Source organism: Gopherus flavomarginatus, chromosome 2, assembly GCF_025201925.1.
Source record: "Gopherus flavomarginatus isolate rGopFla2 chromosome 2, rGopFla2.mat.asm, whole genome shotgun sequence".
Taxonomy (NCBI): Eukaryota; Metazoa; Chordata; order Testudines; family Testudinidae; genus Gopherus; species Gopherus flavomarginatus.
This window is the reverse complement of record NC_066618.1, coordinates 77,090,283-78,243,715: the sequence shown is the minus strand read 5'-3', so window position 1 is coordinate 78,243,715 and position 1,153,433 is coordinate 77,090,283. Positions and strand designations below refer to the sequence as shown.

The 1,153,433-nt window shown below is 42.5% G+C and overlaps 9 protein-coding genes and 1 long non-coding RNA gene across 16 annotated transcripts; 4 read left to right on the top strand and 6 right to left on the bottom strand.

Annotated features, from left to right (window-relative positions):
- The first annotated feature begins 10,946 nt into the window (after positions 1 to 10,946).
- DYNC1LI1 (dynein cytoplasmic 1 light intermediate chain 1) lies at positions 10,947 to 60,307 on the top strand. Of its 3 annotated transcripts, XM_050938465.1 has the most exons (14): positions 11,131 to 11,151; positions 11,376 to 11,449; positions 21,702 to 22,782; positions 25,713 to 25,829; positions 32,761 to 32,991; positions 40,736 to 40,905; positions 43,406 to 43,499; positions 45,751 to 45,886; positions 46,369 to 46,480; positions 54,464 to 54,523; positions 54,632 to 54,676; positions 55,595 to 55,715; positions 56,256 to 56,414; positions 59,844 to 60,307. In XM_050938465.1, exons 4-14 carry the CDS (start codon positions 25,787 to 25,789, stop codon positions 59,954 to 59,956), a joined length of 1,284 nt encoding a protein of 427 aa, XP_050794422.1. In that variant the 5' UTR covers positions 11,131 to 11,151; positions 11,376 to 11,449; positions 21,702 to 22,782; positions 25,713 to 25,786; the 3' UTR covers positions 59,957 to 60,307. The 3 variants fall into 3 exon arrangements, with proteins under 3 accessions (XP_050794421.1, XP_050794422.1, XP_050794423.1); XM_050938464.1 differs by lacking the exon at positions 21,702 to 22,782 and having other exon boundaries at positions 10,947 to 11,151; XM_050938466.1 differs by lacking the exons at positions 11,131 to 11,151; positions 11,376 to 11,449; positions 21,702 to 22,782; positions 25,713 to 25,829 and adding an exon at positions 30,098 to 30,358.
- Positions 60,308 to 65,684: 5,377 nt separating this feature from the next.
- On the bottom strand, positions 65,685 to 70,158 carry LOC127044108 (uncharacterized). The gene is made up of 2 exons (XR_007772411.1): positions 70,064 to 70,158; positions 65,685 to 65,981 (listed from the first exon to the last, which is right to left on the bottom strand). It is a non-coding gene; the product is annotated as an uncharacterized LOC127044108 (long non-coding RNA).
- A 111-nt stretch (positions 70,159 to 70,269) lies between these two features.
- On the top strand, positions 70,270 to 95,294 carry CMTM6 (CKLF like MARVEL transmembrane domain containing 6). The gene is made up of 4 exons (XM_050938555.1): positions 70,270 to 70,522; positions 89,246 to 89,422; positions 91,639 to 91,737; positions 93,893 to 95,294. The coding sequence occupies exons 1-4, from the start codon at positions 70,406 to 70,408 to the stop codon at positions 94,037 to 94,039; spliced, it is 540 nt and encodes a 179-aa protein (XP_050794512.1). The 5' UTR covers positions 70,270 to 70,405; the 3' UTR covers positions 94,040 to 95,294.
- Positions 95,295 to 106,331: 11,037 nt separating this feature from the next.
- CMTM7 (CKLF like MARVEL transmembrane domain containing 7) lies at positions 106,332 to 139,910 on the bottom strand. Its single transcript, XM_050938557.1, has 5 exons — positions 139,668 to 139,910; positions 115,403 to 115,576; positions 110,367 to 110,465; positions 109,002 to 109,083; positions 106,332 to 108,673 (listed from the first exon to the last, which is right to left on the bottom strand). The coding sequence occupies exons 1-5, from the start codon at positions 139,815 to 139,817 to the stop codon at positions 108,660 to 108,662; spliced, it is 519 nt and encodes a 172-aa protein (XP_050794514.1). The 5' UTR covers positions 139,818 to 139,910; the 3' UTR covers positions 106,332 to 108,659.
- Positions 139,911 to 145,038: 5,128 nt separating this feature from the next.
- On the bottom strand, positions 145,039 to 191,842 carry CMTM8 (CKLF like MARVEL transmembrane domain containing 8). The gene is made up of 4 exons (XM_050938556.1): positions 191,615 to 191,842; positions 157,683 to 157,856; positions 148,871 to 148,987; positions 145,039 to 145,526 (listed from the first exon to the last, which is right to left on the bottom strand). Exons 1-4 carry the CDS (start codon positions 191,774 to 191,776, stop codon positions 145,443 to 145,445), a joined length of 537 nt encoding a protein of 178 aa, XP_050794513.1. The 5' UTR covers positions 191,777 to 191,842; the 3' UTR covers positions 145,039 to 145,442.
- A 17,352-nt stretch (positions 191,843 to 209,194) lies between these two features.
- On the bottom strand, positions 209,195 to 1,053,884 carry GPD1L (glycerol-3-phosphate dehydrogenase 1 like). 4 transcript variants are annotated; one of them, XM_050938498.1, is made up of 9 exons: positions 253,219 to 253,376; positions 249,245 to 249,358; positions 246,347 to 246,524; positions 244,291 to 244,431; positions 240,118 to 240,256; positions 238,857 to 238,969; positions 229,257 to 229,490; positions 228,532 to 228,638; positions 209,195 to 210,527 (listed from the first exon to the last, which is right to left on the bottom strand). In XM_050938498.1, exons 2-9 carry the CDS (start codon positions 249,283 to 249,285, stop codon positions 210,401 to 210,403), a joined length of 1,080 nt encoding a protein of 359 aa, XP_050794455.1. In that variant the 5' UTR covers positions 249,286 to 249,358; positions 253,219 to 253,376; the 3' UTR covers positions 209,195 to 210,400. The 4 variants fall into 4 exon arrangements, with proteins under 4 accessions (XP_050794455.1, XP_050794457.1, XP_050794454.1 ...); XM_050938500.1 differs by lacking the exons at positions 249,245 to 249,358; positions 253,219 to 253,376 and adding an exon at positions 1,053,811 to 1,053,884; XM_050938497.1 differs by lacking the exon at positions 249,245 to 249,358 and having other exon boundaries at positions 253,219 to 253,379.
- Positions 295,419 to 467,544, top strand: OSBPL10 (oxysterol binding protein like 10). The gene is made up of 12 exons (XM_050938385.1): positions 295,419 to 295,750; positions 343,584 to 343,759; positions 345,092 to 345,171; positions 357,963 to 358,154; positions 395,112 to 395,322; positions 406,695 to 406,846; positions 431,151 to 431,297; positions 439,664 to 440,147; positions 453,150 to 453,336; positions 455,514 to 455,696; positions 459,742 to 459,895; positions 464,663 to 467,544. The coding sequence occupies exons 1-12, from the start codon at positions 295,419 to 295,421 to the stop codon at positions 464,705 to 464,707; spliced, it is 2,343 nt and encodes a 780-aa protein (XP_050794342.1). The 3' UTR covers positions 464,708 to 467,544.
- STT3B (STT3 oligosaccharyltransferase complex catalytic subunit B) lies at positions 473,006 to 558,826 on the bottom strand. Its single transcript, XM_050938366.1, has 16 exons — positions 558,432 to 558,826; positions 526,590 to 526,698; positions 524,333 to 524,620; positions 521,334 to 521,399; positions 517,242 to 517,341; positions 494,367 to 494,465; positions 493,045 to 493,191; positions 490,428 to 490,476; positions 489,512 to 489,666; positions 488,025 to 488,236; positions 484,886 to 485,073; positions 484,151 to 484,322; positions 480,616 to 480,789; positions 479,176 to 479,289; positions 477,066 to 477,278; positions 473,006 to 474,658 (listed from the first exon to the last, which is right to left on the bottom strand). The coding sequence occupies exons 1-16, from the start codon at positions 558,713 to 558,715 to the stop codon at positions 474,578 to 474,580; spliced, it is 2,451 nt and encodes an 816-aa protein (XP_050794323.1). The 5' UTR covers positions 558,716 to 558,826; the 3' UTR covers positions 473,006 to 474,577.
- On the top strand, positions 820,635 to 953,620 carry GADL1 (glutamate decarboxylase like 1). The gene is made up of 15 exons (XM_050938467.1): positions 820,635 to 820,897; positions 849,020 to 849,192; positions 850,082 to 850,208; positions 852,701 to 852,791; positions 854,411 to 854,517; positions 857,021 to 857,136; positions 863,485 to 863,564; positions 863,676 to 863,730; positions 867,761 to 867,877; positions 870,056 to 870,120; positions 870,371 to 870,452; positions 874,865 to 875,064; positions 886,257 to 886,308; positions 889,545 to 889,634; positions 950,585 to 953,620. Exons 1-15 carry the CDS (start codon positions 820,861 to 820,863, stop codon positions 950,756 to 950,758), a joined length of 1,566 nt encoding a protein of 521 aa, XP_050794424.1. The 5' UTR covers positions 820,635 to 820,860; the 3' UTR covers positions 950,759 to 953,620.
- On the bottom strand, positions 962,205 to 1,038,854 carry TGFBR2 (transforming growth factor beta receptor 2). 2 transcript variants are annotated; one of them, XM_050938413.1, is made up of 8 exons: positions 1,038,554 to 1,038,854; positions 1,030,477 to 1,030,596; positions 1,002,783 to 1,002,954; positions 1,000,651 to 1,000,841; positions 986,742 to 987,532; positions 982,306 to 982,447; positions 967,432 to 967,559; positions 962,205 to 964,755 (listed from the first exon to the last, which is right to left on the bottom strand). In XM_050938413.1, exons 1-8 carry the CDS (start codon positions 1,038,648 to 1,038,650, stop codon positions 964,576 to 964,578), a joined length of 1,821 nt encoding a protein of 606 aa, XP_050794370.1. In that variant the 5' UTR covers positions 1,038,651 to 1,038,854; the 3' UTR covers positions 962,205 to 964,575. The 2 variants fall into 2 exon arrangements, with proteins under 2 accessions (XP_050794370.1, XP_050794372.1); XM_050938415.1 differs by lacking the exon at positions 1,030,477 to 1,030,596 and having other exon boundaries at positions 1,038,554 to 1,038,847.
- Positions 1,053,885 to 1,153,433: the final 99,549 nt, after the last annotated feature.

Genomic DNA, 1,153,433 nt, shown 5'->3' with positions numbered 1-1,153,433 from the left:
AGCAAAAGAAGCAGTTGTGACCATGGCCCTCAGAGAAAGCAGAGAGACAGAGTTCCTTGCAGCATAGAACTGACTGAAAGGGCAGACCTGGAAATAGCAAGGAAACTGACTGCTGTTGTTTGTTTCTTCTACGTTCAGGGAGACAACACTTTGTGAACATTCTTTGTGACTAAACAGGATTACATCAAAGAACATATCAGACTTGTATCATCCATTTCTCTTCCTAATGCAAACAATCTAGCAAGCAAGGCCCTGAATGTTGGCTAATTGCTCGGGCAAAAGGGGCAACAGTATTTATCTTGTATGCACCCGGTCCTGCAAGATGTGGGAAACCACTGTGATTAGTACCCTTGACTCCCCCTGAAATCAGTGGGGGTTAAGAACACTCAGAACCTTGCTGCATCAGGCCCTATATGGGATATTATGTTTTCCATGTACAAAAAGCAACTATACACTTTTGGTCTGAGGCCTCAATTCTGCAAAGCACTTAAGCACGTTTAATTTTAAGCACATGCTTAAATCCTATTGACTTCAACTGTACTTCAGCATATGCTTAAAGCTGACCATATGTTTAAGTGCTGTGCTGAATCAGGGTTTGACTGACTACTATTTTAGATTGAAGGAAACAACGAAACATAAAAGACAAAAGTAAAATCTCCATGAGAACAAACAGCCTGTGTTTCCTTTGTAACATGATGCATTACTCTACCTCACGAAACTATAGCTATCCTTGCAGACTCTTGGAAATTTAAAAGTGCAGTAGTGTGTATAGAAAACAAAATAAGAGCAGTCACGTAGCTGCATGCTCCACAGCTTATATCACCCATCATCACGCAATATTATTGGAGAAATAAAATGATTTGTACTTGGCTCAGTGGAAGATAGAGATATCATAGACAGAGCTGGTCAAATAATTCATTGTGAATCAATGAATAATATTTGTTATTAATTTATTCCATTTCACCACCCCAGATGTATTTGTTATTCTTAAGTATTCTGCAAATAGTTTATGTTAACCAATTTCAACATACAGCAGGGGTTGGCAACCTTTGGCACACGGCTTGCCAGGGTAAGCATCCTAGCGGACCTGGCCAGTTTGTTTACCTGCCTTGTTGGCAGGTTCAGCCGACTGCAGCTCCCACTGGCTGCAGTTCGCCGTCCCAGACCAATGGGTGTGGCAGGAAGCGCCACGGGTCAAGGGATGTGCTGGCTGCGGCTTCCTGCCACCCCCATTGGTCTGGGACTGTGAACCGTGGCCAGTGAGAGCTGCGGTTGGCTGAACCTGCCAACGCGGCAGGTAAACAAACTGGCCCAGCCCGCCAGGGTGCTTATCCTGGCTAGCCGCGTGCCAGAGGTTGCCGACCCCGACCTACAGGTTGCTTGTATTTGCTAATTGTGGCGTGTGATTGGTCACCTACGTAACATTGTCTTTTTTCTGCTTCTGGATTGGATGACTGAAGCTTTTTAAAATAATCAGTAATGCACTTCCAGTATGAATTTTCAGATGACTAATCATTCATGCTAAAATCTATGGCACTTTCAAGAATTACAAATGTTTTCATGAAAGCTCTCTGAATATTCATAACGCCAAATTTGTCTTTTCATTTGCAAAAATGTTTATCTTTGTATTATTTGATGAGCTCCAGTCAAAGATATCAATGCATTTTCTTGGAAAGGCTGCGTATTCTGCTTCTTCATTACTGCTATTTTAGAGGCACTTTCTAAACAATAAAATACTAGTATTACTGAGTACTGTGACCTTTATGTTTTTATTTGCAATAGCAAGGACTGTATTGCTAAAAAGACTGTTTTGCCTTAAAGGAAAAATCTCTCAAAGAGAAATGGATCTTTTAAATTGAATTGAACTGTAACAAACCACTTCTATAGGCTTATGAGAAAAACGGCCTAGGAAACTCACAGACAATTATATAGTATTTGGCCATTAGCAGTGCATGTATACAGAGAATCTGATCCATTATTTTTTTGATTTCATACAATGGTAATTCAGAGAAAGTTCTTAAATAAATAGTGGCTGTGAGTGATTGGCCCTAAGTTTCCTCATATATTAAAAATGTGCAAAGAGGTACAAAGTAATGAAAGAACATAAGAACAGCCATACTGGGTCAGACCAAAGGTCCATCTAGCCTAGTATTCTGTTTTCCGACAGTGGCCAATGCCAGGTGCCCCAGAGGGAATGAACAGAACAGGTAATCATGAAGTGATCCATCCCCAGTCACCCATTCCCAGCTTCTGGGAAACAGAGGCTAGGGACACCATCCCTTCCCATCCTGGCTAATAGCCATTGATGGACCTATCCTCCATGAACTTATCTAGTTCTTTTTTGAATCCTTTTATAGTCTTGGCCTTCACAACATCCTCTGGCAAGGAGTTCCACAGGTTGACTGTGCTTGTGTGAAAAAATACTTCTTTTTGTTTGTTTTAAAGCTACTGCCTATTAATTTAATTTGGTGACCCCTGGTTCTTGTGTTACAAGGAGTAAATAACACTTCGTTATTTACTTTCTCCACAACAGTTGATTTTATAGACCTCTATCATATCCCCTTAGTTGTCTCTTTTGCAAGCTGAAAAGTCTGAGTCTTATTAATCTCTTCTCATATGGCAGCTGTTCCATATCCCTAACCATTTTTGTTGCCCTTTTCTGAACCTTTTCGAATTCCAATATATCTTTTTGAGATAGGGATGACCACATCTGCACGCAGTATTCAAGATGTGGGTGTACCGTGGTTTTATATAGAGGCAGTATGATATTTTCTGTCTTATTATCTATCCCTTTCTTAATGATTCCCAACATTCTGTTTGCTTTCTTGACTGCCGCTGCACATTGAGTGGATGTTTTCAGAGAACTATCCACAATCACTCCAAGGTTGCTTTCTTGAGTGGTAACAGGTAATTTAGACCCCATCATTTTATATGTATAGTTGGGACTATGTTTTCCAATATGCATTACTTTGCATTTATCAACATTGAATTTTATTTGCCATTTTCTTGCCCAGTTACCCAGTTTTGTGAGATGCTTTTATAGCCCTTCACAGTCTGCTTGGGACTGAATAATCTTGAGTAGTTTTGCATCATCTGCCAATGTTGTCACCTCAGTGTTCACCCCCTTTTCCAGAGCATTTATGAATATGTTGAATAGGACTGGTCCCAATACAGACCCCCAGGGGAGTCCACTATTTACTTCTCTCCATTCTGAAAACTGACCATTATTCCTACACTTTGTTTCCTACCTTTTAACCAGTTACCAATCCATGAGGGGACCTTCCCTCTTATTCCATAACAGATTACTTTGCTTAAGAGCCTTTGGCAAGGGACCTAAATACCCTATATCCACTGGATCCCCCTTGTTCTCATGCTTGTTGACCCCCTCAAAGAATTCTAATAAATTGGTGAGGCATGAGTTCCCTTTACAAAAACCATGTTGATTCTTCCCCAACAATTTATGTTCATCTATGTGTCTGACAATTTTTTCTTTACTGTAAAAATTTTCAATGATTGTTCTTTACTATAGTTTCAACCAGTTTGCCCAGTACTGAAGTCAGGCTTACTGGCCTGTAACTACCGGGATCACCTCTGGAGCCCTCTTTAAAAATTGGCATCACATTAGCTATCCTCCAGTCATTTGGTACAGAAGTTGATTTAAATGATAGGTTACAAACTACAAAACAAATTAGAAATAGTCTAGTATCTACAAGAAAACTCAATATCCCATTTCTGAGACTCTCCAACTAGTTATACACAGTATCAATCTTTCTCTGTTCCCATCGACCCCCTCTTTTGCAATGGCAGCATAAATTGTTCAGAACTATACAACTGGCTCCCTGTCAGTTTCTGCACTTTGTGATACCTCCAGCAAGGCTTGCAGACTGCAGAGGGGAATGTAGACCTTGTCTACAGTAGGAAATAGCACCATTTCAGTAAGCATCTTAGCAAAACTGTATTGACCACGGTTTGTCCTTGTCTACACTTATAACTAAACCCTGGTTAGCACTGGTTCAGCTAAAGCAATTGCTAACAACTAATGGCTGAAATGGTGCTGCTTCTTATTATAGACAAGGGCCCTGATTCTCTACTGTCTTGCACCTTCTTTAGTAATCTACATCTGTGCAGAGTGGATATAAAACTTTATCAGATCAGAATGATAGAGATTTATGGCTCATCTACACAAAAGTTGCATTGGTTTAACTAAATCTGTTAGACCAGTGCAGTAGTAGTGAAACTGGATCAGCTTTTTATGTAGACAAGATCTCATACTCACTTTGCACAGGGTAAATGACTACACGAGGAGTGAGGCAGCCCAGAATCAGTCCCACTGCCTTTAAACTGATTGGGGCAGCATTACGTTTAGTCCCCTTTTGCAATTTTCTTATGAGAACAAGCTGTATGCAAGGGCTGTTCCCATGCGCCATTCCTTTAATCACCAATTATGCCCCCTTTGCCACACACAAGATTTTTTTTATAGAGGTAAAAATGTGTAGAGGGGGGAAATCCCATGTAGTTGCTTTTCCCTTTCATGTAGCTGCCCCACCCCCACCACAGTTTTTTCCAGTTTTGCTTCTCCTCCACACTACACAGCTGTAGGAAGCATAGGCAACATTGTGAGTAGCAACCTATGTATAACAGAATCTTGCTTCTTCACAAAGATACTCTATCAAAGTAAAAGAGTAAATGTGGGCTTGATTTATCACTGTTTTGCTCCAGGCCAGATCTCACCCATTTCTTAAGACTGTACAAGGACCAAGCATTTCCTTTTTCACTTTCTCCTTTGCAGCTCCCGAGGAAGACGGAAAATGGGAGGATGTGTCTGTGTGGAAGGGTGAAGCAGTTATGACAAACAGCCGTCATCAAGGCTGTCAAGCTGTGACAATATGAACAAGTGAGCTTTCAGAAAATTATGAGAGGCATTGTGAATGTCTCTCTGAAGAGACATCCTCCATTACAAGATCCTCCATTACAAATGGGTGAAACAGTAAAAACTACCTTAAAAATAAATCCAGAATGAGTGAAAGGGGAAGGAGCAGCGGAGAGGAAGCAGATGACTGTCTCTTTCACATGGAATTGGATTTGGCAGCTCAGCTATCACTAGATATTCTTTTTTTCCAGAAAGGAATATTGATCTATGTGAAAACAGGAGAGTGGAGAAACAGCAGTATCTCTCTACAGTTCTTTCCTACGGGGATTCTATTTTCATTATATCATCATGTTCTTCCCCAGCACAAAGTGATGTATTTCCATTTCAGTCAGTCTTTTATGTGTTCTGTGATTTTCTGCAGTATCTATTTATTTAAAATTGTGCTTACTGTGGTAGCCTCATTGGATATAGATATTGGTTTCATGGAGGTCCTAGGGGACGGTATTTACATAGATTTATTGCAATACATGTCATTACCACACAATCAATCTAATGCAGGACACCTAGTATAAAATAGCAGGTAACACTGAGCAGCCACAATTTTATTTCCACCATCTAAATGAATTATCTGTAAAAATGTATCTCTGGCATTTTAAAAGATTCTCCACTTTGTAGGAGGGGTAGGAAGCCACACTCCTGACTGAAATAGAAAATACCTCATTCAGAGAAGGAATCTTCCCTTCCTCCTTCAAACACGCAATAGTCCAACCAACACTGGAGAAACTCGCCTTAGATACTTCAGTCCTAGCCAACTACCACCCAGTGTTAAACCTCCTATTACTAAGCAAGCTGATAGAGAAGATAGCAAAAGGTGAAATTCAAGCTCATTTAACTGAAGCTAACATTCTAGACTGGGCTTAGTCTGTGTTCAGGACAGGACACAGAATCGCAACCTTATGGCACTGATGGATGATCTCTTTCATGGGTGGTGGGTGAACCCCACTTTGGAGAGGCTAGCTTGCTGGCCCCTCTCTTCTGCCCGAGGCCCCACCTCTGCCCACCAGAGCCACCCCCCTGTGGCTGGAGGAGCCTTAAGCCCCCCCGCTAAGGCTGGAGCAATCCTGCCCCTCCCACCCCAGCTGATCCCCCCCAGCGTTGGATTGACCCCCAATGCCAGGCTGAGCTAGTGAGCCTCTGTCATAAACAGATAGTTACGGGTTAATGTCCCTTTTACCTGTAAGGGTTAACAAACAGTGAACCTGGAACACCTGACAAAAGGACCAATCAGGAAACAAGAGACTTGCAAATCTCGGTAGAGGGAAGCCTTTGTTTTGGGCTGTTTTGCGGGTTTTTGTTCTCTCTTGGGATTAAGAGAAGCCAGACATGTAACCAATTCCTCCCATCTACTGAAACAGCCTATTCTGTTCAACTTAGTAAGTACCAGTTAGAAAGGCGGTTTAGTCTTTTGGATTGTTTTCTTTATTTGCAAATGTGTATTTGCTGGAAGGATTGTATCTCTGTTGCTGAAACTTGTATTTGTGCTCGGGGGAGGATTCTCTCTAGTGTTATAAGCGGAAAGACCCTGTAACATTTGCCATCTTGATTTTACAGAGATAACTTTTACTTTTTTTCTTTCTTTTATTAAAAGCTTTTCTTTTTGAGAACCTGATTGATTTTTTGGCTATCTTGTGTAAGACCCAAGGGGAGGGAGTCTGCACTCACCAGGGAATTGGTGGGAGGAAGGAGAGAAGGGGGGAGGAAAAGTCTGATTTCTCTCTGTGTTAAGATTACTGTCTCTCTCTCAGGGAGAGTCTGGGAGGGGGAGAGAAGGGGGGGAAGGTGAATTTCCTTTCTTTTTTAAGATTCAAGGAGTTGAATCACAGGGATCTCCCAGTGTTACCCAGGGAGGGGAGAATCTGGAAGGAAGAAAGGAGGGGGGAATGGTTTATTTCCCTTTGTTGTGAGACCCAAGGGGTTTTGGGTCTTGGGGTCCCCAGGGAAGGGTTTGGGGGCCAGAAAGTGCCCCAAAACACTATATTTTTGGGTGGTGGCAGCTCTATCATTTCTAAGCGAGTAATTAAGCTTAGGGGGATTCATGCTGGTACCCCATCTTTTGGACGCTAAGGTTCAGAGTGGGGGTTCATACCATGACATGGTGTGCAGCGTATGGGAAAAATAGAATCCATAAGCCTTGAATCTTAAAACAGAGACGAAATTCACCTTCCCCCCCTTCTCTCCCCCTCCCAGACTCTCCCTGAGAGAGAGATAGTAATCTTAACACAGAGAGAAATCAGACTTTTCCTCCCCCCTTCTCTCCTTCCTCCCACCAATTCCCTGGTGAGTGCAGACTCCCTCCCCTTGGGTCTTACACAAGATAGCCAAAAAATCAATCAGGTTCTCAAAAAGAAAAGCTTTTAATAAAAGAAAGAAAAAAGTAAAAGTTGTCTCTGTAAAATCAAGATGGCAAATGTTACAGGGTCTTTCCGCTTATAGACACTAGAGAGAATCCTCCTCTCAGCACAAATACAAGTTTCAGCAACAGAGATACAATCCTTCCAGCAAATACACATTTGCAAATAAAGAAAACAATCCAAAAGACTAAACCGCCTTTCTAACTGGTACTTACTAAGTTGAACAGAATAGGCTGTTTCAGAAGATGGGAGGAATTGGTTACATGTCTTGCTTCTCTTAATCCCAAGAGAGAACAAAAACCCCGCAAAACAGCCCAAAAAAAAAAGGCTTCCCTCCACCGAGATTTGCAAGTCTCTTGTCTCCTGATTGGTCCTCTTGTCAGGTGTTCCAGGTTCACTGTTTGTTAACCCTTTACAGGTAAAAGGGACATTAACCCTTAACTATCTGTTTATGACATCCTCCCAGTGCTGGCCTGAGCCGCTGACCCAATTCCCACCCACCCCCCCAGCCAGTCCGACCCCCCCTGGGCCGACCTGAGAGCCGCCCTGGGCCACTGGCAGGCCCAAGCTCCAGGCCACCAGCTAGAGCTGAGACCCCACCGGCTTCAGGGCACAGCGGGGAAGGATGGGGTCTCCTGGTGGAACATGGGTGGGGCCATGGCCTGGGTCAGGGGAGGCTTAGCCTTTGATACCCGCCACTCATGATCTTTTCCTGTCAATGGTGGGCAGAGGAAAGTATTCGGAAGAACTTGCAGCTATGGTACAGTCTCTGTTCATTGAATATACATACCCACAATTGGTCAATTCAGTCTGTAGTCTAGGAGTACTCTTGGATTCCTCACAGATACTAAGTAGCCTAAAGGCTACTTCCACCTTTTCATGTTCTCTGTATGTATAAGTATCTTCTTTCTGTATGTTCCATTCTATGCATCCAAAGAAGTGGGCTGTAGCCCACGAAAGCTTATGCTCAAATAAATTTGTTAGTCTCTAAGGTGCCACAAGTATTCCTTTAAGCAAATAAAAGCAAAAATACATCTAACAGTCTAAAACATACTCTAGCAAGGTACAGACTTTGTTTAAGATGTTTTTCTCACCTGTATTTAGTTATCTGAGACCACAACATGCCCCTCTCCCCTTGGTTAAATGATCCTTCTTGGCTTGCAAGACCTCTGGTTTCTTGTGTCTGTCTACGATGGATGCCAAAGATGGCTTCTGTCTTTGCTTATATCTTCCAAAGTTGTACCTATCCTATAGAACTGGAAGGGACCCTGAAAGGTCATCAAGTCCAGTCCAGCCCCCTGCCTTTACTAGTGAGACCAAGTACTGATTTTGCCCCAGATCCCTAAGGGGCCCCCTCAAGGATTAAACTCACAGTCCTGGGTTTAGCAGGCCAATGCTCAAACCACTGAGCTATCCCTTTGTTTCAAGAGGCAGCATGCTTCTTGTGGGTTTCCCATCCCCTTATACGTAACTAGTTCTTCCATTGTTTTGATTCTGAAATGATTGTTTTGCTGTTTAATTTGATGTTACAGAGGAGACCTCTCCTATCTGGGAGGCAACCTGTTTGGCCACAGACTTTAAAACATAATATCATTAAATATCCATATTTCCTCATATAGTCTTAATACGTACATTTCACAATTATTAATCACTGTGTGTCATTAGCTTTCAGAGAAGACCTCACTTTATATACTTTTATAATACAGTAATATTGTATACCACCAGTTGATTCAATTGCTTATTGCTTGAGGTTCAACCCCTTGGTCTTTACAGACCAGCACACCTTTGAAATGGATTCTTCTGAGGGTTACCTCTCAAAGTTAAGTTTATTCAAACTGCGAGAAAGGTAACATGGAGTCTGGTAGTAAAGGAAGCACTATGCTCTTTCCTCCCCCACTTGTGTTTTCTGAAACGTAAAATGTTGTTTCCTGACATCTCCTCCAGCTGATGTCTTGATGATCCTATTTGCTGCTTATATGTAACCTGCAGTAAACACAAATTCCTTTGTTTAGGATACTCTGTTTAACAGCTCCTTCTGACATACCTGGTTTTCATACGCTTCAGTCATAATTCAAGTATATGTTCAGAATTCTTAATGCTTACCGCGTACATACATAACCAAACAGTATTAATGATCAGTGAGTTATTAGTTTTCAAATGATACCTCACAAGGCATATTTTGTACAAAGATCAGTACAGTTGTGTGTAGGGTGTGAATACAGGAAGTGCTTAGTGTCACATAAAGACGCCACTGACAAAAAGAGACACTTCACTGCACACACTTTTCCCTCTGAGGAGACAATGAGAGAACAAACAACATGTGACAGATGTGTAGTCATGATGCCTAATTCACTGCTGGAAGGCACTCAGATACCACAGTTATTAGTGTAGTATAAAAACCTATATAGAAAAATGCCATCAAAGCTGCAGACAGAGATAAACATAAGGTTGTAATCTATTTATTAAACGAAATGCAAATCATATTAAAATATTGTTGCTCCTTGCAATCCAACCAGTTAACCAATATTCAGAACTGGTGGGTTGTTTCTGTTACCAGGAGAAATTGATGATAGAATAAGGTATTTATTTGATGAAATCCTGTTCATTTACAAAGGATGTACACAAAGTCCTTTATATCTTGTAGACAGTAGGAATCAAAAAATGGGAGAGCTTCTTAGCTCACCGTTCCGAGCCTCTTTCCAGCCAGTGCACTGCCCCAAAAGCTCTCTCCTAGCACTTTTTCCTAAGGTCGCACTGCAAGTGCTTTTCTTGCTGTTTCCTTGGCTGCTTCTTTCTGCCTATTCCCCGACTGCTGCTTCTCTCTGGGCAACGCTACACTACCTACTTTGGTGTAACTATGTCGCCTAGGGGTGTGAAAATCCACATCCCCGAGCGACAGTTATACCAGGTTGGCATGTATGAATATATACATTATGGTGGGGGTGAGGTGTATTGAACATTAACACATTATCCATGCATTTTAAAAATTGTATGTTCTATGTCTTTCCCAGACTTTGTCATCTTAGAAGTAAGTGTGTTTTCTTCAGGACAGGCAGTGTGTTACATTTGGAGAATGTGTAGCACATTGTACATAGTAAATAATGACAATCATTCTGAATCAACAGGATGGGACAAGAGACTATGATTTAAAGAGGGGGGGATTTTTTTCTAGATCTTGCCTTCTTCGTTAGCCTCTCCCATGACTATCTGCTTAATAAGAAGTGTGGCCTGAGAACAGCTCACTCTGGGGAATTGTGGTGACAGAAAGGAAATTGCCTCCCCTTCCCCCCAGCGAGAGTGGGTAACATCCCTATGTGTGGTTAGGGTGCCCATATGTCTCCATTTTATAGGGATAATCCTGATAGTTGGGGCTTTGTCTTACATATGCGCCTATTACCTCCTGGCTCATTCCTGATTTTTCACACTTGCGATCTGGTCAGCCTACGTGCCGTGTGTGGGATGCTGGCTGAGCCACCCACCTTTCTGGGGCCCGCAAAAAAATCCTCCCCATCCCGTGGATAATCCAGGAGGCACGTGGGGGCGCTACTGCGGGTTCTACGCCGGGCGGGACTAGGCGCCGGGCCGCCCACTGCGCCCTCAACACGGGTACCGGCCCCGCCCCCTTTTGGCCCCGCCCCTTCTGAGCTCCCAACATCCGGGTACCTGCCAGCCGGCCGCGCCGCCGCCCGCTCTCTGTTCTCTCTCATTGAGGCGGACTGGAGGGAGCGCAGGGAAGATGGCGGCGGGGCAAGCCGGCTCCTTCGGTTCCTCTTCCTCCTCGCCGGGGCTCGGCGCGGGGGGCGGCCCGGCCGCCGGCAACAACGCGGAGCTGCGGGCGGGGGGCGAGGAGGACGATGGGCAGAACCTCTGGTAACCGCCGGGCCCCCGCCCCGCGAGAGCCTCCGCCCGGGGGGGGGGGGGGAGACACGGCTCCCTTCGCGGGGCCCCCTGTGAGGCCAAGTGACGCGGGGGGGGGCTGCTCTTGGCGGCGGCGCCCTCGTCCCCCCATCCCCCTGTGCGCGCCCCCGCCCATCCCCGTGTGTGTGTTGGGGTCTGGCGTGGCCCCTTCCTGACCGGGCTCTGTCTCCTCTCAGGTCCTGTATCCTCAGCGAGGTGTCCACACGCTCCAGGTCTAAACTGCCTTCGGGGAAAAACGTCCTGCTGCTAGGTAAGTCGGGGAGGGGTCTGGCGCCGGGCGGCGCCCCAGTAGTGCGGAGGTGGGGCAGAGTGTACAGGTTGCCAGGGGCTGGATTAGTGCCCCACGGAGGAGCTGCCGCTGCTGTTTGTTGGGCGGGGCGAGTCGTGCCCCACGTCTCGTAGCGCCTCCCCCCGTTGGGAGCTGGGGTTGCCCCCCTGAGGGGGCGGCTTTGGAGGAGGGTGGCGCTTGCCATCTGTCTTCTCTCTGGCGAGGGCGGGTCCACCGTGTCCCTGGGAGGCTCCCTCAGCATCTCCGTCGTTCCAGGCTGTAAGCATGGCTGGAGATCATGGCCGGCCCCTGTCCATAACACACAAAATCTGCGTCCAGAGCCCCTGCAACTTCCGCGCTGCAGCTTTTTGTTAGCTGGGTGGTCGGGGTAGAGGCTGTTTAGGAGTCCTGGCTGGGTCCTGGCCACCATGTACAGGGCTTGTCAGCAGATGTATCATCATGATGTTGTGCAGCAGCAGTGGCATCTCTCCCAGTGAAAGTGTCCAAACCCTGACCTGCTTCTGGCTGTACTTGGCACTTACTGTGGCCTGAGGGCAATCGCAGTTATTTGCGGGGGGAAGAGGGGGAGAACTAGAAGCTGTAAAAGTAAATAACATGCAATCATGAAAAATACAGAAAACTTATGTGTGGGAAGGGACAGATTGCACTTCTTGACAGAAAAGCTAGTAAACAGAGCCAAGAACAGACAACTTAAGCCTTAGGGGATGCATTGATGAATTTCTTGACTATCTTCCCTTACAACATACTAAGACAAATCAGTTTGCAGAGCTGTGTTAGGAAACCATGTCTCAAGATCCTGGAAGAGGCAGCTCTTGTGGTCTCCAGTGAATCTTTGTGTGGAGAGTTTGTCATGCTTATCTATTGGTTAATGCCCCTTGAGAGAATGATTGAGATTAGTTTATTAAAAAAAAATCAGTGTCCTTTTTCTCCTTCCCAGTGTAAATTTAATTTGGGGACTTAAGATGGCCAATATGGATGAAAGTGCCATGTAAGGTTGAGGTTATGTTCTAGTGGAACTGGTGTAGGTCTCATTAATTTTTAAACTTCTTTATTTATTTTATATTGTGAAGTGGGATTGGTACTCCTTTTAACTGCCTCCTGTTCCTAGCTAGATTGTGTTTTTGTCTCACATTTTCATGTATGAGATAACTGAAATGAGTAGTTATCAGCATTGTTTTTATGGTAAGCATCTTTTGAAAGTTTAAGTGGGTTGACTTATTCGGGCTGGACTGGGGAAATTTCTTTCCAGGTGTGGTCCTGGCTGTCAGTATTACTCTTCCCCCCTTTCCTTTATTCTCTTCCTCTTCTAGCCTCAGAGCAGTGGTTCTCAAACTTTTTTTTTTTTTGCGGACCACTTGAAAATTGTTGAGGGTCTCGGCGGACCACTTAATGATCTTTCCAAATGTTTGTACTGTTAGCTAACTATTGTAAAGCACTTTGGATAAAAGTGCCATATAAAAAAAACTAACTTTTTTTGTTCTACAAATGAAAGCACACAACTCATTTTAATATCAGTAGTCTTACCTTTCTAATGTGATGGATATGCCCTCTCTCCCCTGCCGTGTCAGCCCCCAAGCTGGGGCTGGGAAGGAATGGGATCTCCTTGACCTTTGAAGATGAAACTATTACCTCAGTACTAGAATTGATTGTGGGAGTCAGTGCAGAGCACACATGTGAACTGACCAGCCTGTCACAGTTAGGAGACAGGCTTCAGTATGTGTAAGGTGGGGCTTCCCATGGCGCTCTCTACCAAATATAATTGAACATGTTGCTGTAATCTAGTCTAGATGTTACACAGACATGGATCACAGTAAATTGAAGGAGTGAAATGTAATCTTCCTAAACAAAGTTAGAAAAATGCATTTTGGACTGCTGCTTCTGTTTGTGTCTAGGTGTAGGCCTGAGTGAAATAAGACTGAAAGTATACACTGCTTTCACAGTCCGGAAGGCAGATGCTCTTAACAGAGGTGCAATTGTAGTTTCTGATAATTAATCAAAATGCTTTGCCTTACTTGCATCACCAGGATTAAGTTTTACCAGCTACTTTTCATATAAGCTCTTATTTCTTTCAGACAAGTGTCACGCACCTGCCCAACATCCCCTCTTTATGTAAGGGGGAATGCATGATTTCCCTCCTCTTTTAAACAGACTTCCAGGATAGCAAAGATGTTCTAAAATCAGTCTCGTGAATAGGTTTTGTTCTTCCAACCATCCAATTATCATTTTAGTCCCATCAGCTATTTTTACTGATGCTTTCATATGGTCAGACTATCTAATTAGGAACAGTAATTCAGCAAAAAATAAAAACTGCAAGAGGATAGTTGCTTCTGATTCTGCCTTTTGTGGTTTGGTTCTTCAGGCTGCTGTTAATCTTTACGTCTGTTCCACTGCACTTTCCCTCTCATCTAGGGTTTTTACTGCTTGTTAAGTCACAGAGATACACTTTAAACTGCTGAAGATGCTATCTGTATGAATAAGACCATTTCTTACCTGTGAACTTGTATAGAGAACAGGAGATCTGAGTTCTGTTTCTGACTTACAGATGCATGTGACTTCTCTGTTCTTATTTCTCTGTCTATAAAATGAGGGTTCCTGTCAGAATCTTTGATATTTAGTACATCTTTGTAAAGCACTTATGACTTCTGTTGAGCCTTGAATCCCAGGATCTCAAAGTATCACAGTTACTTCAGTCCAGAGGACCTCTTCCTATGCTAAAGTTAGATACTGCTTCTTTTTATTATCAAAGTATGGTCATATATTTATGAAATTCTTAATCAGTTTCAGTTCAAAGTTGTAGTCTGTTTCATTTTTGTCTTGGGACCCAAAATACCAGCACAGTGCCCTCTATATGAGACTGTCATTATAAACTCTGCCCTCTTGGACTGTTTTGAAGTCGTTTTAGGAAAGGGCATAAGTGTGAGAGAGTTTTTTTTTTTTTTTTTAATACAGAACTTGAATCAAATGCATCACTGTTTACTTTTGTAACTCCTACAGATATCTGCATGCTGTGCATCAGTTCTGACGTTATAGTCGAAAAAAGGCTGCTGCAGGCAATTAGAAAGTTTTGGGCAGCTGATAATTAACCGTTTCTCACCTTCCACAAAGAGCTGGCAGCTTGTGTTTCACACTCAGCACTCCTGGATCCTACTGAGCACCAACATTCATTTTTGTGCTCCAACTGATTGATTGGTATGTCACAGAATTCTTTGTAAACATATGTAGGGTCTGCTACCTAATGGAAAGTGGGAAAACAGCTTGCCATGCTTAGAGATTTTTTGAGAAAAGGCTCATCATTAGACTGGTCATCGTGCCCAATCATCTAATCTTGTTTAAGATTGCAGTTGGTCTCTCCTCCCTCCTCATCCTTCTCCAAAACAAAACCCCCTGCTTTCTTGATGTGAAAGTGCTGATACGGGATCCACTTCTACTTCTTTGATTTGCTCTACCTGTTTAAAGCAGGATGATATAGGTTGATCAGAGGCAATTTTATAGGAGCTCTGTCACGCTAGGAGAGATACTTACATATGTTGCAACGCTACCTCGTTGTAACTGTGAACTTCATATAGATTCTCTTTATTCTGAATTTTCTCCTGTCTGAGGTTCATTTGATTTAGTGAGATGTGTAATTTTTGGTTGAGCATTCTAAATCAAATACTGAGAAGAGATTATTGACAGAGGGTGTCTTCAAAAGGCTGTAATACCTACCTGGTCACAATCTGATAAGGGTTGGTTGGTTTGGGTATTTATACCATTGGTTACACTGTCAGTGTTCTGGTCACTTACTAGTGCAAGTTACCTTAAAGCATTTGATATTCACTTGACTTCCCAAGCATATTATATTTACCACTTAATCTCCACCAAAGTACAAAAGTATACAAGTACTCAAATTTAAGTGGTCACACATTTAAAGAATATAGTATAAATGTACATTTTTTGGTTTGTAGATAAAGCGTTCTGTTTTCTTTAAGAAGATGAACAGACACAGCTAAACAAGATGAGTTAACTGGGAGTTGACTTCATATGAGGCCCTGTAGCAAATATAATTGTTACACAAGTTATTTCTTGCTAATGATTCACCCTCCAAATAATGCAATTTGAAAAATGGGTGGATGTTTACTAAAAGTCTCCATGGATAAGGTGGAAGCATTTGCAAGTGAAAAAATGAAAAATATTTTAAAACTTTGATAGACACAATTATTGATGTAGATAATCTTCTTTTAAGAAGAAGATTACTCCCCCCAAAACTGTTCTTGTGCTCTGCCAGTTACCATTGACTTTTCTATGTCTACTCTAATTCGAGACAAAATTATTGAAGTGCTCCAGTAAAAATAAAACACCAGTTCATGCTGAAGCTTAACATTATAGAGGTGACATTAAGGTTTCAGGAATAGGGTATGGCTTTTGTACAGTGCTTGCTTATCCCCTTTATGGTATAAAATAAGATGTTGTCTGTCGAAAGGACATTCTGAAATCTTGTCTGTGCAAGAGAAAAATGACTGAACTTTAGCAACTTCCATCAAAAGTATCGCTTTACTGGTGGTAGAGATGTATAAATGCTAGTATTGTAGGCTGCTCAAGGGTTCAGAGAATGTTTTCATGACATAGTAAATATCTAAACTACAGGTCATTCTGTTGCTAGTACAGTTGGAGCTGCAGTGGTAAAGAAAAATGTTTATGAATTTTCCTAATGTAGACAACATCTAATAGCCTTCACTACTAGTATGACATTAAAGCAGACAAAAAATAGCATACAGAAACAGTAGCTGATTGTCCCTAAAACTAGTAAAACTAAATGACTTCTTCAAAATAATTATCATGAAGCCTCCTGTGCCACCACCTTTTCTGACAGACAAGTGAAGCTACCTTCTCACAGAAGGCAACATGACAAAATGAATCATTCAAATCTTGGCAAAATTATAGCAACTTCAGCAGCATATTTGCTTGCATGGCAGCTTGTAATAGAAAGTCTTGCCTTTTGTTCATGAGTGACAAATTTAGGAAGCCCAGCTGAAAATTTGCAACAAAGAATGTAGCCATGGGTACTCATTCCCAAATAGTGAGGGAAGCTTCAATTCTTTCTGTGGCAGACAAAAATTTTAATTGGAACTAGCTGCTATACAACAAAATAGAGATCCTCACCGGGGGGTGGGATCAGACTTCTTGAAGTTGTGAAATCTGATTTATCTGCATTTTTGGAGAAATGGCTCTGCTTTTTGCTAAATTTAGAAGCAGTGGAATATCAGCTATATTTTGGCTTTTGCACTAGCAAAACTGAAAGATGTAACTTCACTTTAGTTGTAATTTAGTTGTAATTCCCTGTTCTTACTTGTCTAAAATTTCTCAATTTTTCCTTTTGGTCTTAGTTTTTCATCTTGAAATGTTAATTAGATAAGCAGGACTTTAATAAAATGGAAAAATTCTTAAATCTCTTTTGGCACAAAACTAAACCCAAAACCAAACTTCAGAATTATAAACTTCACATGACTAGACTCACTGGGGAATGTAATTTGGAGTAAATTTGAATTCTTTGTAGCTAAGGCCTTATCTACACTGCAGAGATAAGTTGACCTAAGTTACTCAACTCCAGCTACATAGCTTTGGTCAACTTACTGCAGTGTCTACACCGCACTGCGTCAATGGGAGATGCTCTCCCATCAACTTACTGTACACTTCTCATTCTGGTAGAGTACTGGAGTCAACAGGAGAGTGATCTGAAGTCGATTTAGTGGGTCTAGTGAAGACCTGCTAAATCGATCCCTGGTGCATTGATTGCAGCAGCCTCAATCCCTAGTAAGTTTAGACGTGTCCTAAGATAAGTGACTAAAATGCACTGTCTCACTATTCTGTGGTGGTATAAATGTAGCCATGAAATCCTGTGTAAAAGAACATTTATCAATCCCTGGTAAATGAGAACTTTTCATTATGAAGCATAATGGCAAAATGGCTATCCTTTAAAAAAAAAAAAATCTTCAGATGCAGTCAATGCACAAAAGTTTGTGAATGTTAGCTATATGTGGGAAGCCTGAAGAGTCTGTTATTACATTAAGACAGTTTGGGGCAAAGGAAGTCTGGTCCGGGGTGCACGTTCTCTATTTATTTTTAGGACTCATTTTTCATTTTAACGTATAGACCAGTTAATGGTTATTTGTAAAGTCTCTCAGAATTCGTTTTGTGTTCTCGAGTAAGTGCTTGTAATTTTGAGGAGGACGTACGTATAGAAGATGGTGTAAAAAAGTGGCTAATGCCTGCTTTATGTGCAAAAGTCAATATAACGTTAACTATGGAACTTCAAGTGGCACTTCAATAATACTGATTCTTATAATATCCCTGAGATGGGGAAACTAATTTATTGAGAATAATCACTGGCAGTATTTAAACCAATTGTATTTGTAGGATCATGCTGCAAGGCTCATTGGACCTCCAGGCTTCTTTGGAATGCATAGCTAATGTGAGGAAACGAAGAGAACATCGCCTTTTGGAGCATTATTCTAATTGATTTTCATTGTAGATGTGCCCAAACACTTAAATCTTGGGCATAGTGTTAGGAAACACTAAAATAATTTTATATTTTGGCTGGAAGTGGATAGGAAGGAAGGTGTCACAACAGTAACCTGTTTTAAAGCTGTGTTCTAGGTCTTTCAGGGGACCAAGTTTCCCCTGGCTTTATAAAATAAGTATAAAAGAAACACATGTGACCCCATTAAATTGTCTTACTTGAATAGTGTTCCATGCTATCATACTGATATCCACAGTGCTTTGTTTGAAATAGTGTTCTTTTGTTTTTGTGAGTAGACAACATGTTGCCTGTTAAACATAAACCTCATTCTAGTAGGGGGTAGGCAAACTACGGCCCACAGTCCACATCTGGCCTGACAGCCAACTTTAATCTGGCTCTCGAGCTCCGGCTGGGGAGCAGGTGTGACATTCCTATCTGGTATTATCTGGATCTACTAGGTCCTCCAATCCTTGACTCTGGGAGCCAGCCTTACCCTACTCTGCTGTGAGAACCCCCACTCCTGAGCTGTTCACACAAGCTTCTGGCATGTAAGCTGCTCCTTAGATTCTGCAACTGAATGACACTAGCCAATATCTCCAGTCCCAGACACAACTCTAGGAACCTCCGTCTTGCAGCGTTCAGTGGGCATAACTGGATGCTGCTGCAAGCTTATTTGAGTTTGTCAGTTTAACAAAGAAATTGATATGTATCAGGCTTGTTATCCCAAGGGGAGCCTCTAACATACTGCAAACCAAGCACTGCTTCAGGTAGAATAAAAAACCAAATGTATTAACTATAAAGATAGAGTTTAAGTGATTATAAGTCAAAGCATAACAAGTCAGATTTTGTCTAATTAAATAAAAGCAGAACACATTCTAAGCTGAATTTAACACTTTCAGTGCTCTTACAAACATGGATGCTTCTCACTGCTGGCTGGTTGCCCTTCAGCTAGGCTCTCCCCTTTGATCAGCGCTTCAGTTGCTTGGTGTGGTGCCTGTAGATGTTGGTGGAGGAAAGATCGAGAGAGCATGGCAAATGTCTCTCCCTTTTATCATGTCCTTTCTTCCCTCTTGGCTTTGCACCACGCATTCCCTTCAGTGTCAGGTGAGCATTACCTCATCACAGTTTCAAACTGACCAAAGGCAGGGGGGTGACTCCCTGCAGAGTCTAACAGATTCTTTGTTGCTGCCTAGGCCAGCGTCCTTTGGTCTTGTGAGGCTGGGCTGGGTTTGTCCAGTACCTGCCCTGCTGAGGTGTTAACTGCCTCTCTGTTCTTGGAGAGTTTTTTCCTGGGCTAATTTTAAGCCATGATGAGGCTGAAAATGTATCCTAACTACATACATGAAATTATAACCTGTAACAGTTACTATAACATCAATATAATAATCATGCTCAGTGCATCATGAGCCATCTGAAGACACCCAACGTGACAAATTTTGCATTGGATGCCGCGCAATCATTTTACAAGGATGAACATGGGGATGCTGGGTGTTCCTCCGAGGTACAGAGGGTCACAGCGGGCTCTGGGGCTTGCCTCACTCCTGCACTCCAGCTGGGCAGCGGGGTTGGTAGCTGCTCAGTGCAACTTCCGGGAGCAGCGGCATGTCCCCGCTCCGGCTTCTACGTTTAGGGGTAACCAGCGGGCTCCATGCACTGCCCAGGCTCCATCCTCGCAGCTCCCATTGGCTGAGAAGTGTGGACAGTGGGAGGTACAGGAGCGGCACCTGCGGATGGGGCAGTGCAGAGAGCCACCTGGCCACACCTCCACATAGGAGCCAGAGAAGGGACATGATGCTGTTTCTAGTAGCTGCCTGAGATAAGCGCTGCCCAGAGCCTGTACCCTTGACCCCCTCCCGTGCCCCTGCCCCAGCCGTGATCCCCCTTCTGCCCTCCAGACCCCTCGGTCACAGCCTGGAGTGCCCTCCTGAACCCCAAATCCCTCATCCCCAGTCACACCCCAGAGCCTGCACCTCCAGCCAGAGCCCTCACACACACTCCCCATACCCCACTCCCCATACCCCAGCCCAGAGCCCCCTCCTGCACCGTGAATTCCTCATTTCTGGCCCCACTCCAGAGCCTGCACCCCCAGCCAGAGCCGTCACCCCCTTCTGGATCCCAGCTCCAATTTCATGAGCATTCATAGCCCGCCATACAATTTCCATTCCCAGATGTGTTTCTCAGGCCAAAAAGTTTGCCCACCCGTGTACTAGCAGGATGTGAAACACCAACCATAGCTCCAAAAGCTGTCTTTGCTGTTTCAGGGCATGTAAGTGACTGACTTGTGTGTGAAATACGTAATCATTTTCTAGATACTAACTTTTATGTAAAATCTTTCCAAATTTCAGTTAAATGTACGGGTAACCAAAATATGCTACACCTTCTAGTGCAGTGGTGGCCAACCTGTAACTCCGGAGCCACATGCAGCTCTTCTGAAGTTAATATGCGGCTCCTTGTATAGGCACCAACTCTGGGGCTGGAGCTACAGGTGCCAACTTTCCAGTGTGCCGGGGGGGGGCCCTCACTACTCAACCCCTGGCTCTGCCCCAGGCCCTGTCCCCACTCCATCCCTTCCCGCCCACTTCCCTGAGCCTGCCATGTCATTGCTCTTCCCCCCCCTCCCCCCGAGCCTCCTGCATGCCACGAAACTGCTGATTGGGAGGCGCTGGAAGCAGGGGGCGGAGGCAGTGTGGAGCTTATGCGGGAAGCTGCTGACATATTACTGTGGGTCTTTGGCAGTGTATACTGGTAAATTCTGGCTCCTCCTCAGGCTCAGGTTGGCCACCCCTGTTCTAGTGCATAGTATATTAAACATTACATAGCTTAGAATGTATAAAAGAAAATCCACAGGTAGTGAGATAGGGCAGTGACAATGTAAACATATTAATTGACAAGATAATAAAATTTACACATTAATAAAAGGGCTAATGTTCACAGGCTGAAAGTAGTGAGGTTCAGTTTGTATTAAAAGGGAAAAATAGATAAGAGGATATCTCAGTGTGAGTACAAATCAGATTCTGAAGACATTCGATAAAGCAGGAATCAGTCAAATAAAAATATTTTCTCATCCTAATAAGGGGAAAGTAAGATTTTTCTGTTGTATATTCTGAGAGGAGGAGTTTGAGACCTTCCAAGCGTATCCAGCACATCTGTGTCATCTACTTCAGAACTTGGAAACTTCACTCATGGTGAATACAGTAGCTACCTCTTTTCATCCACAGAAACTTTCCTTACGTTTTTTTCTGTTGAACCAAACATGAAAATCATGGCTGGATTAGTTCATTTTGATGAAAGCACAAACTGTTGGACTTCAGGATTGAGGGAGGGAATAAGTTTCTCCTTTTATTACCTGTGAAACCACGCCTATGGCTAGTATTTCCTCACACTTTCCATTATAATCCCCTGTTTTCATTTGCTTATAACTTTGCCAAACTTTAACCACTCTGGATTAATTTTTCCATATCTGTTCTCTTTCTGGTTGATAATGAGGCAAGGGTAGGTAGTGCTTCCAATGTTAATTTTTCTGATTGTTTTTAAACAGCTCTTGCACCTCTGGTTTTGAACATGACTTGAAATTTGGCAGAGGAACAGTCCTGGGATCGGAGAAATGCCTTTTGTGCTCTCCATGAAAAAATGGATGGATTTATCAGAATTATTATCCTTTCAAAATCTTGTGCACATGCATCAGACTTAATTTTTCTACTCTTCCTTTATTTTCAGACCACTTCAGCTGTACTGTGTGCATGCCCCCAGACCTTATGAGCTGCCTGCCTGCTGGCTTGCTCTTTCCCATCAAAGTATCCTTTAGCCTGCAGGAAGATACTCTCTGGGCTGGGAATCCAGAAAATCATAAATGTTATGCTGCAATCTAGTTTCATGATCACATACATTGTTTTCTGGGATTACTGATTCATTCAGTACACAAGATAATGAATATGCTCCCTCAATCGCTGAATACTATCTCCATTATTTGCTAGTACACCTCTACCTCGATATAACGCTGTCCTTGGGAGCCAAAAAATCTTACCGTGTTATAGGTGAAACCGTGTTATATTGAACATGCTTTGATCCACCACAGTGCGCAACCCTCTCTCCCCCCGGAGCACTGCTTTACCAAGCTATATCCAATTTTGTGTTATATCGGGTGTCATATCGAGGTAGCGGTGTACTGCATCAGACGTACATTCCAGAATTAAGCTTTTGCCCCCAGGACAGACTTCAGGAAGTTTGTCCTGCAATGATAGTCAAATAGTTTAAGCAAGTCCCAACTGAACCCTGTCATGCTATACTAAATACACCAATCTAGTAAATTCAGCTCACAATTGTTACCACAGAGGCAACGCTGTAGCACAGTGGTTTTCAACTTCTTCCATACTACAGCCACCTCCCATTTCCCAGTATGGGAGATGTGGGTTGATTGCAACCTTGAGGTGGAGAACTCATTCCAAGTAACTCTCCTTTGTGGGGAGATTGAACAAGTACCAGGTCCAGTGCTGTAACAAGGGCGAGGCGAGTGAGGCACTTGCCTCGGGCGCCTAAAGCTGAGGGATGCAGAAAGGCCCCAGAGTGTCCCTGCCAGAATGAAAGCTGCTGCTGCCTTGGCAACAGGATGCCAGCAGGCAGCTTCCGGCTGAGGCAGTTTCTGCACATCAGGAGGGGGAGAGGAGGGGCACACATGTGCTTCTCAGCCCTCCCCTCCCCCAGCACCCACCTGGAGGAGATGCCTAGGGGGCTTCCAGTGAGAGTCAGGATCATCTGCATCCAGTGGATCTCACTCACCTGAGCAGCTTCTGGGGCTTTGGTGAGTGTTCTGACCCTGTGATCTGCCCCCCCCCCCCTCACCACCACTTCTGCAGACTGGGCAAGGGGCAGCCCATCCCCCACCCCCAGTGAGGCTACAGTGAGGGGCAGCAGGGGAGGAAGAAAGCCACATGTAACTGCAGTCCCCTCCCTCCCCCAGAGTCCACCCCCCCTCCATCCCCCAAACTCTGTCCCAGAGCCTGCCTCCAGCCCTCCGCACTCCCTCCCAGAGCCTGCACCCCTCCACCCATCCTGCACTCCCACCCTGTGCCCCAGCCCAGAGCCTGCACCCAGCACCTAAACTCCCTTCCAGAGCCTACACCCCACCCTGTGCCCCAGTCTGGAGCCTGCACCCAGCCCTCTGCACTCCCTTCCAGAGTCTGCACCCGCATCCTGTGCCCCAGCCCAGAGCCTGCACCCAAACTTCCTCCCAGAGCCTGCACCCCACCTTGTTCCCCAGCCCGGAGCCTGCACCAAGCACCCAAACTCTATTCCAGAGCCTACATCCTAGAGCCCAACCTCTCAACTGTCCTACACCCCAATCCCCTGCCCCAATCTAGGGCCTGCATCCCAGACCTCCTTCCCCAACCCAAACTCCCTCGCAGAGCCTTAGGCAGATGTGGGGCAGAGTTTGGGGGTGTTGTGGGGGAGCTCTGAGCATTCTGGACACCACCAACATTTCTACAAACCTGCTGTCCCTGATACTTGGAGTGGGAGTGAGGCAGCGAATCGGTGGATCCATTTTCAGTATTTTAATTTTTGGTACTGCATTGATTAACTGCTGTGTGCATTAATATAGTGACCCCCTGGGTCTTTGAATGAAGTTTTATACTTGAGGGTGGAGGGGTGAGGAGGTGAGTGGCAAGTCAGTGGCTGGAGGGGGGCAAATCTCCCAGGTTCAAGATCTGTCTCTGTTGGTCCTTTTTGCTGCTTTTCTCTGGGCTGCAAAGAGGGTTTTCCCAAAGGAAGGTGCTTGCTTGTAACCCCCTAGGCTGTTAGTATGTCTGCTCTTCTCTAGTCAGGCCACTTGACAAGTTTGATTATCCTTGGTCTGGCTCCCAGCCCCTCTCCAAGGGTTGCAGCTGTCTGGAGGTGCCTGCCTTCCACACCTTCCTCATTCACACCTCATTCATTCAACAGGGCAATTGATTACAAAGTGAGGGCAGATCTTATTCTACTTCTAGCAAAAAGGCATTTTTCTTTTACCTTAATTGTGCTACCTTATACAAAAATGCATAATGCAGAGATTTATCGACAACTGCATTGATTGACTGCTGTGTGCAGTAATATAGTGGGGGGGGGAGAGCAGCGAGTTGGGGGCGAGCAGGTGGGCAAGTGGCGGATGGGCAAAGAGGAGAGCAGTGAGCCAGCAAGGGTTCTAGGGGTGGGCATGGGGGTTTCTGGCAATGGAGAGAGAAGGTGAAAGGAGGCAAGTGGTGGGTGGGGGACTGACTAGGCGCAGCAAGGCAGCAGGGGGCTAGGGGTTGAAGAGGGGTGTGATGGTGGGGCCAAGCAGGGATGGGGCGGGTCCTGTTTTACTGCTGTGATCTGGTCACCCTATGGGTGCCGTTTCTGCCCCTCCCCTTTTTGGCCCACAGCTGTTTTGGGGGGTGCTGCTGGGGAAGGAGGGTTTGTTTCCGCAGGGCGGGTGGCACTGGGTATGTGTTTTGGGGGGGTGGGGGCAATTTTATATTCTTGCCTTGGGCTCAAAAATAGCTAGTTACGGCTCTGACCAGGTCCTAGCATGCCTTTGCTGCAGCAAAATGACAACTTCCGTGGCAAAAATGCCAAATTCTCTGTCATGTTGGAAAAAATGCCATGGTCTCTTGGCTACAAAATTGAAGAGTTCACAGGGCCTTTGCTGAAATGGATGGGATAGTTAGCACTTCTTTACAGCTGTTTCAGACTGCATGTGTATTTAGATAAAAGCAGCAAAGAGTCCTGTGGCACCTTATAGACTAACAGACTATTGAAGAATGAGCTTTCATGGGTGAGTACCCACTGCTACATGCATCCAGTGAAGTGGGTATTCACCCATAAAAGCTCATGCTCGAATACTTCTGTTAGTCTGTAAGGTGCCACAGGACTCTTTGCTGCTTTTACAGATCCAGACTAACACAGCTACCCCGCTGATACTTGTATTTAGATAGGCATCACTTAGTTTGTTTTTGATGTGATATCTGCAGCCATAAGGGCTAGAAATCCTTTTTTGAAGAGAAGGAAACTGTGACACCCCTCTTCACACACATTACCTTTTAATCTGCCCTTGTAATTATTGCTTACCACCCTGATGGAGGGCTGACTTGAAGTCTGTGGTAGTGGCAACCAGGGAACTACTTTTGGGACAGTTAATTTGCTGCAGAAAAACGTTCATTTCTTCCTTTCCCAGTCCTCATCTGAAGACATTTCATTTAACTGCTTTTAAAAAGATTGTACAAAACATTAAGATTTAGACTACTGCACTTTTTAGTTGACTTTATAGTATTTGTAAGATATTTGAATAATATACTTATTGTCTGTTATCGTGTTCATATTGGAAAAATAATACTGTGCATTCTCATGGATTGAATTGAAACCTAGGCTTTTGTGGACTTAAACCATATTGAATGTCAAAATTTAATTTAAATAATTAGTGATTGTGCAATACTCTGAAAATGTTAATTAAGCTAGGAAATAAGAGGAACGTTAAAAATACTACAGTAGAAAAACTACAGTGGTGGTAAATATATTAATAGACATGATTCATATTTATGTTGAGGCTGATGCATATGTTTGGAATAAATCGAACACCCATGTTTTCAGGTTGCACGAGCGTCTAGCTGAGTGGCTGCCATTGTTACCTGATATTTCACTTTGCCCCAAAAGAAGTTGTCAGTAGGTAACATTATTTACTCAAAGATTTGATCTGTATTAACTTTTGTGTTTTTCTAGGGGAAGATGGTGCAGGAAAAACTAGCTTAATAGGCAAACTTCAAGGAATAGAAGAGTACAAGAAAGGAAGAGGAATGGAATACTTGTACTTAAATGTGCATGATGAAGATAGAGATGGTAAGTATCAGTTGTCTCTCCTCAGCAGTGAGAAGATTTTTAATTCTAAACTGTATGGCTTACAGGCTAATAATGGGATATGGAGTTTTTAATTTCCTAGGTCACTTGCTCAAATTTAGCCCAGGTGTTTAGTAACACTTACCTTAAGGTGGCAGGTTGGTTTATGCAAAATGTGTGTCCAATTCCCAATAAATGGATAGCTGCATAACAGAAATCATCATGATAGGTACCCTCTGTTTAGACTGTCAAGGATAGAATGGTGTTGTGTCTTTAGAATACTTATTATTTGTATTACTATAGCCCCTAGGAGCCCTGGTCAAAGACCAGGACCCCATTAAGCTAGGTGCTATACAAATAGACAACAAAAAGATGGTCTTTGCTCCAAAGAGCTTTCAGTATATGACGAGACAACAGACCAACAGGAAAGTATGAGGAAACAATGAGATAGTATTGGCCAGCATGGTATGGAGAAGTCTCAGCACATCAGTAGCCTAGTTGTCCAGTATTTTATAGACATCATAGCAGAAGATAGTTTTAAGGAGATATTTGATGTGGGAAACTGAGGTGGATTTGTGGATGTTTATGTGGAACCCCTCCCAAGCATGAGGGGCAACCTGGAACAAAACAGGAAGGTACTTGTTCGGAATTTTCAAAAAAGTGGGTGATGTAGGTTGGCATCATGGGGATAGGAGGCAGGAAGTGACATTTCAGTAGTGAATGAGTGTAGGATGAGGATAGGATGTGAAGAGCCAAGAAAGTGACCACAGGTAGCTTGTGTTTAATGCATTAGTAGGGGAGCAAGTGGAGGGTTGGAAAGGAGTAACATGGTCAAAACGATGGCCTAGAAAGATTATTTTTGCAGCAGCAGTCTGCATGGATGAGTGGAGAAAGATTGCATTTGTCAGTTTCAGAGAGAAGGATATTGCAGTAATTGAGGTGTGAGATGAGAGCTTGGATGGATAGAAAAGGCCATATCCCCCAGATATTATGCAGAAAGAAATTGCAAAACGTAGGGGTAGCCTGGAAATGAGGATAGAGCGAGGTCTGAATCGAAGATTACACCCAGGTTACAGTCCTGAGTAACAGGCTGGTGATGTCTGCAGTGATTGAGAAAAGAGGTGTGTGTGTGTGGTGGGGGGATGAATAATAGTCTGTTTTAGCCATATAGAGTTCGAGCTCATAGCTGGACATCCTTGAGGAGCTGTAAGAAAGGCTGAGATTTTAGTTTGGACAGAAGGAGACGGGTCTGAAGTAGAGAAGTAGATCTGAGAATCATCAGCGTAGAAAGAATAGTTAAATTTGTGTTTGTGGATGCGATTACCCAGGGATAAGGTGTAGAGGAAGAAGATACAGGGACCCAAGATCAGAGCCCTGTGGAATCTCCCTAGAAATTTGAAGGAAGGTTGAGAAGGGTCCTCACAGGACATACTGAAGGAGTGATTAGAGTGATGGGAAGAAAACCAGAAGAGGCAGTCATGGAAGCCAGAGGACAAGATTTCAGAACCTGCATGGTTGGTAGCATCAAAGGTGGATTAGGGGTCAAGGAGGATAAGAATGGAGTCCTGCCTCTGAGCTTTGAGGAAGAGGTTTTTGTAGGTTTTGATGAGGACTGTTTCAATGCAAGAAGCAGGATTGGAGTGGGTCTAGGATGGAATTGGAGGAGAAAAACTACCGATAGCAATTGTAGACCGTGTATTCAATGAATTTAGAGATGAAATGAAGATAGGGCAGTAATTGGAGAGACAAATGGGGTTGGTCAATGGTGGCTTCTTAAAGATGGGAGAGACTTACACATGCTTGTATTGTGAGGGGAAAGAGCCAGGGGAGATCAAGAGGTTAAGGTGGGGATGTGAGTTGTTGTGAGGGGGTGGGATGGGGTCACTGGGGGAAGTGGATGGTTTAGAGGAGAGCAGACAAAAACTTGTGTGTGATGGAGGAAGAGCATTGTAGGAGGGGAAGGGTAAGACAAGCCGAGGGGAGGGGAAGGGAAGGTCACACATTTTGTTAATTTTCTCTTGGAAGAAATTGACGAGATCCTGTGCAGAGAGAGAATTAGAGGAGGGAGAGGTTTTGAGGAATAAATCAAAGGTGGCAGAAAGGCAGCAGCGATTGTGGGCATGGATTCAATTAAGTTAAAGTAGATCTGTTTTAGCTAGAAAGATGGTAGGAAGGAAGAGAAATTCGTAGTGGATAAAGTCAGACTGGTCCTGGGACATCCTCCAGAGATGTTCTGCGTAGCAGGAGCAGAGGAAGCAAATGTTGTGGGTGATCCAGAGGGGTTGGGAGAGCAGACCTTGCAATAGGAGAGGGGGGGCAAAAGTTAGGGGTCAAAGCATGGAGAGAATACACAACCATATTAATGGGGGAAAAACCGGAAGAGGGGACTGGGAGCAGATGGAAAAGTCATCAACACTGATGGAATGGAGGTCACAGGCAGTGATAGGTTGAGGGAGTGGGGCGGCTGATGCACAGTGCTGAAAGAAGGTAGGAGATCAGATCGGAGAGGGGGAATTTGGTAACAAATAATAGAAAGCAGTCCTTGGTGAAGACAAAGTCCAGTGAAATGTCATTTTTGATGAGTGGGAGCATTGAACCAGGGCTACAGTTTGAAAGAAGAGGTAAGATCAAGGAAATGTGCAGTTAAAGGGTTGGGTTAGGTCATCATCATGGAAGCTGAAGTCAGGTAGAATAAACAGATTTATTAACTACAAAGATAAAATGTAAGTGATAAGTCAAAGCATAACAAGTCAGATTTGGTCAAATTAAAAAAAGTAAAACTCATTCTAAGCTGATCTTAACACTTTCAGTGCCCTTACAGACATAGATGCTTCTCACCACAGACTGGCTGGTTACCCTTCAGCCAGGCTCTCCCCTTTGATAAGTGCTTCAGTTGCTTGGTGTGGTGTCTGTAAATGTAAGTGGAAGAGAGAGAGAGCGTGGAAAATGTCTTTTCCTTTTATCATGTCCTTTCTTCCCTCTTGGGTTTGTGCGCCCCCCCCCCCTTCAGAATCAGGTGAGCATTATTTCATCGCAGTTCCAAACTGACCAAAGGAAGGGGGATGACTCTCTCCAGAGCAGTGGTCCCCAACTTTTTTGGTGGAGCATCCGCCGAAATGCTGCAAAAATTAGCTGGATGCTCCACCACCAGCCAGGATGCAGGCGCATTTAGATACCCCTGTGGGCGCCATGGCGTCTGCGGGCACCAAGTTGGGGACCCATGCTTCAGAGTCTAACAGATTCTTTTGTTGCTGCCTAGGCCAGTGTCCTTTGTTCCTGTGAGGTTGGGCTGGGTTTGTCCAAATGCCTGCCCTGCTGAGGTGTGAACTGCCTCTCTGTTCTTGGAGAGTTTTTTGCCTGGGCTTGCTTTAAGCCGTGGGATACATTTTCAGCCTCATAACTATATACACAAAATTATAACCTATAACTTTACTGTAAAAATTGCGAGAACATTGCTATAATAACAATGCTCAGTGCATCATGAGCCTTCCGAAGACACCCAATATGACAAATTTTGCCTTGGATACCACACAATCATTTTACAAGGATTAACATGGGGGTGCTGGGTGTTCCGCTAAGGTACAGAGTGTCATAGTCATAGATTACTGCGATCTTTCTAGATATCTTAAGATAAAAGATGGAGGAGGAGGATGGGTGTAAGGTTGAGAGTGGTGGTATGAAAGGCATCGTGGGGAATGAAGTGGGTGGGGATGAAGACAGGGCCAGGATTTGTGTAAATGTCACCAGAGGTCACAAGGTTGCAGATGTGGAGTTTAGATTTGTGCTAGTGAGAGGAGTGGGGAGCTCAGGGTAGAGAGGAGGAAAGTAGAGAAGTGGTGGGGAACTGTAAAAGGATAAGGATAACCACAAAAGTGAGGTTGAGTCACTGGGGAGGAGAGGAGGAAGATGGATGAGGCACAGTGGATAGGTGATGTGAAGTTTGCGCTTCTGACTATGCTGTATTTACCTGTTATGTGAATAAACAATACTCCATATTCAATGTTGTCAAATCAACACTCTTAATGAGCACTAAAAACAAGATTTTAGAGAAAAACTGCCCTCATTTTACTGAACCTGAGAACTGTAAATATTCCAACACTTTTAAGTGGCTCACTGGGGGGGGAAATGTGTATTTAAAAATGAATGTTTAATATAAACTTAAGAACGTAAGTATTTTTGAGAGGGGATATTTTGTATTTCTTGCAGGTGCAGGGGACTAGCTGTAAAGTATCCCTGTCGATTTCTCTTTTTTCTCCCTGCAAAAAAATCAGGTTTCTGTTTCCTGTAATTCCATCTTTTTGCAAGGCCTGATACTGTTTCTGCCCTTTTGGGCACATAATGCCATGGCACACCCTGTCCCTAGTACTTACGGGTATCATAGAGAAGGCTATGTCTACACTACAGCCGGTATCAACATCCTAAGATCAATCCACTGGCAGTCGATTTTAGCAGGTCTAGTCAAGACTCACCAAATCAACAGCAGATTGCTCTCCAGTTGACCCCTGTACTCTACCTTTTACGAGAAGAGTAAGGTAAGTTGATGGGAGAGTTTCTCCTGTCAACACCCTGCGGTAACTCAACCTAAGGTACATTGACTCCAGCTATGATATTCACGTAGCTGGAGTTGCATAGCGTAGGTCGACTTACCGTGGTAGTGTAGACATAGCCGAATAGAGAGAGGCAGAGACATTAGAGGGAGCCATATTGGATTGTGGCTACTCAAAGCGGGGATGTAGAAGTGATCCTTCAGCCCTGATCTAGCTCAATTCTTAAGGGACAGCTGATAGTTTTGGGCACTGAAGGCCTAAATATTCTATTACTATAATACTTGCTTTACACTAATACTGTGAAGACTAACATTAAGTACTTGAAGATGTAAAAACTTACACAAGTGCCAAGTATTATGTTGAGGTAATGTGTTTTCACCTTCAGGAACTTGCTCTAGGGAAGTTGAGATACATTTAAATAGATTCATAGACTCTAGGACTGAAAGGGACCTCGAGAGGTCATCGAGTCCAGTCCCCTGCCCTCATGGCAGGACCAAATACTGTCTAGACCATCCCTGATAGACATTTATCTAACCTACTCTTAAATATCTCCAGAGATGGAGATTCCACAACCTCCCTAGGCAATTTATTCCAGTGTTTAACCACCCTGACAGTTAGGAACTTTTTCCTAATGTCCAACCTAAACCTCCCTTGCTGCAGTTTAAGCCCATTGCTTCTTATTCTATCCATAGAGGCTAAAGTGAACAAATTTTCTCCCTCCTCCTGATGACACCCTTTTAGATACCTGAAAACTGCTATCATGTCCCCTCTCAGTCTTCTCTTTTCCAAACTAAACAAACCCAATTCTTTCAGCCTCTCTTCATAGGTCATGTTCTCAAGACCTTTAATCATTCTTGTTGCTCTTTTCTGGACCTTCTCCAATTTCTCCACATCTTTCTTGAAATGCATTGCCTAGAACTAGACACAATACTCCAGTTGAGGCCTAACCAGTGCAGAGTAGAGCGGAAGAATGACTTCTCATGTCTTGCTCACAACACACCTGTTAATGCATCCCAGAATCTTCTTTTGCAACAGCATCACACTGACTCATATTTAGCTTGTGGTCCACTATAACCCCTAGATCCCTGTCCTCCAAAGCAGTTGCAGTCCCTCCCAGTTTGGTATCATCTGCAAATTTAATAAGTGTACTTTCTATGCCAACATCTAAGTCGTTGATGAAGATATTGAACAGAGCCGATCCCAAAACAGACCCCTGCGGAACCCCACTTGTTATACCTTTCCAGCAGGATTGGGAACCATTAATAACTACTCTCTGAGTATGGTTATCCAGCCAGTTATGCACCCACTTTATAGTAGCCCTATCTAAATTGTATTTGCCTAGTTTATCGATAAGAATATCGTGAGACCCCGTATCAAATGCCTCGCTAAAGTCTAGGTATATCACATCCACTGCTTCTCCCTTATCCACAAGACTCATTATCCTGTCAAAGAAAGCTATCAGATTGGTTTGACATAAGTTGTTCTTTACAATATTTTCTTTACTGTATCTCTTTTAAAGAAACCAGTTTGGCTGATAAATTTCAGATATAAGGTACAGTAACTCCTCACTTAACGTCCTCCTGCTTAACGTTGTTTCAAAGTTACGTCACTGCTCCAATAGGGAACGTGCTCATTTAAAGTTGTGCAGTGCTCCCTTATAACGTTGTAAGATTCTGTGGAAGAGCAGTGACTTTACAAGGGAGCATTGCACAAGTTCCTCTTCTCTGCCTCCTTCTCCTCGCTCCCAGCGCTTCCCCCGTCGCCAAACAGGTGTTTGGCAGTGCATAGGACTTTCTGGTAGGGAGGGGGAGGAGTGGGGAAGCACTGTGTCTTTCTCCAGAGAGGAGGTGGAGTAGAGGGTGGGAAGAGGCCTGGAGTGGAGCAGGGGCAGGAAGAGGCGGGCTTGGAAGAGGCAGGCCTGTTGCATCCCCTGGCAAAGTTGGCGCCTGTTCTTCTGGAGAGAAGCTGCCGCTGTGTCCTTGCCTGCAGCGGGCTGTGCCTGTGTGGGGTAAGCCAGGGGCACCTCCCAACCACAGTACAGTATATAATGCCTTTTGTCTGCCCCCCCAAAATTTCCTTAGAACCTAACCCCCGCATTTACATTAAATCTTATGGGAAAATTGGATTTGTTTAACATCGTTTCACTTAAAGTTGCATTTTTCAGGAACATAAGTACAACGTTAAGTGAGGAGTTACTATATGCAAAGATGTTGCATGTTCCTTGGGTTTTACATACTGTGTCATGGAGGCCAGGAGCTGAGAAATCTGATATTAGTAGAACTGTCAAAACAATTCTAATATACTAACCATGATCCTATAGACTACATTTTAAAAGGATAATTTACAAGACACAAACTAAAATCTGTATTTTCTACCTTTTATTACAGATCAAACTAGATGTAATGTGTGGATTTTGGATGGTGATCTGTATCATAAAGGTCTCCTTAAATTTGCAATGGAAGCTAACTCTCTAAAGGACACTCTGGTTATGCTGGTCATAGACATGTCTAGGCCTTGGACTGCATTGGATTCCTTACAAAAGTGGGCAAGTGTTGTAAGAGAGCATATTGACAAATTAAAAATTCCTCCTGAAGAAATGAAAGAAATGGAACAAAAGTGTGAGTATTTTAAAAAATAGAAACTGCTGAAATTAATGCTTTTTTGATCTATTTAACTTCTGATGCAGACTGTTTTTTATTCTTTGGAAATTCAGTAAAGTAACTATTTTGAGTTAGGTTATCTAAACTGTTCTATTAAAGTACCTCCAATGCACAAGTAATATTTCTCTGTTTAGAAACAACTTTTATGCTAATTCAAAGTTTAACTTCTAAAAGCCTTGCTCTTCAAAGTTTGTGTCTTGCAGTTCTGTTCAACTGCACAGCTAGGTAGATATAAGGCGTTTGGCTTAAAAGGCAGCACATAGGCACTGTTTCCACCTTCATCGCTTGGGTAATACTAATTGTGTTTGTTCAAAGACCTTGTCTATGCTGGAGAATTTTGAACCAATGTGCCTCTGTTTAGGCTTTTGTGACATAATAAAAATGTCTGAGCCCTGTCTACATTAACTTTTACACTACTGATAGCACTAATGCTAGTGAGCATCAGCTGCTAAGTCCAGTGTTGCAACACCAGGTGGAGCAGTACCTAAGTGACATGCTTACAGTGGTACAGGAAGTCTGTGGCAGAGCAGAGATTTGAACCCAAATCTCCGAATCCTAGGCTAGGGCCCTAACGGCCAGATCATACTTTTTAGGTAGAACTGTGCTTTGCTAAAGTGTACGGTACTGCAATAGTTGACACAGTTCTGGAATTGAAACCTTAAGTTAAATGTTAAGACAGTCTGCTTGTTTATATAGTTGGTTAAATATCTGTTGGGGCTTTGTATAAGGATGGATTATCATTGTGAGTCACGTTCAATCATTCCTTCAAGGATTTTCTTAAAGGACTTGCTTAGGGGCTGTTTTTTATAGGGGAGCCCAAAACCTGCTCCAGGACCTGGTTTTATTCGTTGGGTTGGAAGCATTATGGAGGCAATGTCTCTGCCTCAAGTAAAATAATGCTGGAGTCTTTGCCTCTAGTTGCCTAATAGTGTCCCTTACTTGGTGAATGTCACTGAAAGGCTATAAAGTGTTCCATGTGAAAAATAAGTTTTTCCTGCTTTCTTTAGTGCTTGTTTATTTATTGAGCACATCTGGTTCTTGTGTTTGCTGTCATAATATATACAGGAAGTCCTCACTTAACGTTGTAGTTATGTTCCTGAAAAATGCAACTTTAAGCGAAACGATATTAAGCTAATTCAATTTCCCCATAAGAATTAATGTAAATGAGGGGGTTAGGTTTCAGGGAAATGTTTTTCACCAGACAAAAGACTATAAGTTTTAAACAAACAATTTAATACTGGTACACAGTGATGATGATTGTGAAGTTTGGTTGAGGTGGAGGAGTCAGAGGGTGGGATATTTCCCAGGGAATGCCTTACTGCTAAATGAACTAGCAGTTGACTGAGCCCTGAAAGGTTAACTCTCAGAACACAGTACAAGGCAGCAGGCAAGGAGGGAGGGCAAACAGAGACACACACCCTGTGTGAGAGAGAGAAAATGCACATTTCCCCTTGTAAGTAGCTGACCCCAGACTTAAGTACACTGCCTTGTTAATTAAATCAGCTTGCTGAGACCTGAGATGACAGCTACTGCCTAGAAGCTCCCTTCCTCCGTTGTGTCCCCCCCCGCTCTATGGAAGATGGGGTGAGCAGGGGACACCCCCTGACATTAGCCCCCCTATTTCCCTCTCCCCCTGTACAGCAAGCAGGAGTCTCTGGGAGCAGTTCCAAGGCAGAGGGCAGGAGCAGCACATGACATTGGGGGGAGGGACAGCTGCTGCACAGGGAACTTAAGGGAGTGGGGGCTGATAGGGAGCTGCTGGTCCACCATGGTTCCAGCCACCCACTAGCTAGCTGCAACGGGCTACTCTTCCTGCAAGCAGTGGGCAAAAAGGCGGCTTCCAAACAACATTAGAAGGCAGCATTTTGCAACTTTAAACGAGCATGTTCCCTAATTGATCAGCAACATTAACCAGGATGACTTTAAGTGAGGAGTTCCTGTACATACATGGCTAACTCTAGCCGCATAGCAAAAAGTGAACTAATAAGCCCTGGCCATAGACTAACCTAAGCATATCCTATAGAAGCCCTACCCTCCATCCATGCAAAAGTTGTAAAGGGTTGAGAGAGGGCTCTTGTGGCCCTCCTAAGGTTCTGCTAGAGCAGGGGTTCTCAGACTGACTCAGAAAAGCCATATTCAAATTACTCTCCTCACTGGTGCTGCATTCATGCATGTGTATCGCTGGGACTTCTAGGGGCCATCCCATTGTGCTGCAGTAAGCTGAACTGCGCTGATTCTTTCCCTGAGAGACCTTGCCTGTAACTTCAGGGGACACAGAGGGAATTGTGGGCAGGCATTTGAGGACTATCAGCACTTGAGTGATTAGGTTGAATCCTCATTGCAAAGTCGGTGGGTTATGAGCTCAAGTGAAAACCTCACTTGGATTTTAGCCTATCTTCCCAGATGAGCCATCTAACCTAGGTTGAAAGAACCACCATATTTGAGTGAGAGGATTTTATATAGACAGGAGGATGGTTTGAGGCAAGACTTGAGTAGGAGTCTGACTTTGCATGAAGATACACCCTAAGAACTTCACAGCAGAGCAGCTTTCTTTCAGGCTCTCAGAGGTCACAAGAGTAGGAGAAAAGCTAGCTCATTTTGGAGATGAGGCTTGGGAGGCCAAGGAGCCCTTGAAATGCTTTCACACAGAAAAAAGTTGCATGCTGGGCTCAAAGTACAATGGTGTAAAGTTTCAGCAAGTTGCTGTTTATAAAATATATATATTGTGCTTGCATGGCAAGTAAGGAATTGAGTAAACTTTTACTATGTAGCCTTCATTATGTCCCTTTGATCATATTTATTATTGTAGTCTTTAATTACCTGGTCATACATAATTTCTCAAGAGTCATTTGTTATGTGCATGTACTCTATTATATACCTTACAGTCCATGAAATTCATTTACATGAAAAACACGCTGTAATCAATACTTATGATATACAATAAATGAATCATAAAAATCTAGAGCTGGAAAGGACTTCAGTAAACCATCTAGCCAAGCCACCCCCATACTGATATAGGCCATCCCTGACTGGTGTTTGTCTAATATTTTCTTAAAAACCTTTTATGACATGGATTCCACAACATCCCTTGGAAGCCTATTCCAATATTTAACTATCCCTATAGTTGTTTTCCTAATATCTAACCTAAATCTCCCTTGTTGCAGATTAAGCCAATTGTTACTTGTCCTATCTTCTGTTCTCCATGTCCAATGTTGATCGCTATCCTCTTCATAACCGCTCTGAACATATTTGAAGACTATCATCAGGTTCTTCCTTCAGTCTTCTTTTCTCAAGACTATTTTTTTAACCTTTTTCTCATAAATCAGATTTTCTAAACCCTTTATCACTTTTGTTGCCCTCCTCTGGACTCTCCAGTTTGTCCACCTCTTTCCTAAAGAGTCGTGCATGAAGTTGCACACACTACTCCAGATGAGGCTTCACCAGTGCCAAGTAGAGTGGTACAGTTACCTCCTATGCCTTTCTTGTGTGGGAGGGATAGCTCAGTGGTTTGAGCATTGGCCTGCTAAACCCAGGGTTGTGAGTTCAATCCTTGAGGTGGCCACTTAAGGATCTGGGGCAAAAATCACTACTTGGTCCTGCTAGTGAAAGCAGGGGGCTGGACTTGATGACCTTTCAAGGTCCCTTCCAGTTCTAAGAGATTGATATATCTCCTAGAAACTGTTACCGAAATGTCAGGTCTGCCTAGCTGAGAGCCAGTGACAGCCAGACAGGGATAAAGAAAGGTTGCTTTATTCTGCAGAAGAAAGGAGAGCCTTGTACCTTGGTACAAAAAACTGTCTCATACAAATTTCACAAACTTTTTATACACATTCAGACAAAGACCCTTGCCGTATTAACACTTGATTGGTGGTTGCCAGATCCCCTACTTCTGCAACCTGCTCAGCAAAAATGGGCTAAGAACCAGCTTCAACTGCCTCAAAACTGATAAGGGGAGACAGTTCAAAAGTTCAGGCTACTGTGTATATAAGGCTTCTGCTTCCCCCTACTGGCTGCTTGTAAGCTGTTAAGGGGGGCTACCAGTAACATTCACATCCAATTGTTATTAAGACTCTCCTGTTAATATATTGCAGAATGATACTAAACTTTTTTTGCAACTGAATCACATTATTTTTTGACTCTTATTCAGTTTCCCCAGATCCATTTGAGTGGTACTACTGCCTAGCCAGTTATCCCCCATTTTGTATTTGTGCATTTGATATTTTTTTCCTAAGTGAAACGCTTTGCATTTGTCTTTACTGAATTTCATCTTGTTGATTTAGGACCAATTCTCCAATTTGTCAGTCATTTTGAATTCTAACCCTGTCCTCCAAAGTGCTTTCAACCCCTCCCAGCTTGGTGTCATCTCCAGACTTTAATGGAGTAGAGAGTAGGTTTATAATCAAGTTATTAAGGGACCCCACTAGATACATCCCCCCCAGTTTGACAGCAAACAATTGATAACTACTTTGAGTATGGTCTTTCAATCGGTAGTGCTCCCACCTTGCAGTAATTTCATCTAGACAACATTTCCCTAGGTTGCCTATGAAAGTTCATGTTGGGATTATGTCAAAAGCCTTACTAAAATCAAGATATGACATCTACTGCTTACCCTTATCCAGTAACCCTGTCAAAGAAGGAAATTACGGTGCTTTGGCATGTTTGGCTCTTAATAAATCCATGCAGACTGTTCATTATAACCTTATTCTCTAGCTGCTTACAAACTGATTGTTTAATAATGTATTCCAGTATCTTTCCAAGTATTGTGAAGCTAAGCTGACTGGTCTAAAACTTGTGGAATCTTTTGTTCTCCTTTTTAATGTACTATATTTGCCCTTCCTCAGTCTTCTGGGACCTTACCTATCTTACATGAGTTCTCAATGATAATAGCTAATGGTTCTGAGGCCGCGTCCAGACTACCCGCCGTATCGGCGGGTTAAAATCGATTGCTCGGGGATCGATATATTGTGTCTAATCTAGACGCGATATATCGATCCCCGAGCGCGCTTATATCGATTCCGGAACTCCAGCAACCCCAACGGAGTTCCGGAATCGACACGGAGAGCCGCGAACATCGATCCCGCGCTGTGTGGACGGGTGAGTAATCCGATCTTAGATATTCGACTTCAGCTACGTTATTCACGTAGCTGAAGTTGCGTATCTAAGACCAATTTCCCCCCCTAGTGTGAACCAGCCCTCAGATTGCTTTAGCCAGTTAATTCCTTAAGTACCCAAGAGTGAATTTCATCAGGGCCTACTGAGTTGAATACATCTAACTTATCTAAATATTCTTTAACATCTTACTGTATTCTGGCTTATGTTCCTTCGTACTTGTTAATGTAGTGTTAAGCATCTAGTCACAGTTAACCTTTTTAGTGAAGACTGAAACCAAATAGGCATTTAACACCTCAGCCTTCTTGATATTATCCATAATTAGCTCTCCTTCTCTGCTAAATATTGGACCTACACTTTCCGTCATCTTTAGCTTGGTCCTAATATGGTACCTTATCTTGCCTTTTATGTCCCTTGATAGGTGTAACTCATTTTGTGCCTTTGCCTTTCTGATTTTGTCCCTATGTGCTTCTGCTATTCTATTTTATTCATCCTTTTATAATTTGTTAATGTTCCTATTTTTTATAGGATTCCCTTTTGATTTTCAGGTTATTAGAGCTCCTGGTGGAATCAAATTGATCTTTTATTATTCTTCCTATTTTTCCTTCTCATTGGGACAGTTTGCTGTTGTGCTTTTAATATTATCTCATTGAGAAACTGCCAGCTCTCCTGAACTCCTTTTTTTTCCTCTCAGTATTCTTCCTATGGGATCCTACCTACCAATTCTCTGAGTTTGTTAAAGTTCACTTTTTTGAAGTCTATATTCCTTATTCTGCTGCTCTGACAGTTTTCTTAGAATCATGAAATCATCATTTCATGATCACTTTCACCTATGTTCCCTTCCAACTTCAGATTAACAGCCAGTGCTTCCCTGTTACTCAGAATCAAGTGTAAAATGGGTTCCCCCAGCTACTTCCTCCACCTTCTGAAATAAGAAGTTGACTCCAATGTATTTCAATAACTCATAGGAGATTTTGTTTTGCCATATTACTGTACCAACAGATATCTGGGTAGGTAAAGTCCCCTGTTACTAACCAGGTCTTGTGTTTTGGGTATGTGCTACTTGTTCTAGAAATGCCTCATCCATGTCTTCCTCCTGATGTCTATACCCCTACCATGATGTTGCCCCTAGTTTCCCCTTTTATCTTCATCCAGAGAATTTTAATGTAATTGACTACTATTATGTTGTTCAAAGAATATGAATAACATAAGATCATAGTTGTGAATTATAATTTCCTGCTGTACCAGCAAATTTTCATGAAATTAATCTCATAATTAACCATCTTGCTGTCTGAAATGCAGCTAAAGCAGGCTGTGTGACTGTTTGAAAAGAAAACGTGTTTACACAATTAGTATAATACATATATGCATATATGTACAGAAATGAAAAAAGTTTGTCTAGGGTTGTAGAAGATATGGTGTATTTGAGGAATAAAATGTGGTTATGTAATTAGACTATTGCATGTGTGCAGAAGGGTAGAATTAAGGTTACAACCTTATGGTGTGATCACTTCCTAACTTTGGAATGCTTAGTCATGCTGCCTTAAGCTTTTCTTAATGTTTTAAGTGAAATTTATATTGCTAAAATTCAATCTCTACATACAATTCTTATCTTTTTATCTATCACTATTCTGCCTGTTCCCTAGTCATTGTTCTCTGTACCATAGTGAACTTTACAAAAAGGAGTTTCAATAGTAGTTTAGTAGAAGTTCTGTGTACTTTAATCCATGCAGTTTGTAATTCACACAAATAATATGGTCTGGTTTAGGCTTTCAGATATAATAGAAAAATTCTGTAGTGACACTCCTTCCTACTATAGTGTTAAAATATTCAGGGTATAATGTTAAACACTATAGTGGCCAAAATAAAATGAAATTACTTTGTGGTCTATCGGGTGAGGGGTTGTTCACTTTACCAATTGACAACAGATAGTTATTCTATAGTTAGTGGAAATTAGTGACGTATTACTGTCTTACTGTGGTATATTCCCTTCTATTTTTGTTGCTTGTTACTGTGTATTTGTAAAAATTTGGATGACTATTCCTGATTTTAGTTTCACTGGCACAACACAACAGCTAGGCAGATTGTCTACAGCGAATACTGCTGCTTCTGCTAATCATAATTCTCACTGTTGCTATCCACCTTCATCTGCTTATATCCACTCTGTCTCATGTTATACTTTAAATAGTGTATGCCTCAAAGAGCAGAACTTACCTTTTTCATTGGATGTGTAGTGCCTTTTGCAGTGGGAAACTGAGACCTCTAAACACTTCCACAGTAGAATCTAAACAATAGTTGGATTTATAGTGTCCTGCATATTGACAGTGCTCTTATAATTCTTTAGTAAACTTAATGTCTTGCTGTACATTTCTTTCCAGTCATGGATGTATCAGATACTAGATTTACTAGTATTCTTCTGCACTGTACAGGCCAAACATTACTGGTAGCGTTTCATGTGCTTTTTTGAGCGTTTTAAACATGAACAAACACTTACTGTGTAGTGTACAGTAAGTGGATTTTGTCAGTGGGAATAGTTATTGTTGAAATAATAAGTGGCTGCCATTAAAGATTAATGGTTTTTCTTCCATTTCAGTGGTAAGAGATTTCCAGGAATATATAGAACCAGGAGAGGATTTTCCAGCTTCTCCACAGAGAAGAAATACATCAATACAGGAAGACAAAGATGACAGTGTGATTTTGCCGTTGGGTGCAGATACGCTAACATGTAACTTAGGCATTCCAGTAGTAGTAGTTTGCACAAAGGTTTGTTTCAAATTTTAGAATTGTTTTTGCATATTTTACTTTAGAAGTGTGCTTCTGGTTATGGATGGCTGGCAATATTTGACTCTTCTAAACTGAAGAAAGCACTCTAGATTACAAATACCTTGTTTTTTCCCTGATAATTTTTAAAAGCTACTTTTTGTGGAGCCTAGGCATTTTTCTCCCTTGAAATGAATTAAAACGTTTCTGAATGTCAGTGCTAGTAAACAAATACTAGACATGAGGTGCTATTGTTTGTATTTTTACTTCAGCTATGTTCAAAACATAATGGCACTTCTGGGAGGAGAGTCAATTTTACTATCTAGAAAGTTGAAATAAGGGTAAAATCATGTAAATGTTCGGAGGCTACTTAGCATAGGATTGCAAATCAAGTGTCCTAAAGTAAGGAAATACCAAATTTTAAGTTTTCCCTGAAGTTTTAGGGATTGATTTATTTTTATGTCCTCAGGTTAGATGTGGAAGATGTAACTAAAAGCAGCTGACAGTACTTGATCACAGGCAGGTCATCAATTTATAAATAAAAAAAATACGTTACCATCTTTATCATCCTAATTCTAGTGAATCTTTTGAAGATTGATTTAATCAAGCAAAATGAGCATAGTGTTCAAAGACATTGGTATCAAGAGCAGAACCAAACATTGCAAATAAAAAACAAACAAAAAAAACAAATTCTGAGCTATATCAAAATCATTATCCCCTGAGACTGATTCATGCTCGTGGTGCAGCTGTTAGTCAAGCAGTTTTTCACCTTTTGTGTGTGTGTGTGTGTGCGTGCGTGCACGCGCAGACCAGAAGTTTAATTTTTATTTAATTAGTAATTGGCTCACTTCTGCTAACAGAAGCAGCTCTGTGATATATCTAGGCTTTCCAAAATAAATCTGACATGGCTACAGAAAATGCCGGCGCCACCAGCACATCTACAGCCTGATCTGGGTTTCTTTAAAACAAATTACACAAATACAATTCCATCTTTTGGGTAGGATTTTCCTATCTTGCTGAATTTTTTAAAATTGACTTGGCATATGAAAATGAAGCCATGTACATATTTTAACGTACTCTGACCTCCCTCTTATAAATGGAGAGTATTGCAAACAAATTGAGTTGAGTTCTTTGGTTAGCAGTTTAGGTGTTTCTGCATTATATTTCCCAGTTTTTAGCATTCTTCTGATAATCTCTTCTCCTTAACTTTTTCATAAGTAGTTGGGTCACCCACCTTCTTAACAAGGTGGATTTGGGTATGGTTCTCTTGGGATCTGTTTCCTTTTGGCCCTTCAATGGTCATCGACGTAAGCAAGCTGTATTTTCAGTGTGTCCTCTCTCAGGGAATGAGGGAATAAGCTTGTTGTCATACTATTACTGTCACTTCACCACTTGGCCAGTGCTTTCACCTTTTTAGTCAAAACCCTGTTTTTCTTGTGGTGTGGTTTTTTTGTTACAGAGCTAGATAGGATTTTTGTATGTCTAGGTGTTTCGATGGCTCTGATACCACAATAGCTAAACCCACTGCAGAGAGTACCATGTTTTGATTTCAGCATAGGTGCAGTCCTCCGCTGTGTGATTCTTAGAGCCCTGCAAATCCGGGGCTATCTGCTTTATATCCATGGACCGTTTCTGTAAATAGCGCAGATGTGGATACAAATTTTGTATCTGCGCAGGGCTCTGATGGTAAGAGCTGGGCAGGCAGCTGTGAGGAACCATGTCGTGGACCCTCCACCTGCCCTGGGAGTCTGAGGAGGCAGGGACACAAGCCGGGGGCTGATTGGGCCCCCTGCCTAGGGTCGGTGGGGGGACCCAGGCTCCCCATAGCTGCCAGCGCAGCTTTCCCCAACCCAGCTTCGGCCAGGGTGGGCGGATCTCATAGTCACAGCCCGGCCATGGTAAGAGCTGGGCGGGCAGCTGTGGGGAGCCACGGCGGACACGACAGCTGCCCTGGGTGGGGATCCCAAGCAGCTCCGCAAGTCATCCCCCACCCCAGCCAGGCCAGTATGGAGCCCAGCTGGGGAGCCACAGTGAACCTTCCACCTGCCTGTGGAGAGGGGGAGGGTGAAGCCTGAGAGCAGCCCCTGGCTTTGTCCCTGCCTGGCCGAGGGCAGGTGGAGAGTCTGCGACTCTGTGCAGCCTCCCCACAACTGCTCTTGTGGCTCTCCCCAGCCCAGCTCCAACCAGGAGGAGGGAATGGCTCTTGGAGCTGTAGCCTGGCCATAGTGTAGAGCCCTGCAAATCCGCAGATGCGGATACACGTTTTTGTATCTATAGGGCTCTAGTGAGTCTTTCACTGCATCTGAAAAACTTGCAGTTCTTACCATTCCGTAGCCAGTTGTAACTCCCTACCTTTAGTGCTGGTTATAATGCTGCCTGTGTCAGCTGTAGGTTCAAAAATGTGTTCCTTAGTTGGTTAAATGTCTTGATAATTTTTTTTCTTTTCCCATCTGCTAATTGGAGGATGCAATATTGCTTGTCTGTCTGTTTTTTAACTTGACAGTGTGATGCCATTAGTGTCCTGGAAAAAGAACATGACTACAGAGATGAACACTTTGACTTCATTCAGTCACATATCCGACGGTTTTGTTTACAGTGTATCCTTTCAAGGTTGAAATGTGTAATAATGGCATATCTGTAATTCTTATAAAATGTGACAAACTTGTATGGCTTGAACACAACTATTCTAGGAACTAGCCTGAGTTCACTACTGAGTGACTAGCTTAACTGAACTGAGGTCCCTAGGTAAGATTCTAGGCCATGTCAGGTTTAATCTTCTTTATACTGTCAAGTGTTGTGGATTTTTTCTTTATCTTTTTTTTTTTTTTAAATGGGGGTATCGGGAAGAGAAGTCCAGTGTACCCTCTTGTCCATGGTTTCCTAGATTTTCCTTCACCATCCCTTTCATAATAAAATGCTGAATAGTTGTCCTAAAACTGAGTTTAAGATGTTCCCTGAAATAGCCTACCAACAGCAAGATAATTTTTCACTTCAATTTACATTTGAGTATACTTCAAGTACACTTGATTATAAGGCATGTAATCATTTTGGCCTGACTATTGGACCAGTCTTTTGCAATACTGAATAGTTCTCCAAGACTTTTTGAATATTAAAGATGTAGAAAAAATGCGTAACTTTACCTGGAAGTATGAGCTGGCTTTGCCTACTTTAGAGGCATGTGGATATAGAGTTCATGCTCAAGCTGACTGTCAGCGTTTTTCTTAAGTTCCCAAAATTGTTCCAGCACAAATGGGAACATTACAGTAGAACCTCAGAGTTACAAACTGACCAGTCAACCACACACCTCCTTTGGAATAAGAAGTATGCTATCAGGCAGCGGCAGAGACTCCCTCCCCGCAAAAGAAACGTAAATACAGTACTGTGTTAAACATAAACTAAAAAAATAAAGGGAAAGCAGTATTTTTCTTATTCATAGTAAAAGTTTCAAAGCTGTATGAAGTCAATGTTCAGTTGTAAACTTTTGGAAGAGCAACCATAATGTTTTTTTTCGGAGTTACGAACAACCTCCATTCCCGAGGTGTTCGTAACTCTGAGGTTCAACTGTACTATACACCATTTTATCCTTAGTCATCTAATCTTGCAAAGAGCAGGTCTAGAGGACATTTAAAATTCCAGCAGCTTGTCCACACTATTTTACCAGCTTTGGAGCTTCAGTGAAGGGCAATGTTAAGAAAGGTAATGTAGACAAGACCATAGAGAAGTTATCATTTGTGGATAAACAATAGTTCAAGAACTTGAGGCCCCAGTCAGGATTGGCACAATGCCTGTCCCAAACCGTTTATAATTTAAGACCCCCATTCTCCAGTTGGGATCTATGCCAGCAGAGCAAATTGCTGAATTGACACCCAATACAATGCAAATGGATATAACCAAAAAGATGAAGGAGGATATTAAGTGATAGTATACTGTTACATAAATTAGCTCCTATGTGTACAGCTTGAGGTTTTTTAAATATAGAATATAAATCTATCTAATAGGTATTAGAAATCCCACTGGATATCTTCCTAATCATTATGAAAAAGAAAAGTTACAAGTTGAACTACACATACTGAAAAGTACCCTTTACCTTTTTTGGGGATGTTCAGCTTCTAATATCCAAGTTTCAATTGTTTTAAGTTTGCCAGACCCTCTTAAGAGTCCCACAAACTTCCAATATTTCATGATGCTGTAGAGCACTTAGAAAAAACAAAGCACTGTAAGTGTTAAACATTTTTCTTAATATTTGTTACATAATTTAAAGACTGATATATAACTATTTAGAGAAATGTCATAATTAAAAACTTAAAAGACTCTGAAAGAGCAATACCATCTTAAGGTCGTATTGGTGTTGGCAGGTAGTTTTAGGCACATCAACTAACTATCCACATCTGTGTTGGCATTATACTCACCTCTTGTAGGGAAACGTATAACTTCATTTTATATGGTACAACTCTGCTCCTTTGCTTTAAAAAGAAATTATAGGAGGCTTTAAGAGGTCTTTGGCAATAAATGCAGTACTTTTGAGATGACCAACTTTGATAGTTCACCATTAATGTTGTGCTAGCATTATGGGCTTTTCTTTGGGGAGTGGGAAGAGCCTGTTGCTATAAAAGCTTACATCATACAACTGACTCACTGAGTAGAGGTATTTATTTTGCCTGGCTTTTTCAGTCACTAAATGAGTTTATACAATTAAGGTTAGTTTCAAATAGAAATTTTCTTTGAATAGTTCCAGCAGTTATAAAGTTCACTTTTGGAAACAATGAGCTGTGTTCTAAAAAGATTAGTTGTAAACTTAATTGTTTGCGCTAATAAAACTCCTGATTTTCTTTTAACAAATGTGTTCAGATGGTGCAGCACTTATTTACACTTCAGTAAAGGAAAACAAAAATATCGATTTAGTGTATAGATATATTGTCCAGAAATTATATGGATTTCCTTTCAATGTGTCTGCTGCTGTTGTGGAAAAAGATGCAGTATTTATGTAAGTTTATCTTCATTATTAAATATTCATGCATGTATACATTTGTATTTACTCAGTATAGTGTGTATAAGAAGTAGTGGTTCTATAAAGCTATTTCCGTTTTGTTTCAACATTAACATTCACTAAATTTCTGTGTTTGTGTTACAAATTCACCATAAGAACAGGTTTGGGTTTTTCTGGATTGCTAGCTAATGGGTGAGCAGTCACTGTTGTTTTGAGAGAGGAATTGTCAAGCCAATTTTTAAAGTGGTATGTTCCACCAGGAGAAAATCACTTCTCCAATATGTTACACTGAGCAAAATAAAAATACTTCATACAGCTGACGCTGCTAACCACTGGCTGCTGTAGAGGAAGGGAGTTATTAAAACTGTTTTGGCTTTCAACAATGGTAATCTTTATCCACAGGTTGATATTTGGTGTTAGGGAACAACCAAGTGAGTATTTAAATTTGAAGATCAATGTCTGTATTTGTTTACCTTAAGTCCTGCAGGATGGGATAATGACAAGAAGATAGGAATATTGCATGAAAACTTTCAGACACTAAAAGCAGATGACAGTTTTGAAGATATCATAACAAAACCACCTGTCAGAAAGGTAATTTGATTTCAGTAGGTTTCAAAGGAAACCTATTTTGTTAACCTGTAGGAATATAACACACATTGCAACCCTGCCATACTTAAGAGCATTTCTCCCTTCCCTTGGTTGGCTACCCCATGCCTATTAACCACAAGACTTTTGTTTATTTTCTGGTTACCTTCCTTATGTGAGTTTTCCAGTTTGCTTTTTGCTTCCTCTTGAAAGACACCAGAAACTAGCTCTCATTACTTACTGTTTGTGTTATAGTTAGTTGCTGTCCAACATGGAAAGAAAGAAAGAAATGAGTGTTGCTGTATGTAGCACACTACTCCCCTCAATATCTGGCTTATTTTGCTCAATCTGAGCAGCAGGGGTGAAAGTAATTTACAGGACTTGCTGGTGCTACTGGAGTCCTGAGGGGGCGTGGCCTCATCTGGAAGAGGTGTGGCCTCAACCAGAAGAGGCGGTGCCTCTCAAGATTTAAAGGCCCTGGGGCACCGGCTGTGGCTGGGAGCCCCAGGACCTTTAAATCAACCTGGGGCTCTCAGCTGCAGAGGTGTCTGGGAGCCCCCGGGGCTCCGGCTGCAATGGAGCTCTGGGCCCTTTAAATCCCCACCGCAGCTCTGGCAGGGTGCTGGTTCCAACAGTAGCTTTGGAAGAGGCATAAACATCTAACTCAAACTGTTCATGATGGGTTGTATTCTTATGCCTCTGCCTTCATGGAGGTGACTTGAACTGGATCTGTAGACAACCCTCTGGGTAATGGATGTGGTGAAAATGAAGGAAGAGCCTTCCAGGTAGGATATGTGTCCTAGGTTCAGACATAGTTAAGCTAAACTGAGCCTTGTGTATGCAGATTTCTTAATTCTAGCTCTCTAAAGAGAGAATACAGGCTTGCTGTTTGCTCTCCTCAATCACTGGTGTTTCTTCTCTATTACTTAAAGGGTTTATTTATTTCCTCCAACAAAGAAATGCATTTGTAGATATTTTTTTCCACTCCTCTTCTCCCTGTTGCCATTATTCTCTATAGAACTTTCTTCAGAAGAAAGGAAAACTTGATGAAAATTCAAAAACACAATCTAAAGGCCCGCCCCCCCCCGCACATTTCATTCTTACAAGAAAGCCTCTTAAAATGTCTGGGATTACCTGATAAAATAGCTATCAAAAACCTTTCTGTTCTCTTCACCTATAGAAAAAGATACAGGGGGCAAAATCATTTAGCCATTGAGGCGTCTGGAACCAAACTAAATCAGGCTGCAATGCCCTAGGTGTCAGTTACTGACTTCATAATCTCAAATTATAAACTCAGTAATGAGTCAGTAATAGCTGGTGTCTTCCCTTCTTCCCCAAAAGCATAATCTATAACAGCAGTCTGCTCCAAATGCTAACGCATCCTTGGCTTATTGATTTAAGACCCACGTTATAGAAACACTGAAGATGTAAATAGAAAGCTTCTTGATTTAGTTGCTTCTCAGTTAGTGAGACAAAGTGGGTGAGGTAATATCTTTTATTGGACCAACTCCTGTTGGTGAGAGAGACAAGCTTTTGATTTTATTCAGACCTCTTTATTCCTTACTCTGAAGGAATGTCTACATTGCAATTAAAAACCCCTGGCTGGCCCATGCCAGCTGACTCTGGCTATCAGGGCTCGGGCTATGGGGCTATTTAATTACAGGGCAGACCTGTAGGATACTGCAAGATAGGAGGATCCCAGAGATTGGACTACAACCTGAGCAGGAAAGTCTGCACTGCAGGTAAACAGCCCCGCAGCCTGAGCCTGGACCAGCTGCAGGTGTCTAGTTGCAGTGTAGACATACCAAGAGTGTCACAACTAAATACAAGACGGAATAGATTGTTCTTCTTTCAGAGCTTGTTCATATCAATTCTAATCAAGTGTGCGCACATGCGGTAGCCAGAAGATTATTCCTTTACCAGTATCAGTCAGGTCAGTCCGGGTGCCCCCTGGAGTGGTGCCATCATGGCGCTAAATATAGGGCTCTACCGACTCACCACCTCCTCAGTTCCTTCTTACTGCCAGAGACGATTAGCTGGAATTTCCACTTGCTCTTGTCATGACAAGCACATTTGGCAGTCTGTATATAGTTTTCATTAGTTCTCATTAGTTCTGTAGTTAGTGTTAAGTAGTTAATAGGTACTTTACTTAAGTTTCCTTTTTAGGGGTTTGCCTTCCAGCACTATCCCGGCACTAGGACATGCTGCTGTCTCCTGGCTTCAAAGCCTGTGAGGTCTGCAGCAAGTGTATGCCCAGAAGCGATCCTTACGCTTTGTGTTTGAAGTGTTTCGGGGAGAGCCATCAAAAGGATCGCTGTAGGATCTGCAGGGGATTTTGCCACAGGACACTGAAAGATAGAGATCAGTGCCTGAGGATCCTACTAACAGAAGCAGCACTCCGGCCCCAGTCCAAGCCTGGGCTGGCGTACCAAGTACCTCCCCACCAGTAGGCAGTGCCCCAGGCCACACTACTTTGGCCTCACTGCCAGAGACAGTCGCGTTGACTCCTGCCCCCATGGAAGGGCGGTTGAGTCTGGACACTTCTCGCTTGCTAAGGCCGAGCTGACAACTTCACCTCCCGTTGACCCCGTAGGCGTTTGAGACAGCACTGGACCTGCTCCAGCTCACGGCACTGTTTTCCCTGCCTAGACAGGAGAGGTTGCCAACACCCGTTGCTCACCCAGGACCGTCAAGGGGAAAGCCCATAATGATGTCCCAGTGATCTCCATCCCTGGTGCACCGCTCCCTGGTACCAAACAGGGTCAGCAGCCTCGTCGATCCCCAAGCCCTCAGCGCAGACCCTGGGTGCCTCAAAGTACTGCTCCTCTGTGGTCCACAAGTAGATGGTCCAGGTCATCACGAGACCGGCACCCTTACCCAGCACTGTGGCCCACGCAGTGGCAGCCCCCAGCACAGTGGCCCTTTTGGACTCACTGGGCCTTTCACCAAGGCCAAGGGTCACGTTCCAGGGTGGCATCGGTGGCCTCATCCACTTTTATACTGCCTCCAGCATGGTTGGCATCAGCAGGATCAGGGGTAGCTCCATTGCTCACTCACACCACCATCCCAATTCCTTCTTCTGCCTATGTGGTGCAACACTCCAGGCTCAGACTCTGGCCTCTCCAATCATGGTTAACCTCGGTGTATTGGCCAGCTTGGGACAGTTTGGACAGGGTCATGACTCTGCCTTTCCCGGTCTTCGACTCTCTCCATTGGTGGCTCAACCCGCACGTAGTGTGTGCAAGGGTCCTCTTCACCAGTCTTCAGCTGTCCCTCTTGCTAGTGATGGATGCATCAGCCCTTGGTCTGGGGAGGACATCTGAGAGACCTCAGGACACAAGACCTCTAGTCTCAGGCGGAACTTGCTCTCCGCATCAATGTCAGCTGAGAGCAGTGCATCTGGCATGCCAGACTTTGAGCCCACTTGACAGAGAGATGTGTATCATCATGACTGACAACACCACGATCAACAAATGGGGGTGCATGCTCCTCTCCCCTGTGTCAGGAAGCCCTTGCACGGTGGGACTTTTGTTTTAGCTCATTTGATACACCTGCAAGCATCGTACCTCCCAGGAGTACAGAAAAAGTTGGTGGACCATATCAGCAGACAGGTCTTTTCATGGCTACAAGTGGTCCCTCTGACTGGCCATCGCGAACTCCATCTTCCAATGGTGGGGCTTTCCCCAGATGGACCTGTTCACCAGATGACGCAACAAGAAGTGCCAACAGTTTTGCTCCTTCCTGAATCACAGACTGGGCGGCATCACAGACACTTTCCTCCTCCCATGGAGAGGCCATCTTCTCTAAACGTTCCCGACCATCCCTCTCTTGAGCACCTTGTGAATGATACGGAGGGAAGAGACTTCAGTGATATGGATAGCTCCAGCCCGGCCCCACCAACACTGGCACACACCTCTCCTGGAAATGTCCATGGAAGCCCCAGTTACCTTGCCGTGCCTCCCGGACTTAATAACTCAGGATCACAGCCATCTCCAGCACCTGAACCTTGAGTCGTTGCACCTCACGGCGTGGAAGCACCATGGCTGAACCCCATGGAGCTCTCCTGCTTGGACCTGGTTAAACAAGTCCTCCTTGACAGTAGGAAACCCTCCACCACAGCTACCTACTTTGCAAACGGGAAGAGGTTCTCATTCTGGTCAGCGCAGCATCACTCATCCCCAACACTTGTCTCTGTACCACTCATACTGGACTACCTTCTCCATCTCAAGCTGCAGGGACTGGCCATCTTGTCAGTAGGAGTTCACTTGGTTCCCATCTTTGCCTTCCATTTAGCTTCAGAGGGCCAGTCAGTGTTTGCTAACCCTATGGTCAGCTCCTGAAAGGTCTCGACAGGCTATATCTGCATGTCCAGCAACCAACCTCGACTTGGAACCTAAATCTGGTCCTTTCCAAATTGACAGCGATTCAGAGGGTGGACCCATCAATGTGTTCCCCGCTCTACTTGTCATACAAGGTGGTGTTTCTGGTAGTGATAACCTCAGCCAGGAAGTATCTGAGCCCAAGGCCCTAACATCAGAGCTGCCTTGCACCGTATTCTGTAAGGACAAGGTTCAGCTCAGGCCGCATCCAACTCTTCTGCTGAAGGTTGTCTCACAGGTTCACATCAACTAGGACATCTTCCTTCCAGTGTTCTATCCTAAGCCGTACTCAAGAGGCAGAGAGCAGAGGCTTTGCTCCTAAGATATCTGCAGAGCGCTAGCCTTTTACATTGAAAGAACGAAACAGTTTAGGAAGTCCATTCAACTTATTTGTGGCCATGGCAAACAGGATGAAGGGTCTTCCATTCTCCTCCTAGCAAATTTCCTTATGGATCACTTCATGCATCTGTGAATACTATAACCTGGCAGAAGTGCCTGCCCTTTTGCTCACAGCACACTCCACTAGGGCACAGGCTTCTTCAGCAGCGTTCCTGGCACAAATCTCGACCCAGGAAATATGTAGAGCGGCGACGTGGTCCTCCATAAGTTCTTTCACTGCACGTTATGCAATTACCCAGCAGGCTAGAGATGATGCGGCCTTCGGTAGAGCAGTGCTCCAGTCAGTGGACAACTCCGACCTCGCCTCCTGAATTTAGGCTTGGGAGTCACGTGATTCGAATTGACATGAACAGGCACTCAAAGAAAAGGTTATTCACCTTCTCATAACTGTTCTTCGAGATGTGGTGTTCACGTCCATTCCAATACCAACCCACCTACCCCTCTGTCGGAGTAGCCAGCAAGAAGGACCTGAGAGGGTAGCAGGTTGGTAGGGCCCAATACTGAGCACCATGATGGTGCCACTCCAGGGGGTGCCCAGATCAACCCAATGGATACTGCTAAGGAGAAAATCTTCTGGCTGCCATGCGCATGGACACACATCTGATTTAGAATGGACTTGAACAACAGTTACAAGAAGGTGAGTAACTTTTTTTTTTTTTTTTTTTAGCATAAGTAGTTAACACATTTCTAGGGATCATTCAAAGTAAAATAGCCTGTTAACACCCCTCCATTACATTTCCATTATAGATCTTCACTGGAGTTTGATGCTTTGCTTTGCCAAACTATAGCAGTTAAACCATTAGGGTTGCTGCTATACTCAAAGAAACATAAATCTCTTATGCTTAGATTCAGATTCAGACTTTAAGACCAGAAGGGACCATTGTGATCATGTCTGACCTCCTGCACACTGCAGGCCGCAGAACCTCAACCGCCCACTCCTATAATAGACTCCTAACATCTGGCTGAGTTGCTGGAGTCCTCAAATCACGGTTTAAAGACTTAAAGTTTCAGAGAATCCACCCTTTACTCTACTTTAAACCAGCAAGTGACCCGTGCACCATGCTGCAGAGGAAGGCAAACCCTCCCCACCTCCCAGGCCTCTGTCAATCTTACTTGGGGGAAATTCCTTCAGTTAGACCCTAAGCTGATTGGCGACCCCCACCATGCAGACACCTGGGAAAGAATTCACTGTAGTAATCCAGAACCCTCCCCATCCAGTGTCCCATCTCCAGCGGAAAAAATATATAAACGGGTACATCTTTAGTTTCCAAATGGGACTAAACATTATAGGTCAACATTTTCATTATAATATGCCCCCAAAATAGTTTACTAACTCAGAATTTTTTTTCAAAAGCAGGCAAATTGAATGGACCACATACAATGTAATAAAATGCAACATTAAAACATTTAATTTAGGTAGGCGCCGCTTGTGCATTTTTGCCATTGTGCCAGTGTTTACGAAACAGTGTTAAGAAATCACAGCCTCAAATAATTTCAAATACGTATGTGGTATGCCTGCACCCACTATTTAAGAGGTTGGAAAAATTCGTGAAGTTTATTAACCTTTTCCCTCACTTCTTTTTAAATTTCTTTTTGTTCAGTTTTTATGAGCTGTAGCTATAAATGCAGCTGGAAGCCCAGCTACTACATTTAATGGGAAAGCTGAGGCAACTTGACTTCTTTCAGACTTAGCTTCTAATTTCTAATAGGAAAATCCAACTAGGAATGTTAAATCAATTTTAATTTCATATTTTATCAAATTTAAAATTGGAAAGGCTTCAGAGACTACTGGATACATCTTTGACTGCGAGCTTCCATTCAGACATCAGATGGAAGCATTGTATTTAAGTGTCTTCCTCTATCACTGCAGCCACAACACTTTAAAGACGCCTACACTTACATCTAACTTCTGCTCTTTTGGAAAGCTAAATTGCATTGATTTGAGTTAAATTCAGGATGTACTAACTCTCAGCAAACCTGAGTATTTAAAATGCCTTTATAAATTTCTTATGAATTAAAAAAAATCTTAACTCTTCCCTATTTCCTATTTTCTGTAGTAGAAACACATGGTTGTAAACAGTATTTAACACCAAAGTAGGCAAATAAAACCAGGAATTAAACAAGAAGATAAATCTATATTGGATGTGCAACATATATAGCAACTTTCTGTGCTTAGTACATTTTATAAATACTTCTATCTTAATTGTTCAAGGAGATGCCATAAGCAAAAGACAAATAAGCAGAGAGGGAAACTGAAGACCTGTACTTCTACTTCTCACTTAATGAAGCTGATATTTTAGGATTATGCTGCAACTTCCCACTTCATGAGCTACTTACAAATACTTAATGAGAAAAGTGACACTCTAATCTGCACAATCCTGGAGAAGCCAAGATATGTAGTAGTAGTATAATATACCAGGGGCTTAAAAAATAATTCACCTGTTTCTACATGTATATAGACTTCAGGCCTGATTCCCAGTAAAAATTTTATTTCCTTTGACACCTTTTGCCTGCCGGAGTATTTGTAGTGAGGAAGGGTGATTTTGTGATTGAGGCATAGAACTGGGACTCAGGATTTCTGGGTTCAGTTTCCAGCTCTACTATCAATGTCATGTGATCTTGAGAAGGTCACATCTGTTTTGTTTTCCCTCTGTAAAACAGATATTTTCCTAGATCACAAGGTGGTTGTGAGGATAAATTTTTTGTTTGAGGCTCTCGGAAGGTAAAGTGCGGTGGCATATCAGTACCTAGATAGTCCCCAGACGTACTCTGAGCTTCTTCAGGCTAAATTAAATTTTCAAGATCTTTGAACAGTCTGAGAACTACATCGCTTGATGATCATGCCCTGTAAACTGAACACTTTTGTACTAAGTATGTAACAATGCCTTCCATAGAGCATGTCTAAACTGTGTTGTAATTAAAATGTTAACAAAATAGAACACTTAATGTCTCTTGCTTTAAAAATAAATGCTGAGGTAAAAACATTTAGCTGGCAGCATATGAAGATAGTTACCTTATGATCACTCACATTGTGTTAACAATTAGAAAATGTGTAAAGCACCAGCACAGCTTTAGGTTGAAGACCATGTTGTCTTGAGTCATTTCGTGCCTTTTTTGTGCCTCTTCATATTAATCTATAAATAGAAAAAGATGACCTCTAGTTTTTAAATGACATCAGTCACAACCGTATTAAAATGTTTTTATATTGCAGTTTGTGCATGAAAAAGAAATAGTAGCAGAAGACGATCAAGTGTTTCTTATGAAGCAGCAGGTAGTTACTTTGCATTTAGTTTCATTTAAACGTGGTGTTCAATTAAATTTATTTTTGAGCTTGTTACAGTAAATGCAAACAGTAATGTCTAAATATTTTATTTTCCAGTCTCTATTAGCGAAACAGCCACCTACTGCAGCTGGAAGGCCAGTGGTTAGTAACAAAGATTTTAAATACTAAAACTGAAAATCACGCATTCCTCAGTTTTGATTAATACAATAGCATGTTTGGGTGAGAAGACTGCTGACTTTTAAGAGCATTTCTGATCTACAAGCTTTTTCTTATGCGTTTCTACAGTTTTCTTATTGCTGTAAAAATACTTAAGCCCAGAATGAAATTGAACTCCAAAATGTGCACACTTGTGTATACATGTGTATAGCTACATTTTAGATGGATTTCTGGAACTAGTATATAAAATGCTCAGCAGTGTAACTCCTTGTTACTTGTTTAAGTTCTAATTTAGAAAAAATTACAAGACAGCTCTTGTAACCTTTTTTCAGGTGACAAGCAACTACTCAGTAATATGACCTATTAAGTTGCTTTTGTGAGGCAATGAAAGTAATAAGTTTTCCACGCAGTTTACTTTTGATAAAAAATTCTTCTTTCCACCATATTTGCCAGAACTTGCCTTCATACTACGGAGAGCTTAGTGTAGCTTCTCCATGAACTAGGGAATGCAGTTTCCCAAACAACTAGAGCTTTAGTACTCTCTTGTCAGGGTGAAGTACCCACCCTCTGTAGTGCCTCCAGTTGTTGGACTGCGGTTCTTAGTTGCAGTACTGTTTTTTTCCGTTAACTTTCAAGTGCTTTGCTAATGCATTATACATACACATTTTTACAGAAGTCAGTATCTCACGGCATTTCATGACTTCTTATTTAAAACGGATTAATTTTTTGCAACAAGTATTCCATTAAATTACATGATCAGTATTAAATGTATCTTTTAAAAAAAAAAAGTGGAAAACATAGCAAAATGTAATTAAATAGTTCTGCTTGTCTAGATTAATAGATTATTTCTGGAAATTGAGTACACAAAATAGTTTGAATATTCAATCTTCTACTTTTATGTAGGATGCTTCGCCAAGAGTTCCCGGAGGCTCCCCTAGGACACCAAACAGATCAGTAACATCCAACGTGGCCAGTGTCACACCTATCCCTACTGGCTCAAAAAAAATTGATCCTAATATGAAAGGTATATTTCTTGTGCAGGGAAAATGTAGGAATAAGTGAGCTATTCTTACTTGAAATACTTGTGTATTTGTTTATACTGACCTAATATATGTAAGAGACAAAGGTGGATGAGGTAATACTGGGGAGGCATTTTAGTATCCATGGCTGTTTACATGGTTTGGACAAAGTGTTATTGAATATAAAGTTATGAGTGAGGATAAAAAAGAGCTTGTCAATGTGTTTGGAATGGATTTCTGGACTTTGTCCATTGTCTTATAGATATTTGAGACAGACTGCTTGCAGCCTATCTCATCTCGTATTTAGCTTGAATGCTTTGGTTTCCTTCTCCAAACCTGAAGAAGAGCTCAGTGAAGCTTGAAACCTTGTACCTTCCACCAACAGAAGTTGGTTCAATAAAAAATATTACCTCACCCACCTTTGTCTTTCTCATATCCTGGGATAAACCCAGTACTACAACACTGCAAACAACTGTATAGTCAGCATTTATTTGGAAAATGTTGTTTTTTCGTATATAAAATACCTTTCTACTTTTTTAATGTAGCTGGAGCCACAAGCGAAGGCGTCCTAGCTAACTTCTTCAACAGTTTGCTGAGTAAAAAAACTGGTTCCCCAGGCGGTCCTGGCGTTGGCGGTGGCAGCCCTGGAGGAGGGGGCAGTGGAGGTGGTGGCAGCAATTTACCACCATCAGCAAAAAAGTCAGGTATGATTAATCATGAAACATCACTGGAAATTTCATTTGTGCAAGGAATATCTTTAATCTAGCATGCAATATTTGTTAAAATGCAGTTAGAAATGTGACAAGATAAGTAATACAACTTAAATGTGTACAGCATTATCCATGGCTCAATGACGTAAAATCTGAGAGGCTGACAATGGTAAGCCAAGATGAGATCATAGTAGATCTTAATGTGGGAGGATGTTATGGGTGTATTGTGAGCCTCTAAGCTTTTTTGGGGGGAAATCGTATTGTATTAATATCTAACTGAAATTTATTAATAATATCCTGTTCCTTACCTGTTAGCCCTTAGTATTGTGCAGCTCTGAGGTTTTTGATCTTCCATCTGCTGTTTTCCAATATTTGTGTGCTAGAATCAGAGCATTTGTGGGGAGAACAAATACAGACCCAGAGACTCTCTTGCATTCCTGCAGGGGAATAATGAGGATAAGTAATATGAATGCCCATCTATTAAGTCCTCTCTTTTGTTCCTCATCACCTGGATTTCTTCCCCCTATTAGGGAAGGTGAAGAGAGCAAAAAGGCCCTTCTGGGTAATAGCTGCATGAGCCTGTGGTGTTAGAAAATAAAGGAAGCATGCTAGCTATATTCATCCCCACTTAGCATGCCTGTAACACACCTAGCATGCACACACAAGTGCTCCCAGTGGTCTTAAACAGGCTCTTACTACTGCATTTTTATTCTTTTCACCCACCTGTTGTCCTTTAAGATTCTAAGCTTTTTGGAGCATGGGCTCTTTTGATGTTTATACAGCACTTAATACAATGGAGGTCCACCTGCTTGGAACTTCAAGGTACCACTGTAATAGTCCTACTCTTCCTGTTCTCAGAATGCTAGGATTTTCAAGAACTCTGGGCTTCATGTACTTTGCCTGGCCACCATGTGAACCTGCCTCGATGATCCATTAAGGCCTGCATCACAACTGAAAATACTCTTTCCTGGGCTGATTCCAGAGACTACAAGAGGGGAAGATTCAGAATGGGCACAGAGATTTCATCAATAGCTTCTGCATGGTTTGGAATCCTAGTTGTTTAAATCCCTCAGTGATCACTGAACATTGGCTGCCTAGATCACACAACTCTCACTATGAAGCATTGTTGTGCAAATCTACATGATGACATGGTCTTCCTGACTCCAATCTGGGGCCATAATGATCAGGAATTATCTGGAGTAGCCAGTTTCCCTAGGGATGTTTTTTCTTCCACTGAGTGATACTTTTGTCCTTGTTAAAGTGAGCACATCGCAGAGTTACAGAAATTTTTCCTCAGTCTTAAGTTACAGAGCGACAGAGACATGCTGATCCTATCTTTAATTATCACACTTGTAATAGTACAGACCCCAAAGTGTTCCTTTTACTGATACACATCTTAAAGAACTACACAGAGCCAGAATCTTCAGGGGTAGAAGGTAAATGATGGTTGCAGCATAAATTGTCAGCTGTTGGTCTTATACTCTGGCCCTCAGCAGATATGTCAGAACACCCTCCATCTAATCACTGCAGCTGCCTCATGACTACTTTAGAAAAGTTGCAGCAGAAACCTTTATTGCTGAATACAGAATGAGAGCCTAGCTAAACCTGTCACTATGGACTGCAAACTCCATTACCCAGCACTAGATGTGTGGGCTACAAGGAGGATTACCACACTGCCTTCAGTTCTACTGTATGCATATACAATTGTGCCATCTTATCCATATGCATTACAATACAACTTTGTGATACCCACTTTGGGAGAGTGGATGGGAATTCAGAGAGTCTTCAACCCAATCAAGAACAACTGGTGAATAGAAGCACAAAGGATCTCCAGCCTGTATTTGAAGAGGGGAGCAGTATCCATGTGGAGGGTGTGTGATGAAGTTGGACTGTTCTTAATGTTTCCTGAGAATACTATGTGGGTGCCTCAGTTTGTGGCCGACACTCTGTCTCCTGGCAACTAATCGCCTAGGCTCTTCCCCCCTGAAAGGGGTTGCTAAAGGTGTGAGAGAACAAAGAAGTCAGGTGATCTCCTGGCCCAGGAAAGAAACTCAGCAGAGAAGGAGATGGTGGAAGGGGTTTCAGTTTTGAAGCTGACTGGGGATGAGAAGTGAGTGCAGACCTGGGTGTCTGGCTCGCTGCCCCTCAGGATGGACCCGACAGAGGGGTCCTGTTCTCTGTACCCGCAAGCTGTTTTAGACCGTGTTCCTGTCATCTAATAAACCTCTTTTTTTACTGGCTGGCTAAGAGTCACGTCTGACTGTGAAGTGGGGGTACGTGCATGACCTTCTGGCTTCTCCAGGACCCTGCCTAGGCGGACTCGCTGTGGGAAGCACACGGAAGGGCAGAGGATGCTGAATGCTCCAAGGTCAGAACCAGGAAGGTGAAGCCGTGTGAGCTTCTTGCCCTGTAAATAGTCTGCTCCAAGGGAGAGGATGCTCCCCAAAGTCCTGACTGGCTTTGTTTTTGGAGCAGTTCCAAAGCATCGCCGGGAACTCTGTGACAGGGTGTATTCCGATTCATATGCAAAGACTAGTCATAGGCGTCTTCTGGGGAGGAAATTTCACAGATCTTTAATAGCTGAAAAGATCTGGTCTGCTTTTTAAGCTCAGTCGGCTAAGACCTATTCAGGATCTATGATCCTTGAAATAAGAATTTTCATGTAAACATAGATAAAATAATCCTATTTCCCCCATGCCTGTGTCGAGGGAGGTAAGGCAATTAGGAATGTGAAGAGAGTTTGTTTTTTCTGTTGGTAATTTGTACAGTCAGTCACTTTATTTGATCTCTTGAGTACATTTCATAATGAATCATCAGTATCAGTCAAGTTGATTATTTTCTAATGCCAAAGTTGATTTCAGCTTTGCAAAGTGTTTAAAGGATACTTAGAATAAGTGAATAGGTTTATAGAAAGACCTAGGCCAATTCTGGCCATGTAACTGTTTTGAAATATAAATCAGTGTATTGTTGTGTGCTTAATACATATTAATATGTGGTGTGAATAATACATACTGATAATGTGAGCCCAATGTTTATTGGTCAATACCTCCTAGAAATTTTAGGAGATGAGACGTTTATCATTTATGTTAGGATTTCATAGGATTTGCTTTCCACATACAGTGCAAGACTTTGAGAGAACTGTTGTAAAAATGGCTTGTTAACCAAACAGTAGGGTAACCTACACATCTAAAATTGCTACAAACTAAATATGTTCTCCATTTTACTATATCTTTACTATATCTCTAGTGTATGTGCAGTTTGTAAATGTGACGTGCATGAAACAACTTCTTTAGTATTGTATTAAAGCAGGAAAACTTAACTTTTTTTTTTAATGGATGTTATTACAAAATAACATAGTTGTGGGAAAACAAGCCCTTTCATTTTTAAGCATGACCAAGTGTTGTGTGCTTTTTTTTTGTACAGGCCAGAAGCCAGTATTGACTGATGTTCAGGCAGAATTGGATAGAATTTCACGAAAACCTGAAATGGTCTCTCCCACAACACCTACATCCCCCACAGAAGGTGAAGCTTCTTGAAGACACCAAATAAAGCAATTTATTCAGTTTTCTGGGATAATTTAAACTTGCCTCTGCCTCTTCCTTCAGTGACTGGAACTAGACAGCTGAAACACTTTTTCAGAGAAGGACAAACAGTTGATGTCTTGATTTCATGTGTTGCCCAGCTTTACAAAAGGGAGCTAATACAGATGGAAAACTATACCACACCATATAGGAGTACTGTTCACGGTGCAACTTAAAGAATTAACTAATTCCCGGATTTTGTTGAAAAGTTGGTGTAATTGTGTAAAATGGCACATATGTCCACTTAATCATATAATGTTAAAGGCTGCTTAAAGAGTTGGAAAATGATATGTAGCATGGGCACTTAATGTACTCTCTGTATCGTTTATTTTCAAATGATCTCCCAACCTATTATAGTTGAATTTAATACAGGTTAACCTTTGAGGGATAGAACTACTAGTTTTGCTGGAAGAGAGGATAATCATTTGTTATAATTTTGTGCCCCAACAATAAACTAACCTGATTAAAATTCAACACTTCATGTGGAATATGACAGCAAACCTGTCTGATCTCCACTTGAGATTTTATACTGCATCAAAAACTTGGGCAAACTTTCATTCCAGCATATAAGACTTTAAAATATTGGCCAATTTGATAACTTCAGACACTGAATAAACTATTTGTGTAAAGAAAAAAGCAGAGGTTAACTTAATAAAAAATGTACAGATTATCAGTATCCAGATTTTTTCTGTATATATGGCTCAGCCTTAACATCCCCCTTTTTGTTTCCCAAATTAGTTATGGTTTTAAATCAGACATTAAAACTGTGATCAGTTAATAAAGTATTATCTGCATTCAGATATAAATACATTCATTGCATTCTCTTGTATTAAAATGTATATTAGCTAATCAAAATATTTAGTGTTTCACTCTTGAAGACTAGGTACTTTAAACGTTCCTCCCTCTTATCTTTCACCCTTCTGTGAATAATAGTATGGCCCAGGTTTAAGCTTCCCTAAAACGTGGTAGTTCTGGAAGAAACAGATATGGGTCTGCTAATCATACAATACAGCATTGTACTAATGTTCCTACGTGCAAAACTTTGATCATCAGATTTCGGGGATTTAGTCTTTAGTTTAAAAGCCCACTAGATATACGAAGCATCCTACTGATGATTTTTTAGTGCACTTTGTGGAATCATGTCAAAAGTTAGCATTTTATTGGTTATTTCAGCTTTCGGTACACAGTATTTGAGAAACACGTGAGATCATAAACATAATGTGAGAAGTCTCCCACCGAAGCTCATGGTATACTGAAATTAGAACAACTTTCAAAGCTTATCCTGAGTATTTTTATGAACACTTCTTAAATAGGTGTACAATTTTTTGACTACAACAGTGGGTATAATATACACAATTTCCCTAATTTACTAATTGGAAATCTGCTAAGTGTTAGGAGAAAACATTAATATCCATAATTTTTATTCTGGGTATGGTACTATACTTGATATTGCTGTTTAAATTCCTACTTTTGATACAGATTTTTTTCTGATTCCCCGAAAAATTAATGTTCTTGAGACTAACATACTCGAATATTTTGCTTTTGTTAGCTTTGATTTTATTGCTTGCTCTTCAGGGAACTTTTTTAAAATATTGGCTGCTTATCAATGCTAAAAATCTGAGACTAGCTGTCTTATCTAAACAAATCTATTGAATTATTTTAAACATGGGATCTCATTAGATTTATTCCTGATCAGATTATTCAAAAGTACAACAATGTTAAAATGTTGCCCTTGCAACCAATAATAATGGTCCAATTCTCCTGACCAAATATGTGAACTGCTGAGGAATAACTGTATAGAATATATACATGAAGAAGGAAATGGTTTCTAATCACAGATGCATTGCATGCATCGCTGTTCCTTGAACAATTCACTACTGTGCTTACACATGTACAGTAATTTAACATAGTAATTTAAAATGTGCATGACAGCTCTTATCCTGCTGATGAGCTCACTAGTGTTTCCTATCTAAATTCTAGTGGTACACCATACTAGCATTAAAAGGCAGAAATTTAAGATTTTAGCATGTTTAAATTGCAAAACTATTTTTGTTCTGTTTTAGTTTCTGCAAAGAAGACACTTTCGGTTTCTAAACTCTTCAGTTCTGTTCATTTGAGCGTATCTGATATCAAAGTAAAGGCCCTTTGTGAAGTTGGACAAATGTCTCAAAAGAGTTCAATAAACATCCATTAACAGTTTATTTTTTGGGCTTTATTTTAGAAAAAAATTAGTCTCAATACTAAAGTACATAAAAACATAACCTCATTTCTGCATATTTGAAGCTTTTGAAATATATGCATTGAAGGATTCCTTAGCTTCTCTTTATCAAGGATAAATCTGCTACAAAGGAAAAAGCAGTAGAAGAATGCTGTGTGCTCTGCCCTCATGTTTTAGAGAAAATAAAGACCGTGTTCTGTGGAAAAATGCATCAAAAATCTATTGCAAATAAGTAGATTAAACACTTGGTTTTTTTTTAAAGTGGCAGTTGCCAAATCACTATGAACTGTATCTGTTGTATGATACCATCTGTTTAAACATCCAATAAAATCATGACAAAACTGTAACTAAAAACAATAAAGCCGCTATAACAAAAAAAAGGAGACTGGAGGCTATTATCCTCTAACTGGGATTAAACACTCACTTGCCTCTCAGAATAATCTATTTTATCATTCTATTAATGGGAGTAGACTGTCTCCTTGAGTCTAATTTCCTCTTACTGTTTCAGCTGTCAGAAAGGTCCATGTTGAGCTTAGCCAAACCATTTTTTCTGGAATAATTTTAATATGAATTTGCAAACCTGACACCACAAAAGTACTATCAGTTAATAATAATGGTACACAAACAACAAACCCATCAGCTCTGTAGGCAGGGATCAAAACATAGTGGGGGAGGAGAATGGAGAAAACTATGGAGGAGGGAACTATTGTATAATTTATTAGAAATCATAAAAATACAGTAACTGCAATAAATTGTAGACCTGTAATAAAAGAAAATAATTTCCAATTTATGTATAATAAATGGGGAAACTGATCTAATATAGGAGAAAGTCAACTAAACGTGAGCATGAATGAATAAAGCCATTAATTATTTATATAATGCTACAACACAGTCCCAACCCTGAAACGTCTCCAGTCCAGCAGACAAGAATATGTACTAGATAAGAAAATATATGGAGAGAGTATAGGTTGAGGACTAGACCCTCTGAAGGATTCATAGGAAAAAATGGATCTTTAGTGGAAGGGAGAAAATTAGAAAGTTTTAAATAGCACTTTTAAAAAATGTACTTTTCCATTGTTCTAAGCACAGTACAAGCATTTACAAACATATACCACAAACTCTTATCAAATTCCTCCCTAGGAATATTACTGCAGCAACAGCCAAATGGACTAGCTAGTTCATTGACTTTTCCAAGTCTTGTAGGATGCATTGGGACAATGTTTTTCTGAAAGTCTCTCAAGCTGCTTGTAAATTCTGGGAATCCACTAAAGGGTCCCTTTATTTCCAAGCAACACTTATCCAAACAGATATCCTGGATCTTCCTAAGGAGGGCTTTGGACCAAGGTATGGTTTAGAGACACCCCCTACTTTTGTTTGTGACCTCTGAGCCCCAGGCAAGTATCCATATTAATTCTTACTTCACTGTTCTTTCGAGTACATCCCTATGGGTGCTCTCCCAAAATATGTGCCAATGCATGCTAAAGCAGACTGAGAAGTAATATCCGTGGGCCTGTGCCTGCACAGAGTAATGCCTTATACTCTGAATAAGGGGATAAAGGAAGGCACAAGTTTGCTACCGCTTATTCCTTCTCAACCCTGGATGGCTCGAGACAGCATCTGCTGTTATCTATATTCAGCTTCTTCTTTTCACCTCATGAAAGCCATTATCTATTTTGTTGTTTATTTTGCTGAGGCTTGGTAGCTCCTATTCCTGGACCTTTATTAGTGCTGGGGCACAAGTTGTTATGCCTAAAACCTCGGGATTTAATCTCTGCTAGACTTGCCACAAGTCTTTTCCCCACAGTGAGGGGCACTCTAGTTGCCTGCACTGTTTGAGAGACTCTCATCCCCTCAAGGTGAAAAGTCTGTCAGAGGGTCAAAGGCAGGTCCAAAAAAGACAGGGAGACTAGACTAAAACTCCTATTTAATTAAATGTGCTCGTGTTCCAGAGGGGTCTGCTTCCTCCCCTCTCACCCATGGATGTTGGCCTCAATGTTGCAGGCCCCTCTGGTCACTGTTTCAGCTTTGTCTGTGGCCACTGAGACAGATGTCAAAGAAAAAGTACATCTCCCAAACCTGAGAAATGAAGAAAAGGGATAGGTCAATCCATAAGACTCACTCAAGAGAATTAGTGTTCCAACTGAGTCTAGTACAGGTGTTGGTACCATGTAAGAAACCGCATATGAACAAGCCCTCTGCCACCAAAGCTATCTATCTGAGCAGAACCATCTGATCCCTCACTGCACTGTGGTACACACAGGCTACCATGTGCCTCAGTACTGGTCTCTTAACTCATCTCTGAAGTGAGACAAGACCCTGCAGCTCCTCAATACTGCAGCAGTCTCTATCCCACCATTCAACAGTTCCACTTCCAGTACCAACCCAAGCCTCAACCTTAGGCTATCAAAACCCTCTGCTGCCTGCTGGATTTCTGTCTTCAGAGGATCTTATTTCTGATTAGCCTGAGTCTCCACTGTTACAGAGATCTATCAGAGCCCCCTCACCAGTACCATCCAGACAGTTACAAGTTAAAACTTAGATATCTAAGTCTTCAACCTTTAGTACTGATGATGATACCTGAGTGCCCCACTTGCTCCTCCCCCCCAGCTTAGCTCAGGAGATGATTTATCAGACTCAAAGATTTTTGTACACAAATCCATCCTGGTACTGTACCATCAAACTCCCATAAGTCCCTCTAATGAAGAGGAATCTAAGGGACCTACCAAACATTGTAGGCCAAGATAGTATGACCTTTCCCCTATTCTCCTCAGTGGGGTTACTGGGACCCTGGGGGCCATTTCTGTGATCTGTTCTACAGGATAAGAGAGGACTACCAGCACCAACTGGTACTGTACCATTCATGGATACTAACTAACCATCTCCCATTACTGCACACTTCTTCGGTACCAGATGATACAAGAGAGAAACAAGGACTTCAGCCCAAGGAGATCTTACATCCTTCAGTCTGGTCCTCTTCATCCCTGGATAAGGGGGTAACACCACCAATGCCCTCCTGTGCCGATGATTTCAAGACCTTCAAGCACATCATGAAGCGGTTGGTAAGCTCTCTCCATTAGAAGAAATCCAAGAGTCACAGCTCTCTTAGGTGGATATTTTGAATATCAATCCACAAGGGAAGATTGCTCTGTTAATGAGGCATTGCTAGCTCTTGCACGTACCCTGTGGCAAACACCAGCTTCAGTTCTACCCACCTGTAAAAAGTCAGGCAAGAAGTACTACGTCCCACTAAAAAGAATGTAAGACTTCTTTTCCCACCCCAGCCCTAATTCCCTAGTGGTGAAGGTTGCCAACAAAAGAAGTCATCAGGCTCAATCTAGACTTCCAATGAACAAGGAATCCAAGTGGCTGGATTTACTGGGCAGAACAAGCTACTTGTCAGCTGGTCTTCAATTTTGTATTGCCAACTATAAGGCCTTGATGGCAAAATACAACTTTACCACATACTCAAAATTTACACATTTTATTTACTACCTCCCACAAGTCCAAAGAGAGCAATGTCAGTCCATCTTGGATGGGCAGTTAATCTCAAAAAGCTCCCTCCAAGCTGCCCTAGATGCCATCAACACATGGCCTCCAGATACATGGCCGCAGTTGTGATCATGAGCGTGTCCTGGCTCAAGTCCTCTGGTGTGCCAATAGAGGTGCTTGATGGATCCAAGCTCTTCAGTGAGTGTATGGACTCCTCTCTCCACACGCTCAAGGATTTCAGGGCAACATTGCAGTCACCGGGGATTTACATGCCTGCAACAAAAAGGTAGTTTAGTAGAACCCAAACTGCTCAAAGTTCCAGGCCAGTCCAGTACCATCATCACTTCTTTTCTAAGTTCCATGAATTATTCAAGAGAAGAGCCAAACAGGAAAAAAAAGGGGATCAACCACCCCTACTTCTACTCACTCAGCGCCTCCTTCTAAGGGCTTGTCTTCACTACTGCACTAAATTGGTGCCGCTGCCATCAATGCTCTTGCGTCCGTTTTCGGTTCCTCCCTAGAACATCTGGTTCGGTGATGGCCTTCACACTTATCTTTTAACACACATTTCTCATTCACACACAAAACACATTAAGTTATAATGCAAAAGAAAAACAATCATTGCATTCTTTTACTTATTTTAAAATGCTAAGCCTACAACAAAGTGGTGATCCTAAAAGGTCTGTTACTGCCTTGAAATCAGCCCAGACACAGATTCTGGCTGATGCATCTCTACCAATGGCACATTAGACCATTCCTTTCTGCTATTCAAAAAGGGTGGCTGGCAGGATATGGTCAAATCATACATTAATACATTTAATACAGGCTACATTATTATCTTATTATTCTTTATCCTTCATTTTAAGTTATACAAAATACAAACATAAAATCCTGCTACTACACATCCAACTATAAGAGAAGAGATTGAAACGGAACTTTTCTATTTCATTGTCCAACATACCAAGAAGAGTGAGAGACAGACTTGTTCAAATTACCAGAAAAGATTTTCTATCAAAAAGCAAGGAAGAAAAAATGTTCATCGCCCTGCGGGGGAAAAAGGAAAAATAAAACAGTGAGTCATTCTATATAGAAACCTGCCACCAAATTTTAAATATACAAAGGAACAAATAAACGATCCAGCATACTGTGAATCCATCTCCTGAACAGGTGCTTGATGTAATAATTATATACCCAATTTACTGGGGAGCAGGGAATCATGTTTGTCATAGCTTACACTGGGAGAATATGGGTCTTTGTTTTTTTCTAGTGCCTGGTCATCAAATGAGCTTAATGAATCTGCCACAGGTGCTAGCTGCAGGAGTTAGGCACTCATCCTGCAGCTACTTAGGTTCAGAAGTAACTATATATATGAGTTAGAAGCCAGTTTATTGGACTGGGACTCAGGAGACTTGGATTCTAGTCCTGGCTCTGCTGGACTGCTTGGTGACCTTGGGTAAGTCACTTTACCTCTCTCTGTCTGTTTCCCTATTTGTAAACGAGGGGTAATGAGACCTCTCTCTTTTGTAATGTGCTTTGAGATCTATTGATGAAAAGCACAATGTAAGAGATGGGCACTATTGTTTAACGTTTGCCAGTCCCATTGACTTCTAGGTAGAACTATGTTTGCATGTAAACGTAAGTGCATAAGCGTTTATTGGAGCAGGCCCTTCATTCAAAGGGTAGCAACATGTGCTTTAAAATTCCACAGTCAGCCCAAGTGGGGTGGTTTATCCTCATATGCCCTTATATAACCAATATGGAGACAGTCTCCAGCTTGCTTTCTCTCTCCATATGTTGTGTTTCCTCATTTGTCCTCCCCTCTGCTTGTATGGCTTTAGTGTGTTTTGCTCCTTGGAGCAAGGGTCATTCCTTCTTTTCTGCTTGGATAGCACCTAATACTTATTTGTATTGTAGTGCTTAGGAGTCCCAATAATGGATCAGGACCCCACTTGGCTAGGGGCTGTACAAACACAGAACAAAAAGATGGTCCCTGCCCCAAAGAACTCACAATCTAAGTATAAGGCAAGAGACAACAGATGGATACATACAGAGAAGTACAAGGGAACATTGAGACAACACTGATCAGTGCAATGGGCAGTGGTCACAGTACACCAGCAGCCTAACCATTGTCAAGTTTTTTGTAGGCATCACAGTGAAGGAGAGGTATTTAGGCGAAACTGGAAGAACAATGAAGTGGCTTGGCAAATGTTTGCAAGATGCACCTCACAAACGTGAGAGGCAGCATAGGAAAAAGCATGAAGGTGCTTGTCTGAAAATTTAACAAGTGGACAAGCTGATATGATGGGCCAAGTGAAGGTGGGAGTTGACTTTTGTTTACTGAATGAGAGGTGAGCTTTGAAAGTGAAAACATGTAGCTTACATATTTCATATGACAGATGAGGGAGCCAGTGGAGGGATGCAAAGAGGGGAAACATGGTCAAAGTGATGAGCTAGGAAAATGATTTTTGCAGCAGCATACAAATGTATGTGAAAGGGATAAGACTGCATTTGTCAAAGCCAGAGAAAAAGATGTTGTAACTGAGATGTGAGATGATGAGAACCTGGATGAGAGTATCTGGTGTGAGTGGATAGGAAAGGCCGCATCCTAGAGATGTTATAGAGCAGGGATTTCAAATTCAATTTACCTTAGGGCCAGTGCCAGTCCTCAAATCCTCCCAGTGGGCCAATAATGTCACTGAAGATGGTGTTCAGAAAAGAAAATATTTATATTGTATTTTTTATTTAAAATTTCTTAGAAATAATAAAACTGTCATACAACTTTATACAATTCTTCATCTGCCAGAGAGTTTTTAGTATTTGCCAGACACCTGGCAACACTTCAGTTCTGTCAGTTTGCTGATGTTTGGCCTCTGACTGCTGCAATCCTGAACGTTTCAACTATTCAAAGTGTGCATCAGATAGTTGTGTTTGGTATTTTGACTTGTTTGTATTCATTGTGGAAACAAGTGATGCTGCCTCCCTGGCTGACTTTGCCCGGCAACTAATAATGCTGCCTCCATGGCTGACTCTGCCTGGTGACTAGTGATGATATCTCTGTCCTCCCCCGGCCAATGGGAGCTGTGAGGGGCAGTGCCTGCAGCAGACATTGCCTGCAGAGTGTCTGCCTGCATCTCTCCTCTGCCAGCTGCAATGGGGAGGTTCTTGTGCTGCAGATGGCTTGCGAGCTGGGACTTTGAGACCCCTGTTATAGAGAAAGACTCTGCAGAATTTTGCTATAGTCTGGTTGTGAGAACCTAGAGAGAGGTCTGAGTCCAAGATGATACCCAGATTATTGACTTAAGTGACTGCCAAGATACTACTGTTGCCCACAGTGATCAAGCTCGCGTTGGGGTGTGGATTAAAGAGTTCTGTTTTAGCTTTGTAGAGCTTGAGCTGAGGGTTAGATGTCAAGAGGAAGGTATCAAACAGCCTGGCTGAGATTTGTTTGGATGGTGCCATCTTGGAGTAGAGATCTGATTCACCCACCTAGAGAGGGTAGTTGAATTTGTGTTTGTGGATGAGATTATCCACAGGTAACCCAGTGGAAATTGGTCCAATAAAATATATCCCTTCACCCACCTTCTCTCTCTAATAGCCTGGACTTCCAAGAGCTAAGCAGATCAAAGCAAGCATATCTATCACACTGAGAACTTTAAACTTCAAGACTTCTTAAAAGAAATGGAAAGGGAGGTGGATATTTTTTGCTGTTTTTAAAATTAAATAGGCAGCTAGTGTTGTTTTTTAAATTATTATGAAGAACAAGTTGTTTGCCTGGACTGCTCAAGACCTCAATGCTTGTGTAGGCGGAACTCTTTGAGTTGCCTTCTTAAATACCTTCCTGCTGTTTCACATCTGATACTCCTTGATGAAGCATAGGAGCCTCGTCTTACAACAGGCTTATTCAAAATGATACAAGCTACTAAAGTGAGATCTTGGAGGATTGTTGCTGTTTTCATAATGTGATAAAAATATGGTAGTGATAAATAATAATTAATAGTAAATAGTGTATAATAAGCATGTCATAAAAACAAATTTTATATGTCCAAGATCACTGCTTTTATAATTTATACTCAGATAAAGGACAAAATCCCTGGAAATATTCATTTTTAGGAGGGGGTTCATGAGACTTGACATTTTAGTGAAAGGGGTTTCACAGGTTGTTAAAGTTTGGGAACCAGTGTTTTAGATGGATCATTTGAGGTTGGTTTTCAGGAGATGTTTTACCTGCCTGGTCTCTCGCTCCCTCTGGAGAGGGAACAAGGAGACCCACAAACAACCACTCCAGACTTGAAAGTATCTTCTTTCCTTATCGGCCCTTCCCGTCAGATGCCAACTAGGTTATTTGAGCTTCTTACCCCTTCCAGGTGAAGCGATTTACCACAGCTTCCCAGGAGGGATTTTATGTTGCCCGTTTCTGTATGTTCACGACAACTCACGCTGTAAAACTCGTACCGGGGGAAATGCCCCTCAGCACAGGTCACGACAGGCGGGCACAGCGGGCGGGGCGGAGACTTCAGCGCTGGGCGGGGCAGGGGCCTGCCGGGCTCCGCCTCTGGTTTCCCCGCAGCGGGGAGGGGAATTCCGGGAGGCGGCGGGACGCAGGCGCTGCCTGATTCGCGCGTTTTCCGCGGCAGCGGAGCGACGTTCCTGCGCCCCGGTGGCGCCGCAGCCCGGCCTGTGGGGTTCGCCCGCCCGCCATGGACAACGGCAAAGTGTACGGCCCGACCACCGAGCCGCAGAGCAAGGCCCCCGCCTGCCGGTGCACCGTCACCCGGCTCAGCCGCCAGCGCCTGCTGCTCAAAGGGGCGCAAGTGGTGAGTGAGCCGGGACCTCGGCCTCGCGGCTCTGCCCGGGGCGGGGGGGCGCCTGGCAGAGAGGAGCGGTCCCGGCTCCTGGCGGCGAGAAACTCGGGGTGTCGCAGCCCTGCCGGGGTGGTCCTGGGCGGCTGGAGCCTCTCGCCCCGGGCTGAGCGGGGGCCCCGCTCCCAGCGCGCAGCCCGGGGGGTGCGAGGGGTGGCCCTGCTCCGGGCCCGGGCGTGGCCCTGTTTACTGCTCCCGCCAGCCAGGGCCGGTGTGCGGCAGAGCGCAGCGCTGCGACTTGTCCGCCCTGCCTGGCTCCCGGCGCGGGGGGTGCTGGGCGCTGTTTGTTCTCCAGCGAAGCCAGACAGCAGCTCCGCGGGAATGTCGGGGGAAAGCGCAGGGGGCCGGTCGGGTCCTTCGCAGCCCGGCATTGCTGGGGTTCCTCTCTACGCTTGCTGCTGCCCCGGCGTTTACCTGGGGCCCTGCCCTGTGCTATGGCGTGGCTGGGTCTGGAGTAGAGGGGGGTGTGCTGCGGGCAGTGGGGTTGACACTTCTGTTGACTTGAGTGTACAGCGCAGGATCACACAGCAAAGAAGGGGTTAACAAACGTTAATTAAGGAACCCAAGATGGGGGCGGTAATCTCCTTTTATTAGGCCAGCTTCTGCTGGTGAGAGAGCAGCTGTCGATCTTACCCTGGGCTCTTCCTCCGGTCTCCGAAGTGAAAAGAGGAGCGCTGTGCAAGCTTGAAACCTGGTCTCTCACCAGCGGAAATCGGTCCAATAACATATATCCCCCCACTCACCTTCTCTCTCTAACATCCTGAGACCAAGAGGCTACACCAACACTGCATACAACCTTAATTAATGTTTCTTAACCTATTGTCTTGCACTATGTCACTTCCCCCACCCCATTTACAGTCTTCCTTCCTTCTTTCCACACTACTGCCCTGCTCTTTGTTATTCCTGCCTTGACACCATTCTCCATGTATGCTAGGACCTGAATGTTCAACTAGGATTAGTAGATTTTAAAAAAAATCATTTGTTTCAAGTCCACTGAAAAGAAGAGTTTGTTTTGATTGTGGCTTTTATTTGGCTGTTGATACAAATCTGCTTCATGTTTGAGGCATAGAAATCCTGGCTATTTTGTTAAGTTTATAATTCTCTGTGATAAATTAAGCTGTCTAAATAAAAAGAGGACAAAATTGAGTACAACACAAAATGAATATTTCCAGCTGTCCCTTCTTTGTGTTGCATGTGTTTTATTTGGCAATGAATATTGTTGCTATAAGTATGAAGTTGTAAATGTAGTTGTTATTGTCTACATTTAATGTTTTTTTTCTTTTTCATTAGTGAGTTTTCTGTTTTCTGTCTGCTGTCTTTTTTACTGCCTCTTTTGATTTCAATTTTGTAGGCTATATTTATCATTGCACAAAATATAAGTGGTATACAAAAATGACCAATAACATGTTAAGACAAAACCTTACTCTAATAAAAATAAATCTTAAAAATAATTTCCTAGACTCCTAAACAAAATAGAACTTAGTTCAGATACTTCTTTTAGGTGTAGACAAAGAGCCACCATTTACTTCAGTCAGAGAAAATTTAGCTTGATGTAAAAAGTCTTAACTGAATTTAAAGAGTGAAAAAATTAGTCTAAATCAAATGGTAAATATTTAACTCCTGGTAATATTAAATAGTACATTTTCAACTTTTAAATGCTAGTATATTGGTGATCTGGCATTGTAATATTATTTCTGCAGACTCAAACTATTATTACTATGGAGACATCTTCACAGTACGGCACATCTATTTGGACAGTACAGTCACAGACACTGACTGTTTAGAAGTTTGTGCTAGATTTAGCAAATGATTTCAATTGGTTTTGTAGGTTCAAATAATAAGCAGGATCCAGAGCTTGCAGTCCACTTGTGGCACTGCTATTTCTGGTCTTAGCATTTTAACTTAAAATTAAACCGGTCTGAACTCATGTGAAGGCCTTAACATTCTGTACCAGAGGCTACGTTCCATTAATGTAGGTGGTAGAAAATCTTGGTTGAACCTCATTATACTGTGGTGAGCTATAGGAATGTTACATAGTGGTTCACTCTAAGTCAAAAGAATCCTAAATCTTCAAAGGAAGGGATCCTATTCTGCTAGCTTTTTATGTATATTTTGTGTAATCTTTTGATCCTTATTCATAAATGTGGGAGGTTATAAATAATCTCTCTCAAATTTCTGGTTAATATATATAGAAAAATGGAAATAGCACAGCATGGTTTGGATTGAGAGAAGACAGTGAAACCTAAATGGGAAAGGGACTCAACTAGTTTTCCTGAAAGCGGAGTGGGTTTTAGTTTTAGTTCTGAAATGTCATAATCACAACAGCATCAGGTGATTTCTGCCCATTAATCAGGCACTGCCAAAAAGAGCATCATAACATTTTAAAACATGACAGTCATTTTAAAAAAGAATATCCCTAGGAACTTCAGAAAGTTATGGTTTAAATTTATTTTTAAACAATTCTCAGAGCCCTAAATTGCTTTATATAAATATTTTTGAAGGTACATTTCTTTGATTTGTTTTATTTTTTTAGTTATAAAACATTTATTGTTAGATAAAATAAGCCTGTTGAGTATTACTGCCATGCAAACACCTTTGCTCATATAAATAATCCCAGTAATTTATATAGACTACTCATGTGCCTTCATAAAGACAATTACAGGTGCATCCCTCTTGGGCAACAGCTTTTCTGGTTGGGGGAAGAGAGAAACTACCAGAGCTGTTCATAAACAAAGACAAGAAAAGGCTGCTGGACCCATGTGGGCACAAACTCGATATGTTCTTAAAGCTTTGGCAGTTTATGGCCTTATCCTGTCACTGTAGGGACACCAGAAGGGTAGGTAACCAAAGCCAGATTTCTGCTAAGCTCATCAGAGAGTTTTTTTTTTTTTTTTTTTTTTTTAATCTTTAGAGCCCTGCAAATCTGTGGATATCCACAGATGCGGATATCTGCAGACCATGTTTGTGGATCAGATGCGGATACAATTTTTTTTTATCTGCGCAGGGCTCTACCTTGCTTCCTTCTCTCCCAAAATGCACAAATCTTTGAGTTCTTGGTCCAGGCACAAATTAAAAAATCTTGTACATTGCTGTGGGTGAAATTCAGGTAGCTTTCTGACTGACATGCCCTTGTTAAAGGAAAGTGTATAAATGCTGCATTTTACTTAAAAATTATTTGTGAAATAGTTTTATTGATTTTGGAAATCCAGGTAAATGTTAGTGTAATCTCTGCAATCTGTTGTTGTAATGTGGTCTAATGGATAATGTAATGGGAGTTGGGAGAAGTGAGTTCTAATCCTGGCTTTACCATTGACCTACTGTGTGGCATTGGGCAGGTCATATTACCTCTCTGTCTCTTATTCCCCTCCCACTCTTTTGTCTATGTTGTCTGTTCAGCTCTTTGGGGTAGCAACTGTCTCTTACTATATTGTTTATAGTAAATAGCATGCTGGGTTGCTAGAGACTGCTGTTGTACAGATCATATGCAAAACAGTGATTAAAACTTCAGTACTGCGATCTTAAAATTGCAAACTAACTACCGCTTGTCTAAGGTGCTTTTTAAATAGGATGTTACATACAGCAAATCATCTGATTCCATTATATGTATGGTACAAAATTCTCTAAAATACTATAAAGCCAACTGCAGAGAACTACTTTCCAGTTTTTAAGATCATGGCATGATATTCAGGATAGAGGGAACACTTTACTTATGACTTACAGTTGTTAGAGACAAATAATGATAGCATATTGCTGACTGCTGCTGCTGCAGCCTCTTTTTGAAACCACTTGTGTATCACATAAAAATGTACCTGGCAAAGAGATATTAAGAACTTTGAGTTTTACATGGAGTTCTTTTAATTTTGGTTAATACAAAAGGAATTTAGTTTCAATCCAAAACTGGTTCAAATTCTGTAGAAAGTTGGAAAGGAGAAGGCACATTGTGCCAAGACCTAGGGTTCTAAATTAATATCTAAAGCAGTAATACTTGTCATTTAAGTGCCGGATTTAAAAAGAAAAAGTATTGCATGCAGAAACCTCTGTGTATAATGCTAGACTGAAAAGAAAAGTTCTAATTTAAGCTTAAAGATCTGCTCTTGCTTCTGAACTATTCATTCACTGCACCAACCCTGCTTTTAAAGACTTGTGAAATCAGCAGAATCCTTTGAATATCAACCCTTGTATGCAATTTTAAACCAGAAGGTTTCAGTGGGGAAATGCCACAAATGAGGCTCTAGACAACAGTGGTTAAACAGTTACAATTTCATAGGCAAGTATTTCACTTTGTTTATCTTTCCTTCGTTTTCACAACTTTATTTTGTATGTTCACACCTATCTAAGATTAAGGCTATGCCAGAAACTTGATAGAATTATACATAACTACTAAGAGTGTATGTAATGTTAGCATCAATAAGTGAGTATCATTCAAGCAATAAAGGAAGGTGTTAATATCAGGTGGATGGTTCTGGACACACAACATAGGGATAATGGTTTAAAAGTGAACTGCAATACTTTTTTGACTACAATACCCTCTGCTATGCAGTGCACAGGATAGCAAACTGGCATTGTAGAGGAGGGACAGAACTTGGGTACATTCTCCCTAGTGGTCTTCAGACAGTGTAGAACAGAGGTTCTCAAAGTTATTTGATCACACCCCCCTTCTTTTTATCTGTAGCAGTTTACACCTCTCCTCCTGCCACACAAATATATATACACTGATTTTTTTTTTAAATCAACATGCAGCTCTCACTAAGTATTTAAAACAGTAAGGCATTGATTCAGACAGCCATTTAAGTGTATAGGCAATACATATCATGACACCCTTACTTATGTGCTGCTGCTGGCGGCGGCATTGCCTTCGTAGCTGGGCAGTGGGAGTGTGGTGGCTGCTTGCTGGGTGCCCAGCTCTGAAGGCAGCACTGCTGCCAGCAGCTTCTCAAGCCTCTCCCACCCCCCCCCCCATTTGAGAACCTCTGGTATAGAAGACTCTGCACAGTCAAAGCTCTGCAATTCTGGAAAGGAAGAGAAGCTAGGGAGCAGCCATTCTCTACATGTGGTTTACCCATGGGTCTAAGAGATTTCAGAATGCTAATTCAAACAAAAAATTACTGCTGGTTGAAAATCCTGAGGATGATTTTCTGTGCTTGTCTGGGAGGGACCCTATGGCAGCACTTTTTTTCTAAGGGCTTGTCTACATCAGAAAGTTGCAGCGCTGGTGAGGGAGTTACAGCGCTGCAACTTAGGAGGTGTACACATCTGCAGGGCACCACCAGCGCTGCAACTCCCTGTTTGCAGCGCTGGCCGTACTCCCGTTTTGTCTCGGGTGTAGAGGATCCAGCGCTGGTGATCCAGCGCTGGTAATCAAGTATAGACACTTACCAGCGCTTTTCTTGACCTCCGTGGAATAAGCAGGTATCCCAGCATACCTGAGGAAGCCTCTGGTAATCAAGCTGGTCTCCTTCCCCGTCTTGCTCTCGCGTTCCCCGAACCCCGAGCAAGCAGGTCTTCCCTGCGGTTTGCAGGGTGGTTCCGGGAACGCGAGAGCAAACCGCGGCGAAGCTGGTCTCCTTCCCCGTCTTGCTCTCTCGTTCCCCGAACCCCGAGCAAGCAGGTCTCCCTCCCTGAGGTTTGCTGGGTGGTTCCGGGAACGCGAGAGCAAACCGCGGTGAAGCTGGTCTCCTTTCCCGGTTTGCTCTCGCGTTCCCCGAACCCCGAGCAAGCAGGTCTTCCCTGCGGTTTGCAGGGTGGTTCGGGGAACGCGAGAGCAAACCGCAGCGAAGCTGGTCTCCTTCCTCGGTTTGCTCTCTCGTTCCCCGAACCCCGAGCAAGCAGGTCTTCCCTGCGGTTTGCAGGGTGGTTCCGGGAACGCGAGAGCAAACCGCGGCGAAGCTGGTCTCCTTCCCCGTCTTGCTCTCGCGTTCCCCGAACCCCGAGCAAGCAGGTCTCCCTCCCTGAGGTTTGCTGGGTGGTTCCGGGAACGCGAGAGCAAACCGCGGTGAAGCTGGTCTCCTTTCCCGGTTTGCTCTCTCGTTCCCCGAACCCCGAGCAAGCAGGTCTTCCCTGCGGTTTGCAGGGTGGTTCGGGGAACGCGAGAGCAAACCGCAGCGAAGCTGGTCTCCTTCCTCGGTTTGCTCTCTCGTTCCCCGAACCCCGAGCAAGCAGGTCTTCCCTGCGGTTTGCAGGGTGGTTCGGGGAACGCGAGAGCAAACCGCAGCGAAGCTGGTCTCCTTCCTCGGTTTGCTCTCTCGTTCCCCGAACCCCGAGCAAGCAGGTCTTCCCTGCGGTTTGCAGGGTGGTTCGGGGAACGTGAGAGCAAACCGGGAAAGGAGACCAGCTTCGCCGCGGTTTGCTCTCGCGTTCCCCGAACCACCCTGCAAACCGCAGGGAAGGAGACCTGCTTGTTCGGGGAACGCGAGAGCAAACCGCAGCGAAGCTGGTCTCCTTTCCCGGTTTGCTCTCGCGTTCCCCGAACCCCCCTCGAAGCCGCCCAACAGCGCTGCAGTGTGGCCACATCTAACACCACTTGCAGCGCTGGTTGCTGTAAGTGTGGCCACTCTGCAGCGCTGGCCCTATACAGCTGTACTAATACAGCTGTAACAACCAGCGCTGCAAAATTTTAGATGTAGACATGGCCTAAGGAGCTGTGCTCTCATGAAGAGTGGATAACTAGGGAAGTATAGTGCAGAGACATTTATCCTCCAGAGGTACTTCCACCCCAGTTAGCCTCTAAAGAGCTGTGTGGACCTCTGCAGGTTTTAAGGGCAGGGGACCCTCGACAATGATTCTGAGGAAACCGAAACGTGGAATCTAATGTTCCCTATTGAGGAAAATCCATGTGTTTATATAGTATCTAGAGCCCTGGACTCTGACTGGGATTTTTAGGCTCTACCACACTACAAATAATAATGTAGGACAGATGGTGGTCCTCTGTTAGTGTGAGAAATAATTAGCTTTAACAGAATACTATGAATATACAGAATGAAAAATATACAATTAAAAAAACTACACCGCTACTTCAATATAACGCCACCTGATATAACACGAATTCAGATATAACGCAGTAAAGCAGTGCTCTGGGGGGTGGAGCTGCGCACGCCAGTGGATCAAAGCAAGTTCAATATAACACGGTTTTACCTATAACACAGTAAGATTTTTGGCTCCCAAGGACAGCATTATGTCAAGGTAGAGGTGTATTTAAAGTCAGTTCTTCCCTCCTCATTTTGCTAGTCAACTCCTGTGTTTTTGTTTTTCTCCTTGCAACAGTTTAAGGAGCATAAAGAGCATAGTGAGTAGTTAACTGCACGTTCTACAGTGCTTTAGGTGCATGTTGGATTAATTGTTGCAGATGAGTACAGTTAACAGAAATGCAGAAGAAAATACCAGTTAAGAGCAGAGCAATTAAGCATCTTCATAATTCCAGATAAAGAACTCAGTTGTGGGGGGGAAAGGTCAGTACATTTTCTTTTAAATAAATTCCATCTAAAGCTTTTATTAAGAAATTGAGATTGAAGAAGTAGTTACAAAAAAAAAAACACAGCTGCCAATTTATGTAATAGGAAAAGCATGGTTGATATATGTTGTCAAATTCCTGCATGTAGGAAAAACCTCTTTACCTGAAGGAAGTCATTTACGTGGTGATAGCTTTTCTTTTCACTGATTTTAAATTTAACTATGACATGTTCATTAACATGCAAGCAGCTGAATGATTTTGAGGGACAAAAGGATGGCTGTTAGTAAACATTCATGAGCCATTTGGTTTTGGATCAAACTGAGGAGCATCTACCATTGGTCCAGAAATAGCGTCCTAGTTATTTGGGTTTCTGAGCTCTGTTCAAAGTGGGTTTCTAGCACTTAAGTTGCTTCTTTTCTGCTCTACTTTTTCAGTGGGTGGCAGAGGTGATTTATACTGAAACTCTTCACTGCTGATAAAGAGCAGAAGTTATGAATGGAAATGAAAACATGTGACTCACATTTTCAATATTATTGTGATAAACATTATAATAAGGAAACGGAAAATACCCGTAATGGCTATCTTTGCTTTTTAAATTAAAAAGCAAGGACAAAAAAGGACCTCCCCATACATCCTCAAAAAATGGATTTGAAATATTCTGGAGAAATCTATAGCAATCATTATTTTATGCAGACATTGATTTCTAAGCAATCTGCCTTATAGCAACTACAGGAGAAAAAGGAAGTGTGCTGAGAAATGGCCTTATTGTTTTTGTTTCTTAGCTGTAGTTCTTTTCACTCTAAGATTCATCCTATTTAATACTGTTAAGAATTCAATATAGAATATTAGTCTGAAATGTTGCCCTTTATAGTTCACATATGCTGAGCTGCTAATATTCATATTAAAGAAAAACTCAGGCTGTACATTATTTTCCTTGACTAGGACCCACTATGTAGCATGTGCAGCAGCTTGGTGCAAGCTATTAACTAGAAAATAATCAATCAAAAGTAGCTGTTTTGAATTCCAACTCTTTAAATGGACACTGGCAACTAATTGCCCAATATGTGTTTTTAATTACAATATTTTTCAGCCTTTTAGTGAGTCCAAATACATATTATCGTGCTATTATATGAAAATCAGAAAGTGAAACCCAGTGATTATTTAAAGATGTAAAGGGGGAGATGGAGATATTATCAAAACCTTTGGATAAACTGGGGAAGATGGCTCGCTCTAAACTTAAGAAGTTTTACTGGTGTAACTGTTTTAGTGGGCTGTGTGTGATATTTTACCAATCTAGTTATGCCAGTAAAAGCATTGGTGTGGATGTGGTTATACCAATATAACTTATTTCACTTTCCTGAACTAGAATAAGGCCATATCTGCATGACAGACTTGTACTGGCATAGCTGTTCAGTCAGGTGTGTGAAAAGGTGTAGTCCCTGACTGACATAGCTCTGTCTGCAGAAGTCTGTAGTGTAGCCACCACCTGTACTGGGAGAAAAAAAAAAAAAACTTTACTGTTTGTACAGATGGGGATAGTTGTACTATACCAGGACAAGTATAACTTTTGTTGGTGTAGCTGCATTCACGCTAGGAGTGCTTTGCCAGTATAGAAATATTGGTATATTATATTGGTAAAGCAATCCTAGCATTGACATAGCCTAAACTATATAAATCTAAGCACTTTCATATGGTTTAACTGCTTGTACGCTGGGGGTGGGGTTTGTCTGTTTAACTGTCCCAGCATAGGAGAATACTGGTTTTCCCAATGTTTTCTGTGTCTGAGGGCTTGTCTACACTCAAAAGGTCGACACCCAAAAGTCGTCAAAACAAAAATCAACAAAGGGTGTTTACACTTGCTCCCTCTGTCGACAGATCATGTCCACATTGGGGACACCATCAAAGTTTGAGCAATGCACTGTGGGTATGTATCCCACAGTGCAGTGTTGTGGGATGGAAGAGCTGATCGCTGCACGAGTTCTCCCACAGCCCCCTTAGCTGCTCATGATGCTGCTCTTGGCAGCTCTGTGAGCTCTCCATGCTGAGGAATGGCAGTCTGTCCCCCTCCCCCTGCAGCGTGCCTGTTGTGGTGTTCCTAGTGCTGGGCAGAACAGGAGCATTCCAATGATTTACTCTTTGTTTGTTCCTGTGATAGTGCACGACTCACCGCTGCAGCACCTCCTGCTGGTTGTCTCAGGGAATTAGCATTTCCAGCCTCCAGCACGCCCTCTGCAGGCCAGTGTCCTGCTGCCACTGGCCCCCAGTTCCCCTTGTCTTTGGGGTGCTGCCCCCTGGCAATACCCCCCCCCCCAGTCTCAGGGTCTCCTCACCCAGGGGAATCCCCAACCCTCTCTCCCCACCTTACCTCAGTCATGGGCTACTGCCTTGTCACCATCTAGCCCCCACTCACTGGGGCAGACTGTAGTGTAAAAGCCACCCATCATAGGCAAGAGAGGTTTGGACCTGCTGCCTCTGCCTACCCATGGGCTGCCCTCTGCAACTCCAGTACCTAATTGACCTTCCACTAGGCCACAGCCTGGGGGGTTTCCAGCCTGAAGCTCTTCAGCTCCCTTGGCCTTCTCCCCAGCCCTGCTCCACACCAGGTACCTTCTCTCAGCTCCCTGCAGCCAGGTCCCTCCCTCTCAAAGCTAGAGATAGTGTCTCTGGCTTCTGGCCCCAGCCCTCTTGTAAGGGCCATCTGGGCCCTCATTAAGCCAGCTGTGGCCTGATTGGGGTGTGGCCTCCAGCTGAGGCTGCTTTCCCCAATCAGCCCTGCTTTTCCTTCCCTGCCACAGCCCTCTCCCTGGGCTGTTTTAAGCCTTTTAAGGCAGGAGCTGGTGACTACTCTGCTACAGTTCCCCCAAAGGGAGCAGCACACAGCTACTTCCAGAAGCTTTGAAAGGGAAGGGACTTATTCCTCCAGGACAGCAGAGATCAAAACACTGAGCAGAGCAATCAGGGCAGGCATTGTGGATTATTGGTAGAAGCCATTTCTGTGAACAAAACAAACAGCAGCGTCTACACTGGCTCTTTGTTGACAATAAAGGGAGGGGAAAAGACAAAAGTCTGTAGTAGGGATAGAAGATTTTGTCGCCAAAGCTGGGCGTTTTTTGTGACAAAAGTCTCATTGTAGTGTGTATGCTCTTGCTGTTTTGTCACCAAAAGGCAGTTTTTGGCGACAAAACTTGGCAGTGTAGAGAAGACCTGAGTCTAGTGAGACTGATACTTGAACTTAGAAGTGAAATTGACCCATCTAGTTCTATTATGCAGGTGTAGCAACAGTGTAATTAATGACTTATAAAAAGCTACAAGGAGTCCTGTGGCACCTGTGATGCATTAGGGACTGTCTGTGTGGGGAATGGGAGACCAGGGGAGGACTTTAGGGGATGGACGATGCCAGGGCCTGTAACCTGAGCTAGGTAAGGGAGGGGAAAGGTCAACACCTTTGCCCGGGAAGGGGACGGCAAGAGGGAAGCAGTTTGAGTTTGGGCTTGGGGCTGTGTGGGCGGAATTCAGGGTATCCTAGCTAGGATCCAAGCACCCTGAAAGCCCAGAAGGACTCGGTGGAGCGGTCCTGACTGTGCCTGCAAGCTCTGCTGTAACCTGTGTTCCTGTTGTCCAATAAACCTTCTGTTTTACTGGCTGGCTGAGAGTCACTGTGGGTCCCAGGAAGAGGGGTGCAGGGCCAGACTCCTCCACACTCCGTGACAGCACCTTATAGACTAACAGACGTACTGGAGCATAAGCTTTCCCATTCACCCACGAAAGCTTATGCTCCAATATGTCTGTTAGTCGATAAGGTGCCACAGGACGCTGATTTTTCTACCTGCTAGTTCTGCAATGCCAAGCCAGAGTCTTCAAGTCAAGTTATGTTTTCTGCCTCTGGTGTTGTCAGCTAAAAAATGTGCTGCTAACACCCGAAACAGAATAACATCTTGTTTGTTCTCCCCCAGCTCTGTTAGGTCCACAGGATTGGCAGGAATTAAAACTTATTTGTGCCTCTTAAATTAGCATCCTATCAGACAGTGAAGGTGCTCTTTCTTTGAGTTGTTTTTCTTACTTTTCTTACTAACTGCACTCTCAGATCTAAAATATGCAGCCTTCCATCTTCCCCTTCCCACAAAAGTGATTTGTAGTCGGAAGTAATTAGAACTGGGTTTAATACAGTAGGGACTGCACTCTCAGCAAGTTTGCAGATGACACTAAACTGGGAGGAGTGGTAGATACCCTGGAGGGTAGGGATAGGATACAGAGGGACCTAGATAAATTAGAGGATTGGGCCAAAAGAAACCTGATGAGGTTCAACAAGGACAAGTGCAGAGTCCTGCACTTAGGATGGAAGAATTCCATTCTCTGTTACAGACTAGGAACTGAATGGCTAGGCAGCAGTTCTGCAGAAAAGGACTTGGGGTTACAGTGGACGAGAAGCTGGATATGAGTCAACAGTGTGCCCTTGTTGCCAAGAAGGTTAACGGCATTTTGGGCTGTATAAGTAGGGGCATTTCTAGCAGATCGAGGGATGTGATCATTCCCTTCTGTTCGACATTGGTGAGGCATCATCTGGAGTACTGTGTCCAGCTTTGGGCCCCACACTACAAGAAGGATGTGGAAAAATTGGAAAGAGTCCAGCGAAGGGCAACAAAAATGATTAGGGGGCTGGAGCACATGACTTCTGAGGAGAGTCTGAGGGAACTGGGCTTGTTTAGTCTGCAGAAGAGGAGAAGGAGGGGAGATTTGATAGCTGCTTTCCACTGCCTGAAAGGGGGTTCCAAAGAGGACAGATCTAGACTGTTCTTAGTGGTGGCAGATGACAGAACAAGGAGTAATGGTCTCAAGTTGCAGTGGGAGAGGTTTAGGTTGGATACTAGGAAAAACTTTTTCACTAGGAGGGTGGTGAAGCACTGGAATGGGTTACCTAGGGAGGTGGTGGAATCTCCTTCCTTAGAGGTTTTTAAGGTCAGGTTTGACAAAGCCCTGGCTGGGATGATTTAGTTGGGAATTGATCCTGCTTTGAGCAGGGGGTTGGAGTAGATGACCTCCTGAGGTCCCTTCCAACTCTTATATTCTATGACTCCTTGTCACTTTTCACAGATCCAGACTAACACGGCTACCCCTCTGATAAGGATTTCTAAGATATGTAACGAATCTATCTAAAGTGGCAGGACATAGAGATGGAAAACTATAGCAGTGTCGCACAAACTTTTGTAGGTTAATTTTGCTTTATAAATTAAAGATATTAAAACTAATAATGTTTTGTCTAGAGACGAGCATGCTGTCTGCATAAAGTCAAATCCCGGATTCTGGCCATAAAGTTCGTAGAGATAGGTGGTGCTGCAAAGGTGATGGCATTAGCTCTCTGTGGTATGGTCTATACGAAATGTATGACTGGGAGAAATATTTCCATGGGTTTTGTTTTGGTTTTGCTTTGAAATTTCAGTGGAAATCCCCCAAAAACCCCAAACATGCTTCTGCAAACCAATTAAGAGTCCTAATTTCCTACTGTTGCATTCTGCCTTTGGTAGCACCACTAGATATAGTTAAGACAGGTCTCTTATTTTTACCTCCATGTTGCCTTAACCTGTTCAGAGTAGACTGGCACGTTGGTTAGATGATGTGCTGGTAAAAGTGCCGAAGACCTGTGTCATAAACAGATAGTTAAGAGTTGCCTCTTTTACCTGTAAAGGGTTAAGAAGTTCACCTAGCCTAGCTGACACCTGACCAGAGGAACCAATGGGATGTTTCAAAAGGAAGGAGGGAAGTTCCCTTTGTCTAGGTCAGTTTCAGTTTCCGCCAGAGTGGAAAAGATCAAGGAACCAGCCTCTTATCAGAGTAGTAAGTTTTAGAAAAGAATAAATAGAAAATAAACATAAACCTAGTTATTCTTTTCTAAAACTTACTACTCTGATAAGAGGCTGGTTCCTTGATCTTTTCCACTCTGGCCAAAACTGAAACTGAACTAGACAAAGGGAACTTCCCTTCTTCCTTTTGAAATATCCTGTCCCCCCATTGGTTCCTCTGGTCAGGTGTCAGCCAGGCTAGGTGAACTTCTTAACCTTTTACAGGTAAAAGAGGCATTAACCCTTAACTATCGGTTTATGACACGCCCCCCAAATCTTAGACAGTATTGGACTGCACTGGCTGTGATTTTTTTCCTAGAACTTTAGAATAAACAGATTAATAAAACACATGCACCTTTACATATGCTACTAATTATGTAAAAACTACAAGATTTTTCACATTTCAAGGACAATTTTAACCAGTTAACTCTGGGAAACTTTAACGGGAGAGTGCATCAGCTACTTTGTTAGAAGCTCCTGAAATGTGTTGAATTTCAAAATCAAAATCTTGGAGAGCTAAACTCCACCGAAGTTTTTTGTTATTTCCCTTGGCGGTATGAAGCCATTTTAGCGCAGCATGGTCGGTTTGTAGCTGGAAACGCCGTCCCTAAATGTATGGGCATAGCTTTTCCAGGATGTACACAATGGTGTAGCACTTTCTTTCGCTGCTTGCCCAGTGACTTTCCCTGTCTGACAGTTTCTTGCTGAGAAACACGACAGGATGGACTTTTTTGTCCAGTCCTTCCTGCATTAAAACTGCTTCCACACCATGCTTGGATGCATCTGTGGTTACTAGAAATGGTTTGTCAAAGTCTGGGGCCCTTAACGCAGGGTCAGACATGAGTGTCGCCTTAAGCTGGTTAAAGGCCTTCTGACACTCATCAGTCCACTGAACTGCATTTGGCTGTGGTTTTTTTTTGGTCAGGTCTGTCAGTGGGGCAGTGATTTGGCTGTAGTGTGGTACAAATCGCCTTTAATATCCGGCTAAGCCTAAGAAGGATTGGACCTGTTCTTTGACTTTGGGACAGGCCACTTTTGGATAGCATCCACTTTGGCCTTTAGGGGGTTTATAGTTCCTTGACCCACCTGGTGTCCAAGGTAAATCACTCTGTTTTGGCCTATTTGACACTTTTTAGCATTAACAGTCAGTCCTGCCTGCCTGATGCGGTCAAAGACTTTTTCCAGCTGCTCCAGGTGTTCTGCCCATGAATCAGAAAAAATGGCCACATCATTGAGGTAGGCAACTGCAGATTCTCCCAATCCCGCTAGGAGACCATCCACAAGTCTTTGGAAGGTGACGGGTGCATTTCGCAGCCCAAAAGGGAGCACATTAAATTCATACATCCCTACATGGGTGATGAAGGCTGACCTTTCCTTGGCAGGTTTATCTAGTGGTACTTGCCAGTACACCTTGGTTAAGTGTAAGGTAGAGATGAATTGGGCATGTCCCAACTTCTCCAATAGCTCATCGATGCGTGGCATTGGATAGTTGTCGGGACGAGTTACAGTAGTCCACGCAAAAGTGTATATTCCTATCTGGTCTGGGAACTAGAACCACTGGAGATGCCCATGCACTGTTAGAGGGGTGGATTATACCCATCTGTAGCATGTCCTAGATCTCCCGTTTTATAGCAGTTTGGGCACGAGGTGACACCCGGTAGGATGGGGTTATAATTGGGTGAACATTACGTGTGTCAATGGAGTGGTATGCCCGTTCAGTCCGTCTTGGGGTGGCTGAGAACTTTGGTGTGAAGCTAGTGCACAGCTCCTTGATCTGCTGTCGCTGCAGACGTCCAAGGGTCGTGGAGAGGTTTACCTCTTCCACACCACCGTCATTTTTCCCTTCATAGTAGATAACTTTAGGCCACTCTGCATCATCTGCTCCCTGGGCCATAAACTGGGAAACCTTTAATTCTCTGGAATAAAAGGGCTTAAGAGAATTAACATGGGAATTGGAAATTCTTTTGTGTACTAAGTTTTTGCCCAGGGGAACATCCTCTGTGTTTTGAATCTGTCTGTGAGAGTAGCTGGTATGCTAATCTCTCCCAGAGGTTTTTTTTCTTTTACCTTTCATTTCTTTAATTAAAAGTCTTATTTTTAAGAACTTGATTGATTTTTCCTTGTGTTAAGATCCAAGGGGATTGGATTGGTGTTCACCAGGAAATTGATGAAGAAGTCTCTCAAGACTACCCAGGGAAGGGAGTTAGTACTTGGAAGTGGTGACAGCAAAACCAGATCTAAGCTGGTAATTCAGCTTATGGGTTCACGTGCAGGTCCTCATATCTGTACTCTAAAGTCCAGAGTGGGGGTGAAACCTATGACAACCTGTCTACACTGCAACTTTTGCTGCTGCTGCAACAGTAATGAATTGCAAATCATGCATTTGCCAGTGTAGATACAGCCTGTGAGGGGGATGGGTGTAGAGATGAGCAAAGTCTTGTTAAGGGTGATACCTGCAGGTTAAGATCAACATTAATAGAGTCCTGAAGTTAAGCCCCCTACCCAGGAAGGATTGCTGTGGTACAAGTATTATTTGTAAAAAAGTGCATAGTTGGCATGGAAACAAAGCCTTTGTAGAGTTACCCTTAATTCTCCCTTCCTGGAATGTCCTACTTCATTGAATCTTTACTGCTGGGGTTTGTCCCCTAGGTCAGTAATGTAGTATGGGGAAACCTAGCCATTGGGAAGTGGCCAAAATGAGAGAACTGAAAACAAAATGTTATGCAAGCACACTTGAGAGGATAGCAGTACAAATGTGTTCTCCTTTCTTCAAGCTAGAGAAACATTTCTTTAAGGTGAATTGTCCCATGGACAATCTAGTTGTCATAACTTTTTTTTTTTCAGTAGCTCAAATGACTTCTCTTTTTAAAAAAATAACTTATGTCCTTCCCTCAAAAATAAAATGGTTTGAGGTGAGTGTAGAACAGGGTTCGGCAACCTACGCCAATGGTGGCATGCGAGCCAATTTTTAATGGCACGCCGAGGTCCGAGGGAACCCACGCCGAGGGAACCCCAGGCCGGCAATGGACTGAGCGGAGCCGGCGGCTGAGACCCCGGCTCGCAGGAGCCGGCGGCCAGAACCCCAGACTGGCAGTGGGCTGAGCCCTGGCCCTGCTCAGCCTGCTGCCATCCCAGGGTCCCCTCCTGATCCCGCTCAGCCTGCTGCTGGCCTGGATGGACAGAACCCCGAGCCGGCAGCGGGCTGAGCGGGGCCAGCGGCTGGAACCCCGGCTGGCACGAGCCGGCAGACGGAACTTCAGACTGGCAGCGGGCTGAGCTGCTCAGCCCACTGCCGCTCTGGGGTCCCAGCTGCCAGCCCCCCTCAGCCTACCGCTGCTCTGAGGTTTTGGCTGCTGGCCCCTTGCCAGCAGGGGTCCTGGCCGCCGGGACCCTGGCTGGCAAGGGGCAGGCAGCTGGAACCTAGAAGTGAAAGTAAGGTGGTGCATGCACACTCGGAGCCGGCAGATGCTGGGGCACTCCACTGAGACTGGAGGCACGGTGCGTGGCACGCTCCCATCTTTGGTCCTGCTGACTGCAGGAACTCTCTGGCAGGCTGGCGCTGGTGTCCCCATGCACTGGGCTAAGCAGCAGGCAGTCAGGCAAGTAAAAGAGGCCAGCAGCAGGTGCGGTGGAGGTGTCCACATCCCAGCCTGTTCTGCTGCCCCTCTATCACCACTGTGGCTGGATACCAGGGCACTACAGGCACAGCTGCAGCCCCTCGGGGGGGAAGGGAAAGGGAGCGGCAGGCCAGGGGGTCTTCTACTGATAACCCCCATTTGCCTGCAGATGCAGTGTCCCCACACAGCTGGCCTACAGCTCCCTTGGCAGTAACAGGAACAGCGTGGGGCAGGGACCCATCCAGGTAACTTGGCTGCAACCAGGACTGTCCCATGCCAGACCCAAGCCCCAGCTCCCCCAGGACTTCCTCCCTACACCCCCCCCAACCCCCTGCCTGAGTCCATCATGCCACCCAACCCTGACTCCTACAGCCCCCATGCTCCCAGCCCTGATTCCTGCCTCATCCACATCACTACCCCCTGCCCTAAGCCCCTCGCACCCCACCCCCCTGCCCTGAATGCTCCCCCCCCACAAACCCACATATCCCCAGCCCCTGAGCTCCTCCCCCCGAGGGCGGTTGCAATATGACGGTACCTGTAAGAAATTTAAATTACTTCCACCCCTGCTGGAACCCCAGACCAGCAGTGGACTGAGCGGAGCCAGCAATGGGCTGAGCGGCTCATCCCGCTGCTGGTCTGGGGTTCCGGCCGCCGGCCCTGCTCAGCCCACTGCCAGCCTGGGGTATTGGCAAGCCAACCCAGGGCTCTGCTCCTGGCCTTGACCCAGCACTCTTCAGTCACCCGCTGCTGTAGCCCACGTTGGGAAAACTCAGGAAGGAAAAGTGAGAAAAAGGATCACACTAAACTAATAAGATCTGCATTTTAATTTTATTTTAAATGAAGCTTCTTAAATATTTTAAAAACCTTATTTACTTTTAATACAACAATAGTTTAGTTATATAATATAGATTTATAGAGAGAGACACCTTCTAAAACCCATTAAAATATATTACTGGCATGCAAAACCTTAAATTACAGTGAACTTGGCACACCACTTCTGAAAGGTTGCCTACCCCTGGTGTAGAACTTCTGGGTAGATTGACCATTTGGTGTGTCTGATCTTAGTCTCAGCAAAAAAAAATGTGCTGTTTGCTTTGGAAAAGAGCAACATCCCCATACTGCACTGGGGTGGGGAAGGTGTGCTTAATTAGCTGTGTACTTTCTCTGAAGTATGGTGGGGGCACAAATGGTTCATCAGCATCAAAAGTAGAATTTCGAGAAGCAGCTGAGTTGGATGAGCTGCTTCTGCCATTTATTAAAAGGAAGTTGGGGCACTAGTTTTCACTTTCAGCTCTGGGCTGCACGTGCCAGCCAATGTGCCTGAGACTACATTCAGGTCTTGCAGCATTCCCAATAGGCAGAAAGAAATACAATTTTGCTTGTCCTGAGTGAGCATCCAACAACCAAAAACCTGTCTTCCTGGTCTGCTCCCTTCACTCTCATGCATGAAACCATGAATTGGTAATGTATACTGTATAGCCAACAAGTGTGTGTCTGGTGTAATGTGTTCTGTTTAGCTTGATCTACTGTATTAGTTAATTTGAACAGCAAGCTTGCATTTTTCTCTACATATCAAGTGTTTAATTTGTGGAATTTTTGTATTTGTGTCATGGTTTTTCAGGTCAGAAACCACAAATACAAAATTATTTTGGCTTTGACATTTAAACTTTTTTTTATCAGAGATAATTATTTTCACTGCTTTAATATCAGCTGACTGCCTGAAACAAACATTGGCAAATTGATTAGATAATTTGAATAATCTTTTATTTTTCCACAGCTGCTTTCCTTTTTGGCCTTCATCCTTGAAGAAATTGTGGAGAGTTGTAGCCTGTGCGGTGGGCTTTATTTCTTTGAATTCATAAGCTTCAGTGCCACCTTTCTGAGTCTCCTGATACTGATTGTGTTTTGCACCTCTGCTTATGAGCGGGTTGAGAAGGATAGATTAAAGACATTGGTAAGGAACTGCTTTATTTTTAATTATTTTTGCTTCTAAATTTTAAGATTTTTTTTTTGTTAAAGCAATTTAAGTTACATAACTGTTCTGTCCAGACAATATGTACTATTTGGTAACAAGACTACACAATGTTAACTGAGTTATCTTCTTTATATTAGCAACTATTTACACATTTTCACATCGGCTACAGTGAGATACAGAGTTTCAGCTCTGGGCTGTGGAACTGGAAAGATGACAGCTTGTTTTCCAGGAAAGCTGACTGCTGGTTCTAAACCTGGGATAGATGACCCAGGGTTCAGACCAAAGCAGGTGTTTCTCCGCTGTGTGGCTCTTAACTAGCTCATAACATAGAGCGTGAAGAAAGGGGTTAACACTGCTTGAAAAGTCATTTGACAAAATGAGTCCTATGCCAGTGAATCTCCTCCCTGCATATTAAGGTGGGTGAGGGAAGGCACAGTGGATTTTAGTATTTTCCAATTTTATCTATCTGGACATACAGTAGGGATTTTCTTATGTGATATAATAGGTTTAGTTAAGGATCAATAAGCATGTTTTATTTAACAAAAGTTCTCTTGAGCATGTGTGCGCATTTCTTTTGTTACAGCTAGGTTTAATAGATTTTTAAGTCTGCAAGGAACTAGTATGAACTAATCTGACCTCCTGTATAACAAGGCCACATAATTTCACCCTGTTATTCCCATGTTTGCATTTCTGGCTCTGCAGGAGATTGCCATGTCTGTTTCAAGATCATTTTTGTAAAGTGAGTTGGGATTCCTTTGGTATGAAAAGCTATAGATAAAATCAAATTCTATTTCTAAAAGGGCTTTCCTGTGTTTTCTTGTCTCTGATAAAGTAAGCAAAAAGAGTTTTTATAGGACTCCTAAACAAGAAGTGCAGGTTTTTTCTCTGGTATTGCATTAAGAAGTAAAAATGAGTAGAGGGGAAGAACAAGTCACAACTCACAAAATGTAAGACCAGGAGAAATATTTCCATGTGTTTTTGTTTTTTAAATTTCAGTGGAAACTTTTTTTTCCCCAAAAAACAAACCACCTGCAAACCCAAACATGGCAACACTGAGAACCTGTAATGAAAAGTAAATTAGCTTATTAAAACTGGGAATTCTTATAATCTGTTGTGCTAGTGGCATGGGTAAGATGTTTTTTTAATGAGATTTTTAAAAGTGACTATGTCCTTTTCAATTGAGTCGTCTTCACCACACATGAACATGCATACTCATCTGAAACTCATTCTACCCCCCTTTCTAGGATTTTCCTTTAATCTTAACTTAAAACAACAAATCTAAACTGTCACATTAGTGTTCCTCTGAACTCCCTGTTTCTAGGGTTTTGCTTTGAAATACCTCCTCTCTTGTCCTTTAGACTCTCATTTTATTGAGCTGGAGCTATTGAGGCCCATTTGGTTTTGCCTTGGGGTGGATCAGTAGCATAGATCTGCATTTCCAGGCAGAGTCCTAGGACTTGGCATTCTGTCTCACAAACTAATATTAAATGATATTATAGCCTCTATGGAGTGCAATTTGTTGCCAGCACCTAATACTGGGATCCCTGTCTTTCACATGGTTCAGCCTTTAGAATATTTCATTTAATTATTTGGAACTTGCCTGTTTCCCTAATCTAATGTACAGAAATGTTTTCTTACCCCATGTCATCCTCCACCTCTTTCAGAGGCCAGTTATGTTCAGAATGCTTTTGAATTTCAGAAAATACAATCTTGGCAAGAACACTATTTTGTGTTGTGAGCATCCACCTAACTTAAGAATTGTCATATAGCAAACAATATGTAGATTCTTTGACTGAAGGCATAAAGGTAGGAGAGTATCAGTACCAAGAGATCTGAATGAATGCACTTATTTGTAAGGCTACCTTTTCCCCAAGGCCTCTAAGAACTTAATGAAACTACAGTAGCTGAAGAGACTTCTTGAATGTGCTGAGAGAATTTAGATGGATGTGAGTGAGGTAGGAAGGGGGAAGGCATAGAAAGAATAGTATGTCATGCAGAGTCCTTTCACATTGCTGCAGTTGACCGTTGTGCTGTATATAATTAGAAATATACATGTTTTCTAGATTTATAATAGTGCCAGGTTTCACATATGATTTCACTGTCTGATTAACTTGGGCATTTTTCATATACTGGTTCCTTTACCAAGTAGTGCCTCCACTAGTTTGTAATTTTCTCTCTTTTTGTTATGATTGCAGGATTTCTGGGTCACTACAGTAGTGGGAGGTCTCTTTTTTGTAGCTTCCATTGTGTTTGCTGCAACCAATGACAAGTCATCTGTTGAAACTGTTGCAATTGTAAGTATGTGAAAACACCCCGGACTCCGTACCATGTTAAACCTTCAGTCCTCTGCTCAAGGTTTAGAGCATGGCTAGGCAACCTATGGCACGTGTGTCTGAGGCGGCACGCGAGCTGATTTTCAGTGGCACTCACACTGCCCAGGTCCTGGCCACCAGTCCGGGGGGCTCTGCATTTTATTTTAATTTTAAATTAAGTTTCTTAAACATTTAAAAACCTTATTTACTTTACATACAACAATAGTTTAGTTATATATTATAGACTTATAGAAAGAGACCTTCTTAAAATGTTGAAATGTATTACTGGCACACAAAACCTTAAATTAGTGTGAATAAATGAAGACTCGGCACACCACTTCTGAAAGGTTGCCGACCCCTGGTTTAGAGAAATGGAAGCTCTGGCCAGGTTGTGGGCAGAAAACAGAAGGCAATGCATTTGTTGAGGTAAGGATGCAGGAAGAGGGGCTACCTCAGGGCTCCTAAGACCTGGTACATCAACCTCTGCTACAACAGAGTGTGGGAGAGCCACATGATGGGCACATTCTCCAACCTTCATAAGGTTTGCTGGAAACTCGGTGCACCCTAGGAGCTCCATAATATTGTGGATGCTGGGAAAAGCTCTTAGTCCCTTCAGTTAGCTTTGTAACCATGACTCTGTTTTCTGGCCCCTCCGTGGGTCACTATCCTCATTTCACCCTTCCTTCTGACCTTGGCCCCCCAAGGTTCTACACCTTCTCTCTCAGACTCACCAGAGTTTGTTCTTGTTTTCTCCACAACAAAGAGACATCCGTGACTGGCCCATGCCAGTTGACTCAGGCCCAGGGGGCTTGGGCTGCAGCACTATTTCACTGCTGTGTAGATGTCTGGACTCGGGCTGGAACCCAGGCTTTAGGACTCTGTGAACTGAGGCCAGAGGTGGAGAAGGAATGAGGCTGGGCTGGAGGCAGAGCACAGGTTGGAGCGGAGATGAGGCTGAGATCAGAGCTGGTCTGAGGGCAGAATGGGATGGGTGGTGCAGCCTCCCTGCCCCCTCATGGGGGCTGGCCCGGGCCCTGCCACATGCCCCCCGCCGAATGTTCCTCCGCACCTCCGTACGGGGACACACACCCTAGTTTGGGGACCACTGTCCTAGGGACTCTAGAACATTCTCACAAAGGCTGAGTGGGGAGTGGTAACAGCCATACAGCTGTGGAGTCAGTTATAGCAGGGAGGATACTTGCAGAGTTCAAGTGTGCAGAATATTCAGAGCATCTAGAAAGCTGTATGGTACCAGAAATAGTTCGACGAGCAGCAGGGCATGTAGCTCATAAGGAACACTGGAGGCTCTGCAGTTCTGGGATTCATATGGAGAAGTCATAGTGTCTCGCTTCTCCAGCACACTTTTTAAAGAGTCTTCATATTATTTTTGTGCTAAATTATAAAGCATCAAAATCAAAGAACATTCTTCTTGAATAAAGATTCATTAGAAAAGTAAAGAACTCTGATTCTATAATCGGAATGATCTTAGAATTTACAGGAAGAATACGTTTATCTTTTGTAATATTCATTTGTGTGTCAAATACTAACACAGACACTTTCATGGCTCCTCCTTCCTCCCCCTCAGAACAAGGAGATGGAAGAATTCTTTCACTCTTAGATCTAATTGTTTATATTCTATTGTGTTGGCTCAAATCAACGGTATAAAACTTAACTCTCTCAAACTTCACTGAATCCCGTTAATGCTCAGGCACCAGTTTGACTCATTTTTAGTTGGCCTTGACTATATCTCTACTATGCTACTGCCTCACCCAACACTTAAGAAAAAAAATTAGCATTAATCTCTGCTTCTAAGCTAGTATGTAAAAAGTTTTTACTCTGAATTCCTTGCAGTCCAACAGTAAGGTCCTGTACCATGCACACCTGATCCAAGAAGTAAAAACTATAAAGTACAAAACATGTCACTGTTATGATTTCTGATCTTTCTGTTAAGAACTGAACCACTGACTTCAAAAGACTGGAGACTGAATGTATATACAAATACTACAGTAAAGCTGGGAAGGGGAGGGGTCGCATGAAGAAGATTGCTTGTTCTCTTGCTTCAGATTCTCAGTCAAAGTTGGAATATTATTAATGTTTATGTACACATTTTAAATAACTGTTTCTTTCACATTCACAGGTGTTTGGCTTTTTGGCAAGTATAGGATTTCTAGCCGATGGTATTCAAATGTTTATGGAGAAACGTAAAGCAAAGGAAAATAAATCGGAGAACACTGGCAACACACAGAACACACCAGAAAATCAGCCGCTGAATAACCAAAGCTAAACTTAAAAAAAGTCCTTTAATTTCTGTGAGTTAAATTAATCAAGATGAAATACTTTCATTTCCCTACTTATTTCACTGCATTGAGGGTAACTTTTGTCTTCTCTCTCTTTTGCATCTAGCCAGCTTTGTACAAGTCTGACCCAATCATAAGCTTTTATGGACTCTTACGTTTTTTAACAATAGTATGTTGAGCATCAGGGTTTGTACAATTCTCCATCTAACTTGTCCTGACTAATAATTGTTAGAGGGACATTCTAAAAGGAAGAAATTGCCTCCAAATAGATTTTTTTTTTAATTTAAACATAAAATAGACATCAGTAACTGAAAGCACTGAGACTTCTGAGAAGAATGACTGTAATACAGGCGAACTCATCAGGCATAAATTCTGTTTTTAAAATATTTAAATTTTATATAAATACAGCAGGCTAGAATTAGAATTCTGTTGCATTAATTCACACCTATCTATGTTGGTGATATCCAGCTTCTTGCCTCTGATACTAAGAATGACTTAGTACAGGGGTTCTCAAACTGAGGGTCAGGACCCCTCAGGGGTTCGCAAGGTTATTATATAGGGGTCCCAAGCTGTCAGCCTCCAGCTCAAGCCTTGCTTTGCCTCCAGCATTTATAATGGTGTTAAATATATAAAAACATGTTTTAATGTATAAGGGGGGTTGCACTCAGAGGCTTGCATGTGAAAGGTGTCACCGATACAAAAGTCGGAGAACCCCTGACTTAGTACAATAAAATCCCTTTCTTGTTTTATTGATTAAACTGTGAATGTAAAAGGGAAACTAAATTTTGCAATCTCATAGAGGTTTCTATCCCCAAATGAGTTGTTGTTTACTTTGATTTTATCTTGTATGTCTTACTCCATATTTCTAGATTCGGTTTTGTGTCTCTGAAAGTCACTGCTCTTTTTTAAAGGCAGTCGGTAAAACAGATACAGCTAGCTTGTGTGTATTTGATAGTCAAGTGGTGTATCACAGAGTGACTTTTGCACTCCATATATGTGGAAGTTTAAAGCTGTAAGCTATGCATTCTTTAAAAATATCGTTAAACCCATTAAAGAGAGAAGAAATTTGAAAATTAGCCTGAAGAGGAAAGGTTAAGAGGCCAATATTTTCAGCCTAGAGGAAAGAAAACTGAGAGGAGACTAACTATCTACAAACAGTTAAAGGGATATATTTAAAAAAAAAAAAAAGGGAGCAGGGACCAATTAATCCTTTCAGTTCACAAGGGCAGCACAAAACGTAATTAGCTTAAGTTTTGCCAGGGAAAGTTTAACTTAAAAATAAAATAATGAAACTTTGGCACCGTCCCAGTGCACCTCACACGTACTGTTAATGACATACAGTTTGTCCATGTGGAATTGAAGATGAATGGTCATGGAAGTTGATTATTGTTTGTCCTTGGTCCTGTATGCAGCTCAGTTGGTGAACAGATAAATAAGTAAGCAAGCAGTTGTATAAACTTCTAGACTTAGGATAGCAGCCCTTAGGATGAAAAAGGAAGCTATTAGTGAGCAGTGGGTTAGGCACAAGCAGTGCAAGGATGCAGAAGACCGGACAGGTTGAGTCACCTATGCAGGGCAGTGGTGAAAAGGCATTCTTCAGATGTTTGAAGGGTGGGGTTTTTTGCAGGTTGTTTGGTTTTGTTTTTTTTTCTGTGGGAGGAGAAAATGAGATTCTTACACCTGCAAGGGAGGGCTATGTAAGCAGGATAAATTATAGTAAACTTCCAAGAGAGCATGAGGCGCCCCAGAGTATATATTTAACAAAAAAAACCCAACCCAAAACACTAGTATCTTAGAGGCCTCATTATGTAAAAGTAATTTGTTGTCTGACTTTCCATGACACGTGCCATGTCTTGCATGATTTGAGACTATTCACATCACTTTCCCAAAATGTATTATGTCAAACCTACAGCCCTTTAAATCTTTGAGGCGGCACTGTGACTAACCCCTCCAGGAACAGGTTATCTTCTACCCTCGCCCTATTTTGAGGACAGAGTAGTAAGGGATTTAAAGTATTGTAAGTGAAATCAGAGACTTTTTCTAAGGCTGCTACTTTCTGATGATCAGACATAATATGGTTGTAATGGTCTCCCTTTATTAAATGTGTCAGCTCCCAAAGGGTTGAAGACTATTTGTGAAGGAAATCTGACACCAACACTACATTTTGCTGAAGGAATGCGGTTAGGTGGTGTAGAGCAGCAAGCTTAGCCTGAAGCTTACATTCAGAATAAATGTTCACTTTCCTTAGTGAAATTTCCTCATTTCTGAATGAAATGTGCTTTCTTAAGAAGGACATATTTATTTTCTCTGTACATCTGTACTTAAGGACCTACTGTCTCCTCACATGTATAGAACAGTTGTTGCCATCACTGGTAGTTACGTGCATGATAAGAGAGATATCTTTAAGTTACCTTTACAAGCAATACCCCTGAAAATATAAAACTTCCCAGTATTGGGGATCTCTGTCGTACTGTGGAAGTCCTTCATTTAGAACCACTACAATGAATATCATCAATCTTTGGCTCCATCCTGTTTTGTTAATTTCTCTGTGCATGGTTTTTACTAGAGTTTTACTTTTTGCATCAAAAGTGGCTATAAATACTGATTTTAAAAATAGACCTTACTATAAGTAGAAAGTAGCATTTAATCCTTGCTATGTCGGGACTGTTCCCTGCAGTGTGGGTTCCTAGTGTGTTGTCCAGTTTTAGTTCTAAATGTCCCAAGCAATGGGGCTTCCACCACTCTCCATAACAGATGGGTGACCTCATATAGACTTGAGTGTCACCTTATTTCTTTCTAAAATAAGAGGCTGAAAATGCCTTTTTCCAATAGAAAGGAATGAAAAACATTTATATCAATTATGTCATGAAAAGGGAACGGATAATGTTTAGGAACTAGTTAGCTCTATTTTCTAATATGCCATAGGCGTTCTCTGGGAGATGCAAGGCCCACTACTCTCAAAAGCACACCCAATTCTTGTCAGACTCGCAGTCTCTCTCATGTGGCAGTAGAGTGCTACCACTAGACCAGCCTGGAATTGGGTTCAAGTGAGTTTATGCACATTGTAGTGGATATACAGAACTGGAATTGCTAACTTAAAATGGTGTGTGCATGTGTGGTGTTGGCATAAGTTTTATGAGCATGATGTTGGTCTAAAACTCTTCATTTTTGTTTTTAAAGACTTTGGGATTACAACTCTTGTTTTAAGAAAGAACAGGAATACTTGTGGCACCTTAGGCCACGTCCAGACTAGGTATTAAAATCGATTTTAGATACGCAACTTCAGCTACGGGAATAACGTAGCTGAAGTCGAATTTCTAAAATCGAGGTACTCACCAGTCTGGACGGCGCGGCATCGATGTCCGCGGCTCTCCGTGTCGATTCCGGAACTCCGTTCGGATTGATGGAGTTCCGGAATCGATGTAAGCGCGCTCGGGGATCGATACACCGCGTCCAGACTAGACGCGATATATCGATCCCCGAGCAATCGATTTTAACCCGCCGATGCCGCGGGTTAGTCTGGACGTGGGCTTAGAGACTAACAAATTTATTTGAGCATAAGCTTTCGTGGCTACAGCCCACTTCATCGGATGCATGTAGTGGAAAATACAGTAGGAAGATAGATATATACACAGAGAACGTGAAACAATAGGTGTTACCATACACGCTATAAGGAGAGTGATCAGTTAAGGTGAGCTATTGTTCTCTGTGTATATATCTATCTTCCTACTGTATCTTCAACTACATGCATCCAATGAAGTGGGTCTGTAGCCCATGAAAGCTTATGCCCAAATAAATTTTAGTCTCTGAAGTGCCACAAGTACTCCTGTTCTTTTTGCAGATACAGACTAACATGGCTGCTACTCTGAAACTCTTGAGTTTCTTTAAGTGAACCTATGAAGACTGAGCATATACTTTTTCATAGATACTGGGAAGCAATTTTTACAAACTACTGTAGAAGCCATACAAATAGAAAAGAGCTGGATGTAAGTCCTTCAGAACCCAGCCACACTTGTACGTTGGCTGGAGTGAGAGACTTTATTGCTGTAAAAATGGTTTTGAATTTTTTTCACACTCTAAAAAAATATCCTGTTTGATGTTTTTTTTGTCAGTCTCAACTCTTTGTACCCCCCCCCCTTTTTTTTAAATTAGGCTTGGTCACAAAAGTGGAGAGGGGCAGTTTTAACCAGGATTAAATGTTCCTGCAAAAATTCTTGCTTAATCAGTAATAAAATCTGTGAAAGAGAGTAATTACTATAGGAAGCCTACCTGTGCATTATGTCCTATCGCCAAGAGAGGATCATCAGTAGTTGTCTATGGGATTATGGGCCTGCTGCCATCACTGTTGAGAGACTTAAACCTATTGCAATGGATCCTTCTCAGATACCAGAAGCACCTGAAAATTCCGTGGTGACAAAGCTTCCCAATTCCACCCTCCACACCTGGAAAGAAGTGAACTATTTTGCACTATTCCCAGAGTTCTGCAAAAGATGTTTTGACATAACAGCACTTGCCATCATGTTGATTTTTAGTTCCATTCAAAGCACAGAAACCAACTTGTACAAGAGAAATACCAAACTTCCAGTAAAGGGAAACAGTTTGTGAGGTTCTTTAAAAAGTATGTATAACTGATTACCACAGCAAATTAGCTGGATAGTGTTCTATTTAAGATATAAAATTTATGTATAAAACCACCTTTGAATATGTTCATTTGCTGTACATGTGTAATGTATATCTAGATAATTTTTAACTGGCAAATTTAATTTGTATTTTCATTGCTTTGAGATTTAAGGAGGGTTTTTTTATGTTTACTGGGTTAGGAAAATATAATGATTGTATAATTATGTACAGTTCTTTGGCCCGTACCACAAATGCCTTGAAATTCCAGTTGAAGTATTTCAAAATAGTTAAAGAATTTTCTATTCTAAACCTATGGCCTTTTGAATGTGCTATGCTTTTTTACTGGATTTCTAAAATATTTTAATAATTTTAAATAAAATATTAGTAAGTAACTTGCTTACAGTCTTTCTCATCTACTAATTGGCATTCATATCCACTTCTGCTAGAGGAAAATGAAGGAAATTACTTCCTCCTTTGTTTCTAGTTAGGGCCATTTGCCGTTTGATGGAGAGGGCTTCCGTTGTCCTTGGACTGGGGAGAAGTGTTCATCTTACAGTCTTACGAAGTTGGATATTTTCAATGGAAGTTCCCACAAATTATCGTCTGAAATATGCTCAATATTTGTGACATTGAAAAATATTGTGCTAAAATGGCTTGTATTAAGAAGGCTCAGAAACAAAAAGGTAGTTGTAGGGATGCATTTATTCTAAGTTAGAGAAGAATGATCAAACTACTCAGGTAAGATTGAAATTAGATGTCTGTTTTGAAAATGATTCTCTAAGTGCTAAAAAATTCTAAGTCAAACATGCAGGGTTTTGGTGAAATAGCTTTTAATGTTTTTCTCCTATTTCTGTTTTCATTGTTCTGTAAGGTCCTTCCATTCAACCAAGTCTGTTATGTTGTTGCTGCCATGTAATGGTGACAGAGATACACCTTTCTCTCTAAGACTTCTTTTTTTACTTATTTTTTCGCAAACCATGTGAGCATGGTATAACTACACACCCTTTTTTTCACCATATGCATTGAAATTGGTATAAAGGGTGAAGTGTACCTCAGTTTTTGTACCATGACCAGAGGGGTGAAACCTGTCTCCGCTGAAGTCAATGGAGCCTTGTTTTTCAGATGAACATATCAGTCAGCATTCTGTTAAGGATTGCTGGGACAAAAAAAAATTCTTGTGAATTTGAAAAGGGTTTAACTTGAGAAAAGTGTGACTGGAACAATTTAGCTACAAGCACAAGAAATAAGGCACAATAATGTAACGGAAGAGTAACACAGCTGTGGATTTATAGACAAAGAATGTAACTCGAGTAGTGGGAAGGGCAGTGCAGCTTGTTCTCAAGTACAAAGTCCATTTTACTATTGACATACTGAGACACAGCAGGGCTTTGTCCCTGAGTAACTCCTGTACAGTCAGTGGAGTTATACCAGTGTAACAGCAGAATATGCCTTTAATCTGTTGACTCACTAGATAATATGTAAGTAGCACCTGTACGCTGTGATTCATCCATCTGCAGTTAATTGCAGAGGTTTCTTTAGGGTAGGAGGGAGAGCTTCCTCTTCAGAGCAAGGAGCACGACATGCCACCCACGCGCTCATGCAATGCAGCTTGTCCTTCCTCTCTAACACTGAAGAGTGGACACTAAGCAGATCAATCACATGGTTTTATTCCTAGTGAATTCAAAGGAGCAATTTCTCAATCTCTTAGATACATTGGAGACACAAATAGGCTTGTGTGTTAAGCTGTCAACATTTCTCAGAATGATATTCAGGTTAGATGTGGCCTTCTGCTTCCTGGTAAGCTGCCAATGTACCCTCCATTGTACAGGCTGGGCACAGCCATCAGGGTAAGCCCTAAGTTTCTTTGAACCCTGTGTATAGTGATACACATAGATCCTATCTATACCCTGTTTATGACCAGGTCCTTCCACCTCTGTGTAATCACAGCACATCCTGCTTTTCACTATTCCTGTCTGTACGAGATCTTCCCTACTTCTGCAATTATGCTATGCTTACTTTCTCACCCACCAGCTTGAGACAGTTGGTATGAGCTTGTCAAGGCCCCCTCTCCCCCACGCGTGCGCACACACACACACACAGAGTGTGTCAGGCCAGGAGATGAAGAGCAGCTCCTGGTGATGGTGGCTAAGAAATTCCCTGTCAGCTGAGGCCCACAGGTGTTCGAGTGAGATGAGACCATAGATGAAGAAATGATGGTGACCAAGCTTGGGCGGTAGGGAGTGTGTGTCTGTGAAAAAGAAGTTGGTGGTTCGGTCATAGAGGCCTAAAATCCTCAATATACTGTATCTATAAAATTACTTCTCCCCCTTTTGACTAAATCCATCCCTTGTAAAGTCTATGGCCTTTAATGTTTTCCATTAACTTTCAAAAATGTGCTTTGGAAGAATTCTTATGTGAGATTTCTGAAGGAGCCTATAGGAATTAGGGGCACACATCCCATTGACTTTCAATAAGACTTGTACTCCTAAATCATGTGGATGTTTGAAACTCTTCCTTCTATATCTGCCTGTCCCCTGAGCAAGCCAGGCTTTCTTAATCAGCTTATTCAGAATAGTCCCATGTATACTTTAATTCAGTCAATATACTAATAAAAATCTTCTTTCTTTCTCCTCAAAGGAGCTGGGCAGTTGTGTGTGTGTGTGTGTGTGTGTGCTCCAAGTAACCAGAATAGCTTGGGCTCTCCCATTTGAAGACGGTTAGCTTTAGGCCTTTTTTGTAGTCTGTGCAGCTGCCTCTATTTTGCTGGTAACATTTGTCAGTTAAAGCAATTACCATTTGGTGCTGAGAAAGTGAGCTAGTTTTAAGTGCCCTTTATTCCTGGATTCTTCTTCTGTTGGCACAAAGGAGCCTTCTGCTTTCTGTGTGGTTACCCACCCTCCAAATGTTAGCGGCTGCGTGTACGTTCTGTCAGGCCCTATGTGCTGTCAGCCCAGGACCCTGTTTTCATTGGTTACATTAATACACCAGCAGAGAAAGCTGCAGCAAAAGTTTGTCCACAAGAGGGCAAAAGAAATCCATCAATGAGAATTGCTTGGTATTAACTTTCAAAGTCCTTCCCTGCCGCCTTCTAGTTTTACATTAGTTTTGGTTTAACCTCACAATCCTTCTCTTGGTGAGTGTTGCTAAATATGCATACTTGATATTTTACTAGTGTGAACTGATGTCTACCCTGTAACTCTAGGCCTTTTGAAAACAAAAGGATCAGATCAATGATTTTCCAGGGAGGGTTTTCAGGCTGGGGGACTTTTTATCTTCTGCCAGGTGGAAAATTTTTTTTTTAAATGGGATCAACTTGGGGATAGGGCCTCCGATGTCTGTAACTATTACTGCACCTTCTGTGGTTTCATTCCTCACGCTTTAGTAAAAACACAGAGGTTAGCAGAGTCACTATCTGACTTTCGTTTTGGTATAGTGATACAGCTTTTGCCATTTTCACCTTGTGACGCAGAAAAATTGCCATGACCATACAGCAGCCCTAATTACAGGGACGATGAGGTCATATGAACTAGTAATTAGTTGACTGTAGGAGGGAAACAGGACTTGTGCTGCAACAGAAAAAAAATGCCTTTTTATTTTTTTTTAAATTATTAAAATCAAAGTCCCAGTGTGAGGGCTGGAGGGGGGAGAGAACTTTCCTCTTTGGCAGGTAAGGCCTAGTGCTCTAGCACTCCTTTAGCTTGCTTTCCATCAATCACCCTCACAGCTAGACTAATGCATAGAAAATAAATAGCAAAGCAGAGCCAATTCTGTTGGGTATTTATTACCACATGGGAAAGGGCAATGACTTTTCTGTGTTGTATCAAATATGTGTGCATTGCTGCAGGTGGGGTATGCTTAGTAACTGCCATGAAGCCCCTTACTCAAACTTATCTCAAGTAGAGTACCTGGTTCATAATGTGTTCTGCAGATGGCTCAACAGTATAGACAGCTGAGTCTGGCACTCAGCTTTTTCACCAAGTATTTAATAACTGACTAGTCAGCAGCCAGAATTGCTTGTCTTTAGCATATATGCATGTACACTCAGGCTTTCTTGGACTGTTTATACAAGCATAGTCAGGACATGAAATTCACCATGGTGTACAGTTCAATCAGTGCCCATTGTGCAGACAGGACCCATGTGTGTTTTACCCCAATGTTTTCTAGCCCCATTCAGAATAGGGGGTTGGTTGCTAAAAACACCTGCCTCCTGTCTGCACTCCAGCCTCTATTGTTGCTTCCACCTGTGGTAGAACAAGAGTGGGAAGATGGCCCCAAATTCTCAAATGTGGACACCTGCATGTTTGTTTCTGAGCTGCAGTTTACCACCTGCTCTCTTATTTGCTTCAGGCTGGTAACCAAACCAATGATGTTACATCAGTGTAGCGCACCAGAGCTGTGTGTCTGCACTGCCCAGTCTGTTTGGCTGTAGGTATGCTTTGTGAGGGTGGTGGGCAGTAGAGAGCCCATGGAGATGTTCAATCAGGCCCACAGTTCCTGAAGCAGTGGCTTATGGGAGACTTTTAGCAAGGAAATGTGGGAGCAGGGATTTGACTTCCTGGCCCACTTACCTGGGTTTCAGGTCATATCCTCCACATGGAAGCCAGAAGTGTATTGTGTCCATTTTTATTTATAGTAATACAGCAGCAGGTGGAATTATATACACAGACCAGAAGGCAATGAGTGATTGATACTCAGTTTGAGATAAGCCCCTCCACCCTCCCCGCATGCTATATTAAACCTCATTGTCATTACACTTTATGACAATACCAAATTTTAATAAAGCTCGGACTACTGGGATAAAGTGGATGCAGAGATTTGGCTGCAGGGCCTGTAAGATTCATGTGGCTGAGCAAAGGACATAATAAAAATGATAAACTTGGCTAATTTAGGTCAATTTATATTCCAGGCAGTAGGATTCTTATTCAGTAAAGTGTGTTTATGAGTCAACAAAATGATGTTCCTAGCTTAATAGGGTTTAGATCTAACTGTAAAGCACTCAGGTCTGACAAACTACTGAGCAGCACCACCCCTATAGCTTTAATTGCCACAATTTCAGCACTATGTGCTTGGTTTGGTCATGGTTCATGAAGAAGAACGCCAAGCATGAGTAGAGGACCGGAGCTGGTCTAAACTTACATTGCCACAGCTATGTCTCAGTGTGAAAAATCCACATGCCTCAGAGCACGTAGCTATGTCAGCCCAACCCCTGCTGTAGACAGCCCTAGTTGGATAGAAATCCTCTGTCAACCTACCTACCACCTCTTGGGGAGGTGGATTAACATGCGGTACTGCAGTAAGTGCCTGCACAGCAGGTGCACAGCTGCCAGCCTGTAGCATTTTAAGTGTAGACAGAGCCTTAGAATGTCTCTTAATGATAGCCACAGCCTTTAGATAGGCATACACTATCCAGCTTCTGTTCCTGTGTGCTAAGCTCTTCTGGATCATTGATATACAGCTAACAGCAGTTGGTGATGGGTCCTCAAGGCTCAAAGAGGCCCCTCTCCATGAAAGGCCTACAGCCTTGTTAGCTTTAACGGTGCCAGGCTGTGAGACCCGAGTGAAGTGATGTGCGTAAGATAAACTGTACTAAACACACACAGGTAATCTGGTCCTTCAGTGGTTCAGCTGTTGCAGCCAAAGAAACAATTACTGACACAATAACAGTAGGAAATATGAACCAGCCCAGGACAAAGGTTTCGTACCAAAAAAAAAAAAAAAAAGTGTGATGTATTGCACATCCTAAAGAAGAGCAGGTGTACAGGACAACCAGACCCTTTTTGAACTTCATTGCTGGGGTGAATGGCCCACCTGGTTCTTGTGCTTTGGGCAGCCAGTTCCTGACCGTCCTCTTGGCCAACTTACAGGTCACTGGTAAGGTTTTTATTACATTGTTCCTATACAAAGGAATCCCTCACTGCTTTTCTTCAAGCACAGCTGTAACTCTGCAAGAGTGTTTTTTTAAACAAATCATCAGACTAAACATTGATAGAATAGACCAGGTTAACCACATAACAGTTCTGTACACTCAGAGCACTTTGAGTCCTTTTTGACACACTGACGGCTTTTAGCTACACAACCTGTTCACAGATAAGTGTTTTCTCATCACGAGACAAACTGCAAAACCAATCTCAGGCCTTCTGTCCCTCCTCAAAACCAGCCCTCTGCTCATTCCTGTCCCCCTGCAGGCTTCCTCTTGCACTTAGGCCTTGTTTGTCACTGTCTTCCAGAGTCAGGGACACAGATACTCTTTTTCCACCTCTAAACAATAATATAGGGACCCACTTACAGCCACCAGCCTAGCATGTGGGGGCACTCACTCCTCTCTGATCTCTCCCTCTGCTGCTGGCAGGTTGATGTAGCATCAGGCTCCAGCTCTGCTGCTCCTCCCTTGGGCTCCAGGCAGGCGGTAGATGTGCAGCAGGGGCAATTGTGAACTGCCAAGAAGAGGCGGCACTGGCCTGAGCATCATGCCTTACCAGTGGTTGGTGTCTGCTTTGATCTTGTGTGGAGCACTTTCCTTCACTTCCTCCTCCTCACCCTGGCTCCTGCACTCCATCGGCCACTATTGAGCTTAAGGGCACTGGGAACCAACACAGGCTCTGAGGTGGGACCTATGCAAAGTACCCTGAGGGTGAGACCTCCACTTGATGAGAGTTCCTGATAGTTCTAAGTCAAAATATAGCCCAGTGCCCTGATATGCCTAAGACGGACAACAGGAGACAGGCACCAAAAGAGTGTGCTAAGCTTTAACCAGAACATCAACAGCAGTGTGTACAAGCCATGCAGACTGATTGTCATCTCAAACGGTGGTATATACATCTTAGAGCAGGATGCCCCCACTTTACCCAGCTGAGTGTTGCAGTATCACCTTGATAGAGCATACAGCCTGAAGCTCCTTAAGTATAAATAGACCAGGCTGCATCTTTCCTCCTGTATGGGCTATGGAGCCTACAGGTCCAAGCAGTAAATACTTCATCTTAAGGTACATGATTCAGCTGCAAATTGATGCCACCTTCCTCAGGCTCAGGTTACAGTTCGTAACATTTTCCTTTGGCTTTAGCAGAATGTATACTCAGAAGGAAAGAGGATGTGAAATATGAAAATAATGGACGAGAGAGGCTCAAAAGAAGCACTTCTCCAGCTCTGTCTTGTTGCTCCTTCAGCTATGCAACAACTTGATGAGTGGCAATATTTGTTAGCATCTTCATTACCGTAGTTATGACGGGTGACAGTTAAATGAGACTCCCTGCATGTGCTCAAGTTGGAATTCTGTAGTGAGCAATGTGTTTCTGCACCCCACTGAAAATCCTTCACTCACAGTATCTGCATCAGCTACCATTGTTTGGTATCACCTCTGGAATTCTCCTAGCCTTCTTTGTCAGAGGCAGCATGCTAACTACACTCGCATAGTGATTTGCTCTTCGAGGGTGCATGTTTGACACATTAATCTGCTGCTCCTCCTCTCAGCCCTTTTTTGAAGAATGTTTCTCAACTGCTTTTACAGAACACATGCAACCGCTATTTGAAAGGTGGGCAATGAAAAACTGAACAATTTTAAAGCAATTAAAAGGAGAATTAAGCTGTCACAAACTGCATAGGCATCCTCTAACTACATAGGCTCATTCTCAAGCCATAATCTTCTACAAGACAAATGTATCATTCATTTTTAAACACTTGTATTCAATATTATACAGCAAATTCACAGCATTTTGTTCTGCATACAGATGCAAGCCAAAGGGGGAGTTTCCATTAGTTCTCCAGAAAACACATTTCAATCCATCACAGAATGATATCCAGCAATGCTATGGCCTTTAGGGTGCATTGAACTCCTAGTTGGGGATTTTTTCAACTTGTGGCAGGGGGAGGTGTCACCAATGGAAATGCAGCACAGGGATCAGTGACATGATTGCAGTATGGAAAGCTGTCTGAATAGACTGAGAGCTGTGGGAACCTGCTTTGTTCTGAGAGATCTCAGCTTCTTGTTAGAACTCTTGGCTAATCGCTGCTTGCCTTCAGGCTATTCCGCTTGGCTACTATGGTCAGTGAGGATGTGGAAGCTGCATATGTAGGACAGCGTGTAGCTGGCTTTGCTGTGTCAGAAGTCCATTTCCATGTGGCTGGGTGAGAGAGAGGGCCTGGGGAATGTCACAGTAACTGAGTGAGCATTCCCTTGACAGGAGGGGAAGAGACGTAGTATATCACTACTATTACATACTCATCTTCTGGGCCTGGAAGAAATCTGTCCTTAAACCTCTGAGGCCCTAATCCAAATCATGTTCAGTAACCAGCCACCAAAAGTAAAATTACTCAGAGGGGCTTAGTCAGGGAGCGAGTATCATCACACAGAGCATCAGCCCTGGTGTTGGCATTTTCAGCAGAGCAGGCACAGAGAATGAATTCCTCTCAGACCTGCCCAGTCATGGCTGAGGTGGACTGGCAGGGCACAGCAAGGAAACATGTGCCCTTCCTACCTGGGGGTTGTAGATAAATAGGGGATTATGTTCTCCTGAGCGGCAGCACTATTCCTGAGCATTAAATTCACACAATTTAAAAAAGACATCCTATCTGCAATGAACAGAACAAATACCAGACCCAGCTGTAAGGCACAAAGACAGGCCAGAGTGGGATGTTGTTAAAAATCTGTAACATTTAAGGCACATTTACCCCTGGCTGTTTCATGAGCCAGATTTACACTAGAATAATTTTCTAATACAAATATCAAAATTAGGTCAGTCACAATTTCATTTACAAACTCGGGAACAGGAGAGTTCTGCCACACTTCCCCTTTTCTTGAAAAGGGCTCTGGGAGTTTCTGGCTCTGCGGCGATAGATTAGGAAAAGGGCAGGGTAGGGGAGCTCTGAATTTGCTCATCTTCAGAACTGCAGAGGGGGATAGAAAAAGATAATTAGGTTGCATTAGCTGACACCGTTTCCCTCTTCCTGCTCTGAAACTGCACTTTAGGAGGAATCCAGGAACGGCCACGCTAGACACAGTGTCCCTGAAAGAACAGCTCTAACAGAGCAAAGGTAAGGGGCATCCATACAGATTGTAGGTTAAGTAGGAGGAGCCAGATGGTTCTACTCTAGGGGAAATGCACACAGGCACGCGCACGCACACTCCCTCACGAGAGAATAATTTCTGGGAAACTCAGAGTTTCCCTCTCCATGGGTTATTTCTGTGGAACAGAGAGAATGAAAATATGCAAATACATATATATGAGGAGGAAAGCAACAGACTTAGTGCACCACTAAGCATATGTTCTTCCATACCTATTGTACAGTACAGAGAAAAGAGTTTTCAGGGGGGTTATAAATGACCGTATATTAAAAATGTAGGAACAGAATTAATTATTTTGGCATCTAGAAAACTCAGTTTACATTTGCGATTAGAAGGGAGCATTCACAGTGAGTTGTCCAAGACATAGTTCCTGAAAAAGTATTTTCTGATGCTGGCCAAACAGCTGTAAAAATATCAATGACAATGAAAGAGAAAGTAAAAGAGAGCTTAAGGCAAGTTTCCCAGGCACAGACTGGTGTGCAAGAGTTGCTTTGTTAAAGGAATTATCCTTGAAGATTAATAATCAAAGGTGAATTTGCAGAATTTCCCTTCTGCAAATGCATGGAGGAAATCAGAATTAATCTTTCCATCTTTAAAATTATACAAATCCTAATTAAACAACTCTCCAAAGGAGGTTTGAATATTCTCACTGCACATAACTGGGAGCCACAGACCAGCTCATGAGACAGAAAGAGCACTTCTCTAAAGCTCAGAAAAAACAATTTCTCCATCAAACAGTTTTGACACCAAATTCTTTGATTCCAACGTTGGTTGTTTCTCTCTTTGCATAAGATGTTCAAGTAAATCTTCAAATCTACTGTATATAATCCAATCACACAAATGTCAACTCTCTCCTCATGGCACATGGTGGACCCTCTTCTTTGATATCCCTTTTAGAAAGGCACAAACATCTTGCAGTGGCCAAACAGTCATACAGCTGCATCTTTAAAAAGGAAGTCAGAGTCAGTTTGGTTTGCCACAGGCAAATTAATTTATTTGATTAAAAAACATGCAGGAAGCCACTATGAACTCTTTTTGGGGGTACAAGGAAATGGAGTATTCACTGATTATTACATGTAGGTTATGTTGTTGTTATTGTTAGCTGTTAATAAGTTACTGTGTCGACTGACCATGCTAAAGTACTGTGTTGTCAATATATTGGGCTACATGATACAGAACATTAATAAATCCTTCCATACAAACTCTGCCATGGAAAATGTAAATATTCCATCTGTGACATATTCTGCCTAGTATTAATATTTGATACTTACCTGTTGACTGAGTAATACATGAGATCTTGTAGGATAACCATATGCTCAAAGCGCAAAGGAATGTAGCTAAGAAACCAAACGTCTGTTAAAAGAAACGGTATATGTAAAAAGAACGTGTCTTCAGTTAACAACACTGTAGAGAGTCTCATGCATTCAAATTCCATAATTATTTATTCATTGATGGAGAAATTCCCCCCCCCCATACCGCTCACTGTGCCTTCGTGAAGCATATGAATCACTTAAGCCCGCAAATTAGAGTTTACAAAGGCTTTAAATGGTATATAGATCTCATGCAGGATCTCTGTATACAAGTGAATTTAACCCTGTGCACCCAAAAGTGTGCTGAATGCTTATACCTCCTAAGTACTTAAAAACAGAAACAAACAACAATCTCGCTCTTTTTTCCTTTGCTGCCTGGAGCTTGATTCATTTTTAAGATTTCTATAATGTGTGAAAATGTAAATCATTTACTCAAGGGAAAGCTGAGTCAAAGAGATGAGCTGTACGTTTAGGCCCAGAGCTTCAAAAATATTTAGGAACCTAAATATCTCTGAGGATCTGGGCCTTGGCGAAGTGAGTTTCACAGTCTAATTCCCATATATCGGAGCCTCCCCCAATCAGTCCCTTTGGAAGTACATGACTGGGGATGCAGAGGTGACTTCAGAGGTAGCTAGGGCCAGTCCCATGGTGGGCTTTAGTTCTCACGACACAGACCTTGAACTGGACTTTGTTAAGTGGGGAGCAAATGCAAAGAGCAGAGCACTGAGATGATGTGCTCATGATAAGTTTTGTTGCTCAACTGACAAACTGCCATGTTTTGTAGTGAAGTAAAGTTACTTAATCCTTCACCAAAACCAACTGGCTCTTTGCATTTTGCAGCAGCTAGAGCCTTGTGTTTTACCTCTTTAACATGTCTCATCTCCCCCAATGTAGGGAACTGGAATCCAACAGTAATCAATTTTCTTTTATCAGAGGGGTGGCTGTATTAGTCTGGATGTGTAAAAGCAGCAAAGAGTCCTGTGGCACCTTACAGACTAACAGACATATTGGAGCATGAGCTTTCGTGGGTGAATACCTACTTCGTCATGCATCCGACGAAGTGGGTGTTCACTCACGAAAGCTCATGCTCCAATACGTCTGTTAGTCTATAAGGTGCCACAGGACTCTTTGCTGCTTTTACAATTTTCTTTTGTGTAGTTATGGTATGTTCATTGAAACAAGCCAAAAGACAGTACACCCACCAAGACCAAACAAGACAGGATTGTAAAGAAAATAAAGCTTCAAGCAATGAATTCCTAATGCATAGTAAACAAAGTAACAAAGTATCAGGACTAGCAAACACTGTGATCTAACAAACAGCCTTACCACTCCAGCTACGAGTCCTGCTGAATTATAGCTCTTCGACGTTGCCACAATACAGGCAATGAGAAGCAGGAGCGTACCAATTAAATAATGGAGAAGTTCCTGAAAATACAAACATAGCACAGTTTAGAAGGGAAACTTATCAGAAAAGCATTTAAACAAACCAACAAGCAGGTAGACAAAAGGCAGGCTGGCTGTGGTGGCATGTTTCAGAGCAGCTCAGCAGGGGGAAGGAAACAGAATTAGATTTCAGGATGTGGTTGGTCAGATGTGTAGAGGTAAACAGAAGAACATGCTTCCCCCCAACCCCATAAGGTCTTTCTTTAACAGAGCTAAATTTTGTTTGATCTATAAGCAAACACAACTGAATGTAGGACAGGACCCATAAAACCAGACACCCACCTTCCAAACAAACAAGTTTCCACATATCTAATGTCAAGTTTCCAAAGAATCTCTCCAGCAGAGTGTACATTGTATGTAGAAGAGCAGCTAAATGCTGGAGCTAGTTGAAACACTTTTTATTACAGCCACCTAGCCCCCACTCATTTTTGTCAGAAGTGAAGCATTTTGCAGGAAAATTTCAATGGCATTTTAGATGAGAAAAAGTTGTAAAACAAGTCATTTCACCTTTCTCACTATGAATAATGTCAGAATATTTAATTTTGAGAAGGTACAATGATTTGTTTTAACTCTACTGTTTCAATTAATTTCACTTGGGCTTTTATATTATATTAAAATATTACTTTTATTATAATATATACACAATATATTTTAACATATATATCCATATGGTTTATATTATAATGTTTTATCATTATCTAAACAATTAGATAGTATCAAAACAAAATGTTGTGATAATTTTGAACCTATATTTATCAGAATTTTTTTTTGCTGGAAATTTCAGCTTTTAATGCCAATTCAGAACAAAAACATTTAAAAATGTTAGAATTTCCCATAGGATGGAAATTTCAGTTTCTCTTTACGCTTTTCTCAAGCCCTGAACATATGTGAAATCTCATTCACTTCACAAACACAGAAAAACAATCCTCCCAGCTCTGCTCTCTATATCAGTACTGCAAACTGTCATGCTGCTATTTGTGCCTTTTCCTCCTTCTTCCATTATACCGTAGCTTCTTTGAACTCCTGATCACTATTTATGAGTTCTGTGGAGCAGAAGTGGATTCTTTCTGGAGATTGGAACATGTGCAACTGTATTTTGGAGGAAAATTATTCTTCTTTAGGAGTCTCTCTCTTCCTGGCTGAAGGAACTAAATCATGTTCAGGAAATGGCAGCGAACAAAATCTAATATGCTTCCCTCAACACACAATTTTTTAAACAAAAAGCTAAGATATGAAAATGCATGCAGTCTTTTAATCAGGTGATCTATGTGCAACAGAACATGATATTTTGAGAGGACACTAGTTATAATGAGAGATAAGCCCAAGTGACAATATTTGGATCAGGATTTTAAGCACTTCCCATGTATGAAGGGTTTCAATCCAGCAGTTTGGTTTGGTTCATTGTAAAAACCATGGGCCACTTGCAAGATTTGGAGGTCGGTCTAGATTTTAAATCCCCATGAAGTTTGAGGGCTATACAGATCCAGAATTTAGGTTCAGGTCCTTCTGTAATCACAATACTGAGAGACAGAGAAATTAAACATGAACTTTGGCCTACACTTTCAAAATTCTCTAGAAACTTTTACCAGTCAGTTCTGGGTACTCAACTGGTGACTGACTCAGCTGGTTTTCAGATAAGGGGTTCTCAGCACTTGCAAGGGAATCAGTCTCCTTTAAGGTGTTTCAAATTGGTCACCCACAAATTGGGTCACCCAAAGTCACTAGTCACTTTTGAACATTTAGGTTGAACTGGTCTCTCATACAATCCACACCTGTAATATTTATCTTTAGACAAAAACAGAGGAGGCCTGAATAGTTGGGAGGTGCATTTTTTTTGGGGGGGGGGGGATTGGGGAAGGATTGCAATTCTAAATATATTCTTTAATAAAAAGAGGGGGAAGATGTAAAATTAATGCTGATCTACAATAAGAAAGGAGTATGTGCACATTCCTTAATCTGACATCAGTCTAGCGAATTATGTATAGAGTCTGCATCAAAAACAGTCTAACTACTTCTTTAATTTCAACATTTCCTGGCAGGATTTTCTCCCTTTTAATTCATTCTGAGACAGATTAATATGTCATTAGGCATAATCAAGGCATGTTGTAACAGAGTGGCAAGATCTAGGATCTCGCACAAGGATACGGGACTCATCTGTTGATTGACCTGCTAGTGAGAGTTAGAGCCCTGTGTAAAGCTGCTAAGTAAGTTCCGCTGACTCACTGCAGTTTGTACAGTGTGTTAATTCCACCAGGATAAAAGAGGTGGACATGACCCTCTGCTATGGAAAACCAAGAGATGAGACAGGAACATCCTACAGGAAATCCTAGGAATGGCCAGACGGTGGGGTGGGGTGGGGTGGGGTGGGGTGGAAAGTTGAGGGCTATATTTGACTTGGTACGGCATGGTAGAGTATTTGGAACAGGGTGGAGTACACGAATTCTAATTCAATGATGAGGTAGTGTAACTAGTTCCTAGTCATGCAGTTGTAACTTAACCTCCCCAATTCCCCATTACTCTCTATCTTCTCCAGTTGCTAACACCTGTGCAAAGTGGATGGAAAATGCTACCATTCTGATCTAATGGTATTTTGTACCAATTTTTCACAATCAGATCAGCAGTGAAGAATCAGGCCTGTAACTGTCCAGTGTAATGAACATGAGAGGAAAGATGCAAGTGCCACATCTACAAAGACTAATAAAAGTTATATCAAAGTAGAAACAGGCTAAATACTTTGAAAGAAACTTGAAGTCTTGCCTAGATTTTCTCCAGAAATTAACATTATAAGAATGCAAGATCCCTCTGTAATACTCAATATACAGACTAAAAGGGCCAAATTCTCATGTGAGGTAGCAGTAGATATACATTTGATTTGGCATTTCAGTGGATACCTAACAATCTCCGAGGAGCGCTTGCCTATATTTAACAATAGATCTAAGAATTTCTAATAGGATTGTTTTCACATAAGTGTTGTGTTATATGTAGTCACCAAATAATCACAACTGTGGTATTTAGCTTTGTGTTTCGTTTGCATTTATCTTCAATTTGTGGAGTGTGAAAACCAAAGCGATGTATAACATCGAATGCGGACTCCACTATATAATGGGTGAAATCCTGGCTCCACTCAAGTCAGTGGAAAAATTGCCACTGATTTCAATTTCACAAGCTATTCACTGTCAGCCAGTATATGTAATACAAGCTTACAGCTTTTTCCTGTTTGCGGTAACCAAGTACAAAATATCAGGTTATACTCAGAGAGTTCAACATGAGCCCCAGCTGCAAAATTCAGATCTGAATTTTGCCTATCTTGTAATATGCAGGCAATGGATCCAAGATTTGACCAGTTATTAAGGTTGTGGCCATCTGGAAAATTCAGATTTCAAACATCTTGTAAACATGAGGATCTGCAAACCTGGGGTTTTGGATGTGGCTCATGATTGCTACAGACTGGTGATCCATTCATTTGTTATGCTACATTTCATAAACACAGCAATTCCTGATAAAACAACAACAAATAATAATGAATCTGCACCAACAACCAACAGCACATTACTTTGGGGGAGGAGGAGTGCGTAACATAACACATCAATAGTATGGAGGATTTTGAAGAAAGGAGAATGATTAGAGGGAAATAAAGCAAAGAGGAAAATAGCTAGTGAAAGGGAATGATGGCATAAGAAATAATCCCACGGAATAACTGTCTTTCTGATGTGAAGCTTTCCTCTTCCCATAGCTGCAGGCATGGTCGGTAGAGCTGGTCAGACACTGTCACTACTCACAATCTGATGGAATTTTTCATAGAAATTTCAAGTTTTGATGAAAAACGTCGAAAGACATTTTCCTGAAAATTACACCCCAGTTGTCAGACAGCTCTGCAGAGGAGGAGTTCCTACCACTTTTCAGAGTAAGGTGAAAAAAAACAGAAAAGTTTGTAACTGGCATGCAATCCATGTGGCAGAATGGTCCGATCTGGGTTCAGCTCTGATACTAATGTGTGTGAGATCTGGGGCAAGTCACGTAACCAGTCTGGACCTCAGCTTATCTTTCTCTATAACAGAGATAATGAGGCTCACCACCTTTGCAGAGGTCTGTGGATGAAGACTGGTATAGAAGTGTATTATGATGATGACGACGATTATGGTGCACTTGTCCCCTTACCCTATCTTCTGTGAGTGTCATCAATCCCTCCAGTGCTTGAGATCAACAGCAGAAAAAGCAGTGCAGCTCAGCAGTTGGAAGCACAAGTAACAGGATAGTAACTATGCAAGTTGCTGAGATAAATCTTGCCAAGGAACAAGGAAGAATTGGAGATCAGCTCCAAAAACACCACATAGTTTAGAAGACGTTTTAAAACCAGAAACAAATGCACAGTAAATACCAAAGAAACACAAACCCCCCTACATCCAGAGACTTTTTTTCAGTATGCCTTAAAATGGGCAATCTGTAGCTTGTCAATTACTCTGCCCTCCAGGAAGTAAAGCTTCCTTATCCCATGAGATGGGCTCCACAGCATCTGTATACAGGACAACAATTATGCATGTGTTTAACTTTCACTCATCCTTAACTTTAAAATGTTTCTTGACTCAGTGCCCATCTGCTAAATGCTAACTTAAGAAGAGCACAGGACATGAAGATCTCTAATTTTCTTTCATCTGCATCAAAGTAACTCTGTTGCCTTCAAATAAGTTAGTTCCAATGTATACTGGTGTAAGAGGGAGTAGAATCAGGCTCAAGGAATGTAGGAGAGTGCCAGCATGCTCCAGTTCAGTAGGCAGGATGAAAGATGAAGTGATTGGTCAAAGGATTCATGAAGGACAGGAAGAGAGGGAAACAGAGAAAACCACAAGTAACCAGACAGAGTAACTAAAGAGGTTAGTGTGTGAGAGGTGCGGGGTAGCAATCCCACCAATGTTACTTACCGCAAGTGGCCAACTAATACAGGTGAGCATTCGGTACGCTCTGAAAAGGTAGACAAAATAAAAGACAAGAATCATAATCAAGTCACACATGGTGACAATTTCAAAGTAGATGGATGCACTGTAATTTGTCCACGCTGAATTCTTTACACAGATGAATCCAATCAACAGTGATATCTGAAAGACAGAATAAGAATAATACATTTTATTTAGCAACTCCTGGATGCTCAGAGTGCTATACAGACTATGAAGAAAAATTCAAATACATACATCATTTAAAAATCAAGCAGGTAAAATGCACTGTAGATGGGCCCAGTACAGACAGAAGGAGGAAGTGATGAGCACAGAACCAACAGTGAGGATAATAAAAACCCTTTGAAATAAATATCTTGAGATAATTTTTAAAAGCGTAGAGACAAATGTCAGAAGCGAGCAAGTTCCACACCGCAACACCCCACCATTAGTAACAGTGCTGCCACTAGCCAGGGGATCCCTAACAGGTGGAGAGGTCTCAGAGTGTCGTGAATAACCAGAAAGAGATCCCAAATACAGACAGGCTGTAACATTTTCAAAATGCTCTCAGTGACTGGGGTGCCTAAATCCCATTAGCTTTCACAGGGTTTTAGGCACGTAAGTGCTTTTGAAAACATTACTCAGGGCCTAAACTGTTAAAGGTTATAAAAACCGAGGCCCTGAGCCTGCAAGTACTCATATGCGTATTCTTATTCATGTGATTGCATTCATTGGGACTTTTCACGTACATAGTCTGAGGAGATGCCTCCAATACAGCCAAACTAAAATCAATTTATCTCTTTACCACTAGCCAAAGGAAAGAATGTAGGATGCACGTAATATGAAAAAGAATATAAAAAAGTAGAGGAATTTTATAGTTTGTCCCATCACCTGTGAACTACATATAACTGTCACATTTTGATATGAATGTCAAGTAGCTTGTACTCACTGTGGTTTAATGTCCTGTGCAGACTTACAAATGACTTGACTTAAAAAAAAAAGAAAGAAAGAAGAAAGAAAGAAAAAGAAACAGCTACGGTTATTTGCCTACTTATTCCTATGGCCATGGCTACGCTGGCACTTTACAGCACTGCAACTTTCGCGCTCGGGGTGTGAAAAAACACCCCCCTGAGCGCTGCAAGATACAGCGCTGTAAAGCCTCAGTGTAATCAGTGCTGCAGCAAGTTACACCCGTAAGGGATGTGGTTTACGTGCAGCGCTGGGAGAGCTCTCTCCCAGCGCTGGCGCTCCGACTACACTCAATTTCAAGTGTAGCCATACCCTAAGGCTGCTTCTAGCCAGAATAGATAAAAATCTAGGAGTTAAAAATAAATTTAAAATACTGATTTTTTAATTTAATTAAATACAGGTTTATTTTTAAAAATACACCTATTTATAGTCACATGTCAAGGCCTAATAAAATAACATTAAGCAGTATATGTTTGCTGCCAAGTTTTAAAAGAAAATCATGCCAGTAGGCTTGTGGAAGTCACTGGCTAAGCACCTGGAACCAGAGTTTGTTGAAATGCTAAACCAGCTTTTGACAGCAGTAGCCTCTTCTGCAGATGCAGATAGAATATTTTCTTATTTCAGTTTATTCAACTAGTTCAGTTCAGTGATTAGTCCATTCAAAGTTAAGAAACCAACTGGGAATTGAAGAAGCTGGAGAGCCTGTTTTCCTCTTTCAATCTATGAATAAAAACTAGATGTGAGAAGATGAGATCCACCAGTTCTAAAATCTTGAAGGACATAGTGACCAGAAACAACCACTTCAATTCACTAACTAGAGATAATATTGCCTTTGTTTAATAAATCAGTTAGTTTTAAATGCAAAAAATTTTTTGATAAGAAGAAAAAAGTTGATCAAAAATGTTATGTTTCCAACACATTTAAGGCAGATTTATGTAATAATAAAAAAAATTAAATATTTTTTTGTGCATTTCAATTGAATTTGAATTTCCATCCAAACAGAATTTGATATAAATTGCAAGTAAAAAATTAGTCACCTAGTAAATAAGAAATGCACCATTCACCACTTTCTAACACAGTAAAAATGTAAAAATGAAGAAGCTGAATAAATGTAAGTTAAGCTCAATCGCTGCTTATACATATCGCAGGTTAGCAAAAAGATGCACCAAATTTAGTGTAAAGGCAATATTTAGTTGCAAATCAACATGTTTTAATAGTTTTTAACCAATGACAATCAACCTTTCTTCAGGAAAATAACTAAAGTACAAATGGAAAACTCAATCAAAATTAATTATTTAAGTCAAGACTTTCTACTGGCTAATTTAAATCACAATTGAAATCGGTGATTTCAATTGCTCTGATTTAAATCAGCCCACCTGCTCCTAGCTGAAAACCACCTAGAAAAACATTGTTTTCCAAAGATCAGAAGTGAGTTTAATAAGATTAATATACAAAAATGCACTACTGTTTAAATAAAAACTATAATAATAGAGGAGTATCAAAACATCTAATATAGATTCACTCACCTAAAGAATTTTTTGTTTTATAATTAAAATTCTCAAGAAAAAAGACATACACCTTGAAGTGGCAATATTAAAAATTTGATTTTTTTTTTAAATGGCAGTTTTTCATTCTGTTTTCTAAGAACATTTATTCACCTGACAAATCACAATCTTGATAGATAAAATATTCTTAAAAATCCCCAAAGCTCAAAACAGGCTGAATTTATTAAATATTTATACTTAATGTACAAAATTTTGCCCTCACTTGTACCCCCGGAATCCCACTGAGCTGCACAGGAGAGCACAATTTAGACCAATCTGTCAAAACAATTCTAACCACGACATATGTCAGCATATTCTTATTATACTTATTGTTACTGTTAATTTTTTTAAGGCCCTTTCACTTTTTCAGTTCCTCTTAAGTCAGTTAAGTGCAGTAAAATACTGATTCCGCAAAATGTTCAAGAGTTTTCTATTTAACACAACATATTACTCTTTACACTGTTGCACTGTAATCCTTCAAATTTCCATTGAATTGATCCTTTATCAGAATAATTTTAAAAAGCTCAAGAAAAAACTGTAGTTCATGTTCTCATCCACAGAAGACATCTGTATTTTGGAGGGAAGAGAGGGCTAAGACCTCAACTTCTCATCAACAGCAACCAAAATCTACATAAGTTAGAATCTGAAACTAAATTATACCCTTAGCCATCTCTACAGAGTGAGGACATGCTCACATAAAAGGCTAATATGTATGTATAATGCTGCTCTCTACTGAACAGAATGTCAGTTCATCCTGTCGTCTACCTCAGTGGTTCTCAACCAGGGGTATGCATACCGTGGGGGTATTCAGAGGTCTTCCAGGAGGTACGTCAAGTCATCTTATTTGCTTAGTTTTACAACAGGCTCTAGAGCCCTGCTCTCTGACCCCCCCCCTACCCCCAGCTCAATAAGATTCTGGCCACTGATGTCTAGAATAGTCTGTGAAAAAGTTATTGCATTACATACACACAGATATATGTCATCACATTGAGTGTAAGGTCTTTGAGATAGCCAAGTGGACCCGACATCTGGAAGAACTGGAGAATAAAACTGAGAAACTGGGGGCATAAGAGAGAGGGGAAAGGACATGGAACTAATACCTGTAGTGTGAAGATATTAGCAGAGAACATCTGAAATCAACGATGATGCTCTCTACTAAGATTTCCAAGCAGCCAATGCAACACGAGTACAAGGCTGACTGAAATTCCATTAGAAAAAAAGGGCTTAAACACAAACACTGATTTGCATGAGGAATCGAGTTACATAGTAAGACTTAGAAGACTGACACTTAATGAGAAATTATGGTGGCAGTAAGGCAGGGGAAGCTGTGAATCTGAATCTTGCAGTTAAACCATGATAAGGACAAAATGTCTGTTACCAGCCAAAGCTGAAAAAGAAATCCTTTATTCAAGTGTCAAACAGTACTTCATCCCCAGTCTCTGCCTTACTGTACAAATCAAGAAAGAAAAGCTAACCGGGATCAACCCCAGATTGTCATATCTTTTACTTGGATTTTAAGCTCATTGGGCAGGAACTGTGTTTTTTGTGCATACACAGTGCCTAGCACAAGAGGGCTGGGGTCTTTAGATGCTACCATAATACAAATAATGAGAGGCCCTGGAAGAAATTACTGATTTAGCAGTCCTCTACCCTCATGGAGTAGGGGGTCCAATACAACAATTTTGTCTCCAAAATTGAGACATGACTGTTGAACAAGCAGAAAGAGAAGAATGAGCACTCCGAAGACTAGGACAGCAAAATCCATCTCTGATGTGACTCCACACAGCCCACCTATTCCATAGGTGTAAGGCAGTAGAGATTCAGGCTTAGAACCATCTGCTACAGTTCTTCAGAGTGAGTGGACATGGGATTTGAAGACAATCAACTCTCTTTTCCCAATGTCCTCCCAGATTAGAACAGAATATAAGAAACAATTCACGGAAATTCTTTCATTCTGGAGGTGCCCCACAGTGTCTCTGATAGCTGGGAGGCAGTTGCTGCAGGGCTGGACATATTTCAAGGATTGATTTTTTTTTTTGGATGAATATCAGTTTAATGCCAAAAGAGATTTAAACTGGATTTCTAACAGATTTCCTAATGGGAGATTTGTAAATCATAAGCGCACTATTTCCCTGCCTACTCTACAGGAAGTATAAGGGAAGGGATCAGCCACCTACTAAAGCTGTAACTGTATTTGACACAATATGTTAGTGGCTCCAAAACAGTGGGTCTTGACTCTCAAATGGTGTCACATCAGCGGATAGGGTTGCGGAAATCCCAAGTGTGCAGAAGACACCATTTTGCTCTGCAAGGCAAGACCTCGCCGCATGTATGGTGTGTGCACGTTCACACTGTGCAGCGGACACCATTTTGAGCAAAGTGGCATCCTTCAATGCTTTCCTTCAATGCTGCTCCACACCACCCTCAAGAAAGGTCTGTGCCTAACAGGAACCACTGAACCCAATGTTAGATTTCGTATTAGCAGTTTGCCTAACTCTGGCATGAATCTATTACATATGCAGGACAAAATTTGTCTTTGATTTTTATGCTAGAAACTGAACATCTGTAGATAGTCTTGAATTTCATTAGGAGATCTGGGCTGCCATAGAGCAAATCCCAAAGAACAGTAACTTCCCCTGTAGTATTGGACTGTAAAATTCCTCATTTGGAAAAAAAAATAGCTTTCGTTCAGCTAACAGTCCCATTAAGTATTCTCTTATTGCCTGCTGAAGGACTACAATTCTTTTGACCACAGCGAGAAACAATTTTATAACCCAAGAATAAATCTGTGTAAATGCTTACAATGATCTTTCTTCAATGTTCTGCTGTATTTGATGTAATAAATAAAGCTATGGCTCAAGTAATAAAAAGCACTGACATTTTACTCTGTTAGAACATCTGGAGGGAATTCAGCTTTCTGCTGACACAGCCACTTGCAGCAATACAAACCTTGCATGGCCTGGGGTCACTAATACTGACAGAGTTCTGCTCTAAAGGTAGGTCCCACATCTAGTTTTTCCTGAACTTTAGAAACTGGGTTTCATGAATTAACCATAATGGGTTAGTTATGGGGTTAAGAGTTCCATTTCTGTCACCATCTCACTTTATGTCAGAAAAACTACTTGACCCCCTAATATCTTGCAGATTTAGCCTATTAGGCTGAAATATACCTTTGCTGTCATGCCCCATGCAGTTTAAAGCACTTGTTGGGTGCTGTATTTAGTTGTGAAATTATCAGTCTACTTTCTATTTCATTATTTTTTAAAATGTAACTTGACTACTTCTTTCCCTTCCTGGCTTCACTCCACTTTTTCCTGCTTTTCTTTCCCAGAACAGATAATGGTGCTTCTTTTCCTGTGCTGTCTGTTTCCTCTTCCTCCCACTCATTAAATTCCTCGCTCTTTCTTTCCCAGCCTGGTGTTCTGTACTCCTTCCCTTACATCAGCTGTCTCTCATTTTATCCCTCTCCAAATCTTTCTAGATATATACATATGCACCCCCCGCACACTCTCTTTTTAAAAATGTATCTCCCCATTCTCCAATCCACCAGTTTAAACATAGGGCTTAGCTAGCTGCTAAAGTTTCTAACCGAGGACTAAACATACTAGCCAAAGAATTATTTAAAAAGGTGGGGGGGGGGAGCTGACACTACCTACAGGAAATCTCCAAGTGAGAAACCAACCTCCCCCGAACCAGGACATTACCATCAACAGGCTTTGTGCCTCATGCCGAGATGAAACCTTCTTAATAGTGCTTGTGCATTTCCAAACATTATACCCTAATGGTATGTCTACAATGCAGCTGTGAGCGTGTCTCCCAGGCCGGGTAGACAGATTTGCACTTGTGCTCTAAAAATAGCAATGTGGACATTGTGACATGGGTGACAGCTTGGGCTAGCTGCCCAAGTCCAAACCTTCTGACTAGCATAAGCCACCACCTGTACTACAATATCTATGCTGCTATTTTTAGCATGTTAGGTCAAGCAAAGCTAGTGGGTAAGACTTTGTCTACCTGGGTTGGGAGGCATGGTCCCAGTTACAGTGTAGACAGACCTTACACAGCAAAGGTGACACTAGTACATTTTAAATTTCATTCTTTCCATCAGTGTGTAAGTATTTGTTTGGATGGCTTCCCAAACCAGAAAAGTGTGCAGGGTCTCAAGACCAAGGATACAAATGTTGGTTGTGAGAGACTGGCTCAGTTATTCTGAACAAGAAAGCTGATTTCTGCATGATCAGTATTTCCTTTTACTACACTGTAAAACTGGAAACTTGAGATGTAACAGCTGAGCTTCCATTAGAAAGAAAGATAAAGAGCCCAACCAATGTAAAACTTCAGGAATTAAGCATGGAATCAGTTGCCTTAGAGTTTATGATTCTATGAAGCAGTAAGTCTTTATTTGCATATTAATCTCTCAACCATTTCATATAGGCAGTTTTCCTTGTTTCCTGCCTGCATTTCTAAAATAAGGAATTTATTGAAGATAAAGGAGTTAGAAAAAAAATTAATGGATCTTATTCATATCCTTTAAAATTCAGACAGCAGTAATATCAATTAAAACATCACGTAACTGGAGTACACAGTTTTGTTATTTCCCCATGAGTTTCAAAACACTAAGCTGAATTGTATTTAATTTTAAACTATTGTATAAACGTCAAACAAAGAAAAATCTACCATCACTTCTGTAATCTATGACATGGTCAGAGTTTGTGCATCTGGAGAGAAACTTCACAGGAAGCCAGGGTTAACAGAGGGGGGGAGAAGAGGCAAGTGAACCCTCTGGGGGATTTCTAGTTATTTTACAGGATTCTGGTAAAATACAAAACAGAATATAAACAAGATAGCGCCTTCTCTGTTCTGGCTCCAATCAGCAACCTGTTTTCTCCTCAAACGTAGTCTAGTCTCTAAGGTCTGTTCTACACTACAGACATATATTGATAAAACTACGTTGCTCAGGGGTGTGAAAAATCCACATCCCTGAGCACAGTTATACCAAACTAACTCCCCAGGTAGACAGTGTTATGTCAGTGGGAGGGCTTCCTCTGCTGATATATCGACCATGTGTCAGGGAGGTGGATTTAGCTGATGGTAGAGTCAGGAGCGGTGCCAGGGTTTTTGGCGCCCTAGGCAGGGGTCCTTCCGCGCTCCCAGTAGGCGGCAATTCTGCGGCGGAGGGGTCCTTCTGAACTCCCGGTCTTCGGGGCACTTCAGCGGCGGGTCCCGAAGCGAGTGAAGGACCGCTGCCGAATTGCCGCTGAAGACCCGGAGCGCAGAAGAACCTCCCCCACCCCCCGCCGAATTGCCGCCGAGAGTGGCAAAATGCCACCCCCACAAATCCTAGCGCCTAAATGGAAGTGCTGACCCCGGGTAGAGTTCTCTCCCATTGGTTTAGAGCATCTTCATTAAAGCGCTACAGCTGTGCCAATGCAGCATTTTACATGTAGAATGGCCCTCAGATTATCTGCCTAAATAGGTACAGCAGAGTCTAATTAATGAGGCCATGTCTACACTAAAAATTTAAGTTGACAGAAGTTACACCGATGATCATAAAATTACATTGCTTGTGCATATTCACACAATGCTCCTTGTATCGGTGGAGCACATCCACAGTTGGTGCTTTAGCACTGAGAGAGCAGTGCACTGTGGGTAGCTATCCCACTGAGCAACTCTCCACCTTCTGCAGCTAGGAGTTCTGGGAATGGATCGTGGTGTATCCTGGGTGCGAGCTCATGATGTAGTTTTCTCCATCCCATCATTCCATGGGCTTCCGACTATGCTGTTTCACGCCATTCTTCAACAGACCCTGTAAACTGTGTGCCTGCCATCTCTGTCTGAAAGCATGGATCCTGTTTAGTGCTCTCCAATCTTGCGATAAGCGTTATGAACACAACGCGGCTGATCCTGCAGTATTTCATGAGTTGCGAATATGAACAGGAAAGTGCAGTGCCTGCCCTGCTGTGTGCCATGGAAAGAAACAATTCCAGATTGCTTTTGGCATTCATGGAGCAGCTGCAGATGGTGAACCACTGAGCTTGAGAAACAAGCACATCATTATGCAGTGTGGGATGAAGAACAGTAGATTCAAAACTTTTCAGATGCTCAAAGCCACCTTCCTGGAGCTGTGTGCGGAGCTCACCCCTGCCCTCGGGCACAAAGATGCCAAAATGAGAGCTGCCCTCATGGTGGAGAAGTGATTAGAGATTGTTGTGTGGAAGCTGGCAACTCCAGACTGCTACCAGTCAGTCACGAATCAGTTTGGAGTTGAGAAGTCCACCAAGGGAGTTGCAGTCATGCAAGCATACAGAGCCATTACTCTCATCCTGGTATGAAGGACTGTGACTTTAGGCAATGTGTGGGGATAGCTTTGCAGCAAAGGGATAAATGGCATGCATATACTAATTTTGGCCCCAGACCATCTTGTGACGGAGTACAATGGAAACCACTACTTCTCCATAGTAATGGAGGCACTGGAGGATAACCGGGGTCATTTTGCATTTGGCAGATTAACGGGTTGCTGGCACTGCCTTTTTGGCAGGGTAGACCTCAATGAGGATAATATTCCCATGGGTCATAGCAGCCTGCTGTGCTCTGCATAACATTTGTGAAGCCAAGGGAGGAAAGTGTCCATGGGGTGGAGTGTTGAGGCAGATCACCTGGTGGCTGATTTTGAGCAGCCAGATACCAGGGCTACTAGCGGGGCTCAACGGGGTGCTATGCAAATCAGGGAGGCTCTAAAGCAGCATTTTGACAATGACTCCCAGTAATACATGTTTCTGTAATGCATTCAGCCAGACATTGTTTACTTGCCGCTTTGAATGACCCTTGTAATGGTTGGTGCCTGATCATTAATTGTAGTCTGAAAATGTGCCGATTGCCATTGTGTATGAATTCCAGCAACAACCACCGTTTGTAGGACACAAAGATTCATTTTATTTGAAAGAGTATACTTTTATTATACAGCAATACATAGATTTCCATTTCTTACAAGGGACAGGACACTGGGGAGGTTCTCAAAGCTGTATGTAAGTCCAGCTTTCATTCTGAAACCTGTCCCTAGGGGTGGAGTGTAAGGGATACTGCGACAGGCCGGGAACTTACAAAGAATGTGTGTGAGGAGTTTGAGGAAGGCATGGATTGCAGTTCTGTTTGGGGTGCAGAGGGAGTCGAGCGAGCATGCATGTGTTCTGACTACAACACAATCAGGGACCTTATCACCTCAGTTTGGTCCTCCATCAGCTTTATCATCTGCTCCTGCCCCTCCATCATAAACTTCTGCCTGTTTCCTCTCCTGGCTACCCATTTTTAAATTTTCGTTTGTCATCTCTCTCCATGCCCTGTGATCATGATCTGCAGCATCAGATGATTGCAGCACTTCTTTAAACATGTCCTCCTTGCTCCTCCTGGTTCAACTCCTTATCTGTTAGCGGCACTCCACCAGTGTGTAAGAGGTGTCCTTCAAAGGCACATCTACAGAAGCACAAGAAACAACAAACAGAAGCAGTACTGCGAGTGCACTCACAGCCTTGAATCGTAACAGCAAAATACACTTCTTTCTCACTGTCCCTTGGCAAGCACACAGCTTGGCAAGTGCCCTAAACATAGTGAGTTCACTCCAAGGTGGGGCAAAGGGTCTGGGTAGTTAAAGGGAATCACAACTAGCGCCATGGGGCCCTATTATAAATTCAAGCACCATTTTCCACAGGCAGAGGTGATCAAAGCCGATCTCTCACTTTTGAGGGTAACTGAGGATGCAAGGGTGCATTTCCCGTATGCATGCGGCTTCAGAAGTTCCTGCAGCAGAAATTGCTGATTAGTGCAGTAAAACTACCTACAGTGAGGGAAGAAACAAAGCAGCTCTGCCAAGGAATGGTCAGCAGAGGACTGCAGAATACCTCCAGGAAAGTTTCCTAGAGATCTCTATGGAGGAGTTCTGTGAAATCCCAGTCTGCATTAACCAACTTTTCCTAATGTAGCTGCATTAGGGAATGGGAAGCAAACACAAACCGTGCTAGGCTTATTAATTCTATCCCTTACCCCACTTCTAACATATAACAAAAAAAAGGAAAGCTCTACCTCATGGCACTGTGCAGTATCAAATCTAAAGTACTTACCAGAGCTCCCCTCTCCTGTGTCAGGCATCCAAGAGCCGGACTGTTGTGATTAGCTAGACCCCTCCAGAGTCAAAAAAGTCCTGACTTGCCACGCTACTGGATAATCCTCTCACCTGTCCCACATCCTCCTCCAACTCTACTTCCTCATCTACCACTTCATCCTCAGGGTTGACTACACTGGCCACTGCCTCCAGCCTCACCGAAGTATCCACAGGGCTCTTGAAGGTGGAGGTGGGGTTGTTGCCGAGGATGGTTTTGGTGCTGCACCAGAGTGACGGTTGGCCTTCCTTGCCTCTCATATGACTGCCTCAGCTCCTTGAGCTCAGCATGGCACTGCTGCATGTCCCTTTTATACCCCTTCTCCAAAGTGCCATGAGCATTCTGCCTATAAATATCAAAGTTCCTACACCTGGAGCGGAGCTGCGACTGCACAGCCTCCTCTCCCCCTAGACCCAGCAGATCCAACAACTCCAGTGTACGCCTGCTGGAAGCACATTTGGGAGTCAGCATGTTCAGCTGGGAAGATGTGATGTGAGCTGTTCACGATGAGCAAACAGGAAGTGGAATTTCAAAAATTCCCAGGCCATTAAAGGGGATGGGGCAAATACCTGGCTGCAGGCAGTGGAGTTCAATGGGCATTGTGGGATACCTCCTGGAGGCCACTTAGTGCTACATAAGCAAGCGCAATGTCTACACCAACACTGCGTTGCTCTAACTTTGTTGCAAAAAGCTCTATGCCTCTCGTCCAGGTGATTTTATTATGTTGGTGCAGCAGGAGAGTTAAATTGGCAGGAGGAGCACTGCAGTGTGTATATCTCCACTGTTTTGTTGACGAAAGCTGATTTTTGTCGACAAAACTGTGTACTGTACACAAGACCTAGGAGTGCCTCCCTGACCAACTCTGAAACCCCTCGCAGGGATTTAATTAAAAACCCCACCCGTTTGGTTTGGCGGAACATCCCCATCTAAGGGTATTAGTGAAGCAGAGTGCACCATGACTACAAGGGGGCTCTGCAACATGTGTAAGCCATGTCACATGAACCATGATCTACTCTTAGGGGCTGTCTACGTTAGAAAATCTTATTACATATGAATGTGAATGGAAGCACTAGAGCAGTGGTGATGCGGTAGAACAGGAGTTCTCAGACTTTTGTACTGGTGACCCTTTTCACATAGCAAGCCTCTGAGTGCAACCCCCATTATATATTAAAAACACTTTTTTATATATTGAACACCATTATAAATGATGGAGGCAAAGCAGGGTTTGGAGTGCAGGCCGACAGCTCGTGGCCGACAGCTCGTGGCCCCCCCATGTAATAACCTTCTGACCCCCTAAGGGGTCCCAATCCCCAGTTTGAGAACCCCTGTGGTGGAGTATGGCAACAACCACAGCAAGTCATGGTGAGTATTCTATCATCTAGATCTGGTAAGGCCCCATCAGAGGTGTAAGACTGGGAACAAGGTTTAATCACAACTAGATAATGGTGAATAGGATTTGCTTTGATTTACACTGTTCAAAGCCATGGTCAGCATCACATTTAACTAGAATGCTTAGTCATATTCTGATCATTTTTTTTTTTTAAACACAGATAAGCTCTCAGTGGACACAGTCTCATCTCAAGGGTGGTGTGTTCACTTTCTCATTTGACCATCATGGAGCTTAGTGTCTTCAGAATTTTTTCTTTCACACCTAATGTTACTTTACACTAAATTCCTTTTGGATCACGATTAGACCTGAGGGTTATTTTCAAAAGGGCAGCAGCCATGGAACACAGTCAAGGATGTGTCTGACAGGATGGGTTTTATTTTATAGCAAGGATACACACTGATAAAGAGCACAATTGCTGACATCTGATTTCCTAGTCTTTATCTGAAGTGATGAATCTATGGCAGTGACCGATAAATGAAGGGATACCAAAGAGAGGAGAGTGAATGCACTGCTTTGGGCCTGGTTACACAAGAGTTAAACACTACCAAGAACCATGCCCATTCTGCCACATCCAGTATTCACAGCAACTTTGCACAGCTTACTTCTATTTTAAAATGGTGATTGTAAAGCTAACTTCCGGTAATTTAAAGGTGTTCAGGAAACCACTACCAATATATCCCACTGCCCCTTCAATCATGCAAAACAAATGGCCCAGGCGATGTATTGACTTTCAAGGCTTGGTTTCCTTTCTTTCTTTTTCTTTTTTTTTTATAAATGCACTCTTTAGACTTTGTCTGATCATTTCTAATATGGTTTCCTGTACACTAGCATGCAATAAGGCTGTCAATTAGCAGCAATACTGCAGGTGTTATTGGGCGGATCAGCTGCACAAAGCCAGCTGGCTCTAATTCTACTCTATTTGGGGTATGTAGAGATTACGCATCACACACATTTGTAACAGAGATTAAGAAATGCAACTTTAATTTATTTAAATTTTAACCCTAAAGGTAATTCCAATAATTTAATAGCAGCCTACAAAATGTATTGGAGTCAATACCTCAGCCTTTGCAATAGCATAATTACTAGTCTCCTTTTACAAAAAGTAGATCAGATTTAAGGAAAAAAATTAGAAACAGTAAGTGTACAAGACCTCCAGTTTACACAAGGAACAGAGTGGATCAAAATTTTCTTTGTCCTGCCATCAAACACTTGATGGTGTGCGACTTGGCTAAGAAATTTAAATGCAAGGGTCCACATGGGGATTCTTGTACAGCAGATACACATGAAAACACTGATGACTAGGGCAGAGATGAAAAAACCAAGACTTTGGGGAACTGTTTGCTTTTAGTTACTGAATTTGTTATTCCTTCCTTAAGCCGTCCTACATTCTCTGGATCCCCATCCCTGGCAGACAATGAAGAGTATAAAGGTGCTAAGTAATGCCTCAACATTAATCCTGGCTGTTGTAATTCAGCAGATGCAATCCAGGTTCCGATCAGCAGGTCTGCTGCTAACGTACAAGCTGGACCACCGAGAACATAACGTTAGCTGGCTTTAAAAAGGGCCAAGGTTTTGAACATGGCGAAGGATTTGGCTTTCCCTGTCCAGCGCAGTGGGGTATGAGTGGCCTCGCCCAACCCCAAACAGAACTGAAATCAGTTAGCTGCTTCAATGTGTATATTTAGTCTTGATCTGAAAATGTAACTGTATTGTTGACAAACCCATTCTCTCTCTCTGTTATTGTCAGGGCTAATGGTTTGTCATGCAGTCATGGGGCAAGGTCACCTGCACTTGTTGGGAGTTTTCTTACGTTTACTCTATAACTTGTGACTTTTGGCTCCTCCAGCATCCAACTCAGACTCTTTAGATATAGTTTATAATTTCAAACCTCCAATGGCTATTAGTTCTACAGGTAACATTTTCCATGTTTCCTGATATTGGCTAGATCAAAAATTTTCTTTTATTCAGAAGTTAATTTAAGTATAAGCATAATGATACATGTAGGTACATGGTCCTTCTGGCAAAACCTGTAAACTTATTATTGACTTGGAGAAGAACTATAGGTGGATATGACAGCAGCATACGCAAAGTTAGAACCATAGTATATACCAAGGATCAAAAGACAGGTTTAATATCTCAACATTTTGGCACACCTCCAATTCCCTCCACCCCTCTGTAGGGTAAAGAGAACAGAACTACCTGCTGTGTAGCAAAGTCACTTATATTTTGTTGGAAATAATTACAAGATTTATTTCAATCACTTCCAAGAATAGAAAAAACATGTACATCTCAAGGCCAAGATTTAAAATGTAGCTTGAGTAGTTCTAAGCAAGTCATTCAACACAGCAATGTTTAGTTCTGTATGATTGAGTGATTAGGATTTCCTTTTACTACATGGATGGAAAAGCAATATTTCCTGCGGAGCTTCTTTTGAAGGCAAAGGTTTGTCTGACTACAGCTTAAGATTTGGAAGCCTAGCCAAAACAATACAGGGAGCATCAGAAGTGCATGCAAAGCTCATGAGAATATTTTGTAATTAGTTACTCATTTTAGCAGTTCCGCTCGTGTGAGTACATACAATACTACAGCTAATTATTTCAGAAGAGACAAAAAAAGAAATCACGCTGGGAACAGAGACAATAAGGGACTTGAACAATGCTACAGTTAGCAGCAAAGGCAGCAGTAGAATCCAGATCTCCTAACCGCCCAAATCTGTGCCTTAACCAGAAGGTGCTCCCTTTCTCTCTCTTCATTTAGGTGCTTTTCTATCTGTTCTTGTCAGCTTTCCTTCTTTGATTTCCCTATGTAACCAGAAACAACAACAAAATCATAAACCATATTGATGGAAAGAAGAAAAATAACTGAACAGGAGAACCCAAAAGGAATTCTGCAGTCCTCTCTCTTCTGAACTAGTTTGTCTTAAAAAAACAAAAAAAAAAGGGGGGGGGGGGACTCAGATATCATGCTCCTCACCGCAGTACAGATAACTAAACAAGAAGAGTTTTCTGACATCTCTTTTTATTATGACATGAGTAAATACTCTTTCTCACACACACACACACACACACACACACACACACACACACACACACACACACACACACACACACACCCTCTTCTATGCAGATCAGCCTGCTAGCTTCAGCATCTCCTACCCCCTTTAAAAGCAAGCAGCTTTGCATAGAAAGCTGTGTGTGTAATATAGGCAACCTGCAAATAAATGGTAATTGGGTTCAGATATGGAAGACTTTCACACTTTATTGACAAAAATATAGATGCAGTCTCTGTCCAGAAGAGCTTACAATTTAACTTGTTTAATTTTCAACCACTTAAGTTATTTTTATGATTAACAGCTCTTGAAGAAGGATGGAAATTTCAAATGAGGATTTTCATGATATCTAGCACTCAGAAGCAAAAGGCCTGATCCTGTGTGGTGCTTGATAATGAATGAGGCAGGGGACGGCAGAAAGAGAAAGGATAGCCTCATGGTTAATGCAGTTGGACGCTGCCTGGGGAACTGGATTCTATTCCCGTGTGATGCTGGGCAAGTTGCTTATGCCAAACTTTTCACAGGTGGTCACTAACTGTGAGTGCCTCATTTTCTGATTGTTTGACTCCAGGGGCGGCCTTAGGCATGGGCAAACTGGGCGAAAGCCCAGGGCATCGTTATAAACAGGGCACCTCCAGAGCAGGGGTGCCCTTCCCCCTGCTGCTTTGCAGGCATCTGCAGCCCCACGGCTCTGGCCCACTGCCTTGGAGCCCTCCCGGCCAGATGCTCTTGGGAGCTTCCTGTTTGCTGTAAGGAAGGAGGGAGGGGAGAGCAGGGGCCCTGATGTCAGGGTATCCCCTGCCCCCGCACCTATGTACCCCATCTCTGCAGAGCAAGTGGGGCATCTGGGGCCAGGGCTCACCAAGAGAGGAACAGAGCTGCTGGCAGAGGCTGCTGCTGTGACTGAAGGAGCTTTCAGTCAGACTGGTGAGTACCTGTCTCTGAAAGTGGCAGCGCACAGTCTCTCTCACACTCTCCCAGCTTGCACACTCCCCCAGATCACACACACACGTACCCCAACATATACCTATATTGTTGTTGTTACTTCCTGCAATGCACATATATTCTCTGTAATTTTATTCTTTCAAAGTGCTGTTATTTTAGTTTTTTGACTGGTCTATGCATTTCATAATTTTATTTCTCTCTTATGTCTACATTTAATTCTTTGAGTAGTGAATTCTAAAATGCCTAACCTGTCCTGGCTGGAGTAATCATCATTATTACTTTTATTATCATATTGTGCTTTGTCATTCATTATTTAAAGTAGTACAATCAAATAACAGTATCCTCCTAGAATGTAACTTTAGCTTGTACTGACCTGAGCAGTGCCGGTTTAAAAAAACATCAGCTAAATGCACAACTTTATACACTGGGCAGATGAAGGTTGTTTATTTTCAAATGTATTTTTAGCTGTATCTGTAAAACAACTTCAAATTGGCATGAAAATAAATGCAGTTCCATCTATGATACCAATAGCAATTATGGAGTCAAATATTAGTGAGCCACATACATGACTGTGATCGGTAAACATACATGCCAAAATAATTAGAAAAATAAATGCCCTTTCTTAATAAAAGAGAAAAAACCTTAATCACATATGTTAAAATTATGTTTTTAGTGAAAGACAATTGACTAAAATAGAGTAGATAATAGCAGTAATACAGAGTGTGTCTGTTAGAGAAAGTAAGCAGATTTTATTAATTTTTATTTATCGCTACTAAAGATAGCGTACAAAGTATCAGATGTGTGTTTCTGATATCTGTGTTAAAGCTCCAGAACTGATACCTCAAGGCTTGGGATTGGGAATATCTTGCTGTATTACCTCCTGATTGTTCTAAAAGGTACATATAAACTTTAAACGTGGCTTTAACTGGAGTTTGTATATATTTTTTCTTTTCTTATATAACAATTAGATACAGTGCTCCTGTCAGCTAATTCCTAAATTATTATCTGCAAAAACCCTAGCGTTTTCAGGTATCTAAGTAGTCCCTGGAATCACAGCTAAAGTTTCCTTCCAGCCCCCTAAAATCTGAACTGGTGCCCTGGGTGAGACATGAGTGGCCAGAAGGCTGCAAGAGGGCTGTGAGCTCTGGCAAGATGCAGTCCCAGTGTGACAGTGCAAAGCCTGCCTTGAGCCACATGCCAAGCACCAGTGCAGCAGCACAGAAAGGTGGCAATACACCGTATACCATGCCACACTTACTTCTGTGTTGCCACTGCTGGCAGTGGTGTTGCCTTCAGAGCTTGGAGCCTGGCTAGCACCCGCCAGCATCAGGCTGCCCTGCCAGTGCTTAATTTGCGACAGGGCTGAGCTCTAGCCTCTGGCATCTCTTTCAATACAAATTAAACATTGGGGGAGGCAGCAGGGCAAAAAGGTGATGGGGATGGGGAATCCCAGGGAGCCCATGGGGGCCAGGAGTGATGGGAGGGCGCCAAAATACAAATTTGCCCAGGGTGCCATTTTCCCTAAAGCTGGTCCTGCTTAAGACCCTGGGATCTGATTTGCAGAAGTGCTGAATAGTGTGCAATTAATAAGGCCGGGGGGGGGGGGGGGGAGATGCACTGATTGAGGAGAAAACAAAATATTTAATAGTTGCTCATTAAGTAAACACCATCCATCCTGTGCACTGAAGGAGACTGAATCAACATTGTACAAACCTCCATAACTCTGGCATTTCCTAACTTTTGAGAGCTTCACTTTGCAAACTTAATGTTGTCTTAATATAGCTTTTGTGTATGTGTGTAAATTATACACACACACGCCCCCTAAAATTTTCAGAACACTTTATAGTAAAGTTATAAACCAAGCTAAGATTATTTTTATTAGAATCAGAGGGTGCTTTGTTCACAGTTCAAATATCAAGCACATAATTGCTTTTGTCAAGACAAAACTTGGAAACTACATATCTACACAACAGGAAAGCTATGTCTTTTGTTATTGCATTAGTGCTTTTCCAAGGAGTTAAAAAGGAAGCTGTCAGATCATTTTTTTATTGGTTCTATTACTTTTTACCTCAGGATTGTTTGTAAAAAAACCTCTTCCAGAACCTTGAAAAGATAATTGTGTTCGCTATTGATTTTGTTCTTTTCCATCTAGTAAGGATTGATTTTTTTTCCTGGTTCAGATTGAGCTGAAAATATCATCACTGTTTTTAGCTTAAGCACAACTTCAGTTTACAATCTCTTATCATTCTACAACAGGTTTTGTCTGCTCAGGAACAATGTCTCTGTCATGGGAATAATAGCCTGGATTCTGGGTTGGGGCCAAGCTCAGTTTGACTTTGCCCAGAAGGGAGTGCTGTCTGCCACCTTCACACTTCTCAGACTCTATAGGCCGTTTGGGAACAGAGCTGGCCCTGGTGTAAACCAGAGTGGCCTCAAGGGCTACACTAATTTATACTATGTTACTATGGCCTGTGTACACAATAGCTCTGGCCGTGCCTTCTTCCTCTCTTGGTGCACCACACTCTAGCATACCCCTACACCATGGAGCTTTGTGATGGCAGTGCAATCAGAGCCATTCCACTGGCCCTACACAACTGAGGAATCCCCTTAAACTGGTTTTATACTAGCTTTGCTGCCCACCGAGCTGGCATACATGGGCTTTATAATCTGCTTTTTTTATGATTAACTTTTGGATATAAATTTCTACTAAAGCGACACCATCAGTATGGAATCTGGTCACTTTTAAAAGACTAGAGTCCCCTTCTCAACACTTGAGGTTTTACAATCACATGCTCATATTAAAAAATAAAGGGTTTCTCTCTTTCCTGTTGATATGTAAAAGACCGGTCACAAAAAAATGACACAGGAAACTGACTTGTTTACCACATAAGAGAAACTGTGAAACTGACTATAAAGAAAATGCTGTCAAGTGCACAAAGTAAACAAACTGAAAAATAGAGAAATATTTTCCCCCTTACTCTCTTTTGGTTCTATCAGTTTTAGATCATGATCCTGAAAGCTCAGACACATGGGCAGATCTCAGGGACTTGATGCAGGCACAAGGGCCACCCATGAGTATAAACTTACAGGATCAGGGCCTAAAATGTTACATGTAATACTCATAAGCTAAAACATTTACAAGTAGAAGTATATTTCTGTAGAATGTCCCTTTAAACAACAAAAATCTAGGACCCTACTGTACGTTTGTTCCCTCTTTGGAGTTGTAATTCTTTTGCAAGATTAGAGAAATTATATAGTGGAAAAGTATCACAATTTCCAATAATCTTATAGACGGGAAACACACTTTTGTTACTTACTATTTCAGTCCAGGTTAACAATCACAGACGACCATGAGTGCTTTGATACCCATAGCAGAATAATCCTTTATCTTCAAATTGACTGAAGCCAGTAGTCACAACAATGTAATAATATTCAGATTGCCAATCAGGCTTTCAAACCTCTATTAAACCTGATCTTGTTGGTTTGTTTTAATACCTTTAACAGAAAGCAACAGCTGAAAAAGCATGTGTGGCAGAGAGATGCCATAAAGGGATCCCTCTTCTCTTTCCTGTGTGTGATGACTTTCAGCACATTCAGGTGATGTACTAGAATTATTTCTAATTATTTTATATCTATTAAAGAGACACTATCATCTTTAAAAAAAAATACTTCTCTCTGAATTTTTCCTTGCTAGCATTACAAGGACCATCTAAGGTTACTGTATATTAAAAATGAAAGTAAACATTTCTCTCTCCTTTACATTTTGTTTACTTTTTGGCCAGAGAAGAGTGCCTGGGGAAGCAGGGACATGGCCAGGGCGGCGTTTTCATTGCATAAATGCTAGCATTCAGATGCTGCTAGTAAGCATGGTGCTCCCAGAAGGCATTATACCCATCTTTGGCCTCCGCGGGCATAACACTTCTATCACTGATCAGACTGCTACTCTACTAGCATTGTAATTTATCCCTGTATAATTAATTAAGGAATGTATATCACTCCACTGTATATAGTGCTTTACAAACTCAGGTCCCAATCCTGCAAAAACTTACTATGGCGTGAATTAATTGGCATCATGAATAATTTCATGGACACAATGGCATAGGTGCCAACTTTCTCCAGCGCTGGTGGGTGCCCACGCTGCCCCACCCTTTTCCCCACCCTGACTCCATCCTTTCCCTGCCCCCATTCCAACCCCACTCCCAAAGTCCCCACCCTAACTCCGCTCCCTCCCTGCCCCTATTGGATCCCTTCCCCAAATCCCTGCCCCGGCCCCACCTCTTCCCCCAGTGCACCATGTTCCTCCTCCTCCCCTCTCCCTGCCCCATGAATCAGCTGCTTCACGGTGCAAGCACTGGGAGGGAGAGAAGCAGGACGCAGCAGCACGCTCGCAAAGGAGGTGGAGGTAAGCTGGAGCAGGGGGGGCAAGGCGCTGCCGGTGGGTGCTGAGCACTCACCAATCATTTTCCATGGGTGTTCCAGCCCTAGAGCACCCACGGAGTCAGCGCCTATGCACAATGGAACTATTTTATGAGGCGAGATAATATGATTGAAAAAAAAGTTTTGCAGAGAGAATATTTCATTGGCTGCAGTTGCTTGTTCAGAACCAGATTGTTCTGGTTATTTCTAACCCTAGTACAGGGGTCGGCAACCTTCAGCACATGGCCCATCAGAGTAATCTGCTGGCGGGCCGCAAGATATTTTGTTAACATTGATTGTCCACAGGTGCAGCACCCCACAGCTCCTAGTGGCCGTGGTTCACCATTCCTGGCCAACGGGAGCTGCGGGAAGCAGCACAGGGACATGCTGGCTGCTGCTTCTCGCAGCTCCCATTGGCCGGGAACAGAGAACCGCGGCCACTGGGAGCTGCAGGGGGCCATGCCTGAGGACGGTCAATGTAAAGAAACTGTCTCGTGGCCCGCCAGCAGATTACCCTGATGTGCTGAGTGCTGAAGGTTGCCGACCCCTGCCCTAGTAAGTAATCTTTCAACAGAACGGATTCAAGTTTATTAAGCATCGTGACATCACTTCAGAAAGAGACTCAACTGTCCAAAGCTCAATAGATTCCTGAGGTCACCTTTACCGCTCACACTAACAGTGAAGCTGACAAGCAAATCGTCTGAAGGAAATGGAAACAGCTCATCCTCACGATTTGCTCGGAAGCCAACTGATCTTTCTTTAACTTGGTAGTTTCACAGTTACCTCAAGAGTGATAAATGACACCACTTTCAACCCAAGAAGGTTTGCTGCGTCTTTGTTAAAATCACTGCAGCAAACTGCCTGCTTTAATTCTGATAGTCTCAGCCACTGTACACCATGATAACACTCAGAGAATGTCGTCATGCCCTGTGGATAACCCCCACTATCAGAGTTTGAGAAAAACAAGCCAAAGAAAAAGAGATTGCACTAGAGAATAGATCTTATATAGTGACCTCATCGCACTCATAGACTTTAAGGTCAGAAGGGACCAATGTGATCATCTAGTCTGACCTTCTGCACAAAGCAGGCCACAGAACCCTACCCATCCACTTCTATAACAAACCCCTAACCTATGTCCGAGTTACTGAAGTCCTCAAATTGTGGTTTGAAGACCTCAAGCCGCAGAGAATCCACCAGCAAGTGACCCATGCCCCACGCTGCAGGGGAAGGCGAAAAATCTCCAGGGCCTCAGCCAATCTGCCCTGGAGGAAAATTCCTTCCCGACCCCAAATATGGCGATCAGCTAAACTCTGAGCACGTGGACAAGACTCACCAGCCAGCAGGAACGAATTCTCTGCAGTAACTCAGATCCCATCCCATCCAACATCCCATCACCGCCCACATGGCATCCTTATCTGCTGCTAATCAATGATCAATTGCCAGAATTAAGCTATCCCATCACACCATCCCCTTCCATAAACCTATCAAGCTTATTCTTAAAGCCAGATATGTCTTTTGCCCCCATTACTCCCCTTGGAAGGCTGTTCCAGAACTTCACTCCTCTAATGGTTAGAAACCTCATCTCACTGTGGGAGAGGACTTTGGAGTTTAGTGACCAAGCTATGATACTCATTGAATACATATATGTCCCAATAATGTTCAGTTACCTGTCTCAATACAGAATAATAGAAAATAGGAACTAGGACTGAAGGGACTTCAAGAGGTCATCTAGTCCATCCCCCTGCACTGAAGCATAATTAGACCATCCCTGACAGGAGTTTGTTTAACTTGAGTTACAGGTTGCAATTTTCAAAGGCAACTGATAGATTAAGCTACATAACTCCCACTGAAATTAATGGGAGTTTGAGGTTAAATGCTCAAATTACTTCTGAAAATCAGACTCACTGGTTTGATTTCATTCTGTCGTGACATGGGACATTCCAGTTCTTAGCTTTTACTTTGAATTTAGCACTGTGTTTTTCAGCAAGCCACTTCATCTCCTAAAAACTTATTCTAGCCAAGACATTAGGTGGAACATAAAACACTGTTCATAACTGTTGCTATGCTAGGTACATAATCTGAATATGATTTTGTATCATATGCTTTAGAAAAATCAAAAAGACTGTTTTAACTGACAGTTAATTTGAGTTTCACAAGAACAAGACATCTTTTTGTTCTTTATAAAACCAAGAATAAAAATTCACACAATATCCTGTAGTTAAATAGTAACCCGGGCGAATCAGTGACAAAATAAACAAACACAAATTTATTTCCTAATATGTAAAAGAATAACTAAAAAATAATCCCTCATTATCTCAGCTAAATTTACGGCTGAATGCCTAGGAACAAGAATTCTGTAAAAGGGTGGCCACTGCGGGGTCCTGGTCCATGACTGGGTTTCTAGGTGCCACAAAAATGCAAGTTAATAACAGTAACAGTGAGTGCCTCGAATGGTTTTCTCCATGTCCAAGAGGCTGAGGATCTATGGAATGAGGCATAGGATTCCAGTACTGGAGTCTGAAAATGACCCCATCCTGTAGTGCTTGGATTCCAGACCCAAACAGGACTATCTGCAGGGTGTGTGAACCCCACAGCAGTACGTAATTTGAGAGGCTTTGGATTTTTAAATGCAACAGAACATTTCTACTGACCACCCAAAGGAGGCAATTAGGGGGTGAGAGAGGGAGAGGCCAGTTATGTGGCCAAGAGATGCTTCTCCTGCTACAAAGAATCATAGAAGTGTAGGACTGGAAGAGATGTTGATAGGTCATCTAGTCCAGTCTCCTGCACTCAAGGCAGGACTAGGTCAAGGCAGGATTACTGGGTGTTTGTTTAACCTGTTCTTAAAAACCTCCAATGATGGAGATTCCACAACCTGCCTAGGCAATTTTCCCAGTGCTTAACCACCCTTACAGGAATAGGAAGATTTTCCTGATGCCCAACATAACCTCCCCTACTGCAATTTACGCCCATTTCTTTTTGTCCTATCTTCAGAGATTAAGAACAATTTTTCACCCTCCTCTTTGCAGCAACCTTTTATGTACTTGAAAACTGTTATGTTACCCCTGGGTCTTCTCTTTTCCAGACTAAACCCAGGAATTTCAATCTTTCCTCATAGGTCATGTTTTCTAGACCTTTAAACATTTTTGTTACTTTCCTCTGCACCTTCTCCAGTTTGTCTACATCTTTTCTGAAAGGCAGCCCCCAAAAGTGGACACAATGTGCCGGCTGAGACATTATCAGCACGGAATAGAGCAGAAGAATTACTGACAACACTCCTGCTGGTACATACAGGAACTATGTTATTATTATTATTTTTGTAACGGTGTTACATTGTTGATTCATATTTAGTTTGTGATCCACTGTAACCCAGATCCCTTTCCACAGTATTCCTGCCTAGGCAGTCACTTCTCATTTTGCATGTTGGCACTTGTAGGGTAGCTAGGGATGTGACTTATCGCGTTTATACTCTCCAGTCCACAGCACAAGCTAGTCCTCGGGCTCAGGAAGAAACTTCCCCCAGCGGCTGCTGGTTCCGGGTTTCTGGCCCTCGCCTCTGAGGCTGTGGCCAGGGGGAGGCCAGGGGACGAGAAACCAGGCGGGCGCGAGGGGCCCCAGCTGAGCCCAGCTGCAGACGCCGGGGCTCGGCACGGAGACAGCAGGAGCCGCCCCAGCTCGCAGAGGGGGAGGGAGGAACATGGCGCCTCCCTCGGGATGCTCCGCGGGGACAGAGCCCGCTGGCTGGGTACCTCCCGGGGGCTGCTGCTCCCCGGCCCGGCTCCCCGCTCCTTACCATCTGGGCGACCTTCAGCATGGCCGAGCAGGAGCGGGCGTAGCCGCCGTCCAGCAGCCCTGGCTCCGGCCCCGGGGGCGGCGGGCAGGAGGAGCTGCCGGGGCCCCCGCTGCTGGCGCCCGTCCGGATCACCCGGGCCCCGTGAGACATCGCGCCCCGCTCCGCGCTCGAGCGGCGGCGGCTCCTTTCCCCTCGCGGCTGGCCAGTCCCGCAGGGGGCGGGGCGGATGGGCGGCCCGGCCCTGGGCAGGAGGCAGAGCCGGCGGCGCGGGGGCTTTGGGCGAAGGGGCGGGCGCAGGCAACAGCCCCGCAGACAGAGCCCGAGCGGGGCAGGGCGCGCAAGGCTAAAGGCGGGAGACGTGGTTGTGGGCTGGGGTTTTCCAGGGACAAGAGACGGACAGAGACAGACGCGTGGACGGGACATTTGCTTGGCCCCAGCCCTCAGAAGTGGGGGAGGGAAAGGGAGACCCTGTGGCGTCCCCAGCGCGACACATCTGCCCGCAGACTGCTCATGTGACAATTACCACAGGAACCCCCCACCCCGGCCCTTGGCCACGCAACCCGGCCTCGAGTCTCTTGGGAAAGGCACATGGGTGCGTGCCAGGACTGAGATACAGCGGCCTGAGCCCCAGGTGGATGTGTGGGGGATAGACAATAAGATACAGTAAAAGAGGATCCCTTGTTGTCTCTGCTATTTGTAATCCTCATCCTACCAGTACTTCTTGCAGCCACTCAAAGCATTTTGCAACTGGCATCGGCACTGAGAGGGGTTGTATCATTCCCATTTTCCTGATTGGGAAACTAAGGCCTGCTCTCCACCACAAAGTTAGGTCAACCTTAGCTGTCTGGCATCAACCTAGTTGTGCATTTGTCTATGCTTACATTTGTCTCCCAGGCCCCTTTAGGGCAATGCAGTACCACTACCTCCTGGAGCACTGTTGAGCCATGGGTGATGTATTATGGCAGTGGTTCCCAAACTCGTTCCGCCACTTGTGCAGAGAAAGCCCCTGAGGGGCCAGGACGGTTTGTGTACCTGCCGTGTCCACAGGTTTGGCTGATTGTGGCTCCTCATGGCCGCGGTTCACTGCTCCAGGCCAATGGCAGCTGCTGGAAGCGGCACGGGCTGAGGGATGTACTGGATTTTCCAACGCCAAAATGATTTCTCACTGACCGGTAGCAATTCAGTGTTGCAAGTTTCCACAGCAATCCCCACTCACTTCTTCACTGCCAGTGCAGCCCTCTGATGTCCCAGTGCTGGAGAGCTGGGGCAAGCTCATTACACAGATCCAGGAATGTGACCTTGCACATCCAGTTCTGCAGCCACCGCTTATCATCCCAAACCTGCATTATGATGTGACCCCACCAGTCTGTGCTTGTTTCTCAGGTGCAGAAGTGGCGGTCCACCCGCTGCAGTTGCTCCTTGAACACCACCACTAACCTTGAATTGGTTTTTGCTATGTCCCACAGACATCTGTCCTGCATGAAATCAGCATGTTCCCTACTGATTTGGTTCTTGCAGCTCTGCAAATACTGGAGGAGAGCATGTCCTGTGCTTGCAACACTCCTGACAATAATGTCAGAGATGGTGGACAGCATGGAGAGCAGCACAGGGTTTTGGGTTTTTTTGTTTTTTTAAAAGGTGCAACAATTATGGGATATGGATGACATTATATGATGGAGAAAGTTGGCTGCTGGGAAGTTGACCCCTTGCTCCCAGTCACCCCTGCATGACTCCTTTTCTGTCCAAGCATACATAGGCAAAACTTGGTGGCAAGTTTTGGATGGATCACCAAGTGCACATGGCACACTGTGGTATATGTTGAAATAATATTCTTGCAGTGAGGGTGCTCTCAATATTTTACTTGAAACTTAGTTTCAGGTAATACTGTAGCTTCTCATGGAAGACTAATGCTAACAAAAAAGCACACTTTCTGGTTCATGTATTGTTATTCACAAAACAAATGAGTTTGGAAAATGGAAGCACTGGTGTTAAATGATCACAGAAACCAATAAAATGTAATGCTCAAATCATTGTAACACCCACAGAGCTGGAATGAATTCATGCAGGAAGTCTAGCAAAGCTCAAAAGAGGAAACTATACATTTCCTCATGTTTAAAAATACATGCTTGTTTTTCTTTTTTGAACACAATATGTTATTTGGTTTGGAAAGACAGACATACCCGAGAAAAGGGAACAGCCAGTCTCTCTGCATGGCATATGCCAGGGGTGGCCAACCTGTGGCTCCTTGTATAGACACCAACTCCAGGGATGGAGCTACAGGCGCCAACTTTCCAATGTGCCAGGGGGTGCTCACTGCTCAACCGCTGGCTCTGCCACAGGCCCTGCCCCCACTCCACCCCTTCCCACCCACTCCCCTGCCTCAGCCTGCAGTGCCCTCACTCTTCCCCCTCAGACTCCTGCATGCCACAAAACAGCTGATGGGGGGGCACTAATCAGTGGGGCTGCTGGTGGGTAGGAGGTGCTGGTGGGTAGGAGGTGTGTGGAGCTGATGGAGGGCTGCTGACTTCTTATTGGGGCTCTTTGGCAACGTACATTGGTAAATTCGGGCTCCTCAGGGTCAGGTTGGCCACGCCTGGCATATGCTGTTAGTACTCACATGAATAATTACTACAACTATAGCACTGGCCCTTTGTTTCTCATTGTGCAAGAGATCTATCACTCAAGAGATTTGGCTAGTTGGAGAGGAGAGATTTGAATGGTTGTAGGAAGAAAGAACGTCACAACATTAATGAGGCTTCAACATGGATCACGGCTTAAAGTCAAGAGTTTACAGAGGAGGAAAATATCCCCTCTACTCTTTGCTGACCAGTAAGACGATTTCTTCCTTCTCCATCTCTCTCCAGAATACAAATTCAGCACTCTTGAGTGTATGTTTCTCTCCTCCTTCTCGGAAGAAGGTTCCAGTAGTGTCTTTTCTTCTCTTTCTGTTAGGGAATCAGGAGATTTCTATACCACTGGCTCAGTTTTCATAGTTCTCCCCCATTTTCCATGAGTGGCTGGGGTGTACACGTGACTGGTGCACCCCTATGTTGAGCTCAGTCCATGTAGAACAGTATCACCACCACAGTAAGGCTGGTTGAGTAATGTACGTAGTCATATTTTGCATGCACAGGAATAGAGGAAACAGCTTACAGTGAAGATTGGTACAAATTCCCCACTCTAGAACATACGTAGAGGAACCTCACTGTACTGAGTTTTAGGTTTAACATTTGGTTATTTTCTTTATTTGATTTACTTGCATCATGTCACATGCTTTACATATGATAATAAGGGGTAAAAATGGGGGAGAACTAAGCTTTTTGTAAAATGAGTCCTGGTGACTATAAATTGACAGCAGCATCCCACAATATACAAGCACTTAACTTGAGTAGAAGTCTAGATATTTTACAGTGAGAATGTTACACATTAATAGTTTTATATTGCAGATTTTAAAAACATTCTAAGTGGAGAAAAATATTAATAAAATATTGAAGTAGATAAAAAATTAAGTATTTTACTAACAAGCTAATTACATAATGGTTGGGGGAGTGTTAATACACTTTATTTCTATCTTTAGAAGTGCACAGATGTACCTAAAGCCACAGCTCTTCTGTTTTAGCACTTCTATAACAGAATCCAAACTAATTTTCTCATCCATATTTAATTAGGGAGGGAAAAGAGCATATATACATCTGGGCTGAGATTTTATAAATCCAATTATACCTGAGAGTGAATTTCTATTAGATTTCTATAGCCATCTGTGGGAAATCACTGATAAGGTTTCTGATTTTAGCTACATTTGAAGGCATATTTATGAGTTTTATCATTTGGACCATTTTAATGTTTGATATTTATTCGACCACCAGAAGACCCTATAAAATTTTAATGACAAAAATCTTTGATTTGTGTAGATAGGCCAGCAACTATGCATTTGTCTTCATTGCCACCACAGGGGGCAGTCCAGTATTTTATCTTTACTGCACAGACATGTAATAAATGCAAGTATTTAAATAACTTGGCTTCCCTTATGTTGAAGGATTTTGCCACTCAACAGATACATGTGAGAAGGCATAGTAGTTAGCTTATTTAAAGGGGAGAAATATGTACTTCAAGCAGGTTCTATTCCTTTAACCCTCAGATTTCCCTAATACAAGTTATAATGAGTTAAGATATGATTTTTTCACAGATTCCATGACTTTCATGGACCTCCATGACTGTTGGCTGGAGCTGCTGCCCAAGGTAAGGTTGAAGCTTCGCCTATTAGACCTCCTCCCTCATATTTTTAGTAAAAGTCATGGACAGGTTGCAGGCTTCTGTGAATTTCTGTTTATTGCCCATGTCCTGTCCTTGATTTTTTACTAACAATACCAATGACAAAAATCAACCTTAATATTGAGCCAACTAGATTTTCAATGGCTGGAAGGGTCAAAGATTTCTGAAGTGCAGGAGAAGGGATTTATCTGTAACAATAGTATTAGATGCACAGGATTGGGGAAACCTAGATCTTTAAGGAGGCATGAATCAGGATAGAGGGTGTGTCTATATTATAGAGACTGCACCTGCATAGCTATGCTGGCAGAGGTTTTTCCGTCAGTGTAGGAACACCATCTCCTTGAACAAAAACGTTAGTTACATTGACAAAAAGCACTCCCTGGGGCTATGGTAGCAGAGCTTTGTCAGTTATGAGTCACTCGCTTGCAGTTCTATTTCACCATACAAAAGATATGTAAAAAATATGTAAAAAAGTAAAAAAGGGTAATTTACAAATTAACAACTTGGAGATGCTGGTGGTAGGCGGAGGAAGGTTGGAGAGAATTCTTCATGCATACCACCTCCACTCTGGCCATTATCCTAAAGAGAACACATTTATATTATTTACTAGCATTTAGGTGACCCTGTGGCAGGTGGGATAGATTTATGTTCTATTCAGTGCCCATTGGCAAAAATGAGGCAACATCTTCAGTAGGTGTTCGATGATATACTCAATATGTTCAACTTAAGCCAAGTGAAAAAACCAAGACACCTGAGCTCAGTTCTTGGCTCCACATCTCGCGATCCTTAGGCCTGTTGGGTATAAGAACACTATCAAAGGTAACGTGCTCAGCTTCTGGAGGCAACAGTCCCTCTGGCTAATTTTGGAGCTCAGTTAATAGGCTCTGTTGCAGCCCTCCTCGTTGGAGAGCAGAAAGGTGATTGTAGACGGAATGGAATACACAAATTGGGAATACCAGGGTTTTGCATAGTATCTGAATGAAAAACAATTGTGTCTCTCCTCCCCCCGGCAAAAAAGTTGAATACATGCAAAATCAGGACATTTATTTTAAAGCATTCTTGTGCTTAGTTTTTCATGCACAAAAAAAGTGAGACAATATCAAAATTTCATTTTTTATTTTGTGGCATGTATTCAGAAAGTACAGCCATGACATTTAAAAATAGTTAAATTTGAAAAAATTGGCACATCATCTGGGTAGGTTTTATTAGCAGCTTAATTACTATAGCTATATAATTTCTAGGAAAATATCATGTTAATTTTAAAAGATGAAAGACAGCATGAAATTCTGCTAGTTGTACTACTTTATCATACAATACAGAGAAAATCTGTTATACTATTGCCTTTAGTAATGACTATTATAAATAAGTATCCATTTTAATTACAGCTTAAATAATTTTTCATCAATTCTAATGAAAAATAGTATACAAAACCCTAACCTTTCGGTCACATAGTCCAATCCTCCTGAGATCTTATATCCACAATTTTTTTTTTAAACAAAATATTTACTGTGAGGTCCGTGATCTCCAAGATATAAAACTAAAATAGGCATTTCCTGCATAGCAGAAGGTAACCACAAAGGCGAAGAACTATAGAGAGAAGGAAAAGAAAAAAACAAACATTAGAAAAAAATAGTATCTTTTTAGCGCATTTTATGAACAGGATTCGATAGAAGAGAAATAGTTACATTAATAAGAATGGTGCTCATTTAGGATCTGATCCTGCCAACTTAACTCACAAAGAGAAGCAATTTATTTTATTGTTCCAATAGGACCATATTGATGGAGGAAGGCACTACTCAAAGTGAATATGGTGACAGAGTCAGACTATTACTGCAAATACAGTACTTAACTTTTGCAAACTTTTACTGTTCTTTTCCCAATTTCTTATACTGTACACTTCTTCCCCCTCCTCCTTTAAACTTTTTATGTATTACTCGAATAGCTGCACATCAGCTATTCTATATATTTTAATACCACGCAGTGCCAATGGTAAGGCTTCTGTTATCACTGAAAGTTATTTAAAATAGACAGCTTATGTTAAGTAATGATGAAAATTTAGGACCAAACAGGGTTAACAGGTACGATGTATCTGGTTCTATATGTTGTCATGGGCCTGATTCCGTCACCCTCACTACTGGCGCAAAGTACCACTGAATATGTATAAGGGAAGAAGAATTAGGGCTCAGATTAGACACCTTTATAATGATGCTAAAGAGTACATAACATCTGTTGGTGAGCTTTGTTTAATCAGAAGCACCAAACAAATTGTAAGATTGGTGTAAAATATGGTTAATACATAACACTGTGAGAATGTGGTTGCATTCTTAGTTTTGGGAAGTTTTGAGTCTTTCCTGAACTGCTCAGAAACAAAAACCTGAATGCTTTCTTTTAGTTAAGAGAGCATGTTGGGTGGAGATGATTTTATTATTACTGAATTCTTAAAAATCTCGTTTTAGGAATAAGCAGGGGATGGAGGAGCGTTTAACAAGCTCTCAGAGGTTTAACAGTTAAACAGCACTATGTGCAAGTAGCACTAAAAGCGATCAGAAGAGGTCCCAGGACATCTCAGATGATCTGACTGATCTGTGGGAGCATTAATGCATTCTGCTTAAAAACCCGAATCAGCACAGAAACTTGTATAGCACCAAACAAGTCCTGCGAAAAGCAACACCCACTGAGTGACAGCCCTTTAGTTATGAGGTACCAAGAGGGAAATAAAACAACAAACACCAGAGAGGTGAGAGAGAAGAGGTTTTCCACATAGGTGGCAGGTGATGTTTCCCCGTTGTGGAGCCTAGCCCCTGCCTAGTCTCTTCTGACTGCAGCCCTGCCTCTTCTGGCTGAAACCCCGCCCCCACTCGTTGCTCTCAGCCCTCCCATGGCCCTCGTGGAGGGAAGGGGGAGGGGCAAGGAGGCCTGAAACCTTGGTGAGGGCCATAGGTGAGGGCTGAGAGCTCAGCCCCAGCCAGAGCTCTGAGCCCGGAGCCCCTCCCCCATTCTGCCACTTCCACACATGGCCCCACTCCATTTCACTCCTTCCCCAAGGGCCTCGCCCCATTCCACCCCACTCCACTAAGGCCCTGCTCACTCCTTTCGAACCCTTGCCCCCCTCTACTGTGGCCCACAGACCAGAAAAGCTCTGTGCCCCAGGGCCCTGTTACGGGGAGATTTTCCAGGGGCCCCAAATTGGCAGGGGGCCCCTGGCTGAAGCCCACATGTGGTAATCTGGCACAGTCCTCCCTCCCTGGTGGTGCAATGTTAGGGGGGAGGGATAGCTCAGTGGTTTGAGCATTGGCCTGCTAAACCCAGCATTGAGAGTTCAATCCTCGAGGGGGCCACTTAGGGATCTGGGGCAAAATCAGTACTTGGTCCTGCTAGTGAAAGCAGGGGGCTGGACTCTGACCTTTCAGGGTCCCTTCCAGCTCTGTGAGATAGGGCAGTGGTTCCCAAACTTTAACAACCTATGAACCTCTTTCACTAAAATGAAAAGTCTTATGAACCGCCTCCTAAAAATGAATATTTCCAGGGATTTTCTTTTTTACCGGAATATAAATCATAAAAAGCAGTGATCTTGGACATATAAAATTTGTTTTTATGACATGCTTATTATTAATTACCATTTATTATTACAGTATTTTTATCACATTATGAAAACAGCAACACTCTTCCAAGATCTCACTTTCATAGCTTGTATCACTTTGAATAAGCCTGTTACAAGACAAGGCTCTTATGCTTCATCAAGGAGTATCAGATGTGAAACAGCATGAAGATATTTAAGAAGCCAACTCAAAGAGTTCCTCCTACACAAGCATTCAGGTCTTAAGCAGTCCAGGCAAACAACACATGTTACAACAAAGCTTACATTTGTTCTTCATAATAGTTTTTAAAACAATACTAGCTGTCTATTTAATTTTAAAAAACAGCAAAAAATATCCACCTCCCTTTCCATTTCTGATAAGGAGTCTTGAAGTTTAAATCTCCTCAGTGTGATAGATATGCTTGCTTTGATCTGCTTAACTCCTGGAAGGCCAGGGGCTCTGGGCTGCTGGCCCCATGCTGCCCGGGGTTCCTAGAGACAGCTCTGTCCACCATTAGGGAATTTCTCTCCCCTCCCCCAAGAACCTCCTGTAACATTTTGTGAATCCCTGTTTGGAAACAACTTAGATAGGGGAAGCTTAGCCTCCCCCATCCTCCCTTATGCGCTGCCCATGGTCCTCCAGTTGCAAGAGCATAGTAGAGCTGGTGTCAAAATCTCTATTTTGATCACTGCATTTAAAACATACACCAAGCCCCCCCCCCACACACACACACAAGACAGGAATTGTGACTGTCCGATAGCAGAGCAGGTTAGAGAGCCACCTGAAGCTGCACTAATAACCTACAAAGTAGTTGTAATTTGGAGTTGCTCCATATAAAAGAATCAGATTAGCGGCATCATAGCAGCCAAGTCTCACCAAATCATTGGTAGTCTTTTCACTGATTTCAGTGGGCTCAGGATCAGCCCCAAGGAGAACTTCCAAATCCACTGACTGTTTTGGATTTGCAAACACTGTCTTCCTATCTATGGCCAACAATTTCAGAAATGACCAGTGATTTTGGGCACCTGCCTTAAATCACCTTGAAGAGATCCGATTTTCAGAATGTGCTGACCACCTTCTCTCTGAAAATCAGGCCACCTGAAGGCATCTTTAAGTTGGGTACCCAAAAAATAGACACTCAAAATCACTAATGTAACTTAACTAATGGTCTAAATTTTCATATTCTCTTCCTCTGAATTATGGTGCATGATGCACCATCACCATTCTGTAGATTTACAATACCTAAAACAGGATATTCCCATTTCAGCTGACACTTTTGAAAATTCCATTCTCCATGTAATGTTGTCATACATAGAATATATTAGTTTTTAATTTTTTTTTTAAATAACTCACTGAAGAAGCTGCCCAGCTGTTGTAATTGTGGCTGTTCTGCTCATTGGTAACTGAAGATGCATCTACAATGGCAGCAATGAGGTACAAAATAAAGGCACTTCCATTAAAGCATAGACCCTAGGCCAGGACAGGAAGAAAAAAAAAAAAAAAGGATTAAAACACATTTGATATTGAGTACATTCTTTTACTTGCATGCTCTAGAACTACAGGGAAAAATTCTCCTCTCAGTTAGATCCAAAAAACCCTACTGAATTCAGGGGGGATGCACTGATGCAATTGTGAGGAGAAGTTGGCCTCTTGTGTGTGAACATCCTCACACCATGTAGCTGAAATACAATTCCCAATTATCCTTACTACTGCTGTAATTAAAATAACCCAACAATATTATAACTATAATGGCAAGTGCTAGTCATGAAACAACGTTTGAATGTAATCTTAATTGTTTCACCTTGTAACTCTGCATATTAGTAAGAACACAGCCAAATTTTATGTACTTTAATACAAACTATTGAGCCAAAATCTGCTTTCCTTTACATCATAATAAATCCAGAGTAACACCATTAAAGACAGTGCAGTCCGTAGATTTCCAACAGTGAAAATGAAGGCAGAATTAGGCTTTATTATATCAATATTTTAGGCAACAGAAATACAAATACCAATACACCAAAAAAAACAAAAAAGCCACTTGATTTAAGTTTCTAAACATGAAGAAAGTTCTGCATATGAATTAACCACAGTCAGAATGCTTGCACAGTTTTATGCTCCTCCATTTTTGGGGAGGTCAGGTAGGGAAGGGAATCACTCTTCCAAGATGAAGTTTCCCATCATGCACTCTGGCCCCCTTTCCTGTGACAGAAGCAGGGGCGGCCTGTCCATACAGGCAAACTAGGTGGTCGCCTAGGGTGCAAAGTTAAATGGGTTGCCAAATTTGAGGGGAAAAAAACAAATTAAATAAAATGAAAAAGATGAAAAATACAAATAAAGTAATAAAGATGTCACTATTTCAATTCCCATGCACGTATGGAGGAAATATGAATTATAATTAATTTCTCCACATTTTGAGAATTAATATGCCAAATCTTTTATTTACTGCAAAAATAAACAAGATTTTAACAAATTTTTTTTTCAGTTTGCGACGGAGGGTCAAGATCACAGAATATGAAGATGACCCACTCCGCAATTCTGATAAGCAATAACTCAGCCACAATTAAACACATCTGCCAGTGGCAAGATCTGCAGTGCTAGCAACACCTAACTTGAATACACATCAAGGTCACATAGCCAGAAATTCATGTGGAGCAGAGAGATCACAAGCGGACACATGTCAAATGGTCATTTTAACATACGTTGCAGGTAGATGGTTAAGAATCGAGTGAATACTGTGGAAAATTGTGGTTTTTGGTGCCAAAGAATAAAGAACATCTTTCAGCATTATAAATCCAAAACCTGAGTATCTTTAAGGGTTATTAAACCTTAGCATTATTATCAGGCTGTATAATTATGAACTTTTCTTTGTTATAACTGGTTCACATGTAATAAATAAGGTCCATAAAACAAAAGTAACAGCACTAATGGTTAATAGACTACGAAAGTGATGATGTCACACTCCAAGCAGGTAACCGTGAGGAAGGGAATTACTTTCCAAACAACCGGTGTCTGTTATGACATCAAAAAAGGTTATTTTGCTTCCGTGTAAATGCTGTAACTGTTTTAATAGGTGAGTGTGTTACTAATCATTGAACCTTTAAGCAGTAAAAAAGATGTGTTGGGATGGCTGCAATGTGGTTTAAATCGCCAACAATGTGGTGGGTGTGTCAGCCATCCTTAACACTATAAAGTTGGGAGCACAGTACATAATATTCAAATACCTCATGGCAGAAAGAGGAAAAAGAAAACCCTCAGGAGCTGAGTATTGTAAATGAAAGGCCAAGAAGGAAAAGGCCCAAGCAAAACAGTAGAGATCCTTCCTGAAACATCTTCTCTTTAATCCAAATAAAGACAGAAGCAGTTCGCAGCATCCAGATGAAGGAATTTTACTTGGAGAGGAGGTTAGCTCACATCCACATGGAAGCAGTTTGGAAACTCAAGATGATGGAAACTTACTTCTAGATGAAGGCAGCTCACAGCATCAGACTGATATGGAAGTGGAGAAAATTTATTCATCTTCAGAGAGAGATACAGAAATTGAAGTAAATGAAGAAAGGATAAGGAAGCTACAAATAGGTTACAGTACGGGGACCCAGCTTCATGGCCCAGACGTGATGACAGTGTGTGGCAAATTATTGTGGAACATGGACCAAAACAAGTTCATGAATTTCCCTTCCCTAAGGATGGAAATAAAAGAAAATTCTCTGCTCAGCGTTACAAGAGGAAACTCATTAATGGGGAAGAAATTCATCGAAACTGGTTACAATATTCAGCATCAAATGACTCTGTTTTGCTTTTGCTGCAAGTTGTTTAGAAATCAAGGAATTGGTACATCACTTACTGAAAATGGTTCGAAGGACTGGGAAAACGTATCTTCAATTCTCTCTTCACATGAAAGTAGTATAGAACGTTTGGAATGTTTTCAAAATTGGAAAGAACTTGAACTACGATTGAAAAAACGAAAAACTATCGAAGAAAATTTACGTGTGATCAAAGAAAAAGAAGAATATTAGCAACAAATATTAGAGTGTCTGATTGCTTTAGTGAGAGTTCTTGGTGGGCAAAATTTACATTCCGTAGCCATGGCAGAAATGAAAAAAAATTATACACTCCAGGTAATGGAAACTTTTTAAAATTTGTTGAATACCTAGCTTTGTTTGATCCAGTCATGAAGGAGCATCTACGTAAAATAACTGATCATGAAACATAGGTTCATTACTTAGGAGAAAAATATGCGGAATGAACTGATTCAAAGCCTAGCAAATGCCATTAAAAAGAAAAATTGTAGAAGCTGCCCATTCTGAAAAATACTTTTCAATAATACTGGTCTGTACACCAGATGTGAGTCATGTTGAACAAATGAGGATGATCATTCATTTTGTGGATATGGAAAAGTCTGCAGATGAAGATAATGTTGAAGTGCTCATAAAGGAACATTTTTTGGGTTTCATACCACCGAAGGAGACGACTGGAGAATTCATTGACGACTGAAACTATTCTACAGGAGCTTGAAACAATGTCATTATCTGTTGAAAACTTACGTGGCCAAGGCTATGATAATGGGAGTAATATGAAGGGTAAAAGACAATGGTGTGCAAAGGAGAATGATGGAAATAAATCCTAGGGCCTTTTTTGTTCCTTGCAGTACACATTCTCTGAATTTGGTCGTCAATGATGCTGCTAGAAGGCAAGTTTCTTTGACCTGGTGCAATGCATTTATGTGGTTTTTTTAGGCTCAACACACCATTGGGAGATTCTGTCTCACCATGTGAATTCTCTAACTATAAAACCACTTAGTCAGACAAGATGGGAGAGTCGCATTGATACTTTGAAGCCTCTTCGCTATGAACTTGGAAACATTTTTGATGCCCTAACTGAAATTTCTGATACTATCTTACTGGATTATCTGGCAATATGGCATTTTCAGATGCAGAAGCTCTTGCAAATGGCCTTTCCAAGTTCAAATTTGTGACTTCACTCATGTTGCGATATAATATCCTTTTCGAGATTAACCTCACCAGTAAGCAGCTTCAGGAAAAGAACTTGAACATACATTCTGCTATTCAAAAACTGCAGCAAACTAAAAATATTCTGGAGGAATTCAGAAGTTATGAAGGGCTCGAAAGAACACTGGTAGATTCTCTCAAGCATGCTGAAGAAATAGACTTTCCGACAGAATTTGAACCAGAGCCAGTTCGTATTCGGCAAAAGAAACAGCAGTTTTCGTATGAAGGACAAGACATCCATTCAGAACCCAAAACAAAGGTTCAAAGTGACTTTCTACTTTGCAGTCTTTGATACTGCTAGTCACTTGGTTGATGAAAGATTTCAACAGATCCAGCAGCTAGAGTCAGTATTTGGCTTTCTATATGATATCCACAGCTTGCAAAAGAAAACAGCAAAACAGATAAGAGAATTTTGTATAAAACTAGAGTTAGCATTGACTCAAAAATTCAAAAGACACTGATGCTACAGATTTGTGTAGCGAGCTTCAAGCTTTTTTAAGACAAGTTAGAAAACATTCCACTCCTGAAGGAGTACTGAAGTTTGTTTGTGAAAATAAACTCTGACAGTTTTCCAAACATTTTTATAGCTCTACATGTTCTTTTAACTTTGCCAGTTTCCATAGCTAGTAAGGAACATAGTGACTCAAAGTTAAAATTGATAAAAACATATCTGTGTTCAACAATGGTGCAAGAGAGACTTGTTGGACTTGCCACAATGTTAACAGAGCATGAAATAGCGGGAAAACTGGATCTAAAAGAACTAGTGACTAGTCACGTTTTAAAAGCAACAGAGTTTTTTATTCAGAGTGTTTTGTAATACAGGTTAAAGTTCATTGAAGAGTTTTCTTATTTCTTTCTATATTGGATGTGGTGGTAATGGCAGTTAAAGCAGGATAGTGTAATAGATGATTTTGGATTTGTAATAAAAATAATTAACATTTTTCATGCATTTTTATTTGAAATTGGACTGAAATATCATCTAGCTGTCATGTGCAACTCTATTCTGAAAATTTCGTGTCTCTATTTTATCTGATCTCAGAAACACTGGTTGGATGGATGGATAAACTGAATAATTACACCTCTGTTTAAAAACACTTAAAAAACATTCAAAAGAAAAAAGGGGCAAAATGTTTCCCCGTTTATCAAAAACCTCAGCCTAGATCTGCCCTTGGGTCTTGGGGGTGGTGGCGCCGATTGCATGGTTTGCCTAGGGTGCCAGTTGCTGGCAGCTAGTCTAGGGCTGCCCCTGGACAGAAGGGAGATCCCTTTTGGGCTGCACTCCTCCTCACACTTCTAGACTGGCTAGCTAGGTTTTAGAAAGGTAGCAGCCTAGACACTTCCTCACCCTAAAAACAAAGTGTGCTAGTTTGCTCTACCCACAGAGCCCACAGTAACTTCCGATTCACAGAGCAAGAGACTAAGCAGGGGAAGTTACTTCAGATTGACAGAGAAAAGAAAAAAAAAAGTGGGGGTGTTTTTAAATTTGTCATCATTTAAGTACTCAATATTTCAAGATCACTACTAGAGGAAGTTAAACCCTGTAAGAAAACACTACTTATACAAGGCTAATGAACATGTCCTTTTACAATCTGTATATTGTCCTTCTAATTAATTGATTGAGGGTACATTGGATTGGAATTATTATGATGTACTCTATGTAAATTCACAACAGCAGGAGTTCCAAATGTCTCTTCAGAACCAATCCTGAGTGCACCCAACTCCCATCGACTTTTAGGCAGTACATTTGCATTTTAAGATGTTATTGTGAACATCTTGCCCCCTAAACCACAGTCAAAGATGTACCCAAATACATCTGGTGTGGCTCCAATGGCTGAGTGTTTGTGTGAGCACAATATTACATGGGCGCCCCTGCACACTGTTTGCAGCTCCCTGTATGTTGTCACAGGGGCTGGGGAGAGGGCACAGGCTACTGAATTCACCAGTCAGTCACTGACCCTGGCAGAATTCACAAAAGCTACTGCAGCTTCAGAATTGCAGTACAAGTCACAGCTGCAGAATGTCTGCTGCCATTCCATGCGGTGATGGGGAAGCAGCACTTATTCACACACTTAAGCAGAGAGCCCAGCCTTGCCACTCAGGTGGAGCCCTGTGGCCCAGGATTTAGGATTAAATGAATTAATTTTATCCTGTCTAATTACAAATGTGTAAAACATATAATCATCTTTGTTTTAGTGCTTGTATTATTCAGATGCTTTCAATTTGCACTAATATAGTATCAAGGCACCAATTTAATGACTGGATCCCATGAGTCATCAGGCTCAGGTGGAATTTCATGAAGTGGCCCTTTATTTCCAAGTCTTCAAAGCTGGTTTGTTAGTTTTTTGTTTTTTCCTCCAAAGAGACCCAATTATCCTAGAAAACTGCAAATCCCTTTAGTATCTTGTCATGTATAAAAGGAAGGAAGATCGTCATTTTTGTAAAGTGTTGCTTTGGGAGATAACATTGTGGGGAAGAATGGAGCTGAATGCAAGTTTAGTTTACTGTACCTCTGTTGCCAATATATTATCCAAAACAAAGGGTTCAAGTTACCACCTGCTTCTTAAATCCAAATTTAGCACAGTTTAAAGTCCTCCATTCGTTATTCTTGGTGAAGAACACACACATACAAGGCAGACAATTTTGGAGCAGGTGTCTTTAGGTTAATTTGCAGTAAAGTAACTGCATCTTACATGGTTAGGTGATGTACTTACCCTACAATGAATTAATTTATGAAATAGGAATCCATATTAAAGTTTGGACACTGAATACAATAAATGTGTCTTTAGGCTAACAATCCCCTCAGGAGACAATTTCTGGAGTATAGAGAAAAACAAAAACCCACCTAATTTGAGATATGCTGGCATCTTGCCCTCCAAAGGGAGGCATTAACAATTTATACTGGAAGCAGACCCAGGACTGTATTTCTCCTGACCAACCACAAGTGGCATGGGTCTAATTCAGGAGTAGGCAACCTACGGCATGTGTGCTAAAGGCAGTATGTAAGCTGATTTTCAGTGGCACTCACACTGCCCAGGAACTAGTCACCAGTCCAGGGGGCTCTGCATTTTAAGTTTAATTTTAAATGAAGCTTCTTAAACATTTTAAAAGCCTTATTTACTTTACTTACAACAAGAGCTTAGTTATCTATTATAGACTTATAGAAAGAGACCTTCTAACAACGTTAAAATGTATTACTGGCACGCCAAACCTTAATTAGAGTGAATAAATGAATACTCGGCACACCACTTCTGAAAGGTTGCTGACCCCTAATCTAATTAAATCATAGGTCATATCACAAAGCTCTTCTAGTACCACTGTGCAAAACAAGGGGGACTCCAAGCATTTGCACTTGTCCCCTGCCCCTACTTCTTCCCTCTAAAGTTCTTCTGTCACGGAGGTAGGCTGCCATTCTGGTCTACACCTAAACAATCTTATCTGTAAAGCAGGTTGAAAACGTCTCACAGCAAGGAACACTTGGCTCTATAAACAAGTGCAGACATCTAGGTGGTAGACAACTTGACATATCTGAGATCAGTTCTGCTGATCTGCAAGTTACTACCGTGCCCGATTCTGTTGCTAATAGATAAAACTAATGGAGGCAGTTACCAAAACGATCCAAATTGATGGCAGCTGTCTTACCTTTGACTACATTCATGCCAAATGTAATTTAAAAAATAAAATCTCTAAACACATCAACATACTAAAATGTTGGATTATTTTACAGCAGTACTGTAACAGTGTTATAACTGCAAAGGCAAGTGCTGCTCATGAAACTTGAAAATATAAAAGCTATTTGTACATAATCCTAGTTCTACAGACCAGTATTGCTACAGCAAGCTACTTCTCATGGCAACACACAGGCAAGTCATGGCAAAAAGTAATACTCTGACTCTTTAAGATTTTAATAGCCATGGCAAACAATATTTTAATTAATAGCAAGTTTGTCATGTGAAAGTAAAATATCCTTTATATTACAATAAAATGGTTTTAAACTGTTTAATGATCTTTAAGTATAAAAATAATATATTCGACACATACTACAATAAATTATAATACTTCATGAAGGAGTCATGGTGAGTAGCAGCTGGTTGGGGTAACAAAGGCTTCTAGGTTTTTTTTTGTTTTCTTTAAAGTAAGTATCTTTGTTATGGAAGTCTTGACTGTAACAAATATACCGCCATTTCTACTAGGGATTGCTCAAACTAGGATCTGGATTTCAGTTACCCAGGAATTACAGAAGTGTTCAGATTTTTTTTTAATTTCTACCTGCCCAAGATTTACTGTGAACAGGATAAACTACTAATAGAAAGGATTTAATGAGAGAAGGTTGGACTGGCATGCAATTTAAAATAGTTCACACAAACACTGCAGCACTATGTCCCCCTCTAGTGGCTAGAACATATATGCGTTTATGAGTCTGCTGCTGCCTCTGAGTCCATCACTTGGTCCTTTATCTCAAAAAGTGCAGGCTGAGGCTTTCAGATCCAGAGGTTCTAGGTACAAGCCCTATAGATGATTCAACAAGGGTCCTTTACGGCTTACCTACAGAGCCAGGTCCATTAGCTCAGAGGCTAGAGTCAAAACTCCATATGGGGTCTAGCCACTACAAGGGGACAAAGAGCCACATTGTATTATAGCATGTGTAACAGGTACACATTTCCATTCTTGGAAAATAAGACATTAGATAGACCAATGACCAAAAGGAAATGGAGTTAAAGGAACCATGATGGTTAGGCAAATAAAGCCTGACAGCGTACTACACAATATGGATATTCCTGCTGGTTAGTCCATGTAGTAAGAGTAGCAATAACTTCACAGTGAATTTGCTCCCCTGGTCTTTTGAGTGAGAAAGTGGGTGTTGCAGTCTAGGAATGGGAAGAAGTGAAAATGAAGACAGAAGGATCTCCAGGGTACACCCTACCTAGTCTGGGTGTGAGGAAAGGGGTTTTGCAGTAGACCAAGCTTTAGATGAATGATGTGACAACAGCCAGTGTCAGGAACATGGACAGATGTTAATTATAAATAAAAAAGGAAGTGTGAAAGCACATTATAGTTCCTTAACTACAATTATGGAGTACATCAATGTCTTCTTCTCTCTTGTACAAACTAAACAATAAAAAAAACCAAACACAGCAACAACAAAGATTGTGCATACTTACCACCGTGGTCCATGGCACCTGGGGAATCCTAGTGTAGGTCATTGTCATGTAGATGATCAAAAAGAAGACCGTGAGAACCCAGTAAAATACAGCTACAAACATCACCCAGCCGAAGGCAGGATACAGGAAATACTCTGTTCCAGCGATCAGTGTCCATACCAGCAGCCCTAGCACCTGTAAAGATTGTGGAGGGAAAAAAAATCATATAGATTTAGAACACACACACACACACACACACACACACTTTTAGAAATGTAGTTTTCAAGCAACATCCCTAAGGACCTTTGAGTCAACACCGTACAGTGGAAAAGGCATTGCCCGTTTCTTGTATGCTACAATAAAAAGTTCTAACTAAGAGATGTATTGGACTGGATGTTGTGTAGTAGAAATATGGGCACAAACATCCTTTAAAGAAGGCATGAATTAATGTGATTTTGTAGCTATTGAAGAGATGGTTCATTTCTTTCCAAATTGCTCCTTTTAATAAAATTGGAGGATGGGGAGGGGAGAGAGTGGAGGAGGCAGGGAAATGGAACGTAATTGAAGTCACTCCTGGCAATAATTAAAATAATGGAAAGAAGTAAAATTCTCAAAGTATTTTATGGAACTGAAGAGACTAAAACCTGAGTAGGCTGATGTGTGATATTTGCCAGAATAGGGAAAAGAAGATAGACTGACATTCTTGCACAGAAATAATGGGAGACAGTATTACAGTGAATGTTAGTAACTGTGATTGAATACTAGCTTATTAGCTATACGACACCAATGTGCGTTTTGTTATCGTAGCAATATCAGTGAAGTGACATTTCTTATATTGAGATTTTTTCCATTTATACATTTTTGCGAGTTGCCCATAAATTATAAAACCTCAATTACAGAGAAGAATATAATTTTAAGTTCTTCACAATGGTAAATAATTAACTTTAGCAGGGCCAGAATCTGGACCTACATTTCTTATATTTTAAAAGAAAAAGAATTTTGATTCCTTCCCTGTTCCACACCACTCAGACTCCCCGGCAAGTCACCTAATAGGGAGAAATGGAACAAGATGATGTTTCTCCTGCCTATTGCATATTTATACAATTGGGAAAAATGCAGAAGAATCAGATAGTTTCCCCACAATTTCACTTCCATCAGGTTTGTTCCTGCTCTAATGCAATTAAGTGGCCATGCTCCCACTGACTTCAATGGTGCAGAATTGAGTCCATAAAATCACTTGGATCGTGTGATGTGGTCTGGATGAAAGCTGGAGGCATGTAGGTAAGTATAGCAGTCAGTAGGTTTCCGGTATAGGGTGGTGTTTATGTGACCATCGCTTATTAGCACTGTAGTGTCCAGGAAGTGGATCTCTTGTGTGAACTGGTCCAGGCTGAGGTTGATGGTGGGATGGAAATTGTTGAAATCATGGTGAAATTCCTCAAGGGCTTCTTTTCCATGGGTCCAGATGATGATGTCATCAACGTAGAGCAAGTAGAGTAGGGGCGTTAGGTGACTAGAGCTGAGGAAGCATTGTTCTAAGTCAGCCATAAAAATGTTGGCATACTGTGAGGCCATGCAGGTATCCATGGTAGTGCTACTGACTTGAAGGTATATATTGTCCCCAAATGTGAAATAGTTGTGGGTGAGGACAAAGTCACAAAATTCAGCCACCAGGTTTGTTGTAACATTATTGGGGATGCTGTTTCTGACAGCTTGTAGTCCATCTTTGTGTGGAATGTTGGTGTAGACGGCGTCTACATCCATAGTGGTTTTTAAATAAGTACTGTACTTAGTCCTGGAATATCTCTCCAAGAAAGATATAACAACCTGTGATTAGCATCTCCTACCACTGGAGGTCAGCATTGCCCAACAAACATTTCAAGCAGCATTAACAGACTAGTTCTAGATCTGTATCTATAGGGTGACCAGATAGCAACTGTGAAAAAACGGGGTGTGTGCGTGCGTGCAACAGGCCTCATAAGAAAAAGTCCCAAAGAACAGGACTGTCCTTATAAAAATGGGACATCTGGACACCATATGTCGTTATCCTTTTATAAATGTTACCAGCTGAATATCAAGGTTTCAGATAGTTCTTTATACTTCTAGTTCTGGCAACATTCTACAAGCTGCAGCAACTCAGTTATCTAATGCCTTAAGTTGCACAAACTACAGTTGATTATATTAATACCAACAATCAAATGCTAATACAGCAACCACTTTAAAAATCTGTTTAGCCAATTAAATTTCATTATCAGCTTCTCTTTCTTGGGGTACAAAATGTATTTTTGTGTCTAGTCATCACTATTCAAAATTTATTACCTAGAAAAGTTATATCAATAAATAATTGTGATATAGGTTTAACAAGTAATTGTCTGAACCCCATTTTAACATGGACCTAATTATTGGCAACATACCAAGAACAAAAACAGGAAGAGCCCAAAAAAACCTGATAAGAATACAGCATTATCTACTTGCCAAAAGTGTGTTAGTTTCTGACAGCTTTTAAAATAGGCACTAGGCACCTAAGAACAATCATGGATCACACCTTAAGTCTCATTTTAAAGCACTTGCATCCCATTTTTAGGCATCACTGATCTGCAAAATGCCCCCATAGCTGCTGCGTAACCCTGTAGATGCCTATGCTTCTGCCTCTGGGCATGCGCACTGCTGCTCGGGCCAACACCCCCAGGGAGAGCCACCCATCATCACATGGGGGGCCTCGGCCAACCAGCTTCTATCTCTGAGAGGGATGAAGCTTAGCACATTCCTCTCCAATTGGCATCTTTATTGCTTAGCTGCTTAGGCAGCTCCCGAACAAACGTGCTGATTTTACAGATCTTGTTCTAAGGTGCCTATCTCTTTCAATTCACTGTACAGCAGTCTAGGCACCTAACTCAGGCTTTGTGGATCACAGTGTTCTTGCGATTTTCTAGGCACCACAATGCTCAGCAAATGTCAAAGTCCCTTTGCAGATTTGGGCCTTACTGTTTTTTGCATATTTTTGTTTCTTACAAAAAAATTTCCTAAGGCCTAATTCAACATACATAGGATGACCAATAATGGGACCCCCATTTTCTACATAAAATCGTTTGTGCTATGGTTAAAAAAAATACACACAAACAGTAAATTATTTAAAAAACTTCTTTCAGGTTATCAAGGATGTTAATCTTATACAATCACAAAATTCACCTAGCAAAACATATTAGCTAGTTTGTATTCTTTTTTGGCTGATCACTGTTTTTCCAGCAGTATTTTTAATAGATATTACTCACTTCTCTCAGGAACGCATGCATTTTAATTCTTGTTTGGCATGCATTTCAAAGAATGGATTTTGAATTTGTATTATTATTCATTTGCTAGTCCCCATCAGTGGTAAAGCAATTTGTTTAAGTAGTAATTAAGATGCAGAACAGATATTATTCCAGGAAACTTGTAAGATATACACTCTAAAAGGTTATTTGCTCATATTAATCAGAATGACAATAATTTAGTATTGGAGTATATTTGACATTTTCAGTTGGATCAGGAGACAGTTACTGTATATTATAGGAGCTGACAGACTGAAATAGTATTTCAGAGGTCTAGATTAGAACTAAAAGGTCAGACTATTTCATGGTCACTGACTCACACTGGGAACCATAACTCTGTTTTGTTAAGTTATACAGTAAATGGGGTTACTGCAGATGTAGATTGGTACTGTAAATTGGTTGAGTTCATAGTGGCAGTCAGCATTTAGCAAAACATCTAAGAAGTCAAAACAACATAGATATCTAGGATAGAGAGACTAGAATGAGCCCTTTCATTGTTCCCATCTTCATATTGAGCTCAGCATGCTAAGTAGTTAAGAGTTTCCGCAATGATGAGAGCCCGTCTCATAATATTCTGTTTGTCCCTGACATTGGGGCACTTGTTCTTTCAGTGGATTGGTTAGAAACTGGCTGCACTCATGCATCTGCTAAAGCACAGAATGCTTTGCTTTTGTAGTTCCTCCTGCAGACTAGATAACAAATCTCAGCCAAGGAGAGCTGGACTATCCTCAAACGCTTTCTCGTGTGTCAGAGTACAGAATTTCACCAACAACAGATAGACCATAAAGAAGAGGATAGCAACCAAGGCACGTAGGGGGCCTTTTCACATTGCTTAACTCAGTGTGTATGTAATAATATAGGACTGAACTACTTCAGATGTACCGTGAGACAGCGGGCTGAAAGCTCCATACTTGAGAACACAGCAGATTATGACCAGATACTCTGGAGTGTAATATTAGCTAAAATATTTGCTTTAAATTTAGAAAATCAATAATACAGAATAACAGGCTTATTTATAACAACTCTGGGATCCTGGAGCAAAAAATAATTCTGAAAAAAGTTAGCATGAAAAGAAGAAACCAATGCATGTGTGAGCTAGTGAGAGAGGCTACGGGCTGTAAAGGGTAAGTGCTTTGTGAGTTTGGTCTTGTTTTGCCAGTTCTAATAAGGTGTAGGGATTTTGCTCTGCAGTATGTCATATGGGCAGGTAATTTTTCCTCAATGTGCATTAAGGTCTAGGATTTTACCTATGATCTCAAATGTTGTGACAGTTTAGCTGTTCCCTGGTTAAACATACAAAATATATTAATACTGTATGTTTAAGTAGCAAGCAGACACCATAAGGAGGAAAGGACTTTGTAACAAGGCCAACATTTTCAAACTTGGGTCCCTAAAATTAGGCACCTACATACGTATCCCTAAATGAGTATCCTGATTTTCTGTATCTTCAGTGCCTGCTGAAGCCACCACCTCACTAAGGCCTGGTCTACACTATGCATTTATACCAAATTTAGCAGCATTAAACCGAATTAACCCTGCACCCGTCCACACAACAAAGACCTTTATTTCGATATAAAGGGCTCTTAATACTGATCCCTGTACTCCTCCCTGAGAAGGGGAGTAGCACTGAAATCGGCATTGCCATGTTGGATTAGGGTTAGTGTGGCCACAATTTGACGGTATTGGTCTCCGGGCGCTATTCCACAGTGCACCATTGTGACCGCTCTGGACAGCAGTCTGAACTCAGATGCACTGGCCAGGTAGACAGGAAAAGCCACGTGAACCTTTGAATTTCATTTCCTGTTTGCCCAGCGTGGAGCACTGATCAGCATGAACTGTACAGGAGATACTGGGTCTGATCACTTTATGGGGAGACAAATCTGTTGTAGCAGAGCTCAGTTCCAGAAGACGAAATGATAAAGCATTTGAAAAATTCTCCAGACAGAGGCCACAGCAGGGATTCAACACAGTGCTGCGTGACAAGCATAACGGAAAGCCAAAGAATCAAATGGACGCTCATGGAGGGAGGGAGGGAGGGGGGACTGAGGACTCCAGCTATCCACAGTCCCCGCGGTCTCCGAAAAGCATTTGCATTCTTGGCTGAGCTCCCAGTGCCTGAAGGGTCAAAAACATTGTCCCAGGTGGTTCAGGGTATCTCCCGTCAATTTACCCCCTCACCCCCATGAAAGAAAAAAAAAAAAAAAAAAAAGGGAAAAAAAATCATTTCTCGCCTTTTTTCAATGTCACCGTATGTCTACTGCATGCTGCTGGTAGCCGCGGTGGTGCAGCGCTGAACAGCAGCCTCCCCTCCCCTTCCTTTCCTGATGGCAGACAGTACAAAAGGCTTGGAAACCGTCATCATCACGTGAGTGCTCCTGGCTGGCCTCGGTGAGGTGGGCCTGGGCAAAAATGGGAATGACTCCCTGTCATTCCCTTCTTTAAGCTTCTCCTGGAGAGGCAGATGGTACAAAAGGCTTGGTAACCATCCTCATCCTAGCAGCTGGAGGCTGAGCTCCTCCCCGCCCGCCCTTCATGTCTAATGAAGATTTTGGACTATCATAGCAGCGGGAGGCTGCCTCCCCCTCATTTAATCTCACTAAAAAGTCAGTGTTTCTTATTCCTGCGTTCTTTATTACTTCATCACACAAATGGGGGGACACTGCCACGGTAGTCCAGCAGGGGTGTGGGAGGAGAGAAGCAACAGGTGGGGTTGTTGCAGGGGCACCCCCTAGAATGGCATGCAGCCTATTATTTCTGCAGGATATCTGGGGCTCTGACTCAGAGCAGCTGTGCTCTCTGGTTCTCTAGTAGACTTGCCCCATATTCTAGGAAGGACTGACTATTTTTAGACAAAACAAAGAATGGGAGTCATTCCCATTTTTGTCCATGCGCCCCCAGCCGACCTCAATGAGGCCAGCCAGGAGCACCCATGACAGCAGACGGTGCAAAAGGACTGGTAACCGTCTCTGCTACCTTGCAAAGGCAAATGAATGCTGCTGTGTAGCACTGCAATACCATGTCTGTCAGCAGCATCCAGTATACATACGGTGACAATGACAAAAGGATAAACAGGCAGTGTGATTGCCATGCTATGGCGTCTACCAGGGCAATCCAGGGAAAGAGGGCGTGAAATGATTGTCTGCCGTTGCTTTCATGGAGGAAGGATTGAGTGACGACATTTACCCAGAATCACCCGCGACACTGTTTTTGCCCCATCATGCATTGGGATCTCAACCCAGAATTCCAATGGGCAGGGCAGACTGCAGGAATTATGGGATAGCTACCCACAGTGCAAAACTCCGCAAGTCGACGATAGCCTTGGTACATGGACACACACCGCCGAATTAATGTGCTTAGTGTGGCCGCGTGCACTCGACTTTAGACAATCTGCTTAAAAAACGGTTTCTGTAAAATCGGAATAATCCCATAGTGTAGACATACCCTAAATCAGACAACATTAGGCACCTAAGTATGAAGATTTTGACCCACTTTTTAAATGAAAAGTTTTGTAGCACTGTTGGTATAACAAGCAGCTAGTCATATGTCATGGGTGCCATCAAGGATGAAACTATGTATGAGTCAGAACTTGGATGGCTAAATCTGGCTGTTTACAGCTATACTGGAAATATGAGACTGAATCTGTGCATGTGAGAGCGCGAGTGAGCGCACACGCACAATCACAACAGCAAACTTACTAAAAAGCAAGAAGTGGATTATGTGAATGTACCATCCTTGAACTGCCCTATGACACCCATGTTACAAATGCTGTAATGCTCCACTTTAAAACTGGTATCTTCCATGGTTTGTAGTGTTGTAGCTGTGTTGGTCCCAAGATATGAGAAAGACAAGGTAGGAGAGGAAATATCATTTATTGGACGAAACTTCTGTTGGTGAGCCCCGAAGATGACCTCTGTGAAGATTGAAAGCTTCTCCTTTCCATCAACAGAAGTTGGTCCAGTAAAAGATCTCTTACCCACCTTGTCTCTCTCACTAAAACGGATGTCATTTCCCTTTTGCATTCACTTGTTGGCTCAGCAATATAATTTAAAATCGCTGTTCAGACACCCTAAAAAAACAACCCACACACACACAACACAACCCCCTCTCCCAAAAAAACCCCACTCATCATAGCAGAAACAATGGGGGGAAAGTCCAGGTTTCACCCAGTTTCATAAAATGAAAAAAGAGTGGCACAGTTCCTGAAACTTATCACACTTTTCCATCCCAGAAGTGCATCCAAGGGATCCTTTAAGGGCTCCCATATGCAGGTGCATTGTGGGATACATACAGGGTCAGCACTAGTACGGACAGAGGGCACAATGGGAAGAACCTGATGTGCAACCAGCAGGTCTGTTCATTTGGTGGAGGAATGATTTCCTGCAGCTGCTAACATGCAAGAAACCTAGACATGGCCTGAATCTAGCAGGGAGGAAATGAGGCACCATATCTCTTTCCTGAGACCAAATCTGCCAGCTGAGACACAGCAGGGGCAGCTGAAGCTAATCTGCCTCTCCCACTCGCCTTTCTTCTTCCCCAGGCCCTGCACCCCTGGGGAAAGAAAGTCCTGGTAGCTCCTCCTCTTCCATTGGGGAACTGTCACTCACTCATCTTGGTTGCCCTGTGGCACCCTCAGTCCATATTTCTGGCCTTTGGGGAGGGGAGAACTAGAGAGTCTGAAGTCCACTGGGCCACTACATAGTGACAAAAGACCACCAATTCTGCATTTTCAGGGCCTTCCCTTATTTTGTGGTAAACATCCCACACAACCTGTATCCAACAGGGACTATTTGATCTGATTTAAGAGTAGATTTCCTATCAATGTTAACAGAATGGGTCAGACATTGATACACACCATCCTGTACCACAAATGCAATTTTGTAGGATGTTGCCCCTAAGCCCCATCCCCCCAAAACAAAAACACCTTTGTCCTTTATTTTTCATAAAAGATGGGACACAGAAGGGGTACCTGTGAGATTTGGGTGGTGGGGAGAGGCAGGTGTGTGCTAGATATTGTATAATGTTTTTTTCCCTCAGAAACATTATTCAAATAGCTTCTCCAAGGAGGGTTTTTGAATCCAATTCCCACCATCCTCTTGGGATTGTATGTAACATAAAAACAACTTCTTGTTTAGCCACTAGAGGGAGCACAATCACTGCTCTTTTTTTAAGGACGATTTTGGAACATGTTAGTATAGCACTGAGTGACAGTTTTTCTTCTCTGTTAAAAGAAAACACTACTTTAAAACACTAGAATTATTTTTATAAAAAAATTCAGAGCCAGGTCTTAGAATACCTGTAATATACAAGTGGCAGTTTACATGTATATATGTATGTATGACATACTGTATGTAGATCAAAAAACTAGATACAACAGAATAAGGCCACATTCCCACAATACTTAAGCGCCTAAGCCTCCTGACTCCAGGAGACAGGCTCCTGTCTGTGGATCGCTAAGCAGGAACAAGCACCTCCCACAGCCCTTAGGTGATTTCATGAGAAGATCAGGGCTTAAGATACACCCCTCTGGCTGGCATCTCCCATCGGGTAGTTTAAATGGCTCCCCACCTACAGTGCTGGCTTTTGTAGATTGCATTCTAAGGCATCCTATCTTGCCCCACTCAGTGTATAGGGAGGCTAGGTGCCTAACTTAGGCTTTGTGGATCACAGTTTTGTTCCTGTGATTTTCTAGGTGTAGGAAAGCTAGGCATTTCAGTGCTAAGCATCATAGCACTTAAGTCCCTTCGTAGAACTGGATATATCCCGTATGGGCAGTCTTTCATCCACATTTCCTCATGGGAGCATGAGATTATATATAATCTCCCTTGTGAAAATGTGGATGAAAGACTGTCCATACTGAATAAATGAACCAGAGATCAGTCTAGAGATTGATCAAGTCATTATCTTGGAGAAAAGAGCTTTCAGGAATTAAACTAAGTACAGTAAAAACCACGTGATCAAATTCCAGAGGGAAAATTTCTTAAAATCTATTTTAAGTATACATTTAATTTATACTTCTTTTGGAGCAGTGTCAGAGTTCCAGAGTAAATTATGACAGTGAGATTTTCCTAATCAGCTACAGTGATACAATTGCTCAGCCTATCCATCTTCTGTTCTAAGCCTCATACAAATCAGTCTATTGTTAAATGTGAAATTTAATACAAGTACTTCACAGTACAAAGTACTGTAAATCAGTCCCTCCTCACCAGCCAATCAGCATTCAGTATGCATCAAAATCCTGAAGCAATTATTTTTGCTAAGGGGAGTGGGGTACCTCACAGCTTTCTGCAATGGCAGTCTCTTGATTAGCTACTTAACAAGCTGGTTGTCCTCTTGGGGGAACAGCCCTGTAAATAAAATTAATAATTCTACACACAAAACAGAAAGTCACTCCCAATTATATATAGTATTTTAAGTATTCACCCGAAGAACTATAAAAAAGTCACGTGCCTTAGATTATAAGCTTTTTTGGAGACAGGGACCAGGTCTTCCTTATGAGGCTCAAACTTTGCATCAGGGCATGACATGTCCCCACTACTTCAGAAAAGTCTTGTTGCACCTCTGCATCAAGGGGGGGGGGGCACGCATCAGCCTCCCACCCCCAGCCATAGACATTAATATAAATTCACTTGAGCGTCCTTGCCAAGTCACCATCTCTCCTTCCGGAGCAGGCTCAGAAGTGGAGGAGATGGGAGCCCAGGGTTCTGGGAAATAGAGAGCTGAGTATGGCAGGGAGGGGGCCCAGGAGCTGGAGCCCCTAATCTGGCTGGTCACTGACAGCTTCAATTACCGCTTTTTACCCCTCTTCAAGGGCTGGTCCGGGGTGAGAGACTGGGTAGGACTCATTTCCCCACCACCCCTCCCACCAGAGAGACCTCCCAGACCAGACTCCCTGTCTCCCAGAACCCTGGACTGTTTGAAAGAGGGCTACATTAATGTGAACTAGCTACCTTTTAGTTCCCTCCAGCAGCATTCACACAGGGCAGTTAGCATGCACCACTTTGGTGAGCTCTGCAGATCACACTGTGAGGCGGTGTAGACAAGACCTTAGATAACATTGCAGTATTAATTATTAAATATTTAGATAGGACACTCGTGACTTTTCAAAATAAAGAATAAGGCCTGGTCTCTAGCCCAAAGAGCTCAATATCCAGCAAAATATTTTTCGAGTTGGGGCGCATAAAGAATAGATCCTCACAGATCATTTAGATTTGACAGCAGTTCATTTTCTAATATAGAAGGCTAAACTGCAGATGACTAATTACAAGTGAATTGATATTGCCATCAACACCACGCTCATCTATGACACGTTTGAATGCAAAAAGCAAGAGGGATGGGGTGGAATGTTGCTGATGAATAATGGTCAATTTCATAGGGAAAAGCACTATTCTTCCCCACTCTCCCTCTGGAAGGGCACTTGGTGGTAGAACATTTAGAATGCTGTAGCCTCCATCCCTATTAATCTCTAAACCTGACCTTATTACAAGGCGATTGTCTGGTCCATTCCCTAATGATCATGACAGATGTGAATGAAAGGAATAGTGCTTCCTCCCTTTTCCTTCCACCTTCATAGTGGGTCACTATGGTAATTACAATTCCCCTTCCCCCATCTCACATTTGTAGATTACTTAAGGAGAAGGTGATTAATCTGACTGATTTAGAGTTTAGCTTTAGTGTAGCTACATTTTCCTGACACACTTGGGTGAAACGGCATTAGTAAGGCAAATATTGTGGGCTGCAGCTCATGATAGGAATTCCAGTGAGTAACTCCTGAAAACTAAAAGTAACCTGTTATGCTTTGCTTTTTAGTGGCAGAGAAACAAATTTAAAGCAAGACAGGGATATTAGACCCAAAAATAAATAAAAATAAATAAAAATTTCAGCACAGTTACCTTGTGCTGAAATTTTCTCCTTAGTGTTTCCAAAGGTAGATTTTAAAGATTTTTACTAAGCACCATAATTTTACACACACACACACACACACACACACACACACACACACACACACACAGAGGTCGGCAACCTTTCAGAAGTAGTGTGCCAAGTCTTCATTTATTCACTCTAATTTAAGGTTTCGTGTGCCGGTAATACATTTAAATGTTTTTAGAAGGTCTCTTTCTATAAGTCTATAATATATAACTAAACTATTGTTGTATGTAAAGTAAAGTAAATAAGGTTTTCAAAATGTTTAAGAAGCTTCATTTAAAAGTTAAATTAAAATGCACAGCGCCCCAGACCGGTGGCCAGCACCCCGGAAGTGTGAGTGCCACTGAAAATCAGCTCGCGTGCTGCCTTCGGTATGCGTGCCGTAGTTTGCCTACCCCTGCTCTATAGCATATTACATACATACGCCATATGTAAATATTTTATAAGTGTTGCATTTATACATACCCTTGATGTGATTTTGATGGAAGAGCGCATGCAACACAGATTTGGTACAAACAGCTCCAGTCTCAAGAAAAATTGAGGGGGAAAAAGGGTGTCGCACATTAGAAAATTCAGGTTAAAAAAAGTAAGATGACGTAAAAAACAGCAGCAGCACCTGAATTTGTTTATTTTTAACATAAATCTCCAAAATGCATTGTCATTTTCATTTCAAAGTTGTAGCTGGTTTCTCCAAAGAACAAAAACACATTATATTTCAATTTAGTGAGCTGACTTGTCATTACTCCCATCTTCAGTAACTTCAATCTATATCACATGATTTTGTTCAGGATCAGCACTAATTCTTAAATATCTCCATGCAATACAAGTATAATGCATGTTTGAAGGTGGTACATTGGTGGGCTCTATCAGTTCCTCACTGGTAGTGAGGGAAAGAGCTCACACAGCTGCTTCTCTGCAATGGTAGCGACAGTGGACATTCAATGGCTAGCTGAAAACCCTTTACTTGCAAGCTAGGTGACGGACAACATTGATATTTAAGCCACTGCCTTTTATTAGTTTGGCCAGTGCGGGAACATCATTGGCAAAAGGTCCAGGTGTAACAAAAAAGAAGAGCCGCACAGGCAACTTGTAAAAATTCCACATTTACCTCTCATTTTGAGATTTGGATTTGGAGTGGAGTTTGGATAGAAATTTATTTTTTTCACATTTAGAAAGAGTCCCTTGCCATACAAAGTGAGTTCTCACATTGGAAACTCAAAGGTTTTTAGTCTCAGCTGGAACTGCTGAGAAAGATGACCTGAAGATTAAATAAAAGATAGGATAGGTGTAATGTACTAGCTTTGTGTGTATGACTAAGTGTATAATGTTTTTCTAGTACTAGCCCACAGAGAAGATATAGAGGTTTCTGCAGGAGCAGTATTAGAGCCTAAGGTCAAGTGGTAGAGGCTGTACTTCTGGAGATGAAGACCAGGGTTCTGGTCCAAGATCCCTGGGTGTACATCTTTGATGCACACAAATTCTGTGCATGTGGTCTGCAACACAGATCCATTACAGAGTTTTCTAGAGGTTTTCAGAAGCATGCTGGGAATGAATTCCCCTAACATTTCAAATGGAAAAATTGGATGGTTTATAAAAATTTGTTAAATTAAATTACTGGTGGCAAATTGTGTGTGCAGAGGAGGTTCTAAATTGGGGGTAGGGAAGGTTAAAATTGCAACTTACTCTCCTTTAAGGAAATGGGATAATGTGCTTTTGGCTGCATATGGCTTTTACAAAAATTGGAATATTAAAAGTATTCAATTCCTGTTTGTTGAGGGAATATGGCATATTTTATTAAATGTGTATAACTGGAAAGGATTAACAGTTCCTAGATGTGTTCTTTTTCCTTGATCTTGTCCCTCCTAATTACATCTGGCTGTTGGCAGTCATCCCCATCCCCATCCCCCTCTTCCTTGTTAAGAGCCTATGTTATAAAACATATCTTTCCTCCCCCCACCCACCCCCATATGCATATTCAGGATACTGAATTCCCATTGGGATGTAAATCACAACTGCATTCTTAATTAGGTGGTGGAAACTGGTTTAGATTATTTTAAAGATTTTTTATATATATTACAAGAAAAGCTGGCTCCTCCTGCTTCCTATTCCACTTATTCTGACGATAAATTGAGAAATAATTACAGCAATAATACTTCTTCCCCTTGCCAATCCCCTTCCTCCCCACTATATTCTTCCAACAATAGTTATTTTGGATCTCTCTCTCTTTGCCGCAGTTTTGCCATTAAGTGTTTGTATATACATTAGCACAGTTCTTTTTAAAAGAATTCCTAACAATGGTGGTTTGTGACTGAAGAGCTGAGCTTTATTTATGCAATCAGCTTTGTTTAAACAATATTTAAAAAACTTTCTTCAAGAGAACAATGCTCTATACAGCTGCTTTATTAATAAAGTCACTGATTCTTTGTTATTTTTAAATCTCCACCTTCCTGTTAGGCCATGTAAATAGAGATGCCTATATTTAGCGGAAACCAGTATTGTTTCATGGATCTCAACAGTTCTTAATATAGGAAAACCTTTACAAATATTTTATGGGAATAACTGTTCTTTTTCTACCCCTACAAAGCTGTCTATGATACAATGGAAAATTAAAAGCAAGTATCTGCTAATGAAGCCTATCATTGTATTCTACCTTTAAAATATGATTTGTTTAGAATAATTTGTTACTTTGCTTTTTAAAGTGTGATTAAATACAAAGTTCTTTCCATTTCCAGATCGTCTCTCTCTATCCTGACCCACAGTCAGACTTGCTGTCCCAAGCAAAAGGAAATCACATCACCCCCAAAGCTCAATCATAGTTCCTCTTGTAAAAATAAGCTAGCTTTATATGTAAAGGGAGAGAACAAATGTGAAAGCGAGTCTGGATATGGGCCTATTCCGGCCTATCTAGGTACTTATATATGCCCCTATAACTGAAATATCTGAGCATTTATGGATCTATTCTCATAACACTCCATGAAGACGAGATTAGAACAAGTATTAAATACTTGCCACTCAAATGTGACACCATGCTCATGATGCTTCAGGCTCAGAATTATAAATCTTTACTGTCATCACTTATACTGCAATTCATGTGCCATAAAAATACACGGCAAAAAAATTATTTGCCATCACCTTTAAAGATTGTTTTCCTTCACGAAAACGTTGAGGATTACTAAATGACAATGTAGAAAGGGTGGGGATGGGTGGCTTTGCTGTACACATTCTATATTTTACTGTTTTTCTGGAATAATTTGGATGAATACATTTTAAGGACAGGAAGGGTCATTATAATAATTAGTTCTGCCTCCTATATTACACTGTCCAAAGAAATTCATCCAGTACTTTCTGAATCAAACCCATAAATTTTGTTTAAGATATAGCATGTCTTTTAGAAAGAGATATCCCAATCTCGAATTAAAGTGTGTAAGCCCTCGTCCAGACTAACCCGCGGCATCGGCGGGTTAAAATCGATTGCTCGGGGATCGATATATCGCGTCTAGTCTGGACGCGGTGTATCGATCCCCGAGCGCGCTTACATCGATTCCGGAACTCCATCAATCCGAACGGAGTTCCGGAATCGACGCGGAGAGCCGCGGACATCGATGCCGCGCCGTCCAGACTGGTGAGTACCTCGATTTTAGAAATTCGACTTCAGCTACGTTATTCACGTAGCTGAAGTTGCGTATCTAAAATCGATTTTAATTCCTAGTCTGGACGTGGCCTAAGTGGTAGCAACCCTACCACATCCTCAGATAAATTGTTCCAATGGTTAATTAAAATTTTTAAAAAAATCTGAGATGTATTTCTTGTCTGAATTTGTCTAGCTTTATCTTCTAATCAGGCCTTTTTGCCACCATGTCTTTTTCTGATAGATTAAGACTAATTAAATAATAGATTACTTTGTACCAAGGGCAGGCCTGGTTAGAACAGCTAACAAGACATATGGACTGGAGCGGGTAATTATATTTATGCTGGGGGAGAGGCTAATGAATCTCTCACTCTGATTATTTTTAGATAGATAGATGAATGAATCTCTTATTTCTCTCCCCAAATTTTTCAAAATTTGGATGAATTTTTTTTTAAAAAATTAGAATTCAATCTTTGAAAAAAGTCACAGTAATTCAATGAGTTTCTGTAAAAACTTTTTGGAGATTGGTTTTTCAAACAAGTTTTGTTTTTTGACCAGCTTTAAATTGGCCTTCATTCTCAAAGGGAATGAAGCACAGGATTAGCCTCACAAAACATGGGTTCGATACCAAACTTCTTGCATGACCTTAAGCAAATCACCTAATCTGTCCACGCCGCAGTTTCCTCATCTGTAAAATAGGGTTAATAGTATTTTTATTTTATTTGACAGCATAACAAAACAAACAAAAAAACCCAACTATAGCGCTAGCAATTAACTCCTAAAATAAGTATCCAATTTTATCTGAAGTAGTCTGGATGAGATCATAGGACTAAAACAAATTTAAAATAATCGAGACAGAAGTTTTTTGTATATGGATTAACCAGTGACTGTTAGAAGCCTTATTTAGATGGGGCAGAGACCATCTCTCCCTTTGCGTTTATCGAGTGTTTAGCTCTTGGAGCTTCTAGGAACTATTGAATAATTTTCAAAAAGTGAATTACATCTCATTTTCCAAAGTCTCATATCTCAGAAACCTTTTCTCCCCTCATTCGCCTTAAGTTTTGATTAAAATATGAGCTTCAGAAAGACCATAAATGTGGAATTTTGAGAGAAAAAGGGCATACTTTGAGAAAGGGAAGGTAAGATAAGACTGGAATTGAGCTTTTAGTGGAAAGCTATTAAGAACTACTACCACAGTTCCATAATTTATGTTTGCAAAGGATTTTGGGATCCTCTGGGATAAAAGGGTCTATGTAAGTGCAAAATATTAATGCAGAGGAGTTAAAACTAGTTAGACAGACTTGACAGGCATATAAATAAACTCCAGGCATAGCAGCTCAGTAATACTTTTAAAGGACCTTCTTGATTCAGTGCCCCATAATTTGATTTTTATGCCAAAAGAGTTGCAAAGAAGTTGCAGAGCTAGTCTGCTTTTTGTGATAAACACAAGAGTCGTCAATCTAGCATGGGAGAACAAAGAAAAGCTCAGTGGGATACTTGACACTGATGATCCCAGGAGCAAAGTCGTAAATCAGTAATGTGTGTGTGTGTGATGCTCTGCAACAGCTTCAGTGGGCCTTGTGTTGATGAAGAACTAAACACTTAGCTTATAAAAACAACCTTCTAGCATGAAGAAACTTCAGTCAAGAGAATGTAAATCAAAATAAGGATACTGAGGGAATATCTACCCTGGAATAAGAGACCAGTGGCATGGCCTGGGCAATTGACTCAGGCTCATGGGGCTCAGGATGCAGGGCTAGAAACTTGCAGTGCAGATGTTTGGGCTCAGGCTGGAGCCAGGGCTCTGGGACCTTCCCGCCTCCTAGGGTCCCAGTGCTCAGGCACCAGCCCAAGCCTGAACATCTACACGGCAATTTTACAACCAAGCAGCCTGAGTCAGCTGACCCGGGCCAACTGTGAGTATTTAATTGCTATGCAGATGTACCCTAAAAGTCAATTTTCAATGGTGGTCTAGATATGCCTTCTTGGGCATTCAAACACAGCTAAGTGAAGATGCAAAGAGTTAATATTCCTAACCTGCTCTCCTAACATTCACTAGCTTTCAGAGTTTGGTTTTATTAACCCAGAAATTACAAAACACGAAGTTCAGCCCAGACCTTTCTTTTTGGCTTTTGCTGCTACAGGTCCTGTCTCTCTAAATCTGGGTGAGGACATTAGACACCCACCTCAATGAGTTAGTGTCCATTTTACCTTTTCCTAGCAGGATCAACACCTGCTAGCACAATGTTTGGGTTTTTTTCTTCCCCCAGGCAAACACAGATTAAACAAATTGCATTGGAAAACCATGATTAGAAAAATAAAAAATAAAAATTAAATGCAGCCATTTACCCATACTCTTCTTTCCCTCATATATCTATCTATATCTACAGATAATTGAACTGTTGCACTCTGAATTAACGTCTTTAGAAAAAGAGGCATTTATGGGAATGACACATTATAGTGGTATGTCAGTGTCATTCTCAAAAACATTACTCCTAGTATGTCATCTCCAGGAATAATGGCATACCTTGGAAATTAGTTTGTTATTCTTGTGCAGGGTGATCCTAGCGTATGTAACCCCCAAAACACTAAGCAGTACTAGCTAATGTGACTATATTCCTAGCACAGGTTGGTACTTGTTTCATTAGCAGTAAGTGACCCAACAAGCAGGTATTTGTCAGAAGATCTTTATTAAGCATGTATAGAGGCCTGTGTAACCAACTGAGTGGCCTGTGTTTATTTAGTATCATCTTGCACCAGCTTGTACTCCTTAGTCCCTGGTGTCCCACCAAACTCCTGTGTGATCTTAAGCAACGTGAGCCTCTTTTTCTAATTCTACTCATACTACATTCCCCATCCCCTACATTTTATAAACCAACACACAATAGCTAATGAACTTCTGTTTCCACAAAACGCCTGTAGGCCACAGGTTACTGTACTTAGCCTAGATGAGCCACATTTTTACAGCAGACTCAATCAGGCCTATACTTCCCAAGATAATGTAGTTTCTTCAAAGGTGACCAGACCTGGATCACACTACTTCTGCCTCCTTCACCCTTTTCCATATCGGTTCTCTCGATTCTCCTCCTACTCTGAAGGACTGTCCACAGAATTAGTCTCAGTGTCTATGCTCTCTGGTACTTGTGGCATTTCAATGATTCACATGCAGTGATTTCCTGTGCTTCTCCACTCTGTTGGTTTGTAGACACTTGCAGTTTTGTCATAAAACTTGTCCCTACTGAGCGTTCACCTCATGTGATCTGGGAGCCACTGCACTGCTTACAACTCCATTAGTTCCCTTTTTGCTGTGTCTTTCCAGAGGTTGGATCCATTCTGGAGTGCCTTCTTCCAGAGCTGGTAATTCTTTGGCTGAGCAGTTGTACTGTGTCACTTGCTTCCTCTGACAGAAAACTGCAGAATGGAAATGACCACCTATTTTCTGTATGACCCTACTGTAATCCCTCCAGTGCCCAACTCTGTTCTTGCACATGCAGCTAACAAATTGTTCCATTTCCCCACACTGATGTTGTCTGAGCACAGGGCACTTTTGTTTCACCCACTTAGACTATCTACCACAGTAAATGCAACTCAGTATGGGTACAGACCCCTGACTGCCCTGGTCCTGGCCTGCTCTTCCTTTTTCCACCTCATAGCATGCACCACTGTGGGTGCTTGAACTCCTACAGTTTTCTATCCTGTGTTGAGTCGTCTGCTGCACAGGCCGTGTCCAGAGATCTATTTGAGATTAGATCCCCTCGTGGAGCAACAGCTCAGGCAGGCAGTGGTCCCTTGTGCCACAACCCATTCAGCCCAAGTGAGGAAGTCTGCCAAATCTCCAGCATTGCACGTAGTCACCAATATCCATAATGCTTTCACACAGGGATCTGTTCCTTCCCCCTCATATTTGTCCTTTGTAGGGGTGCATAAGTTCTTCACAGTTTCATTGCACTTGGGAGAACAATGGTCACTACAGCTCCAAACAGCTGCTACTTCTGAGGCAGTTGTGCGCTTCAGTCTGGCTTATAGTTCTCTACCATGCTCCCACATGAGATAACACAAGATTAATTTCTTCCTTTACTCCTCATCTTGGTTGGCAAGATCTGTGTATAACTCAAACAACTGCTTCCTTCAGGTCCAAACCTGGGCTAGGTTCTTGTCTGCAATAATCAGGGCACCTGGGGGTGATATGTGCGATGATTCACGCTGCTACCTGCTGTGCTCTGCAGCTTCTTACGGACAAATCACTGTCATCGTGTTAAAAATAAGTGATGTGGCAGGCAAGCAGGCATTTTTAGGAAAGTTATCTTTACTGAGCATGTATAGAAACCATTGTTACATTTGTCTGGTGGTAGCTTGGCCCAACTCGAGCCTTTAGGTGGCACACCAAACTAGGTCCCTCCTGCAATCTGACTCTCTTCCTCCAGTTCCTCCATCATACACAGTGTTGACCTTGTCAGTAGCACTCTCTCTTTACTTGAAATCCAGTTGTTGATTAATCAACTTGTGATGTCCCCAGCTATCGTGAGGAGGTATACAAAGTGGATTTCTTCCTGTCTCCAAGCACAACTTCAACAAACAGTACATTCAGAGCTCCAAGAAGTCAAGTACAATGCCTAGTCCGAAGTGCTAAATGGGGATACGTTTAGCAGGACAAGATGAAAGGTAATACCTTATCAAACATCAGTTTAGTAATCAAGATCTACATCCCAAGGCAACCATGTCCCTAGTCCCAGAGGCCCAAGTGTGACCCTATTGTCCTACTAGAACAGGGGTTGGCAACCTTTCAGAAGTGGTGTGCCAAGTCTTCATTTATTCACTCTAATTTAAGGTTTCGTGTACCAGTAATACATTTTAATGTTTTTAGAAGGTCTCTTTCCAAAAGTCTATAATATATAACTAAACTATTGTTGTATGTAAAGTAAATAAGAGTTTTAAAACGTTTAAGAAGCTTCATCTAAAATTAAATTAAAACGCAGAGCCCCCTGGACAGGTGGCCAGGACCCGGGCAGTGTGAGTGCCACTGAAAATCAGCTCGCGTGCCGCCTTTGGTACGCATGCCATAGGTTGCCTACCCCTGTGCTAGAACATCCATGCATGTTAAACACCTGTCAGGGATGGGCAAACTTTTTGGCCTGAGGGCCACATCAGGATCGTGCAACTGTATGGAGGGCTGGGTAGGGAAGGCTGTGCCTTCCCAAACAGCCTGGCCCCTGCCCCCATCCACCCCATCCCACTTCCCGCCCCCGACTGCACCCCTCAGAACCCCCAACCCATCCAACCCCCTCTCCAGGTTCCTTCCAGTCCTAGGATTCTATGCTCAATCCTTTTCTCAGGCCAGACAGGAGCTGAAAAGTGCAGTCAATGGCAGTGATGCCAACGCTGAAAGATTCACTATAAAATCATGAGTATTTGATTATTTTCTTTAGGCCCAAGCTCCTGGAATCGCATGATTTCATGAAACTCAGTTTTCATTAAAAAAACAAGCACATTTCTAGCCTTCATGGCTGCAGAGAAAAGCTTGAAAGTGTGAACTCTAAAGGCTCAAAAACTACAAGGCAAATAAGAACTCAATGTGTTGGGTTTTTTTAAATCTCATTCTCTTTAAGTAAATAGGATTATTTCTTGAGGCCTGACTCATGATTTTTGAACACTTGGGGTTGCCAAAAAGCAGCCTCAAATAATGTGGTAACAATGCTGAATGTATCTCACAAACCCACAGTTCAACACAGCAAATCCCATGTCAAAATTCCGGATCTTCAAGTCCAATAAAAAGCAACATCCTTCAGTGTTACACATGACTTCAGTGGGAGCTGTAGCCAACAGAACTTTTAGGTTCTCAGCACATCTCAGGATTTGACCCAAAGATTGCTTCTTATTTTTTTTTTCTTCCTTGAAATAAAGAGTTAAAAATAGTTACAGATACAATTGGTGTTGTAAGTTTTTGTTTTTTCCTCATTTGCTTATTTCAAACTACTTAAGTCTGATTCAGGACTCACTCTTGAGTTCTGGTGTTTCCATTCAATGGATAAGAGACATTCAAGTCCAATAGATGTCTAACGAGTAGTCTTGTACATTTTCAATTAAGGAATGTTATTACAGGTAGCTTGTGTTTGCTTCATGTAATCTATTAATACCACCAAATAATAAAATGTTATCTGAAGTTAATTCACTTTAGTAACATTTCCTAAAGTGCAGTTTATACTCCTCAGGGACTTCTGCACCACTGAGCACATGCATAATTCATGTTCGGTGCAGAATTTTTTTTTCCCCTGCACAGAAAATACATTCTGAGAAGTGCTACAGTTCCCCTTTTTGCCCACCAGAGGCTGCTGTGACACCAGCAGTAATAGCCAGCAGCCAGATGTTTTCATCAGAGCACCCTGCCCACAGAACCAGGTTAGGAGGCACAGGATATTGGGGGGGCGGGGGAGGGGAGGGGGAAGGGGAAAAAGAGAGACACAGACAGAATAGGTTCAGAAGGGCTGGGAAGACTGGGTTGGGGGCTCAGAAGCTAGTGGGCTGACAGCGGTGTGCCAGTGGTTAAATGGGAGGAGGGCTGCGGGGCCACACGTGGCTGACTGAATGGGACAGACTAGGGATCAGTCAGGGTCTGCATAGGGGAGACTCCCCAGCTCCCCAACAAGCCCCCCCCCCGACACAAGAAAACCCTGTTCCATACTTTTCCCACCCACACCCAGCAACTCTCCAGGTTCACTCCCAGGATCCTTCCCTCTCCCTCAGTTCCTCTGTTACCCCAACTCCCCCAAGCATTTGCACTGCTTCTGAGGAGTGCAGGAAATAAGTTTCTGTATTATAGTTTAAATGAATTACTCAAAGTTTTGCACTGATTTGCATTGTAAGGAATCTATTTGTCCAAAAAAAAATTCCTGAATCTCTTTTTTCCTGTATTATAGACATACTTGCTGACAGGTATTTTGAAATAAATTACTAAATTAATTGAAACTAGTGTGATTATATTGTGTTACTTCGACAAATAAAATATGCAGAATTTTAAAATACTGTGTGCAAAAATTTTTGGCATAGAATTCCCCCAGTAGTAAGTTTAGCTCTGAATATAAAAATGGCATTTGTAGTATTCGACCCTCAACCTATCAATCATTCCCATGTCAAGTATGCTGTTGACAAGCTGTATTTTTCTATCCCCAAACCTTAAAAACTCAGCCTGGGATTTTGAGCTATGACATTATTTGTGTGAAGCATGTTTTTTTGGTGTGACTCGGCAATGTTTATTCCAACCATTGAAAACAGCAGTCTTTCCTCACCATGCTGATATCTTCTACCAAATACTTAGGGCAAACACATCAGAAACAACCAGAAATATCTATTGGGAAGAAACTGTCTGATTTTTTTTAATGAATCAATACAAGTGTTGATCACTGAACCCAAATTCCTCTCCAACTACTCTTTGATGTCCTTATCTCTCAAAATGCATTTATTTTATTTTGTACGTGGAGACTATGGGCAAATCCTGGCCCCACTTAAGTCAATGGGAGATTTGCTATGGATTTCCTGGGAATCAAGAGCTGATCTGTTATAATCAGATATTTGTAATGAATGCAATGTACACACAATTTATCTTAGTTATTGAAAACAAATCCAGTCTGATTTGGACGCTCTCTGTACCTTCAGTTATTTGGTAATCTTGTTTGCATGCACCATTTGAATAGTGTTATGATAAAAAAGAAAAGCAGCATGTTAAAGGAGAATTCTCTCTCATACTTATTTTTCATTTACATAACAATTTGTAAAACATTTATTTTGGAGATCTAAATTAAAGTTGACAACATCCCCCTAAATCAACAGAAAATGCAGGTTTTTAACCTTTAAAATGAAAGTTATTTATCTAGACAGATCAACTCTGAGGCTGACATTCCATTATCTAGATTGATAAGAATGTAAAAATAAATGTAACCAAGCTTAAAGAATTCTGTTTCATTTATTGCTTGTGTGGTCTACTGAATTTTAACTCAGCCTGATGGGAGACTCTCTAAGAACGCCCTTCACCTTTAAAACAGATTATCTTGCCCTGCTTATCCAAGGCAAATATTTGCCAAAAAAGTCTCTGTTACTGCATGAAAAGGCAGACCAATGTGTCTGCTTGACTAGACACACTGTACAGAAGACCTGTCTTTTGTACAATGTGTCTGGTCATGTTTTATGATTACCAAATTCTGGAAAGAAATCTCTAAAGAGATTATTAAAACATTATATAGAACATTCTAAATAAAGTCTGGATAGATTACTCTAGTGTGCAGAGACTCAATAATTCTTGCCTTTGAAACAACAATTTAAAAAAAAAGATGGAAAAATCTTTCATTCAGCATATTTAAAATTTCCTCCTGGTAAGATTACTTTACCTTCTGAAGAATAACACGGCATAAGCATAATATCTTATTAAGAGTAAGGCCCTGAATCCTGGAAACACTTATGCATGTATTTACCCTTGTCTACCTGAGTAGTCTAAATGAATTCACTGGGATTTCTCAGATGCATAAAGTTAAGCATGTGCTTAAGACAGATTGCTGCCCAGTTGTATCATACCAAATAATATATGAGAGAGATTTTCAGGAGTGGTTCATTTAAAAAAATGTATTGGATACCCTCTGTCTTTTATTAACATAGATGAATTACCAACTTCACTTAAAAAGTTGTTTTATTATTCCCGCCTCATGAACTACAGATTTTTGTCTGTTTATGTAGCATGCCTAATACTAGTTTTGCACAGTCTTTGAAAAGGTTAGATTTTATTTTATGGCAAAAAGTTAACACAAAGATGTATCTGTTTTACAAATTTACCATTTCAGATGTATACATTCACATTGTACATTAACTTCCCAAGCATTGGTCAGCAGGACTTAAATAGATAAAAATATATAAAGAGACTTTCCATTCTCTATTATCTCCTCAGGTATAAATTAAACTGGATCATTTAATCAAGGTATAACTTTAATCTCCTCCCACCCATCACCCTCTCGAGTCAAACCGTGTCAATGCAAGAATCAACCCCAAACACAAAGGTCAGTTTTACTGGAACTGGTGTGTGTTTTGTGTAACTACAACATTTATTTTTAGAAGGAGTATTTCCCACTTGGAAACTTTACAGGAATATAGAAAAAGCCACAGCATATATCAGAACAACAAAAATACTCCGTCTAGCTTGGTATCCTGTCCCTGACAATGGCAAATTCCCCTTGCATTAGAGTACGATGCAGAACACTTATTATGTGTTTACTTGTACGGCAATACACTTCAATACAAACCCATAGGGAAGAGGAGATTTTTTTTTGAAGGTCAATTGGTGGTCAGTTTATTCACTGACACAAAAGGATTGACAGCATTTGTAATTCAAAACCCAACATTTTAAAAATACCAGTCTCTTCCTTCAGCAAAAGTAGATAACCACTCTTCTACACCTGCACCTAATGAATGCATTATACACCCAGATACACAAAATGTTTGGAATTCCATCAAAGAACCTGCTAGTGATTAAAATGTCTAAGAACTTCTTTGCCTTTTTCTACAGGAGTTCTTTGATAATATAAATCCCCTGCAGCTTGATTTTAGGAGTCTGGAGATAAATAAGGCACCATTGTAACAAAACAGTTCCTGGCTGACCACACCCAGCTAGTGGCAGATTTTACAAAATGAGCCTATCCTATCTGCCAAATGCATAAGACATAGGATCATAGAAGTGTATGGCTGGAAGGGACCTCATGAAAATTGCAAAGTTTTATATTATGATGCAATTGTAGAAATTGCATCATAATATATAGGTACAAGGGGGCTGAACAAAGGTTGTACAAGAAACATTAATTCTGGCACCCTCTAGCTTTTGAATCCTTGACTTTCCAACTACAGTTATTTCTTTAAACATAGTTGCATGTATAATATATATGATCTTCATGCAAGCAATTAAATTACTTGTAGTAAGATGTATTATGTTTATATGATCTTTAAAACATTAGACCAACAACAGATCTAGATGTATTGTATTCAGTGAAATATTTGAAACAAAAAAATACTGCCATCTTTTAACAGTTGGATTCCGAGCATTCAGAGGACAGTAGTGCATTTGTTTTTACGTTCTATTTCTACAGCCCTGGTCATGGGCATTCAAGCGTGGATTCACCCTCACCTCACCTAACCCTTGCTAGAGTCTGTGCTACCATAGTCCTCAACAGTCTGAGAAAGTAACTCAGAAGTCCAAGACTGATCAAACAGTATCACAGGGTTGTACCAACTCCTTAATTCCTGGATGCAACATTTTGTCTAGTCAGATCTCCTCTACTCCTTCCCATACTTAAGTCACAGCTACTCTGCAGCATGACACAGATAGCTCCGAGCCTGCAGTTTACTGTTTGCAGCACTGCAGTCTTGGGAATGTCACTCACAGTACAGAAGAAAATAAATAGAAAGGGGATTCGTTATTGAAGTTTCTGTACAATACATACACCGCAAACCTCTGTATTCTCTGGCAGTCTAACTCCCTGACTAAACAAACATATAAACACAGTCTGTGCTGCAGAGCCTCACCAGAAGTTTCCTTACATCCTGGTCTGGACAAAGCAGTCATGGAAAGGGATGTTGACTAACAAGGTAAGTTTTGTGGGTTCAGGCATTTGGTAAGAAGCAGAGGTCCTTCATAAGGGTCCTTTTCAGTTGAGCCTGTCAAGTCATCAGCTAAAAACACAAACAGCCCCAGTTATGCCTGTTGATGCTATTCTCTCCAAATAGACATTCACTCCCAATAGTTCTACAGGATTTTTCAATATATATTTTGTATATGACTGAGATGTGTAAACAGATTGTTAATCTAGTCCCCATGTTGACATTTTGTTAGTTTTACTAATACCAAGTTAACTGGTTCTCTTAGTCCCTTTCACTTTCATAGTTTAAGTCTAATACCAATCCCTCCTAGGACCTGATTCAACACCTAGTGAAAGCAGTGACCTCATTCTCCTAGCACTGTGTAAACCAGGAGTTACTCCCCTGAAATTGCATCACTTACACCTGTGTCACTCCGTTAAGTGATAGAAGAATCAGGGCCAATGACTCCAACAGAAATTGGCTCCTACCCTTACTGAGCAGTGCTGCTCCTTAGAATATGTGATAGGTTATAAAATTTATTTGTTGTTTGACCCTAGGAAAGAGGGCTTGGTGCTCCGTCAGAGGCACAATTTCTACTGCTTTATTGGAATTAGAATAGGAATGAGTGTGGGAGAATCACATTGTAACACTTCGTACCCTATTTTTCTTATAGTTTTGGATAAAGCTAAAAGAAAAGCACACACACACCCCGCCCCCTGGTACCTGAATTTATGGCAATGTTACTCCCAGCAGAGAACAACAGGCTGAATGAGAATGCATATGCACCAGCAGAGGAAAACATGCCAAGGGACAGACAAGGAGAATGCTTGGTACCTTTTCAGTTCTGAAGGTCTCAGAATTCATATGAGGAATTTGTGTTTGTTTTGAAACTTTAATCTTTAAGAAAAATCCCTTATACCAGTAGTGAGAGCTTTTGCAAGTGCTGCTTTTAACTCAACCTTTTGCTCTCTACTTTGCATGTGAGTGATGTGTGTGGATTATGACTTCAGGAGTGTACAGAGAACTCCCATAATTGCAGGGCAGGAAGGGATGTTCACTAGCAGTGCTAGGCAGCTGCTGTTGGGGTGGAAGAGTTGTCTCATGGTTAATACACAAGGCTAGGAGTCATAGGACACAGGTTCCATTCCCAGCTTTGCCAGAGTTGTGTGTGATTTGAAGCAAGCCATTTAACCTGTCTGTGCCTCAGTTTCCTCAGGTGTGAAGTAGGGTAATGATGCTTCCCTACTTCCCAAGGTGCTGTAAGGCTAATTCATTCATGTGTGTAAAACACTCTGAGACCCTCAAACAGATGCACAAGGAATTTTTATTAACCAACTTTATTTTTTTAGTTTGGGGATGGGGGGGAAAGAAGGAAACATTTACAGTGATAAAGGGGAAAGGCAGTGATGAGAGGGAGAGGCATGGAAGAGGAAACACCAATAGGAAAGGAAGTCCAGGACTTTGTACTATTGTCTTGGCCCTATATTTAACATAACAGCAGGGGAAGGAATCTGCATCCCTTGTGTTGTAATTCTACCAATACTGTTATCCAGTCTCTTCACCAGCAGTCTACTTTCAGTGGTGGATTTTAAAAAAGCCCAACTCCTCCAGGAAAGCCTTCACATCACCCAGGAACAGAGCACCCCTCAACAGCCTCCGACGTCACCCTTCTCACACATATTGTGACACTCAGACACTGCACCATCTTGAACTAGGGCGGCAGGGGACTGGATCTACTCCACAGGAACTGCTGGGAACCTGGGAGGGCTATAAATTACTTCTTCCCTAGCAGAACACCACACTGGTATCAGCACTTCAGAAATGAACAAGAGTCCATCTGCTCTCTCTCTACCACTGAGCCTTCATTCGGCCTTCTGAGTGAGCTACAAAAGTTCCCTAATCCAGCTCTGTACTTTAATTAGAATTAAAACATTCAAAGATTACTGTAGAGATTTTACTGCTCATCTCTAGAATAAACGCCAACAAGAATTATTTCAAAACTGACATTGAAGAGGCATAGAAATTTTGATTAGACTCACTACCCATCCAATGACTGAATTTATGTTTATGAATGTTTTTAAATGCATTTTTCTCATGACAAAGTAACAGCACTGGAGACAAAGTCTACTTTAAATTTTGAGGTATTGGGAATTTCTCACATTCTTGAACTTTTGTAAAGTGTCTCCACTCATTTCAAGTTCTGTTATCTAACACATCCCTGTCAATCCCACTATTGTTTCTGTTTATGCTCCAGGCACATTCCACACATCACCTTTCAAACTTAGTTTTCTTGTATTTCACCCACATAGTCCTCTTGTTCCAAGGAAATACACTGATCTAGTCCAGGACACTACAGACCTTTCAGGAAACAGAGCTTTAAACAATTATGTGATCCCAAAGGAAGATGGAAATTATACGTATATATCTGCTGAAGCAGTGGTGGTTAGTGGGGTGATGGAATAACAGTATAACATGCAGAGAGGTCTGAAACCTGACTTCAGCGGGAGTTTTGCCTGATTAAGGAGCGCAGGACTGGGCCTAGAATTCATGCCATGCATTTTCACATTCGGTGTGTATAAAAAGAATCTCTGAAGTTGACTGTTGCAGAGGTAATTTGTTACACTCAGTAATAAGTGATTAATTTTAAGCATTTGCTTAAGTCCATCCCTATTCAGCAAGGCATTTGCTTAACTTTAAGAATGTGCTTGAGTTTCACTGACTTTAACCAAGCATATGTGCCCAGTTACTGGGGGAAGAATTGAGAGTCACACCATTCCAGAAGCCGGAGAGCGGGCTTCCTGCTACTCCTGGGAGAAAGGAGGGGGTCTTATGCTGCTGTCTCTGCCTCTCTCAATGGGCATGCCAAGTTGGGGGGGGGGTGTGGGAAAATGGGCCATTGCCTTAATCAAGCCCTGATAATTCATCTGTGTGATGTGCAAAGCATAGGGCCAATGAGGAGATGCTGCATCCATAAAATGTTTTTAAAATGGAATAAAACTTTTGTTTTACACTTGCCCAAGTAAAGGCTCTCACCGAGTCATTCTTGTCCACAGTTCTTACTATTTTATTTATTTCATCCCTCCTAGTACTAGCTAATTCACTGGAACAGTGCTAGAATTTGGTAAGACAGTGTGCCTTCTAGGATGAATTCTATTAAACTGAAGAGATGTTTCAGGGATGTGTGTTATAAAAATGCTTTCCCACAACTCTGAATCTTTTTGTTCTAGTACTATGGTAAGCCTCCAGTTTTATCAAAGCAGCAAAGAGTTCTGTGGCACCTTATAGACTAACAAACATATTGGAGCATGAGCTTTCATGGGTGAATACCCACTTTGTCAGATGGATGTCATCAAGTTTTATCAAGAGAACCAAGTACACGTGATACCTACTTAATCTGAGATTCACTATACCATCAGAATGAGAGATAATTCATTGGTTATTTTTCTAGATTATACCCCAGAGTCAGACATCTTAAATGTGGATAGGGGTAAAAAAACAAAACAAAACAAAACAAAAAAAAAAACCTAGTGACTTAGTTGAGCCATAATCATGATGTATTGCCTGGAAATGCAATCTAGGTACAAAATCCTGTATAGCTGCAGAACTGCAAGAATAATCAAATTAATGAAAAACTCAAAATAAGGATGTAGATTCATAAGCACTACATAACCCTAAAGAGTGTTTGGGTGCGATATATATGTGAAAAAGTGAGTGATCAGTCTGGTTACACTATTAAAATCTGGTAAAAAGAATGCCAACCCATTTATCCACTTGCAGCAGCACAACAATCTCCTAAATACTTTAAGCTGTATTTGTTTAAAATAAATATCCAGCATAAAGACTAAATGCACTAAGACAAATTTTAGAAAAGAATACTGTATCCAGCAACATGTTTCTCAGCAGCAACAACCTGGAGGAATCACTGTCATTATTTAAAGTAAATATTTTTAGAACTATGCTTAGCAACCAGAAAATTCTTCACTCCTGCAAAGTGTTCCATAAGAGTTGGCTTGAAAAGCTGATTTAGTACTCTGAGGGGGCACTTCTAGTCATTGTTTCACTGATCCATAAAATTCTTGAGAAGACAAACATTTCTTTCTAAGCCATCATCCTGTCTTTTGAGAGGATATTTCTGTTCTGGACAACTCTGGAAGCTGTTATTCCTGCTTCTTTGAAGATGCAACATCATACCTTTGTGGGGTTATACTAAAGGAATATCTGCCGCTGCTTCTACTAGGCCAGGGTATAGCTTCACTGCAGAGTGAGTCTGGTAATCAGCAGCTGGGTTTGAACATGAAGTATAGTTTATCTTGGGTTTGAGTAGCTGCACGAAAAAGCCACACTGAAGTGACTCTTGTCTTCACTGTATGTTGTCATCTGTGTGTGTTGCTAGACTTCTGGGGAGGGTGTGGTTATCCCATAGTTCTTTGATCTCCATAAGCCACGCTGCTCTATGATTCTTTCCCAGTGAATCATGGGAGAACCCATCTGTTTTTCTGTCCACAAACAAGAGAAGGCACTGGAGAACTATCATCACTGGAGGGATTTATCCTGTGTCCAGGTTATCTAGCTTTAGCTTATACCGCCAGCACCCCAAGGTTTAAAGCACCACTAAACTAAAAAGAGAGGGTTGTGTGTGTGTGAATGGAGGGGGGGGGGTTAGGGGCAACACCTAACAGTGTGGCCCAACTCTGCAGTGAAAACGTATTCCTAACTGGTACAATTTTGATATACGTTCAAGTACGTATCCATTCTCTTTGCTAGTTGAACCTGTGGAATTCTTCCTTTACCTCACACCATGTAAGAGATCTGTAATTTTAGAACTAGAAGTCGTTAATTGTATTCTCACTGCTACAGGTATGTGGTTGACTGATAATTTATGCAGCAACACAGTAATAAAACTGAACTTTTAGAATTCCTGATTAGGGGATCTGGATTAGTTTTAAAGTGGACTTTCAGTGAGTTTGGTACACTCCCATCCAGAAGTCTACACAAGAGCCTGTATGTGTGGACTGTTCAAGCAACTAAGTTTAACTCTAATCTCAGTCTCAAATGGAATTCATGCCATTGTACCTATGCTAGAGGCACTTCATATAGTACTTTATGAGTTCTGTATCACACTTTACTGAGGTTCCAATTAACCTATTCAGATTTCTCTTATCAGAGAAAGCATGAGTGGGCTTGTGAACCTTGCTGCAATAAGAAGTGGAAAGGCAATGGGAAGGAATGTGGCATTTCTTTTGAATACAATTACAGTGACTATAGCTTGATCCTTTTTATTTGCCTAATGTTAATACTGGAATGTTCCCAATATTTTAAAACTTGAAATTGTTTACATTTCAGGTGCCTAAGCACTCTGGATTGTTCTGACAATATCTAATAATTACAGCTCCACACAAGTATTTTCGTTAGTAACAGAAGTTACTTTCTATTACTTCCTCATACTAGGTAGTATCCTGTAACATGATTCTTCTCTGGCTGTTTCTGCCAGAAGTCCAGTAAGGATCCATACTGCACATAAGCCTGGAGTTCCATTTGACTTGTTTGCTTGGATGATAATGGATAAGATAATTATGCCACTGCTGGGTCAGACTTCTGGAAGTTTACAATAGTTATATTCTCACGCCTTGAAAGTGGTTGTGGTCAAATAAGTAACCTTTCCACAAACCATCGTCAAAGCAAAACAATCAAGCAGAAACTTACATGGTGGATTGAAATGCTTAAAAAAATGTTTAAGATCTCTAATCATTAATTAAATACATAGGCTAACGTAAAAAATTACAAATTAATTTACAGAGAGGCAGTGTGTCTAATCATTCAGCGCACAGGACCAACAATTAGGAACTCCTACATTCTAATTCCTGCTCTACTATCAATGTATTACTTGGCCTTAAGCAAGCAATCTCATTTTGACTGGCACTTGGTATAGTTATTTACATCTGTGCAAAGTAACAACAACAAAAGACTAAATCTGTTACCATTTTGGGCTGAGCTTGCAAGACTTCTACTGCACTTGATGGCATTTCTGTTTGGACATTTGGCTGTTTAGATGTAATGTGATAACTTTTGAACACCGCATCCAATCAATTCCAAAAGTTCAGGGAATGTTTGAGGCAAGTTCCTGACACCCTGAATGACTTGTCTCCCAGAAAACAGAGAAATAATGGTGGGGGAGTGAGGGAGGCACAGAGCCACGGTAGGGGAGAAGAGTGGGAACCCTGGTATTGGGGCAGGGGGAGAATAGGAGCATACGCAGAACCCTTGGTATACATTGTAATAGGGGAGAACAGGGGACCATGGTAAAGGGGAAAATGGGGATATGGGAGGGGAAAAGCAGAATGGGGCGGAGTAGAGGCATACATAACACCTGGCATCGAGCAGAACAGAGGACACACAGGGCCCCTGGCAAGGTGTGAAATGGAGGTCACTGGTAAAAGGGTGAAGGGGGTGGAATGGGAGTGCACACAGAGCCTCTGGGGGGAGGAAGGGAGAGGAGCTTGAAGTGCACACAGAACTCCTGCCATGAGGACAGAATAGAAGACCTTTGACTGGGAAATGTGGGGGCACACAGAGCCCCTGACATGAAGTGGGGGTGAAGAGAGTTCCAGAGAGTCTCTGAAATTGAGGGGGATGGAAGGGTGGCATGCAGGAGCCAGGAGGCAAATGAAGGAATATAAGGAATCCCTAGTGCATGCAATGAGCTTGATCTACAGAAGCAACAAAGCATGAAACCCCCTAATAGAACAACTCTGTATAGTTAGTTGCACCTGTGCAAAGAGCAATGAAATGATGAATCAGTCCCTTATCCATCTGTAAAATAGGGCTGATGTGTTACTTAGTTTCTTATAAGGGTGTTGTGAGAGTTAATTTATTAATATTATCAATGCAGTGTATAAACATGTAAAACAAAATATTCGAAAATCTGGTCCTGATTGGTCAAGACTGTTTTTCCCCTGCAAGAGTTGTTGACATTACAAACACTAAAACAGATAAAAGAACACATCCCCTGCTCTGTGTAGATGTTTATGTCATCAAGTTTTACATGTCTTTACAAGACTAGAATTTAACATTTAGCATTTAAAACTACTTTTACTTTGTTACCTAAATCAAATGCTCTGTTACTGATGAGACTCCAAACAGAATATTACAAGAATTGTACTCTAGAAGCACCCAAACCACTGGCCTGCAGGAGTTTTGATTGTAGTGCAAGAAGCATTGCAGCTTTTGCAGTCAATGAACTGGGGGGAAAGTTTGGTGGTGGCTAAAAGCCACATAAAAATGAGCTTCTCTGTGATGGTCCTAAAGAGTAGATTTTGGAGACCAAGCTCTCAACAGTCCTATGGTCAGTTTGTAAAATGTGTATTTTAACAAACCCTGATAGAATAGAAAAGTTATTGTTTCTGGATTACTCATTCAGACCCCACCAGCTGATCTGTGTGGATAGGCTCACATGCTGTGGGTGCTTGTGGGGGAAGGCGGGGGGGGGGCCGGGCATAATTGTCTGCACAAATGGATCCGTTTACAGGGTCTGAGACTAAAACATTAAAGTTCTTCTTTGGTGATTATTCAACTTTAATTAAAGCTGGATGGAAATTGATTTACAACCTCTGATGCTGACATCAGAATGATGTTATATTTCTGTAAGATACAGACAAGAGATTCTAATATAATTGTAATTAAAATAGTTAATTGCAACTATGGCTCAGCATTTACAAGTCTTCAGTGCATGATATTTTAAAACATTCAGCATTATACTGAGCAAAAAGGGTGTATCTGACTTTTCAGTATTAAAAACTACTTTGTTTTTTGCACTGGTCTGCAAAATGGTTCAATCTCCAATTGTCCTGAACCTGGAAGCTAGCATATTTGAATGAAGAAACAGAACAACGTTTGAAAAGTTTGTTCGACTCATCTTCGAACAGGTGGTGTAAAGGCATAGGCTCCAGCCCCCCGTCCTCAATGAATTCCACCCAGGCAGATCACTACATTGGGACAAGTCTTTCTGAAGTAAAAGGGGATATCCTCCTATAGTCTGCATGCTGGAGGGAGGTTTCTACGGGGATACCCTTCCCCGCCCTCCTCACCAGCAGAGGCTTCTTTGTGGGATGAGATTCTGACTCAGCGGTAAGGCTGAGTTAAAGTGCATGGGGTGGCCTGGAGCTCAGCGACTCCCGAGTCGCTCCACACCTGCGCTCACAGCGCAGCCCGGAGTAACCCGCTACTTCACAGAATCATCAGCTCACCTGTAACCGGCTGCTCTGGCAGCTGGGTTTCTCCTCAACAGCAGCTTGCTCGTTACAAGCCAAGTCACCGCACAGGCAGGTCCTTGTGCAAAGCCCCCCTCCCCAGGCTGCTGGAGAGAAGCCACAAAGCGTGGGAGGGAGAGTCCAAAGGTCCCCGGGAATCCTGCCCGAGAGCAGCAGTCAGCCCCAGGGGCTCCCCTGCCCCACAAGCCGAGGGGACGCGGCAGCGCGCGGGTTACTCACGATCTCGGCCAGCATGAGGACGCCGGGCGCGGTTCGCAGGAACTCCCTGTCGTAGGCGAGGGTGCTGGTGCTGGCGCCGGCCGGGGAGAAGCTGGCGATGAAGGAGCTGCTGGTGGTGGTGACCGTCTGGGCGCCAGGGCGCTGCTGAGGCGGTTGCTCCATCCTCGGCCGCCGGGACCCGGGCTGGGCAGGCTGCGGAGCGGTGCAAGTCCGGGGTGCGCAGGGCTCGGCCAGGCCTATGGGCGGCGGGCACGTGAGCGCAGAGCGAGCGCGGCTTTGTGCGGCTGCCAGCCCGGCGCGGCCCCCGGCCCCGGGGCACTGCAGCCCCCTGCCGGGCCGGGCGGCCAGAGGGGGGGGGCGCGCAGGCGGTGCCGAAGGGGCGCAGCCCCCGAGCGAGGAGAGGTGTGTCAGCCCGCTGGCCCGGGGAGGCGGTGGGATCTGGCTCCACGGACTGTTCACTTCAAGGCTTATAACCTGGGGGTGGGGGGCGGATTCCACCCCGTTGAGGACAATGGCAAACCGCCCTCTCCCCTCCCTAAGCCAGGAGCGCAGCCGGCTTTGTGCTGGGGCCACGGAAAGGCGCTTTCTGCCCCTGCTCGTGTAAACCCTCGGTTTGGGGCGGGGTTTTGCCTCAGGGAGCAGGCTGCGGGACGTGAGCGTCTCTTTCGTCCAGCGGCGACCCCTTTCGGCGCTTGGCTGGGGCTCTCCCCTGCGGGGCCTCAGGCCCGGGTCAGTGGACACCACATTTTGACACGGGAGCCCCTGATGCTGTTCCCTACCCACCCTGGTTGTCACCCGCGGGTAGCCACGTCTACCAAAGGCGCACGGGACGCTTTGGAGAGGAGAAGCACTTAATCCGTAGCTGCTGCTGCAGGGTGCTAGCAGCAAAATAGAAAGTGGGGTGTGACAGGTTGGACCTCGCCTTTCCAGGGTGCCACCTGATGTCCTGGGATCCCACTGAGCCCACCTGTCCCACCAGCCTGGGTCCCCCACACTCTGTGCTGCTGTGATAGGCTCTCAAGGCCCCTTCCAGCACCCATGTAGGGACACACCCCGCTGTAGAATCTCACACAGTCTACAACAGTAGTGGGCAGCCTGCAGCTGTGGCTGCCCACAGCTTCCAGTGGCTGCATTTGCCATTCCCGGCCAATGGCACGTGCGGGAAGTCAGGACGGCAAACTGCAGCCACTGGAAGCTGTGGGTGGCCATGCCTGCAGATGGTCAGTGTACCAACCCACCAGTGGATTACCCTGAGGGGCTGCAGGTTGCCCACCACTGGTCTACAATCAAATTTCTGTGGGAGGACTCAGCTAGGGGATTGCCAAGCACTCCAGTGCAAACACCCTCTGTAGTGTAAACTCAAATTATACTGTCTTGCGTTGTGTGGAGATCTATATAGTATGAGTTAATTAAAATCACCCTCTCCCTCAATGTGAAGAAAGATATGCACAGCTTTTTGCCTCCCCATCCCCAGTTATGAATTGCACAAAATGGGTTTTGAAATAAATATGAAACAAGTTTATTAACTACAAAAGGTAAATTTAAAGTGATTATAAGGGATAGCAAACAGAACAAAGCAGATTACTGAACAAATAAAACAAAACATGCAAACTAAGCTTAATACACTAAGGAATACTGGCTACAAATAATACGTTTCTCACCCTAAATGTTGTTTCAAGCAGGTTGCAGAGTTTCTTGAAGGTAAACTGCACTGCTTGCAGCTTAAATCTTCAGGTATTCCTTTTACAGGCTGTTCTTTCTCACCTGGACTCAGCCCCCGCCTCCCCAGCTCAGTTTCTTTGTTTCTTCAGATGTTTTCAGCAGTCTTCCTTCTTGGGTGGCGAGGCAGTGGAAAAGAGCGCTGATTACCTCACTTCCCAGCCTTAAATAGGATTTACCTATGGTGGGTATCTCTTGTTTCCTAGCCTACCCCCTTCCAGTGGAAAAATACCAGCCCTGGGACCATGTACCAGGTGACATGATCACATGACTTTGTAGTGTCAAACCAACATCCCATGAAGCTTCTTAGGAAGGTGGGAGATTAGTATCTTCAAAGTTCTATTGTCCTTAATGGTCCATCCAGGCTTGATTGCTTAATGTCTGGTGGGAGTTCCCCCAAGTACACACACAGTTTCAATTGTTATATAGTCAATATCCCTAACTTCAGATACAGAAATGGTACATGCATACAAATTGGATAATCGCTTTCAGTAAACCATAACCTTTCCAATGATATCTCACATGATCCATCTTGCATAAAACATATCATAGTTATGCAATATTCATATCATAACAATATGTTTATAAAGAATATGGGGTGCCGTATCACAGGATGGGGGAAAGGAAGTATGTGTAGAAGATTTCAAACCTTATGAAGGGTGACATTAGGATTTATCTGGGTCTTCAAAACAATCAAGGGGTGCCTGCTTGCTTCCCCATATAGAAGATTCTGACGGGTTTGCAAGGGTATATACCAGAGTCGGCAACCTTTCCGAAGTGCTGTGCCGAGTCTTCATTTTTTCACTCTGATTTAAGGTTTCGCGTGCCAGTAATACATTTTAACGTTTTTAGAAGGTCTCTTTCTATAAGTCTACAATATATAACTAAACTATGGTTATATGTAAAGTAAAATGTTTAAGAAGCTTCATTTAAAATTAAATTAAAATGCAGAGCCCCCTAGACAAGTGGCCAGGACCCAAGCAGTGTGAGTGCCACTGAAAAGCAGCTCCCGTGCCGCCTTCGGCACTTGTGCCATAGGTTGCCTACCCCTGGTATATACAAAGGTTATAAAGGTCAGACAGGGAAAGTTATTGGAGATGGAAAATGTTAGGTCATTATGAGTCTATCTTCATGACAATACAGGACTGTTCCCTGCCATCCATTGTCTAGTGGTTGTCCAGTCCAGTTTTATGTCCCAATAATAATAAAAAAAAATAAAAATAATCATAAGAAGAAATAAAAATCCTATACAAGTCACTTAAGAGCTTCCTGTGTTCAATGTCCTATTCAGAAAAAGAATCAGCAGGCATGTGTCACATAAGAACAGTCATACTAGGTCAGACCAAAGGTCCATCTAGCCCAGTATCCTGTCTTCCAACAGTGGCCAATGCCAGGTGCCCCAGAGGGAATGAACAGAACAAGTAAAATCATCAAGTGATCCATCCCCTGTCACCCATTCCCAGCTTCTGGCAAACAGAGGTTAGGGACACCATCACTGCCCATCCTGGCTAATAGCAGTTGATGGACCTATTCTCCATGAACTTATCTAGTTATTTTTTGAACCCTGTTCTAGTCTTGGCCTTCACAACGTCCTCTGGCAAAGGGTTCCACAGGCTGACTGTGCGTTGTGTGAAGAAATACTTCCTTTTGTTTGTTTTTAACCTGCTGCCTATTAATTTCATTTGGTGACCCCTAGTTCTTGTGGTTATGAGAAGGAGTAAATAACACTTCCTTATTATTCCATGTTATTTTATTTCCACTTTCAGGGATTCGCCTGTCATAGAAATATGTATAAATGGCAATTGCATTTAAAGGTTAAACACCCCCAGAAATGTCTAACCCTCACCTTGCCGCACACACCCAAATTTAAAAATTAATGTTAACTCCTTCCAAAAATGTAAAATGTTCTCTATAGAGCTGGTTGCCATTTTCCTTCTGCTGTTTACTGATGCTGTCCTACTAACTCATGAGAGCCATTGGTTTGATTGTTCAGTATCATCTTTCATTGAGGGGTTGAATTGAAAGTGGGAAAAAAGGTGATGGTACTATTCTAAGCTTTGCCCACAATGTAAGTTCTGCCCATGTGAGCAGAGCAGGTCGTGGTGCTCACAGTAGATTGGGCTGAGGTTTAAATAGCATTGTGTACTACCATCTGAGCTCCTCTGGACTCCTAGAGCTTGGCTCCCCCTCCTGCAGGCTTCACTATGCCCATGGCTTTGCTGGGTTCCTTTCTTATTGGAGGGGGGAAAAAGTGGTGGCATCTACCAAATGCCACCCTTTGTGGCAGTTAAAATGAGATGTTGCTCATAGTATATTGTGCAGATCTGTGATTCCTCCTCCTTTGTTACTGGAGCAATGAAATAGCACTGTTGACATTTATATGAACATTTGGGGCATCTGACTTAATATTTAATGGAGATGAACAGGGCAGTGCACATCTGTCACAGCTACTGTTGCAGGCTCTCTGTAGATTCATCTGTGTCTCTATTGCTTACACTCCATTCCCCCTTTTAATTTTTTTTAATGAAAGCTGAGATTTTAAAGAAAAAGTCAGCAACTTCAGACAAGTATTGAACTGCCATACTGTGTACCAGCCCTGCTTTCAGGCAGCTTCCAAATAAAAAAAAGGGCTTTAGCTGACGGGCACTGCCACTGCTCCCCAGGAGCTCTTCTTTCACAATAACATTGAAGTTATTCTAAGATCATACTCTCGTTGTTAGTAAGGAGCCACCATAACAATGCTAACTTTCTGTCCTAGAGGAATGAGTCTTTCCTTTTTAGAGCGCCCAGCCCACCAGATCTGGAAGTACAAAAACCCAACAAACAAACAACAAAAACAAACAACACTGGTGTAAGATGAACACTCATGCCTACAGCAGTCCTATAAACAAGACAAATTACAAATACAGGACCAATCATTCACATGACTTTCCCTTCTTGAGAAACTGATTGTTTTCATTTAGGATTCCATTATCATTATGTTTCAAGAACCTGATTTGGTGGACTCAGTTTTAATACCAGTAAGTTTTAGGTGCCACAGAAATGGATACTACCAAATCAGTAGTGCTGCTTTGTTGTCTATCCTTTAGTTTTCACAATTGGGGGACACAATTTTTCTCCATTTCATGCATCATAGCAACAAATCCCACTATGTTCTCAGTTTGATGTCTATCATCTAAGCATTTTCAGGGTGCTCTGCGTTTTTTACAAATAGGCAAGGATTTTTTTAAATTATATCAAAGCAATTAGCCCATCAGGGAATAAGTTTCCTAAGCATGGTATAGAATTTTAGCTGTGTGATTCCAAACAAGAACTAGATGGCTATATCCATGCCACATTTTGAAACTCTTCCTGTGGGTGTCAGCCTGCCATCCTTAACTAGCAAGCTTTCCTCCAGCAAACATATATTCTAAAAATCAGTTCCAGTAAAAGGACAAACACATCTAGGAAACAATTTTCACTGCTTATGTAGGCAGTGTGATAATTTCTTAATCCTCTGTGACTCTTCTTTTTGTTTTGCATCCCTTGCAGTGAAGAGCAAAACTGAAAAGCACTCAGAAACCATCTAAGCTGGGCTATATTTTCTTACATGGAGATAGCATCAGAAACAAAATAATTGAATGCTGCAGCTTGAACAATCACCCTTTTATTGCAGCACAGCCAGAATAAAAGAGGGGGGCCTATTTACCTTATTTTCAGAATTAACCTGTCAAGGGAAGGACGGGTGTCACTACAGAATATCAATCAACACCCCCACCTACACTTGCAAGTTTTTGTAGCTCTTCTTAAATAGAACAATGATTAGAAAAATAGTACAGCATAAATAAACCCTTCCAATATATAACTGTGTTTGCTAAATTAGAACAACCAATACAAATAGAATCAAGTTCCAAAGTTGAGGGCACTTCCTTGAGAATGTCCCGCAAGCAGGTTCCTCCCATTTAAACTAGAAGAGGACTGTTAGATCCTGTGCCTCAAATGCTGAGGTATAACATGGAGAAGCATGCCAATTTCTCTGGTACTCAGGTGGAATGTGCTTTCAGAGGCACTGGGGGGCAACAGTTCAGTTTAAATTTTCTGAATTCATTTTTTGTTATGTTGAGAAATGGTCTTTTTTCACAAAGAAATTGTTGGCAGTGTCAAAATGTTCCATTTTGTACAAAAAATTGGTGACATTTTCAATAAAAAAGAAGTTTGAATAATATTGAAATGGTCATTGACATTTTTCATTGACCAAAAAAACATGGTTTTCGTTAAACAAAAATTTTAAATAATTTTTTGGGGAGGAAAACATGATAACTTTATTATTATTATTATTATTATTATTATTTTCACAAAAGCACCCAGTGGCTTTCTCCTGAAGAAGTAGACCAGCTGCTGAAAACAGATGGGTGAGGATGGGTTTAATGAAGTTGACAGCCAGAGGACTAGCAGAGATCTAAGAAAATGGAGAGAGCTTATGTTGAAGGAGGGAGCTGTATTTATAATGGAGCATAACCAGGTCACATGTTGTAAGGAGTGTGGTGGTGCTCAGGATGAATATTCTCATTGTACATCAGTGCAATTTACTGAGGATGAGATATTTGTCTGAAGAGTTAAACCACACTCTTAAAAATATGTAATATAAATTAATTTTCATTTTTTCTTGATGTGACATTGTGGAATCTGTGAAGCATGGAGGTCCATCAGCAAACACATTGAGTAAATAATTAACAACATACTTTGCTCTTCAACCATCTGCCTGACTGTATTAAAGTTCAACCAGAATAGGACAATCTGTTACATCAGGAAAAACTGATTTCTACTAATATCAACCAGAAATACTTGATTTGTGCTTTGGTAATTATCTAGCAATTTATGCTATAAACAAGTCCAATGATTCTTTGGGGAAAAAGACACTGGTTTGTGTAGTATGAACAGAAGTTTATCATGCAAAGTCAAGATAAAAAAACCCCCAAATCATAAATTACAGATGTCATAATCAGAAAAATTGGATGTTTGCTCTAACAGAGAAGATGCTGTGGATGGGAAGTCTACATTTGCAGAACTGACTATTAATTTTGGGTGCCCAACTTGAGAGCCTTTAGAAGATGGGCCCCATTTTCAGTTGCATGGGTGCTCTCTATCTTCTGAAAATCATTTCCTTCAAAGCATTTCAGATAGGTCACCCACAAATTAAGGTGCCTAAAATCACTAGTCAATTGAAAATTTAGTCTGAGAGAGCATGGATGACAGTAAATATTAAATAGGTTTGATTGTCAGCCTTGCAAATTACTGCTCTCTTGCTGGAAAAACAAAATATAATTGAATATTATAATGCTCCTGGCTCCTCTTGCAACTAATTACTTCTAGAATGAAAGATGAGCTTCTTGCTTTACAGGGAGAATTCTTGAATGACATGGATAGAGGCCATGCAGATGCAGGGAAACATTGCAAATTATAATAAACAAACAGTCTTTTTAAAAACATACACACTCTACATAGAGCATATGCACCTCCATATAGAGAAAGAAAGCTCCTGTGGTGAACAGCAATATACTGAATTTCCTGAATCATCTAATCTTTTTTTTTAATCCTATTACTATGAAATTAAGTGAAACTTTTTGGCAACGAAAACTGTGCTAAGACAGACAAATCATTAGCCTCACAAATTATTTATTACACTATGCATGTTAGTCTTTCACCAGCTATTCTCCCTAGTTTATAAATCTAAAACCCCCATAATTCATATATGTACAATTAGTTAAATGTGTGTTCAGGTATTTTACATAGAATAAATCTGACAGGCTCTTCTGATATCTTAGGGTATGTCTACACTATGAAATTAGGTCGATTTTATAGAAGTCAATTTTTAGAAATCAATTTTATATAGTCGATTGTGTGTGTCCCCACTAAGCGCATTAAGTTGGTGGAGTGGCTAGCATTGACTCACAGAGCTGTGCACTGTGGGAAGCTATCCCACAGTTCCCACAGTCTCCGCTGCCCATTGGAATTCTAGGTTAAGCTCCCAGTGCCTGATGGGGCAAAAACATTGTTGCAGGTGGTTTTGGGTACGTCGTCACTCTCCCCTCCCTCCCTCTCTTTCTCCCTCCCTACATGAAAGCAACTGCAGACAATCATTTTTCACTTTTTTGCCTGGGTTACCCGTGCAGATGCCATAGCATAGCAGCTCACCACTGCTGTTGCGAGCATTGTAAACACCTCGCACATTATACTGCAGTTAAGAGACGGCTAACAGATGGCAGCACAAGGACGATTGTGATGAGGACAGGGACACAGACGTTCGTGAAAGCATGGGCTGTGGAAATTGGGATATCATGGTGGCATTGGGGCATGTTGATACAGTGGAATGCCAATTCTGAGCCCGGCAAACAAGCATAGACTGGTGGGACCGCATAGTGTTGCGGGTATGGGATGATTCCCAGTGGCTGCGAAACTTTTGCATTCAGAAGGCCACTTTTGTGGAACTCTGTGAGTTGCTTTCCCCTGCCCTGAAGCGCAGGAATACCAAGATGAGCGCTGCCCTGACTGTTGAGAAGAGAGTGGCAATAGCACTGTGGAAGCTTGTAACACCTGACTGCTAGTGCTACCAGTCAGTCGGGAATCAATTTTGAGTGGGTAGGTCTACTGTGGGGGTGGCTGTGATTCAAGTAGCCAATGCAATCACTGACGTTCTGGTATCAAGGGTAGTGACTCTGGGAAATGTGCAGGTCATAGCAGATGGCTTTGCTGCAATGGGTTTCCCTAACTGTGGTGGGGAGATAGACAGAACCTATATCCCTATCTTGGCACCAGACCACCTTGCCAATCAGTACGTAAACCACAAGGGGTACTTCTCAATGGTGCTGCAAGCACTGGTGGATCACAAGGGATGTTTCACCGACATCAACATGGGATGGCTGGGAAAGGTGCATGACACTTGCATCTTTAGGAACTCCGGGATGTTTTAGCAGCTTCAAGAGGGGATTTACTTCCCAGACCAGATAATTACTGTTGGGGATGTTAAAATGCCAATAGTTATCCTTGGAGACCCAGCCTACCCCTTGCTCCCATGGCTCATGAAGCCATACACAGGCAGCCTGTAAGGAGCAGTTCAAATATAGGCTGAGCAAGTGCAGAATGGTAGTAGAATGTGCCTTTGGATGTTTAAAGGCTCGCTGGTGCTGTTTGCTGACTAGGTTAGACCTCAGTGAAATCAATATTCCCATTGTTATTACTGGTTGCTTTGTGCGCCATAATATCTGTGAGAGTAAGAGGAGGACTTTTATGGTGGGGTGGGAGGTTGAGGCAAATCAACTGGCTGCCAGTTTTGAACAGGCAGACACCAGGGTGATTAGAGGAGCACAGGTAGGCGTGCTGCACATCAGAAAGGCTTTGAAAACCAGTCTCTTGACAGGCTATGGTATGACACTTGTGTGTGTTTCTCCTTGATGCAAACCCACCTGTTACGTGCCTGGATGCTCTGCAATGACGAGGCCCACACACACAGGTGAGTTAATTGGCTTTAATGAAGGTTAAGTGACACACCCGCAACGGGGACTCCACGCGTTGCTGTCACTGGCTTGGGGAGTCCAACGCCCGAACAGCTCGGTCAGGTGCGAAGTCCAGCGCGCAAGCCCTAGCCCAAAGCAATTATAGCATCATACTAATATCATGCAAAGCAGCCTCTACATATGCAATGGGGGACTTACCAACAGCAATGGCCGCCTCCCCTGGCCTCGGGCCAGGGACTTTCAGCAGTTCCCAAAACACCGGGGCTTCCCACACAGGGAAGTTCTAACCGGTTAGAAGCAGCAGCTGCTAGCAACTTATATCCGCTAATAACCTCTCCTTGAGAAAGCACAGACCCTAGCTAGACCGTAACAATATCTTCCGGGGTCCCCTACATTCCTCCCCTCGCTTTCTCAAGTGTCCGTGGATGTTCCAGAGAGTGGGTGGCGTCCACAGGGACAGGGGAAGCTGCGAGCCGATAATTCCAACTTTTAGAGGCACTCGGAGGCGCCAGGGACCAAGTGGAGTTGGCATGAATCAGACTACAATGCCGGCTACCACTTAGGTGGCTGCACATACAACACAAGCTGCACAAACCACATCCTGCATACAAGCTCAAAATCTCAATAAGGCCAATGCACAAGCCCGGGACAAGATGTGCTGCCCAACCACAGAGGGATGTGAGCCAGGACCACAGCCAAGAATTTCCGTCTTGCTGGCCAATGCCCTTCGCTAAATGGCGCAAATCTTGCAACTCCGCTTCTATATCGGCGTTAGCATTTGTAACATTAAAACAACACAAACCGGCAAAATTTTTGCATGAATGCCCATGCCACAATAACAAATAATTAACAGCTAAGCGATTTTGCAACATACTCTGATGCACTTCACCTAATTCCTGCGCCAACAAAGCTAAAACCGTGGAGGTTAAATTAATGGACTTGGCAACAGCACAGGCCAGGTGGCCAACGGCATGATAATTATGCGCAACCATGCCGGGGATGCCCACCAGGGAAAACAATAAAGCTGCCGCCCTCCCTTGGAATAGAGGGCCACTTTAGCTTTACAGGTAGAGTCCAAGGGAATGGTGCTTCGTCGGCAGCGAACATGGTCTACCTGGGGGTGTTGGACCATTAGGGGTGTTACGCGGCCAATGGTGCATGGTTCCCTGTTGCTATTGGCCGGGATATACGTATACGCTACCCGCCCATACAACAAAAACCATCCGGCGGGCAACTTACAATGACCCATAGCAAAGGTAATTTTAATTTTATTCTGGCACCTTAACTTTTTATTTGTAAGATTTACTTTAGCTCGTGTGGCATTTTTAAAATACACACAGGTATTAGCTGGGGTAACATTCGCCAGGCAAAAGGGATACATGCTGGCATCACATGCAGCTTTCGCAGTGCACAACACGTACAGGTCTTTATACGTTATGCGCTTTGAGCTTGTATACTGAGTGGTGTGTGGCTGCAGCGAAGCCGGGGTAGCACTGACACCAATAAAACAAGTTTCCATTACAGCTCCTACAGCATGCACCTTGGGGAGACAAAAAGATGTTGCATTAATGGCCGTCTGAGCCAGTACCACCCATGCATTGGTGGGAGGGCTCATCGCCGGGACCGCCATGCTTCTCACAAGGAGCTCCGTGAAAGTCGCGATAGCGAGGCCATGCGCGGGCCTTCGTCCCCCTCCGGTAGTACAACAGCCCAGCCTTTTTCCGTCGCCAGGACTACGGCTGCTCGCGGCTTTTGCTGCGGTAAGGTTCACCAAACACTTTTCAGGACATGCCATTTTGAGTCACTCGAAGCGTAGCTCATGAGGTTTGTGGGAGGTAAGGGGATACGTTTACACAGGGCCTTCCCTCGCTCCCACTGCAGTGCCCGGCACTTTCGTTGGTACAGGAAAGCAGCGCAAAAGAGTGCTCTGCGCTCAGCCAGTACAGGGGGTAAAACCTGAGACCCTCTCTTACTGGCAAGACGCAAAACAAGCAAGGGGGCTCGCAGCCTAGCTGTGCTTGGGCGGCCCAAGGGGACACGGTCTGTTCCGTTTGCAAGGTGGTGGGGTGTATGGCATAAAGAGTCACCACCCCTTGGGCTGCATCAAGGACCCCGGGGGTATGCTTCAGGTCTACCCGCAACTGTACCGGTACTTGGGGAGGAGTGGTGAGGCGTTGTAAGGGTGTCTGGCCTCCCCCCAAGTACCGGTTGTTTAAGAGCCAGACGGCCTGCTCCAGCACCCCCGACCAGCACCGCAGGGTGTGGGTGGGTGTGAGACGGCGGATCTGGTCTTTTAGCAATCCGTTAAGACGCTCTATGAGGCCGCTTGCGGTTGGTGTATAGGGGAGGTGGAAGTGCCAATCTATGGCTACGTCGGCGGCCCAGGTTCTGACTGCTTGGGCCGTAAAGTGGGTCCCCTGGTCGCTCTGTACAGTCCGGGGGGTCCCGTACCGGGAGCACAGCTGCTGCAAGGCTGTCAGCGTGACTGTGGGTGCTGCGGTGGTGTTTGGATGCACGAACAGTAGCCCAGTATAAGTATCTACTGCTGTAAAAACATATTGCCAGCGCCGCTCGGGCGGCACGGGGCCTATGTAGTCGACCTGCCAATCCTGACAGGGACCCATGGCGCGGTGGATGCAACTGGCTGGCTCCGGCAAGGCAATCGGTGCTAGCCAGGAACAGATCGGGCAGTCTGCCCGAGCCGTACGGCAGGCTGATAAGGGCAGGGCCGTGCCTTGCCGTAGGGCCGCACACTGCGTGGCACGCGCTGCCCGGTGGCCTCCCTCCATGTGGTAGCGCTCGGCCAGTTGGACGACCTCCTCCCGGGCCAAGTCATCCGCGGCCGCATTCCACCGGGCCTCGTCGGTTTGGGCTTTGGTATGGGCATCTACATGCCGCATGGCCAAGGGGGCCTGTCGGGCATAAGAAAGGAGTTGCTGCCACAAGGCGGTTCCCCATAGGGGTCGGCCCGCCAGTTCCCATCCCTTGGCCTCCCAAGCGGTCACCCAGGCTCGGAGGCCCTTGTACACAACCCAACTGTTTGTATACAGGTATGCCCGGGGTGGGGAATCTGCAATCGCAAGAGTGGCTGCCCTTAGCTCCGCCCACTGGCTGGAGCCGGCGGTGCCCCAGGCCATTGCCACTACGTCCGCGTAGGGGGCTTATGCTTATGCTACTGCCCTCCATTGCCGAGTACCGTGGGCGGTGTACGCCGCCGGTTCATCCGTGAACCAAGCATATCCTCGGTCTTCTGCAGGCAATTGGTCCACGGGGGGGGGCCTTTCCCACTGGGGAGGCGGGCACAGGCTCTTCCACCGGTTGCAATTTGTCCGTGAGAGAGGGTGCATGCTCAAAGGTAACCAGCCCCAACAATACAGCATGGGGGGTAGAGATGGAGGGTCGGCCGAGTAGCATACGCTGCTGCAAGTAACGCTTCCACTTAAAGTGGGTGGCATTCTGAGCGACCCCAGTCTGCGTCTGGGCAGGGTCCTCCCTCACCCAACGCCCTAGGGGAATGTGCGTGCGGACCACCACGGGTGTAGGACCCGTAACGCGCTCGGTGTCCTGCAACGCCCACACCACCGCCAGGATTTGCTTTTCTAATGGTGTGTAGCTGGGCTCCGCCCTCTTCAGCGCTCGAGACCAGAAGCCAATGGGTTCTTTCTGTTGGCTCCCGACTGTTTGCCAGAGTCCCCAGGAGCCCACATCTGCCACCGTGGTGACCTCCAACTCAAAGGGGACCCCCAGCTGTGGGGCGTGAAGCTGGGCATGTGTAAGCAGGGCGTCTTTGCGCACTAGTGCATGCAAAGGCCGCATTAAAAAGGCCAAATGGGGAATGAAGGCGTGCCAAAACCCCAGCAAGCCAAGAAACGCCTGTAGCTCCTTTTTGGTTTGCAGTGTGGGGCAGCTCTGTATGGTTTGGCGTACCTTCTGGGGGATTTGGCACTTCGGCCCCGCCCACAGGATGCCCAAGAAGACTACGGTTTGGGCCGGCCCTTGTATCTTCTTAGGATTCACTGCCCAGCCCCTCGCCTCCAGGCCCTCCACGGCAGCATGCAGGGCGTCCGCCACCGCATCGCGGGAGGGGCCAGAGATCATGACGTTGTCGATATAGTGATAGTGGCGGGTCTGGGGTGGCCACTGGACTTGGGCCAAATCGGCACTGACCAACTGGTGGCATATAGTTGGGGAATGCTTCCAGCCCTGCGGCAGCACACAAAAGGTGTACTGCCGCGCTTGCCAGGAGAATGCAAACTGCTCCTGGCAGCTCGGGGCGATGGCTATGGAGAAAAAGGCATTAGTCAAATCCAACACAGCATGCCACAGCTGGGCTGCGGCCGCGACGTGCTCGACCAAGGTAACCATGTCGGGCACTACGGCCGTCAGCGGGGGGGTCACCTTGTTTAATTCCCGGTAGTTTACTGTTATGTGCCACGTCCCGTCGGGCTTCCACACCGGCCAGATGGGGCTGTTATAGGGACTTAAGGTGGGCCGGATTATCTGGGCTTCCAACAATGCATTAATCGTTTGGGTTATTTTTTTTTTCCCCCGGCAGGTGATATTGCTTTTTGGAGACTATGGCTGTTGGGAGGGGCAACACTACTGGCTCCCAACACGGGGTGCCCCGCAGGATCGTCAGTGTCCGCACCTCCCGCCCCCGCGCCGCGCTTACATACCGGGGGTGACCAAATGCAAACAGGCCATATTGCATATCCACCGAGCGACCCCGTAGGACGTCGATGCCCAGAATATACTCCCCAATGGCCGCTGCTAGGACCGTGGCCTGGAATGGAGGGGCTTTCCCCAGGGTCAAGGTAACTGCGACCTCGTACGCAGGGGTCTCCGCACCCCCCAGGCCCCTCACCAGTGCGGCCTTGCCCTGAGTCTGTGCAGAATGCAAGATCGTGTCTTCGGCACCAGTATCCAGGAGGGCCAACACGTGTTGCACTCCTCCCCTCGGCCAGTGGATCCCTAAGGGTACATAGGGGCGTTGGTCCCCCGCCTCCCTCCCGTAGTGGCTGCCACCACACACGGAGCGGAGGACCCGCCACGCCCTCAGTAGGAGCGGGGCAGCTGCCACTCCGCAGGCGGAGCGGAGGGCTCTGCGGGCTTGCTTTGCTCCACACTTTTCTCCCCTTTGGGACCCATGCTTTTCTTAGCGGCGGGTAGCTGCATCCAGCGTTTATACAATTTGACCGTCGGCTGCCCGTCGATGTCTTCTCGAGGGACTTCCGCCTGTAAAAGATCTGACCACAAGACTTTTTGCGGCACTCGTATTTCTCCCTTCTCCAGCCCCTTCCCGGCCTGTCCTTTGCTCTGCTGGCCCTTTGCGGCTCGGACGGCCTTAGGCCAGGCCCCGGCAAAGGTGGTCCCCAATTGCATGAGAGTAGCTGCTAATTTTCCAACCCACCCATCTGCCGCCATGACTACTGCAAGGAGCGAGGGCTTCAGCTCGTCTCGAGCTGTGCGTATAAAGGCAGCCTTCGTCGACTTTGATACTAGCATGTCGTCGGGCCCCTCAGTGCCCCCTGTCGATACAGCCCAAGCCATCCCTAGCTGCCGCAGCGCCTGTATCCCCTCAGAGATAGTTTTCCAGGGGCTCACCAGTGCCTCCAGCTCACCCACTGAGGGGTAGGCCGCCCCTACGGCCTCAGCCAGCCACCTATATAGGGATGGTGACTCCGGTTGCCCCTCTGCAGGGGGACCGAGAGTGGACATCTCCGCTCGTACCTGTGCATCTTGTGCCATGACCCCCAACTGCCGCAGTTCATAATACAAGAGCAGCACCGTGTTTCCTGCGTTGTCCCAGACTCAAACCAGCCAGCTCAAGGGCTCAGGCCCTCAGGCAGGGCTGAGCAATAACAATAGGCCTAAGCCTCCTCAGGCCTGGGAGAGGGGAGTCTGCTACCTACGAGTTGGGTGGCAGTGGGGACGCAGGCCCTCCCACTCCACTGCGTCCCAGCCCAGGGCCCTAGCAGTGGCTGAAGACTCGCTGCTTAGTCAGTGGGGATTCTGGCTACAACACATCGACCTGGGCTCTGGCAGGGCTGCAGCCAGACTGGGGTCGGCTGCCCCTAGGCTACTTCCAGACTCTCCCTCGGGTCGTACGTGGATCCAGGTGTTGTCCTCTGAGGGGTCCAGGACCATGGGTTCTTCGGGGCAGTGGGCGGTTGGCAGGCCCAGCAGCGCCTCCGGGTAGCAAGGGCAGGGCAGGCCTGGCCAGTCCTAGTGGCTGTCTTGGGCCGTTTTGGGCGTCGTGGGCTAGGCTAGAGACGTCTGGTCTCTTTGGTGGCTGGGGCCTTAGTGAACTCTGAGGGTGAGCCTTTATACTTACGGGTCACCGCCTGACCCTCTGATGGGCAGGCTCAGAGCTCCCTATCTCCACCCACTCCGGCCTCCGGATGGGCTCTTCCCCCTCCAGGGTGGCGGGGAGCCACCTGGCTCACTAATACCAATAGAATATTTCTTTCTTGATAAAGAGTGAGAGACAAAAGCAGATGAGCTGCCCCTCCTATGATCTCATTACAGCAGCAAAAATATTGCTGTTGGATTAAGTTCATAGTCGCCTTAAGATTTTCCAGATTCAGTCAATGAAGGTTTCAGTTGTGAGACTGACCTTGACATATATATGTGATATTCAATTCCTGGGATGTTTTATTCAATTCCTGGTACTGCTCATTCAGACAATTTCAACTGATGTCCATAAGTGTTCATAGACTGAACAATTAACTACAACTGCTGACTACTGGCAATGTAGCTGTCATAAACAGATAGTTAAGGGTTAATGTCTCTTTTACCTGTAAAGGGTTAACAAACAGGGACCCAAACACCTGACCAGAGGACCAATCAGGAAAAGAGATACTTTCAAATGTAGGTGGAGGGAAGCCTTTGTTTGTGGGTTTTGGGTTTGTGTGTTGTTCTCTCTGGATCCTGGACGGGACTAGAGGTGCAACCAGGTTTCTGCCAATCTCCCTGCTACAGTCTCTTATCTATTCAGAATAGTGAGTAAGTAAAAAGGCGGTTATAGTCTTTTAACTTATTTTTCTTTATTTGCAGACGTGTACTTGCTGGAAGTAGCTTAAATTGTGTTTCTGCTGGAGAAAGCTTCTTTCTATTGTCTATAAGCTATAAAACCCCTGTATATTTACCATCTTGATTACAGAGACAATTTTTATGTTTTTCCTTCTTTATTAAAGTTTTCCTTTTTTTTTTAAAATCTAATTGATTTTTTGGTTATCTTTTGTAAGACTCCAGGGAAGGGAGTCTGCACTCACCAGGGAATTGGTGGGAGAAAGGAAAGGGAGGAAGGAAGAAAAACCTGCTCTCTGCGTTTATCTCTGTATCTCTCTCCGGGGAAGAAGGGAGGGGGAAGGTAACATTCCTCTTGGGGTGGTGATTCAAGGAGTTGAATCACAGTGGTCTCCTAGTGTACCCAGGGCAGGAAAGAGCTGGGAGGAAGAAAGGAGGGCGGAGGGAAATGGTTTATTCCCCTTTGTTGTGAGACTCAAGGAATCTGGGTCTTAGGGGTCCCCAGGGAAAGGTTTGCGGGGACCAGAGGGTATCAGGCCCTGGAATTCCTGATTTGTGGCAACGCTACAGAATCTAAGCTGGTAATTAAGCTTAGAGGACTTTAGGCTAGTACCCATATCCTGGACGCTAAGGTCCAGAGTTGGGAATTATACTATGACAGTAGCACATTATAGGTCTAAGTCAGGGGTCGGCAACCTTTCAGAAGTGGTGTGTCGAGTCTTCATTTATTCACTCTAATTTAAGGTTTCGCATGCCAGTAATACATTATCAAGTTTTTAGAAGGTCTCTTTCTATAAATCTATAATATATAACTAAACTATTGTTGTATGTAAAGTAAATAAGGGTCTTAAAATGTTTAAGAAGTTTCATTTAAATTTAACTTAAAATGCAGAGCCCCCTGGACGGTGGCCAGGACCTGGGCAGTGTGAGTGCCACTGAAAATCAGCTTGTGTGCCGCCTTTGGCACCTGTGCCATAGGTTGCCTACCCCTGATCTAAGTCCTTTGTTATTCTGGAGGAATGGGATACCATGCCAGGAGGAAGATGGGATAAATGATTTTCAAGAAGTTGAGAAAGAGGAACCAGGGCAGAAATTAAAATGATTTATTCACCCCCTTTAAATATATATATTTTAGTAGAAATGGTAGCAGCTGGACTGACTGCTGTAAAGTCATTTAAAGACAGCTAGCAGAAGCAGCCATACTGCCAGTGCTGTGATTGATATGAAGACAGCTAGTGTAGCTAACCCTTAAGGAGTTCAATCTATTATGCTACAATATTGAAAAGAAGATAAAGAGGTGATTTGATCATGATCTGCAAGAACCTACGCAGAGAAGATATCTGGTACCAAAGAGCTCTTTAATTTAGCAGTTGAAGACATAAGATCCAGTGACCAGAAATTGAAATTAGACAAATTCAGACTGGAAACCAGGCACATATTTTTACCCCTGAGGATAATTAAACATTAGAACAACTTACCAAGGGACATGGGGGATCCATAACTGAAATCTGTACATCAAGATTATATGTCTATCTTAAAAATATTATATTAATCACACAAATTATGGGAGGTGATATTGGAATTAAGGATGAAATTCCACGGACTATATAGGTTATCGCAATGTCCCTTCTTGGTTTAAAGTCTATGAATCTTGACAGAATGACAATTGGGTAAATTCAAGAGGAATTGCAAGAGTGGGGAATCTGTGGAGACAATTTTATGAGGGAGAACCATCCTCTGCATTGTGTTGCCCCTGGGCACCTTCCTTCTTGGAAGCACAAAGAAATTATAAAAAGTATGTGAGTTTTTTTCCCTGTTAGTTCTTGAAAAGGTTTTTATGTACCTGCAGCCCCTCCCATCTCTCTCTTGCAATTGAAACAAATGGCTAATATTTCTGTGAAAGCTATTATTACACACCAATTTTTCTTTAGCATAACTTTATGGCTTTTTAACAGGCCCTTTAAGTTTGTTCATCCTCCGGAAAAATAGTGTATCTTTTCTCTGGGGGACTGAGCTTTCTTTGTAAATCAGGATCCAGATACCACCTTTGCTAAATGTTAACACTGAGTAATGATATCTGTTTGCCCAGCGCTTGTCAGAATATGATCAATAACATTTACTAGGTATGAATAAAATAAAACCAAAATAAATAACACAACACATAGGCCATATAAAGCTCTGATATCTAACCTAGTGGATGAGGGACATGGAAACAGTATATTCAAAAGAGGAATGGATATCTATGACCTTGCAAATGGATCAGTACAAGAATACGTTCATAAACACAAAGAACAACATGACCTTATGATTTGTATTCATAAGACATTTTTACACTTGAAAGAATGCATTAAATAAATGGGTCAGATGCCTCCCTAGTTTAAGTATACATTTAACTCAATTTGATCAACAGTGGGGCATAAAAGTGTAATCTGATGCTTTAAAATATATAAAAAATTGATTAAGTTCTTAAATTGTTACTGCATACAGAGCTTTAACATTGCAAACAGATACATTAAAAAGCAATCTGAAAAGTTTTTGCTACCTGCTAATAAAGACTCCAGTCCTGCAAGATCAAGTGACACCTGAAGTGGTTCAAGAGGCTAAATTCTGCACCCTGATTTAAGTGTCTCATCCACTCTTGTAGGGAAAGCATGGAAACCTGAATTTGAGTCCTACAGGCAAATACAGGAAGAAATTATTTTAAAATATATAATTCATAGCTGTATATTTAAATATTTTTAGGTGTACCCAAGTATTCTGTGATTCAGTCTCCTAGCTCCATTAGGCTCCTCTGAAAATCCCAGACTTACACTGTATTGTTTGGATGTTTTAAGCCCTTAAAATGTAAAACAGAAATGGAGTCCTGATAGCAAATCATGTCAGACTGATGAGAAATACTGATTTTGGCATCAATTTAGACACTGTGGGTTGTGTTTGTTGGGAATAGGAGTTTACTCAGTACAAAGACTGTCCCAATAATAACTTGTCTGACAGACAGATACCAAAGTTAACTTTGCAACTATCAACCCAGCTGACAATATATTGAGTCACATTATAAAAAGGCTTCCACGTTAATTTAATGAGAGTGGGGAAACAGATTGGGTGCATGTGTATCTCAAGAGAAGTGAAGGCTATTGACAGGATTAGCCAGGACTTCAAAGGAGAAATGAAAATTTATATCAGCTGAGGATCTGATTCTAAGTATAAAAGGGAAAATTCCACCCTGACTATAACTCTAATTACTTATACATAGGGTGAATTTAGTCCATAGTAATTTCTGTAATGTCTGACTTAGATACATACATAAATTCTAAGGCCAGAAGGGACCATTTTCCAGCAGTGGTTACACCAGGGGCAAATACAGAGATAAAATAATCTCTCTACTCTTCCACATTCCCCTGTTTACGCATCTCAGGATTGCATTTGCTCTTTTGGCCACAGAGTCACAGTGGGAGTTCATGTTCAGCTTATTATCCACCATCAACCTCAAATCTTTTTCAGTCACTGCCTCCCAGAATAGAGTCCTCAACCCTGCAAGTATGGCTAGAGCCAGTGCAAGGAAGTTTCACGCCCTAGGCAAAACTTCCACCTTGCGCCCGCCCCCCAGCCCTGCGGCAGCTCCCTGACCCCCACCCTGAGGCACTCCCTCTGCGGCAGCTCCCCCTGCCCTGAGGTGCCCCCTCGCGGCAGCTTCCCCCCCCAGGGAGCCATGCAGCACCTCCCCACCCCAGCTCACCTCTGCTCTGCGTCCTCTCCGAGCAGGATCGGCACTAGGGGTTTTAGCGCCCTAGGCGCACGGTAATTTTGCCGCCCCGCACCCTGGTCCAGCGGCTCCGGTGGAGCTGCCGCAGTGGTGCCTGCGGGAGGTCCACTAGAGCCGCGGGAGCAGCCGACCGTCCTCAGGCACGACTGCAGCAGCTCCACCGGAGCCGCCTGCCGCCCCCTCCAGCAAAATGCCACCCACCAATAATCCTGGCGCCCTAGGCGATTGCCTAGGCCGCCTAAATGGAAGCGCCGGCCCTGTCTCCGAGCACGCTGCCCCCGCTCTAATTCTCCTCCCAGGCTTGTGGCTCCAAACAGCTGATTGGTGCTGCAAGCCTGGGAGGCGGGAGAAGTGAAGCAGCGACCACGCGCTTGGGGAGACACTGCTGTAAAAAAATAATTCGGGGCATCACTTTTTGGAGCCCCAAAATCTTGGCGCCCTAGGCAACTGCCTAGTTCACCTACATGGCAGCACCGGCCCTGAATATTGCTTACATTCTTTGTTTCCAGATGTATACATTTAGTGGTATTAAAACACATATTGTTTGCACCCAGCTTACTGACTTGCTAGATGTGATTTTAAAAAAAATCAATACAAAATATTTGTAAAGGTTATCTATTCGAGCTGGGTGAACAATTCACAAACATAGTCAATGAATAACTTATGTGATGAATTTTGCTGTACTTCTCTGAATTCAAGATTAGACAAATAATGTTTTGTTGTTCACCCACTTCAGAGGCATTCGGTCAGACAGTTGGACTCTGAGCTATCGTTTTGTGGCGAGATGCAGGTCATCCACCAAACTGCTATTCTTTCTTATTATATTATACTATTTCTATTTTGGTGAAATAGTAATCAGGAAGATCCTATTTCTCTGTTCATTATTCACATAGCATCAAGTAACAGGAGAAAAATCAAAATTAGAAAGGATAATTCAACAGTAGACAAATGCTTCTTTAATTAGGCCTTAAATTAGGTCTTGTATTCAAGTAACCTCCCAACCCAGAAGCCTGTTTTGACAGTTTCTGCCTGTGTACGCAGGAATATATTGAGAGGATTATGAAGCAATATGCTAATGGGCAGGGCGAAGCAGATAAAAAAAAGTATAATCATTGCTAATATTTACAAGAAAAAACACATGCTTTAATAAAGGATCCTCATGCATAACAACAGAAAGAATCAGGATGTTTTAAGATAAGACATTCAAATGAGATTATCAGAAGGTGAAATATATTTAAATAAATTCTCTATAGGTTAAATCCTCCAGGAAGAAGAATGCGCCAAATTTAAAGCAACAGAACCATACATGAGTGAGCCAGGAAGAGGAAGGGATATATAGAGATCCTGTGCAAGCCCTTGTGCCACGGAACTACATTCTTCAGCATTTCTCCCCACGGGAGCACAGAACGGGAGGCTGTGGGAGCGCTGTGGGAGCGCTGGATGGGCACGGGAAGTAAATCAATGTTGCAGAAGGGAAAGCTGCAGCAGATATAGGCAGAGAACAGCAGGCCAATGGGCTATAGCAACAGCAGTCCAGCTACTCAGGTTCTTCACCACCAGCTTCTGAGTTTTGGGGTGGGGGAGAATGGAGGATTCTATCCAGGCCCGGCTCCAGGGTTTTTGCCACCCCAAGCAGCAAAAAATAAATAAATAAAAAGCCATGATCGCGATCTGTGGCACTTCAGCGGTGGATCTACTGCCGTCGCTCCATTCTTCGGTGGCAATTCGGCAGCAGGTCCTTCGCTCCACGAGGGACTGAGGGACCCGCCACCGAAGAGCCAGATGTGCTGCCCCTCTCCGTTCAGTGCCCCAAGCGCCTGCTTGCTGCGCTGGTGCCTGGAGCCGGCCCTGATTCTATCCTCTAAACCCTCACTCTGAACTATCTCCTGTGTACGCCTGGCTGGCACAAGGGGATTAGGATTTCACTCTACCTCAGCAGTAAGTTTCAGTTGGATGAGAATAGCATTAAGAAAACAAAACTATGCCAGAAAAAGCCATGAACTCATTATAATAAACTAACAATTCTGAACTGAAACAGGCACAATAAACCCTCTGTGTTAGTTCATAAATAGCAAAATAAAAAAGAAATCTGAAATACTTGAAGCTCAGCTGTTTTGTGGCATCTGCCTACAGTATTTCAATACATTTTACTAAGCACCACAAACCCCACAGTTAAGACTGTAATGCTTTTTCAATTTAAAACTAATCTTTCCAAAATTTCCTCTTTAGCTTAATAAAAAAATGTGACTGGTTAGTGAAAGCAGAAATCCTGTATTTAAGAGATAAACTAGGGGCTATCATTGTACTTTCAAGCCTAAAGTGTTAAACTTGGAAATTAAGTATTTTTGCTATTAAAAGAACAGGAGTACTTGTGACACCTTAGAGACTAACGAATTTATTTGAGCATAAGCTTTCATGGGCTACAGCCCTCTTCATTGGATGCACAGAATGGAACATATAGTGAGGAGATATATATACATACAGAGAACATGAAAAGGTGGGAGTTGCCCAACCAACTTTAAGAGGCTAATTAATTAAGATGAACCATTGTCAGCAGGAGAAAAAAAACTTTTGTAGCAATAATCAAGATAGCCCATTTAAGACAGTTTGACAAGAAGCTGTGAGGATACTTAACATGGGGAAATAGATTCAATGTGTGGAATGGCTCAGCCATTCCCAGTCTCTATTTAAGCCTAAACTGATTGTATCTAGTTTGCATATCAATTTAAGTTCAGCAGTTTCTCGTTGGAGTCTGTTTTTGAAGCTTTTCTGTTGCAAAATTGCCACCTTTAAATCTGTTATTGAATGGCCAGAGAGGTTGAAGTGTTCTACTGGTTTTTGAATGTTAGGATTCCTGATGTCAGATTTGTGTCCATTTATTCTTTTGCATAGAGACTGTCCAGTTTGGCCAATGTACATAGCAGAGGGGCATTGCTGGCACATGATGGCATATATCAGTGAATCATAGAATCATAAGACTGGAAGGGACCTCGAGAGGTCATCTCTAGTCCAGTCCCCTGCACTCATAGCAGGACTAAGTATTATCTAGACTATCTCTGACAGATGTTTGTCTAACCTGCTCTTAAAAATCTTCAATTACGGAGATTCCACAACCTCCCTAGGCAATTTATTCCAGTGCTTCACCACCCTGACAGTTAGGAAGTTTGTCCTAATGTCCAGCCTAAACTGTCCTTGCTGCAATTTAAGCCCATTGCTTCTTGTCCTATCCTTAGAGATTAAGAACAATTTTTGTCCCCACTCCTTGTAACAACTTTTTATGTACTTGAAAACAGTTATGTCCCCCCTCAGTCTTCATAGGTCATAGATCATGTTTTCTAGACCTTTAATAATTTTTGTTGATTTTCTCCAGACTTTCACCAATTTGTCCATATCTTTCCTGAAATGTGGCGCCTAGAACTGGACACAATTTTCCAGTAGAGGTCTAATCAGCATGGAGTAGAATAGAAGAATTACTTCTCTTGTCTTGCTTACAACACTTCTGCTAATACAGCGTGTGTGTGTACAGAGTGCTCTCCCATCAACTTATCGTGTCTTCACCAGACTGGTAAATCGATTCCTGTGCATCGATCGCAGCAATGCCAATTTAGCCCATAGTGAGGACAAGCCCAAAGGAGCCAGAAATACATCAGGGAATCTGTCCCTTTTCTAAACATTCTTACCATCCAACCTTGACCAGTGGCAGCAACAGCAGGAGCATCAGCATGGATTAGGCACTAGTGGCCACTAGCATTCTAATCACTGGGTCAGACACACAGTGGTTTAAGTAACTATGATTGCTGGTGCTTTGTCTACACTAGGGCTGCCATTGGTGGAGTAACAACAGTGGAAAATTTTAGGCTAGCATAGACAGATGGTGTTAGGGATGAGTATTGTCCGCTAAATCACAAACACAGCATCCTAGCTTTGACTTGAGGTCCCACCAGTACTTGGACTGTGACACAAAGGAAAAAAATAAGCCAAAGAGTTCTGATCTCACTACATTTTTGTCTATAAAGTTTTCATGAATCCTCTCACATGCATGTTAACTCCACCTCCTTTGTTTGTACCTTTACCTTTGTTGGGATAGAGATTTGAAGAAAACATATCCAGGCCAGGCTGTTATTGCAAGGCAGCACATGATCACAAACCAAAAGGGGCTAGTTTCAACCACTTTTTGTCCACACATTTTAGTATATGTTCTTTTACTCACTCAGACTCTCTTACTGCTCCCCAGTAAAAGCAATATACTGAATTTTCTCTGTCACCCTAAAATAAATGAGATTAGTGCATGTGAAAAATGTCAGAAGTAAAAGTGCTATTTACTTACAGATACAATCTGGGCAAAAGCAGTTCAACCTTCTTCACACTGATTTGCCAACATGTCTCAAACCCTAACATTCAGAGATTGCCTATAGGGACGAGAAACATGTCACAGCAGGAACTCTCTGTTACTACATGGTTGTGCAGGGCCAAGTACAATGTGGCTCTGATACTGAGGGAGAAAAATGAAGATGTAGATGGAAGAAGGATGCAGATCAAAAGTGGGAATTCAAATTTCAGATGGTCTTAGATTCTGCATTGTTACCATGCCTACCAGGTGAATCAGAGACAACATAATAAGTCACATGAAGATATTGATGCGCCTACCTCTTTTTAGTTGTACAGATTTAGACACTGATAATAAACCAGTTGCTACTCTATAGAAGGCCACAGCGTGGGAAAAAGTTCAGGCTGAAGAACCCAACACAGAAAAAAACCAGCACAGCAAAGCAAAGATTAATCAATTTTATTGCTACAACAACTAAGCTTGAGGATGCCGAGAAAAACAACTGCGCAAAACAGCAGAGAATCATTATTAAAGCTGCAAAACAGAAGTGAGTCCCAGTTTTAAAATGTGGGCATCTTTGTTTCTCTTTTTGATAAGAAATCTAAATGCAAATACATTTGTTATACCGAACTATCAATTAGAATGTCCAAATATAGGGTTTGAAAATTGGGCTGGCATTCGAAGACAAGATAGATCCAAAGATGGCTCCATTTATATGCCTATAGCACAGTGGTTCCCAGACTGGGGTTCGTAAAATGTTACTGGGGGTTCTCAGGAAAAAATTCCCTAATGCTGGACAGAGCTGTCCCCAGGGACCCTGTCCAGCACAGGGCCAGCAGCCCCACGCCCTTGAACTTCCAAGAGCTAAGCAGATCAAAACAAGCATATCTATCACACTGAGGAGATTTAAACTTCAAGACTCCTTATAAGAAATGGAAAGGGAGGTGGATAACTTTTGCTGTTTTTAAAATGAAATAGGCAGTGAGTGTTGTTTTTAAAAATTATTATGAAGAACAAGTTTAAGCTTCGTTGTAATATGCGTTGTTTGCCTGAACTGCTCAAGACCTCATTGCTTGTGTAGGAGGAACTCTTTGAGTTGGCTTCTTAAATACCATCATGGTGTTTCACATCTGATACTCCTTAATGAAATATAGAAGCCTTGTCTTATAACATGCTTATTCAAACTGATTCAGGTTACAAAAGTGAGATCTTGGAAGAGTGTTGCCATTTTCATAATGTAATAAAAATACTGTCATGATAAATAAGAATTAATAATAAATACTGTGCAATAAGCATGTCATAACAAATTTTATATTTCCAAGATCACTGTTTTGATAATTTATACTCAAGTAAAGGAGAAAATCCCTGGAAATATTCATTTTTAGGAGGGGGTTCACGAGACCTGACATTTTAGTGAAAGGAGGGTCACAGGTTGTTGAAGTTTGGGAAACACTGCTATAGCACATAGTAGCCTACTCTGGACTCAGTCTGTTGAAATATTTCCAATTGTGTACTATGAGCTCTTAAAATCAAATGTAATAATAAACATTGCTTAATCTTTCTTTGTAAAATAATGTGGCTCTAACATAAGAAGTAAATTGCTCAATGAGGAAATAAACAGGTTGCACTGGGAAACAAGGTGTTAAGAAGAACTGAGCTATGATCTGAGGATTTACATATTTAGAGTCTGTACTTTAATGTTTGCCCAGTGCCTTATAAATATCTGCATGTTATTGGATGCTTCCATAGCAAACAGTGGCAGAATTATTTGTCTGAGTTAGATTTGACTTGCATTCTAGTTCCTTCCACACTTTCTAAAAATCCACTGTTTTTGCAGCTGAACCTGTGAATTGTTTATGTTTAATAGGCATCTCAGACATGTGTAAACTGTTCCATTGTCATGTAACAACTATTCTTAGAAGATACTCTGCCAGCTTTTCTCTGTGTGATGTCAGATATATTGTTAAAGCCACCAGAATACAAAGGCACCTTCAAGAAGCAATCTATCACCCAGAAAGCCTTAGGGCCATCATGATAGAGGAGGAAATCTGACCTTTTTTTTCAGTTGTTTATTTTTCTTTTGTAAAAATAGATTTAAGGAAAAGGTAAGACAGCCCAGTAATGAACTCCCTTAAAAAAAAAAAAAATAAAGAAAAAACAGAGAGAATCTTTACCTGGACTTGATATATTTTGCTTCCAAAAGAGAATGTGGGGTAGTGTAGACCTTTGGCAGTAGGGAGAGCGTGCGCGTTGAAGGCAGGGAGTTGGCATGACAATTACCTATTTCCACCTATAATAGTAGCAACACTCCCAAATAAGGTGGTGGGAAGACTGTGGGTTACTGGGAGAGAATGAAGGATGGTTCTTGAGTGGGGGTTGTGCACGGTGGCTTTGCCCCTGAAGAAATGTGAAAAACTATAAATGAACTTTTACAATATTGCTAATATTAATATTGCTAGCAGTTAAAAACAGGGGCCCTCATGCTGGCCTGTGACTACATAAAACTTGGGCACACTCACTTATGAGCACAAACTATAGAATTTCTTGTGCAAATTATTTGCATATGTATACTATCAAGGGTTTACTGACAAAGCTGTATACAGAAAAAAGACTTTATCTTAAAGATATTCATTCACAAGCAACAGTGTGCAAAACTACCCATGTAAAAACAGCACACACAAGCACCTGGTGTGTAAAAATGGAGCTAGGTTGGAGTTGCTTTAAAGAAGAGCAGTGGAGGATTCTAAACGATTCTATAGTGATCACAGGAAATGGAAATACCCAAGTTTAAAAAGACCAGCATGACTAAAACCAAGGAATTTAGTATGGGCTATAATGAAAAGGTGATGATTGTAATTTGAAACTTATATGTCTGACCACAGGCTGTTCACGTTCAGTAACAGCTAAAATACAGTGAATCAGTGTCTTGAACAATGAATTTAGAATGCACAAACACCACCCAAAAATATTAAAAATATTCCCTTCCATAACTGTTGTTGGTTGTGGATCGTATCAGGAGTTGGTTTTAAGACATGTTTTATTCAGGACAGAAGTTATACCAAACAAACTACTACATTGAAAGAGCTGTTTATAGCTAGAATACACAACTCAAACCAACAATTTATTGTTTCTAGTCATTTATGTATATAAAACACAACGTACAAACTCATATTTGTACACCACCTGTGCAGCTCAGAATGCTTTTACAAGTAATTTGAATGCCACTCCTCTGAAGGAGGTATTATCCCCGCTTTTAGAAAAGGGCACAGAGATGTTAAAGTAAGAATTTCGAACGTGCTCAGGATTGGACTAACTGTGCTCCCATTGAAATCAATAGGAGTTTTAGAATTGACTTAAATAAGAGCAGATTTAGGCCCACCAAAACAGAGAGTTTAAAGGCTTGTTCAGGGTCTGACAGCAACAGAATGAAGAACAGGAATAGAACTCGAGAGTCGAGTCACCTGATTTCTAGACTATGCAACCTTTCATTTGCTTTTTGTGGAAGTGAAGGCAGATGCTCATCCCATACATTATTCAAAATAGAAATGTTATCTTTTTGTTCTCACATTTCACGTAGTCCATCAGCTAATGGCAAACTGTATGAGAAATGAAGTAGACGGTGGTCAGAAGACAAGCCAAGAAAGGTAATTTTTCAATGTCTTCAAAAAAAAAAAAAAAAAAAAAAAAAAAAAAAAAAAGTTCCTATGTTGGGGAGAATGTTTTTTATTTTCCATTAAAGACAAACTGCAATGCCTACTGACTTGGTTCATGATTGCCAACTTGAAATAAAATCCAAGGTGGGAATTATTTATTTATGCAAAGATGGGAACGCTATGAACAAGCAACAGAACAGGAAAACTGAGGCAGCGGATTCATTTGTCACATTCGGCATCTGCATGAATTTTAGAGCTGTAATTTGGTTGGCATGTTTCAGGTCCTTGATTCAGCACCCAAATTATTTACGCTGAGACAAATAAAAAGTTCCTGAACTGATTTACAAGGGCTGATAAAACAAGAAACAACCACCCCATTAGCCAGGGAGGTTATAGGAAGATGACATTTATAGAAAAATATATTTATCGGTCTAATTCTCTGCTGTGGTTTCTGCCTTCTTATGCACCCAACCTCCTTGTAATTAGAAAGCCCACTGTACTTGGATTACACTTCCTGGACATATGGAGATTGGTTTTACCAATTAGTCTCAGGCAGCCTTTCAAAAAACAAAAAAAAAGTAGCCACATCATTCTGACCCGTTGATTACAAAGCTAGCTTAGCATTGTTTACCACAAAATGGCCAATGGCTTTGCAGCAATGGGGCCCAGTGGATAGAGCTTAGGAGAAAGATTTAGGAGTCCAGGGTTCTATTTCCAGCTCTGCCACTGGCCTCCTGGTGACCATGGGAAAATCACTTCCCCTCTGTTCCTCAGTTTCTCCCCCTCCCCCATTTCTAAAATGGGGCTAATGATTCCGATCTCCTTTGTCAAGTGCTCTGAGATCTATGGATAACAGGTGCTATAAGATTGAGCTATTATATTATTGTTTGCTGAAGAAACCTACATTCCTATTAATCCCAGTGTTTCCATTCATCATAGTGTAAATTGTCACTGTGAGGCTGGATCTTCCTGTTCAGAAAACTCACAGAGGTGGGGGCGGAACAACAATAAGTAGGAAATTCTATTAAGTGATAAGGTTTAGTTCCTGACTCATCCCATCAAGTGACATAGAATTTTCAAGGTGTGTGGGCCAATGCATCACAGAGCTGTCCAGAGATCGGGCTGGTCTACACTACGGGGGGAAATCGATCTTAGATACGCAACTTCAGCTACGTGAATAACGTAGTTGAAGTCGAATATCTAAGATCGGATTACTCACCTGTCCTCACCACGCGGGATCAATGTCCGTGGCTCAGCATGTCGATTCCGCAACTCCGTTGGGGTTAGTGGAGTTCCGGAATCGATATAAGCGCGCTCGGGGATCGATATATCGCATCTATCGATCCCCGAGCAATTGATTTTAACCCGCCGATACGGCAGGTAGTCTAGACGTAGCCATCAAGGAAAGACCCTGTGCCCACTACTCCCCTCTCATCACACGGGTTAGTACAACTTCATTAGGAGCCATGCTGCCATTGCCCCCCCTGCCTGTAAGTGAGCCATCTCCAACTGGGGAAGAAAGTTCACTAACTGTGCAGCAGTTAATGAGGACAGGATCAGCATCAATTCTAATAGATTTTTTTTTTCCCACCCTGCAAAGGATTATCACAGGATGACGTAAGTACAACTGCTGTCCTGGGCCTAACATGTTATGGTGAGAAGGCATCAGCTGAGCAGTGTTTGCATGTAGAGGCCTTAGCTGTTTTGGTGGGATGTCAATTATTTTGGCAAGCTTCCCCTTTCCCCTCCAGTAGATTCATCCATTCTGTGCTGCATGAGATGGGGGTGAACTTCTGCATCTCCTCAATCTCAAATAACAAGATGGAGAATTTATTTGCACAAGGCACTTAAGAGCTTCAAGGAAATGTTAAAGAGAAAACATGCAATCTACAGCAGACCATGTAGAACTTTGTGCAGCAGCGACCTCTAGTGGATGACACGGTAGTTATATGAACTAAAGACAATAATGCAGTTCATACCATAGAGAACATCTTGTTTTATTTGATTTGCCCGACTCGAGACTGTGCTAGCAAAACAATTTATAAATGAAAACACTGATGCTTATATGACAATTAGTAAACTACTCTAGCCCCTTGTATGGTAGTCTCAGATATCTATCCTGATTATATCTTTAGTGTCAACAAGAGAAAGAAAGCATGGTGATAAAAAATGAACACTAAAAACAAGTGATTCCAAGACAAAACATTTATTGTACTAAGCTTTCAAAGGGGTATCCATTTTCAATCCTTAAACAATACAGTAGATGTGTAATGGGCTAGTTAGGTACTATTAGAAAACTGAATGCAGTTCCCTTAGTGATTTTTGTTAATAAATTAGTCAAGAAAGATAAAAATTTAGGACCTGATGATCCTGAAAAAAATTATTACTGGGCAGAATCTCTTCAATGGGACTATGCCCAGTAGCAAGCAAAAGGGTGTTCACAGGAGTGGGCCCTTAGCCTTTAGTGCTGATATTTATATCACAGTATCATAATTAGTGGTAAATATTAATGAAAAAAATAATGCCAAGCCAAAAGTTTCAAGCAACAACAACAAAAAAGTAGAAATGGTGGAATATCTACAGAAATGAAAACAAGATAAATTCCTTAATTACAGAAGTTTTGCATTTTGGGGGAGGGAGAAAATGAGTTGATTGTAGATTTGAGAAAATGAAACCTCCCTCTGGCTCTGTCACTGACTGAGTTTACATAAAGGACATCATAGAGAACCATTTTATGGAGGAAAGAGCATGAGAATAAACAAATAACAAAAACCCCATGCTACAGTACATATAATTCACCACTTAGCTTATATAGCCCTTTATGTATCTTACAAAATTGTATTATTCTACATACTATATGTAAAAATAAAATACAAAGGCAAATCCACCAAATTTGGTGTTGTTTTAAAGTATAATTTAACATAAGCAAACCCATTGCGAGTAATGCTGTAATGGGGAGTGTATGCTTCATGTGTGCGTTAATATATCCTTTACAACTACTAAAATGTCCTTTAAATGGTCTGAGCACAAACAATTTCTCACAGACCTGTTCTATCAGATTTTAATTCTCAAAATCCCACTGCCCCATACATTTCAAACTCACTCCTAACCCTTTCCATTATTCAGCACCATGTTCAGAAAAACAAGACAAAACATTCCCAATAAAATGATCTTTTATAGCCCTGCATATTTGGAGATGTTCACATGATCTTCTAAAAATAATTTAAAACATAATGGTTGGTTTGGCATATGCAAAATACCAGCCCGTTCCGAAATATTTTTCTGTTTACATGAAGCTACATTACTGCTCTTTCTTATTTCAGAGTAAAAAATATCCAAAGCTATATAATGCACTTTAAGCAAGGGTGACTGCTGCTCCTAGGCCTATACCTTGACATCTTAAAGCTTCATAAAGGTTTCATGCTCAAAGCTCTTGGTCTGTAAACAACACAGCTGGTAACAGCAAGTAGTAATCAATCCCTAACTTGCTCAGGGATTAGGAGTGTGTATTCCAAATAGCAAGAGACTTCTCTTATTAGGTCTGTGCTGACCTCTATCAGTCTCTAGACAAACCTTATTCCCCAGGTCTCAACTATGGGTTGTCCCTTCATGTGCCTACTCATATGCCTGTTCCTTAAGGCTAGATTTATTTTTTTCTTTTAAATAAAATAAAATTATAAGCCAGAAAGATCCATCCATCCCTGCATCTTGCCTCAAAATGTTCCTAAAAGGGATATTCCAGCAGTACCCCAAGAATTGTGCAACAGAAGCACTCAAATTAACCTCCTTCATAACTTCTCAGTCTCTCCTTCCTTAAGGGGAGCAGAGAGAGGCAGCATGGACTCTGAGAAGCTTTCAGGCAGATTCGTCAGAAAACTTGATCCAATCCCCACAGAAGTCTTTCAAATTAAAGAATGGGAACTTTTTCATTTACTTCAGTAAAATTTGGATCGAGTCAATAGAGACCAGTTGATACATCAGGCACTGGTAGGCACTGAAATGAATGCAGTTAGCATGAAGGAGTACAATTCATTTGACAACAGACAACACAGACTTGAAGTACTGGGAATTCCCTCAATGTGTGGTATGCAGCTGAAGGTTAAGCTATAAGAGTGTGACAGTTTTGGACAGTGGCTACCACAAGAATGGGCCTAAAATAAAATAAATGGAATCACAGCACATGGATGAACCACAGGGCCCCTATGCTAGAGTCTGTGCTGGTAAAATCCTCCTGCTTGTCCTTCCTAATAGAATTCGAGAACAGCAAGAGAAAGAGAGAAATACAAAACTGAAAGCAGAAAGGGATTAAAAAATGGAGGGGGAGATAATGTACCCTTTTAAAATGTTATACTTAAAAGATTAAATATCCTTTAAAATTGATTTGAACTAGTCTGATATTTTGAGACTGTCTAAAAATCATATGATATTGTTAAATGCAGTTACTTAAAATGCCATTCCCCTACTCCCTCCTTGAATAACTGCTACAACTAGCTTTTCATAATATTGCCTAAAGTAACTATTGCCAAAAAGCATGCAAACATGTAAAAAGTCTTGATGCGTATTACAGGGTAAAATCAAGTTCTAGCAGACACAGCTTACGCTTTTGAGGCGATCAAGGCCCAATCCAATTCCCACTGAAGCCAACAGGATTCTTTCCATTGTTTCTAGTGTGCACTGGATTGGGTCTTTCATTCCGAAATTCCTCTCTCATTAAAGATTACTAAATGTTGTTTATGGCTTGTACTATAGAAACACAAATAGATGCATATATTTTTTTTATATATATATAGTGCAAGTTTTGCATTGTATATTTTAAAACATCTGCTTTTTAGCTACTAAAATGACAGCCACCAATCCGACACTACATTACCATTTTAAATTGTGTCAAAAAAGCTACAGAAATTCATATACACTCAAATGGTTGCCTAATGTTTACATCCACTTGAACCCAAATATGAATTTGAAAGGCGGAAGCTGCATTAGTATAATTGCACAATTCATTTTACATATGCTCTGGATGACTCTGAAGACAAGATATCATCTCTTGGACAGGTTTCCCTTCATAGCAGATTTGATATACGGCAGTGAACAGTGGAAACCTAGCAAAGAAAAGAAAAAAAGTAACAAGCAACATAAGATTATTCTATAATGTCTTGTTAGGTAGAGAAGAGAGCACCTGAGAATCTGTGTGTTTCTTTTAGAATTTACAAGGTACTCATGCTATGGTGATGAGTGTAGACTATATACAATACCTACATACATTTTTGAAATACGTCAGGCCCTCAAAAGTCTAATCATTATCAAACCATACTGGATCCTGCAACATTGCTATGCATAACTTGGCAGTTCACTTATTTCACAAATTAAAACAAATGCACTATCCTTTTCGCAATTATCTTATCACACACTCAGCTACAAACAGAAAAGATCATCAACCTTTCTGAATAATGATCAAGTGTAAAAAAAAAAATAAAAAAAAAATTAGGCTATCACAATTTTTAAGAGATCCCATCAAATAAAAATCAGACCAAAATTTTCAAAATGTAAGTCTAAAGTTAAGTATGGGTTTTAGGATGCTTAAAATAAATAGGAGCCTGACTTTTTATTTAATTTAATTTATTTTTAAGTTGGCCATGTTTTCAAAAATAAAACTTCCATGTGTGTTTTACTGACGTTAAAGACTATTAAAACAAAGAATTTTTAAAAATCTAAAATGTATTTATTTTTATATTCAGTGTGGACAATGAAAATAGACCTAGTCAATTTCACTTTCTAGATCTTAAACAAAGGCTGCAGTGTTTAAGTTGCAAGCACCACAATGCAACATGTAAAATCAATCGAAAACTTTTTGTAGGAATTAAAAAAAAAGTTTTTGTCGGCCTTAGGGGATTTTTGTTTTAAAATATAAAATCTTATATTTTAGGCCTAAAATTGACATCACTGTGTGACCATTACTAGAGATTGGAACAAGACATACTGTACTTTCATGAAACAAAAGTATGCTTCACACGGGCACAGCTATTGCATTGCTGGTTATCAGGATGTTCAGAGAAGTTACTTGTTTGAAATAATGGTCCCGTCTTAAATCAACATTTTAATACCAACAACTTATTGTTCTCCACAGAGAATATTTCTGTGAGCACAATTCAGAAGCACTTTACTGAAAAAATGACAATGCTTAAGCTAATGGAGACGACAACACTACAGGCAGGAACAGCATGTATATACTACATGTGAAATGTGCATCTTGGAACATTAAAGGGGTTAGTTCTGCAACTACCTTTCAAATGAAGGTTCTATAGCCAACTTACACTGTAAATATACATGCTGATCCTGCTAAGTGTAACTCTGTTGAGTATCATTGACTTCTACATGTCTCCATATGACAAAGATCTATGCATCTGCATATAAGGTTGCAGGATTGGGGCCTAAATTCTACCCTTACTAGCCTTTCAACCCTATGTTTTAATTTTTTTTCTTTTTTTAAAAAGCACCAGAGTGTACTACACAGTTTTTAAGCAACTGTTTGAAGGTTAGATTAAAAAGCAATGCCCTTAAAAAAGGATCATTCAGCATCCAATAGGTGCAACAGTGGGAATGAGAAGGGGGTCTGTGTAGTAACAAGCTGGAAATAACTTCACTAACTGACACAATCCACAAATACTGACTATTTTACACACAAGGTGTGTCCAAGAATGCATCCAGTAAAAATGTGCATGAGTTTTAAAATTACACTTTAGGATGAGGACAAAAGCAGAGAAGTAAACAATAGCCTACTTCAGGTCATCTGGATTAAAAAAAACTGCTGTGTTCAGCTCTGTGCTTGCAAAATGGAAAAGCAGAAAAATAAAAAAAAATAAAGAGTTATCTGAAGATGTCTAAGAGAGCATTACAAATAGTAAGTATTGAAAGCAATTGTTCTAAACATCTTTCTTCCCCCAACCAGCTTAACTGTGCATACGTTGCAGAGATAGGATTTATGTGCCTTATTTTTAGAGCAAGTCCTAAACCACTGAAAAGCAGATGGTGCATGAAAAAAAATGTACTTTAAAAACTGCCCAAAATAATTTTTAGAAGGGACTGCCAAACAACAGATGAAACTGTTCATTTTTGTGATTTTGTCTCATCCAAAAAAGGAAGAGAGGAAGAAAACACATTCCAAGTCTTACTAAACACAGACTACACATGGTTTTAGGAATCAAGCACATGCAGAATCTCTTGAATAAATGACATCAGGACAACCTGCTTTGTTTTGTACCAGGAAATACTAAGTTAGATGATTCTAGTTTACCACAAGCTAGGAGTCACAAAGGAAAGAGAACCACAATATCTAAGCTAACATCTACGCTTCTGACCCTTCTAGGAGATGAAAGCAGCCACTACATACAGCTGGTCAGTTAAACTGAATTTTAGTAACAAGGCTCTCTTTCCTTGGAGATAAGCAAGAAATTTTACCAGTAAGAAAGATACTGGGTGGTCTTTCTGTTTACAGAGTTTATTAAGAAGCTCAGCTTTATATTTTAGTTTATTGTTTGTTTACAGTTCTGCAATATTGTGAGTTAACACAGACCTTAAGTAAATGCCTGTTTATATGTTTAAAGTTATATATAAAACTAACAAGAAGATACATCAGGCTTGACAAACTATTCCCTTGTTTATCAGCTTTGCTGTGAGAGTTATAATCTTATGCAGATAAGATATTTTCCTTTTGCATCAGGGAGTTCACTCTTCATTGCATTCCAATAACTTACCAGTGAGAACCAATGCATCATGTACTTAAGAGAACCTGAAACTGAGGCCCTAACATTGCACCAGAAGTACACCAACCAGTTTTGCAGGCAGGCATTGGGGTAGTTGTGAATATGGATTAAATGGTGGAATTTTGCCTCAGAAGTTTTCAGTTCCTCTGTCATCTAGCAAACACCAAAAACCAATATACCAAATGCCGTATTTTCCTTTTTGATTTGTCAAGGTGTATAAGCACTGAGCTGCCATCCTTTAGACATATCTTACAATTTTTGTATGCAGTTTCATTTAAGTGATTTGGAATAAGCACTATTAAGGTGTACAAATCAGTGGCCAAACAGCCGATGCAGAAACATAGCATGGTTGATTGACTAGGGTCAACAGGATATACATTCCAGAGACTATAATCTGGACCAAGCATTGTTAAATTGATGCAGTTTTTCCCCCATGGCCCGACCCTGCAAGGTGCTATACTATCAACTCCTAAGGAAATTGGTGGGAGGTGAGGGCACTTAGCAAGACCATGAAAGATGCTCAGCACCTCACAGGATCAGGCCCTGAGTTCAGAAGTATCCCTCCCACCCACTGTGCCAATTTCAGAAAGATACCAATTTTGTCTTTATTTTTACCCTGTTAGTAGCCACAAATCTTAATTTCTGAATTATAACCAGCAGCAATTAATAGAACAATAGTCACCAGGACAATTATTCTAGGCAAGTCATCAGGAATGGCTACAAAATTTGCCAAAAAACTAAATACTTCCCTTATGAGAAACTCAAGATTATTCTGGGAAAAAATTAAAAGTCAAAACTAGGCAAAGACAAATCAAACATGGCACTATGCTTCCTAGGCCATATCCCCTCAGACACTTGCACTCATGGCCCCAATGCTCTCATCCACATTCTGCCTCTGTGGCTTACTCTTCCACCAACTCCTGACTCCATGGAAGTCCATTCATGGGAACTCCAAAGAGGAGAGGAACCAGCTGGGCTCCTCAGGATTCTCCTTCCCACCCCCACCCCCCTGGAAAAAAACAAAAACAAACAAACAAACTGCTATGAAAACCGTAGCATTTTACCTTTTTGCTTTTATGTTCAGGAAACAGTCTCAGCATGATCAAAAAGCTAAGAGTTAAAAAATGGAGTGGAAAACAAAACAAAAGAAATGCCCCATATCCTCTTACTTACTTATCCACCATTCCTTTCTGCTTCAGGATACGATATATTTCTGCTGAAGTCTGTGGTCCCTGCAATTTCTGACCATTTAGCATTTCTTGCTCCAGTTCTTCAATGGACTTAACAGTATTTAAAAAAATAAATAATAATTAAAAAAATATGTTAATCATGACAAGGTTTTTACTAACCTAAGAAACCATTTTGAAGATTATTATGAAGAATAAGAAGGTTATTAAACCCTGATAAGGGTCTTCTCCTCTGCTGCATGACCCCACTGCTTCAGCATGGGGAGACAGCTCACAAAGTTTGCCCAGCTGACTGTGGTAGAACTAAAATCTTAAATGAACAGTCACTCAATGTGAGTGTTAAGATGTGTGAAGACTTGATGGGAGAAGCTGGCTAGTGTCATTGCAGGATCCTAACACTTCCTCCAAAAGCAGCCTACGGTTTTCATCGCAGTATTTACCTACATGCTTGTGTGTAAATTTTCTCTTTCCCCTACTCTCTACCTCCAGTTCTCCTTCTCTTTGGAACTGCCTCATTCATTCTAGCTTTGCAACACTGTCTCTATGGTAACACACTCAAGGACAAAAGGAGAAACAAGACTATGTTAACGGAATACAATGTGACTAGTATAACTACAGTATTATATTAACAAGTCACCACTGAACCTAGCGCTCCTATGACATAGATTTCTAGCCATCACACAGAGAGAAAGATAGGCCTTGGTACAATACCTTCCCCGTTTTAACAAATGCTTCAGCTACCCTTCGATTGCGGCCACCATAACACGTTGTGATCAGATCAGCGACTCCACAACTCTCCAGGAAAGTGGCAATAGACACCTGTCCCTTGCAAAAGATTTTTGCAAATGCAATCATCTCCATCAGGCCAAGTCGAATAACAGCAGCTTTGGTATTATCACCACAGCGAAGGCCATCACAAAACCCGGCTCCCACTGCCACGATGTTCTAATGAAAGCAGAAAAACAGTGGGAAGCAAATCAGTTTTGGCTTAGAGAACCTCTGAAGTCACAAAGGAAGAGAGCGCAAGTGTTCTGGTAAGAATTACATATAAAAATACCTGCTGGCTTGTGTGAGATAGATGGCTGGTTTAGATACAAAAGCTAACACAAATATAAGATTAAAGTTGAGAATACTGTAAGGGAAGTCAAAAAACCAAGGAGCCAAATTCAGCCAAGCTAGTGCAGGGAGATTTTGAACACATCCTTTTGCACCAGTCAAAATGAGGGTCTATAACCTACACAGCTGGAGCAATCATTCTGCTCTAGCATGCGTGTGTGTGTGTGTGTGTGTGTGATCACCCCAGGCAGGGGAGATGGTGTTTGTGCTCCTGGACTCCGCTGATATTTCACTGGCAGCTGCTAATATTTTTCTCCATTAGGAGATTCCAAGCTGCTTTTTGGCTAATTCTACAAGCTTTTTGAACACCGCTGAGTCCTTTCACCTGCCTAGAAGGGGAAGCTGTAACCACATTGCATTGCCCAATCTGTCCCTCTCTGTCATCTTTTACATCCCTCCTCCCTGATACTAGCACAGGCTGCTGTTCTGGCCAAACATGTGAGATGAATACATTTCCAAGGTGTACTGATTACATCTGACACTACTGTCTTCCTTGGAGACACTATAGCAGAGCTTAATGCAGAAGGAACCAGTACCGCTTTATGGTGTTTCTCCATGATATTCATGCTGCAGTTTTTGAATAGTATGATCCAGATATAGCATGAAACTTTCCTTTAGGTGCCAACCATTTGTCTGCCAGATACTCACTATTTTTTAGACTGTATGTCAATAAATGGTGAAAGTGAGCCTCCAATTTCTGCTATTGTGGCTTTGTTTACTCTCTATACTTCAAAGCTGCTCAGCCCAGGCAACCCACAATTTGACCCAGAGTGCTTAAACTGTTTGCTTTTGTCTTTCATTGTTTGTTTGTCAGAGGGAATAGAAGAGCTAGTAGTAGTGCTTTAAGCAGGCCTTGACCAGGGAAAACAGTGTGCATGTTTTAAATCTGAAAGCATCAGCTTGCTGGACCTTTTCTACAATGTTGCCATTGCACATTCTGACACCTAGCCAGCAAGTAATGAAGAAGTGATTGACACATAGTGCCGGTACACCTGGGATATCATAGCCTCATACAGCTACTTTATGAATTCACATGCCGCATTATGTATTTCCACTTATCTCGGACCTCTCCTTCATGAAAGGAGATATATATGTTGAGAGAGAATTGTCATATTATAGGTAGCACAGGTAGCAATGCCTATAGTTAAGTTTGCCTAACATGTTTGATTATTCTCTGTTTCCAGTTATAACTTCAAACTAATCATCTGGGCTGAAATTTTCAATGTCAAGTGTCTGCCCTAGGCTCAATTTTTGGGGAAGCATCAGAGAAATGCTTCCGCCTTTTCTCAGAATAAGGTTAGGGAAAAAACACATTGTTTTGCACATATTTAAAAAAAAACCACAGCTGTTTTGTTCAGAAACTGATGCTTTGAAACAGGGGCCTGAAAAATTGGCAGGGAGTTTGTCTTGATGCCAGGGCTGTGCCTTGTGCTGTCCCTATGAAAATTCACTTAAACTTGGCAAAGTTATAAGCTTCTGAAAAATCTCAGTTCACATGTGCTCAGTATAGACTTGAAAGAGTTCAGCCACTAAATTCATTGAAGAGTCCCTCAGAACTGAACATTCTCCCCCCCCTCCCCCCAGATCTTGTGCCAACTGGACTGTACATGCACTACCTCCACCAGCTGACTAAGAATGCTCCACTCCAAGCCTGCAAGGCTAAGCAGGACTTCCCCTGCAACTGGTCCCCCTGGCTGCCAGGGATTACTGTGGTGCTGGGTACAGGAGCTGGGAGCAAGGAAAACTCTCTCTCCTGAGCTCTCACTTATCCTGCTGCTGGCACCCAGGCAGCATGCAGGCAAAAGGAAAAACAGCCTCTCTTGAATACAGATGGCGGAGGAGTAAGAAAGGTCAGGGGCAAGACCTTAGGCAGAAATATGAAGCTTGGTTTCTTTTACAGTCCTCAGTGAAGAATGGACGTGTACGAAGAAAGCTTGTTAATGACTAAGTTAGGAAGTTTAAAAGCATGCATGAAAATATTTGGGTTTTTTTTTGTGATATTCTATGTCTTTTGGGCAAAGGTGCTACTGGGGCCAACTTCTAGCTCAAGAGCTCTCAAATTTTTCTTAGTGTACTGAAACATGGTCCACAGAGTGTCTCGTAGACACCTCCTTTCCTATTGCAGAACACCCATATGGCAATTCCAGCAAGCAATATTGGGAAGCACTATGCAATTTCAGTTTTCTTTTAATATAGTTTAGTTGCTGGATATATGAAGGAGAAGCTCTCACCAAGAGCAGCCAGGTGCTCCACAAATCACAATTGGAGAACCTCTGTTCTAGCTTAAAAGGTTGGAGACCATTAGAAGATCAGTTTAATGAAGATCTGTGCAAGACAAGAGAGAGTCTTATTTTGAAGACTAATAATAAAATAAATAATAAATAATAATAATAATACCACCACCATCTTGTACATGGTGCTTTTCATCAGTAGATCTCAAAGCACTTTACAAAAGGAGGTAAGTATCATCATCATTTTACAAATGGGGGAAACTGAGATATGCAAAGGTGAACTGACTTTCTCAAGCCCATCCACTAGACCGAGTGGCAGTGCCAGGAACAGAGTCCAGGTCCTCTGAGTCCCAGTGCAATGCTCTGTCTACTGGTCCACACTGTCACTCCTTAATTTGTAACAGCAATGTTAACATACACTCTAGTGGTCCCTACTCTGACAGTTAAGATGCTCCTTTGCCTTTTGCTGCTATCAAACTCTTTTTCCCGTTGACAAGGTTCCATTAAATTATTTGACAGGTGCAAGCTCCAGTACCATCTGCTGCCTATAAGATTTAATATACATGACATTAATATGCAGCAGCACAGATATCCTGAGCTCTATTATCACTAAAGCCCCTATATTTTCAGTTACATGCATATCCATTGCATCTGCAGGAACTCATATTTATGCACAACAGAAATGTGCCTATCTGCAAGCTCAAATACTCAATTTACCTATGCAAATACCTGTTTGTGCATACAGCTGGGGAGTTTTGGAGGCAAAGTTACAGCAATTCCATTTTGCAGGTTCATGGTTTAAAAATGTTGCCTTAACGATGAGTTGAAAATACGAGCAACTCAATGCCCCAACCTAGCCTAATAAAATGAAATAAATACATTAAATAAAACTACTGAAAAGCTTTTTTTTTTTTAAACAAACACTAAAAAAAAGGTCACCTGTAGGCGACTCTGGTCTCACTCCATGGTGGCACCTTAGCACACAGGAGCCAACAACTCAACTTTGAACATCACTATCCAGCTATCTCAAGTAAGAAAGGAGAGCCCAGCAACTGGAGTGAATACAAAAAAGGAGGAAGTGCTTCTAAATGAATCTGCCCTGAGAGAGGTATCTTGAGTCTGGGATGAGAGGATCTAAGTAATAGACAGAGCAGATATAAGCTAGGACTGGACTTTAACAGACATCTAATCAATAAGATAATATGAAGTTGAAGCCCAAGAAGATGGTTGAGTTTTGATCCTACCCAGAGTTTAGGGACTGTAGTAGAACAGATGGGGAAGTCATCTTCTCATAAGCAACTCAGTGTGATCACACAGAGTCCTTCAGAAATGCAAATTTGATCATCATCAAAAGGCTATACATATTGCATATGCTACAGCTGCAGACTTTGACAACCATATGAGCATTTTGTAACGTGAGGGTCAGTGCCAATGAAGAATAATTTAAAACTTGCAATCCAACATTGGTTTTGACAGTAAGTTTATGGAGTCCCTCATTGTGCCGATGCATATGGTTTCAGAGGCCTTTTTTAACCACGCACTCTCCGTCCACAATTAAGTTGATAGTAAAAGGAAAAGCAGAGTGTAATCCATGTAAGATTTCATGCCTTCATCTGTGCTGCAAACCTGAGCTGGTGTCTAAGGATACTCATACTAGTATTAGAGCCTGTTTTCCCTTCTGCTTACACATACCATTTTGCAGAAAGGAGTGAGACAACAGATATATGGGTTGGGAAGGAATTTTCCTTCAGGTCAGACAGGCTTGGTTTGTTTTTGTTTTTTTGCCTTCCTCTGCAGCATGGGGCATGGGTCACTTGCAGATTTAAACTAGTGTAAATGGGGAATTCTCTGTAACTTGAATTCTTTAAACCACGACTTGAGGATTTCAGTAACTCAGTCAGAGATTAGGGGTCTATTTCAGGAGTAGGCAAGGTTCTGTGGCCTGCAATTTGCAGGAGGTCATACTAGATGACCACGATGGTTCCTTCTGGCCTTAAAGCCTATGCGTCTATTTCTCAGTGCATTTCATAGCAGGAACCATTACTGATGCAGAACAAACTGGTGGATACCTTGTTCACAAAACCAGCAAGCTATTGTTTACTGCCATTTCTAGTTCTCTCCCTGATACCACTAGATCCAGTGACGGAACTGCAACTCACATTTCAAACACTCTGAGGCCATGTCTACATCTAAAATTTTGCAGCGCTGGTTGTTACAGCTGTATTAGTACAGCTGTATAGGGCCAGCGCTGCAGAGTGGCCACACTTACAGCAACCAGCGCTGCAAGTGGTGTTAGATGTGGCCACACTGCAGCGCTGTTGGGCGGCTTCAAGGGGGGTTCGGGGAACGCGAGAGCAAACCGGGAAAGGAGACCAGCTTCGCCGCGGTTTGCTCTCGCGTTCCCCGAACCACCCTGCAAACCGCAGGGAAGGAGACCTGCTTGTTCGAGGGTTCGGGGAACGAGAGAGCAAACCGGGAAAGGAGACCAGCTTCGCCGCGGTTTGCTCTCGCGTTCCCCGAACCACCCTGCAAACCGCAGGGAAGGAGACCTGCTTGTTCGGGGAACGCGAGAGCAAACCGCGGCGAAGCTGGTCTCCTTTCCCGGTTTGCTCTCGCGTTCCCCGAACCACCCTGCAAACCGCAGGGAAGGAGACCTGCTTCCTCGGGGGTTCGAGGAACGAGAGAGCAAACCGGGAAAGGAGACCAGCTTCGCCGCGGTTTGCTCTCGCGTTCCCCGAACCACCCTGCAAACCGCAGGGAAGGAGACCTGCTTGTTCGGGGAACGCGAGAGCAAACCGCGGCGAAGCTGGTCTCCTTTCCCGGTTTGCTCTCGCGTTCCCCGAACCACCCTGCAAACCACAGGGAAGGAGACCTGCTTGTTCGGGGAACGCGAGAGCAAACCGCGGCGAAGCTGGTCTCCTTTCCCGGTTTGCTCTCGCGTTCCCCGAACCACCCTGCAAACCGCAGGGAAGGAGACCTGCTTCCTCGGGGGTTCGAGGAACGAGAGAGCAAACCGGGAAAGGAGACCAGCTTCGCCGCGGTTTGCTCTCGCGTTCCCCGAACCACCCTGCAAACCGCAGGGAAGGAGACCTGCTTGTTCGGGGAACGCGAGAGCAAACCGAGAAAGGAGACCAGCTTCGCCGCGGTTTGCTCTCGCGTTCCGGGAACCACCAAGCAAACCGCAGGGAAGGAGACCTGCTTGCTCGGGGTTCCGGGAACGCGAGAGCAAGCCGGGGAAGGAGACCAGCTTGATTACCAGAGGCTTCCTCAGGTATGCTGGGATACCTGCTTATTCCACGGAGGTCAAGAAAAGCGCTGGTAAGTGTCTATACTTGATTACCAGTGCTGGATCACCAGCGCTGGATCCTCTACACCCGAGACAAAACGGGAGTACGGCCAGCGCTGCAAACAGGGAGTTGCAGCGCTGGCGGTGCCCTGCAGATGTGTACACCTCCTAAGTTGCAGCGCTGTAACTCCCTCACCAGCGCTGCAACTTTCTGATGTAGACAAGCCCTGAGAGTTACCATTTCAGTGCTCTCAATCTTCTATACTTCCAAATATCTCCATCAGCCTATTGTCAGAGAAAATAAATACAGCAAGTGAAGTAGATATTCAGAACATGTGTCTGAACAGCAACACAGCAGATGTTCTTTCATGATCACCCAGCTGTGATAGCCATTTTTAGTCTTCATTTAAATGTACTTCAGAACAATTTCAAATGTAAAATTATCAGTCAGAAGAATGTTGTTGTTCAAAGCTCTTATTTTCTGTGTTCCTTTCAATCTTTAGGCAGTCATCCATATTGAAAACATCCCTGCTTGGAGGAGTGAGGGAGGAGGAGAAAGGAATGAAACTAGTCCAGAGGTATAGCTGTATCATAATCTTCTATTGTAAATCAGTATATTACGCAAGAAACAAAGCTGGAATATTATAAAGATCTTGTTTTCATATGTCTTTGTTTAAACTATGCTGCAGAAACCAGAATCATGTAAGCACCTCACATACTCTAAAATAAATACTATAGTTGCATTTTACTAATTCCTCCTCCAAAAGCAAGTATTGGGATGGAATATATGCCTTCTACTGTATTCAAGACTGCAGTCTGCAATGGCACTGCAGACAATTAAAATAGGCACTGTTGCAGAAGTTAAGGTCAGAATCTCTCTTTATTTACAACAGTACCCTCACAGTATAGCATGTTATCATCATGGATCACATAGTTTTCCCTCTCACTTTTCAAAGAGTGAAATTACCTAGCTCCAATTTTCACCAATTTACCATGATGTGATTCCCAATCATATTGAAGAGACAGGAAAATTCCTGAACAGATTTTAAAAGCTAGCACCCATCTGTACTCTAAAATATGATTATTTAAAAAACAGATACAACCAGGTTAATCATATCTTCAAAAACAAAATAAGAAAAAAGATTAATAAATTACCATTAATAAAATTTAAAAATCCTCTCTATTTTAAAATAGCCTTGTTTACATTTCACTATCTGTCATCCCCCCCCCCATTTTGTTTACTATAGACAAGAAAAATAGACTAGAAACTTAAAGTAAACTGGCTAGTCAATTTCACATTGAGGTTCTCAATGCACTAGCCCAAGAGAGCAATGTTTGAATTATGAACAGCTCATAGAAGTGTTTACATACCAACAGTCAGGACTAATTTGGCACAAAACTTAGGTTTAAAGAAAAAAAAGTGCTTTACATGACAGACAAAAACAAACAAACGAACAAACAAAAAAAAACACATTGTTTAAATGGTAAGACCCAAATAAAGATTTTCATGAAATTAAAAAAATTAAAATGAGGTTGTACATAATTTCAAGCAGGATTTAAATATGTCAGATTCACAGCAAAAGCTATTTGAAAACCAGGCTCCTCATCTCCTACAAATTACCAGAATGTAGTTTAAGATTCCATGATTTCCCCGCCAACAACCTCAATCTGACTAACAGAACCAGGAACCAAAGAGCCCCTTAAGTAAAATAGAGTATTTCATGTAACGTTTACTAATCGTTACAGCGTTTATGCTGACTAGCACTACATATTACTTTATTATATTTGGGAGTTTTATTTTTCTTTTTAGTTATTTTCTAAAGTATCATAAATGTAGCTTTACTAGTACATGACTGTGTTCAGTGAAATTGCTTCCCATCACAAACAGAGAACATGAACTACTGTATAACTGACCAGGGGCCCAAGCCATTAATAACATGTATATATATATATATATAACAATTTCCTGTAAATTAACCCGAGAAGAAAAAAAAATCAATAGGAATCATTTTAAGCTACACTTCACTTCCTATCGGTACAATTCAGTTGCAAAAACAAAAGAAAAAACAGCTTTGTAGTTCTTTGAAAGAACAGAAAAAAATATTTGTTTTACTGTTCAGCCATTCTGCACAAACCTTATCCAATATAAGTTTGGAGAATACATGCACAAGATTTGTATACAACAATATAGTGCTTTACATCTTCAAAGCCCTGAACCAATATTCACTATCTGAGAAAGACACATTGGTATTGAAAAAAAAAATCTCACTTCTTGTCCGAAAAATATTTATACCTACTACAGTTGCAACCATCATCTCAAATTGCTACAGCTGGAAGGAATTAGAAGACATTCTCCATTTTTAGGTTTACTCTGTGCGCATTTGACAGCACTTTGTGCTTAGTCAGTTTACTTGTTTTCCTTATTGTTTGCATGGGTCTTTCATCACATAGCAACAGGGGAGAGAAAAAGCATTTTAAAGAGTATGAAAATGGCAGCATAACGCAGACTCAAGTCCAGTTCCTGAAGTTACTTTTAACTCATTTTTTAAAACTGTTGTGACTTCATGTTTGTGGAGTCCCTTTACTACTTACTGCCCATCTCCCAGAAATGTATTTATTGCTATTCTCATTTGCAGATGGAGAACTATGGCTCAGAGGACCAAATTCACCACTGATGTTACGTAGATGAAGTTTTAGCGAAGTCAGTGGCAACCTACCAGCTTATTCCTGTGGTGAAACTGGACAAGGGAGACTAAGGCCCCATCCATGCTTCTGAAACTACCTCTAACCTGATAGGATGAAAATAGCAATTCACAGGATTTCTTAGCAAGTGCAAGGCTTTATCAGAAAAAGCCACAACTAGGTACCATAAGCAAAAACAGGGCTAAAAAGGAAATTCCCAGTCTGGGGTTCACCTAGACTTTGGTATCTGAGCACAGGACCTTGCTATTCTCTCTCTCTCCAGGAGCCCTTATACTGCTTCACTGCAGTACCTACTTTAGGGAAGAGGAATGTAAATCTGGAGTTAACACCTAGCCAGGCAGTGTCTGACTAGACTGCTCTCTGCCTCTTTTTTTTCAAAGCCATTCCAGCTGGCACAGTTGAGCCAACTGTATAGATGGGACATAACTTTGCTAAAACTCCTGGTCTGGGATAAGTTTTTCAAAAACTGTTTTAGCAGAGTTGTCTCCCACCTATAACCGTACCAGTAGAAGCGGCTTCTATAAACAAATGAGATAGGGAGCAAGGGAACTATGTGGTTTCCAGGGCAAAAAAGGTTAATTTCAGCTTCACATTCCTCTCCCCTTGCATAGGGGCTGCTGTACACACAGACCTTGCCCAGAGGCTGGAATGGATTTTGAAAGTGTTTCAGGAGTGTAGATGCAGCATAACTTGCATGAAGCCACAGAGCCAGTAAGTGGCAGAGGTAGGACCAGAACTCAGGATATCTTGATGTAGAGGTCCATGCACTAACCACATGCCTCTCTCCAGCTTTATGTCTAGTATTTGCAGAGTTGTATGTTCAATTATTTTAGTTTTAAAGCATGTCTTTTTTTTTTTTTTTTATATTTTAGAGAAACACACAGACACAACCTTTTGGGGTAAATACTTCCCTCCCTCCCACCCCCCCGCCATCTCCCTTCCTCAGTCATAAAAATTCAGCATGGCTAACTGTACCTTAAGAGCACCACAAAGCTCAACAGTATCTGCATCGTCTACTACAGTTATTCGGAAGTTTGGCGTCTGCAGGAGTTCTTTGAAAAGAAGGCCGTTCTGCAGGATTTTACTACCTGTTTGGAGGTGGGAAACAAGCAATGAATAATGTATTCATTTATTATCCTGGCTTTTTAATGCAAGGCACAATACTTCAAAGCAGGAGTTAGATGGTTGGAGGGACGGAAAGTGGGGAAAAACAAAGATAGTTCTTAACATGGAGACATTTACCAGTAGTCTAAGAGCTCAGAATAAACAGAAGAACAATCATAACTTCATCACCACCTCCTTTTTGTTTAAATTCATTTCCCTTGTTTTCTTATTATTTAAATAATTACAATTGGTTTAAAAAAATCTGTCCAAAGTTATCATCTCAGCAGCTTCAATTCTATGAAGTACTTTAAGCACATGTTCATACCTACTGGTAAAGCAAGTCACAGTTACCTTATTAACACAGCAAGCTAACGTTGCCCTACAAAAAAAAAAAGGTCTGCCAACGCTTTAAATTAAATCAAACATCTACAATAATTATATGCAAGAGATGTTAACATGACACTAAGCTCACAAAGCTAACGACACAAAAGTAAAAAAAAATTAACGGTGTAACATTAACTCCCTCAGATTGCACACAGCTTTATATATCTGAATGCACATGTTAGACTTTGTGAAATCTCTCTAGCCTTAGATGGGTGCAGAGAAATTGGTGCTAATAGTTCCAATTGCAGAATCAAGGCCAACACCCGCAGTTTGGAAGAATTAGTTAGGATGAAAACCTACAAAGGATACAGTAGTATCCTTAAAAAGTTATAAAGAGAGTTTCACAAGCTGCAACACCTGTACTAAACAACATCTAATCACTTGATATTAGACTGTGTAGCAACCTATGTAGCAAAATGTTCTGCACAGCAGTGGCATGGCTACTTTTATTAGTATTAAACAGTATAACTGTTATGTTCTGGGTTGGTAATTATTTCATTGTAAAAGAAATAAGGGTCGGCTCTGAAGACACTATCCTAATGAGATTTCATCATCTCTCCTCCCAATGTCTTACTGCTACATTTGGAAGTGCAAACATTATAGGAAGTTCAGAAATTAAATAGGAAAGACTTAGCAGCTCCTGATAATGATTGATTAAAGCTGGCAACAGTGATGTTCAAATTATTCATTGTGGAGTTTTGAGCATAGATATCAATATTTTAAACATTTTAATTACACAGAATGTTACCTATTGTCGTTTCACAGAACTTCTCTGCTGCTACCTCATTGGCAATGTTAGCTCCCATCAGCACACAGATGTCTATTCCCATTTTCTCTCGAATAATGTCAGAAATCAGTTTGAGTCCCTCTGGGCCTTCATCTATTCCCTGCAGCCAACATTAAAGTGAATTATTGAGCAGGCATTAGACATAATGGACTGCGTCACAATTATCCTTCCTAGGTGGAAGCTACAATAAAGTTTATCCAGTTAGTGACAGAAGATAGTGGACTTGCTACCACTGAGATAAGCCACACAAACACATCTGTCTATACAGCCCTGCCTCTACTGTGACCTTTTACGATACAAAATTGCACTTAAAAATTGGGAATTAACTACCAACATCTAGATGATGACAACAGGGTTTATTTTGTGCTAAATAAATGGCCCAATCCTGTAAGGTGCTGCAAGTTCATCTCCCCTGGGAACAGATCCTCAGATGATGTAAATGAATGTCCCCCCCTACTGAAGTCAACGGAGGGACATTCCACCTGTTGAGGAGCTGGCTCATTGACCTCAGTAGAAAACAACGAGGCCCAGAAACTCACAGGATTGGATTTTAATATTTTTATGTAACATTTTGTGGAGAAAACACTCAAATTGGAATATTGCAGAGAAATTGCTCTGTGCTTGACTGGTAAGCCGTTGCTATCATTAGTTAGAGTTCTAGTCATCTGGAACACTACTACAAAGTGAAAAGCCCATTTGTAGATATGGAAGAAGCTGACTAACAATACTTTTGCTCTTACATAGCATTTTTCATCTATCGATTTCAAAGTGCTTTACTGAAATATCATTATACCTGTTCTCCAGAGATAGAGAAACTGGGGCAGAGAGAGACTGAAGTGCCTCGAGTAGATCAGTGCCAGAGCGGAGAATAGAATCCAGAACTCCTGACTGCTTGTGCCTTTTTCAGAGAACTGCAGTACCTCCTTCGTCCAAAGTTGTTTCTCCCATGGAACCAAAATGTGGTGAATTAACTGTGCTTTTTCCCTCTGTAGAAGCACAAGGCTCAAAATTGTCCACCTCCTTCCCAAAAGTGTAAATATTTAGGAGGTTATAGAAACATTTACTTTGTAAAGCCTTATTTTTAAATAGTTTCTCATATCTAGCACACAGAAGACCATCACTTTGAACTACACCATGGCCTTTTTTTTTTTTTTTTTTTTTTTTTTTAAGTATAAAAAAGGTATTGCTCAAATCCATTTAACTTTATACAAGCCACAGAAGACATTCCTGGCAGGCAGAGTTCTGCATTCCTAAGGCTCAAAAAATGGTTTATTTTTAAAAACACTGCACAATTAAGAGACATTGCGAGACACACATATGAAACCAGCCAATTAAAATGTAAGTCAATTACTATACTGTTGCATTACTTTTTTCACTCTCATGCTCTCACTTAACATCTTTGTGGACCATATTGTACAGTAATGAGAATCTGAAAGCATGCTCATGTATGTGTTGTTTTTTAACAGCTTCAAAGATGTCTTGACAGTCTATTTATTAGGTCCCCGAACAGACAATTAACCAACAGCTGCCAGTCTCTTTAAAAGGCATTTGGAACAGATATCTAGATATAAATTTGTGCACTTGAATGAATAACCTGCATTGAGAAGAGATCACATGTGACAAGGTACTAAATCCAGGCCTGCCGTGGACTTCTGCTGAAGTCAAAGAGAGCTGCACCTGCTTCTACTAGGGCTGAAGTTGATCTTAAAAGAAGCAGGAACCCAGGTGAATCTGACCTGAGAACTTCCACAGTGTAGGGGTATTCCCCATGTGGTGTAGAGCCAATGTAATGGCTCCCAACATAGGCCAGGGCAATAGATCTAGATACTGCAGTGGTCACCAGAGGCAACTAGATGTAAATTAGAACAATCCAAAGGCTGGCCAGAGAAGCTTTCAAATTGCTTTTCACTCCTGTGCTCTTCTTGTACTGCAATGCTAAAAAAGCAAGTTGGATTCAATTTCCTCTTATTATTCAACATAAACATTTACTGAGTTCCAGTCATTTACCCTGTCATAATCAATTTAAGGCAACATAATTACAGATGCATCATTCAGGGCCTCATCCGGCATTCACCTTTATCATTCACCGAAGACCCAGTTTTATTTTCACATATTAGGTTGAGTTTGCAGGTCTGGCAGTTAAACATACACCTTTTATTTGTAAAGAGAGTATACTGCATACAGAAATTAGACAAAGAGAGGAGCCCACTGATGCCATTTTACATAGCCCTCTTTCAGAGCAGAACTACACTAACTACAGCATTTGTTACCTGTGGCCACGCTAAATGTACTTGCATAGCGATATAAGGAGAGAAAGTGTGTGTATACATGCACGCACATGCATGTGCTTAGAAATAAAAAAATCCTCCATTACTTACAAATGGTGAGATGATTCCATTCTCACATGCTCTTTTGTTAGCAAGATGAGATCTCTGCCCCTTTGTACAGATTTTTGTCCCATTGACAGAAAGTGGAAATTGGTAGTTTGCACACAGGTGCAACAGAATAAATTTTTTTTTTGCACCATTTCTTTCAAGAGAGCACCTACTGGACCATAGAAGCAGCTTAACAATGGGAAGTTGTCTGGTAACCAGTTCTGGCTTGTGTAAGAGATGTCATCCAACATTACATTAAATATTTAGACTAAGAATATACTAATGTTTTTAGAAAAAATGGAAAATGTTTTCCCTTGCATAAACAAACACTTTTTCCTTTGCATAATTTTACCAGTGCATTAAATATTTATTCTTTACATAAATATAGTCAATAACTATCAAGAATTTAAACTGTATTTTTAAAGGAATATAGACCCAGTTTCTGATCCAAATCTGATCTGTGGAAAAGCCACAGTAACCAGACTGATGTTTAGAGTTATTCTGGTTTCACATTGACATAAATGACATCATGGTAATCATATAGGCCAGAATAAGTTAGAGAAAAATCAATTACATTTCTCTCAAGAGTTTAAGGAAAGAGAGAGTGAAGGAACATGTCCTCAATTCTGTTGGTGTAGGCTACTTGGTGACTTCAAAATGTTCTGTCTGGGATTTTATTTTCATCTCAGATAGCCAGATGCTGACATGGAAGTTTTCATCGCTATATATTTATTGCTTTCAACACTATGCCAGAATCATGTGCCCTGTTTCTTTCATCCTTCAATGCAATTAACGTATAATCAAAAATTTATCTGTAAAGTACAACACCCGAAATAGAGCAGCATTACCTTTTAATAAAATTCAAGCTTTCGAGACTAAACCTCTTCAATAGGGCAGCACTGACAAAAACAAGATTCAATGGTTTCAGCTAAACTAAAGAGAGCTAAATTTATTTAAAAAATAAAAAATGAAAAATCTGGAGGGTGAACCTGTGCCAGGAATGAGAACAGACAGAGGAACTTGTGCCGAAAAAATAGAGCACTCCCACCCTCAACCAAATGAAGGGCAGAAACAAAGTAATATCTTCTAGAAGCTTGTCGGAATAACCAGACCTACCATAGCTTAATACTCAGAAACAAAATGTCATTTAAAATAGAAACTCCCTTGCCTCCAGCTCTATGAAAGCCCCTTTAAAATGCTGTTCCCAACAAGTTCCCATACTGGGACAGGTTTATATTTTTGGATGGCTCAGAATGTTTTGGATGTTTCTCTTGTTGCAGCAAAATCTTTGATGTGAACAAGAGCACTGTGCACTCAGTCACATGAGATTCTCTCGTCAATTTTTAAAATGATTAGAACAATGTTTGGGATGTGAATTAACAACCAGACTATTATATTTGTGCTCTGCTCTCCATCTAATGATGTGTCCAGAATCAGAAAGTAATACGCTGAAAAGCCTGGTGATGCAAAACATTTTTTTTGAAGTTAGTCTTGTAAGCAGTCTCACCTCCCTCTTTGTAAGCAGTCTCACCTCCCTCTTATGAAAATGACAGAATAAAATAAAAAACACTGCATAACAATTCACGAGTGACTAGGATTCAAATTCTATTGTACATCCAAAGAAGTCCTACTTAACAATCAAGAAAAAACAACAATTTGGCTGGGACAGGGAAAGATTTTTCATCTCAAACTCTCGGTTGAATGGTTTCAGAAGATTCCATTATATATTGACAATGTTAATATATAGCATTTATTATACCTTGATGAGCGTTATCCCAACAGCTTTCTTTGGTACCCGTCCTGTGATCTCATCACAGATCTTATGAATAAACTGATGAGGAATGACAAAGACCAACAAGTCTGCATCTTGCACAGCTTCGTTAAGATTTGGAATGGCAACCTGCACAATTATGGGAGAAAAAGGGGGTTGAAACAAAATAATCTTTAAAAAATTAATTCTATTCAAAAGTTCTCTAAAAATAATCTAGAAGAGCTTTCTGAGAATGATCATTTCTATCATGTTATATCAATAAGAGGAAAAAAAAACCCATGCACATTACATTCCTACAAATGCGAAAGCATCAAGTGCTTTCAAACCAACCCAACCCAAAACATATTTGGTCAGATTTTGAAAGGGGCATTTCCCCACCTTCTAATATTGTGGACACAATCAACTGTACCTGCAAATGACAAAATTTAGACAGCTAACTACCAAATTTGCAGGAGCAAATGATGTTCGCACCTACAAATCAGAGTTCAGACATCTAACTAATATTCACAACCTAATTGATTGAAATGCAAAATTAGAGGCCGTTTTTGAATGTCTCTTCCCTAGCTGATGGTTTGGCAAAACAGTTTACATTTCTAATACACTACTGCACCCAGAAAACTGAGGCCTGGTCTACACCTAAAAAACTTAGGTCGACCTAGCTACACTGCTCGGGGCTGTGAAAAATTCACACTCCTCAGAAACATAGTTAAGCCAACCTAAGCACACTGTAGACCTAGCTACCACCTCTCGAAGAGGTATATTTACTACAGCGATGGAAAAAACCCTTCCCTCTCGCTATAGCGAGTGCCTACTTTATAATGCCGCAGCACCACAGATGTGCCTCTGTAGTGCTTGTAATATAGACATGTCCTGTTTAAAAAACAAACAAACAAACAAAAACACACCTTCATCAGGCTCTCTTACATGTTTCCTGATATTCTATTTTTGATTCTTAAAAGGTTTTGTTTTTCTTTTTAAGAAGGTGACCAGCTTCCAAGCCACCTGCCAGACTTCACCCTTTTCCAACAAGTGATGAGGACTTTAAAGTATTTCTCATGTTTAACCACACTTGAAATAACAGAGGCACCAAAAATGAGTTCTGGGGCTGTACAGTGGCCTCCGCAATCACTATTGATGGAGGTAATGAACACGAACAACCTAGATAACACAGTTTCCCTGGTCTATGACAAAAGGGAAATAATAAATTGCCTAGGGAGATTGTGGAATCTCCATCATTGGAGATTTTAAAGAGCAGGTTAGACAAACATCTGTCAGGGATGGTCTAGATAATACTTAGTCCTGCCATGAGTGCAGGGGACTAGACTACATGACCTCTCGAGGTCTCTTCTAGTTCTATGAATCTATGATTTACTTCACATTAGGAGACTGGTGCAACATTTAGGTTTCAATGGCATCAACAGAACCATAACCTAGCTACAGGCAGTTTTTAACCCATAGGTTTTCCTATTAAATTGTCAGTTGCTGCTCTCTCCTCCTACTTCTAGCTCTTTCTGGGCCAGATTCATGATTGCCCACAACAATATGTTGTCATTTACACCAGTGCGAACTGCGTGAAAAATGCCACCATTCAGGTTTGGCAGCACATTACACTGGCATAAATGACTACAAAAGTGAACAGCCTATATATAATTCAATGCAACTTTCAGTAGTGAACTTCCAAAAGGGTCTGAAATCCCACCTTTCTTCCAAACTTGCCAGTTAGTTCCTTTCCAAAATAGAGGCCAAATCTTTATGGTTATGGGCAAAGGCATTATTTTCACATGTTTGCATATATACACAATATAATATATGGTGCCATAAAGCCACTGAAGGGGAAAATCTATTACAAGATTATGTTAGCTATCAACTGCCTTAGAGAGCTCAGCTGTTCGGAACCCTTGATTGTGCCCACATCATTAACAAAATAGTTAAGAGTTTGACCAAAAGCAAAAAAGTGAATGAGACAAACTCCTACCTCACTTTTGACTATAAGCAATTTTTATACACACACACGCGCGCACCAAGTTTAGCTTCCAAGTCTTACCACATTTTCTGGCAGCTTGTATCCAGGGAGATATTTTACATTTTCATGTTCATTATTTATTATATCTGTCAGTTTTCTCCCATTAATATTTTCCTCAAAGACCCACATTTTCACTGTGGAAGCAAACTTTTGCATATTTTTTACATTATTGCCTATTATTTTGGCAACAGCAGAGCCCCTGTAGGAAAGAAAACAGAAAAAGAAGATATTCCAAAATTATAGTAACTTTGTTCCGGGAAAAAAGTTCACTTCACACACACACACACACACACACCATCCTACCCACCCCCAAAATGCCCAGGCAATCGGTCCAATTACTATTTAAAAAATTTGAACTAATAAAATGGGGGGGGGGAGAATCAACCAATCATTCATATATTTTGCTTTTGCTTAAACAAATACAGTCAGAAAAGAGCTCAGCAGACTGAAACATTTACTCATACCCCTCCAATTGCTTCTTCTGCTCATCAGACATCCAGGGGGAGTTCAGTAACTTCATATGCACAAATTCAAAAGGATAATATTTTTCAATGCAGTGGTAAGAAGCTACATACAACTCTAAATAACTGAAAAATTTAATTTAAAAAAGAAATGATGAGTCCGCAAGTTTTGTAAAATCCTCTTGCCACTGGTGAGAAGATTTCCTTTGGCAGGGGATACTAACCCATCAATTTCTGCAGAACATCAACTACAGCTTGACAGTCTTTCAAATGTGATCTGATGCAGTGCTATCTTCCAGAGTTTGTAGACAAACATTTTCATTGCTGCTCAAATCCTTTCCCCTCCCAAACACCAGCAGAATAAAATTAACAAGATTCTAGGGTCAAATTTACTCAGCTCTCCAGACAACAGTGAAACTGCCCAAGAATAACATTATGCAGGGAAAGTTACAAGCAATAGCAGTGAGGTATAAGAACTATTTATGAGGGAGGAGAAGAGTAGATTCTCCCACTCCCAATGGCCTTGGGTTCATGGTTAGTGTGTGCATGTGTGGGGTTTTTATGTTACTGATTACTATCATCATTAATTTCCTCCATTCTCCCATTTGCCCTCACTTGCCCCATAGCCTAAGGGGAGGACATCAGAAATAACTTCACAGGTGTGGGAGCAGGAAAAAAGGTGTATGCTTTAAACGACTGCATATTAAGAGGCAAGATACTGTTTTAACTTTATAAATTTAGCCATATATAAGCCCCTAGCATGATTCCCTAACAGTCAAAGCTTATTACAGAGTATTTGTAGTGAATTAGATTCATTCTATAAGAGCTTTTAATGCTGCAGTAGGGATTTGGCTATTACAGTACTTGTGATAACTTAGTAAGCATAAGAAATATTTCTAACATGCCATGCAAAGGTTTTGACTACATATAACAATTCTTGTTGAATTAAATCATAAAAGTGTTATTTCTCTAAAAGACTGCAAGAAAGTGTTTTTAATAGAGTATTTCCTTTTACAGCAGTATTTCATGTTCCATAAAATTTCCTGAGCCAAGAAGGTGACAATGTTACCAAAACTAACATCTTGATTATAAATGCTGCAATACCTGCCTGCTACATCCTGGAAAGCATAAGGCAAGCTATTGTCCTGAACTAATTTACTTTGCTTATGGAGTAAGAAAAGGGAATGAAAATTAGCTTTTATATTTGCACTGTAAAACAAAAAAAATAGTATTTTTAATTCACCTAATACAAGTACTGTAGTGCAATATCTTTATCATGAAAGTTTAACTTACAAATGTAGAATTATGTACAAAAAAACTGCACTCAAAAATGAAACAATGTAAAACTTTAGAGCCTACACATCCACTCAGTCTTACATTTTGTTCAGGCAAACGCTCAAACAAATTTGTTTACATTTGTAGGAGATAATACTGTCTGCTTCGTATTTACAATGTCACCTGAAAGTAAGAACAGGTATTCTCATGGCACTGTTTTAGCAGATATCAAGATATTTACGTGCCAGATGCACTAAAGATTCATATGTCCCTTCATGCTTCAACCACTATTCCGCAGGACGTGTGTGCATGCCGATGATGGGTTCTGCTTGATAACAATCCAAAGCGGTGTGGACCAATGCATGTTCATTTTCATTATCTGTCAGATGCCACCAGCAGAAGGTTGATTTTCTTTTTTGGTGGTCTGGATTCTGAAGTTTCCACATCCGAGTGTTGCTCTTTTAACTCTTCTGAAAGCACACTCCACATCTCATACCTCTCAGATTTTGGAAGGCACTTCAGATTCTTAAACCTTGGGTCAAGTGCTGTAGCTATCTTTAGAAATCTCACATCGATACCTTTTTTGTGTTTTGTTAAATCTGCAGTGAAAGTGTTCTTAAATTGAATAACATGTGCTGAGTCATCATCCAAGACTACTACAACATGAAATATATGGCAGAATGCAGATAAAACAGAGCAGGAGACATGCAATTCTCCCCCAAGGCATTCAGTCGCAAATTTAGTTAGCACTTTTTTTCAATGAGCATCATCAGCATGGAAGCATGTCCTCTGGAATGGTGGCCGAAGCATGAAGGGGTATACAAATGTTTAGCATATCTGGCACGTAAATACCTTGCAATGCCAGCTACAAAAGTGACATGCAAACGCCTGTTCTCACTTTCAGATGACGTTGTAAATAATAAGCAGGCAGCATTATCCCCCATAAATGTAAACAAACTTGTTTTTCTGAGCAACTAGCTGAACAAGTACTAATATAAAGGGAGCACTGTACACTTTGTATTGTATTGTAACTGAAATCAATATATTTTAAAATGTAGAAAATCATCCAAATATATTTAATAAATTTATATTGGTATTCTATTGTTTAACAGTGCAATTAAAAGTGTGATTAATCACATTTTTTAGTCATAATTAATTTTTTTTAGTTAATTGCATAAGTTACCTGTGATTAATCGACAGCCCTACTTTGCATACGTGCAGCATGTACTGCTCATACCACAAATTCCATTATTGTTTAACAGTTAGATGGTCTGGACTTTCTCTTTTCCTTCTTTGACTGTAATAAGAATAAGATGGTCATTGATTTTCTGTGTTCAGGAAGATCTAAAATGTGTCTTCTCTGCTTCCTATTTCATTGTAATGTTACAAGAACTAAACTAGAAGTAAGTTGGGCAAAGTCACAAGAATGACACCAGGAATCTAAATGCCATAAATAGAGTGAGATAGTAACTCCTCACCCCTGTTTTAACCAACACACAAATCAGCACACTCAGACTTCCTACAACCGATAAAATGGAATCTGAAATCCATTCTTCACCTTGGGTTGACTTAGAGTGCATTCATGACATTACCAAGCAAAAGAATTGGTATGTTCACTGATTTGTTTCTAGTAAAATACTTCCGGCATCATGGGTCAATATTTTGTGCCTACAGTAGTTCAATCGCACAGGAAAACCCAGTACATTCTTCTCAATCACAATAGGAACACCTTCCAAGTGAAAGCTAACAGCACTCAGATCATTAAATAAGGTAACTCAATTTCAAAGGGCAAAGTTCTGGCCAGGAATAAAGACCTGTTTAATGCAGGGCTCTGAGATTCTTTTCAGTGGGAGGGTCCCAGGGTTCAGGCTGCAGCTCAAGCCAGAACATCTATATTGCAGTTAAACAGCCCCAAGTCAGTTGGCACAGGCCACCTATGGGTTTTTAACTGCAGTGCTGTGTAGACATACCCAAAGAGGGCAATTGGGAACGAAGGTAACTCACCAGGTGACACAGTGTTAACTTTGTTTGAGTGATAGTGTAGTAGAAGAAAAGTGTGGAAACTGTCAGAAAGAAGTAGGTGAGGTAGGATACAGATGGTTCAGTTTGTTAATCATTACGGAGTCCATCTAAAGATCCCTATGTTACAGGTAATTTGACACGTGGCAGAAATCCATGAGAGGTGCCGCAGGATGAGATTTTTTGGGGCGCTTCTTTCTCCTATGCAAAGTTACTAAAATTCTTGAATGTTGTATTTTGTGTCATCATGCATGTCAAGTTTGCACAATCAAATTAATTAAGCTACATTCCTGCAAATAGTCTTGAGTTCAACAGAGTACTCACATACATAAACAAACTGCTTCTTGTAGCACTAGTATTCCTTTAATCTAGACATTTTAAAAATGTATATACAAACAAGATCCAAGGTGTGAAAGATCCTGACTAAGACGCTGATTCAGCAAGCATTTATACATGTATTTCCATTGTTCATTGCTCATAAACATTTGCAAAATCAGAGTAATAGGCCCCAGTTCATGACAGCACTTAAGCATATACTTAATTTTAAGCATGTGATTAAGTGCTGCACTGAACTGAGATGCTTTCCTGAACCAGGGCCTTAGTCAAGATCTCTCACTTCTTGATTCTTTGGAAGGGGAAGGGGAGGGGGCGCAAAGAAGAATAGTCTGGATTATAGAAATACTTGTGATTTAATAAGGGGCTAGAAAATAGTTGCTTATCAAAATATTTCCTAGATTAAAATCTTTTTCATTCATTTTTCTTTCTTCCACCCCTTCCTAGACAATTTACTTTCCCTTTAAGAGATGTGTGGCAAACTGTTATCTCAATAAATTTGGCCCAACAGATAATGACAGTTCCTACCACCGAAAGCACACACTCTTCTTCTCACAATTTAGCAGATATGATTATTTTGCCCTCCAAATATCTGTCAGCATACACACAGGCAATTCTTGTATACTGAGCTGATCCAACTAGTAATCACAACAAATAAATAATTAAAGCTACACCCACACAGTTGTAACTAGTATATAATCTCAATGAAGCTTCCCACACTTTGATACAAGCTAGTTTCAGTATACACCATGTGTAACCACAGTTAACTTAATTAGCTAACATTCCTATTTGCTTCATGTATGAGACTGAAAAATTGAAAGGAAATAAATAAGCAAAAGTTATGCAGCATTTTATAGAACCAAGTTCATTTTACAAGTTAGTATAAGGCAAGCATCAGTCTACGATCCGAGTTGGTTAACCATCACTCCCTCAAAAAACAAAAACAAAACTCCATGTGACCATGCACTGTGCAACTTCCAGAACTTCGCAAAACAATAGCAACATTAAAAGGCAGTTACATAAAGTGAACAGCAGCAGCATTTTAACAGTGGGATTATTAAGGTTACTTTGACCAGGGACTCCAATGTTCTGATTTTGTTTCACAAATTGTAGTGTCCTGTCCCTTTCTATCTAGCTGAATGTTACTATTTATGGAGAAACACTGGAGTTCTCTAAAGTTAGACATAATTTAAAAACAAAATGTTTAACTGATGCTATTCATAAGTCATCCCTGGCAGCATCCTGTTTTTAAAATTCATTAAAGTGACAAACTGTGAAGATACATTTATATAATTAATAAATAATAACACTGTACTTCACATTTTTCAACTGAGGTTCTATGTTCTTTACACAGATGGGAAGTAAAATGGGAAAAGACAAAGTGGGAAATTGAGGCACAGAAAGGTCAAGGGCATGGTACGGCTCCTATTAAAATTAATGGCAAAACTCTCATTACCTTTAATGGAAACAAAATTGGGACATTAGTCGCTTGTCCAAAGTGACAAGCAAGTGGCAGATTTGGCAATAAAGCCACATTTTATTAAGCCTTTTATGCTCCACAACATGTAGGAAATTGAAGTCCATCTAACCTCAACTCCCTTTCTTGATATTAAGAGATTACTGATACAGTACATTGCCCAGTGTCCTGTAATTCATCTTAAAGATTGTTTGCCAATGCATCTATTTGTATGAACGACACCATATAAAATAAATTTATATTTCATCATTTTGGGGGCTGAGTTCTTCCAAGTTAAAATCTTTCAGGCAACACAAGCACCTGAAAATGTGCAGAATCTTTAATGTCTTTGCCAGCTGATATGAGAGCTGACAGAAGTGGGCACACAACAGATGCCAGGTTAAAAATATCCTGTTATAACTTCTGTATAGAAAAGTTTAACCTACACAGGGGGACAAAGCAGTATGCCTGATTCTCTAATTTGTTACACCCTGGACTGTCAGTGGAGCATCTGATGCAGAACTAGAGCAATGGAGAAGGGGAAACAGCCCCAGTGTAGCCAAAGTTTGCTCTTCCTGTATGGTTAGAACAACACTGCCACATTCGTCCTTTTGAAAGTCAACAGAAGTAAAACGCATTCTAATTAAACTTAAACACACATATCCTAAAACAAACAGACTCTACAAAAACAAACATCGCATCACGGATTTTCCACAAATTGACAACGTGACTTGAAAAACTTCCCAGAAGCAATACACGAAGTAGGTTTAACTGAAACTAGAGATGAGCAGAAGAACTTTGGCCAGATTTTGCAAAAATGAACCCCTATGGGTGGTTCTGATCCCCTAAAGTTCTGTCAGGGCTGGAAGGGGACAGAGCTGTGGACAAACGGTTGTGGTGTCTCTCTCACCAAACTACCTAGTGTTTATTATTTCTACAGCACAGCAAGCGCCTTACAGACAAGTAAGGGACAAGCGGTCTGATTCTCCCCTGGCCTGCACCTTGCTGCAGACACGTGCACCCACTTTCAGAACGGTACCACTCCAAACCCACTCTAGTCCGGCACCAATGCTTCACTGCGTGCAAGCCAGGGGAGAATCAGGCCCGGTGGCCTTGCCACAGGGTTTCCTGAGGCGGGGAAACCCTCCATCCCCCCAGCGGGGAGGCTGTACACCCAGCCCCAGCGGGCAGGAATGCTTCCCCCGCCCCTGGCAGAGCGCAGAGCGGCTCCGGCCGACGCCCTCTCCACGCGTTGGCCCGGGTTTCTCTGCCCCTACAAGCGGCACCGCTGGGGAAGTGGCGAGAGGCGGCGGCTCCTCCCGCGCTGCTCTGCGGGTTGCCGCACTCACCAGTTCCCCGAGCCCACGATGCAGACCCTGAGCGGCGCCGAGACCAGAGCCATGGCGGGCGCTGCACCACCAGCCCCTCGGCACCGGGTCTAGGCTAGGGAAGCGGCGGCGAGCGCCTCCTGGCCGCGCACCGGAGAGAAAGTCCGGCGCACGCCGCCCGCCCTTAGGCGCCCACAATGCTGCCGCTGCCGCTCCCGCGGCTTGCTGGGAGCTGTAGTCCGTGCCCCGGCGCGGGTGCAAAACTGACTCCCCCCTCCCGGACTAGCGTCTGCACTGGCTTCCTAAAACGCGCTCTGCTTGCAAGCCGGGCGGGGCGGGGAAGATCTGGGATGGTCTCATGTGCATCCTTTTCCACAGCAGGGGGCATGTTCATTCTTGGAGCTTGTGTGTCAAGAGGCTCCTCGCTCAGCTTCCCCCGCAAACACCAGGCAAGCAATCAAGGTCTCAGGCCATCTGTTGGCCAAGGAGAGCTGGATGGGGGGCTCCCTTTTTCAACCAGGGTGAAAAGTTGTCCTGGTGGAGAGAAGCTGCCCCAAGGTCAAGGCTCCTTTCGTTGTTATGTTAAAACAGGCGTTTTGCCGTCTTTTCAAAGTATGAATATAGTTGGCTACTAAGATAAAGAGACTACTAAGGGGGATGTGATAGAGGTGTGTAAAATCACGAATGGTGTGGACAAAGTGAATACAGAAGTGTTATTTACCTTTTCCCAGAATACAAAAACCAGGGGTCACCCAATTAAATTAGTTGGTAGCAGGTTTAATACAAATAAGAGGAAGTAGTTTTTCACAAAGTGCACAAATAACTGGGTTCAAAAACGCTTTAGATAAATTCATGGAGGATAGGTCCATCGATGGCTATTAGCCAAGATGGTCAGGAATGTAACCCCATGCTTTCAACCCCAGGGATGCAAACCTCTGACTGCCAGAAGCTGGGAGGGAAAGACAAGGGTGCATCACTCCAGCTGCCCAGTTCTGAACACTCCACCTACAGCTCTGACACTGGCCACTGTCAGAGACAGGATACTGGGCTGAATTGACCATTGGTCTTGTTGGTGTCACTAAGCATAACCCTACGTAACTCGGGAGGGTGGAAGGCCACAAGAGTATGTAGCCTTCCTGGTTTTAGGCCTCAGCAGACAAGAGTCCCTCCATGTTTGAACTTTAATCGACCTAAAAGGCCAGGTGTAACAGCCGTTATCAGTTGCAACAGTTCTAACTGGTCTAAAGCAGAAATAATGAGGCCTGTGCACCTTTAGCAGAAGGACAAGATAACTTGCAGAAGGAAAACTTACTAACGAGCTGCCGCGGCCAAGATTACTTAATGCACCTGCGCTTACGTAATTGCTACAGGGGGAGGAAGGAGGAGGAGGGAGGGGAAACGGGGGATTGCTAGTCAGTGAGAAAAGTTCTCATGGATATAAAGGAACAGACTGCTTGTTTTAGGTGTGCTTGATCTGAGTCAATCTCCCTGCACCGCTTTGAGATCTCAAATAAACTTGGTTTGCTTCTCCACCCTGGTGTGTTTATTGGCGCGGCACACCAGGCGACGGACCCCCCCGCTGTTGCTTGGCCTCAGGCAGTTATCTGCCGGCAACAGTCTGACCCAGTTTAGCAGTTCTCATGTTCTTAATTTACATTCATATAATGTCTTTCATCTCAAAGAATCCCCAGATTCATTACAACATATGGTGCAAGGGCCATCCCATACAGATCCAGATGCAGTGCTGGGGCCTATAAATACAATGCAGCCATCTCTAGGGCAAGGGTTGGCAAATGTTTATCAAAAAACATTCAACACAACAGTGGAGAAAAAACATAGATTGGCCAAGGCCACCTGAGGAGGCCCCTGCTCTTACAGAAAGTGCTATAGGATCTTTTATGTTCAAGCACAGCAGATAATGTTTAAATCTCATCTGAAAGAAACATAGAATACTTGGTACCTACTTAACTTCTGTGGTTCAGAAAGCAGAAGGACTGGGATTTGAACCTGTAATTCCAGGAGGTGCAGGCTTTTCAAGCACAAGAGTAATATATAGTTTCATAAGCTGTGCTTAATGTAAATTGGAGAGAGGGAGAGAGTTGTATACAAACAGTTGTAAACAAAGCAACCATTAAGTAGTCTTCTGTCTGAAGGATATGAAACCAAATATTTGCTATGTTTAAGTAGTTCAGTGCTCTAGTTTTGTTTTGTTTTCTGAAGTTGTTCATCCACATTTTTCCCCTGGGTTCTTCCACTTCACTCATGCTGATGAAAAAGACCAAATGGAATAAATGTCACAGTATTGGGAAGGACAGAGACAATTTCCATGAAAGCTGATAAAGAGCCTTAAGACCATTCATTAAGTTCCAAGTTAGCTCCTGTGCACAATCATTGGTTACCTAGCTCAATCTGTTTTAGCTGTTCTAGATATTTCTAAGATGTTTTGAAATCTCAGTGCTTATGAGAAGCTGTCTCTTTATCACTTCAAAAGTTTTTTCCTCTTACTTAATTGGCGTCTTAGAGTTGGTAAGACAACTCTCACCTTTTCATGCTCTCTCTGTGTGTATATATATATATATGTTCCATTCTATGCATCCGAAGAAGTAGGCTGTAGCCCAAGAAAGCTTATGCTCAAATAAATTTGTTAGTCTCTAAGGTGCCACAAGTACTCCTGTTCTTTTTGCGGATACAGACTAACACAGCTGCTACTCTGAAACCTGTCTCTTTATCAAATCCCCTAGTCAAGGATCCAGGGAGAGAAACCAGATCTAAGATTTGAATGCACAGAACCCTGCACCAACCAAAAAAATGTGACAACACAAAAAACATAGGAGGATTAACTATAACAGAGGACTGTTTCATTTAGACATTTATGTCTGTATTGGCAAAGCACCTCATAATTTAAGACAGCAATAAGTAACTATTTGGCAAACTGAGGTTAAGTAAAGTCACATTTTTCATTGAAAACAATACTACACATAACATTATCATAAAACACTATCATGAGTACAGCATAAATTTTTCCTCATAATATAGTCCATTTGTATTCTCTTTCCAAAGTTTGTGTGTTCAGTGCAAGATCTTAATCTCTTTTTATGTTTAAATGCCTAATTATGTCACTGGAAGCTATTAAAGTGTTGAAACATCCAAAAATATAGTTTAAATTCTCTAAATGATTTTTTAAACATTCCTCCTAAACACAGGTCATTGTGCGACAGTGCAATCTGCCAGAGTTGTGTGACTTCTTTAAGAAGATAATCTCTATAGCTCAGTTATGTGTGCAGATTAGGTAGAAGAGAAGAGGGTTATAGGATGGCCTCTTGGGGATGAAGATGATTATTTAACATTTTTATAAGCCACCACAGACTTGTTCTAGACATCTTGTGGACAGATATGAAGAGAAGGTCCCTGTCTGAAGAGTTTGCACATTAAACAGAAAGAGAGAGGAAGGGATGAGTTGACTGAACACAGGAGTAAGCATCTGTCTGGTGAGTTCCACAATTTTTGTCTGATTTTTGTTCTTAATAGTTCCACTCCTGCAAGAAGTCAGGAAGGCCTAAAGCTCCTAAAGAGCAGGGGCACAGAAAGGCTAGCAAGGGCCAAGAGCCGCAAACAGTTTTGAGGCCGTGTCTACACTAGAGAGCTTACAGGAGCACAACTGTACCAATGCAGCTGTGCCACTGAAAGATATCCTGTGTAGCTGCTCTATGCTGAGGGGAGAGAGTGCTCATATTGACATAATTAAACCACCCCCAAAGAGTGGCAGTATCTGTGTTGGTGGGAGAGCACCTTCTGCTGACATTTGTCCACATTGGTGCTTCTGTCAGTGTAACTTATATCGCTCAGAGGTGTGTTTTTGTCACACTCCTGAGCGACATAAATTATACCAACAAAAGTGCTAGTGTAGACATAGTCTGACACTTCCTCCCAGCTAAGGCTCATCATCTCCCTCCCACAACCACTCATTGCCTCCACCTCTTTTACATAACCTACTGTCCCACCTATGGATGCTCCACGTTCCTACATTCTTTCATTCTATAATCCCTTCACTCATTTATGTATTCAAATACTTTCTCTATATTCACTTCATCCCCACTTTTGTTCCAATCTCCCTCTCTTCCTCTGGATGGCTATCCATTCTGTGTTTTAAGGGATTACTAGTATTTGGTGCCTAATGTTCCATAACTCATGCCCATTAAAGAGTTATTGAGAAGAATTTTATTGTCATTCACTGGGATACAAATCATAATTCTGTACCATGAATGAACATTGTGAGGTGGTGTCCTTTAAAAAATAAGCTCCTCCTCTTGCGCATCCTCTCAGCAGCACCATACAGGTATAGGACAAGACAAGCAGGTGTCTAGCAATGCCTACCCTGTCCTGAACCTGGAATCCTTTCCTGTGATTGTGGCAACTTGGCCTCCCATTGATCCAAGTTTCAAGGTTTCCTGTGCCTCCTCCTAGCCCAGATCTGTCCAATTCTAGCTAGAGAGGGCTTTTAAAGAGGAAATGTTAGAAGTGTAATTGAGCTTAAAGAAGAGTAGGCACTATTTACTTAGACCATGTCTACACTATGGAGACTATACCAAAATAGCTAGAGCTCCAGAGCTATGCTGGTGTAATCCCATACTGTAGACACAGCCTACACCAATGGAAAAAAATATTCTGTTTGTGTGAGAATACCGCCTCCCCGAGCAATGGTATCTTGGTTGACAGAAACATTCTTCCTTGTTGTGTCTACTCTAGCATAGCTACATCAGTGAAGGGTGGAATTGTCATGCTCTTGAGCAATGTAGCTATGTTGACTGAAATTTTGAGTCTAGATGGTCTAATCAGGGATCAGCAACCTTTAGCATGTGGCCCATCAGGGAAATCTGCTGGCGGGCTGGGCTGGTTTGTTTACCTGCAGCGTCCACAGGTTCAGCCGAATGCAGCTCCCACTGGCTGCAGTTCGCCATTCCAGTCCAATGGGGGCTGTTGGAAGCAATGGCCGGCACATCCCTTGGCCCACACTGCTTCCAAGCCCCCATTGGCCTGGAATGGCGAACCGCGGCCAGTGGGAGCTGCGATTGGCCAAACCTGCGGATGCTGCAGGTAAACAAACCTGCCTGGCTCACCAGCAGATTTCCCTGATGGGCCGCATGCCAAAGGTTGCCGATCCCTGGTCTAGATAATACTTAGTCCTGCAATGAGTGCAGGGGAGTGGACTAGACAACCTCTCAAGGTCCCTTACAGTCCTATGATTCTACGAAGTCTAGAGCAGGCCTTAGTATCTGTAGCCATACTCCTGCAGAACGAAGACTACATGCGATTCTGGCTAAAGGTATTAATCAAACTGGACTTGGATCCTGAGATAACCTTTCCTCTAGGATGCTGACTACATGAAGTTTCCTACTGAAGATATTAATGAAACTAGACTTGGATCTTTCCTGAGATAAACTGTAATATACTAGCTAGTGTGTATGTGTATCACTGCTCTTAGCTGGATAGAATGAATGCCAATCCCAAGTATGTGTCATTAGCCCAAATATTATTACAGCTAGAGAGATTCTCCTTTAACTCAAGTGATAGTACTCTGTGATTCTGGCATAGAAGAAACCTAAGTTTTATCTTCATTTATTAATATGAAATTGTGAGTTGCCACAAAATATATTACCTTAGGCACCTTGTCACGCAAATATCCTGGGACAACACTGTATAAATTAAATTGAATCAGGTACATCAATGCATGTATTTGGAATGCAAAGTACAAGGATCAGAGACTATCTACTGCTTTATTTTAAGAAAAATAAATTAATTTAATCATGTATGTGCTGATGTAAAGTTAATATAGCATGTCCAAGAAGAATAAGAAATAGTGGGAGAAAGGTTCTCTGCTTTAAAATGGAAATATATAGTTGGAGTATGTTGCCTTTTCATCTCAGCTAAGCTGCAGCTAGGAAAGGTTTTCTGAAACACAGTTTTAAGCATTGAAGTCACATGTGTATAAATTAGGGTTGTCAATTAATCGCAGTTAATCTCACGTGATTAACTAAACAAAATTAATCGTGATTAAAAAAATTAATCACGATTAACTGCACTATTAAACAATAGAATACCAATTGAAATTCATTAAATAGTTTTGGATGCTTTTCTACATTTTCAAGTATATCAATTTCAATTACAACACAATACAAAATGTACAGCGCTCACTTTATATTATTTTTAATTACAAATATTTGCACTGTAAAAATGATAAACTAAATAAATAGTATTTTTCAATTCACCTCATACAAGCACCGTAGTGCAATCTCTTTATCATGAAAGTGCAACTTACAAATGTAGGGATTTTTTTGTTATATAACTCCACTCAAAAACAACACAACATAGGCACCGAGTTTCTAATCTGCCAGAGGTTGCTCCACCCAGTTCTGCCCAGACTCCTCCCCCACTCCACCCTTTCCCCCAATGCCCCAGCCTGCTTCCTCCCACCCTCACCCTGCCCCTGCCCCTTTCCACCCCGCCTCTTCCCTGCCTAGTTCTGCTTCCTCCCCATCACCCTCAGCACTTCCTGATGCCGCGAAACAGCTGATCCTCAGCTGGCGGTAGGTGCTGGGAGGGATGGGGAGATGCTGACTGGCAGGGCCTGCCGGTGGACAGGAGGCACTGGGGGGAGGGAGAGGCTGGTGGTAGGTGCTAAGCATCCACCATTTTTTTCCCATGGGTGCTCCAGCACCTACAGAGTTGGCTCCTATGCAAAGCAATGTAAAACTTTAGTGCCTACAAGTCCACACAGTCCTACTTCTTGTTCAGCCAATTCCTAAGAGAAACAAATTTGTCTACATTTACGGGAGATAATGCTGTCTATTTCTTAATTACAATGTCAACTGAAAGTGAGAACAGGTGTTCACTTGGCAGTGCTGTAGCTGGTGTCACAAGATATTTACATGCCAGACACGCTGAAGATTCATATGCCTCTTCACGCTTCAGCCATGGTTCCAGAGGACATGCTTCCATACTAATGACGCTAGTTAAAAAAGTAATGTGTTAATTAAATTTGTGACTGAACTCCTTGGGGGAGAATTGTATGTCTCTTGCTCTGTTTTACCTGCATTCTGCCATATATTTCATGTTATGGCAGTCTTGGATGATGACCCAGCACATGTTGTTGTTCATTTTAAGAACACTTTCACTCCAAATTTGACAAAATGCAAAGAAGATACCAATGTGAAATTTCTAAAGATAGCTACAGCACTTGATCCAAGATTTAAAAATCTGAAGTGCCTTCCAAAATCTAAGAGGCATAAGGTGTGGAGCATGCTTTCAGAAGTCTTAAAGAACAACACTCTGATGCGGAAACTACAGAACTCAAACCACCAAAAAGGAAAACCAACCTTCTGCTGGTGGTATCTGACTCAAATTCTAAAAATGAACATGAGTACTTGTGGCACCTTAAAGACTAACAAATTTAGTTGAGCATAAGCTTTCATGGGCTACGACCCACTTAATCGGATGCATAGAATGGAACATATAGTAAGGAGATATATATACACATACAGAGAACATGAAAAGGTGGGAGTTGCCCTACTGACTCTAAGAGGCTAAGAGAACACCCACCGGACAGTAGACAATCAGCCTCAATGGGCCATTAGGAAGAACAATAAGACTTGGCAGATACTAATCTCCTGAGAAGTTCCTGGGCTGCTGCTTTTTGACACTACAACAGGGGTAGGCAACCTATGGCACGCGTGCCGAAGGCGGCACACGAGCTGATTTTCAGTGGCACTCATACTGCCTGAGCCCGGCCACCGCTCCAGGGGGGCTCTGCATTTTTATTCAATTTTAAATGAAGCTTCTTAAACATTTTACTTTACATATAACCATAGTTTAGTTATATATTATAGACTTATAGAAAGAGACATTCTAAAAACATTAAAATGTATTACTGGCACGCCAAACCTTAAATCAGAGTGAATAAATGAAGACTTGGCACACCATTTCTGAAAGGTTGCCAACCCCTGCACTACAGGGTCAAGTGATTGTGTTACCTGGTACTGGACCCCCATCTTGGGTTTTCAGTGTTTTTCCATTAACAGGAGAGGGAGTTCAGACAGGGAACAAAAGATTCCCACCTTATGTAAATTCTGTTTAAGGCTGGGAAATAAGTCACTCAAGCTCTTCTCCAATGCCTCTCCATCCAAGAAGGAAGATTGCTAAAAACACCTGAAGGGAAAGGTAGGGGCTGAGACAAGGGTCCAGTGTGTAAAGAGAAATAACTAGAACTCTAAGCTACAGAAACTCTGCAACCTGCCTAAAACAACATTTCTAAGCTTAGTTTGCGTGTTTTGTTTTATTTGCGCAGTAATCTGCTTTGTTCTGTTTGCTATCCCTTATAATCACTTAAAATTTACCTTTTGTAGTTAATAAACATATTTCTTGTTTGTTTCAAAACCCAGTTTGTACAATTAATATCTGAGGGAGCAAAAAGCTGTGCCTCTCTCTGTCCACATTGAGAGAGAGGGCAAATTTTTATGAGCTTGCGCTCTGCAGATCTTTCCATATTATTTTGGGTTTATACCCCAAAGTAGGTTCACACATGAGTGCTGGCCATTTTCCTAGCTAAGCACTCCCACATAGAGCTGATTTCAGAGAGATTGTGAAATTCAAAAGCATGCAAGCTCCAGCTCTTTGTGCATTGAGAACTGGTAATCTTACTAAACTCTATACAGTATTTATGATCTAACACTGTGTCTGCAGCTGAGTGTGGCCTTACCTGCATGTGTGCGCTGGAGAAGGCTTGACAGCCTAGCCCAGCAAAACAGGGTGAGGAAACACAGGCTGGTGGAAAGGGTGGTCTCAGTGAGACCCCAGCACAACAGACAGTACCACAGGAGGTGGGGTGGAATTAACCCTTTTCACACACACAGCCCACACACAAGGTAGGTGTGTACAAAAGTGCAAATGATTAAAAATTATAAGACTGCTTGGAACTTCAAGAGAAAACATTTCCAGAGCATCTTAAAACAAAGGCAAACAACTTCTTTTATTCAGTGGGACTATGTTAAAAAATCAGATAAGATAAAAGAAATTTTTATCTACAGTACATTAAACAATATGATTTTATATATTGTAAATGACAAACAAAATTAATATTGCCAATACAATTTCAAGGTTACTAAATGTTAATGTAAAATTTGAAAAAAAAAACCACCAAAAAAACAAAACCCTACAGCGCCAACACCTTCTAAATAAACTACATAGCATATAGATTCAGATAGGATGTCTGTTTTTATAAATGCAACACAAACTGATGATGGAAGGTATTGATTTGGAGTTCTGGTCCAGATAAGCACTCAAATGCTTGATAATTATCTGAAGTACTATCAAGATCTTGTGAGATCTTTTCTACAAAGTCCAGTTTCATCTCTCCCCAAACTGGAGGCTCTTGCTCCACACTGCATACTGTATTTAATCTTGGGGATAAGATGAAGGGATAGCAAGGCCCAGGCCTTTTCAGGCTTGTCTCTTTTTGTGGGGTAGGTTGGACAGGTGGCCTGTTCCCTCCATCTGATCTTCTGTAGTGGGACCTGGTCCAACTTCTTACTAGCAATAGACCATTCTGGTTTTACCTCTTAACAATTTAAGAGGCATTCCAAGGCTATGCTCCTGAAAACATTGAGAGATTGTGAAATTCAAAAGTATGCAAGCTCCAGCTCTTTGTGCATTGAGAACTGGTAATCTTACTAAACTCTATACAGTATTTATGATCTAACACTAATATCAGTATTCAGAATTTTTGTTATCAACATTCCAATAAAGAATAGAATGCCCTGGAAGAGGCTTTGTATCTGCCGTGACTAGTTTTTGGTTTAGGAGGAAAGGACTTGGTTTATCTTTACTGTAGATTATCAAAGTTCATCAAGGTTCCAACTCTCCGCTCTATTCTCAACAAGCGCCAGGGAAGAGTGATAGGCTAAGAGGTGCTGAGACAGCTTTCGAAGATGGCAGGCTGCCAACTTTAGTGCCTGTCTGGTAGGATTTATGTATTTAAAAACAAAACTCTCCAGGTTCCTTAGCGTTATTTGTTTGCGAATATAGAGAGAATCTGTTCACAGGCAGTGTGACCTGGGTGGCAAGAACAAAGCCATGCTTCTTGGTTAAATTTGCTCTAGTACTTGAGATACAGCATAGCTCTAGCTGGAAGGTATAACAATGAGAAATAACTGCAGGATCAGGTCCTAAGTGCCGTTCTCAGCAAAGGCAGATAATGTAAAATATGTGAAACGTGACTTTCATTTGAAATAAACAGCAGACTTTGGTGGTAAGGCTTCTTTTAAGATCAGAGGGAGCTGCTGTCACTTGAGTATAAGATCTGTTTGATTCTCAGCTGCTCTGGACACACAACAAATTGATAACCTATGAGATGGCGACTTTACTGATCGACAATGTCCATTTTAGATTCTGGCACCAGCTGGCAGACACAACAGGCCCAGATGAAGTCAGTGTGATTACAGCAGGGAGGTATTTGAGCCAACATTTCTAGACAATGGTGACATTAAAATCGAGCTTCCAGTAAACTCTGTAAATATCTAGCACATGAGAACTGACAAGATGAAACAAGTCTCCCACAAAGACAATTATAACACAGGACAGAAGTCTTCAGTTTGAGGACTGGACCCATACAATATTTGAATCTTGTTGATTGTATATAATTTTCTGTACTATTATAAAATTTAAGGTATCTTTTAGAGCAGGGGTGGGAAAACTTTTTGGGCCACATCTGGGTGGGGAAATTATATGCAGGGCTGGGGCACGGGGGTGGGGAGCATGAGGGAGTGCCGGGTGTGGGATGGGGTGCAGTGTGCAAGAAAGAGCTCAGGGCAAGGGATTGGGGCAGAGGAGGGGTGCATGGTGTATGAGGGGGCTCATGGAAGGGGGTTGGGGTGCAGGAGAGGTAAGGAGTGCAGGAGGGGGCTCAGGGTAGGGGCTCAGGAGGGGGGCAGACTGCGGGAGGGGACTCAGGGCAGGGGGGTGGGGTGCAGGAGGGGCACAGGGTGCAGCAGGGAGCACAGGACAGGGGGTTGGGTGGAGGGATGCAGGGTGTACGAGGGGGCTCAGGGCAGGGAACTGCAATGTACGAGGTGCAGCTAGGGGGCTTAGAGCAGGGACTTGGGGGTGGGGTGCAGGAGGGGTTTGGGCTCTGGCCTGGCGCCGCTTACCTAAAGCAGCTCCGGGGTGGCAGCACTGTGCACAGGGGCCAGGGTAAGCTCCCTACATGCCTGCCCTGTCCCCGGCCCCTCGCTGCTCCAGGAAGCACTGCAGCCCCTGGGGGATGGGGGACAGAGGGCTCTGCATGCGCTGCCCATGCCACGCCTCTAGGTACCACCCCCGAAACTCCTGTTGGCCATGGTTCCCTGTTCCCGGCCAATGGGAGCTGTGGGGGGCAGTGCTTGGAGGCAAGGGCCCGGGGGCCGCAGGGACATGGTGCTGGCCACTTCTGAGAGTGGCGCGGGGTCTGCGGCACCACAGGGGGCAATCCCGTGGGCCGGATCCAAAGCCCCGACTGGCCAGATCTGGCCCATGGGCTGTAGTTTGCCCACCCCTGTTTTAGAGGAAATAAAGTATGATGGATTCTGTTTAAGAGAGATTTTCCTATTCCCTATGCCTAGAGACCACATACTAGTTTAGTTTCTTTACCGGTACACTGTCAACCTCTGCCCAATGGCTGATATTTATGGGACGTAGACCTCTCTTGTATTAATTTGCATGGAATAAATGGGCACAAAAAGTCAAGTTAATATGACCCTGTCACTGTCCAACATTAAACGGTTTTTAACAAGGCTTGGGGTTTGATGTACAGAGACCTCAGACTGGTTAGTACCATGGCAAACATCAATGAACATTGTTTTAACCTTTTATTAAAGATACAGAAAAAGAGTTAAAGTGTATGAAATGTAAAATATTAAGTAAGGTTTTCATTTAACCATATTCCTTGTTCCCTTTCCCTTCAGCTAAAGAGGATCTTTAGAAGGAAGAGAAAAACCTTGGTTGACCATCCTTTAAATCAGTGGTTCCCAATCTTTTTTCTTTTGTGGACCCCTAAAAAATTTCAAACCGGGGTGGAAATCTTACATATTGTCTGCGGACCCCCAGGGGTCCATGGACCACAGATTGAGAACCACTATTTTAGACTGTATCAAAGATAGTAATTTGAAGGAAAGAAAAGACGTGAATTGAGGTGAACTGGAGCTGCCATTGTTGCTATTGTTGTTAAAGTCTAAACCCATTTCCTAGAAAATAAAACAAGAAAAATGCACAAAAAGGGAAAAGAAAGAACTCTAAAGATAGAAAATGCAGCTTCTGTCACTGATGTTGACTCTAATTTGAAACCTTATTGCTGGAAAAACACAGGCCCAGCCCATGATCTTATCAGCCACTCTGAGACCTGACAAACTTGTATCATCATCAGGTTGTCAAGGGCATTGCTTTTATCTGCATATCTGGTCACACGCTTACTGCCGTGTTATAAAATATGCAATCTTGGCTGACCAAATCAGACTCTTATTAGACAGACGGCAAAAAGGGAAGGATAAGAAATAGAAAAAATAAGGTGAAGAAGGAAAAGAAGACACTAAAGAGCAGGTAATGAAGTCTCACATCCCAATGGTATTCAGGATTCAGCCAGAGCTGGTGGAAGTGGCAAAGTCATCTGGGTCTCTCTCTCTGCCATGGGCTCATGAGAACATTTCTCACGATCACAACAAAGAAGGCACAATGGTCTCCTGGTGTATCCTGGTGTCCCAGGAGATGGTGGAGGCAGCAGCCATGATGGTGGTGCTCAACTCTTCCCCATCTTTCAGTCAGCCAGTGTCAAGGTAGCCTCTGCTAATTTTCACCCCACAAAGTCTCTTTCTGCAGACCCCAAAAGGAAGAGATGAGTGGAGTAGCCCATCTCCTCATTATTATATCTATCAGTTAGGCCTAATTTTCAATACACTGGTTTTGGTTAATTGATTTTCAGTCCCACACTTCTTTTGTTTACCAAGCATGATCTTAGCACAGCCCTTGAATTATATCTAAGCCTTTTTGTTTGGACTAATTCAGTCTCTGTCTCTGTTTTGTACCTTTTCCCATCAGCCTCTGTTATTATTGGTTACTGTGACATTTTATAAACTTTCACTCACTTTTCACAGTTGAACTCACAATGAGGGTAAATTTGTAGGCCCAATTATTACAACACCTCTCAATGTTGTTTATAATGTCTGCTTATCCATTCTAAGGAAACTGAGCCTGATAATGTCTCTCACGACTTTATGTTCAAACATGTAAGATTGAAACTGTTTAAAGTACTTGGCTTAGAGGTACTGAAATGTATGTGGTGCAGAATATATGCTTTTCTCATTCAAAATTAATCTCAGACAAATCCAATCATAAGCATTTTGAAGAGTCTGAGCTTTTCAAATTACATTTAAATTGATACCCAACATTACTGTAATTAACCACCACAATGACCGACATTAAGTCAGCACATTCTCTTAAAACCCTTGGGATTTTATAAGATACTGGATTAACTAAAATGATATAATTTAGCATTTCCTTCAGGAGGGAAAAGCTAAAGTATATTGCTTCTTCAGGATAGGCTTCCAGGGGAAAATAAGTGTTCAGTTTTAATATAGGCTATGGAAAAAAAGTAAGAACCTCCAAATCAGAATCAGATGTAACCAGCTGTTTCTCCACCAAGTCCACAGGCAGAGTTCTGGTTATGCCTGCTTTGTTCCTCCAAATTCTTTACAAATGCAGAAAATCTTTCTAATGGTTTTCTTTGTGGAAATCAACTCTGTTTAAATATTGTGTCTGATTCACTGCTATTAGAAAGTTTGACTGATTTAGAAATGAGTCATAGGGCAAGAATCAGGAAGGTTGGGTGTGATGTTGCACTACAACCTTCAGTGGCACTTAGAGAGATTGAGGTTTCGAAGTTGGAGAAATAGTTTTTTCTCCTTTATCCTTCCTCATATTTCCTTAGCCACAAATTTATCACTGGGCTCACTTTGTGATGTTGTTCTGTTACGTGCACCCCACCTTTTCCCAGTCTGTAGAGCTCCAGGTGTAACCTGATAAATTTAGGCACCTTCACCTTTTCCCAATTTGTAGGGCGAAATTCCAGGTGAAAAGCACCTACACTTACCCAATGCATATGACTCAGCATGTAACTAACCTGGTCAATTTAAGTACCCAGACCCTTTCCCAATACGTAGGGATCCAGGTGTATACTACTTCTGCAGGTGTGCAGGACCTTTTACCACTGAAAGAGCCTTACACAGTAATATACTACATAACCTCTATTTCTTAACAATCACCAAAAACAGACTGCACACACTACACATGCAGTGCTCACCACTTCCAATAAGACAGATGAACTTTTCTTGATGGCCAGTCAGGATCAGGTCCATCTGGGGGACTCCAGTTTCTGCACAGGTGCACGGTGTCATTGGCAGAGTGTTAAGGTCTGGCAGCTCTGATCTTTGGGGCTGTGATCTGGAGTTATTTCCCAAAGAACTTCCTTTTCGACCTCAGTTTATATAGTGAAATTTGAGTTCTTTTTAGCTGTACCTTCACCAATCATTCTACTAAAATTTTACTAACAAATCCTAACATAGTGTAACAAGTATCAGAGGGGTAGCCGTGTTAGTCTAGATCTGTAAAAGCAGCAAAGAATCCTGTGGCACCTTATAGACTAATAGACGTTTTGGAGCATGAGCTTTCGTGGGTGAATACCCACTTCTTCAGATGCATGTGGTGGAAATATCCAGGGGCAGGTATATATATGCTAGCAAGCAAGCTAGAGATAACGAGGTCAGTTCAATCAGGGAGGATGAGGCCCTGTTCTAGCAGTTGAGGTGTGAAAACCAAGAGAGGAGAAACTGGTTCTGTAGTTGGCAAGCCATTCACAGTCAGTCTTTGTTCAATCCTGAGCTGATGGTGTCAAATTTGCAGATGAACTGAAGCTCAGCAGTTTCTCTTTGAAGTCTGGTCCTGAAGTTTTTTTGCTGCAGGATGGCCACCTTAAGGTCTGCTATAGTGTGGCCAGGGAGGTTGAAGTGCTCTCCTACAGGTTTTTGTATATTGCCATTCCTAATGTCTGATTTGTGTCCATTTATCCTTTTCCGTAGAGACTGTCCAGTTTGGCCGATGTACATAGCAGAGGGGCATTGCTGGCATATGATGGCGTATATTACATTGGTGGATGTGCAGGTGAATGAACCGGTGATGGTATGGCTGATCTGGTTAGGTCCTGTGATGGTGTCGCTGGTGTAGATATGTGGGCAGAGTTGGCATCGAGGTTTGTTGCATGGATTGGTTCCTGAGCTAGAGTTATTATGGTGCGGTGTGCAGTTACTGGTGAGAATATGTTTCAGGTTGGCAGGTTGTCTGTGAGCAAGGACTGACCTGCCACCCAAGGCCTGTGAAAGTGTGGGATCATTGTCCAGGATGGGTTGTAGAACCTTGATGATGCATTGGAGGGGTTTTAGCTGGGGGCTGTATGTGATGGCCAGTGGAGTCCTGTTGGTTTCTTTCTTGGGTTTGTCTTGCAGTAGGAGGCTTCTGGGTACACGTCTGGCTCTGTTGATCTGTTTCCTTATTTCCTCGTGCAGGTATTGTAATTTTGAGAATGCTTGGTGGAGATTTTGTAGGTGTTGGTCTCTGTCTGAGGGGTTAGAGCAGATGCGGTTGTACCTCAGTGCTTGGCTGTAGACAATGGATCGTGTGATGTGTCCGGGATGAAAGCTGGAGGCATGAAGGTAGGCATAGCGGTCGGTAGGTTTTCGATATAGGGTGGTGTTAATGTGACCATCACTTATTTGCACCGTGGTGTCAAGAAAGTGGACCTCCCATGTAGATTGGTCCAGGCTGAGGTTGATGGTGGGGTGGAAGCTGTTGAAATCATGGTGGAATTTTTCCAGAGTCTCCTTCCCATGGGTCCAGATGATGAAGATGTCATCAATGTAGCGTAGGTAGAGAAGGGGCGTGAGTGGACGAGAACTGAGGAAGCGTTGTTCCAGGTCGGCCATAAAGATATTGGCATATTGTGGGGCCATGCGGGTGCCCATAGCAGTGCCACTGACCTGGAGATATATATTGTCATCAAATTTGAAATAGTTGTGCCATACTCTATCAAAAAAACTGAGGAACCACCTGATCAGCATCCTATACAGCAAACAGGAAAACATCAAAAAAGAGCTCTCCAACCTGGAGACTCTCATTAATAACCAAACTTCTATACAAACGGACTTCACTAGAGTAAGACAGGAGATCTACATTACTCACTTCACCTCTCTACAAAGGAAAAAGGACTGTAAGCTGTCTAAACTCCTACCTGCCACATGGGGCCACAACCGTGGTACCCCTAACCCACCCAGCAATATTGTCAATCTATCCAACTATACACTCAGCCCAGAAGAAAAGTCTGTCCTATCTTGGGGACTCTCTTTCTGCCCTGCCACCCCCACCAACATGATACAGTTCTGTGGCGATCTGGAAGCCTACTTTCGCCGTCTCCGACTCAAAGAATACTTCCAGGACAACACTGAACAGTGCACTGATACACAGGTGCCCTCCCACCAACAGCACAAGAAGAAGAACTCCACATGGACTCCTCCTGAGGGTCGAAATGACAGTCTGGACCTATACATTGAATGCTTCCGCCGGCGTGCACAGGCAGAAATCGTGGAACAACAACATCGCTTGCCTCACAACCTAAGTCATGCAGAACGCAATGCCATCCACAGCCTCAGAAACCACCCTGACATTATCATCAAAGAGGCTGATAAAGGAGGTGCCGTTGTCATCATGAACAGGTCTGACTACCAAAAGGAGGCTGCCAGACAACTCTCCAATACCAAATTCTACAGGCCACTTCCCTCAGATCCCACTGAGGAATACACTAAGAAACTACAGCATCTACTCAGGACACTCCCTACACTAACACCAGAAGAAATCAACATACCCCACATGCATCTGAAGAAGTGAGTATTCACCCACGAAAGCTCATGCTCCAAAACGTCTGTTAGTCTATAAGGTGCCACAGGATTCTTTGCTGCTTTTATAGTGTAACAAAATTCTTTAACCAATCCTACCCCACCACCTTAATTAATTTACACCTAGCAAAATTAATTATGTAACAGACAGAAACAATTAATGAACCAGACAGAGACCATACAGGTATACAATAGGGAAGTTGGGACCATAATGACAAAACAATAAAGAAATGAGGATTTCACAACCACAATTATTGATAAGTGATTTCTTGCCAGACAGGATGCTATTAAACTAAGTTTTCTTTAGCCATCTTAAGATCTGTTTCTTTATCTGGTGATTGTGGGTGTCATTAACATGGAGTCTCCTTCTTAACAGCCTGATATTACATTGTTTTAATATAATTTAAATGGACTGTGAGAATGTGACTTCCTGCTTCTCAGCTAATGGCTGCTGCTCAGCTGCTCTTTTAATCCGGCTGCAGAGGAAGGCCTTAGGCTTTAGGCCCTACAATATGGTTGCAGATGAAGGCCTTCTCCTTACAGTTCTGTTGTTCATTAATAAAGCATTGACAACAACATATAATATACATTATATTGTAATTGCTTTTAAAGAAGTATGGCATTAACTCAATGTGTTCTAGTAATAATGTCATATGTGGTATGTGGTGAATAACATGCTATACGAAGTAAATGCAGCCTTTAGTGATATGGAACAAGAAAACTTGCCCTCTTTTATCACCACAAAAAAGTTTAATGTGTCATATAAGAGAAGTGATACCAGTTGGTGCAGGGTAGGAAAATTAACAAGGATCAAACAGGATGACGTTAAATGTGGAATGCAATACAGTGTGGAAGAAGTTTGTTTTTCTGCCTTAAATACTACAATGCAAGGTCTGGAAAGCCCCAGACTTGCATTGCTGTTTGCACCTGAGGGACACTTACATGTGATATCCAGGTGTAATGTCTTATGCAGAGTTGCCAGCCTGTGGGATCACTGGGGTGAGGGGGACACACAGAAGACAGTCTCTAAATTGCACAGAAAGGTTGAGATGCTGGGATGCCGATAAAATAAAAACTTCCTATGATATTAATAACAAGTATTGTCTGGTGGCTGAAGGGGACCACTTCTGGTGTGGACCCAGGGAATGTTCTGTTTCACACCTAAATTTCCTGTGGTAATAAGTGGAAAGATTTTTATATTTTATACCATTTTTTAATAATGTAATTAAATTACAGGCAAAGTTAAAATTACAGAAGAATGCTTTAAAGGCAGAACAAACTTATAATGAGAAATTATACATTAGTGGGCTATATTATAGGAGGTGAGCTTGGAAATCCTTGTTCATACTTTAAGCCTAGTAATAATGGTGGATCAAATTATTACAACTCCTATGGTCTTGAGAATGTGTTGCTGGGCAGTGAACTTGAAAAAGAAAGCAGAGAAAGGCAGGAATATGATGCAAATAAAACAAATACTAATGTAAACAAGAAAAAGAAAAACAGTGGTATGTAGGCCTGGCTTGACATGAGTAATTGGACCTCATTTCTTGGGAGCCAGGATTAGGAAGGTAAATGGATCGGCAGGCTAGAAACAGAATGTCTATACTAGCTAAAATAAGAGGAAACACCAGTGGACAAGATAACAATGGATAAGATAGGCCTGTAACATAAAATGAAGTAAAGAATAAGTCATGCATGGACACTGTGTACAGTATAGGGATTGGTTCCTGCAAACTGACCAAGCCAATCCCAAAATGTGTGATACAATGTATAGTAAATGCAATGTAATGTGTAAATGTATATAAAAGAAGAGATTTGCTATGTAACTTTGGATGTGTGGTATGTCCTATACCCACTCTGACTCTGATCATCTTAGCGTAGCTTTTCTGTATGCCAAATAAAGGAACCTAAGTGATGAGACTGGAGTCCGACTGAGTTCTTGGGGAAGCAAGTAGAAGACATCTTGGGGGATCCCCAACTCATGGTTGCTCCGTAACCACTTTCTCCAGTTGTGCCAATTGGATGAAAAGCAGTTGCACAACGATCTCAGATAGTAACCACAGTACAGAGGGCCTTCCCTGCCAGGTGCAGGCATGTTCTGGGGTATGTGAGAAGTAAGTATGTCAGGAGTGGCAGGGGATATGGCTGATGCAGGCCTTTATCCCAGCTGCTGCAAGGCCCATAGAAGCCTGGGGCAGCCCTCAAGGCCACCATAACCAGCTTTGGTCTGTGAGGGAAAACTGACTCCCAGCAGTCCCAGGATCAGGAAGGTTCAGGTTGTCTTGCTTAATTTCTGTGTCAGGTTCTGCACTGGCAGAGAGATGAATTCCATCCCTAAGGAGGAAAGAGTGGTAAACAAAGAGGGGTACCTGGACTGAAGAGGAATAGCTCTCTTTCTTCAGGGAAGAAACATTGAATTGCACTGTATCACTAATGGTAAATGGGGAATGAAGTGCCTTGTTAATATAGAAGAAGTAGTTTACTTACCAGGGACTTCATACACCTCTACCTCGATAGAACGTTGTCCTCGGGAGCCAAAAAATCTTACCGCATTATAGGTGAAACCGTGTTATATCGAAGTTGCTTTAATCCGCTGGAGTGCACAGCTCTGCCCTCCCCCAGAGCGCTGCTTTACCGCGTTATATCCAAATTCATGTTATATCGGGTCGCGTTATATCGGGGTAGAGGTGTATTAAGGGCTGTTTATTTCTCTCTTCCTGCCCTTGCTGAAGCAAACTCTTCTTGGCCCAGGAAGAAGAAAGTCTTAATTCTAACTCTATTGTTCCCTGAGCTAAGGTGGAGAATTGCCCTGCTCAGAGAGATATGCTGAAGGTTAATTTTTTCCTCTTTTGGAGAGTCCCAAGGCAAGGTCCCTGCACCACACTTCTAAAAATATCCATAGAAACGCAGCTGTCCTATGCGCAGCTAGCTGCACCCTCTGAAAACATTTCTGAATACTAGACAGAAAGAAATAAAACTTTTTCTTCTCATGTTTGCTACTCTGTCATGGTATAATTCCCCACTCTGAACCTTAGCGTCCAAAAGGTGGGGTACCAGCATGAATTCCTCTAAGCTTAATTACCAGCTTAGATCCTGTAGTGCTGCCACCAACCAGGACTTGGAGTGCCTGGTACACTCTGGTCCCCCCAAAACCTTCCCTGGGGACCCTAAGACCCAGATCCCCTGGATCTTAACACAAGGAAAGTAAACCCTTTCCCCCACCATTGCCTCTCCCAGGCTTTCCCTCCCTGGGTTACTCTGGAAGATCACTGTGATTCAAACTCCTTGAATCTAAAAACAGAGAGGAGTGCACCTTGCCCCTTCCTCTTTCCCCCTCCCCAAGAGGTAATACAGATTCAGGCTCCGTGAATCTAAAGCAGAGGGATTCCACCTTCCCCCTCTCCCTTCTCTCTCCCTGTCTCCCACCAATTCCCTGGTGAGTACAGACTCAATTCCCTTGAGCCTCAACAAGGGGAAAAAATCAATCAGGTCTTAAAAAAGAAAAACGTTTAATAAAAGAAAGAAAAAAAAGTAGAAGTTGTCTCTGTAATTTAGATGGTAAATGTTATGGGGTCTTTCAGCTTATAGACGCTAGAGAGAATCCTCCCCCCAGCATACATACAAATTAAAATCCTTCCAGCAAAATACACATTTGCAAATAAAGAAAACAATCAAAAAAACTAAACCGCCTTTTTACTTGTACTCACTATTTGAACAGAAAATTAGAGAGCCTGTAGGTACGTCTGGTTACTCTCAGAACCCAGAGAGAACAACAGACAAACAAACAACACAAAACAAAGACTTCCCGCCCAGGGCCACCCAGAAGATTCCGGGGGCCTGGGGCCATCGGCAGCAGGCGGCTCCAGTGGACCTCCCGTAGGCATGCCTGCGGAGGGTCCACTAGTCCCGTGGCTCCGGTGGAGTATCCATAGGCACGCCTGCGGGAGGTCCACCAGAGCCGCGGGACCAGCGGACCCTCCGCAGCCATGCCTGCGGGAGGTCCACCGGAGCCGTGGGATCGGCAAGCGGTAGGGGGCCCCCTGCTCAGCGAAATGCCTAGAGCCGGTCTTGTTCAGCAGCGGGGAGTCCTTCCGTTCTGGCACCCGCCGCCGAAGTGCCCCGAAGACCCACGGCGGTGGCTCCCCGCCGGCGAATTACCGCCTAAGCGGGACCCGCCGCCGAAGTGCAGCCCGCTCTTCAGCGGTAATTTGGTGGCGGGGGCCCCCGCTGCGGGTCTTCGGGGCACTTCGGCAGCGGGTCCCTGAACGGAAGGGAACCCCCGCTGCCGAATTACCGCCGAAGACCGGGTTGCACTTCGGTGGCAGGTCCCGCTTCGGCGGTAATGCGATGGCAGGGGGTCCTTCTGCCCCGGAGCGGAAGGACTCCCCTGCCAGCGAAGACCGGGAGCGGAAGAAGCTTCGGGGCCCGGCCCCACAAGAGTTTTCTGGGGCCCCCGAGCGAGTGAAGGACCCTGCTCCAGGGGCCCCGAAAAACTCTTGCCCCTCTTGCCCCCCCCTCTGGGCGGCCCTGTTCCCGCCACCGAGATTTGAAAGTATCTTGTTTTCTGATTGGTCCTCTGGTCAGGTGGTCCAGGTTCACTGCTTGTAACCCTTTACAGGTAAAAGAGACATTAACCCTTAAGTATCTTACTCACTAAAGTTATTGGGCCTAATTTTACACTTGGTTAGATGAGCAGCTCATAGACTCAGACTTTAAGGCCAGAAAGGGCTGTCCTGATCCTCTAGTCTGACCTCCTGCACATCACAGGCCACAGAATCTCACTCACCCATAACCTCTGCTGAGTTACTTAAGTCCTCAAATCTTGATTTAAAGACTTCAGGTTGCAGAGGATCCACCATTTACTCATTCTTACCAGCAAGGGCCCATGCCCTATGCTGCAGAAGAAGGTGGGAAAAAACAGGTCCTCTGCCAATCTAATCTGGTAGAAATTTCCTGCCAGACCTCAAATATGGCAAAGACTTAGATCCTGAGCATGTGGGCAAGACTTACTAGCCAGACCATTTCCAGCTGTTGGAGATATTTGCTAAGAACTGACGTGGATGGGCCATATGCCATTATAGGCAGTCTCATCATACAATCCCGTCCACAAACCTATCAAGCTCAGTCTTAAAGCCAGTTAGGGTTTTTTGCCCACACTGCTCCCCTTGGAATGCTGTTCCAGAACTTCATTCCTCTGATGGTTAGAAACCTTCATCTAATTTCTAAACTTGTTGATGGCCAGTTTATATCCATTTGTTCTTGTTCCAGTATTGGTGCTTAACCTCTCCTGGCCTGGTATTTATCCCTCTAATGTATTCACAGAGAGCAATCATAGCTCCCTGTAACCTTCATTTTGTTAAGCTAAACAAGCCAAGCTCCTTGAATCTTCTTTTGTCAATTCTCTCCACTCCTTTCCTCTGATCATCCTAGTAGCCCTTCTCTGCACTTGCTCCAGTTTGAATTAAACTTTCTTAAATAAGGCAGACCAGAATTGCCCACAGTATTCCTGATGAGGTCTTACCAGTGCCTTGTAAAATAATAGTAACATTTCCCTCTCTCTAAAGAAAATATCTCACCTAAGGCACCTAGGATTGAATTAGCCTTTTTCACAACTGCATCACATGGGTGGCTCATAGTCATCCTGTGATCAACCCATACAATCAGGTCTTTCTCTTTATCTCTCATTTCCAACCAATGAGTCCCCAGCTTATAGCAAAAATTTTTGCTGTTTATCCTCTAAATGCATGACCTTGCACTTTGCACTATTAAATTTCATCTCATTTCTATTGCTCCTGTTTTCAAGATCTAAATCTTCTTGTACGATATTCCAGTCCTCCATATTGACAGTACCTCACAACTTTGTTATCAACACATTTTATTAATGCACTTCCACTTTTTGTGCCAAGTTCAGTTATGAAAATATTAAATAAGATGAGTCCCAAGAATGATCCTTGAAGAACTCCACTAGTAACCCTCTCTCCAGCCTGATAGTTCCGCTTTCTGCATAACTTGTTGTAGTCTCTCTTTTAACCAGTTCCTTACCTACCATTTGATTCTCATATTAATCCCCATCTTCTTCAGTTTAACTAATAATTTCCCATTTGAACTGTATTAAATGCTATACTGAAATCCAGGGAGATTATATCTACTGCATTTCCTTTGTCTAGAAAATCAGTTCTCTTCTCAAAGAAAGAGATCGGGTTGGTCTGGCACAATCTACCTTTAGTAAACTCACATTGCATTTTATTCAATTACCATTTCCCTCTATATCTTTAATTACTCCCTCTTTCAAAATTTGTTCTAAGACCTTGCATACAATTGAGGTCAAACTAACAAGCCTGTAGTTTCCCAGATCACCTTTTTTTCCTTTCTTAAATATAGGTACTATATTTACAATTCTCCAGTCATAGTGTATGACCCCCAAGTTTACAGAATCATTAAAAAATTATTGCTATTGGGCTTTCAGTTTTACATTTTTATATTCAATATATAATTTTATATTCTTGGATGGAGACCATGCCCCATTAGGGTTTTTGAGTTTGGCTTCCACCTTATATGTGGTAATTTCTACTTCCACATCCTTGTTTACCTTAGATACCCTGCCATTGTCCCTAAGCTCCTCATTACCATTATTGAAAACTGAGGCAAAGTAATTTAAGTGTTGGGCCATACCTAGATTATCTTTATTTCCCACTCCATCCTCAGTGCTTAGCAGTCTCCCTTCCTCTTTCCTTGTTTTATTTTTATTTATATGGCTAAAGAATCTTTTGCTGTTTGTTTTATTTTCATGTGCAAGGTCCAACTCTTCTTGGCTTTTAACGGTTCTCACTTTTTCTCTACACTTTCTGACTTCCAAGAGGTAGCTTTCCTTGCTGATCCATCCCTTCCATTCCTTGTAGGCTTTCTACTTTCTCTTAATAATGTATTTGAAATGCTTATTCATTCTGTTAGGTCTGCAACCTTTCCCTACGATTTTTCCCCTTACTTGGAGCGCAGGATGCAGATGGTTTCTGCAACTTTGATTTAAAGTAATTCCAAGCCTCCTCCACCTTCAGATCCATTCTTCAGTCCAGCCAAGTTCCTTAACTAACTCACTTACTTTTTAAAAGCAGTTCCTACTGTTCACAATGCACTGAGAATATAAAATATGGCGTGTGTACATTTTGGATGGACAGGAGTGTCATTTTCCTGAAAAGCACTACATTAAGGACAAATAATCTCAAACCACATGGCATGGGTTTCCTTTTATATATAGGGAAAGCCCATTTCCCCTGTTCCCTTCCCCCAAACCTACTTCCTTGATGTCAGTTTCAGCTGGCTTGATAGTCCAATTTCCTTTTGTACTGTTATTTAAGCTTCAAATTGTCCCCAGACATTGGGCTATCTCCCTCTCTAGTTGCTAACCTCAGACTTATTTCTGGTTCACTGACTCACAAACAAATGTCTTCTGCCAAAGGCAGCATGCACTGAGTAAACCAGTTTGCTTTCCACAACATTAAGGGAGGAAATAAAGTAAGTCAAAAGACCCAGGCTCTGTTCTGGGTTTGTTTATAAATTTTATGGTAATTATCTGTCAAAATTTTGACAAGTGTGTTTTATATGCAGCATCTGAAGGCTATCTAACACTAGCCTTTGTGAGGGCAAATCCCCAATTACGAAGGGTAGCAACACTGGGAATTTGAGGCTGCTTTTCAGGGGTGGCATTTGCCTCTTCCCGGTGGGAGGAGAGGCTTGGATGGGCTAGACAGAAAATTGGGGGGGGCTGCACACTTCCTTCCCACCAGGCCCCACCCCTATCCAGAGCCCCACCATGGATAGTCCTCAGTTAAGTGCCAACCCTGCCTCCTCTGCTCCCAAGGCCCTGCCCCTGGCTAGATTGGAGGCTGGAAGATGGAGTCGGGCAGTGCAGAATGACTGCTGCTCTGGCTGGTGCCATGGTGAGGGTGGCCGTGGTGCTTTCCCATCTCCTGCTGCTGCTGCTTAGAGCCCAGGGGCTGTAGCTGTTCCTCAGCACCCTGCTGCCCTTCGACTATTTGTCCCCCGTAAGAGACACCCGGTCAGGGGGACCCAACTCTGGGGCGGCAGAGCCCATGGGGAGCAGCAACAATGGAGGGTGGGGTTCAGGAGCCTGGGCTGCAGCAGATCAGTCTAGGTCGCTGTGGGGAACCCCAAACCCTCCACCTGTTCTGAACAGCATGCCATGGCAGGTGGAGACACAGGTCGGGCTGCTCTCAGGCACCCCAGCCTCCTGCCCAGGCTTATTTCTGTGCTGCTGGCAGCACTGCCTTCAGACCTGGGTGGCCAGAGAGCGGCGGCTGCTGGCTGGAAGCCCAGCTAAAAAGGCAGTGGCACTGTGCCACCAGCAACAGCGGAGAAATATCTGCATATGGTTTTACCTTTGCACTCAGAGGAATGGCTATGGGGTGGTGGTTAATGCTATAGCCTCCCCTCCTTCACATCACCCATCCTGCTTTTGTTTTTACTGACCCGTTGTCTTGGTCATAAGCAGAACTAGATGACACACTAGCAGCCACCAGAGACCATTCTCTGCTGGTGCTCCAAGAGTGGAAGAGTTCTTAACAAAGAACAAACAACTGCCCCACCCCAACCCCCAGAAATCAATGGTCCTTAGTACCTTTGAGGATCTGGGCCTAAGAACTAGTTCCTCTACCACTGAAAACAATCAGGATTTTGCCTTTAACTTGAACAGATGCAGGATTTGGCCCTAGCTTGGCACACAGGTGAACATCAAAGGTCTGTTCTGATACATGCAGAGAGACAAGGTGCCATCTTTCCAGCTGTGAAGGAAGGGAATCTTGACCAACCTGCTTGAAAATGCTGGGCAAAGGACTTGGAGTAAGCTGACTAGTAGGGGACCGATGAATGTCTTGTCAGTTAAGTTTAGGTTCTAGAAAAGCATGTTATGATTTTGTATTCTATGTAACAATTTGTGTCCAATATTCTTACTTTCTATCACATAAATCTCTGTTCTTTGATAATAACCTTATTCTTGTATATGTATGTATATATCTCAGATTCATTGCTCCCAAAGGAATAGAACACACCAGTTGGCAAGATTCAACTCTCTGAATCACAGGTGCTGTGTGTCCAGTAGAGTGGCGATCCTGAGTTGAATCTTGCAAGCTGCAACGTACTATTCCTTTGGAAGTAGTGAATCTGAGAGTTCTGTGATGTACAGCACTCCAGTGGGATTCTCAGAGGACTCAGGAGGTGATGTGTGCCTATCACTAACCTGTACAGATAGAGTGAGGTCTGCAGAGGCCTAGAAGGTAGTGATTTTGCTGCCAGAGGCTAGTAGAGTCAGAGAGCTGATCCACAGCAGGCACAGACAAGACTCCCTCATGCTAAGGGTAGGTGGTAGCGAGGTGTCTAACATGCCAGGGTACCCCAGGAAGCATCACAGCCACACAAACAGTTTTGAAGGTTTTATTGGAAGACGATAACAAACCTATCAGAATTTCTTTGTACATCTTAAAGAATAAAATAATATACAAATCCCTAATTTCCTTTCCTCTTCATGTCATTTAAGACTGCTTCAGTCTAGGATCTGCTTACCAACATTCATATCCTTAATATTACTGAACTCATTTTCTTCAAACATAGCTTTTTTATCAAGTTACGAGGAGTATTGGTGCAGTAGGTTGAAACTTATGATTAACTGAAGCTGGCACAGCTTGATGATTAGCATAGTTGGATTTATAAAACTTCAGCTAAGGAATGCTGGCATGGGTGGTAGGTATAATAGGCCAGGATAGGCTAAGCCTCCCTTAACTCAGGCCATGGCCCTGCCCACGCTCTGCCCTGAGGCCCCGCCTTTGGTCCCCCTCTTCCCCAAAGCTGGCGGGGGCTCAGCTCAGGCTGGCGGCTGAGAGCTCAAGGCTTGGCTGGCCAGTGGCTCAGGGCAGCTTGGGCTGGCCAGGTGGTCAAGCCGGTGCTTGTGCCAGCTGGCAGCCAGGTTGGGGCGGCCAGCGCAGCTGGTGCGGGGTGGCTGGTGCTCAAGGCTGTTTGGCCAGGGCTCCTTCGGCCATGCAGGGGGCTAGACTCCCTGAAGGGGGTTTAATGCACCGTTCATGAATGCTGGCTTCAGAAGTTCTGTATTAAAAAGATGACCAAGTTTAGGAGATGCCAAGCCGAAAAGCTTCAGCTTCCCTAACTTGTAATTTGCTTGTTCTAAATCATTCAAATTTTCTTTCTTCCTTTGAAAACAAAAGGAGGAAAGCTTGAGGCAAACTTGAGAGAAATCAAGCTTTCAAAAGTGAAGACTGACTGCATGGAATTAGAACCCAGATAGACAGAATTTTAACTTTGCCCTTTTCTTCAGATAGTCTGGGCTCCACGGGATCCTCATGTCATGGGTCAGGTGAGATTAAGAGAGAGCATGCCTTACCAGGAAACTCAATGGAGGTTATAGGAAGAGGCGCTCCTTTCTTCCCAGGGGAGAGAAGGAACGAGAGAGAATCTCTTCCCTCCCAACAAACACAAGGGGAGTGGTTGGAATATGATACAGGTTTCTGTTTTTCAGGGTTTATTAATTTCATTTTTGGTGGTTATTTAAAAAAAATCAGTTCTATGTAGCATGAGTTTGTATAATTTTTGATGGTGCTCAGAACAGGTCCAAGCAGAGCCGTCCCATCCATAGGATGGACTGGGGCAATTGCCTGGGCCCTGTGCTTCAGGGTCTCCACAGCTTCAGGGGGAAGCGGGCTCCAAGGCGGCCTGGGGGCAGTAGCAAGTGACCCAGCCCCAGCCTGCCAAGCTCTGCTCTGCCCCGCCGGCTCCCGGAGTTGCTTGGGAGAGGGGGCAGAAACCAGGAAGAGGTGGGGCGGAGGCTTAGGGGAAGGGGTGGAATGAAGGTGGGGAGAGGGCAGAGCAGGGGCGGTTTGGGTCCAGGTTGCTCGCTGCTGCGCCATGCCCCCCACTAACCTCCCAGGCCACCCTGGACCCCACATCCCCCTGAAGCACAGGGGCCCCCCCAAAGCGTGGTAAGCCCAAACATTGGTGGAGACAGGCCCATGTTCTTATTGATGGAGCATGGGCACCACGGGCCCATATAACTCGCCACCTATGCTATGTAGATGTGCAAAAAATCAGAGGGGTTGGGGTTCTTTGTACATACTGTAATGAGTGATGCAGACTGTAATGAGTAATCTCCTTGTAATGTTTTCTAGTGCACTTCAACGTAGTACTGGTTCAAACTAGTGTGCATCAGCAGGGTCTACACAGATCAATTAATGTGCAACATGTGAGCGTGCTTTAGAAATCACACCTCTGTAGTCCACATTATTGCTCTTTGTAGATAAGGCCTTAGATACAAGTAACCATTCTAGTGTTTTCTGGATAAACACTGATTTTTTTATTGGGGGTGTTATTAGTGTTTATAGGTTAAAATCAAAAGCCCTAGATATGAACTTACCATGCTTTTATGGGCTTCCAGCTCTAGTTTCAGTGGCAGCGGTAAAGTCAGTAAATTTTGTGCTGAGGTGTCACATTGAACTGGAGGTGAAAGTAAGCCAGTTCGGTGTACCGGTAAGAAAGTGGCCACCAACCATACCGGCAGGGCCACTGATGGGGCGGGAGCCAAAAAGGGCAGCAGCCTTGTGGACTGGCGATTTAAAAGGGCCCGGGGCTCCCTGCAGCAGCCGGAGATCTGGGCCCTTTAAATCACTACCAGAGCCTGAGGCAGTGTGGGCCGGGCAGTGCTGAGGGGCTGACCAGGGGATTCTGGCCCCAGCCCCTCTCCTTCCTCCTGAGGCCCCACCCCTTCTGGGGAGTGACCCCCCCCCCCGCACCACTTGGCCCAAGACCCCAGCCATCCTGCATTCCAGTAAGTCCTTTAAGTTACTTTCACCCCTGCACTGAACAGAACTGGTGATCTGTAGTCTGTTTGGGATCTGCAAACTACTGGAGAAAGAATCCAGAACTTTTGCTAATTAATTAATGTGCTGAATGTTCTGTTTATTTGGAATACTCATCAATACACACAACTCATATTAGGGAGGGATTCTTTATATTTAAAAATATTGTGTAAGCACCTGCCAGCATTTGGCTGTACAGCAGTCATTCTGTGGTAAAGTCTGCACACAGAAATTTGCCAGCCTTGGCTTGGAGCAGTTACAGAGATCAGACATTTTAAGGTAAAGTTTTGGACATTTACACACATATGTAATTTTAAAATAGCTTTGCTACTGATAGCTGAAATTAAAAACTGAATGGATAAGCATGTGGCACTAGTGTACTGAATTTATTAAAGGTTTAAATTTGTTTATCTGCAGTAAGCAGGTAATACAAATGTCAGGATTTGTTTTAAGGATTTTGCATTTCATTTTAATGTTAGTGTAACAGGGCAATCTACCCCTTTAATAGCCCAGTGGTTGAGGAGTAGGGAGCAGCTGAATCTGCTCCAGAGAGAAGTCCAGGAGGCAGGTGCTGAGAAGTCACTGATGCAGTTCATCGGCACCGAGTGAGTGGTACCCTTCTTACCTGGACAATATAAAGGGGAAAAGGCAGGAGTGGGGAAGGATCAGAGCAGGAGGTTGCAGGCAGACTCTGTAGAGCCCTCCTGTGGGGGTGAGAGAGGGCCATATCTGCTAGCTACCACAGGTCAGGGGACCCCAGACCCTCTAACCTAGAGATGGGTAAACTATGGCCTGCAGGCTACAATTAGCCTGTGGGCCCCACCTACCCAGCCCCTGAGCTCCTGGCTGTGGAGGCTAGCCCCCAGCCTCTCCCTTGCTGTTCCTCCTCCCTGCTGCAGCCTCAGCTCACTGCGCTGCCAGCTCATTGCTCTGGGCGGTGGGGCTGCAAGTTCCTGGGGCAGCACAATTTCAGAGCCATGGTCTGACCCAGTGCTCTGTGTGGTGCGGTGGTGTGGCTGGCTCCAGCCGGGTGGCATGGCTGCCTGTCCTGCTGCTCTGGGTGATGCGGCTATAGTGCCGCCAGCTACCGGTGCTCCAGGCAACGTGGTAAGGGGGCAGGGAGCAGGGGGGTTGGATAGATGGCAGGTGAGTTTGGGGTGGTGGCTGGGGCCTGGGGTTGGGGAAAGGGGTTGGGATAGTCAGAGGGTGGGGAACAGAGGGGTTGAATGGGGGCTGGAGTGGGGGAGCAGTGAGGAAAGAGAGGTGGTTAGATGGGATGGCAGGGGTTCTGGGGGTGGTCAGGGGACAGGGAGAAGGTGGCTGAATGGGGCAGGAGTCCTGAGGGGGGGCAGTCAGGAAGGGGGGGTTGGATTGGGTGGGGGGGGCCTGGGGGCTGACAGGGAACAGGCGGGGTTGGATGAGGTGACTGGGGGCTGTCAGGGAACAGTGGGAGTTGGATGGGGCAGGAGTCTTGGGGGGGAGGGGGCTATCAGGAGGGAGCAGATGGGGGCAGAGCTGGGCCACACCTGGCTGTTTAGGGAGGCACAGCCTCCCCTAACCAGCCCTCCATACAATTTTGGAAACCGGATGTGGCCCTCAGGCCAAAAAGTTTCCCTGCCCCTGCTCTAACCAGATTATTGTTTACTTTTTGCACATTTTTTTGTTTGGGAAGATAAAAAAACAGTCCTGAAGATAAAAAAAACAGTCCTGAAGAAAGGCACAGAAAACTAACTTGGCCATGGCTGATTGTCTAGTCCCAGCTGGTGACTAGGACCACAGCGTAGCATTAGTTTTTGGAGGAGTGGGAAACAGCTAGTACACATTTAACATTTAAAACTGTTACTTATGCAAGAATGACTGAATATTATGATTTATTTATTAAGAGGTGCCACAGCTACAGAAACAATTTCAGACACACTCAACCTTTTATCAAGTCTCTGTGGTGAAACACCTATTTCTTGTAGATGTATCACTATCTGAAAAAGCCCAGTCCCTCCATCATGTTGTGTGAGAACTCCTATCGGCTTCATGGGGAGCTCTGTGCATAAGAGGCTTGCAGGTTCAGTTCCAAAATGATGGCATATAATTTCTGCATAAACAATTTTTATTATAAAAGTATACTTTTATATAAAAGTTGTAGTATCTTATTTTTTCCTAACATTGGAACAATCTTATCATGATGCTCATGCTTTATGCTTCATCTTTAAGACCATCATTTCTTGGTGTGTGTGGTTTTGTTTGTTTGTTTTTTTTTAATAGTGAATTCATTGTGGGCTATCTTTGAAGTCATCGTGGACTAAGTCCTGGTCTATATTAGGAAACAGGGTCTGTACCACTACCTTACTCAAGGGAGTGAAAAATTCAGACCCCTGAGCGATGCAGTTAAACTGACCTAACCCCTGGTGTAGACTGCACTAGGTTGACAGAATTCTCTTGTCGATCTAGCTACTGCCTCTTGGCGTAGGTACTTCTCTCCCCCAATGAGAGAACCCCTCCTGTTTGGCATAAGTAGGGTCTTAAGTTTAGACAAACCCTAAGATGTTATTCACTCTGAATAACGGTATCAGAATCTGGTTCTATTAGTATTCTTAGACAATAATATATATTGGCTTATTGATTAACAATTATACAAATTGGTGGTAGTAAAGCATGAGATCAAAGGCTGAGTCACCAGCTAACATGCTGTGTCATTATACTCACCATCTGTATGTAATTACAATATGAGAAAAATATTTCTGAGATGAACCTTTTTTTTTTTTGGTTCAAGTTAGGTATAACATTGCATATATGTACATATTTTATTTTATGTGCATAGCTAAAAACATTTACTTTCATTTAAAATATCATGCAATATATGTAATAAACATTGAAACCTGACAGGTTAGACAGGAATGACTCAGCTCTCCAAAATAAATATGTAAATCAACAAACAATTAGCCCATAGCAACTGCTCAAGAAAGCCAGAAGACTTTAAATAGCTGTCCAAGCCCCACTGCCAGAGCTCTGGGGTAGCGGCAGTGGGGCTCCTGTGGTGATCTAAAGGGCATGGGACTCCCAGCCGCAGCTACTGCAGTGGAGTCTCGGGCCCTTTAAATTGCTGCTGGAGCCCCTGGGGTCCTGGCCACCTCTGCTACCTGGGGATTCTGGCAGCAATTTAAAGGGCTTTGCTACTGGGAGCCCCCGACCCTTTAAATTGTCTCCTGGGGAAGCCGGTCCAGTGGTATACCAGCTTACTTTCTCCTCTGCAGCCACCTACTTAGAATGCCCTGCCTCCAGAGAGCAAATTGCAGGAAGTTAGTCAGTGGACCAGCTAATCTTAATTGGAGTGAATGTACATAGGGAAAGAGGTGATCTGTGTAATAAGCATGACCCAGAGCACATACTGTAGGACTTTAGAGGTTGAAATCAACATGTTGAATTGTGATTGGAAAGAAATGCGAACTCAGTGCAGTACATAAAATATCACTGATATACTTCGTATTTGGAATACCACTGTGTGGGAACATTGCTGCATTCTGTGCTAGCTGAAGTTTGAGCAGTTGTCAAGGGTAGCCTCAAGCAGAACACTTTTCATGGACTCATTCATACATTAAGACTAGATAAAATATTGTTATAGTCTCTAGTCAGACTCCCCTGGAAAGCACACCCCATAAAATTTCACCCAGTAATTCCTGCAGCAAGTCCAATAATTTAGGGTTGAACTAGATCATATCTTTTAGAAATATATTTACATCTTGATTTAAAGATTGCAAGTGCTGGATAATCCATGACACCCCCTGGTAAATTGTTCTGATGCTTAATTACTCTTAATGTTAAAAATGTCCACCCTATTTCCATTTGAATTTGTCTAGCTTCCAACTTCCAGCTACTGGATTTTTATGCCTTTGTCTGCTAGATGAGACCGATCTGGAGGTAACAAAGGCAAGCATAATAGTGACAAGATTGGCATCTGAGAGGAATACTTTGTCATGAGGACAGAGCAATGGGGCAGTACTATTAGTGGTAGTGATGATGGAAGTGCTAAAATCAAGCAGGTACAGCAATTTTTATCACCATTTTGTCTAGTCTATGGTAGCCCTGCCACAATTGTTAGCAACAGTGCTAAGTCTGTGGTGGGAGAATGGCCTAAAATTCTCAGGCCATGTCTACACTGTGGTGCTACACTGGCATAGCTATGACACAGTAGCTCTGCTGCTGCAACCCCTTAGCATAAACACAGACTAACAGTGACAGAAGGGAGTTTTCCCTATCGCTGTAGGAACTCCACTTCCGTGAGTGATGAGAGCTAGGTTGACGGAACCAGTCTTCCCATTTACCTGGCTGCATTTACACCAGGAGTTAGGTCAGCATAGCTACAGTTCTCAGGGTGTGGAATTTTCACACACCTGAGCACCATAGCTATGTCAACCTACATTTTACGTGCAGACCAGGCCTCGGTCTGGACAAGATCAAGACATCTCAGATAGAAGAAAGCTGTTCTGGCTATGGCTCAGCCAGGGACCTAAGAGACCCTAGATTGCAAACCACAACAGGCAGGTATGGACTTCACTAGAAGGAACAGATATTACACCCAACTTCCCTTCTAGAAGGTTCCATGGAACCAGCACCCTCACCTCAGTTTTATCTGACTGAAGCTCATCCAGGATAACTCTCATCCAACCTCTATCTGGAAGCATTACCTAGGAGGCAGAAGATTGGGAGGCAAAACCAATATCAATAGTCTAAAATCAGAGCGGAGCGTCAGGGACTGCAGGTCTGGTATAGTAAGCCACAGGGCTCTTCAGTACTAGTAAGCTCCAACCTGCCACCCGGTGATCTGCTAACTGTTGTCAGAATAGGAGCCAAACTCTGACAGAGGACTCCAGTCCTGGGAGCTGACTAGCAGAATGCTGGGGTCCTGACTGATTCATAGCTCCTATTTAAACCAACACAAGAACAGAAAGTTGTTCATGCAAGTAGATTCATCCTGCTTTGGAGTGTTTTCCCTGCAGTAACCTGACCCAACCAGCCTCCTGACATCTGACTCCTGGTTTGCCCTCTGGCCTGTCTCAGACTCTGACCATCTGATATCTGTCCTGACCTGACTACTGCTCTGACCACGTCCCAGGCCTTACATAGAGCACCAAATCTGCTGTAGTTCACATTAAACAGAAAGCATTGCTCGAAGGTCAGCTCTTCCAAGTGCTAAAATCTGTATGTTTACTTAGATTGTTTTAACATTTGCTGGGGCTTATGAAGGTGCTGGTAGCATTAGTGGTCCCAGCCTGGGGTTGTTTGAGCAAGGGTTCTGGAGGTATAGCCCCCTAAAATGATATTTTATAAAAATTAATTTATTTGCTAACTTTAGTTTGCACATACCTGAGACTCAAATTATGGCCCTGATCCGCTTGGAATTTCTCAGCTAATGCATGCACTCACTGTTCCTTTGGGAGGGGTTATACTGAAGAATTCATTCAGGTTAAGTTAGGCAAGAGGCTGGAGCCAAAGAAAATGAAATGTGCATGTGCACGCACACACATGCACAGATGAGGGCTCTGTTGAAACAAGAGGCAGGCTGTTGTCATAGTAACTGGGTGGCTCAAGTGGACATGCTGTGGCCACTGAACCTGAACTGCACCTGTGCACTATGAGTCAAGCCTTAACCATGGCAGAAATCAGAGAATGCTCAATGGGTGTGTTGTTACTATTCACATCTGTCAGGAAGTTTTTAAAATAGTTTTGGGAAGTGCACCCTCAGTAGTATAGTAGTAGTACATAAGGGCTCTATCTCCTGGGGGTGGGTGCAAGGAAGATCTCTCTCCCTGACTTTCCCAGGGGATCGGGGGGGGACCTTCCCCTCTGAACCCTCTTCCTTCCTTCCCCCCCCAGTCTGAGTGGGAGGGCTCTGATCCTCTTTGTTGGAAGCTGATAACGGGCATGCTCAGAGCATGCACTAAATGCACACTGTTGAGAATGGCCATGCTTGGTGCCTGGCACAGGCTCACAAGCACTGACACTGGGGCAGTGGGAACGGAACACCCACTGAGGTCAAATCTACATTACAAAATTAAATTGACTTAAGTTACATCGACGTACAGCCACTGCAGTGATTAAATCAGTTTTGCATGTTCACACTAGCTCCTTCTGTTGGTGGTGTGTGTCCTCACCAGGAGCACTTGCACTGATTTACCTATTAGTGTGGGGCACTGACAGCCAGAGCCTCTCACAGAGGTGGAGTTATTAAGTTGGTGCAGTGGGCAATTTACATTGTCAGGAGCAACATTGTAGAGCAGATATGTACAGCGTTAAATTGATGTAATCTGCTTTATGTTGACCTAACTCTGTAGTGTAGACCAAGCCTGAGATGAATGAAGCAGTTTACACATTTCAGAGTTATTATTTTAGTCTGTATTAATCTCCATAGTGTGTTCATTCCACTAAAAATGTATCATTGAGGTGAATGGACCACTTCACACCTCTCTGAGCCAGCTTTGTTGCAGATGGATGTAAAAAGCTTCTTCCCCATACACTGCCAATTGCACAAAATAGGCAGCAGGGGCAAGGAGCCAGGCAGGCATTCTGGGCATCCAGGGCAGGGCAGTGGGGACATCATGCTGCTGCAGCCACCCTGGCGGTGCCATTCTCTCAGCCTGCCCTCCCCAACCCCAACAGTAGTCAGAACCCTTGGGTGCTGCCAGAAGTCCCTCTGCACCCTGAACTCCTTGGCACACACCCTCAGCCCCATATTCAAGTGAAGCTTCCGCTGTCTCTGTTAGGATCAGATTTGGGATGAAGACTCTGCATCTTCACTGTCCTGCCTCTTCCTGCATCCAGCTGAAACATCTACTTCTCACAGTCCCACCACTTGCTGCCTTTCCATGCTCACCAGGAATATGGAGCTGCACTGGCAAGGAGGACAGTGGAGCTGGTGTACGTGGGGTGGGGGTGGGGAGGGAGGACAGGCAGGGGTATGTGTGGGGAGAATGCCAGAACAACAGGCATCATGGAGGAAATGTTGGTAGAAGAGTCGGCAGTGATTGGGGATACTGCCAAATTAGCAATTAACATTTACCCAAAAGAGCCACAGTAGTGTGAATTCATTGTTTCATTTACTATAGTGTTATATACTCATATTTAAACAGTATGGTGGGGAAATATTTATTAATATATATAAATAAAATTCTCACAGCAAAATGACTGACCAAGTATTATTTTATCAACTACAATGGTAAATAACATAGTAAAAGCAGCCTGATTTAATTATTAACCAATCGCACAGTGTTTTAATATGTGCTGCAAAGAGCTGCAGGAGGCACATTAAAGACCCAGTTGCAGCTCAGAAGCCTCAGTCTGAGTATCACTCTGTTAGTCGATCACAATTTATCAGGCTCAGTACAGGAGTGACTGGATGAAATTCTCTGGTCTGTGATATACAGGTCAGACTAGATGATCTAATGGTTCCTTCTGGCCTTAAAATCCATGAGTCTGCAATAGGTAAGAGAACGTGGTATTGTTTGTGCTGTGTTCTGCAGATTTGATTTTCAGTGTTTATCTGCATACACTTCTGCTGCATTCACTAGGTGCAGTTGTATTGAATGGAGTGGGGATTAGTTGGAGCAGTTTAGCAGAACTGTTACTGTGGGAGGTGATGGGGGGAAGACGGGAGCTGAAGGGGGGTTGCCAGTGGGTGCTCAGCACCCACCACTTGGTGCGTATGCTCATTTGGGCCTACCTGCTCCGGCATAGGGGAGCTGTGCCAAATCTATAAAGCTCTCAAAAACATTTCCATCTTTTGAAACCTCAACCATGCTTGACACCTGAGACATTTTGTTCCAGTTAGGAGAGGTCTGGAGTGCACTCAAACACAATGCAGAAATATTTAGCTTTCCTAACCTGGTCAAAAATAGTCTGCTGTATTTTTCTTGTAATCCTGCTGATAAATTCACTTTGAATTCAGGTTGATAAGTATGTCACCTTTATGGTATCAGCCCTAATCGCTTCCACATGATCTCACAACACAATATCATACCTTGCAAGCAATTCAAGTAACCCCTTCAAGCTCCCTTTCCCCCCTACAAATCATCATTACAAGGACTGTCTAATTTCTTGTCTGAACCTGTCATAAACAGATAGTTAAGGGTTAATGCCTCTTTTACCTGTAAAGGTTTAAGAAGCTCAGTAAACCTGGCTGACACCTGACCAGAGGACCAATAAGGGGACAAGATACTTTCAAATCTTGGTGGAGGGAAGTCTTTGTTTGTGCTCTTTGTTTTGGGGGTTGTTCGCTCTTGGGACTAAGAGGGACCAGATGTCAGTCCAGGCTCTCCAAATCTTTCTGAATCAGTCTCTCATGTTTCAAACTTGTAAGTAACAGCCAGGCAAGGCGTGTTAGTCTTATTTTTGTTTTCTCAACTTGTAAATGTTGCTTTTTGCTGAGAGGATTTTACCTCTGTTTGCTGTAACTTTGAACCTAAGGCGAGAGGGGGTTCCTCTGGGCTATATGAATCTAATTACCCTGTAAAGTATTTTCCATCCTGATTTTACAGAGATGATTTTTACCTTTCTTTCTTTAATTAAAAGCTTTCTTTTTAAGAACCTGATTGATTTTTCCTTGTTTTAAGATCCAAGGGGATTGGATCCGGACTCACTAGGAATTGGTGGGGGAAAGGAGGGGGGGATGATTAAATTCTCCTTGTGTTAAGATCCAAGGGGTTGGATCAGTGCTCACCAGGAACTTCGTGAAAAAGCCTCTCAAGGCTGCCCAGGGAGGGGAAGGTTTTGGGGGGACAGGAAGTGTTCCAGACACTGAAATTTCTGGATGGTGGCAGTGTTACCAGATCTAAGCTAGTAATTAAGCTTAGAAGTGCCTATGCAGGTCCCCACACCTGTACCCTAAAATTCACAATGGGGGAGGAATCTTGACAACCTCTCACTTAAATATAGCTAAATATCCAGGAGATGATGCAAAATATTGTACCATGGTATCTGACAGCAGGTTTGCACATCTTTGTCAATTGTGCAATCCCTTTCCAGCTGTTCTTCAAGTTCCATCCAGTAAGCGATTGCCTCCCGATGTTCCTTTGAATGTTCTGTTGGCATTCTTACTCACTAAACTAGAAAAAGTTTGTGAACCCAGCTTTATGGCTTGCAAAAGAAGATGATGAATTTGGCTGGAAAAGCAAATAAGCAAAACAGAACAAAGAGGCAAGAGGCAAACTGTTGATCCACTTGTGCTAGCTCATCTCCAGCTACTGCACTAAAAATATCAATGTGGACATTGTAGCACTGGCTTGAACTAGCTGCCCAAGTCCAGCGCTGCCCAGTCCCCTTGGTCTGAGCTCAGGTGTCTAACCTGAGCCATCACTAGCGCTGCAATGTCCACAGTGTTAGTTTGAAGGCTTGTCTACACTGGCAATTTACAGCACTGCAACTTTCTTGCTCAGGGGTGTGAAAAAACACCCCCCAGAGCTCAGCAAGTTTCAGCGCTGTAAAGTGCCAGTGTAGACAGTACACCAGCACTGGGAGTTGCACTCCCAGCACTGGTAGCTATGCCCCTTGTGGAGGTGGTTCTCTCCCAGCACTGTGCTGCGACCACACAAGGCACATTAAAGCCCTGCCCCAGCAGCGCTTTAGTGTTGCCAGTATAGACTAGCCTCAGTCTGCTAGCTTGAGCTGAGCTAGTGTGAGTCTGCCTAGCTGTGCTTGGAATCACAACTTCCAGCTGCAATGTAGACAGTCATATCTTAAACAAGGCCTGACAATATCATTTGGAGCCTGAATACAACCAACGTTGCAGGCATAACTCCCCATTAGGGAGTAAATTTACATTTACATTAGGGAGTAAATTTACACTGCTGGCATAACTCCCCATTAGAGTAAATTTACATTTACTTCAGAGGAGAATCTGCCCCGCTGTGTGTATCCCTCCCTCTCCCTCCCTGAGAATGTAGGCAATGTGCGTGAATATTTGTATTAAGCTATATACTCTGTTGTAATTGATTCACTGTATATTATTTTACTAAAATACACTCTTCATGTTTTTTAAACTTTGTATGGTCTCTGTGTTACATATTCACACACTGCACACATGATCAGAGTATACATGAATACTCATACAGTGTGTCGATTAACATACAAAGAGTACAAAGTTATATATATATGTATAGGTTAACATAGAGAATGTGTTGGCTTAAAGCAAAATGAGAACGTAGAGTAAAATAACACTAAATTTATAAGTTAACACAAATATTCACACAGTCCTTACTAATAAACAAATTAATCACAGAGAGGGGGGATTCTTCTCCCGGGTTACATTGCTCTCCACTGTTTGTGCATAAATCTATGCCCTGGGTGGGTGACTCTATACGCTCTGTGTGAGTATTAATATATACCCTGTGTTGTGATAATTTATGCATTGTGTGTGAATATTTACATTACTTTGGAGCTTCTATGTTTGTGTGTGCATGTAGTGTATTAGCTGTATACATCCTATCTGTTGTGAATTCTGTGCATGGCTGTTTCAAGCAGAGAGGAAGGCTGATGCAATGGTTGGGGCACTAGCTTGGCATACTTGGGTTCAATTCCCTGCTGTGCCACAGACTTCCTGTGTGACGTTGGGCAAGTCAGTTAGTCTCTCTGTACCACAGTTCCCTATCTGTAAAGCAGGGATAATAGTACTTACCTACCTTACAGAGGTGTTGTAAGGATAAATACATTAACAAGATTGTGAGGTGCTCAGAAACTATGTTTAATAGGTGCAAATAAGTACTTAAGCTATTTAAACACATCTGGGCCCCCTGCTTATCCCCTCAATTGGGTTGCCCTGTTTAATTATTTGTCCCGCTCCTGCTTATAACTATAATTGGATATTATTGTTTCATTTATTTTATAAAAGTACATACAACTTCTATTAATAAGGATATGTTGACTGGGAGTACCAAGAAAGCTGACTGAGGTGGAGGGATTGGTTGGCTGTGGGGAATGAGAGGACATGAAAATAAAGAAGCAGTCACTTGGTGAAAGGACTCCATAGAAGACCCAAGTTGGGGACAGAAGAAACGATAAGGAGAAGAAGGCGGCCCTGGAAGAAGACCTAGTCAGAGGCAATATGAAGTTGCCCGAAGAGGGCTGATGATTCTACTCAGTGCAAGGGGCTGTAATTGATGACCTCTCAAGTTCCTTTTCAGCCCTACATTTCTATGTTGAAGCCCTCAGTTAAAAGCAGCATGAAGTGGGTAGGAGGATGTGGACCTGCAAGAACTCCACAATATAGAACAGCGTAAGTGAACAGGAGGATGACCTCAATCGGGGCAGCTGGTGAGGCAACTAGTAGCTAGCAAGGGAAGCATAGTTGGCCCTCTCTCCTGCCCACCAACTCAAATGTAAAATATCTTTCTTCCCCACCACCACTTGCTCCCATGTGTCTCATTCAGCTGTCAGAAGATTTCCTCAGTGTCAGACAGTTTTAACCTGCACAGGGCTAGAGCCTAGGAAGTAAGCAATCTTCAGCTCCATAATTTAAGGCACAGCCCAAGCTCAGTTTACCCACTCACTCTTTACATGATGCCTGCAAGAGGAGTGAATAAGCCAGCACAGAACTCTAGCACGGTGTCTGCCTGTGGCGGCCTCCTGCAACCACAGGTTCTGCAGCCTCTCAGAACTGGCCCAGACTTTCCAGGATGATATGTACACTCTATTGTTTTTCCACACTCCTTTGTGTCTGATATGTCTAGATACTTATATGTTCCCCATTGTTGTAGCATCTGAGTGGCTCAGATTTATTAATGAATGTATCTTCACAATACTTAAAGAGACAGGGAAGTACTACCATCTCCACTTTACAATGGAAAACTGGGAGATTAAGATTGCCCAAGATCACACAGGAAATCTGTGACAAAAGCAGGCATTGTACTCAGAGCTCCTGTACCTGAAACACAAAGCCTCTCTCACTGCAGGTTTATCACTTGTTTCCATGTGCTATATACTCAGTGCTGGGTACCTTTGTTATATACTTTGTGTTGAAGTAGAGCACTACTCTCTCTGTGTTATGCATTGATAGCTGTGCACACAGTGTGTGTGTTGTGGTTAGCTTGCCTCTGCAATGTTACCAGCTCTGGTGATTTGATTGTCTCACATTGTTTGTTTTTTTCCTTCAAGTCCTCGCTGTTGAAACAAAGAGACTGCATGTATCAGAGCGGTAGCCGTGTTAGTCTGGATCTGTAAAAAGCGACAGAGTCCTGTGGCACCTTAAAGACTAACAGGAGTATTTGAGCATAAGCTTTTGTGGGTGAATACTCACTTCATCAGATGCATGTGATGGAAATTTCCAGAGCCAAAGAGACTGAATGATTATTATTTGTATTATTGTAGCACCTAGGAACCCCAGTCATGGACCGGGTCCCCAGTGTGCTAGGTGCTGTGCAAATATAGAACAAAAAGACAGAGAATCTCCGCTCTCATTTCTTTTTAAATAAAAAGTTTCTAGCCCTCATAGTTGTATAGAAAAGCTTGAAAAGATGACTTAAGTGCATCCTATAAGCTTGGAAACAAAAAGCCAAAGAACTCCTCCAACTTATAATTAAAACACCCCATGATTTTAAACCAATCTCATGATTTTGGTAGATTTACAATATTTGACTCATGATTCTTGAATGGAGATGGTAATACTGCTTATGTATATGTGTGTGTGTGTGTTGTGCATTCTTCAATATGTTACATACTGTATATGTGTTGTGGTAGGTACTCTGTGTGTTTTGAAGTATTGTGTTGTACACTCCTCCCACTGGCTGTCATGTGTGTACGGTGGGGGGTAGTGCTGCTGTGTGAAATGCTGCGTGTTGTGCGCTCCTCTCTGGATGGTAGTGTATATAGATGTGGTGTGTTACACACTATGTTGTGCTCTCCTCACTGGTAGTGGTGCTTTGTGTTACACACCATGCTGTGCATTCCTTCCTGGCTGTTACACAGTGTGTATGGTGTGTGTTGTTTGGGTGCTGCGTGTTACACACCAAGTTGTGCTCTCCCCCATGGCTGTTACGTGGTGTGTGTGTTGTGTGCTGCTGCTGTGCATTCCTCCCTGGCTCTCACTCCGCGTGCTGTGCTCTCTCTCAGGCCTGGCTCGGACTCGCCTAGGCCGGGCCAGCAGCCTCCCGAGCGAGTGCCAGCCAGGGCGGCGATTCCTGCATCTCTCCGGGCTGGGGGCGGTTCTGTGGCCGCCGCCCCAACTTGCTCTAGTAACCGGCGGAGGGGGCGGGCTCGGCGGCTCCCCTCACTGGCCCGGCCACTCCCGCTCCGCGCGTGAGTCAGGCATTTCCCGGGAACTCGCAGCAGCCGCGGCCGGGCAGGCTCCATGGAGAAGGTGGTGGCGGCGGCGGCGGCCGCGGCGCAGGGCGGCAGCAGCGGGGATGGAGGCGGCGGCAGCAACAGCAGCAGCCGGAGCAGCAGCCGCCCCACGTCTGCGGGCTCGTCCCCCTCCTCCGTGGGCCGCGGGCTGCCGGGCCGGCCAGCGGCGGGCAGGCTGGAAGGAAGCGGCGGAGGGAGCAGCAGTAGCCCGGGCTCGGCAGCTGCGAGTCCGGGAGGAAGCGGAGTGGGGCCGGCGCTCGGCAGCGGCCGCAGGAGGGAGCCGACGCTGGAGGGAGCGCTCAGCAAATACACCAACCTTCTCCAGGGCTGGCAGAGCAGGTAACTCCCGGCCCCGAGTGGGGGGCTGCCCCCGAGAGACCCCGGTCCTCGGCTCGCCCAGACCTCGGACGCGCCGGTGCCCCAGAGATGCTGCTCTTTAGAGCTGGCCGAGAGACCGCTGGGCCGTTAGGCCGGTGGAGCGGTGTGTGTGTGTGTGCAGCTCGGCCACTTGCCCTGGGGCAGATCCCTCCTTCATTCTTCTACATGGGTGAGGTGATCTCCTTAGTATTTTCATTGTCATCGATTTTATGGGAAAAGAGAAGCCGAGGGGATCATGTGCCTGGGCTGGTACATCTTCATGGTGGCAATTTTGCAAGCGAGGTCTGGTTGGTAGCCTGGTGTTTGAACATATAATGTAAAAACGTTTATGGTATGTGTGTATTTAGGGAGTTAGAGCAGTGGTTCTCAAACGTTTGTACTGCTGGCCCCTTTCACATAGCAAGCCTCTGTGTGGACCCCCTTATAATTTAAAAACATGTTTTTATATTTTTAACACCATTATAAATGCTGGAGGCAAAGTGGAGTTTGGGGTGGGGGCTGACAGCTCTCAACCTCCCATGTAATAGCCTTGTGACTCCTTGAGGTGTCCCAACCCACAGTTTGAGAACCCTGAGTTAGAGGGATGGAAGAAACAACTTTCTGTGAATAGTGCATGTGACATGTTTCCTCCCTCCTCCCAACCTTGTTCTGTAGGAATACTAGGAAATAGATCTAAACTATATACTGTAGTGTATTACTTTTAGCTTCCTTGTTCTGCAAAACTTAAAAAAAAAAAACCCAACAACTATGGAATAAAATATTCTGCCTCAGTTAAGAAGCTAGCACTGAGAAGTAAATAGAAAAATAGTATTTTCTGTGGTGATCATTTTATTGGAGGCAGGAATGAGACAGTTCATACAAAATTAAAGTTTTAATTTCATTATGTCCTGATTTGACAAGTCTAATTTATTTTTGTCATGGACACAGAGACTAAGATCCTAATCCTGCAGTTTCTTGGGTATGGACAGACTGCTACGCAGGCAAGGAACCTCACTGACTGCAATGGGAATCTGCTCGTACCCAACACAGTACAGGATCAGGGCCTAAATTGTTATTACAACTGGGATTGTGGCCCTAATAGTGCTGTACTGGGGTCTATTGTAATGGAATTGGTCAGAGAGGTTTTATTATTTATTTTTTCTTTCACTTCTGGTTATCAGACTTCATCCTCTTTCCCTTTTATTTTAAGTAGCTAGATTTTTGTACTTATGAAAGGTACTGGAGCAGCTGTGGAGAGTGAGGACCTTTACCTATAGAACAGGGTAAACTTCCACACAGGACCTTTTCTGTATCAGGCAATAAATTTCTACTGTTGCTGACATCAGGGTGCCTAGCCAGTGGTAACAGTTGTGGAAGAAATAGTGCTGTTAATGTTCAGCAGACCGTGGTGTTTTAACACTGTGTCATTTAGATATGCAACAGTGTTAAATGACAAAGTAGTAAAAATGCTAGTGTCCATGGGAGCATTATCACTGCTGGAGCTACCAAAGTTACTGTCACTTATGGAGCTGAATCAGAAGTGGAAGTGGTGGAAAACTTCCCCTCCCTGAAACTGCTACTGTAGACCTAGTTATAGCATTCCTCATCCCCAGGCTGGAAGGTGTGCACAGGATATTACCATACTACAGAGTGAGCATCATGTTGTTTCTTGTGATTTCATTAAATTTTGTGAAATCTTTGATTACATATATTTTACAGACAGGCATGTCTATAAAATGTTAATATTCAAAAAAACTGAGGGTGAATATACTTTGAGTATTGAATAAAAGGTAACCAAATATCTAAGTATCTATTTGTCCTCTATTTTGCTGGGTACATAATTGGTGTGTTAATTTTTCCATAACAGCAACCTCCCAGATTTTTTTTTTTTTTTGGAACCATTTCTCTGCAGGTGGACTATTTTTTCTTTTTCCTGTGAGAAGCTATCAATAGCCGAACAGCTACAAACAATTGAGCGATTCATTCCTCGTTTCCCTTTATGTTATCATTTCCAGTAGGAAGCCCCAGGAGGATTACCAGTGGATCATTTGGTAATATATATCTCCAACAATTTGTGATATTTGGCTGTGGATTGCATCCCAATACTCTCTGATTAGCCATGTCCACCATATATGCATAAAATCACCTCTTTCACCACAGTTTCACCAACACTTATCACCATTCAATCTATATATTTTTTTAATCTTACTAGCGTCAGATTGAAACAGTATCAGACATAAATGTTCTTTTACTGTGCTACAGACAGAGTTTACTGGTCTTCATTTCTGGATCAAACCTCATTTCTCTTGGGTAGTTTATATATCCAAGTCCTTTTCCAGCGTGTTGCGTATGGAGATTCTTTTGTTAGGAACGTTGTCTGAAAAGATTGATCTAAATTAGTTAAATATTTTTTTGTTTCCTGAATGAACAGATACCATCATTTCTATTAAAGTTAGCATTCTGTATGAAATATTTTTTCTAGAAAATTGAGAGACATAATGGCTAACTTGATAGTACTAGTACCACAGGAGAGTGGGCCAGTTAAAGTTAGATTTTTTTATCTCTAAATGAGTTAAACATTTAAAAGTCTCTGATATGTGATTCGGGTTAAGATCTGGATTATTTGCAATAGGTGCCATTGGCAAAGGTCTCTAGTTCTATCCCAAGCCCATAGAGCAGTCTTTGGTAAAAGATATGTATAAATTTCTGGAGAGAATGACTTAGAAAATTAATCCATGGTTGCTTAGCAATGTTTACGCTGCCACAACATTCTTGTTCAATAAAGACCCAGCATTTCCCATGTTAGTGTTTCCCCAATTTACTACTGCTTTCTGACTTGGTTCCCTTGTTATAACTGCCAATAAATATGCTAGTTGTAGTGTGTTTGTGTTGGGGACACAAATCCTGGAACAACTGGATTGGTTCCATCAACTCATTTGGTAGGCCACTGACCTTCCATCAGGTGGTAACAGCTCAGTTGCTACTGTCATATGTTAGATTTGGTCACGACTCTTGAAGGTTTAAAGTCTGTCTTCTTACCACTTACTCTTGAATTATTCAGTCCCCTACTTGGTGAAAATCTTCCTCTTTAAAAAGCAACAACTTTTTGATAGCATAACTCTGAAAATTAAAGGATGCCTTTCTATCTGACCCCTTTTTGTAAAAGTAATGAGTAATTTCTTAGATCTCAGTTGAGCAATGGGACGTATGTGGGTGGATCCTTGTCCAATTAAATGGTCTCTTCTTTGATCTAAGGGTCTGATGTCACAGATATGATTGCAGAATAGAGACCTCTGATGTTAAATTTTTTGCGGCATGGATTGTATCTTGATTGTGTTTGGACAGTACCTAGCACGATCAGATCCTGATTGGGTCTCTGGGCATTGTGGCAATTTAACTGTTAAATGGTAATTATAGGAGTCAATTTCCAAAAGTACAAGACATCCATTAACAAGAAACACAAAGGCATAATTTTAATTTATAATGCTTACCTTGTCTGAAAACATCAGGAGAAACTATACAATTTAAAATATGCTTGTTTAAATAATTCTGTTTTAACAGATTAAATGACATTGCAACTTGTAGCAATCATGTTTCTTTTTTCATGCTGTGTTAGTACACTTTTTCAGTCACTATACTATGTTTATATTTTATGTAACCTGTTTTTGCTCAAGAGGTTTATAATGTCAGTAGAGCATTTCTGCTGAATTACAGTTGGGTTATTCAACCAGGGACCACAAACTATACTGAATCTAAAAGAATTTGTTTGGGGTGGAGGATTTTCTAGAAATCAGAGTTTAAAATAAGTTTTGCTTTTTGTTGGTACTATATTTATCAAGTGTCTCTTTTTATAACACCCCAAACTCAGTTTATAGTTCAGTATCAAGCAACTGTTTATGTGTTTATTTGACCTCTGGGTATTTGTCATTTGGTCAGTACCATTTGTGGACTGGAGTCCTGGAGACACAGTTTACCAAAACTGTTATTCAGTTTAAAAAGTCAAATAATTTTAAAGGTGCCTAATCCAAATCCTGTGATTAGATATCAGTAGCTTTTATGTCAATTGGCCTTATCCACTAACCTATATAATCCTAGCACATTTAATGTTAAGGTTACCATATTATGCTCAAGTTGAAAAGCCTCTAGAATGCCCAACACCTATTTTTTGAATGCCAGGATTATCTTTTAAAATCTAAATGAAACAGAAATTCCTTTAGGAGTGCAGTTACTATGAATAACATTTTCACTGATATTCTCTTTACAGATATACCACAGGCATTGCTATTTTAAAAAGGTACCCAACACAACTTATTGTTTGCTCTCTTTCAGTTGGCGTACTATATCTAGATTCATTTAAATAAAAAAATCTTTACTTCCATTAGCTGAAACAATTGCAGGTCTGAAGATGAATTGGTCCTCTTTGTGAAGTTACTTCATTTGGCATCCTGTTAAGTGAATCCTGTGAGAGTATACTGACTTGTATTTAAAAAAAATGGTTCTCTTCACTGCGATCTAGTAGCCTCAGAAACAGCCTGATCTGACAATGAGAAAGACTGTTTAGTTTAAAACATGCTGAAGGAAAAGTCACTCTCAACTTTTTTTTGTAATATTGGAGCAAGTACTTAAACAATAAACAAGATAGGGATGACTAAAAACCTGTTTAGTAATATCAGTAAAATTCTTGAATTATTCAACTGGATTCATTAAATCCATCTGGGTCTACACTGGCGAGAATCCAGAGAGCAGAAGAGCCAAATTTGGCCTGAAGCATGGGCACCTTAACGTGATCACACACCTGTGAGTGTCATGAGATGCTTAGGCGTCTAATCTTTCTGCTCTGTACCTGCTATAATTATATTCTCTGGAGTTGATGCACTGTCATAAAATATTTCTGATTGGATTTACTTCTTTCAGCTGTGTGGATTGAATAGAAGAATATGTCCCTATGGCATATGACAATTCTACTGCACAACCTGTTTTCAATCAGTTAATTTGGTATTAATGAAAGTATCCCTTAATATGCTTGTGGCTTACCATCCTGATCTTAAGTAGCTCAGCAAAAAATTCTAAACAAGTTCTGAAAATCCACCTGCTTGGGTCAAGTAGTAATCTTTCTATGCTAAATGCAAATTCTAAGTGCATGTTCTCTCTCTCTCTCTCTCTCTCTCTCTCTCTCTCTCTCTCTCTCTCTCTCCTTTTTTTTAAATGAAAATGTTTCTAGGCTTTTAAATCTGGAAGGTTTTCTTTGCAAACATGAACAAATCCCTGCATGCTGTTGGCCGGGCAAAGATCCTTATGAATGTACAACTGCCACAGAAATAGATGAATTCTGAGTTCTTGGATATTATTATTTCTACTTTGTGTGGATGAGATAGGATTTATTCCATTCCTTATTCTTCTGAATTCTCTTGGACAAGACACTGCATTAAATCAGTTCTCCCTCGTATTTTATTTTGTAACTCAATAAATATTCTCTACGCCACTTTTTTCAGTGTATCCTTAGTCTTCTCTTAGAGAACCATATCCTAACTGTCCTGTAACCTTTTTTGTTTCTTCTCCTCCTCCTGGGCATCATTGTTGAGTTAGCTATGCTGATCCCGCAACAGAGGCTCAGTGTAGGCTGTATTTTATTTTTAGTTGAGCTCACACTCCCCCTGCTGGAGTGCTGCTACAGTCCTGTTCATTGCCTCTTGCTAGAAGAGCAGTTGCAGTCCGACTGCCCTTACCTCAGAAATCAAGGGAAGTGTATTCCAGAAAAGAAACTAATACCCTCAATCCCAAACAGTTCTTATGTTACTGAAGAAATTGCTACCATGTCCTTTCATTGTTCTTATGATCTGACGTGAGCAAAATTGTACTTTATTTTTGGACTGTTTTGTGAACACTTTTCTCTTAAATTAGAGTTTATAGACCTTTTTGAAGAGCTCTATTTTGAGGAGAGACTTAAAGGAAGAGGGGAGGCATAATAGATTGCATCAGAAAAGAGGCTCAGGCCATCACATAGCATGGAAGATGGCACAGAAACCAGCAGAAGTTGGCATTTAAACATAAGGGGTGAGAGAACAGAAGCAGGAGCTAGGAAGGTAAGAGCATGGAGCTTGATGTCAGAAGCAGCTTCAGTGAAGGGGTTTGAAGATGGGATAGATGTGGCTGAGCAGAAAGCAAGATAAGTGACTTTAATGGGAGCATTCAGGATGGATCAGAAGGGGTAAGTCTGGGATTCCATAAAGAAGGAGGTTGCAGTAGTTGAGATGAAAATTAAGGCCTATGAGGGTTTTGATAGTGGACCAGGCAAATTTTATAGATGTAGAGGAAAACAGGATTTAGCAACTGCATAAATTGTTGGAGAAGGAGAAATTGTGATCTAGTAGGACAGGAAGGATTAATTTAGGGGACACACTTTTTTTTAAGGATTTTTCTCTTTTCCAAATCAGCCGTACTGACCACCTGCAAAGCTCCACGAACTATGGAATGGAGGTATCTGCGGTGCTTGGGAGTAGTTGAAACTCTACTACTTGCCATCTCCCTGGACAAAGCGTAGTGGCAGAACTGGTCAGAAAACTGAGGATGGATGGAAGGTGGAGGGAGTTGTCAGATTTTGCAAACACATTCCCCTCTTCCTCCCCCCCCCCTTGAAATCTTGTTTTGCTGGAGACTTTGTGACTTGATTTTCCATGACGTAGCAGATTAGGCACTCTGACCTCTACTGAAGCCTTGAGGTGGCTATTGTGCATCCCTTTCCTGGGGGGTCTTTGGCTGGGGCAATCATGAGAAAAGTGTGCTTGAGCAGGTCAGGTTGGAAATTGAATGAGTCTGAGACAGTGGAGCTGGACATAGGTGCCATGGTCCAACTTCTCTTTTGAGTGGTGCTTTTAAGGCCTATCTTCTCAATATTAGAACCCAGAAGATAGTCACCAGCAGATGTGAACCATATGATTAGCATTGTGTATGTATAGATGTGGGAGTAAAAATGTCTGCCCAAGAGAAACAAACTGATCATGAAATAATTATTGTCATGCTTCTAAGTGTACAGAACAATTGAGAGTGGGGTAGAACCGGTATTTGTTTTGTTAGTGGGAACATATAACGCTTTTCAAGATTTTTTTTTTATATATAAAATAACCCTGATATGGTTGACCCTCTACCCATGGATAACTTTTTGCATGAATGCTCCCTGATTCAGGGGATATGTATCCTGCATTTCTGTACAGTGCTGTGTGCAATGTTGTTAATGAATAATAAAAGTAACTTACAGCTGTCCTGCAAGACATACTGTACAGAGGTAAGAGACTCTGAGATACTATCATCTGAATCCAGGTTAAACAGGCTACTGATATGGCCCAGTCTCACAGGAGCCAGAATACATACAAAAATCATCATAGATTATAGGGACTGTTGCTTGATCATAGCTGGAGCGGCCTTGGAGATTCTTGTATTAAGGGACTGCAAATGGAATAGAGGAGAGTGGGGAAGGTGAAAGATAGAAACCTCCTGCTTACATTTTAGAACCTTGATTGTAATTCATACGCTTGTAACTGAGCAAATTAATGCTTTTGCCATACAAACATGTCGAAAAGGTGAGAGGACTAAAATGCTGATGTAGTTTTTATTCACAAAATTGTCCCTGTAAATAAAGCTGTTTTTTCAAGTGCCAGTTTGTTTGTTTATCCTACTATATCATGTTGAAGGGCTGGAAATTATTAAAAGCAGTGCATTCCTACTAACGGTGAACACACTGATGGGAATTTTTGCAAGGTGGACACCTGATAGCCAGCATATGTTGTATGCTGCTGAAATTTTGTCACAAGGCAGAGTTTTAATTTCAAGTCAAATTTGGTATCTTTGACAAGATTTTACTTGGAAAATACATATAACGAAGACATTCTACTGAACACTTTTTAAAAAAAAATCATGTCCAAAAGTAAATTGTTTGATATATTCCCTGAGCTACTTTCTTTACCTTTTGCTCTCGGAAATGTATCTGGGATTTTTCCCCAATAGATACATCATTTGAGTTTAGGGTGTTTTTTAATATAGAACTTATTTTTTGAAACTTTACATCTATAATTCTATTTTTAGATTTAATGGTAAACCTGCTTTTAAAAAATTGCATATCAGATAAATGATATTTCAGGAACACTGTCCAAAGAGAAAGTACACTTATGCATATAGATTCTTGACTGAAGCCTTTATTCTTCTGATAGCTTAATGACTAATGTATAGATGTTCTATTCTTTCTGGGCCATCTTTGCTGGGAGAGTGGTTCTTCAGCCACTCTAGGAAAAATTCTGCCAGCCGGGATGATCAGAAACCTAGCTTATACCAATGAAATGTAGTTACCTGCTGCCTGCTAGGAAAATGTGTGTTCAGTTGTTCAGTACCTGTGCTCTGAAGCCTCCAACTTCAGTTTCCCTCTATGTATCTCTGAACTATAGCTCTGCCTCACACAAGCTCCTTTGAAATTGTAATAGAATGGTGGATTTGCAAAATAGATAACATTATACTTCAGGGAGAGCATCTACTACACAGTCAGCCATATGGAGTCTTCCTCAAGCAGCCAAGTGGAACCAGAGGCAGAATTTAGCAAATTAGAGGGCCAGCAAACAAATCCATCCATTTGTGTGTCATCCTTCAGTTAATGCTTAATAGAAGACTGCTTTCAGTCTCAGATTGGAGCTAAGAAAAAGGATGATTTTGTGGTTAGAGAAGAGGTGGGCAAACTACAGCCCGCAGGCCACATCTGGCCCGTGGGACCATCCTGCCCGGCCCTTGAGCTCCCAGCCCCTCCCCTGCAGCCATGCCGCTGCGGGGGCAGTGCTCTGGGCGGTGGGGCTGTGCGCTCCTGCCGAGCAGAGCGACAATGTGTCTAGTTCCGGCCTGGCAGCGCGGCTGCCGGACATGCTGCTCTGAGCGGCATGGTAAGGGGGCTGGGGGAGTTGGATAAGGGGCGGGAGGGTTCCGGGGGGGGGCAGTAAGAGGATAGGGAGCAAGGGGTGGTTGGATGGGTCGGAGGTTCTGCGGGGGATGGATGGTCAGGGAACGGGGTTGGATAGACTTGAGGTCCCGGGGGCCTGTCAGGGAGCAGGGGTGTGGCTAGGGGTTGGGTGACTGGGAACAGGGGAGTTAGATGGGGGTTGGGGCGGGGGGTCCTGGGAGGGGCAGTTAGGGGAGAAGGAGCAGGGGGGTTTGGGTGAGTCAGAGGTTCTGAGGGGGGCAGTCAGGGGGCAGGAAGTGGAAGGGGGCTGTTTGGGGAAGTACAGCCTTCCCTACCTGTCCCTCCATACAGTTTTGCAAGCCCAATGTGTCCCTCGGGCCATAAAGTTTGCCCAACCCTGGGTTACAGCATTTGTTGGGGACTCTGGAGATCCGGGTTCTGTTCCTGACTCTAGCCCAGGCATTCTGTGTCACTGTGGGCAAATAACTTATTTGTACCCTAGTTCTCCATTTGTCAAATCGGGATATCACTGTCTATGCCTTTTGTGAAAATTGATTTATGTATACAAGATGATCAGATAGTATAGTGATAGGAGCTGTAGAAAAATTAAATTTGAAACAAACAGGACCCAAACATTTCCAGTCAGTCAGTGCTTCTGGGATTTGGGAGTGCATGTCAAACCAGAGCTGCAGTTTTGTTCCTGAGGGAGCGAAGTAACACACACAACGTACAGTAGCCTTCCTTCCACCGTGATGGCATGCTGAGCTTTCAGACAGTAAAAAGAAGTGGCAAATTCCCACAGTCAACACTAACATTGAAGCCCCATAGACTCAGTTTTGCTCTGATTAGCTCCCCTTGCTGTTTGAGCAGCGATTCCTCTGGATAATACACCCTTTTTGTGGAGAGGTGTGATCAGAGGGAACACACACATGCACTATTAGTTCATTTAAAAAATAATGTGAATACTTAGCGTTCGTGTTAAGACATAGGACAAATGACAGTGACTAAATTAAATATTAAAATCCATTGCCCCATACACTGGAGAGTATACATATACAATGTGTATATATAATACTACTTTAAAAAAGGTTTTGCTATAAAGTCACTGGGGCAATTGTGTTTTCTTCATTGGATGTTTGCATCTGGGATTCAGTTTCTCCTGGGATAAATCACCTTAAAACTCTAGCCTGTCCTCTGATAATACATTTAGAGAAAGCCAATTAGCAGTCTGTATATAGAAGCTGCTGAAATTGGCCATAAGTTCTAGGCCTCAATGATAAAAAGAATATGATTAAAAATATTACAGTGAGTAATGAAAATGGAAGTATTGCATTTAACCTCACAGCTGTAGGTGGATGATATAAATGCATACCCATAACTTCCTTTTAAAACACTCTGATATTTATCTTAAGGTTTGTGGTATTTTATAGCTCTGCTGTAAGAGATTTTCGTGTTTGTTGTGACGAAGTGCTAAGAACCCACAGCTGAACCAGCACTCTGGTCACTGTAAATCCAATTAGTTCCCTGGAGAGGGCCCGAGAGAGGGAAGGAATGGCTAATTACTAGATCAGCCTGGGCTGGGGAGAGCTAAGGTGCTAATTAGCTAGTTGACTGCCAGAGTAGAAAAAGGAGCATAGGAAGGAAGCACAGGGCAGGGAAGTGGGGAGAGAATGAGCACCAGTGCAAAGTTAAAGGGAGATCTCTGCATGGAGAGATCTCTTCCCCTCTCTTATGGTTATATGACACTTTAAACAGACTTGCTACACAGGACTGTGAGAGGGTGGTGGTTGATAAAACATGAAATGCGCAATGGTCATTACAAACCAGAGGTGTCAGAGCCGTTTGTATGAGAAGATGGGAGTGAAGGGCTGTGCCCTGTTACAAATAAGGACTTGTCCAGTATCTGCCTTATGCTTGCTGAGAAACTGACAGGAGAGTTGGTGCAAATGTTCTGCAGTCTGGGTGATGGAGGACATCATTGCAATGATTAGTAGAAGGAGATGCAGAAGACACTGCAGGCCTTTCAGCAATCCCACCACCTGGAGAGACAGTCCTTGTTTGCCTGGCAGGCTGAGCAACATAAAAGCCTACATGACTTTATTTGAGAGCATGCTCTTATGCAACAACAGTTACTTCAAGGTGTGGTGAGTCCTGTGATGGAGAATGGCGGCATGGCACAGGCACTAGGCCTCTGTAAGATGGTCCCTACCCTGTGGATGACCCCTACACATTTTTGGTTATTTTTGAAAGTAGCTATCAGTGCAGCTTGGGACAAGGGAACCTGGGCCCTCTGGCTAGGGCCCTGCTTGACGGGAAGCTCAAGTGGCCTACATGGCTGTGAGTGAGCATGGGACTATGTTGTGTTTAAGGTGGCCATCCTAGACCACATCCCAGACCACTGAAAAATACGAGTGAAAGTTTCAGGCCATTAAATGGATTGGAGGGTTATGGCCCCACCACTTTGCCCAGAAACTGATGGACTGGGCGACCTGCTGGTTGAGGCTGGACCCTCAGATGGTGGATGAGCTCACAGATGCACTAACTGTAGAAGAGTTCCTGCTGAGTATCCCCAAGAACCAGGGTATGGGTTAGGGAGCATCAGCTGGTCACTCTAGATCCTGCTTTCAGACTCTCAGAAGAATTCGCTGAGGCGGACAACCCCATGAAAGAGGACTGATAGTTCAAAGAACCACATCTGGGGAGGAGAGTCAGATAAACCAATGTGGAAAAGATCATAGAAAAGAAGAGGGAAGAATTTAGGGGGACTCGGGCTGCAACTCGGGGTATTGTTGTTATTGGTGTGGGCACCAAGGAGACACAAGAAAGAGATTTATATGAAGTGTGGGTTTGCAGAGTTCTGCAGTTGGGTAGAGACTCATGGGCATAGATGGAAAAAGAAGCTACCTACTGTTTCTGTAAATATGGGGAGGAGGTATCAGAGGAGTCTAGTAGACAGTGCCTCAGCCTATACATTAGTCAAGAAGGCATAAGTGAATCCCCACTGGATGCTCCTAGGAGCAAGACTGTGGCTTGGATCCATCCATGGGGATAAGAAACTCTGCCCTATGGCTGAGGTGCCCTTCTGGGTTTGTGGGAAGCTTAGATGGAAATGGGTTGTGTCTGTGGACATGTTTTCCCATCCCATTGTATTAGGCATTGACTGGTGCTCCTTCCCATTAGGGAAACAGACTCTGGGGTGGGACGGGAGTAAAACCCTTGGGAAAGGGAAAGGAAAAGCTACACATAGAGGAATTGGAACACACTAGACAAAGAAACACAAGCCAGAAGGAAAGTAAAGACAATGGAGGCCTCTTACAGAGGGGGCGAGGGAGAAGGAAGAAGAAAATATAGAATTAGCCTTGTGGGATAAGGAGAACTCAAACTTGACAAGGGCTGGGCGGTTATGGGAAGCTATGTCACCCAAACAATGGAAGGAGGGGCCCCACAAGGCATTTGAAGGCCTGGGGTAAGCTGAGACCCTGGGTAACCAGGAGGGCGAGTGTTACCAATGGACTCTTGCACAAAACAAGGTGGGAGGGGGGTCAAGAATGGAAAGTGTATCCCACTGGATTACCCTGGGTGTGAAGACCTGTGGGCTGAGACTGGGAGTGATCCTAGGGTGACCAGACAGCAAATGTGAAAAATTGGGACAGGGGGTGGGGAGGGGGTAATAGGAGTCTAATAAGAAAAAGACCCAAAAATCCTGACTGTCCCTATAAAATTGGGACATCTGGTCACTCTAAGTGACCCGAACCCTCAAAACTGATTTTTATGAGTGGACCCTATAAGGGAACCCCGGAGGACCACCTTGGGGGCAAAGAAGGACACAAGGAGAACAGTACCTCTGGTAAAGGAGGAAGAGTCTGAGGAAGGAGAAACTTTTCCATTAGACAAGGGAGGGTTAGTGTGTGACAGAATACTGAGAACCAGCAGCTGACCCTGCACTCTGGTCACTGTAAATCCAGTTAGTTTCCCTGGAGAGGGCCTGATTGAGGGAAGGAGTGGCTAATTACTAGGTCAGCCTGGGCTGGGGGGAGCTAATGAGCTAATTAGCCCATTAACTGCAAGAGTAGAAAAGGAGCACAGGAAGGAAGTAGAAGGGGAGGAGAAGAGAAAGAAGGGGAGAGAGGCCAACAGGGACAGCATAAAAGAAGATCTGTGTACGGATAGATCTCTTCCGTCTCCTATGATTGTCTGACACTGTAAATAGAATTGCTGCATGGGACTGTGTAAGAGGGTGGTTGATAAAATGCAAAGTACGCAGCAATGGTTACAGACTGAAGGTGTCAGAACTGGAGGTGTTATATGAGAAGATAGGAGTGCAGGGCTGTGTCCTGTTGCATTTGTATAGAACTCATATTAGGAAGGCAAAACTTATTTTGCACTTCCATGATAGCTGGTTCATGTAAAAATGTTCACAATAAATGTAGCCTGAATGGTATTGCTCCTTCTCTCTCAAAGGCAGCAGTACTCATCAGTCCATGTTCTCATCAGTGTAGTAATCATGCTGTCGTCGCTTCCTCGCCTGGTTTTGCAGGTACTGCACATACTGCTGGATAATGTGTGAGGTATTTTCAATGGTCAGAACTGCAGCGGAGATCTGAGCGGACTGCATGCTTGCCACACTATGATGCCTGCACGGGTAATCCTGGAAAAAGGGCGCCAAAAGTAGAAGAGCAGAGTGGCAGCGGAAGAAGTACTGTTCGGTTCATGACAGCCGAAAAAAGGCAGGAAATGGTTGTCTTCTGTAGCTTTCACGGAGGCGGGAGCCCAGGACGGACAACATGGAGAATCTTGGTAGCGTGGCAAGAGCGGGAGAGCAGAGTTGGTGGCGGAAGCTGTGCTGCTTGGTTCACAGTGGCTTGGCAGAGCTGGCAGCAGAAGCGGTTGATAAGGAAGAGAAAGAGTAGATACTTAGAGATTACATAGAAAGATGAGAGGAAATGCGAGGTGGATTCATAGTACCAGGAGAGAAGCGGTGCACTGTACTGCACCATCTGCTGAAAGCAGTATGACGTCTGCACGCCAAAAAGGCACGAAATAATTGTCTGCCATAGCTTTCACGGAGGGAGGATCGACTGATGACTCAAGCCCAGAAACACCTGTGAGAATGTTTTTGCCCCATCATGCACTGGGAGCTTAACCTAGAATTCCAGTGGGCAGTGGGGACTGTAGGAACTGTGGGACAGCTACCCACAGTGCACCACTCTGACATTCAGTGCTAGCCTTGGTACTGTGGACGCACTCCGCCGAATTCACATGCTTTAGTAGGGACACAGAAGACTGAATATATAAAATCGCTTCTGAAACTTTGAATAGAATAATTTTGAAATAATTTTGTACTGTAGACGTACCCTTAGGGATGTGGATATTCATAAATTCTAAGCCCAGAAGGGACCAATGTGACCATCTGTAGGACTGTCTGTATAACATAGGCCTGGCCCTGAATTCATTCCTGTTTAGATTTTAACATATGCTCTAGTTCAATCTTGATTTAAAAATAATCCACCACACATTTTGGTAAATTGTTCCAATGGTTAATTAACCTCTCTGTAATGAAATAAAAAAGTATGCCTTATTTTCCATCTCACTTCAACTTCCAGCCCTTGGATCTTGTTGTACCTTTATCAGCTAGATTGAAGAGCCCTTAACTATCAAACTTCTGTTTTCCCTGTATTACTTATAAACTGTGATCAAACACCCCTTAACCTTCTCTTTAAACTAAACAGATTGAGTTCTTTGAGTCTTTAATTATAAAGACATGTTTTCCAATTCTTAGGCCATTCTCATGGCCTTTCTTTGAACCTTCTCCAGTTTATCAACACCTTTGAATTGTGTCATTATAGTGTCCACAGTATTCTGGTAGCAGTTGTACCAGTGCCAAATCATTTCTCCACTTCTACTTGATATTTCTCTGTGTATACATCCAAGGACTTTATTAGGTCTTTTGTTTCTTGTTAATATCATTACCCACCAGGTCCCCCGAGTCCTTTTCATAGTCATTGCTTCCCAGCAGGATTCAGGAAGGTCTGGCCTGGGGACGAATACCCCTTGCTAGAGCCAGAAATGATTCAGAAGGGGGCTTGAAATTCATTAGTTGCCTCACCCCTTAGAATCTAATGTGAAAAGTGGAACCTCCCAAGTAGGGTTTAGAGATCACACATTCTTAGGAATCCCAAATTCTTAGGAATCCCTTAGTTTTGTCTGACAGCTGGAGGACAATTGGTTTCTAATTTGCACGGTGCTTTTGGACAGTAAGGCACACTTTCTATCACCAAAATTTTCTGTTTGTGTTTTTGGCTAGTGCTCTAAGACTCCTGGCTATTAGGTTTAAAAGATATCAGACTTTGTGTGTCAGTTTTCAGGTGCCAGTGCAAAGAGTAGGGAGGTTGTTTGGGTATGAGATTAATTGGACCAGTGGATGTGAGAGTAGCGGAGAGAGGGAGTGAGTTGAGTGATAGGATCAGTTAGAAAAGAGAAGTGTGTTGTTCAGAAATCTTGGGGGAGGAGAAAGATAAGAGTGGAAGGGAAGAAGACTCAAGAGAAGATGCAGAGGGATCAGTTATAGGAAAGGACAGAGAGAAAGTGGAGTGAAGCCAGGGTAAGAAGGTCCAACAACAGCAAGAAAGAAGTTGGAAGCTCCATTTTATTAACTGTCTATTTAATGTTACCATTAAACATAGTGTATAAGAAACAGTACAAAACAACTGTTATTCCTTTAAATTGCAAGAAGTCTGGGGGCATAGTTTATTTTTTACCCTGTTGAGTGAGGTTAGCACTTATGCTAGTAAATAATTGATCAATTTTACAAGCTCTGGTATGTATTAGTTTACCACATTTACCTCAGTACTTTACTTCCCACACAAATGGCTGTTTGCTGAGAATGTAATGTTGTTGCTACTTTACTACAACAGATAGTTAGTTAGAAAAAAGCGGAGGACCTGGATTTTCACGCATGTTAGATTGGTGATGTTTAGAAAACTTCTTTAAAAATAGATGGATTCAGGCAGTTAGAGCAGCAATTGATTACCTCACAAATCTCTTGGAAGTGGTTGTAATTTACAAATCAAACCAACCATGATTAGGACCCTACCAAATTCAGGGTCCATTATGGTCAATTTCTTGGCCGTAGGATTTGAAAATTGATAAATTTCACATTTTCAGAGGTTTAAATCTGAAATTTCACGTGTTGTAACCATGGTGGTCCTGACTCAAAAGGGAATTGGGGGAAGGGGGTTGCAAACCTGTTGTAGGGGGTCATGGGATAGCATAGAAGTGAAGGTGGCAGCCTTCAGAGCTGGATTCTGAAGGCAGCAACTGCAGAGCTTCCTGCAGCCTCAGGAGGTTCCCGGAGATGAAGATGGGTCTGATTTCTCCCTCTGCCCCAGAGCAGCTGTGCAGGGGATGGACAAGTTCTGTCCCTTCCCAACTCAGCCAGAGCTAGGAGCCCCCTTTGCTGGGGTGCTCCTAGGAGCAAGAGGACATAGGATTTCATGGGGAAGGGCTTATTTCATGGTCTATAATGTGTTTTTCACGGCTGTGAAATTGGTAAGGCCCTAAGGTGACCAGATATCCCGATTTCATTGGGACAGTCCTGATATTTTGGGCTTTTTTTTTATATAGACACTTATTACACTCCACCCGCTGTCCCGATTTTTCACACTTGCTATCTGGTCACCCTATAAGGTCCTAACCATGATCCTTAAGGTGATGGTTGTAGTAGGCTGTACATGGAGGCTTCTCTAATTTGTTGGGCTGTTTGTTGGGCTCTTATTTTGTTTATTAAAAAGTCTGTGTTAGAAGGATGGAATATTTTATCAGGAAGACAGTATCAGGTGCTTATGAACTGCTAAGAGGAAGATAATAAATTTGACACACATGGTCCTTGGCTTCATAACATTGTCTCTTCAGCCAGGAAGACAGGACTGGAAAACCTCAAGAATAAAGTCAACATCAGCCTTTGCTTGACTGGAAAGGCTCACTACAGATAATTGGAAAGTTCACTCTGCTTTGAGGTGGTAGAGTAGGGAAGGAGAAGATCCTGTTTTTGCAAAGCTTTAATTGAGCTGGTGTGGAGAGGAAAAGAGAAAGAGGAGTCAATGTGTGCCTTTTTGCTTCTTTATAGTGTATAAAGACTCCCTGAAAAGCTTTCTTCAAATGTATTCCTGCTTTTCTCTTAAACTGAAAATTCAGATCCTGTCTAGCCTGGAAAACTCAATAATTGGAGAATCAGCTAAATGATGCCCTCACAAGATTTAAAAGAGAGAATGTTGAATAGATGAGAGGGAATTTTTTTTTGTTAATTCTTTAACTTCAGTGACTAACACTTTAGTGTGAGGAAGACTTTAAGTATTCAAACTCCCACTTCATTTAAGGTTCAGAGCTAACAACATTATGTGTTCATCAACTCCTCCAAAACCAAATAAGTCATGAATTGGCATTTCTGATATTTCTGAAGTTTGAAAAATGCAAATAAAGGAAAAAAAATGGTGGTTAGTTTCTTGGGGCAGGGACCATCTTTCCATTCTCTGTTTGTACAGTGCCTGGCACAATGGGGTACTAGTCCATGACTGTAGCCCCTAGACGCTACAGTAATACAAATAATAAGCCTCTTGGGCTACCTTTATACCTTATAAATAAGCATGTATTTTTTTAGAATATATCACTACAGTTTCTGGCTAGGATAGTTATTGCAAGTGCCTTTCAGATAATTCAAAGGGTGTAAATACAGTGATGCATCTGGCACCTTCCAGACCAAGAGCATTGCCTTCTGGAAACAAATGTCTGTACTGCTTCTCCTATCTGGGAGTTATCTGGTGGAAGCACCATGTATTTCTTGTGCTGTTACGGCAGATGGTTATCATACCTTGGTATTGCAGGGATTTTTATCTATTCCCTAACTATTTCTCTCACATTTAGGCCTGATCTATAGTAGGAAATTAGGCTGGCAGAACGACATCACTCATGGGTGTGAAAAATCCATACGTCTGAGCAACGCAGTTAAACAGACCTAAATCTTGGTGTAGACAGTGCTAGCTACTGCCTCTCTGGGAGATAGATGGCCTATGCTGATGGGAGAACCCCTCCAATCGGTGTAGGTAGTGTCTTCGCTGAAGCGTCACAGTGGCACCGCTGCAGCATTTTGAGTGTAGACAAACACTTATAGTAACGTACAAATCTAGGGGTCATATTGTCTTGCATGCACCAATTTACAATTAACTCCATTAATTTAAATGACGTGACTTATGAGTTACACTGGGTGTTTCTACTTTTGAATGACTTTTCAGTTGAAATGAAAAACTGTCTTGAAAACAGTAATTTTGCTGTACGTGTTGTTGTTGGGACTTGGAACATGCATCTTTAGTGTGGTGCCTTCAGTTAACCTCTAAATGTCTTTGTAATCTACTGTGGCACAGTGACACCACTATTTTAATTTTATGGAGTAAAATGAAGTTGCAGTTTGGTAGTTCTTGTTTTTATATCACAAGATATTTGACGTTGGTACTTTTTTTAAGTATATGAACAGATATTTTACACTTATTGTATATTCCTTCTGAGAATTGCTTAAGTGCTTTACAAACTTAAAGCAAACCTTACAACTTTCCTATTAGGTAAAGAGATGTCTTTTATACCTGTTTTACGGATAGGTAAACTGAAGCCCAGAAAGGTTAAGGGATCACTCAATAAATCTGTTGTGGAACTGTGAATAAAACCCAGATATCCCGTCGCCTACCCATTCTCTAACCATTAGGCTGTTCTTCCCTCCAGATTGATCATTTCTGGGTTTCATCCATTATATGTATTTGCTTTATACAGCAATGAGTTGGCATTCATTCTGAATCTCACAGAAGGTGAATAAAATATTTTGGCTTGCATAGCCAGAGAAAGATGATAAACCAGGAAATTATCTCTCTATAAAGGTTACTATACCATGTTGTCTTGTGGACTTTGACATTTTAATTGTAGGTTAGCAAGTAGCATTGAGAACTTACTGGCTTCTGGCAATAATTCTTGCAGAGCATTGCCAAAGCAAGGGTGAACTGTGACGGTCTGGGAAGGAAAGGAGCTGTGGTATGAACTCTGATTGTAAAACTCTGCTGACTTATGATTGCCAGATATCTGGTTTTCAACTGGAAAGTCTGGCCAAAAAGAGAACCTGGCAGTGTCTGGCTAGATGTACTGACTGGACACTAAAAATCTGGTTATCATGGGTGGGTGGTAGGGGAGTGGCAGACTGTCACCTGTCCCGAAAGCAGCAGCTCCTGTGGCAGTACACATGCATTGATTTGGGCTGCAGGTGGCCCCTTTTGAGGACCATGGTTTGCAGGACTGCAACAGAGGACAGAATGGGGGTCCATGATGAGTGGGGTATGGAGTTCCCAGTGGGTATGGAACATTCCCCAGGAGGCCGAGGGCTGCTGGGCAGGCAGTGCAGAGGGACGCAGGGATCTGCTGGGTAGGAAGGCTACGTCCTAGCTCACCAGTGGGGCTGCTGGGCTGCTCTTGTGTGGCCTCAGCCCTCTTCTGACCTGCAGTCCCAGGCAGCCTGCTGGAGCTGGGGTTTGCAAGTCCCTTGGGGCTGCTCATGCTGGAGTTGAGGGGGAAGAACAGCAATGGGAGGAAATTGTCCTTGTCACTGGTGAGGCCTCAGCAGGAGTTGTGTCCAGCACTGGACACTTTAGGGAGATGTGGACAAATTGGAGGGAGTCCAGAGGAGATCAACAAAACATGATAGAAGGTTGAGAAAACTTGACCTATGAGGAAAGATTTAAAGAACTTAACATGTTGAATTATGAGAAAAGACTAAGGGAAGAACCTGGTAAGTCTTCAAATATGTTTATAAAGAAGACTGATCGATTGTTATTCATATCCACCAAGGTGAGACTGGAAGTAATGGCCTTAATCTGCAGCAGGGAGATTTAGGTTAGATATGAGGAAAAACTTTCTAATTATAAGGATAATTCAGCTCTGGAAGAGGTTTGCAATGGATGTTGTGGAATCCCCATCACTGGAGGCTTTTAAGAACTGGATAGACAAACACCAGTTGGGGTGGCCCAAGTTTACTGGTCCTGTCTGAATTCATGGGGATGGACTTGATGACTTCTCAAGGTCCCTTACATTTCTATATTCTAGAATAGGGGCGGCCAAACTTTCTGGCCTGAGGGCTGCATCCGGTTTCCAAAATTGTATGGAGGGCTGGTTAGGGGAGGCTATGCCTCCCCAAACAGTCAGGCATGGCCCCGTCTCCTATCCAACCCCTACCCTGCTTCTAGCCCCCTAGTGCCCCTCCCCCACTCCCTGTCCCATCCAACCCTTCTTGTTCCCTGACCACCACCCCAAACGTCCCTGCCCTGTATCCACACCCCCGCTCCCTTCCCCTCTGCCATGCTGCCTGGATCACCAGTGGCTGGCAGCGCTACAGCCGTGCCGCCCAGAGCACCAGGACAGGCAGCCATGCCTCCCGGCTGGAGCCAGCCACGCCATCACACCGCACAGAGCACTGGGTCAGGCTGCAGCTCTGCAGCTGCGCTGCCCCAGGAGCTTGCAGCCCCGCCACCCAGAGCATTGCGCCGGCAGTGGGGTGAGCTGAGGCTGCGTGGGAAGGGCTGGGGGTGAGCCCCCTGGGGTAGGAGCTCAGGGGCTGGGCAGGAGGGTCCCGTGGACCAGATGTGGCCCATGGGCCATAGTTTGCCCGCCTCTGTTCTAGAATCACCCCTTTTCAAGGTCAGCTGGAAGAAGGATTAGTAGTGTTGCATAGATATGGCAAATTAACAGCATATAGTTTTGTAGGATTAAAAACATTTTAGGCTCATCTGAATTAATAACTATTTAAAACTAAAATTAAATATTCAGTAACTGAAAGGAAATAAATCTTATGTCATGAAGGATGCTTGACTGTTATATTTAAAACAGTGGACAAAAATGTCTTTAGCTATAACTGTGTTGGATTTTAGGTAGACCAGATGAATATTGGGTGACATTTATCACAACTGACAAACTGTGAAAGCATAAAATCTGAACTGATGAACCCAAAGTACCAGGTTGTGAACCCCGTTCTCACTCTGGGGAGCAGCTACTTGTGAGTAACTTCAGGGCAGTCCATGGATCTACTCATGTGAGTAAGGGGATCATAATCTGACCCAAAGTGTGTACTGAAGAGTAAACCATAACAACTTGATACACAGAATACAAAATAAAAGAACAGGTTGCATAAGACTATGAGTAATGTATTTCCATGAAGAAGAAACTAAATTGTGCAGTGGGGTGGTTCCATGGAGGAACTTAAAATATGGTTTAAAGTTACTATATTATTTTTTTTAAATGGTTTTTAGTTAATATATAGCTCGGCAGTAAACCACGGTCTGTTTTGCCATTTTCAAACTATCTCTTTGATCTGTGTTTTTTTTTATTATTACTCTTGTTGTTGTTAATACTATAAGCATAATTCCGTGACTGGGACTCTTAGATCTTTGCAGAATTGAGCACCATATCTTGCAAATAGTTATTTAACATGCCTCAAGAATAAGATGTGCCCCATATCTTGGATGTTGTATGTATTTAGATGGAATAAAGGACACACAGAGTCAAATGTGTTAACATGACACTAAAACTGTCCACCTTTAAAGAGTTTTGAACAAGGTTTGTGTACAGAGACAGCAGCCTGCTTAGTACCATGGCAAACACACCATTAAAAATCCTTTAAACCTTTTTTAAAGATACAGAAAAGAAAGAAAAACAGGTAAAGCATTTGAAATGTAAGATATTAATTCTTTCATTTTAACAACATCCCTTGTTCCCTTTCCCTTTAGCTGAAGAGAGTCTTTAAAGGAAAAAAACAAACAAAAAAATCCCAAACCCATTGTTAGACAGTCTCATAGATGGAATCAAAGATAACTGTCCTTTTTGGGGAAAAGAGGAAGTTAGTTGAGATGGGCTAGAGCTGTCATTGCTGCCGTTAAAATCCAGTTTCATTTTCTGAAAGGCAAAACAAGACACAGACACAGAAGAGGAAAGAAAAGAACAGTAAAGCTAGAAAATGTAGCTTCTGTATCTAGTGTTGACTTTTGCTTGTAGCCTCACTGCTGGAAAAACACAGGACCAATGTTACCCAGGGTTTTCAGAACCCAAAACAGTGGTAACTTTACTGTTTCTCTCCAGGAAGTGTCAGGAATAAATCAATGGGGACACAGCGCGTCCGTCTGAGATATAATTGATACAAACCAGAGTGCTTGTACCTAAAATGTCTTTTTATTAGATCTTAAGCACACATACACACATGCTGTGCCACTAGGTTCAGAGCATCCCCAAACATTTACATTTACCTAAAATTAAGAGATGAGTTAGAGTAATCAGGAGCCAGGCTTTAAGGGGCGGCCTCCTTCCATCTAGCTACTGTGGTACTTAGGTGTCAAATCCTCACCCAAAGAGAGCTTCCTCGGACTCCTCTAAGACGAAAGAATTTGCTTAATCTTTTATAGCACATGACTCCTAGTGGGTCACCATAGTAACCCTTAATGGGTCACCAATTCTCGTAGTTTCAGCAAAACTACTCATTTTCTCTTAACTAGTCATAACAATAAAACCTACATATCAAAGGTGTTAGAGGTGCTTAAAACCAAGGTTGAGTGTCCAAACATTCCTTCTATTTCCACAGTACATTCACTGCTTATCCCATCCTCCCATTCTGATAGCAGAACTGCAAACATGCAGGTGTATGGCCTTGCCTCTCAGTGTCCTAAAACTATTTCTAGCTATGTGATGTTTGGGTTTTAGCTGGCAGTGGCGGAACACACAGGGTGACTGCAGTGCTGTCATGTTCTGGGGTAACAATCAGAAATGTCAGATTCAGGGGCTACATCAGCACATGGTCTTATCAGTCCCTTTGAGACCTGACAAACTTGTGTGAACTGAACATTGGGCTTGTCAAGGTTTTTTTCTCCACTTTGAACTTTAGAGTACAAATGTGGGGAACCTGCATGGACCCTTCTAAGCTTAATTCCTAGCTTAGATATGGTAACGCTGCCACCAGCCAAAAATATAGTGTTTGGCACACTTCCTGTTCCCCCAAAACCTTCCCTGGGGGAACACAAATCCAAACCCCTTGGATCTGAACACAAGGAGAAATTAACCTTCCCCCACCAGTCCCTGGTGAGTTCAGACTCAATCCCTTGGATTTTAAAAGAAGGAGAAAATCAATCAGGTTCTTAAAAAAGAAAGCTTTTAATTAAAGAAAGAAAAAGTAAAAATTATCTGTGTAAAATCAGGATGGAAAATTCTTTACAGGGTATTCAGATTCATATAGACTAGAGGGACCTCCCCAGCCTTAGATTCAAAGTTACAGCAAACAGAGGTAAAAATCCTTCCAGCAAAAAGAAAAGCATTCATAAGTTGAAAGAAAACCAACATAAGACTAATCCACCTTGCCTGGCTATATTTACAATTTTGAAACATGAAAGACTGATTCAGAAAGATTTGGAGAGCCTGGTTGTATGTCTGGTCCCTCTTTGTCCCAAGAGCGAACAACGAACAAAACAAACAAAGACTTCCCTCCACCAAGATTTGAAAGTATCTTGTCCCCCCATTGGCCCTCTGGTCAGGTGTCAGCCAGGTTCACTGAACTTAACCCTTTACAGGTAAAAGAGACATTAACCCTTAACCATCTGTTTATGACAGGGCTGTTGATGGCATTGCCTTTAGATGTGTCTCTGGTCACAGCTTCACAGCAGTGCTGCAAACTATACACTCTTGGCTGGCTAAACAAGATTCCTATCCCTCTCTTTTTTTCCATCTCATAAGAAAGAGAAGAAATAAGGTGGGGAAGGAAAAGAACACGCACACAGAGGGGAAGAGAAAGAGTCTCACATCCCAGGTGGTGTCTGGGATTTAGCCAAAGGCGGTTGATGTGGCGATGTCATCTGGCTCCCTTCTCTGGCCTGCTATGGTCAGGGCATCTTTCAGGAGTAGGATGAAGAAGGTCCAGGGTCCCAGGAGATGGTGGGGGTGGGAACCATGATGATGAAGCTCACTCCTTTCCCTTCTCTCTTCTTCCAGTTAGCCAGCATTGTGGTAGCAAACTTTCCCCCAAAAAAGTCTCTCTTTTGAGGACCCCAGAACGGAAGCAAGGGGAGGAATAGCTTGTCCACTCATTATTTTGTCCATCAGTTAGGCTATTTCTGATGCATCAGTTTTTGGTTCACTGATTTCCGGTTCTCTGTTTTTCTTGCTTTACTAAACATGATCTTAACCCAGTCCAATAGGCTTTGTTGTTTGGACGGATTCAGTCTCTTTCTCACTTTTGTGCCTTTTCCTGTCAACATTCGTTGTTCTAGGTTATTGTGACATCTTATGAATTTATACTCAGTTTTTACATTTGAGCTTACAGTTAAGATAAATTTGAGGTCCTGCTGTAATAATTGGGCCCAGAACATTTAAAAATTCTTACAGACGAAATGCACATCATCTAAACCAGCTGTTTTAGCCAGCCAGTTCAGAACATGTCACAGAATTTAGATGAAAATCATTGTGACCGATGTTCCTTTATAAGTACTAGATATTTTATTGCTTTGTGACATAAGGGCATGCCTGTCCCTAATTGTTAATGAAAACTTTGAAGAAAAATCACAGCGTATGCAAGTACTTATAAGACAGTAACAAACATTAAGGTATGCCAGATCTGAACTGTTAAATACCAGTGCTTAATAAAATTAATTCTGCTGTCCAGTATTCATGCTTTAAGGCAAAGATGAAATCTTTTCTTTTCTTTTCTTTAAGAGAAAAAGGCAGTGTGTGTTACACAGTATGTATCTAAATGGCAAATAAGCACTTCATGCATTTTAAAATGTTTTTAGAAAATAAATGAAGGGAAACAGGACTAATAGTGTATGGATCCAAGCTTAATTTTTTATGTGGGATCTTTGATTGCTATGAAGTTTATTAATTTGCAAGACTGTGTGTTATAAAGATTTTGAGTAGACTGGGGGAGGGATAGCTCAGTGGTTTGAGCATTGGCTTGCTAACCCCAAGGTGTGAGTTGAGGGGGCCATTTAGGGATCTGTGGATTGGTCTTGCTTTGAGCAGCGGGTTGGACTGGATGAACTCCTGAGGTCCTTTCCAACCCTGATATTCTATGATTGCTTTCTCATATCTTGGTGCTTTTCTCACATATTTCCCCAGTTTCCCGGTATTCGTCATGCTGGGACTGAAGATGTGTAATGCATAATGTTCCATCATCCATCTATTTGCTACTTGTCTCACTTGAGTAGGTTTGAACAATGTGGTAGAAACACCAGTGCCTTGTCTACATCTCTGCTTGCACTGCATCAGCAGAAACATTAGTGATATGAAATGGTGTCAGATTTGTCTCCAAAAAGGCTAGTGCAGACAGTCATGGCATCAATGCATAGAGTCAGTAGTTAACACTGTATGGCTGTGATGTCTTCACTATAAAAAAAAGGCATGTCTTTACTTTGAGATAGTCAACTTGTTGGAAAATCCTACTGGCAACAAGGTGCTATAATTCTTATTCAAGTAGCTACATGGAAATAAACCTCAGGTGGGATGGATGAAGGGTATAGAGTTGATCTTTACTAACCATATTAAGGTAATAACTACTTGTGCCTTGTCTTCACTAGGACCTTATATTGAGATAGACAATTCAGTGTAACCATTTTCCCTTCCCCCTACCTTTTTTTTTTTTTCCAGTGAAGACAAAAGGTAACAAGTTAAACTACTTGGCAGGTTTAAAAGAATTCCAATTGATTCCTATTTCCTTCTCTGATTTAATCAGCCTACTGACCTATGCAGGCATAAATGTGCTAACCATTTGAACTTACAGAGATCAAAGAGAGTGACAGCTGAATTGCGACATTTTGCTGAGTCCTCTTTTGAGGAATGGAAGCAGAGGCTGGTGATATTGTGCAGTGCTGAGTTGGTGTGGGGGCAGATGGCTGAGAGATTGTAACTTGGACCTTGAGTCTTTTTTTTGTGCATTTCATAATGTGGAAACTTTACAGGGTGTTCTGGTTACTGAATTCCAGATTGTGGGAGGCAGTGGTGGTTTTTAATTCATAGGTGAGGCCAAAGCCGGTGCCAGGGGTTTTGCTGCCCCAAGGAGCGCAAAAAAAAAAAAAAGCCGCGATCTGCGGCAATTCAGCCGGAGGTCCTTCGCTCTGACTGGGAGTGAGGGACCCTCTGCCGAATTGCCGCCGAATAGCTGGACCTGCCGCCCCTCTCTGAAGTGACCACCCTAAGCACCTGCTTGCTAAGCAGGTGTCTGGAGCTGGCCCTAGGTGAGGCTTTATTAGGGAAAGAGATAAGATGCATTTTGGCAGCTCTAGATTAATGAGGATTATGTTTGTACATGCTTGACCACAAAGTTTTTTCCAAAGTCCTAAACAGAGGAAGTCCCACAGTCGTGCTGTTTTTCTTTCCTCACACATTCTTCCTCCTGAATGCTGCCTTGTTGTGTTCAATAGTCTAAAGTAACAGAAGGATTTCGACTGAGAATGCTTATTTTTATGAATTTCTTCAATTTTTGGAACACATCGAGACCATCTGATTGTTTCTTCCTTCTCTGTTCATTACTAAAAATCTTTATAATCCTAGATTATTTTTAATCAGCAACAGATGAGTATACTACCTAATAAATGTAATTTGGCCAAATAATATATGCAATATTTCTGACAATCTGTGTATGTGTGAAAAGCCTCTCTTGGCAACTAGCCTGAAAATTGCTATACAACACTTGGAAAGTGATCATGTTCGTGACTGGTGAGCAGCCAGTTTTTCTCCTTGGCAACATGGATGTCTAGACGTGGCATTTGTGAACGACTGGTAAATCTTTTAAGTCTTAACCTGACAAAGATTTATATTCTATTAGAACTTCTTTGCTTGCATTAAAAAATGTTTCATATTCATGGACAAATTTTGAATACTGACTCTTCCAAATGCCAATTGTTTCATTAGCTTAATCCAATGAATATTCCTCTGTTTGCTATACATGACTTACTAAGACATATTTTTACTCCCAGTTAACTGTCATTCATTGATGTGACTGGTCAAAGGCTGGTTTCCTTTTCTTTATTGTTCAGATCACATTTTGTTGTGTAGTCTGATTTTTTTTTATTGAATTTGTTGAGTTGCAAAACTAAAGTATTTTTAAAGAAATCTTAATTTTTTTAATCCATTTCCTTTTGGTAAACATTATTTTTTTCCCCTCCCATATTTGTAACACAGAAGTCAGGGCAGCTCCCATGCATTGCTGATATCAGAAATAAAAATTAATCTGTAAACAGTGTCCATTATTTCTGCAAAGCAGGCAAGGAACATACACCTATTGATTATTATGGCGTTCAATGAAAAAGAGCTTTCAAAAGAGAGAGAAATCCTGTCACTGAAAACTCTGAACTAAAATTTTCACTTGGAAAGACATTTTCTCTTGGCTTCCTCTTAAGATTTTATTGAAAGATGGGAGATGAGAATAGAAAGTGTGTGGTGAGAAGTTGCCATTGAATTGTTTCATTCTGTGGGAATTTGAAAATGTGAAAAAATAGAGCTTGAACTGATTCTGCTCTGAAAAATAACTACGTAAAAGTGACATGGTGTGTCCAATGTTTGTCTCAATGATTTCCCAGTCAGATATGATTAGTTTTGAGAAGATGTTTTCTCTAACTGGTAGCCGTAAAAGCTCAACCTGACTCAGTCAAGCTAGATTCTGTGTGTGACATTTTACTCCGTATTCTTTATGAAAATATGCTTGTGATAGGAATATGTAATAACTAAGATGTACTTTATGCAAGATAACTCTTGTAAGGTATAATTGGAAAGGTTATAATTTACTGAATGTGATTATCCAGTTTGTATGCATGTATCATTTCTGTACAGTTAACTCCTCACTTAAAGCCGTCCCGATTAACGTTGTTTTATTACTGGTCAATTAGAGAACATGCTCGTTTAAATCCTATTTAAGGGTAGGGAGTGAGGTAATCCAGGTTGTCGGTTCTCCCCTGCTACCCCACCCAAGATGACTGCTGGAAACACCTAAGACTGAACTGAAGGAAAGAACTGGACCCAGGCTGGAAGAGTGTCTGGCCTGTGAAGAAGATTATTAGAACCACATTTAGGGTGATAACTTGTATGTAACCAGTTTCTTTAGTGTATTAAGTTTAGTTTGTGTGCTCTCTTGTATTTTCTTATCATCTGCCTTGTTCTGTCTGCTGCCGCCTTAACTACTTAAAATACACCTCTTATAGTTAATAAATTTATTTCTGGTTTACAATATAACCCAGTTTATGTGATTTATAACTTGGGGGGGGAGGGGGCGAGAAATTGTGAATATCCTCCTCCACATTGAGAAAAGAGGTGAATTTCATATAATTTTGGGTTTATACTCCAAGGGCGGGGTGGACATCTGGATGTATGCCAAGCCCCTTAAACTGAGTCTCCTCAGAGCAGATTTCTGTCTCTCTGTGCAGCTGGGTGTGGCCTTGCCTGTGTACTTGGCTGGAAAAGGCTGGGGAGCCTAGCCTAGCAAGACGAGGTAAAAAGGGGCCCAGCCTGGCAGAATAGTCTGCCTCAGTGGTGTCCCAGTACACCAGGTGTCATCCCAGGGCATCCAGCCTGTCACACTGTGCTACCCTGCACCATCCCCAGTAATAACGTTTCTGCAGGCCAGATTGCACCTGCAAGTGATGCTTATGAAATGCCATTAATCTTCAGCAAATATATTCAGGTGTAGCTGACTATAATTTACAAAACAATTCTATAGCTATGCACGAAGAGTAGAAGCCAGAAAGCTCTTGTAGAAACAACACAATTGAGAAGGCATTGCTAAAAATTATTACAATCTTTTGTCACTAGTGTAAGCCAGTATGACTTGGAATGTACTCAGGGAGCAGGTCTGCTAAGATGGGGCACATTTTACATAGTCACTAGTTAGAACTACACATCATTCTGTTAAATTTTGGTATTGCCTTGGATTAAAGGGGACGCTTTTTAGGACAGGAATGAAAGTGAAAAATGTTGCAGGGGCATTTCTAGGTTTTAAAATTACTTTAAATATTATAATGAAAATGTAATTTTTTTTGCAAAAAGTGGGAGACTCTTCTAAGTGTGCATGAATGTGAGACACTGGACATGGGAGACAAAGAGGGAGCCCTGATAATATAGGGAACAAACGAGAGAGTAACAAGAAACGAAATCAGAGATGAATTTACATAAGACCTTGAAGGTGAAGACAGAGGGTTCATGTTTGATGTAATAAACTCCAATTGGTCAATGAAGGGATTCTGAGGATGGTGGTATTGATATGGCTGGAGCTCCGAAGGAGATGGTGATTTTAGCAATGATGTTTTGGGAGACTGGGTGGAGGAGGAAGAGGTGGAATGCTGGGAGATCCGAGTTTAAAAGGTTGCAGTGATGAAGGTCAGAAATGGGCAAGCTGCGTGTAAAGGTTATAGCAGTGGGATTAGTGAAGAATGAGGACATTTTCTGAGTGAGATTAAGAAGTGGTAAATGAACAGATTGAATACAGGGGATGGGGAATGGAGAGATGTTGTGAGAGTGGGATTTGGGAAAGCTAATGGGATTGTCAGTAGTATAAGAGAAGGCAGCTGATGTAGAGAAAACATTATGTGCAGTTTTCTCAAAGGTGACTGATTTGAGATGGCATTGGGGCATGCAGAATGTCCAAGAGACTATTAAAAATGCAGAACTCAGTGTAGGAGAGGAAGTTAGCTAGTTAGATTTTTTTTTTTGCGGGGATGCGGGGGGCAGGGGAGGAAGTTATTGTCAGAGAATGATTTCCATTAAACGTTCTCCCTGTAGCAATGAATTGCATAAAGCTTTTTTGAAAAGATGGTTCTGAATTATGGGGCTATCATTCAGTCTCTGGGGATTTCAAAACTACTGGAGCTTTGCTCTCACTGTTTTGTCCTCACTAGATTCATATTCAAGTCTTAATGGTTCCTATTAGTTCTGTCTAAAGTTTCCCCAGGCCCAGTGGATAAGGGTCCCTACTGCTGAACTTTTCTGTTTTGAGAGACTTCTGCATCCATATAAGTAGATTTTTTTTTGTCTGTTGCAAAAGTTAATTTCGAAGATTTAATTAGTCTGTAGAAACATTTCCTGTGAGTTTTTTACAGCAGTATAGAAAATGAAGACTAGGTTTATTTCCCTCCCTTTTTGGAGAAAGAAATTTCCTTCTCTAAGGCTACTACCAGGATCCATTAGAAATGCTCTCCAAACTCTTTTTGAATAGAAATGTAGTGATGCTTGATGTAGAGATCTCTAGCAGTGCTATCTAAAGATTTTACGGAATCCTCTGCAATTACTTTTTAGCATTCCAATATGTTACCAAGGCTTTCTCTCCTCAGATTGTAGTTAATCTGTTTGGCTGGTCCCATTCCACCAAGTTTGCCTGCTACTTCTCAGAATGGGATGAAAACCAGTGAGGACCTCTTGTGAAATGTTGCAGTGCAGAATGTGATCAAGCAAGATATTTAAATATGAATGAGCAAAACAGGTCTGATCTTCAAACACCCACTTAAATTTAGAAGAACGACATTTTAAATGTTTTCTCACTAAACTAATATATATTTTTTAATACTTTTGAAAATCTTTGTGTGGCATTTCCCCCTGTGAAATAGTAAAAGATTTTTTAAAAAGGGGGCAAAAAACCCAAACATAATTCTGGGATGTGTTAGCAGGAGTGTTGTAAGCAAGACACAAGAAATAATAGTTCTGCTCTACTCCATGCTGATCAGGCCTCAATTGTAGTATTGTGTCCAGTTCTGGGCACCACATTTCAGGAAATATTTGGGGAGAGTCCAGAGAAGAACAAAAATGATTAAAGGTCTAGAAAACATGACCTGTGAGGGAAGATGAAAAAAATTGGGTTTGGTTAGTCTGGAGAAGAGAAGACTGAGAGAGGACATAACAGTTTTCAAGCACGTAAAAGGTTGTTACAAGGAGGAAGGAGAAAATTGTTCTTTTTAACCTCCTGAGAATAGGACAAGAAGCAATGAGCTTAAATTGCAGCAAGGGCAGTTTAAATTGGACATTAGGAAATACATCCTAACTGTCAGGGTGGTTTAGCACTGGAATAAATTGCCTGGGGAAGTTGTGGAATCTGTGTCATTGAAGACTTTTAAGAGCAGATTAGACAAACATCTATCGGGGATGGTCTAGATAATACTTAGTCGTGCCTTGAGTGCAGGGGACTTGCCTAGACTTGAGGTCCCTTCCAATCATATGGTTCTATGATAAAACAATAATAAATAAGAAATCACTGCTGCTGTAATGTAACTCGTGGATATGCAGCCTCATAAGATTTTGTTCATTTTTTGAGCATTGCTGCTTTTATTTTGAGGAGTTTGGGTATGTCAACGGAAATTCAAACTCCTTTGTTACTCCATTTTATTCAACTAGAGAAGGTGGGAAGATCTAATGCATAAGGAATAAATATGTGCGAAAGAGGGAGTGTCTTGTATCTAGAAGAAAGGCAGGAGTTAGTAGTTAAGGGTTTCATATTACCTTTACTGCAGTTTCAATTCCTTTCTCTAGAAGGAGCTAATTTTGAATGGGCTAGTAGATCTTGGCTGGGTAGTGCTGAGATAATATAACAGCGGTTGAGAGCCAAAGAAAGAAACTGAATGAAGACTAGAGCCTTGTTTTTTGCACAACTAGCACAAAAATCTGCATGGATTTAAAAGATAAAGGGCCAATTGTAGCAGTCCTTAGTTGGTGTATATTGCATTGCCGGATTGACTTTAAGAGAGCTACATCACTTTACTTTAGGCTGAGAATTATCACCTCTCTCTCTTCTGCCCTTACCTGCAGCATGTGGTGTATAATTAAGTAGAGTGCCAGCCAGAAATATTTAACATCCATAATCAGTGGTAAGAACTGCATGAGGATTTCTCAGCGGTCTTTATAGAGGAGTTGGGGAAGGAGGAGTCCAGTTGTTGTTGTTGGGACTGTGGAGCGAAATAGTGGTATGGTCTGAAGCTCATAAATCAAATCTTGCCCATTTGCGATGCTAACAAGTAGGAGCAGCACCTCCTGAGATAACTGCCAACACTTGTAGACACAGCATAATAATCCTAAAAGGGTTCAATTAAAAAAAATACAAACAAATGGTTCATCTAAAGCAGCACTTACCACAACATTGATTTCTTTAGTAATTAGAGGTCAGAGAAAAGTCAGAGAAGAGCTTTTTCAACTGCACTTAGAGGAAGAGTTAAGGTACAGAGTAATTATCGGAGGGACATGAGTGTGGTAGAGCAATCTTGACTGCTTCCAATTTATTTCTTAAACAGACTTCTTGTAAGTGAAGGAAAATACATTGTTTATGACCTTTAATTGAAGGAATAAGGCTGCAATGAGTTGGTCTTCCTTTCTTCTAACTGCCTTAAACTCTGTCTTATTAAAGATCGTGGAATCTACAAAAGCATCATTAAGTGTGTAATGCAAGCCGAACTAACACTTAACTTTGGGGACATTTAAAATGGGACTGTGGACAGGGTGAGTTGATTAAAATAATAATTTTAAATCAGCAAGCAGGAAAGCTTAATTTAAATAATTGATTTTAATCTTTTGCATTTGTACTTTAGTTCTTTTCCAAAGAGAGGTTATCAACCAAGGAGAATAAACTATTAAAAAGGTGCTGATTTGCAGCTAAATATAACTTTGGTGCTTCTTTTTGCTAACCAGGAGGATATATTATATCCATACAAATATACTTCGTAAGTTAGGCTACATACTTATTTTTCATATTCTTAATTTTTATATTTATTATGGTAGAAAATGATGAATGATGAATTTCTTATTAGATTAATTTTTTACTTGTGACTTCTGTTGAGCTCTATTTAGAAAAATTCAAATTCAATTAAAATGCACAAAACAGCATTTAAAATATTTTTAGTTCAGTAAAACTACTTTAAATGTGCTGGATACATAAGAAAAAATAGTTTATCAAAACATGTTTTGCATTTAAAACTGTTTGTTTAAACAAAGGAAGTATTATTATGTGTAGTTGAGTAATTGAACTGATTGCTTCTGTCCTTTTAAGACTTTAGTACTAGTAGATCTTATACTCTCTCACCTAGTTTTATGCATAGATTAAAAGAGGGAAACAACTTTTTTTTTTAACACTCTCATTGGTTTCATAACTTTGAATAAACTAGTCATTCCACTGAACTAGTTGAATAAACTGAAATGAGAAAATATTCTTTGCATCTGCAGAAGAGGCTACTGGTGTGTAGAAGGTGACTAATCACCAGTACTGCTGCCTAGTGGTCGCAGGGTCATGGCAGGTTATCTCCCCTTTGCAAATATAGTCCTGTCCTTCAGTGCCCTTCAATGGGGTTTCTAGTCTTTCTCTTTAGCACAGGGATATTGGAGTTTGGGCCCTTGAACTGTCCAAGTGTTCTCCAGCTGGGTGGTCCGCTGAGATGAAGGCTGGTGCTGTTGTCATATCATCTTGGAGTGGGGAGAGGAGTCTGGGACCATCCTCTCCACTGGCCTCTGGTTCGGGGACCAATGGTGGGCAGCTATGCTCTGCACCTTAGAATGATAAGCAGCTTCCCACCAGACCACCTCATACCCAAGTCTCCTTTTTCCCATAGGGTAAATCAGAGACCCTCAAACTGGCTGACCTGCACAATCAGTCACCTGCCTCTCCTTTATAGGTTTGCTCAGGTCTGCCTTGTCAGGTCTCAGGCAAGGTGCTCCTGAGTAGCAGTCTGGTCCCTTCCACTGCCGCTGAGATGCTCTGCTTCCCCTTTTAAGTCTCCCTTCTAGTTTGTGCAGGCTTTGCAGGTGTGGTTATGGGTGGCCACCTGGGCCCAGAGCTGGTCCTTAACCCCTTCTTTTACAGTGTAGGATTTTTACACCCCATCATATGGTGTGAAAATCTGATAGAGCAACAAATTCTGGTTCCAGGTGACTTCCACCTGTTTGGTGGTTTGACTTTTTAAAAAACTTAGCAGCAAATATGTATTGCTAAATATTATTTATTTAAATTATTTTAATAGATTATAGTAAGTTTAAGTATTTAACATATATGTTATAATTTAAAATTTAAATTGATTTAGTTTACATAAAAATAATTGGACTTCATTTTTTTTAAATCTTCTACTTATTTTATCCACCCTGCAGTGAGAGCACATGAATGGGTGGAATGCCCAGTGGTGCAGAAGACATGCTGTGTGGTTTCTGAGATCCCATTATTAAAAACATCTTTACTCAGTTCAGTCTCAGATGTAAAAGGACGCTCTCAGGTCAAATTTATTCCCACATCTGTTTATAAAACAAGCTTTATAGAATTTAACAATAGAAATGCTTCTGCAATTTTTTTTGTTTAATAGACAGTTAATTTAATCACACTTCTGTCTGAAAACTGTTTATTTTGTCTGATAAGCTGATGTATGCTGAGTTTCCCGTGTTTATGTAGTTCTTCCCCACACTGTTGCTGAAAGCATGTAGTAAGGATGGAGTTAAAATATTTTGCCACTAGGTCCGTAGCATGGTTAGTCTGATGTTTTCACAGAGTGCTTGCTGCTGATGAGAGGTCAAAGAAACCAGGCTTATTATAACTATTTTATTGCTAGAAATGTTCCTCTAATTCTTAAATATCTTGCCCTCTTATTTTTATTTCATAGGTGTTGGTGTCAAAATATCTTGTTGTACTGCAGTTTTTAGACATCATATGTGGAATAAAGCTTCATTAAAAGAACATTAAGGTTGCAAAGTCAAGCACCCAAAAGATAGGAAATACCACAATGAAGGTTACCTGTGCACATTTAATTTGGCCCCCTAGTGATAGTCACTTCACGATCATATACTATTTTTTTCCACAGTCTTCCAGTTCTCAGGATGGACTCTGCCCATTGAATGGACAGCTATTCAGTGTTTCTTTTTACACTGTCGATGTTTGGTCTCATGCCATGTTTATTGTACACCAAGGCAGGATTTGGATGACTGCAGAATTATTTGTTTCTTCATTGGCTTCTCTGTGGTGCATTGCTGTAATACCTTCATAACATCCCCTGTGGTAGGAGGTGATAAACCCCTGCTTTATAGATGGGGAACTGAGACGCAGAAAAATTAAGACCAAAAGTATTTCATATCCAATAATTGTAGGTGCCCAAGTTGAGACACTGAGAATCTGATTTTTTTTCAAAGTATGTAGCATTATGTAGCACTTTATATGTTTGTTGACTTGCAGCTTTGAGTGCTCAGCACTTCTCTAAATCAAACCCCAGAGTCTCTAGTCAGGAAATCAGAAAATGAGGAACATGCAGTTAGTGACCACCTGTGAAAAGTTTGGTTTGTGAGAGTTGATTTAAGGAACTCTGTGGCAGAAGCAGGGGTAGAGTTGAGTTCTCTAGGTCACTACTTGATTGCCTTAACCACAAGACTATCCTTTCTCATTCTGAAATCCCCTGCCTCATTCACTATGCATCTTCCTTCTGCTGCAACAAATGAAACAGGAACTCTACTGACAACAGTAATTTACTACACAGTCTAATTCTTCCCCAAGCAGCTATATCCTGTGCACTGATGGAGGCTGGGGACATGGGGAAAAATAATACGAGAATAAGTAATTAAAGGGTTATCAAAATGCATACACACAAGGAGGCTGAATTAAGGTTCATCAGAATAGATGAAAACTCATAACAGGCAGCAAGGGGTGTGTACTTTTTATCTAACAGGCAAACTTTTGAGCTGCATTTAAGAACCATGGGTGTAGTGACTGGTGCTTGCAACCTCAGGCTGAAAATGCTGTTTGAAAACATTCTCTGTAATGCAAACAGTTGGAAGAAGAAATAGATAATGAACTCACCCGACCACTTACTCTGCAAAATTCCTCTTGTTCCAGTAGTTTGACTTGATTAGTTGTTTACCACAATGTACTTTAGAAAAAGTGCAGTGGCTAGCTAAGTATGGGGTCTACCTGAAATGTAGCATAGGGCATTACTGCTTGCCAGGGACAATAAATGAGAAATCAAGACTGCAAGACAATTTATTTCTGTTATGTCTCAGGTCAGATGTGTTGGTCAGTCATGGAAGCCAAATTTTTAAAGTGTCGATCAGCAGTTTGTCCTTGACAAAAGGAAATAACTAGACACATACAGCCATGGTCCTTTCATTCACACCTGTCACTGACAGTTCAGGTGATGAGAACTGGCATTATTCTCCCAATTTCTCTCTTTATGCTTTCCCAACTTGGCCAGTTATGTTTACACAATAATCCATTAAGATGTTGTGAAAAGCTTTTAATCAGACAAGACCACAATTATTTAAATAGGTGGTTTTTAGTAGAGTTACTTAACAGCCTTTACAGCTGTTGCAGTAGAGGTGACATTTGTATGGGAACTTATGTATGTGTAATTGTAAGTAGTTCTGTTTTAAAGATGAATAATTTAGAGAGAGATATGCCATACTTGGACATCTATAAACATCATTTATCTTATTGACTGAAGAGGCTTTAAAAATATATCTAGGGATGCAGGAGCTGCTTCCTTTTAATTGATTTTTCTTTAATGGGGTGGTTTTGGAATGAAGCTATTGAAAGTCGAATGCCCTAGAACACTTATCAGCCAGTGATTCTGCTTGTCCACCAAATGGACATGCGGGGAAGTGCGTGAGAGGGATAATACTTTAAGCCAGTGTACTTCACTGAGCAGAAAAGATACTTGTTTGGTCCTAGTGGAAGTATTCTTGAAGATCTCAAATACTCTCCCCCTTAATATGCTAGACTAAATGTAATTTTCAGAAAGACTTAAGTAGAAGGCTGGACCTGTTATTTCTCGGATAATACACAGCAGGGAAGAAGGGGGAATAAACAACAATCTAGTCAGGGATCCCTTATACATAACAGAGAAACCAAAAATGTGTGGGTGTGAGACCTCAGTACTGATGCAAAAATTAAGTTGTTAAACACTTGTTTGCACCTTTAGTCAATATTAAAATATAGCTATAAGAGTTTTATAGCCAGGGTGCTCGGAAATAAGCATGCTTAGTTAATTATGTTACAAAATGTTGAAGCTGATCAAAGAAATTAGAGAAGGCTTCTGCTTCTATCTATAAATCTAAAAGTAAAGTGAGCCTATGCCAGTCCGCCATCCCTTTTCTTTAAAACAAACAAACAAACACAAGCAAAACCAACAACACACCCACCCACCCACACAAAATCACAGAAATATCCTGATTGAAATTAATTGCTTTTATAAACACACTAAAGTCATCTTTCTTTAAACTTGGAGAACATTTGTGATGAGAAATGTTTTATAGAAGATACTGGTTCCTCTCAACTCATGTTTCAAATTAAAGGTGAAAACCTTTGTTTTTCAAATGCCTAAGATGGCATATGCTTCGTTTAATACGTGTACTGTATTTGCAAATGTCTAAATGCAATCCTTCCTATAATAACTGCCTAATAGAGATGTATAAATAGTAACATGTTTTAGGTACAAATATAGCAAGATCATTTAATGCTAAACTAACTACAAATGTTAGAAGCCATTTAAGTATTGAATATTTGTATTACTGGGGACTTCAGTATTTAATTTGTGCCTGGGCTTGCCAGGGCTGAACCCCAGCACCTCTAAGTTTGGCAGTTCATAGCTCTGGCACCCCTGAGCTAACAGTGCAGTGAATATAAACCCTATTCAGTTGCAAGCTAATCCCTAGATACTTTTTTTTAAGAGAGGCTTTCTTGAAAAGCTTTTTCTCTATCCCAGGGCTTCTCTTACCTAGTAAGAGGTTTTGTCCCAGAAATTGAAACCAAGAAAGGTCTCTTCCTTGGGTGTAGCTAGTAAGAAATTTGTGGCCTTTAAGCTAGCAGTTGTGGGACTTGAGTTAGGCCAATTAAATCTCCCAGGAAGTTTTCTGTGTTGGGAGATCTTGCCTTTTACTTGAGAACATGGAATATGTGAGCCTGAAGAAAAGGAATGTATGTACAGTGCAACAGTTTTTTAAGGCTTTTGAAGGCATATTCTATTTCAGTAGTGATGCCTCTGTGGTGTGGTGTGTTTTGGTTTGTATGTAGTGGTTTTGATTTTTAAGCACATGAATAAACATTTCTGTGTGGAATAGTCCAGGTGCTTTGCACAAAAAGAAAAACATGACCCCTGTCCTGAGATGCTTGCAGTCTAAGAAGGGGGCTATAGTGGAGTTTATCCAAAGTTACAATGATGAAGACAGATACTAATCTCCATTCAAAGTGTCTAGAATTTGACTTCTTAGAGATGAGGAATAGGAGCGTGTGTGTGTGTGTTTGTTTTAAAGCTGTCACCTAAACTGTGTATTTTGGAGAAATTTTGGAGAAGTGAGATTGGAGTGTGAGTCCTTGGTTCATCAGGTGGTTTGTTGTGAGGCAATTTTAGATGTGAAGTCTGTATACCAAGCCAATCAAATCTTATGGATGTTGTTGTGGAAAGTGACACTTTCATTATGCTTTTGTGAAAGACTGAATATCTTGGTAATGTCTTCAATTCATACTGTATTATTTTTGCTACAGCAAAGAATAGATTTGATCAGTTGCAGGCTTCCTTGCCACTTGAATTTGACAGCAAGATGTTCTGTATTCCAGCTATGCTGCTTGCATTTAATGGCCGAAGGGAAAGTATTGCAACCAATGTTCTCTTACTTCCCTAGGGCAACCAGCATTGCAGACTTCTGATAACACAGACTATAATGACTTTCATGATATTTTCACAGGTTTCAATAATACATATGGCCAGCAGCTGGTCTGAAAATTGCTTTTGTGAATGAAGGTATAACTAATTGTGAGTGAAGATGTATCTACCCTCATTGATTTAGTGGATTTGTCATGTTAAATATCATACTTTTTAAAAGTAAATTTCCTTATCTGTTAATGAATAAAACCACAGATTTATTAAAAGAACTGAAAAAAATCTAAATTTCACAATGCCCTTTAAGTGAACTACGAGAAGCAAATAATTTGGCAATGAAAATAGACTAGACTGTCCTTTTCACTTGTTTATAATCCACTTCTAGTCTACTGTACTTTCAGGTTTACTTGTTCTAGCTAGAGTTGTCAACTTTCTATTTGCAAAAACCCGAACACCCTTGCTCCGCCCCACCCCTCCTCCAAAGCCCTGCCCCTGCTCTCCCCCTTCTCCAAGGCTCCCCCCCCGGTCACTCACTCTCCCCACCCTCACTCACTTGCTCATTTTCACGGGGCTGGGGCAGGGGATTGAGGTGCGAGTGGGGGCGTGGGCTCCGGGTGGAGCCAGAAATGAGGAGTTTAGGGTGCAGGAGGGGGCTTCAGGCTGGGGCAGGGGGTTAGGGTGAGGGGTTGGGATGAGGGCTCTGACTGGGGATGTGGGCTCTGGACTGGGGCTGGGGAAGAGGGGTTTGGGGTGCAGGAGTGGGCTCTGGGTTGGGACCGAGGGGTTTGGAGGGTGGGAAAGGGATCAAGGCTGATCAGGGGTGCAGGCTCTGTGTGGCACTTACCTCAGGCAGCTCCCGGAAGCAGCTGCATGTCCCCCCTCCAGCTCCTATATGGAGGCGCAGTCAAGCGGCTCTGCGCGTCACCCTGTCCGCAGGTGCTGCCCCCGCAGCTCCCATTGACCATGATTTCCTGCTAATGGGAGCTCGAGAGCCAGTGCTTGGGGCGGGGGCAGTGTGCGGAGCCAGAGGGGGGACATGCTGTGGCTTTTGGGAGCCATGTGGAGCCAAGGCAGGCAGGAAGCCTGCCTGAGCTCCCCTGCATCGCTGACCAGACTTTTAACAGGCCAGTCAGAGGTGCTGACCTGAGCTGCTAGGGTCCCTTTTCACCTGGACGTTTTGGCTGAAAACTGGACACCTGGCAACCTAGTCTAGCACAAAATCAGTTTAAAAACAATTGTTTCCATTGGAATTTTAAGGAATTTTCCATGGAAGTGTTTTTGTTAAGTGAAGTGAGGCCTTACACTCAACTGTATGTCATTTGTCTGTCTATAACATAATAAGTTCTGAAGACTGCATTTAATCAATTCAGAAGTGTCAGGGAATGTTCTGGGTATCCGTGGGCAGGACTGTATTGATATTGATTAAAACAGGAAAAACCTGATTTCCACTAACATAGTGGTTATGATTATATAGGTTCTGGGTTCAGGGGTGAGCCAGTGATGTCACAGAGGCCTGTGGACAGAGAGCAGAGTCATGCTGGATACAAGGATGAGGCAGTGATCTCAGGGCTGGGGCTTAAGATTAGAGGGCTAGAGAGCTTCCTCTGTTTGCAACACCAGTTGGGCCTGATTTCAATGGAAACGAAGCCTCTCGCACCGCTGTTTCTGGTCAGTTTCCCTCTTAGGCAGCTGCCTTACCCTCTTCTCTCATTTGAGTCTCTCAATTCTGAGTGTGGGATGACTGGTTTGAGTGGGGGGCAAAGGGGCTGGTTGAATGTACAGCTTACATAAACAATGAAGTGTGTGACTCTAGATATTGTTCCTAAGTTATGTAAAACCTGTATTTTCAAAGTTTAAATTGAGGTCTTATAACAAAAAAGGGCAATGGAGAGGGTCCTCCAAGGTGTCTAGAGTGGCTGTATGGGACACAACCAGTCAGGGCCCAGCACATGGGTGGCGAGTATCAAAGGCAGGGGAAGGTTCAACTTACTCAAGTTGCCTGTGTGGCCCCGCCCACACTCTACCACCAGACTCCCTCGTTGTCCCAACGTGCTCTGCTGTGGCTTTTGGCTGGGGCCTGGGCCAGTGGCACTGGAACCGGGGGGACAAAGGGCCATAGCCCCCTCAATTTTTGAAAGTGGATGGGCCTGGCCTGTACACTTTTTTTCATTGGGACAGACCCCACCCACTTCCCCTCCTCTTCCCTCTGAGGTCCCACCACCTCAGCCCCTGGCCAGGCCAGTGTGGAGCCCAGCCAGGAAGCTCAGCAGCTTTGGGGAGCTGCGGTGGACCCTTCACCTGCCTGGGGTATATGGGGGCTGAGAGCAGCTCCCAGCTTGTGTCCCCACTCCCTGGCCACCCAGAGCAGAAGGAAGGTCTGTGCCTCCATGCTGGCTCCCCACAGCTGCCTGCCTGACTCTTCTTTGCTTTTCCCCAGACAATAGAATGAAATATTGCCATATTTCATATTGTATGGTGTTTATTTGCTTTGAATACTGTTAAGATAAATGTATGCAAGAGATAGAAGTCAAGTGTATTAGAGTGAGTGGAGAGGATCAGTTGTTAAATAAATACATTTCAGAAATTTTTCTAAGGTAAAGCAGAGGAGTTTGGAATATGGTAGGTAAATTAATAAGTTAATTGTTATGATTCAGTGATATTGATGAGATCATGAATTACTTTTATAAAAAGTCAAAACTTCTGATTAATTTACTTTTTTACTAGAAATGTCAGGAAACAAGCAGCAATAATTTTTTTTCATTAAGGAGGGCAGTGTGTTTAATGTTGTTTATAGCATCAGTAATGTGTCTGTTTTGGACCTGGCTGATATACTCAAACACTTGTTAAACAGTTATGGATGGTGACAGATTAAATGTTTGAACAGCAACATATCCTATCATATCTAACAGTAGTAATGTACACTGGCTTTACCTCTTATGCATTATGTAATGTAGTTTTAGATGACTGATCATTTTGATCATGAAAACAGATTGAATTAATTCATATAGGACCAAGATACTTCAAATATAAACAATTATTGGGATATTTGTTATATAACTTTACTTTTCTGCATAGAGTGGTGCTTAATCAGCTTTACCAGTGCCAAAGCAATAACATTTTAACTTGCTTTTAGGCAGACTCTCTTTAATGAACGTTCATAACACAATCCATTCTATATGACCGTGTTGTCAACTGGGAGACATCAGTTAATGGTGCTATTGTTAAGTTAATGTGTCCTGTATAACACTAACTGTGTGTGTGTGTTTCTATTGTAAGTGTTTAGTATTATGTAATTTTCCCTAGTATTCCCACCAGGACAGTTTCTGAAAGCTATAGTCAATTTTTCATAAGTATTGATCTTTAAAACTAAATATAGAAATCTAGAGTCATGTATCATTGTTGGATAAATGTATATTGTGTGAAAGGAATGACAATAAAATGTAAAAGGAGAAAAAGATCTCAAGATTAAATAGATGTAAACAAGTTGGCACCAGAATTCTCTTTGTATAGTTTGTAATATTCTGAATAAATGACTTCCGGAACTCAAAGGGGAGATTTCCCCTGTACGTTTTTCTTTTCTTTTATAACGATTTCCAAAAAGTATGTGATAGATGTCCATTCCCTCTCTTCTTCTCCACTGTTTTGTATATTCATTTTGTTTCTGCTTGTGGAAGGTAGAAATCTAGTCCTTCCCAAGTTCCTCCTGCACTTTGCTGATGCTTGAAGTGGGTCGTCTTAAGGCAAAACCTCCTGTTTGTAACTGGCAAGACATTGGTTTTGGAAGAATGGATTCCTTTCATCTGTGTCTTCTCTTGCCATATTCTCTTAGTGGTCGTGTTCTTCTCCCTTTATCTTTGTTTAATTCCTCTCTCCATCTCCGTTATTCATGGCTCCTCCTTCAAAACCTTTTAGGGAAGAGAATCTCTCTCTTCTCCTCCTGCTTATGCTGTGGGAGCGTTGCGTTCAATTTCATGTAGCTCCCACACCCGCAATACCTCCGATGTATGTGTTTGTCAGTGGTTCTCAAAGTTTAATACTGGTGACCCCTTTTACATAGCAAGCCTCTGAGTGTGACCCCCGCACTCCCCACCTTATAAAGTAAAAACACTTTTAAAAATATATTTAACACCATTATAAATGCTGGAGGCAAAGCAGGGTTTGGGATGGAGGCTAACAGCTCGTGACCCCCCATGTAATAACCTCGTGACCCCCTGAGGGCTCCCGATCCCCAGTTTGAGAATCCCTGGTTTAAGTTAGAGGGTAGTAGAGCACCAGTTGATGTTACCATAGGAGCTAACAGTGTGTGGGACCTTTATAAGCAGTATTTCTATGCCACGGTCAGGGTCAGAGTGCGAGACTAGACCCTTTTTGTCCCTTGGCCTATTCCTGGATCAGAGAACAACAGTACTGCCTAAATTGTATTGGCATGGTAAAGCTGGCTGTCCAATGTAAATTGTGGTGGTTGTTATGTTTCTGTAGAGAATTGCATTCTTTTCCCTTGATCCACATAGTAGAAATGAAGAAGTTAGAACACTGAAAAATAATGAAGATTGGCATAGACCATCAGCAGCAACTTTTTATTTACTTGTTAAAAAATGTTACTATTTAATTGTATAGTACCAAAAGTGTGTTAGATACTTTACAGGTAACTAAGATAAGGTCCCAGCTCTTAAAAGGTAGGCCAGATCTACACTTTTGTAACAAATTTCACGCCTTCTGTGACGTAGTTAGATTGACTTAACCCCCCACAGACGTATCTAGGTCAATAGAATTCTTCTGTTGACCTAGCTACCATCTCTCAGAGGTGGGTTTCCTACAATGATTGAAAAATCATTTCCGTCGCTGTAGTGTCTGCACTACAGGGCTACAGTGGTATTGCTGCCTCTGTAGCGCTTGTAGGGTGGACATCACCCTAATACCAAAGTAGATGCCAGACAAATGAAAACTTCTAATTGGTGTTACCTGAAGTTGTATTTGCACAGGGTATGTGTTGTCTAACATACTTTTTATCCTGGTTTACAGGAACACTTTCAAAAATTACATGTTGATTAGAAAGAAATGGAAAAGATGTTTGTTGAATTATGGATCTTTCCTGAATTAGGTATAATGGTCATTTTGTGTGGGAAAGGGGAGACAATAATAACCTTTCTCAAAGGTGGTGTAAGATGCGAAATGTACTATACGCTGACCAAAAAGATGACCTGTCTAAAACGGTGGTAAATGTGTTCGCAGCTGAACATTGAAGGGACGGAAACAATGTAAATAAGATCTCAAGCCCAGGACAGGAAAGACTTTCATGAGAACAATTTATTTAATTAGATAAATAAGTAATGTCATGAAGACAAACTGAAAGAGACTGTCAGTTGGACTGCTGGACAGATGCACTCAGGTCAAGATGATTTAGAAACCTTTTTGTACCCTGCTTATTTAACAGGTAAATTCCTAAAATTGCTATACTGGACAAAGATTAGAGAAAATACTTTCTTTAACTTTTCAGTGTTATTTAGATTGTGGATTTTACAATGTATTTTTATTACCCTTTTCGTGTCGTTTCGTATATAGTTGGTGAGTCAGCTCTCATTTCTGTAAAATTTTCACACATCAATAAGGAAGAGGGAAAAATGTTTTAAAAGTAGGAAAATAGGATGCAAAATCACAGAGATTGACAGGGAGACTTATGGACTAGTATAATAAATGCAAGTAATTTTATCTTTCCTTTTGAAATTGACTAAATGTCAGTCTGATGGTCCCCTTGTATCTCAAGATGCCTACTGCAAACTTTACCCTATGAAAGCTCTTGTCAAAACAGGATATGAGTTATACTGATTATTTTTGCTGTGTTGTGTTTTTTTTCTTACTGAAAGATAAGAATTATTCATTTATTTAAAATAACTTGAAATTTCTGGCTGTTGCTTTGGGATAAGTGTTGAGCCAATTTGAGGGAAGAGATACACACAACTCCCTACTTGACTAAATGCGGTGGAAGTTATACAGTATGGAAAGTTGCATGTTCTAAACCCCTGTATGACCTTTTTCTGTAGAGATGCAATACAAAAATGTCAAGGTTGTGGCTGGGCTTTCCAAAGGAGCCCATGTGAGTTAACATTTCCAGCTCTTACTGAATTTCAGTGAAAGTTTGGCACTTAATTTGCATGGACTTCTTTGGAAAGTCCAGCCTAAATATTAATATTTTATTATAAATAGGTGAGCTGGTAATATTAAGTTTTGTAAAACTGTACTTGGCTTGTGAAAATGGTAGACTGCTTGGTCACTACCTTACAAGCACAAATGGATTAAAATGTTAGACAAAGCCTTTGCTAATAGTATTCTGTCCCCCCCCCGCCCTTCTTTTCCTGGTGCACTGAATTGATAATTTCAGTAGGCTATTAAATAGTGTTCTTTGCTAGATTTAACATATTTATCAGTTATTTTATTTTAATATTATAGCCGTTGAGGGCCCTAGTCAGAGATGAGAATCCCATTGTGCATAGATATCAATCATACAAACAAGTAACACACAGACAATATTTGCCCCTCAGAGCTCAGAACTGTAAGTTCATGACCAAGTGTGACAGAGAGATGAAACAGCCAAATAGTGGTGGTTGTGTGGGGATTCAGCTCATCACCTCCCTAGTCATTATCACAGTAAGCAGAGGGATTTGAAGGGAGGTGAAAGTAGTGGTTCTACCAATTTTGTGATGGGCAGTTTTTCCCATAGCAAAAAGCATAGAGGCAGGTGTCAGAGGAAGTGGATGATTGAGGTTGGGGTTTTTATTGCACCATTAACCTCACTTTTTCTCTGTTAAAGTAAAAAATTTTTGGAAGAGTAGGTTTAAAGGTTTGAAGATCCTTAAAGGTGAAGACAAGATCCTTTTGTTTGATGCAAGGGAGAGTGTGGAGGCATGCCAAGTGGGGAACAAAGCGGTTAGAACGAGTCAGGAATATTGTCCTACCAGCAGCTTTGAGTGGACTTGAGCAGTCTGAGACTGCAGGAATTATGTCAGAGAGGTGAAGTTTATTAGTTGAAATGTGAGATAAAGACTTGGACAAGAACTTTGAAAGCCTAGACAGACCGGGCAGTACTGGAAATACTGTGTAGGCAGCAGTGGCAAGATTTAGAGGCAGTCTGGATGTGTGGGCCAGAGATAGGGCTGAGTCAAAGATGACACCCAGTTTTTGTTTTGAAGGCAAGTTGCAGTTTTACAGACAAGAACTGTAAATCACTAACAGCACTTTGCAACTGACATGTGAATCTGTGTATAGCAATATGAAACTTTGTTCTCTGTTCCCATATTAAATATTTGATCCAGAAGGACAACAACAAATAATGCCCTGCCAAATGCTTAATTTAGTGTCATTACCCCCACATGTTTTTATTAGGTGCTATAAGAGGCCACCTGCATCTGCGTAAGATCTTCTGTCTTATCTGCTGTGTTTAGTAGACCATTTTCCCTGAAATAGGACAGAATTTTCAACTACTTTGGCAAAGGTTATACATTATTGAAGACCTGGTTCAGTGTACATGATTTAAAGATGGATTTATATGCATCAAGTTTAGTAGAAATGCTTTGTGTTTCCAGCTCTGAGTGTTGGGCTAGAGTAACTCAGTTTGAGATGACTAAAGTAGAAGCATTTTCATTTTACATTTAAACTAAATATGAATTAGCTACTTAATCATCTCATCTGTACAAGTAGCAATAAATGTATCTCCATTTCTGTGGCAAATACTGTATTCTTAGCAATGGATTTATTATGCATTGGCCCATATAATCAGTGTGTGGATCGAAGTGGGGTCATCTAATAGGTTCAGGAGACAGAGAACTAAGTCGTGAGGATGTAGGATGCTGCAATCTCAAATTCTGAGGTGAAGTGCAATGTTCTTGATCTATAAACTACTATTGATTAAAATGTCAGTTCTTGTCATACTAACTAGGAACTTCTACTCTAAGTTTAATGGGAGGTGTTACTTTGATTTTGCACATATCTCCTAAAAATGTACTCTCCATTGGTTTGCTACAAAAGTCATTCCTCTGTTCTCTCCAAGGCTTCCCTCAAAGCCAGGTGGGGAGAGACAGGGTGAAAAACACAAACTAAAGTAAGGACTTTTTGTAAATAGATGTTTATCAAATTTAGTGGGCTATACTTTTGGAGTATTGTGTGACTTCCCCATCAATAGTTGACTGTTTCACCAATCTTCTTAACATGTAAGCTTCAAATAAAGTGCTTACCTCAGGTAGTACTGCTTTAAGCAAACTCTCTTTTCATTTGGTCACGTAAGATTTGTTTCTTGTCTTTCTGCTTTCATCCTTTGTATCTTGATGACTCTCTGAGTCAGTGACTGTTGTCCAGATGGATTTTCACTGGGACTGACAGCTGCCTACTATTAGTTATTTGCATATCTGGATGGATGGGTTTCCCCCTGCTATTGGAACTTGATTGGCAGAGTGATAGATTTGTTGACTTGAATATTCCATCCCCCCAAGCTCCCACCAACTGCAGTCCTACAGGCTGGCTTCTGTAATTCCTACTTTAATTTCTAATGGGAATTGGATGTCTATATCCCTTAGACCAGCTTTGAAAATCCCAGCCATAATGGGGCTTATGTGATATTTTCCCTTCTGATTATATTTTGTAATATCTTGTGTTCTGCTCAACCCTATGCAAATGTATTTGCATATTACCTTTTAAAAAAAGTATTGAGAGAAATGAGGGGGTCATATCTGCATATATAATTAGGCAAATAAGGCCATCCTTTTGCATACAGTGCAAGTGGACTCAGATGGCTGCAGAGGTGTCTCTGAGTATCTGGACAGATGATATAAAAGGAGTAAGTGCCTTGCCAGGCACAGAGGCTTGTCACAAACCCAGAAGTAACAGGCATAAAATGCCATACTCGCCCAGCTTTCCATTTTTGGCACATAGATATATTTGACAGGGCACCACGTTTCGGATGTTTCAGTGAAATCTGTATCAGTGGAGGGGGGTGACTTTCTTTAAAGATCACATTCAATTAGAAACACTTTTTCCCATGTCCACTCATTGAACCTTGACTCGTTTGTATTATCACCAAACTGAAATAAAGGTATTGTTTTGATACATTTATTCTCAAGTGTACAGGATACTATATAACAAAAAATGTTTTCCTCCTTGTTTAACATTTCTGTGAAATTTAAATTAAATTTAACCCATGTTTACTCTTCAGTAGCTGTGTGAAAAACTATACAACTGTGGTTTCTTTGAACAGGTACTTTGTGCTGGATTTTGAGACTGGGATTCTGCAGTATTTTGTGAATGAACAAAGTAAAAACCAGAAGCCACGAGGAGCCCTGTCTTTAGCTGGAGCTATAATCTCTCTGAGTGATGAAGTGCCGCACATGTTAGTAATATACTTTGCTAATGGAGAGATGTATAAACTGAGAGGTATAGTAATCTACTAGCTACTTCTTAAACATGCTTATATAAAACTAGCCTTTCTTCCCATTCTTGTAACTTTTTTGTCTTTACCTTCTTTCCCAATTATGACAAAAAATCAAGCAGAAGTTATATTGATGATGGCCACCTTACTGCATGCTAGACAATACAGTGGAAAAATAACTTGCAATTTAGTACATTGCCATAGGGAATTATACAATCTACTGTTATGGTGTCATAACCATGGCATAGGGATGGTGCAGTATTGTTGGTTGGCTTGATGTGTGACAATTCTCAGTCCAATATACTTGTATTTAAAAAAAATATGGTGAGGGTTAGGCTGGATTTAACAATTAAACCACAAACTAGCTAGCCATCATATTTTAGAATCTACTGTAAAGCAAACAAAACCCTAACAAAGAGGCATAAAGATTTGAACACAATATTTAAATTGCATAGACGTTTGGATGCATAGCAAAGCAACAAAGGGATTTTCTGTCAAGGAGGCTTAGTTTTTGAACAGTTACGATTAATGTACTCATAATTTCTGCAGTGCTCTGCCTACTGACTGAGATTTGCAAGATTACACACAGCAGCATGTGGCTTATTACTAAATTGTTATACTGGCAACATAGCTGACGAGAAATTTAATAAAATATTCCCTCTTCTGTTCCCTTATTGCTAAAATTAATTTGATAATTTGAATTACCATTAATCTGAGATACAAAAATACATGTACTGCTGAATTTGTGTTCTTAATGTTGATATGGCATTTAATGATTCAAAGTGGTTTACTAATAAGAATTTTTAGTAGTTGATACATCATAACTGAATTATACATTTAATACTCTTACAGAATTCATATTGGTATAAATTGCAAACACTGTTTTGCAGTAATTTTAAAGGTGGTGTGCAAAGGGAAGAAAAATTGAGTTGTGCCCTTTTATGCTGCTTTTCAATGCATCAAGGCAGCATGTTAGGGTTTTTAGAGATTTTTAGTCAGACTATAAAACTCTTACTGAATGGAACTTACTTAAAATTTTTTTGGGGAGGGAAGTTGATAAAACTTACCTAACTTCAGTGATTGATTAATATGCAAGTCTTCAGTCACACAGTATCTTCTTAGGTTGAGGCTTAAGCTTTGTCTCTCCGAAAATGTTACTGATTTAACTAAATTGGTTTAGACTGGTGCACTTTTACAAGGCCTCATGCAATAAATAGACTTTTAATTTCACTTATGTAAGGTACTTTTAAACTGTTATCAAGTGCTGAAAACATTCCCTTTTCTGTAATGTCAATTGGCTTATGCACAATTCTTGCACTTTTTTGTTTCTGTACTAGCCGCTGATGCAAAGGAAAAACAATATTGGGTGACTCAGCTCCGATCCTGTGCCAAATACCACACGGAAGGTAATTCTAAGGTAAATAATAATGGGAAAGAAATAGCATTGTTGGATATAACTGGAGTAAGTGAAGAACAGGATAACATGGAGAATTAATCCATTAATAACAGCAGTCAACTTCTATTTGTATAGCATTTTTTTACATTTCTCTCAAAGCCTTTCATAAATAACACATGCTAGTGGTGTCTATTCTGCCTTCATTTCAGGTTTAAGATAAGTAGCACGAGTAAGTATTGAGAGGGAGGTAGATTGACTAAACAGTGGAATTTAGGGATTTCCAAGAGGAATAAACATAGGAAGATATTGTGATTGCTTGATATCTTTTGGTTAACATATGGCACTTCAGAGGTCTGAAGCGTGTTACTAAACAGCTGGAATAATAAATGTTTAATAGGTTAGGAAAGTAGCTGGGAAGTTAGTCCATGCATAGATTTGGGTATGAAAATGATTATATTGTATGGTAAGGCAGCATATCAATGTGGTAGTATAAATCACGGAAAATCGTTTGGTTTCAAAGAATAATTGATGGTCTTATTTGCTCCCAACGTTAGATAAGAAAAAGTTGAGCTTGCTAACATTTTATAAATTGAAATGTAGAATTCTTGAAAGACACATACCGTGAATATTGAGGGATAATATGTAATTTTTCTTCTTTTACAAAGAGGGGACTTGGTTTGGAGGATAGATAATGATATATGGAATCTAACCTCTGCCGCTAGTTCAAATCTGGTCTGTCTATGGCTCAGTTTAATAGTTTGGTGATCTGTGGGTTTGTCTACTCTAGTTGTTCAAACCTGAGTTATTTGATTGCTAATTAACTTGAGTTATCTAATACGTTTGTACACATTAGTCTGGACACTCCACAAATGTTTGTCTACCCTCTACCTAATGTAAACCATTTCTGTTGTGGAACAAATATTCGTGAAGTGCCAAGACTTGGGTGTACCAATGGATTGGCTAACCCGAGTTAATTAGCAGTCAACTAACTTTAGTTAAAGGTTCTGTTGGAAGGATACCCTTTGTGAAGTGAGTCGGTAATCTCATTCCAGTTGTTCATAGTGGGCAGTTTCCCAGCATCTTTACTGATCCTTTCCTAGCTTTAAATATTAAGTTCTTTCAATTATATGATTTTACATTTATTTTTAGAAAAGTAGGCTTTTTTTCTTTGCCACCTCAAGTGGATAAATCCTGACCTTGTTCAAATTCTCCTCTATTTTTAAAAACCTCCCCTCTTAGTTAGTGAAAATGTAAAATTGAAACTGAGCTACATAAAATAAGTAATTTACAGGAGAAAAACAAGTGAGTTTTCTAGATTAAAATTTTGATTTAAGGTGAACTGGGTGTCCATTGCATTTTGAACAGACCACAGAGGATTGTATCTAAAATACAGATTAATATTAAAAATTCAGTAAGAAACAAAGAGAGATTGCTTGGCTCCCAGCAGTAATGCATGAATATTCGTGTCTGAAGACATAGACTTATTTATAATTCAGACAAACTAAGGAAATTGCTTATTTTTCTAGGAGAACACACAGTTTAGGGAAGGGGGCTCTCAAACTGTTCAAAGCTCATCTTAACAGAGTTATTGTCTGGTGGACCCACCTCCCTTTCCTGCTCATGATAGTGTGGACTACCCCTCCTTTGTTGCTGATCAAATAACACCCTCCTGGCATCTGCAGCAATTGCTTACGTGGGGAACTAAAGTAAAACTAGGAAAACATTTAATGTATTTTCTTTTGAGTACAGTTTAGCAGCTGGAAACATAGAGGAGAGTAGCACCATGTGGCTAGCAGGGACTCCATAGACAGCTGCTGGTTTGTGGACCACAGTTCAGGAAACATTTGTTTAGGGAATATAGAATTTAGAACATGATTCTATGGTGTATTATTCAGTTACAGTATTGTGAATAGGTTTGCTTTACAAATGTCATACAATCTATTTTAAATTGCTCTGTAAGGATCATTCAATTTTGCATGATGTGGTTCTGGTTTAAGGAAAGGAAAAGCAATAACAGATGTACATTTTCCTTTTAAACACCACACCAAAATTGTAATTCACAGTATGATGCTTGTTAATTTCAGTTCTCTGCAGCTGTGCTCTCAAGAGCAGAAAATGCATAGTCAGTAGAGGAATGGCATTACAAACTTCATATGTACAAAGTTAGTACTAATCAATATCTACAGTAAGTTTGGTTTGGGGTACAAAAGTACTAACGTAAGGGACATGAGTCCCATTGAAGTTCAATGAGACTTGTCCTCTTAACTTTGTAGTGATGCCAAGCGTTTCCCCAAACTCATCGTCAAGTGTGGTGGTGATTTAACTCGAGATAGCTGGTCTATCGGGGGGTGCAGGCTAAAGCTTGAATTAGAACAACTCAGTCAGCGCTAACACGACCACTCTGCATTATGAATGCAGGCTAGCTCCACTTAAGTACCACTAGTCCTCTGATACTTTCCCCTACCTCAGCAAGAGAGAGACTTGCTGGTGCTAAACTGGGTGTCAGTTCCCTGTCACCCCAGTTAGCCACTCAAACAATCTCAGCTCTGCCATCCTTGATTGCCTCCCGCTAGTCCCCAGCCCCTATCACTAGATACTCATAGTAATTACCAAGTCCTCTGTCTCCAGAGAGACTTGCATATCACTGGAAGGTTACAACTCAAAATCAGGTCCTTTCTAACAACATCGCACTGTAATGTATTTATAGTGAAAACAAATACAGGTTTATTAACAGAAAGAGATTCACAGATTCAAGTGAGTATTCAGAAAGGAAACATGCTTACAAATAAAACAAAAATTTAACATGCTTCTAAAAGACTTATCATAACATTGATAGGCTCCATTCCTTTGTCTGAGAGAGTTTCTCACCCTCAAAGTCCTTTTGCAGAGCTTGCTGATTTTCAATCAAATCAGGATCCAGATTTTTCATGAATCGCCTCCCTCCGTATTAAAGGGTGTTCATCAGTGAAAGGGATAACCAGAGAGGATTCTTATAGTCCAGCAAACCTTTGAAATGTATCCTTTTGAAGAGTACCCTCAGATAAGACTTTCCTCCCATGCTGCTTGTTCCTGGGTGTCAGTGCCATGCTGCCTTTACACTCCTCTTTTTAACTTGTTTTTCCTGTTTACTTGACTTGAAAGTGTGAAGTGGCTTTGCAGTGGTTAACTAACTTTAGAGACAGAGATAGTTGAATAGCAGAAGACCTCTTTGCCCATTCTGTCTTGTTAGACTTTACAGCATATCAGGAAGTATCCATAAGTCTTCTTACAGTGTTAATACATACATTTCATGATGATGACCAATGTCTCACTGGTTTTCATTTGATATCTCACATGACGTGCTTTATAGAGAAATACTGTGACAGCAATATGTTAGGTGTAGTGTGTTTCTCAGTCCTAATAAGAGTTGCTGATACAGAGTAGTGAGCCACCAGTGGGTCTCTGTTTCACAGTCCCATAAATTAAAACCGCAGAATAATACAAAAGGGCTTCCTATATATATAACCAACCCAGGGGTGAAAGTAACTTACAAGACTTATCGGTACTGCTGGAGTCCTGAGGGGGGCATGGTCTCATCTGGAAGAGGCGTGGCCTCAGCCGGAAGAGGCAGTGTCTCTCAAGATTTAAAGGCCCTGGGGCACCAGCTGTGGCTGGGAGCTCTAGGGCCCTTAAATCAACCCAGGGCTCCCAGCTGCAGAGGTGGCTGGGAGCCCCTGGGGCTCAGGGGCAAATTAAAGGGCCCGGGGCTCAGGCCACCATGGAGCTCCAGGCCCTTTAAATCCCCACTGCAGCTCCAGCCGCTGGAGCTGCGGGCGTGATTTAAAGGGCTCTGGGCTGCCCACAGCCACGGGAGCTCTGAGCCCTTTAAATCTGGCCCCAACCCGGCCGCTGGAGCCGCAGGTGGGATTCAAAGGGCTCTGGGCTGCCCGCTGTGGTGGGGAGCCCAGAGCCCTTTAAATCCCTGCTGTGGAAACCAGTGTGGTCTGGCACGGCATACTGGTTCTTGCTGGTACGCTGTACCGGACCGCACTGGCTTACTTTCACTTCTGAAACCCTTCCACAACTGGAAGGAGATTGAACATATAGCAATAAATCAGTGACCGAAAACTCTCTAAGAAATAGGTATTAAATTAGCTATCTATTTATTTTAATCATAGAATTGTAGAACTGGAAGGAACCTCAAGAAGTCATCTAGTCCAGTCCCCTGCACTCATGGCAGGATTAAGTATTATCTAGACCATCCCTGACAGATGCTCATTAAAAATCTCCAATGATAGAGATTCCACAAACTCCCTAGGCAATTTATTCTATTGCTTAACTACTGTGACAGGAAGTTTTTTCTAATGTCCAACCTTAACTCAGAGGTTAAGGAGAACAATTTTTCTCCCTTTTCCTTGTATTTGAAAACTGTTATCGTGTCTGTCCGTCCCCAAGTCTTCTCCAGACTAAACAAACCCAATTTTTCCAATTTTTCCTCAGGTCATGTTTTCTAGACTTTTAGTCATTTTTATTGCTCTTCTCGGGACTTTCTCCATATCTTTGTTTGTCCATATCTTTCCTGAAATATGGCACCCAGAACTGGGCACAATACTCCAGTTGAGACCTAATCAGTGTGGAGTAGAGTGAAATAGTTACTTACTTACAACACTCTTGTCATAACATTTCTTCCCAGATCTGGACCTTAGCATCCAAAATATGGGTGTTAGCATGAAAACCTCCAAGCGTAGTTACCAGCTTGGACCTGGTAATTGCTGCCACCAGCCAGGAATTATACAGTGCCTAGCTCACTGTGGTCTCTCCAAAACCTTCCCTGGGGGACCCCCAGACTCAGATTCCTTGAGTCTCACAACAAAGGGGAATAAACCATTTCCCTTCCCCTTCCTCCCCTCCAGGTGTTCCCTCCCTGGGTCCCTGGAGAGATATACAGAAGCAAGCTCCGTGAATCTAAACAAAGGGATTCTACCCTCCCTGTTTCAAGTCCTTGAAACACAAGCACCGAGAGAGCTAATCTCTCTTCCCCCTCACCCAGAGGGTATGCAAAGTCAGGCTTAGTAAATCTAACACAAAGAGATTTTCCCCCTGACTCCTTCCTCCCACCAATTCCCTGGTGAGCTGCAGACTCAATTCCCTGGAGTCCCCACTAAAGAAAAACTCCAACAGGTCTTAAAAAGAAAGCTTTATATAAAAAGAAAGAAAAAGGACATGAAATGGTCTCTGTATTAAGGTGACAATATACAGGGTCAATTGCTTAAAGAAAATGAATAAACAGCCTTATCCAAAAAGAATACACTCCAGCAACTACACACATGTAAATAAAAAAAAAAAACACAATATAAACCTATTGTCTTACTATCCTTGTACTTACAACTTGGAAACAGAAGATTAGAAAGCCTGGAGATTCCTGTGATCCCTCTCAGAGCCGAGAAAAAACAGACCAAGAACAAAGGACTCACACTCAAAACTTCCCTCCACCCAGATTTGAAAAAGTCTTGTTTCCTGATTGGTCCTCTGGTCAGGTGTTTGGTTCCCTGTGTTAACCCTTTACAGGTAAAAGAACATTAACCGTTAGCTGTCTGTTTATGACAACTCCTGCTAATACATCTCACAATTATGTTTGCTTTTTTTGCAACAGTGTTATAATGTTGACTCATATTTAGCTTGTGATTCACTATGACCCCCAGATGCCTTTCTGCAATACTCCTTCCTCATTTTGTATGTGTGCAACTGATTGTTCCTTCCCAAGTGGAGTACTTTGCATTTTTCCTTATTGAATTTCATCCTATTTACTACAGACCATTTTTCCTGTTTGTCCAGATCATTTTGAATTATAATCCTATCCTCCAAAGCACTTGCAGCCCCTTCCAGCTTGGTATCATCCGCAAACTTTATAAGTATACTTTCTATGCCATTAGGATGAAGATGTTGAACAGAACCGGATCCAAAAGTGATCCCTGCGGGACCCCACTCAATATGTCCTTCCAGCTTGACTGTGAACCATTGATAACTACTTTATGGGAACGGTTTTCCAGCCAGTTATGCTCCCACCTTATTGTAGCTCTATCTAGGTGTATTTTCCTAGTTTGTTTGAGAAGGTCATGTGAGAGAGTATCAAAAGCCTTACTAAAGTTAAGATACATCACATCTACTGCTTCCTCCCTTATTCACAGGCTTGTGAATGTTAGTGAGTGCCAACTTAAAATCCATATTTTCTCTCTGTGCCTTGATCTGCTGGTAAGAAAGTGTCACTCAATCATAGGCACTGTATTTCAGTCTCTAATTTGTATTGTGGCTTCATCAGAACCCTGTGTGGTAAGTAGAATAAGGCAAGGAAGAGTATTTAGATGGGGACGTGTGCAAAATGTGTGGTTTGGGTCAGAAGCGGCAGGTTTGGATAATTTTTGGTGGTGCCCAAAAGATGTCCAAGTCATGCCCCCCTCCCCCCTGGCCTAAGGCTCTGGGAGGAAGTTTGGGTACTGGGTGTGGGCTCTGGGCTGGGGCAGGGGGTCGGGGTACGGGGGAGAGCAGGGAGTTAGCGCTTACCTCGTGCAGTGCCAGCTTCCGAAAATGACCCGTACACCCCTCTTGCAATGACTTGGCACTTGGGGAAGAGACTGCGCACGGAGACTCCCTCATCCTCTCCCCAGGGCCGCAGGGACGTGCCGGCTGCTTCCCATAGTGATGTGGAGCGGGTGGGCAGGAAACTGCCTTCGGCTGTGTCTACACTTCCACTTTCAGTGCTAAAACTTCAGTCATTCAGGAGCGTGAAAAAACAAACCCCTGAGCGACAAAAATTTTAGCGCTGAAAAGTGTCGGTATAAACAGTGCTCCCGGCGATAAAGCTACCACCTCTCATTCGGGGTGATTATTTTTTATTGCTGGGAGACCTTCCCCCAGCAATAAAGCGTGACTACACTGCCCACGTCACAATGCTGCTGCAGTCTTGCTGTAACATGGGCAGTCCCGCTGTATTGCTGGTGGTGACGGTGGCTGGGGGCTCCAGGGTCTTTTTAAATCATCTGGGGGCAGCAGGAGGGGCCGGGCGGCGGCACCACAGGCCCATACAACTCGCCACTCCTGGTTTGGGTAATTTAGTACATTACACTCTTCTCTGTGAGTCGATATAGAACCAGTGGTTCTGGGAGACAGGAAATGCTATTCACGTGAGATTGACCTTGGATGTTTCACATATTTTAAGCTATGGAGGAAGCTTTTACTTATTATCTTGCCTAATTTCCAACTGAGCCAACTGTTGCTCAACTAACCCTCCCATACCAGAATTTCAAATGCAAGTGATATTTTTCATTTCTCTTAAATTATTCCATAGTGCTACTTTGCGCTGTTGAACAGCTCTGATATGCTAATCCAAAAGTAGCTGCGTTTCAGTGGTGGATTAAGTGATTCTTGTATTTTTTTTTTTATAGAACTTCGGGATCATTTGAAATGAGAAGCCCTATATCTGTATACATTTAAAATCACTATTGCTATTGAAATCTATTTCTTGCGATGGTTGTCATTTTTGGTAGTAAACTTTGCTCTTTCTTGAAAGCATCAACACTTAAACTACATCTGTATGACAAAAGTAGTTTGCAATTCTCTAGAATTCTGGATGATGCATGGAAAATGTATCAAGTAATGTTGCAGTCTGCACAAAAGAAGCATTTTCTGTAGTTAGTCCTGAAGTGACACACTTTAACTGCAACCAGTGAATGAACTCTTAAAGTAAAAGCAGTATGTACACTAGAACTTTTCTGTAACACCTACCCCTGGAAAGTTGAGGGGACAGTAAAAATATTTATACTGGAGTCTCAAAGTAAGTAAAGATGCAACTGATACTAACGATGACCTTCAGGCACATTGCAAGACTCATCTTGTTTCCCCAGACACTTGAAAATGGGAGGGAATTGTTTGAGGAGGACAAATTTGCAGTATGTTAACTTAAATGCCATACTTGGGATGTATTTTTAAGTTGGTTCAGGTATGCACAAAATTTATGCATGGTGCCTTTTTTTGAGTTTTGATTAATCCAAATATATACCATAGGCACAGACAGTTCAGATAAACACTACTTTAGTCAAGTTAAAAAAAAAAGAAAAAGCTTAGTCCATTTTTATTAATTCGTTAATCTTTATCAGTGGCAGTCTTGATCTGATATGACATTTTGACAAGTCTTCTCTCTTGTGTGGTGAAATTTATAGGTTACTAAAATTTTATCTTCAGTAATCCCCCAAAGGAATAATACAAGTAAGATGATTATAAGAGCAGAACTATATGAACGATAAATTAGATGCAGCAACTATTTCATAAAACTGAATAATAAATGCCATTTTATTTTTATACTGTTCTTGATCACACTTCACTTCAAAGTGCTTCTGCAGAGAACTAAAAAAAAAATTCAGAATTACAGCTTCTTTAATCTTGTCATGTGGGTAGGCACTTGGTTTTGGATAAATAACCACTTACTTTGAGATAACTCTTGTATGTTAGAACTTCACATAGGGCGGAATTTACTAGAAACAAATAAAGGTATGATATTTTTGTGAACTGTAGCCTATTTTAATAAAGAGAGAACGTCTGCTAAACTAATCAAAACACACCCTGTTATCGAATGTTCAGAGCTGCCCTACATACAGCTATAAATCTGAGCCTTGTTCAGGATGGGGTGGTGGAGCAGAGGAGCTGTTCTCAGATTGGATGGAAGGTGGGAGGAGGAAGAACAGGGGTTGAGGCAATGATTGAGGAGATAGTAAGATTCGACTGAGTGAGCTGCTCCTTCCCTAACCTACTTGGCATCCTATAGAGGATGTAGGCACCGCATTTTGGAGTGAGCTTGCCAGCTTGGATCCACAGGCTTGGGCTTGCGGGGCTCAGACTAGTGCATTCCCAATAGCTGCGTAGACAGTGCTTGGAAGTTGTGGCTTGGGCTGGAGTTCAGGCTCTGAAGTGTACAGAGAGAGGTGGGCTTCAGATCTTGTTCTGAAAAATATCCTATTAAACAGGGGAAGAGAGAATCCTGGTATCATTGGATACATTATGTTGGTAGTCTAATCTTAAAAGGAAAAATCTATATTGTATGTTTATCATACCGGAAGTATGTGATGTTTTGATATACTTAGGTACAGCCTATTTTGATAAGCCTTATAATAAGAGGGAAGGCTTAAGTCATCAGAGGTAAAGAATCTAGATTCTCCAGTGTTGTAAATATCTTCAGTTGTAATTGTATCTAAGCAATACCATATAACCACAGATAACTTAAAAAGAATAAGTCTTTCATTTTAGTCCAAGTCCTGTTTAACAGAAATGGGAAAACACCAGCAATTATGGTTAGTTTAATGGATGGCTGATGCTTATAACTGCAGTTAGTCATGGTAGCAAACCCTGCACTTAGCCATGTTTGCAGGATTGGTTTATGACTTCTGAAGCGTGTTTGTGTATGATGAGGATATACATTAAATCGGATCTGTGTACTCTATGTTTTGTTACACTGCATAGAGAGTAGTTGCAGTATGTACTGCACGTGTAGGGCTTATAGTATCAGGTTCTGACATACCAGATGTCTCAATCTTTTGGCTGAGTGTAGAGGTAATTGCTCTCCTAAAATATGTAATGCAGTCCTCTCCTTTCCCCTTTTATATGTGTTGGTAAAATGGATAATCTGGAGTTGACAAAATTTACTATTACCATGACTATTATACACGTCTGACTTTAATCCCAATGCTAATTATAAATTAAGCTTATCAGTTTTAGATCTAATACCTTTTAATGAAAGTGACAGTCATTATACATGACTGCAGTGCCATTAACTAGCCTTTGAGGGATAAAAACGGGAATACTTTCAGTTGCTATTTACTGGCAAATTACAATATACTGTTTCAAATCTGAGGCTATTCTGAGTATATAGGCACTACTGGTGAAAATAAGACTTCATTTTCCATTTCCATTCACTTACTACAATAATTTTCTTTGCAACTATGAAAACTCATCTACTTGTTCTTTGCAAGTCTGAATATATAGAACTTGTATGTAGAAATAGTGGGATCATACCTGTATTTTACTCAAAATATTGCATCTATGCCACTCTCATTTTTTATTAAAATGTTATTGTCAGTGTACAATACATGCCATTTTGTCTGATACGAAAATAAAATCAAAACAAAAGATGTATGCATATAACAAGAATGTAATAAAAAAGAGGAAAGAAGCTTAGTAAGCACATTACATAGATCTATGTGTGGAAATTAAATCACTAACAACATTTTTCAAACATGGACAAAAATAGCCTTGGCTGTGATGGACCACATATAGATAACACACTAAAGCATCTGTCACTGTGGTATCTACTATGATACATTATCTGTGTTCTGATACATCTGTGTGCCTGACTGAAACTGCAATACTTCAGGCTTTCTCTAGTATAAAATAACTTTGAGTGATGCAGTGAACAAACCATGGAGTAGCAACCCTATTAAAAGATCAGATATGTGAACAATTGAACTCATAGAGGGGGAAAAAACTCAGACCATTTTTAATAATAGAGGAGACTGGTAACTGCTGACAGGGAGGGGAGGGCACAATTTAAAGGCTCTGGTGTTATGCAGCGAGGTTCAAGACAGGCACTCGAGACAAAAGAGTTTTGATTTCTAGAGCTACTTCGAATGTCTCTTGACACTGTGTAACAGCAGATAGAGACTGTTCTAAAAGCAAGCTACACACAAAAAACTCTGGATTACACTGGTGTTTTATATCAATCTGAAGAACAGATATTTGCAAAAAAATCATTTGATATAATTTTTAGAGCTCTTGTGATAGTATCAGCAACCAATAATTATGTCAGGAATCAGTTCTAATTTAACCTCATAATTATTTTTCCTCCCCATTTGAATCTGCTCTCCCTTCACGGTTTACAAGGAGACATTGGCTCTCTTGGGTATGACACGTACCCGTAATCTCTTGCTAACCTTCCTGGTGGCTATGATGTCTCTTCTGGCATCTGACTCTTCTGGTATCTGTAGTATCACAGAATGATAAATATGGGGTATTATTAGCAAACCTGTAAAACAGATTTAATGCAGGAGGATAGTGGTTTGAAAGAATTTTTGGAAAGTAAATTTAAAACAGATTTCTGTGCTCAATCTCCCAGTTAGCAGGGACGGTCAAGTCACGTTTCTCGGCTTACCTGCCATTCCCTTTTCTCTTTACAGTTCACTATTAACTAGAGATGGACCCTAAACTAGGACACAGAATCCAGATCACTCAGAAACATGAGGAAGATCAGGTCTAGGTCCAGATTTTATCTTCACAGCTCATTTATTTTCATGATGGGCCAGTTCAGAATTCCAAATCCCAACACTCTTGTGAAGTGGCTTGGGTTTGGATCTGAAGTTGAGGAACTTGAATTTGGATGGAAGCTTCACAACTGACCCACTTTTGCTGTTAATATTATAAAGTTTAATAGTGTGACTTTCCAGTTCTTAATTCTTATTTAGTATAATATGTTCTGACATTAGGGCCCAGGACCGGTGCTAGGGTTTCTCACGCCCTAGGCGCATGGCCATTTCGCTGCCCCCCGCGCTGATCCCGCGGCTCCGGTGGAGCTGCAACAGTCATTCCTGCGGAGGGTCCTTTGGTCCATGGCTCTGGTGGAGCTGCCGCAGGCATGCCTGCGGGTGGTCCACTGGAGCTGCACGAGCAGCCGACCGTCCGCAGGCATGACTGCGGCAGGTCAACCGAAGCCGCGGACCAGCGGACCCTCCGCAGGCATGCCTGCGACAGGTCAACCGGAGCCGCCTGCCGCCCCCCTGGCAAAATGCCACCCCCTGAAGAATCCTGGCGCCCTAGGCGATTGCCTAGGCTGCCTAAATGGTAGCGCTGGCCCTGTTAGGGCCCCAAATCAAGCAAACTCTTAAGCATATTCTCAGTTATAAGCATGTGAGTAGTCCCACTGAAATCAATGGAACTGCTCAAGTGCTTGGACTTAAGCACGTTTAAGTACTTTGCTGGATTTGGGCCTTTAGAAAAAATGAAATAAAATATCATTATCACAGTTTCAGAGGAACTGCACTTGTGTTCCTCTGGGCTCTCTACCCACCCCACCCCAGTGTCCCTGGTCCCTGCTGCCTCCCTTGGGTTTCACCCCTAAGCATCCCTGGCTCCCACTGCCTCCTCCTCTCCCCATTGCCTCCCTCTCCTGTCCTCATCCACTCCCCAAAATTTCTCATGACGCTTTCAAAGCACACTTCTGCTTCAAATTTTAATTTAACCTGGAGTGTGGGCCTTACAATGGCTGCTGCTTTGAAAATTATGCAAAGGAAGCATCAAACTATTTCAGAAACTAATCGGGGGAAAGCATTAACTTTAACTAAATACCTTTTTGTATAATCAGCAAGCAAGCCTCATGAATTACAGGTCAGTGACTTTATAAAATCTAGTTGTATCAGCGTAATTGAAATTCTTTTGTGCTTAGGAAAGTAGATTTACCCTCTTTAAAAGGTTTGTGTGTTTAGCTACAAAGACACTTGCAGCATATTAATAAATAGCTATGTTTGGAAATCACTCGCCAGAACTAGGGAAGCCTACTTCAGAAATCTCGACAAACCAGGTAGATAGTCAGCAACTTCTGCAGTATCAGAGTTGATCCTTGCCATAATTTCATCACACATGTTATCAGTGTGTTTTGTCATCAATAAGACTTGAGTGCCTATAGTTCTCCAGGTACAGTTTTATAAGGAGAAGAGTGCAGCCTTAGAGTTTTTGGTCATACGTTATGTACTCATGTATCTGAATTCTTCATTTTAATATCCTGTTGCTTATTCTAGAACACTCCCTCCTCGCGAAACAGAAACTTGTCTTTGCTTCCTTCTGGGATGAGTAATTCTGCATCTCCTAGTAGTCAAAAACATCAGGGTCAAAGTGGACCGACCGTTGTTACAGTTACACATCACAAATCGCCTGCAGCAGCCCGGAGAGCCAAGAGTCAATATATGGGCCAACTTCATGACGTCAGAGAGGTAGGAGTTATGTGGTGTGTCCTTGTTGGCATATGAGCTCCAAATATTCTTTTATTCTTATGACTTTAAATAAATATGCTGTCTTAGAAGAATTTTTGATGGTTTAAATAGAATTAACCTCATTTTACCTTGTAGCATAGTAAAAATGAATATGCAGCTCAACTTAATGCATATTTGTATAGTTTGAAATTAAATCTTCACAAATAGAGTATCTTTTACCCTTTTGTTGTTAAAAACAGGATTTTGATCAACTCATGACTAAAATTGCTAGTAGTTATGCAAATTAAACAATACTCCAATTATATGGTTAAGAACTGAGTAGACTTTCACTGATTTGCACTGAGTAGGAGACCCATCGAGGATTACTGAATTTTGCAAATTTGGGCAAGTAAGCTAACACCTAATAAAAAGGGTACAAAATTGACTGTTTATTTTAACAAGTTATTTAATTTGATAACATAATAGATCAGTAAATGTATTCTCTATTTTGTAACATTAATGAAGTCATTGGTAAAAGACCTCAGTACAGCTGTAGTGTTTGCAAACTGGTAACATTTAGTCTGTTGCTAAGTGTTAGAAACTCCTATTTTTTTGTGTGAGACTATAGGGTTTTTGAGTTGGTGAAGTGAGATTTGGAAAGGTTTTACTATATGTCACAAAGTAATTTTATTTTAAAGAGATGGTGTCATGAGGAACAAAGGTAAACTTCATTTTCATGCTGCCATGTGCATCCCTTCTATTCACTTAAGCAAAATATCACTATTAGCCCACAGATATTTTGCTTTTTCCTTGACGTAAACCATGTCAGTTTATAATTTAGCAAGAATTACAGGAGCATTTTCACTCCCTCTGGTCAGGTGAAAACTGAAATAAGTGCTCAGAAACTTCTAATATAGCTGAACCAAAGACCAGAATCCTATCTTAAATTAAAACAAAAAAGTACCAAAAAACAAAACCCTCTGCCAAACAATTTTCAGTAACCTGTATAATGTACAGAAAGATACATTTTCATGTCTGTAGTCAACATACGTAAGATTTTCCAAAATAGTTGTGTATACTTCATTATAAAACATTACTAATTATGAGTGCTTATGAAAGGAGTCCAACTGCTTGAAAAATCTCCATGCTGTAAATTAATTGAAAGGAGCCGATTCTAATGTCTGACCATGCAAAATTTTACACATCTGTTTAATTTTCTGCCCTCTGAATAGTTCCATTGATTTCAAGTCCATTTTAAGTAATTGATGTTAAGTTTTTGCAGAATTGGGGCCATAGGCTGCAAAATCACCTGTCAAGGTGACCCAGTCTACAGTATGGAGGGAAGTGGGGTTTCCTTTTGTTTCTGGAGTATCACTTGTTTTGTTATGAAGAGTCAAAGGAGCCATCTCACATTAAGAAAAAGAGTTGAACAAAACCCTTTTTACCATGTTCACTTCCTGCTTTCCAGGATTATGTTGTTATTATAAAGAATATATATGTATGTTTCCTCTTCTGATTTATATATGCAACATTTGTTGTTCTTCATTTCATTTTTATGTTGGAGCCCCGTATGTAGAGAAGAGGATTGATTGTAATCTTGTAATACTTTCTACTATATCTTAATCTACTGGTGTTAGATATGGTGCTTTGATTTAGTACTGTATATTGTCTTGTCTTTTTTGCCTCTTGAAGAAATGACCACACCCCACCTTTAAGTGGGAGGGAAATTGGCTGGCTGGCTGAATGAAAGGAACTGTGCTTTATGTCTGTATTGCAGGAGGAAGGGAGAGGTCAAACTTCTGCAAAAGAGGACAAGGGGCCAGAGTGGCAACACTAACTCATCCCCTGGGAACTGGACAGGCGGAAGGGTTTAAAATGGGCTGCCCTGTGTGGTGAAGCCCTTTTACATGGATCTGGCTGAGGCAGCATCCACTCTCCCTCTCCTTTAGGTGGTGAAATACCAGGTTTGGTCAAGACCTGTTGTGGGCATTGCGCTAGCCTCCCCTTTTTGGGGGGAGGGGCTGGGAAGGAATTTTTCCCTCACCACCGGATTGATCTAGGTGGAGTTGGGGGTTTTCGCCTTACCACAGCAGATTCGGGGTGGGCTTTGTTGATGTGAGGCATGAAGGGAGTTAGACTATGATGTTACAACTCATTCAGTAAGTGTGGGGTGGCTGTCCCATGCAGGTACTCTCCAGGGAAGGTACAGTAACTGAATAAATGGTTTGGTAAAGGACTTAAAGGAGGTGTTTGTTAAAGGAAAGAAATGAGGAAGAGGGGAGGTGGGGCTCCTATGAATGGTGCAGCAGGGAGCCAACACTCCTTTCTTAGCCCTCTTATGACGGGGGGCAGGGGTGGCTGGTAAGGTCCCAGCAATGGGTTGGCTGTGGGATCTGGATGGAAAAAGAAGGGTGGCTGGCAGAACCCCTACCAGTAGTTACTGAGTGAGCATGGGGTTACCTGCACTATGTACGCTTATCTGCTGAGTAGTCCCAGACATCTAATAATAAAGTTGTGGTTTGATTAAAACCATGTGAATGTCTCCTTATAGCTGGACAATCTTATTTTCCTCTTGAAGGGATAGTTTAGAAGTCTAATCTTTCAAAAGTTTCCAATTTTTTTATAAATAAGATGTAGGGTTGCCAGGTGTCCAGTTTTTGACTGGAATGCCTGGTCAAAAAGGGACCCTGGTGGCTCTGGTCAGCGCTGCTGACTGAGTTGTTAATAGTCCGGTTGGCGGTGCTGCAGGGCTAAAGCAGGCTAGTCCCTACCTGTCCTGGCACCACGCTGAGCCTCAGAAGCAGCCAGCAGGTCCAGCTCCTAGCTGGGGAGGCCATGGGCCTCCGTGCTCTGCCCCTGCCCCAAGAACCAGGTCCGTGAGAGCTGGTGGGGGGGGGTGGGCCTGTGGGTGAGAGCAGCACATGGAGCCTCCTCACCCCCCTGTCTAGGAGCCAGACCTGCTGCTTGCCGCTTCTGGGGTGCAGCGTGGCGCCAGGATAGGCAGGGAATATACCTTAGCTCTGCTGTGCTGCTGACCAGGAGCCGCCTGAGCTAAGGCCATGCCCCAACCCCGAGGCCCAACCCCCTGCCCCAGCCCGGAGCCCTCTCCTACACTACAAACCCCTCATCCTCGGCCCTACCCCAGAGCCTGCACCTCCAGCTGGAGACCTCACCCCCCCTGCACTTCAACCTCCTGCCCCAGCCCAGAGCCCCTCCCCACACCCTGAACCCCTCATCCCCAGCCCCACTGCAGGGCCCACACTCCCAGCCCAGAGCCCATACCCCTTCCTGCATCCCAACCTCCTGTCTAAACCTGAAGCCCCCTCCCACACTCTGAATCTCTTGGCCCCAGCCTGGAGCCCCTTCTGCACCCCAAACCGTTCATCACCAGAGCCCGCACCCCCTCCCACACCCCAACTCTGTGCCCCAGCCTGGAGCCCTCTCCAGTGCCCCCAGTTAGAGCCCTCACCCCCTCCCACACTCCGACCCCCTGCCCCAGCCCAGTGAAAGTGAGTGATGGTGGGGGAGAGTGAGCCACTGAGGGAGGGGCCTTGGGAAAGGGGTGGGGCCGGGGCCTCAGGGGGAATGGGTGGCGCTTGGGTGTTGAGTTTTGTTCAATTAGAATGTTGGCAACACTAATAAGTTGCATGGAAAGATTTGAAAGATGTCTTTCCATATCAGTTACTTTTTAAAATATTTTTAAGAAAAAAAAAAGATTTGAAACTGTGACAGGACCTGTATTTCATTTATGGGAAGCCAAAAGATTCAAATAAATTTATTCTCTTTTGAATCTGTTCCTTCCACATGAAAGTGTTTGTTTATTTTAACAGCAGGGAAATCTAGTTTGGTGCAATCTTGTGGTAGCAATGCTTGAATTGCACATTTTTTTTTTACTAGTATTTCACATACAGTAGATCTTAAGTGTACAAAAATCTTCTGAGGGTATTCACTATGGGGAGTTGATGATCAGGTACAATGTTATTGCGCAATTATATTCTCTCTGAACGTATTCAGAATAGTGTTTCAGCTGATTCAGATAAAAAGTCATTGGGGTGACTGGTGTTGAATAAAAAAAACAAACATGAAAATTGGTGTAATTACTTGACAGAATTCTTAAATAGATAGCTTCTAAGCTGTAGAATTTGCGGGACCTTGATGGTAATGTACTTATTACTGTTTATTATTTGTAGAGTAATGCTCTGAGGTCCTAATCAAGACTTGGGCCCCTTTGTGTTAGGGGCTGTACAAACAAAGAGGAAGACGTGCCCTGAAAGTTTTACAGTGTAATAGACAGAAAAGTGGGGAAGAGGGGGCAGGAGAGAGAAGAGTAATCGTAGGACTAGAAGGGACCTTGAGAAGTCATCTAGTCCAGTCCCCTGCACTCATGAAAGGACTAAGTATTGATACGGTAGAAACTCAAGAGTTATGGATACCTCGGGAATGGAGGTTGTTTATAAGTCTGAAATGTTCGTAACTCTGAACAAAACATTATGGTTGTTCTTTCAAAAGTTTACAACTGAACATTGACTTAAAACAGCATTGAAACTTTACTATGCAGAAGAAAAATGCTGCTTTTAACCATTTTATTTAAATGAAACAAGCACAGAAACAGTTGCTTTACTTCGTCAAATCTTATTTTAAAAAAAATTTCCCTTTATTTTTACAGTAGTTTACATTTAACACCCTACTGTACTGTATTTGTCTTTTTTTGTCTCTTGCTGACTGATTGCGTACTTCCAGGTCCAAATGAGGTATGCGGTTGACTGGTCAGTTCATAACTCTGAGGCTCCACAAAGTTCCCTAGGTGATCTCTGTGTGTGATTTGAAAGTTAGAATAATTTGAATGTATTTTCTTTTGCATGTAAACAAAGGGGTAAGTTTAACTTCACACGCTATTGTAATGTGCTCTGGATGGAACTATCACTTTAGACTACTCTGGAAATAAAGCTATTACAGAATACAGTGGCCAGTCTGAGTGCAATGTCTCCTTGGGAGCACTGGTGTACAGCTACCGATGAGTTTCAGGATGGAGTTCAAGATGTTGCTTTTAACCTCTAAAAGGCCAAGTGATTTGACTCTTGGTTACTTGAGAGACTGTGCTCCTCCACATGCCATAGTGCCACTGTTGCAGTTGGAGGATGCACTCTTAGGGTACATCTACACTACCTACTGGATCAGCAGGTAGTGATTGATCTATTGGGGATTGATTTATCGTGTGTAGTGTAGACGTGATAAATCGATCCCCGATCACTCTCCCCTTGTCTGCTGAACTCCAGCAGTGCGAGAGGCGGAAGCAAAGTCGACGGGGGAGCTATGGCAGTCGATCCAGTGCCGCGAGGATGAGAAGTAAGTAATTTTTAATTTGATCTAAAATATGTCAACTTCAGCTACGCTATTTTGGTAGCTGAAGTTGTGTATCTTAGATCGATCACCCCTGGTGTAGACCAGGCCTAAGTGGATCTAATCTAATGGGAGTCCCTGTGAGAATGTTCTTTGGGAATGCTGGTTGGCTCTAGAATACATTCCCATCCCTTTTGGTCTGCCGTTGCCTGCATCTATTACCTATCTGGTCACATGCTAAGGCCCAGATTTTCCCCTTAATATTAGTAGCTTTTGGAAATTTTACCACAAAGTCTCATTTTTCAAAAATCTCTTAGGAACTTAAATTCTGAAGTCCTATTGGCTTTCAAAGTCCCCAAGTCATTTTTGAAAATGGGACTTAAGTACTTTTGAAAATGTTACTGTTGGGGGTGCAAAGGAAGGAAGGTTTTGTATTGCTAGGAGCACGCAGGGACTTAGCCTTTTTTTTTTTTTTTAACTGATGATAGAGATGATACAAGTTAATTGTTTTAAGAGATTCCAGAATGGGCACCTATTAAAGAAATAATATTTTCTTAATCAAAAGAATATATTCATTTCCATGGGTTATGATAAGATTGCATCAGTTCTGTGTTTTCTTACTTTCTTGCTCACTCCTCTGCTAGAATGTTCATGCATGTCTTCATCTGTTTTTGGGTTGACTCTTCAGAAGTAATAATTCTCTTTTTCTCTGGCCACAACAAGTTCCTGGCCTTCTGCTCACACATGCCATCCAAAAAAGCTTTTCCATGTCCATTTCTCCCTCATACTGTTCCATTAGTGCTCCCCAGGATCTGTTACTTTCCTCTGTCCATCCTTTTCCACCATCTTGTCACTGAGGATGAAGTGAGAGCCTTCTCCTCTGGAGCTCTTGCCATCCGAAAAGCTTTCCTGTGTCTCTAAGCATCAACTCTGTTTTCAAATGTTACCTTTCTTCTCCTGTTTAAGATTGTTAAACAACAGCAGCATGAGAGTTATGTTACTTAAGTTGGTAAAGCATTTTGAGATATTTTGTGTAGACTATTTCATTCAAACTAATATTGTGTTGTATTGGAACTGTATTGGTGCTCTCCTGATTCTGTTGTTTGATGGTTGAGCACTGCTGCTTTAATATCCTTTATTACCAGCTTGTGATGGAGCAACATGCTATCCATGTGGCACTCATGGAAAAACAAGAAAGAAGGTATTTATTTCTTGAAAAATTAATTTGGTTAGATTTACACAATCCATCTATTGTACAGATAATCTGTCTTCAGTGTGGCCCTGAAAGGTGCCATTTGCCACCTCTGTATTCTGGACTATGCATACAATTTGACATTGTAAAGCCTATATACTGCCCCAGAATTGCTTTCTATTTTTGCTTTGACGTCTGAATTTCTTTCTTCTCTAGTGATGCCATTCTGTTTTTCTTCTTAACAAAGAAACTGCAGTCTAGACACTTTAAAACATTCTTTTGTAGCTACGGATTTAAAGCAGCTAGTCCTATGCCTTTAAGGGTTTTAACTTTTGAAGGCTGCTTTTAAGTTAATGCACCTGGAACATTGTACAAATTAAAGAACTTCATCACTGGAGTTTGAAAAAATAAATTGTATTTGTATTGCGGCAGCACTGAGAGGGTCAGGGCCCTGTTGTGCTCTGAACTGTACAAACAAATAACAGAGCCAATCCCTGCCCCAAAGAGTTTACAATCCGAATAGATTAAATCTACATCACCACACATGCTGAAAGGCATACGTATTAGATTTTCATTGGCATACCTTCTTACCACACAATAAATCAGTTCTTTTCCCCCATCGGTTCTGGCTTTTCTTACGGTAACAATATATTCCCTCTCAAATGGATAAATCAGTTCTGTGCTGCTGCTGCCTTCATTCCTGCTGCTTTCCTGGGTGTTCAGGAGGTCCTCTGCCTCCTAGGTTGTCATGCTACACTGGGGCGCTATAATAATCTTTTTAGATTCTTACGCTGTGCCCATCATAGGGGTATCCAAATGCCTCTCTGAATTAGGAAATTAAACAAAAACTCTCTTCTTGAGTTGTCTGTGTTTTTTGGGTAAGTTGTGTCCGAGACCAATGCAGGTTTGAGTAAGGATTTGATTGAGAGAGGAAAATGAAAATGAAAATGAAAACGAAAACAGATTGTAATTCAAAACCAAGTGGCTGTTTATTAATGGGGAATGAGTTGCAACTTGGGCTGGGGAGGAGCACTTTTACCAATTAACAATACTATCAGAACAAGAATATACACACAACTTGAAACAATCTATTTACATCCAACAACAAAAAACCAAGCAGTCTGTAATCAACTGCTTACTAAAATCCAGAACAGATACACAAAACTAAGTAAACTGTGCGCACGTTAACTGAATATTGTAAAATACAACAATTAACCAAAATAGCAATCAATACAACAATTTAACTTTCATATACTATATACACATCTTGGTATCAAATAAGGGAGGGACAAAAGGAAAGAGACTAAACAAGCAGAGTATTTACAGCACACTGCAGGCGCAGCTGACCAGCAGTACAGACACCAAGGGCATGACAAATTGGTGGGAAAATAAACCAAAAAAGAAAGCAAATCGATGCAACCCTAGCCAGCTAAATCCGGAGGAGACCCTGGCTGAAAGGGTGATCGGGCCTTTCAGCTAGGCCGCGGATACTCCTGCAGATTCTGGCGTGAGACTTAGTTTTATTTGAAGGCTCTGTTACTCGTATCAGCGTCTGATTGGTCCCTAGCTCCTTCGCCTTCCAGGTTCCGAGCTGGTGCCCTTCACGTGAACAGAATCTGCACACGGCACACTAGCCCTGTGCACTCGGCATGCTGGTATTTTGCACATGGCACTAGCCTGACCGTTAGGTGACCAGGGAAAAGAGCGGGAAAATGCACATGGCACTATAATGTAGCATACTGCACTACGGTGTTGCACACGGTACCAATATGACCTTTTGACTGACAATTGGCCAAACAGATGCCATGTTTGAGCATAGGCTTTAGGGCTGTGACATGCCTCCGTGGCCGATTGGCGGTCCATCACGAGAGGGTCAGCTCACGCCTAGGAAGGGGGGCGAGCCTAGGGAAGGGACAAAAAGGAATTTAGACTGGGGGTTTGGTGTCCGACTGATCATCAGCTGACTGGAAGGCGGAGTATGTAACTTGAATAGGAAGTGCAGATACAGCTCTAGCCACCAAAGCTTTGGTACACGCAAGACTTAAACAGAAGACAATAATAACAACTGCTGCAGCAATTAACCAATATTTAAAAGATTGTGCCCATTGTCCAAGTCCCCAGCCTGATAAAGTAGTTTGCCACCAGTCCCAAGATTGGCGTTCCTCGCGGATGTGGACAGCCAGAGATGATAACTGTTGGGTAATGGCAGAGATGTTGTTCCATCCGGGATGCAGGCGAAGGCAACATTGTCCTTTGAAGTGAGAATCAAGATTCTCTAAGGCTTCACAAAAGTCCTGGTGTAATAAAGTCTGTATCTTCAGGCGATTCTGCTCGGTATATTCAACTAGCACAGTGATGGAATTATCAATCTGCTGGAATCCAAGAGCTGTAAGATTAGTGCTGTATGAGCTCGTGGCTGCCCCTCACGAGTGAGGAAGGACACCCCGTAGGCAGAATCAACACCAAGGACAACCCGGGTGCGAGGATGGGCACAAGCAAGGTGGGAGGCAGCCAAAAATATTCCCTGAACTTGAGCTAACTGGGCTGAAGCGTGATCTGGGAGAAGTTCAGCCTGGAACATGTCACACTGCTGGCAAAGAATACCAGCACGGCAGAAGGAGGGGGCTGTGCCCCCGTCGGACATGATCCAAGAGTCAACGCACTAAGCTCAGCTAGTCTGGGATTTTTCTCAACTATAGAACTTGAACATAATACCCACTGACCAAAGGCCTCCGAGTTATTGAAGGTGACTAAGGGAAAATACGGCCTGGATCCGGGGTAAGGGTGGCTCCGGGTCCATATGCTCAATAATAGTGTGGAGTTGTGTCAATTGCGCCAGCATAGCCTCAACGAGACTGAGAGCTGCCTCTGACTCCTGAATGAGCTGAATTACTCGCTCATGCGCGGGGCTCCCGCTCAGGAGTCTCGGGGGGTTAATGGTGGGTGGACAGGTGCTTTTAAAAATCCCTTGAACACTCCTACACAAATGCACCGGATCAGTCCCAGTACCAGCTTCCCCTGACTTGATGCAAGTCGGCTGATAACTGGCCTCTATGGGGGTTAGCCGAAGGCCCATATGACATGTCAGAAGAGCGCCTGCAGCACCGATAGACAAGCTAGCACTATAGGTTTGGCTTGAATAACCGACTCCAATATAACAATTCCAACCAATTGCCTCACGGTGCCCCCGATCGAGCAAAACATGATGTTGAAAATGATTAAACTCATCATCGGGGGTTTTGTCAGTGACCTTGGTTCGCCAAGGACAATTAAAGTGCACAGGTGACAGAGAACAATTTTCCTCACTCAATTCTGTTCGTGACGCCATGTCCGAGACCAATGCAGGTTCGAGTAAGGATTTGATTGAGAGAGGAAAATGAAAACAAAAACAGATTGTAATTCAAAACCAAGTGGCCGTTTATTAATGGGGAATGAGTTGCAGCTTGGGCTGGAGAGGAGCACTTTTACCAACTAACAATACTATCAGAACAAGAATATACATACAACTTGAAACAATCTATTTACATCCAACAACACAAAACCAAGCAGTCTATAATCAACTGCTTACTAAAATCCAGAACAGATACACAAAACTAAGTAAACTGTGTGCAGGTGACCAGGGAAAAGAGTGGGAAAATGCACACGGCACTATAATGTAGCACACCGCACTATGGTGTTGCACACGTACCAGTGTGACCTTTTGACCGACAATTGGCCAAACAGACGCCATGTTTGAGCATAGGCTTTAGGGCTGCCACAAGTTGATGTGCTATTTTGTGGTCTGAAGGAAGACAAGGTCAGAGATTTGTGCCTTGCAGGACAATGAAGTTTGTTCTAGCAGGAGAGAGTCCCACATTCAAGAGCTAGTCCTCTGTTCCTTCCTCCCCTTTTCTGCCTCTTAAAAGAGCACTGAGACTCAAGATCCTTGTGCCTTCTGTCTAATCCTGTGCAAAAAGCAACTGCTTGGGCTACTCTGGGCCCTGCCTCCTCATGCCTATCTTTGTACAATGTAGTGCCTCCATTCATTTTGCTTCCTCAATCCCTCCACAGAAAGAACTTGGATTATTCTGATTATACCCTCCCCACCTCCCTTCCAGAGGAGCTAGTGGCTTCTTGGCCTCACTCAGCTCACTTGGCTCTAGGTCGGGGTCAGCAACCTTTCAGCAGTGGTGTGCTGAGTCTTCATGTATAAACTCTAATTTAAGGCTTCGCATGCCGCTAATACATTTTAACGTTTTTTAGAAGGTCTATCTATAAGACGATAATATATAACCAAACTATTGTTATATGTAAAATAAACAAGGTTTTCAAAATGTTTCAGAAGCTTCATTTAAAATTAAATTAAAATGCAGATCTTACTAGTTTAGTATCAGAGGGGTAGCCGTGTTAGTCTGGATCTGTAAAAGCAGCAAAGAATCCTGTGGCACCTTATAGACTAACAGACGTTTTGGAGCATGAGCTTTCGTGGGTGAATACCCACTTCTTCATGCATCTGAAGAAGTGGGTATTCACCCACGAAAGCTCATGCTCCAAAACGTCTGTTAGTCTATAAGGTGCCACAGGATTCTTTGCTGCTTTTACTAGTTTAGTGTGATCCTTGCCTTTGGTTTTCCTTGCTGAGTTTTCCAATCTCTGGTGGCATATATTTGGATACTTTAAGCTGCACATAGGCTTCTGAGTGATCAGTTGTTAACCGGCTGGAACCCCAGATCAGCAGCGGAGTTGAGTGCAGCTAGTGGCTGGTAGGGCTGAGCAGGGCTGGAGGCCTGGACCCTGTCTGGCTGGGGTCTCAGCTCGCTGCTGGCCTGGGGGAAGGAACCCTAGGCCAGCAGCGGGCACTGAGTGGGACTGGTGGCGGGACCCCGACTGGCAAGCGGCCAGCAACGGGAGCCCCAGAGCAGCGACCGGCTGAGTGGCTCAACCCGCCCTGCATGCCATCAAAAATGGGCTCTCGTGCCATAGGTTGCTGACCCCTGCTCTAGGTGAGTGGGTTTTTCAGTCCCTATTCATAATAGTTTATAATTGCTTTGCATTATTACTGGAGAAAGGATGGATGTCCATGGACCCAAAATAGCTAACTGCATTTGTCAATGCTCTGGTATGGCTGGTAAGGCTGCTGCCTAGATTGATTTTCCAGAAGAGGAGGAGGAGAGGGATGAAGAACCAAAAATGCAGCAAGAGGTGGAATTCTTTTCTTTTCCTTTTTTTTGTTTCTCTTTATCCAAGAGCTCATTATGATTTGGATGATGAGTTTATTTAAAGGATTATAGATTTGTACAGTATGTAGTATTTCTGTTTCTTTGTAAAAGAATTGAAGTTTTACCATCAAAATAAGCAATATTTTTAATGTGTAGTAAAAGCCACTATATGAGCCACCTCAGTATATTAACTCCTCACTTAAAGTCGTCCCAGTTAACATTGTTTCGTTGCTGATTAGTTAGAGAACTTGCTCATTTAAAGTTGTTCTGTGCTCCCTTCTAACGTCATTTGGTAGTCAGTTGCTTTGTCTACTGCTTGCAGGAAGAGCAGCCCGTTGCAGCTAGCTGGTGGGGGCTTGGAACCAGGGTGGACTGGCAGCCCCCCAATCACCTCCCTGCTTCCCTAAGTTCCCCGTGCAGCAGCTGCCTGCAGTTCAGCTATCCCTCTGCCCGCTGCCATATGCTGTTCCTGCCCTCTGCCTTAGAGCTGCTCCCCAAGACTCCTACTTGCTGTGGTGGGGGGAGAGAAGGAAGAAGGTGGCTAATGTCAGGTGTCCCCCTGCTTCTGCACCCCACTTACCCCATCTTCCATAGAGCAGGGGAGACATAGCAGGGCTCAGGATGGAGGGAACTTGCAGCAGCTGCAGTCTCAGCAAGCTGATCTAATTAACAAGGCAGTGTACTTAAAGGGGACTTTTAGTAACTTACACAGGTTTTATGATTAGTATATAATATGGAATTGCATTTCTGATTTTAAACTTTTTCTCTTGGCAATTTGGTATAAAATGCTTGCATTTGCAGTATTCTCTAAACTACAAGCAGAATTGTTAGCTACAATGTAAAGTTAAAAGGCTTCTCCTGATTTCTGATATGCTTAACATCCATTGAACTACATGAAATCGGTGTACTCGCATCTCAGAGCAGTGTGTGTTTTGGTCCAGAAGCTGAAGAGCCTTATCTACATCAGTGCCACCATTAGTTTGACAGAACCAGTAATAGAACTAGTGGGAATCTTCTGTAAAATTCTCTAGCCGCCTTACAGTAATTTTTTTCTAGGATCTTATAGTAATTAACTGGGATGAAACCAAAAGAGTTTTAAAGAAATTAAATAAGACTTTTTCATGAGGGCTTTTCAGTAATTGAAACAATGAGTGGTTCTGGGTTAAAAACATGTAACAGAGCCTATAAAATTCTCTTTGTATTGCTCTTTTATTGTGTTGTATATTTTAAACTCAAAGGGCGTTTATAGTTCATCCAGTTATGTACCTTTACAGTATGTGAATGAAACTTAAAATAAATCTTATGTCTTAAAGAGCACAGATCTTCTTCAGTCTATTTGTTGGTCAGTGTTAGCCTTTGTTATTGCTTTTTTATATAGACAATTCAGTAGAACTACTTTTCAATAGTGTCATGTGCTCCTAGGGTAATATGTTAATTTGACCATTTATTTTTAATGGAGTACTTGAATGAATTATTCTTTATGAATGATTTTGTTTTTGTTCTTATGTTTTTATATTAACCTTTAATTATCAGCTAGAAAGCTTTCATGAGTATCTCTACATGTTTTTATGTTTATAGTTTAATGAAAAAAGTCCAAGTAATTTCCCCCCTTCCCTGCACTTCTAAATAAAATATCAAGTGTAAGTGAACAGGTTTAGGATAATTTTCTGTCAGAGAGTAATTTTAGGCAATTACTTCAACCGCCCTCACTTCTCCACAGGTGATGATGAATCATGTTTTTTCATAGAAGTAACCTTTGTTAGATCAAAGTAAAAAGAGAAGTATTGTAACTGGCTGAAGCTCAATGGAAGAATGTACTTACTGAAAACAGTTTTATCATATTTTTTTGCCCTCATGAGTTGCCTTCTGAACAGAGAATCTAGTTTCAAGTAGGTCTGGGAAAATAACTTTATAACTAGTCTTATTGCAGCAATTTTTGGTATGCTAGTCTAGTATTCTTTTGGTGATATTGGATTTAAACTGGCTCAGATAAAATATGACCATGAGTCTTTTTGCCCTCAAATTTGCTTTTCTCAGTTTTGCAAAATTTTGTTAGAATTCTCGTTTCAAAATTATTCTTCTCCTTTTAGACAGGACTGGAAATACTGAAATCAAAAGGAGAGGCTAATCTCCTGGTATTTCCACTGCTACTGAGCCAAGAAGTACTGCAGGCTTAGCAAAAGAGAGCAGGTTGTTGTTTGGCATGGCTTCCGGATTGAAATAGTATTGATAAGTATCCAAGTGTTTGCATGTGCATGTGTATGTATATACATAAATATAAAAATATGGAATTGCATTTCCAGACTTTGACATTGTATTGTAGTTTTCATAAGACAAAGAACATTTTTTTTCCATAATACTAGTAAACTCAGTTTAAGAAAATAGCTGTACAGTATGTGTTAGTCTGGTACATTTATAGATACAGAGTAGGTATCATTTTTTGGTACAGAGCTGTAATCTCTAGTTTTCTGTCAGGGTCAGTTTATATATTCATTTTTTGGTGTGTGGGAAGATGAAAACTAGGCTGGTGGTGAGAGATGGAAATTAGTTTGGGTTTTAGAATACTCTTTTCTCTCATCCTGTTGGATGAAAAGTAAGACAGTGTGAAGGAATATTGTGGAAAATGGGAAATAGGAGGAGAAAGGAAGGCAAAAAGGGGATCTAGGATAAAGTGAAAAACCAGCTGCATTTGTTAGTTATATTGTTATGTGACCAAGGAAAATCAGTTAAGCTTTAATACTCTTGTCACAGAGCTGGCCCTTTTGCCCAGCTGACCTGTGACAAGCTCTCTTGATGAGAATGAGCCAGACCATGTCCATGTGGGGATGGTTAACTGCCTAAGTAGCTGGAAGGCAGTTAATTAAGTAAAGAATAGGTGGGCTCCTGAGGAGAAAGGAAGCTTCAGAGGAAGGGTAGCTCCCAGGAAGTCTGAACTAAGCAGAAGCAGTGCTCCTCTAAAGCCTGGATGGAGATTGAGCTACACAGAAGCTGTGTTCCTAAAGCAGTTGGATAAGGGATTACAGAGCTCTGCTGGACAAGGTGCCTTGGAGAGATTCTGACCAAGAAGGGGAAAGACTGCAGAGATCTCCATGCAGTGGAGCAGCCTGAGACCTTACAGCAGAATCAGCAGCTGCTGGAACCCAGACTTTAGCTTTGGGCTTTTAAGTTTTATCTGGCTCTGAGGTAAGAGCATGTAAACCATTGTACATGTGCTCCTTTCTGATGGTGTTTAAAGGGAGAGATAGTGATGTAGAGTATTTGACTGGGCTATTCAAGTGACCTCATTGTTACCACATTGAGGGGGAAACTGCAGCAGGCCATAGCAGAGCCACATTCAGTCACCAGAAGCTGCTTGGGAGGCAGTTGTGCCCCTTTGACACCTATCAATTACTGTTTTTCTATGAAAAATCAATACGTGGAATGAGTGATACAAAATGTAGATGGCTCAGCTGTGTAAGTGGGATATAAACTTTATTTTAGAACTTTCTAGAATGCAAGGTTGTTCCATGAATTTAAATATGTGCAGCACGAGCTCATTGATTGAGAGACAGAAATTCTTGAATTTTAATACTACACTGACACTGTCTCAGGGGGATCTGGAGCAAATCACTTTATCTACTCCAGTACCTAATTATTTGCTTTACTGGGGTTTTGAAAAGATCACTTTTCCTGTATATTGTGCTTTACATACTCAGTTGTACAGACATAAGTAGGGCTCCGTGTCTGTCATGGAGGACGCACAAGTCATGGAGTCCATGACTTTCCATGACCTCCGTGACTTCTGCAGCGGCCAGTGTGGCTGACCTCAGGGCTGCCCAAGCAGCTGGCCCCAATGTCATAGTATAATTCCCAAATCTGAACCTTAGCGTCCAAAATATGGGTACTAGCATGAATCCCTCTAAGCTTGATTACCAGCTTAGAGCTGATAGGCTGCCACCAATCAGGACTTAGGTAGAGCACCTGATAGACTCTGGTCTCCTCAAACCCTTCCCTGGGGACCCCCAAGACCCAGATTCCTTGAGTCTCAAAGGGGAATAAACCATTTTCCTTCCCCCTCCTTTCTTTCTCCCAGCTTTTTCCCGCCCTGGGTACCCTAGGAGATAACTGTGATTCAATTCCTTGAATCACTCCTTCCCCCTCCCTTCTTCCCCGGAGAGAGATACAGAGATAAACGCCGAGAGCACTCCCTTTCCTTTCTCCCACCAATTCCCTGGTGAGTGCAGACTCCCTTCCCTGGAGTCTTACAAAAGATAACCCAAAAAAAATCAATTAGATTCTAAAAAAAGAGGAAAACTTTAATAAAGAAGGAAAAACATAAAAACTGTCTCTGTAATCAAGATGGTAAATATACAGGGTTTTTCTAGCTTATAGACAATAGAAAGAAACTTTCTCCAGCAGAAACACAATTTAAGGTACATCCAGCAAGTACACATCTGCAAATAAGAAAACAAGTTAAAAGACTATAACCGCCTTTGGTACTTACTTACTATTTTGAATAGATAAGAGACTGTAGCAGGGAGATTGGCAGAAACCTGGTTGCACCTCTAGTCCCGTCCAGGACCCAGAGAGAACAACGCACAAATCCAAACCCCACAAACAAAGGCTTCCCTCCATCCAGATTTGAAAGTATCTTGTTTCCTGATTGGTCCTCTGGTCAGGTGTTTGAGTCCCTGTTTGTTAACCCTTTACAGGTAAAAGAGACATTAACCCTTAACTATCTGTTTATGACACCCAGGGACAGCTGATCAGGTGGCCCTGGGGTCAGCTGCACTGGCCACTGCTAGAACGGTCCCAGGGGTGGCTGGAGCAGTAGGGGGTTGGGAGGACCCCCAGCAGCTGATGCCTCTTACCCTGGGGGCCCCTTCCAGAGCAGCGGCTCCCCAGCTAAAATTTAGTCAGGGTTATTAATAGTACAATTCATGGACAGATCACAGGCCGTGAATTTTTGTTTGTTGCCCATGTGGTGTCCATGACCTTTTTTTTTTTTTTTAAACTAAAAATACCCATGACTGTCGTAGTCTTAGGCATAAGGTATTATTTATTAAATTAGTGTTTCTGTTTACTGTAGCTGCATTGTTGTTCTGTTTCAGCTTCTATTCATATGCTGAACAGATGTGACTCCAGATGAGTGCTTCTGAACCTTTTCTATACTAGCAGCAAAGAATCCTGTGGCACCTTATAGACTAACAGACGTTTTGGAGCATGAGCTTTCGTGGGTGAATACCCACTTCCTTAGATGCATGTCATGCATCTGAGGAAGTGGGTATTCACCCATGAAAGCTCATGCTCCAAAACGTCTGTTAGTCTATAAGGTGCCACAGGATTCTTTGCTGCTTTTACAGATCCAGACTAACACGGCTACCCCTCTGATACTTTTCTATACTGTGATCCCATGTTACAGTAGAAACAGATTTGGGGACTTTGCTTCCATCTAGTCTTAGGAATGAAGGGATGACAACTCATGATGAAGGTCTATATATTTACGTCAAAAGAAATTTGACTAGATGAGTAAGTTGCAAGCAGCTGCAGTGAGACAAATCGTGTCTCCAAATCAGGTGGTTGTTCCTTCTCTGTGCTTTCATATCTTAAGGCCTATTTAAAAATTTCTAAGACATTCCATGTTCTTTAAAATATTATTGTTTTCAACATAGAGCAAAACAAAGTGATGGTTCTTTGCAAAATGAGTGACTTACTGTGGAATGTCAAATTTTTTTATATAAACAGATCTTTTCAGGGAAAGAGGAGGGAAGGTGAAATGGAGAATAGTGATCAAATCATCTATATGATGTGCAGCTATTGAAGTTTTCTGAAATATAATCCCTAAAAGATGATGTCCTGTCTTTTTAGAGATTGTAAATTTTATTATGCTTTTGCTTTTCATTCTGTTTAAATAACTTATTGAAGTGCCATTTTCTCCAGGCATGATTAACTTTTATGATAGACTTCACTGTTTCCTTAATGGAAGAATATACAGATTACCAATTTTCACATAGTGGCTGTTTTATAAAAGGTTTGGCTTTTTTGATTTAAATCATACTGTGCATAACTGAACTACATAAATGTGTTCCCTGTGTTTGGTGACCTATTTGCCTATTAACCTGTTAGGCAACTCAAAGTGGAGTGTGTGTGTGTCTGTGTGTGTGTGTGTTTTCTAGGTTTTATAAAATGTTTCCCTTTCTTTAATAAATTAAGGAACATCTTCACTCTGGACTTCTTCTGATCATCTGGAGGGTGAACAAAGGTAATGTTTTGCATTTATTATTAAATGCAAAATAGCTATTTTTGTGTTTTGTAAACTGGATGCTACACATTAGTCAGAAGACATGGAAGTTAAGGTTCTCATAGTTATAGATATTAAATGAATGCTGTAGTTTAATATGGACAGTGTGTGCAATAAGAACACTAACTTTACCTTGAATGATCCCTTGAAGTACAGTATGTGTTAACTACTTTTGCTGAACAGTCTGTTCAAACCTGGTATTTAACAGTGACGCTTTGGGTTAGTTTCCCAGACCTGACTAAGAGCTCTGTGTAAGGTCGAAAGTTTCTCTCTCTCACCAGCGGACGTTGGTCAAATAAAATATATTACCTCAGTTTATTAAATACAGACTCTTAAAAAAAAAAAAAAAAAAGTACAATTTCCCTTTCCTGAAGCTTAACAAAAAACAGTGTTACCTTCAATGCTCAGAAACTTTTAAATACACATATTAGAAAAAGTGTGTTTGCTTTGCTGTGTAATGTTGCATATGTGTTTTGTAATGTAAATGCAGAGATCTATTGTGGATTTCAGGAGTGAAACTTTAAGGGCATAAGTTTTAGTTAGAGAAAATTATACTCAAGATTTACAGAAGTTGTACAGGAGCCATACATATTCATGATCTATCTTAGGGATGGGCAAACTACAGCCCGCAAGCCATTTTAAGTCAGCCCGTGAGCTCCCGCTGAGGAGCGGGGTCTGGGGTTTGCCCTGCTTCAGCGCTCCAGCCAGGGCACCGGGTTGGGGGCCGCACCACGCAGTTCAGCCCCACTCCAGCGGGGTGTTGGGTTGGGGGCTGCACCATGCGGCTTGGCCCCACTCCGGTGTTCCAGCCAGGAAGCTGGATCAAGGGCTGTACCACGCGGCTTGGCCCCACACCGGCGCTCCAGCTGGAGTGTTGGGACGGGCTGAACCACGTGGCTCAGCCCTGCTCTAGTGCTCCAGCTGAGCTGCAGGGTCGAGGGCCCCACCATGCGGCTCCTGGAAGCCGCGGCATGGCTTCACTCTGGCTCCTACTGCTTCAATGGCCCCCTCCGGTGCTCCAATGGGAGCTGCAGGGGCAGCGCCTGTGGATGCGGCAGAGTGCAGAGCCACCTGGCCACGCATCCCCGTAGGAGCCAGAGGAGGGACATGCCACTGCTTCTGGGAGCTGCTTGAGATAAGCACTACTCGGAGCCTGCACCCCATAGCCTTTCCCCATGTCCCAACCACCTGCCACAGCCCTGATCCCTCTCCCGCTCTCCAACCCCCTTGATCCCAGCCCTGAGCACTCTCCTGAACCTTAAACCTCTCATCCCCAGCCCCACCCCAGAGCCCACACCCCCAGCTGGAACCTGCATGTCTTCCCGTACCCCTGCCCCAGCCCTGATCCCCCCCTCCTGCCCTCCGAACCCCTAGGTCCCAGCCCAGAGCACTGTCCTACATCCCAAACTCCTCATCCCCAACCCCACCCGAGAGCCCGCACCTCAACCCCAATTTTGTGAGCATTCATACAATTTCTATTTCCCGATGTGGCTCTGAGGCCAAAAAGTTTGCCCACCCCTGATCTAGCTACTTAATAAGACAATATATAGCAATAATTCCATAAAGAAAATCTCCCAACAAGAACATAGAAACATTCACTAGTGGAGAGGAACCTTAGATGAATGTTCAAATTCTTATTTATACCAAGGTGGTGGTATGACTAATAGATTTCTGCTGTACTTTATTTTAAGCAGCTGTTCGGTGGATTTTTAAAGTGTTCTTGTGGTAGCTTGGTGCTGCAATATGCCCTTCAAATTTGGTCTTCATCGAAAAGCAGTTATGCATGCAGTATACACTCCATTTTAAAAATGTCTAAGTTTGTAAAAGATGCAATACCCTTTCCATATGTAAATATATTTACTGTAGGTTTCATATATGGACTAGCATAAGTGCAAAGTCCCAGTGTAACTGTACCAGACTTGACATGTCTGATACCAGGCCACACCAGTGCTCAGAATTTACATTTTTGACTTTTTTTTAAATAAAAATGATACTTCTATAATTCTGTATGTTTTGTAGTTAGATCTGTTTTAATGAACTACCTAAAGTTTTGTGGTCACTTAATGTTCTGAAATGGACAGAGTGCCAGGACAATTAGAGGATCCTCAAAACAAGACTGAGGTGTCAAAGATAGAAGTGCTGGTGGAAATGAATAATTTTAAAAGCAGTAGGTCACCAGGCCCAGAATTTTGAAGGAGTTTAGGTATCAAGTATCTGAGCTGCTAACAAAAATATTCAGTCTCACAATAAAAATAGCTACTGTTCCAGAGAACTGGAGGGTAGCAAATGTGGTAGCTATACTGTATTTAAAAAAGGCTCTGGGGGTGATCCGAGGAACTATAGACCCTTAGGACTTAACATGTAAAGAACCTGGAAGATCTCTATATGATAGGGTTTAGCCAGCATGGTTTCTGCAAAAGGAAAGTATCTGCCAATCTCTTAAAATTCTTTGAATGTATCAATAAAGTAGTAGATAAAGGAGTATGGATTGGCTTAATTTATTTATACTTCCAAAACACCTTTTGAGAAGGTCCCTCACAAGATGCTGCCTAAAGAAGTAGGTTGAAGTCATGAGTGGAAGGCCAAGTGTTGCCACCTCCTGCCGGCTAGGAGAGAGAAAGCAGACTCGATTAAATGGTATGTTTTCCTCATGGCAAAAGCTTAAGAGATGGTGCCTCAAGGTTCCACACGGGCTATTTGTGATGTAAACAGGAGTGAGTAGTGAGGTAGCAAATTTGCAGGTAACATAAATTTATTTGTTAGGACCACAGAGAAGTGTGAGGAATTTAAGAGACTTGAACAAGCTAGATGAATGAATGGCATAATGACAAGTGAAGGTCAATATTGATAAATGCAAAACTACTAATGTACATTGAAGGGGAAAATATAATTATTTATACATCTCACAAGGTCCTAAATTAACTGTATCAGCTCAGAAAAGGGTTGTGTGTGTCACTGAGCTTCATTTGGCTGTCTTCAATGTGCATCTGCAGTCAAAAAAGGAAACCAGGTGTTAGGATACTTAAGGAACCAGAGAGAGAATAATATAGAAATCGATGGTGCAGCCTCTTCTGGAATACTCTGTGCATATTGGTCACCTGATATAAAAAATGATATTGCAGAATTAATGTGTCTATGTCAGAAAAGGGCAATGAGAGATTTAAGGGCATGGAAAAACACTCATGTGAAGAGAGATTGACAAGTTTGGGATTGTTTGATTCTTTGAAAGGAAATGAATAAGAAGAGGCGTGGTACAATTATGTAAAATAATGAATGGCATAGTGAAGAGAGATGGAGAACTTCCTTTCCCTCTGCCTTGTAACACAAGAATAAGGGGACAGTCAATTAAATTAAAAGTTAATTAAAATGAAATTAAAAGGCTGATGAAAAGTGTGCAATTAGACTGTGGAACTCATTGCCACAAGCAGTCATTGAGAGCAAGAATTTACCAAGATTTAAAGAGAGTTTGGACACTTAATATGGAGAACAAGGGAACCCAGCGTTGTTTTATAATTAATTATAAACATTGTTGAAAGGGATATTAAACTTCATGCTTTAGGATTTCAGCTAATTTCTAACTTTTAAAGATCAGGATGAGATTTAATATGGGTGCTAGATTATCCCGGAGCTGCCTACAGTGGGGTTCTTGCTGCTGCTTCTGAAGCATCTGTCATTGGTCACTGTCAGAGAAAAGATATGGATACTGGACTAATAGGACCTTGGGTCTGACCCGCTATGGCAGTTCCTGTATAAACATATAGAAGTGAATTTGAAGCAAGTTTTTGTTTTAAAGCTTTGTTTCATACTCAATTTGCTCTTTCACCTTTAGATCACTTATTCAAATCAAGCCGAAATTGGTATTGACTAAAAGATGTTACAATTTGGTGACTGATACTGTGAAAGCAGTTCAGTCTTAATCCAGTTCCTTGTGGACTATCAGCCAGGTTGCAAAACACAAGCACAATTGAAAATAACTGGCACCTTTTTGTGGCAGTTTCAATGGAGAGGCTGACTGAATTAGCTGAAACTGACCTGTAGCCTCACCTGTAGAGGTCATTTCTCCAGATCAAGTTAGGCATACTGTGGTTTGGGGAACCTTGCATTGTTGCTGCTAATAATTCCGTGCCTCCTCTGAGGACAGAGAGAGGATTTTAGTCTCCAGAATTGTCAGTCTAGCATTTTTCATGATTACTAAATTCATATATACAGAGACAAAAATGAACTCACTGTTAAGTACAGGGTTATGCATGTTTGTGTATATTTAAAACTGTTAAATTAGGTATCCATGCTTCTAGTAATTCTTGTTGTTCTCTGAACTTCCTTTTTAATTGTAATGTTTTTGAGGACTGAACTAAACATCTTGTTTTACAACATTTTACATGCATCATTTTGGATTATTGCACAAATGTTGACTTACCATGGAATATAGATGTACAAGGAGGGAGAGATGAAGTTGCTATAGCAACCTTATGACACATGTAACTCTCCGGGGCACTGGAACAATTTGTATAGTGGGGAGTGCTGAGAGCCATTGAACCAAACTGTAAACTCTGTACATGATGGAAACCACTTCAAGCCAGAGGTTCAGCAGCACCCCCACAAGTACTCTTAGTTCCGGCACCTATGGTAATTCTCTGTTGGCTTCAGTGGAGTTATGCTAACAGAGAATTTGGCTTCTTATCTCTGAATTTCCTGACTCTGCATTTGAAACATTGATCACACCAGTGATACATTAACATAGTTACTTGCATTATCACTTTTTTTCTAACGGTACCTTTTAAAAGCATTCAAGCAGGTATGCAGAAGAGACAATTCTAATCTTCAAACATGTATTTAAGTATGAAGTATCAATAGAATAAATCAAGATTTCTTCAATGAAACGTCACTTGGAGTACATGAGAACTAAATGAGGAGATTTTCCTAACGTTTGTTTTCCTCATAAATTAGAGATGGATAGGAATACAGTGAAACAGTTAATAAGCTTAAATATTAAAATTTATTAAGGGTGATGTTTTCAAAGGACCTTGAGAGAATTGAATTTCACTGAGAGTTTGGTGCCTAACTTATTTTAGACTTCTTCAAAACCCTCGCATGAAACTTTTCATAGGTAAATATACTACTTCAACTGGAGTGAAATACCATGAAATAGTGGAGGATGCTCATCCACCTATAAATCACTTTCCAGTCTGAATTGTACAAATAAAATCTGGATGCGGGGGACACCCTCAAAGCCCTCATACTTATTTAAAAAATACAACTGCATATAAATTTGTAACTCTGGAGCAGTGAAGTATTTTATAGAAAACTTATTCCTATGAACCTTTTATCTACAGCTTAATAACCCATTTCATGGCCATTTACTGGTGACCTTAATTTTAGCAGTGATTTCTGGAAGGCTGGATGATGCAGCAGCTGCCTTCAGAGTAAATAAGAGTTTGAGACAGCACGTTAAACACTCACTGCCACTTGTTTTTATTTATTTATTTTTTGGTCCGGATGTGTTGCCTCTGAGATGCCTGTACTGTACTATTTTGTTAGCTTGAAAATCAAATTTTAGATGCTGTTTTTAGTAAAGGATGGTAAGGATAATTCTGAATGTTTGTTGTGCTCAGAGATGCCATTGTAATTCTAGGCAGGTGACAGCTGAGCTTCAAGTATTAAATATAAATACATATTTTGGTCAACATACATGACCTTATAGAAGAAACTAAACAAAGATGACAAACTTTAGGGTGGTTATTTAGTTTGCCACATTTTACCATGCAATTTACGTGATTATAAATGTTTCTAGACAGACTCCTCCACTCTGAAATCTTCAAGTCCTTGGGTAACTTCCCAGGTACTATATATCAAAATATATGGTTCCAGCAGACATTTTGTTGCACAATAACTAGGACATACCTAATGAGTGAGAGATATTGAATTAAAGAAATTAAGATCCAGTCTCTAGAGTTTTTAACATTGTGGCTCAGACCTGCCAGTGTTATCTGGATTTTGGGACCTGAATAGCTATTAAGGACTTGTATTCAGGGCATTACAGCTTTGAACCAGATTGCTGCCTATCACTTGCATGGCTGATGTAATCATGGTTTTGTCAAGACACATGTGGTTCATACTCAGTTAATAACTGTGGTAACTAAGTGTTTCATCCTTGCTAATGGTCTATGCTGATATATGGCTATCTTACTGTTACACGTTTGGCACACATTTTAGTTTTTTTGTAGTTGAGACTAGTTCCCTAGTTGTTCCTCTGTAATTGGTTTTGCTGGTCCTCCTTCCTCCCAGGTTCCCATGTAGTAGGATGTCCTGGAATTCATTGCCCCTTGCCCCTGCATGTCCTTCAGGCAGGCTTTGCCTAGCTAAGGCATTCTGGGGTGGTTGCTCACACTTTCCCAGAATGCACTGACACTGTTGTATTTAGGTAATTTGGAAGGTATAGACATTCAAACACTGACATTTGTAGGCTTTGTGGAAAAAGTGCTATGTAGATCCAGCTCAGCTGTATGTGTAATGGCTGTGTCAGATGTGTCATAAATTGGCTATAGAAACATGGTTGTATTTGTAGGGCCGCTTCAATGCACTGAAGTTAATAGAGCTATATCAGCTTATACTAACTGAGGATCTGGTCTGTAGTGCTTGAACCAGTCCAGAAGGTGAGTTTTGAACCTTGGATTATTTTTCTTGCTCCTTATTTTTCCTTTTGACCTTACTTTAGCTAGGTCTGAGTTAAAGATGTCCTAATGAATAACAGCTGATGTGAAAATGGTGACCTACGTGCCATATTGGTAATATGGTTTTCCTTGTTCATGGGAAAGTTAAGTAAGCTGTGTTTTAGCTTTCTTTCAGCCAGTTTAATGCAGGACCGCTCTTTCCTATCTTGGATTTGTGTTCAGCCGTCTGTTGTTACAGTAATCAAATTTTTATGGCAAATGGCAGTCAGTTTGTACACTGAGTTATGTATACTTTAGACAGACCAATTCTTTGTGACCTTTGGGGACCTGCAGAGATTACTTTTAAAGAAAGTCTGGAAATCCATGTACAGAAGCAGAGCTTTGTTGTGCACTTAGCTCATTATTATCACAAAAGGTCTCAAGTATGTATTAAGCCACTTTCAGCTTTTAGAACTGCCTTTCTAGATAGAAAATGAGAGAAAATACCATCTTTTGATGTGTGTTTGAAGTCTTTTGAAGTGTTTCTTTTCAGAAATGCTAGCAGGATCTTGCTATTAAATGTATCTTTAATAACAGAGTTTGAGTAGGGTTAAAGCTGCTTGAAAATGTCAGCATTTTGTCATTTTTCCAGTTTAACTGTAGTAAGTCATAGAATGATCTCATGAAGAACAAAGTAGTCACCTGATAGAATTAGTGAGCTTTACTGAGTATCAGGTGGGAATTTATCTATTTTGAATAAAGCTAAAGCTTTTTCATAGTATCAGTTCTGCATCTAAAAGCAGAAAATGTTTACATATTTCAGATCTTTGTTGATAATATTGAGCAAAGTGCACACCAAAGCTCTCCTTTCGTACACTGGTTTCCAGACTTTCTTTTAAGTAATCTTGGCTGTGACACATAATGTTTAACATAATTTGAAAATAGTAATTTTTATTTTACATTAATGTTGGAGAACACTAGACATATATTTCACAAGGCTTTACAGAGTGAGCAAGACACAGAATTAAATAGAAGCAAATATATTTACAGAATTGCATATATATGGGTTTGTGCATATGCATTCAAATAAAAAAAACTTTAAAGAAGGCCAAATATGCTAGGATACAGAAATGCACAGTTAAGGTGCCCAAACAACCTTAACTTTGCCCTGTAGTGATTCCAGATAATAACCACATAATTATGAATAAGGCATTTTAGTTTTTCTGATGCCAGATTAAACTGGTTTTTTTAAAGGCATGTTCTCTCTTCCCGCCCTCCCTCCCTCCCTTCCCACCCCCCCACCCCCTCGCTTCATGGTCACAGCAGCGTAGAGTTAAGGTTGTTTGGAAGTGCACACTCCAAAGCATCCTTGCCTTAGTATATTAAGACAGGCTTTAGGAACCTGGGTAAATGCATCTTTGTGAATTAAGTTCAGAGGGAGAAAAACATATTGTTGATTAAATACTAAATAATATTGTTCAGTGATTTAATTGCTCAGGGTTTTTTCTTTTCTAAAGTCTGCTGATTTTACTACCATAAGCGTGTTAGATGGAGTTGGTTAATTTCCATGTAGCACCTGAAGGATAAACCAATGTAATTTGATTGGCAATTTTAACTTTGTAGCTAGCAACCTGTAGGCATGCTTTGGAATGCTTTGAAGAATTCAAATACTTTCCTTAATTGCGTAAGATCAAAATATGCTTTCCAGTTATATGTAACAGCCAGAAGCTTCAGAAAAATAGTCCTGCTGAATTATAAGAAAACTGCAGTAATCCCTCCCTGCCTCCCCCCCAAAATAAAAAAGAAAAGTGATACAAGATCCATCGATAAGCAACTTTTAACCACTAGAGCGATACTTTAAACTGCAGAATTCAAGGTAATCTGTTATATAAAAGCTGTACAAAGAATAATTTACCACAGATAATTTTGAAAAGCCCCATTTAACATCAGAATCAATACATTCTGTGGTTTAGTTTGTGATGGCATGCTTGCTGTCTGGTTAGTTGACAGCCAATCACCATCTAAAATTTTTCTTGTCTCTGAGGCTCCCTCCTCTGCCTCTGCAATTTGGTTCCTGCCTTACTCAAAGCAATACTGAGGCCATGTCCAGACTACCCGCCGTATCGGCGGGTTAAAATCGATTGCTCGGGGATCGATATATCGCGTCTAATCTAGATGCGATATATCGATCCCCGAGCGCGCTTATATCGATTCCGGAACTCCATCAACCCCAACGGAGTTCTAGAATCAACACGGAGAGCTGCGAACATCGATCCCACGCGGTGTGGACGGGTGAGTAATCCGATCTTAGATATTCGACTTCAGCTACGTTATTCACGTAGCTGAAGTTGCGTATCTAAGATCGATTTCCCCCCCCTAGTGTGGACCAGCCCATAGAAAAGTGACCTCTGGGGAACTGTGGTTTTGCTTGTCTTGCATGATCTGCCCTCACCCTGAAGGGAAAAAAATAAGTGGAATGCCCAGACTAAGGAAAAACACCAACTGTATTTCTTGCAAGTAGCGCTTTATTCATGGACCAGAAAGAAAACTCTTAATGACCCTGACTTTGAGAAGAGTTTGCCTCCACACTGGGGAGACACCAGTGCTGAGGTGATCTCTGGGGTTGTACGAAATACATGCTTGCATGAAGGGGAGAAAAGCTCATCTATAAGGAAAGCGGGTGTCTTCCAGGCAGTCACTGTGACTCTTCCCAAAGGGTTTGCCGGGCCAGAGAAGCTCCCCCTTTTAGTGAAACTTGGAGCACTCTCCACTAAAGACATGGCCATTTCCAGGGCTGAATGTGTAGGCCACTGCAGGCGTAGCCTTTGGGTGCGTCCAGACTAGCTGCCGGATCGGCGGGTAGCGATTGGTTTATCGGGGATCGATATATCGTGTCTCATCTAGATGTGATATATCTATCCCCGAGCACGGTCCCGTCGACTCTGGAACTCCACCAAGGCGAGTGGGGGTAGCAGAGTTGACAGGGGGAGCTGTGGCCATTGATCCCACACAGTGAGGACGGGAGGTAAGTTGAAATAAGATACTTCAACTTCAGCTACGCTATTCCCGTAGCTGAAGTTGCGTGTCTTACGTCGACCCCACCCCCTAGTGTAAACCAGGCCTTTGACTGCATGTCTAAACCTTTGCTTCCATGAGAAACTCAGTCTTTGGGGGAAGAAAGTAAAGGGATGGAAGCTTCCATTTCCTTGTTTCCCCTTCAACCTTCTTCTTTTAATTTAGTGTTAAATAGAGTGACCAGATATCCTGATTTTATAGGGACTGTCCCTGTTACCCTCACTTCCTGTCCCTATTTTTCATACTTGCTATCTGGTCACCCTAGTGTTAAGTCTCTTGTTCTTTGCCCTACAGTGTGCTTTCTCATAGTATATGGTTCTACAGAGTCTACTGTGTACAGGCTGAGCCAGAGAGGGAAATCACCAGCTAACTTTGCTTTCAGTAGCTCAGTTGAAACACACTGAAAATCTGCAAATTTTGAGGCCTTAATAACTGTTCTATATCTGTTTCAATTTTACTATTCATCACTTGCCTTTGTGAAATAATTAAGGTCACGAAGGCTGCTACTTTGAGGTGGTGTAATGGTGATGAATAATAACATATTGTTCCTCTGTAATGAAAAGAACTCAATAGTCAAGAAAGGACAATTGATGTGAAAGTCATTCTCTTTATAGTTTGGTCTTTCTAAAATGTTTTCAAATTATTGTTTAACCTCATTGGCTCTTTTTATCCTTTTAACATTTTTTCATCAGCATAGTAATGTTCATAGATTCTACAGTGAGTTTTCAGCCTGCTCTCAGCTTTGGGGATAGAACTCAGACCTGTCAGTCAGATATAGCTCTACTGCCTTAAATCTACTGATCTTGTTGCAGACAAGGTGAACAGACTTCCTTACTGCAGAGCTTTAGGAGGAATCAATGAGGTGGCATCCTGGTTTTCCCTGATGTTTCTTCATAAAACACTTCAAAGCTGATGTGCAGAACACTGTTTTATGGGAGGATGGTGTTGCATGCTGTAATGCCTCAGGCAATCAAGAAATGACCTTTGTATATAACTGTTTCAATTTCACTTATATGCTAAGCTATACTTTAGCCTCCTTTGCTGCATGCTGCTGATAAAACCCCACTGTAAGATCTGTGGAGGTTACTGTGCTGAATAAAAGAAAAATTTTATATGTGCTTATCTGAAAATTTCCTTTATTTAAGTATTAAGGCCCATAGATCTGAGTGACCTTGCATAGGATTAAGGGATCACTGTTCAGAAGCTAAGAAAATAACAAATTTCTCATACTTTGCAATAGAAAATATCCATAGTTTAAAGTTACAAATGCTTTACTCCTTTTCATCATTGTTGTGGGATTAATTCAGTTTGGCCGGCTTTGCAGTTGGAGTGGTGTATCTGTGAACCAGTGATTGACAAGGCTGAGTTCTGCATCTGCTAAACATGGAAGCAGGCTAAAGGCTCAGTATGTGATATGCAGGTCTTTCTATGTAAAGAAAGCTATCTGTCAGGTATGTATGTATATGTTTTTCCTTTTCCTCATAGCCAAGACCAGGTTGCTGTAAATCAGTCATAGAGTTTAAGGCCAGAAGGGACTACCAGATCACGTAGTCTGATCTTCTGTATATTACAGGCCACCAACACCACCCAGTACCCTCAGGCTAAACCCAGCACCTGAAATTAGGCCAAAAGTGATATGTTAAAACAAACAAAAAGAAAAAATAACCCTCTGGAGCGGGATCATAAACCTGAGTAAATTTATAGCCAGTGGGTCAGATTAATTTTTGATGTGGATGGTTTGATGTCAACAGAGTTCACAAGGTATGTGTTTGGCTGTGTGTTGTGTGCATACTTTTTTAAACTTTTAAAACATAGGAGCTTTTATGCTTGTTGACCAAGTTCAGGTCAAGAGCACGTAATGAAGAACTCTCTTGCCAAAGGTGGAATTAGAGTTACAGGGATTGTACTTACTTTCTCTGTATGGATAGTTTTCCCTTCGCATGCAGCATGCTTCTGAGAGTATTCTTACAACATCATGGAATCTTACAAAATAGTGTTGCTATGATCCATGCTTGTTTTCCTGAAATGTGAACAAAGTCCTCAGAGCATAACATCTGTCTGTGGTGATGTTAGACTCGCCAGTCCAGGAACCCAGAGTCCTAAAGTCATTTACAAGGCTTGGTCTCCCACACGTTCTCTCCCTCATTCTCTCTTTGATAAACATTACTTATGGCATTAAAAAACGTAAAAACAGCAGTAAAGGATTTGTGGAAGGTACTGTACCTTCCAGACCTAATCTAAAAAACACTTCACTTTAAAAAAAAAAAAACAACAAAAAAAAAACAACAGTTAAAAAAGGAGTGGTTGATTCCTATAAAGATACGACTTTTACAGAAAAAACAATTGTGTTAAGAAAGAATTGGGCAAGATTCAATGCGGTCTAGCTTGGCTCTCTCCCTAGTACCTTCTTGGGCTTTGGACAGGGACTGACGAGGCAATGAATTTAGCCTTAATTGTTATGCTTTTTTATGTTGCCATTTTAATGGTTAAAGCTTTCCTAATGTGATTGTTATTTCTATAGTTATGACCTCTCCAAATGACTATACTGTTTTATTTTCCTGACTTCTCATTTTTTTGTATTAAACATTTCAAGTCAGGTATGATTTTTTCCATCTGCACACAATAATTATAATGCAAGAGATTTCTTTTTTTAATATTGTATTCTTGATAGCGTGAAATCTTCTAAAGGAGACTGCTACAGACTGGTCCATTTGCCGATGATGTTTGCTAGTAAACTGTCACATATTAGCATTCAGTCTAGAGGCTAATACAGAGAGAGAGAGAGAATAGCATATTGGCTTTGGTATCAAGGGCACAGTCAACTTAGTGTCCAGAACGTTGCAGTAAACCTTGGCAATTCAGAATCTCTATGGTCTCCTATTGATAGAGAGAGATAGTTTTCATGTCATCTTGCAGTGTATTGTACTCTTATGCAGTAGTTTCTCTAACTACTAGTGTAAAACCATTAAATATACATGAAATTAGTTCCTCTTAAAATCTAACATGTCAGATTTGCCTTATTAAATGGTCAGATATAGGGCCAGATTGTAGCTATTGGAGACTTGAAGAGCCTCCCCACAACTTTGCATCCCCAGTGCAGGACCAGGAAGAGTTGGAGTCCTTTCACTCAAGGTATGTCTACATTGGTGGTGGAGGGGAAGAAGCGTGTTCCTAACTCAGGTTGAAATGGGGTGTGTGGGGGAGAAGATATGTCAACTCAGCTTTTAACTCAGGTTAGCAGCTCAAATTCAACTCCTGGCTCCACAGAGACGACATTAACTCAAACTGCTAACCTGAGTTAAAAGCCAAACTACTGTGTCTTCATTGCAGTTTTAACTGGAGTTAGCCCACCTGAGTTAAAACGCACGCTTCTACCCCCGCCCTTTTCTTTTTTTCAGTGTAGACATACCCATATTTTGAAGGGGCTGAGATGTGGACAGTGGTCTTGACCCTATTTTATCCCTGCCCACCACGCTGACCAACAGGGCTGGCTGGGAAGTTGAGCACTCTGCCTGCTCTGAAAGGTAGTTTGATGGGCATTGTTCCACCTACATGCCAGGGAATTCCTGGTAGCATTGTACTGTGATATGCTTCTCAGAACTCCCTGGTGTGGGACAGCTCTGCAGATATCCAAAGCAGGCATTTGACTTATGTCATAATATGGCCCACAGTGGTTGCAATCTCCAAGTGCATTGACTCAGAAAGAAAAGAATATTTTGTTTATAGCACCATGATGGACTGGATAGCACACTTGTATCCTTTTTAATTTTAATTTATAGGCTGATTTACGAGATGAGGTCTCTTTAAGGCCATGCCAAAAAAGCAGTCATGTGTTGTCAACTTAGGTGAGCTAGTTAGATTTTTTTTTTTTACACGTTTCAATTTATCTCTAACTTAGGATTGTGATAAAACAATAATAAAAAGTTTATTATTGTTAGAATACCCTTAACAAAGGGTTTTTCTTTTTTACTGAGTCTCAGAAACAAATTGCCACTTCAAATCAAAGTTGACATTCAGGGTTTGTAAGATGGCATTTCTGCAGCGGAAAGATTAATATACCTTTTAACAAACTATTGAATTACTGTGATTTTTCTTCTACTGCAGAAATGGCACTTTCAATATTTCTTGATTTTTTTAAATTAAATTTTTAACAGTTAATTATAGCTTTTATGTATAACATAGAACAGGGATGAGCAAACTTTTTGGCCCTAGGGCCACATCGGGTACAGAAATTGTATGGAGGGCTGGGTAGGGAAGGCTGGGGGAGGCTATCCCTCCCCAAACAGCGAGGCATGGCCTGGCCCCTGCCCCCCATCCAGCCCCAGAACCCACCCCCCCATCCACCCCCCCAGCTCTCCATCCTTGAATGTCCCCCAGGACGCCTGCATCCTGTCCAAACACTCCTCCTGTTCTCTGCCCCCTGACCATCCCCCCGGGACTCCCCTATCCAATCTCCCCTGCTTCCTACCCCCTGAGTGCCCCCCTACCCAACCCTCCCTGCTCTCCTCGCCCCACATTACCTGTGGAATGGGGGAAAAGGGGGCTCGGTCCTTTCCTTGTGTGTTTCTCCTGCTTGTTTAGCTGCTCTCTCTGGCAGTTGGGCAGGGCTCGCTCCCTGTCTGGGCTTGGCTGCTGGGGACAGGGGTCAAGAATGCTGGGGGTGGAGGAGGGCCCTGGCTTGCTCTACTCCTGTCCCCAGCAGAAGGGCCCAGGCCCCTTGACCACCTCCTCTGCAACACCTCCTGCTCCTCACCCTATCTCCCTGGAGCTCCCCCTGCTCCTACATAGTTCGTGTGTGCATTTGTAGTTGGGAGATGCATCTATCACCTTCTGGGTCTCATTGTCTCTTAAATTTTGCTCTAAAACTTCTTTTAGTGTCCAGTTGGCTTTTAAACCTAGCTTTTCCTTTCCCTAATAATACTCTCTTCCATTTTCCCCACCTATAACTTGTCTGCAAGGATACTTTAATTGCATCTTTAATGTAGTCAACTTTCTTTTCTTTTTCCATTGGATTCAATCTTTGTGCATTATTAGTCATCCATCTCAGGAAAATGTCATTTATTTCTAACCCAGAGTTTTTTGAGAGACTGTGCATGAAGAGTGCTACATTGAAAAAAAAAAAGTATGCAACCTATTCAGTTCATTGTAATAGGTAAGGTGATAATATAATCGTATGAAGGTAAACATTTTTTATTCTTATAAATTCATGTTGTCATAACTGTCCTACTCAGATCTGAACCTTAGAGTTCAGAACATGAGAAGCTACCATGAAACCTCCAAACTTAATTACCAGCTTGGATCTGATATCGCTGCCGCCAGCCAGAAAAATTCCAGTGTCTGGCTCACTCTGGTCTCCCCAAAACCTTCCCTGGGGAACCCCCAAGACTCAGATGCCCTGAGTTTCACCACAAAGGGAAATAACCCACTTCCCTTCTCCCTCTTCCCTCCAGGTGTTCCCTCCCTGAGTTCCTGGAGAGATATACAGATTCAAGCTTCGTGAATCTAAACAAAGGGATTCCACCCTCTTTACCTCCTCCCAGATTTCCCTGCCGTGGGTACTCTGGGAGATTCCCTGCTTCAAGTCCTTGAAACACAAGTACCAAGAGATCTAATCTCTCTCCCTCCTCACCCAGAGGGTATGCAAAGTCAGGCTTAGTAAATCTAACACAAAGAGATTTCCCCCCTCCCTTCGTTTCTTAGCCTTAACCAGTGAAAAACACTTAAACAGGTCTTAAAAAGAAAGCTTTATATAAAAAGAAAGAAAAAGACATAAAATTGGTCTCTGTATCAAGGTGACAATATACAGGGTCAATTGCTTAAAAGGAAAAATGAATAAACAGCCTTATCCAAAAAGAATACAATTTAACACATTCCAGCAACTACACACATGTAAATACAAAAAAACAATATAAACCTATTGTCTTACTATCCTTGTACTTACAACTTGGAAACAGAAGATTAGAAAGCCTGGAGATAGAAAGATCACTCTCAGAGCCGAGAGGGTCACCGAACCAAGACAAAGAACAAAGAACTTGCACCCAAAACTTCCCTCCACCCAGATTTGAAAAAGTCTTGTTTCCTGATTGGTCCTTTGGTCAGGTGTTTCAGGTCACTTTTTGTTTACCCTTTACAGGTAAAAGAACATTAACCCTTAGCTATCTGTTTATGACACATGTACATTTTTTTTAAAGCTTTTTCTGCAGCTTTGGAATCTTGAGCCTAAGCCTACAATTATCTTATTAATTAATCTGTGTTCACATGAGATTTATTTAAGGCATTAACTCCTTTTTATTGATGGCTTCGACAGTGAAGTAATACTGATTACATTCAATTATTCTTAGAAATTTCAATTGTGTAATACAGTAACTTATCTGAAAAGTGCTGAATGAAAGCATCTGAATCCTCTGAGGGTTTCGGAGTGTGTTTCTAGAAAAGTTGCATTTTAGCTTGAAAATGTACTTTTTAAAAAATCATTTATCTATGCTAGGATTATAGTTACCTTTAGGTAACCAGTTACAAACTCAGTGTTTGGTACTACTTGTATTAGGCTAATGTATTGAGGGCCCCGTCAGGATTACTATTTATCTGTGTTAGGGTAGAGCCTAGAGAACCACTGTGTTAGATGATGTATAAACACAGAGTAGAATAGCACCTGCTCTGAAAAGTTTGTAATCTGATTAATTTTAAATTAGTTACATGAAAGATATATACAGTATCTAAAGCAGTAGTCCCCAACCTTTTCTGGGTGGCGGGCGCTGGGCGACGAGCCACCGAGGACCGTGGCCAGCGGACAAGCAGCCTCCAAAATGCCCCGAGAAGCGGCAACATCAAGAGGTGTCACTGCTGAAATGCCACCGAAAATCAGCAGCATTTTGGCGGCGATGCCTCTTGATAATGCCACTTTTTGGCGGCATTTTGGTGGATGATTGTCTGCTGGCCAGTACGTGGGCACACATAGATGCCCTGGTGGGTGCCATGGCGCCCACGGGCACTGCGTTGGGGACCCCTGATCTAGAGAGCTTTGTAAATGCTAGTGCAAGTGTATATCTTATATGATGTCATGTGGTTAAATCTGATCAATAAGTTGAATTATAGAAACAGCACAAATAATGTGGTGTATTGTACTATAAATGTTATAAGCATTCACAGGTCTGTAAACTCAGCCAGATGTTAATCTGGCTGGAGTTAGGTAGGTTTTGAGTTATTTATCTCTTTGATCATATTCTGATTTTGAAGATTAGTCTATGATACTGTGTGTGTACACTTACTAAATACCATTACAAGTTTTATTAAATAGCACTTTCCTTTTAAGGGTTTTAAATGCCAGGTTTAGCAAAATATGCATTTTTTAAAAAACTGAAAAGGACAAAATAGTATACTGTATGTGGAATATTGTGCATGTTTTATTTTAAAATATGATCTAAAATTCCTTTTATGGTTTGAGAAATAGATGTTCTCTTTACCCTGAAACTTTCAACATTAGGATCTGACATAACTAACATATTACAGAACTCCCCAGGGGTATCTTCCTGTATAGCTTTAGACAGGGGAGTCCAAGACTGGGGAAATAACTAGAGATGGGAAAAAATTGTTGGAGAGGGAGTTGGAGGGTGACCAGAGTTACAGAAAATGTGGTTTTTGCTTTCAGCTTGGCAGATGAGCTCTAGTGAAAGAGGACTGCCACAAAGTCCCAGTGGGATTTAGCAGACGTTCTAGAGATGTTGTTCTTCTGATTAACTGTTTGAAGGTCAACGCTACAGGGGTTCAAATGTATCTGTGTTGGCCAACTGAAGGGAGTTCATATTTTGACTCTAGATATATTTAGTGATCATGTTAAGTTTGCATCTCTAGTTAACCTGATCGTACATCAGTGTTTTAGTGGACACTGTTTCTGTTCATTTTGTTAATATTTTTAAATACTGGTGTGACTAAATCCTGTCTTACGTTTTGTCACTCAGTGAGAGTTTGTTTGAACCATAAATAAGTATACACAACCATGGGTATGTTTAGTTTAACTTTGCCTTCTGAGATACATTACATCAAAGAAAGAGACTCAGGAACAAGTTCGAGTCAAATTTCTGCCTTGTGAAAGTAAGAAAAGACTGTGTAGGTGGCAGCATAACAAATTAACAAAAATCCTTCTGCAAACACTTGTAAGGGATGTACCAATTGATGGCACCAGCAGAATGACATGGTCTTCAAACCATCCCTCTCAGTTCAGGGATAAAAGCTCTCTCTCTGGCCATAACCTGGTGAGGTCTGTGAGCTTCACAAAAGTAAAATATCTTGAGCCAAATTCACCCCTGGCATAAGTGGGTTCGGCTTCCAGTTATTTCAGTGGCATTTACACCTGCATGAGCCAGTGCTCCATTAAGTCTTTTGTCTTTGGAAAGGCAGATGAAAGAAAAGTGACCTACTGTAGTTGTGTGCTGTACCCCCTACTACTTAGAGGCTATAAGACTCAAATGTATTAGGGATTTTAACATCCTCTTTCCTCTCTGTCATAAGGAGAGTTCCTGAAAGTTGCTTTATCCTTTTTTTCTTTAATACCAGCCAACATATGTAGTACTGCACTTTGAATTATTTTCTCACCTACTGTCTTTTATGTACGTATGCCATGCTGCCATTTTATTTTCCTCTATCCAGATGGACCATATCTAGACACAGTTGAACTGTATCTCCCTAAAATGTGTGGTTTCAGATACTATAGTGATAGGTGCCTCATAAATATATATAATAGTAATACAGTATCTGGGTCCAAATCACTTTAGGTTCACTTTTAGAAATGAAAATTACCCTCACTTTATCCATGACAGAGCATTTTATAAATAGAAGAAGACAGGAGATTCTGCTTAGGTTCATCTGGATTTTCAGATCATATCCTGGGGAGAGGAATTATAAGATTTAATTAATAAAGGAAAAGGAGATAGCACTAGATCATTGTCATGTACTGAAAAGCATAAAGCATGATTCATACCTGAAATCTAGGATGCCAACTTTTTTTTTTTACTGAACTGTTCTTTTTCCTTTTTGAGTGGCATTGTTTTTTTTAAATCAGGAATCTGAAATTTTCATTCTTTCAGTGTGCCTATGTTCTTCACACAGATATTTTTATGCATGTCTGTTTTCTATTGACTAACTGAACATTAACATTCATCTATAGTAAGACAGTTGACGTGTCAATTTGTAAGGGTGCAAATGAAGGCTTTCCTTATGACCACATGGCTTTTTTAACCCTTACAGATCATGAGCCACGTGGAGGGACAACAGAAGAATCTTGTGCAAGCCATTGAATCCCTTCCAGGTTCTGGACCTCTTTCTGCCTTGGATCAGGACTTGCTGCTTTTAAAAGCTACCTCTGCTGCCACCCTGAGCTGCCTTGGAGAATGCCTGAATTTATTACAGCAGAGTATGCATCAGGCAGGCCAACACAATAATAGGACATTGCCTTCAGGTGAGCACAAGCTGTCTTTTTCCTGGTCTATGTATTTTTTTTTTTAATTATGATTTCCAGATAGGCAGGATGGACTTTTCCTTAAAGAAATGACTTGGGATCAACACTAAATAAGCTTCCTTAGAGCGAGATACCAACATTTTCCTTCTGACCCACAAATATTGTAGAAAATATCAACATCAGGAAAAGGGAGCAAAAGAGCCATTAAGTGTTTTTTGTGCAAATAGGTTTTGGAACGAGCAAATATTTAATTTTGTTGTAAGTTCAAAAATATAGAGCAGAACCTGTATTTTCAAAGAAAAGTAATTTTATTTTTTTATTTTTTAATAAATTGAAATTTAACACAATATACTTTAATAACCAATTCTATTATTTTTCTTAAATATAAATCTCTGGGGAGGATTGAATCCTCCTATATATTGAGTCAGTGCTTGTGGTTTTCTTTTTGGAAAGAGAAAGCAGTAGTCTCTTGCTATTTACCTTTGGCATGTGGTAACATAGTTACAAAGTAGGACCCTGAGCCTGGCACCTATGTGGACCCTCATCTTAATTATCCCAATTCTAGATCTCTGTAGACTGCTTCAAAATAAAGATTTAACATGTCACAGTATAGTCAGCTGGAGGGTTCACACAGATTTCACTGTTAGACCCAATTGTAGGATCAGGACTTGTTATAAGACCACATGTAAACCAATGGTTCTTCACATATGGATGGCTTGTTAACAACTTTGCCATCTCTACGTAATTTACTTAAAAACCTTTCAAGAACCACTGTCCCTTACTCCTCGGGGGCAGGAGAGGGAAAGGAAAAAAGTCCTTTCAAATTAGCAGGGCTGGTGTTTTCTGGAAATTGTTGATATTGCTGTGTTTATTTTCTGAAATCACCTTTCATTTCGGAATCCCCGATTTTCTTCTGATTTTTCCACCTTGTGCTTCAGCTGTTTAAGCCATTTACTACCAATGCCTAAAATGGTTAAGCCTGAGGATAGTTAAAGAATTTGGCAAAGATGTGCTCCCTGTGGATGGAAGGAAGTTATTTTGTACAATTTGCAGCAAAGTTCTTGACCGTGTTAAAAAGGACCACATACTCAACCACATTAAAGGTCCATGTCATATTGCAGCAATGGAGAAAAGAAAGCAAAAGGTAGAGAACAGCGATGAGACAGCAGTAAAGGAACAGCTCACAACTACTGGTTGGCTTACACAACAAAATGAAAATAAGAAATACTGGGTGGAGGCCTGTTGCAACGCAAACATTGCATTAGAAAAAACAGACAAAATGTGAGAGTTCCTAAACGAGCACTTATGAAATGAGGTTTGTATCCTGCAAGCAAGTACACCGAGAGAAATCGATCTTCCCTGTGTATTTGAACTAAACAAGCAACAACTGGTCACTGAGTTGAAGGATCAGCATGTAACTGTAATTGTGAATGAATATATAGACAATGTAAACTGGTATGTTGCAAATTATTCTAATACAGCTGATGCAGGTTTCAGAATATTGCCCAGCTGCCGCTAAACTTGTAGAAACAGTGGAATTAGAACGTGTTAACTACTCTGCAGTTGCGCAAGCTGTTATAAAGACCCTTATATAACATGAAATTGACTTTTCAAATTATTAGTTTGTGACAGATAATGCAAAATACATGTGAAAGTCATTCAAAGACAGTTTAAGCGGCATTTTAACCAGCTGCATTCATGTGACCTGCTGAGTGTACATTATGGCTTTACTAGGTGAGTGCTGGATCTGTTTGTTTACAGAAGTGGACCATCTGTGTGCTCTCATAAAAAAGCTGATATGCAACCCCCCCCTTAGTCTGCCTTTATTGACCGTGAAATTGAAAGCCCAACATTACCTCCGCAACTGGTTGTAACAAGATGGAATACTTGGTTTAAAGCCACAGACTGTGTCTGCCATCATGTGGAGTACTCGTGGAGTATTACAAGGGGTTCATTGGTCAGGAAATCAAAGTGGAGGACGACTGCCATTTTAGAGGAGCTAAATGTTTATTGCAATGAATCATTTTGTGGCATATTTAATTTTTATCCAAGCAGAAGCAACTCCGCTTGTTTGGATACTACTTACATTTGAATCATGGTCAACATTACCAACTGAAGTGTACAACATTGCATTTGATTTGGTGGTAATACTGCAGTACGCAGGACAGAATGTACTAGAGTATAAAGTTTTTCAAAACTATGCAGAGAAACTGCAGAGGTACTTAAATACAGAGAAACAGCCAGCATATAGATTTTTTTCACAGTGTGAGAATTCTTGATCCCAAGCAAATTCGTGTACTCTCCCACAACTTCTGTGACTATGAACTGAGTGTTCTTCTGCTGAGTTCTGTACCTGAGGGTGAGTGGGGAGTTGACTTGAACATTGTAAATTAACTTCGTACTACCAATGACATTTCTCTCTCCAGTTTTTGGAAAAGCATGGACAAATGTTTGCCAAGACTTAGCCAGATTGCTTGTGGTGTTTTGGTGATCCTGTGCAACTCAGTTGGTGCTGAATGCAGTTTCTTCAAACTGGAACAAGTGCTAACCCCGCAACATTACTGTATATTATTGGAAAGGATGAAAATGTATGCCCAAATGAGTGTTGATGTGTCCTAAGTGTGTGTCACTGAATATTTTTATGCTGATATAGGTGGTATGGAAATATTTTCAATAAAACATTAGTTTACTTTAACCAAAAATGTAATTATTCCATAGTTCCCGATGTTGTTAGATCGTTGCATAAAACAATAATCCAACTTTTATTTTAAATGTATAGTCTTGCATGGCAATAATTTTGTTTTGTGTTTATAGTGATGATCTCTTAATACACTTTTTATGTTCTGAAAATGACAATTTCGGTTTAAAAAATAGTCTGTAAACACTAATGTAGGCTACTCATTTTTGTGCAGTAAGGATTACATATTGCTCATGTTCGTCAATACGTGTATTTTTTGTGTTTAATATAATGCATATCTGAAATATAAAGCTTAGAAAATCTGATATTCCTTTTTCATTGCTGGAAAACACTTGCCTGCTAATTAGCTTAACTGTCAGGTAAGACCCCACCACAAAGCTGCAGAGACAACTGGATGGGAAAGTCTGAACATTCCTTTTTCTGAAAACAGAAAAAACAGACCTGGAGAAGGATGGCAGAAGGGCTAGATGATGAGCTGAAGAGTGGAAAGATGGCATGAAAAGGCTACAGATGCTCCCCAGGTTGCACAAATCCGTCTTACGGAAATCCGAACTTACGGAAAAAGTTCCGTAAACGCCTTTTTTTGGGTAATTTTTGGAGATACATTGCCAACTTACGCAAAATTTGACTTACGTAAAGTGTTCTGGAACGGAATGCTTGCGTAAATCGGGGAGTTTCTGTATTTTTGTGGAGTTATGCAGAACATAAAACAGTTGTGTGTTCTTGGCATAAAGTTACATTTTCACATTTGCACAATATTCTATTGGGACGCTGGCTTAATTCATACTTCTAAAGAGACTCCAGGGACAGCTACGCACCTTAAATAATCTATGTAGGTGTATGAAGCACGAGAACCAAAGGACCCTTCTTATCTTCCATGTTCCACTCACCTCAGAAGAGATGCAAACTAAATGCAAGTATTTAAAAAGTAAATTGAAGGAGCATTCCTCATTAACTGAGAAGAGGTCTTTAAATTCTTGGCTTTGTTTTAGCTTTCTTCATAGGAAAGGGGTAGGAAGCAAAGACTACACAAAAATCCTTCCAAGGAGGAAAGAAATACGTCCTATTCCTATATCTCTGGACACTCTTCTTTAGATCCATGTGAAACAAGTAAACTAGCTGAGATGGGGGAGCTGGACAAATACAAATGTTGATCCTCTATCCCTACAATAAGCTCTTCCCTCTTGGCATTGATAAGGTTTCTGATTCCCATGGATGGAACCAGTATTTCCAAAGGTTTCATAGAAAGGAAAGCTAAAAATTCCCTTCAAAGTTCAGTCTGTTTGCACGAGCCTGAAGGCAGGCATAGCATCTGCTCTTACCGCTAGAGTTTGAATACACACACAGTTAAACTAGGAAAAAGAAAATCAAGAGGAACAGAGAGACTAAAAAGTTTATAAAATATTTAGTCTGCTCTCTCCTGTTAAAAAGATGAACTTTGCACCATGAGATTTTTCTTCCAGGGTCCAGTTATGCAACACAATTGCCTGAAGGAACCTGTGGCTAAAAGCCATGATTACTGGTTTCTCCTCTTGATTTAATTTTATTCAGGTCTCCTTTGATAGGATTGTCATTTCTGGGGGGAGTCATTAGAGTAAGCTGTTCAGCATTCATCAAAGCTGAATAAACTCATATCTAATGCCTCTAAGTAATCTTCTAGTCAACTCTAATTCAGAGATTTTAATTCTACAGTGTTCAGACAGTTTTTGGTTACTGCAGATGCAAGAGATTCTTTCTTCACTGAAGGGATGACCCATGGTGTCATCTCCTAATATTAGGAGATCAAAATAATGATTCCTGTAGCTCAACCACCATTATCCTGTTGGAGGATGGCTGAAACATTTATTCAGTTCTTGCATTTTCTCTGGAAACAAATGGGCACTGGAAATAATTTAAAAAGATGACTTTGAGATTCTAGAAATTTTCTTCTATTCTTACTTCATTTGCAGTATGTGGGAGAAAATACATAAATATTCAAAGCAATTAATGGATCAAGCCCCAGCTATGTGAAAGACCAAATTGTGGCCTTTGAACTACTGATACACTTGTGCCTTCTGGGATAAGATCACAAAATCTGGGACAAAGTACACAAGAGAAGATGACAAAGCATTCTCAATCAAGGGATCTGGTGTGATTGAGAACAAGCAGCTGAACTGCAAAATATTCATTTTTATTCAATTTTATGCAAAAATAGTAATTTCCATGATCAATATATGCCATATTTTCAGCACTAAGTGCCCAAAGTGGGAACAGAGGGGCTATACCATTGGGCAGCAATAACATGTCTGACTGCTAATAGTGCAGACAGTGAGGTTTTTTATTTGGGAGGTGTGGACTAGGGTTGCCAACTTTCCAATTGCAGAAAACCAAACATATCTGCCCCGCCCCCTCCCCACTCCTTCGCAGAGGCCCTGCCCCTATTCACTCCATTCTCCCACTCTGTCGCTTGCTCTTCCTCACCCTCGCTCTATTTAACTAGGCTGGACAGAGAGCTGGGGTGAAGGAGGGGGTGAGGACTCTGGGGTGGGGCCAGAAATGAGGGGTTTGGAGTGTGGGAGGGGGCTTGAGGCTGGGGTAGGGGGACAGCATGTGGGAGGCAGTAAGTACTCTGGGCTGGGTGTGTGGGCTCTGGGGTGGGGCCAAAAATGAGTGATTCAGGGTGTGGGGAGGGCTCTGGGCTGGAGCAGGGTGTTGGGGTGTGTGTCGGGGGGTGAGGACTCTGGCTGGGGGGTTTGGAGTGTGGGCTCTGGGAGGGAGTTAGGATGTGGGAGGGGGCTTGAACCCAGGGCAGGGGCTTGGTGTTCAGGGAGGGGGGTTGGGGTGTGGGCTCTGGACGGCGCTTACCTCAGGTGGCTCCCGGAAGCAATCGGCATTTCCATCCGGCTCCTGGGTGGAGGCATGGTCAGGTGACTTCGTGAGCTGCCGCTGTCCGCAGGCACCGCCCCCACAGCTCTTATTGTCTGCAGTTCCTGGCCAATGGGAGCTGCGGAGCTGGCACTTGGGAGGGGGGCAGCGCGTGGCACGCCCAGGGCAGCTCCTCCACCTAAGAGCTAGAGGGAAATGCTGGCCACTTCTGGGACTCACAGGGAGCCTGTCTTAGCCCCACAGTGCCGCCGACCGGACTTTTAATGGCCCAGTCAGTGGTGCTGACTAGGGCTGCCAGGATCCCTTTTTGACCAGGTGTTCCGGTCAAAAACCGGATATCTGGCAACTCTAGTGTGGACGTTATCTGTATCAAGTAGAGAGGAAATGTGTTGTCATTAGCCTCTAATTTTAAATATACCTGTTAAAGTAACTAAAAAAAATGTTAGAGTTCACTTTGGAATGCTCTGATTTATTATGGTTTCTAATGGGCTCTGAATATTCTTGGTCCTTAAGTGCTCTCATAAGGCTTTGCTTACTGCTGGGAAACAGGATGTGATATTACTTAGATGGCAGCTCTCACTGGGGAAAACCAGTTCCATTTACCATGTGCGGTATAGGGCTGGTGGACCGCACTGCTTCCAAGTAAGATCTGGCAGATTAAAGAAGAATGCTGCTGGGACTCTGAAGTGTGTCATGAGAGAGTTTCTAGCAGAAGTCATAGATATTTTTAAAATCCGTTATGAAAATGAGCTTTTCATAACATTCCTAGTAATTTTTTTTTTTGCTTTCTAAGCTATTATGACTAATCACTGCAGTTTGCTTTTAGGGAGTGTGCCAAAGAGATTTCATTGACTGTTTTTTCTGGGATGCTGCATGTCCAGCTGTTCTGTTTAGACAGACTCCACGCAGATGGAATACAGCCAATTGATATTTCTTGTCTGAAGAGATGATGGGAAAGATGTGCTTTTCCCTTTCGATCCTTGGCTTCTGGCATCCTGATACTGCTGGTTGGATCAGAACTTGGTTGTGTAGCAACTCTAAAAATATTGATTAAGCTGGCTGTGACGGGTTCCCCCCTCAGGGTCAGGGGCAGCTCTAGCCATTTCGCCGCCCCAAGCACGGCGGCATGCCTCAGGGGGCGCTCTGCCAGTTGCCGGTCCCGCAGCTCCGGTGGTCCCGCAGGCATGCCTGTGGATGCTCCACCAAAGCCGCGGGACCAGCGGGCCCTCTGCAGGCATGCCTGCGGGAGGTCCACTGGAGCCACCTGCCTCCCTCCTGGTGACCGGCAGAGCGTCCCCCACAGCATGCCGCCCCAAGCACGCGCTTGGCATGCTGGGGCCTGGAGCCGCCCCTGCTCAGTGTGCCACTTGGAACTTGGGGACCTCTGAGCCTACCTGACCCACCTGCCTGGGCTCTGTTTACACTGTATTGCTGAAGCAAGCCAGCCAAGCCCTCCCTCAGGCTTCAGACTGTACTGTACCTGCACACATACAGGTAGCAGCACACCCAGTTGAAGCTGTGCACACAGAGATACTAAGATCAGCTCTGCATGGGAAGGCTCAGCTAAGGAGTTGTCCAGTATTCAAGGGCACATAGCTCTGTAGAGAGTATACCCAAAATTGTACCGTCTTGCACTGTACAGTACTCTGCAGTGTAAGCTCACGAAATTTGCCCCCTCAGTGTGGAGAGGGATATACACAGCTTTCTGCCCCAAGTTATAATACCACACACTCTGGTTTTAGACAAAACAAAAGCAAGTTTATTTACTACAAAAGATAGATTTTAAGTAATTATGAGGGATAGCAAATAGTTTTATTTGCTAGGTAATCTGCTTTGATCTAACACACAATCTAAGCTTAATATACTAAAGAAATTGGTTATAAGTAGCAGTTTCTCACCCTAAATGCTGTTTTAGGCAATTGCAGAGATTCTTGAAGGCAAGCTGCACTTGCTTGCAGCTTAAAACTCCAGATATTCCTTTCATGATCCAGACACCTTCTAGCCTGGGCTCAGCCCTTCTGCCCTAGTCCAGTCTTTTTGTTCTCAGGTGTTTCCAGCAGTCCTCTTTCTTGGGCGGAAGTCAATGAAGAATCAACCTCGATGTCACTCCCTTGCCTTAAATAGTTTTTGCATATGGCAGGAATCCTGTGTCTCCCAGTGTGATTCCCACCCTCAGTCAGTGCAAAAATACTGGTATTATTCTGGAGTCCAGTACCAAGCGACTTGGTCACATGTTTCTGCTGCCATAACTCAAGCTGTTTGCAGCGTCCCCAGGTAGGCTTCCCAATGGGAGATTAGATCTTCAAAGAACCATTGTTCTCCATAATGGCTCTTCCAGCAAGCCACGTAGACTGATTGCATTCTGTCTAATGGACGTTCCCCAGGTGTAAACACAGTTGTAATAGGAATATTGTCATTGCATCTAACTTTAGATACAAAAATGATACATGCATACAAATAGGATAGTCATCATTGAAAAGGTTATGACTTACTGACTATATCTCACATGCCTTATCTTTCATAAAATACATCATAGTTATGCCATAATCACGTCATATAACAACAATCTCTATGAAGGATATGTGGGCGTAGTGCCACGCTCATAAGGGCTGTTCTTTGTGATGGTCATGGTTGCGCTTGGGACAGATGGGGAAAACACACTCGCATAGTTCCCATAGATTTTATTTCAGTAAAAGAGTTTAAGACCTTGGAAGGAAGAAGGGGAGCAGATGGTGAGTTCTGGCCTTGCTTCTTTATACTGAAGCAAAAAGATGTCATTAAAAATAAAGTAGTTTTTATGTATTAAAAATAAAATATCCATAAAATATTTGTTTGTACATTTGTACAGAAAACTAGTTCTGCAGTTCTGATCCAAACTACATAAGTGCAGTGTCATTCAGATGACACTTTTTTCTCTCATGTTCACTTGCTATAAAAAAAATCTTTTAATTAAAAAAAAAAAGTCTGTACTTTGTAAATACGGTCAATAGGATGAATTGCAATATGCAAATAAGAGATGGGAGCGTGGATAGACTAAGAGATTGATTGGCTGATTTACTTTCTCTTCCACGGTACCTCCCCTTCTCCAGTCCTATTTAGGAAAGGGTCAGACAATTCTTCTATATTCTTTATCATTTGTTGTTATCCAGTAATGAGCTGTTCATATGGCAAGGAGAGAAGGACAACACATAAATACATTATTAGTCACTGTCACCTAATAAAAATAGAGACATGCACATGTGGCACATCAGTTACACAAAATTGGTCTTGTGTGGTTAGCCAAAATATGTAATTATTTTGAGTTCATTATAACATAGTGTTTATTTTAGAACAAAATTTCAAGCCTTCCTCTAACAAACTTTGTCAAATCTTGGCCAAATTGCTCATGTTCATGGCCTTTTTGCTCTGAGAGCTATACTATTATTTTGAGAGATGGTTAAAAGAAGATACTCATTGCTACAGCCACATTAATTCTCTCAAGAGGACTTGCTAACTTTGTAGTTGAACTTTTTTCATTCAATTTTATCCTTTAACTCTGAAGGCATGCATCTCTTACAGAACTCTGTGGATGTCCCAGGCAGGTCTCCAGGGCCCTTCAGTGTTGTTCTTTTAGTCTGTGACAGCACATTTTGGAACAGTGGGATTGTCCCTTGCTTTGTCTCCACATCACTTAAAGTGTAAGCAAAAATAGGACCAGGATCACAAACTGAACTCAGATCTCCAGCTGCATCTGAATCTGTACTGAGCTGCCAAATGTTGCTTAGGATTGCTGCACAAAAAAGGCTCTGCCTACTTACTGACATTGTTGCATTTCTAAAACTTAAATTTTTTTTTCATGAGGATAGGTTACTGGTCTGTTGCTCAACCCCCAACCTGGAGAACCAATGGATTGTTTATTGTCTGGTCCCCATCCTATAAGGAGTGAAAACTCCCACCAGCGTAACTTGTAAGGTCTTTGGACTGCATAAGCCTGCCCACTCTATCAAGGTGCAGTTCCCAGGAAAGATTCAGCAATATAGCAATAGCAATAAAGAACATTACTCTTACCCCGGGCCAGTGGGAATGGTGTCTTACTGTGTGCATTTAGAATAAAACACAAGCAAGCTTTTTATATTTACATCTAAATATCTTTGAAAGTATGTTCATGCTTAATTTGCCTATTGAGACCTTGGTTAGTTTCTGGTTTTCTTCTGCAATGGATGACATCACAAACTCCTAATGTGAGCAAAGAGACTTATATAGCTTTGTGATGTCACTGAAATGTTGCTGGGGAAATATGGAAACTTCATGGGCTCACTTGGCAAGTAAGTGCAAGAGAAATTGCTTTTTAATGTTTTTTTGTATTTTAACCATTCTGTAGAATATACCTTTTGGAAATGTTTTTTTAAAAGTCTAGGTATATATTCCAATACTGATTTGGAATCTTAAACCAGATGGATGCTTCTTAACTGACAGTTTTTAATGAAACCCTCACATCCCCAAAGCAAAAGAGAATAGCCCTTAGTTTTGAATATATTATATGTACTAGGGACCATATGCATCATTGAAATAACGTTCACTGTCATACTGTAATGATTGTAAGTATGTGTAGTCAAGAGAAAAACAGAAGTAAGGACTTGCTCAGAATAAACCATTGTGTAGTTAGGTTGGGGAGTGGAGATAACCTGGTTGAGGGCTAATGAGCTTTTTTTAGTGCTGATGTGTTTTTGGGATGGAGAGGTGGGTGACAGCAATGTAATCCATCCCACAAGCTGGAGAGTACGCTGGTACAAAGGTTGTCCTCTGGGCTTTTGCAACTGTTCAGGAAACTGTTATCCCTAAAGGTTCACCGGAGCCAGAGAGTTCAAATATCCCTGGTGGCAGAAATGTGCTGATGGGGGCTTATGGTTCAAGCTCATTTTTAGTTGGCCTCTTTCTAGTGTGAACAGCACTCTAATACTGGTCTTGATAGAGGTGCTAAAGTGGTTTCCTAACCAATGTAGAAGGACCTCTAACAGTACAGAGGGGAAACAAAAAGACATGTAGTGGGCTAAAATAACAGCTTCAGACAGGTGGAGTGGGGAAAAAAGTTATGGATGCTGTCTGAACTCGGCTTTGGGTTGGGACTTGATTCAGAGGATGAGCAATCAAGCATTCCCCTTATTGTGATACTGACTCATTTCTAGTACGAGGAGAAAATCTACCTCTATCAGATTCAGGAATATTTATTTCAGGGCCATTATAAGATTTTTAATTAATATTGGCACAGACAACTATTGACATATTTTTTTATTTTTATTAGGAAAGTTGTACTAAATTGCACATTATTTTCATGTATAACGTGTGACCTTAACTGAAACGCATTTGATAAATATTTGAAATATAATTTGGACCTTTGCTACAGATTTCTGTAATGTTTGTGTAGTTGTGAGCTGCAACTTCACAGTTAGTGGGAAGAGAAGAAAACAAAATGAGCTTCATAAGTATTTGCTGAAGGTAAAAATCAAAATACCTTGAATTTCCTGTTTACTATATTTATTGTCCCATATTAATTCCAGGCTTGAATAGCTTTTGTAATTTTCTTGGTAAACGTTAGCCATCCACCTCAAAAAGGGAATTTATTGCAAATAAATTGTTGCTAAATGCAGGATATAAGCATCTTTCTGTTACCGTGGCAAAGATGTGTGTGTGTGTGCGCATGCATGCGGGTGGGGGCGAGGGAGATGACTATAACTGCAAGTAGCAAATCATATATAGAATTTAGGACATTGAGATTAAAATCCTGTCTAGAACATGAGTCTTGTGGCTTAACTCTAGTTTTCTGTTACAGAAAACATCCTGGGATGGCCTGGGCCAAAGTCACATTCCACAGAACTGAAAAACGGTGCTTTCAGCTCTTTATCATCTGCTAGTGCCAATATAACGTGGGCATTTGTACCAGCTGCAACTCAAGATGGACAAACACTACACCCAAATACTGAGGTAAATACAGTAGACCTGTGTATATTGTTTTCTTTTTCATTTAGGTTAGAAAGCCCCTACCATACTTGCAGCTTGCCCATTCTTGCCTAATCGTGTTTGATAGGTATTTTATTCATCTTAAAGTGCTCCTTTTTTACTTTTTAAAACATTTTGTATTTTAAATGGCTTTGTTAGTAAGTAAAGTTAAACAGCGAGATGTTTGGTGGAGTATGGAGAAAAATGCAGTATAAAAACCTACACAGATATATTTATGTATGTATGACACTTACAGTGTGTGTTACTGCATGTGTGGGATTACTTCAGATAAACTTATGAATCAATGCACTACATATGCTTTTGTTTAGCCTGGAGCTGTTTTGATTTCCAATGGAAGAATTATGATGAGTCCATTATAGTGGTGCCCATCTTGACCTGATTTGAGTAGTGCTGTATATGTTGTAACGCTTCATGGAATAAGGACTCCTTACTTCACACTAACACAGCACACTGCAACAATGATTTGTAGATTTGAAATCGTCTAATATTGGTCTCTCTGAATTGACAGGACATAGTATAAAAGTTGTCAAGATATTAATGATATTGTCAGTGTGTGCTATTAGGTAATGATTGCTATAAAACAGTGTACCATGATAGCAATTGGCAAATTATCTAATAGCAGCATTTTAGTACCCATACCTGCGGTAGATGGGGTGATTTGCATGGCAAACACTTTAAGGCAAGTGATATATTCACTTGTAAACTTATTTCTAGCTCTAATGTGGTTTTGGTATGTTTGTATGGATGTAAGGAGCTGCTCATCTTTGTGTGGGGAATCCAACTTAATTCCAGTTGAAAATTATACTGCAGATAAAGGGACCAGTCCTGCTAGGTGAAGTTGAGTGTACTCTGCACCTGCTAGGATTGTTCAAAGACATCTTCAGGAGTGTTTGATCTCTGTTAGAAGATACCAATTTATTGATGGAGCATTTGCTTGCCAACTGTGTCCTATGACTTGTATAAAAATGTGTTCTTGCTCTTTTAGAGTAAGATCTTTGCAAAGAACTTGACAGAGGGATTTCTTATACCCATAATGGTGTATCTCTCAAAAAAAAGGACACTTGTTACACCTGAAGCACACATTATATAACTCATTTTCTGATGCAGAATTTCAGAATGAGTTTACAGTGCTTGAATTTTTGGCATAAAGATTGAAATGCTCTTCTTCTTTCATTTTGTCTAAACTGTAAGAAGTAATGATTGTCTTAGTGGAATTATACAATTACATTCTTTAAAATGGGATTATGCACAGCCTTCAGGTTTTTTTTTTTCAAATATTAAAGGGAACCTGTTCAAAATCAAGTGACCTCAAATTTCTAAGAAATTCTGTCCACCTTTTTTTTTTCTTTAAACCACTGTCCTCATTGTATTCCTGTAAAATACGTTCCCAAAAGTAAAGGCTAAAATACTAGTAAAATCCCAACTTCTCTGCTGGACAGTCAGTTGACCACCACCATCACACCCCAAGATACTAGGGGTGCTCTTATTTGTAGCATGCATGTTGCATCATCCTTCATTTCTGCCTGTCTACTCAATTGTTTAAGAACCAGCAGTGTGATATATGTGAATGCATTAGTCATAAGAACACACTTCATAGATGTTTGTGATACATTTTCAATTTCAAAAGCAAAGCGGACAAGCTAGTAAGTCAAGGCATGGTGAAGTACGTATGTCTACAAGGTCTAACTTGGGAGTTGGCAACCTACGGCATGCATGCCAAAGGTGGCATGCAAACCGATTTTTGATGGCACGCAGGGCAGGCTGAGCCACTCGGCACACCACCGCTCTGGTGTTTCTGCTGCTGGCCCCTTGCCATCCGGGGTCCCACTCAGCACCTGCTGCTGGCCTGGGGGAAGGAACCCCAGGCTGCCATCGGGCTGAGACCCCAGCTGGCAGGAGTCGGCTGCTGAAATGCCAGAGCAGGGGCGGGTGGAGACATTCAGCCCACCCCCAAAACCCCAGAGCTGGGCGGGCTGACTTGCTCAGCCCGCCGCCGCTCTGGGGTTCCTACTGCTGGCCCCTTGCTAGCCAGGGTCCCTGCCGCAGCCCCACTCACCTTGCTTCCGGTTGGAGTTCCAGCGCAGGCCCCCTGCCGGACAGGGTCCAGGCTTCCAGCCCTGCTCAGCCCTACCAGCCGCCAGCTCCACTCACCTGAGCTGCCAATCTGGGGTTCCAGCCAGTTAACAACTGATCACTCAGAAGCCTGTATGCAGCTTAAAGTATCCAAATATGTGCCACGAGTCATTGGAAAACTCAGGAAGGAAAAGCAAGGGCAACAATCACACTAAACTAATAAGATCTGCATTTTAATTTAATTTTAAGTAAAGCTTCTGAAACATTTTGAAAACCTTTTTTACTTTACATATAACTGTAGTTTGGTTATATATTATAGACTTAGAGAGAGAACTTCTGAAAAACATTAAAATGTATTAGCAGCACGCGGAGCCTTAAATTAGAGTGTATACATGAAGAGTCGGCACACCGCTGCTGAAAGGTTGCTGACTCCTGGTCTAACTGTAGGCTTTTGGAGCCTTGGCAGTTTCTTTAAATATATTTCTCCTATCTCAGTCCAGGCACTGAGTTACATTAGCAGATGGAGACAGAAGGCTTTTCAATTTTATGGTTGTTGTTCCAGCTATAAAAGCAAGAGGCAGATTGACATTCCACTTGCTTTCTGTCTTTGGCAGATAGAAACGAAACTAAATTCTGGTTTCATTTGAACCCTGTATTTTGTTTGATATCTCCAGTTGTTGTTTGATCTTGTGGTTCTCCAAATGCAAATGGTTGTCCTGATTCACTGAAGAGTTTTGTGATTTTTTTTTTTTTACTTTTTTCCCTGTCTGTGTAGTTGAAAGAGATTGTGAGCAAAATGTACCCCAAGTAGCACACTTGCATCTTCCTGCACCAACTTAGATGCTGTGTCCCTGTGGAATTCTCTTAACAGAGAGCATATGGTGAAGTTCTTTTGAGGGACAGCTCTGATCTCTACAAGGGGCTCTATATGAGTGTCTTTGGGGGATGCACCCAAACAGTTAGCTGCCCCAGCTAGCCCTCCCCAGAAGCACTGTCTGCTTCAAGGACAGAACTGCTGAGTGCCACAGGACTCCTGGCAGAGTGGAGGTTTTGGGTATTTTGTGTGCCTGCTTCACTCCATGCTGTGGGCATACTTCACAAGCTAATATTCTGCTGGTGTTGGAACTGATTAAACTTGACAATATATTTTCCTTTAATTAAATATGCAGTGGTCTCTGACTTACCCATTAGTGAAGCAATATTTTCAGCATTCGCCTACCGTCCTGAATTTAGCATAATTTAAAATGGTATTGGCTACACCTGAATTTCCAGTTTACTGTAGAGTTTCTCTCTGCCTTTTCTTTTAGTAGGCGGATAAGAGAAGGATTGGAAGAAGATTATGTAATTCACATTTTATCCAGCAGTGAGGTCAATGGACCTAGATGAACATATGATGTAAATTCACTTTAGTTAGAAATTATGTAATTTATTTTTCAGATAAGTAAATGACAATTCTCTTAAGCGAAGTATTTTTTTTAGAAGAGGGGGAAAATGTGTTGCCACGAGTATTCTTTGCTCCTGGATAAATTGTAAATTGTTGCATTGGACTTTTGATTTGTTTTGTACCAGAGAAAACTGGTAAGAATAGCTGTCAATTAGAAATTTCTTGTTAGAAGAATGAGAGTCCTGGCCAATTTTGTCCTTCAAACCTATTTGCCGTTCCTTCTTTTCATAGCCCTTCCACCTTCAGCATGCACACAACAATTTCATCTTGATTTGGGGAAATGCTTAAGGGATAAAACTCTATTTTTAAAGAGAAAAATAATTACTCTGTGCTTTTTGATTTCTTCCTGCCCTTTTTTTATTATAGTGTCTTCCATGACTGCTGACTCAACAAAGCAAATTTTAAGCCGCTGCAGCTTGGATATGGATATCAATATATAATATGATAATACATGCTGAGCATAAATAGTCTGACCTAAGGAGTAATGAAATTATGGATTGCAGTTTATAATTTACAGACTCTTTACTGGGTTGTCATTACCACAAATCCCACCTGGCTCTGCCCAAGGGATTTTATGCCTCTGGGGTGGAACCACATAATGGCTAAGCTATCTTATTCCCCAGGGGCAGCTCTGTTTTTTGCCACCCCAAGCACAGGAGTCAGGCAGCCTTCGGCATCATTTCTGCGGGAGGTCCACCGGTCACGTGGATTCGGCAGCGGTTCTGCTGGTCCTGCTCCTTCGTATTTGTGTCGAATTGCTGAAACTGGCGGACCTCCCACAGAAACGCCGCAGAAGGCTGCCTGACTGCGGCCCTCAGAGCGACTGGCAGGCCACCCCCCGTGGTTTGCTGCCCCAGGCACGCACTTGCTGCGCTGGTGCCTGGTGCCGCCCGTTATTCCCCATATCTGTTTCCACTTGATTGACTCCATATCCATTATGCTCTTCCTCTTCCCAACATTTTGTTTTGATATATTTTAAAAATTGCCTGCGTCTTGCATGTATTAATCAGTCATAAAATCCATTGGTAAAGGGAACTATAGGAATGTTGCTGTTTTGTTCGTGGAGGCTTGGGTTCTGCAACAGGATGATAAAATGCAGCAACAGAATTAATTATTAATCTCCGGGCATCATTTTGCAAGTAGTTTTAACCATTCTGATGTCTGAGTTCTAAATATTATATATAGAGACTTTTTCCCTGTACATTTCGGCATATTTCAGCAGTTGAAACTAACAATTTCGTCTGTGGCATGAGGGTGCTACTAGTTTAAAGATGCTGTCCCTTTTTAACAATAGATCTTAATTATTTTGTTTACTTTCCACTTGAAGTGATATCCCCTCATAACCTTGAAAATAGCATCTTTCCTCCTGTCTTTTTGTCTCATCACCTGGCAGATGTTTTTCCTGCTAATTCTCTCATAAAGCAGCAGCCGAATGCATCCATGCTGGGATTATTTTCTTAGCTTTTGTCGTCTACATAATCACTGCTATATGTCTTGAATAGTGGGAGTCCAACTCTGAATATAAAGGTTAACTTTGCATTCCCTATGCTGACTGGAGCTGTCTTTGTTGTAGTGGAGCAAAAATGTTGTAGGGTCTTTTGTAAAGATCATTTATTGTATTTTGGCTACAGGAAAGATGCTTCTTTAATAATCTTGGCAATAAAGAGGGTGGGTATAGAGCTACACTAAATGCTTAGAATCTGAAGGATTTTTCATACTAAGGCATGTGTTAAAGTAAGTCATGTTTTGGCCTAAACTATTATGAATGTTTTATGTTGTGATAGTGCCTGAAGGACTCAAGCACTTCTCTTTAAATTGTTGTCTCCTTTCATTTCCATTTGGATGGTGGCCTGCAGTATGAAAGCAACTGTGTATGTGTTGTAGAGTATGATACTTAATGCTGCTTCTGATTCGTCAAGAATTCTTTGTCTAAATCCATGAATGGGTTTTGACTGCATTGCCAAATGAAGCATTGAAAAATCACAAAACAGGTCCCCAAAACTCATGGACTGGCTTAAAAATCATCAGATTTAAAACAATTATATATGTGAGGTGTCATCTGTTTTCTGATTTTTGAACCTGCAGAGACCTTACGATTCATATTTTCAGTCTTTCTCCCCAGCCAAGAAGTCTAGACTTTTTTTTTTTTTTTTTTTTTTTAAATGAACACCAAGATTCTCACACGAGCACCCAGAGCATTGGAACACTTCCTACAGTAAGGATGCCACAAGCCACTGAACAAAACTGTAACCTTGGAAGCCATGCATTTGGTTGCTATTATTACTTCCAGTCAAAGGGTGTTTCTGCACCAGCAGCACTGCTAGTTCTAATGCTGCTGTAGGCGCAGGACTCCAAGTGCTGGGGCTTCAGAAAAATGCCAAATTCATAATAAAATCACAAGAGTTGGCAGCCCTGCATCATTGGTGCGCACCAAGGTGCACAGAACAGTTCCTGTTTCTCAACCATCTCAATTAGCCCTCCATATAAAATACAATGGCAGTAGCAAAGTCCCTCTTGGACTTAATGGAATTCTGCCTGCTTCTTGTTTTTCAGTTTAGAGGAAGCTAAGCTTGGAGTAGGGTTTCCTTCTTCAGGGCAGGGGGCAGAGGAGGTTTGGTGGGTGGAGGAGGAGGCAAGCAGTTGATGCTGTGTTTGTCACTCTGGATATGATGGAAAAGTTTTATTAAGCAGGAAATTTTCCAGTGTTTCCTAAAGGCTGTCACATTCTGGATTAATCTAAACTTGTCTGGAAGCTGGGTTCCCTTAACCCAGAGTGCTTTGTCCTCCGCTCTCATGGGCTTTATTCTGGACTTTGTTTTGTCCCAGAGTAGCACAGTTGTCTTGGTGGCTCGTAGACATAGCTGTGTTCTTTAATGTATCTGGGACCTTATTCATTTGCTGCTTTGAAGATGAGGACTAAGACAATAAACTGCCAGTGGAAGTGGAGAAAATAGGGCCTAGCCTGAAGCATGGCAGTCGTGTGAGATAGATGGGGAGAGTATAGGCTTGACCACAGCCAGCCGACATATTTTTAAAATGGCCTAAGCCCTAACTACACTAATGCTTAAAAATGTGAGAGTTAAAATGTATTAGGTCGATTTTAAAAACACATTATCTATTTTTCCTAGTCTAGGCACAGCCTTAATAGAACCACAGCTGAGAACCAGATATGCAGTTGGGTGTTATCCTCAGCATATTGATGATGTTGGCATCCATAATTCATCATCTATCTGAATGGTCTCATAAAAGCAGCAAAGAGTCCTGTGGCACCTTATAGAATAACAGACGTTTTTGGAGCATGAGCTTTCGTGGGTGAATACCCACTTCGTCAGATGCATGTCTCATAGACATTGAAGAGAAGGGAGTGGTACAGAATCCTTTGGGAATCCATAGGTGTCATTTGAGGGAAGCTGATTTCTCTTTAAGCTCCTCCTTCTGAAAGAACAAAAAATTCTTTATGTACTAAGAGATCACAGTCTCTAAAGGCACAATTAGTCTAGTAATTGGAGTTACTTTAATCCCTGTCAGAATAGATACATCTCTATGTTCTGACAGTCCTTAAAAAGAGCTCTGATTCCTCTTTCAGAGCTACTGTGCTGTTAAAATAAATTTGTTTCCTCTCTGACCATACTTAAAGTTTTGGTAAAGAAATCTATGCCTTTTATGATAAATTACATGCCCACGGGGAGGGGAGAGAACTTTGTGGCTGACATTCAGCATTAAATGTACCAACTAAACAAAATCTGAATCGACCTGTAGCTTAAAATAGAACAAGTCATTTAAATTGCTACCCTTGAGGGAATCAGCTGGTTACATTATGGAATCGTAGACACCCCTGCCTAAAAAACAGAATCGAAATACAAAAGTGTTCTACTTTTTTGTCTTCTCTCGTGGTGTAAATACGTTGTACATTGCTAGAATCTGTGTATCTGCCGCTGACTATCCCTCAGATTTCCATTACTCAAGAGCCAGATATTCAGCTCTTATAAATCTGCATAGCTCCACTGAAATTAATGTAGCTATACCAATTTATGTAAGTCAAGGATCTGGCTAATGTAGATGTTATCTGTGAATATAGAAAATACATTAAAATAGAGTTAAGATTGAAAGTATGTATCAGGAACTCAAGAGTAAAATCCTTACAGGGATGTCATAACTATCATCACAAAAAGCATTACCAGACCAGGAAACTTAGAATCATCCAAACACGTTAAGGTATATGTGTCTTAACTGTGCATTTGCAAGTAACTTTAATTCTAGCCTATAATGACACCATGCAAAACAAATGTAGAATTATAATTAGTATATTATGGTATTAGCTGGTCTGGATTAAATTCAAAACCAATGGTTTCTAAAAAACATATTTGATTTTTCAATTTTGACTCATGTGGTCACAACAGACGGAGTTAAGTTTTTTAAGTGCCTTTACTACAGCATTTCCAAATTTTAATATGTTTACGTTTATTTTAAATTTACACTGGGATCCTAACTCTGAATTTCCTGAATTAGTAACGCTTGTTTTAGTGATGATTACAACAACATCCCCTGTAATGTGTTTATGCTGTGAACTACAGATATGTACCCTCCACCTTGAGTCCAATTTAAGCAAGTTTTGTCTGGGAAGTTTCCTTTTTAAATGTTCAGAAATGAACCCCAAACAAGAATGCCAGAGAATGTTACACATTGTATTTCTAATGGTTTGGAGATACGCATCATCATCTTTAAGACTTTTTTACTTTAGCTTTAAGGGCTAATTTCACCAGTGCCACATGGTTGCTTTATCCCACTCTGGAGCAATGCAAAGCAGCCAGTTTCCCTTTCCCCTTGTATCCCTCATTTAATAGTTAAAATATTGATTATCCTTTGAAAAAAGGTACTGATATGTAATATTGGCATTCATAGTGTGAACTGAGATATAGAAAATCTTTGTATACTAGGCAGACTAGAGTCCCGAATTATTTCAATGTGCAAACGTAGGTGTGCGCAGGGGGTATGCCGGATGTTGAAAACGGGACACCTGAAAATCCTAGTTTTAGACCTATGGATCCCTGTAGGGATGGGACCCACTGGCCACTGTCAAACCCATCCTAAGCATCCTTTGGATGTCACCTCAGTTGCTCCCCAGCATCTTCTGAGTGCACAGTCTCTGTGCGGTCTTTGTTTCTTCCTGCACTTCCCAACCCTCCCCCACGTTTTGTACACAGCAACATTTGTCCCTAAGAGACACCATTATCTATATTTAGGCATCTTTCCTCTTGCTGGTCTGAGGTTTAACATTAATCCCACCTCTCTGTCAAATCAGGTTTTTATTGTGGCAGTGACTGTAGGCAGTCAGTGTTTTCAGCCATAACTAGTGGCTGGCCCATGTGCATGGTATCATTCTGTATGTCATTCTCCTTTTTGATAGGGCATTGACATCTATCTTACCTGTTTAGGCTGTAACCTCTTCTGGGCAGACACTCTCTCTTTACTATGTGTTTGTACAGTGCCCAGCACAGCAGGGCTTCAGTCTCCACTGGGGCCTCTAGGTGCTAGTGTACTACAGATAATAGATTAAAAACAATATTAAAACGGTGACTCCTTATATATTTTAGCAACTAATCAAGGTGCAGGAAATAGAAATACAAAGGACACATACATTCTGTTGAACTGAAAACCTATGTTTTAAGCGATGGGCTTGCCCAGGGCTCTGGAATGCTTTTCAGTGCTTTGTACTTGACATAAATCTTTGTATTTGATACTCTGAGATCAGCTAAACAATAAATAGATGGTGCTAACAACATGTCCAGTAACGGAACGAGAACAGAAGGTTTGTGAGGAGCATGTGCTGTATTACAGAGAGAGGCGCTTTTCTCTCTGCAGCACAGATGTTGGAGGATTTCTTAATGCACTCTGCTTTTTCCACTATACATGAGTAAATCCTTTTTGCGCTGCATAGTGCATTAAATGCCCCTAGCCTGTAATATGCTGTAATGACTTGTATGGCTAAATTAATGTGTGGTCAAAGATTCTACTAGTTAATCCTTTCACTATCAGACCATCCCAAAAATGACATCTGAGATAATCAATTGGAAATTCTCAGGTAAAGTATACTTAAGGATTAAATGTACAATTACACTAAAAGTAGAATTTAATGACAGTAAACTGCTGCAGGAGCATTGATAGAAAATGATTTACACTAATCTAACTAATCTTGATTTTAGAGTTCTCTGCAGCAGTCACTGTGCTAGCAGACAAAATCCCTAGTAAACCTGTTCACGGAAATGTTTTTTTACTGAGAGAAAATTTAAGCCAAAGCCTTTGAATTTTATTTGGTGCCCCTAAATTCTGTGTGTGACATATTTTACAAGGATAATATCTTTACTTATGACAAAAAGCCATGAAGTTTCATTAAAAAAAATCTGAACCCAGTTCTGAACCAATACCCATCCCCAAATGCCATAATTGCAAGTGGAATTCAATCAGTGTAAGAAATAACAGAATATAAAGAATCCAATAATACCTGTACAGTAAGGTTTCAAAGATAAATTAAAACCCATTGAGCAAAACTTAACAAAAATACCAACACTAACTTTATTTCAATGTTGTATATTAACTTAATTGTATTATGTTTTGTGCTGTCATCCATGTTCCTCTGTATATCATAGGCAATGCTACCAATGCTGCCTATTAAGATTTCCCATCACTTCCCATTATCAGACCCTCTTTTCAGCTTTTCATAACTTTGCCAAACTTTACCGGTTTAGGCTGAAATTTTTCTTGCCAGATGTCTGCCTCACATTGTGTTCTTGTATTTTTTTTATTTTTTATTTTAATTTCAGGCCAAACAGTCCAGATGTTTCTGAGAGTGAAAGCTAGGGGAAAATATGTTGTTTTGTCCATGTTACTAAATTCAGTTGAATCTTTCTTTGAAAAACTCTAGCTGGGCAAAGAGACTGGGAGAGTTGGTGTTTGGGGAGGTGGGGAGTGATGGGAGTCTGGAGAGGTGAGACTAGGACATTTTAGGCCAGGAGACTGGGACTGGGATGAGAAGCCTGAGGATGCCATTGTGAGGAGAATGAGGGTGGGGAAGAGACCAGTGGCACCAACTGAAAGGGCAAAGGGAGGGAGTGCCAACAGCCCCGACTCCACAGAGTTTTTGCACTTACTCAAAGTTCCACAGGCCACAGAGCTCCGAGGGGCCATGACCTGATCACTTCTAAGCAGTAGTCTTGTATGAAATCAGGTAGTCCTGATGTAGTCCTGTATGAAATCAATATGGCTGTGTGGTTGTAACACTACTGAAATTTTGACGTGGACGCCCCTCTGTACAGATGAAGAGGCAGCTGGGCTGGATTTGAGTAAGGGGCATTGTGACCTGGTGCATGAGGTCACAATTCCACTCAATTTCGCTTGGCCTATGCCTCCATCCAGATGGAGTGGAGGCCAGGCCAAATGGTATTGAAGCCTGGTGCATGAAGAATCTGTTGCTATAGGGTGGAGTGCAGAGGAGTCTGCTAAGAACTCCTGGCATCACTGGCTCATGCATTTTGTGGGTAAGAGAGAGGGGAGACTCCCCAGCTGAGGAGGACCCAGCCTTCCCAATGACCAGTTGGGTGTCAGTATAATGCCACATGATGGAATTTCTTTTTTCAGCTTGCTTTAAAAAAATCCAGCTAGGAAATTACACACACAATTACATTTAAAGAACATTAATGTTGCAAAGTCAAGCATTCAGAAGTTAGGCTATGCCAGAATTAAGGTTGTCTATCCAACCATAATTAATCCCCCTTGTCTATAAGCATTATGATGCAGTCTTAAATTACATGATCACATACTATTTTTTCCACTGGCCTATGCTGGGCCTGTTCTGAAGCTGAATCAGGATTGTGTATTGAAGGAGGCTGTTGTCTGTAGGGGCTCTTCCTCGCTTGTTGCAGAGTCTGGAAAGTGAATAGTGAATGAGGCAGGGGAATTCAGGAAGAGAAAGGGTGGTCTCATGGTTAAGGCAGCTGAATACTGCCCTGGAGAACTGGATTTTATCCCTGCCTCGGCTACAGAGTTACTGCGTGATGCTGGGCAAGTCACGTAAACCAAACTTTTTATAGGTGGTCAATAACTGTGTTCTCCTTGTTTTCTGATACCAGACACTAGGGTCTGATTTGCGGAATTGTTGGCTGAGCGCTCAGAGCTGCAACTGAACGCAATGGGAGTTGGTCTTTGAATGTACGAAGTGCTGTATAATTCTAAGTACTCTGAAAAATCAGGTGTTTGGTGTCTCAACTTGAATGATTGGGTTTGCCAAATTAGCAAAGTGAAAATTACCATGTTTCACTATGTAGTGCACCACAGTGGTGTAGCTAGGACAGGAAGACTGGGTGGGTCCTGATTTTTGGGTGGGTGGCCAATGAAGGGAGGGGATAGGAGTGATGGGGGGGGCCTGCCTCCCCACACCCTCTTCAGCTGGCCCTTACAGCTCAGGCACGAGAAGATGAGGCTGTCTGGTGCACACAGGCTACGAGGTGTGCCCAGGGAGCAGAAAGAGACCCACCGGGGCTCACGCTCTGCCCACCCATCCTGACCCCAGCTTCGTGTCCAGCCAGGTGTGTCCCTCTGCTGCCAGGGCTGTGCGCTGCTGCCCCAGTCTCCTGCACCTCATTAGCCCCGCCCCCACAACCCCCCCACCTGGAATGACTCACTCCCACCGAGACTGTGCCTTGTGGGGGTGGGTCTGGGTGGGGCCAGAGCTGAGGCGGGAGACCCACTGGAGCAGCAGCACGCGGCACTGGCCAGAGAGGGACGTGGCAGGTGGACAGACCCGAGTCAGGGTTGGAAGTCCCAGCCTGTGGATTTGGGGGGCTCTGGCTCCAATTTGGGTGGTCCTAGAAGTGAAATGAGTGGACCACAACCCACCCACGCCCACCTGTGGCTATTCCCCTGTTACATTACCCCCATAGCGCCAAAATTTTGTGCAGCTCCATGTGTGACAGTTGTCTTGGATGAGTCAATGATTTTCCCTCTTTTCCTCCCTCTCCTCAGGCAGTGATAGGGGTTTAACAGGGTGGCATAAATCCACCCTGAGCACTGGGATTAAATATGAGTGGAGGTAGGAGCCTTTCCACCAACCTCACCAAGGAGCCCCTTCTCTCAGGGATCAATGGGAAACTTATTATACTTCTCCATTCTAATAAATCAAGGCTGAAAAATACTGCCAATAGCCATACAAAGGTATAAAAGACTTCCTGATCCAAAGAGCTTAATTTGGATGAGACAATAGAAATACCTTCTGCCTATTTCTGGAGGTTATCCAGATGTGAAGTTGATGGGGAAACTCTAGTGTTCTGGTTAACACTTTCCCTTGAAATAAAATGGGTTCTGCTGCTCATGCCTGTTGCTGAGAGCTGTGGTGCTTACCTAAAACACTGTCTCATCTGCATCTAGCTTACTATAAAGCACTTTGTGAAATCTTCACTATAAAAGGCACTGCATCTGTCCAAATTCTGTTGTACTCACTCTTTCTCAAGACCCTATCACACCTTTAGTATCAAAGATGGTTGTTTCAATTCAGTTCCTGTTTTTACACCTGTGGTATTACAGACAAGGACGAGCTTGCTATTCTAGGGTACTTTCTAGAACTATAACAGGCAACCCATGAACATGCCAGTGCAGGTTTCAACTTAATCTAGAAAGGGTAGAAATCTTTTCTTGGATATTTATGAAGCTCTTTATTTGTCTTGCTTGTGGGTCATGAAAACTGCGGAGGCAGTGATTTGTGACTAGCTAAAGGAAGCGCATCCTTATAAGAAATGACTGCCGTTCACTCTGGAGACTGAGCAAGTTACCGTTTTTTCTTCATTAGTATTCCTCAGGTAAAACAAACAAACAAAAATGTTAGAGCTTTGGGGATTCCACCACTGACAAGGGCTTATTCAAGTAAGACATGAATTGCTTTTATGCTGGCCTTGCTATACTGATATACTATGTTTGCTTTTATGTGGTCTGAGTAACGGAGGCCACGTCCAGACTACCCGAGTATCGGCGGGTTAAAATCGATTGCTCGGGGATCGATATATCGCGTCTAATCTAGACGCGATATATCGATCCCCGAGCGCGCTTATATCGATCCCGGAACTCCATCAACCCCAACGGAGTTCCGGAATCGACAGGGAGAGCCGCGAACATCGATCCCGCGTGGTGAGGAGGGGTGAGTAATCCGATCTTAGATATTCGACTTCAGCTACGTTATTCACGTAGCTGAAGTTGCGTATCTAAGATCGATTTCCCCCCCATAGTGTGGACCAGCCCTGATTTCCATTTCCAAGAACTCCAGCTGCTGTTTTTTATGGGCATCTACATTTAAAAATTTGACTCTCAAAGCAAATCTGTCCACATTTAGAAGGAGATTTGTTTTCTTCACTATTGGCTTTGTCATCTTAGAAAATACATTTTTACAACATATCTGTTGCGTGTTATTGTATTAATTTTCTTGTTTGTCTAGATTAGCATAAAATAAACTTTCATAATAAACAATTTGCGTTTGTCTCTACGGTCTTTCGTTCTTTCTTTTAGGACAAGCCTGTAGGGATTTTCTCTTTGATCATTTTATTGTCGCTGCTGCTGCTGCCTTTTCTCCTCCTTTTTTGATGGCAACTCTGATTAAAAAATGTTTGTATTGAGTTCTTAAGGGCATACAATACTGAGAAGCATTTTTGTATATTAGAGTTTAGATTAAGCAATATCCTAATTTTACATCTCCTGCTTTTTCAAATACAAGTGGCAAAGAAGCAGTGAAATGTACAAGATTATCCTTTTTGCACTCCACCTTTATAGAAATAACAACACCACAAAATGCAATAGTGATGGAAAGGAATTCTGGCACAAGAATGGGCAAGAGTGCGGCCTGGATAATGGCTGGTAGAAGTCTAACCCAGACAAGTCATAGATAACATTGGTAGGCTGAGGGAAGTAACCAGATTAAACCTTGCATCTGGTTAGCCTGGACTGAGGGAGTACGCCTGCTGTTTTTTAGTTCAGATTTCCAATTCGAGGGTCTTGCAAGATCGTTTGCAGCTTGTGGATGTACAGGGAAATTCTCTCAAATGTTACAGTATAATGTAGAAGTATCAAAAATAAAACGATCACCTGTGTTTGGCTGGAAATGAACTTAAGGAAATAGTCCTTTGGGTAGAGTTTCAGTCATTAGAATATCTGAAAAAAATAAACTGTTATCTTGTGACAATGTCATGGCTTGTTCATTCTCCCAAAATGAACCTAGAGTTTTAGTTTTAGTGGAAAAAGTAATGCTAGATGCTTAGAAATTTGGTAAAGAATTTTATTTAAATAGGAAAATGTTTGTATTTGGAGACAAGTCATATTTATCAGAACTGAATAAAAGCAATTAATTATAAGAAGCTAAAAACTTATATTTTCAGGGATTTCAGTAATTTGAATTCATGAATATTTTCATATGCTCAAGTTGGACCTGGTTCTTCTTATGCCTGTGTGAATCCCCCAGTGGACTTCTAATTTACTTTGGTATAAGTAAAAGGAAAATCAGATTTTCTGTCTTTAACCAAGATTCCAGCTACAGATTCCATACCTCCATTCTTTGTAAATAGTAACTTAATTTTTTTAATTGCAATTTCCCCCAGCCCAGTTAGTCTGTTGGCTGCGTAATATTAACCATTTTTTTTAAAAGGTCAAGTTTTAATTTTGACTCTCCTACAGTAAGCCTAGCATGATTAAGCTCTTGGAAACAAAATGTATAAAGAAACTCTTAAGGGAGTTTTTTTAATATTTAGTTTTGAAAAATAATATTTCTGTTGAAAAATTGCTCCCTTATTGGGTATGGCAAATGTAGTATGTAGTGATATGGACAATCAGCCTCTGGATATCACTGGAGTTTTAAATGTATCAATTGAGTCATCTACCTTACTCCACTGCCTCATTTAGGAGATCTTTTTTTGGTAAGGCAGGATATGTGGGCTGTGTAAACATTGCTCTAGACCTGTAGCCTCCATAAGCCCATGATTAAGGCTACGATTTGGGCATGGGTATTTTTAGTAAAAATCACAAACAGGTCATGGGCAATAACGAAAAAGTCATGGCCAGTGACCTGTCTGTGACTTTTACTAAAAATACCCGTGCCTAAATCTTAGATGCTGTGGGGTGGGGGGAGTGCTCCAGTGGATGCTGCTGCTGGGCAGGGTAGTCTGGTGGTCACTGCTGCTCCTGGGAGTGGGGGGTGACCCGGGACCCAGCTGCAGCAGGAGAGGGAGCTTCCCGCGGCGCTGCTGCTGCTTCTGGGGGGTGGGTAGTGGTCCGCGGCCCCACTGCTGCTCCTCCTTGGGGAGGGTGACCTGGGGCCCCACAATCACCACTGCCACCACTCCTCCTCCGGGAGGGGGACGGCCTGGGGCCCCACCACTGCCCCTGCTCCTCCTCCAGGCGGGGGGTGGCCCAGGGCCCCGCTGTGGCTCCCAGTCTGCTGCTCTGGGGCAATGCTTGGGCCCGCCAGAGCAGTGGCTGGTGCCGCTGGCCCCAGGGCTGCCCCAGCTGCTCTGGTTGCCCTGGGGTCAGCCAGACCAGCCGCTGCAGCTGCGGAAGTCACGGAGGTCCTGGAAATTCATGGAATCCATGACTTCTGTGACCTCTGTGAAAAACTTGCCACCTTACCCATGATGGTAAAAGTTCCAGAGTCCCTTTTTCAAAAGTGATTTGGGCACTTGAGAGCCAGTGTCTCATTGAAACTACGTGACCAAGTTGCTGCTGAAAGTGAGATTTAGGCTCCTAAATCATGTAGACAATGTTGAAAATTTTACCCCAGTCTGCTCTTTTCATTCTGCCTTCCAGTGGCAGATCAAAAAGTTATCAAGGAGAGGAGCCCAGCAGGGCTGCAGCGGGATGGAGGTCACTGTTGAAGTTTGGAGTAATTGGTTTGAGTTTCCTGTAGCACTGTTCTTCCTGCTCCTTCCCTTTCTTCTTTCTCTAATCTGCTATCATTAATTTTAGAAGAGTGTTATGTTCCATTTTATTTGAAATTCTGTTGAGATGAAAGAGGCTTATGTGAGAGAGACTCATTATATCCCACAAGACTCTGCTGACCACAACTTTGAATAAGGTGAAACTTGTCTGCTAAAGGGCAGAAGCACTTTCAGAGTAGGAGACGGTGGAGAAATACCAAAAAAAATTAAAATATCAGAATTTAGATGTGTTTTAGATGTAAGAGGATGAGTGCTACTAGTTCTAGAGCTTGAAGGACATGGTGACCAGAAACAATCAGTTCAATTTACTAACTACAGATAAAGTGTTCAGATAAATATATAAACTCTGTAATAAGTCAGTGATTTTTATGCAAAATCTGTTCTGATAAGCTTTTTTCTTATGCATCCAGCACACTTAAGGTCATTTTATGTAATTTTAAAAGTTTGGTTTTGTGCATTTTTAATTGATTTGAATTTCTCTCCAAATGGAGCTTGACACAAATCACAGGTTAAAACTATCGTTCTGTAAATAAGAAATGCGTCAGTCACGATTTTCAAAGATACTAAAAAAGAAATTTAGCTATCTAATTTATTAAATAAATGTGTATAGATATAGTATGTCCTTCTGGTTAACAAAAAGCAGCACCAAATTTAGTGTAAAGAGTATATTTGGTTGCAAATCAACATGTTTTAGTGGTTACCTGCCAGTGAGAATCAACCTTTCTTTAGGAAAGTAACTAAAAAGTATAAATGCAAAAGGTGATTAAAATTAATCATTTAGATTAAGGTTTTCTGTTTGCTGATTTAAATCATGTTTAAAATTAGTGATTTAAATAGTTTCTACCGTGGTAGGAGAGTTGAACTCCCTGGATGGTGTTAGTAATACTTACTGTAACTTGTGGCTGTAAGATGGATTTGAGGTGAGGGACACTGTCTTTATACTCAGATTTTTTTTATTTTGAGAAATAATTTTAGTTTGTGATTAGTCTTCCTGGATTTTTTTTTCCTTTAGCACCCACTGACAAGCTAGTTACTACATAGAACCATTTACTAAATGGATCTTTCTGAACAAGCTACACCTGAGACTCAAATGATAGGTTAGCTCATTCAGCTCACTGTCAATGAGGGTACAGTGCATTGATGGATCTTATCTCATCATGCACATGCTGCAGTTGGTAACGAATATGTTTAAATGATTGGAAGGTATAAATACAGGCAAAAGAAGCTGACAAGTCACTCACAGAGATGCATATGCAATTAGTGACAAACCCACTGAGAAGTAATGGTTCATTGTTAATCGATATGTCTAAAGGTGCTGTTAATATTACCTACTGTAGAAAAAGGAATCTAATTCTGGCACTAACAGTGGTGACTAATGTATGGGACAAATTTCTCAGCGAATGTAAATTGGCATAGCTCTGTGGACTTCCAGCCAAGAATCTGGCCTGTGAGTTTTAATCGCTGTCACATATGCAAGTGATGAACACTGCTGGCAAACCTCTATTGTGAACAGAATGAAATTCAGAATGAAAAATTAGAGATGCAAAAGACTATTTGCCTACATTGAGTTTAAGGTTTACTGGTTGAGGTTATCTATGACCAGTTGACTCATCATTAACATGGCAGTCCTTGCCTACACTGAATGCTAAATTGTGTTTTAACATTGTAATCAAACAAGATATCATTTCCCACTATAGACAAAACCTGTGAGTAATTTAGTCCATCCTTCTCCATGCATGAGTGTTCACTACAGTATATAGTCTAGTGCATTTCCCAAGCTAGTTTTAAATGTGGAAGCCTCATCCCTTGAGTCTACTTCCCTTAGGAAATTACTTAAAATCCTAATATATTTTACTATCAAGAAATCATGATCATTAACCTAAACTTTGCTTCTGTTAGTTTCATCCCATTGCTCCTGGTTATATTCCCTTGTGCCACACTAATTTTTTTTCATACTTACCATTTATACCCTTCAAATATTTGTTGTTTTTTCCTTTCCTCACTCGCTACTAGGCTAAACCTTTATATATTTAGCTCTTCAGTCTCACCTCACAAGTCAGTCCTTCAGCCTTCTCAATCATTTTATATCCTCCTTGGAATTTCCTCTAGTTTGTCTATATTTTTCTAGTAAAGAAGTACCTAGAAGAACTGAAGATAGTGGTCCAGGTATAGCAGTGACAGTTGTCTCCTTACTTTAATATGAAGCCTCAGCATATATAGCTTTAAATGTGCATTGCCCTTATTTTGTTATCATATTGTACTGCCAAAAAAAAAGTGAAGTCCTCTGTCATGATTCATCGTACAGTTACCCAATTTATTCTAAAAACATTTGCCTGTACGGTTTGGGAGTCCATGTTTGAAAACTTGGTCCTGAAACTGATTACTCCAAAAGAACTAACCGCCTAAAAATTCAGTTATGAGACTGTCATCAGAATTTGAAAAATCCAGACTTGTTGAGAGATTTTTGTAGTGGAGTAGAGGCTTAAGGAGGTTTTTCCTCTTATAGAAAATCTGCCATTGGCTATATGGATTTTATTTACTATCTATGGAAGTGTACTCTTCCTGATTTTTTTTTAAGACAGTCTACTTATTTGAAGGAATTTTTACTTACTGATTTAATCTCTTAGAAAGAGAATTGATGTTTCTTGACAGAGTTTGTTAGTTAAAACATCAATTCCTTGTCTTAACAAGTGACCTCTCTAAATGAAACAATCTGCTTTTTAATTAAATTGAGTGTTTTAAAAATGATTCTCCTTCAAAAAAGTGCATTTTCATAAATCTCCTACAATTGAACCTAAAAGATATTAATACTGAGAGAGGCCTAAAAAGTATTTGGTTACTTTGAAATTAAATAAATAAGGTTTAAACCTTAAATAGGACTGCAGAAATAACCTGTTATTTTTCACATATCATCTTCTAGAATTTTTTTGGGAAGGTAAGTTCTCTTTAATATCTCATCTCCACTATTATAAGCTTTTGTTTGCCTTTTTTGAGTTAGGTTAGACCAGGGGTTGTCAAACTTCATTGCACTGAGACCCCTTTCTGACAACAAAAATTACTACATGACCCCAGGAGCAGGGACCGAAGCCTGAGACTGCCTGGGTCCCAAGCCCGAGCACCACCAATTTGGGCAGGGGGGACAAAGCCAAAGCCAAAGGGCTTTAGCCCCAGGTGGAGGGGGGTGCTGTAACATGATCCCTGCTACCCAAGGCTGAAGACCTCGGCCCCGGTCGGTGGCGCTCGGACCTTGGCCGCAGGCCACACTAAGTCCAGTGCCAGGCTTGGCAACCTCATCAGGGGTCGCAACCCACAGTTTGAGAACTGCTGGGTTAGACATATGCATGTGTAATGGAAAGGCTGTTGTACCTCACTCTAGCAGTGGTACTGACCAAGCACTGTTCACAGTTATGTTTTCCCCTAAGTTGACAGCTGTGAAGCGGAGCAGCTCAATAACTTTAATGCGTACTTTGAAAATTATGAGGGTTGAGGTTGTCTTGTCCATTGGAGAACAAATATAGAGCATGTTAGTGCGCTCTCAATTAATTTCTTTCCTGTAAATTGATCATTCACTTACTGTACTCTAATTATTTAGATGAGCTGCAATTTTTAAGGATAATCAATAGCCATAATCTTCTGTGCTCAGCTGAATGGGTTAATTATTAGTTTTATACTCAATAGTGTGTTTGTTTTGTTGGAAGATAAAGAATAAAATCCTGGTTGGGTATTAGTTAACTTTTTATTGATGCAACATACTTTTGTTTTGTGGCTGTATGCACACTTGCCCTAGAATTTGGTTATACAGTGACAGCTTCACCAGTACTTTTTTGGAGAAATTTTGTTTGCGCATTTATTTAAAAAGTCTTCTGTATGTTCAAGGCACTTAATAGGCAATTCACCTACACTTAGGAAATAGTATTTAAAGAATATGGCTTATTGAACCGAAGAGGACTGCAGTTCACTTTCTGTAATGAAAATGGCAGCTGGCTGGCTGGCTGGGTTTTTAACTTTCATTGGCAAAGAATGAAAAGGAGTAGAAAACTAAAATAGTTCCATGGCTGCATTACTGCTCACTCTGGATAAAAGGCTAATATTGATGCACTTTATTTTTAGAGTAGTTTACAAAGTTAAGGGCTCTGCATTTTTACTGAAAACTGTAGTCTGTCTCTGCATATGTGGTGTGAGGAGGGGCAGGGGTGCTGGGGCTGGGGATGCTGCAGCACCCCCTGGCTTGAAGGGGTTTCCATCATATACAAGGTTTATAGTTTTGTTCAGTGGCTTTCGGCACTCCCACTATGAAAGTTGTTCTAACACCACTGAGAACAGGTTAATATTCTAAAAAAGGATTAGGTTTTTTAAATATTAAGCATAGTATACTAGTTTCACATGATATTGACAATTGTATTGATTATGGATTGTACAGATTATGGACCTCCCCTGTGATTTCTGCAGTGGCTGATGCGCCTGGCCCAGAGGCTGCCTGAGGAGCTGAGGCAGCCCCTGGCCCAACCGCACTGGCTGCTGCTGGGGCAGTCTTGGGCCACCGCATTCCCCTCCACCAGCAGCAGCAGGAGTTTGGGTGGGGGGCTCAGGGTTGGGGCGCGGGAAGGGGTGAGGTCTGTGGTCGGTGCTTATATGGGGGGGAGGGGCTCCCTGGAAGTGGCAACATCCCTCAGCTCCCAGGTGGAGGCATGGCTAGGCAGCTCTGTATGCTGCCTCTGCCTGCAGACACTGTCCCCCGCAGCTCCCATTGGCCACGGTTCCTGGCCAATGGGCGCTGCGGAGCCGGCACTCTTGGTGGAGGCAGCGTGCAGAACTGCCTATACTTGCCTTTGTCTAGGAGCTAAGAGAGGGGGAAGTTGTTGCTTCCGGGGAAGTGCAGAGCCAGGTAGGGAGCCTGCCAGCCCCGCCAACCCCCTCCTCCTCGCCAGTGGGGGTCCTGGGCCACGCTCTGCCACTGCCCCCCCCAAGCCCCATGGTGCTCCCAGGCTTCCCCCACAGCACTTGCAGAACCCCTGGGCTCCCCTCCCCCTTCGCCCCCGATTTAGTCAGGAGTATATAGTATAAGTCCTGGACTGATCACATCTGTGAATTTTTGTTTACTGCCCATGACCTTTCTATGATTTTTTTTTTTTTTTTTTACTAAAAATACATGTGACAAAAACGTAGCCTTAATTATGGACGGTACCTTCAAATTCACCCTTAAAAGTGTAGAATCCTGGGTTCAAAAATCTACTCATTCAACTTAACAACGATGTGCAGGAAAAGAATTCTTGTTCATTTAAAAAAATACCCTTAATGAATAGGCAAATATAATTTTACAGTGTTGTATCATTGCACTAAATTGGAACAGAAACAGTAGCCAGTTGATATTTGGTTAGTAACATTTTTGAATTTGAGTGTCGCTTGAGAGCTTAACACCTACTAGTCTGTCAAATGAAAGATAAGTATATTTCTCCTGCTAGGCTGTTGTCTGCCCATGTGTGCTTGGGGAAACTTTAAAAAAAATACAGGCAGAAAGCTGCCCCCTGGGATACCTTCAGGAAACAGCAGCAGCATCTTTCCAGTGTGACTTATTTGCAGTTAAACCCACAGATCTCAGTGTCATGTGACTAGAAATGCCGGCAGCAGATTGACATCAGCACTCTTTCAAACTCAGTTGAAATTAAAAACGGGGAGCGGGGGAGGGCAGGTTCTGTTGCGTGTTCTTAGTACTACTAATTCCAGCTCTAGCTGCTTGCCATTAACTGAGCTAGCAGCAAGAGCAGCAGTACTGATAACGGTAGCACGGTACTCTTGATGAGGTCAAGCGGGATGAAAGGCAAGTCTGCTGTAGAAACTTCTACTGTAAGTTCTGAAGACCCCTCCCCACAGTCCCTCCAGATGAAATTCAGTTATGCACATAACAGCGTAGGACTGCAGCATTCTGCATCTACTATACAATTATGGAATTAGATCATGTATAGTAAGTGTTGTCAGATTATGTGCTAACATACTGAAACTGAACTTGCCAATCATGCATTAGTTGATTAGTGGTGGTTGGGTGGGTTGGTTATCATGCTATACATTTTTCTGAGTGGAAAAAAGTGGTGGTTTTGCCCTTTCAAAAGCCTCCACAGTTGTTAAGGTTACAGTTTACCAGTTTGGAGTTAAGTGTTTTCTAGATGGAGTAGTTACAAAGAACCTTTTTAATTGCTCTGTGTTCTAGTGGTGTTTCATCAGATGAAATTAACATAGCTAATTTGAGTTCAGAGATGTTCTACTAATGGTTTATATTGGAGGACAGCTGTTGAAACATGCATTCAATTTAAAAAAAAAAAAAGAAAAGAAAAAAAAAAAAGCCTAATCCAAATCATGGAAACATCTACACATAATAGTGACTAGCCAGCAGAATATTGGTGAATAAGACGTGCTTCATGTATGTTACTATTGTAAGCCATGTGAGGGATTTTTGGCTCTAACATGATTGTAGACTGTCTTCCGAGCAAATTGTTTTAAAATCCAATTCTGTGTACAATAAAAGAAGAAGCAGAATGTCAGTTTTTTTCTCTTTTGCTTGGAATGTTTAGTCTTTGCTGTAAAAATCATCACAGCCTGTCTTTTTGGTAATTCCTTAAAATTATGTATCGATTTATATAATAGAGCAACTGTCGTTGCAGCAGTGATATTCTTTTTTACAAAATTAAATATATATAAGACACAGCTACACACCAGAGTTAGCAATAAAGAACCATTGATGCTGCCTCAAGAAATGTGAACAACTGTCTTGTAAATTTTTCAGCAATATAAACAAAAAAAGAACAACCATGTAAGAGCAAACCCAAATAATTCATGTCCTGGCCCTGAAGCTTGTTAGACTCTGGCTCTGATGAACCACCAAGGGGAGTGAATTCCATATAAAAAGAATTGAGTTTAAGTAATTACCACCCAGACATAGTTTATGAATATACTGTAATTTAAGAGGCAAGAAAATGTTATGTTTTGTTGCAGAATTTTCTATATTCCCTTCCCACCACACACACACACTCTGTACACTTTGGAGGGAGGTGGCATAATTTTTCTGTTTTTGTAAATCCTCAATTGGTATATCTGGAAAATGGGCAGATATACTATTGATCCTCTGTCTTGAACACAAACAAGCTAAATGTTGAACACCATGCCATGAATTCATAGCACTGCAACGAGCAGAAAAATTCACATTAATATACATACCTCTGATTAGACTCTAATTTACCTTCATTATAGAAAGTTCTAGACTATGATGGTCAAATTAGCATTGATAAGCATTTTATTCAAAATTTACTTGATCCATGATTTCTAGAGTTAAGCAATTGGGATGAATGAGGGGAAAAATCATGTGAAGTTAGTCCTCAATATGATGATTTCTTAAGATATTTATTTACATGAGTGGTTTAGCAAATCGAAACTCTCTTGAGGATGCTGATTCTCAACCATGCTTGTTGTTTAATAGATAAAGAAAAGAACAAGCTTCTGGAGGGGAAGGCATTTTGCTTTTGTATACCTGTATCAGAACTTTGCACAGTGTTCCCCGTTGCTGACTGGAACTACTGCAGTACAAATATTATATAATAATTTATAAATTAATACTTGCTAATGATCACCATTGTTGCTACTGAAACATCAAAGTTGTAGTACAGCCTTAAGTGGATTTTTGTAAATGGGCCCCCTGGGTGCTCTGAGCTATCCCTATTTTTAAACATGCATAAGTACATGACATAAATTGCTACTTGTTTATCCGGTTGGTGATGCTTGGTGATTGTTTTCATTTTAGCATTCAGCTCCTGAGCTGATCCTGGTTGAAGATGAGATGACAGATACCGAAGATAATGAAGAGGAGGATTTAGGAGTCATGGAAGATCAGCGTAGCATAATTCTTCATCTCATCTCACAGCTCAAACTTGGCATGGATCTAACCAGGGTAGGCACACTTCCTCTGTGGTTTTTTTTTTTTTTTTCAGTTTTGAGTTGCTCGTTCTTTTTTACTAAATCAGTTCTTCCTCCCAAACTATTTTGTTTCCGATCCCAACCTATTCTGAAAACCCTTAAGCAATAGTTTTCATAATTTGCTACTTTTCAAAAGTCTGGTCCCATCCTGGGGCAGTATGGAGGGTGATCAGCTTTCTTAGGTAGGCTTTTCATGTCAAATTACAGCAGCAGGAGCTGCAGAAAATGAAGGAGAGGAAAACCTATGTTTGTTTGTAGGCAGTGGTGGAGGAGCTTTACAGATTTATATTTGTCTTAGAAAATTAGACTTTACTGTGGGCTTCAAAACAGGACCTCAACATTCCATTTGGGACAGTGATCATTTGATCCAAACCAATCTGGAATTGTGGTATAATGTTTCCACAGGGCAGCTCACAGTTTCATTTGACCAAATCTTTTAGTCCCATTATAGTCATCAGGAGCAGAATAGAGGCCATGATAAAATTTCTGTCTTGCTCTTTAAGGCCCTCATTTTGTAAACGCTTACACATCCTTAACTATGTTCATTGGTGCTGGAACTGCGAGTGGTGGGGGTGCAGCACACGCCCTGTTTAGAAGTGGTTTCCATAAGACATAGGGTTTACAGTTTTGTTTAATGGCTGTCAGCCCACCCACTATTAAAATTGTTCCAGCACCTATGACTGTGGTGTGAGTAGACTCATTGGACTTGGTATGATTGCTCATGTGAGTAAAGTTGTTCACATGCATAAATGTTTGCAAGGCCAGGTTCTTCATTGCCTTTTCTTGCTGCTCATTCAGGACAAAATCCTGCATTCTTTGTATATTCAAAACACTCATGAAAGCAATGGGTTTATTGGCTGTGCAAGAAATGCAGGACTAGGCCCATAGTCAGTTTCATTTCACCTGCATCTAAAAAGATAAAGTGAACACTGGGAGTTAAAGGGTTTCAAGTTAAGGAACAAGGAAGATGGTATACTTTGGTATCAGATACTTTCTGATCACGTGAAAACTTCAGGCAATCTACTATAACAAAATTATGGCCCCTCAGGACAAAACTACTCTTTATGTTAGTCATATTACAAAAGATTACACATTGTGTATTCCTTTGTTCCGAAACCATTCAAATAAATTATATATATATGGTATATCATAGAATATCAGGGTTGGAAGGGACCAAGATGTCGTTTAGTCCAATCCCTACTCAAAGCAGGACCAACCCCCAAATAACACCCTCAGGGATTGAGCTCACAACCTGGGGTTTAGCAAGCCAGTGCACAAACCACTGAGCTATCCCTCTCCCCACTAAAAGGAATCTTGTTGTAGAGGTGTTACCCGAGAGATTTTCTGCAAGCCCCTTCAGAGTTGGAAAATTTGTAGATAGTTTGAAAATGAGAACTTCCTCCCGCTCATTATTTTGTATTCCACTCTGTAGTGATTTTCTTTCTTGTGGATACATAGTCTTTGAGAGGATTTTTTTTTTCTAATGGTATGGAGTACCCTTACAGAAAGCTTTTTTTGTTTGTTTGTTTGTTTGTCAAAGAAGTGAAATAAGTAACGTGAATTTATTCTAACTTGTTTCCTCCACAAATGAAAGCAGTGTGGGAAGATCGGAGAGTTGTGTCTGTATGGTAGAGTAGTTATGAAAGAGAGCTCTTCTCAGGGGCATGTAGATATACAAAAAAGCTTTGCTTTGCTTTCCTTTTGATCTTAGAAATAGATTTTTATTAATTTACATTGTATTATTTTTCTCTGAAAGAAAGGATTTGCCCAGTGTGGTCTATCCTCTCCTCATATACTTATGTATATGCCTCCTTCTCCTAAAATGATGGAAATAATAAGACAAAATAATATGAACAAGACAACTTCAAGGTTAAATAGTCCTTTAATCCATTGCAAAAATAATATCAGATACCAGTACTGCCAGTAATGTTTTCATTTCTGAATGCAACCAAAGTTTCACCACTAAATTTCTGAATTACTTCTGTTCTCATTTCTTAGAGCTGAGAGAAACACCCAGGCCTGTATACTGTTTGTATTTCTGTTTGCTTGTTGGTTTTTGCATTCTTCAGCCTCTTAGGGCTCTTCAGCTTTAGTGGTCTGGCATAAATGCTGTAACATTTCTATCCTGAATTCAGAATGTTACACTAGATCTAAAAGCATCATAGACCTCCGCCGTTAACACCTATTTTGTAAACCATTTTCTGCTTTTGGTAACCTATGTGACTTTTATCACCCCACAAAAACACTTGAGGGGGCAGTAAAACTATTGGAGTCTAATATATCAAACTATCTCTGAGATTCTTAGAGATGGTGATGGGCGATTTCTCTTTAAATTTCCAGTCCCTTCTCTGTACGGGTGTTGCCACACACAGTCCCCAAATACAAAATAGTATGAATGAGAGGAACGATAAATTGAGGCTATATCAAGTGAAACATGAATATCTTCTGTTCTGATCAATCACTTCTCATCCACTGTGGGAATCAAATACTTAGGGTTTTTTGTCCCAAAGGATAATAATTTGTTGTAGGCTGTGGGTTGTTTGTTTTTGTAACAATGTAAATATTCCTAAGTGTGCAAAAATAAATAAAAAAAGTTACAAGAATCTGTACTCTGACCTTGATCTCAGCTCACGTTGACAGGGCTATGTGAACTTTGGAGCACATGGATGAATGGCATCTGACCCTAATATTGGCAAAATGTTAATGTGTGTGTGTATATAGATATTTATGCTGAATGAAGAATAAGAAACTTGTTTAGCCATGTCAGATTCATTTTTAGTGTATATGATGCATGAATGCAAATTGTAAGAGTATCAGTCAGATCATTGTGTTACCATGGGCACATGTCACTTTTCTAACCATTTGTGAATTTTTAAAAAAGTACTGACTGGTTGGTTTTATTTATTTTTAAATTGTCTAGATTGCTGACTGATATGAGGAGGCAACCTTTAGCCAGTATAGAAACAAATCCTAGTTTATTGGGTGACAACACTTATTTCATTTTTAACCGTTCCTCTAAAAGTCAAATCCCAGGTAACTTTGATATTGGTCAGCTTTTGGGTCTGCCCGAGCTAGTTGTGACAGATGTTGATGTTAAAATCAAAAGATGTTTGACATCATGACTTCAGTTTAGTTTTAAGTGTTTTTGAATTTCCCAGTGCCTACTCCACCAGGGCTTTTTCTTTAGTTGCTTTCATGAACTAGAAATTGTTGTATGATACATATGTGGCCAAAGAGTGCTCTTCTGATCACTTAGTGGCAATTGCTCCTGAAAGACTTACCATAAAATTCCTGAGCCATATCAGAGGACTGGTTTCTTATGTTGGCATATTAGCATTGGCTACGTACAAACTGACTCAAGTTTGCTAAGAAAATAATAGCAGCACTTTAATGTTGCACAGGTGCTCACTGCTGGAATGAGAGGTGCGGCCCCATTTCCTATTGAAGGATTGTATTGCACTTGCTATCTTGACTTGACATCACTGATTGCATTGGGTTTTGCTGGAGCAGGCTCCTGCATTCAAGCAGACTTCACAGCAGTCAGAGGTGCTGCATGTGGGTCCACAGCTCTGCGTTGGTAGATCACAGTGTAGCACTGAGGCTTTAGCTGGATCAAAGTTTTTAGGCTGCACTTTAAAGTGCTCTTTAAAGTAGATTTATAGTGCAAATAAGTTTTGAAATTTGTTCATTCTTTGGCTTTTAATGAAAAATGACAGAAATTATTATTAGCCTAATACTTTTTCAGCGGCCATTTCTGTCCTGTAATTTGGATAGCTGGTCTATTAGTCACACACATTCCACCAGACAGATCAATTGGAGCAACATTTGGTACTATTTCTGAGGTGCCTAGTATCCTCCCCTCTCTTCCCAGTTATGTGCTAGCCTAAAAGTAATGGCTGACAACATATACACCAACAAAGTCATGCCATAACCCAGAAGAGAAAAAATAAATCCATTCATCATAAATGCACATGGTAGTTTATTTTCCCATGTTACAAAACTTTTTGTTTGTTTTTCAAATTACATCTGGCTTGAAACTTGACACTGGGATGCAAACGTGCCCTATTTTTACTCCCACAGTAACTTCTTTGAATAGTAGAATGCTTCTGTCCATCTTAAAACAGTGAATTCTCATCTCAGTGGGAAGTGGCTGTGCAGATATTCCCTTATTCCTTCAGTAGAACGGCAGCCCAACTTTCTTGCCTCACAGCAAGGTGCATAAAAATCAATTGTTAATTAAAAAAACTCTGATTTGTATTTAAAGCAAATGGTTTAGTATTAATTAAATACAGTTTTTTTTAAATAAATCTATTTAAAATTGAAATTATGGCAACTTATATTAAGGCCTAAATGTATTATAATCTATAAAAATCATTTAAATGAAAAAAATAATATTAAGCTGTACATGTTTGCTTAGAAGTTTTAGGAGATGTCACTGACTAAGCACCTGGAACCAGAGTATGCTGAAGTGTTAAACCAGCTTTTGACAGCAGTAACTTTTCCTGTAGGCCCAGAGAATGCTTTCTTGTCCAGCTGTACCGAAAGGAGGACAGGAGATACTTGATATGGTTTTAATCAGGCTGCAACTTTATTATTAGGTATCTGGTATTACCCAGCAGATAAAAATGTACTGTGCAGGTAACTCCATGATCATTTCAATAACTACCTGGGGGCTTATGCCAGTCCCCACCTTTTTCCATCCTGGTCCCCAGCCAACCCATATGGTTACAGGGGTTAAGGTGGGCTATAAGGGAAGGGGGGGTTGGCTCCTGCCACACCAGTCACAGGCGCCCTGAACGCTCTCCTCTCTCCCCCCCATTCTGCTCCTTTAACACAAACACCTCCTTTTTAAAGCCTTCACCAAGCCATTTATCTGGTCACTGTACCTTCCCTGGGGACTACCTGCACTGGACAGCCGCCCCACACTTACTGAATGAGTTGCGACATTATAGCCTAACTCCCTTCCCTACTCACCATAGCAAAGCCCTCCCTGAACCTGCTGTGGGGAAGGTGACCCCCCCTCCAATTAAAGGCTAATTTCTCAGAATGAGGGTCAACTCCAAAAATTGATCAGAATCTTTTGGACTATTTATATTAGTGCATGGTAGTGTGAAATACAAAAATATACAGTATATAGTTTCAGTATTCAAGAGAACATTGTACAGATATTTTTTAGAACTCTTGAAAGTTACATTGAATTTAAAATCTATGAAATCACTCAGTGAAAGCTCAAAAACTTGACTCATTTTCATCTCCAGAGATTTCATTTTTGAAACTATTTAGTTATTTGTAGTGTTAGCTGTGGAGGCTTTTTGGTTATATAGGAATTTAAATCTTTTCTTGTAAACTGTTTTGCTTTTTTTTAATTATAAATTTGAGTTAGAATTCTATGTCTCAAATTTTTTAATCAACAGTTGAAATTATAATGAAAGCATTGAGTATTTTTAATGCCTGTTTAAGTAGTTATGCTGGCATATTTATGAGGAGCAACTGGCTCTAGAGGATAAATCCAGCAGTAGAGAATATGGAAATGAACACCAGAATATTGACAAGCAAGTTCAGAGGATGAAATCTTTTCAGCTTTAAAATTTAATCACAAAATCAGCAACATTTTAAACATATTCCTTCATTTTCCCTCACTCTCCAACCCCACAGCCTCTGATCTGTGCAAATAAATGTTGTTCTTGTCAGGTGCGGCTACTTGAGCAAAAGGGAAGAATTGGACTGTGGTTTACCAAAAGGATGGCTTTGCAGTCCTCCTCTCCTCCTTGAATTCTACATAATGAATACATTGTTGAACTCTCACCAACTTTTTAGGGGTTTGTAGAACATTAAACCCATTTTTAAAGGCTATCAACCTCCTTTTGATGCACACACTTTTTGAGGCGTACAGCTAAAGATTTTGTTTAATATAATAAATTTAAGTCACTGAAGTAGGATAGCAACTGTGATGAATTGCTATTTGAATTATACCAGACAATAAATATTTGGGCTGAAAGTGAATGTTTTAAAATGTTAGTTATTTTTCATCTGTGAAACCATTTTGATATTGTGGGGAAAGATCATGACAAACTACTCTTCAAAACTGAAATCAAACTTAAAAAGGAACAAAAAATCCACCATTACTATTTGTTTTCATTATTGAATTATTTTGTATAAGTAAGCCAATACAATATAAGGTGTGGGTTATGCAGCTTCAGCAAGGCTGCATGCAGAGATCCAAACACATGCAACAGATTGCAGGATTGGGGCCTAAGTCCAGTAGGCAACACATTGCTGATAGAGTCCCCAGGAGTGTACAGACCCAGAAGAAAAATGTCCCATCAGTTCTGCATGATATATTTAAAACAGCCAAAAATGATGGAGTCCATAAAAGATGTGAGTAGAGCTCACAATATTAATACGTTAGCAGAGCCCTTTAAATCAATGCAGCTGTCTTCCTTCTTGGATATGAACAGTAACTTTGCCAGAGGTGAAAGTAAGCCTGTCTGGTCCGGTATGGCGTACTGGCAAGAGCCAGTAGGCCGTGCTGGACCGCATCGACTTCCAAGGCGGGGATTGAAAGGGCTCTGGGCTGCCCACGGCTGCAGGCAGCCCTGAGCCCTTTCAATCCTGGCTGCAACTCCAGCAGCTGGGCTGGGGCGGGGATTTAAAGGGCTCAGAGCTCCCCGCGGCTGTGGGCAGCCCAGAGCCCTTTGAATCCCGGCCACGGCTCTGGCAGCCGGGCTGGTGCCAGGATTTAAAGGGCTCCAGGCTTCCCTCAGTGGCAGGAGTTCTGGGCCCTTTAAATCCCTGCCCCAACCCTGCAAATCTCGGGGTTCCCCCTGGTGGCCAGAGCCCCAGGCCCTTTAATTTGCCCGTGAGCCCTGGGAGGCTCCCAGCCACCTGTGCAACTGGGAGCCCCTGGTTAATTTAAAGGCCCTGGGTCTCCCAGCCACAGCTGGTTCCCCAGGGCCTTTAAATCTTGAGAGGCCCTGCCTCTTCTGGATGAGGCCACGCCTCCCTCAGGACTCCGGCAGTACCGGTAAGTCCTGTAAGTTACTTTCACCCCTGAACTTTGCAACAATACTAATCTCTGCCTGCCTGAACAGCGGCCGTTCTGATTCACTTGTGAAACATTAATCTGTTGTAGAATAGCATGGCAATATGGGCTTGGGTCATTGAGAGAATCCATTCAAAGAAATATTTGTGGGTTAATTGTAGTTTTATCATTTTAATGGAGATAAATACCTGACAGCTTCCATTATCTTTACTCTCTAAAAAGGGTTAAACTGTGCATTAGTCTGATTTTATAACAGTGAAGGGAGAGGCAAGATTCCTTACATTCAAGATGGCGATGGTACCACTCTGTCCTTGCCTGATTCTTGGAGCAGGGCAGAAGAACGAACTGAAAAGAGGCGAGTGATGAAGAAAGGAGGGAATTCAAAGGAGAGTAAATTTGAAATTCATTTGCCAGAATGAGTGTAGAAAGAAGGGCATGAATGTATTTACTTAGTATTCCTGGGGATAATCAATACTCATCCTGCAGCAGCCTGGCTCCTGCCTGGGGCTCCAAACATATTCCCTGACAGTGATGATAGATAGTGGAAAAATGGCTCTCTAAGTGACAAGGACCGATCTGGCACTTCCAGTTCACTTTAAGCCATGTAGATAATATATTGTATGTCTCCCCTATTAGCTGCAACTCCTCACTAGCTTCTCTCCTGTGATCCTGTGTAGAGGAGGAAGATGTTATTCTGTGTTGCACAGACCTCTGCTGCCCTTCAGTGCATCATAATAGTTTTCAGTAAAACTATTATTAACAACACAATATTACTCTTACAACCAATGTTAATTAGATGATTTTGTGTTCTCACTAACCATTTGGAATCTTGGGTACATTTATTTATATAAGCATCCTCTGACATGTTCAGTAGTCTGGGAAGTCTGCCTTTTTTTTTTTTTGAGGGTTAATAGTAATTCAGCTCAGATTTGTGTTGTGTTAGAATTCAATTAACTTGTACCAGACTGTTTTCACATTCTCAAAGAGTGAAGGCTTCTAAGAACAGTGGTTTTATTAGCTGACCAGAAAGAAAGGGGAAATAGTGGATCCATGTCACTTGGTCTGTCATTGAAAACCATAATGAAATAGGAAGCAGCTTGTACAGCTATCAAGACTACTATTTTTTCCTCGATTCATTATTTATACTGTATTCTAAGAGAAATTGCTCTCTGGCAGAGGTGGGGGAAACAGCTATCATGAAGCGTGGCTCAGCTAAAATTGCAGCTGTCTTAACTGTTTACTATCCCTGTAGTATAATCATTGGGAATCATACCTGCCTTTGTCTGCTTTGAATACAGGTGGTGCTTCCAACATTTATTTTGGAGAAAAGATCTCTGCTGGAGATGTATGCAAATTTCATGGCCCATCCAGACCTGTTTTTGTCAATTGCAGCTGGAGCCTCTCCTGAGGAAAGAATTATTTGCTTTGTGGAGTATTATCTAACAGCCTTTCATGAAGGCCGAAAGGGAGCAGTTGCCAAGAAACCCTATAACCCAATAATTGGTGAATCATTTCATTGCTCATGGGATGTGCCTAAAGACAAAGTGAAATCATTCAGAACTAACAGTGCCTCTGTAGTTTCTACAGACCAAACCAAGGAATTTGGCCAGGGCCAATCAGAGTGCTACAAGCTGAGGTTTGTAGCTGAACAAGTATCCCATCACCCACCAGTATCATGCTTTTACTGTGAATGCAAGGAGAAGAGAATGTGTGTGAACGCCCATGTATGGACCAAAAGCAAGTTCATGGGAATGTCAATAGGTGTTTCTATGGTAGGTGAAGGTAAGAAATATGCTTTGCTTTATTTTTTTGGGAGGGTATTAGTGTCAGCACCTCATAGAAAATCATAGACGAAGGTTTGTTTTGGTTTGTTTTGTTTAACTCCAGTAAGGTTAAAAAACAACAACAAAACCTACCATCTTAATTGTGCTATTTGTTGCTTCCATTAATTTTAGAATTAAAATAATGGAACTTGTGTTTGAGAATATTGTCCAGTTTCTGTTCAGTTTTAGTGTACATATATCTTGTATAATATGTGTGCCTTTTATTTTTGAGACTTATTCAAATCTACAGTTTAGAAATTGTCACATTGTACTTGCTAAAATATGATGACAGCTTTACTTATTACAGTACCTTACAGTAACAATTGTATCATAGCTAAATAATCCTCTTTAGAGTTGGTATCTAATTCAGTGTGGGAAACTACTGTAAACAATTTTCAGAAGAATATAGAATAATTGTATATTTTCAGTTAAGCCTTTTCATCTGCTTTTACCTGGCTTCTGTTAGATGAAGAAATATATTTTAAACATGTCTTACTAGGCTATAGTACCTTTTCAATCTTTACAGCAAGTCATACAGATGAGGCCACAATCATGTTGTATTGTTGGTTTGCAATAGAACTAACATATTTGCCTGTTCAGTGATAAATCCATTGATCAAAATTATTAATACATTTAGAAAACATTATCAAATTATAAGTCATTAATGTATGCTCTGGATTGACAAGTACTGCTTGGATCATTATCACTATTAATGTGGAATCTCCGTAACTAAAGGTTTTTACGGACGGGTTAGACAAACACCTGCAAGGGATAATCTAGTCGATACTTAGTCCTGCCTTGGTGCAGGGGGCTGAACTAGATGATCTATCGAGATCCCTTCCAGTCCTAAATTTCTATGATTCTATCAATTATTTAAACAAAAAAGATGTATTGGAGCATCTTGCTGAATCCTCTTGCTACTCAGGATTATTCTGTTCTGTACAGCGCCTAGCATAATGGGGTCCTGGATCACAACTAGAGCTCCTGGGCACTACAGTACTACAGATAAATAATACCGTCTACATGTGCTCTCTAGTGTTTTGTCCCAGATAAATTTAAAATTATGGTCCTAATTAACCGCCAAGCAGAGGGATAAAGAGAACTAATAACAAATAATTTTTTTCTCATCACTGCATTAGGTAAGTATTGCTGAGATATTAAGAAATGTACTAACAAGGTAGATGCAGGTAGTGATGGACTTTGGTAAGTGATTGTCTAAAGAAATTTTTATCTGTGACTTCACAGCTCCAATAGGAGTAGCAAAGTAACGTGAAATAAAGAACAAAATCAAATAATAGAAAAGTGGTACGATAACCTCTTTCCTAATATTAATACTTTTCAGTTGTTTAGTTATTGCAAAATGGAACAGTCTTGAAACAAATGTTACTGCTTTTAAGATTCTTGGAGTCTAAATCCTGCAATAATACTTCTGTTTCACGTGTTTTTTTCCTGTTTCAGGCAGTGTGATACTACGTCAGACACATTGCTTTTTACGTTGCAATGTATAGGGTAATGGGAGTCAGGAAGGAGTCCCAGAGAAGCTACGGAGTTAGGTTTCCAATAGCTTGGTAATGGAGTGAAGTAGGGTGGGAGAGTGGGAGTTACTAGAGCCAATAGATCTTCAGTGACTTTATTTCTTCAATTTTTCCTTCTGTTATGAATTATTTTTCATAGTGGAAGGGGAGTGTTCAATGGAACTTAAGGCATGTCTGTGTATGAAGATGCTCAGGAATATTAATCTGAATTAACTAATCCACTTCACCTTCAGACATTTAGTTAAACTGCATTAAACCCCTGTGTGGAGACTCTCTCATTCAGAATTAAAATAGCCTTAAAGTGAATTAAATTAAACCGAATTAAGACCATTTTAATTCACAGGAGTTTAATGCACAGGGATTTAATATGATTTAACTGATTTAAATTCACACCTCTGAGTTAATTCTGATTAACTTTCCTGAGTGTCCCTGTGTAGGCATAGCCTTCATTTTTGTATTAAAAACTAATGAAAACACCTGTGATAAGTCATACAGTAGGTCAGAAGATTTAGCCTACTTGCTGTCAGCTCACATGGTGCTCTCAGGATTTGGGGTGGCTGGCTGGCAGGGGGAATGTTGAAGTCTCGCAGAAGTTCCAGACATACAACATTAGGAGGCCACCTGATGTGCTGAGATACTACTGAGCCCGCCTGTTATGCCAATTTGGGCACCCTTTTTACCTGTCTTGCTAAGTCAGGCTATTAAGCCGGCTCCACTGCAGAATGAAACAGACAATGAGATCAGTTCTGGGAAGGCTCAGCTTAAGGGACTTGTCCCAGAACTCAGGTGTCCACCTCCCTTGGAGTGCAGACCCAAAGATATATAATGAAATTCGTCAGTGTGGAGGAAGGTATGCACAACTTCTCCCCCCTAACCCCCCCCCAAGTTAGAAATTACAGAAACTGGGTTTAATAATAAAGAAAACAAATTTTATTAACTACAAAAGGCAGATTTTAAGTGGTAAAAGGGGTAACAAACAGAACAAAGCAGATTATTAAGCAAATGAAATCAAACATGCAAACTAATCTAGTTTCACTAAAGAAATTGGTTACAAATAGTATTTTTCACCCTAGATATTGTTGCAGGCAGGTTGCAAAGTTTCTGTGGTTCAGAGTTCGTTATGTTCCTTTTCAGACTGGACCCCTGTCTCAGTCTGGATTTCTCCTCTGCATTCCCTTCAGGTGGCTTTTCCAGTCTTTCTTCTTGAGCAGACAGGCCATGGAGAGGAGGAATCCTGGTTGCTTTCCTATCCACCCTTAAATAGGATTTACAGGAGGCAGGAATCCTTTGTTTCCCAAACTTGACCCCCTTTCCCTTCCAGTGGAAAGTTACAAGAAATCCCGGGTAGTGTTTAGTATCAGGTGACAAGACCACCTGAGTCTGTAAGATTACAGCGTCCATGAGTTCCTTTCTACAGTCCATTGTCCTTGCTGATCGGCCATGAGCCCTTTCTGAATTTTCCATTGTTTTACCTGAAGTGTTAGCAGTGGGTGTCACCCAAAGTAACATAGTTGAAATACAGATACATAGTCAATATTCCTAACTTCAGATACAGAAATGATAACAGGCATACAAATTGGATAATTACATTCAGTAAATCAGAAGCTTTCCAATGATATCTCACATGAGCCATCTTGCATAAAGTATACCTCAGTTTTGTCATATTCATATCATAAGCATATTTTCATTAAAATATGGAATGAAACATCACATGCATTAACAGATATTTTAAAAAGTTACGGAGTGTGTGTGTGTTGTCTTTGAACTTCTGCTTGACTATTAGGAGTTTTAGATTCTGCAGTATGTTATTGGAAAGATAATTTCCCCTGTATTTGCAATAATCTCTCAGACTTGACCTATGTCTGTATTTTGAATAGTTTAAAGTTAATACAGAGGTTTCTCCACAAATACTGACTATACTACATTTAGAGAAGGTTTTTTTCGGTATATGAGAAGCATGTATCTCAGACAGTGCACTAGACAGTTGAAATAATTTTGCTATACTTCAAGATTCAGACAGTTGTGCAGCAGATAGCAAACATAATCTTGCTATATTTAACAGAAAGATTGTATTTCATCCTGTAACTATGTTATGACCCGTGCGTTGAAGAACACATAAAACCAGGATGTATTTAACAGCCTTGCCTCTGAGCACGTAGTGACTATTTTTGTTGGTGACTGCCGAGAGATTTGTTGCACTGCTGTTGCCTATTTGCATAGTGTATAATGAATTCTTGGAACTAGATTATGCCAGGAATACATTGATAATATTCCCGTGGTTATAGTGAAACCTCTTCCTTGCAGCTCATCACAATAATATTGTTGTGGAGATTAAGGTGTTTCATTACTTTTTTAAAACAAGAATAAGTCTGTATGTTAAAGAAGAAGAATATAAGTTAAAGGATAAGAAGCTTCTATATGAATTTAAATAAGTATGAGGTTTAATGACATAAGATCCCTTCATACAAATGCTGTAGATCAGTATTTTGACTCTACAACATCCAGTCTGCAGATGACAAAAGCCATCCAGTGTTGTATTGCTGGTTTTTTGTCTTGTTTCTTTGTTCCATGTAAATATCAACCAGATGAGCTGAACACATGGAGTGACAGAAATCAGCATGCAAGAGGCGATGTTGCTGGAAATCCATGTGCACAGTTTCTTTCTGTGCTATCTCATCATCTCTGAATGTGGTTTACAAGTGAAATGAGGTGTCTCAGCTTTCAGCTAGGAAGTGCTTTACCTGATGAAACCATTGTACAGTGTAGCCAGTTCAGCAGTTTCCTTACCTAAAAGGTCACTCTGAATGAGAATAGAAGAGGTGTATTGCAAATAAAAATTGATGTTTCCACAATGCGAAGCTCTAGTTAATGATAACTGATGTTTTAGTGGAAAGAACAAAGAGGATGTGATGAAATAGAATGGCATTGGGATTTAAATTTGCAAGGAGAGGGGGAGCAAAAGTTACCATTTCTTACATTATAGAGTTTTATATGTTTCAAAGAGCCACCAAACAGATGTTTCAGTGGGCAGAAAATCTTAGCATATTTTAGTGAAAAGGCAATGTTTAATACTTGTCTAGCATAGAACCACTGAGGTTCCTTTCATACTGGAATCTATTGTTTTGTTGCAAAGCAGCAAAATTCATGAAAAAGCAGAATTGATAGCCCTATGCATTAGGTTTATTGGTTAATTTTACCAAGAATATAGAGTTGAAACTTTTGTTGGGGGTTGTATGTTTTTGTTTTACATTATCAGGTGGCTGCTAACTTTAAAAATATACACACCATCTTTTTTTTTAGGTGATACTTTAAAAATTAAAAGGAAGCTTTAAAACTTGTGAAGGATTTGATATGAAGGATGTTACACCTTTTTCTGAGGGAATGCAGCCAGTAGCAGTGAATGAATAATCTGTTGTGGGTTTTGCAGCTCCGTAATGCATACTTCCATGGGAGCAAATGACTCTTAATTTAGCAGAATGGCAGGGCTTTTATAGTTAAATGTTTCAGACAGCTGGAGTTAGCTTAAAAATTAATAGTAGTTTAGCAGGAGTAATAATTTTGTATTTACAATATATTTTATCCAAGGATTTCAAAGCTCTTTTCTTTTTCCATCTAGCCCAGTATCCTGTCTTCTGACAGCGGCCACAGCCAGGTCCTTCAAAGGGAAGGAACCGAACAGGGCAATTTTCAAGTGATACATTCCCTGTCATCCAGTCCCAGCTTCTGGCAGTCAGAGTCTTAGGGACACCCGGACAAGGGGTTGTGTCTTTGACCATTTTGGCTAATTGTCATTGATGGACCTATCCTCCCTTAATTTATCTAATTCTTTCTTGAACCCAGTTATACTTTTGCCCTTCACATCTCCTGGCATTGACTGTGTGTTGTGTGAAGAAGTACTTCCTTACGTTTGTTTTAAATTTGTTGTCTGTTAATTTCATCGGGTGACCCACAGTTCTTGTGTTATGTAAATGGGTAAATAACACCACCTTTTTCATTTTCTCCACACCATTCATGATTTTATAGACCTCTCTCCTTAGTTGTCTCTTTTCTAAATTGAACCAATCCCACTCTTGTTAATCTCTTCTCATATGGAAGCTGTTCCATACCCTAATCATTTTGGTAGACCTTCACTGTGCTTTTTCCATTTCTCGTATGTTTTAGATAGAGCTCCTCAATGATTGTCAAACAAAAAACGTAACACACATGATTTAAACGCTCATGAGACCATAGGAGTGAGATTCTAGTGTGCCACTATTTCATGATTTCATTGTGTGAATCATGTATGCCTTAATCAGAACAAACATTTAGTCCCCATCTAACTAGGGTGACCAGATGTACTGTTTTTAAAGGGACAGTCCTGTTTTTTGGGACTTTTTCTTATATGGGCGCCTATTACCTCCCACCCCTTGTACCGTTTTTTGACAATTGCTGTCTGGTCACCCTACGTCTAACCCATGTGCTGAATAACACAGCTGAAGTGTGAGGAGCCTGTTACATTAGGAAACTGCTCTAGGCCATCGATGACCTCAAATGATTTGTTGTTCATATTGATCCCTGAACAATCAGAGGAAAGCATTAAATTGCACATGTCTCTTCTGCAGTTAATTATTGCATTATTGACCTAGCATCTCATCTGTGTATTTCATCAATACGTGTTGTAGGAAAATCAGTTCACAAAGTACAGCATTGGTAGGGGATTGGTAGGATAGGGACTCAAGGGCTGGAAGAGACCTCAAGAGGTCATATAGGCTTGTACTGCATCACGTTGTTGGCTCATATTCAATTTGTGATCCAGTATACCCTCAAGATCCTTTTCAGCAGTACTACCATCTAGCTAGTTGTTACCCATTTTGTATTTGGGCACTGAATTTTTACTTCCTACGAAGTACTTTGCACTTGATTGAATTTCATCTTGTTGATTTCAGACCAATTCTCCAATACAGGCAAGTCTTATTATACGCAAGGGTTCTGTTCTGCGATTATCGCGTAAAGTGAAAACCTGCATATACTGAAAATTAAATCCCACCCGCAGCTCTGGCGGCAGGGCCAGAACGGCATTTAAAGGGCTCCTCCGGGCTCCTGGGGAGCCTGGAGGGGGTCCTTTAAATGCCGCCCTGGCCTGGCCGCTGGAGCTGCGGGCGGGATTTAAAGGGCTCCGCCAGGCTTCCCGCTGTGGTGGGGAGCCCGGAGGAGACCTTTAAATCCCGCCTGCAGCTTTGGCTGCTGGGCTGCGGCTGGCATTTAAAGGGCCAGGAACTCCACGGTGATTGGAGCCTCGGGCCCTTTAGTTCGCCTCAGGGGCTACCAGCCACCTCTGAGTCTGGGAACCCCCTGGGTGATTTAAAGGCCCTGGGACTCCCAGCCACAGCTGGTGCCCCAGGACCTTTACATCTTGAGGCCATGCCCCCCCCGGACTCCGGCCCTTCAGCGTAAAGCTGAAATCATGCATGTTAAATGTGCGTAAGTTGCGACAGGCCTGTATGTTAAGGTCATTTTGAATTCTAATCCTGTTCTTCAAAGGAGTTGCAACCTCTCCCAGCTTGGTGTCATCTGCAGATTTTATAAGCTTACTCTCCACTCCGTATCGTTAGTAAAAATATTAACTAGTGCTGGACCCAGGATAGACTCCTGTGTGATCCCAGTAGATATGTCCTCCTTCCAGTTTGACAGCGAACTATTGATTACTGCTGAGAATGGTTTTTCAATCAGTTGTGCATCCACTTTATAGTAATTTCATCTAGATTTCCCTTGATTTTAGTCAGCCAAAAATATGTAGTCTCCAGGCCACTTACAGTTCCTTCCTGTGCTCCTTTTCTACTCTTGCAATTAATGGGCTAATTAGCTCCTTAGTGCTCCCCAGCCCAGGTTGACCTAGTAATTAGCCACTCCTTCCCTCAGTGAGGCCCTCTCCAGGAGAACTAATTGGATTTGCAGTGATCAGAGTGCAGGTTCAGCTGCTGGGTCCCAGCGCTCTGACACAGTCCATTTTCTAGGATGTTATTTGTTCTGCATGGGGATGTCTAGATAAAGGTTAAGAGACTCTCTCTCAGGTTTTATCATATCCAGGAATCTCATAGCACTCAAGTAACAGTTCTGGAGAGAGATCCCTGTCTCAATGCCAACAAAAATTCCTGAGGTTTCCATGTGATCTCCCGTTTTAGCCTCTCATCAGCCCAGGGTTATTGGTGATGGATGATTGTGTGCGACAGCACCCAGGAAATGTGCACACATACTGATCTGGGATTATCCCAATCAGATTCTAAAATGGCTACACAGAAAGCTCTTAGTACCGTGATGGCTAACAATTTTATCATCTCCCTAAAGAAGAGCTGTCCCTAGACAATCACTCATCTGAGAATTTACATTGACACTACCACAGTTAAAATATTCCCTATGGAAAAGAGGGCAGTTGGGATGTGTTACGTTCATCCTCTGATCAGAGTTTGCATCAAACTGCTGGGTCTCCTGGCTTTCTGTATAAGGCTAACCCCAGAGACCAGCCTATGCAAGAGGAAACTTCAGCAGTTCAGACTGAAATTGTGGAACCATTCTCAGGAAGCTGTGAACCATCAGTATTGTGTATTGTTATTCCCATGTCACAGTCCTGCCAATGGAACAACTGCACTGATGAAGGCTGGAGAGCCAACCTGTAGTAGATCCTGCTTTTAGAAAAGAAATTGACCTACACCAGTTTAATGCTGTTGAGTTTGCATTTTTTCTTTTGTGATATGTGCTATGATTCCCTACTGGGATAAATGCAAAGGAGATTTAGGGTAACATTTTCAAAAGGGACTTAGTCGCTTTTGAAAATGTTACCCTTAGATTCCATGGATTTTGTGTCTCAGAACTGTTCTTATAAGTGGCTTCAGGTTTGTATTTCCCAAATTTCTTCTTTGTTTGTATTCATAATTGTAGCTGCCACTTGTTTTAAAAAAGGGAACAGAAGGCAAAGCCATGGGCTACCTTTATCAGCTGCATTCATACTTCTGAGACTAATAAATCCCTCCTCTACTTCTTCTCTGATACTCACTTATTTTGCTTTTATTCGCCAGTGTCTGACTGAAGTAGCTGCATTAAGAAGTGACTAGCATAATATGCAGAAAGCTAGTTATTCTCTGCTCACGAAATTGCTAGTCTTATACAATATTTTAAATTCTAGCTCTTCACTGAGGGTGTTTTCTAGCATGAATACCATTATGGATAGTGTCACCAATGGGTGGTACTAAAAATTGTTAGTGTAAATTCTTAAGGACTGAAATTAGTCTACAATGCAGGGGATAGACTTGAAGCAGAACTGTAAGCTAATAATCTTGAAGAAGACTGTACTTGTGCTCAGCACAGCAGACTGAAAGCCCAAATAGGGAGAGGCCCTTTGCAGAATGGATGAACTGTGAAATGCATGAGATTGTGCAAGGGAATTATAAAACAAGTATTTCTGATTGATGGTCTTCTTACTGAAATGTCGCATTTTACACTTAAATTGGGAGCTCAGACCACTTCTCCTTCTGCATTAATACAGTATGTGTTTTGAGGGATGTATGCCAAAAAGATTAGTAGGTAGGAGCAAAATTTAACCTACTTTCCTTATTTGTTTGCAACCTTATAATTTTAAAATGGTCTCTTGGGTGGTGCGAAAAGGAGCTGAAGGAAGATATCTTTCACAATGCATCAGTGAAAGTATTTTTTTATTTTAAAATGGCCACCGCAGAGTGTTCAAGTGCGTCCCTGCAATAACTAATTAGTGCCAAACTTTGGGGCAGGACTTCAGGACTGTTGTACACACTGTGATAATCTTTGCCAACTGGTGGGGTTGGGCTTAAATCTAAATGGGCAAAAAAAAGTGTTTGTAAATAAAGCCATTAGCCTGTATGAGGGGCGAAGAGAGAGAGACTAAGGCCCAGACCCTCCAAGGTTTTTAGGTGTCTGATTCCAGTGGAAGTTAGACACTTAAATACCATCGAGGACCTGGGCCTAAGTTGCCAACGTTTGGACTCTTATGGGGACAGAAAATAGCTGAGGCACTAGCACCTGTTATATGTGAGGCTCTGTCTAATAAAATACCTTTCATTGCTTTACCCTGAAACAGTTTATCCAATTAAGCAGAATCTGATGAAATGAGAAGCCAGCCTGTAGTCTTACAAGTAGTCCTCATGGCAGGACCAAATACTGTCTAGACCATCCCTGATAGCTGTTTATCTAACCTACTCTTAAGTATCTCCAGAGATGGAGATTCCACAACCTCCCTAGGCAGTTTATTCTAGTGTTTAACCACCCTGACAGGAAGTTTTTCCTAATGTCCAACCTAAACCTCCGTTGCTGCAGTTTAAGTCCAGTGCTTCTTGCTCTATCCTTAGAGGCTAAGATGAGCAAGTTTTCTCCCTCCTTCTTATGACACCCTTTTAGATACCTGAAAACTGCTATCATGTCCCCTTTCAGTCTTCTCTTTTCCAAACTAAACAAACCCAATTCTTCAAGCCTTCCTTCATAGGTCATGTTGTCTAGACCTTTAATCATTCTTATTGCTCTTCTCTGGACCCTCTCCAATTTCTCTACATCAGATACATTAAGTATGGCTTAAAAATTAAAATGATAATGTCCATAAAATGTAAGCTTTTTGTTTTGTTAAGCTAATAATATGAAAGTCCTCTTTGCTTTAATGCTGATTTATTGGTCATACATTGGTTGGCGTTTTATGCTGCAGCTTAGGCATGTAATTCTTCAGAAATAAGGCTGTCCCTAGTAGGAGGTTGTCAAAGTTTCTTTCCCCACTCTGAAATTTAGGGTACAGATGCGTGGACCTGCATGGACACTTCTAAGCCTAATTACTAGTTAGCCCTGGCATACTGCCACCACTCAGAATTCTAGTGTATGGGGCACTCTCTGTTCCCCCAAAACTTTGTCCCCTCCTTGGGTTGCCTTGAGGGACTTCACCAATTCCCTGGTGAACACAGATCCAATCCCCTTGGATCTTAAAACAAGGAGAAATTTACCATCCCCCTCCTTTCCCCCCACTAATCCCTGGTGAGTCCAGATCCAATCCCCTTGGATCTTAAAACAAGTAAAAATCAATCAGGTTCTTAAAAAGAAAACTTTTAATTAAAGAAAGAAAAGGTAAAAATTATCTCTGTAAAATCAGGATGGAAAATGCTTTACAGGGTAATCAGATTCCTGTAGACCAGAGGGGGCCCCCCAGCTTTAGGTTCAAAGTTACAGCAAACAGAGGTAAAATCCTTCCAGCAAAAAGAAACATTTACAAGTTGAGAAAACAAACATAAGACTAACATACCCTGCCTGGCTAATTACTTACAAGTTTAAAACATGAGAGACTGATTCAGAAAGTATCAGAGGGGTAGCCGTGTTAGTCTGGATCTGTAAAAGCAGCAAAGAATCCTGTGGCACCTTATAGACTAACAGACGTTTTGGAGCATGAGCTTTCGTGGGTGAATACCCACTTCCTCAGATGCATGTAGACAGATGTCTACATGCATCTGAGGAAGTGGGTATTCACCCACGAAAGCTCATGCTCCAAAACGTCTGTTAGTCTATAAGGTGCCACAGGATTCTTTGCTGATTCAGAAAGATTTGGAGAGCCTGGATTGATGTCCCGTCCCTCTGTTGCAAAGATTCCCCCCCCCCCCAGCCACCGTTTTGGCTCCTAGGAAGCTATTAAAATGAAAAATAAAGGAACATTAAAATCAAAGTGGATAGAACGAACTTTATTTTTGATGACTGACATTTCCTAAGCTGAACTGCTAAGGGTATTTGGTGAGACAAGGTTGGTGAGACAATATCTCTTATTGGACCAAGACTATTTGGTGTTGCAGAATTCATGTGCAGTGTTTGCAGCATGTATTTGTATTGTTCACTTTCCTATGTGATGTAATTTACAAATGTCTGTTTTGAAAACCCACCCACAGTTATGATGGGACAGAACCTTCGTTGTGGTAGTAGAGGCTCGGGACTTGTCTACACTGACAGTGGTGCAGCTGGAGCGCTTAGTGAAGATGCTACCTATGCTGTCGGGAGAATTTCTCCTGTCAGCGTAGATACTCCCCCCTCTCCCCCAAGAGACGGTATCTATGTTGGTGAGAGAAGCCCTCCTTGTCAATATAGCGCTCTCTACAACGGGTGCTAGGTCGGTATATCTGTGTCACTCAGGAGTGGGTAGTGTGAACCAAGCCTCAGACACAGAGATCCTCTGACTAGGCAGAGAGCAGCAGCCAGTTCCCTTAGCTAGCTGTGAAGATTTCTGTACCCTGCTGCTGCTGGCCTCTCACTGGAGCCAGATGGATTCAAAGTGCTGCTCCAGCTGCCACAGACAAGTCACACGTGCAGCAAAAAGTAGAGCAAAGTAGTGCAGCGGGGTGGGATCAGGTGGCAGTAGGTAGGATCCCAAGGAGAACAGAAGGGCACTGCATTGCACACAGGCTTCTTCTGGGGAGAGGTTGAGAGAGAATGAACCCCATGTGGCAGATGTTTGGTTACGTCAGGGGTCGGCAACCTTTCAGAAGTGGTGTGCCAAGTCTTCATTTATTCACTGTAATTTAAGGTTTTGTGTGCTAGTAATACATTTTAACGTTTTTAGAAGGTCTCTTTCTATAAGTCTATAATACATAACTAAACTATTGTTGTATGTAAAGTAAATAAGGTTTTTAAAATGTTTAAGAAGCTTCATTTAAAATTAAATAAAATGCAGAACTCCCCGGACTGGTGACCCAGGCAGTGTGAGTGCCACTGAAAATCAGCTCGTGTGCTGCCTTTGGCACACATGCTATAGGTTGCCTGCCCCTGGGTTACGTCATTTAATGTCCTTCTGGAAGGCATTCAAATACTACAGCGATGTGGGCAGTATAAGACCCCATGTAGAAAAGAATCAAATCAAAGGGGAGAGCAGAGTTGAGAGGAGTGGCGAGGGTGAATGTGTTCCGTAAGTGGGCTAGCGTGTGTTCTATTACTGGATGCGGGGCCTAGAAAGAATGCATGGGAGAAAGTCTGTTATCTTGAGAGAGCAAAGTTCTAGGTGACTTCCTTCCATGGACCACTCTTCTTAGGGCTCTTTGTCCCAAAAGATTTTTTTTTTATTTAGCAGGATAGAGGGAGCTACAAAGTGTTTCAGACTTACTGAGTTGGCTCTTATGAGATTTTTTTTCCCCTTGGTCTTACCAGTTTGTACTTATGTTTTATTGACAACCTGTATCATTTTGAAGTATCACTTGGTTAAAATGCAGAACTGAAGCCATACCTTTTTGTGTTTGAGCAGATTTCTTCTGAGGGAGGTTTACTGGTAGAGGCACTCTGACTTCATGATAAGGGTCTCCTATTACTCTGACTGTGTGAATTACAGTTTGCTGATAATAAGTGGCCGGTGGCTGCATGTTCTCATCAGTACACTAGTATCATTTCACTTTCCAACTTTTCTCTCCTAGGTGTTCTTTACTTAATGGAACATGAGGAAGAATATGTGTTCACGTTGCCTAGTGCCTATGCACGTTCTATACTTACCATTCCGTGGGTGGAGCTTGGAGGTAAAATCAGTATTAACTGTGCCAAGACTGGTTATTCTGCTACTGTCACATTCCACACCAAGCCTTTCTATGGAGGAAAAGTTCACAGGTATTGAAACTGCTGTCTATTGGGTTGCTTCCTTTTGTACTGTATGTTAGTGTACTTGAGAACTTTTTCAGTTTTCTGTATTTATTACTGTAAAACTGTTTGGGTGTGTATGTGTAATTAATATGCAAAAGCCAAATTGAATTTATATAGTGTTTTATCATGTGTTTTAAAAAAAAAACCTTCCTGCACCTGCCAGCACCTCATTACAGCTTTTCCATTTAAAAAACAATTGTTTAAAATGTGATTTGTAGGTTTGACAAAATAAATATAGATACTTTGAATCTGGGACCTTTCACATCAGTATGTAACAGTGTTAAGGTTCTGGGGTGTCAGATTTTGAGCTTTAAAATCTGGATGTATTTTTAACAGTTTTAAGTGTCTCTCTTTGGTCCACTATAGCAAACAAATTCTGAGTTAGTGCTGAAAACCCAGACTGATGTGTATTTTTAACTCAAGCCACAGCTATGCCAGGGAAAGAGAGAAAATATGCTAGAAGATCTATGGCTGGAATATCTCAGCACAGATATTCCACACACAGTCTGCACTTGCTCTTTTTGATGCAACAAAGTCAGATTTCTGTTTATAATTTAAACATATCTGTTCACAGCTGATTTTTAAAATTGCTTGGACACTCACTCATAGACTTTAAAGTCAGAAGCGACCATCATGATCATCTACTCCGATATCCTGCACATTGCAGGGCCCAGAACCTTACCCAGCCACTCCAGTAACTCAGCCAGAAGTTATGGGTCTATTACAGAAGTCCTCAAATCAAACTACGGCCCACGGGACGGATCCAGCCCACAAGCTGTTTTAAGCTGGTGCATGAACTCCCGTTGGGGAGCGGGGTCTGGGGCTTGCCCCACTCCAGCTGAGGCACAGGGTCGGGGGCCGTACCACGTGGCTCCCGGAATCTATGGCGTGGCCCCCCTCCAGGTCTCCAGCTGGGGTGCGGAGTTGGAGGCCGCTCCACATGGCTCCTGGAAGCCACGGCATTGTCCTACTCCGGCTCCTAGGTGTTCCAGTGGCCCTACTCCAATGGCCCCCTCCAGCACTCCAATGAGAGCTGCAGGGGCAGTGCCTGCAGATGGGGCAGCATGTAGAGCCACCTGTCTGTGCCTCTGCATAGGAGCCAGAGAAGGGACATGCTGCTGCTTCCAGGAGCCACTTGAGGTAAGTGCCACTTGGAGCCTGCACCCCTGAGGCTGTCCCCATGCCCCAACCTCCTGCCCCAGCCCTGATCCCCCTCCCACACTCCAAACCCCTCGATCCCAGCCAGGAGTACCCTCAAATTCTTCATCCCCAGCCCCACCACTGAGTCCACACCCCCAACCAGAGCCCTCACCCCCTCCTGCACCCCAACCTCAATTTTGTGAGCATTCATGGCCCAACATACAATTTCTATTCCCAGATGTGGCCCTCGGGCCAAAAAGTTTGCCCACCCCTGGTTTAAAGACTTCAAGTTACAGAGAATTCATCATTTGCACTAGTTTAAACCTGCAAGTAACCCATGCTGCAGAGGAAGACGAACACCCTCCCCCCCAGGATCTCTGCTAATCTAACCCAGGGGAAAATTCCTTCCCAATGCCACATATGGCGATTAGTTAGACCCTGAGCACATGGGCAAGACCCACCAGCCAGACACCCGGGAAAGAATTCTCTGTACTAACTCAGAGCCCTCCCCATCTAGTGTCCCATCACTGGCCATTGGAGATATTTGCTACTAGCAGTTACAGATCAGTTATATGCCAGTATAGACAGTCTCATCATGCCATCCCCTCCATAAACTTAATCACTGCTCCCTTTGGAAGACTGTTTGAGGACTTCCTCCTCGCCTAATTTCAAGCCCAGACTACTTGATGGCTGGTTTATATCCATTTGTTCCTGTGTCCACATTGGTGCTGAACTTAAATAATTCCTCTCCCTCCCTGGTATTTCTTCTTCTGATGTATTAATAGAGAGCAATCATATCTCCCCTCAGCTTCTTTTGGTTAGGTTAAACAAGCCAAGCTCTTTGAGTCACCTCTCATAAGGTAGTTTTTCCATTCCTCAGATCATCCTAGTAGCCCTTGTGTGCACCTGTTCCAGTTTGAATTTAGCAGATTATAGTCTTTTTAATATGCTGGCACTAAGATAAACTGTATATTTTATTGTGGCTTTTGTCATATTGGAATTAGGGTTACAGCAGAAGTGAAACACAATCCTACCAATACCATCGTGTGTAAGGCACAAGGAGAATGGAATGGCATACTGGAATTTACATACAGCAATGGAGAAACCAAAGTGATTGACACCAACAAACTGCCCGTTATCCGAAAAAAGATTAGACCAATAGCAAAACAAGGTCCTTTTGAATCAAGGTGAGGTTATGGACATCAGAGAATTCTGTTTATGAAGCTTGGACAAAAACTTAATACGGAAGCAACCTTTGTATATTCATGTGTGATTCAGTAAAGCTCTTGTTTTGGGTAGTATAAATTCTTATAGGCAGAGAGTAGGGAAAGCTGCATACACAGATTTTTCAGAGCTACTTTTGATACATAAACTGCAATATAACTGCTGTTCAGTTATTAAATGAATGATAGTGCGGATTTCATAAAGTGTAAAAATGAAAGGTAATCAATGCAGTTTCTATGTGTGCTTTATTGTGAGTAGCTGCTGAATTGTCATTTCTACCTATTCAATTTCATGTCTGTTTCTCACAGCTATATATCAGAACTATTGACTGTACACAACATAAAAATACTTTAAAAAATTGTTATGCATCCACACCCTTTACCTGACTTTTTGATGCACTATATCAGAGAACTTGTGTTAGAATTTACTGTAAATATTTGTCTATGTATTTGTCACTAGAAGACCAATATTTTATTGAATTATAATGTCGCACCTGTTAATTGCCGTTTGAGAGAGTATAAAGAGCATGAATGAATGAAGCTTCAGCTTGTAGTGAATGAATACATTCTATCTATTTTACAAATGGGTGCACTTGGTCAGATGAAATGTTCTAGCTAATAGACATGCTCCCTCTCTCATAAATGCATTTTTTTTGCTGTATCCCAACCAGAAAAAAATGAGTGGGAATGAGGAAGTCAGCAGTTCCATTGTGTATCTGTTTTATTTTTGACGCTAGCAGATGGACTGTAAATACTCAGTCCCTGTCTGAATACTCAGAATTTAATAAATTTTAAATAATCACTCACTTAAACACCACTGAAAATTACACATTACAAAAGTTGTGTTCTGACAGCTTTCGGTCCATATTGCTACATATTGCACAGCATTACTATTTGCACTCTGAATTTGACAGTGTGTCTGCCCAGCACAGAACCCAAACAGATAAAGACCAAATTTGGTTCTAAACTGAACATTATTGTAACCTGGTAGGGACTGTCCTTGACATCTTATCTTCCTAAGTTCTTTTAATACACTACTTTGAAGTTCAGAAGTAGAAGCTTTTTGAAGTAACAGATGCAAAAGGACTGTGGTGAGCTTCCTCTGCTAACTAGCACACAGGTCAAACTCTGCATGATATCTTCATTAATGACCTATAATAATAATAGGAGATATACTTATCTCCTAGAACTGGAAGAGACCTCGAAAGGTCATCGAGTCCAGCCCCCTGCCTTCACTAGCAGGACCAAGTACTGATTTTTGCCCCAGATCCCTAAGTGGCCCCCTCAAGGATTGAACTCACAAACCCTGGGTTTAGCAGGCCAATGCGCAAACCACTGAGCTATCCCTCCCCCTATGCACAGGTCTGGACACAAAGCAGTTATCAAAAATCCTCATGTTGATTTGAAGATGTAGGGCCAAGGTTTCAAGAGCTGAGCACCCAACAGCACCCAGTCAGGCACCTAAATTAAGTAGCAAGCTATTGAGTGCTGAACACATTTGAAAATCGGGCCCATAATTTAATACAATGGGATGAGAGAATTCCCACTTGCTAAATAGGGGGAAAATGCATTTTGAGCTTTAAAATATTATAAACAATAGACATGTTAACCATGACTGCAGTAAAAGTAGTTAACAATATCCTTTAAAATACAATGAAAAGAATTTAAAAAATGATAGTTCAAAGTCTGTTCAAGATGGTACAAATAGAGTGCCAGATAACACTGCTCTACAGCCAAAATGCTTCTGAAATTAATGTAGTCCAACTTTACTAATTCTGGGTCACTGAGAATGAAAATGAAGCTTAAAATTGTTGATTGGCTCTAGTTTTCAAGATATGCTATTGGGTCAGTATATATGACCCTTGACTTGGGGAATGGCGGAGGATAAGTGAGTTATAAAGGGAAGGGATCTCAATTTAAACCAGAAATGACTAAAATATATCTTTGACTGGATCTATGAATAAATCTATGACTGGGTTTGGACAGTACTTGCTTTTTAGGCAAAACAATGAATGATGCAATCTGAAGCTGGTATTGCATCATACAGGATATGAATTGCATCATGTTATTCCTAGAAGTCATGGATGATGCAATCATAACGAAGCTTACATCACTCTGCTGAACAAATTGCCCTATATCAGCTGTAGAAATCATACAGTGTCGTGCTCTCTTATTTGTCAGTGCTTGATTTTGCAAAGGGACACATTTCTGTTTAGCCAAAGTGAGCAGAGATGCCTCGTACTTGTGTGAACAGTGCAGATAACTTCTGCTATGTTTGTGGTGAAGTGACTTTTGCATCACAAAAGCGCAGTATAACCACTATGGTTAAGAGAACCTATCCCCTTTATTTTGGCTGCAAAATTGGAGATCAGGACAAGAGGTGGGCCCCACACACATGCTGCAACACTTGTGCAACAAATCTTGGCCAGTGGTTGAACAGGAAAAGGAAATCTATGCCTTTTGCAGTGCCAATGATTTGGAGAGAGCCAACAGATCATACCAGCAATTGTTACTTCTGCATGGTGCCTCCAGTTGGGAAAGGTGTGTCAAAGAAGAAAAAGTGGACTGTGCATTCTCCAAACATTCCATCAGCTATACGCCCAGTACCCCACGGAGAAGGACTGCCGGTTCCTGATGCACCGGAATCATTCTCACTTGAGTCAGACGAGGAAGAGGAAGAGGATGAAACTTCTGGTCCTGAACCATCAGTGTCACAGGACCCACATTTTCTCCCATCCTCCTCCTCTGAACCACACCTCATAACACAAGGTGAACTGAATGACCTTGTCAGGGATTTGGAACTACCCAAGAGTAAGGCAGAGCTGTTGGGCTCCAGACTACAGCAGTGGAATCTCCTGGCAGGCTATCAGGGCAAATGGAGCCCATCAATGCTTGCAGACTATTGCTGGACAGTGACAAGAGATGCTCCATTTAATGAATACAAGAGACAAGCCAAGAAGCACCGAGTAGACCCTGAATAGGACTAAACTATGTACATAATAGTTTTTTGCCTTTTGTTTCATAATAAATTCTAGTTATATAACCCTTTTGCTGATTTTTCAAGTGTTACATAAACAGGACAGGTGAAATATTATCATGTAAAGCAACCATAAACACATGAAAAGACCTAGGTTTACAATTTATGATTAAAACTCTACTATCTACACAATATACATAGACATAAAATGTAAAAACTTAAATATCTTAGCAACAATAGCCAATCAGTTGTTTTAATTGTCATATTTCAATTCAGCACATCAAAATACATAATAAATATCACATTTTATCTCTGAAGTAGACGACTTCTAAAAAATTGTAGACCAGTGTAATGAACAAAAAGAACAGGAGTACTTGTGGCACCTTAGAGACTAACAAATTTATTTGAGCATAAGCTTTCACGGGCTAAAACCCACTTCATCAGATGCCTAAAGTGGAAAATACAGTAGAAAGATATATATATATATACACAGAGAACATGAAAAAATGGCTGTTGCCATACTAACTGTAACAAGAGTAATCAATTAAGGTGAGCAATTATCAGTAGGAGGAAAAAAAACTTCTGTAGTGATAATCAGGATGGCCCATTTCCAATAGTTGACAAGGAGAGGTGAGTAACAGTAGCGGAAAAATAGCAGGTGGAAATAGGTTTTACTTTTTGTAATGACCCATCCACTCCCAGTCTTTACTCAAGCCTAATTTAATGGTGTCCAGTTTGCAAATTAATTCCAATTCTGCAGTTTCTCGTTGGAGTCTGTTTCTGAAGTTTTTTTGTTGGAGTATTACGACTTTGAGGTCTGTAATTGAGTGACCAGTGAGGTTGAAGTGTTCTCTGACTGGTTTTGGAATGTTATAATTTTTGACATCTGATGTGATGAACACACCATCATTATATGAAAAAGAACTGGCAAGTTTATCCTGCAATTGTATATTCCTCTTTACAAGGCATTTTACTGTTGCTGAGGAGTTCTCATTCTATTTTGTCTGTGTTTATCTATGATCAATCACTCAGGCATCTTTGGCAACATGTCACCAACTCCCTGAAAGAAGGCAATATTGATGCAGCAACAGAGCACAAGCACCGCCTTGAGGAAAGGCAGAGAGCAGAGGAGAGGCAACGTGTGGCTATTAATACACCCTGGAAACCAAAATATTTTACCAAGGAGGTAATGTGAATCGCACCAAAGCATTTCTTTGTTGCTTTAAGATAGGAATGTAGTGGAGTTCCACAGTACAGTGAGGAGTGTGTGTGTGCGCGCAAACAATTAAAATCAGCTTTTGATTTTAATAATTGTGACTATGACTAAATCTCTCTGATCTTTCCAAACTTTGACTCCTAAAAAACAATCATTAGACATTTATTTTAGATTTCGTAAACCTTGTTCTCTTTTTTAAGCTGTCTTTTACCTGCCTTCGGTTAAATGTATTTATGCCTGAATTTTTATAAATTTGGTCTCTATGATTAGACATCTAAATCCATATTTTTGGCCATTTAAAAAAAATAGCTTGATGCTCAGCAATGGCTCATAGACTTTAAGGTCAGAAGGGACCATCATGATTATCTTGTTTGACCTCTAGCACATTGCAGGCCACAGAACCTCACCCTCCCATTCCTATGATAGACCCTAACGGCTGGCTGAATTACTGAAGTCTTCAAAGACTTCAAGTTACCGAGAATCCACCCTTTACCCTAGTTTAAACCTGCAAATGACTCATGCCCCATGCTGCGGAGGAAGGGAAAAAATAAAACCAAAAAAAAAAAACAAACAAAAAACCCAGGCTCTCTGCCAATCTGACCCAGGGGAAAATTCCTTCCCAACCCCAAATATGGTGATCAGTGAGACCTTCCTCCAATCTGACAACATGCCATTAATAGCTAATTTTTGTTTGTGGTTGTTTAACCAATTATGTTTCCACTTAATGGCAGTTCTGTCAAGTCCATATTTCTCCAGCTTACTTATCAGAATGTCATGTGGGATTGTGTCAGAAGCCTTGCTGAAGTCCACCACATTCCCCCTATCCACCAAATCAGTTACCCTGTCAAAGAAGGAAATCAAACTGATTTGGCATGATTTCTTCTTGATAAATCCATGGTGGCTGCTAGCGATTACCCCTTTCATCCTCCAGGTATTTTCAAACTGAATGTTTTATACATTGTTCTAGTAGCTTCCCAGGTATTGAAGTCAGGTCTATAGTTCCCTATCTCCTCCTTTCCCGCCTTTTTAGAGATGGGCACTTCTCCTGTCTTCTGGGACCTCTCCTGTCACATATGAGTTTGTAAATATTATTGCCAGTGGCTCCGAGATTTCTTGAGCTAATTTCTTCAGTAACCTGGGGTGAATAGCATCTGGCCCCGCTGATTTGAATTCATTCAAGTTGATTAAAAGATCTCTGATATGTTCTTTACTTATCCCAGTCTGCATCCCTTCCCCTTTACGGAAGGGTCTGTGGTTACTAGGACCTAGATTAAAGCTCAGGTTAGCCAGATGATGTCCCGAGGTGCGCTTCCCAGTAGTTGATAACGGAGCCATCCCAGCACAGTAATCCTCTTTCCTGGAACATCAGCTCATTGTCGAAGAAGCCAAAGCCTTCTTACTAACACCACCTGAGTAGCCACACAGTCTCTACCCGGGCGTTTTCATTCAACAGGAAGAATGGATAAGAACACCACTTGTGCCCCTAACTCTTTTATCCTTCTCCCCAGAGCCATATAGTCTGTAGGGATCCACTCAAGGTCATTCTAGGTAGTATCATTGGTGCCCACATGGATAAGTAGGAAGGAGTAGCAGTGCAAGGCCTTGATGAGTCTCAGTGGCAATTCTAGCTCTAGGCAAGCAGCACACTTCTTGGGATTCCTAGTCTGGACAGCAGATGGATGACTGTCCCCCAAATAAAGAACAAAACTAGTCAGAGGACCCCCCCCCCCCACAAAAAAATGCCACCATTGCTAAACAGAGTGAAAGAGGCAGTTTTGAGACAAAAAGACATGCTTTAAAAATTGGAGGTCAAATCTACTGAGAAAAATAGACAGGAACATAAACTCTGGCAAGTCGAGTATAATTAAGCAGGTCAGAAAAGAATTTGAAGAGCAACTAATAAGTCATACAAACAAACAGCAACATTTTTTTAATGTACATCAGAAGCAGGAAGCCTCCCAAACAATCAATGGGGCCACTGGACGATTGAAGTGCTAAAGGAGCATTCAAGGAAGATAAGGTCATTGTGGAGAAGCTAAATTAATTATTTGCATCGGTTTTCACTGCAGAGGATTTAGGGTGGGGAGAGATTCCCAAACCTGAGCCATTCTTTCTAGGTGACAAATCTGAGGAACTGCCCCCAGATTGAGGTGTCAATAGAAGAGGTTTTGGAACAAATGGATTAAATTAAACAGTAATAAATCACCAAGACCAGATGGTGTTCACCCAAGAGTTCTGAAGGAACTCAAATATGAAATTGCACAATTACTAACAGTGATAGGTTATATATCACTTAAATCAGCCTCTGTACCAGATGATTGGCCGATAGTTAATTTATAAATCTGTTTTTTTAAAAAAAAGGCTCCAGAGATGATTCTGGCAATAACAGGCCAGTAAGCCTAATTTCAGTACCAGACAAATTGGTTGAAATCTGTAAAGAACAGAATGATCAGTTACGTCCATGAACATAATAAGTTGGGGAAGAGTCAGCGGGGCTTTTGTAAAATGAAATCATGCCTCACCAATCTATTAGAATTCTTTGTGGTGTCAAAGAAAGCCTTTGACAAGATCCCTCTCCAATTGCTCTTAAGTAAAGTAAGCTGTCATAGGATAAGAGGGAAGGTCCTGTCATAAATCAGTAACTGGTTAAAAGTTAGGAAACAAAGGATAGGAATAAATTGTCCATTTTCACAATAGAGAGAGAGAAATTGTGGGGTCCCCCAAGGATCTGTACTGGGACCAGTGCTGTTCAGCATCTTCATAAATGATCTAGAAAATAGGATAAACAGTGAAGTGGTAAAGTTTGCAGATGATACACAAAGCTGACTGTGAAGGATTACGAAGGGATCTCACAAAACTAGTGACTGGGCAACAAAATGAAATTTGAGATGAAATTCGGTGTTGATTAAATGCAAAGTAATGCAAATTGGAAAACATAATCCCAACTATACATACAAAATGGTGGGGTCTAGACTAGCTGTTGCCACTACAGAAAGAGATATTGGTGTCATTGGGGATAATTTTCTGAAAACATCCACTCAGTGTGCAGTGGCAGTCAAAAAAGCTGACTGTTAGGAACCATTAGGAAAGTGATAGAAAGTAAGACAGCAAATATCATCATGCCACTTATAAATCCATGGTATGCCCACATATTGAATACTGCATGCAGTTCTGGCCGCCCCATCTCAGAAAAGGTAATTTAGATTTGGAAAAAGTACAGAGAAGGGCAACAAAAATTATTAGGAAAAAGAACAGGAGTATTTGTGGCACCTTAGAGACTAACAAATATATTTGAGCATAAGTTTTTGTGGGCTACAGCCCACTTCATCGGATGCATGCACTGGAAAATACAGTAGGAAGACAGACACACACACACACACACACGAAACAATGGGTATTACCATACACACTCTAACGAGAGTGATCAATTAACACACACACACACGAAACAATGGGTATTACCATACACACTCTAACGAGAGTGATCAATTAAGGTGAGCTTTATTATTAGGGGTATGGAACAGCTTGCACATGAAGAGATTAAAAAGACTGTTCAGTTTAGCAAAAAGACAAGAGGGATATGATAGAGGTCTGTAAAACCAAGAATGGTGTGGTGAAAGTGAATAAAGCAGTGTTCTTTACACCTTCATGTAACACAAGAACCAGGGGTTGCCGAATGAAATTAATGGACAGCAGGTTTAAAATAAACATAATGAAGTACTACTTCACACAACGCACAGGCAACTTGTGGAACTCATTGCCAGGGGATGTTCTGAAGGTCAACAGTATAACTGGATTTACAAAGTGTAGATACATTAATGGAGGATAGGTCCATCAACAGCTTTAGTCATTGACAAAATTTAAAATATGCATCTAAACTGCTTCAGTGGTTTTTTAAATAGTTGGATCCATGGGCTTTAAGTGTTAGGAAACTACACACAGAAGGGTGTGGATAATGAAATCCCGATTTCTAGCATTTTACAAACCAATTATGTATTGAAATATTTACACTATAGACTAAATGGTGGTAACCCTTATATTCTCGTAGTTCCCATTTACAGCCCCCATGAACAGTGGTGGGAGTTGTTCTACAGATTGAGGGTAGGATAGGATCTAATATATTCAGGCCCTTTTATGATTTTTGTGGAAGTTTGAGCAAGATATTTTTGAACCATGTCTAGTAATACTCCTGGCACCGTTGATTAATTCTTTGTATGGAATGGAAATGAGGTAAAAATATTCTCTTCCTTTTGCAGATGCAGAATATGATAAAATGCAAAGAAAATACTTGTTTTCAAAACAACTTCATATTTAAATAGGCACTGTCCAGATTTTCAAAAATAGAAAAACTAAAAAAATTCCAGTTTTTGATAGGAGCACCATTGAGCTAGCAGTGCACAACTTGGAATATTTCTAAAACATCTTTGTCAAGAAATTTTCAAGGTTTTTCATCTTCCGCTGCTGATAGTTATAAGGACTTCTTCAACATGGGTGAAACTCAGTCTACACACGCAGTGCTGTCTATTGTACAAAGTAAAGTGTAAAAGGCTTTCACTAATACCATTTAGTTTTAGAAGTCTTACGTGTTGTTTGTAATTGTAGTAGGTACAGGATTTTCAGACAGCCATATCTTGACAATATTCCTTTAGCTTCTATTGAATCTATTTTAGTAGTGTGTTGTATATCTTTCTAAAAATTGAAAGGTTCATTTGTAAAATCTCCCTAATTTTCTTACAGGGTGATGGTTGGATATACTTCAATCCCCTCTGGAAGTCCCATTGACAAGACAGAGTGCACTGTTATCGCATAACAAACCCATCTTAGAGGCATTAAACCGATGCAGTATATAACCTTCAGGTGTCATTGAATAGTTCTGTTACAACAGGATACAAATAAGGAGCTATATACTGTGATTGAATCTGAAAACAGCTACAAGCTCAAGTTTATTCAACAGCCATTTTTTGTGTGTATATATATATATGCACACACATACTGTGTATTGATTGGTATATGTATATGTAAGCACCTTATACACGCACTAACAGTGATTAAGGTCCTGATCCTTTAAACATTATGTGCACAAAACTTCCATTGAAGTCAATGAGAGTTGTGTGTGTTGTCTGCTTGTGGGATCAGGCCCTATGTTGGCAATTAAGAATACTTTTTTTATTAGTACAGTTTGAGGTTTTGTATTTTTCACTTTGCCAAAAACGTTTTGCACTTATAAAACGTGACTTGTCATTGGCAGTCATTCAGAGTCTGAATGGTGGTTAAATGGCTCACTTCGAGTGACCTGAGCAAGATATATTTGGGATATTGGTTTAAGAGCATGTTTTCTGTCCTTGTGACTCACTTATAAGCATGCACTTTTTGCCATCTTATAAAAAGTAGCAATACCATTGCAAGAACCTTGTTTGTACTAATTCATTGTTCTTCTTTTTTTCTGTTTGTATTCCAAAGAGATGCTTAATATTTTGCGAGACCATTTGTCAGCCCCTTGACCGTGGGAAAGGGGCTCTCTGTGAAACATCACTGGCAGTGGTTATGCTAGGAAATGCCAGTGTCATTGGGTGAACTTGCTTTACAGCTCATCAGTCTTGTGTTATAGCTTTGAGCAGTCCTGTATTTTTGGTTCTCCTCTCTTTTTTAGGCCCAGCTGATTGCTTTGTGACATTTTCTCAGAAAATGCTACTTTCACACCAGGCATTATTTGCTAACTTACTACTTCATGGTGAAATAAGGGCCTTAGTAAAGTAAAAAATAATACTGGGGCAGTGATTTGTTTTGCAATGTAAAAATCTATAGCTTGATTTTACTTTGTAAGTAAACCACTGAGAGGTGAAGAAAGTGAACTTCTAAAAATATATAGTGTATTAACGCGTAGCTGCATTTCAGTTAAAGTGGGATGTATCGATTTTCAAGAGAAAGTACAGTAATGGACAAAAATGTAGTAAACTGACTTTTGCTCAGTGCTTAATTTACTTTTATGGTGACCCTTCTAAACACCACTATATTTCTAATGAACAGTAGCATGAATGCCTAACTTTCAGTAGTACTGGCTAATTTTGTGCCTTTTGTCTGCTTTCTTAATACAGCTGCTTGTAGATACTAGACAAATATATTTAGGTTGATGCATTGCTCAGCTGTTCATATGTGTCTGCATTTTATGTTAATTATTTTTAGTAGATATTAAGGTTACTTGGATAAGTCAGAAAGTTATACAGTACTCAGGTGTATATGTAATTGAATGCACCATTCATTAACATGGAATTGGCCTTCAATAGATCTTTCAACTTAATGAGTTTTAGATCTCTATTAAATAGCTTGTAGTGTCCTTCATCTCTTAAAGCCACATTGTATCTGCCTGTACATACTTTTCTCTGCACATAAAAATCTAGGTTTTTTCTTAAATGTTTTAAAACCTATTTTAAAGAAATATAGACTGTACAGGATCAGTTTTAATGTACAGAAATACTGTTTGTAAGGAAAGCTTTATTTTTAGGTATAGTGGATGCTTTTCTGTAATTATGTCAAAATGATGCCCCTGTGATAAGAGATGAACTTACAGGTAACTTCAGAAGAATTCATATACTTTGTGGTCTGCAGGAACTCATTTATATTGCTTGGGACCACTCTTGTTTTAAAGAGGTTAGTCTGGTAAGTAACTGGAAACATTAACAAGTTATTATGTAGATTGCATTATGAAGAACAGTCTAAAATGCAGAATCAAACAGATCATAATTGGAGTACGCCCTCAAAACTGTAGCTTTAATTTTCTAACACCAAAGAACTTGGCCATGCACTGATTGCAAAGAGGAATTAGAAACCTCTAACATTTGTTAGAAGTGCAGGACTGGACCTTTCCTTATTCACGGTATGACTATCAATCCTACAACGATGCTGTAGCTCTTATTTTAAGGTGAATTTTAACTAATTTTGGACTTCTAATTTATTAAGGGTTTCTTCTCTGCATGGTTATTTGTTACCGCATGGTGAGACCATTTATTTATGCTTTTGATTGTTTTTTAATGCTGTGAAGAACCCCCGGATGCCGTTACCACTATCTGCTTTCCAAAATAAATCCCATGAGGCAAGCACAGTGCTCATGTTTGAAATATCTGAATCAAAAACAGATTTCAAAAATAAATTCAGGAAGTGTCTTCACTTTATTTTTTCTGGTTAATAGAATATATATTCTATGTATTACATAATGATAGGACAAGATTTTGAATATTATGCAGTAACCAGCCTTATTCTGTAGGTTATTCCAATGTCTGTCTTGCACCTGCAAGTGAATAATTTTTGGGTAGCCGGTGTACACTTTGAAATGTAATGTGACTCAACGTATTTCAGATCTACCTTTTTATGCACACATGTAGAACCTATGCAATCTTTTCTTCCTTAAAGTAGAACTGTTCAGCCAAAAAATGTAAGTTTATTGTTAAAATTTTAAAATACTCTGGCAATCACATCTGATTAGCCTTCCTTTCACAATTTATGTGAATTAAAATTACATAAACTGACATCACTGTCAATAAATGATTCTTTCAGTTAGTGGTTTGGATGCTGTCGCTTTCCATTGAAATATTAATTAAAATGGCACCATTTGCTCAAAGGTCTGTAGATGTACAATATTTCTTTACCACATTCAGTTGCATATGGGATCTGCTTCCATTGAAATCTTGTTTTTCTGCTGAGAATGCATGATAAACAGGGAACATTCTGTTTTAAATTAATTTTAAACTGGCTTGCTAGATGTGGGGGAAGAGGTGGCAGCTAGTGGCTGGTGCAGCACCACCCAGCTGCAGGTAAGGATGGGGTGTGATGTCAAGGCACTCAGGTACCTGTAGGAAAAACACATTTGGATTTCTCAGGATCAGATAACTACACCCCATCCTCCATCAACCACCCTGGCTACGCCCATCTTCATTTCAGAATCAGCAAATGTTGAGTCGAGACAGGGCAGCCACATAAGAAAAATCTTAACGAGAGAGTCAGTGGCTGACACACCCATTTTACTAATCTGTCGTTTTGCTTATTTTTAAGGATCTTTTCAACCAGGATAATGAATTAAACAATTAAATCAATCCATAATAGCCTACATGAGTAGTTTCACAAAAATTACGTAACATATCCTGATATGAAGTCATGTGAGCGTATAGTATGTTGAGTTAGTAGCCTTTAGTGCCTTCACTCACAATACAGTTTCATTACATCTCATTTCTTCCGCTATTGATAACTCCCATGTCTTTTTCTTTGCAGACTGCATTTTAACAATCTGACATATGCTTCTGTGACATCTGACAAATCAAACTGACCATCAACGGGCTCATTATATGACAATACTTTCTCTTTCCTAGGATTCCTTCCTCCATTGGTTTTACAGATATGTATAACAAAATCATATATTCTTTTCATTCTTGCAAGATGAAAAAGAGCTAAAGCTTAAGAAACCCACACACACTAAGAAGAGAGCCAGAAATACAATACATGTACTTACAAAGAAGCACCAACAGAGCTAACCAATGGCTACAACAATTAGTCTTAATTTTGGGATGATAACATGCCTTTGATCAACTGGGAGACCCTTAGAAAGGATATTATCAAGGTGTATCTAGCTTCCTGAAGATCACTTTTATTCATTGGTTATACACCTCTACCTCGATATAACGCTGTCCTTAGGAGCCAAAAAATCTTACCGCATTAGAGGTGAAACCAGTGTTATATTGAACTTGCTTTGATCCAGCGGAGTGCTCAGCCCTGCCCACCCGGAGCACTGCTTTACTGCATTATATACAAATTTGTGTAAAATTGGGTGGCGTTATATCGAGGTAGCGGTGTATTACTAAGTGTATCTTTCTGTAAAGGGCCTTTCCATGACTGATCCCTGTTCCTCCCATGAAACTTGATGAGTTCCTATCGATAACATTCAGACAGCAGCTCTGGATAATGGGATTTTAAAAATTTGAATTCAACACTTAAAATTTGGGTCTAAACTATTTAGAGATTATTAAAAATGTGAGGGGAGAGAAGGAGAAAGAAGAGTTTACACAATCTAATATGAATTTTTTTTCAGTTTCACTGAACAGTTTAGATTTGAAATATTCTTCCACTGTTGAAAATCCACACACCACAACCTTGTCCTGAGAACCAGAAAAAGAAACTGGCTGCAAAGACGACTCAACAGCGCACATTGCACAGCCAGCTGCCCTTTTCAGCACATGGCTTCATTTCTGTGGTTTTGAAGATGGCCATGCCTTAGGCAGACAGATGAAGCTTGGTTCTGATGTAGAGTTCCCTTGGAGCTTTTGTTCTACAGATCTAGTCTTGAGCCCTGTTCTTAGACAAAGTCTGGCAAAGCTGAGACCTCATTTGGTGGCACTGACGCTATCACAGTCTCTATTCACTCAGGTCTATGTAGGATGAACAACAGGGACAAGCAGGAGTGACATAGATGAGCTGGAGAAATCTGGTGGGAAAATCTATTCAACTTATGTTCTGATGACTTTACTCCTGAGGGAATTCTGTGCCAAAAAATTCTTGAGGGGGCCATTTAGGGATGGGGGGCAAAAATCCATCTGGGGATTGATCCTGCTTTGAGCAGGGGGTTGGACTAGATGACCTCCTGAGGTCCCTTCCAACCCTGATATTCTGTGATTCTATGCTTAATGGGGGAGCCCCAGCTGCTGCTGAAGGGACAACCCATGCCAGGCTCCTGCTTCCCTTATCCCCTTTTCTTCTCCACCCTCCTCTCCTCCCCTCCCTCCCACATTTCCCCCACCACTCCGTTGCACAGACAGGAAGGCTCCCACCACACAGAAAGGGAGCACAACTGGCCCTAGAACACAGGTGGTGATTAGCTGCAGTCGGCAGAGCTGAGACATGCAGCCTTCTTCAGCAGGGCAGTGGCATGTACCCCTGTGTGCCTCCCATGCCTCACCTGTTGGAGGGGGCAATCCCTGCCCCAAAACTGCACCCATAGGAAGCACAGGAATTCTGCAGCCACACAGTCCTGCTTGACTATGTTCAGCAAGACATCCCAGTTCAATGTGCTTCTGCACCATTCCAAATCTTTGCACTCCCTGCAGTCCAGTTAGTCTCTCACGTTTCCTGGATAGATTTCTTGGCAAATGCTCTGTTGCTTTGTGGCCCACCAGCGTGTCTTTGCCTATTCTGGCATGTTGGTGCCTGTGCAGGCATTTGGTGTGCTTACTTATTCTTAGCACTTACATGCCTCAGATTTCTGGTACTTGCTAGGTATATTTGTGTTTTAGTTGTTGCCTCAGTTTTTGTGCTTCACTGCTCCTGTTGCTCTCTCTTTTCTTGGTGTACTGGTGACTGAGTTAAGACGTTTCTGTGCCTTGTAATTTTCAGATATTTTAGCATGTTGTCTCAGTGCAGGAAAAAAGTTTCATGCTTTTTAAATACTCTGTTCTTCAGACACATTTGAAATAGGAAAGCAGGCCACTTATCTTTAAATCATGGTACAGTGTGGCAGAACTTTGAACAGATAGATGCTATTAATTGCTTTTACCTTTGCATTCACTGTGTTAGGTAGGGGGCCCTAAAACTGCTTGTGGTTGTCGCATATGCACTGAAGAAAGATGGGAGAGCACCATCCCTGAGACACCCGATTCTAGGTTCCTGTAAGTTGAGCTTCAAACCAATGCTTCAAAAAGGTAAAACCTCCACGAATAAGCCTGAGTACATCAAGAAAAGCCATGTCCTGGAGTTCTATTTATGCAGCTGTGTCCTGAGAACAGAGCTCCTAATGCAGGAAACGATGGCCATTGAAGCAGCTTCAGTGCACTGAGGAAATATCAGTTCTCCAAGCCCTCATCCCAGTTCCAGCTGTTTGGGTACGAACAGGCCAAGTGGTGGTGGATAATACTTGGACTCAAATCGGCTAAAGGATTCATCTAATTCCAAATGCATGTTTGTTATGGAAGTGCATTAAGACAGCAAAAACTTACAGGGGAAGAGCCTTTCCACTTTTGGCAGATTTCCAAGAAAGCTGATTGAGCTGAAACTGGGCAAGATTTTTGTCTGTGAGCCATGCCTAAGGTATGTGAGCCAAGAACCTGTGCCCGAGGTGGTTGTTTTGGACCAGCGACTGACAGGTGGGGCGCAGCTAGCTAGTCTTGAAGGGGGCAGAGCACATTTCTTAACTCCAGATAACAGCTACCCCTTGCCCAGTCTTCCCATGATGTCTTTGCTCAAGGAGTGACCAGCTGCAATTATGATACTGTGCCCTAGAATCTTGACCTATGATGTTGGGATTTATTTAGAATCCCCCTTTGGATTTTCACCACTGGGACTGCCATCCTTGAAGGCTTGGTAATCTGTGATGCAATAGCCAGGTGGAGCTTTGAAAGGCTTGACCCTGGGAAATTTACATCTGCAACGCACATAGCAGGAGCTTAAGCTAGTGCATACTGGTCTGCCATTAGATTCAGATGCCCTGTACTGCTGATGCATGCCGCAGTGGTGAGTTCTGCTGCCTCAAGGGTATAGATTTGCCTGGTGGCAGACTTTTAGGTTTCAGGTGGACGATGGCAGCCTTTGATGTCAATGACTGACAAACAGAACACCTCTCCACACGCTGTGGTGAACCACAGAACCAGCAGCTGAAGTATGTTATTCAGCAAGTGTAAGATATCAAACTGATTTTCAAATGTTTGTTTAATCACTCCACCATTACACTAGTAGTTGGCAAGAACCTCTCTTGTGGAGGCAGATGAAGTATTTTACCCATCCTGTTCCCTAGTTGCCCCATCACATGTGCTGAGTGATGTTTTCAGAAATCCTGTAATTCTGCAGATAAACAGTTTTTACCTACCATCCCTCTGAGTTTTGGATGTGATTAATCATACATTTTGAATTAGCCCCCAGCACAATAGGTGCAATTCAAAGAAGTGAGTAGAAAGTAGTATATTTATATGCAACATGGTGGTATGGAAATGCTGGTAGCTGACATGGTTTGTTTTCAGCTATGCTACCACTTCCTTCAATGGTACACATTCCTTAATAAGTAAGCCGCCTATTCTTTTTCAATGCTAGGAAGTGAAAATCAAAAATTCTGACATCATAGTATTTTCAAGTAAGTAGAATTACAGGTAAGTAAATTTCCTCTTATCACCAGCATGGAGCTGGCTCACTTCCTGCTGGTGCTTAGCATAGATTCCTTAATGTATTTATAAATTTTTCTATAATAATCACCATAGTAGCTGAACATCTCATTAATTTTCAATCTAATTGTAGTATGAGGATAAGAAACTGAGGAAACTCTGAGACTTGCTTAAAGTCATACAGGAAATCCATCTGATTTAGGCACAGAACCAGGATGTTCAAGTTCAGTGCCTTAACAGGATTGTCTGTCTTTCTTCAGATGGCAAACTGTAAAGCTCAAGCTATATGTCTCTTATAAATATGCATGTGTGGGGAAAGATGATAGCTGCTCCCTATAGACATTTTTAATAGCAATTCACAGAGGGTTCTACAATTTTGTGAACTTTCTAGGAATAGACTTACTTAACTTGGAAAGGAACATGGTTAAATTACTAGGGATTACTGTGGCTTCACTGAAGCAGTAATAGCAGCTCTGACAATCCTCCCACAAAGGCCAACAACTTTGCACTTTGGGAAGTGGAGTTGTCTTTATGACCAAGCAAGGTTACTTAAATATTTTTGGAAGAACACAGAATTTGAGAAGAAAGGCTTTAGAGCCTTGTTAAAGCAGGGCCAAGCTTCATGTTGTTTTGTAAGTTTAATGATTGAGGCAAAAATGATGAAGTAGAGAATTTTCATATGCAGTAACAGATGTTTCATAATAGGCAACCTTTTTCTTCTTAATCCTGTGGTGAACTCAGTGCAGACGCACATACCATGATCTCAAATGTAGAATTATACCTTCACTGAAGGGATTAAATTAGTGGAAGTCTCTCTTAGATATGTTGTTTATAGCTTAATCAATTGTAATAATCTTACATTTTAATCTCCTCGAGTGGGCCAAAGGATTTATGCTAGTAGAAGAGCACCAATTTTTCACGTTCATTTTAAGAGCAAAAATGACAGGATACCTTAACACAAAACTTGAATTAACTTTATTTTCCCCTATAGTTAACAACTGGTCTGCATTGAGCTTTAAAGCAACAAAGTAAAATGAAATCTCAAAAGGGCAAAGGGTCAGAAATCCAGAATTTTTAGTTTTGTGAAAATGTTGCAGCTGTAGTATTGGTCTGTAAAAGAACCATTAAGCTCAAAAACGAGTTTATAAATCAAAAAATATTCTACACCTTGGGAAAAATCAGCAGTAACATTCTCACTGAATATTGTAAATTTACATTTTCTTCATGAAAGGTACATACTATTCTGCATTTTACACCAATACTTCTGGTGTAAATTAGATTTGCTTATATAAAAATGAGTTGCATCCTGTGGCAGGAAAATAAACAGCAAAAACCCTCTTTCACTTTATTAAAAGAACAAGAAATTTTTCAAGTGTGTATAAAGTTTCCTAGAGCTGGAAAGTGAACATGTTCAATCTCCATTTGTATTTTAGTGCATTTAATTTGACAATTGTCACTTAAAAAAAAAAAAAAAGCAAATAGCACTAAAGCAGAAGTTTCATCTACTGATTAAGCACCCTAAATAAAACTGCAGAGAAACACAATCCTTTCCAAAAAGAACCCAAAACCCTCACCAAAAAAGGTAGGTTGGGGTTTATAGATCCTCTCTCTCTCCAAATAGCCACAGAAAGGGGATTTTGTATACTTGTCAACCTTTTTTTAAAATTTAAAAAAGGTGTATTTGTTTTACCATGTAAACATTTCATAAAATTAGTTTAACTTTAGTTCTGAAACACCAGCTGTTGTAGTGCTCAGTTGTATTCATTAATGTTGCTTCAGATTTTCAGAAGGATACAAATTTAGCCCTTATATCTGTTCTACAAGATTTGTGCTGTGTAAGGCAGCAACACTGCAATTGTTTTTTAACAAAAGCCGCCTATTCAATTTAAACTTCTCCAAGTACTGTAATATGTCCAGTTATTTCTGAAAATGTAGCTTGCCTCTTATAGTCCAGACCAAAAAATGTACAGCAATAGAAAAAGTACATTTAATGAACCTATGTAAATAAATACTAGAAGGGAGAATAATCTGTGTTTTCTAATAGCTGAATTACAAAGATCTCCATAGTCTCTCAATTGTTTTTAAAAAAATCAACAGGTTGGAAAAAATCACTTTACAGATTTGGCCATTCCAGTTTACATTACATATTGCTTATTCAGCTGAAGTATATTTTATTTTTTAAAAAATTGACAAGTATGCATGTGCCAAGGACCAAATTAGAGGGTTCTTTGGTGCAATCAGTCCAAATTCTCAACAGATTTGAAGGATAATATGTACCAAGAAACAAAAATCTGCTGCTAGACTTGGACAGCAGCTCTGTCTTGCTTCACATTACAAATCTAAAACAGCTGTTCTCAATAAGCCAACATTTTTTAAATCAGACATTGCCTGAAAATTTTGTACAATAATCTGGACCAATGATGGTTCTGTACCCTCATGTTGCTGTGAAACATGACTTGAGCTAAAGGCAAAGACTGGTTATCTCAAGGACAACTGCTTCGTATTAGCAATCAGAACAGTGTATTTAAACTGTCTTCCTGTTGGGTCTCTTGCCTTTCTTTAAAATTAGTTTATTCTTAATGTAGCCCCGCTTCCTTTTGGCAGTCTAAAAAGAAAAACAGATACATTGTATTAGTTAATTATAATGCTCTAGAATTTACACGGTAATGCTATGCTTCAATCTTTAGACTTTTTTTTTTTTTAAAGTAAATTTAGAAAGTGGGCCAAAACTACTTCATATAGTCCTTTTATTTTAAAACTGTTAAACATATGGCAGACTAGCCTCAGGCTACTACTTTAATAAAACCCAACATCCTCCCCTTTCACAAAGTTATATGAAAAGCCGTTTGTTGCAGGATCCACAAGTCCATCAGCTGTGCTGATGCTAATAAGAGCAAAGATTCTAATTCAGCTTGATTAAAGACACAAAGAGCAAAAATGACATATAGAATAGGGGAGAATGTTAGTCTCAAACTTGGAAGGGAAAAGTTTCCAGAGAACTGAGTACTGGGTAACAGAGTTTTCATCTTTGCAAGGATGACCTGGTTAAGTCTATCACTCACAGAACTGTAGTTTAGTGTAAACAGAACATGATAACTTATGTCTATATTACTGATGGACTGTATTAGAGCAACTATTAACATCTGTATGCTTTCAAGGAATAAATTAACATGCACAGTATATGGGAGTTCTAGCCTTTTTATCCCGCACAATCAGTTTTGGAGCCTGAGTTGGGCCCTAAGATGACATTAAATGAGCAAAGAGGGCTATTTAATTTTCTATTTGATGTCCCAAATTTTAGGCTGAGCAGATACTTATTTTAATGAAAGGACTAAGTTGTTTTCATTGTATTTATATCTATGGGAGACCATAAACGATCGGCTTGTGTATTTAATTTGTCCCAAAGAACAGACTATGAAGTGCAGCTGCTTCAGCACATTCTATATGAAATTTGCTTGTCAGGCTCACCTGAAAGCCACTGACAATGGGAAATAGAAACTACAACCCTTTAAGAAGCTGGAAAGCAGAGATCTTGATTGTAACATTTAGAAGGCACCTTTCATTTTACCAAGGGTTATGACAAGTATACATATAAATTCACCTACTACTGATAACTATGTAACCATGCACAGACCCTCTACATAACAGCTTAAGCTAATATATATTGAATTTTCAGGGGTTCATGTGGACAGAATAATTTTGTAAGTTGGAGGCTGGCCAGGAAGATACTGCTCATATAGTTACAAAAGATCCTTTTAAGGCTTTATCTAGACACCTGGGTGCATTAGCAAACCGGCTGATTCACTGATACTGTATAAATTTATCCATTAATTATGTAGAATTTACATCTCATTTCCAAATGCTGACCATACTTTTATCCTGTCTTAGCTTGAGAGCAAATGGGTTGGAATACAGCTGCCAGAAGTATGGTTAGGGTTAACAACAACAGGGGACTTCAGAAGCTGTCATACCATAACTATGTCAATACTACAACTTGAATTTCAGGTGTTAGAGTGCAATTGGCACTTTACTGTAAAGTTTAAACTGAAAAAACGAAGGTCCAGGCCCCCTGGCAATGAAGGCCAATTCAAAATATTCATGTTTAGCATTAAATTATGACTTCAGCTCTAAAGGCAAGTTACCAATTACCAGTGAAATGGTTCAAAACAGATTCCTCTCTACCAATCTAACTGGACCATGCCATCAAAGCACCTTAGAGACACTGGTAAAATCTGTTCAAACATTTTATATCCATAAAGTATCCTTAATTGTATGTTATGCACTAGTTTAATAGTGGTACTATCATTGTTCACTTGACAAGATTTGAGACTCCTACTTGGGATAAATCACTGCATATCACAGGGCTGCTAGCAGCTGCTTTGAAAGATTTTTTTTTTTCATTTCCTATGCAACACCCTACTCCCCGCCCCCCAAACACTCCACTATAATAGACAAACAACACACCAAGACCAAAATATGAAATGAGTTTTAAAAAAAGGAACATTTTAAGTGAGATGATTTCAAAGAGTAAGAAGCCAGACACTTAAGTTCCATCAACAAAAGGTTCAGATTTAATTTATTTCATACAAAAATGTCATTTTGAAACTTCTAAGCATCACTATTTACAAACAGGTTCAGAAAGCAACTTCCACATTATTTTTTACTTGGTGAGCCAGTGACTGAAACATGACTGATGTACTTTGGAGAGTATACTTCAATTTACATGAAGCTGTTTAAGATTTGTAACAGCCAGTGAGACAGCCTATTGCCAGTTAGCAACACTGTCTAAAAAAATAAAAATCTAGCCTTGTCTCTTCACATGCTCACAGGTTAAGCAGACAGTAAATTAACAATTATTACCAGCAGGCAGGTCTGATATTGGAGACTAATATGAATGAACCGATCATAAAAAGATCTGGCTAGTGGAAATATATAACTCACCAGCTATGTGATTTATTGTTAAAAACAAAACAGTTTGTTGCCCCTTTTGAGTTACTTCACTGGGAACCCACCTTCTTTGACAAATACTTCTGTTTTGGTAAAATGTTGGTTACTCTAGGTTTATGGTCCAATGTCTCTCTGTTGTCTAGTTCTTTCACTTTGTATATTCTTACAAGCCAATGCTCTGATGTAAAGGCTTCCTCCAAATGTTTGAATTTAATGTCCTTGTTGCCGATCTCAGCATTGCGTGTGCGATCAAATCCTGGTGGTGTCCGAAAATCCAGCTATAAAATTAATGTTACACATCAGTTTGGAAAAAAATATGCAATGCATCACTGCTGACTGAGCTGTGCTCCACATGTAACCATTCCCTGGGCTAGACCTAAACTGCTTTAGTGGGGAAAAGAATCTGAAGAGAATATTTTCTGTGCAATGTCATTACTGCTCAGAAAAATCTTGAAGCCACGGCTTTTTGTTAGTCAGCAAAACTAGAGCTCAAGTAGTTCTGACAACTGGAGAGGAAACTGATCAAATGACTGATACTTGTACTATGTCTTCTGCATTATGACCCAAGTCACCAGTGTCAGTGGCGAGTCTTATTGTTCTGTCATTTCCTTATTCAGAAAGGAAACAAGGAGACCATGAATGTCCAAAGTGCAAGAGCCCGTGGTACCTTATAAACATGGATGCTTTCTCTCTGTCCTCTCTTTACAATGAAAATGCTGCATGGAAGAATATGAAACTACACATCCAAACTTCCTTGCGTTGGCTCTATAAGCCAAAGTCAGTCCTGAAGTTAAACAGGCATAAGGCCCACTGATCTCAGAGTTCTACCCACTTATATGAATAATGAATTTAGTGTCGTGTATCAGATATGGAAGGGCACTCAAAAGGGGAACAGGAAAACGAGAATAGAAAGTTTTATGGACTTAAAACAAGGCAAGCAGCAGATGGGAAAAATGGAAAAGGAAAGCATGAATGAATAACTAAGATTAATAAACTTTATTCACAGATGTAAACCTTAATTTATGCTAAATGTCATTCCAGTGAGGGAGTGATGGGAGGAGAAACAGCTATCAAACAAATGGTTCAGACACATTTGCGAGAATTAGGTGAAGCCTTTAGGTCTTAGTAAGGTGCCAATGTGACCCTTAGCGTCAAAGTCTGGGGAAGAGAACACGTAATTCATTTGTTTAAGCACGGTTCCACATAAATGAAAAACTATGGCATAAAAAGAATAACTTGAAGTGTAACTCTTCAGCAAGATTACTGCTTACAATGAATCGCTAAATTCAAAGGTATGCCTCCAAGGAAACAGATGAATATAAAGCAGCAGCAAAGGGTCCAAGATAAAGTCTACATAACAGCACTAGTACTGCTAGAGCAAATTAAAGATTACATACCATGGTAATAATTTTTTCCAAAAGCGTAACATTAGCTTTGCAATTTAAGATAGCACTAATTTCCATCTCTTCACTAGCAGAGTGAAAGCTAACATTCAATAAAAAAATCTCATCAAGATGACAACAATTTTCTTGGCTTTGTGTCAAATTCAAATTAAATAAAAAGGGGGTTCTATTTACAAATCGCATAACCTCTTCTCCAAGACATTTCCATTCTCGTGCAGTTCAAGTTCCATTTGAAGTGATTCAATTCCATACTTCATTACCTTTCTTCAATGCCCATTTGTGTAGTATTGGATTACAAATAAGAAATCTCAATTAACCAAATTAACAAATGGCAGATTTTTATACTTTCAGAGATACTAGTGATAACCTTATTCTTACGAAGTTGACGTGATCTCATCTCCCACGGAACTGTATTCTCCAGTGGTGGAAACTGATGTAGGAGTTCATTTTAGCCCAAACAAATATTTGGATCTGAAAGGCAATTCTGCAACTCTCTATGCCACATGGTCCTAGCAGACAGTTTATAGGTGTCAAACAACAGATGCTACTAAGAGGTCTTTCTACAAGCAAATGTTTTCAATACCATTTAGAATAACTGTAGAGAGCTAGCAGGATCCTGTGTACCTAGGAGTTGACAGACACATCAGGGGTTTTAATAAGGGACTGATAAATGACAGGGGGCTGGTGCTGACACTGAACAAGCAAACTACAGATGACTGACGAGCTGAAAAAAAACCTGTAATTAAGTGGAAAAGTTCCAGATACCACTAACCTGCATTTCTCCAAATCTGTAATAGGACATTTTATACATGAGGCAGTTCAGCAACGTTGGAGAACCTGCCTTGTCTACGCGGAACTCTCCCTGTGGAGTGAAGTAGTCACTTTCCTAAAAAAAAAAAAAAAACAAAAAAAAAAAAAACAAGGAAGTCTCATTCTCTCTTCCACAAGACTCACACTGATGGGATTTGATAAAGTGTGTAAACTATCTTCTGTATTTTAAATATACATATGAGGGAAGTTGTCTTTTAAACAGAAAGTGAGGCTCAACTTTAACTATAGCATAACGGCTGTGTAACTAAGACACAGAGGTTGTGCACCATCAGTTTTATTGAACAAATTTACCCCCTAGCTGACATGACCTTGGTAATCCATTTATTGTATGTAGATATACATGACTTGTTTTTGCAAGTATTTCTGTAGTAAACAGTTCTTGGAGAACACCAGTATTCTGATCTATTGACCAAATAAGGTGTATAATTTAGTTGGGATCTACCAGAATTAGTATTTTATGCTTTATGCACCTGAACTACTATTAATTATTCTGGAATAACATAACTAGGTTTGTGGCTATTGCGATATAAGCATGAACTATAGGTTGCATATACAACACACTTGAAACAACACATTTTAACATTTAGGAAATGGAATTGTTGATTGTGTAGAATAAATTAAAAAAAAAAGTCAAGCAAAGGCCTGTGGTTACTGTCCCTGGACATGTGCTTGAAATTTAACTAACTGAGCAGATTGCTCCTTTACATCTAATCACTTTACAACATTTTATTTTGTATAGTAAGACTGTTGCTTGTCTTCTCTTGCAATATTCAAGAACTGCAGAACTAGCATCTTGATTTAGAAAATGTGGATATTCCCTTACCCTACAATGTAAGTAAAATTCTTCTACTCTACTATTAGCCCATAGTTCAGTGTGGTAGAAATTCATTTCCTGGAACTGTAGTATAAAAACTAAAAAACTAGCTCCTTAACAGTAACTATTTAAATGTTCAGAACATCCCTTGGTGATTCAGTTCAAAGCCCAATGGTCACACTGTGACCCACACAGGCTATTACAGTAGATATCCTGTGCTTTCAGTAACAGTTTTCAATTCCACAGATGAAACATACTAAAAAATGTAAAGTTTTAAAATGACTGACCCTTCAAGACCATATATACTGAAAGACAGCAGACTATCACTCTCTGCCATCCAAACATGAAGGAAGAACCCTAAAAAACCATATGATTTAACACATTTTATCAAATAATACGGTAATCAAATATATAGATTTCCCCCTTGTGATAAGGTCACACCATTTTAGTTAGTGATGGGATTCGAGATAAGATATTGCCATATGGTACCAAAAAATGGATCTAACAAATACTGTATTTTGCCAGGGACACACTACTCCTAGATTTATTGTTTACATTTCCACTTACCCGGATATCTTTGGGATGCTCACCCTCTGCTATTCTCACCATCCACAAGAACTTGTTGATATCATCACCAGAGTAGCCAATCACACCTCCAAAAATAATTAAAACATAATCCACATCCAGACTCCTCATGATCTCATATGCTGCTGTCTCATTTGATGACATTGCTTTTCCCACCTACAATATTACAGGTACAAATATCTTAGTATCTGTACAATTGCTTACCAGTAAGCTAAAGGTCCAGATCCTCAGCTGATCTAAATAACTGTAGCTTTACTGAAGTCAATGGAGCTACATCACTTAACACAAACTGAGGCTCTGGTCCAAAACACATGCAAATACCCTTCACGGACCTTGTTCATCTCATTCTGTATAAAGCAAACCCATTACACCTCCATTTATTTGGAAACCGAAGAACCCAATCCCTATGAAAATTATTTTATTCTTCATGGGAAAAATTGGTGTCTGCTGGACTGAGCTTTACAGTATATAGGACAGTTATACAACTTTTTTTGCTCTTTACTGCTTCTTCAAACTACATTTGAATTGCCAACAGATAAAGGAGATGCTGTCTGGCAGGGTGGCCCAGTGCACAATGAAAAATATTTTTAAAAAGTTGTGATAACTTCAACAGAAATTCTTTAAAGCGCAACTTAATTTTCCATTTTTCACTTTCATCGAGTTCATTGTGTCTACATAACCAAAAGGCAGAGAGGGGCAGAAATGCATGTCTCTCTCTCTTTCTTTTCGCTCTCTGTTCTCCCCTATGAGATTTACAGAGTGGAGTCATTTAGGTTTAAAAAACCCAAAACAAAACAAAAAAACCACCGAGACAAGCTCTTCAAGTTCAAACACTACAGATACGTTTTAGGTCAAAAGGTAATATATGGGGAAGAAAATAAAGTTAATTAATCATAGCCAGAATCTCTCATAACAGTTGTTTTTCCACAGGTTTGTTGTTGTTTTTTTTAAACAAAAACAGACTAGAGATAGAGAAGATACACTTACAAGGTCAACACCTGCACCACTTTCATTTACTGTTGAGCTGCCTAAATTTAAAGTATAGCAATACATCACTAAGATATACATTACTATGGCAACTGTTTTATGTGCAAATTCCTTATGTTAAAATACATCAAAAATTAAGATTTAAAGAATGTTGTTAAGTCAATGACTTAAAGCTAGGAAATGCCAGACTTATGGTGACCCAGGCAACATTAAATTTGGCCTTGTAATGCATATACATTATGATACAATCTTTAATTACATGGTCATATACTATTTTTTCCACAGGACCCTTCATTCAGAGAATGGGCAGTTATCCAGTGTGTGGATCTAAGCCTTTTCTCTCTCTCCACCACCATTCAAACTCTGTACTGAATACAGAATAGTTAATATCCACATGGGTATTTCTATTATGCTCTCCCCAGAGTATCTGAGTTCTTCACAAACAGTTCTTTACAACACCCCTGTGAAATTGGATGGTAGTATCCCCATTTTACAGGCGAGAACTAAGGCACAGAGATTACAGCCGAAGATCAGCACAACACAGTATCAAAGCACACGTTAGATTAAGAACTGGCTAAATCAACAGACCTCAAAGATTTGTATCAATGGGGGATCGTATAAAGGCCGGGGGTTTATAGTCACTTTCTGCAGGGATTGGTACTAGGTCTGATGCTATTCAACATTTTCATCAAGAATCTGTAGTAAATATAAAATCACTGCTGGTAAAATTTGTAGATGACAAAGATTGGCAGAATGGTAAAGAATGATAAAGACAGGACAGTCAAATCAAGTGATTTGCTTAGTAAGATGGGCCCATTCAAACAAAACACGTTTTAATACAGTCAAATGCAAAAGTTACACATATAAGAGCAAGGAATGCAGGCCATACCTACAGAATGGGGGACTATATCTTGGAAAGCAGTGAGTTTGAAAAGGGTCTGGCTCCAGCTGTTTCACACTGGGCATCCAGAAAACAAGGAACATATAACTAGGATCAACTATGAGTATATTTATTCAGTCACTTGTCCTGCACCACACAGGAACTCTGTGGTAGGGGAAAGGATAGAATCCAAGTCTCTAGGGTGGCAGGCAACCTCTATAACCATAAGACCATCCTTCCTTTTCCGGCAATCCCCTGCCTCATTCGCTCCACACCAACTACTGCAATAAATGTCTGGTGGATTACTGCCTCAGCCTCCTTCACTACATAATTCTGATACATTCTCATATCTGTCCATACACTGTGCAGTGAATGAAGAAGGGTTCCTGTGGGGAAAAATAGCAAGTGATCATGTAATTAAAGATTGTATCATAATGCATGGCATCTGACCTGGAAAATCTGAGCCTAAACAGTTAAAGTTCGGAAAAGTTAAAAACAAATGAAAATAAGGTCTTATTTAAAGGTCTCACAGGAAATGTCAGGCAACCTTAACTATAGGCAGTGCTACCAGCTCCACCTATAATACAGGACTTAAAATTTCTACTCACCTGAGATGTAGGGAATGAATTTTTTTTTTTATTTTTATATATATATATATATATATATATATATATATATATATATATACATACACACACACACACACACACACACACACACACACACACACACACACACACAGTGCCTATCCCTTCCAATTCTGAAGAATAACATTCCAACTATTAACCAACTGTAACACATAATGCTGTCTTCCTGAGTCTGCACAGACAGTTCTAGTGCCTCTCTTGCTGCTCAGAGCTTTCCCAAGTTTCAGCCGAGTAAAAACTTTACTGAATCCTGTCAGTTTTCACAGTTATTCAGAATCTAGTAGGCAGCAGTGAAACTGATGAAGTAGGTCAATTTCACTTTAAAGCTGCTTAGCAAAACTGAGTAGCAGATGACCAGTTCTGGAGCTAACTACTGGAGAAAGTGATTCAAAAACAGTCCAAGGAGGGCTACATTAGCAGAGACCAACCTACCCATCCATGTAGCAGTCAGGAGGCTCTAGGAACTAGATGAGGAACAGAAAACTGCCAAAAGGAGTTACATTGTGGGAGGGCTTCAAGTTTAGATATCTACAAATTTACATTTCCCTATTTTGATGCACAGTCTTAATTCTCAGAATAATCTTTTATTTAAAGATAATTTAAGGGGGAAATAAATCAACTATCAAATTAGATTTCAAGATTACCTAGTTCTAGTGTCTAATAATTTTGCTCCATGACAATCTAGTTGCAGCATGTATTTTTTACCTCTGTGTAATGCAAGATTGAATCAGCACCACTGTTTTCATATTTTGATCATACTGTTTAGATTTAGATATTTTGTATGTGAATTAAAAACATTCTAACTCTTTAATTTGGAAAGCAATCTTTCACACTGGAGTTCTAACATATGCCAAACCTTTCTGTGCCCCTTCCATCCCTCATTCTATAGCAATTCTCTTAAAACCACACTATGCGTAAACAACATAACATTGTTTTTAGCGTAAAAGTCAGCCAGATATTTTGATGTTTTTAACCTCTGAGTATATAGAACTACCTTCCTTACCAGGGCTATGTGGCTGTTGTTCCAGGTATTGTTATCAACTAAAGTAGTCCGATTGGCCATTCCTGCTATCTGATAGCCATAGTCCCACCAAGACATTACTCGAGCATGTTCATCTGTATTTTGTCTTAGCCAATAGTATGCCTCTCTGAAATCATCCAGGATGTTCCGAGTGCTGAAAGAGAAGTATCAGTTTAGCTTACATTCAAACTAATGTCAGCGCCAATTTAATCACAAGATGACTACTGCTTTGTGGAGATGTTCAAAACAATCTGCATACACACACAATTCTTCTAAAGTAAGTTTGCTGATGACATGCACTCAAGAGCTCTGATTACCCTGATGACAGCTGGCTAGTCAGAAAACAAAACTTCTGAAGGGTTGACAAAACTGTATTTTGAATAGTACATTCAAGTACAGAGTTTATACTTGGATGAACTACGGGCATCTGTTACATTATCTGTAAACACAAGCTAGCTTACAAATTGTTTTTAAATTAAGTCAGTCAAGTATTTTGATGTTTTTACTTCTGACTATATAAAACTGGTTTTACCATTTTGTTGGGATGGGGGAGAATTAGAAATTGGATATTTAGGTCCCATCTGAGATTACAGAAATAGAATGGAAGAAGCTGAAAGGGAAGGCAAAATGACTCGAGATACCAATCCCAAGAGCCCAATAACTTTTTTTTTAAATTTGCCTTTACAAATTGTCTTCAAATATACAGTGCTTTCTTACCCATCATGATTGTATGAAGCCAGAACAACACTAGGACTGGAGTATGCATTGCTAGTTACCCAAGTGCAATGGACAGCAAACATCATCAACAACATCAGCATCAACATAGTAACAATACTCTTGATGTTGGGACCCAGTCCTTCTTCTGTTTTTTCCTGTTCAGATACGTGTTTCCTCACTTTACCTGCCTGAATAAACACAAATTGAACTGTTACAGCAGCTCAGATATAAAAGATGTTTTTCTGGCCATGGCAATGGACCCAATAGCTTTCTCTACACCATTGCCAACTCAAAATATCATGTAAATAAAAAGATCAATGAAGTAGTTCTCCAAATCTGAATATGTACAGGGAAATTTTTACATCCAGCACCATGTAAAATGGATTCTTCATCTAAAATCTTCCTTAATAGCATAAAATGCTCACATCAGATGAATGCTTCAGAGCCTTGTTGAGGTGACAGCTGAGTGCAGGCCAAAATAAGAGGTGAAAATAAGGCCTCTGAAGTTGAGAAGAGCTACAAAAAACAAAGCCTGCCATTGTGAAGGGTAGGTAGGAGATATTCCTCTTGCACAGTATTTTGGTTAGCTTTATAAACCTGCAGAGAGTAGCATAGGTTTCTGAATTCTGCCTCAGAAAAACAAGAACCTCTGTGGTGTGTTCCGGTTTGTTTTAGATGTGACAAAAGGAAAGAAGAGGCCTACGTATCTTTTTGAGGCAGGGTGAGGTGAGGGAAAAAAGTTGTTATATTTGCTGCAAGAAAAAAAAAAGGTTAAGGAAAGATAACCAAGTCTCCTGTGTTACAATACAAACCTAGCCAAAACCACAAATATCAAGGAGCCATGTGCAGCCATCTTCCTCATAAGCAGGAAAAAGGCAATGTAAGGTTTATGAAGATGATCTTTTCATAAAATATATAATCCTTTATTTTTCACTGTATTTGAGAGAAAATAATGGCAAAATTTGCTATTTAGAAAAAACAAAAACATTTGCATGGCAAATAAAATATTCCGACTTCAACTCAGCAAGTATGTAATTGTGTTACAGCCTGCACACCACTTCCTGGTTTATGAAACCCTCCCCAGGGAAGCCAAAACACTAAATACATTTTTCTTTAATCTTTAGGCCACTACATAATCTCCCGGGGTAAAACTGACTTTCAATAGGATTTAAACTTCTAAATTGCTTAGGCACTTTTGAAGTTTGTCCCAGTGAATAACTCCTGTAAGGAAAATGGGTCTGAGCACTAGGAGATTAGAAATGGGTGCTTAACTACAGAGTCATTCTCACTCTATTTCTCTGGTCAAAGAACTATGCATTGCCACTATGAATGACAATGAATGCCAGAGGAAGACAGTGAGAATGACTCTAGAGTCTGGTCGTAAGGCGCTCATCTAAGATGTGGGAGACCCAAGTTCAAGGCCCTTCTCCAATGGCTTCATTTATCCAGAGTGGAACAGCTTCAACAAGACAGACTGAATGATAACTCTGAGCTTGATTCAAAGACCACTGAAGTCAGTGGAAAGACGAACTGGGTCTCCAACATCCTAGGTGAATGCCTTCACCAACCGGCTGAAATTTCTACGAAGGTGGCTCTCACCACCACCACCTCTTCCTATAGCCATTTGGTGAATGGCGTCTAAGTCCTGAAATTTTTTTGGCTGAAACTATTTGGCAAATTCATGTCAAATATGTGCTGGCAAGGAAACAGATGTACATTCTTCATAGCTAAAGCTTCAAATGTAGCCCTAATTAGGGCACATTACCCAGAGCTAACAAAGGCAGGTCTGAGCATCACTAAGTCCATATAAACAACAGCAACAATCACAGCTCCTAGCTAGACACAGCTAGGACAAGCATTATGGGCTACTGCTGCTCCACCGGCACCATGATGGATCTGACAGGACTCCAAGTTTACAATTTATCCTGGTATTAGGTAGGCATATGCCATCAATAAATGGCACACTTGTAATACTAACCCACCTAATTCCGCTAAATGTTTTTCTCTACAAACAGGCAGGTTTGTAGTCTTCTAAGGTTTGAGCTGCAGCCAGTCTGCATTTAATTTCTCAAGCAGGCAGGGGGAGAGTAGTGAGACTGCAGAATTTAGTTTTGCTGTAAATGAGATTCAATCCCTGATCCAAAACCAACTGAAGTCAATTGGAGTCCTTCCATTGACTTCAATAGGCTTTCAATCAGGCCCTTAATTCAGAGTCCTTTAGTGCCCTCACATACACACTGAAATGAGTGACAAGATAGAATCTGTACAGCTAATCCTTTAGGAAAATGAACTTCCAATCCTACCTTTCTGGGAAGAAGGATCAAATACATGGATTCCCAAATGGTTACACTTGGGTGACTGCGGTGTCTTATTGGTGGGTGTCTGTTCTAAGCATTAATATTGAATTTCTTGATGCCAGTGATCCAGACCTACAACAGTAGTTTATAGACAGCTGTAAAATAACTGGGCAAAAAACAGGCTATGTTCTGATATCCAGGGCGTTCCCCAGAAATATCTAGAGTAGGAAAAAAAGGCTGGAATGCAATTTATTATATTTGTGTATTTGGAATTCAAGGTCAGTGTCTGCACACTGAGTTAAGATACACAGTTCAGGGAGATACAAGCTCCTCTGCACATCTATCCTGACCATCAGCCTTCTGCTTTTTCCACTGTTGTGGTTCTCACGACAAGGCTGATAGTTTTAAGAATGAAGTCAGTGTGTTTAAGTCCAAATCCCTCTGTACTTTATAAGGGATCAGAGTTAAAAGGAGTAAGAAGAACCCCCTATGCTGCACAGGTCTCATATTATAAAATGTGTAAAACTGAACATTTAAGGTTGGAATCCAGGAGAAGTGTTTAGGGCATCTTAATAATAATAATGCTTCACACAAGTACACGACTTCTCATCCAAGAAGAGACAATCCCGCAAGGTCTTATATCCATGTTATAGTCATGCCTTATGAGACTGCAGCAATCCTTGCTTTAAGATGAAGAAATTCAGCCTGTCAAAGTTCTGACATTGAAGCTTTGAACCTCAGACTATATTGCCCCTTGTTATGAAGGCCAATGAAAGATCTGTAATGCTTAGTATAAAAGAGCATAAGGACATATCAGCAATGACTCAATCTCTTTTGCTCACCTTGTCATACAAGTTGCCTGGGTTTCTTTTGTCATCCTCATCACTGCTGTCTTCTATTGGTGGATTTTCCCTCTTCATATCATCACCCAAATAGTGTTCAAACACATTGGAGAAAGCAATTGCTGACAGCATACAGACCACTGGAGTCAAAGTCAACATTAGACGAACCATCACACCAGCAAAGTAAACAGCACTGATTGCATACAGAGCGACTGCGGAGACAGAAGTCCATTAATGACATTTAGAAAATAACATTCAGCTATTCTCAGAAGAAATTACTAGGTCATTAAATTAGCCTCAGAAATAAAGACAATATCCCCTAAATGGGGTTGACAGCATCTTGGTATATAATGCACATTTATAGCACACATCTTGCTAAATATTGTAAAAAGCTCTTATTGAATAGTTTAGAAAGACTGTGTTAATCTACATACAGCCCTTTTATCCCCAAAAGGCTTCTTAAAAATATAACTTTGCAGCTTTTAGTGAGAATTAGAGCAGAGTTTTGATATTCATTAACAGCTTGTGGCATTTCACCAAAAAAGCACTCTAAATGAACTGGTAGAAGGAAGAAAATTGTGTAATTTCATTTGATAAAAATACAGCAGAATGGCTTTAGACTGGATATTTTACTGAAACAGAAAAATCAGGTTAAAATTTGTAAGCAATTAAATAAAAACTGATGTGAATGTATGTGATGACATATATAGTTACTCCATAAGATTTTGCAAATTTACAGGGGGTTGTCAACATTTCAATTCCAAGCACATACCTTCAACCACTTAAACATATTTTTGCTAGCAATATTATAAGGTAACCCCCTCACGATTCCCCAGCAGAACAATGTTATCATTCTAGAATACCTTTATAATAGTAATAGCGCTTTTCGCAAGAAAAAACGCCCCTGTGTACATTGGACAGGGAAATTATTATAGCAACTATTATTTAGACGTTGTTAGGACAGTTTCAACCACGTGGACTGTGTCATAAATTTTAACAATTGATTGTTTATAGAAAAGGAGATCTGCAATGGAAATTGTTCCAGACCTTCACTAGTTTAATTTGGAAATTTTGGAATTCGCTAAGGGATTATATGATTTAAGTATTAACTAAAAAATGAGGTTCTCCACCCCTGCACTCTGGCCTCTTTCATGCTAGATAAAAGGGCTGGAGCAGAATTAAGGGGCCTTGAAAGCCCTAGTTTAGGTTGGTACATTGAACCATATTAAGAAATGTAATATTTTCAGTCCTATTTCTTGGAAAATATTTTATCATTTCCAGTAAATCAAATTGCTATAAACTGTATTCAACGCTACATAGCAACAGCAAACTTTACAAAAGTGTCTTTATCCAACAACACAGTTGTTGAAGCCTTCTTCTAATACAAAATGCATACCAACTTTATTATGGGATGCAAAGCACACCAAACGAAGCAGAACTTTGATGAAGACAAGATTCTAGAAAATAATTTTTGAATATCTTCTTACCAAACACTCTTTCATCATTGATGTTTTTGATACAGAACCACAGTCCTGCTGGGAAAGTACACACGAGAATATGCAGATCAAAAAAGAAGGAAACCCATGTTGTAGGCTGATGCTCAGACACAGAGGCAATGATCGGGATGTGAATTTTCGCATACCTTGTTTAAAAAAAATTCAGTTCAAATTATTTTGAAATGATGAAGTTGCCAAAATTGTATAAATCAGAATTCTAAAGCAAATTTAAAAGTAAACACTTTAATTTAAAATGTTCAGACTTTATTCAGCAGAAATTTGAGGTACCTTTTCAATACATAATATGGTCCTATATCTTATGATATTCAAAATGGAATTATTCACAGAGACTGGACATATGCCTATGCATGCTAAATGTAAGAGTGCTAAAAACCTGTGTGTGAGATAACTGTCATAAAGATTCACGTACGTTTTGTGCAAAGTCTGCTAAGTCTGTACATATTGCACAGGTATAACTTAAAGGTGCCCTATTTTTAAAAAAAATCTGTCACCAAATGTTAATGGAACATTTTTAATGATACTGTATGTTATAGACACAAGTGTCTCAAATCTCAGTTGGGGAATATTTTTTTGGTTCAAAGAAAGAGTTCCACAGAAGTTAGAATCTTGATAGGTAGGTAGCAACTATTTTAAAACTATCTACAAACATCTAAGAGAGGCAACATTTTGAGGAACACTCTCTCAATTGTCAGTAAGGGAAAAACTCAGTAAAATGTCAATGTTTGGAACTACATTGGTCACAGTTTCAAGACAGGTTATGTAAATGCTCTCTCCAGTTTGTAGAAAATTTATATATGAGCTTTTATTGATGAGAAGGTGGGATGGAAAGTGTGAGATTTATATTTCAACAGGACAAATAATGCCCAAGTCCTCTATCTCTACTTACCCGGTGTCCCACAGTGAATAAAACCTCCCACTCCATGGAGCAATGTAACCTGAAAAAGTCAAGGAAAAAACTAATCTGCTTATATATTTAATTATAATGATTTAGCTATTTCTTCAGATATCTGCATAAGTATATATTACAATGAAAGCTTAAAACAGTTAAAAAACTGTCATGAAAACCCATATAATTTATGGAATTATTTCTGTCAAACAGACTTGCTATGATACACAGTTTATATGCATAACTAACAATGATTCTCCTCTTAAGGAACTAAGAATTCTCAGCCTTACAGGACTTACACTATATGTCATGATAACTCACACAGCTAAACAAATCATGAAAAGGTGGAGTAGTAGTTAAGGCACAAGTTTCAAAAATCAAAGAGTCTACAGCATTTGGAGAAGGGAGTCATTCAATCAAAATAAAACAAAACAAAACAGACTACCTAAATACTCCCCTTGCAAAGTACTGTTCCGAAGTCATCAACATTTCAACTAACATTTGATTTCTATAATGCCATCACTGCAGTATCTACATGCAACAGTGAATGCATACGAGTATTCGGATACCTTGATAAACCTTATGTAAAAGGGTCAGGCTTTTTGAACATGGCTCTAACACAAAAAGAAAGCAATGATACTGTAGATCTCCAAGTTGAAAGAACTTTTATTTTATTTTTCCTTCCCCTGTCACATTTCAATTTGTCATTTAATGAAAACACAGAAAAGTATTAAACTGAAGCATGAAAAATAAAATTTCACCTTTTAATTCATATGGCTTTATGCATGGAATAGAAAAAAGTTCTCTCAAGTCTGCATGTCAGCTGAATGTAACTGATTCAAAGTTTTAATCTCTTATTCTGTAACAGGTGGTGGTGAGGGAAAATTTTTGTACATGAGTTTACTTCCCCCAAACCGCACCTTCTGTTTAATCATAGAGATACATATATTTACCCTCCGTTTTCAATATTATTTGTTTTACCCTCTATAAATGCATGTAGAGGTGATTTAGTTTTACTACTACTAAATTGAAATATCTTGTAGGTTCCTACAGAGCTGCTCACATGTATCTGAAGGCAGATCACAATCCAGCAAGTTGTGGAAGCATCTGTTAACATCTATATTTGTTCTTTTTGTAACTTTTCAGCTCAACAGCAAAACAAAAAGCTTGCTGTTACAGCCTCGACCACTGAAGCCAGCAGCATTTTTTTTTTAAGAACATGTTATAAATTCATACTTCAATTTGTAAAGCAGTTAGTAATGTGTGAATTCCTGATCTGATGACATCAGGTTTCTGACTCAATCCGTATGGTGTACTGGCACATCTCTTTCTTACTGCCATATTTTCTAGAATTTTAACTTTTATTTAAAAATGTTTTTAAAGTAACTCTAGCAGTTAAGGTTGCTGAGATAGCATCCTTTACACTGCACTCATGTTTTTGAGGCTATGCCTGCATTTGTAGAAGCTGAAATAGCTCCAGAGGTGCCAACTGTACATTCATATCACTGAGTGCTAACTCAGATATTCAATTATATTTTGGCATAAGTGACCAGGCCTGGAAGACATTGTCTACCTCCCTCTCCCCATCAAGAAGATATGACCAAGGAGCCTAAAAAAGCATAGCTGGGCATCTCAGGCACCCTCAAAGGGGAGCCAAACTCAACAAGCCTAGTGGGACACACAAGCCTCACCTAGTGGAAGATAAACCCAAAGTACGTAGCAGAGTCCAGGAGTTCATATGGACCCCAAAGAGAGGGAGTTAAACCGAAAGAGCCCTGAAAGTCTGCATGACCATATTATGAAGATGTGCACAATAAATTGTGAGCAGCATCACTTGTGGGTGGATCTTATTTTGGGGCAGGGCTTGGAAGAGAACCATTACCTTTCTGTTCTGACTTCTTGACATTATCATCAAGTGTATCCCCAGTTTTCACAATTTTGAACTGTATAGTATACTCTCTCTCTTTCACTTTTTCCCCCAGAACCTAGTTTATCCTTTTCATTGTTTGAGAAAATAATGATTTACAGTAGTTTACAAAGACAAGGGACAATTTACAGTAGAAAACTACACATACGTTTCCTAGATTTTGACTTTTTTCTTATATAAATTTGAACTTCTCTCTTCAGTGCACTGTGAAGAAGAAAACACATAGGCTTCAAATAATACAGGCACTTGCTTGCCTCATTTAAACATCTTCCATATGTGTAACAGAAACGATGAGTTAGATACTTTTTCTTTTAAAAGCAAGAAAACATGTCTAACAACCCACTATATGCTTAACAGATTGCCACTGACCAACTGGAATTTCATTATACTGATATCCTCTTTAGGTTTTAGTTATCTATTGTAGGCTTAAATCTGGGTGAGGTCACAATCTGGGTGATGATCTCATCCTAGCCTACATCAGACATTTGGTAACATCACAAAAAATCCTGTCCAGAAGGCCCAGAGTTGGAACAACAGTGTTTTACAGGACAGGCCTGAAGAGTAGTAAGTAACAACTACCTAGAATCTGTTCACATACTGTTTAGTTTTACCCATGCTAATTTAAGAGCATTTTTCACCTTTTATCTACACTTTGAAGTACACACACAGTTCTCATTTGAGGTCTCTTACCTGTGTATGTCAAATAGATGACACTAAGGAATACAACACCAGCAGCTAGTGACACACCCAAGAAGAACAAGGTCTGGAATTCTTGCTTTGTTAGTCTGTCTCTCAAATACTGCAAAAAGGCATAGGCTTGCAACAGCGCAAACACACCTGGTTAAAGAAAGAGGAAAATTCTTGTTTAAATTCTCCAATAGAACAAGTAATAGCTGGTATAGCTGTGGAATCCTTTCACCAAGGCTTTGTCGACACTAGCACTTTTGTCCGTCAGGGGTATGAGAAAAAAAAAGCCCCTCCCCCTCAGTTTCACCGACAAAAGTGCTGGTGTGGACAGCGCTATATCAGCGGGAGACGCTCTCCTGTCAGCATATAGGGGCTGTACGGGAGACCTTACAATAGCGCAGCTGCAGTGGTACAGCTGTGTTGCTGTAAGGTCTGTAGGGCAGACACAGCCTATGTTGGAATTCTGAGAAATACACTGTATGACCTTTTAAGACGACTACTGCAATGCTTACCACTCTGGCCAAGAACCCATTAACACCTATGCTCATTTGATACGTGATCCACAAGACTAATCTGCAAGTTAGATCACTCATGTATCTTTAAAGAGTTAAAAATATTGCTCCTGATAAAGGGAAGGCACTCCTCTACTGAGGAGTCAGGGGACACTACTTCCCATAAGATTCCCAGTTTGTCGTCATTGGCACTTGCTCCAATGATCCATTCTGCAAAAAACGAACACAGGTCTCCTGAAATCAAAACACTAGATGGTCTGTATCTTGGCACAAATTAAAGTAAATTTTCATACAAGAGGAATTGACTGACAAATTTAAACTATGAATACTAACATGTAAAAATCTCTCACCTAAAATGTTTCATACTAAACTACTTCAGAAAAAAAAATCAAAGATTTTAAATTATTTATAAATTCAGTTCAGTAGAAGTTATATTCCACCTACCAAACATTCCAAATACACAACTGTTTTTGACACTTAAAAGTCACATTATATTCCAAAATTACAATTGATCTAGTCGTCAATACATGACTTCAGATTGAGAAAAGATCTAGTTTAATACTGGTAAAATATTTACTACCTCCATTAACATACACACAAAAAGGATAATGTAACAATTAAAAAGGCATCTCCCCTGCTACTTATTAAATTGTAACATTTTCTATCTGTACCAATCTAATTAGATAGCATGTTTCTCTTTAACAACTTGCATAATACAAAGGAGGCGAACAGCAACTTTTTTACTAAAAATTTGTGGGATTCTTTGATGCATTAAAATTTTTGGAAATATTAAAGAAATTTTAGTTTTCTTACCTGCAGCAGCCATGTGCTCACTTGTTCTAATTGGCTGAAAGCCCACAAAAGGTATCTGCATGGATAATATTAAGCCCACAATGTAGAAAGTGCTATATGCTATAGAAGAGAAAAGAGGAAGAGTATGAATTACTACATAATACTTCAAAAAACAATTTCAATTTTCCTTTTATCCCCATCTGTAATGACACATAATATAGCAGAATTACATCATTTAGGTAGTTATAGTATTGATTTATATTACACACTATTTTTATTCACATTTATCCTGAAAAGATCTTAGCAAGTTTCACAACAGGAACACAATCATTAACAACGGCTCTGGAGAAAGCAAGGACACCACTGTTACTAATTGCACTAATAGAATTTACATGGACAATAAGAACATTCAGAGTAAAATAGATAAAATTAGGAGCATTTTATTTTTAAGGGACTTCATGCCATCATGCTTCGGGACATAAACCATCCATTACCTGAAGAGAGTTGGGAGAAACTTTCCATTATGAGCAGGTTATTCCATCACTGTCCACTACAAGACGTCCTACACATTTAGTACTGGCCAACATCAGACACAGTATCAGTAGCATCTAGTACTGGCCAACATCAGACACAATATTGAACTAGCTGGATTACTGGTCAAATGTGGTATGGCAATTTCGAAGCAGGACTAGTATTATGCTCCTGCTTTTAAGAGCCTACGGGAATCTGAAAGGATTATGGATTTCACAATGCTAGTAAATGTCATTCAGTGTAGTTGCCACGAAAAAGCAAGATCATGGTACTACTTTTAGTTTGTTTACGGCAGCCTGAACTTAAAGAAAAAATAACTATATATAGCTACTATGCAGCTGTAGAATAATTAGCACAACAGGGCCTCAATCTTAGTTGGGACCTGTAGGCACTCAATTAATACAAATAAATACCATTGGTATCAGAGATTAAACAGATCAAAAGTAGCAGTGATAGAATAAACAGTGGTGGTTAAAAGCCCATTCCTCCACCTGACCCCCATAAACGCAATCCAAGTATCTCAGCTTTTAAGCAGATGTGGGTAATAAAGTTTAGATGTGGGCTAACAAAATGTGTCTCTTGGCCAACTAGACTACAGTGTAGCTGTCATAAACAGATACGGGTTAATGTCTCTTTTACCTATAAAGGGTTAACAAACAGGGAACCAAACACGTGACCAGGGGACCAATCAGGAGACAAGATACTTTCAAATCTTGGTGGAGGGAAGCCTTTGTTTGTGTTTTTTGGGTTTTGCTTTGTTCTCTCTGGGTCCTGCAAGGGACAGGACGTGCAACCAGGTTTCTTGCCAATCTCCCTGCTACAGTCTCTTATATATTCAGAATAGTGAGTAATTTAGTAAGAAAGGCGGTTATAGTCTTTTGATTGTTTCTGTATTTGCAAATGTGTAGTTTGCTGGAAATATTTTAAATTGCATCTTGCTAGGGGGGAAGCTTCTTTCTAGTTTCTATAAGCTGACAGACCCTGTAACTTTTTATCATCTAAATTGCAGAGATAAACTTTTACCTTTTTTCTTTCTTTTTATTAAAAGCTTTGCTTTAAGACCTGTCTGATTTATTTCTCCTAGTTAAGGCTCAAAGGAACTGAGTCTGTACACCAGGGAATTGGTGGGGAGAAGGGAAAGAGAGCAGGGGGGTGAAGGGAAAAGAGGAGGGGGGAAGGTATCATTCCTCTCTGTGTGGTGATTCAAAGAGTTGAATCACGGTGATCTCCTAGTGTACCCAGGGCGGGAAAGAGCTGGGAGGAAGAAAGGAGGAGGAAGGGAAATGGTTTATTCCCCTTTGTTGTGAGACTCAAGGAATTTGGGCCTTGGGATCCCCAGGAAAGGTTTTGGGGGAGACCAGAGTCTATCAGGCGCTCTACTCTAAGTCCTGATTGATGGCAGCACTACAGGATCTAAGCTGGTAATTAAGCTTAGGGGAATTCATGCTAGTACCCACATTTTGGACACTAAGGTTCAGATTTGGGAATGATACTATGACATTAGCAAATTAATGTTTATCAAAAAAATTACCGTTAATTACAAGACAAAAACTATACTAAGATACAGGTAAAATTGAGAATGCACATGTGTAATTTAGGATAAAATACATTAGAGGTACATTGTATTTATCCCCATAAACCAGCATTATAAACACAAAATACTCAAAGTGAAGATTAAATTTAAACATAAATCTAAGCCTATTAAGTTGCCTTACCTTATCAATTTTTTTAAACTTTCCATTAATTTTTTTAGTATTTTATGTTTAAGACAGTACTATACTATATTTGCTTTTTTTGGGGGGTGAGTGGGAGGGGAGGGTTGTGTCTGCTGCTGATTGCATACCACCAGTTCCATATAAGGTGTGTGGTTGACTGATCAGTTTGTAACTCTGGTGTTCGTAACTCTGAAGTCCTACTTTACAAAATGGGAAATGACTGCCTAGGAGGGAGTACTGTGGAAAGGGATATGGGGTTATAATGGATTACAAGATACACTATTGACTCATATTTAACACTGTTGAAAAAAAACACAAAACAAAACCAAAAAAACTAACACAACACCACCCAAACATACTGGGCTGGATTAGAAAGAGTTGCCAACAAGACATGAGAAGTAATTCTTCCATGCTACTCTGTGTTGATATGGCCTCAATTGGAGTATTGTGTCCAATTCTGGGTGCCACATTTCAGAAAAGATGGGGACGAACTGGAGAAAGTCCAGAGGAGAGCAACAAAAATGATTAAAGGTCTAGAAAACATGACCTATGAAGAAAGCCTGAAAAAAATGGGTTTGTTTAGTTTGGAGAAGTGAAGACTGAGAGAGGACATGATAACAGTTTTCCAGTAAATAAGAGGTTATAAGGAAGAGAGCGAAAAATTGTTCTTGTTAACCTCTGAAGATAGGACAAGAAACAATGGGCTTAAATTGCATCAAGGGTGGTTTAGGTTGGACAGTACTTCCCAACTGTCAGGGTATTTAAGCACTGGAACAAACTGCGCTGGAAGACTGTGGAATCTCCGTCACTGGAAGTTTTAGAACAGGTTAAACAAAAACCTATCAGGAATGGTCTAGTGATTACACAGTCCTGCCTGGAGTGCAGGAGACTGGACTAGATGACCTCTCACAGTCCCTTGCAGTCCTACACTTCTCTAATTCTATATGTAGCTCCATAGATAGGTAAGTACAAACTGCCTATGAATCACTCTTTCCCCTTAAATTACTCCTCCCACCCCCCATTTGAAAACATACTTCAGTATTAAGGTGTCCACAACTAAATGCAGCACTCTAAGTATAGTCTCATCAGAGTCATGGCCTCTGGTAGTGATGCCTCTAGATATGCAGCACAAAAATTGCAGAGATTAGAAGCTCACAGACAATTTGTTATGCATTTGTTTGTCATTATGTCTAGTTCTCTAGGTACGATTGTAGTATTTCTGTCTTTTATAGTACATGCAATATCTCAATTATATATTCTGATTTCTTCTCTCAATTGGCCAATTACTTAATTAATGGAAGGCAGACTTAACAGGTTAATTGCCTTTTCTTTCAAAAAGATATTTACCAAATTAACTTTACCCAGGTCCCTGCTACCTGTTACATTCTCCAAGACTTCTAAAAAGTTGTCATTTGTGGAGTTTAATTATCTAATCTATTTTCTTATGCTGCACCTGATAAGAACATAAGAACAGCCATACTGGGTCAGACCAAAGGTCCATCTAGCCCAGTATCCTGTCTTCTGACAGTGGCCAATGCCAGGGGCCCCAGAAGGAATGAACAGAACAGATAATCATCAAGTCATCATCCTCTGGTGCCCATTCCCAGCTTCTGGCAAACAGAGGCTAGGGATACCATCCCTGTCGATCCAGGCTAATAGTCATTGATGGACCTATCCCCCATGAACTTTAGATTCATAGACTTAAGGTCAGAAGGGACCATTATGTTCATCTAGTCTGACCTCCTGCACAACACAGGCCACAGAATCTCACCCACCCACTCCTGTAACAAACCCCTAACCTAAGTCTGAGTTACTGAAGTCCTTAAATTGTGGTTCAAAGACCTCAAGGTGCAGAGAATCCTCCAGCAAGTGACCCATGCCCCATGCTTCAGAGAAAGGTGAAAAACCTCCAGGGCCTCTGCCAATCTTTCCTGGAGGAAAATTCCTTCCCGACCCCAAATATGGCAATCAGAAAAACCCTGAGCATGTGGGCAAGATTCACCAGCCAGCTCTTTTTTAATAAGAGAGGCCCATGGATAGATTCTCTTTTTGAAGCATAATACTGTCCTCTGTAACTTATGATTCATGTTTCATTGTGTTCCTTAATATTTACACCAGAGCAGCTAAAGGCCCCACATTATAGATCTTCAGTCATTTCCAATTTCATAATAATGTGTCCAGGAATTTTTCTGCAGCAGATCATATTTACTGTAGATTTGTTTATTTTTCCTCTTATATCCTTACCTACAGTACTCTGTCACTATCGTCTTCATTATAAGCTTGTACCTCACTGGCTTGGTAAATCCCTGAGATATGCCATTGCTTTATCTTCTTTTTATATCTCACCTAAGACTGCACCCATAGCATCAACATTCCATTTTGAGACTTCACATCAACAAATACTCATTAAGAAAATCTTGTCATTGGTATTACTTTTAGCTCACCTTGCTTCCCCCATCCTCAAGTGTACAGACTTTTAAATTTCAGCTACCTCACGTGATTAACTCAAAAAATTAATTGCAGTTTTAACTGCACTGTTAAACAACAGAATACCAGTTGAAATGTATTAAGTACTTTTAGACGTTTTTCTACATTTTCAAATATATTGATTTCAAATTACAACACAGAATACAAAGAGTACACTACTCACTTTATATTATTTTTATTACAAATATTTGCACTGTAAAAATGATAAAAAATAGTATTTTTCAATTCAACTTATACAAGTACTGTAGTGCAATCTCTTTATCGTGAAAGTGCTACTTACAAATGTAGAATTTTTTTGTTACATAACTGCACTCAAAACAAAACATTGTAAAACTTCAGTGCCTACAAGTCCACTTCTTATTTACAATGTCATCATAAAGTGAGATCAGGCGTTTGCATGAGGCTTTTGTAGCTGGTATTACAAGGTATTTACGTGCCCAAGGGTATTTAGTCCCAGTTACTAGACTGAAGATTTGTATTGGGAGATATCAGAAATGCCGGTTAATAGAGCTTTCTGGTTGATAAAGTGCCAGATAACACAGCTTTTACTGACTTATTTTTGAATGCAGGGGTTTTTTTGTTCATAATTCTACTATTTAGATATGCTAAACATTCATATGTCCCTTCATGCTTCAGCCACCATTCCAGAGGACATACTTCCATGCTGATAACGCTCATTAAAAAAAGTGTTAATTACATTTGTGACTAAACTCCTTGGGGGAGAATTGAATGTCTCCTGCTGTTTTACCCACTTTCTGCCATATGTTTCATGTTATAGTAGTTTCGGATGATGACTTAGCACATTGTTCGTTTTAAGAACACTTTCACTGCAGATTTGACAAAATGCAAAGAAGGTACCAATGCGAGATTTCTAAAGATAACTATAGCACTCGACCCCAGGTTTAAGAATCTGAAGTGCATTCCGAAATCTGAGAGGGACTAGGTGTGGAGAATGCTTTCAGAAGTTTTAAAAGAGCAATACTCCAATGTGAAAACTTCAGAACCCGAACCACCAAAAAAGAAAAATCAGCCTTCTGCTGGTGGTACCTGACTCAGATGATAAAAATGAACATGTGTCGATCCACACTGTTTTGGATTGTTATCGAGTAGAACCAGTCATCAGCATGGACGCATGTCCTCTGGAATAGTAGTTAAAGCATGAAGGGACATGTGAATCTTTAATGCATCAAGCATGTAAATATTTTACGACACTGGTTACAAAAGTGCCATGCAAACACCGGTCTCACTCTCAGGTGACACTGTGAACAAGAAGTGGGCAGCATTGTCTCCTGCAAACAAACAAACTTTTTTGTCTGAGCGATTGGCTGAACAAGAAATAGGACTCAGTGGACTTGTAGGCTCTAAAATTTTACAGTAAAAACTTTGTTATTCGGCATGTTGGAGGAATGGGGCTTGTCAGTTAATAAAATATTCCAGTTAACGGAGAGCTATAATTATCAATGGAATACCAATTTTCAAAGAATTAAAATATAATAAAGTGAATAAAGTATAAAAACACAGTAGTACAGTATACAGGTATTCACCAATCCAGAAGTAGTACTGCACTGCAGACTGGTTGGTTTCTTGAAGCACTTAGGGTATGTGTACACTACCCAGTGGAACGGCAGGCAGCGATCGATCCAGCAGGGATCAATTTATCGTGTCTAGTCTAGATGCAATAAATTGACCCCCCCAAGCGCTTTCCTGTTGACTCCTGTACTTCACTACCACGAGAGGAGCAGGCAGTGTCGACGGGGGAGCATGGTGAAGACACCATGGTAAGTCGATCTAAGTACGTAGCTGAAGTTGCATAACTTAGAGCCATCTCCCTTCCCTCCCCAGCATAGACCAGGCCTTAGGGTTATACAAGTAAAGTTTTCTATACAGTAGGTTATATTATGACACTACATATCACTATGGGCAGTGCATGGCATACACCCAGGTCATTAAAAATACCCTTAACACTAAAACTATACTGAACATAGTTTAATCTTTGATGATTCAGAAGTCACTTCAGGATCTTGCAGCGCCTCAGGGGCATCATTATTAACATCAATTATCATTGTAGATGTAGAAGGTGTAGGAAATTGGTCTGAATCTATAATGACCCTATGACAGGGGTGGGCAAAATGTTTGGCCCAAGGGCCACATCTGGGAATAGAAATTGTATGGCGAGCCATGAATGCTCACAAAATTGGGGCTGGGGTGCAGGAGGAAGTGCTCTGGTTGGGGGTGTGGGCACCGAGGTGGGGCCAGAAATGAGGAGTTCAGGGTGCGGAAGGAGATTCTGGGCTGGGGAGTGGGGTGCGGGCTCTGGATGTGGGTGCAGGCTCTGGGGTGGGGCTGGGGAGTTTGAGGCATAGGAGCATGCTCCAGGCTGGGATTTAGGAGTGTGAAGGGCAGCAGGAGGACAGGGGTGAGAATCAGGGAAGAGGAGTGGGGAGAGGCTATGGGGTACAGGTTCCCGCCCAATGGGAGCTGCAGGGGCTGCGCTTGGGATGGGGGCAGAGTGGAGGCCCTGGGCTGCCACTATGTGTAGAAGTCAGAGGGGGGGTCATGCTGCTGCTTCTGGGAGCTAAGTGGCGCAGCCCCTGACCCTGCTCCCTGGGCTGGAGCACCAGAGCGGGCAAGCCCTAGACCCCACTCCTCAGCAGGAGTTCAAGGGCCAGATTAAAATGGCTGGTGGGCTGGATCCAGCCTGCGGGCTGTAGTTTGCCCACTCCTGCCCTAAGACAAAGCTGGAAAGCTGCTTTTTTGAATAAACCCCTGATAACAGCTTGCCTACTTGTCTTCTGCCTCTTTTGCATAAAAGTAGAGTGCAGAATGAGCAATTGCATAACCTCGTGGGTACTATATTAGTCCCAGTTACTAGACTGAAGATTTGTATTGGGAGACATCAGAAATGCCGGTTAATAGAGCTTTCTGGTTGATAAAGTGCCAGATAACACAGCTTTTACTGACTGTTACTTTTGAATGCAGGGGTTTTTTTGTTCATACTTCTACATTTGTAAGATCAACTTTCATGATAAAGAGATTGCACTACAGTACTTTATGAGGGTGAATTTAAAAATACTATTTCTTTTGATTTTCACAGTGCAAATATTTGTAATAAAAAATAAATATAAAGGGAACATTGTACACTTTGTATTCTGTGTTTTAATTTAAACCAATATATTTGAAAATGTAGAAAACATCCAAAATATTTAAATAAATGGTATTCTATTATTGTTTAATTGCAAGATTAATTATTTAATTCACGCAATTCATTTTTTTAATTGCTTGACAGCCCTACTTTAAATATATTAGTCTATATCTTTTTAGAATATCTCTACCCTTTATCATTCAACCTAGAAGTACAAAACACTTGTCCGTGAAAGCTCAGCCCCTACTCTCTTATTTCCTAGTTGAAAGCTGACTGACTAGCTCTCCCAGTTCTGAACCTCGGAAGTTGGCACCTTAAAGTTCCATAATCATTGGTCTCCACTATTGGTCACTCTAACTTTACTTGGCATCAAAGGATTCTCCAAAACAGTCAGCTGCTTCAACCCAGGCTTCAATTTTCTAGACATTCCTAAAGCAATTCTTGATTACAAACGCTATCTGTTCCAAGGTCACTTACAGTAAGCTGAAGCTTTCACGCAACTTTCAGGTTAGACTTTAGCTTTCTTATCATTTCTTCTCCTGGCAACTGGGGGGCAACACACTGTATCACTTTTTCAAATACTCTGGTCTGCATTCTTGCTACAGTTCCAATCCTGCAATGAGCTCCCCAAGGACGGATCCATAAACCCACACAAAGTTCCACTGAGTTAAATGAGGTTCCATCCACACACAGCACATAGCAGGATCAGGTCCTATATTTATTACAGGTATTTCTGCAGTTTTTAGGAGCCCTGATAAGGAATTACGCCCCTCTTGTACAATGCACTGGACAGAAAAGTAGCTAAAATAACCAGACGCAACAATCAAGATGACTTGCGTTTTTTTTCTTTTAAAAAAAAAAAAAAGGCTTCCTTTCAGCATTTCTTTTTGAGCCCTTGGTCTGGCTACTATTTTATCATCTGCTATGTCAAAGGAATATATTTTTGCTATAATATACCAATTTTCAAGGAACTGTTATAAATCATTCATAACACCATGAAAATGTTGCAACGCTGCCATCCTGTGGAATAAAAGTAACTGACATTCATCAGTGCATGTCATATTTGTCTATTAAACTATCTCAATATAAAGCATCACTTTTAAGCCTCCTATATTATTGTTATGTTTTCTACACAATTTATTCTTCCCCCACTTTATCCACCTTCCCACAAAAAGTTTGGGAAAGGCAGAAAGTGTGACCATCACAGTCAGATTCTCCCTTTCCCAGAAGTGCTTAAGAATTCTTGAAACAGAAAAAGAAAAGCTGGTGCACTGTGCGTGCTCTATTTTGATACTTCAGTTCACACTATTATTAAAATTCCTCCAAATCCCTTCATGCTCCGAGGATCCCATACCCAATTTTTAATCCCAACTGTATTCCACCTTTGAGGTTCCACAATAAAGGCAACACATATTCCTGTTTAATCCAGAAGTGACAGTAACTTGCATGAAACTCTCCCGTCTCTGAATTAAATACAGAGTTTTCCATATGGCTACCAGTTCCCTTTTGCTTGGAAGAGAAAAAAACAGCTAGGCTTCTAATTCAATGATGTTACTTGATTAGAAATCTATACCAAAGTTTGTATAACAAGAAAAAATTGTCAAAGCGCCGATGTGCATAGATTTTAAGGCCAAAAGGGACCATCTTTTGATCATCTAGTCTAACATGCTGCATAACAGAGCTCACTAAATTCACCCAGTAACTGCATAATGCCCTACTGATTTGTATATTCTTTGCAAGAACAAAGAATCATGTACTTTAGTAATGATTTTAAAAACTAAATAGGTCACCAAATTAAAAAAAAAAATCTATTCTACGGAGAATAAGCAACTTTCACAAACGAAGCTTTGGCACAATTTTAGTTGCCGTGCATTGCACTAAATCATGAGAGAATAACCTCCTGAAAGTATGATTTCTGCAACCAAATCTATGCAATTTTACACTATAATTATTCACTTTGATTAAAGAGTATTCTAGACCCACAATTATTAACAACTCAATCCTAAGGCAAAAAAAAAAACCAAAAAACTGATAGGCTGAAGTCAAAACACTGATAAGTTTAATAATCCCAGGGTTGTTTTTTAAAATATGCTGCTCTTCAAATTACAAAACGCTAGTCTAGAGGACAAGAAATAGGTAATTTTAAATCAATCTCCCCCGGATTTAAGCCTTGAATAAGTGTGCTGTCTTAGTAAATAAAATTGCAAAAAAGGTTCAGAACTTGAAAACATAAGAATTGCAGAGTGACAATCACAAGTTAATAATGGAGGCAGCATCACAGACCCTCAAAGTTGCATGAACATGTACTGTGTCTGCATCTGTCAATGTCTTCCCTTGCAAACATATGAACATACAATGCAAACTATTAAAAAGTGTAGTAAATCGGAATCCTTTGTTATCTCAATTATTTTAATAAATTGTTGCATAATCAAGAATTTCTGCTTCTAGTCTGAAAAGGTTGCTTTCTTATTCAGATATTGGTACTGCATTGCAATGATAAGCAATTTGCATGATCTTACTCAATGCATCATTCAGATTCAAATAGAAGTCACTGACCCTTATACCAAGATTAAAAAGGTATCAGTAGCTTGACCTCGTGTGTTCAGGAGCAGTCAGCATGAGTTTAGCACCCAGATTCCAAGTGGATCAGTAGATACACAGTTGACACCACTGAAGTCTTTAAACCATGATTTGAGCCAGAGGTTATGGATCTCATTACAGGAGGGGGTGGGTGAGGTTCTGTGGCCTGCAAAAGGCACATGATCAGACTAGATGATACAATGATCCCTTCTGCCCTTAAATTTTATGAGTCTAAAGTTTATGAATCACTGATACATTTGCCTACAAACCATAACACATTCCCAATCCTGGAAAAGAGTTCATGTTCTGGGGAAAAAATTGCCTGGTAAATTATTTTGAATTATAGTGCAAGGCAAATTAGATTATGCCTCACCAAAAATGGTTACTAAGCTTCTGTAACTCTTTTGTTCTTCAAGATGTGTTGTTCATGTCCATTTCAATGTAGGTGTGTGTCTGCCCAGAGCAACATCACTGGAAAGTTTTTCCCTCAGAGGTATCTGTCGAGTCGGCTCTGGTGCTCCCTGGAGCCATGCCCTCATAATGCTAGTATATAAGGCCCTGCCGCCTTCTCAGTTCCTTCTTGCCTGCTAATTCTGACAGAGGGGCAGGTGGGTGGGTGGGGGGGAGTTTGGAATCAACATGAGCAACATATCAAAACAACAGTTACGGAAGATTAGTAACCATTTTTTCTTCGAGTGCTTGCCTATGTCCATTCCAATGTAGGTGACTCCCAAGCAATTGCGCAAGTGGAGGGTTCAAAGTTCATTGGCACGCTAACGCCACTCAGCTGAAACCCACATAGTGTCTAGCTTGCTGGGTGATGGCACACTGGGATGTGAAAATGTGGACTGTCAACCATGTTGCTGCTCTACAGATGTCCTGAATTGGAACTTGTGCCACGAACGCTGACACCAATACTTGAGCTCTTTTAGAGTGAGTTGTCAGCGGAGGAGCCGGGACCTTCGCTAGGTCATAGCATGTGCGGATGCAGGCAGCAATCCACGATGAAATTCTCTGGGCTGAGACTGGACAGCCTTTCATTCTGTTTGCAATGACTACAAAAAGCTGAGTGGATTTCCAAAAGGATATAGTCTTATTTAATGTAAAAAGCTAGTGTATTCAGCGAGTGGAGCCTCTGTTCCTCCCTGTTAGCATGTGGCTTTGGTCAGAAGATGGTAGGAAGATATCCTAGTTACTATGGAATTGTTAGACCACCTTTGGCAGGAAGCCTGTGTGTGGCCGCAGCTGAACACTGTCCTTGAAGACGACCTTGTAACAGTGGTTCTGAAGTAAAAGCTTAGCTCTCTGAGACCCTTCTGGCATACGTAATTGTGACCAGGAAGGCCACTTTCCACGACAGGTAGAGAACACATTGCCAGCAGTTCAAATGGGGTCCTGTTAGCCTTGCCAACACCAAGTTGAGGTCCCAGAGAGAGTGTGGCTGGCGTACCTGGTGGTATAACCACTCCAATCCCTTAAGAAAATGACAAACTGAGTTTGAGAAGACTGACCAGTCAATTCACCTAGGGGTGAAAGGCCAAGATTGCAGCTAGATGAAACCTAAATAGATGATATTGTTAGGCCTGATGATTATAGATGATATTGCTGTTTAAAGTGGAGTAGGTAATCTAGAATGAAAAGCAGTGCATGCTGACTGAATAGGTGAAACCCCCTTTTGCACTAACCAGATCAAGACTCTCTTCCACTTTGCCAAGTAAATGGCTCTAGTGGATGGTTTCCTACTCCCTAAGAGCACCTTGGGAACAGGTTCACAGGATGCCCATTCTGCAGAGTTCAGCCATGGAGTTTCCCCACTGTGAGATGAAGAGACTTGATGTTCAGATGAAGCAGACAACCACGGTCCTAAGAGATCAGGTCCAGAAACAGAGGCAGGCTGTATTCACCGAGAGATCTAGGAGGACGGTGAACCAGTGCTGATGCAGCCAGGCCAGGGCCATCAGGATAAGATGGATCCTGTCCCTTCTGAACTTCAGCAGGACCCCAGTGTATGAGAGGGATAAGAGGGAAAGTGTACAAGAGCTGGTCCGTCCAAGGGAAGAGAAAGGCTTCTGCCAATGAGTCTGGGCTGTGGCCTAAGGAGCAGAAGTGAAGACACTTCCTGTTGTGCTCTGTCATGAACAGGTCTACCTGGGGAGTTCTCCACCTCTGGAAAACTGTGCTAAGAATGTCTGGGTGAAGAGACCACTCGTAATGGTTGGAAAAGGATCTGCTGAGATGATCCACTAACTCATTCTGTGACCCCAGAAGGCTTTGAAGTGGATCAAGTGGGTTATACAGAATTCCTACAGGAGAGGAGCTTTCTGGCATAAGGGAGAGGAGCATGCTCTGCCCTGTCTGTTTATGTAGAACATTGCTGTCATATTGTCTGTAAGGACCGACATGCAGTTGCCCTCCAAGTGGGGTGGGAACGCCTGGCAGGCTAGGTGCACTGCCTTCAGTTCCCTCTCACTGATGTGTAACAAGAGCTCCTCCAGGGACCAGAGGCCCTGAGTCCTGAGGGGCCCAAAGTGAGCCCCTATCCCATTGCCAATGCGTCTGTAACTAGAGACACTGACAGTTGGAGCCTTGAGAATGGGACTCATGCATACTGTCCATGGGTACAGTCATCAAAGACAGTGGCAATCACCGACGGGGGAAGCGAGACCACCCAGTCCAGATGGTGTCAGCCTGGTGCATATACCAACAGCAGCCAAGACTGGAGAGATCTGAGCCATAGTCTCACATGTTGCGCAACATAGGTGGCATGATGCCCTATGCCCTAGGAGCTTTAGGCAGTTTCTTGCTGTTGTGACGGGGTGATTGCTGGGGCTCTCTATGAGCATCCCTAGAGCTCTGAACCACTTTTCTATCAGAAAAGCTCTGGCCTGGGTCAAGCTGAGGACTGCCCCAAGGAATTCTATCCTTTGAACTGGGAAAAGGGCAGATTTCTGCATGTTTATGAACAGCCCCAGATCCTGGAAAGATGACTGTATTAACTCCACATTTGCCTCCACCTAGGCCTTGGATCGAACTCTGATCAGCCAGATGTCGAGGTAAGGGTAGACCTGAACCATTGTCTCCTAAGGAAGACTGTGACGATTCATGAATACTCAAAGGGCTTCTGACAGGCCAAATAGGAGCACAGTAAATTGGTAGTGCATGTTATTCACAACAAATCATAGGAACCTTCCATGTCCTCGTAAGCTCGCAATAAGAAAATAAACATCCTTCAAGTTGAGGGTGGCGTATCAGTCCCCTGGATCCAGAGATGAGATTACGGAGGCCAAGGAGACCACGTGGAACTTCAGTTTCTTCATGAATCCGTTGGGGTTTGGCAGGTCCAAGATTGGTCTGAGATCGCCATGGGCCTTTGGGATTAGGAAGTAACGAGAGTAGAACCCCCTATCCATTAATTCTAGTGGAACCTCTTCCACAGATCCTGCCCTTATGAGTGACTGCACCTCCTGTGCTAGAAGTCGCTCATGAGAAGGGTCTCTGAAGAGGGATAGGGAGGAAAGGAGGGGAACAACTGAAGTTGTATCTCACTTCTGTCATGAGTAACACCCAGCAATCTGAGGTAATCTGGGCCCACGCCTGATAGAATTGGATAACCGGGCCACTTGTATACTGTCCCCAAGTGGCCCATCAAAAAGCCTGCTTAGACTCCACTGATTGTCTTGGGGGCTGGGGGAGGAGACAATACACCAGGGCAGACAAGGACTGGGATGGAGGCCCCCTCTTATAGCCTCTACTGCTTCTCCTGTAATAGTCTTGTCTCTGCTGTGGTGGGCAGAAGAGGGCCATCGGCTGGGGCTTACAGTGCTTCCTGGTTGGAGCCGGTATATGCAACCTCAGGGATTTCAGGGCTCCTCTATAGTCTTTCAGACTATGTAGCTTTGAGTTTGTTTACTCTGAAAAGAGCAACTTACCTTCAAACTGAAGGCCCTGCACTGTCTGCTGCACCTCATAAGGCAACTCCAAGGAATGAAGCCATGAGCTTATTTTCATATCCACAGCCATAGCCATGGATCGGGCACAGTCTGTCGCATCCAAAGCTGCCTGGAGGGACGCTCTTGCACTGATTTCTGCTCTCCAACTAGGGCCGCGAACTCGCCCCAGACTCCTGTGACAAAAGCTCCTTGAATTTGGCCATTGCGCTCCAGGAACTGAAGTCGCAGGGGCTCAGGCTCTCTTGCTGATTTGCCACCAGCTGAGTATATCTTTCTGCCAAAAACATCTATTTTTTGGTGTGTTTGGCCGTGGGAGTCAGCCCTTGACCTTGATGCTCCCGCTCATCTGCCACTGAAACAACCAGAGAACCTGGTGGGGCTATGTGTGTGCGCAGGAATTTACACTCATTGGGAGGAACAAAGTACTTTTTCTCCCTCCTCTTTGGAGTAGATTGCAGGAACACAGGGGTCTGCCGTGAGGCTTTGATGGGGTCCACAATGGCATCATTCAAAAGTAGAGCCACCCACAATGGCCCTATGTCCACCAGGTGTGGAAGGATTTGGAGATCTCCTCCACCTGGATACTCAGGTGGTGGGCTACCCTCCTGAGGAGCTCCTGGTGCGCCCTATAGTCATCCTGAGAAGGCGCTATACTTGTTTCCACCACCACCACCACCTCATCAAGAGAGGAAGAAGAGAAAGCCTGTAATGTTAGGGGGCCTTGTTCCTTGCCCTCTGCAACAGATGGGTCTCATGTGTAAAGCCCTGAGCGGATACAAATTTATATCCACAGAATCGCAAGGGTCTCCTGGGAACTGCTGTGGTGAAAGGAGCAGAACATGGGGTTGCTGCTCCCATGAGCCAACGCTAAGCACCAGCAGCTCCTCCGTTGCAGCTGTACTGCCTGCAGCCCCATCCCCAGTGCTGCTGCCGTGCCTTCCACACAGCTAAGTCTCCTGTCTGGGGGGGCGTATGAGCCACTTGAACACAAGAGCACAACCAGGGACAGCTGCTGGTGAGCCTGGGGCCCGCCCCAGTGGGTGGGACTGGAGGCGGTACAAGCTGTGCTGGAGGAGCTGCCGGCGTGAAGCGCTGGATTCTGGGTGTGGTGGCCTTACGTTCTACTCCTTTCACCGCTGCAATTCCTGGGAGAGCCCTGCGGTTCCACGGATACTGATTTATAAATTTGTATCCGCGCAGGGCTCTCCTCATGTGGCCGGGTCTTGCAGTTCGGTACCAGACTCAGCACTGAGGCCTGGTCCCTGCTCCAAGGGAGGTGGCAGGGAAGCTCCTGACTCCGATACAATGGAGTAGGACCTCTTGAACTGTGAACCCTACACTGCTGAAAAGCCCAGGGATTCCAGAATGCCCAGGCTATCGGCGGAATCCTGTGGCTCATGTCAGCTGTTGGGTATCACCAATCAAAGCAGTGTCTGCTCCTGAGAGAAGCATATGACTTCGCCTCAGAGTCCGACTCTGAGAAGTCTTTTCTTGGTGACCAATGTTGCACCATCATGGCCTGCTTGCCTTTTGACAGTACCTGAGGTCTTGGTGCCTTGGTGGTCCTCACCTTTGATAACGCTACTGTCAGCTCTCGAAAGTTGGGGGCTGGCGGTACCAAGAGTGATAGCAACTACCTCGCTGCCTCAAACGCCTCCAACATGGATGATAGTGCCAGGGCTGTCAAACTCTGGTGGCTCTCTCTTGGCGGAGAGTTCAAAGATGCCAGACTCAATGGCACTCTTCCCGGGGCCAGAGTCAACAGTACTGTACACAGCACTGATGTCTCTAAGTGGCCCAGCATGAGTCACACTGTCAGTGTCTTTATGCCCTGCAGACCTCAGAGCTGGGGAACCCTCCTGGTCAGTTTTTCTCTGTTTACTTCTTGGCACCGGCAACTGAAAGCAGTGCCAAGAGTCCCGTCCCGAAGATGAGTGAAGTGAGCAAAGATGAGAGGAGCACTGGAGATGAGCGTTGGTTCCACAAGTTCCGGGCCGCATAGTACTTTCTCTCTGCCAGAGAAGCGGAACGGCACTATATCTCCCTTAGAGACATCACGACACTTCTTACTGAAGCCAAGGTACTCAGTGCCAAGTCAACGTGACCCAAAAGGGGATGAAGCGCATAAGGAGGAACTTGAGTCTGGTGTCACTGTCCTTCTTAGTTCTGGGCCTGAGCCCTTGCAAATCCTGCAATACTCCTGCACATGGCCTTCCCCCCAGCTACTTGAGGAAGCTGGGGTAAGGGTCACTAACCGACATCGTTTTATGGCACAATGCACATGGCTTGAGCCCCAGGGACAAAGGCATACCCCAGTGCTGGGGAAGGGCTAACCCTGCTAAGCAGTGTCTGCAATCAACTAACTAAAACTCTAGAAAAAGAATTATTTACAGACAGTCAACCAAGTCCACAGGGAGATACTTGCGGAAAAACGCAAAGACAAGCAGCAGTTCCAGTGACAGTTATGAGTGGTATGAAGGAACTGAGCGGGCAGCAGGGCCACATATACCAGCACTATGAGGGTGCAAAGCCACAGGGCACCAGAGCCGACCTGACAGATACCAATGAAGGAAAAAACTTTACAGTGGCAGTGCTCAAAGAATAATCTTTTTTTAATCAGTGTATGGACATCGGTGTAAAAATCCATCAAATGGGTTTTCAATATCTTATGGTGGAGCTGCCAAAAAACTGACACATGCTTTACTGGTTGGCATGTTCATTTAATTACAAATCCAGGATTTAAAATATAGAATAAAACAATCTGAATTACTATAGGTCTTTTGGTTTTTTTTTTTAAACTACCACTGCAATGCCACAAAGTTGCAGATATTGTTTCAGCCATTGCTATCTGTCTCAATCTATTAAATGAATTTTACATGCACCATGATAATGTTGAGAGTTAAAAAGTGACGTTTGCATTCCAATGAATTATTAGGCCTTACAGACACCATCTCATTTGCAATCTAAGACCATTCTTTATTCTCCCAAATTTGTTCGGGCTTTTGAAAACTGGTTCTCTTATCTATAATGGCATGTTAGAAAAATCCACTTCTCTTTCCAGCAACCTTCACAGATATGCCTGAATATTTTTGATATTTTAAAAAATGTGCTATTAACTATACCAAAATCCTCCCATATACTGAAGTCATGATTTGATATCAGATACACATGAATCATCTGTCTGTATGAAGCCTTTGACACACTGGGATCTTCAAGATATAATTTGTACATTAAAAGTGCAAGAATATAGTCAAATTTCTATCATGCTTATACCCCAAATATACACAAACTCTGTACCTCCCGATCTTCCTGTACATTAGGGTTGCTTTGTGTCTCTAGGCAAATAAAGCACTTTTAAAGGTCAGCAGACCAGACTTTCAGAGGTTTTCTCCTTTTCCCTCCCCCATAACCAATGGACACCTTTGGATGGCAAAGGATGTGCCATTGTTGCACCGATTAACCAGCAGCCCTCAGTTTGGTTTAATTTGCATCAGTAAGCAACCTAGTGCAGACAACCCTCAGTATCAGAAAGGTATAAAGACAGATTACTAATTCTCAGTCACAGCTCAGGTATTGTATCAGCATTTTCAACTGCTTAAAAACAATTACAGTTTTAAATACTGCAATTATTTGAGTTTGACTTCTCTTCCACATGTTCTTTTTCTCTAGAATACTCAAGGGTAAACACAATGACAGGTAGAGGAAGTGATATGTAACTCATGCTAAATATAGATTTTTCTTCTTATATAGGGCCAAAAAGTGGAAGGAGGAGGGAGAATCATATTGTTTTTCTATCAAGTGATGTGGCAATTACGTTACTCTTATCTTCTTATAAAAAGGATTCTTAAAGACTGGATAAAGTAAGTACACAAGGAATAAGTACACAAGGAATTGTAATATTGATTATCGTTGGTAACTATGGTTTCAGCACTTAAATGAATCTCTATCACTATTTTAAAATACTGTAATTACGTAGACCCTCTATGCTTTTTCAAATGCCTTCTTTCAGAACAGGAGTTTGAGGCTTTCATGTCGTCTTTGGGAAGACCTCAAAGGGTCTAAATTAAGATATACATGTATCAACAGGGAAAGTGAAGTATGTTTTTGGGTGGGCCTTTGGAATAAACTGCAATGAACTGAAATTAGCAGTTAGATTCTTAACTTCGGACATATCTACATTATGGTGCCATAGCTATGCTGATGCAGAACTTTCCACAGATGCTCAATGCAAGGCGTTTTCCTGTCACTGTAGTAACTTCCACTGCCCCAAGCCACAGCAGCTAGGTTGATGGAGGTGTTCTGCTGCTGACCTAGCCACATCTATACAGGGAGTTTAGACTGGCATTAACTACAGCCGGCCCCCGACCGCCATAGCTATGTCAACCCAAGCATTAAGCGTAGACCAGACCCTTGTTTCACTCAGTGAATTCTGGTTAATGCAGATACAGGCACTACTCAACTGGGTCAGTATCTTTAGTGACCTCTCACTGCATAGAGCAGGTCAGACTCCTTTTAAAACATTTATATTTGTAATTTTTTACAAAAGAGAGGGGAAAGAAGAATTATAGAAATGTTCACCTTATCTGAAGTACAAATTACAAATCTCATTTCCAGCATGAGTTGCTATGTCCTCATATTTTTACTGGAGTCCACACACTGTATAATACTTTATACATCCCTCAGGAAACTGTTTATTAAATTATTCTAGTCACAAACAAGTACATTGTTGGATCATAGCAGCATTGCCTGAGTTGAAAAGTAAAGGTATGACCAAATGAAAGCTTATAATTTTATAATGCAAACATTTCCAACTATGTATAGCAATCGACCAAAAAACCAGCATATACATGGATCAAAGAATGCATACTATACTAATGCTCTGTTTATCCTGATTAAAGTCTCATTAAAATCAAGTTGACATGAAAAGTGAGATATTACATAAAGCATGAGGAAAAAAAAATCAATATTTTCTCTTATTACTTCACTTACCAGGAATTTAAAAAGTAAAATGAAGACTAAACCACACACCAGTGACTTGATAACATTTAAAACTATGCTGCATAAAACCAACTACCCATAAAGATCAGCTCTATTTTAGAACAGATGTTCTCTCATTCTGTTAATGGCAAGAGAGGTCTTGCTTACTGCTGCAAAGCCAAAGTCATCAGACGTGAAACAGGACTGAGTAAAAATGTGCAATAAGCTTTACTAAACTTAATATAATTTTACAAAAATACATATACTCTCTTCTACAATTATCTTTAGTTTACAAATTAATTACACTCTTAATAATGGTGAAACCTGCAATACTAGACAGCTTTGAAGTAGTTAGTCAAAGAGAGGTTCACTATGCCCCAAGGTGGATAAAAATTGATTTCATCTTTTTAAAACTGACTTTGTTTTTAGAATTTCAATTAAAAAAATTTAAAAAAAAAGCTATGTAAAATTAAATTTGAAATTATGATAACCTATGTTAAAGCTTAATCTAATAAATTACTTAAATTAAATAAATATTCAAGCAGAACATATATGCTGTTCAAGTTTTAAAAAGAGAAACCACTGAGTTTGTAAAAGTCACTGGCTAAGCACCTGGAATCTATTTGTTGAAGTGCTAAACCAGCTTTTGATAGGAGTAGCTTCTTCTGCAAGTGCAGAGAGAATATTTTAATTTCAGTTTATTCAACTAGTGTTCAGTGATTAGTTCTTCATTCAAAGTTGAGAAACAAATTGGGTGCTGGAAAAATAGCATTAAAGCTGGTTTTCCTCTTCAAATCTGAGTAGAAATGTGGTGAGAGGAGAATTATCAGTTCAAAAATTGTGGCGGACATACTGACCAGAAACAATTACCGTATATACTCGTTCATAAGCCGAATATTTTTGGTAAAAAAGTGACGCATTAAAGAGTAGGCTTATACACCAAAATTTGATTAATTTTAAACTCTATGGAATCATTGAATTTAATATCTAATACATTGTCTTTTGTTTACCTGGAGCATCTGCAGGCATGGAGCCCTTCAGCTCCCTGTGGCTGTGCCTGCAGATGCTCCAAGTAAACAAAATGTCCCAACTCGCCAGCAGCTTACCCTGATGGGCCAGGAGCTAAAGTTTTCCAACTCCTGAAATATAGGGTCGGCATACAAAAGAATCATACAGTTTTTGCTATTTTTACCTATCCATTTTGGGGAGTCGCCTTATAAACGAAAAGGCCAATGAACGAGTATATATGGTAGTTCAATTCACTAACAATTACTACTAATGAATTAGATATTTTTAAATGCAAAACATGATAAATTTAATTTTCTTCCCTTATGTATCCTGCACATTTAATACAAGTTTATTTAACTAACGAAAAACAATTTTAAAATGCTGTTTTTGTGCATTTTTAATTGACTTCCAAGTTTTATCCAAATGCCGCTTGACACAAACCAGGAGTAAAAAATGAATCTAGTAAATAAAAAGTGTCATTCTCCACTTTCTAACATAATAAAAATATGTAAAAATTAATCTGAATAAATATATGTTACGCTACATACCTTCTTAAATAAATATGTATAAACAGTGTATCCTCTTGGCTAGCAAAAACTACCACCAAATTATAGCAGCTAATGAGAATCAATTAATTATCTAAATCAAGGTTTTCTGCTTGGCGATTTAAATCTACTTTGATTTAAATGAATCCATCCTGCTATATCTATGAATACAACAATGTAAAAAAATTCAAGATGCATAGAATGTGTAATGATGTATTTTTTTTAATTCTTCACTGAAAATGTATTGATTTATTGATTTCTATTCTGTTAGCACAAAGTGTGCTAGAAACTGTATGCATGAAGAATCCCTGCCCCAAGGAGCATACAATTTTACAACCTTCTGACTACATTTTAAGCTTTTGCAGAGTTTCAATATTTATTGCTCAATGACAAACCATGAAAACACTTTCATCATGACCAATGTATATATATGTGTTAGTTCTGTCAGTGATTTACGTAAACACATCATAAAAATACCAAGCAAATAAATTAAATACTCGCTAAACACTTTTTACACATGCTTTAAAGTGATGAAAAGGGTCTCCTCTGAATTCAGTGCATTCTGAAGGATTCCTTTGGATTTGACAGACTCCAAGCCAGGGGCAGAAGGGGGGAAAGAGGGCAGAGTTATATCCCCACAAAGGAAATAATGGAGGGATGGATCTGTATTTCTGCACCCCCAGTGTTTTCCATCCCCAGAGAGCGGGACCCAGCTCTAGTCCAGGATATGAGTGGTGATGGAGTTGGGGAGAAAAACAAGAGCGGGACTTGGAAGAAGGGCTAGAGGAGCCACTGAATATGGCGCATGAGATCAGGCTGGCTGCTGAGAAGCAGGTAGGATTCCCCGGCCCAGATGAATCCTGCCTTCCAGCCTCCCTAGGAGACAGGACAAAATCTGGGTGGTGGTGGGGGACATCAATGCACCAGCCATGTGGGGGTTTGGGGGGGTGGAGGGAGGAGGAAGGGGTGTATGTGGAGCACAGCAGTCAGTGGGCAAGGAAGTGCCATAGGAATGGCAGTAGGAACTACCAGGATACGCCTTCTGAGTCTGGAGTTGACTGTTTCCCACAGTCACAGTAGCTCCCCTTGCTTTCCCTCCACCCACTCCATTCACAGGGAGCTTCTACCTTCATCACCACTCTAAACTGCTCTTTAGATCTTAAATTTGCTGATAAACTAAAATTATCTCGAGTTTAATAAAAGAAAAAAATGGCTTCTATGTGAAGTTTGTATATGGGAAACAGCTTTTCCTATATTTTATAATGGGTCCGCTTCAGTTCCTTTTCCATTTTAGGTGCTCAATTTGAGCTACCCTGAGGGTCCTTGCTTTCAGAGAGTAGATGCTCAATACTTATTGAATATTAGGCCCCTTTAAAGTGTGTTAAGTTGGGCAGCTAAAAATCATTGGTCACTTTTGAAAGTCTTGGCAATACACAACATTTTATTTGAACAGACACACTTGTATGTTATGCTGCTCTGTCTCTTGTTATGTGAGACAGCATATTATAGATGAGTTTTTCATTTTTTTTACTGGATAGCTTTTATAAAGCTGCAATTAAATCATACAGAAAGATGAAACCTGTGTATTAAGGAATTTTAAAAATATTAAACAACTCAGTGAAGATTCAGTGAATTTCCCCTTCCCACATGGAATACTAAAAGGAAAAAAAACTATCTAGGAAATACACACTTTTTGTATTTTTGAGAGTTTTGAAACAACGTGAACTAAACATCCGTATCTTTTTTATTTTGTAAACAAGAAGCTAATGGTTATTCAGCACATGACTAATATAAGACTTGATATGAAATAATTAATTTCCCATTTAGTGTAAAAGATGTAGTTAAATTACTAATTTCACATTCCTGTATTTTATGCCTCTCAAATAGAACTGATTGTTCAGTAAGAAGAGAATAGAAACCACTTCTCAAATAATTGATTTTTAGAGAGTCAGAACACTTACCTATGTAGACCCTCTTGCTGTATCTCTGCATCAACAGGAGCACAAACACATGCAGTGGAATAAGGTTGATGATGAAAACATAACCACCCCATGCAGAGACCTATGGGAAATTAAACTGTAAATTAGATCATTTAAATATAACTTGAGAAAGACCTGTAAATTATCAGATTCTATTTATGTACTACTTATTAACACAGTAGTATCATTACATTCACAATTTTTTTTTCTTTATTCCAATATAGGCTTTATATGAGACTTTTTAGATGACAACTGGTGTGGGGTGGAGGGAGAACATGTGCATGATTGAAGATCATAACAGCTATAAAGGTGAAGGTTTGTGAATGCTGGTGGCAAAGCTCTCCCAATCAGCTTGTTCCTCTAAAAATTGCTGTCTAAGGAAAGATAGTTAAAAGCCCAAATATCTCCACTTAAAAAAAGAGCTCAAGATGTACCTCTTTGCCCAGTCTCTCTCAACTAATTAAATCCTGGATTCCTAGTGGAGCGGTAAAGCCACAGGCTGCAAGAGAGCACGTCCAATTAAGACTGTCTCAATGCAAAACTTGGTATTTAAAACACAGTCATCACTATGGAAAGACATCCAAAGCCATTGTGATGGGTATCAAATAAATGCTAATAATAAATACAAAATAATAATAATGGAGCTTGAGAGCAAAAATTAGAAAAGTTACTTTTTAAAAGACAATTCTGTGGGCCACATTAACAGTGAGCTAGTCATTACATAAACTTTAATTGAGATAAATATCGCCAGTCAGTTTGCAAATACATGCATAACTTTTCAGTCAATGCAATAGTTATTCCTCTTTTCAAATGAGCTACTTCTTTGATTTTTGCAATGCGGAATGAAGTTTACTACCCCAAAATTGCAATTTTTACCATTTAATTCTCAGCTAATAGTTTAAGGAACACTGATTTCATTAGAAAGATAATATTACATTGGAGGACACATTTATGTCCAGTCCTAAAGACTGATCTGGGGAAAAAAACGCATATAACGAATTTGATTAAAACCTCAGCAGCAGCTAAAGGTGTCATTAATTCTTCCACAAATGGAACAGCTATATTGCAAAGAATCACCACAAGAGATAATGCAAGTACTTTCCTTGAAAATGAAGGAACTTTATTCTTACTATTAATCTTAAACCCTGGCCAAATTTTAGCACTTAATTAGTTTACTCTGTCCCTTAAAACAAAGGAAAAATATGCAATATACCCTCTAGTTCAACTCAGGCACTGTGACATTCATGGGTAGATATAGCGAGGGATTCTGATACTTTGATGTGATATGGGGTGGCTTGCTTTGCACACAGTCCTTTTTTTCCCCCCCTAATGTGTGTCTGACACTGGGGGTACGTCTTCACTACCGGTTGTATCGGCGGGTAGCAATCGATTTCTTGGGGATCGATATATCGCATCTCATCTAGACGCGATATATCGACCCCGAACGAGCTCCTGTCAACTCCGGAACTCCACCAACGCGAACGGCGGTAGCAGAGTCAACAGGGGGAGCTGCGGACGTCGATCACGCGCCGTGAGGATGGTAGGTAACTCGATCTAAGATGTTTCGACTTCAGCTACGCTATTCACGTAGCTGAAGTTGCATATCTTAGATCGATTTCCCCCCCCCGTGTAGACCAGCCCAAAGATGCTGCTTAACAAGTAACAGTGGCAGAAACTCATGATGAATCTCAGAATCTCCCTCATGATTTCCAGCAGTAAAAATACATTACCACTTCTTTTGTTATTTGACTAAATTTTGCAAATAGTCATTTTTAAAAGGATCTCCCATCAGAATATGTGGGTGCAGTAGAAAGTCTATACTATACTAGCATAACAAACCCAGGCCCAATTTGTACATGATTGTATATCAGAACAGAAATATGTAACACACCCTTATGTGTGGTTTCACAACCACTCTACCATAATATGAAATAAATGTGTGTTAGAGGACAATGCAATGTAAAAGAAAAGGCTTACAGCCAGTATTCAGTTGTGTGTGTGTGGGGGGGGAGGGTGTTAAAAGGTGTTCAAGCTGCACCCTATACTCCTTGGGGAATTCTGTGCCACTGCACAATTTTGCAGAAATTAACGTTGTGCATGCAGAATTACCTTTCCTCCACAGAAATGGGCTGCAGTACTGCTGGCTGCCACTAAAGGCCACTGGGCCTGGCAGAGCCCAGCTCACACATAGAAGACACTGCTGGGGGGAGACAGGGAGCTAGAGGGTGCCTGGCAACTGAGGGAAGGAGAGGGAGGCACTTAGAAAACTCCATACAAGCCTGGGACCAAGCATCAGGCTGTTTCTCCCTCTGGATTCCTACGCTCTGCGAGGGGAGGGGACGGGTATCTGGCTGGGGGAGCCATGGCTGGGCTCAGGAGGTATGGGGGTGCGGCTTATCTGGGCAAGGGGGGCCCCTGTGGATGGCTTCTGGGGGGCGGAGGGGGTGCAGGTATCTGGGCCGAGGGGCCCCGTGGCTGGGCTTGGGGGGTGAGGAGGGATTGTGGGTGTCTGGCCCCTGACAGGCTTGGGGCTGGGGGGGGCAGAGAAAAGGGAACTAGGTTGTCATAGGGGTTTCTTTAACTCTCTACTCCTGGGGGAAATTTTGTGTATGTCTGTATTGTTACAGACATAGTTGCTGAGAGGTATTTTGAAATAAATCACCAAAATAATTGAAACTGGTGGGATTATGTAGGGTTATTTTGACAAAATTTGCAGAATTTTAAAATATTGTGCACAGAATTTTTAGGCACAGAATGCCCCCAGGAGTGACCCTAGATACTGTATTCACACACAAATCCCAATCACAGTCCCATTGCTCTTTTAGTATTCTTTAGTTTAAAATGTAAGCTCCTCTGGACAGAGATCATTTTGTATAAGCTTGAGCTGCTATGTACATCTCTAGCCCTACATAAATAATTTTTACAATCGACCTTTTCCCCCCTCCAGCAGGCTCCCATTCCCACCCTATTCTACCTGGAGGAATTTATCCATCATTTTCCAAGAAATCCTTCCCAAATCTTGTCCCACTCGGGTCAACCCATTCCGTAAAAAGGTCAGTCTTTTGCATAAAAGAACTCAACCAGTTTGAAGCTATCCTCATTTCTGATGCTATCCTTTTTGCTAGCAGACTTCCTTCTGATTCCCCCCACATCTTGCAGAAATTCTCATCTTCATAGATTCATAGATTTTAAGGCCAAAAAGGACCATTATGATCATCTCATCAGAGCTCTTGCATAACAGAGCTTCTGGAATTTCAGGAATTCTTGCACTGAATCAACAACTTTTAATCCAACTAAAGCATTTCTTTTAAATAGACATGAAGTCTTAATTTAAAGACTTCAAGTGACAGAAGATCACATCCCTTGGTAAGTATCAGAGGGGTAGTCGTGTTAGTCTGGATCTGTAAAAAGCAACAGAGTGTCCTGTGGCACCTTTAAGACTAACAGATGTATTGGAGCATAAGCTTTTGTGGGTGAATATCCACTTCGTCAGACGCATGGGAAAGCTGGTAAGCTGTGCTAGGCTAATGGTTAATTATTCTCACTTAAAAATGTGTACCTTATTTCCAACTTTAATTTTTTCTAGCTTCAACTTCCAGCCATTAGATCCTGTTATACGCTTTTGTTTGCTACATCAATTAACCTTCTAGTATACAGTTACCTTCTCCCAGTGTACAAATTTCCAGGTGGTGATCAAATCACTTCTTAAACTTCTCTTCAATAAACTAGATACACTTAGCCCCACCCAAGATCCATCAATTCACTCCGCATGAGATCAGATCATCTCTACTCATTTTGAGCCCCCCACACCTCCTAACACTATCACCAAAGGAATCTGTCTGTTCCATTTAAATATTCCTGGCCTATTCATACAAGGGAAAATTTATTTCCCAGAGAACACAAATCTTTACACAAGGTTCTGAACAGAAACGTACACATCTGCCCTCTTCTCTGACTTAATTAGGCCAGCAGAAGCAGCTGTATGTTAGTTTAAAAAATTCAACACCAAAACTTGTTTCCATTCAACTGGATTGAACAGAAACAGCTTAGTTAACATACAAATAAAAGGCTTACCATATAGAAGTAAGATAGACAGCAGCATATTGTCCAAAAGACTGACCCAGTTTTCACAGACTTCACCTTTAAAAAAAAAAAAAAAAAAAATCAAGTATTCAAGAATTACAAGTTACAATATTAGACAAAGCAATTAAAAATAGCATTACAAAATTCTGTCACCCAAGCCAAAAAATGTGCCTTTTTATGAAAAGTATGGGTTAAAGCAAAAAGACTCCCACAATCAGTTTGTATTTTAGGAATTTAACTGCCCACCTTCAAAATTCATGGATGTAGTTCAGAAAGACATCTTCCATAAAATAAAGCAACAGTGCAATTCGGTTCACCTGCATAAGGTCAATCAACCATAATAGCCTATATCCAACTTTTCATTCAAATTGGTGCTAGGACATGACACACTAGTTCAGTGGTTCTCATCCTATTTACCATTGTGGGCCCACATATGCAGCTCTCGGTGTGTTACGTGGGCTGCATCCACACAATATATATACTGCCTATATAGCCCTGAGGATGTCACATAGGCCTCAGGTGTGTGCTGACTGGGCTGCAAGCGGGCTGCGGGCTACAAGTTGAGAACCACTGCATTACTTCAACCTCTGAGGCAGAATAATAGTTGCAGCATCTTTGTGCTACTTGAAGATTGGTGTAAACATGGAGCATATGGCCACTCCTCTGGATGATGACCATCACAACTCTCACCACCGCTGCTCTATCAGACCTTGTATCCTATTATTAGGGTAAGTGCTGTTCTATTCTGAAAAATAACTTTGAAAACTCACTTAAGGCTAGTGGGAATATGTAGGTATCAGTGAAGGCATAAGCTGAAGACAACAGGGTTCCACAGGTGTTAAGAGTATGATCTGACTTACAGATGATGTGCTAGATGTAAAGAACCCATTTTGACTGTGAGAGTCCATGACAATTTGTTGGGCTGTCAAAATATTTCTTAATACAATACAATATTTTGAATCTATGTTAACAATCACTGATCGATTCTCTTTTAGGGGTTGGTGGGAAGGCTCTGTATCCTTTATAGTACAGTAAACCTCAGTTGTGGATTACTACTGCTTTACCAGTCCAGTAGTCTTTATTATTTACTTTGAAAAATAACTACATATTTTTCTGTGCTTCCAAATTTAAGACTGTCAACGTTGTGTAGAATTTTGTTTTGATGAATTATTACACTGCTGGTGTTGGGTAAAGCTGGATGTTTCGACAGCAGATAAGGAATACCTGGGGTTTCGGCTCATGAAATTACGAAAGATGGGTTTGTGTTTTGGTACTACACCTCCTCTTTCCCTCTCCCTTCTGAGTAAGAGTAGAGATTGACAAAGTTTGGGGGGAGATGAGTGAACTTTTTGTTCCTTACCCCAGCAATGGTTGGGAGCAAGCAGGTCCTCACTGCAACCTGCCACAATATTTACTACTTCAACAATAACAAAAGAAGTCAGCCTACTGTTTGTACTAAGATCACCAGCAATGACTTATGGCTTGTCTACATGGGGAAATTTCCCAACGTAGCTAGAGCAGAATAATTATTCCACTACAGTTATGCAGGTATAAGTTCCTGTGTGGACACTATTCCAGAATAAAAATAATTACTTTTCTTCAAAAGGAAAAGTTATTATTCTGACTGAGTTAAGTATAGCAGAATAAGCAGCAAAGAGTCCTGTGGCACCTTATAGACAAACAGACGTATTGGAGCATGAGCTTTCGTGGGTGACTACCCACTTCGTCAGATGCATGCATAGCAGAATAATTATTCTAGTAAATTTTAGCATGTAGATAAGTCCTTATTGTTGACATTTAAATTGTAATTAGACTTCAAAACTAACAGAATCAATTCACATCTCGCAGAACTACTTTTCTGGCTGTCTGCAGACTCAAAAATTGGGGATAATTTCCTTTAAATTTCTCTCTCTCTTCTGCTCTCTCACTTTTTTTTTTTTTTGTTAACAGTACTGTTTAGCAGCTTTACACGAGGGGGATGCCTGAACAAGTGATTGGACAGGAAATAGTTCTAGGGCAATAGATTCTGTGATATTCTGTATTTGAGATTGTGTGTTCTCATTTTTATACTATAACAAAATGTACACTATATTGTTGAATTAAACTGCACACCGAGTTGTAGTTTAGTTGATGGATATACAACTCTCGAAGTGTCCCTCCAACATACAATAAAACACTGCTCTCCTATTTTGTTCTGTTTATTCTGTAGTACATAAAGACTTTCATTTACAGAATAGCAATTGTGAATTGTGTGAATCACAATAACCATTGACTCTATTTTCATGCCCCAAAGCAGTGTGGCTAAATTAACTCAGTAAGTTATCCGTTGAACCACCCTACAATACAACACAATGCTATGCTTTATAAAATATAATGACTCTGTTTAGCTCTGGTTTAATTGCATGTGAGACAAGAACAATATTTGCACTGTATCAAAAGCACATGGCTATTAAAGTGGACCGTGTTTGTCTGCCTCTGCCCCTCATTGTCTAATTTGTGTTCAGTTGTATTTGCTATGCAGAACTTCTCAGATTACTTACAATAGCCCAGAAAAAACCAGAAGCTTAATCCTGCCTGCCTTTTTTTGTCATGCAATGATACAGGAATGTGTTCAAGCCATGCTAGTAAGCAGACTGTTTGAAAAATGATAACCTAACTCTATTTTCATCACTTCACACATAGCCACAGAATCAAATACAAGAAAACCACGGTTTGAGCTGAAAATGTAAACCCTTTATTGTTAGAGAATATCCCTTGAAAAGTAGCATGACGGTCTGATTGGTCAAACTGAGGAGCAACAGTGTGGCAGATGTTCATATGTTACTTTTAGGTGCCTGCCCAATCTTTCTCTAAACCTATTCTAGAAGGCAACGAGAATTATAGAAGGAAGACAAAAATTCTAAGGATCCAAAATTGGATCCTAAGGCAAAGGTCAAGAGTAAGGTCAGGAGAATAGAAAGAAAAAAAAGGGAATCTGAGCAATTACTTACCCACAAATAGTACGTGAACTGCAGTGCAAAAATGGCTATGCCTTCATTGTCAAAGGATCCTGCTACTGATCGAGATATGTAACCTGGAACTATAGCAATAAAACAGGCAGCTAAAAGCCCTGCTCCTTGGTTCCACAGTTCTCTGGTGAGCAGAAAAGTAGAAATAGATGTAAGGCCGCTAAAAACTGGTGCCAGGAATACGCATACATCTCTTATGTGGACTGTGACGTTTAGCATATTTAAAATCCAATGTATAAGGCCTGCTGTCACCATCAACCCAGGGTAGACCTAGAAGAAAATAGAAAGAAAGCCAAATTATAATATTTCAGGATTGCAGAAAGGGTTGATTGTAAATCTATTTGCATACAACAAAAGTTACTTATTTCTTGGTTGATGCCAGTCACATGCAGAGAAAAACAGAATTACTTTAACATTGCTTTCAACATATCTGATACAACAACTTAAGGCAATTTGCCACACTTTAAATTATATTAAATGATTGTTGACAACATGTGCAAGAAACCATTTCTTTCAAATAAATGATGAAGCAACACATACAGATTCAAATTGTATCTACCCTGGAAGTTGTAACAAGGAAGATGATCTTGTAGGTCAGGCACAAGACCAAGAGACGTACATTCTATTTCTAGTAAAGCTAGTCAGAAAATTTCAAGCCATCTGAAAGTGATGCAAAATTGAAACATTTCCCAGAAACTTTAGGTACCGTTTCTTTAAATTTTTGTAATTTTTCAAACAGTTCTAAATTCCTAGTTCTATCATAGGCTTCCTATATGACTTCTGCCAAATTGTTTAATCTTGCAGTGCTTCCATTTCCCACACCTGTAAAATGGGAGATATTTGCAAAATTCTGAAATGTAGGCTATGATTACGTCACTGTCTGTAAACAAACAACCCATCCACCTACCCTCAGATGGATACTATTTTATACATTTAAGTGCAAAGTATTTTAAACAGTAGGAAACTTGGCCTATGAAATATTTATAAAAAATTAAACAGAATAAAGATGACCTCCATGGAAGCGTAGTACAGATTTACATGAGTCTGTTGAATCTAATATCAACTATATCTACTATGTGATTTCAGATAATGATAAAACATTGTAAGTAATAGTTTTACTCTACAATATTAGGAGTTCATTGAAACAATGGTGCCTATACATTAGACTAGAACATTAAAAAACTTCAAATGCCTTAACTGCCTTGCGAAAACAATATAAGTAATGACAGGTTTCAGCGTATAAGTAATACATTTCTGTTGAATTAAACTTTAACATGGGTATTCCCTTAAATATCTCCAAGACTTAGTTTCAGAGGTGAAACTCTGAAGTTGAACAAAAAACACCAAATATGTTAAGAGATATTCTGAAATACGCCAGGAATTAAAGATGAAATTATATTTTTAATCCATTTTAACAAGGATTTCCAAAAGTTATATAGAGCTGATTTTGTTTAAAAATCAAATCACCATTTAATTTATTGCATAACACTCTGTAAACTCACTTAAATGGTATTTATTCTCTTATTACTGAAGAAAAGGTGATTCTATGGGTTTTCAACACATTTGCCTGTCATTAGAACTCTTTACACCTTTCTGATCTCAGCCTTCCTTAAATCAATGACATTTCATTGTACCACAATTTGATGTCATTTAATTTTTTTTCTATCCTTGCTGTTTAGCACTTTGCATCCACATTAATTTTCTCATTTATTTTTTATATTCCTTAGAAAATTTTTACATTTCCCCCATTATTTTAAATCAAAAAGAAAAGTATTTGCCTAGTGCAGACCAATATCATTTTCTATAGACTCAAACATCCACTTAAAAAAATATAATAGATCTAAACCTTGGCCATAAACATGAAAAAGCCAAGCATTATTCTTGGCTTCAATTGAAAAATACATAGTTATCTATTACATCAAAGAGGTAGGTCTCTAATGATACATGCTATAACAAGACAACAGGATTGTGAACGAGTCATAATAGTCTCCATTACTGCTACTGAAAGTTGACATATAAGCATATACTACTCAGGTTTGGCTACTGATTGACAGTAAATTGTCTGTACTAGAGATATAAAGCTGACATTGTATTAGTAGTAACTGAAATTCTTACTGTAGCTATTAGGGCAATTAAGAGCACCCTACATTCAGTTTCTCCTTTAACCCATGTAGTAATTTTACTTGTAGTTATCCTGAATTTTTTAAATTCACCAAGAAGTGATCACTCTCATACTTACAGTTCCACCTACTATTCTTCCCAGTGGATACCATGCTCTTTCATCAAACCAATTTAAAAATTCATAAAACCCATGGGATGCAAGGTGATGTGTTGATCTATAGTTAAACCTAAAAAAGCAAAGAGAAATTTAGAATACTAACTTCAATTACCCCATAGCAACAGCAGCTAATCTCACCTCTTTCCATAACCTAGGAGAAACAGTTATTATAAATCAATATCTGGGTCAAGTGTCAAGACCCATATGTGTAAAAGAAATAAATACAGCATTCAATTTTGGACCTAAATACAGTTTGGAATCAAACGGCCCAAAGTTATATTTTTCCCATTTATCCACTATAACATTGCTTGCAGATTTAAAACCGGCGTTTAAACACAACATGCAAAATGTGCCTCTCCCTACTTTTAAAAGCTTATGTTAAAATGCGTCAGACATTCTCTCATTTTCAACTTTACTCTAATCTCTGCACCATGCAAGTAATCAAATCTTTAAATGTAATGAATCAACAGATTATCCATTATAGCCAGACCACTTAGGATACTGGAAAAATTGGCTTCAGATCATGGCAGAATTTGTCAATCCTTCATTCCTAAATTAAGTATATTGCTAGCATTTACTCTACTGCCAACTTTCAAATTATAGCATCAAAATGAAGTAATATGGCAAGATAGAGAAAAGCAGTACCAACAGCACTCTGCATATAAACAGTACGCAATGTTACAGTCTGTTGGCCTGGACGTTATCCCCCATTTTAATATAAAAGAAAATTCTAAAAATAAGTTTCTTGCATATATTTTCTGTAACCAAAGACCTAATTACCTTAAAAGTATAAGAAAAAGGAGCCCTCCCTTACACAAGTGTCTACCTATTCAGTTTAATATTTCACTCCACATATACCCCCGAGTCAAGAGAGACTAGCATTTTACCCACAGTGCAAGAGCACTCAAGATCCTGCTTACCTGAAAACAATTTTAGCATCTGAAAGACATCTAAATATATGTCATCATCAGTGATTTTTAATCAACACGACAAAGGAGCACAAGAAACCGAAATTCAGTTACAGAGGTCAGCAGATTGCAGGTTCACATTTACTGAGCCAACCATCAGTCAAGTGAGGTTGTAAGCAGATTTTTTTAATATAATATTTTCAACAGACACTCCTATGGGATAAATAAGATACTGTATTGGATAAGCTCACAGATAAGATACTGTGTACTATAAGAAGAAACCAACTATGTTTATATAAGAAAATTCATAAACATCAATCTTTCTGACCTAGAAAGATTCAATCATATAAAGCGACGAGCCTTTAATTTCTAATAAGCTTCAAACTATTCCCATTTGACTAGATTGCTAAAAATATTAATTCTTCAGTTCTGAACTGTCAACATTAATATGATATGTAAAACACCATACCTGTAAAATTAGTCTCTTATCTAAGCACAGCAAAGCTTTATCATCAATTTGATTAGTGTCAGTAGTATGCCCAGCACTGCACATGATGAAAAGGAAGACGTGGACCCAACTTCAAGAAGCTCACAATCTAAACAGCTCACATAAAATGCACAGGACAACCCAGTGGCTGGTGGTGTTCTAGAGCAAGTCTTTTTTTCCCCAATGAGTTGCTGATAACATATTTACTGACATAGTTTAGTTTAGAAATCCTTTAACAAAGCCTCAATTGCATGCTAAAAAAAGACAGCTAATATTTATTGTGTCACAATTCCAAGACTGCTTAAGTGGATAAAATAGGAAAAAACCATTAACCTCCCTCCTTGTGCGGCAAACTACTATTAAATATGCACAACTGTCCTCAGTGGAAAGTGAACTTTAACATCTGTACTTCCTGTTTGGGAGTATAATCTTAAATCTTTAATGAGCACTGTCAACTGCCAATGAACACTAGTGAAGAAATTCCTTTTTATTTATAACATTAGGATGGAAGAATTTAATATTCCGCTTCTCCCTAATATACTTCTGACAGATATAAAATAAACTAACTCCAGCTTTAAAATGGACTGTGATACCTGTCATAAAATAAAAATTTACAAAAATACACATTTCAAGATTTCATAGTTGAAATGAACAGCAATATTACATTAATTTTGTACCTTGACAAGATGTACAGTAAGTGTTGGGAGTGGCCACGCAGAACATTATAAATACAGTATGTAGATCAGAAAACCAGAATATGAATACTACAGTTCTTCTAAACTGCAATATTTAGTACTCCTATACTGTAACAATGACTATTCACAGAATTTAAGAACTTTGGGGAGATACATACACTAATGGGAGTTGTGGGAAAATCAGGCCATTTAAAAGGCTACATATGGATTTAACAGGTTAACTACAGGCATCTCACTTTCTATTTTTTTTACCCAAGGCATTACTTTTCCCCCAAGAACCTCACAAATGAAAACCATCCAAGATTTGTGCATTCAAAAACTTTCTGGTTAAAGCTCGTAAGATATGCTATACATACTGTACATCAGGGGTCTCAAACTCAAATGACCACGAGGGCCACATGAGCGCTAGTTCAGTGGCCCGAGGGCCATACCACTGACACCTCTCCTCCACTGCCCCTGGCCCCGCCCCCACTCAACCCCTTCCATATGAGGCCCTGCCTCCTCCCACCCCTTCCCTGCCTCCATTCCAACCCCTTTCCTGAAGTCTGGACCCCAACTCCGCCCCCTCCTTGCCCCCAGAGGGTGCATGAGGGGTGTGGCGGAGGTTCAGGGCACAGAATTGAGGTGCTGCAAGGAGTTGAGGTGCAGGCAGTGGGCTCAGGGTGCAGAAGGGGTGTGGAATGCAGCAGGGAGCTCAGGGCAGGGGGCTGGGGTGCAGCAGGGGGTTCAGGTTCAGGCAGGGGGCTCAGGGAAGGGGATTGGGGTGCAGAAGGGGTGTGCGATGCAGCAGGGGTCTCAGGGCAGGGAGTTGGGGGGTGGGGTGCAGGAGGGCTTTGGGCTCTGGGGTGGCAGCGGCACACATCGGGGCCAGGCAGGCAGGCTGCTGGCCCTGGCCCTGCTCCTCTCCGGGACGTAGCTGGAACCATGTCCCTGCAGCCCCTGGGGGATGGAGATGCAGGGCTCTGCACACTGTTTGCCATGCCTCGAGGTACCTCCCCTGAAGCTCCCATTGGCTGCGGTTCCCCGTTCCCGGCCAATGGGATTTGTGGGGGCGAAGGGGACAGTGTCTAGGAGCCAGGGCAACACATGGATATCAGTTGCTTCAGGGAGCGGCGCGAGGCTCGAAGAGGGCAATCTCATGGGTGTAGTTTACCCACCCTCTCCTGGAGGTAGGCCGGGGGGGGGGAAGGAGGAGATGGGCCGCTTGGTGGGCGACAAGAAATAGCCCCATGGGCCGTGTGTTTGAGACCCCTGCTATACATCATGAACTAATGATGGCATTGTCAAATAGTCTAATTTTATTTCAAACAAAAAATGGTTAGTTACCTTACAGTAACTGTGGTTCTCTGAAATATTTTGCCCACACAGATCCCATGCTAAGTGTGCATGAGCCCCAGGCACAGGAGATCAGATTCTTTTGGTCAGTAATGACTGTTGAGGTTGAGCACATGAGCTGCATGTACTTGAGCCCCTCTGATGACAGCACAGAAGGCAGAATGGCTGCAACAGACACTCACTCTCTTCACCAATACAGAAGCCCCTAGGCCAGTGGTTTCCAACCCATGGGCTGCTTGCAGCTCAATCAAGCACACAGCTGAAGTCCATGTGACATCCTCAGGGCCATACAGGTAGTATATACATTGTGTGGATGCGGCCCACATAACACAGAGAGCTGCATATAGAGCCCACAGTGGTAAACAGGTTGAGAACCACAGTCCAAGGCCAAAAGACTTCATACAAGAATGTGTGTGTGTGTGGCGGTGGTGGGGCATCATGGGATCACGTCTTCTCTATGAATTAAGACAGCTCTTTAGTTATTATGTCAGTAGTGCTGTACATCATGTAAGTGGTGCTGCTTGTAAGGATTTTTTCTCTTAAGTATTTGTCTATATAGGTCCCATTCTAGGAGACAGGCAAGAAGCAGTCTCTCTGGTGAGTGCCAGCAAATGATGAATTAGTGCAAGGTGCAAATGCTGAATCAGTTCTAGAGGCTGACACTTGAGAATGATGAGCTTAAAATGTATGTATGGAAGTCCAAGTAGCAGCCTTACAGATTTCAAGTAGAAGAGATGACTTTTGAAATGGCTGAAAAGATTGCCTGAATTCTAATAAAATGTGCTTTGATATGAGATGGGTAGGGTCAACTTATTCAGTTCATAACAAAATTCAGATATAATCTGATACCCCTTTTGAGAGTCTGTTGAAAAAACCCACCCTCTGGATTTATTACAAAAGGTACAAAAGGTGTGATCTGTGGAACAGTTTTGTTCTACTGAGGTAATACAGATAGCTCTTAATATGTCCATATGTGGAGTTTAGTCTCTGCCAGGGACTAGTAAGGTCTTGGAAAGAACTAAATGAATCAAATTATTTAAATAGAAGTCTAAGCCCACTTTAGGCAGAAGTTTAGAATGAAAATGAAGAATAAACTATCCTTCTGGGAAGTGGCATAGGCGGTCCTACCATGAATGCCTGACTTTCGCTCACTCTGAACAGAAGTAATAGCCACCAACAATGCAATCTTAATAGAAAATGGTACACAGAACAGGAGCACATCCAAACTGTGAGATGTAGACTCTGGATCCGGGTGTCAAATCAGACCTTCATCCTGTGACATGATGTCCAGAATGACAAACAGCTTGAATTGTGGTTGAAAGATTTAGGTGTATCATCTCTAAGTACCAAAACTGCAGTGTCTACAATAGGGCTATTAACATAACTTGCTGCCTTGTCATGTTAAAATTTCCTAAGGACTCTGGGGATTAAAAGGCTTGGAGGGAAAATGCATAGATTTGATTCTTGTTCCACTGAATCAGAAATGAATCTGAGATGGAGCCTGGACTCATTCCTCCTGTGGAGCAAAACGTGAGATTTGTTGCTTAGACTGGTCATGAATATGTCTACAGTGGGAAAGCCCCACTTCTGAAAAATTCTCTGAAAGACAAAATCCTTGGAGGATGATTCATGAAGAGATTAGCATTTTCTGCTGATCTGATCTGCTAAACTGCTTTGGACCTCAGGTAAGTGCAGAGCTCCTTCAGTCATGTTTTAACACAATCAAGTTTTGTAGCGAAGACAAAAGAGAAAAGAAGAGAAAAACACACCAGTCTTGTTGATTTTAACTACTACTATTCAGAATCTAGTGGACAGCAGTGAAATTGGCTGCAAGGTCAATACTCTCCTGCCATTCGGGAAAGCTCTGAGCAGCAGAGACAGGCACTGATGCTATTCATGGGGGAAGAGGACTCAAAATGAAATCTGGGAGAACAGTGGAAACACACAACCAACCCACCCTTCCAGACAACCATAGTCAAATAAAGGGGTAAAATGGTAGGAGACCATCATTGCATTGGCAGCTACAAACTTTGGAGGAGTAGTGAACAGAAAAAGAATACTCCTTTTCCCTTACAGCAGCAAGGGGATAGGATTAGGCTGCAAATTTACCAGATATCTACTAGACAGAGGATGAAACAGGGTGGATAAAAATCAATGATTAAAAAAAATAATTTTTTTTTTAAATTTAAATCGGATTTTTTGATAAAATTATTTTGGAGAAAAAAATCTATCTAAAGGTAGCTTTAATTAAGATACATTATAGCTCAAAGATATCTCATTATGGAATAGAGATTATAAACTCTAATTCTATAGTATGAGACAATATATTCATGCAATGTTTAAGAAAAGTTTTGTAAATGAGTTTCAATAGTTCATGGATTAGGGACCCAATCTTATGAGGTTCCAGGGGCTTCTGTATAGATTAATCTTTCTATCTACCCAAATGGGACTCAGTGCTCAGTCTAGAAAATACCATCAGAGATGCTTTGTTTTGCAGTTCTCAAACTGTGGATTTGTGTCTCCAGAGATAACATGCTTATTAACAGCAAAAATGTTTGAAAATAAATAAACAAACAATATATAGAGGTGAGAAATAAGAGACCCCAACCCTACTGTCCCTCTGCAAATTTGTGTACACAGAGTCAATCCCTTACCTCTCTCTAAAAGTGCAAAGTTTCAAAAAGTTCAATGACTAGAAGATTGTTGGGGACGGACTAGACCTGGACAAGGAAAAGAAGCTTGGAGATAAATATGAGAAGGGAGGGACAGGCAGTAGAAAAAAAAGTGAAATGTTTGAGCAGCATATTCCAGAAGTCTTGAGGTCTTTCTGAGTGTAGCCTTCATTGATTTGAGATCTACCATACCATTTTCACTAGAAAGGAAAGCCTATAATGGCAGCAGGCCGTAAAAGAGACCCAGTTTGGGAATATTTCAATGAAGTTTCTCTACCTGCGGGTAAGACAGGCATGCATGCAAAATGTAAACAATGCAACAAAGAAATGCAAGCCCTGGTTGCCTGAATGAAACAACAGCATGAGAAGTGTTCCTTCTCAGGAAGAAGCTGCGTTGAAGATGATGAAAGGAACATGTCTGAACATGCAGGATCTTCAGGTTGGTAAACTTTTCTATTTCATACTTCTTTCTTAAGGACTGCCTGTCTTCCTTCTGGACTATTCTTGAATTCTCACTTTGAGCAAAAAATATAATTGTTACTCTACAGTACTATCATTTTGGATGCAGTTGTGATAAAAAATAAATAGCTGAAATAGGCAGATCTTCCTTTTACAATTTCACCTTTAAAGTAGTACTGAGTGTCAGTGAATGCAATGAGTAATGCTAAATGAGCAGTGTAGTAGTAATAAGTAAAATAACTGCACTGACTTATTTAGTTTCGAAGAATCCATTCTCAACATACAGGATTCTGAAGACTAGCCACCTTCAAGATCACCATCGTCTACAGTTTCAGAGTTATCTGCCAATGATAGCGTTTCAGTCACATCATGTATGTCACATAGCCACAGTATATCACCTGTAGCAAAAAGGAAAAAAAACTCCATCATCCAGAAACAACCATAGAAAAGTTTGTGATAAGAGCCAGCAGATTATAAAAAGAGGTAACTCTCCTTTCCGTTTCATTGAGAACCCACACTTCATTAACATGGTTCAGTCATTAAGACCAGGATACAGTCCACCCAACAGAGCAGAGGTTGCAGGCAAATTGCTGGATAAAGCGTATGAAAGAGAAATTGAGCAGTGTGCAAAAGGTCTAGATGGTGAAATTGTTAACCTGAGTCTTGATGGGTAGAGCAATGTCCACAATCATCCTGTGTATGTGCTTGTGTGACAACAGAAAAAGGAAATGTCTTCCTTACAGAAACAATTGATATGGAAATGCACACACATCAGAATACTTACAAGTAGCAGCAGTAAAAGCTATAACTGTGAAAAAAAAATCGAATGTCTAGTACGCAGCTTGGTCACAGACAATGCTGCAAATGTATCCAAGATGAGAAGAAATTATTTAGAAGAGAGTGAAGACAGTCCCAAGCTAATAACATGCGGATGCAGTGCTCATTTGATGCACCTCCTAGCCAAAGACTTCAGTGTTGCAGAAATAAAGGCTAATGTTGTTGAAATTGTAAAATACTTCCATAACAACCACTTTGCAGCAGTTGCTCTGAAAAAAGCAGGAGGAACCAAGATAACTCTCCCACAAAACGTACGATGGAACTCAGTAGTGGACTGTTTTGAGCACTATATCAAGAACTGGTCTAATCTGATGACAGTTTGTGAACAAAATAGTGGAAAAATAGATGGCACTGTCACAGCCAAAGTTCTCAACAGTTGGCTTAAGAGAAATGTTGAACACGTGCTCAATACCCTGAAGCCTATTTCTGTAGCCTTGAACAAAAAGCAAGGAAATAGCTGTTTTATTGCTGATGCTGTTCAAATTTGGAAGGAACTGAGTGAGATCTTAAAAAGAGAGATATGCAATGAGAGAGTTAAATTACAAGTATTAAAAAAAATGAATGGGACAAGCACTATCTCCAGCTCATTTTCTTCCAAATATTCCCAACACTCAGTACCAGGGTCAAACCTTAACTTGGAAGAGGAGGAGTTGGCTATGACATGGACATCCAGCAATCATCTCTCCATAATGCCAACTATAATAAATTTCAGAGCTAAGGGTGAATCATTCAAAAAAATATATGTTTGTTGATGATGTTTTAAAGAAAGCCACACCAAGTGAACTTAAACACTTGGATTCAGAGACCACTGAAGTGGTCATCTCACTTGTAACAGGAGTAGCTCCTTCTGCCGGTGTAGAAAGAATGTTTTCTTCCCAGTTTGGACTAATTCATTCCAAATTGAGAAATCATTTCCTCAAAAAGCAGGAAAGCTTGTTTTTCTTTTCCAGATTATGAACAAACAGGAAAACGAAGGTGAAGACGACTGAGTTAGCTGCAGAAGCCAATATTTTAAGTTTCTCAGGGTGACCTGGCTGACACAGTCGATTTAATTTTTAAAAAAAAATATTTTATTTAACTATTTTAGTTAAAAACAATTTTCACAAAAACAAACCTGATTTTAAAAAACTTGAATGTTTAACTAAATTCAAAAATTCATATGCTTGTTTTGTTAAAATATTATATGTTTGCTGTTGAAGAAAAAATCCAGAATACATAATGTTGTTGTTTTAGTTAAATAAAACAATGTAAATGTCTGTCTGGTGATGTTCTCCTCCTACTACAGCATGGCAAGAAAATCCTCCAAACATTAATGATTAACCTGTTGAACTGGAGATCGTTCACCTCTCAATGATTTCATAAATATCTGCTTCGATTACCTTTGGTAAATGAAATAACCAATCATTCATTTTCTGATATAGCTGTAAAACTAATCTGAAAAATTTTCAAAATAAAAATCACTTTAAAAATGTATAGTGTGTACTTTCTAAAAATGAAACCTACATCTAGCTCTGAGTGGTGAAGAATATGTATTAAGGTTATAACAACCAACAAGAATGCACTTTTACGTAGAAATCCATGATTAAATGGAGTTTTCCTGACAAGCGATTTAAATCAAATCCACCTTGGGATGAAAGATGAAGTTTTTGAGAAGGGCCCGGGGACAGTACCCCCTACTGTTCTCTACAGATGAAAGCAATGGAAATGTTAACTTCACACTTGCATATTACCCCAACAGTGACAGACTCATTTTAGTATACTTTACTAAATACTAAATTCCTAACAAATCTATAGGCTATATGTGCAAGTGAGTGGGTAAATTAGGGAAAAAAATCTCTCAGAGAGACAGACACACAGAGATAGACAAGGGGAAAAGAAAAAAATAGGAGAGAGAGAGAATACAATGTGAGGAGAGAGAAGGAAGAGGAGGAAGAAGAGAAGAAAAACACAAGACACCCCACAGGAAAAAACATACCATGTTCAGTTATACCAGGGGTGGCCAATCCGAGCCTGAGAAGGAGCCAGAATTTACCAATGTACATTGCCAAAGAACCACAGTAATACATCAGCAGCCCCACATCAGCCTCCCCACACCGCCCCTGCTCCCAGCGCCTCCCACCCACTGGCAGCCCCGCCGATCAGCGTCTCCCCCTCCTTCCCCATCAGATGCTTTGTGGCATGTAAAAGGCTCGGGGGGGAGGGAGAAGGGAGAGGAGTGAGGGTACTGCAGGCTCAGGAGATGGGGCGGAAAGGGATGGAGTGGGCGCAGGCCCTGTGGCAGAGCCAGGGGTTGAGCAGTGAGCTCCCCCAACACTTTGGAAAGTTGGCATCTGTAGCTCCAGCCTATACAAGGAGCCGCATATTAACTTCTGAAGAGTCACATATGGCTCTGGAGCCACAGGTTGGCTACCCCTGAATTATACAAAAGAAAAAGTAGAGTGAAGCCAAGAAGGGAAATAAGGTCTAAAATATAAGTAGTATATATGAATTAAAATGAATTAAAAATACAAGTTAAATGTACAATTTTACAACTAAATGTTCTTCAACAGTACATGACACAATGGAGCAAATAACCAATCAATTTATAAGCACCTAAAAAAAGTAAGGTGATAAGTAACAGTCAACATTGATTTACCAAGAACAAATTATGTCAACCCAATCTAATATCTTTCTTTGACAGCGTAACAAGCCTTGTGGATAAGGGGGAAGCAAGAGACGTGCTAGATCTTGACTTCAGTAAGGTTTTTGATACTGTCTCACGAGACCTTCCCATAAACAAGCTAGGCAAATATAGCCCAGATGAACCAAATATAAAGGTGGACACACAACTGGTTGGAAAAGCATACCCAGAGAGTAGTTATCAATGGTTCAGTCTAGCTGGAAGGGTATACTGAGTGGGGTCTGCAGGGACCTGTGATGGGTCTGGGTCTATTCAACCTCTTCATAAAAGATTTGGATAATGGTACAGAGGGCTCTCTTATAAAGTCTGCAGATGATACCAAATGGGAGTACTATGTCCAGTGCCAGACACCACACTTCAGGAAACACGTGGACAAAGTGGAGAAAGTCCAGGGCAGAGCAGCAAAAATGATTAAAGGTCTAGAAAACATGACCTATATGGACAAATTGGGGAAAAAACGGGTTTGTGTAGTCTGGAGGAGAGAAGACTGAGGGGGGACAGGATAACAGTCTTCAAGTACATAAAAGGTTGTTATAAAGAGGAAACTGGTAAACTATTCTCCTTAACCAATGAGGACAGGACAAGTAATGGGCTTAAACTGCAGAAAGAAAACCTTAGATTAGATATTAGGAAAAATGTCCTGACTGTCAGGGTAGTTAAGCACTGGAACAAATTATGTAGGGAGATTGTGAAATCTCCATCATTGGTGCTTTTTAAGAACAGGTTAGACAAATACCTGTCAGGGATGGTCTAGATACTTAGGCCGATCTCAGCACAGTGGACTGGACTAGATGACCAATCAAGGTCCCTTCTAGTCCTACATTTCTATGATTTTCTCCTTGAAATTGCAGAGGGTCTGACCTTGGGGAAGTGGAGCTATACAGGTGTTTTTTTACACTTGCCAGTAAGCTTCAATTGCCAGGTGAACATTTAAATTTTTTAAGCCTATGTGAAGGTGTTAGGGATACTTTACAGCCACACAGTCCTTGCTCTTGACATATTCAGTCTCCAATTTCAGACTCTGGAGGGGGATTGGAAAGGTAATCTGAACCATGATTAGCAAGTCTCATGTATATTCCATTTTACTACATTATTTCTCTCAGAAATAAGCTAGTACCCTTGAGTAGTTTAAGGTAAGCCTAATAACTTTAGCTCTCACAAGTGGTAAATTGGACAGGTTTGTTAGAACCCTTGCAAAATGCTGTCCTTGGCCAGCCAAATACAAACTCCAACTTCTGTGTGAACATGCAGATGTACACATTTAAGCCGGAATGACTAAATGAAACTGTCGTAACTTTCATCCCTCCCTCTCCCCTAATATTTGTTTCTCTTATTTGTAGTATCACATCTAAAATTAGATTTTAAGCTCTTCAAGGCAGGGACCACCCCTTTCTACTAGCATTGTAAAGTACATAGCACATTTTTGGTCACTATAAAAATGAACAAATAACAAAAATAAATAAAACTGTAGTGTAGATAGAACCTAACAATGACCACATAACTGGATTTTACAGTGATGATGTTAGGCCCTTTCTACACAACTTTTAACCACACAGTAATAGGGCTCCGGGACTACCATGTTGTACCTATGTACCCTGATGCAATTTTAGATGTAATATAGATGGGCTATAAATTTAAGTTTACTAGTTTTAAACATATTTTAAATTAAATATCAAAAAGTGCAGCAAAATATTAAAGTGAAGAAGCAGAGCAGCTGTACAACAATCATAGTAATTGGATTTTTGTAGCAACACGCATTTTGATTGGTTTATAAGATGAGAATTTTTAAATTTAGCTACCTGATTAACATTTCCATTAAAATATTAGAAAATATCAATACTCATTTTCTCTTGGCTAGCTTTCCAATTTTAGGTTTGACTTTATTCAACCCTGAAAGCTGCTCTTCCATGACATGGGGTGACACTGTAAGATGACTGGTTATCACCACTCACTGTAATAATCTGTTATATCAACGAGCTCTAGAATAACTGCAGCACTTCTGTACCAAATTAAGTACTGCTGTATTTATAAGCAGACATCTTTGGCTTTGACAATAAGTACTAAGATTTGTACTTCCTTGACAAAACCACTGTTTAAAATGAATACTTAAAAAGATATTTTGCTTACTCTCTTAGTAAAACATACATAAAAAAACAAAAACAGTTGGAGGACAGTAGTGCAACAACTTCATTTAGAGATTAGCAATGCTAGAGATAGACAGAATTGATAGTCATAGAATGTATTTGACCTTTCCATTACAACTGATTACAAACAAGGCTTGAAAAATGTACAATACTTTTTCTAGCCAGGCAACTAAATATAGCATAAACAGATACAAAAATATAGGGTGAGGGAAAGGGAGGCACATTAGCAATAACCAAATAAGAAGTCTAGTTCCCGTCATTAATAACATGAAATGGATAAGATTCCAGACAATGTCATTAAGGTTCAGAGATGTGAATAGCAGCAGTGAAACCAATCAGAATCTTGTTAATTCCACTCTCCCTCTAAAACCTTTAGCACAGCAGGGGCACTCGGGCTTTAATGCCTGCAGACTCAAGAAAATTATCTATCATTTACACAGCTCATAATTACAATCCTTGCAATTGTAAGAGCTAGATTTTTTTTTAAAGCAAATTTAGATTTTGCAGAATGGATTGTGTAAGGCCTCTCTTCAGGGCAAGCATAATATTAAGCCCTTGTCATTAAAAATGCTCAGTTCCAAATTACTCTATAAGTGTGACTGGTATTATCTACTTGTATACAAATTGTTCAACGAAACGTTAATGATGAAATTTAATTACGAAGATCCAGATATTACAGATTCTACAAAATGCAAATATAGCTATAATGTACATATGTAACATTTCATCTCAGATAAAAGCTGTTAAATGTATGCTTGTATACATAGCTTTAATGTGGTACAGATGTGTTACCACTGAAACCTTACACTCTGAATTTGAATTTGGTGTATTTAAAATAGCAACCCTATTACTACAGCAGCATTTTGCATACTGCATTCTTTACTCTTTTACAAATGATTACAAAACATGGCTTGAAAAATTTACAGTATTTCTAGCCAGGGCACTAAACATAATATAGAAGTAAAGTAGCTACAAAATACAGGGGAAAGAAAAGGGCAGCATACCAATCTCCTGGATCTAGCAAAGGGATAATAGTTTAAAGAACATGCAGAACTAACTTCTTGACATTCATTTAGGTTCTGAAGGTCCAGAATTGGCCTGAGACTTCCTATTAGGAATCATTGGGAGTATTAGGAAGCATTGAGAGTAGAACCTGCTGCCCCAATACTGAGGGGGCACTTCTAGGCTCCCAAAGAACACAGAATCTGCACTTATTTCAGAACTAATTTGTGAGATGGGTCCCTGGGAAGAGGGTGGGGACAGGAAGGGAAGACAGGAACTGGAGGATCTATCCCAATTCCATCATCTTTAGCACCCACTTGTGGGAGGTAACAGATTGCCACTTACTTAGGAAACGTGACAACTTCCTCCCATAAGGAGAGATAGAGATAGAAAGTCTAAGATCTGCTATAGTCCATATGCCATACTCGACAGGAATCAGATGGGCTGTTTAGAGGTGTGGGAACGTGTGGATGAGGAGGTAGCAGAGGTGGGAGGGGGAGGTCACCTCCTCTGCTGCTTGTACTTCCACTGGTATTGATCTAGCTGTCTAGGAAAAACAAATACCTGTCTCTGATGTGACCCTCGCTCAAGCATTTCAGGCAAGAATTTGCACCAAAGTAAAGTTTGAAGCCTAAGGACCTAGATGTGGGTTCCAGCAGCACTAGGTTCACCAAGTACCACTAACAAAACACACACTGACTGCACATTCAAAGAGGAAAAAATGACAACACACCGTGACCACCAATGGTAAGACGGAACTGAAGGGGAGTGAACAGCTCCAACTTTTATACTCTTGATTTGGAGTAACAGGGAGCTGGTGTGGTTACCCTCTGGGTCCTGCTAGGGAAAACCTTCTGAGATCAATGCACAGGATGCACACACCCCTAGTGCAATGGACATCAGCAATCACTTGAAGAACAATGGAAGTACACTTGAAATAGAGTGTTTTAAATTTTCCTCAGTTCATCCAAGAGCAGCTTTCACAGTGGAAGCTGCAGCTATGGTGACAGCAGCAGCACAACCAGGGCCAGAAGCAATGGCAGAGTAAATCCAGGAGATAGTTTCTGTATAAACTCAGTTTTCAGGGAGCTAGACTGGTGGGTCTGAAACTGTCACCCAGACAGTGTCTCATTCTGAAACAACCAAGAGGCTCAGGTCTTCGCCTGCCGGGAACAACAATGGGTTCTGTAACATTATTAATGAAGCTAATATTCTGTTTTCCTTGGTTTAGCTGAGCCCTCTTCAGATTCCTTTCCACCCTGCCCCACATTATATTTGGGCACCTTGCTCTCCCCCCACTCTGTTAGTGTTTGCTGAAGTTTATGATACAAAAGATTCCATATGACTATCAGTGACTAACTTGTATTTCTATTTATGCTTCATTTTCACAAGAACTTGAGACACCTAAACATAGAAGTGTAGCAGAGCAACTGATACTGTACTGAGATGGAAAGAGTAGAAATAAATATTTGATCAAAAATAAAGAGAAAAAGAAGGTAATTCATATTCAACTAGGCATCACATTTCCATACAACTTCCAGCTATCTGGATCTTCAGCCTTAACAGCTTTAAGAATGTGATTGCCCAGTTACTTAGGGTACATCTATACTACCCGTCGGATCACTGCCGTGAGGACGGCCAGGTAAGTCGAACTAAGATACTTCGACTTCAGCTATGTGAATAGCTGCTGCTGCTGCTGCCGCTAGTGGAGCCCAGGCCTAAGTCATACTTCTTCCTGGAATCTTATTCTCCAGAGTATGCAGTCCAAGCTTTCACCTTTTTCCTAGATGAAGTACACAAACATGATTATCTATAGAGCTTATGATTTAGGTTTTGTATATGTTATACTCTCTTTCTCATGTTTTAATTCTGCAGCTGAGATCACCTTGGGAAACAATCTTAAATTCTCTAGTTGTGTATGGTTGGTGTAAGAGGGAAGCACATTCTCAGAAGTCCTTAACTCTGGAATGATCCATACTGCTAGGCATTTTTTTCTTTACTGGGTTGGGTGATCAGATTTGAAATTGATTAGAGGGTGGGTGAGAGGGGCTTGCGCTGGGGACTAAGTCTCTTGTGTTACCACTGAGTCAACTTTGTACTTTGTATTGTACATGTGCATGAGCATTAGATAGAAACATTTTAAAAAAATAAAGATCACTACATATCTGCTTGCTGAGAGTCAAGATAGCTTAGCCTAAATTCCCTAAAAACAAAAGGCACAAAATGGATAGGATTATCCAATTACAATCATACAAGCATCTTCCAACACACATAACAAACCACTTTCAGAACTACTTCTGTATAATTTTTGGTTATAAGACGAGGATATACATATATATATATCCACATTTTTACAAATTTAAAAATATATTTATGTCTTTATAAACCATTAAAATTCAAACTAGCTTTTACTATTCAATCCACTGAAATCCTGACTTTACGTTATGAAATTAAAAATGAACAGTAAAGCACAAATGAGAGGACCCATAACCTATAATTTCACTCTTTACCTATGGGACTATAACTTTCGAAAACTGAAACCTAATAAACCTCTGAAATCAATGCATTTTTGTCTTTTTGTTTTTTTTTTTTTAAAGCGTAAGGAGAAAAGAAGCAAAGAATAAAAGATTAAGGGGAAAGCTTGTCACATTTCTAAATATTCCTTATCTTGATTCTGATTTTCTTTTTAATTACTAATGCTATTGGAAATCTGATAAAGGATTTTTTTTGTAGGTCTTCAGATTTTCATCTAAAAAATTATTACTTTGAGGAAAAGTATCAGTCTTTCTTGAGCTATAAACATTATGTTACTGCAGTCTTTCCAAGAGAGGAGTTCTGACAGTTATTAGTCACTGATTCAAAGATTAGTTTTGCCTCTAACATATAAAGTCATTCTGATTCCAGGCCCGAAGGCCACCAATCTGCTAGAAATTTTTTATTGCCAGCTGTTACTCAGAAGAGTCCTCACAGACCTACAATTTTTTAAAAAGATGGTGACACCTATTTAAAATATTTTTAATATAATCTTTTTAACAACACACACTGGGAACACTTAGGTACTACCATCAAAATGACTAAGTGCACCACTTTCAACTAAAACACATTTTGCAGTTGTAGAAAAGGATGGAAGGCATAGTCTAAGTGATAGTAACATTTGACATAAGAAATTTATTCACTTGTGAAAAAGTTTGTTGAATTCCCTCCTCAACTCCAACACTGCTGGAATAATCAATACTTTAACATTATGCCACCAGTGACCAGGAAGTAAGGCGGCAAAGAAAAGAACATATAAAATCTGACTCCACCTACCATACGGTTTCTGCTTCTGAATTATCTTTAAGAAGAAAGAGGGCAGAAAGGCAGAGCTGCAGAATGGAAGAAGGAGGAACTCAGATCAGCTCTTCACCTTGTTAGTAAATTTACCTTGTTAATCGTCTCCCCTTTTCTTCAGTCCTGAAGGACATATCAGAATAGCCAGCAGAGATGGCAACCTTATTTACTTGGTACTAAGTCATGTTAGCGGCCCTGCACTGGAGGAGGCCAATATTTAAACTTGTGGGACAAGAGTGAGTAAGGGAAATCCAGAGATTCGACAAAAAATATCCCTCTTTCAAAATAACTATCATTTTCTATTGTTCTCAATGGGACTGAGGCCACAGGCTGAAAAAAGAGGCTGTCTCCCTATTACTCCTAGGGGAATTCTGCGCCAAAACACTAAAAATTCTGTGTACAATATTTTAAAATTCTGCATATCTTATTTATCAAAAGAACACAATATAATCACATTGATTTCAATTATTTTGGTAACATTTCAAAATACCTGTCAGCAAGCATGTCTTTAACAATATAGACGAATAGAAAGATTCAGATTTTTGGGGGGTTTGTTTGGACAAATATTCCTTACTGGGCACACTAATACAGAACTGTGAGTAATGATTCATTTAAACTACAATACAGAAATGTATTTCTTGCTTTCCTCAGAAATCATGCAAAGGCTTGGGGAAGCCAGGGGTAATGGAGGAGCTGAGGGAGTGTCTGGACCCTGCAGCTGGCCGGGGGTGGGGTGGGGGAGGAGAGTGTCTGCCCCCCTCAGCTGGCCAGGGGGGGAGTGAAGGGGGCAGAGACACAGGAACTGCGTTGTCATAGGGGTTTCTTTAACTCTCTACTCCTGGGGGAAATTGGTTGTGTCTCTGTATTCTTACAGACATACTTGCTGACAGGTATTCTGAAATAAATTACCAAAATATTTGAAACTGGCATTATTATGTAGTGTTATTTTGACAAATAACATTTGCAGAATTTTAAAATTCGCTCCAGGGCCCCCGAAAAACTCTCGTGAGGGCCCCAGCGGGGCCCGGGGCAAATTGCCCTCTTGCTCCTCCCTCTTGGCGGACCTGCCTCAATCAGGGAAAAGGAAGAGGATGCTAATGGCATCAGGGGCTAGTCCAGTTCTTGCTTCTCATGCAGTTGTTCACAAGAAGGATCCTGACTTGCTTTGGTACTGGACTCAGCACCGACGCTATGGTTTTTATGGAGATGAAGTTCCTGACAGCCAGTAGCTGCAGCCAGCTGAGGTTGCTGTGGGGATGCTCTGGATTGGGGGAGGAAGCCCCTTGGGTTCCAAAAGGGTCACTGGTATGGCACTGATCCCCAACTATGCAGAGTCCAAAGTTTCATCCTATAAAATTTGTGCTGGTACTGAGGCAGAAACTGGGGGTAGGTAACATATCCCTTCCTGATGGGACTGGCTAGACTGGAACACACAGGATTCCTCAGAGTCTGAGGAAGAAGAAGTTTCTTCTTGAGACCAAGGCAGTGCCATATCAGTCAGTACCAGTGAAGAAGATTCAGACTCCGAAGGAGAGCCAGGGAAATCAACTGTGGTTTTTTCCTAGATGATACCAGCCTAATTGGCATTCTGATGGCCGTGGAGCTGTTCGGTGTGCAGGTGAAGGCACTGGAGGTAGTACCATGGGTCCCAGTGACAGCTGAGTCTCTTGAACCAATGATGACAATGAAGGTAGAATTTGGACTAGATATTAATTACTGGTGATAAGGCCCTATCCAGAAGGGATGCTACTTAACTTTGAGAACACTGAGATCGAGTTTTCTTGGCTGGTACTTACAAAAAAACCTATCCTTTATCAGATTTCTGCCAACCTTCTGCTTGTAGGAGTTACATATCACAAACACCATCCAATTTTTAAAAAACACTTAATTTCTTTATCCTGACAAAATAAAATAACTTTCATTAGATGAAATGCTAAACGCAGCCAATTCACAAGGTTTTATCTATTAAAGAATACATCTCATGAGCTATATTGCAGACCCATTTTTTAAAAATGTTTCATTAGCAAGCTTTCAACTAAAGATGGAAGATATTCCACTTGAAGACAAGTGACAAGTAATTAAAGCAAGTTAAACACAGATTCCTGTTTCTGAACTATGGTAACTGAACACTTGATGGTGTGCAGTACATAAATATTCACATACCAGTCCACCTGTAAAAAATAAAATTAAAAAAAAAAGTGTTAAAGAAATAATTTTCAAGGAACAACTAGAATATGAACTGGTAAATAATAAACCTCAGCACAATTTGGAGGAAAAAAAAAGTGTATTTATCATTAACTTCAGTACTGCCACCTCTTATTTACACTTTTGGGATGCATCCGCAGACTTCAGAAAATTATCAATGAGCAAGACTTGTCAGATGCCACATGAGTGCCCTTTTAAAACTTAATCATCCAAGGCCAATGTTATATAATAGGCCTGTGGCCACCAACTCCCTGTACCTTCCTTTGACGGTCAGATTTAATAGAGTGGAACTCTGAAGAAGAGGAGGAAATTGGTTAGGTAGTATGAATACGCTGAGACAACATCGGAACAAACTACAGTTATTGATAAGTAAATTCTGCTTGAAGGTAGCCTCTGAATATTCTCCTATTTTGGAAGTTAGCTAGAAATACAACACCTCAGAAAGGTGAGCTAAGGAGTTCTAGTTAAATAAAGACCATGAAACAGCTCTGCTTAAGCCAACATTCACTCTGGATACCAATTATCTTTTTGGCCAGTGACAAAAGCTTAACAGCTCTTTTTGCAGGAGAAACTCAACAGTATTTCCTGCAGGATCTCCTTTTTTGGAGGTGGGGTGATTCACAGCAAGAGGGCTGTCTGGAAGCCAGTACTGAAGATTTTGTGACAGTCTTGCAGATGACCCCAAAACATAGTGGTAACCAAAAATCACTGTTCTCTCTTCTTTGAGCACTGCAGTATAAGATGGGGACATCAGAAGGCCTCAGTACAAAGTTGCTTGAAGTCAGGTGCCTCCTCCTGGTGCCTGCTGCCTTGGTCTCTTGAACAGAGGCTTTCACCTCATGTGATACACTGGAGTTCAGTACCACCAACTTCAAACAGCCAAAACCTGGCAGAGCCCTCAGCTCCAATGATGGTGAGGGGAATCCAATGAAAAAGCAGACCCACTTCGTTTAATAGGGTTGGGGGAACTCTGGTGTGGGAAAACCTAACAATAAGGCCCATTACAGATTTCAGCATTACAAGTTCACTCTTCAAAGCACTCTGAGCATGGTCACATATAGGAGTTTCCTTGTTAGGCTTTAAGGCTATGCCCACACTTTTTTTTCAGTGCATGGGTGACGTGTACAGGCACCAGTGGCACATCACAGTAAAACGTAAGGCAGAAGACAATACGGCCAAGCACCCTATATAAAGTTTTGCTGAACTAATGTGTTTAAAGCTGCTGTGTAGCCCCTCTTTCTCTATAAAAGACATCCTTGAAAAAAAACAGCAGAGGGATGTGCACTGAAAAGTGCAAGCTGACACAAACAGTCTTCTGATCCCAAGAACATGGTGCAAGTGCTACTGAGCTGAGACACTCTGAGCATGGAGAACAATACTGTGCTGAAGCACAGAGGCACTGGCATGTCATGGAGGTGTTCTAAAAAGGACATCTTAATGTAGACATAGCAAAGGTGTTGGAACAGGGCTAAAGTTGTTGATATATGGCTTTCCATCAAAATTAATTGATGTTATACGTTACAGATTCCTCTGAGCAACAGATAGAGCTCAGCCTTCTTTACAAAAAAATAAAAATGAAAACTCATTTTTATTGCTTTCAGATTGGACAACCAACTCAAAACCAAAAGAACACTGCCAGCCACTGAAGAGGTTTAGCTAGACCAGAAAAGCGAGATTATCATAAAAGTTCTCAGAATAAGACGACCAAAAGTAAAATGAGACTGACCCCAACAGTCATCACAAATTAAGAAGCTACACTGCAAACATTTAATGGAATTTCTTTACTGTCAAACTTAATTTTCCACGTGGCAACTGAAAGAATAAAAACTATCACAAGGTAAAATGGATCATGAAACATATGTAGCATCTTCTCAAATATTACTTCAAACATTAAACACAGATAAATTGTGCTAGTCACTTGCGTAACATACAGTAGTCAAAATACCCTAAGAAGATTAATAAAACTTTTTGAACAGTTCATGAACTGCATTAGTTTTGATACTTGTTGTTCTACACTTTAGCAGACCAGAAGCCACCCATTAGCTTCCAATCCTGACCAGTCCCCCCCTAAAAAAACCCCCACAAAAAACAAACATAAAACTACAGATACAATTTCTTTTCACTCATTTCACTTTCTGAATGGGGAAAAAATAGCTATAATACGAAGACAGTCCAATGTTGATAAAAGAATGAAGTATTTTAAAATTCCTTAAATATATGAGAATTGTAAATATCTTTTATAAATATAATTAGACTGTCAAGATGAAACATTCTTTTAAGATATTTTTCCAAAAGTACTTAAAAATAAATTCTAGTATCCATTGAATTGTACGTTGTAACATTATATTTTAGAACAGAACTGACAAGTTCAAGCCATACAGTAAGACTAAAGAAAGAAACCTGAAAGAGTAAAGGTAACTGTAACTGTATCAAGAGAGGTATTATTGACCATTTGTCCTAAATATTTCAATTCAACACCGTTCAGGTCAGGAAACATGAAAATGTTATTTTACCAACTTGTTGGTAAAGATATATAGATGTCCCATCTACTGTGGGGCTGCCTTAGTCAGTCATATGCATTCTTGAAGAAATACCCTTCTCAGCATCTGGTTTTCCCCCACTGTCTGCCAATCACTGGGAAGGGAAGATCAGAATTTGAAAAGCCTTCATAAACCCATGCCCACACAAAAACATCCTTCTTGCAATGTAAAGCAACAGTTATTTACTATTTATTGTTTACATGCATTAAAAGTATGTACAGACTGCAAGTCAACCACTCAAAATTAAGAAATGCCAGAATTAAGGATGCCTGTACAATATAATTACATAATCGTCATATTTTTTCCACAAGACCCCTTCCCCATTTATCACACAGCTTAAATCAGGTGTTCTCAAACTGGGGGTCGGGCCCCTCAGGGGGTCATGAGACTAATACATGGGGGGCCATGAGCTGCCAGCCGCCACCCCAAACCCCACTTTGCCTCCAGCATTTATAATGGTGTTAAATACATAAAAAAGTGTTTTGATATTATAAGGGGGGGGTGTCACACTCAGAGGCTTGCTATGTGAAAGGGGTCACCAGTACAAAAGTTTGAGAACCACTGGCTTAGCTGGTGTCCAATGAATGAAACAGGGATATTGTAAATAAGGCTGCTGTTCACATAGCCCCTGCCTCATGTATTACAGAAGGTGGAAGGTATGTAGCCAACAAGGCAGAGAATAGCACTAAGAGAAAGGAGGCATGGGGTGACATTTTTTTTTAATCTTTCTTTTTTCTTAAAAAAGTGAAAATAAAATTAAATAAATACATAAACGACATGTTAGCATGTACAACAATCCCTGCCTGGGCTGTCAGCTGTGTATGAATCCAGGAGCTTCAACAGTGCAACATAAAACTATCAATTGAGCTGAAGGAATAATTCCATTAGCTGACAACAATAGAAAGCTTTATCTTACACGGACATACCACACAAGGGAACATACTGTACAGACTTGATCATACGCCGGTTTGTTTATAAGCCAACCCCTCCAAGATGGATAAATAAAAATGGAAAATTTTTATAACCTGTCCATAAGCCAACCCCAAAATTCGAGGGTCAGCAAACTTTGGCCCCCAGGCCATCAGGATAAGCGGCTGGTGGTCCGAGATGGTTTTGTTTACCTCGAGCGTCTGCAGGCACAGAGGTAAACCTAAGTAAACAAAGTGTCCTGGCGTGCCAGCTGCTTACCCTGATGGGCCGGGAGAGCAACTGGTGGGGAATTTTTGGGGGGGAGGGAGGAGGGGTGGAGAGAGGGGGTGAGAAGCTGGGAGTCAGGGAAGTAACCCCTGTGACCACCCGCCACATGACCTTACCCCTAGCCCGGGACCCCCACACTCTCCCCATCCCATCCCTTCCCAACTTATCTGGGGAGAGCCAGGGGAAGATGTCTCTGATCTGGCTGGAGCTGCTCTGGCAGGCTGGGCAGCGCAGCTGCAGCCTACTCCGGCGGGCCACACTGGGCAGCGCGGCCGCAGCATGTTCCAGTGGGCTGGGCCGGGCAGCATGGCCGCAGCATGCTCTGGAGCCAAGACAGTGCAGCCATAGCCTGCTCTGGGGGGTGGTGCCAAATGGCATGGTTGCAGCCTGCCAGCCCCGGAGCTGCAGCTGCTTTGGAGTCTGGGGAGAGAGCAGCATGGCCAGAAGTGGAGAGGCTCTGGCCCCGCCTCTTCCCTTCTGTCTCTGCTCGCTGTGCTGCCTCTCCTTCTCCCTCTGTTTGGGGGAGGGGCTCTGTCCCACCTCTCCCTCCCTATACCCATTCATAAGCCGACCCTTGTCTCTGGTGCTTCCCTTTTTTACTAAAAAAATTCAGCTTATGAACAAGTATATACGGTATATCACATGAAGAAGTAACCCCAGTTTTCAGCTAGCACAACCAAACATGTCGATTTGGCAGATTGACTGAGAAGCAGCATACTGGACAGCGATTTGGGTCTCCTATATTAAAGTCCTGGATTCTACTCACAGTTCTGCTATGACTGACCTGTAGCAAACACCCAGTTATCCTTTCTGTAAAATGGAGGACTGATACTTTCCTCCGTACCCAACTATAGTTATGTAGCCTTGCTTAATAATAAGAGCTGTGAAGTGCACAGAATTCTTAATATTAGCCAGAAGAAGAGGGGAGACTAGAATTAATGGTCCTCTGACTCCCTGACTAGCCCACCTTTCCCTGTGCCAAAGGATATTTTAACAGGGAAAAGCAACAGCAGGTGAAATAAAAAAGCCAATCTATTTTGTCCGCATCCATGTCCTGCTTCAGAAAGGTGCAGGAAGTTCAGGGCTTGTTTACACTAACGCACAGGGCCAATCTAAGATACGCAAATTCAGCTACGTGAATAGCGTAGCTGAAATCAACGTACTTAGATCTACCTACTGTAGTGTCTTCACTGCGGTAAGTCGACACCTGATGCTTTCCCGTCGACTCCACTTGCACTCCTCATTCTGGTGGAGTACCAGAGTCGACAGGAGAGCACTCAGTGGTTGATTTATCGCATCTATACTAGATGCCCGCTGGATCGATCACTGTCTGCTGATCCGGTGGGTAGAGTAGACAAGCCTTCAGTGATGCTTGGACGCATGTTCAGTGTGGCTGGAATTTAAGAAAATTCTGCAACAAGCCTTCAGCAGTTCTATATGTAAAATTGTAATTTTTACAAGATTGTAATTTGACCAGATCTGGACATATTTTCATGGGACAGCAAAAACAGCTCTCTAAGCCCAGAATTATCCATCCTCCCCAATTTCAAGCTCCTATTCCAAACCCAGTAGACACTAGAGTATCTATCTATATTAAAAATAAAACCCAACAATGACCAAAAAAACTTACCAGAAAAGTACCAAGATTGACCAAACTACTTATTTTTCTCACTAGACTTGTTCTCAGAAACATTTTTGCTTACATTTCCAAAATGAATTCTTCCTGAGTCAGACACTAATCACAGAAGATTTCAGATAATCTGGTTATAGTTTGCCAAAGTCACAAGCAATTGAAGAGAGGGTTACAATGGGAAACGTTAGGCAATCTCACTAGAGGCATCACTAGTGCTCATCCTAAAACACACTGTCAATCAACTTTCTATATTACAAATGGAATGTACTACTATGAAAATAAATCAGGTATTTTATTCAACGAGTCACACAGTTGTTAATGGATTAGCATCAACTCAGCAGCGTTTGACCAACTGCAGAGTATTTGTCTAATAGTTTTTCTAATATTTAACAATTAAATTTACTGAATTCCATTTGACCATACCTACTTACTGCATTTGGAGATGCTCTCTTCTCTTGCCTGGCTTTACTCCATAATAGATAATGGGCCATCTTTTTCAGGAGTCGTCTCCAGTATCAGTTTCCTCTCTGTCTCCTCCCTTAAATCTTTTAATCCTTTCCCTACATTGTGTTCTCTACCACCAGCCCTGTATTTTATCTCTCCTTATTTTTCCCCACTCTCATTCCATGCACTTTCTCCACAGTGCATACACCCACCATATTTCTCTTTTCTGACTTATCCAACAATCTATCTCCCTCCCCCGCCGCTTCTCATGCCAATACCCACAACCATCCATGGGACCCCACAAAGGAGTCTAGTGAAGTTTCCAAGCACTAATAACTAGCACACTAAACCTACCAGCTGCCAACAGAAAGATCAGAGGCAAGAGACATTGTCCACAGAAAATGTAGAGGTGAAAAGCCAACACAGCTTCTGGAAATGGGGAGGGTGTTTGGAATCTTACTCGGATGGTGTCATTGGACCCTGCTCAAGTGTTCCATTAGGTATCTCAAACTTAAGCCCCCATACATTCCTTGTGTTTTTCTTTACTATACCAGTGTCTCATGAACACTACAATGGAGAAAAAGATCTCTACTACTCCCTCAACCTCCTGGTTCTTGCAAGACAGTTGGCTCCAGTACTCTTTTTTGGATTGTCCTCCTCCCATGAACAGTTCCCACATTTGCTTCTGCTGCTGAGTTTTTATAAACAATAGCAGAGAGAAACTGACCCTTGGGGATGTCTACACAACAAGCACTAAAGCTACCTTCCTGTAAAGCAGATACTTGCTACAGCAACAGAAGGGTATTTTTCATCACTGTAATAAATCCACCCTTCAAGAGGTGATACAGTAGTTATATCAATGGAAAAATTCTTCTCTCAACCCAGTGGTGTCAATACTGGCACTTGGGTCTGCTTAATTACATCTCTCATGGGGTGCACATTTTTCACACCTGAGTGACATAGCTAGGTCAATCTAAGTTTTAGGGGTAGACCAAGCCTCAATCTGTTTCACATCTGCTTGACTGGTACAGTATTGAAGATAACAATCTTTTAAAAAGAAAAGACATGTAGCCCTGCAAGCAACAATCCAGTAAGTAGCTTCAATCCATAGTAAAAGGTTAAGTAAATGTAGCAAAACTAAGCAAGGCATCTCACTGGGAGCATATAACACCACTGGTCCACATTTTGCACTACTTACTTATTGGTCTCTGAGTGGAGTTTAAGGTGTTTGTTATTACCTATACAGCATGAAATAGCTTGGAACTAGCTACCTGAAAGATTGCCACTTTCTCTATGCCTTACTAAGACAGCTCGAGTCAACAGGGGTGCCTAAGATGAATCTCCATTTTAAAAAGGAGGAGGCACCTGGCAGAGCATTTTCAGAGAGGGTTCCAAGACTAGGATTTACTCCCCTTGGTCTGAAATAGTTCAGCTTTGGTGACCATCTTGGCATACTCGAAAAGAATCTGTTTGACAGTTTTTTAAGAAGGCTGAGTGTATGCTTCCCACAAAAATGAAGAAGTGTAAAAACGTTTCTGTGGGTGTGTGGCTGGCTGAATTCCTGCTGACATGATTACTTAAATAGAATCATAGACTTTAGATGATTATAATGGTCCCTTTTGACCTTAGTCTGATCTCCTGCACGACGCAGGCCACAGAATCTTACCCATTCTTGTATCAAACCCCTAACCTATGCCTGAGCTATTCAAGTCCTCAAATCATGGTTTAAAGACTTCAAGGTGCAAAGAATCCTCTAGCAAGTAACCCTCGTCCCACGCTGCAGAGGAAGAAACCTGCAGGGCCTCTGCCAATCTGCCCTGGAGGAAAATTCCTTCTTGACCCCAAATATGGTGATCAGCTAAACTCTGAGCATGTGGGCAAGACTCACCAGCCAGACACCAAGGAAAGAATTCTCTGTAGTAACTCAGATCCCACCCCATCTAATATCCCATCACAGGTCATTGGGCATATTTACCACTAATAGTCAAAGGTCAATAATTGCCAAAATTAGGCTATCCTATCATACCATCCCCTCCATAAACTTATCAAGCTTAGTCTTGAAGCCAGATATGTCTTTTTCGCCCACTGCTCCCCTTTGAAGGCTGTTCCAGAACTTCACTCCTCTGATCGTTAGAAACCTTCATATAATTTCAAGTCTAAACTTCCTGATGGCCAGTTTATATCAATTTGTTCTTGTGTCCACATTGGTAGTGAGCTTAAATCCCTCCCTGGTATTTATCCTTCTGATATATTTATAGAAGGCAACCATATCTCCCTCAGCCTTCTTTTGGTTAGGCTAAACAAGCCAAGCTCTTCGAGTCTCCTTTCATAAGACAGGTTTTCCATTCCTTGAATCATCCTAGTAGCCTTTACTCTGTACCTGTTCCAGTTTGAATTCATTCTTCTTAAACATGGGAGACCAGAACTGCACAAAGTATTCTCGATGAGGTCTCACCCAGGGCTTTGGAGCTGTGCACCAGCTCTGCTTCAGCTCCAGGCAAAAACCTGCAGCTCCACTGCTCTGCGCTCCAGCTCCAGGCTCCGCTCCAAAGCCCTGGTCTCACCAGTGCCTTGTATAACGGTACTAACATCTCCTTATCTCTATTGGAAATACCAAGCCTGATGCATCCGAAAATCTCATTAGCTTTTTTCATGGCCACATCACATTGGTAGCTCAGTCATCCTGTGATCAACCAATACTCCAAGGTCCTTCTCCTTCTCTGTTACTTCCAACTGATGCGTCCTCAGCTTATAACAAAAATTCTTGTTATTAATCCCTAGATACATGTCCTTGCACTTTTCATTATTAAATTTCACCCTATTACTATTACTCCAGTTTCCAAGGTCATCCAGATCTTCCTGTATGATAGCCCCAGTCCTTCTCTGTATTGGCAATACCTCCCAGCTTTGTGTCATCTGCAAACTTCACTAGCACACTCTTTTTGTGCCAAGGTCAGTAATAAAAAGATTAAATAAGATTGGTCCCAAAACCGATTCCCGAGGAACTACACTAGTAACCTCCCTCCAGCCTGACAGTTCGCCTTTCAGTATGACCCGTTATACTCTCTCCTTTAACCAGTTCCTTATCCACCTTTCAATTTTCATATTGATCCCCATCTTTTCCAATTTGACTAATAATTCCCCATGTGAAACTGTATCAGTCTATATCTGGGAAGTTAAAGTCTCCCATAATCACACAATTCCCATTAGTATTTACTTCATGGCCCCGTGTTGCGCCCTTCTAATATCCCAGTCTCTGGCTGTTCAAATTCAGCCTCCAGGCACTGAGCCTCAGTGGTCCAGCCCTGAGTGAAGCTTTCACCCTTCCCTTCACAAATATTATGGAGCATACAGCACACTGCTCTAAGCATAGGAACATTGTCATCAGCCAGGTCCAGCCTCCCATATAGGCAGACCAGCGGTCCCTTAAACGGCCAAAATCACACTCAACGTCATTCTGCACTTGCTCAGCCTGTTGTTGAACCGCTCCTTGCTGCTGTCAAGGTGCTCCGTGTATGGCTTCATAAGCCGCGGTGTTAAGGAGTAGATAGGGTCTCCCAGGATCACAATGGGCATTTTGATTTCCCCTATGGTGATCTTCTGGCCCAGGAAGAAAGTCCCTGCTTGCAGCTTTCTGAACAGGCCAGTGTTCCGAAAGATGCATGCGTCATGCACCTTTCCAGAACAGCCTGCAATAATATCCATGAAACACCCACAGTAATTCACAAGTGCCTGGAGAACCATAAAGAAATACCCCTTCCAATTAATGTACTCGGTGGCTAGGTGGTCTTGTGCCAGAATTGGAATATGCATGTCATCTATCACCCCTCTGCAGTTAGGGAAGCCCATTTATACAAACCATCCACGTTACACACATTGCCCAGAGTCAAGGTCTTTCAGAGCAGGATGCGATTAATGGCCCTGCACACTTCCATCAACCCAACAGTCGACTTCCCCATTCCGAACTGGTTAGCGACCAATCAGTAGCACTCTGGAGTAGCCAGCTTCCACAGTGCAATAGCCACATGCTTCTCCGCCAACAAGTTACCTCTCATTCTCGTGTTCTTGAGCCACAAGGCTGGGATGAGCTCATCACACAGTCCCATTAATGTGGCTTTCCTCATCTGAAAGTTCTGCAGCCACTGCTTGTCATCCCAGATGTGCATCACGATGCGATCCCACCACAGAGTGCTTGTTTCCCAAGCCCAAAAGCCGCGTTCCACTATGGTCAGCACCTCCACGAATGCCACAAGCAATCTTGCGTCATACCTACTATGCGTGGCGAGATCAATGTCACACTCCTCTTGCCTTTGTAGTTTAAGGAAAAAGTACACTGCTACTTGTGACGTGTTAGTGAGCAGCATATTGGTCAACAGTGCAGGATCCATTCCTGCACACTGAAGAGGCAGAGCATGCAGTACACAAACCGTTGAAAGATGGCACCAAATGCAGATGGAAGCACAGGGATTGCTGGGATGCGAAGCAATGCATCACGGGGCATTGGGACAGAACCCAGGATGCCCTGCAACCCGCCCCCTCTCCTTCCCACAACTCTTAGCGGCAGAAGAGGAAGAGATGCTCTGTGGAATAGCTGCCCAGAGTGCACCACTCCCAATACGAATATAAGTGCCGCAAGTGTGAACACACTGTTGTGGAGGCAGCTGACAGTGTGAACACACAACAGCAGTTTCCCTTCAGCACTCTCTGAGCGGCAACGTAACTGCCAGCGAATGAACTCTGCCGGTGTAGACATACCCTAGGAAGGAGGCAGGTACTGAGATTTTTATTTGGGCGTGGTTCCTGGACTCGGCTTATGGATTCTTTCTAACTGGACTTTGACTAGTAGGAATCTTATAAATTTGCAATTCTACTCCTATCTAACTGCTCAACTGGAGGAGCAGCTCTGTCTCCTCCTCCTGTCTCCTTGCACTAAGACAGCTGCAATGTAGAAGGCTCTCCTCTACTCCATCTTTCTTCCAGATCTTGCACTGTTTAGGTTTTCTTCCTCACTAAATAGCTCTGCTGCCTACTTCTACACTTCTGGTATGTAGCATCATAACACTGATAGGATTCTTGACATTTTCACTGATGCCCCAAGACTTGCAGAAAAACCACTGGGTTTTGTTAACTTTATTCTACAGATGATTGGCAAAGCTACATGCAGCAGCAGACAGACCGAAGCTGTTTGTAGTCAGGAAGATGACTGCATCTAATATACTGTTTACAAGTAGAATGTTACCTTTGCTGCCATAAGAACTAGAAATTTAATTTTTGTTTTATCCTTTTTTTTAAAAAAAAAGATATTACCACCATCACCTAACTCACCACAGCACAATTTCCATTCATTTGAGGAGAATGAACCTTGATAAATAAGAATAACAGGAAGAAATTAGGATAAAATTTAGGCCCTATACCAGGAAAAACTTCCTGACTGCGAAAACTATTGCAGTTGGAAACTATTCCAAAGTGTAAATCCCTTTACCTACATTTAGAACAGAAAAGCATAAAAAAATCCATATAGCTGACAATTCCTCAAGTATGCACCAAATGTAGTAAATCCCTTAATCTCTAATTTATATTAATTTATATTTGCATTTCAATTTCACTTATTTACATTTACACAATAAAACACTCTTGTAACGGTCCAACGCTTGAATTAAGTATCCTTTGCTTTTGCTTTTTCAGTACTGAATTTGTAGTAAAATGATTTAACAACAATGCTTAAGAACAAAGCCTTCTGTATGAGTTCATCACGTTCTTTACTGCTCTGCCCTCAAATACCATAAATTTGCAAACTAAATAAGAAATGAAAGTTGCACCCAAACTGAATATTCAAATGTGTAAATTGAAATGTACAATATATATTTTAGTAAAACATTACATTTTTTCTAGATTTTATCAACAATAAAATGTATACTCAGTATTTCAAAACACAGAGCATGTCCTTCTCTCAAAATGAACAACCATAAGAGACCTCAGACCTAAAATGTTGGCTTGTTTAAGAAAATCAAATGAATAATGCAAAAGTATCTTACTTAAGGATCTAAATACGGGGCAGCTTCCTAGAATGGTCTCACCTAACGCAAGATACAATATTTCAATGCCATACTCCAAAAAATTTCCCCACGCTCCTGCTGTATTCCTCTTAACCACAAACCTTGCTGCAAGGACTAGAACAGAAATTAGTGCAGCATTTCTTGATCTTTTGCATAACATAGTTCCATTCCCTCCAACACACAAGAACCCAGTTTACATACAAATGAAAACAATCTCTAGAAAATAATGATATTTGAGAAACAGTAAGAAATCTTAGGTTGAAAAAAAACTGGGCACCTTGAAATAAATGGCAGTAAATCAGTGTCACCCATTTTATTGTAATCCTATCAGTCACTTTTATGAAGATTTACTTCCTGAGGTGCATTCCTTACCCTCCTCCTTCACTAGCCCTGGTCAAAAAGGAATCTAATTAAAGTATACTATGAAGTGCTACCGCACATCTGGAGACAACAATGTGACAGAAGGACTTCATATGAAATTCTAGTTCCTTTTTGGCTCATCTTCATTTAAAAGAGCACATACTGATTTCAATTTCTCCAACTTAACTCTGCAGCCCACCTGCCTGCTGATGCCACAACTTTCCCGATCCCTCCCTTGCCACAAAAAATGTATTTTGTACCAACACTCCTAGCTGCAGCATGCACAATTCAAGCCAAAGGGAGCGCACAGGAAGGAGAAAGGCAAAGCAACAAAGCTGCTTCATTTTAACACCTTTCTTCCGATCACACCGATTATCCATGCTCCGCAAAGCCCACACACGTTGGCTGCGCATTGCCGCTTTTGTGCCCTGCCTTCGGGTCCCGCTCACGCTGCCTCCCAGCCCGACGCCTGCCTGCGCCTTCTTGCTCGGCCCACGGCCCCCTTCGCCTCGCGTGTCCCAACACCTGATGCCCCTTTGCTCCTAGCCCAGCCGCACCGCGTCCTCTCGCGGTTCCCGCCCCCCAGCAATGGGAGGAACAGGCGCAGCTCAACTTGGCGAAGTGGGCGAGCAGCCCCGCGGGCCGGTGCCCGGCCGGGTTGGGCCGTTCACCAGGGGCATCGCCCCGCCTCCGGAGCTCGGGACATGGGGGGGGGGGTTAGGCGGCGCGTTCATCGCCCAGCCCAGGGGCAGCGCAGGCATCAGCCCCGACCCCTGACCCCCGCCGTCCCCCTCCCTCAGGGCGGCGGCGGCGACTCACCAGGGGTCGAACTCGTGGATGATGCTCTCGAAGCGGATGACGGCGAAGAGCCGGGAGCTGAAGCCGGCCAGCCAGGCCAGGAAGAGGATGGTGAAGGAGAGCAGCGACTGCCAGCCCGCCGGCTGCGACAGGCCCCCCGACAGGCCGGCTCCACCCGCCGGGGGGCCGCCGGCAGCCGCCGCGGAGGAGCCGGTGCCCGTCCCGGGCCGGCTATTCCCCAGCGCCAAGGAGCCGGCAGAGTTGGCGGGTTTGTGCCTGTGGTCGGGGGCCGAGTGCTCCGCCATGTTGTACCCCGGGCTCCTCGCAGTCTCTCCGCCTAGCGCGCGGGCGGGGGGGGAGAGAAGGAGGGTCCGCCCGCTCCCTGAGCGCTACGGCGGGGGCTGTGGCTGCCTCACTGGCTTCCCCCGGCCGCCGCCTCGCCTCGCCGGGATCTGCCTCCAGACGCAGCGGTCAACATCCCAGTGCGGCGCGAGGCAGAGAGCGCGACCGGGACAGCGCGCGCGAGCTGGGGGCAAGGAGGAGCCCCAGGCGGGGGGAGGAGGAGCCGGCAGGGGGCGGGGTGGGACGCGAAAGAGGGAGAGCGGTTGCGCACGAGTGGGGGGGGGGGTGGCGGCGGAGCGCGAGGCAGAGAGGTGGGGGACGAGAGAGGGCTGTGCGCGATCCAAGAGGAAACCGTACGGGGAGATGACGTGGGAGACAGTGGGGCGAGGCTGGGGCATGAGACTACCGAGGCCTAAAGCCACAGGCGAATCAGAAGAGGTGCGAGGATAAATGAATGGGAGCCTCTTCCCCCCGCCCATCTGATAGAGGGCGGAGCTGGCAGAGGGGCGGGGGCACAGAGAGCAGGGAAACGGTGAAGGGGGAGGAAGAACCAATCTCCACCTTACCCTCTCTGTCAGGCCCTCCCTATCAACCTGTCACAGAGCGACAGGTACTTCCACGGGCCGGGACAGGCCCATGAGCTCAGCCAATCAGAACAGGCGTGGCAGGGGAAGAGGCGACTTTACCTACAGTGACCAATGAAAAAGGAACAGTGCGAAGTGGAAGAATGTGATTGGCGGCTGTTTCCACCAATTATATAAGGCGGGGAGGGGACGCAGTTTAACGGTCACGTGAGATAAATGAGGTAGTTGGGGGTTAGGGAATGCTGGTTTCTTGTTAGGGGGCTCGTGCAGCGCCGGTGGGATGGGGACGCAGCGGGAAGTCCCAGCTTGTCGTGCTCTGAGGCCTGCAGCAAGGCGGAGCGCGGAATGCTGGGAGTTGTAATCTCATCTTGGCTTCGCTGTGGGCCCCTTGCCGTGGCTGGCTGCGCTCGCCCTGCCTGGCCTAGGCATCCAGGGCCTGCCCTGGCCCCCTGTAGGGAGTGAGTCTGTGAGTGCTGAGGGTGAGGGTAGGGTGAGGCTCATGCAGCCTGGTGGGCACTAGTGTGGCAGGAGCCCAGCCAGGGAGTTGTTTTCCCATCTGCAGGGCCTGGTCCCAAGAGTGACCTCCCCCCCCATTATACTGTGCTCAGTAGCCTTGCCTGCCCCCCTCTGGCTGCAGATGGGGAGGGTGAGGCAAGAGAGTCTATTCAGGCCACGTTTATTTCCAGTTGGCTGTGGTGCTGACACAATTTTTATGGTGGGAATGCTGAAAGCCATTGAACCAAACTGCAAATCCTGTCTATAATGGAAATCCCTTCAAGCTAGGGGGTGTGGCAGCATAGCCAGCATTCCTAGTTCCACCACAAATGGCAGCTGGGGTATGCCTGATCTTCTCTGGCAGCATGATTGGAAAGGGAGCAACTCAAGGCCTGGTTTTGCCCCTGCCTCTGGAGCCTTGTTCTGTTGTGTATAGGCTTTCAGACTGTGCTCTTCAACCTAGTATTGGGGTGCCTTCCAGCACTGTAGTTAAGCAACCTGATCATACCTCTGTCACATATTTATCCTTTCCTGAGGAGGGGGTGGGGAGAAGAAGAGCAAGTGCATTGTCTCCAGTTGGATTTGGGGGAAAATCTGCCTCCCAAACACTGTAAAGTGTTGCTAGCTGTCATGACTTGCTAGTTTTGCAATAATTTGTGTCTTTTTTTAAAAGTCTCATTTCTTGAAGCCATATAACTGCATGATAAGTTAAGCATTCATTTTAAAAAGGTTTATAGCAGAAACAAGTTTGGAGGCAAATTTTAAAAGAAAACTTCTATTTTTAAGTGTTCAGTAACTTTGGGGGGCCTGACTTTTTGAACATGTGGATTGCCAGTACTGCTGCAAACTATATAGTGAGTCCTGCTGTTGTGATCCTAATCAAGGAAATGGAAGCAGAGGGAGATCCTCCATTCTTTATATTAAATGTAGTGTGAGAGTAGGCGCTGTCCAGGAAAATGCATGGTGCTTCTGCACTGTTGAATAATGTGTACTGCTAACTCATTATGTGCCCTTCCCGTAGGTTTAATTTTCCAAAATGGTCACTCAAGGTTTTGGTGCCTCAATTTTGGGCATTCAACTTGAGACACAAAAAGGCCTGATTTTCAGAGGCAATGAGTAGTTGCAGCTTCCCTTTCAGTTACAATTTATGCTCAGCACTTCTGAAAATAAAGCCCTAGCTGTTTCAAGTTGTATGTTCAAAATTAGTTCTTGCCTTCTGTGTCTCTGTTCCCCAGATGTTAAGAGAAGAATAATTTCCTTTGTAGGTAATTTGAGATCCTTAGCTGAAAGATGTTATATAAGTGAAAGGCAATATTGTTGTCCAGGAGGGACTTGATTCCCTTTTCCTCAATATTTGAGTTATTTTACTGTGGTGCTTCATAGCAGTAAAGAAGCTGAGTAAGTAGCATCCAAATCTTGATACAACACCTGTCCTCATCAGAACATGAGAATTTATGTAATTTATATAACAAATCAAATAATTACTACTGTGCAAGTACCACAAAAATAATAATTATACAATCAATATTGTATATCCATAGATAAAGACCACCTTCCTGCAGGCACAAGAGCCCACCCACATGGATCTTGCTACTCAGTTATTTGATATGATGCTTTACGTAGCATAACTAAGTATCAAACCTGTTTGTTAACCTCTTCATCTCGTAGGCACTGCTTGCTCCAGAATAGAGTGATTTTAAAAGCTATTTTAATATTAGTCCTAAATTGTGGAAGTTTCCACTTCAAATAGCCACAAAGTCTCTCTAAATTTAAAGCTGTGTGTAATTTTTTTTAATTATCACTTGGCCATGCTGTTGCTTCTAAAGTCTGTATAGAGTGGGGGATTTTAGGTTAAGATCCAGGAAAACTTTGAGAAAACTACAAGATAGTGCTGCCAAATGTATGAATACTTTTTTAAAAAGTAGCTTTTTAACATAATTTTACTTTGCTAGTTGTGTTCTAATAGGCCAATAACGTGTCTGAGGGAATGAAATTAAACACATTGAATGCCCCTGTTCCAATGGCAATTCAAGTGAAGGATTTTTTTTAATTGGTTCAGGAGCAAAGAGCAAGTGTGTCTAAAAGTTTGCCAGTATCAATCTTTTTCTGATGTGGACTGATTTTTATTTCTGAACCAGTCTCATTCCATTCTTCTGGAGAGATGATTTGCTATTAGCAGTTATTAGCCAATCTTTTGGCAGCAATACTTCCTGGCAGTGATGCAGTAGAGATACTGCTTTAAAGGAATGATGGTGGTGTGTATAGGACAGTGGTCACCAACCTGTCAATCCTGGATCCTCTGCCAGTCAGTCGCGATCTCCGGGCTGCTAAAAGTCCAGCGGTACAGTGGAGCTCAGACAAGCAACCTGCCTGCCGTGGCCCCATATCGCTCCCAGAAGCAGCTGGCTGCTGGCATATCTCTGCCGCTCGTGGGAGGGATGAGGCAGCTCCGCACACTGCTCCTGCCCCCAGCACCATCCCTGCACCTCCCATTGGCTGGGAACTGGGCAATGGGAGCCGCGGGGGTGGCGCTTGCGGGCACAGGCAGCGCACGGAAACCCTCAGCCCCCCACTTGGGGGCCGCAGGGATATGCCAGCAGCCTGTCGCTTCCGGGAGCCGCGTGGGGCCACGGCAAGCATGCAGCCTGTCTGAGCCCCGCAGTGCCACCGGCCAGGAGCCACCTGTGGTAGTGCCTCCTGGCCAGAGCCTGCCCCTCACACCCCAAACCACTGCCTCAGCCCGGAACCCCCTCCTGCACCCAAACTCCCTTCCAGACCCCTCTCCTGTACCCCAATCCCCTGCACCTGCCCGGAGCCCCCTCCTGTACCCAAACTCCCTCTAAGAGCTTGCACCCCTTGCTCCTGCACCCCAAACCCCTGCCCTAGGCTCAGCCAATGCACACCCACAGCTGAGAATCTTTCAAGGATTGTCACAAATCAATTTTGGATCTGTAAACCACAAATGACACTAATAAGTTAAATTCATGAAATGTTCAGTGGATTCTATGAGATTAGGTGCAGTGTGACCATATGACCCCTGCACCCAAATTCCTTCCCAGAGCTTGCACCCCTCACTCCTGCACCCTAACCCCCTGCCCTAGGCTCAGGCCGAAGCCCCTTCCCACAGCCCCTCAGCCCCAGCCCAGAGCCTGCACCCCCCCACCCCAACCTCCTGCCCCAGCCCTGTGCAAGTGAGTGAGGGCAGGGGAGAGTGAGTGATGGAGGGAGGGGGGGATGGAATGAGCATGGTGGGGCCTTGGGGAAGAGGGAGGGTAGATCCTGGGTTAATCTTAAATTCAGAAAGTGATTTTATGCATAAAAAGGTTGGAGACCACTGGTCTAGGAGGCCTTTCCTATCTCATCCCCCCCCATTTCCCTCTCCTCCTCCCCTTCCCCCAACTTCTACCCCCACTGTGGAGAGTCCAGGAAAGGATTCCATAGACCAAAATCAGCCTGGAAAAGTACATGGAGCATCAGAAACTTGGTTTACACAGTTCTTGTATTGGTTTAATTATTTTGATTAGGCATATGATTTTTTTAAAACTAAAACCATTAAATTGATACAAATCCTAATATGGATGCAATTATACTACTATAACTTATCCCTTTAAGCCTATAGGAATAAGGAATACCAGTATCCGCATGTTGATATCTGTATTAACTGCAGCCATGCTAGTGGGGTTGTACTGCTTTAACTATACCATTATAGTTAAAGCTGTACAATTTTTGCATGTAGATAAGCCCAGAGAACTTGATTCATTTGAATCCTGACACAAGGTAGAGTGTCTTCTGATCCCTGGTAATAAATTACTCTATTTCAAACCATTCAAAAGTCTGGACCTCTGAATATCTCAGAGCTCAATCAATGAATTTCAATGGTAATAAAAAGCATATTTCTATTAAAAGCTCTCAGTGTGTCTGTAGCTATATACTTGAATTGCCCTGTTCAAGTTGGAGCATGAAATAAGGATATTAGTCTTCATAGTAAAACAGATCAAACAAATAGAGATGGAAGACTCACAGGGTCATAGTAGTTAGGAAAGGAAAATACCTATCCTCTGTCAGTGCAGTATACAGTCTCAAAAAAAAAAAAGAGAGAACATAATACAGTTCTCCAGTAGAGGGTGTATCTTGATGGGAGAGACTGATTTAGTTCTGCAATTACTTAAGCACCAAAAATAGTACTTTCTGCTCCCTCCATCCCCCATAGCCTTCCAAATCCTTACCTTGGGGATTGCAGGGTTTCTTTTTTTGTTGGTTTTAAATGGAAGATCTGCACTAAGGATCGTGGACAACTGGTTCTTTCTTTGCCTGATGACCATTTATAATTTCTCATGCAGAAGAGCAATTATCTGTTCTGAGGATTCAGAGGAATACCCAACTACTCCCATTCCCTGAAGAAAAGTTCATTTTTAGTGTGTTTTTAAAATCTTCACATTTCCTTAAGGGTAGAGTTCTAGTACTCTGATGGATGGATTATTAGTTAATGAATGCTGCAATTGGGATCATGGCAGAGTTGTTAAAATTGGAGAATATCAGAAGTTGTGCTTCTGTAAACAGTCAGGAAAATGTAAAATCAGAACTCATTCTCTAGCTAATCTACAGTGCATCTTTTACACTGACCTCACTGGTGACAGAATGGCAAACAAAATTCATCTTGGAGAAAGTGGACAAGCAGGTCTATCTTGCATTTTTAATTAATTTATCACAAGAGAAAAAAAATTGAATTAGGCTATTTAGAGTAGTAGAAGGTGCTGTAGTCTAGTAAACTGTATGGTTGAAGAGCAGTTCTAGTTTGACCTGGATGAGCAGATCATTTTTAAACAGGCTCCCAAATTCCTACTTGTCCTGTAAGAGACGATTTTAGTAGTCTTAACTTTATAATCTTACACTTCAAGAAATTTTTTACAAGTGATTAGAGCAACTGATGTAACAACACTTTGTATGCAGAAAATTTTTTAGTGTGCTGAATATTATGGTGCTGGATAAATGAATTTAGCAAAAAGGGATTTGTGCCATGGTGAAGAGCTGAGTTAAGTAACTAGATACTTGTTTTTAAAAAATTTATAGCACTATTTAAACCACAAAAAATGTAAAACTTGAAAGTCCCACAGAAAATTACATGCGATAGTAGCATGCATTTAAAAAAAAAAACTCTTGTATTATGCTTTGTCTATGTACACACACACACACACACTGCATTGGTTTAACTAAAATTGATTTTCAAATATATTTCATCTCATGCCAATTTATGCAGATACACTTAAATCCAAACTAAATTGATATAAGCCATTTGTAAACTGATGACAGTGTCAAAGGAATATGCACCAATTTAACTATAATCAGTTTTTTAATTTGTTTTAGTTAAACTGGTGCACTTTTTGTCTTTAGATGAGGCGTTAATCTACCATTGTGTCTTACAGCAACATTTTGACTCAAATCTCATTGCCAGTAACTTTCTACCATAGTTTCCCTTTTCCCATCTCTGAAAATAAGTTGTCAGAGAAGAAATTTTCAAAACCCTAACCACTGCTGTCTTCTTCCCTGTTAAATGTCCCAGTTCTTTATTTCTCGCTTTCCTCTTTCTGTCTGCATTTTTCCTCTCCAAAGTTTCCTTTTCTTCATCTCTCCTTTTTATACTTTATCTCCTGGTGTGTAACTGAAAACTTAACTTTTTTTAACAACCTTGACGGGAACTACATTTTGTGTATCCTCCCTTTCCCTTTAATACTTGTCTCTCTACTTCTTTTCTTTTGCTACCATTCCATTGTTCCTCTCCTGCTGCTTCTTTTTCCCTTTGTTACTCCCAGGAGACTTCTGCCCCACTGCACAATGCATAATTTTGTAGAAATTGGGTTTTTTTGTGCAGAATTTCCTTTCCCTCACAGAAATGGTCTGCAGCGCTGCTGGCTGCCACTAGGGGCCACTGGACATGGCAGAGCCCAGCTCACACATGGAAGACACTGCCAGAGGGATTCCTGGCAGCTGCAGTTCCCAGCAGGCACTGTGGGAAGGAGGCGTCGGCGACAGTGCGCAGGTAATTCCACACAAGCCTGGGACTGAGCATCAGGCTGTTTTTTCCTCTGGATCTCTGGACTCTGAGGGATGGGGGATGAGTGTCTGCGTTGGGGACCTGCAGCTGGATTCTAGGGACAGGAGTGCAGGTACCTGGGCTGGGTGGGGGGCACAGCTGATCTCTGTGAGGTAGGGGATTCCAGTTTATTGACGGGGGTCCCAAGGCTGGGCATGGGGAGTAGGGGGGAGGAGAGGTTGTGGGTGTCCGATCCCCTGGCTGAGCTTGTGGGGGCAAGAGGGTGGAGAAACAAAAACTAGGTTGTTAGAAGGTTTTTTTAACTCTCTACTCTTGGGGGAATATTGGGGGGCAGGTATCTGTATTGTTACAATCATACTTGCTGATTGGTATTTTGAAATAAGTTACCAAAATAATTAAAATTGATGTGATTATGTAGTGTTATTTTTGGCCACACCTTCTCCTGTCTCCAGATAGCCCCGGAGTCAAGCTAACCAGAAAAAAAGGATTCAATTTCCTGAAAAAACGAGGTTTTGGAATTTTTGTTGTGATGGAGAATGAACGTGAGACCTTCTGAAACAGAGAGAGAGAGAGAATCTGTAAATGGCTAATAGCTCAGCTTGGGTGCACATCTAAGATGTAGGAGATCCCTGTTCAAGTCCCTGTTCTACCTCATGAGTGCCCTAATCACTTGGCTATTCCAGGTTGTATCTGGTTTTGACCAGAAATTCCATCTTGAACCCCAGTTTTATTGAAATTGATAAATTTCTATGAGAGGTTTTGGGTTAGATGAGTCAGCAATTTCTAACAAAAAAACATTTAGTCAAAATTCCTGACCAGTTCTATCTCTGACATGGCCCATATGCTGCTGGGTGCTTCTGTGGCATTCACCCAGGTGTGGGCCTTATATTTACCCTATAACTCCTTTGTGCTAGCTCTGCCAAGGCAAAGGTGTTCTCCCTCTCTCCTCTTTCTCCCTTAGTATTCAGTCTTCTTGCTTTTTCCAAACCTGTCTCTTCCTTGGTTTTTCTCTCTTTGCAGTGGTCCCTTTTCCTGCCAGAGTGACCACTAGGCAGGTTTAAAAAAAATGGATACCCTCCTCAACATGTATATCAGGGTTTCTCAAACAGGGGTCGCCACTTGTGTATGGAAAGCCCCGACAAGCCAGGCCGGTGTGTTTACCTGCCCCATCCGCAGGTCCAGCCGATCGCGGCTCCCACTGGCTGGGGATCACTTCTCTGGGCCAATGGGAGCTTCTGGAAGCTGCGTGGTGCGGCCCCCAACCCAGTGCCCCAGCTGGAATGCCGGAAGCCACGTGATGTGGCCCCTGGGCCGGTGCCCTGGCTGGAGCGGGGCAAGCCCCAGACCTCGCTCCCCGTAAAATGGCTCACAGGCCAGGTCCTGCTCTATTGCTTAGCGCATGAGCCAGAAGTCAAATGGCTGTTAGCTAAGGCTGTAGAGCAGAATCATTTTCTCTCTTTTTAAGTGGTCTCAGTGGCACTAGATGGGACAGAACGCCACACCCAGACAGTGTGTGGGTTACACAGACTTCTGGGATATCTGTCTTGAAGAGCTGTGGTAGCTTGTCATCAGTATTGTTAGTAAGTGCCTTAATCATAACTTGGTTATCATTGATAGAGGCTTTAGAAAAGTGTTACTGCAAAATGTTCATATTATTAATTGTTTAATGTTGTTAAGGAAGGGCTTCAATGTGACCAGCACATAAAAACATGTGTGACAGGTCAAGAGTCACCACCGCTGGCGCCTCCCGTTGGTTGCTCCAGGAATTAGCTCTGTCCACTGCAGAGCGCCTTCAGTGCATGGGGTCTTGTCTGCTGTCCGTTCTGCTCTGGGACCCATGTTGCTCTCCGCTCGGCGGCGTCCTCTTCAGGACACTACTCCAGACTCCCTCCGGAAGGTGTGGGTTAACAGCAGTCTTTGGAACTCGCACCTGCCTCAGTGGCCAACCGCAACCCACAGTCTAGCTCCTTAGCACAGGGGCAAGTTGCACTCTGTATTGGCCACCATCTTCTGTGGCCAGGTGCAGTATAAGGGGGAAAAGGTGGGGGGACCCACACCAACCCACTTTTCTGGGTCCCGGCCCAGGGACCCTCTAGCAGCAGCCTCCTTCTGCCTTCCTTCATTCCCCTCCTGTCCGCTTCCCTTCCCTGGGCCACTTCCCCTTTGGCCCTGTACACCTCCTCAGCCCTTTGTAGCAGGGCCCACAGCCTGGCAGGTAACTGAGCTGGAGCTCTCTCTTGCTCCCTCTAGCCTGCCCAGCATTGCTCTGTCCGAGGTGCTAGTTCCTTCCTCAGGAGCCACTCCTCCTTCCTTGCCAGCCAGCGAGAGATTGCCTCTCCTTTTCCTAGGCAGTCTTTATATAGGGCCTTGCCCAGCCCTGAATGGCTGCCTCTGCCCTGTCCTGATTGGCTCCCTACCGGCCTTTGTTGATTGGCTGCCAGCCTGTGCAGCCTCAAAACCCTTTTTTCATGGAGTGGGGCTATTGCCCCACCACAATATGTAAATACCACTTGCTTTAATGTTATCTACTAAATACCCCTATCAAACAGATGAATAGTAATATTTAGCATATAAATAAATTCTTATCGGTTGTATTTATATTAGGTCCTTTGAAGTCATGGTTCCTGGGCTCCCATTCATGCACCATGCTATGACATCAAAGCTGCCAAGTACTTCTCCTGGAAGATTAAGATAGCCTATGGGTGAATGGAGTAAGATTTTTTTTTTTAAATATAGGGTTCTGACACTGCTCAGTTGAAATTAATAAGCATTTTGCCACAAATTCCAATGGGAGCAGGATCAGGCCCTTGGAGCAGGAGCCAAACCATGTACCAGTGGGTTTTTTGTGATAGCTGTGGCATCATAGCAAAGCACGTGCTGGGGTACCAGAAGAACAGTGCCTAGCAACTTTTGTCTTCTTGAAAGGGGAAAAAAATTGAAGGCGTGATCCAAAGCTTGTTGAAGTCAGGGGAGTCTTTTCATTGACTTCAGTGGGCTGTTTAAGGAGTGAATGTGCTTTCTACACCTTAAGCCTAATTAATGGGTACATTCCTCACAATTTTTGAAGTAAATGGATTTTTATTATTTGCAGGTCACCTTTAAAATATGGACATATTTGATCAAAATCCAACAATTCTGAATTTATTTTGGCAGGTTGTTTAGCTCAGCAAAGTACTACCATAGTAATAAAGATATTGTCTTTAGTCCATTAACTAATTCATCTGGAAAAATTCTGAAGATCATGTAGTGTAAAATCAGCAAAGAATTCCCCATGCTTGAAAAATTACCTTTCCAAGCTTTGTGCAGCTTTTTCCTCAGAATTTGTCCTATTGTCTTCAGAATATTTCTGTTACTAGTATCTCATCATTCTTTGCATTTTCTAAGTTCCTTTCTGGTAAGTTAGTAAGTTCCTTACTAAGCAACTGCTGCACAGAACTAAGCAACTAACTACATCAGAATTGCAAAAGAATTTATGTGATTTTATTATGGAGTGAACAAGAACCACAATGCAATAGAAAGCAAGAGTTTTTGGGCACTTGGAGGATGGTATAATTTCATCCTATTGTCACAAATAAATCTGAAGCGTTATTCTTGAATTCAGCAATGACTTTAAGTTTTTAAACTGTGAATTTTCTGGACACTGCAATGGCGTCAGCTAATTTTAAGGGCTTGTAACACAAAGACTGAGTTACATCATGACAGTTACTAAGGTCTGTTTAGTGACTTCAGTCTGCCCATGGAGTGAAGGCAGTATATGGCTCTAAAATATTCTGTAATGCCTGATAGATTTATACCTCAGGGAATCCCTTATATGAAGACATTAATCCCACAATGTTTAAAGCATGTTGCTGTATTTGTCATTTTGTCCTTTTTGGGGCAGGAGGGAGGGTTCTGTCCTTGAGCGACTGAGGTACGTACCAATAAATGCCAGTTACTTTTTTGAAACTGTTTTTGAAAACTCATAGCTCACATTAGCTTACCAAACAGCCTCATTCCCAAAAGAAAATGGCCACACAATTTGGAGAGAGAGAAAAGATTACGCTTTTTCTGGCATGGCTCATAATTATAACTAAATTCAGAGACATGTTGCACAAATGAGAACATGGCCAGAGGACAGATTCTAAGACCAAAACAGTTAAGCCACTATATAAGCGCACAAGAGAGAGAGACAGACAGAGAGAGACATCAGTCATGTGATGTGACTTTGGGGTAGTTTATTTGCCACTTCAGGGAAGGAAATCAGCCAATAAGAGGTAGATGTTCACAAACCCAAAGAGTCATGTAACAAATAATCTTGTAACTCAGGCCACCCTCTCTGATGAACTTGACTGTGCATTATACACTAGAGAACTTGTCATATCTATTATTTACTCCTTTTATGGCATTTACACTCCTACATTTAATAATTTTGTATGAATGTCTTTCATTTGAGGATTTCTAAGCGCTTAACAAACACTAATTATTCCTCACAAATAGGCTGTTGCTATTCTCATTTTACACATAAGGAACCTGAATCACAAAGTTCTGCAAGGTCATTCAAAGCTCAGATGTGTGCTCTTGACATTAGACCCTACTGCCTTCCATGACACCAAGTGATATAGTGGATTGATCAGCACTCACTGGGGATATATGTATTTAGAGTGTTTGTGTATATTTAATTGCTCTTCCAGGTACAGTATATGATACGAAATTACTTTGGCATTTTTCCTTCCTTATATGTGTAATGACACGAGTTATGCCAGCCGAGTTCTAAGAATGTTTATTAGTAGTGATTGCCGCTGGAACAGAGAAGAAATCTCAGACATTTTTGTTACCTTTATGATTTAAAAAATATTCACTGTCATGGTGACTAAACTGTAAAAAAGAAATCTTTATTATCCAGAGGATATTGCCCAACATATGTCATTTAAAAGTGGATGGAATTTTGGGCCCATATTACTTGCTAATTTTATGGTGTTCAGGGTCTTTAGCTTACTTATGATGCTTACTCAATAAAGACCTGATCCTGCAAGGTACTGAGGACTTCTTGAGACTTTACTGTGAGTTGAGGGTTCTCAGAACTACCCAGGAAGTGCTCTGTATTGTGCAGAAGAGTAGAGGCATGTTTTGCCAGAACATTTGTACCATCTGTGACATCGGAGGTTTTTATAACTTTTCAGGGAATGTACTCGACAGAGCTTCAAATTGTGTTGAGAAGAACACCCAGAAAAGGTATTGAGAGTGACGGTGAGCAAAATATAGACACAAGGGCTAATTTAACTCTTCATGGACTCTTGATTGAAACACAATTACAGCTCCATATTTAACTGCAAGAGTATGAGGGAGATGTATTTCAAGGGTCTGATTTCCATTACTCCTCTATTTTAACTTCCAAGTCAACAACTAGTCTGTTGAGATGCCTGGACTGGGGCATTTGCATTGTGATAGCTTTTTGCTGACTAGCAGAAGTGTTTTACTTCACCTAATCATTTTGGCTTACACGCACTAGTCTTATTTATACAACATTTAGCATGTGCTAAGTGCTGTACAGACTGATCAGACTCTGTTCCTGCCCCAAATGCTACTGTCTTTTCCTAGATTATGCAGTTTATTAATGTCAAGAATAAATTAAGGAATTGGTAGGTTAATGGATCCCTTTTCTTTTGAGAATACTCTTACAATCTTGATGTATGAGGTTCCAAACAATTAGTCAATAGTACTAATAAAAGCATTAGCAACTTTGCCATTACTTTTAATTTGCTGAGTCTGTTCCCTTTGCATCTCCTTGGTGTGACTTCCATTTTAAGCTAAGACACACACTATGGTTTTTACTGCAGACAATGAATATGCTTTGTGTGAAAATCTTAAACCGTTTTTTAATCTAGGCTGTTAATTAATTATATTTGAATTATTATGCATACTCATCTTTTCCTGTTTGTGAGATGAGTATCTGAGACTGGTAAGGACTAATGAATGTTATTAACCTATGAATTTTTGCTCTCCTGTAATTCAGAGTGTGTCAGGGCACACCTTGGCATGTGAGAAGAAAGTATTCAAACACTGTTGTAACAGTATTCAGAGAACTTGTCAAGCTGGGGAGAATGCAGCAATGTCCCAGTTTTCTACCTCCTGCCTATCTCTTGTAGTTTAGAGAAGTGCTGCTACCCCAAACACTCACATAGAGGTTTAGTCTGGTGGAGATTGGCGGGTGGGGGGGAATGTTTCCCTGCATAGTCATGGACGAACAGCGTGTGTCTCATGCATTCACTACTGGTCCTCACACCCAGATATCATGAAAGCTGTGAATACCAGATGTGAGAGCTGTAAGGTCTTTCATTTAATTCTTTATTTTAGCTGAGGTAGAGTATGCTATAGTAGATCAGCCAGATTCTCTAGAGTATTATAAGCACTTGCTGCCAGCATAATACCACTATGTTCTGGAATATGATAGAGAGTGCTAAAAATTCTGAACCACAAGGTCAAACCTTGAATGCTTCCTAATATGCAGTGCAGAATCATATTATTTTATGATTTCAGGGAATTTTCTCTGTCTCTGTCACAGATTAGTAGAGTTTTAGGGAAATGCAGATCCTCAATAGGTTTTAAAATGTGATTTCACTATTTTAGTTTCTCTGCCACTGTATTCTCTCATTACCCTTTCATTTGTGCAGCCTACTTTGTGATACCTAATCTCTTAACAGAAAAGCAGAACTGCTCAGCTTCCTAGGAGCAGATGCCAAAACTCCCCGGAAGTTTTAGAGTTGTATCTACTAAGCTTACCTCCTCCACGGAATAGAAGTGTATGAAATCCATAACATACTTGGTCCCTTCAGGCCTGGAAAGTGAATGCCTATGCACATGGTTTTTTAATGTGGCAGTCATACATACTTGTACTGTGCCACCAAGTTCACTTTGTAACCCATTCTTTTCTCATCCCTAACCACCACCATGTATTAAAATCACCCCACTGCATTTTAATAGGTTAACCAGAGTTAGGGTCTATCTCACCAAAGTATTGCTATGCAAATTACTTTACCTATTGTTTATTTAAGAAATTGAATGTGGAGATGCTTTTTGATCTTACAAATGATGAATATTTAAATTGGCCCGAATTGTGTTCTGGCCTTTGTGTGTCTATTAGAACACAGATGTGAGGCATTTGCCTACTTTCATTGAGTTGAGTAGTCTCTATTCTCCCTGAAGATTTGAGAAGTGTTCTTGAGTTATAAATGAGACACTAATAATGGTGATTGGTTTACTGGCTATTCAAAACTAATGTACAGTGTGTATATCTCAAGAAATATGCACCACATATCTAGTTAGCCATCTATGCATGTTTGAAAAATATCCTTTCTTAGTCCTAAAACATTGTATACTTTTAGTTGACAGAATTCTCTCGCACAATGGCAAGGGAGCCACAGATGCTTGTTCTGAGCAGCTTCATTGTCCACAGACATGCAAAATCCCTTGGTTTAGCACAGGATTTTCTAACTTCCATGACATCCATAGAATTGTCCCAGGTCACAATCATGGGACTGTCCCTCTGGCAACACTATGATGCTGGTATTTTGGCTGGGGTAAGAGAGAAAACATAGTGGCATTTATACTCATGCTATGAACTGATCTTTACCCCCTGCATGATGAGGCTGGAGTGCTCCTTACCTTTGGGGCAGAGAGCTTGTTTTATTGTCTGACTTGGAAGCTAATGGAATCTGTTGGGTTTCAAAGGGCTCTGAAGAGGAATGCTTTCTTACTGACAGATCACTGGTTTGATGGGAGATTATAATGAACTTCTGTCCCTGGCCATCAACACCAAGTGGGTCCTGAATGCCCTCTATCTCAGGTGCGTCCTTGTAGATCCTCATGGTATTCTGATAACCTGCAGCAAGTGAAGCAGTAAGGAATAAAACTATAATGGAAATCTTGCTTAAATCTGATTAAGAGAGGCATAGAATGTTTGAAATCTTATACTGTGGCTGTGGAGCAATTGAAGAATAATGTCTTTGACTATATCATAGAATACATTAATTCCCATTGCTAGTGCTTAACCACCTGGTCAATCTAGGCTATTTGCATTCAGTAACAAAGTTAAGCATTTCTTGCTGTGAGGCATTTTCAAATTCTTTTGTGGAAAAGATTGCTTGGATTCAGAATGAGCTGTCACTTGAAGATAGACAAGATAAAAACATCCATCTACCATCTGCAGACTTATAGCTTAGTGGAACATTTAAGCAAAACTGAAGGGGAGGTTGAAGAAATTTGTTATCAGATACCCCTAACACTGGGATCGACTGTTGCTGCCTGCCTGCCACTACTCTTTGCTAATTGGGAGGTTCCCCAAGCCTCCATGTGTTTCTCCCCCTTCAATTGGTCAACAGCCCCAGGACACCCTTGATTTATTACAGGAGTCCTGGGAAAGCCAGGGACCACAAACAGAAAACCTAGTCTAATATGTCCTTCAATTGTACAAGTAGCGTAAAAAATTGAGCTCCTTCACCTGCGAGAACCTACAGGAGGCCCAGCAATGTCAGGCAATGATGTACAACCGTGGAGCCTGGTTATGAGAGTTCAAGTCGGGGGACCAAGTTCTTTTGCTATTGCTCAGCACAAAGACCATGGACAGCGGGTATCAAAAGCCAGGGCAGGCTAAGCCTCCCCTGACCCAGGCAGTCACCATGCCCATGTTCTGTCAGGAGGCCCCGCCCTTCCTCCCTTCTACCCTGAAGTCAGTAGGTGCTCAGCTCCAGCTGGCAACCAGGGGCTCAGGCCCACCTGCGGCACGGGCTGGAACAAGGAGGAGGTCGGGCAGTTCTGTGGGGGAGCCTAGCTGACCCGGTGCTGGAGCCAGCCAGTGGCTTGGCCTAGCACTGGCGTTGGTGGGGGGCGGGCTGGCTGGGGTGGGTGGACCAGGACTCCTCCAGCCGTGGGGTCGTATGTGTCTTCGAGCTCCTCCACCCATGGGAGGGCCTCAGGGCCTCAGCAGGTAGTGGTGAGGGGTGAGGCCTCAGGCAGAAGGTGCATGGCTGGTGGGCTAGCATCCCCGAAGTGGGGGTTCACACGACACCCATGAGAAAGACCAGGCTACTGGCCCGATTGCAGGAGCCTTTTGAGGTGTTGACATCTAACATGTCAACCTACTAAAGGCCTGGTGTGACACAGAAGCATTCCTCATCATCCACCTGACCACTGACCCTGAACTACGACTTGAGATTCTTATAACAGAGGCTGATAACGCTGTCAAGTTGCGAGAGAAGCTTGGGGCTGAACAAAAAGCCAGATGGATCTGCTGGTACAAGTATTGCCTCAGGTATTCTTCACCCTTCCCGTGGGTGTACTTAACTGACATATCATCACATTCAGACCTACCGTGGGCAGATGGTGAGGGAGAGCCCTTGACCACTCCCCAAGAAGATGTGGGACATCATCAGGACCAAACTCCAATCAATGCTGGACCTGGGCGTAGTATAGGAATCCCACAGTGAATGACGAAGCCCCATAGTCCTTGTTCCAAAGGCCAACGGCACAACGAGGTTTGCATCAACTTCCTCAGGTTAAATGCAGCCTCCATGTTTGATGCCTAAGTCTTGCCACTAGTGGATGAGCTACTGGAAAGGCTCGGAGTGGCCAGGTACTTATCCACAACTGACCATGCAAAAAGCTCCTGACAGATTCCATTTATTCCAGAATCCAGGGAAAAGATGGCAATCGCCATGCTCTTTGTACTGTACCACTTTCTGAACATGCCAGTAGGGCTGCATGGAGTGTCCACAATCTTTCAGAGGCTAATGGATTGAATGTTCCTTCCACATGCACACTATGCCACAGGTTATCTAGATGATATAGTAATATATAGCCTAGATAGGGACAGCCATCTATGTCATGTCACCGTAGTATTAAAATTGATCTCCAAAGCTGACCAGACTGCCAACCTGGCTAAGTGTAGATTCAGGATTAGTGAGGCCACATACCTGGTGTATGTGGGGGGAGGCGGGCATATTGGCCTGCTCATGGACATAGTACAGGCTTTAGCCAACTACGGTATACCCACGACCAAAAAACAAGTTAGGCAATTTTGGGGGTTGGCCGGATACTACAGGTGATTCATGCCTAACTTTGCCACCATTGCGCGCCTCCCCCTCCCCCCAACCTGACAAGAGATGAGAGACCTGGGAAAGTGCAGTGGTCAGACGAGTGCATCAAAATGTTGAAGGAGACGTTGTCATGATCTGGTGCTCTTCAGTCTAGACTTCTCAAAAGAGTTTATGCTCGAGACAGATGGATTGGACTTGGGATGGTGCTTTCCCAGAACTTTTGAGGGAGAGGAATGCCCCATCTTGTATTTAAGCTGATAGCCGTTCCTACATGAAAGAACATACTTTGTGATAGAAAAGGAGGCCATGGCCATGAAGTTGGCCATTGACGCCTTGCACTACTACCTACTGGGGAACCCTTTTTTTGTTTATCATGGACCATGGGCCCCTCCAATGACTACACACAATGAAGGACACACAATCTAGGATCATGCATTTGTACCTAGCTCTTCAGCCATACTGGTTCCAGGTGCTTTACTGGGCCAGCAGGGCCCACACCAATGATGATTTCTTTTCATGGAACACAAATGCAGAAGTGGATAAAGAGGACATATCTGCTGCAAGGAGCAAAACCCCTGTCTTGTTTGAGGGTATGTGATGGGGTTTATAAATCTCACACATATGAGGAGCCACAGAGGGCCTGGTGTTACGGCTCGCCCCTCTGTCTCTGTCAAGCATGCATGATAGGGAGGAAACTGCAGTCAGTGGCGAGAGGGGAGGGGGAGCAGATTTGCCCTAGTCACCAGACTGCAGGAGTGTCTCTTGATGCTCCAGAGTGAACTCCTATGCAGGGGACCTTCACTCCAGCCCTGAGGAGCATACAGTGGACTCCTAGAATGAGGCAGACAGACTGAGCTTGTCACAGAGACTAAGCCACAGCATTTCCCCAAACCGATTACCTTGGGACTGGATTGTTGCTAGCACTGTAGACTCTGGGGAAGGGGGTTGGGGTGCAGGAGGGGGGTTACAGGGTTCTGGCTCTGGGAAGGGGTCAGGACTGGGGCAGAGTTTTGGGGTGCAGGAGGGGGTCAGGGCTGGGCTTGGGGTGCAGGAGGGGGCTTGAGGTGCTGGCTCTGGGAGGGGGCTCAGGGTTGGGTGTTGGGTTGCGGCCTCCTGACAGGCAGTACTTACCTCCGGTGGCTACCGGACAGCACAGCATGGCTGCTGCTAAGGCAGGATCCCTGCCTACCCTGGCCCCATGCCACTCCCAGAGGGGACCAATGTGCCCCTGCAGTCCCTGGGGGGAGGGGGGGCAGGAGACATGTGGCTCTGCGCACTGCCCCTTTCTGCAAGCACTGTCCGCGCAGCTCCCATTGGCCACAACAACTCTTTCCTAGCCAATGGGAGCTGCAGGGGTGGTGTTTTCAGGCAGGAGCAGTGCATGGAGGGAGACCTCTTACCCCTGCAGCTGCAGGGCCAGGCTGGCCACTTTCGGGAGCAGTGTGGGGCCAGGGCAGGCAAGGAGCCTGTCTTAGTGGCAGCAGATCACAATCAACTGGGAGATCCTCTAGGACGGATAGGCAACCTATGGCATGCTTGCCGAAGGTGGCGCGTGAGCTGATTTTCAGTGGCACTCACACTGCCCAGGTCCTGGCCACCAGTTTAGGGGGCTCTGCATTTTAATTTAATTTTAAATGAAGCTTCTTAAACATTTTAAAAACCTTATTTACTTTACATATAACAATAGTTTAATTATATATTATAGACATAGAAAAAGACCTTCTAAAATGTTAAAATGTATTATTGGCACGTGAAACCTTAAATTAGAGTAAATAAATGAAGACTTGGCACACCACTTCTGAAAGGTTGCCGACCGCTGCTCTAGTATCAACCAGTCGATTGTGATCAACCGGTTGGTGACCACTGCTCTAATAGTTGTACTGTTTCAAATCTCCTGTTTTTCGGGAATATAAGCAAAAGAGTTGGCAGGAGCTACAGTAACGTGGAGTTTCACCCCAGATCTGTTTCACCCCAAACAGTTTGGTTTTAGGCCTGAATATAGTACAAGAACCGGACCAAGGATCAGTTTTTGGTAATAGATGAAGATAGAGCATCCATAGTGAACCTGAGTGTAGGGATGAAGTTTGTTTGAGAGTTAGGAATGTTTTATGGGACCCACTTTTCTAATATCTATTTTGGCATATTTTGCTTAACGTTTGTGTTTTTTCATTGTTATAATGCATCCAGGCTCTGATACAGCATAGCACTTAAACATGTGAGTAGTCCCACTGTGCTGAATGTTCTGGTGGGTCAGGACCATAAGGAATTGTATGGGCACAAAGAAAAATGTATCTAAATGTTGAGTATTTATATGTCTACATGAATATACAGTGATACTATCTATTCATATCATGCTTAGCGCAACTGATACTTCTTTTAAGACAATTCTACTCTTCAGTTATTCATGTATTCAAAGACAGTAAAGGGCATGTCCTGGAACAGAGACATTTCTTGTAGTTCCATTAGATAATATATCCTTGCCAAAGATACATTCTTATTTTATTTAGCATTTATATAGTGCTAAGCATTTACAAGGTCCTTTGTAGTTCTTTCAGTCTAAAGGCCAGGTTGTGCACTGCCCCCTACAGATATGTAAGCAGGGAGAGAATGCCAGGAGCTTTCTGGGCTCCCCTTGCATCCCAGTACAGGGACTGGGCACAGTGCCTGTCATTGTGCTCAGGGGCCTTTTCTCTCTGCAAAATAAGATTAATTCCCATTGCAGCCCATAGGAGTTATGTGTAGCTTACAGTGGGAAGAATCTACCCTGCGAGCACAAGGACTTCACAAGTCCAGTAGTGGTGCTTGATTACCTAAGATAGTTGAATGGGGTAAGGTTGAGGCTCTGGTTCACCCCAGTACTGCACTCATTTGTGGCTGTGGGAAGTACATGCTGCGCCCTTTCAAAAGGTGTCAAAATGGCCACAATGCATTTTCATTCCTGGAGACATTTTGCCCTCTCTTGAGCACAATGTTTCTTAGAGCTCTCACTGGGACAGTGCATCTATGCATCCCCCTCAACCTGGCTGGAAGCTTAGCAGCCACATTTTAGACCTACGTTTACATTGTATACACTTAGCTTATATGTATAACTTTGTTATTTCATATTACTTTGGGCATACAACAGGCTGTGTTGGACTGGAGTCCAAATGTAAATGTCATAAAGCATACTATTTAAAAGTATATGTATGAAACCATTTGTGAAATGGTATTTAAATCTGAATCACTGGTTTTATTTTTTTGCAATTTAAAAACTATTAGTCGACTTGTCAGATTACTCAGCCTTATCACCTAGTATAATGAAGCAAAGAGTTTTCTAAAGATGCTGCTGTCAAGGAATGCTTGTTTTATTATAAAAAAGTCATTGGTCTCCACTGTGTACTTCATGACTCATAGAATTTAGAGATGAAGAAGACCTGTTAGGTCATCTCGTCCATCTCCCTGCCAGTGCAGAATAGTTCCCTACGTATATTTTACAGTCCTTTAGCTAATCTAGTTTTAAACATCTCCTCAAGTAATGGGAATTTGACCGCTTCCCTCAGGAGACTATTGAACAGTGCAGTAAAAATGATCTTCGTGATATTTTCCCTGATATTCAGCATAAATTTACTTTTTTTTTGTAAAAAGGATATTGCCAACTTGAAACCTAGTCTATTTTTTTTAAATGAGTTAAATGTATTTGCAAATGCTGCATCTGTCCAAGTCCCTTGGCCAATTTTTGTGGTTTTATAATCACATTTCCCTATATTTAAAAAAAATGTTTTTGTTCTTCCCTGTTAAAAGCCCACACAAGGAAGTACCAGGGCTAGCCCTTTGGAGGTCCTAAGCAGGAATATTTTTGCTCCCCAATATTAAAACAGGCAAGTTCTTATAATAAAAAGTGAATAGGGGGTCCCCTTGAACTGCTTGAGGCCCTAAGCAATTGCTTAGACTGCTTATGCCTAGTGCTGGCTCAGGGAACAGGGGGAAACTGACTATCCTGAGGAAAAGAATGAAAATGACATTTGAAAAAGCACTATCAAATGCCCTGAGAATATAAATGGGAGAGAGGGAGAAGAGGAAAAAAAAATCTCCATTCTCATCTAATCTCTTTCTGTTATGGCCATTTAAAAAATTTAACTTGTAGCAACAATAGGTAAACAAAACCTGATTTTTAAATTGACATCTTTAATTTCATCCTATTAGTCCTATTCCTACATACTCTTGTACTACTGTGACACTCTGTACCTCAAAGTAGCACCCTGGAACCCTCATATTCACCACTGTCCTATGATTATGTGTTTTGTACAAAGTATGCCTTGTAAAGTATCATGTAAGAAGTCTTGATTTATTGAACGCTAATATCCTGTTGGATTGTATGTACTATCGTATGCAAAGTTATGAAGTATTGCTATATGTGCTACTTAAGTATGTTGTGAGGTTGAGAGATGTCCACAACTGGCCCTTCAGTAGGGACAAAAGAGCAGCTATGCTAAGGACCAGACATATATTAATGGCCCATCAACAAGAATCCACTCTCTGAGAATCTCCTCAGAGAGAGTATGTATGCAATGGCTGCCTGACCCCATATCACAGCAAGGATCTTTCTAGCAGCTGGAAGAGAGTATAAAAGAGAGACAATGACATCATCACTTGGCCTCTCTCTTCCCACGTCTCATCACCTGGAAGACTTTGAACTAAGGAGATTAATCCCAGGCTGGGAGGGAATCCAGTATGAGTACTGAGGAACTGAGCTGCCTGTAACGTCTCAGGGTGAGAGACTGCTTGATTTAAATCTTGCTTAGTCTGTTAAAGTTAAAATTCAGACCATTTCTATTTTCATTTCTTAGGTAACCAACTTTGATCTCTATGCCTACTACTTATAGTCACTTAAAATCTGTCTTTCTGTAGTTAATAAATCTGTTCTATATTTTACTTAAAGCAGTGTGTTTTTGGTTGAAGTGCTTGGAGAATTTCAGCTCAGGTTATAAAAGCTGGTGCATGTCCACTGTCCTTCGAAGAAGTGGCAAACTTATTAATGTGCTTGCACTGTCCAAAGGAATCTTGAGCAGTGTAAGATGATGTATTTCTAGGGTGTAAGGCTGGGAGCTGGGAGGATTTGTGGGTGCCTCTCTGTATGATTCACGAATGGCCCAGGGAGTATTCATGCAATTTTGCTGGGTGGGTGACTCCACATGTTGATGGCTGAGCAATCACAGCACCTAAACGAGTGTTGCTGCTTGTCACTGGCATAGGTTTGTGAGAGTTGAGGGGGCACAACAGTCCTGCAGTTCCAGGTTGTATCCCAGGGATCCCATCACAACTACCATAAACAGTTCTTCTCCCTCCATCGGATGGATATCATCGAAGTGCGTATAGTCACTTCTGATGTACTTAGGGTGACCAGATAGCAAATGTGAAAAATCAGGACGAGGGGTTGGGGGGTAATAGGCACCTATATAAGACAAAGCCCCCAAAATAGGGACTGTCCCTATAAAATTGGGACATCTGGCCACCCTAGATGTACTAAAGGATTTGTCATTTAGGCAAGCTGTACGTGTTATTTTAATCATTTTTAATGTGAAATGTCAAATATAAAGAAGTATACAAAAGATGCAGGACTCTAATATCCTATTTCATTCTGCTTCTGGCTTTTATTAAACGGTTGTTGTTCCTGCTCAAAGATGCAACAGCAATCATTACTAGTGACTTTAGAGTACATTTCAGCACATCTACTTGTCCATAGATTCTATTATCCATCTCTTCTCAGTGGGGAAGTTATGGGATAATGATCTGCAGTATCTTCTAAGACTACATGCAGTAGGAAAATGATTACTGCTAATCTCTGAAACAAAAAGTTTAATTAAACAAGCACCAAAACAATAGAACAGATATTATAGCAAAGTAAAGTAAAGTTATATTTCCTTCTGTCCTCATCTTTTGTTGTTGTTTTGTTTTTTAAAGCAGACATTAAATGCATTGTCCTCTTTCTTAGCCTCCACACTCTGCCTAAAGTTTCATAAGATAAAAAATAATCTACAGACCAAGATCTCAAAACTGGCTTTTAGGGAGCCTGAAAAGCTACTCTGTGCTTAAACAGTATGGTAGTGTAAGGATTTTTAGGGAGCCTATCTGGCCAGAAGACTTTGGGGAGCCTTACAGTATACCTCCCACTGGGTACCCCCTTAAGCCCATCTATCAGAGCTGGAATAAAAGAAACCACCGTATGGATATGAACTCACAACAACACTTTATTTACTAAAGGAGAAGGAAAGAAGGGGTGGGGTGTGGATTAGGGACACTGGAGATTTGGAATATAAGCATACACATGCACACACACACTCAATAAAGCAAAGATGTTTTTCTACATCCTCCAGGTACTGCTAGTGGTGAGGCTGTAGAATCTGGACCAGTGAGATCAGCGATGGACACCAACGGTGGATCACAAGTGTCGAAGACAGGTAAGTAATCCTATCTCAGACCCACCCTATCCCTTTTTGCATCGTCTATGGGTGGGGGTCAGATCTAACTAACTAGATCTAGTCCGAAAGTGCATGTCTGCTTCCCAAAAGAAAATAACTAATAAACCCTAAAATGACAACTTCATTCAGCGAGTGGCTACTGCAGGCTAGTAACCAGTGTGGAAGGTGTATCACACCACAGAGAGAGAGAGCTTTAAACTCTGAGCCCCAGAGATTCCAGGGCTCAAGAGCCCCTGGCCCTGCCCTTCATTTGTTTATATAGAAACCAGCTACTTAGCAACAACTAATTCCCACTCTTTTCATTTTCCCGCATTTTACCCAGAATAAGGGAACAAGAAACTGTCACAACATGGAGGTCACTTTGTTCTTATCCAGACCAAGATGGCCACCTAATAAACAATGCCCTAAATTCCAACTGGGTGTGTGCCTTCCCCAAGAATTTGGCAGTGCTGTAATTAACAGTGGCAGTGTGAAAGTTAAATAATTAATGATGTAGGTATCAGAGGGGTAGCCGTGTTAGTCTGAATCTGTAAAAAGCAACAAAGTGTCCTTTGGCACCTTAAAGATGTATTGGAGCATAAGCTTTCGTGGGTGAATACCCACTTCGTCAGACGCATGTAATGGAAATTTCCAGAGGCAGGTATAAATATGCAGGCAAGAATCAGTCTTGAGATAACGAGGTTAGTTCAATCAGGGAGGGAGAGGCCGTCTTCTAGCAGTTGAGATGTGAACACCAAGGGAGGAGAAACTGCTTTTGTAGTTGGCTAGAATGCATCTGATGAAGTGGGTATTCACCCACAAAAGCTTATGCTCCAGTACATCTGTTAGTCTTTAAGGTGCCACAGGACTCTTTGTTGCTCTTTAATGATGTAGGGTTTCAGCACCTGGGCATCTAACACTATTTTATTTCTTTCCACAAGAGATTCATAAATGAACAAGGACTGTCAGAGCAATGAATTTAGACAAATCAAACTTAACAGAGAGTTTTCTGGCAGACAGAGAAATCAGCCCCATGATGGCCTGAAGCCATTTAGCATAAAAAACAATCAAGCAGACCCATTTCAATTTTTTACAGCTCTCCCACCAGTCTCAGATTGTTTATCTGAGATTTATTTTCACAAATAGCCATCTTTACAGTATTATCCTAATTTAAAAACAAGAGACAATGGTTTCAAGTCAAGACTCATAGACTCTAGGACTGGAAGGGACCTCGAGAGGTCATCGAGTCCAGTCCCCTGCCCTCATGGCAGGACCAATATGACATGGTAATACGCAAATCTGTTGCCTTAATTCCAGCACTTCCATAGCATGTTATTGGTATCTTCTAGTAGTAGTAATAAAAATAATGCTTACTATTTGCATAGTACTTTATATTTTCCAAAAGCCAACCAAACAAAATCCAACAGCTTTACAAACATTAATAAGCTATGCCTGCTGAGCTGGGTAAATTTTCTCCTTGAATTTATAGATGTATAAACTTGAGACAGAATACAGTTAAGGGCCAAATTTTCACAAGCACCCTGTAATTGTAGTTTTCTCAGTTTTTGCCTGGCAAACCTTAGAAACTTTTAGGGCCTGATTTTTCAGAGACTCTGAGCATACTTGCCTAGGGCTGGCCTTACCATGAGGGTTTCTACGTAATCTGGCACCTGAGGTGGCTGCCTCAGTTCGCCTCATGGTTACCTCATGGTCAGCCCTGAACTCATCTAGATTTTTGCCTAGTTTTACAACAGGTTACATAAAAAACACTAGCATAGTCTGTACAAACTAAAATTTCATACAGACAATGACTTGTTTATACCGCTCTGTATACTGTACACTGAAATGTAAGTACAATATTTATATTCCAGTTGATTTTATAATTATATGGTAAAATAAGAAAGTCAGCAATTTTTCAGTAATCGTTTGCTGTGACACTTTTGTATTTTTAAGTCAGATTTTGTAAGCAAGTAGTTTTTAAGTGAGGTGAGACTTGGCATATGGAAGACAAATCAGACTCCTGAAAGGGGTACAGTAGTCTGGAAAGGTTGAAAGCCACTGTACTAGAGCAATGTATAAAACATTTAATTTGTGAATACCTGGAGGATGAAGGGGTAATCACTAGTAGCCGGTACAGATTTACTAAGAACAAATCATACCAAACCAGCTTGATTTCCTTCTGTGACAGGCTAACTGATTTGGTGGATAGAGGGAATGCAGTGGACATAATATACCTGGACTTCAGCAAGGCTTTTGACGCAGTCTCACATGACATTCTGATAAGTAAGCTGGAGAAATTGGACTTGATAGAACTACCATTATTGGTTAAACAACCACAAACAAAGAGTAATTATTAATGGAATGATGTCAGATTGGAGGAAGGTCTCAAGTGAGGTTCCACAGGGATCTGTTCTGGGTCTGGTGTTGTTTAATATCTTAATTAATGCCCTGAATGTAGGAATAGATAGCATACTGATTATGTTTGCAGACAACACAAAACTGGGGGGTTGCCAATACTTTGGAGGATAGAGCTAAAATTCGGAGGGATCTTGATAAATTGGAGAACTGGGACTATAGACAACAAAATGAAATTCAACAAAGACAAATTTATGATGCTACACTTAGTGAAGAAAAACCAAATGCACAAATACAGAATGGGGAGAAACTGGCTTGGCAGTAGCATTGCTGAGAAGTATCTGGGAGTCATGGTGGATCACAACCTCAGCATGAGTTAGCAATGTGATGCTGTTGCAAAAAAAGCAAATGCAATTTTAGGTTGCATGAATAGAGGCGTAGCTGGCAAGTTATGGGAGGTGATAGTACCGCTCCACTTGCCGCTGGTTAGGCCTCAGCTGGAGTACTGTGTCCAATTTTGGTCACCATTGTATAGGACGGATGTAGAGAAACTGGAAAGGATCCAGAGATGAGCAACTAAGATGATCAAAGGGATGGAATGCAAGCCCTATGAGCAAAGGCTGAAGGAACTGGGTATGTTTAGTTTGGGAAAGAGGCGATTTAAGAGGGGGTATGATAATGGTCTTTAGATACTTGAAAAGCTGCCATTAAAAAGGTGGAGAAAAGTTGTTCTCTCTTCCCACAGAGGGCAGAACAAGAAACAGTGGGTTCAAACTACAGCATAGCAGATTTATATTAAATCTCAGGAAAAACTTCTGAACTGTAAGAATAGAACAATGGAACAAACTGCCTAGGGAGGTTGTGAAAGCTTCTTCACTGCAGGTTTTAAAAAAGAGCCTGGATAGCCATCTGTCTTGGATGGCTTAGACACAACAAATCCTGCATCTCTGCAAGGCGGTTAGACTAGATGACCCTTGTGGGCCCTTCTAACCCTATGGTTCTATGATCCTTGCTCATTGTGCCTTTTCTTTGTGTTCATCATTCTTTCTGTGCACACACACTCTTCCTCATTTCCCCTCTAATTTCTCCCCTCTCACTACCTCCTACTTACTTCCAGAGTTCCTTCCCATAATTCCTCTTGTATGCTTACACCACAATGAGTGTCTCCAAAAAACTCTATAAAGTTAGTTTTTGTCTGGGAAATTTGTTTTATTTAAATTACAAAATACTTATGTGAAGATGAAGTTAAGGAGGAGAGTACATATCACTCAGTTTTACCTGCTGCTTGTTCTCCATGTTCTCCTGTGTTCAAACACACACATCGGTTTCTCCCTCTCTCCTGGTCCTACATTACCCAGCACATTCACCTGTTTTCCTTGCCCTTCTGAGTGGGTATGGAATCCCCTGCACAATCCTTTTCAGTGAATTTTCCCATCCTGACCTCTCTAATGAGTAGATCTGGTGCAGTAGATGCTTTTTAAAAAGAAATGTTTTGGAAAAATGATCAATTTTTGTTGTTGTTCTTCAGAGCTGAAAGTTTATCTGTCAGAGACTGTTTCGGAAAATCTTTCAAGAGAAACTTATGAAGATGGGCTAGCTTTCCAAGAGCTGCCACCTCCCATTGTTCTCGATAGGAGTGAAGCCTCACTGTTTTCAGAGTAAATGATGGAGAGGAACACTGTGAGGTAATTAATGAAAGCAGTGGCCATCTTTACTAAGGGCAGCTGATTGCTTCATTCCTTTTACATGTCTGCTATTTTGATGATCCTGTTTTTCTCCAAATGATGCCTGTGTATCAGATATCAGCACTCTTTAGCTATTTGGAAAATTCTAAGAGTCTGTGTCCATTACTGAAACTATTCAGGACAAAAACAAAAAACTGACCCAGGATGCTAAATTTCTTAGACTCATTTTAAAATTAATTTTAATTAATAAATAATTGACCAGTTTACTTGTAAAATCTTAAAATCATTTAGTGCTCAGAGAGTAAGTGCTCTAATTTTTGGGTAGAGCATGCCTGTATTCTTCATATATAGTAGAGTCATTGTGATGCACTCAACCTCAAAGTAGTACCTTGTAACCGCCATATTCATCATTTGTATATTGCGGTGATATTTCATACAAAGCATTCCATGTAAGATACCATATGAAAGCTCATGATCTTCTGAAACTCATTGCTTATCAAAATATGCATATCATTATTATGTATGAAGTTATGAGATTTTGTTATATGGTTGTTATTGAAATATGTTATCAGTTTGCGAGACTCCCGCTGCTAGCTCTCCAGTGACAACAAAGGTGATGACCCACTCCCAAATAAGTGTTAAACAACCATCACAAGCCATTGACCAGCAGGGGAATTGCAAAGAAAAGATTTACAATTTTGTAAGAGACAGTTGCGCAAGTGCCACAAAATGGGGATTGCTCAACTCTGAGACTCAGCAAAGAGTATAAAATAAGGGACAGTGGCATCGTGAGTCCACCTCTCTCCTCCCCCATCTATGCTGAAGGTAACAAGAATGCTGGGAAGACAAGGACTTCGAACTGAGGAGATTGGTCCCAGGCTGAGAAGGAAATTTAGCCTGAGTATGAAGAACTATCACCTACCGGCAATATCCAGTGGGGTGAGAAAAGCTGTTAGATTCAAATCTTGCTTTATCTAAAAGTTTAAGATGTAGAATGCATGTTTATTTTTTATTTTCTTAAAGTAACTACCTCTGACCTTTATGCTTCCCACTTATAATCACTTAAAATCTTCCTGTAGTTAATAGACTTGTGCTGTTCAAGAGAAGATCTTGAGCAGTGTAAGATGGTATATTTCTGGGGTGCAAGGCTGGTAGCTTGGAAGATTTGCTGCTGTTTCCCTGTGCATAGTTCATGAGTGGATTGGAGAACATTCATGCAGTTTAGCTGGATGTGCCTCTGCATGCTGGTGGCTGAGTGATAGCAATGCCTGCAGGAGTTTGCTGCTTGTCACTGGCAAAACATTGTGAGAGACAGCCCAGGCTGGAGAGTTAAGGGAGCACAGCAGTCCCACAGTTCCAGGTTGTACCCTGGGAATCCCATCACAGCCATCTGCTATAGGTATGAGCTGCCAGGATTATATGTATTACTAAATAAACGAAAAAACAGTGTAAAGTGTGTGTTGATGTGTGACATTTAGATTTCCTGATTGATAGTACTGTCAGAGTTCTGTCCCTTAATTGATTGAGTGTAAATTTTGAACATGAACCTGTCACTAAAATATTTACTTTCTGAAAAGGAAGGAGTAGCAGAGAATGTATATGAGTGTATGATGCCCATATAGGCATTATTTTCTTGCATGAGTCTCATTAATTTGGTGTGTGATATTTAACATGCTGTCTGACATGCTGATATCACTGGTCTACAATTTTTGAGAAGTCGTCTGCTTCAGAGATACAATGTGATATTTATAATGTATTTTGATGTGCTGAATTGAGATATGACAATTAAAACAACTGATTGGCTACTGTTTCTAAGATATTTAAGTTTTTACATTTTATGTCTATGTATATTGTTTAGATAGTAGAGTTTTAATCATAAATTGTAAACCTAGGTCTTTTCATGTGTTTATGGTTGCTGTACATGATAATATTTCACCTGCCCTGTTTATGTAATACTTTAAAAATCAGCAAAAGGGTTATATAAATAAAATTTATTATGAAACAAAAGGCAAAAAACTATTATGTACATAGTTTAGTCCTATTCAGTGTCTACTCGGCGCTTCTTGGCTTGTCTCTTGTATTCATTAAATGGAGCATCTCTTGTCACTGTCCAGCAATAGTCTGCAAGCATTGATGGGCTCCATTTGCCCTGATAGCCTGCCAGGAGATTCCACTGCTGTAGTCTGGAGCCCAACAGCTCTGCCTTACTCTTGAGTAGTTCCAAATCCCTGACAAGGTCAATCAATTCACCTTGTGTTATGAGGTGTGGTTCAGAGGAGGAGGATGGGAGAAAATGTGGGTCCTGTGACATTGATGGTTCAGGACCAAGAAGTTTCATCCTCTTCCTCTTCCTCATCTGACTCAAGTGAGAATGATTCTGGTGCATCAGGAACCGGCAGTCCTTCTCCGTGGGGTACTGGGCGTATAGCTGATGGAATGTTTGGAGAATGCACAGTCCACTTTTTCTTCTTTGACACACCTTTCCCAACTGGAGGCACCATGCAGAAGTAACAATTGGTGGTATGATCTGTTGGCTCTCTCCAAATCATTGGCACTGCAAAAGACATAGATTTCCTTTTCCTGTTCAATCTCTGGCCAAGATTTGTTGCACAAGTGTTGCAGCATATGTGTGGGGCCCACCTCTTGTCCTGATCTCCAGTTTTGCAGCCAAAATAAAGGTGATAGGCTTTCTTAACCATAGTGGTTATACTGTGCTTTTGTGATGCAAAAGTCACTTCACCACAAACATAGCAGAAGTTATCTGCACTGTTCACACAAGTACAAGGCATCTCTGCTCACTTTGGCTAAACAGAAATGTGTCCCTTTGCAAAATCAAACACTGACAAATAAGAGAGCACGACCCTGTATGATTTCTAGAGCTGATATAGGGCAATTTGTTCAGCAGAGTGATGTAAGCTTTGTTATGATTGCATCATCCATGACTTCTAGGAATAACATGATGCAATTCATATCATGTATGACGCAATACCAGCTTGTCACAACCTAGTCCCAGATTTGGACCTTAGCGTCCAAAATATGGGGGTTAGCATGAAAACCTCCAAGCTTAGTTACCAGCTTGGACCTGGTAAAGCTGCCACCACCCAAAAAATTAGAGTGTTTTGGGGCACTCTGGTCCCCCCAACAACCTTCCCTGGGGACCCCAAGACCCAAATTCCTTGAGTCTTATAACAAAGGGGAATAAACCATTTCCCCCCCTTCTCCCTTCCAGGTGTTCCCTCCCTAGGTTCCTGGAGAGAGACACAGAAGCAAGCTCCGTGAATCTAAACAGAGGGACTCCACCCTCCCCATTCCCAGTCCTGGAAAACAGAATTACTTCCCTCTTCACCCAGAGGGTATGCAAAGTCAGGCTAGTAAATCTAACAGACACAGATTTCCCCTTGACTTCTTCCTCCCACCAATTCCCTGGTGAGCACAGACTCAATACCCTGGAGTTCCCCACTAAAGAAAAACTCCAACAGATCTTAAAAAGAAAGCTTTATGTAAAAAGAGAGAAAAATACATAAAAATGGTCTCTCTGTATTAAGGTGACAAATACAGGGTCAATTGCTTAAAAGAAATATGAATAAACAGCCTTATTCAAAAAGAATACAATTCAAAACACTCCAGCAACTACACACATGTAAAATACAAAAAAAACATATAAATCACTATCTGATCTTTTGTACTTACAACTTGGAAACAGAAGATTAGAAAGCAGGAAACAGAAATCCTCCCATAGCCAAGAGAGAGACAGGCAGAAGACAAAGAACTCAGACACAAACTTCCCTCCACCCAGACCTGAAAAAGTCTGGTTTCCTGATTGGTCCTCTGGTCAGGTGCTTCAGATTACCTCTTTCCAGGTGTAAGAGACATTAACCCTTAGCTATCTGTTTATGACACAGCTTCAGATTGCATCATTCATTGTTTTGCCTCAAAAGCAAGTACTGTCCAAACCCAGTCATCGATTTATTCATAGATCCAGTCAAAGATGTATTTTAGTCATTTCTGGTTTAAATTGAGATCCCTTCCCTTTATAACTCACTTATCCTCTGCCATTCCCAAGTCAAGGGTCGTATATACTGACCCAATAGCATATCTTGAAAACTAGAGCCAATCAATAATTTTAAGCATCATTTTCATTCTCAGTGACCCAGAATTAGTAAAGTTGGACTACATTTATTTCAGAAGCATTTTGGCTGTAGAGCAGTGTATTCTTAGAATGTCAGTAGATGTTTCTTATTTATAAACTCACTACTAAAGTCAGAATAGTTTTGTTATCAGAGTTTTTAATCAAAACCCTAGTGGGAGCATGTCATAAACAGATGGTTAAGGGTTAATGTCTCTTTTACCTGTAAAGGGTTAAGAAGCTCAGAGAACCTGGCTGACACCACAGAGGGGGGGACAAGATACTTTCAAATCTTGGTGGAGGGAAGTCTTTGTTTGTGCTGTCTGTTTTGTTCGTTGTTCGCTCTTGGAGCTAAGAGGGACCAGATGTACACCCAGGATTTCTCCAATCTTTCTAAATCAGTCTCTCATGTTTCAAAATAGTAAGTACTAGCCAGGAAAGGCAGATTAGTCTTATGTTCGTTTTCTTAACTTGTAAATGTGTATTTTGCTGGAAGGATTTTTACCTCTGTTTGCTGTAACTTTGAATCTCAGGCTGGGGCTGGGGGGGAAGTCCCTCTAGTCTATATGAATCTGAATACCCTGTAAGCATTTACCATCCTGATTTTACAGAGATAATTTTTACCTTTTCTTTCTTTAATTAAAAGCTTTCTTTTTAAGAACCTGATTGATTTTTCCTTGTTTTGGAATCCAAGGGATTGAGTCTAAACACACCAGGGATTGGTGGGGGGAAAGGAGGAAAGGAATGGTTAATTCCTCTTTGTTTTAAGATCCAAAGGTTATGAGCTACTGGATATATTCATCCTATATGTATGCATGTATCATTTTTGTATTAGAAGTTATGAATTTTGGCTATGTACTTGTTTAATTTTAAGTAACCTCAGTGAAGCAGTTGATCAGCTTCCCGAGAAAAGACTATTCTCAGTAAATACCCAATCAAGAAACACTTAAGCTAACAATGAACTCTGAAACGCCAATCCACATCTGAGCTTTCCTGGTAATGTGGCCTGACTGGTAAGGAACTGAGTCATGCATGGACATGTGACCTGGCCATGTGACTCCAAAACTCCATCTTGGAGCTGGATTCTGCATAGCGGGAAGGAGGGGTTTAGACTCACATGGAGAAACTATATAAAGCCTTGGGAGACTCATCCATTTTGTCTTCAGTTGGCTCAATAGGTAGCCTCTCCACCCCCAAAGGATACTTGAAAGAAATTGGAACAAAGGACAGTAACTACAGAGGTGTGAGTGATTGCTGGACCCAGACTAGAAGAAGGCTAGTCTGTAAAAGAAGCTCATTGGAACATCTCTGAGGGTGAGGTTTCATCTGTAATCACTTTCTTACTGTATTAGGCTTAGACTTGTGTGTTTTATTTTATTTTACCTGGTAATTCACTTTGTTCTATCTGTTATTACTTGGAACCACTTAAATCCTACTTTTTGTATTTAATATAGTCACTTTTACTTATTAATTAACCCAAAGTATGTATAAATACCTTGGGGGAGGAGGTGCAAGGAGCTGTGCATTTCTCTCTATCAGTGTTATAGAGGGTGAACAATTTATGAGTTTGCCCTGTATAAGCTTTATGCAGGGTAGATAGGATTTATTTAGGGTTTGGATCCCATTGGGAGCTGGGCATCTGAGTGTCGGAGACAGGAACACTTCTTAAGCTGTTTTCAGTTAAGCCTACAGCTTTTAGGGGACGTAGTTCAGACCTGGGTCTAGTTTGTAGCAGGCTTGCGTGTCTGGCTCAAACCAGGCAGGGCACTGAAGTCCCAAGTTGCCAGGGAAAAGGGGCTCAGAGGTAGTCTCAGTATATTAGGTGACAGTTCCCAAGGGGTTTCTGTGATCCAACCCATCACAGTGGTATCATTAGTACCCCTAAACTGGATATATGTAACAGCTATTTATGCTAGTATAATTGTTCAGCGAGTAAAAAAATGGAAGGAACTTTACACAAACAATGCAAGTCATGCTGGACCTCCATCTAGACTGGAATGGTGATAATCCTACAATTCAAGAATTCCTAAAGGATAGCAATAGTATATTAGCTGAGTCTGTAATAATTCTTCAACTGTTTGGAGGCATAATTTAGCTCAAATGTCTGTTGCAATATAGATCCATACTTCCATCACCATCCAGAAATTGACATGGGGTCTTGTGCCTCTTGCAAGGCAAAAAGATCACTAATGACCTCAACCCTCTGAGGATCTCCCAGTACCTGGCAGAAAATAAGGCTGGTTGAAATTGTCATCCATAGCTCTGTAACTGCTAAATCAAAACTTTGGATTTAACATCTCCTGAAGTGGTCAGGATTTAATAAAATCTAAGGTATAAAACCAGTTGAACAACAATGACAGAATAAACTGTTTTCAGTCAAGAAGTGGGAAAGAAGCCTGTCACAGCTGTCTGTTTCCAATTCCTGTTTTTCAGAGTGCAGATCCAGAGCTACTGTGATCATGACTAATTGCCTAATGACTAAAAGGCTGTTTCAATTATTTTTTTTAAAAAAAGCTTCACTGCCATTAATTTGCTGTTCACCTTCTTTATACAGTAAGTTGCATTTAAAATCTTAGTCCCACAGGTGTGTTTTAGCTCCAGAAAATTCTTTATACCTCTTCACAAGGGATGGAATAATTCAGATACTGTACATTCCACCTTCTAATTTGGAAAACATCCAACCCCTAATCCCTACTGCAGCTTTTAAGATCTGTTTTTTGACTATTCATGGTTTACAAACAGGGCAGTTCTATTGCTAACATTAGTGGGCTTTTTCCCCCTGCGAATCAATTAGGCAATACTAATATAATCAGACCTCCATCTAACAACCAGGCTAGAAAGTTTTTAACCATTTCTCAAGGAATCTCTAGCGTCCTGCCTTCATACCTTCTCTGAGAAGTGACTATTATCAGGATCAAATTCACTGAGGGTACGTCTACACTACGGGATTATTCCGATTTTACATAAACCGGTTTTATAAAACAGATTGTATAAAGTCGAGTGCACGCAGCCACACTAAGCACATTAATTCGGCGGTGTGCGTCCATGGTCCGAGGCTAGCGTCGATTTCTGGAGCGTTGCACTGTGGGTAGCTATTCCGTAGCTATCCCATAGTTCCCGCAGTCTCCCTCGCCCCTTAGAATTCTGGGTTGAGAGCCCAGTGGCTGATGGGGCAAAAATCATTGTCGCGGGTGGTTCTGGGTAAATGTTGTCAGTCATTCCTTCCTCCAGGAAAGCAACGGCAGACAATCATTTCTCGCCCTTTTCCTCTGGATTGCCCTGGCAAACGCCATAGCATGGCAACCATGGAGCCCGTTCAGCCTTTTTTTTTTGTTTACAGTCACCGTATGTGTACTGGATGCCACGGACAGAGGCGACACTCCAGCACTACACAGCAGCTTTCATTTGCTTTTGCATGATAGCAGAGATGGTTGCCAGTCATTCTGTACCGTCTGCTGCCGGTGTAAATTGGCAATGAGATGATGGTTATCTGTCCTTCTGTACTGTCTGCTGCTATCATGGGTGCCCCTGGCTGAGATCGGCCGAGGGCGCAAAGGCAAAACTGGGAATGACTCCCCGAGTCAATGCCTCCTTTGTGGTTTCTAAAAATAGAGTCAATCCTGCCTAGAATATGGGGCAAGTGTGCTAGAGAACCAGTGTATCAGAGAGCACAGCTGCTCCGTGTCATATCCCGCAGAAATGATAAGCTTCATGCCATTCACGGGAGGTGCCCCTGCAACAACCCCACCCATTGCTTCCCTCCTCTCCCAACCTTCCTGGGCTACCTTGGCAATGTCCCCCCCATTTGTGTCATGAAGTTATAAAGAATGCAGGAAAAAGAAACAGTGACTTGTTAGTGAGATAAAATGAGGGGGAGGCAGCCTCCCGGTGCTATGACAGTCCAGGCAGGACATTAAGCGGTGCGGAGGAGAGGAGCCCAGCATCCCACTGCTATGATAGTCCAGGCAGTACAGAATCTTTTCTTTACACAGGAAAGGGAGGGGGCTGATGGAGCTCAGCCCCCAGTTGCTATGATGAGGATGGTTACCAGCCGTTCTGTCCCATCTACTGGGAATGACCAGGAATCATTCCTATTTTTACCCAGGTGTCCCCGGCTGACCTCACCTGAGGCAAGCCAGGAGCACTCACAAGCTGATGGTGATGACGGATATCAGTCATATTGTACTATCTGCCACTGGGAAGGGGAGAGGAGCGGATACTGCTCTTCACTGCTGCAGCATCGCGTCTACCAGCAGCATTCAGTAGACATAGGGTGACATTGAAAGAAGTCAAGAAACGATTTCATTCCCTTTTATTTCACGTGTGGGGGGGAGTAAATTGACGAGCTATTCCCTGAACCACAACAGACAATGTGTTTGAACCTACAGGCATTGGGAGCTCAGCCAAGAATGCAAATACTTTTTGGAGACTGCTGGGGACTGTGCGATAGCTGGAGTCCTCAGTACCCCCTCCCTTCCTCCATGAGCGTTCATTTGAGTCTCTGGTTTCCCGTTACGCTTGTCACGCAGCACTATGTAGCCTGTAGATTTTTTTTTCAAACGCTTTGGCATTTTGTCTTCTGTAACGGAGCTCTGATAGAACAGATTTGTTTCCCCATACAGCAAGCAGATCCAGTATCTCCCGTACAGTCCATGCTGGAGCTCTTTTTGGATTTGGGACTGCATTGCCACCCATGCTGATCAGAGCTCCACGCTGGGCAAACAGGAAATGAAAATCAAAATTTTGTGGGGCTTTTCTTGTTTACCTGGCCACTGCATCCGAGTTCAGATTGCTGTCCAGAGCGGTCACAGTGGTGCACTGTGGGATACCACCCGGAGGCCAATACCGTCGATTTGCGGCCACACTAACCCTAATCCGATATGGTAATACCGATTTTAGCGCTACTCCTCTCGGCGGGGAGGAGTACAGAAACCGATTTAAAGAGCCCTTTATATCGATATAAAGGGCCTCGTAGTGTGGACGGGTACAGCATTAAATCGGTTTAACGCTGCTAAAATCGGTTTAAATGCGTAGTGTAGACCAAGCCTGAGGGTAGCAAACTTGCACCTCCTAAAATAGCATGCTGTAATTGGGAAGGATGGGGAATTCAGATGTTTTTCTATGGGGAATGAGTTTAAATTCCAGTCTGGGCTTCACAGGAATCTGTGAACAGTGGCTGCTTGGGAGAGGTGTAGAATCAGCATATTTCCCAGCAGACCAGCTCTCTGCCTGGGTGCCATTGGACCTCATTCGAAGGGGAGTTTCTACTTCCACTAGGGAGCCTACAGCTTGAGTTGAACTGGCAAAATGAACAAAACCCTTAGAGCTCTAATTCTCCTTTTGTTTTTGAGCTCAGTTGGATGAAAGAAAAACAAAGAGCTAGCAGTCAGCAGCATGCTAAACATCAGAACCTAGGCTTTCCTACTTTCAAAGCCTTTGTATACACCTGAACAAAATACAATCTGGTGGAACTCCTTTTGTGAGTGCTGTTAGGCTGGTTAGCAGTTGCTCAAAAGGACCCTCTGGGAATATTAATAAAGGAGGGAATGGAATGACTCAAAAACAGTCTTGTTGATGCCTGCTACTGTCCTCAGATGAGTCAAAAACACCACACGATCAACTACATCGGAGTCAGCTGATCAAAATAGCAATATCACCATGGATTCCCAAACTTTATCTATCCATCAGACCATCTATCCACACCACCAATGCTATTTCTGTGGTGTACCTAGATCTTAATCCAGATCGACAAAGATCTAGCACAGGGCTCTCAAATTCAATTTACCTTAGGGCCAGTGCCGGTCCTCAAATCCTCCCAGCAGGCCAATAATGTCACTGAAGATGGTGTTCAGAAAAGAAAATATTTATATTGTATTTTTTATTTAGAATTTCTTAGAAATAATAAAACTGTTATACAACTTTATGCAATTCTTCGCCTGCCAGAGAATTTTTAGTGTTTGCCAGACACCTCATGTTTGGCCTCAGTTGAAACCTTCAGGATTGCAGCAAGGTGTGCATCAGATAGTTGTGTTGGGTATTTTGACTTGTTTATATTCATTGTGGAAAAAAGTGATGCTGCCTCCATGGCTGACTTTGCCCAGCGACTAGTGATGGTATTTCTGTTCCTCTCCCCCTGCCAATGGGAGCTTCAAGGAGGGGTTGCCTGCAACAGACATTGCCAGCAGCGTGTCTGCATACATCTCTCCTCTGCGGGCCACAGTGGGGAGGTTCTCAGGCCGCAGATGGCCCACGGCCCGGGACTTTGAGACCCCTGATCTAGCAGTTCTGAGGTTTTCTTACCATAACTTTCTCTATAACCTTAATCAGAAATGGAAGATTAGATACTAGGTGATAATTGGATGGATTGTTAAAAGCATTCATCTCAAGACCCTTAAAGGGTGGACCATCAAAACATGTCCCAAAGCCTGATAAGGTAGGTGCATCCCCACCTCAAGGACACTGCTTGATCCATGACAAAGGCAAAGTTTCTGAGTGCTAAACCTCCTGTCTGAGCCTACGCACTAGATCAAGAGTATATACAGCTTTGTGAGCTGAGCCATTAACTTTAAGAAGTGGTCCCATGGTTGAAATAAAATCCTGAAATGGTTCAGAGGATTTAAAAGCAACAGAAACCACTGGTGACAACAATAGTTTAGGACCAAAAGTGAAGAACACCTTACTCATCTGAAACTCCATTTTATCTAGATAAAATTCACCCTTTAATTACCCAAGTGTAATACAAATTGAACACTAAGGACTGGATTGTTTAGAACAGCTTATGTCATTTTACCGTGTCTTAGTATAATGGGGCCTTGCTACTTAGGAGATATTAATAGATTCTACTACAATACAGATAAATAATAATTGAGGGTAACAGTTCTTCCTCTTGTGAAAAGTACCATAAGCTTTTGAACAATCACAGATAGTTAGCATCTTGATTTTACAGCCCATTCAAAAGAGGGCACCTTCTCTGGCAAGGTATTTTCTTACCCCATTCTGGGGAATTGGTACTGTACCAACCCAAAGAAAAGTGTACTATCATTAACACTACCTCCTGCAACACCTAGGTTTTCTTAAAAGGTCTCCTATCCTACTTAACAGGCCCTCAAATCATATGAGATATGATGAGATCACAGCCTGAGGTGACATGGATGGAAAATCAGAACCACTGAACAAAGAAAATGCTGAAATTTCATCCTCTGTAGGATTTCCAGCTTCATTAGCCTGATTGAAAGCAACATTTCACTACATGTAAAACTGCAGCAAAGCTCAGCACAGATAGTGCATTTAATGTATGCTCTGTGCAATGAAGCTGAAACTATTTTCAAGTAATTTTCTTCAGTATTGGATTCAGCCATCCTATAAGTCTTAATAACATAGGATGTTTCTTTCTTTAAACAGCAACTGATGCCACTGCCAGTGCAGGCCTACGTCCTCCATCACAAAGTTGTGCCATTATTTCATGTAGCATGATGTTACCTAGCATCATGTAGCAATATTATATCACAGTATGATGCTATCGCATCCACCCCGAATATGTTTTTTTCAGTTCTATAGTTGTATGAAAGACTGTCAGTGCCTATCAGTGACTCTTAAGGGTATGCCTATTCTTGCAGCTGGAGCTGGCGGTGTGATTCCCAGCTTGAGGAGATATACTTGCACTAGCTCTGATTTGAGGTAGCATGCTAAAAATAGAGTATAGCTGCAGCAGCATGGGCTGCTGGATGGGCTAGCTACCCTGAGTATTTAGCCATCTCTTACCATTGGCATTTACTTGGATGGCTAGCTAGTTCTGCCACCACAGCTATGCTGTTTTTAGCATGGTAGCTTAATCAGAGCTAGCATGAGTGTGTCTCCTTGAGTCTTCCCTACCCCCCCACAGATCCAAGACTAGACATGCAGTATGTCTGCACTGCATTCAGAGGTGTGTCTGCAGCATGTGTAAACATATTCAAACTAGTTTTGATCTGGCTATCTCCAATAACAATAGCAGTGAAGTTGCAGCAGAATGTGAAGTGGCTGGGGCTAGCCATTCAAATACAGACTGGGGGTGGGGGGTGGTGGCCTGTATAGCCTATGCTGCCACTCATGTTGCCACAGTTTCATGGCTATTGTTGTTGGCGAAAGCTAGATCAAAGATAGTGCATGTATGCCTACAAGTGTTGCAATCATACCTCTCATTGCAGTATAGACATATCCTAACTATGCTCTAGTTAAGGACAGAATTATATTTCAGGTCAACAAATACAGAAGTATTCTGCTCAGAAAGGGGAAGATGGTGTTGTGTCTTTATATGTGGAGATAGATGTATGCAAAAGACAAAAAGTGAAAGTGGGAGATGCTGAAAAGAGCTTTGACAAAATTTTACCTGTTTTTATTTCTAACCGTAGAAGCATGATGCTGTGTTACACTCTGTTATTGACACTGAGCAGCACCTTTTCCCTCAGTTTTGGTATGTCAGTGTTTCCAATTTTCTACCCATCTTACATGGTCCCTGTGGTAGTCTGCAGCCAGGCTTAATCACATAATACACTTCACTTTTTGTCTGTTTGCTGTCATGATGTACAGTTGATATTTAAAACCTTAAACACGATGGACCTGATTCTCCACTGCCTAGCATCTTGCACTTAAACACCTGTGCAAGTGGGTGTAAAATGCCACCATTCTGACTGGGTAGCACTTTACATCCATTTTCCACTCATTTTGTGCAGGTGTAACTGATTACACAAGGTGCAAGGTAGTGGAAAATCAGGCCTGGTGGGATTAAATTCCCTATGAAAACAAACCAGTTTTGCTCATTGTTGATATGTTATATTTAACATGAAAACATGAAGGGTGACAAAAACTTTGTGTCATGGAACTTTATTTCCTGAAGTATTTTCTAACACAGGTGTTCTCAGCCTGGGAGTTGAAACCCTTAAGATCGTCATGTCAGGATATTGCAACCACTCTGCCTTTCCCACATTGCTAAATGGGAAGAGGGTCAGGGCAGTGTGGGGTCCCATTATGGAAAGCCTGAATCTCCCTAATCTGTTATATGTGGTTTCCTTTCTAAGATGCAGTGGGGCTTTCACATACATTCTGTGGCTAGGAGTAAGAGTCCTAGAAATGAATCTGCTTTTTAGCATTGTAGGTCTTCAAACAGCAAGATTATCTGAAAATTATTACTAGCTTTTCAACTGGTTTGCTGATAAAAAGGATATGGTAACCAATTAATTCAATTATACTAGAAAGTCTGGCATAAAAAATATATCAGAAGACCCGTTTGGGAGCCTATGGTCAAACCAGGCATCAGATGATACAAGTGAGCGTTGAATAATAGCTTCCTTTCTCATAAACTCTGGATACTTACGGTTTACAGAAAATCTGCTCCAAATTAGCAGCCAAACTTTTCCATGTTTACAATGATGGCTAATTTGGAAGGAGTGAAATTCTAACAGGGCGGAATCTGACCCCAGGGATCTCAGAGTGCTAACTAACAGAGAGTAGATCTTCTGGGATGACAGATGTAATCACTGTTTCCATGAGGTTTAATTGTTGAGGAGTGTGGTTGCTCACTGCTGGGGTTGATTTGGATTTGTAAATTATTAAAGCTGTAGATTTAGTGGATGAAACAGAATTTCTCAGATAATTGCTGGAGTTGAGTCAATGTGGTGTCTTGTATAAACTCCATATGGTGGATTATAGATTCTGTTAGCAAGGGACACAAAGCTAAGGTGCTCCTTAAAGTTCAGAACAGGCACTTGGCATTTTGATATAGTGAATAGCACAGCAGATAATTTTTCTTGAGTTCTTGGACCTCTTTGCAGAGAATAATGTCCCAAGGGAAGGGAACAAAGATCTGGATCCACAATAGGGGCTTAGGCATTGCGATGCTGAGTGTTGCAGAACCTAACTTTTAGGCATCTAGAAAATCACAGGAACAATACTGCGATCCACAAAACCTGAGTTAGTAGTCTAAGCCAGGGGTTCTCAAACTTTTTCTTTCTGAGGCTCCTCCAACATGCTACACCAACTCTTCACTTAACATTGTAGTTATGTTCCTGAAAAATGCGACTTTATGTGAAACGATGTTAAATGAATCCAATTTCCCTATAAGAATTAATGTAAATAAATAGGGGGCAGCTAGGTTCCAGGGAATTTTTTTTTTCACCAGACAAGACATTTTATATATATATTCAGTATAAGTTTTAAACAATTTTAAACAAACAGTTTAATATTATATACAGCAATGAATGATTGTGAGGCTTGGCTGAGGTGGTGGAGTAAGAGGGTGGAATATTTCCCAGGGAATGCCTTGCTGCTAAATGATGAACTAGCACTTGGCTGAGCCCTCAAGGGTTAATACGCTGTTGTTAATGTAGTCTCACTCTACAAGCAGCATGGACTGAGGCAGGAGGGAGGAAACAATAGATGCAGGGCAGTAGCTGCAAACACTTTCCTGCAAAAACTGAACATGATGATGAGCCCACGCTTTCCAGCTGGAGAGCACCACTCCCTCCTCCTGACAACACATGCACGGCTGCACACTTTCCAAAGTGCTGGGGGTGGGGGTGGGGGTGCGTGCATGCATGAGTGAGAGCAGGGCCGATGCAACAATTTAGGCAACCTAGTCGGTTGCCTAGGGCCCTGGGATTTGGGGGGCACCATTTCTTCGGCAGCTACTGCGGCAGCCGGATCTTCGGCCGCCCTAGTCGCTGCTGGCATTTAGGCGGAGGGAGCTGGGGCAGGGGAGCGTGGGGAGGGTCGCCTGCAGCAAGTAAGGAGGGGGTGGCACACAGGGGAACTCCCCGCCCCGCCTCACCCCTGCCCTGCCTCCTCCCTGAGCATGCCGGGGTCAGAGGTGAGCTGCTTCACTTCTCCTGCCTCGCAGCCTTGAGGTGCCAGTCAGCTTAGGCGCCACAAGCCTGGGAGGTGGGAGAAGTGAAGCAGCGATGGCATGCTCAGGGTGCTCGTGCGCGGAGCAGGGGTGAGCTGGGGTGGGGGGAGTGCCTCAAGGTGGAGCTGCCGCAAGGGGGGCGTCTCAGGGCAGAGGGCGGGAGCTGCTGCAGGGGGGGCGCCTCAAGGTGCGGGTGTGGGGGTGGGGCACAAGGTGGAAGTTTCACTTAGGGCGCGAATCATCTTTGCACCGGCCCTGAGTGAGAAGGAGACATGCATTGCCCCTGTAAGTATGCTGACCGCTCTTCAAGTACGTTGCCCTTTTAAGCAGATCAGCCAGTTGAGACAGGAAACAACAGCTTCCAGCAAGCTCACTCCTTTCTGTCCCTGAGCCCTGTCCCCTGCCTCCGCTTTGTGAAGAGGGGGTACAGAGCATGGGGCAGGGGCAGGGGGACATCTTGATATCAGCACCCCTCTGTATCCCTCCCCCAGCAAGCAGGAAGCTCCCAGGAGTGGCTCCAAGGCAGAGGGCAGGGGAGGAGCAGCATGGCAGTGGGGGGAGGGACAGCTGAACTGTGGCTGGGCAGCTGCCGAGCCACATACCTTACAGGGAATTTAAGGGAGCTGATAGGGATAAGGGGAGAGCTGCTGGCTCTCCTACTCCTAATCCCCACAAGGAGGGGCTTCTCTTCCAGAGAATCTGCAAACAGTGGACAAAGCAGGCAGCTGCCAAACGATGTTATAAAGGAGCATTGCACAACTTTAAATGAGCTTGTTCCCTAATAGATCAGCAACGTAACAATGAAATAACATTAACCGAGACAACGTTAAGTGGCGAGTTATTGTATACAAATTCCACAGCTCACCTGTGCCACAATAACTCTTTTTCTGTATATTCAATAGATTAAAAGCCAGGGCCAGTGTTAGGGGGTAGCAAACAGTCAGGGCCAGATTAACTCTCCTGTGGGCCCAGGGCTATTAAATTTTGTGGAGCCCCAGTTGTTGCAGGCACAGAAGCTGCCGGAGGCAAGCAACAGTGGTTCATTGCCCAGAGTGCTTAAGTGCCAATAAACACACCAGGGTGGAGAAGCAAACAACCAAATTTATTTGAGCTCAAATAAGGTGCAAGGGAGAAATAACAATCTCAGATCCTGCACCCCTAAAACAAGCAGTTTCTTCCTTTTATATCCCAGTTGTTTACTACAAAACTTTCTTGCTGACTAGCTGATTTCTCACTTCCCACTCCTTTCCCATCCAGCTGCAGTATCTTTTCTCATTCAATCTTTTGTCTTCCCCCTTCCTCCCCCCTCTCCGCTGCTGAGACATGTATACAGTATCTTAAAACGGCCTTCAGCGGGCTTTAGCCGAGCTTCAATGTATTACAGCAGAGAACTGGCTGTTACAACCGAAAACTAACTGCTAACACTACATTTTTGCAGCTATTAGTACATTAGGTTACACTAGGTTACACAAAGTGTTTAACATGGAGGAACATTGGTTCATTGAGGCCTACAACAGGAGGGCTTCATTGACACTTGTGGTCTACCACCTTTTCGAGTTACCTAGGGTTATGCCAGAGTGACACCAACACAGTTACAAGTCTTTTCCCTAATTTAAAACAAAATGATCACAATTATGGCATTGAGGCTATTAATGCTGTACTAAACTTGGCTTTTAATTGACATAAAGCCATTCTGCTGTTACATTTCAGTCTTAAAACATGTAGAATGTAGTTAAGTTAATTCAAAACAGCTGAAACAGATTTTATATTAGTTTATTTCTGGGAGGGAATTTGGGTGCAGGAGGGGGCTCCAAGCTGGAGCAGAGTGTTGGGGTGCAGGAAAGCGTGAGAGGTGCTGGCTCTGGGAGGAAGGTTGGGTGCAGGAGGGGATTCTGACCTGGGGAGGTGCAGGCTCCGGCCAGGAGGCGCTTACCACAGGTGGCTCCTGACCGGTGGCACAGCAGGGCTTAGGCAGGCGGCCTGCCTGCATGCTGTGCCCCATGCCGCCCCCGGAAGCGGCTGGTTGTTGGCATGTCTCTGTGTGCCCCTGGGGGGAGGGGGACAGTGTATCTCCATGTGCTGCCCACCCCTGCAAGCACCAATGGAAGCTGTAGGGATGGTGCTGGGGGCGGGGGCAGTGCGCAGAGCTACCTCCTGCCCCCCGCCAGGGACTGCAGAGGCATGCCAGCAGCTGGCCGCTTCCAGGAGCAGTGTGGGGCCATGGCATACAGGCAGCCTGCCTGAGCCCAGCTGTACTCAGGCCCCCCTTAGCCCATGGCCCTAGGCTGCGTCCCCTAAAGCCCCATGCATTAATCTGGCCCTGCAAGCAGGGCAATTGCCCAGGGCCCAACATCACAAGAGGACCCATGAAGCTAAGTTGCTCAGGCTTCAGCTTTCAGCCCCAGGCAGCGTGGCTTGGGCTTCAGCTTTCAGCCCTGGGCAGCAGGACTTGAGCTTTGGCTTTCAGCCCTGGGCCTCAGCAAGTCTAATGCTGGCCCTGCTCTCTGGTTATTTGGGCAGACCACCTGAACCCTGCTTGCAGCCCCCAGGGTGTCCCAGACCCCTGGTTAAGAACTGCTGGCCTAAGCTACTATATGATGAATGGGGAGAGATAGGCACCATAGAATGTAGTCAACAAAGCCAGCATGCTAGGTGAAGAGCTGCTTAAGCTAGCCAATGGGAGATGCCAAGAAAAGGGGTGTGTCCTAAGCCCTGCCCATCTCATATAGGTGCTTAAGTCTGGGTTGCAGGGAGGCACCCATCTCTACTAGAGATCAGTCAACTGGGGGGGGGAAGATAAGTGCTCCTCTGTCTAAGCTGAAATGGGGCCCAGTCTGGTAAGTGTGCTCAGAGGCCATCCAACTCCACACAGATCAATTAGGGGAAATGTGTGTGTAGAGGGGGGGAATGAGGAGGAGGCAGCCCTTCTGTGTAACCTTTAGCCCAGTGATTAGAGTACTCACCCAGGAAGTGGGAGATGCCCAGTCCAAGTCCCCCTCTGCCTGATGAGAAGAGATATGAACAGGGGTCTACCACCTTTCAGGTGAGTGTCCCAACCACTGGGCTCTAGAGTCAATCTCACACTTTGTTGCAATTAATATTTAATTATTCAATTATTTAAAGTGGAAAACCTTCAATAGGAGAGATTGAGGGAGACCCATATATGAATATCCCAGTAGTAAGAGCACTCACCTGAGAGATGGGAGACCCCTGTTCAGAAACTTCTCATCAGGCCCATGGGGGGACATAAACATAGGGTCTTCCCTATCTTGGATGAATGCTAAAAGAGCTAAGGTTATAAGGCTGATTGGCATGCAATAGGTGGCCTCTGAACACCCCTACTGGATTGGGCCCCACATGCGATTTAGATGTGGGAGTGTCTATTTTCTCCCCAGTTCATGGATTGCTCTGGGGCTTGGGTGGGAGATAGGCATCTGGATGCCTAGAGTGGGGCAGCATTATGTATGTCCAGAGACAAAAATCTTAAGGAACTTTTACTGCAAAAACATAGGTGCTGAGTTAGTTTAGGCCCCTCCGGGGTTAGCTAGCAGCTGATTGGGGTTTTTGTGGATCACAGGGGCACTTAAAAATGAGGCTTAGGTGCCTAAGTACCTTTGTGGATCCAGGTTAATCTGTTTAGTTCTTAACCTGTTTTATATGTAGATCCTCCTCCCATCTACCTGTGATTTAGCCAAAAGCCCCCTCAATATCTGTAGTCATGACTCTCTGATACTGAGGCTGAGAAATCATGGGTGAAAGAATTACCTTCTGCCTACCCAAATTTCCTTGATATTTCAGTTGAATTCTTTACTTCTTATCCTAGAAAAACGTAGTGTAGTGTTGCTGTTCTCTGTGAAACAGCTGCCACATTCCATACCAGGTGGGACTGCATTTCAGTGTGGTGAAGCAAATCTTATAATATTGTTATGACTCTTCATAAAGCGTTTTGAGATCCATGAATGAAAGGCACTATAGAAATGCAAAATGTAAGTATTGTTACTTAAAGCACTCCGAGATCTAAGCACTATGTAACAGCTAGATTAAAAACAAAATGAGTGCTCTTTTTAAAATTCTGCCGTATATTACACCTAGCTGTGCTCGTCAATAATGGGGGCTGATATATTAATAGAACAAGAATAGAATAAAACAAGTTAAAAACTACTTGGACAAATTAGATGTGTTGAAGTCACCAGGACCTGATGAAATGCTTCCTAGAGTACTCAAGGAGCTAACTGAGGAGATATCTGAGTCATTAGCAATTATCTTTGAGAAGTCATGGAAGATGAGAGAAATTCCAGAAGACAGGAAAAAGGCAAATATAGTGCCCATCTATAGAAAGGGAAATAAGGACAGCCCAGGAAATTACAGACCAGTGAGCTTAACTTCTGTACCCGGAAAGATAATGGAGCAAATAATCAATCAATCAATTTGCAAACATCTGGAAGATAATAAGGTGATAAGTAACCATCAGCATGGATTTGTCAAAAACAAATCGTGTCAAACCAACCTGATAGCTTTCTTTGACAGAGTAACAAGCCTTGTGGATGGGGGGGAGCAGTAGAGGTGGTATAGCTTGACTTTAGTAAAGCTTTTGATATTGTCTTGCATGACCTTCTCATAAACAAACTAGGGAAATGCAACCTAGATTGAGCTATTATAAGGTGGGTGCATAACTGGTTGGAAAACCATTCCCAGAGAGTAATCAGTGGTTCACAGTCATGCTGGAATGGCATAATAAGTGGGGTCCCCCAGGGATCAGTTCTGGTCCAGTTCTGTTCAATATCTTCATCAATGATGTAGATAATGGCACAAAGAGTACACTTATAAAGCTTGTGAACGATACCAAGATGGAAGGGGTTGCAAGTGCTTTGGAGGATAGGATTAAGATTCGAAATGACCTGGAAAACTGGAGAAATGGTCTGAAGTTAATAGGATGAAATTCAACAATGACAAATGCAAAGTACTCCATTTATGCAGGAACAAGCAGTTGCACACATACAAAATGGGAAATGACTGCCTAGGAAGGAGCACTGCGGAAAGGGATCTGGGGGTCGTAGTGGACCACAAGCTAAATATGAGTCAACAATGTAATGCTGTTGCAAAAAAAGTGAACATCATTCTGGGATATATTCAGGGCCGGCGTTAGGCCTATTCCACCAATTCCCCCGAATCGGGCCCCGCGCCTGAGAGGGCCCCTTGCCCAGTAAGAATCTCTTCCCTGGTTGGAGGTGCCTTTTTAATTTTTACTCACCTGGTGGCGCTCCGGGTCTTCAGTGGCACTTTGGCGGCAGGTCCTTCGCTTGCTTTGAGTCTTTGGTGGCACTTCGGTGGCGGGTCTTTCAGTGCCGCCAAAGACCTGGAGCGAGTGAAGGACCCGCTGCCGAAGACTCGGAGCACCGCCCAGTGAGTACAAGCCCCACGTGTTTTTTTACATGTGGTTTTTTTTTTAGTCATCCCTGCTGGGGCCCCATCAAAAATGTTCGAATTGGGCCCTGCACTTCCTAAAGCCGACCCTGGATATAGTAGCAGGAGTGTTGTAAGCAACAGGTCCAGCTCCAGCTTTTTTGCATCCCCAAGCGGCAAAGTGGGGAAAAGAGAAGACTGAGAGGGGACATAACAGTTTTCAAGTATGTAAAAGATTGTTACAAGGAAGAGGAAGAAAAATTGTTTTTCTTAACCTCTGAGGACAGGACAAGAAGCAATGGGCTTAAATTGCAGCAAGCGACATTAGGAAAAACTTCCTAACTGTCAGGGTGGTTAAGCACTGGAATAAACTGCCTAGGGAGGTGGTAGAATCTCCATCATTGGAGCTTTTGAAGAGCAGGTTAGACAAACACCTGTCAGGAATGGTCTAGATAATTAGTCCTACCATGAGTGCAGGGAACTGGACTAGAAGACCTCTCGAGGTCCCTTCCAGTTCTATGATTCTATGAACTTTCTTAGGTATTAGATTTAAATAGTGTTTTCTATCTTTTCCCCCTTCCTGGAATTGATGGTAAATTAATACATTTTCTTCTTGTAATTGATGGCATTTTCCATTATTATTGTCTAGCATCAGAACATGTCTATTACTCACCATGATGCTGATAATATTGTGGCACCTTATTCCATTGCTATCTTCAAACAGATACCCCGTTTGCTGTGCTAAGAAGAATATAGAAGCACTTTAACTTAGTGTGTCTCATAGGTTAAATGTTGACAAGAATAATTTTATTTCAAAGGCTTTTTTTTTGTTAAGCTTGCCCACATTCTGACTAAAATATTTGTATTTTAAAAAAAATCTGGTGATGATAATTGAGGGAATTCTGTATTAGTGTCTTGGCTACATAAAATTATTTCTAGAATGCAGACAAGAAACAGAAAATGAGATTGGTGATGATTTGAAAAAAGAACTTCCCTGGTCTGGAATGTTAACAGTACTGATTTCTTTGCCTCTATGTGTTGATCCTCTGTCTAAGAGGTCTCCTGAAGTGGAGATGTTACTCAAATGGGCAGTGAGCCTTTCAAGATGCCTGACCATCTCCAAAGATAACAGAGCAGGGAGCAGAGTAGGGAACAGCGCAACCATAGTACAGTGTGGGTAACTCCAACATATGCAGAGAGTTTGGACAAAAATGCACTAGAAACCTTTTGGAGCTTATGTGCAGAGAAAGCAACATATTTTATTTTTGATATTATTGTTTGAATTACCGTAGCGCCCAGAGGTCCCAATATGTTGGATGATAGTCTCTGCCTCAAAGAGCATACAGGGCCTGCTCCTGCTATCAGCTCTGCATAGGCAGACCTTTGTGCCCACGTGGAGCTCATTGAAGGGTCAGGGCCAAAATGAAAAGAGACAGCTGGAGGGGATGAGGAAGGGAGTGTGAAGGTAATAGTGATTGAAACATGGTTACTTATACTGGGTATGGAACAATTAGCTGGTTTCAAGGCAAAATAATTCTTAAAATATAAAGAAATCTGAAGTATTAATAAGAATTAATAATCTCAGTAAGTCCTACTGGCCACTCATCTCGGCATTATCAATTGACTATTTACTACAGGCATCATGGCAGAAGCGTAAAAAAAGAACCATACCAGCTTAATTGTCCTCATTCGTTTCTTAAGCATCTTGATTTCTTGGGCCTTTAATTTTTTCTGACATCCCATTTTAGCTGCTCTGTTCTGTAATGTTATGGTCCTGTACTTTTTGCTCTTGCCCTTTTGTTTGGTCTAGCAGTGCTCAGCAAAACCCTCGCCCTTGTGTTACTGTTTATGTTAGACGTCAATGTCTAAAAGCCCAGTATGTTAAAAACCACTCAGTATATTCCAAGTGAGCCCAACTCATTTATAATTTAGAAATCAATTTCCTGATATTACTATGAACATTACAGAAAAATAAGCTATATCTGTAGACTTGATGGATGTCAACATCAATGGGAAATGAATTACTCTTCATAGAATATATGGACGTTGGTAATAATTACAGAGCAAGGCAAACTTAAAACAAGTCATGATCCATCACTCATGACAAAATTATCATAGTCAGATGGCACAGCAATGTTCTGAACAGTTTGTCTTGGTTTTTTTAAAGATAGAATACAATTTTTTTTGTTCTAATTGTATGAACAGCAAAACATCCTCATAAGCGTAATGTTAAATGACCAAATTCTCACTGGATTTAATTCTGCAGTTTGTTATTTTCTGACTGTTTCTTTAAAGGTAAGTGGGGAGACATTTTTCTCCCTCTTCTTGCTCCACAGCCTGTGAAGAGCCAAATACAGTAGAAACAAGATATTTCTTGTGTGCAGATGGGACAGGCCATTGAGAGTCTGCAAAAGTGAATTTGTAGCAACCCTCATGCCACTGAACTAAGCTCTCTGGTGGTCCATCTGTGGGGGTGAGTAATGCAGGAGAGTGAGGTGGGAGTTTATGGGTTAAGTAAGAGAATAGGCAGTAGGTTCATTAACTGTACATTTCCACTGTCCTCAAACATTGTAGTAGAGGGGTATGGCTGCTACTAAAACCTATGGGCTGGGATAGCAGCTGCAGGCTAACTGTGTTGGTGTCACATGCCTTGCATATTTGGGTTTTGGGAAGGTTCTCCGACATAGTTCACCCATGCAAACTATGGGAGTTCTTCATAGGGACTGAGAACTTCACCCAGGTAAAACTACGTAGCATTCCAGAATGTGGTATAAGTAGAGATGTCCTGAAAATAGCTGATTACTGTTTTTTAAAGAAAGGTAAAGTATGCCTCAAAGCTTTAAACTCTTTATTCAGTGTCCTAGTTGGTTTTTGCAAACTGAAATCTCTTAAATTTTACCATTTAGGGAATTTATTTGGTTGCTTGCTATTAGATTTCCTTTGCTGAGATGGCTGACATTTACGTGCTTCCTGGGTATTCATGAGTAAAATAAATCTAACATCTTTAAACTATCCAGAATTGTGAGAGGTGGATCCACAGTTAGTTACAAGGAACACACATTCTGTCCTCCAAACTATATACAAGTTGTTGTACTTCAGTTATGCAGTTTTCTTTTTAGTAAGTATCTCTTTAATTGGATGAACTATTTTGGGCAGGGGAACTCATCTTGCAGAAGACACTGAGACATCAATAACTAACTTTACAAGAATGTTATCCTTGGAGCTTAAAAGCCTTTACAATGTGTCTATGATTGGTACCTGTGCAATGTGTATTTCCAGTGACCATTGTCTGACAAACTACAAAAACACTAACCCAGGAACCTATCCTCACAAGAAAACCCGTTGCTAACTGTTCACATATCTATTCAAGGGACACCATCATAGGACCTAATTACATCAGCCACACTATCAGAGGCTCGTTCACCTGAACATCTACCAATGTGATATATGCCTTCATGTGCCAGCAATGCCCTCTGTCATGTACATTGGCCAAACCAGACAGTCTCTGTGCAAAAGAACAAATGGACACAAATCAGATGTCAAGAATTATAACATTCAAAAACCAGGTTTCAGAGTGGTAGCCATGTTAGTCTGTATCAGCAAAAAGAACGAGGAGTACTTGTGGCACCTTAGAGACTAACACATTTATTTGAGCATAAGCTTTCGTGGGCTAAAACCCACTTCATCGGATGCATGCAGTGGAAAATACAGTAGGAAAATATATATACATGGAGAACATGAAAAAATGGGTGTTGCCATACCAACTATAACGAGAGTAGTCAATTAAGGTGGGCTATTAGCAGGAGGAAAAAAAAACTTTTGTAGTGATAATCAGGATGGTCCATTTCCAACAGTTGACAAGAAGGTGTGAGTAACAGTCAAGCATTCTTACAACGACAATACTCACCTGCTGAAGTGAAGAAACAGATTGACAAAGCCAGAAGAGTACTCAGAAGTCACTTACTACAGGACAGGCCCAACAAAGAAAGTAACAGAATGCCACTAGCCGTCACATTCAGCGCCCAACTAAAATCTCTCTAGCGCATGATCAAGGATATACAACCTATCCTGAAGGATGATCCCTCTTGGGAGACAGGTCAGTCCTCGCTTACAGACAGCACCCCAACCTGAAGCCAGTACTCACCAGCAACCACTCACCACACAACAAAAACACTAACCCAGGAACCTATCCTTGCAACAAAGTCAGTTGCCAACTCTGACCACATATCTCTTCAGAGGACACCATCATAGGACCTAATCACATCAGCCATGCTATCAGATGCTCGTTCACCTGCACATCTACCAATGTGATATATGCCATCATGTGCCGGCAATGCCCCACTGCCATGTACATTGGCCAAACCAGACAGTCTCTACGCAAAAGAATAAATGGACACAAATCAGACATCAAGAATGATAACATTCAGAAACCAGTCGGAAAACACTTCAACCTCCCTGATCACTCAATTACAGACCTCAAAGTCACAATACTCCAACAAAAAAACTTCAGAAACAGACTCCAACGAGAAACTGCAGAATTGGAATTAATTTGCAAACTGGACACCATTAAATTAGGCTTGAATAAAGACTGGGAGTGGACGGGTCATTACACAAAGTAAAAACTGTTTCCCCATGCTAATTTTTTCCCCTACTCTTACTCACCTCTTCTTGTCAACTGTTGGAAATAGGCCATCCTGATTATCTCTACAAACATTTTTTTCTCCTTCTGATAATAGCCCACCTTAATTGATTAGTCTCATTATAGCTGGTATGGCAACACCCATTTTTTCATGTTCTCTGTGTGTATATATATATCTTCCTACTGTATTTTCCACTGCATGCATCTGATGAAGTGGGTTTTAGCCCATGAAAGCTTATGCTCAAATACATTTGTCTCTAAGGTGCAACAAGTACTCCTCATTCTTTTTACTATCATTAATGTTCTTCGGAAAAACAGTGAGGAAAGTATTTTCCAGTAATCATTCCTGACTCAGAGTCTAAGAGTTGTTTTATGGAAATGACTGTTCTGGCTGCTTCTAGCCAATAAATTAAAGTTCCAGAAAAAGCCTGGAAAATTGAAACTGCAAGATGGAAGTTGTACTTAGTTATCTTTTCTTGTGACTTCAGGTAATCTGAGTGGATTTCAGTTCATGGGCATATAGGCAATGAGTTCTTGGAAGCTGTTACTCATCAATCAATTAACGCAGGAAATGTTTTACAATTTTAATCTCCCTGTTTCAGCTATATTGAATTAAAATGTGACACCCAAGCAGTTAAAATTTCACCCTGAAATATATACCATAATATAGTATGTGAACATCCATCAGCTTTCTGAGGTGAGCAGATGTGGCCACCTTTACTGCAGTGTAAAATAAGGAAACATATTTGTACCTTCTTTCTATAGAAAACTGAAATATGCCAGTTATGTATGTATTCATTTTTTAAAGTAGGACTTAGCACATTTGTCTGAATGAAAAGTATCTGAAATAAAGAGATGAGAGAGATTTTGTTAAAGTAGGGTAATCTTTATTTTGTAGTTAGTCATACTTTTGGATTTATAGATATTTAATCATTTTTAAATGTCAAAACAATGTTACATCAAAAAATACAGGACCTTTAGAATGAAGGTTGAAATGTCATTCTTTTCCCTCTCCAGGTTTGCCTCATTTATTAGAAAATATGTCTAAATTAATATAAAAGATTTGTTTTTAAAACTTATTAGTGAACATATTTCAATTAACATTTTAAAATCCTGATATAGTTAGGACAACGTGTAGAGATGAATTCTGTAGGACAGCATAGGGTTCATCTCTTCCAGCTAAAATACAATTTGCCCTGTTTATGCTAGAGTTTTAAAATGTTAGTTAAAATATTGTAGAACAGACCTTTCATTCTGATTTAGACAGGCCCATAGGGGTCTTTGATCATAGGGGAATTTGCATCTACTAGGAGTTTCTCTGTGTGGGAACAACATAGTAGATTATTAGCCTCAGATCTTTCTGGGGTGAAATTTGGCTTCTAATATGGTTGACATATTCTGACTGAGTTGAGAAGTACAAGACTATTTTAGGGTGCAAGAAAAGGTAATTATGTACTTAACTCTGCTAATTACATTTGTCTATACCAGTTTTGTATGTTCAGTGTAGGCTGGGAGTTTTGAAAATTTGGCCCTTATTTCTAAAGATGAGAGGAGTCAAAATTTAAGACTCCCCTTTGATAAGATTTTTTTTTAAAACCTAGATTGAGTTGTGTTTAAAAGGATACCCATATATAAAACCAAGCTGGAGAACACAGATTTATTGAAAAAGCAGCTGCAACTAAAACTGATAAGCACACAACAGCTGACTTCTCCAGTTGCTTCTAAATCAGATACAATTCTGTGGTCTTGAAACATAAATGAGGATAACTCGATAAGAAAACTTTTGAAAAAGATCAGTCAGAAATGGAAAATTTAGAAGCCTCTAGGAATTTCTTGAAGAAGTTTGAGACTCTCGTGCTGAACAAGAGGGAGGGACAGGTATAAGGTTCCAGTATAGGGCTGATCAGGGGAGGATGATAATACGGGGCTTTATTTAATTTGATTTCTACTAGAGTCTCTATCCCAAGATATTTTCCAGGTCCATGCTAAAATTGGGATTATTTAATATATTAGCGAGCTGGAAGATGAGGCATCAAAATTTGTGAATGATACAAAATATTAAGTCCTCATGTTTTATAGAAGAATATTAGCAGTTTCAGAAGGACCAAAGAAAACTATGCAAATGAGAAATGTGATGGCAGATGAAATACGGTTCAGCTAAATGCAAAATAATGCAGATTGGTTCCAGTAATTTCATCCATTCATACACATTAAGGTACATCTACACTTTGAACTGGGGGTGTAATTTTGAGCTCAAGAAGATATCTATACTAACTCTGTGCAAGAAATAGAGTGTAGTTGTGGGGGGACAAGTGGTGGGAGGGGCTAGCTGCTCAAGTATATACCTAGCATCTCAGAGGGGCTGGTAAAGGAGTGGGCTGGCTTCTTATGTGAGAAGAAAGCCATAAAAACAACCCATAACTCAAGTCGACACTGGTTGAACACTCAGCTGTTGAAGTGACATGAGAATCCAACAACTACAAGAAAGGGATTGAGCATAGTACTGAAAATATTATGAATCTATTCTATGAATTGATGGTGTCCCTTCATCTTGAATACTATGTTAATTTCTAGGCATGCTGTCTCAGTTAGGATATTGATGAAATGGACAAGTCCAGAGAATGGCAATGAAAATGATTAGAGGCTTGGAAAGACTTCCATATGTGGAGAGATTAAAAAGACTAGGGTATTTATGGAGATTCAGAGATGAATACGAGGTGAAGTGAATGGTTTAGAGGAGGTCAGAAAGGTGCTCTGATTTAATTGTTTCTCAGAACAAGGGCACATACAATTAAATCAATATCTCAGTTTAAAACCGATAACAGGAAATGCCTTTTTACAGAATGTGGCACTCGCTGTTTCAAGACATTATTGAGGCAAAGAGTTTACAGGATTAAAAAGGCTAGACATTTCTATCTAAGGTAATTATTTATGGACCCCATTACCAGAGGATCTGAATACCATTAATGTATTTATCCTCACAACACCCTTGTGACGTAGGAAATTACTATTATCTCCATTTTACAGATGGAGAACTGAGGCACAGAGAGCTAAGATTGTGTCTACAGATTTTTAGTGATCCTCCCACCCTGGGTCAACAGACTAAGGGTAGCAGGGCCCATGCTAGTGCTCTAAAAAGAGCTGTATACACAGCACCTTGAAGGTATAACCTGGGCTGGAGCTCTGGTTCTGAAGGCTAGGATGGGGAGCCATGAATCCTTGCATGAGAACTTTCTAAAGATTATTTCCATTTCTATGCCCTAATGTGACCAAAGAACATAAGTTTGCATGTGTTGATTTATGATAGAGTCTGCTTCTCTCCAATAATGCTTCTAACATAAGGATTCATTTTCTTTTCCATCCAGGAGATAGGCAAAAGTCTTTGCCAGCATGCCCTCTTAAAGGTGTCAATTTTCTTCTTGTCAGCAGCATTAAATTCCCATGATTTGTATCCATCGGTCACACTTGATAAAACGAAGCTTTCAGCAATTCAAACCTTTGTACATTTTAAGATGCCACAGTTGTCATGGCGGTGGGGTTCAATCCAGACCAGTAAGGGGTTGTGTTACGATTTTCCCTGCAAGCCTGGGTGCCTTAAATTGTTTTGCTGCTTTAGTTCCCAGCCTGAGGTGTTCACAGCCAGCCTACCAGCATGCAGGTCACACCATTAGTGTCTATGTGCTAGAGAGCCCTGGTTCAATAGCTCTGATCCCAGCAGCCAGTCTACAGCCCCACTCTGGCTTCAGCCAACCTGGGTTACTACTTGCAGGGTCACTCCAACACACCCCCAGTCCCAAATTTTCTACAAACCCTGTGCTCTCCACTGTCCAGCCTTCTACTGAACAGTTCAGCGAAATAATAAGGTTGGTTTATTCCTTTAAAGAGACAAAAACCACATGACAATTTATTAACTGGGGTAAATAAACCTTTCCGTTCAAAGACAGCACTGAGTTGATTTAGAATTAAAAAACCCATCTACAAATTTATTAACAATAGGACATAGGTTAAGTGATGCCAAGCAAAAGAAATTAAGTTCAAAATGGTTACAAGCAAATAAAAGTGAAAACATTCACCTACGCTGTGGGGAGGTTGCCAACACTTTGGAGGATAGAGCTAAAATTCACAGGGATCTTGATAAATTGGACAACTGGGCTAAAGACAACAAAATGAAATTCAACAAAGGCAAATGTAAGGTGATACAGTTAGAGAAGAAAAACCAAATGTACAAATATAGAATGTGAAATAACTGGCTTGGCAGCAGCATTGCTGAGAAGGATCTGGGAGTTGTGATGGATCACAACCTCAACATGAGTCAGCAATGTGATGCTGTTACAAAAAAAGCAAATGCAATTTTAGGTTGCATTAATAGAGGCATAGCATTCAAGTCATGTGAGGTGATAGTACCGCTCTACTCAGAGCTGGTTAGACCTCACCTGGAGTACTGTGTCCAATTTTGGTCACCAATGTATAGAAAGGATGTAGAGAAACTGGAAAGGATCCAGACAGAAATGATGATCAAAGAGATGGAATTCAAGCCACATGAATAAAGGTGAAGGAACTGGGTATGTTTGGAAAAGAGGAGACTAAGGGGGGATATGATAAGTAATAAGAGGGACAGTAGACCAGATGTGGAAGATCCGTCCAGCAGTAAGGGGCTTCTTGGCCTAAATTTCTTTCTTCTCCTGGCCTAAATTTTATAAAGCCAGAAGTTTCCTCAGTGAGTACCAGTTCAAGTTTATGCTGGTGTTACTACTGAAGATAAATGTGCCTTCTACCATGATGGTCAAGGACTCGACCTTTCTAACTGGGAAAATTTCTTACTTCAAAGAGTGGCCTCCTCACTATACAGACCCTTCACAGGAAGCCAAGTCTCGGCAGCAATAATCTCAGTCTACTCCTTCAGGCATGAAAACTAGCAATGTCATCAGGTCAACATGCATAAATAAACAACAGAAAATTGTCATCTGGCACAGTACGTGCCCCTGCATACATTCACAAGCAATGTCAACATGGGTGGACACGATATTGAATGAGTAATTGGCACTCAAAGTTTGTTCATTGAATTCCATGCTCTTCAGGAAGATTTTCTATTTAGTTTTAATTAGGGTGACCAGATGTCCTGATTTTATAGGGATACTCCCAATTTTTGGGTCTTTTTCTTATATAGGCTCCTATTACCTCTAACCCCCTGTCCCGATTTTTCACACTTGCTGTTCTGGTCACCCTAGTCTTAATGTTTAATTTTCTTTAATGAGCTAATAACTTTCTAGGCTATGAGAGTGTCTCAACTGGAGGTTTCTTAGAGGTGGAACCAGACCTCCCTAACAGTTGTGCTGGTGTTTTCCCCAGCTTCATTTTCATAATAGTACACACCACTTCTCTCCCAGGACCGATGGCTCTGGCTCCATACTGTCCTTTATGTCATCCTGTATTGTGAGTGGCTCTAATGAGGCACATAGATTGACACTGTAATCTCTCCACCAGTGTCTGCTATCATCACCTTCAATGAAGATTTTGCCATCATGACCTTTTATTATGTTCAATTGCAGGGAAAATTTTCTGGTAACAAGTCTAACCACTGTAAATATACATTTTGTATTATTGCTCTTTCTAGCTTTCAAGTTCTCACATTTTGCTCTGGTGTATTTACTCTTATCTTGTGTAATATGCCTTTGGATCTGTCTTCTAAGTTCCTTGTATTCTCTCCTACATTCCTGAGTCTCCAAGCCATTCTTTTTCACTCTTTGTAATAAAATTAAAATTTCCATGCTCAAAGCTGCCAAAGTATACATTTCAAAATATCTACTGAAACCCATTCTGTACAGAAGTCACATAGCTTTTGTTGATTCTAGACAGATCCAAACACAGTGGACTTGCCAAATGTCTTATTTTTTTAAATTTTATGTTTGAAGCTATCAGTTGATGGTGGTCAGACCCTCTAGCGAGGGTGGCACTCACTTCTCATGAGCACCCTGTCATAAACAGGTAGCTAAGGGTTAACGTCTTTCATCTGGAAAGAAGTAATCTGAAACACCTGACCAGAGGACCAATCAGGAAACAAGACTTTTTCAAATCTGGGTGGAGGGAAGTTTGTGTGTGAGTCCTTTGTTCTTGTTCTTGTGCCTATCTCCCTCTCGGCTATGCTTTTCTAATCTTCTGTTTCCAAGTTGTGAGTACAGAGATCATAAAAACAATAGGGGTTATTGTTTTTTTTTCTTTTGTATTTACATGGTGTAGTTGCTGGAGTGTTTTGAATTGTATTCTTTTTGAATAAGGCTGTTTATTCATATTCCTTTTAAGCAATTGACCCTGTATTTGTCACCTTAATACAGAGAGACCATTTTTTATGTATTTTTCTTTCTTTTTACATAAAGCTTTCTTTTTAAGACCTGTTGGAGTTTTTCTTTAGTGGGGAACTCCAGGGAATTGAGTCTGTGCTCACCAGGGAATTGGTGGGAGGAAGAAGTCAGGGGGAAATCTGTGTGTGTTAGATTTACTAGCCTGACTTTGCATTCCCTCTGGGTGAGGGGGGAGGAGAGATTAGCTCTCGGTACTTCTGATTTCCAAGGCTGGAAACGGGGAGGGTGGAATCCCTCTGTTTAGATTCACGGAGCTTGCGTCTGTGTGTCTCTCCAGGAACACCTGGAGGGGGGAAGGGAAAAGGTTTATTTCCCTTTGTTGTGAGACTCAAGGGATTTGGGTCTTGGGGTCCCCAGGGAAGGTTTTTGGGGGGACCAGAGTGCCCCAAAACACTCTAATTTTTTGGGTGGTGGCAGCTTTACCAGGTCTAAGCTGGTAACTAAGCTTGGAGGTTTTCATGCTAACCCCCATATTTTGTACGCTAAGGTCCAAATCTGGGACTAGGTTATGATATGAGTGGCAGCGTTTATGGGAAAGATAGAATCCAGAAGCCAGTAGGAATATTATATTTTTCTTTTCTCTGCTAGGGGCTTTTAAGCAGAGAGGAACGGTTTGGTTTTAAAAGGAACCAGAGATAATTTTTTTTCTGCTCTCTCTTGCAGTTTCTGGCTTGCATATTAAGCAAGCAACCATTAAGTAACTATTACGGGTCTTTTGTCACACAATAGCACTCCCATTAGGAGTCAAATACCAGCACTATACACATGCAAATAAAGTGGTTTTTCTGGTTTACTTTACATTGAAAAGATTAGCTAGAGGAAGAAAGGGAAAAAGGCACTGTTGCTAGGCAGACGCCAGGAGGCAACAGAGCCTGCAGTTCAGACAATAAACACCAGAGGGCACCCCAACACAAGAAAACAGGAACCATGACTTCCTAGGAAAAAAGGGAGGCAGAAGAACAAATCAAAGAAGCTGAACACAGGCGACAACTGGAAAAAAGACAAAAAGAGGTGGAGCTGAAAGAAAAGGAAGAAAGCATCAAACTGGCAGCCTACAAAAGAGAACAAGCAGCCAAAGAGGCAGCCCACAAAAGAAAACTAGAAGAAGAAGTGGCCCACCGACGTAAACAAGAAGAAGAAGAGGTGGCACACAGAAGGAAACAAGAAGAAGAAGATCCATCCCACAAAAGACAGACAGAACTCCAGAGGGAGGCACACCACCAAACCCTGGAATTAGAAAAGGCTAAGCAACAGGCTCCAGCCAATCCTAACAACCCTTCGCCAATTATGGTTCCACATCACAGAAAATTTCCCACGTACAAGGCAGGTGATGACACTGAGGCCTTCTTGGAAAATTTTGAAAGCGCCTGTCTTGGGTACAGCATCCCTGAAAACCAGTACATGGTAGAATTGAGGCCACAGCTCAGTGGACCTTTAGCAGAGATGGCAGCTGAAATGCCTAAGGAGAACATGAACAACTATAAACTTTTTCAAACCAAGGCCAGATACAGAATGGGGATCACCCCGGATCATGCCCGTCGGCGTTTCAGAACCCAAAAGTGGAAACCAGATGTGTCATTTCCCAAACACGCCTACTACGTTGGGAAAAATTATGAGGCCTGGATATCAGGACACAATGTTAAATCCTTGGAAGAACTGCACTTCCTCATACAAATGGAGCAGTTCCTGGATGGTGTTCCTCAGGACATAACACGGTACATACAAGATGGAAAACCCAAAAATCTCACTAAGGCGGGGAAGATTGAAGCCAAATGGATGGAAGTGGCAGAAAGCAAGAAAGCTACTGTCAAGGGGAATGAATACCCCAGGGGGCACACCGACCATAAACCCTCCAAGGACAGCCAAACACCCCACATACTACGCAAGTAAAGCCACAGATACCCTACCCTTCAACCTCACCAGTCTCCAGTAACTCACCTCGACCCAGTGACCCATCAGATGGAAGATGCTTTAAGTGTAATGAACTGGGACATATCAAGGCCAACTGTCCAAAGAACGCCATCCGAGTGCAGTTCATTACACCACCATCACCCAAAAGATCCCCAGGCCCAGATGCCTCTCAAATACCCTTGGAGCGAAGGGAAAATTTGAGAGTGGGCGGAAAGAAGGTTACTGCGTGGAGAGACACGGGGGCACAAGTGTCAGCTATCCACCAATCCTTCGTAGACCCCAAATTCATCAACCCAAAGGCCCAAGTGACAATTTACCCCTTCATGTCACAAGCTGTAGACTTGCCTACAGCTGAACTGCCTGTCCAGTACAAAGGCTGGTCAGGAATGTGGACTTTCGCAGTCTATGACAATTATCCTATCCCCATGCTACTGGGGGAAGACTTGGTCAACCAGGTGAAGCGGGCCAAGAAAGTAGGAATGGTTACACGTAGCCAAACCAGGCAAGCTTCCAGACCCATTCCTGTTCCTGAGCCGTCCACAGACGCCCCATCTGTGTTACTAGAGACCCAGACAGAGGTAGTGGACCCGGATTCCATGCCAACCACTGAAACAGCCACAGCACCTCCAGTCCCAGACCCGGAACTGGAACAGCAACCAGCACCAGCAAGTGCAACCACATCTTCAAACTCAACGCCAGAGGGCGCCAGCGAGCCAAAACTGGCAGAAGCAACAGACAGCCATACCCAAAAGGCTCAGCCAGAGCCTGAAATACCCTCAGGTGCACCAGCGGAGAGCGGTTCACCAGCAACGGAAACAACCCCATCACCTACATCGCTTCCAGAGGGACCAAGCCCAAGTCCACAGTCTGAGGAAGAACTGGTGACCCCAGCCTCAAGAGAACAGTTCCAGACTGAGCAGGAAGCAGATGACAGCCTTCAGAAAGCTTGGGCGGCGGCACAGAGCACCTCACCGTCTCTCAGCTCTTCTAATCAATCCCGGTTTGTTATAGACCAAGGACTTTTATACAAGGAAATTCTTTCTGGTGGACACCGGGAAGAATGGCAGCTGCAAAAACAGTTGGTGGTTCCAACTAAGTACCGAGGGAAGCTCTTAAGCTTAGCCCATGATCATCCCAGTGGCCATGCTGGGGTGAACAGAACCAAGGACCGGTTAGGGAAGTCCTTCCACTGGGAGGGGATGGGCAAGGACGTTGCCAAGTATGTCCGGTCTTGTGAGGTATGCCAAAGAGTGGGAAAACCCCAAGACCAGGTCAAGGCCCCTCTCCAGCCATTCCCCATAATTGAGGTCCCATTTCAGCAAGTAGCTGTGGATATTCTGGGTCCTTTCCCAAAAAAGACGCCCAGAGGAAAGCAGTATGTACTGACTTTCGTGGACTTTGCTACCCGATGGCCGGAAGCTGTAGCTCTAGGCAACACCAGGGCTAACACTGTGTGCCTGGCCATAACAGACATTTTTGCCAGGGTAGGTTGGCCCTCCGACATCCTTACAGATTCACGATCTAATTTCCTGGCAGGGACCATGGAAAAACTGTGGGAAACTCATGGGATGAACCATTTGGTTGCCACCCCGTACCACCATCAAACCAATGGCCTGGTGGAAAGGTTTAATGGAACTTTGGGGGCCATGATACGTAAATTTGTCAACGAACACTCCAATAATTGGGACCTAGTGTTGCAGCAGTTGCTGTTTGCCTACAGGGCTGTACCACATCCCAGTTTAGGGTTTTCACCGTTTGAACTTGTGTATGGTCACGAGGTTAAGGGGCCATTACAGTTGGTAAAGCAGCAATGGGAGGGGTTTACGCCTTCTCCAGGAACTAACATTCTGGACTTTGTAAGCAACCTACAAAGCACTCTCCGACACTCCTTAGCCCTTGCTAAAGAGAACCTAAAGGATGCTCAGGAAGAGCAAAAGGCCTGGTATGACAGACATGCCAGAGAACGTTCCTTCACGGTACGAGACCAGGTTATGGTCTTGAAGGCGCAACAGGTCCATAAGATGGAAGCATCATGGGAAGGGCCGTTCACGGTCCAAGAGCGCCTGGGAACTGTGAACTACCTCATAGCATTTCCCAATTCCTCACTAAAGCCCAGAGTGTACCATGTTAATTCTCTCAAGCCTTTCTATTCCAGAGACTTACAGGTTTGTCAGTTTACAGTCCAGGGAGATGATGCTGAGTGGCCTGACGGTGTCTACTACGAAGGGAAAAAAGATGGTGGCGTGGAAGAGGTGAACCTCTCAACCACCCTGGAAAGTCTGCAGCGGCAACAAATCAAGGAGCTGTGCACTAGCTTCGCCCCATTGTTCTCAGCCACCCCAGGACGGACTGAACGGACATACCACTCCATTGACACAGGTAATGCTCACCCAATTAGAACCCCACCCTACCGGGTGTCTCCTCATGCCCAAGCTGCTATAGAATGGGAAATCCAGAACATGCTACAGATGGGTATAATCCGCTCATCTACCAGTGCATGGGCATCTCCAGTGGTTCTGGTACCCAAACCACATGAGGAAATACGCTTTTGTGTGAACTACCGTAAGCTAAATGCAGTAACTCGTCCGGACAACTATCCAATGCCACGCACCGATGAGCTATTGGAGAAGCTGGGATGTGCCCAGTTCATCTCTACAATAAACTTAACCAAGGGGTACTGGCAAGTACCGCTAAATGAACCTGCCAAGGAGAGGTCAGCATTCGTCACCCATGCGGGAGTGTATGAATTTAATGTCCTTCCTTTCGGCCTTCGAAATGCACCCGCCACCTTCCAGAGGCTGGTAGATGGTCTACTAGCAGGACTGGGAGAATATGCAGTTGCCTACCTCGATGATGTGGCCATTTTTTCAGACTCCTGGCTCGAACACCTACTACACCTGGAAAAGGTCTTTGAGCGCATCAGGCAGGCCGGACTAACTGTTAAGGCCAAAAAGTGTCAAATAGGCCAAAACAGAGTGACTTACCTGGGGCACCAGGTGGGTCGAGGAACCATAAACCCCCTACAGGCCAAGGTGGATGCTATCCAAAAGTGGCCTGTCCCAAGGTCAAAGAAACAGGTCCAATCCTTCTTAGGCTTGGCCGGGTACTACAGGCGATTTGTACCACACTACAGCCAAATCGCTGCCCCACTGACCGACCTGACCAAAAAGACCCAGCCAAATGCAGTTAACTGGACTGATAAGTGTCAAAAAGCCTTTACCCAGCCTTTACCCAGCTTAATGCGACGCTCATGTCTGACCCTGTGCTCAGGGCCCCGAACTTTGACAAGCCATTCCTAGTAACCACGGATGCATCTGAGCGTGGTATAGGAGCAGTTCTCATGCAGGAAGCAACGGGTCACAACTTCCATCCTGTCGTGTTTCTCAGCAAGAAACTGTCTGAGAGGGAAAGTCACTGGTCAGTCAGTGAAAAGGAATGCTATGCCATTGTGTACACCCTGGAAAAGCTACACCCATATGTTTGGGGACGGCGGTTCCAGCTACAAACTGACCATGCTGCACTAAAGTGGCTTCATACTGCCAAGGGGAACAACAAAAAACTTCTTCGTTGGAGTTTAGCTCTCCAAGATTTTAATTTTGAAATTCAGCACATCTCAGGAGCTTCTAACAAAGTAGCGAATGCACTCTCCCGTGAGAGTTTCCCAGAAACCAGTAGTTAAAAAGTGTTCTTAAATTGTAGAAGTCTGTTAGTTATATACTTAGTGGTATATGTAATGGTGCATGTGTTGTATTAATCTGTTTAGTTTCAAGTTCTAGGAGGAAATCGCCGCCAGTGAGCTTCCCCACTGTCTGCAATTTGGGGGGCGTGTCATAAACAGATAGCTAAGGGTTAACATCTCTTTCACCTGGAAAGAAGTAATCTGAAACACCTGACCAGAGGACCAATCAGGAAACAAGACTTTTTCAAATCTGGGTGGAGGGAAGTTTGTGTGTGAGTCCTTTGTTCTTGTTCTTGTGCCTATCTCCCTCTCGGCTATGGGAAGGATTTCTCTATTTCCTGCTTTTCTAATCTTCTGTTTCCAAGTTGTGAGTACAGAGATCATAAAAACAATAGGGGTTATTGTTTTTTTTCTTTTGTATTTACATGGTGTAGTTGCTGGAGTGTTTTGAATTGTATTCTTTTTGAATAAGGCTGTTTATTCATATTCCTTTTAAGCAATTGACCCTGTATTTGTCACCTTAATACAGAGAGACCATTTTTTATGTATTTTTCTTTCTTTTTACATAAAGCTTTCTTTTTAAGACCTGTTGGAGTTTTTCTTTAGTGGGGAACTCCAGGGAATTGAGTCTGTGCTCACCAGGGAATTGGTGGGAGGAAGAAGTCAGGGGGAAATCTGTGTGTGTTAGATTTACTAGCCTGACTTTGCATTCCCTCTGGGTGAGGGGGGAGGAGAGATTAGCTCTCGGTACTTCTGATTTCCAAGGCTGGAAACGGGGAGGGTGGAATCCCTCTGTTTAGATTCACGGAGCTTGCGTCTGTGTGTCTCTCCAGGAACACCTGGAGGGGGGAAGGGAAAAGGTTTATTTCCCTTTGTTGTGAGACTCAAGGGATTTGGGTCTTGGGGTCCCCAGGGAAGGTTTTTGGGGGGACCAGAGTGCCCCAAAACACTCTAATTTTTTGGGTGGTGGCAGCTTTACCAGGTCCAAGCTGGTAACTAAGCTTGGAGGTTTTCATGCTAACCCCCAGATTTTGTACGCTAAGGTCCAAATCTGGGACTAGGTTATGATTCACCCCCTTGGCCGAATGTGTGTGCCTGCATTATCACTCTAATTGCAGTAGGTCTTCCATGACTCAGCCCTCCAGCTGAGTCTCACACTGTCTGAACGTGAAATACAACCCCCTTCCAGGGTATATAGTCCAACAGGGGCCTATTCCAGGACTCAGTTGGCCTCTTCTTGTAGCTTTCTTTGGGCTCTGTGTTTAAGCAGTCCCAGCCCTGGTATCGAGACATTCCTCCCTGGAGGCAATGTCTTTGCCCCTCTGGACTTTTCTGGTACAGCCCTCCAGCTGGGACACTAAACAGTTCAGGTCCACCTTTGGGAGAGTATTACAGTTCAATATTCAAGCCCCTTCCCCAATGGCTAATGTGGGGGACCTGGGCCCACCCACTTCTCTGGGTCCTAGTCCAGGGACCTTACGAATAGCAGCATCCCTTTAACTAATCTACATTGCTGCTACAATTCCCTAGGCCACTTTCCCTCAGCCTCAACACCTTTATGAACACTTCACCCTCACCGTAGGGCTGAAGTCTTTGACCTTCTTTGCTCCTTTGGTCCTTGCTGGCAACTGCTTTGTTCACAGCCATGAAGCTTCCTCAGCCAGCGAGGAACACCAGCCACGCTCCTCCAGCAGCAGGCAACAACTGTTCTCTGCTCTGCGCTGCAGCTCTTTTTATATGAGTCTGTTGGGCACAGATTCAACTAAATGTTTTCCTTTCTCATTGGATAAATCCAGACCATTGTTTCCCATTACTTCTTAATGAGAGCTTACGCTTCCAACTTTCCCATTCAATTCCTCAGTTACAAGGGAGATATCTTTGCTAGATGTTTTAATGAGTGTCTCCTCAAACTGTTCATAGAACTCATCAGCCCCATAATTGTCAGCTGCAGTTGTAGGACTGTAAACCTGTATGATCGACATGTTGACTGGCTTGACCTGAAGATGAATTGTAATTATTCTATCACTGATTGGGTTATACCCAAGCCCACATGTTGCCGTCTCCTTGGATAAGACAAATGTGACTCCATTTTCACTCATTTTCTCAGATAGTAGCACTTAGCATTCCTTAGTAGCACTCCATCCATATCCATCCATTGTCATGAAATGGCCCCTGACATTTCATCATAGCACAGAGATTCCGCAGCTGTCTGTCTTTTATCTTTCCAATTCTTTGGTCACAATGGTGGGCTTCCCTTCCTACGTACTCCTCAGACTCCATGTTCCTACTCTGATAATTCATTTAAGAAGGTTCAGATCACACTTTTCTTTGATGCAAACATCAGGCACTGTACTTTCTGACAGATTTCATACAGCACCATCATAATCACAACCAGTACTCTTACCAGAACCTCCTCTCGAGCATAGTTTGTTGCATCTTCTAATATGGGAGGGTCTCTGTCCACCACACCGCATGTGGATTAAAGGTTTGCCTTTTCCTTTGTTCTGCCATGAAAAATCTCATGGGAGAAATTACAGAGAGTTGTTTTCCATTGTCGTTCCTCTAGTTTGTGGCTGCCATTAGTTAATACATTGATTTAATTCTTCCATCTTTTGATGGTACCTCTTCCATTGGGGTTCCCACTAACCTTCCCAGGCACTCATCTCACTGAAACTGTTGGCATTTTCCTGAGGTTTGCTAAGTCACTTGAATGCTGCTCAGCACTTGGTTTCAGCCAGTTGCCATGTACACTGCTTTTCATCTGGTCCTTCCCCTCTGGTCTGTCTGGCTTGAGTGGCCCTACCAGGAGTTAAAGCTCCTACCAGCACAGCTCTCAAGGTCATTGGAACACACAACTCTTTCCACCATGTCAAGATGCAGTCCCCAGTTACACTAGCTAAGATAAAAATGTTTAACAGATATCTATTCTCATGCTTCTGGACATAAGCCAACCTCTAACTTCCTGAAGCACGTTGTTGCACAATTGTCTATTAGGGAGGTGAGTTTACATCTTTCCTTATAGGATAAGGTCATGGCTACCATAAGAGACAGGGTACTAGTTTGGATGGACTGTTGGTTTGATATGGTATGACTATTCTTAGGTGAGAAATAAGGCTGTAAAGAATTTATCCATGAGGAGTTGGAGGTGCCAATCAACTTAGGTTTTAAACTTTGATCCTTGTGTTCAGACTATTTTTGATGATATTGGTTTTAAAAGAATGTTTTATTGAATGTACATGGCTTGCCTTAATGGTCAGAAATGTGAATTTCTTATTTATCTTGCATTTTTCTTTTTGCTTAAACCTGGAAATTGTAGAATGTAGGGCTGTAAAACATCTTGGAAGGTATTACCTTTCTGTAATACTTCAGTGTAAAAGAATCTTACTTTATGGGGTTATATTATGATGCGGTGATGGATAATTACTTTGCAGGAAAACAATAAATATACTGCTATGCGCTTGAGTTACAGTTTCTTTCTTTGGGGTATAATATGCTTTTCTAGACTGGCATGAATGATAAACTATGCATGAACATTTGTTCTTGTTTCCTCATTTAATTTTTCTTCTGAGTATCTCTGCATAATCTTGGATCTGCATAAAGTTGTAAATATGATTCTAATACTTTGCTGAGGAACCTGTTAAAATTTCAGAGCTATTTGGACTCTCTTCTTTTCTTTCTTCTACTTCAGAGGTGAGCAAGTGTGGCCCACAATTTGTGAAGGAGAGGCATATGGGGATCCCAGAAGAAGTATTCCATACCAATTTGAACAGAAGGCTGTTTGGATCAAGATATAGCATTGCATGTCAGGATCTTTAGTTGCCTAAGAACACACATCTGTATTAAAGATGGCTGCAGTCTACTCCTTTTAAGTAGATTAGCTTGGCCCTGGGGATCTGGGCAAGTTGCTAATGTAGCTCTCAGCTGGTCAAAATCTGGGCATCTTTTTCACGGCAAAAGAGCTATTAAAAAAAGTAAATTTACATAAAATGAGATCTTCATTTCCTGGATTTTTTCAGTTTATTCTGGGTTCATAAATTTACTTTTTGGGTGTCAATTTAATTTCTCTAATGATTTGATCAGTGCAGGACTGTCACTCTTGTGTTTCATCCTCCAGTGCAAATCAGCTCGTGAAACTGCCTGGTTCTTGACATTTGTGACCCTCTGAGGATCTGCAGGCTGACTTGTGGGCTTTTTGTCCTACTAAGCATGCTCTAACCTCAGGTATTGCAGGCCCAAGAACACTTCAGACAGCAACTTTTCAGCTGTGATCAGTGAGGAAGCTTACCCCAGGAGCTGCTGCCAACGGTTCTCACGCAGCTCTAGCTCTTGTTGCTGCTGTCCCTGCTTTTTGTCATTATTTCCTTAACTCCCAGTCAGCCTCATTAATCTGAAGCTTCCTCTTCCCTTCAGCTCTTGGTATCACTTGCACTGAAATATTAATTTAGTCTTTCTAAGGCTTGCCCGAGGTACCAGCTGTTTAGCAAGTCGGCTTTCTTCTTTGTGGCTACTGCCTAAGGCTTGGGTGTTAGCTATTCCCATAGCTAGCAGTCCTGTGAACTTGTCTTGCTACCAGTTCCTGTCTCTGAATCAAAATTTCCCCATGCTATTTTCAATTATTCAGCGCATTTTCAGTTCATCAGTATTTGCTGATAATTTTTTTGTTGTGTTTTTCTATTTTATTTCTCTTCTATCGGTTCTCTGATGGCTGAACTTGATGTGTTGATAACAGCTGCTTCTTGCACTGTGATAGCGACTTAGCTGTGAGGCTCTGCTGGGCCAAGACTGGTTTATCAGGGTAGACTTTTGCCTTGATGAACCAGATCTAGTCCTTAGACACCAATGTTCCTGTTGGAACACAGGCGCTCCATTGCCTCAGCCGTTCAATGCAACCATGCACCTCCACCCTTGGTGCCTTGAATAACTCTGTGCACAAATGCCTTGGCTCACTGGCACCTTGTGAGATGTGATGTACCCACGCCTCCATTTCTTGACATACCGATGCCTCCTCCCACCTCCACATAGAAACACCCCTGCTCTAGTGGACAGACAACTCAGCTAACAAGCACCTTAAGTACTTCATGTACCAGCACCTTCATTGCCCTGGGACACCAATGCCACCTCTATCTCAGCCTCTAGGTGCCTTAGCTCAACAGTACCTTAAGTAACTTGGGTGCACAAGCACCTCACCAGTTCCCACATACTTGCATCTTTACTGCCTCAGAGTGCAGGCTTCTTGCTGACCCCAGTGATGCACAGGTAATATCACTGGCTAATACAGTGCTGCATAGGCAGCTGGACTGCTTCATCAGCCTCCACTGCCTTGAGTCCTTCACTCTCCTCCTTAGAACTGTGAGAATAACTGATTTTTTGGAACTGTAAAATTTTAGAAAAAATTGTTTTGGGTCACCCAAAATGAGTTTTATTTTTTGTTCTGGTGAACTGAATATGTCAAATATTTTTTGTTTCTGGTCAAATGAAACATTTGTTTAATTTCACTTTGGAGTTTTTCTTTATCTTTTTTAAAATAATTAAATAAAATTGAAGGAAAATTCAAAAAGAAAAGTCATTTTGAATCTAGAAGTCAAACATTTACTTTTGAAAATGTCAAAAGAAAACATTTCAACTTTTTTTTGGTGAGGGGTGGGGTGGAGCGGCAGGGTTTCTAATGAAACAATGTGTTGAATTCAGCGTGAGTTGGCTAAATGTTTCAGTTGATCTGAATCTGCATTCTTCATCAAAAAGAAGCATCCTCCCAAAATGTTCACCCTGCTCTACTCCTCTGGAATCGTCAGTGCCTCAAGAGCTATGGCACTTGAACCCTCACTAAGCTTCAGCACGTCTTCTGGCATATTGGTACCTCACATGATACAACAGGTCTATCAATGCACTGGCACCCCCAAGGGATGTCCTGGTCCTCAGCTGCCAATTCCTGCTTCTGTAAGGACAAGGATGTAGTATGTAGACTGTAAGCTGTTTGGTCTTTATTATATGTGCATACAGTGCCCAGTGTATTGGGGACCCATTCCCTGACTAGGACATCTAAGTGCTACCTACATACAAATATTAAATAATAATAATAATGATAATTGGATAATCATGTTTCCCTGAATTGATAATTAATTCCTGCTGTTTTATGATGCACTAGTGCCTTCATAGAAAAGATCAGACCTGAAATGCCTACATACATTTATAACATTTTTCAAAAGCCCATTATTTGCCAACGAAAGTCAATATTAAGACACTTTTTAAAAATAAAAACTTAATGTGGATTTGACTGACGGACTTATCCGGATGGACTTTTGCCTTGGAGAACCTGATGTCATGCTTGGACCCCAATGACCCAGGAGCTCTGCTGTCTCAGCCCTTCAGTGTAACCAGCACCTTCATTTTGGAGTTTGCTTTGTGTTTTCAGTAAATGCGTACCTTGAAAATATGTTAAACTCAGCATCTCAAGTAAAATTCATAGTAAAATCCATCAGAATATTTTCCAAAAAGTACTGGCTGCAGCACACGAGCAAAGATAAACATCTGTGCCACATTTCAGAGATTTCTTTTAAAATAGCCAATACCCTCACACCACAGTAATGACTAATCACTTGATACATTTCCTGTTTTTTACACTGAAAACAATTTAGTGTTTACGTTTCATTTCTGAAGACCTTATACTTTGTTTTATATGTGGAGGGGAAAAAAGAGAGACATTTGCCTTCAAGCTAAATCTTAATTTGTAAATGTTATCCTCAAATTAGGGTGCGTCTTGGATCCTTAACTGAAGTGATTACTTAATGGAGGTACTTGTGCGAATAAGGATTCCTCACCTGAGTAAGTGGTGCAAGATTAGGGCATTACATTGTAAAGCTGAATGGTAAACCTTGGAAATTGGGAATTTCTAATAGTAATGATGACAGATTTTTAACTACAACACTGCTACCAGCTACCACATAGCTACCACAGAAATAGATGGTAATATTAACATGTATTTATGTATGATGACTTAATATAATATATTATGGAAGAGGTGTTTGAGTCCAATTTTCAAGTTTAAAATTTTGACTTAAGATTGCATCAAGAGATCAGCCACGGCAGGATAAACTCTAAAATTTTCTAAAAAATGTATTCAGTGTGACTGATCTTCGTAAGATATACTCCTAATGAAAACACACACTCCAGAATAAGAGTATATTGTGCAGGAATTGGGAACCATGACTTTCAGTGACAAATTAGTAGCATAACTTTTTGGACAGTGAATATATTTTTTAATCTAGATTACTTATAAATTTATTAGTATCCTACTGTGAGACAACACAAGAATGGATTGTAAATCTTAGGAGCTGCTGTTCCATACAGAGTCGGATTTTTGATAGTATTCAACTACTCCCATTGAGGTGGATGTGAATTTTATTATTGGCTAGACCAATGCTGAGAGCTTTTGAAAAGCTTACTCTTTACATTATAATAAGGATTACTGAAACTCAATATATTTATTAGTGAGTATTCTAACATTCCAAAACTGTGACATTAAATTAATGGCCTTGGATTCCTTTTGTAACTTGCTCAAGATCAGACCATCCTTAAGGTAACTGAAAATGCATTGATTTCTGTGAGATTTTAGGAAGTAAAACACCTGATTAGTTCTTGTATTAGAGATCTCTTGTTTTAGTTCCCTCTCTGATAGAAAAACTGTTTCATATTTCCCTTTTTCTCATTTGACATTATTTTAGTAAAGTCATCGTGTTTTTCAAGCCCCAGAAAATGTAAATCATTTTCCATTTGCAGTGACTGACAACTTCATGGAGTATAGTATCTCCGCTTCAACATTGTAGACTGATAAAAGAGACGACTGTGAAATCATGTTGCATCTTATATTTAAATCAACTCAGAAGATGGAAAAGACTTTGTCAAAAATGATGAACAATCTTTTGGACTCTTTTTAATAAATTGGAATTATGTGTGCAAACAATGCAGAAAAGTACTGCTGCCTTGTGCAAATTCAGATTACTGAAATTACAGAGGTCTTGTTGAGGTACATGAGAAAAACTTTTTGTTGTTAAGAACAGAAGTTTGATATGGTTGTCCTTGATAATATTCAACTGAGAAGGAAAAACAAGAATTCAGAACTGTGTTAAAAATATCATATTCTGAGAGTCCTTAGTTTCTCTAAATACACTAGGAAACAGCTTCAATTTACTATACTTTTAAAAACCATCTAATCGATATTGAGTTTCTCAGATGGAAATTTCCTCCTTTTTATACAGATACATTTTTTGAAAGATAAATGTAAGCAGTACTGCCTATAGCCTTATTGGAAGATATTAAGGAAGCCTTTCCATTTGCAAACATTGGGTATGCTACTAAAGTTTATTTTGTTTTTGCAGCTTTAGGAATTATGTATTAAAATTATTTCATCCATTTCATAATGAAATTGTCAGATGGTATGAAAAATATTGTCTCTGGATTTGGTGCGATTCATACAAGCTCAAGTGCAGTGTGCAGCCCTGAGTCAGTGGGTGCTGTAGCCACAAGATGATAAATACATAATAAAATAATACACGGATCCTTTTGTACTCCATTTTCTGAATAAATCGGGTGCAGCGTGTGTGTGGGGAGGGTGTGTGAGGGGAAGTGTTGGAAGTCCTTATGTCCCACTGAAGTACTCTGGCCATTGCTCTTTTTGGTCCAGCTACTCAGGCCAAAGCTGGGCACTGGATCTGAATCCAGTAGAATTTACATATTAATACAGACTTAGAAAACCATCCCTGGCTACAAGTAAGGAACTGAGTAGTGCTCCTCTCAGAAACACTACTCAGGGGAAAACCATTCTGAAGGTTATCAAATCTGAACTCTGACAAATCAAAGTGGGATGTAAGTTTCAGATGCATGGACCCCTCAGTTTTGGATTGTTATTTTTGCAAAAATTTTAATTACAAAATCAAAACAAAAATAACTTGAAGCATCCTCAGTGGAGTCAATCTGATATTATTTATTTCGTTATAATTGCAGTGCCAGATAAATAGCGATAGAAAGAACTATGTGTCGATTGTGAGTGATGGGGCATAATGCCTTCTCATCACGGAATGTGGACTGTTCTGGGACTGTTCAGTCTCTAGTTTCTCCCATGCTTCTCATATCTTTTCTCATTATCCTGTAATGTGATTGGAGAAGTGGTGCAATTACGTGAAATTAATATTCTTCCTCTTAGTTACTTAAAAATTACTTTTAAAAATCTTGGAAATATTAGGATTGTAAATTAATGATACTTAAATGCAACTTTAACCTGAATAGCACTTCTTCAGCAATAGATCACTCCAACTCAGGCACCATGATAGGCTTAAAGGACATATTTAAATGAGCTAAGAATTCTCCAACTGCTAAATTCTGTGGGCACAAACTGGATTTTAATCAACATTAGGCATGCATCTCCCCATATTGCCTGTTTTAGAGCTAGAGATTCCCTTGTGTCCCTTTTGCATCATCTCAGGATAATGCTAGAGTACTGCATTCGTTATTCTCCCCTTTCCTCTCCGCCCCACCCCCCTCACCCTCTGCTGTCTAGAGGGGTCAGTTTCCTGTAAGACTCCATGTTGATGAGCATGTGGTAATATTTCCCTGCAGTATATGTAGCCACAGTTTTTGTGTGGGATGTGGATGGGGGATAGAATCAGATGAGTATTACATATCAAGTGAGGAATAGCGTGTATTCACTCCCACACTGCACAAATGGGTGCATGTAACAGTGTGCTTTCTTTCTCTCACTTCTTTATTAGTCACATTTCCCATCACTTTAATTTCTTTACGTTCAGGTAATTCTATTTTATGTTTCGTCTAATAATTTAATCTTTCCACGCAGCCTTATTCCCATTTGTCTGTAATAATAGCTTGCAGAAAAGTGACCAAACACTGCTCGACCTTTGCTTTTCATTTTCACCATGTTGTACATTTGATCCTGATATTTAACTAGCATATTGGCTCTGCCAGATTTTTAATTTCTTTTTGTCTGCTAGATTAAGGCATACAGTGTATTCTTTTATTATGCTTCTAGTCAAAATAAGATCTAGGAAGTATGAACATGTCTTAAAAAAACTGCCTATTTCATTTTTATGACAGAGTGAAAGGATGGACCTGTGGCTAAGCATAGGAGTTCTGCATTCTCTTCTTGGCTCTTCTGTGATCACCTGGGTGACCTTGGAGAAATTAGTTATTTTTTCTCTAGACCTCAGTTTCCCCATCTCTAAAATGAGAATGATCCTGTTTTCTACTATGACATTGCACCCAATATGCTTTATGAAAATATGTTTGGAATGTGAATATAATGTAACTGGAATATGCTTTATGCAAAAGGTCTCTTGTAAGGTATCATTACAAAGCTTATAATCTACTGAATGTGTTCATCCTATTTGTATGTATGTATCATTCTTGTATCTAAAACTAGAAATATGAAGTTAACTCTGAAGTCCTATTGTAATTATGCAAAGTGTGGGCCATTAATGGTGGTTTAGAATCTTGATGGCACCCATTGACTAGGACAATTGGCTGTAGATGGTTTATTTACCTGCAAGCCTTCTTGTGGGTGTGGGGGCCCGCCTGTGGGTAATGAAGAATGAGGTCTTACAGTGACATGTGACCATGTCACCTGATACTGGAACCCATCTTAAATCTGGTGTTTTTCCATTTAGAAGGAAGGGTAGGAACCCAGAGAGACAAAGGATTCCTGCCTTGGGTCAAAACTATAAAAGGGGGTAGAACTGAACAAAGGGGAGCAGTTATGAGAAATCCCCTAGTTACCACCTGAGTTGGAACTAACAAGAACTGTACCGGGGAAAGTATTGGACCCAGACTAGGAAGGAGTCTAGTGTGTGAAAGAAGCTTATTGGAACATCTCTGAGGGTGAGATTTACTTGTATTCTGTTTCTTAAATGTATTAGGCTTATATTTGTGTGTGTTGTTTTATTTTGCTTGGTAACTTACTTTGTTCTGTCTGTTATTACTTAAAACCACTTAAATTGTACTTTTTATTCTTAATAAAATCACTTTTGTTTATTATTGAACCCAGAGTAAGTGATTAATATCTGGGGGAGCAAACAGCTGTGCATGTCTCTTTATCAGTGTTATAGAGAGTGGACAATCTATGACTTTACCCTGTATAAGTTTTATACAGGGTAAAATGGATTTATTTGGGGCTTGGATCCCATTGGGAGCTGAGTGTGTGGGTGCTGGAGACAGGAGTACCTGCTGAGTGGTTTTCAGTTAAAGCCTGCAGCTTTGGGGATGTGATTATACCCTGGGTCTGTGTTGCAGCAGGCTTGCATGTCTGGCTCAACAAGACAGGGTTCCTGAGTCCCAAGCTGATAGGGAAAATGGGCTCAGAGGTCATTTCAGCACAACAGGTGATAGTCCCAAGGGGGTCTCTGTGACCAAACCCATCACATCTACTTTCCAGAGAAAATGTGAATCTTAACTTAGTAATATAGGTACAGCTCTCCACAGTCTGTGGATAGAAGTTCACAGAAAAGTTCAAAGTATTATTACTAGTTTATTTTAACTGTATTACAATATTAATATTTACTCTTTGTAAAGTAGATTTTACTTGGAGAAGATTTCATAATGGTCTGTGACTCTGCTGGTCTGCGAATTAGAATATTTAAGGTATTTATTTTTCTAAGAAGGAATTTTAAAATGCTTTTAGAAGGACTATTAAATGAGTGAGTTAGCAACAACATTTCAATATTTGAATCAGATGTTTCTTTTTAAACAGAAAAATTGTACCAAGGGAAAATGGCTAAATATTTTGTGATATTTTAGCTGCATGACTCCCACTTATCTGTATGGTTCCCATTGGCTTTAATTTTAGCCATTTTTTTAAGCCTTGCAAGCTGCTCTGGAAACAGAGGGGTTACTTTGTAGTTCCAGTATTACAGTATCAGAAAATGGAAAAATATTCAGACTGCTTGTCAAACAATTTTATTTAATCAGTGCATATTATCTGTGGGGTTACCAGCCCCACCTATTACTTAAATTGCTCAATAATTCCCATCATAAAACCTAGTTTTCCATTGCCTATAATTTTGCTACTTTTAAAAATCTTTCCATACCAGTTGTTTGCTTCCAGCTGAATTTTTTTTCTTTTTTTTTGAGAATTTCAACCCAAACAGTCCAGCTATTTCTGAGAACAAATCTAAGGAACAATACATTGGTTTACTCAAATTTTTGAGACTTCTTTGAAATGCTCTAGCGTTGGAGCAAGGATTTGAAAATTGTCAGAAGAGTGGCCTTTGTGTCAGGGATGTGCCTTTAACTTGATGGTAGCGCAAAGATATAGGAGACATATCTGTGTTGTGAGCACCTGACCCTCCCTCCCCAATCAGGCAGATGACGCTCTTCTCCATACTTCGTCTCCTGGTTTGATTACTGCAGCCTCCTTCCTCTGTGTCCTCTTTGACATCTATATTGTTCCCCTTCAGTCCATCCTAAACATAGCCACTAAAATTCATCATCTTCACCTACTGATCTGATCACATCACCTCTCCCCTTTAAGTTTTCCACCAGCTCATTTTCCACTGCATCAATTTAAACTCCTTGTCTTTAAAGCCCTACATAACTCTGCTCTGGACTACATCTCTGCCTTCATGCTGGAGGTGTAAATTTCATCTTAGGGAGACATACTTGCACTAGTGTGCTAAAAATAGAACATAGCTGTGGTGTGGCAAGCAGCAGAGGTGCTAGTCACCCTAAGCAATTACCCTCCAAGTTGGTAGGTACATACTTGGTGTGTTTAGCTCCACCCACTGCTTGCGCCACCAGGCCTACACTCTATTTTAGTCTCTTATTATGACATTATCCTCCTTTCTCCAGTCTGCTAATGATCCCAGTCTTCATTTGTTTTTTCTACCTCCATGGTTTTTGTCAACACTTCCCCCGTGTGTGGGACACCCTGGCTATTCCGATCACTAACCTACTACTATCTATTCATTCAGGTCCATCCCAGAGACTTCCTTCTTTCAGAATGCCCACAAGATGTGAATCAGAAAAATATTAATATGGAATTAAAATAAAAGAATTTTAGTCATTCTTTCCTCTGGGCTTCCCAGTACGTGCTGTCTATATTATGGGGCAGATTCCAACATGGTGTAAATCAGTGGAGTTATATCATTTTACACATTGGAAGATCTGACTCACAAGTCTTGTTTAGATTGCATGCTTTCGAGGCATCAAGCATGTTAGCAAGTTAGCAAATAATAATGATAAATTAAAACAAAACTGGGAAAAGTGTGGTTTCTGAGAAACCTAAAGATATGAGGTTTAAAATATGCATTTAGGCTCAAAATATCTTGAGGCAGTATTTTATTTTACTTCATTTTATCATACTACTCAGGGGTACATTTTCAGCATTGTATCGGACGTTTCAGCAGCAAAAGTTTCCATTAATATACATGGGAGTAATGCTGCCAAATCTCAACTGTCACAGCATAAATTTAGTTCTATATATTATATAGCAAGTATAATAAAAATGTTTCCCAACAACGTATGAGGTAAGTATCAGAGTCTGATGCATTCTTGCATATACTATGAGAATTCCACTATATAAACATCTTTGTAGAGAAGATGATAACACAAATGTGAAAATAATTGAAAACTGAAATACAAATGGCAAATACAAAACTGGTATAACTGGACCTTTATGCCTTTTAAAATATTATGCTGAACTGTGACAAGACTGCAGTTATTAAGAAATGGACCACAGTGGAAATACTTCTGTAAGAAGAATGGATTAGACTTACAATAAATATGAAATGAGAATCTCTAATGATGGGAATAGAATGAATTTGTAAAAGAACATTTGGACACTTCTAATATCTGAGCACAGTTAAGCATAAATCTGTGGTTAATACTAGTAGCAGTATTTTCAAATTATTACGAAAGTAGAGCACAAAAAAAAATCTAACATTGCTGATAACAGAATTTATTCCAAAGTACTCTTTGATGTATAATTAGGTAGGTACAGTTATATTTTTTCCTTTGAAGGTTCTTAAGATATGTTATCTTGCACTTCAACTGACTTCATAATGCTTATTATACTTAATGGAATTATGTAGCACAGAAAGGTTCTTACTGTGCTGAAACTGTGTTCTAAACTAAGCTCCATGCCATTCACAATTTTAAACTGACCAATTCATACAAAAAAAATGAGAGAAATGTAAAAAAAAGAAGTTAATGTTCATGAAAGATGCCATATTGAAGTATTGGAAACTGAAATCCTCTATCTAGTCTCAGAAGGAGAAGTTACAGCACAATCTTCTCCTGAAATGGGCATTAGCTATTACCTGGCAGGAGCACTGCTAGGGTTGAGAGAATAAATCAGTCTTTGAGCCCTTTATCTCTGGTGCTCACTGTGGCATAGGGTCTGTTCACTAGGAAGATGCACTCACTACAGGACAGGCCCAACAAATAAAGTAACAGAATGCCACTAGCCGTCACATTCAGCCCCCAACTAAAACCTCTCCAGCTCATCATCATCAAGGATCTACAACCTACCCTGAAGGACAATCTCTCACTCTCACAGATCTTGGGAGACAGGCCAGTCCTCGTTTACAAACAGCCCCCCAACCTGAAGCCAATACTCACCAGCAACCACACACCACACAACAAAAACACTAACCCAGGAACCTATCCTTGCAACAAAGCCAGTTGCCAACTTTGTCCACATATCTATTCAGGGGACACCAATATAGGACCTAATTGCATCAGCCACACTGTCAGAGGCTCGTTCACCTGCACATCTACCAATGTGATATATGCCTTCATGTGCCAGCAAAGCCCCACTGCCATGTACGTTGGTCAAACTGGACAGTCTCTACGCAAAAGAATAAATGGATACAAATCACACATGATGAATTATAGCATTCAAAAACCAGTTGGAGAACACTTCAACCTCCATGGTCACTCAATTACAGATCTCAAAGTCACAATACTCCAACAAAAAAACTTCAGAAACAGACTCCAACGAGAAACTGCAGAATTGGAATTAATTTGCAAACTGGACACCATTAAATTAGGCTTGAATAAAGACTGGGAATGGATGGGTCATTACACAAAGTAAAAGCTATTTCCCCGTGGTATTTTTTTTTCTCCTACTGTTACTCACACCTTTTTCTCAACTGTTGGAAATGGGCCATCCTGATTATCACTACAAAAGTTTTTTTTCTTCTGCTGATAATAATTAATTGATTACTCTCTGTCACAAACAGATAGTTAAGGGTTAATAGAACAGGAGTACTTCATGTCTCTTTTGACTGTAAAAGGTTAACAAGTTCAGTAAGCCTGGCTGTCACCTGACCAGAGGACCACTCAGGGGACAGGATACTTTCAAATCTTGAGGGAGGGAAGTTTTTGTGTGTGCTGTTAGTGTTTGGTGGTTGTTCTCTCTGGGTTCTGAAAGTGACCAGACGTGCAACCAGGTTTCTCTCCAATCTCTCTGATACAGGTTCTTATAGATTCAAAATAGTAAGTACTAGGTGATAAGGCGAGTTAGGCTTATGTTTGTTTTCTTTATTTGCAAATGTGTATTTGGCTGGAAGGAGTTCAAATTTGTATTTTGCTAAAAGGATTTTAATTTGTACTTGTATACTTAGGCTGGGAGGGTATTCCCAGTGTCTATAGCTGAAAGACCTTGTACCTATTCCATCTTAAATTTACAAAGATAATTTTTACCTTTGTTCTTTCTTTAATTAAAAGCTTTTCTTGTTTAAGAACCTGATTGTTTTTTTATTCTGGTGAAACCCCAGGGAACTGGGTCTGGATCCACCAGGGAATTGGTGGGGAGAAAGGAGGGAAGGGGGAGAGAAAGGTTAATTTTCTCTCTGTGTTAGGATTACTTTCTCTCTCAGGGAGAGTCTGGGAGGGGGAGAGAGAAAGAGGAGGGAAGGTGAATTTTCCTCTCTGTTTTAAGATTCAAGGAGTTTGAATCACAGTAATCTTCCAGGGTAACCCAGGGAGGGGAAGCCTAGGAGAGGCAATGGTGAGGGAAAGGGTTTACTTTCCTGGTGTTAAGATCCAGAGGGTCTGGGTCTTGGGGGTCCTCGGGCAAGGGTTTGGGGGGACCAGAGTGTAACCAGGCACTGGAATTCCTGGCTGGTGGCAGCGCTACAAGTACTAAGCTGGTAATTGAGCTTAGGGGAATTCATGCTGGTACCCCATCTTTTGGACGCTAAGGTTCAGAGTGGGGAATTATACCATGACACTCTCTTTATAGTTGGTATGACAAAACCCATTTTTTCATGTTCTCTGTGTATATATATCTTCCTACTGTATTTTCCACTGCATGCATCTGATGAAGTGGGTTTTAGTCCACGAAATCCCATGCTCAAATAAATATGTTAGTCTCTAAGGTGCCACAAATACTTCTCATTCTTTTTGCTGATACAGACTAACACGGCTACCACTCTGAAACCTGTCACCAAGGGAACTGACTCACTTCTCACAGGTATCGGCTGGTACCAGCTTTCCAACCCTGGTTTGATTAGAAGCAGTGACCTAGAGATGAACAGCTTACTAGTCACTTCTCTTAGGAGCTTTTTCTGATTTTTAATGTAAGTAACATGCAGTGAATCCCTTGTGTGTGCTGCTGAATGTGTATCTATCATGATCAATATGTGGAGGTGGTATCTATGTAACACATTGGAAATTCATGGGATACATTCTATTTTCCACATACCTTTAACTGACTCACCAGCCCTCTACTCACTAATCCATCTCCCCTGGGACTTATTCTAACATTCAAATTTGGTGAACTCCAGCAGCTCTCACTGACTTTAGTGGAAGCTGTTCAGTGCTCAGCACTTTTGAAAATCAGGCCATTTGTTTCAGTGTCTAAATATGGATTTAGGAGGCTAACTCTAGACATCATTTTTTTTTTAAATCCTGACCAATTTTTTCTAAGATCAGCACATTTAAGAAAATTAGAGTAAAGCAGCTCCCTGAGTATCCAGGTTCATATTCTCTAAAACCTTTTAAAGAGTAAAAAAAAAGAAAAAGAAGAGACAGTCACCATAGGCTTGGTTTGCTCTTCTGTACAGCTTGTTCAGAGTGATTAAAGATGTGAGTTTTATCTTGGTATAAATTCCTGTCATAAAGAGTTCGTGTGGCTGACAGGCAATGTTTGATGTTTTCTTATGAATGGATTTGGATCAGTTTCAGTGGCAGAAATTGTAATATTTATAATTGCCTTGGACAGTGTACTGTATGGAACTAAATGTCCTAAGACATGAAAGTAAATCAAGTCAGCCTAGGGTTCACATTCACTGCAACTTTTGCTGCTTTGATTTTGGTAGGCATTGTACTGTAAGTTCTTTTTTTTTTGTTTTCGGTTTGACATTCACCTGCTTCTTTCTCCTTTCCTCCTCTCCCTCCCCTTTATTTTCCTTCCCACTCACTGAATGAATTTTCTTGATTTTTAGAATTCAGTGAAATGGGGGGATGAAGGCAGAAATGACTGACAGCAGGAAAAAAAGTGTTTGCCAACAGCCCCCACACCACAGAACCAGAACATGAAACTATATAGAGACAAACCATTCTAGTTTCACAGTGCCAGTGAAGTGAAATGCCAAAGGCAGACAAACAGTCTAGCAACAGTTTCAATGTCTGGGATTAGTAACACAATGACTCAGCAACACTAAAAATTAGTATTATTTAATCTGTTTATTATGGTAGTGCCTCGGGGCCAGCCAAGAGCAAGGCACAATTGCAGCAGACACAGTAGAGACAGATAGTAGATGGTCCCCACCTCAAGAGCATACAATCTATATGGAGCAAAAAGACAAAGGCTGGGGGAAGGGGGTTGAATACAAAGGCAGAGAGAACATTGTGATAGTGACACTGTTCATTCCATTCCATTTTTGGGGGAAGATGGGTGGGTTTAGTTAGGAGGGAATCAGCTAAATGGAAAGAAAAAGGAAGGGGAGGGGAATAGGGCAGGGAAGATGAGGGCAAACTGGGCAGGTGTGGACTGAGGCTGCGGTGAAGATACAGGGAAGGAGGGGGACATGGAGCCGGAGGGTATCAACATTTGACATCAATCACTGATAGCACTGCTAGTGTTGTTATGTGTTAGAACCTGTGTCAGTATTTAACATCAATTATCCTCCACAACAGCCAAGAAGAGCCTCTCTCAGCACCACCAACCAGTGCCACTGAATGAAGCCACTATACCATCTACAACCTCATCGAGGTGGAGAAGGGGCCAGGAAGGTGAGTTGGTAAGACTTTAACAAAAAATTGAGATTTGGAGGGAGCTGGCTGTGGAGGAAAAGATCAGTGGGCAAGCCAGCCCACTGCAGAGGGAGGAGACAAAGAAAAGCCTCTCGGCCCCTCCTAAGAACCTGCCAGCAATTAAAAAACATTTAGGTAATATATTAAGCAGTCTCTATTTATTAGTAACACAGGTTAGAGCTTTTTTTTAACATGATTTTTAGTCTGCCAATGTCCCTTTTTAATAAAATAGTTATTTTTGAATGATCATCCTTGTATTTTACAAAGATATATGGTATTAAAATTTAAAGCAGGAACAGGTAGAATAGAAAATAAAAAGGACATGCAGGTTTTTTTGGTGCACTAGGAAGAATCACAGTTGACCTTGTTCTGTTAAAACTCCCTTCATATTTTGGCCCTGACTTTGCAAATGGCTCCATGTGAACATGTGTCCACGTGGAGGCCCATTGACCTCATCTGGGCTCCATAGAGAGAAGCTTAAAGGGGCAGAGCCTTTATCTCTGGCCTTTGCTCTGTCCACTCAATCAGCTGCTACACTGTCACTTTGGAACCAGTGGGTCAAGCCATCTGGCTTCTAGTAAGGGATGAATCTCAAAATATTTGGATTCTTATCTAAACTTCTTTGGTGCAGAAATCAGATGGGACATCTTGTGAGAACATGGGCTTCTTGAAAGATTTACAGCACTTCCCAGTCAGTAACAGTCTGCCAGACTGAGTGTTTTGGCACTTCCAAACCAAAAGGAGGAAACCCCTTTTTCAGATATCGGTGCCTCTGCAACATCTCCAACAAGTACCTCAAATATAGTTGGGGGTTAAGGTGTAGCTATAAAGACACGTAACTCCCCTCATACAGGGTTTTGTTATTCCATTAGTTTGCAGATTCATAGAGAACTGACTGACTTGCAGGGCCGGCTCCAGGGACCAGTGAAGAAAGTAGGTGTTTGGGGTGGCCAATGGAAAAGGGTGGCACATCCTGGTCTTCTGCGGCAATTTGGCAGCGAGTCCCTCAGTCTCTCTCTTCCTCTTTGAGCTTCCGCCGAAGTGCTGACAAAGAGGAAGAGAGGGGGGGATGGACCCGCTGCTGAATTGCTGCCAAAGAATGGAGCAGCAAGATTGAGGTGCTGCCGAAGTGCCGCCGATCAGCTTAATCTTTTTTTTTTCCCCCCTTGGTTTGCCGCTTGGGGCGGCAAAATTGCTGCAGCCGGCCCTGCTGACTTGAGTCACTTTTCCTTTCTGTTTGTTCTGAGTCAAACTAAACTAGTTTAACCCTACTTCAGCCTGGTGCAGCGTGTCTATACAGTAACTCCTCATTTAACGTTGCAGTTATGTTCTTGAAAAATGCTTCTTTAAGCAAAACGATGTTAAGGGAATCCAATTTCTCCATAAGAATTAATGTAAATAGGGGGGTTAGGGTCAAGGGAAATTTTTTTTGCTAGACAAAAGACATTATATACACAGTATAAGAGGGGTAGCCGTGTTAGTCTGGATCTGTAAAAGCAGCAAAGAGTCCTGTGGCACCTTATAGACTAACAGATGTATTGGAGCATGAGCTTTCGTGGGTGAATAACCACTTTGTCGGATGCATGGCATCCTAGTGTAGTGTAGTGAGAGCTTAGAATTGTTTCTTCTGATCCTTGTTTATGATCTAGCTCTGCCTGCAAGGCTGCTGGTAATAATTAAATCATAATGAATACTTGTTAGATTAAAGCCAACTCTGCCATCATACTTCAACGCTTGACTGGTATGCTCTTGTGCTATTCCACCACAGTTGAGGTTAACAACTCACTGCCATTATTAAAGTGGATCCTGAGACACATCGCTGAGTATTTAAGTAAATATCATGGTTCTCATGTTGTTTTCTTTCCTTTGGTACTTCCAAATATAAAACTCAAAGTTTTAATTTTCTTGTATTATTTTCAGTCTCGAATGCTACAGATATGCAGACATGATGTTGGTTTCTCTAGCAGGCAGCCATACCAAGGCTAGAGTTGGACAAATAGCAGCGATGAGCAGTTGTTTGTTTGATCAGAACTGAGATATACCATAAACCAGGGGTTCTCACAACAAATTGTTTGGTGTCCTCAGAGTGCGGCCACCAACTCTTGCTGGTGGCCACTCTGTCAAATTGTCCTAAAATACTTAATTAACTTTAGGAAAAACAAATAAATATGCACATATACATGTCCAGATCATTGTAATTTATTCATATAGGTTTTTGTGGTTTTTTTTGCAGACTGAATAATAAAAATAATGTATGGTTGTATTTTGGTGCTGCTGGCCCCCGCTGCCTCCCCTGACTCTTCACTCATCACCTCTGGCCTCTGCTGCCTCCTCCAGCTACTCACTTACCCGCCTCCAGGCCCCGCTACCCTATATACAGAGGGATAAACAGTTACAGGTCAAAGTGAGTGATAGCAGTTCTTGTTTGGCAGAGGGAAGGGGAGATGGCAATTTATTGTAAAACATTTTTTCTCTGAAATTGCAAAAGACCATTAGTTAATTTGATATCCTGAGGTGCATAAATAAAGTTCCATTTATTCCAAAAGCACCTCTTAGCATGTGATGAGGATTATTGTTCAGGCAGGTATAGAAAGTACTTTATGCCCAAGGGAACGCTGCAATTTTACCTGTTTTTTAATAATAATGATTCCATAGCAAAAGATAACCTTGTTAGATTGATAGTGCAACTTGTCCTGTGTGTGGACAGAGATCTGTTAACTTCAGCACAGCCCTGTCCTGGCACAGGGTTTTCCTATGTGGAATAAGCTGCAAATCAGAGCTTTTTAAGTGATCCTTGCACTTGAAGCTGTTTGCCCTGCTGGTGATTCACTGTTCGTTATAAAAAAAGAAAAACCAAGACATTAATAGCTTGATTTTTTCAGAGGTGTTGATCATCTACATTGGGAATGGCAGGTGCTCAGCACTTCTGAAAATCAGGCCTTGAATTGTTGGATCATACAAAAGTTTCACTCCTTGCTTGGGAGTTAGTGTAGATATATGTATAGGGCTCAGGACTGGGGCTCAAGAGTGCTAGAATTTATTCCCAGCTCCACCACTGGCCTGCTGGATGCTGTTGGGCAAGTCACAGCAATGCTCTGTGACTCAGTTTCCCCATCTGTGAAATGGGGATAATGATACTTACCTCTGTTCTCTGCTTTAAGAGCTATTGACAAAAAAACACTATATAAAACCTATGGGGAATTCTTTCCTCACAAAAGGCCTGATTCTGTCAGGTAATGAGTATTTCATGAAAGGCTTTGAGCCTCCTTGACTCTCAATGCCTTCACCAGGATTTCACTCTGTGCTCACTCACTGGTAGGATTAGGTCCAAATGCAGTATTCTCCACAACAGGGTGTCCCCCCGCATTATGTAAGTGTATTACATTTTCTATTTCCCTATTACGTGGGGATTGTATTTTGGGAGTCTTCAGACAGAATAACAATAGGGCATTTTGGACTAGCTCTGCACTGAGCTCTAAAGAATTAGAGTGCAGCTGAGCCAGTTACTAATGTTAAGCTGCATATGCCTTCTCATTGTTTTGGGGCTAAATTATCCTGAGTCCCGTGCATAATAGTTAATTCTGACTGCAGCAGCACTCACTAATGGGTGTGGAGCTGATGCACAGCAGGATTCCTTTCAGCTGCACTCTGCCAACAAGTGCTCATACTTTCAGCAGCTACTGTTTCTGCTGCTCAGGCCATGGGGAATTTTATAGACCAGTTTTCCCTTCACTTGCAGAAACAATCCAACATAGCTAAACTAACTTTGAGTCAAAGTGCTGACCCATCTGCAGGTGTTCAAGAGCCAAGCAAGGCAACTCATCAGTTTGCTGAGAGGACAGATATTAACATTTTACTGTCTCTAACACTCTCTCACAAACACACCGAAATCTGAGTATACACATGCAGTATAGCACTGTTATTTTAAGACTTGCTATGTGATTAACATTACCCATAATATAAGGCTACTGCTACAATAACCTTGCATTCCACTTATGCAAATCACATACGCTCTTCCACCACATGAAATACTTTAACGAGCAATGCAACTAATTACTCAGTGACAACTCAGGGACTCAGCCAACAGAGTTTCTCAGGTAACTAAGGTAATTTGCTAATTATAGTATATAGAAGATTGTTTCATTCCCTTGTATCCTAAGGTACAGAACACAGTTCATGCACAGAATTGTTTCTTTCATTACATACAAAAATTGTTAGCTTGCTTTTTTTAAAGTGAGGCAAACTGACAAAATGTAAGAAATCCAGAGTACTCCTCCATAAACACACATTGTATAGTTGGCAGCAATCTGATTAGCTATCAATGTTATAATCTGTATTGATATAGGTCAGCAGTTGTGGAGAAAATCACAAAAGCCTGCTCTCTTTTGCTTTCTTTTGTCTTCTGCTGCAGAAGATTTCATTAGTCACTTGACCCTTCTTCCAAGGATCCTTGGGAATTTAACTTAAATGATTATTTTGTATGGTTTCTTCAAAGGGGAGAGTGAGTTGCTCTAGGTGTGCCAATTATATTTGCATAATGATCCCTCTACTTGACAGTCTAAATGCCTAAAGCCATCAATTCAAGAATCATTGCTGACTGATGAAGCTGGATCCTCAGTTTTAGGGGGTTCTAATTTTATACACGAAGCAAGAGAGTTATTTCAGAAGGTTTCCAGAATGATTTCTCTAGGCAACAAATTAATGGCCAAATGTCATGGGAGTCTGCAGCAAGCAATAGAGGCAATCAGCAGGGCTGCACAGAGGTTTGTGGGGCTCCAGGGCAAAATCTGAAACTGAGGCCCATCCAACCTCTCTCTCCCTCCCAAAAAAAACCCCAAAACAAACCTACCATGGAGATAAAAGAGGCCCTGGAAACAGGCTGAGGAGGGGGCGTCGGAGAGCAAGCCTGACCCTCACTCACCCTGCAGAGGCAGCTCCTGTCCCACTGGTTTGGGCTTAGCTCTCCACTCCAGTTGTTATGGCCTAGCGCAGCGGGTTGCAGCACCAGTCAAGTTTGGCCCAGCCACCTCTCTGTCATGACAGAGTGGGGAGCATGGCCCGTTCAAATTTGAGAGAGTGACATTGTGACTCTGCGTGCCAGGTCACAACACCACTCAGTTCAATTCCATTGGTTTGGGGATCCACTCAAATGGGGGGGGGGCCTGAAGCAAACTGTTCCCCCCCTCAACCCTTCCTGGCAATCAGAGCAAACACGGAGCAATCTGAAATGAGTTAATGACATGGTAGTGGCCCTGGAGATGATATGACTCTTGACTCCTATATCCTGATTTCATGTTTACAAGAAATCGTACAATACCAAAAAAAAAATGTATACAGCAATGTATGTTTGTAAACAAACAACATAAAGTGGTAGCTTGAAACAACTCTGTTTTTAATTAGGTGCCCATAGCAGGAGATGTGTACTCCATTGCATACAACATATGTTCTGCTGCCTTAAATTTGATTACTGAGAACTTAAAATCAAACTGTTAGTTCACTGGTCAGAAACCACTACATTACCTATGTATACACCTACTATAAATTATTCCCAAGAGTGATAATTCCTGATGATGGCTTGGAGACTTTTAAATAACCTCACCCCATAGCTCAGATCATTAAGGCAAAGAGGAACCATGATATTATATTGTCTGGAGTTGGCGTGTGGAGGCATTGCTTTAGAGGATGTAGTCCATCCTCCTTTGGTTATACTCAGGTTTAACCTTAGTTTGATTTGTGATCCCTGTCAGTTTTTGCTTATGATGACTCTGAGCAAGAGGGAAAATTTGCATAGAGGCAAGTTCCTCTTGTAGCAGTGATTCTAGGACAGAGACTGTTACCAAGAAACCTCGTCCACACAAGGACATTTTAAATTTCCCTTTGTTGCTAATATTGGGTCCCCGGAAGTTTTCGTAGCAATGCCAGAGCCCTGGTGTGTTCAGGGCTTTGGCTACGGATGCTATTTCAGCACTGTGTTAATTAGACTTTCTGCCAACAGAGGTTAGATGACTGCGGAAAACTATGTCTGCAGCTGGCACCCTGTCTACACGACAGCTCCTAAGAATTCTGAGAAATTTTTTAAATATTTCCCTATTACAGACAAGGCCAAAGCTGCTAATACAGCTCTGGGGTTTGGCTTTGGTAATTTTAGCAATGACAGCTGACCAATTTTAGTGCATGCCAGCAAGAGCTACATGGATCAGTTAGCGTGTGACACACTAGTGTGAACTAAAACATTTTGTAGACAAGCCCTAAATCTTTGTGTATTGCTGTGGTGACTAATTTGTCCCAAGCGTGATAAGGGCTGAGAGGGTGTTTGCGTTTAGGCATTTGTTGTTTTGGATAGATCTGCAACTTTCCTTTCTAAGAATAAAATGTGTGTGTTTAAGAAATTCCTTGCAAAGCCTGTGTTCCTTATTGTAACTGCTCTGTGGTCGCCGAGGTGTTAAACTTCAAACCACAGGTAGATGGCAAGTATCAGAGGGGTAGCCGTGTTAGTCTGGATCTGTAAAAGCAGCAAAGAATCCTGTGGCACCTTATAGACTAACAGACGTTTTGGAGCATGAGCTTTCGTGGGTGAATACCCACTTCCTCAGATGCATGTAATGGAAATTTCCAGGGGCAGGTATATATATGCTAGCAAGCAAGCTAGAGATAACGATTGATTGAACTGACCTCGTTATCTCTAGCTTGCTAGCATATATATACCTGCCCCTGGAAATTTCCATTACATGCATCTGAGGAAGTGGGTATTCACAGGATTCTTTGCTGCTTTCACAGGTAGGTGGGACTCTCTGGGAGAATATGCAAAGGGGTTGAAGAGGTGTGGGAGGTCTTAACACTGATCTTGAGGCCTAGGGCAATTGGACTGTGGGATCCCACATCTCAAGGAAGGGTTTCAGACAGGAAGTTGTCATGTGGGAGTGCCTGCTAGAGGCCCAGAGTATGAAACAGTGTCTGGACTCTGCCCAGCTGGCTGGGAAGTACATGAGATCTAAAAGGTGGCTCTAACTACAGAATACTGAAGACCACTCACTAGGGGGCTCAGCCAGGACTGTGACTAATTATTGTTTTTCATGAAAAAGTTCCAGAAACTTTAATTGAAAAATATCTTCAGTGAAAATGTTTCATTTTTCAATGAAAAACTGAAGCCAAAAATTAAAACATTTCAGGTTTCATAAAAAGAAAACCAATTTAGTTTGTGTGTGTTCTGCCTTTCTGTACCCTTTCTTCCACTTTCCTCAACTCCCCTTTTTTATAATTGCAAAAAAGAAGAAATGGTGAGGGGAAACAAAATCTGAAAAATGCTTCAAACTAGAAATGTCAACCTACTCTGTCTTCTCCTATCTTTTTTCATGCATTCTTTCTCCTATTGCCCAGTACAGCACCTTACCCATGAAAATGAGCTTCACCATTTATAAGTCAGTTCATTCCCAGCTACCGTTTTTTTTCACTGAGCACACAGCATTGTAAGTTAGCCCTTAATGGGTGCTAGGAGCTAGTATTTGTGTAAGGGGGATCTATTCAGTGGAGATGCTGGTAAGCCTGGTATTGTGGGTTTTTAAAGACTAGGCTCTTTATATATGCTTATTCTGCATTTCCTCATCATTTCCTATTTTAAGTTTTCCGTTTCCCCTTGTTAGTTTAAATAAAGCCACTCTGAGTGGCTTGCCCACCTTCTGTGATTAGTTTGTGGTGTTGACTCCTTGCTCATATTAGTTTCAGTGGGTCACTCGTTTTCCCTATACAAATTTCCTGCTGTGGGTACCCAAATGGAAGCACTATTTCTTCTAAAATCTGATAGTGGACTTCTCTTCCTAGAGAAAACATCATTGGAATTACTAAATACTGTAGACCACAATTTCCTAACTCAAAAAGTATTGCATCCAACACTGGAGAGTTCTATATTAGACCTTATATTGACAGATAAAAAGGAATTGATCACAGAACTAAAAATTAGTTGCAGCTTTGGTATAAGTGGTCATGAGCTGGTCACATTTGATATGTGCAAACAGAATAAAGTCCAAACCAGTAAGATACAGATGATGCTTGAAAAGTCCAGTTTCACAAAACAATTATAAAGCAAATCAGTTGGGAGAAAGAATTTAAACAGAAAAATGTGCTGCTGGAATACTGTGTCTGGTTCTGGTGCCCACAGTTCAAGAAGGATGTTGCTAAATTGGAGAGGGTTCAGAGAAGAGGCGTGAAAATGATCGGAGGATTAGAAAACCTGCCTCCTAGTGATAGACTCAAGGAGCTCAGTCTATTCAGCTTAACAAAGAGAAGGTTAAGGGGTGACTTGATCACAGTCTATAAGTACCTGCCTGGGGAACAAATATTTGATGATGGACTCTTCAATCTATCAGACAAAGGTATAACATGATCCAATGGCTGTAAATTGAAGCTAGCCAAATTCAGATTGGAAATAGGACATACATTTTTAACTCTCAGGGCAATTAAGCATTGGAATAATTTACCAAGGGTCATGGTGAATTCTCCATCACTGGCAATTTTTAAATCAAGCTGGGAATTTTTTGTTTTTGTTTAAAGATGCTCTAATTCAAACTGGAATTCATTCAGTAAGGTTCTCTGGCCTGTGTTATGCAGGAGGTCAGTCTATGTGATCAAAGTGATCCCTCCTAGCCTTATAATCTGTGAAAGCTCCAGAAAACCCAGGTCACCTGCTTAAAGCCTGTGGACTGCTGCCTATAAGATGGTGCCCTTGCCCAGTGGTAGTGAGTGGAGTTCCTATGAGGGAGGCATTAAAATATGGCACTTTATTGAATACGATGCACTCTACCATATTCAGAGTCTTCTATAATGAATATGATCAAAGTAGTAATATCTTGTACTAGTGATAAGTAACTATTGGAATCAGGGTTCTGTTATATGTTGTTAACTATTTGGCTATTGTCAAGTAAACCTGATTCCTAAAGCTTTCTTTCTTTTTAGGGTTCTGACCCTAGACATCAGCCTCTTCATACTGTCTGATGTACAGCAAAAAGAATTAGTTGTAAAATACATATTGAACAAGCAACAGGAAGGAAAAAAAATATATATTTAATATTTTTAACCTAACACACCTTTGAGTTTCTCTGCATGTCTTATGTGTGCCAATCTTTTTAACTGTAGCCTTTTTGGGGCACAGCATCTTTCAGTGTGTTCTGTACGGCACTATACACATCACTCATGTAATATTTTTGGATTCTAATTCGCATCTGCAGTGTAACGTCTATCTTTAGAAGCTAATTTATATGTTGTAAAAGTGCTGCTGGTAAAAGTTGGTCCCTGAGCTCCTATAGTATTTTCAAGGTTTGTTTCTTTCTTTGCTTTTGTTTAATACTGATGACACATCCCTTAAGGATAAAGGCATTTTAATAAACCTCTTCTAGCAGCAAGGAATTTTGGCACCTGCTTCAATGTTGATAGCAAAGAGCATCTGTACCATTTGCTGTGATCGTGCAGAGAGAGAGAGTTGACTTCATTTCTACAGTAAAGTTATGACTATAATTTCCCTTGATTGCAGTCTAGGTTCATTTAATTTGTGCGCAAGGGCCCTTCAAATAAAGTGATTTCTACTGGATGAAAAATCTTGCTACAGCCGAGAGGCCAAAATGTAACTTACTGTAGTGGTTCTAATGAATACCACATATCTGCTATATCCAGGATGTGCTAAGGAATCCATTTTGGATAGTAAAAAAAAGGCGAGAACTGGATAGCAACTTGAAAATATATTTATGGAAATCTTCCCATCAGGAATAAGAGGTCTCCTAGTACTTGGAATGTGCAAACTCAAAGATTTTCCTTGTTATTTTTGAAGTCCTCCTTTGAATAAAAATTCTTTTATTAGATTATGATCACCTGCAGACGTAAATGCCCTGGTAGCCCTACTGAAGGACTGTAGTGTCTTGTTATAGATTGGGGAAAGATTAAGGCTGAAAAATAGCCCTGTAGAAGGGAAAGGTATTTGCTGGCTCTTATACAAATGCAACTTTCTCAGCAGGAGATAGGTAAAAATAAACTCAAGGAAGAAATGAAAAATTCACCAGCATCGACCCAAAAGATACAGAGCAGGAGAACAAGGACAAAGACTGTTAATTCCCCTACCTCCTTCCTTAGTTTCCAGGGGCAATTTGAACACCTGTGGATTCCCTATATACACACTCAGAGGGCACTCCTCCCATATCATAATTTTTTTCTCTCCCCCTAGCCCTTTGTTACTGCTTCTAATTAAAGCTAGACTATGTATGTATTTATCAAATAAATAAAATGACTCTGAATGCAAGGACAGGCTGTATGTAGGAAGTGGCATGCTTCTTGATGGGGAGGTAAGAGTACGTTATAACTGTATACTTAAATTGTTCTCGGAGACAGCTTGACATCTGTTATATACACTTCATGGGACCTAGAGGCACTGTGTGGACAAACACTGCTGGTCAATGACCTTGGATACAGAGAATAGCCGGCACCATGAATAAGGTTAATACCACTCCTACTGAAGGTTCCAGACCCACTGAAATGCTGTCTAATGCCACCTAGTGAAACAGAGGCTATGCCTTTTCCCCTGAGTTAGTTTACTAAACTTAATAGGGATCCAATCATTATTGCTGTGTGTTAGTTTGATAAAGAACATATGTATATTATGTGTGAAAGTTCAATGTAACGTACATGACTTGAAAAGAAAATCTATCTACAAACAGACTGGGATAGCTTTGCCCTCATGGTAAGCCAGTGCAACACCGCTGATTTCAGAAGAGTAGCACACATTTAACCAAGGGCTGAATTTGTCCCATAGGGAGGTAGGAACTGCTATACCACATCAGACCTGAGGTCTATCTAGTCCAGTATCTTGTTTCTTGATAGTGGGCAGCACTGGTTGTTTTAGAGGAAGGTACAAGAACCCTACCATAGATGGAGATGGGATAGTCTATGCCCCATATTAAATCCCTTCCTGGTTTTTAAGTATGTCTACACACTGTTTTGGAGTGATCCTCCCAGGCTGGGTTGACAGACTTTGGCTAGCAGAGCTCAAGCTAGTGCTCTAAAAATAGTTGTATAAACAGCACTTGGAAGTTGTTGCTCAGGCTCTGAAGGCTAGGTAATGGAGTGGGCTTCAGAGCCCGAGCCCTAGCCCGAGGCACAACTTCAAAGTGCTGTCAGTACAGGTATTTTTAGAGCACTAGCATGAACCCAGGTCTGTTGATGTCGGTTGGGAGCTTGCTCCAAATTGCTGTGTAGACATACCCTAACAGGTATTGGCTTAAGCCTGAAGCATGCGGTTTAATAGCACTTCCAAAATTTTGTTATTATACTAATTATAATAACTCTGATATTCTTATCATCCATAGAAGTGTCCTTTTTGAATATATATTTTGTGTATATCCTTGCACAAGATTGACTTGTAAGCCTTTTGGGAAGCCCATTATCATCAGCTTTGATATCAATAGGTCTCTTACTGTTTCCAAACTCCTTTCATCTCTGGCAAGGAAATAAGGCTTTATATCTAAACAAGCCAGACTTCTAACATCAACCCTGTCATGAAATTAGGAGAGAATGTGGGTGACTCTTGGAACTGTTATAATCCAGCATCTGGTATGTGGGGGGTAGAGTTTGCATTTATTTATTTAATGTTTTATAATAGGATGGATAAAAATCCACTTCTAGCATTTATGAAACTTTAATCAGTTGTCAAGCTTATTTTCATGTTTATCTGCATTCATAAGAATTCACCTAGAATATTAAGTTTCAAAACGCATTTCCTTTTCTCTCTCACATTTCCAAAACAGGAAAAATAGAATGACTGAAAAATTACCAACATGTACAAAATGTAGTTCTCAACAAGTGGTATGTGTATCCCTGGGGGTATGCAGAGGTCTTCCAGGGGGGTTCATCAACTAGTGTAGATATTTGCCTAGTTTTACAACAGGTAATGAAAATCATTAGTGAAGTCAGAACAAACTAAAATTTAATACAGACAATGACTTGTTTATACTGCTCTATATGCTATATCAGTGTTTCTCAACCTGGGGGTCATGATTTATTTTATAATTATAGGGTAAAAATGAGAAAGTAAGCAATTGTTCATTACTAGTGTGCTGTGACACTTGTATTTTTATATCTGATTTAGTAAGCAAGTAGTTTTTAAGTGAGGTGAAACTTAGGGGTATGCAATCAGATTCCTGACAGTGGTATAGTAGTCTGGAAAGTTTGAGAACCCACTGTGCTATATTAAATATTTTTAAAAAAGGTTTTCAGAGATGATCAACTAGAGCAACAAACCATTTTTTTCTTCTCTTAAATTGTCATGTCAAGTAATAACAAGCTGTGTGTTTTTACAAAGTTTAAATTGCTCTTGTGAGGACTGTAGGCTGGCTTCTAGGGCCAGCTGGGTTCTGTGGTTGATGTGACATCACTAATAATACTGTGTGCTGGGAGAGATGGTTGGGAGATGTCCAGGTAATCTCCATACCGGAATTCAACATTGAGAGGGAAGAAAACAAAGTAAGAGAGTATACAGCCATGGGCAGAAGAATGGACATAAGGAGGCAGAGTAGTGTAGATACCAGTCTAATAGGTGATACTGGTGGTAGAATGTCTGTGCCTAACCGGGTAAAGAATGTCAGTGAAGCCAAACGGCAAAAATTAAGATGTCTGTACACTAATGCGAGGAGCCTAGGTAACAAAATGGAGGAACTAGAGCTACTAGTGCAGGAAGTGAAACTGGATATTATAGAGATAACAGAAACATGGCAGAATAGTAGTCATAACTGGAGTACAGGTATTGAAGGCTATGTGCTGTGTAGGAAAGACAGAAATAAAGGCAAAGGTGGAGTATCACTGTATGTCAATGATGAGGTTAACTGTAAAGAAATAAGAAGTGATGGAATGGATAAGACAGAGTCTATCTGGGCAAAAATCACATTGGGAAAGAAAGCTACTAGACACTCCCCAGAGATAGTGCTTGGGGTGTGCTACAGACCGCCGGGATCTGATCTGGATGTGGAGAGAGACCTCTTTAATGTTTTTAATGAAGTAAATACTAATGGGAATTGTATGATCATGGGAGACTTTAACTTCCCAGATATATACTGGAGGACAAGTGCTAGTAACAATAATAGGGCTCAGATTTTTCTGGATGCGATAGCTGATGGATTTCTTCACCAAGTAGTTGAAGAACCAACAAGAGGGGATGCCATTTTAGATTTGGTTTTGGCGAGTAGTGAGAACCTCATGGAAGAGATGGTTGTAGGGGACAACCTTGGTTCGACGGATCATGAGCTAATTCAGTTCAAACTAGATGGAAGGATCAACAAAAATAGATCTGGGACTAGGGTTTTTGATTTCAAAAGGGCTAACTTTAAAGAATTGAGGAAATTAGTTAGGGAAGTGGATTGGACTGAAGAACTCGTGGATCTAAAGGTGGAGGAGGCCTGGAATTACTTCAAGTCAAAGCTGCAGAAACTTTCAGAAGCCTGCATCCCAAGAAAGGGGGAAAAAATCATAGGCAGGAGTTGTAGACCAAGCTGGATGAGCAAGCATCTCAAAGAGATGATTAAGAAAAAGCAGAAAGCCTACAAGATGGGCAGGATTAGCAAGGAAAACTACCTTATTGAGGTCAGAACATGTAGGGATAAAGTGAGAAAGGCCAAAAGCCATGTAGAGTTGGACCTTGCAAAGGGAATTAAAACCAATAGTAAAAGGTTCTATAGCCATATAAATAAGAAGAAAACAAAGAAAGAAGAAGTGGAACCGCTAAACACTGAGGGTGGAATGGAGGTTAAGGATAATCTAGGCATGGCCCAATATCTAAATAAATACTTTGCCTCAGTCTTTAATGAGGCTAATGAGGAGCTTAGGGATAATGGTAGGATGACAAAAGGGAATGAGGATATGGAGGTAAATATTACCACATCTGAGGTAGAAGCCAAACTCGAACAGCTTACTGGGACAAAATCGGAGGGCCCAGATAATCTTCATCCAAGAATATTAAAGGAACTGGCACATGAAATTGCAAGCCCATTAGCAAAAATTTTTAATGAATCAGTAAACTCAGGGGTTGTACCGTATGACTGGAAAATTGCTAACATAGTTCCTATTTTTAAGAAAGGGAAAAAACGTAATCCAAGTAACTATAGGCCTGTTAGTTTGGCATCTGTAGTATGTAAGGTCTTGGAAAAAATTTTGAAGGAGAAAGTAGTTAAGGACATTGAGGTCAATGGTAATTGGGACAAAATACAACATGGTTTTACAAAAGGTAGATCGTGCCAAACCAACCTGATCTCCTTCTTTGAGAAGGTAACAGATTTTCTAGATAAAGGGAATGCAGTGGATCTAATTTACCTCAATTCCAGTAAGGCATTTGACACAGTTCCACATAGGGAATTATTAGTTAAATTGGAAAAGATGGCGATCAATATGAAAATTGAAAGGTGGATAAGGAACTGGTTAAAGGGGAGACTACAATGGGTCGTACTGAAAGGTGAACTGTCAGGCTGGAAGAGGTTACTAGTGAAGTTCCTCAGGGATTAGTTTTGGGACCAATCTTATTTAACCTTTTTATTACTGACCTTGGCACAAAAAGTGGGAATGTGCTAATAAAGTTTGCAGATGAAACAAAACTGGGAGGTATTGTTAACACAGAGAAGGACCAGGATATCATACAGGAAGATCTGGATGACCTTGTAAACTGGAGTAATAGTAATAGGATGAAATTCAATAGTGAAAAGTGCAAGGTCATGCATTTAGGGATTAATAACAAGAATTCTAGTTATAAATTGGGGACACATCAGTTGGAAGTAACAGAGGAGGAGAAGGACCTCGGAGTATTGGTTGATCACAGGATGACTATGAGCCGCCAATGTGATATGGCCGTTAAAAAAGCTAATGCAGTTTTAGGATGCATCAGGTGAGATATTTCTAGCAAAGATAAGGAGGGGTTACTACCGTTGTACAAGGCACTGGTGAGACCTCATCTGGAATACTGTGTGCAGTTCTGGTCTCCCATGCTTAAGGAGGATGAATTCAAACTGGAACAGGTTCAGAGACGGGCTACTAAGATGATCCGAGGAATGGAAAACCTGTCTTATGAAAGGAGACTCAAAGAGCTTAGCTTGTTTAGCCTAACCAAAAGAAGGTTGAGGGGGGATATGATGACTCTTTATAAATATATCAGAGGGATTAATATTAGGGAGGGAGAGGAATTATTTAAGCTTAGTACCAATGTGGACACAAGAACAAATGGATATAAACTGGACACTAGGAAGTTTAGACTTGAAATTAGACGAAGGTTTCTAACCATTAGAGGAGTGAAGTTCTGGAACAGCCTTCCAAGGGGAGTAGTGGGGGCAAAAGACATATCTGGCTTTAAGACTAAGCTTGATAAGTTTATGGAGGGGATGGTATGATGGGGTAGCCTAATTCTGGCAATTAATCAAAGATCAATTGCCAAATTATCAGCAGGTAAGTATGCCCAGTGGTCTGGGATGGGACGTTAGATGGGATGGGATCTGAGTTACTACAGAGAATTCTTTTCTGGGTGCTGGCTGGTGAGTCTTGCCCACATGCTCAGGGTTTAACTGATCGCCATATTTGGAGTCAGGAAGGATATTTCCTCCAGGGCAGATTGGCAGAGGCCCTGGAGGTTTTTCGCCTTCCTCTGCAGCATGGGGCATGGGTCACTTGCTGGAGGATTCTCTGCAGCTTGGGGTCTTCAAACCACAATTTGAGGACTTCAATAACTCAGACATAGGTTAGGGGTTTGTTATAGAAGTGGATGGGTGAGATTGTATGGCCTGCATTGTGCAGGCTAGATGATCATAATGGTCCCTTCTGACCTTAAAGTCTATGAGACTATGAGTGCTGAGCAGGGCCGGCTCTAGCAATTTCGCCACCCCAAGCATGGCGGCACGCCGCGGGGAGGCACTCTGCCGCTCGCCGGTCCCGCGGCTCCAGTGGACCTCCCGCAGGCATTCCTGCGGAGGGTCCAATGGTCCCACGGCTCCGGTGGAGCTGCTGCAGGCGTGTCTGCGGGAGGTCCATCGGAGCCGCAGGACCAGCGGACTGTCGGCAGAAATGCCTGCGGCAGGTCTACCGAAGCCGCGGGACCAGCAGACCCTCCGCAGGCATGCCTGCGGCAGATCTACCGGAGCCGCCTGCCGCCCTCCCAGGAACCGGCAGAGCGCCCCCCTCGGTGTGCTGCCCCAAGCACGCGCTTGGCGCACTGTGGCCTGGAGCCGGCCCTGGTGCTGAGGCATCATTCAGAGCAAACCCAGGCCTCCACTGCAGGATTTGATGTCACAGAACACAGGACCTGATCTAAGATCCATGGAAGTTAATGGAAAGACTCACATTGACTTCACTGGCTTTGGATCAGGACCCTACTGGGACGAGAGGTTATTTACAGATTCCTATAATGTTTATCACTGGGGCAGCTAATAACAGCTTTAGTTCTTAATGTCCTGATTGCCTTTTACTAGAAATGTTTTTAACAGTAGCAATAACAGGAAAGCCAAGCCTGATGTTCACTGGTTTGCTGGAGGACTGGTTGGGGCCTGTAGCCATCCCTGCTTACCAGCATGGCTCTGCTGAGGCCTGCCTCAGTTTCCCCTTCAATTCAGTCCCCTTAAAAAGTCCTCACTGTCCAGATAGTAAAAACATTCCCCCTTCTGGGGGCCAATTTCAGTTCTGCACAAACTATTTCAAAAGAAAAACTCCAGCTGCCCCTCCTCCCCGAGGGTCTGTCTTCCCCTCAGAGTTCAAACACTCTTCTGTTCCAGTTCCAAGCTGGGCCTAGGCTTTCCTTCCTGAGGCTCTGTCTTACAGCTCTCCGAGCACCTGTTGCCTGGACTGTGGCCTTCTCCACAGGCCTTTCCTGTGGTGTCTCCTCTCTGCCAACTCGGGGCCTTGCAGGAGCTTTTGTACTCCCTGCAATGTCTGCAGACATCTGACAATACCCTCACTCTGTCACCCCCCTTATAAGGCCCAGGTACCTTCCCTTAAGCCCTATTGGGCAGGATGTAATCAGTCCAGGTGCACTGGACCCTACGTCCTCTTAGTGGGGCCAATCACTCTGTGACAGGACCTCAGAAGCTGTATATTGTTAGGACTTGTGTAAACACAAAGTTACATAGATATTTCCAGAGATCTAATTTTAAAATTGATTTAGTTAAACCAGTGCAGAAGGTTGCATGGAAACTTAAATGGAGATAAACCTGGTTTATATTGCTGTGGCTTCAGATAATTAGGAACAGATTTGAACTAAACCAATATAAGCTGTTCTCAAACAAAAATAAGTGTCGAAAGAGGCTTTGTTCCAGTTTAACTAAATTGGTTAGCTCTTGTACCTGACTTGAGGAAATAGGAGTGTTTTTACAAAGACATAATTTCTTCAATGAACCAAAATATTAATTAGGCTGAAGTTGAAGAGATGTGAACAAAACCAAAGAGTTTTAAATAACTTGCTTAAAAGTCTCATCTCATTTCAGTTACCCAAGTTCACTCTGTAAGTGGATGCAGTTTCCATTACAGTCAAAGAGAGTTGCACTTGCTTATTCTAAGGCAAAATGGACCAAAATTAACCAGGAGTAAACATAACCTATTCCGTTATTTTATATCTCTATGGAGATATAAAATAAAGTTTGTTGCTTTTCCTTGTACTCTTTCCTTTCTTTTCCCCTACTTCTTGTCCCATTGGCACATAATTGACTCATTTTCTATACCTATAGAAAGCCCAAAAGGTGCTAGTTGTACTACTTTACCATTTACAGATGTTTTCTTACACCAGACACAATGTACATCACTGCTGAATTTGGCAGCTAGGAGCAGTTTCTCCGTACAGTTATACTCTTACATTCCCTACCAACTCAGTGGGATTGTATGGATGAAACTGAATATAGAATTTGGCCCAAGGTTGCTGTATGTTAATTTTTTTATAAGGCCATTAACTCCTCCCCACTCTAAATTTCCATTAAAAGAAAAAGCAGTTAACAAAAAGTGGCAGAAAACTCCCACAAGCTTGTGCCCTGGGACAACTTGGGCTAGATTGTCTAACCTCATCATATTTGTTGACAATGCAAAGGATTGAAAAAAAAATCACAGACGGATGCTGGGAAGTGCAAGTTTTAGAGGCTCCTGGCCTGAGTATATGTATGATGGATAACCATTCAGCCATGGGAGCTGGGTCACTAACTTCCAGACTTCAAGTGTTACATTGGCAGTGTCAGGCTGTCATCCAAGGTATGCAGTCCAAGGAAAGGAAAAGTGAGCCATTCCACATCATAAAGCAAAGAATAACATCCAGTGAGTGGAAGGCTTGCTTTTGTAGCCACTGAGCACTGGCTTTAGAACACAGGAGGCCTGCCCAAAAGTAAAAGATTTTAAAGTGGCACTCAAATAGGAAACTTAGATTTAGGGTGCATGTGTCAGAGTGGGGTGGGATAGGGGAATACCACCACCTATGAGTGGTTAGTGCATTTGGTTAATTTAAGTCTCTTCTTTAGTATAGAGTTCCCCTGCTGGTAGGGGAAGACAGGCCTACTGCATGTTGATGAAAATCAGCAGTTTACAAAATAAAAGCTCATGCTGGGGTTGGCATAAGAGAATCAAGTTTAGTCAGTTGATACACAGATGAATGACCCGTCATGTGAAATCACAATCTGGAAAAGGCCTATACTCCTTGGGGCATTCTGCACCAAAAAAAAATAAAAATTCTGTACTCAATATTTTAAAATTCTACTAATTTTATTTGTCAAAATAACACTACATAATCATGCCAGTTTTGATTATTTTGGTAATTTATTTCAAAATAGCTGTTAGCAAGTATGTCTGTAATAATTAGACACACACAAAAATCCCCCCAGGAGTAGAAAGTTAAAGAAACCTCTATGACAACCCAGTTCCTGTTTCTCTGCCCCTCTCACCCTGAGCCCAGCCGGGGGGCCACCCTGGCCCTGATACCCACACCCCTTCCCCCCGCCAGCCCAGACACCTGCTCCCTTCCCCGCACTCCAGAACCCAGGGATTCAGAGGGAGAAGCAGCCTGATGCTCAGTCCCAGGCTTGCACTGCATGCTGCCCTCTCCTTCCCTCAGGGCATGCTGGGAACTACAGCTGCCAGGAACCCTCTAGCTGCCTCTTCCTCTCCCCAGGAGTGTTTTCTATATGAGAGCTGGGCTCTGCTGGGTCCAATAGACCCTAGTGGCAGCTAGCAGCATTGCAGCCCATTTCTGTGGGGGGAAAGAAAATTCTGCATGCACGTTAATTTCTGCAAAATTCTCCATTGTGCAGTGGTACAGAATTCCCCCCAGAAGTATACATTCTGTTTTGCCTGAGGGGACAGAGCCTGTCCCACTCCTACCTCCTTAGACACACCCAGAAGCCCTGTCCCTCCTCGCCACGCGTGCCACAATAGCAAACAAGAGAGGCCAAGTGTCATTCTCTCTCACACATATGACTTCCCAACTTCTCCCCCCCGGAAGTGATTTATGTTTCTACTGACCTGCCTCCGCTGACAGGGAGGAGCATGTGACTGCTCTTGCTGCTTCCCTTTGCTTCCCTAACAGAAGTCAATTTACTGCAGGGAAGCAAAGAAATCTGTGGGGGACATGAATTCTGTGTATGTGTAGTGACACGAAATTCCCCCAGGAGCAAGCCTAGCAGCACAGGAAATCTGACACTTGAGTACACTGAAGACCTGAGTAACCAAAGTCTTTGAAGGAAGAAACCTCATGATAACTCACAAATAATGAAAAATAGTGTTGAACTTTATCCATGGGCTAGCTGGCTGGGAGCCCTCTCTCCAGCCAAGATAAGATGTGCCAAATTGAAGTTGGTCACAGAAATGAGCCTACCACTGGAAAGCAGCCAGGAAGCAGATGGTTAGGCAGGAGCTGATTTGATATCTCATCTGACATTTCAGCACCATAGGGTGAAGCATCAAGAGACAACTAACCAAATAAAAAAAAATCACCAGTATGCAGAAATGAGAGAGGAAATTTACTGCTGAATTAGATGCACCAGCACCATTAGCAGATTGGAGTCATAGCTTCAATTATGTCAATAGGGATATATAGAAATGTAGTACTCATTTCCCAGAAAATACAATATTGCCTGAAAATACTTACATATTTTTTACTGTTTGGATTTGAGGTCTGTGGCGGGCTGGGGAGGTTGTAATGGAATCTTGAGAGGGTTTTGATTAATTGGTGTTTGTCCCAGTAAAAACTGTCGTCTTGGTAAATGTCTGTTGTTGAAGACACTGAATTAAATGGCTCCCCTTTTATTCAGTGTTTGTAATGATAGCTGTTATACAATATAGGAACTGACATATTGAAGGTTGAGGGGGGTATTAATGATTAATTTAAGACAAACTCAGTGGAACTACTCTACTAATGAAAGAGAGCTGGATTTGGTACTTAGTTAAGTATCTTGTCTCCACAGTTGCTGTTATCAGATGCTGCAGAAGATTACTAAACTGAAGATAGAAATTTCTTCCTGACACCAATTTTATACCCTGGGTTAGTTTTATACTGTGACATAGGTGGATTGAGAATATTTGTTATTCTTGATAGTGTAGCTATCTACTGTGTTTGATGGGATGTACAGACCCCACACAGATGAGAAAGGCACCAGAGAGGCCCTATGTGCGGGGCTAGCCTGCCCCCTCCAGCCCTGTCAACCATATGTGGTAGGAAGGAGGCCTTTAAAAAGGAGGAAACAGTAGTCTCCCCCTCAGTCATTGGGGAGAGCTTATCCGGAGCAGGAAACTGCTGGAGTGACTTCTGAAGAACATGGGGTATGTCTACACAGTAAAGAAAACTCCATGGCTGATTCGGGCTTGCAGAGCTCAGGCTGTGGGACTGTGACACTGCTGTGTAGACTGCTAGGCTCAGGCCAGAGCTTGAGCTCTGGGATCCTCCCACCTTAGAGGGTCCTAGAGTCCAAGTGTCATGGTATAATTCCCCACTCTGAACCTTAGCGTCCAAAAGATGGGGTACCAGCATGAATTCCTCTACGCTCAATTACCAGCTTAGTACTTGTAGCGCCGCCACCAACCAGGAATTCCAGTGCCTGGTTCACTCTGGTCCCCCCAAAACCTTGCCCGGGGACCCCCAAGACCCAGACCCTCTGGATCTTAACACAAGGAAAGTAAACCCTTTCCCTCACCATTGCCTTTCCTAGGCTTCCCCTCCCTGGGTTACCCTGGAAGATTACTGTGATTCAAACTCCTTGAATCTTGAAACAGAGAAGAAAATCCACCTTCCCCCCTCCTTCTCTCTCCCCTTCCCAGACTCTCCCTGAGAGAGAAAGTAATCCTAACACAGAGAGAAAATAACCTCTCTCTCCCCCTTCCCTCCTTTCTCCCCACCAATTCCCTGGTGGATCCAGACCCAGTCCCCTGGGGTCTCACCAGAATGAAAAAACAATCAAGTTCTTAAACAAGAAAAGCTTTTAATTAAAGAGGGAAAAACAGTAAAAATTATCTTTGTAAATTTAATATGGAATATGTTACAGGGTCTTTCAGCTATCGACACTGGGAATACCCTCCCAGCCTAAGTATACAAGTACAAATTAAAATCCTTTTAGCGAAATACAAATTTGATCTCCTTCCAGCCAAATACACATTTGCAAATAAAGAAAACAAACATAAGCCTAACTCGCTTTAGCTACCTAGTACTTACTATTCTGGATATATAAGAGACTGTATCAGAGAGATTGGAGAGAAACCTGGTTGCACGTTTGGTCACTCTCAGAACCCAGAGAGAACAACCACCAAATTCTAACAGCACACACAAAAACTTCCCTCCCTCAAGATTTGAAAGAATCCTGTCCCCTGATTGGTCCTCTGGTCAGGTGACAGCCAGGCTCACTGATCTTGTTAACCCTTTACAGGTAAAAGAGATATAAAGTACTTCTGTTCTATTAACTCTTACTATCTGTTTATGACACCAGGCTTCACCCGGAGGCCAGAAGTCTACCCAGAAATGAAACAGCCCCGCAGCTCAAGTTCACTGACAGAGGCCATCCGCGGGTTTTTCTTTGCTTTGTAGATATACCTTTAGAGAACAACCATCCGGATCTCCACCCTGACCCTACTACCAGGGGACGCCTGACAGAGGGAGCCCAATCAGAGGGATTCCTTGAAAACCACTCCAGAGACGCTGTACAGCTAGAGGTACTGTTGCCTTTTTTTGCCTACAGGGGCCTTGGGAGGAAATTATGCTCAGGTGTGGCGGGTCATTTAACTTTCCTTTTGATCTCCCATCAGAAGGGACTTAAAAAGGCCCTTTGCAAGAAGAAAGAAACTGGGGCCTGTGGATGAACCACCCAGTGTAAATAACTGGGCATGGTCAGGGTCCTCCACCACCTGCAAGAAAACCTAAGGGGACTCTTTTACACTGTCCTTAGATCCACATAATAACTCCTCATCTGTTCCCAGTTAGTCACCTAGGGCAGAGGTTCTCAACCCAGGGAGAGTTTGGGACTGGGATGGGGACCATGTCAAACTTTCTAGGGGGATGCAGTGAGCCTTCTAATAATTCAGTAATTTGGCTGGGCCAAATCTGAGTGAGTGGTGTTGTGACCCAGCCCACGGGGGTCACAACACTGCTCAAATTTGTCCATTTTGTTAACTAAACTTGAATCAAAACTCTTTGTGGCTATAAAATGTTCATATAGGGCTGTGTGTATGAGTTGGGATGTTCCCCGACCCCTGCACACAGACACTCCATATTGTGGCCAGGACCTGAACCAGAAGATCCAAACTACTGTGAGAAAAGCTGTCTCACAGGATACCTGGACAAACCAGAAGTAGAAGTGCTGCAAGAAAATATCTTGTCAGATGATTCCCAGGTGAATTTTGCACTTGTGCACTCTCGCCACTGTAAGGGGTGAGTGAACTCCAAGGGAAAAAAAAAAAGAAAGCTAAGGTCAGGAATAATTTAAAAAAGGTTGTGAAACTCTGATTTAGTGTGTGATTTTTTTTTCCAAACCACTGAAGTGTTTCTCCCACCTTAGTTTTAATTGAATTACATAAATTACTGAAGACAAGAGTCTGTAAAGGTTAAATTCTTGAGAGCATTGACTCCACTGGGATGTGTGGGCACCCAAGAGAAGAATTTGGGCCTTTGTGGAGGACATGTCTACAACAGTGGCCCTCCACCCTTCCAGACTACTGTACCCCTTTCAGGAGTTTGATTTGTCTTGTGTATTCCCCGTTTCACCTCATTTAAAAACGACTTGCCTACAAAATCAGACATAAAAATACAAAAGTATCACAGCACACTGTTACTGAAAAATTGCTGACTTTCTTATTTTTACCATATAATTACGGAATATAAATATTGTACTTACAGTTCAGTGTATAGTATTTAGAGCAGTATAAATAAGTCATGGTCAGTATGAACATTTGGTTTGTACTGACTTTGGTAGGGCTTTTTATGTACCTGTTGTTAAACTAGGCAACTCTCTATATGAGGGGGAGGGAGAGCTCGGTGGTTTGAGCATAGGCCTGCTAAACCCAGGATTGTGAGATCAATCCTTGAGGAGGCTATTTAGGGAACTGGAGTAAACAAACAACTGTCTGGGGATTTGTCCTGCTTTGAGCAGGGGGTTGGGCTAGATGATCTCCTGAGGTCCCTTCCAACTCTGATAATCTATGAGTTGATGTCCCCCTGGAAGACCTATGTGTACCCCCAGAGATACACATACCCTCACCTTGAGAACCCCTGGTCTACAAAGTGCTGTAGTAGGCTCTGATCCTGAGCTGACTTTTCCCAGAAATCCATTTAAATTACTTCCACCCAGCTCACTTGGATTGGATACAAAACCTATCTCATAAACAACATTTGAAACAAAAACTTTTACACCAAAATGTCCTTTCCTCCCCAAGCATCTCTGCAGGGATGTCATTTTCCCAGTTCTGCTCCACAGCTTGGAGGCAGAGTTAAAACAATTCAGGGTATGTCTTCACTGCAGAGTTAACTCAAGTTAACACCTCTCAAGTTATCTTTCCCCAAGTGACAGCAGCCACATTGCAAAATAACACTCAGGCTACATAGAATGGTTGTGTTAACAGCTGTCAAGTTGTGCTAACTCAAAGTGTAGCCTATAGCTCCTCACGGGCCAGCCAATTTGAGTTGAAGCACTATCATGCTTGAGTTAAGAGTGAGTGTGTGTGATGAGGGGAGAGAGAGAGAGAGATTCAAAGTTAGGGGCAACACTGGAGTTATAACTTGGATTAACTGCAGTGAAGACACGTCCTCAGTCTCATTTCCCTTAGCCTGGGAGAGGTTAGCCAGCAATCATCTTCTTACTAGTGTCTTCCCTATTATGAGGGAAGATGTCCTGGTTAGCTGAGAGAGGGGAGCCCTGCCCCACTTTACACTACAAGGTCCCTGGTCCCCATACAGAGAACACTAGCTCATGGTTTTTACAAACACCAGCTGTTACTCTGGGAGAACTTCCTCCATCTCAGTCTCTACCTCTGCTATTTTTTGGGTATCTGTCTGCCCCACAACTGCTGGAATGGGTTAGTCTGGGCCTCAACACTTCTTCTTCTAGCCTTAAAGGATAAGTATACCATGTTAGAGTTTCCATGGAAAATCCAAACCATGTAACTTAATCTAACTAGTGTTAGACAGCTAATATTTTTGTAGTCATTAACATTTATTAGAGAACAAATGTAGATTGTTTTGTACTTATTCTTCCTCTATACTCCAGAAAAAAATTTATTTAAACCATTCAAATGCCTTGTTTCCAAACCGCTATGTCTGTATTTTAGGTTCGGACAGAAAATAATAGAAATGTAGAGATGGAAGGGACCACGAGAGGTTGTCTAATCCAGACCCCTGTGCTGAGGCAGGAACAGAGAAACCTAGACCATCCTTGACAGGTGTTTGTCTAACTTGTTCTTAAAAACTCTCAGTGATGGCGATTCCACAACCTCCCTTGAAAGCCTATTCCAGAATTTAACTATCCTTATATTAGAAAGTTTTTCCTCATATCTAATCCAGTGGTTTTCAAACTTTGGTATGCAAACTGTCTAAGGGGTATGCAAAAAGTTGTCATTACAGTAGAATAGTGGTTTTCAACCTGTGGTCTACAAACCCCTGGGAGTCTACAGACTATGTCTAAGATTTTCAAAGGGGTCCACACCTCCATTTGAAATTTTTTAGGAGCCTGCAAATGAAAAAAGGTTGAAAACTACTGTTCTAATCTAAATCTCCCTTGCGGCAGATTAAGCCCATTACTCCTTGTCCTACCTTCTGTGAACATGGAGAACAATTGATCACTGTCCTCTTTATAACAGCCCTTAACATATTTGAAAACTTATCAGGTTCTCCCCTCAGTTTTCATTTTCCCAAGACTAAACATGCCGGGTTTTTAAACTTTTCTTTTTAGGTCAGGTTTTCTAAACCGTTTATCATTTTTGTAGCTCTCCTCTGGACTCTTTCCAGTTTGTCCATATCTGGATGCAGTTCTTCAGCTGAGGCCTCATGAGTGCTGAGTAGAGTAAGAAAATTACCTCTCGTGTCTGACATACAATGCTCATGTTAATACACCTAGAATACTAGCCTTTTTTGCAACTGCATCACATTGTTGATTCATATTTAATGTGTGATCCACTATTACCCCAGGTCCTTTTCAGTAGTACTACTGCATAGCCAGTTATTCCCCATTTTGTAATTGTGCATTTAAATTTTCCTTCCTAAGTATAGCATTTTGCACTTATCTGTACTGAATTTCATCATGTTGATTTCAGACCAGCTCTCCAATTTGTTAAGGTTGTTTTGAATTCTAATCCTGTCCTTCAAAGTGCTTGATGACATCCACACATTTGTAACCATACTGTCCTGTCCATTATATAAATAATTATTGAAAATCTTGAATAGTACTTGACCCAGGAAGACCCCTGTGGTACCCCATTAGATACATTCCCTCAGTTTGACAGCGAACCATGGATAGTTACTCTTTGAGTACAGTTGTGCACCAACCTTATAATAATTTCCTTTAGACCACATGTTCCTAGTCTTCTTATGAGACTATCATGTGGGACTGTCAAAAGCTTTACAAAAATCAAAATATATCATGTCTACAGCTTCCCCTCCCCCACAACTATTAGGCCAACAGCCCTGTCAAAAAAGGAAATTAGGTTGATTTGTCATGATTCGTTCTTGACAACTCCATTGGTTATTACTCATAACCCTATTATCTGCTAGGTATTTTCAAACTGATTGTTTAATACTTTGTTCTAGTGTCTTTCCAGGTATCAAAATTAGGTTGACTGGTCTATAATTCCCCAGGTCCTCATTGTCCCATTTTTAAAGATAGGTACTATGTTGGCTCTTCTCCAGTTTTCTGGAACCTCACCCATCCTGCATGAGTTCTCAAAGGCGATCCCTAATGATTCTGAGATTGCTTCAGCTAGTTCCTTAAGCATCCAAGGGTGAATTTCATCAGGGCCTGCTGTCTTAATTATCTAAATATGTTTAATTTTTTCTTTCCCTATTTGGGCTTGTGATCCTTTCCCCTTGTTAACATTAATCGTGTTAACTATCTGGTCCCAATTTACCTTTTTGTGAAGACTGAAACTAAATAGGAATTAAACGCCTCTGCCTTCTTGATGTTGTCCATTATTAGCTCTCCTTCCCTGCTAAGTAGAGGACCTACAATTTCCCTCATCTTTCTCTTGTTTCTAATGTATGTATAGCATCTCTTCTTATTGCTTTTTATGTCACTGGCTTAGAGTAATTCAAGGTTGTGCTTTAGTCTTTTTGATTTTGTCACTACATGCTTGTACCATTCTTTTGAACTCCTCTTTAGTAATTCATCCATGTTTCAACTTTTTGTAGGATTTCTTTTTGATTTTCAGGTCACTAAAGAACTCTGGATGGAGCCATGTTGCCTCTTATGATTCTTCTTATCTTTTGTTTGCATCAAGATAGTGTTCAGTTGTGCCTTTAATATTGTCTCCTTGAGAAATTGCCAGCTCTTCTGAAGCCCTTTCCCCCTTAGATATTTTTCCCATGGGATCTTGCCTACTTGATCTCTGAGTTTGTTAGTCTGCTTTTTTGAAGTCCATTCCCCCATCCTGCTATTCTCACTCCTTCCTTTTCCTCAGAATCATGAAATCTATCATTTCATCACCCAAATTGCCTTCAACTATTCCTCCTATTAGTCAGAATCAAATCTAAAATGGATGTCCTCTTGGTTTCTTCCTCCACCTTCTGAAATAAAAAGTTGTCCCCAGTACATTCTAAGATCTTTTTGGACATTTTGTGTTTTGCCATTTACTTTTTCCAACAGATGCATGAGGAGTAAAAGTCCCCCATTACTACCAGGTCTTGTATTTTAGATATTTCTGTTATTTGTTGTAGAAATGCCTTGTGCACCTCCTCCTCCTGAATTGGTGGTCTCTATTAGACCCCTACCAGGGGATTTCCTGTTTCTCCCCCATTTATCTTCACCCAGAGACTTTCAACTAGTCTGCCACCCACCTCCTTCTGTATCTCAGAACAAGTATATATATTATTAATGTATAACATAATACAGGATTTAACCCCAATATTTGTCTTGCCAAATTAGATCGGCTATTAGTGTGTTCCTATATATGTATAGCAATGTCTGTTCCTGTGAAAATACAGGACATGAATGGCAGTGAGTTAATAAGGGAGACTACTGCATCCTTCAGTTTGAGCCCTGCATAGATTCAAGCACATTGCTATTTTACATTCACTAACTTTAAACATATATTACCATGAATTTCATGAGCTTACTAATGTGACTGTCATCACATTTCCCATTAAGTACTTGATATTCTTTATGAACAGATCTGAATTCTGCAAAGACAGCTGACAGTTCCTAGGTATGGGAGTTTTTCTTCTTTTTTCTATTATTGTCTCACTTTAATAGAAATGCTAATGCAAAAACATGAAGGACAGCATAATCAACGTGCTGCTCTAGTGATTCTGTGGTTAAGTTTTCCTCAGAGCTTTAATTATAAAGCTTATACTTATTCCAGCAGTTTAACTTTATAAATTCTCAGACAAACACACTTGGGGATACATTCATTCCACTTGTAGGTGTAAACTGAGCCTCTGTTAGCCAGGGGACCAGACTGGAGCTGGGAGTTTACACCCCAGTATGGGAGGCTGCATATGGTGGACTAGGGGGAAATAAAAGAATAAGAATTAACTTTATCTACTTAAGGAAAATAATTACAAAACTATCATTGTCCCTTTGAGAGGTAGATAAAATTAAATAAAATGCAGTGAGAGTGTGTTGGAGAGTGCTAAGCAAATGCAAATATACCGTACTTTGATTGAAGAGAGGAATAATTGCTGAGTGTGCAAACAAAGGTAAGAAAGTGTGTAGCTGGGGAATGTGAAGAATGTTCATAGTAGTACAAGTCCCAGTCAGCATGTATGAAGTCAACATCACAGCGTGTGTGAGCTCAGGGTGGGAAAATGCCATAAGAAATGACAAAATCTTGAAAGAGCACCAGCTAGGATACTCCTTTGTCAGGCATAGTTTTCCATATTCTGGAAACAGTTCCACAGTCATTACATGCATTCTAAGGCTCCAATTCAGGAAAGCATCCCTACTCAAGAAGGGTACTGTGACAAAGTTCCTCCTCTACCTTGGTGGGTCCTGTGCTTATTGGCAGATTTGCTCACCTCAGTGATCTTCCCCACAGTCTGGGTCAACTCCTCCTGTGTCTGATCAGGAGTTGGGAGGTTTTGGGGGAACCCGGGCCCGCCCTCTACTCCAGGTTCCAGCCCAGGGCACTGTGGATTGCAGCTGTCTATAGTGCCTCCTGTAACAGCTGCATGACAGCTACAACTCCCTGGGCTACTTCCCCATGGCCTCCTCCAAACACCTTCTTTATCCTCAGCTCCTTGTGCCTCTTGCTCCCAGCTCCTCACACACGCTTCCTCTCCTCTGGCTCCCCACCCCTACCTGACTGGAGTGAGCTCCTTTTAAAATTCTGATTAGCCAGCCTTGATTGGCTGCAGGTGTACTAATCAGCCTGTCTGCCTTAATTGGTTCTAGCAGGTTCCTGATTACTCTAGTGCAGCCCCTGCCCTGGTCACTCAGGGAACAGAAACCTGCTTCTTCAGGGGCCAGTAGATCTCTCTTCTATTCCTCTGCTGTAGAGGGAAGGAGGGAGAGGGCTTTTGCTGTTCCTGCTGAACACTGGGCCCTCGCTGCTGCTGCTGCTGCTGCTGCTCCCTTGGCTGGGCCAGACACCACCACTTCCATCCTCGTCTCCCTCTTCTCTGCTACCCTCTAGTTGGCTGGCTGCTATTCCCCTCACCCCTCCCTCACCCTCAACCGCTGCTGTTGCTCCATCTACAGCCCCGGGGGAGGGGGGAGGAAGCCTGCTGGCCTGCTTCCCAGAGAAGAAGGGGAGTGAGGGGCCCTAGCTCTTGTTGCTGAGGACACCATCTGAGTGGGGTTCCTCCTGCCTGGACACCAGACCACCACCACCTGGAGCTGCTGGGACTGCTGTGGCTGTTGCTGGGGAGCTGTTGGAGCCCCGAGGAGGAGAAGAGGACCACCTACTGCTGGAAGACCACGTGAGGACTGCTGGGGAGGGGGCTTTACTGGACTGAGTCTTTTTCGAACTGTGCTCTTGTGGTGGGGGTTTGGATTGTGTCTGTTGGGACACTGGAGGTGTATCATGGAGCCTGCCCCCGGTCCATCCGTGTTCCCCTTCGCCCCCACCACCATTGTTGCCCCCTCCACCACCCCCGCTGGCTGTTTTCCTTCTGCTTCAGACTCCTGCCTCTGGGACAGAGCTACTCGCCTGGCTCACCATGCCAGCTTCTATCATTTGGGCCTGCAGCAGCAGCAGCCAAGCATTGACTTTTGCACAAGTGCCTGTGGGCGCACCACCTCCCCCCGCCCCCTGGACTGACCCCCTCCCCTTTGCCACATTTGTCCACCCCACCTGTTTCCCTCTGCGGCCCTGATAGTCCTGCCCCAGCCCTGCAGCTAGCCCCGTGGTCCCTCCATCCCATTCCCAGCTCACCCTTCCCCTCCCCCACCCTGTGATCCCCCAGCCCTGATTGGTCCCTCCCCTCGTGCGCCCACGCCCTCTCCCATGTGCTTGTGCCCTTCTCCCGTTTGAGTTTGCCCTTGTTCATTGCACCCTCTTATGCCGTTATCCTCCCTGATCCCCTAATGCAGCTAGAGGAGCCGGAATTCCCCTCTGAGTCAGTGACCTGACACCCTCCTGCCCCTAAGTCCTTCGTTGCTCCCCACGCCCCTTTAGCCTTTCCTTTCTGGCACCCTCCTCCCCTGCCTGCAGCCTAGCGGGGAGGGGTGGTCGCATCCTCTCCTTCCCCTCCCCTCGCTGTTTGTCCCCCTCCCCGCTCTCGTTAGGGCAGAGGATGCGGCAGGGGAGACCCCTCGTGATGCTCCTACTGCCCCTCCTCCACCTGCCCCCGTGTCCATTTCCCAAGCCTCTACCTCAACCGCCGCTGCCGATCCACCTACCACCACCCCTGCTGGGGCACCAGTGGCGGCGAGTACCGTGGAGACCTCCGCTGCTGCCTCGCCCCTTCCGATTCGGGGGGAGCCCCCCTAGCCGGTGGGAAGAAGGGTAAGGGCCCCGCTAAAAAGGCCAGGCCCTCCATGGCAGAGACTTCCCCCACTGCCGCAGCCCCGCTACCGGCCACGGCGTCCCTCCCTGCTGCTCCCTCCACCAGCTCCACGGGTGTCCCTCCCCTGGCCCCCAAGGTGTACGCCCAGGTGGCGGCGGCCCCCCCGCCTGCCACTGCTCCTCCGACCGCTGCTTCTGCTACCATCTATAGTGGCCGGGGCCCCTTCCCCACCTTGACTAGGAAGCACGGTGTCCGTTGCCTCCTGGTGCCTGCCTCGCCCCACGTGGAGACCTATGTGCGGGCGTTGGTGAGGGTGGTGGGGCCCATGGCCATCGTGGCAGCCTCCAAAATGTACGGGAGGGTGGTCTTCTTCCTGGCATCGGAGGCTGCCACCCAGGAGGTGGTAGAGACAGGCCTGGTGGTGGGGGGCATGTTCATCCCTCTGGAGCCGTTGGAAGACCTGGGGGTCTGCTTGATCCTGAGCTCCGTCCCTCCCTTCCTGCCCAATGCCACCCTGCTGCCCGCCCTTTCTGCCCTGGGGCGCCCCATCTCCGTAATCAGCCCTCTCCCGTTGGGCTGCAAGGACCCCGCCCTCCGTCACATCCTCTCGTTCCGCCGGCAAGTGCAGCTTCAACTGCTGCTGGCAGCATGTGGCGGAGAGGCGCTCGAGGGGTCCTTTCTGGTCCCCTACCAGGGAGCCCACTACCGGGTGCATTATTCGACGGGGGAGGCCCGGTGCTACCTCTGCCAGGCGATGGGGCACATCCGGAGGGACTGCCCCTTGGCCTGGCACAGAGGAGCATCTGGGACCCCTGAGCCCCAGCAAGGCCCTGTCACCGCCGATACCCCTGGCTGCCCGGCACCCGAAGCTGCCCCTCCTCCTTTTTGGTCCACCACTGTGGAGAAGGGTGCGGCAGAGATACCACCAGGCATGGGAGAGAGCTCACCCCAGGGGGAATCCTCCCTCAGTCCTGCTACCCCACCACTGCCTCCCCGAGTCCCTGAGCCATTGCCCTTGCCCCTCGACCCGACCCCTGTTAGCCAGCCTCCGTATGATGCCGTGGAGGGCTGGTCCTTAGATAAGTTGCCATTTCTGAGACCCTTTTCTAGTCCCACAAGTGCACTCCTTCAAGTGACAAGCCTGTGCCTCCATTTCTCTTTGAGAGGGGAATCCCCATGAAGCAGCCACTCCCTAAATCTCCAGAATATACCCTCTAGTTACCAACTGTGATATCTAACAAGCCCAATGAACTTTGCACCTGGAATAGTTTCCCTGTGGGAGTTTGTGGACAGTAATAACATGCAGTAACACAGAAGCAGCGTCTTCAAAATGAAGTATGATTTATTTGCTGAAAGGTTCACAGCACTTAGCAAAATGGATTTAAAACAAAGAGATCTATACTGTCTTACCTACACTTGGCACTCCCTTCAAACCCTAGGAAGACAACTTACCCTTAGTGCCACCATTCTGTTGTGGACTAAATTATAGGCTGCTTGCTGCAGACCCTGATTCTCTGTCAGACTTGGTATCTTCTTCTCAGCACTCACTGACACTCCCTAGGCAGCCTCTCAATGCATTCAAACATTATGCCTTTTCTAGGCCCAGAATCATGTAATGGTTTAGTATTCTCCTTTGATCTGAGGCTTAGCCTTGGAAAGAGCAAAGCATTTTAGCCTTGAGGGAGGCAGCGGGGATATTCCCCAACTTACAGCTTCCCCATTGTTTCCTCAATCTCTAACAACCCCCTTTTGATCTAAACACATTGCAAATAATCCTTCATACACAAACACTCAGAGCTACGTGTAATATTTGTAAAAAATAATACAAGAATTTTCCTGTTTGTCAATAATCTGTTCCACCTTGGATTTAGCTGTGATGCTGGGAGTACCTTTCCCAGACCTGAAGAAGAGCTCTGTTGGCTCGAAAGCTTGTCTCTCTCACCAATAGAAGTTGGACCAATAAAAGATATTATCGTACTCACGAGTATTTTACTTTAGGCACCCAAATCCATATTTGGGCACCTAACTAAAAATGGCTTGATCTTCAGAGATACTAAGCACCCATAATTCATAGTGGGCCAGATCTTCAGCTGCTGTAAATTGGCAAAAGTCAATAGAGCTTCATCTGCTTACACCAGTTGAAGATCTAACTCCATTGTTTTTAGTGAGAGTTGCAGATGCTCGGAACTTCTGAAAATCAGATCCCTTTCAGTTGGAATGCATAGCTTTAGGCACCCAAGTTTGAAGAGTTAGGCCTGATTTTAATCAGCCATTGTCTACAGAACTTATGGCAACTAGAGTGATGTGGCCTTAGAAGGGATGGCTGGGAGTGTTCTGTCTTACCAGCTGCAGGCAAAAAGTTACAATAATTGCTGCTAACAGGGACAGTAGTAGAGAAAAATGCAGCACTTGAGATAGGAAAGACAGACATTCAAAGACAAAACAAAAAGCATCCAGTGACACATATATTCAGTGGAGCTTTTTAATGATCCACTTATGGCCCAGTCCATTTAACATTGTAGTCAATGGAAACGGTCTCATTGACTTAAACAGGAGTTGATCAAGCACTGAGCTTTCAAGAATAATCATATCCAATATGTTAAAGTTCCTGGTACTTCTATCCAGAATGAGAATTGCTACCTCCGTTATGCGTAATGACTTAACAGAAGAGTTTTTCCCCCTTACCTTTAAGGCATTGGAGGGAATAGTCCTTAGAACAAAGTGGTGGGCTAGGAAACAGCTGTCACTGGTGGCTTGAGAGACCCTAGGCTGGAGAGACCAAGAGTAAAGGTCGCACTCTTTTTTTCCACCACCAACTGAATGTTGCTGATGCACATTGCTGATGCCTTCTGAACTCTCTTGGCTTCTGCAAACTAGATTTTTAACCACTGTCCCAAGGCCACTGGGCCCAGAGATCAGGCAAACCACATTTGCCAATATTTAACTTGTATAGTAACCCTGCCGAGGGCAAAAGAAATGCAATATAACCTGTACTATGTTAATGCAAGCGCTAGTATTATTGCTCTTACCACTCTTCTAGTTATTTTCACTAAGCAAGTTGGAACACAGTTTTGGTCTTAGAATCATTGGACTGGATGGGACCTTGAGAGGTCATCTAGTTCAGTCCCCTGCACTCATGGCAGGACAAAGTATTTCTAGACCATCCCTGATAGCTGTTTGTCTAACCTGCTCTTAAAAATCTCCAGTAATGAAAATTCCACAATCTCCTTAAGCAATTTATTCCAGTACTTGACTATCCTGACAGTTAGGAAGTTTTTCCTAATATCCAACCTAAACCACCCTTGGTGCAATTTAAGCCCATTGCTTCTTGTCCTAGCCTGAGAAGTTAACGAGAACAATTTTTCTACTTCCTCCTTATATCAATCTTTTATATACTTGAAGACTGTTATCAGGTGCATTCTCAGTCTTCTCTTCTCCAGACTAAACAAACCCAATTTTTTCAATCTTCCCTCATAAGTCATGTTTTCTAGACCTTTAATCATTTTTGATTTCTTCTCTAGACTTTCTCCAATTTATCCACATGTTTTCTGAAATGTGGCACCCGGAACTGGACACAATATTCCAGTTGAGGCTTAATCAGCACAGATTAGAGCTGAAGAATTACTTCTCATGGCTTGCTGACAACACTCCTGCTAATACATGTCAATCAATTATTATCACAACATACCTGAAAATATTTTTACAGTTATTGCTAGTTAATGAACTTTTTATCTTAAAATATGAATGGATTTGTTTCTTTTTTAAAGGTCACAATGTTTCAGTTTAATTTCATGCAAGAAAGCATTAGGAAGAACGTCAAAGCAAGCTCTCTTAAAATAGGAAGACGTACCAATTATTAGCCTGAGAAGAACTCAGCATATCTCAGAAGGGAAAAGTGGGGAGAGATGCACGGAAGTAGCCTTAAACCACTTTTACAATTCCTCAATCCTGAAGTTGCCCTGGTCCCACTAGAGCTGGGCATGCTATAGATGTGTTACGAGCCTGAAGACCTGAAATAGACATCATGTCTAGAGATGAAAGATGGCATGGGGGCAGTGGCATGAGACAGTGCAGAGAGGGCATTGTGGCTAGTGACAGCGGCACAGCAAGAGATGATTCAGAGGCAGTGGCAAGGTGTCTCTTCACAGAAGCCACTCAGCACTTATCCCTAAGGGCTAGGACTGGAGCTGCCCAAGTGCACTCCTGGGCTCTGAAACTTCATTAGCCACTGACAAACTAAGTGGGGTGCATCAAAGGGGAAAGTGGTAGGGGGAAGTGAGGAATATCAGGAACATTTATCAATTGGATGTTCACATTAGCAGGTGGGGAAACTGAGGCAAAGGACTACTGCCCAAGATATTGTGGGGGTGAGTGTTTTGCATACTCTCTGTATGTAAGTCAACATACAATTGATTTCTTGGTAGTGTGTTTTCCCAGATTAATGCTGTGGTTCTTTCCCCCTTCATAAAGTTTTCTTTGTTTTCTCACAAGTGCTGAGTCTGTGTAGAGGGTAAGTATTGCCCCAGGGAAGGTATTGCATTTTTTTCAAGTTTCTGGGTAGGGACTCAAGCCAGTGGTGTTTGTTAATTTTAAGAGGAAGCCCTTGATATTTGAACCCACCCCTTTTTGCTCCTGACAACACCTGGCGGAAGGGTTACAACTGCCAACTTTTCTGCATAATACAGCAAAATGGGATGTCTGGAGGGACATCCCAGAATAAGGAAAATGTTTGCAGTCTGGAACTGGGTTACCACACACAAATGGGAGAAGGCAAGAAAGCCAGCTACAGATACTCAGCAGAAACTGTAAGTCTATAAACCCTGGAAACACTCATCAGAAGTAAAATGGATTCAGTCTACTGGACTCAATACTACTTGCATATTCAAATGCATTATTAGTTAAGCATTTGTCTTATTGCTTCCACAATTAATTCAGCTAGTGTCAGTGACAGGAATGAATGAGCGCACAGCAATTTTAGAGAGAATCCTTAGTTTTCAAGTCAACAAATTGCAGTTGTTCTACTTAATCCATCAAAAAGGGGAGAGAGAAGAGTCTGGCATCCAGGTGGAAAGAAATAAAAGTCAAGAGCGTAATGTTCCAGCCGTTTTAGGAACCATTTACACTATGAAATTGACTGCATTTAAGAACAGTTGTTGAACACCTTTGGGGAACAGCTGTGTTATTGCAAAACGTAAGGGTCTAGGATATGTCTAGCCCTGTGTGGGTACACTAGGGTAGAAGGTGGGGCAGAGGAGGATTTGCCTTCCTTCTTCCTTAAAGCCACAGTCCCAGTCCTTGAGCAAAGTCTGGGAAAGTCTAATTCTAGAGTCAGCACTAGAAACCCTGAAGTACAGAAGGAAGCACCAGTCTATGAGCTGAGCAATGCAGGAGGAAAGTTCACACTACAACCTGTTTTAAATGTGTGCTCTAGCAGTTGCCACAGCTGTGTGCAACTCTCCTCCAGTACTCCGGGAGGCATTATGCCTGCCTGAGGCAAAGTGTTTTGGGGAGCTGCCATGAGTGCCAAGTACCACCTCACTTCCCTGTGGCTCAAAAGCCACAAAATATTAATATTAATGGCAATGTTTTCATAACTTTTATTTAACTTTCCAAGAAAAGTCTCTTTATTTAACAGAAAACTGCAAAAATTAGGTATAATCCCTTAGATAACTAGATCAATCTTTGCTAAATAATACTATATAATATGGATCATAAACATGAATTTATGCCAGTTTTTAGAAATACCTGCCATTGTTTAAGTAGTTGTATTCAGGGACTGGAGCGGTGGTGCTCTCTCTCTGCAGGGGCTGCCATTTTGCTGATGCTGCAGATGGGACCTCCTGCTGAGAAGTAAATTGAGAATAAGGAAATGCAGCTCATCATGGGATGATATGAGAAAGAGACCATCAAAGTCACTGTAAAGTATGTTTTATTCCTTTAAAAAAGAGCTTGCTCACATCTCTAGCTTACCTATCAAAACCTTCATGTCAAACCTGACCAGTATAAAATATTTCATTGTCTGTCAGTCTTTGTGTGATGCACCTAAACAATCTTTGTTATTCCTCATAATTCTGTATCTTTTATTTGTAATACAGCTACTGTCCCTCTTCTAGTGTCGCGTGTGGAACACAATTTATCATATTGTTGACAATTTCTGAAAATACTTGTTAAAAATAATTTGGTTAGTTTAACACTATAGGAAGGTTAAAAATATAGAATTTACCTTAATTTGAGAGTGGTTTTCATAATCAGTGCTTCTTTTGTGTTTATGGTTATTGCAGTTGCTTGCACTAATCTTGCCTTTGCACACCAAAGTTATTTACTCACTTGTGTGCGCAGAGGTCCAGTTTGTCCGGGCAGTTTTGACACTAGTGTGTGCAAAAGGGCATTCAAAAATGCACAGAATTCTGACCTTAGTTTATGAAACTTGTGGACTGAAAATCTGCTCTACGGGAAATGCATTTCATCTTTGCATCAATCTATAAGATGAGACTGCTGAAATGGCAGCTTCCAATTTGTCTTGGAACCATCTTCTCTTCAGACCGGTACTGAGTCAGGATTTCAAAAACTTTGTGAGACAGCGTCTCTGTGGACATTGAGAAATTGTTTATTTCTGGACTTGTTATCTATAGCTATTGAGACAGTATAAAATCATTAAAACCATGTGAAGATTACAATTTATCTGCAATCCAGCCATTTGTAAAAACTCACCTGACCAAAGGCATCCAATTAATAAAGATGCTTGAGGGAATCAGAATATAAACTCAAATGAAAATAATTTACTCTCTAATCTTTCCCATTAAGTTCCTTTTTTCATACAATTAAGTTAAATGACTCAAACACGATTTTAAATTCAGATATTTTTTCTTTGCAATGCCTACTTCAATCTTTTCTTCTCCCTCCCCCATCTCTCAGACATTGACATTTCTAACAACACTTTCAATAACTCCTAAAACTGTAAGCATAGATTTATGTGATGATTCAAAGGGGACTTGTGAAGAGAAAACCTCATTGCCAATGCTGCCTAGTGGTCAGGAGAGGGCATGGCAAGTTTTTTTTTTCTTTCTGGGCACTCCCCTTTTTAAAGCTATTCCTGCCTTGCAAAGATCTATGTATTCAATCATTCAGCTCTCTGGCCAGGTAACGTGTTTGAGGCCACCCCTTTTGGGATATATATAAAGAGTCCAACAACAGGGTAGCCTTCTGGGTTAGATAAGGGATCACCAGGCTTCCCCTTGGGTCGGGGTCTCATTGTCTGGACTCTTCTGACTTTAATGCCTTCCTTCAGCTAGATTCCCTGCACCAGGAATAGGTTTTCTTAGTTGGCCCCTCCTTAGGGGTTGGCAGGGGAACTCAGGGCCACTCTCTCCACCAGGTTCCAATCCAGGGCTCAGCTGTAAGCCGCTGAATCCTGCAACTATGCAGGTGGTACCATGGATCAGTTCCTACCTGTCTGATCTCTTCCCAACAGGTAAAGCTCGCAAAGAATTGAACACAAAGATGAAGTCTTTAAAGTCTTCAGAGAATCAAAAGTCCCTTCTTTGTTGGCTTGGTAAGGTCACCACAGCTGGGCTTCAGGCAGCAAGAGCTCCTGCAGTGCCCCTTCCTAGGAGTTCAGAATATAGTCAGTTCACTGGCACTATCTGGCAGCTACTGACACTGCTCCACTTTTAAGTTCCTCCTCCAGCCTGTGCAAGCTTGGCAGGGTAGAGCTGCCTGGCTGCAGGGCTACTCTTTAACCCCTTCTTTTCCAGTGTGTATTTCCATTCTGGAAAATATCCGTATGCTATTAGTGAAGTTGCTAACATATTTGGTAGACAACTGCCTACAGTTCTGATGTAGATATTTTTCTTTTTTCACTTGAGAAATCTGAACAGATCATGTATCCAGATTTCTTCCTGTTCTTGCAGCTGACTGCTTTAAACATCCCATCGGTGGCTTGTACTAGGTGAGTGCAGAAGCACTCACTTCTTTGATAAAATAGATGTTGCAGTGATTTGACGTAAATGAATTTTTCATGCAGGCTGTCTCTGTGGGAATGCGGGTGCTAAATTCACCTGAAAAGCATATGCCTGGCAAAATTGCCACGATCCAAGGAAACCATGATCGTGGCTGACAATGAATGGCACAGAATGAATAATGATACGTTGTTTAAGGTAGGCTTCAATCCAAGCATTCTGAGCTTTTAGGTTTGATCCTTGCACAACAGCTGCAGTCTATGAGATACACCCAAATTACAGCAGTAACTGGGTGGTTCCAAAGGGAATCGCACTACACGTATGTGTGGGTGTTTCAGCATTACGCAATGTAAATCAGGAAAGCGTGCTGCAAATTAGACTCACTAGCTCTACAATAACATGTGCTCCCCAGCCTCTCCCCCACTCCAGTTTATTTACAGTAGACTATACAGTATGCTGAGGTATTCATCACTAATTGGGATGCTGAGAGCAAAGGGCATTTCTCACTGTTGAAATGAAGCAAAAGGTTTCAGCATTCATCCTTATTAAAGAAGAAATAGAAGGGTACGTTGTGTAAGAAATGCAAAAGGAGACTGCAACATCCATTAGAGTTCTCTTATTTCCTTTTCTAAAACCAAGGATGTGAGAAAAAGACAGGCAGCAAGTACGAAAAGCCATTGGGTTAGATTCACCTCTGTCACTGGGGCAGAGTAGTGCAGTTTGCACCTCCTTGTGCTAGTGAGGGTTACTATGCTTCAGGGAGGTATTGCTGTCATAACATTTCTTCCCAGATCTGGACCTTGGCATCCAAAATATGGGTGTTAGCATGAAAACCTCCAAGCTTAGTTACCAGCTTGGACCTGGTAATTGCTGCCACCAGCTAGGAATTATACAGTGCCTAGCTCACTGTGGTCTCCCCAAAACCTTCCCTGGGGGACCCCCAGACTCAGATGCCTTGAGTCTTACAACAAAGGGAAATAACTCCCTCCCCTTGTTTCCTTGTTACTTCCTCCCAGGCTCCCCTCCCTGGACGACCCTAGGAGATTCCCTGCTTCCAGTCCTGGAAACACAAGTACCGAGAGATCTAATCTCTCTTCACCCTCACCCAGAGGGTATGCAAAGTCAGGCTTAGTAACTCTAACACAAAGAGATTTTCCCCCTGACTTCTTCCTCGCACCAATTTCCTGGTGAGCTGCAGACTTAATTCCCTGGAGTCCCCACTAAAGAAAAACTTCAACAGGTCTTAAAAAGAAAGCTTTATATAAAAAGAAAGAAAAAGGACATTAAAATAGTCTCTGTATTAAGGTGACAATATACAGGGTCAATTGCTTAAGAAAAAAGGTGAATAAACAGCCTTATTCCAAAAGAATACAATTTAAAACATTCCAGCAACTACACACATGTAAATACAAAAGAAAACAATATAAACCTATTGTCTTACTATCCTTGTACTTACAACTTGGAAACAGAAGATTAGAAAGCCAGGAGATAGAAAGATCACTCTCAGAGACGAGAAAAGGAACAGACCAAGAACAAAGGACTCACACCCAAAACTTCCCTCCACCCAGATTTGAAAAAGTCTTGTTTCCTGATTGGTCCTCTGGTAGGTGTTTCAGGTTACTGTTGTTACCCTTTTACAGGTAAAAGAACGTTAACCCTTAGCTATCTGTTTATGACAATTGCTGCTTGCCTTCTCCAGGGTTTTCATCATGATCTAGTTCAGGGGTCCAGGAGAGGCCTGATGACCGACACTACTGAAGAGATCCATGGAATTACTACATTACCTTGCTGCTGATTTACTCCTAACACCCTCCTAAGCCAGCACCACCCAATGCTCAGGTTGCACTATCTGATTATTGGTCCCCAGTATTGGCGCCACTTCTTCCTTTAGCATCTGTGTCAGCAGAAGCTGCTATAGACTCTGGATAAATTTGGCCTGCTAACTCCTTCTAGCCTCTTTCTCCTTGCCATTGAAAGAATACAAATGAACAACAGTGTTCAGTCAGCAATACTGATCATAATTGGCACTCGCTCACTGTACTCGTTAGGTTCTAAGTTCATGAGGGCATGTATTTTATTATGTTCATTTAGCATATGGAGTGGTCTGTACAGTTACGGGGTTATCTAAAGTAAGCATAACTTCAATGTTATACAGACAAAAGTTCACAAACCATTTAAAACATGTGATTTATAAATTGTTTTAGCCACTTGAAATGTGCAGTCATCATTCAGGAATGTGATGCTTTCAGTGTCTTATTGCTATAATGAACTGGAAATTTACACACAAGTTAAAAAAAAATGCCTTCCAGTGAATTTAGTGATCTGTTGAGAAGGGTTTGACACTGATGGAAACAAATCGCCCTCTGATTAGCACTAAGTTCAGTTGCATATTGAAAACTGTATTAAAAATTGTAAGCTATCACTTTCATGCTCAAGAGGTTTTCTGGGGCCTGCTTGTGATCTGGGTCTAGCAGGCATCAGTTTGCAGGCAGTCAGCCTAGAGTAAGGTGGGGTCGGGGGGAGGGAGAGCTGGGCTTTAGAGGGCAGTCTGCTTTCTCTCTCTCTTTTTTGGGGGATTCTTGTATGTTATCATTCTGAATGCTAAGAAATAAAGTACTGTTATACTGTTACCTTTCAGCAAGAGTATTGTATGTTTTTAAGATAGTTTCTCTGTGTGTATGTTGTGAATATGACAGAAAACTGGCAATGAGGATAGTATTAGAGAGCGTAAAGATTAAGTGGCTACCTATGGCAATATGGACAGTTTTTCTAATTTAATGAAAAAGAGAAAGATTTTGCAACATATACTCAGACTTGAACAGTATTTGTATGCAAATACTATAGAAGATACTGATGAACAAGGCTGTTTTTCTAACATTGATGGGGAAAAAACACATTTACAGTGCTTAAAGATTTGAGTTTTTCACAAAAACCTTGTGAGCAGGAGTGTAAGCACACAATAGAGATTCTAAAGAACATCATGCACCTATCACATTTTTTTTAAACAGAAGGATATAAATTGAATCTAAGAAATCAAACAGAAAAGGAATGCATCTGTAAACGTTTGGCAAGCCTTTAAAAAAACCTGTATCCATAATTTCACATAAAGTGTTATGTACATTTCACAGTGATATGAGTGATTGTGTATTATTAGTTTTCAGATGATATATTAGAAGACACCCTTTCAATAAATACCACAATGACAGTGTGTGAGGTCTATTGAGCTGGTCAGACCAACTGAGTTTTACTGTTACATACTAGGAGGCCTCTTGCCATCTAGCACTGGGTGTTCTTAGGGTCACAGTCTGTACATTGCCCAGCATAGTGTGATCCTATTCCTGCCCGGAGCCTTTGCACACTACTAAAAATGTTTATTAAATAATAACGTTGCATAGGATCAGGTTGCTTACGCTATTCATTGCCATTTAATATTTTTCTTTTCAAATGTAACAGTAATTTCATTGGGATAAAGTTCCTTTGGATAGCACGGCACGGCATCCCAGGTGTTCTGCTGTCGTGGGATGAACACTCAGAAAGAAAGCTGTGCTGATTCTCTACAGCCATTTGTGCCTGTGGGGTAGAATATCCTGGCTCCATCTAATTAAGCAATAAGTCATCACAGGCAGCAGTGCCTTTCTGAGGGATTATTGCCCTCCTCGGTGGTATTATTGAAAGGCACAAGGCTGCAGGCCAAGCAGCGGGAAGAGCTGTAATCCTCCAGAAATGCATTTCCTGGAATGTTTTCCTAATATGAAGTAAAGATTTTCTCCCTTTCTTAAATTACGTACTGTCTGCTTGTATAGACCATCCGTTGGCTGTTGTGGACAGTAATAAGGGCTGAGTTCAGATGGCACATAAATATCCCCTTGCTAACACTTCAGTTGGGCAGCACTGAAAGAGCTGAGAGCAGTCAGTCACTTCTGGCTCTACACTAGGAGTGTGTGCGTAGCGAGGGTTGACTGAATGTGATATACTGGCCATGCTTAAACTGCTGGCAGGGCCCACAGCACTTATCTTTGTTGACTCACTCAGGAAACCTGTACAGCAGTCATCAGGGTCTCATTGTCTCTCCCTGCCCTATGCCCATGATTATAATTAAATCTGAATGGTAGGTTGACTCTGTCCTCTTAAAATAAATAGAGATCAAAATTGTTGGTTTGGAGTCAGGCTGAATGGAGAATGGCAGCAGAATCAGGCAGTGGGGAGAGCTGGGAAAGGCCTCTCTTCAACAGACTGTGAGAAGGAATGGAAAGGACTGGGGACAGGACAGACCAGAGGGAGAGGGTTAAGGGACAGGAAGTAGCTGGTAACATTAAGTGGCAGGGCAGTGCAGGGGACTGAGAACACCAGGAGCCACCCCCATGAAAAGGGGGCCCCAGGAAGTCCTGAGGGCAGCAGGTATCAAGAGGGCTGGGAAAGGAGAGGGTCGGGGAAGCCTTAGTCAGGAGTAGCAATGTGGACAGAAAATGAAGGAAGTCCCAATCAATGGTAGTACAGTTGCAGTCCTCTGCCGGGCTCAGAGGAAACCCTAGTCAGGGCAGGAAGCAGCCTGGTGGGAGTCGAGCCGAGAGGATGCCCTAGTTGGGAGTGCAGGGTTGCAACTTTGTGGGAGGTTGGGGGAAGGGTCTGTCAAAGGCTTCACGCAGCAACTGTGTAGCGAGGAAGGCTTACCAAAAGGTCTTGTTGGAGTAGGAACACTACTAGAAGAGAGGCAGGAAATTAATAAAGACCCACTCTTTGCAGCCCCAGGAATGTCAGATAAGTAGGAGGAGGAAAGGATTTTGATCCCTCTCAGATATACTCTTTCACTTATGTCCCATCAGTTGTGTTTACGGGTTCACAGCACTGAGAGGCTGCAAATTCTTGGCTGGCCTCAAAGGCTTTGGTTCATGAAATAAGGAGACAGGCTCTGAGTAGCTTGCACTCCCATTCTCTCCTTATATAGTATATGAGAAGTGAGGAACTTGAGCAGAACTCTCTTTCTTTGCCATTCTTGGGCCCCCTCACATTTTGGAGCTCCCTGCCACCACAGGCTCTGCAGTCTGTCAGAACCAGCACAGAGGGGAGCAGAAAAAGAACAAGTTAATAGTCTTTTCTCTGCATTTGAAATACGTAGTATATTAAAGTCTGGGAAAAGCTGTACCTTCTAAGTTGCCTAACACAACCATTTCCTCTCGCTTTCTCTTTCCCTCTTCTTGCTTTCTCTCTTTTCCAAAGCCAGTTTCATAAAACTTTGTATGAATTCCCACACACTGCTGAATTGTCTGGAAGTATCTCATGTATAAATCATTTGAAAGCATGCACAAAAGGCTATCACTGAGGAGAAGTGAATGGTGAATTGTCTATCAACTGTAATGACAGCTTCAAAAGATGTTTTTTTTCCTTCTCTCACTCTCCTGGAGAAGTTAAATATATGAAAGCCTGAGTGGGTAAGATTTTATTCAGCAAATGTCATTAATCATTGATTTCTCCCTCCACCCAAAAACAGACTGGGGGGAAAATTTCAGTGTTGATATAATCAACACTTACAAGTAAAATATACACTACTCCATGTTGCACTTCTAGACTTCTGGTACTATTTTTGCTGTCAGTTTTATCTGACATTCAGATAATATTATGATTAATAAAAGATTTTATTTCAAAATCGATCATGGAGTTTGACAGTCATAGAATTCTGTACACACTGTGTGCAAGATTTTTGTGTTGTTGTTTTTATGTCTGGCAAGTGAAAAAATTTGAATCTGTTTTTAAAACAATAAAAATGAAGCAAGGAAGACTTGTGAGTGGGGAAGACAGCAGGGTTGACCATCAAAATTCCTTAAAAATAAAAAAGAGAATACTTCTAAGACTAAGCAAGTGTTTCAGTCTGTTGCAGCTGTTCTATAGGCTTGGCTATCCTGGATAAAGTTATGAGAAATGTTCACACAAAAAAGGGCAAAGCCAAACAGAACTCTTGTGGGTTTTGGTTGTGTTACAAACTAGGGGCCTGATCTTGCTGTCATTATTCATGCAAGTAGTCTTATTGGAAATCCCACTGAAATCAGAGACTACTAACCTAAGTAAAGGCATATGCTCTGCCCCATAGCACTGGTGCCATGTTGATCTACAGGTTTGCTGAGGCAAACACACCTTTCTAGTGAACCTGGATTGGTTGATGCTGTTGCACTTAGAATCAGGACAAATCAGTAATGACGCTGGGTGGCTTCAACAGTGTTTTGCTCAGTGGTTTGGAGTACAAGTGAAACTGAAACTCACAAGCTGTGATCCCATGTGGGTCAATGCCCAAGGAAAATGTCTGTCTGAGCTGCTGCAAAGTGAAACAGTGGAGTTTCATACAGTTTTATGTTGTGCATTGTGGAAAAGGGTCTATATTAATTTGAAATTGTATGATGGGAGATGTTATAGGATATGCATTATGTGAAATTGTATGATGGGGTATGTTGTGGGCTGAAGACCAAAAGAACATGTTGCTGTGGGCATAGAGATGCAGGGGCTTGGATCCTGAATGGAAGCACCACCCAGACTGCTTGTTTGGAGATTGTGGGATTTGGATTGGAAGGGCATTGGCTGGCTTCTTTGGTGTGAGAGAGCAGGCTCAGAGGGGGTCAGGCAGCTAGACTATGATTGGGAAAGGATGCTCAGCCAGACTCTCATAAGATTAGGGTTTCCTTTTGGGAGTAAGAAGAAGGGTTACTGAATGCTATTGTTAGATTGGTTCCGTTTATTTTGGTGAAATAAAAGTTTCAAGCCCAGAAGTTAGAAGCACAGTCACTCAGTGGGTTTTGAAGGGATCTGCAAGGCTCTCAAAATAGAGTTAAGAAAAGCAACCAAGATCACCAGATATTCACAGGCAAGTGTCCTGCAAGGAAGCTTAAAGGGGTAAAAGGGCTATAATAAAGACCCAGCGATACTGGTGTTGAATGAGGTGTGTGTCCATGAAGGGGCAGGTCATGACACTAACACAATGTATTCTACATCAAAACAGTGCAGGTCTGATTATAATCCATCACTTGTATGTTTATACCTTGGGAACCTGGGAGCTGGGGAACACAGGAATTTAATCTTGACAAAAAAAACTTGAGACAGCATTAGTGTAGGGGCAAGCAAGTTGAAATAGCAGAGTTCTTCCTGTTCTGGGATCAACAGTTTCATAAAGCTGTTATGATCTTCATGTAATCTGATTCTCCACTATTTAAGGTTAGCAGGTGAGCTGTACCCTCAGCTCTGCTGAGTGACTAGGAAAGTTTTGGAGCTTCACTATGCTGTGTAGCTAGCCTTTGAAGTGGTGGCCCGTGCAGTGAAAATACCTGGCTGGCAAAATCATCGTGTGTGCCCAGTGAAAGGATTTATTTGTAAAGATGGCAGAATATTGATCTCCTACAGTTTCACGGTATGGAATGTGTCTCTTTCTCTTTTTGCTGATCTGAATAAAAGTTACTCTATTTCATAACTTAAAGGGGTGTTTTGCCCTATCTATGGCTATGTCTTCACAGTCAAAAAGGTGTGTTTTTATAACACAGTAACTAACTCAAGTAAAATCATACTGGAGAGAGGGCACAGGTAGTTTTTACTTTGATGTAGCTCGGGGTAGGCAAACTACAGCCTGGGGGCCACAGCCGGCCCTCCAGCTGTTTTAATCTGGCCCTTGAGCTCCTGCCAGGAAGTAGGGCCAGGGCTTGCCCCACTCCAGCGCTCCAGCTGGGGAGTGGGGTTGGGGTCTTGCTCCACTCCGCACAGCTTCCAGAAGCAGCTGCATGTCCCCTTTCCAGATCCTACATGTAGGGGCAGCCAGGGGGCTCTGCACACTGCTCCCACCCCAAGCGCCACCCCCGTAGCTCCCATTGGCTGGGAATCACAGCCAATGGGAGCTGCAGGGTCGGTGCCTGTGGACATGGCAACGCGTAGAGCCACCTGGTTGCACCTCTGCATAGGAGCCAGAGAGGGGACATGCTGCTGTTTCTGGGATCTGTTTGAGTTAAGCACTGCCCAGAGCCTGCCCCCTTCCCACACACCCATCCCGCTGCCCCAGCCCTGATCCTCCTCCTGTCCTCCAAACACCTCAGTCCCAGCTCGGAGCACCTTCCTGAACTCCCAACCCCTCATCCTCAGCCCCAACCCAGAGCCCGCCCCCCCAGCTGGAGCCATCCCACCCCCCCAACCCCCAATTTTGTGAACATTCATGGCCCGCCATACAAGTTCCATACCCAGATGTGGCCCTCAGGCCAAAAAGTTTGCCCACACCTGATGTAGCGAGTTTTTCAACACTATATCCCACACCTTGAGTTGATCTCAACTAGTCTTGAGAGATGCCTTGTCTCCACTAGGATTTTACCGTGAGAGAGCTATCATGAGTTAATCCCTCTGTAAACAAGCCACACACTAACTCTGACAGTGAAGACATGAAACTCTGTCTTCCCTAATTGATAGGGTGCATAGTACTGGAGACCTTATGGTTTTGTGGCCCTGCTTATTGTACTCTTTTTGGAAAACATTTCTGTCTATGTATGATGCAAGTTTACCAACTAATATTAGTTACTGAAAAATCTCATAATAGTACCCTGTAATAGAGAGAAAAGGGTTTTCTCTCTCAATTAAGAGGTGTTTGCCCCCACTTCTGTCTCCTGCATATGACCCTGCAAACTAAGGCCCCAGTCCTTCATGTGAGCAGACTGCTGTATCTTTGTGGACCCCTATTGACTTTGGTAGGGCTTTGTGTGCTGCCTGTGTGTGGTGCTAGTTTCAAGACTGGGGTCTAAAAGCCATATGACTTTTAATTGATTTCAGAGGGACTTGTCCTGTGAGTAAGGTGTGGATCAGTCCCTCCGCGAAAAGCTCCTGAGAGAAGTTTGAGTCTCATTAGCTGGACTGTGATGCACATTTAAATATCTCTACCAAGCTATTTCACAAAGGCATCTTTAAACTGTCTTACCTTTCTAGTTTTATATTGATATCCCCAGCACTGAAAACAGGGTACCTTTGGATTTCAGAAGAAGGTAGTTCTGTTTATTAGAGAGGGTAAGAGAGATTCATTTTTCACTCTTGAGTATTTACCCTGCTTTTTTAAAATGAGAAGAAGCAGCTCTTACTACCCAAAGCTTATTGTTGGACTTGCCAATAAATAGAGATTGCTTTCCCCTGATAGCTGATTTTGAACCAATTACTGAAATTGGAAACATAAGAAACTTTAATATTCCCAATGAGAACAATACTAATTTTGCATTCAAATGAAGTTATAGTATAAGCACTTCAGAACATTCTACACATATAGAACCTGACTCAAATTAGGCCTCCTTTCTTCAGAAATAATTTTGTAACTACAATGAATTGCCAGGAAGAAACATGGGTGAATTGTGTGTACAATTCATTGTAGGTTCAAAATTGCTTGGAAATGGAAGGCCTGTTTGAAAATCAGGTCTTTAAAGAATAGTTAAATATCAAGCAAGATAATTCTAGATCCTTCTGTATCTATCCAAAGTAGAGCTGGTTGAAATATTTCACAAGTGCTTTTCCCCAAAAAGATAGGATTTTATTTTTGAGTGGCTAATCCAACATAGGGAGGAAATATACATATGCATTTACTTTCCCAAGAACATACATCTGTAAAAGCCCAACTCCAGGTCTTTAGGCTATACTAGGAGCTCTTCTATACCTGCTGAAATAAAGATATTGTATGGGGAGTATGGGGAGAAGGTGACCAGCCCTCTGTGGAGAAAGAAGTGGTTTGGGACTATTTAGAAAAACTGGATGAGCACAAGTCCATGGGGCTGGATGCGCTGCATCCGAGAGTGCTAAAGGAGTTGGTGGATGTGATTGCAGAGCCATTGGCCATTATCTTTGAAAACTCATGGCGATCGGGGGAGGTCCTGGATGACTGGCAAAAGGCTACTGTAGTGCCCATCTTTAAAAAAGGGAAAAAGGAGGATCCAGGGAATTACAGGCCAGTCAGCCTCACCTCAGTCTCTGGCAAAATCATGGAGCAGGTCCTCAAGGAATCAATGCTGAAGCACTTAGAGGAGAGGAAAGTGATCAGGAACAGTCAGCATTGATTCACCAAGGGCAAATCGTGCCTGACTAACCTAATTGCCTTCCATGAGGAGATAACTGGGTCTGTGGATGAGAGGAAAGCAGTGGATGTGTTATTCTTTGACTTTAGCAAAGCTTTTGATACGGTCTCCCACAGTATTCTTGCCAGCAAGTTAAAGAAATATGGGCTGGATGATTGGACTATAAGGTGGATAGAAAGCTGGCTAAATCGCCGGGCTCAATGGGTAGTGATCAACGGCTCCATGTCTAGTTGGCAGCCGGTTTCAAGTGGAGTGCCCCAAGGGTCAGTCCTGGGGCCGGTTTTGTTCAATAACTTCATTAATGATCTGGAGGATGGCGTGGACTGCACTCTCAGCAAGTTTGCAGATGACACTAAACTTGGAGGAGTGGTAGATATGCTGGAGGGTAGGGATAGGATACAGAGGGACCTAGATAAATTAGAGGACTGGGCCAAAAGAAACCTGATGAGGTTCAAGAAGGACAAGTACAGAGTCCTGAACTTAGGACGGAAGAATCCCTTTCACTGTTACAGACTAGGGACTGAATGGCTAGGAAGCAGTTCTGCAGCAAAGGACTTAGGGGTTGCAGTGGATGAGAAGCTGGATATGAGTCAACAGTGTGCCCTTTTTGCCAAGAAGGCTAACCGCATTTTGGGCTGTATAGGTAGAGGCATTGCCAGCAGATCGAGGGATGTGATCATTCTCCTCTATTCGACATTCGACATCTGGAGTACTGTGTCCAGTTTTGGGCCCCACTCTACAAGAAGGATGTGGAAAAATTGGAAAGAGTCCAGCGGAGGGCAACAAAAATGATTAGGGGGCTGGAGCACATGACTTATGAGGAGAGACTGAGGGAACTGGGATTGTTTAGTCTGCAGAGGAGAAGAATGAGGGGGGATTTGATAGCTGCTTTCAACTACCTGAAAGGGGGTTCCAAAGAGGATGGATCTAGACTGTTCTTCATGGTACCTGATGACAGAACAAGGAGTAATGGTCTCAAGTTGCAGTGCGGGAGGTTTAGGCTGAATATTAGGAAAAAGTTTTTCACTCAGAGAGTGGTGAAGCACTGGAATGGGTTACCTAGGGAGGTGGTGGAATCTCCTTCCTTAGAGATTTTTAATGTGAGGCTTGACAAAGCCCTGGCTGGGATGATTTAATTGGGAATTGGTCCTGCTTTGTGTAGGGGGTTGGACTAGATGATCTCCTGAGGTCCCTTCCAACCCCGATATTCTATGATTCTATGATATTGTCTAAGTAAATATGCATTTATACTCAGAGAAACATCATGAGATGGGTTACTGGTCTCATTACCATGATAAAGTCCCTTATGAAAATGTACAGGCCAAATCCCTAATGGCTTCTATTGCTAGAGATCTGCATTTCTGGTGAACAAGAGGCATTTCTTGTAATTTGGGTGCATGGGGATACTGAGAGCCTTTGTTCTGATCTGCTTTTGCTAGACTATCCTCTGTTAATGGTGATATTAAGTCTCTGAGAATCTTCATATGGAATGTTTGGTTAATCACAATAGGTGTGATCCATTAAGTTACTTAGGCACTTAAGTTCTGTTTTTATGCACTACTGTGATCCATAAAACTCCCGGTCAGCAGCCGCCTAACCCTGTAGGTGCCTAAACTCACTTGGTGCCTAAGTTTTTGCCTGTGGGCATGTGCATTGCAACCTCACTCTAGGAGTCTGGATGCCTATCTCCTGCCTGAGCATGTGTACTGCTATCTCATTATCGGCATCCAGATGCCTATTTCCTACCAAAGCTGCAGAGCCATTCACAACCTGGGAAAGAGAGACCTTTGGTGGTGGTGGCCCAATCCAGCTGGCTGCCTACAGAACAGGTGTGGGGAGGACGTCTCTTATAGCTTTTAACCTAGTGGACAGGGCACTCACAGAGCCCATAGGAGACCTCTGGATGAAGTCTGCTGTCCTCAGGGAAGAATTTATTTGAACAGGGATTAGACACCTCTCAGGTGAGTGCTCTAACCAAGACTATGGAATCTTTTCTACTGAAGTTGTTCCACTTTAATTAAATCATTGGATAGTTAAATATTAATTAGGCCAATGAAAGCTAGAATGACTCTACAGCTTAGTGGTTAGAATACTCACCCGCGAGGTAGCTGATTCCTGTTCAGATCCCCTGCCCCTTCAGAGATGGGGGGACTTGAACGAGGTATCTCCCATGTTGTGGGTGAGTACCCTACCCAAAAGGTTATAAAGGAGGATTTCCTCCTCCCCAGCCATTTTGCGTGAATTCACTCAAAGGGCGTGATCCTGTAGGTGGCCTCTGAGCACACCTACCAGATTGGCTCCCGCACCTGACTTAGGCAGAGAAGCACCTATTTTCCCCAGGCTGGTGCATTTCTAGCAGACTTAGGCACCTACATCTGTGAGAGGTGCAGGCTTTCGAACACACGCCTCTCTCTGCATCTCTTAGATGGCTTCCCGCCTTGTCCACTGGCTTTATGGATCACATTCTAAGGCACATATTTTCCCCCTACATTGTATAGAAGCCAGGGTGCCTCACTCAGAATTTGTAGATCGCAGCATCATTCCTGTGATTTTACTAGACACCTAAAAGTTAAGTGCCATGATGCGCAGTGTTGCAGTGCCTAAGTCTCTTTGTGGATCTGGGCCTAACTGTTTTTTGTCTTGCGAACCCCCAAGTTTCACCTCACTTAAAAACCATGTGCTTACAAAATTAGACCTAAAAATACAAAAGTGTCACAGCACACTGTTACTAAAAATTTACTTACTTTGATTTTTACCATATAATTAGAAAATAAATAAATTTTAATATAAATATTGTACTTACATTTCAGAGTATAGCATATATAGAGCAGTATAAACAAGTCACTGTATGAAATTGTAGTTTGTACGGACTTTGCTAGTGCTTTTAGGTAGTCTGTAAAACTAGACAAATATCTAGATGAGTTGATGTACCCCCTGGAAGACCTGTCTGTACCCCGAGGGGTATGCATGTCACTGTTTTAAGCTACCTGATTACAATGGCTTCTTCACATTTATCCTAACTGTAAGGTGATGGCTATGCCCAGCCTACAACAAGGTATAACTCTCAGTTATATTCTCAATGTAGGAAGTAAGTTATTTGGGGCAGAGCTGGGGCCTTATTCTTCTTTATAACAAGAGCCTTTTGCACAACTCTAGCAATGTAAAGTGGCTATACATGTAATTTATGCCACTTAATTCACACTGCCAGTGGTGTAAAAGAGCCTGAGTGTAAAAGAAATTCTGGCCCCAAGTGAGTAAAACGCTTCTCACTCTTTGTGCTAAATAAGAAATAATCACAACAATTTCTGTTTAAAGGACAGTCCAACAACAAGCTATTGTCTTATAGATCTGTCCTTCCTCATCTGATGTCATTTGAAAGGTCAAGGTGAACATCCAAATGTGAAGAGTAATGTGGCTTTCTTCCCTGGTTGATTTAAAAATCATTTTTGTGCTGAGTGAAATTGCAGTTAGCAATATAAGTGTTGAGCATTGAGCAGTCCTACTTCAAATGATTAGTTGATTTGATCTGCTCTGTCCCTAAATCCCAACATTTCTGTAAGGCAGCAGGCTCACAATCTTTGATTATATCTGACACTAGTAGAGGAGTATTGATCAGAAATATTGTCCTTTGGTTTTCTTTGGGTAAAGCATAAGATTCATCAGCTAAAAGGGAAGGAGTTGAGTAGCACACAAAATGTGCCTCTTTTCCTACTTACACTTGCCTTAGAATATTAGACAACATAATCAATTTTTTTGAGGAGACTTTCAGTACCTGCAAAACAATCTGAGCCTTCTACACTGACTCTCCATTTTGGGTGCACCTACCACTCCAAGGAGAGCACTGGTGCTTGATTCTCCACTACCTTGCTCCTTGTGCAGTCATTTAGGCTGTGCAAAAGAAATAGAAAGGATAGAAAAGAGATAGAATGCTAACAGCGGACACTCACTGGCAGAAAAATGACTGCACAAGTCTGTGCAGAATCAGACCTGTTGTATTTGAATCAATGCAATGCCCTGCAGGGAGTGCAGTTACTTCCAGACCTTTTGAAGAGGATGTGGTGTCCACTCTCTTCTATGCATGGCCATATCTGGTGCAACAGGGTTGTGGCCATGACCCCACCCATTCCTGGAGTCTCCTTGACCTTCCTCAGAAAAGGCAGAACCAGTAGAAGCCCTCTTCTTATGTCTCCATTGCCCTTAGGGGGATGCAAGGACCACATTGTGCAGCCAGTTTTCTTGTGGCCAGAATGAGTAGGTAGGTATGGAATAGGTATAAGTTAAGTAATGTAAAAGCCTACAGCTCTTAAGCCTGTAAGACAATAGCTTAGCCAAACTAACTGAGGCCTAAGGCCATAAATTAACTTGTACAACAAGATAGTGATGCTATTAATGTTGCTAAACTGCTGACAGGTTTCCACAAGATGCCAGTTTGTACCAGCTTCAGATATTTGTTAAATTAAGAGTATCAGCAGATCTTCAACTATAAGAATGCCATAGAAACCAATTGACATATGCTAGCAAGTTTGAAGTAATGGATTTAGGTACCTATGGAAGAAGGGCACCCAACATTAGTAGGGCTAGGAAATACAAATAACAATGGAAAAGGATGAAATCCTACTGAATATGCATCAGGTATGGTAGATGTTAGTTAACTTATGCTAAAGCTGGTACTTTTTCTATATGCTCCAGGAGACTTTGTGGAACCCAAAGGACCACTTGTGGTATATTTTACTGACTAGGAGAGTTCCCTGCAAAGGATGATGTGAGTGTTCAAATTATAGTGCTGGACATATTGTATTACCTCAGTCTACTATGCTGGTTTGTAGTGTTTGTGATCTTGCTAATTGTGCTAACAAAACTAAAACATATTACAGATTCCAAAGGTCTTTCCTCGGTGTGAGTGTCTACGGTGTACAGTCTATGGCTCTCATCATAGTTTTATTCTGTGTCTGATCTAGAGGCAATTGGAACTTGCCAAACCACAGAATGTTAAACTGGAAACTCTGAATAACACCTAATCAATAGATCAGGCAAGAGTTGTGGCTGCTGCTATTTCGGGACAAGGGGAGAAGGCATTATGCATTCCCACCTGTTGCACTCCTATGCAGGGCTATACATGCTCTTGCCCTATGAATGTTTTCAGGGCAATGCAAAGTAATTGTGTATTCTTCTGTGCATTTTTGGTACAAGCATTTTCTTGAGTTATGGATATGAGCTACAATTTTTCATTTTTACTTCCATATCCACACCATTCCTGTGGCCAGGATAAGTGATGATTAGAGCTTTGCTAAGGTAACTGGTTTTATAGCTTTAGCAGGGCTGAAGTGAGAAAGGACAGGCACATTAATTCTAAAGCACACTTCATCTGTGCTGCCAGCTCTGGACAGAAATTTCATTGGGCACTCACGAAAAGCTGATTCTGCCCCTGCCTTTCTGGAAGTGGAAGCCAAGCTATTTTAAGTAGTTTACTGTTAATTTTAAAAAATGAAGTATGGAACTACAGTTCTTTTGTGAAAGCTATTCATGCCAAATGCACTACCACGTATGGAATACGTAATTACGGAAGAAAGTTATGTTTCAATTGTTGGTTAGCTAAACTACATTGCTTAATCTCAATGCTAATTTACTTGTTTTATAACTCAGTACATTTGATATTTTTTTCCCCTTCTAATAGATAGGTTAGTGGATAAATGAGTATGCATTATATCTGGGACCTTGGCTTGAGTTTGATCTGTGTACCTCAGTCTAATAGAGTGATTTGAGGTTTCCAGACTCTTTTGACAGCATCCATGATATCATCTTAACAGACATAGCTGAGTGGAGCTAGTAACATAACACTATTCCAGTGACTTACTCCTAGGTCTTGAAAGATGATGTCCCAGCAGGATGATGAAGTGAACTATGATTGGATGTTAAACCCTAAAAGTCAGGAGGTATATCACAGCTTATCTGTTTCAGATTACACTGGGTACAAATTACACAGGCTCCGGGGCTGGAGAGCCCACAGAGAAAAATTAGTGGGTGCTCTGCACCCACTGGCAGCCAAGCTGTCTTCCGCACCCCACCTCGCATCGCATCCGCCTCCTCCCCTGAGCGTGCTGCGTCCCTGCTTCTCCACCTGCCTCCCAGCACTTGCTGCTGGAAAACAGCCGTTTCGTGGTGTAACAAGCTCCGGGAGGGAGTAGGGAGGAGCGGGAACCTGGCGCACTCAGGGAAGGAGACAGGGATTTGGGGAAGGGGTTGGAATAGGGGCAGAGAGGGGGCGGAGTTGGGGAGGGTACCTTGGGGAAGAGGTTGGAATGGGGACAGGGCAAGGGTGGAAGGGGGTGGGGCCGGGGGAAGAGGGGGGTTGAGCATCCACCGGTGCCAGCAGAAGTCAGCACCTATGGTTACAGTGAACAACAACAAAAAAAGTTGTAATTGTCTCCTTCAGAAGAAGGCAGACACCACTATAGTGTACATAACTACCCCACAATGCAATTCCCTGGGTAAGGTGCCCTGCTGGCTATCTGCTCATACTTGAAGCATGAGGACTGATACACTAGCTGGGTTAAATATCACAAAGGCAGATGGAATTCTAGGCCCCGCTTGTTTTTTTCAGAAGTTCTGAGCATCTGCTCCTCCTGTTCACGTCAATGGAAGTTGTGGGTGCTCAGCTCTTCTGAAAGCTCAGTTCTTTATTCATGTGTCCATCCCTTTTTATCTGGCCAGGTAATTTGCCTTTTTATGTCAGTAAATCCCCAGACTTATTAATTTTGCACTTAATTATTTATTTTCATTGACCTTAAATTTTGCTCAGTTCCACAAGGAACAAAGGGATTGCAGTAACTCATGAGAACTGAAGTCCAGCATTCCATCTCCAGCAATAGCCAATATTCATAACCTATAATAAACAATTTTGCAGTAAGATACCCAAGGGAGAAGCTTATTTCCACCCCCAAGCAATTAGCTATTAGTTTATGTACTGGAGCAAGAGGGTTGATGTCCCTTGTAAATGTTCTTTGAGAGAATTTTGTCTGCAGGTACACTTCCTGTTGATCCAAAAGTCTAGCCCCTCTTCAATTCTACTAGGCTCTTTGCCTCAATAATATCTTCCGGCAGTGAGTTCCATAGGTTATGCATGTATTTCTTTTATCAGTATTAAAATGTATTGCCTTTTAATTTTAGTGGGGCGTTCCCTTGTAAATGGAGCACTGCCAGGAGAGTCTCTACACCATTCTGTCCCCTATTCGTCTCCTCTCTAAACTAAATACCATGACAGTTCTCAGGGCACCCAGGAATGAGAGTCATCTTGTTACCCCCTGCCTCTCGCATGAAGGAAGCTTTTTTGTGGCAGCTCCCTGACATCACCAGCCCTTCCTTTGCTGCACAGGTTAACAATGTGTGCACCTAAATCCCTTTGAATTCCTCCCTTGTAATATCCAGCCCCTGATGCTGGCTAAGCACAGATTTTCCAGAGCTTCTGCACCCGAAGGTGCAGTGTGCCCCAATTTACTGGTTTTACCTTAAACCCTCACTCCAGCAAACCATCTGGAATACGTGAGCACTTACAATAAAACAAAATTGGGTTTGGGAGAATAAAGAATGAACTAGAAATCCAAGAAAGTGATGAAAACCATTTCATACAACAAAAACGGCAACCATGGGTCTACACTTATCCATGTACCTTTCCTGTATAGTAAAGTAGACAACCCCAAAAAGTTCTGGCTTTTTCAGTGCCAGCAGGCATCAGAGAAACAAGGATCCAAGTGTTCATGAATGTCCCCCTCCTCTCACAACTCATGCTCTACTGCTTTCAGTTGTCCATCTAGATCTGTCCCCTGCCTGGTTATAGTTCATTCCGATCCCATCAGTCACTGAGTACTTTAAATTATTAATTTCAAAGCCATTCATGCTGAAAGAATCTATATTGTTCAACATAATAGTAGGTGAATTTCAATCACCCAATTTTATTCCTCCTTCAGTTCCTCCTCCTCTTCCTTCTTCAGTCAGCGTAATTCTGTCCCAGCTGTGAGGATTAGACAAGGTAACATTTATTCCCTCCCTACAACAGCTGTGCATTTGCTTTTCCCCACTCAATCAGCAGGCATAAAGAGATCTGTAGCTTCTTTCACACTAGTGCTGTATGGTTCACCTTTGATATTGCCTAGTGTCATAAACAGATAGCTAAGGGTTAATGTCTCTTTCACCTATAAAAGGGTTAACAAACAGTGACTTGATACACCTGGCCAGAGGACCAGTCAGGAGACAAAATACTTTCAAAACTGGGTGGAAGGAAGTTTGGGTGTGAGTTCTTTGTTCTTCTCTCGGAGGGTCTGAGAGAGACCAGACATTACTACAGGCTCTCTAAGTTTCTTTTCATAGAGTAAGTAAAACAGGAGGTTTAGGCTTTTTAATTGTTTTAACTCTATTTGCAATTGTGGATCTGGCTGGTTAACTTTTATATGTGTAGTTGCTGGGAATATTTTGATTTAGACTCATAGACTCATAGGTCAGAAGGGACCAATATGATCATCTAGTCTGACCTCCTGCACAAGGCAGGCCACAGAACCCTACCCATCCACTTTTATACAACCCCTAATCCAGGACTGAGTTATTGAAATCCTCAAAACTGGTTTGAAGACCTCAAACTGCAGAGAATCCACCAGCAAGCGACCCATGCCCCACGCTGCAGAGGAAGGCGAAAAACCTCCAGGGCTCCTGCCAATCCGCCCTGGAGGAAAATTCCTTCCCGACCCCAAATATGGCGATCAGCTAAACCCTGAGCATGTGGGCAAGACTCACCAGCCAGCACCCAAGAAGGAATTCTCTGCAGTAACTCAGTTTCCATCCCATCCAACATCTCCCCGCAGACCATTGAGCAGACTTATCTGATGATAATCCAAGATCAATTGCTCAAATTAAACTATCCTATCATAACATCCCCTCCATATACTTATCAAGCTTAGTCTTTAAGCCAGATAAGTCTTTTGTCCCCACTACTTCCCTCGGAACTGGTGGGAAAGTCTCTTTCTGGTGTCTGTAAGCTATAAGACCCTGTAATATTTACATCTTGAAGTTACAGAGATAATTCTTTACTTTTTCCTTTCTTTTATTAAAAGATTTCTTTTTAGAGAACCTGATTGATTGATTGGTTTTTCTCTGTTTCCCTTGTTTTATCCCAGGGGATTGGGATAACTCACCAGGACGGGTGGGGGAGATAGGGAGTGATAAAATCTCTCTCTGTTTTCCTTGAATCTGTTTGCCTCTTTGAGGAAGGGAAGGGAGAGACTTCGCTGTATGGTGATTTAAGAGGTTAGATCAGTATCTCAGAATAGCCCAGGGAGGGAAATTCTGGGAGGGGGAGAGGTGGGAGAATGGTTTATTTCTCCTTGTTTTAAGAACCCAAGGGATCTGGGTTCTTGGGGTCCCCAGGGAAGGTGGGGAGGTCAGAGTGCCCCAAACACTATATTTTTGGGTGGTGGCAGCCTATCAAATCTAAGCTGGTAATTAAGCTTAGGGAAATTCATGCTAGTATCTCATTTTCTGGACTCTAAGATTCAGATTTGGGAAAGATTGCTAGGACACCTAATAGAAAAGAAAATCCCACCTCCCGAGCAGGGCAGATCCTTGGTGAAACCTGGCAAATCAGACCCCCTGGGGATATTCACAGTGTAGGGAGGAGTCCCCAGCCAGAAGCGTAACTGCCATTTCTAAGAGGGGGTGTGGCTGGAGTACTGCTGTAATCTGTCAATCCCCAGTTTCCAGAATGCCCTCTGGGGACAGCCGTAAGGCACAAGAGTCCACCAAGCCTGCTGGAATGACCTAATGGTGAAATATGAGGCTGCAGCAAATTGCACCAGTGGCTGAATTAGTTGTAATATGAGGCTGTCGGTATTGGGGACCCCCAAATGATAAACATCTAGTGCTATTTTTTCCACACATTCCCCCTTCCAAGCCAAGCTAGCTATAGCAGAGGATCTAGCCCACTGAGTTACAGCATGTGATCCTGCAACCTCAGCTGGATACCTAAGAATTCAGTTTTTGGGGTGAGGCTTTTGCATGCCCTTGATTCTTTATTTAGTTTAAACTTCCTTTCGTTCTAGGCAGACTAGTAACTATCTTATTTATGCATGCTAGGATGCTGATATTTTCATACGGTTGTTGCTTTTGCCTCCCTTAGTTTCCCTCATTCATATTAACTTTGTGAGGTACGCTTCAGTCATCCATATCACTGCTGAAAGAAAGACAGTTCATTTGTGTGCATTGATTTCATGGGTTCCCTCAGCAACCATTATCCTGAGAGATGCTCTGCTAATAGAGACCTTGCAGTGAGACTGAGACACGAATGCCTTAATATAAGTCTTGTTACAACCCTGTATGCTTCCTTAAATGGATGGAGAGTGATCATTTCCCAATCTAGGACTGACAATTCTTGACCTCAGGTTCAAAGAGTGAATTTAATAAGAAAGTAAACACCATAAGCATTTGTCTAGTCAAAGCTAGCCCTACTGCTCCTCTTTACTCCTCAACTCCACAACTTAGTTCTAGCAGCAAGCTGATGGAATTAAAAAAAAAATGATGTCCAAGTCTGTCAATGGGCCCTTAACACCTGATGGAGGTAAAATAGATCGGCTTGTAGCACATAGAGATGTGCTCACCACCATCTAGCTTTGGGAAGGTCTATCTACACTAAAAGTGCTGCCGTGGTGCAACAGCAGTGCTACAGTGGCATTATAGACACTACTGTAACTAAAGGGGGCTTTCTGTTGCTGCACTAAATCCACCTCTCGACAAGTGGTAGTTATTGATAGAAGTCGTCTGTTGACCTAGCTGCTTCTACAGTGGGGATTAGGTTGCATAGGGCATGATATTTTTCACATACTTTAGCAATGTTGCTAGGTGGGTGTAATTTTTAGGTGCAGGCTGTCAAGAGAGTGAAGTCTCTTCAGGTCATGATGGTGTCTATTAATTGTAACCCGTCAATAGTCTTTTAGGATTTTTTTTTTTAATGAGCTAAACTAAAAAAAAGTAAGGCTCTCTCCGCACCCTGCATGCCTGCTTTCTTGTTTTTGACCAACACTGAAAAGGATGGAATTGAGCAGCAAAGTGACCTGGAGGGAGCAGGGACTGCAGATAGCAGCAACTGATTTGGAACTAATAAATGTACAGTTCTACCCCCAGGGTGAGGAAATAAACGGTATAGCTCTCAGATGGGGAGGTGTAGCCAAGCAGACACAGCAACTGCAGTAAAGTCAGTTTACTTTATTGTCTCTTTAATGCTGTCTTAATGTTATATTTACATGAAAACAAGCCTCTTACAGTAATTGCCAGATGGAAAGCTATGCAGTAATGTTGCCTCATCAAGCCGTACTCCGAGTGGATGCGTGTGGATATGCAAAATGGGTATGTATCTGATCAGAGTGGGCCACTGTAAGGCTTATACATTTTAACCTTGATTTTTATTTATAATACTATATCTGTGCAACTGAGGCACTACAGATGTGGCTCAAAGAAAGATTTGGAAAAAATAAATATTAAAAAATGGACATGATCACTGATTCTCAATTACATGAAATTATCTATCTATATTTTACCTCAAGAGTCTGTTAGGGTCTAGACCCTAACTTGGTAGTGCAAAATCCAGGGTGTGTTAGTTCTGAAAACACACATATTAGTAGTCTTGAATCTCTGACACCTTGCATGGAGATTGTCAAGGCTGACAGGCCCAATAGATAACAGGCGTTGACTTCCTGGGGGGTGCTCAACAGCTCCTGCAGCCTGAGCATAATTCCTTTCCCCTCTCCCCACTAATGCATCTCTGTATCAGTTACTTTGGGCAGAGAATGTGCAGTATATTATATGTGAGCAGATCTACCTGCCGTATTCCACCCCACCCCCACCTTTGTATTTACACAGAGATAGAGGTGAAAAAATGATTTAAAATGTGCCACTGGTGCATTAACTATGGTTTGCTTGGATCCTTTATGGAAAGTACAGGAAGTTTCTATGCGCAGCATACAGATTGTCACCTCACTTTTCTCCTGTCTCTCCTTTCACAGAAATCCTGTCCACATCACTTGCTTCTCTCTTGCTTCTCAAATCTTAGTTTCCTAATAACGTCAGGCTATGAATCCATCTACTAAGCCTGACATCTTTGATGGCATTTTACCTCACCTGTCACAACCCTCCATACTAATAAATTAGCTGTACCGGGTGGCTGCTTTAGAGACCCGAGATGCAAACATGCAGAGTAGCAAGTTATTCTTCTAGTCTCTTGGACACTGATTGCTAGTCTGGTATCTACACTTTGAATGTAGTGACCCACACATCCTGTGTTGCTAGATGTAGCTATGTATTTTATGGACTTGGGGCAAGCTTAGAACGCAGTGCCTGGCCTCAATAACCAGGCCAAATACTTGGGCAGAAGTGGGGGTAGGAGGAAAGAGATCAATTAAATGACTTCTGCAACCCCTTCTCTTTGCAAAGTGGAAGATAGAAGGATCCAGGCATCAGCAGCTTCTCCTGTGACTTACCCATGCTCCCTACTCCAAATACCCCCAAAATATTATCTAGTGGAGTTTCCCTGTCCACATTCTGTCAGAGACCAATAGCTTGTCATCTCTGTCTGTATATACACACACACTTTCTTCTATCTTCCCACAAACACCTCTTTCCGTGCTACAGATGCAGGCTTTGCTCCTTCCACATACTGATAGCCTTAACATGTTAATGACGCAGTATGGCCTGATTGTTACCTCATTTTATAAATAGCACATTTGTTTAGCTTTCCTTGAAATTTAAACTGACGAGTGAATGAAAGAAAAATGACAACAGATCAATCTGAGCTCTTGTATATTTGAAAAAGGTATTGAGACAGCGGAGGTGCCACTTCTAACTGCTGACTGTGGCAGAGTCAGATCAGAAATATTAAACATCCACTAAATGTCCTGTAGGACCATATTGGTCTAGCAATGTGGCACCTTGCATGGTCATTGGCTCTTTTGTACAGAGATGACTTCCAGATAACCACTGGAACTTCATTTAACTTCAACCAACTTTCCTTGAATAGGATGCTATGGAGAAATTGTGGAATAGCAGAAGAAAGGGGCATTTAGACACTAAGTAAGTGTGCTAGTAAGGTTATTTTCTTTCTATCTTGGGGGTCGGAGAAGGCAGGCCTTCGAAGCTCCCAAAGTCAAATTTAATATAATACTTTTTGGACTTAAAAAACCCCCAGCTCTGTACAAAGCGTTAGAAGTCAGTACCTGTGAGATAAATGAGCACAACATCCTGCTGTGTTCCTGTGGATGGTGTCTAGCTTCAGTGGGTGAGTTTTCAGTTCAACAGGAATAGTCTCTGCATTAATCTTCTTTGCCTGAACTCAGAGCTCTTATGTTCAGTGCCTCAAAACATTCGTGAAACAAGGCATATACAAGTGCCTTTAAGAAGAGCCAAAGGTCAAAAGCCTGAACAAGAGAGGAAAGAATTTCATTGCTTTAAAGTACTGAACAACTTGTCTAGACTAGAGTACGTCACCCCAGGCAGGACTAGCCTGGGAAGGAGAAAGGACAACCAGAGATTTCAATATGTTCGTTGTCCTTATAGTGTAAGCAGCACTGCCATTAAAGAGAAACGAGATAACAGTCTTTAAAAAACAAAAACAAAAACCCCAAACAAAACCAACCCCCTAGCTCGCACTCAGTAAGAACTCAGAGGAAACAGCAGTATAGATCAGAAACTGAGAGTACAACAGGAAAAAAAATACATCTCTTGTATATTATGCAGGTTTCATAGAAACCAAATTAGTTCAAGCAGGGATAAAGTTTTTATTTTTTATTATTTGCTTTTAACAAAGGTGGAGACATCCCTGAATAGTGTGGGAAGAGAAGAGTGCATGCAGCAAGTTTATTCCTCTGGTGTTGTAATGTTTAAAAACTCTCTTCCTAAGAAGTTGCTCTCAAAAGTGAATGTACAGGACCACAGTGTATTATGAGAGAAAACAGTGAATCAGTTGATATAGTAAGATGACAAACTAAAGAAATAGGCACCTCCAAGTCAGAGGGCAAACACACACAGTGACTTGAATATTTAGCACAATAAGATTGCTTCCCCTGTATACTGTGTGTTTTTGTTTGCTTTTTGCTTGTGTCTTTATCATTGTATCTATTTATTTGTCAAAATATTTCCAACAAAAATATGAAAAGGAGCATATGACAGTGAGAAGAACAGCTTTGTAGCTGAGCCACAAACAGATGGTCACAGTGAATGTGGCCTGGAATGAAACTTCTAAAAGAAAAAACAAATGTCATAGGCTGGTTTGACAAACTAGTGGGCAAAGCAATGCCAGTCACATTCTTTTGGAACTTGAAAACGCTTTTTGTGCTGTTCATAAACATGAGAACATGCAGAACTCTCCTTATCTTTCCCTTTTAGACATTTAACAATGAAAGAAAGGTATGAACTATTTAGATGGGATGTAGCACCATTTGGTTCAAACAGTCTCTGTATCCAGGCCATATAATCCCTGAGTTCTTTAGAAATGGATTCACACCAGCCCCCTAGCTCTGATCTATTTGAAGCATATCTGAAATGCCTACCCCTGCATTTTGGTGGATGGTGCTGATCAGAAGCTAACCAAATTTAGCTTTGACTTTTGTAACTGGCCCTGTCTTTGTAATGAAGCAAACTAATCCCAGAGATTGAACCCTTCCACCACCACAAAAAAGGGAGGGTAGGACTTTTAAAATCCACTTCTAAATTTTGTCTTTGGGCCAGAAGTGGCATAACTGGCAAATGAAGATGGTGTCCGTCACTCCTCATATAAACAAAGTACAGTGGTTCTTAATTCTTGTAGCATTTTGGTCTTTTACCCTGCTGGCTGGACTCATTCCAGCCAGCATGCATCTCTGACACCTCCCAGTTCCTCTGCAGAGGGAGACATTTCTACCACAACTCCCTAAATCCCTGATCCCTAGGATATATTAGGCAACAGGCAACGTTTTAGGGGTTGTGTCTTGCCTCTGCCTCCAGCAATCATCTGCTGAGATAGCTGGCAGCTGCACAAAGCAAGGCTACCTCTGCTTGGCATGACCAGGGAACTGTCCCTCTTCTTCTCCGCACAGTCCAGCAAGACCTCCTCTCTTCTATAAATTCAAAGTGCAGCACTAAGGCAGATAATGGGGACCCTGGAGTTGGGGAGACAGCACTGGGGGGAGTCAGAGTGGAGTGAGAAATGGGGGAAGAAACTTAGGAAGAGGACCTTGCTCGTTGCAGAGGATTGGAAGAGACAGAAGACTAAGGGTATGTGAGACTCAGAGGGGGTGGGTTTGGAGATAGAGGGGAGAAGTATGCATATAAATAATTGGTCTGCTTTCAAGGCAAGGAGGTGCCAACATCAGATCAGCTTTATCCCAGTCTTGAGGCAGGAGAAAGGGAAGATGCTTGAGCAAGGAAGCAAGTTCAAGGGAACTTTAAAGACATGTAGAACGACAGGTCTCTTCTCCAAAGAGATTAGTTTCAACATACAAAATAGACATATGTGACCTGATTCTCTCTTGTCTTGCACCTTGTGTACTCATGTGTATCCATACAGCGTGAATGCAAAATGCTATCAACACAGGGAGGGGAGAGATCTGGTTTGCTAAGCTTTTACATCCAATTTATACGGTGCTTGTGTCTAATTGAGATGCAAGGAAATGCATAATAAAACCTAATGTTTGGAGGTGGGAGAAAAAAGATGAAACATAATTTAACTGTGCGGTTACTTTGTTTTCAACACAACATTTCATGAGCACAAGGGTATTTTTTAAATTTTCTGTTTGCTCCATGTGTGAGCACAGTTAAAGAATGATCAGATGAGCTAAGAACAGGGGTAGGTGGTTAGTGGTGCAAAGCTAGGTGGAAGAAGTGAATTTATAAGAGTGACCTGGTGGAACAGAGTAAGGTTGGTTGATGTAATGGCGAGAAGCCATTCCAGACATAGGGAGCAGAATGAAAATAGCGCCAAGATTGAGGGTTGGCAGAAGCAGACAGAGTTAAGAGTATAATGTGCCCATAGCTGCAGATAGGTGCATTGTACTTAAATAAATTCCCAAGGGCAGTGTGGTGAGAACTAAGCTGTAGGGAGGGACAGCACCCTGTTGAGTGTTGAACCTACTGTGGAATGAGACGTGAAGCCAGGGGAGGGATCCTCTGAGACATCCTTAGAAGGGAGAGAAAAGAAGATAACTTTTGCTGCAGCAGGGTGAATAGACCAGAGCATGGAAATAATAAGTGTGGAGGCTGGAGAAGAGGAACCATTAGTTCCCTGGCAGATATCTCATAACCCCCTAGCGAGAGTGGCTATTCATTGCTCCACTGGGCCTTTATACATAAATCTGCCCTTTGCTTGGGTCTAATTCTAATATCAGATTTGTGTGTGGTCTGTCTCATCTATGGGGGAGTGTAGAAACTAGTCTCTTTTAGGGTTATGTTCCTTTTGGGTGAGCTTCCAGAGGATGCTCACAGAGCCATCCCTTCCTTCGTTCTATAGATTGTCAGTCTCGCAATCTCATCTCTCACATGGTGTTACTTGATACATCTAACCAAACTACAGTATTGCTTCCTTTTTATATGTCTGAAAATCTGTGATAAGATAGATTGGTAATAACTGAAACACTTCACTGCTAATAAAACTTGACTCTGTTTCTTTTAGCATTTCCTCTGAAATGGCCATTTAGATTAAACAAACAACACTAGTTTATACCAAGGTACATCTTTCTATAATGGAGACATTCATTGCTAAGCATACGTGGGACATCATCCACTGGCAAAGTGATTAGAAATACAGCTTGAAACTTTAATGTCTGTCAAAACCGATTTCACAACACAGCAATTTGAATGCTGTCTGAGGTACAACAGTGTGTTAATATTATGTTTTCTTAATACTGGAATTAAAGCCTGTTTTGCTGGCCAAAATTACTGTCTCAATCTGCACTTTATAACACTGACTTTGGCAATAGTAGCCTGATAAAGTGCTCTAAACAATTTACAACCAGTCAGAGCAGATGATTTCTTTAGCTTGGACTAATAACAAATGTTTTCAGAACTCAATTCAATTGCTGTATTGTGCCAGATATTACTTGATAATACAATGTCACTTTGTCGTGACAGATCACAGTTTTGCACATATTCCAAAAGATGCATTTTATAAGATATGAATTTAGCACTTTAACATTGAACTGCCACTCAAAACTTGTAATCTGGAATGATATTGGTAGGCTTTGCAGAATTAGATTTTAATTTCTTTTTTAATTTTGAAGGATAATTTCTATTTTTAAGCATCTTAAAATGTTTATTGATTTCAACTTTCAGTTGTGCAAAATTATGCCTTTTAAGACAATGTTTTATTTTTCAATTTTCAAAATTTCACAGTTGTGGGAAATCATGGGGGGATCAGACAATAATAGTTGACAGTACAGGTTCAGATTCAAAATTAAAAGCTTTATAATAGTTAAAACAAAAATTGTCACATGGCAAAAATATACAAAGTAAATGTCCTTAAATCATACTCTAATAAATTCTCAAACATCATTTTTCTTATTATGTCTATCTGTAAATTTTGATCATGAATGGAAATATTTTTTCATGTTTGAGTGTGTATGGTTGTTTACCGACATTTACCGATTTAATCTAATCCTTCCAAGCCTAAATATCAGAGTCTGAGATTGCACATAACATTCTACAGTTAGAAGTGGTTAGTTAAGGAATTGTTTTAAGAAATATGCATGTTGACAACATGCTTTTTAGATCCAAATGTGCAGCTTCAATAATAATGAAATAGTCAAACAAAGACAAAAATTGACATTGTAGAAATTGACTAACAAAAGGTTCATGTTTCACAATCAATAGGCAGTAATTCACAAAGTGAAAGACATCTGTAAAGTATAATCCAATATAGTTGGTTATAGATTTCTGAATCTAAATTGACACATTAAAAATCTAAACCTAAAAGCTATAAATAAGAATGCATACCAGGCCTGATCCCAAGATGCAGTATACACATGGAACTCCTGTTTATTTTGATGGGTGTTATGCTTCTGGAATCCATTCTAGGAGTAGTGTAATAAACTATACAGGATTTTTTCTCTTTTGTTTTGGCTGCAAATATTTTCCAGGCCCTCATGAGTTCATGCTGGTGACAAGAGTATGTCTGTACAGACAATCTTCTGAGAACTCTCAAAATATAGATAACAAGATTTTATAGTTGATCATCTGACTTTTTCAAGAGATGAATGGGAGTTAGTCATGCAGTTTCCATAGGAAGGAAATGGAAAAGGAGATGAGTGGTATGCACAATATGCTGACTTTTTAAATATCCGTTCTTTTAAATTAAATACTGTGCCTTGTTCATTTCCTAGTCTACAGACAGGAGTAAAATGGAGGTGCAGTATCTCAGATACACAGTTCTATGGTGATGGTTGGCAAATGTTTACTATTTAATGGTGACCATTAAAAATATTTTGACATCGCTCAAGAGAGTACAGGATAGTTATGCTTAAGAGAAGGAATCAGGAGGGAATATTCCCCCATTCCCCTCAAGTTGCCTGTAACCAGTGGGAGCATCCTACCATCATGTATATTTGGCATGTTGCTGGAAAACCAAGTAATCCAGCCTCTCAGAGCGCTCACCATTCTAAAAAGTCAGCATTTGCCGTTACTACACAATGGTACATTAGCTACAACAATTTCCCATTGTTTGTAGTTTAGGGAGTAACCTTTTTAAATGTGTGGTATTTGCTAACAAAAATTGATCTTTAATAGTGACTACATGTTTGTGTTATGGACACAGCAGTTTGCTTTTTGTTTCAAGGACAGAAAACTATTTGGATGAAGAATTTATATTAACAAGGGAAAAGGAACAGCTTAAAGAATGGTTAAGTCAGATGTATTCAGGCTGGCAGAGCCTGATGAAATTCATCCTGGAGAACTGAAGGTACTAGCTGAAGCAACTTCAGAACTGTTAGCGATTTATCTTTTTGAGAGCTCGTGGGGGACGGGTGAGGTCCCAGAGAACTGGAGAAGGACGAACATAGTACTGTCTTTTAAAAATGCAGCAAAGAGGACCAGGGGAATTATACACCAGTCATCTTAACTTCAGTACTTGGAAAGATTCTGGAACCAAATTATTAAACAATCCGTTTGTAAGCATCTAGAAGATAATAGGTTTATAAGTAATAGCCGACATGGATTTGTCAAGGGCATATCATGCCAAGCCAACCTAATTTCCTTCCTTCACAGGGTCACTGACTTAGTGGATAAGGAGGAATTAGTAGATGCGATTATATCTTGATTTTTAATAAGGTTGTGGACACCATTCCACATCACTTTCTCATAAGCAAACTAGGGAAATGTGGTTTAGATGAAATTACTGTAAGGTGGATGCAAAAATGATTGAAAGATCATACTAAAAGAGTGGTTATCAATGGCTAGCTGTTAAACTGGAAGGACATATCTAGTGGGGTCCTGCGGGGGTCTGTTCTGAGTACAGTCCTAGTCAATATTTTCTCTAAAGACTTGGATAATGGAATGGAGAATATGCTTGTAAAACTTGTAGGTAACACCTTGCCGGGAGGGGCTGCAAGTGCTTTGAAGGACAAGTTTAGAATTCAAAATGACCTCAACAAATTGGTGAATTGGCTTGAAATCAACAAGATGACATTCAATAAAGATAAGTGCAAAGTACTACATTTCAGAAAGAAAATTAAATGCACAACTACAAAATGGGGAATAACTAGCTAGGGAGTCGTACTGCTGAAAAGGTTCTTCGGGTTATAGTAAATTAAAAGTGAATATGAATCAGCAGTCACAAAAATAGCTAATATCATTCTGGGGTGTATTAACAGGAGTGCTGTATACAAAACATGGAAGGTAATTCTCCCACTCTAACTGTCACTCATTAGGCCTCAGCTGGAGTACTGTATCCAGTTCTGGCTGCTACACTTTAGGAAAGATGTAGACAAACTGGAGAAAGTCCAGAGGAGAACAACAAAAATGGTAAAATGGTTTAGAAAACCTGACTTACAAAGAAAGGTTAAAAAAAGGGGCATGTTTAGTCTTGATAAAAGAAGATTGAGGCCTTGTCTACGCTAAAGGGGAAATTTGATCTAAGCTATGCAATTTGAGTTACGTGAATAGTGTAACTCAAATCGACGTAGCTTAGATTTACTTACTGTGGGGTCTACACTATGCAATGTTGACTGGAGATGCTCTCCTGTCTACTCCCTCTTCTCTTCTCAATCTGGTAGAGTACAGGAGTCGACGGGAAAGCAATCTGTGGTCGATTTATCAGATTTTCACTAAACCCGCTAAATTGACCACCAATGCATTGATCACTGCTCGTTGATCTCCCAGTAAGTGTAGACAAGCCCTATGAGGGGACCTGATAAAGCTTCAAGTATGGTAAGGGCTGTTATAAAGAGGATGACAACTGATTGGTCTCCATGTCTACTGAAAGTAGGACAAGAAGCAATGGGCTTAAACTGTAGCCACAGAGATTTAGATTAGATATGAGGAAAAACATTCTAACTATACAGATAATTAAGCACTGAAACAACCTTCCTTGAGAGGTTGTGGAATCCCCATTATTTGAGGTTTTTAAGAACAGGTTAGACAAACGCCTGTCAGGGATGGCCTAGGTATATTTGGTCCTTACTCAATAGACTAGATGACCTGTTGATGTCCCTTTTAGCTCTACATTTCTATGATTATTATGGCTAATTTATTTTTATTGCGGTTAGCATCTCAGCATCAGAGCTCCATTGTGTTAGGGGCTGCACAGACACAAGGTAAGAGAGTCTTGCTCTACACAGTTTTGAATCTGAAGAGACAAAGGTGGGAGAACTGAAATATTATTATCCCCATTTAGAGATGAAATGGGTCACAGAGAAATTAATTGATTGGCCCAAGATCACACAGGAAATGTGGCAGAGCTGAAAAAGTAACCCAGGTCTCATGAATGTCACTAAATGTCAGTTCAATGCTTTCACTGGAAGACTATCCTCCTTACGTGTTAGAGATCTGAGCAAGAATACTTTGTAGGAGCTCTTGATATTCAGTACCCCCACTGCCCCTACTTCTCCATGTACTGCTCTTAATTTTTAACCCTTTAAAAATACCCATAAAGCTTTACACTTTCTTTCTTTCTCTCTTTCATGCAGCTGTAGGTGGGTTATACAACAGTTAAAATACTCTTGAGAGCTACTTCAGTTTTATTGCATTTAGTCTGCTCAGCTAGATAATATAGATCTAGTTCCAAGTACTTGCTATTTGTCTCAATTTGTATAGTATTGGGATGAAATTGGCACCATAATTTTCTCTACAACCAGGAGTGATATAGATCTCTAAGTAAAACAATTTTTTCAAGCTCACAGGAATTGAGAAAATGCTACTTAATTTTCCCTTTGATTTTCTATGATGTTGAAAGATAGTCCCCAGATATTTGCTGGCTGATCTTGCAACCTTAAATACTCCAGTATGGTGTTATTTCTTGCAGACTGTTTGACACACTAAGCTCAGGCTATGTCTAAAAACTAGAGAACACCATCCATGTATATAGTGGCACTGCTGTGTAGTCATTTTCCTCCAGTGCAAAGTCTTAAATCCCTTGGTTATTTCTGCTGTTGTTTAAGGCCTTGATAACCAAAGCAAAATGTTAAGGAAAGAGGGAATAACTCTGCCTTTTCCCCTGAAATGATCTGTCAACCCACCATTTAGCAAGAGTTTTGCTGCAGAGGAGAGATTCAGGGCAACTATATGTTCTCTCAGGATATCATCAAACACATACATCTCCAGATTCTGAAATGGAATATCTCACTTTATCCAATAAACCTTCTATGGTACCCATGGAAACAAAGTATAGCTTTATCCTACCAGACTCAACAGGACATAATTCAATGTTCACTCTAATTTTTCCCATGCATGTGTGGAATGAATTTTGTTATGTGCATCAATATGGAGGTGATGTGTGGCAGGATGGGGCTGAGGGGTTCAGAGTGTGGGAAGCAGATCAGGGCTGGGGCAGAGGGTTAGAGTGTGTAGGGGGAGGTGAGGGCTCCGGCTGGGGCTGCGGGCTTTGTGGTTGGGCCAGGGATGAGGGGTTCAAGGTGCAGAAGTGGACTCAGGGCTGAAGCAGAGGGTTGTGATGCAGCAGGGTGAGGGCTCTGGCTGGGGGTGCAGGCTCTGGGGTGGAGCTGGGGATGAGGGTTTGGAGTGCAGACTGCTCTGGGGCCGCGACAGAGAGAGAGGACTCCCACCAGGTCTCTCTCCCCATAGCAGCACCTGGACTATGGGGGAGAGGTGCCTTTCCCCGGCCACAGCAGCTCCAGGGCTGGGAGTGGAGGAGAGGCACCTCTTCCTGGTTGCTGCAGCTCTGGGGCTGGGGCTGGGGGAGAGGCACTACACCCCATATTCTTCATTTAAATATTGCTATGATATAAATAGAGAATAACTATGATATATTTTATGCAAGATGGGTCATGTAAGGTGTCATTGGAAAGGTTATGATTTGCTGAATGTGACTATCCAATTTGTATGCATGTATCATTTATGTATCCAAAGTTAGGAATATAGACTATGTAACAATTACAACTCTATGTGTACAGTAACTCCTCACTTAACATTGTAGTTATGTTCCTGAAAAATGTGACTTTAAGTGAAACGATGTTAAGAGAATCCAATATCTCCATAAGAATTAATGTAAACGAGGGGGTTAGGTTCCAGGGCAGCTTTCTCTACAGCTGGCAGCCTCCCTAAGGCCCCCTCCACCCCAGAGCCTCCCACCCACAGGCAGACCCCGCTGATCAGTGCCTCCTCCCTCCTCCCACGGCCCCCTGCCCACGGCAATCAGCCGGCCTGCAGCGTTTTGGAGGCAGGAGGGATGGGGGAGGAGCAAGGACTTGGCATGCAGGCTCCCCCTCCCTCCCCTGTCTCCCAAACGCCGCAAGCCAGCTGATTGTCCCGGGCAGGAGGAGGGAGCGAAGGGGGAGGAGCAAGGACTCAGTGCGCAGGCTCCCTCTCCCTCCCCTGTCTCCCGAATGTGGCAAGTCAGCTGATTGCTCTGGGCAAGAGGGAGGGGGGAGGAGCCAGGATGCAGCGTGCGAAGTAAAGGGGGAGGAGGTGGGTGGGGGACAGGAGACAGGTCAAGGGTGGAGGCTTGGGGGAAGGGGTAGAGTGGGCAGGTTGAGGGTTAAGCCCCCCCACCCCTGGTTCTTGCAGAGTAGGGGAAGCTGCCCTGAAACCTAACCCCCTCTATTTACATTAATTCTTATGGGGAAATTGGGTTTGCTGAACATCATTTCACTTAAAGTCACATTTTTCAGGAACATAACTACAACATTAAGTGATGAGTTACTGTACCACCATCACCGGCTCATTCACCTGCACGTCCACCAATGTAATATACGCCATCATATGCCAGCAATGCCCCTCTGCTATGTACATTGGCCAAACTGGACGGTCGCTACAGAAAAGGATAAACGGACACAAATCTGATATTAGGAATGGCAATATACAAAAACCTGTAGGAGAACACTTCAACCTCCCTGGCCACACTATAGCAGACCTTAAGGTGGCCATCCTGCAGCAAAAAAACTTCAGGACCAGACTTCAAAGAGAAACTGCTGAGCTTCAGTTCATCTGCAAATTTGACACCATCAGCTCAGGATTAAACAAAGACTGTGAATGGCTTGCCAACTACAAAACCAGTTTCTCCTCCCTTGGTTTTCATACCTCAACTGCTAGAACAGGGCCTCATCCTCCCTGACTGAACTACCTCATTATCCCTGCATATATATACCTGCCCCTGGAAATTTCCACTACATGCATCTGACGAAGTGGGTATTCACCCACGAAAGCTCATGCTCCAAAACCTCTATTACTCTATAAGGTGCCACAGGATTCTTTGCTGCTTGTACCACCTTGGACACTGCTGTTAATTTTCCACTGAAAACAAAGGATCCCCACCTTATGTAAATCGTACTTAAGGCTGGGAGGTGAGGTAATCGGGGCTCTTCTCCACTACCTCCTCACCAAAGAAGGAAGACTGCTGAAAACACCTGAAGAAAAAAGGACCTAAGCTGGGGAAAGGCAAGGGCTGAGTCCAGGCTGAGACAGGGGTCTAGCCTGTGAAGGGAAATAACTGGAACTCTGAGCTGCAGAAACTCTGAAACCTGCCTAAGAAACATTTAGGGTGAGAAATTACTATTTGTCACCTGGTTCTTTAGTGTATTGAGCTTAGTTTGCATGTTTTGTTTTATTGTCTGAGTAATCTGCTTTGTTCTGTTTTCTATCCTTTATTAGCTCTTAAAATTTACCTGTTGTAGTTAATAAACTTTTTTGTTTATTCCAAAACCCAGTTTGTGCAATTCATAACTGGGGGCAGGGCAGGGTGGGAGGGGGCAAAGAGCTGTGCACATCTCCCTCCATGTTGAGGGAGGGGGAGATGTTTATGAGCTTGTGCTATATAGATCTCTATACAGTGCAAGACAATCTAATTTTGGGTTTACACTCCAGAGGGTGTGTGCGCAGGAGAGCTGGTCATTCCCCTAGCTGAATCCTCCCATAGAGAGCTAATCGCAGACTGTGTGTGATTCTACAGCTGGGTGTGTCCCTACCTGTGTGTGTGCTGGAAAGGGGCTTGAAAGCCTGTCACAGGAGCACCGAGTAAGGGAAATCCAGGCTGGTGGGACAGGTGGGCTCAGTGGGATCCCAGCACATCCAGTGGCACCCCAGAAAGGGGGATTCAACCCATCACAGGGAAGAGGTTCCTCTCCCAAGCTGTGGCAGCTCCAGAGATGGGGGAGAGCATCGCTCCCTGCCTTTCCCCGCCGCTGCAGGTCCAGGGTTGGGGCCAGTGGAGAAGCACCTCTCCCCCTTGCTGCCATGAGCAACTGCAAGGCCCTTGATAGGCTGTTGCATGGCCGTGCAGCATAGGGGGAATTTTGGTCATAATTAAGAATTATCATCAGCTTGTCTGTGGCACTACCCCCGCAGCTCCCATTGGCCACTGTTCCTGGCCAATGGGAGCTACAAAGCCATTCTCTGGGTGGAGGTAGCCCGCAGAGCTGTCTGGCCCCTCCTCTGCCTAGCAGCTGAGTGAGGGGGATGTCACCACTCCTGGGTAGCCCCCCAGGTAAGCGCTGCCCAGAGCCGGCCTCATCCTGTCCTGTGTCCCAAACCCCTGCTCTCTCCTACACCCAAACTCTGCTGCTGGGGAAAGTGGGGATGTGGTGGCCCAAGACTGCCCCAGCAGCAGCTGTGCACTTGGTGCAGGGGATGCCTGAGCTGCAGAAGTCACGGAGGTCATGGAAAGTCACAGAATACATGACTTCCATGACCTCTGTGACAAACTCACAGCCTTAATTGTCATCAGATTTTCTGTGGAATTTCACAGCTAAGTCAGTTGACTATGGAGCATCACTATCTCTGCTGTCTGAAACTACTTTTGATCATAGGCAGTCTTAGTCACATGGTGCTTTTGTGACATGCACAAAAGTCTGTTAGGAACTAAATCGAAACTCTGATATTTTACCACCTGGCTGAAGCTCAGGCTTGAATCCAGGAGCCAAATTATTTGTGGCTTCCGAAAGAGGACATAACTATTTACTTGAATGGAGTGAACCTACTCATGCTACAAGTGAATATAGCCCCATGATTGCCTTGGTAATTGGCTAGTGTTTTTATTAAGTTATTACTAGGCTTAAAATCAAACATCAGCATTCAGTTCTATTTTATCCAGGTTCCTATAACATGCTGATTATTGTGATAGCTCATCACCTAATTATTCATGAAAGGCGTAGTAGCAGTTAAAATACAAATCTATCTGTTTGAGATACACATTGGTCTTAGAACAAGCAGGATATTTTTTAACCTTGTGTAAATGAACTTCCTAAGATGCTCAGTTCTGTCTTGATGCATTCTGTATATATATTTTTAATATACAAATAAAGCATATTAATGGTTTTCAAGAGTCAATGTCACAGCTATGGTGCCTATTTTACCACTTTATAAAGAAACTTCCTTTTTGGGAGATGATGCATTTTCTCTTAAATAATGGCTAAACTTTCACAGGACTCTCCTGAATTTCTCCCTCACCCATTTGTGCATGCTGACCCCCCTCATCTGCACACACCAGTTTATACCGGTATTCATAATTACTTGGGTTCTTGGACTGGAATTTGTAAAGGAGCCTAAAGCAGTTAGGCATCCAACTTTTATTGAAATTCAGTGGGCACTGGCACCTAACTTCCTTAGGCATCCAGTCTGGGATTTTCAGAGGCTGTTTTCAATGTTGTGTTTGAATTTTGCAACTGCTATTTAGGAAGCTTCTATGACAACTTGTCTGGAAATAACATAGAAATTTTTAATTGAATTTGGATCACAGACACCAGAATCATGTCTGTCCAGGAGATTTCCCTCAGAAGATTGACGATCAGGAAAGCAGAGATGTTCTTCTTTCGTTTGGACCTGCTGTTCACCTTTGCTTTCTTTTTGTACTCCGCAAGAATATGCTAGAAACATTTTTCCTCTTCCAATAGCAAAATATACAAAAATACTAAATAATCTCCCAAACACCTGGCCGCTCTCTCTTGTATAATGTGTTGGGATTAAGCAGCCTATTTGTACATCAATTTTCCTCCAGTCCTGCTAAATATTTCATAAATAATTCTAGCAATGTAGCAGCATGATAGTCCTTCACATCACTAATTTTCTACCCAGCCAAAAAGTGTCAGGTATTTAATGATGACAATATCTTTGCAAACCAACTTTAATATAATATAAAAGGTGTCCTAGTTTACAATTGATTTTACTGAGCTAACCATTTCCTGGGCATCATTATTTTATATAATGGGAACAGGGATAGCTATTTCCTTAGAATAAAACAATTTGAGGCCTGTCATAAAAGGCTGAAAGAATATCTTCTCTGCTTCACTTCCCTTTTAACTGCCTCCATAAAACTTAAGGAATTGCAATATAACTTTTGAAACCACTTTCACCAGGGCAGGCCAGAAAATACCATTTGACGGTATTTAGGAGATTATGCTGTGCTCCATATCAGTGGATTGTTTTGAAATTATGTTTCTTCTTTGGCCTTTTTGGCTTATATCCAAAAATCCCATTTTTGAACATCAAGATCTTTAAACAGTTCTCTGCCACCTCAGCATTTCTTCATTCAACTTTTCATTTCATGTGAATTCTCCTGGGCTCTGACCAGTTCACAAAGTAACTTTGTCATTCTCAAGTGTCAGAGGGGTAGCCATGTTAGTCTGGATCTGTAAAAGCAGCAAAGAGTCCTGTGGCACCTTAAAGACTAACAGATGCATTGGAGCATAAGCTTTTGTGAGTGAATACCCACTTCCTCAAACACAAGTAATTTTGTAAATCTCAGTGACTCTCTGACTGCCAGTATCAAAAATATTATTCTTTGTCTGACAGACAACTACATTCATATTACTGAGCATTTGTCCTGAACTTTTAATGTAACTTTGCCAACTCTCTTCATCTTTCAGGGTCATCTGTTTTGTATTTCTTAGGTATCTCACACAAGTCTTCTGAGACAATTGTATTGTGCTCATGTTCCTGTATATAGCTTTGATGCACAATTTGGATTCTGGTAATGATGTATTTTGTGTGCGTGGAGTTGCTTTGGCTTTTAAAAGGGAACTGGAGGGCTCCCTGTAACAATCTCCTGAGCCATTCACCTGAAAGGCATCTGCTAAAATCTGGCTCAGGTTAGTAATGATGGAAACTTGTTACCATTCGCTAAGTATTATGTGGCTTATGTGGTCTCAGTCCCTTTCCTAGTGGGACAGGTATCCATAGATTTTATTTAATTAATTTATTTATTTATTGCTACCAGAACTATCACATTTGCTGACAGTTTGAGCAAAACAGCTAAGGAATGAATAAGGGAGTAGCCTGAACAACCCTCTCGTACAAGTAGTCTCTCCAGTTCCAAGTTGGGGCATATTGATGAGGCACTTTGAGAAGCTTGCAGTGTATTGCACCTACTTTTTATGCTTAACCGTTTAACAAACCACTTGAGCACGTGACTAGTACTCATTGCTTCACATGCTTAAAATTAAACATGTGGTTTGTTGGAGCAAGGCCTAGCTAAAAACACAAGGCTCTTGACTATAAAATATAGAGGACTTCACTAGCCCCTTATGTGAATAGTATTGTCATTCTGACACCTTTTCATAAATATTTGTTTCGCTGAAAATAATTAGGGAGGTGGAAGGGGGAAGTGCTTTAAATGATCAAAACTGAGGGAATACTTGCCTATGCAGGTATCGTACTTGAAATTGCGTAGATGTTATGAATTTTGTATCTCACACACAGAACATGAGACTATCAATGCTTCCAGTGTGAAAATTTGTGGCATTTGAAGCAATTATAATCTGTCGGCCCTCTGTCTGTTTTCTATGGTGCCAGTTACCGAAGACTTTAAGTAGTAGAATCCTAAACATTGTATTATATATTTGCACCTTATCTGTGTATCTTGCAATGGATATATAGATCTTTGATTAATGTTAACCTGTACTTCTCAAATGTTATGAACAGGGAGCTAAAGCAGAAATTTATTCAAACAATAGGTCCATGGCTTGCTGTGAAACCAGAGATCTACTAATACAGTGGAACTTCAGATTTAAATACAGTCACAGTTCACATGTCTCTAACATCAAAGCAAAATGGCACAATGCCCAATCAAAAAAATCAGCCTTAACTCTGCCCCTAGATCCTTGCCTAGTCTCAACCTGTAGATGACAAAATCTCTTACATCCACCCAAACTACATCATATACATTTCCTGAATGGGCTACAAACTGCCATAAACAGCACCATAGAATATCCCCCAATATATCTATCTATTGTAAACTAAGAGACACCATAAACTTGATCATCCCCTATCTTAAATTTTCACTATAGTGAAAAGACTACAACATATTCCTTTTTATTCTCCCTACACAGTCCATCTACAAAACCATTCCCCATCCCCATCAGAAAGCTTAGATTACCTCACCAACCCTCTCTCTATACAGACTGGAAACCCAACTATACCTTTCATATCTACCTTCCTAATACGGGTCCTCTGGTTTGTCCAAGCTGTGAGAGGGTAAAGGTTGGCTTAAAACTCTGATCCTGAGGCACGTATTTAGAACAACCATAGGAGACTGGCCCCCAAGGAGACCAGAATGGCCCAAAGAGGACACCAGAGGCAGAGTAGCTGTCCCCAGTAATCTGCCATGATCCATTAGACACTACTAACAGAGTGCATCTTTTGCTCTTTATACAATATAAGGGAACCACCCAGGTACAGTGGGGTCCAAATAACCATGTTTCCTATATACACTGTTGCTATGGCTGGGGTTCTGGTGGCTTCTAGCACAGAGAAGACAGTGAAGGCCACTACATGGAACATAAACTATTTAACAGGATGTTGGCCAATTTCAGCGTATTAACTACTGTAGAGGCCACAGACCTCAGAGTACCGTATTACTAAATTACTTATTTTCTGTGAGTGAGAGGAGTATACGTGCTTGTATGCTTTTTTTTTTTTAATTTATAGGTTACTGGGTTTCTTTTGAAAGAGTAATGTAAAACTTCACAGTTTTCTTTAAGGGTTTCTCAGACTTTTCTTTCTTCCTTTGTTAACTTCCATACATTTAAATGCATAAATAGTGTTTTATTTTTTAAAAAAATCTAAAATTCCTTTTGTATATTTTTTTGTTTTAAACTACAGTTTAAAAAGTTGTATCGTAGAGAATTTCCATTTTTTTTCAAATAATAGCATGTAATTATGTCTTTGTTTTCTAAGAATTGTGTTGTGTTTATAAGGACCTGTGCTGCGATGTTCACCCCACACCAGTCCTGAAAGGGTTAAGAAAGCTGAGAAAGGGCCAGTTAGTGATATAGGCCACACATGAGGTTGGAAGATGGAGCTCAGCTGAGCAGGTGGGGGCTGGGCTAGTATAAAACCAGGAAGCTGGCAACAGAAATGACTGCAATGAGGAAGTCTGCTGCCACTCTCTGTGCATTAGAGAGGGAAGGAGGGAACCAAGGGAAAGTGTGGGACCCTGGCCCTGAGGGAAGAGTATACCCAGAAGAGAGAAGGGTGAAGAAAGCTTCTAGGAGACAAGTAGGAAGCAGCCCAGGGAGAGAGCAGCAAGGTTGGGGACTGAGTTGTTGTAGGGTGCCTGAGCTGGAAGCTAGAGTAGTGGGCAGGTCCGGGTTCCCCTATCGGTTACTGACAGGGTGACAGTGCGTGGACATACTGTCCAATGAGATTCTATACCCCAGAAGGGGAAACCATGTAGTGATGTGGGTGGAGGGCTGAGTCACAAAGAGGAAGCTGTAGTCCCTAGCGTGAGAGAGGGACCACAGAGTAAGAGAGAAGGCTGAAGGTGCAGAGACTGAAAGGGGCGATGTTGGACCTGAAAGACAGCTGATTCCCAGAACAGCCAGGAGGAGGCACTGTGGCAGTCAAAGAGCCCTCCCACCCCCCAAAATAGGATTACAGGAGTTTCTGCAGATCTCAGGTCCATAGGAATAATGCCCATAATGAATATTTTTTAAAAGGTGCAGTTTCTATGGTTTTCAAAGGTCTGCGAGAAAGCTAATTTATTAGAAGGAGAAAGAATAAAACAGGGAAGAGTAGAGGCCAGGGAATGGATGGGGAGCACAGGAGACCTGAGCTGTGGGGGGCTTCTTGAGAACTATGGAACAAAGGAACCTGAAGATTTTAAGAGTTGTATTTGGAGTCCTCAGCTTCACTCCACTTCTTTAGGTTCTCTTGTTTCATTTCATGGCCCCATACAGTGGCTCCTACGGTCTTTAAAAGGTCAGCAGGTATGCTGACTTTTAGATAAAGGGGGGGCTACATATAACAGGGAGTGTGATGATGTATCCCATAATGCTTTATGGGAATATAACATAACTGGAATATGTTTTATGCTGCATGTGCCATGTAATATATCTCTGTAAAGATTATGGTCTACTGAATCTATTCGTCCTATTTGTACATGTACACATATATCATTTTTGTACTTGAAGTTATGAATATTGGCTGTATACGTGAGTGATTTATAAGTAAGCTTTATAAGGCATTTGGTCAGCTTCTTTAGAAAGAAATTTGCAAAGTTAAGTGACCTGTCAAGAAGCACTTTAGGAACGATGGCTCTTGGAATGCTCCAATCCACATAAGAGGTCTACTTGAGAACTTTCAAGGTAGCATGTGAACAATAGCTGCTACCTGTAGTTCTGAGTTATGCATAGACATGTGGCTTGCCCATATGATTCCAAAACTCCATCTTGGAGCTGGACTTTGATAGGAGAGAGGAGGGGGTCTCCACCCACAAGAAAAAGTCCTATTTAAGCCCGTGGGAGACCCCTCCATTTTGTCTTCAGCTGGCTAAAGAGATAGACTCTCCACCCTCAAAGGATACCTGAAAGAAACTGGAACAAAGGACAATAACCACATGGGGTATGAGTGATTGCTGAACCCAGACTAGAAGGAAACTAGACTGTAAAAGGAAGCTTACTGGTAAGATTTTTATCTGTACTCAGTTGTATTGCTGTATTAGACTTTGATTTGCATGTTTTATTTTATTTGCTTGGTAATTCACTTGGTTCTGTCTGTTACTATTTGGAATTGCTTAAATCCTACTTTCTATGTTTAATAAGATCACTTTTTACTTATTAATTAACTCAGAGTATGTATTAATACCTGAGGGGGCGTGGTGGGGGGAACAGTTGTACATATCTCTCTATCAGTGTTATAGAGGGCGAACAATTTATGAGTATAAAGCTTATACTGGGTAAAACGGATTTATTTAGGTTTAGACCCCATTGGGAGTTGGGCATCTGAGTCTTAAAAATAAGAACACTTCTGTAAGCTGCTTTCAGTCAAGCCTACAGCTGTTAGGGGGCATGGTTCAGACCTGGGTCTGGGTTTGCAGCAGGTTAGCGGGTCTGGCTCAAACCAGGCAGGGCACTGAAGTCCTAAGCTGATGGGGCAGGAAAGAAGAGGCAGAAGTAGTCTTGACACATCAGGTGGCAGCTCCCAAAGGGGGTTCTGTGATCTAACCCATCATAGGGAGACTAGGGTCTTAGGGAGTGACTGGGTATCTTAACTAGGGAAGACTGCCTGGGAATAAGGGAACAAGGAATAAGAGAGATCCTGCAGAGTCTCTGTTCTCAATGTCCCCTCTCATGCCTTCTCCTCCTGAAATCTAGTCTGTTCTCAACAGTTTTCCGTCAAGTGGAACCTGTCCAATCTTTCATATGTTCAGTTCTGATGTGTTGTGTAAGATGATGTCACTGATGTTTATCCAACAACACGTATGCTCTTCAACAATGTGAACAATTTCTCCTCAAACTTCTGCTCCCTCCATCCAGCATATGGCTCCAAATATTATTTAATATTTTTATGTCTTACCTGGTTGCTTGGCTAAGTGGCTGCTGTTTGCCTCTCTTGTGGTAATTTGATTGATGTAACCTTGCTGTTTTGGTGGTTGACTTTAATTCCTAAGAATAATTTTGGACTACAAGTTCCAGTGTGCCATGCTGCCATGGTTGAAGTGGTATGGCACTATAGGCTTGCCTTAAAGGCTCAGTACACTCTATTACAGGTAGCATATTCATTTGTGTGCCAGCTTCAACTTGTTCCTTTCAGTATTTTCATAAGAGATTGTCATTGCAAAGTGCCATGTTTGTCTTTCTCCATTAGCTTCAGTGACAGTGTCCCTTGCTTTTGTATCTTATTATTTGCTTGAAAAATAGCCAAGTTTATGATGGAAATTATTTAACAGAGGAGCCACAAAAGATCATTTCACTCCATTTTGAATATATAGGAAGACATTTGCTCTTTAATTTTATTTCTCCTATAATGGGATGGAGTGAAAGTAAATGGAAATATGTGAATTGCTTTTGGAATTTGCAAGGTGCTCATACTCTATCCTGACAAGAGCAGTATAATCCCTCTATAATGTAGAAATATATACCTCACAAAAATTTAAAAAGCAATTTCAAAAGCTATATTAATGCCACATTATTTCTAATATAAATGAATACTGGAGAAAGTTTTCTAATGTCCCATCAACTTATATCTTTCTACCATTACACTGATTTTAATTGATTCCATTTTAAGAATTATGCTTACTAATTATGTATTCATAGTATGTAGATTCCTTTATTAATGATGATATTATGGTTCACTGGAACTGGGGAAGGCAATCTTATTGGATTTTCTTTTCCTTTTTAGGTTTTTAAATATAAAAAATGGGTTTCATTGCATAAAACGTTGATCTTTGAAGGGTTCCAATTCTCCTTTGACGCCAACCTGCTATTCTTCTATCCAGGTGAAAAGGATTCTGGGGTCTCATCTGCATCCCTTCTTGGCAAAGTCAGTCTACATGATGTGTCTAAACAGCCCAGCCCAGTCATGAGTCTCTGAGAAACACCAACTTTAGTTGTCTTTGGCAGTGTGTAGATTCAGCAGTGATTATTGCTGGGGAAGTCAGTGACAGCAGGCCAGAAGGATCAAGCGACATGCAACCTGTGTACAGTATTACATGCATATTGCATATCTTTATGCACTAGTGTCTTTTATTGTATAAATTGCAGTCTTGTCATGTGGGCTGAATTATTTTCTACACATAAAGATGTGTGTAACACCGGATGCAGCTACAAAGTATGTGAATGCAACAAACAATGCACTAAAAACTTCATGGGTAGAAGGGTGCATGTTTCTGTCCTCCCAAATGGCACAGGAGTCATTACCTAAAAGTGAATCAGAGTTTCCAGGTCTGCGCTCTCCCACATGCTATAGTCAGCGGCTGAATTTCCTTCTCAGCCTGAGACCAGTCTCCTCGGTTCAAAGTCTTTGTCTTCCCAGTGTTCTTATTACCTTCAGCATAGATGAGGAAGGAGAGAGGTAGTCTCATGATGCCACTGTCCATTATTTTATATTCTGAATTCATGTCCTAGGGAAGATACTGTCCCAGGCATATCCTGGTGGGCCTTGCTGAGTCACGTGTGCAACTGTCTCTTACAGAATTGTAAATCTCTTATTTACAATTCCCCTGCTGGTCAGTGGCTCGTCATGGTCACTTAACCATCCGGGTGTGGGCCACCTCCTTTGTTGCCACTGGAGAACTAGGAGTGGGTGACTCCCAGACTCACAGCATATTACAATAACAACAATATAACAAAATCTCCTAACTCTGTATGCAATGATGACAACTTTGCATAAATGAGTTTCAGCAGATTGTGACCTTTCATATGATACCTTGCAAGGCATGCCTTGTATGAAATGTCAGAACTATAAACCAATGATGAATATGGGGGCTACAAGGTGCTACTTTGAGGTAGAGGTTGTCACAGAGACTGAGGAGTGTTTGAGCCTATACCGTTGACTGTGATGAAGTCCAGCATTTGCAGGAGTCAATTCACCTAAAAAGGTTTCTCTGCTCAGACCTTCCGGCATCCAAATATTTTCCTGTGAAAAGGCTCCAGTTTAAAGATTCCTCTTTCTAACTGACTCTCACACACAAAACACTCATGCAGGGTTTGAAGATGAAAATATTTTTCATCGGCTAGTTTTTGCTCTGTCAGTTTGAATGACAACCACTCTTGCGTCACTTCTGAAAAATGACAATTAGCATTGATATTGCTTTCTGCTGCTCATTATAACTCACCACATACAAAGTAGAATTAATTCTACCTGGCTTTCTACTAATTCTATGTTTGTCTAGGTGCATTTGGCTTTCTCTTGCATTCATATTTCTATTGGCTTGTTTCAACTGATCAAAATACGTTTTTCAAATGCCTCAGATGTTTGTTATGAATTGTGCCTCCCAGCGCTACCTCTGTTAGCACAGCTCTGAACCATCCCCAATGGAGGGCTGTGTATAAATTGCAGTCTAGCCCAAAGCAAGAAGAATGACTTTCTATTGTATAAGAAACCTCATCTAATCTTTAAAAGTCAGAAAAATATTTGGAGATGTATCCATATGGATGTGGTGTGTTTTTTTGTTTTTGCTCCATTTAGGAAACTGAAAGGGACAACATTTATATTTGGGGTAAGGGCATCTGGTAAATATAAATACATCATCCATGCTTTAGTCCATTTTTCTCTTGGGAGAAGGTTTTAGAAGGAGTTGAAAAGAGCAGAGCAGCCAAAGAAAGGGATTCTTATCATCTCTCATACTCTGCACGTAACACCATTTTTCCAGAAGTAAGAAATTTGTTTTTAAAAGAAGGCTGTCAGGCTCACCAAGATTCATCAACTCCTACTTGTAATGCAAGCTTGAGCCAATAGTGACAAGTTTTCTCCCAGAACACTGCATATCACACAGTATAAGCTTCCTTCCACTGGAATGATTATTGAGCTACAGTAACACCATGACAATCAACATTTACTGGGATCAGCTAAGCAGGGTTAATGTTGCATTTCTGAACAGTATTATGCTGATGATACTCCCCCCCATCAGTATCTTTGGAGGAATTCAGAAGCTGAACTTATTATGCTCCCTTCCCCATTTAGGCTTCCCATGAATAAAATAAGAAACCAAAATGCTAAAGTAGATATTAAGGCAACCATTTTCTAAATGGCCTCAATTTGGCCGCCAATTTTGCACTCGCAAATAACTGAGTTGCAGTTTTGTGGCTGGAGATGATTGTGGGTGTATTTTTATAGCTGTCTGGAAGGTGCAATTGGATAGTTAGTTCACCAAGTGATATAAAACACATGCTTATTTGCATTTTTTTCTAGGATCATTTTCTACAAACAAGCATTTTCATAGCACTGTATATATAAGCACAGTACTAACACTAACTAGGTGACCTTGCAACACAAAGCATTGGCAACAAGTCAAAGGTTTATACCACATCAGCAACTGGAAGTACATGGATCACAAGGGCAGTTCATAATGTCTGTATCTTCTCCCTCTCTCAACTTTCGACCTGCAGGGCCCAGGCCAGTTACCTCTTCCTGATCACTTCTGTATTTCATCCAGTAGCACATAATCCAAAAAAAATATATGGTGTGAGACAGAGGCCCATTGGTACCAGCTGGCAAAGGGTTCACTGTTCTGTAAGTGAAACTTACTGCACATAGCATAGAAATGATGTCATGTGAGGTCTCCAATAAAAGCTTTTGTCATATGAGCCTCATGATCGTTGTGCTCCTCATATTCATTGTGAGGATGGATGGATGGATGGATATTTAAGGAGCTATGTATATTTACTGAGAATGTGTTTTTAAAATCTGTGTCTATGGCAGAGCTGACAAATAGGTTTCATCCTGACAGGAGATAAGACGTGTAGCTCTTAGTCAAATATAAATTAGGCATTGTAAGCCACTACAATGGAAGGCGTATTTGCATACAAAGCCAACAGGGGATGGGAAGACTAAGCCTGTCTGTGGGGCAAAAATGAACTTTGAAGAATATAAAAAATGCCAGGAGACATGTTGTTATCCATTCACTGAGGAAACCCCTTGGCAGATGGGGGAGCTTCATTAATGCTTGGGTCCTGGTTTGTCTGAAATCAGCTAGCTCTGCAAAAGACTGAGCTTTAGGGGAACATCTACTTTATTATATAGCCAAAGTAACCATTGATGAGTGTAGACCCAGGTTTGCATTTTCTGATTTTGTTTCATTTGTAGCTCTTCTGGTTTCCATTATCCTTACTAGCTCTTAAATCTTAGCTTTTGATAATAAATGTATGATTGTTTTCACTATAATATCTCAGTGCTGTGGTGTTATAGGAATTGATTCTCAATTGAATCAAACAAACTGTGTGTGTAATTGCCCCAAGGGTTCAGTGAACTCTGGTAATTTTTGTGAGAGTCCAGTGGTTAAGGGCTGGACGCTATTGGGGAATGGTTCAAAGAGTTCCTGTGATTGAGGTGCACCTACTGTTAACCTGCAAGGCAAATTAAGCATGGGCCTAGCTCTGAGGACATTGCTTGGGTGGCTAGCAGACTGGTGGTGTCAGGAAGCTGACACCCTGTTTTGCATCAGCAAGTCTGTCTTTCATGGAGGCAGGGGGTAACAAGGTGGGTCTCAGTCCCGGGCATCCTGAGAAAGCATCACGGGTAGAATAGAACTTTCTGAACTTTATAACAGTGCAATGAAGTTCAACTTCATGGGTTTTCTGTACCTACCCAGCCATTTCCTGACTTGATCTCAGCCTGCAGGGAAAGTATTCAGTGGTTAGTTTTCCAAGTTTCCTTCCCTTTTCCCTCCCCCTCCCCCAATCTCTCTGCTGTTTCTTCAGGTGTGCAGCTGAGATTAGAAATACTTTATGTGCTTCCTCTCCATGAACACTCTGAGTTACATTCATTATCAAGTATCAGAGGGGTAGCCATGTTAGTCTGGATCTGTAAAAGCAGCAAAGAATCCTGTGGCACCTTATAGACTAACAGACGTTTTGGAGCATGAGCTTTCGTGGATGAATACCCACTTCGTCAGATACATGTAGTGGAAATTTCCAGGGACAGGTATATATATGCAGGCAAGCTAGAGATAATGAGGTTAGTTCAATCAGGGAGGATGAGGCCCTGTTCTAGCAGTTGAGGTGTTAAAACCAAGGGTGGAGAAACTGGTTTTGTAGTTGGCAAGCCATTCACAGTCTTTGTTTAATCCTGAGCTGATGGTATCAAATATGCAGATGAACTGAAGCTCAGCATTATCAAAACATCATTATCAAATTGGAGGCTCCAAAGCATATTAATAAATTATACACCAAGCAGATGTACTTTGCATAGATTTGATATCTTAATGAGAAGTTGCAATATATGATTCAGTAAAGTAATCAAGGGATGTTGTGTGAGTAAAACTAAACTGCTAAATTCTAATGTATACAGGAACATTTAGACAAATTGAGAGAGAGGGCAACGGGACTACCTCATCATTTTGACAAATGATATTCGCCTTTTGTGCAATTAAGACTATATTAAGCTCATTATGTAAATCAGATTCACAAGAGATTAATTGGTGAGATGAATTCTTAAGCCTTATAACTTACTCCTGATTGAAGAGGAAATACTAAAATGAGGCTTTGGCAGAAGTTGGATGATGGTTTTCCTGGAATGAAAAATAGGTATATTGAACTGTTAAACTGATAACAATATGGGTAGTTTTGTTTATTTTTTGGCTGCAAAGGGATCCTTTTAGCTAGGAGAAGTGAACTGGAAGAATAAGCCTTTCTTTACTCTCATCAGAGTCCTACATTGTTCGCAGCCTTCTCTTCTTTGCCTAAACCTTAGGGCATGTCTAAATTGGGGAAGATATACATTTCAACTGATATAGTTAAACTGATGTGAAAAGCTATAGGGATACTCTGATTTCCATGAAGAAAGGATTATTTCAGTTTAGCTTAAGTCACTTAGGGTACGTCCAGACTACTCGCTGGATGGGTGGGTAGCGATCGATTTATCGGGGATCGATATATCACGTCTCATCTAGACATGATATATCGATCCCTGAACGCAATCCCCATCGACTCTGGAACTCCACCAGAGTGAGCAGCGGTAGCCGAGTCAACGGGAAAACCGCGGCCGTCGGTCCCACGCTGTGAGGACAGGAGGTAAGTTGAAATAAGATATGTTGACTTCAGCTACGGTATTCCCGTAGCTGAAGTTGCGTACCTTACATCAGCCCCCCCACAATGTAGACCAGGCCATAGGAGCAGGTTTAACTAAACCACAATAAGTTACTCTTGTACTGAAATCAGTGTCCAAACAGCTTTTTGAAACAGTTTAACTACATCAGTTTAAAAGTCGATTCAAGTTATACCAGTACAACTTTCTTGTATAGTATATGGACCTCCAGTAGAATTCCTATATAAACTAGATTAATTTGATATAAAAGCAGCTCAGCTCTTAAAGTAAAAACAATCAAGCTTCTAAAGGGATTCGTTTACAATGAATTCCTTTTTAAAAAGGAATAGATTGTTTCCTTTCCCACTCAGTGTTGCTCTCTGACATTCACTAATAATGATAATTTTTCATGGTGTAAAGTAGATCCCAGAACCTAGAACAGAGCTTGACAAACTGTGATCTGTGCATCACTTGCAGCTAGTTGCCTTCTCCTCCCCATTTCGAGCTACTAAATTATATTAGAAGCTAGTTAAAGTGCATTAAATACTTTCTTAATGTTACTTATCTAAATAAGTGATTGAGTTGACACAGGAAAGCTATGGGATCATAATAGCAAGGAGATTTGGTCCACGTCTTAACATGTCATCCACAACGTGGGCAGCTCTAGCTTAGATACTCTTCTGATTGGCCCTCTGGCTAAATAAGATAGAATTTATGCTGTTCCTTTAAAGCTATAAGTCATACATATCCCACCAGCCTAAGCTGAGTGAGTCCATGGTTTGTAGGTGGATGAAGAAGATAATAGAACAGATACACAGAAGGAAAAATAAAGTCTGCTTAATTTGGGAGAGTGAAGGTAGTGGTCTCCCAATCTTTTCATTTGGAGAGCACGTTGGAAGGGAGATATCCTTTCGTGGCCTCAGCCAGGGCCGCCCAGAGGATTCAGGCGACTGGGGCAGGGCTGGGTCTTCGGTGGCAATTCAGCGGTGGGTCCCTCTTGGAGGGAAGGACCCATCGCCGAATTGCTGCCGAAGAATGAAGTGGTGGCGGTAGAGCTGCCTAAGTGCCGCCGATCATGTTTTTCCCCCCCCACTGCTGGCGGCACTTGTACTCATTGGGCAGTGCTCCAGGGCTTCAGCAGCACTTCAGCGGTGGGTCCTTCACTCACTCTGAGTCTTCCGCTGCACTGAAGGACCCGCTGCCGAAGACATGGAGCAAGGTAAGGGACCGCTGCAAAAACCCTGAGTGGCTTGTGAGGCCCCTGTGGGACCTGGGACAAATTGCCCCACTTGCGCCCCCTTCCTGGTCTGCCCTGGCTGAGGCCACTTCTGCACTGGCAGAGCTACCTCAGTGCAAGGAGGGGAGTGCACAGTATTACGGAAGGGATTGTACTCCCTTTGCATGCTGGTGTGATCTGGGTGGTATTTTGCTTCCTGGGACACAGACCTACCCAGATATATGTCAGGGTATGTCTACACTACGGGATTATTCCGATTTTACATAAACCGGTTTTGTAAAACAGATTGTATAAAGTCGAGTGCACGCGGCCACACTAAGCACATTAATTCAGTGGTGTGTGTCCATGGTCCAAGGCTAGCGTCGATTTCTGGAGTGTTGCACTGTGGGTAGCTATCCCGTAGCTATCCCATAGTTCCCGCAGTCTCCCCCGCCCATTGGAATTCTGGGTTGAGACCCTAGTGCATGATGGTGCAAAAACAGTGTCGCGGGTGATTCTGGGTAAATGTCATCACTCATTCCTTCCTCCGTGAAAGCAACGGCAGACAATCATTTCGTGCCCTTTTTCCCTGGATAGCCCTGGGAAACGCCAAACCACGTTCAGTTTTTTTTTACTGTCACCGTATGTCTACTGGATATTGCTAACAGACACGGTACTGCAGTGCTACACAGCACTATTCATTTGCCTTTGCAAGATAGCAGAGACTGTTATCAGTTGTTCTGTACCGTCTGCCATGCCATTGTAAATTGGAGATGAGATGACGGTTATCAGTCGTTCTGTACCTTCTGCTGCTGTCATGGTTGCCCCTGGCTGAGGTTGGCCAGGGGCGCAAAGACAAAAATGGGAATGACTCCTTGAGTCAGTCCCTCCTTTATGGTATCTAAAAATAGAGTCAGTCCTGCCTAGAATATGGTGCAAGTGTACTAGAGAAGCAGTGTATCAGAGAGCACAGCCGCTCCGTGTCAGATCCCACAGAAATGATGAGCTACATGCCATTCTAGGGGGTGCCCCTGCAACAACCCCACCCGTTGCTTCCCTGCTCCCCCAACCCTCCTGGGCTACCGTGGCAGTGTCCCCCCCATTTGTGTGATGAAGTAATAAAGAATGCAGGAATAAGAAACAGTGACTTGTTAGTGAGATAAAATGCGGGGGAGGCAGCCTCCAGCTGCTATGATAGTCCAGGAAAAACATTAAACGGGGCGGGGGAGAGGAGCCCAGCATCCTGCTGCTGTGATAGTCCAGGCAGTACAGAATCTTTTCTTTACACAGGAAAGGGAAGGGGCTGATGGAGCTCAGCCCCCAGTTGCTATGATGAAGACAGTTACCAGCCATTCTGTACCATCTACTGCGAATGACCGGGAGTCATTCCTATTTTTACCCAGGCACCCCCGGGCAACCTCACCTGAGGCCATCCAGGAGCACTCACGGGTTGATGACAAGGACAGCACTAGTTCTACTGCACTGTACTGTCTGCCACCGGGGAGGGGAGGGGAGGGGAGAGGATACTGCTGTTCACTGCCGCAGCATCATGTCTACCAGCAGCATTCAGTAGATATAGGGTGACACTGAAAAAAGTCAAGAAACGATTTTTTTTCCCTTTTCTTTCACTGGAGGGGAGGGGGGTAAATTAATGAGCTATACCCTGAACCACCCCGGACAATGTGTTTGACCCTTCAGGCACTGAGAGCTCAGCCAAGAATGCAAATACTTTTCGGAGACTGCTGGGGACTGTGGGAAGCTGGAGTCCTCAGTCCCCCCTCCCTCCCTCCATGAGCGTCCATTTGATTCTTTGGCTTTCCGTTACGCTTGTCACACAGCACTGTGCTGTGGACTCTGTATCATAGCCTGGAGATTTTTTTCAAATGCTTTGGCATTTCATCCTCTGTACTGGAGCTGTGATAGAACAGATTTGTCTCCCCATACAGCGGTCAGATCCAGTATCTCCCGCATGGTCCATGCTGGAGCTCTTTTTGGATTTGGGACTGCATCGCCACCCGTGCTGATCAGAGCTCCACGCTGGACAAACAGGAAATGAAATTCAAAAGTTCACGGGACTTTTCTTGTCTACCTGGCCACAACATCCAAGTTCAGATTGCTGTCCAGAGCGGTCACAATGGTGCAGTGTGGGATACCGCCCGGAGGCCAATACCGTCGATTTGCAGCCACACTAACCCTAGTCCTATATGGTAATACCGATTTTAACGCTACTTCCCTCATCAGGGAGGAGTACAGAAATCAGTTTAAAGAGCCCTTTATATTGATATAAAGGGCCTCGTTGTGTGGACAGGTGCAGCGTTAAATCAGTTTAACGCTGCTAAAATCTGTTTAAACGCGTAGTGTAGACCAGGCCTCAGGGTGGTGGATCTCCACAGTAACATGAGCCAATGCCTAAGACAATAGTTGGCTCTTAGTATGTAACAATAATACACCAAAACATCTCACAGATAGGTATGTGTTTCTGTTGTACAGGAAAAACACCAGTGCATTAAACTTTCAGGCTGCCCTAAAGTTTTGTTAGGCTTCCCCAATATAAATACTTTATCATTTGACCCTCACTTCTGTTCTAATAACAAATTGCACCTATATGAAGAACTTCATATGGGTCTTATCCCGAATTCTTTGTGTGCCCCAAATTCCCACTGAAATCAACCAGAGCTGTGGGAGGTCAATCAATGCAAAATCTTGCTATTTATAGGTTTAAGGTGAAATTGGGGTTTTTATGTTAATTGCTGAGGTAGTTGTGATTTCACCTATATTTTCAAAGTAAACATACATAGAGGATAAAATTTCGTTCATCAGTCTTAGCTGTTTCACTGCTCCCACATGTACCAAGTGCCATCAAATATCCTGCCACAGCACAGATAGTATAGTGAAGGTCCAGCAATGAAACAGTTAAAGAAATATGGTTATTAACTAAGACCTGGTCTACACTACGCATTTATACCAAATTTAGCAGCGTTAAACTGAATTAACCCTGCACCCGTCCACACAACGAAGCCCTTAATATCGATATAAAGGGCTCTTAATACCGATATCTGTAATCCTCCCTGACGAGGGGAGTAGCGCTGAAATTGGTATTGCCATGTCTGATTAGGGTTAGTGTGGCTGCAATTCAACGGTATTGGCCTCCGGGCGCTACCCCACAGTGCACCATTGTGACCACTCTGGACAGCAATCTGAACTCGGATGCACTGGCCAGGTAGACAGGAAAAGCCCTGCAAACTTTTGAATTTAATATCCTGTTTGCCCAGCATGGAGTGCCGATCAGCACGGGTGGCGATGCAGTCCCAAATCCAAAAAGAGCTCCAGCATGGATCATACGGGAGATACTGGATCTGATCACTGTATGGGGAGACAAATCTGTTCTATCAGAGCTCCGTTCCAGAAGACGAAATGCCAAAGCATTTGAAAAAATCTCCAGGCTACACAGTGCTGCGTGACAAGCGTAATGGAAAGCCAAAGAATCAAATGGACGCTCATGGAGGGAGGGAGGGGGGACTGAGGACTTGAGCTATCCCACAGTCCCCGCAGTCTCCGAAAAGCATTTGCATTCTTAGCTGAGCTCCCAATGCCTGAAGGGTGAAAAACATTGTCACGGGTGGTTCAGGGTATATATCGTCAATTTACTCCCTTCCCCCCCGTGAAAGCAAAGGGAAAAAATTGCTTCTCGCCTTTTTTCAATGTCACCGTATGTCTACTGGATGCTGCTGGTAGACGCGGTGCTAAGGCGCTAAACAGCAGCATCCCCTCCCTTCCTCTCCCTGATGGCAGACAGTACAATAGGACTGATAACTGTTGTCATCATCCTGTGAGTGCTCCTGGCTGGCCTCAGCCTGAGGTCAGCCGGGGGCACCTGGGCAAAAATAGGAATGACTCCTGGTCATTCCCTTCTTTAAGCTTTGTCTCCTGGAGATTCTGTCCTGCCTGGAATATCATAGCAGCTGGAGGCTGCCTCCCCCGCATTTTATCTCACTAACAAGTCACTGTTTCTTATTCCTGCATTCTTTATTACTTCATCACACAAATGAGGGGATAACTGCCACGGTAGCCCAGGAGGGTTGGGGGAGCAGGGAAGCAATGGGTGGGGTTGTTGCAGGGGCACCCCCTAGAATGGCATGCAGCTCATCATTTCTGCAGGGTGTCTGGGGCTCTGACCCGGAGCGGCTGTGCTCTCTGGTTCTTTAGTAGGCTTGCGCCATATTCTAGGCAGGACTGACTCTATTTTTAGACAAAACATAAAGAAGGGAATGACCTGGGGACCGTGTCTGTCAGCAGCATCCAGTACACATACAGTGAGAGTGAAAAAAGGCTAAATGGGCTCCTTGGTTGCCATGTTATGGCGTCTGCCAGGGCAAGCCAGGGAAAAAGGGCATGAAATGATTATCTGCCATTGCTTTCACAGAGGAGGGATTGAGTGACGACATTTACCCAGAATCACCTACGATACTGTTTTTGCCCCATCATGCATTGGGATCTCAACCCAGAATTCCAATGGGTGGGAGAGATTGCGGGAACTAGGGGATAGCTACCCACAGTGCAATGCTCTGGAAATCAACGCTAGCCTCGGTACATGGACGCACACTGCTGAATTAATGTGCTTAGTGTGGCCGCATGGACTTGCCTTTATATAAGCTGTTTCCAAATACCAGTTACTGTAAAATCGGAATAATCCTGTAGTGTAGACATACCCTAAGGCTGTGGCTCGCAGGTTCCAAAAGGTCAAGGGTTCCTAATAAGAGTGTAGGTAGAATATGATCTGATCTGATCTGAGAAGCAGATGCCCCTGAAAAATAAGAACAGAAAAAAAGGGAAGAGGTAGCCAATAAATAAATGGAGCTATCTAATTGCAATATTTCAAGTAAATGCAATGAAAATTGTCTGACTACGGGTGGACCGAAGGCCAGAATTTTCTGTTCTGTACAGCTTTGTTTTATTTGCTGTGGATATGGAAGTTATGTCTGGATGGCAATATACACTATATGTTAATTTGCCTTGATATAGTCCTAAAGTATTAGTGGGAGCAGCAGTTTACAAAGGTTTTATTCAAAATAACTAACTATGTGCAATTAATGTGTTAAGATATTCCCTCACCCACGTTGCCACTCTGTGTGCAGTTAACACAGGTATTAAATTGTGTGCTGCGGCTATTATAAATGAGTGCTTTGCTATCTTTCTCAGCCAAGTGATGGATTCATCCTCTCAGGAAGAATAAGATGACCATCTGCATTTTTGCAGAACGATGACTACCCACAGCGAGGTCAATAAAAGAAAATTATGGCTTTGTGCTTTGCAACACCCGTAAATCAGCACTGGGTCTTGCGGGCAAAACATGAAAAATAGCATCTTGTGGAAAGACTTCTTTTATAATGTCAGCTGAATGGACAATTGAATGGTAACACCCTTAGAGTGAAACTCCTATACAGATTATGGCTAATATTCTCTTCTGGAGGTGATCATGCTTACCAGAGCTGCTAGGGGCAATAGTGTATGCACACTAAGAGAATATCTGCAAGCTGGTGGTCTATCATACTGGCTTGTGCATCAAAGAGCACTCTCCAGCCCCAAGATTTCAATCCCTTTTGTTCAGGGCTTCAGTTTTATTTCTTAAAAATAAAGCTATTTAACACAAGTTCAATATATCAATCCTATCCTTTCTCTTTCCGCGCCCCCCTCCCCTTCCCTGCAACGCTCCTGCAGGAGTTTATCTACTTCCGACAGAATTACTTTCTGCAGGGTGTCTGCCTGGGAGCCAAGGCAAGTATCTCTACTTCTTTCTTCGTAGCCTTCTCCCTGCAGGATAATACTCCACAGGCCATCTACCCAGGAGTTACATATTAACTAGGGTGAGAGAGTCCCTGCAGTTCAACCTGGACTATGGGAGTGCTGAGCCCTCCAAACCCACCAAGCTGGGCTGTCCCTCACGCTATGATGCTAATGTCAAGCTACAAGCCTCTGGCAGGCACTGCACTTACACAGCCATCCACAGGCAGGGACACACCCGACTGAGTTACATGAATGATCTCCCAGCCACTCATGAACCATCAATAGAAAGGCTCTGGCCAATTCCCCCCAGTTCCCTAGTCTTGCACTCCAGCACTGTACAATCTTGCACTGGTCAGAAGCTTGGCCAGTGTAATTCATTACCTAGTCCACCACTTCGTCATAGGAATGTGGACATTCATAAGCCCGTTGTGATCTGAGGTGAGATTTCCCGAGCACCTCAACCAAAACACACTGTTTTAGGTAAAATATAAAACAGATTTATGAGCTACAGAAAGATCGATTTTAAGTGATTATAAGTAGCAAGGATAGAGATCAAAGTTGGTTACTCAAAAAATAAAAATCAATTCTACAAATTAAGCACGATTTAAACAGTGTCTCATGCTGACAGATGTTATAAGCAGTGTCTCATGCTGTGTCTCATGCTGACAGATGTTATAAGCAAGTTATAGTTCTTCAATATAGAGGCTGAACTATCTTCCATCCTGGGACCAGACTTCCCCAGTTCAAAGTCTTTGTCTTCCAGATGTGCTTCCAGGTGTTGAGATGGCCGGGGAGAGAGGCCAAGTGATGATGTCACTCTCTCTCATTTTGTACCATCTACCAGTGGCTAAAAAGATGCTTGCTGTGACATGGGGGTCAGGCAGGCCGCACTGATCAAGCAGATTACATTGCATACATGCCCTTTCTGAGGAGTGTCTAGGATAGTGAATTATTTTCTTGACAGGTCAGCAATGTCTGTCTGGCCCTCCTTTGTTGTAAACTGAAAGATTGGTTGTAGATGTTCCCAAGCTCACAACATTTTTCAGTAACACACCTAGCAATGCGTCATAACTTCACATACAATGATAGTACATACAATCCAACAGGATATTAATGTTCAGCACATCAAGACTTTTAAAATGACACCTCACAAGGCATGCATTGTACAAAACATAGCATAATCCTATCACAGTGGTGAATATGGTGTTTCCAGGGTGTTACTTTGAGGTACAGAGTGTCACCACTAGGCTCTTACTCTTGCTTCAGGGGCTCTTGGAGAAGTCTTCCTACTATCTTCAAAGCTGCCAGTGTGTAACCTGAGCAATGACCAAAATGTGAGACACCGCACCAGTGTTAGGTGGAGCATCAGTTGCATGAATTAAATCAACAAGATTTTAAAAGAGAAATCTAGAAAAGCAAATGTCATCCTGTGCAGCCATAGGGATCCTTTGCATGGTTAGCCAGCAAGACTTGAATCCTGTGGGAGTTTCAGACTCCTAGGATAGACTGCTACCACTTGAGCTAAAAGAGTAACTGCTATATTCTGTGTGAAATCACTATTAGAGAGAGGCCAGCAGGTTGCGAGGCTGTTTACCAGACAGCAGTGGATTACTTGTGATTAGGAATCCAGGTTCTATTCCTGGCTCTGGGAGGACAGCCAAGCCCGTGGTCCAATCATTCTGAGTGACAGTGTGTCTGTATATAAGACTTCAGTGTGCTATATTAGTAGGGTGACCAGATGTCCTGATTTTATAGAGACAGTCCTGATTTTTGGGTCTTTTTCTTATATAGGCTCCTATTACTCCCCAGCCCCATCCCGATTTTTCACATTTGCTGTCTGGTCATACTATATATTAGAGACCTGGGTTTTACTACCAGACATGACCTTGTACAATCTGTTATGTGATTTGTAAAATGGAGGAATGATACTTAGCTACCTTCTAGGCCTTTCTCAATAATAAGGGTTTTTAAATCCACAGAAATGAAACAGCAGTTGATAGCTATGATCAAGAACTCTTGGTTTCCTGGCTTAGTGCATTTTCCTTAGGCTATTTTGTGTGTGTAGGGGGATGTTTCTTTCTTTCCCCATGACCTACTCCAAAGGATAAAATGAGAACTCACCTACCCTGTCACCCCCACTCCCCCCCACACACACATGCAACCATAATTATCCTGTGCATAGATGGATCATGCACACGACCTCGCTCAAAAATAGAAATATGTGCTAATTAGAGATTCAGTAAATCTGTCTGCTGTGTTCAAAGAGATTCATCAGAATCTATATGACTATTTTACATGTTTTAAATAAATACAATACCAAATAGGCCAAATTCATATAATTCAATGACTGAAGACATTTCCCCCCAGTTACATTAATTCTGATTTATTTGCCTTATATTTTCAATGACTATTTCTGTAATTTTCCTATGTCTATAGAAAAATACTAGTTCAAGGGCCAGATTCTAATTTATATTAGGGATGAATAAATCCACAGTAACTCCATTTGAGTCAAAGTTACAGGTGTAATGCAGATCAGAACTCTCCTTGTATGTACCTCTGCTACAATTTTTATATTCAGTGCTTAGATACCATGGTGACTGCTAGTCTATAAATAACTAAGGATGGATTTTACCAAAGGGCTCAGAATGTCTTCAGTGGAAGCTGCGCTTTTGAAAATCCCAGTTTAAAGAAATATTGAAAAGAGTAATTATCAGTAGAATTTTCTTAAACCTACAGATGCTACAATGTATTATAAACAAATGGGGGAGGGAATCTCCCTTTCATCAATCCGATTCTATTATTCCATTTGTGTTATTTACTACTAAATATTTGGGCTAAATCTTCTTAGACATAGTAAATGCCTTATTCACCCAAATGACCACTAGATGTCAGCACACTTCTACACCCCTGCAGTTGGAGCAGCAACCATCTGGTAGTAAAAAACCTGCCCCCTAACTGAGGATTTGATATTATATAGTACATAGTCGAAATTATTTTGTTTTCAGGTGGTGTTATAAGACACTTGTGTACGCATATGACATAATTTGTTTTAATCATCAAGGCAGGAGAGAACTTCAGGAACAATAAGGCTGTGTTTTATGTCTGTCACAAACCACGTTTACGCTCAGCTGTGTTCTGTCCGTTGTCTTTCAAGAACTATTATTCACTCCAGCTAGGGCCTGATCCTGCACTGATGTTAGCTAGAATTTTGCCTGTGTAAACACTGCAGGATCAAACCTATTATAAATGTTAATGTGGCAGTAAAGTAAATTCATCTTATAGTAGAAAAGTGCAGGGGAGGAAAGAAATCTCTGGATTCTTTCAAGTAGCACATTAATGGCATAGCACAACTTACAGATATTTAGTGGGATCAGGCAAGAAATAAATGCATTTAACTCATTTGTGTTGACCCCATTCTCGATGGACACATTAGAAATACCTAGAAAAATGATGTGTCCATTATGTATTCAGCCTATGTATACTGCATACATACAGGTTATTGTTTGCATTCGTTTTAAACTATTAGATGAAAAGCATTCTTAAAAGCATAGTCTTTGCACCACATTAGCATGTGTTATGATCAGGCCCTATATGTTCAATGCTGTATCAACTTTACTTAATAACTCAAGATGTAATCTCAGATCAAATGATAAGGGATTCAGTGCCTTTGACTAGGAGCCTGTTTTACCATAACATTGGAAAAACTGAAAGGTAACATGGAAGTTAAGAGAATTGGAAATATAAATCTAAAAGTTATTTTGTTGTTTGTACAGTGCCTAGCACAACAGGATCTTTTGACTATGACCAGGGCTCCTACGGCTCCTCTTTATTGTTAAGGTTCCCTTTGCTGACACACAAAGTATGGGGCACATTTTCCTTTCTTGCCATCTCTTTCTGCAGTGGCATGCTACAAATCTAGATAAATTCTAGGCTCTAGCTCTTATTACTTGTTTAAACCTTTCTTTGCCCAGTAACGTCTTAGAGTTGTTTGGTATCCTATGTGAAATGAGGCAGTGATCTTAGTCCATTTCATAGAGGAGAGATTCTATTCACAAAAGCCACAATTGCAGCTGGATCCTTGACTGCCACTTTCAGCAAAGCTGACTGGGGATGTCACCGCTGAAAGAGGCTGTAAGGAAGGACAAATGCATATTTCCTTAGCTAGGCTGGGCTTTCCACTAACCATGAACATTTGTCACTAGGGATTTGATAAAATAATTTAGGGCCTGATCCTGCAGGTGCTGCAATTGAAAATGTACAATCCAAAAATTTGGCAGAGATCAAGGGATGAATTCTGTAAAACACCAAGTGCCTTCAACTCCCACTGAAATCAATGGGAGAGAGTTGGAGGGTGTTCAGTGCTTTGCAGAAGTCATCCCTTAATCTCTGCCAGCTGTTTGGATTGTATGTTTTCAATCCACTGACAAAGGGATGCAGGTAAACTGGCCCAAAATGCATTGACTGTCCCCAGAGGGCTGCTGTATTTGTATGAAGGTCACAGCATGAGCCTGGGGAAGGGAGCACTTAACCCTGGTCATATTTCAGAGCTGATAAATAGCTGACTAAGGGCTGGGAGAGAGTAAGGGGGAAACTCAGAGTCATCAATAAGACTGAGACTGTTGCCATGTTTTGCTGACATAAAATGTATCCCACTGAAGTACAAACCTAAGCAGCTCACTTTCTTCATTCTGTGCCTGGGACAGGTTGCCTAGCAGCAGCTGTCTTAGCAGGATTTAGGCACAAACAATTTTTCACTGTCCAGGTCTGACCTGTTGGTAAGTATTTAGACAGCGCAGAGACATCCATGCCAGGGAATGAAGAAAGCTATGTATGGTGGGTCTGGGGCTATCATTAGCACAGCAGTGAAAGCTCAGAAAGGCTCATTTAAAAGGAAGAACTTGCCTGTTTTAATGCGTAGTCTTTTGCTAAGGGCTAGAAAGGGGCTGATCTGTTTAAACAAGCAAATCTGGGTATATGAGCCGAATAAATAGTAGTAGTGGTGAAAGTAACTGTTGGATTTTAAAGTAAATTTTAGTGTGATTGTGTTAGCAACCCTCTTGTGTTCCTTTGCTGTGAACACTGGAGATACGTAAGGGAAGTCAGTAGAAAAAAACAAAACATTGATGTGTCCCTTAGAAATATTATGGCTGCCTGAAATGAAAACAAGATGCAATCTGATGCTAAGAATTTGCATGGGGGCTTAATCAAGTTATTTGTGCCCAATGTTTCTTCCGGCACAGCACATCTGCCCACCCCTTATCAACAACATCTCCTGATTTTCAGCAGCATTTATGGAGATGTGAGAGTATCTGCCTTCCTGCCAGCTGCTCTGAGGAGGATCAGCAGTGGGACAGGGAGTCTGGCTGGCCTCTGTATTCTGTGTGGTTGTGCTCGCTGGTTCCAGCTATAGTCACTTCAGTCCCAAAGAAAGGAATAAATGGCTGCCTGTGTGGCTCAACCTTGCTCTCATTCTCCTTCCATGGCAGTGTCTCAGCCACAAGAAAACCTTTCTGGATCTCCACAGTCTAAACCTGGGCAGCTGGATAAGAGGCAAAAGTCTTAAGTGGAAAAACTTGTACAAGATACAGTAACAACCTTCAGCATTATATGGTAACTCAGGAAGTTTCATTTTCAATACGTGCTCTCGCAGCAAGATAATGAGCCAAATCTTCTGCTGGTGGAAAGTGGCACATTTCTCCAACAAAAGCCCATGGAGTTGTGTGACTTGACCCCAGCAGAGAATCTGGCTGAATGGTTTTGTAAACTAGTCTGATGAAATACAAAATGTACACACATGCATCATTCCTTAATTAAGGGTTTCATCCTGTAAGGTACTGTGCATCCTCAAAACCCATCAAAATCCCCATCCCTTGCTGGATCAAGCCCTTTCTCCATTCTGTTCTCTGCAGGTATTTGTAGAGCACCCATTACCATGATATCAGAATGCCTTTGATAGTTCAGCTTTGTTCTGTGTCAATGAATAGTTGTCAGTAAAAAAAAAAAACCCACTGTGTTTTGTCAGTCTTTTTTTTCTGCTTGGGGCAGCAAGTCATCTTCCTTCCTTTCTGAATACAAGAAGATCATAGACTGATTTCCAGTTGTGTCTCTAATTAAATAAAGCCTTTTGTTCCAAATTCCTCCACTGGGCCTCACTATCAGTAGAAGTTACACTTACTCACCATTGTGGAAGCCGTGGGAGTTGATTTTATCTGACTCCTTCTGTTGGTTGCTTTTTCTGATATAATCCACTCATGGGCTGGTGGGAACAATCAGCCAGAATACCTCATTAATCCATTGCTAGGAAAAAAGAAATCTATCAGTGGGACTAACATATACAGTCCTTATCTCACTACGAGGCATCAATGAGAACTGGGGTTTATGATTTGAGCTACACTGTTTAGTCACATATTATTTTTCTGAAGTGAGGAAATGTCTCTGTCTAGCTTGCTCACTTTGTCTTCCGACAACATTTCAGTTGTCTTCAATTTGCAGAAGGCATGGTTTGCTATATGAAAAGAATATTCTGCCGGTTTGCCTTCATCATCTTAAATACCCACCATCATTCTGGGTTAGGTGCCATATCTTTCAGCACAAGTCCATTTAATTCAGTGATAACCAATGTATCTGCAGACCCTACAGCAGCATGTGCCTTAAAGGCTTTAAAGTGGGTTAATGTGGCAAATAACTGTTGGAACACCAGGAGTTAAATATATGTAGCAATGAATCCCTACTTATTCATGCTGGAGAAGCGCACGTATCTTTAAATGATGAATCAAATAGAATGAAGCGGGCTATTAGAGTGCACTTCATGTTAATTAGAGCCATGACTCATTCATTTGCATTTTTTTCTTCCCCCAGAGAAAGGCTAAGTAAAACCCTTTGCTCCTTACCCTGAAACTTGTGCCTGCTTGCATATCAGAGAAGCTACTGATCATGGCAGCCAGTCAGCAAGCATTGTATCTGATAGTAAAAGCCCAGACTCTTTCCTTTTCAGCTTAAAATTAACCAGCTCTTTTTCTTCATTAAAAAAGTCTGGTTACTACAGAAGACCAGGTTTCAAATCTGGCTTGGGTCACAGGAGAAGAGCAGTTCGGTCCCTAAGTGTTCAGTTGTTGAAAGTGCAAGACACCAAACCCTGAACAGTTCAATATTCTATAATAGGGATGGTCTTTGCTCTGGAAAGGGTCAAGACTGGGCGGGCAGGATTATTGCAGGGCAGGACGGAAATATGTATGGGAAGTGCCTCCTTACACTATGCCTAACTGATCAAATTCTTACCTCTGAGCAGGTATGTTTTTGAAGGAAATGGCAGTCAGCCATGTATATCTATCTGCAGGCCGATTGTATCCTAGTGTTAGTACCTTCCTTTCACATCTGATCCATTCAGGGGGAGGGATAATTCAGTGGTTTGAGCTTTGGCCTGCTAAACCCAGGATTGTGAGTTTAATCCTTGAGGGGGCCACTTAGCGATCTGGGGCAAAAAATCAGTACTTGGTAGTGAAGGCAGGTGGCTGGACTCAATGACCTTTCAAATTACTGGAATAAATTGCCTAAGGAGGTTGTGGAATCTCCATCTCTGGGGATATTTAAGAGTAGGTTAGATAAATGTCTCTCAGGGATGGTCTAGAGAGTATTTGGTCCTGCCATGAGGGCAGGGGACTGGACTCAATAACCTCTTGAGGTCCTTTCCAGTCCTAGAATCTATGAATCATTCCTCTCCCCACCAGAAAATTATTACTTGTGTTATAGTCACACATAGTAGCCCCAACGAAGATCAGGGCCCCACTGTGCCAGGTGCTGCATATATACATAGTAAGGGACAATTACTGCCCTAAGGATCTTACAATCTAAATAGGCAAAGCAAATGAAGAGTGGGACAGGAAACAAGTCAAAGAGAAATGAAGTGACTTGCCCAAGGTTACCCAGAGGTCAGTGGCAAACTGGGAACAGAGCTCAGTTTTCCCGATTCCCTGTCCAGCGTCCATCTAATGGGCCACATTGTCTGTAATATTGGGCCAAACTGACCTGTGTTGAATTCCCCTTATGTAAAAGTCCTACAAAAGTTAATAGGTGTTAAACCAATAGGGTTCTATACAAATTACTTTGAAAATCTTTAGAATTAAACCAATCTTTTCTCTACCATTTTTTGGAAAAGCATTCTATACAATTCTATAGTAGGGATCCAATTTTCTATTAAATTCTCTAGCGTAATAAAAAAAACCCAAGCCTTTACAAATCTATCATTTTCTGTTAAATTTTAATAGGTTATACAAGCCACATATGAATCTGTCCTATTAGGTATTGAAAAAATTAACACATTTCTCAAATGGTAAAAGTACATTATGTTGCTGTAATGCAATAGTTCTATTTTATTTTACTTTTTTCATGTAATTTTCTACCAGCATTAGTTTCTTCCTTGTGCACCATTCAACTGGGGACACATCTCACTGCAGTCCATTATCTGACTGGTAGAGCCTGCAGCAACTGGACTCTTGCTTAATTGGAAAGATGCACTGATGCAGAAAAGGTACACGTAGCTACTTCTTGCACTTGCTATACCTTTTTAAAAGAGTCATTACAGAGATGACAAACTGTCCTGTATCCTGTGATCGGAAAGATTTCCAGAAACTGCCAGGTTGGGAAAATGGACAGAATTGAAACCTAAAATTCCTTCAGTGTCATATAGTGTGGAATAGATATGTAAAGAGTGACCCTAAGGAAGCACCACCAGAGAATTCTGAGATGCTTTTCACAGCAATCACTGAAGTGTGATTTAAGAATACCACACAATTTTCTTTTACACTTAGCATCTTCCAGATAAACTGTATCTCAAAATGGTTCAGTAATACAGTTACAGAGTTAAGTAATACAGTTACAGAGTTAAATAACAGCAGAAGGAAACAGACATTGCAAGGTGTAGGCAAGAATGAACAGCTGTTTTCAGCTGAAATTTAAAATGAAATGGCATAATTTCAATACATTATTCGGTACTGCAGTGACCAGAGGCTTTCCAGAGATCTCCACTGTACCTAAAAGCTGTCAAATAAGCAAAGTTAACCAGACAAAAGAGAGACGAGGCAGGAGAGATAATATCTTTTACTGGACCAGCTTCTATTGGTGAGTGAGAAGCTTTGGAGCCTCATGGAGCTCTTCCTTCAGGTCTGGGAAAGGTACTCTGAGTGTCACAGCTAAATGCAAGCTGGAACAGATTGTTTAGCATAAGTACTTAGCACATATTCTAAGGGACTCTTCAAGGTAGAATGACTAGTTAACACCTCTGCAGTCATAGACAAAAAGAGGGGGTTAGTAGGTTACAAATTGTTGTAATAAGCCATAAATCCAGTGCCTCTGTTCAGTCTATGATTTTTAGTGTCTAGCAGAGTAATGAATTTAAACTTCCAGGCTCATCTTTTGAAAGCGTTGTGCAGGTTTCCTTTAAGGATGAGGATTGATAGGTCAGATATAGAATGATCACTTTGAGAAAAGTGTTCATGGACTGAACAGGGACACTGGATTTATGGCTCCAGGGAGCCCATCCCTGGAGCATGGGCAGAAATTTGGCTGAGCTTGCAGAAGTCAGTAGCAGAACTTTACCTGCTTCAGTGTCACACACCCCAATACCAGTGCAGCTGTGCGGATCATCATTTATATGACAGCTATAGAGAAGGGAGAGTTACCATTTCCTTAGGAAAGCAAATCTTTGGTTGGTGTAAATCATCCTAGCTCCAGCGACTGCAATGGAGCTGTGTCAATTTACACCCAGCTGAGAAACTGGCCTCGTGCTTTTTAAGAGATTTAGTACTAAAGCAAATTGTAATTCATCAGTCTAAACCTGACCATAAATGGACAAGTTCAGATTTAAATCACAGCCAAACCTGGTCAATCTTGAAATATCATAATGGGGGTAGGGGGGTTCTCTCTACACAACAGCTGGGAGGTCTGATTCCCAGCACAAACATACATGCACTACTCAAGCTAGCGTGCTCATTAGAGCAATACAGCTGTGGCAGCATGGGCTAGAAACCTGGGTACAATCCTGCCTTACTCACAGGGTACTTCCTTGGGTGGTTAGTCCGAGCCTCTGCTTGTGCTGGCACAGCGACGCTGCTATTGTTAGGTGATAGTTCAGGCAGAGTTAGTGGGTGTCTGTCTACCCATGCTGGGGAATCTCACCTTTCACACTGCAAGTGAAAGATGTTATTGAAGCATGGATAGGCATACCCATGTTAGCTTTTATCCAGCAAGAACAGGTGACAATAGCGGGGTAGACATGGTGGCATAAGACTTCAGCACTGGCTAGCAACTGGAGTACAAGCCATCCAGGGGCCACGGGCACTCAAATAACTACTCTAGTTGGTAGCCCATGCTGAAGCCCATGCCACCATATCTACACTGTTGAGTACATACCCAGGGTCCCTGGAAGGCTTGTACTCCAGTTGCTTGCCTGTGCTGAAGTCTGAGCCACCACATCTACACTGCTATTGTTACCCATGCTAGCTACATTAAACATAACACGAGTTTGCCCACCCATGGTACCATCATACCTTTCACTTGCAGTACAGACATACCCAGGGAGAGAGAGAGAATCCTTGCCTTAACTTTTCATCTGTAAAGGATTTGTAGGCGTAAAGTCTAGATGCTTACATATTTCAAAGCAGCAAAGAGTCCTGTGGTACCTTATAGACTAACAGACGTTTTGGAGCATGAGCTTTCATGGGTGAATACCCACTTCATGTTCAGTTTCTTAAGACTTTTCTGTATAATCTGCATGCTTTGGATTTAATACATTATAGACACAGCTGTGATATCACTCCAACACCACATTCCCAGCCTGAAGATACACTTATTGTCATGTAAATGGCACACCCTTTATGCCATCACAATTTATTACTGCAGGAATCTTGGTTATCTCCTTAATTTTTTCGCTATGGAGCCCTCTGCATCCCAGTAATGGGGATCCACCTGTTTTCCCCACCCTTTATTAAATACACATACTTGAGGAATTATGCTGTGTCCAGCATTATTCTGGCTTGGGAGGAGTAGATGGGACTTTTGTTAAAACCACATTTTAGTGTTTGTTCTAAAGCCCATTGAAAGCAATGGAAAGACTCATTTTGATTTTAGTGGGCTATGGAACAGGGCCTTAATCATCTAGAGAGATCTGTTTCTCTATCCCATACCCAGAGATGGCACGTTCCTCTAGATGGTGGGGGGCAGGCACAATTTAAAGGTGGCGGGGTGTGTGAGTTCCCCACACATTATATCTGGGAGAGTAGGAGACATGGGGAAAGTTGAAACTTTCCTGCTGACTTTGGCTGGTCTTTTGCTGGCAGCCAGTGCAGTCATGCAGAGGTGAGAAGCCTCGTCCCGTGGGGTGTCCACCCAATGTGTTGGCTGGGGAAGGCAGTCCAGGCTGTGGTTGGAAGCTGTTTTGCACGCAGGTGTGAGCCTGGGAGCAGCAGTGGAAGAGACCCAGGCCCGGGGAGGGTGGTGGAGGGGAGCTCAGTGAGGACTGCAGTCCCGTCAGACTTTCTGTTTTGAGACCTGGTAGAAAACGCAGAAAGGGGAAGGTGCTGAGTTATTAGGAGTCAAGTGAGACTGAGCCCACCCAGCCCACTGCACCTAGAGGCAGCAGGGAACTGAGTGGGCTCTGCCCTGCTGCATCAGGGACCAGGGCCAAATGGAAACCAGAAATCGGGGGAAGGGAGACATGACCCCATGTGTATCCCCCACATTTGTCACCTCTGCCCAGACCTCTTTTCTGTCATAAGAATAATGAACCAGAAATTTGTGACAGGAACCCACCAAAAGTATGACCTGCTATATATGAAAGTTGGTTGAATAATTAAAAAACAAAACTAATTTGTGAATATTTTTGTGAGGAAAATGCAGACTTTGGTTAATTATGATAGGTGGGGCCACCTTATTCCTTATTTGCAAATAATTAGACAATCACAGTTGTTTGTGAATCAAAACTATTGATGGTGTTCTGTGAATTAGAATTTGTGAAAAAGAAAAGAGTCTCTCATGTTATGTTATGAATCTATGTTGTAAATCTATCATCAAACACCACATTTTATGTTTGATACTGTACTTTTGTCATCAAGGATGTTGTTATGGAAGGAATACAGTTTTACTAAAATGTACTAGGACAAACTCATCCTACACTTAACTCCAGGTAAATCAGGGAAGACATACCTGAGATGAATTTGGTTCCATATCCCTTTCACTTGTACAATACACAGGTTTTAGTACCAAAAGCAAGAAATCAATGTTGTACACAGAGGACAAGAATGTATTGAGAGATCAAAAATGACCACTTTCTAGAGAGAAAATACTATATATTTTCCTCTCGCTCTCTATATTTTTTACTAGTATACTGAAATGGGTAACCGTTTTCCAGGAACTCATTTTAAATGGTTATAAAGCAAATTCTCCCCCCTTAGGGGGATGACAGAATGCAGTGGGAAACTAAGAGGATAATTGAAAGAAAAAAACCAGCTGTAATGATAAATGAAAACATTCTGAATAGATTTACAAGGAAGGACATTAACAATATGCTGTCTGACACTGGTTATGAGTGGCCAGTATCTCAGAGTATAGCCAGCATGAGAGGCAGGGCTATCAAGAAGTGAAGGAGGCTCAAAACCCATAAATTGTGAAGAGTAGATGGATTTACCTTAAGGTAATAAAGAGATGAGAGAGGAATATAACAAGTCAAAGACAAACACTCTGGAGACTTGGCTAGGTGAAATTGAGGCTTCAGGAAACTTTTTGCAGGCAAGCATGACCAATATATAATGGTAACTATCTAGGAATCTGTATGCCTCTGAGTTTTGGTTATAAAGTGGCAGTGCTTCCACTTTACTGTAAACTAATGGAAATAATTCTGGCTGACATGTGAGAAGAGTAGTCATTTGACCATCCATATAACCAGCCACTAGAAAGAGATAGCCAGCATAGGGAAAGGGTTCTGGCATTGCTAATGTTTGTTTTATGTCCTTCTGTGATGGGGCATCTGCTCCACACTGGCTAGTAAGGGGTTAATGGAGCCCTGGGGAGGCTAGGCAGAAAGCAGCCAATAGGATAGGGGCTTCAAGGAACAGCCAATCAGGGCAGGGCAGAGCTGTATAAGAAGAGCTGCAGGGCACAGCAGAGGCAGTTGCTCCCTGGAGTGCAAGGAGGTATAACTTGTTGCATTGTGGGAGGAGGTGGAGGATAGCTAGCACCTTGGACAGAGCAGGGCAGGGCAGGGCAGGGCAGGGCAGGATAGGATAGGATAGGATAGGATCAAGGGAGTGAGAGCAAGAGTGAGCTCCTCACTGACTGCTAAGACTGGCATGCTGAGGCCCTGAGATAAGGGTAGAGAAGGTGCTGGGGCTGTGGGGAAGCAGCCCAGGGAAGTAGACTGAGAGGTTGGAGGGGGAGCAGCACATGGTTGCTATCTACAGGGTCCCTGGGCTGGGACCCAGAGTAGTAGGCAGGCCTGTCTGCCTCCCTCTCACCACCAAGGAAGTGGCTAGACTGTCAGACCATCGTACTGTCCCCTGGAAGGGGGGAGACAGAGTATTGCACAGCAGGAGGGCTGTGTCCTGAAGAGGATACTGTGGTCCTTGGAGCAACATGGGTCCAGGGGTAAAAGTGATGGCAGGCAAGACACCACCAAGAGTTGGTGTACCAACTTATGGAGCTGATCTGCAAGGTGACCAGCAGGAGGTACTAGTATGGTGAGTCCCACCACATCACACCCTCCCACCCTGAATTTACTAGATGATAGGCAGACAAAATCATTAACTATGATAAAGTGCATTAGGGTTTCAGCAAAGCCTTTGTCAAAATCCAGTATGACAACACTGAAGTAAAAAAGCAAGGATTTGGGATAAAGCTTGAAAGTATCAGAAATGTGATAAGCACAAAATCTAAGTTACTTTGAGAGAGAACTTCTCAAACTGGTGTGCACTTTGAGATTGCTGCTTGGAACCTGGGACAGACTCCTCTCAGTTTTCCTGGTGAAACCTGTTTGTCAGTGAAATTTTAACAATGTAACCGAGAGGTGAACTTGGCCCTATCTGTATATTCAAAATTGATGAAAATATGAGAGGGTAAATTTTTTAAATTGTCCCTGGAGAGCTGTGCCTTTGTAGCAGTTGGAAAGGAGTAAGGTTCTCCTGACGGTATAATTAAATCACCCTCAACAAGAGGTGCTAGCTGTGTCGGCAAGAAAGCATCTCCCACTGACATAGTGCTCTCCACACCAATGTAACTTATGTCAGTCAGGGGTGTGACCAAGAACAGTTTTGCCAACAAAAGTACCAGTGTAGACAAAGCCTTAGACACTGCCACTATAAATGTAGCCTAGACTCCAGAAATACTTTGAAGATGATAGGTTCACTGATGACAAAATTAAAAACACAGAACATGGCAGTGAAAATTCAGAAAGATCTGTATTTTTAGTAAATGGACAGATACATATTTTGGTAATAGTTTTCCATCTAGTATATTTCTCACTTTTTACTCTTCTGACATGGTTGATCATATTCTTTAAACAACTGTAGTGTGAAATGGCTAAAGTGAGTTGGAGAGGAGGCTTTGTCTGATGGTTTAAGCACAGGCCTCTGAGACAGGAGATGTGGGTTCTAGTCCTGGCCTTGCCACAAACTTACTGTATGTTTTAAATCACCTCATTTTCAGAGGTAGTGAGCTCCTGCTTCTCCTCTGACTTTTTATTGGCAACCACTGTGACAATACTTTGCTCTTCTATAGCGCTGTCCAGCTGAGGAATACAAAGCACTTTGTAATAGTTTAGGAATCAAGCCTTTCAACTCATCTCCATAAAATAGGTGGGGAAACTGAGGCACAGTTTACTAGTCTGTTTTTATGACCCTCCTCCCTCACAGACTGGAAGAAAACTAACGTTGTGTCAATACTTTAGAAGGATAAACCGGATGCCCTGGAAAATTATAGGTCAAAGCCATGCAAGATAATGGAGCATCTGAGATGGGACTTGATTAATCAAGAATTAAAGGAGGGTAATATAATAATAGACTTGTGGAAAATTAGATCCTGTCAAATGAATTGATCTTTTTTAAGGAGATTACAGGTTTGATAATTCTATAGGGTGTTTGAGCAGGTACTGTATGAAATTTTGATTAAAAAACTAGAATGATATAAAATTAACATGGCACATTGGGACCCTAAGAACCCCTAAAAGCCAACTGGCAAAGGGTTCACTGTTCTATAACAGCAACTCCTATCAAGCCTGACAAACTCACTACACCTAATACACTATTTTCATGCATGTGGTGTATTGTAACTGTGTTGGTCCCAGGATATTAGAGAGACAATATGGGGGAGGTAACATCTTGTCTCTGTCACCAACAGAGGTTGGTCCAATAAAAGATATTACCTCACCCACCTTGTCATACTATTTTCATAATATTTACCCAAAAAGGTTTGTGTGAGGTGTCTAATAGAAGCTTAGGGTATCTTTGCTTCAGCCACACAAGGCGTGCCTCCTAGGGCTTGTGGCTTCAGTAGAAGCAGGGCTGAAGCCCTGAGTCCTATCAGGCACTTCCCACTGAGTTGAAGTCTTGAGCCGGGGAAGTGTGCCCCAGCTCTCCAATTGCTGAAGATTGCTGTACAGGGCTCAGAGGGTCAGTAAGTTTGTCCACTCCAGTGTATGCTTTTCCCTTGGGAGTAGTGAACTTGGTAATTACAGTGAGTGTCCAGTGACAGGGGCTGGTCATGACAGGAGGATGCTGCTGAGGTGTTTGGAAGCTGGGATACAACAAATGATAACCTGCAAGGAGTTTGTTTGGGTGACTGACTCTGAGCATCAGGGAGATGAAACACAGCTTAGCAGCAGCAAGTCTCTCTGACTGAGGAGGTGGAGAGATCTCATGGTGGCCTACAGTCCTAGACAGACCAAGAAAGTGTCATACACATTAAATGAATTGAAAGCTGGCTAACTGACAAGTCTCAAAACGTAATTGTAAGCGGGGAATCTTCACTGAGCGGGTGCTTTTTAGTGTGGGTCAGTTCTTAGCTCTACACTGTCTAGCATTTTTACTAATGACCCAGAAGAAACAATCGCTGTTAAAGTTTGCAGATGACCCAAAAATTGGGTCAGTAGTAAAAAAATGAAGAGGGCAGGTCACTGATACAGAGTGATCTGGATCACTTGGTAAACTGGGCACAAGCAACATGCATTTTAAATGTATACATCTAGGAACAAAATGTAGGCCATACTTACAGTATGGGGGACTCTATCCTGGGAAGCAGTGATTCTCAGGGCTGGCACAACCCATTAGGCGACCTAGGCTGTCGCCTAGGGTGCTAACATTTGGGGGGCAGTGACCGTGGCGGCCGGACCTTCCGCCGCCTCTGTCGGGAGTGGCATTTCAGGAGCGGGACCTTCTGCCACCTAGGGTGGCAAAAAAGCTGGCGGCGCTCCTGGTGATTCTGAAAGAGATTTAAAGGTCATGATGGATAATCAGTGCAAAGCTGTGGCCAAAAGAGCTAAGGATTTTGGATCCATAACGGTAATCTCAAGTAGGAGTAGAGAGGCTATTTTACCACTGTATTTGGCACTGGTGTGACTGCTGCTGGAATATTGTGTCCAGTTCTCATGTCCATAATTCAAGAAGGATATTCAAAAATTGGAAAGGGTTCAGAGAAGAGCCATGAGAATGATTAAGGATTAGAAAACCTGCCCTCTAGTGATAGATTCCAGGAGCTCTCTCTATTTAGCTTAACAGAGAGAAGGTTAAGGGATGACTTAATCATAGTCTAGAAGTACCTACATGGGGAACAAATATTTAATAATGGACTCTTCAATCTAGTGAGAAGGTATAACATGATCCAATGGCTGGCATCTGAAGCTAGACAAATTGAGCCAGGAAATAAGATGTACGTTTCTAACACTGAGCAGAATTAACCATTGGAACAATTTATCCAGGATCATAGTGGATTCTCCATCGCTGACAATTTTGAAATCAAGATTGAACCTTTTCCTAAAAGTTGTCTTCTAGGCATTATTTTGGGGCAGTTCTATGGCCTGTTATACAGGGGGTCAGACTAGATGATCACAATGGTCCCTTCTGGCCTTAGAATCTGATTTTTTTTTTTGCAATGCCTTTAGCACCCTCAATTCCTGCAGCTCTGACTGACATCACATTATCCAACACGCAAAGAAAGATGAAGATAAGATTGTGAAGATGGGGAGGCAGGAGGGAGACAAAAATCCACCTTTTAAGATAACAAAATGCTAACTTTCTGAACTGGATCAGCTGCAGAATGAGTGTTCACTCTGGCAGAGATTGTACTGTATCCCTGTTAGATCCCAAAGAGAAGACTGCTGTATTAATTTCCAGCCACCATAAAGAAAAAGAAGGGAAAAACCCTCCTATTTGGAGGTCTTGAAAAGGTGCCTGTAGTCAACTTCATTTTTAAAAGACAGGAATAACACAGTGGTTTAATATTGAATGTGCAGTCCAGAAAAAAGATGTTTCAAGAGCTTATTGATGTATCCAAAATGTTAATTGGTATATGCATTGCCCAGGCAAGCCTGATTTTTTTCATACCATAATTGAGAAGAGACAGAGGCAGGAAGGAGAAGAAGCTCCAAAAAATCAAAAATGACTGCATTAAGTATCCTGCTGTATCAAGAAAAGCTGTTGAGGCAAAGGGACTGGAAATATATGCTAGCTCCCGCTGTTGCAGCATTCCAGAGTGAGCTGGAAAGTGTCAGGTGGCAGAATATGAATGGGTTCTGGCAGGATGGATGGCCTTTTCCTTCAAATATTTCTTCAGCTCTTCTGTTACCTCTCAGCAATAATGCTTACCTTTTTATAGAACTCTGTCTGATTCGTCGGCAACCTTTGGGTAGTTTATTGATTTAAACTTCAGAGACACTGAAATATATGGTCCATAGACAATCCTATGCTTTGAAAGATGAGTCCGGTGGCATTGCTATGCTTGCTGGCTCCTGATCTGTAGTCTCTGGGTTCACATTACATTGTTTTAAATACAGTTTCTACTCTGTTTAACTAAATTTTCTTTCTCGCAATTGGCAGTGGTACTGTATTACACTGTCTTTGGTGTATATCTCTAATGCTTGCTGAACTGAGCCATTTCACGGTGAAGTAACCTGAAGGTAATAGAAATCTGCCTTGGTGGGATATTGTAGTTTAGTATATCAAAGCAATAAAGAGCAAGGAATAGGCTGGCAGAACTTTCAAAATCCATTTTATTTATTACTTAAAAGTAATGAAGCAAATGCAATTGAGACTGTGCTGTGTGAATTTTAATCTTCCCAGCTGTTGAACAGTATAGGTTGATAACTGGTTCATTAAGAAATGCTTGTAGTTCATCTAAAACTTGAGTTAACCAGTCATTTGGCTATCTATCGGAGAATAGTGTACAAAGGACCATGGGGCTGGGATCAGGAATTCAATGAAGGTGGGATCATAAATCCAGATTTCGAAAATTAGAGGTTAAAGTTAGGCTTCTTATTTGATATTTAGGCATCTTAATATGTGGCTAACTTTGAGAAGTGCTGAATTCCCAGCAGCAATCACTGACTGCTTTATTTAGGTGCCTAAATATGGTTTTAAGACTTTAACTTTAGGATCCTGCATTTGAAAATCTTGGCCGTAGTCTGTAGGATGTTTGTGATTTTTGCACTGCAATTAACAAAATTTGTGATTAAATACATCTCTGGGGTGCAACCTAATTCATAATCAGGGGAACGAATTTGCCCTAGCGGGTCTTTGGAGTGCAAACCATTCATAGCAAATTCTAGAACCATGAAGGGCGGGAATTTTCAAAAGCACTCAGCACTGGCCTAGCTCTGCTCCTATTGGTCAAACTCCCACTAATTTAAATGAGAACAGAGTTAGGCCAAAGCTGAGAGCGTTAGAAATTCCACCCATAATTCCTCCCCTCTAATTGGTTCCTGCAAGCTTCATTTCTTGGCTTTGGTGTGGGTCCTCCCACCCTCGTTTCATCTTTCTCTCTATCATATCTCTGCCCTTTCTGTTAACTAATATGTTCATGCTAGTGCTGATGATCTGATCTATATGTACCTACTGACAGAGACATGCTACAGGATAAGAGCTCCAGGGAGGGTAGAGATGCTGCACTTCCTGTATACTCTAGATGCAATCTTTGTTTTTCTGTGAGCTGCTGCCCTCTGGGACAGAAACAAAGAAGCCCAGGACAGAGCAGTCACAGGCTGCAGCTACACCAAATAGTAGAAAGTTTGTTACCTTTGAGTCTGTCCTTAGTTCTGGTCACAATAAAGGGTTTATCCTGACACCGGTCTGCTCATTCAGGAAATGACTACAAATGACTCCTGTTAGAGCTGAGTGAATTTTTCTGGACAAAACGTTTTTTGGTTCAGGTTCAGGTGAGCCAAAATGTTTTTCAAATTTATGTTGCATTTGTCAAATTGTTAGGGTGAAAAATAAAAAAAAGCTCCCAAAAACTTTCACTTTGACATTTTCTATATCAAACATTTCAATTCAAAATGACTGTTTCAAATTTTACCGCAATTTTATTAAAAGATAAAACCCCTCACAAATGAAACATGTGATTAGTTCAACCCAAAACAATGTGTTTATCTCACCAAATCCATTTCCTGTCACTGCAGGGGCTTTGGGCATTGGTGCATCTCAGTCTCCCCTATTCTCTGCCTGTGGCACATGATTGAGTCTTGAGAAGGCTGTAATACTTCAGTCTAATCCTGGTTAGTGGGTTCAGTATAGGCGTAACAGGATGCAATTTGTAGCCTGTGATATACAAGAGGTCAGGCTGGTGAGCCCCTTCTGGCCTTAAATTCTATTTCTGTTTGACCTGAAACTAATTATTTTCAGATTGCTGTAAAATTCAACCCCTCCCTCAGAGCTGGGGGGAGAACTAAAAAAAGCAACTATTCACATACCTCTACTCCTGTCTGTCCATTTTCCCTGCCTGTTTTAGTCAAATGTATGTTTCTCTTCTTCCTTCAGCTAAATGTCTCAAGGATAGAAGTGCTTCTCTCTGACAGGAGGAATATCCTCAGATACAAGCCAGTCCTCTGGCCTCTCATCTAGAACCACATCTCATTTTTGCTCCCTTGTGTGTAACCTTTTCTCTCCTGCACATGCAAATCTTCCTGTTGCCATCTCCTCAACTCCCCCGCCTCAGCTTTTCAGCTGATTCTTTAAAGGACTTTGACACAGTGTGTCTGAAAGAACTAGGTGCTCAGTTACTATGGAGATGGCATGGTGATAGGGCCCATATCCAGTGTTCCCTCTAATTTTTCTCACCCATGTGCAGAATGAATTCTGTTATGTGCACCGATATGAAGGTGATGCATGACAAATCACCTCCACATTGGTGCACATAACAGAATTCATGGGGTGGGGCTGAGGGGTTCGAACTGTGGGAGGGGCTCAGGTGAGCGTTGTGATGCGTGGGGGTGAGGGCTCCAGCTGGGGGTGTGGGCTCTGGGGTGGGGCTGGATATGAGGAGGCAGGCTGCCCCAGGGCTGGGGCCTGAGGACTTCTCCCAGCCCTCTCCCTGCTGGCAGCACAGAGCTCTGGGGGAGGGGCCCCGCTCTTCCCACCAGCAGCAGCAAGCGAACTCCCCAGGCTGGGGGAGAGGCCTGTGGCAGCCCTGCCTGCCCCAACTTGCTCCCCTCCCCTATCCCCACCCACCCCCCTACCTCTCTTCTCTCCAGGCCCCTGCTGCATGGCCCTGTATAGCCTGCTTCACAGCCGCACAGCTTAGAGGGAACTTGGCACCAATACCGAACAAAAGTGGAAATGTAGCAGTGTGGTCTAGCAGATGTGGCACAGGTCTGGGTCTAGTCCCAGCTCTGTGAATGACCTGCTGGGTGTCTTTGGGCAAGCTTTGTGTTTTTGTGGTTTTTTGGGTTTTTTTTCCTCCATAAGTAAAATAGGAATAATGGGAATACTCACCTTCCTTTGTAAAGGACTTTGTGATGCATGGATGTGAATCTGCATCTCTATCATCTCCTGTTCTCTTCATGTCTCTGTTAGAATCAAATGGAGGGAGGGGTAGAATGGAAGGGGCCCCTGACTTGCTCTAATTGCTCTTTCTGTACAGGGATATTCATACTCTTCATGTTGCATTTAGGGGTCACAATTGCTACTCTTTGGCTTGTTTTGTTGCACAGCTCCAGCTTTATGCTCTACTCTCCTGTTCAGAAACCTGAGTGCAGGTTCAAGAGCAGAGGTGGAGCAGGAAGAAGCTTTGTCCACTAAAAATCGCCCCCAGTCCAATGAAAATCTGCATTGATAGGCTACTGGACTTTCCTCACATAGCAGTACAAACAGTACAGGAGACACCTCAGCAAACAGTGTTAATGACTCAGATATTTACAGGCCTGAGGTGGAGTCACCACTCGCTTGATTTGGGTGTGAAAATAGTTTGCTAGAGCATTAATGTGAATATAATGCTCTGTCAACTACTAAGGCATTGATGTACTGGGGCAGAGAGCCGTGTAAAATAAAACAGAGCCACAGGTTACTTAGCCAGCTGGCTTTTTAGTTCCAATGTAAATATACATCCAATATGAAAGTGGATCTAGTACATCACATAGACTCTAAAATAAACATGCTTACTCCTTAAGGTCTCTAACTATTTTGAGCTTGATTAACCTTTATCATTCTATTCCAGTTTTACAGTGGCACTCCACAGAGCTACACCACTGTAAAACTGGAGTAATGCAGCATCAAAGCCCACCTTTCAGCTGGAACTTAAGTATTAATGACTTTTTTAAAGCCAGATGACAGGTGGTCCTGAGCAGGTGCACGAGGAAGGGTGAGTGTGTATGAAAAGATTCTCTTCTGCTCCTCTTCACTCCCAGAGCAGAGGTCAGCTTCACCCAGTGGTGGGGAGTGTGGGCACTGCACTATCTAAAGCTGTCAATGCTGCTAGACTCCCTAGAAGGCAGTATGGTGAGACCAAAGCCATGGCTCCGCTACTCCCATCTGCAAGAGTCAGAAAAGCTAGATGAGGTGGGGAGACAGTGGTTGCTACAGCCTGTCAAAGGTGACTGAGTTGGCCAAAATTCTTCTGAGAGCGCCTGCCATGACATGACCCCTGTGCACTCCCATCCAACACCACTAATGTCTTCAAGTCAGAAGCCTGGCTTTTAATCTTTAATACGTTAAACAATAAGAGCTGTGAAAGTTTAACCAACAGCAGTCTTGCTCTACCAAACAAATGAGTAATTTTTGCTTTTAATTTCATAATTCATTCTGGATTGTTTTTCCTGTAGCTTTGCCTTCTGATTCTCTATCCAATCAATTCCAGCTTTTCTGAGTTATGTTTCTCAGTAAATAAGATGTTCCTTTTGGAAATGTCAAACATGTTTTCAATTATTGTGTTCATTCCAGCTTTCCTTGTAAAAAAACAAAAAAAAAAAAACCCAAAGGTTTATTAAGACAATAAGTGCCAATGTGCAGGTCTGCCCAATTCCAGCTCTGTTCTAAGAGGCAATGGCTATTGGCCAGTTCAGACCCTGGGGAATTTTGGTTAGAGGGTCAGCTTCCTCTGGCAGCACTACCTTGAAGTCTCAAGAAGTCTGGGGTTCCATGTTTGAAATTCCATTTATAATTAGTCAAATGTTTGTTGGAAACATTTTATTCACCGAGTCCTAGTCACTCAGGATGAAATTCACCTGTGTTCACGGGGCCAATACAACAATTATATACCATCTAAATCCAAATTTTTAGTTCCAAGTAGTCCATAGATTATGTGCTAGGTCCTATGCCCAGAGATGAATTTTGATTTATATAGCATAGCTGGAAAGAAAGTGGGCATCAGTTTGTATGGATGAAAGACAATGTGAAGGCAAGCAGAAATAAGCCAGCAGGTTTCAAAGTTCATCGTTGAAGGATGAAAATCTAAAAAGTGTAAAGTTAGATATAAATACGTACCACTGAGAACAGTTTAGATCCATCCTCTTTGGAATCCCCTTTCAGGTAGTTGAAAACAGCTATCAAATACCCCCCAGGGCCGCTCAGAGGATTCAGGGGGCCTGGGGCAAAGCAATTTTGGGGGCCCTTCCATAAAAAAATTGCAATACTATATTCTCTTGGGGGGGCCCCTGCGGGGCTCAGGCAAATTGCCCCACATGCTCCCTGCCAGGGGCGGCCCTGGGAAAAATAAACTTTCCACATCTCGGCACAAACCCAGTTTTGAGAGAGCTTCTTTACAAGGTATCGCTGGTTCTCAGCATCTGCTAGTGCTAAAAGGCACTAAAGCTCATTAAAAGGGTTGGACAAATCTTTTCCGTCAACTTTTTTTGGATCAAAAACTAGGGGTTTTTAAAAAGCAGAAAAAAATCGCTGACAATGTCTGCTTTCCTTCAAAATTTGTTGTGGTTTTTTTAATTGAAAAGCTGAAATTAGTCTGCCAAAACCTGAATATGGTTTGGGGTTTCAGAAGTGTGTGGCCAAATATTTGCTGCTTGCTGTGTTTGATTGTTTAAAGAAACACTAAAAAATTCTGCTTAAAAAAATCCAAAACTTTTGAACCACCTCAGCTTGTGACCAAACGCCTGAGCTCACCCAGTCAGATTTTTCCAGGTTTCTGATTCTCTGCTGGCTTCCTTGACTCATATCTGTCTCCATAACTTTGGGTTCATTTAGGTTAGAACAAAAGAACAGCCATACTGGGTCAAACCAAAGGTCCATCCAGCCCAGTATCCTGTCTACTGACAATGGCCAATGCCAAGTGCCCCAGAGGCAATGAACCTAACAGGTAATGATCAAGTGATCTCTCCCCTGCCATCCGTCTCCACCCTCTGACAAACAGAGGCTAGGGACACCATTCGCTACCCATCCTGGCTAATAGCCATTAATAGACTTAACTTCCATGCATTTATCTGTTTCCTAGAGACTGGCTCCATGGGGTCCCTCACAAACTGGGCACGGTTACTGTGGGTTTGTCTTTAGTATAGCTTATGTACATACTCCACGAACTGAGCATTTGAGCTTGTTCCAGAATCTGGGATGAGCCTATGTTGTGAAAACTGACATGCTCAAAATATCACATGCATGTGAATGGACACAGGGTGCTAAAATTAAATTAACCCAGGGGTTCTCAAACTGGAGGTTGGGACCCCTCGGGGTCACAAGGTTATTACTGGGGGTTGTGAGCTGTCAGCCTCCACCTCAAACCCCGCTTTGCCTCCACCATTTATAATAGTGTTAAATATATAAAAAAAAGTATTTTCTATGTAGGTGTGGGGGGGTCGCACTCAGAGGTTTGCTGTGTGAAAGGGGTCACCAGGGCAAAGTTTGAGAACCACTGAATTAACCACTCTGAAGCCTCAGGGAATGCGGGGGAGGGGGTGTCTCCCTTGGTAGGGTCGGGAAGGAGGTAGGTGGTGTAGGATATTGCTCTTCTCATGTGATCCCTCCCCTAGTGGCTAATTTTAAATGAAGCTACTCTCCCCTGACATGAATCTCCCTATGGCATTGAAATTAAATATAGGCTATAATTTGGCATTTGAGAAGTAAAACGGATGGTACCCCTAATGGAAAAGCTTACAGCGTGGCTCTTCTGCAAGACTCAAACTGCTGAATGAGCTTTAGAGTAGGGAAGGCTGTGCCTTCCAAACAGCCTGGCCCTGCCCCCTATCTGACCCCCCTACTTTCTGCCCCCAACTGCCCACCCCCCTCAGAATCCCTGACCCATCCTGTTCCTTGCCCCCTCACCGTCCTCCAGAGACCCACCACCACCACCCCAGGACCCCATCCCTGTCCCCTGACTGCCCCAACCCCTATCCACCCCCCTACTGAGTCCTGACAAACCCCCGAATTCCCTGTCCCCTGACTGCCCCTCCCTATCCCCTGACTGTCCTCGGAACTTCCTGCCCCTTAGCCAACCCCCCGGCCCCTTACCCTCAGCGCACCGCTCACCTGGAGCTTCAGCGCATCGTATCCAGCACTGTCCCTGAACAGCGGTGCAGCGGGGCTCCTGAGCTCCGCCCCGCTCAAAGCCACGTGGTAAGGAGCAGGGCTGGGCACTCAGGAGTCCCGCCGGAGCCACAGTGCACTGCTGTTCAGGAATGCTGCTGGATCTTCTGAAGCTCCGGGAGAGGGGTGGAGGCGGGGTCGGGCTGGGGCAGGAGCCTTTCCCGTTCTCTTGGGGGGGCCCCTGTGGAGCCCGGGGTCTGGGGCAAATTGCTCCACTTGCTCCCCCGCCCCTCTGGGCGGCCCTGGCCATATCCTAAGCTTGCTTACTTAGGCAAAACTCCAAATTATCTAAATGGAAATGTGAGGGCTTCAGGATTTAACCTACTATAGTCATGCAAAATGAAAACACGCTTACATTCTCAGAGTGAACAGATTAATGAAAACTGCAGCTCCAAGAAATAAAAAAGGTAAATTTAAAGGAGTGTCCTTTTAATCCTATATCAGACCTCAGACCCCCATCAATTGCTGCCACTTCAAGCCAGTGGGATGAGTCTTAAGTTAGTCATATCCACATCCTTTAGGAGAAAGATCTTGCATTTAATCCGCATGATCAGTCCCCTCTGTTATGACAGGCCTGCAGTTGTATTGCTGAGATTCGTAATTTTGTCATTTCATAGACTAAGAAGTGTAGTCAAGTGTGGTAGCACAGCGTGGATAAAAGACTACAAAGAAAAACTTAGGTGTTGTAAGAAGCAGTTTGGCTGGCTCAAAAGGTGGCACTCTTCCTTCTGTGTCAGTACTGAACAATGCCCTACCACGGTATTAAGGAGCACTAGGTTAGTAGAGGAAATGTCTTTTGAATTAACACAACTTGATACACTCACCATTACTCTATGACTTTTTTAATTTGATTTATCTTTGAGTGAGAAGCGGTTTCATCTATTCTACAATGTCCTGGTCAAATTCTCCTGCAGTTTCAGCTGGATAAGGTATCTATTTTTCATCCTGTAATGTTACTGTACACCATTTAATGGTCTCCCATACTAGAGGTGACTGCATTTCAGTGATGAGTGAAGTGATCGCTCTACACAGGTTACAAAGTTTGTCAAGAGCCTCAGGATCTTTAATACAGCACATTTCATCTAAAGGCAGTCGTTGTCATCCTCATCATTATTAAAGACGTGGCCCTTGTTAATGTTTCCTATAATGAACAGCACGATGACTTTGAAAAAGACCCTGGTGCTGGATGCTGCTGACACCTATTGACTTGCTTCATTTTATATGGTCCATCACAGAAGATCCCTTCCATGAAATGGTTATTTATAGCTTCCTTTTAGTATGGAGTGCTTTCCCCCAACCACCTCCGCACATTGTAACAATGTTTAAGAACCATTTAACTTTTTCTGTCATGGAGTGGGGCAGTTACTTAACTTAGCTATCAAGATGATAAGCGCCTTAGAATTACTATAGAGAGATTAGACTGACGAGGAAGGATTAAGACATACATATTTGGTCTTTGAAATGGTAAATACTAAATATTGACATTTTAGGAACAAAGATTGCAATGAGGAAAGCTCAGGCAAAAATGCTTCCGTATATAGCGGCAGAGGCAAAAATATCAAAGGGTAAGAATTAAAACTAAAGGAAACCAGTGAAGCTTTTCATTTAAATTATGCACCAATTAAATTTCTGCCTATTGCGGATCAGTTTAATCCTCCTAATGAGACTAGCTAAGCAAAAAGGTAGCAGTAATGATGATGATGACGACTCAGGGATTTCTGCTCTGAGAGAAAATGAGCAGAAGCTGGTTAGTCTAAACAATACACAGTCCAGTGATTCTGGCATTGCTCTTCTCATCTGAGTGGCAGTTGCTGGAAGGATGTGTGGCAAGCTAATAGGGTGCAGGAAGCCTTGTCTTCCAGGTGTGCACATACTATGACAGTATATATGTATATATTTTACAAGTGTGGTCATGTGCCAGTCAATCTCAAACAGGCGGGATGTGAATATCTAAATCTGTGTCTTTGCATTGCAAGTTGAAATATAATAATGATATGAAACAAAAGGGTGGTGGGGGGGTTAACATTGAAAGATTATCTTGCAAGCTGGTATTCTAACAATAAAAGAATGGCAAGGCCTAGCTAAAGTAGGGACTTTTGCACTGGTGTAGCTACGCTGATACAAACCTCTGGTGTTGGTATGCTGCGCTGTTCTAAAGTAGAGCATATACATTAGTGCAGTTTACCTTAGTTTGGTGGTAGCTATTCTGATTCAAAATGCCCTAATGCAAAGAGCCCTGAGGGCCTTTACCACTCACAAATAACGTGGCCATCCCAAACTCATGCCAATAAAACCTTTCAACCACACTATTCTATATTCTATGGAAGCTGCACATGTAACAGGAAAAACTATTTTGGGGAAAGTATTAGGGGGTTCTTAAGATTTTTACTGAGACTTATTTTTGTTAATCTCTTCATCTGTAAAGGCATATGGCGTAGTTACCCTGGCTCCATCATGAGTCCAACTGTCAGGGGTCCGTGGAAGAGCATGTGTTGGAATACAGTAAAAATGTTTTCTATAAATGCTTTCATACTCAAAAGAACTCTAAAGCAACTTACAAAGCAATGAGTTAGATTTCTGGTACTACATCAGTGTTGAAAACCACAGCAACAGTTATGCATCAGCAATAGCTTGCACACACAGCGTTGGACACGAATCTATTTTATTGAAAGCTAGATCTTGACTTATTTTTCTCATAATATTATGATGGATTTATTGTTAGTCACAGTATAAATGTAACTGAACTTTGCTGAAATCCTGGATGGCAATCACAGGCTTTAGACAATGTTCAGATATACAGGATAGGAGATCATGTCATGTGCAATACAGGACCTAACTCCTGGCACACTATGCAAATGAAAGCTGAACAGCCTCCTGCATGTACTGCAATGCTAAGGCTTAGTTCTGAATATGGTAGGATTTCTGGTTAGCGTTAGGTTAACGCTGGGGGGGAAAACAAACAAAGAGAATTTTTAGCATATAATCGTCTAAAGTATAAACTGAGACTTCTCCAAATGTGGAAGTTTTGCAGATTTGAAAACAGTAAGATCTCCCTATACTTGTTGAGAGTCCATGGCCAGGAACCTGGGCTTCGGCAGAAGCTGTTTCAAAATAACCCCCACAAATAGTGTTTGAAACTTGATAATTCCTATATTTCCTCCTAAAAGTGAGCCTTTAAGGACGCAATTTTGAAACCCCGGTAGAAAGCATCTCATTCTCTCTTCCCTGACTTGTTCATGGACTCACTACTAGAAACAAGTCAAAGCATTAAGGCATTTCAGCATCAAGGAGAAAGTAAACCTGAGTCATAAGTTTTTATTAAACCACCTTTGCTTTCCATCAGCTTGTTTCCCTCCTTAGCTGTACACCAGAAAACACTTTCCTTTCATAGGTGGCTTCATAGTGCTCTGTGCTGCTAGCTTATCGTTTTGTATGTGTCAGACTCTGAGTTGGCTACCAGACAGTCCCTTTTTCTGTCTTGGCTCCCAGTACTGGCCTACTCCCAGGTCCTGAGTTCTCATATTCAGCACTCCTAGGTGCTGTTTCTCTGACTTCTTGATTATGTGATATTTATTAAAAGGTATTTAGTCCAAGGGGGTCAGGTAGTTTTAAAGTAAATACTTATAACATTACAGAATGAGTCATGAAAGTCATGTGTATAGAATGCTATTGATACTAGAGAAATTGATCAGACATTTTCTGTCAGCTATGCTGCTTGGTCTCCTGTTTTACTTGTATCTCTCATTCTGGGCCTGCCCTATATTGTTTACCACATGTGAGTCATGGCAAGTTGACAGGGATATGGAGAATCCGCCTGCATAGGACACACTCACAAATACTGATGGGTGGGTTGGTGGCCTGCAAGGCGAGTGCGGGTGACACACAGTGGTTCTCTGTTCTGCCCCCTGAACTCCTGTCCCTGCAGTGATGACTGCCATTTCCTCCTTGTTACTCTGTCCTAAATTAGGACCAAACAGTGCCTGAACTAGACCCAGGTATAGAGCTGTGATCAGGGTCCTGAGGGGCCACACTGTGATTGTTCAATCAGGGCAAACCCCAAAGAATGGGGCAGATGATCCCCAGAACTGGAGGTTATTTCTAATCATTAGATTCACCAAGCCAGCAACAAACCAGCTTCTGCAATACATTACTGCTAACCCAGAAACCAAAACTATAGCTTCCTTAAAGCAACCCAGCCTTGGGCTCCCACCCAGACAGCCAAGTCAAATATGATGAGGATTACTGAAAATTGTGTTCATCATATAAAAAGTTCTACCAGTCCCAAAGAATCTGATACATTACCCATCAGGTCACTTAACGAGTATTTGGGGAAGATCTGAAACATTTACAGCCAATTCTTATTAACTAAACTAAAATTTATTTAAAATAAGAGTATAGTTTAAAAGATTATATATACAGGCATGAATGGAGTTCTTAGGTCGGTTTCATAGTAGAGATGGTGAGCTGTAAAGTTACTAAGAGTTCTTTCAGAATTAGTTCCATAGGTTATAGTCCAATGTCCAATATCAGGGTGACCTAGACTGGAGCTGGGAATCTCAGTCTTGTGACTCGAATTTCCTAGATGAAGCTTAAACAGATCTGAGAGACTCAGGGCCCATGAGTTCTTTTTATAGCTCTCTGGGGGCCTCTTGACAGCAGGCATTTCTTGCATGCAACATTGTAGCTTTGATGTAGAACCTCCTATTCCCTATGTATACACAGGTAACTAGTTGCATTCATCAGCATGGGGTAACTTTCCATTAAGCAGTTCATAGACAGTTTATTACAAACTTCAAAGAAATATAGACAATGATATTATTACACCCAAGTTTCATCTAAATGTTAATATTCTCTTTTGATCTCTGAATCAATAGATATAGTAACAGACAGGAACTGTCTGTTTACATGGTTAACATCTAACAAGACACAAGGAAACACATACAATTAGCATTACTTCTAATTCTCTAACAATACAGAATCTTCTTTAAAACTGTTAAAATCCCGTGATGGAGAGGTTAGTTGCTCCTGGGGCTATGGACTAACCCAAGTACAGCCCAAATCCTCTCTTCCTGATGTCAGAGCTTTGTTCTCCATGGTAAAACAAACTTTCACATGCATCCTGGAATCATGTAAACATTGAAGCTCTCTAAGGTGGACCAGAAGGTTACAAGCTCATTGAATTGGATTCTGCTACCTACTGTGACAAAGTTCCTCCTCTACCTTGGTGGGTCCTGCACTTATTTGGCAGATTTGCTCAGCTCAGTGATCTTCCCCACAGTCTGGGTCAACTTCTCCTGTGTCTGATCAGGAGTTGGGAGGTTTGGGGGGAACCCGGGCCTGCTCTCTACTCTGGGTCCCAGCCCAGGGCCCTGTGGATTGCAGCTGTCTATAGTGCCTTCTGTAACAGCTGCATGACAGCTACAACTTCCTGGGCTACTTCCCCATGGCCTCCTCCAAACACCTTCTTTATACTCGCCACAGGACCTTCCTCCTGGTGTCTAATAACACTTGTACTCCTTAGTCCTCCAGCAGCACACCCTCTCACTCTCAGCTCCTCTCACACACTTCCTCTCCTCTGGCTTCCCCCCACCTGACAGGAGTGAGCTCCTTTTTAAACCCAGGTGTCCTGATTAGCCTGCCTTGACTGGCTGCAGGTGTTCTAATTAGCCTGTCTGCCTTAATTGGTTCTAGCAGGTTCCTGATTACTCTAGTGCAGCCCCTGCTCTGGTCACTCAGGGAACAGAAAACTACTCACCCAGTGACCAGTATATTTGCCCTCTACCAGACTCCTGTACCCCACTAGTCTGGGTCTGTCACATATCCCTCCCCCGTGCTCCTGTTAGCTATTTATAAGGAATAGCTCTAATGATCATTTATATACTTTTCTAATATGTCTCTAAAGGTTGAATTTGGGTCATGTAGCCTGCTAGTTGCTTAACCCTTTTTGGCTCAATGTCGCAAAGGTCACATTGAACTGTTGCTCTAGTGTTTAAAAGAGACTGGGAAAATCCAGATCCAGAAGTTTTTGGATGTAGTGGTGGCCAGCCTGAGGCTGTAAGCAGAGAAGCTGCACAAGCAATGAGATAAAGAAAGCAGGCAGGGAGCCAGCCAGAACTTTGTTCTGGAGTTGTTTCAGTCTATTGGAGAGGCGGTATACATGCTGGGTTTTCTCATGGACACATTAATTTTGTTCTCTCCTCCTCCTGATTTAAAATAACAGGCCATTTTAGTCTAGAAGTATGTGTGTTGCCCTTTTGTGGGAGGGGACTTGGGGCTCTTGACCTTAAGAATGAAGGAGAATGTTGACAGCTTGGAGGGTCAAGGAAGGCATGTTTGCCACTGGTGGAAGTGGAAGTTAATGAAATTTGATAGGGAGCTCTTATTAGCCAGAGCTGCCTGGCAAATAACACTCTTCCTCCTTTGGCCATGCCACCCCTTGAGTTCCTGTGAGCATGCATCAGAATGGTTGCTGTGTCTGCAGACAAGCAGAATCTTCAGGAGTTTACTGGTGTGATACACAGAAAACACAGGCTTAGCAGTTTCAAGTACAAGAATGTTACAAAGCAGGCACTTGTCCTCTGTGCTGATCCTTGCTCTAGAGAATCTAATCTTTGGCCCCTTCTGAAGATTGATCCTGTCCAACCCATGAATTTTACAAACTATTTTTATTTCAGGTCTTGGGGATGTGACTCCATCTGACCCCCTGGGCTCCTGCAAATAACGGCCACAGTTTGAGTCCTGGGTTACTTGACTCCCATACATGTCTTTCCTGCTTCTCCTGAACATCAGTGTTTGGTGCCTTTGATATCTGGGCTATACTTACACACTCTCAAGTCTTGTGGTTTGCATTTACCTGTTGCTGACTTCGTGTCCTAGGTCCTTCTATGCCCACTTTCTGTATATCTGCTTATGAGCTCTTGTCAGATGCTTCCAAGTCCCAGAATTTGCTCTTTAGGAGTCTTTGCTTTTTCCTGGCAGAAAGACCTTAACTTGGACTTCTGACAGCTTCTTTTGGCCCTTTCTCCTTCGAACTGCCTACTCTTCTTTCCTAAAATTTAGCGTCCCACTCAACTATCAGGGAGAACTCATCCCTTCTGTGCCTTTGGCTTTGTGGAGATGCCTACTTGATTCTGACCAGTACTGGGGGTCACAAGCATCTCAGAATATAGGATTTCTGTAAAACTTTGCTCCTTCTCTGGTTCTCAGGGTTTTTTCCTTCTCCTTTTCCAAATACAAATCCCCAAATGGTGTTTTTAGTTTGTTTTTGTTTTGATATTTCACATCTGTTTACATTTATTCATCTCACAGCTTTGCAACTTCCTGATGACTCTTTTTAAACCAATTTAATGTGCTCTGCAGATCCGTAATTCAATTGTAACGTGGTAACAATTCAATTGTAACGTCAATATTAGGGTACATTTCCTGTACAATATTTTCAAGAAATCAAAAAAAAATGTATGTGCTGTTCTGTTCTTATAGAAACAAAATGATCAAGTTCCATTGTGTTTAGGATCAGGACTGTGCCATCCAAAAGTTTCCATGTTAGATTAGACCAACAGTTCTCAAACTATGGGTTGGGACCCCAAAGTTGGTCACCACCCCATTTTAATGGGATCACCAGGGCTGCTGTTAGCCTGTCTGGGGCCAAAGCTAAAGCTGAAGCCCAAGCCCCAGCGACCGGAGCTAAAGTCTGGGGTGGCATTGTTGACCGAAACAGGAGTTAGACTTGACAATGGCCAGGAGTCTCCGGCTCAGATTCCCTTATCTATCACTGGGGGTTTGTGTTCCCAGATATAACTTAAACAGGATAAAGGTACAACAAGATTTATTAATGGGGTGGCAAGTGTTACCTGGGGTTCTTTTAACCCAAAGCTCTTGGTAACTTTTACTCTGTGCCAGGTGGTATTAGGGAATAAATCTGGGGAGACACGGCCGTCCTACCCATAGATGGCTGGCGCAAACAGGACAACACAGAAGTGCTTTCACTTAAAGCTAAACTTTACTTAGTCTTAAGCACTTACATGTGTCCGCAACAGGTTAGTGAAACACCCTCAACCCTCGATAATTACCGAAGCTGAGCATGGCTCTCGAGTGGCACCATGGCAGGCTTCAGCTGGCCAGGCTTCTGTCTGCCGGTGGGGACCCAAAGATGCGTCCAGAGGGAGCATCCCTGAAGAGCCCCTCCTGAGAAGTCCAATTACCTCAAACTTTTCCCCCTTATTTATACATTAGTAAAACAATGACATATCCCTTAAAGAAAACTTGCTAAGTAAGCAGGGTTAAAAGGTCAAACACCTTATGATTGCCAGTTAACCAGATATATATTTTTTTCAGAGTGTTCATGCCTTTCGGCCCTGACAAACATTCCCAGGGGCACATATAAACACACTTCTTGTTTTTCTACAATACATGCATCAGCAATTTTAACAGTCTTAGCAGGAAGGGTGCAGGGTCAAGCTGTCCTGTCTGTGGCACCCGAAACCCCCGCCCCTCCGGTCTGATTACACTGAGGCCACTGCATGACCAATTTACGACCTGCTGACTTAGCTATTTTTGTTAGTAATAAGCAAGAATGGTTCAGTATGGCCTGTTAACTTGACTACTGTTAGTAATATACAATAGTGGTTTAGGCACTTTACTGGTTTGCCAAAATCTCCCCAAACAGTCCCCTCCTTAAAGGGCACCTTTTATACAAGGGGTCCTTTACATGATTGCTATTACACCTTTCCTGGATGCACCTGAGTTGAGATCCAAAGAAAGCTCAAGGCTCTCAGCTGAGACCGAGTGTTATAAACAGATAAGTAAGAGTTAATAGAACAGAAGTACTTCATATCTCTTTTGCCTGGAAGGGTTAACAAGATCAGTGAGACTGGCTGTCACCTGACCAGAGGACCAATCAGGGGACAGGATACTTTCAAATCTTGAGGGAGGGAAGTTTTTGTGTGTGCTATTAGATTTTAGTTGTTCACTCTGGGGGCTCAGAGGGACCAGACGTGCAACCAGGTTTCTCTCCAATCTCTTTGATACAGTCTCTTATATGTCCAGAATAGTGAGTACTAGGTAGATAAAGCGAGTTAGGCTTATGTATGTTTTCTTTATTTGCAAATGTGTATTTGGCTGGAAGGAGTTCAAATTTGCATTTTTGCTGAAAGGATTTAAATTTGTACTTAGGCTGGGAGGGTATTCCCAGTGTCTATAGCTGAAAGACCCTGTAACATATTCCATCTTAAATTTACAAAGATAATTTTTACTGTTTTTTTTCTTTAATTAAAAGCTTTTCTTGTTTAAGAACCTGATTGTTTTTTTTATTCTGGTGAGACCCCAGGGGACTGGGTCTGGATTCACCAGGGAACTGGTGGGGAGAAAGGAGGGAAGCGGGAGAGAGAAGTTAATTTTCTGTCTGTGTTAGGATCACTTTCTCTCTCAGGGAGAGTCTGGGAGGGGGAGAGAGAAGGAGGGGGGGAAGGTGAATTGTCCTCTCTGTTTTAAGATTGAAGGAGTTTGAATCACGGTGATCTTCCAGGGTAACCCAGGGAGGAGAAGCCTGGGAGAGGCAACGGTGAGGGAAAGGGTTTACTTTCCTTTTGTTAAGATCCAGAGGGTCTGGGTCTTGGGGATCCCTGGGCAAGGTTTTGTGGGGACCAGAGTGTACCAGGCACTGGAATTCCTGGTTGGTGGCAGCGCTACAAGTACTAAGCTGGTAATTGAGCTTAGAGGAATTCATGCTGGTACCCCATCTTTTGGATGCTAAGGTTCAGAGTGGGGGTTTATACCATGACACTGAGCAAATGATCTTCTTGTTGGCATCCCATACTCAGCACACCAGCATAGCAACTAACAAGTGGTCATTTTAGCCTACCCTCTCAGCTGAGGGAGGGGCGACAAGTTCAATATATTCCCTCCGTGGGGATATGAATGTTGGTGGCAGTAATCACTGACTCATCTGTTGGGACTTGCAATCGCAGGATTTTGTGCCAGGTCCAGTATGTTATTAGGCTGGTAACAAAAACCACTACTAATTGGTACCCCAAGATTGCTATTGTTGTGTATTTGGTTGTCATGGTTTTTGTTCCCATGGCAACTGAGTTAGATTATTAGGGGATAGCCTAGCCTGCTTCAGCCAGTTAGGTGAACTCTATGTGTGTAAATAAATGGTAGTTTTGTTAGCTGTCTGCTGTCTGGCCTCAAGTGATTTCTTCCTAAACTGGCTGCCCCCAAGGATATAACAAATGGCGACGATGGATGCGATTCCGGTGCTGCTCCAGTAACAGAAGGAAGTAGAAGTCAAGGTAAAAAAACAAACAAAAAAACTGCTTGTTTGCACTGACTGTGAAAGTGAAACTAAAAATCATGGCTACTCTGACCAGGCCACTGGAACCTTCTGATGAGAATATAGAGCAGTGGCATGTGTATAGTGAGCGTTTTGAGCTTTTTGTTATTGCAAATGACATTACAGAAGCGAAGAAGGTGCCAATATTCTTAAGTGTTGTAGGGGCTAAAACCTACTCCCTGCTACGCAGCTTACTACATACACCCTATTAAGCCTGAGACTAAATCTTACAGTGACGTTGTGGAAATCCTGGGGTCCCATTTTCCCCCAAAACCACTGGTAATTGCTGAAAGATATCGGTTCCACAAAAGAGACCAAAAAGAAGATGAAACAGTTGTACAATTTGTAGCAATTTTTAAAAAGCTAGCAGAACACTGTGAATTTAAAGAGATGTTAAATGATGCCCTGCGTGACAGGTTAGTGTGTGGCCTGTACAGTGAAGCTATATGGAAGCGCCTACTGACAGAGGCTCAGCTTACATTACAGAAGGCTGTTGATATTGCTGTCTCCATGGAACTGGCTACAAGGGAGGCGCAATGCATCAGTTTCATCCCCTAGGGTGCAAAAAATGTCACAAACCTACCCACAAAACTGTGCAGAGTCAAGAATGTTACCGCTGTGGTAAGCCGGGTCACCAGGCATCAGAATGCTGCTGTAAGGACCTGGTGTGTCGACACTGTGGCAAAAAGGGACACATTGAGTGTGCCTGTAAACAAAAGAAAAAGAGGCCTGTGGTCTGGCCGACAAAAAGAGGAACCCTGCATACCCTAGAGCAGACCCAGGATGATCAAGGTGACACCTCATCGCAAGCGGAAGTGCCACTTCATGTTTTGTCTTTGGCAGTGGGCTCACATGAATACTGGGTAACCCCGTTGTTGGATGGCAAACCTATACACATGGAACTGGACACCGGTGCAGCCGTCTCGCCGGTCTCCGAGACTGTGTGTAAAGAAAAGCTACAGCACCTACTGACAGAAGCTCAGCTTACATTACAGAAGGCTGTTGATATTGCTGTCTCCATAGAACTGGCTACTGGGAGCACCCCATTCATACCATCATGAATCATATATTTTACTACATCAATCATCCATACTTGTATTTGCATACATGCCATAGCTAAAAAAGTATTAGCTTGCAAAATGCCAACAGCCTGCAAGAGGCGGCGATGGTCTTCCTCTTGGTTTTTTTCCCATCCCTCCAAGATATTTGCTACTTTGGATTGCAGGGAACTTAATTGATCAAATAGGTGTAGCCAAATCTTTTATATGAGTTCCCATTGCATTCATTTTGTTTGCAAGCACCTCCTCATTAATACTGTTAAGGACTGCTCCTCCCGTTCCAATTGCTCCCCATAAGTCTTTCTTTACCCTTCTACGTCCCCTTCTAGAACTTTCTGATTTGGCAATATTGTGTGTTTTTCATCAAATTTTTCCAACCTTCCAATAAGGGTGGAACAAATTGCTTACACCAGGGCTCCATTCCCGAGACCTTTGTCAAGCTTAGGTCTAGAATGACCTTTTTGAGGGAGTGAGTAGGGTTAATTACCAATTGTTTTTGACATTGGTTCGGATAATGTAGGGACCGATTAAATTGGTGACTGGTGGGTTCAGAACCCAAACATTGCAACTTTTTACACCATGTGGCCCTTGCAAAAGCCATGTTCCTGTCATGCTAACCCGCATGTGGATAATTTTCTCACCAGCACACCATATCAGCTGATGCTGCTTTCCACATCATGGAGACAGGAGCTCCTCTTTGAGCAACCACTGGTTCCTGTTGGAACAGGACAGGAGGATCTTCCATTCCCCTCCTGGTGTAACTGTTTGCAATTCCATTTTCTCCCAATTTGTCTGTTTCCTGGTGAAGTGGGTGGCATATTCTAATTTAAATTGGACTGTTTTGTTTCCAGGGGCTGTTTTCTCAGGCAGGTCAGTTCACAGCTGTGCCCATCTAGATTGGCTACAATTATGCAGCATCCTGCTTGTTCCCACCCAACAACAGCCTAATTTATCTGGGTAATATTTTCCAATTCCTCCTACCAATAAATCTGCTCTTCCAGGCCAAAGGGGGAAAAAGGATATTGCGGTATGCATGAGGATAGTGATGTTTCCACCTACTATTCTGGGATTCTTCGGCCGCCAAAGTGGACTACCATTTACAGTCCAAACCATTATACATGTTGATTCCCCACTCATTCCGACTGTGATGTTTATTTTGTTCAAATCTTTTAGCCTCATGGAAGTGGGGTTGTATCCATCTGTAGATCTTAGAAGGTGAAGACTTTCTCCTGAGACATATGTGGGATCTGGAGCAATACTGAGGGTATTGTTTACTTCACATTCCAGTGTCTTCAATGCGTGGTTCTCCCATTTCTCAATCACGGTGTCTTTTGTTGCACCAACACCAGAGTAGCAGACCTCCAAACACAAGAATCCAAACAATAACGTACACAGCCAAGACCACATAACAGGTAGGGATGTTGGACATCTGCTAATGACCAAAACTCTGCCACACAAAACAAAAATAAACTCTCCCCTCCGCCACAAGAAGGAGGGAGTAGTAAAACATTTTAAAGCTGACATTTATTCAGATTCACTGATGTCTGAATCATGTTTTCTCAACCTGGGCTTATCTGGGCCTGATGCTGTGGCCCAAACATTTGCCCATGACTACCAGGGTAGTTTATTGCATTTATTTCACTTTCTGATGTTTTAATTTCAACAATTACTTGGGTTACATTTACATTTTCATCTGGGACTACTTGAGCTTCCTCTATTACTTCCAGCTCTGAACTTAACTCCTCTTAATAGCTCAGTGGTTGAGGGGAGGGATAGCTCAGTGGTTTGAGCATTGGCTTGCTAAACCTAGTGTTGTGAGTTCAATCCTCAAGGGGGCAACTTAGAGATCTGGGGTAAAAATCAGTACTTGGTCCTGCTAGTGAAGGCAGGGGGTTGGATTCAATGACCTTCCAGTTCTAGGAGATTGGTATACCTCCAATTATATATTTTTTTCCTTCTGACTCTGAGGAATTACTTGTTGGTTCACTATCTGTTTCTACTTTGGATTCCCATTTCCCATGAGTAATTATGCTCTCCTCCTCCAGGAGCCAAAAATAGGCATCCATTTCATCTAAGACTGACTGGGATGGTTTCCCTTCTATCATTTTAGCTGTGAGGAGTGAAACCACTTCAATATGTTTTTTTCCTGACTGAATTTCTAGCTGCTAGACAATAGGACTGGTCTTGTTACAGATTCTAACAGGTCCTTCCTAAATGGGACTAAGATTATGTGCTCTTTCCTTTATTTGTCAATACATAACCATTCTTGGGGATTTAGGATTGGACCCATTCTCTTGTCCATTTTCTGAATGTTGGTTCCCAAGGCTATGGCAACCTGCTGATGGGTGTCAACAACAACTTTTAACAGCTGCTGCATCCATTGGTCCCTGAGGATGTGGGGTTGTAGGTTGTCAGATGGTGTTCCATCCACCCACCACTGTTCTGGGAGATACATCTTTCTCCCAGTCATTGCCTTGAATGGAGTTACTCCAGCCGATGCCACTGAACCCCTGATAGCCATCACGATGAATGGCAGTCTTTGGTCCCAATCCTTTCCTTGCTGGTTTACTACTTTTCTGAGAGCTGTTTTTAGAGTATGGTTAGTTCGCTCCACTTGGCCTGAACTTTCAGGGTGTCCAGCTATATGTAACCTTTGTTTAATCCCAAACACTTGGCAGATTCCTTTTGTGATTTCCCCAGCAAAGTGGGGCCCTTGATCTGAACCAGATGGGGCACCCCAAGGGAAATTGATTACTTGTTCAGTGAGCACCTGAGCTGTGGTTTGAGCTGTGTTATTTCGAGTAGGGATAGCCTCAATCCATTTAGTAAAGGGATCAACAATCACCAGACAATATTGATTACCTCTGGGTGTCCTGGATAGGGGCCCAATAAAATCAACTTGCAGTCAGGCCCATGGCTCCTCTATTCTTTGTTGTTTCAGAGGTCCTTTAATTACTTTGGGATCAGCATTATTAGCTGCACATGGTAAACAGTCATTTACAAACTGCTCCACATCGCTGCTCATGTGTGGCCACCAGCTGGCAGCCTGCAATCAGGTTAAGGTTTTCTCTATTCCTAAGTGTCCCTGGTCGTGAGCTAGGGAAATCATTTCTGTTCTTAAGGCTGCAGGAACCACCCAGACTGCTTCTGGTTCCCCTTCCTTAGTTGCTAGAATTAATTTTGATTCATTCTGCCACACTTTCCACTCCCAGTACTTTCCCTTTTTCATCAACTCTGTCAGGCTGGGATCCTGGCTTTGGAGGGTTATTAAATCTATTTGAAGTGAGTCTCTTTTTCTAGCTGCTGCTATAGGAGCTATACCTCCCCCGGTTCTTGGCTGCCACAATTTTCCTTCTCTGGCCCCCCTTCTTGCTTCCTCATCTGCCCAATTTATTCCATTTTGACTCCTCAGTCCCCTTCTTGTACACTCTGACTTTTCCCAAGTGTACCACAGTGTCCTGGGCCCCCGCCAATACCCCCACATATATCAGTTTGTCAGCATGGGCTATGGGGTTCCCATCTGCAGACCTCATCCCTCTCTTTTTCCATTCTGGAACCCAATCCACTAGGAACCCAAGGACCCAGTCTGAGTCGGTGAAGATGGCTACCTCCTGAGTGATTGGGGTATTTTCGAGGGCTACTGCTATAGCCACAATTTCGACTCCTTGGGCAGAATATGGTGTACACTGTCCCCTCAGCACCTCACCTGTAGGCACTTTTACAGCAGTGAAGCCCACATGCAGATGGCCATTTTTGTAAAAACACGAGCCATCCACAAACCAAACAATATCTGCTACTCCCAGGGTTTCACTCAGCACGACCCCTCCCTTGAAGAGCGAGGGCTCCTCAGGCAGTGTCTCAGGTAACAGGCATTTGTGTTCTTCCCCCTTTATCAGGAGGCCATAAGGTACTGGGGATAGTGCTGGGGTCTTTTCCATATCTACATTTTTGTTTAGCAAAATGGACCCTTGCTTTGCTAATCGAGGGCTAGATACATGGTCAATGTTGATTTTTTTCCAGTGAGTACATACTTCACTAGGGAGTGGGGCTGTTCTTAGTAACACAGGGGACAAACCTACCAGGTATTCCCAATGCTGTAATGCCCAAACCAGTGCCAAGACCTCTTTCTCACAAGGGGTGAATCCCTTCTCTATCTCACTCAGGGTCTTGGAGGCATAAGCTACAGGTCGGAGACCTGTCCCATGGTTCTGGCTTAACACAGCTCCCATTCCCTTGTCTGCAGTTGCCAGTTGTAACACAAATGGTTCTCCTACCCGGGGATCTGATAGGGCTGGGGCTTGAGCCAAAGCTTGTTTTAAGTGGGCCATGGCTTCCTGCTGCTGTGGGCCCCAGTTCCATTCTCCCCCTTTTTTTAACAATTCATGCAGCAGGGCTGCTTTTTCTGCAAACCCTTCTATAAAATCTCGGGAGAAGTTAATCATGCCCAGGAATGATCTCAGAGCAGTCACGTCAGTGGGGGCTGGGAGTTTTTAAGAATTAACTCCACCCTTTGTTGGTCAGGGTAGCGCCCTTCTTGTCCCAGTGTTACCTCAAGCTAGAGTACCTGCTGGGAGCACAGTTGGGCCTTCTTGGGGCTTACTTTAAATCCTGTTTCCTGAATTTTTTGCAGCATTCTGTCCAACACCTTTAAATTTTCCTCCTGGGTCTGTGTGCAGACCAGGACATCATCCACATAAGGAATCACACTGTCCCTTTCAAGCATTCCCTCCCACATTTTTGCTACATGAAGGCAAATTTATAGTAGCTGTCCCGGTGTAAGGGGATAGCAAAGAAAGCATTAGTAAAATCTAAAACTGAAAACCACTGGGCCCTTCCTACAATGGAGGCCATTACCTCCTGATATTTAGCTACTACAGGGGCCAGAGGTGGAGTCACCCGGTTGAGGGGGCGAAAATCCACCACAAGCCTCCAGGTTTTGCCATCACTCTTAAGGATGGGCCATAGGGCAGCATTGTTAGTGCTGGTCTGTTCCACTAAAACTCCTTGGCTCAGAAGCCCATCAATTGTTTCCTTCAGGCCGGCTTCTGCCTCCTTTGGATATTGATACTGCTTCTGGGGTGGAGGATCAGGGTCTGTGACTAGGATTTCTGCATCCATTTGACCACATTCTATTTTATTCTTGGCCCACATCTCCTGGTATTTCTCTGCAATTACTAAAACTTCTGGGGGCCAAGCAGGCCATTCCAATTTTTCAGATGCCTTAAGGGCTGCTATTCGATAGCTGGCTGAAATTTCCATGGGATCTCATGGGGTGTCAGGAGGCATTTCCCACAAAACCCTGTTAGCACAATCAACTAGCACTCTCAATTCCCTCAGAGCATCTATTCCTAGAATGCCTTCTCCCCGTCCAAATCCATCAAGCCAAATTGCCCTTGGCTCTTCTTTGTCCCCACACTATATGGAATTTTCTTTACAGAAGGGGACAATGCTTTTAAATCCCTGTAAGGTTTTGACTCCAGCCGGAAGTCCAAATAGGTCCTTATTTTGGGTACTAATTAGGGAGTAGGTGGCACCTGAGTCTACTAGTAAATTTTGTCTGAACGCCACTCCTGCAAATTTCACATAAACTATGAACCTCCCCCACTCATCGGTGTTTAATTGTTCCACAATTGGGGGTTCCTGGGGTGCCCGGTCTCCCTATAGGGCAGCAATCGGTGGTGCACTGGCACCTTTTCCCCGATGCTCGGCCAGTTCATGTTCTGCAAATGTCGCTAGGAGTTCAGCAGTAGGCAGCCGATCTATCGCTTTCTTCTGCTCATATTTAAAAAGCTGCTTCCAAATTTCCCCACGCCATGAGTCGGGGGTTCTGCCTCGACCCTTATGGGGTCTATCTCCATTTTCCTTTCCCTGCATGCTACTTGGAGGGGCTATAGCAGCCACCTTATCCGGTTTCCTTTTAGGAGGGTGCACATCCTTTTGCTTTGCACTATCCTCAATATCTCTTGTTCGAACTGCTGCCAGATCCATACCCACTAAGGCCATATGAATCAAAGGGAGAAATCCTTGGATTAAAGCTTGTTTGAAAGGGAGAGCTGCAAAGTCTGGGTTAATGACATTTGTCAGCCCAGAATGTCTCCATGCCAATTTCTTTCTGGCTACGTAACTTTCTACTCTCTCCTGGCCTGTTGCTTCTTCTGGTGAAATATAACTGTGGGGCTTTCTCCCAGGAAGAGGGTGTGTATTACTTCCCTCTGCACATTTATGTGCTTCTCTGTGTCATCTGCTCCAAGGGGGACACCGATCTGGATATCATAAGGGAGCCCTGCAAAATCCTTGGGGGACATACACTCCCTGCACATAGCTGCCACACCAGTTGGAGTGAGTCCAGCCATGCCAGATACTCTTACCATCCAGATTTGAAAAAGTCTTGTTTCCTGATTGGTCCTCTGGTCAGGTGTTTGGTTCCCTGTGTTAACCCTTTACAGGTAAAAGAACATTAACCCTTAGCTATCTGTTTATGACAGCATCAGATTCTGCCTTCAAATTAATCACTTCACTTTCCTTTTCAGCTCTGATTCTTTCCAATTCCTGCACCTGGTTCTTCAGCTGATCTATCTCCTGATCCAATGTGGTTGCAACCACCCACAGCCCCCAAAGTAGCCTTTTTCTTTGCCCTAACATTTGGATCCCCCCACCTTCCTGCACTAACCCAGATGTCCGATAGCTTGTGAAGCTGCAGGAAGGCACCGAGACCAATGAAGGCACCGGGCTTCCAGGGTCCATTACCCCTGTACTCTTGTACAAAATCTGTCAAGTTGTTTCCCAACATCATTTTCAATTGTTCTTTCTTTCCAGTTATTTCCCTGTCTCTGGACATAATTTCTCCACTCGAGCAGGCAATCAACCTGAGTTCTGAGTCCCAGTAATGGAATGTATCCGTAAATTAACTTGCAAACTGCGACACGGGAACTTGTAGGGAGTGACCCCACCCCGCTGTCTTTCACCTCCTATTGCAATGGACAAACTACAAACTGTTTGTACCATCCGTCTCCTTCCTCTCTACTATCCTTGCTGGGGCCTCCAAATTCTGTTACCCGGGGTTCTTTTAACCCAAAGTTCTCAGTAACTTTTACTCTCTGTGAGGTGGTATTCGGAAATAAATCAAGGGAGACATGGCCATCCGACCCATAGGTGGCTGGCACAAACAGGACAACACAGGATTGCTTTCACTTAAAGCTAAACTTTACTTAGTCTTAAGCACTTAAACGTATCTGCAACAGGTTAGTGAAACACTCCCAACCCTCGATAATTACTGAAGCTAGCGTGGCTCTTGAGTGACACTTTGACAGGCTTCAGCTGGCCAGGCTTCCATCTGCCAGTGGGAACCCAGAGGAGCATCTAGAGGGAGCATCCCTGAAGAGCCCCTCCTGAGAAGTCCAATTACCTCAAACTTTCCCCCCTTATTTATACATTAGTAATACAATGACATATCCTTTAAAGAAAACTTGCTAAGCAAACAGGGTTAAAAGGTCAGATACCTTATGATTGCCAGTTAACCAGAAATTTTTTTTTTCCGGTGTCCATGCCTTTAGGCCCTGACAAACATTCCCGGGGGCACATATAAACAGTCTTCTTGTTTTTCTAGAATACATGCATCAGCAATTTTAACAGTCTTAGCAGGAAGGATGCAGGGTCAAGCTGTCCTGTCTGTGGCACCCGAAACCCCCACCCCTCCTGTCTGGTTACATGAGGCCACTGCATGACCAATCTACGACCTGCTGACTTAGCTATTTTTGTTAGCAATAAGCAAGAATGGTTCAGTATGGCCTGTTAACTTGACTACTGTTAGTAATATACAATAGTGGTTTAGGCACTTTACTGGTTTGTCAAAATCTCCCCGAACAGCAAGGACTCCCCAGGTAACAAGGTGAGACAGATAATCAAAAAAGGCAGGCTGTATCAATAGAGATCTATACACAAGGTTCAAAATAACAATGACTCTACCATCTCTATCAGCTTGATTTGATAGTGTCTTCTTCTCTTCAGGATAGATGCAGCATGACAGGACGGCCAGATCGCTCAGATGGAGACAGGGCCTCAAGGCAGGACCAGATGAGCGTCTTCTCAGGTAAAATGAGAGTACTTAGGTCCTTTACCTGTGTCGTAGTGCGTGGGGCAAGCGATCACTATAAAAGATGGATTAGGTGCGTGTAGGTAAGTATATTCCCTGCTTAAGATGACCCTTGTGGGGAGAATGGCCTACCCTATTAACCCTCAGCTACTTGCTCTGTCTCAGACAGACAACAAGACTTTGCCACTCGGGCAGGCAGCTCCAATCTAATCTGAGCACCGCCTTATATAGGCATTGGGTTGCTAGGCAGATTAGCTGATTGACAATAACTATCTTTTCCCGTCTAAACATAAAAAGGTGCCAAACTCAGAGTGTGAAGGGGACAAGAAGGGCTTACAAAATGGATGCCTAGTTGTCCTTTAGAGGATCCAAGATGGCTTTAGGATTTTTACCTCTACAGCAGTGCTTGGGTGGGCTCAGGCTTCAGTCCCCTGTCTTGGGGGGGGGTCACGTAGTAATTTTTGTTGTCAGAAGATGGTCACGGTGCAATGAAGTTTGAGAACTGTGGGATTAGACAATGTGGGGAAAACTGCCTTAAGTAACTGATTACTTAAAAATTACAATAATTCATCTTCATCTTAAAGATTCTGTCATGTAGAGCAGCTTCAGTTCCCTTTGAGTTGATCTAACTTCAATAAGTAGAAATTACACTGATTTCCTGAGCAAATAAGAGATTCAGCGCCTCTTGTATGTGCCTCTCATATTAAGAAACCTCTTAAGATATAACACACCTAAAACATATATCCATTTCCCATTCATAAAGTTATTTTTAAAACAACTGTTCTTGTTGAGGATTGCTATAGTTAAATCCTATTTTATCCACTTATTTGCCCTACAGTGAAATAAAAACCATCAGAGGAAGGATGGTCTTGTGGTTAGCATACTAGGCTGGCCCCCCACGTGACCTGGGTTCAATTCCTACCTCTTCCTGTGTGATCTTAGGCAAATCGCTTAATATTTCTGTTCTCCATCTGTTTGTTATAGTAATAATCACTGTCGGGCTGTCTACACTGGGGAATGTATTCAATTACTTTACTGTATGCATGTTCCCTATAGCCACACTGAGTGTCCACATATGCGGTGCTGGACATGGGTATAACACTACATGTACGCGCGTCCACACTACCACTGTTATGCAACATTAGCACTACCATTTCAGTGGCAGTATCCCAGGGTTCTGTGTGCCACAGGGAGACACTCCAGGAACTGTTTTGCTATGTGTTGGTGGTACTTCAGTGTGCCGTGCCTTCACACATTTGATGATGGCAGATCCTTCTCATATGCCAAAGTGGGTGAAAGACATGGATGATGATGATGTGGTTCAGCTCCTGGTCTAGGAGAATGAGTATGATGTGATGGAAACCTGGGTTGACCAGCAGTGGCTTCAGAAATTCCAAATGAGGAAACAGACCTTTGTGGAGCTGTGTTAGGAGCTTGCACCAAACTTCCAGAGCCAGAACATTCGATACAGGGAAGCCACATTTGTGCAGAAGTGGAGGGCTATTTCCCTGTGGAAGCTGGGTACATCCATTGCAAACCACTTTGGGGCTGGCAAGTCTGCTGACAGGGTTGGTCTTGGGCAGGTTTGCAAGGCAGTTAACACTGTGACCTACTCACAGATGGTTGTCTTAAGAAAAGTTCCAGAAATAATAACTGGATCTGAGAGGATGGGGTTTCCAAACTGTTCAGGGGCCACCAATGGCACTCATATCTGAATACTTTGCCCACCACAACAGGCAAGTGAGTATGTGAACACAAAAGGCTACTATTCAGTCATTTTGCAATGCTCAGTGAACCACAGAGGTAGATTCATGAGAAACACTGGAAAGATTCATGACTCCAGAATGCTGAGGAGATCAGGATTGTGCTTGGAGGAAAAAGGGACTTTAGCCCCCAGAAATGATACTATTCTGTATGGTATGTCTGTGCCACCTGTTATTTTGGGAGACCCCAACATTCCTGTTACTAACTTAGCTTGTGAAACCATTCTCCAACACCTTAGTAAAAGGGAATTCAGTTACAAGCTCAGTAGCTGCAGAATGGTCATGGATTGCACCTTTGGTAGACTGAAATCTTGCTGCCTAGGCACATGTTTGCCAGTGTGGCTAATGCTGTTCAGATAATCATTGCCTGCTGTGTACTCCATGACATTTGTGAAGGTAAAGGGAAGTGCTTCCATCCCCAGGGAAAACAGGAAAAGTCTGGTTTACACACTCTGTGCATATGCAGTGTTGCTGTAGCCGTGTTGGTCCCAGAAATTAGAAAGACAAGGTGGGTGAGGCAATATCTTTTATTGGACCAACTTCTATAGGTGAGAGAGACAAGCTTTCGAGCTTGCACAGAGCCCACACCTGAAGAAGAGCTCTGTGTAAGCTCAAAAGCTTGTCTCTCTCACCTATAGAAGTTGGTCCAATAAAAGATATTGCCTCACCCACCTTGTCTCTATAAAGGTAGCCGGACCACACCCATGTGCACACTGGTCTTGGTTCCCAGTGGGCAAGGGAAATCAGGGATGCCATATGTGTGCCTATCCTGGCACAGCAGAAAGGCAGAGGATGGCATCTGTCTGTGCTGTGAGATTCCTTCACACTCTGTGCCGATGCTGGAAAAGCACATAAGGGAATATTAGTACATATCTATATAGTTTTCAGGGTTTTGTTCCCCTGTAGTGGAAGATTATTAGCCATTCATTCCTTTAACAAGTTATACATTAGACAATTATAACAGGGCACCTCCCCTGGGGTTAGCACCTTTTGGGTTAGGTTTGTACTGTGGAGGGTGGTTGCTGAGTTGTAATGAGGTCATTGGGCAATGATTTTGTCTTAACTGTCACACGTGTTTAAAAACCTCTTATTGAGAGCACACAATCTCTCAACAACCTTATCAACATTTGCTTTGGGTGGGGTGGAGGGTGCACCTATTTTTTTAATAATTCTTTGTCAGTGGTGCTAACTGCACTTAGGCCCTGTTATGGCACACTAATTGCTACTAAAGTTGAAAGCGGTCAGGACTGGAGTGGGTGGGAAAGAAGGGCCTTTTAAATACTGGTTAATGGCAGATGTCTGTATTGTTACTTGAACTGTGTTTTGTTTTCCTGCATGTGAACCAACCCATAAAGATGCTTATCCACCCATTTTCAGTGTGGTGAGTTCTGCTGCATTTAGAACTACCACTGCTTTCTATAAACACCTAACACTGGCTGCACTTTCCCCATTCCTCCCCTGTGTCCTGGGGAGTTGGGATCTTTCTGAACCTGCAGGGAGGGGGCTGTGGGTGTGGCATAAACAGAAAAGTGTTTGTAGTATGATGGCACCAGACAGATGCACCATTCCAATTCATGTGCTGTGAATCATGAGGCCCAATCCTGAACCTGAAAACATCTTACATTCATCATGCTTAGGAAGGAGGGTCCACACAGAAGTCAAGAAAATGATAACATTGGTTAAAAGAACTACATGAAATGTGTAAGTAAAATATTTTTTGAGAGATGGAAACCCAACAAAATATGAGACTGAATCTGTGAACAACAGCCACATGTTAATGTCTCTGCATCCATCTCCTTGCCTTCTCCCTGACAAGGCGGGGAATGATGGGAGAAAACTCTTGGGGCCGTATGGGGATGTGTCCTACTTGGGCACTTGGTGGGGTTCAGGGATTCCTGCAGGCTCATTGTTCCCCTCCTGGATGCTTGGGGGAGGATGCCCCAATGAGGGATTTCATGTGCTGCTGGATGGTGTGGTCCTAGGTGGGGTTCAGGGATTCCTGCAGGCTCATTGTTCCCCTCCTGGATGCTTGGGGGAGGATGCCCCAATGAGGGATTTCATGTGCTGCTGGATGGTGTGGTCCTAGGAGTCTTTCAGGCTCCTCCCAGTCATTCTGGGGGAAAGGGGATTGAGTCCTCCACTTCAGCATGGTCCTGAGCAGCAGCAAGAGAAGGAGGAGATGGCAGCAGTTCATGGACAGGATCAGTGGCCATGACAGCAGGTGGACCTTAAACTCATACTGCCACAAGTTATATGAGCCTCTTCATTAGGAAATGCTCCTGTTTTGTAATGTGTACTCCTGCATCATGAACTGGTTCATCAGTGTCTCTTCCTGTGGAAGAGCCTAATCCTCCCAGACCCTGAGGAACTCAAGCTGCTCCTGGTTCCTCCTGTACATACCAATGAGAAGATCGTCCAGGGCCCTTCTCTGTCTGCTTTTGTTGTCTTTGGGGTGTTGCTCCTTTTCCTCCCAATAGAATGGTTTCCCTCTTGGGAGTCAAAGATCCTGACAGTTCAAAGATAAAAGTAACATTATATACATTCCTTTTCCTTTGGAAGAATCCAAGAAATCCCCCAGATAACATAACTTTACTAAGGTTAGGTCTACACTGTATAGGGGGGTTGACCTAAGATATGCAACTTCAGCTACGCAAATAGTGTAGCTTAAGTCGACGTATCTTAGATCAATTTACCAGGCCGTGAGGATGGCGGCGAGTCGACCACTGCCGCTCCCCCATCGACTCCACTTCCACCTCTCACCATGGTGGAGTTTCGGAGTTGACGGCAGAGCGATCGGGGATAGATTTTATTGTGTCTACACTAGATGCAATAAATCAATCCCTGATAGATTGATCACTACCCGCTGATCTGGTGGGTAGTGTAAATGTACTCTAAGGAAGGCCACAAAATTGATACTTTCCAGTGCTCCAGGAATGCTTTTGTTAGACTGTCTTTGAGTCTCTGAGTACTTTTGTAGCTCATGAGGAACAAGCAGAAGTTACTAATGGTAAAATTCAATGTACTCATATTTTTAAAAATTTAAAAAGTCTATAGGGTCTCAAAGAGGTGATAGGTGGCTGTTCTTCCAAAGGCTAAATTACCAGTATGCAATTTCTTCTTTAAAGGCTGGGCAACTTCTGGAGAACACGCACTTCTGGAGAACATGGTACCAGAATGGAAAAGAGAGGTGACTTTCCAATCCTGTGAAAGAGATCCAGCAATCTACACCAGAGAGATATTTCTGTTAATAGACACCGCACTACATATTGTGAATGGAGGGGTTTGGTCATATATGAAGTAGACCAAGTAGCTGTGTGCTGCTGTTGAATATCAAGACCCAGCTGAAGTTTCTGCTACCTTAGAAGTTTGCTGAAATATATTTACAGGATTGGGGGACAATTCAACTGGAAATTGACTATATATTCTCAGCTAAGATCTAGAGTTTCCTTGCAAAGGTAGATGCAAACCAGGAACACCATCTACCCCATCACCCCACCCCCCATTGGCATCACTAGAAAATCCAGCCCCTATGCCTGCCGAACAATGGTGAAATGGACAGGGAAAGAAGGAGACATCACAACTTTATTTCATTTCCTGGAGTCTCAAATCAGTACCACAAGCCTCTCACCTTTCCACTGCAAAGGGACATCATACTGTGTTTGACTGCTAGGTCTTCTGGGGCATTCACTGAGGTCCTTGCTGCCTCCTCACGCAGCCTCTTTTTGGCATCCTGGCAGACAATGAGGCCATTAGGCTTAACGAGGGGGTCATGAGCCACTTGAGACTCCGTACTGGGAGCCCTGACAGCACCTGGTCCAGCTCATCGTAAAAGGGGTATGTATGATGAGCCCTCACGGAGCAAGTGTTTGAGTCTTTTGCCTTCTATTCAGGAGTCTCAAGTGCTTGATACATTCCCAATACTGTGCTGGAGTCCACTCAATGCTCACCCACTCCAGCCTCTGTGAAATTTCCTGGTAGAGGTGTCTTTTCCTGCCACACTGGGTAAAGTCATGGTGGATAGTTTATTCCAACCAAACAGTGATCAGCACACAGGTGTGGCTGGCAAACCAGATGTCTGCTCTCGGAGGAGGATCCACGTTAACCTGTTCTGATCTGCAAAGAGTGCAGTGGAAAGCAGTTCTGATGTGGTCAGCACAGCTCTCTACTACCAGTGGCAGTGGGGGGACACAGGGATCTTTACAGATTGCGTAAGGGTCAGGAAGACAAGGGTTCAGTGCATTGTGAGAGGAGGACTATTGAAATTTGATGCCTGGTACACACCCCTTACTCCATGCAAACTGGCATGGGTACAGAACTATGCCACAGCCTGAGGTGTGTACATGCCCTCACCCCTCAGGCATGTAGTTTACTCACCCTCTCTTTGTCTTCAGACATGTGCTTCTGGGGTTTAGATGTGGAAAGTGGTGGTGGTGGTGGGGCTATAGCCCAGTCACACGCACAGACATGTATACATTGCCTCAGACTGGAAGATTATAAACATGGGATTATCAGGATTTCACTACAGAAGCAGAAGGAAAAATTGAACAGCAAGGGAAGAAAATCCCTATTATTCATATTCTCTCTCTCATTCTCACACACACACACACACACCTTGATTAATAGTAAAGGAAATTCAGGGGGAAAATTGGCCAAAATTTGTTTGTATAAACATTCTCCCTTTACTTTTGCTCTATTTGCAAAGTCCCCTTGAACTGGTTTCCCTTTGTATGTTTCTCTGTGCAGCTCCCCTTTTTCCTTCTGGAAGACATAGTTTATCTAGCCCAGCAGCCATAGCGTTCTACTGATCTTGTCTAATTTCAAATCTCAGAGTAATGACCTCTAAATGTAACATCACCCATTGGTTTAAAGGTCAGTGCAGTTCAACAGCAACTGTCAGAAATTTAACTTTTGTCAGTTTTTTTTGCAGTCTCAGAGAAGAGGCAGTAGTTCGATATGTGGAACTTCAGAGCTGGTGGGAGAAGTACTGGCCTGATCAGCTTTCACAAAGTGACCATCCAGGTAATTTTCTATTTCTTGTCATGATGAGAGTATTTTGGCTGGTTTCTGAACTGGAAATCATGGATGTCATCTGGATCAAGATTCTTTTCCCACCCGGGTCTTGACTGGTTTGAAAATATTCTTTTTGCAATTCCAGTTTTGGGAGTAATAATCACAGTTTATTTATTCATGTTAATACACAAAGGCATGCATTACAACATCAGAGGGCATTCTAGAGCATATATTAAGCTGTGCTATTAATTAAAAATATTTAAACTAAAAGGTTTTCTGGAATACGCTACAGTTGCTAACACATTTTAAAATGTTTTATATTAGGAATGTTTGATGGTTTCAAGGGGAATGTATTTACTGAGAGAGCATGAGGAGAGAGCATTCTACATGGGCAGAGCTTTGCATTTAAATATCCATGACACTGATCCTGCAACTGATGGATATCTCTACCAGCACAGAGCCCCACTGAAGTAAATGTCAGCTCACGTGTGTGCAGTTGCAGGATGGGGGGCTTTGTCTCTACATTATGCCATTCTGGATGAATGGGTGCGCTCATTTGATGAGTTTACTGCCTATATAGATAAAGTCATGATTTGTCCGGAAGCATAGATGTCTTATATCACAACTTTTGTACTAACACTCTTAATTTTTTTGTTGTTGTTTTTTTTTGTTTTTGTTTTGGTCCAAGAGACCCTTTTATTTAAAAACTTCAAATGTTAATCCACCATACAATTTGGAAAACAAAAATCTCTATTGCCTTTGTGCACATTACTACTGCAGGGATCGTTATTCCTAATTAGAGATGGAGCAGTGCCACAAAATATGGAACCAGATTTAAACTTTCCCAAAACTCAGGGGACGTCTGATTTTGGTGTGAAAGGGGCCAGCTATGAAATGTTGGCCTCGTGTACATGAGAAACTTGCACCAGTTTAACTTAAATTGGTTTTTAAATTTGATTTAGTTAAACAGGTGCAAAACTCCTTATTTTGGACGCTCTTATTTCAGCTTAAAATTGGCCTATTTCAGGTTAGCTTAAACCAATTCCTAACTGACTTAAGATAAACTGAAATGAAAGTATCTACACAGCTTTTGGTACCTATTTAACTAAATGGGTTCAAAATCACACCTTTAGTTAAACTGGTGTAACTTTCTCATGTAGACAAAGCCTTGCTTCAGCTCTGAACTTCCTCAAGTGAGGGTTTGTTCCGATCTGCGGCTATGGTTTGGGCCCACTCTGTTTCAAATGGAAATAACAATTTTTGGTACTCGACCATTATAAATGTGTGTTACTTTTATCTTCATTGCACTAGATCACATGTTTTTATGCAAACAGTGAAAATGAAATCCAAGATATTGCCTTCATTAAGGTATAAATGAAACCATTTACTGTGCTCACGAAGACATTCTCTGCCTGCTTTTGGCATAAAATGTGTGTTTTACATCCCATCCTGGCACATACATCTCCTGCCTTCCAATTATGAATGCCTTGGGGTGACCAAATAAGCAATAATTCTAGCTGCTCCTGGTAGAAGACACTGCTGCACTGCATTATTTTTTCTGATGGATACATATTCCCAATAAGCATAAATAGACTTTACGTCAGCAGCATCTGCCTCAGCAGGGATTTAAAAATTGGGTCAGACACTTTGCTGGATTGAGGGAGGGAATGGGGTGAGGAGCTTGTGTGTGTATGAATGTGTGATTGTCTATACTTCATTTTTCCCCCTCAAATTTCCCACTGTTCCTACTTCTGGTGCTGCTCCATTAGTTTTAGCAGCTGAGGGAGATTTAAATGTAAAGCGACTACCTGCATTTTAATCACCTTCATTGAAATTCTGGCCTTGTGGAAGTCAGTGGCAAAACTTCCATTGATGTGAATGCAGCCAGGATTTCACCTCACATTGTTTAACCCTTCTCAGGACTTTGTCTAGTTACACAGGCACTGACCCACAAAGGGACTTAGGGGCTGTGATGCTCAGTGTTGCAAGGCCTAACTTTTAGGTGCCTAGAAATTCACAGAAACAACACTGTGTTCCACAAAGCCTGAATTAGGACACTAGGCTCCCTATACAATGCATGGGGAAAGACAGGCACCTTGCAATGCACTCTACAAAAGCCAGCATGCTTGGAGGGGAGCTGCCTGTGCTAGCCAATACGAGATGCAAATGAGAGGGATATGTGCTAAGCCCAGAGGTGTGGGAACTACAGATGCAGAGGGTGCTGCAGCACCCCTTGGTTTTGTGTGGGGTCCCAGTTGCTGGCCCCGTTTCCAGGAACCCGGAGCCCCTGGACTTCTGCCTGGGGTTCTGCTGCTGGACCACAACCCAAGGCTCTGCTGCCAGACCCGCACGCAGGGTCCTGGCTGCTGGCCCGCACCTGGGGCTCTGCTCATGCCCCCAGCTGGGATCACAGCCTCAGCCCCCTTACCTCTGTCTGCATCCCACCCCCTCTCCTGGAGCAATGGCCCATTCTTGGCCCCAGCTCTGGTAAGAGGGTGCATGGACAGGGGTAAGGCAGGGTGCCAGGTAAAAAGTTTGGGAACCACTGGCTTTCAGCACCTCACTGTAAAAATTGTTTCAGTGCCACTGGCTAAGCCCCACCTCTCTCACAGAGATAGGGACCTAAGTCCAGGCTTCAGGGAGACTGCAGAAGCAGACAGGGGGCTGCAGACAGGGGAGTTTGAGAGGGAGAACAAGAGATCCCGCTGCTGAACAGGCTACCATGTGAGGTAAGGATGTGAGAGTATTAGCTGTTGGTGTGAGTGAGTTTGCTCAACTCTTTGAATTTTAATTTTGATTCTGATTTCAGGTGACTTCAGTTTCAGCTGCTGTGGGAGTTGGGACTGAGTGCCTGACCCTGTTCCCTTGATTGCCTTTGATTGGCCTTCCCCAATGCAACTCACGAGGGGGTGGGACTGACCTAGGCAAGCAGGCTTTAAAAGCCAGAGGCAGAATGACCAGGGGAGTGAAGCAGACAGGAGAGTTTGACAGAGAGAGGCCTAAGATGGTTAGGAAGACCTGCAACACCTGTGCCAGCACTGCTTCTGTCTCCTTCACCTCCGCCTGCGCCTGTAGCCAGATAGAGCACCTGAGCATGGATGCCTCTGCTCAGATCCTGGTGTGGTTTTGCAGGGACGGTAACTTGCAATTCCCACTTGCTGATATCCAGGCTGGGGGGACCATCCAATGTGAAAGGTGCCTGCTGGTGGAGTCTCTCAGGCAGCAGGTGGGAAAGCTACAGGAGGAGGTGGCTAGGTTGAGGAGCATCCGAATCCACGAGCAATTCCTGGACAGTGTTCATGAGGAGACAGCTGAGGTAGCTGTCCCAGTACACAGGACTGCTGACACACCACTGGTGGAGGAGGAGATGGCTCAGGGTCGTTACTTCTGGCAGTGGGCAGTGCTCCACCCCTGCTCCAAACCCTCCTGCCATGGTAATAGGAAACCGTTATGCTCTTCTTGATACAGGAGAGAAGGAATCACCCCCTACAATAAAGGAGGAGAAGCCTCATACCCCTAAGGCTGGGAGGTCTGTTGCCACCACTGCAAATAGGAAACATAGGGTAGTGGTGGTCGGAGACTCTTTGAGGGGGACAGAGGTGCCCATCTGTAGTCCTGATATTTCATCTAGGAAGGTATGCTGTCTGCCGGGGGTCCGTATCTGACACATTACGGAGGCATTGTCGAGGATTATCCAGCCCTCTGACTACTACCCCATGCTACTTGTCCATGTGGGCACAAATGATACTGCGAGGTATGACACTGAGCAGATCAAGGATGACTACAGGGCTCTGGGAGTATGGGTGAAGGAGTTTGGAGCACAGGTGGTATTCTCTTCAATCCTTCCTGTCAAAGATAGGGGCCCAGGCAGAGACAGGTGCATCGTGGAGTGAATACCTGGCTGCAAAGATGGTGTCGCCAGGAAGGCTTTGGCTTCCTTGACCATGGGATGCTATTCCAGGAAGGACTGCTAGGCAGAGATGGCATTCACCTTTCAAGGAGGTGTCATAACTTTAGTCCCAGATTTGGACCTTAGCGTCCAAAATATGGGGGTTAGCATGAAAACCTCCAAGCTTAGTTACCAGCTTGGAGTTGGTACTGCTGCCACCACCCAAAAAATTAGAGTGTTTTGGGGCACTCTGGTCCCCCTGAAAAACCTTCCCTGGGGACCCCAAGACCCAAATCCCTTGAGTCTCACAACAAAGGGAAATAATCCTTTTCCCCTTCCCCCCCTCCAGGTGCTCCTGGAGAGATACACAGACACAAGCTCTGCGAATCCAAACAGAGTGAGTCCCCCTCTCCGTTCCCAGTCCTGGAAACCAGAATCACCGAGTCAATCTCCCTTCCCCCAGCCCAGAGGGTATGCAAAGTCAGGCGAACAAATCCAACACACACAGATCTCCCTCTGACTCCTTCCTCCCACCAATTCCCTGGTGAGTACAGACTCAACTTCCCTGAAGTTTCCCAGTAAAGAAAACTTCAACAGGTCTTAAAAGAAAGCTTTATATAAGAAAGAAAGAAAAATACATACAAATAGTCTCTCTGCATTAAGGTGCCAAATACAGGGTCAATTGCTTAAAAGAATTATGAATAAACAGCCTTATTCAAAAAGAATACAAATCAAAGCACTCCAGCCACTATATTCATGTAAATACAAAAGAAACAAACTCTTTAGTACTCACAACTTGGAAACAGAAGATTAGAAAGCAGAAACTACTTCTCCAAAGCTCAGAGAAAGCAGGCAGACAGACAAAAGACTCAGACACAAACTTCCCTCCACCCAGAGTTGAAAAAATCCGGTTTCCTGATTGGCCCTCTGGTCAGGTGCTTCAGGTGAAAAAGACATTAACCCTTAGCTATCTGTTTATGATAGGAGGGGAAAGACCCTATTTGGACACAGACTGGCTAACCTAGTGAGGAGGGCTTTAAACTAGGTTCAACAGGGACAGGTGAGCAAAGCCCAGAGGTAAGTGGAGAACATGGAGACCTGGGAGATGCCTCAGAAATAAGAGGGAACATGGGCTATAATGGCAGAGAGAAAAGAGGGTCAGGGCAAAACTGGGAGGCAAGATCAAATCAGTATCTTAGATGCCTATATACAAATGCAAGAAGTATGGGTAATAAGCAGGAAGAACTGGAAGTGCTAATAAATAAATACAACTATGACATTATTGGCATCACTGAAACTTGGTGGGATAATACACATGATTGGAATGTTGGTGTGGATGGGTATAGCTTGCTCAGGAAGGCTAGACAGGGGAAAAAGGGAGGAGGTGTTGCCTTATATATTAATAACGTACACACTTGGACTGAGGTGGAGACGGACAAAGGAGACAGAAGTGTTGAGAGTCTCTGGGTTAGGCTAAAAGGGGTAAAAAACAAGGGTGATGTCATGCTAGGAGTCTATTACAGGCCACCTAACCAGGTGAAAGAGGTGGATGAGGCTTTTTTTTTAAACAACTAAACAAAATCATCCAAAGCCCAAGATTTGGTGGTGATGGGAGACTTCAACTATCCAGATATATGGTGGGAAAAACAACACAGCAGGGCACAGACTATCCAATAAATTCTGGGATTGCATTGCAGACAACTTTTTATTTCAGAAGGTTGAAAAAGCTACTGGGGGGAAGCTGTTCTAGATTTGATTTTAACAAATAGGGATGAACTCGTTGAGAATTTGAAAGTGGAAGGCAGCTTGGGTGAAAGTGATCATGAAATCATAGAGTTCACAATTCTAAGGAAGGGTAGAAGGGAGTACAGCAAAAGAGAGACAATGGATTTCAGGAAGGTGGATTTTGATAAGCTCAGAGAGCTGATAGGTAAGGTCACATGGGAATCAAGACTGAGGGGAAAAACAACTGAGGAGAGTTGGCAGCATTTCAAAGGGACACTATTAAGGGCCCGAAAGCAAACTATCCCACTGGGTAGGAAAGATAGAAAATGTGGCAAAAGACCAGCTTGGCTTAACCATGAGATCTTGCATGATCTAAAAAATAAGAGTCATATAAAAAATGAAAACTAGGACAAATTACAAAGGATGAATATAGGCAAACAACACAGGAATGCAGGGGCAAGATTAGAAAGGCAAAGGCACAAAATGAGCTCAGACTAGGTACAGGAATAAAGGGAAACAAGAAGACTTTTTACCAGGAAGCAAGAGAGAGACCAAGGACAGGGTAGGCCCACTGCTCAGTGAGGAGGCAGAAACAGTAACAGGAAACCTGGAAATGGCAGAGATGCTCAATGACTTCTTTGTTTCGGTCTTCACCGAGAAGTCTGAAGGAATGCCTAACATAGTAAATGCTAATGGAAAGGGGGTTGGTTTGGAAGATAAAATAAAAAAAGGACAAGTTAAAAATCACTTAGAAAAGTTAGATGCCTACAAGTCACCAGGGCCTGATGAATGCATCCTAGAATACTCTAGGAGCTAATAGAGGAGGTATCCGAGCCTCTAGTTATTATCTTTGAAAAATCATGGGAGACAGGAGAGATTCCAGAAGACTGGAAAAGGGCAAATATAGTGCCCATCTATAAAAAGGGAAATAAAAGCAACCCGGGAAACTACAGACCAGTTAGTTTAACTTCTGTGCCAGAAAAAACAATGGTGCAAGTAATTAAGGAAAACCTGTGCAAACACTTGGAAAGTGGTAAGGTGATAGGGAATAGCCAGCACGGATTTGTAAAGAACAAATCATGTCCAACCAATCTGATAGCTTTCTTTGATAGGATAACGAATCTTGTGAATAAGAGAGAAGCGGTGGATGTGGTATACCTAGACTTTAGTAAGGCATTTGATACACTCTCGCATGATATTCTTATCAATAAACTAGGCAAATTCAACTTAAATAGGGTTATTATAAGGTGGGTGCATAACTGTCTGGATAACCGTACTCAGAGAGTAGTTATTAATGGTTCCCAATCCTGCTGGAAAGGTATAACAAGTGGGGTTCTGCAGGGGTCTGTTTTGGGACCGGCTCTGTTCAATATCTTCATCGACGACTTAGATATTGGCATAGAAAGTACGGTTATTAAGTTTGCAGATGATACCAAACTGGGAGGGATTGCAACTGCTTTGGAGGATAGGGTCATAATTCAAAATGATTGGACAAATTGGAGAAATGGTCTGAGGTAAACATGATGAAGTTTAATAAAGACAAATGCAAAGTGCTCCACTTAGGAAGGTACAATCAGTTTCACACACACAGAATGCGAAGTGACTGTCTAGGAAGGAGTATGGCAGAAAGAGATCTAGGAGTTATAGTGGACCACAAGCTAAATATGAGTCAACGGTGTGATGCAGTTGCAAACAAAGCAAACATAATTCTGGGCTGCATTAACAGGTGTGTTGTGAGCAAGACATGAGAAGTCATTCTTCCACTCTACTCTGTGCTGGTAAGGCCTCAACTGGAGTATTGTGTCCAATTCTGGGCACCACACTTCAAGATAGATGCTGAGACTGCGAACAGGGCTGTCAGCTACTTTCAAGCATGGCTTTGTGTTTGGTGATATGGACACACATACTAGAAACTAACTAGACAGAGCCCACCACCAAACCTATTTCATACAAACGTGTTCTATCCCTTAACAGACTTCTCTTCTAGAAAATAAGAAAACATGGTGTCTGATTTACGTTAGTCCTTGCTACAGCATGAAATAGAGGGAAACTTTGGTTTGATTCATTGCAAACAAACTGACATAAGTGCTGTCTATCCATTGTCATGCAGCATATACAGCTGTCATCTTTTTTTCTGTTCCCCATACCATCAAGGATCAATTGGAAAAGCTGTCATTTCCACAGTCCTTTTCCACAGTTATAAATTAAGACCTTTGAGGTGGAACTGCAGTCAGAGTATGTTAACTTCTAGACTCCACAACACTGACAGTATCTTTTAAATTATCCCATGATATTTCCAGGCCACCGAGGTCCATATGCTTCCACCCCTTAAGCACACAGACGGAAGCAGATGGCCAGAGATTGGAGAGAAGAAGGTAAAGAGAACCTTCAATCCATCCCCCAACACTAAGAGCTGTGCAGAGAATTCTGGACAAGCGTGCAGCCTAGCAGAGGACATGGACAGTGAACTCTCTAATGGTCATTAAGAGCTATAACAGCCTTGAGCAGAAATTATGGCAACTTCTCCACACAACTTATCAGACACTTTCTCTTGGACTTGGAGAGACAGGGGTTCTAGCTTCTCATCCACAAATTGTCTTTCAAATGCAGTTATTCGTGATAGGTATGAGTCAGTGGGCTGAATGTAATTTATTAAGTAAAAGCAAGTTCTTGATTGTTTTTGGTTTTAGTAGATTCTGAACAGTCCCTGAATGCACCCCTATTTACAATTTCACTGTAACCTTTCAACTTAATTAACTTTTTTGACTGGGAAAGGAGAACTAATTAGCTCTTTCCTTTTTTGGCAGTCTCTCTTATTATAAAACTAATTAGTACCTGGCTTTTTATTGTTGTGACAATTAGGATATTAAAAACATAAGACCACAGAATAAAATTAAAAACTGTTACATTTTGTAGTGATTCTACACTGGGTCAGACACTCATAAATAAAAATCTCTCTGCCTTTCTCAGCCCTTGGAATCCTCTGTGAAAGTCTAAGGAGTAATGGATTTTAGAGATAGTTACTTGAGGAAATTGAAGTAGTAAGTATGCAAGATTTTCAGGGCCAGGTTGAGACATTACTTGTTAATCAGAAATCCCCACTGATATCAAGAGGGGGTTCTGCTTGAAAAATGATACAATATGGCCATCTGGTTGGAACTGATTGTAATGGTGTTTGACATATGGATGGATAGAATTGTTACTACTGCACTTATACAACTAGGCTGGATGGGAGGGGGAAACCCTTGATACCTTTCCTGTTGCTGTAAGTGGACTGGCTAACAAGGAATTAGAAAAATAATTAACAGACTTACGGAGAGGAGTCAACAAAACAATAAGATCATCTTTTGATACTCAAATACTTTAGTAAGAGGCAAGAAGCCTTGAAATATCATCTTGCAAAACACAGAAATAACTTTAAATGTTATTCTGCAACAAGTTGGCTTACTGATACTCATAACAGATCAGATCCATTATTTATATTTTGAAGGCATTTAAACTATAGGGTTTGGCCTTTGTGGAGGAAGCAATTAGTCATAACTATAAACTAATAAAAATAAGTTATACCGATTATAAGCACTTTTGTACCATAACAGGAATAAGCTATACTGATGTAAGCACCTGTACGCCAGTAAAACTGCATTCACATAAAAAGTTTTTATGCTTCACCTATATTGGCTTTTAAACCAATATAGTTAGAGCATTACAAAAGCTACGTGGAGACAAGCCCTTAGCAATGGGTAATTGATTTGCAGGATCATTACATCTGGGGTAAAATGTTAGGATTTTGTTTTTATATTGTTATTGGCATTACTTGGTTCAATCAGTCATGCATTCAGGATAGAATGTAACTGGTTTAAATGGACTTTAGTTGGTTGTATATAATTGAATGACTATATCATTTATGGGGGTTTTATGCCTACATGTGTTATACACAACTTGTGTGTAACACACATAGACATAAAAACCTCATAAATGGTTAGACCAGGTGTGGCCAGGTGTCCAGTTTTCAACCAGAACACCCAGTCAAAAGGGCTCCAGTCAGCACTGCTAAGGCAGGCTAGTCCCTACCTGTTTTGGCACCAGGCTGTGCCCCGGAAGTGGCAAACAGGTTGGGCTCCTTGGTGGGGGAGCCACAGGGCTCTGCGTGCTGACTCCACACCGAGCACTGGCTGGCAGCCTGCCTTATCCCCCCTGCTGCGCCACTGACCCAGAGTCACCCTAGGTAAGCCCAGGCCCCAACCTCGAGCTCCAACCCCCTCCCCCAGCCCTGAGCCCCCCAACCCAAAGCACCTTCCTGCACCCTAAACCCCTCATCCCTGGCCCCAGCCCAGAGCCAGCATTCCCAGCCCTCACCCCCCCTGCACCCAACCCCAGAGCCCCCTCCCACACTCTGAACCCCTCATCCCCAGCCCCATCCCAGAGCCTTCACCCCTCCTGCACCCCAACTCCTTGCTCCAGCCCAGTGAAAGTGAGTAAGGGTGGAGGAGAGCAAGCCACCAAGGAAGGGGGAATACAGTGAGTGGGGGTGGGGCCTCAAGGAAGGGCCAGGGCTAGAGTGTTCTGTTTTGCACAACTAGAAAGTTGGCAACCTTGTACACAACTGTCATGGCATAATTCCCCACTCTGAACCTTAGCGTCCAAAAGATGGGGTACCAGCATGAATTCCTCTAAGCTCAATTACCAGCTTAGTACTTGTAGCACTGCCACCAACCAGGAATTCCAGTGCCTGGTACACTCCGGTCCCTCCCAAAACCTTGCCCGGGGACCCCCAAGACCCAGTCCCTCTGGATCTTAACACAAGGAAAGTAAACCCTTTCCCTCACCGTTGCCTCTCCCAGACTTCCCCTCCCTGGGTTACCCTGGAAGATCACTGTGATTCAAACTCCTTCAATCTTAAAACAGAGAGGAAAATTCACCTTCCCCCCCTCCTTCTCTCTCCCCCTCCCAGACTCTCCCATGGAGAGAAAGTAATCCTAACAGAGAGAGAAAATTAACCTTTTTCTCCCCACCAATTCCCTGGTGGAACCAGACCCAGTCCCCTGGGGTCTCATCAGAATAAAAAAAACCAATCAGATTCTTAACAAGAAAAGCTTTTAATTAAAGAAAGAAAAAATTATCTTTGTAAATTTAAGATGGAATATGTTACAGGGTCTTTCAGCTATAGACACTGGGAATACCATCCCAGCCTAAATATACAAGTACAAAGTAAAATCCTTTCAGCAAAATACAAATTTGAACTCCTTCCAGCCAAATACACATTTGCAAATAAAGAAAACAAACCTAAGCCTAACTTGCCTTATCACCTAGTACTTACTATTTTGAATCTATAAGAACCTGTATCAGGGAGATTGGAGAGAAACTTGGTTGCATGTCTGGTCACTCTCAGAACCCAGAGAGAACAACCACCAAAAACTAACAGCACACACACAAACTTCCCTCCCTCAAGATTTGAAAGTATCCTGTCCTCTGATTGGTCCTCTGATCAGGTGACAGCCAGGCTCACTGAACTTGTTAACCCTTTACAGGCAAAAGAGACATGAAATACTCCTGTTCTATTAACCCTTAACTATCTGTTTATGGCAACAACATTGTATTATTTTACATGATTAAGTACTGAAGCAGTGTGTTAAAATTGTGCATTTGATCTTTTGTAAATTTTCACTAATATGTATATTTGTACATTTTAAGATTATGCCCGTGACATCATCCACACACTTCAATTTCTTTGTAAAATTGTACCAGTATCTTCTCTAAAACATGGGTAGATGTTCAGTCTGATGAATTTCTATTGCACTAATGGCAGGCCCTGTATTTTAGGAATTAATTAGCTTGTTTATGAAGTAACTGTTTGCAGCTGTATGCTACTTTGGTTCCTTCCCTTTCAAGAGTTGTTGTCATCCGTGTTGTACTATTTTGAATAAAACTGGCTCAATGAGTGATCTTACAGTACATTTCTTTACCTCTTAAATTCAGAGAACCCCCAAGAACAGGATGGTCTTAGAATGTGAAAACTCTTTTAAGGGCTGAATGGAGGGTGTCCCAGGAGGGAAACGGTGCTGAATTGTTGAAGTAACTTCCAGTCATTGATCAGTGGAAGCGTATTCTTGGAGCTAACGAATGCATCTACTCTTCTGCTTCTTGCTCCAGCAGCATTATCCCAATACGCCTGATCAAAAAGAGTCTACATAATTCATCTGAAGGCTCCAGTACTTTGAACTTTTGCTTTCAAGTTTTAATTGTTACTTTGCTATGGTTATAAGTTTTCTAATTTTCTGCAGGAAGAGTTTTTTAAAATGTCGGTGAAGTCTTCTTTAGTAAGGAGCAATGTTCATGCCACTGTTACTAATACTGCATTTTCCAAATTGTTAGGGGGAGGGTAGAAGTACATTATACAGTTATTAACATATTTAGCCAAAGTGAAAATGTGCCCTGAAAGAAAGAAAGGGCTCTGCTGGTTTCAACTTCTCTCAACTCTGTCACTTGGCCATGTCTACTTGGGAAAGTTTTACCAGTTACATTGACATAGTTACACCAGTATGACTCCCAGTGTGGAAACCCCTATAACAGAATAAAAATTTTTGCATCAAGAATTTATCCTGGTGTAACTATATCCATATAAATTCCCACTTTAGATTATACAAAAAAAATTTTCCTGTGTAGACAAAGCCTAAAGTTGTTTCCACTCCTAACAACAGATTCGGATACTTTCTTTCACCATTTTCCTTGGCAAAAACAGTCCTTATGGAGCAAAACTGGAAGTACTAGCCTTGCTTCTGCTTACACTCAGATTGAAACCAAGCCAGTCCCTCCCCAACGTGGTTTTCCCTCTTTATATTCTTGAGACTTTCATTTTGCTGCACGCATGATTGTGGATTGACTCACAGCCATGGTATTATCTATTATGAATCTGAGAAGCTTTTGAGGATCATGCATACAGCAGCTGTTCCTTTATCTTCATTGTAGATATTTTGGGCATAATGAGTATTTGCATAAATGGGTGCAACTCTTGCTGATTTGAATAGAGCAGCACCAGCTTATGTCAGGTTTGAAGCTGGCCCTTTGGGTCAGATTTTCAGATCTCAGTCCAGCCTACAATACAAATTGGTGTGTGTGAAACAAGTGTCACAGTCACAGTAAAATTCCCCCCATGGGATCTTCTGGGTAAGCACCAGCATTGTATATTGCTAATTCTTTTAGATTCACTGAAAAGAATTTTGGGATGGTGTAGCAGGGTGAACACTAGCTCCAGCCCAGAAGGGGTTGAAAAAGCCCTGCAGAGGGCTGGGGCTGGGCAAAGAAGTAAAGCCCCAGCTGATTAGGGGAAGTGGCTGCAGCTGGGGCCACACCCCAAACAGACTAACCAGGCCTTATAAGAAGGCCAGGGCAGCTAGAAGCTCAGGACTCATGCTCTGCTTGTAGAGAGAGAGAGAAGGGCCTGGCTGCTAGGGAGCTGAGCAGGGTACTGGGAGTGGAGCAGGGCTGGGGAAAGGCTAGAGGGGCTGGGGAGCTCTGGCCTAGGAAAGCCCCAGGCTATGGGCCTAGCTGAGGGCCTCAGCCCAGTACTGGGGCAGCCCAGCTATAGAGACAGGCAGCAGGTCCAACTCAACCTTGCCTGTGATGAGTGCTGTATACTGCAGTCTGCTCCAGGGAGTGGGGCTAGATGGTGACTGGTAGTAGCCTTACACTGAGGTAAGGGGGGTTTAGTGGATGGGGAGACCCAGAGTGTGGGGGTACTGCCACAGGGGACAGCAACCCAGAGAAAGGGGCACCGCGGTCCTGGGCGGGACATGGGGGCCAATGGTAAGGCAGATCACCAGCCTGTGGGGGGTGCTTCAGAATGCTAGAAGAGCTAATTCCCATGGATGACCAGCAGGAGGTGCTGTAGGGATGAGTCCACTCCCTTACAGATGGGTTGAAGGTGTGAGTGTGAAGTAAAAGATTCCTTTGCAGGTTGTGAGAGGCCAAAGGGGGAGGAAGGGAGAAAGGAACGGGTTAACTCAACAATGCAGCTAGGCTCGAAAATAAGAAGCAAAACTGCCACTCAAGGTCAACGCACACACAAACAAGTTCCCTGCTGCCAAACAGCTAACAACCTGGGAAAAAGAAAAACTAACCAAACAAACCTAAAAAGGGGGTGCAAAATGAAAAAGATTTTGAAGCTCAGTGAGTTGAGCAACAACAGCCTCGTGGCCCTTAAGCCAGTGTGATTTGGAAACTTAGAGGAACTGCAGAAGGCTGGTTCAAACTTGAACAAAAAGCATGGAAAACAAAAGTCCCTGAACAAAAAAACCAGGGCTTAAAACTCCCCTGAGAGCTGAAGCAAGTTGAAGATCAACCACAGACTCTGAATGGCCTGTGCACAAAACAAAACTCTTGTCCACCCTTCCCCCTCTTCTGGGTGTAATGTAAGAAGGCTTGGCCAGCTGTGGGTTGTGCATGTGTAAGAATAAAAGTGGGTTAGGGCATGGGTGCTAATGCTTGCTTTCTTCCTCTAAGTAACATAAAAAGCACCTCATACTCACCAATGTTGTTTTATTAATAAAACTTTAAAGTTAGACACTTGGTGTGTTCCTTCATCTCCTCCCCTAACAATCCTGTGGCCTCAGCCTAATCACCTGATGCCTCAGGCAAATTAATAACAAAAATCTGTCACACAAGTACAATACTGCATTTGTGCCTGGTAGTTGCTAAGAGTGCCATTTTAGCTGTGAATGTTAGAGACTACTTTATAAACATATGAAAATATGCTTTTTGTGTCATCCTGCAATTGTCTCAACAGTTTGGACTCTTTGGAATCTTCCATTATAGAGGCCAGGGCTCTGCTTTATAACTCTTTCCCCGCCTCCTGCCACAACACACTCTCTCCCCTCCCCCTGCAAACACCTGAATTATCGTTTAAAATCTGTTTTGATTCAAAGTGGTCTTAAAGTCTCCTTTAATATTAACAGAAATAGGAACAGACATTGGGAATATATGTGGAGTATTCAAACTTGTTCATTAGCTCGTCCTTCCTTAAAACAATTCTATGCAATAGAAGGAAATGATTAGGGTTTTGTTTTATTCCATATAGGTTCTGCAGTAGTTACATATGTTTCTGACTGTTCTCTCACTATTCCCTCTGATGGATGGAATGTTAGATCTGCTTAAGTGTGTTTGTGTGAAGTGGGGACAGGGGTCATGTCACCTTCTAGTGGCTGCAAATTACAAAGGTTATAAATCCTGATTCCACAAATAGCATGTCTCACATGCTATGGTTAATTTACATCCAGAATTGTGTTTTTTATGCTAAACATGGACACTTGGCCTGTTGAAAACATTCTGGTTGCTATTCTTCTGGGCAGCCAATGGGGTCTTTCAGGGTATTTGATATAGAAAGGCAAGCAAGCAAACAAACCTTTTCTTGATGCTAACATATGCATTACACTGAGAGTGGAAAGATTCCAGACACACCTAATTTCCCTCGATGGATTACAGTTTCTCCTCTAGAGAATATTTACCAAAGCCTGAATCAACAATCTCTACAAGATATATATATTTAATTGAGCCATTATAAGAGAGCCTAGTTATTGTTTTGTTGATGCTGATCTAGTTGACGCTTCGTGAATTGAACCTTATTTCTATTATTTGGATTTTCAGTTTTTGTAAAATGTATACCTTAACCTCTATTTGGGTTCTATTGCCTAGGCTGGAATGTAACCCCATGATTGATTTTGGTCTGCTGCTGTAGCACATATAATTTCTAATGTTGCCCCATTTGTATGATTTTTTCTCTTAAATTTTCACAATAAAGGCAACTTTAAAAAAAGCTGCTAAATGTATTTATTACAGTGGCACCAGAGATGAAAGGCTGCTTGTGCTGGGCACTACACAGACACATGGTAATTGACAGTTCCTGCCCTGAGGAGTTTACAAAGGGTAGGAGAAAGAACTGTTATCCTTGTTTTTCAAATGGGGAGCTGAGGTAGTGAAATATTAAGTGATCAGCCTAAGGCCATGCAGAAAGATTCTGGTATCACTGAGAACTGAACTCAGATCTCCTGATGTGACACTAAGGGTATGTCTACATCTACAATTTTGCAGCGCTGGTTGTTACAGCTGTATTAGTACAGCTGTATAGGGCCAGCGCTGCAGAGTGGCCACACTTACAGCAACCAGCGCTGCAAGTGGTGTTAGATGTGGCGACACTGCAGCGCTGTTGGGCGGCTTCAAGGGGGGTTCGGGGAACGCGAGAGCAAACCAGGGAAGGAGACCAGCTTCCCCGCGGTTTGCTCTCGCGTTCCCTGAACCCCCCTGCAAACCGCAGGGAAGGAGATCTGCTTGCACGGGGGTTCGGGGAACGCGAGAGCAAACCGGGGAAGGACCAGCTTCCCCGCGGTTTGCTCTCGCGTTACCCGAACTCCCCTGCAAACCGCAGGGAAGGAGACCTGCTTGCTCGGGGGTTCGGGGAACGCGAGAGCAAACCGGGGAAGGAGACCTGCTTGATTACCAGAGAGGCTTCCTCAGGTATGCTGGGATACCTGCTTATTCCACGAAGGTCAAGAAAAGCGCTGGTAAGTGTCTACACTTGATTACCAGCGCTGGATCACCAGCGCTGGATCCTCTACACCCGAGACAAAACGGGAGTACAGCCAGCGCTGCAAACAGGGAGTTGCAGCGCTGGTGATGCCCTGCAGATGTGTACACCTCCTAAGTTGCAGCGCTGTAACCCTCTCACCAGCGCTGCAACTTTGTGATGTAGACAAGCCCTAAGTGTCTTAACCACAAGCCCATCCTCTCTCTTTAATGCTACCTTTGTAACGACTTCAGTTCTCCAGATGTAGTTGTCTTCAAACTATAACTGTAATAACTTCCTAAGTAATTTAAGAAAGGAGAGTGTTATAAAAGTAACAGTAGCTGGTGATAATAGGAGTATATCTTCCCTATCATGAAACAGCCAGGTTGTAATACCAAAGTGGAGTCCTGATGACATGAAAAAATTAGGAAAGTTCAATATTGCCAATCCCAAATTTTCAAAATCATAAAAGGCTTTAAATGAGTTATAATTTTGGGATTCTTTTAATTTGCCTTCTGTTTTTTGAGTCTTCCAGGTACACTCAGGTCACACTTTCAAGCTCTTCTCTGCCTCCCTGGAGCTAGAAACTTTTCTTTTTTTTTTCTTAGCGAAGAATGAGATTCTCATGTAATCGCTTGTCTCCAGGAGCTAAGGCTTTAAGTAAAACACCCCAAGTAGAGTGAGACTCACAATAAAACCATGAGAGCTGGCAAAACTGTTGGAATTCTCTATGACATGCATGTAAATTTTGAAGGCATCCTATTCAGTAACCTACATGACTTAAAACAAATATTCTCCTTTTCTCCTGTTTGTCTCTTCTCCCTTTCTCTGTGTGTATCTATTTGCCCACTCCAACCTCTCCCCTTTGTGTCTGGTGGTTCTGCCACACGCCATTTGCACTGGAGAGTTTGAATTTTTTAATTATTTGAGTTCCAAAAGGCACATAAGCCTCTTTTACTCTTCTGGTGTCTTGTTTGTTTGTTTATTATAACATCAAACAGAGACACAATGATAAAGATGCAAATATCTAGTTTTTATTAGCCATTTCCCCCCAGGCTTTTCTGTCTAGAACACAGTAAAACACGCAACTCTGAATTACATGACTATCAAAGGGGTTTGGTAATGTCATAAACCATTAGATGAAGCTTGTAGGGTTGTGGGTGTTTTTTTTGTTTTTGTTTTTGTTTTAATCAATAAGACTCTGAAATGAGATTATAGCCCTGTAATTCAAAATATGCTTGTTTATTTAATATAATACATTGACTTGATTTTCTATTTGCCTCTGCTCCCACTGTTGCTTTCTTTCCCTGGTTCGAACTGCAGCCCAGTTTACTTCATTTATTCTCATAATTTTAATTTGTGGGTGTGCTCTAATCCCTGTGAATTACAAGGGGCCAGGTACCATCATACTCCTGAATTATGAGATGTTCTTTTATCATAAGGTTCTTTGCCAGAGAGTAATTTCGATCCAAGAAGACTTAATTTAAATTAAAAAAACCAAATACTGTGGTGTTTTCCAACAAAAATCCTGCAAAGTGCTGAGTACCTCCTGTGAGGTTCTGTGCCCCTGTGATGCTGCATAATTGAAGTATGGGACCATTCAGATCATTGATATTGCCACTGTTATACAGTTGCAACAAATCTTATACAAAGCATGTCAAGTCAGGTGTCAGTGGAAAAGTTATGATTTGCTAAATCTGATTATCCTGTTTATATGCATGTATAATTTTTGTTTCTGAAGTTATGAATATTGGCTATACACTGGTATATGTTTACACTGGTACATGTACTATATTCCTGGGCAACACACACCAGATGAAATTTATATCCAGGCCAGACAGCTTTGTGTTGATGGCCCATTAAAGACACTCAGCTCTCACAATGGGCCACAGAAGAAACTCATTCCACCCAGACAGCTCTTCCTGCAGATGCTTCAGATACCAAAGGGCCAGTGGCTACCCCTGTGAGTCATCAAGCCATGTAAGGACATGTGATATGCTCATGTGACCTTGGACTCCATCTTGTGCCAGTAACTTTCCACAAACTGGAGCCATGATACATTACAGCAAGCACAGAAACAGAATAGAAAATTGGAAACAGCTGTAAAGAATCTTCAAAAAAGAGAAGTGCCATCCTCTGTTATAAATATTGACGGACAACAGCAGGCTTCAGGTAGCTACCATGTGCCTGAAAAGTGGAAACAGAAATGGAAAATGATGGCCCAAGCAGAATTAAAAGGTGGAACATGGAATGATTGTTGTAATGGGGACATATGGAATGACCCAGACCAACCACCTAATAACCCATGGGCAGGGGCCACCCTATTGCAACCACTACCATATGATAAAAGCCAGGTTCCAGTAAAACCTAAACAAAGACTTAGACTGGTGCTTGTCAAAACGGGAGAAGTAAGTGCACAGGAGAGAGAAGTAGATGCTGGATTGGTAAATCAGAGGAAGGATCGAACAGTAGGATTAACAGACCACCTTAAGAGACAGAAGCTGTGACTTGATCGCAGGGGAGTGGATATAGAAATAACTTCAAAGTAAGACCAGAGAGTAAGCGGTTTAACAGTTGGAATTGATGCATTAACACATGGAGTTGCCCAGAAACAGTTAACTGCTGCAGAGAAGGGCAATCCTCCGTGGTGAAAGTAACTTACAGGACTTACTGGTACTGCTGGAGTCCTGAGTGGGCATGGCCTCATCGGGAAGAGGCGGGGCCTCTCAAGATTTAAAGGCCCTGGGGCACCGGCTGTGGCTGGGAGCCCCAGGGCCTTTATATCACCCGGGGCTCCCAGCTGCAGAGGTGGCTGGCAGCCCCCGGGGCCCAGGGGCAAATTAAAGGGCCTGGGGCTCTGGCCGCTGCGGAGCTCCGGGCCCTTTAAATCCCCGCCACAGCTCTGGAAGCCGGGCTCGGGTGGGGATTCAAAAGGCCTGGAGCTCCCGTGGCTGCAGGGAGCCCTGAGCCCTTTAAATTCCAGCCCTAGCCCAGCACCAGGCTTGGGTGGGGATTTAAAGGGCCTGGAGCTCCTTCCACTGCAGGGAGCCCTGAGCCCTTTAAATCCCCTCCGCCAAAGCCAGTGCGGTCCGGTCCGGCCCGGTGTACTGGCTCTTGCCGCTACACCGTACTGGACCACACCAGCTTACTTTCACCTCTGGCAACCCTGCAATCCATTTGGCATGCAGACAAAAGCAAGAAACACTAGGGAAACAAACGAGATTTTGGAAAAGCAGGTAACAACACCCACTCTCCTTTTGGAACCAGAATAAAAACCAAGAGTACAGGTTCCCAATTGCTTTAACCCATGGAGCCCCACTCCTCGCTCAAAGCTAATAATATAACCTTTCTCAAATATTTTTTACATACTGGTCAAGTTTTCCTTTATATCCTCTCTGTTTGCTAAACTTGCTGCTGCTAGCCTGTGCTATAAAATGACTTTGCAGGGTTAACTAATCTCTTCTGATTCAGGTCTCCCTCCCTTCCTAGGTTATTCTTCCTCCCCCTTCCTGCACCTCTCCTCACTTCTGCTCTCTGTTTAGGAAGTCATAGTTATTACCGAAACCTCCATTGCTCAAAAAGATGAAGCAACTGAAAACAAAACAAAACAATAAACAAAGAGAAAACAAGGTAAACACTTTTGTGCCACCCTGCACCCCATGTTCACTGTTTTTATACGGCTATATTTTGTATAAAGCAGGAGTGCCCTTACTGACCACTTACTGACCCTCTGAGCCGCATACAATAATCTTCAAAAATTCAAGAGCTGCAAATCACGCACAACCTGCCCTGTGGGGCAGTGCCTGTTGGGGTGCAGGGCTTCTTCTCCATCCCCCACCCCTGGATTAAAGCCCTTAGCCCCCCCCCCCGCAAGGCAAAAGCCCCTAGTCTCATCACCCCACCGCAGGGCAGAAGCCTCAAGTCCCCCCTGCCCAGTCTTGTATGTGGAAAACGGGGGGGGGGGGGCAGGAAGTACATGGGGGGCTCCAGGAGCCATGCTTTAATTGTAAAAGAGATGCATGTGACTCATGAGCCACAGTTTGGCCATGCCTGGTATAAAGTATTCCTTGTGAGGTATCATTTGAAAACTCATAATCTACTAAATATTATTATTGTGTTGGAATTTGTACAGCTTGTGAAATTATGAGATGTTGATGTATGATTGTTACTGAAATATGCTGCTGTTCTGGGTAATGCCCACAAACTAGTTTTTAAGAAACAAAGACACACTGGCAATCCCAGACAGGTCAAGTGGGCAATCACTTACTTAAACAGTCACTCTTCAGCAACAGGGAAGTGTAAACAAGAAATTTACATTTCCTCAAAGATAGGGTATGAATCTCACCTACACTAGGCACTGTTTATCTACACCCCAAATCTCAAAAACAGGAGGTAGATATAAAAATAAAGGACAGTGACCTCTTGTCATAAACATATAGCTAAGGGTTAACGTCTCTTTCACCTGGAAAGAAGTATCTGAACCACCTGACCAGAGGACCAATCAGGAAACAGGATTTTTTTCAACTCTGGGTGGAGGGAATTTTGTGTCTGAGTCTTTGTCTGTCTGCCTGCTTTTCTCTCAGCTTTGAGAAGTGATTTCTGTTTTCTAATCTTCTGTTTCCAAGTTGTGAGTACCAAACATGGTTTTGTTGTTTTTGTATTTACATGTCTATAGTGGCTGGAGTGCTTTGATTTGTATTCTTTTTAAATAAGTCTGTTTATTTAATATTCTTTTAAGCAATTGACCCTGTATTTGTCACCTTAATACAGAGAGACCATTTGTATGTATTTTTCTTTCTTTTTATATAAAGCTTTCTTTTTAAGACCTGTTGGAGTTTTTCTTTAGTGGGGAAACTCCAGGGAATTGGGTCTGCAGCTCACCAGGGAATTGGTGGGAGGAAGAAGTCAGAGGGAGATCTGTGTGTGTTGGATTTGCTAGCCTGATTTTGCATTCCCTCTGGGTGAAGAGGAAAGTGCTTTTGTTTCCAGGACTGGAATTACAGAGGGTGGACTCCCTCTGTTTAGATTCACAGAGCTTGTGTCTGTGTATCTCTCCAGGAGCACCTGGAGGGGGGAAGGGAAAAAGGATTATTTCCCTTTGTTGTGAGACTCAAGGGATTTGGGTCTTGGGGTCCCCAGGGAAGGTTTTTTCAGGGGGACCAGAGTGCCCCAAAACACTCTAATTTTTTGGGTGGTGGCAGCCGTACCAGGTCCAAGCTGGTAACTAAGCTTGGAGGTTTTCATGCTAACCCCCATATTTTGGACGCTAAGGTCCAAATCTGGGACTAAGGTTTGACATGGTGGGCAGTGGTGGGAAAGATAGAATCCAGAAGCCAGTAGGAATATTATATTTTTCTTTTCTCTGCTAAGGGCTTTTTAGCAGAGAGAAACAGTTTGGTTTTAAAAGGGAACCAGAGAGAATTTTTTTTTCTGCTCTCTCTGGCAGTTGTAGCTTGCATATTAAGCAAGAAACCATTAAGCTGTGACAAAGGGTCTTTTGTCACACAATAGCACTCCCATTAGGAGGCAAATACCAGCACTATATACATGCAAATAAAGTGGTTTTTCTGGTTTACTTAACATTGAAAAGATTAGCTAAAGGAAAAAAAGGGAAAAGGCACTGTTGCTAGGCAGACCCAGGAGGCAACAAAGCCTGCAGTTCAGAAGATAAACACCGGAGGGCACCCCAACACAAGAAAACAGGAACCATGCCTTCCAATACAAAAATGGAGGCCGAAGAACAAATCAAAGAAGCTGAACACAGGCGACAACTGGAAAAAAGACAAAAAGAGGTGGAGCTGAAAGAAAAGGAAGAAAGCATCAAACTGGCAGCCTACAAAAGAGAACAGGCAGCCAAAGAGGCAGCCCACAAAAGGAAACTAGAAGAAGAAGAGGTGGCCCACAGAAGGAAACAAGAAGAAGAAGAGGCGGCCCACAAAAGACAGATAGAACTCCAGAGGGAAGCCCACCAACAGGCCATGGAATTAGAAAAGGCTAAGCAACAGACTCCAGCCAATCCTAACAACCCATCGCCAATTATGGTTCCACATCCCAGGAAATTTCCCACCTACAAGGCAGGTGATGACACCGAGGCCTTCTTGGAAAATTTTGAAAGAGCCTGTCTTGGGTACGGCATCCCTGAAGACCAGTACATGGTTGAATTGAGGCCACAGCTCAGTGGACCTTTAGCAGAGGTGGCAGCTGAAAAGCCTAAGCAGCAAATGAATGACTATAAACTTTTTCAAACCAAGGCCAGATACAGAATAGGGATAACCCTGGATCATGCCCGTCGGCGTTTCAGAACCCAAAAGTGGAAACCAGATGTGTCATTTCCCAAACACGCCTAGTTTCCCAGACTCTAGTAGTTAAAAAGTGTTCTTAAAATGTAGAAATCTGTTAGTTATATACTTAGTGGTATATGTAAAGGTGCATGTGTTGTATTAATCTGTTTATTTTCAAGTTCTAAAAGGAAATCGCCGCCAGTGAGCTTCCCCACTGTCTGCAATTTGGGGGGCGTGTCATAAACAGATAGCTAAGGGTTAACGTCTCTTTCACCTAGAAAGAAGTATCTGAACCACCTGACCAGAGGACCAGTCAGGAAACAGGATTTTTTTCAACTCTGGGTGGAGGGAATTTTGTGTCTGAGTCTTTGTCTGTCTGCCTGCTTTTCTCTCAGCTTTGAGAAGTGATTTCTGTTTTCTAATCTTCTGTTTCCAAGTTGTGAGTACCAAACATGGTTTTGTTGTTTTTGTATTTACATGTCTATAGTGGCTGGAGTGCTTTGATTTGTATTCTTTTTAAATAAGTCTGTTTATTTAATATTCTTTTAAGCAATTGACCCTGTATTTGTCACCTTAATACAGAGAGACCATTTGTATGTATTTTTCTTTCTTTTTATATAAAGCTTTCTTTTTAAGACCTGTTGGAGTTTTTCTTTAGTGGGGAAACTCCAGGGAATTGGGTCTGCAGCTCACCAGGGAATTGGTGGGAGGAAGAAGTCAGAGGGAGATCTGTGTGTGTTGGATTTGCTAGCCTGATTTTGCATTCCCTCTGGGTGAAGAGGAATGTGCTTTTGTTTCCAGGACTGGAATTACAGAGGGTGGACTCCCTCTGTTTAGATTCACAGAGCTTGTGTCTGTGTATCTCTCCAGGAGCACCTGGAGGGGGGAAGGGAAAAAGGATTATTTCCCTTTGTTGTGAGACTCAAGGGATTTGGGTCTTGGGGTCCCCAGGGAAGGTTTTTTCAGGGGGACCAGAGTGCCCCAAAACACTCTAATTTTTTGGGTGGTGGCAGCCGTACCAGGTCCAAGCTGGTAACTAAGCTTGGAGGTTTTCATGCTAACCCCCATATTTTGGATGTTAAGGTCCAAATCTGGGACTAAGGTTTGACACCTCTACAGGCCCATATCCTCTCCACCTTATATGTCTCTCGTCATAACATCTGTGAATCCCAGGATGATAGGAAATGCAGCCTATGAACTGAACTGTGAACTGTCTGCAGCATCCAGTGTGTTTGCTTGCTTCAAATCCTGTTTAGCTTGATAATGTTTAGAAATTAACTTGTGGTTTTATCTTTTTATTTCTTTTGTAACCAATTCTGACTTTTATGCCTTGCCACTTCCAATCACTTAGAACCTATCTTTCTCTAGTTAATAAACTAGTTTTATTGTGTTTGTGTTTGATTGAAGTGTTTGGGAAATCTCCACTTGAGAAAACAAGACTGGTGTACAATCATTCCCATTGTTGGAATGATGGAGTATTTATGAGCTTGTATGGTTCATTGGCTACTGAACGATACAAGATGCACATTTCAGGGGGGCAAGGCTGGGACTGAGGGATATGCGGGTGTTGCCCTGTATGTCATTCATGAATGGCTGGGCACAACATTCGTGTACTCAGCTGGGAGTGACTTTGCATGCTGGTGGCTGTGAGTGAGCAGAGCCTGGAGGTGTTTGCTGTTCACTAGCAAAACAATGTAAAAGGCATTCCAGGCTGGACTGGTAAGGGGACACATCAGTTTAGGATGCACTCTGAGGAATGTCACAACTTTATTTTAAATAAGCCCAGTGAATTAATTATTATAACCCTTCAGGAATGCAACAGCTGGAAATACTCCTAACTTTCTTGAAGATGTGGTTGCTAAGCAACAGAAATGCAGACTGCTTCTAATCCTAACTATTGACTAATATATAAAACATGAGTTTTCCTTATTTCCATATAGCAGTTTATAAAAAAATAAAGCAATAACATGTAATGGAAAATGCCTTAAGTTACTAAATCAATACAACAAAGTGGGCAAACAATATGAATTTTTATCAATTGTTAAAAGTTTTAAATAAAAAGATAACCTGCTTATTTAGACATTTAATTATTTTATTTACCTGTTAGTTATTAAAGTAATGCATTTTAGAAAACAGAGTTCTTAAAGCCTTGACTTGTATAGTTATAAATATAATGTTGGCACCATTTGCTTTCAATTGTAAGTTTGTCCCGTATGTCATGTATGTTGTCCTGTGTTGTATGTTGTGTGTCATGTGACTACTTTTTTGTTTTAATTTTGTTGCAACAAAAGTCAATTTTATACTTTTTTAAAATATAAGTGGTACCACACTATTTTAATATTATGGTTGGGATATAACCTCATAATACCAATTAATTTTTTTTCAAAGCTCAAAAACAGTGCTGTTATAAATATATGTACGTATACTTTTGCCTCAACGAATAATGCAATTGCAAACAAAAATAATTACTTTTTTTAATAAAAGAGAAGGGGAAACCTCAAACATTAATGTAAAGGTTTTTTCTACTTCTAATCCTAACACACAGGTCTTCTAGTCCAATCATTACACCAGCAGAGTCTGGAGTTCCATCTCTTTAACACTGGTTCATACTGCTACCCCTTCTCCCAGTTCCTCCTTGAGTCTTCTACGACCCAGCCAAACTGGGTCAGCTTAGTGTAGTGGAGAATGAAAACTGGTGACTAACATACTTGTGTTTTGATGGGAGTTTTGTCTAAACATGAAGTATGCAAAATCAGATATTTCTGTTAATGCTTAACAGGAAAGCTTCTGGATTCAGATCATTCAGAATTCTACATACCAGCCATGGCCACATTTTTAATATAGATACATTATAATCAATTGAAAAAACTGTATTGTATTGAGCTGATCTTTATCAGTGGCAAATTCTCCTTATATTTACTGATAGTGTTAAAAAAAAAATCATAGATTTCTCCCTGCTTCAGAGCATGGAAATATCTTCAGTTAAAGCATTTCCTGATCAATATATTTGGATCGCATGTTCTGGGAGCTCCAGAACCTCTAGAACTTTAATTATTTTGGAGGTAGCTTCCTAGATTTACTTGGCCAGTGGCATCCTTTTATGGTTTTCTGGCCCAAAAACACTGCCAAAAATTGATAATTTGATAATTGTTTGGAAAAGAGATTTGGATACATAACTATCTCTGACCCAATGGAATAACATTAAAAAAAGAAATTACAGACCTGAGACTATGGCTTATTCACCAACAGACACTATTTTGAATATACTGGATCCCACATAGGTTAATGGTAATGGGCCTCACAAATGCAGACCGCTGTTTGTTATGTAACTCTTTTGGTGCTACATTAGCTCATGCATGAGGTGGGGTTAAAGGCAGCGGCACTTTTTGCTACAGGTCCGGCCCCATGCCCCTTCTCTTCCTTCTGAGGCCCTGCCCCTTCTCCCCCAGGTCAGGGCAGAAGCTAGAGCCTGGCCCGGGTAAGAGTGGCCTGGACTCGGGTTGCACCGGCGGGGCTGAGCAGGAAGCAGTCTATGGTTCTGGGCCCATCTGACAAAGGCAAACAAACAACAGTTGGGGCTCTTGTCCCCACCTTTGGGCGGGGCAACACCCAGCATAGTCTTTAGCTCGCAGCCCCTCAGCTGGGGCTGACAGCAATCAACAGTCTAATGCCCGAGCCCTTGGGGCAGGGCTGAGCTGATAGCAGGCTGTAGCCTAAGGGCACGTCTTCACTAGCAAGGTTAAAGCACTGCTGCGGCAGCATTTTAAAGTGGCTGTGTAGTGGCAGCACCAGCGCTGGGAGAGAGCTCTCCCAGCATCATAAAAAAACATCTCCACAAGGGGAGAAGCTCCCAGGGATGTAGCACTGTCTACACTGTTGCGTTCAGGGGCGGTTCCAGGCCCCAGCACACCAAGCGTGTGCGGGGGGCGCTCTGCCGGTTGCTGGGAGGGCAGCAGGCAGCTCCGATGGACCTCCCGCAGGCGTGCCTGTGGAGGGTCCACTGGTCCCGCGGCTTCGGTGCAGCATCTGCAGGCACACCTGCAGGAGGTCCACCGGAGCCCGCGGGACCAGCGGACCCTCCGCAGGCACGTATGCGGGAGGTCCACAGGAGCCGTGGGACCGGCGACCGGCAGAGCGCTCCCCGCGGCGTGCCACCATGCTTGGGGCGGCGAAATGGCTAGAGCCGTCCCTGGCTGCGTTATAGTGCTGAAACTTGCTCAGGGGGCTGTTTTTTCATACCTGAGCAAAAAAGTTGCAGCACTGCAAAGTGGCAGTGTAGACAAGGCCTAAGCCTTTGGGCCAAGGCAGCCAGCAAACACACGCAGTCGATAGCTCTACCCCTTTGGGTGGGACAGAGCAGGGAGCAGACTTTAGCCTCAGCTTGTGGATGAGGGCAGCCAGCAAACACACAGTCTTGGAGTTAAGACAGCGTGAACACCTACACAGTCTAAGGTTTCAAGAAGGCTTAAGCACCCAACAGAAAGTCTAGGGTGCTGGCAGAGGTGTTCAAGAAGCACAGGCCTCCAGGCCTACGAAGGGGAGTCAGCCACCCCAGGGGTCAGATGGCAGGGGGACGAGGGCCTGCCTAACTCCACCGTGTCTCAGACCAGGGCCCTAACAGTGGCAGAGTGGTGTGCCACTGGTTTGGCATGGATCCAGACGCAACATACCAACCAGGGGAAGTGTAGTGCTCCCTTGCTCTCCAGTCTGGAGGGAGGCCACTCTGCCTCAGTACACCATCTGTCCTCCCTCCCCCACAAGTCTGTCTCTGGGGAATCGAGATGGCAATGTCTTCTTCCCCCAACCGAGAGAAGAAGTCTGCATTGGTATGGTCTCTACCTGCTCGATGACGCACCATGAAAGCATAGAGCTGCAGGGACAGAAACCAGCGCATTAGCTGGGGGGTTCATTTCCTTGACCTTGTTCAGCCACGTAAGGGGAGCATGGTCGGTCACCAGCATGAAGGGACCCCCAAGGAGGTAGTATCTTAGGGTATCCACGGCCCACTTGACCACCAGGGCTTTCTTCTTGACAACTGAGTAGTTCCATTCTCGGCGGGAACAACTTGTGGCTGATATACAATATGGGGTGCTCATCTCCATTAACCTCCTGGGAGAGGACAGCTCCCAGTCCCACCTCCAGTGAGTCAGTCTGTGACAAGAATTCCCGGTTAAAGGCCAGGCTAAAGAGCACCGGCTCTTGGCAAAATTGGTCTTTGAGAATTTGGAAGGCTTATTTGTACTAGTCCATCCAACACACGCATCGGGGGCTGTCCTTCTTCAGGTGCTCTGTCAGTGGTGCTGCGAATGAGGCAAAGTTGAGGACAAAGGGGCACTAATACCTGGCGAGCCCCAGAAATTGTTGCACCTGTGTCTTTGTGGTGGGGGCCAAGTAGGCCTGCAGCGCCTGGACCTTTCCTATCATGGGTCGTATTTGGCTTCACCTGAAGGTATACCCCAAGTAGGTGGTTTCCTGCCACCCAATTTTGCACTTCTTAGGGTTGGCAGTCAGCCTGGCATCATGTAAGGCTCTGAGCACAGCGGTCACTTGGTTGAGATGGTCCCCCCAGTGCCTGCTGTAAATCACTACGTGATCGAGGTAAGCGGCGGCGTATGCACTGTGGGGTCATAAGACCCAGTCCATCAGCTGCTGAAAGGTGGCCAGGGCCCTGTGGAGACCAAACAGCATCCAGGTGAATTGGTACAACACAGTCGGGGTGGCAAATGAGGTTTTCTCCCTGGAGCTTTGGTGCAGGGGAATTTGCCATTACCCTTTTGTGAGATCCAGGGTACTGATGTACCGGGCCTCCTCAAGGTGCTCTAGAAGCCTATCAATCCGTGGCATCGGGTACGCATCGAATTTAGAAATGGTGTTGATTCTCTGAAAATTGATACAGAACCTAAGGGTCCCATCCAGCTTCGGGACCAGAACGATGGGGCTGCGCCAGTCACTTTGGAATCACTCGATTATGCCTAGTTCCAGCAGTAATCGGTACTCCTCTTGAGGCTGCTCACTGGCACTCAGCACAGGAGTCACAAAAGTCTTTCACCTCCCTGTGTGCTCCAGGCCAGAAGAATCAGGCCAGAACTTGGGCTAGGGATTTCTCATGGCCCAGGTGCCCAGTCGCTGGGACGTCATGGGCAAGTGCAAGACCGCATGTGGGTGGCACCGGGATACCACAAACTGGGCTTGGGTTTCGTGTGTCCATGGGTCGAGAGTGATCCGGTAAAGGCGGTCACCAGTCAATTAGAAATGGGGGTACACTGTTGCCCAGTGGGGTTCCATCATGGTCCCATTAACGCAAGCCAGCTGTTTGTAGGCCTGACTAAGTGAGGGATTCTCCCATGGATCCCGGCTGAAGTCAGGCCCCAAATTTGGTGTTTCTTCCTGAGTGAGTTGCCCAGGGTCAACCTCTTCCTGCATGGGTCAGGGTCACTAGCCCTTTGGTCCTTCCCATCAGGGTCCTCGGAGATTCTGCTGGCTTCCTCAATGTGTTCCCTGTCGAGGGCTACTTCAGGCAGTGGGGCCCCTGTGGTTGTCATGCACAAGACCTCTGCAAACCCCTTCCAGTAACGGCCCAAGATGACAGGGTATGCCAGCCTTGGTGCCAGCCCAACGATCATGGTCTGCGTCTCCCTTCTCATGGTTAAGGTGACCTGGGCCTTGGGGTAGGGCTTCATCCCCATAGATGCACAGCGGTGGGTCTAGAGATGGGGCGAGATCATGGCGGACGAAGTCTGCCTGCACCCTGCTCAATGAGAGCGGAGACTTGGACTCCGTTCATGTCAACGGGGATTGTCAGCTTACCCAAGTGCTGCTTATTGGCTCGAGCCTCCCTGGAACAGACCTGGCCAAACTGCAATCCATCATGGGACACTCACGTCGAAGGTGCCTGAATCGGCCGCAGGTGAAACAAGAGACGATTTCGGGACATTGGGGCCTGTCTGTAGAATTGGGCAAGGGTACTGGCAAGCCTGCAACCTGGGTCTTCCCCATGATGGTTACATCCTCAGGTAGTCCCTGCGTGGTAGGGGGTGGCTGTTGGGACCTTCTGTCCATCAGAGTGTCTTGGGCCAGGTTGGGATTTGCTCCTTTGACTCCTGGTCTTCTCTTCCCAGGGTTGGACCGTCATCAGGGTCACAGGCCGAGCCCCAGGCCCTACAACAGTCTCTGCCACCAAAAAGCCCTCCATAAGGGCCATGGCCATGCTCAGGGTCACTGGTCGGTGGTGAAGGACCCAGGTTCTTCCTCACACTAGAAGGAGATGTATGAACTGCTCAAGCAAAACTTGTTCAAAGACTTTGGCCCATGCACACCATTCAGGCTGTAACCAGCACCAGCATGCTTTCTTTAGCTGCTGGGCTACTGCCCTTGGTCGGGTCTTGGGAAGGTAGCTCTTCTCCCGGAGTCACCGCCGGCATGTCTCTGATGTGATCTCAAGTGCATTGAGGATTGCGGCTTTCAACTGCCCATACTCCTGGCCTTCCCCTACTGGGAGCCCCTGGTAGGCAGCCTGGGCTGTGCCCATCAAGTACGGAGTCAATAGGGTGACCCACTGCTCTAGAGGCCACTCAGCTGCTGAGGCGATCCTCTCAATTCAATAAGGCAGGCTTTGGGATCATCCTCAGGACCCATTTTTGCCAAGCATACCAGCACCATGGGCTCAGCTGGGGCTGCTTCACCCTGGGGTAGGAGCCCCCTGGGTCAGCAGAAGTGCCACAAGCTGCTGCAAGCACTATTGTTGCTGCTCACGGTTTTGGGTTTCCAGTTCTCAAATCAGTTGCTGTTGCTGTTTCCCGAGCTGTTGCAGCAATTATTTTTTCTGCTGCTGTTGGCTCTCAGTGAGCCATTTAATCAATTTCTCGACCTCCATCCTTCCTAAACTGGCGAAGGGTTAAGTGGTTCTGTATAACACTGTCATTGGCTTGTCCCCTTATCTCAGGGGAGGGGGCGATACCCATGTTCTCCACCAAGTGTAGTGCTCCCTCGCTCTGCAGTCCACAGGGAGGCCACTCTACCGCACTACAATTGCATTAACCCTTTTAGCCACAGCATCACACTGGGAGTGCATGTTTTAGTTACTTGTCCACTCTGATCCCTAAATCCTTTTCAAAGTCAGTACTTTCCATGGTACAGCCACTCACTGTTTCCGTAAAACCTACATATCTTGTTCCTAGATGTATAACTTTGTACTAGGCTGTAATAAAATGCATTTAGTTTGAATGGGTCCAGATTACCAGGTTATGTAGATTGCCTTGTATGACTGCCCTGTACTCATTATTACTTACCATTCTGCCAATCTTTGCGTCATCCGCAAGTTTCATCACCAATAAATTTATATTTGCTTACACATCATTGGTGAAAATCTTCAGTAGTGCCATAAGGCCAATCTCTGTGGAACCCTACTAGAAATACCCCCAGCTGGCAGTGACTACATTCAAAATCTGTCACTTAGCCAGCTCTTTATCCATTTAACATGTGCTTTATTCATATTGTACTATGTTAATTTTTTAATTAGAATATTTTGGGGTACTAAGTCAAATGATTTACAAAAATCTAAGTGTGTTACATCTATGCAGTTACATTTACCAACCAAAGTTGTAAACTCATTGAAGAATGAATTTAGGTTTATTTGATTAGACTTATTTTCCATAAAACCATGTTGACTGGCATTAATTATATTTCTGTCCTTTAATCCCTTATGAATTGAATCTTATCTCAGCTTTTCCATTATTTTGCCGAGGACTGACGGCAGGCTAACTAGCCTGTAGTTACCCACGTTATCCCATTTGCCCTTTTTGAATATTGGCACATTAGCACTTTTCCTGTCTTCTTGGTGGGGTGGTTTTTCCACCCCCTGAGAAAAGGGCTGGAACAGGCCTTTGAGGCTGTGCAGGCCAGCTACAAAGGGCCAAGGAGTGCACAGGGCCAAAGGGGAAGTGGCCCATGGAAGAAAGGCAGCTAAGAGGGGAATGAGGGAGGGCAGAAAGAGGCTGCCACTAAAGGGTCCCTGGGTTGGAACCCAGACTAGCGGGTGGGCCTGGGTTCCCCCTTCCCTTCCTTATGCTGCACCTGGCCACAGAAGACTGTGGCCAATACAGACTGCAACTTGCCCCTGAGCTAAGGGGCTAGACTTTGGGTTGTGGTTGGCCACTGAGGCAGGTGTGAGTGCCAAAAACTGCTGTTAATCCCCCCTCTCCCGGAAGGGGGTGAGACTGGAGTAGTGGGCACTGCCAGAGGGCAGTGTCCTGAAGAGGATGCCACTGAGCGGGTACCAATGCTTTCAGTCCAGTGATTAATTCATCTTTATCCAACATAGTATGGTCCAAAATCATTACCTTGTGCTGGATACCTTTTGCGTTAGAAAATGATCATCTATAACTTTAAGGACATTTTACTACTGGGTACATTGAAACTAGGCAAGGGTGTTATATATATTTTTGAGCAATGCAGATTAGGATACTGTATATGAACAAATGTCCAATTCACCTCTGGAGATCTAAAGAACATCTGAAAAGTCTTTGCCAAAGTTTAATTCAGCTTGAATTTTAGTGAAAAACATCAGCCGGGAGGGGATTTACCAGTTAAGTGTTTGGATGCTGTTCCTGCCTCCTTACTACCACAGCTCTAATAGCCTGTACCAGACATAGCTTGTTTTTATTTTTTTGGAAAGGTGGCATCATGGAATTAAAGGGTTAAGTTTAGGTCTTAGAACTGGGAATTCATACATAGGGAAGAATGGGATCAGTGGCCTGAAAGGAACTAGAGTAATGAGGTCAGTCACAATTCATTCACCAAGGGCCTTAAAATAGCCCTAATGGCTGGGCAGAGTATGCTATGGCTTTTTTAGTCTGCTGTCCCCTGAACATATTGGCATTTATTTATCTCACTCTACTACAATTTCATGCAGTAGTGGCTTCATCTTTCCAGAAAATCACAAAGTGGAATCACTCCCCAATGCCATGCAATCTACATTAATTTAAATGGAAGAATGCTTCATTTTGGATCAATGTTAAAGGCATCAAAAAAACCCTCATTCTATTATGAGGATAGCTTTTGCTTTGAGCATGGGTGCATCCTGGAGCCACTGAACAGCTCCCTCTGAAGTTTTTTGAAATCTCCTTGATGCACACTGTCACAGCTTGGGATAATACCCTAATTGCTACATTCCCAATTTTCCAATATGGTGCCTGCTATTAATACCCCCAGAGTCTGATTCTTCTCACTTCACACATTACTCCACTGATTTAAATGGAGTTACTCTGGCATTACCCTATTCAACTCGCAGCAGATCCGACCCTGTAGTCCAACCAGCCCAGGCCTATTTCTATTTTCCTACCTTCCTACAAACACCATCAAATGTAATCGCTTTCACCTTCTTTTAGGGAGCTCCACTCGTTTTGCAATATTATTTAGGTGGCTAAGGAACCACACACAAAACAACAACCCACAAACACCACAACCCAAATATACAAAACACAAACTCTCCTCCCACCTCGCTTTAGGTTGAAGGGTTTTGCAGCACACCTTTCCCTGAGGCCGTTAAAATCTCCCAGACAAGGAGGTAGCTCCCCTCCCCAGGGATTAATTTAAAGACAATCGCTCTCTTCTCCGAGAAAGGGCTTTGCGGTGTATGTTTCCAGTGAGTAACTCCAACGTCCCTTATTCAAATTGTTCCTCCCCCGCTCCGCATCCTGTGCTGTTCATCACCAAACCCAAGGACTATGCATGGAAACAACCTTCCCGTTGCGCTCGAGAGGGAACCCCCAAAGCCCGAGGAATGCGATCAAAGGCTGGGTAGGGGGGTGCTGTGTGAACAGCGCTGCCCTTTCAATACTTCCCGTGCCCCCCGCTAGTCACACCACGCCCACGCGCGTATTTATCGCACTAGGGGACCGCGACCTGCTACGTGCCCTGCGTCTCCTCGCGGCGCCAGCAGCTCCCTGCGTTGGACAAGTGGCGGGCAGGGAGCCAGCGGCGCCGAAGTTATTAATCAGGGGCCGGGCGGCGGCGGTGGCGGTGGCTGAGGAGTGGCAGCAGCTGCTGGAGGGGCAGGTCAGGGCTGCGGAGACTGCGCTGTGCCTGCGCGACGGGAGACGCTCGCTCGCCTCGCTGCCTTCCACCTGCAGCCATTAGCCACGGGCGGACGGGCGGGCTCGGGCGCAGGGCGAGAGACACCCGAGCAGCGCCGCCGCCGCCGCCTGGACAGCGCTCTGCACCGGGGCCGTCCATGAACCGCAGCGCCGGCCTCGGAGGCGAGATGGAGGGTAAAGGGGAGCTGGGCAGCGCCTGAGTTCTGGCTCTTCCCTTTGGCGTGGGCAGGGGCCGGCTTCTGCCTCTCCGCGGGAGCGGGGGGGGGCGTGTCGTGGCTGGGGCTCCGCTCGCTGGCCACCCCCGCCCTTCCACACCGGCCCTCCGCTCGGTAGAGCCGGGCTCCCCCGGGCGGTGGGACACCTGGCGGGTTGGGCTGCCCGCGGGGAGCGGGTGTAGCTGCGGGGGTTGCCACGCGACCTCTCTGCACCGGGGAAGGGTCCTTGGGCTGGGACTTGCCCCTGCTCTCAGCACAGGGGCTTCCTTAGCCTGCCCTGAGGGCTAGATTAGTTGCCAAGGGCCAGGGCTCAAGTAATTTTTTTGCGTTCATAGCTGAGGCAGCAAGCCCAGGGGGGCAGGGGCTCTGCACTGCCAAGGCTAGAGGTGCCAGGGCTCAGGCCTAGGCACAAATTAAGCACTGGGTGACATGTAACTGTGGAGAGGGGCTGAGGAGGGGGATAATTGGAAACTTCTGTGGGGGCATGCGCCCGCCCCACCTGTTGCCTCTGCCTCCCGCACCCTGAAACTTAATCGGTAAGTAGACAGTATGCACCAGTGGTTCTCAAACTATTGTACTGGTGACTCCTTTCACACAGCAAGCCTCTGAGTGTGACCCCCTGTTATAAATGAAAAACACTTGTTTATATATTTAATACAATTATAAATGCTGGAGGCAAAGTGGGGTTTAGGTGGAGACTGACAACTTGCAGCCCCCCATGCAATAACCTTGTGACCCCCAGTTTGAGAACCCCTGACATAAACTAACAACTACCTCCTCCTGGTCTTTGACTGCCCAGCCCCTTGCAGAGCTTGCAGGCATTGCTCCCTGCCGGAACCATCCTCAGTCAATTTAGCAAGAGTTCAAAACAAGACCAACAAAAGGGGTAACACAGCTGGGATGCACCATCCCCCTTGTGCCATCAGGGTGGGATGGTATTTCAGGCTGGAGCATCTCAGTTAGCAAGACACTTCTTATTGGAGGGGGGAATATTGTGCTCCTAAAGCACCTTGATAGGCACATTGGCAGCTGCAGGGTCTGCTTTTCCCTCTCCCCCTCAGCCTGCTTCCCTGGGGCTCTCAGGCTGGATGGGGCCCCACCTGAGCAGTCTGGCACTGAGCACCATGTAGCAGGTCCTCTTCCCAATCTAAAAGATGCTCCCATGACTTGCCGCAGCGGACGGTCTGCAAAGCAGGCAGTGGGAAGTGCTGGTACTCCAGCAGCAGGGAAGGAGAAGTAGCCCCATGTAGCAGGGGGAAGCTCAACCCACAGCCAGCCAGCTGCCCTGCTGCTTCCTCCCTCCTGGTGCTGCACAGACACATAGTGAGTGCTGCCATCAGGGGGAGCCACTGCCTCCTCACTGCTAGGGGTCCCAGAAATGGGGGGGTGGAGAGGGGGAGAGAGAGAGACATGTGACCCCATGTGTCCCTCACCACACATTGTCTCCGGATTAATCTTTAATTAAAGATTGTCACATGATGAAACTTCCAGGAATATGTCCAATCAAATTTGGCAACCCTACTGAGTGCACATATCCCTGGGCGTGAGTGCACCTTTCCCTGCCTACCCACAATGAAAAATCATCTGCCTTTGGAGCTGGCGGGCAGTGCCTGGAGTGAAGGTGTCTTTGGGATGTCATGGGTGGAAAAGTGGGGGAGTTCTGAGGAATTTCCTTGGGATAATGGTGTGGAAGGGGGTTTGCTGGTCTCCTTGATGTGAAAGTTCTTGCTATAGGAGGAATACATCAATTTATGGAGCCCATCAAAATGAATAGGTGTAGGATATAAATAACCTCCCTTTATAAAAGTGCTCCAGTAATGTACCGAAAACCCTTTAAGATGCTCTAGTGTTTCGAACAAGTACTATAGAATACTGTAATGCAGTATTTTTGTTAAAATAAGTGCTCTTTAAAGAACAATACTTAGCCCCTCCACCCACCTCTTGTTCTGGACATAAGTATGCACAGAAACATAATGATGCTCTTTGAAGCAAGTACCTTAGGAAAATAAAAATAAACCTATTTTATAAATGCATTAGTTATTACACTGGAAAGTTATAACAGTAGTACGCTGAGCTATATTAAAAGGAAGAGAGCTGTTAAATGAACAGGTAATGGACAAAAAAAGCTTAAAACATAAGTTTATAGACGTTAGGAATGAGAGAGACCTATTTTTCATATAATTGTGGTACCTTTAATGAGGTTTGTCAGGATAACTGTTAAGAGCATATAGTTTGGTGCATTTATACATTTAGGTTACTGCTATACCACTAACTTACTGGTTTCTTGAGTGCAAAAAACTATTCATCATCCTCTTCTTTCTCCAGTGGTGAGGTTGGACAGGACCAAGCTTATGAGCAGATTCCATCCACATCTGTTTTGAACCACCATTTGAGCCTGATTGTTCTGAAAATCAGGTGCTGCCTGGATGGTTTTGAATACCATGTTATACCACTGTCTCCTTTATGCCCAGCAGTGTGGCCAAACCGTTTTACTTGGTGCCTTTTGATGATTGCAATCATGCCTTGTACTTTCAGTCATCTATAGATGGCTAGAATGCCAAAGCAATGCTATGTCACATCTAAGACATTTCAAATGTTTACAGCTTTTGCTCCAGATGCTTTTGTCAGTACCCATGGTTCACAACCATAAAGTAATGTGGGTACAATGACCATTGTGTATAATCTGGTTTTATCTGTCATGGACACTGATTTAAGGTTTGAAACCGTTTTATTCAGACACACGAATGTTCTGCTGACAGTAGCTATCTGCTTGTTCATGTCATCTTCATAGAGATTATCCCATGTTATGATGGAACCCCTGTAGCGGAAGTATCTACTTGTTTGTCTACAACATTAATGACTAGGCTAGTCTGTTTCTTGATTTTTGACATTACCATTAATTTGGTCTTTTGTTCATTCATTTTTAATCCCCATTGGCCCTGATTCTATTCTGTTCGATTTCTTGCAAACATAGCTCATTGAATAGGATAGTGTAGAATCAAGTTGTTGTACATAAGTATGTTTATACTTCATTAAAAAATAATGGGGGAAACTATTGCTAGTCTGGAAATTTAGAAAAAGGTACTTAGGGATGGACCTTCCACCTCCCATAAACGTAAGAAGAATATTCTAGATCAGGGCAATTTTTTTCCATACCATGACCTCATTACAACAGAAAAAAGGTTTTGGGGCCCCCTTCGTTCTAGTCATAAAGTAAGGGTTGCTGAGACCCCTGAGACCTGGTTGCAACCCACAGGTTGAGAGTTTGTGTCCTAGGCCACGTCCACAGTACAGAGTAAAATCGAAATTAATAAAATCGATTTTATAAAACAGGTTTTATAAAATCGATTTTATGCGTCCACACTAGGGCACATTACTTCGGTGGTGTGCGTCCATGGTCCCAGGCTACCATCGATTTCCGGAGCGGTGCACTCTGGGTAGCTCAATAAAAGAATGGGACCAATAACTTCGTTTTCCGTCCACACTAACCCTAAATCGATATAGTAATATCGATTTTAGGGTTACTCCTTTCGTTTAGCTGGAGTACAGAAATCGATTTTAAGCCCCCTTAAAATCAATTTTAAGTGCCTTGTAGTGTGGACGGGTACAGTGTTAAATCAATTTAACGCTGTTTAAATCGATTTAACGCTGTAGTGTGGACCTGGCCCTAGATTCCCACCTCCCAGGATCTCAACTTTTTTACTTTGTTTTGGAGTTTAAATCTTGAGCGTTTTATTTGTGGGGAAAAATTGTAAATCAGCAAAAATAACAGTAAAATATCATTTTAAATGAAAGTTCCAGATTCTTATTATTTAAGAGCTATGATCTTTTTTTGTTTAGATTCCCATAAGTCAAAAGAATGTCATATAGCTACATGACATTTCTGGTATGTTGTGAAATATGCTGTAGTATATACTGTAATTCCAGACATCCTACTCTGTGAGAGAGACTCACATAGGACTGAGCATCCTTGAAAATTACTGATCTCAAACAAATTTAAATTTTCTTTATCAAGACAAAACTAAACATAAACTTTTAGTGGCCACTAATTTGTGTCAGACTCACTGAAATGCACAGCTAGCGGCCTCCGTGTTTCTTTCTGCTGTGCAATGGTGCTGGTGTTTATAAAAATTTAAATAAGGGGCTCCCTCTAAAATGATGGGCCTTGTCAGCAGTGCACATGACATTCGTTGTGTAAGCTACTTCTGTGCTTTCCTCACAAAAGCATCTGTAACTTTAATATTTTTCCTCTATACTCAAGATCATTCCATCCCTCCACCACATCGCATAGTAGTTTTTGACCGGCTATGTGTCCCTCTGCCCATTACTTCACTGAAGGTCCTCCAGGTGGTTTCCCTATCTTGCAGGTGTTCTTCATAACAGCAGTGGTGGTGCAAGGTGGGTGGCTGTGTGACTTCTGCTGGTAGCAGTGGTTTGCAGGCATGTTGTCCTGCTGACTTAGGTAGTTGGGATAGGTCAGGTGGGCAGTGGGTCCCCCCAGTGGTGGGCTGGGTAGTCCGTTGGGGAATGGGTCCTCTTCAGTTCTTGAGGTGGGCAGATCTCCCCTAACTGCTGGAGGTCTCCTGTAGCACCTGTGAGTTTTGAGACCTGATCTTTGGGCTGATGCATGGGTAGTTCTCCTTGGGCTGGTAGGAAACGGCTCCATGTTCCTTTCCAGTACCAGCTCATAATACTCCTAGTAGAGCATGTGCAGGCATCAGTGGGAGGAGAGATGGGGTGCAGTGACTACAGGACTCCCACTCAGTGCAGCAGTAGTATGGCTCTCATTTTGCACTACTGCAGTGCTTTTCAAAGTGGAAAGAGTTGCAGGGGTGACATTGGTTCATCCCTGGTATGTATCTAGAGCTCTCGCAGCAGCTGCTGCAGTCACAGCAATAGTGGGAGCTCTCAGAAGGGGATGAAAATTTTAACAAGCAGAGCCAGCCTTAGCATTTTTTTTGATGGGTTTTGAAACAAGTTCAAACCACTTGCTGTCAGTTGTAGTCCAATTTTTCTCCATAAATTATGACTCCATTATGGACAGGGCCAACTGAATCATTTTGGGGAGCATCTGCAAAATGATTCTTTAGGATACACCCCGACTTCAACTAACATGTATGTAAAAACTAAATGTGTGCGTGCACACATCAATTAACTTTTCCCAGTCTATCTTGGCAAGGAACAGGCCCAGAAACTTACGTATTTTTTTAATAACATGAAAGCTGAGCTCCTCTTAAAGGCTGAATCTATGAAGAGCCCATTCAAAAGAGTCTCAGATGAACCCCCTCTAGCCCATCAAATAGAGCAGAATAGAATCAGTGCCAGAAATCACAGGGGACAGGAGCACAGATTATGCAATATGCTCCCTTTTAATTCTGAATTGCTGGCTGCTCCTGTGTGTGAATAGTGTAGAATTGGGGAGTTGCGCTGTAGCTGCTGGCAGAATGGAGAGATGAGCCAGACGGCATCTATTTCATGCAGGATACTTCCACCTGAAATTGTATGATGTACAACCTAGCAAATGCAGCAGAAGTTAAGGTTGCCTGGTAGTTTGACCAGAGTAAGGACTGAAAGATAAATTCCTATCTTTGTCTTAAAATCTCATTTGACAAGAGAGACATTGTCATAAACAGATAGCTAAGGGTTAATGTCTCTTTCACCTGAAGCACCTGACCAGAGGACCAATCAGGAAACCGGATTTTTTCAACTTTGGGTGGAGGGAAGTTTGTGTCTAGGTCTTTTGTCTGTCTGCCTGCTTTTTCTGAGCTTTGGAGAAGTAGTTCTGCTTTCTAATCTTCTGTTTCTAAGTGTAAGGACAAAGAGATCAGATAGTAAGTTATATGGTTTCTTTTCTTTGGTATTTGCATGAATATAAGTGCTGGAGTGCTTTGATTTGTATTCTTTTTGAATAAGGCTGTTTATTCAATATTCTTTTAAGCAATCAACCCTGTATTTTTGTCACCTTAATACAGAGAGACCATTTGTATGTATTTTTTCTTTCTTTTTTTTATATAAAGCTTTCTTTTAAGACCTGTTGGAGTTTTTCTTTACTTCAGGGAAATTGAGTCTGTACTCACCAGGGAATTGGTGGGAGGAAGAAATCAGGGGAGATCTGTGTGTTGGATTTGCTAGCCTGATTTTGCATTCCCTCTGGGGGAATAGGAAAGTGCTTTTGGTTTCCAGGACTGGGAACGGAGAGGGGGAGTCACTCTGTTTGGATTCACAGAGCTTGTGTCTGTGTGTCTCTCCAGGAGCACCTGGAGGGGGGAAGGGAAAAAGGATTATTTCCCTTGGTTGTGAGACTCAAGGGATTTGGGTCTTGGGGTCCCCAGGGAAGGTTTTTCAGGGGGACCAGAGTGCCCCAAAACACTCCAATTTTTTGGGTGGTGGCAGCAAGTACCAGGTCCAAGCTGGTAACTAAGCTTGGAGGTTTTCATGCTAACCCCCATATTTTGGACGCTAAGGTCCAAATCTGGGACTAAGGTGATGACATGGTGTAGCAGCGGTTGGGATATAGACAGAATCCAGAAGCCAGTAGGAATATTATATTTTTCTTTTCTCTGCTAAGGGCTTTTTAGCAGAGAGAAACAGTTTGGTTTTGAAAGGGAACCAGAGAGAATTTTTTTTTTCTGCTCTCTCTGGCAGTTTGTGGCTTGCATGTTAAGCAAGAAGCCATTAAGGAGCTGTTACAGGTCTTTTGTCATGCAATAGCACTCCCATTGAGAGTCATTACCAGCACTATATAAATGCAAATAAAGTGGTTTTTCAGGTTTACTTAACATTGAAGATTAGCTAAAGGCACTGTTGCTAGGCAGACTTCAGGAGGCAACAGAGAACCTGCAGTGCAGAAGATAAACACTGGAGGGCACCCCAACACAAGAAAACAGGAACCATGACTTCGAAGGCAAAAATTGAGGCCGAAGAACAAATCAAAGAAGCTGAACACAGGCGACAACTGGAAATAAAACAAAAAGAGATGGAGATGAAAGAAAGAGAAGAACAAATCAAACAGGCAGCACACAAAAGAAAACTAGAAGAAGAAGAGTTCGCCCACCGAAGGAAACAAGAAGAAGAAGAGTTGGCCCACCGCCGAGAAATGGAAAAACAACAAAAAGAAAATGAAGAGAAGGAAAAACAGAGAAAGCATGAACTGGACTTGGCAAAAGCTGGGCTGCATGTGCCAGCCAACCCTAACAACCCGGCGCCAATTATTGCTCCACAGCACAGGAAATTTCCCACCTACAAGGCAGGGGATGACACCGAGGCCTTCTTGGAAAATTTTGAAAGAGCCTGTCTTGGGTACAACATCCCCGAAGACCAGTACATGGTAGAATTAAGGTCACAGCTCAGTGGACCTTTAGCAGAGGTGGCAGCTGAAATGCCTAAGCAGCAAATGAATGACTATAAACTTTTTCAAACCAAGGCCAGATACAGAATGGGGATAACCCCAGATCATGCCCGTCGGCGCTTCAGAACCCAAAAGTGGAAACCAGAGGTGTCATTTCCCAAACACACCTACTACATTGCAAAAAACTACGAGGCCTGGATAACAGGAAACAACGTTCAAACCTTGGAAGAACTGCACCTCCTCATACAAATGGAGCAGTTCTTGGATGGTGTTCCTGAAGACATCACACGGTACATACAAGATGGAAAACCCAAAGATCTCGCTGAGGCGGGGGAGATTGGAGCCAAATGGATGGAACTGGCAGAAAGCAAGAAAGCTACTGTCAAGGGGAATGATTACCCCAGGGGGCACACAGACCATAAACCCTACAACCGAGGACAGCCAAAGACCCCACATACCACCCAAGTAAAGCCACAGACACCCTACCCTTCCACCTCACCAGTCTCCAGTAACTCACCTCGGCCCAGTGACCCATCAGATGGAAGATGCTTTAAGTGTAATAAACTGGGACATATCAAGGCCAACTGTCCCAAGAACACCATGCAAGTGCAATTCATTACACCACCATCACACCAAAGATCCCCAGGCCCGGATGCCTCTCAAATACCCTTGGAGCGAAGGGAAAATTTGAGAGTGGGCGGAAAGAAGGTTACTGCGTGGAGAGACACGGGGGCACAAGTGTCAGCTATCCACCAATCCTTCGTTGACCCCAAATTCATCAACCCAAAGGCCAAAGTTACAATTTACCCCTTCATGTCACAAGCTGTAGACTTGCCTACAGCTCAACTGCCTGTCCAGTACAAAGGCTGGTCAGGAATGTGGACTTTTGCAGTCTATGACAATTATCCTATCCCCATGCTACTGGGGGAAGACTTGGCCAACCAGGTGAGGCGGGCCAAGAGAGTGGGAATGGTTACACGTAGCCAAACCAGGCAAGCTTCCAGACCCATTCCTGTTCCTGAGCCGTCCACAGAGGCCCCGTCTGTGTTACCAGAGACCCAGACAGAGATAGTGGACCCGGATTCCATGCCTACCACTGAAACAGCCACAGCATCTCCAGTCCCAGGCCCGGAACTGGAACAGCAACCAGCACCAGCAAGTGCAACCACATCTTCAAACTCGACGCCAGAGGGCGCCAGCGAGCCAGAACTGGCAGAAGCAAAAGACAGCCATACCCAAAAGGCTCAGCCAGAGCCTGAAATACCCTCAGGTGCACCAGCGGAGAGCGGTTCACCAGCAACGGAAACAACCCCATCACCTACATTGCTTCCAGAGGGACCAAGCCCAAGTCCACAGTCTGAGGAAGAACTGGTGACCCCAGCCTCAAGGGAACAGTTCCAGACTGAGCAGGAAGCAGATGACAGCCTTCAGAAAGCTTGGGCGGCGGCACGGAGCACCCCACCGCCTCTCAGCTCTTCTAATCGATCCCGGTTTGTTATAGACCAAGGACTTTTATACAAGGAAATTCTTTCTGGTGGACACCGGGAAGAATGGCAGCCGCAAAAACAGTTGGTGGTTCCAACTAAGTACCGGGGGAAGCTCTTAAGCTTAGCCCATGATCATCCCAGTGGCCATGCTGGGGTGAACAGAACCAAAGACCGGTTGGGGAAGTCCTTCCACTGGGAGGGGATGGGCAAGGATGTTGCCAAGTATGTCCGGTCTTGTGAGGTATGCCAAAGAGTGGGAAAGCCTCAAGACCAGGTCAAGGCCCCTCTCCAGCCACTCCCCATAATTGAGGTTCCATTTCAGCGAGTAGCTGTGGATATTCTGGGCCCTTTCCCAAAAAAGACGCCCAGAGGAAAGCAGTACGTACTGACTTTAGTGGACTTTGCTACCCGATGGCCGGAAGCAGTAGCTCTAGGCAACACCAGGGCTAACACTGTGTGCCTGGCCTTAACAGACATCTTTGCCAGGGTAGGTTGGCCCTCTGACATCCTTACAGATGCAAGGTCTAATTTCCTGGCAGGGACCATGGAAAAACTGTGGGAAACTCATGGGGTGAATCACTTGGTTGCCACCCCATACCACCATCAAACCAATGGCCTGGTGGAAAGGTCCAATGGAACTTTGGGGGCCATGATACGAAAATTCATCAACGAATTCTCCAATAATTGGGACCTAGTGTTGCAGCAGTTGCTGTTTGCCTACAGGGCTGTACCACATCCCAGTTTAGGGTTTTCACCATTTGAACTTGTGTATGGTCACGAGGTTAAGGGGCCATTACAGTTGGTGAAGCAGCAATGGGGGGGGTTTACGCCTTCTCCAGGAACTAACATTCTGGACTTTGTAAGCAACCTACAAAGCACCCTCCGACACTCTTTAGCCCTTGCTAGAGAGAACCTAAAGGATGCTCAAGAAGAGCAAAAGGCCTGGTATGACAGACATGCCAGAGAACGTTCCTTCAAGGTAGGAGACCAGGTTATGGTCTTGAAGGCGCAACAGGCCCATAAGATGGAAGCATCATGGGAAGGGCCATTCACGGTCCAAGAGCGCCTGGGAGCTGTAAACTACCTCATAGCATTTCCCAATTCCTCACTAAAGCCTAAAGTGTACCATGTTAATTCTCTCAAGCCTTTCTATTCCAGAGACTTACAGGTTTGTCAGTTTACAGTCCATGGAGATGATGCTGAGTGGCCTGACGGTGTCTACTACGACGGGAAAAAAGACGGTGGCGTGGAAGAGGTGAACCTCTCAACCACCCTGGAACGTCTGCAGCGGCGACAAATCAAGGAGCTGTGCACTAGCTTCGCCCCATTGTTCTCAGCCACCCCAGGACGGACTGAATGGGCATACCACTCCATTGATACAGGTAATGCTCACCCAATCAGAACCCCACCCTACCGGGTGTCTCCTCATGCCCAAGCTGCTATAGAACGGGAAATCCAGAACATGCTACAGATGGGTATAATCCGCTCATCTACCAGTGCATGGGCATCTCCATTGGTTCTGGTACCCAAACCAGATGGGGAAATACGCTTTTGCGTGGACTACCGTAAGCTAAATGCTGTAACTCGTCCGGACAACTATCCAATGCCACGCACTGATGAGCTATTGGAAAAGTTGGGACGTGCCCAGTTCATCTCTACAATAGACCTAACCAAGGGGTACTGGCAAGTACCGCTAGATGAACCTGCCAAGAAGAGGTCAGCATTCGGCACCCATGCGGGGGTGTATGAATTCAATGTCCTTCCTTTCGGCCTTCGAAATGCACCCGCCACCTTCCAGAGGCTGGTAGATGGTCTACTAGCTGGACTGGGAGAATTTGCAGTTGCCTACCTCGATGATGTGGCCATTTTTTCAGACTCCTGGCCCGAACACCTACTACACCTGGAAAAGGTCTTTGAGCGCATCAGGCAGGCAGGACTAACTGTTAAGGCCAAAAAGTGTCAAATAGGCCAAAACAGAGTGACTTACCTGGGGCACCAGGTGGGTCGAGGAACCATAAACCCCCTACAGGCCAAAGTGGATGCTATCCAAAAGTGGCCTGTCCCACGGTCCAAGAAGCAGGTCCAATCCTTCTTAGGCTTGGCCGGATACTACAGGCGATTTGTACCACACTACAGCCAAATCGCTGCCCCACTGACCGACCTGACCAAAAAGACCCCGCCAAATGCAGTTAAGTGGACTGATGAGTGTCAAAAGGCCTTTACCCAACTTAAGGCAACGCTCATGTCTGACCCTGTACTCAGGGCCCCGGACTTTGACAAGCCATTCCTAGTAACCACGGATGCATCTGAGCGTGGTATAGGAGCAGTGCTCATGCAGGAAGCAACAGATCACAACTTCCATCCTGTCGTGTTTCTCAGCAAGAAACTGTCTGAGAGGGAAAGTCACTGGTCAGTCAGTGAAAAGGAATGCTATGCCATTGTGTACGCCCTGGAAAAGCTACGCCCATATGTTTGGGGACGGCGGTTCCAACTACAAACTGACCATGCTGCACTAAAGTGGCTTCATACTGCCAAGGGGAACAACAAGAAACTTCTTCGTTGAAGTTTAGCTCTCCAAGATTTTAATTTTGAAATTCAACACATCACAGGAGCTTCTAACAAAGTTGCTGATGCACTCTCCCGTGAGAGTTTCCCAGAATTCAGTAGTTAAAAAGTGTTCTTAAAATGTAGAAGTCTGTTAGTTATATACTTAGTAGTATATGTAAAGGTGCATGTGTTGTAGTAATCTGTTTATTTTAAAGTTCTAGAAGGAAATCGCCGCCAGTGAGCTTCCCCACTGTCTGCAATTTGGGGGGCGTGTCATAAACAGATAGCTAAGGGTTAATGTCTCTTTCACCTGAAGCACCTGACCAGAGAACCAATCAGGAAACCGGATTTTTTCAACTTTGGGTGGAGGGAAGTTTGTGTCTAGGTCTTTTGTCTGTCTGCCTGCTTTCTCTGAGCTTTGGAGAAGTAGTTCTGCTTTCTAATCTTCTGTTTCTAAGTGTAAGGACAAAGAGATCAGATAGTAAGTTATATGGTTTCTTTTCTTTGGTATTTGCATGAATATAAGTGCTGGAGTGCTTTGATTTGTATTCTTTTTGAATAAGGCTGTTTATTCAATATTCTTTTAAGCAATCAACCCTGTATTTTTGTCACCTTAATACAGAGAGACCATTTGTATGTATTTTTTCTTTCTTTTTTATATAAAGCTTTCTTTTAAGACCTGTTGGAGTTTTTCTTTACTTCAGGGAAATTGAGTCTGTACTCACCAGGGAATTGGTGGGAGGAAGAAATCAGGGGAGATCTGTGTGTTGGATTTGCTAGCCTGATTTTGCATTCCCTCTGGGGGAATAGGAAAGTGCTTTTGGTTTCCAGGACTGGGAACGGAGAGGGGGAGTCACTCTGTTTGGATTCACAGAGCTTGTGTCTGTGTGTCTCTCCAGGAGCACCTGGAGGGGGGAAGGGAAAAAGGATTATTTCCCTTGGTTGTGAGACTCAAGGGATTTGGGTCTTGGGGTCCCCAGGGAAGGTTTTTCAGGGGGACCAGAGTGCCCCAAAACACTCTAATTTTTTGGGTGGTGGCAGCAAGTACCAGGTCCAAGCTGGTAACTAAGCTTGGAGGTTTTCATGCTAACCCCCATATTTTGGACGCTAAGGTCCAAATCTGGGACTAAGGTTATGACAGACATGCCATCATATGTTATCATTTACTTGCAAGAAAAGAAACATATTTGCAAAAAATCAAGATAGCATAGAATAAAGCCATTATACATAAGTACATGCAAACTTCATTAAAATTATAGATTCTTCTCAGCATTTAGAGAGTGTTTAATAAGATAGCTTAACTTGACATTTGAGAAGCATGATAAATAATGTCTTATTTGATTAAGATATCTTGTCAATTACATAGCTAGAAATTGTCATAATACACTGAGAATCTTATTGCATATTAACTCTGTTCTTATTGCTTATTTGACAATTTATATTTCATGTGCCTGAATTCCTTCCTGCTTAATGTAAGCTGTCTTCTTATTTGAAGGGCATTTAGATTTCCATCAGCATTTACAGTGTTTAAACATGAAGCATGGAAAAATTGAAATACACAGACTTGCATTTGTGTTCTTTTTAAATATTCAGATGTAGCACAGTAACTTTTTAACATTTATCCAAAATATGCATAGAAAACATTTTTGCTTGCAACTTTGCAATAACAAAAAAATGTTAACTTTTCAGCAACCCTTTTTGTTTGATCATTTGCAGTCACGGACTGCAGAGGTTGTTGGAGGCAATTGTTTGTAAAGCAGAAGAATTGGCCATTTAAGAAGAATTGTCTGGACACAGTCAACTTGTGCCAATATTTCTGTTTGGGGTTTTTTTTGCCCTCTGTGCACATGGTTATCTCTTATTAGCAATAATGGGAGTTTATAGATTCCCCCTCCATGTGTGTACATGGAGGGAATCTTAGAGATAAGAAAGAAATAATTGGAGATATACCAATCTCCTAGAACTGGAAGGGACCTTGAAAGGTTATCAAGTCCAGCCCCCTGCCTTCACTAGCAGGACCAATTTTTGCCCCAGATCCCTAAGTGGCCCCCTCAAGGATTGAACTCACCCTGGGTTTAGTAGGCCAATGCTCAAACCACTGAGCTATCCCTCCCCCCTCTATACACAAATGCAAGGAGAATGGAGAATAAACAGGAAGAACTGGAAGTATTAGTACATAAGCTGCAATATGACTTAATTGGTGTCACAGAGACTTGGGCTAAGTCTCATGACTGGAATATTGGTATAGAGGGGTTCAGGAAGCTTGTTCAGGAAGAACAGGCAAGATAAAAAGGGAGGAGGTGGTGGATTATCTATCAAGAACATACGCTTGTTCTCAGGTCCTGAAGGAGGTGAGAGGCAGACCAGATGAAAGTCTCTGGGTAAAGATAAAGGGGGCCTGGGGGTGGAAAGTTAGGGTGACGACATGGACCACCAAATCAGGAAGAGGAGGTGGATGAGGCATTTCTGGAACAAAATAGCATAAATATCCAAAACACAAGCCCTGATAATAATGGGGGACTTTTAACTACTCAGACATCTGTTGGAAAAGTAATATGGCAAAACACAAAATTTCCAGTACATTTGTGGAATGTATTGGGGACAACTTTTTGTTTCAGAAAATGGAGGAAGTAACCAGGGTGACAGCCGTTTTAGACTTGATTCTTACCAAGAGGGAGGAATTGGTAGTGAAAGTGGAAGGCAGTTTGAGGGAATGTGATCATAAAATGGTAGATTTTGTGATTATAAGGAATCAAAGGGGTCTAATTCTACTTCTAATGCACGTGCATCACTGAGTTAAGTGCACGCGTGAAGAGAGAAAAATGTAATGAGAGCCAAACAAGAAGTAAATAGATACTTAAAGGTAGAGACAATTTTAGTGTCCCCAAATTTAAAAATATGCTTATAGAAAATTCAAATTTGTTGTTAGTAGGGAACCGGCTTATCAAACCTAGAGTAGGCTCATTTTTCACTCATTACTTGTTTTTCAGTAAATTTTTTTGATTATTGTTAAGGCTGTCAAGCAATTAAAAATAATTGTGATTAATCGTGCGATTAAAAATTTTATTGTGATTAATCTCGCTGTTAATTGCACTGTTAAACAATAATAGAATACAATATAATTTAAATATTTTTAGATGTTTTCTACATTTTCAAATATATTGATTGCAGTTACAACACAGAATGCAAAGTATACAGTCCTCACTTTATGTGTTTTTATTACAATTATTTTCATTGGAAAAAACACATAGTATTTTTCAATTCACCTAATACAAGTACTGTAGTGCAATCTCTTTATCATGAAAGTTGAATTTACAAATACAGAATTATGTACAAAAAAACCCTGCATTCAAAAGTAAAACAATGTAAAACTTTAGAGCCTAGAGTTTTGCATTATTTTGTTTTTGAGTGCAGGTATGTAACAAAAAAACTTTAGAACTACAAGTCCGCTCAGTTGTATTTCTTGTTCAGCCAATCATTAAGACAAACAAATTTGTTTATATCTGCAGGAGATAATGCTGCCCACTTCTTACTTTCAGGTTACACCGTAAACAAGAACAGGCATCTGCATGGCACTGTTGTAGCCAGCATCACAAGATATTCACATGCCAGATGCACTAAAGATTCATATGTCCCTTCATGCTTCAACCACCATTTCAGAGGACATGTATCCATGCTGATGATGGGTTCTGCTTGATAACAACCCAAAGCAGTGTGGACTGACACATGTTCACTTTCATCATCTGAGTCGGATGCCACCAGCAAAAGGATGATTTTCTTTTTTGGTGGTTCGGGTTCTGTAGTTTCTGCATCGGAGTGTTGCTCTTAAGACTTCTGAAAGCATGCTCCGAACCTCATACCTTTCAGATTTTGGAAGACACTTCAGATTCTTAAACCTTGGGTTGAATGCTGTAACTACCTTTAGAAATCTCACATTGGTACCTTGTTTGTGTTTTGTCAAATCTGTTCTTAAAATGAACACGTGCTGAGTCATCATCTGAGACTACTATAACGTGAAATATATGGCAGAATGCGAGTAAAAAAGAGCCAGAGATGTACAGTTCTCCACCAAAGAGTTCAGTCAGGAATGTAACACATTTATGGCACGTAAATACATTGCAATGCCGGCTACAAAAGTCTCATGCAAATACCTGTTTTCACTTTCTGATGATTCTGTAAATAAGAGGTGGGCAGCATTATTTCCTGCAGTTGTGAACAAACTTGTTTGTCTTAATGATTGGCTGAACAAGAAGGACTGAGTGGACTTGTAGGTGCTAAAGTTTTGCATTGTTTTGTTTTTGAGTGCAGGTATGTAACCAAAAAAAATCTGCATTTGCACTTTCACGATAAAGAGATTGCTGTACAATATTTGTATGAGGTGAATTGAAAAATACTGCTTCTTTTATCATTTTTACAGTGCAAATATTTGTAATAAAAATAATAATATAAAGTGAGCACTGTGCACTTTGTAGTCTGTGTTGTAATTGAAATCAATATATTTGAAAATGTGGAAAGACATCCAAAAACATTTAATAAATTTCAATTGATATTGTTTAATGGTGTGATTAAAACTGTAATTATTTGCGATTAAATTTTTATCACGATTAATGTTTGAGTTAATCATGTGAGTTAATGCAATTAACTGAGAGCCCAATTATTATGAAAAAATTACTAAATGTGGGCAAGCAACAATAAAACAGGTTTGTTTGGTTTTTTTGAAAATCAAGGGATCATATGTATATTTTGAACACCATCAAAATTACTAGGTATTGGTAGTCCTTGCTGAGCAAAAAAATATTTATTTATTGAGATAGTAATAACTATATGGAGGGATCAGCTAAGTGCTGGTCTGTTAATGCCTCAGCTATCTCAGAACATCCCTCTGCTTGCCCTAGGTTTGTGTGCACTACCCTTATCTCAGCAGCCAAGTCTTGTGCAATATTGGACTTCCTCATACAGGTGTGATTCCCCTCTACTGAAAAATGGCAAGGTCTTACCAGGCATGGTTCTCTCCTTTTGATGCTTCTTCTCCGCCCCTAGCTATGTGAGCTGTCTTGCCAGTGTTTCTCAATGTGTCTTTCATATTGGCACTGTCGGTCTTCTGAAACCTCTTTTTCTATCAAGCACTACTCAATCATACAGTGTTGTTGCTGTCTTTGATGCGAACATACGGTGTTACAGAGCTAGGAAACTTGGCAACAACACATTGTATATAACTGATGTTCATGTAGTACAATGCAGAAGCTGACCTGAAATGACAAATTATGTAAGGGAAGCAATCAGAATGGTCAAGAAAAGACTGCATTCTCACTGTCCATGGGCAGCTGGGAAAAATGTGAAAGGTAGGTCACAAGTACAGGAGAGTTGTGTACTACCTATAGCTGTGGCCCCCTTTTTAGCTGGCTTGAACCATGTGATCTCGGTCCATCCAGCTGATGATTTTTAGCATGCATGACACTCCTGGCTCTAGGTTACTATGACCCCTGACTTAGGCTACTATGACCCTAAATACCTCTCTCCCTTGAGGGTAGTTTGGGTCTGGCTGGGAGCCATTCATGTGCACTGTCACTCATTGATCCTGCCTCTTGAAGTTCTGGGAGAGGTACTGCCAAAAACACACATGTATGCTAAATAACTTTAAAGCATAGCTGGCCCTATGCATGGTAAGATCTATGGAGTCCAACTGGGGTCCCAACCCATGACTGTGCCCTGTTTGTCAGACCAGCAGTGTTACTGATGTAATGCGGTTGGAAGACTGAAGTTGTGAATTCTAATCCTGGCTCTGCTACTGACCTGCATGTGTGACATTGTTCCTATTTTTGGAAATGGGAAGAGAGGCAGAGAAAGCTAGCTCCATTATGATTATTTGTGTACAGTGGCCACAACTGAGATTTGGGCCCTACTTGTGGGTTATGCACTCTACATATACACAGTAAGAGAGAGTCCCTGCCACCAAGAGTTTACAATCTACGTAGATATTATAAGTAAAGGTAAAAAAAGGTATATATTATCACCATTTTACACGTGGGGTATCGACGTGGAGAGATTAAGTCATTTGCCCAAGGTCATCCAGGAAGTCTGTGGTAGAGCTGATATACTTAGCTTTCCTAGAGGAGTTTTGTGAAGGTAATGTAGTTAGTGTAAGGACTAAGATCACCACTGTCGTCAGACGCTCCTGGTGTGGTGCTCTGCTCTGTTCAATGTTGATATCAATCAGCTGCGTGTGTGTGCTCCCTCTGTGTGCTGTACCAGCTCTGCACAGATTGCTGATACAGTAGACCCTGAGAGAACCCCCAGTGACCACAGACTCTAGTGAGATAGGAAGGCACGTTGGCCAGGTTTATTGTCAAATGAAGCACAGTAATAGTTCCCTCTAGACTTTACAGGACATACTACGATTATGTGTCCCCCCCCAGGCAACAGACTCAGCTCAGTCAGTGGTGGGACTTTCCACTGCCCCCTAGGCTGGATAAAGACATCTACTCAGAGGTGCATTCTTATACAGAGGTACAAACAAGTTACACATCACTCCTGACATATTGAGGTGCAACCTCTCTACATAGTAAGGTGCTGTCTCTCACCTTGTACATGTTGGTTCGAACAAAACAACTCTATCCATCATATTACCCTTTTGGCCCTGTCATTGGGATGGATCAACTTGTTCCTTGTTATCTGTGTGGAATGTTCCAGTATCAGAGTGTCCTGGTACTGTTTATATACTTCTGGTATCCAATATGCTATATAGGTATATGTTTGTGCAACATCAGCCCTTTCCTTGCCAACTTCTGTGAGCAGGGCCTGCCTCTGGCTCACAGTTTAATTTTGCTTTATGGTTAGCAAAGTCTTGACCATTACTTTAGTTCAGGCCTTAGGCCTCATACCGGGCCTCTGATACCAAGGGTTTGTTTCAGTGCCTCATCTTACTACAACCACTGTTAAGATGTACTTTGTTGAAGCTGAAATTTTGTCAAATGTACACTGTAAATGAATTTAAAAAAAAAACAGGTCAGAAAACAGACTTATTTTGTCTGCAACTGAATTCATAAAAAATAACCACACAGAGAAGAAATTTGAAGTTTCCTGATAATTATATACTTCTACATTTTAACATGTGTTGGTTAATGTGTGCTGTTTTAGGAAATGACCGCTTCCTCAGCTGAATTTGCAAAGATTGGTGTTTAAATATGTTTTTAAATGATCAAAAAACAGTACAACACTTGCATAAAATTAAAGGCTGTCATGCATTGCTTTCAAAATCATGTGGGAAGACCTCCATTTAAAAGGACCTATGTCCAGTTTTTCCCTTGATGTTCCAGTGAATAGCAGAGGAGTCAGAGGGCATTTCTGTAGTTGTTTTGGGACCAATGGATTGGAACAACCGATCAAATTTTAGCTATTTGAACATGTTATGGACCTGAAAATATCATATGCAGTAAAATATTCATTATTAATGTGACCATTTTTAATTTACGTAAGAACCATTTTATGTCTGTTATACTCACTACATCACTTGCAGATATTAAACATGAGAACATATAAGCAGGCTGCGTCTCATTGGGGTCAGGGAGTTAGGATTTCTATTTCATATTCAGCACCAGCCATTTCTCAGTTTCAGTTTAAGATGAATTCCAATTTTCTTCAGCCTCTTTTCCTAATTGGAAATATTACAGCATGAATCACTCTTTCAGTTACTTGGCTGGAACATCAAAATGTCATTCTTAACATCCACTCCTGAGCTGCAGGGTAGAACCCTGCTACTTTTGTTTTTGGTTATTTTTGGTTGGTGGTTTTTATTTCATTTTTAAGATGCCCTGCTTGATACTGTCATGCTTAGTAAGCACTTGGTGGGCAGGGTGGTTGGGCAGAGGCATAATGCTTTGTAAGCACTCGCACTCAGACTGCATCTTTTCAGGATTCTGGAAACAACTAGGGGCAGGACGTGGCTCCTGATGAGGCTGCTTCGTGTCAGTCTGCACGTACATTGCTGCCTTAGCTGTCTGACCACAGATTACCCAGCAGAGAGGAATTTTTGAGTGGCATATGGCTGGCATAGCCATGTCCACGTCATCTCCTCCTAACCCTTCCTGTCATGTGGGGCAAATCAGGTATGTGGGAGGGTGAAAAGGCTTGTTCAAAGCATAGTCAAACTTCAGCGATTCCCATCTACTGGAACAGGGACCGTTGCAGCCAGGCACAAGTTAGCGTAGCCCAGAGGCTGCACTATCCTACATCCAGGGGAAGTTGGCTTCTTGCCAACTTTGGGATTTGTGTGTGGTAAAAGAGGTCTGCAGCACCTCAGGCTCTGCACCATAAGGTTCACCTTTGCACTACTACAAACCTGGGGCTGTTGTGTGCGATGCCGGTCTCTAGATAAGTTAGAGCATTTCAAAGGCAAGCACCCTGTCCATGCCCTCTTTCCTCAGGCCATGTCCCCTTCACCAGCAGCAGGGAGAAGATGTGGTGTAGGAGCCACTATGCCAACTCTACAACATTTGAGGATTTCCTTGGCAATGTTATGGTGCCGGAGTGGTGTCATACAGCTGCTTTGGTGCCCTGGGTGGATCACCCAAGTGCAACTTTAAGCACTGTATTAGGGATTCTGACAAACTTTTCATCTGTCATCTTTAGCTGTTCCTTCGTAGCCGGCCTGAGAAATGTGTTTACCACAAAACAATATATATTTGCCTTATCACTGGACAAGCTTTACTTTAATCATGGACATTTACAAAGAAATGATATAAAAAAATCTATATCATGAATGAATTCCCTGGCATACATAACAATGATAATATAGCACAGCATAGATGAAGTTCTAATATTATAGTGTGCAGCATGACAATAACAGCAAGCCAGTGTGCACTGGAGGGCAGACAGTTCAAAATTGAATTTGTCCATTTGTTTTTAATTCACTTCATACAAAAGATGCAGAATACTTTTGGAGGGAGTACTAGCAATTAGTATTTAATACAAGAAAGAATTTTTACAATTTTGAAAGGTTGAATCCATGATTTAAAATTATAATCTATTTAGGATGAATGCAGATGAAGTTAGCGGAATGAATGTTACAATTTGTGATTTACTCTTTTGGGTCAAATCTCGCTCTCCTTACTCACGATACTATTTTATAAGCAATCTGAGCAGGATTTGGAGCTTTATATTTAGATACAAGCTGTGTGCCTCACAGTGCAACCTGTCACCCATCCCCCCTCTAGTTCTGTGTCTTCTGTAAGTAGTAAATCTCCCCAGGATGTTTTATTCTACTCAAATAAATGCTGTTAGAATGTGTCAGCACAAGGCTCCAGTTTTGTTTTGCAGAGTGAGAATACAGCAGCAAAGGTTTTTCTATTTTATGGTAACACAGGATCACATGTTGAACTGTTAATAAGGCTTGCATAGTGAAAAAGATGGTAACATCAAAGAGTATTTTGTTGTGTGTATTGTTTCAACTTTAGGTGCTCACATTTTCTGCTTTCTTTTGAGGAAAATAATATTGATCATAAAAACTGAATGTTGGTTTGAAAATATTTAAGCTTTTGAAGTAGAACATTGTACTTTCAGAATGAAATGTCAGAATTATGTGCTTGATCCTGCTCCCCCTGAAGCCAATGGCTAAATCCCCAGTTGCCTTGAATGGGAGCCGGATCAGGCCCTCTGTTTGTCACAGGCCATCTTGAGCCGTCAGTAATCCTTAATCTCAGATTTAGAGCACTTCTATTTGCTAATGTTTTGGCATTGCTTCTAGCCTTGAGCCATTTACCTGAAATTGCACTTGCTGCTGGTGTACTTTGTGTGCCTTCTCTCTGACTCAGCTTAGAATGCTGCATCCAGCTTTTAAAATGGAAAACAAAGAAGTTTGTCACTATCACACCATCTGTAGATCAGGCGCTTATTATTGCATAAGACCCATATGGGGGAAGATGCTGTTTTAGCACGTGAGCTTCATGTGAAACTCAAAGGGCTTTCTTAGACCCAATGTGTGTGTGTGTGTTTAAAACTCAGTTGTTTAGAAGGGGCTTTGAAAGCCCACTAGAAATACACAATAAAGTAATGCTATTTTGACCATAATATTTGGAATAGTCTCTAAAAGGAAAAGTACAGTTAAAAGCTTTAGGTCTTCATACAGTTTAAAATGACATTGTTGGCTTTGAGGCTTGGAAAAACGGGTATTAAGAGCACACAATTTAAACCAGCTGCCATGTCATTTTAAAGTGAAAACTAAAGGTTGCTCCAAGTCCAGTATTGCCAATCCAGAACATTTTTTAAAAAAGCATGAATTGGGCCCCCAAAAGTCAAAGTAAGGTCCTACTAAATTCACAGTCCATTTTGGTCAATTTCACAGTCAGAGGATTTTAAAAATAGTAAATTTCATTATTTCAGCTATTTAAAGATGAAATTTCATGGTGTTGTAAGGGTCCTGACCAAAAAAAAAAGAAGGATTTTGGGGTGGGAGTAGCATGGTTATTGTAGGAGGGATTGGGGCACTGCTACCCTTACTTTTGCGCCATTGGTGGCAGCGCTGCCTACAGAACTGGGCAGCTGGAGAGCAGCAGCTGCTGGCAGAGAGCCCAGCTCTGAAGACAGAGCCGCCGCCAGCAGCAGGACAGAAGGAAGGGTGGCGTGGCTGGTGGTGGGATGCTGCCTTCAGAAGTGGTCACTCGGCAAACAGCGGCCGCTCTCCGGCCACCCAGCTCTGAAGTAATCACAGAAGTAAGGGTACCGGTACTGCAACCCCCCTTCAATAACCTTGTGACCCCCAATGACCCCTTTTGAGTCAGGACTTCCAAATTGAGAAACGCTGTTCTCTCCCGTGAAATCTGTATAGTAGAGGGTAAAAGCACACAAAAGACTAGATTTCACAGTCTGTGACGCATTTTTCATAGCCGTGAATTTGGTAGGGCCCTAGTCATAAGCTTTGCTTAAAAATTATGAGATTTAAAGAAAAAAAGTTGGGGGGTTTTCCTGGACTTTTAAACTTTAGGGTACATTCTGGTCATGTTTTCATGCTTTGCTCTGTAACCACGAGGGATACAATTTACTATAAAAATCTTAAAAATTGAAATCTCAGATTCTCATGAAAGAGTAGCGGCTGGGGTTTAAAGTAAAACATCATTTTTATAGCAAGTCTTTCAATATTTGTAAGTGTCGCAATACTTTAAGTCCACATTTTGGTCTGCAAAACTCAAACCCAGCCAACACAGAAAATGTGTATATTTAGGGCCAAATTCTGCTTTTGGGTGCAAAAATTTGTGGTTCCTATTAATTTATGTTGAAACCACATCCATATGGTATATTCCAGGCTAGAATTTGGCTCAGAGACCAAAGTGGAAGTCTATAGCCAAAAGCTATTGAGAAATTGATTGAGTAAATGGAGAGCATGTTGTTCTCCAGACTAATTTAAGACTGTACTGAGGGCCAAGTCCTAACCTCCTTACTCAGTGCTTAAAGAAGTAAACTCACATTTAAATGAATGGGAATTTACCTGAATAAGGACTGATGTCCCCTGCAATCTGCACATAACTCTAATCCTTTCTGTGAGGGTGGAGGAAGAAGCAGGAAGGAATCAGCTGTCTGCACAGCATTATCCTCTGCCCCAGGATCTGCAAACATCTGTCTGGGGACTGGTAACCTGTCAGTGCAGAAAGGCAGGGCTGGGAGAACACCTACTGTTACCTTACAACCAAACCCATGGGAAAGTTAGTGCAGAATAAGGCTACACTAACTTTTCTGCAGAGCCCCATGAGGGGTTGTTCTAAGGGCAATAGAAGATGAGGAAGTCCTGGCATCATGTCTCCATTTGGGTTAGGAGATCTGAGGTGGGCCTGATTCAGTGGCACAAGGGTAGCATCGTGGCTTTGGCACAGCCTCTGTTATCCAGGCCTGTCAAGAGAAATTTTGGGCCACGGTACATCATGTTTTCTGGGGCCTCAACTCCTCCCTCTTCACCCCAGTTACAGATTATTCTGAGGGGCCTCAATACAATTGCCCCCCACCCCCTTCTCCACTGTTCATCAGCCCTGCTGACATCTGCAGGTTCTGGGAACAGAACAGGAACTGTCCCCTCCCTCACTTCATTTTTTCTGCTTGGAGAAAATCCTGGTCTCCCAAAAGAGCAGTCTGGGGGAAACTTTGCAATAGCTGGCATCTGAGCTATGCAGGTGGTATGCCTCCCATTTGTGGCCTTCTCAAATCCTAGCCCCAACCCCAGCCCCTGCTCTGTAGATCTAAATGAATGGTGCTGCCTGTGTCGCTCATAGCATCTGTGGAAGAGAGAGGGACAGTATTTTCCTGTGTGTGTGTAAATTCTGTTAACATTTAAGGGGGTCAGACATACATCAAAGGGAGAACTGAATCTAAATCCAAAAATAGTCCCTAATTCCCTGTTCAGTGTGCCCAAAGAGCAGGTAGGTGTCTTCCCATCCTCACTAAACCCAGATCCTGCAAATCTTTTGAAATCTATTAACTTTGTTTTCATAGAGAAAAAACTCAGACTTTTTAAAGCTGGACATTGTGTACAATGCTCCTGCTGAGGTGTGCTCTAAGGCAAGATGGGAATTGACCTATGTGGCTTTCAGCTGAAGATGAGATGGAATATTACTTGCCTGTTAGTGAGGTTCTATGTTGGATCTACAAGAGAACGTGTATCTTTTTAATTAAGTTTGGTACAAGAGGGCATTTTATCAACCTAAATTTACCAATTAAGAGTCATATTCTTCCCTCAGACAGTATTAAAAGTAAAAATAATACATTTATAAATGCACATACTAGCTTCCATTAAAGTTGGCAAGATCATAGGAGGACTGACTGGCCACTTCAGGTCGGAATTTGATCTTATTTGTCCTAATAATGAGAAGAAAATTGAGTAGCTACTTTGTGCCTGCAGAAAGTTAATGTCATGGGATTGAAAGGATTTCTTTATGGACCTACAAACTGCATCTGTATTTCTAGGGTATATTTTATATTTCTTTTGCTTCCTCCATGTGAGAATGTGAATTGTGACTGATATCCAAAGTGAATGTGCTTCATGCTGTCAGGCAGCATGCTGGAAATAGGCAGTCATTTATTTAGGCCAATGTAAAGAGTCACATGTTTGCTTCTGCTGGGAAGTGCAGATAGGAGCAAAAAAGAATTAAAAATGGACAAGAGAGTTGAAAAAATGTGAAGAGGGAAAGTGGTGCTGCCACAGTTTGCTTCCCAATTCCACAGAAGACTAGACAAGCCCCTCTCTGGCAATAATGCAGTGTCCTGGCTAGAAAGCTCTTGATCGTGCCTGAATGGGACCAGTGAACAACCACCTCTTGTAACCCAGTGGTTATTGGCACATAAGTTAATGTGAACCCTTGCAGCATTCACTTTTGTGCAATGCCTGTAGTTTTGTTGTCACTTTGGAGAGGACTTTTTGATTTTACAGGCATAAGCAAGAGAGCCAATGATAGCACTGCTCCTTAAGGAGCCAAACTGTTGATGGGATCATGGAGCAATGTGTAGGAGCAGCTCCTTTGTGGAGCCAGAGCTTTCTTTTCTAGAGATTCCTTCAGTAATATGTAATGATAAAATCCCTCGGGAAATGGGCTGAATTAATGTCTCCGATTTTAAGCCAGTGTTTCTCCATTTATGTCACCGGAATTACTTATGATTTATATAGATTCAAGATCAAAATCAAGTCCAGGTTGATGGACTTGACCTTGGATTTTCTTGCTTTTTTGTTTTGTGTGATTGGAGACAAAATAATCATAAGAGATCTATAGAGTAATGATTTAGCCTAATACATCATGGACTGGCTTGGAAGGATTGATTTTTTTTTTTAAATTGGTAAATGCTGGTAAATGTTTATTTCACTGTACATGCACAAAATGATGAACAAATATATTTGATAAAAATTTACAGAGGCGAAATAAGAAAAATGCTGCTTGCAAACTTACTGAAGTTTCATTTCAGTTTGATTTAAGAATATTTACTTTGTATATTTTGACGTGTGATGTCATCCCATTTTAATGATGACAAAGCTTTAACTTTTTGAATCTTCTAGTTCACTGCCATTAAACACCGCTTAATTTTCCCAAAATTGTGAATATTGAAATTCATAAAAATAGTGAAAAAATATTTTAAAATAAACATCAATATTATCTGTTGAAATTGTGAAAAAAATAAAAATTGAATTTTGTCAAGATTAATAATGGGATATCATTGCATAAATCAACTTCATGCCCTACCATTCCTTCTCATGGTAAAGTCAGTAGTGGAAGGGCTAGCAAACTCAGAAAACCTGGCAGAATTTTTCTCAATGCTTCCTACATGTGGAAGAGGGCTGGGAGCTGAGAGGTGAAGATGCTATACTTAGCCTGTCTCTCTGACTACCTCATCCCTTTTTCCCCTTCACCTTCAGACTCATAGAATGTGCAGTCTACAATCTTTACCCCAAGTTCCTCTCCCCCAACTTCATCTTGGATCCTCCTCAAACCAGATTTCTGTCCTCTCCACTCCACCAAAACTGTTCACATGAAGGTCCCTTATGACTTCTTCCTACTCAAATCTCAGGGTCTCCACTTCATTCTCATTTTTCTTGACCTCCCTGCCGCATTTTGATAGTGCTGACCACTCCCTCCTGCTTGAGATGATGTCCTCTTTTGCCCTATTGAAGTACCGGGTTGCCTGCCACATCTCTGGCTGTACTTTGTGTCTCGTTTGGTTAGTAGTCTTCCTCTCCATCACTTTCCGATGGGAGTTCCCACAGGGCTCTGCCCTAGATCCTGTCTTCACTCTGTGCTCCCTATCTATGGGCAACCTTAACCACTCACATGGCTTTAATTACCACTTCTGCACCCATGAATAGCCGCAGAACTACCTGTCCACTTCTGGCCTGTCTTTGTCTGTTCAATCTCACATCTCAGCCTATTGCTCTGATATCTCCTGAATGTGTCACCCTCTACTTTATGCTCATCTCAGCCAAAATTGGACTCCTGGTCTTCTCTCATGAGATAAATAAGTGAAGCAGGTAAGTAGATGCCTTAGTCAGCTAGTTTCCTAGTGATATAAAAGCAGTGTGGCTTCAGGAAAAATCTATATGTGGGGATGATGACAAGGGCTTTGTGGATCACCTCAGGAAGTGCATCCATTGTATAGGGTGGTAGGAAGAAAGTATTGAGATGGTTGTGGGAGAAGTGGACAAGCAAGATACGACATCATTGGAGAACAGATCAGATGTAGGGTGATATGATGAGATCAGGGGAAGAGTAGAGTTGGGAAGGGGCTTTGACAGCAATTGCGAGAAGCTTGAACTTGATGCAGTGGAGAAGGGGGAACTGGTGAAAGAATTGAAGGAGAGGGACAATGGTGGTGTGATCAGAACAATCAGGCTAGATGTTGGGAGGGAGGGAGTTAGGAGCATAAGCATGCTGGAAATGATGCTGGGAATTTCTCCATGAGGAAAGAAAAAGGGCTGAATGGTGGAGGAAAGGTCAGAGGAGAAAGAAACCTAGTGTGCTTAATATGGAGTTAATAAGCCAGGTGCTTGTCACCTCCCACATCTTTTTTTATTTCAGGCTTTGTGCTCTTCAGGGCAGGGACTATGTCTTCCTCTGTATACTATGACCAATTCTGTGCCCACAATTCAAGAAACATGTTGATTATTTGGAGAGGGTTCAGAAAAGAGCCATGAGAATGATTAAAGGATTAGAAAACCTGCCTTATAGTGAGACACTCAAAGAGTTCAATCTATTTAGCTTCACAAAGAACGAGTTAAGAGCTGACTCGATTAACTTATAAGTACCTATATGGGGAACAAATATTTAATAATGGGCTCTTCAATCAACGGGATCTTCAATGGACAGAAAAAATCCAATGGCTGGAAGTTGAAGCTAGTCATATTCAGACTTCAAATAAGCTGTACATTTTCAATGGTGAGAGGACTTAACCATTGGACCAATTTACCAAAGTTTGTGGTGGCTTCTATATCGCTGACCATTTTAAAATGAAGGTTGGATGTGTTTCTAAAAGATCTGCTCTAGGAATTATTTTGGGTAAGCTCAATGGCCTGTGTTATACAGGAGGTCAGATCAGATGATCATAATGGTCCCTTCTGTCTGTCTAATCTAAAAATTAATGAAATTAGATCATTTCTATTTTTAAAGCTGTTCCCTTCCTATTCTAGGGTCTAATTTTGCATTCTTAATGCATGCAAAGATCCATGGCAATTGTTTCCCCAAGGACTTCATTAATTACACTGGGCTATGTGTACAGAGTTTAATACATTGTCAGTAGTGAGAGATTGCTTTTTTCCAGCTTATGATTTAGCTCAGTGGCTCTCAACCTTTTCAGACTACTATTCTCCTTTCAAGAGTCTGACTTGTCTTGCGTACCCCACATTTTACCTCACTTAAAAACGTACAAAATCAGACATAAAAATACAAAAGTGTCACAGCACACTAATACTGAAAAATTGCTGACTTTTTTATTTTTACCTTATCATTATAAAATAAATCAGTTAGAATATAAATATTGTACTTACATAGTATACAGAGCAGCATAAACAAATAATTGTCTAGGAAATGTTAGTTTGTACTGACTTCAGGAGTGTTTTTATGTAGCCTAGGCAAATATCTGAATGAGTTGATGTACCCCCAGGGGTACATATATCTCTGATTGAGAACCACTGATTTAGCTGCTCAGGCATCACTTTAGCCAAGTTGTATTTCTTTTACAGTTGATAGTAATAAACAGGAAATATTCCAGAGGATGAAGAATGCTGTCTTGGTGAATGGTGTCGTTCTGAATGGCCCGATAACAGATTCAAAAGCAGGAGAAAAATTTGTAGAAGATGCCTGTAAGATCATAATGGAAGAGGTCATACAGAAAGCTGCTGATGTAACAGAGAAGGTAAAGCCTTGGAATCAGTTTGAAAATATATTGTAATAGATATGAGTGATTAAAAACTTTAGCTTTCCAAGACAGCTGAGTTTTATAGCACATAAATGGCATTGAACTTGCTTTTAGTGTGTGGTTATGTTTTGAAATAAAATATAGCTGTCTGGATTTTAAAATGTGGCATCATGAAACCTTTTAATAACAATTAAATTAAATTAAAATATACATTTGCAAGAAAATGTTTCCTACATTACTTTGAAATGCCTTTTTTTTTGTCTTGGGGCCAAATTTAGCCTTGAGTTTGCTGAGCCTGCAGGAGCATTTGTGTCAGAGATGGATTCAACCCTGAGGAAGGGTGGCTATGGTACCACTGGAGGAGGGCAGCATTACAGACTTGTCTGGGTTCCATAGTGCACTTATTTGCAGAGGCTATTTGAGAGAGGTGCTGGACAGGTAGGCCTTGCCCATTTGTGGGCTGCATGAGCCAGCTCCATGCCCCTGGCACAACAGCATTTGAAGACACTGCGATTTCATGAGGGTTGCTGAAGGCAGAATTTGGTCTACGGGTTTATTATGCCTAATAAAGATATACAAAGCAGAAGCAACTCATCTTGGTTTCCAGATTCCAGGTTGAGTTTGCAGCTCCAGCAGTTAGAAAAATAATCTTTTTGCTTTTAACCGGAGCAAGTTTGAGCAGGGAGTCCCTGAGACACAGTAAAAATAGGATCCCATGAGGCCATTTTTACAGAGTTGCTGTTGAGAGTAGTGCTGCTCTTTTAAGTGCAATTTTCTTGCTTTGGAAACCATTACCTTACAGAATCCATTGGTGAGTGAGGTTATATTACCATAACATTTGTCTTCACCAACATGTATTAATTGCTGGCATTTCCCCCATCATTAGGTTTGTGAATGGCAGCCTCCTGAAAAACTGAAAAAACTTCTCGATCTGGAAATGAGGGAGACTGGAGAGCCCCATCAGAGACTCTTGCAACTTTGCCAGGACATTATTCGATACAGCGTCAAAACTAGTAGGAATTTGAGTTCTAATTGTGTTACCTTATTACCTTCAAAAACTCTGAAGTCAGGGTATTTTCTCCTAAACTTTGTTACCCTTCAGGAAACAAGGTGACTTTTTGCTATGTCAACATTTTCTACGTGCCTGTAACCATATGAAAGCATATGAATGCTTTCATTGGCTGTTCTATAGCTGTTTGCGTAAATGCTGGCATAAGTAATTCTTCTCTCCTTCATATCTAGTCCTTATTGTAAAATAAGAGTATCATACCTGCCAAGCTACCTGGATCCTCACAGTGATCAGATGGATTTCTGAGAGGGACTAAAATCTGTATGATGACATTAAAAAACCCTTCAAGGGATTACCGTTGATGTTAATGGGAGACTCTGCTATTCTAAAGTCTCCTGAAAGACACCTTTGGCCTCTAGACAGGTATGGAATATGATATAACAATTTACCAAATCAGGCAGGAGAAAGACCTTTATGAATCCCCAAGACCTTTGCATAGGACTTCCTGCTGTCTGGTTGGTGAGTAGTGATGTCATAGTCACTGCCATTTAATGCAGCTAAGGCAAGGTTAAGTCAGCCTGTTGGTCAAGAATGGCACTGCGTTTACTGTTAACGTATAGCAACCAGTCTGTTTGCAAAAGGAAAGTCAAAACCTTAATGTATGCTTTAAATCACTTTTTAAATGTAATCAGGTGACTGAGTGTGGTATATACTGGCTATTTCACAAATGCATACAAATTTCACCTGGAGCATAATCCTGCTATGTGCTGAATATCCCCTTGTAAAATTCTGGTCAGCCCCAATTCCTGCTCAAGACAATAGGGGATGAGTGCTCAGCATCTCAGAAAAGGCGCCCAGCACCTTGCAGGATTGACCCCACTCAGGTAACCTTGATGAAAAGCATTCTGTATAACCAAATATCAACAGAAAGAAATGAGTAACATCTGTTTAGGAAATAGGGTGGTGTATCAAAAGCCTAGTTCGAATTGCAGAAGCATAGCTACGTATCCTATACTCACAGTGTATTTCAGAAGGTGTGAAGAACGTTTGATATACATTACTGGGTATGTTTCCTGCTAAAGATGCTGTTGTTACAGAATAAAAAATAATTTTGAGAGTGAGCATATGTTTTTTTTGAAGAACACAGAAATTAGCAGTGCTTATCTGAAGAGTCACATGCAATATTAATATGCAGATGTCATTACAACATCAGTGGAATATATTATCTTCATTTTGTAATTTTTATTTACATTTTCAGTTGTTGCACTGTGCCACCTTAGAAAATGAATTAAATACAAAAGCAAGATGCACAAGTAATGTAACCCTAACTATAAAAGCTACCAGACGCTTCAGATTTAAGGCTTCTAGTCTGTCATGAATTCACCCTGTTTTATAATACCTAGTTACAATGTGGTGAACTATAATCCAGATGGTAGCAGACCCTGAACTGAATTGATTTTATGATGAAAACTTTTAGATTATTTTAACATAATTTCTCATTATTGTTATATATTTAATGGTGCAGCACCCCCAAGGTAAAAGACAGTTTCTCTCTTTCTCTATATCTCAGAAATTTTGGTAAAAGAAAGAAACACAATTTTAAAAAAGGAAACATTTAGAAAAGCGTTTCCAGAGAGGCTGGCTCTTTAAAGTAATTTAACAGGGAAATTAAAAAAACAAAAAACTTCCCCGCAGGTTGGCAGGGAGGAGTACGAAAGAAGAACATTGATGGGGTAAATGAAAATTATCTATAATATCATTCCATTTGTGTTCAAATCCTGCTTGCAGTACTCACCTGAATAGTCCAACTCACACAAGTAGTCTCACTGCAATATGAGAAATGACCAATGAGGATTGGACAATCATATCTTAAATAAGTAAAGTTGAGTGCAGGGTTAAAATGGAAAGTGAAATTTAGGAAGTCAAATGTAGAGTGCAGAGTCAGACTGCCCTCAACTCCTGCCTCGCAAGATGAATCTGTAGGTGTAAATTCTAGAACTGGTCAGAAAATGGTGATTTTTTTTCAGCAGAAAATATAAATGAAAATGGGAAATTTTTTGTTAAAATTTTCAGTGGAAATTTTTTTTTTGGGGGGGGATTCAAAACTGAAACTGGTACTTTCTATGAAAGTTTTTGTTTAAACTAAACCAAATTTTCCTTCAGAAGTTTCAGCAGGAAGTTTTCAAGCAGTCTTAATAAATTCACCCCTATGAAGAAGGCCAGCAGGAGACATAGGTGCTATTTAAGTCCCACTTACACCTTGTTTGAGCACAGTTACAAATTTCACCCTTTGTGAAAAGTTTGGCCAATCTGGGGAAAGAAGAGAACATCACAGGGACACTAAAGGGATAATCAAGTAAAATGCTGCTGTTTGGCCATGTAGTATGTTTTAAGCTATATACCTGCATCGTGTGGTCATGCAGTAGAGATGCTGTTGTGTTTATTTTCACTTGTGAAGTATACTGGAGTATTTATGTTTCATTTTTAAATCTGCAGATCATCCAAGATTTTTCAATCAGTTGTATGCTGGTATTGATTATTACTCTTTAGTGGCTCGTTTCATTACAGAAGCATTAAACCCAAGTGTGTAAGTGTATCTCTTTTGTACTCGTTGAGATGACCCTGGAACACTATAGTAACATTCCAGATTTTTTTAAAATTATGACTATCCACTTCAGGTTTCTGTTTACAGTAACACAGAGGACTTTTAGCAGGAACCTAGGGATAATAACAGAGTTTGGTTCTGTATCACATAACCATATACTTCAACAGAAACTTGGCCAAGCTGTTGGAGCCTTTTTCAGTCTGTGGGTCTTAATTTAGGAGTAAAGATCCCCCACTGAAGGGCTTTTGTTTGTCATCTCTTTTACCTGTAAATTTATTCTTATTTAGGGGATCTAGGTATGCTATTTAGACATGCTTTTAAAAACAAACTTATTCAGATAAAGGCTGTCCTCTCAATGAGCAGGACTTCGATCTCACTTCCATCAGTGTAAATCCGAGGTAACTTCAGGGGTGGTGTTTGGGATTTATGCCATTATAATGGAGATCAAATATGCTCCTGGGTGTTCAAGGTGCAGCTAGTACAAATGTTATTTTTTGTTTTCATAGTGTTTGTTTGGTATGAAGTGTTAAATTGATTCATTTTTCTTTCTTGGCATCCCGAAGTTATATGCCCTTAAATAAACATTTCCCATTTTGGGACTGATATTTTAAAGTTGATCCAAAGTTAGGACTGATGTTAGCTGAACTGTTGTAAGCATGCTCAATAGAGTCCTTCAGCCACCTTCAGTATTTGCTCCACATAGTATTAAGTATGGGCACCACAATGAATTTGCACAAATGTTATATATGTATATGTCCAAGCAATACGGGGAAGATAAAACCGAAGTCTACGGTCCAAGTACGATTGCTTCAGGTAGGGAGAGCTTTCAGTGTTTTGAGTGCCAAACTACAGAAGCAACAGGAGCTCCTACAGTTCAGCACCCACAAAAATTTGTCTAGTTACATTCATGGATGTTATGTTTTCCATACATATTTTCAACCTGAGTGACTTCTGTTTTTGATGAAGAGAGTAACACACTAAAAAAAGCACAAAAGTAAAGTCTCCATGAGAGAGCACAGTGTGTGTATCTCCTCTGAAACAGTCTGCACTGAACTGAACACAAATGGCGTCCTGGTTGGGCAGGCAGATGTAAAGGTGTAGTAAACAAAAGGATAACTTACATAAAATGGGTAATTAACCCCAGTAGCGTATGGTTTTATTAGTTGTTATTCACTTAATCTGAGTCAAATGACTGAAATCCCTATGCATTGCTTTGAAAATGTAAAAGTCAGTGTCATGATGCTATTAGGAACAGAGTAAATTGACATACTGGATTAGACCTTTGGTATATTGAAATCCAGCACCAGATGCTTCAGAGGAAGGTGCAAGAAATCACGCAGTAGATTGATGTGGGATAAACTGCCATGGAGGGAAGTTTCCTCCTAACCTCATAGTTAGAAATTAGCTTAAACCCAGAAGCATGAGATTTTATCTTCCTCTCAAAACTTTTTTTATCATTAACATTATAAACTCTGGATATTCTTATCTATATAAATCTCCAGTCCCTCTTTGAATCTTGCTAAATTCTTAGTCTCTGTGATGTCCTGTGACCATGAGTTCTGCAGTCTATTGCCAATCATGATACTTTTATATTTATTCAGATATACATATGAGGTGTCCCCCGTGTTTTTGTTAGTGGAAGAAGCAGTCCTGAAGAGAATGATTGAATTCATAGGCTGGAAAGAAGGTGATGGCATATTTAATCCAGGTAAGAAAACAGCCTTCCATCTTCCGAATTTCAAACTAACCTATAGAAACTGCAGAGAGCTACAGATTAAGAATTTTTGATTATTTAGCATGTCTAGTATACTGAAAAAAGCATACAAAATCAGATGACGCAAGGACTTTTAGCTTTTAATAAAGTTATTTTACCCAAGCTTCTAGACCAGGGGTGGGCAAACTTTTTGGCCTGAGTGCCGCATTGGGTTTCGTAAATTGTATGGAGGGCTGGTTAGGGGAGGGATTCGTGGCCCAGCCCCCAGCTCTGTGTCACCTGGCTGGAGCCCGGCCATGCCCTTGCCGCCACCACACAGGACAGAGAGCAGGTGAGGCTGGGCTCTGAACCTGTGCTGCCCCAGGAGCTCACAGCCCCGCCGCCCAGAGCTCTGCGGCAGAGCAAGCGAGCTGAGGCTGCGGAGGAGAGGGAACAGCAGGGGAGGGCCTGGGGGCGAGCCTCCTGAGCCAGGAGCTTGAGGGCTGGGCAGGACTGTCCTGCGGGCCAGATGTGGCCCGTGGGTCATAGTTTACCCATCTCTGTTCTAGACCGTCATAATAAAAATTCTGTGAATCTGTACAGTCACATGAAATGAAAGCAGCTGTATGGCTCAATTAACAAAAAATTGCACAGAATGAATTTTAGAGCCCCTGGTATTGAAGCCCACCCAGTTTTCTTTAATATCAACCCTAAGATCACCTTCAGTGACCTGAGTGGGCACCAGTCTCAGGCTCCAGTTCTCTGTCACTATGAGCTAATCTACTCAGACTGATTTTGGAGTAAGACTATGCCATTTAAAGTGGTCATAGTTTCAGAGGCCCACAAGTGCTTTACAAAATACATTGAGCAGGAGGTCTTCAAGCAATGTATTAGTTGTTATGGGCCACATTGTATAGTTTGCTTAGAGCCTGGTGCTGAGATGTGGGGTGAAGTTGTACAGCCTCAGAGGGTGATTGTGCCTCTGAAGCGTGTAGGAGGGGTGCATATACTGCACCACCCTGCAGTACTCCCTTCTGTATGGCTGGCCAGCTCCACTGACTGCTATGAAGGGGACAGCCTTTGAGCTGGTTGTCAGTCCTAGCATAGGGCTGTGTTTGTGCGTGTTCCTTGTGCAAGATGCCTGATCCACGCACCCACACGAAGGTCAGGCACAATGCACCCTGCGTCTTACATCTTTGTATCAGTGTGTATCATGTACAACTTGTGCTCATCCAGCACATTTCCTGAAGGTCATTCCTGGTTACTCTTCTCTTCTGCCAGCATCTTTGTAACTATCTGCATGAAAGCCAGTCAATAGTGTGACAGGGTACGCCTCTGTGTACACTGCCTACATTTTGGGTGTCAATGTTTATCTTAGTAGGAGTGACTTGCGCAAACTCCTTTTGGTGTGATACTGTTTTGAAATGATATGAGCAGGTAGACCATGAAATAGTTCTGGTTAATTTTTTTTAAAGGCTACATTTTAATACTCTTTTTGTTTTGTTTAAAAAGTAGCAATATTGTCAATTTATTTTAGCTACAGGTGCACAGGGAGAATGGAATGTAACAATTTATTCCCAAAGTTTTCTGTACCAAATTATTAGCATCAAGATACCAAGCTGTAAGATTCTCCAACCTGTTTCCTGTGAAAAAGAAGCAAACGTAAACATATAGTTAGTGGAAGGGATGAGAAGTAGTTAATGTATCCCACCAATAAGTGGTATAAAAGTAAATTAACCATAATTAAAGACATTGGAAATTTGTGGGAAATTATACCAAATTTGTGGATTTTTTTGTCCTAGATTCTGTGCATACTTTTAGAAAAACCTCTGGCTTATTCTGCAGATTTTTTTTAAAGGAAATTTACTCAAAATATATCTGAGGTTCTTTAGTACATTATCTAAAAGGTTCTTTAGTACATTAATTGTATCTTTATTTTCTAGCTTCCATAAAACTGAATTTTTATATAAGCCAATCTTGCCTCTAAAAAATCCCATCTGTTTCCTTGAGCTCTTCCATTTCCCTTCCAGATCTTCTCCCAGAGATCTTCTGTTCCTTCCAGTTCCTCCTAATTGTCTCTTTCCCCTTTTTCCTTTCCAAATGGATTGAGACCTGGTTGCCTGAGGGACCGTCTCTCTTTCCGTGGTGTACTGCCACAAATGAGATTAGCAAAGGCGCTGGAGCTCCCACAATGTATACAAGAAGAAACTGGTGGCCAGGTATCCTCTGTGAGGACTTCTTGGTTTCCGGACTCATTCCCCTGCCATTTGGTCCACTACAGCCCAGATATGTTAACCTTCCAAGCAAGCAGCAAAACCTCCTTTTCTTCTCTCATCTCCCAGGCTGTTGAGTAAGGACTGGGCTATGATGGATCTATTTACAGGCTAGTTTTGTGGTTTTAATTTATGGGCTAGGTGCCCACAGCACAAGATGAGCACCAGGAGTTACTTATTGGTTTGAATTTCTAAAATATAATAAATGAATATGTTGTTTTGTGTGTGTTTTTTGTTTTTTACAGGTGGTTCTGTTTCTAATATGTATGCTATGAACTTAGCTAGGTATAAATATTGTCCTGACGTAAAGGAAAGGGGGCTTTCAGGGCTGCCAAGACTGGTGCTGTTTACATCAGAAGAGGTAAAGAAATTGCACCCATCTTCATTATAGACTTTTTATTAATGAACTTTTTTTTTCTTTTGCATATGCTGTACATTTCCATTGTGTGTCTAATGCTGTTCCAAGCATAATAAAAGAGTCATCATTATACAGTAGGAAACATGGTGTGTAGAGATGGCTGGTGTTGAATTCTCTCTGCACAGATAAACTCTCCATCTCCTGGCAATCTCTGGTGTTGGGAAAAGGAGAGGTTGTGGTGAAACAGAGCTCCTCTGTCTGATTTCCCACTGACATAACGTCCAGCAGGAACATACCTCGGTAGTGCAAGTTAAAGCTGCTATCCTGCAGCTTCAGCTTATGCTGGGGCCAGGCAATCAATAGTCAGAAAGCTACCACTGACTCCCTGGCGCCTACCCCCCGCCCCCCACCTGCTTCTCCACTGGCTCTGAGCACAGCTTGGCTGCAGTGGAGAATCAAACCCAACAAAGAGAATCCTGGCAAAACCTTTCACTGAAGCTCTCTAAACAAGGCTGCTTTAATAACCTACTTTAAAGAATCTGAAAACTTCTTCCTGTTTTAAAGCTTTCAAACACAACATATGCAAAATTCAGGTGGGAGACTGTAGTAGGAGGGATGCCCACCGGCACTAATTCTCTGTCAGAGCTTCAGCCTTTAATTAGAGCCTCTCTTCTCCCACCTACATCTCTGCCCCTTGGGTTTTGTGACCTTCACAACCCTTTAAACAAACTAGGTTGAGTATAGTTGTGTTTTGAGATTAGATTGGCACAGGTGGTATAATTATTATTACTATTACTTCTGTTACAATAGCAGCTAGAAGCTCCAGTGGAGATCTAGGCCCCATTTTGCTTGGAAATACATACAGTTGATCTAACTTACGTCACTCAGGGGTGTGAGAAAAACACCTCCCCCACAAGCGACACAGGTTACAGTGACCTAAGCACTGTCTCCTGCCAACATAGCTTCTGCCTCTTGCAGAGGTGGAGAATTATGTCTACGGGAGAGCACTCTCCCATCAGCATAGAATGTCTTTACCAGACTGCGCCGATGTAGCACTTCTAATATAGACCTGCTCTCAGACTTTAAGGCCAGAGGGGACCATTGTGACCATCTAGTCTGATCTCCTGCACATTGCAGGGCACAGAACCTCCCCCACCAACTCCTGTAATAGACTCCTAACCTCTAGCTGAGTTACTGAATTCCTCAAATCATGGTTTAAACACTTCAAGTTATAGAGAATTCACCATTTACCCTAGTTTAAACCTGCAAGTGACCTGTGCCCCATGCTGCAGAGGAAGGCAACCCCTGCCCCAGGTCTCTATCAATCTGACTTGGGGAAATTCCTTCCCAACTCCAAATATGACAATCAGTTAGACCCTGAGCATGTGGGCAAGATCGACCAGCCAGACGCCTGGGAAAGAATTCTCTGTCGTAACTCAAAGCCCTCCCCATCTAGTGTCCCATCCGTTGGTGATATTTGCTGCTAGCACTCACAGGTTGGCTACATGCCATTGTAGGCAGTCTCTGCTCTTTTGTTGTAAGGTAAAGTAAGTTTAGATAACATGCACTCTAACTCAAGAAGATAGAAAATCCTTAGCTACTTGAAATAATGGTGGTTTAATGGAGGAAACTGCATGTACCTTTGCTGGACAGTTCCTCAGTGACACTTGAGATAACAGCAGCAGAAAAATTGTTAGTATTCTGCCTTCCTGAGTTTTAGCTGGTGTTTCTGAACCTGTAATACATAACTGAGTACAACTCACACTACAGTCATTAACCACATTTTAATCATTTTTCCTTTTCATTATATTTGAGTCTTATCTGATTTTGTTCAGGAATAAGAACATTCTGGTGGGCCAGAAAGATGAGAATGCAATGGAATTGAGACTAAGAGAAGAAAAGAACTGCAGGAGAAATTGCAATGAATACTTTAATGCTGTAAAAGAAGCAAAGAGTCCTGTGGCACCTTATAGACTAACAGACGTTTTGGAGCATGAGCTTTCGTGGGTGAATACCCACTTCGTCAGATGCATGTAGTGGAAATTTCCAGGGGCAGGTATATATATATGCAGGCAAGCTAGAGATAATGAGGTAGTTCAATCAGGGAGGATGAGGCCCTGTTCTAGCAGTTGAGGTGTGAAAACCAAGGGAGGAGAAACTGGTTTTGTAATTGGCAAGCCATTCACAGTCTTTGTTTAATCCTGAGCTGATGGTGTCAAATTTGCAGATGAACTGAAGCTCAGCAGTTTCTCTTTGAAGTCTGGTCCTGAAGTTTTTATGCTGCAGGATGGCCACCTTAAGGTCTGCTATAGTGTGGCCAGGGAGGTTGAAGTGTTCTCCTACAGGTTTTTGTATATTGCCATTCCTAATATCTGATTTGTGTCCATTTATCCTTTTTCGTAGCGACTGTCCAGTTTGGCCGATGTACATAGCAGAGGGGCATTGCTGGCATATGATAGCGTATATTACATTGGTGGAGGTGCAGGTGAATGAACCGGTGATGGTGTGGCTGATCTGGTTAGGTCCTGTGATGGTGTCGCTGGTGTAGATATGTGGGCAGAGTTGGCATCGAGGTTTGTTGCATGGATTGGTTCCTGAGCTAGAGTTACTTTGGTGCAGTGTGCAGTTGCTGGTGAGAATATGTTTCAGGTTGGCAGGTTGTCTGTGGGCAAGGACTGGCCTGCCACCCAAGGCCTGTGAAAGTGTGGGATCATTGTCCAGGATGGGTTGTAGATCCCTGATGATGCGTTGGAGAGGTTTTAGCTGGGGACTGTATGTGATGGCCAGTGGAGTCCTGTTGGTTTCTTTCTTGGGTTTGTCTTGTCCTGCACCCAAGAAAGAAACCAACAGGACTCCACTGGCCATCACATACAGTCCCCAGCTAAAACCTCTCCAACGCATCATCAAGGATCTACAACCCATCCTGGACAATGATCCCACACTTTCACAGGCCTTGGGTGGCAGGCCAGTCCTTGCCCACAGACAACCTGCCAACCTGAAACATATTCTCACCAGCAACTGCACACTGCACCAAGGTAACTCTAGCTCAGGAACCAATCCATGCAACAAACCTCGATGCCAACTCTGCCCACATATCTACAGCAGCGACACCATCACAGGACCTAACCAGATCAGCCACACCATCACCGGTTCATTCACCTGCACCTCCACTAATGTAATATACGCTATCATATGCCAGCAATGCCCCTCTGCTATGTACATCGGCCAAACTGGACAGTCTCTATGGAAAAGGATAAATGGACACAAATCAGATATTAGGAATGGCAATATACAAAAACCTGTAGGAGAGCACTTCAACCTCCCTGGCCACACTATAGCAGACCTTAAGGTGGCCATCCTGCAGCAAAAAAACTTCAGGACCAGACTTCAAAGACTTCAAACTGCTGAGCTTCAGTTCATCTGCAAATTTGACACCATCAGCTCAGGATTAAACAAAGACTGTGGATGGCTTGCCAATTACAAAACCAGTTTCTCCTCCCTTGGTTTTCACACCTCAACTGCTAGAACAGGGCCTCATCCTCCCTGATTGAACTACCTCATTATCTCTAGCTTGCCTGCATATATATATACCTGCCCCTGGAAATTTCCACTACATGCATCTGACGAAGTGGGTATTCACCCACGAAAGCTCATGCTCCAAAACGTCTGTTAGTCTATAAGGTGCCACAGGACTCTTTGCTGCTTTTACAGATCCAGACTAACACGGCTACCCCTCTGATACTTTAATGCTGGTAGTTTTTTAGTGTGATGAAATGGAACCCCTCCGCAATGTGACTTGATCATACATGTAAACTAAGTATGAGAGTACAATATTAAGCAACCCCTTTGATCTGCTACTGAGATTACAATAGACATAATGAGTAATAAAGCCATAACATAATTGCTTTATGTGCTCCGGTTTCCAGAAAACTTTTCAAAAACAAGAACATATTAATTTTTATTCTGTCTTCATGAGTGCAGGACAAGGTTACATTGTGTTTGGATTTACAACAAAAAATCATAGAATCATAGAATATTAGGGTTGGAAGGGACCTCAGGAGGTCATCTAGTCCAACCCCCTGCTCAAAGCAGGACCAATCCCCAGATTTTTACCCCAGCATTCATTCCTCATTTTAAATGTACTGGTATTCAGTTTGGTCCTGTGCTTTGAAAAGGTTTCTTTTTTCAACCTGAATGATTACAGATATTATATCTTCCTCAAAAGAAGATTAAAAATAGTTTACTTAAAATAGGAGCTCTAAGCTGTGTTATAAATGGATTGACACTGTGGATTGACTGTAGTTTCTGTAAATACATGTGCATCTTTTGTTAAAATGGTGCTATGTAACTTATTACATTAGTGTGTTTAGCAAATAATAAACAGTCTATTTTGGAGCCAGTATGTTTGGGAGACTATTTTTTCTTTTAGTGCAGTGATGGAAGCACTCCAAAGCTATGCTTTAGCGCAACTCTTATCCTCTTTACAATGATAGCTTCTGGCCATACACTTAAGGCCTTTTTCTGCTCCCATTGAAATCCAAGGCACAACTCCTGTTTCAATGGGAGCAGATTGGACTCTTAAAGTCCAGAAATGACACCATCTACATGTTGTTTTCCTTGGAGATTCAGTCAGTTTCCATTTTTTTTTCTCTCTCAGTATCTCAAATACTGAAGCTGCACTTATGTTCTAGCCCCTGTCCACATTTCATAATAAGATCTATGATTCGGTGACCTGCTTTTATCTACCAACTTAAATTTTGCAGATCCACTGCTTTCTGGAGCAATTTGATTATTCCCAATGACTCAGTGTCATGCATTTCATTTGAACATAGTGGTAAAAGTCAGCGGTATAAACAAGCTTTCCCCCCCCCTTGCTGTTTTTAATTATTTATTCATTCAGAAGTCATTTGAAACTCTCTGTTGCTGGAGTCCAAATCTCTCATGAACAAAAAACATTGCATCTCTATAATATATTACTAATTGCTGATGTAATTTGATGTAATTCAAGATTAATTATCCACCTATGTATACTATTATTCTTGCAATAGTCTAAATGAATGAGTCCTGAAGGTTTTGTGAATGTGTCGTGTTAGAAAATTAAACAGTTTTAAGATTGACTGACTGATATTAGCTGTTTAGTATTTTGTGTGCATTTATTTAGTTGAAAGGAAAAAAAATCTTCCTGTTTTTAAAAAAGAAAGAAAGAAAGAAAACCCTTTGAGATGATCCACCTCATCAAAATAAGCACGACAGGCTTGAATACCCTTAATATATTCATACCCACATATTAAAGTGCTGTACATTTTTCATAATTATGTTCCTCTGTAACTGCTTTTGTGTGAATCATCTGGAAGAAAATGGAATTAATCAATCACTTGGCTTCACCTCCTGTATGATAAGAAACAATTCTAAACATCTTCAGGGTTGTTGGAATGTATGTTATTTTAACCCCTAAAATAATAACATGAGAGATTTGCTTCTATTTTCCAACAAGAGCAATTTTAAAATACCCTTTCACGTTTAGGGCAAGCTTAATCCTGCAAGGTGCTGAGAGCTCGTGTGAGATGCTAAGGGCACATCAGGATCTACTAGCTTCTATGGGAGACGAATGCATTTAGCATCTTGCAGGTGCTTCTCAGTACCTTGCAGTATGGAATCCTAAAGACTTGTAAAAGGCTTGTAAAATGTAAAAGTTAAATTGGATTAAGGCAGGGTGTGAATTTAAAGTGCAATAGCTAACTGTGACTGTGAACTAAGATAAACGAGAACAAGGTACTCTTATAGTGAAGCCCTAGGTCACAAAGATAAAATTTAGAAATATGGTAAAATATGAAACTCTGAATCTTTGCATTAAATAGAAGAAAAACTGCAAACTACATTGCAGAGATTGTTGACTTGATTCTTATTCACACTAAGGCCACTTTACACCACTCTCAAAATGTAAACACCCACTTTAAGGCCCCTTCACACTGCTAGAGTGGTGTAAAGTGGACTAGTATATGTTTACTTCTACTTATAAGGCCCCTTTGAGCTGTATACAGTGTCTTTAGTATAAATGAGAAGCAGATTTTGTGTGTGCACACTTGTGTGAAGATATTGTTATGGTATCTTTTTTATCAGTATCTTAAATGTGGACCACATTACTCTTTGTCTCATTATCTAATGTACTATTCAGTGCATGTCATTTGACTTGAGCTATTTTGTTTCTTCACAGCATTCACGATTCGTTGTTTGCATTAGGAAATATAGTTAGTGATGTGACCATGGTCAAATATTAATGTCATTATACACCATGTCAAGTTTTTTTTTAAAGATAAGTTTACTTTTTTGATGTCTTTTTCATTTACTCAGTGTCATTACTCCATGAACAAGGCAGCTTCTTTCCTGGGCATTGGCACGCAGAATGTTTACTTCATCACAACAGATGAAAGGTAAGAAAACAGAGCCACTGCCATGGTCTGATCCTTTTAAAATGCAGTAGTGCTGTAAGTAAGTAACCTATTTGAACATAACTGAAAAAGTTTTAAATCTGTGTCCCTTAGAGGTAAGATGATACCTGAGGAACTGGAGAAACAAGTCCAGCGGGCCAGGAAAGAGGTGAGAGGGGGAGAGAGAGCAACCATGCAGGCTGTGGGTTGTCCATTTGAATGAAAGAAAGGGGACTAAGAGTGAGCAGAAGTTACAATAGAGCAGTTCATATACAAATGTTCTTACACATGCAACCTGCTTGCCACAAATTGTTCAGTAAGCCAGGAATTCCGGGGGATTTGCTGTACAAGCCCATTAACATTTCCCAAGGCCTTTGCTAGTGTTAATCATAAGATCAAATAATGCTGCTCTGAAGGACTCTAGTACATCTTTTCCACTCACAATATTCCATTTGCCCTCAAGCCTTCATAAATTGTCATGATGAATGTATTGCTTTAAACGGTTGCTGCTTTCTTGATTATAATGTAATGATCTTTAACTGTAGCAAAAGCTACCTGCAAAAGCTGTAAGAGAAGAGTCAGCAAATGTTAAGAAGCATGTGGAATAAAGGCCTGTTGTCTTAGCATGTAGTACCACATTCCAACTCGCCCCATGTAGTGACAGGGATCAGAGGGATCCATCCAGTGTTTATGTTCCTCCAGGGATCCTGCTATCCAGGAATAGATTGGGGGTAGCATTTGCAGGGACTAGGGTATTGCACTGTGAGATGTATTTTGCTGCTCAGAGTGTATGCTCACAGTCTGCCAGCTAGCACTTGTTACTGACATTAGCTTATGAACTCACTAGCTTGGGGACCAGAACATGACTCCTAAGATTCTGATCATCTTTCCTTGGGTTGATTAGCTGGGCCTTCCTCTATTCACCTAACTTGTGCATCAAAGCAGCAAGGGCTGGCATTGAGCCTTTAGGCCTCAGTCTGGAAATCGCATACAGACACCCTGCTGTGCCATCTAGGATGTTAATGTTCTGGACCACACACAATGGGGCTGACATTTATACCTACTTTCCCATCATTGGCAATGGAGTCAGAAGTGACTGTGCCATCCTGCCTTGCTCCAGGACAGCAGAAAAAACTTTCAATAAGGGCTGCCTTAGAAGTATATCCTTAACCAAAAACCAACAGTTATTTCCCCACTGTGTACTATATTGAGTTCTGACTACTGATTTACTATGGGCCTAATTACATAGCAAAACAAATTCCTCCTTTCCCCCCTCCACTCCCCCAGACAGCTGAAACAGAAGACCTACACTTTGCTCATATTGAGCAGGTAGGAGAAAACAGAAGTGAAAATAAAACTGGGCAACTAAAAAGCAATAAATTAGCTGGGCTAATAGTGAAAAATTCCTTGCTCAGGTAAGAAAAGGACTTTCCTTTCTTAGCCTGCGAATGAACTGTTGATTTTTTGGATGATTTTAAAGAAAAGCACCTAAAAGAAGAGTGGGCTAGATCGATTTGTGTTGCACTGATTTTTATAGAAAAAGAAAACTTTTTCCTTATTAAAAATGTTCTGGTTACAGATTTGCTTTCTTTCATAATGTTTATTATTGTTTCATTTTCCTTGAAATGGGAACGACAAGCACTTTGAAAGGTTCTCTCATTTCAGTTTAGGTTCTGTAAGTACCGCTCTCCTTGATGAAATGCTATTTTATAATTTTTCCACAGAAATATGCCTCAGTGAATCGCAGTAAATATTCTTCTGACACCAGAGGACTATTTTTTTTCTTATTCTGCAGTGGTGGAAGTGCATGAGTGTTCTATAAAGCATAACAAGGAGACAAAGTGGATGAGGTAATATCTTCTCTTGGACCAATTTCTGCTGGTGAGACAGACAAGCTTTCGAGGTTACATAGAGTCCAGATATGAAGAAGAGCTTTGTGTAAGCTTGAAAATTTGTCTCTCACAAACAGCAGTTGGTTCAATAAAAGATATGATCTTACCCACCTTGTCTATCCAGTATGCTGAGATCAACACTGCATAAGGCATAATAGACTAGAACCCTTGGCCTCTTTACTAACATGTAAAAGCAGCAAAGAATCCTGTGGCACCTTATAGACTAACAGACGTTTTGGAGCATGAGCTTTCGTGGGTGAATACCCACTTCCTCAGATGCATGTAATGGAAATATCCAGGGGCAGGTATATATATGTGTGCTAGCAAGCAAGCTAGAGAAAACGAGGTCAGTTCAATCAGGGAGGATGAGGCCCTGTTCTAGCAGTTGAGGTATTCACCCACGAAAGCTCATGCTCCAAAACGTCTGTTAGTCTATAAGGTGCCACAGGATTCTTTGCTGCTTTTACAGATCCAGACTAACACGGCTACCCTCTGATACTTTACTAACATGATACGACTAGACCTAGTACTTACAGCAAAAAGGAAAAAAACTCAGAAAGGATTTGCTTAAATATAGTGGCAAGCAGAATAAAAACATACTTCCTTTACTTAATAAAAATGTTATGGTCATTATCAAGAATTCATAGAGGACCCAATCCTGTTGGCCTGATTCAGGCAAACCCCTTGTTGGCCTCAGTGGGAGTTTTGCCTTTGCCTGTTCATTTACTGTGGGAGCAGACCAACAGGGATTCTTCAATGAATTTTTGTTAAATGTAATGAATACATAGAATTATTGCCATAGCGGAAGTGTTGCTTCACTTGGTACTTTAGTTTCAGGCTCTTTTGTTGTGTTTCAGATTAGTTGACTTGTTTTAGACTGTGAGAGGAATGAGACCTTACAGACTGGGATTTTTGTGAACATATGGGCCTGAGTCTCATTTACACTAAGGCCTTTTACACTGCGCTGGAAGTGTAAGTAAAATTGACTCTCCCTGCAAGGCCTGTTGACATGGTTAGGTGTAAAGTTGCCTTAGTGTAATTGTGAATGAGGCCTATATGTCTTCAATAGATGCTTAAAAGTAAGTGATAGTTATTTAAAGTTGGTCTGGATTTCATTTGAAATAAAACATCACATTGCCAGATTGTCAACTGCTATAAATAGAAATGAATGGAGCTACGCTGATTTACATCAGATGAGGGTCTGGCCCTAAAACTAAATCAGAGAGAGGTCCCTCTCGTTAGCCTAAAATTAAGCATGTAGTTGATGAGAAATCCCAAATTTAACAGTTTAATACCAGTTTTAGTGCGTATGCAGTGATGATTTTACCATCCTTTGGCCATAACCTTGAGTGGTGCAGAGGACTAACCACTCCCATTGACCTGAGAGTTCTATCGCTCAGTGCTGCTTGGGATGAATTTAGCTTCTCTAAATAAATGCAAACTTGGTTGCATGTGCAACTCTCACTGACATCAGTAAGAGCTACAAACTCGTATCAGAGGGCAGAGTTCCGTCTACTATTGTAACCACCCTGCTAGGATTAACTAAACAGGAAAACTTTTGCTGCCAAGGCCAAAAGGGAAAGAGAGAATTGCCAGAGACCTCAAAGCTGCCAAAAGTTTTACTACTCAGTCTATCTAATCTGTCTGAGAGAGAGATGGGAGAAGATCTCACTATATGTTTAACCACTGCCTATAATCCTTACTATTTTCAGAAGAGTAGGACAGACACAGTGACTTGCTGTGGACCACTGACATCAGGTTTAGTGATAATGGTTCCAGCTTTAGAATATGCTGGCACCTGCTAAGGCAGAAGGTGTTACTAAGCTCAGCCTTTCTCTGCGCTAAGCAGGGTGAAGAATACAAGCACTACAGAGGTAATGCAGGTGGGATCCCCTGAGAGATGGAGTCACTTCCTTGCCTGATAGTTGAGCTAATGGTGCCATCAATATTAGGCAGAGCTGCAGCAAACACAGCAGTGAGAGAGAAAGGATTGTGAAATGACAATTAAAGTGTAAAAGAGAGATGTCAACTATGCAACATACTTTCATCTTTACAGAGCTCAGAGCTGTCAAAATATAGTCTGCATCTAGTAGAGTCCAGTCCATGACAATATGTCATCCTGGAATGCTGGTCAGCATTTTTAAATACAGTACCTCATACGTTAGCCTTTTACTGCTGAGAAACTAAAATGTAGACACTGTTATACCTGCCCTACTTTTCTAGACCTTGTTATATTTTAGCTCAGTATGCATATTAGAGGATATGAACAGTGCAAATGACATTTCTTTGTTTTGGATCATTTCACAGGGGGCAGCACCATTTCTTGTCTGTGCCACAGCTGGTACAACTGTGTTGGGAGCATTTGATCCTCTGGATAAAATCGCTGATATCTGTGAAAGACATGGTCTTTGGCTGCATGTGGATGTAAGTTAGTTTATATACCGTGTAGTTTGTTAGTATTGCTTCAGCATTATTGATGCTTTCTTTGGCTGCTGTGATATTTCTGTGCACTCAGAAATTAGATAGGAGTTTAATTTGCCATTCTTTGCATGGGCAGCAGAAATGCAGCCGGTTTCTCTGCTAAGTTCCGCTTGCTGAAAACCAGAAAAGAAGTGGGTTTTGAAACCTGGTCAAAGTCTTTTTTGCAGATTGCCAGATTGTACTTTAAGAATGCGTCTAAATAGCTTCCCACTCTTTCCTCCCACCCAAAAGACAAAACCAAACCCCATGCAGTTTTGAAGAAGAGAATTGTATAGAAATATTCCTTCAAATTCTTTCAGCGTCTTAATGTGGGCTGGATATAGCATAGTTACTGTTAGCAGGGTCAAAGTCAAATGTTCCCAGTGAGACTAGGAAGACTTGTAGTCAGTGAGTTTATAGTGGTCCAAATGAGAACAGAATCTGCCTTGATCACAATAACTGATGGCTGTCTCACATTCTTGGATTTGGCTTTCCCTGTTGACCCACTTAAATTTTCCTGGGCTGCTCGGAATAAAATGTTCTCTAACCTTATTTTTTTTCATTGTATGATAAGGTTTTAATCTTATACAAGTGAAAGGTTGGAAAGTTGAATTTATTATCTCTATCTGGAGTAACTATTGAGTTACTAGTATGAAGAGTTAATTTTTTAAAAAATTGTTTAATCTAAAATTAAATCTTGTAGGCCATCTTCTTCTTAATTACACTAGTATAAATCCAGAATAACTCGACTGAAGTCTATGGAATTACTTGGGATTTATATCAATGTAGTCAGAGGAAAATCTGGACCTGGGTCTATAGGGAAGATTTAATGTTGTTTGTTTTGATTTTGAACACTTAAGATTTTTGTGACGAAAATGACCTGGGTTTTATATAGAAACTTTTTTTATATTTAACCTGATCATGCTTCCAATTGAGTCAGTGAGTTTTGACATTGATTTGATGGATAGGCCCTATTCATTTTAATATAAGAGCTGGAGAAATAGTATGGTTAGGGCATTGCTTATCAAATATAATATTTTTGATCTGATAATCGTCCTATGGTTCCTAAATTGCAGTCTGAGAAGTACTTGCTAGTGGCCTGCAGAGAGCTGGCTTTTCTTGTTTCCAGCTGCTAAATCGTATTTAAGAAGCTAAAAAAAATAATTTAATATTTGGAAAATTCTACTTTTCTGTGTGTGCAATTGCTGTAGTTTCCCCAGGGATCTTACTTGATTTACAGAGGAAGGGGAGGTGTCCTGCACAATCATGAATGGGAGGATATTTAGTGAGCACGGCAACTTTGCTATTAAGATGTGGTCCCCATTATGAAAAAGTTTGAAAATTCTTATCCTAGGCTGATAGTGGTTTATTTTAGCTTTTCTTTTTTCTACTAATAATTTATTATAAAAGACTTTGAGCACATTATGTGACATGTGCCCCACAATCTCCCTTTCCATGCATAGCTGCATGGAAACTCTTCATTAATGTCTCAGACTTATAGATTCATTGCAGCTGTTAGGTAGTTGGGGTCCAATCCTGCTCACATTGAATCCATGTTTAAAAATTCCATTGATTTCAGTGATGCAACATCAGACCCTAGTAGGGTGAACAAATGTCCCGATTCTATAGGGACAGTCCTGATTTGGGGGTCTTTTTTCTTATATAGGCTCCTATTACTCCCCCCCCCCCAAATGTCCCGATTTTTCACATTTGCTGTCTGGTCACCCTAGACCCTGAGTGCTACCGTCACATACTTGCAAACATTATATTCCATAGTAAAAGTCAGTGGTCCAAATTCTGGGCCTGACTACGCAACTTACATAGAGTAGCCTTTACTTGAGAGAGTATTATCATTGAGGTCAATGGGATTACTCCTGTAAGTGCTACAGAGAGTGAGTGAGTGAGATTTGCAGAATTGGGCCCTCTTCGACACCAGTGCAACCGACTTGATTTCAACATGGTTGCATTGATGTCACTGAGTGTACAATTAGGCACCGTGATCAAGGATCACACATTTAAAACAGAGTATTGCTTTAGCATAAAATGGATTATTGAGGCTTTATAAAATAATGCAGTAGGAATACTTATAGAACCTTAGAATATACAAATAACATTGTCTTGGTTATGTAAATATCTCAACAGGCATCTTGGGGTGGCTCAGCTTTGATGTCAAGGAAGCATCGTAAGCTTCTGCATGGCATTCACAGGTAAATAGTTTAACAGCTCAGGGGAACACCTAGGAAGGGTGTTAATTGGGAAGGGGCACTGCTTAAGAATCTCTTTGGAGTTTGTATATCCAAAGCATTTTTTTAATTGAAGAGACCTCAGAATTTATAGAGGAGTGGGGAGGAAATTCAGAAATTTGTTACAGGCATTTGTACTATACATGGTCATTTTTCACTATCTACTACTATGATTATAAGGTAATTTGTTTTTCCTCTTTCCTTAATTCCCCAGAGCTGATTCTGTTGCCTGGAATCCCCATAAAATGCTGATGGCAGGAATCCAGTGCTGTGCTCTTCTGGTGAAAGACAACTCTGTAAGTTGTCCTGTTATCTTTTTAAATGCAACTTAAAATTGGGGTGTATCATTGCTGTATTATGGAAGTGGAGATAATTAGGAAGCAATTGCAAGTTATTTTTACTACACTCTCCAATGCAAAGTATAGAGCTGTAAAAAATGTATACAGTGTCACAAAGGATAAATAAATGATATGGGACCAAATTCACCCATGACACTAAACTCAACAGAGTTATACCAGGGTTGAATTTTGCACATGGTGTTCCTGTAACTTATTTGATTTTGATTATGAAGTAAGCTGCTCAGTCACACAGATGCAGGATGAAGTGCTCTCAAGCACTTGGAGACTGATCTTGCTCCCATCAAAGTCCATGGCAAAACTCTCATCCATTTGGATGGGAGCAGTATTTAGTCTTTAGATGGCATTCATTAAACTGGGGGTGAAGGGATAGCTCAGTGGTTTGAGCATCTGGGATAAAAATCTGTTTGGGGATTGGTCCTGCTTTGAGCAGGGGGTTGAGCTAGATGACCTCCTGAGGTCCCTTCCAGCCCTGATAGTCTGTGATTCTGTGAAACAGGTAAGGCTAAATGTTTCCTTCATTTGCACTAAATTTTAGGTCAACTTACAACCACTGCTCTTTTGCCTCTCCCCATTGTTCACTGCATTGTGCTGGCAAGTTTCTTTCATCCCTTCCATATCTTCCATATGGTTTGGTTTCTTCTCTGTCTGCCTGTCCCAGTGATGTGCTATGCTGCATAAAAATCAGCTGAAGGACGACTTAGTTCGTGCTGTCACAGATTGACAGGAGGTGCTGTGTTCAGCAGAGTTACTTCAGCACATTGCACTAGTGCATCAGCAGGATAGGTAGGTGGAAAAGAGATGGCTCACTGGTATTTCTGGGGAGCGATAGGTGGCAATACCTCTTCTGTTTTTGCTTGCATACACTGATAGAGTGATATAAGTTTCATTTTTTCCCCCATGAATTAATCACTCTCTTCTTCTGAGTAACCTTCCCAGGAATTAGCATTTACTCCAAGTAGATAGGACTACTTTTTAAATACCTGCTGTGTTTGCAGTCTGACATATTCAATTATGAAGCTGTTCAGTTCTGGTTATAGCAATATCTCAAGTGACCTTCCATAGCTTGCAGTAACATTACACACCATGTTAGGTCTTTTTGTGATAGACATAATAATTTCTAACAGGAAAGAATGACATGAGGGGAACTAATATCCTCTGATGTGCTCTGTCAGAGTAGAATGTGGGTGATTGTGCCTGGTGGTTAGATTAGGAGTGAGCCCTGGTGGCTACAGCAGGAGCCAGAAGTCAGTAATTGGAGCCATGAGCCCGAGCCAGATTACATGGAGTGAGGCAAAGCAGGGGCAGGGCTGTTTCCAAGCCCGGAGCTGTCACAGTCATGGGTGAATACTTTGAGCAGCCACCAAATTTCTCCTGCTGGGTTTTAGAGCTGGTCTGCTGACTCTTATCACCAAGGAAGCAGCCTACCACAGGCCGGCTCCGCTCCTCAGATTGCCTGAAGACTGGCTCTGCTGCAGTTTCTGCTTCCTTACGTCCTCTGCAATGCAGCTGTTATATTTTGATAACTCCGTGTCCATCCTTGCCTCACCCTCACAGCTGAAACACTATGTCTGTAGGAGCCAAACCAAACAACACATCATTTTTTTTTAATACCACTGCTTCTTTTTCAAGCTGTAGCACTACCTGCTGTGCTAGTTGACTTAGATGTCCATCTATGAGCGCAAGCTTTCTTTTCAAAACTGACTTAATGTGATGCAATGGCTGTGCAGGCAGATTACTGTAGCAGGTGTGGGACCACTCAGAATAACATAAGACTGTAAGAAATTTTAGGGATTGGAAAAGGCTCAGTATCTGACCTTTTGTTTGATTTGAGATTCCATCTTCTTGCCTTTGTCACCATGACTTCCAGTCTCCTAAAAGGATAGAGGATGCTTTCTTAAATCTCACAAATGTAGGGCCCAGTTGTGGTTTTCCACCCACTGCTCCAACTTGTGGGTATGGAGGAGGAGCCTTACCATTCTGAGGAGTGTAAGGGGAGAGCAGCCACAGTACCACTCTTTCCAAGGTGATGGCATGAGCTTCCTCCATATAATGTCAATTTTGCTGGCTGCTATGGAGGTGAGATGGGCTGGTGATTTGCTGGTCCCTCTGGGAAGCTAGTGGTATTGATGGTGTCCAGTCCCCACACACACCTCCTTGAATGCTCTCCCTTTTTGTGCCCCTCAATCAAGACCATAGCCCAATGTTTGAAGGGGAACTGAAGGAACAAGGAGAGAAGGAGGAAGACATAGTGACTTGAAATGAGGAATGTTGTTCCCTTTTATTATTCCCTCATTCTCCTAACTGATTTTATTCTACGTATGCCAGTAGGTAACTCATATCACTTTTATATCCCTTGGATTTTGTCTTGACATATTTTCTTCTATTTTATTACCAGTTCGAGAGTTATCTGTGGTGCATTGGAATGTACAGGTTTTAATCTGCATTGTTACAGAAATAACACTTTTCGTAAAAGGCTCTGTCAGACACCTTGTATCATTTCGCAGTCAAACTTGCAACAGATGTAGAGAAATGAAATATGAAATATACCTCCAGTCAGTCCACACTGAAATTTAAAAAATGGATTGTGTTCTCTCCATGAGCAGCAAGGTTTCATGTTTTTAGGCTTCATAATCTACTTAGAACACATGCAATGTGGCTGCCACGTAAAAACACAGTGGCAAATCCAGATTAAATTCTGTAGCCAAACTTTTACTCTACATGCATTCTTAATTGAATGGTTTCATTCAGCCAAAATTCTCCACCAGTTCCACCCCCCTCAATAATTCAGAACTCTACTACCCTCCTTTGTTATGTAAGTGCACACCTTAGGGTCATCTTCAACTTCTTTTCCGTTTCCTGCTAAATCCTGGCTGTTGCTTCTTTCTCTGCAGTATTTATCAAATCTGTCCATTCCTCACTGTCTCAAATGCTGCAACCTTCTCCTTTCTGCTTACCCCTATCTCTACTGTCTTTGGCCATCCAAATTTCTGCCTTTAAAATCATCATCTTCTCCTGTTACTCTATGGCACCCCTTCCTCGAGACATTTCATTAGCATCTTGTCTCATTGCACTTTAATTTTAAACCCCTTGTCCGAATCTTCTACGTTCTGCTCAGCTCTGTACCTGCTGCATCACAGCTCTCCTTTCCTCCTACTTCCCACCTTGTGACCTACCTTTTTCCAACTCCCCTCTTCTTTAATGCTGCCTTTATTTCCTCCACCACCCCATTTGTAAGCTTGTGTCTTTTGTCATATTTTGTACTCCATAATCCTACAACAACCCACTCTCCTCTTATGAATGATGTGGCTTCATTCTTCGTCCTATCCCTTTACAGAACTCATTTATTGTGGCTTCTTTTTCACCACTCATCTCTGTTTGGACAGTCTCTACTGAATTAGTCTTGAGAGTCAGAGCGTGCGAATTTTTGCATAAAATGCTTTCATTTTAAAACTGGAATTATGATACAATAAAATAATTTCCTGCATGCTACTTTTAAATGTGAAGAGTGACAGAAATCTCTTAGGAGACTAAAAATGGTGCTGTTTTGATACTCTGCTCGGTGTATTTTTATTGTACCAAATGAGTAATCTATGCTTAAATCATTAGAGGTTGTCCAGTGTTTTGGGGTGGGGAAATCTGAAATTTGGGGTGAAATCCACCCCACCTCATAAGCCCCAAGTAATTGGACTATACGTAAGGAACTCTGTTGGAGCACGCCAGATTGAATTCAGCTACCCCTTTACCCACAGACAGGTCACATAGGTGCTGGAACTAGGGCTTCTGGGGGTGCTGCCGCATCCTCTGACTTGAAGTGGTTTCCATCCTATTCAGGGTTTACAGTTTGGATCAGTGGCTCTCAGCACCCCACTATACAAATTGTTCCAGCACCCCTGGCTGCAAAGCACCTCCTCTGTGACTGCTCTTCCAACCTATGGTAGCAGCAGGCCGACACTCTATATATTTGGGCAACTAGTTCAGTGTAAATGCAGATCCAGTGGCTCTTCTTTTCACCTGCTCCCATGGCCTCTTTAGGGCTGATACAGAAAACTCTTCTACAGCCCACAACTCATCATTGGCAATATGGGGTGAAATACTGGTCTCACTGGGATCAATGGCAAAACTCCCATTGGCTTCATAGGGGCCAGGTTTTCATCCAGTGTTCTTAAGTAATAAGGAGGGCCTTGCATGCGTCCTCCATGCTTGGGTTCATTCCATGTTTTTTTTCAGTAAAAGTTTGGCACAAAGAAAATAGTGCACGTTAATTTCCTACTTATAATGTTGCTTATAAAATTAAAAGTTTTTTTTAAATGCACAGCAGCAGTCTAAGCGTTTATTTTATTTTAAAATAGGACCTGCTTAAGAAATGCTACTCTGCCAAGGCCTCCTACCTTTTCCAGCAGGACAAGTTCTATGATGTCAGCTACGACACAGGAGACAAGTCTATCCAGTGTAGCAGACGACCAGATGCATTTAAATTCTGGATGACGTGGAAAGCATTGGGAACTACAGGACTTGAGGAACGAGTAAACAGAGCCCTTGCCTTAGCTAGGTATCTGATCTCAAATTTGAATGTTTTTTTTTTGGTTTTAATTGACTGAAGCTTCCATAACAGTGTCGCAGCACACTGTCTATCCTGAAACCAGTTAAACCTTTGTAACTTTAAAATAATCTAATAATAATTGATAAATTAGGGATAAAATGAAGTTCAGGGTCCAATTTAAAGGGATAGCATCAATCTGTATTAGGCCTAATGGTGATCTTCTGGAAACTGATGTGGTCCAGTGACGAACACGCTTCTTATTTCAGACATCTAATTTAGAAAGAACTCTGCTGTTTTTCATTAATGCCAAAACACAATGGGCCAGATTCTGTGCTGTATCCAGCTGGAGGTGAATTTACCATTCCAGAGACTGTGTATGCTGGGGAAATTCCCTTGGGCCACTGCAGCCCCTTTAGGGCTCTTTTATGCCACCAATTTGGTGGCAGTACCTGTAGAGAGAGTGGGTTTTCCTCCCCTTCCCCTAAAACTCCATGGTGCAGGCAAGGTTTTAATGTGTAGGGTGCCATCGTTTTTCTGAAGTGTGTTAGCATCTGTGGCTTCTGTCCTTGGAGCAGCCAAGAAATCCCACCACTCTAGTATTTGCAAGTGCTTCTAAGAGGCATTTGAAATTAATGCTTTGTTTTTAAAATATATATTTGAGCATGATCCATAATGTTCTTGAAAGTCAGGTGCAGAACCTGGATTTAGAAATAAAGGTTGGGATTACCATAATGGATCACACAAATGCTCCATCAAGTCTATACTCCATTGGTGGCCTGTATCGTGTGCCTCAGAGGAACGTGCAAGAAACCCTACAGCAGGATTTTATGGAATACCTGGCCCACAGGGAATTTTTCTTCCTAAGCAGGGCCGGCTTTAGGCCGATTTGCCCAATTCCCAGGAATTGGGCCCCACGCCTTAGACACTCTTTTTTTTTAAACTTACCCCGGGTCCCTGGCTGCGATCTGCTCAGGGGTCTTCCGTGGTCCTGCTCCCTTGAGCGAAGCGCAGGAGGGAGCGCGGCAAGCCCCGCGGCCCCGGCTGGAGCACGGCAAGCCCCGCTCTCCCGGCTGGAGCTCTGGCCAGAGCTCTGCAAGCCCCGCTCTCCCGGCTGGAGCCCCGGCCGGAGCGCGGCAAGCCCCGCTCTCCCGGCTGGAGCCCCGGCCGGAGCGCGGCAAGCCCCGCTCTCCCGGCTGGAGCCCCGGCCGGAGCGCGGCAAGCCCCGCTCTCCTGGCTGGAGCCCCGGCCGGAGCGCGGCAAGCCCCGCTCTCCTGGCTGGAGCCCCGGCCGGAGCGCGGCAAGCCCCGCTCTCCTGGCTGGAGCCCCGGCCGGAGCGTGGCAAGCCCCGTGGCCCTGCTCTCCTGGCTGGAGCTCTGGGCCTTTAAATAGCCTCCAGAGCCCTGGGGTAGTGAGGGACTCCGGGGGCTATTTAAAGGGTCAGGGCTCCAGCTGCCTGCCTCTGCCACCCCAGTCCTTTAAATAGCCACCAGAACCCGGCCACCGCCATGCATTCCCCAGGGCTCCGGCGGCTATTTAAAAGGTCTAGGGCGGGGTAGAAGCTGGGGAGCCCCGGGCCCTTTAAATAGCCCCAAAGCCCTGGGATAGCAGGGAGCTTGGGGGCTATTTAAAGGGCTGGGGCTCCAGCTGCCTCTGCTGCACCCCCTGCCCTGCCCACACCAGCCCCGCTCCCCCTGCCTGCAGCCAGCTCTGCACCCCGTGCCCACAGCCTGTCCCTGTCAAACCCCCTACCGTGTCTCCAGTCAACCCCTGCCACACACCCCTGTGGCCCTGCCCAAAGCCAGCCAGCCACACACACACTGCTGCCCGCACCAGCCCTGCACACCCTGCCCTGTCTCTAGCCAAGCCCTGCTGCACCCCCCTGCCTGAAGCCAGCCAGTCTCACACTCCTCTGTCTCCAGCCCTGCCAACCCCTGCTGCATCCCCCCGTGGCCCTACCTGAAGCCAGCCCACCCCACACCCCCCTGTCTCCAGCCAGCCCCGCACCCCTTGCCCTGCCTGCAGCCAGACCCTACCTCCAGTCAGCCCCTGCCCTGCCTCCAGCCAGCCCCATGTCCACTTGTGCCCTGCAGTTCGCAGGGCAGTAACCCTGCACACCTGCTTCAATGAGGGGGGCAGGGAGCAGCTGGGACCCACACATGTGAAACTGCAGTCATTAATAACCAATCAACAGCATATATGATGCAATGTACATAATATATAATTTTATTATTTATATAGTTATGGAAAGTAAATAATACATGAAAGAAATGAAAGGCTTTTTTTTCCACTTTTTTTTTAAGTCATCCCTGCCAGGGCCCCGCCGAAAATGTTCGAATTGGGCCCCGCACTTCCTAAAGCTGGTCCTGTTCCTAAGCCCCATTAATTAGAGGTTGGCTTCTTCCTTGAAGCGTCCCTTCAGAACCTCTCTAATAGTGTATCTTTGCGTGGTCTTGTTACCTTTCTAAATTTTCAGTCCTTTTTATTTTTGAACCCTACTAAGTTCTTGAGCTCTGTCTTGTAGCAGTAAGTTCCATGAGCTCATTGTGCACTCCCTTAATGAGCACTTCCAAGATAGTGTTGCCAGAGGCTCTGGGAAGAGAATTATTTATATGGGTTATTTTGCATAGATACTGACCTTTTAAAATAATACGTTGAAAAAAAATCCTTTCCTTTTTGTACAGTGCCTAGCACAATAGGGTCCTGATCCATGACTGGGACTCCTTGGCTTCAAAATACAAATAATAGATATTAATAAGACTAATCAGCCCTATGTTAATATTTTATTTTTAATTTGATGCCAAATACTATCTCAGAGAGAGTAATACCCTAGCATTTATAATGGTGCAAGTTAAAGAGACGTTTCTTCTTCAACACTTTCATATAAAGAAAAGGCTAAAACATTAATTCTGTAAAAATATATGTATTATAAAGAAAAAAGGTGGCGCTAGAGGGAATTCATTAAAAACTAAATCCATTGTCGTGATTCTGCTGCTTAAATGTCCCTAGAGTCTTTTGAGTAAATTGCAGTCTTGTGTGCACTTCAGGGCCCTCTGCTGATATATGTATATAAAGCACATCAGTTCTTTCTGCTATCAGTAGACGGATTCAGCCACATCAAGGTCACTGACACAGCTCATCTGACGGAGAATGTACAGATTATTGATGGGATCAATACTCTCTTTGATAGTTGGGATTTAGCTGGTGGTGTTTCTAAGTGACAGTGTGAGTTTTTATTTTTGTTTTGTTTTTTAATGAAATTGTCTTAATCAGATAACAGCTAGCAGTGATATTCTGTACAATAGCTGCTTTGCTATTTTGACTTTGCATGGGAACAGGCACTTGGTAGCTGAGACATCACTTTCCCTGGGCACTAAGCCAGATTTCTTAACTACATGACCAACTGTTCAGCCTTTTTCTTGCTATGTTACAGTAAGGTTTATTTTGATGCTGCAGAGATGATATTTTAGTGTTCCTGAATATGACCTGGTTTAATTCTGGAGCTAGTCCATTGACCTTACCATTTGAAGGCAAGAATTTTTCCACTGCCAGGCAGAGTTGCAAAGGTTTTTAATCTGATTGCAATTCTGTACTCCCTATTCATCAAACTCTGCCCACTGGCCATTGCATTGATTTCTTCCTTTTTTTTTTAGAGGTGAATCATGTTTTCATAGCATTATCTTAGATCAGATCAGAGTACTCCTGAGCTATTTACTTGAAAGGACTTACTTTTAAAATACTTAGAATAGAGTGCTCAACTGATCACTTTGGAGATTATTTTCTTTACATTTAGTCCTGGTGGCAAAGAATTTGATTCCATTATTTCCACAGTTTGTGTCACTTCTGTCTGATTCCTTTCCTAAAGACACTCCTCCGCCTGAAACCTAGCTTCATTCACTACTGGCTCCTCCTCATTTTCTGCGGTGTTAGTAATTTCAAATACTTGTTTTTTCTGCTCTGTTATGAAGTTGTTGAACCAGGAGTCCGCTCCGTCTGTGATTCCACAGTCAGGGGATAATAATATACAGTTGCACTGTCAACCATGGAAAGATGTAGGGAGAAAATTACATCACTGGTGCCAAATGGACCGGACATTAGAAATCGAGAATGATGGATTTTCTAGTGGCTGCCTTTTTTGGCCATGGACAGTGGTCAGAGAAACATCAGATGTCAGTCAGTCATACACGATTTTTAATCTTGTTTCAGTGGGTGGTTAAAAAACAAAAAACAAGATGCTAGCCATGAGTGAGAGAGATATTTTGCAGTGCTAACTATATTGCTAACACCATTTAAAAATTGCTGACATCTTTCAAAAACAAGGTGATCTCATTTTAGGTAATCCAAAAAAGGGAAGCGTTGTTGTATTTTTGTGTGAAGTTTTGTTTTAAATGAATGAGGGAACATGGGCTATTCCAGTCTAGGACCTCTCCTGAGCAGATTGTTTGTTGTGCTCGGTGCTGTAATTTTATGATATGGAAAAATGTCATCTAGTCAGTAGTCAGGGTCACTAAACTTGTTCCACTTGAGTCCACAAAAATATCTCCTCCAGAGGCCTGGTTGGTCTTTGCCCAGTTTGCCAACTAGCCTCATAGCCATCCCATAATAAAACCAGTCTAATCCTTGGTGCAATAATGGTGAAGCATCTTTTTTATTCTTTGCTTAGCTTTGTCAACCTGAACGTTACTGTGGTTGATCACGGTGGCCAGGTGGCAAACCATAATGCTAACGGTAACTGCTGATCGAAATGGACGTTGAAAGAGAGATTCAATGCTGGCTTCGTTTTGATAAGACGGATGGAAGGATCTCAGCAGCATGTAGTTAGATACAGCATTCAGAGCTGGCATCAGCACTTTGTCATGGCAATCAGGTTGTATGGATATACACTAAGGGTAATGAGTCACATGTACAGGTCTTGTTAACCACAAACAACACAGCAACTCCCCACGCTCTGCTTTGCAAAACGTATTCTCTCTAAGGTATTCTTTATTGAGCCCCTGGATAAACAATCTCTGCAGGATCTCCGCTAAAGTGCCAGGCTGTGACAATGTAGCTGTGCTGGTGGTGCCCATACTGGGACTTTCTCCTGGCATGTACACAGGGCCCAAAGTTGGTGTTTTGATAGATTTCTCCCTCCCTCTATTGTGCTCAGTGTATGTGCCGATAACCAGGAAAAGCAGTTACAAGCAGAAAAATGCCTAAGTATCACAACAAACGGATTTATTGAAGTATTCTCAGACCCTGGCCAGAATCCTGACAAAAGGACTTTGGTGGGGTCTGATCATGTTGACTGCACACACAGACTCATGCTGGCATTACTAATTTGCAGTTGCTGACAGAGCAAACAGGAGATAAAGTACATTCAATAAAAGCAGTAGGTAGCTAGATGTATGGAATATTGCTGTGTGTGGAACGGGATGCAGTGATTAAAAACAATACAGTGCCATGGGAACAGTGTTCTCCAAACTACAGGCCAGTGCCCTGGAGCCAGTGCAGTTAAACAAGACAGATAGGAGTACGCAACAGCTCCATTCACGGCCAGGGCAGCACAATACCCCTTACCTAGTGCCTTTACTCAGGCTATCGCTACACTAGAGAGCTTACACCGATGCAGCAGTGCCTCTGTAAGCTCCCTCGTGTAGCTGCTCTTAGAGTACGTCTATACTACTCGCTGGATTGGCGGGTAGTGTTTGATGTATCAGAGATCGATTTATTGCGTCTCCTCTGGACGCCATAAATCGATCTGCGAATTGATGCCCATACTCCACCTCGGCAGGAGGAGTAAGCAGCGTCGACGGGGGAGCCACGCCAGTCGACTCGCCGCCATGAGAACGGCCAGGTAAGTCGAACTAAGATACTTCAACTTCAGCCACGCGAATGTTGCTCAGGGCGGTAGCTTATTCACACCCCTGAGCGACATAGGTTATGCCAACTAAGTGACAGTGCAGACATAGCCTCAGAAGCAATTAAATAGGCCTGACAAAGATTTGGCTGCAACCTTTGCAGCTGGGGCTGTGCATGCAAATGTCACATGTGATTACTTTGTGTGAATATGGCAACATATAATTACCATAGAACCCAGTTTATCCAAACCTCCATTATGCGGCTCTTATTGACCGAACCACCCACGCATACACAGGATCATGGGACACTGACATCACCTCCATCGTAGTGTTCACGTGCCATGTTTTCAGTCTTGTAAATTATTGACACTACTAAGCAAAAATGCATAGTGCTGTCATTGGATGCTAAATTAGAGATTATTAATAAAATAAAAAAAAGAATCACTAGCAAAAATAGCCCAAAATTATAGCATTGGATAAAGCACAGTATTGGACATCAAACACAATGCAGAGGAAATTCTTAAATATTGCGTGAATAACTCTGCATACTGGAAGACCATGAAGCAACTGAACGATGCTGGTCTAGATGAAGCCCTTTATCTGTGGTTTATACAGGCGAGAGAGAAAGGCATTCCTGTTAGTGATCCTTCACTATACGAGAAGGCTTAAGGCTTTCATCAAGGTTTAGAAAGAGACACATGTTTCTCTGCTAGTCAGGGCTGGCTCGGTCAGTTTAAAAAGCATCATGACATCCGACAACTAGCAGTCACCATGGAAAAGCTGTCTGCTGATTCAGGAGTTATTTCTGACTATTAAAAAAAAGAAAAGGCAAGTATCTTAGCTGAGCACAACTTGTCACTGGAACAGATTTACAACTGTGACGGGTCTTGCTGCCAGAATGGAAAGATCTGCGCCTGGCTACAAAAGGAGCAAAGAACCTTTGACAGCCCTGGCCTGTGCTAATGCTAGTGGCACATACAAGCTCCTGTTAATTATCATTGGTAAAGCAATGAATCCGCGTACGCTTAAAAATGCAAAAATGGACGCTTTGCCTGTCCTCTACAAATCACAAGGAAAAACATGGATGAACAATGTTTTGTTTCATGATTGAGTTTTTTAAAACTTTTCTTCCAAGCATGCGAGCTCATGTGAACTAAAAACAGCATCCCATTGAAAGCTATCTTACTGCTGGACAATGCAGTCGCTCACCCTGATGACTGAGGGCTCACCTCCCAAGATGACCTGATCTTCTGGGGGGGGTTTTCTCCCTCCAAATGTAACTTCTCTGTGCAGCCTCTGGACCAAGGTGTGCTGTAAAGTCTAAAACAATGCTATCAACAAGATCTTCTCAATTGACTACTGATGTCTGATGAAGCAGTTGAAAATAAAGGCAACATGTTGCAGCGCTGGAAAAAAAATCAGTATCGAGGATGCTAGATACAGGGTTGCAGAAGCATGGGAAGACATCTCCAGGTCAACCTTACAAACACTGAGGAAAAATCTGTGGCCTGAAGTTATTGCTGACACTCAGAACAGTCACTGGGCAGCTGCAACAACAGGACTGGCAGGTGAAGAAGAGACCAGTGCTTTTGTGGATCTCCTCCATAAGACTTCCTCACTGCACAGAAGTTGACGAAGATGATTTTGCAGATTGGCTTGAAAATGATGCTAACTACCCTGGCCATCTGTTACTGGATGGTGCCAAAATCTTACAGACTGTACCAGATGCTGACAGCGACTATGCAGTTGAAGAGTCAGCTGAGAAAGAATTGATGGGAAAAAATTCTCACTGTGATGCTACAATAGCAGGAAACCTCTTCCTTCAATACTTGGAGCAACAGCCCAATACTGACCCCTCTGAACTGCTGTTGATGAAACAACTCCATGATCGCACAGTGAAGAAGAGAACCTTTCATCTAAAACAACGCAAACTGTCAGATTTTTTTCCAGGCATTATAAATGCGAGTCCTGCTGTACCTACCACTATGCTATGTACTGTACTTTCTGCATATCACGTGTTGTTGTTACCATTAGTATTGCTGTTACAACTTCAGATCATTTCTGCATTTTTTTAAAACTGGTACTCTTTACTAGAAGTAATGGTTCGTGTACACTGTAAATAAGGAAGGAGGTTATGTTTTAATGCTTTGTAATGATTATCATTTTTGCAAATTTTTTAAATTGTACTCTTTGTGATGTTGTGTGTACATAAGCTAGAGATGGTAACTTGTGTAACATTAAACAGACTTTGTAGGCCAATGTTTATCAACCTAGTATCAGAACAGACTTAGGAGGTTGCAAGTACAGAGCCAGTATTAGGGGGTGGCAAGCAAGGCAATTGCCTGGGACCTCACGCCACAGGCCCCAGGGAAGCTAAGTTACATGCTTCAGCCAGTGATGAGCTCCCGAAATCCTAATAACCAATTCCCTACAGGGTCCTCGGTGGCACTTTGGTGGGAGGATGGTCTTAACTCGCTCCGTTTTTTTCGGTGGCGGGTCCTTCACCCGGAATGAGTGAAGACACACTCCTCCATCCGCTGCTGAAGTGCCACCGAAGACCCGATAGGGAATCACGTGGTGAGCACAAGCCCCACGTGCCTGTCTCCCCCCCCATCCAACCCCAACCCAACCCACGTCCTACCCCCAACTGCCACGCTCAGAACCTGCAACCCATCAAACCTCGCTCACTCCTTGTTCCCTCACCACCCCCTCCTGAGACCAGGGGTGAAAGTAAGTCCAGTGACTTACCGGTACACTGGGGCCAGCTCTGGCCCGCAGAAGAGGCGGGGCCTAGGGCAGAAGGGATGTGGCTGAGGGAGTCAGAGCCAGCCCCAGCCCACCCTGTAAGGTAAGTGCTGCCGCTGCCACCCCTCCCAGCCCGCCCCCCCCCCCCCGTGGTAGCAGCAGCAGCCTTGGGCTCTGAGGGCTATTTAAAGGGCCTGGGGATCCCCTGCTTCTACTACCCCAGCCCTGTAAATAGCCACAGGAGCCCTGAGGAAGTGGAGGGGCTCCTGTGGCTATTTAAAGGACCAGGGCAGCAGAGACAGCTGGAGCACCGGACTTTTTAAATAGCCCTCAGGGCCCCACAGCCCTACCCCAGGGCTCCAGCAGTGCGGCTCTGGTGGCAATTTAAAGGGCCTGGGACAGGACGGTCCTGTGGACCAGACTTTGCCCAACTGCTGGGCCCTTTAATAACTGGTTCCACATCGGCTTCTAAATTTAAAACCAGTTCTTGCGAACTGGTGCGAACCGGCTCCAGCTCACCACTGGCTTCAGCCCCAGGTGCAGGGTTCCAGCTGTCAGCCGTGGGAAGCAAGGCTTGGTCTGTCAGTTGTAATTTAAAATCTGATCCTAACCTGAAATAATCCAATAGTTTAAATTTTCTAGCAGTGATGTCTCAGGCAAGGCCTGACTCAAGTGGCCTAAGGGGAAAAAGGGTTTTAAATGTCCTAAACATTCCCTAAACCTGCCACGGTTGCTCCTTCTAACTTCAGCAACTGCTCTTACCCTTTCCCGCAGAAAATCAAATACTAGGTGACTTGATTACACGCTCCCTCTCCTTATTACAGTTATGCTGATCCAGTCAGGGCACAGAAACAATACTATGTGGCTAAGGTGACTATTTACACAGCAGTAAGAGAGCATAACAAATACAGACAGTGAACAACTTTCAAAGAGCTCATATACAAAAAAATTTCAGCCTGAATAGTTTGAACAATTATGAATAACAGTTGAAATGCTGAACAATTCACAAACAGGAAAAAAAGCCAAAATGTGGATGAAGTGTTCACAATGAATAGTTTGACCATCTCTACTCTTGGTGCATTACCCCCAGAGCCAGTTGGAAAAACTTTGATGGAACCATATTGAACTGGAATATGCAGTTCTTTGAAATTCAAACATGTCGCAAAATCAGGTTGATTTTACCACTGTTTCATTTCAGAAGAAAAATGTGGAAAAAAGTTCAGACAGTAGTGAGATGTCTCATTTCAACATTTTTGGAACAAAATATTTAGATTTTTTTTGTTTTGAATTTACCTTGTTTTAATTTTTTTAAATGTTGTATTTTAATACAAAACACCCAATGTTGCAAAGTTTTGATTTCATCAAAATGAAATGTTTTGATTGACCTAAAACAATTTTTTTTTGTTTTTTCCTTTGTGGAGAATTTTAAAATGTTTTCATTATAATTTGGAACAAAGCTGAGCTTTGAAATTCTTTGCAAAATGAAATTTGTGTCTTCCACACACAGCTCCAATTACTATCTTTGACTAGAGATGGAACTGAACTGCAAACTTTAGATCCACACCCAAAGTCTTCTGACAGTCAGATGGGGTGAAATCCACCCTTTTCGGTTTACAATTCTGTAGAGATCTGTGCCTGCTGTAACGAATGGGTCAAGATCCAAATATTTCTGTAATTTGAGGTTTTTTTGGATCCAGGATTTTGGTTCAGATCTATTTTCGCTTATTATATTAGTGTGTTTCTGCTGCTGGTGAAAGAGAAGAAAATTTTCTTTTAGTGCACACCTATTGGAGAATACCCAGGGATTATTGTGCATCAGTGACATATATTGTTGTGTAAAAGTGGAACTGTGAGGACACTGGGAGTTGTTGAGAGAGAGGCCCTGTGCAGCGGGGCATGCTGCTAAAGAATAGGAGAGAGTTAAAGAATTGGGGGCAGTGGCAGGGCTGAGAGAAATGTCAGAAGTAGGCAGTGAAGTGAAATGAAATAGCAGCACAGAGCTCTCAGTTGTGGAACAGAAAGTGAGTTATTAGTGGAGAACAACTCAGGCGTTGTCTATACTAGCAACTTATAACTAGCAACTTGGTATAACTGCATTGTTCCGGGGTGTGGAAAATCTGTACCCCTGAGCGACATAGTTATAGTGACCTAACTCCCAGTGTAGACAGCACTATGTCGATGGGAAACCTCTCATCAGCACAGCTGCTGCCTCTCGGGGTGGTGGAGTACCAACACTGTCGGTGTAGATAGTGTCTCCACTAAGCACTACAGCAGAACAGCTACATGGCTGCAGCATTTTAAGTGTAAACAAGCCCTCAGTGTTGGAAAAGGGAGCTACATCGGTGAATCCATGCAGACAATTCTAATACAGGTAGGCCCAATTTCTGCTCCCATTGAAAGCGGGCAGCATTTGGTCTGCACCATCACTCACCGCTTGGCTCCAGTCTTTACTTATTTTCAGGAGCTGGTTATCCCATTAACTGTTGTATTTTCACAGCAGGTAGAAACTATTTTAAAGCTCTGCTATTAAGAAATCTAGACATGTTCAAGACAATTTTTTGCTATCTGCATATCCTATATTTTTGTTACATCTTATAAACATTGTATGTTTACTTGCAGATACCTAGTAGATGAAATTAAGAAACGAGAAGGATTCCAGCTTCTGTTGGAGGTAGGTGCCTATAGAACTGAGTTTGTTTTTTGTCAAATGCCAGTCTGTATTTTGGGTGCTTATTTAAATAAACTTGGTAAATTGCTGATGCACAGAAGTGTTAAACCACATCATATTGTCCATATTTCACATAATCAGTCTGTCCATTTCCCTTGCTTCCGGGGTTGTGTAGGCATTGGGACCTATGGCTTGAGTAATCCCATGTATGGCAATGGGTAGGGTTGCAAAAGGAGCACCCATGCTGGAGCTGGCTGGAATTTTTCAGTTAAAACTTCTGTCCTGAGAGTGAACTCTTCTTCATTTAAAAAAAAATAAAAATAAAATAAAACAATCCCCACCTCCTTCACCGTTTCCCCTGCACTCTCAAATTTCCAGTGTAGAACAACTGGCACTTTTCAACCAGCTCTACTGATAACTTTTTTTTCCTTCCAATTTACTCCATGGCAAAGTAAGTTGATGAAGATCCTGTTCGCAGAGAATGTGCTGAGCAGCAGGGGTCTCCGCTCCTGCCCCTGCTCAGCAACTTGGCCAGTGAGATCAGTACCTGGGGACATTGAGGAGGGCAGTCTATTTAGAGGAACCTTCAGAGTGTGTGTGTGTGTGTGTGTGTGTGGAGCAGCAATGGGAGAAGGAGCAGAGTAGACAGGAAGATGGGGAGTAACAGGATGGTGGAAGCATAGGGGGAGAAAAGGGCAGGAGGAAGAAGGGGGCAGCAGACACATGAAGAGCAAAAGGGTAGAAAGAGAATTAAAAAAACAGAAGTGAATTGTTTAAAATTGAAATGTGGGCTTATACTTGTGCTTTAACTATCATGGTTGGAGTGGAAGCTGAAAGAAACTGAAAACATATTTTTTTCCCAGTAAACTTCTGCTAATTTGGAGAGAGCACACGGGTTGGCGGGGGGATTATCCTGGGTAACGGGGTTCTGGGGAAGGTTTTGTGGCTTGTCTCAAGCATGTTTGAGTGCCAAGGTGTCCTGGAATTTGTAGTCCAGAACAACTGGTTGGAATTGTAAACAACTCAGCAGCAATATGTGCTGGGAAAGGGAAGGCAGGGATGTGAAATAGCTCAGGAAAGAGATCAGATTTAATGTGGGGTCCTCTACAGAGTGAAAAACCTAGAGAGAGCAGCCATAGCTTCTGGTGAGCCCTTTCAGTGAGGGGGTACCAGGAGTATGGGTGGGGCTGTGGGAAGGAGGAACAGATGGGAAGAGGCCTGCAGAAGAATAATAATCCTAAAGCGGGGTAAGCTACCCATTTGGGAAAAGGCTGCCAGTGACCTACAAGTGTCAGTCCTGCACCGAGGGTGAAGGTTTAGGTTTGTGCAAGGAAGCCCATGAAGGAAACTACCTGGGGCAAAAGAGCCTGATGGTGGGATTGGGCAGTTGCTTAATGTTTAGAGGCCGCAGGCTGGGACTTTTAGAGAATGTGGGAGAAAAGCTTTGCCTTCACTTGCTGCATGAAGGGATAAGATTGTTCAGACACTGAGGGAGGGATTGGAAACTGTGTGAAAAATGGCTAAGTGGAGCCAGTTTTTCTTGGACTTCTGTTGACTCTGGAAAAGGTAGAGTTTTCCTCACATAGCCAGAGGGTTCACCTACCCAGTGAATGAAGGGAAACTGAGGCATGCTGCATCTGATGAAGGGAAGATAAGCCACTGACTGCATGCACCCTCTGCCCTGAAACAGAACTGAGATTGAAACCCCAAATTAGCCAGCTAGCGCTTCAGCTCATGAGGAAACTACTGCATGTCTGGGGCTTGATCTAATCTTATTAGAGAAATATGGGACTTTTAGAGCTGAACTTCATTTCATTCTTCGGCAGCAGGTGGCAAGTCTGCTGATCTCTTCCTGCTGCTGATGATAATATTCTCCTTGCTGATCAAAGAATGTGTTAAATGCAGTTTAAAGTGAAGCAGTGAATATAAATAGTTCCCAGTGCCCTTTCATGAAAGAATTTGGCATAGTCTAGGTCGTCTGCATTCACTTGGGAGGAGGTCTGGGACTACCAGCAGTGTTTGCATTGGGGTAAATGATGGTGTGATCTAGCTATTTTCGTCCCTCTTTCAACATTTGTTCCTTCATTTTCAGCCGGCATCAGTGGGTATAGTAGGGTTTAGTAGTGGGGAGGTATGTTCTAATCCTCTCTATCCTTTGCCCCATATAAATAGAGCTCTGAATTGCAAAGACATGGCAGGTCACCATTAAGGCGGTGGAGTTTTTTGGGGAAGTTTAAATAGGACTGGGATGCATTAACTGTTTATCTAGATGGTGCTATGTGTCCTTCATTTGTCACAAAAAAACCTGGGCAGAATCTGTAGGTGCCTATTGGGAAAATGTGTGAATCCTACACGCAGAATCCTCAGAAGTATGAAGTGTCCTAATTTTAACCAGCCATGAATGGTCATTGCTGTGAGTCTCCCAACAAAAACAAGCTCTGAATTGAGCATAAAACGTAAGAGAGATACTCAGGAGCCGAGTGGAGAAGTGGAGTCTTTGTTTGTTCCGGTCACATTCAGAAATTTTGAGAGAATATCTCCTGGACAGGACATGTACATCACTCCAAGGAGTTTGGGACTCTTCTTAAAAGCATGGAATCCTAGCCTTAGGTCCATCATTATACCGTATGAGTACCAGGTGGTCAAAAAAATTGCCATTATAAGGGTTTTTTTAAATGAATAATAGGATTTTCTGAAACCAAATTTTTCCGATTTTTTTAATTATTATTGATGAAATTTCAAATTTTTTCCCCTTGAAATGAAAAATTAAGGAAAAATCAAAATATAAGTTTTAATTTTGAAATTGTGCTAAAATGCCCACCTTCTCTCTGCTTCCCTTCCCTCCTCCTTTATCCCACTGGAAAAGGAAGGTAGGGGTGTGTGTGTGTGTGTGTGTGTGTGTGTGTATAAGAACTTGAAGACTAGCCGCCTCATCCAGTGAGAGGGTGGGGGGAAAGCAGGGGTGGACATAGGCATTGTAGAGGAGTAATGGGGGTGAAAAAATATAAAAGTCAGCATTTGGGGTTTTTACTATGGCAACTAAACAAAAGCCCCTTCAATCCGATGAGTGATGTGTTTTTTTGTTTGGTGGGTTTTTTTTTTTATGAAACATTTCTAAAACTCAAACATTTTAGCTGAAAATTTTTTCAGAAATATAATAGAACTCTTTGACCTGCTCTTCCGAATATGATGTGACATAAGTGAGAGAGAAATAAGCGATCATTTTTTCTCTTACTCAGCCAGAGTATGCGAACATTTGCTTTTGGTACATTCCATCAAGCTTAAGAAAAATGGAGGAAGGACCTGAGTTCTGGGAGAAGCTCCATCAGGTGAGTAGTACATGTATGGCTTACTGGTTTATTATGATTATCCTTTCTGCCAGGGAAGAAGGAGAAATAGCTCCTGGATGTGCCCACCATTAACCCATCAATAGAATGTTATTTAATCCGTAGATAGATGATGCTAGGATTTCTAAGTTTATTATGCTCTCTTTTTAGACAAGGCTAAGTTTTTCTTAATTAATGTAACAAAAGCAGACATTATGCAAGTATTCAGTTTACTATCAAAATTGTTAGCGGATGATGGAGTGGAGAGAAGAGAAACAGTCTTGTCTGTATCTGTTGTCTAGACAGAGCGTTCATTACCTATTTCATACATGTAACATTGTCCTTGGGACTTGTCTTGCATTATCAGTGGATAATGTAAGGGAAGAAGTGTTTAAGAATACATTTCTGATGTTAAGCAACCCATAAAAGGAAGTAGGACTAGAAAAAATTAATGGTGAACGTTTTGGTAACTTTTTGTCACTCATAGAAAATTACTAACATTTTGAAAATGGACTAAATTATTTGATCAGAGTAAATTAACTACAGAGGAGCCTACAGTTAAGATTAATTAGAAAAGTAATGGAAACTGTGATATTTGTGTATTATTGAATAAGAAACTCTGAAACAAAGTGAGCCAAGCCGATTGTTGGTGGATGGCTTGTTCTGCTTTTCCTTTTAACACACATTAACTAGGCAGTAGAAATGCGAGGTGGAGTGAGGATATATAAATCCTAGACACAGCTAGGAAATCTTTTCTGCAGAGCCCAACTCTCTTCTCCCAGTTGTGCTCACAACACAAAAAGACCCCCTTTGAATTAAAGCAGGATACTTCTGTCTTCGGGGATGAGATCTTCTCTCCCCCAAATACTCTTTTTTTTTTTTTTTTTTAATTTTTTTTTTTTACAATAAAATATTACTTAACACTTATACAAGCCCCATAAGCAAAAATGGGTCAGATACTCAGCTGGTGTAAGTCAGCAGAGCTCCATTGCCTGCAACAGAGCTATGCTGTTTTACATCAGCTGAGGATCTGGCCCATGGCCCCTGCTCCAAGAAGCTTATAAAGTATGTTAGGTGCTCTATGGCCCCAAGCAGGGTGGGGTTAAAAAGAGAGGTTTCCATATTCCATATCGCAAGATGCCGCACGTGTTGGGTCAGATCATGAGAACTCCTTATTGCAAGATGCTTCCTCTCCCCTCCATACACAACTGTCAATGGCCTCTCACTGTAACAGTGCCTGTGCCCCTCAGGGAGCAAGACTCTGAAAACGGGGCAGGGAGGAGCATAGAAGAGGGGAAGTGATGGCCCCCCACCTTTCTCTGTGCCCACTTATGTAGAAGGGCTGGCGCACTAGGGAGGAGGGTAGGTGGGTAGAGATGGAATAGAGGGAGCACCTTACCGCACTCGGAGAATGCCTTCCTGAGTCTCCCCAGTGCTGCCCCTGGAGCAGTGCAGCTCCACTCACCACCTATCAGGGCTGTGGTGTAAATACACCTCTACCTCGGTATAACTGTCCTTGGGATCCAAAAAATCTTACTACATTTAGGTGAAACCGTGTTATATTGAACTTGCTTTGATCTGCCGGAGCGCACAGCGCCACCCCCCCCGGAGTGCTGCTTTACCACGTTATATCTGAATTCGTGCTATATCGGGTGGCGTTATATCGAGGTAATGGTGTACCACAACGTATCCCATTCTGTTAGCTTTGTCAAGTTAGCTTTTATAAGGTTGGCATGGGACTCTGCATCCCAGTAGAAGGTAGGTTGTAGGAAAGGATTTGAAGGAAGAAAGGGAGTTTCTGTACAAAGGAAGAGAAGAGTGTTTTCCTTCCCCTTCCCAATAATCCAGGGGGCAGCTCTGTGGTTATTTTATTTCTCCATCCACAGCACTGGAGGGCGGGGTGGCAAATGTGGGACACAAAGTGCAACAGGGACTCACAGTGAGAGAGAGAAGCAGAAAATAATATAGCCGAAAGATTCAAACACCTGGGGGTTAATGTCTTTAACATTAGTATAATTTAGTTCCATGATTCAATGTTGTTGATTTAAATAATTTATAATAATTAATCTAATAATTAATAATAAACTAATTAGTAAAAAGGTGAAAGAAAAGAGAGTAGTAAGGAGTGCAATCCTTGCCAAGATATTTAAGACCTAGATAGCTGAAGATTTAAGAGGCTTGTTGCATCATGTCATCGTTATTCAGTGTGGAGATGTATACGATTTCCTTCTTAACTGCTGGCACTTCCTGAATATCTTCATTATTTCACTAAAATGAGCATTAAAAAAAATTAATATACAATATGTCTTTTCATACCATGCTTAAACACAGTAATTATTCCATTTAGACAAAGATCAGTCATCTAATTTTTTGATGATCTGCAAGTCTGTGAATAATTAAGTGAGGATGTATGTTAGAAATTCCTTGTGCTGTTCATTGATTTATTACACTGCATATTCAGCAATAGAACTCAGAATTGTACACTGTTTTCTAAGGTTATTTATGTTTAGTGCTTGTGACAGATGCTAAGCTAACAGCACTGGGACCATATCCTCAGCCTTGCTAAGGTGACTTTCTACCATTAGAGTGATGCCAAGTAACCTTAAAGCTTCCCTGCACTTTGACTTTACTCCAGACTTCATGGCCCACATGTGTCAGGACTGGCGGAATCCATGGTGGGATCTGATTATGATGTCACAGCTATTGTTGTCCTGCATAACCTGTTATCTCTCTCAACGCATTTTTCCATTTAATTCTTACTGTAAATTTGTACAGAATATAAAACTAGAATGCAGGCTCCTATTAAAGCAAAAATCTGTGGGTAGGTGGAGGAGGAGGAGGAGGAGGGTGAATGCACTTTCCATACCACTGGAAGCAGATGTGATACTGCCAACAGTAGATATTCATCGGCGTATATACTGGGGCATTTTAAAGAGCAGAAGACAACGATGGTGGAGGGGAAAAATAAGGTCAGACATTAGTAATGTAGTGGATATGGGCTTTATTTGGAGCATTCAGCACTGCACCATAAAAGAGTAAAATATTTTCAAGAGTACAGTAACTAGAGGTCCCACTGAAAACCAGGGCCCGATTGTGCTAGGACTTGTACACATGCACAGTGAGAGAGAGTCCTTGCTCTAAAGAGCTTATATCACCTTAAATGCCTCTTGAGTGCCTGGCACACAGCACAAACGTGCGAGCAAACTACAGGTTCAAACCAAATGCTTTAAACACGATTCTGAAAAAGTAAAGGAAGATGATAGGAGGGATTTCTTTCTTGGGCTTATAAAAAAAATAAGTGGAGCATCCTGGCAAATGGGAAGCTTTTGTTACAATCAGATAGGAAATTAGCGTGGATCTGGGTATGCTTCGCACTGCAAAATAAGGGAAATTGCTTCTAACCTGGAATTGATGCAACTCATTGGATAAAGTGACATGCCTTGAATAGCTTTGTTAGTACTGTACATGTCCCTTGATGGGTTTTTTTCCTGCTCATTCTTTTACAAATGCCCTGTAAATAGGTACAATTTAAAACAAAGGGAGCCAATGTAATATAAAGCTAATTAAAGACATGTTGAAGAAAGAAAACTGTGGTGCTCCTTACCACAGTAAGGAGGGGGAAGGGAGGGGGAAGGGAAAGGAGAGTGGAAATTTAAAGCCAGCCCCCTCTGCACTTCAGATGGTATCGTTTCATAACTACAAATATCCATGTGTATTTGTGTTCATAAAGGGGTCAAGTTCTGGCCCCACCATGGCTCCGTTTGCAGGGCCCCAGCAGCACAGAGGAAGGAAACTGGCTCCATCACGGTAGCTGGGGATTCCTGCTGCATGAGCGAATCCCTACAAGGCACTGAAATTGCATAGCTGGTTCCTGGTCATGCCACCCCTGCAGCCTTCTGTCCAGGGATGTGTTGGGGAGGAGAAGGGGTTTGTCGGGGTGCAGCTGGAACATGTTGCATTCCAGCTCTCCTCCACTGACCAATGACCTTGCCAGCTGGTATAGTTTAGAGGAGATTGCAGGCTGCTCCAAACTCTGCTGGTCCTCGGACAAGCATAAAACCAGCACCAAGAAAAGGGAGCAGTAACTTTTTTCTGGTTGATTTCCTGTTCTACTGGCCCATTGGAATCTGTGCTCAGAAGAGGATATGGGCCATAACTTTATGTATTCATGTAGGATGAAATTTATTCCAGTGCAGTGAACCAATGGAACATACTAGACGCCATATAAGCCCATAAGGCCGGATTTAAGTGATATAACTGACCTCGTGGTGGTCCTTTGCACTGGGGTGGATTTCATCTATATTGTATTTCTAAACAATATATACTAGAGCATCATATTCCTGTCACGTCAGTATGGCTTCTATACAAAATTATTTTAGTTCTGATACTGGCCTTTCAGTCTGAAAGTTGATTTGGATTTTGCCTTTTTGTGTTTGGATGTTGTCCTTTATAGGATTTTTTGGTCAAGTTTTACAAACGTTAGTTTGATTATATTTCAATGACCAGAAGGCAAAGCATTTTATGAGTGTAAGATACTTTTTCTGCATTCGTATGTAGTTGTGCTATAAAACCTGAACCTTGGTGTGTCATTTCCCCCTTTATCCAGACTAACTCCTTCCCCACTTCTACCCACCCTTGGAGAAAAACATGTTTCTGATCAGCGGATAGCTAGATTGGTAAAAGAGCCTGTCACACGGGTAGTGTTCTGATACATTTATAGACTGAAAAGCTGTCTATCAATGCAGAAATGTAAGGCCGTTGAAATAGAGTTGTCTTGGCAACTTCTGAGTCTTGTAGTACTAATCAAATACAAATCAAGGGCCCAATTCTGCACACCCAAAATATCCATTGACTGCAATAGGAGTTTTGAGCAGGCAAGAAATGCAGGATCTAGAATAATCTGGACAGCTAATATTTGCCCCTTCATTATTTATCTTAGGACAGCAACAAATTAATGACATAATTAACAACTGCTACGTTAAACAAGAAGGGCCAGTCTTTGCACAGCCAAATGGCCCCTGTAAGTTTTGTCTGCATATGGTTTGCAGGATTTGGGCTTAGAGTGTTGTCTGTTTTACCCCATTAGTCTCTTGGTATGATACTTTACATTTCCCTTTTCCTCATTAAGATATTGACTTAAAAATGTGTACTTCGGGAGAGTAGGTGTTGCAGTCCTGATTCTGTAAACCCTTGTTTGCACGAGTAATTCTTAATCTCAGCAAAGCATCATGGGCTGTAGAATCAGTCTGTGTGAGCCAATGAATCCCCATATAAGGACTCATCCAACTCCCATTAAAATAAATGTAGAGATTTGCACTGAAATCCATGGGAGTTGGATTGACCCAATAGTCATGGCTATGATGGATTGGGAGTTGCTCTGTAATAATTAATATTAATATTGTTTGTCGGAGTGTTTTCTGTATGACTATAATAGTTTAATGCCATTGGAGAATGTCTGCAAAACAGGCAGGAAAGGAAAGAATGGCTCAAGATAAGCCACCCTTCACTTGAGACTTGTTAAGGGACAATGTCAGGACTACTAGCTTTAAAGGGTATGTCTATACTGGCAGAGTTACCTTGCTGGCAGTTACAGTGCCACTCAGAGAGCGCTGAAGGGAAACCGCTGTTGTGTGTTCACACTGTCAGCTGCCTGTGCAATAGCATGTTCACACTTGCAGTGGTGTTTGGAGTGGGCAGCTGGGTAGCTCCCACAGAGCATCTCTTCCTCTTCTGCCGCTAAGAGTTGTGGGAAGGACAGGGGGCGGGTCGCAGGGCATCCTGGGTTCTGTCCCAATGCCCCGTGATGCATTGCTTCGCATCCCAGCAATCCCTGTGCTTCCGTCTGCAATTGGCACCATCTTTCAACAGTTTGTGTACTGCGCGCTCTGCCTCTTTGGTGTGCAGGAATGGATCCCGCACTGTTGACCAATTTGCTGCTCGCTCTCACTAACGTCATGAGTGGCAATGGAGTTATTCCTTAACTTACAAAGGCGAGAGCAGTTCAACATTGATCTTACCATGCGTAGTAACTACAACACGAGATTGTCTGCGGCATTCACTGATGTGCTGACCACACTGGAACAACAGTTTTGGGCTCGGGAAATGAGCAGAGAATGGTGGAATCACATTGTCATGCATGTCTGGGGCCTTGGCTACACTTGGAGGTCTGCAGTGCTGGGAGTTACAACTGTCTTCGTACAGCTGTGTAGGGAAAGCGCTGGAGTGTAGCCACACTGATGTCTACCAGCACTGCAGTGTGGCCACATTTGCAGCATTTGCAGCGCTGTTGGGAGTGGTGCATTATGGCCAGCTATCCCACAGAGCACCTCGTCCCGTTTTGGCTCCGTGGGTTGTGGGAAGGGGACGGAAGGGTGTGGGTCATTCTACTTCCTGTCCCAACGCCCTGTGATGCATCGCTTTGCCTCCCAGCAGTCCCTGTTTTTCCGTCCACGTTTGGCACCATTGTGACTCTCCCAACGGTTTCTGTGCAGCGCGATTTCTGTGGGAAATGGAGCCCGAACTGCTGAGGAGTATGCTGACGAGTCTCGCCAGCACATCACATTTGGCAGTTGAGCTATTCCTTAAGCTCCAAAGTGATGAGGAGTCCGACGATGATTGCGAGTCGCCTGACGCGTATGACACGACATTGCTTATGTCTTTCACGGAAATGCTAAGCACCGTGGAACGCCGCTTTTGGGCTCGGGAAACAAGCACTGAGTGGTGGAATCACATTGTCATGGAAGTCTGGGATGACGAGCAGTGGCTGCAGATCTTTCAGATGAGAAAAGCCACTTTCATGGGACTGTGTGCTGAGCTTGCCCCCACCCTGCAGCGTAAGGATCCGAGATTGAGAGCTGCCCTGCCGGTGGGGAAGCAGGTGGCTATTGCAGTCTGGAAGCTGGCAACTCCAGACAGCTACCGATCAGTCGGGAACCAGTTTGGAGTGGGAAAGTCGACCGTTGGAGTCGTTTTGATGCAAGTTTGCAGGGCCATTAATCGCATCCTGCTAAGAAGAACCATGACTCTGGGGAACGTGCAGGACATTGTGGATGGCTTTGCACAAATGGGTTTCCCTAACTGTGGAGGGGCAATAGATGGGACGCATATTCCTATTCTAGCACCACCCCACCTAGCATCCGAGTACATTAATCGGAAGGGGTATTTCTCTGTGGTTTTCCAGGTGCTTGTGGATCACCATGGGTGTTTCATTGACATTAACACAGGCTGGCCTGGAAAGGTGCATGATGCACAAATCTTTCGGAACACTGGCCTGTTCAAGAAGATGCAGGCAGGGACTTTTTTCCCAGACCGGAAGATCACAGTAGGGGACGTTGAAATGCCCATTGTGATCCTTGGAGACCCCGCTTACCTGTTAATGCCTTGGCTCATGAAACCGTATACAGGGAAGCTTGACAGGAGCAAGGACCGGTTCAACTACAGGCTGAGCCAGTGCCGAATGACTGTGGAATGTGCTTTTGGCCGTTTAAAAGGGCACTGGCGATCTCTATATGGGAAGCTAGACTTGGGGGAAAGCAGCATCCCTGCGGTTATATCCACGTGCTGTACCCTCCATAATATTTGTGAAGGGAAGGGTGAAACATTCAGTCAGGCATGGACTTCTGAGGTTCAACGCATGGAGGCTGAATTTGCACAGCCAGAGAGCAGGGCTACTAGAGAGGCCCAGCACAGGGCTTCAAGGATCAGAGATGCCTTGAGGGAGGAATTTGAGGCTGAAAACCAACAGTAATGTTTGATGCCTTGCATGGGAGTGAAGTGCAGTGGTTGCAATGTTAGTAGGAATCTCTTTTTCCTAAGCTGATTTGCAGTGCCTGTTTCTTTCCTGTTCTAAGATATCTTTGACTTTCTGCAATAATAAAGACTGTTTTCAAAGCCAAAGAATTCATTTATTGAAAAGAAAATAACTTTATTGACAGACACACAACATTTTGGGAACCTAAAAGGGCAAGGGGCTGGGCTGTGGAACTGAACAGTCACAGGTTTGAATATGTCCTGTCTGGAGTGCTGTGCAATGACTGCTGCACTTCAGGATGCCTATACTGCATGGTGATGGGGGCTGAGTGCAGAGGATAAGGGTCGTAGTTCTCAGGGCTGGTTGGTGTTGGAGGCAGCTGGTGGAGGTAAGAACCTGGATGCTGGGAAAGGGGGTTTTGAGCTGACATTGGGGCACAAGGGAAAGAGCTTTGGGACAGGGGCGGGGGCTGTGCGGTAGTGCTCTGCCTGCATGGCTACGAGCGCCTGCCTGGATAGAGTCGGCTTGGGGCACCAGGATGCTTATCAGCTGCTTTGTGCTTTTCTTCCTGGCCACTGTGTTTCTCTGGCGGATCCTGCTTTCCCTTTCCCTCCAGTCTTGCAATTTTTTATTCTCTCTGGCAGAGTGATCCATAACTGTTTGCAGCAGCTCATCTTTGCTTTTTCACGGCTTCTTCCGCAGATTTTGGAGTCTTTGAGCTGCTGTTAACACGGGCAGCTGAGAACTCAAAGTCGCTTGTGGAAAGGAAAAAAAGGCTACAGTTAACAGAGGCAGCATTGTTTATATCTCAGACAGTTATTCCCAGACAGTGAAGGAGTTTACAGTCTTCACTGTAGCATAATTTTCCCATACCAAAGAGAGCGCACATAACCCACAGGAGCCCCGAAATGGTGAGTAAGGGGGACTGATTACTTCATTTGAGCATTTGTGCTGGGGTTTCTGTGCATTGGGGAAAGCAAACTGCTGCAGGGGGCACCTACAGTGAACACTCTCCCAACATTTTCCACAGAAGTTAATCCTGGAAGATATCTCGCTGCTGCGGGTCACCTGGGAAGCGCGGGAGGATCTTCTGCAGCAATGCGGATTCCTCCATGGTCCCTATGCAGCTTGCCTGTGTGCAGCAATGGTCTACCCACCCCTTACGGCACAGTGGCGCGGACGCGTTAGCCTGACTGGGACAAGGACCACAGTGGCTCTCCCTATAAACTTGTGCAAGCGCATTGCCCACACTCTGGCTGCAACTTTTGAAGAGGTTACCGAGGCCGATTACCGCGACGTGATAGACCACAGCAATGGGCTATTCCACATCTAGGCATGCATGCATGCAGCCCTAACCCTCCCTCCTCTCCCGAAACATTTCCATCCTGAAAATAAAAGCCGCTTACCGGGAACCCGCTCCTCTGCTTGTCCTTCACCAAGTACCAGCTGCTGCAACTGGCTACCTTCCTCCTGGCTTGAGAAGAGCTCCTGGCTGCATGCCTCCTGGGATTCCGGGGTGTCTCCCCCCACTCCAGTACCCTCACTTTCGGTTTCCTCCTCCCCCTCCTCCTCCTCCACCTCCCTCCCCTGCTCTGAAGTGTCCATCGTGGTCCTCGGATTGGCGGTGTGGTCACCGCCAAAGTATCGCGTCCAGCTCTTTGTAAAAACGACAGGTCTTGGGGGCAGCACCAGAGTGGCGGTTTCCCTCACGGGCTTTGCAATAGGCACTCTGCAGCTCCTTCACTTTAATCCTGCACTGCACCACGTCCCGGTCATGGCCCCTTTCCAGCATGACCTTTGATATCTGCCCATATGTATCATAATTCCTACGGCTGGAGCACAGCTGTGACTGCACAGCTTCCTCTCCCCAAACACTGATGAGGTCCAGCAACTCGCCATTGCTCCATGCTGGGGCTTGTTTCGCGTGTGGAGGCATGGTCACCTGGAAAGATTCACTGATTGCACTCCACACCTGGCTGAGCAAACAGGAAGGGGTTTTTTAAAATTCCTGGGGCATTTAAAGGGCAGGTCACCTGAGGCCAGGACAGTAGAGTTTGAACTGATGAGCAGAGTGGCTGAACAGGCATTCTGGGATACCTCTGAATACCTCTGGAGACCAATAACAGCGCTTTTGGTGGCCACACTGGTGGAGCAGTGTTGCATCACCAGCACTGCAGTCGTTATTCCCGAGGCTGAGATGGAGTACGTGCAGCACTGTAGCCAGGGAGATACAGCGCTGTATGTGTCTTGCAAGTCTGGACGGTGAGTAAGTTGCAGTGCTGTAAAGCCACCACAAGCGCTGCAACTCTCCAGTGTAGCCAAGGCCTGGGATGATGAGCAGTGGCTGCAGAACTTTTGGATAAGGAAAGCCACATTCATGGGACTGTGTTATGAGCTTGCCCCAGTCCTGTGGTTCAAGGACACGAGAAGGAGAGCTGCCCTGTCTTTGGAGAAGTACTTGGTGATTGCACTGTGGAAGCTGGCTACTCCAGACTGCTACCAATCAGTCACTAACCAGTTTGGAATGGGAAAGTTGACCGTTGGACTCATGTTGATGGAAGTGTGCAGGGCCATTAATCACATCCTGCTCCAAAAGACTTTGACTCTGGGCAACATGCATGACGTTGTGGATAGCTTTGCATAATTGGGTTTCCCTGACTGTGGGGTGTGTGTGTGATAGATGACATGCATCTTCCAATTCTGGCACCAGACCACCTAGGCACCGAGTACATTCATCAGAAGGAGTATTTCTCTATGGCTCTCCAGACATTTGTGGATCACCATGGGCATTTCATGGACATTAAAGCAGGCTGGTCTGGAAAGGTGCATGACGCATGCATCTTTTGGAACACTGGCCTGTTCAGGAATCTTCAAGCAGGGACTTTCTTCTCAGACCAGAAGATCACCATAGGGGAAGTTGAAATGCCCCTGGTGATCCTGGGAGACCCTGCCTACCCCTTAATGCCGTGGCTTATGAAGCCATACACGGGGAACCTTGACAGCAGCAAGGAGTGGTTCAACAACAGGCTGAGCAAGTGCAGAATGACTGAGTGTGCTTTTGGCTGTTTGACTGCCTATATGGGAGGCTGGACTTGGCCAATGACAATATTCCTATCCTTATAGCCGCGTACTGTACGCTCTGTAATATTTGTGAAGGGAAGGGTGAAAACTTCACTTAGCGCTGGACCACTGAGGCTCAGCGCCTGGAGGCTGAATTTGAACAGCCAGAGACCAAGTCTATTAGAGGGGTCCAGTGCGGGGCCATAAGGATCAGGGATGCCTAGAGGCAGCAATTTGAAGCTGAAAGCCACTAATATTTGTTGCTATGCTCGGGAGTATGGTGCTTGTAATGCTAGGAGTGCTTGTAATGCTAGGAGGTGATTGTGATTGGTGCAGATGATGCACTGTGACGGTTTAAGAAAATTGCCTGTTGCTTTGCAGGGCTCTGTTTGCTTTCAATTAATGGAATAAAGGTCGCTTTCAAATCAAAACAATTATTTTATTAAAAAACAACAACCAGAGGAGGGAGAGAGAGAAAAAAAACCCGCATCAGCACCATGGGGGATGGGGGACGGGAGGATCCCAGCAGAAGGTGGAGTCCTGGGATGGTTAAAGATTTGTGTATGTCCAGGTATCATATGCAGCCTTGTCCTTTGGAGTACAGTGCAGTGGGGCTAAACTGCAGAGGAATGGGTGTTGAGTGCAGTGGATACTGGGAGTCCACAGGGCTGGACTGTGATGGGGCAGGAGTGGAATGCAGACTGGAGCCAGGGGGTTGACGAGCCACCAAAGTATCCACAGTGGCCTTTGCAGTGGAGGTGGGATTGCCACCGAGTATTGCGTCCAGCTCTTTGTAGAACCAGCAGCTCATGAGCGCAGCACCAGAGCGGTGGTTTGCCTCCCACACCTTATGGTAGGCTTTCCGCAGCTCCTTCACTTTGACCCTGCACTGCAGTGTGTCCCGGTCATGGCAGTGTGTCCGTAGGTATCATAATTCCTGTGGCTAGAACGCAGTGGGACTGGACATCCTCCTCTCCCCAAATGCTGATGAGGTCCAGCAGTTCAGCATTGCTCCAAGAGGGGGATTGCCTGGTGCATGGAGCAGGCATGGTCACCTAGAAAGATGCGCTGCGACCACTGCACGCATCATCGAGCAAACAGGAAGGGGACTTCCAAAATTCCCAAGGGATTTAAGGGGTGAGGCTCACGGTTAGCCACCTGCGGGCAGGGCAGTATAGTTCAAACCGATGACCAGAGAGGTGAGAACAGATATTGTGGGACACCTCCTGGAGGCCAGTTGCAGCGCTGTAATTGACCAAGGTGTCTACACTGGCACGGTAGCACTTTAGCCCTGGTGCAGAAAGCTCTATGCCGCTCATCGGAGTGTTGTTTTTTTTACAGCGCTGCAACTGTGCAGTTTCTGTGCACTAAGTGGCTTGGCAGTGTGTACACCTCCGGCATTACAGCACAGAAAGCTGCTTTACTGCGCAGAAACTTGCCAGTGTAGAAAAGGCCAAAGATTTTGCCTCCTCTCCAGCTAACCTACAAAACTAGTTTGAACCAGCACATGAAAAGGCATGTGAACACAGGAGATCAGAAGACAAGCGGGTCTAAAAAGAAACACTGAAGAAAGTGGGGTAGTTTTTCAGTGGAACCAGACTGACACTGTATCCCACTGGGGTGTCTGAAGAAATTAGACCTTCCGAGATCGCATCATGGGATAAAAAGCCATTAGGTAAGACGTGTACCTAGATTGTTTGTTGTTTTAAAATCCTTTCTCTAAATGCATTCATCATACTCTAAAATAAACAGTACTTTGGTTTAAGAAGGCTGTCTGGTCACTGTAGTTGCCACTGGTTAGTCTCTCAGAACGGAAACTTGCAGATGTCTATACTCAGTCACACCTGTTGGGTAAGCTCCAGAGTACGGTAGGCTGAGGCCCAGTCTAGGAGTGGGGGAATTGCAGAATTCCATCCTGTGATAGGTCAAGGTACAAGATCTAACACCTGAAGGGTACACTCAGAGACCAGGAATGGGACAGAGATTGAGCTAGGCCTCTGACTGGCAATAGCCAATATTATGATAATAAGCTGGGCTTGTGCTAAGGGGTGTGTGTGTGTGTGTGCGCGCGCGCGCACATTTCTAAACAAACTAGACTGCTGTTTTGCTCAGTGATACAATGAGGACAGTATCGTTTGGTATGACAATTGTTAAAGAAGGTACATTTTTTATTTTGTAATTAATAGTACATAGTGTACTAAGTAGATGAATAAACCTGTGTAATTTAGCCACATATAAATTACTGTTAAGGAACAGCACAATAGCATATATTAGAGAAAATTATAGTAATGTTGTAGTGTCTCATTAGATAGGGATCTGCTTTCCTGGTTAACACACTTCTGAAAATAGATTTATTATGTACCTCGGCTGTAAAGGTTTGTTGTTGGCTGTGAATTAAAAGACTTAGCAAGGATTTTTTTAAATATCAAAGAAATCTGGTCATTTGAGTGGTAAGATGTAAAAATGGCATATTAGTTTGGCTTCAGTAAATCAAAATTGACATTTTTTATTTACAACACAATTGTGCATACAACCAGGGAATTTAAAGTTACAGGTCTTGGGCACTCTTTCGTGCACTAGTATGTAAAAAGCGGTGCTAGGTCAAAGGACATGTCAGTTTTAAGGTCTGATTACTCTGGAACTACTAGAGATAAAAACCAATGCTTTATATGTTGAAAACTTGAGTCCCATTTCACAAAAAGTATAATTTGTTAGGCCCACATCCTGCAAATATTTAAATATATCCTTAATTTCAGTAGGCCTATGCATATGTTTAACTATGTGCATCTTCAAAAGTGTTTGCAAGATTAGTGCATTAATCTCTAATCTAAGGAATCTCCTTCCTTAGAGGTTTTTAAGGTCAGGCTTGACAAAGCCCTGGCTGGGATGATTTAGTTGGGAACTGGTCCTGCTTTGAGCAAGGGATTGCACTAGATGACCTCCTGAGATCCCTTCCAATCTTGATATTCTATGATTCTAGTTCATGTTGCTCATGGGACGACAGCTGGTAGCATCCTGTTGGAATTGAGAAGAGTGGTGGGGAGAGGGAAGCAAGTTGCTAATCAGAATAATGTGTATGCATTTTTAAGGTGTAATAGAATGCCGTAGACCTGGGCTGGAAACACTTTGGATCACTGCAAATGCTTTCAGGACTGGCGCACTCCTCTAAGAAATGATCTTGGACCTGTTATCAGAATGAGTGTGCGAGGAGGTCGGGGAGGGCAGGCATGGACATTTGGATATAATCCTCATGTGTTGGGCCTGATCTTATGCTCACATTAGTCTTTGCTATTAACTTCAATGGAGGCAGGATTGAGCCATTTGCAGATATAGGGTGAAATTCATCTATGGCTGACTCCTATCCCTGCATGCATGCTTTTACTGATTCATAATATTTGTTTCAAAATAGCTTAATAACAACAACTCTTGAGCATGTTTTGCCGTATTCAGCAGCATTGCAGAATCTGTTCGCTATTGCTGTAGAGATGAAATGGAACAAAAATTACATGTTTTGCCACAGAGATTCGAAGAGGCTTCCAGGAATTGCTCATCACACTTTTCAAATATGATGATTTTTATCAGACTTATCTAGAATAAATGTTACTGTTCTCGAAATGACGGTGGTAGAACTAGGTTAGGAGCAATGGTGACTCTTTCCAAACTCATTTTTTGGAAAAAGATGTTAGATTATTGCATCTCCTGCATTTGCCAGCTTCTCTCTGATAAGCAGAGTCAACATCTTACTACTTAATTTACTGTCAGCTACTTTAAAAAAAACCCAGAAACTAGGGCTCCCAGGCAGCAGAGGATTTTATGTCTGCAGTATGATTTTGCAGAAAGTAATTTTTTTGTCATTCCTGCCCTATTTGCAGTCAAATATCTTCCATTCTGAGGCTTACATATTAGCTAGTGCATAGTGATACGCTCTGCATAATCGGTCAGCTTCAGCTAGTGTGTCTGGATCCCTGACTCCACCCGGCCCCTTTGGACAAACATAGTTTTTGCTCTGCTAAAATCTGACTACTTACTTTCTATTCCTTCATTCTCTTCTAAAGTTTTAATATGATCTTTCATGCCTGCTCTAGTGGGTTTCTTCCCCCCTGGAAAGACTGGATTCCAAGGCTCAACAAGAGGTTAATTTTGTATTACTTGGCTCTATTTACTTCTGTCTGGTGCTATGCACTTCTTTTATAAAGTGTCATTGTGTTTGTGCACCTCTATGCACCTCTTCATTATGCAGTGACTTTCTCCATTCTGTACACACATTAATAACCAATGGTGGAAGAAAAAAGAGTTTGAGTTACATGCTGAACTCCAGACTACAGTTTTTTGAATGTGTCATAGATCATGTTTAATAGACTAGGGATCAAAGTGAAACCCAATATACATCACAGGGGAACTCAATAATTGAAGCATCCCAAGAATGTCTAAGGGTATGTCTATACTACGGGATTATTCCGATTTTACAGAAATCGATTTTTGGAAACATTGTTTGAAGTTGAGTGCACGCGGCCACACTAAGCACATTAATTTGGTGGTGTGCATCCATGTACCGAGGCTAGCGTTGACTTCTGGAGCGTTGCACTGTGGATAGCTATCCCATAGCTATCCCACAGTTCCCGCAGTCTTCCCCGCCCATTGGAATTTTGGGTTGAGATCCCAACGCCTGATGGGGCCAAAAATTTGTTGCGAGTGGTTATGGGTAAATGTTGTCTGTCAATCCTCCGTCCGTGAAAGCAATGGCAGACAATCATTTTGCACCCTTTTGCCTGGATTGTCCAGGCAGATGCCATAGCATGGCAACCATGGAGCCCATTCAGCCTTGTTTCACTGTCACCGTATATCTACTGGATGCTGCTAACAGACGCAGTACTGCAGTGCTACACAGCAGCATCCCCTTGCCTTTGCAAGTTAGCAAAGACGGTTACCAGTCATACTGTACCATCTGCTGCTGTCATCAGTGCTCCTGGCTGACCTTGGTGAGGTCGGTCGGGGGCGCCTGGACAAAAATGGGAATGACTCCCCAGGTCATTCTCTTCTTTAAGTTTGGTCTAGTGGAGAGTCAGTCCTGCCTAGAATATCAGGCAAGATACTAAAGAACCAGAGAAGTAAACAGCCGCTCTGGGTCAGAGCCCCAGACATCCCTGCAGAAATGATGAGCTGCATGCCATTCTACGGTGTGCCCCTGCAACAACCCCACCCGTTGCTTCCCTCCTCCCCCACCTGTCCTGGGCTACCGTGGCAGTTATCCCTCCCATTTGTGTGATGAAGTAATAAAGAATGCATGAATTTGAAACAACACTGACTTTATTGCCTATGCAAGCAGAGATCAAAGGGGGGAGGGGAGGGCGGTTGGCTTACAGCGAAGTAGAGTGAACCACCATTCTGCACTTGTTCATCCTATAGCTGAAAATGGGAATCTGTGACAAGCACTAGGCTAGAAGCACAGGCAGGACCGAATCTCCATTTTTGTGTGGGCCTTTGGTTGACACTGGTAAAATACAAAATGTCCCAGGATATGTATGTTGGGGGACAGTTCTAAATGGCAGCTTAATTTTTTTATTTGCAGCAAAATGTAGAGGTCTAAGTGTCTGATTGTGAGCCCTGGTAGCAAGGGGTAAGCTGGGGTAGGTGCGACTGCGCGGTGCTGCTGACTGGGAGAGCAGCCTGAGGCAGAAGCCTCCAGCTGGCATGATATTCCAGGCAGGACTGAATCTCCATTAGACAAAACTTAAAGAAGAGAATGGCCTGGAGTCATTCCCATTTTTGCCCAGGTGCCCCTGACTGACCTCACCGAGGCCAGTCAGGAGCACCCACGGGATGACGATGATGACAGATACCAGTCATACTGCACTGTCCGCGAGGCAAGACAAGTGGATGCTGCTATGTAGCGCTGCAGCACCGCATCTGCCAGCAGCATCCAGTAGACATACGGTGACATTGAAAAAAGGCGAGAGAGGATTTTTTTTTTCCCTTTGCTTTCATGGGGGGCTGACGACATATACCCTGAACCACCCGCGACAATGTTTTTGACCTTCAGGCATTGGGAGCTCAGCCCAGAATTCAAATGGCTTTTGGAGAGTGTGGGAACTGTGGGATAGCTACAGTCGTCAGTCACCCCTCCCTCCATGAGCGTCCATTTGATTCTTTGGCTTTCTGGTATGCTTTTCTCAGCTCCTTAAGTTTCACGCCGCACTGTGTTGAGTCCCTGTTGTGGCCTCTGTCCATCGTGACCTTGGAGATTTTTTCAAATGTTTTGGCATTTCCTCTTTTGGAACTGAGTTCTGATAGAACAGATTCATCTCCCCATACAGTGATCAAATTCAGGATCTCCCGTACGGTCCATGCTGGAGCTCTTTTTTGATTCTGGGACTGGATGGTCACCTGTGCTGATCAGCGCTCCACTCTGGGCAAACAGGAAATAAAATTTAAAAGTTCTCGAGGCTTTTCCTGTCTACCTGGCCACTGCATCCGAGTTTGATTGCTGTCCAAAGAGGTCACAATGGTGCACTGTGGGATAGCGCCTGGAGGCCAATAGCATTGAATTGCATCCACACTAACTGTGAACAAGTGCGGCTGGGGCTCGACCCTCTCCAGGGGAGGAGGGGAGCCACACCAGCTCACTACACCCTGGTGGGTCCGGGGAAATAGTCCGGCGGTCCTCACGGCAATTGCCTGCTCCGTGGGGCAAGGGGACTCAGGCCCGGGGCAGGGCTGAGCAACAATACCCGTTAGGCCCTGGCCCTCGGTCAGGGCGGGGCAACAAACACTGAGTCAGCAGCTCAGGCTCTTGGGCAGGGCTGAGCAACAATAGCGGTTCTAATAGGCTTTGGCCTCCCTAGGCCAGGGAGAGGGGGAGTCTGCCACCCAGGAGTTGGGTGGCAGGGAGGACACAGGCCCTCTGACTCCACTGTGTCCCAGCCCGGGGCCCTAGCAGCGGCTAAGGATCCGCTGTTTAGTCAGTGGGGATCCTGGCCGCAACACACTGACATAGGCTTCAGTAAGGCTGCAGCCAGACTGGGGTCGGCTGCCCCCGGGCTATTTCCGTACTCCCCCTCGGGGCCTACCTGGGTTCTGATGTCGGCCTCTGCAGGGTCCAAGAGCATGGGCTCGTCGCTGCTGGGGCTGAGTGGTAGGTCCAGCAACTCCTCTGGATAGTCGGCCCAGGGTATCTCCAGCGGTTCCTCCGGGTAGCGGGTGCGAGGGAGCTCCGGCAGCTCTTCTGGGTAGTGGGGTCGGGGAGGCTCCGGCAGCTCTTCTGGGTAGTGGGCCCGGGGGAGCTCAGGCCAGCCGGGGCGGCTGCCCTGGGTCACACGAGGTTCCCAGTCTCGAGCTCCCTGAGGGACGTCTGCTCGCTCCGGCTGCTGGGACCTGACTGAGCTCTGAGGGCCGGCTTTTATAGTTCCAGGTCGCCACCTGACCCTTTGAGGGGTGGGCTCAGAGCTCCCTACCTCCGCGCATTCTGGCCTCCGGCTGGGCTCTTCCTCCTCTGGCCAGGAGTGGCACCACAGCAGATCACTACACTACCCCTAATTCGAACCAGCAATGTCGATTTCAGCGCTACTCCCCTCATTGGGGAGGAGTACAGAAATCTATTTTAAGAGCCGTTTATGTCGACAAAAATGACTTCATTGTGTGGATGGGTGCAGGTTTAATTTGATTTAACACTGCTAAATTCGACATAAACCCGTAGTGTAGACCAGGCCTAAGTATTGGAATCTTGAGGTCGCTAGAAGTTTTATTCATTCGGTGCCCAGATTTTACCTGACTAAAGGACTTTTTTTCTCTTTTAACAAATATAGATCAGATTTTAACACACAGAATTAATGGCTACAGCCTTCATTGTCCCATCTCTAGCGATGCTCATCCCTCATGATTCAGAGGAAGGAGACTAGACCCTCTGTCCCCAATATATTGGTGATGGAGAAATCCCTTCCTAGTCAGCTGATGACCTGAAGCATGAGCTTTTAGGAACATAAGACATAAACCAAAAGTGAGCCCCAGGGATGCTGAGCCCTGCCCCTACTATCACAAGTAACCCCATCATATAATCACAACCATACATTTGTCCAGCTCTCTTAAAACTCATTAAGTTGTTTGCCCCCATAACTTCTTTTGGGAGGCTGTTCTAGAACACCCCCTGGCAATTAGAAACCTTCTAATTTCCAGCCTGAATTTGTTCATGACCAATTTATACCCATTTGTTCTTGTGCCAATGTTGTCCTTTAGCTTAAATAACTCTTCACTCTCACTGGTATTTAGTCCTCTCTGATGTAGTTGTAAAGAGCAATCATATCACTTCTCAGCCGCCTTTTTGCTAGGCTAAATTAGACTTGGGGTATGTCTACACTACAGGATTATTCCGATTTTACATAAACCGGTTTTGTAAAACAGATTGTATAAAGTCGAGTGCACGTGGCCACACAAAGCACAATAATTCAGCGGTGTGCATCCATGTACTGAGGCTAGCGTCGATTTCCGGAGCATTGCACTGTGAGTAGCTATCTCGTAGCTATCTCATAGTTCCCGCAGTCTCCCCCGCCCATTGGAATTCTGGGTTGAGATCCCAATGCATGATGGTACAAAAACAGTTTCGCAGGTGATTCTGGGTGAATGTCGTCACTCATTCCTTCCTCCGTGAAAGCAACAGCAGACAATCATTTCGCACCCTTTTTCCCTGGATTGCCCTGGCAGACACCATAGCATGGCAACCAGGAGCCCGTTTTGCCTTTTGTCACTGTCACCATATGTGTACTGGATGCTGCTGACAGAGGCGGTACTGCAGTGCTACACAGCAGCATTCATTTGCCTTTGCAAGGTAGCAGAGATGGTTACCAGTCATTCTGTACCGTCTGCTGTGCCATTGTAAATTGTCGATAAGATGACGGTTATTAGTTGTTCTGTACCTGCTGCTGTCATGGGTGCTCCTGGCTGCCCTTCGCTGAGGTCGACCGGGCTCTTTAAACTGGTTTCTGTACTCCTCCCCATTCTTTATTATATCGATATTAAGGGCCTCATTGTGTGGACGGGTGCAGGGTTAAATTGGTTTAACGCTGCTAAGTTCGGTTTAAACGCGTAGTGTGGACCAGGCCTTGGTGGTTTAGTCTGCTTTGATAAGAGACTCTCCATTCTCCTGATAATCCTAGTAACTCTTCTCTGCACCTGTTCTAGTGCTGAATGTTTTTTTCTTGAACATGAGTTACTAGAATTGTTCGCACAATTCATAAGGTCTTATCAGTACTTTGTGCAAAGGCTTTATTACTTCTCTAGGTGCTGGGGATTCAAGAAGAGGCACATAGGAAACTGAATGTGTCCTTTGCTCAGCACTTCTGCATTGACTTCTCAAGAGAGGGAGTCTGGGGGCATATCTGGGGCATGAAACTGGGTCTTCAGTTACATATGTCCAATAGTCACAGTCCTGGGTCTGTCTAGGCAACATGGCCCCTCTCAGTCCAAGAAATCAAAGAGTAGTTATGGAGGGGTTGCAGAGATACCCAGGTCTCTGCTTGTGGATTGGGGAGTGGATTCCATTCTTCCAACTCTCCTGTAGTCCGCCCACAGAAATTCTGCCTACTGATGAACATGCATATCTGGAGATGAGAGGAGAAGGGGGGTGAACTTCACTAAGGGAGTTTTTTAAAGAGAATAAGTGAAGAATAAATGCTATCTAGGAAGAGTTTGAGTTAAAGAGGGGATTCATGGACAGAGGAGATAAATGCAGAAATGATGATAATTCTGGGTGAACAAATTTTTTTGGGTCAGTGTACCCCTTATTTTCTGTTCTTGAATTATCTGCAAACAGACTGTGACTTGCCGATTTGTTCACTGTTCACAATTGCTCAACAGATATTTTTTGACGACCAAACTGTGGCTTTCCAGTTGTTGGCTGTGATTATTCCTTCTAAAATTTAACATTCAATATTTCAATTGTGAGGGGCTTAAATGTGACTGAAGTGGTGCCTGGACCTTGTGTAACTTCTCTGCACAGGGTAGATTTCATCCACTGTGAAAAAGCAAACATGGCTGAAGCAAAATTGTATTTAGCAGTCACTTAACTGTTAGTGAATCATTTTCCTCACAAGGAACATGGTGTCTATGTAATACAGATTGCAATGGTCTTTGTTTGCACAGTTTAAAGGCAGTTTCTCTTACTGCTGGTGTGCGGTAATAGGAGCATCTTTGGTTATTTAAAATATTTATAAAGTTACTTAAATGTCAGAAATAATAATTGTTGTAAATTACAATCTTATAAATGAGTAATGAACACTGTGTTGTCTATTGGTATTGGCTTTTTGAACAAACCTTTCTAAAAGAAGAGAGATGTTGTCTCTGGTTACAAACCTTTTCACCATATTAGTGTCATCATTAATAGTGCACTGTAGTGTTCATTCCCATTTATACTAGGGAGGTGAAATGTTAACTGGATAAGCATTAGTCTTACCAGTTAACCGGCCTTAACTGTTAACCCTGGGCCAGCCAGCCCCAGTGGCCCTGAGCCAACTGCCTGGTCCTCCAACCCCAGCGGCCCCGCCTGCCTGGTCCACTGACCTCAGCCGCCCTGCACCACTCAGCCAGAGTGCTGGAGCAGTGCCTCCAGAGCAGCGCTGCCTGGCTGGAGCAGGCCCAGTAGCGCCATCGGATTGGCCCTAGCTGTTTAATCAGTTAACTGTTTAAACAACATAACCGTTTGAATTTAACAGTAACTTTTTAAAAGGTATTTACATCCCTAATTTATATCTAACCACTCCATTACTACCTGGTCAGCTCAGCTGATTGTACCATTCCTGTCCAGGGTAACAGGTGCCAACTGTGTGCTGAAAGTGCCTGGTCATCCTAGCATTCAGCTGGTTTCAAATTAATGTTAATGAATAATGACAATGTGTCTGGTGTGGTGAAATGCCAGTGATGAAAGAAGTAATTACACACTGATGATCTGGACAATGTATCTTCTCTTGGGTAGAAGCTGTGAGGTTCTCACACTTGTAAACATGGAAGCCCCCTGGTCATCTGTTTGCCAGAGGACCAGACTGGACTCCCTTTTGGAGCTTCTCCTTTATCATCCAGAAAACAGGGACTGTTTAACTGTGTGAACATTCCCTTTTGTTTTCCCCGCCTCTTAGGGGGGATCTGCCATGCTAGCTCAGAAAGTGTAACAAAGGGCCAGTTTTGCCCTTGGTAACTCCTTTGGGGAAAAGACTCCATTACACCAGGGATGAACTTGGTCCTGGAAGTGGAACCTGTTGCTCATGTACAATACTGCAGAGCACTAGCACTAGGCCACGAGACTCAGTTCTGTTATGGGGAAGTTTTGAAAGTGATGGCAAAAATATGCCCAAGCTACTCATAATGGGAAAGATGGTTTAACTAGGTATTACGTTAAAGGCTGCAAATATAAAGGTATGCTTTAAGCCACTGTGTGCACTGGAGAGTACGCCAAGAGACCATGAAGGAGTAGTGGGTTCTGGAAGCATTCTGCCGTAGCAGCCAAAGAGTGCCTCTGGGAACTACTGCAGAGCAAATACCAGAACAATAGCTTATCTTCCACCTTTATGCAGCAGAGGTCATGCATTCTCTGCTGGAGGCTGCACAAGAGGGATGGGGTGCATCCCCTTTGAGGTGTCTAGTGTTGACAGCAGTTCTAGGCTGCTACAGTGCTTGTGTTTTCCCTCTGACAATGGACGGACTCGATGCATGGGAATGTGGGGGGGGGGGAGGCAGCCAGTTTTTATGCCTTGTCCCTCCTTTGTCTCCCCTCTGCTAGACTGCCAGTTTCTCTCCTGTAATCTTACAATCTGTGTAAAAACAGACTGTTAGTAGTTTCATCTCCTTCCACTCAGGGCCGTCCCTACCCATATGCAGAGTATGCAGCTGCATAGGGCACCACATTTCCTGGCGCCCTGTGCAGCTGCATGCTGCTCCAGCCTCTGCTCCGCCTCTTCCCCATGGCCTCTGCCCCGCCTTTTCCCACCACTGCTCCACTTGAGCCCCGCCTCTCCTCCCCTGAGGACTACTGCAGGGGTCAGGCCTGCACTCACTGTGTGGTAAGTGGAGCAACCCAGCCCCAGCTTGCTCCACTCCCCTGGCTCCCAGCTGCACCGCTGATGAGTGCTGGGGGGTGGTTCCTCCTCTGCCCCTCAAGGCTGGAAGCCAGGGGAGCAGAGTGGAGCTGGCTGGGGTCAAGGGCGGGGGCAGTTCCCTCCTCCCCTCTCCCCCAGAGGCCTGGGGCACCACACAGCCCCTCCACACACACACACACAAGGGACTGCGTAGGGCACCAAAATGGCTAGAGAGGGCCCTGCTTCCACTTTAAAGTTTTAAGATGTCAAAAGATGGAGAATCTCCCACTTCCCTTGGTAGTTTGTTCCAGTGGTTAATCAGCATCATTGTTGAAAATCTGTATCTAATTGGAATTTGTGTGGCTTCATTTTTCAGCTGGTAGGTCTTGTTATGCCTTTGTCTGCTAGGTTGAAGAGTCCTTTAGTACCTAGTATTTTCTCCCTACAAAGGTACTTATGCACTATAATGAAGTCACCACTCAATCCTCTTTTTGGTAAGCTAAACTTATAGAGCACTTTAAGTCTCATTGTGTGGCTTTGTCACCAGTTCTTGAATCAATTTTGTGACTCTTGTCTGCACCCTTTCCAGTTTTTCAGCATCCTTTTTAAAATATGGACACCTGAACTGAGCACAGTATTCTGGCATGCCCTCTTCCCTACTTCTGTTCACTTCTCCTCTGTTTATATATCCAAGGATCACATTCACCCTTTTTGCCACAGTATCACATAGGGACGTCACATTGAGTTGTTCGTCCATTCTAGTCCCTAGATTCTTTTCAAAGTCACTTCTTGCCAGGACACAGTCCTCTGTTCTGTAGTACGCTGCATGCCGCCTTCTTAGATGTAACCTTTGCATTTGGCTGTATTAAAAAGCAATATGTTTCAAGGAGCAGAGCTTACTAAGAGATCCAGATCACGCTGTCTGACTGCTCTGTCCTTATCATTTTTTGCCACTCCACCAATCTTTGTGTCACCCACAAATTATATCAGCAGAGATTTTGTATTTATTTCTAGCTAATTGGTGAAAATGTTGAATAGTGTTGGGCCTGGTACTGAACTCCACAGAACCTCATTAGAAAGACCCTTATTCAGTGATGACTCCTCATTGACCATCACTTTTTGAAATCTTTGTTTAGTCAGGTCTTAATCCATTTAATGGGAAATTTATTGAAATTGTGTAACACTAATTTTAATCCTGTTGTTGCTCTTTGTTTTTAAATCAGAATGTCTTGTGGTAATAAGTCAACAGCCTTACAAGACTATGGGCCAGATTTACAAAGGTACTGAGGTGCCTGACACCAAGATTTAGGTGCCTAAGTCCTGTTTTTAGGCACAACTAAGATTCTCAAAACTCCTGCTTGGCTGCTGCCTAAGCCTGTAGGTGCTTAAACTCACTCTGTGCCTAAGTTTTTGCAATAACATTTGCCAGGTGCCTATATTTTTGCCTCTGCCTGATGAGAAGGGATTTAAATGGACATCTGCCACCTCTTCAGTGAGTGCCCTAACCACTGGACTAGAGAGTCATTCTAACTCTTTTACTGGCCCAATTAATATTTCATTATTCAGTTATTTAATTAAAGTGGAACAACTTCAGGAGGCGAGATTGAGGGAGACCCACATCAGAATATCCCATAGCCTGGTGGTTAGAGTGCTCACCTGAGAGGTGGCTGATCCCTGCTCAAATCCCTTCTCATTAAACAAAGGGGGGACTTGAAGCAGTGGTCTTTCACATCCCCAAAGGTCATAAGGGAGGTCTTCATCCTCCTTTCTGCCATCCCTCCCAGCTGTTTTGTGTGGAGTTAGGTGGCCTCTGAGCATGTCTTCCAGGTCCAGCCCCACTGTGAGTTAGACACAGGAGCTCCCGTATTTCCCAGTTCATGCATCGCTGGCAGAGATATTCATGTCTCTGCAGCCTGGTTTTAGTCACCTATCTCTGTGAGAGAGGGGGCGCTTAGCACACCCTTCTGGTTGGCATCTCCCATTGGCTAGCTTAGATGGCTCCCTGCATTGCATGCTGCTTTGTGGATTGCATTCAAATGTGTCTGTCTCTCCCCATTCATTGTTTAGAGCCAAGGTGCTTTTCTCAGGCTTTGTGAATCACAATGTTGTTCCTGTGATTTTTTTTTTCTAGGTGCCTAAACATTAGGCACTGACAACACTCAACATCAGAACACCTAAGACCCAGATTTTTAAAGGTATTTAGGCAGTGGTTAATAAAGTACAACAAACTTCTCCCCTCATCAGAGAGTGAAATCAAGTTGATTTGACAAGACCTATTTTCCATAAAACCATATTGACTGGCATTAATTAAATAGCTATCCTTTAATTCTTAATTGAATCCCATGTCAGACTTTCCATTGTTTTGTCAGGGACTGATGTCAGACTAATTGGCCTATAGTTGCCTGGATCAGCCCACCTGCCTTTTTAAAATCGTGACACAACATTAGAATGAGCCAGAGATCTCCTCGGTCTGCTCTTTTCAGACTCTTGAGTGCAAGTTATCTGGGCCTGCTGAGTTTAAGATCTTTATCTCTAGATGTTCTTTAATGTCCTCCTTAGTTACTAATGGACTGGAAAGTACTTCCTTGTCCTCTGACTGCCAATCAAGTGACGAATTCATCTTTATCTGTCATAGTGAGGCCCAAATAGGTACCTAGGGTTGGGTGCAATACCTTGTGTTATATACTATGACTCAGGCAGAGGTAGGACAAAGAGCTACATAAAACTTGGCAGCTCTTCCTGGGATGGGTGCATGTTGGAGTGTGTTTGGGGGTGCTAAGTAATGAGTAGTATGGTGGGAGGTGCTGGAGGTATCTGGGGGGGACAATGGGTTGTGGTGATAAATGGCTCAGTTGGCAGCGATATTATTTCTTGGGGGAAGAGGGAAGCAACAGCAATTGCAGGGCTTTCCTGCAATCTGGCTGGCTGTGTGGCATCTCAGCTGGGTTGTGGAGATTCATGGCCTCTGTCAACCCTGCAAGCAGGGCCTCTCTTTTGTGAATCTAGTTCTTTTTATAAACAACGCTAACCTTGAAATTTCTAAACCTAATGGAAAATTCCATATCCCTTGCTTGAGCTTTGAAGCATTCTCTCAGTTGCAATTTGTTTTGCATGCCAATTAAAAGCTGGTAAAGGACTTAAACAGCTTTAGTGCTTGGGCATTCAATGTGTATTGAAATCTATGCTGAATCTTAACAGCCAGCCTTGTTTTCAGAATGCAGACATCCTGCTATACAAACAGTAGTGCTGTAACACCACACATGCATTTTGGGATGAATCCTGCAAAATTCTTTTTTAACAAAATATGTGAAGCCATAGCTGGTAGTGAACTAGTAAGACCATTTGGGGGCACCAGAACAACAGGAATAGGTTTTAGCTACTAATTAGGATACACACTGTTGATGTCTGCTGGGTGCAGTCATGCAAAATCTTCTAAAAAGAAAAAATATATTTCTCTCCAGTTTTTATATGAACATAATTTTCACCGATGTGTCCACAGTGTGCTGTGTTTTCTGAGGAGACAAGCTGTTATGGAAGATCCTACATTATGTGTGAATTTTCTCTGACTTTTCAAGGAGCAATTGCTGCTGTCCTTTTGTAATATGTAATTTTGTACAGAGTATTACTTAAAAGATTTAGAATAGAAAGTATATATTTACTTCGAATATAGTTATCACTGAGGTTGGTCTCCAATGAAATGTGAAAGCGTGTTTGTAAAGATATACAATCCTATATTCACTTAGCATGTATATCCACTGAGAGAACTGAATCCATGAATGTTTGAAAAACTAGTATACACTTTTAACTGAAGACATTTGAACTGTCAGTCATAGAAGGAAGAAACTACTCAGCCTTTGTGAAGACTTAAAAAGATACATGGAGAGGTCCCTTATGCCCAATTTCTATGTATGGCTTTCTGCCTGGGTAGATGTTTAGCACCCTGAAAATCTGCGAATATCTGCTTTATATCCGCGGATATCTGCATCTGTGGACACGGTTGCAGTTGTGTTATTTAACATCTTTACGGATCGCAGATTGGATGCGGATCTGAATTTTGGTATCCATGCAGGGTTCTATTAGTGAGGTATGGCGCTCGTGCAGACGCAGATGTGGATTTATATAAAAGGTGGAGTGCAGATTGCGGGTCGGATCCAAGTTAATTATCACAGATGTGAATCCAAATTTTTGTGTCCGCCCAGGGCTCTATAGATGTTCTGTAATTATTCCCTTTGTGGCAATGGGAAACTGACATGACATGGCATCTAATAGGGAGAAGGAAGATAAGTACTCTCTCTGACTTGGAGTATCTGTGGATCAGCAGCTCTGGAAGCTTCTTTTTTATATGAAAAGATATCAGTGTCCGTCTTTCAGCCATTCTTGGCTCACTGCAGGGCTGAGGCCTCTTCCACAACTTCTTGGGATATCCCTTCCCAATTTCTGACCAAAGTTTTGGACTATTAAATTGCTATTTAACATTGGTATCTAGCACCATAATACTGTAGGTAAACTTGGTGCTTTGTACAGAGAATTGGAACAATCAAAAGAAGCTGTGCCCTGAAGGAATATACTCCCATTTTCATGTTGAGCCCAGTACATCCCGAGACAGGACATTGGAGAGTTTAGTGCATGCTGTGTGAACCCTCATTCAGAGCCGGCATGATCAAAGGAGCTCTTAGGTAATGATTTTGCCATTGAGTCTCAGTGCTTTGATTTAAGAAGTCCCTGGTAACACATTTTCTGAAGGAAGTGGCCACTGGCCAGAACCTAGACTAGCTTAGCAAACACAGTCCAGGATTAGCCAAGCTTGCCTGACTCACCTACATCACTGCTAACCCTAAAGCTGCTAGGGACTGTCACAGTGAATTTGCTCAGAGTTCTTTTATCAGGTTTGTTGTTACTGACCCATCAGCTGTGAGATGGTGTCTCTGATGCACAGATAAGCATTATAGATGATGTGAAGCACAAAAAGGACACACATTTTTTATAGTAAAAACACCCAAAGGAATGGATTTTGTAAGTGGAAAAATATCTCAAATAATATATATTTCCAGTAGAATTTTGAGCAAACATTGTATAATGACCAACGAATGTAGCAAAGAGATACCTAGAAAATAAGCTAATTGCAGAACATCTGGCTTTCATCAGACAACCACGGCCATTTGGAAATCCCTGCTCTTTCAAGCTTACTCGGGCTTTAGCTTTTGTTGAGGGTTAATTTAAAATGATCTAAAGAACAGCTAATTGTACTGTTGCTTAATTCCAAATCAGGAAGTCACTCCCTACATTAACGCAATTCCTTAATTCTCTCACTAGATGGAGATCAAAAGCAATCCAAGTTATGTTAGTCTCCTCTACTTCCCTAAGCCACCACCGTCACAGCAGAAAACGAAAATACATGATATTATTTTCCCTGCCAAGCTTTTAAACTTTTTTTTTCCGTCCAAGAATGATTAATCTTTTTTCCAGAGTCATATTAGAGAGTAAAGAAGAAGCAAGGAGTTTGAAAGGTGCCGTGGAATTGGTACATCATTATGTTATTGTTATTGCAATTATCAAGTTATTTGATTAAAACCAAGAAAATGCCTCTGCCACTGTCATTACCATATATCCATGAAATGTCTCATGACTTAAACTGGCATCAGATTAGTATCTTGGACACAATCAAGGAATTCAAATATGCCAGTTCCCATTTAATTGCAAAAGCCTGAAACCCAGTCTTCTGACCATAGAAATCTACTCTCATGTGATAAAATATGTAGTTCTAGGTAATAAGAGGAAATGTGAAGTTCTGTTCAGAAAGTTTGGGGGTGGATTTTGGTAAGACTCAAAATGAACTGATGAGAAATATTTTATACTGCCAGATCCAAAATTATAAAAACTATCCCCATAATAACTCTCATCTTGAGAGCATTACCAGTTTCCAAGGGAAAAAATGTAAGATGAATTTTAGATTATATAACTGAAAAATGTGTTTATCACAGAGAATTAGCCAAAGATTTTCCTTTTGGTAAAAGCTGGAAAATAACTTTCAGGTTTAGAGCTTGTGGAAGGAGTTCTGTGGCATGAGGGGGAAAGGCTAATAAATACTGTCAACAATTGAAAATATCTAGAAAATGTCAATGAATACTGTGAATGTGTGATTACAGGAAAACACACAACATTCTGGACTGTAAGATCAAGAGGGCTACCTTATGGCCTCTGCTACAGCTCTGTTGTGTCTCTCGAGAGGATCAGAGGGCCCATAAAATTCTGCTAAATGGACAGCTGGGAATTTCCCTTGGAGTGGCTAAGAGTTGGTGTAAACAGCTCTACATAGCTTTGATGTGCTGGATATGAGAGTGGGTGTGGCAGTGGCTGAAATGTGCTGGTCTCCTGTAATCCCTAGTTTGTGTAATGATCCCTGAGAGCATGTTAGTGTGTGCCATTGAACTGTGACTTTTCTGTGCTATTTTAGCAGAATTATTTTCTGGACATTTTCATGGCAGTTCTTGGGACAGGTGTGTTGGATCATTTTATGCAACTTTGAGCAGTTCTGAGGCTGCTCTAAATTAGGTTGCGTACTGAGCGTAATTCTGGTACAGCTGAGGATGTAGTCCAGAAACTTGCTGAATGGATGGCATTTACATCTTCAAAATAAACTGAATCATAGTCATAATCCCTGGAAAGGCCAGCAATTAAGACAAGATTCATACAGGGAGGTCAGGGACATAGGTGAATTGACTGTGCAATATGATAGAGGTAACTGATAAGTTTCCACTCACAGATGACTGTAGAATTTAAAAATAAATAAAAGGAAATTGGGATGTGTATGCAAAATATTTTAAAGTGGAGATCTGTGTATAGGAAATACAGTGTCAAGCAAGATTCCAGGCTGCTGAGCACAAGATATGATTGATAAACTATTTTTTAAAATTTAATCTGGTTACAGTGAAAATCATCTGGGGTTAAAATAATAGTTTAGAGTTTCTAGACTGTTAATAGGACACCCTTATTCTGTAGCCACTCTACATGCAGAGTAGCTATGTAATTGCCCCATAGTACGTTGGGTATGGAGAGGTTATGCCATGTAATAGTTGGGTTTTTTTAATTGAGAGTCCATCATAGGTCAGATTTACAAAGTTAAGTCTGCATTATTGCATGCTTATATTTGCACATACAGAGTATATACATTCAAATAGTCTGTGTGCATACACGCAGCAGGCACTTGCAGGTGGCCAGCTTGGCAACTGCAATGGATCATTTGTATGCTCCAAATTTTGTAAATCTGGCTCCGGAAATGGAAAGGGAAGTGGGCATGGGCTGCTACATATTCCCCTGAGCTGTTCTTCCTGCTAAGAGATGGCCCTCAGACTCAAGTTAACCTGTAAACCTGGTGTTGATTCACTTTATTTTAAGTTAGTGACCTCTGACATGTGAGACTTATAGAATCTGATTTACAGAGCAGCTCATCTGAAGCTTCTTGTGTGCCTTTGGTTTGCTCTGCACTTGTTTTGCATTTAAGCCTTTTGAGTTTGAAAGGTGCAGTTGTGTGGTGGTATGTACGAGGCTACGTGCTCTCCTGCCACAGTCAAAGGCAGAGTGCATGTTACATAAAATGTTCCAAAGCATCCGTTCCAAAAACTGCAATGAAAAAGACCAGGAAATAACTTGCTGGCTAAAATACTACAGGAAAAGCATTGGAAACATCAATTCAGTGCACATATTGGCTGTGCTTCCATGATGCACCAAGTTCCCCCATTCTGTTTGCCCCTCATTACCTGCTGCCATTGGTTCGATGGATTAGTGACTTTGGCCCATACAGTGTGTTCCGTAGTCTGCGAGCAGCAGGCTAATATGGGCAATAACTGCCCTGACTTGTGGAATTTCCATATCTTGCCTTCAGTTGTGAGGGAAGCACATGGAATCTGGCTCTGTGAAGCTGACTTCTCCCACCTGGAGTCTTTGCTCAGGCTGTCTGAAGAGTCCTGAAGGTGTAGTGCAGCATACATATTAATGGGCAAATGCTGCTACAAGTCAGTGTGGCCCAACAGATAAGGCGTTGGCTTGGCAAACGGGTGCCCTAGGTTCTGTTCCCAGCTCTGACGCTGAAATGTATTTGACTGTGGGCAACTTAACCTCTGTGTGCCTTTGTTTTCCCATCTGCATAAAATGAGGATTAAAAAGCACATTTATAATGTCTTTTGGGATCTACAAATGAAAAGCACTGTAACATGGCCCAAGTACTCCATTTTCATCTGTGCTAGGGACTTGCTGCCTTTTTTTGGGAAGCAACTTCCTATCCATTTGTCCACCCCCAACCCCTCCATAGGGCATAAAAAGTAGCATAATCTGGTTCCAAGAGTTTTAAGATTTAAGTCTAATTAGAGAGTGCTTGACAATGGTGTAAATGCATGGCTATGCTGCTGCTGGGGTTTAGGGTGACCAGATGTCCCGATTTTATAGGAACAATTCTGCTATTTGGGGCTTTTTCTTATATTGGCACCTATTACCCCCCACCCCCATCCTGATTTTTCCCACTTTCTATCTGATCACCCTACTGGGGTTTGAATGGAAGGGTCATCTGCAGCAGCATGAAGGAGGAACTCAACTCAGGGGACCCAATAAAATGTACAAATATAAAATTATAGTAGCAAAAATAAGTATCTTCATCTCCTAGCATTTAGATTAATTATCAGAAGCCTATGCAATAGTAATGAATATTGGCACAGATCTCATGACTACTCTGAATGTAATTAGTGTAATTAGGATGGATTTTATAATACACGGATTAACATCTGTTAGTCAGATATCAAGATTTATTGTTTGAATAAATATTGACCTTTTTGCTCTCAAGTCTATAAATCTTGAGTTTGGCCTTCATTTAATACACACAGTAACACTTCTTTGTTCCCTGTCACCAGCATTGGAGTGTGTGTGGAGTTTCATTGCCCTTCTACTTGGATGTAGTATATCAGTGGGAAGCACTGTTTTCACTCCAATTACAAAAAAGGATTGAGGTCTAATCCCTACATTCTTTACTCAAGCAAAACTCCCATTAGGTTTGCTTGAGTAAAGGATTGCAGAAATATTCAGAAATCATTGCTAATGATGCTGGAAAAAATGGTGCTGCATGGTGGTTTGCATCTACATATTTGTCTCATACTTTTGTGGTACACTTTGGCAATGAGATGTATCCTGTGTGCATGCTGATGATAATACCTGTAATGTTTTTCCAAAACCATCCAGCTTTCTGTTGTGGACTGAGGTGTAAAGTCTTCTAGAACTTTGGATTTTAGTATTTTTAGGACCCCTAAAAATAGACCCTGTTGAAATATAAATAATTTCTCAATGGGATTGAAATGGAATGAGTTTCTTTCCCATGAACATACGGTAGATGCAGATGTATGTATAGATCACTCTATAAAGAGATCGGATTAGTCAAAAATCTCCAGAAGCCCTATAATTTAGGGCCCTACGAAATTCACAGTCCATTTTGGTCAATTTCACAATCGTAGAATTTTAAAAATCGTAAATTTCATGATTTCAAATATTTAAATCTGAAATTTCACAGTGTTGTAATTTATAGGGGTTCTGACCCAAAAAGGAGCTGTGGAGGGAGTTTCAAGGTTACCGGAGGCAGGGGGGCGTGGTACTGCTGCTGGCGGTGGCACTGCCATCACAGCTGGGCGGCTGGAGAGTGGCAGCTGCGGGCTGGAAGCCCAGCTTCGAGGGCCAAGGCAGAGCAGCCACCAGCAGCAGCGCAGAAGTAAGGATGGCAAAGTATGGTATTGACACCCTTTCTTCTACGCTGCTGCCTTCAGAGCTGGGCTCTTGGTCAGCAGCCACCACTCTGTGGCTGTCCAGCTCTGAAGGCAGTAACGCAGAAGTAAGGGTGGCAATACTGTGACACCCGCCCCCCCCCCCCCCCGCAACTCCCTTTTGGGTCAGGACCCCCAATTTGAGAAATGCTGGTCTTTGCCATGAAATCTGCATGGTATAGGGTAAAAGCACACAAAAGACCAGATTTCATGGCGGGAGACTAGATTTCACGGTTTGTGATGCATTTTTAATGGCTGTGAATTTGGTCGGGCCTTTCCTATAATATTTAATATGGTTATAACCAATAGGAATTCTTCTAAAACACATAGAAATCCCTAGAGAATTATATCCTTTCAGCAGAATATTTAAGCCATTCTACAAAATATAATAAAGAATTATGTGGGATTTTCAAACGTGCTCAGCGTTGTTCTGTTCCCGCGAGTCAGAGATGAAACTATTATTGCTTCAATGGGAGCCTAGTTAGGCCAATGCAGATTCCTTGTGAAAATCTCACCCTAAGTCACTGATAAATAGATTGATTCAAAAACTCTACAGAAAGATTATTGTTCTCTATTAAATTGTACAGAGCTATTTGATAAAGGAAGGGAAGTTTAGGAGACTATCAAAGGCAACTTCTCTAAACTAGGTCATAACTACTTTTAAAAAATCATCAGATTGTTCAGGCAGTCCTGCTCACACAGGGTTTTTTTAATTAACATAGGTAGGTTTTTTGGAATTTGAATGCTGGCTAATGAGGGAGGTTAGTCAGCCAGAATAATGCATGGTGTTTCTGTTAAGGCTTGCTTTTATCATGGTATTCAGTAAAAATACAACTTCAGTGCAGAAACTCACCAAAAGCAAGAGTTTGAAACTCTTTTGCCTTTTCTCTCTTCAGTATCCCACTGCTGACAAGTAAAATCACAAAGGCCCTGATCTAGCAAAGCACTTCAGCGTGTGCACCAGGGCCCAAAGCTAGACAGAATTGCTTGTAGGGAAATTCAGAAAATCGCTGCATTGGTGATTTAACCGCCAAAAACGTTGGTAGTAGAGTTAAGACTTTTGCATTAAATTGGCAACTTTTAAGGGTTCAAGTCCTTGGTAAGCATGTAAAGGGAAGATTCCTTGTAGTTGTGAGCTGGCCCTGTGGCACTGCCAGTGGGAAAAAGCTAGACAACATTCAATCCAGTATTTTCTGCCTCACTGAATGTGGACTGAAAACATTGGGTGAGGCTATAGGGGATTGGTGAGATGACACCACTACATCTCAGATGCAACAGCAAAATTTGAGCACAAGTTATACCAACCCACAGGTGGAAAATCACCAAGAATGTGATTTCCAAAACTCTTCCTGCTTGAGTTCTCACCCGCTCCTACCCCATAAGGCCAGCACAGATTGCTCCACCCTGGGTTTTTCCATCCTAACTATAGATCCTTCCCACCAACCTCACCAGCCCGAAGTCTGACTTGGCTCCTGAGTCCATGAAACTCAGTGCCCCATCTTTGCTCATACTCCTGATGTGCGGCTGCACAGTGCTACTGATTCATTCCATCACCTGTAAACACCTCTGTTTCCAGCTCTCCTATCACCTGGTAGAAATATGACTCTGTTCCTGTCCCCTAAGAGTCTCTCCCATTTTCCCACTCCCACCCCCGTCATATGCCTATAAACCTGACTTTTTCCTGACAGAGTATCTTTCCATCACAGACACGTGCCATCACCCAGCCCAGGCTGGCTTCCTTTCCAGTTTCAGGACCCTCCCCACTGTGTCGTGGGATGTGAGAGGAACCATGATGATGACTGGAACGGCCATTTGGCTCTTTGTAGAGCTTCCACAATTTTAGCAACACTTCTGCATAGGCAAAAGTTATGAGAGGGCAGAATACCTTACAAATTGTGTCTGGTGACCCACACTCATTTCTGGACATTTCATGGTCTTGGCTAGGTGAGCCCTAGAGTTTGCAAATACAATAGAGAAGTCACAGAAAATCTTAAACAAGATTGTTCCCTCTCTTCCTCCAAACTTCACCCATCTCTTCAAAAGAAAGTGATTTGTTATATATATATATATTTTAAAAGAATGTTACATGTAAATTTTAGTTCTATTAATACAGCAGATACCAGAGCAGGTTTCAGAATTCCTTTGGACTTTCAATCCTGGGAGAAGTGCAAGGAAAAGGGAATTCTTGCCATCCTGTCTCCAGACTGAAGTGTTGTACAGTGAACTTGAACGCTGCATTTTAAAAATATTCATTAATATTTATTTGCTCATATGGAGTACTAGAAATATGAAAGCTTAAAGCTTTTGCTTGCTTAATTAAAATATTCCTATAACAATACTCCACAAAACCTAAATTATTACTACTCCTTTTTATAGTAAAGCGATAAAGACTTTATATGATCAGTTATAATGTATTTAATGAGAAGCACATAACTGTGTTTAATAAAATTGCTTGAGAGAATAACAATTATTAAGAAACCCATCTGGTGGCCAGTCTCTGCCTTTGCTACAAGAAATGAGCAAGATGCCCTTAGAGCCAATCCTGCAAACCCTTATGTGAGTAACCTCAACTCACACAAATAGTTCCATTGGCACCAACGAGTAAAGATTAGCAGGTGGATTGCAAGTATGTCAAGGTAATTAGTCATGGGGCCAAATTCATACTTCATATAACTCAAGTACAGGTGCTGATATTACACAAGGGCTAAATGTCACCCTTGCATAGTTGCCATAGGTTGCTTATTGCAAGTAATCCTACAACAGATCTAGAATTTTGTTAGCTTTATCATCTTTCTGTTAATTGATCCATTTCCAGACATCTGTACAAAACGTAGTATAGGTCATTAATGATAAGTACACAATTCTTTGTGAGTACAGCATTTGTTAGAACCATTTTTCAGCTGAAACTTTTGATTGCATTAGGGTTATTTTTCTGGTGGTACATCTGTTACGTTGACTGTGGTGTAGAGTGCAGCATTTACCTTCTGCCCGTAGTAAAAATCTAGTTCACAGACTGGTCTTGGAGAAACAGGTTTCTGGAGTTTCCCCATTCCACACTCCTCCCTCTCCCCAGTGCAACCTGCAGGGCCCCATTCTGGGATGCCCCTCACCCCCCAGCTTCTTGGCCAGCCAGGCATGCTTCCTGCCTATTCTCCATGTGCATACTCACCCTCTTTCAGTGAGCTGCTTACAGGGTGTGGGGAATATCTTGTTAGAAGTCTCTGGAGGGCAGGGGTTGCAGGTTTGGCCAAGACCTTACACGGGCTATATAGGAAGTAATATGGGAAGTTCCTTCTTTCCTCTCCCCCTATCCACAACTCAGCTGTCTAAGGGCTGGCCACAATCTAGCCCCATATGATTAACACTATTGACTAGAATTTTCAGAAGGGCTTGTGCATCTTTTGCTTACTTGTGAAAGGCTGCAGGTGTAAATTCTTATTTCAGCAATTCCTCTTACTCTCCCCCCACCCACCCACACACATCTACCGACTCATGCCATGAAATCTCATGCATTTGTGGGGTTGTTTTATTGTTTCAAGCCCCTAATCACACATTGTTTTAAAGCATAGAGACTTGTAACATTTCTCATTTCAGTCATGAAGAAAAATGTGAGGTACAACACACCACTGATAGCTGAATATAGACAGGAGATTAGGAGAAGAGGGAATGGTGTGACCCTAGCACGATCTTGATCCTGCAATGAGATGCATGCGGGCAGACCCTTCTGCCTTATCAGAAACCTTTTGACTTCAGTGGAGGTCCATGGAGAAGGGAGGGGTCTGGCAGTGCCCATTTTGTGTCAGGATCAGGGCTTGAAATATGAGTCGGAGGAAGGTAAAAAGAATTACAGATGAGGGATAAAAACAGGGACAATTATTGGTTTTGGTTTTTGAGGGTGAGTAATGTGTTCTCTGTTAAATGGGGTGATCAGATCAGATAGTCTTGCCTATGGTAACAGTCCACTTTTTCCCTGCAGAGAAACTGCCAGCAACCTCCATGAAGGTCATTACTCTCCTTTACAAGATAGAAAAGGATACAAAGAACCTGACTTTGTTTTAATGTTCATTTTGCCTTTAGATCCAGTTAAAAAAGATGAACAAAGGCTCATTGAAGCTCTCTAATCTTTACTGTAATGCAGATACAGAGTGTTGCTACATATGTACCTTATGCCAGAAGCTGGCTTGTGCAAACGGCATAGAATTCTTAACAGTAGGGCACCATTCCAAATTTCTGAAGACATTTGTTTTTCTACAGGAGAAGTGTGTTGGGTTTTTGAACTTGTGTCACCAAATAACGTAAGTTGCTTACTGTAATATACACCCACCACACACATTGCATTGTGATCTCCTTTTCTCAGTGGAGAAGGAAAGCACAAGCTCATCCCTATGCATACCAAGTAAAAAGGAATGTTTTTTGTTGGTGTCTTTCTTTCAAGATGACAAGCTGTTGTTTCATTCCTGCATGAAAGAACCTTCCTTTGCCAGTATTGAAAGATAGAGAAACCTAATCACTAGGGCTGTCAAGCAATTAAAAAATGTAATCACGGTTAAAAAAAATTAATTGTGATTATTCGCACTGTTAAACAATAATAGAATACCATTTACTTAAATATTTTTGAGTGTTTTCTACATTTTCAAATATATTGATTTTCAATTACAACACAGAATACAAAGTGTACAGTGCTCACTTTGTATTTACTTTTGATTACAAGTATTTGCATAGTAAAAAAACAAAAGAAATAGTATTTTTCAGTTCACTTTATACAAGTACTGTAGTGCAGTCTCCTTTCATGAAAGTTGAACTTACAAACATAGAATTATATACAAAAAAAACCTGCATTCAAAAATAAGAAAGTGTAAAATTTTAGAGCCTGCAAGTCCACTCAGGCCTATTTCTTGTTCAGCCAATTGCTTAGACAAACAAATTTGTTAATATTTGCAGGAAATAATGCTGCCCACTTCTTGTTTACAATCTCAACTGAAAGTGAGAACAGACGTTTTAATGGCACTATTGTAGCCGGTGTTGCAAGATATTTACGTGTCAGGTGTGCAAAAGATTCATATGTCCCTTCATGTTTCAACCACCATCCCAGGGGACATGCGTCCATGCTGATTATGGGTTCTGCTTGATAACTATCCAAAGCAGTGCAGACCAGCGCATGTTCATTTTCATTATCTGAGTCAGATGCCATCAGCAGAAGGTTGATTTTCTTTTTTGGTGGTTTGGGTTCTGTAGTTTCTGCATTGGAGTGTTGCTCTTTTAAGACTTCTGAAAGCATGCGCCACACCTCGTCCCTCTCAAATTTTGGAAGGGGCTTCAGATTCTTAAACCTTGGGTCGAGTGCTGTAGCTATCTTAGGAATTTTCACCTTCTTTGTGTTTTGTGAAATCTGCAGTGAAAGTGTTCTTAAAATGAATAACATCTACTGGGTCATCATCCGAGACTGCTATAACATGAAATATATGGCAGAATGCAGATAAAACAGAGCAGGGGACATACAATTCTCCCCCAAGGAGTTCAGTCACAAATGTAATTAATGCATTATTTTTTTAATGAGCGTCATCAGCATGGAAGCATGTCCTCTGGAATGGTGGCCAAAGCATGAAGAGGCATACTAATGTTTAGCATATCTGCCATGTAAATACCTTGCAATGCCCGCTACAAAAGTGCCATGCAAATGCCTGTTCTCACTTTCTGGTGATCTTGTAAATAAGAAGAGAACAGCATTATCTCCTATAAATGTAAACAAACTTGTTTGTCTTAGTGATTGACTGAACAAAAAGTAGGACTGAGTGTACTTCTAGGCTCTGAAGTTTGTGTTTGTTTTTGAGTGCAGTTATGTAACAAAAAAAAATCTGCATTTGTAATTTGCACTTTCATGACAGAGATTGCACTACAGTACTGGTATGAGCTGAATTGAAAGACTATTTCTTTTATCATTTTTACAGTGCAAATATTTGTAATAAATAATATACTCTTTGATTTCAATTACAACACAATACAATGTATGTGAAACTGTAGAAAAACGTCCAAAATATTTATTAAATTTTCAGTTGGTGTTCTATTGTTTAGCAGTGTGATTAAAACTGCTTTAATCACGATTAATTTTTTTGAGTTAATCGCATGAGTTAACTGTGATAAATTGACAGTCCTACTAATCACTAAATGTTATCTTAACACAGTGCTCTATAGAAAAACCTCGAGTATTCTATAAAAGCTTTTTTTTTAATTATTTATAAAAGCCATAGCACAGAACTGTCTTGCTACTGTTTAAACAAATCAGAATGTTTTTGTCCCTGAACTATATATTAGTGGCACTGCTAACCTGTAAGGTTTCACTCAGTGCCTAGACTTTACACATGGCTTGTTAAATGAGACGATGATAAAGCAACACATACAGAGGACCAGGAATGTGTAAGAAAACAGTAAGGGATCTACACAAATTACCTTACAATGGAGAAAACTGCACATAAGCTATGACAAAAGTATATGTGGGAATGTCCCCCTGGGAAACTGTATTGTTCACCAATGTGCATTTTAACAATAGTGAAAACCATGCACTCATCTGTAAGTACTGAGTCAGATGCACCATCTCTTCTGCCTCATCCTTTTTAAAAATGAGTACCATAAATTTAAAACATTTATCTGAAAATGTAAATTGAAACTAATCCCTTCACATTAAATCCTTGATCTCACTTTTGTAATGACTAGGGCCCTACCAAATTTGTGGCCATGAAAAATGCATCTCAGACTGTGAAATCTGGTCTTTTGTGTGCTTTTACCCTCTACTATACCGATTTCATGGGGGAAACCAGTGTTTCTCAAATTGGGGGTCCCGACCCAAAAGTGATAATGGGAAGGTCACAAGGTTACTGTAGGGGGGATTGCCGTATTGCCACCCTTACTTCTGTGCTGACTTTAGAGCTGGGTGGTCGGAGAGTGGCGGCTGTTGCCCGGGCAACCACTTCTGAAGGCAGCGTCCCACCAGCAGCAGTGCAGAAATAAGGGTGGCAATATCATACCATGCCATCCTTATTTCTGTGCCTCTACTGGCAGCAGCTGTGCCTTCAGAGCTGGGCTTTCTGCCAGCAGCTGCCTCTCTCCAGCTGCCCAGCTCTGAAGGCAGAAGTAAGGTAGCAGTACCGCAACCTCCCCCCAACAATAACATTCTGACTCCCTCATTCCTTTTTGTGTCAAGACCCCTACAATTACGACACTGTTAAATTTGAGATTTAAATATCTGAAATCATGAAATTTATGATTTTTAAAATCCTGTGACTGTGAAATTGACCAAAATGGACTGAATTTGTTAAGATCCTAGTAATGGATTTGGTTGGGGGGCCTGTGTAAATATTGTGGTTTAATCAAGTATAAGTCAAATGCAATATTGGGTAAAGACACACAAAATAAAAAGATGATGCATTAGACAGCTATGGTCATTGCATAAATGAATGGCTAAAACAATTATTTGAAGCAAGATAAAGCTTAGCCAACCTGCCATACCTTATTGATCAAGAAATTTTTATAATAAATTCATGTTCCTGGTCACAGAAAGTAATGACTGGGAGGAGAGCACACAAATCACTTTATGGAAGGTGTAGCACCACAGCCCCCAGATCAAAATGCACAGAGAACATCAGTGGCAGAGCAGAAATATAGAGGCATCTGTTTCTCACTTTGATTCTCTAGTAGCTCTGAGGAATGTGGAAGTGGTTTACTGTTACTTTGACAAACGTATTTATTTCTCTGTCGTATGGTACGACACAAGGGAAATGCTTGTGCGCTCATGTTTTGTAATAATTTATTAGTGGGTTGGGGCTGTGGGCCCAGAACAAATTCTAGACAAAAGAAAAACATGTTTGGGTTTTTACAGAACGCCTTGGCTACAGGAACAAAGTTGTGATTGGGAGTGCAAACATTTGGTATTTAGATTGTCTTACTTGGGGTGACAGCTGACAAATGGCCGGGGTTTGTTTTTAATTATCACCAAAAAGAAAAGGCTTTCACTTAAAGTCTGCAACCAATTTTACTGCACAAAGACAAGAAGTTATTAAACAATGGAGAATATGCTTTCTTCGTTTTTAAAATATATTGAAGGAGCCATTGCTTCCATATATTTATGGTGAGGAATTAGGGTAGTGATTATAAGCAACCAAGTAAAGTTGTTTGCTTACTTGTATACAGTGGTCAATAGATCAACAATTGTCAACAGTTACTACTCATTGGTGAATTTGGTTCCATAGTCGTCATCTGGATTTAGAATAGGAAAAAACTGGCAGATGTGATGTGACCACTGTATGCAAGATCTGTTGGTAAATGTTGTTGTGTTCTAGTAGCATCCAGCGAAACCATGTGATATTGGGGCCCCGTTGTGCAAGGTGCTGTATGAACATGTAATAAGAGAAAGTCCCTGCCGAGAAATCTTACAGACAAGACAGTACAATGATAAGGGTAAGGGAAGAGGAAAATATGTTGTTCCCACGTTACTGATAAGGAACTGAGCCATAGGGAGACAGAAGGTATGTCTACACAGCAAAAAAATACCCTGTGGCAGCAAGTTTCAGAGCCCAGGTTAACAGAGTTGAACTCATGCTAAAAAATAGCCTTGTAGACATTCCAGCTTGAGCAGGAGCCCAGGCTCTGAAACCTGGCAAGGGTCTGAAAGCCCAGATCCAACCCAAGCTTCTCCATGGCTGCTGTTAGCCCTGTAGCACAAGCCCCACATGCCGGATTCAGTTGACTCAGGCTCTGAGACTCACTGCCATGTATGTTTGTCTGTGTAGACATACCCAAAGTGATACGGAGAATCTGTGGCAGAGCAGGCAATCAAATCTAGTTGTCCTGAGTCTCAGTCCAGTGATTTAATCACAAGACCATCCTTCCTGTCGTGAACCTTGTTTCAACAAAATACTTGTCTGCATTTGAGCCCCCTGGAAGTCAATAGCCCTTATGCATGTACTTAAAGTTAAGCAGGCGCTTAAATGCTTTCCTGAATTGAGGCCTCATTAACTTCCTGAAAATGACTGCTGCACGACAGTTACATAGTTGAGTTAGTAACTCATTCTGTTGTAAATATCTGTAAATTTTGGTCCAGCCGATTCTAGCAGCAAGCATTTTTTCATAACTAAAATGGCCAAATACTTAAGGCAAAATCATGAATTTACTCTGAATGAAAATATGCCTCCTTTGTAGCCAAAACAGATTTTTGTGGTCAAATGAGACTGTTTCATGTATAAACTTGTCTTCCGTTTTGCAAAATAGCTAAGGCAAGAGTGGAAAATGGTTTACATTTTTGTGAAACCCTGAAAATGTGATCTTTCTCTAGTATTATCAGCAGAGAGATTTTTTTTCTTCCTGCTACATGTCTACTGCCAAATTCTACTGCAGTGTCCCAAACTTTGGAAAGATTCATCAGAGTTGTATCTGAGCAGCTAAAATCCTTAATAGTGTAGTTGATCTGCTAGTATCCTGCTACCTTCCAGAAAGTGACTCTTTTGTGGATCCCTACAAAGTATATGGATTTCACTACAAGTGATTTTTCCTAGTTAAAGCTAAAATCCTTGTGTAAGCTACCATCTAAATTGTGAATCCAGGGAAAATGTAGATAGCCAGATCCTGCTCCCATTGAAGTAAATGGGGAATTTTGCCACTGATTTAGGTGGGAGCAGAATCTGGGCCAGTGCATGTAGGTTACTACTGACATAGCTTTGGAGTGTAGCAGAAGCAGCAGATTCACATGGCTATGTTGTAACCATGGTGGTGTGTAGAATGGCCTTCCATCTTGAATGGTCCCTGACAAGTTGTCTTCCTTCGGCAAGAGTCCGCAGGGGAGGAGTTAGGCTTCTTAAATCCCTCCAAACTGCATCTTCCAACTTCATCTTGCTCCCTTTTTAACCCCAGTGGAAAGGATCCTTGGTAGAATTGTTACAACAACCCTGTCATGTTCTGCAAATAGAACATCCAGAAGAAGTGCTGGCAGAGCAGCAGCTGTGTTTTGTAAGTAGAAGGTCTGCTGTGTATCGTGATGGGCCATGCCCCTATCCCACTGACAGCAAGCCTAATGAGCGTTCCTGCACTCAGGCAGTGCCAATTAGGTGCATCTGAAGAGCCTGGAAAAGGAGAGCTTAAAAAGATGAAGCTGGCCATGGAGCAAGGTGGGAAAGTTTGTCCAAGTAGAGAAGTTACTAGGGAAGCCTGATAGCCAGGAGACCTAAGCTCAAGGCAATGATTAGCCTTCCCTTTCCTCCACCACCTTTTGTTTAGGGCAGACAGACACTGCAGCCCTAATAGGGTCTCTGGGCATCTGCTCTCCATCAGTTCCCTGTTGCTAAACCTGTAGAACAGTGCCGTGGACTGGCAATAAACTCCAAAAGGGTCCTGGGAATGAGCCCAACTACCGCAGGGAACAGTGAGCTTGCCCAGGAGTGGCAGGTCTTGAGAAGACCCCGGGGGCAAGAGTGGTAAAGAGATGACAGCCAAGCCCAGGCTGAGAATGTGCCTGAAGGAAAGGCAACACTTCAAAATATGTTGTGGGCAGTCCTTCATTGATGAGTGAGCTTGCAGTAAATTGGGAACTGTCTGGTTTATTTGAAAGATTTGTAAAATATTATTCAACCAAGATACTAACTAATCTTAGTACTTAAGGACACTGTGTCTTTGTGAAATTCTTTAGATATTGCTTATTACAATACCTATGAGATTCCTGGTCAAACTTTGCAGACAGGACAAGTGCATCAGGAGTTTTCTGGTACTTTATGCTTTGATTTAGGGTGGAAATTCTACCAGAACAGTTTTTCTCAAGCTATTCCAACTTTTTTCTTCCCATTTGTTCACCAATTTATAAATGATCACTATTGCCTTAGCTCTGGAGTGCCTGACATTAATTACAAAATAAATATGAAAGTCACAAAATCTAGGTCTCCAAATACACTCTCTTAAAAACTCTCTCTGTCTTGAATGGGAGCTGTGGAAGCTCAGCACGTAACAGGACTGGGCCCATAGCATGCAAGACTGCAGCAGTTCAGAGGCGCCTTTGGTTCTGAATGAGCAGAAATAGAGGGCATTCAGAGATGGGTGATGAGAGTGATCTGAGGCAGGAAAAGACATTGGAGAGAGAATAGATTTGAAAATATAGGACAGTGTTGGCTAGAGAGGAGTCCCATAAAAGGGATGGTGATAGAAGTATAACAGAGTAAGGAATGGTGCAGAGAAACTAATCAGTCACTCCTCTTTACTATATAAGAACCAGGGAACAATCAATGAAAGAACATTCTTTTTTACACACATTTTGTCCAAGAGTTTATTAGGCTTAAAAACAGTTAGCTATACCAATGAGAACATCCACAGTTATTTTGGAAAGGGTATCCTTTATCTTTGGATATAACTCTTCATGTGTCAGAGCATAAGCTAGGGGTTAGAAAGAAACTTCCATTATAGGCAGGTTATTTTATAATTGTCCAATATGAGGCTGTCTGGTACTTGTCATTGTCTGAGACAGGATACTGCACCAGAAGGAATACTAGTCTCATCCAGGCTGGCCATTACCATGCTCTTGTATAGATGTAAGAGGTGTTACATGCCTGTTGGGGAAATTCTGACCTGTGAGGCGAATTTCTTTCACTTTTTACAGATATTTGCCCACAACCAAGGAATGTTAATCCAGTGGGGATATTCTGGACAGTAGCCTAGTGAATCTGTCTAATCGGAACAAGAGAGCCGGGTTACTGTTCTCTATAGTCCAAATGTATCAAATATTTTGCAACCAATAAAATAACAGAATCACAGTCTGGTAATAGGGGGCCACTTCCTTACTACTTATTTATGAGTCAAAGTGATTTGGAATGATTAGTACAGAACATTTGACCAAGCCCCTTTATCTTGATTTTGTTTTATTTTTCATTGGAATAAACCTTCATTAAGTTTCCATATTGCAGAGTATGAGGCAGAGTGACTTAAGCGGGAGTCTAGCAATCCAGCATGAGTGCTGTGGTTAAAATATCAGGTGTTCAACCTAGCTACTTTTCAGATTTCCCATTGCACAGAAACAAACGCCTGAGTCATTCCTCCATGAGCTAGGAAGTTGTTTCAGGAGTTCAGGTGTTGCTCATATAGCATTGTCATTCTGAAGTGACACCTATTACACCTTGGTAGTTGGTGTAAAGGTGGATGACTTTGAATGGACATTTCTTCAGCTTCTCTTGGAGGATCCTAGTGTCAAAACCCAGGGATTAATCCTCAGAGATGTTGAGTACCTGCATTGCTTACTGACAACTGCAGGATTTTGCAGTTGCTCGACTCTTCTGATGGCTAGGCCTTAATGCTGGCGGCTGAATAGAATTCATTTGTAAGTCACTGTACTTGAGCTCAGATGGGAGTTTTCACCATTCTGAAGAATATTAAATACCATCAAGTATGCCAGTTAAGGACTCGATTGTGTTTTTTAAGGCACAGCCCTGCATTGGGGTCATGCAGAGCTACCTCATGTCAGAGGAGAGCCTCAGGGGGAGACAGTCATTCCCAGAGCACCCTGGTGCACGAGGAGTATGCAGGCTGCACTGTCCTTGTAGGCCCAGCCTTCTTCCCTCACTGCTGTCTGTCCCCTGTGGGGTGCATAGAGGGAGCTATCTTGCCAGCTGTGCAGGACAGGATGATCCTTGCACCTGCTTCCTCACAAATGTGTGAAAGGGTCAGCCACAGTCTGGACTCTAATGTGCAGGCAACTAAAACCTTAATGCTAAAATCCCCTCAACCTGAGTAACAGGGCTGGGTGCTGGAGAAGGTGAGTAGGAGGCTGTGGAGGAGGAGCTGTACTACTCTGTGGCTGCTAACCCAGCCTAATAACTGGATAGCTGCTGTGAGTTAGGAGAAGAATACAAATGGCAGCAGATCCTTCTTCCATAGCTATCCCCCAGCCTAGGTTCCCAAATTCCTCTGTGCAGCAGTGCTCTGGGAGAGTATACAGAGCAGAGGGTGTGCGCTCCTTCTAATAGCTTTTCCTAGTACCTGCCTTGTCTTGCACAGCAGAACTAGAGCAGTTCCATTGCCAAAGGGCCCACGTTGAGCTGTTGAGAGAGCTAAAGAATTTAGGGCTAAGAATGCCTTTCACTTACCATTCTGAGACTATTCCTCTGAAGTGCAAAATAAAGAACTTGATTTATAATTTGAAGTAAATTTGGTAGTAAAATAATTGGAAAGGTGAAGCAGTCTCACTCTTATTAAATTGCTTTCCTAGGGTCTGTTCTGTTAGGTGCTGAGCAGCTCCTGCCTGTAGTTTAGCACTCTCTGCTCCCATTGATTTCACATTGATTTCAGTGGAAGTTCAAGACACTGAATTCCTCACACTATCAGGTCTTATAAACTAAGCGTCTGATTTCCAGGCTGTTGAGCACCTGCCGCTCCGAACAGTTATGGATGGTTGGCACCTCTGAAAATCAGACCCTACATGCAAGTCAGCCTTTAATGGCTGTGTTCTGAGACTTCTGCTTAGAGTTTGTTTATATATTCTGCTCCTTTGTTCCCAAGTGGAAATGATTCTGGGTGAAATTGTTACAACAACCCAGCCATGTTCATTCAGAATTCTTGATGGCAAACCAGCAGCTGTGCTTTATAAGTAGAAAGTGCTTGGCTTCATAGTGCACAAAGGGAAGGAGACACTTAAAAATATATTGTGGGGACAGGCCTTCATTCGCAGCGTGATAAACTAGATAATATAAGAGATTTTCTACCTCCAATTTCCATGAGCCCAGCATTGCTGTAGCACAGTATATTTATCCCAATAGTGCTGACGCTGATGCTCTCAGTGTTTCTGCTTTCACAGTCTTTATCTGTGTTACTGCACAGTTTGGGGTGGTGAGTTCCAGCGTGCGTTCTGTAACAGCACTCATTGAGATGAAGGGAATCCATTTCAGGACACAAAAGAAATAATAACAGATAGAACATCAGTAAATACTAAAATTTCTCATGGCATTTGAATCTTAAAGGAGAGCCTGAGAAATTCTGATAATAAAGATGCAGGTCTGCCACTTTTACACCTTTGTTCTATGAGTGTGTCCCTTGGGACCACTTGTGTAGTACACCAGCAGTTGTCTCTCTTCTGTATTTTTTTGACAACCAGCACACTGTAGCCCTTATCTTGATTGGGGCTTTTGAACACTACTGGAGTACAAATAATTACTCATTCTTCGAGTGATTGCTCATATCCATTCCAGTTAGGTGTGCGTGCTGTGCGTGCACGTCTGCCGGAAACTTGTTACCCTAGCAACTCCAGTGGGCCGGCAGGTCGCCCCCTAGAGTGGCGCCGCCATGGCGCTTGATATATACCCCTGCCGGCCCGCCCGCTCCTCAGTTCCTTCTTACCGCCGTGTCGGTTGCTGGAACTGTGGAGTGCGGCGTGCTGTCCTCCATGTCCCTAGCTCTCCTTCGTTACTGTCAATAGTTGTAGTTGTAAATAGTTTAATAATACAGTTAGAGTTGTATAGTAATTAGTAGTTATTGTATATATTTTATAGAACTTATTCGCGGGTTGGGCTGTTGCCCTTCCCGGCGCCCGGCACCGGGCCCATGCCTGGTTCGCCGGGCTTCAAGCAGTGCTCGGCCTGCAAGAGGCCGATGCCAACTAGCGATCCCCATGACGCGTGCCTCAAGTGCCTCGGGGAATCGCATATCGCCGAGAAGTGTCGCATCTGCAAGGCCTTTAAGCCTCGATCAAAGAAAGAGAGAGTTCTTCTTCGAGTGATTGCTCACATCCATTCCAGTTAGGTGTGCGCGCCGCGCGTGCACGTTCGTCGGAAACTTTTTTTACCCTAGCAACTCCAGTGGGCCGGCAGGTCGCCCCCTGGAGTGGCGCCACCATGGCGCCCAATATATATCCCTGCCGGCCCGCCCGCTCCTCAGTTCCTTCTTACCGCCGTGTCGGTCGTTGGAACTGTGGAGCGCGGCATAGCTGTCCTCCACGTCCCTAGCTCTCCTCGTTATCTATCGTTTATCTCTAGTACTATTGTAAATAGTTCTTCGCCGGGGGCTTAGCCCTTCCCGGCACCCGGCACCGGGCTCATGCCTGGTTCGCCGGGCTTCAAGCAGTGTGTGGCCTGCAAGAAGCCCATGCCTACCAGCGATCCCCACGACGCGTGCCTGAAGTGCCTGGGGGAATCGCACAGATCAGACAAGTGCCGCATCTGCAAGGCTTTTAAGCCAAGGACAAAGAAGGAGAGGGATCAAAGACTCCGAACTCTCCTTATGGAGGCGGCACTTGACCCGGCGGCTTCGCAGGCCGTGATCTCAGCGCCGGCACCGGATCGCACCGGCACCGAGAAGACTCCCCGGCACCGACCTTCTCCGGCACCGGGGACAGAGCCAAGGCCGTCGAAGTCTGCTACTCCGGCCAGGCAGACCCGACTGGAGCGCCCGGCCTCAACATCGGCCGCGGCGCCGCCGGCACCGTCGACTCCGGGCCCGGCGGGTCCGTCGAGTCCGGTGCCGCCAAGCTCCCCCATGAGATCTGGGGTTGAGATAGTGGTCCCATCCACACCGGAGACCTTCGCCTCGGCTCGGGACCTCATAGCCCTGACTGAGCCTACTCAGCTGCCACCCCCGGTACCTCTGGTGCGGGTCGTGTCCAGAGGCAAGCCCATGATGTCGGCACCGTCTCGGGACTCACGTTCACGATCCAGGTCCCGACGCCACAGTCGCTCCAGATCCCGCCGCCGCTCGCAGTCCCGGCACCGCTCCCCTCAGTGGTACCGGTCGCACTCGCGGCGCCGGTCGACATCAAGACGATCGCGGTCGGACTCCAGCCGCCGATACCGGCACCGCGATTCCAGGAGCCGGTCCCGACGTTACTCGCCGCACCGGTCGACCTCCCGGCACCGAGCTGGTGGCAGGTCCCGGTCCCGGTCGACCTCCCGGCACCGAGCTGGTGGCAGGTCCCGGTCCCGGCACCGAAGCGGCGCCCGGTACCGGTCCAGATCCCGGCACCGTGACAGAACCCGGTCCCGGTCCCGATCCCGGCACCGATATGACTCCCGGCACCGGTCCCCGGCACCGAGAAGATCGTCCGTGCCGACCCGCGCAGACCCTTACCAACCAGGGTCAGCCCCGCCATGGCCCTCTAGACAGCCGTCCGTATCTTCCCAAACGGACAGCGGGTATGCGCTGGGCACCGACCGGCAGGCGGCGCTGTTCAGCGATCCGCCACAGCAAGACCAAGGCCCGCAGCAATGGGGATTCTGGACACTCTGGGCATACCATCAGGCCCAGGGCCCCCAACAGCTCCCTGCTAGGCCGGCGACTGCGGAGCGCAGGGCGCCTGAAGCCTCGTTGTCTCGCCCCCCTCCCTCCCCGGATGGGGAGGAAGGGTCCAAGCAACAAGACTCCGCTTTGGCTCCGGAGGCAGAGGCGAGGGCCGAAGGAGACCCGCCGTTAGACGCTCTCTTGCCGGGGGTCTCCTCATCCTCCTCCCCGGATGAAGCGGTGGCTGGTACCTCCTCCAACAGCCCCCCCCCACTGGATCTCAGGGCGCACCAAGACCTCCTCAGGCGAGTAGCTCAAAATCTGAGTCTGCAAGCCGAGGAGGTCTCGGAGATAGAGGATCCAATTGTCACCATCCTCTCAGCAGATGCTCCCACCAGGGTCGCCCTACCCTTCATACGAACCATCCAGGCCAACGCCAACACCATCTGGCAGTCTCCGGCCTCCATCCCTCCTACTGCGAAGGGCGTCGAGAGGAAGTACATGGCTCCTTCTAAGGGCTACGAGTACCTCCATGTGCACCCGACTCCGTGTTCCCTGGTGGTTCAATCCGTGAACGATAAGGAGCGTCATGGCCAGGAGGCTCCAGCCCCCAAATCCAGAGAGGCCAGGCGGATGGACCTCCTCGGCCGTAAGGTGTACTCGGCTGGGGCGCTACAGCTCAGGGTCTCCAACCAGCAAGCCCTGCTGAGCAGATACGCCTTCAACTCCTGGGTGGCAGCAGACAAATTCAAGGAGCTGCTGCCACAAGACGCTCGCCAACAGTTTACGGCCATCTTGGATGAAGGCAAGAAGGTCGCACGCACGTCCTTGCAAGCCTCTTTGGATGCTGCAGACTCAGCTGCCCGTACCCTCGCGTCGGGAGTAACGATGCGTCGCATCTCCTGGCTGCAGGTTTCTGGCCTTCCGCCGGAGCTCCAGCATACCATACAGGACCTTCCTTTCGAAGGCCAGGGCTTGTTCTCTGAAAAGACAGACCCCAGACTCAAGAGTCTGAAAGATAACCGAGTCATTATGCGGTCCCTCGGGATGCACACACCCGTGACGCAACGCAGACCCTTCCGGCCACAGCAACAACAACAGCGCAGGCCGTATTCCCAGTTCCGCCAGCGGCAGGACCTTAACAGGCGCCGCGGCAGGAATGGAAGGCGCAGGCATTCGGGGAACCAAGGGGGGCAGAACCAAGGCTCCTCTAAGCCCCCGCCTGGACCTAAGCCTTCATTTTGAAGGTGCGCCCGAGGGCGCAGTAACAGTTTCCCCAATGGATCCTTCCCCCCCGTTTTCCAACCGCCTTTCGTTTTTCCTCCCAGCGTGGTCCCAAATAACATCGGACCGCTGGGTCTTAAGCACGGTGCAGACGGGATACCGCCTGCAGTTTGTTTCATTTCCTCCTTCCCGCCCCCCTTCCTCGTCCCTCTTCAGGGACCCCTCTCACGAGCAATTCCTTCGACAGGAGGTGCAGACGCTCCTCGGCAAAGGAGCTATAGAGGCGGTGCCGGAGAACGAGAAAGGCAAGGGGTTTTATTCCCGCTACTTTCTGATCCCCAAGGCCAAGGGGGGCCTCAGGCCTATCCTCGACCTGCGAGAGCTCAACAAGTACCTGGTGAAGTTGAAGTTCCGCATGGTATCCCTGGGGACCATTATCCCATCCCTGGATCCGGGAGACTGGTACGCCGCCCTCGACATGCAGGACGCGTATTTTCACATTGCCATTTGGCCACGCCACAGACGTTTCCTTCGCTTCGTGGTGGGCCCTCTTCATTATCAATTTGCAGTCCTCCCATTTGGCCTGTCCACGGCCCCGAGGGTGTTTACAAAATGCATGGCAGTTGTTGTGGCGCATCTTCGGCGCCATCGTATCCACGTGTTTCCTTATCTGGACGATTGGTTGATTCGGGGCACGTCGGAACAACAAGTCTGCAGCCATGTCCGCGTGATCACCGGCATGTTCGCCACTCTGGGCCTCTTGGTAAACACGGACAAGTCCACCCTGATTCCCACACAGAGGGTGGAATTCATCGGGGCCGTCCTGGACGCCACTGTGGGCAGGGCCTTGCTGCCATTGCAGCGGTTCCAGGCCTTGTCGGCGATCGTTCAACGACTGCGGACAGCCCCCTTGACGTCAGTGCGGACATGTCTAACCCTGTTAGGCCACATGGCGGCTTGCACCTTTGTGACCGGTTACGCTCGGCTCCGCATGAGGCCCCTCCAGTTGTGGCTCATCAATCATTACAGGCCGACAAGACAGCCGCTAGATATGTTAATCACAATCCCCCAGAGGGTATTAGATTCTCTCGGCTGGTGGCTAGACCAGTCCGTGTTATGTGCGGGTCTCCCTTTCCACCCACCTCAGCCCTCGGTGTCCCTAACAACGGATGCCTCAGATCTGGGCTGGGGGGCCCACCTAGGGACCCTGAGGACGCAGGGCCTGTGGTCCCAGGAGGAGGTGGGGCTACACATCAACATGCGGGAGTTGAGAGCGGTCCGCCTTGCTTGTCAAACGTTCTGTCATCAGCTTCAGGGTCGCTGTGTCGCGGTGTTCACCGACAACACGACGACCATGTATTATATCAACAAGCAGGGCGGCACCAGATCCTCCTCCCTGTGCCACGAGGCGATACGACTCTGGGACTTTTGTGTAGCCCACTCCATTCACCTCATGGCTTCCTTCCTCCCCGGAGTACGGAACACGCTGGCGGATCGATTGAGCAGATCCTTCCTGTCGCACGAGTGGTCCCTTCGCCCGGACGTTGCCCTCTCCATCTTCCGGAGGTGGGGTTATCCCCGGGTGGACCTATTCGCGTCCAAGGGGAACAGGAAGTGCCAAGCGTTCTGCTCCTTTCAGGGCAGGGAGCCCGGGTCGATAGCGGATGCCTTCCTCATTCAGTGGTCGACCCACCTGTACTATGCGTTTCCCCCATTCCCTCTGGTCCACAGGGTCCTTCTGAAGGTGCGCAGGGACAGGGCTCACGTGATCATGGTAGCCCCGGCATGGCCCAGACAGCACTGGTACCCCATGCTGCTGGACCTGACCATAGCCGACCCAGTTCCCCTGCCCCTTCATCCGGACCTGATTACCCAGGAGCACGGGACCCTCTGTCACCCGGACCTGCAGTCGCTGCACCTAGCGGCGTGGCTCCTGCGTGGCTGACTGGCTCTGAGCTGCGCTGCTCCACGCCGGTGAGGGAGGTGCTCTTGGGCAGCAGGAAGCCGTCCACGAGAGCGACATATTCGGCCAAATGGAAGCGCTTCTCCTGTTGGTGCTTGGAGAGAAATCTCCGCCCTATGGAAGTTTCGGTAGCCGACATCTTAGACTACGTTTGGTCCCTCAAAGGGCAAGGTCTGGCCATATCGTCGTTGCGAGTCCACCTAGCAGCTATCTCCACCTTTCACCCGGGTGCGGATGGTCGCTCTGTTTTTTCTCACCCAACGGTGTCTAGATTCCTTAAGGGGCTGGAACGTTTATACCCTAACGTCCGTCCCCCTGCTCCAACCTGGGATCTTAACCTGGTGTTGTCCCGGCTCATGGGACCCCCCTTTGAGCCGTTAGCTACTTGCTCCCTGCTATACCTCTCTTGGAAGACTGCCTTTCTAGTAGCTATCACCTCAGCTAGACGGGTGTCGGAACTCCGGGCTCTTGTGGTAGACCCCCCATATATGGTCTTCCACAAAGACAAGGTGCAGCTGAGACCACACCCTGCCTTTCTCCCCAAGGTGGTCTCAGCCTTCCACGTCAACCAAGAGATATTCCTCCCGGTTTTTTTCCCGAAACCTCACTCCTCAGGCAGGGAGCAGCAGCTCCACTCGCTTGATGTCCGTAGGGCTCTCGCGTTCTACGTGGAGAGGACCAAGCCCTTCCGCAAATCCCCCCAGCTTTTCGTGGCAGTAGCGGACCGCATGAAAGGGCTTCCTATCTCCTCCCAGAGGTTATCCTCTTGGGTAACGTCCTGCATCAGGACCTGTTATGACTTGGCCCGTGTCCCTACGGGCCGTGTGACTGCGCATTCTACCAGGGCGCAGGCGTCGTCGCTGGCTTTCCTCGCCCGTGTGCCCATCCAGGAAATCTGTCGGGCAGCGACCTGGTCATCGGTCCACACCTTTGCTTCCCACTACGCCCTGGTCCAGCAGTCAAGAGAGGATGCGGCCTTCGGAACTGCAGTGCTCCATGCCGCGACTTCTCACTCCGACCCCACCGCCTAGGTATGGCTTGGGATTCACCTAACTGGAATGGATGTGAGCAATCACTCGAAGAAGAAAAGACGGTTACTCACCTTTGTAACTGTTGTTCTTCGAGATGTGTTGCTCACATCCATTCCACACCCGCCCTCCTTCCCCACTGTCGGAGTAGCCGGCAAGAAGGAACTGAGGAGCGGGCGGGCCGGCAGGGATATATATTGGGCGCCATGGCGGCGCCACTCCAGGGGGCGACCTGCCGGCCCACTGGAGTTGCTAGGGTAAAAAAAGTTTCCGACGAACGTGCACGCGCGGCGCGCACACCTAACTGGAATGGATGTGAGCAACACATCTCGAAGAACAACAGTTACAAAGGTGAGTAACCGTCTTATCAAAGACTGCGGACTCTCTTGATGGAAGCGTCACTGAATCCGGTACCGTCAGCGCAGCCGGCCACCTCTACACCGGCACCGGACCGCGCCGGCACCGGAAAGACACCCTGGCACCGCCCATCCCCGGCACCGGGATCCGATCAAAGACCCTTGACGTCTGTGACATCTCGGCAGGCTCGAGTGGAGCGCCCGGCACCTACCTCTGCCGCGGCACTGCCTGCAGGGTTGCCGTCGACTCCGGGCCCGGAAGGTCCGTCGAGTCCGGCCCCTCCGAGCTCCCCCTTAAGATCTGGGATCGAGCCATTAGTCCCGTCCACGCCGGAGACCTTCGCTTTGGCACGGGACTTGATAGCTCTGACTGAGCCATCCCAGCCTCAACCCCCAGTACCCCCGGTGCGGGTCATCTCCAGAGGCAAGCCGACATTGAGAGCGCCCTCTCTGGAATCCAGGCATCGATCGCCTTCGAGGCCCCGACGACGTGGACGCTCGCGCTCTTGGCGCCGCTCGCAGTCCCGGCACCGCTCTCCTAGGTGGCACCGGTCGCACTCGCGGCGCAGGTCGACGTAGGTACGGTCCCGGTCTGGCTCTTCTCCATACCGGCACCGGGACTCTAGGAGCCGTTCGCGTCGGCAATCAACTCCCCGGTCGACCTTCCGGCACCGCGCCGGTGGCAGGTCCCGGTCGACCTCCCGGCACCGCGCCGGTGGCAGGTCCCGGTCCCCAGCGCCATCCCGGCACCGCGCTGGTGGCAGGTCCCGGTCCCCAGCGCCATCCCGGCACCGCATCGGACGTAGATCGCGGTCCCGGCACCGAGCTGGAGGCAGGTCCCGGTCTGGATCCTGGCACCGAGTACCGGACCGATCCCGGTCCCGGCACCGGTATGGCTCCCGGTACCGATCCTCGGCACCGAGAGGATCGTCGGCGTCGGGACTGAGGGAGGCCTATCAGCCGAGTTCGGCACCTCCATGGCCTTCGAGGCAGCCATCGGTCTCCTCTCAGGCGGACAGCGTTTATACGCTGGGCCCGGACAGACACGCGGCCCTCTTCCAGGACCCTCCGCCTCAAGACCAAGGGCCACAGCAGTGGGGGTTTTGGACTCCCTGGGCGTACCATCAAACCCAGGGTCCACAACATACTTCTCCCCAGCCTGCGGCGGACCGAAGACCACCAGAATCAATGCTGTCTCGCCCCCCTCCCTCTCCGGAAGGCGAGGACAGGTCCAGCCACCAGGACCCAGAGCTCCCTCCGCAGCCGGAGGGCCGGGTCCAGACGGAATCCCCTGTGGATGCTCTGCTGCCAGGGATCTCCTTGTCATCTTCCCCTGACGAGGCAGTGGCAGGCACCTCGTCCTCCAGCCCTCCCCCTCTCGACCTCAGGGCACATCAGGACCTCCTCAGGCGCGTGGCGCAAAACTTGAATTTACAAGTGGAGGAGGTCGCTGAGATAGAGGATCCGGTGGTCAGCATCCTCTCTGCAGATGCTCCCACCAGGGCTGCCCTGCCTTTCATTAGGACCATTCAGGCCAACGCCACCACTATCTGGCAGTCACCGGCCTCCATCCCTCCTACCGCACGAGGCGTGGAGAGAAAGTACATGGCCCCCTCTAAGGGCTATGAATTCCTGCACGTCCACCCGACACCGTGCTCCCTCGTGGTACAGTCAGTGAACGAGAGGGAGCACCATGGACAAGAGGCCCCAGCGCCCAAATCTAAGGAGGCGAGGCGGATGGACCTCCTAGGCCGTAAAGTCTATTCGGCGGGGGCGCTACAACTCAGGGTCTCCAATCAACAGGCCCTCCTTAGCCGCTACTCGTTTAACTCCTGGGTAGCGGCGGACAAGTTTAAGGAGATGTTGCCGCGGGAGGCACGTCAAGAATTTGCGGCGATTCTTGACAAAGGCAAGAAGGTCGCAAAGACCTCGCTGCAGGCCTCATTGGACGCTGCAGACTCAGCCGCTCGGACCCTTGCCTCAGGGCTTACAATGCACCGCATATCCTGGCTTCAGGTCTCTGGCCTTCCACCGGAGCTCCAGTATACCATCCAGGACCTCCCCTTCGAAGGCCAGGGCCTGTTTTCAGACAAGACAGACCCCAGGCTAAAGAGCCTTAAAGACAATTGCGTCATCATGTGCTCTTTGGGGATGCATGCGCCCGTGACGCAGCGCAGACCCTTCCGGCCGCAGAACCAGCAGCAACAACGCCGGCCGTATCCCCAGTTCCGCCCACGGCAGGACCTTAATAGGCGCCGGGGCAGGAACAGTAGGCGCAGACAGTTGGGTGGCCAAGGGGGGGCAGAACCAAGGCTCCTCCAAAGGCCCCACCCGGACCCAAGCCTTCATTTTGAAGGTGCGCCCGAGGGCGCAGTACCAGTTTCCCCTTCGGATCCTTCCCCACAGTTTTCCAACCGTCTTTCGTTTTTCCTCCAGGCGTGGACCCGAATAACATCAGACCGCTGGGTCTTATGCACTGTACAGGCCGGTTACCGTCTGCAGTTTTCATCGCCCCCCCCCACCCTCGTCCCTCTTCAGGGACCCCTCTCACAAGCAATTCCTCCGTCAGGAGGTACAGACGCTCCTCGACAAGGGAGCCATAGAGGAGGTTCCAGAGAGCGAGAAGGGCAAGGGGTTTTATTCCTGTTACTTTCTGATCCCCAAGGCCAAGGGAGGCCTCAGACCTATCCTCAACCTGCGAGAACTCAACAAGCATATGGTGAAGTTGAAGTTCCGCATGGTATCCCTGGGGACCATCATCCCATCGCTGGATCCTGGAGACTGGTACGCCGTCCTCGACATGCAGGACGCTTACTTTCATATCGCCATATTTCCACAGCACAGGCGTTTCCTTCGCTTCGTGGTCGACCGCAAGCATTATCAATTTGCGAACCTCCCATTTGGCCTTTCTACGGCCCCGAGGGTATTCACGAAATGCATGGCAGTCGTCGCACATCTTCGGCGCAGCCGCATTCACGTGTTCCCCTACCTCGACGACTGGTTGGTCCGAGGCACATCAGAGCTGCAGATCCGCAACCACGTCCGCAGGATCAGCAACCTCTTTGCTGCCCTAGGCCTCATTGTCAACGTGGACAAGTCCACTCTGCTCCCCACGCAGAGGATAGAGTTAATCGGGGCCGTTCTGGATTCCACCTTGGCCAGGGCCTTGCTACCATTGCCCAGGTTCCAGTCGCTATCGGCCATCATTCTGCGCTTGCAGGCGGCCCCCCTGACCTCCATAAGAACATGTCTGACCCTCCTGGGCCATATGGCGGCCTGTACGTTCGTGACGGCGTATGCTCGACTCCGCATGAGTCCTCTCCAATCTTGGCTCATCGCGCAGTACCAGCCGGCCAGACATTTGTTAGACACAGTTGTCACCATCCCCCAGGGGGTACTGGACTCCCTCTGGTGGTGGCTAGACCAGTCCGTCGTGTGTGTAGGGCTCCCGTTCCATCCGCCCCAACCCTCGGCATCCCTGACGACGGACGCCTCAGATCTGGGCTGGGGGGCGCACAGCGGAACCCTGAGGACTCAGGGCCTGTGGTCCCCCCAGGAACTGGACCTCCACATCAACATACGGGAGTTGAGAGCGGTCCGTCTTGCTTGTCAAGCGTTCGTCCATCACCTTCAAGGTCGCTGTGTCGCGGTGTTCACCGACAACACGATGACCATGTACTATATCAACAAGCAGGGCAGCACCAGATCCTCTCCCCTATGTCAGGAGGTGACGCGGCTCTGGGAATTTTGTATAGCCCATGCCATTCACCTCACGGCCTCCTACCTACCTGGAGTACGAAACACACTGGCGGATCGCCTGAGCAGATCCTTCCGCTCACACGAGTGGTCCCTTCACCTGGACGTCGCACTCTCACTCTTCCAGAGGTGGGGTCGTCCCCGGATGGACCTCTTCGTGTCCAGGGAGAACAGGAAATGCCAGGCATTCTGCTCCTTTCACGGTCAGGAGCCCGGGTCATTAGCGGACGCCTTCCTTATCCCATGGGCGACCCATCTGTTTTATGCGTTCCCTCCGTTTCCGCTGGTCCACAAGGTCCTCCTCAAGGTGCGCAGGGACAGGGCTCACATGATTCTGATAGCCCCAGCGTGGCCCAGGCAACATTGGTACCCCATGTTGCTGGACCTCTCAATAACCAACCCAGTTCCCCTGCCCCTTCACCTGGATCTGATCACCCAGGACCACGGCAGACTCTGTCACCCGGACCTTCGGTCTCTGCATCTCACAGCGTGGCTCTTGCGTGGCTGACCAGCTCTGAGTTACGCTGCTCTACCCCGGTTCGAGAAGTTCTCCTGGGCAGTAGGAAGCCTTCCACTAGAGCTACGTATTCAGCCAAGTGGAAGCATTTTTCCTGCTGGTGCTCGGAGAAGGGTTTTCTCCCTATGGAGGTTTCCATCGCCAATATTCTGAACTACATCTGGTCCCTCAAGGTCCAGGGTCTGGCGATATCATCCCTTCGGGTTCACCTAGCGGCCATTTCCACCTTTCATCCAGGAGGAGATGGCCGTTCTGTCTTCTCCCACCCTATGGTGGCAAGATTCCTGAAGGGGATGGAAGGTCTCTACCCACAGGTCTGTCCCCCTGCCCCTTCATGGGATCTCAACCTCGTTCTGGCTCGGCTCATGGGCCCTCCATTTGAACCGTTAGCGACTTGCTCCCTGCTCTACCTCTCCTGGAAGACCGCCTTTCTAGTGGCCATCACCTCAGCTAGACTGGTGTCAGAACTCCGGGCTCTCACGGAAGACCCCCTGTATACGGTCTTCCATAAGGACAAAGTGCAGCTGAGACCGCACCCTGCCTTTCTCCCTAAGGTGGTCTCAGCCTTTCACATTAACCAGGAGATCTTCCTTCCCATCTTTTTCCCAAAGCCCCATTCGTCCCGCAGGGAGCAACAACTCCACTCACTGGATGTCCGTCGGACACTAGCGTTTTATGTGGAGAGGACCAAACCGTTCCGCAAGTCCCCCCAACTCTTCGTGGCGATAGCGGAACGTGTCAAGGGCCTTCCTGTTTCCTCGCAGAGGATATCCTCGTGGGTAACGTCCTGTATCAGGACCTGTTATGACTTGGCTCACATCCCTACGGGCCGTGTGACTGCACACTCTACCAGGGCGCAGGCGTCATCACTGGCTTTCCTTGCCCGAGTGCCGATCCAAGAGATCTGTAGGGCGGCGGCCTGGTCATCGGTCCACGCTTTCGCTTCCCATTACGCCCTGGTCCAGCAGTCCAGAGATGACGCGGCCTTCGGCTCAGCAGTGCTCCATGCCGCGACTTCTCACTCCGACCCTACCGCCTAGGTAAGGCTTGGGATTCACCTAACTGGAATGGATATGAGCAATCACTCGAAGAAGAAAAGACGGTTACTCACCTTTGTAACTGTTGTTCTTCGAGATGTGTTGCTCATATCCATTCCACACCCGCCCTCCTTCCCCACTGTCGGAGTAGCCGGCAAGAAGGAACTGAGGAGCGGGCGGGCCGGCAGGGGTATATATCAAGCACCATGGCGGCGCCACTCCAGAGGGCGACCTGCCGGCCCACTGGAGTTGCTAGGGTAAAAAGTTTCCGGCACACGTGCACGCGCGGCGCGGACACCTAACTGGAATGGATGTGAGCAACACATCTCGAAGAACAACAGTTACAAAGGTGAGTAACCGTCTTTTCTGAGTGCAGTACAAAGTAGTAGTAAGAGCGAAAGAGTTGAACTGTTACTAACTTGATGTAATGGTAAAAGGGACCAGGACATTCAAACCAACTTGGAACATGAGAATTTCCATCATGCCAAACATATTCTGTGTCTGAGAGGACATATTTGGAGCAAATAAACCTGCATGTACAAGCTTACCAAACCCTACCCTGTCCAACTCACATTTGAAAATTGTGCCAGGACAGTTCAAAGGTCCAAATTCTGCCCCAAGGTTCTCACTATGTGACAATACTGAAATGGCTTGTCAAGACACAATTTGGTCCCAAGCGTAGAGGCAGATTCTGTCACCATTATGCAGGGTAATACCTACCTGCAATGTGACTACGGAGGAGAGTGAGTAAGGATGGCTCATGTGGCACAGCCCTATCCAGCAGTCCTTCAGTGGAAGTTTTTTGAGTATGGATTAAATAAGGTTATGTCTACGCTAGTAGCTGGTGCTGAGATTCCGCTGCTTGTGAACACACATCTCACCCTCACTCTCATTGAGTTAGCGCAAGTATAAATGAATAGCAATGTAGCTGTAGTAGCACTAGGCATAGGTGTCAACTTCCCCTGTTTCCTGTGGGTGCTTGAGTCTCCCTCTGCCCTGGCCCCACCCCCACTCCACCCCTTCCATGAGACCTCGCCCCAGCCCTGCCCCTTTCCACTCCTGCCGTGCCCCCATTCCAACCCCTTCCCCAAAGTCCCTGCCCCAACTCCGTCCCCAAATCCCTGCCCCGGCCCTGCCTCTTCCTTGCCTTCTCCCCTGAGCACACCTCCTCCCCCTCCCCCCCCCCGGAGCATGCTAATGCTGCCAAACAGCTGTTTGGCGGTGGCTGGGCAGGAAGTGCTGGGAGGTGGGTGAAGGAGCAGGGCTGTGGCCTGCTCAAGGGAGGAGGAGGAGGTGGGACGAGGGGTGAGGGGAGCTTGGCTGCTGGTGGGTACAGAGCACCCACTAATTTTCCTCCATGGGTGCTCCAGCCCCAGAGCACCCATGAAGTCAGTGACTGGGGCACTAGGAGCTGCAATGGAGGCACAGCTGAGCCATGCCAAATACGTACCCATCGGTTTCCAGGGTGGGTTTATATTCTGTATGGCTCAGCCAAGAAGCAGCTACTGCTGCTCCACTGCTACAGCGATTATTTAACTGTTCCACTGTTGTTTATACCTGCACTAGCTGAATGAGATCTAGCATGAGCTATGTGTACACAAGCACGGGAATCACAGCACTAGCTCGTAGTGTAGCCAGAGCCTGAGATGAGCATAATGTAGCTCATACTATACAGCAATCAAGGTCAGCGAGTCCTTGTGGTTTTTGTCACACAGATAAGAACCCAGGTTGGGAGGATGGTGGTTTTGCACATATTATATGGCAGAGCTATCTTTGATAACGTCTGTTTCTAGGGACTTGTCTACATGGTATATTAGTCTGCGCCAGAGGATACTGGGCTAGATAGACCTTTGGTCTGACCCAATATGGCCGTTCATATGTGGCTAGAGAGATGCACAGGCCCAATCCTGATCTTCCGTGCCCATGCAAAGAACTCTTATGTGGATTGTGCCATTGAAATCAGTGGGCCAATTCATGTAAGTAGAGGGTGTCAAGATCTTGTCCTAACTCAGTGGTCCTCAATCTGTTCCTAACTGGACCACATTTTCCATACTGGGGACCCTCCCTCCCATTTAGTGGCAAGGCAAGGTGGTCACGACTGCCAGGCTGAGAACTCCTGTCCTGGTGCTAAATATGATTCAAGATTACAACTTTAAACACCTGTTTTCTTTCCCCACTGTAGGTTGCTCCTGTAATTAAAGAGAGAATGATGAAGAAAGGCAGCATGATGTTAGGGTACCAACCCCATCGTGGCAAAGTCAACTTCTTTCGCCAGATAGTGATCAGTCCCCAGGTGAGCCGTGAGGACATGGACTTCCTGCTGGACGAGATTGACTTGCTTGGCAGAGACTTGTAGCTGTAGTTCAACAGCACCAGGCACTGCTTATATGCATGATGTTTACAGATCAAGAATAGCAGCTGCGTAAATGGTACCATCACTACTGTTCTGAGAATGACCTCCCATATGCTAATAAGGCAGGTATTTGGCAGGTACCTGTGACAGACGGGGCCAGATTAGCTGCTGACATAAGTGGGCATGACATCATTAACTTCAGTGGAGTCATGCCTGCTTATGTCAGCCATGAATTTAGCTCAGTGAGTATTAAAATCAAAACACATCTCTAATACGTTAATATTTTAGCCTGGCATGCATTTAAGGATAAAGGCCCAGTCGGTGATTGAACTAGTAAGGCCTGATGCTAGGGGTCCTGTGGCTCTCTTAATGAAAGCCCCTAAACTAGCAAATTGCCCAGCACAAAATGGGCCCAATCAACATTTGCCCACTCATAAACTTACCAGGATTTTAGCAGAACTGAGAATGTTGGAATGGAGATAGTAGCATTTTTTAACTTTTTGTCAACAGGAGATACAAACAGGAGATGTTAAAGTGTAAACATTTCTTTAGCACCTTTAGACGCATGATAAAATTTTAACCAAAAAGTTAGAAAAATAGATTTATCTTAAAGGAATGTGTTTTTTATGCAGGATAGCTATTCGTTAAGAATTGATATAACAAAGCATTGTATTTATCATGGTTCCTTATGATATTCCTACAGATTTAAAAATAGCTAGCTCTCTTGTGATCAGTGTATAATTCTTTTTTGATGTTAAACTTAAGCTGCTGTATAAGTTAAATTTGTCTGTGATTTTAGTATATGAACATTGTTAAAAAAATAAGTGAAATACCAAAATTAAATTCTAACCTTTATAGTTATTCAGAATTACATTTTATTTAGACAAATAATTTTGTGAGTGGTGTAGTTTAATTTTTTCTATCTATATAATGATTCTTTCAGTCATAAAAACAGAAATCATAAATGTATCTTTGGGTGGGAGTTCTAGCAGGAAATTTAAGGAAATGGCCACATTTTTCACTTCTAACTTGTAACACTAACTTACTTTGATGTTTTGTTCTTTGTTCCATAATCTGTCTTTGAGGAAGCAATGACCAATATGAAGCTTTTTGTTGTAATGTATCTGTATTGTTGAAAGCTGTCTTTAAATGCAGTGCTGGATGTTTTCATTTCATGTATTGTGGTAGTATCCAGTATTGTAGAACATTCCCAGTTTCAGTCTCCAAGATACCAGTGTGGAACGTTTGCCAGTATCAGTCACACTATCAGAGCAGTAGATGAGAACAAGAGCTTAATAGACCTCTGCAGAATATACTGGGAGTGGATACTTTTGAGCCATGGTACACCATTGATATTATTGGGGAGTTCTTGATAAAAGTCATTGGCATAACATAACGCTTTGGTTTTGCCCTGTAATACTTACCAGTTCACATCATCAAACACTACCTATGATTAAGGCTCCGTGTTTGTCACGGAGGTCATGTGACCTCCATGACTTCTGCAGCAGCTGCTGTGCCTGGCCCAGGGGCTGCCTGACTGCTGCTGGGGCAGTCTCGCCCCTCCTCCCCCCACCCGCCAGCAGCAGGAGTTTGGGTGCTTGCCTGGAGTGGGGAGGGCTGCCCTCCCTCAGCTCCTAGCTCCAGGTGCTGCCTCTGCCTGCAGGCACCACCTCCGCAGTGCCCATTGGTCATGGTTCCTAGCCAATGGGAACTGCAGAACCAGGTCTTGAGGCTGAACAGAGGCAGCAGCATGTGGAGCTCAGGAGCCGGGTAGGGAGCCTGTCCCAACCCCGCCAATCCTCCCCCCTCCCGGTTCCCTCCCACCCCGGGCTGCTACTTTCCTCCCCGAGCACCCAAGGCACCCCTGCCTGGTTGCACCCCATCCTGAGCACCTTACCCTCTCCCAGGCCATGCCTCACACATGACCCCTTGAGCTGCCCCCCCCCCCCCGTTTTAGCCAGGGGGATATAGTAAAAGTCATGGACAGACCACGGGCCATGAATGTTTGTTTACTGCCCGTCACCTATCTGTGACTTTTTTACTTAAAACACCTGTGACTAAAACATAGCCTTACCTTTGACTTCCGGGTATAGCAGCCATCATAACATCATTTAAAAACCTGATCCAGCAAAGGAGTCAAGTACCTGCTTAAAGTTAAGCACTTGGCAGGTCAGGGACCAATTGCTCTGATAAACAGCCACCCACTCTTGACCGGTGTGCAAAGAACCTAAAGAGCACTGAGTTACCAGAATTGCTTTGCTATTGCTTCGGTAGAGTAACCAGTCTCTTTTTTTGGCTTAGAAAGAAAAGTGTCAGGATTTTCTGATTCTGACCTAGATTCTCAGCTGGTAAAAGCCAGCCTAGCTCCATTCACTTGAATAAAGCTGTCCTAGCTTACAGCAGCTGATGATTTGGTCCTCTGTGTTTTACTAGTGAAAAGTGTCGTCATGCTATTACATTCATCTTAACAAATTACTGCTTTCAGTGATTGAGACAGTCCCAGTACACTTCTGGTTGTCTGTCTGAAATACCATCGTTCTAAATCTATCATAGTAGTAGCTGTATTTTTAAACAAAAGCCAAACTGAACTTTTTTTGAATGTTTGCACAAAATATTTCTTGGATTTACACTTGCACTGTATTTGCTTTCTTGAAAGGTGAAGCTGAACCTTACAGTATGATGGAATTAACTTTCTGAGCTCTGTATTTTCTCTGTTGCTGTCAGCTCCCTGTAACACCTAAGGGATGTAATAAGCGGGTCCTGCTTCAGAATTGTAACAGCATTTTCCTATAGTAGCTTATTTAGACCTAATAAATGCAAAATGTCTATTTTTTAGTCAATCATTTGAATAAAAAGTAAAGTAAATGGCACTCTTCTAAAGGGAGGCTGGGCTTGTCATTTGTAAATTGAAAAAACCAGGAATATAAATGTTGCCTTTAAAGAAGGGCAAAGGGTGAGTGCTCCAGATGGCAGAAGCCGCCTGCATTTGAGACTCTCAGGTGCGCTTTACCCCTGCTGCATACAGTGGGTTATTAATATGCAGTGGCAGAAGAATACTGCCCGTATTACTTTTGATAAACACCTGGCGTAAGGGAGTATTACAATTTTACTCCTCTTCTCAGTTAAACTGTCAAATGCAGAAGTTAAACTGTCTTTGCAGCAAGTGGGAGTGTTAATTTTCTGAAATATCCCGGTTGAAAATAAATGGATCACTCGACGACTCCTCTTCTGGTCAGGGAATTACCATCTTTCAGAGCACTGAGCCAGATTCTTCCAATGCACAGATATAACTCAAGGCAGACTTACTCACTCTCTTTGGTTCCCTTTCTAATAATTACTGGTGTCTCAGTAGCCAAACTGTTTTAGAGGTGTGCATTTGATTCACATACGTGGCTTTGGTATTGTGGCGTTATCTGTCATAAAGAAAGTTCTTAGATTGAGGGTACAATGAGCCAAATTGTGCCCTCTCCTGCGTGTATGCATATTGCAGTAACATGGAGCATATTTATTTCTTGGGAATTTTGCCTCTCTCTCCATCTGCAATTTCACACACATAATACAGTTACAGCGCATGCAGGAGAAATAATTTTGGACTATAGAGATCCTGCTAGTAAGAATTCCTCTATAGGATTGGCATAGTGTCTGATCATGCAAGATTTGTATGCATGAAACTCCTATTGACTTCAGGATAAACGTTGTGTTTGGAGGGCGTGGTGGACTGGGCACTGAATGTCATAGGCCAAACTTTGGATTTTTATACTACGAAGAAATTTCTTTGATTTGTCAGTGCTGTAGTACATGTCTGGATAGAATTTTACAAGCAAAGGATGCCTATCCCCCATAAAGCAAAGATTAACTTAGACTAACCCAAAGAAATGTTGTCAGACCCTTTCTCATACGGGGTAGCACCATAGACTATCCTTACTTCAGTGGGTGTGCTCGTGGTGTTGTGAGAGTCAGTGGGCATCAGAATCTGGCCCCTAGCGCAGCTGATATATTTAAATGTGCATCTTGCAAATACATAGAGGCTAAACAGTCTCCTTGGTCACAGGGTTAAATAATTATTCTTAAAGTATCCGTTTAGAAATGTTTGTACTCTGTAAAATTGTTTAATCACTTTAAGTCCAGCCTGGGTCTTCGTCCTGTCCTGGGGAGGTGATGAGAAAACGCAGATAATAAAGCTCCTTCATGCTTCAGAAGAATGGATGTCTAAGTAGTGTGCAGTGTCTAGAAATTCCACCCCTTATTTCTGGGTTATTTTAGAAGGGGTTATCTTGGTGAGGACAGAATCTGTCATGTGTAGGAAATGGCCATTTTAGAGGCATGGACTGCTTCTGCTGCCAAAGAAATCACCTGGGAGTGGTTTCGCATGCTATCAAAGCCTGTCTAGGGTGTTGCTGTGCCCTGTCTCAGTTGCTAGCTGTGTACCCGTCAGACTATCTAGGTTTATCTGCCCTCAGTCCTCCTTAAACTTCTCTTTTGAAGGGATTGAGGTTTATCCTTATTGGCGTCATACAGAACTGAAGTCTTCTCGCTTATAGCCCTAAATGCTGCATCAACATGCTCTCCAAATAGCTTATGACCCTTACAGGGCAGGGCTGTCAGTCTCATTTTACTAACTCAGTAAATCCCCTGCATCCAAGACGTAAGCCAGAGGGCTTGTCTGTCCAGAACATTAAATGGGATGCCCTGACAAAGAATGGTAAGCAGCTCTAGCCACAACAAAAAATAATCTGCAAGCCTGGTGCCTAAAAAGAGTTAGTTTTTCTTTATTTGTTTTTAATGCCGGAGTTTCTAGCCAAGTCTGTCTTGCGCCATGCTAACCTGAATGGAAACTGCTCCAGACAACAGAGGAGTGATGCCAAAATTGAATATTCTGTTGGCCTGTCTGCCATCACTGGAAATTGAACCTAGGTATCCATGTTAGTGGGACTAGTGGGAAAAAAATGGATTTGAGGCTCAGTTTGGGTTGCATTGTCACCATGTAGGACTATGTTTGCTCTATACTATTGATGTTTTCTCAGCTCAGTCAGGAAGTCCTGAATCTACAGCTTCTTCTTTAACATAACGTACCTCCAATATGTCTGTTAGTCTTTAAGGTGCCACAGGACTCTTTGCTGCTTTTACATATCCTATCTCCTCCTCCTGCTTCCTGGACTGAGAGGTGTGGTTGCTGGACCTGACAGCATCAGCTTGAGGAGAAGGGATATTTCATGGTGGAGTGGGATTTACTGCATACAGAAGTCTTCCCCTAGTTTCTAGCTTATATGTACTCATGGATCCACCCATCCACTTATATCATGCTCAGCCCTCTAATTTCTGAAAGCCTCCTTCCTACAGCCCCAAACCGGATATAGCCCTTTCTCCCCATTTCCTACCTCCATTGACTCATTCTGTGAGATGCACAGTCACCTGGCTCCTGGAAATTAGCCTACCTCCAGATATCCTCCACCTGTGAACAGCCTAGTTTCCTATAGGTGAGTTGGTTGATGTCGGTAAATCACTTTGCTGATATTTTCAATGTATGCAGTAAGGTAAATGTTAAATATTGTTATTACATGCTGAAATAATGCAATTGCACAAATTCATTATGTCACAATTGCCCATGCTAATTGCAGGTTGGATGCAATCAAAACAGCTCTGCTGGGTAAATGCGCTGTGCATGAGAGATCGTGGTGCAGGGTTTTTTTGTTTTTTTTTTCTTTCTTCTTTAAATTGAATCTAACCCTACACAATTATATGTTTTCACTTCAGATATACAATTAGATGTTATTACACTAATTCTGTAACTGCACAATAACCAACCAGAAATTACACTGAAAAGCAAAACAAAACAAGAAATGTGCACAGCAAGAGGTATAATAAAAAGAACGTGAAAGGTTTTGTGACAGACCCGTGAATGGAAATAATTTCAGGGTGACGGTTAAACCTCCATTTGATGTAATGTTCATTAATGAATTGTGTGTTTATGTGTGTTATAAAGCACCATTTGAACAATGGAGGTGTGAACTGATAAGTACTGTAGCCAATCAAACTCACATATGTAAATATTTATGCACCCAGACAAAAAATATAACGGTCTGTCTATTTACTCTGGATGAGCCCTTTGAAAGGAATAATTTCCCTTTGCATTATGGCAATGTTTTACACATATCTCAACATAAAGCTTGTTTTAAAGCATTCAAAGAAAACGTGATCTTGGTAACTGGGACTTGATTATAAAATATTATTGAAAATGTGGTCTTGGAAAAAGGATAATGCCAATAAAGATGTTGAAGCCTTTAACGGAAACCCTGTAACTTGAGTTGGTTGAAATTTTTCAAATACTTTTTTCATCAACAATTGGCTTTTTTTTTTTAATTGGAAACTCCCCTTGCATCCCTCCCCACATTTAACAGTGGTTTTTCCCTATGCTTTGATCCTACAAGGCTCTCTGTGGGAAGACTCCAGTATGCACGTAGATCCTGCAGTGGATGAAAATGCAAATATTGCAGAAGAGGATAGGATGATTGCTGCTGGCTACTCCTCAGCAAAGGGAGGTAATTTCATCTTTACTGCCATCAGAACTGATTCAGTAGTTTAGTTTGTTACATTAGCCATTATGATTACAGCTATTTAGCTTCCTTCAAAGAGAGTTGGTTCCCAGGTGCTTCCCCAAACCAGGTCAGGGTGGCCAGATACACTCCCTCACATGGCAACAGCTGCTCTCTTGGGAATTTTAGTTAAATAAATGCCCTTTGCATCCCCAAATTGAACTCTAGATATTCCAACAGGTTTATAACTGGACTAATACAGTATATTTACTACTGTGTACTTAGTGCAGCTACAGTCAGGCCCACCAAGGGTAAAGGTTTGCAAACATGAGGCCGTAATTTTCTGTAGTACCATAAGTGAGAGTGGCAAAGGGTGAGAGTGTTGCCTGGAAGGTCCAGAGTCCCCCAGCCGTAAGCTCCAATGAGCGCTCAGTTCTAGTACACAGCTCAATAAAGTTACCTTCTGTGTTTTGGTGAATTAATGAATTGCCTCAGGGGTGCTTGAGAAGAAACAGTTTCTGAGGAGGAATTTGAAAGAAGAGAGGGTGATGACTTCTCAAACAGGGAGTGGTATGAATTAGCAGCGGTACACAAAACAAAGGGCTTGGCTACACTAAAGAGGGCATTAAAGCAGCCCCAGGCGCCCTAACTCATGACCCGGCCACGCTGGCAAGTCACTTAAGAGTGCCCGGATGCTGCAGCTGGAGCACTCCTGGTAATCCACCTCCATGAGAAGCATAACGCTTGCCGCGCCTCAGCTGAAATGCCCTAGCGTCAGTGTGAACGAGGTGTTGTGTTAACGCATTGTGCTCAGCCTCCAGAAATGTCCCATAATCCCCTTAAGTCAAGTGGCCACTCTGGCCATTGTTTTGGAATCGGCTGTAGCCATGCCGATATGCCCTTTCAAAGTTCCATTTCTGACAGCCGGCTGCTTATCTGCTCCGGGACAAAGCAACCTTTACTGTGGAATGTTGCTACTGTGAGTGTGTGAGAGAGAGAGGTGGGGAGAGGGGGGTTCTGCTGCTGTCTGAACTTATAAGATAGCATGCTGACATGTTCTCACCACCCTGCCCCAAAAACCCCACTCTCTCTCTCTTCCCCACATACACTCCCTGTCACAGTCCACCCCACCCCCGCATTTGAAAAACACATTGGAGCCGCTGGGATAGCTACCACAATGCACTGCTCTCTGTGGCACTGCAAGAGCTGCTAATGTGGCCACGCCACTGCACTTGAATCTGTCAGGGTGGACACTGCAGCTCTTTCCCTACTGCACTCTCCAAAGATGGTTTTAACTTATAACACTACATCTGCAAGTGTAGCCATGCCCTAAGACAACACCTGCCTTGGTAACTATCTGCTCTCTAAGCCTTGCCACTGTAGGCTTGTCCGCTGAGAGGAACGCTTTTTCTCAGCATGCCTTTCTGGGAAGTGGCCTTTTGAATCTGTCAGGCAGCAAGTGCTGGAGCTTTAAAAGTGGCCATTTTAGGACTGGCTGCTGCCTCGCCCTCTCTTCCAGACAGTACAGGTTCTTAACACCTCCTTTGCATTTGCTCTCCTATTCCTGAGGGCAGCGCACATTTTCAGTAGGAGGGTGCTCCAGGCATTGAGCCACTGTCAGAAAGCCCCAGAGAATGAAGGGAAAAGAGGCTCAAGGCTGGCACAAAGATGGAGCAATTTTTTGCAGTTTTGTCTCTTTGTTAGCTTACTAGATTTTATAACACATGTTCTGGCAGAGGTTTTAATATAGCTAAATAACCAATTTTTAGGCAGAACCATGTAGCCACGAGTGCAGAACTGGAGTAAAGAGTACTGTTATTTACTGTGTCCTTATATTTAATATAGTCCATATATAGTAGTTTGAAATCTGTGTAGGAAATATTGTGTGTTTTTACAGGAGGTTTTTTTTTTTTTCACTTTTTATTTGTTTTATCAGGGGAAGGGTGGTTGACAATTTTTGCTAGTTCCTGATGGGTGTAAGAGCTGTGCTAATCTGCACTTCTGTATGAGTTTATATTTGTTCTTGTGAGAGAAATTAATCATATTGGCCGCAGGAAAAGTGGGCAATTAATTTTACAGCTGAATGCTTGTAGAGAGAGCGGGTCAGGTGGCTGCGCCTATCTTTGTTTCAATTCCTTTCCTTATATGCTCCCTAATAGTGGCTTATCACATTCATAATTGGAATGGATTAATTTTATAATGGGAATGGCAATCCTGATTACCTACTTTCCTGACAGAGCCACAAACCTTGGTGAGTACTGTGAACAACCTGCAAACATTTGGGATTCTGTTTGCATATACTTTATAGTATGACTTATATTGTTAAATAACTGAGTGACTTGTCAGCCAGTGGCAATCAGGATGAAATGACATCTCTTGGGGGTTGCGTGCAGTGCTTTGATCGAACTGGCAATTTTGGGGGCTTTTGTTTGCTCGTTTAACTTTTTGTATTCAGTTATATGGTGAACCATGCTAACCTACATTAATTATCAGTTCTGGAGGTATTATCCACTACACCATTAAATATCAGCATCTTCTAGTGACAAACAGATACCTCAAAATAAATATGGGTGGCACTGCTCATCAGGAAAAGCTCAAGCTAACAAAAGGCTGGATTCATACCAGCTTTAACCCCATTGACTTCAGGGGTGATATAGCAGCGATGAATTTGACCGAATATGTGGCACTCAAACAACAATCTATGGCTGCTGATATTTCAGAGTAATGCTGCTGCTTTCAGCCTAAACCTTTAATTCTGCAAGTTTCAGCAGAGCTGTGCAGGGGTTGCACGCAGAGTGCAGTCACTGCTCTCCAGATACTCCTCCTCGTCGCGAGGGTTGGGTCCAGCAACACCCCTGGCCAGCCTTATTATTGAGAGTTACTACCATAGGCTTCCCATTATGCAAACTTGCTTACTGTAAGCAGCAAAGAAAGTTCAGGCATGGCACATACTAGACTGGTTTAATGTTGACCTTTTTTATAAACCAAGATTACAGCTGAACAACTAATTTGTGACAGAATTTGTGGTAGCAACACAACCCGTCCTGTGGCCAGTTGTACGTAGTTACATGTTGCCGGTTTTTCTACTCATGACGCTTTTCTCAAATGTATTTGTGATACAGGAGGGTGGCGTGTGCTTTCTGGGCTTGAGCCTGTGATGGACCACACCCAGCCTTGCCTCAGGGTATGGCTACACTTGAAATTTCGGAGCGCTGCCGAGCGCTTTGAAGTGCGAGTGCAGTCAGAGCGCCAGCGCTGCACGTAAACCACATCCCTTATGGGTGTAGCTTGCAGCGCTGGGAGCCGTGCCCCCAGCGCTGCGGCACTGATTACACTGAGGCTTTACAGTGCTGTATCTTGCAGCGCTCAGAGGGGCGCTCTGAGCGCGAAAGTTGCAGTGCTGTAAAGTGCCAGTGTAGCCATGGCCTCAGTCACTTATGCTGACCTTGACATGCATGAGTAGTTCTGTTGAGCACTGTGGGAAAGCTCCAGCTCTCAACAGTTGAGCAGGGCCTTAAGCACATCTTCCTCCCCCCACCCCCTTAGCCATCATGCTACTGAAACTCGCTTACATAAACATTTGCCCAAAAGGACTAGAAAAGGGTCATGAACAAGGCCGTACATTTATGACCAATGTAGAACGTTTAGTACAATACTTGTGCTCTAGTGACACCTGCCAGGGAAGAAGCCTTAATTATTCTTCAATATGCAGTGTTTTATCAAAACTGAAAGGTCAAAAAGAGGCTTGGGGCCAGGACCTCCTTTGCCTGGTCAGCTCTGATGCTGGAACAAACCACTGGGTCCAGGAGCAGGCTGCTCAAAGTTGTGTTAGGCCCCAGCTCTCTCCCAGGCCTTAATGCCACCTTCCCAGCCTACCTCTTGAGCTGCAGTGACTACAGCTCAGCTACTCCCTCAGGGGCTGGGCCTAGGGTGACCAGACAGCAAGTGTGTAAAATCGGGACGGGGGTGGGGAGTAACAGTCTATATAAGAACACCACCTAAAAATCAGGACATCTGGTCACCCTAGCTGGATCATGCATTATCATTTCCTACTTGTTTTCTACTAGCCAGAGGAGCCCTAAAAAAGGCTCAAGACCCCAACAGTGCTAGGCACGGTGCAAGCCAGTAACACAGATAACTGTGCTCAGCAATGTTTTACAATCTAGTTTACACCTCTATATTCCTCACCAGCAAACCAAAGGAATGTGCTTTGGCTTCTACATGCTTTGTATTTTGGCCTTAAACTGTGATTGCCTGGCTAATTAACGTTACTAACTGAAGAGTATTGATGCCAATTTTTAGGATAACACAAGTGTGTGTGGATTAATTGGCACATATTAAAAGAATAGTGCTTTACAGCTGAATGTTCCTTGGGGTTTTCCCTGCAAAGGTACTGGGTACTAGGTCTGTCTTCCACACAAGGGGCATCATTCCCAACTGGGACCGACAGGCTCAGAGGCCTGACCAGTAGCTGCAATGGCACAGGCCAACCTCTAACTCGGTGCTTAGGCTCATGTCTTTCTGGGTTACTGCACTATCAGACCAAAATGTGACTGTTGAATTAAGGCCTTGTTTGGACATACATAGGCTTCAGGCAGCAGTTTGAAACTGGGTTGATCCCTCCCACACTGGCCCTAGTTGCGTGGAGAGGTTAGCAGCGGTGGGGCAGGTTTAAAATGTCCATAGGCTTCCCCACCGCCCCAGCAAGAGACCATGACTATAGCCTGGATTTGTTGGGAGTAGCCATGAGGCCAACAAAGCAGCTGTGCTCTGAGCTTCACTCTCAGGCACCTGGAGAGAAGAGCTGACTATGAATGATCACAGCAGAGTTAGGATTGCTTTCTGTGAGGAAACATCTTTCCCCAGCCAGATCACTTACTCATTCTGGAAAATTTGTCTAGATAAGAAAATCCCAATGAAAAAAGGTCTCTAGTTGTTTTATTTGCTCTAACATTTGATTTATACAAAACAAACACTGTTTAAAATGAAAATAAGTGCATGAAACATTTGATAAAGGAGAGTATATATCCACATTCCTATTTCATACATGATGGACACATGGAGTACTCCTTAGAAGAAGAATAAAATTCCCTTTACATGTAGGAGTAAAAATGTCAGTAGTGTCAGGGACTACTGGATGTTATTCCTTGGCCTCTACCCTGGAGTGAGGAAAAACAGGCCATGACACAGTATTATGCTACTATCCACTTAGTGAAAATGGCTTGCTTTTCCTCTCCAGGCAGTTACTGGCATGCATTCTCCAAACCCACCACTAGAGGTCAATGGGCCATAGCTCTGCATAGATGACATCAACCCACCAGGTGGCATTTATAGTAACAATGTTATTGATGTTTGCAGCACAAAGCAGCTAAGCTGTATTCCTTTTGCCTGTAGTGCCACCATTCAAGCTAAAATAGTCCCCCTATAAAATCCAGCATAGTATTTTCTGAATCCAGTTTTAGTTGTTGACTTTCTGCACCACTCTTTAAATATCTCTAGATAGTTTATTATAAAAGCATATACAAAAACATTTTAAATAAAATATTTTCACCATAAATCTTAACTTTATGTGAATAAACTGTTTCCTATTGATTTATAAAGGAGTCTCCTAGAAAAATATCAATGTCTGACAATGGCTTTTATAATTGCACTGGACAGACCTCTCTCTATATATTTATTAATGGAGAATTGTTTTGTTAATTTCAATGGCACATTTTATTCCTCTGTGAGAGGAGCACAGAAGACACCTGAAGACAAAACTGGTAGGAAATACTGACCACTGATAGCTTTACTTTAAAGTCCAATATGAGGCCAACTTCAAATCTAAACCTCTTGGAAGGTGAAAAGAATGTAAGTAATGTCTGATGGGTGAATTTTGGAATGCACATTTTTTGCTAGTTATACTGAATAGCTGGGAGCAGCCCTAACCACTGTGTATGTGCAGTATGTGACAATTTTATGTTAGAGAGTGTTCCCACTGCATCCAGATCTGCATGGGAGTTCAGAAATGGAGGACACCGATGTTCTTTCCTGGCTTTTGCAAATAAGGCATGAAACAGAGTCTGAACTAAGAAAAACTGAAAAAAGAACTGGGTAAGTTCATAGGAGGATAGGTCCATCAGTGGCTATTAGCCAGGATGGGCAGGGATGGTGGCCCTAGTCTGTTTGCGAGAAGCTGGGAATGGGCAAGAGGGGATGGATTACCTGGTCTGTTCATTCCCTCTGGGGCACTCCTGGAAGACAGAATACTAGGCTAGATGGACCTTTGCTCTGACTTCCCTGTAGCTTTTCTTGTGTGTCAAGAAATTAGATATGCTGCGTATAAAAAGAGTTTGTTTTTATATCAATACATGAAAAGTAAAAAGTAGTACTGCCTTTCATCAGAATGTACAGCAAATGCAGAACAGCTGCCTTATTATCGGCCTTGCCTGGTTTCCTAGGGTCGGGTGAAGGAAACATGTTCCTCTGATATTTTGCAGCCTGCTAGTAGGAAGTGTAAATTCAAAGCAATAAACATATGAGGGAGAATGACTTCATATAGAGACACATGTTATAGAGTCAAACACAACCCCTCTTTTTTGGAATATTTTGAGGAACATAGTTAAGCATCTGAGTGCGCTGGTGACCCACTGAACAATACATGCTAAAACTTTTGAAACCAGCTGCAGAAATGATTGCATAGTTACTGCATAACTGAAACAGACTCTGAGGCCAAATCTGTGTGTGTGCTGTGAACAAGCTCTCTAAAATACAAAGCAGCAAGGCAACAGCAGGATATGTACAAGTATGTGATTTGAAAGCCACCTTTCTATTGCCTGTTGTTCCTATGCATTTGGTGAGGTGCCTAGCACGCTGTTGCTGGTATCATGAGAGACCTCTCCCTTTGTTTCCTTAATGGGCAGGGTTCTCTTAGGTACTGGTAGTTTCCTGAAAGCACATTTTACTCTTTCCAGAGTATGGCTGTATATATAAGAATAGCTATTCTGTAGTTCAACACAGGCATTAATAAAGTGCAAATATTATTGGCTATTGTCAAATCTTGTTTCCTGAGGAAGTGCTAACACAGCTTAGCCATGACAAGATCTAAGGCAGCCACGGTATGACACCAACTCCCTATTTTTGGTTCCCACAAATTCTTGTCCCTCTCTGGAGACACCACTTAAAAGGAGTGGCAAGATCCTCAGTACTTCAGGAAGCAAGTCCAGGCATCGATCGGGACCTCTTCTTTTTCCAAACTGCATGAGTTCAGGAGCAACTTCCCTCCTTTACGCAAGCCTGAGCTGATGGCTACTTGGTGGTGGTCACAGTGCAGTCTTCTGGGATTTTCTCCTCTGAACAACTTCTTCCTGAGAGTCTGTCCTGGTGCTCAAGCTCATTGAAACGCTCAGCCACGCACTGCGCAGTGAGCCGGGCTTCGGGGTCGTGATCCCAACACTCAATAAGAGTCTCACACACCGTCTGGATACCCTGCAATGGGCACAGAAACACAGCAATGAATTCCTCTACAGAATAGGTAGGTCTCGAGCAATGCAAGCACTTGTGTGTGAGTAACTTTCGTGCGACTTCTTGGGTGAGCAAAGTTACTGACGTACATACATGTTTACAGAATTGGTCTCTATCTGATGTGAAGTGTAGTAAGAACTCTATACAAAAATACTGCACTATTTACAGTAGATTACAGCAGAGTTACTGCAGGTGTTGGACCATTACTGTAGAGTACTGTAGTATAAAATACAGTGGACCATTACTGCAGAATCCAGCAGTGTGTTTTAGAAGTGTGATATGGTACATGATACCCTCACTATTACTGGTCAGCTGATCATGAAGAGGGTAGTGGGAAATCCAAGTGAAATCTGGAGAAAAACTAAGTATCAGGCCCCAGTTCAAGTCCTTATGGTTTCTTGAATTTATGTAGAAACATAAGCCCTGATCTTGCAGACACAGTACTCACAGGTATTTGGCTATAATTGCAGAGCTGCTGCACATGTTTATTGGAAATAAAAACAGCTGTGTCTTAGCAATATCTTTATAAACAAGAGATATTTGCCAGGAAATTGTGTGTTTTGCTTTCTGACACTAAAGGCCATTAAGGAGGATTTATATTAAACTTTTTATCAAAAAACACACACTTCACAATACCACATTAATTATATAATTTCCCTAATTGGTGATGCTGACTGATGTCAATGTTAATAGCAGAATGTTACTGTCTGTATACAAATAAGATTCATTTTCTGCTGGCATTGAAATTACAAGCAGTAAATTAAATTAAATATTAAACATTAACTTGGAATCAATAGTGCAACAAGTCTCATTCAGGGGGAAAACACTGCAATATGTAAATCTATTCCAGAGTGTTATCACTATGAATAATGGGATCGTCACCAAACCACAACTGCAGAGGAAGAAAATGAATATGGAGGAGCCATTACAGTAAGAGCAACTTCTACTGATTTCAAAATTAGCACTAAAGAATTCTGGGGTAGAGCCCCACCTGGGATAAACTGTGATCGCTCCACTGAAGTCAATGCCCTGCTGAATTTCTGGTGGTGCTGCATGAAATGTTGAGAGGATTTATAGGGTGGGAACCAAATCTCCTTTTATTAAAGCTCCTTATCAGCGAGATCAAATCCAGTACTGTCAATTTCCCTAAATTATCCTTTTGTTTAAACCTCACTTATGGCCAGATTGTGCACTGCCCCTGAAGTACAGAGACTGTGCTCTTCCCAGTTTGCTGTTCTAGGGGGCCTGTTGGGTGAGCTCCACAATCTCTCCATAGTGGTGTAGTTAGGGAGCAGCAACTATCCTGCCACCTGATTCCACAGAGCAGCGGCTAGTGAGCAGCACTCACCTGTTGCCAGACAAGAGACAAAGTGTCCTGGGGGTTCTCCAGCAATTGCATTAAGGCTCATGGGGCATCTGTAGCTCATCTGGTAGAGCTGACAGCAGAACTGGAGTGTTTCCCTGTTCCTGTTTCTCTGAGACAATCAGACTAGTTCCTGCTCTCATTTTTTTGGCCCTACTTCATTAGTGACTGGCAAGTGTGTTCTTCTGTGAGCAGCTGTCAAGTTATTTCACTGATGTGATCAATAGGCTCAGGACTGAGTTGTCTGCTTTTGTACCAGCCACAGCGGACATTGAGAAATACACAGCCTTGCCTGGTTTTCAGACAGTTTCATTCAGGAGTTGTCTGCACAGTGCTCTGTGTGTGTGCGCGCAAGAGAGAGAGAGTGTGTGCGCGCGCGCGCGCATGTGTGCGCGTGCTGTACAGCGCTCTGACATGTTGCACTCTCACTGCATTGTGTAGATCCCACTAGCTCAAACAACAAGGTACCTAGTTTGCATTGACATAGTCCGGTTTCAAACGGGACTACGTTAACACACGCTAGGCACCTCTGAGTCTGAGTCAGCAGGGTCTATACAAGGCAGTCACAGTGCTCCACAATTCACACCCCTGTAGTCCAGACTGTGGCAAGCCCTGGACTGTGACTAACCAAATGTGAGAAGAACCCATGTTAGGGCCAATAGAGAGTTTCAGAGCCCACAACTGAAGAGGATTGTTAATGCTTCCCTTTCAAAGCCCTGAACGAACTGAGACTGCCTCTCCTCTGTTGCCTTAACCCACCAGATCAACTGGCATGCTCTTGCTGATGGTCCCTAGGAAAAAATTCTGAGTCTGACAGCAGTTATTTCTCAGCTGAAAGGAGCCTCATATGGAATTTTCTCCCCTTTCATCCTTCAGAGCCTGAACTGGGAGTGCTTTAGGAGGCAATATATTTCACTGAGATTTGGCTGATTGATCTGGGTTTGGTTTCTAGCTAAGGTGGATCATTTAGGGTAGAGATTGTGTCTTCTGAGGCCACGGGTGCAGTAGAACTTCACTGCCCTGCACTAAGGGGGTGGGGTTGGGAGAGGAAACCCAGTGCAGAATGATGAGGTGTGTGATTTACTAAGGATGTGGATGGGCAGGAGCACCAGCACCACCAGCCTATTAAGAAACTCTAGCCCTTTTCTTAACAGATGGTGCAGCCTGTTCAGCCCTCAGCACCCCAGAGCACTGGATGAGGGACTGTGTCTGGACTGTATCACCCCTACTCAGGGCAGTGGCTGAATGCTACAGTCACTTGCACAGCATGTTCTTACCTGATGGTTGAGCCAGGAGCTAGGGATCTCTGGACGCCCTCTATCTCGCAAGACGTTGTCCTTCATGCTTTCAACACAAGGGTGCTCTCGTACTTTAGAACCAAATGGGGGCTCGTAGTCTTTCACTTCTGCCAAGGGAACAAGTAAACACAGAGACTTAGATGGGTTTGCCTGCTATATTGGTGCCAAGAGCCATTAATAGAAGTAGGATCAGCTGCTTAACTGCCACAGCCCATGGTATACCAGCTGACCAGCTTCAAATAAAGCCACGCCTGTGGCTTTTTCTAAAATGTAAGTATTTTTTTTTCTTTTTTCTGGCAGGCTCGTTCTATCCTCATTCACATTATTCCCCAATACTTACTCACATTAACAGCAATCACTGCATCATAGTGACTCTCAACAATTTGGGAGTCTGATCCAGGAGCCCTCATTCAGGCAACAGCTTTGCCTGAGCAGAAAATGCAGGACTGGCCCCTTTGGGCTGACCTCATTTGCAGATCCAGGGAAAACACTTTGAGGGTGGACATCCAGCTGAAATCTGTCTAGGGTTTACATATGAATGTGACTGGTCTCTAAAGGACAACAGTTGCTTGAGAAATTGAAAGGTGCAGCTTATTAAGGCAAGAAGCAGCACTGAAAGCTGGTGTATAGGCCTCCCTGGTCACTACAGAAAAATGATCACTGGAGACAAAAGTGTACTTCCCTCCCTCTCTCCAAAATATTAATTTAAAGGAGTAGAGGGGAGAAGATAGTGCCAATAGATCAGAATCCATGTAGTGGGCCTGGATTTATGACAGCAGTCCTTCCGCTCTAGTTTTTGTTTGTGTTCTCCATATTTTTGTACGGGTGCACATGAGTGTGTGTGAGAAAAACTAAGCCATATGGGACCTTTGGAGAAAACTCAAGAAATCTCTGGGAGTGGCAGTATTACTGTAAATGCTGACACAATGTAGAAAATGCTGTGGTTTCTTTGCAAACAGATGGAGAATTTACTCCCAGGGACAGGCTTAATGACTTACTGGTACTGAATAAAGATTTATGAGGTTGGCCTGTTCTACTGCCTGTTGTTTCATTCCAGGAATTAATTGAGGGCCCCTTGAAAATGTGACATATATAAGAAAAACTGAAATGTAATCGACAAGCTAGTCTAGTGACTGTATTTACATACCTAGAAGATGCACAAGAAGGAATAAGATGAAGAATAAGGGCAATATTATAATGCTATAGGATAAATCAATGGTACGGCCTCAGCTGGAATACCATGCAGCACATCTTGCAGGCTATTTCATAATTAAAAATTATTCCAGGAAACATGACAAGAATGATCCAGGACCTGGGGAAATTCTTGTATGAAGAGAGATTGAACACATTGGGAATGTTTACGTTAGAAAGGAGACGAATAAGAGGGGACATGATAAAAAGTGCTTCATATAATGAATGGTACAATAGAGAAGGTAGAACAGGAAGTTGTGTTATGAGCAGGGAGAACAGAAGAATAGGGGACATTCAATGAAACGGAAGGGTGGCAAATTCATCGGATAAAAGAAATACTTTTTTATACAATGCATAATTAGTCTGTGGAACTCATTGTCACAGGCTGATGTTGAGACCAGGAATTTAGCAAGATTCAAAGAGGAATTTGATATTTATATGGATACCAAAAATATCCAGAGTTACAACCACTTACTGATAATGACAATTTATGGAAGGAATATTAAAGCTCATGCTTCCGAGCTTAAGCCAATCTCTAAATACTGAAGATCAAGATGAGATCTAATGTGGGTGCAGTTTATCCCACATATGCTTAAGGTGGGGTGAGGTTCTTACATCTTCCTCTGAAGCATCTGATAGTGTCCACTGTCTAAACACTAGATCAACTGGACCACAAATCTGATCCAGTATAGCAGTTCCTAAATTCTTCGTAGTATATCACTGTCTTTAAGTTTTGAATATAATTAAACAAGCACTCAATTAAGGGCCAGAGTCTTCCAGTCTTGCTCCTGATGATTAGTACCTTGATCCACAGATAGTTCCACCAGCAGCGTAAGACTGCTCAACAAGAGTATGGCTAGCAGAATATAGCCCTTAAAACCAAACGGAAACTGCCATCTTGACAGTCTGATGCCCATGAGTACAATGCAATGCCTGCACAATGAAAAAGCAGATACATTCAGTTTCAAAGTTGTTGCAAGTTTTAACCAATAATAAGCAAATTAATTAAAATCAATATCAGAACCATGCAATACCTTGGGAAGTGTTCTGTTTTGTTATGAATTCTAATGGGATCAGCATTCCCTGACTCCTGATCTGTTTGTTACTACTATTTATCATTCGACAATGGCCTATGCACCCTGGTCAAAGGATCACAGCCCTATTGCAATATAGACAAACAACAGAGAAGACAGTCCCTTTCCCAAGGAGCTTACAGTCCTCGTCAGTCAGGACATGATAGGAGGATAGAACAGATAAAGGCCAGGGGGAGAGGAGGAGGAGGATGAAACCATTTCCTGCTGGAAAGTATCAATAAAAAGGCAGCTTCATTATGAGACACCAGCACCATCCACTGTTATGGGGGATATAGTGACACAGTTGTTTGCAGTGTTGCTGTAACCATGTTGGTCCCAAGATAGGAGAGAAACAAGTTGGGTGAGGTAATCTCTTTTATTGGACCAACTTCTGTTGGTGGAAGGAATAAACTTTTGAGCTACACAAACATGGAGGCTCACAGTTCAATGCTTGATACTCTTAATTTTTATTATGTTAGGAAATGGCAAATGATGCATTTCTCAGCAGGTGATCAAGAATTTTTTTACTTATGACTCAAGTCAAGCTCTATGTGAATGGAAATTCAAATTCAATTAACTATACAGAAACATTTTAACTTTGTTAAAATAAAACTACCTTAAATGGGCTGGATACACAAGAAAAAAGTTTCTCACCGACTATCAAAACATCTTTTGCATTTAAAACTAACTTATTTATTAAGCAAAGGAACTATAATAAAGAATTGAAGGAGAGTAATGCAAATCAACCTGGGTTTATGGAAAATACATACTGTCAAACTAACTCGATATCCTTTTTGATGAGATTATAAGTTTGGTTAATGTAATATACCTAGACTTCCATAAAGTGTTTGACTTGTTTCTGCATGACATTTTGATTAAAAACTAGAGCAATATAAAATTAACATGGCAGACATTAATGAATTATAAAATGTCCAACTGATAAGCCTCAAAATGGGGAATTGTTATCAAGTGGGTGTGTTCCAGTGGGGTCCTGCAGGGGGGAGGGATAGCTCAGTGGTTCGAGCATTGGCCTGCTAAACCCATGGGGGGCCACTTAGGGATCTAGGGCAAAAATCAGTACTTGGTCCTGCTAGTGAAGGCAGGGGGCTGGACTCGATAACCTTTTGAGGTCCCTTCCAGTTCTAGGAGATAGGTATACCTCCAATTTTTTATTTTCTTTTTATTTTATTTTTTTATTGTATCTTGGCCCTATGCTATTTAACATTTTTATCAGTGGTCTGGAAGAAAACATAATATTGTCTCTGATAAAGTATGCAGGTGACACATATTGGGGAAGTGGTAAATAATGAAGGGGACAGGTCACAAAGAATGTAGGCCATACATACAGAATGGGGGACTCTACCTGGAAAACAGTGACTCTTAAAAGCAGCAAAGAATCCTGTGGCACCTTATAGACTAACAGACGTTTTGGAGCATGAGCTTTCATGGGTGAATACCCACTTCATCAGATGCATCTGACGAAGTGAGTATTCTCCAACGAAAGGTCATGCTCCAAAACGTCTGTTAGTCTATAAGGTGCTGCAGGATTTTTTGCTGCTTTTACAGATCCAGACTAACACAGCTACCCCTCTGATAAGTGACTCTTCAAAAGATTTGGGGAGCATGGTGGATCAGCAGCTGACCACGAGCTCCCCATGGAAGTCTGTGATCAAAAGAGCTAATAGATCTTAGGATGCATAAACAGGGGAATCTCAAGTAGGAGCAGAGAGGTTATTTTATCTACATGTTTGGCACTGCTGTGACTGCTGCTGGAATACTGTGTGCAGTTCTGGTGCCCACAATTCTAGAAGGATGTTGATAAATTGGAGAAAGTTCAGAGAAGAGCCACAAGAATGATTAAAGAATTAAAAACCCTGCCTTTTGTGACAGAGTCGATCTATTGAGCTTAACAAAGAGGGGTGACTTGATTTCAGTCTATAAGTACTGGCATGGGGTACAAAAAATTAATAATAGACTCTTCAGTCTAGGAGAGAAAGCTATAATGCAACTGAATGGCTGGAAGTTGAAGCTAGACAAATTTAGACTAGAAATAAGACATAAATCTATAATAGAGTAATGAACCCTTGGAACAATTTACCAGTGGTCATGGTGGATTCTCCATGTTTAAATCAAGACTGGATGTTTTTCTAAAAGATCCGCCCTAGGCATTATGTTGGGAAAGTTCTATGGCCTGTGTCATACAGGTCGTCAGCCTAAATGATCACAATGCTCCCTCTGGCCTTCCACCCTGTGAATCTGTGGCCTGGTCTACACTACGCGTTTAAACCGAATTTAGCAGCATTAAACCGAATTAACCCTGCACCCGTCCACACAACAAAGCCCTTTATATCGATATAAAGGGCTCTTAATACCGATTTCTGTACTCCTCCCTGGCGAGGATTAGAGTTAGTGTGGCCACAATTCGACGGCATTGGCCTCTGGGCGGTATCCCACAGTGCACCATTGTGACCACTCTGGAAAGAAATCTGATCTCGGATGCACTGGCCAGGTAGACAGGAAAAGCCCCGCAAACTTTTGAATTTCATTTCCTGTTTACCCAGCATGGAGCTCTGATCAGCATGGGTGGCAATGCAGTCCCAAATCCAAAAAGAGCTACAGTGTGGACCGTATGGGAGATACTGGATCTGACTGCTGTATGGGGAGACAAATCTGTTCTATCAGAGCTCCGTTACAGAAGACAAAATGACAAAGCATTTGAAAAAGTTTCCAGGCTATGATAGACAGAGGCCACAGCAGGGACTCAGCACAGTGCTGCGTGACAGAAAGCCAAAGAATCAAATGGACGCTCATGGAGGAAGGGAGGTGGGACTGAGGACTCTTGCATTCTTGGCTGAGCTCCCAATGCCTGAAGGGTCAAAAACATTTTCCCAGGTGTTTCAGGGTGTATGTCGTCAATTTACACCATTCTCTCCCCCCCCCCCATGAAAGAAAAGAGAAAAAAATCGTTTCTCGCCTTTTTTCAATGTCACCCTATGTCTACTGCATGCTGCTGGTAGACGGGGTGCTGCAGTGCTGAACACCAGCATCCCCTTCCCGCCGGTGGCAGATGGTGCAAAATGACTGGTAGCCATCACCATCATCAGCCCATGAGTGCTCCTGGCTGGCCTCGGTGAGGTTGGCCGGGGGCGCCTGGGTAAAAATGGGAATGACTCCTCGTCACTTCCGGAAGACGGTACAAAAGGCTTGATAACCGTCCTCATCATAGCAGCTAGAGGCTGCCTCCTCCTCATTTTATCTCACTAAAAACTCAGTGTTTCTTATTCCTGCATTCTTTATTATTTCATCACACAAATGGGGGGACACTGGCACGGTAGCCAAGGAGGGGTGTGGGAGGAGGGAAGCAACGGGTGGGGCTGTTGCAGGAGCACCCCCTAGAATGGCATGCAGCTCATCATTTCTGCGGGATCTCTGGGGCTCTGACCTGGAGCAACTGTGCTCTGTGGTTCTCTAGTACACTTGCTCCATATTCTAGGCAGGACTGACTCTATTTTTAGACAAAACATAAAGAAGGGAATGAACCGGGGAGTCATTCCCATTTTTGTCCATGTGCCCTGGGCTGACCTCAGCGAGGCCAGCCAGGAGCAACCATGACAGCAGCAGACGGTACAAAAGGATTGATAACTGTCATCGCCAATTTCCAATTGCAAACAGTGCAAAATGACTGATAACCATCATCTCATCGCCAATTTACAATGGCAGACGGTGCAATAGAGATGGTAACCGTCTCTGCTACCTTGCAAAGGCAAATGAATGCTGCTGTGTAGCACTGCAGTACCGCCTCTGTCAGCAGCATCCAGTACACATACGGTGACAGTGACAAAAGGCAAAACAGGCTCCATGGCTGCCATGCTATGGCGTCTACCAGGGCAATCCAGGGAAAAAGGGCGTGAAATGATTGTCTGCCATTGCTTTCACGGAGAAAGGATTGAGTGACGACATTTACCCAGAATCACCCGCGACACTGTTTTTGTATTGGGATCTCAACCCAGAATTCCAATGGGCAGGGGAGACTGCGGGAACTATGGGATAGCTACCCAGAGTGCAATGCTCCAGAAATCAACACTAGCCTCAGTACATGGACGCACACCGCCAAATGAATGTGCTTAGTGTGGCCGCGTGCACTCGACTTTATACAATCTGTTTTACAAAATCGGTTTCTGTAAAATCAGAATAATCCTGTAGTGTAGACGTACCCTGTAAAAGCTTGTCCCTTCCACCAAGAGAAGTTGGTCCAATAAGTGATATTGCCTCACCCACCTTGTCTCTCTCACAGTGAAAGAGTGTCAGCTATTCCTAAAAGCTTGTTTGAATATGTACGTGTCCATCGCCCTGCTCATTGTCTGTCCCTCTGTGCAGGTCTCAGAGGAGTCTCAGGCAGGGAAGATGATGCAGTGGAGGTCATCGATTCCCTCCCACTTAGCCTGATCAAAAAGTCCATTGGAGTTAATGAAAAGACTCCCATTGGTCTCAATGGGTTCGGGATGAGGCCGACAGGGAGTACAGGGTGAGACTGGGTGTGGGGAGCCTCCCCGCTGCACAATGGGATAAATGGGCCCCCTTTGTTTAACTGTCATTCCAGGGTTCTGTTATTAATCACTGCAGTTTTTCATTAGCACTAAAACAAATAAATAAAGCCTAGCTCTTACAAAACACCCTTCATCAATAGATCTCAAGCACTTTAGAAAGGAGGGCGACATCATTACCCCCATTTTCCAGCGGTAGAAACCAAGGCACAGAGAGTCAGAGTCACCCAACTGGCCAGGTAGAGCTGGGAAGAGAACCCAGATCTTCTGAGTCCGATGTCAGTGCTCTATCCACTAGACAACACTGCCTTCTCACAGATGCTGGCTAGGCTGGTGAGGGAAAAAGCTGATCTACGTTCTTCTAATATTTCCCCTGACTGAAATTACTTCTCTAGTATACCCAAATGAAAAGGTTGAATAGACTATTTTTAAAAGGGGGAAATTTCAGTAAGGTGCCTGTTCTCATAACCACCGTTATAAGAACACACTTCTCTTTGTTAAGCTAAACAGCTTGAGCTCCTTGAGTCTATCCCTAAAAGGCAAGTTTTCCAAAATTCTTCTGACTCTTCTCTGAGCCCTCTCCAATTTATCAACCCTCATCTTGAATTGCAGACACCAGAACTGGACCCAGTATTCCAGCAGCGATCACACCAGTGCCAAATATAGAGGACTGCATTAGCACTTTTGGCCAGAGCATCACTCTGGGAGTTCATGATAATCTACCCCAACCTGCAAATCTTTTTCAGAAACACTGCTGCTCAGAATAGAGTCCCTCGTCCTGTAAGCATGGCCTGCATGCTTTGTATACACTGATTATTTAGCCATACTATTACACACGTTGTTTGCTTGTCCCCAGCTTTCTAAGTGATCCAGATTGTTCTGCATCAGTGACCGTGTAGCAGCCTTCCTAGCGCCACGTGGGCACTCAGGGAACCCACCTGGGGACCTGCTGTGGCCGAGGGAGGGATGCCCCTCCCCCAGCCTGCACCTAGCCCGGCCCCCAACCTGTCATGGCCAGGGCAGCCGGCCAATGTGAGCTGGGAGGATATTGCCTGCAGGCAAGAGCAATACTCTGAGCCTTCTGCCCCCCCGCCTAGGACCTGAACCTGCTGGCTGCTTCTGGGGTGCGGCACGGTGCCAGGCAGGGAGGAAACCTGCCTTAGCCCTGCTGCATTGCTGACCAGGAGCTACCCAAGGTAAGCCCACACCCCAACCCCAACCCGCTACCACAGTCCTGAGCCACCCCCCCAACCCAGAGCCCCCTCCTGCCCTCCAACCCCCTCATCGCCAGCCCCACCCGAGCCCTCACCCCTTCCTGCACCCCAACCCCTGCCTCAACCCACAGCCCCCTCCTGAATCCCTCAGTCCAACCCTCCCAGCCAGGACCCACCTCCCGCACCTCAAACCCATCATCCCTGGCCCCACCCCAGAGACCACACCCCAACCCACAGCCCTCTCCCACATTCCAAATCCCTTGGTCCCAGCCCCTAGCCTGGAGCCCCTTCCTGCACTACATGAATTTTATTATGTGCACCGATCTGGAGGTGAAGTGTCACACATCACCTCCAAATTGGTGCACATAATAAAATTCATTCCACAAATGGGTGGGAAAAATTAGAGGGAACACTGGTGTCCTGTCCTCCTCATTATTTACCTCCTCACCTCCAATTTTTGCATCATCTGCAATCTTTATCAGTGATGATTTTATATTTTCTTCCCGGTCATTAATAAAAATGTTAAATAGTGTGGTTACTGTAATACAAATAATAATGATAATTAATATTAATTGAGCATTTCCATTGCTCCATTTTCACCTCATCATTCTGTGGGACAGTTTTGTCTCATGTGGAAGGCCAGCCCCTTTACTGGAACATTACCAATTGTGTCTTTCAGAAATCTGAAAAAAGTGTCCAGCTTGCCTGTAGATGACAGGCAAAAAACTGGAGGGTGATGAATGTTCAGATTAACTAAAATAATGTTTGCACACATCTATGATCATCCAGCATACAAAAATATAATCTCTCTCTGACAGCACAGCTCATCAGAGCTCTCTCAAGACACTTTACGAACACTAATGTGTAAACTGAAAACGTACAAATGTTCAAAACTGGGTATTTCAGGCACCTAAGTCAGTGGGAGCTCAGCATGCTTGAAAATCTGGACACTAGCTTAGATGACTAAATATAGATTGCGGCTCCTAACTCTAGGAACACAATTTTCAAATCCTTGTCTATAGCTGATAAGTGACTTAAATAAATACTTAACCTTTATATATCATTTCTCATAGGTCTCAAAGCACTTAAAAGACAGTGGGGGGAGATTTTCTAAAACACCTAAGAGATTTAGGAGCACAAGTCACATTATTGATCTTGGCTCCTAAATAACTCATGTGCTTTTGCATTTTCCCTATTTTAGAGATGGGGAAACTGAGGCCTGAGGAGGTTCAAAGATGTGCCCCAGTTTACACACAAAATCAGTGGCAAAGGTGGGAATAGAACCAGACTGTCCTGAGCTCTAGTCCCCTATTCTAGCCACTGGACACATACTCCCTCTTCAAACGTAAGCTTTGCTCATCCCTTTCACAGAATTGCAGCTAGTTATTTCTGTGCATTTTTCCTATTAAGTCATAGTGTGCAGGGCACTTCTCATATACAGGTGGAGACCTTGCCCTTACTGCAACTAAGGGGAGTTCCAAATCAGCTTGGCTGAGCCTGAGGCCTATCAGATAGGTGCCTGTCAGATTATGGAGCAGCTCCAAAGCAATGTTATGGTTAGGTTTAAGGAGCTGCTGAATGGCTTATCCCTCAGCTCGATGGAGTCTTAGCAATCCATCCCCTTTGTCTCCCATCCAGAGGCCCCTCAGAACAATGCAACAGACCAATATTGCAGAAGGAGATGGCACAGGGGAGAGGATGCCTTGGAACGGGGAACAAAGTGTTCTCTTCCAGATGGGTGTGGTCTGAGGTGGGCAGGGGAACTAAGCTATACATCTCCATCTCTGATTGCTCCTGGTGAGATGTTCTGCACAGCTGATTGCTCTGTGTTAGAACTGTCAGCTGGCTGTACTGTTTCTAAGGTGCATACTCTTTAAGACTCACTACATCTGACTGTCAGCCAGAGACTTGCCCTCACTTCCATGGACCTCAGGGTGTTCTCTACAGGAGACAGGAGAGGCAGACACATTAATTGTGCCACACGGGTTGGGTTACATGCTAAGTAGCCGCTACGCTGCAGTTCCTGAGGTGGGCAGAGGAAGGAAGAGGAATCTTACTGAGCTCTAGCTGCTGAGCCATGAGTAACTGAGGCCTACTTGACTCGACACCTTAGAGCCCTGGGGGTCAGGTTAGCCCCAAAGTGCATGTTAAACTTGTGGGCCCCCTTCCGAAGCCCAGGAAGTGGGGTTAAGATCCATCAAGAGAGAGCAGGGATGTTGGGCCAGGCAGACTGGATACAATGGAGGTCGCATTTCATTGTGTTAAAGGACACATTAGTATTAGGAACAAAAAACTATGGTTGTTTGACTCTTTCCAAAAGCAGCATAGGGTAAATCAGTGCCCTTGTTCACGTTACATACATTCACCACATAGTTACATTAAAACCAAGCCTCTGGTTCAACCAAAGTTGTGATGCTGCTCCAGAGCCAACCTCCTCCCCAGGCAATTGAATATTTCTTGAGTACTCCAAGCAATGTCAGCCATGCGCTGGTGTCTCTCTCTCCTCCCACTTCCCCATATTGTATTTGAGAAGAGCTGCACCTGAGTCCCCCCCACCCCCCCCGACTGATGGCAGCTCCATTCCTAAACACAGATGCTTTCAATTTCTTTCTAGAAGGCTGGCAGAAAAACTGCAGTTGCTGTTCTCGCGCCAAAGGCAAGTCTTTGGGAGGAAAAATCATATTTTTTGCACCATGCAGCATCTGGTGCCCAGCTGTTGTGCTGACTTAAATACCAAGTTAACGGTGGAGTGGGGTACTTGGTTCTTCCAAAAGCAGTGTTGCTGGGATTCTAAATATGCCCTCTAAGTGATACGCTAGTGAAAAAAATCAGACAAACTTTATCTATGTCTCTGCCTTCCGCCTCGCCCCTTGTGCTTCTCCATATTTAGCACAACAAAACACCACCACAGAATATCACGGCCTTTGCATAAAGCAGAGACCCACCTGCACCACTCTTTACAGTGAGATGCTGCTGCTGCAGCTTCCCAGTACAGATGAAACTGCTGGTTTTTAAAAACAAACGAAGGCTGCCTAGAAAGGATTCACATACTGCAGAAACTGCGTTTGACAAAATGCCTGCAGAGAAAGGCCCTGCCATACAGCACTTCCCACGCTACGCAATTCTCCACACTCACAAACAGGTTCTCCAGAGAAACACAGAGCTAGCTCCCTTTGATAAAGAAACTGCCATTCAACTGTGTCAAGGTACAATAACTGTTAGGCCCACCTGCTTCCCCAGCAAGTCGTTAGCATTACTGTTGGGACCTTACACTGATTCCTCCTGCTTTTGAAACTCCCACACTTTCCATAGCAATGGGATTACCGACACTGTAATCATGTCTTTGCTAGAGAGAAAGAGAATGAACTACTTTGGATCTCTAAATTCCACAGGCTCCCCTGGACATCCCAACTATATTCACCAGCATCAGTCACATCAACCTACCAAGGTCCAAATGAGGGGTACTTCCTCTCTTGTTGGATTGTATATCCCATATACGAGAAGAGTGAATTCCTCATGCACCAGAGAAGTCATGCTGGTAGGAAAGGAACTAGTTGTGACAGTGGCAGAAGGTATCAGCGAGAGTGATGGGGGAATGATCATTACGAATGCTGTCAGGTAATCTGCCAGTTGGGTGCCAGGGTGTCAGATCTCATGAGGCAAGAGATGATCTTTTAGAGAGACATGAGAAAACTCAGTCACTATGCTACTGCTCTCTGTGAAGGGGGCAGGGAGGGCAGAGGGATAGGAGGGGGAGCAAGGGGAGATACTGCAACTCAGTGAGTTGGGGGGGGAGGCCAGCTCCAGGCTGGGAAGGGGTATCCACCTAGGTCCTACTGCCAGTCCTAGGGCAGTTCCTCAGTGGCTGGTGTCCAGTGCCCCATGTTCCAGGCTCCTTGGCAGCCGGTGCAGTGTGTGCTGACAACCCCCTGCCCAGGTGCAGGTGACCTGTCCAGTCTCCCTCACTCCATCTCAGCAGCTGGCATATGCGCTTTTGCCCCTCCCTGGGGCCAGATGGTTTTGCTGGGACCCATGATGGCTGGTCATTAGAGTCACTGGGTGAGAAAGGAAAAGCAAGAATGACTCTGCAGTTCAGTGGCTAGGGCATGGGCCTGGGAGGTGGGAGATCCTGGGTCCAGGCCCCCTGCTCCAATGAGTCTTTCATTATTTATCCACAGTGGAACAGCTTCAACAGGAGAGACTGAGGGGGGGTCCTCTGCAGGCTATGCCATAGCCGAGTGGTTAGAGCATTCTCCCGAGAGGCAGGAGACCCTGCCCTATTCCAATGCTGCCTCCCCTTTAGGCAGAGCAGGGAATTGAACCGGGGTCTCCCACATCCTAGGCAAATACTCTGTCCACTTGACTAGAAGGAATAAGGTTGGCACCACCACCTGCTTCTGTCACCTTTGGCATTTTGTGTGGAGTGAGGCAGGCTCCTACGTCCTTGTCACAGGCCTAAGCCATCTGACTCCAAGAGAGGGGTTTCCCGTCTTTCGGCATCTCCTGTTGGCTACCCACCTAGCGTGCACTGGTTGTTGTGGATCCCATTCTTAGGCACCTCTCTCCTCCCGGTGTTGGCCAGGGATCCTAGGCACCTAACTCAGGCTTTGTGGATCGCAGAGTGGTGCCAGTGGTGCCAGTTTTCTAGTTGCCTGAAAGGGCTTGCAACAGTGAGTATCCCAATGTTTAAGTCCCTTTATGGCTCTGGGCCCAGGCTCTAGGAGTTATATTTCAATTATTAGGACAAAAGCTTAAGGCTTGGCTCTGTCCCTTGTGACTAAAAGGTCACCCCCGATCGGGAACAGTAAAATCTTTCTGTCGTGCCATCATGTTGTGGAATTATACTTCCTGGGAAAATGACTGAAATCAGGAAATAAACAAGTTCAAGACGTTTTTTGTTTTGTTTTTGGAGACAAGCAGTGATTGAGGGGTAGGATGAAAAAAGAAAACCAGGAAGTGGGGTTAAGATCCATCAAGAAAGAGCAGGGATGTTGGGCCAGATAAGCTTTTCCTTTTCCTAACATTTCTTATGTGCTTATTCTAAAGGTTATAACGGGTCACTCTCTTCTAGCTGACAAGCTGATGATTTTTCTTCCTTATGAAACTACACTCATATCCTCTTTTAAGCAGCTGCCTTGTGAGCAGAGCTTCAATGAGGCTTGCTTTCACCACAAGCACCATTCCACTGTACTCAGCAAATATCAACAGGAAAAGACCTCAGGCATCAGCAAAAAGATGAAAGATTCCTGAACAAACAGCTCCCATATACATATATATAAACAACAGCGAGCTGCTAAATGCAAGAAACAAAGTGTTCAAGAGAGAGAGCCAAGAACCTGTATTTCCACTTTTAAATTTTATCATCGTTGTTTACTAAACACAGATTAAAAAGAGCAAGTGGCATCAATAAATGGCCTGTATTTATAAATGCACAGTACCATATGAGTTAAACTAGGATGGACTTGCCTTTAAAGATGCAAGCTTGAGGTTAAATTATGGAACCACAAAATATTTGTCAAGCTCTACTTCCTTGAAATATTTGAATAGTTTTGGGATTTTTTTTTAAATGCTTGTAAACAGCTAGAGCCATTGCATATTTGCTTTGCAGGTTTCCTCACACAGTTGTTCCAGGGGCAAATCCATTACCCAGAGCCCAACCCACATTGCAGAACTGACTGCTCAGCAGATAGATATATGGAGAGGCTAGAGTAGAGGAATATTCCTCCGACCTCCAACCATGATTCAGCTGTGCAGAGACCGTTCCAGCTCAATAGCAGAGAAATCTTCATGGACAAAAGGACCCATGAAGCAGCAGATCTGCAGCCTGATCACGTCTCCCTCCCATTCATTCCTCTGCACATCGCTGTGCAGGAATCCTCACACTGTGAAACTCTACACCTTGCTAGGTTGCCCCCTCTCTGTGCAGTCCCTTGAAATACTACTGCTCTGGTTCTGCTGGACAAGGAGACCCCCTAGTTTTGGAAGAAGTGACAAAATTTGCTTCCTAATGCACATTTGCCATGATACCTGGCAAAGTTATTTGCAACACCTCCATTACTCAGTCCTGCTGTGCAAGTGTCAATGTACCAAAGTGCGGGTAGCTTTAGGATGGACACAAATGTCCCATAATGCTATGCACTATGATGATACCAGCAAATTTTACTTGTACCTTGACCAGAGGCTAAATTCAGAGGGGACACAACGCCAAAGCCCTGTGTACATCATAGCACATTGCATATAAATTCTGTGGCCAGTCTCCTGGTTTCTATACCATACATAGCTTCATACTGGTAATTTTGGGGCAGCTTTAGGTATAATCTCAGAAACGGAGATTGAGTTTTAATGGACTACATCTGAAAATCAGTAACACAGTATTTCTTGCGGTATTTATTTTGAGGTTACATTCAATTTGTTTTACTCTGTCCTACATCTTCAATATCCCGCTGTTTTTTATACTTACAATGTGTTACTGGATTATAGAAGTTGTCAGGGGTGTGGTTAAACTTTTGGCACCCATCTAAGGTATGGGAGAAAGATTGGGATTTAGGGATTTACCCCAGGATGTTTCTGATAAAATGACCAGTCATAAATAGGTTTCAGAGTTAACACTCCAGGGGATCAACGCGTGGGGGGCGGCAGTTTACAGACCTATTGCTCCAGACTGTATTGTATATAGAACCAGCTCAGAAAAATAAAACTATTAAAGAGCCATACAATGCCCCAAGGCTGCTGGATAATTCCAACAACAATTAAAGGGATAAAAATTGTAACAGTCATTCAAGCACATTGAGCCAAAACATTCCTTTAATAATATAACCCCATCACACGTACCTCCAACACCATTACAACGAGACGTCATTTCCCACAGGACCAAAGCCATAGAATACACATCTGTTTGCTTGAAGGATTCAATGTTGTCCAAATTCATCCTGGATTCCAGGACTTCAGGGGCCATGTACCTCGCTGTGCCAACCTGTTGCCAAGTATAAAAGGAACAGCTCAAGCATGGAAATTGTAGTTCACGTTTTCCATTCCATTGCAGTTTTGCTTCCGTTTCAACCACAGCTATCTTATTTGATTTTTAGTAAGGAATACGGACCAAGTTCTTTGTTGCTCAGAGAATTTGGCACTATATAGACCACCAATCTTCTTCCATCCCTGTGCATGAGTGATCTAAGGTTCTAAAAAAAATCCCATAGTAGCTTTTCATTGTGGGATTTCACCAACGTCTTTTCCTTGTTGCTCTTTGAACGTTTACAGAGGTAAGCCCAACTACTCAACAGTTAAAAATTTTCCCATACATCCAGTGCCTTTCTGTGGGTTTCAAATGAATATGAAATATATTACGTTCATTCTCCCTGGATGTTATGACGCTAGCTGTTCCCTTTGCTGATGATGGCACAGTTGAAAAAGCAAAGTGTAAAAGATAGGCAAATATTTAGTGTAGAATTAGGTATGTGAATCAAAAACAGAACCTGAGACTTTGTATGAAAACCCCGTATCATAAAGTTTATATGTGTCTAACAATTTTCAGATTTATCAGAGGGGAGGACTTTGGATGTAATTCTTAGATATCTCAAGAGTTACTTGCAAATTACGAATTCTCCATTGACTACATATCTAAAATCTACCCAGAAAAGCCTCAAACACATTAAGACCTTGATCTTGCAAAGACAATCTCCAGTGGGACTACTCACATGCTTAAGCATGCAGGTAAGTATGCAGGATTGGGATCTAAATTAGCTATTTGCAGACTGACATACAGCTATAACTGTACAGTTCAGAGGTGGTGACAGTTTTACATGACACAACCAATCATGAAAACTGTGCAGTGGGTCTGCTCACCATTATTTCAAACACTGATTTAATATAAAACTAGAGTGGACAAAGCATGAGACTAATATTGGAGGGCATTACCCTGCACACTGCGGACTTAATTCTCTATTGCCCTTCAACGTGTGTAGCCATTTATACCACTGCTCTGTGCCATTCTGATCTGGCAGCACTTCACACCCACTTGTCACCAGTGCAAATGACTACATAAGGTTGCACGGCAGTGGAGAATCAGCCCCTATAACTTAACTGTACCTCCTAACATGTAGATGAAATAAAAAACCTTAACTCACATAAAACCAACCACATTTCCTTACTGTTTAACATTTATCCTCCACTCCCCTACCCCACTGTTTACTGTCCTTTGTCTAAATTTCAGTTCTAAGCAATTTGAGTCAAGGACTGTCTTTTTAAATCTGTGGAACACCTAGTGCGCCGTGCGAGCTACTGGAATACAAATAGTAAACTCAATCTAGTTCCAATCTTTTTATGTAATCCTATATGCCCGCAATGTTTGTTAAAGAACACAAGGAAGGCAGTTGGCAGAGAAAGCAGAAGCGAAGGCAATGGTTGTTAACCAATCACTAAAACTCTCCCTCCTTTGAGGTTGCCTGCCTCCAGGACATTCTCTGCCTCAGCCCTTGGGACTCTGGAGCTGGCAGCTAGTGGGGCCCCTGCAAGGTTCCAGCGACAGGTGACAGACTCCTGAGGGGACCCTCCTTGCGGTTCCTAAGATGCATGGCAGGGGGACCTCTCTGGCTAGCAGCTGGGGGATCCCGTTTACAATTTGGGAAATATGGTCACTCTGCACCTTTCAGCTGCCATGGGAGGTGGGGGAACCCCACAGCTCCAAGCCACCACGGTGGGAGGAGAAACCATGGAGCTGCAGCGGCAAAAGTCACAGACAGATCACAGCTTCTGGGAATTTTTGCTTACTGCCCGTGACCTGTCAGTGACTTTTACTAAAAATATCCCATGACAAAATCGTAGCCTTACATATAATTAATTCACCTTCCTTTTGTGAAAACTGCTCTTCTTTTCAATTCTTTCCAATACAGAACTTCTAAGATGGTGCTGACATTAACACCAGAGGAAGGCTCAGAATCAGAAGAGGTTTACTGACAACACTTGTTTCCAAATATTGCCTACAGATAATAGGTGGACTGAAAACTGAATATAAAGACCATAAATGAGAAAGATGGTTTCTCAGATCATTTGTATTAAAAATATTCAATAATAGTTAAATTCATGCTATACAGCTGGTGGCTGGTTAGATGAGAATTAAATCTGCCGTAGGTTCATCACTCTTACAATGACTTTGCAAAGTACACTTCACCTCAAACATTACATCCTAGAACTGGTCAGAAAATGGGAAATATTTTCCACAAGAAGTTTAGAAAGAAACAAAAAACTTTCCCTGAATGGAAAATGTTGGACAACTATCACAAACCTTTAAAAATTGGACTTTCTAGTAGGAAAGGTCTGAGTCTATGGATTAAATTTAGAGGTGATATGTCCAGTGGTGTAGTGTCCCTACATTCATATTACCTTACTTTCACTGAGATTCCATTACACTTCCCATAAATTGACATATAATGAATACACCTATCCTTGGTGAAAACTGCTTTGCTTTTCAATTCTTTCGTATGCAGAACTTCTAAGGTGGTGCTGATTAACACCAGAGGAAGGCTCAGAATCAAGTGTTGTCAGTAAAACCACTTTAATATCCACTTTATTGTGGTGTAAGGGAGTCTGTGTCAAGGAGCAGGAAGAAGTAGGGTGGATCTACTTTATAGTATCTTATACCTTTTCCTCTTATCTCCTCTTAGGCCACGTCCAGACTAGAGTATTAAAATCAATTTTAGATACGCAACTTCAGTCGAATTTCTAAAATCGAGGTACTCACCCATCCAGACGGCGCGGCATCGATGTCCGCAGCTCTCCGTGTCAATTCCGGAACTCCGTTCGGGTTGATGGAGTTCCGGAATCAATGTAAGCGCGCTCGGGGATCGATACATCGCGTCCAGACTAGACGCGATATATCGATCCCCGAGCAATCGATTTTAACCCGCCGATGCCGCGGGTTAGTCGGATGTGGGCTTAGTGTGTGAATGACACCAACTCAGAGTCCTTTACACATATGCAGAGTGGAGTTAAGTAGGTCTAAGGGACACAAGGTGTAAGGGGCTCTGAGTTACACCACATTACACATCACTTCCGAATCTGGCCCTATTGGGTAAATTCTCTTGTCAATTATGCCAGTGTAAAGATGATATAACACCACTGAATTCAGTAGGCTTACTCTGGATTTACTCTAGTGTAAAAAGGAGTGGAATTTGATTCTATGTGTAGATTTTTTTGTTTTGAAATCACTCCTCCCAGCTTTCAATAATCATCCCAGTCCTACTGAAGAAAATGCTTAAATGCCCAGTGATATAAATAGGATCAGGACTGTTATATATTGACTTTAAGGGCCAGATCCTCAGCTGGTGTAAAGAAGCCAAACTCCCTTGACGTCTATGGAGCTATGCTGATTGACTCTGAATACTCTCTAGCCAAGAAAGAAAATGGTCCCATACAAAGTAAATTATAGTGTGAATGAGTACACTTGTCCTTTGCCCAAGCATACAACCTGTGGAGCATAAACTGTTGAAAGATATAATTATAGGTAGGACCTACATTAGGACCTAAACCTATTTGATACACAGAGTCCATTTACAATGAAGGAAAATTCACGAGAACAATGGATATTTATAGAAGCACTTATATAACCTCACCTTCAAAACAATCTACAAACATCAAGTAAATCTCCAACAACCCACGTGAAGCAAATAAGTATTATCCATGTTACACAGTATAAATAACCGTGGAATTATAGCACTTGGGCAATTTCATATTTGCCTGCATTCGGAGAAAGTACCATAATCCTAAAAAGGTTTCTCAACAGTGTTTTAAAGTTATAGCTATCGACTGATCTCTGGGACAGGTTCTGATCTTATTTACACTGGTGTAAATCGTAAGTAACTTCACTGAAGTTTATGGAGTTTCACAACATAAAACTATTTTAAGACCAGAATCAGGAATTGTGGCACAAGATTTCAAGAATTTAACACACAACTTCCTAATATTTTTTGCAGCAGCCCAAACAGTAGCCAAGTAACCCATATGCACTTCAGTATAAGTTCACATGGGATGACTGTACTGTATATGGATAAGGTACTTGAGCATAACAAAACTGCCATATGGCGTTACTCACACTGCTTCCTTTATGTCCAGATTTGAGCCGAGCCTCTGTATTTATGAGTGCTGTCATTTATTTCTAATAATTATTTAATAGCTATCATAGCAGTTGTTTTTCCTCCAGTCCCAGGAAGTGACTCAGACTGACACACCAACACACACAATATAAGCTACTCTTTAACGTTTTAACTCACCTGCCCACTGTTAGCCAGATCGTCCACAGACAGAGTAGGATCAAGCCTCAGGGATAACCCAAAGTCACAGAGGCAGCAGGTTAGATCATTTTTCACTAAGATATTGGAGCTCTTTAGGTCTCTGTGCACAATGGGCGTTTTGGGTCGACCACAAGGCGTGTGGTCACTATGCAGGTGGGCAATCCCTCGAGCCAAAGACCCACCTAGCTTCCATAGATCCTCCCAACTGATGATGTGCCGTGTGAGATATTCCTGCAAGTTCCCTCTAGCATGGAAGGCAGTGATCAACCAGTATTGTTTCCCTAGCTCTGTCTTACGCTCCTCTGCTGTCAGGAACTGGAGGATGTTCTCGTGCTTGAGGTTTATATCTGAAAAAATGTCTTTCTCCGTCTTCCAGGAGGCATACTCTTCATAGGGGAAGATCTTGACAGCCACGGTTTCAAACTGCTCAGATGTGTTTTGCTTCAGCTTGGCCTTGTACACTTCGGCAAATCTGCCTTTGCCCACGAGGGTGTCTAGCTCAATGGGCAGCAGTTCGGTGTTATGGTTGATGTTGTTGGCACAAGTGGAGCTGATGTCTGAGCGGTCATCATCTATCATAATAGCACAAGCATCACTGCAGTCCTTATGTTTCCTGGGCTTTACATTCTTCTCCCATGCCATGTTGAGCTTCCTTCTCCTGTGAATACGATAGCCATAAAAGATAATGTTCACAGCAATGGTGATCACGAGTAATGGGATGAGACTTTTAAGCATCACTGTAACAGTGTCATCGGTGTCTGGGGGATATGCTGGAAGAAAAAGAAAATCCTGGTTCAGATTTACATACTAGGAGATAAAAGATATGGCACCTGGTAAACTGCAGTTTAAACATACTAAAATAAGAATTTTTTGTTTTGATTTGTTTTTAAAAGAGGATAGGTGTGAGGAAGTTCACAAAGTTTCATCAATTTCCCTCCCATTTTTAAATTTAAAATGTCCAAATTCAAAGTTTAGTTGAAATTCCACACTTCAAGAAATATCAACCAGCTCCAGTTAAAATAAACAATCATTATGGTTTCTGGTGCAAGTTTATGAGGGACCTACCATTTTATTTGTCTACACAGTATAATGCATAACCTCCTGCACTGTGTAAATAAATAGCAAACAAACAACTTTAATTTACTATGCTGCTACACAATTTTTTTTTTTTTTTTTTTTTGTGAACAGGGCTCATTTACAAGGGTTCTTTTGTTTTATGAACCACTGTATTTTGGACTGGAACAAAGAAAATACAGTCATTAACAGATCTGTTTTTTAAAAGGTCATTTTTCTTATGTATTTTGGGTGAATCCTGGCCCTGCTGAAGTAGATGATAAAACTCCCATTAAGGTCAATGAGGCAGAATCTCACCCTTTACCTTTTGGCACCATCTGGCACATTGGAAGCTTATTCTTAATACAATATTTCTTTTCTTTTTTTAAAAGTGGACAGGCTCGATCAATGACTGATTTCAGCACCTGTCACTGAAAGGTTGCACTTCAAATCCAATGGCTTTGGTAGGGCCCTACCAAATTCACGGTCCATTTTGGTAAATTTCAGTCATGGGATTTTAAAAAATGTAAATGTCATGATTTCAACTATCTAAATCTGAAATTTCATGGTGTTGTAATTGTAGGGGTCCTGACCCAAAAAGGAGTTGTGTGTGGGGGGGTCACAAGGTTATTTTGGGGAGGGGAAGGGTGCGGTACTGCTACCCGTACTTCTGCGCTGCTGCTGGCAGTGGCACTGCCTTCAGAGCTGGGCTACTGGAGAGTGGTGGTTGTTGGCCGAGAACCCAGATCTGAACGCAATGTCCCGCCAGCAGCAGCACAGAAGTGAAGGTGGCAATACCATGCCATGCCACCCTTACTTTTGCACTGCTGCCTTCAGAGTTGGGCAGCCAGACAGTGATGGCTGCTGATGAGGGACCAGCGCTGCAGGCAGCAGCACACAAGAAAGGATGGCAATACCATACCATGCCATCTGTACTGCTGGTGGTGGTGGCGGCTCTGCCTTTAGAGCTGGGCTCCTGGCCAGCAGCCGCTGCGGTCCAGCTGCCCAGCTCTGAAGTTAGTGCCACTGCCAGCAGAACTTGCCCATTTCTTAAAGGCATGTCCTCCAAAGAGAGGCTATTTGCAAAATAAAGACCAGGTCCTTGCTCTCTTGCACTGATCCAGCAACACAAGGCAGCATTAATCCATTTTAACTGGTCCCTCGAGGATTCCATATGCACAGGGGAGTCCTCAAGTCTGGAGCTACTGTAGTGGTTCCTATAAACATTCCCCCACTCGGGTGCTCCTTGCCATCTATTGGCATGGGGCATAGATTTAGAGATATTTAAGGCCAGAGGGACCATTATGATCATGTAGTCTGACCTCCACTACAAAGAAGTCCATAGGATTTCATTCAGTAATTCCTGCAATTGAGAGAATTATTCTTCCCTACTACTTAAGTGAAAGCTGTTGAGACCAATAATCTACAGTTAAGGTGAAGGACGTTATTACAAGGTTCACAAGCAGAAAGGCGCCACACCTACAATTATTTTGACAAGATAAGGTCATAACGTTTTAATGCATTTATATTTGTTATTGCTTAATGGTTAGTTGTCACAAAAGTCTGATCACGCATGGATAGAAAATCAGAACGGTACCCGCGGTGAAAAATAGTTGGATTTGGGTCCTGTTCGCTAACAATAATAATTTTTTTAAAAAACATTGTTTATGGTTTAAATTTCAGTCCTTTTTTTTGAGTACACCACTCACAAAAATAAAGATATAATAGGATCAGGGCATATTTTTGTTAAAGCATTCCATACTGGAAGTTGCAAGGTGGCATATATATTTATTATGAATGTAAAGTTAGCACCTGACAACTCTAAACAGGAAGTTGCTCTGTTTTCTTTCAGATTAAGAACACCAGTTAGTCGTCCCAACAAAACTGTAGTGCAGTCATCGCGGTGTGTTATTTTTTGTAAAAGCTCGCTATGTTGTTAATAAATTACAATATTAATAATTAAACTGTTTCAACAATGTCTAAATTACACTTGCCAGCAATATGCAGAAACAACTGCTTTTTTATATCTTCTCTGAAGTCATTTGTCTAATAATTTATATCTGAGAGATTCAGGTACTTGAAACCCAATGGGTACCTGTGCCAACCTCTACACAAAACATGGTTTTTGTTTGTTTTTTTTTGTTTAGTATAGGAAATAAATGCAATTCTGCAAACACTGTTACTTCACTTCAAACAGCGTTTTTATTAAAATAAAGATGGATTATTTTCGATCAAAATCTCAGTTGGTTTGGTTGTAATAATAAAGCTGTATGCAGTTGTGTTGGGATATTCATTCACTTTATTCTAAGGTAGCAAGTGGCACTTTATTCTAAGGTATTCTAAGCACACCAAAGAAACAAATGACAGAGTGCATAAGAATGTCTGTGAGCGCTCTTTTAACAAAAATAAAAAAATTTAAAAATGACTCAGTTTGCATACGAATTGGCCTTAATACTTAACCATATATTAGGACAACTTTCTTAAGATTTTTAATGCATGCATGAATCATTCAACCACTGTTTTCTTCATGTGTAATTCTGTTTTAGAACTGTTCCATTATTACACATCAAAAGTAGTTCTAGAAACCAAAACTCCTTTGTCTCGAGTACCTGCCTTGAACCCTGCTGCAAACCACCATAACCTTTAAATTGTGCCCCCCATTATCAGCAGTTACCAGTTGCCTGTTTGTCCTTATTGAACTTCATCCTATTTACTTCAGACCATTTCTCCAGTTTGTCCAGATCATTTTGAATTTTAATCCTATCCTCCAAAGCTCTTGCAACCCCTCCCGGCTTGGTATCGTCTGCAAACTTTATGAGTGTACTCACTATGCCATTATCTAAATCGCTGATGAAGACTCTGAATAGAACTGGACCCAGAACTTACCCCTATGGGATCCCACTCAATAGGCCCTTCCAGCTTGACTGTGAACCACTGATAACTACTCTCTGGGAACAGTTTTCCAACCAGTTAGTCAGAAAAACGTGTCATTCCTATATACTCTGACACAGCAAACAATCTTTTAGAAAACCTCCGATCTTGCTTCCTATATATCCCCTCCTTTTCCAACTCTTGCTCTGATTATGTGTGCGTGTACACATTTCCCTCTGACACCAATGTTCACAGAAGAGCTTTCTTTCTTACACTGTTATGAAAAGTAATACTCTCCCACTTATGTGGTTTATCCTGGAATCTGTTATGAATGCTTCAGTTACACAACTCAGTGTCTGTTGCTGTTTGATATGTTCAATAAAATCACTAGCAATCTCTGTCACTTCAATATGGTCCAGCAGATGCCACACACAAAACACTTCTATCATCTTAAGCCCTAGTTTCACACTGCCAAACTTTATCAAAATATTGGTATTGCTAGCGTTAGTTAGTGTGTTTGTTTCTGTAATTATTACAATCTCTTCCATGACAACCTGATAAAAGGTTGGCCACATTCCTACACTACTCAGCTTTTAAGTGATGCAAATCGTAACAAATATGCCAACCAGGACCATCATACCTGCCTATTTTGACTTTATAAAAATCAGTAACTGAGCTCTTCATAGATATTTTTCTAAAGAGCAAATAATGGTTTTAATAAAACAGAACTCCTCTTTACTTCTGTTGCTTCTACCCATTCCAGTTTCCTTCCTATCCCTCTAAGCCCTCGTCCAGACTAACCCGCGGCATCGGCGGGTTAAAATCGATTGCTCGGGGATCGATATATCGCGTCTAGTCTGGACGCGGTGTATCGATCCCCGAGCGCGCTTACATCGATTCCGGAACTCCATCAATCCGAACGGAGTTCCGGAATCGACGCGGAGAGCCGCGGACATCGATGCCGCCCCGTCCAGACTGGTGAGTACCTCGATTTTAGAAATTCGACTTCAGCTACGTTATTCTCGTAGCTGAAGTTGCGTATCTAAAATCGATTTTAATTCCTAGTCTGGACGTGGCCTAAGTGATTCAGATATTCAGTGTTATGGAGGCTTTTCTTTGATTACATAACAGCACCAGTCCCTGGTTAGGTCACTGTTGCTGCAAATGCTTAAGAGAAAACATTGAGAACAATGCCAATACATGAGTTGTGAGAGGTTCTATGCAATGTTATGCACTGCAACTGACCTCTTTTATGGTAGAGCTTGAACACAATTACTTTCTGAATGAGTTAGTTGAATAGGAAAATAGATTCATGTTTGCTAAATTCCTCGGGGGGCGGAGTGCAATTCAACTGTAATTATGCCCCTTTTGTTATTGTGACTAATTCTAAATCTGAGGCCCACCTACTAAGCCAGATATAATCACTGGGGCTTTGAATCTACCAAGGAGAGGGGGAATTGGAAAGGGAAGAGGGCAGCACTTTAAAGATCAGAGAGAAATACCAGGCTTAGAAAACATTAGAACATTTTCAATCCTTTCAATCTCTGTACAGCTTCTGTTTATATAGTTTAGGTCATCCAATCATGAAACAAACAATACCATGTCACCTAGGTGACCAATTGTACACAATCAGTAATCACAGCACTTAATACTCAGATAATCTATAGGTTGCAATTTGCTCAAACAATACAAACAGCTATGATTAATGAATATGGAGAAAGTATCAATTTGTATATAGTTCACAAAAGAAAAAAAACGCTATATTAACCTAAAAAATTGTTCTTTACAAATAGTTCACCCAGCTCTGATACTGAAGTTTTGAACTTCATTTCAAAGCAACAGTTCTGATGAGTCAGTCTAAAATGTAAAAAAGCTAAGTATACTTATGGTTGGTACTAAAGGTTTCTTCCACATTATGATGAGACATGTATGGAATGTCCAAAACAATGATCTAATCTTGCAGCATACAATGGAAAAAATTCCAGTTGTCCACAGTAAAGGTATAATACTCAATACACTCATTGAAGCCTGAACGCTGTACGATGGTGAACGTCACAAACGCTCAGACAGGGTAAATGATGTTTTCAGGATGGTGAAGTAAGAAAAATGATCCAAACATAAAACCAAAATTAAATACACAGACGAAACTGAGCTAGTGATGTGGTACAAATTAGTGAACTGTTACCAAGCCTCTGCATTTTAACTCTAGCTCAAATTTGAGGCCCATGATTATGCCTTCATTTATTAAGATAGTAACAAGCAACAAGATGCCACTTAAAGGCTCTAATTTTTCAGATGCAGTCTCTAATATTCTGAGTACTATTACAGGCATTCAAACCAATGAGGATGCAGGTCAGGAAAGGGGAGATTGTCCTCCCAATGGACTGCATGCTGATCTCCCACTTCCTGTGCAGAAGTGAGAGAAACCAGCCACCTCTGCATCACCTGCACAGGGAGGACAGGTTAGGCCTGAGGCTGGAGGGAGGAGTGCACATTATGTTCCCATACTGGGCAACCAATGAGGAATCTGTGCAAAAGGTAAGGTTCGGGGATCTTTTAAGATTGAACTTCAGCCAGCCATTCTAGCTTAAGGATCTGGCATAGCATCTTCTTCAACGAGGTAGAAGGCTCCCACTCGTAAATTGCTTGACAGGGTTATGGAGACTGGGCGGTGGCACAGTGAAGGAAGAGTAGGGAAAACGTAGAAAAGAAATTGGCAAAATAATGAAAGAAACCTGGATTTGTCCAAATTCTTAGCAGTAGTTTGGTTTCTTCAGAATGGTTTAAGTTGTGGGAGAGGAAGTGCAACATTTTAATGAAAAATTCTGGAATGAACTATTGTGATGTGTAGGGCCATTATACGTAGCTAGATCTCAGCAGGGCAAAAACCCCAGCACCCAATCTTGTTCCCACTGAACTCAACTGTAAAATGCCCAATCTCTTTCATGATGACAACACTGAACATCTGGCAAACCTTTTTCCGAGCTGACCGTTTTGGGGCAAGTCTTTTCCAATGTTTTTGCTCCTGAGGATTGCTTCTGGTAACATTGAAATTAGACATTTAAATAAATAGTAATTAAAATAGCCTGGCATGGAGTTTTGCTTTCAGGAGCAATTTTCCACCACAAACCTCTGGTTCAAAATTCCAATTGGTGTGGGGTGTTTGCCAGTCAGCCACAATTTTGTTTGGCAATAAAGAACGTGAGCAGTATAAACTGAAGAGTTTCATAGTGGTTAACTTGTTCCTTTGATCCTTTTTCCCCACCGAGCTATACGATATTGCTTTATATGATCATGCGCATAAAAATGTTATTCTTCAGACTGATTCCTCAAATATTAATTGCAATGGTAATAGCCAAAAGCACAACACAGCAGCAAAATTACATCTGTGTAGTTAGACGCATATCTAGTTTCAGTGTGTTTGTTTATTCTACGACTTGGCAATTTAAAATTAAAATCCAAAAAAGAAACAGACATTTGATTTGGTTTTACCCATTTCAAATATTTGCAAAGCCATGACTGAGTGAGTCACAATACCTACCACTATCCACACTTTTTGATTTCCGTGTCTTAATATGGTGCACTATTCAGAGGTTGGGGCTGGAAGACTAGCCATTCACCACAAGAGACTGATAAAGAACAACAATTCCATAAACTGATTTGACTACAACATAGAACTGCTTAGCTGTGATATCTTGGAGCCTAGTAACTAACCTCTTTATGGAAATTAGAGCCTGCTGCTACATCCACAGTTTTCTGTCTCCTATCTCAGGCACATATTTTTAGTGGACAAATAACTTCATCTGGTTTGCCTTTTAAATCTTGCATGAATACCAAGCAGGAAGAAGAAGTTGGGAGCAGATCACTTACAGCAGTAGGTACACAGCACAGACACTGATTATCAGCTGTAAGGTTATGATTTCTTTTTTTATTATCTAAATGTTATTGCTGCTAATAATGAAAAGAGTGCTCTGGAAACTTGAGCCAAAGTTCACTGAAGTCAATTCAATCAGCCTTTAGATCAGGCCATAGAAGGAGACTCTGTCTCATTCTCTCACAAAAAAAGAAAAAGAGATATGCAAAGAAATAGCAAAATTCACACTCTATTGTACAAGTAAAAGTAGTATTCAAAAGACAAGAGCAATGTACAGAATGGAGCTGGATGACAGTCATTCCAAAGGCAAAATTATTATAGGCTATTATCTAGTTGTCTGGAGGAGCAGTGGACCAGCTGGCTGTGATGTTCTGCTCAAAGTTAAACACAGACAGGAAACCGCATGTCTGATACTGTAAAAATCGTTTGTCTTCCTTCCATGGCTAACCAGGCAAGCAATCCAGCTGGGCTGTTTTCATTTAAAAGAAACACTAACCTACAAGAATAAAAAAGGAAAGACAAAGCCTCATTTTTTTCCCCTTGGAGTTGTTTATGTTTGTGGAAGGGCTGGAAATGTTACAAACTGAAGTTTTGTATTATTTTATTTTTCATCTGAACTACTCACAGACTATGGGCAATTGCTGCATATAGCTTTCACAGTTATATACTTACAATGGGACCCTACCCACAGGGAAAGTTCTGAATCTACTTACTTCTAAGAATGAAAGAAATTAGTGTAATACGTTCAAATTCTCATGCGCACTAAGGTCCTTTTACACTATTCTTGCAATGTAATGGGACTGTGATGTAAATGAGAATAAGGCATTCAGCGCTGGATTTATGGAATGGTTAGCATTATAACCATTAACAGAGAAGACATGTTTGATACCCAGATTGCATTTAATTATTTAACACCAGGAGAAACAGTTTTAACATGACTAATTTATAACAATATAGCCAAAATCCACAGGGATGTATAGAAATCCAAGACAACTGACAGATAAAATGGTTGTTACCTTTTCACTGGGAACACATTCACTTCTCATCTAAATAAAATCAAGACACCGATTAGTATTGGGGTCTGATTCTGCATTCTCTGTTCACATATGTGGTATCATTTCCTTCAGTTACTCACATAATAAAGCATAGAAGGAGTGGATCCTTACTGGGTAAATGTAGATATTTGAGAAATACAAGAACCTTCTTTAATGCATATATCTGAGCAACACATGTATGTGCAAAGCATGCAGTATTCACATGGAAAATGTATGCACAAAGCAAGTCTCATGTGCACTTGTAAGACTTCAGGTTGTGTTTGAGGCTTGACAGGAAGTGAAATCATCATGGGGCCTGATCATTTTCTGTGGGAGAAATTAAACAGGGGTAGGGGGGTGGTCCAGGAACTGGTACAGTTCCTGTAGAATCAACTGCTGCCGTCCATGATGAAAACTTTGTTGCCATGCAGTCTCAGACCTTGTCTACCCACAAACTTGCACCAATTAAATTAAGCTGGTTTAGTTCAATTGGTATAAAACCTTTGCGGACACCCCTATTTCATTTAAAAGTGCTTGCTTTTGGTTCAGTTTAAATTGGCTCCTACCTGACTTCAGCTAAATCAAAATATGCATAAACAGGGAAATGATGAGTAGGAGTAGAAAGGTTATATTCTGTATTTAGCTCTGGTGCAGCCACTGCTGGAATACTATGTCCACAATTCAAGAAAGATGCTGATAAATTGGACAGGGTTCAGAGAATAGCCATGAGAATGATTAAAAGACTGGAAAATCTGTCTTATAGTAAGAGACTCAAGGAGCTCAATCTACTTAGCTTAAATAATGAGAAAGTTAAGGGGGTGACTTGATCACAGTCTATAAGGGGCCAGATCTTTAAAAAAGGTATTTAAGTGCCTAGTGGGCTTTTCAAAAGCATCTAGGAGCCTAACATCCACTGAAATCAATGAGTTTAAGATGTTTATTTGCTTTTGAAAATGCCTCAAGGTGCCTAAAGAGCTTTAAAAAACTGGGTCTACATATGTACCTAGACAAATTCAGACTGGAAATATGATGTAAATTTTTAACCATGAGGGTAATTGCCTATTAAAACAATTTACCAAGAGTTGCAGTAGATTGTCCGCTATTGGCGATTTAAAAATCAAGATGGGATGTTTTTCTAAATGATATGCTCTCTAATTCAAACAGAAATTATTTTGGAGAAGTTCTATGGCCTGTGTTACACAGGAGATCAGACTAGGTATTCACAGTGGTCCCTTCTACCCTTAGAATCTATGGTGTGATCTACACTTAAAACGGATATGGTGGGTCAGGAGTGTGGAAAAAAAAACAACACACACTTCCTACAGACATCGCTATGCCAACAATCCTCTCCCCATCCCCCGTGTAGACGCAGTTATACCTATATAGGAGTGTTTCTGTCAACACAGCTAACACCATTCAAGAATGTGGTATTTAAAAAAACAAAACAAAACAAAAAACACCTTTTATTGGCATATGAGGAGTCTACCCTCAGGGGTTATGCCAGCATAGACTCTGTAGTGTAGACAGTCCATGAAAATACGCCTCGTTTAAGCCAAAATAAGCATGTCTAAATAGCCCTTTGCACCAGTTTAACTAAGGCCTGGTCTACACACAGATATTGTACTGGTATAACTATGTTAGTTGGGGGTATGTTGTTGTTTGTTTTGTTTTTTTAACCAGAATAGTTACACCAGAACAACACTTAGGGCATGTCTACACTTACATTTTAAAGCGCTCTAACTTGCTGACTCAGGGGTGTTGAAAATCCTCCCCCCGAGCACAGCAAGTCTGAGCACTTTAAAGCGCTAGTGTAGACAGTTTCCCAGCATTCGGAGCTAATCCCCTCGTGGAGGTGGATTACCGAGAGTGCTGGGAGAGCTCTCTCCCAGTGCTCGTGTGTGACCACACTCGCACTTCAAAGTGCTGCCGTGGGAGCGTTCCTGCGACAGCACTTTGAAGTTTCCGTGTAGCCATGTCCTTAGTGTAGACACGGTTATACCACTATAAAGGGAATTTAGCCCTGGTCTACATGACAGGGTTAGGTCGAATTTAGCGGCATTAGGTCGATTTTATAATGAATGAATCTACACAAACAACCCCATTCCGTCGACCTAAAGGGTTCTTAAAATTGACTTCTGTACTCCTCCCCGGCGAGGGGAGTAGAGCTAAAATCGACCTTGCTGGGTCGAATTTGGGGTAGTGAGGATGCAAATCAATGGTATTGGCCTCCAGGAGCTATCCCAGAGTGCTCCATTGTGACCACCCTGGACAGCACTTTCAACTCTAATGCACTAGCCACAGAGGAAAAGGCCCGGGAACTTTTGAATTTAATTTCCTATTTGGTCAGCGTGGCGAACTCAGCAGCACAGGTGACCATGCAGTCCCTCCTGAATCCTAGAGCATAGAATGCTTCTACACTCCCCCTATCATCTTCGTCCCTGAGATTATCACAGATTAGAAGGTAAAAAAAAATGCACTCACGATGACATGTTTTCTGAGCTCATGCAATCCTCCTGCACTGAGAGGGCACAGCTTAGTGCATGGAGGCACGCAGAGGCCAGGAAAGAATTAAGTGGGAACGAAGAGCGGAGGCAGGATGCAATGCTGAGGCTAATGCGGGAGCAAACGGACATGATGATGCATCTGCTGGAGCTGCAGGAAAGCCAACAAGAGCACAGCCCCCCGTTGCATCCCCTGTATAACCGCCTACTCTCCTCCCCATGTTCCATAGCCTCCTCACCCAGCTGCCCAAGAATGTGCCGGAGGGGAGACTCCGGGCACTCATCCGCTCCACTCCAGAGAATGGCCCAAGCAACAGAAGGCTGTCATTCAAATAGTTTGTTTTTTAGTGTGGCTACAATAAGCAATGTGGCCTTGTCCTTCCCTCCTCCCTCACCCCACCTGGACTACCTTATCCGTTATCTCATTTTTTTTTTTAATTAATAAAGGAAGAATGCATGGTTTCAAAACAATAGTTACTTTATTTCAAAATGGGGAGGGTGGTTGGCTTACAGGGAATTAAAATCAACAACGGGGGTGGGTTTGCGTCATGGAGAAACACACACAACTGTCACACCAAAGCTTGGCCAGTCATGAAACTGGTTTTCAAAGCCTTGCTGTGCTCTTCTAATCGCCCTTGTGTTTGGCTGCTCAAAATCGGACGCCAGGCGATTTACTACAACCTCCCACCCCACCATAAACATCTCCCCCTTGCTCTCATAGATATTATGGAGCACACAACAAGCAGCAATAATGGGAATGTTGGCTGTGCTGAGGTCTGATCATCAGTTCCAGCAAGATTTTAAATGTCCAAAGGCACGTTCTACCACCATTCTGAACTTGCTCATGCTTGCTGTGGAATGGCGTCTGCACGGGTAACCCAGGAAAAAAGGCGCAAAACGATTGCCTGACGTTGCTTTCACGGAGGGAGGGATGACTGAGGATATGTACCCAAAACCACCCGCAACAATGTTTTTGCCCCATCAGGCACTGAGAGCTTAACGCAGAATTCCAATGGGCGGCAGAGACTGCGGGAACTGTGGAATAGCTACCCACAGTGCACTGCTCCGTAAGTCAATGCTAGCCACGGTAGTGAGGACGCACACCGCCGACTTAATGCGCTTAATGTGAACAGACGCAATCGACTGTATAAAATCAATTTCTAAAAATTGACTTCTATAAAATTGACCTAATTTCATAGTGTAGACTTATCCTTAGACTGGTACCGTTACTACTTTTCTTGCACACGAATAGCTATACTGGTATAAAGCACCTATATACTGATATAACTGTGTCTACACTTAACAGCTGACTAATCACTCAACTAAACAACAAAGGAAAATGATCTAAACACCACTAATGCTCTTGCCTAGCAAGACCAGGTGCTCCAACCAACCTTCACGGTTGGTAAGAAGAAACAGAGGATGTAGGGCTGGTGGTGCCTGATATCCTGCCACATGAACGAGGTACTCCAGAGGGCACCACAGCCAGCCCTACAGGGACTGTTAAGGCAAAAACCTTCAACAACTGTATATGTGAGCATGTGCACACCTAAAATGGAATCAATATGAGCAAGCACTCAAAGGAAACTGTGTCTACACTAGGAGAACTTCAGTACCCTGGGGAACTTGGGGAGGGATAGTGCCTTTAAGATGGTGGAGCCTGGACCCTGTGGTGTGACTAATCTGCACTGCAAGGGGTTTGATGCAATGGAGCCATGGCCCCCTTCCTCCTTTGGAAATATACCCGCTTGGGAGTGTACATAGGGAGAAACCCTTGTGTTCCCTAAATGCGGGAACTTTAATTACTCATGGTTGTAGAGGATGTCTCTAGGATGGAGCATGCATGCAAGAATGACTCCTTGTGAGCTCTCCCCTTAGATCCTGCCTAAGAACTAGGTGGTATACAGACAACTCTGTCCATCTCCAACTCTGTCTCTGCCTGTGAAACTAAAGCAGAACTCATCCAGACCCAAGGATCTGGCTCCAGATTTCTCACTATATGGCATGGCATACAACTGAAATTTGGGATTTTAAATACCAAGTATGAAAAATTTCTCCCTCCATCTCCCCACCGCCCAAAAAAATTTGAAACAACTTTAAATAGCAAATAAATGAGAAGAAAATTACAAGCTCTTCAGACATTGCACAAATAGACAAAAAGGTGTACTTAGCTGAAAATATTATTGGTTATGGATTGATTATCTCCATGCATGAAATGGAATGCAAAGTTAACAGAGTGACTTTTAGTAGAAAACCAACCATATAATTAAGGAATGAAGTTATGGAATTAAGGAATCCACAATGTAAGATTTCCCACTCCATGCAGTAGGGTTGAACCTGAAAGCATTGTGGCTCAGGCATTGGGCGCAACCTTCAGGGAGCCACAAATTCAATGTAATGAAATTTATGGAACTGCATTGCTCCTTTGGACTCTCCTCAGTGGCTCAGGAGGCAGGATTTGCCCCACCAGGAGGTTCTAGACCACAGGAAAGTCCTGGAGAACAACCCATGTTGCCTGGCAGCAGGGGGGATGGGAGAAGAGAAATTCAACTTACCTTCTGAAAAGATGATCTCATCATTGCATTCTTCCTCTGTGCAGGAGCACATGAACAGCAGTCCACCAACTTCCTTCTTCTCTTTCATCACACACTGTTTTGAGACAGGCTCCTCCAATTTTTGTCCAGAGATTGGCAAAGCAGGATCATGACATATTGTTTCTAAAGTTGTGTTTGCATCATTCTGTCTCCTAAAAATGAAAAGGAGAATTAAAAACCAAAACCAAAAGGAGATAATCCTATCACGGAAATTATTAGGACTCTTTCTGGGTAAAATTCATCCTATTGTGAAAGTTAAGTTTATAGAGTCTTACTGTAGCCTCACTGCATAGGGATGACTTTTACCTTTCGTGGGCTTGTCTACTTTGGGGATTTGTGCACTGCAGCAGCTATCTCAGTATATAACCAGTGGACTTTGATGGGAGCAGAGTTAGGCCAGCGCTGAATGCTTTTGAAAACCACCACCCTAGCAATTCAAACTAAAGTTAAACTGAACTGCTTTGAAACTCAGAACAGACTTGGTTCAAATTTGAGGCAAAGGTAAATCATCCTGTCATCTGAACTGGTTCAGTGCTGTATCTTGTTTTTGTCTAGTTCCTGTTTCTTGAACTTCCACTGTCATCAAGTAAAATGTGCTAAGCACTGGATCCTATCTGCAGTCTCAAGATGAAGAGATCCCCTTAAAAAAATCCAGCCCCCCCAAAAAAACATTTTGTTTCTGTGGTTATCAGCAAAGATAGCAAAAATCTTTGGAAAAATTTTAATTAAAAAAATTAATTATCTCTGCAAAATCTGTGGAATTTCAGGGTGTTTTCTTCTCTAAGATAGTTTCGGCAGTGAGTGAGCATGTCAGAATATGTATTTAAAAATATAGAGCTCTTACAAACCAAGATAGCTCCACTAACTTCAACAGAAGTGACACCAATTTACACCAGCTGAGAATCTGGCCCATACTTTTGAAGCTTTTGTGGTCCACCTCTAACATTTCATTATACAACATAAGAGATGGGACTAGAAGGACAGCTCAAATGTATTTATTGACTGATTAAACTGGCTTGCCTTTGCTGTTTCTAAACACAGTTGCATTACCAATCCAGAGAATCTCAAACTGCATTGCAGCCACTTTGCAGCACACAGAATATTTATTTTACTCTTCAGACACAGGAAAAAATATTTAATGGAACATTGCACCATTTCTACATTTGATATGTCTATGTTCATTCATGCTGGACACCTTTTCAAGTGAACGGATGTAACAAAACCATGAGCCTCATGGGATATTTCTGATGATTAATCAGGTTTTCACCTAGATGTTCCTAATTAGGCTTCAGCACTAACATTCAATGACATATATGGAGGTTTGCAAGTTTTCTGTGCTGTTGCTTCTGCCTGGTTGTGAACTGAAAAAAGACAAGAACGTTTTCATTGTCAAGGCTGGTTTCATGACTAGAAGGGCAAGAACCATTTAATTCTAAACATCAACAGAAAGTTTAGATTAATCAAACACTCAGGAAAGCTTCACGTGTCATTGAATTTTACATATCCATGGTTTCTTTTGTTTCAGGTATCATTAAATAATCTCCAAGAGTCAATATATTTAAACAGAAGATAGAAAAAAGGATTTCTTTATGTATGCACTATTAAACAGGTAAAGCACTTCTGCCCACACACTGTATATAAAGCTCCAGTGATAGGCACATATAATCTAAATGATAGTGTCAGTTTATTGTTTAATGGTTTGACTTAAAATGTTGCTTTCCTCCATTCACATCAGATAACCATGATCTGCTCTTAAGAGTCTCAAATCTGTTTCTACTTTCAGTGTGCTGTGGGTGGATGCTGTTTAATGGGCTGAGGAAAAACATGACTCTTTTTCAACAGCAGCAGAAGTTGGAATAGAACTGGGTTTTTTTTGTCTTTTTTTTAAAAATAACCCAACCCCTACACATTTCATATCCGAATTTTTGTTAACCTCAAGCACAGAAAGAGTCAGAGCCAAGAGAATACAGTCTGTCATGGTGGCAGCACTTAGAGCCAATGTTCCAGAAGAAAGTTTTGAATGTCTTGACAGTAAGAGCAACTTCTAATGAAGATTAGACCTTCTCCTAACCCATAAAAAAGAATGAACTTACCATATTGCTACACAGACTTCATTCTTATTCTCACAGATGGAAGTGCGGTTGCAGTTGCTTTTGCAGCGACCTTGGTGTGTGCAGGTTGTCACCTCCACATCACAGAATTTACACAGCGCATGCATTTTGAATCCATTTTCCTTCATTGGTTCCATAAGTGAGAGACCATCAGCTGGAGGAGAGAGAGAGAGAAATAAAACACTGTAGTAACATCAGCATATCAGACTGCATTAGAGTTAATCACAATGGATAGTTTTACCATCAGTAGCAAACATCCCTGACTTATGGGGAGGCTCTCTCAAATTTGCCCAACTGGAAGATCACTCCACCAACATGCCAGGAGCCATTGGTGTTCTCTCAAATCCTGGCTTCCCTCGACTTCTGCTTACTTCAATGGAAGTGAAGGCGCTCTGTGCCAGGAAGGACTGAGACCAGTTTGAGTTTCATTTGCATAAAAGAAGAAAGCTGCAGCTACCCTTATTTTTTAATACAGGGGTGAGCCAACATGAAATATGTTGCACCTTTGTTCTGAGCTGCTGACATTAGCACAGCTGGGAAAGGAGTGTACTTGGGAGACACCATCATAACTCTAACCCAGGGTGGACCATGTGGACTTGTCTTCATTGCACTGTTAGCTTGAGGTATAACTTGACTGTTGTCCCTACCCTGGTTCCTGTCCACACACAAAAATCCCTAGCTCGAGTTAAGTGGCGCTTTCAACTTGAACCAGCTGGCTCTTTGGGGGCATAGGCTGAAGCATGAGTACTGATGATACTTGTAATAGTAATGCAGGGAGGACACATCTACCTTGTGCTGCTAATCCAATCATCTTGAGCCAACCTGAGCGAACTCTGCAGTGAAAACACTCTGTAAAACTCTAAATTCCAATTGACACATGGGCTGAACTTTTGGCTACTGCTCCTTTACACAGTCACGGTTGGGATGGGTAGCAGTAAAGAAAGATGAGACAATTCATCCCATTGAGGCCTAAAGTATGATTTTCAGGAAGCATATTTTTAGTTCAAATACTATTTTGAGATCCCAACACAACTGCAAGGAACAGAAAATGCCTACGTAGAGGCATATTTACTTAAAATAATATGCAACTATCTGAGATGGAGAAGACTGACTATAATAGTTTCAATACAATTCACCCATAAAAGTATGTAGAGTCATTTTAAGCAGATAGCAGGCTCAATTGATTACAATGCTTTCAATTGTAGCCACCTGTAGATGAAAACTATATTAATTTGATGCTTTATGTCCAATGGTGTTAGTCAACACACAATAGGAGATTGGAGGTTCATAAAATTCCCTCTCCTCCACATGCACTACAATCAAATTTGCCCCCTAGAATTTGAAAATATTTACCATGTTTAGAAACACTTTTCAATAAGAATTAAATACATTTGTCTGGATGCCAGACGAAAAAAGCACCGGTGCTAAAATTTTCAGCGGATCTTTGCACCATTGTAATAGGGTCAGAGAAAGGGGTCCCTTACTCTTCCCTCCCTCAGCCAAGCAATGCCTCCTTCCTAAACACACTGTGGATTTGACCCTACTGCCATTAAGACCATTGGCAAAACTCCCGCTGATTTTTAATGGTGCAGGAGAAAGCCTTATGTGCAAGGGGGAGAATGGCATAAGCTGACTGGGAGTTTTCATTAGGGGGAGCATGCTGGCAATAGGTTACAAACTGGCTAGAGTTTAGGGCTTAGATAAACATTCATCTTATTAATTACTTGTATTGCACTAAATCCTAAAGCTTGCAATTAGGATCAAAGCGCCACTGGGATGAGTGCTATACAAAACACAAAGGAACAGTATTCAGCAGGGCCAGCTCCAGGCACCAGCAAAGGAAGCAGGTGCTTGGGGCAGCCAATGGAAAGGGGTGGCACATCCAGGTCTTTGGCAGCAATTCGGCACCAGGTCCCTCACTCCCTCTTGGAAGGAAGGACCCGCCGCCAAATTATAGAGCAGTGCCAAAGTGCCACCGATCATGGCTTTATCTTTTTTTCGCTTCGCCACTTGGGGAGGTAAAAAAGCTGGAGCCAGCCCTGGTCTTCAGGGGCTCACAATCTAATGTAACATAATACATCAAATCTATTAAAATTAGTCATTACAATTTTTTTGTTCATCTCTGTGTGTGACAGTGCATCTCACTTAAACATGCAAAGAACTTTATTGGCACTATTTATTAGCTGGATTAGAGTAGCTCCTAGATATTCCAACTAAGATCAGAGCTCTTGTTCTACTAGGGCCTGTACATACACTAAAAAATACTCCATGATTCTAAAATCCTATGATTTAAATAGGCACGACCGAAAGGGTGAGAGAAAAGAGGTATCGCTATCTCCATTTTACAGATAAGGAACTCAAGCACAGAGAGCTTAGGCTCACATTTTGCCTATTTTTTAAAAATCTGCCCCATAAGATGACTTGCCTAAAGTCTTACAGGAAGACTGTGGCAGAAACAGGAACTGGACTCTCTGTCAAGTCCAAGCCTTCCTGCAAGGCCATACTTCCTCACACACAATACAAAAATGCTTCAACTCCAGAGATCACATTTTAGGGTTTGTCTCATTTAGGGTGACCAGATGGCAAATGTGAAAAATCAGGACAGGGGATGGGGAGGGTAATCGGTGCCTATTTAAGAAAAAGCTCCAAATATCGAGACTGTCCCTATAAAAACGGGACATCTGGTCACCCTAGTCTCACTGTACCGTTGTTTTGAGGTATAACTTCAGCATTGCCCCTAAACTGACTTCTGTTCACACACAAAAGCTCTAGCTTGAGTTAAATGGTGCATTAAAGTTGAGCCAGCTGGCCCATCAGGGACCGTGGGTTAAAATCTTGAGTGTTGCTGATGCTGGGGCTAGGAATGCAGTGCTGACACAGCTACCCTGTGCTGCTATTACACACGCTCTGTGCTGCATGAGTGTTGTTCTCTCACTTGAACTGTAGATAGAGCTAACACTGAAGTGAAGACAAGCCTTTAGATAAGCTGTTTCAAATACACTGTTTGGTGACAGACACGGCCAGATTCAGCCAAGCTTCTGCCAAGACTCACCCACTGTAACAAACCAATGACAATGTCTCTGGATTCACCCCAAGAAGGGAATCTTCATCCCAAGCCACTTGAGTAAATAACAATTCAGTTTGGTGAAGCAGCCCATTTTAAAGTACAGTACACAGCAAGGGCACAAATCTAAAACAAGAGAGTCTTAGACTATGGTTCAACTGTTAGCGAGGAGTCAAAGAAAGAATTCTGGCTAGTCAATGTCAGCTTAATTTTTAACAGGGTACAATTCAGGAGCAAAAAAAAAAAAAAAGGGGGAGTAGGACATCCAGTCTGACTTCACTTTGAATTTTCCTTGAAAAGGATGGCCGTAGAGCCTACGTGTTCAGTACCTAAGTCACTACTCACCATACCATTCCACTCAGACAGATGCAATGAGAACAGATAGGGCAAGGGGCAGACATACTCCTGTTCAACCAGAGGCTGGTGTGAAGTGTTGGCCCTTAAAGATGGACTATGTTTTTCTTGATATTGTTATGCGGCTCTACCAGGTGTCTATGTGCCATTCATTCCTTTAGCTCTGCTCTGGCTCAGATGACTGTTTCATTCAAAGTTAGTTAAAGTGAAGTTTGACTTTCACCCAATCGAGTATTTATTGATATGTTGAAATCAAATCGGTGACTTTTAAACTATGCAAAGGGACATGAACCAAAATCTGCATCCAGATGCAAACTTGACCTCTAGCATGCCTATCTCTCTCCTGTTAACAGGACATACCATACCCCTGGATGTGAATACACCCAAAACTCCAGAAAAATTCAGATCTTCTTCCAATCTATGTAGCTCAGGGCTGTCTTCAATAAGTTTACACACAGGTTGTAGGATGAAACACTGGTAGAGATCTCCTCGATGGGAATGCATTGATCACTCTCTCCCTGCTGTATAACACTAGACTTACTTGACTGCACCATTCCCAGGTTCATTCTGTTACAGTCAACACTCTAGGGCTTTTTTGTGTAAAGTTGAGTAAACAAGATCATTTGGCCTTTTTAAAGCAGGAACGGCCTCTAATTTTGCATGAATATAATTGCCCATGTAACTAACATTTGCACAGATAAACTAGTATTTCCACACACAGAATAAGAGACTATGCTGAAGCCATTCTAAAACTTGTTTTCAAGGCAAGTATAATCTCATATGATCCTGTAATGTTTCTCTTATTTAGACTCACAGATTTATAGGGCCAGATTTTAGCTCTCCCTTGTATTTTTTGCCCTCCAAATAGGTCCAAAACAAGGGAGAGCATTTACTTGGCCTCCCGTATTCTGGTTGTCCATGGGTCTTTCAACAGCCCCAATACTGCACCAATCACTCATGCCAGAAGCACATAGGAAATTCATATTAAAATACATGGACCATACCTATTGATCCTTAGGTCTGAGGGACAATCCCTTCACAGCTCAAGACGTGAAAGGCCTTAGAAATATCAGTGCTATATGTTTTGGGGAGCAAGAATAGTGGAATAACAATTTTATCACCTGGCTCATTTCCCAGCTGTGGCTTTCCAGGCACACGCACACAGTATACCTCACCCAAAGTCTATTGGCTGTTTCACATTGTTTGCTTTGTGTCGCTCTTGTGTGAGCGTCTAACTTTCACTGAGACCTCAAGCTATAGTTTACAGTCCTCTCATTTGCTGAGTATTGTGAGCTAATGGTAGGACTGTGAAAAGCCCACAAAATGTAAACAAAACTAAAACTAACATGCTTTCTTTTTTTGGAATATCTACATTGAAAACCTCACTTGGGGCCCAGGGAAGCCTTCTAAAGCATTGGCAAACTCATCCTGCTCATAACTGGTGAAGTATAATTGCTGCCATTTCTCTTCTCTCATTCTTTATTACTTAGGATTTATGCACAAAATAGTAACTGTGAGCTGGACTTCCCCACTTTAGAAAAGCCTGCTGAGAGAGTGAAGGGGAAGCCAGGAAAACTCTGTGAGGTTTAATTCTTGTGGAACTATCCTGTCTGCTAGGAGAAGCATGGATTTAGAACCACAGCCTCTCCCAGCCTCACAGGCCTTGGGAATTTGCAGGAAGGAAGACACCTTTATCAAAGAGACAGGAGATATTATGTAGAGAGAGGTACATGTCTCTCTCCTTCCTGGCAGCACAGTTCCAGCAGGGACTCTGTCTCTGGCTTGGCCCCTTTGCAGCTGCACACCAGCTGCTATAGAGGAGATCCAAGCTTTTTTGCCTCATGCCTAGATGTGGGCATGGAAATCTCCAGGCTTTGCCGGGGACTGTGCTGCAGAGAGCATCTCCTCTGCTCTGCCCTCTCCTCTCCACCACCCTACCCTTCCTCACAGCAGAGCTCCATTTGGGCTGAGTGCTACTGCATCCACATTGTGCAAGTGAAGGGAGCATGGTGCAAGGGAGGTAATACTCCTTCCTTTCTAGGCAGGCCTTCCAAGCACTGAGGATCCCTGGGTGGGGGAAGGGATGATTCCAGCATTTATGCTGAATAGTGAAACATCATAAGCTATTTCAAAAAAAGCTGGGTTCTTTTTATTTACTTTCTGGATTCGAAGTCTTTAGGGTGTACTTGAATCACTTTTTCAAGTTTTTTTTCTACAATCCTGAGTTAGAAACTTAGTGTTTTTAATAAATTAAAACAGAGTCCCATGCAATCACAGGACTCCAGGAGCTGAGGCTTTAAGAAAAACACCAAATACTGTAAGACTTCTGATAAAATCATGGGAGTAGGCAACACTGCACCAATGCTTGATGCTAGCGCTAGCACTGAGTCACAATGTGATGTCACTGTGAGCCAGGACATGGGGACCCAATGGGCTATAAATCACCATTTAAACAAAATATTTATAGCTTAAATAGTAAACATTTAAATTGTACTCTTGTTCATTAGAAATCGGTTTACATTCTTCTCCATTTAGCTCCTATACTTTCTCCTACAAATTTGTGTCACATTTGACACTAAACTTCATTCACCAGTAGGCTCAGAAATGCCAGTTGGGATTAAAACTGTCTTTTAAAAATAATTCAGAGTTTACTCTTCATGAGAAGCATTAGATTATGAGATTTCAAAAAGCGGGAGTGAGCAAAATGGTGCAGCTATCCTCAGTGTTAGCTCCCCATGTGTGACATCACAATTGCCAGCTTTTGAGATCATAATGAGAGCATGACGACTTCAGGTGGGAAATAGGCAGCAGAAGCAGATAAACTCGGAATTAGATTCTCTTTTCATGCAACTATTTCTAGTTGTGCAATAAAAAGGGAAGTAACACCTCCCCTCCCCCCAGAATCTATGACATAAGCAGACCTGTTACAACAAAACAACATTTCCCATGAGGTATCATTGGCTTTTTAGAAGGTTTCAGCAGTAATATTTAGATATGCATGTACTCAAGAATTGTGAATCTGTGGTTTGATATATGCAATGGTTTTGATCCAGCAAAGTGCAGGTGTAGAATGTTGTGCATATAGGCACAGACCATTTGATTCTGCACCAATGAAGTTAATAGGACTTCTAAAGTAATGACCAGGAGAGGGAGGGCAGGAGAACCTGCACTGAACTCAGTGTTTAAATGTTTTGCAGGATCATTGCCAGAAGGCTCAAGACCTTGCATCTTAATTAGAGCACTGCTGTGCAGCCAAGCTACTCTTGCTAATAGTAGAAGAAAGGTCAAGGAAGGGAGCATGTAGTTAAGTGCCTCGTTTGTAACCTGAGCATAGCGCCTAACACTATGTCTCCTCAGACACAACCATTCATTTTCTTCCACTGCTTTTGAGAGTGCAGGAGCAGGACACACAATGGACACCCGCTCAATGAGGAAGACTGTGCTTAGCCTCACAGTTACAGGGCTAATAACACTTCCTGCTCTCCCCAAGCGCATCCTGTCAGGTCAAGGATAAGGGCTGGTCCACAACATTTTGGCACCTGAGGTGGGGAGCTCAAATGATGCCCCCATGCTCCCTCACTTGGGCCAAAACTTTGGTATGTCTCAGTTCTGCCTTCTTCCTGTTCTACTCCTCTCATGGTACTGCTCTGCTACCTACCCCAATAAAGGAGAACTAACAACTTAAAATGGCTTGTTCAAAAATTTTAACACTTAACTTTTGCCTGAACAGCAAATGTAACTTTTCTTGTTGCATAGTAAACACTGGCATTTTTATCTGTTTGAATAATCATAGTGGCGCTTTCCGTGCCTTCTTGGTTGCAAAGACTTGAACTGTTTCCTGAAGGTCCACAGTCTGGGCCAGCATATGATCTGTTGAGATGGTTGCAAGGCCGACCAGCCTCTCCTGTGTCATTGTGGAGCGTAGATGTGTTTTATCAACTTCAGCTTGGAGAAGCTGCGCCCTCCACTAGCAACTGTTACTGGAAGTGTTAGAAGTATGCGCACAGCAAAAAAAGTATTTGGAAAGAGGGTGGCCATCTTATTTGTACACACATATTCTAGAACAGCCTTTGGAGTTGATCCTGCTGAAATGTATCTTGAAAGGGCTTTCAGTTCATCACCTAAATCACTCGCATCAATACTGCGCATGTCATCACATTTCAACACTGTCTCTAGTGCCCTGCATTGCTGGTGTAAGTCTTCTTCAGGTATAATGAGGAGTTTTGGAAAATCATACAACATCTCAAACATACAGTTGTGTTCCATGAGCTGCATGAAACGGTTCTTCAACTGACTGTATTGCACAATCTAGCACCTGGTTAAAGAACTCAACTTTGAATTGTTGTTTGGGGTCTCTTAAGGGATTATCCCATGCCTCGTAATCAAAATGTCGTCTTCTTTGGTGACTCTTGTATTCTTGAATGGGTGGGAAAACAGCTTCACTGTGAAGTTCCTCTGCCAAATTCTGTGCATGCTTCAGAATGTTTTGAAATCGCTCATCTGACTGGTAAGACTGTAGCTGTGACTTTGCTTTGTCCAGTTGTTCCATTGCTCCAGATATATCAAGGTCAACACCTTGGAGTCTTTTGCTTACAACATTTATTTCAAACAGTATGTCATGCCACAACACTACGCCACACAGAAATTTGAAGTTATGTACATTTCTGGTTTCAGTGTCAGAGAGGATGTTCCCAGACGTTGCTTCAAAATTTGCCATCGATGAATTGATGCAGAGAAAAATACATAGATGCTTTCAATTACATGAAAAAATTCAGCAGCCTCACTAGAAGCTGAGGCTGCATCATTGACCACCAAGTTCAATGAATGAGAACTGCTGGGGACCAAAAAAAAAAAAATCGACGGTTTAACTCTCAGATCCGTGTCTGCACTCCTCTGTTCTTTCCTCTCATACTGGCACGATTATCGTAGCCCTGACCTCTCATGTCAGCTATCACAGTTCCCGTATCTTCCAGTTTTTTAAATAAGCACATTTGTCATACCAGCTCCTGTAGTATCATCAATGTCAATACATTCTAGAAAAATGCTGACAGTCACCATTGCAGGGACATTTTCACTAGGTTCTATTGTTGTTACAAAACGCACCATTAAAGTCATTTGTTCCGTATAGCTGATGTCAGATGTGCAGTCCAGAATAACAGAGTAATATCTTGCTGACATCAGATCTGCCACAATCTTCTGTTTGACTTTTGTTGACAGTAACTGTACGATGTCATTTTGAATTGTTTTCCAAGGTAGTGGTGTGTGTACATTTCTTGGGTGGTCACTCTTTTTAGATATTCCTGGAGTACAGCATCAAACTCAGCCATCAGCTACACAATTTTAAGGAAGTTTCCATTGGCACATACAGCTGATCTGAAGTGCCACACAGTGTTAGGTTTTGGGTAGCAAGCATTTGCACAATTTTCAGAACATTTTGCCAGTGAAAAGACTCTGATGCAATCTTCTCTTGATGCTGATCATCTATAACCTTAGTCTCATCTCAAGCTCTTTCCACCTGTGGAATGCTCTCTGGTGATTTGCTGCCTTCTCATGACATGCCAGATTTCTAGCCAAATTTTTCTAGTCTTTTGTTCCTATAGAACCCAATGTGGCTGGAACATTAGATTGGAAGAGTCTGCAACAAAAACGGTATGCAGCATTCTGGGTTTTGGAGTACATAAGCCATGACCTCTCCACTTTGTCACCATTGGGGATTTCACACCAGTAATGTGTTGGATAGAAACTTCTATTTTCATGAAGTTTTTCACTTGCTGTGGTCTATGCAGTACAAGAAAGTTCCACAGGCTACTGCTCAAGTGGGTCCACAGTCCTGGATCATCTAGACTTAAGTAACTAAAGTCAACAGCAGCTGTTCCTTGTGCCTCCACCACACTCTTTGATCTACATTTTTCTTCAGGAATGCGCAAGGTTACACATCCATTTGAGATGGAGATATGGATGCTGCAGTAGCTGCCAGGTCACCTGCACTCTAACTAGAAGATCAGGCATCTCCTCACCACTCACATCCTCTCTGGGGCCGGAAGGCTCACCGTGAACATTTGTGTCTATGTATCTCAGGAGAGCTCCTCCCTGCTTAGATAGAAATGCTTCCTTTGCTTACTTTCTTTTTCTGAATGCTGCCCCAGAGGGGCGTTTTCTTCTTTCACTCATGACTGCTGTTCTGTGCCAGCTATAGTGGCTCTCAACACTCAGTTGAAGGAGACAAAGAAGCAGGCTGGTAGCAGAGCCTGAGTGAGGGAAGATATCAACTTCTTAAGGGCCTAACTGGCTCCTATTACTTCAGTTGACTGCCTGTTCTCCTCAAGTGGGTTCAGGGAAGCAGCAGGAAACAGGAAGCTCCCTGAAAAGCTGGTGTTAATCAGTCCAGGCTCCTGGGGGTGCAAGAGAGGCTCCTCCTCCTCCTCTCTCTCCCTGCAGCTCCTGCTTCTTTCTGTTATTTCCTCTCACTTTTTCTCCTTCCTGCTTGTTATGTCTCTTGTGCCCTCTTTCCTCCAGCACAGCACTCCACCATCTCTTTGCATCTATGGCAGGGACAATACATATGCATCAGCAGCAGACAATTTTCTACCCTCAGGTCGGAGCCCCATCCCCCGACAGTCTGGCACCTGAGGCAGCCGCTTCGGGTCGCCTCATGGTAAGGCAAGGCCTGTCAAGGACTCTTAGCCATCTCTGGTCCCTTAAGGTGGAATCACACAATTCTCCCATTCTCAGACCAGGCCCTGGGTTGCAGTCTCCCATGTATCAACCATGGTTTTCTTTAGCAGATCTGACCTAGGCAAGTATTGTTCCCTTCAGGAGCCATGAGAGTGGTTAATGCAGTGACCAAATAGCCTCCTTAAAGCAAAGTATCATTTAGTGTTAGAACATAAGCATTTAAGAGAAAACGTCTTAAAAACAATAAAATTGACTACGTATGTCTAGCTTACCAGAGGTTTAACCATCTTCCCTGCAAGGACCCTGGATTGACCAACTCCTTATAGAGCTCTTCGACAGAGCCTCTCTCTGTGTCAGTTTGTCTCTCTGTTAGAACTTCCTAGACAGCCCTGACATCCCCATCCTCTTCTTTTCCTCATAACACTTTTTAACTGTTCAGGGTTCTTTTGATCTTCAGGCTCCGAGCCTCACAAAACAGCTGTCTCCCTTCAGCCTAAAGCCTGGAAGCATGCCACTGTCTTGTAATTGCCCCTGATATTGGCAGAGATGTTGCTTATTCAGGACCACTGCCTTCCTATTTATTCTTCCCACCTCCACTCTTAAGCTAAACAAATACATTCATACAGGAGAGTCTTATAACCTCAATGTACAATAACTTCACTTTGACGACCGGATCACATACCATGTTCATAAAATGGTTACCTCTTAGAGCTCATAACATGCGTGCTGCAAATCAGCTGTGTGTCTGTCACACTTAGTGCTTATCCTCCCATAGACAAGTTTTAAAAACGTGCACTTATGTGTAACCTGCTCATTCTCCTGCTGGAGCACAAGATTGCACGTTCTGAACTACACTGCACAAGGAACAAGGCTACAGGCAGAATGATACCTTCAAAATGGGAAGGCACTCAGCAGCGTTGTGACAGACTGACAATATCCTGGGCCAATCTTATGGAATTAAGATAAACTTTACTGAATTAGGTTAAACCTTATTGAATTAGGTTTAAAACCTTTGGGGTCCGTTGCGTTAAAAATGCAATTGTGTACGTGCTATTGTGTGTAACTCTTCTAGTAGGAGGGGGATGCTAATGTACCTCCTCCATTAACAGCCCTTTGAAGCTACCCCTGGAGAGGTGCGCAGATACTCCAGAGACCAACAGACAGACAAAGAGACGGTTTTTGGATAATAGCCTAGTTACAAACTGGCTCAAAGCTTCCTTCATGATCCAGCAAACAGATGTGAAAGTAGAATGAATTATATTGTAAAAATAAGAATGGATTAAAGAAATGTGTATGTACCTTTAAGCAGAAATAAGAAATGTTGAAATACAGGTGCCAGGAAAAGATACATTAGGCATAAACAAGGGTGCTAATGGTGAAACATTAACAGAAGATAGGTAATAGTTAGTAAGGAAAGAAGATATGCATGCCTAGCCCAGGTAAACTTAACAAGATAACAAAGGAAGCAGAATCTGATAAGTACTGCCCTTTTATTTTGTATAAATAAGATAATGTGAGCACCATGCAAGACACACACTATCTGGGTGTTACTAGCAGAGCGCTGTGCTAATAAAACAGAGTGGTCTGACAAACTGAGTCCTGAGTCTAACTTTGACAATTTGGAGGTTCCACCGAGATGGCGACCGTCTTCACTGGGGCCGTGTGATTCCTGACCGTTTTTGTAGGACGACCGTGGCAACCAGCACCTGGGCATTTGGCCCGAGCGGTCCTCCACCAGAACGGAAAGGTGCACGACCACAGTGAAGTCTACGCCATTGAACCTGTTGGTTCCCACTCTGTTCTGCTAGTGATCCCGGGATCTGACATCAGGAATCTGGTCAGGTAATTATTTTTGTATTTTGTCCGGACTGAGGACTGTCCTGTCTCTGTGTCTATCCATCCTCCTGTGGAGTGTTTGAGTCTGGGTGCCGTATCCGTCTGGGGATCGGCGGACCAAGGGGTTCCTGTTCCTGCGGTTTGAGTGAGTGGAATCTGCACAATCGCAGCCGCACCGCACTTTGGGTAAAACCCTTGGTGTGAAAGCAAGGGCGATTGAGGCAGTAGCCTGTGGGCTCCTTTTGTGTGTTGCACTGGGCATCGCTCTGACAAACCCGAATTTCCTTCTTGTGTGATTGGTGTGTGAAGTCCTCCTGTATAGGTAACCAGGCGTCTAAGTCGGAACCGTTCCCTAAACGAACGCCGGCTCATTTTATGTATTTTAGAATGGGTCCAAACTCCTGTAAATTTCTGGAAAAATGGTCTAGGCTAATTCAGGGGGATCCCAAAACTCAGTGGCCACTGTTACAATCTTGGAACAAGACCGAGTGGACGTCTTAAAAGACAAACTCGGCCAACCTAAAACTAAATTGGCTAAAGGAGAGGTTAATTGTTTCATGCAGTGGTGGGAAGAGGCAAATCGTAGGTGGACAAAATCAAAACTCGCTGCTCTCAATTATTCAAATAATAAGTTAAAAGCTTTATTAAAAGCCTCCTCTCCCACCACAAGACTGAGCGCTCTCCTTTACCCCGTTCTCAAAAAAAAAAAACCCACTCTGGACCGATCCAACCCTCTTCATACTCCCATCTCATTGTAAAAAGGACAACAAGCCCCTTGCTCTGTTCCCCTTCATTGTCTGCCTCAGAAACTGATTCTTTAGTGTTCCACTACCAATTCAGCAAGGTGGGGGGGGGAGTGCTCCTCAACTAGCCCCCACCCTTACTGGTCCCTTTCCTTGAACATTTCTTTCAAAACTGTGAAGAGACCACAATAGCACTCACAAAGGGTTCATTGGAAAAAAGCAGGATCAGGCCCAGACAAGCAGGCAAGCAACAGATAAAGAAACAGAAAAACAGGTTTAAAGCCCTAAGGGAATAGTGTCAGGAGTAAGAAAAGCAGTAAGTGCAGGCATCAACTCCTGGAACAATACTTAAAATGGTGAAATCTGAGGTGATAAAAGTATCATTTTGGGAGATAAACAAGTGATTTAAGGAAAGAGTGAAAAGTTAACTCTACAGAGGCTGGAGAGAATTAAGCAGTTAAACTTTGTGAAAATGTTAAAAAGGACCATGTTAGAGAGAGAGAATTCTTGGTTTCTTTGCAGCCATTCTGAAGGGAAAATGGGCCCTTTTCCAGAAGAATGCCTGTAAATAATCCAAATATATATACAGCTATGTAAAAACAAAGCAGTGTAAAGGAATGTTAAGGAAAAGAAAATGTATATGTATCTATTTGTCTGTGAAAATATGTAAAGTTCTAAGAATCTAAACCAACACATCTGGTTTGTAAAACTCCTGTTTTCTAGATGTGAGATAAACTGGTTTTGTTTTTGTTTTTAATGTCACTAAAAATTCATTTGACTCTAATTCAAAGTTGCAAAACTGACAGACCTTTTTGCAAGACACAGGTAATTAGTGTTGTTTGGCTTTGGGATTTAGCATTTAACCCTTAAGGAGTAACTTGATTCTTTACAAAATTTAAAATGTTTTTAAAAAGACGAAGTCATGGCTGCAATAGGGAAGTCAAAATCAGGACAATAGGGAGAGATTCTGAAGTCTTTTTGTTTGGTTGGTTGGTTTTTTTTGTAACAATAGCAGATAAGAGCTGTAGTGAAAGAATAAGAAATTAATAGTGACCCTCTGAAGCAACAGCAGAGTTGAGGTGCACACAACAAAAAGAAGCAATGTTAAAAACACTAAGCCTTAAAATGGCTCTGTGTAATCAGACTGTCACTTTGATAAGGGTACATGAAAACTCTGTAAGAACAGAAGAAACAGTTACACCTTAGGTAAAAATTGATGTGGCTAATGTTTAAAAAAAAAAAAGTAGTAGTATAGAAGGAATGTGCATTTTCCCTAGGACATGTGCAGTGTATATTGTACAAGGGGATAAATGAAATGCAAATGAAACATGCTACTAAATTAAAATCCTATTAGGGCTTCAAAAAGAGCCGCAATAGACTGTTTTCTTTTTCAGATCTCTGTGTGTCTTGTAAGCAGGAGTTGAAAGTGAAAAGAAATCAAAACTCTGGCGGAAGTTGATTCTGTCCCTTTTAAGACAGTCTCTGAGCTCTGCTGATGGCTTTGAATCCAAGAGACAAGCTGGTGTTGATGCAAATTACCTAACTGATAAAGAAAGGTGAGAACTGTCAGCACAAAAGAAATTGCCTAAATAAAAGACATGGTATAACAAGGTCCCTTTAAGAGATTTGATGCTAAAATGTTATTGTTAATATTAAACATTGAGATAAATGTAATGTTAGTAAGTACCCCTGTAACAACCTATAGTATGTATGATTTTTGGAAAAATCCTTGAAGGTACTGTGGTAATGATGCTTCTCAGCTATTACTTGTGAATAAACTTAAAGCTTAACACAGCAGGAAAAACATTACAAACTTGGTCTGCTATATAAGAAGAAAAACTTGAGGTACAACATCTCATGAATTTAATAACTAAACAGTGGAATAATTTCCCCATAACCCTTAAAAAGTAGAACCAATTAAAACCTGGCCTGCCTATAGAACAAAAAACACAGGAAAATATGGGGGTAATTCCTCCGTTTTGCCTGCAATCAGCAAGGGTATTTTTAAGCGATAATCAATGCCACCCCGAAAGGGGTAGAAAAATGTTATTTTTGTCTTTCAGAAAATCAGAAAAAGCTAATACCTGCTACAGAACAACCTATTACAAAAACAAATGAAAGTAAAAAAACATACTGCAATAGCTATGGAATGTACTGAAATGCAGATATTTAGAACATAAGATGTTTTGGGTAATATCAGAAAACATTAAGGTTTTGATGCATCTGTTAAAGCAAAGGAAAAATCATTGTTAGATACCTATCAATATAAATAAACGCAGTATGTCTCCAGTACAGTGAGACAAAATTTGTTAAGTGAAGAAATTGTTGTTAAAATCGCACACCAACAGGCTCTGGAAGCAAAGATATGGAAGGTTAGCCCACTCCCCAGATTGCACCTGAGATTTTTCTGGTTGTCCTGGACCTCAAGCCAGTGGGCTGTGGAGAAAGGGAAACTAGTGGACACCAGAGGTTGTACCAAGTGGACTCCTCAAAAGTGGGTATGCTTATCCATGCCTGTTGCTCCAAAGCCTGTAGTAAAGACATCTCACTAGAATCCTGTATGTGAAATAAAATTAATAATGAGACCAAAGTACTGTATAATGGGCTATGTGTCTGTGTTAATTCTTGGGGGAAATTGTTTTAAAAGTGTTAGAAACAACAACAGAAAGTCTCAGCTTACTGTAAGCACTGATTTAGCTGAGTTCTCTATCAATCTTGGCATTAAATGGCAAACAGTTACCAATCATCTGTAAAAAGGTAACATAGTTACTAGAAAAAAAAAAAGAAGTGGAAAACTGGACCATTGATATTATACACGCAAATGGAGACATGTTAAGAATTGCCACTGCAGAAAAACGTAACAGCTTACCATTGGTATAACATTTTCTGGATGGTCTCCCACAACTACTGGCATACTAATATTACTACCCCTAATTGTTTTTGGTTTTAAATTGTATGTGTTTAATTGAAATGTTTAAAATGTGCTGGTGGATAAAACAAATGTATGCAAAGCTAAAGCCACAGGCCCAAATCACCTCCTAGTATTTTCTATTAGATGGACTAAATAAGAAGTGACACTGGCGATTAATAATCTTAGTGTCAAAAGGGGGATATGTAGGAGCAGGATTTTATAAAGTCCCATAAGAATTAAGTATAATTTGATTTCATCCTGCTAGCCATCTTTTTTAAATAGCAGAAAGAAATGACCCTCTGGGACTATAAGATTCTGTTTTCCCATATGCATTACAAATTGGGCCCTCTTTAACTCTTTGTTTTAAGATTTAGGCAGTAAGAGACAGGATTCTCTATTGTGTCTATGTTAAGTAAATTAGAGAAACATTGAAGGCCTGGGTCTCAATGTAAATTGTCTTGGTTATTAATTGTAAAACTTAGCAAGGTTTAATTTGCAATGCTTTTTTGCTCGATATAAAATACTACTCTCTGTATTCTCATTCTGTTTGTGTGAATGAGGAATGTATGCATCTGGAAAAGATAAGGTGTGAAGGCCATTGTTATACCCAGAGTCAAGAAAGAAGTAGTAAAGAGACTTAAAGAACATCAAAGAATCATCAGGCACTGCTTACTACCCAGACGGCTGTTAAACTGTCTGGCATCTCAGAGTGGATACATTCTTCGCAGTATAAGAATGCACCAGCCCCAGCGAACCAATCATCACCTCAGGACCAATCATCACCTCACCACGCAGAGTCAATTGTGACTCCAGAAGAAGACGTAGAGGAACAGCCTGCAATATCTTACAATCTACGTTCTTGTAAGGGTTGCCAGAAGCAGATGACAACCTAAAGCAAGGCCCAAGAAGAAGCAGTAACGAGCCTAGCGCCTGCTGCCTGGTGGACATAAAACCGTGACTGCGGTTTCCTCAGTTGAGGTTGTCAGAACCAGAAGGGCCCTGCCTCCAACATGTGCCTCTGGTGGCACCTGTTCCTCGGCTGCTGGTGTCTTAAGGTCTGGGGAGTCCACAATGACAATTCTTTTCTCCAGCAGCAAGTGTGGATAGCTCAGACCCTTATTATTTCTAAATGCTGGGTCTGCAGCCACATCCCAGCCCAACTCTCAAACTGGTGTTCCTGTCCTGGCTATCCCACTCAATTCCCCAGACCTCACTGGAGATCTTGTCCGTTTAACACAATATGGAACAGTAATGACACCTCAGAAGAGGCTATTGGCAGTTCCTTTATCCCCCTTGGGGGAGTAATACACCAGGCAAAATGGTTCCTGAGGTTACAAGCAGTAGTTAAAATAATGGCAAATAAAACTGGAGAAAGTTTAAGAGCCCTGGCAAAAGAAACAGGGGCGATCCGACAGGTGGCCCTCCAAAACCGTCAGGCATTGGACATAGTGCTGGCGGCCAAAGGAGGGACCTGTGCTCTATTGGAAAACAACATTGTGTGTTTATACCTGACGATACCGATGAGGTAATAGATCGCTGTAGCCACTTACAACAAATCTCATATCTTCCCCATGAAGAGTAGAGTTCTTTATGGAAGTGGCTAAGTAACCTGTTCAATTTCTCTGGCATAGGAAACTGGTTGTTTCAGGGAGCCCTGACTATCCTGTTTAGAATCTTAATAATTTTTGTATGTTTTCAGTTAGTCTCCTGTTGTATCCAAAATCGTGTAAGGCATGCCACCCAGGTGACTGCCCCAAAACAGAGTCCTAATATGATGATTTTGAATATTGCTGATGAACAAAGAGATAAAGAACGGTTCATATGTGGAACCCAGTAAAATGTGGTTCATGGTGTGAGCTTGACCAAAAGGATTGTGAAAGTAGAATGAATTATATTGTAAAAATAAGAATGGATTAAAGAAATGTGTATGTACCTTTAAGCAGAAATAAGAAATGTTGAAATACAGGTGCCAGGAAAAGATACATTAGGCATAAACAAGGGTGCTAATGGCGAAACATTAACAGAAGATCCGTAGTAGTTAGCAAGGAAATAAGATATGCATGCCTAGCCCAGGTAAACTTATCAGATTCTGCTTCCTTTGTTATCTTGTTAAGTACTCGCCCTTCTATTTGTATAAATAAGATAGTTTGTGTCTTGTGTGGTGCTCACATTATCTGGGTGTTACTAGCAGAGCGCTGTGCTAATAAAACAGAGTGGTCTGACACACTGAGTCATGAGTCTAATTTTGACACAGACAAGACTCCTGATCCATGGAGGGCCCAGTCCTTAGGAAAGGTTGGTAGGTTTGACTGGGCTGATGGAGACCCCATAAAACTATGTACTTGTTTGGAGTTAAAGCTGTGATGAACTGAAAACAACCAGGGAACCCTCTGGGTGTTGAAGAGCTGCTCCTGCAATAGCCCACATTAGGGTTGGGATGATCTCTGGTAAGCTTACTAACGTGTGGGTAGTCTTTTATTGTTTTCTCTGTCGTGCTTTTACCTTAAGAATAAAATAGGGTTGCATAGGGAGTGCTGCGAGGTACCATAAAACTGTGGGCAGTCACACCGTTAATGGTGACAGAAGGGAAATGAAGCCAGCATGCATGGGCAGCCTGTCAATTTAACCTGGAGATACCTGGTCGGAAGAGAGAGAGAGAGAGTTGTGTTTCCACCTAAGAGAGGTGATGGCCAGGGGAGTTGGACACCTGAGAGTGGGTGCCCTTCCTGTACCAGAGGGAGGGGAAATACAGGTGCACATGCCATGCACAGTGACAAGAATATTAAATAGCCAGTACTGTAATGTGGGGAAAGCTGCTGTTTCCAAAGGTGTGGAACAATGATAATACATGCAGAAGGACAACAGAAAAGAGTATGGAACAAGGAGTCAGAAATCTCAGTTAACCATTGCATGCAATGGAAGAATCTCTCTATTTTAACAGCATATAGAAGTGGTGAAATTTTAGTTAGGGTTTACTACAAGCACAGATACAAGTATGACAAGAGTGAGTGGGAGGGAAAGAACTGGGCTATAATGGCTCACAAGGGAAAGTGTGAAGACTAAGGGTACATCTACACTGCAATAAACAACCCACATAACCGAGTCTCAGAGCCTGGGTCAATTCACTTGGGTGCACAGGGCTTCATCTGTGGGGCTAAAAATAACCATGTAGACGTTTGAGCTCAGTCTGGAACCCGGGTTCTGAGACCCACTCCTTGCAGGGTTTCATCCCAAACCCAAATATTGACACTTCTATTTTTAGCCCTGCAAGCCTGAATCAGCTGATCTGGACCAACTGCAGCTGTGCCGCAGGTCTTTTACTGCACATGTACCTTAAGAGGACTAAATACATATTTAGCTGGATAAACAATATGCCTTTCACAAATGCTTGACAGTGTATTTTACAAATGGTTAATCTAGCCCAGATTATGTCTACATAGGATTAAATACTGCTTATTTAAGAGACTAAAAGAGACCCCCCTCTGGTCTCACAAACAAACAATATTCATTTTATAACCTTTTTTATAAGTTAAGCATCGGAAATGAAGCACCAACTCCTATATTCTACATTAAGGCTGTGATAAAGCACAACAAAAGACAGGAAATTCAAAGCTATGGCTGACTCCCCATCCTCAATAGGGCTGGGTTGCTTTGTGAATGAAAGGGAAAGAAAGCATCAGTCTTATCTTTAAAGAGCAACAAAGAGTCCTGTGGCACCTTATAGACTAACAGATGTACTGGAGCATAAGCTTTCGAGGGTGAATATTCACTTCATCAGACGCAAAGCTTATGCTCCAATACATCTGTTAGTCTATAAGATGCCACAGGACTCTTTGTTGCTTTTTATAAATCCAGATGAACACGGCTACCCCTCTGAAACCAGTCTTATCTTTGAATTTCCTGGTGGGTTTTTTTTTGTTTTTTTGGTTTTTTTGGGTTTTTTTTGAGTCATATACCCATAATGTTACTGAAGCAAAGTTCCTTTGCAGCCTTTGGAAGAGAAATGCCCATGTAGATCTCACTGGTGTATGTTACATGTCAAGCTATGTGATACACAGTGGTTTAAGTCTGAAGCCTGTCCTGCGGCTGTACACATTCTATGGGTACAGTTTTTGAAGACTGGTACAATTTTCCATGCGCTGAGAACACGCATACCTTTGTGGCTCCCACTACAGAAACTCACACACTTACACATATTTACTGATAGCGAATTATAAAAAAAATATTCCTTTTTGATTGTAGGAAATTGCACATTGTGAGAATAATTAAACATTTCCCTGGTGTCCCTCTTAGGAAGCACTCATTGACTCATTTCTCAGATATTCCAGAAAGAGCTCACCCAGTATAGAGGAGAGGAAGGGTGTTCTTGTGGTTAAGGCACAGGACTGGGAGTCGGGTGTTTGAGGTTCTGTTCTTATCTCTACCACGGACTTCCGGTGGAGCAAATCACTTAAGCCAACATTTTTAAGAGACTTCACTAATTCTGGGTGCAACCATTTTTGGATAACTATCTTGAGAATCTGGACCTTGGTGCCTCAAGAGATACCTAAACTCCCTAAATACTTTTGAGGATCTGGGCCTTAGGGCTTGATTTTCAGAGACAGTAAAGAGCTGCAAGTCTTATTTACTTCCATGGCAGCTGCAATTGCCAAGCACTCTGGAAAAAATCAGACCCAAAGTGTCTCAAGTTGGTCAACCAAAATTACTGGATGTATTTGAAAATTTTGACCTGAATGTCTCTGTGTCACAGTTTCCTTGACCATAAGTGAGAATAATAGATTTCCCTACCTCGCAGGGATTTGGAGAGAGGCTAGTGCATCAATGTTGGTAAAATGTACTGTATTTTCTTGATGAGAAGGTATAATCTAAGAGAAAAGTACTGTGTTATTAAGAAGATCTATTTCTCTCTTCCAAGTGTTTTGGTTAGAATTGCCAACCCTCCAGGATTGGCCTGGAATCTCCCAGAATCACCACTGATCTCACAATGACTATTGAAAGCAACGGAATAGTTTCAGTCAGAGTTGGCAACCCTAGTTTTGGTTTGGGTGAGATGCACCCCATGAGTTTTCAACCAAACCACCAGTTCTGCCTTGCTTTAGGGGAAAAACCTTGTGAAAGTTGGTGGCTCTGCAGTTTTCACTCAATGCCTCAAAGGTTTGCTTGAAACTTGCCTGGCCAAACAGTCGGTGAACTTTGGTAAACCTTGCCTGAGTTTCGGTTTTTGTTATGAATATTTTTCACAGTTCTAGTTCCAGTTTGGTGAAATTAAAGGGCCTGATTCTGATTTCACTTACACCCTAATACTTTGGGAGTAAGTTCACTGATTTAAATGAGATTAGAATCAGGCCCAAAGCCTGGATGTTAGATTTTTTAAAAAGAAATCAAAAGAACTCCTAAAATATAACCCTGAGTGGGCTGCATCTGTTCCCATAAAACTTAAGGTGTCACCTTCCTGCACTGATAATACTTCATAATTATGACGCATCAGATACATAAATGGCATAAGTAAGACCTAACAAGATTTTGGCTCAGATTATGTGGTTTAGAGTAAGAAAATTATAGCGCTCTGTTTAACCTCTTTTTTTTTTTTTTTTACTCTGTTAGAAGAGTGCATACTAATGTTTCTAGAGTTTTTTCAAACCATGATTTCTCACTGAGCTCCTTCACCAATGCACCCCAGTATCCGTGGTGTCAGTTTTTGCAGCACTTCAAAGAAGGTACAAGAGAGTCAGTAACTAGATTTATGGGGTGCTTCATGAATCTGAGGACTAATTTATTCTTTCAGTCTGATGTAATTAATCTAGCCATCTACGATTGGAAGTGACTGAGCAAATTTACTTCAGTGAAAGGAATGGGGGGGGGGAGACTTCACATGTTGACAATCTCCATTATTCCCATACGAGATGTATACGCACATGTATATCACTGACTAACCAGCCTGAAACTTTTATAAAACTTTCCATAAACATTCAGCATATTCATGGGACTCGTATTTATCGGTTACACAAATCACTGTGTTGTAAAGACCCACAGGTGCCCATGAAAAATGAGTATTGTAATGCATTAACCAGGCAATTGTGCTTCTAACCTGGCAGTAGTTATGCACACGTGCATATGCACTGATTTATACACATGTGCCGATACTTACTTTCCATATGCAATGAGTGCATTTGTATTTTTGTGGGTGCACTGTTACCATGTTTAAAAATCGGATCCTCCCATACTTAAAAAAAAAAGTGGGCCCCTTGGATCCAGAGTTCAAGCACTAAAATTCAGGGGTGCTTATTTCATGGGGGTTGTTTCAGCTCACTATAAACATAGGGACATTTGCAAAATTTGGTCCTTTGCTTAGATTTTGAACTTCTCCAAATTTCAGCAGTAGTGGGAGAGGTGAGATCTAGAATTATATTTTGGATACATTGCTAAAAACATTCTTATAAGGTACTACAGCATTGGTCTAAACACTAGTTTACAATAAAATGAATTGTTTTAATATTATAGAATTGTATACAATTTATTTTCTAAAGGCTGTATTGTACCTCTTTTTCTGATCCATCCTAGTTAATCTAACTTGGGAAATTAATTGTAGTGAAATAAAAAGACTTATTTTACCAAAAAGGAAATTCTCTGTCAATCACTGATGGACCAACAAGCTTTTGTGGCAGCTCTGTTCAGATCTTGTTGACTGCAATGCGAAATTTTTCTGTGAAAAGACTCTCTGCAAACAGCTTTGTTGATGCACAGTAACGTTTGAATGACAGATTCAACAGGAATAGCATAAGAAAGAAATTACTCACTTTCATAATCCATCCGCTCTGTTAAAATCGTAAATCACTCTCCTCAAAAGTAAAGTTAGACAGAAACTTAATTCTTTGGGAGCAAAATCACTTTGAATGGATTTGTGGGGAAAAACTACATAACCTTCTCAAATTCAGCAGCATGGATGGCTATATTTGTCTCTGTCAGGTTACATGTGAGAAAAAGTAGCAGAACGTTATAACCTTGGGGGTAGGGTCTCTTGATGGATGCATCTAATTCCCACCATCATTAATGGAAATTATATACAATGCATTGAGAAGAGGACATAGCTCATAAAAACAAGCCAATCTTAGAAATGTTTTCATTCTGAGACTTCTACTTAGGAGTCCTAATGTCCCTTAAGTTATGCTTTAGGCCTAAAGGGAAAAGTCAATCTATGCTACGCAATTTGAGTTTTGTGAATAGATCTACGTACTGCAAGGTCCAACTACGCAGTGTCGATGGGAGATGCTCTCCCCCCATCTACTCCTCTTACTCTTCCCCATCAAGTGGAGTACTGGCGTCAATGGAAAAGCCATCGGAGGTCGATTTAGCAGCTCTTCACTAAACCTGCTAAAATCGATCACTGATGCATCGATTGCCGCAGCATTGATCCTCCAGTAAGTGTAGACAAGCCCACAGTGCCACGATATACCACATTTTTTGAGAGAGATGTATGGAGATAGCACCTTATCTACTCTAAATTGGCTGGCTAGCATGCCTCACTGCCTTATCTACCCCAGATTGCTTGGTTAACATGCCTCACTGATCATCTAATCCTTTTAATATATTTACAAATGGATTCCTTGCCTAACCTCACTGTAGCCAAATCAGCAGCTTGTAATCCATTCTAAAAAAAACTGTGGAGGAAAGGGACGAATGAGGCTGTTCACAAATTTCTCTTCACTGTAGAGAGTGCTACCAGGTTTAAAGTAAAAATTCATGGGTGAAATCCAGCCCCTATTGAAGTAAATGGGTATTTTACCATAACTTCAGTGGGACCTGGATTTCACTCCATAACCAAACCCTTTAAAGGGCCCAATGGACCAAAGGGCCCCATCACTACCATTGTCTCTAGAACACGAATGCAAGAAAGTTACATTTGTACACTGTGCTGTAAAACAGCTTTCGTCTGAGATACATTCTCACGTAGATGTCTGTGGAATCCAGCATACATGACACTCACATTTAAAGGCTAGCAACACTCTGACACTAACAAATATGCATATGTGCATACAAGAAAAAAACTTCTAACTGCCTGCAGTGGATACTTTTAGTCACTGCTCAATGTGCTTCAGTTGTCTGCACCAAAAGGCCTGGCATTACAACACGAGGCAAGGATATTCTCAAAGAAAGAGACAGCTCAGTGTGAAGGAACTTGCCAGGCTAAAATGTTTAGTCTACCTGTCTGAAGGTGTGAGAGAGAAAGCAGGCTGTTCTTGCTTGGTTATGAAATACAGTACTGGATGTTTAGGCAGAATAACTTTGTAATTAAGCTCATACAGTGAACTGTATGGATACAGTTGATTTAAAAAAAAAACATATTTACCTGTGTGGAAATACTTAATGAAAAAGCAGTCTTTTATGATGGTCACTGTTTCCATAACCCACTGTCTCCAGCATGCCCCAAGCTTAAGATAATGGCCATCTCCTAGACACTCTTGAGACGACTTTAACAGTTCTTTCTCAATAGCCCAACAGTTCTTAAAGTCAGCATGTGCATTTTTCAAATGTCTTTTTTAAAAGAAAAATTCCAATTAGAAGTGCAAGGGAAAACCAACCAAAAGTCTGCAAAACAATTACTTCTGTAAAAGGAGGTGGTGTGAGGAGAAAGTAGCATGGGTGTAAGACTGAGAAACGCACACCACTTGCTCAGGTGTATCGGGAAAACCTTTCTTGGAAGAACTCAGAATCAGACATGCCTTCCCTCTGACTGGTAATTTTTGTTCAAATCTCTTTTCCTTTTAACAATTACAAAATTTTAAAAGCAAAATGTGGCTACACTTAATGAGTTTTTACATGGTAGATCAGCTAGAGACATGATATAGTACGATACCAGCATATGGAAGGTACCTACTTTCTGTGGTATCTTAGAAAGGATTAATAGGACTAGAACATCCACTTAACAGAATGGTTTTAAAACAAAAAGTGTCCATGCTTTCCAAATTCAACAACATGATAATTTAAACAAAAAGAAACTTTCTATGGGAAAGGATACGTTTTAAAATTCCATGGATGCAAAATTGTATAGCCCATACATGTATAAAATGTCCTTTCAAGGGGTTAGTCAGCAGAGTGACTTAACTCTTTGTTGCTTCTGGAGACACTAATCCAAATTCTGATTTAGGACACAGGTAAAACCAGTTTTTGGTGCTAAACAAATACCTGATGATTCACAGGATGTAAGGCCCAAAAGGATCATTCATCTAGTCTGACCTCCTGTATAACTCAGGATAGGAACCCACCCAGCAGTTTCTGCATCAAGGCCACAACTTCTGTTTGAGCCATTGTTTACATTTTAAGAAGATAGCCAGTCTTGATTTAAAGATTTCAAATGATGGAAAATCTATCAAGTCTCTAGACAGGTTGTTCTAACAGTTAATTACCTTCATTGTTTAAAAAAATATTGCACATTTCTATTCTGAATTCATCTAGCTTCATTGGAACAGCTGCTTGTCCACTTCAGTGATTGTCTACACAATCCATATTGCGTGTCAGTCCAATGCTACTCTGCTACTGGCCCTATGCCCAGTGCCTGCCCACAGCCTTTGCCTCCTCACCCCTGTCTGGGCTCTGCCCCTCCTCCCAGAGACATGGCACTGCTCCCAGACCAAGCTGGAGGGAGGAGCGTGGACAGCGGTAAGGGGGCTGACTTTCAGCACCTCCACTATTAAAAGGGTTCCAGCACCACTTGGGGTATGCACTGTTCCTCCCTAGTCCAAGTTATCTGTTCCTCCATTTAATGAACACAAAATGCACAATTTTATGTAATAAAGTTCACACTTTATGGGAAGGAAGACTTATCTTGGTGAGTACGGTCCATGCCAGACTACAGCTGGGGGTGGGGGGAGAAGAGGGAAATGTAGATGCAAGTTTCTTCTACCTTGATGCATGTGGTGAGTGGTAGTAGTAGAGATGTATCAACATTAGCTTTGAAGGTTAAGATGCTTTATAATGATTGCAGATGAACAATGGTCTGCTTATAGCATTCACCCTCAAATGTCACCAACCAGGACAGAGATCAGTGTTTCCAATTTGACACCATTGATAAGCACATGTGACAAAACACACTGCACTTCACACATACAAAAATAGACAAGTTAGAGGAAGTACAACCCAGCTTGCACAATACAATATCCATCAAAACAGCCATGACAGAAAAGAGCTAGACCATAAAACAGTCAAGTAACACAAGATGGGGCCACCTTGCACCATCACTGCTCCTCAATGGCTTATACCACATAGAAGCTCTTAACTGGGGAAACAGATTAGTCCTGTGTCTTGTTTAAACTTGGCACAGTATAGGAGAAGAGAAACAATGCAAGACTGACTGGGCTTCCTGATGGCCTTAGGGCTCTCATCCAGAAATTCTGTTGAAGAATTACTGTGCTCAAGACTCTCTTTGAACTCAAACTGACACACATGGAGGGGTCACCCACCTACATACATCACCCTATTTCCTTGGGGAAGTAGGAGAATGTCACTGCCATGGCACCATCCTTCCCTCCCTTGGCCAACAGGGATGCCTCCCATCAGAGACCCACACTCATTAGGGTTGAAGGGGTGGAGGAGGAAGGGGTTGCTGCAGGGCAGGCACTGTGCTCCATAGCACAGTCCCCTGCAGAGCTTGGGATTTCCTTGTGGAAATATGAAGAGGAGGGAAATTCTGTTGGTTTGGGCTGCAAACCAACCAATGGCAGGTAAACGAGACAGTGTAGCAGCAGCCACCACTGCATGATAGCTCTTCTCCATCCTCATATATTACGGTATTCCTGATCATGATCAATGGGGTTGATGAAGCTCTGGCCTTCAAAATCCACAGCCCACCGTATCCCTCCAAAAGAGGGGATGGTTCAGGAAAAATACACAATGTAAATCTCAAAGATTTCCTTCTCTGATCATGGACCCATCCTATGGTGTTTTCAGCAGGCAGCGGGGTGTCTGGCATCAAGACACCTACAGCCATGCTGCAAGATAGTTTATCTTTAAGATTTCCATGGAGCCAAGTTGGGAATAAGGGCTTTTATAATATGTTCCCAGAGAAAAAGGGGGCCAATTTCAGGGTAATCACTGAAAACATAAAGAAGAAACGTTCTTAAATTTTGTATATTTTATAATGCTGCACATTTTGGGCCAAAGGAAAAAAAAATAGTCACTCTGTAGTCGTGTAATGCCTTACTCAAAACAACAGAGAAATGCTACTCTGGGCTAAATACTAACTCCAGAATGAATGGAAGCAAAATTACTGTACTTTGCACCTGTCAACATCAGCCTTAAAATTGCAAACTTGGAGCAATTTCTGTCCACCCAACGAATATTTTAAGAGACTAGGCAATTTGAGAAAAAAGAAGCGAAAAAGTACTAATTACACCATATCATATTTCCCTCTCCAAACATCTATTTTTTTAAAACACAAATAAAACACACAGACATACCAACAAGCATTTCAAGATCTAAGGGGGAAAAGTGCTAACCATTATTATTATGATGGCTTCAGATGCACTTCAAACCCAAAACTCACAAACAAATACTGTGGAAGTTGGTGGATAGAGATTTCTCTTTCACAGGCATAAAAAATATAAGGGCCAGTCTTGCTAGGCATTAAGTGATTTCAGCTCCCACTGAAGTCCATGAGTATGACTACATGGCAGCTGGGAGAGGGCCTCCAACCCCTGGCAGATATATTTCAGTAGTGGGGTTTGTGCTAGTGCGCTAAAAGTAGCAGTGTGGACATTGCCACATCAACTGAAGCTCAAGCTAGCCACCTGAGTTCAAATTCACACTACTCCAGGGTTCTGAGCTCAGGAGGCTTGCCTGAGCCTCTCCCAGTGCGCCAACATCTGTACAGCTAATATTTAGCACACTAGAGCAAGCCCCACTAGCACAAGTCTATCTACCTAGGCTGGGAAGCTCACTCCCAGGTGCAGTATAGACAGGCCTTAAGGGGAATGAAAAGTATTATATTAACGTAAAATACTATTAAAGTATTTTGCTTCTCACAGCTCCCTTTTCTGTGAGTCTGCCTATTCCCCTTTCTCCCCTTGGTTCTGCCCAAGTTAAAAGCCTTAATCATACCTTTGATCATGTCCCGGCATTCTGGAATTCTGGAAATTCCCTCTTCCCATGGCCTCTTGAAATCTCTACTCTCTAGGCTCCAGGGAGTCACAAATGCTGCAGCCAAATTACTTTCTTGTTCTGGGAAAGAGAACCATATCATTTTGGCTCTTGTAAGATATGATATCACAAAGATCTGCTCAAGGGAATTAGAGCCTAACAACTCACAGTTGCCAATTATTAATTCTGTGGGGCAGATCCTCAGTTGACATAAATCAGTGTAGCTTCATTGCCTTCAATAGAGTTATGCTGATTTATGCCAGATGAGGACTAGATTGGAATAGATTGCCTAGGGAAGTTGTGGAATCTCCATCTCTGGAGATATTTAAGAGTAGGTTAGATAAATGTCTATTAGGGATGGTCTAGACAGTATTTGGTCCTGCCATGAGGGCAGGGGACTGGACTCGATGACCTCTCGAGGTCCTTTCCAGTCCTAGAGTCTATGAGGACCTGGCTCTAGATGTACTTTATTTGCATAAAGGCTAATTTTCCAATGTATCTATTAATGTGCCCTATGCATGTAAGAGCCATATTGTGTCTTTACTTGGCAAGATGCTTTGAAAAATGACACCTTCCTACTTAACAGACCTGGTCTCTGGGTGTATTCTGTCAAATTCACTCACTTTTCTAACAAAAATAAATGTATCTTCCTTTTTACTCCTTGGAAGAGGCAATACAGTCATGGGAGAGTGAGATGGATTTCATTCTGGCACCTGCATCAACAGAATTTTTAATTCAGTTCAATTGCAGAGCCAAATTATGCCTTCAGTTACAATAGTACAATGTCTCAGTGGGGTTGTACAGGTATAATAGGGCAGAAATTATCTTTCAGAACCTCTATCACCAGTGACAATGCATAAGCTAGAAAGAGCACAGCTTGACTTACAAATCACAGGTTGAACTTGTGGCAGTGGCTGTTAGATATGCTTATTTATTATATATACAGAGAGAGACAGAGCAAATTTGATCTGGAATTTGCTGAGAGTCAATAAAACAGTTATACTACGATGTCATGTTTACAGTTACTTTTCAAATTAGGATCACACTTTAACTTCTCAATGTCTCAGTTTCCCCCTCTTTAAAAATCAGGATATTGGTGCTTTACTACTTTTATAAAACTATTTTGAAATGTACAGAAGAAAAGCATTCTATAAGTGCAAAGCACATATTAATAGAACATAGTGCTCTGGTGCTTTAGAATACTTCTCTTCACTACAGCAATACAGATCATAAATTATAATAATATATTAGGGTCACACAATGCAAAGGCTCTGAAAGGACTGTTACATTGTATTATTTGATGTCAGTGTACACTTAGAATATCTGTTTGGGGGCAGGGACCGTCCCTTACTATGTGGTTATACAATGCCTAGAATAATGGGGTGCTGATCTCAGATGGAGTCTCAAGCTGTTGCTATAACACAAAGAGTAATAAAAAATAATCTTGGATCCATTATGACTACATACAATAGACATGTTAAAAATCAACTGAACTACAGATATCATCATGTAAATCCTATCAAAAAATGTGTGCAGATACCCCACCCCATCCCAACTAATATAAATATTTACATGACTTCACAAACATGATGGGCCAGATTCACCACCAGCTGGTACCTTATGTAGTCATTCGCACCTGTGAAAAGTGAGCATTCTACTCTCAGTCATGCTCATAATGTAACACACAGTGCAGTAAAGGTAGATGAGAGCTGCTGCGTGTGTTGTCTCAAGCATGTGGTGCTTCTGGGAAGGGCAAAAGAGAGAGTTCTTTGATATAAGCGGAACGTCTGCAGGGGAAAGAGCGTTCTAATACCTATAGTTTCAAGTCAGCTTGTGAGTTAAATGCAAAATATTAACCCTTGGTGTGGATGTAGATTTAAAATAAAAAATGCTTTAAATACCAGGAATCAGATGCTCCTGTGAATTACAGAGGTGCATCTACCCTTGCACTCAATCCATCTGGCTGCAGCTGTGGAGGACTGAGCCCAATTCTCCTCTCACTCACACCAGCATCACATTAGAATGACTCCATTATTTCAATGGAGTTGCTCTTGACCTACTCTCAGGCAAGTGTGTGAAAAACTGGACCCATGAACACTGGGGACCAGTTCTAAATAACTATGGTTTATTATATACAATATAATAGTTTATTTTTATTATGATATGAAACAGACTAGAAACTCCACTTATTCTTAATGATGTCACTCATCCAAAAAAGAGAAGAGGAAAAAAAATGAAAGAAGACCATTCTAATCAGGGTAACTTAGGGATGGATGCCAGCAGGAAAGGCTAACTTGCCAGCTGTTTCAGCAAAAGAATTTTCCTCAACAATCATTCCAGAGGCGAATTGGCTCTAATATCAATATAAAGGGAGGAGCTGGGCTGTTACAGAAAACTCAGATAAAATTATAACAACAAACTGCAATTACAAGAAGACAAAGATGAAGGAACTGGGATCATTAAACACACCTAGGAATTAGTCTTTTTCCTTCAAATGCCACTGTTTCTTATAATTTAGGGCTGTTGCTAAACTTTGTTATACTGTAACCAAAGCAATATTAGACCTGACTCAGGAAAGCATCTGAACTGAGACTTCACTTTAAATCCATGCTTAACTTTAAGGATTGCTAAATCCTACCAAAGTTAATAGGATTTAAGCACAATTAAAACCTATCACAAATAAAGATAGAATTAAGTGCAAACACAATGGCCTCTAATTAGAAAAAAAATTTCATTGTTCTATTATGTTTGAAATCGTCTGTTTTTCTGTATATAGCTTTTTGTCAGACCTAAATTTCATTATTACTTACAGTTGCACAATTTCAGACAACGGGTGATAGGAGGGTGCTACATTTAACTGATATCAGTTCTGTTGTCCTGTCTATGCACCGGAAAATACACTCAAGAAAAATACTCATTTAAAATTTTGTTTTCGTCACTTACAGCCCACTCATGAAAACATTTAGTATGGAGTGTCTCATTCACTACAACAACTAGTCGCTTTGCACTCTGACATAGCTGCAACACCCATCTCACCTAAGCAGGAACTTCAATCAGACTATTCACATAATAAACAAAATGCTCAGAAGTATGTTGTTTGCAGGATTGGGCCCTCAATTTCTTAAAGTAACTCTTAATCCCATTGACCTGGTAATAAAGCAGAAAGTCAAAAGGGACTAGCTGAATAACCTACAGATAAACACATTCTTTCTAATTTATTTCGGGCTATTTTCATCCTCTAGGATTAGGCTTGTTCAAATAAACACCATCCACTTTTAATTTTTATTCTTGCTTACAAGAACTTGTAAATTCTACTAGACAGCAGAAGTAGAATTGACACTATACCCCTGACCAGATTTGAGGCCTAAAACTTATTTAAGCAACCTAGATGAAAGCCAAAGGCACTGACTCTTTCAAAGCAGGGCTTAAACAGATTTCCTATTTCACCACAGAGAGACTGATTCTCCGCTGTTTTGTATTAAAAATGCCATGTTGTCATTTACAGCTGTACAAACCAAGCCAGATACTCAGCTGCATCCTACCTGATCCGCACTGCTATGGAGGCGCAAAGCTGCTGACACCATGAGATCTGCTCAATTGAGAATTCCCTAGTGTGGAGGAACCCCTGGGTGGTGTAGAGCTAACACAGAGCTGGCTATGGTCCTGGTCCTGGCCCTGGTCCTGGTCCTGGCCCTCTCCATAGGAGTTGTTCCTGGGAAAAGGTAATATTTTTAACATGCCTCTCCATTCCAGAGATCTGCAATTGCCAGAATGGCCCCAAAAATGGGGATAACTGAAGTGTAGCCTCGAGAATAGCCTACATTATGCTAAATGCCAAGAAGAGCTCCAGATGGGCCCAAGAGTTGCAACGGCATCTGAAAGCTTGACTCCACAGACTCAGCTGAGTTGAGTGTGTCTCAGCTACAGATCAGAATCAGGCCCATTTTACACCCACTTTGCATAGGTGCAAAAGCTACACTAGGTGCAAGGCAGTGAAGAATCAGGCAGGAGTTAGTTCTGCTTATCTACACCAGTGTCAGTTGGTCATAACTCCACAGTCGTCAATGGAATCAGAGTGGTGTAAAACAGGTGTAACTGCAAAGAGAAAATGACACATGGCATTGCAGCTGTGATACAGCATTACTAGGAAAAAGTGCTCATATCATGAATGTAAAAATATCCACTTAAAAAGTATCCTGCAGAGGAAATCCAGGAAACTTCATCAATGATGCTGAGTTCTCTCTTTTTTTTGGCCAGAAAGAGGAATTGCTGCTATTTGACAAATGTTTACAATACATAGATGGAAATCCTCCTTAAAGGATCAATTCCGCAAATAAACAGGAATAATTTTCTTCACATGAAAAAAGGGACATGGTTTTGAAGGATCATTGTCAGATTTAATTAAGATGTATAGTAAGAAGTTTTTACAAAATCTAAGTGCAAAACAAAATCTAAAATCAACAAACATTTATATTAACATTTTAAAAATTCAATTTCTAACAGTATTGGACCAGATTCCCAGCTTGGGTAAATCAGTGTAAATCCATTGATGTAACTGGAGCTACATCAGCTTGCAATAGCTAAGGATCTATTTTATCATTGTTAAACAAATAAATGCTCCTAAATAATATTTGCCAACCAAAGATTGCATATTTGCAATAGAGGAGAACTTGAAATAGAATGACTAGAAGCTCAAGAAACATTTACTAGCCTATTCTCATTGTCCAGGAAATGCAAAAATCATAGATGCAACACAATTAAAATAACTGAAATCACACTATGATCTAATTCCTACTGAAATAAATGGAATTTTGCCATTGGCTTTAATAGGAGCAGGATTGTTTTTATAATAATTGAGTGTACTATACACAGGTTTCCCTACAATACAAAAAAAAAATAGGCACAAGGGGAATATGTCATGTAGACTATTCTCATTTGAGAAACTATGACGGGGTTCTCAGGCTTTTGTACTGGTGACCCCTTTTCACATAGCAAGCCTCTGAGTGCAATCCACTTATACATTAAAAACACTGTTATATATTTAACACCATTATAAATACTGGAGGCAAAGCAGGGTTTGGGGTAGAGGCTGACAGCTCACAACCCCCCCCCCATGAAATAACCTTGCAGACCCCCTGAAGGGTCCCAACCCCCAGTTTGTGAACCTCTGGACTATGAGATGGCATTAGAACAAGTACATAAATAATGATTGAAAATGTACTTAGATGTTTTTTAAAACTAAGACAATAATATAAAGTTTGGCTGGATTGAGAGGCTGAGCCTTTATTCTATAGAACTGAAGGCTGATGTGTGACAAAACCCCAAAACATAAATTCAGGTTCTTCAAGTAGAACTCAAAATAGAAAAGTCACATTCCATTCTTGTACATAAGCGCAGATTTATTACACACACCTGGCCCACTGTCCCTCATCAGTTAAAGTTGTATTGTGGCATTCATAATAATTTCAAAAATATTTCTTTATCCTTCCTTTTGGTGAAGATATTACAAGTAGTTGTGTTGAGTAAAGGCCTTTAGTCTATAGATAATTTAGATAATAGAGCATCTTTTTTAAAGCAGACATGTTTTTAGCTTGGCAGTCCACCTGCTACACATATTCTTAAAATTCTTATGATATCCCAAGATCATTACAAAAAAGGGTATTTTCAAAAAACTTTGTGATGCCTAAGGAGTAACTGAATATGAAATGATAATATTTCAAATACTGAATTAGTCCAAATTTTAAAATATGTTAACTGTGTTCTGAATATCTTTTTTTTAGTAAAAGTTTCTTCTGAGTGAGCAAAGAACAGAAAAATGTTGTTACACTATCTCAATTTTTTTATCCATTTTCTAAATGTTGTCTAAATTGGTTTTCAGAAAAATATAGTAAAAAAGAAACAGTAAAGCAGAAGATGAAAAACGATGCATTGCTTTTTCCACTGAGGCTTTGTGTCACAAGAACCTACCTAGAGCAACTTTTATTCTGATGATTAAATGAAAGTTACCATTTACTGGGTTTTGCCATTTATTAGTCAAAAATGATACAACTATAAACACAATTCAAACACAGCTAAACATACTGCATTTAAAACTCTTACATTATGGTTAGCCCTCAGACAATATACTTCTTTAGGACACAAACTTTATACTATTTTTGTACATTTATGCCCTAAACCTACAAACAGTTATACACACAAGTAACTTCACACATATGTAGGACTTCAACAGGATTACTTACATGCACAAAGTTACTCAAGTGCAAAAGTATGTGTAGGATTGAGACTGTACATGGCAGTTGTCTGTGTAGTGTATTTTACCAATATGGAACAACTTACATTTTTGCTGGTCTCGTATAGACCAAATGAAGGAATCTGAGGACTTGAGCAAAGCTTCCAAAAGCATTAAACAGTGTGTGCAGTGATTACATCTTAAAGACCTAAGAATAGATGTTTAGTGCTAATATGCACCTGGGAGGTTAAATCAAGTTAGAAGCTAAACGTTTAGAATTTTGTTTTGCAGCAATCTGAAGTCTTTTATCCCTTTATTAATGGACCCTTCACAATCAATAGGCAACACCAGCTTCAATAATATGTTCTAGAGCTTAATCCTCTAGACACTTACAGATGTAACTTTACACATGTGAGTAGTCCTGCTCAGATCTCATGGGGATAAGTGTTTATGGGATTAGATCCCCAGTTTACAAGCTTTTTAGCGAGGGAACCTTGTTTTCAGGTAAATCTGCAAGGTACTTTGCTCCCTCTTTGCACAACATAATAAATATATTAATAGTAGTAATATGAGCCATGGTTTTAAAAATATCCAGGGATGTACAGTGCAATTAAAAGTTCCCAACACAGGGATGTGAAGTGTAATGAAAAACCAAACAAACCAGGCATTAACTTTTAGGAATCCTTTGAATACTGAAGGAATGCCTGAAGTTTCAGAGAGTTTTAGGCCAAAAAGGTCTATCAGTTCATCTGGTCTGATCTCCTGTATATCATAGACCATTAAATTTCACTCAGATATCCCTATATTAAGCCAAAAAACAAAGCACTTCAGTCCTCAGAAGACTAAACTGTGTGCACACAGGCAGAGTACAGGAGAGACCAAGGTGCCACCAATACCCAAGACCCCTGCAATAGCAGGAAATTAATTACATGAGAGATTTCAGTGCAACTGCTCTTAACCAGTTCTTAATTCTCAGTTACACGCAGTAACTGTACAAAAAAAAATCAATAACTTTTAAGACACTGTTGCTCCCTTTGCAAGATCAGTCTACACAGAGCTAGACCCATGGCAAGGCCCACGTGTGGGGCAGGCAGCAAATCAGGGATACACACAGGCTCCACCACACAGAGACAAATAATATTCTGGGGACCTTAATAGGATCTAAGATTAAGTCATTTGGTTTGAGTGCCACTTTCTGAATCCCCTTTACCTGCACCCCAGGTGTCAGGTTCCTAGAACGACAATGCCGCCTCGGGCTCAGAGGCGCACTTTTCAGCCCCAGAGGGCAGCACACGGGTGAGCGGGTTAATCCTAATCAAAACTAACAACTGCCACACACAGCCCGAGAAGCTCTGCTACTGCGAAGAGGGCCCCCAGCCCCCTTTGCAGAGGCAGAGCGGAGGGGCAGCAGCACCCAGAGCTCACCATGGGGCCAGGTGCGGAGGCTGCTCCAGCTGCACGCAGGGGCAGCTGCGCCCTGCCCGATAACCCCAGGCCAGGCAGTAGCCAACTTCCGAACTACGCTTTCCACGGGGCCCGGGCTAGGCTCGCCCCACAGCAACCCCCCGCGTGCTTCCCGCAGGCTCCCGGGCCAGGGCTCCTCGGCTGCGCCGCGCCCCGACCCGCCCAGCCTCCCCAGCGAGCCCCCGAACTTCGCAGCCCCCGGGGGCTCGCCAGCGCCGCTCCCCTGCTGCCTGCAGCTGTCAAGCGAACGGCATCGCCCCTTGCACAGCCGCCTGGAGGGGAGGGGGACCCCTCTGCCGCCGCCCCGGACAAAGAAGGGGAAGGGGGGACGGGACCGCGACCTACCTGAGCCCTGCGCCTGAGCGGGGGTTGTGCTGCCTACGAGCGCCCAACACGAGCAAGCGTGCAGCAGCCACAGGCTCCGGAGGCGATCCCGGCTCATGGTCTAGCCCGCTCCGCATAGGAAGCCGAGGCAAGAAGTCGGGCTCCTCTGCTGCCCCGCGGGGAGCTGCACCCCGGGCGGCCGGGGAGAGAGGCGAGGCCGCGGCAGCTGGGGCTGGACTGGCTGCTCCGGGACTCCGCGCGGCCGGGCTGACTCACTCCGCTTCGCTTCAGCGCCGCGGGGGAAACAGGAAATCTTAAAACTTCGCAAACAGCTGGGCAGGACTTGCTCGCTCCGACACGAGTTCCTTCGCCCTCTCACTCCCCGCCCCGCCCTGCCCCCTTCCTTAGCCGCCTGTCACTCAGCCGCCCTGGGCCAGCCCCCGCAGGTCTCTGAGCCACCGCAAACACCCACCAGCCAGGCACAGTGCCTCGCCTGTATAGCTGTGCAGGAAAGTAGTTGCCCTACCTAGGAAGCAAAGTGGGAGAGTCAGGGCCAGCCCACAGCACTTTGGCACCAGAGGCAGGGAGTTCAAATGACACCCCCATGCCCTCTTGCTTGGGCTAAAACTTAGAAAGGTCTCAATTCTGCCTTCTTCCTGTTCTACTCCTCTCCTCTCATGGCACTGCTCTGCTACCTACCCCAACAAAGGAGACCTAACAACTTAAAATGGCTTGTTCAAAAATTTTAAGCAACACTTAACTTTAAAACGCTTCAACAGCAAATGCAACTTTCCTTGTCTGCGTAGTAAACACTGGCATTTTATCTGTTTGAATAATCAAAGTGGTGCGTTCCATGGCTTCTTGGTTGCAAAGATGTGAATTGCTTCCTGAAGGTCCATAGTCTGGGCCAACTCATGTTCTATAGAGATGGTTGCAAGCTTGGAGAAGCTGCATTTTCTACTGGCAATTGTTACAGGAAGTGTTAGACGTATGCACAGAGCAAAAAAAGCATTTGGAAAGACAGTGTCATCTTATTTGTGCACATATATTCCAGAACAGCCTTTGGAGTTGATCCTGCTGAAATGTATCTTGAAAGGGCTTTCAGTTCATCACCTAAATCACTCGCATCAATACTGCGCATGTCATCACGTGTCAATACTGTCTCTAGTGCGCTGCATTGCTGGTGTTGGTCTTCTTCAGGTATCGTGAGGAGTTCTGGAATATCATACAACATCCCAAATATACTGCTGTGTTCCATGAGCTGCATGAAACGTTCTTCAGCTGACTATATTGCACAATCTAGCACCTGGTTAAAGACTTCAACTTTGAATTGTTGTTAGGGGTCTCTTAAGGGATTATCCCATGCCTCGTAATCAAAATGTTATCTTCTTCGGTAACTCTTGTATTCTTGAATGGGTGAGAAAATAGTTTCAGTGTAAAGTTGCTCTGCCAGCTTCTGTGCACTCTTCAGAACGTTTTGAAATCCCTCATCTGACCTGTAAGACTGTAGATATGACTTTCCTTTGTCCAGTTGTTCCATTGCTCCACATATATCAAGGTCAACACCTTGGAGTCTCTTGCTTACAACATTTATTTCAAACAATATGTCATGCCACAACACTTAAGCCACACAGAAATTTGAAGTGATGTATGTTTCTGGTGATTCCATTTCCCTCTGCCACTGTTCTCCCATGAACAGTTCCTGTCACAGCATTATCCTCCTAATGGCAACTATGGCATCATCTATCTTCCCAATCTGGTGTTTGATAGGCTTTATCGCCTCCACTCAACTTTCCCATCGTGTGGCACTCAGTGGTTTCAGTGTTACAGAGGATATTCCCAGATGCTGCTTCAAAATTTGCCATCGATGAGTTGATGCAGAGAAAAATACACAGATGCTTTCAATTACATGAAAAAATTCAGCAGCCTCACTAGAAGCTGAGGCTGCATCACTGACCACCAAGTTCAATGAATGAGAACTGCTGGGGACCAAAAAAAGCTCGAGGATTTAACTCTCAGATCCGTGTCTGCACTCCTCGGTTCTTTCCTCTCATGTTGGCACCATTATTGTAGCCCTGACCTCTCATGTCAGCTATCACAGTTCCCGTATCTTCCAGCTTTTTAAGAAGCACATTTGTCATACCAGCTCCTGTAATATCATCAATGTCAATACATTCTAGAAAATGCTGACAGTAACCATTTTCACTAGGTCCTGTTGTTGTTACAAAACACACCATTAAAGTCATTTGTTCCATATGGCTGATGTCAGATGTGCAGTCCAGAATAACAGAGTAACATCTTGCTGACTTCAGATCTGCCACGATTTTTTGTTCGACTTTTGCTGACAGTAACTGTACAATCTCATTTTGAATTGTTTTTTCCAAGGTAGAGGTGTGTGTACATTTTTTGGATGGTGACTCTTCTTAGATGCTCTCGGAGTACAGCATCAAACTCAGCCATCAGCTACACAATTTTAAGGAAGTTTCCATTGGCACATACAGCTGATCTGAAGTGCCACACAGTGCTAGGTTTTGGGTAGCAAGCATTCTCACAATGGCAATGAGCCTTTTCAGAACATTTTGCCAGTAAAGACACTCTGATGCAATCTTCTCTTGATGCTGATCATCTATGGTGGCCTATAATCTTAGTATCATCTCAAGCTCTTTCCACCTGTGGAATGCTCTCTGGTGATTTGCTGCCTTCTCATGGCATGCCAGATTCTAGCCATATTTTTCCAGTCCTTTGTTCCTGTAGAACCCAGTGTGGCTGGAACCAGGACCGGTGCTAGGGTTTTGAGCGCCCTAGGCGCATGGGAATTTCACCGCCCCGCGCACTGGTCCTGCGGTTCCGGTGGAGCTGCTGCAGTGGTGCCTGCGGAGGGTCCAGTGCTCTGTGGCTCCGGTGGAGCTGCCGCAGTCATGCCTGCGGGCGGTCCACCAGAGCCACGCGAGGAGCCGACCATCCACAGGCACGACTTCGGCAGCTCCACCGGAGCCGCGGACCAGTGGACACTCTGCAGGCACCACTGCGGCAGCTCCACCGGAGCCGCTTGCCGCCCCCTCCGGCAAAACAGCACCCACCAATTATTCTGGCGCCCTAGGCGATTGCCTAGGCTGCCTAAATGGTAGTGCTGGCTCTGGCTGGAACATTAGACTGGAAGAGTTTACAACAAAAACAGTATGCAGCATTCTGGGTGTTGGAGTACATAAGCCATGGCCTCTCCACTTTGACATCATTGGGGATTTCACACCAGTAATGTGTTGGATGGAAATTTCTATTTTCATTGTCTTTGGGGAACATTAAATTTTTCACTTGCTGTGGCCCATGCAGTACAAGGAAGTCCCTCAGGCTACTGCTCAAGTCCTGGATCATCTAGACTTAGGTAACTAAACTCAACAGCAGCTGTTTCTTGCGCCTCCACCGCACGCTTCTCTGATCTACACTTTTCTTCAGGAATGTGCATGGTTACCTCCATTTCAGATGGAGATATGGATGCTGCAGTAGCTGCTAGGTCACCTGCACTCTGACTAACTGGAAGATCAGACATCTCCTCACCACTCACATCCTCACTGGGGCCGGAAGGCTCACCGAGAAAATTTGTGTCTATGTATCTCAGGAGATATCTCCTTCCCGCTTAGATAGAAAAGCTTCCTTTGCTTGTTTTCTTTTTCCGAATGCTGCCCCAGAGGGGCGTTTTCTTCTTTCACTCATGACTGCTGTTCTGTGCCAGCTATAGTGGCTCTCAACACTCATTTGAAGGGGACAAATAAGCAGGCTGGTAGCAGGGCCTGAGTGAGGGAAGATATCAGCCTCTTAAGGGACTAACTGGCTCCTACTACTTCAGTTGATTGGCTGTTCTCCTCAAGTGGATTCAGGGAAACTCCTTGAGAAGCTGGTGTTAATCAGTCTAGGCTCCTGGTGGTGCTAGAGAGGTACAGAAGAGGTGCCTTCTCCTCTCTCTCCCTGCAGCTCCTGCTGCTTTCTGTTATTCCCTCTCCTTTTCTCCTGCCTGCCTATTATGTCTCTTGTGCCCTCCTTCTTTCAGCACAGCACTCCACCATCTCAGTGCATATGTATTCTCTCTGCTCTAGATGCACAAGCAGCAGACACAATTTTCTACACTCTGGGTCCTAATGGTGCCCCCACCTTCCCCCTAGTCTGGCACCTGAGGCGGCCGCCTCAGTTCGCCTCATGGTAAGGGCAGCCCTGGGGAGAGTTTTCCCCCAGTCACATGATCAAGGCTTGCAATAGCAGCCTATTATTGGGAGGACCTGTAAGCAGCTGCTAGTTTGAGGTCCCTTGTGCTGGGTGCTGTACAAACAGTAAAGGGCCTCAGCCCTGAAGAGCTTAAAAGCTAGGATCCAGATCCTGCAATGTGTTCCAGGTGAGCAGACTGCTCCCCTGCACATAGGCCTGATTGTTGATTCCACTAGGTTTCCCCTGGTAGCATTTCACCTGTGTCATGTATTTCACATTGCTGACTCAGGGCCCGAAAGAGAAGACATAGTAGGCAGGTGACATAAACAAGGGGGCAGTTGAAGTGACATAACAGGAAATGTTACTACAGACTAGCTTGTGCTCAATTTTTAGAAGTAAGACAGTGGGTAGCAGCAATCACAGTCATAACAGTTTGTCACCTGCCTCTCGTGCATTTTGTTCCAGAATTGAAAATAGGCAGCCTGTTTTGCAGAAAAAATTGTCAAAAGGAAATGAATGGAAATTTGCCTGCACAAGAGGTCACATTGCTAGTGAAATTAAAGCATTTTTTTTTAAAAGCAAAGCTGGGGTTTGCAATGAAAACAATGAGAAATTCACATTGTTGTATCTTTTTGATGCAAAAGTCTACATGCACAGGTGCAAAATCACCTGAAAGAAAATTGTGACCATTTTCACAAATATGTTCATTAAATTTTTTTTTAAATGTGGCACTACCCTAAAACATACACATGCTAAAATATGATCGATGAAGCAGGGACTACCAGCTGCAATGTATGTGTTAGGTGGATAGCTTTAAGATGCGTTGATGTGCTTATACGTGTGCACTCGCGCACATACTGTTCTTTAACAGTCTCAGGAACCAACTAGATCAGTAAGAGGACATGACTTTGAAATGTTTCACATCCATTGTGGATATAGAAGGTGGGTAAAACTCATCAGCTTCCTTCTTTCACCAACCCCAAATAACCAGGCTTTTTTGCAGGAACCAGTATGAGCAGAACATAACATTCTAGGGATGTAATCGATGCAATGGAATGATTCTGCACTGCCTATATAGCAACTGCAAACCATGAGAGCTACTGGAAGTTTGCGCTGAACAGGCACTGCAGGTCACTAAAAATGCTGCCACGGGATATGGAGTAACTTTTTTTTTAGCATATTCAGTGTTAGTACATGGGCTGTTGGCATTACAGTAGAACCTCAGAGTTACAGATACCTCAGGAATGGAGGTATTCAGAACTCTGAAATGTTCGTAACTCTGAATGAAACATTATGGTTGTTCTTTCAAAAGTTTATGACTGAACATTGACAGCTTTGAAACTTTACTATACAGAAGAAAAAAAATTTTTTTTAGTAGTTTACGTTTAACACAGTACTGTACTGGCTTTTATTTAATTTATTCATTTATTTATTTTATTTATTTTGGCTTCTGCTGCTGCCTGATTGTGTACTTCCAGTTCCAAACAGGGGCAGCTCCAGGCCCCAGCACGCAGGGCCGGCGCTTCCATTTAGGCGACCTAGGTGGTCACCTAGGGCACCAGGATTTGGGACGGCGGCAGGCTGCTCTGGTGGACCTCCCGTAGGTGTCCCTGCGGAGGGTCCGCTGGTCCCGCGGCTCCAGTGAAGCATCCGCAGGCACGCCTGCAGCAGGTCCACCGGAGCCGCGGGACCAGCGGACCCTCCACAGGGATGCCTGTGGCAGGTCCACCGGAGCCGCGGGACCAGCGGACCCTCCACAGGGATGCCTGTGGCAGGTCCACCAGAGCCGTGGGACCAGCGAGCGGCAGAGCACCCCCCGCAGCGTGCTGCTGTGCTTGGGGCAGCGAAATGGGTAGAGCCGGCCCTGCCAGCACGCCAAGCGTGTGCTTGGGGCGGCAAGCTGTGGGGGGCGCTCTGCCGGTGCCACGAGGCCGGCAGGCAGGCTGCCTTCAGCGGCTTGCCTGTGGAGGGTCCGCTGGTCCCGTGGCTTCGGTGGACCTCCCACAGGTGTGCGGGAGGTCTGCCAAAGCTGTGGGAACAGTGGACCCTCCACAGGCAAACCGTCGGAGGCAGCCTGCCTGCCATGCTTGGGGCGGCAAAATCCCTAGAGCCGCCCCTGGTTCCAAATGAGGTGCATGGTTCACTAGTGAGTTTGTAACTCTGGTGTTCATAACTCTGAGGTTCTGCTGTACTCTCCTCTCACATAAACAGCTGTGTGAACTGGAAAATAAACAGCTGCACACAGAGATAATTTGAGAGTATTTGTTGTGATTTTGGTGATTCAGCTAAGTCTTGAGTACAGCATTTGATATGGACACAGAGCCAGGTATTTCAAAGATGACGACTGAGCCCTCAGGGAGAGAGAGAGAGAGAGAGAGAGAGAGAGAGTGAGTGAGTGAGTGAGTGAGTGAGTGTGTGTGTGTGTGAAAAATGCACCATATCAACCATTTATGAATTTTGAAGGGTTTACACAATGTATTTAATTGGTGAAGAACTTAGGCTTCAAAAATCTCATGTATTTATGTAACTTTTGTTTTAAAAATATATTTGCACAGTGCACTCACAGTTTATGTTGTGAATTCTCAGACTTCTCTAAGGGGTTTTTCATTTCTTCTTTTTGCTTTGCTTACTCAAGATTCCCTCAGACACAACTGCCCTCTTGAAGTTGGGGGAAAATTTGCCTCAGTAACACTTGAGTATACATGTGGGGTATTTTTATCAATTAGTAGCGTAACATCACTACTACAAACTGGCCATATTTTAGTCACTTAGCTACATATTATGTTTAACACCTTTTATTGTATATTATAGCAATGCAGTTCTTTTACTGTGGATCACAGAACTCTTGCTGGTGGACTGGAAAGTGGATTAATCACATGGCTCTTGTGTATTTCCCTGTGCTAACTTGATTACAAGAAACTATAAATTCATTAAATACCTTCCTAATGTTATTTTTCCATGTAAGCAATTGCTATAGTTGCCAAAGGAATGTTGCATAGTTATGAATAGGGGAGGGGAAGAATGGTTGTAGGTCAGGTGGCCCATAAGACTTTTTTTTTTTTCCTTTAAGATGGGGGCAACTCTGCTAAAGCTTGTGGATCCCTGTCATAACTTCATGAATTCTTGCTTGGATCTCTCTAAAGGAAAAGTAACTAACTGGACTAAAACTGGTACAGCTTTCATAGGCGGTGAAGCAAAAAACAAGTGCAATTCACAGTTGTACTTTCACAAAGATGTACCTGGTATGCTTACACACCAAGGCCCTGTTCCTGTATTTCTTGAGCACCCAAAGCTCCCATGCTTAGGCCCAAACTCAGTTTAGTCAGGATTTCCTGGACAACTGAAAATAAATAAAACAATGCTAGAAGCTGGTTACTTCGTTCCAGTTCCTTAACAGTTTCCATTTCCTTATTCACAGACTGAAGTTGCCTATTTATTTCAAAACCAAAACTGTGAATAATTAACTTCAGCCAGATATAGGTGTGGGAGACCAAATAATGCAAACCTCAGATGAAGTTAGAAGAGAAACCTAAGACGTTTTCATAATTATCTCTGTTCAATGGTCACAGCTGTTGTTTTCTGCAACCATTGTATATACAGTGCTGTATGGCACAGGAAAAATGCCATAACTGAATATTTTTTAAAATGTTGTACTTTATAAATTGTTAATGTGTCTAATATGTTGTTTTGGGGGAAGTAGGTTATAATATGTAATGAAGTCTGAGATCCTCTTAAAGAAAAACTTCAGTGACTCTTTCTTTGATACTTTAGATAGCAACACCAAGATGTACTAATTAAGAATAAGTACAGTATATTATGAAATCTGTACAGTTTGCTGTGACAGGATCTGTCACTACAAGGGGAAATATGGTTTGTGGGCTCATGGGATGCTAAAACGTTATAAAAACAATGTGGAGTCCTTGTGGCACCTTAGAGACTAACAAAATCATTTGGGCATAAGCTTTCGTGGGCTAAAACCCACTTCATCAGATGCATGGAGTGAAAAATATAGTAAGCAGTAGCACATGTAATACAGCACATGAAAAGATGGGAGTTGCCTTACCAAGTGGAGGGTCAGTGCTAACGAGGCCAATTCAATTAAGGTGGAGTGGCCTATTCTCGACAGTTGACAAGAAGAGTGAATATCAAGAGAGGGAAAATTACTTTTGTCATGCTAACGAGGCCAATGCATCAAGGTGGATGTCGGCCATTTCCAACAGTTGACAAGAAGGTGTGAGTATCAGAATGAAACATTTTGATTTTTTCATTTTGAACCAACTTCTCGTGTTGAAAAATTTAAATTTAGTTCTACATATTAAATTACAACATTTAAAAAGGTCTTAATGATATTTTTTTCCAGAATTCTCCTTCACAGATCATTTTGAAATTTTCAGTTTTCATTCCAATTTGAAACAAAGTCAAATTTTGAAATCTCAAAATCCTTTGTGAAATGGAACATCCATCCTTCACACAGCTGTAGTCAGGAATCCAGGCTGATACCAGCCTGCTAACTTTCAGACTCTAAAGCCTGAGCATGTAACAATGGCCACTCAGCACACTTAAAGATCTCTTTCTTACAACTCTGCCTACTTGCTGCATCACTTGCTACTAGTGAAACACACATGGGCTATATGTAGCACAAAAACTTAATATGGATACCTGTCATTCTAACACTAAGCATCCCTGTATTCACATCCTGTCCACTACTGTAATAATGTCTGTACAAAACATGCCTTTTGAGGTATCACTTGAACACTAATAACTTGATCACCTTAATCGATTGGTCCATCAGCACTCACAGAGGGAGTGCTGATCACAACATATCATTTGTGTTGTTCTAGCCATTTCTTCAGCCACCCACTGGTCAGTGGCACCAGACATCCAATCAGCATAGCGCACTGCAGCCCAGAACCCCTGAGTGATCCCCCAGCCTCAGAAGTAGCTGGGATTACAGCCATGCACCACCGCATCTGGTATTAATAACTTACTGATCACTAATATTCTTGTGTGATGTATCTACATGGTGGGTATTTAGAGTTATGGGTATATGCCAGAATTATAACTAAAATGTGTTTAAACTAGGTATGTCAGAGGGAGCTGGTAAACAGGTCTGCCCCCAGACAAAGGAATATGTTTTCCCCACCTGGGAGTTAGGTCCAAACACCTTTGAAAGATAATGAGAATGTATTTTCATATTGTGTAAACAGACCCATCAAGCTAACAAAGACTGGAGGCAAAACTCATACTAACAAGTGAGGGAGAAGACAGCATGGTATCTACATCCAGCAGGAGAGGGAAGCTTGGTCTTGTATTTTTCATCCTGCCTCTTGAAACAAAGTTATTGAACTCTGTAAGATTCAAGCAAAGATAGAAGCCATCTTGGGCATCCATCACTAGACAGACATAAGAGGCCAGAGCTCTTACAAACTGATGGTGATATGGGGTGTTTAGAGGAACAAATGAACCATATTATTTCTCTGAATAATAGGAGAAGGCCAGACATTGCAGACATTGCAAAGCACACAGTTTTGGGAAAAATTGGGACTGGGCATGTGTTGGGTGACCCTTTAAGTATCAACATAGGCTGTGGATGCCATAATGGGGCTGTAGACATGCTGCTGGGGTCAGAGCTGCTTAAATAGGGCTGTTTAGCACACAGAGACTCAGGGGGTGACCAGCATGCTAGCAGACTGTTTGTGATTGTCCCAGGTTGGGAGCTTCAGCAGCAAAGCATTGCAAAGCACCCAGTGTTGTAGAGCAGGCACTGACACAATCCCTCTCTGGTGTGGATTGTATCCCACATCGTCACAATCATGCTACGTTTCTTGAAGTTATCAGGGGGTGCAGAGTTCTAGCCCCTATTACAATGCAAGCTTTTTTCCTTTGCATAATCATCTCTGCTAGTGTGGACTTGTTTCTAATAATTCATACATCACTGCAAAAACATGCATCCTCAAGCAATGGCATTTACAAAAGGTTACACTAATTGCAAAGTTTTATGAAGGACTAATTCAAAGTGTTTGTACTTCTCATAGTATTAGGCTTATCTCTCAGCTATAATCAAATTAAAACATCTGCTGTGTGTAATCATCCATCACAAGGAGGTGATCAGCGTGTTATCAATCCCTGAATAAATCAGAAGAAACAACAATTACATTATCTTCAAGATTTATCTTACTGATACTTTCTGTACACAGACAAAACTCCTGAAAGTCACTTTGCTAAATAAAGTTTTGAAATGTTATTAAAATTAACAACACACTTTTAAGCATTGATGCTTCTATAATCCCTGTGTAACTTTCATCCAAACTCAAGCAAAACCTAATTGAAGTTCATTGAGTTTCTTTCTCCTTTTTTTAAATATTTCCATATTAGGATCCCTAACGGTGAAAACAGAAGTGTTGAAATACCAGATTACTTTTTGCAGTATTTCTGGCAGGACCAGAAGCAGGAAGTACCAATAATTTTACAATAAGGCCTATTCGATGAGGAATCCAATCCAGAGGTAGATTTACAATAAAACACAGGATGCCCTGGCATGGGACTCCCAGGGCCAGGCAGCTGTGGGGGCAGAAGTTTGTTCCTGCTGGCTCCTGGAGCTCCCACTATCCGCCTGCCCCCACTGGCAGCCAAGCTTCCCCCTCCCCCACCTCCTTCTCTCTTGAGCATGCTGCATCCCCTGCCCCACTCCCTTCCCCCTCCAGCGCTTCCCCCACCAAACAGCTGCTTGCCAGCGCTCAGGGTGCTCCAGGAGGGAGGGTGGGCGGGAAGGGATGGAGCGAGGCAGCAGCCCGCTCGGGGGGGGGGGGGAGGCAGGGGAGAGGCGGTGCAGGGGCAAGGACTTGGGGAAAGGGATGGAATCGGGGCAGGGCAGAACAGAGGTGGGGCCCCTGCACTCTCCCTACACAACCCCCCCAAGTCCCTTGATCTAAGCTGCTCAGGGTTACCACACCCAGCCCCCTGCCCTCCCTGACTCCTGCGCCCCTCTCACACACATCCAGCCCATTGCTCTCCCTGACTCCTGCACCCCTCTCACCCACATCAGGCCCCTGCCCCCCCTGATTCCTGCATCCCCTCGCACAACCAGCCCTCTGCCCTCCCTGACTCCTGCACCCTCCCCCACAGCCCATGCTCTGACTCCTGCACACCCCCATATTCCCACCCTAACCCTGAGCACCAAATTGGAGCTCCTGCACCCCCACAACAGGGATAGGCAACCTTTAGCCTGCGGCCCACCAGGGTAAGCCCCCTGGCAGGCCAGGCCGATTTGTCTACCTGCCGTGTCTGTCTGCAGGTTCTGTCGATCGCGGCTCCCACCAGCCACTGTTCGCCACTCCAGGCTAATGGGAGCTGCAGAAAGCAGCAACCAGCATATTCCTCAGCGCACACTCCTTCCCACAGCACCCATTGACCCGGAGTGGCATACAGCAGCCAGTGGGAGCCGCAATCAGACAAACCTGTGGATGTGGCAGGTAAACAAACCAATCCAGCATGCCAGGGTGCTTACCCTAGCGAGCCATGTGCCAAAGGTTGCCAATCTCTGCCCCACAACATTCCCACCTGCACCTCTCGCACCCAGTGGGAGCTGCCCTAGGTAAGTGCTCCACACCTGAACCTCCTGCCTCAGCCCTGAGCCCCCTGCTGCACCCTAACTCCTGGCCAGATCTCAGACCCCAGCCTGCTCCTGCACCCTAACTCCCTCCCAGACTCTGCACCCTCAGTCCTGATCCGCCTCACACTCTAAGTCTTTAACTTTCTCCCAGATCCCATATCCCAACCCTGAGCCCCCACCCACATCCTAACTCCTGGCCAGACCCTGCACCCCAATGTTTTTTTACATTTTTTTTTATAAAGCGCTCAGTTAGCTAATGGTCCAAACAATATTTGGATCATTAAATGGTCTGCCGAGACCCTCAGCACTTTTCAAGTGGTCTGTGAAAAAAAATTAGACTACAAAAACAATCGAGGTACCTCACTTTATTTTCCATTTACTTCCTGTTACTTATAGGAGGAGGATGAAGAAAAAAAAAGAAATGGGTGGGGACAGGGACAACAAGAGAGAATGTTCTTTTTTCTTGGCTGAGTCCTGAGGGGGGGAGGTCCAAAAATGAAGCTGAGCACAGGGCCCCATTAAGTCTAAATCTGCCACTGATCCAATCCAAATTTGCAGCAACAGAGTTTGGAGAATTCTCTTCTATTCTCTTTAGGCTCTTGCATTGCACCCATCATCATGGTATCTGAGTTTGGGTAAAATCCTGAACTGTTTGGGAATCTTTTAACAGCACGAGCTAAAAATGTTCATATATTTCTTCTTTACAATCCACTCTTTGCACAAGGGACCAACAAAACAGTCAGCCTAGTTTAAGTGATTAAAAAAAATTGCACCAAATTATTCTGGAAAACTGAGGAGTATTTTAAGGCGGATACTCAAAATTTGGAGTTGCCACGTGGTTCCAAGGGCAGACTACACTTTATTTGTCATCAAGTTGTCTGTTATTGTAGGTTTCTAATTAGAAGTAAGTTGAATGTTGATTGCAGAGTCTCTGCAGCCCTCCACAGCAATCAGAGGATCTAAGCACATTCTAACACAACATGCAATGATTTTCCTGTTCTGTCACCACTGAAAATAATGGAAGCTGTGAAGATATGGGGATTGATAGTGTATATCCCTAAATCTAATGTGAAAGTGTCTCAACACTTTGACTGTGAAGCGCTGATCTTTAGAAACCAGCCTCTCAACCCCCATTACTATTATGGAGAGAGAAGTAATGTCTTGCCCGATGCTCATTCAGGAATGTAGCACACAGCGATGATGTTATACTGACTCATCTGACCAGGATCTCAGAGAAACTGATGTCATCTCATGATAGAGGGCTTTTAAAGACGTATTTACAATAGCACAGCTGTTCATCTTCAAAAGGAGGTGCATACTTCTTCCTAAGTCCTATAAGTACTTCAAGATCTGTGGTGACTACACATGGTTAATGAACTTTGATGGTGTGAAGCATTTTGTGTGACAGAGTTAAAAAAAAAAAAAACTTAGGAGTTGGAAGCAGTTGTGACTGGAATTGGAGTCTGAACCAGGAATGAAGCTGTAGCTTGTAAATAATTGTCCTGAGAGTCATGCTTTGACATTGTCTTTTCTTGTTGTTGATATCCTCATCCATTTCATCACTGGGCCTGAATCTTAGGCTTCTTTACACCACTGACAATATAAAGAGCCTTTCAAGTAGGGATGAATGTAATTTATACCCCTTTTATGGTCTTTTTACAATGCCACAGTGGTATAATGGGGCCTCAGTGTTACTAACAACCAGGACCCTTGTAAATAATTAAGAAGGCACGATTGGTTTAATTAAATAGAGAGAAATAACACTATAAATTTTCTATGAAGAGGCATGTCATAATATAATTCCCAATTCTTGACCTTAGTGTCCAAAATATGGGTATTAGCATGAATTCCCCTAAGCTTAATTACCAGCTTAGATCTGATAGGCTGCCACCAATCAGGACTTATGTAGAGCGCCTGATAAACTCTAGTCTCCCCCAAAAACCTTCCCTGGGGGTCCCAAGACCCAAATTCCCTGAGTCTCACAACAAAGGGGAATAAACCATTTCCTTCCCCCTCCCTCCTTCCTCCCCAGCTCCTTCCTGCCCTGGGAACACTAGGAGATCACTTGATTCAACTCTGTGAATCTAACACAAAGAGGAACTTTACCATTCCCTCCCTCAGGCAATACAGACTTAAGCTCCTTTGAGCCTTAACTAGGAGAAAAACTCAAACAGTTCTTAAAGCAAAGCTTTTAATTAAAAAAAGAAAGAAAAAAGTAACAGGTTTATCTCTGCACTTTAGATGGTAAAAAGTTACAGGGTCTTGCAACTTATAAACAATAGAAAGAAACTTTCTCCAGCAGAAACACAATTTAAGCTACTTCCAGCAAGTACACATATGCAAATGAAAAAGAAAACAAATTAAAAGACTATGACCACCTTTTCTACTTACAATTCTGAATAGATAAGAGACTGTAGCAGGGAGATTAGCAGAAACCTGGTTACACCTCTAGCCCCATCCAGGACTCAGAGAGAACAAAGCCAAACCCAAAACCCACAAACAAGGCTTCCCTCCCACGAGATTTTAAACTATCTTGTCTCCTGATTGGTCCTCTGGTCAGGTGTTTGCAGGTCACTGTTTATTAACCCTTTATAGGTGAAAGAGACATTAACCCTTAACTATCTGTTTATGACAAGGCATTTCTGGGCTGTAGCTTCATAAGGTCAGTCTTCTTCTGTGTCCCTGGATTCAATGTGACTAGGAAACAAATGACCTGTGCTGCTTTCAGCAATGACTATCTCCTGCTCAATTAGTTCTCCGTATTCAGGTATACAAAATCTCACTCTGGGTTGCCTCATTGACTCCAGATGTATCATAACCTTAGTCCCAGATTTGGACCTTAGCGTCCAAAATATGGGGGTTAGCATGAAAACCTCCAAGCTTAGTTACCAGCTTGGACCTGGTACCTGCTGCCACCACCCAAAAAATTAGAGTGTTTTGGGGCACTCTGGTCCCCCTGAAAAACCTTCCCTGGGGACCCCAAGACCCAAATCCCTTGAGTCTCACAACAAAGGGAAATAATCCTTTTTCCCTTCCCCCCTCCAGGTGCTCCTGGAGAGATACACAGACACAAGCTCTGTGAATCCAAACAGAGTGAATCTCCCTCTCTGTTCCCAATCCTGGAAACAAAAGTACTTTCCTATTCCCCCAGAGGGAATGCAAAATCAGGCTAGCAATCCAACACACACAGATCTCCCCCCCTGATTTCTTCCTCCCACCAATTCCCTGGTGAGTACAGACTCAATTTCCCTGAAGTAAAGAAAAACTTCAACAGGTCTTAAAAGAAAGCTTTATATAAAAAGAAAGAAAAATACATACAAATGGGCTCTCTGTATTAAGATGATACAACACAGGGTCAATTGCTTAAAAGAATATTGAATAAACAGCCTTATTCAAAAAGAATACAAATCAAAGCACTCCAGCACTTATATTCATGCAAATACCAAAGAAAAGAAACCATAGAACTTACTATCTGATCTCTTTGTCCTTACACTTAGAAACAGAAGACTAGAAAGTAGAAACTACTTCTCCAAAGCTCAGAGAAAGCAGGCAGACAGACAAAAGACTCAGACACTCAATTCCCTCCACCCAAAGTTGAAAAAATCCGGTTTCCTGATTGGTCCTCTGGTCAGGTGCTTCAGATGAAAGAGACATTAACCCTTAGCTATCTGTTTATGACAAGATGACTAAAAGGTCTCCCCTGGGTGGTTTGCTGGAATAGCTCTATTGGTGTATTGGCAAACTCTTTCAAGTGTAGACAAGGCCTACACCTCCATACAATCGGATCTCTTTAAACCGTGCATGGTGCTGGGGCCTAGTTCAGGCATTATGCCACACCTGATGCCACAAAACTGCATAACCTTTGTGGAGTCTGAGTGCCATCAGTGGGATAGCCCAAGTCTTAGTAGGTAAGAAAGCCTGAGAAGAGAAGAGAAGGGGAGGGGCATTGTCCAGGAACGGGGTCAGGATGTTCATGAGGGAGTCAAGTGAACCTGCTGAAGTCATAGTGAAGGAGGAACTTCAATAATTCCTTCACTTGAGCTTTCACAGTCAGGCAGAGTCCCAGTGTGATACTAGCTCTTTCTTTTTTTTTCTTTTCTAAAAAAAACTCCTTTACCTTTTTATTATTTCTGATCTGCCTTAAAACCTGACACTGCTAAAAAGATGAACAAGCTGCTTCTACTGCAATGGTTGTGTGTGAATCATTCATTCAGAAATTTTAGATTGTTAACTTGCAATAAACAACAACAACAACAACAGATAACTTATTGTAAATCCATTCTGGTTTAGTTTGTGGCATTTAGTCCCACCCAGAGTAAGGGGCACCGTGGAGGCGCACTGACCCAGGAGGCCTATGGTAGGCACAATAGCTTCTAGAGCTGTCTTTTTTGCACTGCAGAGAGCACACACTGTGAAACTCCTTTAAGGCATTCAGCACAGTTCCACTCATGCAGCTGACCAGTTCTGCTAGCCACTCTGTAAGGTGGATAACAGGTACACCCACAGCTCTGTTTAAGTCTTGCCCCTTGCTGCCCCCTTTCAAGAGCACTGCTCCCAGGGAAGTAGGTAGCATCTTGGCAGCAGATCCTATGCTATGCAAAAACAACCCCACCCCCTGAAAACTAGGGACTACAATTATGCCTAGCTCTTACATGGGCCTTTCAAAGGGGGAAGACTCCTTACTCTCTATTAAGTGGTTGCATACGAGTCAGTCATAATCCAGCACTACATAAGTGTACACACTAGTACTGGCTCAGTGAAAATGCCAAGGTCCCGTTGTGAGGCACAATGAGTGGGAGAGATCTAAAATGAGCGATGTAAGAATATTTTTTATATGGCAAACAAACTGATAGAAGATTAATCCCTTTAGGGTGATTCTTTATGTAACCTATGTTTCATGTTACCATATTTATGATGTCAATCATTTTCAAACATAAAAATGAGGAGACTGAGGGGCAGGTGAGAGGTCTGACACGGAGACAGAATAGACGTGATAAAGTACAATCTGCACAACATATTTTTTATGAGCTATAAAAGCAAGAGAGGGATGGGAGTGCTAAGAAAGCCACATGTAAGAAAAGCCACTTTTTACACCAGTTTAACAGATACACAGGGGGATGTGTGGGAAGGGACTAGGGAAGTTACAGATGTAATTACAACAGGGCAAGTCTTCACTGCAGGGTTAACCTGGGCTCTTATTTATGTGTTGCTCCTAATTTCCTTCAGTTCCCCACCCTCTAAAAAAAATCCTCTCACCCAAGTTTAGCTTTCAACCCAGGCTAGCTGGCATAGTGGGGGGCCTGGGTTAGAGCTTGAGTTCCACTTTCATTCAGACTGCTAACCTGGCCACTGGGCAGTAAGGAGACAGGCTAAATTACTCAAATGCTGGCAGTCCATCAGTGTCCACTCACAATTGCCTGTGTGTACCCAGAAGGACAGTTACATTCTCCCACAATTCACTGGGAAAGAATCATTCCATGGTTCAGCTCACTGGAGCACAAAGAACCATGGGATATACTCCCCAAAGTCCTAGTGACACACACAAGGAGTGCAGCACGAGTGAACATACATTAACTCAGATATGATTCACAGCTGTTCACATCCAGGCTAGCTAACCCAGGTGTTCAGACCCTGGTGCTGATCTTGCAAGCTAACTCTGCAAATACCCTGAGTATAGCTATACCAGTTGTTTAACCCCCAGTAAGCCCTTGGCCTAGTCATTATTATGTTACTGCTATTGAAGTGTTTTCAAATTAATAAAGAAAAAAGCCACAATATGAAGTGGCCATTGGATCACTGTTTACTTTCTTTTTCTAGTTTTGTTGCAATGTTGCCTGTCAAAAACACTAAAATACTTTTGGTGCCATAACCAGGTAATGGTTACCAGAAGCCCTTTTATCTATACCTTTCTGCAGAAAAAAATACAGATTAAGTGCCCTCTTCAGTACTTGGAATTCTAGCAGTTGACTATTGAATGATGTTGATTTTATCCACCCCCCTCCACTGGGGGAATAATAAGGGACGAGCAGAGAGTGTGAGCAAATTCACAGAGACTGTCTGTTATGTATAGTTGAACAGAATGAAAAAGGAACAGAAAGTTATATGAATGAGAGAGATGGACTAAACAGGGTGAAGTATCAGAGAGAAAAAGAGTCAAGCTGGATATATTTTCTAATATTGTTATTTAAAGATCTTGTATTGTTTCCCTTACCTCTTATACCTTTGTAAATTGTCTGCATTTAGGACTAGAATGTATAACCCTTTTGCATGTTGATGAGCATTTACTCACAGGAGTAGCCCCAGTGAAGTCACGTGTAAGTGCTCTGCAATGTGACTAAGGGTTGCCACAATATTCTAGTCCATCATTTGTAGGCTCTTTCAGAAAAGGACCTGTCTCCCTTTCAGTTCTATGAGTAAGGCTACATTTTAGTCATGGGTATTTTTAGTAAAAGTCATGGACAGGTCACGGGCAGTAAACAAAAATTTATGGTCCATGACCTGTCCATGACTGGTACTATATGCCCCTGACTAAAACTTGGGGAAAGGGGTGGCCCTTGGGGCACTGCGGATGCTCGGGTGGGGTAGCCCGGGGGGCACCATGGGTACTCGGGAGGATGGTCCAGGACCCCTGCTGGTGCTGAGAGGAGGAAGAGTTGGTGGAACTGGCAGGATCCCTACCCGTCTCCCGAAAGTGACAACATGTCCCTCCCTCAGCTCCTCCGCAGAGGTGCGGCCAGATGGCTCCACAAGCTGCCTCTGCCCTGAGTGCCAGCTCCGCAGCTCCCATTGGCTAGGAAACACAGTATGTGGAGCCATCTGGCTGCACCTCTGCCTAGGAGCTGAGGGAAGGACATGTCACCACTTCCAGGGAACCCCCAAGGTAAGCACTGCCCAGAACCATCACTCCCTACTGTGCCCCAGCGTAAATCATATTAAATGCAAAACACTCAGGAACAGTTAAGTACTGGCCACTTATTTGTACCAACAGACTGAGTTGTATTTTTCCTGGGTGGGTGCTCCACCTCTGCTCTGCCCTAAGGCCCCTCCCCCACTCCACCCCTTTCCCTGAGGCCCTTCCTTGCCTGCTGAACAGCTGATTGGTAGCCCTAGGCCCTGCCAAACAGCTGATTGGTGGCCAGCCCCAGGGCTGGAACCAGTGAGGCTGGTGGGTGTTGCGCACCCCCTATTTTTTCCCCAACAGATGCCAATTATAGACTGCCAATTTAATCTGTCAGGCGCGAAACGACTGATGACAGAAAAGAACTGGCAAGAACCAAAAGGGAGTGTAGCAAACACTAGAAACAGGAGCCAGTCTGAGACTGAAGTACAGCTCTGAAAACTGACTTTGCAGAAGCTGCTCAGGAGGTGCCACTGCATTTCCAGCCCTAGACAGGAGTTACAGGTGGTTTTGCAGTAGCTGCAGAATATCACTGTGCTATGACACCATAAAGAACGTGTGGTATCTTCTGCTATTGCAAAAGAAGCAGCTTACCACAAACACTTCCTCACAGGCTCCATTGTAATGCCTACTTCTGCTGCACAACACCACAGTAAAAGGACGATTCTCACTTGGGCTCCAAGTGTTTGATAGAAATAAAGTTAAACAAGCATAAGATTTTAAAATAGATGCTCTAATGAAACAGCCACTGTATGAGGAGTCCTGTACTGCTGCTCTGACTTGCATGGTACGTAGAGCTGTTTGGGGAACTCACTAATACCATATCTGCTTTTACAATCAGTATTTTCTGGCCGTTGTCTAAGTAAGTCTTTTTAGAGAGAGGCCCCAAGCTGTAAAGTTTGGCTCTGGATCCAAATGCAATTTTTTCCCCAAAGTTCAGAGGAGTTTGCATCCAAGGTCTGGCTCAGTTCATTTGGATCAAATGCCAGCAGCAAATCTACTCCTCCAATCAAAATGTTTCCATAATTTTAGGATTTGGAGCCAAGTTTTCAGTTCTGGCTCATCTCTAGACTTTTTCAAAAGTATTGTACCTTTAAAATTCCAGGCCAGAGCCTTCTCTCATTGAAGTCAATGGGAATCTTATTTTCTTGCCATTGATGTAATAAAGAACAGGGCTAGATTTTTAGGGTAACATTTTCTAAGCTATTTAGGGGCCTAAAGATAGGTGCCTGGTGGGATTTGCCTAAATCATTTGGAAGTTAGGCACTTAGACGCTTTTGAAAATACTATTAGGTGCCCACCAACACCTTTAGGCATCTAAATACCTTTAAAAATCTGGCCCTTGGTTTACAATTATTAACTATTAACTCACCTAAACGCTTCAGAAAGAAGTACCCATTTAGTATGGTGCTGCACAATTAGACAGCACCCTCTAGGGGTTCTGCACCTTCCTCTGATAGATTTGACACTGGTCACAGTCAGAGACTAGATACCAGACTGGATCATTGGCCCATTTCAGTATGACAATTCTTATGTTCTTGTTACTTTGCAAAGACAGAGCCTGATCCTACCAGGTGAAGTATGAAGGTGTTCTGCACTTGTAGAAGGCACTCAGTACCTCACAGGATCATAAATTCCAGAGACTGAAGAGATAGGAAATGGCATAGACAGGCAGAGTTTCTTTTAGAGCACTCCCCATTCTCACATAGTGGATTTTAGCATGGCTTTTGGATGTAGCTCTATCTTGGAACGGGTTCAGGAAATACACTTGCTTTAAGAGATTTTTTTTTTAGAATAAACATATATTATTAATTACTGGTTTTTGACTGAATTAAATTGAGCAGGTTGCCCCTGCTGAGTGGCGTAGAAGCAGCAATCTACTCCAAACAAATTGAACTTGTTCCGCCGAAGACATCCTTTAGGCAGCTTCCTGTGTTTTAAGGAATGTGATAAAGGTTATTTATAAGAAAAGAGATATTTTCAAAATGTTCAGAAAGTATCACTTACTTGAAGCCCTAAGAGGCCGTGTTCACATCTCTGTTCACTGCTCTCAAACCTCTCCTTGTTCAATGTCCTGAGAACAGAGAAAATTAGGGACCCTAGAACTCTCACCGAACATGTTGGATGTTGACCTGATGTGTGTCAACCTGGCTTCCATTTGCTGAGTGCTAATCACAAGTTTTGAATTTTGTGCAGTATAATTTCTGCACACACAAATTACACATGCAAAAGTACATTTATGCTCAATTTGTATATGCAGAAGTGTGTTTGCGGTAAATCCTAATTGTGTGTACAATTGGCACCAAGTTTATAACAGTCTCTGATTTTTATGATTTTCTGAACATCTGTTAAGGTGAAATTTACCAATGTCTGTCTTGTTTGGTGTCGCCTAAACTCTCATGTGTTAGATGAGTGCCACAAAAATGTATCTAACACTTGTGTGTGAAGTAAGTCTGCAGCTGAGCTAGTTCTGTCATGTCCCATCTATACTGGCCTTACAACAAAGTTAAAAAACCACTTGTCAAATGAGGTTCTGGTACTAGTGAGCTTTAGCTGGCCAGAGAGGATAGGATTAAATTGTATAAAGTATGTGTACAAACCAGTGCTCAGGCTTGGGGCAAGACTGCTCTAACTGTGCACTCAGGAGCTGGGACATGCCAGGGGTTTCTGTTCAGTGAATAAGATGTTCTACAATGTGCTGTGAGAGATAAAACTTTGGATAGCTGTAATTTAATTTCTGTGCCCTAAAACACTGTATCCGCTGATTGCTGGTTTTCTAAGTTTTGAAAAAGTCATAAAGGCAAAAAGTTGATCTTTGAGATCTGAACCCATGCACAGGAGATATTTATGGATGTGGCAGCACAATCCATCAGTGAAATTAAGTTTCCACTGGATTTATCTTTCTCTGTAAATGGAGGGAGGATGATCTTGTGGTTAAGGCATTGGATTGTGACTCAGGAAACCTGAGTTCTGTTTTCAGTTCTGTCACAGACTTCCTGTGTATCCATAGGCAACTCACTTAGGGTACATCTACACTGCGAAAAAAAAATTAACCCAGGCAATGAGTCTCAGAGCCCAGGTCACCAGACTTGGGCTCACACTACAGGGCTAAAAATAAACATTCCTGCTAGGGATGGCTTTTGAGACCAAACCCCTTGCTGGGTTTCAATTAATGAAGGCAATTAATGGAAGAATATTCTTTCAACCACTAGAACTTTAAACAAAATGCATTTATAATTTAAAAGTTTTGTGAGCCTTCAGAGACCTTGGGAACCATCTGATATTTGGTGATTGTTTTCCTCTCAACAACCACACATCATTGCTCTTCACATTTAACCTATTTTCTTTCTATTGTCCAAATGTTCCTTGAAAGTCTTGGTACATATTATTTACTTGAGCCAATGTGACTGAGAGAAAATAATACACAATGGAATGGTTTTCATAAGTGATGGGATTGCTGAAGAGACCTGCAATGCAACTGGAAAAACAATCTTTCATCATGCAAAGCTGTTTTTATAGAGTTAAATTATGAGATTTCATAGTGTAATGTTTTGGCACATTGTAATATTTTGTTTAATTGCAGGAGCAAAACCTATAAGCAGCAGCCACACCTAAATATGTTGCTTAGAGAAATTAAAGAAGGGAAAACAATCTTTACTGGTGATAAACTAAAAAGAAATGCCCCACAACTGACAATAAGCATGTTTTCAAGCATGAACATCTTATACATTCTGATCAACAGAACTAGTAAGCAAGTCTGTAATTGCACCATCTGGCAAGTCTCTATATTATGACACAACCCTTCTTACCGAAGAAGAAAATGTATCAAGTTTACTGTAACCATAAACTCAAGATTTACTCAAAGCAAAATTTCAGAAATGCACTGTTTAAATTTATGAATATTTTTAGTGCAATTAGTATTTCAACTGTTCAGGTGATCAGCAGAGATAAAATACTATGTGCCTTGGTTTTTCTGTGGACTGTGCCAACAAATTTATAGGTATGTTCAAAAGTATTTTAGTCCTTTTTGTTGAACAAAACTGGTATCTGGTCAGAAATGGAACTTCTTGAGTGGCAATCAAGACCAACTGGATTAATTTTGTGTAAATTAAATCCTGTATCTTATCTCCAAATTTTCCTGCACTCCCTGACTGCAACGAATTGGAACTCTGAGTTTTTGCCAGAAGCTGGGAATGGGTGACAGGGAATGGATCACTTGATGATTACCTGTTCTGTTCATTCCTTCTGGGGCACCTGGCATTGGCCACTGTCAGAAGATAGGATACTGGGTTAGATGGACCTTTGGTCTGACCCAGTATGGCCGTTCTTATGTTCTTATTAGTTTAATCTGGCTTTGCCAGTGCCAAGCTGCAGTTTACCATCAAGATTTTATGCGCACATAGTCTTTACTTTCTGGAGAAGAGTTAAGGCTTTCGTGTTCTTTTTCTAATATTTGGACCAGTCAGTCTGTTCTTCATTGTGTCTTTAATACCAAGACATAACAGCAAATCTCTTGCCCTGTACTTGCACTTTTCTACTCCATATACAGCAGGGTGACATTTTTCAGCCAAATCTTTGGCAAAAAATATAGATTTGGCAACATTGAACCATTTTGTGAATGTGTGTCAGTTTCAGCAAATTATTTCCATTCAGAAAGAAATCCTAAAAATATTCCAAAAAATCAAAATATTTCATTTTGACATTTCTGAAATGAAACATTTTGATTTTTTGGTTCAAAGTAACTCTTCATTTGAAAATTCCTTTTAACGTTATTTTAAAAAACTATTAAAAGTTTAAAAGCAGTAAAAATCAAAACAAAATATTTCTATTTTGTCACCATGAAACTTCGTTCAAACCAAAATTATTTTATTTCTACATTTTGATTTGCTGACTTTTTTCTAAAAAAAAAAAAAAAAAAAAAAAAAAAAAAAAAAAAAAAAAAATTGGTTTTTAGTTTGATCCAAGACAAGTTTTTTTTTCAGAATTGCTGGCAAACTGAAAAATCCATTATTTGCGCAGCTCCACTCTCAGGTGTTCTGAATAATCTTGTAATTTCTGATCTTAGTCACTTTAGAACAACAAATCTTTCACCTTTAAAAAAATCAAATAATCCATAACTATTAGATCTTCACAGAATGTCATAAATTCTCTCACTCGTAGCTTAAACCAGTGATTCTCAACCTTTCCAGACTTGCATATCCCACGTTTCACCTTACTTAAAAGTTACTTGCTTACAAAATCAGACAAGAATACGAAAGTATCAGTGCACACTATTACTGAAAAAATGTTTCCATTCTCCTTTTTACCATATAATTATAAAATAAATTGATTGGAATATAAATATTGTACTTACATTTCAGTGTGATACGTGGGCCTGTTTTTCACTTGTGAGCCTTGTCTGAAGCCTGAGCGCCAGGCAGTGAGGCTCAAGCAAGTAGCGTAGGGGCCACGGGCAGTTGCCCTGCTTGCCATCCCATAATGCTGACCCTGCACTTGAGATCCCTCATAACCTGTACCGTGACCTCCAGGGACTGCAACCCCCAGGTTGAGAATCACTGATCTAGATGAGTTGAGTATCCTCTGGAAGGCCTCTTTTTTGCCCCTGCCTCCCACCCCGTAGAACGTGTACCTCAGGTTGAGAATCACAGACTTGAACAACATTTTCAGACTTTTTCTTTTGACCAACCAGCAATGATATTGGCAGCACTGTGGGTCACCTGGAATCTTGCTTAGTTGCAACCATTAGTTCTGCAATCTTCTTGTCTGCCACATGTGACAAATGACTTCCCCATATTGTCATGCCAGCCAGAAAGTATCTATTTAGGGGAACAGCAACTGCAATATCTTTTCCTGATCTATGTTTAGCCACATTGTATTTGTGCAGGCATAATTTAATTCTTTGTAAAACCGGCAGTGTGGCTGCAAGGGGTGGGTTGTTTTCTTTTTTTTCTTCACAATTGTCTCCAAAAGTTACTGGTCAGACTCTCCTGTAACCTTTCACATACCTAAATACATATTAAAAGTGCTCACAGCCAAATCCAACTGCATACATCTCTTTTTTGATCCACAGACATATTATTTCTATGGTGTGCGAATCCCGGTGCATGAAGAACTGGCTTCTCTTTTGTCAGTTACAGAGCCTCTAGTCCTCATTTGGATGCATCCATCTGAACTGCTGCTACTTTATTTCCGTCCTACTGTACCAACGTATCTGCAACAGCAGTTGAGCACTTCATATTGGTGAAGGCTTCATCTTGCCGGTCTTTCTTTAGATTTCTTAGTGGTACTGACATTTCTGCAAGCTGTGGTAGAAATTTGGCAAGATAAATCACCATCCCCCAATATCTACTTTTCTACTTCAGCATAATACCCTGGTGCCCTCAGGGAGTGCGTGTGGCCAAGTGGCTAGAGCACCGGACTGGGACTCAGGAGAACGATTCCAAGGCCAGAAGGGATCATGGCAACCATGTAGTCTGATCTACTTTATAACACATGCCATAGAACTTCTCCAAAATAATACCCAGAGCTTATCTTTTAGAAAAAAATCCAATCTTGATACAAAAATGGCCCATGATGGAAAATCTATCATGACCCCTGGTAAGTTGCTCCAATGGTTAATTACTCTCATGGTTAAATATTTACACATTATTTCTAGTCAGAATTTGTCTAGCTTCAACTTCCAGCCACTGAATTGTGCTAGATAGAACAGCCCATTACTAAATATTTGTTCCCCACGTAGCTATTTATAGACTATAATCAAGTCAATCCTTCACCTTCTCTTTGTTAAACTAAGTAGATTGAGCTCTTTGAGTCTATCACAATAAGACAGATTTTCTAATCCTTTTATCATTCTCATAGCTCTTCTCTGAACCCTCTCCAATTTTTCAACATACTTCTTGAGTTATGGACACCAGAACTGGACACAGTATTCCAGCAGCAGTCGCAACTGTGCCAAATAAAGAGGAAAAACAACCTTTCTATTCCTACTCAAGATCCCCCTGTTTATGCATCCAAAGACCTCATTAGCACTTTTGGCCACAGCCTCACACTGGGAGCTCATGTTCAGCTAATTATCCACCATACCCCCAAATCTTTTCAGAATCACTGCTTCCCAGGATAAAGTTCCCATCTGTAAATATAGCTTCCATTCTTTGTCTCTAGAGGTATACATTTACATGTAGCCATACTGAAATGCATATTGTTTGCTCAGTAAGCTGGGCACAAGCAGGGCTACCCAGGAGGAAGGGGGGGCAAGTGGGGCAATTTTCCCCAGGCCCCGCAGGGGCCCCCACGAGAACATAGTATTCTATAGTATTGCAACTTTTTTTTAATGGAAGGGGCCCCCAAAATTGCTTTGCCCCAGGCCGCCTGAATCCTCTGGGCGGCCCTGGGCACAAGCAATCCAGATTGCTCTGTATCAATGTCCTCTTCCTTATTTTCCACTCCAGTGATTTTTGTGTCATCTGAAAAATCTATCAATGATGATTTTATGTTTTCTTCCAGGTCATTGGTTTCAGTGATTGCTGGTACTTTTGCAGGGCTACGTTTGATCTCCTTTGCTAAAGGAATTTTCCAAATACTACAGCAGCTCAGATGATAAATGCTCTGGATTTAACTTGGCCTCTGTTTTCTAGAGTTTGGTGCGTGGTGTGTAGTTTTTTAGGTTCTGCCATAGTAGCTCCTAACACTAGTATGTCATTCACAAAACCATGTATTGGTCTCATCCTTACTTTTGAAGAATTTTTGGGGTTGAATGAACATCAAACAGTGAGTGGAGACTCTTCCTTTCCCTTGAAGGGCATTACACATGGTTAGCAATGAACTCTCTTTGTCCCGTTATTTCTGCTTATATCTAGATCAGGCATACAGGACACTGAAAAACTGGGCTTCAGCTAATTAACTCATGACATCAGAAAACATGAGGATCTAGTAAGGGTCTTAACTGGTTGCTTCCTTCATGTCTTGGGTGTCTGTGACAGTGGTTAGCTCACCTATGTGAGGTTTCTCCACTGCCCTATTAAAGTTTAACTACTCCATATGAATATCTTCCTCAATAATTACCCTCCATTTTCCAAATTCAAAATCACTATATCTAACTGGACTTTCAACAGAAGAGAAAGTTACTCACCTTGCAGTAACTGAGGTTCTTCGAGATGTGTGTCCCTGTGCGTGCTCCACTCTAGGTGACGGTGCGTCCCGGCGCTGTCGATCGGAGATTTTCAGTAGCAGTGCCTGGTTGGGGCGCACACACCCAGATGGTATCTCCCGTCTAGTTGAAATGTTCCTGAGTGCGTGCGCCCCACACCCTCCTCAGTTCCTTCTCTACCGTGGAGAGTCATTTCTGTACTCCAAAGTAGAGGGGAGGAGGGCGGGGAGTGGAGCTCCCACAGGGACACACATCTCGAAGAACCTCAGTTACTGCAAGGTGAGTAACTTTCTCTTCTTCTTCGAGTGCTGTCCCTGTGGGTGCTACACTCTAGGTGAATGTGTAGCAGTACCCACTATGGTTGGTGGGACTTTGGAGATGCGGCAGGGAGTACTGAAGATAGTACTGTATGGCCTACTATTGTGTCTGCTGTGGTGTCTTGCGTGAGAGCATAGTGTTTTGCAAACGCATATTCAGATGACCATATAGCCGCCTTGCAGATATCAGGAATGGGAACGTTGTGTAAGAAGGCAATGGATGCTGACATGGCTCCAGTGGAATGAGTTCTAATGTTGTTGGGCGGTTGAAGATTTTTCGCATGGTAACAGAATCTGATGCTGTCAGAGATCCACTTGGATAGATATTGTTTAGAGATAGCCATGCCCTTTGATCTTTCGGCAATGGAAACGAAGAGTCATGGAGACTTGCGAAATGGTTTAGTCCTTTCTAAATAAAAGGCAATTGCTCGCCTGACGTCGAGAGTACGCAGGGTTGCATCCTGCAGAGTTTTGTGAGGTTTGAGATAGAAAGTAGGTAAATATATAGGTTGGTTGAGGTGGAAGGTCGACACCACCTTAGGAAGAAATTTAGGATGTGGTCTCAAAGTGACTTTATCTTTGGAGAAGACTGTGTAGGGAGGGTGGGCCATGAGGGCACTCATTTCACCCACTCTCCTTGCTGATGTTATGGCAACTAGGAAAGCCACCTTCATGGACATATGGAGATGAGAGGAGGTAGCCAGCGGCTCAAATGGGGGTTTCGTGAGAGCATGAAGAACGAGGTTAAGATTCCATGTAGCCACTGTTGGATGAATTTCAGGGTAAAGATTTTGCTGGCCAGAGAGAAAGCATTTAATGGTGGGGTGTGTAAAGAGAGTACCCATCCAATAGCTCATGGAAGGTGATAAGTGCCGCCAGGTGCACTTTGATGGAGCTGAGTGAAAGTCCGTCCTGTTTTAGTTTCAGGACGTAGTCTAGAATGTCAGGGAGGGTCACATTGTTGGGTGCTAAATGTTTATGTGAGCACCAAAGAGCGAAACGCCTCCACTTCTGAAGGTAGGTTTTACAAGTGGAGTCTCTCCTACTGTGCAAGAGGACATATTGGACTTGGTCGGAACAGGCTAGTTCATGGGTTTGGAACCATGAAGGAACCAGGCTGTGAGGTGGAGCTTTTGGAGCTGGGGGTGAAGGATTCGTCCGTTGTCCTGGTAAAGGAGGTCTGCCCTGTTGGAGAGAGCCCATAGGTGACGGAAGGACATGCGGAGAAGGTAGGGGTACCACATCTGTCTTGGCCAAGCCGGGGCAATAAGGATGACCTGGGCCCTGTTGTCTGCAATCTTCCGAAGAACCCTGTGTAGTAGAGGAATAGGTGGGAAGGCGTACAGGAGGTAGTTGTTCCATGAGATGAGGAATGCATCCCTTAGGGATGCAGTCCCGAGTCCCGCCCTGGAGCAAAACAGGGGGCATTTTCGGTTTCGGGTCGTGGTGAAGAGATCTATTGACGGTGTGCCCCAGTGGGAGAAAAGCTGTTGGAGTATTGCGGGGTGCAGTTCCCATTCATGTTCTGTCGAGAAGTGTCTGCTGAGTGCGTCGGCAGTAGTGTCGTGACAACATGGAAGGTAGGAAACGATGATCTGTATTCAGTGTTGTATGCGCCAATTCCATAGTCGAAGGGCTTCCATGCAGAGGGAATGTGATCGGGCTCCGCCTTGTCTGTTTATGTAATACATACATGCTATGTTGTCTGTTAAGCCTCGCAGGTATTTGTTCTTTATGAGGGGAGGGGAAGAAAGTGAAGGCATGCTCTCCTCACTGCTCTGTGCTCTAAGAGATTTATGTGTAGATATATCTCTGATGCAGACCACCGGCCTTGTGCCCTGTGTTCCCCTAGATGCGCTACCCAACCAATCAGGGAAGCGTCCGTGGTGAGCATGAGTGTTGGGGATCGTTGCTGGAAAGAAACCCCTGTGCAGAGGTTTTCTGGACTTGTCCACCATTGTAGGGAAGTTATAACATTGGGTGGAGGAGTTAGCAGCATCCCTAAGGGATTTGAAACTGGAGTTGAGCCAGCCCTGGAGGCATCTCATATGTAGCCTGGCGTGTTGAACCACGAAGGTGGTAGCTGCCATGAGACCAAGGAGCCGTAGGCAGATTCTTGCTTGTGTCCTGGGATGAATAGAGAGCGTGCGTATGAGCTGCGTGATAGCAAGGAATCTGTTGTATGGGAGCGAGGCCCTGCTCTGGGTTGAGTTGAAATAAGCTCTGATGAACTGGATTTTTGGATGTTTATTTGGAGGCCTAGGCTGTGAAAAAGGGAGATGGCGAAACGTGTGGCTTGAAGTGTCTCGCCATAGGAGTCGCCCCTGATGAGGCAATCGTCCAGGTAGGGGAAACGTGTGACCCTGTGTTTGCGGAGGTGAGCCACAACCACGGCTAGGGTCTTGGAAAAAACTCTTGGAGCTGTGGAGAGTCCGAAAGGGAGAACTCTGTATTGGAAATGATCCTGACCAATTGTGAATCGTAGGAAGCGTCTGTGAGCTGGATGAATTGATATATGGAAGTAAGCATCTTGTAGATCGAGGGCTGTGAACCAGTCCCCTTGATCCAATGCAGGTATTATTGTGCCCAGTGTGACCATCTTGAATCTTTGTGTCCTCAGAAATTTGTTCAGCAGGCGTAGGTCTAGTATAGGCCTCCATCCCCTGGTTTTCTTCTGCGTTAGAAAGTAATGGGAGTAGAACCCTGTCCCTTGATGTTGCGTCGGCACAGATTCCACCACACCTAGTTGCAGAAGGTGTGCCACATCTGTGTGAAGTAATTGCTCATGAGAAGGGTCCCTGAAGAGGGACGGGGAAGGGGAAAGGGTAGGATATAAAAGGGATGGAGTAACCGGTCTGAACTATTTCAAGGACCCAGCGGTCCTGTGTAATCTGCTGCCAGGCATGCTGGAAAAACTGGAGGCAGTGGCCAAATGGACAAGTAAGTGGTGGAATCAATGGGTGGTCCCTCGACGTTCAGACCCTCGACCAACGTTTCAAAACTGTTGTTTATTGCCTGGTGGACGGAAGGTGGTGGCTTGATTTTGATTTTGTCTGCGTTTGGGAGGTCTAGTACGATTCCTAGTTGTGTCGTATGGTCTGGATTGAGGGTGATTGCGTGGTCTTTGGTAGAGTTGGTATTGTTGTCTCCTGGGAAGAGATGGGTGAATGCCCAGGGTGCGCAGTGTCGCTCTCAAATCTTTCATGGTGTGGAGGAGTTGGTCAGTCTTTTTCAAAAAGAGTTTGTCCTTATCAAAGGGGAGATCCTCCACTTTGGTCTGGAGTTCTTTAGGAATGCCTGACACAGACAGCCATGAGAATCTGCGCATAACCACAGCAGTTGCAGTGGTACGGGCTGCTGTGTCCGCCGTGTCTAAGGACGCCTGTAGGGCCGTTCTGGAGATCAGTTGTCCCTCAGACAGGATTGATTTGAAGTCTGCTCTTCTGTCCTCTGGGATGTATGAGGAAAATTCGAGAAGCTTATTGTAATTATCAAAATCATAGCTGGCGAGGAGAGCAGAATAGTTTGCAATCCTGAATTGTAGTGTAGAGGAAGTATAAACCTTGCAGCCCAGGACATCAAGGCATCTAAGGTCTTTGTCTTGCGGGGTGGGTCAATATTGTGACTGTTTGGTCCTCTGTGCAACTGCATCGATGACAAGAGAGTTCGGTGGTGGATGAGAAAATAAGAAGTCTGTGTCCTTTGCAGGAACATAGTATTTACATTCGACCTTCTTGCAAGTTGGTACTAGAGAAGCTGCGGTTTGCCAGAGAGTGTCGGCTGGCTCCATGAGTGCTTCGTTTATAGGGAGCGCGATTTTCCAGGGAGCAGACGGTTGAAGGATTTTGAGGAGTTTGTGTTGTGTCTCCTGAACCTCTTCTAAGGGGATATCCTGACTGAGTGCAACCCTCCTAAAAAGTTCTTGAAATTGTTTGCAGTCGTCCATGGTCTGTGGAGGTGAAGGGAGGATGGCTTCATCTGAGGCTAATGGAGAGTTAGGATTAGGCGAGTCAGGACATAGTGTGTAGCTCCCAGGCTCAGGAGGGTGCTCAGGCACCATGGAAGTGATGGAGCAGGAGATTGAGGCACCGAAGGAAGATGATTGGTAGGAGGATGCTGCCACGGGTACCACTGAGGCCAAGGCATAGGGTAGGAGAACCCAGGTGCAACCCACGAGGGGGGGGCAAAGTAGGGAAACTGAGGCTGCTGAGCTTAAGCCATGACCGGAGGTGGTAAAGGTGCCCGTGGAGGAGAAGCAGGAAGGGAGAACTCCGCTTGCTGCTGCAGCTCAAGGTCATCAAGGTCATCGTCAGTGAAAGCTGGGTCAGGTGGAGAAAGTGGCGGTTCAAGAAAAGAGTCCTCTGTATCCAGGAGCGGAGAGTGAGGCTCAGGTGGCACTAAAAGGTCACTTTCAGTGGGAAGCTGTTGCTCCTGCTCCCTAGGCTGAGCTAAGCCTGCTCTCTACTCTAGCTCTTTAGTAGGAGAGAGTGACAGAGAGTGTCCTGCTGTATTGAACCTAGAGGTGCCCTGCAGGGGGTATGCTGCTGGTGCGCCGGTAGAAGAGTGGTTTGGTGCCAACGCTCTTCTCAGTGCTGAGGCTGATCACGCTGTCGGCACCGCAGCTATTTTCACTGCTGATGCAGAGCGCGCTGGCGGGATCGCGGCTGCTTTTGGCGCTGAAACTGACCACGCTGTGAGTACAGCAGCCGTTTTCGGTGTCGGTGCCGAACGTGCTGCTGGCACCGCGGCTGTTGCCGGTGCCGAGGAGGAACATGGTGCCGGTGCTGTAGCCGTTCGCGGTGCCAAAGAGTAGTGAGGTGTCCGCGCCGCAGTCATTTGCGGCGCTGAAGGGACCAAATCAAGTGCCTTCCCCGCGCGGGAGGTCTGGTCCCTGCCTCTGAGCTCTGTTAGAGTCGTTGCTGAGGCATTAGAAGAGGCTGAGGCAGCTGTCTTTCGTGCTGTCAGCACAGGGGGTAGAGATCTCGCCGGAGACCCCCTACCCTTGTTAGAGTCTCGTCTGTGAGATTGTTGAGCTTCTCGCCTCCGCTCCAGGGAGGATGAAGCAACGCTCCCCAGTGGTTCCGATCTGGCTGGGGAGCATGTGGGAGCTGGTTCAACCTTTCCCGTCTCCGACAGCGGCTGCAGGGATTTTTCCATCATGATTTTGAGCCGCAGATCCCTGTCACGACGAGCTCTTGACTTGAGGCTTGCACAATGGAGGCACTTTGCGGGGATGTGGGTGTCCCCAAGGCACTTCACACAGTGTGAGTGCCCATCTGACCGTAGCATGGAGTCCTGACAGGAGATGCATCTTTTGAATCCTGAAGCTCCTGGCATTATGAATTAGAGATGGCCGAGGAGAGTGTCTCAATGGGAGACAACCCTGAGCATTTTTTTTTCTTTTTTAAACTAAGTAACTAATTATGTAACTATACTAAAGGAAGGGAAACAACTGGGAAGTAATTAATAATTATTCCTATGTTCTTTGTTACTGTTTCCTATAGAGATCAGGCAGCACTGCCCCGAGACCCGTCTTCAGCCAAGGACGGTTGAGAAGGAATGGAGGAGGGTGTGGGGCGCACGCACTCAGGAAGATTCCAACTAGACAGGAGATACCATCCAGGTGCGTGCGCCCCAACCAGGCACTGCTACCGAAAATCTCCGATCGACAGCGCCGGGACCCACCACCACCTAGAGTGGAGCACCCACAGGGACAGCACTCGAAGAAGAACTGTGCTTTTTCATGGAAAGTGTATTATAGGATCTATTGTGCTAACCAGTTTAGTCTAGTATTCCTTGAGAAATTCTCCTAATCTATTAAATTAGAGCAGGTTGAAAACTGGTAAAGATTTTTTGTGAACAATATCAGAATCATTTCCATTTTGCTTGTTTTGAAAGGGAACAGTGTCTCATTTACTCAATTTTTTCATTAAAAATTTCTCTTGAAAATTTCAGTCTAAACAATAATTTTCAGGTTTTCCTTTCCTCTTTTCCTCCAGCCCACCTTTTCACTTTCTCCATTTTGCAACTGAAAAGGGACAGAGGGGATGGAAAGGAAAGAGGGGAAACCAGACAAACAAAAAATGTTTCATGTTCAGATTTTCCTGAGGAAAAAAATTGAAAAAAGGAAATTCTGATTAAAATGTTCAAAATGAGATTTTTTCAACAAAAATACAGTGTTATAGTCTTTCATTCAATTATTTGGCTTAGTAAGTCTTAGCCCCTGCCTACTTTTCAGCAATTACAGCTGTATAACTACATTGGCATAACCCTGTTATGTAGATGCAGCCTACAGTGATGGAAGGTTTTTTTTCCTTTGCTTTAGGAACATAACCTCCCCATGGTTTAATGATTCTATGTGATGGTAGCTAGGTCTTCCATTGACTTAGCTGCATCTAAATCAGACATTAGCATAGCTATGGATTTTTCACACTCCTGAGCACTGTACCTATGTCAACCTTAATTTTAAGTGTAGATCAGGCCTTAGTAGCACTTGCAATGTGTGGAACTTTAAGAAGTATGGTGACTTTTTTTGTGCGGCAGAGTTCAAAAGACTTGTCAGTTAGAAGTAATTGGAATTAAAGTTGGAGACTAAAAGAATCAAGTGGGGCTGCATATAGTTGTAAATAGCAGGCCCTTTTGCTAAGTTAACTTGATTGCTTTGTTCATTTTTTTTTCTTGTTGATGTTGTTCAGATCCAATTAAAGTAACAGCATTCAATTTTAAAAGGCATGGTTAGCTGATTGGATGTAGGGAGATAAACACAGCACTGGAGCTGGGATGTTTCCCACTGTCATTGGCAATCTGATCCATTTAAGATTTATGCTCTGAGACCAAACAGTAGCTGTGTTTCTTTGTTTACAATGTAGACTTTTTACCAATTATTATAATTACTTGTATTATAGTAGAACATAGACAGTCAAACTGAGATCAGGCCCATTGTGGTAGGTGCTGTACAGACACATACACAGAAGCAATTCCAGTCCTGAAAAGATTACAGGCTAAAAGACAGGATAAAGGGTGAGGGGGAAACAGAGGCAGTGAGAAAAGAGACTTGCCCATGGTCACACATCAGGTATTATTTATTGTTTGTATTGTAGTAGCATCTAGAGGCCCCCAATCAAGAAGAAGGGCCTACACGTGCTAGACAACACACAAAACTTGATCTGTTGGCAGCGAAGGCCATGGAACGTCACTATCTCTCCCAATGATATTGAAAAGAAGTGTTGATAGCATGGCTCAAAAAGAGATCTTACAGGTGAGGGCCTTCAGGAAGAGGAACAGATACCCATTACCACTCTCTGAGTTCGACTGGAGAGAATTGATTGAAGCCATTGTTGTGCTGGGCCAGCTACTCCTGCTATGGGACATAGGCAGGGGCAGCTCTAGGCATTTTGCTGCCCCAAGCACGGCAGGCAGGCTGCCTTCGGCGGCTTGTCTGCCGAGGGTCCGCTGGTCCCGCGGCTTTGGCGGACCTCCCGCAGGCCATGCCGCCGAAGGCAGCCTGCCTGCTGCCCTTATGGTGACTGGCAGAGCACCCCCAGTGGCTTGCCGCCCCAAGCACATGCTTGGCATGCTGGTGCCTGGAGCCGCCCCTGGACATCGGCAGGTTTGAAATACCTTGTGGCCCACTGTGTCCAAGGCTACAGAGGGGTCTGGCAGTGTGAGCATGTCCTTGGCCAAGAGGAGGACATCTTGTAGAGCTAGAGCCATCTATGGCTGTGCTCTGGTCTGAATCCTGATTGTGAGGCATGCAAGATGGTGGTGGATGTCAAAATGTCTTTGGAGCTTGGAAGTTACTACTTTCTCAATTATTTGTCTCAGGAACAGGTGGTTGGAGACAGAATGATAATTTGAGAGCTCTTCATGGTCAAGTGTGGGCTTCTTGAGGACTGGGTGAACTGCTGAATTTTTCAAGGAGCTTGGTAGGTGTACTTCACTGAAGGAGGCATTGATTGTTTCCATACTGCTTTGCACAATTTTGCTTCTGCTGTTTTGACAACCTTTTTTTTTTTCCCCACTTTTCATGAGTGTTTTTGTAAGTTTTGGTCATATGAAGTTTGCAGAAAGAAAATTGTGGGCATGTTGCCAAGATTTTGTTTAATCGCAACACAAAATTAATTTTGTGATGAAAAGAAATGTATTTCTGATGGACATGTTTGTAAAGAAAAACTTGAAAGCCTAACATGTTCATTTTGCTTTAAAATGCATTCTTCCCTCTTCATTCCTCATGACCTTCTCGAAAAGGTCTATGGAATTTAATAGAGGTGAAAACTGTAGAAAATTGATTGCGTTCTCTAGGCACTATTCTACAAAATTTGATATACAATAGCAAAACTCCCATTGACTTCAGTAGGGCTAGGATTTCACTTTATATGTTTTACAAACAAGTGAATAAATTTCTATAGAAATGCGCAATACACTCAGGCCCTAGGCTCAGCAACTCACCCCAGGGACTTAGCACCTCACAAGAGGTGCTCAGCACCTTGCAAGATCAACTCCCTCCACAGTGCCAGATTTTCAAAAGTGTTCAGCACCTACAACTGTGGCCAGATTTTCAAGTGATCTCACCTCCAATTTACGAACCTAAATTAAGTGGCCAGAATTTAAAAACATATCACAAAAAAACTCATCACCTAACAGCTTCTACTGAAAACAACAGGAGCCGCTGGGTGCAGAGCTCTTTTGAAAATCTGATCAAAATTTTTGAAAATTAAGTCACTAATTTACGTGCCCAAACAGCAGCTGAGCTCCTCTGAGAATCTGGTCCTGGTTGGGAGTGCTGAGCCCTTCTGAAAATTTGACCCGAAGTTTCTTTATAATATACTCATTAAGGGACAGATTGTGGCCTGTCCTGTGTGCTTATGCAAGGGAGTCAGAGAACATAAGGTATTCCTTTATCCCCTGCACTAGTTACCTATACCATGGGGAAGCAGCCTCCATGGGGCTGCTACATCCTTTTTCACACATGCAGGAGGGGTGAAACCATGACTCAAGTTTCCTTAATTCATAGGCCAGTACAGGGGTATCAGCATGCCCAGGCAAGTGTGCTGCACTAGATATAGGACTAGTACAAGATACTCCCCCCAACCCCAAAGCAGGGGGAAACCAAGAAGCAGATTATGACTCAGGGCTGGCCTTACCATGAGGCGAACTGAGGCGGCCACCTCAGGTGCCAGACTGTGGGGGGGCACCACTAGGACCCAGAGTGTAGAAAATTGTGTCTGCTGCTGGTGCATATGTATTCTCTCTGCTCTAGATGCACAGAGATGGTGGAGTGCTGTGCTGGAGGAAGGAGGGCACAAGTGACATAACAGGCAGGCAGGAGAAAAGGTGAAAGGGAATAACAGAAAGCGTGGTGCATTTTGTAACAACAACAGAACCCAGTGAAAACGTCTCTGCAATGGTAACTATCAGAGAATATTTTCTAGAATTTATTGATGATGATACTACAGGAGCTGGTCGAACAAATGTGCTTCTTAAAAAGCTGGAAGATACGGGAATTGCAATAGCTGACATGAGAGATCAGGGCTATGATAATGGTGCCAACGTGAGAGGAAAGAAGAGAAGAGTGCAGACACGGATCTGAGAGTTAAACCCTTGAGCTTTTTTTGTCCCCGCAGTTCTCATTCATTGAACTTGGTGGTCAGTGAAGCAACATCAGCTTCTAGTGAGGCTGCTGAATTTTTTAATGTAATTCAAAGCATCTATGTATTTTTCTCTGCATCAACTCATTGATGGCAAATTTTGAAGCAACATCTGGGAACATTCTCTCTGACACTGAAACCAGTAAGTGCCACACGATGGGAAAGTCAAGTGGAAGTGATAAAGTGTATCAAACACCAAATTGAGAAGATAGATGATGCCATAGTTATCATTATGGAGGATAATGCTGTGATAGGAACTGTTCGTGGGAGAACAGTGGCAGAGGGAAATGGAATCACCGGAAACATACATCACTTCAAATTTCTGTGTGGCTTAGTGTTGTGGCATGACATACTGTTTGAAATAAATGTTGTAAGCAAGAGACTCCAAGGTGTTGACCTTGATATATCTGGAGCAATGGAACAACTGGACAAAGGAAAGTCATATCTACAGTCTTACCAGTCAGATGAGGGATTTCAAAAAGTTCTGAAGACTGCACAGAAGTTGGCAGAGGAACTTCACACTGAAGCTATTTTCCCACCCATTCAAGAATACAAGAGTCACCGAAGAAGATGACATTTTGATTACGAGGCACAGGATACTCCCATAAGGGACCACAAACAACAATTCAAAGTTGAATTCTTTAACCAGGTGCTAGATTGTGCAATACAGTCATTTAAAGAACGTTTCATGCAGCTCAAGGAATACAGCAGTATATTTGGGATGTTGTATGATATTCCAAAACTCCTCACTATAACTGAAGAAGACCTACACCAGCAATGGAGGGCACTAGAGACAGTGTTGACGTATGATGACATGCGCGATATTGATGCAAGTGATTTAGCTGATGAACTGAAAGCCCTTTCAAGATACATTTCAGCAGGATCAACTCCAAAGGCTGTTCTGGAATATATGTCCACAAATAAGATGACCACCCTCTTTCCAAATGCTTTTTTTGCTCTGTGTATACTTCTAACACTTCCTATAACAGTTGCTAGTGGAGGACGCAGTTTCTCCAAGCTGAAGTTGATAAAAAACACATCTACACTCCACAATGACGCTGGAGAGGCTGGTCGGTCTTGCAATCATCTCATTAGAACATGAGCTGGCCCAGACTGTGGACCTTCAGGAAGCAGTTCAAATCTTTGCAATCAAGAAGGCACGGAAAGCACCACTATGATTATTCAAACAGATAAAAATGCCAGTGTTTACTATGCAGACAAGAAAAGTTACATTTGCTGTTCAGGCATTTGAAATTTAAGTATTACTGGAATTTTTTGAACAAGACATTTGAAGTTGTTAGTTCTCCTTTATTGGGGTAGATAGCAGAGCAGTACCATGAGAGGAGTAGAACAGGAAGAAGGCAGAACTGAGACCTTTCAAAGTTTTGGCCCAAGCGACAGGGCATGGGGGTGTTGTTTGAGCTCCCTGCCTCAGGGGCCAAAATGTTGTGGGCCGGCCCTGTTATGACTGAATCATAAACTGGCTCCCTGGCTACTTCTGGGGTAGCAAGGCTCTATGCAATTTACATGATATTGATTAATGGTTAAAGTGTATTCTTACCCAGAAATGTGGTTTAACTAATTTAAACTAATAGTGAATCTAACACAGCCACCTATGCAATAACCCTATTGTCGTATACTTGTTTGATACTCTTAGATTGATTACGCTTGGCACACATTGCTGCTGCCATTGAAGTCAATAGGAGTTTTGCTACAGACTGCAAAAGATGTTGTATTTGTATACAATCAGAAGTTAAGTACGTGGCAGTGCTAGCTGAATTGTCAAACAGAATAATGAATAAAAGCAGAGTTTAAAAATAATATATTTGCTGTTTCTCCTCTATGCAGTATCAGCAATGAGTAGATGTGTGGGAAATACATGTTGCAAAATATAAATGTACTAAATAAACCAGATTTTTTTGGTTTTGTCTTTAAATTGTATTATGAACTTGAAAATGGGCCCACTTTTACGAAAAAAAATGTGCCAGATATGTGAATTTCATTGAGCAAAAAACAGACCCATTCCCAAATCTCAGCCAAATGGGTCCATATTTCAGCAAAGACAGATTTGCATGTGCTCCTAAACCACTATTTTAGTTGCTACCAAACTCCTCAACATCCATTCCATTTTGTTTTGCACATCTTTTGTTTGATCCTCTATTTAGCTATCCCTTGTTCATATTTATGTAGCACTAATCACAATAGCCTCTGAGTTCTTCACTCAAGAAACTCCCATTCAAGGTCCTCATTCAATAAAGCATTTAAGCATGTGCATAACTTTAAGCACATGCTTAAATCCCATTGCCTTCAATGAATGAAGTATATGCTTAAGATAAGCAGGTGCTCAAGTAACTAGATCTAGTCAATAGGTGTTCTATAGGTGGAGTGCTTATAGATTGGTTACCCAGTGTGAGCTGAACTATAGGATTTAACAGACATACCCACCTTGCATCTGGGGCTGGATTCACAAGGGAATTTAGACACCTGTTGCTAGTGGAATTCACAACCCTGAGTTAGGCATCCAGGCTCCCCATGTAATGCATGAGGAGAGTAGGTGCCTAAAACAGGGATTCACAGAAGCAGCATGCTGAGTGGAGAGCCGCTTAGGCTAGCTAAAATGAATTGCTGAGGAGAGATGCAGAGGGTAGGTCCCACTCTTCAAAGGGAGGTGAGAGCCTAACTCTGGGCCAGAGGGAGGTGTCTACCTCCACTCAGGATTCACAGCTGTGAACCCTCTCTTGGAGTTAGGTGCCTAAACCAGGTCAGCCCTATCTCACAACACAGTCACTCTCATTCTCTTTGGCCCAACAAATATTGAATTATTTATGCAAAGTGGAACAACTTCCACAGGACAAATTGAGAAAGGCCCACCACAGAATAGTCTGTAGCCCAATGGTTAGGATGCTCACATGGGAGGTGGGAAACGTGGGTTCCAGGTCCTGTTCCAAATTAGGCCAAGTAGAGATCTCTCACAAGTGCTCTAACCACTGGGCTGTTAAGTTTAAGGGGGAACCTTCTCCTCAGCAGCCTTTTGTGCATGTTATGTGAGCTCAAAGCACATCTGCAGATCTGGCCCCACAAGTGGTGCCTAAATGTTGGATTTAGGCCCCTAAATTCCCTTTTGAATCAAGCCCCTGATGTCTTTTGGGTTCTTAATGGTCAATTTAGCACCTAAACCAGAGCTGGGAAATCCACCATATAAAGATGAAAAAACCCTCAATTTTCTAAATGTCAGGAAACTTATACTGGACACTAGAGATACATAGTCTCTAATTTTTTAATGTTTCAACATGCGTAGGCACAAGAGGGAGAAAGGGCAGATGATGGAGAGTTTAAAATACTTGTGTTACATTTCCAAAATTCCTTTCTCAGTAATTCTTTGAAATTGCACAGCTGTTGCCCTTTCTGTTTTATGACTCCTTCTCCAGCTGTGCGAAACGCTGCAAACCACTTTGTGACCTGACGTTTAAAATATTTTCAATTAATGGACAATGGCACAGAGATTTCTTTACTGAATAATATTACCCAGCACTTTAGCGGGTGCAGATGAAGAGATGGAGTTGATTCTTAACCATTTTCAATGGAACTGAGGAAACTGCTTTAAAAAAAAAGAGAGAAAGCTGTTTTATAGTTTATCCCGTAAAGGAATTTTGAGAGTTCAGAAGCTGGGTTCAAAAACTTTCTATAGGAATCAAAGCAACAGTGAGATTTTTTTTTCCACTGTAGTCTGTTTATTAGGGTACGTGTAGTTTAGATGCGATAAATCGATCCCCGATTGCTCTCCCATTGACTGCTGAACTCCAGCTCAGCGAGACGCGGAAGCAAAGTCAATGGGGGAGCTGCAGCAATCGATCCCGCACCATGAGGATGTGAGGTAAGTCGAACTAAGATGCGTCGACTTCAGCTATGCTATTCTCGTAGCTGAAGTTGCGTATCTTAGGTCAATTCCTACCCCGCTCCTCCAGGGTAGACCAGGCCTTAGTTTTCATCTGAATATTGTTTTCTAGCCTCATCAGTTATCATTAGTTCAAAGAAAATTCTTTCAACCTCCTCATATTTGCCTTTCACTAGAAGACAATATATATCAAGGAATAAGAACTATAGCACTGGGCTTGAACCAAGTACATATTACTGGCCTTTAAAATATCTGATGAAGAGTGATAAGCTGCTTTCCCAGCCCCAACCCCTCCCAAAATAAGAAGCTCGATTTCAAAAAAGCTTTTGCTTTTTAATGGCTCATAATACCTCAACAAGAGGTCAAACAATGAATCAAATAACATGAAATGCTGCTTTACTGAGGCATGTTGTCAGCCTGTTAAATTCATTCATTTCCACAGGAGGTCTTTGCATTAAATACTGTGGCTAGATTTTGAATAGAGCTAGATAACTGTATTACCAAAAATAACGTTAGTTATGCACACTAAGATATCAAATCATATGCTTCAGGGTGTAAGCTGATCAATGCAGGAATCAGGAATTCTCTCTCACACACAACACATGTACATTTGCCTAAATGCATTCTGAAGGATTTTGCCTTCATTTGCAGCATCAAATATTGGCCAAGGTAGAATGTTAAGCTAAAATGGGTAGATACCCATTTGAAATTTGGCAATTCTGCTGCTGCTAGCAAACACCCACAAATTTCCCAGGCTGACTATAAAACGATGTTGACAAGAGGCAGAAAACTTGGCAAGACAAACTATTGCTTAATAAATTCCTTTCCATTTTAATTATCACTTTCTTTAAACAGCACCATTCACCACATTTACAGCTACTCTTATTGATGTCAGATTTTTACTTCCCATAGGGAAAGGTCACCAAGCATCTGTTATTTTAAGGGGGAAACTATTATTTCCAGACATACTCTCCATTTCAAAAAATACCAGTACACCATTAAAACTCTGTATCTGAAAGGCATGGCCTTTAGAGATATTTAATCTGAGTGAGATTCACATTCCACTATATGACACTGTATTACAAATTACAATGGGATTCAGTGAATGAACAGTCACAGTACAGTAATCCTGTGACAGAAATAACAGGATAATACTGGTACACTATATCCTTATTATCCCTCACAAGCAGCTCCCCTTGGCACACTTTGTTGCCAACACAGGCACGACTGGAGCTTTAAAAAAGAAGCCCCATTTATTCTCATTAATACCAGAGGCCACTCAAGGCAATCTGCTGCTGTAGGCAACACTTCCGTAGGCAGCCTCCCATACCAGTTCAATCTGGCCCAGCCTCCCCTCTGTTGTGATGGATGGACAGCGAGGCCAAACCTCAGGGCTGGTCTACACTGGGGGGAAAAAATCGATCTCAGATACGCAACTTCAGCTACGCCAAGTATCTTAGTTCGACTTACCTGGCTGTCCTCACGGTGACGAGTCGACTGCCACGGCACACCCATCGCCTCCACTTACTTCTCCTGCCAAGGTGGAGTACGGGCGTCGATTCTGGGATCGATTTATCGTGTCTAGATGAGATACGATCAATTAATCCCCGATAGCTCGATTACTACCCACCGATCCGGAGCGTAGTGTAGACGTGGCCTGAGTGAGTGATGTTGTGACATGGCACAGGGGATCACAATGCCACTTAGGTTTAGCCCAGTCAATGGGCCAAATTTGTCACTCTAGGCAGCTGCCTCACTTGCTTATAGCTAGAGTGGCCTCTGATTAATACTCCTGAGTCTTCTGTTCAGCTCACTCAATCAGCTTTTCTAGCAAAATATTAAGGATTGTTTATCTCCTAGAAAATCAAATCTGGAAATAAAGCCAAGTAGTCTGCAAAATAAAACAAGCTGTAACAACCCACCTGGGGAAGTGTGAACTCTCTCAAATCTGGCAGATTCAAAATCCCTCAATAATTTAAATTTTGTTCATCTCTGTCTCTTTAGGATAGGCCAGAGAAGGGGAGGGATGAGTAATAATTATAGTGAAGAGGACCGATATACAATGGAATCTTCTTATGCCTTTTCCCCTCCCCTTCTCATGAAAATTGTCACTGGAGGTACAGTGCAGAGAGCCAGAACAAGTCCTGTGCACCACTTTGGGCCTCAGGCCTAAGCCTTTTAGATGGCCTTTTCACAGGGCTGAATTTCAGCCTGCAAGCAGAATGTCACTGTAACAGTAGAAGGCCTATGTAGTAAAAGATCTCCGTCCTGCACTGCAGGAGTGGTGGCACGTCTTCAGTGCAGTGGCAGAGGGAGTTGGCAGCTCTGGTATAGCCTCTGGGAGGCCCTACTTTCACTTCCAAGGTGAAACAGGAGTAGCAAGACTGGCCTGACACCTCTATCTTCCCTGCTGGATCATCTACAGCAAAAATCACAATGCAAGGCTTGTTCCGTGATCTTCCTCTCCCAGGACAGAGGCAATTTCTCTTCTCTTTCCCTCCATTACTGCTGTATTCCTTTTGTGGAAGGGGGGCAAGCAGGAGGGCTGTGATCAGTAAAGAAGAGGCGCGCAAGTCCACTGAAAGAATTCTCTACTTTTTCTCCACTGAGGCAATATCCTCTCCCAGCTGCTCAGCCAGGCATTGGAGAACTCCATGGTGCTGGGGGAAGGAATCTTCCGCTACAAGCCATGAAGCAACAGCAGCCTCTCTCTACAGTAGCCAGTCTAGCCCAATGTCTGGGAGCAGCCTCCACAGCCCTACCACCTCATCAGGCAGAAGGATCTTCTCCCCCCTTCCCCACCCCCCCAATAAACCTGGCTCCATGCCATTCTGGGTTCTGCACATCCTGTGAAGTCATCCAAAATCTCCCTCTCTTTGCTGCAGGAGGGCAGCAGGATTTGCTTTTGCCCTTGTGGGCAGAGTTTGACTGTAACTGAGTTTGAGCAAAATAGATGGTGTGACAAAGTTCCTCCTCTACCTTGGTGGGTCCTGCGCTTAGTGGCGGATTTGCTCACCTCAGTGATTTTCCCCTCTGGTGGAACCCACAGTCTGGGTCAACTCCTCCTGCGTCTGATCTGGAGTTGCGAGGGTTGGAGGGAACCCAGGCCTGCCCTCTACTCCGGGTTCCAGCCCAGGGCCCTGTGGATTGCAGCTGCCTATAGTGCTTCCTGTAACAGCTGCATGACAGCTACAACTCCTTGGGTTACTTCCCCATGGCCTCCTCCCAACACCTTCTTTATCCTCACCACAGGACTTTCCTTCTGGTGTCTGATAATGCTTGATTGTCTGATAATTCCTCAATCCTCCAGTAGCACACCCTCTCAGTCTCAGCTCCTTGCGCCTCTTGCTCCCAGCTCCTCACACGTGCTTCCTCTCCTCTGGCTCCTCCCTGCCTGACTGGAGTGAGCTCCTTTTTAAACCCAGGTGCAATGATTAGTCTGCCTTGATTGGCTGCAGGTGTTCTAATCAATGTAGCTATCTCCACTGCCTTCTAGAAATGTCTTAATTGGCTCCAGGTGCCTTGATTAACCTGGAGCAACTGCCATTTGGTTACCAGGGTACTAGGGATTTGTTTAGCCTGGGGCTAACATACCTGTTCCTCAGTACTTTACTGTAGCCATCTGGCCTTGCCCCATCATAATGGTCTATATGGTGTGACTGCAAGGGTGTGAATTGTAGCACGCATAAGCCTGCTGTTCTGTAACTCCCCCTTGTGGTCACTGCTTGTGTAAATGAAAAAGTAACCAGGTTGCAGTAACATAGTCCTTTTTAAAAGTTGGCTGAGATTTGAGAAACCACGAATTTCTCTGTCACCGCCGCACCACGCAATCCTATTCCCAAAGACTGAAATTAAAATGACATAGGACAATGTAGACATGTCCTTTAAGAGAGAGAGGAGCAAACAAAGACAGAATCACCCCCACCCCACATTTTAGCATTATTTTCTCCAAAACAGATGAATAGGCCAAATTCTGACATGAGTTAACCTCAAGAAGAGACTAGAGTTACAACAGATTTAATTGAGGACAAACTGGGGCCTGTTGCCTCTAATCTCATGTTGGTTTCCACTATTCTTATACCTTGTTTGCAGTGTTGTTGTAGCTGTGTTGGTCCCAGGACATGAGAGAGACAAGGTTGGTGAGCTAATATCTTTTACTAGACCATCTTCTAGTACACAGAGCTTCACAGAGCTGACAGACTCGAAGAAGAACTTGGTGAAGCCTGAAAGCTTGTACTGGCCACCACCAGAAGATGGTCCAATGAAGTTATTACCTCACCTACCTTGTCTCTCTCATTTATAAACCTTTTCATTATTGTTTTGAAGCTTATTGGAACAAGTCTGAGCAGCCGTGATACTATCTTGGTGATGTGGGTTAGAAAATACTAGCATTTGAACTGATTAAGGTCAAGCATTCCATTTGTCTTTATCTCATTAAAACGTAACAGAGTGTGCATTATAAACAAAACAAAAAAACCACCTAAATCACACGCTTACTTTAAGGAGACTAATACTTGACAAATAGAGACACCAGTTGACCAACAGTCACATGGGATTAATTCTCATATAGCACAATACATATGGGTTTCATAGACCTAATAAAACTAGGATTAAGATTTCAACTCTATATTAAGGTACCTGGCATATTTCCAGCATGGAAGAGTGAAAAAACGGGGCCTAATGGGAAAATGAAATTTACGATGCAAGATAATTATATCTGGACTGTGGATCCAGCATGATATTTTGCCAAGAACTGTATATTATTGTAGCTCCAATATTCCTGCTGGTACTATTATTCAGAATAATTTTTTAATATGTACTGTATGTTTCTTATGTGCAGGATAGAAAGAGAGACATCCAACCTACCCTTTACCTCTCACATTGTCTTTTCTGTGGTTCACTGAAGATAAAAGCGGGAGGGACTAGACCAGCAGCATGAGCCAGTTAGATATTTAAAATCTTTGTTGAAGCTAAATCTCACCACCACCACCATTACCCCCGCAGGCTGGAAGTTATACAGAAATGCTGCCTTGGTGAAAAAATATATTAAGAAAATGACTGACTGAGCAAATATGCCTGACCAAATGTATGCCAGCATATACTCCAGTGAAACACACGGAAACAACGAAGGTCTCATTTCACAATGTCAGACTAGTATGTAGGTCTGCCTATGCGCTCTCTCTCTCTCCTCCCTCTCTTGGATTGCGCCTCTCTCCCCCCTCTCTTGGATTGCGCCCACTGTCATAGCATCTAGACACCTTACAATTCTTAAAACCACAAGAATTTCTGAGTCAGCCCAGTGGTTAACTTGATAATATTTTTGCCCGCAGCTAGCACTGGCCAGTAGTGTATATATGCTTGTCATACTTCAGTTAAACTAATTGGTCCAATCGGGATTTTCTTCATAATGCCACTATATAAATCCATGGTATGTCCACACCTTGAAGACTGAGTGCAGGTCTAGTCACCCCATCTCAAAAACGATATATTACAACTCGAAAAAGTACAAAGTGGGGCAGCAAAAATGATTAAAGGTATGGAACAGCTTCCATATGAGAAGAGATGCACAAGACTGGGACTGTTCAGTTTAGAAAAGAGATGAATAAGGGAGTGAGTTGGTCTCCATGCACTCCTACAGACTGGAGACTGACTGGCTAAGCAGGAGTTCTGCAGAAAAGGACCTGGGGATTACAATGGATGAGAAGCTGGATACGAGTCAACAGTGTGCTCTTGTTGCCAAGAAGGCTAACAGCATATTGGGCTGCATTAGTAGGAGCATTGCCAGCAGATCAAGGAAGGTGATTATTCCCCTCTATTCGGCACTGGTGAGGCCACATCTGGAGTATTGCATCCAGTTTTGGGCCCCCCACTACAGAAAGGATGTGGACAAATTGGAGAGAGTCCAGCAAAGGGCAACAAACACAACTGGGAACTGGGGCACATGACTTGTTAGGAGAGGCTGAGGGAACTGGGTTTATTTAGTCTGCAGAAGAGAAGAATGAGGGAGGATTTGATAGCAGCCTTCAACTACCTGAAGTGGAGTTCCAAAAAAGATGGAGCTTGGCCGTTCTCAGTGGTGGCAGATGACTGCACAAGGAGCAATGGTCTCAAGTCGCAGTGGGGGAGGCTAGGTTGGATATTGGGAAACACTATTTCACTTGGAGGGTGGTGAGGCACTGGAATGGGTTACCTAGGGAGGTGGTGGAATCTCCATCCTTAGAGGTTTTTAAGGCCTGGCTTGACAAAGCCCTGCCTGGAATGATTTAGTTGGGGTTGGTCCTGCTTTGAGCAGGAGGTTGGACTAGATGACCTCCTAAGGTCTCTTCCAACCGTAATCTTCTATGATTCTTTGATGAGAGAGAAGAATGGTGCAGAGAAAAAGTGTTATTTACCCCTTTACGTAACACAAGAACCAGGCATTACCCAATGAAATTAATAGGCAGCACATTTAAAACAAACATAAGGAAGTACTTCTTCACATAACACGCAGTCAACCTGTGGAACTCCTTGCCAGGGAATGTTATGAAGACCAACTGGGTTCAAAAAGAATTAGAGAAGTTCATGGAGGTTAGGTAGATCAATGGCTATTAGCCAATAAGGCCAGGGTCACAACCCCATGCTCTGCATTTCCTTAAACCTCTGACTGCCAGAAGCTGGGACTGGATGACAGAGGATGGATCACTTGATAAATTGCCCTATTCTGTTCATTCCCTCTGAAACATCTGGCACTGGCCAGTGTCCAAAGATAGGATACTGGGCTAGATGGATCACTGGTCTGACCCAGTATAGCTATTCTCATGTTCTTTTTCACTAAAGTAAGGTGGCTTGTGCCGGTTGTGAGAAGGGATATTATTGATTCACCTATTTGGCTGACTCAGCTATTGCTTGTTGGTCATAAGGAATCGTAAGGCGCTTACATGCCATGACACTGGGCACAACATAAGGGTGCAGAAAGACAGAGCACTTCCTAAACAGATGGCTTGCACTACTTTAAGTCTGCTTTGTATCATATAGGGCCAGGACAATGGCTAAAATGTCAGATCACTTTAACATGGTCTCTAAATTTGGGCACACAATTACGTGTGTACACAAACTGGGTCCTAGGGTCTTATCTACTTACATGTTCATTTCTAGGCCTGGCAGGGCTATAACTGCTGACTCACATTTTGGAATTTATTTTTTGTGATAGCAAGTCATGAGAGCCAACAGGGAGCAAGAGAACAAGAGACACAGAGGGAATAACTGTTTTGTTTCTCAGTCATATCATAAACTCGTGTCACATGCACATTTCTGCCAATAACAGCAAAAGGGTGAAGAATGTGTAGGCGAAAAGGTGGGGAGACAGAATTCAGAAAAGTACATTAACATTTACATAGTCCACAGAAGCTATAAGGGACTTGGCATACTGTATTATACCACCACTTTATAAGAACACCCAAAATACACTTATTTTCCATTTCAGGAGAAATTGGTTATACCACCTACTGGAGATGCGTTGGTTAAAAACATTTTTGTTATAGTGGGAAGAAAAGGGGAGATTTACTGCCGCTGTTACTCTTTTTTCATGGCACCATGGCTTTTATTTGCCTGGCTGACTTACAGCCTTTTGTTCTGACAACGACACACAATCAAAAAACCCCAAATATATGGGTAATGGATTAGGTGAGGGACCAAAGGTGTGGAATGTGGCCATGTAGCAGCTTCTTCAACTTCCAGACATATGAATAATTTTAAAAGTTTAATTAACTTCTGCACCCAGTTATACAGCACCTTCAACCCTGAACAACTTGCTCCAGGTATTCTGTAGATAGCTTGAAAACAGAAAAGAAAAGAAATGTAAGTGATAATAGAATACAAGGAGTTCTGTGCCAGCACCAAGGCATACAGTAAGCGAACCACATCTACCCTCAGTGCACAGGTAGCGAGAAAATAAAGAAAATAATGGATTTTAAGTATTGGATAGTGTGGCATTGAGGGTCCTGTGCCTTTAAGGGCTGAGCTTCCCAGAGAGAGAATCTGGGTAGGGTGCTGTGCAGCTCTTATTGTTATATGCAGCCAGTTGGAAGGAACAGGGCTTGGAGTAAAACAGAGCTCCTGCAAGCACCTTAAGCACTGTGTGAACAATGAATGTCACAGGTAAGCCTCAATCTTGCAATCAAACCCACACGAGTGAAGCACTGCGCCTGTGCAGAACCCTACAGAATCCTTCAGTGGGGCTTCACATAGATTAGGGGTTCACTTTCATGGATCCAACTGCAGGATCAAGGCCTGAGTTACCCTTGTCCCCTTCCACATCGGGAATGGAGTTATGCCTTATGTATCTCTGAGACAGCTATAGTATGTGAAACAAACACTACTTGCTTTTGGTCTATGATATGCTATATATTTGCCTCACCCATTAGAAAGGTATCATCTCCGATATGCACAATGTTTTTTGGGAACAATCTGCCTGCTGCAGAAGAAGAAACCTGCCGTTCACATGAAGTCATTTGATCAGTGTTTTGCATGGTATTTTTCGCATGTTTTCTTGATCAGATCAGCAGTCATGCCCTCCTGTTCCACATTATCATCCTTTTTCCAGCCAATGTTCCACATTAGCAAATCAGCCAGCTCAGGGATCCTCATGTTACAGTTTTATATTTTTATTTTTGTAATTAATAGGAAGTGGCTCTCCACTATGCAGTATTGCTGATAAACTGTTTCCTTTCTTTCTTCGTACGCCATTCAGGAATGAGACGATTGTTTCTTCAGTAGCTATATTCAAATCCTGCCAAGAGGAAGGCAGCTGTGATTCACAGAGGATGAACACTGCCATGATGGTACACAGACAACCACAAGGGCCATGTAACATGGTTCTCACCTCACTGCTAGTGTGCCTCTGGGAAACTAGCCCTTAGAGCATCCGGTGCCCCGTCTGCTCTCTACAATAGTCTCTCTTCTGGTAACTTGCCCTCTGGTGAAGACCCTATTTAGTTCACAGTCCAGATGCCTTCTCTGGATAGTGTTCAGCTCCAGCCCCAGCTCGGGGCGCTGTGCCATTATACAAGTGGCTGGTAGGGGAACCTGGGCCCACCAACTATACCAGGTTCCAGCCCAGGGTCTCTATAACCAGCAATCCAGGTCTGCTCAGTCCTCATTTCCGTTGCTATTTCCTGGATTCCTTCCTACATAGCCTCTTTCTCTTCCCTTGCCTGTTTCTGGGTTTATTGCAGGAGCCCACTCTACTCCCTGTGACTACTTTATCCCCTCCAAGCCTCTTGTTAGACTCCTTACTCCAGGACAGGATCTCAGGGATTCTTTTTCCCCTGGACTTCCTCCTTGTCCCCAATGACCTCCCTCATCCCAGGGGGTGCTTGAAGCCTCCTTCTGCTTTCAGCCTCCTGGCTTTACAATGCTTCCTCAGCTGGTCTTCACTCTTAATTAATTTTGGCCTTCCCATTCCTGAGTGACACCAGGTAACCTAATCGGCCACTCAGGCCTTCATTAACCCCATCAGGGCTGGTGTGGGGTGCATCGCTTGGCAATATACCCTATTGCTCAATGTATTCATGCCCATTTTACCTGTCAGATTCTTCAGAACAAATATTTTTTAACCATATTTACAGAAAGTTTTTGGCGAGACCCTTGCCTCCAGCAGGCAGAGTTTCTTAAAGATCCAGATGTTTATGGGGAGAAACTCTTTCCAGGAATACCTCTCCTTTAAAAAAAGTATCTGTGAGAAAACATCAGTGTCCCATGAAGAATTCAAAACACAAAGAAATTCCTTCTCTCAAAAGATTCTCAGCGCCCTCCAAAGCTCTACTTCCTACACGCAACCAAGATGAAGCAACTACATGAAGTTTCTTAAATTGACTGTTGCTTTTTAATTTGCATGAAAAAAGTACAAAGAAATAATCACCACCACTTACTAGTAGGAAGAATCAGCTTCACCCCTCACTTCTCCCAATAGAAGCAGATTGCATACAACTCTAGAATGAAAGGGGAGATTGTGTGTCTGGCCCAAATTCACAGGGAAGCAAAAGCCACTCAGTCCTGGGAATGGTAACTCTGCCCCAGCCTGACCAATCCTCAGGATTGGAGGAGGAGGTGTGGGGCATGTTTTCTCTGAGGGACCAGATGGCTAAGGGGACTGATAAAGTAGTTCTGAGCTTTTCAACACTCATTCATCAGCCTAAATCTGGCCTGTGCTGGTAGTGAGGTGTCACCACCACCTGATGGCAGATCAGTAGTCTATGTGGGATCAATTCTGCTCACACTAAAAAGTCAGTGGCAAAACTCACAATGACTTGAATGGAGAGAGTTGGGTCTATGGGTAATGAGTGTTGGTGGTGGTCTTAATCCATTAACTACAAGACAAAGATTTCATTAACACGAAGAACGAGAAAGAATCCTCTAGTTCAGGAATGCAGTAGTGCTGTGGGGCTGATTTGGAAAGCAAAAGTGTGAGAGTGGGAATGAACCTGTTCTGAGGCAAGACAAATAACCAGTTTCGAGGTATCTTTTACAGTCATTTGGATATTTAAAATAAAATGCCCCAACTATGAAGAATCCTACGTGGCTGGGAGAGCTCCCCAAGAACATTCACAAAGCTACCTCTGTATCTTCCTTTACCACAATGCCTCCAAAAAGCTTGACAAGAGTTAGGATACAAGTGTGCTGAGATCACAGACGACTCCCCACGTCTCCTCCCTGCCTTGCCCCAACCCCCTGCATTCTCCCCTTTGCCCATTAACTATGCGGTGCTGGGGGCGCTCTCCTGCTGTGCTGGCTCCCTCGCAGCATGTTCGAGGTTGCTGCTTCATGCAGCATAGTCAGCTGCCTGGGAGACCGCCTGGCTGGAGAGGGGTGGCAATGGCAACCTGCTCCCTGCCCAGTCTCAGCTTCCAGGGCAGGGGCCAACTCCGAACACATCGGGGGTGGGGCTCCGGCTCGCTCAGCCACTGTCCCCAGAAGCTGAGCCTGGACAGGAGACAGCCCACCGCCACCGCAGCCAGGCGCTCTCCCAGGCAGCTGCTGTGGTGCACCGAGCAGCCTCCTAGTGCAGCCGGAAGAGGTTCTAGCCCTGCCCCTTCTGCTCCCCACTGGGACAGCTGTGGCGGGGGTGAGGAGGATGGGACACTTCACCCTGCATGCCCCTACCAACATGTCACCTCTGGCTGAGATCACTGCCTATCATGCTGACCAATACCATCTGATTATTGCACGCCCCCTCTTTCTGTACATGTCTGTTATCTTTTGTCTCATACTTAGATTGCAAGTTTTTGGGGGCAGGGACCATATTCCCCCTCAACCTCTCTCCCCTGCATTTCTGTACAATGCCTAACATAATGGGGTCCTTTTTCAAGAGTGGGGCTCCTAGATGCTATGGTAAGACAAATAAATAACTAATGCCCCATCCCTTCCGGCCAAGCAAATACTGCACAGAAGACGAAGTGAAATAGCCATGTATAAAATGACCAAAATAATTTGAAATTAGTTCTGAAAATCAGCCACAGTGTCTCCAGCAGAGTTTCTCAAGGATGTCCATGCACTGAAGAGGCCCTGTTCCTTTGCTAATCAGATGTTCCCCTCAGGATGGCAAGCAAGCACAATGCATTATATGTCAGTTACACAGGCAGGATATAGGGCAAAGGGTGTTTTTTATGGCCCTATATCCTATGCAGCCATGCCACCTGGATTCTGTGACATCCCAGTGCTGCAGACTGGAAATTATATGGCAGCTAATTTCAATGAAAAAAGGCAGGCTTTCACTGACTGAAATATGAAAAGGATTCGTACAATCATACGATGATATTAAACTCTATTTTATGCTAGACCATATTTTCGGGTTTTTGTACTGGCAATGCAATACAGAAGTGGTCAAGTTGCCAGTGGGAAAGCTGAAAGTTTTGGAAGCAGGCTAAGGGGCATGTGGGGCTTTTGGCAACTGAGAGCCTTGAAAAGGCAATGGTTGAAAAGGTTTACCTGTATAGATGTACAAGTAGAGCTATACCAGCAAACCCCTTGGTGGACACACCCAATACAGATTAAACCAGTCCCCAGAACAGAACAGGCTATACCACAAGGGAGTTTTTGCCAATATAACTGTGTCTACACTAAGGTTTTTTTCAGCACAGCTATGCCAATTGGGGATGTGATTTTTTTCATGCTCCAAACTAACATAGTTATGCTGGTAAAGCTTCCTAATGTAGACTGGGCCTAAAATGGTGAGGAACATAGTCTGGGATTGTGCAACACACACAGTAACTTGATTTCTGTTAAAATTAAATGTCAACACCATGAACTATTTCAACAGTCATCTGAGATTCCGAGTTGGATTTCATCAAAAAAGATTAGAAGCAGGTGGGCGTTAGTGCTGTCTTGGACAGACGAAGATAGCAGATGCTTGCACAACGACCTGACCCCAGTTGATGGGCTAAGGAGAAGATGATGAGGATTTCACTTAGGGGAATGGAGCAGTTCACTCCTCTTAGAGCTATTATTTCAGCCTGTCTGCAAACTCAGTAAATAAAACTGCACTGGTCTACACTTGATTCCAGTGTTTTTCTTCATACCCATGGCTTAGAAACATTATTTTTAAATGAAAGCTTAGATTCTGGAGCACAGTTCTATGGCAAGGGGCATATTCTGTGGCAAATTCCATGCCTGTAGAATTACAGATTACTTGAGGCCCTGATATTAAACTATTAAGTGCTTGTTTAACAAGCAAATATGCTGCTCCTATGGTCTCAAAATAGCCTACATTACAGTAAAACATTTAATTTTTAAATACTAAAATAGCATATCCTTCAGTTACGGTTTTCCTCAGCCTTTGAACTTTGTTTATTGTTCCAGTTACCGTTTCTATTTAGGGGTCAGAGAGCGAGCCTGAATGCATCCAACAGTACCTGATAATGCAGAGAGTATCTTAGGGCTAGAACACATATCCAGTAATGAAAAGAAGTGGACAGAATGCCAGAAGGATTATAAAACCGGTCATTTGGTTTTTTTAAATCTACAGGACAGGTTTCAATTAAGGCAAGCTGGGTTCAACAATAACAGACATCAAAGCCAGGAAATTAGGGCCTCCCAGCCCACCTCCCCCTATCTTTTTTATGTTTGGGCCAGATATAAAAACAGCATTTAATTGTGAAGTTCAGAAAACTTTACAACCCAGGTAAGGGAGAACTACTCTTGAAAGAATTAAACCTCACAGATGACAACATATGAACTTGAACACGTTGCTGGCTCATTGTTGTATTTTACCATTGTAGGGTGACAGACTCTAAGCCAAAATAAGCCCCTGAAATGAATATACAGTTTAGCATCTAAAACACTGCAGTGTCCCAACTATGGTAAAGGAAAACACTTTTTTCCTGTTGCTATGTACATTGGCACATATCCTATCCAAAGAATTGTGCTAAAAGTCTTCTGGAAACACCTGCCAACAGACTACTTGGGAACGTTATTTAAACAAGCATACCTGCCAACTTTCCAGCACTGTTGACTTTGCAGTACCAAAAAACATGTATTATTTTCAAACATACTTGATGGATGACAGGAATTGGGCCATAGGGATGAGGCACAGAATGTGCTCAAACTCCTGTTTATAATTTTCAGAGCCGCTCAAAGCATGTCAGTCTAACACACAGACATAGCAGTTTGTAGCAGAACACAGTGGTTGGACTCTAGACAGGCATACATACATGATAATGGTTCAGGTGGAGCTGTGTGAGGGGAGGGAAGGATACTTCTTTCCCCATGATACTTTGTGCACACACGCGCATGCACACACACACACGGTCTCCACTCTATCGCATGAGATTTCATGCCCCCCAACAAGCAGCTCTGCAGGACAAAAGATACTTTTTACACGGATTCAGGGGAAAAAATCATGCAAGGCTACTTTTACATGATATTTTTGTTCTCAGAACATTTTGTGCAGAAACAGAAGTAGGATGGTGTCCATCTGTACAATGTGTCCTTTGAGTGGAGGGGAGAGGGTTGGAGAGGCAAGGTGAGAAAAAAGCATTATTTACAAAATACTCACTATTGCAGGGCAAGTACACCCTGTCGCCCTCTTGGGGCAGGTCAAGGGCATTATAGCCCTGCAGCTAAGTCCACCTGCCCACCATTGCCTGCAGAGCGGTCTGGCCTAGTGGTCTGAAACAATCTGGCTGCCCTCCCTTGCAGGGCTGTGCGGCATAATGGCCAGACTCAATATGGTTGCCTTCTCTCACAGGGTTTTGTGGCCTAGCGGCTGGAGTCAATATTGATGCCCTCTCCCTCAGGACTGTGTGTCCTAATGGCCAGAGTCAATATAGGTGCAGTTTAACGTCTGCAGGGGGGATGGGCTATCACATGGGGGTCTGGAATAGGGGGGTCCAGGCCCTCCCTGCTCCTCTGGGGTTCCAGGCCAAGGCCCTTTAAGTGGTGAGTGTACTAATGATTGAGTCACTGGGGATCCTACCAAAACACACTGACTTATCACTCAGAACTATAACAGGATCAATGTATAGTCTCCCTTGGGCTACTTCCTACCCTGTCTCTTGATGCGGCAGTCTGGGCGTCTCTGGGTTCCTCAGCCTGTACAGCTCTCTGTGGCTCTGCTCTCCCTTGGGCATTCTCAGGTAGCCGGGTATCAGCCTGGGTTTTGGTGGGTCTGGCCTTCATAATCTGGGGCTTCATCAGCTCCCAGGCTGGAGCCAGCAACATGCGTCCTTCCTGCTCATTGGCCAGCCCTGACTGCGCTGCTCCATTTTATACTGGTGCTCCAGTTGGAGCATGCCCAGCAGGACAAGGAGGCATGGCTTCCTCTGCTCACAGTGCAGGGTTGACCCATCCCCATCCAGTGTGGGGAGAGTACACCCTATCTCACACACATATATTTTACAAACATACACAAACCATTTTTGGCAGAGAAGGGGATGCAGGGAGTGTAGGATAGTGGTTAGATGAGGTACTGGGCTATGTAAAGGAGTGAGAACAATGTGAACAAACCAGGGGTGACACACACCCCAGTGCAGAATGCGACTACAAGCTCTACGTACACTGTAAGTCCTATTTAACCCTACCTACTTAGAAGATTTCAGTGTTCTCTTCTGTTCTGGTTCATATACCAGGCCCATCACTCTGGTATCTTTTCATCAAGAAAAGTGGGACTGTTCTCTCAACAGGTCTGAGACAGACCCTTGCTTCAAAGACTCACCGTGGATTGATTTCTGGGAGAAGGGGGGAGTGATAGTCCTCTATCCCCAATCCCCATCCACTGTCTTTGGTAGTGGCAGACTCATTCCTCCATTTGTGTCTTTTGGTGCACATTGATTCTCTCCCTTGAGCCTGAGAAAAAAAAGAAGAGGGTCAATAAAAGACACATTTTAAGCATAGGGAGTAGGCTCAGCTAATCAACGCCAGAAGAAATACTAAGACTTCCATCATGCTGAGAAGCTCAACAAATCCAGCTTCGAGACCAGAAAGGCAGCAGGAAAAGCTGGACTGGTCTTTCTGCTGACACACAGATGGAGCCAATGTCATGTTTTCATGGAGCATCCCCCAGCTCAGAACAGGGAACAATTCAAATGTTTTTGATTTTCTGATGAATATTTCACACTGTCTCACAGTAGTTGTGAATCCATTTGCCACCTGTGATTTGGTATTTCATGAGCTTTAAAAATGTGTTACCACCAGCTACGGCACAGAACTAGGCTCAACTGTGCTCTATGTGTGGCTATAAAGAAATCCTGTGGGTTATCACAAGTACATAATTTCATCTTGAAATATTTATAACACTCTAGGCCTTTTTCTGTCCAAAGAAAGTCAATGGCGCTTTGCCCATTGACTGTGACGGGAGCAAGGCTGGGTTCTTAGAGCTTCATCCAACTTCTACTCAAGTTAGTGGAAAAACTCTCATGGAATTCAGTGGGTGTTGGATCAATCACAAATCATTAATCATGAGGCAAAAGGCTCATAAAAGTTAGCCACAGCAATTCCATGCCTAAGCACTAATCTAACATTTTTATATAATCCATCTCGTACCTTCTTCTTCTGTAAAACATGTGACAACAGGGTAATGCATTCTTTAACATTTTTAAACTCTTTTAAAATAGTCAGAGCTAGTATTTAGGTCTGATTGTGAAAAGATTGCCCACAAGAATATGTGCCTAATACCCACCATAAATGTGCATATAAATATATATATTATACAGTACCAGATTTACAATGGTGCCATGGCACTGGACCCACATGCAGAAGGGTCCTTGGTTCCCAGAATGTGGCCCCACTCCCCACACTGCCTGTGCTCTGCCCCAAGGCTCCTCCCTGCTCGCCTTCTTCCCCAAGGCCCTGTCATAAACAGATAGTTAAGGGTTAATGTCTGTCTTACCTGTAAAGGGTTAACAAACAGGGACCCCAAACACCTGACCAGAGGACCAATCAGAAGACAAGATACTTTCAAATCTCATGGGAGGGAAGCTTTTGTTTGTGGGTTTTGGGTTTGGCTTTCTTCTCTCTGGGTCCTGAACGGGACTAGAGGTGCAACCAGGTTTCTGCCAATCTCCCTGCTACAGTCTCTTATCTATTCAGAATTGTAAGTAAGAAAAGGTGGTCATAGTCTTTTAATTTGTTTTTTTTTTCCCATTTGCATATGTGTACTTGCTGGAAGTAGCTTAAATTGTGTTTCTGCTGGAGAAAGTTTCTTTCTATTGTTTATAAGTTGAAAGACCCTGTAACTTTTTACCATCTAAAGTGCAGAGATAAACCTTTTACTTTTTTCTTTCTTTTTTTATTAAAAGTTTTGCTTTTAAGACCTGTTGATTTTTTTTCTCCTAGTTAAGGTTCAAGGGAATTGGTGGGGAGAAGGGAAGGATACATTTTCTCTTTGTGTTAGATTCACACAGCTTGAATCTGTATGGCCTCTGGGTGAGGGGGAAGGTAACACTCCTCTCGTTGTGGTGATTCAAGAAGTTGAATCAGGTGATCTCCTAGTGTTCCCAGGGCGGGAAGGAGCTGGGAGGAAGAAGGGAGGGAGAAGGGAATGATTTATTTCCCTTTGTTGTGAGACTCAAGGAATTTGGGTCTTGGGACCCCCAGGGAAGGTTTCTGGGGGAGAGCAGAGTCTATCAGGCACTCTACTCTAAGTCCTGATTGGCGGCAGCCTATCAGATCTAAGCTGGTAATTAAGCTTAGGGGAATTCATGCTAGTACCCATATTTTGGATGCTAAGGTCCAGAATTGGGAATTATACTTGACAGGCCTCGCCTACCACTTGTTCCTCTACACTCCCTCTCTCCATGTGAGTGGTGGGTGGGGCCTCAGGGGGAAGAGGTCAAGTGGGGGAGGGACCTCAGGGCAGAGGAGGGGGGCAGGGCAATGATCTGGGTGCCAGGGCCTACAAAAGATTAATTTGCTCCTGAGATTATACACACACACAGTATGTATCTGACAACAGTATGAATTCTGTGGAGTACTGTGAGTGACATGAGAGGAGTCTATGGGCGTTTGCTTCACTGTGGCCGTTAATTAACATCAATCTTTCATACATTGTACATTTTCAAGGGGGGCCTTTGCAGCTACAAGAATACCATGTATCCAAAATGTGTGGAAGGAGGCCATGGAAAGCTGTTTGTACAAGCAACCGGAATTTTAAATTGTAAAAATTTGCACTGCTTACTCTGATTCTAGTTGTGCAAATTCAGAGTGCCCTCTGTAGATTACAGAGGTGGTGCTTCAAAGGCAGCTCAGCTTCCTCTGTGTAGCCTCTGTGTGCTGTTTAGTGGGAAGTGATCCAGCACTAAACTGATCTTCTCTGTTTTCAAATGACATACATGATTCTCTCCGTTTGTTATGATAGCCCTACACAGTGTAGCTTAGTATTGTCCTGTCCTGTGCGTTATATTTCTCTTTGCATGACATCTACAGAAAGTTGCTATAAATTTTCTGGAGTTTTGATTTCTACTTCATCTGGTGTTCTTTCTTCTTTTGAACAACATAGAAGCCAATCGTATAACTGTGTTGCACAATAATATTTTTCTGCAGAATTATGGCTTTAACAAGATATTTTTAAAAGCCTCTCTGGCATTTTAAAATAGTTGGTTTGGTGCACTGCTGTGATATTCTGTAAAGCTTGGAACTCTGACTCCATGGGAGGAAATCTTGTTTAGATACTATGAACTCTTTTGTCCAATGCCCAGAACTTGTCTTCTGTATTTTTACATAGGAGATTAAATAAATAAAATTAATTAAGGTAGGACATATATTTTAATAGAATCACTTTTTCATGAAGTAATTTTTGTGGTGAACTGGTCTCTATTTGACATTTGGAAGTTTTTGCATTACCCTTTCAGACTAAAATATTTGATATTGGAATATGGTTTTTTTTGTTGGGACAGCAATCTCTAAAACCAACTTGAGATGTTTGTCTAGAATGCATTATCAATATTTTTTGTATATGCAAATCATCACGGAAAAAGGCTAATAAGTTTTATCTGAACAAATGCTCTTGAGTTCAGTATACAGTATTTAGCACTCTATCTGCTGAAGTTAGTCAATCAAATTGTACCATTTAGGAACTCAAATAGGTTTTAAATTTTGCATGTGCACTTACCACTTACTTATGCCTGCAAGTACAGCACAATCTTATGTCAATTTCATTCTTTTAAAAATACAGCCATTTTTCCATCGTGAGCAACATTGCACAAGAACTTCAATAAATGCATGAAGAATCCTTTTTGCAGAAGTAGTTATGAAAACTTAGATCTAAGATCTAATACACTGAATGGAACTTCAGGGAATATTAAGTTGGGATCCATAAGATGCTAAAATTGTGGAAGTTCATTCATGGCTATTCTTTGTCTGTCCCTATCATTTCAGTCTGTCTGTTGCATCACAATCCACCCAGTTTTTTCTGCTTCAACTCCTCTTCTGCCACAGTGGTCCAGACAGAGCTACCAAAACTTTAAGGCCTGGTCTACACTACAAACTTAGGTCGATGGACGCTGCCTTACGTCAACCTAATAACGTATGTTTCTACACTCCCAGGTCTCTTTCACCCACGTAACTCACCTGTTACATTGACTTAATTACTCCACCAGCTTAATTTGAGGCTGATGAGACAGAGAGGCAGTGTAGACACAGTGTTGTGTAAGTCGACTGAACTGGCCTCCAGGAGGTGTCCCACAATGCTCCACTGTGACCACTCTGGAGAGTGTTTTCAACTCCACTGCACAGCAGCCAGGTACACAAGAACCTGCCCCTCCCCTCTTAAAGCCCCAAGAGCTTTTGAATGTCCATTTCCTGTTTGATCAGTGTGAAGAGCTTGGCAACCCAGCTAGTCATGGAGACTCAATGCCCCAAATACGCTCCAACTTGGAGTACACAGGAGGTGGTGGATCTTATTGGGCTCTGGGGAGAAGCGTCTGTGCAGGCACAGCTCTGATTCACCTGTAGAAATGCTGACATCTATGAAAAGATCATGCAGGGCAAGATGGAGAAGGGCTACACCAGGGACACACAGCAATGCCGCATGAAAATTAAAGAACTACGGCAGGCGTACAAGAAGACAAGCGAGGCAAACAGTCATTCTGGTTCTGCATCACAGATATACCATGTCTACACTGAGCTGCATGTGATTCTCGGTGGCAACCCCACCTCTACCTCTAAACATAGCGTGGATACCTCCCACGAATCCGAGTCCAGGGCCGTCTCAGGCAACAATTAGAAGGATATTGTGAATGAGAAAGAAGAGAATGGGAGACAGGAAAGCAGGGGATCCATTCTCCCTGAGAGCCAGGAGCTATTTTTAACTCCAGATCAGTCCAGCTGGTTGTAGGACAGCATTGTGGCCAAGCACGATGCCAGGGAAGGATCCTTTGGTGAGTATGCAATTCCAGTCAAACTGTAGGGGTTACAAGCTCCTACATTTTATATTCAATATGAAGAAAAAAGTGAGGTGTGGTGGGTATCTGATTCACAGTATCCATTCCAGCTATGCAGACGGTGCCCCCCCAAAAAGAGTGTTTATGTGCACAGGAATGGCCTGGGAATCCTCCCTAGTGAACTCCAGAAAACTTTTATGGAGGCACTCTGCAATCCTTTGCAGATTTCTGGAGAGGGACACTCCGCTATTAACTCTGCTGGCATCATTGCAGTACACAGCATAGCAGCATAAGGACCAGATCTGTACCCAGACGCTTGCAGCATCTGCTCCCTTGTTCACTCTGTTACCCTCAGGAGACTGATATCTTAGGATCACCTAGGGAAGATGGGGGAAGTTTTCATTACCAGTGTTCATACTGCAAACAATAGAGCATGTGATCCCCCACCCATGGTGATTTTTGGGACCCTCAACCATAGTTTCCCTAACATGCCAGGGGTTTAGGTGACAGGGATTGGCATTGACCTCAGAATCTGAAAGTCTACCAGCAGCTTTGGGGGGGTGTTCTGTGTTCTCTCATGACCACAACCCCCACCCCCCAGAGCCCCTGTGGATGAAGACCACATTTTGGGAGGCTTAACTCTGGTGCTTGGAGACCAGGAACCAACCATGTCGCCAAGGGGAAGGGGCATTGTCCACCTGCCCATCTGTGCTTCTCATGTGGATTGCCCACAAGTTGCAACACATGACCCATCGCCCATGATGCTGGGCCATACTCACCATGGCTGGAACAGCAAACCAGTTCATTGAATAGCTAGGGATTCTGATTATGTTCTGGCTTGCACTTCAGGGTAATATGGGGAGTGATTTTAAAATAGCACCTTTGAACTAGACCCAGGGTATACACAGACAATGGTTGCCCTGTGCTTTGCAGTGGAAAGCTTGGCCTTCAGCACAGCCTTCTCACCAGTGCAGAGGCTTTCACAGATTAGAAGATGGAAAAAGAGAACATGTGATGACATGTTCAATGAGATAATGAATGCTTCTGGGACAGCTGATATGGAGCTAAGAGTCTGGAGAATTTCATTGTCTGAAAAACTGGACACAGACTTGGATAGCAGGAGAGCATGCCTGGAGCATGAGCGTGCCAGGCAGGATAAGATGCTGTGGATTATGAAGGACCAATCAGTCATGTTGAAGTGTCAGGTTGATCTTCAAGAAAAAGAGCTTGAGGCTAGACCTGTTGCCCTATTCCCAATACCCTTCCCCCAAACATTCCAGGAGGTGCAGGGGAGAGGGGAAGTGCAGTATCGCAGGAGGCACTGGAGGAGGGTACTAAGAACAAAAGGCAACCATTCAAAGACCTTTGATGGGCAATACTTCTGTGCTTATACAGACAATCTGACTTGGATTCTCCCTTCCCAAATCTATCACACCATTTGCCCAAGGTCGAATTATTTTCCTGGACTTTCAGTTTCTTTATTCTTGAGCAAAAAGGTCAATGTTTTGAGAATGAAACCCTTTATTTATTCCAAGCATGAGGGTTGAGGGGGCAGGCGAGGTACAGGGAAACTGATGCAATGGAGGGGATGGTATGGGAAGGCACAACACAGAAAAGTGGTACACATTACTGTGGCTCACTATTGAAATGGGTTTTCAAAGCCTCCCAGAGATACAGAACTCCTTGTTGGGCTCATTTTATGGCCCTGGTATCTGGCTGCTCAAAATTAGCTTCCAGCCTATCCACTTCCCCATCCCACTACTGCATAAATTTATCTCCCTTTGCCTTAAAGATATTATGGAGCACATAGCTGGCAGTGATAACAATGGGGATATTGCTTTCACTGAGGTCTAACCTAGTAAGCAAACTGCACCAGCGACCCTTTAAACATCCAAAGGCACATTCCACCATCAGTCTGCATTTGCCCAGCCTGTCGTTGAACAGCTCCTTACTGCTGTACAAGTGGCCGATGTATGGCTTCATGAGTCATGGGAGCAAGGGGTAGGCTGGGTCTCCCAGGATCACTATTGACATTTCTATGACATCAATGGTTATTTTGTGATCTGGAAAGAAAGTAACTGATTGCAGCTTTATGTGCTCCTAAAGATGTGTGCGTCATGCACCTTTTCTGACCATCCCACATTGATGTTGGTGAAACGCCCCATGTGATCCACCAGTGCTTGCAACACCACTGAAAAGTATCCCTTTTGGTTTCTGTACTCTTTGGCAACTAGAGTCTGTAGTCTGGTGCTAAGATAGATGGCATGCATATTCCTATCACTCCATCACAGTTAGGGAACCCCACTGCGACACACCATCCACTATGTCCTGCACATTTCCCAGAATCACTACCTTTCTCAGCAGAAATCAATGAATGGCCCTGCAAACTTAGATCACAACAGCTTCCATGGTGGATTTACCAACTCCAAATTGATTCCACACTGACTGGTAGCAATATGACGTTGCAAGCTTCCAAAGAGTAATTGCCAATTGCTTCTCCCCTGTCAGAGCACGTCTCATTTTAGTGCTGCTGTGCTTCAGGGCTGGAGAAAACTGCACAAAGTTCCTGGAAAGTGGCCTTCCACATCAAAAGTTCTACAGCCGCTGCTCATCATTACATAACTGCATAATGATGTGATCCCACCAGTCAGTGCTTGTTTCCTGGGACCCGAAATGGTGCTCTACCAGGTTCAGCTGCTGTGCGACTGCCAGCAGCAACTGGAAATTGTTTCATTCTATTGCTTGCAGCAGGACTGCTTGAAGGACATCATGATGTTGTACACGGCAGCTTCTGTCTCAGGCCTGGAAATACTGCAGGATAAGGTGCAAGGCATTTGTAATGCTCACAACAAGAGTGCACAGGTGAGTGGGGTCCATGCTTCTCAGGCTATGGCGTATGCACAGCTAAGTCAAGCTTTTGAAAAAAGGCAGGTAAAAGCAGGGCTGTCCCTAGGGTGGTGCAGGGCCCAGGACAACTCAGACCCTGTCCCTACTCCATCCCTTCCCCCAAGCCCACCCCGCTCCGCCCCTTTCTGGCATCCGCTTCCTCCCCCGAGTGAAGCTGGGAGCTTGTGGGGTGGAGTGGGGCGGCCTGGGGTCACTGCTGCTGCTTTCTGCCGGTAAGTGCGGGCCTGATCTCCGCTGCCGGCGCCCGCCCCAACCTCCCTGGCCAGCCTGGCTCCCCCCACCCTAATTCCACTCCCTCTGGACTGGCCTAGTGCCCCCCGCATGACACACACACAGAGCCATCCCTAAGACATGGTGATTCAGGGCGGCTGCCGTGGGACCCCCAAAGTGCAGGGTCTGGAAAGGCTGCCCCAATTCGCCTTCCCCTAGAGACAGCTCTGGGTAAAAATATGGGTTGTTTGCCATTGATATTGGGAAGAGACGGAGAAATTGCCTCATGGGAGGTTAAACCATGTTCCCATACTCCCACGACAATGTTTTGGTCCCATGAGGCATTGCAAGCCCTTCCTAAAAACCCCTGTGGCTAGTTGCACTGTGGGATAGCTATCCATGGTGCACTGCTCTCTGCACTGATGTAACTGCTGCTGGTGAGGACACACTCTACCGAGACAATGAGCGTGGTTGAGTGCCCAACCAACTTAATTACTGTGGTGGCTAGATGTCGATTTAAATTAAGTCAAGTTAACTTTGTAGTGACTTACCCAAGCATGTCATTTGGGACTAACCTGTAAATCAAAGCTCTGAAAGTCAGGCATACTCCTATCAGCCACAGACTCTAATTCACAAAAGCTCGTTTAGTTTGACAGCCTCAATGCTACAGAGAGAGTCAGTCTGTAATAACGCCAGCTGTTAGGAAATGTGAAGCAGGTTGCTGGGCCTTTACCAGTAAAATAGTGTTGGATTTGTTTGTGCATGACAGCATTTACTTCCAAAACAGCTGTCCATAAGGGTGAGCATGTATAAGGGAACTCGTACTGGAAAAAAAGACAGTGCAGAGTCCTTCTGGGTAGTTAGTTCCAATCAAACATTGATATCAACATATGATGATCTACTCACCATGGCTGCAGTGGAGTGGTTAGGGTAAGGAAGTGTAATGGATCACTGATTTTCAATCTTTTCTAATCTTGGCAAAAGTTAGAACAGCATAGGGGCTGCTCTGACTTTGGCCTCCTGGCTATCATTATTAAGGGCCCTATGCCACTTGGGAAGTTGGCATAGGAGCCTGCTGTGCTGGTCTTAAAACAGCTGAGAATATCCTCATGCTAGAGGAATCCTTAGCTGGCCTGTATGAGCCAGATTCCAGCTACTTCATGCCACCTGAGTAGTGCAAATGGATTGCACCAGGGGGAGAAAATCTGAGCCAAAAGTTTTACTGGGCCATATGTATTTTTATTTTATATATTAGGATGAGCTTATAATAAATTCCACAGAAGTACAATAAAAAACTGCAAAGAAAATCTAAAATTCTCTGCTCCCTTATGCCAGTATTATGCTGATGCAGTTCTACTGATATCAGTGGAATAATGGAGCAGAGATCAGGCCCAAATTCTTTAACCATTGTAGTAATGAACTAAGAAAACAACGGAATGCAATCCGTAAAAAGCTTTAGGTAATGCCATCAGGTACACAGAATATTTGTGGAGATGGGTGGGGAAGGGGTGGATTAAGACCCTGGTAGAGCAAAGAATTTAAACACATGCTTACATTTTAGCATGTGAGTTAGTTCCACTGACTTCACTTTGACTATTCACATGTTTAAAGCTAAGTATGTACTTAAGTGACCAGTTTGTTGAAACTTTCTAAGTTATTTTGACTAATTAAAAAGTGGTAATTCAGTTATTTTTAGCAACCAACACAAGGAGTTGTAGTAATCACCATTTCATTCATTGCAGTTGATCCACCCTCTCAGAGAAGATACCAGTTAGCAATTTGAACTTCTGTAATAGTCTCACACTTCACTTTAATATATATATTAAATTAAATCTCATGTCTGCACATCCCCTGTGCAGACATGACATTTAATCCTTTGTTTGTTTGTTTATAGGTTTCATATCTTTAGCACTTCCACTATATACTATATTCTGACAGTATATACTGTATACAATACCAGAGTCTTTAAGATTATCGTGCCTTTAATGCAGATACTAATCAATGTGGGAAATGGCTCAAGGGAATTGGTTCTTTTGACAAGGATTGGAATGGAGATAGGGAAATGACAGAAGAAATATATATAAAAATAAACCATTCTTGTGCTCTTAAATTTCCAGTCTCCTGGACCTTTTCATAAGCTGAAGTAAACGAAAAACCTAGCAGCTGCTGTATGCACATTTATGCATTTTAGATGAATATGAATATTTATGCTTTCAGAAACAGACATTATTTCTTACCACTATTTTCTAATCACAGCCAATATACACTTTATGTATTTTTTGGCTTCTTCATTTGGACAAGATACAGGCATCTAAGAGCTCAGGACTGCATTTAAAAAAGTATGTAAAAAACACGTATTGAGGGAGTTACCAAACCCATGCGAAATCAGGGAAACAGATAGGCCAGCTCCCCAGTGCTCCACCTCTGGGACATAAAATCAGGAACATTTGCTGTCCAGGACAGGACCACTTTATTGAGGAAAGCCTTATGTGAGTAGGTAGCAAAGAACACTATGTGCTTAAGTAAAGCCACTACCCAAAACCCATTTTTCCATAAACAAGACTCAGCTATGGAGACATAACTCTTTTTAATGCTGTCTGGATGACTTCATTTGCAAAGTATTCCAAAGCTTACCATAGATCATATGATTTTCCCAGCTTCATTCACTCAGGAAACCGATCTGTCCCTTTGCTTCTGTAGCAGTAGAGAGGTCATTTATGAATGTGAGGTGTTACGTGAGTCTATTGGGTCACTTAGATCTCAGAAGGTGTATTTCTTCTGCCTAAAAATTCCTTCTCCATTTACTTTTATTGTTATTTTTTTTAAACAGCCCCAAACATTTGCAACAAATGTTAGCAGGCATCTAATAGCTACAGCCACTGGATACAGTGTTGGAGGGTTTGACTCTGGGAACCCTATATTAGGAACATTTTTTATTTCTTCTATATACTAGGTTATGGGTATGTTTTAAATACCTGCTTCAGACAATTTTCATTAATTTCTTTTTTCTTTATTCCCTTTCTGTTTATACTTACACACTGTATGAAATCAGTGCTTTTATTTTTCTTTAAGCAAATTTCAAATGAATGTAGTACTCACAAATAGCACTGGATTGATAGAGCTATAGAGGGAAGTCCTTTCCCACAGAATAGGTAGAATTCTGCAAGCTTTTGCACCATTGCCCCTCCTACTTCATCTGACTGGAGGGATCAGAACTTGGTCTGAGTGGACTGTTCAGATTTCCTGGGTAGGTCTACACTGCAGCAGAGCGCTTCCAGTCAGCGTAGATAGATTCATGCTAGCACCACTTGAGCTAGCATGTTCCAAATAACAGTGTAGATGTTGCAGCACAGACGGTGGCTTAGGCTAGTCACCTGAGTCCAAGACTGCCTGACCCTGTGTCTCTGACCTCAGGTAGCCACCAGCTGACCTCTCCAAGATCTCCATGAATTGTAGGGTTCAAGATATGGGGCTGCTTTTCTCATAGAGGGGGTCAGAGGGAAAACTAACCACCTCCTAGAGACCTCAGATAGGAGCAGGGCTCCTTGTGGTAGGTGCTGTACTAACACAGAGGTTCTCAACCTTTTTCTTTCTGAGCCCCCCACCCAACATGCTTTACAAATTCCATAGCCCACCTGTGCCACAACGACTGTTTTTCTGTACATAAAAGCCAGGGCTGGGGTTAGGGGATAGCAAGAAGGGCAATTGCCTGGTGCCCCATGCCACAGGGGGCCCTGTGAAACTAAGTTGCTCAGGCTTTGGCTTCAGCCCCAGGTGGTGGGGCTTTGGCTTTCTGCCCTGCTTGTCAGCCCTGCTTGGCGGACTCTCTGAAATCTGCTCACAGTCCCCCAATGGGTCCCGACCCCTGGTTGAGAACCACTGTACTAACATACAGGGGTAGAATAGCTTACAATGTATATTTATGGCACAGAGTTGATTATAACTTCATGATATGTTGACATTTCCCTGGGAGGTACAAAAATTTGTGTTTGATCAACTGAGGGCTTTTAAAAAACATTGTTTTGATCATCAGCAATCATTATTTCCAGGCCTTTCTAGTGCTCAGTTCGGCTGATCCTGAATTCTGTAGCAGTGGCTTTTGCAGAGAGGTCAGGGTCTCATTTCTATATTGCTTCCATTTGCAGTTAGTCATTGATTTTATTTGCTAATCGCACTGAGATACATCTATAAATCATTCTCTTCTTTTGTTTCTAGGTCTTTTCAACTAGGGTCTTTCATTGGCTGCTTTCCCCCAGGGCTTCCCAGAGGGAGGGAGGGGAAAAAGGGGTAGTTTGTCCCTGGCCCATTTGAGAAGGCTCTTAAAATGACGGAGGGCTGACTGGGCCAAATTTGAGTGAGAGGTGTTGCAAATGGGGTCACAGCACTACTCATGTTTGGTCCAGCCGCCCTCCATCATGACATAATGGTGTCTAGGCCAAATTTCAGTGGGTGGCATTGAGACCTGGCACATTGGTACACAGCATCAGTCAAGTTTGATGCCCATCATGTATAGTGCAGGGAGCAACTCACCCACCCTGGCTGGGCCCAAATCCCCCCATTACCATCACTGGCATCCTCAGACTGGGCCCGAGCTGACCCCGCAGACTGAGAGCCCAAGGATAGGAGCACAGTCAGGGGTCCTGCTCCTCCTAGCAGCAGGGTTGGATATCAGGGAGAGGCAGAACTGCAAGTGGCCCCCTGGCCATATGAAGGGCAAAGTCCCCATCCTCATGGGGAGGGCAGCAACCCCACACTACAGGCCTGGGCCCTCTCTGACCCATCCCTTCCCCTTGTCTTAAACTCTTTCATCTCCATGGTAGGTTTTTTGGAAGGGCTCAGGGCCTCAGTTTCAGATTCAGTCCCAGACCTCCCAAAACCTCTGTGCAGCCCTGCTTCCCCCAAGAAACAATTACTTCATGCAGGCGGAACAGCTCCAATATCTGAAGGAGAGAACGTTCTCCGAAGACAAGAAGCTACTGCTTAAAACTGTGTTGTTTGCTACAGTAATAAGGAAAGAAAAGAGATCCTGGAGATGGAAATATACTTAGAACTGCACAGTGCCACAGAGGGTCATTTGAGTGTCACTCCTGGGGCTCAGGGCATCATATGACCTACCTCCAATATAGTTTGTCAAACAAGGATGCAACTTAATAATCAACAGTAGAGAATCTTGGGTTCCATAATTGGTCACATACCAACCAAATGTTCAGATTTTACAAAGTTGGTGGCTGTACCCCTTACTTAATAGATAGATAGCTTAAGATACTCCAAGCAACTCAATATAACAGTAAAAAAGTCACTATAGATATTCTCTAACACACCAACATATCAAAAAGGATTTACCTGCCATGACATATGGCTGAAATGGCTTTGGAAATGCTACAGCACAGGAAAGAAAAAAGATAGTGTATAATTAAGATCAATCTGTCTCCTAAATTCCTAATATTTGAGTGCACACAAGCTTGTATGCTTTTCCCCCCAACACTTCATATACTCCAGGAAATTCCTGAGAGAGACAATTTTCTATCTAGTAATACACTTTAATTCCAAAAGTGATCTCAGTGAAATATTATAGTGCAGTGGTAGTAGCATCTCGTTTTGTTATCTCACAAACAGTACAGTAGTTTACGGCTTTACCACTAACTGATCTCTATGCTAGTTTCCTGATCATATCAGGACATGATGGTGCAGTAGTCCCAGAAGCAAGTTAGAGTAATTAACTGAGGGAAAAGGTGGTCTCTACCCAGAATGACAAGTGCAAATTTGCTTGTTCAATATCTCAAAGGCAGAGGTCATGTCTTATGAAAATATGGAAACGACAAACACATTGCTTACTAACTGGAAAAAATGAAGGCTGGGATTGCCAAAGGGAGTAAGGCACCAACTTGCATTGAATTTCAATGGCAGATAGACATTTAACTCCCTTGAACTCCTCTGAAATTCCCAGCTAAAATACTTAAAAGCGTATGGCACAACCAAATGCACTAGCATATGTGCCATTAAAAAGAAGGGAGGAGAGAGAAATCATTTCCCTTTACTACTGCAATTAAATTATTGGAGCTATCTTAGATATAATGAGCACTAATAAGCCACACTTCTCTTTGAGTATTCAGACAAAGCTCTCTGTAGTCTAAAGCATGGTTATGCTTGGGATAAGCTGGGCTTCAAAACAATTTAAATTAGTGGAGTTACTGGCTTTGCACCGGAAGAGATTTCAAGTGAAACAACTCCACAAGATGTCCAGTTTACTCTCTATCCAATGTTTGGTCAGAGTCCAGTTTTAAGAACTTAGCCTACTTTCCAGTTTAACCCATTTCCTCCACCCACCTTCTCATTCCCTAAGAATGCAAACAACAGAGGAACATTCATATTTGCTTTAATATTATGTCTTTAAGCTAGACAGAGACAGATCTGTGTGTTGGGTAAGGTTTGTTTTTCACTTGGGGTTGCCCTGTATGTTCTGAGCCTATCAAGAAGCAGACTAATTGGGCGACTATGCCATCCATCTGACTCCCTTCCTGCTGTCATTTTGTTATGATCTTGACAAGGGATGGCTATGCCAAACCAAGGCTACTGGTTTTGATCAATATGTGTCTCACTCTTTCCCAGTGTCTGAGTTACGTCCTGCTGCTGGAAACCACAGAATTATGGCCTTTTCCCTAATGAATTTTCATTTCCTATGATTTTTTTTATTAAAAAAGCATTTGTCTCTCTACAGTAAACAAGAACATACTGTAAATACAACAACATTTAGGTTAAAATGTTGATGGCCTTGGGAAAAGCTGAAATAAGATGGTGAATGCAAAGTGAAACTCACCCAGTCCCACAGCCGAGATGAATGATGATGAGACACAGAGCTACTAGCAGCTGCTGGAGTAACATGTGCAGTCACTTGAACATTTCTCTGCAGGGTTGTACACTGCAGTTCAGGGTCCTCGGTTAAACCAAACTCTCCCCTCAAATACACACTTGAAACTAAATAGTAGTGCCTAGTGTGTTTTAGTTTTTATATCAAATATTGATCAAAATTATCCTTAATGAAGGAGGGACGGTCTAGAAGCAGAGAGGGGTTTACATCACAGTAGGATGAGGTTTTCGTCTAGCTGAAAAGAGTCATTCCCACATTGTATGGACAGGAAAAGAACATTAATCTTCGGAGCATGTCCTCATCCCAACCCAATTACCGTACATCCAGATAAGAATAAATCTCCTAGTTCATAGCCTGTAAAATATGATTTAAAGTAAACACTGCCAATGAAAAGAAAGATTCCTTCATCTGCTCCCACATCTAATTTACTGTAAACCTCTAACACTCCAATTTACTGTAAACCGACAACATTATGGACAATCTGAGGAAAGAATCCCTCAGGCTGACAAAAGATTTTGGAAATTCAGATGCTTCAGACTAATTTATTATAATGCAGATTTTAAAACAGGCTCCTGGGATAAGAAACAATAGAAGCCTCTTTAGGCCCTAATAAATATCATAGGCCTCTGATTAAAAAACCAAACCAAAACACACCACCAGAAAGACCTGTTGTATTCTAACACTCAACAAGGAACTTTATTAGAATTCAGGGCAATAGTATTATCCTTAAAGCTATTATACTCTCTCTACTTCATTGTAATGCTTCGTCCTAGAACTTTTCCTACCCCCACCATCTGCCTGGCTTCCTGGTATAGATTTAAAGAAACAATACACATATCCTCACATGGGGTCCAGAGACAAAGCTTAAAGCAGTGTATCCTTATTTTATCTCTGAAGAGGGGAGATGCCTAGGGAACAAGCTTTGGTTTCCCTTTCTTTCCTGTAAAAATGGACCATTTTGACCAAAGCTCCGTTTTTCTGTGAAAATTTTCCATTATTTAAAAAGCCCATTTTTCACTGACTTTTGACAAATAACTTCTGCACAAATCTAGTCAGGAGCTCCCAAATTCTACTTGTATGCTTATCCTACACTATTCCCCCTCTATATTTTATTCATTAATAAAATACTTTCATTTTCATCATCACCATCATGGTTATCCTTGTCATTATTAATATAGAAAAATATGTTTTCACACCCCTTTAGAACACAGGGAGATATGTTCCCTACCCAAAGAGCATCCAATCTAAAATAGATGGAACCAAAAAGACATAGAACAATGGGTCGGTTGAGGTGGAGACTGTGGAGAATGTATCGGTGAAGAGACAAGGTAGAAAGGCTATATTGAGGTAGTAAGCCAAGGAAGGGAGGCTGCATTTTAGCAGTAAGAAAGTGGTAGAATTTTTCAAGAGTGGGAGTAACATAAATGAAGGTGCAAAGCCAAAAGTTAGATAAGGAGATGAAGAGAGCGGTGCTTTGCTATATTTAGAGAGTAGGGGCTTTCAGACACATTGATAATATCCCAGGCTCAGCAGCCACTCTAACACACCCACTCTGCATCTCACGCCTCACTGGTTTTTATATTAGTGACAGCCCCTGGAAAGGAGTCTTATCAGTTCTGTGATGTCAAGCCACTGTCTGGAGGTGTTTGTATAAAACAACAACATTTAAAACATGGTATTTACTAATAACTGTCAGCTCCCTTTCTTGCACAGCCACTTCTTCACTTCCCCCCCTCCCCAGATCTTTTGAATGATGTACATATGATTGTTACGGCTCCTCTGGAGTGGTTACTGTCTTTTGTGTAAACATCTCATTGACACAATTTATAACACTCTTCTTATTTATCCATCAGCATGTGTAACTGTTCCGAGTGAGCCATTCTGTCTGCTGCGTAACGTAAATCCGTCTTCAGACACTTTTGAGGACATGCGTCAGAACACTTAGTGTTTCAATAGTGCCTTACATTGGAGGATCTCAAAGCACTTTACAAACATCAATGAATTTAGCCTTAAAATAGCCCCATGTGGCAGGTTTAGGGCTGAGCAAATAATGCTTAACAAGAGCCTGATTCAGCAAGGTACTTAATTTGGGGCATTAACTTCAATAGGACTGCTCATATGCTCAGTCTGAAGTTCCTTGCTAGATTGGACCCTAAATGATTTACTCATTGAATTTGGCCTCTCTTCCTGTTTGCAAACTGTTGGCAGCTTACAGTTTTCTTGTAACATGGGAGGCCTCTTTTCAAAATCAATCCCCTTAGTTTTAAAAGGCATTTGTTTAGAGTATGTTTCTATAGATATAAAAAAGAAACATAGAGCTATGTTTCTTTTATGTTTTTCTTTTAGAGCTTAAGTAATTATTACATGCCTCACTGAGGTATGATTGCTGAGTAGTTAAGGCACTTGACTACAGTCTTGAAGACCATGGATTTGTGTCTTGCTTGAGCTCACAATGAGAGATCACCTCCAGTTCAACTGCAAAATGGGTACCTGATTCATTAGGTGAGGGCTGTTAAAGGTGGTCAGAGGTGATGCTGCCACATCACTCACTTGTCTATTGTTGTCTATGAAACTGAAGTACTTTAACTGCATCAGGCAATGAACCATTGACTCAGGAAGACTGTGATGCATAACCTTTGTGTTTATACCTCTTCCCACCATGGTCTGTGTTGGTTTTTTCTGTTTAAAATGAAGAAAAGCTCGTCAGAGCAGGATACTTCTGCTCTGTTTGTACAGTTCCTAGCACAATGGAACCTTTAGGCACTATTGCAATAAACATGATAACAACAACATATCTTTTGGGCACCCTCTGCCAAGGAGTAAATTTCACTCACAAGTAATCCCATTGCCTAATTCTACTGTACATGTGTGTAAAGTGAACAGGATTTTGACCCAAAAATCAACGGGAAGAGCAGATCTCTCTGACTGAAGTGTCTCGCTATTCTGACTCTTTTGGCTCTGTGACACAAGTAGCATAGGTGCTGGAAGTCACCAGGCCAACCAAAGAGTACTTCCAATGCTAAAAACAAAATAAAACCACTCCATAGTGTCCGCAACAGGACATGTACAAACAATGCTGGAACAGGGCCATGATTAAAATTAGTTAGAGAATGTGTTAAACAAAAACAAGTTCAGTTTGCTGGTTTTCCTTTTTTTTAAAAAAAATCCAAGCTGGCCAGTCTCTCAGATGGATCTTGGCTAATACAGCCATTTACAAATCTATCTTCCTATTGAACTTGTTTTCTCATTTCAAGTTTTCTCATCAAAAATAGAGATTTTTTCTTCTTTACTGAGAGGAAAGAGGAACGTAATTTAAAATATTTACTAGAGAAACAAATGTAAGTCAAATTCTATCAGTTACACTGGTACTAAAGCCCTGAAGAAAGTAGGATTGCATTGATGTAAATGAGAGGGAAATCTGATACTTTGATGTTACTTATTAGAAATACATTTGAAGATAATAATCTAAGTAAGTTGCAAAGATCTCAGGACAAATTCAGGAGTAAATTTTATGAAAAATACCTCTTTTGAGTGTGCAAATTACATATGTTTGTAACTTCGTTTGACTATTGCACATACACGCTCACTTTAAGAAAAAGGACGGTGATTTGAGCTTTTAACTTAAATTGTCTGGCTTGCTGGTGACAGATTACAGTGGACTGTACTGATGCACTTTAGCAATGTTGGGATATTATTTTTATATGCTTTTTAGGTTGTGTCAAGGGCATCTAGAGCATATGGATAGGTACCCTTTTTTTTAGTGATTATATATACCCAAAAGAAACAAACAAACAAATCACCTGTGCATACACTTTAAATAGTCTACTGCCTGTGTGTGCACCAGTGTTAGAATTTGCACCCAGGACTGGATGGCCTCAATGCATTTTACAAGAACAAATTCTAACATGTGTGCACAGATATTCGATAATTTACTGTATGTTCATAGTTGGTAGACTATTGAATATCAATGTACAAGTATTTACATCTGCAACACCAGAGATGAGTGTGTGTGTGTGTGTGTGTGTGTGTGTGAGAGAGAGAGAGAGAGAGAGAGAGAGAGAGATTTTGCACATGCACATACAGAGGCCAAGGTCTGAAAATTTACCCCTCAGTGGGGTGCAAGCAACACATTACATGTATGTTGGTCGGGAAATGGACATAAAGGATTATAAATGGTAAGCCCTTAAGGAATATCAGGACACACAAGACTTGACTACACTTGAGGGTTACAGCACTGGTGGTGGCTTTATAGCACTGTAATTTACTCCCCGTCCACACTTGCAAGGCACATACAGCGCTGTATCTCCCTGGCTACAGCGCTGGCGGTACTTCACCTCGATGAGAGGAATAAACAGAACAGCGCTGCTCTTGCAGCGCTGGGGTGCCAGTGTAAACAGTGATTAATCTTACTACACTGCAACTGACCTCCGGAACCTTCCCATAATGCTTTTCAAGTAAAGAAAACACTATTTTGTTTGTTGTGAACTCGGGGCTCCCTGAGCTGCTTATCTAAAAAACAAACACAGCTACTGTTTGCTGTGAATGAGGCAGGCAGGGGGATGAATGTCCACAGCTAGTGTTTGCTTGAGGAGAGAAGCAGCCCGCGGGGGGGGGGGGGTGGTGTCCGTTTTGGAGCAGCTGCTTATCTGGTCTGAAGGCTATTTGCATTTAGTGAATGAGAGAGGGGTGGGGAAAGGGGTCGAAACTTTTAAAATGATTGAAGGTTGGTGCTGTGTATCTTCAAGTCCTTAGAACTTGCAAGGCAGGGAGCTGAGAACAGTGTCAGCTCCAAAAATCCACTCTCTTTGTCTCCCCCATGCTCCCTGTCACACTCCACCTCACCCCCCTCTTTTGAAAAGCATGTTGCAGCCACTTGAACGCTGGGATAGCTGCCCATAATGCACCACTTCCAACACCGCTGCAAATGTGGTCACACTGCAGCGCTGGTAGCTGTCAGTGTGGCCACACTGCAGCGCTTTCCCTACACAGCTGTACGAAGACAGCTGTAACTCCCAGCGCTGTACAGCTGCAAGTGTAGCCAAACCCATAGAAGCCATCCTCAAATCACTCACCATACAAAACACTAGCTTGCTTTGTGACACTATCTTCTTCCAGAAACTCTACAATGTTAACAACCTCACCCAGAACACCATCCTTGCCACCTCTCTGTCACCAACATTCCTCACCAAGATGGTATTGCTGCTTGCCTCAGATACCTACAAAATAATGCCCAGTGCTTGAAAATCCACCCCAATAACACACCCTCAAACTCATCCATTTCATCCTCACCCATAACAACTTTACATTTAACAAAAAATGCTTCGTCCAACCCATGGGAATAGCCATTAGTTCTGGAATGGATCCCGAATATGCCAATTTCTTCTTAGGCCAACCTGAGGAAGAATTTCTGGAAAAATGCATCATAAAACAAATGATATAACCAGTGGCAGCTCCAGGCACCAGCACTCCAAGCACGTGCCTGAGGCAGCAAACCATGGGGGGCACCCTGACAGTCCCTGCGAGGGCGGCAGTCAGGATGCCTTCGGTGGTTTGCCTGTGAGAGGTCTGCCAGTCCTGCAGATTCAGCAGCAATTCAGCGGTGGGAAAGCCGAAGCTGTGGGACCGATGGACCTCCCACAGGCATGCCACCAAAGGCTGCCTGACTGCCATGCTTGGGGCAGCAAAAAAGCTAGAGCTGCCTCTGGATATAACTGATACATCAGTGATATTTGCATCCTCTGGACAGACGAACTAAACTTGCTCATAGATTTCCACCAACAACCACCACCCACTCATCTGTCAAACTCTCTCTAGAACACTCCTACACCAGCAACAACTTCCTGGACACCATAATTAGCTTCAGCAATGGAACCCTACAGAAACTGTACACAAGAAACCAACTGATCACAACACTTACCTCCACAGATCCAGCAACAACCCCACATATCTCAAGAAATCTGTTATCTATAGCCAGGAATGCATACCACAGAATTTTCTCCAAAAAGGAAGTCTGGGATACTCACCTAAAGATACTTAAAACTGCCTTCACTCCACCAGAGAAGTAGATCACATAATGGAAGAGCCATCAAGATACCACAGGAGAACTTGCTGCACTACAGCCAAAAAAATCTGCCAAAAAAACACTTCTGACCACACGCTCCCTAGTTCTTGCCAACCACACCACACTGGAATCCATATAGGGTATTATCAATAAGGCTACAATTTAATCATGGGTATTTTTAGTAAAATAAACAAAAATTCACGGCCCCTGACCTGTCCATGACTAATACTCTAAATAGCCCTGACTAAATCTTGGGGTGGCTGCTGCTGTGGGGGGCTGCAGCTGTAAGGGAACCCCAGGGGGCCACTGCTGGTGGGCTGCTGCTGGGGGTGGGAGTGGACCAGTAGCCCCAGCTGTCGGGGGCCATTGGAGCAGCAGCTACTGCAGCTGCCCCGGGAACCACTAAAAACAAACAAAAGGAAGTATTTTTTCCACACAACATACAGTCAACCTGTGGAACTCCTTGCCAGAGGATGTAGTGAGGACCAAGACTATAACAGGGTTCAAAAAAGATCTAGATGAATTCATGGAGGATAGATCCGTCAATGGCTATTGGCCAGGATGGGCAGGGATGGTGTCCCTAGCCTCTGTTTGCCAGAAGCTGGGAATGGGCAACAGGAGATGGATCACTTGATGGTTACCTGTTCTGTTCATTCCCTCTGGGGCACCTGGCATTGGCCACTGTCAGAAGACAGGATACTGGGCTAGATGGACCTATGGTCTGACCCAGTATGGCCGTTATCTTATGTTTCTTATATAACCACTGCTGGGAGCTGCCAGAGCAGCGGTTGCTCCGGTCAACCTGGGGCCTGCTGCTTGGGCAGTCCCTCAGGCCAGTCACACTGGCCACTGCTCAGGCAGTCCCCAGGCCAGGCACACAGCCCAAGCAGCGGCCGGTGTGGCTGACCCTGGGGCCACCTGAACAGCTGGCCCTGGAGCTAGCTGCTTGGGCGGCCCTGGGGTCAGCCACACTGGCTGCTGCAGAAGTCACAAAGGTTGTGGAAAGTCACAGAATCCGTGACTTCTGCGACCTATGTGACAGATATGGAGCCCTAATCATCAAGCAGTTACAACTCATATTTGATTGGGACCATATTGTGAATAATCTTGCCTGAAACCTCTCTTCTAGCCTTCAGACAACCTCCCAGCCCTGCCAAGCTCATCATCAAGAACAAGCTCCCCACAGACCAGGACACACCAGACCCTGCCATAACAACAGATTGAAAATCTGCAGACATATCTCCACTGCTACAATGATCAACACTCCCCACAACACACCTTTCAAGATCCATGGGTCCTACACAGGCCTATCACAACATATAGTGTACGTCATCCATTGCACCCTAAATGCAAACAGAACTACGTAGTGGAACCAGACAGACAATCACTACACTTGCAACTGAATTCACACAGAAAAATGATAAAAGGCAAAACCACCATATCACTTCTGGGCAAACACTTTTCACAAAGCAAACACTGCATGCCTAACCTCTAAATTCTCGTCTTCAAAGAAAACCTGCACACTAAAAACCAACTGGTTTTATGGTTCATTATAACAATTGGTAACCCATCCTAGTACCTGCTAACCCTTAATTATCCACTTCATTTTAAGTGTCTCCTACAATGTGTGAGCCCCTTATGTTTAACAATCTGTCCCACGTTGTGTTTTGCTCAGATGCTGGTTACCTTCTCCAAACATGTGGAAGAGCTCTGTACAGCTCAAAATCTTGTCCCTTCCACCTTATCTTTAACCATAATCTGGCAACCAGTGGATAAGCAAACTAAGTGTAACACAGAAGAAAATAAATCTAGAGCAGGAAAAGCCACTGTAGGCTAGAGTAGGTCCCTCCAGCCATGTTATCATCTCAATTGTTAGTTACTTTTCCTTGTACACATTCTGGTCTACCTGTGTTTTACACTCATTTTGAATATGTGAGTACAAAAGTGGTGGAAGCTACATTCTTTTAGCACTTAGTGAGCCTAATTCTCTCATAGTAGATCTATGCTATTGCATCTCCATTTAAATCAATGGGATTTATTCCTGATTTACACTCGTGTAAACGAAAGGAGAATTGATCCCACAGCCTCTTACTTGTGACATTTAACCTACAGCACTCAATTTGATCAGAGCCTTCCATAAGCACTACACTTGTTTACACTAGAGGCCAAATCTTGGGTCCTATTGAAGCCACTGACAAAACTCTCATTGTTTTAAAGTGATCACGATTTGGCTAATTTGTCCTAGTATTTTAGAGACAGCTAAGCAAGTGGGAATGGACAGGGCCAGTGCATAATATCACAGTATGTTAAAAAAAGAAAAATCACTGAAATGAAGATGAACAACACAAAAATAGAGAGCTCTAAATTTTCCCCTTCTTTAGATTTAAGTCAGATCCTTCATCATTCCATTGATGTGGTTTATACTAAAGAATCTGAGAGAAATCCCTAAGCAGTGAATTGAACACTCTATCATTCCAAAATGTGATATGAAAGTGAGTGAATATAAGATATGAAAGGGCAAAAAATTAACATTCATACCCTCATAGCTCCTAATGATAAATGATTACCCGCATGTACATTGAAAATTGCCTTCCTTTTCCTTATGAGGGTTTTTATATTTAAGGTTATTGAAATAGACAGGAAGATCTTGAAATATCTATAACTATGGGGGAACACTGTAATTGGAAAATATATCTTGTTTCTTTATATGCCTTTTACTGGCTTTCTGAATGACACCTGAAGTATAGATTTGAAGTCCAGTAAGTGCTGGATTCACATGGATTCACAGTTACTCCCAGAGAGAAATACATACATTAGTTCAGTCTAGCTTATTAACCTATTGTCTCCCAATATTTACAAAAGCTTTACAACCCACAAACTGCAGCTTTATCACATGGCTTACAAGATTGTTGCAATAGTTCAGAGGTAAACAACGTCAGGCTTGCCTAGGACTTTAATGGGAGACCTCCACGGAAAATTAAAGGTATTGGAGGAAGTATCTGTGATTCAGAAGGGGATGCTCTTTTCTGGGAGCCACTGCTGGACCAGTGTCCCAACAAAGTGGTAAGAAAAATATTTTGGATGAGATGTTCTGCAGAGGTGGGGCTGTTAGCTTTTGTATCCTGGCCAAATCCCAATTTGGATAACTACTTGGATTATCCAGCAGTTTCAAGTGGATAAAATGTGCTTTCTGTCTGACCTCTCCTGCAGTGTTTTTAAAATTGCTGCTGCTTCCCATCCAATGGTAACTGGACACCAGCACTGGAGAAAGTTATTCTTGTGTATACGAATCGGGTAGTATTTCTTTAAAGAGTTTGTGAGCCCCCCTGTGGCACTCTATATTTGAGAAGCTTCCAGAAGTCAGACTCAGCAGCAGTATATATGTAGCTAAACCTTGCATGTTTATGTATATTTACTAAGTATGGTTATTTGACCCCCAACTGTGCCCATGTGGTTTTCTCATAGTATTATTGTTATGTAAAAAGCAAAGGACACAGCAAGGATTTAAACTGAGATTACTCAGTGTAGCGAGAGGGCCCCACTCCCCCGCGCTCCTGAGGGACATTGGCCAGAGAAGGTGCGGCCACGGGTGGAGGCCACGCCGCCTGTCCCCGCCCCCCGGAAGTCAAGGGGCGGGACAGGAAGTCCAAGGCCCGTCCCTATACCCTGGAAGTCAGGGGGTGGGACTGGAAGTACAAAAGCCCGGCCCCAGCGCTCAGTTAGGAGGAGGCTGCCAGAGAAGGCAGACGCTAGGGCCCGAGCTCCTGCTGGTCCTGGCCTACCCCGTGCCCGGTACCCGGAGGGGTACTGGCCTGACCTCCCCTGGGGCCAATACTCAGAGGAGCCAACTGAGCGGTCCAACGCTCGGCCTGTGGAGGAGTGGACCGGACCTCCCAGCACCCTGAGGAGTGGACCGGACCTCCCGACGCCCAGCACCCCGAGGAGTGGACCGGACCTCCTGACGCCGGACACCCTGAGGAACCCATGATTTGGGACCCCCCAGACTACACTGGCAGAGGGCAGGTACCCAGTGAGGGGGAGGTTGGAAGTGGCCCAGGGGCAGCTGACCCCAGTCAGGCTGCAGGCTCACCTGAGCCGATGGCAGTGTGTTTCGGTCAGGATGCCCCACTGACCGCTAGCGGTGTTGACCGCTACCAGGGCCCCGGGCTGGAACGCAGTGGAGTGGGAGGGCCTGCGTTCCCCCGCCACCCCTTCAAGGGTGGCGGACTCCCCCTCCCCTGACCGGTGGAAGCTATATACTGTTCCCCTGTACTCAGCCCCGCTGACGAGGCCTGTGCCTAGACTGTGTGTGTTGCCCCGCCCTGCCCAAGGGCCTGGGCCACTTGCTAACTGTTGTGGGTTCACTCCACCCCGCAGCAAGGGACGGACCCTGAGTCGACGGAACGCGGTGGGCCGGTGTGGCTCCCCTCCGCCCGCAAGGAGGGTTGAGCCCCAGCGCCACTCTACTACACTCAGCAAGAAAGATACTAAGCGGCTAAATCCTTTGGTGCTGTGCAGCAGTGTAGAGAAGTCTTTAAAAAGATGGGTGTGTGTGAGGGGTGGAAATGGTTTCCTAGAATATCCTTTGCGTAAGGGAGCTCTCTCCCTTTTCTTAAGGCTACAAAAAATCTCTACACAAGCTCTGTTTTCAATGTGGGATGCATAATGGGGGCAGGGAGGTGGAGATAAGGGACATAGCCACAGGGGAGTATGCTGCCACTATTCTCTGTTTCCAAAAGGCCCAAGAATACAGGGAACACAGAAGTGGTTTAAAGCAACCTTTGTCTCTCTTCTCGGTTTCTGTACTCAGTGCATTAGCTGAGAATCAAAGAATATGCCTTATATAAATGAGAGCTACATTATCTCTTAATTACCAATTAGTCCATTCCATTTAGTCACAATAGATGCTATTAAATACATTGGACCAAGAATTTTGCCCATTAAACACATCATCCCCAAAACTGGAACATTTCTAACCGGAGAAGGAAAGGTGTATCCAAGCCATAGAATTCTTTTCCCTGGCTGGGGGTGTCTGTCAATCTCCATGTTTCTTATGATACAGACACTGCTTTCCAAATGAAGAAGTCTGCCATATATTCCTAGAACATATAGGTCTGTTTCTCCTCTTCCACGGTGTAAAGCAGTTGTAACTGCACTGAAGCCCGGAGGAGAATCAAGCCTTAGCAGTTATTCAGTGTTTTTATTTCATCTAATGTTTAGGACACTAACATGGTGTGTTTTAGGAAGTAAAGAAGAAGTGCAATTCAAATGAGAAGGCGCAGACCAGAATGACCGTTGAATTACTGACTTCAAGCAAACTAATCTACGCACAAGTTCTTCCTATTATAGAGAATTCTTCTGCTTTTTGGAGTCCTAAAATGCCAGTCACTGTGGTCAAGTTTTCAGAGTGCCAGCCACACATCCAGGGTCTACAGCTCAAATAAGATGAAGAAAACTATGGCATGTCTGAACAGTGTGTCTCCACTTCATTCCTCACCAACCTTCAGGTCACATGGTATTCTGGATGCTTCTTTTTGCCTTGGGGTTCCTCACTCTTTAATCTCAGCACCAGTGTTACTGTTTAGCTATAGGTTTCAGATTAGCAGCTGTGTTAGTCTGTATCCACAAAAAGAACAGGAGTACTTGTGGAACCTTAGAGACTAACAAATTTATTTCAGCATAAGCTTTCGTGGGCTACAGCACACTTCTTTGAATTCATAGAATGGAACACAGACAGAAGATATTTATACATACAGAGAATATGAAACGGTGGAAGGACCCATACCAACTGTAAGAGGCCAATCAATTGAAATGAGCTATCAGCAGCAGGAGAAAAAAAAAAAACCTTTTGAAGTGATAATCAAGATGACCCATAGAAGGTGTGAGGAGAACTTAACATGGGGAAGTAGATTCAATTAGTGTAATGACCCAACCATTCCCAGTCTCTGTTTAAATCTAATTTAATTGTATCTAATTTGCATATTAATTCAAGTTCAGAGCACTCCCAGCTATCTTCGATACACCACTGACTTCCTGAGGAAACTACAATCCATCGGTGATCTTCCAGAAAACACCATCCTGGCCACTATGGATGCAGAAGCCCTCTACACCAACGTTCCACATAAAGATGGACTACAAGCCATCAGGAATAGTATCCCCGATAACATCACGGCCAACCTAGTGGCTGAACTTTGTGACTTTGTCCTCACCCACAACTATTTCACATTTTGTGACAATATATACCTTCAAGTCACGGCACTGCTATTAGTACCCGCATGGCCCCACAGTATGCCAACATCTTTACGGCTGACTTAGAACAACGCTTCCATAACTCTCGTCCCTTAACGCCCCTACACTACTTATGCTATATTGATGACATCTTCACCATCTGGTCTCATGGAAAATAAACCCTCGAGGAATTCCACCATGATTTTAACAATTTCCATCCCAGCATCAACCTCAGTCTAGACCAATCCACACAAATGGTCCATTTCCTAGACACTACTGTGCTAATAAGCAATGGTCACATAAACATCACCCTATACCGGAAACCCACTGACTGCTCTACTTACCTACATGCCTCCAGCTTCCATCCAGGACACACCACATGTCTACAGCCAAGCTTTAAGATACAACCGCATTTGCTCCAATCGCTCAGACAGAGATAAACACCTACAAGATCTCTATCAAGCACTCTTAAAACTACAATACCCAGCTGCTGAAGTGAAAAAACAGATTGACAGAGCCAGAAGAGTACCCAGAAACCACCTACCACAGGATAGGCCCAACAAAGAAAATAACAGAACGCCACTAGCTGTCATCTTCAGCCCCCAGCTAAAACCTCTCCAGCGCATCATCAAAGATCTACAACCTATCCTGAAAGATGATCCCTCACTCTCACAGATCTTGGGAGACAGACCAGTCCTCGCTTACAGACAGCCTCCCAACCTGAAGCAAATACTCACCAGCTACCGCACACTATACAACATAAACACTAACCCAGGAACCTATCCTTGCAACAAAGTCCGATGCCAGCTCTGTCCACATATCTATTCAAGTGACACCATCATAGGACCTAACCACATCAGCCATGCGATCAGGGTCTCCTTCACCTGCACATCTACCAACGTGATATGCCATCACGTACCAGCAATGCCCCTCTGCCATGTACATTGGCCAAACCGGACAGTCTCTACGCAAAAGAATAAATGGACACAAATCTGACATCAGGAATCATAACATTCAAAAACCAGTGGGAGAAAACTTCAACTTCTCTAACCACGCAGTGACAGACTTGAAGGTGGCAATTTTTTGCAACAAAAAAATTTCAAAAACAGACTCCAAAGAGAGACTGCTGAACTCGAATTAATATGCAAATTAGATACAATTAACTTTGTTTAAACAGAGACTGGGAATGGTTGGGTCACTACACTAACTGAATCTATTTCCCCATGTTAAGTTCTCCTCACACCTTCTATGGGTCATCTTGATTATCACTTCAAAGGTTTATTTTTTCTCCTGTTGCTGATAGCTCATTTCAATTGATTGGCCTCTTACAGTTGGTATGGGTCCTTCCACCGTTTCATGTTCTCTGTATGCATAAATATCTTCCGTCTGTCTGTGTGTTCCATTCTATGCATCCAAAGAAGTGAGCTGTAGCCCACGAAAGCTTATGCTGAAATAAATTTGTTAGTCTCTAAGGTGCCACAAGTACTCCTGTTCGTCTTTAGATACAGTTCATGTATCTAGATGAAAACATTCAGTAGGGGAATAGGGTTCACATATGCGGGGGGATAACCAGCTGTAACTTTTACTCCTATCTCATTGACTTAGTCAGATTTGCATCTTGATAGCTTGGGGTTGGATCAAAACAGACCAAGATGCTATGAATTAGATCTGGTCGTCAGTTTGAGGAAGTGGTCTATGCAGTGGAGCTTTCCCCTAGAATAGACTTCAAGTAGGACTACTTATAAGCTTTAACTTAAGCATGTGTTTGAGTGATTTGCTGGATCACTGCTTAGGTGAACACGAACAAGGAAGTAACTGAGCAATTCAAGGTGATGGAATTCACCTCCACTACTCTTATAACACAGTTGTTGGGTGTGGTGAGAAGTGTCTTTTGCTGATTTATCACAGTTGCTTCTCTGATATGTAGCCACCATGATTCATGCTGTTGCCATCATACAGTGAAATTACTGGAAATAAATTGTACATGGACTAACTTACTAGACTGTTCAGCTGCATAGACATGGTGCTGAATTTTGCAGCCAGGGCTTTGATATTATCAGAGCAGATGAAATCAATTTAAGATGCACTATACTGCCTGCCTGTATTCTTGGCTTGAAGGTACAGGTTTTGACATTAGTGTGACCACACAGCAAATGTGAAAAATCGGGACGAGGGTGGGGGGTAATAGGAACCTATATAAGAAAAAGACCCCAAAAATGAGGACTGCCCCTATAAAATCAGGACATGTGGTCACCCTATTTGACATATAAAGGCCAAATACTCTCCTCAGTTACATTTGTGCTCCTCTTTTCATATCAAGCCCAGTAAATTCAGTAGGGTTGTGTAGAATAACAAAAACTGAAGATAAGATTGGGTCTCTAAAACACTAATTTTTGTGATCACCTGGTGCCGTATGTGCCCACCCCCCTCTTTATTCTGTACTGCTTAGATCAAGGATGAAAGAGAAGGGTGCAGTCAGAACCCTAAGTTAAAATCTGACAGCTGTACATTTGCATTTGGGGTTTTGTACCACTAGGACTTCTAGCTGGTTCTAGGTTTATTTATGACTAAAATTTAACAGAGTTATTGCAATTATGTTCTCTTCTAGGCAGCAGGAAATACTGAGCAACGGTAACACGGGAAACAGTAACTTTTTATCATCATCATCAACAACAACAGCAATCATTGTGAGGTACTCAGATTAAAATTTAAGAGAAATTACTGTTTGCCTTGAATGAGTTTTTAGGATTCATAGAAAGTGCCCAGGGTGCCTGGTGATACAAGGTAGCTCTAGTATCAGTGTGGGCATGATTCATTCTTCAAGTCTAGTGAAGATCAGGCTCTTTCCACAGCCTCAGCAGGATAATTTTATCTGGTAATGTCTGTTACTATACAGCTTTGGCACAGATTTGTATAGACTAATGCCCAATGCTGCAGAAAGGTCTGTGCGGGCAGACTCCTGTGTTACCAGATTTCCCCATTACCTTGAGGTATGCTCATTTATTCGGGTTACTCTTCTGGGGAAGGGGATTCTGTAATTCTATCAATGTACTGCTTGTGTCACTTGTGTTTTCATATGGAGCTCTACTTCTCCCTTCTGCAAGTCCCCTCCCAATGGAACTATCCTGCAGGACCCAGGTTCCCTAGGGCTGGGCTTCTCCAGCCCCAAAACCAGATGAACACACCCACACATATAGTAACAGAGCAAGTCTGAGCGGATCGGGTCAATCAGCACTGTCAAGCTGACCCCTTATACGTATCTGGACTTACTGGGCTGGATGAAGCAGCACTTTCAAGCTGACTCTCCTTATATGCCCCTGGGCTCCACGGACTGGGTCAAGCAGCACTTTCAAGCTGTTACCCTTATGTGTCCCAGATTCAGCACATCCCTATCCCCACTCTCACAACACAATTGTACTGGCAGTAACCTACTTGATGAGCAAACCCCACAGTATTTTGGGTGCTGCAGGGATCTTTAGCTTAGGTAAAAGAAGCGTTGCTGTAGAGTGAATGAGGGAAGCTAAAAACACAAGAGTAAAGTTCAGCAAGAGAGAGAGAAGCAACCAACTTAACCATAAAAGTTATTTATTGAATAATAGTGATAACTACACAAGGAGGGCTAAACCAACATAACATACATTATTAAAGGTTAATACCTAAAGCAGAAAGGAAAACGGAGAGAGAAAGAGAGAGAGAAGGGGATCTCACCATTCCCTGAAGCTTGAACGGGGTTTCCAGATGATGCTGGTAGCTGAGGGTCCTGAGCGCAGGAGACAGGCATAGTCCCCAGCACGATCAGTCAGGAGAATATGGAGTCCCAGTGGAACTGATGCATAGTTTGGATCTAAGCATCAGAACACTGACTGGAGGGTGAGTTAGGATTTTTGTAGAGAAATTACAATGGTTGAAGGGAGAACACTAGATTTGTTTATAGGTAAGCGGATGATTCAAGGGTTTTCTTTAGGCTAGACAATAGGAGCTGATCACTCTTGGCTATGGGTGGTGTTTTCTTCCAGAGAGCTCACAACGCAACTAGGCTGCTTCACTATTTGGATATCAGTTAAGGATTCATTACTAAAATTGGTCTGATAATTGCTGAGCTGGGTGTGTGCAGACATAGGTTCATTAGCATCTGGAGCAGAGATTCCCATGATGCAGTGCTTCCCTGCTTTTTCTGGTCCCAGAGTTCAGTGCAGTTCTCTGTTCTCCATTCTGTATGCTATGAAAATGTCTCTCTCTCCCATCTCTCATGCAGATGAGGCTAAGGGAGTGGTCTCTGCTCTCCATTCTGTATGCTAATGGAGATGTCTTAATCGTGTCACCCTTGTCAGGAAGGGTTTAGGTGTGTCTCCCACCCCTCTTCCCTACTCACTGCAAGTTTTTTCCTCTGATGGGTTTTGGTTTAAGCAGAGGCGGGGGCTGGAGGAGGGGATGTCTTTCCTGAGTCGGGCTGGATACTGCACCCTGGTTCCACAAGAACACAGGTGTCTGGTATCACCAGTACTCATCTGGAGCTCCATTTAGTGGGGCACTGCATGGGCACAGGAGTCCACCTTTTAGAGCTCACGGAAGGACCGGGGCCTCATTTTGCTAAGTCACTCGGGGGCACTCCAGGTTAGGATGGTCAGCTACCCCACCCAAATCACTTATGCATCCCTACTCATGAAAGGGACGTTTGTCCAGTACTGCCTCTTTTAGGGCCCAATCCTGTTAGATTCAAACTGCCCTTCACTCCAGTTGATTGCAGTAGCAATTGAGGGTGCTGCTTAGCACCTTGCAGGAACAAACCCAAAATAAAGTTTAAATTTAATTTGTTCACCCTACTTGCATTACCTTGCATAACCCTAACCCTTGCATTTCCCCCTCGTTGCTAGGATGCTGAGGGGGGACTATCCTGACCTTTCTGGGAGCAGCAGTGACATCCATTTGCCTCTTCCCAAGCTGACACTTACGTCCCATTCTGCTTTATACTATCACCCTATTCCACCACTTTGGTGTCTTAAAGTGTAATTTGCTCCCACCTTTACGCTGCCAGGAAGTGCTTTGTAAATTGTTAATGTTTTGCATTTTACTTCTAGCAACTGCATGGAAACTCTGTGCAGCCTGTGCTGTACGTTAAGCCTTAATTCTTTCAGAACACAAGAGAGGTAGAAATCCTATTGAGAGAATGGTGCGAGACCCCACTCCTGCAAGGTGCTCTGTGGCCCCCTGCTTTTAATGAGGTCCTGCGTAGACTCTGGGGTTGGCCTGTACAGAGCAGCTTGCCAAATCAGGGGGAAATCCTGGCCCTTTTTGCCACTGATTTCAAGAGAGCCAGGATTTTACATTTTAATTTATTCTTGTGTGTGCACATAAATGTAGATTCTAGTGAGTATTTTTAAGGTTTTATTTGAAATTTAGGACACAATATCTAGCAGCTTCTCCTGCCTTCATTGTTTCTAGCATGTTTGTATGGGGTTTATGTGAGGTTTTGTTTCCCTAATAAATTTCCCTTTTTCCTTTTAATTAAATGTGTGGGGTTTGGTACTTATTTAGTGTAAGGGTAAATGGGTGGGAAAAGAGACAGACTGGAAATGAGAGGGCGACTTCCAAGTCTTAGGGAGAGGGCACAGGCAACTGGAACAGAGCGGGAAGGGGGCGAGCAGGCAGGCAATCTTTAAGATGGCTGCTGACAAATGGTGGCAGCCATTTTAAATAACCACATTCGTGATTCTGGAGTCAGATATGTACGGCCAGGGCCAGTGCAACCATTTAGATGACCAAGGCAGTCGCCTAGGGTGCTGGGATTTGGGAGGCGTCATTTTCTTCAGCAGCAAGCGCAGCGGCCGAATCTTCGGCTGCCCCAGTCACTGCTGGCATTTAGGCAGAGGGAGCTGGGGCAGGGGAGCGCGGAGAGGGGGCGGCCTGCAGGCGAACTCCCCGCCCCAGCTCACTCCACCCCGCCTCCTCCTTGAGCATGCCATGGCGGCTTCACTTCTCCCACCTCCCAGGCTTGCGGTGCCAGTCAGCTTAGGCACCGCAAGCCTGGTAGGCAGGAGAAGTGAAGCGGCCATGGCGTGCTCGGGGTGCTTGTACTCGTGCGTGGTGGAGGGGAGGAGCTTCTGTGAGGGGGGGCACCTCAGGGTGGGGGCGCAGGGGCGGGTGCAAGGTGGAAGTTTCGCCTAGGGCGCGAAACATCCTTGCACCGGCCCTGTGTACAGCTACACATCTGGGGAAATTGCCAGACGTACAAAATGATTCCAGTTCGGAGGACTATCCCTTATGCAGAATACTGAAAGATTTAAAGAAATAAAAATCTACCCAGGACAACTACAGCATATTCATAGACTGCATTAAATATAATGTGTTGACACCTCATTTCAGCATCACAGATCACAGTGAGAACTGAACAAGATACATAAATCCCTTGTTATGGGAAAGGATTAAAGAAGAATGGAATAAATGTTATCCTACCTCTAGAGTTTCTATCTTGAAAGGTCATTGAGTCCAGCCCCCTGCCTTCACTAGCAGGACTGAGTACTGATTTTTGCCCCAGATCCCTATGTGGGCCCCTCAAGGATTGAACTCACAACTGTGGGTTTAGTAGGCCAATGCTCAAACCACTGAGCTATCCCTCCCTCCAATCTTGCCAGTATCTATCTAGTCACTATATGGCAAAAGGTAAACAAGGGATGGAAGTAATAGCTGTAACCTAGGTGGCCCACCAGGGAAAGTGCAGAAACTTAAGCCCTGTTTATGTTGCCCTTTAGACCTTGTTTCAACACTTCTGCATTAAGTAGCTTCTTATTTAGCAATCTAATAAGAGGGGAGGGGAAAGCCCAATGTCAAGCAAAGAATGCAGAAGAGGATTTGGGGAATAGCACCCTACACCTGCAGCCTCACAGACAGGCAGATTTTCAGTTCTCTGCAAAAGCAACTCATGCTAATTTAGAAGTGTAAATGAAAGTTTTGGCAGCATAGAGAAAGAGAGGCTACTCTTTATTCGTAGAACCATGCTCAATAAAGGGCATACACCAGGGGTCAGCAACCTTTCAGAAGTGGTGTCTTCATTTATTCACTCTAATTTAAGGTTTCGCATGCCAGTAATACGTTTTAATGTTTTTAGAAGGTCTCTTTCTATAAGTCTAATATATATAACTAAACTATTGTTGTATGTAAAGTAAATAAAGTTTTTAAAATGTTTAAGAAGCTTCATTTAAAATTAAATTAAAATGCAGAGCTCCCTGGACCAGTGGCCAGGACCTGGGCAGTGTGAGTGCCACTGAAAATCAGCTTGTGTGCCGCCTTCGGCACACATGCCATAGGTTGCCTACCCCTAGCATACACAATATCACAGGTATCCGTTTCCAAGACTAGGAAAGTAAGAAAATGTCAGCGATCAGATAATGCACTTCATACTAATAAGTGCTATAGACAAGTTGTAGATTGAATTTACTGATAGGCAGATGAGTTCACATTTCTTACAAAGGCCTGGTTTTATGAAAATCATCATTTATATGGGAAATTCCAAAAATCTCTCCTCCTCTGTGGGAGCTGAGCTGCTGATGCAATTTATTAACAACAATAACATTTTAAAAATCCTGCTGTAGGCAAGATTTGGCTGCTTCCAAAATTCACACCTTCAACAATTTTCAGGCAATTATCCCTCTCCCCATATATTATAGCTCAGGCTCATTTTAGGTATGTTAAGGCATTAGTTATCATTAGTTTTCCCGTGCTCCAGAATGAAAATGAAATGACATCACATAGAACTGACATTTTAGCTTTTCTATGCAAGTCCCACAGTTAAGGCTGGAATATGGATTTGGGACTTCTAATAAGGTTTTTCTTGGGGGAGTATGGAGTGAAGGAATTTCAAGAGATTCCATTTTTCTCTACTTAAGACAAGCTACAACTACAGTTTAATAGAATGCAGATAAATATTGATAGCCTGCTCAGACCTCCTGGGTTTCGCACTTGAACAGCTGCCACTTATTTTAGTCCAGAAGTACTATAAAGCTTCCATACTCACTTATTGCTGAATATTATTGCTCTTAAACATAAAGATTCATGCAAATGAGATTACAGGAAGAATCATTTGCATGAAGGGAATAACAACAGAATTTTAAGTTTCTTGCATGATTAATTTTGTTAGTATCCATTGTTTTGGGCTTCTACTGCCTTTGGGCCTTGAGAGGTATGTCTTCTAGTCTTACGTTAAATTTGGGACTGTCCCACAATTTGGGGGTTCCTTGGGTTTGGGGATACATAAAAATCTGTGGTCAAGAGAACCTCCAATTTTTTTTTTAATCCTCCTTACCTGTTGTTAAGTGCTGTGCTACTAGAAAAATAAAGAGAATACTGCTGTCAGGCGAATCGGAGCTGAAAAACAAAATTTCTTATTTGTATTAGACAAAATCCATATTTTGAACTTCAACTTTTAGCATGCCAATTTCAGACACATATTTGCATTTCTTTTATAAAAGCGTAAATACAATGGGGAAATGATCTTCTTGCAGAAAGAATCACATACAGACTCAATCTAACACACACAGAGAACTTGCTAGAAGCTTTATGCAAAGAATGGACTGCAGAATCATATTTTTTGTATGGCTTTGGTTTTGTATAAAACAGAAACAAATTCTACAGAAAACATACATAATTTGTGTTCATTTTTAAAATATTGAATTGACCAAAAATATTCTCTGCATTTTTAAATAGAAAGTAGAAAAGGGAACACTTAAAATTTCTGTTTGTGTCAAGAGACTCTGGGGATGACATTTAAAAGATCCTTAATGCCTTAAATCATTTTAACGACTCTGGGGAGCAGAATGTTTGAATTTCTAAATGCTAAATTCCTGACATGTAATGTACAATCTGTGAGGACTCAGCAGCAATGTAAATTTGCATTTCCCCAGTTATCCCTGCTGAGATGATCTAAGATAAATCAGTGAGTTCACATGTGTAATTTACTGCAGGAGCTTCTCAAGACAGCTCTATGGAAGTGTACAGTATTTGCAATTATTTTATGAATACGTATTTGCCATATGCTGATATTTTTTTCTCCTAAAATAGAGTAACTAATTTAACTTAACTCTCAATCAGCATATTAAGTGTAAAAATGACAGAGTGTTTAACTTTATTGTTGAGGCAGTACAAGTGTTATTTTTCACTGAGTAGGCCAAAGCAAGATTAAAAGAAAGGAAGAAAATGAAGGTCCTGATTCCACAAAGCACATAAATACCTGGTTAAATCCATGTCTATTCAGAAAAGCACTTAAGCACATACCAAAGTGTCTTGCTGAATCAAAGCCTGGTTGTGTATCTAGCTAAAAGGTACTGTGACAAAGCTCCGTCCTTAGCTTCGTGGGTCCTGTGTTTCCTGATGGATTTCACCAGCCTCAGAGGCTCACCGTGACCCTCCACTTAACCTTTCTCTCTCTAAAGACAAGAGTCACAGTCTACTGAGCCATTTTCATCATAAGCCAGCGAGGGAGGTGAGGAGAAGCTATCCTCCCTTGCACAGTCTCTGTTGTCTCCCAGTCTCAGTGATTAATTGGGGGGGAGCCCAGGCCCACCCTCTATTCCAGGCTCCAGTCCAGGGACCCTAATAGTATCAGCTATAGTAGCTGACCTTTTAGAAACAGGACACATACAATTCCCTGGGCTACTTCCCCACAGCAGCCCCCACTTCCTCAAGCTCCACTTCACTCTTACCTCAGGGCCTCCTTCCTTGTGCCTGATATGGTGTGTACAGCTCAGTCTCTCCAGCAGCACAACTTCTCACAACTCCTGACATGCGCACCCACCTGACTAACTGGGAGGCTTTTAACTAGTTTCAGCCAGCCCCTGATTGGCTTCAGGTGTGCCAATCAACTGAGCATCCTCTCTGCCTTCTGGAAAGCTCTCAATTGGCTCCAGGTGTCTTAATTGACCTGGAGCAGCTGCCATTTACTTATCCGGATACCAGGGATTTGTTTAACCTGGTGCTAATACACCTCCACCCCGATATAACGCTGTCCTCAAAAGCCAAAAAATCTTACCGCATTATAGGTGAAACTGCATTATATCGAACTTTTTCTGATCCACCAGAGCACGCAGCCCCACCCCCCCAGAGTGCTGCTTTACCGCATTATATCTGAATTTATGTTATATCGGGTTGCGTTAGATTGAGTAGAGGTATATCTCTCTCCCACTACTTTTCTATAGCCATCTGGCCTTGCCCCATCACAGTACTGATACAGTTCTCATTACCACAGTATCCCACAACACTCCTGTGAAGTAGGGAAGTGCTATTATCCCCCCTGTACAGCTAGGGAAGAGAGACCAGGTGACTTTTCCAAGGTCACACAGGAAGTTTGTAGGAGAGCAGGGAACTGAACACCTGTCTTTCTACCGCCAGTGAATGCCAATAATGGGTGGGCCATCCTTCTCACTAATATGAGGAGGAATGAAACCCAGATAAGCAAAAGACTTTTCTTCTACATATTGTCAAATAAAGACCACGAAGGCCACCAGGGAAAGCATATATACATGTTTCAAAAAATGCATATAAATTATTCAAAATGTATATAAAGTATTAAAATCACACACACACAATTCTTTAGAAACACAGCAAGATATTTTCCCTGTCCTGACAGTATAAACTGAGCAAGACAAGACAAAACTCAGTTATATTTCAGGACTTGGAAGCTGTGGTGGGATTATAGGGGAGAAGGAGAAGGTGGGAAGGATTTATAGAATAAAAAGTGGATTTGAAGATGGTATTTGGAAGAGGATGGGATCTGGATGAGCCTGTTCTAGGAGCAGGGGAAAGGAACACTGGTGACGACCAAAGAGTAAACCAAGAGTAGGGGAGAATTATGAGGGTCAGTCATCACAAAGACGCAAGAAATCTAGCACATTAAGTAGTTGCTGGTGAAAATGCATCCAAATACTAACCAGATCGAAAATCTTCTGAAGGCGCTTATAAGTTTGTGAGGCATTTGGAAGAAGAATTGACTAGAGGGTCCTTGGGCCATCTCATTTGTGCACAGGAGGCTCATTCATGAGTCCTGGGCTTGTCACACAGGAAGCCTGTGGTAGCACAGGGAATCAAACCCACCTCCCAACCTAGCGCTCTAACCACTGTACAGAGAACATGTCAATGTCAATGTGTGGATGGCAAGTGGAACAATTGAGTTATCCTAGTTACAAAATAAAGTTAGAAAATTGGTTAGCAATGACATTTTAAAACTGTCTTGTGGAGTGATCTGTTACTAAATATTCTTTTTCCTTTACATACCATATCTGAAAAGGGGGTCCTGGGCAAAATGTCATTTTGAATTGTATCTTCTGTTCCCAAGGTAAATTCTAGTCCTTTTGTTCTACAAGGAAAAAGATTGCACTATTTCAGGCATATGGCATAAAATAAGGAGCTTACAGTGCCAGAAAAAAAAAAAGTTCCGTTTATCAAGTGAACATATTCAGAGAGTCTGCATTTTAGTTTCTATTTTTGCAAGTGTTCAATACCTCATAATTTCTTAGAAAAATCATGTTTTACATGTTTATTTAAATTATAGCAATATACATCATAACAGGAATCAGTTTCATTACTACTGAAACAAACAACAAATAAAATTATTCATAAAAAGTTTTTAAAAATAGTTTCACTTAGTGTTTGCTTCCTGTGTTCCCGCAGCATATCTAACCACACAGTTTATAAACCATGTAACATGCTGCTGTTACTGGTATATGCAATCAAAAAGCGAACCACGGAGCACAAGAACAGGAAATGTTATACATATGTTATAGTAGATGGTGTGAATAAGAGGTGAATTCCAGTGGAAGGCCCTTCAAAAGGAAACTTGTCACTTTCCGCATTTTATGATGTTTATTTTTACTCTAGAAAATTTACCACTGGTGCTTTTATCCGAAGTCTTTTGACTAAACTGAAAACCAGAATCCCTGTGTACATAGTATTAATTATATTGTTCCAGTTCACTGTAACTGAACAGAAGCATACACAGAGACAGACTTAATTGTAACTTTTAACCTAAGGACAGATCCTGCAGCCATTTCAGAGGGACTTGAGCACTCACAGCTTCCATTGTTTTCAAGACTGAGATCTCAAAAATGGAGGTTGCCTCCATTGGCTTCATTTGGACTTCTCATGTGAGAAAGTGTTTTTAGGATTGGGTAAGCACATTTAAAGGATAGAAACTGGAGGTGAAAATCTTGAGCATCTTGAAGTCGGAGGCAAAACTCCCAGCATTCATGCTGTGTTTTAGATTTGTCTGTAAACACAATGTGTCATGCCTACATGTAGCACTGAATTATACATAGGGGATTACATTCAGGATTTGTTCCCCTATATACTTTAGGCACTTTTGACAATCTCCACCAGAATACTTTATACGAACAATATAAAGGGTGAATATGTGCAAACCAGGCTAATCACTAGCCTTAGCACTTCGGCAATGTGTCATCTATCTTCTTTATTGGTGGGATGTAAAGTCGAGACATGTTATGTAGAAAAGTTAAGAACTAAGAACTTTCTATGCCAGACAAACATTTAATATTATTGCCAATTAGTAATGAAGTTTTAGGGCACCCTGAGTAAGGAGGTAGCCATAGAGTTTAAGGCCAGAAGGGACCACCAGATCATCTAGTCTGGCTTCCTGTATATCACAGGTCACCAACACCATCCAGCATCCGCACACTAACCCCAGTCACCTAAGTGGTATAAATTTGCTGCCATGGAAGCTGCTGAGGGAAGAAATTAGTTTTTCGTTAAGGGTTTTTCTAGACCTCAGAGAAAAATCGCTACCGTTTTTGTACATCACTGCAAAATATATTGTTACAATAATCACATTGGAAGCCAATCACAAGTAAAGGTAAGTAAAGCATCAATCACACTATTGGCCAGATTCTGATTTCAGTTACTCTGATATCACATGTATGCATATCTTCAGTAACTCCAGCTTCCATGGAATTACTTTGTATTAACATCAAGGACCTGAGATCAGAATCTGGCCCAGTGCATTTATGACAGAATTGGAACGGTTCTATAATAAATTATGAATACGGAATATTGACCTGGTTATTTGATGCTTAATATATAAATACATTGGTTTACTTTGATTCAGGAGTTGTCAGGACAGACAATGGCTCAAGACATGATGCTCTTTGTAAACAAGGATTATTAAGAGATGATGCCTGAACCCTTAGCTTGAAGATTCAGCATCCTGGTCCCAGCCAACCTACAAAACTGGTTTTGATGAGCAGGGCCAATGCCTGGGAACCAGCAGATAAGAAGGACTAAAGCAGTTTAAAAAGGGTCTCTCTCTCCCTCTCTCTCTCAAGAACGAGGGGAGATATTTAAAGGGGGGAAAGCTGAGATACAGGACCCCAGTGTGGTGTCTGAAGAAGCCTGGGGGCGGGGGTGTGTGCACTGAGAGACCAGGAAGAGGACAGAAATGCAGACTCTAGACCCTGCAACCATGACAATAGCTTGACAGAAGACTCACGAGTGTGTGATGTCAGAAAAAACAGCATAAAGGAAAGGGTTTGATAATAAGTTACATGTTAAATGGCTTCACACTAACTCTTGCAATATGCTTCTTAGAATTGTCTGTCTTGTAAAGTTGTTCATATAGAAGCACAGATAATTTTTCTACCACGTTCAAGCAAAACTATCTGATTGAAAAGTTGCCCAGCGTACCAAGTTACTGAAAAACAGTTCACTCCTTCACCAGTGACAGGAAGTCAGTGGCAATGATGAACTACAAATATGCCAAGGCATATGAAAGCAAACAGTTTAGATAACATCAAACAAGCCCTGTGTGTGGTGTTTTGTGACAGAGTACAAACGAAATGCCTACTGTACCCCAGCAGTTAACCATTTCAAGGCACACATGGACTGGCAGGTACATACTTATTTTCTCCATTTTACATTATATTAGATGCCTTGTGAAGTTGAGTAAAGCAAGAATATCTTGAAATACTAAACTGGTGTGGAACATTGTGGGAAAGGGGATGAATCAGCAAACATACAAGTAGCGGATGCCTAGCTCCATATGTTTGAGGGTTATGTCCACAAGCAACAGATATAGGAAGTTTTGTTATTGACTTCTATAGGGCCAGGATTTCAACCATAATATTGATACTTTGAGTTATTTTAGATGGGAGGGTTCTTGATGCCCCTAATTAATCCCTAGGAAATGGGAAAATATGTACCTCCTCATACGGAACTGGTAATTAGTCACAGATGTTAAATGACTTTCCTTTCCTGAGGAAAAATTAGAACTAGGGAGTTGTTGTCTGTTGTTTTCCTGGTCACTCTACCAGATCACACATTATGCTGACAGAGATCTGGCCCAAACTGCCATATCTCCAGTGATTTACACCACATGAGGAGGTGGCTCATTATGACATTATGTCAAGTTTTTGTTCTTCTTTTATGAGCCACGAGATTACATTTTCAGTACAGATCAGAATCCGGCCCAGTGCATTTATGACAGAATTGGAATGGCTCTATAATAAATCTAGAACAGCCTCCTAGGCAGCTGTTGCGAGACTATCACCTATTAAAGCCCCCTTGGAGCTGCTCTAATTTACACTGCTAACCCTGACAGGCTGCAGGTTAGGCAAAAATCCAGGAGAGACAATCTGACCTTCTAGTGTGGCTCCTGTGCAGTTGGGTCAGACACATAGAATACAGGAGAAGAGCTTGTCAGAAATTTCCCATCACAACTGGATTTTTGACAAAATGAAGATGTTTTTTTCCATGACGGGGTCTGCCTTCTGTGGAAAATTTCACCTTTTCATCAAAAACTGGAAACCAGAAAAAGTAAACACATTTCAGTTTCTGGCAAAACTCCCTCCCCTCCCTCCCATCTTCCAATTTTCTGGGACAAAACCCAAACATTTATGGGTTTTTCAATGAAGAGTTTAAATTTTCTGCTGGAAAAAAACAAAAACAAAAACAAACCACATCCAAAGTGTTTTCTGACCAGTTCTACACAGAAGGCTTATTTCTACAGATCATTCAGAGAAGGGTTTCTGTGCTCTTAACCCATAGAAAGGTTTAGACTATGAAAGCACCTGACCTTTCAGAGCATGCAAAATAAGCGCAAAGCCTGTTTTTTATTTCATGTGCTTCTTGAGATGCATTTCTAAACTCATCCCCCATCAGAATGGGTTTAAAAATATCTGGTTTCTGGAGTAGGTATGGTTATGTTGAGCCAGAAGTGACTAGTGTCCTATGTGTTCACTGAGAGACTGCTATAAAGTTGCTTCCCTGCTCTCAGCCATTTTGATGGCTGTCTGGATTGTATCTATATGCCTCTTATGAAAAGGCCTGATCCTGAGAGGTACTGACAATTTCCCATTCTCTGGAAGTCAGTGAGTGTTGTGGGTGCTCAGCAAAACACTGTACCAGGCCAAAATTTGGGTGCTGTTTCAAACCATACTTGCCTCTACAGGATATTGTTTCCACCCTGTTTGGGGATCTGGCCAGAATATAATACCCCCATCAGTCCTATCTTGACATCTACAGTTATTTACATTTCTTTGCTATTCCATTTTTACCAGTTGGCCTATAACATTTCACATGGGACTGTATCAGTTATATCAAGTTGTTACATCTATGAACAAAATATGAAATGAGGGAGGAGTTGTGTAAAGGTTTCCTTATAATGATGCACATAAGCAAAACCACAGCTTTGAAACAAAGAGTAACTTAAAGAGAAACCTAGACTCCCCATGACTTATAAATTGCAGTTACTCAGATGAAAGTGTGTTGACACTGAACACAACCCACCAGCTACATGCACGTATGTTGCCTGAGTGATTGAAAGCTAGGATACTTGGGGTGGGAAGAAACAGGAATTACTGACAACAATAAAATAAAATGCCTCCAAACCATGGTGGAGCATACCCCCCGTGGAGCAATGCTGATTTACCATAGCTGAGGATTTGCCTTACATGTCAATTTTTCTTGTACAGCAAGCCACATAGTTTTATTTACATTTTTAACATGTTCAAGGACAGCAATATTTTTCCACCCACAGCTATTATTTGGCCCTGTGCTGCTTAAATTGAAGAATCAGTTTTGGAAAATACCGTTTTTGTTTCTACATACAGGTGTCTTAACTTGGAGGCAAACCTTGCTGAATGCTACAAGGTATAGGACTTTTCTGAGGCATTTAGACTGCTGCATTCAATTACCCATGTGAAGAGAGCTTTTGCTACATTAAAACAATAATGTTCTTATTTTTCATCAAACAATATGGTTCAAAGAATCTGTGCTATATATAAAAACTCATAAGAATGTATTTATCAGGTTCGGAAGTCAAGTCTTTGTAAGGCTGAAAAGAAGACATTTCAGTAATGGAACAAATGTCCTTTCTGCAGCACAGTCCCCAGGGGTTAGAAAAATGGCAGAAGGCTACAGAGTTTATGGCATATCAGCATTTTTTGCACATGCAGCACTGGAGAAATGAAAATATCTTTGTTTCATGTGGAGTCTTTAGCCCTCAGACTACTGAAATATTCTTCAGACGCCTTTTGTCAACAAAGACTTAACATTTACCAGAGGATCGGGCAAATTCCTCAGGCATTAGAACCATGGTTGATTAGAAAAGCCTGCATTTAGTAGTTAAAACAGTGCAACTAATCTACAACTTGAAATATTTTGGAAGCATATCAGAGAGTGCACAAAACAGCTATCAAGTAAAGAAGGGCTCTTCTCATAAAGAAGCCCTTCAGAAAACGAGCTGCTCGAGCTTCCCTCCAGCTATAAACACACTCCTGCATAGTTGGAGATTTTTAATATGTCTTAATCGCCAATATAAATCACAACATTTCATAACAGCACAAGCCATCACAGGGCTGGTTCAACACGTACAGAGCAGCAGTTTTCTGTACAATCTATCTAGCTTCTATGCCTAAATTATTCTGATCAGATTATGCAGTATAATGATGGGCTTTGTAAATTGCTTGTTCCTCTATTTTCAGAATAGATTTACCACTCCATGTTGTGAGGGGTTTGAAACCCTACAGTTAGTAAAATAATTTCCCCTCAAACATTCAAGACGCCAGGAAGGAGGTTTTGTGGGACATAGAACCCCAGCTTTATATTTCCACCATCTTAAATTGATGGGGATCCAATTCCCAGCAGTTAACTGGTAACAAGGACACTTTAGCTTTTCTATCAGCATTCAGAAGTTTGCATTTCCAGTAGTTTTTATTAGTGGTATAATAGTGTCAGCATAGCGCCCTGTGACAGGAGACATCCCCATGGTTGGTACTATGTGATAAACGAGGCAAAGTTACTGCTATTCTCTCAGCTACAGCTCTCCTGTAGATTGTGATAGTGAGAATCCCTTTGACTTTGGTGTTCTTCCACCCAGAAATGTAGTCCAGATTAAGGGGGGAAAGGGGGATTAAGAAAAGCAGAAACCATGATATTTTCTTAGGTGATGGGGCAAGGCCAGATGGCTACAGTATAGTAGTGAGGAACAGGTATGTTAGCCCCAGGCTAAACAAATCCCTGGTACCATGGTAACCAAATGGCAGTTGCTCCAGGTTAATCAAGACACCTGGGGCCAATTAAGATTCTTCTCGAAGGCAGTGGAGATAGCTACATTGATTGGGACACTTGAAGCCAATCAAGGGCTGGCTGGAACTAGTTAAAAGCCTCCCAGTTAGTCAGTGAGGTGCGTGTGTGAGGGGCTGAGAGTGAGAATGTGTGCTGCTGGAGGACTAAGGAGTACAAGCATTATCAGACACCAGGAAGAAGGTCCTGTGGTGAGGATAAAGAAGGTGTTTGGAGGAGGCCATGGGGAAGTGGCCCAGGGAGTTGTAGCTATCATGCAGCTGTTACAAGAGGCACTATAGACAGCTGCAATCCACAGTGCCCTGGGCTGGAACCTGGAGTAGAGGGCGGGCCCGGGTTCCCCCCAAACCTCCCAACTCCTGATCAGACACAGGAGGAATTGACCCAGACTGTGGGTTCCACCAGAGGGCAAGATCACTGAGGTGAGCAAATCTGCCAATAAGCGCAGGACCTGCCAAGGTAGAGGAGAAACTTTGTCACACTTACCTGAGCTATAATCTGAATTTGTAAAGAAGAAAGGGATGGGGAATCATATTTATTCACAACAGATTTCTTCCCCCACCCTCAATAAAACTTATTTCAATTCAAAAAGATGCTCAAGTCTACTGGTTCAGGGGAGAAGGGCCCATCTTTTAACAAGACAGAAAGAATGGGTGCTATAGGGCATTGTGTTGTATGAGGGCTACTGATGTGCTCAATCACATTCACCTATTCATACACAGCTGCCCTTCACCCACACAGAGCCAAACTTACTCCTAGCTATTGGTGCAGGAGGTTGGGAAGCCTCCATTGACCCAAGAGGGGCTGACTCACTGCCAGAAGAGTGTGGGCAATGCAATGTCTGGAGGCAGCCACGATGTCTTCCTGAGCTTTATATTGTCACACAGCAGGATCCCCTAGGGCCACCCTCAGCCACTGCCTCCTCCAAGTTGCTGCAATCTTCACAGGTGGGAGGAAGCAGAATAGACCTTAAATCCATGCAGGGAACTAGTCCAAGAGGCAACTGCATATAACTAGCTACTTAGTAGTCTCGTCCCTTTACGGATAACACGGTAGTTAATGATTTGTGTAATGGAGAAGGCTTGCTATATACTTTGTTACGTTTCAAAACTATAGGCAAATAAAGGAAGATGATTTTTAGGGACAGGGGTTAGTTTCTATTTAGCAATGTATTATGTATATTTAATCATTATGTACAGCTGACTGGTGATGTATACTAATATCTTTCCTGCTCATAAAAATCATGCTGCTACTGAATCAGTAAAAGTTATATGGCTTCATTTTCCAAGACTATTTCACACCTTATATTTACTACCTGTGGAAAGATCATTTACTGATGTTTTCAACTACCACAGGAATAAAAATGTACATAATAAACATTGGATCATACTACTGCAGTGGTTTCTGATTCAGGGTAGATTAAAAGCAACTATGAAATCTCTCCAAAATGCCCATAATACTCAGAAAAGGATAAGAAAATTTCTCAGTTCTTCTCCCTGCATTCCCCTGATGTTGTCTATACATAATACTACCAAGAGAGAAAGATTAAATAAAAAAGAGCTGGTCAGATGAGAAATAAATAATAATTATTTTCCAAATGACCAGTATAGGTCACTAAACTTTTAATTGCTATAAGTCATAACAGAAAGTTTTAAGAATAAGAAAAAAACACATCTAGTCAACTTGCTTTTGACCAGTTCATAGAAACCTCTTGCTTCCCAGTTCATGACAGACTCATGAGAGAAAAATGAATTACATTAGTGGAAAGGTGTGTTGTGCAGGGTATGTCTAATACCAATGAAGTAAAATGTATAAACAATATTTAAGGCAATAGAATCATGACAGCCATTCCCTATCCTTCATCTATCCCATCTCTCCTCCCTTCCACTCCCCCCAAAAAGAGAGAGCTGGTCATCAGAGTTAAGAAATCCCTCCAGCCCTTTTTTTTTGCCATTTCATTGTAAAAACATGACAAAAAGTAGAGACAAATCATCATTCACTAGATCCATCTAGCTGAACTCCTGTGCATAGACCCAGAGATTATTAGATGATTAGACTCTAATTTTAAAAGTTATTAACATTTTAAATAGTAATGTCAGAATGGGTTTCTGGGAGCTAGTTTTAAGCTAATTTTAGCTTAGATTAATACTGGCAGCTCTAGGGGCAGGGCTGGGAGGCAGAAAGGTCCAGCCAGGGAGACAGTGATTGTTCCTTCCCTGGGTTTTCTGCACAAGTACAAGTTCAAAATTTAAGCCACAGGCTTAAAGAAACCCTTTCTTTAAAAAAAATTTTTTTTAAATCCTTGATCCAAAAATAGCCCATCTTTCAACGTAGCTATCAAAAGAACAAGGCAGAGGCAGAGCCCTGGTAGTTCAGGTACTTTAACAGGGAATTTTCAAACTTTCAAATCTTTGGGTTTCTAGTGAATTTAATCTTGATCTTGAATCCCTGCTTTTTTATATATTTTTGCTAGCAACAATGTTCTGGTATGAATTTTTATCTAAAGTTACTGACCTGTACCCCCTTAATGAGGTTTACTTGTCAGGGAACATATATTACATGGGACATATTTTACTGGCTCCAGATTGTCCCTTTAAGCACACCAAAGAGTCTTGTACAAAAGTGACTGTGCTGTCTATACCTTTGATCTCAATTGTTCCATTGGCATGGATAGTGAACTACTTTCTCCACCCTAAAAGCAATCCTGCCAGATCAAGGTTCAGATATTCAGGTGGGCGGGAGAGACCTACCATGGTGGTTGCAACTTTTCTGTGAATAAACAGAGGACTTCACTTTACAGTACTGTCAGTCTAGTATTTTTCACAAGCACTAAGTAAGATCTTAAAAATAATACTAAAATAAAGCCCCTTTGTAATGTCAGATATTACATAAAGTAGTGTAAGTGTTAACAGAGTAGCAGATTATTGTTCAACCACAGAAAGAAAATTGGCTTGAGGCGGCACATTCTGAGTGATGAAACTAAGGGAAATCAATTGTTTTTTTCTGTTCTATCCACTTCTTCTCAAACTTTGAACTTTGACTGACAAACACAAGAAGAAATTTAGCACAGCCATTCTCTATAAGAAAGTCTGACCATGCTAATCAATTTTTTTTTTACAGATATTATAACAGCAGCAAGTTTATGCTCCATTTGTTAATTACCTTAAAGCTAATTTTGCAGCTTGGTTACCACTATAACCCTTTAGTCACTGTTGGTAATAATGGAGAAAGCACATCCCTTCAGAACATACATGAGAAATGACTTTTTAATGTCTGCCAGAGTCATGAGATGAACATTTTTGTTTACTGATAATTCTACATTTTCTTCTTTAGGGTGATGACTATGAAACAGAAGCAAATATCACATTTTTAAAGAAGTATATTTCAAAATGTATTCAGGCTTATCATTCTGTTACAGAGAAAGATTTCTATGTTGTCTTACCATTTGTCTGAGCAATTTCTCACTTCCTAGAGGAACACTTCCTCGCACAGCCCTTTTACATTTTTCCTCATTTCCCACTCATCTGCAACAACTTTACTGTAAGTGAAGGTTTGCTGTAACTTGAGCTCCATTTTGTATATTGCTGGGCATTGAAACAATTCAGATCTTTTGGTCTATTTCACTGTAAACAGGTTCTGCCTTTGGAAAGATTATCCATACAATACAGTCTTAAGGACCTTGTTAAAAAAAAATGAGTTCTGTTCATTTCAAGGTGAGGTTTATTTAACTCTGTAGGCAACTGTTGATCCACTGGATCATGGTGTACATGTAAAAGGTCTAGTCAGGTGCCTGATGAATCCGCTTATGGCTGACAAGCCCAGTTCGAGAGCTACACAGCTTTTTACAAATTTCACAAATCCACGTGTTGTCTGACTTGGAGTCCAAAATTAAAGCTTGCTGCTTTCTTCTTTCTCACTGTGCTGCCATCCTCTGGATCACAGCTGCTTCATGAGCTGCACCCAGTGACAGATATTCCCTCCAGATTGAACAGGATTCTGCGCACTCCTCCCAGCTTTCTACACTGATGTTGAATGACTTCATATAATTTTTGTACACATTATGGCATCACCATAAAGGGTGACACCACTTTCTAACACTGTCTGTAATCTCACTGTACTAAATATTCTTGGGGATACGGTCTCCTCCCACTCACATAACATGACCGAGCTATTGCAACGTCCTCCTCTTGATAGTCTCTAAGTGTGTTAGTCCTGCATGCTCCACCACCTCTGTTTGGTATTTTGTCTTCTCACTTTATTTCCAGGATCTTGTGCGGGCATCTCATGTGGAAGCTATTCAATCTCCTGATGTGCCTACCATATGTAGTTCATGTTTCTGAACCATAAAGCAGGGAGCCAAGCATACAAGTCTTGTAGATTCGCATCTTCATCTTAGTCAATAGTTTGTTGTTATTCCATGCACATTTCTCTAATAGACTAAAATCCTATTATTTACCCTGAAAAAAATGGCATGTGTCTTCAACAGTCACAGTTACACTGGTTTGGAAATTATGCATCCTCCTTTCCTTGTGCAACTATTACCCCTAGGGGAATTCTACGCCACTGCACATACACAGACTTTGTGTCCCCTCCAGATTTCTTTGCTTCCCCACAGAAAAATGACTTTCTGATGAGGAAGCAAAGGGAAGCCACAACAGCAGTCATGCTGCCCTCCCCAGCAGAATGTTTCTGGTGCCCAGGGCAGCTAGCTGAGAACTACCCTGGGCAAGTCCTGGCTGGGCTGTGGAGGACAGGGCTTCCTTTTCCCCTGTGCAGCATCCGGGGCCGTGTCAGACCCACCCGCAGATTTCTCCCCTGGCTGGAGGAAGCTCTGAAAACTCCACCCTCCTTCTGCATTTCCTATAACCCTTGTTCCTCAGCTGCAAGGGGAGGGATCACTGTACAGGGAGCTGCTCCTCCATCCATCCAACCCCCGTGCATCCAGACCCCCTCATACCAGACCTTCATGCTGAGCCTTATGTCCCCCTGCACCCAGAACCCACCCAGACAAGCCCCACTCCCCCTGCACCTGGACCACCGCAATGAGCCACCCGCATCTGGATCCCCACCCTGCTGAGCCCCACTCCCCCAGCATCTGAAGCCCCACACTAAGATCCCCATACCCAGACACCCCTACTGAGCCCCAACCACATTCACCTGGACCCCCCTGCAGTCGCTGCACTCAGAACCCTCCAACAAGCCCCTGTGCATCCAGATCCCCCCTGTATCCAGATTCCCCACTGAGCTACCCACACTCAGATTACCCCACACAGAACCGTCTCAGCCCACACCTGGACCCCCCACACTCAGCCCCTCCTGACTTTCTGAGCCTGCCTGCCTGCACCTGGCATGGATGGGGAGGGCACTGGGGTGTTTCTGGGACAGGCCCAGTCCTTGCGCTGTGTCAGGGTTGGATGCAGCCTCACTGCTGAGTCCATGTCCCAGCAAAGAGCTGCACAGTGATCTCCCACTTCTGTTCAGCCAGTGGCTGGTGCTCCTCAATGCCATGCTGGAGCTTCTACATTTATTTGACAAATAAAATGTTCAAAATTTGGCAGATTTTTAAAATATTGTGCACAGAATTTTAAATTTTTTGGCACAGAATGCCCTCAGGAGTACAGTAACCATTATTAATAGGCACAGATAAAATCATTGCAAGGGTTTGCCCACTTCCCATCAAAAACAGCAAACATCATTCTGGGACGTATTAGCAGGAGTGTTGTAAGCAAGACACAAGAAGTAATTCTTCTGTTCTACTCCACACTGATCAGGCCTCAACTGCAGTATTGTGACCAGTTCTGGGTGCTACATTTCAGGAAAAATGAAGACAAATTAGAGAAAGTTCAGAGAAGAGCAACAAAAATGATGAAAGGTCTAGAAAACATGACCAATGAGGGAAGATTGAAAAAACTGGGTTTGTTTAGTCTGGAGAAGAGAAGACTGAGCGGGAACATAACAGTTTTCAAGTACATAAAAAATTGTTTCAAGAAAGACAGAGAAAATTTTCTCATTAACTTCTATGTCTATGCTTGGGTGAAACTCAAGTGTGTCCAAACTCTCTCTCTGAGTCTGACATGAATCTGAATATTAGGAATTTGGAGGACTCCCAGAGCTCAGGAATGAAATCCTGACCTCACTGAATTCAATGGAAATTTTACCACTGACTTCAATGGGGCTAGGATTCCATCCCTTGGCTTTTTTTGGCTACGAAGCTCCCTGTGCGGCTTCCCCTCTCCTGTCACCTGTGCTCTTAGCATGGGATCCTCGACTACAGTTCCCACTTGGCTATCAGATTCCATGTGCAGCTGGGGTTGCCAATGCCATGATGAGCTCAAGAGCGGGTTTAAGAAATGCTGATTCTTTGCTGACCTTGTGACATTACATTGCCACATGACAATACTTATGTCACAACATAAACATCATCCTCATGTTGTATGGAGGGTTGAGGTGACATTACACTGTTGCTACAAAGTAACTCACCTAAGCCTTTGAAATAAATAATGAAAAAAGCTTATTTTCAAAGGACAAATGACCAGAGCCAAATAATACTTCAACCAGGAACTCCTCTCTATAGAAATAAATACCAAGCTCTGCTAAGGAAAGACCACAAAAGAAAAGAAAGCACCATATATACCACCAGGTAGTGTAAAAAAGGTCTTGTTCTGATTTTTTTTCATCTAATGCTCATCAGAAAGCATAGGATTTAAGTTTGGCACATTAGGAAAAAACAGAGAAAGAATATAAGAAAAACATGAAGCAGATTCAAATGTGATTGGTATTCAGGAAGCAATTATGTTTCAAGATTACCAGCACCTGAATTTAATATTTCACCTTTAGAAAATAGGTTCTGTTTCTTATTATACAAAGCTGAGACAACAGAAAGGACTTAGCGTTATCGTAGCCAGAGGATACAAAACTTTTCATCTTTTATTAATCAAAGATTGCTAGGAAATAATACTGAGGCCTGGAAACCCAGAGAGCCAAATTCAAAAAGAGATTAATCATTTATAATGACTATTATGGGTTAATTTAGAAGTGCCAAGGGAACATGAGAAATTTTTTTTCTGGCCCTTCTAGACCTCACTCATATTTTGATGATCACAATGTTGTGAAAATGACTATGATACACATTCTGAGCAATAATGGACTTTTATTTAATGGTGCATGTTACATTTCCAGTATATTCAGAGCAGGGTCAGTTGCTATCTAAGAAGCTAAGGAAGGATGAGATCTTAGCAGACAACATACTGACAGATTCAGGGATACTCAATGTTCAGATAGTTGAGTTAACAGAGTTTTCCATCCGTTCTGATTTACAGTGCTCTAACCTATTAAGGCCACTTGGAGCCACAATCAGGCCTATGGTAAGAATTCTATCTCCAGCTCCTCTCGCTTTTCCTTTCTACCCTCTGTTAGGTGACATAATGAGGAAAAGAGTGGAATAAAAAAGGGCATCCTTTATGCCAAGAATCTAGCAGGAGATCATTAAAAACATTATATCCCTTAAACAGAGGGCTGGATCCTCAGCTGTGGACAGAGCTCATCACAGCTTATGCGGGGTTCATAGAAAGATGTTTTTCATAGGAGTGTGGCCGCATGGGTGACTGTTTGATCGCTGGTGTAAATCAGAGCAGCCTGAAGACTTGAGCAGGCCCCCATTTCTTTGACGTTCCCCTGATGCTAGCAGCTTGTGGTGTGGGGCATAAGAGCCGTAGAGATCCTTCTGTGCAGGGCTCATCCTTCAGTGGCCAATCAAGCCAGGTTTAGGGCTGCTTTGTGCCACTGGGACAGTGGAAAGAAGCCCCAGTGTATTAGTATTCGCTATAGTGGAATCTCACTATAGAGAAAGAGCCTTAGCAGAGGGCAAGAAAAAAGAATATCTAGAAGCAGAAGGAAACCTCCCTGATACAATATACAGAACCATCTTGGCAGTGGTAGGATAAAGAGAGTGATCCACATTGGGAGGCAGAGTCATAGGAACAACAGTATCATAACATGACAGCCAGGGCCGGCTCCAGGCACCAACCCAGCAAGCAGCTGCTTGGGGAAGCCAACGGTGAGGGGCGGCATCTCTGGCTCTTTGGTGGCAATGCGGTGGGGGGTCCCACCCTCCCTCCCTCTCAGAGCGAAGAACCAGCCACCAAATTGCCACCAAAGACTGAAGCGGTGGCAGTACAGCTGATCAGGATCAGAGCTTTTTTTTTTTCCCCTCTTTCTTTTTGGTGCTTGGGGCCGCAAAAGCCCTGGAGCCGGCCCTGCTGACAGCATTATCGTTTCATCTGTAAGCCTGCCAGTTCAACCGAGCTCTGTGGCTACAGCCCCCCACAGACAGTGGTAAGGAAGCAAGTGAGGATTTTATCCTATGCCGTGGATCCTGTGAGAAGATGAGTGGGCCCTAAAGGCAATGACCTCTACCTATACCTAGCTCTCTAGTAACACCAGTCTCTGTGGACCAGGCTGGATCAGCAGCCTGGTGGAGCAGAAGCAGCAGGTGCCAAGAACAGAAGGCATGCCTGGCAATGAGGGAACTGGACTTGGAACCTAGAATTCTTGTGCATCTCACCTGAGTGATGTCATTTCCTGGGGGGGCTGATAAAGAGAGGCAGAGGCACAGCCAGAGCTGGGGGCACTGGAGCTCTTAAGCTCAACTAGTGTCATCACTTCCTGGTGGCTGGGCTGGGGGCAGGGCCCCATGGAAACTGGCAGCAGTGATGGTCAAGAGTGGGTGGGAGATACTTCAAAAGAAACATTTTTATGGGGTGAGGAGAATAGTTTTAGCCTATGTGTGTGCAGTTAATGTTCCATCCCGGAAAATCACTGGCAGTCCTATTGCTTGAATTAACCACTGAGTATAATGGATTGGAGAATAACCTTTCTCTGCTTTGAGCCAACAAGCAAATCCTCCCTAGGTTGTGAAATAGGAATTACTTTGCAGCAAAGACAGGAATCAGGGCTCTAGTGTTATGAAACTCTAGCACTGCCATAGAGCTAAGTGGAATACGTAAACCCTGCACTTGGACAACTGTGGAAAATCTGGAATCCCAGCTTTGCAATGTGCCTGGTTATATGAGCACTGAGCTCATAGCTGGCAACCATCTTCACATGCTGCCAATTACTTTAAATTTGTACTAAACGCAAAGTATGTGCTGTTTTAACGTTTGACCTTGGAAACATTTTTAAGAGGTAGGAGTGAATATCCATTACATCTGAAATATGGAGATAAACTCCTTTTGTTTCGCTTGTTTTCTTGCCTAATATAGGAAACACCAGCTGAACAATATAAACACCTTCAGACAACTCTACACCAAACACACCGGAAGCTAGGTATATTTTTTAATGCTATTCAGAGCAGTCCTGTATTCCTCCTTCTCTTACTCCTTGAGCTGCTAATGTCCTAAAATTAGCTCCAGAGGCTTTAATGGACTTTTTCAGGATCTAAAGGAGATTTAAAAAAGAGGTTCCAATAGAAACAGATATCAGTTTGGGTTTTCTGAACTGTGAAGGTTGGTTTCAAGTGCTTTCTGTGGAAAGGCTGATCATCATGCTCTAGTTTAAATTTAAATTTAAGCTCAAAGTGGTGGATTCAGTTTGTTTTCATGGGGAAAAGGGAATGGTCAAGGTTCTGCTACTCATCTTTTTCATGTTAAGAGCCCACCACTATTATGAAACTTCCCCTCATCATCAGAAATAACTTGCTTTCTCTACAGCCAACCGCGTAGGCCCCAGGATGAGTGACAACAGTTACATCCCTTCACTCTTAAAATCTTGCTATGCACCCTGCAGTGGTGATTTAAATTAATGACACCATATCAAAATGCACTCAGTGGTAACCCAAGCGAGTTTTTTTTATGCTCCACTGTCAAACAACCTCACTCTCAAGTTGGCCAATGATACTGATGGGGGCAGAGCGAAATGGCAGATAGGTTGGCAAGGTGCTGGTATTATTTACGATGTATACCAGCTCAATTTGATCCCTATATACCAAAACATATCATGTAATATTGTGCGGTAACAAGTTAGTTATGGGTCACAACTAAGGGTCTGTGAAAATATCCTCAGTAGCAAAGAACTGTGGTTTTGTGAAAATACTTTGCAGGTTCACCTAGAATTTTTGGCTAATTTTGAAATGGAAAAACAGCACTGACGGGGGAAAAAATTGCAAAAACAAGCCCAATATAAACCTAAAACTGCCACCCTATGACTGCCATCCACCATTACTCAAAAAATGGTGTTTTGTCAAGTAAATAATTCAATATTTGAAAATTGAACACAGTTGGAAAATATTTACATTTTAGGGTTTGGAGAGGATTATTTGCAAAATGAAAGCTCAGAATTGTGCACAGCTTTAGGACTTGATTCAAAGCCCATTGAAGCCAATAAAGGTTTTTTCATTGACTTCAGTAACCTTTGGATCTGTCAACATTGTTCACTCTTAACCTGCCTGGACTGCAAGAATCCCCAAATAATTCCCAATCTACCTTCACAGTGGCTGGTTTGTGCTGGCAGACTGGTCCCAAGCAGCCAGAGCGGAAGTCAGGATCTGGCCCAAAGTGTCTTCTGTAAGTTTTGGTACCTCATTTAATACAATATCTTCATCTTATTTACTGACCACAAGAAATTAGAAGGTACATCCCCCTACTGAATTACTTCCTGCTCACTGTAAGAAAATTCAACTGCCTACACTGATGTCAAATCATATAAGACCAGCTGAGATTTTCAGTTACCCAAGGGATTTGGAGGCTCTATTCCATTAAAATGAATGGGAATTGGGTGTCCATATCCTCTAGCCTCCTTGAACATCTCAGCTTAGATGTCCAGTGGATCCCTCCTATAACAAAGCCTTTTTCTCATGGACATTCATGATAAGCAGAAATTCAACACAAGTTGCCTCACAACTTGTACATTATGATACCCTGAAAATTTTGAGATGATTGGTCTACTTCACAAAAGTAGTAACAGATTTTCCCTATATGCAAGTACAATAAACGCAGGTTTCACTATAAATTATTTATGACTCTTGCCTCCACATCTGAGATAAATTCATTCTTCTGCTGGTTGAGTCTGTGCTTTGTATCTGTGTTGAATAAAGTGTCAGTTGTACTGAATGCGTTTGATTTGGTGGATAGTTGGTCAGTTATTCAGTCTGACATTAATTGCTTCTCAGAGCTCCTATTCAGAGAACTGAGCACAAAATGGACTGTTTTATTACATAAAAAAAATCACATCTGAATTTCTTTGACATGACATTCATCCATTTAGTAGACAATGGTCTTTTATCCCTAAGATGTAAAAAATTAGCTAAGGAATCCCATTATATAAGGATCTCATTGTTCCCTTTCAGTTGGTAACCAAAACTGGACATAGTTTCATTTGAAAAGAGATCTATAATTTTACTACTAGTGTTTGAACAATATATACAATTGATAAGAACATCCTATTTTTACTGGAAGCTGGTCAATTAGTTATTTCAATAATTGTATTTTTTATTAATTCTTTTAAACAAATCGCAGCAAATACACACATATCGGATGAGATCTACCCAGATTAGCACAGGGAATTTAATTCCCTGTAGAGTTTCTGTCCTTTGCCTTCCATCAGTTTCTGCTGGAAGTGGAGTGAAACAGCTTTAACTTTCTACTTAATACACGGAATATATCCAAGGGCAGAATTTAAATGGCTCCCACTGAAGACAATGATAACTGAGTATGTGCCACTAAGGGCAGAAGATTCAATGGATTAAGGACGAAGACCTTGAATTTAGATTGAATTTTAAAAGGTGCTCAATGGCCTAGGCCAAGGATATCTAAAAGATTGCTTAAAGCTCTGGGATGAGGACTGTGGTCAGTAGATCTGCTCTTAGGCCCAAAGGAGCTGCCCACCTCAAGGATAAAGTGTTTTCTTGACCTATCAAATGAAGTCCCATAGGAACTACTAACTGTTATAAAACTCACCACCTTGCACTACAAGCGCAAAGCACACTTGTAAGCATATCCATGCTTCACATCAAAAGCACTTCTTCTCTCAGCACACTGACAGCTGTCCAGTGTCTAACCATTATATAGAGTTAACTATACTGTAATGAATCAGACATAACTTCACAGCTATGTGGAGTATATATAAAATAATTTATCCTTTAAAAATAAAATCCACAAATTTCCCCTAAATTGTATTAAGTGTGTGGCACCTTGGTTGTTGGATAATCATACACTGCTATTTCAGTTATGTCAACATACTTTCAGGGGCGGCTCTAGACATTTCGCCGCCCCAAGCACGGCGGCATGCCGCGAGGAGCGCTCTGCCAGTCGCCAGTCCCGCGGCCCCGGTGGACCTCCCGCAGGCATGCCTGCGGAGGGTCCATTGGTCTCCTGCAGGCATGCCTGCGGAGGGTCTACTGGTCCCGCGGCTCCACCGAAGCTGGTCCACCGAAGCCGCGGGACCAGCGGACCCTCTGCAGGATGTCCACCAGAGCCACCTGCCGCCCTCCCGGCGTCCGGCAGAGCGCCCCCCATGGGGCATGCCCCCCATGGGGCATGCCGCCCCAAGCACGCGCTTGGCGTGCTGGGGCCTGGAGCCGCCCCTGCATACTTATCTCTCAAAGGAAGTCCCAGTGAGAGCTGTTTCTAGCTGATAAATGGTGTCTTATGCAGTATTTGCTTATAAATGTCAATTTTTTTTTTACTGCATAACACTGCTGGGAAGTATAAGTTATGGAATGTGAGCTACTGTCATAGTAATATTCCATGGTTTACTGAGTTAGTCCACTAGTACACTATGTTCTTCTGTAAGCTACTTCCTCGTTTCAGAGGGCATAATCGTTTCTGCCAGTCTTGTGTTCTTTGGTTATACAGTTTCCTTCACTCTTTTGTACAGCCAGTTTTCCTTTCCAAAAAACTCTGAACGTTTGGCTTTGGACAAGTCACAAGGCTTCTTGATGCCTCAATCATCTTGTCTGGTAAAATGCACAAACTCAGGGCCAACCCTGAAAAACCAGATCTTGCATCTCAGTTGAGCTTTTCAAGGTTAAAATAAAAGGCTCATTGCTAGATCTGCTGCATTTTGTTTTACAACTATGTGAGAAATAACCATTAAGCAGATGTTATTGACATTGAGTAAGGCTATTGACTGAAATAAGATACTCAGACCATATGAAAGAGCCATTAGCACAGTGAAGATGGCCACGAGAGGTCTGTGGGCTTGATGGTTATTAGCACATATGACTGGATTCAGACCAATGCAGGGATCAGGAATACCTTTGCGTTTTGTGCCTGAACTGATGGTTGTTTCCATTTTCAGTCCTGTGCTTCTTGGAATTAATGCTTGCAATGACACTATTGCCAAGAGTAACATCAGTGGATAGCAGTGTGATGAGACCCTTTCAGAATACCAAAAACACAACATAAACAGCCTCAACCCCAACTAGCTTTTAAAATCTGCTGGGCCATAGTTGTCTACGCTGCAATAAAAAACCTGCAGCGCCAAGTCTCAGAGCCTAGGTCAGCTGCCTCAGGCTCGTGGATCTCAGGCTGCGAGGCTAAAAATAGCAGTGCAGATGTTCAGATTCAGGATGGAACCTGGGCTCTGAGACCCACCCCACAGGGCCCCAGAGCCCGAACATCTACACTGCAATTTTATAGCCCCTCAGCTCAAGCCCTGAAAGCCTGAGGCAGCTGACAAGGGCCAGCCACCACCATCTTTTATTGCACTGTAGCCATACCCACTATGACACTGATCACATCGATCAAGAAGTTATGGTAACATCAACTTAAATTATGCTGTGCTATTATCACACTATAATGTCTCAAAGCACTTTTAAAAAGATGCATGATAGTTACCATTTTGGCACTAGTCCCCCGCTGCTTATGCCATACACCCTTGAAATTTCACAGACCATTAGGAGGTACCTGCTACATTTAGGGAAACTGCTGTCTGGTGTATCTGGTATATTAGGCAGCAGTGAATGGGTTAATAAACAGACTCCAGTCCCAAACAAGTGGCTGACAGCAAAGGGAAAATAAGATAGACTTTCAGATTGATTTAATTGGATTTGGCACCTCCAGATACGGAGTTTAAGAGAAAAGTTGCAATAGCAACTAGCACCCAGCATAGCACAAAGAGTTAATGGTACAACATCAAATAATCATCAGGTACTTAGGAGAGAAAGAACACCCAGTGAACTAAGAATCTTGACAGCTTTAGGAGGGAACTGCATTGAAACTAACAGAGAATGTGAATGGCAACTAGTAGAACAGAGTCAAAACATTCTATCCCAAGAGACACAGAATGTTCACTCCAGCGACAAAGTATTTATTGTGCCTATAAAGTGGGAAGAACATTAAAATGATATATAGACGTCATGAAGGAGAGGGTTCTCTACAGAGAGCTGGCCCAATCTACCCTATTTGCAAACTAAAGCCAACATATGAAGAAGATCCTCTTCATCACAAAGAAGATATGATGGTAAATGCTAGGAATATTCCTAGAACAGGAG

Excerpts from the sequence above, each read along its gene's own strand:
- DYNC1LI1 (XM_050938464.1), top strand. The coding sequence starts at position 11,018 with ATGGCGGCGGGGCAAGCCGGCTCCTTCGGTTCCTCTTCCTCCTCGCCG. Across the intron at positions 32,992-40,735 it reads GAAAGAAATGGAACAAAAGT|TGGTAAGAGATTTCCAGGAA; the intron begins GTGAGTATTTTA and ends CTTCCATTTCAG. Across the intron at positions 45,887-46,368 it reads GAAAAAGATGCAGTATTTAT|TCCTGCAGGATGGGATAATG; the intron begins GTAAGTTTATCT and ends GTTTACCTTAAG.
- CMTM6 (XM_050938555.1), top strand. The coding sequence starts at position 70,406 with ATGGACAACGGCAAAGTGTACGGCCCGACCACCGAGCCGCAGAGCAAG. Across the intron at positions 70,523-89,245 it reads TGCTCAAAGGGGCGCAAGTG|CTGCTTTCCTTTTTGGCCTT; the intron begins GTGAGTGAGCCG and ends ATTTTTCCACAG. Across the intron at positions 91,738-93,892 it reads CTGTTGAAACTGTTGCAATT|GTGTTTGGCTTTTTGGCAAG; the intron begins GTAAGTATGTGA and ends TCACATTCACAG.
- CMTM7 (XM_050938557.1), bottom strand. The coding sequence starts at position 139,817 with ATGTCTCACGGGGCCCGGGTGATCCGGACGGGCGCCAGCAGCGGGGGC. Across the intron at positions 115,577-139,667 it reads TGCTGAAGGTCGCCCAGATG|ATATCACTGTTGATTGGATT; the intron begins GTAAGGAGCGGG and ends TCTGTCTTTCAG. Across the intron at positions 110,466-115,402 it reads GTATTAGTTGGCCACTTGCG|GAACTTCTCCATTATTTAAT; the intron begins GTAAGTAACATT and ends TTGTATTTTCAG.
- OSBPL10 (XM_050938385.1), top strand. The coding sequence starts at position 295,419 with ATGGAGAAGGTGGTGGCGGCGGCGGCGGCCGCGGCGCAGGGCGGCAGC. Across the intron at positions 345,172-357,962 it reads ACACGGAAGGTAATTCTAAG|AACACTCCCTCCTCGCGAAA; the intron begins GTAAATAATAAT and ends TGCTTATTCTAG. Across the intron at positions 440,148-453,149 it reads TGTTTCTATGGTAGGTGAAG|GTGTTCTTTACTTAATGGAA; the intron begins GTAAGAAATATG and ends TTTCTCTCCTAG.
- TGFBR2 (XM_050938413.1), bottom strand. The coding sequence starts at position 1,038,650 with ATGAGCCGGGATCGCCTCCGGAGCCTGTGGCTGCTGCACGCTTGCTCG. Across the intron at positions 987,533-1,000,650 it reads TGAGATCATCTTTTCAGAAG|CATATCCCCCAGACACCGAT; the intron begins GTAAGTTGAATT and ends TTTTTCTTCCAG. Across the intron at positions 967,560-982,305 it reads TCGTTGTAATGGTGTTGGAG|AAGTGAAAGACTACGAGCCC; the intron begins GTACGTGTGATG and ends TTCCCTTGGCAG.
- GPD1L (XM_050938497.1), bottom strand. The coding sequence starts at position 253,271 with ATGGCTCTGGTCTCGGCGCCGCTCAGGGTCTGCATCGTGGGCTCGGGG. Across the intron at positions 244,432-246,346 it reads ACAAGCTGCCAGAAAATGTG|GTTGCCATTCCAAATCTTAA; the intron begins GTAAGACTTGGA and ends ATAATTGTGCAG. Across the intron at positions 210,528-228,531 it reads CAGAAAGGAATGGTGGATAA|GACTCAAATTCAGGTTTCCA; the intron begins GTAAGTAAGAGG and ends ATTTGCCTGTAG.
- STT3B (XM_050938366.1), bottom strand. The coding sequence starts at position 558,715 with ATGGCGGAGCACTCGGCCCCCGACCACAGGCACAAACCCGCCAACTCT. Across the intron at positions 517,342-521,333 it reads GTCTATCTTACTTCTATATG|GTCTCTGCATGGGGTGGTTA; the intron begins GTAAGCCTTTTA and ends AATTTCCCATAG. Across the intron at positions 485,074-488,024 it reads CAGGCAACTTGTATGACAAG|GCAGGTAAAGTGAGGAAACA; the intron begins GTGAGCAAAAGA and ends GTGTTTATTCAG.
- GADL1 (XM_050938467.1), top strand. The coding sequence starts at position 820,861 with ATGAACCGCAGCGCCGGCCTCGGAGGCGAGATGGAGG. Across the intron at positions 863,565-863,675 it reads TTCATCACAACAGATGAAAG|AGGTAAGATGATACCTGAGG; the intron begins GTAAGAAAACAG and ends TGTGTCCCTTAG. Across the intron at positions 870,121-870,370 it reads CTTCTGCATGGCATTCACAG|AGCTGATTCTGTTGCCTGGA; the intron begins GTAAATAGTTTA and ends TTAATTCCCCAG.
- CMTM8 (XM_050938556.1), bottom strand. The coding sequence starts at position 191,776 with ATGGAGCAACCGCCTCAGCAGCGCCCTGGCGCCCAGACGGTCACCACC. Across the intron at positions 157,857-191,614 it reads TCCTCATGCTGGCCGAGATC|GTGCTAGGGCTGCTGGTATG; the intron begins GTGAGTAACCCG and ends CAATCTTTACAG. Across the intron at positions 148,988-157,682 it reads AGGTGCCATGGACCACGGTG|GGTCTATGCTTTAATGGAAG; the intron begins GTAAGTATGCAC and ends GTCCTGGCCTAG.